Source organism: Columba livia, chromosome 2 (genome assembly GCF_036013475.1).
Source record: "Columba livia isolate bColLiv1 breed racing homer chromosome 2, bColLiv1.pat.W.v2, whole genome shotgun sequence".
In the NCBI taxonomy this organism is placed as follows: domain Eukaryota; kingdom Metazoa; phylum Chordata; class Aves; order Columbiformes; family Columbidae; genus Columba; species Columba livia.
The window spans coordinates 139,250,626-140,404,058 of NC_088603.1; the positions used below are offsets into that span (position 1 = coordinate 139,250,626).

Genomic DNA, 1,153,433 nt, shown 5'->3' on the forward strand with positions numbered 1-1,153,433 from the left:
AACTGGAGATAAGCACTATGAGATGTATAAAAATTGTGTTGGTTGATGGGCTCAATAAATCAATGTTAACTCCATTTAAAAGGCTTCAGACTTACACTCACACTTGTAATAAATTTCCATTAATTGTTGGGATGTGGGGCTACTGTGTTGCTGGTTCTGTGATCCTAGAAATTCTCAGTTCCTTATTTATCCCAATAATTACATATCTGGGGGCTGTTTAAACACCTGGATGTCAACAAGAGTTACAATTACACTACCTAAGAGAAATAGGTTTATCAAACCTAATACAACACTATTGCCATCGACTTCAGCCACATTACATCGTGGAATATAAACAGGCCAAAAAGCTAATGTATTTCTGGAAAAGCTGGGGAATCGGTGGTGGATGCGCATCCTCAGCAGGACAGGTTGCTGAAAAAATACAATAGATGTATAGTCCATCAACATTTCCTAGCACATACCCCATAGTGGCTTACCAAACTACTTTTGGTTGGTTTAGAGTTTCTAATGGGATCAGAGAGACTCTGGGAATGAGTGAGAGGAATATTTCAGCTGTATTTACTGAAATACTGAACCAATACTTACTGCATTAGAGACTTCTGTTCACTATTCAGAGGTAAATCAGGTTTGGATTAAGCAATTATACATGCATATAAATCATGAATACTAACACAGTTAACTCATTATTTTCTGGATGGTCTCAAGAACTTTATTCTGTAAAGATCAACTAACAGGAATAACAAAACAAATTTTTTTCCCACATTTTAGGAGATTCAGAAAAAGTTACTTTATTAATTTTAAAGTACAGAGTTTGATTTGTTTCTGCATTTTTCAATACAAAACAGTTTGAAAAATTCTAGTCTTCCACAGTTTCAGCAAGGAAAATTGGTATATAACAAATAAATATGACTTATCTACAGACTGAAATAAGGCCTGCATTTTAAAAAGAATCTCATGCTTTTGGATATGGTTGCTAAGAAAAATGATAACTCTACTTAATCCTTCTTCAAATAATCTCTGACCTCCATAATCTCTGGACTATGACACCTGTTTTCATGTGCAATGAGAGATCAAAAGGACACCTCTTGCTGCTAAGCCTGTGTACCCCATTGTACTGTAATAAAAATGAAATATCAATTGATGCATCACACTAAAGGCTTAGCGTCAGATAAATCAAATCAAAAGCTTTTGGTCTCCCTCTTTGATGTATTGGCTGAGAGTTTTTCCTTAACAGTAACCATGCAGGCTCTGGAAGCCCAGGAGTGCAAAGCAGCAGCGAGATCTGAAGAGGGGAAATGTGGTGTTAGAAACATCTGAGGGCCACAGCATCTTCTCTGCATTGGTCCTTTCAGCAACACCAAGGGAACAAACGGACAAATAAGAGGTAGAGGGGTGTGTTTGCGTGTGTGCCCGCGCACACCTGTGTACAGCCAAAGAACTATGATCCTGCACAGCTCCAATACTGCCCCTGATGGGAGAAACAGGACCAGGAACGCTACGTTTCTCTCTGGAAGTTGGCTAGGGAGAGGTACTGCAATATAGAATGTCTGGCCTCAGAAGAAGTATCCACAGGGAGACCAGGTTTTCAGTCAAGAACATAATGGTTTACTTAATTTCATAGAGAAAAATATATCCAGGTACATTAGCATGTGGCCATGTATATTTACAAATTTCACTTCTGAAGTTGTGATACCTAAAGAAAAAAAATGTGAAGGTCACTGGGGTTTGCAGTGCACAAGTAAATGCCATTAATGCTTTCCCCTGTTGTGACAGACACAAAACCAGTGTTTGAGCCCAGAATCAGATTAGTTTATTCCTTCCAATGCTTTCCTGCTGGCTGGCTCCAGGCAGCTCCCTGCTTGCTGCCCAGCTTATCCCTCTGAATTTTCCCTGTGCTGAACAAGTACCAGCACCAGGCAAGAACTCTGGTCGGTTGCCTACAGCACATCCAAACGTCCTGCTCCCACCATCACTTACAGCAAAACTACACTCAGTGCCTATGGTAATAACCTGGGAGGCCAAGGCAGAGCGCTACTGGCCTAAGAAATGTCCTGGCATATGGCACAGAGCCATCTTCAGCTGATGCCATTACAGAGACCCTTCCACTGCACTGAGATAATTTCCTAAAGGCCACTAAACATTTTTTGTACATCAATATAAAAACAGACACAAAGAACTTTTTCCTTTCCAAGAGTTAAACGTTATTTTCAGGTCCTTTGTTCCAGGCATGCCTGCACTGCGCTGGGGGCCATAGCCATGCTGCAGTCCTGCCAACTAATCAAAGCTGCATCAAAAGCCATTTGTCACTGCATCCTGTCCCTGAGAGAAGGAGCTGGCTCCGGTGAGGCTTCCTAGACCACAGGCATGGGTTTGAGCCTGGTGCTACCCTGACACCGACCAACAGCTTCCAGATCCACGCTCAGTCTCTCGGTGACAAAGAGGTGCCCACTGCCTTGGGCTGCTTCCTCACACTGCGCAGCGGCCTCGGTGCCTCCGCTACAGCCGGGAGGGAGAGGAAGAGGGTGGGACAGGGACAGTGGTTCTCAGCAGGGCGCAGCACTCACAACATCCTGAGCAGGGACACAGCTCCTTCAGCCCGCTTGATAAAACCATCTCTGATACCTGATTTACGGTATCACATCCATCCATGTCGGCCAAGGATTAGGGCACAGAAATGCTCTCCATGCAGAGACAAATGTCACCTGCAGCCAGATTTCTCCATGACCCCAGAAAGGAGCTGGGGAGAAAAGGAGGAGTAAAAACACCACCCATTCAGTGACTTTGCCTTTATTTTTCCCCATGTTTATTTACTTGGCACTATTATGGTTAAGTTTCCATTTATAAAATTAAAAAAAAAAAAAAACAAAAAACCAACAAATATTTCTATCTTTAAAAGCGGCATTGAATAAAGCAAAAATATAAAAGAATAGAAACATGGATGGAAGAAAATCAGACGTGAAACAGCAACATAGAACAGCAAGATACACAGGTGACTACCTGTTTTGCTTTTGTCAGCCAACACTTTTTTTTCCTCACATCCACAGTTAGCTTTACCAGAAACTGGCCAGGTGCAAGTACCATGTGCTTTTTATTTTCTCCCTACAGATTTTTTTTAGTGATTTCTTCTTGTTTCTGTGACAAATACAGCCCTTATCTACCCTAGAAGATTCTCTAAGGCCTAGTGAATCTAAGCATGAGGCTATCCTGAGGAACTTGTGAAGCAAGCAATGCAAAAAAAGTACTTAGTATCTCATCTGGGAACTAACAAATATTCTGAAATAGGAAGACTTGGTTAGCAGCTGAACATCGCATAATTTCAAATTAAGGGAAAATAGGACGGCTGAGACTTTACTTTGGTGATGGCTGAATAGAGGAGAATAAAAGCTGTTGCTGACATTTGCCTTTGTGCACAGTGTCCCAAGAACACTTTGCTCATGGGATGCTCTTAAAAGCAGGGCCCACTTTCATCTTCCTGAGGAGGGGGAGAGAAGCAGCAAAATATGGGTAATCCTCAAGTATTCTTAAAAAACCCTAACAAATTAAAACACAACAGAGAAAAAGGATGAGAGCACACCATGTAAATACTAGTCCCTTCCCATAATGAATACACCAAATAGAAAAATATATTTTGTGAAAAGGTGTTTTAAAATAAACTTAACAGGGCAAGTCCCCAAGTGCAACTTAATGACCTCACACTGAACCATTAATGTAATTTTGCCTTTCCCCCAGAAGATGAAGCTGTAACTTCACCTGGCACAACACGAGAGTGAGATGCACCATGCACTACCCAGGACTGGTCTTCTCCAAGGCTTTACTGGCAATAGTGGGTACAACACTGCTGCACCACAGCCTGCTATAGAAACATCCCAGAGCCAATATCCCAGCCAGCTGTATGGCATTACAGAACATCCATCATTGCCTTTAGAAGTACAGAAAGAAATGCCACAGCAAGCTGGAGCCCCTAATATTGATGAATACAAAGAAATAAAGGTTTCCTCATATCACAAGGTTGTTTCGATTAGTTTTATAACCACTTATACATTCAAAAAGAATGAAGCAGCGTGCACACAAAGTGCTTTACATAACGTGTACATCCTACACTCTGCAGTGAAACACCAGTGCCTGTTCATGGTGACGAAGGCTCTCGTGTACTTGCACACAGACTCACTCACCGTGAGCCATATTTATATTTGGAAGTTCAACCCAATGGGTGGGTTCAAGCCAGTGTGCACTCTCACCTGAATTTACTGAGCAAATACAGGTAAGCTGTTCTCTACTATAAATAAAAGTAAATAACTATAATATCCAATAATTGTCAGAGTAATTGGGATTAGCAGTAGAATTTTGTCACTTTAAACATAACGTAACTCACTATGGAGTTTTGTTCGTCCCGTTTATTAAAGGGTCTTTGTGGACCAATTCTTAGAGAAACATTTTTTTAAAATCAGAAATCTGCTATGGACTCAAATTTGAGACATTCAATGTATTTGCTTTTCCTAGTTCAGCCTATCTATTACCTATTGTTGTTCTCATTACACTAGAAAATCAAAGGAGCAGTTAAAGCCGCCAATGTCCGCTAGTACTTCCAAGTAAAGGATCTCTCTAAAGAACTCCAGCATATTGGGGTGGTGCTCAGCTCTCAGGATTTGGCCTTTAGCATCCTTAGATTACAGAGAGAGGGGCTTCCATCAAGTATTGCAGATTTCTGTCCTTGGACTGCCCTGATACTCTTCAGAATTCTAGAGCTTGTAGCAATGTCTTGAGCTGGAGAAATCCCTTCCAGAGCTGACTTTGAGAGATGTGGTTTTCTGCACTCACAGCTGGGCTCACAGTATTATAGAAGGGAAACAAAAGCATGAGAGATGACTATGGAATTGACATTAATGGTTACTATTAACATAATTTAGCTTCAGTTAGAATGAACAACAAGACGACAATTATACATGAAAAATTAGCTTTTATTACAAATGTTTAGTAATAAGTAATGATTTATCAATTTTTTAATTTTTTTTTACTTACTAAACCTAAACATACAAAGTCAGAAGAAAACGAGAAATTGCTTGGATAAATCTTACTGAAGTTAACTTGTCAGTAGTTCTATCAGATTTCCTGCAAGGCTGGCTTTTAAAATGTCTTATTTGTTGTACTACCAGCTTTCCTTCACAGAGATGCTCACCCTCCAGTAGAGATGTGTACTCATTGACATGAACGATTTGATTCATTTATATAAACAGAAGAAAAAATAAGCTGTATCCATCTCTCAATATAAAATCTATTTCTATATGTTATGCCCTTACATAATTCAGAGCCTGATGCACTGGCTTCTGAAGTCAAAGACAGCTCTTAGACTGACATGCACCATATCAGAAGGTTAACATTACTAATTTCATATTAATTGGTGAAAGTATTCTTTGGTCACAAACGTCCTATATATACCCAGTTTACAGTATCTCAGAGGCTATTTTTTACTCATTTTAAGTGGCTTGTTTACATTTTTATTTTACTTCATGGCTTTCAGATTTTCCTCTTGCATGTATAATCTATATCTGCGTGCACGCATGAGCACAGGATTTGAGTTGTTTCTATGCAGACAGATCAGGAGTGAAGCAAGGACACACTTTACCTTCTGGTACCTTTCAAATGTCAGACTGCAACAGCTCTGGTCTGAAATGGCCTTTTACTGGAGTCCCTCTCAATGAGCCATTCATACTTAGTGCACTGCATTACTAAAGTTTTCAGAATACACAAAATATGGAAATTGTGATCATTGTATTACATTGTCTATTACACTGAAAAGCCACATTATTCAAAATCAAAGTCTTACTTTTGGTGGGAAAAAGTTTAAGGGAGTAAGGGAAAAGAAAGCTGCTAACGATGCAAGCAAGAATGTCCAGACAATGACACTTTGCTTAAAAGGCACACCAAGAAAAGGCAGGTTAGGTTCCTCTCCTGATGATTTAGATATGTTTAATATTTTATATTTTTTATTTTATATGTATATAGATACGCACACACTTGTGTATATACCTACACAAATATATGTATGCACAGACACCTTTGAGGTTTTGAGAACAGAAAAGTTCAAGATTTAGAAATTCATGTTAAATAAATAAGAACCATACTAATAGGGGGAGGTTGGAGCTGTTATTTTTTTGCTGCTTTATGATTATAATCTAATGATATAGTGATATGATTATACCTTTTTTTACTTTACATCATTTCATTGTATAAAAGTGAGGTTTAAGACTATCAGGTGCATTTTATCTTGCCCAAAGTAATATTTATGGATCATCTGTGTTCTTGCTTTTTCAAAAGGGACTATCATTACTTTAAGAAATATGGAGAGAGTTGAGGGTAAGGATGTTCCAATGATCGCAGTTAGAATTTACATGTTAGAGCGCGGTGTGAACGCAAACACACACACAGAGTGACAGTGGCAACAACGTCTGTACACAGCTCAAACCCAGGTGCTGGTCCCAGCTCAAACCCAGGTGCTGGTCCCAGCTCAAACCCAGGTGCTGGTCCCAGCTCAGCTGCACTCTGCTGATCTTGTAAAAACTTTTGTTTTCCTTTTGCTTAAGCTTTATGATCTAATGCACCAGTTCAAAAAACTGCACTGTTCTGTCCAAGTGGTCCGTGTCTGATGACGGCAAATGCTAAGAGGTATGAGATGATTACTAGCTTCCAGAAAACACTGAACAGAAGAAGCCCACACAGTAGTCACCATTAAAAGTTTAACAGCTGAAGGTTGAATGCAAAGATCTTTTCAGCTGTATTGTTTAAAGAAGTATGACTGTCACAGTAAAGTCATTTACACAAAAGGCAACGATAGTGAAGATATCAATAGAGAACACAGTAGATTGTTCAGAGAGTGGATCACGTTTTCTGCTAAGTCTGAAATATCTCTTGCAATGTTGTAAATTCTACCTATTAGATATCCCACAATATAGACCAGACAGAAGAACTTGTAAAATATATGAAGAGCTTGGTCTTGCATTTCTGATTCCCAAAATCTACCACAGAAGACAACAGGAATTTTGAATGTTTAGTGATTGCAGGACAAAACCCTCACAGGACTGCAAAACATCGTTTCTTTTCAGTACTTATTACACATTAAGTATTCAATTTATTTTCTTTGGTTTTTAAATTACAATCCTTCTGTATCTCTAATGTGAAACCAAACCAAACCCAAACCACTAATAATTCCCCTCTCCCCTCAAAACAGTGATAAAAAAAAAATTAAATGAACCAAAAAACATATCCAAGAAGTGTAGCTGTTACTTCATTATAAAACTATGGTGCAAAACTGAGGTTTATACTGGTCAGAATTGCAATAGCAATTGGAAATTTGCACTGAAGTGGCTGCAAGTATTGCTTCTCCCAAATAACAGAAAAATCAAAACTGATTAGGCACTTGTTTTCTTGTTTAATGAGACATCATTAAGTGTGCGTAAAAATGACAGAAATACTCTCTAAAAGAGTGCTCTGTGGTGTAACAACTGTATTGCTCAACTACAGCCACGGTCCCTGATTCAGGAGAGCAGAAAAACATGTGCCTATTCCTTATTTTATGCTTAAATCCTACTGATAAGAATGGGCTGGATACATGTTTAAGTGCTGTCCTGAATCGGGATGCTTGCTGAAATCGGAGTTTTAAAAGATAAGACAGTGGCGAGTTTCTTTTCATTAACACTACAATACCAATTTTATCTAATCTGGCTCTGCTTTCCACAATATTATCCTAATACTTCCTAATAAAAAAAGAAAACAGGCACAAAATAAATAGGATAATCAAAGATTACAGAATAAATATGCTACTAAGTGGGAGGAAAATATATTGCAACATAAGGCTCTGTAGTGTTGCACAATCAAGAAATCGTTCCAGGTGCTCCAAAACACAACTCCTAATGTACAACACCACGTTACCACTATACACCTGAAAAAGATTGGGAAGTTACAGATGAAACTTCTTTTACATTAAACATTTGAAAATATAGACAAATGGCAATGCGTTGCGCTGTCTTTGCGGAACACCGCATGCATGTTCTTTCACTGCTCCAATTGTCATTGGTTCTGAAGGAAAATTCAAAAGATTGGGGTTTTGAAAACTCATAACCAAATTCCTTCAGACTTAGAAAGTTACCAGTGTCCACACTGACTCGTAGTATGATCTCTGAAAGGAAAACAAACTCAGAAGTTTTGTTGCCTCCGTTTCTTTGCATCCATTGCATCTAGGATAGGCTGCCTCTTCGCGGTGTACCTCTGACGAAGCTCCTCAATTTCTCGTTCCATCATAGGATCCAAAGCCTTTAATCGCATCTGTAATTCTTCTAAGCTCAGATTCTTTAACTGTAAAACAACCAAACAAAAAAAACCCAACCTGTTTATAACAAAAATGAAGTCACCACCTTTCATAATCCTTTGATTTACAGTTGCAGTGTTCTTACACACTTCGAGTGTATGAATACGCACATGTAACTGTTTATATAACCAAAAGCCTTAGTATGCTCCACAGTAAATAATTTAACAGCATATGAAAATGGAAACACACAGAGTACATTTAAGTTCAAAAATAATCACTTTGCAAACCCTGCAAATAGATTGCAAATAAATATAGGGCTGGAGTTTAATTCATTAGGCTGGAAAAAAGCCTGTTAGAGTATACACAATTATATTCATGTATATAAATTGCATTGCTTAATCAAATACTTCTTACTGAACTTCAGTCTCTTCTAGAAGTCTGAAAGGCACCCATCTTCCTCAATAGATTGCTGCCAGAACTAGTCAAAGCAAATTGCTAACAGAGTACTTAAATAATACATGAAATAATTTCCTGAATTTATGGGAGGGACTTACCCTTTGACCAAGCTCTTTTCTTTCTAAAAATATTTTCTCACAATGTTAAACAGTTCATTATCTTTCATTCATTAAAATCAAGGGGTCACTCCACAAGTAAATTGCTTCGCTGGCTTGCTGGCTGCTGCAAATAAAGGTTGGAGTCTTGGCAGGTACTGGGGTCTGTCAGGCACAACTGCCCCACCTGCTACTGCAGGGAAGGATCCACATCTGAAATATGTTCCTGTGTATTCTTCTCCTGATGAAGTCTAGTGCCTCTCTGCATTTCTCTCTTGTCAGAATTGCCCATATGCCAATTCTTCTCCAAGTGCGAAAAATATCAACATATTACAAATAGCACAAATAATTTCATCCTAGGAAAGAGATAATCTATATTTTGTTTGCAAATATTCTGACACTGCAAACGAGCATTCCACCTAACTCAGGAAAAAAAAGAAAACACATTTTCTGAATCAACCTACTAATGAGTCAATACCTCCTTCATCAATCTAGGGCAGTCTTCCATCAACACAGCCTGATCTGTTTTCCCTGAAGAATGAAATACCACTTTTGATCTTTATTTTTATCAGTATCTGAGGCATATAAATTGCCAACACATATTGCTACATACAGTCCAAACCCCAGCATTATGACTTCTACTAATAGACTACATTGCACATAGTAATAACTTAAAGTCATAATAAAGAGGGAGTGCAGAGCAGAAATACAGAGAAGAACATGTGGAAAAAGATGCACATTTTCATGCAATGTCACTTAAATAATAAGATTCCTAATGAAGATAAGAATTAAACCCCAGATGTCAAACTGTCTTCCAGGACCAAAGATCCTTAGACCTGTATGAGCTTCAGAGACCTCAGATGTGCTCAGTAGCTCATCAGCAATGTCTGTCTCTCCCAAGCACAAATGACACCTTTTGTTTCTTAGGAAGAAAAAATTGCCTCCCAAGGAATTAAACATAATCTAGTTTACTATATTTCTCCCATTTAATATATGGAAGAAAGGATGGGGGAAAGGAATCATAATTCCTTAGTCACCAAGAATTTTGCAGAAAAACACCTTTCAATTTTCAGAGAAAGAAAAGATAAAAAAAAAAAAACCCACCATTCTCTTCCTTTTTTAGCCCATTGGTAAATGCAACTGGCACAAGAGACACTTTTCTGTGGAGATACTATTTTAGAAGAGTGAAGTGTCAGAGAGATTTGCAGCATAATGAGAAGAGACAACAGCGCCGATTCCCCTGTTCACAGTATCACAGTATGTTTGGGATTAGAAGGGACCTCAAAAGATCATCTAGTCCAATCCCCCTGCTGGAGCAGGAACGCCTAGGGGAGGTCGCACAGGAACATGTCCAGGCGGGTTTTGAATGTCTGCAGAGAAGGAGACTCCACAACCTCCCTGGGCAGCCTGTTCCAGTGCTCTGTTACCCTCACTGAGAACAAGTTTCTTCTCAAAACTGATCCCAAAGCAGCACACACGACAGCAGCAATACAGCCGCATTTCATATCACGTGTGAGAGGAGAAACATATTTGTGGCTCGATGGACCAGCAGCGGGACTAAGGAAGGCACTGTGAATAACCTCACACGAGCATTTCATGAGAATGGCCAAGGATGAAGTGTCCTACCCACTCTGGGCCAGCCTGGGCAGCCATCTATTCCCTCTCAGCCACCACTGTAGACAGCAGGCTGGAACAGCACAGAATGGACTCCAACTGATGCAATCACGTAATTATTCTGCACTGAAAAACATTTTTTTATAAATTGTCAGAGAGGAATGTGATGAGTGAGTTTTCATTTAAAATTTCAATCAAGAAACAGAGCCAGCAAACAGAATTAAATATTCTTTAAGGATCACAGACAGATGGGTGGAAATTAAAATATAAAGAGTATGAATCCTTAAATCCAGAGAATAAGAATCGTTCAGAATTATCTCTGCCATGTCACCCAGAGGAGCCACAGTACTCATCTGTATGAATGGCTGATGCTCAGGACATTCAAAGGAAGTAAATGACAGAAAACAGGGCACTAAGAAACTGCAAACAGGGCTGTGAAGGTCCCACCTGTCTGACATCAGATGCTGCATTAGGTAGGAACACTCAGAGAGCTCTGTGTACTGCAGAAAACCACTTAAGCATGTCTAAAAGCCACAGCTGACTCCAGGATGTGTATGTGTGTGTGTGTGTGTCCATGGACATACATGTGTCCTTGGTAAATTTCCAAATATTTTTTCTTGACTTCTGTCTGTGCTATCGACATTACCTAGTGAAACCTGCAAAATCCTAAATGCTGAATGCAACAGCAAATATATAAAATAAGATCTGCCGAAATAACTTGAACAATGTACTTAATTATACCTATATAATTTATTTCCCTGCATGATAAATATTTTTATTCAAATTCTTAAAGTGATAGAGCTCAGCAATCTCACTTTCTCTTGCAAACAGTTCGCAATTTAAACTGCCATAAATATTTTCTCACTTTGCTGGTGTAACTACTAGGGCTACCAGCATTAATGGGAAAAGAGCATTTAGCTGTGTGAGCTACAGGAATTAAAAGAGACTTCAAATTATATTTTGATAGCTTTTTAAAAGCTGTAAACTGCAGTAGTTGAGTAATCAGGATAGTATTTGTCTGATAACAATAGATAGTTCAATTTCTGCCACTCCAAATAGCAGAATCAATTATGTCCTTTCGGAAATCAAACACCCTCAACCACACAACAGACAGCAATTAGTGTCCAGATGAGCCATCTCCAAGACAGAAGTCTCCAGTGACTGGAGTTTCTGGTGAAAGCATCTGCCTTCACTGGGACTCTTCATATCACCAGCTAATCACACAGGCTGGGGAAAGCAGTAACAGTCCAAATCCCAATTTGTAACACCATGAATCTATCATTTACATTCAATAGTATTCAGAAAATGTGCGCATCTGTTTTACACACACAAATAGTCTTTTAGAATGGATACGCATACTCAATTGTCCAGTAAAAAAACCCAGGTCTGTACAGAAGGGGTGTTAATGTAATCACTAAAGAGAGGTACAGTGTATAAGGGAAGCAAGAAAAACAAAACCATCTCCAGAGTCAAATAACATTGAATAACTTCTTCTACAAGCTGACGGATGCTGATGACAGTCACACCCAAAGAAGTCCCACTGAAGTTCTCCACATTGCTTTGCTAGAGCACAGGCAGTTGACTTTGCCTACAAAGAGCCCGGCCAATGGTCCCCAGCACTGCAGTGAGGGCAGCAGCTCCTGCCTCTGCTGTCTCCTCTCCCTGGTGCAGGAGGACACCCCAGCAGAAGAAAGGGGCCTGTGCAGAACGGAGCTCCAGCAGCCCAAACTTCCAGTGGCAGAAGGTCCTTCCAGCAGCACCAACTTGGGCTGGGGCAACCAGCAAAGAAAGAAAACATAGCTAACCTTTTAATGGAACTCTGCTCTTCAGTTTACAATCTTTTGAAAAGGGAACCCAGCCACACACTTCGGAGATCAGTAAGCGTGGAAACCTGGTGTACCTTATCTCGAACTTCTAGCAAATAGAATATCAAAGATTTACCTCCTCCTGGATCATTTGCCAACTTATTCTTAATAGGGTTAGAGACTTGTCCAAGAAAGGCTATATGCAGAAGTTAAAAAGCAGCAGAACAGATAAAGAATTGTTAGCAAGCTCTTCTTGATGTAACCATCCTCATTAAGCGTGGATACAGTAAAAATCTCAAAGTTGGGGCAGCTCCAGGTCTGAAATGATCAAGTTGTGATAAGAGCACAGGTCAGAGCTACAAATGCTCCCAAGACAGGTGCACTCCCCTCGTGTGAAGGCGGCAGGAGCCATTGCTAATCACTGTTATCTGAGTTTTTCAGAAGTAGTGATTAAGTTTTGTAGCTGAAGAAAAAAGATCCAGTGTTATACTATGAGGCTGGTAGATTATAGTGCAGCTTAGCATTTCATCAGAAGAACACTTCTTATGGAGAAAACATTGTTATTTTCATCAATACCAGTTTTAGGTTGACTCTTCTTTCTACACACCTTCAAACAGTGACACAGAGGGAATTCTTCCCTCACTTACCGACACAGTCGTCTCCCAGAACCAAACTTCAGCAAAGGAAATGTAACAATTTTTACATTTTCGGCCTTTCAGTCTAGCTTCTTGCGTCCCAGATGGACTAGATTCATTTGGATTAGTATTTCCAGCAAACCAAAGAATAATTAATTGCAGTCAATATAACTTTTGCCTTCAGGAGGTCCCACACCATACCTTATATATTTTGTTTGTAACCCTGATCAAATAATATTGATGAAAATTCAGACCTAAATAGGTACTTGGAAAATATATATGCGTTACTACCTACAGACCTGAGTTCTATTAGCAATAAGCTGAGAAGGAAGAACATGAAGTTCAACCAAAAATGGACTCTCAGAAGCCATCAAGTCAAAGGGTACAACACAAATCCTGACTACTGGCCAGCACAGGAGTCAGGAGGAAGGACATTCATCCGAGATACCTGATGGTGTTTGCAGTCCATGGTTTTAGGAAAAGGGGTCTGGAAAACAGGCTGAAACTCATTAGCTGCACTTGGCCAGCACATATCCGTAGCCATCCAAATTTTTCAGGGGGCAAACGCCAAAGTTTTGGTGGATATAGCACACTAGAATCTTAATCCACCCTTGACAGCTAACAGAGGTAAATAAAAGCTCTAGGTCTGTGATGTTTTCAATATGATAAAATTGGATTTTATTAGTAATTCTATAATGCATGAGTTACCATCTCAAACCCCAGTCTATCAAACTAAATTATGGAATACTGCCATTAAGCTGGTGCAATGAAAACAAGCAAATGTATTTTCAGGGTTTAAGTTGTTAAGAAAATATATCCAATCAAAAAATAATCTGTATCAAGTTTGCTGTGTTTACTTGAAAAAACAAATTCTTCCTAGCAACTACTTAAATGAATCTTACGGACGCTACATGCCTTATTAGAAGCTTTTGATTAAAAAAATATGGATTGTTAATACTGTATTCTGAGTCATCTATTTTCCCATCTGCTAGCAATTCCTACAATATGAACTATCAACAGAATGGCTAACAACAATAATTTTCTACGGCAATTGCAAAAGTGGGTCGCCTATAGCACTTTCTAAGATTTAACCGTGCATGCCTTGGATTGTTTCATGTTGTTAGTGGCCTCAGGTAACAGAAACTCTTTCTCTCCAGCTGTTCCCTTCCCTCTGCTGAGTAGAGTTTTCTTTTCTCTTATGGAATGAGCTCCACTAACGATTTCAAACTCCTTTTTACTAATATAAAAAGTTAGACCTGAGTCAGGATCCAAAAAGTCAGGATCCGGCCCGCTGCCACCCCCACCCCGGCTGCCACTACCGGCGGAAAATCACAAGAAAACAAACGTGGACAAGGGATGGAGCGAGAGCATTTCTTTCAGGGTCTCTGAAGAGCAAGTCTCCTTATTGCAAAACACAAAACATGGAGTTATACAAATATTAAAAGGACCTAAACTACTATCATTATTTTTGACACCAGAGAAGGACAGACAACCTAACTTTCAAAAGCCAAACTTCATTCCACAGGACCGCAGTTATCTTAAACATTTTGGTGGGTAAAATAAGCACATGGTACTAACAGAAAATGAAAGATGGAGAACTTAGTGTAATTTTTAAAAGTCTTTTTAGGGATAAAACTGTATATAAGTGTCCCATGATTAATCCCTATTCTCTCTGCTCAGACATTCAAACTGTACATCATTTTAACAAAGCTAAATCCTAGGCACTACCACCAACAATTTTCAGCCCTAGAAGACTTCTCCCAGCTTCATACAAAGTTACTTTTCAATAGTAAATTGCCAAAGGGAAAAAAAAGAGTTTTCTATAGCATCAGTGCATACTATCATTTTAATATCTTTGAATACTGCCCAGGGCTGTTCTTTGAGCACGTTAAGTACTGACAATCCTAAAATTCAAAAACCATGGCCTGGGTCCTTCATCTTCATTAAATTACCCTTAAAAATTAGATTCCTAAAATAAGAGTTTTTTAGGAGGACGGAGGTGTCTTTTTATTTCCCTTTTCATTTCTGTGTCGTGAGGAGGCAGCTCAATCTAACCTTTTTAATTGCAGAAATGTTTAAAAAGTTCAGGAAAAAAAATCTAGTAGCCAAAAACTGTAATGGGCAATCCTGACTACAGGAACTGAAATGTAAAGAAAAGCACAGATCACTGTGAAATGCAGTGTAAAATTAGCAATAATGCCGTCTCTTGCCTGTTGCAATTTTACCCAGTTCCTGACAGAACCAGTCATGTACTGTGTATTAATGCTTTATCACATTCTAAGCAGTTCAAAGACCATTTACTTTGTTCTTACCTACTATAAAAGCTGATGTTGTGAGGTGTATAATTTTCACAAAAACAACACAGAAGAATATGAACACAGGGAAATGAACTGTAAGCAATGTATCTCAAAAACCTGGCAGCTAAGAAACATCCATTAATAAGCACCTTTGAGATCAAATCTTTAATAGCTGATAACAAGTTTAATAAAGAAATTTAACTTTAAAAGTGTACAGAAGGAAGAAAATCCTACCATTTCCTCCTTCCTATGTCATTTGCAGAGTGTTCTGTTACATTACACGCTTACAACTGAGTACTGAAGCACAACACTTTAATGTGCCATCACCTTCTCTTTAGAATTGCATCATCCATCACAGACTTTTTTAAAAAATACTTTCAGAGTATCTCAGGCAAAAATTCACAGTTTGAAATACCTTAGAGAAGATCTTGGTTTTTTTAATACACTGTCATTCTCTATACCAGGCATCTCAAGCTTAATGGTACAGTTAGCCCTCAAGAATACTGTGTTTATTGGAGCTCCCAACAGAGTAAATAATCTAAAGCTTAGGAAAAACACCCCACCTGGATACTCTCCAAGCTATTTAAACCTGATTGTAAATATACCCACATGGTGCTGGTAGTAAAACAGCTATCACACCTGTCCTAAAAATACACAGGATTCCCCCCCCAGCCCTTTCTGCTTTTGGAGACAAAAAAAAAAGCATAGAAAGAAAAAACCAAACAAACAAAGAATTCCCAAGCACCTTTTCAAATATTATCAAGCAAAGATATAAAGTTTTAAAATGAAAATCAATTCTTTAGCCAGAGCTCTTACTTAGCATACTAAGTGAGTAGTATCAAAAAGTCAGCATTTTATCTCTATTAATCTGTAGCTCTCCAGGGCAAGTGCTTTTATCTGTCCTTCATAAAGAGCTCAGCTATCAGCTGGGCCACTACAGTGCCCTAGAGTTCACTGTATCACATTGCAGCAAACTGCATTCAGCTATATGAACCCAATTGTTACCTTCGAATTCAAAACTCTTCTCAAGTTAAGGCACTGACTCCTTGACATCTGACTCTTCCATGAGAGGATCATTTTTTAAGTGTTCAGAAAATAACAGTATTACGTTTTTGTAGAATTCTACTAATCTAAGTGTAAATGAAAGCTGTATTAAGAACAAATATATAAACTATTTGGGCTGAGAGCCATTTTAAAAAATAAAACCATTCCGTTAAGAACCCCAAATATCCTAAAGATAAAATAAAACATGAAAGATGTTCCCCTTTTTGCTGAAGTATTTTGTAAATGCAAATCTATATTGAAAAGTAACGCTGAAGACATAAGCAACATGAAATAGAAGTCCTGAGGTAAAAAGAAAGCTGTATTAAAATCTGCAAGTTCATGAAATAAATAATCATGTCATTTAAAGCTATTTTTCTTCAATAGTTTAAGATTATTTTAAAAGTAGAAAGAAAAATGGAAACTCATTGAATAATGAGTTATGATACAAGATACTTGCTTACACAGAAATAACCCTGAAGTTAAAACCAGAGCCAGAAAAGTGTTTAACCTGAAGAATGACGAAAGAAGCTAGAAGGATTTTAAGCCTTAAACCTGAGTGTCCTAGTGAGGAGCAGTACAAGTGAAACTCAAGTTTCTTAAAAGTACAAAATGTTGATACTCAAAACTAAAACAAAAACTGATACAAAAAAACCTAGATTTTCCTAACAGGAAAAGTCTGTTGGAGGAGGGACACCCCCCCCCCCCGACCCAAAACGCACACGCAAATGGAGTTCTTACTTGCTGAGCAACCTTGACCAAGTTATATTCTTTAAATGAAGAAAATTCAATTCAGCTTAAAATAGCCAATTCATAAAGGATCTAGGAAAATAACACATCATCTTTAATAAATGGAAAAATGACAGATGTACTGCTTGCTGGGTTTTATTTAATGCAAACAGCATTCTGGTAGTCACGTACGGGAGAAGAAGGGGTTCAGCCCCTTTTAGTACAGGATGGACAGGAAAAATCCTATAGTCCAGAAATTTTGAGCAATTTATAGGCAACAAATGCCACGTTTCTTAACCCCTGGGAGAAGGAAGAAAATACAGCAAAACAGCAAAAGGACAGTAAAACTGAGACATAAGCTGAGAGAGGCCTGCAAAACATCAAAAAGAGCAGAATGTGGATGCAGCAACAGAACAAAGCCAGGACTAAGCAGTGAGATGGAACTGAGCTGTCAGAGAGGAGAACAGATCCCGGGCTCAGGAAAGCCACGGAGAGGGAGCAGGGCAGCCAAGCTGGCCTGAGTCTGGGCACCAACACGCAGCAGCGGGTGCTGCCCAGAGCCCTGCAGCGACCCTGCAGCGAGCGGGGGCAGCAGCGCTCCCCATGCCAGGCTATGTCTTGGCTAGACAGCACCCAGGCTCATCTTCTGTACAACCTGAAGACTTAACAGAAGCGCTGCCGGCTTTTAAGGAATTTGTCTCAGTCCATAGTTCCTCAGATTGTCTTTATTCCTTCTGCAATCATTTTTTGGGGAAGCTTTTTTCCCCTCATGGAACTGCTTGACTACCTATTTAGTTTGATGTGGTTCTGAGTTCTAAGCATGGATAGAGCTAAAAGCTTTGGGCTCCCAGTAGCCCTTAAACAATAGTTTATTAACTCTTCCTAATGCTGCTTTCTAATGAAGTCTTATGTAACAAATCTTACCAATCAGACAGATACCACAGAGTTCTGCAGGTTCATTAAAGTGGATTTAGTTTTTCTTTTGACAAAATGCACCAGCTCCACACTTGTGAAACAGAACTTAAATAAACACTATCAAATAATCTTTAATTAACCTGATGAAATCCACCTTCTGACGGTCTAAATCTAGCAGACAGCTACTGTCTTGCTTCTAATCCAAACTAAATTAGATCTAAAATAAGTGAACAAATACAGAAATGGATAATCTATCAAATAGCACCACTTAGCTGGCAGCTTTTACATAATATATGGTATCTTTTCCTTTACAGACATGTAGTAGGCTACTCTCACTACAAGTAATATACTAAGAAATATCCCGAAAGTAGGAAAATACAGAACAAGATAATTGATAGTAATTTTTTTCAAAACACATTAATCGAGAAGCCCACATACCAACATACAACTAAAAGCAACACTAAACTAAAAAACCAGACCAGTCTTGTCTCAAGGAACAAATAATCCAGGTTATCTCAACACTGAACTGCACACTTAACCGTAATCAAATTCTATTCTCTAAAACTCAATCCATCCCAGGAAAAGTGTGATGTTCACTCCGTGTTAGTTTAGAAATTCCATTTATTCATTGAACAAGATTAGATGATGCAGTGGCATATTCATTTACTGAGTCTAGAACTGCCAAAATCATTTGCCAAAGAAATATTTTATTATCAAATATTTTGCCTATGACTCAAACATTAATGTGATCAAGCCAAAAATTAGCATAGTTCTTTCCTACCATCACAGTATTATTTCCTAGGAAGGTCTACAGCATTTGATCTATTTGTTTGGCCACAGAGTAGAGAACAACACTAGTTTCTTCAACTAGGTTTTTCATATAGTAATTTGCAGATATGGTTGTGATTTATTGCTCAGTGCGAACAGGTACTGGGCAAGCTTTTGTGTCAACACTGTTCATTAATCCCCATCCCAATTTATAGTGCTCACTAGCCCATTTCTGCATCTCTGCAGTAAATTATGTCAACCAAGGAATGGTATGAGCTCTGCAAACCCTTATGATGCAACCCAAGTCCCAATAGAATCTTTCTGGCCTTGCTGCTGATTTTTGAATTAAACTCTTGCATGACCATCTCAGTTTCTATTATGTGTCAGCTTTCTAGACTTAAAATCCATAAAGGAAAATAATTATAAAATCTTATTCATTGCATAGTATGTCAACAATGAAAATGCTACACATACTGCACTTGAACATCTGTAACGTTCAAGAGTCTCAAACTTCAAATCTAAATCCTTCTCCAGCAAAAACACTGTTGGGAATTTAATCTAGGTTTTAAAATTGATCTAGTATTCATTATTTGGAAACTGAAGTAGAACCAAGGGCCCCATCTATATTGTTTCCAACCCTAACTAACGGGGCAGGAAATAATGACAGCTTCCATCAAGCTCCAACTCATGCCAAACAATCCATCCAGCACATTCCTAGACCATACAAAAAGAATAAGGAAAACACGTGACAGACAAGTGCATTCCTCAAGTGCAACATGTTGGTACTCAAACAAAATCTGTGCTCAATGCAGTCAGTGCTATACAGCTCACAGGCTCATCTTTAAACAGAATTATGTGTTTTGAAACTGCACTTTAAGAAGTAATTAAAAGCCAAAGGAATTTTTTTTTTTCAATCTACAGTGCCTTGTAAAAGCTGTACAATTGTTAAGACCATCTTCAGAGTAGCGTTTTTCCCAAGTAAAGACAAGAATAGAAACACAGAGGTTATTAAATGCTCTTGCAATTTATTTAAAATGCATCACTGGGTTTTCTGCTTACAGAACCATCTTTTCCCTGGTTTGAATGCTTTCTGCATTCGGAGACTTAACACTCAAGAGAAAGTACAAATTAATGGGACTGGTCATATATTAAGTGCCATTGATCAGAGTTTGGCAGAATAGGGAAAGTGCGTGAACAACTCCCTCTTCATCAACAGATCTGATACATATGCATGAGCACAAACAAATGCAGGGAAACAGGCTCAGTGTCAAAAAGATTGCATATCTGTCCTGGAGCTTCTATATATGAAACAGAAATTCAGCAATGCACGTTGATGACTTGATCTAGTTATTGCATGTGTCTGGATGGGGACATTAGGACTTAACTGTTGAAAAAAAACTACACTCATATAAAAATATTGCAGCATACATTCTTGAATTAATGCTAATGAAATTCACCTCACGTGGCGGAAGGATGCAGGAAAAAATTTTCGTTAATATCTTTATAATGCTTATATCCTGTCACAAGCAGAAAACAGGATCATATCAAGTAGTTTAAAAACTGCTATTAACATACAGCAACAAATCCTAAGAACCATAGAAATGTAATAATTGAAAGTGTCCTCAAAGCTGGTTTCCTCTCTCTTTTCCACCTGAAACAGAGACGTATTTTCACTGGGAAACTCAAATGATTTTCTGGGTAGATTCTACTGGTGACAGAGAAGTGGATTTTGGCTTTCAGCCACCATCTTCAGAAAAGCTGTTATGGCTTTCAATACGAACTGCCTTGTTGAACTACCACACATATTGAACAGTGGACTGAATAGTCAATTCTTTTCTCCCAGAAGAAATGAACTGTCAGCTCAGTCCAGCGCAGAGCCACAAAGATGATTAAGGAAGCAGAGCATTTCCCTTATGAGGAAAGGCTGAGGGAGCTGGGTTTCTTTAGTTTGGAGGAGACTGAGGGGTGATCTTATTAATGTTTATAAATATATAAAGGGTGAGTGTCACGAGGATGGAGCCAGGCTCTTCTCAGTGACAACCAACGATTGGACAAGGGGCAATGGGCACAAACTGGAACACAGGAGGTTCCACTTAAATATGAGAAGAAACTTTTCCTCAGTGAGGGTGACAGAGCACTGGAACAGGCTGCCCAGGGGGTTGTGAAGTCTCCTTCTCTGGAGACATTCAAAACCGGCCTGGACACATTCCTGTGTAACCTCATCTAGATGCTCCTGCTCCAGCGGGGGACTGGACTAGACGATCTTTCAAGGTCCCTTCCAATCCCTGACATTCTGTGATTCTGTGTCTGAATGGGGGAAAAAATATCCCTCTTTTTCTGCTTATTCTCTCTGAGACTTGCACTGCTGCTGACACAGCTGGAGGGAGGAGACCTTGCAGCCTTATGGTCTGAAATCAGAGTGTAATCCAAGACTAGATGTCCCAGCATCCTATCATAAGAAGAGCTACACTAACAATTTAAGAATGCTATAGACATGAAGAAGGCAATGTTTTGTTGGTTTTTCTGACAGCACTGAAAAGGTCATGTTTTCATTATAATATTCCTAGTTAGTCTCTCACACACACATATACGTGCAATATACGTGCACACTGTTGAAATTACAAGTACTGTGTATGTCACAAGAGTTTGCAATGCTGTAAAATCAAATGCAGTAGAGGAAACAAAAATGAATTTATTTTATCAACTTATTCTGTTACGGGGAATGTCAAGTTCACCAAAGGCTCTATTAAAGGGCACAATGAATGCAAGTAATGACTTCAAAATATATGAAGAGGTGTTTTAAAGTGGTAACACAATCATGTTCTATACAAAAAGCCTCCTGTGGACCTGGTCCATCATTTCAGGGTAAATAATTTTGGTTGCTTCCATTTTTATCAGTGATTCTGACTTTAAACATCCACAGTTATTGGATTCTTGCAATCCTCACCCATTTCAATCTCAAACCACATTTCTCTTTTGTCCATCAATATATCCTCTTGCTTTAAACACAACCTGAGAGAAATATTTCATTCTGTTGTTTTTAACGTTAATATTTCCAAGCATATTTCATTCCGAGTTTCATTCCGAATTTGTACTTGTGCCATCTGACGGTCTGTATTGCACAGGGAATCCTGGTAATTATGAGCTAAATGGCCACTAACCTGTTTGATGCTTCTGCTGCTGCTACAGTGCCAGTCGTGTTTACCAGATCCTGGCCATTAGAATAACAGCAAAGGCATAGTTCCAGGCATTTAGCAATTTCTCCTACTTCCACAAATATATTCTATTTATACTCTCCCAAGTAGCATCACAGTGCGTAACACCTTGCCTAGAAGCAGCAGCATTGCAAAACTACAAGGTAATTTAAATAATGTTATTCATTAGCCTAACTATGCTGAAAACATTTCACCTCTTGCTAAACCATTTAATATCACGCAAAATTTTGAAAGCAATATTGCTTGAAAATTGACAAATTTGCTATTTATTGTTGCCATAACAACCACAGAAAATCACGTAAGAAAATACAGAGCAATAAAGGATGAAACGCCATAGGAACAGATAAGAATAGAACAAGTTGTGTCAGCATTAGCCTTAAGAAAAATTTTAGGCACAAACAAGTTCATGGACAGAATTATAAAAAGGTGGAGAAACAGAAAAGGGCAAGTAAGGCAGGGAATTTAAAAAGGTAGTTACATGGCATCCTCCCAACGTTCTCCAACAGAAGTTACATGCAGATTTAGCTGGAATCTCTACAAAAACTAAAACACGTTACATAAAAATTCAGCGGAGATTATGATAGAAACTTGTTTCTTTTTTTTTTTTTAGATGTCTTGCTTATAACAATACTGCTGCACTGTTGCATGACATAAACAGTTAAAAGTCCTCAAAACCAGATTACAGTAATAGCTAAATTGCTGCTAGTTCTACATGGTTTTCTAAAATTCCCTCCAGCAGAAGGAACTAACAATTGACTTAGGAAGTTACGAAGGAATTTGAATGTAGAGATCTATTTTCCTGTAGGTCAACCCACTACTGCACTGTATAATAAATGTAAATATGAAATGATATCATTTCATCTCTGCTCCTCACCTTTCCAACGACCTTTCAGAGAAAACATCCTGGAGCCTGAATTTTGTTTGACATGGAAGTCATACAGGCTGGATAATATGACATTCTTACCTACGAGCAAAACACCTTTAATGCATTTATTTCTCCCCAAACAAAAACAAATGTTATACAGATATCTATACACCACAGCTAGAATCAACACACAGACCAGTCAAAATCAAAGTTCTGTGTACGGTAGAAGAAACAATACATTTACAGCACTCTGTTTAAAGAACTAACAAAGCCAAAAATCAAACCTCTCTTTAGTAAAACTGCTTTTTGGATGTTAACCACTGACTTCTATTGAGAGCATCATCAAGAAAAAACACTTTCTTTTCACATTTCCCTTGTTTCAAAGAAGGGCAAAGAAGTAGATGGGATTAAAATGGAGCTAAAACCAAAGATGGTAAATTTAGATTTGATTCAGCAGACATATGGAAACCATTATATAAGGAAGGAAGTTCTTACATAAAAAAGTTAGTTCAGGTGAGATGCAACTAAACTAAAGACAAGAATCTTAACAGAAAAAACAGCTGTGATTTGTTGCTAATAACCAGCAGTAGAATTTAGAAGCAGTCTAAAAAAGCACAGAGATTAAGGAAGCACCTCCATTCCAGACTTAATCTGATCTACTGACAGGAGGTGGCCAAAAGGGCCAGTCCTGCCATGTGAAACCCTCACACTCCTGACCACTCTCCTGCATGAGATCTACCAATTCTGCAATGCACGGTGAGCTGGGATGGAGGAGAGAGGGGGACAGGAGGGTGTCAGACATTTTTTGAGCAAGTTGAATTGATTCAGCTCTCTGGCTACCTGGTTGCTACAACTGACACAAGGAGGGGAAGAGAAATGGACAGGTGGCCTCTTCAGCCACATCTCTTTTTCCATTACCCCCATCTCCTGAACAAATCTGGGGTAACAGGCCACCCATCTATCCCTGGTCCAAGCTAAAGGCACCAAGGTCAACCCACCAGTAGGTCAAAGGCAACAGCCCATAGTTCACCATAGGTATTGATCTGGATCCCTCTTCTCAGCAGCAAATTTGTAGTAGCAGTAGTGAAACTTGTAGCAAATTAACTTCCTTTGAAACCTCCGCTTTTGGCAAATTTGGACAATGCAACTCAAAAGTTATCAGGATGAACAGCACAATCTCATTAGTCTCACTTCCTCAGGAAACAGACCAAAAATAATATACAGCAAGACTACACAAAAATCTTCTTTGTTAAAAACTGGAAACACCAATACGATTAAATGTTAACAGAAATACACACGGTAAAACTGGGTATCCCATTTTGGATAAGTATAGGTTAGAGGGGGAATCATAAAAAACTATGAAAGATGGCTGTGCTTTTATGACAAAGTGAATAAAATTGATTTCATACACTACAACTACTAAAGAATTAATCATATAAAATATTTCCCCCAGAGCTCTGGCAACAGGATTAGAAGTTTCCTCAAATCCAGTCTGCAAGCAGAACTGTAAACAAGCAATTTAAACACAGCAGTGGGGGATTCTGCAGGGCTGGGGGTAAACCAACGCAGAGGCTTTTCCTGGCATTCATAGCACTTCAGAAGAAACACTGAGACGGTGTATCCTCAGCAAATTTCAGGATTCATGTTATATTTGACAGTAGGAAAACAAGACTGCCCTACTTATATCAAAAATAGCAGGGGATCTCAAAACCCAACAAGCTGTAAGTGAAAATTTAATATCAGCAAGCAAAGCTTTTGTACCAACTATTTCTTGTGGGTTTCAGAATAGGCAGGCTTAGAAAATTCAATTGTAAACTTTTGTCTTACTTCACAAAGGTTTTTTTTAAATGCAAAATACACACAGTAAGTACTGTGGTATGATCATCAGACATTATCAGTGCTTTTGAAAACTTTTTTGTAATACTATTTTACAAAATAAACTATTGCAGTAATTTCTGAAGGATTTATGTATCTCCCTAATATAAACTAAAAATATCATTAGTAAAAGGGAATTAAAACAATATAACAAGAATCTAGCACCATAGATTCTTTTATTGTCAACACAAATTTGACTTTCTAACATTACAAAAAGAGCATGAATTATGGCCCCATAGTGGATGTAGGTGGGGATCTAATGAAATGCTGCAGTTAACACAACAATGAATTTTAAACACAATCAAATTCATCAAATGTATTTCTAACAAGCCCTCACACTCTTGAAGAGGAAGAAATACTGTCTTTGGAAAAGAAGCTGAAGGCATTACTGAAGCCCACCCTTCACGTTGCTTCAGTGTTACTGCTGCTGTCCTTGCCCTGTGTCCAATTCACTGCTCAGGCAGCCCCTAGTTGAATTTGGAAGCACTCAAAAGCTTCTTAGAAAAGCCTTCAGCAACTTGGCATCACATCTTCTCACCACTGCGCAAAAGCATCACTTTATCAAAAACATGACAAATTTAAAGGCAGTATATGAATAGCAGAGTCCACAATTGTTGTGATAGCTCTGATGAGAATGCAAAGACAATCTTAACACTTCAACAAAAATGTCTTAATTAAAATCTTTCAATTAGGAAACTTATTTCACTTTTTACCATAGATTTTGATTATCATTAAAAACAGCACAACTAATTACAATGAAACACAATAATTACTGTCTCATTAGGAACCATTTCACCAGAAAGCAAATGTTTATTAGGAAATTCTCTTATGTATGAATTAAATGGCATCTGTAGACCTATAGAATATAAAAAATGTGTCAAAAAAATTCTGCAAGTATTGCAAAATGAGCTACCACGTGGGCTGCTAAAACTCTCCAAATACTGAGATTCTACAACACTGCAAGAAAAATGTATTATAACTTACTCCTGCAGTAATGATACCTTTAATTATGAGGACTACACCACCTCATTCAGTTTTTACTTCATGCTATGCAACATGCAATACTGGGGTAAAAAGGTGTTACTAAAATGCCAGGCTAAGATTATTCCCAACTTAAACTGCCAAACCCAAGGCAGTGGGGAAAGGGAGTTTTTCACTCACGGCCATCCAGGGCAGTACATGGTCCCAGACCATGTGGTGAGCTACGGCAGTTCCGATCCCCGAAGGCAGATGGCTTTTCATGAAGCAAAGCTTGAAGTGCAGTCAAATTGTGTTTAGATTCCCTGCATCACATCATTGTGACATATGTGCAAATTTAAAGAATTCAACATATTCCAAGTGACTGATTTGAAGATTTAAAAATCAAAACAAGTCTGAGATGGCTACTGTCAGTGACAAAGCTCTGACTGAACATGGTTCAGTCTAACCTTTAAATACATATACAGTAAAAGTAAAATATCACTTCTTAAGTAAGCCTTCCACAGACAAAAACTAGAAGGCCTTCCGTGCTCAAAACATGCAGCCGCCTAGTATATCTGCTCAAGAAAGGAGAAATAGAAAGGAAATTTTGGCAAGCAACAGAGACAGAAAACTCTCTGCAAATGATTCCTATGATTGTCCATCTAGAGATGAACTTCCTAAAGCACCAGTGTCAGCATGAGCCTGCATTTACCAAAACCAAGCTTAAGACATCAACCAGCCTTCTGAGACGTACTCTGCAGACCTCCCTGAAGTGATACAAAGCCCTGCTTTATTTACAGCAAAATTCTATCTCTCGCCTACTTCACAAGTAGACATACCTGCTATTAGAAAAGTAATAAAAACAAGCATTTTTACCCTCTACCTTTTTCCCCCGCAAGTCAATGTATGGGGTTTTTTCAATGTACAAATGATTCAAAGATTCAACAGCAACCACCACAGCAAGCAGAAAAACTCTCTTTAAAAGTGTATTAAGTATGCAAGACTTACTTGTATATAAAAATATATATTCCACATTCATTAATGCATCAAACACAGCAACTCTAGTGAAATTTCATGAAAGGTTAGTTGTGATCATGGACTGTCTGGCACTAAGTACCAGGTATTTAGATGAGTAAAAGGCAAAACAAAGCCTGAGGTGTGCTGGCACAATCAGCTAAAAAATGAAACTACTAATAAAAAACCCCATATGGATAAGCCAGACAGTTTTCACTTAAATATCTGACACTTACTCAGTTGATAACCACCTGCATACAGAGTCCTTGACAGTTTTAAAATACCTTTTTTTTTAAAAAAAAAAAACACAATAAAATATTATTCAAGCTATTTCCTATCATATCAAGCACAAACATGCTTTCATTTAACTTCAGGAATGGAATGTGTCTTATTTTAATCTTTCACCTTTGTTCAGTTGAAGAAACCTGTATTGCTGATAGTAAGAGGCAAACCAGATCTTAAAATACAATTTACACTATATGTTTATATATATTCTCAGGGACATGGCATTCCAAAATGATAAGTACTTGGTTTTGTGGGTTTTTTGGTTGGTGAGTTTTTTTGGTTGGTTTGGTTTGGGTTTTTTTTAATATTTTTTATGTAGTCAGTCATCCAAAAGGAGCCGGGAGGATTACCAGGCTCCTGAGCCCCAGACAGGGACCGGTACAGGAGCTGCACAGTTACAACCCTACACGTACAGCTGTATGTGTATGCATGTAGGTGAATGCATGTAGATCCTATTTCTTACGCTGCCTTGTTAGATCCAACACAGCAGTGTACGTACGTAGCAGCTTCAAGATGATCAATGTAGAGGGTGGGTCCCACGCTATGGAGCCCCTGAGCTGCAGAGGAGCCTTGGCAGCCACAATAGGTTTCCATCAATCACAACAGCTGCAGACTGAGCCAGAGCCACACAGCCCAGGTACAACCATCACCTTTCCTTGCTTTTTGAGATGGACTTTGCAATGTACATCTTAGAGCAGTTGCTTTATCTTGCAAATTAAGAATGGAATTATCATGTAAAAGGAAACCAGTATAAATGTTTGGCAGCAGGTTCCAATAAATGAATATTTTTGTGGATGCAAGGTTGTCAGGACAAACTGCACAAATAATGAACTCATTTTACAGCAGAAAATAAGATTACGGAAAAAACCACAGACAATAGCAAACAAGATTAGTTATGTAGCAGTAAACATGGGGAAGGCAAAACCGTGAAAATAAATGGTGTTATCTTTGGAAAAATAAGCAGTAATCTGATGTAAAAGTAGCTTCAAACGTTATAACATTCCCATAGCTACAGCTAAACCAGCTCAGCAACACCATGGTACTCCTCCTTCATCCGGGAATCTAACAAGTCTAAGTTCTAAAATAGATAATGACGTCCAAACGGATGATCAAGAATGATCTCTTCATGCTGATTCACTTGTCACAGTTTCTGAGCTTGTTGGAATTCTGATCCTACCTGTACAGAAACACAAATGGCAAAAGGAATTGTCCAGCTACTCTGTGTAGGCATTCAGAAATTTCTCCCTTGGGAAACGCGGCATAAGTACAAAGCTCAGCAACTTGCTTCTGGTGGCTGCAGTTCTACATGAATAGCTACTCTTCACGGTCCTTCTGAGGCACCTTTCTTCAGTGCCTGATCACTTTTAAACAGAGTGGAGATACTGATACAAACTATGAAGAATAGGGGCCTCCCACTGAAAAGCATTTCCAAGTTCGTTGTTGTTCTAAAGAAAATGTGTAACTCTAAACAACCTTGTTCTTATAATTTCAACTGCATAGAAATATTCAAAATACCGAAGTCCATGAAAACAAAGCATAGACATTTATTGTTTCACTTGAATTCAGTGAGGCCAATTTACAGTATTCCAAAAAGACTGATTTTAGAGCGTGGACTTCATTTTCTTTTAAAAAATAAGAAGAACAAACCAAAATAACCACCATCCTACCACCCCCACCCCAAAAAAATAAAAAGCCAAAAGAACCCCCCACCGAACTCCACAAAAAAAACCCCACAAGCCAATCACATACCAGTTTTGTAAGTACTGGCTTAAACTTTATGTACCTGTATCTTTGGACTGTTTTCACTTTTGAAGCAGCAGCACACTTTACTGTATTTGTCGTCAGCTTAACTTTTCCTAAAATACACATGGTACGAAAACAGGGATGCCAGCCTTGGGAGACAGAAGAACCCGAAAGTCTCCCTGGCTAAACCAACTCCCAACTGGTCTAGTGCAGTAGTGGGAATTGGCCAGCACAGAGTATTTACAGAACAAGAAATTCACAGCCCACAAGTACAGAAGTAGTGTGTTCCCTTTCAGGTATTATTTCTGATGCTTTGAACCAGTTGCTCAGTACCGTGGCTGTCAGTGGAAGTTCTCCCTAATAACATTTTGCAGTGTGCCTCATAGGCTCTCTTACTATCTTCTTTTTTTCTCTTATTTTTTAAATCTATGCAATAAATTATACATCATATACGTTTTATTTCCATTCAAATTCAACACTAAGCATGGGAACGTATTTCTATGTTACAGGTACTTTTGTAAAAATCTGTGAGCAGTTTAATTCAAAAGCCGTGGACAGCAACCTAAAGCAATTTTTGACCATGCAAAATGTTTTATAAATAGTTCCATGTGCACTGTTCATCTGGAGTCTCACTAGAGACGGATAATGACCTTGTATTTCATTCTCATTTACTCTGAACTAGCCAAACCGTGTGTTTTTAATTACATACTTAATACACCTGGCACGGTCTAATTACAGAAAACAAAACATCATTTAAACAAAAGGTGACCTTGAACTTAGTCTATCAAAATACCAGTTAACTTTAAGTTTTCAGTTTTTAACAAACTGCCAAGACATGCAATAACAATTTTCCGAATGTGATCATGTGCCCCTAGAACAACAGACTTACTGCATTAGGAAACATCTGTACACACTCTTTATGGCTTTTCTCATTATTAATGCAAATCCCTCTTAGATTTCAACAGTGCTATAAACAGTTCTATAGGTAAACAGCAAGTTCACACTCCCAATATTTTTAATGTGTTAGACTATACTAACTCTAGATTTAACAAGCGGCAGCCTGTTGAAGCTAAACAGCTTTTTTTCAGAAACTAATGATTTTATATGAGTATTCCAACTATGAACAAAGGGAACATGAAGCTACAGCAATGATGATATGCTGCAAAAGAGACAACAAAAGGCTTTGACACAAGAAACTCATAAGTATATTATTTATCCTACTGCTGGGACGTGGTTACTTACCTGCTTGAAATTGAGTATGTGCTTAAATTTCTTCTTCAGTTGTGTTGAAGAGTTTCAGTGACCAACAACTCATTTTTACAGGAATGTTTCAACATATTAAATGGCCTTCACATATTTGATACAGGTTTTTTACTCCTAGTTGTGACCAAGTAATGCTAAGAAATTAGGCAAATCATATTTAACAAAGCACTTGAGTTTTAAAGTCAACAGAACGCAATGCCTACACAAAATTCAATAAAGCCTAAAATTCCTGTAGTATAATCAGATCACATATCATTTTATTCTATGTATTTTTTTGACATTGCAAGTTCATTTTAGTCTAGAAATAATTTAATTACACATTCTCCTTAAAAGATTTCTAGTCATTTCCTTGTACTTGTGACTTTTGTCATCATTACAGCGACAGAGCTTCCCACCCTGACATGCCAGAACAGCGAATGTACAGTGTTGTAGAATGATGGCAATAACAGCATTAAGGCAGGAATTAAAATTTGAGCATGTTCAAAGATATACCAAACTAATGTATAAAGAGCTGACATATTTCACTGTGTTCTGTATGGCTGACCACTAGGTACTTCTAAAACGGAACACTCCAACGCAGAAGGGGCACAGAAGTAGACTGTTAGAAATGTTGACAGTATTCCAGCATGAGAACAGATTACTATCACCACTGACACAGCCACCTTTTCAAACATAGATGACAAGAAAGCTTATTCCAGCTCTGCTATGGACTCACTGCAGAATCACTTTCTGTTTCTCTGTGACCATTCTCCTGACGAAAACAGCATTTATTCATTTTTCCATTACAAGGCTACAATTAAGAAAATCCTTGAATAAATAACTCAGATCTGAATCCTCCTCACTGTCATCTCTAAACCAGAAGATCTCTGCCAGTGCAATTAAATTGCTTTAGTTATACCAGAAAATACTGTTCTTACAAAATAGAGTATGCCAAACACACAAATACAGCACCCACTAATTTACCATGAAAGTAACTTGTCACTTTTTCAAACAGTGTTTCATCCCCTTCAGATCTGACATAGCTGTGCTAGTTTGAAAGGAAAATAATCCAGCCTGTCAAACAATGCTAGCGACATGAACGTAACATGGAACAAAATAAGTGTCTTACATTAGCTCAGAGGAATAAAGTCAGCACTAGAAGTTAAAGAGGTCACCTGGAGAAAAAGCCTTGAGACTACGCAGGACTGTGTGTTCTAACATAGCTGTGTTCTCATGAGCTCTGAAATGAACGGGCACAAAGAGTTAAGATGTAGTTCATGTGCAAATGAAAAACAGTAATAGTTTTTCCTGAAGAGTATTTCCCTAAATAGGAAAAAAAAAAAAAAAAATAGGAGCACCATTTCACAAGCACACCACGGGCTAATTAAAATGATCTTTAAGGTCAATTAAATCTGATCCAAATACACTGACATTATTTAGTCTCTGCACTGTTCAAAGCACACAATCACTTCTATAGCTAGAATTACAGCACAACAATATAGTCAAAAATTTTGCAAGAAAGCAAATCTGTGGTGAAAAGAAAACCACAATCCTAAACTATCAGTGCACAATCTTATTTTTTTTTTTCCTTTCGTTTTGGAATCAAGAGACTGTCCTAAAGGTTTCAAATACTGTTTCCTTAAGTTGGCATTCACATTTCTAGCAATTAACTTAATTAACCTATGAAAATATATATAAGATACTTTCTTCTTTCAGGCCCTCAATATGAGTCGTAAGACATCAAAATATATTCCAAGCAGAAAATCACTCACCCCAAAAAAGCATTCCTCCAAACCGCTGGATTACATGAATGAAATACTGAGACTGAAGATAATGGCTCCATCTGTGCTTTCTACACTACACAACTATTTTAATAACCCTGGCAGCATCCTTGAGGAGAAATTCCTCACTGTCTGCCAGTGGCTAGCCTCTTCCTTTTGTGAAATCACTAATTTATTTACAAGGTATCTTAAAACAGTTCACACATGAAACAACAGGGGGGTTTAGTTTGTTTGATTTTTAACTTGACAGTGATTCGTCTTTGTGTCCAAAAGTAAAGACTCTGAGGTCAAAAAATCTTTTCTCTGAGTCTGTCTACAGTCCAACACATAGGGAGAGAAAGCAGCTCCTTACAGAGGTTGGTACATGGACCAACAGATCTCCCTCGGCTGTTGTCAAGGGGTTACAAGCCCATTACTGTATTTTTGTTCCTGTGTTGCAGTTCCAGAACCAAAGATGGCTTGTCACAACTCAGAATTAGTGGCCTGATGACAAACATCCCATTCCTGGAGAACCACCTATTTCCTCCTGCGGATGCTCATGATGCAATTGCAGAATCGAGACCTGGGGGAAGAGGTCACATTCTTTGCAGCTACTGATGACACGGTTATGCTCCAGGGACCTTCTATGTAGAAACAAACTCCAAATCTTTATAAAAAGTTCTGGGGTGGATATTTGTACACTCATGCATATGTTGTTTTATTTGTGCAATATTTTCCTTAAGATAGACACATAAGGGAAGATTTAATAACCTATATAGCTTGAGTAAGTCATTCTTCCAGGGAGGAGTAAGAATTGTTGAAGACTGTTCAAAGAGGTATAATGAGGCATAACATCATAAAATTTTAAACTGAAGATAAAAAAATATTGTTCAGTTTTCAGATCTATAAAGCTGTGACATAGGCCCCCAAGGAAAGTGATGGAAGAACCTTCAGTTCAGACATGTTAAGCTAGTCTGGAAAAAGCACTCAGTAGCACATTGTTGGAACAATCTAGTTTAGTAGGGATACAGAAAAGATCACTTAGAAAATAATTTTAATCTCTCATTTTTCAGATTAATAGTATTTTGGACAAGAACTACATTACTACATTAAAATAATATAGTAGTACACAAGAAAACATTGGAATCACCATCACCTCTACGTGTACTTACACGCGAATTACCTTGTCAACACATCTCATGTATAAGAAGCTCAGAATCCACCGAAAGAATAAATCATTGCTCTGATCATTTTGAATTGTAATGGATATTACCAGTGGACTTGTGTGGCTTTGTGACTTAATGTTTTCTTTAAGTTAGGCACTCATTTAAACATAAAGCGAAAGTAAAACTCAAGTTTATCTGAAATAAAAATTTGGAAAGGCCACAAATAAAATCATGACAGTCTACATAAGTCACCTTCTATACCCTTTGCAGGAAACCCATCTGTTTACAATATTTTTGGACCTGTCTGTTTTGGATTTTGTGGAGAAAAATAACTCGTACAATTATTTCCTAATAACTTAAAGAGTCAATATTTCCAGATTGTTTAGAAAAACCCCTAAGAGCTAAGGTCATAAATTGATGATCCTCAAGGAGTAGTATATTCAGGTACAACCAGTCTTTGGAGAAATTCTGCCTGCCCACAAACTAGTAGCAGAAGCAAGTTTTCCTCAAATACTAGGTGTCTTCAGGGTAACCCTGTCTATCCACAATTTAGTGTCAGATGCAAACTACAATTGAGACCCTGCAGATTTTTTTCACATAATTGAAGACTGACTTCTGACTAAAGAGGCGCTATTATAAACACAACTTAATTAACACAGGTAAGCCCAGTTAATGCCATGCTGAATTAGCAATAGAAACCTGATATTTGCAAAGAAGAGGGATGAGAGGGTCAAAGAAGGTCAGTACAGATTCCAAAAGGGGCAAAGCTAGAGATTGCCAGATACCTTACAGAGATAAGAAAGCTTAAGTAGTTGATAAGTACAAATAACCAGCTAGGAAATCTAACTAAATTTACTAAGTTTACATATCTTCAGAGTTCATATCAGAAAAGGTGATAAATCACAATTGACAGAGAATCTATTGGCAATGTATAGCTGACATAAAGGCTGCTTCCTGTGCAACTTGTGATATGGCACATCTGAGACTAATTTAATACAAATTACTTGATCTAGCCATTCATTCATTAACTGTTATCACAGTGCTGTGTTCAACATCTATAGTAAAGGGAAACGTGGAAGGAAGAGACAGAATAAGGTGAATTTGTTTGCACTTGAAAACAAAGAAAAAACATTTAAAACAAATGTTGCAGATGCTATCATTAGTCTTACACAGGAAAATGTAAAACAGTTTTTGACTTGGTTTTTTACTTGCGTAGTTGTCGGATGACTGGGATTTTACACCCACAACAACAGAAACAAAGAAGCAGCTAAAAAAAACCCTTCTACCCAATTTTAAGAGCCATCTTCTTTCTAGTCTTTTTTTCTCATACTCTATGTATAACCAAAGAATTTCAGTTTTAACCAAAATAACAATAACTTCTGAAATAAGAGAAAGTTAATGTCCTCTATCATCATATTAGCATATAAAAGTATAACTCAATATAATGTACCAGCTATTTACCTCCATAACTCTGCTTTTCTAATACAGTTACACTTCGATTGTATTGCCATGGATAATAACCCCAGCCAAAGCTTTCTTCTAAGATTTCCCTTCATTTTTGTCCCAGAATGCCTTACTACTGAAAAAAATAATAATTTCCTAGTTCTTCTACATGCCCATATAGGAAATTGAAACCATAAACCTGGCAGTGAAAGAGAACAAGCATTACGGTTTCCAGCACTACCAGAAGACTTTGCAGCCTCATGGTGGTTTTATTATTTTAGTTTTCTTGCAACAGTGTGTGAAGTTAACAACCCCCAAACTTACAAGTGTTGTTACGTAAAGAACCACACATTTAGATATAGGAGTCTTCAAGTAGAAAATTAAATAAGCACAGTCCAAACTTCCAAACTGCCATTTACCCCCTTCCCCTCATAAACAGACATAACTACAACCTTGTCTATTTGTTAAACTGTCCTCTATTTGTGTCCCCATCAGTAATCGCTAGAAAATACTATTTTCACTAAAAGAATTAGAAATATGAAGAAGTGAACATGCAGCCATAAGCTCATAGAGATGATCCACAAGGGGATGTAAGGACGACATTAAAGCCTCAATAAAAAAACACGTTCACTAGATCAGCCAGAAAACTCCCATTAAGCTCTTGGGAAATTTCACTGTAGAGCATCATGAAAACCCTTCCAGGAGAGAGGTGCTAGAAGAAGAACTGCTATTTTTGTTTTCAAAAAATGATCCAGATCAAGGGGAAGGAGACCTCACTCTCAAAATATAGAGTACAAAGCTGGCCACTATTCACAGAAACTGGTCCATTTAGCTGTGTATGTAAACACATTAAACTTCCTAACACTTTTTGATAAAGATGTTCTCAGAGGATCAGTGATCAGGATTAGGAGACTTTCAACAGTCTGGCCTAAGACTTAAGGACTCAGGCAATGCAGACCCTGTGGCAGTAAACCTGAAATCCCAAAACTAGTTGTTATCATGGAAAGGTGGAAGAGATTCTAGAATAAAAACTGCCTTCATGAAGTTAGGGGAAACTTACGTCTTTTTACTAATTATCCTCAGGAAGTTAGGATAGTTAGGAAAAATTGCAAGAAAAAGATTAGCAAAATGACTGTGATGAGTGGATTAAAGAGGTATCCAAATGGGACCATGTAGATAAACCAGGCCAAGGGCAAAAATATTTATTCACTTTATCAAAAATATTTCTTCATTATCAGGAAAAACAGGCCAATTGAAACATCTCAGGTTCCAGAAAACCAGCTTGAGTATCTTCCTGAAGCCTACTCACTCACTATTCTCCAGTCTCCATTGCCCAATATCATCTGGGATCTCAAGAAATAGATAGCCAATGAGGCTGATACTAAATATGTCAATTCAATGCAAATATCATAACCTTTGCTGCAGAGAATCAAGATCTTATACCCTCTTGTTTGTTCACACAAATTATCATCTAGGTATGTTCCTGATGTTCTTGACATACAGAGGCTTAAATTGTTCCTAATACTCCATTACTACAGTGGAACACAGGGTGGCACATAAATTTCTCAGGCTGCACTGCCCTTCGGGGTGTATCTGTACACAGCATGTGCCTGCCTGCCGAACTTCACCGGCTGTTAAGACTTACATTCGCCGGTACACCTACTTGCCAATCATCTAGCTGTTGCAAAATATCAAGACAGCTCTGTGCCATCTCTGACTGGACCACAATTCTGAGGACAGCTAGTCATTCCAGCAAAAAGCCAAGAAATGCGTTCAGGCCACTCTAATGCCCTTGCACTGCAGCCAAGGCCTTCTGAGGCCTCTAGGACTCCTCAGTCCTAGAGAAAGCTGCTGACTTCAGTGAGTGGGAATTTGGAAGCAGTAGTTCTGTACATGTGATATGGAGCAATTTGAGGACAGTTCTGTAAAAAGAAATGAAAAAAGCAGCCAGACTGATTCTCTGTCTCTGGCAAGTGAGAGCAGTTACGTAGAAACTCACTGAAGTGATCTTAACTGTATGACAGATGGTATTTGTGCTTTAGATCACTGAAGGAGAACCAAACCTCGTGTTCTTCCCAATAAAGCGAGCATCTGTAATGGTGCTTCTTAGTTACCAAGCTACAGCCACACAACAGAAGTGCTGTATCAGAAAGAGAAAAAGAAGAGCTGATATAGACCACAAAAACTTACCCTTATGTCAAAGATGGAGATGAACCTCCAGCTCTAGAAGACTGCTGAAATGTGGTTTACTATGTGTGGTGGGTAAACCTTGGCTAGCAGCCAAATGCCCACCCAGCAGGACAGGGGCAGAAAATAGGATGAGAAAGTTCCTGTCTCCAGATAAAGGTGGGGGATTGCTTATCAATTACCATAATGAGAAAAACATCCTTGATATGGAGAAAATTTAACTTATTGCAAATAGATTCAAGTAGTGAGAAACAAAAAAAGTAAAACATCAAAGCAACATCTTGCTTCCTCTATTTCCCGGGCTCAACTTCACTCCTTCATTACAGACTCTTCTACACTCCACCCCACCACCCAAGGAACACAAAGGGATGGATGGCAAAGAGTTACGGTCAGTCCACAGCAGTTCCTTGCTGCCACTCCTCCTTCCTCATATTTTTCATAGATTCATAGAATAGTTTGGGTTGGAAGAGACCTTTAAAGTCCATCTAGTCCAAGTACTTTGCCATAGGCAGAGACATCTTTCACTAGATCAGGTTGTTCAAAGCCTTGTTGAACCTGACCTTGAACACTGCTAGGAATGGGGCATGCACGACTCTGGGCAACCTGTTCCAATGTCTCACCAATTTCCTCCTTACATCCAATCTAAATCTATACTCTTTTAGTTTAATATGGTTTCCCCTTGTCCTGTCACTACAGGCCCCGGTAAAACATCTCAGTCTCTGCCTTTCTTAGAAGCCTCCTGTATATATCGCAAGGCCACAGTAAGGCCTCCCTGGAGCCCTCTTTTCTCCGGGCTGAACAGCCCCAAATCTCTCAGCCTGTTCTCACAGCAGAGCTGTTCCAGCCCTCTGATGATATTTGTGGCCTCCTCTGGCCCCTCTCCAACAGGTCCATGTCTTTCCTGTACTGAGGGCTCCAGAGCTCGATGCAGGACCCCAGGTGGGGTCTCACCAGAGCTGCTGACCACACTTTTTTTTATGCAGCCCAGGATACAACTGGCTTTCTGGGCTGCAAGTGCACATTCATGGAATCATAGGATGGCTTGAGTTGAAAGGGATCTTTAAAGATCATCTAGTCCAACTCTGTTTTTAAAAACACTGTAAAGCTAGTTCCATTTCTCATGAAAGCAGAAAAAATTGATACTTTAACTCTCAAGTCTTACCTAATTATTTCACATTATGCATCGTAACACATCTACTGGGCAATTCTATTACACTTGCACTATTATATGAAGGCTGGGTTGTATTGACTCTGCCACAACAACTGTTGCTCAAAGCCACTTGTGTCCTGTTCATAGAAATACCTCTGTGGGACCAGCTCATATTAATCCTGTCCCATGAACAAGAGAAAGAGTAGGTCAATCTTACTTTTTTTCTTCCCTTCCCTGTTCCCCCATCCAGGCTCCCTGTAGTCTACTCCTCCTCTTCATTTCCTCTGTCAACATACTTATTCTAACAACAGAAGACACTGCTGTCTGGGCACCAGTGGTTAAAAATTCAAGATTCAAACCTCATCAGTATTGTGCAGTGAATTGCTGCTCTGCATGTACGGAATAAACCTTGCTTTTCTTCCCCTTTTTCCTTTTTAAATGGGTATCAAATTACATGCATAAAACCCTTTAAAAGAATGTTAAATCAAATACTTGAAAGACATCAGGGAATAACATGCTTACAACTCCTTAAGCAACCTTAATTTTGTCCTATTCCCATTATACTTAAACATTATAACACATTAATTATTGGACTATGAATTAAAACTCCATTAAAGACTGGGCCCACAATGGGTCAACCAATCATAAATGCATCATTCTCTAACTTCTGAGCATTTGACTTCAACACCTAAATAGTTTTTAATACTGTTTTTTACAGTTAATGAGATTTAATGAGGTTAGTTGAGAATCATTTACAGTTGTCACATCACTATTTTTCCCAGATATCCAATAAATAAACATCACAGATGTACATTCTCCTTCATATTTGGGTTTATAATCTGCTTGTTAGAGATGGAGAGAAGGCTTCCAATCCATGGCTCAACACGGACAAGTAAATTGAAAATTGGATTATACCTCTACTAACTAGATATTTCTGTTAGAGTACTATACTGTTGTCCACTTACCAAGTGACAGTTTTCACAATAAGCACAGTACGCTCCAGATGCCAGGTGAAGTTCACCACACTCATTTTCGATTTAAAGTTGTAAAATAGTTTCTTGAATTGGTTATTTGCAAAATCTTCTCTCACCCATATGTTACAATGGCAACCGCCAGCAGCAGAGGCATTTCAGATTAGTAATTCACTGATTAAAACTGTCAGACTATTTTTCAATGAAGGCATCTCAACTCTGGAATTAATTTCTCCCTAACCCATGGTCAAACAGCTTATGCTTGTTCCCTTCCATAATATGGGATATGGAATTACAGAACAAAATGATCATGATGGTTGGTGACAGTACAGTTTGAGGACCATAAAATATGGTAACTACAATTCTTTGGAGGTCTCCTATCTTGGGAAGCTGCAGTAAGGGAGAGAAGATGAACAAAAGAAGAACTGAGTTGAAATCAAGCTAGATGAGTAAACTGCTCCATTAGGACTTAGGTAATATGCTTTCTGAAGTACCCGTTCTAATTCTAGAGTAGAAAAAGAGGTGGGTGCAGGGAACACAGCTTGGTGTTGGAAGAGATACAGCCCCTCCATGCGCACATGACTGCCGAACCTCCGAAACTCCTCAGCGCTCAGTCCTTGATGAGCTGCTGTTGCCATAGCAACAGCTCTTTAAAACATGGAAAACGGGTCAGGTAGTTTCGAACTAAGCACTTTTTCCAACATTGCTGTTTTCCTCTGTAGTTTTGAATTATCCCACCTCTGAGACCATCAGTGGGCTGTTGCCATAGAGTCATCAGCCAGCAGAGGAGAAAACAAGGCTCTTGAGTTTCACAGGCCATGGGGATGCTTAAGTAACATGGAGCGTGGCCTCCCCCACCTACAGCTCCTTCCCCCCAGCCCTTCAGAAATCCTCTTCAGAGGCACGAGCTCTTTTCCATTTCTTTTTCTCTGCAAATATCCTTTACTCTGAAAAATGTTTGGAGCTTATGTTTTTTGGTTTTGCTTTCTGGGGGTTCTGTTTTTTAAATAAACGCGTGCTGCACAATTTGGGAGTTAAATCCTGTACCTGCTGAGTGTAAGTGAAAGGTACATTATTTGGCTATAACGTCGATCCTTCAAAAGGCTCTGTGTTCCAATACCATTCAAAACATGCTAGCAGTCATCAGAGAACTCAATGTAGCGACAAACAGTCCCTGTAAACCAGGTCTCTTTGAAAGCTGTGACAAGGAAGTTAACCAGCTTGAGAGACAACAAATGAAACAGCCGAGCACGTACACAGCAAGCTGCACCACACTCCTACTGATCCCTCCTTTGTTTCTCGGCAGCAGCATGGGTAGTGGGCTGCACGCAGGTGCTCACATCTCAGTGAATCATTAGTCACAGCAAAATCCCCAAGGACAAGTGTCAGGTTCATTTTTTTAATTTAATGTCTTTGTTACTTTAATTGAATCTGTCTGAAAGTAGACTGACTGAATCAGTGTCTATCTTGACTCACAGTGGTATTAGTTAATGGAAGCTCTTTAGAAATAGAGAAATAGCAATGAAATTTCTAACTTTGCAAAAGCAAAATAAGAAGTCCATTCCAACCTATATACACACATCACAAGCACCACGAAAATACCACATTTCTATTTCTGTGAACATTATCAGGACAATAGTTCTCATCTTGAGGTGATTACCCATCTCTGTAGAGTGCATGTTGTTCTTGCATGTGGATGGTATTTAGTACATGTGACTATAACGGCAATCTTAACATAATGATTCATTTCAAAGAAAAATAAATGATTATTCTGCAGAAGTGATAATCCAACTGACACTGCAGGGAAAAACAAACAAACAAAGACATAACACAACCCCAAATGTTTGCACTAGGAGTGCCATGAAGAACTACCTTCAAAAATATAAGCACCTCCTCCAGGCTCTGGTGGGACAAATGTCCAAGTTACTCCTAGTAAGACAGCTTCCTCTTCCATTTATATACTTCCTAAAGTAATTCCTTCTGCCCTAAAGACCAGTCTTCAAGGATGATACAACAAATCAAAAGAGCTAGTCATTTTGGGACAGCTCATTTTTACCAAGAGAACTCTTCAGATCTAGAGAACTTCTAGAGATAATGGGGAAGCCTGGAATGTAAGCATCTTCAAAGAACATTCTTTCCTCCATTCTTACTTGAAAGAAGAACTAAAGAAAGAAGAACCAACTAAATATATTGGGCTGTAGTGACACCATGCGGGAGGGGGGAAATCAAACACATTTTTAGAACGCTCTACCTAATTCCCACCTACAAGCACTACAGCTTGCTCATACATTATCAAGCACTCATGGCTGCACAGTTTGCAAAGTTCCTGCTTCTCAGCCGACGACCTGGCCTTGTCCACGGGCCTCATCTGCTGCACTGCAACGTACAATCACTTAAACCCCCAGAACGGTTTAAGCTAACTTGTTTTAGTGCTCACTGTGGCAGACTAACAATTGTCAGGGAAATGCAGTCAGGGTTCTCAGCTAAGCACCAAGCAGCATTTTGAAACAGCTCTCGGAGTGCTACTCTGCCTTTAGAGCCTTCCTACAGAGCAATTCCATCCTGCTACATCTTATTTAGGTTAAGAAACTAAATTTTCTTACTAGTATTCTTATATCTGTACAACTCCAACTGTCAACACAAACATACATGTAAGCAATACTAAGATCTTTAAGTAGATTCTAAATAAGCAGTAATTCTTCAGCTATTTTTCCCCTAGGAACCAGGCATACTTGCCCTAAACTAGGGAATAATGACAGAAACACTCTGATCTGTGACATTTCTAACCTTAAACCTAAATGTAGTTTCACATTTAGGCACACCAATGGAAGTGGTTTCTTGAATAATCTGAGCAGCTGAACTTAACATTAATGTCAGTAAGAGCTTTGCCACGGACTTTAGCAACTATGAGATTAACCCTTCTATAGAGTTTGTCAATAGTTACAGCTTTTATATACTGGGCTCGCATAGCTTTATTTTTAAATTGTAACCCATATAACACTACGAAATAGGTATAAAAACATGCCAAATTAATTTTTTGGCTTTGTTGAGTTCCCCCCCGGCTTGGGTGATTTTACATAGTTGTTTTACCTCTTTAGGAACTGGTGCTGTCCATGAGGCACATTTAAATAACAACAACAAATGAAAAAGAAGAAAAAAAAACAGGTCTCCAAATATTTCGCTTACAGTATTACAAAGCACACAACTCCATAAAAAGCCTCACTTTTTTCACCAAAAGAAAATGACTAGTGCATAGTAACGCTACAACTCGCAATAAACAAAAGTAAATGTGGGCTATAGGCACCTATAGGTAGAGATGTAATAACATCTCTAGATGTAATAACATTTAGATCATTTTAATGTATACATTTAACACATTACTAAAATACAGATAAATTAGAATAAGTATATTCTTACAAAAATACAGATTTTGCTTTCACGTTTCATAGGAGTTCCTTTTTCTTTCTAAATTATGCAAGATATAAGAAAAGGAAATACAATCTATATGTAAACCAAAATATTCTGGGCAACCCCTTGTTTAGTCAATGTATGCTAAGCCAGATCTGACCAGATATCTGAAGATATTAATTCCAAATAACCAAGAACTCCAAGTATTACAAGCCCTCTGCTTTAAGTCAATGCCTTAATGCAGAAGTCCTTCTTCAAATTCTGCAAGTCATTTGCAAACAAAAACCACCGAGAATTTTTTCCATTCTTCATAAAGCTCAAGAGTATTAAATGTCAGTCATTTAATTTCCAGTATTTTGTTTACGAAATATTGTTAACATCTATGCTTAGTATATACGCTACACATGATACTTATTGGCTGCTGATCAAAACATGAGGCACAGAAAACTCATACAAGCTTTTTGAATATTGAGAGTTAGCCACATGGACACTGAACTAACCAAAACATTGTTTTCTCTTACATTGCTAGAATCGTATCTCACAAGTTCTCATGCTCCCATTTGAGTGCAGCAAAAAAATTTAAAATGGTAAAAAAAGGCTACATTGAAAAAAAGCACCCTACGTTCGTTACCAAATCACATAATGAGGAAATCCTCTTCAAAACTAAGGAGTCACAAAAATTACCTGAAAACACTTGCAAAATTCAAGTCACCCACTCTCCTGAGGCAAGTTTTATTTTTACTTCTTTTCATTATCATTAATCATCATAGCAAGAGTAGGAGAACTGATTTTGTGTCTCAGTTGTTAATTTGCACGATAATGTCATAAAGATGATTCCCAAGAATTCTGCCAAAACCCTGAAGCAGAACACGCACCCCTTGGTGTCAGCACTTGGTTTGGAGATCAGACATTACACACAAAGGTGTGGTACGCTGTCCTGACGTCAACAGTGATTCATGCAACATGGAAATTATTTGGATTAAATATCTCTCCCACACTTTTTTTTTTTTTTTTTAAATGAAAGAAAATAGAACAGAGAGATCCGCAGCTGGATGAGTTTGATGGACTAAAAAGGATAGTCTAAAAATTGTCCAGCCAAAACTGCTTTTTCCAAGTATTTCAAAGCTCTTTCGAGGCTATACACATTACTTAGCTATTACGCAATTATCTCTAAGAGGTATATTAGTACAGACAACTGGTTACTAAGGTAACAAGATGTTACATTAAACCAGCAGCACTGCCCCAGCTCATCAGCTTCACTCATTTCTTTCCTTTACTCCCCTTAAGCTATGCCCAAATTACAGACCTGCTGTATAACTGAATATAGACACTAGAGCTACGATTCAGTCTCTCCACTCAAGCTAACGAGGAAAAAGAAGGGGTTTAGATGACGCAAGCATTTAAACTCTTTGGAGTGAAGTAGCTTCATTCTTAATTCTATGCTAAGAATTTGAAAGTTAGCTGAAAAATAAGTTTTAAAATGTCTTCTCACTAAAAACTATCTTGTAACTAAAAAACACATTGCGCATTGAAACTATTTGACACGATTCGATAAGACAGCAGGGATGCTTTAAACTTTTGGGAGAGAAAACATGGATAAGTTTTATTGACTAAATCTTGGCTGAAGTTTTCCAGAGGCAGACACATGTTTGGAAATACGAGTTGACTGCTAATTGCAAAAATTGTCAAGGTCACTCAAGGTCTAGCTCCTCCAAAATATTGATGCTCCTAATTAACAAATTAAGTATGTCATTATTTTTGAGATCTTTAGCTTCTAAGACCTCAACATGTTTTATGATTACAAACATCAGCCATCAGCAGATTAAAAATACACAGGGAATAAGGCCATTGTAAACATTTACCAGAGGAGGTCACCTTCAACAACCCTCTGCTCCAAGTGGGATCAGCTCCATCAGAACTATCCCTCGCATGTTTATCTAACCAGGTCTTCACCACTCACAATACTGGCAACTTCTGCAACCCTCGGCAGCAACCTGCTGTCCTACACAGCTTTCCTGTTCGACATTCTTCTTAATATCTAACTTCAAAGAAATTGCTGCAATTAAAGGCAGAGTTCTTGTCCTATCTTCAGACTACACATCAATAAAAAGTAAAAATCTTTACTTCTGTTTTTCACATTCAAGAATGCAAAAAGTTTTTTTGGACTAGAAGGCTGTTTTCTGTACTCTTTTAGGACACAAAATTCATAGAGTCTTTGTTAGATGGCACAATTCACCTTCTAAAACTGCAGAAGTACAGCACTGGCACTTTGGCATGAATGATTCAGCGATCAGAGTAACAGCTTTAAAATAATCCTACAATTTAAGCTAAACAGAAAGGATTGATTCTGTTCACAGCCTAAACAATTTAATTACATATAAGACCAAATTACTAGGCTTGGTTTTCAATTATTTACTTCTGTAATAATAGGGGAAGGGACATACTGAAAGAGAAAAGATCCTGTATTCAATACCAGTTGGAGATACACTCTGCACAGACAGTGTATTCCCCTACTCTCTAGCAGAAAAATAATTCTCCTTTTGTGGTCAGAATATACAAACAGGATTTAATTAAATCAATCTGATTTTGACTTGCAGAGTTTAAAAGAAAAAAAAAAAGTATAATAAGTTGGTCTGCTCTCTTTGCCTAATGCAGAGAGGGGGAAAAAAAAAGGCAGTAATACATTTTTAGTTTACATGTCAGGCTGGCACAACCTCCCCTGTTGCCTACCTGAACAGCTGCGTGATAAGCCTTAAAAACCATGACCGTGACCTGTAAACCATCCACTCCTAACATGAGTATCTCTCCCATTGAACTACCCCAACACCTGCCATTTTTTAAAATAACCACTCAACGCACAAGGAGCTTCTGTCCCAGCCACCTATTAAAAGAGGTACAGAAAACCTTCCCTGCTGAGGTTCACACTGTCCTCACCAAATGAGCTAGATAAAGCATATTATCTCCATTATATTCAATTTTACAGTCTCTCCTGTTAGCTGTGTCTGAACTAATATGAATGAAATTCTGCGTGCAGACTGTCAACACCACTAATAGTTCTGTTTATCCCATATGCAAACTCAGAAACCTAAGTTTCATATTTGCTTAGTTAAGAAAATTTTCTTCCTGTCAGCATCCTTCATGATAGTCAAGCAACTAATTAAAAATGAAGCAAAATGAATAGACATTAATACTTCATTTAAAATTTTTAAATAACTTAGAGGAGAATTTGAAATGTTTTAAAATAGATTGGATATATTCATTCCCAATAATTAGAAAGAAGGCTGTACAAACAAACTCATCTGCTGCCTGAATAAAATCAGGGTAAACCCAGCCAAGGTTTTGGACCAAAAACTATTTCCAATAAGGCTAACGCAGCCTAGTTTTATTAGTGAAGTTTTAATTAAATTCTATATGGTCTTCGGTCATTTTATGGTATTTACTTTCTTACCGAATCAATCGTTACATCATACATTTATAAATGTTAAATGAAGTGCTTAGTATCTGCAATACTATTATTTCACAATGATTATATTCTAATGTGTTTGTACTGGTTGAAACCCAGAGAAATCTTCTGTGTAGGGTAACAGATGGCTTTTTAAATTTTTGTTGCTATTCCAGAATCTTTAAGTCACCCAAAATGCATCTTCTTAAACATGATACTGCAGTTACTGCAAAACACGATGTACATGTTCACTGTTTAATATTTAACAAGCTGGATACCATTCTTGTTTGGAAATAATTCTACTAAAGACAGAAATCATTACCCTAGCATTGCTATAATAAATAGATTTGCCTTTTTACATTTTGTCATCTCATAACAAAAAGTAAATGACTCATTTAAAATGAAATAATATATTCAATCAGTGAAAATGAAATTTAGTAACACATTCTGAATCGTGTTAATTCACAGGTATCAATTAGGTATCACTTCACTATAGTTCATGTAAATCCTTGGTTAACATTATGTCCCACGCTAATACACATTAGTAAGGGGCAGAAGGATTTACAGAGCAATTTCACATCTTAACGAGACGTAAAATGTCACAATACAGTAAAAACATAAGCAGCAGATTATTTAATAACATGTACTCATAGCACATTGATCTAGCAAGCAAAGATTTACCTGTTCTTCCCCATATAAAAAATTTCAGCACTTCTTGCTTATAAAAAATTCATGTTTTTGGTGAACCCTGTGTTCTATAATGCCCATTAAAATGTGACAAATGCTACACAAATATCACAAAATCTTCAATGGTGAAAGATAATGAAATCTGCAACACACAGCTCTCTCCAGCACGTCCGTATCTCATGGAAAACATTCCCCACGGAAAGAACCAAGCTATCATAATAGCAACATGGTCATACAAATACATAATACCTATTAAAAAAACGGGCTGTTCTTAAAAGGACTGGGCACTTATATGGTCATAACAAACACATCATTTTCTCTAATTCAGCACTCTGATCTAAACTGCTTGTGAGCTAAGACTAAATTTGGCCCATTAAGCCATAAAGCCTTATTATGAAAAGCTGCTTATATCCTGCACCATTAACACTTCTATTCATATCATACCCATACACTATACAGCTTTACCACATCTTTACTTATTCAAAGACCTTCTACTGCTTTTTCTCACAACAAGCAGTATCTTGTTGATTAGACTAACTGGCATCAAGGTTTGCTGTGAATGAAACATCGATAACTCCAAGTAAAACTTGGACAGAATTAGGGTTAAAAATATTGCATTAATTTTTCCACCTCCTGCATGCCCTTAAAAATAACAAGAATAGATAAAAGCATTGCCTATATTCTGACAGTATTAACTGAAAATGAAAATCCACAATAATCCTTGAGTGTGATATATAAACGTTTAATATAAAAGCTAAAGTTTGAATAAACACTAGTTTGCGGTTTTTTGGTAATATTTCAATCCAATCAGAGCTTCAACACCACCACTTCAGAAGCTGAAGTGAAAAAACACATTTAGAAGTAATTCCCCAGAAATACATTTCCCTAAGATTCGCTGATACAAAAGACCCATACTTCTGGTTTTCAGAATTTATCATGAGACAGCAAAAACAGACAATAAAGTAACTGAAAACAAAGATTAAAAAAGTAACTCTATAAAAATTCCTACTCCCAGAAAGCACAAAAATGTGTAGGGTTGTTTGGCTATTTTTAAAAGAAGAAAATAAGAAACTCTGTATAAAACCCCCAAACACCTCTTATGCATGGAAAAACAGCAGCTTACTCCTAAAGCATACAAACCAGGGTAAATTTTGAATAAAGTAATATTCCAGGTGACTATACAGTACTAGAATTAAATCTAGTTAAAATTAGTTGCCATATACTTAATCCAATACAAAGCAAAACTTGAAGGTCTGCAGCAGCAATTTTTTCTCATCAGTTCATGGAATGTGACATCAATAACCAGCACAGATTGATCACGGAGCTGAAGACCCACAGGACCAACAGAGATGGATCTCAAATTCCCATACGGCATTAGTGAAAAAGTAGTAAGAGCAACTTTTGAATTTGAAAACAGACGTTTTTCAACAGTGAAAAATAAAATATAAATATATGCTTAGCAAAAGAAAAAGCGCTGCTAAATTCACTTTTTTTAAAGCTCAGATTGATGACCAAAGCATCTTATTTTCTTGGAAAAGTCTTCTATTTTCATTGGCAAGGAGTTTTAAAAATATTGATGTCAGGGCAGAAAACTATGCCCACACAAAAACTTTCAAACCAGACCTAGTGCTAAATTCAATTTGCATTAGTTTATACATTCATTTATCCACCTTATGAGAAAGTTTTCCTGTATCATTTATTTACATTATCTAAAAACATCAGCAAGTAAGTAAAACTAACTGTTATATCTCAATCACATGTATTTGTACATGTAAATAAACAAAATAACTGCGTTGTTTTATAAAACAGTAAAATATACTAGGAATATGATAAAATATTACTACAAACTAAAGCAAATATACTATTTGGCCACAAAAATTAGCTCCCAATTCTGCATGTCTCACATTATATGTAGAAATAAGCAAACTGATTAGTTGCAGGGATTTATAAGGATTGTTTTTTCTTCCTTTTCCCTTCTCCCTCCCTCGCCAATGGTATTTCTGCTTCTCTAGTTTATGCTGTAACAGACACATACACTAATAAACATCTAAGTCTTTCCATTCAATACACTGGAGTATCAATTCTTAGCATGGCCCTGTCACACTGCCCTGGCTCACGAGTAAATCCCTTATGTGCTGCCAGCACTGCCTGCTGTGTGCGGCTCACAAGGGTATATGGGTAAGAAAAAAGTGTCTTTCAGCAAATGAGTTTGGCGATCTCCAACTTACAGATCATCTGTTCTCTTCTACATAGAAAGCTAGAGTACTATTAGAATACACTAGGATTAAGTTAGATTTTGATCCTTTATATTTTAGTTCCGGTCTATCAATCTCTTCTTTCAATACAATTATGACTGTCAGCATTTACTGTTAGGATTCCTTTCTAGATCACATTAAGGTTAATTGCAAACAAAATAGAATGGAGTTATTTAGTATAAAAAGTTTCCATTATTTATCCTTTTCATTAATCATTTAAAGACTTCATGTCAGCAACAGAAAACTTTCATGTTGATCTCACAAAGAGCAGGCGATATATTATGCATGCTGCCCACTGATTTATCCTTTCAGAAAGTCTCTTGCAGGCCACTTACCAATACTGCCCCTTGCTGTCTAAAATATAAATACAAGTGCTTCTAGAATATGTAAATAAATAATAATTGCCTATGGTTCAAGCCAGCAGGCTGTTAAAACCAATATCCTCTGTGACATCAGCTGGTACCAGATGCTTCAGAGAAATGTACTCTTGAGTGGACTACTCTGAAGCAGTACATCCATTATTGAAGAGTCTTCCTGAACTCTTCCTTAGGCTGGCTTACCTACAAAGTATTTGGCTTTTGTTGTGCTGAACACAAAATCCCCATTCCCCCAACTAACTACATAATGGCCCGTGCAAATGGCTATTTACTCTTTTTTTGAATCATATTTGGTCTTCAGTCAGAACCATTTTGTAGCAACAAGCCTAACCACACTGCCTTGTGAGGAGGTCAGGGACAAACTGCACATCTCACTGCACATGAGACACTGGAACAAGCTGCCCAGACAAGCCATGGGTGCCCCAACACTGGCAGCTTTCAATGTCAGGCTGGACTGGGCTTTGAACAACTACCAAAAGATGTCGCTGCCCATGGCAGGGGGTCCGACTAGATAATCTTTAAAGGTCCCTTGAACTCAAACCATTCTATCAGCCTAAGATTCTGAAGTCTTTGAGATGGCAGTCTATGACAAGGTAAGGTTTGCCTACACCACAGGGAACATTCAGCTTCTAAAGATCAGACCTCTTCAGATTTGGTTCTAAGACAAATTTCTATTTCAAGAGGGCAACTTCATATGTATAACCAATGTCATTGAGTTCCACAGGATTATACATGTGCAAATTATTCATGAATAAGCACTTACGGAATCAGGGTCTTAGCATTTACAGGAAGAATCATTTTTGCTTGCATTTCTTATTAAGTAATGGAAAAGATAGGATGAATTTTAAATTGAAGTGTTATAAGGTAAATTTTCTTGCTACTATAACCACCCCACTTAAATAACTGCCGGTTATTTTCCAGTGAACAGCGTAAATAAATATTTTGTTTGACAATTATCAGGATGATGACTACATTTTACGTAGGGAAAAAAAAAATAAAGCCTAAAAAACCTCACCTAACCCAAACTCCAGCTTAATCAAAACTCTCCAGCAGCAACAACTTCTGCTGTGCTATTTAACTGGCTTTACACCAAAAGCTTAAATTTAAGAGTCAGCTTTATGTAGAAATGCAGTAAGTGAAAATTGGGGAAAAAAGAAAAAAATCCCACACCTACAGCTGTCACCTAAAATTAAACACAACATTTTTTTTCCAAATCCCAAGAGCACTTTCAAAAAGGTGCCATGTGATCATATTTACCTACTGTGCTGCAGCTAAGAACATGTTTAATCTATAAACCACAGTCTGTCATTCAAACATGTTAAAAAAATTACCAAAGGTGAAAACCAGATATAAACAGTAAATATTTATTTCATTTTTAAGAGCAACCTACAACTTCGGAACATTTTCTTTTTGCGCCTGTTATAATTTGCACCATAAGCAACAAGAAATAAACTACACATATTTTGGAGGGGAAAAAAACCCACCCTAAAATAGACTGGTGTTAGATTCAATAATTCTATGTAGAGAGATGTGAGCTATCGGAATAGTACCAACAAGGTGGCTTGTGCAAAACAGTAGGTGATCTGAACCATCTCCAAGGAGATTGATTAAATGGTTCCAATCCAGTTTAAAATGCTTATCATTTTACCAAGATACTCAGCAAACGTGACAACAATACTCCATGTCTGTAGCAATTTATTTTTTTTTTAAATAGAATTGGTTCAAATTCAAAAGTTGTTACAACACATAAATTATAAAGAACCAAAATGACTTAAAAAAATAGTTAGAAAGAAGTATATTCATAATGGCACATATCACTCCTCATTAAAAGGTGCTGCATTAAACAAATATACTTAATTCAATAACCAGGAGGCATTAAGATTCAATAACTGGACAGTATTCTTGAAAGTGTACTTATTTTACTCTTAGCAACATGGTTATAGAAAGGGATTAAGTGCTTTTGGCACATATAAAATAAACAGCATGCAAGAAAGTAAACAATAAAAATGTACTTACGAAATCAAAGTCGCCATCTTGAGGGACTTTCCAGTTATCAGGGAAAACATTTTTGGCTATGTGGTAAGGTTCATGCATATTCTGATTGCAGTTTTCAGGGCTTTTATTCTTGGAATCTTGTTTATCGAAGTAGTCCATGAAAGAAGGTCTTTGTACTTGTGGCGAAGTAGCATTTCCTTAGTTGAAAGAAAAAAAAGGGGGGGGGATTAAATATTTACTGCACTACAAAATAAACTTCATTTATTAATTTTCTTGGACTTTACAGAAACTAATGGAGACATTTGTATCTGGTGCAAGCCTCCATTTGTCCCCTGAAGATCTTCGGCATAAAATCTCATAGACGAAGAATGGTATTTTTTGAAGCAAGATATAATGTGGAGAAATGTTCAAGACATTTCAGAGTCGCACACACAAATAATATTAGAAGTTACTTCATGCAATATCTATCTGTTGTTATAGAGACTGAATAACATGAAGTACTAAGCGTTCCTTTGGGCATCGAATGCCCCTGACTTCCAGGCCTGGTCCACAGGCACTTGTAGGAAAGCAGCAGAGTTCCATCCATTTCAAAGGTGTGATTTAAAAAATACTTAGAATGAGAACTTGCAAAAAACAGCTGCACAACGAGTGTTTAGACACTGCTTAATTAAATTCATTGCCAATGAGGATTCTCAGCAAATGATGGGATCACACCCTGCAGACAGGTGCAGAGCACCTTCCCTCCGTGCTGTGGAAACCCTGGGCATTTCTGTCAACATCTACGTGCCTGCAAAAGCTTTACAAAGCAGACTGAGGTCAGCATTAATTCCCATTCTATTATATTTTTCATGAAACTAAATGTACAAAAATTTATCTACGACCCTAAATGACTGAAATTTATTTTCATTTGTGGGATTTCAGAGCAAATTCTTTACTAAATAGAACAGTAAATAAAACATAAGAAATGCTTTAGTAGTTCTATGTAACTGTCACCTCAGAGACTATGTTCTGCATAGCACTGACTCATGAAACACAAACTTGCTTGCAGTGTAACACATTCTACATAGAGAAATACAAGACACATTTCCACAAGTAAAATGTGAAACGGTATGAGAAATATAAACAAGCAAGCTAAAACACACAAAGAACAAACAGAACAAAACACACACACACACAAAAAAAAAACCCACAGGTAGAACAAAATTATTTTATTATAATTGAAAAGCAAACAATTTTTATTCAAACTACTTGTTCTAACAAGTGAAAAGGAAAAGCACTGTTAATATATTTTGATCTTGTGTTTAACACGATCCCTAGAACTTGCTGATCTTCATATCTGGCTTTACATTTGTTTTTATTAACTCACTACGTGGGGTTTTTTTGTTGTTTTCCACTCTTATTTCACACTTTATTTCATGATCTCTTCCTGTGGTAACCCATTCCTTCTGTCTCAAGATCTTTTTAATTCATTCTAATTTTGCTGCATGGTTAATTAATAGTGGCCAATTTCTTCTTTAATGTTTATTTTTGTACTGCCGTCTTCTATAGCACAGACTTGTTCTTTTCTTTCTGCTTTTTCTACATCATTCTGTTCTAGTAAGATTTCCTCTGCCTTTTTGAATGTGGTATTCTGTTGTCTTGCTTATACCACACTTGACTTCAGTTGCTTCTCTTCAGCTCCACGATGATTCCTCCATTCAGTCTGACACATTTCCACATACCCCATCTCCTCTCCACATTTTTTTGCGTGTTTTTCTCTCAGTTGTTTCCATATTCTTTTCTAATCCTAGATCATAGTTATCTCTACTCACCATCTTTTAATTAATGACAACTACAACTATACAAAAACATTCAGTCAACTAAACTCCAGGTTGAATTTAACAGAGCACATAGCAGATACCTCTTTGCCAGAATCTCCCAAGTTTACCCACAATGAACTCAAGATCATTTGAATGAGGTTTCTGGATTTCTTGCGTCTGGGACTCAGGAAGGGATGAGAAGTAAATAGCTGGGATGCCAAATAACTACAGAAATAAGCACTAACAGGCAAAAATGGAAGAATCTAAATTTTAGCAAAGCATAAATTTAGAAAACAGATCCAAGAGAAGGTAGCAGTATAAAGGCGGTGGAATTAAAACCAGAAATACAATGCATTTTCTTAATACTAACTTCTTTTTATTTGCTGATTGCTACCCAAAAACCTTGGAACTATTTGTACCAAAAAGATAGCACACCGCATTGCTGGCCTTTCACAACCAATATTTCTCTTCTGCTGAGATGGTTGTACTTATGTTTCATCCTTGAGACATACTTATAAACAAGAAGATTACAAGTGTCTCTGTTAGAAAGTCTGAAGTACCAAAATGTTGGCCCACTAAAGGTAAAATAGTCTCCCTCCTCTCATGTAACCGAAAATATTTAAGATTTTCCAAGCGCTGCTTTTAAGTTTTAGAGCTATTTATAAATGTCTTCCTGATACATGTAACACAAGACTGTCTACACATGTAAAACAAACCAACCTCTCCAAATTCCTTCTTATCAAATGCATATTAAGGCAAGTGGGTCAACAGGCCTGAAATTACTCTGAAATGAGCAAAGCACATTTATTTTACACTTTGAGGACTTGTTCTACTTGTTCTGATAAATAACAATGTAGAACTCACTTCTGATTCAAATTTAGCGCAGTTAACCCATTTAAAAGAACAACAGCTGCTTTCCTTCACTGCGAATACAAAAACTCACACACAAATGCAGAAATATTATGCCCACAAAACAATGGCATTGGAGGTGTTTCCAAGTTTGCTTTTTCCCTAGTGTTAAAAAAATGAAGGTTTTATCTAAAGATTTATTTTTAAGGTTTTATTTTCTTTTTACAAGTAATTAAATGAAAATGAATATACTTTTTTATATCTCCAGCTAACCTAACACAAGCAAGTTTGGTTACTATTTCATGGAAAATAGGGTAGGTTGACTCCTACTTGTTTAAATGCCCTTTGAAGGCTCCTACCTGTTTTGTACTGATTTCAGAGAACACTCAGGTTCTTTATGCCAGAGTAAACTGATTTGGTTGCACTTTTTTTCTTCCTCAAAGGTAAGGTTATTAGAAGACCATTTTGGCCTGAAAGCAGTTTTTCTAACTCTCATTAACAACGGAGTAATGGTGTCTTGTCGACTGTCTTTCAGGAACCAAGAAATGTAAAAGTACCATACATAAAGATTCCTTTAAGGACACTTAATTCATTTAACGATCCAGTAAGTTACTTTCTACACACAGTATGTATTTGCCACAAAAGTCTGCAGCACAATCAGTATCACTCCACACTTGCACTGGAGACGTATTGTGCAACAGCCTGTTCCATTCTAATAGGACTTGGATTTTTCAGTTCTTCTCATGTTAATTCGTTCTTCGAACAAGACATGATCATGTTTAAAAATGTTTGCTACAGTTTCAACATTTAAAAATATCAGTCTCTTCTGTCATCCCTGTTCTTGCCTGCTCCAGGACTTCAAGATGGCTTTGGGACGTCACAAAAACAGTAGCCTGAGAAACTGTTGGCAAATCATGGAACAGAGAGACCATGACAGACACTGAAAACATATGTTCTACCTCAGGAATACCCCTGACAGGAACACAGCCAACACAGATGTCCCCAAATAGTCATATGCAAGGTAATTTCTTCCAAGAAGCATGCTGGATAATAAAAAGAGTAAGGCAATGACATAATACAACACCAACTCTATTACACTGTTTCAAAAACATATAACATCTCAAAGAAATAATTCTAAACACACATTTCAAAATAAGAAGGAATACATATTCCATTCTAATGCATGTTTTGATCAAATTCAATTGATGTCATCTATAAAGATAAATGCTTTTGTAGTGAGGTATTTCCAAAATAAGAGTATTATAAGAGTAATGTTAAATTGATTTTAAATTCATTAAAAGTTCTGCTGTTAGCTGCTAAGTTTCTATACCCTATGTTCGGCTGAACGACACATACATTCCCCCATGGTGGTCAGGCTAACTCAGGGTCAGCTTGTTGGCAAAAACCACACTTGCCTTACTTTGCCAGGTGGAACCACCTCTCCACAGCAGTCCCTCAAAGAGGCCCCATGGTCATAGAAGTCAAACATCTGTCAACAACACTAGAGGCACAACCAAGTGTTGACCCAGAGGATGGATACACACCCACTCCTCCAAGGCTTTCCCTTCACCCTCATGATTGAGAACATACTCACAACCCTGGAGCCACTCTTGAGGTTACTCTCAAGGTCTCTGGCAGCATTATTGGCACATGCCTACGTGGACAGGCAGCAGAAGACAACAGTCTAAGCACTGGAAAAACCCTGGCAGTCTTTCAACATTGAGAGGCTGGGCCCTGGGAAAGAAACAAGTTTTCCTAGATAGCAAGTAAGGTCTGCAAATAAGGCCACCCACATCCTACAGAGGGAAATGTCTCACAACACCTTCCTGGGAGGGGGCAGGTGGTGGTGGTGGTATTTTGTCTGTTTACAATTTCCTATAGGAAGTCTCTAAGTCCTTCTCTCACTCTGTTACTTCCAAGGCACTGGACCTCTTCCACAACTGCAAATCTACAAATGAAAGATTTGCTCCTTTTGCCATAAGCCACAAAGTTTCCACAGCCTTCCCCATCCTGGGGATTTCCATCTGCCACTTGATTGAGGAACATTTCCAGCTGCTGCTGCCTGTTCAGTGAAGTTAGGGGATCAAGCTCTCCTGCCTGCAGTGCTTCTGAGAAGATCCTGTCAGGATCCCTACTCCCTGAAAACATATTGCTTTGTTACTACTAGAGTGAGAAGCTCTATTGCAATCAACTTTTAGCCTTCCTTGGACTATCACCTCTATGACAAAGGCTACAAGAGCATATACAGCCATGTTTTCAGCAGAAATTGTGACTGTATTTTATGAGCGGGTGAATTCTACTGCTAATACATGCCTACTAGCAACCACCCCAGAGAACGAGAGGTCAGTCTACCTAGTTGCTGAATCACAATGAAACATCAGAAGAAACTATTACAGATCACCATTTCCTAGGGCTGGAGCAGCTGGGAGTCCACCGAGGGATCTACCTAGGAAATGTTTGACTTCAGAGAGCTGTGTAACAAAGTGGTTACTGAGTTCACCATTTTCACATCACAGTAACTTATTGCACCCATGTCTTCATTCAAATTCAGGCCTCAGTGTTTTGTTTTATAATACACCTGCTTATCAGAAATAATTGCAAGTGGCATTTAAATGGAAAATGCACATATTTTTCAATCAGCTGAAGTCTTCACAGACTTTTTGAAGGACTACAAACTCAAAGGCTTTTCAATGAGGAAAAGAGTTTCCTGTACAAAACATTGCTTTGCTTCCTGAGAATGAGACTTGTAAAACTGGTTTAATAACTTTTGTTCCATTTTTCCACCTTCTGGACAAGAAAAAAAATACTCAACGACAGTACTACAATAAATCCATTACTTCGTTCCAGCTGAGTTATGCTTTATTTCTGCTTTCAGCAAAGCAAAGAAAATCCATGTTAAGCTAGCATTTTGCAAGAGCTCTTGGAGCACAACTGCCAACATGATGTTTTTCTTTGAAAAAAATTCCCATTTGTAAAAGATACTACTATTAGTGGCACAAATGAACAACTATTACCAGCCACAGGAGAGGGCTCAAGGACTGGCACAGGCTTGGAAACACTTACGATCTCTCTCTATATATATGTACAGGAGTAAAGTACTAGTACACCTGCATATGGCATTAAGCAAATCATCTTTACGTGGGCACAGAAAATGCTTGAACAAAACTACATCCATGAAATACCAGTCTGTGTTACAGAACCAGTGAAATGTGCCCATAATTAAGTTTCCTTGATGAATTCCTATAGCACCTGGGCTATAGGTTGTTATAAAACACATATAAATAGCTTTTGCTTTTCAGTTGAAAAAACAGAAAGACATAAGTCCTGTGGCTAAGAGCTGCCCAAGCAGCCACCTCCTATTACAGAGGAGACTTACGGTATGGCACAACCTCTTCACTGGATGGACTGAAATCACTAAAAAATAATTTAAAAAAATTAAAATCAACTCATGAATTCTCCTCTCAAAATGTAGGTTCTACAGCACCATGCGTGTCCTGCTGTAATCAAGGATCCCATAACACAATAACACAAGAAAGTTCAGCCACCAAGTGCTGGAACCAAACCTGTCATTTGCCAACTGAATGATGAAAACATCGCTTGCCATCAGGCCACCTCCAGTTTGCTGCCTTTCCTTCACTGGAGTCACAGATCTCAAGACAGTCATCTACAGGGAGGGAGGGAGGAAGGAAGCCTGCTGTCCCAAAGATTTTGTTCTTCTGTTTGATAAAAAGGAAGAATGTTTAAGAATTATACTGACTAAACCTTACACGCTTCTTGTCGTATAGGGCAAAAAGTAATAAACCAAATCCTAACCACTTTTCCGCATTCTGTTTGCAAAATGCCACTTCATTAATTCACTGTCCTTTTCTTTTTATATATTAATTACAAATCGCGAGCTATCTAGAAGCTTCACTGAAGTCTGAAGCAATACTTAGAAACCCAGAATAAGTCCAGATAGGAAGAAGAGGCAACTTGTTTGCCAGCCCAAAGCAAATACATACTCAACATAGGGAAAAGAAAAAAAAGGGGGGGGGGGGGGGGGCAGGGGGTGGGAGAGGGGTGGCAGGGAAGTGTGGACACAACACATTAATGAAGAGGAGAAAGAACAATCAGGAGTAGTCCTGATAAACCAGAGCGTCCCCCCGCTAAGCCTTGCTGAAACACCCTGACGGCAACGTGGCGAAGCTGGTCTGAATACTGGTCTCTGAACTGAGATATGAAAAAGCTTCTATGTGAAAATAAGTACAATCCAAGCAGCTGAACAAATGTTGTACTACCTTCCATCAATCCCACTCTTTCTTCCATTCCATATTAAACCTTCTTAAGTTAAGCTCTGTCCTCCCACCCCTGCACATTTGACATTTTCTTCCCTCCTAGGTACATACCACACAGTCTCTGCTCAGACAATGCACAGGCATACTAAGCAAGAAGGCATAAACGTTGTTTATTGCTAGGCTGTATATCGTATGTTGGGGTAGGATGACAGGCCTCTTTTTGTTCCAAATCCCAATTTTATCTGGGCACAATTCCCTATTTGTGAAAAAAATATGGTTTTAGTTATTTTCTGTCATAGCTCCCAGAGGCCTCTAAGCACGGGCACTTATAAATAAAAACTTATTATTGTTTCTTATTTTGTCCTTGAGCAGTGAAACAAAAGGCAGAAGGAAACAAAATGTGAAACTAAACACAAGAGCAACTGAAAAAAATTGTCATAAATATCTTGTGTGTCTAGGAAGTAAACTGAATCCCTCTTTCCTAGTAACTAAGTTTATTTCTCCAAGCTTCTTGCTTGTAATGTTCTATTATTCAGAAGTATCAAAGAGGACTTTTAAGCTACCTATTTTGATTTATTTTAATCAAATCACACAAACATTTAGAAAATCCCCACCTCGCCTATGAAAGTACACTGGAAAAAGCAATGAATCTCCAAAATCTTGTGTCTTTGTCAAGCACAAAGAAACAAAAATCTGTGTCTGCCTCTCGGGGACAGCAAGGATTTGTATTTTTCTTACCTTCCTGGTGACATTTATTTAGGACACCTGCTATTGCTCTTCTTTCAGCACATGAATCACAGAACCAGAGGAGGACCAGCTACAGCGGACAGATTTATATTTATTTTCAGCTGAGAGATGTGGAGGTCCCATTCTTTAATCATTTCTAGTTTCTAATCAATAGGTGCCTAATGCAAGATACAAGAAAGTTCAGCAAGCAAGTGCTGGAACCAAACCTGTTGCTTGCCAGCTGCAGATGAAATCATCACTTGCCAAGAGGCCACCTCCAGTTTGCTGCCTTTCCTTCACTGGAGTTACAGGTGTCAAGACAGTCACCTACGCAGGGAGAGAGCGGAAGGAAACCTGCTGTCCCAAAGATTATATATTCTTGTTTGACAAGAAGGAAGAATGGATTTAAGAATTATGCTGACTAAATGCCAAGGTGTAGGAAGCTAATTCCAACTACCGATTGTTACTGGAATCAACTGAAAATGGAAAATAGTGGTACTTTTATAAACAATGTCTCCAGCAACACAGCAGACAAATAGGACACACATAAGAGACTGCAGTGCAAACCTAATGACTTTTTTGATCTGTTTGGCGTATCCGCAGGTATTTCCTCTCAGCACTTATTAAGGCCACACAAAACCTCACTTCATAGTACTTCCACCCTAAGAATTACTTTATTATCTTTTACTCCAAATTTGCTTGTAATATCTTTTTTCTTTCTGCATCACTCACCTTTTCCTTAACTTGTTGAAATAGATGAGTTTGATATCGCTTGTACTAACCCTGCATTAGCCTCCCAGTTTAATAGGCAAATATTCTGTTTCAGCATGAAAACAAATTAAAGCATGTACTGAGTGTTTTCATGAGGTGAATCATCCTACTTAAACTAATCACTAATCAACAGGTGTTTGCTGTCTTATTGCTGAGAACACTACGGGAAAAAAAAAACAACAACAACAACAAAACCACACACACAAAAACATAAAAAAAAACCCACAACAACAAAATCTCTCCTTCCTTCCAAGTTGCTGTGCATTAAACCACAAAGAAAACACATTCCTGCTTTGCGCCTCCAGCTAATCTTGCACAAATTACATCAGGTGTATATGTGCAAACACAAATGCAACTTTATGTTTGCTATAAAGCATTTAACAAAGTTATTTATTTGGCACTGTTTTCCACTCTTGAGACATTAGATTTATTTATTACCTCCCCCTGCCCCCAACAATTGCCTGGAGTTAAACATTACATTGTGCCTCATGAAATCAGGCACTTACAGCTTGAGTTTGATTCATGTATTGATGCTGCCCATTCAAGCAAATAATTCTATTAAATTCAGTGGGCCTTGTTCTGCAGTAGAATTCAGCTAAATAATGAGCACATCAATATGCAGGTACATAAGTTAACTATCTAAAAAATAGGCATTTATGCAGATTTCAGTGTAACTTACAATTTTATACATTAAAGCATTTGCAAGGGTTTTTTTCTCTTTGTTACATACTCCCTCGCATGCTGCTGAAGTCAATTTGGACATTTTACTTAGGTTTTAACAATCTTTTGACCATTGCCCTAAATCAGTTACATTCCAACACACGTTGAAACAATAACACTTGGTTATAAAAGAAAAATCCACTATTTGATCACGCATTACAAAACAAATTTGCAGCAAGATGTGTACTGATTGCTGAACCCACAGAGACTCATGACGAGCTCCCAGGACCACTGGCATTGAAGCAGCAGCTTCCCACATAATCACATCACGTCAGTTTAGCTCCAAGGAACCGGTCCAAATGTATGTGACACAGGAGGCAAAAGGAAAAGACAGGCAGTAGAAGGGAGAATTCACAAAGGGCTAATTTTGGAGTCCTCCAGCAAAGCACCAAACCCAAGCTTCTGCTTTGAATCTCCCACAATAGTCAACTTTTTCTCCACAAACTATAGAAAGCACTTAAGAGACACAAATACCCCCTCCTCCTGTTTAAACCACAGAACTTGACACTTAAAAGCCACTGATGACACCACATTCTCATGCAGTATGAGAAAACATGCTACATTATTAAAAGAAATTAACAACATACTTTTCATGGTCCCGTCTTCCTCTTCGTCATCGTCGCTATTTATTACCATGGTCCCCAAGTCTGATTCCAGCATAGTACTGTTGTGTTCAATCATTGTCTGAGCACCTTCACTCATCGTGCTTGTGGCCCTCATGGTACCAGCACTCTCCGAACTGGTCTTCACCATGGTGTGAGAGTCCAGCTCATCTTCATCCTATGAAGAAACATTCGTCAGAATGCAGATGATCATTAAAAAAAAAAAAAAAAAGCTAAGAAGCAATCATTTAGATGCTTATTCATTAGTTTTGTATATTCACATGACCTATTTGTACTGCTAGAATTCCAGGTTTAAAACTTTTAAAGAAATTACAAAATAAAAAAAAATGTTCCATATAAAGGAAAACCAAAACCTTTCTTCTTTCTTGGAGATTCACCAATGTACACTGTATATCAGCAGCCAGTTTTGATTATCTTGGTGACTTTCACAACCCCTTATACCTCCTTGGGTTCCAAAATTAGTACCACAATTTATAGAAGGTGATTTGGTTGGTTTGCAATGGACTATCACTGAGGATTTGTGCTGATCACCCTTAACTATATTCCCAGCACAGCATCTTACACCATACACAGCACCGAGACAACAGACATTCATTCAATTTAGGAATTAAACAATCCTCCAAAATAGTTTTGGAAGTCCACCTTGGAAAAAGAAAATTAACTTGGTTTATTTCAAGTATTTAGTTCACTTTAAAAACCTCTGTAACAAGAGTGAACAAAATAACTTGTTGATACTATGTAGAAAAATATCTGTAGAGTACATACATAACTACTATGTGGGTAGGACAGCTAATATCAGGAGATGCAATAGTATCTTGAATCAGTGACAACAATGGGCCGGGAATATGAAACAGGGAACTAATGACAATTCAGTTAAGGAATTATAAAATTCATATGGAATACCAATATTTGAAAATATTAATGAGACATCCCACTCCTTTCCAAAGGCTGATTTACATTATAAGTACAACATCACAGCATTTCAGGAATAATGTGATAGACTATACATATTTTCTACTAGTAGATTCTATTCTGTACTGAGCTCATTCCTTTCCTGTTGCTCCCTGACACAGCAGACAATTTGCCTCTAGCACAGCCATCGGCACACGACCCAGCTACATTGCCTGAGTGTCTGTTTCTCTAAGGGTGGGTCTCAGCAGATGCTGAGAACTGCAGTGAGTAGCGATGCCAGTACACCAGCTCCTGACAATTGTTCCATTACGTCTCAACCAACAGACACAAAAATTGATCTAATTTTGATTCAGAGAGTCTGGCTAACAGTGTAACGTACTGAAACCAGGATACAGATCTAATTCTGTGATTAGAATTTCAAATGTCAAAAAAAAAAAAAAAATCATTCTTTTCTGGATTGTAAAAATATTCAAGCCCTTCATTTGTGTTCCTTCTGGGTTTTTAAGTTGCATTCTAAAACACTGCCCTTTAAAAAACTATCATATCCCCACAGATACAGTTTACAGCTACAGCACGGGAGGACTGTGAGAATATTTTAGTACTGCTCCTCCTGGTGGCAACTTGAGTTTTCTTGACTTCCTCCCCCCACAACTTTCTTGCTAACCCCAGTGGTTTTTACATTTTTCCCATCATAACAAGAGTATCAGAAAGGAAAGTCCGAAAGGGTATTTTTGCATGGCATTTTAGAAGTGCTAGAACAATTAAGATATTATTTCCAAATGCTTCTTCCACTATTGCAATACAGTGCAAAACTGACTCACAAAATACTGCTATTTCTTCTGTTAAACACTATAAATGCAGCATCTCTAACATACAGATAGGCAAATCTCTGAGCTTAAGGCACAGTTACATTCGATCTACAGAATTGCTTGATTAATATTAATATCCACTTGCAGTGCATATGGTCCTAAACTTTCTAAAACTGAAATCAGAAATGAAACAAACATTTTCCTGAGGCTCAAAAGTTTTACTTTAGAAGTTAGTGGGGAAAAAAAGTCATGGCTCACAGTAGGAACAAGTAAGAAATAGAGTCCTAAATGATAATTTTCAGATCTTCTGCTTCATTAAAAACATTGATAATTTATTTCCTCAGTCAAATCAAGTATCTGGATTTACATCAAAGAATAGCATTTCATTTTCCAGTCTAAGAGTCTCAAAAGCCTTCATCTTACTCTTGTGTCTCAGGAAAGAGAACAGTTATTTTTTAGTACCTAGAAGATGAAGGATCACAAAAGCCCACCTTGGTACTAACAGAATAGTTGTCCCAAAAGGGAAGTACATGACAATTTGATAAATAGTGTTTTCCCTAGATCAGGAATGATGGACTGAGAGAGAGCAATATAAACTTTTTTCAGGGCCTGGGCATGCCCCAAAATAATTAATTGTGTGGGTTAAGCCAGATTGCTTGCAGAACTATCATTCCAGTATTTATCACATATGAGATTTAGCTAATACAGTAGTAACTATACTAACTCAGAAAAACTAACTTCATAAAAATATCCAGTGGATCAATTTATGTAAGTGCACATTTACACAAGAGATAAAAGTGATTCCTTTAAACAAATTCTGTTCATGCTTTGCAGTTCGTAATGATGCAGAATTTCTGATGTGTTGTTAAAAAAAAAGTAAACTCACTGATTAAATAAAAACAAACACAATCTCAACTTTAACCAGAAAAAAAATATAAGATGTTAAAGCTGAAGTGTCATGTTCTCTTCCTGTTTATGAAAACAGACCCAAAAATCAAGCAATAAAGCCAGCTAACTCTGGAACTAAACTCTCTGCTGTTCTCTTGTGTGCAAGTGATAAGCACCAAACTTTCTTTGATGGAAGTTTCTGATTGACCAGTAGAGAGCAAGAGCACACGAGCAAAAGCACCAAAGTCTCTTGAAACGCTACAGAAAATACAATGAACTGCAGAAACTCTGAACAACTTTACAGTCTAAAGTGAGCACAACATTTGCAATACCCTGCAATCCTACCAGACCCTTTGGATCTCCTTGTTTACCAAAATAGCAAGTCAGAAGATTAACAAAACGAACTCTTAAAGCATGAAAATGCAGTCATAGAGACTCGATTATCAGGGACAGATAATTCAAAAAGGCTTCAGCAGAAACAACATGCACAACTTCACAATAAGCTTGTAACATAAAAGATCTCATCAAACTAGAACTTTTCTGAGAAAAAATGATCTTGCACATCATGCCCAAGTCAATATCATGATAGAAACAAATGAGCTGAGGTGATAAAGACTACTGGATTTTTCTGTTGTATTTGTAACATTCATAGGAGAAAAAAAGGGATGAAGGCTGATAAAGAAAAAACTAAATAAGACAAGCAAATACGGCAGCTTGCCTTCAAAAATCTCCAGCTCTGGTTTGTGCATATGAGAAGAACACTAGAGGGCACCAGAGACAGCCGACTAGGCTGCAAGACATGAATGGGAGATTTACACACTGGCAAAATTTAGTATCCTGTAAAATTATTTCATTTACTATTAACACCTCATCATCACCTTTGAAAAACGTGGCTGTAGTCACAGCTATCTTTTTGTAAAAGCACTGTAGTAGCTACATAAACACATACTATAGTTTGGTCAAGAACAAGGATTTTGTAAAAATTCCTCACATATACAAAGCCCAACTCCAAACCCAGAATATGCTTAATACTGAGCACACCTTTAAGTTTGGACCCATTAGCAAAACAGGTCAAGGCTAAGCTTTCAGCACACTCAAATCCCATCAATTCAACAGACATATGTCACAAAACAGCGTTTAAGCTTGTTTTCTACCTCCTTGTAATTGGTAAGTAACAACGTAATAACAACGTAATGTAACAAAGTAATAATACATATATACAACCTTCTAGTTGTATAATATATACAACAACCTCCTAGTAACAATGACTTGCCACTTACAATTACATCCCTATGTTTACTCTACCTATCCTGAGTTTCTGGCTCTAAATTGCTGTGATTTTTAACAATACGCTCTTAAAATTCTGTTTATGCCCCTTGGGCTGCTATATTTCACTCGACAAAGTAATCTTTACATATTTCTAGGACACTTAATGGGCTATAATCAAATTTAATTAGCACATATGTCAAGTGTTCTTTGGCTTAAAGGAAAAACACTATGAAAACAAAAAGTTTTAACACTTTGTCTTGCAAAGTTCCATATATTTATATACACAGATACATAGATGTATCATTTACATACAAACACATGAAAGACATACGAAAGTACATATTAAATCCTTGAGAAAAATACAGCCCAATGTATCAGATTTAAATACAGAATAACTCAAATGACTCAGTAGTTCCTTTAAAGTAACTATATAAATGTTGTAAAAATAAAAATTAATAATTATAGCAATTATTTCTTAAGGTCTCAAAAGAGGCCAGCTTCTCATAATTAACATATGATTAACCAAAGAAACTTTTATATGAATGAATAAATAAGCCTACATATAGAAATAACTGATTATTGATGGTTGGCTAAGTTGTTGGTAGTTGTCAACCACTAAGTGTCTAAGAAAAACCAAGGTGGAGTACTGAAGCAGAAATTCCTTATCTGAATATTCTAAAATAATTAAGCATTCCTCACATAATATAGACATTAAAATGTAAAAGAAAACATACAGGAAAAGCTGCTTGTTAGCTCATTCCTTTAAAGATCCACAGAAATAAATATTTATACATGTTTCCTGCAAGCTGCCAGGCAACGAGTTACTTTACATTCCCATAATACAGCTGCCCAGCCTCAGCATCCAATTCACACACAAGAGGAGAGATCAGTCATGTTTAGTAATGCCTAAACTAACTTTTAAACTTTGATATTGGGATTAACCTTCTGTAGAATACAGCACTTGCAATTTTTGCTTAATTAAAAAAATCTGTAATTACCTCAGCACCTATCAAAACATGTCAGTTTGTCAGAAGGCATTCTCATCACACGAGCAGCTCTCCTAATAGGCATAAAATCAATTCAGAGCGCACTATCTGTAATATTGTAATATCGCTCTGGAAGGATACAGACATGAAGACTGTATTCAGCCTGGCCATTTATTTACAGCTGCATCATAGAAAGGTTTGCACTCCAAAAAAATATTTACATTAAAATTGACAAGTTCCCATACTACAAAATGTTCACAGAAAGTGGTAAAAATGAGAAATAATCAATTTTAGGGATGTGACCCTTGCTTGAAGGGAAACTATCTGAATCGATCCTGAAAATACAGCACGTAATTGTGAAGTCTTTGCATCTGATTAATTCTCCAAACCACGCACTCACCTCCACTGCACTTTCAGTTACGTAACCTGAGCGCCCGTTACAAGACAAATATGTCTTTAAGAGGGAATTCAAGCTATAAAAACTAATTCAAATGTAACTGTTAGGGTTAAATATGGCTTCCTAACAAAAGGAACATCAACATCATGGTTAGAAAATTTTACACCTTTCTTCTTGATGGGTTCCAAAACACGTACTAGTCAGCAATGAACACAACTGCTCACACTTCACATGGGAAATTCTTGGGGGTTTAGAAGAATAAATTCAAGCCCATGACAGGTTAACTCAAACCATTCTTTTTCAATTCAATTCACTGTCCATGAGAGACCTTTAACATCGATAGACTCCACTTAACACATCAATATTTGCTCTTGTTTCCCACTGTTATTAAATATGCATTTCTCCAGGTCTGAGTCTGCCTTTGCACTTCTACATTGACGACTTCACAGCAATATCACTGGGGAAAATGCACTTCTAGGGTACTGTTTTCCAAAATTTATGTGCAAGGTGGCTATCACTTTCCAACTGAACGGCGCCTCCAATTGTACATACAATATGAAAATATTTATAGATATTAAAACATTAAGAAATACAGGCACGACTTACTGGCACTACTGCTACACAAGGTAACACAGGGACTGTCATTACCTCATTCTAGAGCTGCTGCCATCATTGCATCCTGGATTAGCAAAACCTGTGTTATCACTTGAACTGCGTGTTTGTGTAGTCATGCAAACTACACACAAGCAGCCTTGTATTTCTTCAGAGTTCTGTGGAAACTGGTACATAAGGAGGGATGTGCAATGATTATTTATCTTTATACTCGAATGCTGGACTGCTGACTTCATCCACAACCGTATACCAAAGCAGCACTCATTATCTCTTTTCCCTTGCCAAAAGGGAAAGAAAAAATACTCAGAAGTGTAAAAAGAACCGGTTTATTGTTTTTCTGGCAGCTCCCCAAACAAATTCCAAATTAAATGAAAGACGTTATCTTTGAGTTTATTTTGTAATGAAGCATTATTTCAAATCAAAATGTGGGCTTTTGGGGGCTTTGTTATTGGGATTTCTCAAAATGACAAACGCATGTTCTAATGCTTTAATTTTATTCTTCCATTTTTTTATCCTCCTTTCCTTTAATAACCTGTGCGTCTATTGATCAATATTTGCCTAGTATGCCTTAAAAACTAAAATCTGTGCTGTTTAGATTTTCACTTAATTCAGGCCTCAATTACAACTACGTGTTGCTAAGGACTATTGCAGCACGCAATACATGAATAACATGAATTCAGGAAAAATGGTACACAAAACTTCTCTGATTAAATAAAAAATTCTAACAGTTTGTCCTGCTGTTTCCTAGTTTGGTTGGTTTTCTGCTTTTAACTGATCAGAATTTTTAGTGACAGCAACTGGATAAAATGCTGGTATAATTTCTCAAATGAATCTGGAATTTCTTACGATGATGTACTGCACTTGAATTCAGTTGCAAAACATGGAAGTCTGTATTACAACCAAACGATCATTAAAACCAGTTTGTAACAAAATCAGTTTGGCAACACGAGAGCTCTTCAAAGGTTTCTATCAAACATGGAGTTTTGACAAACTGCATTTGTCAAGAAGATCCCTCCTCTTCACCTCACCATCAGTACTCTCTTCATTTCTCTCACTCAAGGTTTACCAAGCAATACAAAAATTATTAAAGCCATATATTTACTGATAGCAAAAATGATACTTACTACCAAATATGACATTTAAACAAAAGTAAAAATTTCATCCTAATTACAAACTTTGTAACAGATTATTTTTTAGAATCATAAACTCATATGAAAACTTATGGAATTAAAACATCTCAACAGCACAAAAGAACATAAACAACATATTTTTTAAAATAGGAACAAAATTCCCTTTTTACTTTATCTTTTCATAACAGTAGACTTTTGAAAAAGTTTAACTATTGGATAAAAATGTTACAGTAAAAAACACCCGGACATCCTCTTGTCCATTACAAGTAGTAAATACATGGTGGCTTATAGTCTTCCTTCAATAAAGCTGATGGAGCTAAAGGGGAAAAAAAGCACAAAAGCCTCTCCAGAATGATCTCCAGGAGTAACAAAATTTATCCATCCATGATCAAGATATAAAATATAAAATTATAAATATATAATTATAAAATTCTAAATATAAAACACTAAAATATTTATAATTATATAAATAATATATACATTATACATCAAATTATCACACTGAAAATCACCACTTCCCACTTTGCCAGCAGCACCAGCTTGTACTTCCCTTTTGCTTGCTCTGTTTACAAGTAGCATATCTTCTCATCTTTGCACATGGTCTTTTCTCTGCATTTGGAACTTCCCTCAAGCTCAAAGAGATTTATTCCTTCCCCTGCTGAAGTTTCAAGAATGACTCAAACTATTTTTAAAAAAATATCCATTTTCTCTGCCATGAGCTGGCCGTTGCTGGAGAACTACAGTTAACCTCTCCATCACCCTACCATGGTATTGTAAACATATCCTCCAGGTTGCTTCAAATGCACACACAGGTCTGCAGCATATACAAGACAGTGTGACTTACCTTAGGCCACAATGAATTTGACTACAGACTATTTGCATAACCAAGTCTAGTACTGGAGCTCTCTCACAGCAAACAAAACAGACAAAAAAAATGTAAGGATTACCCTTTATGTGTTTTCCGCAAAAAAAAAACAGACACAATAACTTGTTAAGTAGAGTTAGAACGTGTAGTTCAAGTAGTTACCACCTCTTAAAACATGCAGTATCCACCCACTTGAACTCTTGTCGCATGCTCTAAAATATTAAGGAAGAGTTTGCATTAACCTCTCTTGTGCTTTGTATTCAGCCTACCTTCAGTGTCACATTAAGCCCATTCTTCACAAAGTTTACTTTGCATTAAAACAGACCCAGAGGCAGCCAGCTTATCTTGCTGAGGAAGCAAACTACTTAGCTCAAAAATACAACTGCAAGGGCTTATTTAATTATGTCCAAATGCAATATATTATGCACTCAATAATCCAGGATTCATCTCTCAATGTCCCCTGCAAACATCATTTGGTATTATTTATTCATTTTAGTTCATCAATTATAGCCTGTAAGTCAGCATCACCATAGAAAACTGAAAAGGAGTATAAGACATCAAATTTCTAAGGATGAGAAAACTATTTCTAAAAGAACTTCAATAATTAACTCCAAGGACACTATACAGCATAATGTGCATGTTCAATGTATTTTTTTTTTAATAATTCTGAAGTCTTTTAGAACTACAGCAGTGCAAAGGGCTTACCCTAACAAACACACTCTTATTTTAAAAATGTCCATATTGCTAAAGGTTTTTTCCAGACTTTCATCCCTCTTGCCTATTTGTCATCTCCAAGTCTTATCTAGTGATACCTCCACTTGAGGTGATACAACTACAAAGGTTCATTTTCCAACTTCTCCCCATCTGTCTTTCATTATGGTGAAGACACACTCTTTATTTTTCTACTACCTTTCTTTTCTGAGCCAACTAGTCTCATTCACAAGCCCCCTTTCATGGCCTCCTATATCACTCCATTCTGTACCAGGAAGTCAGCTCTGTATAAAATCTGCCTCTTCTATTATTCACCTATTAAGTTTTCAAACCCCTTTATTCTTTTATCAGCTCCTACTACTGGCAGGGCTGCCTCCAGCCCTCTGCAAGACTATCATTACTGCCCTTTAAAATTCCTCTACATCAGAATCCTGAGGAAAAAAACTGAGCAAGGTATGCTAATGCTGAGCTTCCCATGCTGACTAATCTTATATCTCCTCTGCCTATGCCTCTCTGTCACAAACTGTGACCTTCTGCCTTATATTTAAGAGCAATTCTTTCAAGCAGGGACTGACTTTTGCTTCTTGGTTTGTTGATGCTCACACCTCTGCGCTGCCAGTTCCATGATGCATAGAGGGGACCCTTTGAACATTCAGCCCAGCACCACAGCCGGGGAGAATGGCAGGAAGTACCAGAGGAGGTGCAAGGTAAACTCCTGGGGCTTTGGAGTCAGGGATATAGAGGATTTTGAGACCCACTACACTCCAACAGAAAAGGAGACATTGACAGCTTATGAAGGGGTTCAAGCTGCTTTGGAAATGGTTGGTACTGAAGCACAGCTCCTCCTCGAACCCCAACTGCCGGTGCAGGGCTCAATGTTCAAAGAGAGCGTCCTCTGCATATCACACAACTGATGCTACACGGAGTAAGTGGGGTGCACTGATCACAGAGCACGCTCCAATAGGAAACCCCAGTTGGCCTGGGATTCTGGAAGTGATCACGGACTAGCCAGAAGGCAAAGATTTTGGAATATCACCAGAGGAGGAGGTGACACGTGCTGAAGAGGCCCCACTTTATAACTGCCAGAAAATTAGAAGCAATATGCCCTATTCACTGATGGGTCCTGTCACGTTGTGGAAAAGCATCAGAGGAAGAAAGCTGCTGTATGGAGTTCTGTGTGACAAGTCACAGAAACTGCTGAATAAGAAGGTGAATTAAGACAGTTTGCAGAGATGAAAGCCATCCAGCTGGCTTTAGACATTGCTAAACAAGAGAAGGGGCCAGTGCTCTACTTCTACAGTAACTCACGGACGGCGGCTAACGCCCTGGTGGGGGGGGTGGCTACAGCAACAGAAGAAGAGTACCTGGCAGTGCAGAGGCAAACCCATCTGGGCTGCCCCATTGTGGCAAGATATTCCTGCCCAGCTAGAGAAGATCGTTGTAGAAGTACATCATGTAGATAATCACATATCCAAGAGCTGGGCCACTGAAGAGCATCAAAACAAGCAGGTGGATCAGGTTGCTGAGATTTCAGTGGCTCAGGTGAATCTGGACTGGCAATTTAAGGGTGAATTATTTATAGCTCAGTGGGCCCATGACACTTCAGGCCATCAAGGACGAGATGCAACATACAGATGGGCTCACGACTGAGGGCTGGACTTGACCATGGACACTACTGCACAGGTTATCTGTGAATGTAAAACGTGCTGCAATCAAGCAAGTCAAGTAGTGAAAGCCTCTGTCCTATGGAGGATGATGGCTGAACTATAAATATAGGGAAGCCCGGCAGATCAATTTTATCACACTCCCACAGACCTGCCAAGGCAAGCACCATGAACTTACAATGGTGGAATCAACCAGCAGATGGCTGGAAACAGGCGCCATGCCCCATGCCACTGCCCAAAACACTATCTTAAGACTTGAGAAGCAAGTCCTATGGTGACACGGCACCCCAAAAAGAACTGAGTCAGACAACAGGACTCATTTCCGAAACAACTTCATAGACATTTGGGCCAAACAGCACGACAATGAGTGAGCATATCACATGTCTGTCATACATGAGCCTGCAGAAAAATCAAATGATACACTGGTCTGATAAAACTACACTGGTAGCACTAGGTGGTGGGACCTTCAAACATTGGTATACACGTTAAGTAAAAGCCACATAGCTAGTTAACTTTAGGGGATCTACCAATGAAGCTGGCCATGCCCTATCAAAACTTTGATGAAGGGGATAAAATCCCTACAGTGCACATGAAGAATGTATTAGCCCAGACAGTCTGGGTTCGTCTTGCCTCAGGCAAAGGTAAAACCCACCCATGCGATTGCTTTTGTCCAAGGACCTGGGTGAACTTGGTGGGTGATGCAGAAGGATGGGGAAATCTAATGTGTACCTCAAGGGGATTTGACTTCAGGCGAGAATAGCCAATGAATTAAACTGTATTATGTTAATTGCTATATAATCCTGCCACTGGATGTCATCACTACTGTAGTTGCTATATGTCATAGCAATGATATTACAGTAGGAATCACTCAGATCAATGGAGAATGAACTTGGGTAAAACAAAGCAAGCGCAGCAGTGGCGGAACCAAAAGTGGCTTGAGCAGCTGGTGCCCAACAACTTCCTCAAGATCAAGATCTTCAACCTGCTGACCGTGGGCTTGGGCCATACCAGATACACCAGCTGCAGGCTCTGGATGCAGCATGCAATGGTTCAACACCACACACCATCTCTCCTCCCCCAAAAGACTGTTATGACAGATGAAGCCCAAAGTCACAGACTAAAGGAATTCAACAGACACGTTAGTCTATGGGCCACCCCTCTAAGGGAATGATATCTCTGTATATACATCCAAAGACAGGAAAAGCGGTGGTGAAATGTATTGGAAAGTGTAGGATTCTGGGCATGATGTAGACAGTATAGAATAAGTAGTGGATACAGTCCTGGTTTCAGCTGGGATAATCTTCTTCCAAGTAGCTGGTAGAGTGCTGTGGTTTGGATTTAGTATGAGAATAATGTTGATAATGCACTGATGTTTCAGTTGTTGCTAAGCAGTGCTTATACCAAGTCAAGGACTTCTCAGCTCTCCATGCTCTCATAGCAGGGAGGTACACAAGAAGCTGGGAGGGTGCACAGCCAAGACAGCTGACCCAAGCTGGCCAAAGAGATACTGCATACCATATGACATCACACTCAGTATATAAACCAGGGGAAATTGGCCAGGGGACTGGGATCGCTGTTCGGGGACAGGCTGGGCATCAGTCAACGCATGGTGAGCGATTGTGCTGTGCATCACTCATTTTGTATATTCTATTATTATTATTATTATTATTACTCTTCCTTTGCTGTCCTATTAAATTGTCTTTTCTCTCAGCCCATGAGTTAGCATTTCCATAGACTAATGGTATCCTGGGCTGCATTAGGAGTGTCACCAGCAGGACAAGGGAAGTGATACCCTCTGCTGAGCACTGGTGAGGTCACACCTGGAGTACTGGGGTCCACTTCTGAGTTCCCCAGTACAAGGGAGACATGTGCATACCGGAGACTAGTCCAATTAAGGGCCATAAAGATGATTAGGGGACTGGAGCATCTCTCCTGTGAGGAGGGGCTGAGAGAGCTGGGACTGTTCAGCCTGGAGAAGAGAAGGCTCTGGGGAGACCTCATCAATGTGTACAAATATCTGAAGGGAACATGCAAAGAAGACAGAGTCAGGCTCTTCTCAGCAGTACCTAGCGACAGGAACAGAGGCAATGGGCCTACACTGAAATACAGGATGTTCCTTCTGAACATCAGAAAACACTTTTTTTACTGTGAGGGTGACCAAGCATTGCCACAAACTGCCCAGGGAGGTTGTGGAGCTTCCCTCCTTAGAGACATTCAAAAGCTGCCTAGACACAGTCCTGAGCAATCAGCTCTGGGTGGCTGGACCATATGACCTCCAGAGGTCCCTTCCAACCTCAGCCATTCTGTGGTTCTGCTCTTTCCGCCCTGCTAACCAAAGATACTTCTCTGTGGTTCTGCTCTTTCAGCCCTGCTAACCAAAGACACTTCTATTATTTTCAGATTTGAGGCACCAATCTTTTACACTTATTGACAAGCAGAGTCATTCCGTCTTTTAACTCATATCCTGTTCCCTGACTGTGCCACAAAAGTACATGGCAAAACTCCCATCTACTGCAGATTGCTGCCCCAATCCTGGATTTGAGGTTCCCTTATACTAAACACTGAATAACCTGTGGCAGTAGCATGGGAAAAGGTAGTGTTACGTTCTGATTTTTGTACCCATGTAAGAAGCATGGGGAGTTGCTAATGCTTCTTCAGTTGAGGTGGACCCAATTTGAGTTGCACCCTTCCACCTCATAGTGGATGATGGAAGATAAACACCACATAATGAGCTGGCATGGATTGTTTCGTTCCTGCCTCATAATCTCACTCCCCATCTGAACCTCAGACTGAGTAATCAGATGTCATACCTAATTTTGGGTTAATGCAAAAGCCATCAACAATGCCCAAGTGTTTGAGGTCTGCAGTTCAGAAGGCAATAGCAGGGCAGAAAGCATGCTAGTAAAGGCTGTAGGGTTTTACGTCAGTAATAAATCAGCCTCTTTAGAGATCAAGTATTCAATATATCAAATCACAAACACCAACTCTGCAAGTCACACATGTCCACATAGGCAACATTTCCTAATATAAAAAAACAATAATCCCAACCTTCCCTGCCTGTTTAATTACTGACTAAGCAAATACAATCCAGAGTAAACCATCTTTATAAACACAAGCTAGCAATACTCTTAGAACAGAAAAACATCCAGCAAATAAATGACTATACTGTCCGTCAGGATACAAAACACTCCACAGAATCGCTTGAAAAGTATTCCTATATATAGATCATCACCTAACACTCTGTAACACATAACAAGGTTCCTGCAATTTGGGATGGGGCAGACTGCATTACTGCACTGCTCTTTTCTGTTTGCTCGAAGCTGTTAGATTTCTGCTAACATTCCAGTCTCCTCCTGTGTGCTATTCCTGAATGACCTTGGCTCTCACTGTTTCTGTGGCAATACACTTCTTTGAAGCACGAGACTGCTCTAAAATAAATCATGTGGTGATAGTAACAATGCCAGAAACACTGACTTATTCCTAACATTACCAAACAATTCTAAATGCAACCTGTTTATCACATTACCTGCTTGTGTCCTCAAATATATGCTGACGTCATCATCTGAAGAATAAAATGCTGTCACATTTTCACTTTATAGGTGCAACCACGTTGTAATCACTACTTAATGTGCTGCGTTTATTAAAACTTTAAAAAAAAAAAAAAAAAAAAAGGCGGGGGGGGATGCAAAAAAAGCTAAGTGCCCTGAACTGAAAATTGAACCATTTGTCTAGAAGCCCATATGTGAAAATGGAATCTTATCAGTTTGTAGTTTTGGTGGGTTTTCTTTTATTTTTATGTTAGTCTGAACAGCTGAAGTTGACATTCTTTCTTTTCCCACCTCCTAGAAAAGCTCTTTGCTGGGACATCTCGTGGAATAGTGCTGAAAGCTGGCTCATATGGCATTACTCACAACAGCACTACTCGTAATAGATAAGAGCGGAATACTCGGTCCTCATAGGCTAAAAACCAGGTAGAAGCCTGGTAAAGAAAAATATTTGAACATAAGTACAGAAAGTAGAGGAAAAACAGTAATTTATCTATAAAGTACAGATAGTTATAGGAAAAAAAGGGACAAACCGAATTTTCTTCCTCCTCTTCTAGTTCCCTCTGCTGTTCCTCATGTCGCTTTGCCTTTATCTCCATAGCTTCAGTGATCAGGTCCCTTAAAATTGAAACTGGCTTGGCATTCTTAATAAACGTGTGCTAGAAAAAAAATTATATAGCATCACTACAATAGCTATGCTTCAGATGTAATTACAAGCATTATTGAACACCACAGATCTCAGTGATAAATATTATTTTACATTACACAATAATTAAAATCTACACTAAAAACATACGATATCTTTTAGGAGTTTCATAACTAAGATTGTACTCCAACTATTTTTAATAACAGCGGGCCTTGTGAAATGTAATCATAAAACAACTTGTTTATAGTTAAGAATATAATTGTCCAAAGGAAACATGCAGTAAGTAGTAAATAAATAGAGTGGTGATGGACATAGAAAAACCAAACTTGTTCAGATTTTTAGTTACAGAATTTAATTAATCTTAACAAACTGACAGCATAAATTAGTGGCTGTAAGAAAAGCAACTATGGCTGCCTACTTCAACAAACCTGTACTTTACAAATCATAAAACATTTCTTGATGATGCTGAAACATTACTTTTAGCAGGAAGACTAATTTTTTAATTCAAGGCCATTTAAAACATCACTTCTTCCTTTAAGACAAAATATGCACAATACCATTTACATTTATTTTGCTGTCTAGTAAACACCTGCTGTTACAAAAATTCTGATTTCTGCATCATTATGTGCAAATACAATTTAGGCAAAAGGTAACTCCAAGCACCTTAGATACATATTATTAAATATTAAAAAGTGTTTACATGAAGAACAGAATTGATGAAGCCTAGTGTCCTATACCTGTTCTCTATCTTGTCTCTTAAGATATTAATTCAATTACTCTCCTATTCCTCCATGATCTTTCCCCACAAGCAGCACTTTCATTCCCCCCCACAGCACCTCCAGCTCCATCGCACATGCTCTAAACTCCAGCTCTGGGAAAAGGCAACACGTACTTGTGCTGGACGCAGTGTTTGGTTGTCTGGCCAGTAAGCACATGGAAAGGGGAACACTGAAGTTCCACACCCCCACCCTCCCCTTTTACACATTCATGCAAATCTCTTCTATTCAGCTGCCAGTCTTCAGCTAACCATACAAACTTTGAATCTTTAAGGTCTCACGTGATGATTCATACATCATATGAAAAAGCTAAAACTTTCAATTTTTACTCTCCTTGCAGTCTACATTTTCATGTTCTCACCTTGTGGAAAATAAAATGTACGTAACACGACTTACAAATTTGATGACATATTACTGCAAATTACTTTGCAAAATGTTTATGTTCTCCTAGCAGTGCAGTTCACTTGAATTTAGATTTTAAAAGAGGCTATTTCTAGCTAGAGGCAAAATAAATCTAGCATGAGTCTTACAGATGAAATTTCCAAAAATCAGATTCATTTGCAGACAGATGAACAAATAAAATTAACAGTAATATTTATCAATAGCAGCAACAAGAATAAAAGAACACTAAATTATCAAAAAAAAAAATTCAGAATCAGGAAAGTAAATGGAGCAAAGGACCCAGCAAAGATTTTCACTTCTGTCTCATTATCAAAGCAAGCTTATTTACCAGAAATTTTAGATTCCACTTCAACCATCATGGAACCTATAATAATTTTTTCTAGAAATCTTCCCTTCTCTTCCTTACCTTTGTTCTTTGTCTCCTTTGGCCCCATATTTGTGTTATGCTCTGCCTTCAGGGCTGTCTTAATAAGCCTACAAGTAGCTAAGGAACAACAATTTTCTTCACATTTTCTCTCTTCCACACACACTAAAACGTGTGGCCAATTCACAAAGACTAAATCTTTTTTGATAGATCTGTCCCTCCTTGTTTAGTTGTTGTAGTTCTTAGAAATCAAGCAGAGATACTTCAATCTCAGTACCAAAGAGATGCAACTGTTGAATTTCTGCAGTGCTAGCAGGCTCAAGTCAGCGAGCTGGGAAAGCCCAGCACGGCCTCTCTGTGCTCCGTGGGGCCACATCACCAATCATGGCTTGAATTTACAGGCACCCAGTAGGTACAACCTAGCCCAAGAACAAATTCCTTATACTGCCCACCTGCATCAGACCCTTCTAGGACACAGAGCAACCTGTCTGCTTAATTTCCCATGACCAGAAGAGCAGATTGAATGCACTCCATGGGTGGTCCAACCTGAGGGGTAACCTAGGCTCAAGTCATTTACTTATCACTTGCCTAAACCCTGAGATCTATCAAGGGCCTCTAACCACAAAGCAAGGATCCAATTTTAATAGCAAGAACAAACGCTAAGCTATATAAAGAACAATTATTTTTAGAAGTAGTAAAGGAGACATAAAATGGGGGCATTTGTATTTGACAAAATGGAAAAGAAATGCAGCATGATAATAGTTAAAACGAGATTTGCCCTTGGAAATTTTTAAGACAGTTGTGGTTTGAGACCAGAGGAAAAAAGCCACAAAACTTGCATTTCCTCGGTAACTTAAATACTGACCTGTAGCAGCTGTGTTGCTGTAGCTCTTTGTTCAGGATTTTTCACTAAGCATTTCTTCACAAAATCTGTGAATTCATCTGACCAGAGCTCTGGCTTCCGGAAGGTTGGAGGGGGATTTGTAGGAATCATAAAAATAGCCTAGATAAAAATCAAACAACAATAGCAAGTTTAAACAAAACCCATCATCACAGCACTGAAGCCAAGTAAATAAATTGCTTTATCCACCTTTCTTATCAGGCCAAGAATCTGGAAGACAAATTTTAAGCAAGCTAGGATTTCCACTCAGATTGAGATCCAGGAAGTAAATCCAGCTGCTACTAATGTAGCTACTTCCCACTAGATTTTCTCTATTTAAACTGCACCTCGTTGAGCCCATCACTTGTTATTTTATCCATTGCTGTTTATCAGTCTCAAGAGATGATTTTGCCCTTTTGAAAATTCTTAGAAATGACAGCACTGCTTGTTTAAACAGACACGCATGAAGTTGCTGTGAAAAGACAAGTTCACCTTCCCCCCACTTAGCTACATTTAGTTTTATAGAATTGCTTAGTAAACTAGAATTACTATTTCCTTTTGCATTCATAGTTCTACAGATGTAGTTTTAAAACTTGCTTTTCCTAATAAGATTAAGAAATGTATGCTAAAATACCTAAGACAACACTACAAGATGACAAAAATAATCAAGTAACTTGTCCACTAGCAGTGAGAATTTACTCAGAAAGGCAGCGTTTTACCTACAGAACAGAAATTTCACACTGCCAAGAACTGTATGTAGACAGATTTTTCAACAAGGAAAAAAAGATTCATCCTATATAAAGAAATGTTTGTCCTACTAAAGATCATACATACTGTGTCATTTTCTTTACAGTTTTTTCCCCAGGTTTTCCTCTAATTATACATTTACACTTTTTTGGGGGGAAAGCAGTACAACTCCGATAGACTACTGTAAAATAATTGGAAATTTTGAACTTCGGTATGTATTATCTCAAATGCATTCAGTATCATTGCTTAAGATTTACAAGACAGCAACACACTATTCAAAACTGGCTCTACTGACAGCAATAATAAGCTATTTTTTTTTGATGAAACTATTTTCCAAAGTAAAAGGGAGTAAAAGTTTATAATTTGTTTTTCTACAACCATATGCAGAAATATGTATTCAGAAAAAGCAAAACAATTGAAATGAGAGGTTACACAGACTGCTAGCATGGTAGAGGCTCCCGAAGCTTCAACCTGTGTTTGAAACAGGGGCAGAAGGGAAAGGGAACTTCTGAGATTGTATCCGTAGCTTCTAAGAAGGCTGACTGGCCTTGAAACTTGGTTTAGCTTGTTCAAACCCGCATTCTACAATACTTCTCATGTGCTGAAGAAAAGCAGAACCATGCAAAACAACGCAAAACCTGTTTACTATCATTTTAATGAAAAAAGTATTTCAACACCGAATAGTTTGCTTTAATTCAAATACCTAAAACATTTACAAAACTCAAATCATTATCTGCTTAACACAAGAATTACAAAAAGAGACCTGGGCATCTTGTTTCATAAAGATGTAGGCTTTACATTTTCAGTGGGCAGCCATGCCAAACTGGTATATGAACTCAGATATGAGACGTGGCACTCTATTACTCTGCAATTGGCCTTACCTACTTTGCTTGTGATACAAGACTGTCAGCACAAGCAAAGTGCTTCTGGTATAAAGCAGTGGCTAACATTGAGCTGTTCCTGTCCTTGACAGTAATGATCTCTTCTGAACTTTGAACTGATGACATTTAATCTTATCTTTAGCTGCTCTTAACAGCCAGCTCTGCAGTAGCTATTGAAAACACACAGCTGTAACAGAAGGCCAGTAACTGCTGTTTATGTGGTGCCAAAACATATATCTCCTGTTTGATAATAAACATTGACCTGTCTCTCTGCAGGTACACAAAGCTTAGTTTTGGAGTCCTACTCAGCTCCAAAGTTCTGGGAAAAAATATTTGCCTTTGCCAATTATTCTCATCAACTACACAGCAGTTAAGAACCACAGCAAAGAAGTGACTTCTTTATAATTCACCAAGGACAAGGAGAAGAAAGAGGGAATTCATGAATCATTCTTTTATGGCAGGCAATAAAAGTCACAAAAGGAGATATTCAAGAGCTAGAGTTAAGGTCCTAAATCCACATTTATGCTTTGTATGTTTGTTGAAAATACCTACTTCAGAAACATCTATATTTATTTAACGTAGCTTTCTAAAAATCTTCACGTGACGTGAGCTGTGTTAACTGAAAATTTTAGATGCACTTTCTAAACACAGTAAAACATATAGAAACTACTTATTTCAAATGTTTAGTCCAACTTGTTAATTATGCCATGCCCTCGCAAGCCTGTACCTCTCCTCCTCAGCTCTCGGCACTCCCGTTTATTAACTACCCACAAATGCCAGTTTTCCATTTCATCTTCCCTCTCGGTTTCCTCATTTTGGCTTACTTATTTCTCTGCATAAAAGTTACACTCCCTCCAAACACTCTGATTTGGTTTCCACCTAATCCTGTTTCCTTCCAAGGAGCCTGCAAGGCAATCATAGTAGAATTACAAAGCTAGTCCCAAATCTCCAGGAATAAAACCAAAATGCTCATCTGATAGGAATTTATTCTTCATTTTTGCTTCCATTTCTTGTCAAATACATCTTTGCCATCCTAAAAGAACTCTGTCCTATTTTTAAAACAGAACTAAGCTGTTTCAGTCACTCTGTTCCTCCAGTCCCTGTGTTCTCCCAAACTATTACTTCTAGTAATTTTTTGCTTCCACCCCACTTACCACTTTCTCCCAAGCTTCCCACAGCTATTGGTACGAGTTCAGGTCTCACCGCAGGGCTAATGGCAACGCTCACACAGGCAGCCTTAGACAACTGTTGCTTAAAAGAAAAACCAAACCAACAGCACCAGCTAGCACTCAATATAAGCTCCCAACCACCTGGCTCCTCTATATCTGAGACAGACTGGCAAGTCTTACTCAAATAACACATCAGATATGCAGCAAAGGGGTTAGATCATATGTCTGAGTCTTCAGTTTTAACCTTTTTGCTTTGCTTTGGATCATCTTTCCTGTGTTGCTCTGTGGCAACTCCTATACCCTGCAGTGAAACCAGAATCCGCAGCAAATGACAGCATATGCACGACAAAGGATGGGGAGAAGCTGTACCATCCAGGGCAGTTTCCGTGGCCACTTGTGAACAGGGCACTAGACAATCTCACAGTTTCTACCATAAATGTTGCCGGGAACCACCTACCTGCCCAATAAGCATCAATTAGGGTTCAGCTGGACACTGGACTGAAGAGCACATCTTAAATGAGAGCAGAACTGCACAAGTCAGGACACGATTTTCTTTTTATTATTCTTAAAGGGCCTAGCATTTTAAATGAAGTCCAGGCTGAAAACAGGTTGGTTTTTTTTTGTGAAGGTTCCTTTATGGACAATTTTATTGACATAAAAAATTAATCAGATTAATTAGGAAACACCTAAAGGAAAATGAGACACTCATATACTACATTTGGAATTTCCTAATCAGAAAATCCTTGCAACTCATTCTTCCTGTCAGTTAGGGTAACATATCTGAATTTCACATAGCCCGTAAACACATTCAATAATCAACATTAATTTGGTAGAGATACTATGTCTTTGAGGTTTTAGCTCCTTTAATAATTAATCTTTACTATTTAAATAAATAGAAGAAAATTAAAAAAATATCTTTCACTGTTATTATTTGCCCAGTATCATGAATGCTACTGAAGACGACAAAGATTGTTATATTGTGGAGATGTTATAATTTTCATCCTGTGAAGCTCCATTGCTGGAATCTACAGAGAGAAACCTTTTTAAAAAGAGTGTAAGGATGTAACACATTCACAGGCAGTTGGTGGCTCCACAGGTTTTTGCACCACAATGATACTACTTAGTTTATCACTCTACTGCTGAAAACAAACTCCAAAATACATTTCAACTCGGTAGCACATTTTAGAGTATTAAATCCTATTTAATGCGGGGGGGGGGGGGGGGGGGGGAAGGTAACAAAACTGAATCCTGTAACATTTTATTACCTTTAGAAACAAAGAATCAGCTGAAAGACACATTTTTCTCTTTGTGATAAATGCCGTGGAACTTCCTTCTTGAATACCCTCCCAAAAGCCAATTGAAACACAGCTAATTATTCAGTTATACAGTTCAACAGCTGTCTAGAAATGAAACACCAGCATGGACAAGAAGAGTGAGACACTAGCAGGTTCTACACTGGTTTTTTTTGTTGTTGTTGCAGTGTTGGGGTTTTTTTGTTTGTTGGATTTTGGTTTTGTTTTTCAATTCGTAACTACAATATTGTTCCAATACAACTTTTTGCAAAACTTTGTAACAATTAGAAAAAAATTACTAAACAATTCCTCCTGTTTAAAGACAAAGAAGTCAGTTTATGATCTGCTTCAGTGTAGATAATAAATCTAATTGTTAGAAGCACCCTAAAAATCACCAGTTTCCTCCTCCCATCTGCAGACACAGTAGCTAATGAGGATCCAGTGCACTCACACTTATTGTGCAGAATTACAAACAGGTCTGGTTCCATCAGATCTATCAATCACATCTATCAGATACATGATCCAAGGAGATTCTCAATATCCCCCAAGTCTGATAAAACCCCTAACTGGAATCTGAACACTGGATTCAAATGGTTCGAAAAGCTTAGTTGTCTTTCTGTGCAAAATATTACTTCCGTTGAAGCAGCCAATACTAATTTTTACTCTTCCTCTTCAGAAAGAAAAAGTAGCTTCTCAATCACACACCAGTTCTTGCTTATCCAATTATACATGTCTTTTTGCAGGAGATAAGAGCTGCGCTTTACTAATCTCAGTGACAAGAGAAACTAGAACTAAAGAAATCAAGAAGGAACTACTAAAATCATAATTGTGCATGCCATGGCCCATTCAGTGCTATTTTCTTCATTTTCACTGCCTGTCTCATACCTCACATACTTGTAGCAATGAAGTGGCTTGAAGAAACACACTAAGAGCATTCATTTCAATGTTGCACAGGAAATGCTGAATAGTTCACCCTGAATTAAAGACTGCAGAAAGACAAAAGTTGTCAAGTAAGTTCCATCCTCTTATTACTTTTTTTAAACTGTGTGTCATAAAAAACATTTACTGCAGATATGTTCAGTGAATAAATACTCCAGACTGATCTAGCCACCCAGTGGATAACTGCTTCTCCCATATCTTAGCTAAAACACATTTTTGGTTTAAGCTGAAATATTTAAGAGGCTATTACCAATTTACAGGAGAAAAAATGTTCATTGAAGTTACTTATCTTTCAGTCCACTTTAATAATCCAGAGAAAAATGCTTGGAGACGTCAACTGGGGACACAACCACAGCAATTACATTATTCTGAAAACTAGATCATCAAATAGAAACAAAACACTTTTCACCTTTCACAAAATTTGAAAAACTAGTAGCACCAAATATTAGAAAGCACCTACTCCTAGAAATAAGATTTCCAACATTAAGCCAAAATTTAAAGATTCCTATCACTGTTCAACCAAAACAGCACTTTCTTCACTGAGAGTCAGCAATGACTGTTCATCCAGCTGAGCAGCAGAACGAGAACGCTGCGCTGCTACATCTACCCACCTCTCCATCTCCCAGCAGAGCACAGCTGGAATTAACAATGTAGGCCTAAATGCAGGAAGGGATAAGTGGAGATTTAGTCCAGAGAACTTTGGACAAACAGTAATCGATAAAGAATTTTTAACCATAATGAAGGGAAATATGTGTGACGCCTAACAGGCTATTCTCCTGTGTTTCCTTCGATAGTCCTTTCGTAGTGACCACTAATTAAATCACATACATAATACTACATACAGCAAAAAAGATTAAAAGTATTTTAGGATAAAATGACAAAAAAAAACCCACCACACACTACAAAAACCACACACAAAACCAAAACCGCAAACCACAACTGTTACCAGTGGTTTAACAGCCAAACGCTGTGACAGCTTTCCCTCTGGCACGATGACCTTTGCTGTTCAAAGCAAAGTATGATGCACTTAAGATGTAAAGTAATAAAGTAATAAAAACAGAGAAAAAATAAATAATGAAAAGAATAATCACATGATTAACAGTAAAGATGGGTAACTGAAAGATAAGCCATTTATATTGGTCTGTATATTTATTACTGCTAGTAAGTTCACAACATTTTGACAGTGTTACAGTAGGTCAAGAATGTAAAGATATCAATCTCAAACATTTTGCTATAGTAAGTGCAATTGTAAAACTACTGAAAAGAATCAACCCTTGCCTTGTTAGCATCATCATGCAACAGAACTGTGCCTCAAGACTCACCTCTGAACTTACTCTTTCTACTAAATGTGGGAGCTGGACTTGATGGCCCTTCTGGGTCCCTTCCAACTTGAGATATACTGTTTTATGATACTTCCTTTTTAAAAGTTGTTTCAAATTTCAAAAGAATATTACAGATAATTTTTTCTGTGACAACAGCTTGAAGAAATCAGCATTCTAAGGCCACAAGTTCATTTAGTTTGGGGTTAGTTTTGGTGTGGGCACCACCGATTTTTAAATCGCGTAACATGGCATAACTTCAAAGTTCTACCATATCCTGAGACGAATCTGCACTGGTATATTTAAAAGGCAGAATTTATTGCACTGGCTGTTATCCAATTAGCAAGACAAAGAGTAAGTTCCCCCAATAACTCATCTAAAAGGTTAACATCATCTGTATGTGTCCGTTCGCTATATATAAATATTCATTACCACCAATCTTTTCCCAGAAGTATCACCTCAGTTTGCTGTCCTACTGCCAGTTAATTTACCAGTTTCTCCTGGGTTGATTTTCTGGTTTTGCTTTGTGTTTGAAAGTTTCTTGACCTCTCATAAGTCATCACTTGTACTATCCAAAGAGCAACTCAACAAATGATTGGATGGAGTTGTATGCAAAGGAACAACTTTGTTTATCTGCAGTGACCCTTTGCTTGCTTATTTCTTCTTCCTCTCCCTTCAAATCCAGCAGACCTATCAATATTTCTCCAGGCTTTCTTCTAACATATTTAAAGAATTCCTTATGACTTGGGGGAAGAAGTCTTCATGATTTTTGCCTGTAGCTTTTTCAGCTATTATTTTGTCCCAGCTTCCCATCTCCTACTTTAAATTGGACTAGTTTGAGTTTTTCTCCCCAATTCAGTAGGGCTATTTTGATTTCCTGAACCCAGCTTTTCAGCACAAAATATTCTTGAATTCTGCCAATCAATTCAATGTTGTCCTCCTGTTTCCTTTTTGTTTAGAGATGTAACGTTCAAGTTTTCATTTCATCTGCAAGGTTACACTCATTGATGTCAGTGGAGTTACAGCAGAAAAGACAACCAGCAACCTGATCTTCAAAATTCTCCTCTCCTTCAACTGAGATAGCAAATGATTAAAGAAGGGCAACAAATGCCTTTTGAAAGTCTGTAGAAATTAAAAATAAAGCATGGAATAATCTGCAATCTCATGAATGTTTTTTAACTGTTCTTTTGCTTCACTGTGGTTTTTTGCCGTTTCTTTAGGTTTTTTGGGGGGTGGAAGGGGAAGGGTGTTTTAGATAAGTGAAATTACACAATTTTTCAAGCAAAGACATTCATTGAAAACAAAAATAATTTCAGGCTACTCAGTATTTTGTGCTTAATCCACCCCAGGAAGCTAATGGGTTTGAATTTTTTTTTTAATTGACATTTAGAGAAATTTTCAGAGAGAAACATCTAACTTGCAAATAATCCCATATAGTTACAAAACAGTATAATTACTTAATATTTTATTGAAAGGCTATATTGAAAGTTCATATCCACAAGTTTCCACATTTTTAGTGTTCATGAGAAAAAACAAACAAACAAACAACACACACACAAACCCAACCAGACATGATTAAACATGATGACTGAAAAAATCCAAACGCTACTAGGAAACAAGACCATGGAAGTCAGCAAGTCTTAGAAACACAAGCAAGAGTTTCAAACACCTGAAAAGAACTGCATCATTCAGACACCATCTAGGACAATATCGCCAAAAATATCACACATCAATAGGGAAATCTAAGCGAGTGTTCTGAAGAGTACGCTCACCTTCAGCATCAGCTAATCAAGATGTATCTAATCAGGACGGGGAAAAAAGGTGCATGCATGTATGCACATGTGTTGGGGTTTTAAGATTTATTTTTTTTCCCTCAAAAGGGGGGTGGATGAGTTTTCGAGGGGGATGCTTAAGGAAGAAAAAAAGGAAATAGATATTCAGCTGTCTTTAGACTGAAAGAAGTAAGTGATGTAGTCGTTTAATCTTCTAATTCCATTTTTACTTGGCACAGACTTGGAAAAGAGGTTATTTTTACATAGTCGTATAAGAGAAAATTCCCTTTTGATGACAGGCATCACAATATCTTTGTAAAGAAATCACAACAGAGAGATGGGGCCACTTCAGACCAGTAGCCAAACTGAGGTTCTACCATAACCCTCAGGGGAACTTCACCAAAATTTAAAAGCGTCTCAGATCAAACTAGACATTATGGCAGATTTCTGCTCAAGAGCCAGGGAACTCACTGGCCCAAGGCTATTTCCCAGCCACACACGTGTTCAGGAATCAAAAGAGGAACTAGGTGTCTCATGAATGTAGGTACTTCTCTCAGACAGAAGCATCCTGCAGTCACTTAAATCCCCCCTCCACAGAATCCAAGAGATATAAAACATAAAAGTCTTGAACCTGAACAACTTTTTAGGGTTTTTTAGCATTAAACTTGAAAAAGTAGGGGTTTTTTTATCAGTTACAAAACCTGGAAGTGGCTGTGAAAGTGCACATTACATGACTGAGTCCAGGGAATACTCTTTTGATCAATTCAGTCATCTTTCACCATAGTTTCTTTTACTGCAGATGCAGTACTATCTTGAAAATCCACAAACATCATGCCTAGAAGGTTCCAATTCTGTTACCCAGACTAAGAAGCTTACTTTCCCTCCAAGAAAATTCCAACTAGCTTATTTTAATAATAAAATCTTTTCTTCCCACAGTATTTTCTGCAGTTTCTGAGAAAATGAGGCAGTGATTACATCCAGAAATATATTAACATTTACCGAGACATGAAGTGGAAAAACTGCATTTGGAGTTATATTTACTAATAAAAGAGTCAAGGACTGAGTAACTTATATTTGTGAGAAAAAGCTGTAGTAAACTTGCTGGACATTAAATGTGAAACTTCTGCCATAACCACACACAGTAGTAATGACAGAAGGCATTCAAGAAATATGCAGTAATTCTTTATTCAGGATATGTTAGACCTCCAGCAGCAGTACTGAGTTCAGTTTTAGGTATCACACTTTCAGAGATGTGAACCAACTGAAGATGGTTCAAAAGACAGTAGCTATAATGCTTCGATATTTAAAAACCACAATCTATAAGGAAAGATTGAATGAATTAGGATTGCTTGAAGAGGAGGTGACTATAGTGAGAAACATGGTAAGAGTCTCCAACATGCCCAATGCCAGATCAAAGGGGGAGAAAATATTCTTTTTTTCAAGTCTATAAAGAATAGAAGAAGAGCTAATGAGTTTCATTTTCAACAAAAAAATATTCAGTTACAGAGTAGGAAAGTTTACTATAAACCACCTGAGAAGTTTGGCACTGTATTCTATCAAAAGTTAGACACAGTTTCAGAATTGTATGATCAAAATTTGGGCATGCATTTCGATGATCTCTTCCACCAACACCACCTCCCCATTTGCCCAGTGTTCATGCAAATCTCGCACTCTCAGAAGACGTAGCATTTTCCCCAAGTCTAAACTGAAAATTCAGTGGAAGAGTGTGTTAGACAAAGACAAAATTAAATTAAAATCCATGTGCATCCTTCACAGGTTGCTCTCTCCCTGCAACAGCTCCTCTGATTCTATGTGGATTATGAAAGGACTTATATATAAGAGCCAATACTTTGAGCAGTTACAGGTAGCATGAAGAAAGCAGGAATTTCATCTAGTTGTGTCATAACTGTAATAGAGTCTTGCTAGAAAAATAATCTGCACACTGTGAGTTTATAAACCTATAGCAGCTGACAGCTCACTGGGATGTCCAAAGGTGACTTTGATGATGATGATGATGATGATGATGATGATGATGATGATGATGATGATAATAATTCTCCTTGTTTATTATTATTATTATCATCATCATCATCTTGGCCAGCCTAAGTACAAGATGATCATGTTTAACAGAAGAAACATGAAACACAGAGGAACAACACTCACGACGTTTGCAGCTTCCTACTTCACCATTTACAATGGCAACAGATGAGCAGGTGACAACAAAAGCCAACCGCTGGCACAAATGAAAACAACCGACTTGCAGTGCTCAAATTAAGAACTAAAATTAAACTGACTGATTACAATATTTCAGATATTAAATGCCTACATCCCTCTGAAATAATGGAAATGTCTAATTAATTACAGAAGATTTTCTAGTCTATGAAAGAGTAAGTGAGTATTAAGTTCTTACGTCTTAAAGCTCTGCCTGTCTTCAAGCAAAGAAGGAAAAATTCCTCTCCTGTCTCCGCTCCACTAATACCAAAGTACCGAGAGAATACAAGACTCAACGTTGCTGCTTTCCCAGGTACCAGATACGTACAGAGAACAGTGTTACTGTCCTTGCCTTAGCTGGTATTTCCAATATTCTCCCTAATAGCTTCATTAAAATATCATTTACGTTGCAGCCTCTAAATTTGATTGCTAGATTAATGTAAAAGTTATCTACAACCTTTCCGGTAAGGAAATGTAGTTGCTAGAGCAAATCTAACTTTTTTTTTTTCTCCAAAGTCAGAGTTAAAATTCAAATATACCACAGGAACTGACATTTCAGTTCTCCATGACACTTTGTCCTCTTGGTAGGTATAAGCATTGCTCTCTGAAATAGAAAGCAAGAAATATGAACCACATAACAGCATTCAAAAGCAATCCTACCAAACGACAGAGGTAAAACAACATACCAAAATCTGGACAGGATACATAGATTTAAAAAAAAAATAAAATCTTTCTGAAATGGTATTGTGTCTGGTGAAACTGGCATTTGTAATGACTGGACAGCATTTAATAACTGTCACAACACGCATCCTAAGAAAGATTCTTCCAGAAGGGAAAATGTTCCAAAGAGAAAACATACAGACAAAATTCAAATGCCAAGTACCATTTTTTAAAAAACAACAGTAAAAAAGTAAAACAAATTGTGAGCTGAAGTCGGTTCCCCATATCTTTAGGTTTATTTATCAAACTGAAAAATCTCTCCAACTTTCTCTTTTCCTGTATAAGACCAAAACTATGAGATGTTCTGTTTGTATTACAATTACACTAATTCATTGCAGGTCACTTCCTTTTTACTGAGTCCAGATGACATTTAGTAAGTTAAACATGGGCCAATTAACTTAAAAAAAAAAAAAAATGGGGGGCTGATTGCTGCTGGGTAGGTCATACAGTGGCTACAGAACACAATTGCTTGAGTTACATTTTGACTAACATCAAACACAGAGGTGAAGCTAAAAACTACTTTTTTTCTTCAGTACACCTTCTAGATTTCTCACATTGAAATGCACTAATTTAACAGCCATCTCTTTCCCACCCTGAGGTGACGGCTACGAACGGGTTCACCAGCAGTTTATTGTTTCCTCTTTCTCCACTCGATTAAAAGAAAAACAAAACAAAACACATTTTTAATATTCTAAGAAGTACAAACAATGTGGTTTCCACTTTATTTTTAATATCCCCAGTGGCTAACTAACCTTTTCAAGCCCGCTCATTTGAACTTTCCAGAGTAAAAAAGAAAAACATTGCACTGGAGATTTAGTGAACACTAAAAATAATAATGGTCTAAGCCTCTTCTATTTCTACAATAACATTTATATTCTTAAATCAACCTGAACTGCCATGTAATTAGCCATACAGTAACCTTTACTGATAATGCAGAGAAACTAGTTCCAGAGGGGTAGGAAAATCCTCAAGCTTATCTCCAAGAAGCAAATAAACAATATGTCTTTGCTAATGCCTTGGTCGCGATCAAGGGCTGAATCTTTTCTGACAAAAACACTAGCTACAAAACGATGATTAAAATCTTTGCTACTAAATAAAACATCAGTTTACACTCGGTGTAACTGACTGCAAATCTGTCAGTGGTATTCTTTCTAACCTTGTCTGGATTTGGCATCTTTTTCCAGAAGTTTTCCACCTCTCAAACAACAGTATCAACTGCTTAAGTAAAACATAATATGCTTATATAAAATAGTAGCCCTGTTAGTTGTTTATTCTATAACCCACTGCATTATGCAGGTTAGTTATCATTTGTATCATCTCAAGGTTTTGTACCCATCTCTACTTCCAACATGATCTACTCAGCTTTTAACAAACTACCCAATAGAAGAAACAGAAGCACAACACAACATATGCTATTTAGATGCCGTTATCCTAATTATTATCCAGACTTGGTCATCATCTTCAAAATATTGCACACCCCACAGGAAATATGCAGAACTCACACAGATAAACTGCTTAGTTGCACATACATGATATTACCCTACAGGAACAAGGATATGGAAAACAATTTATTTGTGTAATTAAGAGAAAAAGTTCATAGCATAAGATGTAACACTTTTAGGCCAGAAAGATGTACAGCCACTGAGAAAAAAAGATCTGCAATAATGTGAATTGGCCTTGCTTCTAAATTTCTTTTCTTAAACAAAGGTTTAAAGAAACCTGAAGGAAGAATTTAAACACAAACCAAACAAACAAACAAAAAAATAGCAAGTATCCATCAAGATTCCCAATCTATTTAACCTGGAATATTTTATTGCAACGCTGACATTTTATAGGTTTTGATTCTGACTTGTGGTCAGTGTTGTACTGCCCTCTCCAAACACTTATTAACCACACTTTCTAAATTTTTGTTAAGAGCCTGGTTTACCCTATTGCATTTTGTTTCTAGTCCAAGGTATGTCTCACAGCTTCCCTAGAATGGCTGACAATGCAGAGAAAAAAGAAAAATGAAAGCAAAGCCCCATTACTGTAGGTACGCACAGAAATAACATCCCTTCTTTAACAGTTTAAGGAACAAAAATTTACAGCCCATATTACTAGAAAAATTACAGCTGAGCAATATGGCTGTTGCAATCACTCAAGTATGCAAACAAAATAGCAATGGCTGAAGCAGTGATCAGAAATGCTGATATCATACAAATGGGCCATATCATACCCTTAATTCCTAGCAGCTTGTCTCCACTTCATACAAAAAGACCGCACACAGAAGGGGGGAAGGAATTTTGAAGCCAAAGGTTCTTCAAGACACAGCAGCCTTATACCATTCTGTGTAGATGGCCTTTCTCCTTCAATAGACAGACGATCCTAAACCAGCTGCCACACGATTCCTCCACCTTCCTTTACATGCAGGAAACTCAAATGAAGGAGCGTGAGTGCACCGGGTACAGACTGCGGGGCTGGGATGCCTTGCTGGACTGACACAAGGAAGGATTTAGAAGGGAACCGTATAAAGAGAAAAAACAGACAAATAATCCAGTTGCTTGAGTTGAAATTCAACCACAGACTAAACTGAAAAGTTGAAACAGCAGCAATTGTTTTAGAAAGGACAAACCCAGTCAGAGGATTCAATGTCTATAATAATATTTTTCATGCAACAATATCCAATGACTGGAAGTTAAAATGTTTTCATCTGAATATAGCTAGAAGTAGAGATAAATACATAATGATATACCAGGAGCTCTGATGAATTCTGTTCCAAAGGACATATTCAACATCCAGTTAATATTGGGAATGCATAACAAGACCCATGTAAACAATAAACATTTTCTACACACTAGTTTAGCATTCCCAAGGCATCAATTCTTGGCAATAAAACTGACAGAGCCTCAGTTTAGTGTCAGATGGAGAGTTAAGTTTATCATAGCTCTTCAGACATAAACATTTCACAAAGAGCTATATAGACAAACAGTTCACCCTCCTGTGGTCAACAAGAAGACATCATGCATGTTACTGAACAGACAGTGTGACTTCTGAGTGCTGGGAAACAGAGACCAAACAAACAAACGAACCCCCACCCACGACCCACACAAACACACAACTCTGCACTTCTTTGTCTGCCTGAAAAAATCCAGCTGTAACAGGGCAGTATTTGCAAATATATGTAACTAAATAACTCATATGCATGTATATAGAGTTCTTTGAAAGAGATATACCCATACTTATATACCCCTGTATATAAAAAACTGACTCCGTATATATACATACATGTGAGTTATCTGATTATAGATACTGAAATATATATGGATTTTTAATATATGCATATGTATCTCTCAAAGAACTAATAAAATGTATATATGTATATATATTAAAAAAAAAAAAAATCCATGAAAATAAAAATTGTTTTCTTCACTATCTCTCAATTAAGGCAGGTTTCCACATGTTTGGAAGTGGCTTGTAACCATGGGAAAGAAATTATAAAGAACACAATGCTCATTTTTGTCTGAAAATCCTAAGGCTCCTGACCATCTCTTTATCTTCTGGAGTAAGCTTTTTAAATCCATCACTCTGCCTCTGAACAAGATTTGCATGTATTTCCCTGTCAAGGCTGTGTGCATTGCAGATGAAGCACAACACTGAAGTACCTGAGCACAAGGTATGCAGTTAAGGAAGGGTGAGTTCTTCCATTCTATCAGTTACACCCCACACACTCACACGCACACCCTGATCTGACAGCCACTGTTCTTTCCTTCGGAAGCTGGCATGCAGAGACAACACATCACAGGCAGAACAAACACTACTGAAAAATCTGAAAGCGGAGGTTCTTTCCCTTATGACAAAAGGCTGAGGGAGCTGGGTCTCTTTAGTTTGGAGGAGACTGAGGGGTGATCTTATTAATGTTTATAAATATATAAAGGGTGAGTGTCACGAGGATGGAGCCAGGCTCTTCTCAGTGACATCCAAGACAAGGAGTAATGGGTACAAACTGGAACACAAGAGGTTCCACTTAAATTTGAGAAGAAACTTCTTCTCAGTGAGGGTAACAGAACACTGGAACAGGCTGCCCAGGGAGGTTGTGGAGTCTCCTACTCTGGAGACATTCAAAACCCGCCTGGACACATTCCTGTGTAACCTCATCCAGGTGTTCCTGCTCCGGCAGGGGGATTGGACTGGATGATCTTTCGAGGTCTCTTCCAATCCCTAACATTCTGTGATTCTGATCTCTCATTGAAGAGATCACCATGGCTGGGTTCTCATCTTCACTGAAGTTTCTAACAACTAGAGTCAGGTGCAGTATGTCCTCTTCCTCTGATATGCAAACCTCACATATATGAAGACCAAAAACGTAATTCGGACAAATCCCCACACACAATTTTCACAGATGTGGAGAAAGAGAAGCTGTTAGAAACAAAACTGCAATCTCTCGAGGAGACTTTGCCAAGCTTTACCCTCTGGTTTCACTGCCCTTGTCTCTCCTGCCTGCTGGGGAGCTCTTCTTTGCCCAGCCAAAGCACCAGGGATGAGAAAGGAGGTGCAAGACAGCAAAATTCATGTGGAAATCAGGGAAAAAGAAAACAGTTCTGAGCAGATCTTGCCTGACCTTAACAACACAGACTAAGCATCAAAGTTGGGTTTAACTGACAGTGGAGGACCAGCCAACCATTACTCTGGCTCAAAAAAGGGCCATCTAACATTCTCCGCTTCCAGAACACATCCCATGCCTGTCAAAGGACATAATTTTTTTTTTTTTTTTGAGAACCACTGCTCTATGAATTAAAAATATCAATTAAAAATAAAAAACATACCTATTTTAATTGCCTATCAACAGTCATTTTCATTTTAGTAGTGAATATTCAACCAGTTTCCTTAATTAAATTATTAGTACATGTAACAGCAAATTGAAAACGTGAAAACGTAGAACTTATCTGATAAATTTGCCAGAGTTTCAGTGAAGAACGGCATCGGAAAACAACACACCTTACCTTCACATGCCACCCAGCATTTGATTTCTCTGCCATTTGGACTTAACACCTTATACATATAAATGACTCTCTCAAGAAAGGAAAAGCCAGCTTTAGCTGACTATCATTGGAATGGTTATCTGAAACCAGTAATCACACAATTCTTTCAAATTCTTATCGTATTACCAATATTTTATTGGAAACAGATGTTAGCAGCACAATTTAGTCAGAATTATTGAACAACTTTTCCTTCAGTTTCATAACAAATTAGGCAATGCTTAGTTGAAGCGTCTGAAAAAAGTTACAGAATCGCAAGCCCTAAGGCACAGGACTGGGTGTCATAATTTAAACCATCACCCGCTGAAATGCAGAGGCATTAGAAACATAACGGTTTAGTCTGTAGAACAAATTTCTCCTGCAGATTATAGTCTTTCTTTGTTAATAAATCCTCAAGTCTCAACAGTAATCAAGAGCTACCATTTCAATGTCAAAAGCCTAGCAGAATTCTTCCAAACTTAATAGTAAAATTTCCTGAATGTTTACAAATAAGTACTGCACAACAATTATTTATGTTTTAGGGGCCATCTTGAGCACAGCATTCATGAAATTACAGTTTTTTATTCATAGTGCAAAAGCAAAAAGGAAGTTAATGAAGGGAATAATGCAGAAGTGATCTCACCTTGTGAGCCTACTACAGCAGCTGAGCCTAAGTAACAATTTTCCAATTCAAATAGAAAGGAAAATGTTTTCAGTGGTTGCCTTTAGCTCCAGATTTGGTGTCTTGGCCCCTAGTAATCCAGTTTACTACCTTTAAAGCCATTCTGCAAGGCTACGTACAAAAACATAATTGTCAAAGCAAAGCAAAAAACATGGATTGACTGATTTTTCCAGTCAATTGCTGAAATTCTGGAGTGTGAAATCGCTCATTTCAGTAACAGGCACTGAGAGTGCCTTTTGATCAACATAATATTATAAAAGGCAAAAAAAAAAGTTACTGTGTAATTGCCAGGGTTGCCAGTCTCCATCTAGTCACCATGTGTCTTCTGGTAACTGTTATGAGGTAACTGTGTTACAAATGTGATTATGACATTCACTGCAGACATTTTTCTTCTCTTAACAGTAAAGTTTCATTTTATGGAAAATAGGTTCTCTTGAGGTCTGAAATAGAGCTGAGCCAACCATGGTTTTATTTTTAGAATATAGATAAGTAATGAAGGTAACATCCTAACTAGACTACTAAGCAGCAGTGGGGAAAGAATGCACTCTGTGTTTGAAACAATACCTGAAAGACACATATGGCCCTTAATGGCTTATAAAAATTAACATTATACCCAGTGACTTCACCCATAAGAAGACAAAGCACAAAGAGATCAAGAACAAACTCTACAAAAAGCCAGCTAATGAGCTCAAGTTGCCCCAGAAAGCCAAAACATGCTATATCAAAATCTATACCTTTAAGATCGTCAAATATATGAAGTCAGAAATACAGAGTCCTAATGACTTTTTTTTTATCTGAAGTTAACATCACAGTTCAAACACTATTACTCGTAAGCATAATTTTACCCTTGCTCTGCTGTTATGTTAAAATATTTCCAAAGTAAGAAGTAATAAAGAAAAGGAAACAGAAATGAAGGGGGAGACCGTTTTCATTAAAACTTTCTCTTCTGCATATCTGTACGTAACCTAATGTTAGCATTAAAAAACTCCAAGGGCACCAAATACTGATTTCCTTTTCTTCAAATATGAGGAAATTGGTTTGTACGATACCATTTGCTGAAAGCAAAGTACATACAAATACAGGACAAAGTGTCTTCAAATCATCTGTCAACCACCGATGTAAAAAATAATAATCATAAGGATCACTTAATCTACCAACAAAACACTTTCAAGAGACAGACAAAGAATCGTAAGCAGACACAGTTTTGATGCAAAGGGGATGCTTGTAACGGCATCACGTTCTGAGAACACACATATACAACATATGACAAATCTAAGGTGAAAGGGCAATGGCCTAATTTGACCTCCTCTTGCATAAATCTAAGTCTATGAACAAATGGGCTAAAGCAGCTCCAATGAGAACAGCGAAAAATGTGTTAAGTGATTTTCATGTTCTGCATGATTCAGAAATAAGGAGTGAGATTAAATTTAGACTACAAGCATGTAGTTAACCTCCTCCTAGTTTCTTTGATGGGGCAAGGAACACCAGAGGCTTTCGATTAAAAATGATTGATGAGTCTTTACATTTTTCCACTAAACTCTTTGAATACTATAAATGCAAATATAATTTTTCCATTTGTCTGGTCAACATACAGGGTAATTTGGTATCTCTGGGAATCTTCACAAATAACAATCTGTACCTCTAAAGCATTTTAAGACAGACAAGCTGATTACTTGAGAGTAATTTCCATGGCAGCAAGCTGAGTTGATTCAATTTTATACTTTCATTAAATTGGGAGAAAAAGGTAGCAAAGGTGTTTAAAGACTGATTATTTGCATAATGACTTTTCTGAAAGTTTTTTTGTTTGTTTTTGGGGGTTTTTGGTTCATTTGTTTTGGGGGGTTTTTTGTTCATTTGTTTTTATTTTTTAACTTCAGGCAGTATTTTAAATTTCTCTTCATACAGTTCAAACTCTGAGAATTTGTTATTTGTGAAAGCTTTCAGAAGAAGCCTGGATGAAAGAGGTTCTAGTTGAGAGTGTGACTGTGCCATTCTGGCATAGCTGGGATGGATGGAGTCAAGTCATGGCAATATTGATCTTCTGCATTCATTGAGTAAGTTTGTCCAGGATCATCGGCCGGTTTTCTCATGTTCCTGTTCCACCACGTAATCACCACTATTGAGGCACATGATGGGTAAAACACATGCAGCATAGACATGTTTGTCAGTATTAGAGTCACGCTTGTGCTGGGTAGCCATATCATGGACACATTAATGCAGTTGACTTTTATCAAAGCTCCTTTCAGACAACCCTTAAAGCAGCTTTAGGAACTGTAATACCAGATCAGAAGCACTGCAACAGAACACACTCTCTTATCCAGTAAGCTAATTTAAAAGAGATTTCGTAAGTTAAAATTTGTATCAGATAACTATGCTGAACCAAATCTTAATCTACCCTCAACTGGCATAAAGCCAATGAGCCAGCAGCAGAAATACTGCAGCATACGCTTCAGCCACTTAGAGAAACACACTTCTTGGTGAGAGATGTCCATGTTCAGTCCAGGCACTACGAATGAATCCACTATTAAAGGTTTTGAACTACAGCCTAGAGGAGCAGATATTTTTTACACAAAGAGAGACAAACAAGTAAAGGAGCTCAGGGGCCGGGTGTGTTACTGTGGATTCAGACGCAGGTTTGCACTGTGTACATGCTGCTGCTGAGCTGGGGCCTAGCCACGTCCGGCCCTCAGAGCGCTGCTATCTGGGCACCATCAGCTTCCCAGCACCCAGACAGGCAGACGTGCCCTTTGGCTTTTAGCCTGGCCTACTGTTCATCCAGCGCTATGGCAGCAAGACCTCCCTCTAACACCGTAAGCTTACTGTAGTTATTTCCAGTCTGGCAAGAACCTTGTAGCTGCTTGGTACTCCACATATTTTTACACCAAGAAAGTGGCATCACTCCCAGTTGTTCCAGAGTCACCATTTATGTATGACAATTCCATGAGAATGCAAAAAGGATCAACTTTTAAGAAACTTTCTGCTGATTTCTCTATACTATTCAATTACTCTGACTATTTAACAACACTGCATCCATTAGAGCTCCTCTTTTAGTTTGCTTTCAAAGTTCAGGACTTATACATGCTCATTTCCACCCCCAAAAATCAAATGCTTAACACTTGTGAATATCAAAAAATACAGTTTGCACAAATTAGTTATATTACTCAGAGAAACAAACAAAAAGCAATATGGATAACATCCCTCCCTCATCTGACAAAGAAATTAAAGTATTTCGAATGCACACACAGTTGTTCTGGAGAAACTCCTGGAGATAAAGGAAAGGAGGACAGTATGGGCAAAGCTCCTTCTGTCTGTATGTCCCTGCCCAATGCAGACATGCCCTCTGTCCCAAGGTCAGAGTTCATGATTATTACACTTCTTAAGGAACATCCCAGTTGAAACAGATAACTATTTGAACACATGCACGTCAATTTGCCCATAAATCTTGTGCTTGCTAATGCTACCTGTTTTACATTTACCTATGCAAACACTGATAGCACGAAACAAGGAGCAGCAGCAGAGAGAACACCGGGTGCCACCTCTGTTGCCCAGCCTACAGTCACGGCACCAGGATGATGGAAGGGCTGCAGGGGCCATCATAGGTCCCTCTGAAAACCATCAGAGCTCCTCCTTGCTAAAATAGTCTTTTCTGAGTACAGATCACTTCATTATCTCCAAAACTATCCTAAATTTCTGGGGGAAAATGAGAAACATAACACACCTGAAATTTCCCAGACTCTCCAGTGTTTCTGTAATTCTCACTATAAATCTGAAGTTGTCTTGTTCGTTCTGATTTGCTCTACCAGAACACCAACATTGTTTTATTTTTTTTTTCTAATCATCAACAATACAGCATGGATTTTGGGAATATACTTTACAGAACAGGCTTTTAATGGTAAAGCATTTTTTCAGGTATGCAAGTAATGACAAGCAGTATTTCCAAGAATGACATCCATTATTGCATTTCTGAAACACAAACTAAAAACTGATAATGCATTAAGATCTGAGATGTTTGGACCGTCATATGTATAACCTTCATAATCAATGTGGATTCTCAGACATGGTAAAGAGACACAGAAGAAAGCAGAAATCTGGAGGTAACACTTGTGCTGGCTTTATTTCTTTCCCATGGGAATGCTAACAATGAGACCTTATATCTGGAAAAAATGTGTATCCATACAGTGTGGTCTGTTCTTAGCTATCTAAAAAAACAAGAATTTTTCCTCTACTTCAGGTAGACAATACAGTTTCAGGCACAGCTTTTTCTGCTATGGGATATCAAAAGTACTTCCTACATAGTCTCTCAATTCATTTTAAAAATAATGCATAACAAACTGGCACTAATACAGAAAATTCTAATACAAAAATCACAACTTGCATACAGAAATAATTCGAGTTAGTTCACAAACTACTGATTGTGTGCAGGAGCTTTGTTTAAGTATTTAGTCAGTAAAATTAAAGGTTGACATGAAAAAGCCAGGCTGGTTTCACTCTTCTCTAAAACCAGGGTGGTCTACGGGCAATTTTTGATACCACTGGTGTTGCCAGGGAAACAAAATGAAAACAGGTGCCATCAAATACAAATTAAAGATTTAGTTCTATTTTAAACCACCTTAAAACAAAGTTTCCATAAACTTTTTAACTGATACTACTACAAATTTGACAATACTTTATAACAAGAAAAGGATTATAAGTTATCTTTAGACCATCAAGTTTTAACTGAAACAAATTTAGACTGATTGGTAACCCTTCCTTTTAAATTTCTTCCATTAAATATGCATCATCCTCTTTAAAAGTGACCCAGTGTACATTTTAAGGCAATATAATACCAAGACAGAAACAGGGCACATACAGTCTTAATAAGCTTTCTTTTAATCTAAGCAATTTTTAAGAAATTTTCTATTTTTTTTTTACAAAGTAAGCAACCAGTATAGACTTAAAACATTAAAAAAAAAAAAAACTTCCAGTAAGTAGCAGTAGGAGCTTAATACTTTCCTCCCAGTCTGATCACAGTTTTCTCCCACATGATTAAAAAAATCAAGTCAATATCCCTTGAACTAAAACCCAAGGAAATACACTTTTGCTTTAATAAAGTGTAATAATATCTTAAGAATTTGGCGATATAGTAGTCAAGTCCCTTTAAAGCACTTTCTCCCAAGTCAACTAGCCACACTGATAGAAAACATGTCAAAGTTTAAGAAAAGTGAACATACAATTCAGCTTCAATAAATAAGCATTGATTCAAGCTTCCAAGAATCTCTTAAAATTATTTACTGAGTTCTTTTCTTGGCTTAACAAGACACTAGTCACATACAAAAATCCAAAGAGACCTATTTCAATTAAAAGCAATACACAAATTCCCTCCTTTTCAATAAAGCTAGCTGCCAGACTTCTGAATAAAAATTAAACTTGTGTACTTTGTGTTAATCCTGGAACTTGAAAGATGACAGAAATAAAAAGAAATAGAAGCCTCTGTAGTAAATATATATATATAGCATTTCACTTAAAAGTCTTGCAATCTGTGGTATATTTTACAATATCCTGCAGGGTATTGTAGAATTTTTAGTAAAAGGAGTTCTCCTAAGTACATGCATAAACACCTTGTTGAATAATTTTCAAAGCCCATAGTGCAAGTTAAAAAGAAACTGGATAAATTCAGCATAAAATGATGTGCACAAATGACGGAAAGGCTTTTTCAAATAAGAATGTCTGTAAAGTTGATTAATAAAGAAGGCTTGTAACATTAAAATTGTGATTCTCATTTTAATGCATCTTGATGATTGACTACCAATTGCCTATTTCAAATAGAATTTTATTGAGATCTTCAAGTTGCAAAATAGTTTTGCTTTGCACTTTGATACATGTTTACAGTTTTGTTAACATCACAAATGAGCAGATATATAGTGATTTAAAACTTTCAAATGAGCTTTTTGGTTGAGGTTTGTTTGTTTTTAACATTTGTCCAGGAAGAAAGCAGTCAGCTCAGCAGCAGAGAATAATGTTAACCTATGCTGCACTACATTTGTTCAATATGTTCTTGGCTCTATCCACATTAACAGTTCTATTAAATAACCTTTAACAACGCTTACAGATGAAGGGCTTGATGCGACGCTCACTCAAGTCATCAAGAATCCTTCCATCAATTTCATGGCTTCATTCAGCCTCTGTTTGCTGTTCCAACATCTTTGAAAAATAATATTCCCAGGGCAAACATTTCCCTATTAAAGCATTTTGCAAACAAATGGGTACTATCATGGCATGGTCCTTTTTTCAGATTAGCACTCCTAAGAATCTGAATCATACACAAAAGATATACTGCGTTACATGAAACCAACCCAGATCAAAATTCCTTTACAGTTATTTTAGTTAAAGTTTCAATTTAACTCACTTGTGTGTAATTATGAAATTACTGTACTGATCCTCCGCTTACTTTGAAAGTGATTAATCAGAGAAAACCAACCATCAACTGAAGTACGTTTCAAATTTCCTGTTCAGGAGTCACTCTAAAAAGATGAACTAATTTAATTTTAATTAAATCCTCATTTAGAAGCATGAAATAAATGTCTTCCATTTAATTCAAATTAAACTCCAGTTCCAGTCCAAATTTCAAATATTCTCCATTTCTGCTACTTTATTACACATGACAGATTAACATTTCCTTTTTGCACACATAGGCAACCAACAAACCTGGTATCATGAAAAAATTTAAAGAATTTATACTTCTAACAGTAATAAACATATTATTTATTCTACCCCAAACAATTCTAGTGATATGAAGGAGTAAAGATGCATTTTCTAAATCACGGTGAAACATCTATGCTAGATTCTATAACCACAAATACTTTTAACTGCATTTTATTTCTATTACAACCATTTTACTATGTGAAATTTCAAGCCGTCTCTCCACTGAAGGCATAAACAAGTTAGAGAGTTGCATGAAAAAAAGGAGTACATAAGAAAAAGAATACCTACAGGAAGACAATTACATACATAAGATTGTAGACTTCTCAAAAGCTTCAACATGGACACGAATAGGGCATCATCATCCCCCGATTTAACCCTCGTACACATCTCAAGTAATCTAATGTTTTCATAGTATGTCTGTCAACACTAATGTCACTTCATTCTGTGCTGATTAGACAAACAAATACGAATGAATGTGAATCTTTATAAAGCACTGATTTCCTCTCGTTGGTGAGCTCTTCTTCCAGACTTTACCTTCCTTCCCCTGTCTTTGCTCAGCAGCATCTTCTGGATTTCTAAAGCTGAACTCAAGCTGACCTTGTTTGCTGTTATCCCCATCTTTTACTTTCTTTTGCTCCTTATACCATGCTTTCTGCTATTTTCCTCTCTATCAAAAGCCAAGTATTGACAAGGTAGTATCTTGACTAAACGAAATCAGATTATCAGGCCAGTCCTGCACCCCTTTGCAAATCTTTAGAGAAAGAGAACTGAACTACTGTATGCATCTAGTCTTACATGGATTGTACTCTCAAGGGTCTCATAAACCAGGGAAATCTGTCAGTCACTTCTGTGGAAAGAAGAGAGTACAGGCTCTTGACAAAGCAACATGGCAAAAACTCTTCCTTGGAGTATAAAGGAGAAAACTTTTATCATCTGTAACTTTTGCCAGAGAACAAATGGTATTTTTCCTACCTTGCTTTCACGACAGCATTACAAAAACTCTCCTTTCCACATGAAATGGGCTGATGTTAAACACACTATCCCTTTGCATAGCAAGCTGGGAAGTCTTGGAAACTGAATGCTGCCATGCTAGCATATCAGTCTCTAGGAGGCTCGACACATGTAACTGAATCTGGTAAAGTCAAGCAACTAATTATCAATTGCAATTTAAGAAAATAACAAAAATATCACAATATGATTTACAACCAGAGACCTCTAAACTTGTCTTCAGTGTCTGAGGCTAACTCACATACTGTTTCTTTTACTCTATCTTTTTGGGATAAGCCGTACTTGGTGAACTTTCTATAAAATTCTATTCTAGGTATGCTAAAAAATGGGAAGAAATTATATTTCTGTATCACAAAAAACTAGACTACAGCCCATGGGCACTTACCTGGGTTGACACCCTCACTTATCAGAATATTCCCTGCTGTCTCCTCTACAGGGAGGCCATAGAAGAGCTAGTCACAAGCAAATGAAATTTTTCTGAAATTCACATTCTCCTCTAATTCCACGGGCATTAAATACTAAAAAAGAAGTCACATTGAAAGGGTACTATGTATCTATGTTTAGCATTTCCACAAAAAAACAGGAGCCCAAGAAGGAAAACATCTGAATCCTCCCTAGATCACCCTACATAAGTAAGTGAACATCAAGCACATTTTCACTAAAATCATAACTTAAGTTTGGACACCCACATGTATCATGAAATAAATAAGTGATCTATAAAGCAAGATCTTCACAATTTGCCCATGAGCCACAAGTGCAACTCAGACAAACAATGATTTGTTTGCACTTCATTTAGTTTCAAACCACTGCTAAAAAAATAACTCAACCAACCTGAAAACTAACATCAAACTGACACAATTAGTAAGTACAGAAAAAAAATAGCTCTTTTCACCTAGTAAAAAATCAAATTGTCACAAAAAGAGTTGCCTTAATTGTATTCCAGAAAACTTTAAATTTATTTCCTCAAGTTACATATAAAAACCCATAGAAAAGTTGGTTTCGATACCTATTGAAGAAGGCTGACAAAATAAGCACCCAAGTCCAACTCTCATTACAATTACAGCAAGTACAATCTCGTATCTTAACTCACAGAAAGAGGAACTCCCCTGGTGATCAGTAGATTTAGCACATAGGTATTAAGGTTCCAGCAAAGTCCATGCAAATAGCTTACCTAGATATGCACATCAGGTATTTGCTCATAAAATGGGATACACACAGGAGTTCAAATGTGCACAGTTACTTATTTTAACTTGCCCAACAGAAGCCTTTTTGAACAAAGTCACGAACAGGGTGTCATGAACTGGCCTCAGCCAGTAACTTGCCACAGCAGCAGCAGTTCAGGCAAAGAGCTCTGTTCATACACTGTAAATACTGACCATTCCTCAAGGTTAAATAAAATAAATTTTGAATGAAAAAGCATTTGGTACCTTTTTGTTTTCAGATTTACTGCTGAAAGTAATGTCTTAGCTGTTGTTGTTTTTTTAACTTTTTATTTATATAAAAATTGCCCTAAAACAGTTATTCACATTTTGATCAGAGCAGGTAGATAGGCTGCTTACTGACTTGAAGTAGCAGCATATTTAAATGAAAATGTAAAGCTTTCTTTTTAAAAAACCCATAAATAAAGTAAGTCACACTTCCTTAGAATTCAACCCTGAAAAGAAAGTTGTTGAACAAAAAAAAAAAAACCAACACAAAAAAAACCCAGAACAAGCCACTACCAAATATATAATATCCAGATCAGCAATGGCATTAGTGTAGGTGCAACTGGTTCTAACAACATCATACTACTACTACCTCAAAGAAAAAACGCTACATATCCTGTTACTATATGGAGCTGCATTTCTTGCAGTTATTTGAAGCAACTCCTTTGCCATTAATTTTTGTGCCCTGCGCCCCCACCCCCCCATCTATATAGAGAATATACTTTATTTTCTGTTAGATGAATACTGTCTGGTATCGCACTCTTTTTTTTTCTTAAGTTGTAACACTTATTTGAAATCCTGGCTATAAATAGTACCACAGAGGCAAATATACTATGAAGCAACACGGCCATCAGGTGCATGCAAACTGAAGCCATTGGAATTTTACCCCATGAAGTTCAGCTGTATCACTGCAATTGCATTTAAAGATAGAAGAACAGATGAGGTGAAGAAGGAGGGAGGCCTTGTGGGGGAAACACTTACCCATGAAAGGTTCAGAACCCTGTATCATTTTATAGATATGCCACCTCCAGAGAAGCTCCACAGTCCACAGACACTTCCTAGTGTATCAGAAAAAGGAAGAGGAATTTCTTTGCTTCCCCTCAGGCTCCTTCTGCATTCGAAAGGTAAACGAAATCCAGAGTAGGAAAAACAGCATGGCAGTCCTGCACCTACAGCTAGAGCTCCCAAGCATGATGGTATCTGGATGCACTATGCCCTTTGATCTACTTATGTATACAGGAGTTTTATTAAATAATTATTACATTTTAATCATAATAAACTTACAAATGGACAGCTGAGACACTGGTTTTGCAATTACTTTAAGTCAACCTCAGCACCAACTTGGCTGATCCCCCAAATGGGATGACTCAATTCTTCCACTGCTTCCACCACATGTTTTCACCCCCACCTAGTCCAAGCGCTAGTTAACAGTATTAGTGAAAGCTATTTTTTGTTACTTGGTTAGTTTTCAGATGGATCAATTTTCTGGTCCAGCTCATCATGTGGCCACCTAAATGCTTGTTCCAAGAGAAATGGGTGATGAAAACGCATGGAAACAGGCAGGAATATCAACCCTCTGCACTCACCACCTGCATTTAGGGCAGTTTAAAGCAAGCTTATTTAAAGCAAATTTATTATTTACTAATTTAGAATGACTATGGCATTGCGTAAGACAGCACACACTAAAATCCCATCCTGAGAAGTCAGATTTTGTTTTAAGATAGACAAGGCACAATGGAAGATACAGAAGAAGGAGGAGTCGTGGTTTTTTATTCTCCTACCTACACGCATTCCTGCCATTCAAAGAACTGGATGTGTTAGGGTCTCACATGCTTTTTTCAAGACTTCAGATCTAACTATTTTAAAATAATCTTAATACGTTAAGTCACTTAAAAGCACATAGGATATTTAATTCTAAGGGAACTATAATAACAGAGAATGGACAACTGAAATATTGAAGAGTTATGACCTCACTGAGGACTCACACTCACTGTCATTCTTCCACAAGATTTTGAAGTGGCAGTAAAGTAATAAACAGTGATGTTCAATCAAAAAAAATCTATATTTTAAATCTCTTTAAATATTAGCTCACTCTATCTAGAAACAGCAGGCAAGATGAAGTTACAAATTAACAAAAAATATCTCAAAGAAAGTTCTTAAAAGGAAAAGGACTTTTAGAAACTAAATCAAACTCTTTTCTAAAGATAAGCAAAAGCACTAAAATAAGAAAACCATATCATACACTTTTACAAACCTACTCTAAATTAAAAGCAGTAATGCAGAGATAAGATTGATGAACTCTCAAAGAGAATTATAGAAACTGATGATACAATTCCATCTGTTGGAGAGAAGAAATGCAAGAGTGCCTATACAAAAAGACATCTGATATTGCCAGAAGTGTTTTTTGCATTTTCCCTCTCCTCAACTTCTGGCACAAAAGGCATAAAGGAAACCATTCCCTCAGTGATTGAAAAACTGCTCTCAATCAGACAGTGATGCTCACCATGACACCTTCCTTGCTTATTACAGCTTTACACCACAATAATTCTCACTTCAATCTCCAGTTTTAAAGCAACATGCTGATAATAAAGAACTGGGAAATGGTAGATTGTTAGAAGATACAACAGGAATAAAAGGTTATTACAAACAGATTAGTCCAGGGTGGAAATAACACAGGCTAAGCAGGAGGCATGGATAATCTGGGTAAGTGCCATGGAAAAATAAATATCATGATTGGACTTAAGGCAAATGGAAGCAGTTCAAATTGGCTTCCTCCAGTTCACTGCAGAACATGTGATGCCCATGTGTCCATTTCCAACAAACTTCACCATAAAGAAACAAAGGCCAATACTGTGAAGTGTCGAAAAACACATCTACCACCAGCTTCTTCCATACCACAGCAATGCTAACTATTGCAGCTGCCTGATAAGCATGAAATAAAAGTTTTTTGGCTTTTTTTTTTCCCCCCCCCGGAAGAGAGCTACCAGCATTTATCTGAGGCACACCAACCTATCAGGAAGTGTTGACCTTGCAAAGAAGAGCAAGTTTTATAAAACACAGGCTGCAGTTTTACAGTTGGTCTATGGCGCTCAGTGCCTGGCTGTGGCCAAAGGCACCAGCTCCACTCAGCCCACTTGTCCTGTCCACCTACATGTTCCTACAACATTCTAAACCAGCACATTTCTGACAGGTTAACTTTTCAGAACATCAGTTCCTTTATCCAACTGCATGTGAGGCGACAAAAATGCTAGTGTTTGCTTACCAGAAAGGTGAGAAACTCCTGGCTAAAGATAGGCGGTCTGTATAACCAGCAGCCAGCACTTAAATTGGCTTCAACTGATTATTAAAATAAATAAATAAATCACGGTCTTGCAGCAATAAGTGACCATAAGGAAAATTTTTGGTAAAGGTGGTCCTAGAGAAAATACCTCAAAACCAGCCATTCTTAAGGTTTAAGATGAGCTTTATGGCAAAGTGTTGTTAATCTGCTTGTTAATAAAGCCAAATATCGGCAGTGGGTAGATTATGATCAAGTAAAAATTTTGCAGCTTAAAAGATCTGCCACCAGAAGCAACTCTTTTACATGACAGATTTGAGAGCATGGGTTGATTAGCAAACATGGAAGATACTTCAGAAGGACATTACCAATTTTTACCAAAAAGCAATATCACTACTGCAGCAAAGCAGTGCCTATCTTTATGCTTCCATTGTAGATTCAAAAAAAGAAAAAAAAATAAAAAAAGAAATTTCAAAGCAAACAGAAATAAAGACAGATATTGCTGAAGAGGAGAGACGGAAAAAGGAGTTAATGGTTTGAATTAAATTCAGACAGTGACAGAAGATAAAGTACTTTATCACTACAGGACAGCACACATGCTGCAGCGAATGGGGGACACGGGAAAACAGCTGTTAAAACATATCGCTGCAGCTTCAGAATAGGAGATGGAGTCTTGCTCTAGAACCACACTGAGGCCCCATTTAATTAGCTCCACTATAAATTCATAACTGCTCATCCCAGCAGCGCAAAGGCAGATGCAAACCCTGTCTGCCACATCAACACCAGTTGCTGCACAGACTTCTGCAATCAACATGCTTATAGCCCTGCTGGATGAGTTAACTTACCCAGGTTTGAGGGATTTCTGGCTTAGCAGAAAATTCCGTCCTATTCTAGTGACCGTATTACCATGTTTTAGGGCAACCTTGAGGACGTCTGTATTTTTTCCATCTTTAAAACTACTTGAAAACACTCCTCCTTTGACGAAAACTCCAAGAAAATACAGAACTTTCACTTTTCACCATTAGCAAAAGCACAAGAGGACTCTGACATGGAATACGTGAGACACTCCATAATTCTTACATGAATAAAGCATTAGACTTACTGGGCTGGCAAATGGTCTTGACCTTTCAGCCTCAAACCAAATATGACAACTGCGGGTTCTGCTGAACTCAGGTTTGCAGCAGAAACAAGTGAAATAGCACTGATGACACTTATGCAGTCAAAATGTACTAAACCAGGAACACTTAAACAGAAAAAAACTGCTGTTTTTTCCCTCCACATGAAATTCCATTTTGCACCCCCCCCTTCTCATTCTTTCCCAGCTGAAACTAGTACAGTTCTTTGGAGTAGCTAGAGTGTGGTTAAGCAGAGGAAGCTATGCTTGTTTGCATGGAATCTGCTATTTCCTCTCTGCCAAAACACTTGTTTAAAGAAGTCATGTAATATTTCTATTAAGCTGTAAATGCAGTTGACAAGGAAATGGCCTACTGGCAGCACACTACCTTTGTGGCAGTGCCAACCAGCCTCCAGCAAAACAGTGCACATGGTAATTTCAACATGCATTCCCGAGTAACAAAATTGTGCCTTACATAAATACCACAGAACTCCAGCAACATCTAGGAAAAGCAATGAAAATTTGCCCAAGCTTTCATGCTTGCCTGTATCAATTCTGTGTCATAACTAAAACAAAGTAGGAAAGCATCTACATATGTCCAAAAGTCCTGTGAAGCTGTATCGTATGACACTGGGAAAACTATTGCAACTTAAATCTGTGTATTTCTTGTTAACCACTGTAACAACTCACTAATAACAATTAAGAAAAACTGTAGGTATCAAATATACAAAAGAGTACTAACTGCATACAAGCCTTTAAAAACCATAACGTAATTTATTAACAAGAACACATGTTCTATGTAACCCAGAATTGTTGTGTTAAATTACTTTGGCCTTTGATAGCATTCATTTGATTACAAGAATTAAACAGATTCACAAGCTTTTAAATTCAGTGACCTTTGATTTATAAGCAGCTGTTGTCATGCATATAAAAATCCTCTCTGATAATGTAGTCCTCACCTTTCAACAGCTAGTGCAACTACATACAACGATGTTAAAATGAAGAGATGTAATCAAGACGTTTTCATTAAAAGCACAACCAAAAACCCCAGCATGATCAAATGTATTTAATTTGTAACCAATAGTTCTTAAAAATATTTTTACTGTTATTTCATCTTAAATTAAATTCCCATCAAAAACAAACTTCAGAGATACTTATTTTGTTCTCAGCTTTCATCTGGGTATTTTCAGTTTGAAAAGTAATTTTTAAATAGTTCATTACACAGAAAAAAAAGTGCAGGAAAATTACTAGACTTTGCTGTGAAATTTACGTAATGTTTCTAATTGTAAAACATTCACTAGCTTTAATCGAGCTGCATATTGCTGTAAAACTTCAGGAAACGTCTCTGCTGCAAAAAGCACACAGACACGCACAAGAAAAAACACATCGCAGCAGCAACAGCAGCAGCAACAGCAGCAGCAACAGCAGCAGCAACAGCAGCAGCAACAGCAGCAGCAACAGCAGCAGCAACAGCAGCAGCAACAGCAGCACTAAAAACACTTGAACTCATATATGCATCACCTTAGAGTAATCATATACTAGACATATGTTCTCTTCCAAGAGTGGTGGCTTCCTTATATTAAGTTCCTTATATATGAGGTACCAGCAAAATAAAACTGAATAATGTAGCGCGCATGCCATTTTTGCGGCAAATCACAAACATGAAAAAAATCTGCTTCTATGAATATAAAGTGCCTTATTAAAACCAAATGGGGTTTAGATAGAATAATTCAAGAACCAAGTTTTTATTGATGATCAGTGCAATCAACGTAGGTGTTCTAGAGCTCATTTCAAAAAGAAAAAGCATGACTAACAGTGGCAATAATTATTCCTAGATAAACATTGTTCTCCATGAACCTTCTCCAAGTAATTCCTTTATAACTGCTACTTCTCATAAAGTGACTAATTCTATTTACATTTTATTTGGCCAAAAGCAAACTAATTCAGTAACAGACTTTTAAGAGTTGGTAATAAATAAAAACTGTCAGGGGTTACCAATATTAACAGTGCTCACACAGGACAATTCTGAATCCTTCTTTAGGTCACTTTTACTTCTCAACTCTCCTTCAAAGGAGGATGGCGTCTTGGATATGGAACTCTCCAAGTGCAGGTACAATACAAAATAGAGTCTATATGTTGCCTTCAAGTCAATTAGGAACGTATTGCTTTAGTTCTCTTTTAAGTGGAGATAAAAGTATTCTGAAATCTCAGAGACATGTTAAAACACAGGTAAACTGCAGTAAATAGGAAGCAAGACAGCAAGTAAAAATCCTTTTCTTAAAATGTTTGTCCATAAATGCACAGTTCTATGATTTCAGTATTCGTTTTTTGAGGTTCAGGCAGGGTGGGGAGGAGGGGTTGTGTTTGGTTTGGTTGGTTGGTTGGTTGTTTTGTTTGGTTTTGATATGTTTTTGTTTGATTGTTGGGGGCAGGGTAGGGTTAATATATATAACAAAGGAAAAAACACCACCACACACACTTACCCTCATTGGATGAATATCAGCATACGGAGGCTTTCCTTCAGCCATTTCTATTGAAGTGATACCAAGGGACCAGATGTCTGCCACACAGTTATAGCCAATCTCTTGTATTACTTCAGGAGCCATCCAAAACGGAGTTCCTATAACAGTATTACGTTTTGCCATTGTATCCTGTAATCATATTATTTCGGCAATTAAAACAGAGATGTTTATTTTCAAGTTATTTTGATATTCTATATTTAAAATTTGAATTAGCTACCCAAAGGTCAAATGGTAGTGAATTCCAATTGACACCAAAGAGCTCATCAGTCTACATAGGCCAAGCAGGTGATGATGATCATAAACCTCACACAAAAGTTTAAAGTGGGGTCATCAGGCACTTGAAGTACACTGCGTTATAAAAATAAAGAACGAAAAACTAAACAGCCTTGCAATATCTTAAATACTCACGATGATAAAGACTGTTGGCTCTACCGCTACCACCAGTCACTCCTCCGACACAAAATTTAAGGCAGAAGAAAAGGCAAAAGGTAAAAGAACATGGTTAGGAGCACTAAAATATTTTTAAAGGATCTTTCCACAGGTACTTACTGTCAACTGGCCAGCCACACCAAAATCAGCTAATTTTGCATGTCCCTCAGTGTTAAGAAGGATGTTTCCAGCCTTTATATCTCTATGTATTTTTCTCATAAAGTGCAAGTATTCAAGTCCTTTAAGAGTAGATTTCAGAATAGTTGCAATTTCATCTTCTGTTAGCTGCAAGAAACACAAAACCATTTTCAGGTATACACAGAGTCTATATATTTGAACTATTTAAAACATTATAATTAATACAGACAACGTACCTTAGGTATTTTAATACAAGAATATCCCCAATAGCATCTAGAATTCAAAGCTCTGATCTACTAACTTGATCCATGTAGCTAGATTCTAGAATCCAATTAGAGCAAGTGAGTTACAAAACTAGAGAAGGGGCTGGCAGCTGCAGATCAGATGGCAGTATATGCAGTATTCTCTTGCCTGTCAATCAAAAGTTACTACTCTTTAGATGTTGACATTGCTCTTAATGACTGCAGCACAGTTTCTACAATATATAACTAATATATTTATCATGAAGATAATACATATTAATTGTCAAGTTATGCATTACCCTTGTCAAAAATAAGGTAATGGTTGTCACTGCATGACAAGGTGGCACATACCAGAATACTTCCCTGGAAAAAGAGGTAGCCCTTTCTCTACCGTTGAAGGCTAGAGTTATTTCTTAAACATCCTTAGGTTCTTTACACAGTTTGCCCAACAAACTAGGACATTCCCACATTTGGAAAGAGATTAAACTAATGTCATGTTTTATTTTTTTTCCTCAAATTTCTACATATAAAATGCCTGCTAAGGCTACAGTTAGTAGGTAGCAAGCTTTTGTCCATCAACTATTCCTAACTGCACTACTATTAATTTCTCATTTCCAGCAATCTACAAATTAGAGAGGATGAATTAAAAGGTTCTTCACAAGAACAAAAAAAAAAAAAAAAAAAAAAAAGCAAGGAATGATGTACAGAAAATAGACAAACAATTATTTATCACAAAGCTTGCAAAAATTTATTCATCAGAGATAACTTGCTAATTATCATCTGTAGGAAGGTAATACAGCACGCAGAAATACAAATACAAAACACTCAAACAGTTCTCAACTAGCTTACAGAATTTTACTGAAATCTGTCAAGTAAGCCATTCCTTTTAAGGCTAGTGCTTTCATTTTACATGGAATGTAAGTAAAATGGTAATTTTTGAAAGTAAATATTACTCAGCCTGTGCTCCACGCTGACACAGAGCTGTAGAACTGCACCCACACACATGTGCCCCAATGACCTTCCCTACTCAGCCCTGAGAAAGAACAACCAAGATGCCACAGTACCCCTGTGCTGGAAGGTGCCAATAACTACTATCACTTGCTCCATTAACTGTAGACAATTACAGAAATTATTGAGGATGGATGCCAACCAGATGCCACAGGCTTTCTCTTATATTGTTGTTCTTGCAGCAAACTGATACAGATAATGAAGGCTCATTGAACTTTCGGGTTCTTTTTAAATTACCTGCATCACTCAACAATTGCTAGATGATATCCTCATAGGATATGAATATATGGCTCTTCAATTTCAGCCACAAATACTGTATTTTTTTTAAATATCTACCAACATTAGTTTGCTGTCTATGCAAAGGTTTCCTGTGAGTTCTTAGTATTAAGTGCAAGTAAACCACATGAGCTATGCTATATTGTGTTACTATCGCTGTACAAAGTTGTACAATTGAACTAACAGAAATCTTAACATAGCTGGTCCTGAGTGTATTTTATAAGAAAAGCCACATTTTAATAAGCACAACTACCACTATGTGAAGATAACATGTGCGACATGTCAGCCCACAAACTTTCTAATTTGTTGCAGTCTGTTAATACCTTACAGCCTCTAAAAAGTATATTCTTTTAGATAATGTTTACCAGTGCACAACACCATCTTCTACAGGCACAATGAATTTTTAACATGTTTCTTTATGTTCCTTAGTAACAGCATAGCCTTCAGTCACTTCTGAAAATTGAAGTTGAGTTGAGGCCCTTCAGAATGTCAGAGTTGCTGAAGTCAACAATACATTTTGCACATTTATACCCAGTTCACTTTCATATTATGTTTGCTGTTTATTTTTCAGTCAGGATGAACAGAAAGGTACTCTCGAATTCATCAAGTAACTGAATACAAACTGAGAAACAAAATAGAGAATTTCACAAGTTAATCACAACAGGGATATTTATTAAACTCTGTAAAAGCATCACAAAGGAAACTCTTTCACTTTACTTTCTTTTTAAGCAGATCAGACAAACTTGAGTTTTACAGCTAAAAAAAAGTATTATCAATAAGTAAATACCTACTATAAAGAAAGAAGTGGTGTAGACTGGATAGCCCAAAATGCTTCTCTTATTTAATACTTTAATATGTTGCAGAATTCACGTACAATCACAAATTATACAATAAGCTGCAAGTATCAACTGGCAACAAGCTGACAGACATTTCCTACCAAAGAAAATACAATATAGTAAAAAAAACCAAAATATATTTTTTCATTTATCTGCTTGATAAACTACATGGAGTACTGAGTAAGTCATCAGTTAACACAGTTGTTTGTCTTCATTGCTTTAGATCAGCATAATAGGAACACATAAGCTCCTGAACAAGTGTTACCATAGAAACACTAAGAGTGAATCTTTTGCAGGTATCAAACACCCTGAAGACTTCTCAGATTTGAATCAACAAAAGCAAAACCACAATTCATTCCATGTGATGCAATTTCTCAAGGAAATACAAAGAAACTATTCATGCAACTGAAATGCTGCTCAATTACAGTACATCAATGCTTTAATATAAAAACTAAGCAAGTGAACTTGACTCAGAAATGCAAGAAGCTGCAAAACTGAAGATGAATATTCTAATTTGGCTGCAACACTGGGTTGCATTTTCCCCCTCTTTCTCTACTTTTCCAATCCTACACAGAAATTAAACAGTAGCAATTCCTTCAAGTTTCAGTTTTGAAACTGCACCTCCAAAAACAAAAAAAAACAAACAAACAAAAAAAAAAAAAAAAAACACACACAACACACACACAAAAACACAACAAAACCACCACCACACCTCACCACACTACAAGAACTGAAAAACCCACTCATAATTCATAATCCCTCCAAATCAATAGAATGACTCAATAGTAAGGGGAAAATGATTAGTCAGCAAGATCATCTGCACTTGACTTGTTCGTAACAAGTTCTAGTTATTTAACATACAAAACAAGTCCCCTATTCCAGCTTCTATCCAGCCTCATAAAACCTAGGTGTGGAGCCCAAGGGCACAGTTACCCAGACATTTATTTAAACAGAAGTGCCAAGTTCCAGTCCCTCCTTTTACTGCAGCTTACAGCAGTAATTGCCACTGTGTGTCAGCCCTTCCACTGAACAATTGTAACTGACCCTAGTTAAAAATCAACCCCTCTCCCAAATTACCTTTCCAACAAATCAATTCACGGCATAGTCAACAAGGATGCTGCTCAAATTGTCACTGCTTTCCAAATAACACGCTGCTACACCCAGAGTCCCAGTGACTTTTATAGCCCTTTCCCTATGCAAGCAGAGGATGAAATTGATGGTGGCATTAGCTTAACGCTCCACAGCAAGCAGTTCCCACCTTTGCTGTGCATTAGCGTTCCTTGATCTCCAAGAGCTCTCAGTGTTCCTGTTCAGTGGCACACTGTTCAAAGCCTTTATTTGTGCTACGTTTTGCTGACTGCTATGCTGCTTCAAAGGATTGTATGCCAGGAGAACTGACAACCCTGCTATGCATGGCTCAAACAAGACAGCTTTCCTGGCATGGTGCCAAGTGAGTAAAATCATCTACCTGGAATCAAGCAAGAAGAGACTTCTCAACAACTGTAAGATAAACTGAAGTGTGGGCAGAAGGATATCTAGAGAAAGAGACAATCCTCATTATGTCAGCTAATAATTTTATGGTCAAGTACAACAAAACTGATTATCCGAACTGACACTGCAAGCAATTTAAGCTCTGGCTATCAAGAAATGCTGTATCATAAAGAGTTTATGACATGCTGAGTGTAGCACTTTCTTACAGTATGGTATTTAAGTATTTTCTATGCTGCAAAGAAAGTAAATGGTATCCTGAGCTGTGTTAGTGTCACCATCACGTCAAGGGAGGTGACACTTCCCCTCTCTCAGTGCTGGTGAGGCCACAAGTGGAGTGCTGAGTTGTGAGCTCCCCAGTACAGGAGAAACATGGTCATACTGGAAACAGTCCAACAAAGGGCCATAAAGACAATGAAGGGTCTGGAGCATCTCTCCTATGAGGAGAGGCTGAGAGAGCTCAGACTGTTCAGGCTGGAAGAGAGAAGGGTATGGGGGACCTCATCAGAAGGACATTCCTTCTGAAGGGAATATGCAAAGACAGAGCCAGACTCTTTCCAGTGGTGCCAGTAACAGGACCAGAGGCAACCAGCACACACAGAAACACAGGAGGTTCCCTCTGAATGTCAGGAAACACTTTTCTACTGTGAGGGCAAGCAAGCACTGGAACAGGTTGCCAAGGAAGATCACAGAGTCTCCATCCTTGGAGACATTCAAAAGCCATCTGGACACAGCCCTGGGAAGCCAGCTCTAGATGGTGCTGCTTGAGCAGGTGGAGTTGGATCAGATGACTACCAGAGGTCCTTTCCAACCTCAACCATTCTGTGATTCTGTATCAGTATCATTTACAAATAAATTATTCTGTACAGCAGGATTATGTGCATTTATGCCAATCTGAATAAATCAGAGGTGGCTTATTTTAGTTGACTGGTCTACATTTAAACCCTGTATATCACCCCAAAATAAAGAAATTCCAAAATACTTAGCTACTAAGGAATATCCAGTAACTTAGCTGACCGTCTGAACAAAAGGCAAGTATGTGTTCCTAAAGAGGTAATTCCCTAGCTTCAATTTTTGAAAAATTAGTAGCTGAGGCTCCTGCTGACTGGAAGCTGGCCAGTGTTATTCCAATTCACAAAAAGGGCATGAGGGAAGACCCAGAAAACTATAGAACTGTTAGTCTAACCTCAGTTTCCAGAAAAATTATGAAGATCATACTGGGTACTGCTAAAAGGCATTTAAAAAACAATGCAATTATCAGGCACAGTCAACATGGGTTCACAAAGGGAAAATCCTGTTTAACTACTTTGATCTCTTTCTAGGATAAGGTCACCCACCTCGTGGAGGAAGTGAAAGACATGAATGCAGTTTGTTTGGATTTTAGTAAGGCATCTGATACTGTTCCCCACAGCATCCTTCTGGACAAGCCGTCCAACTGTGGGATGAGCAGGTTCACAGTGTGCTGGGTAAAGACCTGGCCAAAGGGCAGAGCTCAAAGGGTTGTAGTGAATGGGGCTACATCTGGCTGGTGACCAGTCACTTAGTGGTGTTCCTCAGGCCCCAATTCCAGGGCCAGCCCTGTTTGATACATTTATCAATGATCTGGATGCAGAAGTTGAATGCACCATTGGCAAGTTAGTTGATGATAGCTAACTGGGAGGTGCTGTTGACTCTCTTGAGGGACAAGAGGCCTTGCAGAGGGATCTAGATAGGTTGGAGCATTCTGCAATTATCAGTGGGATAAAATTTAACAAGTACAAATGCCATATTCTGCACCTGGTACACAGTAACATGAGGCAAAAGCATAAATTGGGAGATGAGTGGCTGGAAAGCAGCCCTGCAGAAAGGGACCTGGGGTGCTGGCTGTCAGCAGGATCAATATCAGTCAGCAGTGTGTGCCCTGGCAGCCAAGAGGGCAAGCTACATCCTGGGGTGCATCAAACACAGCACCACCAGTTGGTCAAAAGAGGTGATTACCACACTGTATTCAGCATTGGTGCAGCCTCACCTTGAACACTGTGTGCAGTTCTGGGCCCCACAATTCAAGGAGGATGCGAAGGTCCTTGAATGTGTCCAGAGGAGGGCAACCAAGCTGGTGAAAGGGCTGGAAGGAATGTCCTGTGAGGGGCAGCTGAGGACTCTGTGTTCATCTTTTCTGGAGAACAGGAGGCTAGAGGAGTGACCTCATTGCTCTCTACAGCTTCCTGAGGAGGGGATGTGGAAAGGGGGGTGCTGAGCTCTTCTCCCTGGGATTCAGTGACAGGACACATGGGAATGGTTCAAAGCTGCACCAGAGGAGGTTCAGACTGGGCATGAGGAAGCATTTCTTTACTGAGAGGGTGGTCAAACACTGGAACAGGCTTCCTAGAGAGGTGGTCGATGCCCCAAGCCAGTGAGTGTTTAAGAGGCATTTGGGTTTGGACAATGCCCTTAACAACATGCTTTAACTTTTGGTCAGCCCTGAAGTGGTCAGGCAGTTGGACCAGATGATCACTGTAGGTCCCTTGCAACTGAAATTATTCTGTTCTATTTTTTTTTTCCCCTCTGTAATGAGCATAGCAGCTAACCTCATTTGGATTTTACAATCTATTCCATCATTCTAAACTTGTATTAAAAGGACATATTTCTGAAAAGAGATTAGCTAAATGCACCAACAGCTTATGTCTTTATATATACAAGATATGAAAAAACTGTTTTGTTGGGAAATATATTAAAACTTTTTTTTCCAAACACAGCAAAACAGAATGTATAGTTCTTCTTCACATCATATAGAGACTACTTTGCACATAAACAAGCATAAGCCTGATGCAATTTGGGGGAATAGATAAGGCAGATATGCTTTTTGAGCCTACCAATTGTTGGAAACAACAAAGGACCAAAGTATACAAAAACAGAACCAGAGCTCCTCCAGTTATTCATAAAAATCTTACCAAAACTATAAATAAACTCTTAAAATCAACATCAAGGCACTTTTGAATTATGTCTCCTCCCTTTCTTACCCTAAATAACAAGCTTTCCTCATCAGGATGGTTAGAAGTGATTACATAGGTAGTATAGTAGTACCTGTGTCCCCACAAGTGACTTTCAATTTCCAAAGGAAACAGCTAAGTACAGAATCAGCCCACAGTACACCTTGTCATAGCACATAACTCATCTACTTACTATCCAGTACTCACTGTTTCTAACAGTAATTTTATGTTGACATACAAGCAATGCAATTGACAACTATCATACAGCACAATTAAATGAAACAAAACTCTTACCTTTTAATATAGGAATATGCTACAGTCATTGTTGCTACCCTGGTCTGGATGTATTATCCCATACTATTTCTGATCAAGCCATATAGCTATTATGTTTCTTGCTAAAACAGTTGATATATTTTATTCTGGGCTTTTAAACACACAGCACCATTCTTACATCAGCGTATCACGCTCTATACCTTGTAGCTTAGTAGAATTTCACAGTCATTATCTTTCTACTTCATTACCAATTTTCAGTTTTGCCAAGATGCTAATTTAAGATCCTGTAGAACATTTACCTGCTTGGTATCTTTAGCTAGTTCTAATTCTATATGTGATGTCCCTTTGATGGGTTGGTGCTACCCTCTACATATGAGTCAGCCATGAAGCAGCTTTAATTCCTTCATCATCAAAACCACATACAAGTTACGTATTAAAATGAATGTGAATGATAAAGGCAAACAACTCTAAAGCCTACATAGAAAACATTAACCGTGAAGCCAATCTTTAAAATGGAAATTTGGAGTAAAGCAGATTGCAGCAAATTCAGGTGTTCCACATCTATTAGGAAATCATCTAATCCACATATTTATATTTAAATGGCTATGGATGCCACGCACAAAAGAGACTTAAGGGTGCATTTATACGGTCTATCACACACTACCTAATCCATGCAGCTGTTGGGACAACTCATCTACAGGTTCTCTACTCACAATCAATCATTCTCCTTCCTGAGGGCCCCTCTGAAGAGGTCTGGGTCAACTGAATTGCTTTAACTGCTTAAGTCCATTCCCAGCTGCTCTTTTTACACTAAGTAATACAGGCACATTAAGCCTGATGCTTCCAGGAAGTATCAGATCACTGCATCTAAACACACTGATTAGGTCAATACACTGGGTAAGTCCACTCCCATGGTAAATAAAGGCACCATGCTGTAATCATTTTTCCACCAGAAGATATGAAGCTCAGACATCACCAATCTTAAAATCACACACCTCTCCTAGTCTTCATTTATGTGAAGGCAAGACTGGACTAACAAAGAGGCTGAGATGTAGGACAGACAAGCAAATGAGCAGAGATAACAATTACTACAATACCCTTTCCGCTAGTAATATTTGAAGTATAACAGATGAATTAAGGCAGAAAGCTTCAGAGAGAAAAAGAGTTGTTACGGTTCCAGCTCTAGCCTGAAATCAGCGTCAGTCTGGTTCCCACAGTCTGCTACAAACCTCAATGACACTACACCCTCCTGACGCCACTTTGAGCGCCACTTTCACAGCAATTACTTTCCAGAGTTTTTTTAAGCACATCTGCACACTCAGTGCAAAGACAAAAATCACAGCCTACATGTAGTGAAAGCAAAACCAGGAGGACATTGAAACAGAGCATCTAGAGATTCAGATACACTATTAATTTGAATCACAGGAGCTTAAACACACGAAAAAAGTAAGTAGCTAAGAAAACATGGCAGCAGATAATCAATAAGAAAACATGAGACTATGTATATGTAACTAATCAATAAATTGGTATGTAAATGAAGGCAGTGTAGATACAAGATGCAGGACCTCTGGATCCAACAGCACACCTGTTGTACACTAATAGCATACCACCGTGCAGTTGTACTTTGCTACACTCGCCACTTACAATACTGTCCCAAATACGAAGGTTTTGCCTCAAACTCACTGTACCATCACTGTGTGGTATATTACAGCCAACTGAATTTGGTCCCCAAAAGATACAGGATTAGGATGACTCAGTTAACCATGATCAGTGCATGAGTAAGTGCACCCTAAATTATCAGGAGAGAGGCAGGGTTGCTAGTGTGTCAGTACTCCCCAATATGTTAATAGCAGCCAGTAAGACTAAGTATTGCTTCACATCGTAATTAACTCATTTTATTGCAAGCTGCCACTGAAAGTCAGTCTCATTCCTTCTTTTCCTTCCCTTTCCCTGTTGCTCATTCCTAATGTCTCCCTTGCGTCAGATCAAGCCACTATGCTGCCACAATAACTCCTGAGTCAGTTCACAAAGGGGTGGGGAGGATAGACTAGAGAAGAAAGAGTTCCTCCATCAGGTCATTAAGCTTACCCAACATCACCCTGCAGCCACACAATCACTGTATCTGAGGCATGGAGAAAGCAGGAATACATCAGCCTGGTTGGAAGATAATGGTGGAACCGCCCTTTTTGGCAGCAACACCCAGTTTGACTGTCAAACATACATGTACCTCCCAAAGCAGCCTCTGAGAAAAGTAGACAAGACTAGATTCACAGCTTTGTTGCCTTGGACTGGTGAACACCACACCTCAGATGAGCTAAAAGGCATCGTAATCTTACTCCAGTGCTGCTGATTCACCTGACACGCTGGACAACTGTGGGGCAGAATTCTAGAGGTTTGATTCAACTTCAAAGTATTGGCTCAGGTCTCTTGGACAAGAACCTGCTTCTGTCAAGCAGAAAACCTCTTGATATGAACAGGCTCCCAAGACTCATTAGACATTTCCTTAACTTGGAATTCTGCTTCCTTTGCTTTTAGTTCTCTAGAGCAAAGCCCGGCGTTGTTCACTTCCTAGACAAACAACACTTGTTCAAAAGTGGGGGAAACACAGATAAGGGAAATTAAGATTAGTAAATCCTTAGGTTTAGAGATCAGCAAAGGCAAATGCATAGTAATGTTTCCTTTCCAAATACAAGGAGGCATCCACCTTTTCCTATTCTCTATTTTGATAAGATGATCCTAATGACCATTACATTAAAGTAAGCGTTCTTACTTCAATTCTGTCTTCCTCAGTTTCTTTTCCTTACGTATGGAGAAGCAGGAAATAAACGTTTTCCTTGGCCCAGATACCCTCTTCATTTAACAACTTAAGAAAATTACAGAACCCATAACCCTGTGCATCTGGGCCTACTCAACAAACATTCTGACAAAATAAGAATCAATTCCCTCCTCACCTCCAATTTTTCTTGTGAAAAAGTAGAGTGAAACTACTTCTTGTTTCCATTTTAAAAAGTCACCAACAGAACACTGAAGTACTTTAAGCAGCCTTATTTCAGTAACACAGTCACAAAGTAGTCTGAGTGATCACTGTTCCACAGAGAACAGGAGAATTCAAACAAGTCCAAAGCCTCTGCCTCAATCTTGCAAAACTTGCAAGACATAGGCACAGCAAGTGAGAAATGGAGCAGTTTGGTTTTTTGTTACATGCAGCAGAACACCCCCTATCCCAAGCCAGAATAAAAGCTCTGTCTGACCACATAGCCTGTCTTCATCAGTGGCCTACAGCAGCTACCTATGGAGGAATATAAGTATGTGTCAAGTAAACAGTGATCCCTTGTTTTGTAATAAACAGCACATAACCATATCTTGCTTTCTTTGTGCTACTCATGTTTTTTTTAAACCTTCCACTATGTCTCTCACTCCAGGTCTCTTCTTAACACTGAAGAATCCTTATCCATTTAGTATCTCCTTCTAGACAAGTAACTTCTGATCATACTCGCCACCTTTATTTAACTTTCAGATTTCTGTTACATCCTTGGAACTGCTGTAATCTTCAGCAACCCCTTTACTTGTTTAATTGTTTCTTAAAATTACACCAAAGTGCTAATGAACATGTATATAAAGAGTTTCCCTTCACCACCAAGACAAATTTCTCTCTTCACACTTACTTATGCTTATTTTCTCACTCAGGCACTCAGTATGACAAAGCCTTTTAAGTCTTTCCCTGCTTTTACTACTAGGATGCAACCTCTCATCAGTATTTATACACTGTTTCCTGAAAAGGATAGCACACACCCATGTAAAATTCCCAAAATGACCATTTACTTGCACCATCTTTTTTTTATCTTTCAACCAACTATCCATCTATGACAGAACTCCTCTTTCACTCTACTACAGGTGTATTTCTTGAAGAGCCACTGGTGTGGAAGTCTGTCCATAAATCTTTCAGTACCAAGCACATCCAAACCAACTTTACACCAACCAGAATTATTTGTATGCGCAACAACTCTTCTATGGGACTGTACTAGCCACATGCTGCATAACTTACCTTTGCAAAAGGTATGTTAACTTTAACCTCATTACATGTATCCACGTAGTTATTGATTATTCTATTTCCTTGAACAGAATTTATGCTATTCAGTCATATCAACTCTAACCACAACCAACAGTAGAAGAGTTAGTTTTTCTGATCATTGGTATGTGTCTACTCTGAGACTCAAACATCATCTTCCCTCAAATCTCTACTATATCATTACCCTAAAATGGATATAAAAGAAACTAGTTTGTCTGATTTATTCAATATACACACACACATATATACACAAATACTCTCCTTTTTAAAAATAAAAAGTTCTAGCATTTTATTTGATGCACACACATTTGCTCCTATTTTTTGTAAATCACATTTAAAATGGGACTTTAAAAAAAAAAAAGTCTGGACTAGCTTGGAGCATTTTTTATTGGAGCTACTGACTCTTCTCCTAACCCTTGGATAACACACAACTGTAAGGACACCAGTTCTAAAGGTTGCAGAAACTCCAGCAATCTCACACTGGTTTTGGCTTTTCCCCTGTCATCAGTTCAACATGACAGCAGCCCTGACACAAGCCACGTTTCCCAAAGAGACTCCCTCTAGTCTGGACATCAAACCCATTCCTAACAGATTTAATTCTATCTTCCCTTACATTTTATTTTCTAAGTCTGAAGAATGTCTCTCTCTCATTCTCTTTCCAAGACATGATGCAAAGAACATTTCAGGGTGTGTTTACAAAAGGTAAAGGACTAGCAAGCAGATGGTCATCTCTCAATACCTGTTGGCACAATGAATACCTTCTGTTACAGCCCACTGCTGAACAGCATAGACTCAAAGGAACTAAAAGATCATTTGACATATACAACAAAATATTTTTCAGATAAACTGTTTCTTAAGTAGAACTAGCAACTATTGTTTCCTACAGGTTTACATCCCCCTCCACATAACTGCTCTTATAAGCCAATTAAGATCCTCCCATAAAATCTTCTATTTTGGTTCCCTCTTACATTCCTTGATTGGCATCCCTTCCCCTTCTCATTCCTAGAGAAATGCCAATTACTCCTCATGCTCCCTAATTACTGAATGAAGCAAAACAATTCTATACCTGTTTCAAACCATGTGTGTACACTAAGTGGTCTACTGATAGGCTGTGAGGTGGAAGAGGTAAAAGGAAGAAGCCACACTCAGTTTTGCCTTGTACAAAGCAACACTTTGCAAGAAACGTACAGGATCTTCATATTTCAGAATGCATTTGCTTCTGCTCATGATCACTCTGGAATAATGGACAAGGAGATAGTTAGAGCAACTGCACAAGCTTGTTTCCTGAGGATCCAAGGCACAGACACACTCCTTGGCATCAGCCAAGATCTTGTCCCACAACTCTGCCTTTTCTTCTGGCTTCTAGTCTTAATTCACAGTTTGATTTTAACAATTGTTATACATTTTTTGAAATGTATAAACTCACCGTTTTATTGCGAAGTCTAATTATGTCCGAAACAGAGCCCGCTCCACAATATTCCATAACAATCCATAGGTCTGTGTTCTTAAAATAGCTGCCATAGTACTTGACAACATAGGGACTAGACAGAAAAAAAGTTAGATAAGGAGATTAATTCTTAATACGAAGAAAAGTCATAATAACAAGCATTAAAAAAACAGTTTGACACACAATAACACAGCTAATCAGCAAGTGTAGTCAAATACATCATAAAACTGTAATCAGTTTAACCAATGTATGCTGCTTAATAAAATTACAAAGGCACTACTATGTAAGTTTCAGCGATCTTCACATACAGACATAGTTTTCTCAAACGTTAGTCTTCCAACATAACGCTTTGTTTTTCCCTCCTCTAAGGCATCTCTTAGTTTTTAACTTTCATCACAAAGTGATGTTTCCCATCTTGAAAAGATTGCCTTGTTTCCTTCTCTCCTGAGCAAAAAAAAACATAGGATCAAAGAACCACTTTGGTTGGAAAACATGGAAACTCACCCATGCTCTCCTGGTTTTGCAAGCATGAGCTAGTTCTAGAAATAGGCATAGAAAAGAAAGGGTAAAGCGGTAAGATTTAGTCATCTTTTATTTGAGATGCTGCAATAGCTCAGTGCTTTTCTGTAGTATCTACAGAATTATCACATGGGAAGAAAAAGTACTAAAAAGTGTGTCATCACCCCCATCAGTACTGCACAGCACTATATTTGCTTGAAGGCACTGGACTCATGTACAAGCACATGGGACAGAGCTGCAGCCTAATCCTTCTTTGCAACCAGCAAATGGCTGCATCTTGTCCAGTGAGGGAAGAGTTTGTGTTTTAAAATTCTGAACTCTGAAAATAAAAGTTATACAATAGTACATGTCCAGTAGATACTAAATGCACCATGTTATCCAAAGAAAAGCAGGAAACAAAGAACAAGGGCTGAGAAAATTGGGGCAGGATAGGGGACACAGCAATCAGATAGTGAGTAGGCTGACCCAGGACAAGAATGAAAATGGCACACGAAGCATAGTACAGAAAGAAAGGTGAAAAATTTAGAAGATTCTCAAGTATCACCACTTATTTTCTTTGTTAGTATATTTCACAGACATTTAATATCTTTTTCAACCCTGCTCTAGTACTAACAGACATACACGCACCACAACCTACCCCACTGTTTCCAGTCAGCTCACATGGCTCAAGCCTGTGCAGCAACTAAGGGTTGCTATTCTGTCATTGACCCCACAGAAGGGCTCTTTCTGAGAATTCATAAGGTACTATTTTCAAACTTATTCAATGTCTTCCTTTGTGTAATGGGAAAGAAATTAAATGTGAGATAAAAAGAATTAACAGCACAGCAACAAGAAAAATCAAAGTAAACATATTTCAACTCCTCTTCCAGTGCACAGGAAGAGCTGAGGACCTACTCTGGGGAGGAAACCTAGTTCCACAGTTAAGCAGACAAACAAGACTGCTGCAGCCTTTTTCATGTGTATCTGTTACAAAACTCCAATTGGCCAGACAAAAATAGTCTCACAGGGACAAAAAGGATTAAGAGGAGCCTGAAACAAAACTCAAGGGTTCCAAATCCTTTCAGTATCATCTGAAATAATCTTATCACACATCTTTGTGGAATGTTAGAAAAAAACATAAACCCTTCCTTTTCCTCCCATTCCCCTGCCTACACATTTTACAGACTTCTAGCATTCCAAGCAGTCAATGCCAGAGGGGAACAGACTACGTGGTCCAGCGTGTTCGTAGCTCACAAATACTTAGATCAGGACTTGCAGCCAGAGGTTTTAAAGAAGTCTAAGGAACAGTGGCATTCCCATGTGCTACAGATACAATGTACTCTGAGGTCTCCATCCCTACATTTAAGGATAAATATTTGGACCTTCTCCTTTGTGACCCTATAGACAAAATGCTGTGAAGCAGTACAATCAAGCTCATGTAACACCTGAGGAAAACATTCAGTAACAAATATGAATGAATTCAGGCAGCATTAAAAGGATTATCTCTAAATCTAGGATGAGTACTGCTCGTTGCCAAGCAAGTGCAAATTTTTCATTTAAAGACAGAAGTTCAACACTGATACATCACAAAAGCACAAACACAACTGAGAAATAACTGACCACTTGCTATAATACAATTCACCAAGTTAATGACTAAAGCAATCAATATTTTAAAGAAAGCTTATTCTAAGTGCAGTGCAAAGCTCTCCTGTTTGTACTTCCAAGTCAAACAGACTCCTGTACCACTGATTAGATGTGATTAAAAGACTCCACCTAGCAAATCTGACTTAGAAGTTACATCCAAAACCTTAAAAGATTGTCCCTAAAAATACACAAATTAAAAAATTGATAATTCCATAAAAGAGAGAAAATGCAAAGTAATTTCTGCATCCCTGAAGGCACTTGATCATAGAACCATAGGATCATTTTGTTCGGAAAAGATGCTTAAGATCATGGAGTCCAACTGTTAACCTAGCACTGTCAAGTCCACCTCCAAGACAATGCCCTAAGAACCTCATCTACATGGCTTTTAAACACCTCCAGGGATGCTGACTCAACCACTGCCCTGGGCAGCCCGTTCTAATGCTTGACAACTCTTTCCATTACAAAGTTTTTCTTAATATCCAATCTAAACTTCCCATGGTGCAACTTGAGGCCATGATGTTAAGGCTTCCATTCCTACAATACTGCCAGTCATAAGATATACTAGTTTTGAACAAGTGTATCGTAATAGTCCTTCAGAACAATTTGAAGATTGTTCAGTTTTTAAAAGGTATGTTCCTGCATGAAAAAGGCAACCAATAGAATACTATTTTGGAAGTTAACTGCTAGCCATTCGCCTTGTACAAGAAACATCTTCATCGATCTTCTGAAACAGGTAACTCTGAACCCCTTTGGGGATATAAGAGCAAGTAAAGTGAAACAAGCATAGAGAATTCTAAGCAGATGCAAGTACTTATTCTTTTAACAGTTTCTGTGAGGTACACTATTTGTACGTTCTTCATTCCAAGCTAGTGGTAGGAAAATATTTGCAACATGGTTCCTTTAAGTAAACTGTCTAACACAGACTGTCTTAATTTTCTATATAAAAAAAATTGCATATGCATAGATTTCAGCTATATTCACAAGTACAAATACATTTTCTCATAGACTCTTAGAAAAGGAGCAGAATTGTCATACTTACCTGTCACATTGTTGCATTATAGAGATTTCTTTAATTATTTCTTGAAGATCTGACTCCACAGGGACCTGTTTAATTGCTACAACTTGGCCAGACTCTTTGTGAATTGCTTTAAACACACTACCATAAGACCTAAAAATAAAAGAGGGATTTTTTTTAAAACAAGATAAACTGATTCTTATTTCCATTATTCAGAAACTTTCAAAAGTCATAGAAGCCATATGTTCATGCTGAAGTTTGAGGGTTTTTTCAGGCTGCAAAAAACCCAGTTTTATTGAGACCTCAGGAAAGACATGCCCCTGAATAATGAATCTTTGTCAAGATGTAGTGTATCTAACACCAGTGTAGGCACAACCACTTTTGCTGCCTTAACAAACAAGTGACATCATAAACGCATAAATATATTTGGGGAAGCATGGAATTCTACTGATGCACGCATTTGCTTTATTATTAAAACCTGTCTACAGAAGCATTCCTTAGGACATTTACAGTCACTTTTTCTGTAACTTAATATTCCAACACGTGCTTTACATACTGTTTCCCTCTGATCCTATCCCCTCATAAATAGCTGCACTTACCCTTCACCAAGTTTCTCCAGAACATCAAAGACTTCCTCAGGCTGTTTAGTTAAACTATCTTCACTTAGCTTTTTCAGTTTGCTGAAAGAAAGACAAAAGTTGTTTGTTTTTTGCAGGGAAAAAACACACAGAAGTCAAGCAAGCTTTCATACAAGTGAGCACACAGGAAAAAAAAATCCAATTAAAATAAAATGCCTAATTAAAGAGTAGTAATAAAATTTTAATCAACCATCATATAATATGAAGTTATAACAATTTTTGTCATTATCACTTTCCCACTGTTTGCTCAATTCAGAGCAGCATGGGACCAATTCACTGCCCAAACCACTTCCTTTACTAAAGCAGAAACAGCCACATCATCCAGTAAAGCTCACCTTTCATCAAAGAGCAGCCAGCATGCAAACACATGCTCATTACTGCCTAGAGCATACCACGCTGTTATCTAAGAAAGCATAAACCAATCCTTCACCCACACAAAGTATCCACTTTCTAAACTACACCATTTATATGCCAGTGAATTACATCAAGTTAAAAGCAGAACCCAGAGACAAGATGATATGGGAGCATATGGTAGCACTTCACCGACACAGGTGGTAGCGGAACACTGAACTTTCAAAAGGGGAGTATTCCAAGAGTTGTTGGGGCAGCCCCTTTTGCATCTTTGTGAATGTACACAGGGATGTGTGCAACAAAATCTCTAATTATCAAATACCAGCATATTTGCCTTCCAGTTCTCTCACAGTCACAAATCACTCATTATCACCCTTCCATTTCTCCCAGCTTCTTCAACCCACTCTCACAACTACCCTTTGTTCTTTACCAGCACTCCTGGCCTTTCCTCAGCCTCCAGCATTCCCATTCAGCCAGCCCCCCAGGCTCCTGGTAGATCTCAGAACACAACTTGGCTGCAAGCTTGTGATGGAACTGACACTTAGCGTAGCACAGGAAAATATAACCTCACACACATCGCAGTGAGGCTGGGCGGCTGCAACCTGTAAATTCTTCACCTTAAAAGTTAGAGGGAATTTTGCTGCAAGACTGAAATAACAAGTTAACTCTACGTGATAGCCAAGGGTACTATTAAGGCAGAAGATAAGCTGAAGAATAGCTGGTGCTGTAGTGTTAGATATAGACAACGTATTCCATATGCAGGAGGAAGAAAAAGAAAAACAAAAAAAGGCAGCAGTGGGAGGGGGAAAGAAACTTCTAAGCACAGCAGATCATTGAGAAATTACGGAAAATATTTTATCCTGTGACACTTTCCTGGAAGTGAATACAAATTAGGGGAAGGGAGGGCACAGACAGAAAAGATTGTCAAATCTAACACTGGAAGAACAGTGTTCAAAAGAAATTATTTCATATTACATGATGCAATTCTGAGACATACAGAACTAATAAAAAATAAAGCTAATTGACTGGTGAAGGAATACCCGAGTCAGAAGAGACTTGTTACTGCCAGCCATCTAAGTAAAGACAAAAATTTAAAGTAATTATATAAGCACACAGGTCATATGGATTGGTGTTAAACAAGGAAAGCAAGGTGGGAAGGAGGTTGTACACATTCATATATCAAAGATCTATTTCATAGACATAGCAATTATATGAATACAAAAAGCATCCACAATCAGAAAGGAAAGGTGCATGACGTGTTGTAAAGACCACGCAGTTTGCTACAGCAAACGTGCAGGAAGCTGGAAAGCAGGTGTGTTTAAGGAAGAATAGAAATCTCCACAGAAAAGGACAGGCACAACTTATGAACATGAAGAACAACAGCAGAAAACTCAAATGAGAGCAGCTAAATGAAGTCTGCAAAAGTGGCCTACAAATCCAACACAGGAACACATAATGACTCTGCTTGCTTTTTCACCCTCTCTCTGCTTGTTAGAGACCAAAAAGCAGAAAGATAAAACTTAAATCTTGCAGAGAAGCACATCTTTCATTAATGAACAAGTGCAAGCTGAGACAAGTAAAACTGGGGGGAGGGGTGGAAGAAAAGATTCTGCAGGTGGATATTAAAGAAATAAATCATCAATTTTGCTTCTTTTGTTTCAAATTCTTTTTTCGCCTCTGATCAGATTATCTGCATCCTTGAAGGCAGTGTTCACAAAACAAGAGTTACTGCAGTCATCCTCTGCTTGCCACCAACAAAAAACATGCGCAGTATGCTTATGATACCAGCAGAGCCTCAAGAAATAAAAAGCATGACCATTAGCCAAGCCTCTAAATTAACCAAAGAACCACATAATATAATCAACAGAACAGTGGCGGGAATTAACTTTGTAATAACTGGAAGAGAAAAACATACAGTGACCTCAACCAAAGATGTCTGAGAACACTTCCACCTGATCACCAAAAGAACAATGCCTACTACAATGAGAAGGGAAAAAAGAAAAATCCTGAAGCAAATATGAAATTTTGAAGACCTCTTCAAAATTGGCATTTATATGTATATGTATGTGTGTGTCTTTGTAGCAAATTTGGTTCTTGAAAGAGAACTTTAGAATATGCTTAAGACCAAAAGGGTTTCAGCAGCGCCATTAAAGCCAAGACACTGTGAGTGGTGAGAAGAGCTAGGGAAACAATCACCAACAGCCATAAACTCATCAAAACCAATACAATTGTCAAATAAGTGACTATCAGGAGTACATAAGAGGCAACCTGGAGATCAAAGAAATAGCATTCTGCAGTTTTAAAATTATTTTCACATTATCCAACTCTGACAAACATAATAAATAGTTAACAGTAAGGCAGCTCAATACTAAACCTATTTAGAGGAAAAAAGGTAGGTCAGCCAAATTTAATCACCAAATGCATTGCTCAAAAGTACTTCACACTCCTTCACAAATACATTGTCAGAGTACAGATGCAAGGTTCGGTGTTCAAGTGACAGTATTAACACCTCAGTTCTTTGAACCATAGAAAAGTCCTAATAACTCAGACTGTTCAATGATTTCTATTTCTAGAAGTTTCACACAATTTCTAGCTCTTGAACTACAGAACAGCATGCAATATACCCTGAAACAGTTGCAATAAAGAAAGCATTCATGAAAACTTTGTGAGAAGCAGGGTGGAAGAAGATGACTGTTTTAACTGGCTGTACAGCACTAAGTAGAATATAAGAAGTTATTAGAAATCTTATAATATTGGTTAAAAATGAGAAACTGAAACTTGGGACATAGAAATGCATCTAAAACTTCAGAATCAGCTCCTTAATCAGGAGTTGTTTGCATGTGTGTGTCCTACTAGCCTCACTTTCTAAATATGCAATATAAAACATACACAGCCAGGCATTTCAGAAGGATCACTACTTTTTTTAAGCATTAACGTCTTCTACATGTGAATGCTACGAGCACCCAGCAAAATGCTGATTTGCTAAAGCACGACTAGAAATATGAGGGAGGTGGAAGTAAAAGAAACAACTGAAGAGACAAAGCGCTCGAGAACAATCAGGAGAGAAAAAAAAAAAAAAGCGTCTCCTTCCTCTCCCTGATGGGTCCTCTATGTACATGACAGAAGCATTTAAAACAGAACAAATAAATCAGTAAATTCAGGAACCATTTTATTCTGGCCACGGGATACAGGTACCATATATACATACACACACATACTAAAAAAAACTGGGAGAAAGTCCAAAGGAGATGTGTAGAAGACAAGTATGAAACCTGGGTAGAAAGTCATTTTGGGTTTTTTGCCCTAGAAAATCATCAGGTAGTGACAATGGGCTCTTTCAGCACTCTTGCAGGAGGAAAGCTGTTCCTGAAAGCAGGAGGACTAACTGAACTACAATTCTGGGACAAGAGATATCGAAAGGATTTTCTTGTTTAAAGCACGTTTGACTTCCTGCATAATACTTAGTCTCTTAAACAAGAAAAATACATCCTAGCAAAGAACTTTACTTTTACAAATCCAGTTGATAGGAGAAAACATTCATACTTAGCAGGATTAGAATCTTACACGTCATTCAGTATGCCAGCAAAACTCCAAATAACTAAATGCAGAAAAACCTAGAAAGCTTGAGAGGCACCCAAGACTAACAATCCTAGCACAACTATCAGAAAAATCTGAACTGGGACTAGAAAGAGCAAGAAATACTTATTTCCCCCCACCAAATATGAAAATAAAAAAAAATCCTGAGTTTAGTGTCCTACAGTCATTACCGATTTTATGAAATAAACTGGCAATATGCTACAGAGGTAGGCATAAAATACCCTGAAAGCTAACAAAGGAAAATAAAGTGAGACTAAAGAATAGAACTCCATCAATTACTGTCATGAGTTATGGAAAACTGGACAGCTGTTCCATGAAACATGAATATATGCAGTTTATTTTGCAGAAGAACTAGCACATTGAAACATTTAAAAAGAATGGCTGGGATCAATTACACTGATATATTAAAAGAGAAGCTAGTAAGAGAAATCACTGCAGTCATCAGAAATAAAGGTGGCAAATGAAAGCCTGGAGCCATTTACACTGCTTTACACCGTTGACACAAGTAGGAGAAAGTTTAAGACAGTTTACATTATTGTATTGTGTACTTACATTTAGTTTTCTACCAATAAAACTCAAGCAAACTTACACATTTTTCTCATCATTTTCAGGGGGAACTTGACAACTGTCATCCACATGACCTTACACGTCCATTGACATAAAAATTAAAACCAGCATATTTTCACAGGTAGTTCATATTTTAAAAAGCTTTTCCCTTTCCACAAAAATTAAATTTTTGAAAATTAAACTACACCAGCTTAGAGAAACTACTGGAAAAACTTAATTAACAGGTTACACGCTTGTTAAGAAGCATTTTATTTGGTGGCAGCACACAGGAGATAGGTTGGCTAGATTAAAAACTATGTATTTCACAGAATTGTGTCTCTATCTACTTTTCACTTGCATGCACTGTATCTCCTCATACCTGAGTATGCCAATATATACAGAAAAATAGAACAATAATAACAGGGGAAAATTACAAGACTCAGAGGCAAATTTTGTAACTGATTTCAAGAGGAAATGTCCATTTTAGTGAGGGAGGGAAGGAAGTATAAAGCACATCTGAAATACAGTTAGAAATTCAGATGCGTGGAAACACCCTGTGGCAACTACTGCACAAATTGTTCAGTATAAAATCAAAACACCTACTATAAATTATTCTAAAATGTAAACAATATTATTCTGAAAAGGACTCCTCTTTGTACATCTTTTGGTTCTGTTGCAGCACGTTGGTCAAACAAGAAAAGCCAGTGATTTTGACAGCATCACCATTTAAAAGCCACAGTGGTCCAGCCTGTCACTTGGGCATCATCACTGCTGCATTCCAAAGGGCTGTTTTAAAGATCCACACAACACCCAACCAAGTTGTGTGTTCCTTTACAAGTAAGGGGGATGGGATAAAAGTGTCCTGTATTTGCGAGAGAACACTGGAATTCTAGGACATCTATGCAGCTTTTAAGTGTCCATATGGAATTCTTGCTACCCCCAGATGAATGTCTTGCACTACAGACACCAAGGCAATAGATTCCTGTCAGTAACTGCTTCTGTGGAGAACAGGCAAAGTCAAGTCCAGTGCCTGCATCTATTTTGCAAAGTAAATACGGCATGTCCATCCCAAGCCACTACTGCATGCAAGGCAGGCATCAAAAAAATTCAGCCCACAAAAAATAATTTCTAGTCCTTCTAGTCTAGAAGATTTACAGAAAAAGAAGGTGTCCTAGCAGAATGCTTTGGAATGCCAAACAAGCAGAGAACTGTAAAAAACAACACTTAAAGGAGACATAGATGCACATTCATTAAAACCTTAGTACAAATCTTACGAAAACTTGAGTTAGTATCTTGTGAAAAACTGAGTTCAGATCTTCCTCTCACCAAAGAAACAAATCCATTAAGTTCTCATCACATCCAATTTTATAAAAATAAGCTTCAAAAACATGGAATGTATAAAAACACACCAGAGAATTTAAAAGTTCTCTCATAACTTCCTAATTCTTCCTGACTGAAGCTAAAGATTTAAACAGCTCCTCATTCTCAATTAGGCCATACACACAACCCCCGGCCTGGTAAAAAAGTTAGAGCAATTCCCAAATCTTAAAAAATAATAATAATTATTATTTTAAAAATCTCATGGGTTATGCTAATTTCAAGCTTTATTTTCAAACTTTGATATCACCAGATCCCAAGCTTTGTGCTGTTGGTGGTAATATTGATTACTCCTCAGACATTCCCAGTTCTTTTCCTAAAGCCTTGCTGGTACCTGTCCTACTTCCTTTATTTGAGACATGAAGCACCGTCAGCCTGAAACTACAGCGTAGGCCTGTTCCTCCTCCCCCTATCGCCTTCTAAAAACATTCTGCATAACAACTACAAATCAATTCTTGGTCAAAGTTTTCAGTAGTAGATACTGTTCCACTGCCTGCTAAAAACACTCTTTATAGCAACTACTAATTAATTCTTGGTCAAAGTTTTCAAGTAGATACTGTTACTTGATGTATTATTGGAGGAAAAAACAGTAAGAGTTCAAGATGGCATTCTTCTCAAGCTCTGTCATCCTGCAGGAAGCTGTTTTAAAGAATTATAAAGGTTTTAAATGTAGAATACAAATGTTTTAAAGCAGAATGTAAAAACTGATTTATTATCTTCTAACACCAATTTATATTGTGCAGCCAGTCACCAGGTTTTTCATTCAATTAATAGGAAGCAAGACAGTAAGTGTAAGAATATATGTAAATTGTGTGACTACATTCTGTATAACACACAACTATATTCTATGTAGTATACAACTACATCCAAGAAAGGATTGTTCCAATTCAAATATATTATTAAATTTAAAACAATTAAAGCAAAATTATTGTGTGCACTGAGATGACAGTGTCACATTTTAAGCAAAGCTCATGGTTTCACATCATCACACATGCACGAAAAAAGAAATGAATAATGCCAAAAAAATATATTAATTCATATGACCAGATAGCCTATGTGTTTCAGAAAACAGACATACTGTGGGAATACTCTTGATTTTTGCTTCTTCCCACTCCCTGATTTGCAATCGCAACTATGCAAGGCCCACCCCCACAAGCATCCCTCCACCAGCAGGGCACAAGGGCACTTTCTCATACGGAAAGATAAGGACAGCTACTTCAGCCCGTTTTTTCCATAGACCTGCACTGTAAAGTCTGACCCCCAGGCCACAAAGGACTCTTCAGGGCCATGAAGTTTTCCTCATTTCACATTAAAATGTTTCGCTTGCAACTCAACCGGCCCCTCAGGGTTTGCCTTCAACTGGAAGTGTATCCAGGACAGGTACTTCGGGGATCCCCACACTACAGAAGACCTCTCCCAACGCAACACAACCCCTCCGGCGGGGGGAAGGTCTCAGCCCCCGCCGCGGTCCCGCCGCCCCCCTCACAGCGCCGGAGGCTCCCGAGGCCGGCGGGGGGTCGGGCCCGTCCGCTCCCGCGGGCCCAAGGCCTCGCCCCGGCCGTGCCGCCGCGCTCGCTTCCGGGAGGGGAAGGGGCCGCTCGGGAGGGTCGTTACCTCTTGGGCGCTGCCTGCTCCATGCCGCTGCTGGCCCCCCGGCTCCGCTGTCCGGAGGGGGCTCCCGGCCGAGCCCCCGAGCACCACCGGGCCGGCAACCACTAAACTCTTCACAACTTTCGTGCTCGCTCGCTGGCCCTTTAAACGGGGCTCGCGCCCTCCCTCGGCCGCGCCGGTCCCGGCCTCTCTCAGGCACCCGCCACTACCGCTACCTACCCGGCTACCGGTGGAGGCCCGCCGCCTCGCGCCTCTCAATGGCTACAACCCGCGCCATCAGAGTGCTGATTGGCCGGCGCGGAAGTCGCTCAGAGCGGCAGGAGGTGCGAGGCCCCACCCCACCACGGGAAGAGCTGGGGGCGTCGCGCCGGCGGGAAGGGAAGAACATGGAGGCGGCCGCGCTCCCGGCATGCTCCGCGCGGCGGCCCGCGGGGCACGCCGGGAGGTGTAGTCCTCCCGGGAGCCGGCCGTGCCCGTCCCTGTGGCGCGGCGCCCAGAGGGGCCCGGTCGGGCGGGGAAAACCGGGTGGCGGAGCAGCAGAGACCCGCCGGGGAGAAGGACAGCCGTCGCGCCCCCACACGCTCACCTCACCCCCTGGCTCGTGGGGCGGGGCCTTCGGGCAAGGGCAGGCCCGGGCACGGCCTGGGGCGAGGCTGAAGGCGGCTCTTCCCCCGCTGCCGCCTCCGGGCCCCGCCGCCCCGGGGCAAGGCTGCCGGGTTTCTGCGCCTTTCATCCGCCTGTCTGCACCAGCCTGGCGTGCTGCTGAGCTGCATCCAGCCCCTGCCTGGAGAGGTAACTCTCCCCGGGGACAGCTGGCTCCAGAGCACTGCGGGAGGCAGGCTGCAGTTAGTCATGGGGAGCTGCTCTCCAAAGCTGGCTCCGGTGGCACAGCGTGGCTTTGAGGTGGAAAACGCTGGCACTTGACTTCTTAATGCCAAAGCATACAAGTTACCCTGCAAAGCCATGTGAAGCTGTCACATAATTATTCAAACAGCAGATTTTAGGCCACCGAGTACCACGTGATAGTTCCCTGCGATTTCTCGACCTTCCAACTTCTGACTTTGTGCTGTTTATGTAGCAATTTAAGAAGCTGAGAAAGCATTCAAGTAGATCCAGCCAACTCAATACAAGAAAAGCTTAAATGTTCAAGCCAGCTTCTGTATCCTTTCCTGAAAGTAAGCTTATTTGCCTAACTAATGGAAGTTCACGGAAGTGAAACATTTGGGGAAGATCCATAAAAATACCAAGATGTCCAACTTCCACTTTGAGCTGATTTTGGACATATGAGTATAACAGCACTCCCCCTTTAAAAAAAAAAAAAAAACAAAAAACAAAAAACAAAAAGCCAAACCGCAGTCCATATCCATACCTAACTTCATCTCTTTGATGTGCATTAGCCAGGGAATTTTGAATTACTGAAGTTCTACTGTTGTGCAAGTCCTCTGCTTTGCCTGAGTCAATCCAATCTAGTTGACTCACTGTGGTCAGGCTAAAGGCACAACGGCAATATTGAATGAACCCATAAATCAAATCACACACCACCATATGACCTTTTAGGTTTCTTTGTTTTTCTGAGTCATGGAAAAATTGCACTAGAACATCTTCCTTTGCACAACAGATTAAAGGAGAGCCCTTCAAGTATCATCCCACAATCCAGAGTGGCTCACCAGCAGCACTGCCAGATGTGTCCATACCATAGACAACTGTTAGTAGGAGATGCCAAAACAAACCACCCAGGAGAAGGAGCCAGTGGATACCTCAGATGTAGTGTGGTATGAGGGCGTTAGAAAGTGGTGAGGAAGAACCCCACCAGACTTCCCGTCTCCCAGTTCTAGGAAAAGGGAGGTCAGGCAAGTAGATGTAAATGTCCAACTCTGGTTTACAGGATTTTCAGCTATACCCACTGACCAATTATTATTTACATTTCACCAATCTCACCCAAACCCCGTTTGGCTGTCACACTCCTGGAATGCAGAGGCTGTCTCCACATCCTTTAACACCAATCTTTAAGGCAATATTTTGTTCAGGCTATTTCAGAGGAGGCGGTTTCTTTCCAGTTTCATCTCAAGCCAAAGCTGCAATAAACTATATATTAAAGCAAGGAAAATCAGTCTCAGAAAAAAAACAGGTACTACATTATAGTTGTAACAGCAAGATGAAAGGCAGTGCTCCCTCTCCCCATTCACACATATACATCTTTCTCTGGAAAAAGGCTAAACAGCCTAATCTGCCACTCTTCCCTCCCCCTTTAACAACAGTTGACAAGAACAAGTCTAAAGAAAATTTGTCCAACAATAGCAGATACAGATATTAGCTCTCTTTGTTCAAAACAATTCAATACCACAATCCTTCTCCCAAAAAATAGCTTGACCACCCAATAACTGAGGAAGAAGGTGACAGGACTGTCCTCCATCTCTGCTACGGAAGAAAGAAGAGTGTGAAAAAAAATAAGATGCCTGAAAAAGAAAAAGTTAGGTTACTTGGCTTTAACCTAACGGGGCAAACAGTGCCAAAAAAAAATAGACTAGTTCCATGTCTTTCTCACAGAAGTTTCAGAATGCTTTCTAAGTACTTTTATGCTGAAAATAAAATATCGATAACATGTATACCATGGTATTTTTCAATATTTCTTTATTAATCTCTTTTAATTTCAAAAGTTATCTTCAGTCGATGACATCGGAATAAATAACTTCATCTCACCTTTCCCCTTCACCATGAATTTGGGAACCACGTTGTGAAATGTAACACTGATTTGGTATTCATTGCAGTACTGTACCTAGCCACCAGCAAAGAAGGAACTTTGAAAGGGAAAACAGACTCCCTCTGTTCTACTACCTCATTCAGGATTTCCAGTCAAGGGCAGTCTAGATGTTCTGGAGGCATGAATATACTATGAGATTGCTGGTGTCTAGACAACATGGAGATGAGGAAGTTGCAAACAATTTGCATGAGTTTTCCCATTATTTCTTCGAAGAGTAGAACTAGATAACACTGCTAAGAAGGCATGTGAGCAAGGCAAGGCTTCATGTAGCCCAATCTTAAAAGTATAGGAGAAAACTAACTAAATTACTCTTTTTTTTTTCTAAAGCATTTCATCTTCTTCACCAGTTTATCAGCATGAATTGGGACTCCTATGCAGAACTAGCATCAACATCAAATACAATTCCTTAGACCAAAGGATGGATGAAGACCATACTTTATATTTAGTACTGTAATTATTTTATATTATAATGTAGTTTTGTAAACAAATAAAATAATTTATATTATAATTACTTATATTGCAATGGAATCAGGAATCATGATGGCACGGACAAGTATTAAATGCTGTATAACCACAAACTAGGACAGTCCTCAAGCCCCTAAATGTATGAACCAAAAAGTTCCAAGATGTCAGTCCTGCCTCAGTTGCATGTAATTAATAATAAACCTGAGAAATATCAAAATTACTTGAGAAGCTCATGTCTGAGTTTCTAACAGGTATTACTAATGGTAAGATTTAAATTCCAAATATATACTTCAAAGTCATTCATGAACATCATGCAAATAAATTATGTATGTTATAGTAGAGACCTTATCTGGTTCCTTTGGTAGCAAATAAAAGCCACATTTACTGCAGAAGGTATTCGATCAGGCTCATTTAGACAACATGCATTGTAACTAATACATGGCGCTACTAGAAAGCAGCAGAATTAATAGTACATGTTTTCCAAGAAGTATGTGTCACAAACTTCTTATGCTGTCCAAACAAAATACCCCTAGTCCTTCATCACATCCCTGGTGCTTTCCACAGCCTGGCTCCTTCTCTGTCTGCTTTCTACCTTTCACCCCAGTAGCCCCCAATTCTTTCGCAGGGTCTTCAGTTCTCCCTCTCTCAGTGTCCCCTGTACCAGTCCACAACAGCCCCTGCCATGACAAACCCACCACGTCCTTGCTGCCTGCACAGACCCCAAGTGTTCCCCCTGCTCTGTGCTGCCTACGATGCCTCCACATCATGGGTGCCTCTGCCGGGCCTTGGCCCACCCTGACATCACCCCCCAAATACCCTGTGTCTGCATCACAACCTGGGTGAAGCTCTCAGGAGCAGACTGCGGGTCCAGCACGGTCCCAAACCCAGCAGCTAAGGAAGAAGTTTCCCTTTTCCCTTGCCATGGGGTGGACAGCCCCACGAACAGGGTATTCCCTCCTCTACCCATCACCTCTGAGTTTCATAAAAACAGGAACTTGATGTCGTTACAGACATCCAGCTTTTCATCAAATATGATGAATATTGGCCAGCTAAGTCCCAAATGCTTGTGAAGGGGAGAAAGGTAAGGAACAACAGGCAAGCCCAGAGACAGGCTGAATGCAGGGGCCTGATTTCCTTAGAAATCAATTCATAAATTCCGTAGACAAATAGTCAACAACAACATGTTTGCATGTCTCTCCCTCTGACTGCCTGATAGTGATCTGGTATGCTGAAAGTTAAGGGAACGGCCTTGAATAAAATACCAACTTGTTTATACAGAAGATAAGAAAAACTGACTTCTGCCTGTATTTTTTCCTACCTATCATGTCCAATATGAAGTAACCTTGAAGGCTTATCTAAGAATTTGTTATATACTTTCCTAACCCTATCAGTCATAAAATAGTTATAAATAAACTATAAAGAACACCATATTCTCAAGTTTGGACTACAAATTTGATTTTTTTAAAAAACAAGTTTTTAATGAAGCTGAAGAAAAAAGAGCAATTGGGGTTTTAGTTTCTTTTCCTGAACAATACGCAACTTGATGGTTATTTAATGTCACATTAAAGGAAATAGAGTTTTTGCTGGTTCAGCAAAAGAAAGATGCAGAAAATAGGCAGGAAATATAGGTACAGATCCTGCCATCCATATCCACCCCATCAAAATCAACGTGATTCACAAAATTCCTACTTGACGTTGAAGAGAGTAGTAAAATATTAGCTGCACTGCTGCAATTCCTTCACTACCTAATATACATCATTTTGGTATCCAAAATATTATTACTAGAGCTAAAGACATTTGTTGATTAGGATAGGATTTTTCTGTTGACTAACCATTTAGCTCATAGTCTTAGTAACAGGCTATATATAGACTTACCATTTGCTATTTTTCCTATTATAGCACACTATGGTAAAAATAAACCGTGGATACAGAGTTGCTGTTTACAATTAACCAAAGAACATATTCCAGTCTCTACTACAGCTGTGTTGATTGTGCTCATGGGATCTACAGATTATCATCAACTTGAAAAAAAAAAAGAAATCTCAGTTCTTGAAACAATTGCTGTTGTTGTGGTAATACTCAGTTACTCTGGATTCCCTTCTACACAAAAACATTCCCCCTCTTTCCGGGGACAGCCATCTGTTCTCCCGTCTGCGAAGAGGTGTGCTCACGCCCTGGAGAATAAATAAATAACATTTAACTAGCAAGACTTGATGCCTGCGCTAGAAGCGGAAACTAGAATCAATAGCTAAAGAATGATTGAATCATCGTTACTTGATTAAGGAAGTTCTGTAAGAAATGAACTTCAGCTGCCTGACTACGTGTAGCTTTGTGCCCAAGGCTTGCACCACCATGAAGGCTGCATCTTCTCCGATCTTTAGCTTCTGAGCTGAGAGTTTGAGGAAGATGTCACAGAAATGTTTTGCGAAGATTAGAGTATTTTTTCTTTTCATGGATGTTGCTTTCAAGAGGCTACGAAGACCCATTCTTTCAGCTCTAAAGAAGGGAAGCTTCCTTGCCCTTGTCGACCTTTCACGGAAGTGCTTGAAGAGAAATACCAAACAGTGGGAAGCAGAAGTACAAAACAACAAATGACAAATTAGAAGAACCCAATACAACTGGAAAGCATATAGTGAATACCAGGCACTCTAAAAGCAATGCCATGAAATGCTTACAGCTTATTCAGTTAGAGGGCTTTTTTATTATTAATAAAACCCTTCCTATTTATTTCTAATGCACATCCCCAGCTTGCTTCATAGATAATACAAAGCCAGTGTTTTGTATGTGGAAGAATCGCTCATTCTAAACGTTTTACAATCCAGAAACCTCAGAATTTCAGTTTCCTACTTTTTTCAACCTTTCCTAATCAAAACATGCAAGAAGACTATAATTCAAGTCCAAATAAGCTACTCATATAACATGTGCAGTCATACTTAAAAAAAAAAAAAAAAAGACCTAAATACAAATCTTGTCTTAAAACTTCTAAAAAAAGAGTTCAGTGGCATAACAGCCATTTCATGACTGACTGTGAAGTAATAGGTCTGATTACAAGATAAGAGCCCGTGGAAAGTAGAAACATATTCAAAACAACAAAAAAAAAGATTAAGATTGCACTTACATTCCCATTCTGCTCTTAAAAGCAGCGGGAGGCCTTCCCCACAGCAGCCCTTGTACTAAAGAGGCAGCAAAGCAGCACATAATAAAGTTTCATGGAACTGACTTTATATGATGCACTGATTTGAGCCTCCACTAATCAGGTTCAGTTTGGTTCAACAGGGAAGTTTTATGGCATCCTCGCTGCTACCCAGGATGAGTACTGAAACTACTGTCACTACTGAGCATGAGAATTTTCTGCTGAAAACAAAACTTTGAAATAACTGAGCATACATAGGCCAAACTATAAAACAACAGTAAAACATAAAGCAACATAAAGCAAGTTACTATCTAGACAGCTTATGAACGCCATTAAATTTGAGACCTACGTTTTTTCCACTATTCCTTCACTAAAAATAAATTTTCTTAGTTGCAAGCAGAGAACCAGTGGAAGATTAATAGATTTTTTAAATGACAAAAATAAGTTTATCAACAGCCATCAACACTGCCCATTTTTACCCAGGCTGGGTTTAGCAAAAATAAAATGTTCTGGTGGTATAATTTTCCCTGCAGAGCAGAGGAAAATAGAGCAATTCCATATGCTAGGAGCTTTCTTAATGGAAACAGTTAATTTACCACATGAGGAATATCATATGCATACCACTTCCACCTAAAATGAATCACTTCTTCCAGTTGAGAAAACTGAGGTCTTTTATCTTCCTCAGGGTGGAGTCCATCTCCTCCCATAGATCCCTGCAGAGTAAAACTGCTAATCGTTTTCAAATTTAAAGACATTACTTCTTTTGTGTTCATATATCACATTTCAATGTCTTCTAAACAAGACAGAGCTTAATGTTTTTGTGTAACCTTGAACTGGCCCATACACAACTTTTATTGCTTCATCCTTGAGCTCGTCTGTAATTCCATGATCTAATTTGTTACGCTGGTGGTATTAAGCTTCTCCTTCTGGATTAACAAATGCAGTTTAAATTCCTTAAAGCTAATTTTTAAAAAGAACATGCTAATTTGAATACGAGGTAAAACAATGAAAAACTGAACCAGAACAAAAAAGCACCAAATTGTGTATTTTGATATATACTATGTCTCTCCTTCAGTAAGATTAATAGACAGTAAATCCCTGCTCTATGCAGTTCAAACTAGGCAGGATGTCTCTAGGACCTGATCCAAAATCAGTCAGCATCAACAGACTCTTTCTTTCAAATATACCACTTTGGGGGTCAGTTCTCAAAGGAGAGTCCTGCCTAATTTGCTCATGGGAGTATGAATATAAATGTAGATTTTTGCTTGACTGGTGTTTCTATCCTCAGCCTGATTCATCTCCCAGGAGGATAAAGGAAAGGTCAAAATTAGAGGCAGATCACATTAGACACTACTATTTATTTGACATAACCTCTTAATAATATGTCATAGGTTCATTTGATTAGAAACTATGCACTCAAAGAAGATAAACAGTGTAGAAGTTGTCCCCTTATTGTGGCATAGATACTAAGCATTTGAAATTTTAGACAGTGGGAAAATTTGCTGTTCAGAGTCACAGGGACACATGCAATATTGTATAACATGCATTACATATTAATGTATAGTGCATTACAATATTAATGTATACTATGCCTTGCATACTATATAGTATGCAGCGCCATAGCAATTTTAAGTGAGAAAACATGTAGGAAGATTAAAGTCACACAACTGTGTTAGAATACCCGCAAATACATACCGCACTAATTATACATAAAGTAACAGGAACAATACCTTATAAATACAAATGCTTGATCCTGTGCTGAACTATTGGCATTTATCTTGACCTTTCAAAATGATATTTCAAAAACAATTACCTCATTTTGACGGGTGCAAGATACTCGACAGCTCTTAAATGCCTCAAAAGCAGATTTAAAAACTGTGTTCTAAAGTATATTGAACTAGGCTCCGCAAGACCAGTTTTTGTCACCTGTTCTTGAAATGAAAAAAAAAAGAAAGCACAGTGAATCAAGATTACGCGTTATTTTCCAGGAATTCAGCAGTTTCTTGGAGAGATTAAATTTACTGCAGCTTTGAAATAACAGGGTTACTACACATTGTGAATGGCTGAGTGTCTCTGCAGGACTGGATAACAGCTAGCACAGCGGACTTGGGGGATTTTTGTGTAGTTAACCCATCCTCCTGTTCTGTTCCTACTCCTACAAGCAAGAAGAAAATGTTTGTGCTTAGTACAATATTTATAGCTATACGTAATAGTCAATTCCTTTCTGGTTTTACTGTACCAGCATGTACAAGAAATACATAAAACTATATATATTATTGCTACTACTTTGCAAGATGTTGTATATATTGTAAAGCTGGCTCTCTAATAGAAGGCAGCTAAAGACCTCTGCACTTAAATCTGCCAAAGCTGATACAGCAATCACAAACATGTGTTGTTACACTTCTTGTGGCTCATCTCCACATGGTGCAGCTGTTGTGTTGGCTAAAGAAAATGCAGGCCCAAGGGAAACAAATTTAATTCAGCTGGGGTGACTTCCACTAAAGAAAGTGTTTCAAGGAGAACAGGTGTCTTACAGTGAGGGGGATTGTTTGAGAGGTTTTCTCCAAACTTGCTTTGCTTCTAGGAAGTCTTCTAAAGTGATGTGCTTGTGATAATGATCTCTTGCAGCCTGATTTATAAAAAATACCCTGCAGAAATGCAGTGGATTCCAGAAAATCTATTTTTGTTTGTTTGTCTTATGCCTAGGACAGGAAGGCTAGCACAGGGCCTTATTGCACAAGTTAGAAGCTGCAGGGAGTGTTACTGCTGTTATTTGGATTCCTCAGCCTTAAGAAGTTTGGTTTTTTTTAATAAACAAATGACTGTGCCAAGGCAGACCCACAGTCCGTGTAAGTCACCAGTTGACACTCCTAGAGCTGTGCCAGTTTATACTTATGTATCTATTATTTTAAGCTTTTTTCTGATGTCACTTAAATATAACTTCCTCCTAAATTTGCTCATGTTTGCTTAAAATAAATGAGCTAAGCTACACTATGTAGCCTAATAAAACAGTATTAAGTGTATGTCTTTTTTTTTCTTTTCCAGAAAGGCATTTACCTTGCGCGCTATGATACCTTCTCTAGCTCCGTCACGCGCTCTGCCTCTCTGCATCCTCTGGTATATCTGAGCAGAAGGTGTTTGGGTGATGCTCAGCGGCTGACTCGGCAACCGTCCTGCTGTGGACAGGAGCAGATCCCACAGCGCTGGGGCAGCCAGATCCCCGGAGGCTGGGAAGCACTGGTTTCCCAGCGGGCTCTCAGGAGATCTCTGTTTCTTGGCGCCGGTTGAACCAGCCCTTCAGACAGACACAGCAGCAGCCAGCAGATCTTTCTCTTCTTGTTGACAGCCCTGTTTCCAAAATAAGGTTACTCCAGAGGGTAGTTTCTTGTTGTCTAGGTGTCTTCATACTGCAGTTTCCTCCTTTGAGTCTGTTTTTTTCTGTCTCACACAAGGTCAGAATTCCTTCTCTTTGGCGAAATGAAAGTCCAAACAAGGGATGTTTTTTCCATACAGATCCCATTCCTACAGAGCTGTTTTTTTCTATAGGATTTATAGGAGCTGCTCTTGGCTCTTCCTTCTCAGGTCTTAAGTAAATAAATGTCATGATGACAAACTCCTGTTTTTCTTTTTGCAAGGTTAAGCTCATCAGCTCTTATATCAATCTTTATTGCTACATGTTGTGTCCTCAGAGTGTCTTATGCAGACCTTGGACAGCTTTTTAGGCTTCTTCTCAAGTTTCTAAATTGGAGACACAGTTCTCCTACTGAATTCCTCCTTTTTAATAAAAATACAGAACTCACCAAGGTCAATAGTAAAATTCATAAGATTTTTGTCCTCTGCATATGTCTGCACATAAAGACCTGCAACAAATCTTGCATTTTTGCAGACTTCCCCAAACTGAGGAAAATAGAAGTGTTCCATCCTTACCACTTTTCTCAGCAGGACTTCTGACTAAGTCTCACTGACGGTAGGAATTGCCATGGCCATGCCTAATGTCAAAAGCCAGGAGTAGATGGACCTGGAGTACACCCTGCCAGTGAGGGAGGAAAAGGATCCCAATTAACAAAATAAGTGGAACCAACTGCAGAATGAAATCTGTATTCACAGTGAAGCCATCATGGGGACACTCACTCTTTATTGTGTGCATGTATTACTAGTATCTTTTCCAAACACTGAAAAAATAATAATTTGTTATTTGTAGAGTGAGATTAATTCAGCAAAGTGTCTGAGTGCCACCCAAGGAAGCTGGTTAAAGTGACAGCTGAATTAAAGAGTAACCTCTTGCTTTTCATGGCATTGGAGTATGTGCTTATCAGGGAAGTTTTATGTTCGAGGTTCAGGGAGAAGGTGATGGCCATCTCCTCTGAATGCTTTCAGATGACTGATTTTCAGAACGCTGCTGGCATTCTTCCAGCCAGAGGCCTGGCTATTAGATAAGCTTAACATTGTGGTGGCCATTTGCAGAACAGATGAGAGCAGAAATAGCAAGAGGAAATGAGAAACCTAAGAAACCTGCTGGAACTCCCTGCAAATAAAGATCCAACCTTGGAAAGAAAAGTCTTAGATCCTTCCACTGAAATAAAAACTGGTGAGCATAAGTTTTCAGCTGCTAAAACTATAACCACTATCCCAAGGGAGATAAAAGCACCAGCCGAAGAAAGACCACCACAAGTGCCGGCCTCAAAAAATTGAGGAAACATTGCACTTGCTTCCTTTGTGAGATTCTGCACAAAAGTTTTCAGGTTTTACCAGGTAGGAGCCATTTGCTTCTGCTTTCAGGTTGTTGTTTTAAATGATGAAGCCCATGGCCATCCTGGCTAAGAATGCTGTTTAATAATCCTTCCTTTGCTGGTATTTAAATAGTGTCACATGGCATTGTAGCATTACGCTACCAAAAGATTTGACAGATATCATTTGGCAGCTCCTGGGGTGGCCATTCACTTCACTCTTCCAGCTGCACCTTCCGCTTCTCCGCCAGAAATTACTGTTTCTGGAAGTGACTTGGCAAAAGGGACCATACCTGTAGCCCAGCAATTCTGGTTAGGTGAGATACCGCAACTCAAATTTGCAAGCAAATATAGCTGAGGGCCATTTGTTTTTGTTCTGCTTTTAGTAGCTGAAGTCTCCTTTGCATTGGCATTTGGAAGTGTTGTGAGCAGCGATGCTTGGTTACCATGTTTTCGCTATCCGAGTTTCACATGGCAGTGGAACTGATGTGGTGGAAAGGGGAATGGGACTCTCTCCACTGATAATTTCCTGGCAGAGGGAAAATATTATGTCATCTTTTTTTTCATCAAATAGTCTCACCTGAGTAAATATTCTAGCAATTCCTATTTTTAATTTTATTATCATATTGCTCAAGCTGTGTTTTCTGACTGTACAACAGTAATAGTGCTATGAGCACAGGCAGATTTTTCAAACTGGCATTGTATTCAGTTCCTTTTACATTTCCACATGTAATCTGCATAACATTATTAAATCTTTCCTGTACATTATTTAGCCTCTGGGATCAAATGAAATCGTACATAATTGGAACTCTTTGAGTTTGACAGATGTCCTCTGGCAGATTTTTTTGCAGCAGTTTAAGTTGTTACTGCTCACAGCTATTTTCTTGGCCTTTTCCTGGAATGGGACATGTCTCAGCTGCTTTGGTGGAAAACACTGACCTCTTAGCTTTTAAAGACAATAAAGTGGGTTTGAGTTACTACACCAGACTTTGAACTGAAATGGCTGAAGCAAGGGTATGGTTGGCCAGAGGAAGAGCAATCTTTCACAGACAGCTGTCGAAGCGACTGGTACGGTACCACGGAGGGCACTCCTGCAGGCTCCGGGAGAAATATTTAGAGCATCTTGCCTCTGGTCCCTTTTCCACAGGAGAGCACAGGGAAGCTGGGTATTCTCTTAAAACAGTGAAGGTCGTAATAAAAACACTTAGCTTTTGCAACTCTTTTTTGGAAGCATAGAGATTCTTCTGAAATGAAACTGCTTTGTAGGCTGCCTCCTACTGTGGGTCATGAAGTCATCCTAAGTAATATGGTACTTAGATGGTGCAGAGTTTGTTTCCTTTCATCTGTACACCTGCAGAAGGCTCTTTATGTGTGGGAGAGCTTTTTCTGTCTGGTGTGTTTTGCAAATAACCACTTTGCTAAGGAGAACCCTGGGCTTCTGATCTCTGCCTAAGTTACCGCACTTCCTACAGCTTTGGGCTGAATAAAAACAGTCATCCCAACACCTCTCATTTGTTTTTTAAAACCCCAGTATCAACCACTTAATATGGAAAAAAACCCACAACATCACATTTTCATGAGTTCAGGCGTTTTTGAAAAACTAAGCATTTAAATCTGGGAATAAACTTAAAAATGTGTCACTGCCTTCAAGAAGTGTACTTCAGTTTTAAGAAACTACAGCTGCAACAAAAAGATGGAAATTTCACACACGCTAGGTTGAAGGTGGCAAGGATTAAAGGTATGGAATTTTAAAAAATGCTGTTGGACAGAATAGGAGACATAAATCAACTACTAACTTTGGCTAAGCTTTGCGTTATGGAAGTATGCGGCATTGCAGCTTCGCACTTATCAGTATTTGTCATCTTGAGTATCGGTACACATGCCAGATGCAAAAGAGGGGCCCAGAGAGAACATGGGGGATGAGGAAAAGAAAATTAATAATTTCAGTGACAATGTACAGTATTTTGATGTGAAACAGAACTTCTGTAATATTTCAAGAGACTTACACATATATAGATGTACATATGTATGGACAAAAGCTTTTGGAAATATGCCTTTGACTTAAAAATGTGCCTGATTAAAAAGAATACTGATAAGAATTAAGACGAGAACAGCTGGAACTTTGATTGCAGTTATGTTTTCTTCTGGATGTTTATTTCTAGATCACTTCTGCAGCTGCTTTTATCTACTCCTTAGAAGTTCTTATAGACTTGAGGAACCATTAGCTGTAAAAGTAAACATCAGCTCTGGTCTGGTTTTATACATCTTTGTGGAAACCAGTGAGGGGGGAAAGATAACATTAGACTAATACTGAACAAGATCAGACTTAGGTGATGCTTTGTAACTCTAACTGAAAGTCAAGTATTTAAAATGCTATTCTTTACCAAGCACGTAGGAATTGCCAAGCTCTAGGAATGAAATTGCTCTTTCTGGAAAACTTAAATCCGTGTCTCACTGTGGTTCAAAAGACAGAATGCTCTCAAGTGTGCTTCTACTATCGAGGTACAAGGATGGTCCTTAAAACCAGTTCTGCTGCCTTTCAGTATCTGTCATCTATAAATATTATGCTTTGAATAAAACAGATCTGCAGTTTTGATTCTGCTTCACTCTATTTTGTTATTGTAGTTGTTTAAGAGTTCTTTAATAACTGTGGTTTTGTGTTTGCTCAAGAGCTGTCTGCTTAGAGACTAGAGAAAGGTCAGGGTTAACCCTGCTTAACCTTAGCTAATGACCTTTATCGGTGGTCTCCTTTTCAGATCTCAGCTGTGTCAGCGATGCCGCTGTGGCCACCGACTGACTCTCCTGCTAGCTCCCACTGAAAGAGACACACTGTATTATATTTACTTGATGCTTCCTCCCAATACAAATTCTTACCATGCCACTCTGGTCAAAGCCCTCTGCCCAAAGACTTCTCTATGCTCAGGTTTCACAAAGAGTTCAAGCACAAGATACATTTTGTTCAAGAATCCTTTCAAGTGGCTCCATGAGTGTTCTTGTGGGGCCTTTCTTGGATTCAGAAAATACTTTTTCTCTTACTATAATCAGCTTTGATTTCTCTGTCTTGAGGATTTGAGTTAATGACAGAGGCTTCCTCACAACTTTCCACAAGCACTGTCCTAGGCTCCCTGAAATCATAGAATCATAGAATAGTTTGGGTTGGAAGGGACCTTCGAAGGCCATCTAGTCCACCCTCCCTGCAACAAGCAGGGACATCTTCAGCTATATCAGGTTGCTCAGAGCCCCATCCAGCCCCTAGTCTTGCCAGCACCCTTGATCCTTGCTTCCATCACAGTCAGGAGGGCTGTTGTTCCAAAGCATGCTTTGTCCCTGGGTCCCTGCTGCTCCCCTCCATGCACACCCAGCCTCCTGAAACAGCAGAGTGCTGTACCTACACCGTTGCACTCCGTCAGCAGTTCAGAGACCGGCGGACTTGTCAGAACAGTGACACGCAAAAGCTCCTAGTTGCATTTGAACAACCAGCAATCGTCAGGAGAAATGAAGTGGCAAAGGGGAATACATATTACACTTGAAAGTGTGTGGTGTGGCTGACAGCATCTCCTTCCCCTCTCCACTGACCTGAAAAGCTGAAAATAAGAGGCCTCGAGGCAGCTCTGTTTCTGCTGCAGTGTAATGTCCTTGGCTTTCAGCACTTCTCTGGTGTTAAAATGAGTTCTGGTGTTGAAATGAATGGGGTCTGTATTTCTCTTGGTAACAGCTCCCGAAGGGGCATTTGAAAGAATAGCATAACCAATTAATAATTTTCTCCAGCCAAACGTGGGTAAGCAGGTCAAATAAATGAAATAGTTAATGCAGACAGAGCAGATCTGCAATAATCATTGATATTCCTTATGAGCTCAACCTTGCCATCTAGTACAGATGAAACAGGGGAAATGTCCATTTGCTAGTTTTCATCTTACCAGTTACCAGCACAAGTAGGTCCCTCAAATACTTCTGAGGGGTCTGACAAAAGGAAATAAGGAGAGGAAGCGGAATGGCCGTGCTCTGAGCGGGGACCTGCCTTACTGCGGGAACAGGAACCAGGGCTCCATGTGCAGAGACAGTGGAAATCCATTGCTGGATTTCACCTCGGAGTTGTCTTGATTTTGCATGTTTTCTGTCCATTGGTGGCTTATCCAGAAATCAGATGCTGTGTGACATGATAAAATGGGTTTGCATGGGATGGAGAAGGGAAGACAGAAGAATATAGTTTACCAGAAAGTATTCTGTCTGGTCCCTTCCCAGCTCAGATACATTCTTGAACTAACCTGTTCCCATTCTCAGCCACTGCTTTGATACTGCTGGAGAGAGTCCAGCGTAGGGCAACCAAGATGATTAAGGGAGTGGAGCATCTCCCTTATGAGGAAAGGCTGAGGGAGCTGGGTCTCTTTAGTTTGGAGGAGACTGAGGGGTGACCTCTTTAATGTTTACAAATATACAAAGGGTAAGTGTCACGAGGATGGAGCCAGGCTCTTCTCGGTGACAAACAATGATAGGACAAGGGGTAATGGGTTTAAGCTGGAACATAAGAAGTTCCACTTAAACTTAAGAAGAAACTTCTTCTCAGTGAGGGTGACAGAACACTGGAACAGGCTGCCCAGGGAGGTTGTGGAGTCTCCTATTCTGGAGACATTCAAAACCCACCTGGACACATTCCTGTGTAACCTCATCTGGGTGTTCCTGCTCTGGCAGGGGGATTGGACTGGATGATCTTTCGAGGTCCCTTCCAATCCCTGACATTCTGTGATTCTATGATTCTATGATTTGACTCTGCAGCCTTTCTGTACTCCAGAGTAATCTTGCCCTGATCTTTCTCCATAGTGACTGTGAAGAGTTCATGGAGAAAATGGCCTCTTTTTCCCATGCTGCAAGCTAGATCCCAAGTGCTCTGGTTAAAAAAGTTTCCAAGGTGTATCAGCATCACATCCACAAGTTTGTTGGAGCAACTGTCCTTCTACCCAACAGGATGGTGCACACAATGGTGCTATGAGGTGGCAGAAGAAGCTGAGGAGAACACCAGCATTTAAGGCAGAAAAAGGTGGTCATAACAGATAAGTGAGTGCCAACAACTTAACTCATGGAAAAGTATGTGAAAGCCAGCATGATGCAAAATCTTGCCAATAATGGTAACTACTCTTACATTTTTTTATAAGCTTTTATTTATTTATTTATTTCTATGAGGCAATCTGAAAATAATGGCCCTGATTGAGGAGATCTTTTAAACCAGTGGTAAAACACGTGCTCATCAGATGACTTTGGCTTATAAAGAAATTGAAACACCTACTTAGGCACTGCCCTGGGTAGTGATTAACTTAAGCATGAGCTTAACTGCTTTTTTGGATCATACCCAGTAGAGATACAGGGTAGTGTTCAACCTTGCAGTGTCTTTAAGAGTTTTCAAATGCATTACCATGGTAAGTTTTCCCTCAATTTCCTTGTATTTCAAGAATCTTCAATATCTTAACTTTAAAATATCCTGATTTTATTAAAAAGTGCAGAATCTCATCAATAAGGTTTGTCTGGACATCCTAGGGGCAAGTCTGCCTAGAAACAACTGGTACTTTTTCATAATATCCATTATTGTCCTCTTCTTTGAATTAGATGCCACAAAAAACTGAAAAAACACGCAGAGATTAATACAGACATTGTGCACATCTGTGAGTGATGATTTGCATATGCTTGCACCGTGCTTGTAGTGCTCTGAAAATATCTGAAATGCTCTGTAGTATCCTGGTTTATAACATGTCCTTCACCACAGTTTACACATTGAGAATGCATGTTGAAAACAGGAAACACACATGTGGAGCATAGGTAAAAGGGAATTACAGTGTACATATATTCAACAGAACAGTCACAGTTTAAAAGTATCGTAAGTATCAGGCTTGCATAAACAAATCAGTGCTTAACCCACAGATGTATCTAATGACCATATGGATTCTGCATGTTTACAACTGGAAAAACCCCTCTGAGCTTTTTTATTGTTTGCTGACTTTCACCCTATAGTATTCATTTTATTTGTGAAAATCAGTTTATTCACTGGGATATAAAAAGTTCTTAAAGTGAAATGGAGTTATCTTACATATGCCACAGGACAAGATGTACAGGCCTCATTCTCTGCTGCCTTGGAGTTCTCATGTCCTAGGTGAGTTACGAGGCATACGACCAAACGTACAACTGCATTTCTTAAACCACTTTATTGCTTTTATACTATATTTCTCTTAGATTTCCTCCATAGCAATTGGCTCAGAGACTGCAAACTTCATGATCCTTCCAGCTTGAGGCAGCTGCAGAACTTCATCGGTGCCTGAAATCCCGGGGTTCCCAGGGGCGAAACATACAAACCCACATCCCTGCAGCAGGCAGGCAGCCCCGAAGCCCCACGGACATTCACATTGCAGGCTACTACTTGGCACTTCTGTCAAGGGAGGTAAAATGCCACCACCAGAGAGTAAGCAAAGCCTGGGGACCCCCTGCAGTCCCTAGGCTCAGATCAGGGAGAGCTGAAATGATGAGAAAGGGGCTCACTTGAGTGCGATGGCTGTCCACGCTTGTGGCTGTAGGCGCCAGCCCTGCTCAGTGTTTCAGTGCTGATGGCAGGAAAGACTTCAGCCAAATGACTGCTTAAACCAAACTATAATAAGGTATGGCACATTGTATTTCTTTATGTCTTGACAATGGTTCATTTCAGGCACCACAAAAACATGTAATTGCTGGTGGTAGGGGAAGGAATGCTTTAGGCTAGAAATGTCCAGTTATCGAAAGTTTTTCTCCCCCTTTTCCTTGAGGAGATCAGCAGGTTGGGAGAAGCAGGAGAAGGCCGACGGCTTCGGGCTGTGCCGGGTGGGCTCGCCCCGGCAGGATGGCTGCAAGGACAGAGGTTCTCCCGGCAGGGGACAGAGAGTTCCGTCCTCAGGGCCGGGACAGAGCATTCCCTCTGGCGCAGGCCGGCTGTGCCAAACACGGAGCCTTTGCTCCACAGAGGGTCCGGGCTCTGCGGGCTTGGGCCCCGTCGCCGGGGCAAGGTGACAGCATGGCAGCGGGTGGCGAACTGCCTCCGGTCCTCGCGGTACCGGCGGCTGCCTCCGCCTCTTTCATCGGCCCATCCGCACCGCACCACTGCACGCGGCCCAGCGCGCAAGTTCCGCAGGACGATGGATCCCCACCGCCGCGCACACGGCAAAGCTGGACTAGACCGAGAGCGATTTGACACTTCTCCCAGTGTGCCCGTGAGCCTCGCTGTCTTTCGGCCGCGACGTCTGAAGAGCAAAACCCCCTCTGGGGCTTCGTGCTACCTAGTGAAGGGAAGGCGAGTAGGAGGCACCCGTTGGGCTGGCTGCGGTGGTGGTGCCCGTCGGGGAGGCGTCGGAGCGGGCAGCCGGCGCTGCAGCGGACAGGGCGGCTCCCCCGCTCCCTGCGGCCCCGGGGCAGCCCCGCGGCCGGGGACCGCGGTCAGGGACGGCGGGCGAAGGGTGGCGGACGTCGAGCGCCGTAGGAAACGCGGGCGAGATCCAGCCCGCTGAGGTCGTGGTGTGCTTAATTGTTTTCTTTTATGGAAATTAATCGCGGCGATATTTTTTGGGGATCCGAATCTGAGGTGGAGGAAGGGAGATGCTGAGCGGGAGTTGCATCGGCGGTGTCCCCCGGAGCCCTCCTAGCGCCTCGCCTCCCGCCGCCTGCGCCTGTTCGTTAAACCTTGGCATTTCCCGACTGGTACATTAAAAACCGAAACAAAAAACCCCACCCCAATAAATCTGAATGAAGGAAGCGATGATTTAGTCACCAAGAAATACCAACGGAATCAGATGCCAGATCGACGGGCGGTCACTATTTTCCTTTAAGAAAATTTTTAAATGTCCCAGTGTGTAGCCCGAGTCGTTTGCAGCACCAGCCTGTCTATCGGCGGGCAGTAGCCCGGGCCTGGGACCCAGCCCGCGGGTGCGCTCACTGCCGAGGGCACCTCCGCCCTACGCGCACCCGGAGCGATCCCTGAGCCAGCGGCCGTCAGGAGCCGTCGGGGCGCCTCCCTAACCAGAGTGCGGAGTGCCCTGCACCGGGGACTGTACTCCTGGCCCCTTCCTCATCATAGCACCTGTCATGAGCCGCAAGCGGTTCGAGTAGCCCCCGCGGGTCGGTGCTGCAGGAACTCTGCTCCCAGCCGCCCTTTCTCCCTCCGGCGCCAGCTCTGCGCGCACCCCCGGCTCCCACTGAACATTTCGCCCCGTTCATTTTTAGCGGGGTTAAGTCCCCAGCCCCCGCAGCCGCCCACTGCTGACAGCGGCGGTGCGCTAAGGTCTGAGCCGCTTCCTGCGGACATCGCGCACCGCAGCCGCGCACGGTGCTCCGCGGGAGCCACCGTCAAGCCCCTCCACGGGGCCTCGCTGCCGCCGAACCGCCGTTTGTCTCCCTCTGGGCTCAGGACGGGGCGGGTGGTCAAGGTTTGCCCCAGGCTGCTCTGCCAGAGAAGGAACTGCTTTAATCTGTTCCTCACAGCGGGAACAAACACTACCTATCTCCCTGTCCCTGGACACAGTCCAGCGCTCGGGATGTACTGGGGGGAGGCGGCTGAAGGGAGAGAGGGCGGGGGAGGCTGAGATGACCGCTGAAGCGTCGGCACCCGCGGGACGCGCCGATGGGAGCCGGCAACGGGGGGTGCGCCCTCGGGCTCCCGCGTAGAGCGTCGTTGCCTCCCCCTGTCCTCGGGGCACCGCGGCCCCCGTCTCCCGGAGGGTGTGGGAAGAGCTCCGCGCTGGGTGCCGCCGGGCTGTCCGCCCCAACGCGCCCCGCGGGGCCGGAGCGGGCCGGAGCCGGCGTCGGGCGGAGCGGGCAGGGCTCCGGGCCGGCCTCCAGGGGGCACTGCAGCACCGCGGGCCGCCGCCTGACGCGCGGCTCCGGGCGCGCCCCCGCCCCGCCGCACCGCAGCGCCCGGCCGTGACCCGCGCCCGGCCAGGGCACGGCGGGGCGGGGGGCACAGCGGGGCGGATCAGGGCAGCTCCCTGGCCAGGGAGCGCCCGTTCTCGGCAGGCCGCGGTGTGGCCGTCGGTGCGAACTCGTGCGCTGGGCGTCGGGGGGAGGCCCGTGGGGGCGGGAGGGTCTGCCGGGGTGCACGGAAAGGTGACGCGCAGCGCGGGGGCCACGGCGGGACTCAGCGGTCTGTGCTCCCCGGTAGTGCTATACCCTTACTCGACAGGTGTCCGCTATCATGGAGCCACCAGACGTCCGAGCAACCCCGGGCTCCGGCGGAGGCGCCGAGCAGTGCGGCAGTACCGGTGGGTCTCGCCGCCAGCTCTCGCCGCGCACCTGCTGGCCGAATGAGGCGGTGGCGCGGCGGGGGTCACCGGGCGCTCCCTGCCAATACAGACGTGCGAGGCTGCCGCCGCTCTGCCGATAGCGGGAGAGCGTGAATTTCTCCGCTCACGGCGTAGCAGAAACGTACCGCGAGCGGCCGGGAGCAAGCAGACCGGGCGGCGACACTGCACCGCTCTGTTTCCCTCCCCAGTTCACTCCGCCTTAAGGCTTGTTCGTTGCCTGGTCGGTTTGGGTTTTGAGCAGCTTTTATTTTGCTATTTGGTCTTGATTGTGGATTGATTTTCCTTTTTTTTTTTTTTCTCCCCAGCAAATGCAGCTTAGTTTCCCTTGCTGTAAAGGCAATAATTGATGGCTCTCCCGAAACAGCCCCCTCCGACCTTTGTGTCCGGGGGGTTCCTTCTTGACTTCCACAAGGCAGCAGTGCGGGGTGGAAAATGCGACTGTAAACTCCTCGTTCCACTTCGTTCTTGAAGCAACCTGCCTCACTCGACAAAGCAAAATAACGAGGGCATGCGGCTTCCTCCCCCGCGCCGTACCGGAGCCCCCTGGCCCGGCCGCGGCCAGTAAGCCCTCGCCCCGCACAGGCTCCCGCGGCCGCCTGCACCGACCTCAACCCGGCCCGGGGGGATGGCTCCTTCTCCCGTAACTGTGAATCTCCGTGTCCTCACTGCCCAGGAGACGAAATACTATTTATTTAGGGCTACTGGAATTTAAAACAGGGCATTTTCGAAGGAGGACTTTACGAAAATAAACGAAAAACAGCCCGAGCACCCCGCGGCCGGCGGCAGCCGTGCGCTGCAACGAGCGTCAGCTTCGGCTGCGCTGCCCTGTGAGGGGACACCTCCAAACCTTCCTCTGCCGACTTCTATTCCCTCTCTTTGATTTTTTTTTTCTTCTGAATACTAACGGGAGAAAAAAAAAAAACAAACCCGATGCAACCGCCACTTGTGTCCTCTTCTCTTCCTCGAGCTCAAATTAGCCGGCACAGGCTCTACCTCTAAAAATTTTCGAAGCAGTTTTAAAATGCCGTGTCTGCCGATATCTTTTCGCACTTCTCAAAGCCTACGTTTAACCTTCAGTATAGGTTATATAATAAATTTCTCATACATATCATTAAGTAATGCATATATCAAGATAAAGTTACAGCTAAAAATTAAACCCAAATTCGCTGTATGCAACCAACCGTATTACAACTAACGACAAAAATGAATACAGTGCTTTAATCGAGAAATTTGAAGAGGGTCACAGAGGCCCCCATTTAGCAATAAATTCCCTGGTAATAAATCGAAACTACTCTCGAAACTACTTGTCTGTTCCAGGTAAGGATTGTGTGCTTAGTCGCCACACATGGAGGGGATACCTCCACTTCACTTCTTTTGAATCTGCCTTTGTGTGCCTTAATATCAGTCTAAGGGCAGAGCAGAACTGCTGAAGTGTCGGCCCATAGGGCGATTGAACGTGACAGCCACGGAACCATTTGGAAGTGAGCGTTACCTGCACTTAGTGGGCCCCTAGGAGACGGAGGCGCCCACAGAACTCCGCGCTCTTGGTTTGGGGCGGGGGGGGATATTTTAGGTATTTTAGCAAGTCGTGGCGCATGTGTCACACTGGCCAGGGCACGGCAGGCGGCCGAGGCGGGCGGTGCGACGCCGTGAGCGCGTAAATCCCCGCGGCCGCGGCCAGCAGTGGGGTGGGGGACGGCGGGTGGTTGTTGGAGGGAAAAGTCACCTTAGGTGACGCGGGGGGGGGACGACGGGGGGCGTCCTGTCCCTTTAAAACCCAGTTGCTACCCAAACACAAGTAAACAGTGGGGCCGGCGTGGCGAGGCGGGCCGGGGCCGGCCCGGGGGCGGTCCCGTCCCGTCGGGGCGGAGCGGCGCGGCCCCGGGCGCGGGGCTGTGCGCGCCGCGGGGTGGGCCGGCGGCGGGCGGGCGGGGACAGCGCTCCACGCCACTCACCGCTGAAATGTGATGGACCGGGCAGGGGGCGGCTCAGACTCGCGAAGAGCCTCGCCGGGGTCGAAGGCGGGAGGCTGCGGGCGGGTGGCCACGGTTTATGCCGGGGCGCCGGGACCGCCAGACCTCCCAGCCGCTGCCTAGCCATCCGCAACATGCCGGCCACCGCCGGGTCCCGACCCCGCTGAGCATCCCCGCTGTGGATCTAATGTCTCCGTGAAGGTGCCGCGGCCGCCGCCTCGGCTTTGCCCCGGGAGGAGCAGCCGGCTGCGGTAGGTAAGTGGCTCCCCCGGCCCGTTCTGCTTGCTGCCGTCGGCGGGAGCGGAGCAGCGGGGCTGCTGAGGGCCCCGGGAGGAGCGCGTCCCCTCGGCGGGGAGCGCGGGGCCGCTGGGTTTACTTTCAGTTTGCAGCTCCGCACAGCTGGGGTACAGGTCCCCCCTACTCTGTGGGCGCGCTGGTGCGGGACCAGGTGGCGAGGGCCTCCCGGAGTGCTCGGTCGATGTCCTTCATGCGAAAGTCCTCGGCGCGTGCGGGGACTACGGGGCTGGCCCGCGGGTCGCGCTGGAGGAGTCCTCGTTTCGTGGAAATACACCTGGCTGCGCCGGCAGCGGCCACCGCGGGTTCGGGTGAGACTGGAGGGGAGCGGAGGAGCCCCGGGGCCCACCCTCTCCCCGGGAACGACCGCAGGGCCCTCGGGACACGGCCCTGGCCGCAGCCCCGCCGCGGGGGGAAGGGCAGCGCCGGCCAGGCCGGCAGCAGGCAGGCAGGTAGAGAGCGGAGTACTGCCGAGGCACCGGGCTTAATTAAATTAAGCGGTCTGAATAGCAAGGAAAAAGGAAGTGCCAAGGTTTAAGTAACATCCGTTTTTGGTTGACTTTCCCCCCCGCACCTTATTATAAGTCGCCTCGAAATAAAGTAGGAAGGCACTTTCTGGTCTTAATCGATAGATTTTAATAAAGTTACCTCCAAGGACAAATAGTAAGAGACGTTCCGTGGTTCAGGCAACAGTGTTGTTTTAAAAGTTTCCGCTTTAAAATCTGGGTTTCGTGTTCAGAATATTTTTCGGAGCTGGTTCTTTGACACGAAAACGAGTGCCCTGCAAAGAGACCACCAAACACTGTTGTAAAGGAAGAGGCTCTGTCCTACAGAAATTCCGTACCTACCGTGGTCGTTGCTCGTAGGCGGTAGCTCCGAAACGCAGCCGCAGAGAGTCGGGATGGAGGCATGAGCTGCGTTAGCAGCCGGCGAAAAGCGGTTTGATCGCCTCTGTGTAGGCTTCTGGAGGAAAGCGAATAGGAACTCATACTACGACATCTTTAAAAATAAGTCTCTATATATAACCACCCCCAAGAAAAAAAAGAAAAGGTCACCATATATAATAGGTCGTATCGATAACACTGGCCCCGGTCTCGATGTAATCACAAACGAGAAAAACCGGGCAGCATCGGAGGAAATCGGGGAGAGCCACGATACAAGTGAAACGAAAACAGGGGTGGGTAGCGCTGCAGTTCACACCCGACCTCGTTGCCGCATTTTTCCCCGGAGGGCCGATTCAGTGCGGTGTCACTAACGGGGAGGAAAAGTATTTTAGGAAAAATATCCAAAAGTCACTTTGCACCCGGAGGCTACACGGTGCCGGCAGAGCGGCCCAGAGCGTGTGACCACGGTGAGGGCTGCGAGGCGGCGGCCCGGCGCGGAGGGGCAGGGACGCTGCTCCCGGGGCGCTGGCTCTGCTCTCGGAGTTTCCTTTATTTGTGTTGTGGTTCTGGGGATTTTGGATTTGGACTGTTTTGAGAGAAGAGTGTCTTTTGTATTTTGGAAACTACGTATTACCGGTCTCTCCACCCAAATCCCAGGAGGTACTGGGGCACCCTCGGCTCTACTTCTTTTTTGCAGGCCCGGAGAGCCCCCGGCGCCTGCTTTTGCTCCATTGGGGAAGAGACGCCACTTCTCTGGGTCGATATGGCCTCTTGGCTGCTGAAAGTAAACCCTCAGCAAAAACAAAAAAAAAAAGGAGAGGGCAGGGCTTGCCCCCCGCGCCGATGCCCCCCTGCCCCGAGGGAGACGATCCCCTCCCCGGGGCGCCGAAGGGTCCCCCCGGGCGGCGGGAGAAGCGGGCCCGGCGGTTTCGGTTGAGTGGGCTGAGTGAAACCCTCTGACAGTCACACACCGCTCATTAGCTCACGGCCCCGTCGCTCCGGCAGAGCTCCCGGCCGGGGGACGGCGGAAGGAGTGCGGGGGGCTCGGCCGGACGGCTCTGTCCCGCTGGGGCAGCGCTCGCCCTTCCCGGCTCTGTGGGATGGAGGGAGCCGGCTGCGGGGCAGACCTCGGCGGGCCGGGGCGGCCTCCGAGCAGACTGTTTTCTCCACGGCCGATGAGATCGCCCGGGCCCGAGCGGGCTCCCGGACGCGGCCCCGGACATCTGGAAGGGATCTCAGCGCAAAGTGGATTTATTTAGGACCTGCGTCGCGGGGCGGGGGGGGGACGTTGAGTAGGTGTGTGTGCAGGGCAGGAGCTCCTTTTCTCTCCCTCAGTTATCTTGATAAATGAGTTGTTGTTGAAGGAAGAAAAATAAGCATCCGAACTGGGATAAACGCGGGGTTTCCATCCCTCCCACCCCCTTTACCCCCGCTTCCCCCCGGCCCTACCTCGGCTCTCCGTGAGCACCCTGCTCCTTCCCGTGGAGGCCCCAACCAGGAGGGGTCGGGGCTTCAGCGCCCGCGGGGGCCCGCGGAGGGTGGGAGCGACGCTGGGGGCCAGGTCGGCGCGGGGGGCAGGAGGGAGGCGGCCTCGGGGGTCCTCGCGGTGGCCGCGGCCCGGGCTTGGCGCTGCGGAGGGACGGCGGTGGGGTGCGGAGCGGCCCCGGCTCAGTTCTTGGTGTATTTTTCCATGATTCGTTTAGTTTGAATCCGCGGCTCCTTCGGTTGGCTCGGTGCTAGGTTTTCTCGTTTTTATTTTAATTTGGGATGGGTGTTCCTGGGAGTGAATTTGATTTTTTTTTTTTTTTTTTTTTCTTTACGCTATAGCTTCTCTTGTCGAATCGATCGCGCCGGTGGGTCGATGGCGGCCGCCGGCCCCGGCAAAGAACGGGAACCGGGGTGCGGCGGGGCGCTGGGGCCCGAGCCGTGCCTGGCCCTCCCTGCCTTCCGTCGCTGCGCTCGTTTCGGCTAAGGGGGACCACGCTGCTCGCAGTGAAATTATCTTTCCCCTCCTTCCTCCCTCTTTCTTCCTAGGATTTTCTTACCGTCTCGAAAGCCCAGCAGAGGCACCGCCGGCCTGCGCCCGCCCCGGGAAGATGGGAAGCAAGGCTTTGCCAGCCCCCATCCCGCTGCACCCGTCCCTCCAACTCACCAATTACTCCTTCCTCCAGGCTGTGAACACCTTCCCCGCAGCTGTGGACCAGTTGCAAGGTCTGTATGGACTCAGCGCCGTGCAAACCATGCACATGAACCACTGGACATTGGGCTACCCCAATGTGCATGAAATCACCCGCTCCACCATCACGGAGATGGCGGCTGCCCAAGGCTTGGTGGACTCCCGCTTCCCTTTCCCCGCGCTCCCCTTTGCCACGCACCTCTTCCACCCGAAGCAAGGGGCCATCGCCCACGTCCTCCCAGCCTTGCACAAGGACAGGCCCCGCTTTGACTTTGCCAATCTGGCCGTGGCCGCCACGCAGGAGGACCCACCCAAGGTGGGGGAGCTCGCCAAGCTGAGCCCTGGACTGGCCTCACCCCTGTCGGGCATCAGCAAGCTGTCACCGGACAGAAAGCCCTCCCGCGGCCGCCTGCCCTCCAAGACGAAAAAGGAGTTCATCTGCAAGTTCTGCGGCAGGCACTTCACCAAGTCCTACAACCTCCTCATCCACGAGCGGACCCACACGGACGAGCGGCCTTACACCTGTGACATCTGCCACAAGGCTTTCCGGAGGCAGGACCACCTGCGGGACCACCGGTGAGGGACCCCCGCGCCCGGGGCCAGGCCGTGTGGAGCCGGGATGGGGGGAGCTCGGGGGAATGCGGTTGAGCCGCTCCGGGAGCTGAGCCGGAAAAGCAGCAGAAGAAAACCGCGCTCCCGCTATGCAGCCGCGGAGGGGCCAGAGCAGCTAAAACCTGCCCTTTGCGTGGGACGGACACCCCTGCTGGGGCGGCTGGGGTGAAGCTTCATGGCCCTGGGGTGCGGGGAGGAGGACGGGGTGCAGGTGGGCGCTCCCCGGCTTTCCCCCCTCTACATCCGCACCGCGCAGGATCCGCGCTGCCTTCAGGGAGAGCGGGCTCGGGTCCAGCCGGCAGATGCTGTCCCAATCTGCCACCAGAGAGTACAATCATGCCTCGATACGAATTATTTCGAATGTTTTGAACCTATAGAGGAGTTTAACCATGAACAGAATTAAAGGAGGAGAGGAAATAGCAACTGGGGGGTGGGCGCGCTTGGGAGGAGCCGGGTTTGGGGGAGTGGGGTCGGGGGCGGGTGGGCCCCGCGCTCCCGGCAGCGTCGCTCACCCCTCGGGTTGCCTTCCAGGTACATCCATTCCAAAGAGAAACCCTTCAAGTGCCAGGAGTGCGGGAAGGGATTCTGCCAGTCCAGGACCCTGGCGGTCCACAAAACCCTACACATGCAGGTGAGCCCGGCGCTCCCCGGCCTCCTCCGCGCGTGTGCCGCCGGCGCGGACCAGGGCCGCGGCGGGGCGGGGACGGCGGCCGTGCCGGGGGGTTAGGGGCTCCGGTGCGGAGGGAATCGAGGGACTCAGGCCCTTGACGGCTCCGTCCTTCCGTGGGAGAGGGAAGCGTCCGCGGTTACATCCGCGGCCCACCCACCTAAAAACGGCGGCCGCGGGTGATGTGCTTAAAGCCGGCGGGGACGCAGTTGGCGACGGGGAGCGAGCCCCGGGTTTGGTTTTGCCCACGCCACCGCTTCGAGGCGTTTTTCGTTGAGGGCTCCAGCCCTGCGTCGGCGAGGGCAGGCTCAGGGCGGCGGGCGAGCCCAGCGGCGCGGAGCGGTGCGAGAGGTGCAGAGTGGCGCGGAGCTCCCTGCACGCCCACCGGCACCGCCGCGGCCGCCGGCGGGCAGCGGGAGCCCCGGGTGGGAGTCCGGCGATGCGGCCGCTTTCCCTGCGCCCTAGGAGAGCGAAACGCCACAAGTCGAAAACTATAAAATAACCCTTTCGGGGCAGGACCGGGCGAGGTAGACCGTCTCCCGTCCGCTTGACCGCTTTTACTTTGTATCGAATCCCGATATTTCAACTTGTGCGTTGCGATAACAAAAAGTGCAGTAATACGTTCAACCAGGTAGTTTGTGAAGGATTAATCCTTTGCTTGCTTCAAATCTGAACAGGAATCTCCACACAAATGTCCCACATGTGGAAGAACCTTTAATCAAAGAAGTAATCTGAAAACTCACCTTCTTACCCATACAGACATCAAGCCCTACAACTGTGAGCAGTGCGGCAAAGTGTTCAGGCGAAACTGTGATCTACGGCGGCACAGTCTAACTCACACCCCGCGGCAGGACTTCTAGAGCAGCCAGGGACCCGCACCCGCTCCGGCAGCTCCAACTTGCCCATTTCGCTCAAGGACTGTGTTGTAGGAACTCACAGACACGCAAACATACACACACGGAGACACGCAGACTCGGGGCCAAGCTTTCCTACCACACGTCTGCGAAACTCGTTTAGAGAGTGCGGACTGCAGGATCGGGCCCCTCTCCAACCCACACCCAGGCGTAGAGCTCGTCTTGTAGATACTCGCGGCTCATTTTAGAGCTCTGTACAGAATGTGGTTTTCTTCGTTTGTTTGTTTCGTATCGTCGTGTCAGATGCACATCGATAACAAATCGGAGAGGCAAAGTATCTCTTAAAAGTGTATTTCAAAATAAATCCTTTTCTTTTTTTCCAAATACCTCCTGCCTTGTTGTATTATTCTCTGAACATTTGGTCTTTTTTTTCCTGCTGTGTCAATGCAATGGTAAAGCATATTGAATAAATTTCCTAGCCGGGTAATTGTACTGTCACAACAATTTTGGTGATCGCTTTTGTTTGGCCTGTTTCACTGTCGCTGTTGTGTTATCTATTGTTAAGTAAAATGAAAGTGCCGTATTTGAGAGTTTATAGCTCTATTACTTAATAGTGTGAATGTCTAAATATTAACTTCTGTACTTTTTTTTTTTCCTATTTTCCCGAACGAAATATTTTTTAAAGAAGAGAAAGAAAGAAATACTTGCAAATAAACAGATCTTAGGAAATAATGCACAGAGCCGTTCTTACGCCAAAGCGGCTTATTAGTAACTTATTTGCAATCAGCCCATATATTGTAAAAGTCATCCCTCTCGCGGAGATTGCCGCAGACAGCCTCCTGCCAGTAGACTTTGGACACGGGCAATTCACCCGCGTAGACAGGGACTTTATCCTGCAGAAGACGATTAATTCCCGGCAGCTCTGGAAGCAAACAGCGAGGCGCAAATACCGCCCCCTGCCCCGGGGCTCAGCCGCGGGACCCGCGGGCCCCTCGCGGGGTGGCGGCGCTGCCCAGCCCGGGCCCGCGGCGGCGCTGGCAGCGGAGACCCCCCCGCCCCGGCTCCCCCGGCTCCATCCGCGCCGCGCCCGCGGGAGCCGCCCGCTGCCGAGCACAGGTCACGTCCGGGGGATCGGAGAGAGTGGAGACGAGGAAAGGGGCCGTTCCTCCCTCCCGGGAGACCCTCACCCCACCGCGGGCACCCCCTTCTCTCTCCTTCCCTCACCGCCTCTATAAACCCCCAGTCACCCCACATGGAGGTGACTCTTGGTAGCCCGGTGTCTCCATGCCTTGGGCTGCATGCTCATTGCCTGTGTCCAGCATGCAGGTAGCAGGGTGGTGGCACAGACACCTGTTCTTCCCTCCATTATCACCCTTGGGAGCCCCTCACTAGTGCCTCTGATCCCCACTGGGAAGGCCTGGTGCCAACGCTGAGGCATTTTCCCTGATGTGTTCCAGGGTGGCTTGGATGTGCAAACCCCACCTCTGTCACTCCACAGCTTTTGTCACTCCCTGCACTGTCCCTGCAATGTCTTGGGTAATTTGGGTGCCCAAAAGTTGTTATTTTCAGGCTAGGCACACCTATCCTGCCCTACCTGTCCCAAACTCAGGACCAGGCTAGAACAGCAGGGAGAAATCTTTGTCCCCAAACCAGGGAGCCCTGTCTGGGTGGGGGATCAGTCCTCCTGCACCCAGCTCAGTGGGGAGGGCTCCACTCTTGGGCTCCACCTGGGAGGGTGTCAGGGCTCTGGGATGATCTGTCCAGTCTCACCAGGCCTACAGGGAGCAGGTGCTGACAGGGCTTGGGTGGCTGCATTCTCCCGGTCCCTGGCCCTCACTGGTCCTGTGGCAGGGAACCACATTGCCTGAACCCTGTCAATGAGTAGCAAGTCAAAACCAGCAGCGCCTGCCTGGGCTGTGGTTGGGCCATCAGTGCAGAAAGGGCTGGACTGCTGCCTGCAGCTGCTTGTTATTGCTATCTGCTGCCTCTGCAGAGAGCTACTGTGCCCACTCCAGGGCCAGGGACACCTGAGCCAGCCCTGCTCTGCTCCAGATCCAGGCAGCCAGGTGAGTTTCCACTGATGGGACAGGCATGGCAGGCTCAAACTCAGCCAGAATTGCTTAAGTGGTCAAGGCCTATCTCTCCATCTGCTCCTGTCTAGCAAGATGGGGAGGAAAATAAATATTTCCGCAGCCAGAAATGTTGGTCTGGTGAGTGGAGAACAGCCTCCCTAGTCACAGTTTATTTAAGGGCCATCTGCTCTTTTCCTTTTCATCCTCTGTGACCCCCTCACTGGAGTGCTGCACCCCTGGGACTGCCTTCCTCCTCCCTGTGCTGGCAGCTCCTGTCCTCCCTGTCCAAACTTCTCTCCACACTGCTCCTCTCCAAACCTCACTCCATGGGTATCTCTCACTCCCCCTCCATGGGCATCTTCCCAATATTTGATTTCTTCCTGTTTGACTGATTTTTCTATTCCCAGTGCACTCCCGTTCTCCCAGTAGGTTATTTCCTCTAAGTTTCTCTGTCCTTATTGTTCTCCAAGTTCCTGTCCCCAGGCCTTTTTGCGTCCCCAAGTATGCATGGCAAGGCTGGGATAACTCCATTCGAGTAAACACCCCTGTCAGGATACATATGGGCTTAGTCCGCTCCTCCTAGGCCAAGTTCTATGTGCAGTATGTTTGGAAAGAACTTAATCAGCTGAAAGATATCAAAGGACTAAATTTAAATGATTGCATATAGCTAAAGTTTTATTTATTTTTTTGAGGTTGCGTGTTTAATAATCTTCTCCCTGAGCAGACACAGACTATAAATTTATCTTCTGAGGAATTCAGAAGTTCAGCGGCCAGAATAAAGCCCAAATTGCTGAAGAGAGGCAGTGACAGGTATCTCTAATAGTTGGTCCCTGGACTGTTTCTTGAATTTAAACCAGTAGCTATCATCTTAAAATGTCAGAAGATGATTTAGTATTTCTCGTTAATATCAATATACTTGCCTATGGCATTGACACACTCCATTCACTTTTTAAAAGACCATCGCTCCCTGGGAAATTTCAGAGACAGCTATAAAGAACATGTTAAAATACACATACAGTTTGTTCATATTAGACCTGTTGGGAAGAGAAACAAGTTCTGTAAAGCTGTCTTTTGGTCAGGGCTAGGCTTTTTATAGCCATAAAGTGCCATCCTGACTTTCACAATGCAAGCACTAAATACACTAATATTCCTGTGACTGCCGTTTGTGTCTGTGTGAAGTATCCTCTTTGCCTCGGGAGCCCAGTCACAACACACAGCTCTGCGCTTCTGCAGTTTCCTGGAGTTTCCCAGACCACCTGCCTCCTGCTTCCCTGTGTTCCTTTCTCCCCTTGCTCTTTTTTGTCGGGGGGCGGGGGGGACACTGCTTTTTTTTATTTTGTGCTGGCACCATTCATTCCGAACCTTTTGCTGTGTAGCAGACAGCAGCTGTGTAATGGGGCAGGCGGGAGAAGGTGCTACATACAGGGGAGAAAAAACAGCAAATAATAAGAAATGCTCTGGCTATAATCTCCATTTGGGGGGTGTGGGGTGGAAATCAGATTTAAAAAATCAGAGTCCTTTAGGTTGCATCTCAAAACTGAGCTCTTCGTACATTAGTTGCTGAAATGGATGTTGTCGGCAGCTGATGGCAGAATGGCTCAGCCCAGCTATGTGTGCATAATGCTTTTCTATGAGGTCATCTATTACATAGCAACAGCACGCCATGCTATTACAGACCAGCACACCAGCGTAGCTTTGCTGGCAAAGCCCGACTTTGTACAGGTCCCACCTCAGGAGGTGGCACAGTGCAGGTCTAAATGGGAAACAGTCCAACAGCGACCCAGAAATGTGGCACAGCCATGCCTGGCTGGGGTTAAGGGCTGGTGCCAAGTGTCCCACTATTTGAATAAATCCAAACCACTTGAGTAAAACATGAAAATCCATTATTTATTGAACTTTGCCCTCACTCCTCTTTCCTTTTTCCTCTTCCTTTCTTCTCACTGCTCTACTTCTGGATGTTTACTTCAGGAGCTGTTTCTTTCACCCTGGGCTCATCCTGTACAATACCCTGCCTCCTGCCGAGGCTCCCCTCCATCTCCTTCCCTACTTTAGTCCTCCGGTTTCTTTTTTGCCTTCCCTTGTCTCACTCTGTGTTTCAACCTCTCTTTTCCTAAGCAAATTCCCTCACTTAGACTTTTTAGCTCCCTTTTTTTGAACCACCCCAACTTGTTGTTTTGATCTGCTCTGCAGCCACTGGCCCATATGAGGTCCCCTCTCTTCACTGACCCAGAGCTCATTTTCCCTGGGACTTCTCACACACTGCCGGTCCTTCCTTGCTGTTTCCATTAATTGATGCCGTGTCCACATGACACTCTGGACGCATCAATGCTGGTGCCGTGAATGCTCTCAGACCATTTTAAGCATGCCAGGTCCGGCATAAAGCCATCAGCATGGTCCCAGGAGGATCAGGATTGGTGGTGCAGCTGGCTGGTGGCAGCCACGCTTTCAGGTGGATGAGGAGAAAAATGTACTGGCTCCAAAATTTCAGGACTGAGTCTGCAGTTAGTCAGTGGAACTGCGCTGGTGGTTCAAAGCCTCTAATCATTCTCTGCGTTGTATATTGTATCTGCAGATTGTCCTTTATGTGTGGGAGGGTGGCTTTGTTCAACAAGCTACATTACACATTGATTTAGTTATACATTGCTTTTATATTAATATTGTACTGTGTCTCTTTCCCTCCTCACAGCATCTCTTTTCCTTCCAAATTATGAAAGCTTTTATTAGTTCTTTTTCCTATTTATAATGGTGTAATTATGGCAAAAATAGCAGAGCCACTAGCCAAAATGTTATTTTTGTTGGAGTTATTAAAGAGACAAATACTTAGATTTTAAAATATTTATTTATGTTCAAAATAAAGGCATAACATCTGTATAAAACATTCATTTTTATCTCTATTTTCAAAAATCCAGATGCAGCTGTTTGTGAAACTTTCTCTAGAAGTTTCTAGTCTAGTAAACAAGAGATGCAAAAATATTAATGCTGAAAACACTAAACATCTTCTAAATCTGCAGAATTAAGGCAATGCAAGGTGTAAGTTGCTCCCCCTCCTCCAAGCTTGCCTTGTAAGCCTGAGCAGCCTTTCCCAGATGTGACTTTCAAACACCGCCGGTGAATTTATGCTGGGTGGAGCAGGACCCAAAAGCCTTTACTCCCCAGCGCAGTGGCCTGACACATTCATGGCCGAGCTGGAACCACACACGGCCGCCTTCCCTGGGGAGACTTCTTCTTCCATCAGCACTGGGGCAAAACTTTGCAGTTGAGATTGACTTTAAAAACTTATTTAAAAATTTACTGAGATGGAAAACACCGAGCTCAGCCTGAGAGTGAGTGGTCTACCCAGCAGGGCCCTGCCAACACAGCTGTACCAGGAGGCACAGACAGGTCATATCCCCAGCAGACAGGCAGGCAGGGGTACAGGTGGGCACAGGGGTGGCACGGCCTCAGGAGAGCCCGCATGTTGCTGCAAGGTGCAGTGGCCCCAGGGGATGGACAGACGTCTACTCTCAGATCTGGCTATGCTGGTTGAAGGAGACGCCTCTCCGGGCTTCAGGCTACTGCCAGCCTCAGCAGCCAGGCATGGCAGCTGGCACAGGGCTGGTTGGGATTTTGGGAGCTGGGGGAGCACTCCCACAATCCGTCCTACTGGCAGCTCCATCAGGGCTACAGTGAAAGGGGGTCAAGGAGGCTACTGAGGAGTCCTCAGGCTGCTTGGGAGCAGCTGAGCGAATCTCCAGGCCTTGGGGGTCCATCTGCCACCAGCCTCCTCTCAGCAGGAGAAGGGGAGCAGCAGGACTTTTGCTTCCCTGAAATTCTCGTAGGATCCAGAGAGTGGCTCCATTGCCTCACAGGGCTGCGGGCTGTGGCTGGAAGATTACAAACCCCAGCTCTTTCGGCTTTCTGTCCTGCAGAAATACCCTGGACTTCTGGCTTTGTAAGGAGCAAACTTCACCTTCCCTGTGCAGATCTGCAGGGAACCTGCCTGGCTGCAGGCAGCGCTGAGAGAGCCCCACTCCTCCGGCAGCACCCTGACCTGCGGCTCCCTCACTGCACTCTCAGGAGGCCTTTCCTACATGCTAGGGCATTTTGGACATCCATTTGTTTGTCTGGGGAAGGGAGATTGGTTGATTGATTGCTTTTCTTTTATCAAGTGTAAGAGGAAGTAAAATTTTTTCTATTTTTTTTTTTTTTTTTCCCCTCAGAGATTATTTACAAGGCATTGTCTCTGATATTGCCAGCTGACATCTTTTGGCGTCACTACCACTCAGTGCACTGAAGATGCCTCAAGGTGTGTCAGTCATGTTTCATGTCAGCATGCCTTGATGTATCTCTCTGGCTGGGAGTGAAAGGTACAGTTTCTAAATCTCCCGGTGACCCATTTTGCATGGATCACTGGTGCACTAGAATGTAGCTGCTCCTTCCCATCATGTTAATGCAAGTTTGCCCATGTTCAAAGCAGCCTGTGCTCCACGTGCCACACTGAGCACACGGGGAGAGCTCGCACTTGAGTCTCTGCGTGAAACAAGCACGGCTGTTCTGGGCTTGATATCTTCTACACAAGTTACATGCTTTAGGTTCTTTTGTTGCTGTATCACAGTCCTTTTATTTAAACCTTGTAAACTCTGCCTTGATAAACACAGGCAGACAGCTGGATTATGTTAATCTGGGGCTTGCAGTCAGCAAGCACAGTGAATGCTCCCAGGCCGTGGAGGCAGCCTCTCCTCCCCGCCTCCCATGGGCCCCACCAGGCTAAGCTGGGCAGTGATGCTCAGTGCGTCATCAGGAAAAGGACCAAAGCTCTTGTGAGGGAACAGCTCAGCACCACCTATGGTCACAGGCTGCCTGCTGCAGTGCCCTTGAAGCCAAGTCCTGGGGATGGCCCTAATTAATACTTGATTAATAGTTCCAGTGGAACCCTGTGGCTCCCTGTGCTGTGCTGGCTGTGCACTGCCCTGTCTGCCTGTGTGTCAGAATGACGAGCAGGGTGGCGGGAAGGCAAAGCCTCAGGGGCCTTCCGTAAGGCCCTGAGGCTCAGCCGTGATGGCAGATGGGACCCATGGGCAGCTCCAGCCCCAGGCATGCTCAGGCTGCCGGCAAGGGCAATGCAAATGGGATGCTCCTGCCTGCAGGGTGTCCTGGCCTTCAGAGCCCTTTCAAGACCGTCTGGCTGGGTACGATGTAAACCCGGCCCTGATTTAGTCCAGGAGCTGGTTCTGCTGGGGTGAATCATTTAACCACATAAGTACCCCATGACTCTGCCTCTCATTTCCACGTTGTGGCCTCCTTTTCCCCCTCCACAGTGGAAATGATGGCTTGATCCTGTCCTGGAGATGCATGGGGGGGACTGCAACAGAGAAACGCTAGGAAAGCAAGGAAGCCTTTGAGGGAATTTCAGCTACATGGATGACAGAATGAATCTGAGTGAACAGGTCAAATCCTTCCCCTATTCTTCTGTCATGCACCCATTAGCCTCCAGTTTTATTTCATGGAGAAGCGGGTCTTGCAATCAAGAGGCATATGGCATGAAGAGGCATATGGCAGCTCATAACATCACATACTATGTTCTTGCCAGCCTACAACCATGATTCATATTTTCAAACTCCCATTAAAAAAACGAAAAATTACCTAACAGTTTTTCAGTAGTTCAACTGTGGGAAACTCACATGTTTCTGAGTCTTGTTTGCCTAGTTAAAAAACCTCACAAACTCTAGACTCACAAATATTTTAACAAAAAATTAAACTGAGATCCAGTCACACGGTCCTGTTCTTTGCTGGGGACACATGCAGTTCTGTTCCTTAAAATCACCCAGTAAATCCAAATGACCTAGGATTATGGTGCAGGAGTGAGGTCTGTAGGAACCTCTCTGCCTTTGCTGAAGTCTAGCCCTACACTAGTTCGTTCACTTCAACAAGGTTTTCAACTGGGAAGTGAGGATACAGGCAGATGAACAAGTTACTGCAGGGAAAACAGGTGGTGTGAAAGTTCAGCATCTCAGCTACCACCAAAAAACTGCTCTTACGTATTCCTTAACCCTCTCATAAATGAAAATTCACTCCCTCTCCCACAAGTCACAAGGGATGAGATACCTGTCTTTGGCTACAATGTACCACCGGGTAGGAGAGTGCAAGTGGACCCTTGCCACCCAAGTGCAGCCATACTGTAGGCTGACACTTACCTTGTCCTGCAGTTAGTTGGTTGTCTCCCTAATCTCCAGGGCATCACAGCTTAATTTCCCTAAAAGCCCCATGGTGAAGTCCGGACTCAGGTAAGGAAATGGCATGGGAGCTTCCCTGCTTGATGGCCTTTGCCCCACAGACACTTGCAGGCAGCAACCTGGTTTGACTGAAATTCTTCAGGTTTCAGCAACAGGAAATTGCAGATGAGAGAATGCGCTGTAAAGTGCACTTACACAGTTTCAGTTGCAAGCTGTGAAAAGTAGCAGCTCTGCAAGCTCTGAACTTTGACACTGCTTTTAATATGTTTTTTTCTAACAGCATCAAGATCAATGGAGGATCAGGGCCTTGTTGTAGTAACAAGCTCCCAGTGACTGCCAAGAACCTGCCATCCTACTGTCACACAGGTAGCTGTCTAAGCATCCCAGCAAATCCCCGAGCACATTGCAGTGTCCCAGTCACAATAAAGAGGGTTAGGAAGGTGATTTTCTTTTAAAACCTAGTTTTCAGGGGTCTCCTCTGCTAGGCAGCAGTAGAGGCACCCTGAAATGCCCCTTGTGGTAATGATAGATGATGTTCAGCGGCCATGAGAGGAGAAATTGAGTTTTCAGCTGGTACATTATTCCTTCTCCCTGGGGAGACCCAGGGACTGTCCTCATACACCTGTGGGTAGGAGTAGAGGTGGGGACAAGACACCCTGCCCCAAATTCGTATGGGCTTTGTAAACTGCCTATAAGGACCTAACACCATCCTGGTTTCCACACTGTGTCCTCCGGTAATTTAAACATGCTGTGAAAGTACGAAGGCTGGTCAAGGTGATTAAGTGAAGCCCCAGGACCCCCTGCAGCACTGGAGCCTGAAAATACGTTTCCCCTCAAAGGAGCCGGATCCCATGGCCAGGAGAGGGGTGGATACGTGGCCGGAAGAACAAGGCTGGCTGGTTTCTCCCTGCCATGGTGAGGCAGGGACCCTCCCTGCTCCCTGGGGACAACAGGCCCCATCCTGGGTGCAGACTGGTTTCAATATGGGGCTCTCCATCTTGATCCAGTTTGGATGGGTCAAGACATGTTGAGACATGCCCTTTCAATATGCTGCATTTTATTAAAAACAAAGTAGCTGTGGGCCAGATTGTAAAACTAGGTGGGCCTCATTTGTCTGTCCCTACTGTAAGCCAATGAAACCTTCAACATATCCAAACTCTCACCTTTTTACCCATTTGAATGAAAAAGCATCACTAATAAAAGAAAATGACTCACCTAATGCTAAACCTGAGCTCTGTAGATCAGCTTTGATCAAGTTCACTGACATTTGGATAACTGCATTATTATAAGTAAAACATCTTTTAAAGTTTTTTGATTGTTGTTGCTTTTTTATTATTTTTTTTCCCAGACGCTCATTCTTTAAACTTTGCTTTGATCACTGTGCATATCCTTTTCAGCAGAAATTTGTCCACAGAGGGTGATTTTTTTTCATTTGTTTTTCATATGGATTCTCTTTCCTTTGTTCACATTTTAAATCAGTGAAGCTACCCTTTGAGCTAACCCTTATAATAAAAATGCAGCTACTGTGTGGCTTTTAACAACTCATTTAACCCATCTGTGTCTCACTATTCTTGTTAGCAACCCAAGGAAACTAACACTTATTTTGGCATCGTGTGGCTTAATTAGATTTATTTTTTTTTTGGTAGGATAAAGTAAACATTTCAGAAGGGCAGAGCAGGGAAATAGTAGTCTCTGTTATGGTGGTCTAACACCACCAATTTGTAGTATGTTACAAGAGTGGTGTTACAAAATGCTGTGTAAAAGAATATTTCTTTCAGAAAGCACTTTCGAATTAGTCCAAGTGCTCCAATTTCTAAATAAGAGTCACAATCCTAAACAATTAAAATAAATGGAAGCATGAATGTGTCAGGACAATTACAAATGAAAAGACTGAAATCACTGGAGCTGGAAGGGCAAAAATTCTCTTCTGTATAACTGTGTGTCTGTGTATGAAGCTCAGATTTAAATGCTGAGGAGAGTAAAGTTTGACTTTTCTTTTTCTATGGAAAAAAATTCACACATCTATGATGCAATAAAATTTAGTTTAGCATTAGAAAAATGCATCTATAACCAATTTTCCCCTTTCAAACAAGCAGGAAGACTATTTAAGTTTTAGTTTGCTAATTATCGTTTATAGTAATTTGACCATCCAGCTGGGGAAGGTAGAAGCCAACCATTCATTCCCAAAGTGGGCGGCTATCAGGCTCTAAAGTCAAGATAGTACTTACTAGTGTTTTTTTTTTATAGCATGGGCAGAATATAGCTTCTAACATAGTTAGATTAACTGCAAATAATCTTCAAAACTTTGAAGTCCAAAGCTATGGCAACAAAAAAACTTGAATGTGTTCAAATAACCTCTGCTGGTGAGGTCCTTCCCCCATCTCGTACCAAAGTTCGGTCTTTAAGACTTGTAGGACTGCCTGTGTGGCCATTTTGCAGACACGGATGAGTGTCATCTGACAGAACTAGCCCTTAAACTCTCTACGGCTTCTGTCACGAATAAAACTATGAGCACACACATTTGCAAAGATCAGGCCCTGCGAACATTAGCTCCACGTCAAGCTTCTTTGGGATGGCTTGTTTTCCCAAAACATTTTAGTCTGAGGATCCCTATTAATACAAATCTGCTTTACACAGGAGATAGTAATTTTTTAATGCAGACATTCTCTAATATTTTCATGCTGTGGCTCATACCTTAACAGACAGCAGTTGCGATGCAGATCTAGCCGTGCAGCCCACAGTTGCATAACATATTTGTGGTAATGAGAACCCTTGCCGACATGGAAAATTAATATTAAGAAACTTAATGTAAGTAAAATCTTTAATGGCCTTTTGTCTGTGTCTAATACAATTTAACAGTTAGCAGAAGGATGGAATTTAGTACCAGGTGAGTAGCCAACTCTTCAGAAATCATGCTTTGTCGACCACATTTTAAGATCTGCTGTTTCGACTTAATGCATCAGGAGGAATATTTGTTTCATAAACAATAGCACAAAACATCTCACTCAGGATCCCGCCTGGCAATCTTAGCTGTCAGAACCTTGCCCACGTGAAAACATCTCTTGGCACAAATGCTATTTGTGTTGGTGCCCTTTCTGCCCAGGGAAGTGTTTCAAAAGCTCAGAAACTTCAGCAAGGCAGGAGAGCAGATTCCTACTCAAACCACCTACCAGTGTTAGGGTGAAAAAAAAAATGTTATCCTTTCATTAGCAGCATCTGTCAAGTCCTCTGGCAAAACAGAAGTAGCAGTTATCCCAATAAGAAAGTCCGCTCCATTTATTTATTGTATTTTGAAGAAGTTAAGTGCCATAGCACCCGGGCAGCGTGCAAACGCACTTCAGCACAATGAGGGAAGAAATCCTGGCCGGGGACCGAACTTCTCCGCCTCTCACCCCAGGCTCTGGCACCCACTGCCCCCCCAGCAGACACCAACCACCCCGTCAGATGTTGGTATTGGCTTTTGTTTGAGGTGATCTGTGAAATGCAGAGTGGTTTAGACATTAGGGTATTTTTTGTCTGTTGCCTGGATTTCTCCTGAATCGTATATGAAGGAATTCTGGCATATTTTTCCTTTTTTTGCTGCTGGGAGGGTAGGTACTACCATCTTTATTTCCTGGGGAGTGTGAATATTAGAGATGATGGAAGTAGAAGATATTGGACACGACATGACAGAAATCAAGGGGGCAAAGAATTCTTAGAAGAAAAGCAACTTTTTCCAACTTAGCTTGAAATAGTTTTGTTTTGTTTAGCTCCTACCGAAAATCCTTGAAAACAATACTTAGAGGGAGGGATTTCTTGGTAAACATTGTGTATTGTCTGCTATTTTTCAAGGGCTGGGCAAACTCCTAACAGCCTTCTGAGTTGCCCCTGAGAAACAGCAATTGAGAGAGGAAGATTTATATTTGATTGATAAGAAACTTGCGTATGTGTGTGCAAATAAAAGGAGCAGCAACTCCAATATCCTTATCTCTTTTCCGTTTTGCACACTAGATCACCTTTAGTATCCTGCCAGTCCTGCAGCTGCTGCTCTCAAGCAGGTCTCATTGACACCAGCGGTGGTTGCTGATCTGCTCTGGGTACGGAATCAGGCCCCATCTTTCTGAATCCCTTCCCTTCACCCTTTCATTCCCACAGCCCAAAGGAAGTAGAAACTGAAATTCAATTGTTTTCTGCACTTGTTCAAAAGAAAACTGAAACAGATACCAGAAATCTCTGAAAATGGAAGATAATAATTGTTTTCTAAACCACTGCGTTTTATTTTGGTGTGTTTTGTTTGTTTGTTTGTTTGTTTTTGTTTTTTTATAAAATCTCTGCTGGTCATCCTTTCATTACTGAGAGTGCGTGTAGGCACAGAGGACAAGGCTTGTTTTGTCACAGAATGGACTGTCTTCCTGGAAATCCCAATGGACACATCAAGAAATGATGCTAAGATGAAGGATCTTTCAGGATTTGGATAGCTAGTTTTTAACCAGATCAGAAATAATTTATTCTCCATAATTAATTCAGAAAATCTTTAATCCAGATTGATTAGCAATGTGTTGGTATACATCATCATCTCAAATATTGGCAGTAGCTTGATCACATTGTTCAAAAATACTATATTTATAAAACATTCTTATAAAACATATTGGTGTGCATTCTGTGCTGTGCATGCCCATCTCATTTATTTACATCCACAAATATTTAAGACAACTTTGTTTAGCAGCAAATGGATGATTACTTCATGATTAGTTCATGTATGAAAATAAACAGAGTAATGCAAAATACTGTGACTTTTTCCCCCTCTGGAAGACTGATATAACTAAAACCAGCTTTTGTTAGTTCTCTCTGTTTTTTATATAGAGTAAATAACACGTGTATATTTGAACACATATACAATAACCCCCCAAAATATATGATGTTTTGTGACTAAAACAGTTTCATTTGTCATCAGAAATAGCAAAACATGGCGGTGATCCAATCGCTTTGCAGTTTTCTGTTACATAATTGCAGTAAAGAAATATTAAAATAATGTAATTGTACTCACCATACTACAGTAGAATGTTTTCTGTCTAGATTTTGAGTTCTATACTCATCCCCACTAGAAACCACTATTTTGCCTTGCTTTACCATGTTCCATTCTTGTCAGAAAACTACTGCTTATATTCTCATAAAACATTCAGTAGATCAATAAAGATAAAAAATGCACAAAGAATCGATGAAAAAAGCTTATATGAAACAATACATATCAAAGAGGCTCCACTTCCCCTTTTCTACCTCTGCCCATATATTTTAACATTAATCAGATCATTACTACATCATTGCTAGTAGCCACAAATGGCTCACACTAATTAATTTCTTCTCATTCAAAATTATTTTTCATCAAATCTTTAATATGCTAATAAACATTTTTAAAAGTGGATATAGTAGAACAAGAGAACAAGAACTTTTAGGTCTCGTTAGGTGGACCCAAAACCAAAAACACATCAAAAGAGAGGAAAATCTAAAATTTCAATTAATCTTAACCAGAAGTTCAAGCAATGAGAATATCGAAGAGACTTTGTAATACCTAATATTCCCTGAATATGTTTAAAATCCACATGTGAATATAAAATAACTTCTTGCTTGACTTCGTTGACCCAGACTTGTCAGTGGAATAAAAAGTTCAGTAATTCCTGAAGGTAGCAAAGTGTGATTTGCTCTGATTTCAGCTTAAATTATCTATTTATCTATATCTGCCTTTTCTCTCTTTCAGAAAGCAGAGAGGATTTGTTCCTTCATGGTCTTTAAAAACACTGTCTTATTTTCATTAAGCTAAGCCCACTGCTGATGTAATTCTTGCATTACAAAGGTCTTAATTTAAACCATGACATAAATGCTTTTCATCAGTTGATTTTTTTGTTCTTTGTGCCAAATTTCTTGCATTTTTAAAATAAAGAATATGGTGTATAATAACTGCTGCGGGACAGGCTGCTTTATTCTTCAGTATGAAAGACAAATGGGGTGTGACATGCATACGTTTCAACATGCAGCACTTACTTCTTCAGGACCTTTACTTTTTCCACTGTTTTCTCAGTAGACTATTTCACTTCCTTTGAATCAGGCCTAACGATAACACTGGATGCGAAGCACGGAGCTCGGCGCTGAGCACAATGACGGGACCAAGAGGTGAAAAGTGCTTCTAATCTCTCTCTTCTCTCTCCCTCCCTCTCCTGCTCCCGCTCCTTCCTCCCTCGCCTTCCTTCCCCCCTCCACTCAAGGATTTGGGGTCTGCAGATGATAATTTACAGAGCGTTTGGAAGAAGGGTGGGGATGCATTCCTAACACCCCAAATCCTGGTTCGCATTACACATTAGGGATTTCAAAGCACACCAAGATTTAATCATAATCAGAAAGTAGAGAAATCGTTTCTACAACATTCTGCAGCGTTGAGTGCTTTTTTATTTTTTATTTTTTATTTTTTTATTTTTCCCTTTGGTACCACTGTAACTAATATAGCAAAATTGTATCATCATCGTGTCATACTATCATTGCATTGATCAATGAGTTCTGCTAATGCATCTGGGAAAACTGCAGAACTTGTTTAGTTTGGGTATTATTTCGAGTTTAGGAGCTTGGTTAATTTTCAAACGGAGTCAAAAGGCACCAGCTGTTTCTCTACTTAAATAAGAAAGTAGAGAAGAAAGTTTTCTTCACTAACATTACTATTAACAAATTAAGATTAAAGTGGGAAGGATACAAACGTTTTATTTAAGCAGAAGTTTCAATGTGATCTACAATAACACCAAACAACAGTGTTAGTTCATTGATCTCCACAAGACAATATTGTCAGATACAGAACTGATTTAGAAAATCTCAAATGAATTTGTAGAAAAAATAAAGTCTTTTTATGAACTCTGCATCTACTGCATTTTAGAAGATGTTGACCTGATGCTTCCACACTCAACCTGGCTTTATACTTCGTCCTTAAACAAATGCTGCTAAAAATTGCCGAAGACAGGACACAGTGACAGACTGACCTTTAGTCTGCAAACTTTCTTGTATTACACAAGACATTAAATGAAATGGAAAAGGTATGTGGTTTTTATTTTTTTTTCAGATTAACTACCTGTAATTAATTCATTTAACTTGATGTAAAGTAATTTAAATAGTTTAATGTTATTTCCTGAATATTTGACATCTCAACAAAATTGAAGCTGGGGAAATTAATATTTTTGCTATTAAATGCCTAGGACTACAATATGTTGCCTATTTTGAAATTGCATACTATCTCCATAAGGTTGGATATTATTTGGTTTGTTTTATCTTTTCTCCTTTATTCACATTACTGTCTGTACAAAATTCTTTTGAGTGAACCTGAGCAGAAGAGGAGAGCAGGGCTATTTTTTCAGGGTGTGTTCATCTTTACATTTTTGAAACATATTTTGATAGATTTATATCATCGCTGAAGTTATTCACTCTGGGACAAAACTTGGCATCAAAACTTTAAAAACTTTTAAATACAAACACATTTTTCTTTTGTTTTTTTTTTTTAAGAAAATTTAAAAATCAGTTGGCATGTTCTTAGAGGCAAAGGTTTAAGTCCTGATCCATTTGAAGTCAATGGGATTTTTGCCATTGACTTCAGTGGAGCCAGGACTTCCTTCAGTGATGGAAAACAATTACATTTAGTATTTTCAGATGGAAAATTTGTGCTTGTATAAATTAAGATTGTCTCTTTTTTGAGGGGGTTACATATTGTATAATCCATAGCGTGAACTCATCTCTGGATATCTTTCTGTTAAGTGACTATCTTTTTTTCATTAAGATAAGTAACAGTTCAACATATGTGGTTACTTAAGAAATTCCTCAGGATTTTTAGTGGAGTCTTTTGGGATAAGATGTAAAAGCAGCCGTTGTCATTCATGACAAAGATCCCACATAATTTTTCCAAAGAGTTCTGCATGCCAACGAGAGTGGATAAGCATGGGTGATTGCATTTTGCCCGTGCGCTTTCCATCTGAGGTTTGGATCTGAGGTGGGACTTTTGCCTTTCCTTCTCTCAGCTGCTATCAGGTATCACTTTGAATTTAGTAACTTGCATCTCTAGCCAGGCCAGGAGAGACCATGAACTTAATTAATTTGCTTTGCTTCACAGAAAGATGATATTATCATTGGCAAAATCCTGCTAGCCTTAATCAATGGACAAAACTGGATCTCTGGAGAAGTTACTGAGGACTGCTTGCACAGGATACCTGCAGGATGAGACCTGAGATTCAGCCTCTCTCTCCCAGGTAAAGTTTGTCAAAAGAGATTTTTCATCTCATAAACCTGTTCTCCTTTTTCACTCCAGCTGAGTTCAACTATTATTGATACTAATGCTACACGAGGTAGATGACACAATTTCTGTGTGAGAGATGAGTAGTACAAGCAGACATACCCCAAAATCCCTACCTTAGATCCTCTGCCCCCTAATTCTCCTTTCACTGGGGCTTTAACCCTACACATGGGGCCTTTTTGCTGAGCCAGGCTGCTGTAGAAATGGCAGCTCTTTCCCCATGCCCGCAGGGTGGGATGGTGTCCAGCTCTGCCAGTTAGGACCAGTATACCTGCAAGTATTTCAGGACATTAGAAACCGGACCAGCTGTATTGTCACAGTCTGTTCTGAGAGGTGTGGCAGCATTTAAGATCTTTCGGGGTGTTTCCCCTGGATGTGAGATTGATGGTAATTCTCTGGTGCAATGCTGTTTATTTACAAAGAATAAACAGAGTCAGCAGCAGCACGCAACGTCTTTGCCCAGAATCCTTGGCCAGCCCTTCCAGAGAGTTTTCTGCTGAAAGGCAGCTCTGCATTCTGCTTTCCTCCCTGCCTCAGCAGCCATTTGGCTTCCAAGACTGCCGTCTCTCCTAACCTACAGATTTTGTGGACCTTTCTCTCTGTTGCCTGTACATTTCATGTCACCTGCACTGAGGTAGGCACGGATCCCACACAGTGCAGGTGCATGAGCCATGCAACTTGGGGAGACCAGAGCTTCCACGTGTCTCCCTCCTCCACAAAAATGCTGTGAACCTGAACAAACTGGGTCAGCAGCACCGTGTTATGGTCATGCCCTCCCATCCTGGGCACAGGTACGACAGAGCTGCCCTTGGCAGCCTGCCCTTCTAAAACGTTCAGCAGAAAGCTGAGTGACAAGTGTCACCCAGCTGTCCAAATAAATATCTCCTTCTGCTAGATACACATGTACCATGGCCTTTTGAGCTCAAGTGTGTATCCTACTGCACTTTGATGAACAGACACTATCGCAAACGGTGGAAAATGCAGGTGCTGACAGTAAGCACCGAGGCAAGGCTGAACAGTGAGCCAGACTCGGCTAAAGTCAGCGATTGCTCTGCGAGCAAACATAGAAACAGAGCCAAGAGAGTGAAATGCTCAGCTTTTATTTCTTCTTCCATGTATAATGTTCTCTCTCACCAAATGCTTTCTGCAAGTGGAGTCCCTGTATGCCTTGGCTATTCTCTCTATGTAAAAGTACTGTTGCCGTGTGTAGCTGCATCCACATGTACACATTAATAATTATATTCCTTTCATCCTTTTTTTAGGGAATAACTGTGTTACAAGTTACTATTATCAATAGTTTGCACTGTTAACACTCTATTATACCCCTAAAAAAACGAATAATCATTTCATGTTTATAATGTATAGCTCTATACCCCTGATCTGAGCATATGTGTATAACCAAACACCATTTTTTTTGCTGGGGCATTTTCTAAGACTTGTAAAGTTTGTTGTTCATTTGTTTGTTTTGTTTTGTGTTGGTTTTGTTTGTTTTTGTTTTTTACATCAGCATGCTGTACAAAGCCTAACATAGATCCCACAGCAGACAAATGTTGCAGGGACTGCCAGCCAGCCCTATGGCTGTAGGATGTTGCCTTGTGCTGCTGTTTTTTGCGATACAACATTAATATTACCTGTTTCTTCATTGGCATAGTCCTTCCACACTTGCTTTGGCAGAGGGCTATCTTCTGACCTTCTGTCTCCACAGTTACGATCTGTTATGTTGTGGCTATGACCAAATACATCTGTTTCATGTATATCCAGTTTCGGTTAAATATATAAGGTGTTTCACAGTGTGATGAGAACCTGTCATTTCAATTTCTTTAGCTTTTAATGTATGCAGAAACAATATGCTTCTGCATGGATCACCTTTTTTTTTTTTAATATTGTAACCTTTTAAATTTGTTGTTCAGAATAAACACTGGCCTCTGTATATCCATCCTTTTCTCCATCTGGTATTCTGAAACTGCAAGCAGTAGTTAAGGTGGGGTTATAGACTTCAAAGATACTTGTATGTCTTGAAACTAAGCACTGGACTAAACTCCCTTTAATGCTTCTGTGGGAAAGTGTCTCCATATGTCATCCCGTGTATTTTCTTTGCTATTTAAAGTATTGCTTAATAGTACACTAAGCTGGTGGAAAACTATTTGCTTTGTCGGGTTAGTTCTACTCTGGCTTAGTTCAGGGCTGGGTAAGCACCAGAGCCAATGCAGGGGAGCAAGTGGGACTGGGAGTAGCTGGGGTGGGAGGAAGAGGGACTGGGGCACCTGGCAGGCGATGGGGCTTCCATTGCTGGGAAGCAGTTGTCAGCCCAGATGAGGCAAGAAGGCTTTGGCTGGCTGGGAGGTGTTGAGGTGGAGATGTAGCTGGACTCACACTTCATCATTTGTACAAACTCTCCGTGAGTGAGTGAGGTCTGTATTTAGGAAGTATTTTCAGACCTCTCCCACCCCCATCTCCTTAGCTTGAGTCCTACTGCTTTTGGATTGCTTTTCCCAACTTCATGCTTTCTCTCTCTTCTCTCCAGTGATTAGACCCTTTTCCTTCAATCCTGTCCTCTCTTTTCTTGTCTTTCCTCTATCTTCTTGTGGTTCTCCCATGTGTGTAATCACTTTTTAGCAAGTCCCCTGGAAACTCCTTCTTATGCTCCCCTACTGATTTTCAAAGGTCTCTTTCAGGTTTTTACCTCAATCTGCTTCCTTGGTTTCTCTATACTTTATCTCTGAACCACCTCTTCCAGAAACAGAAGTGTAGAAGTTGCTATTGCATTAACTATTCGCAGACCCACTGTGCATTTCCTGCTTTGTACTCCTGCCTTTCCCTTCTATTGCCTGTTTTCAAACATAAGAAGCCCATTTCAAACATAAAAAGCCAGGAACTCAGAAGTCACAAGGCCAGAAGGACAGTAATTCTTTCAGTCCAGTTGTTTCTCTGGACTTTTAATTTAACTTCCTTTAGAACCTTGATTTTTAAAATTTGGGTTTATTGTTCTCCCCTCATTTATACCAACAGATCAAATGTCTTCTAAGACATTGTCCTTCTTACAGCCATTGTTTCTTTTCCACTCCAGCACATGGTAACATCTGTTGTGCCTTTCCAGCTTCTGTGGCTTTGGAGAGGCAGTGTCCAACAAATTCCCTCCCAGCCATTTTTTGACACCATTTGGGCTACTGTGCTTTCTTGGCCACTGGCCTACTCCTGCAAGACACCTCAAGCAAGAAATCTCATAGAGAGGTGGGTCCTTCAAAAGGAATGTGACAAGACTGACAAGACTGTCTTAACATGGTCTAGTTATCACTAGATTACCAATTTTACCTGTGTTGCAGTGGTCGGGAACCCCACTTTTGCACTAGGACTGCTCTTGTACAAGAGTTGGTTACATTAGTGGAAGTCTTTGAGGACAAATTGTTCAGTTCAGTCCTAAATCTCTCCTCTTGCCTTCCTGCAAGATGTGATCAGGGTGCACAAGGCTGTTAGCATGAACACACTCGGGACAACCCTGCCTGCATGTTGCACAGTTTATGTCAGTGGCTACACTCAATCTTACATGCAATTTTTTATTTCACTATCTCAGGAGAAAAAGTTAGAAGCCTTCAAATACAATGTTTTCGTGGGAATAAAGGTGATTTTTCAAAGGTGACTTTTAAAAAGAAGGTAGAAAATTTCAAGGCTTCTGCTAGTGTTTAACTGTAATATGGCATTAATTTGGAGGATACGCTATCAAATGACCTCCAATCCTAAAGCATGTGCATATGTGTGTGGCCAGCAGGTACAGCTATTCTGAGGGTTTTTTCTACATCTTCCTACTCATGAACTGTGCATGACTCAAGCTTGCCGTATATAAAAACTGTTTTTTTCTCTCCCCTAGTTATTTGTAATATAAAATACATATTAGAATATATTTTTAATATAAAAAAATATATATTTCCAAAGACCTACATTTATGTAAAAATAGCTTTGACCATACAGAAACTGAGTGCCCACTACCTTTTATCCAATAGATCTCATAACATTTGAGTCTGAAAAAATCAGGTCTCGCACTTCTTCATGAGGCAGCCTGGTACTGCGAAATGATAACTGTTTTGCATTTGGAAAGGCTGAAGAAGAAGGGATTTGAGCAGCCTGAGTTACCAGAAAAATGCTGGTCCGTAAATTAAAACTTTTCAGAGAAATCAAATTGTATGCCCTTTGTTGGAAGTACAACTTACTTTCTAGTCAAAAGAATGAGCACAGTTGGTCCCTCTACATTTAGTTTTCTGGGTTTGAAAATTTAAATAGAAGAGAAAGTATCTCTCTGACTCTTCTGTCGAGGGACCTGTTTTCCTGCACTAATTTGAACAGGGCTGTACCAGTATAAGTGAGGATAGCACTTGGCTTGACCCTGTGTTTGTGCTTATATTATTGCCCCTATTCACAGAGTGGAAACTTGCTGGATTTTTTCCATTAGAAGGAGAAATTAATGATAGGAGTCAGGAATGCCTTTGGTTTATTTACAAAGCGTGTACTCAAAATCTTGTTTCTCTGAATGCAGTAGAAACAAACAACAGGCACTTTCCTTACTCAAAGTTTCCAAGCTTGCTTTTGTAGCGCGGCTGTTCCCCGCAGAGCCGTGCCACTCTGCTTTGGGCCCCTCGGCTTCTCTGGCTCCCATTTCTTATGGACAGTAAAACATGCACACGCACACCCCCCATCTAACCAGCTGGCTACCTAACCCACACGTGCCACAGCGGATTCTGGTTGAGCTCAGCCAATTCTGATCAGGCTCTGGCGTGATTTGAGTGGCATCCTCCGTTGCCTTCAGCCTCCTACTCCTGAAGGAACTAAATTGCTCTTTCCATGTAGCACAAAGGACAGACACCTGCATTAGCTTTTTTGAGGTATGCGACTGTAAATTAAAAAAATCCACTGCCATGAAAATTCCTTATAGATACAACCCGCACACACAGATGCATGCATACATGTGTATCCACACACAGAGCCTCCGAGCTTTTGGAACAGCTGAGTAACTTGTAGTATAACAGAATTACAAAATTGTTTCATAGTTGTTCAAATAATTTACAATTCTCAGTTACTTTATTGTAGGCAAGCTTTCACACTAGTTTTACAACAGCACAGCTTATCTCAGATCTGTGGCATGAGCTTTTGTCAAAGGAAAATAAATAAATGACAGCAAAAAATCTTGACAATTAAGTATCATTTCTGAATGTTCTCACATTTCAAAAAAGTGCTAATTTTTATGGTATTTGAGCAAGTAATTTTTGGCTCTGCTAATCACATTTTGATAGGAAATTGCAGTGTATAATGTCAGAAAGAGATTTCCCCCCCTGTGGAAAAAATTCCCCAAGCATTTCAAACTAAAAGGGTAAAGACTAAGGGCAGGCATAGTTACACTGCACTGTGTTTCTCAGCTCACAGTCTTAAAGCTCTTTTCCACCTCGAGTAATATTTACTTGTGGCAAAGAATGTTGGAATAGTTTTAATTGCAAGTGAAGCTAAAAGCAGTCTCTCATCAGGTACCATTGTGCAAAAACTGGAAAGCCTATGGCAGCAAAGTGTTCTCATGGAGTTGTAGCTTTGCAATGTTTCTATACTTTCTTCCCAGAACAAACTGCTTATAGCTTTAAGTGCGCAAAGCTTTGCTTTTTCTCTGCTCTCTATGATTCCCTCTTCTCTGTAATTTAGGTATTTTCATATGGAAGATTGATCAGATTAATTCTACGTCAGGCACGTATACACTATTCTAAAACAATTCAAAAACTATCAGTGCGGTATGATAAGCATTACATTTATCATATTTACGTCAAATAAGAGAATAGCTAATAGTTTATGAAACAGAATCTTTGAACCTGATTTTGGGCCAATAAGATATATTTTCAGTTATTCTTTTCATATGTTTATTGGCTGCACACATTGCTGGTGTCTGTCAATAGCATTGAAAGCTATGTCTAGATAGGACAAAACAAACATTTTAAAACATGAACAGACGGCATTAGTAGCAGTGGAATGCATCTAGTTAACTAAAGACATTGTCCTCAGGCACTAAAGAGATCATAATTACAGTTGCAACTCCACCTTCTGGCTTATTTTGCTCTGAGGAGTCCAAGAGTTTGGATTGGTTATTTTGAATAAATGTGGATACTTCCTTCAGGGTCTGAAAAAGGAAAAATTGACAGCTACATTCCAAAGAAAGCTTAGCTGGATGGAAAACGACGGCTTGCAATACTAATGTGCTCTTTGTTCAGTGGTGAAAATCAGTATCATCTCTTTTAAAGTGTGTAACTAGGACAAATATTGGATATGAGACCAAAGAGTTGTCTTCATTTCATGAGTTAAAGATTTCCATATGAAAATAAGCATATATGTGTGAAATCTTTTTTTGAACAACCTTCAATAAATTCATGGGAAAAATACAGTGGAAAGCTCTTCTAGCGAGTGGTGTTTGGGCTACTTCAAAGAAGCACTCTGAGAACACTAAGATCAATGAATCAGATGGAGATGGAGAGTGAAGAAACAGTTACTATTTTGTTCTGTGATATCAAAGAGGCTCAAGTTTCCCATAATTCTCTCCTTATTTGTAAAGTTAGGGTACTGCCACAGACACTCTTCTATACTAAAGACAGTATTTTTAATCTTCACCACACCTATATGCAACAATTAATTTTCCATTTACCCTCAATGGCTTCAGAATAACAGTCAAACTCTTACGTTCTTGGTCAGAAGGATTTTAAGCATACAACCCTCTTTTCAAAAAGGAATCATACACGGATTTGGTTATAAACACCTTTCTGCATCCTTAGAAATCAATAGGGACTGAGTCAGACATGGGATTTAATGGGAAAAGTTATAACCCCATGTAAAGACAAGCACCAGCAGTGGAACAGTGATAAATGAAGCTGTTCAGGCTCCCTGGCATGTTGATTCTGTGGAGTACTGAAACAGTTTCCATATCATGTTTGGCCTCAAGAATGTTCAGTGGTAGAGGCCAAATCCCATCCTCAGTCCAATTTCTGCAGCTCCCTTCAACCACGTTGCAGCTTTAATCTGTTTTCTTGCATCAGACTCTTTCATTGGAGTTCAGCAGTGCCAAGCATCTTGAAGTTGTATTACCAAGAATGTTTCAAGCACAAATGTCTCAGCCTCATCACTGAAGACAAGCGCTTTTGCCCAAGTGCAGAAAAGGTTGCTTTGCCTTAAGTCCAAGGGAAAAACTGGCAGTTTTGCACCACTTTGAACCGAGATCTTGGCGTTTAAAGCTATGGCGTAAATATAAGTGTTGACCAGAAGAAGTGTTTGGACTTTGGGAGAGGAACCAGCGTCAGTAAGAATCTGCGAAATGTTTCCAGGTGAAGTGTGTCCCCTGACTGGCCTGTCTGCAGGATGGGAAAAATAGCATCTTAATTTTCTCCATGACAACCCACATTCACAGACGGAAGTTATAGCTGTGCCTTGGTCTGATCATTGTTTTCACACCTTCCCTCCCCAGGGTGTCAACCCTTCCTCCCTTTCTTCTGAGCAGAAATGAATGGGAGAGCAGGAAAGCTTTTGTTTGCCTCAGCTCAGGGCTGGCTGGGATACTAATGGGTTAACCAAAGAGTCAAGACCTCCCTGGCGGAGAATGGACTAACAAAAAGAAAAGTGCTGTGAGGAGCAAATGCAAAAAAGGGCAGGAATGAGAGTGTTGAGGGCTCTCAAGTAGATCAGGAAAGTAGCAGAGGACCACACTGAGCAGAGGACCCCCAAAAATGCCCACCAGGCTGCAAGTATCTGCATCACCACTCAGTCCTTCAGTTTCCTTAGCTAGACTGCTACATCTTGACAAAAAGCCTTTCCTGCCATCATCCCCACACTCCTCTACCTCACGGCATCAGTCAGCACGTCTGCCCAAAGGACATCCCCTCTGCTCCTGTCCCACTCCCCCAGCAAAGTGCCTGGTTCGGGTCCAGGGAGGGCTCCTTTCCTCTCCATCCCAGCCCCAGGGCAGCTTGTGTCTAAAAACGACCCTGGCTGAAAGCAAGAGAAGATATGTTTTTGCAATGCTACTGTGTTATAAATCCTGGTGTAGACAAGCCAATGCAGGAACACTGCCCTGCTAGCACTGGGACGTTTAGAGGGACATGGATTGGCTTTTGGGGTAGTCAAGTACATTCTGAGCTGAAATCTCTTCTAAGAGAAGCTTCAGGTTAGAGATGGGAGAGGATGGAAGAGGGGAAGAGAGAAGTCTAGGAGAAAAAGCAGCTGATGGCCAATAGAGAGGAAATGAGGAATGTATTGTCTCTTTCTCTACTGAGAACGGGACTGTTTCATTTGAAGAAGAAACATCCGAGAAATAATTTTAAAATACTGTCTCAAAACAGCTAGGACTAGCAGACATCAGTCAGGGGAAATCTGTCTGTAAGTTCCAGGCACTGGAACTGTATTTCTATTGTGTTTGAACCAATTCAGTCAACCCCACTTAATTTCCATTGTTGAGGGAGTCTAAAAGAGAGAGGAAAGAAAGAAAAAAACAAAGTCTACTGGAAAGATACGCTGAGAAAGAAAAGAACATTTTGGGGGGGGGGAAATGTGGAGAATTGACAGAAAGAACAGAAAATTTAACCAGTGAAGTAATTTTTTTAGTTATTTTTCTGTAGAGATTTTGACATCAGACTATTGTAACCATCCACCTGTATAGTAACCGTAAAATACACACTGGACATAACAAGCTAATGTTCTGACTTATGCTTTGCGTCACCCCTATGGGGAAAATGCCACAAGAGAAATTTATCTGACATGTTGCCATATCTCTTTGCATTTTAAACCTGTCCAAAATGGAAAAGTGAAGCAGTTTGTTTGAGTTGCAGAAGGGGTTTTGGCTTACTCCCCATGAAAATATGATTATAAATTCCTCCTGCATTTACTGTTGGCATATTATAAACAATTGAGTCCACTGATTACTGGGTTATATAAGAATTCTTGTGTTATTTGAGACTTAATACATCAGGCTCTGCGTAAAAGTGACAAACCTATTTTTTAACATCTAAAATCCAAACTAAAAGGAACTTTTTCTTTTCTGTGGGATTTTTATTGCTGGCTGGGGGAGGAGGAAAGAAAACTGTGGGAGTTCTTGCCTCATACTCCCAAGCTGATTGCTTTCCATGCAATTTTTACCAATCTGCAGCTGAGCTGTGAGTATTCCTGCTCTGTGACAGTGATGTCCCCATCCAGATATTCAAAAATGTCAGTGTCCTTATTTAAACTTCTGGGGTTCAGCCTCTGCATTTGATTCAAGATTTTGAAAGTCTTGGCATCTAATCTATCCTGATGCTTCTTGGTGAATTGTAGGGCATGAAAGAAATGGCATTTTGTCTAGCCCATGTTACCTTAGTTGTGGCATGCCACATTATCTGTCACAGATGGGAAAAAAACATGTGAATGAATGTAATCCATTTATTGGTTTATGGTCACAAAGTCCTCAAGGGAGTGTTCCAAATCCAGAATGCTGGATTTGGTATTTCAGTGAGTTAGCAGAAAGACAGAGCTCTATTAACTACATGCCAAGCAGCGCTTAAATTTTTGTTAAAGTCATCGAAGGTGCAGAGCAGTCACATATAAAAGTAGTCTTATCAGACATTTTTACAAATAATGTATTTTTTTGGAAAAAGCTTTCTGAGATCTTCAAAGTGCAACTATAGAAGACAATTCTGTATGAGCATGACCCAGCTGAAGAACACATTTTAAAAAAGCTATGCTATCCCATAGTATGGACCACATAGCTCTATGCATTCTGTTGCATTGTATCAGTGTTCTACGGTATTTTTTGTATTCTGATGTATTCTTACAAACTGTATATTTTTGCCTACTACTGACATATCAGGTCAAACCTGGAACTTAGGTATTTGGGTGAGAGTGAGGGTGTTGTAAATTTGCTTTTTCTCCAAGTTGCTCATAGGTTAAAAGCTTTCCTTAAAGAAAAAGTAAAGCATGGGCAGTTACAGCAAAATGGACTCTGAAGTTGTCCCTTAAGTTTGTTTTAGCCTAATCATGAGAGGAACCTTGATATTAGTAAGAGACGATCTAAGTCAACCAGCAGTCTTCATTCTTTCAGTTTGGCTTGTCCATTGTGGAGCCAGTTTTAGTGGTATGGGGACATTTTCCTATCAGAAAGGTGTGGAGACAATGGTGTTCATTCACTAGAGTCATGGAGCATCCAGCAATACTCGAATCTCTCCAGGTCACACTGGATTCCCAACATCCTCCAAGCATACAAGGTGTTTAGAAGGGATCCTAGATCCCATTTCATAAAATGTGCAAGTGAGGCATAATGTGTAACTTCTTAAACTCATAGCTCAGGAATCAATTACTCATTGGTAAGAGGCTTATACACCAGAGTAAGAACATACTGAAGGAGAAGGCTATTAAATGGATTTCTACTGGCAGGCTGTGTGGTCCACGATGTTAAAAGAAGCAGCAGGAAACCATGTGTTCCACCTTTGATTACACTGTCAGCTATTTAATGGCATTGTTTATGACTATGGTCATTGTTTGTGCAACAGTGTCACTTAGAAGCTTTGCCATTTCATCTCCAGGGTTCAGTTTCCCTATCTCATAGTAATATTTTAGGGCCATGTTGTTAGGAAGACTTAGCCATGTTTGCTAAGCACTTTGAAGAAATGAAGCAACGTATTAAGGTACAAGGAGTGTTGTTATTTAAAAAAATCTTCATTATTTTTCAAAGGCAAACAATTTTGGCAAGGTGATAAAAGAAGAGAGAGGACCGAAGACAGTATGTTCATTTTCTTCTCACTAAACAGTAAACTCTTTAAGGAACACTGTATTCTTTCATTCTCATTGTTCTATCACCCAGCCTCTTGCACTCAAGAGCAGTTATTTCATATCTGTATTTACACTTCTCAAGCCATACACAGTGCTCATGCTTTTCAGTGCTTTATACATTTATTTAAGGATCAACTCAGAGCACTTATTCCTCTTATTAGGAAAACACATCACATTCACACATCACAGCCTGCTGTTATAAATCATGAGATATCCCTGACACCCCCCTTTCATCTTCTCAGAGATGCAATTCTCTTTTCAGAGGTTTTGCTTTCATTTAGGTTGCTTTGCTACTTCTTCCTTGGGACTGAAATAAATAGTCTTTCATTTATTTTCTCAGCCAATAGATTTGTTTTCTTTTGGACAGTGTACAACAGCGTGATTGTTAGTTGTTGGTATATGCAGGTCAATCCATGCATCTTTGGCAATCAAAAGCTACACCGCAAAGACAACTCTGTTTCCAGAAGGCAGCAGTCATCTCAAAACCATTAATCTAATCTTCTTGTGCTCAAATTATTATATTACGTCTATCGGTAATACATTTACAGAACATTTTCTTTGTCTAAGTACCAGTTTGGGGATGAAAAACAAGGAAGTACAGCTCAAGTCATGACATTTGTGTGCTATGAAGAATAGGATAAAATGTTGACCTTGCTTTCAGTGGTTTCAAGCTGAATTCAAGTAGTATAAATTAGGTAAATGTCCAGTGAGAGGTAAAAGTAATTCAGCATGATGGAAAAGGCATAACATGAAAGAGACAATGTCAGGAATGAAATATGGATGTCTAGAGTGGCAGTGGGAAAGTGTAATGGGCAGCCAGAAGAGGGAAAAGGTTTGGAGGATGTGACTGTAGAGATGCAGTCAGGACAACTAAAAAAATAACAAAACCAAAGAAGATATTATCATCTTGAGCCCTACTGGTAATTCTGTAGCATACTTGAACTTCATCCACAAGTTGCTGCTTGTTGGCTCATTAACTCAATCCACTTGTTTTTAATCACCTGTATTGCTGATGATAAGCATGTAAAAGTTCTGTGGCAATTTTATATAACATCTACTTACCGTCACTTAAAATGTGATCTAGCTTTGGAGAAAAGGTGATTCATGGGACTCCATAGCACTTTCGAAATTTCTTTTGTTATGATTATGAAAAATAGCATTATAATTTTTAAAGGGATACTAATTCCTCATGAACTTTAAACAAATAAGCAACAAACAGTCTGATCTAGATGGTTCAGGTAAATCAATGGCTAGCATGTGACACAACTAGCTATGTGGTGTTCTGAGAAATTTCTTCATATTTTCTCTTTAAAGCCACTGGTAGGTCCATCACTTGCTCTTGGCTATCTGATTTTTAGAAATTGTTCATTAGATAAAAAGTCAGATGTGTTTCGTGAGCTGGTCACAAGATACTAACTTGATTGTGCATGAAAAACATGCTGGAGGTAAGCTGTTTGTCTGTCTCTCTGCCTAATCATGAAGGGTCCAACTCTGTAAATTTAGTTAAGCCTATCTACCTAGAATAGGAGTCCAGTTTGTCTTAAAAGCCACTTTCTGAGAAGATTCATTTCCTAATCTATAAAGGGGAATTGGGCTCTTTTTGGATTAGAAAACATTATATTCTTTAGGGTTTGCAGGATTATGTCTCCACTGTGTGAACCCAGTATTCACACAGGATTGAGTAATGGTAAAAGTATTTGGCTGGAACAACCAGCTTTATGATTGACTGATGATATTCTACTGAAGAAGATCTAAGGGAAGATAACATTTTCAAAAGAAAAATATTGCTGGCTCTTGACTACCTGTTCTGTACAGCATTTATTTGCACTTGTCAACTAACCAAAATAAAACTTTTAATGCTGCCAATTTGTGACCTTCTTTGCTGTAAAATATTCTGTTACTAAATCAGCACTTCTCTGCTGTCTGTGTTTGTCTTAAACCTTTTTGTGAAACAGTATCTACCTCCTTAGAGCCATTTACTGCTCCTGCTGTGTACGCAATGAGAGTTCTGTGCAAAGATCAAGGGGACATTAGGTGTAGTTACATCCAGGTGATAGTGATGCAGGGTTTACTTTAGGGTTGCTCATTTATTAGGATACATTTTGTGTGTTCTTACTGAAGGACAACTCAGCGGTACTGGAGCCTGAACTCATTGTTCTCAATGTTCTCAATTTAAATGCTTTATATGTTGAATAGTTAGGATGAGCTGGGTAAAGGTTTTGAGGGTTTTTGAGGTAATGAGGTAAAGACACACGAAACTACAGTTATGTTTTACCAGCTTAATACAGCCATAAACTGTAATGCCTGATTTATCCTGATGAAATAACGAGAAGATGTTAACATTTCTCAAAATAATCTGTGATGAATGGGAAGTGGTTTTGCCTATGGCTATATTGTGCTAGGGTCTGATTATATCAGAGCTCATAAATTATAAAGTCAGAAGGGACCACTGTGATCATCTGGCTTGGCCTTTTTTACAACACAAGCCATGGGACTTCCCTGAATTAATTCCTGTTTGAACTGGAGCACAAAGTTTAGAGAAGCAGCCAATCTCAATTAAAATATTTCCAGTGATGAAGAGCCCACAGCAACCCTCAGTGAATTGTTTCAAGGAACAACTATTCTTGCCCTCACATTTTTGTGCCTTATTTTTATTTTGAATTTGTCTTGATTCAGCTTCCAGCAATTAAATCTTATTATGCCTTTGTCTGCTAGACTAACTCTCATTTATCAAAATCATATCCTTGCCATAGATACTTACAGTCTGTGATCATCCCATTTCTTAGCCTCTTCTTTCTTAAAATAACAGATTCAACTTTTTGAGTCTATTGCTATAAAACATATTTTCAGATTCTTTAATGAGTCCCATGGCTCTTCATCATAGTCTGTGTAACCTATCAGCATCTTCTATGCATTGTAAACATCAGGAATGGACTCTGGTCCATCAAGAGTTCTACCAATGCTAAGTGTAGCAGCCATATCATCTTCCTTACTCTTCATAAGTGCTCCTGGCTACACACCCTTAGGGACTCTTTTGGCTGCAGTGCCCTTTGAAAGATTACATTCAAAAGGTTACTGACCCACAACACTCAAAGGTTAAGTCAAATTTTAAAATGTTATTAGTACTTTAGATGTTGAAAAGAATTTATATCAGAAGACATTTAAACTTATTTAGGACTAAATTATATCCAGACTGAACATAGCTGGATGTGGGCACAGGAAAGAATTCTCCTCACTGCCTGACTCTCTCATATGTGTCTCTGTAATATGTGACTGTGTGCAACAGCTTTAGTGCTTAGTGGAGCAAAAGAGTTGACCAGGTGCTCCACTCCACAGCAAACCAACTGGGGAAGGGAAGAGAGAAAGTGGTGGTGCCACCCAGTTGCACTCTGACAGCAGACGTTGCTCCCCACCTTTCCACAGTGCAGAGGAGCCGGGCCAGGAGGAGATGTGTCCTCTGGCATCCCCTCCCTGGGCACTACTGGTCCCAGGAGATTGTAAGGAGAAAATGTGGAGGGAAGAGGATGCCTGGAAGGGAATTTCTCCAAATCCACACGACAATGAAAATCTGGGATTACTCAGTTTTCAAGCAAGAATACAGAGAGAGTCAAGACAATTCAACAGCCTGGCAATATTTTTTCGGCTTTGCATGTTGTCTTCTCTGACCAAGCACCTCCTCAAAGTCACTTTACACTTCATTTTTGAGTATGAGTAAGCATCCTCACACCACTTCAGACAATGTCATCAGTAATTTGTGACTTGCACAGACACCTATGTAAAATAACCACTCACCCCTAGGAAATGAATAAGGCTTGTGCTAAACCTTGTTCCTGTGCATAGTCGGTCTTGTTTCAGGAACTATTTAGATTAAAGCTGATGTAGGTATTGCAGCTGATGCTGGCACTGCATTTACTGATGTAGTGTAGATGGGTCTTCAGTTCATAGACATTATTTATGTCAGTCAACACTACAGGGCACGCACTGACATGTTTTATACAGTAAATCACCCTACAACAGTGTCCCCATAGGGAATATATTTATAGCAATGTCCTATTTACTGCATTTATTTGAGATATCAAAATTAAGTGCAAATACCATTGCCAATTTAGGTAGTTAGCATTTTGTTACACGTCATCGAAGCCTTAAAGTCATTAGCATCGTACGTATTTTAACACACTCATCTCTCTCTCTTTTCTTTGCTGTGTGTGGGATGTATTTTCCTCAGGGCTTGGAGAGCTGTTGCTCCACACTGTGCTGTAGCACAGGGTCTTGGATATACCTTGTAGGAGTTTAATGGGTGTTTATCTTCTGATAGTGCCAAGTATACTCAGTCCTTTCAGTGGCTGTAGCTTCTCAATGTAGTGTTGATCATGTCTCCATAGAGGTAGGTACCACAATCCTTCATAGCAATGCCAGTGTCCTGGTGGTGTAATGACATCTCACAGAAACATATGCTGGACCATTGCTGTATTATACCGATAAGAATTTACTTAGTCAAGATGATAGCTTGTCCTGGGGATCCTTGATTACAACAAGGTCTCCTGTTCAGCAGTCAGTTGGGTTTTTGGTGGTAGCAAGTTCTCATTTTTTTCATATGAACTGTACTTTCTCATCCTTTCACTACCACTAGTGACTGTGATGCTGGGGCTATGGATGCAGAAATAGACAGACAACATTGTGTGGAGCCTCAGGATGCTGTTCAGGCTCTTGGTATGTGTATTGCATTATTCAGGAATGGCTGACTATATATTTTCTTGGCTTTTTGCAAGAGATACTGTCTCGCACTGTGATCAGGTGACTGCAACCACCCACATCAATGCACTCCTGGGTTAAGTTACTGCGTCTCAGTTGGGAAACAGTCTCAATTCACAATATGCAGCACAAAAAGTAATAGAGGTTAAGTTTGTTTTCAGCTGTGACAGTGCTTTAGCTTTGCATTTGCATTTGCAAGACACGTATGAGTACTTCCTGTGTAGGTAACCTCCAGCTCAAAATTTTAACTTCTTGTTGTGTATTTTCTCACAAGGCCCATTCCTAGTATGCTCCAAGGCCTGCTAGGGATGCTGCAGTTCTTCATAGTCTCTTTTGCTGTTTGGACCACATTTCCTCACATGTCTCACATCTGTTCACCAGGTTCCTGGATATCCTTGATAGAGTTTGGCCAGTTTGCTGTGCCTCTGGCTCTCCAGATACAGACTTCTCTTCCAAAATGGCTCTGCTTTAGCCTCAAGAGTTTCTATTTTCAGTCATCCAGCTGCCCTTACATACTCTATCTTCTATACCCAATTCATCTGGATAGCTCAAATATTCTTGAGAGGCAAGCAAAGTTTTTCTGTGATGTCTGGCTACCCTATCAGAAAGTTAGACACAAGCACTTGTAAATCTTTGTCTTGCAAAGTTTGTTTTCAGATATTTTCCAAATCCCTGTCTTGAAACCTGTGGTATAAGAATTTAAAAAAAAAAAAAATTAAAAAAAGGAAAGAAAACTATCCACTTTGCACATACATTGAGCAGAAGGTCACTTCTTTTATCCCTGCTTAAAAATGTTACATAGGTGGATTTTCTGTCTGTTAAAGTACTTCTTGTTCATTTTCTCTATTTTCATGCTACAGGACAGCTCTGTCTAAAAATTAATTATGTGTATGCAGAAATAGTCTAATTTTGCAGTATCAGAAGCTTTTGCTAGAAGTTGTTTATGGCTTTCTGCGCTTAAACACACACATGCAACTGTATCACGGGAGACTTTCCAGTGCACGTTTTTATCCTGTTGATAAGAATGACCTTGACACAAAAGTTATGGGATATTTCTGTCTTCAGTGCAATGCCTCAATTCTGTTTCAATGGCATCATATTTTTTGCTTGCCTGTTGGTTACAGGTGCAACGGCAGCATCATGTTGAAGTTGGTTTCTTCCCATAGCGTCTTTCTCTAGTAGCTGCAATGATGTTTTCCCATGCGTTCAAGAGTGTTGGAAGAAATATCAATGGATAGTTCTCATAATCAGTAAGAAAAAGGAGAGAAAATAGTATGGAAAAGCACCAACATAAGTAATAAAAGTATATGCAAATATGATGATGAGAATATAAAATGAGAATGTCATGGAAAAAAGCAGACAGCAGGCAGCCTTCCTTCCCTCTTTTGCATCTCCTTCTCCTGCTCACCATCACTCCTTGGTAGTCAGATACTCGTTAGCATTGGCTCTGTGTTGAGCCCAGCAGTGATCTCTCAGCTTGTAGTGCACCACGTCAGCAGGCTGGCCTGGCACAGAGCGCTGCTGTGCAAATGAGCCAGACAGGGTCTGGCAGCAGGATGGTGTAAGGCAGAACTCGTTTGTTCAGGCACATTTCTACCTCTTATCAACCCACACTGGCTTAGGCAGAAGTTTCTTCATCAGTGATGTAGACATGTCCCAGGCTCCTGGACATTATTTAACGCATGAAACTAAACAACACTTTTGTGAGGCTTTCTGTGAGTTCAGACTTCAGGCACATTGTGTGTTCCTGCATTTTGACACACATAATACAGGAGGAAGCTGCTACTATGCAGGTTTTAAACCAAGGCAATATCAACAAAAAATGCACCAAACAAGGGTCTGTCCTGTGGCATAATTGGCATATGTGTGAATCAGCCTGCAAGCTGGTTACCATAAGAGAAATTAGGTGACTTGGGAAAATGATGTGACATCTGTTTATACAAATAATAACTAGGTGTTTAGAAGGTGGCTAGTATTTCATTCTGAAATGATAGAAACATTTAATTGATGGCTTAGACCAATTGTTACCCAATACTGCCCATAGTGGGCTGCAAGCCAACCCAGCTTTAAGCACTGGGTCTCAGAGTTGGTATATAAGTCTATTCTGCTTCCTACTCCTATTTTATTTGTCAGAAAGAAAACACTCTGAGACTCCTGGGATGTAAGTAGGGTGCAAGTCTTTCAGTATTACTTGCTGACAAGGCCATGACATCTTCCTTGTCTGGCATGGTGAGCTAAGGTTACCTCTAAACTGGAGGCCGTGAAAATATCTTGGAGTTCCTGAAATTAAGGAAGAAACACAGCTGCATAGGAGTCCCATGTTAAGTTGAACTCTCACTACATACCACTTTTCTCTTCAGCTCCATTGTATCTGGGTTTGCATCAGAAAAAAACTTATGCACCCTGTCTATAAAGCTTGTGTTTTAACCAGATCCCAGTTTTGATCTGAGGAACCAAAACCCTGGGGCACACAAATATGCACCCACTGGGATGTCTAAATGTGGTCTGAAGAGCAGAATAGTTGTTTTTTCCTTGTAAAAAATTCCCAATGAAGCTGAAGAGTAAGCTAGATTGGTAGTAGGTTGAATGGAGAGCCTGAGAACAGATTGAGGGCTGAAGGTATTGGATCTGGGTATTGGATCACACAGTTTTGCTGTGAGTTGGAGGCATTGAACACAGAAAGCACAGGCCAACAGAGAGGTCCTATAAGCTTTAGTCAAGATCCAGCTTTTAAGCTCATCAATGATCAGCAAGGGAAAGTCTCATGGGAGTCACGTTTCTGAAAGGGCTGTTGGCAATGCAGCTGCAGTGTTCTGCTGACATTCAGTACCTTTGATAGACTGCAAAAAACTGTTTCGGCACAAAGGCTGAAAGCCATGCTTCCATATTTTCCTTGTCTTGGTGGGCAAGAGAGGGGAGATTACCTGAAGAAATGTTGTAAAATATTTTTCCCCAAGTCCTGACACAATCAGATTCTTTATGGAGTGTGTGAGCCTTTCTGTGCCACTTAGTCCTGAAAGAGGTCGGTAGTGTTGCACCATTTATACCTTGGTCATTAGTCACATAAGAATCAATAGTTATGGTTGGCCTTCCTTGCATTGGTTTCAAGAGCTTTGTTTCGGTCATGAAACTGCTGTTATCTCTGTTTTTATTTCTTCACTGACATGTCTGAGAGCAAGCACAAAAGCCTAAAACCAAGTGTGGCAAAACCATGCTATAAATACTGTCCTCTGAAAAGTCAAATCAGCTTTCTCCTGAGATTAAGTAAGGATACTGGTCCAGGCCAGTTGCTCAGCAAGCTGCTACCAAAATCCTACTTTTCAAAAGAAAGATGCCCTCTGTTCCTTTCAGGAATAAACACCAAAAAAAACCCTCCTGAGAAAACCAGGAGAGTTTTCCAAACTGAAGGAACAAACATGTCCCAAACAACACTCACTCAACTTATAACTTAAAACCTGAACATCTTTCTTTAAAAGTCAGCAGAGGATGGAACAATCAGGAAAGGAGAACATACATGAGAAGGAGGTTTTGTGCATATGTGGAAAAGCAATCTAGAAGAAAGTGGGGTACATGTGCTGAAGAGAGGTTTAACATGTGTTTCAGCGGGAGGTTGTATTACAATTTCCACATAAGTTGGGTCTGGCATGGAGCCTGTAAGCAGGCTTTGACTAGATTTGTGGAGCCTACATGTACAAACACATATTGGGGAAATCTTCATATATCCACGTATTTGTTTCAGTTTTGAAGCGCTGGTGCAATGTGTGTGCATAGGACAGAATGAGAGCGCGTGCAAGTGGAAGAAGGAGAGAGAGGCAGTTTCTGTGGCTAAGCCAGCAGAGCATAAACATATAATTTGTAGCGTGCGAAGACGCTAGCATAGAGACCTCTATGGTGATGAAAGTATGATGAAACATCTGGGCTAAAAGATGAATAGAAAGAGTGCACGAAGAGTCAGACTGAGGAACACTGGAAGGAGAAAGAGCCGTCAGAGGGATCCAGAGAGACAGGGAGGGACAGCACACACGAGGCAGAGGAGAAGAGCAGAGAAAACTGTTGCATGTTGCAAGAGGAAACATCTCAAAAAAAAATGATAGCGTGAAGACATTGAAGAAATACAAAGAACATAGAGCAAATTTTTAAAATTGTTTTTGATAAATTGCAATTTTCTAGGGTAAGGGCTTTCTGTTTGGAGGTTATTGCTCTTCTGGTGTAAAAGGCACTGCAGAGACAGATAAGTGCTTACAGTCAGTCCTGGCTACTTGCTAATTCTCCCATGATTTTGTCTCTTTTAAAAAAATTTGGACAAAATTTTTTTCATTGCCTTAACAAGCTCCCTCAAAAAGCAGCTTTTTCTGGCTGTACCCATGCACCACTGTTACTGGCTGGTGTTCAAACTGCCCCATTTACTTACCAAAAAAGATACCCATCTCTTAAAAGTTTCACAGATTTTTCCACATTAAAGGAAATTCTCTGCCGTTCCTCCTGCCACCAAGCCTCTTCACACCCATTGCAGGGAAACATGCTAAGAGAAGTTTCCTCCCTGGGCTTGTCTGAAATATCTCCATACAGTACAGGGGGGATATAAACACAAAGGGTGCAGTAAAGGGGAGCACGAGCTAGAGAAGGGGAGTAGAGAGCCAGGGAAAAGAAGGATGTGGAGGTGAATAAAATACAGCAGGGACAATGAGGAGAGAGGCTGCAAATAGTGGAACAAAAGAAAAGCAGAATATAGAATCAGAAGAACTTGCTAGATAGAGGAAATGAAGGGACATGCAAACTGAAAATAGAGCAAAACCCAGAATTTTAAAGGAGAATATTAGTTTGAAAATGGAAATACAACAAAATTTGTACAAGAAATCTTGGTGAGAATGTACAAGAATGGTGGGAAGAAACTGAAGGAAATAGTAGGGCAAGTTAGAGAAAAGTAGAAATTATAAAATAAGTAGAAGAAAAGCAGAATAATAAGCCAATGAGTAATTTTTTAAAGAGTAAAAATTGACTGAAGTCAGTGTCCATTTATTTATAGCTATTGTTAAGGAAGAGATGCACTATGTTTTTATGTAAAGCCTGGGAGGCTGGAAACAAATGTTTAGACAGGCACTCCTACTGGAAGACAGATTTCTGTTTTCCTTAGGCCTTTTATTAACGCACAGTTAGATCTCTGTAGCTAATTACACGGCTGCATTACTGATCAGGTTATGTAGAGTATATTGACACTGAGAGAGGGTGGACAGGAGGCACAATAGGTTCAGTGATGTGTATATAAACATTTCTAGCTACGCCCTCAAAGGAAAAAGTTCCAACTCTCTCCATGCAGAAAACAAGCCAAGACCTTCAAGAAAGTAAACAATAGAGATAGGTCTAATCTGCAAGATTTTTGATCCTGCAACAAGACAGAAAGGGATGCAATGGAAATGAGAAACTGGGCTTAGTTTCTTGAACCCAGTTTCTGTGTATGTACACCCCCATTTATTTCACTGCAGCAGTTCAGATCTTTGGGCTTTTTTTTGATTAATTTCTAACCTGAACCATGTTCAGTTATTCTACATACTTTTGACTCCAGTTTTGCAGCAGTATCTGTACCAGTAAGCACTTAATCATGTGCTATACGGCCATTGACTTTGCTTGTGTAAGTGCTCACCATTGTTAATAAGGTCTTCTAAATGTTTTAATTCACAGAATAAATTGTTCTTTGGTGTGAAACCATACTTTTTATTGGTTAAACACAAGCAGCTGAATGGACTTTTCATACTTTTTAATAAGGACAACGAGACTGCCATTTTGTTTTACATTTTCTTGTGCTCAGATTGTACCCTCTTTCCTTGCATTTCCTATTTACAGTATTTAATACAGACAGTTTAAAATGCTTATAAGAGTGAGGCAGGGAACAGTTTAACCTCTGACTAGGGCAGCGTTTTTAAATTCAACTGTAAGCACTTAGTTAAGAAAAATCTGTTTCCACTTCCCTGATGGGTTCCCTTTAAACAAAATGCAGGTTAACTACATACAGCAAAGCCTGGGTTTTAGCCTTGCCAGAAAAGGCCAAATCCTGCAGTTCCCTGTGCACGTGAGCAGTCCTGTAAGTTGTGAGTCTTTTTCAAGTAGAAAGGAACACTCACGCCATTTTAGGATTTGCAGAATTTGGCCTCCACCGAACCACTTGGCAAAAGTTGTAGTCCCAAGTAAAACCTCCTAAGTGGTTTTTGATTCCTTTTCAGTATAGAACTCCTTTAGAAAAAAAAAGACTGTGAGGTGATGAACTTTCCTGGGATTCAGAATGTTTGCTAATATGATAACAAAACAAGTCCCTAAAAGCTGACTCATGAAATTTATAAAAACAAAATTTTACAATGCTGTAACCTAGGGACTAGTTACTTCATCTTACTTCCTCTACGGATTTACATGAATGTAAACAAGAAAGAGAATTTGGCTTGGAAAAGCTGATTGAAAACTGAAGGATAATCTAGTCTTTTTTAATGGGCCAAATTCTGTAGCATTACTAGAGAAAAATTCCTGATGTTGTCATTTGACACTGAAAGAGTGTTACCTCACTCAGGGCTGTAGCTCTGTAACAGAAGGTGCATATCCGCTAGAGTTGGTCTTTTTATTCCCTCCCATAAATATTTTCAGAAATTAAGGTTTTCCTTTTGTCTGCCAAAAGAGGAGAGGTTCATCTTTTTCATCTTATTTGATAAGAAGTCCTCCACTGCACCCTCTGTCTGTTCTTGCCTGGTGCAATAGGAATTCCTCCTCCTGCTTCAGCCTACTCTGTTCAGCAGATATTTGAGGGCAATACATGTGCTAATCTCTCCAGGGATCCTCTTGCAGCCAGTAATGTCACTTCATATGGCTTCATTACATTGCAAGCCAGCACAGAACTGAACTGTGTTCAGTAATCCTACCAGGAAGGAGAAGATAAAATCCACGGAGCAGGCATTCCCCAACCAAGGTTCACAGCGGAAAAAACATAAAGCAGAGCTACTGTAAGCTCACAGCAGAAATAAGACTATTCACGACTCCAAGGCATCTCTATCCGACCATCCAAAAGGATTTGGCAAATGTCCAAAAGGAATGATGTGGTTGTCTAGTTTTGTGGGAAGAAACAAACTAGATAAAGTTTCTTTCTTTCGCTGACAGACATCTGTGATTTTTCACTGGGTTTGCCAATGAAACTAGCTCCAGAATGCTGGGGGTAACAATATAGTCCTGAAGAACCTTGCCTCTGAATGTTAAATACTGTTTTATTCTGAATATATTTTCACTGTCTTCTAAAATCAGGCTATTGATTTTGCATGAGTCAAATTACACAATCTGGTAGAGAACAATTTATGATAGCTGCTCCATGTTTCATAATGCCATAATTTTGTAGTCTGCTATCTCTAGAGTTCTCCTGCTCCTGTGCTGCTCCCCACAGTGAACCCGTCCCAGATGCAACACTAAATACCACTTTATCCAAGACCCCTGGTTGTTCCATCTTTGAAGAGGAGAAGAAGCCTTTATCTGTTGATTTGGAGTTTTGGTTATTTGGTACTTTTCGTATTTCAGGCTCCCTCAAATTAGTCTTAGAGGCTTAGATGGCATGTAGTACAGAATGCAGGTGAGACAGTTCTTGATAAATGAAGTTCATATCACAAATAACAGCACCTCATTTCTGTATGTGTGTGTTTTCCCCATTGCTGGATTAATTAATCTTGGTAATAATCCTGAGCAAGACACCTGAATGTATCATTGCAGACAAACCCATGTTATTTACGCATTTTCACTAAACTAATCCTTGCCACAGGCAAAATTTTAACCTTGTAAGGGGCTGCAAGCTGCTCATGCATGTGTTGCTCTTCCCAAAGAACAAACTGAACAAACTGAGACTCGTAGTCCCGGTCCATACCTTGTTCTCCCTGTCCTGTGGGGAGGGATAAGAGACAGAGACACAACTGTTTTAAAATCTCTGGAGGTTCTTTGATAAAGACAAAGTTTTATGTGAAGATTTTTTTTTATGTGAAGATTTAAGAAAAATAATCCTGGGCTGAGGAACACATCTTTCCTAATGTGACTATAATGTCTTTATTAGGCACAAGAAGAAAGAAAAACACCAGCTCTCGTTCACGACGGAGATAACCCCAGCTATCACTCAGCCGCCCAGGAGAGCTGAATCCCGTTTGCTCCAGTGCCTAATTCCGACTGAGCAGAGCACATCTTGTCTCCGCTGGCATTTCCGTTTGAAGGACCTTACCATCCGAAACCTGGCAGCTCTCTTTTTGCCTTTCCCTCCGGTCTGGTGCTGTGGTGCCCGTGCTAAGGGCCGGCAGCGCAATGTAGGATTACCGGCGGCAGAGCCGCTATGCTAAGACACACACTCCTATTCCACAGAAATGTTCCCTGCGTACCCTGGAATTAGAGCGGCTTTACTTTTCTGACCAAAAAACCTGTTGTTACTATTGTTAGCTCTGGGAGGGTGAGCCGGCTTCTATTCTGTTTTGCACATCATCAACAAAATCGTCAGCTAATTTCCCATTGCAGGATCTTTATTACCAGCAATGAGCTATGAGGCAGAATGAATATATTTTAATTTCAAATCTCAGGTGGAAGATGCAGGTCAGCAGCTGGAATAAAACAGATTTTTGACGTGTAAACTAAGCAAATATGATATAGAAGTCACTGAAAATGAAAAATAAAGATCTTAATTTTATCTATGTTAAAGAAAAACTAAACTACAAACACATTAAAAAACATACTCCCCACCTCCCCCCGTTGTCCTGTTGCACTCTGTTAAGTCCCTTGTTTTCAAACTCACATTGAAACACAGTTTTGCTAACTCTAAAATAATGAGACTGGCTTAAACATCTTAAGTTCCCGAAAAAATAAGGTAGAATTTTTAAACTTCTAACCCTTTGTCAAATTTGTGTTTGTATTTTCAGGTGTTACAAATGTGAGGAGTAGAAACACACTTAAAGAAAAAGCAGCTTAAAACGGTCATGGGTTCATTCACGTCCAAGAATGACAGTTATAAAGGAAGAAGCAAATACTGAAACTCAAGATAAAATCTTGAGACTTTTCAAAACGGACCAGCACCACCCCTCACCCCCAACCAAAAGCAGCTCTTAGTCTGGAGTTCAACTGTAAATCTCCACTAAGAAGGCAGAGTAAAAACACACAAGAAGAGTGTAATTTCTTTAAAAAGAAATTAATTTTAAAATATTCCGAAAGCAAAGCCATTTCAAGCTCAGCAGCTGCTATTAAAAAAACTGAAGCACTGAGAGCCTTGCAAGTGCAAATTAAGGTATACTTCTCCTAGCCAGTCCTAAAGTGGAAAAGGGAGACATTTGCACAGTTTGTACCCTCCAGTACAAAAACCTGTCCCAGGCAAGGGTCCAGTGGCAGGAAATGTAATGCAATTAGAATTTGGAAGCAGGCATAAACAAGGATTGAATTAAATTTCTAATAGAAAGCTCATTGTAGCTCTAATTCTATGGAAACTACAGCCACTTGATATAATAAGCAGCCTACAGGTGGAGATCCTAGTGCAACTTCAAAAAGAACAAGAGAAGTGGAGATCGTATGAATGACCCCTCTTACCCCCACAAAAAAAGCACTGAGAATAAGTAATTGCTGTAATGTGGAGTAGGTGTTCACACAAAGAAAACATGAAAAATTTATAGATCTATAGGGTATAAGGTTTTCCTTACTATTACACTTCTTCAAGGTGTAAAATATGTTTTAAAGAACTACTTATCCTATTGTTAAAAATGAGCTACTTTTGCTGATACAGACGCTCATGACACACAATTTTGTCAAAGGTTTGGCTGAAATCCAGATAAATTGTTCTGTGTGAACTTCTGTATTTTTATCAGCTTTGCAAAACTCTATAAAGATAAAATCAAGATAGAAAACTAATCCGAGTGAGCTTTTTTTTGCTATCCCTAAAGGCAGTGAACTAACACCAAGTTAGTAAAACTAACAGGGGTGGAAGCAGTTTGCATGAAATTATTGTCACCAACTTTGGTCAGAACACAGAGTAAAACTTTGGTGCGATTTGTAGTGCCTGCTACACTTCTGAGAACGATTTTATTCCTTTACTGTCCCCTTTGCTGCTTTTACTTTTGGCTGGGACTTGAATGTGAAGAATGGCTGACTTTCTCAAGTGCTGAGTGTAGTCTTAAGACAAACCAGTCATAACCTTTATCGACAGCTGTTCCCTTGAGTTTTCCAGCCCAGTTCTTCGTACTCACAAGAACCTGAGAAGCTGGAAAACTTTTAGGTTGCCAGGTGTTCTTCCAAGCTGAACTCCTGAAAAACCTTGCAGGGAAAACAAAATTAACATACTGCATTCATTTTATTTCAGAATACACAGCTTTCCTGAAAAAGGTGAGCAGAAAAAAGTGACAATATAGCCCATGTTGGAAACCCTTCATATTTGCGATGCCTTTATTGCGCACTGTACCTTTAAGTGGTGAGAAATTATCTGTCTCCTGAGCCATTGGCCATTTTGTTTGCAGTTGCTGTTGGGCAAGAGAGGTGCACTCCGTTTCCTTCAAGAACAGAATTACTTTTATTTCATGTTTTTCATCTTGAAATGAAAAGAAAACAACTTAAAGACTGAGAGAAAAGTGAAATGGTTTTGTGTACATACATGTATATGTACATACACATACACACACATGAAAACAAATATACATAAAAAGTGAATAAAATCTATAACCTTAGATAGAGTTATTGTTTGGTACTTGCCTCAGTTTTCATATACATTCAGTTAGAGAGCAAACAAGAAGCCCTGTACTAAGAGTCGTCGCAGAGCTGCAGCGCTGTGACCACAACACCCTCTCCAGCAGCAGTAGAATAAACTGAAGTTCCAGGTCCGATCCCTTATAATCACATCAGGTGTTATCACTGGTTTGCAAATCATCAACATGCATAATCTCAGTTTTAGTCAAACATCCAGCTATAGACATCACTAACAAAGTAACTCAACTTTTGAGTGAAAACTTCAGACCTCAACTGCCAGTGCAAACCTACGTTTTCTGTGACAACTGCTGACTTCCACAAGTGCAATGAGGGAGACTCTAAAAGACGGTAGAAAAGTCCCTTCCTTGGTATCTCTGTCGAGCGAGCCCATTTTGTCCTTTGGAATAACGCATTGTATGGTAGTTTCTACCTTGTTTGGTATTTAGAGCTGGAATTTATTGCCAGGCTTCCTGGCAGCAAGCTGTGCAGGTTGCAGGCGGAGGCTGATGGAGGTGAGTGAATTAATGTGGTGGCTGTTTGGAATGTCGTCCAGCTGCCAGGGAGAATTATGTTTGTTTGCCTTTGGCACAAGTGTGAAAGGAACAGCCGTAGATTTCAGAAGTGTGAGTCTACATTTTTATATCTCACACTAATGAATACATTTTTTTATATCCTATGCATTTGGGGAAATAGTAGAATTTATTTGTAAATTTTATTTACCACTTGTGTGGTAGAGAGGGAATGTTTCCTCAGAGACGGTACTCGTACTTTAGAAGAGAAAAAGGAAAAAAGAAAAAGAAAGAAAAGACCTGACTAATCCCAAATGGTGTAAGTAAAAGTTACCCTAATTTCACTATTTTTACAACTGTATCTAAAGTCAGATGAAAGGATGGTGAATTTCAGCAAGGTTTGAAAAGTGCTTCATGTCACATTTTGGTGGGTGAGGCGGGTGTGAAATGTCACTGAAAGACACAAGTTTTTATTTGTTTTCTGCTGCAATTTTATTTTTCCCACTTAGATCTTTCCCTACAACCTGTCAGTTATCCCTACCGCAACCTCCTGTGCTATCAACAGAGGGATGATAATGTTATTTGTAATGTGCTCTGATGTGAAAAGTGCTATAGAAGATCGAATTGTTGTTGCTGATAGGACCAGAAATTTCCCCAACTAGATCTGTCAATAGCTGACACTAAAACAACAAGGTACAAAGTGCATTTGAAGACTGTCAGACATCATTGCTTTTTTGTTTTCTCTAGCAAACTATTCCTTAGATAGCTGACTTGACCTAGTGTTGTTTAAAAAGATCAAGGGCTCAGTGGCTCAGAAAGAAAAAAAAAGATGGAAAAGAATAATATTAGTTACTCTATACTATGTAAAGCCTAATGGTCTCTCGTACCATTATATCATGTAAATAAAACTGTCATTTATATCTCTTCTGTTGGTCTTAATAACATAGGAAGGAAAAAAAGCTTTCTGGTTTTAGTTCAGTAGTGAACCCCAAAAAATAATGTGCAAAATTTTTTTTTGAGTAATTATTTGAAATAATTCTTTGCAAAAAGTCACATTCTAGGACAGATTTTTAAAAATATAATAAGGAATACCTATACCTAAGTTCTTAATTTTTATGTGCAGACATGTAATTTACACATATGATCAGGAAAATTGCAAATGAAAATAAGATTTGCAGTTTAACTTTAAAGATTCTAAATTTATTGTTTATATGCTAATTGATTGCTAAGATTGAAATATATATATTTTCTGGAAGGAGGAAGATGTGAGATATCACTTTGGAGATGGGATCTGGGGCAAAGAGGCAGGGACAAGAACAAGGAAGAGGAAAGCAAAAGAAGGAGAATGCTGGGGCAGCTAAAGGAAACAAGAATAAAAAGAACAATCAAATATAGGAAGTGGAGGGCAAAGAATGTGGCAGGGAAGAAGAACAAAAAATAAGGTTCCGTGAGGACAGAGAAAGATCATATGAAGCCAAGGGAGGTGAAAGTAGGAGAGAACTACATAAAATAAGGGCAGGGTAAAAAAGCTGAAAAGGGAGGAAAAGTAAAACCCCCAAGTGAATGCTAAACTGAATGCAGAAGGGCAAGTCCCTCTTGGAGCTATCAATGCTTCCCAATTCCCCATAGGAGGCACCTATGGTCGTGGCTGTGCAGCCTCGATGCCAAGACAACCACTGGGACATGTGGTCCGGCATCGGAGGGAGCAGGAAAAGATGGCAGAAGGAGCGCCGTGGTGGCAAAACCTCAGCTCTCCCTGAGCCAAGTGCTCCTGCCAACAGCCCCAGCTGCAGCCAGCTGTGGCTGGAGTCCCTCGGGACTTGCCTGCGAGCAGGGTTGGTCACCCAAGAGCTGCAGGGGTGTCGCAGGCAGCCAGGCCCCTGCAGCTTCCCATCTTTTCAGTGTGCTGGTGCCTGAGGAGGTGAAGGGCAGAACGACAGCTGGAGAATAGAGCAGCAGGAGAAGTAAGGAAAAGCAAAACCTATTGTAAAGCGTCACAGAAAGAGAGCAAAAGAGGGAAGAGAGTACTAAAGGAAAGTAATTCATGGTCATGGCCTCTTTACAGGAAGAAATGACTTGTACTACACACATAAGTGATCCCTGTGTGAGTTGTAAGTAGGAGAGGCACAGCAAGGAGCCTGCTGTCGCTTCCATGAGCCGAGCGATGTACACAAAAACACAAGAGTGACACACTGTCTCAAATCCAGCCACTCTTAAACACGGAAATACTTCTGCTAGGGCAGTTCAACGAAGTATATAGGTATCAGCTTCTTTCTGATCAGCTTTGACCTTTTCCAGAAGGCAAGCCCAGATTTATCTTATTTATTTTGCCAACATGGCTGTATTCGTCAGCAGAATGAGTTGAGTCAGTAGAGCTCTGGGAATAGACTTCCAGTTGACATGTGCTCCCTCTTCTGGTTGGCATTTGCCTCTACACACCACAAGACCAAAATAACGACGAATTTAGTTCCTCTAGCTCTTTAAAAAATAAGAATTTTAAAACATTGTGCTTATTCTATTCGTATATGATGGTGAGACCGCTATTGCTCATACCACCCTTGGTGACCAAGAGCACACCTTCTGTCTTTCAAACAAAAGGTTTTACAGTCCATGAAGTCATTAACGTATTTGGTTGTTAAAATGGTATTTCTATTGTTTTGGTGATGTGAGAGTGCACTAGTGCACTGTTTTTTTCCACACAAGGTGAGGAGGCTTGTGGTCCCTCTTACAGCTGTTCCCACCTGAGCTCTGGAACACAGGGCAACCAAAGCCACTGGTCTCTGGATTTTGGGGAGTTCTGATACATGATCAGCTGGGCTTTATTGCAGGTAGTCTTGCCTGTTTACTTTATTTGAATGCATAGATAGTGGGGAAATGTGGTGCTAAAAATATATATTTGGTGAAACAGTTCTGTTTGAGAATTTCTGTGGAAAGAATTTGTTCTTCACTTTGGCTGTGGCCTCTTACAGCGTAACCACGTGAGCAAGTACCAACAGTTGATAACACAGTGGGTCAGCTCAGAGAGCCGAAAAATGCTGCAGTCAGAGCTATGGTTGTGAGGGCCAGGTGGCCTCTGGTGTGACCACAGCCCAGCCAGATATCTGGTGGCACCCTCGCAGTTTGAGTTAATGGACTAAGCTTGATAGCAAACAACTCCTGAATTCTAATCCTGTCTCTAACACCATGTCCTGGTCTAAATCTAGTTCTGATCTTCCCGATTTGCTTCCACATTTACAAAGTGGGAATAATCCATATTGTAATACTTACTAGACACACCAAAGCAGATCTTCAGCATTTACACTTCATATCATCTGTTAAGCTGCCTCTGCTTGACTAGGTCATGCCTCTTCAGTGCTACCACATAAATGTTAAAACTTACCATCATCTGATCTTTGAAATGGGCAGCTCCAATTCCCTGCCTTCTTTTGGAAAGTTACCCTTTGAAATACTGTTTTAATAAAAAAGAACAGAAGAAATCCCTACTTGGCCAATTCTTATGTCAAGATCTAGGACAGATTGCTGGATGGTATTTTATATCCAGACTGAAATTATTACTTTGGCCCTTAGGCAAAATGTACCAGAAACTTGTCTTGGGTCATGCTAGCAATGAAGGATGAAGAAAGCAAGCATTTTTTATTTTAAATATAGTATGTGAGTTTTTTTCAAACAGAGAGATTAAATTTAGACAATTGTGTTTGGAAACTATCTCAGAGAAAATTTGGATTTTGTTTCTGTTCATCAATTTTCTGATAAAATTTAAAATAAGTAGTATCGGTCAATTGCTACCTCCTCTTCTAGAAAGTTTTCTTTACTGGTTTTAACTGTTTGCTATCATTATCACAGTTCAGTGCTTGCAGACAGTAAAACAGCTGAAGAAAATCAGCATCCATTCATATTTCAAAGTCTTGTTCAACCCACAGGCAGCGCTATATTCCATTTGTCCATAAGAATTTCAGTCAAGGCTGTTGAGGTTTCTTCTGGATTTTTATTGCATGAAACAAATATTCAAATATATATTAAGTTAAATTAAATTAACAGCTAATGTTTGCTAGAGCTTATATTTAACCTGGAAAAGGTATTTTTTGTTGTATAATCCACATGGAAATATAACTTGTGTGAGAATTGCTTTACTATCATTATCTACAACATCACTGCAGAAAAACTCAGCACAATGCCATGTCATTATTTTTAGGAAAAAAGATGCTCAAAGTACACTTAAAAAACGCCAATATTGCTATTGCAGTGATACAGATACGGCTCAAATGCCACATACATCTCAAAGGCCTTTTATCAACACAAATCAAATAATGTTAACTTTCATTTGAGAGAAAATAAAGCAGAGCTGATGGGATTCATGCTCCTTCAGCATTTCTTTTCTAACCAAACACCACCTATCATACAGAAAATTTGCTCTCTCGGATACGCAATTCCCTGTAAACCAGAGAGAAGCTGACACTTCAGAGACGTGCTTCTTGGACAAATACTTTGCAGATATAACACACAAACAACTCTAGTGTCAGGAATTCCTGTGGCACCCAGTCCCTTTCCTTACGTCTTTGGTCCCCAACCTCTGCTTCATGAGTGCTCGCTGAGGAGACGGTGGCTGCGCAGGGAACACAGCTGGGCATGGGCTGAGAGAGTCCTGCAAGGTGGCAGAGTACAGCACCGTGGCCTGTCACCTGCCCAGTGATAAAATACACCACGTGGGTCCCCCTGGTCTGCGTTAAATCTCAAGCCTAGACAATGCCACATGAGGAAAAAGGTGAGTCAAGAGTGCTGCCTGTCCTGCTGAGAGAGGACAGGAGTTGCTCACCTCAACATCAGAATGGGATTTCAGTCAAAGTAAGGGGGAAGAGCTTCACTTGCTGACAGACACCAAACAAGGTGATAATTCACCTCACCCAGGGCACATCCAGGTGTAAATCACCACTGTCAGATTTGAAGCAGTGTCCGAAATGGGGATTCACCATGACAGGTGCTTATGTAGCTCCAGAGGTCTGTCTGTCTGTCTCCTTCTTGGACTGTCTTGCTTTCGAAACACACTGAAAAGTCTTCATTTCACTCTGCATCGGAATGAAACTAAATGCCAAAACCTCAGGATTTTTCACAAAACAGAATCCTTGTTTCCTGGCCAGCCCTATTATTGAACCTTAATATGATACAACATGTGTCCATATTTGCACACATGGTCCACAGCCCTTACACATGTGTAAATCCTACTGCAGTCATGTATAAAGGATCAGGCTCTAAGGCTGTTATAGAAAAAGTTCATGTTTCACTGACTTTTTGGTATTCTTTGAAGATATTACATTAAGAGTAAATATAGAGAAGTACATGTTATATGCAAGATTTTCAGAGAACGTTTAACTTCCACACCAGAAGGTCACATCTAAGGCAATATGGTCTTGGAACAAGTTCAAAGTTGTCACACTTGATAAAAATAGCTTAAAGGGCACATAACTGTGCTGGAATACGGGAAAACAGTGGAACATGAGAGGGAGAATGATTGAAGGCCCCATTACTAATTATGTACATACTTTGCTGCTATTGAAAGCTAGGTTTCCAAGCATGTACATGGTACTTAAGTTAAATAGAAGTGCAAGCAATTAAAAGAATAGAAATGCTTTTGCATCGCTATACCCAAGTAAATAAAATTTTACAAATTTAATTATCTAGAATAATGGAAAATCTTTTACCAATATACAAACAGAGGATAAATGAACTTTGTTTCTAGTTTCGAAATAATGTTTATACACTTGCATTTTTGCATTGGTTATTAATCATTTTCGTAATACTTCCTTGAAAAACAAACCCTATATATTTATTTCATTAAGGTAAGAAACTGCATTCACCTTTTCATGTTTCATTTGAAATTATTGTAATTATTATGTAAGGAAAAATAATTAATAGATTCTTCTTACATCCTGAAAGAGGGATACATGTACACAATAGGGAGCTGAAGTTTAGGAAAACTTGAATTACACTGGAAGCCCTGATGGGCTATTATAGCACAATATGTGGTATACTATGAACAAAAGTTTACGTTAAATTACCTCTTGAAATGCACATTGTGTCAGCTTGGCAGTCATTAGCCCTTAGGATTGTGTTCTCTGTGTTCAGTACCTTTCAAGTCTCCTGATGATGCTTCAGCCATACATTTAAGTGAGCATAAAATACGATTCTATAGCTCTTCTGCAAACTGACTTGCTCACGCAGAAGCCCCACTAAAGGGGAGGCTGTTTCATAACTATCAGGACACTCGGTAAGTCACAGGTCATAGGTGTCCTACATGGAAAGCGACACCATCCATCTTCTAGTTTAATTTTTTGATTTATTGTATTGTCATCTTAATTTTGTCTCTGTAAAGAACATGTCATGCAGAGGAATATTTTGCGTTGTTTTTAATTGAGACATTTGCTATGTTTTGCACATACCTTTTAATGATTGATGGTGCAGTGTAATCTCTGTGCCAAATGTAAAATAAAAATTATGTTTGATGAATTTGTAATGCAATACTTTTCACTCAGTTCTGCCCAGAGTTACTACATGCAGAGATCAGTCATGTCCTGACCCTGATTATATCCATGAGGATCTTAATGATGAGAAAATGAAATCGCTATCTTCCATGCCTGGAAACAAATTGTTCATTCATCCACATTCTTCCCTGCACAGAAACAGTCTCAGATACTGGTTTTTTTTGACCAGGTTTCCTCTCATAGAGACTTATGTAAATTACCATGTAAGGTAATCTATTTTGCAGCATCAGTCTGCAAAAAGTATGTTTTGTGATAGTGACACTGCTTTGCCATAGCAATGAAGTACTTGAGAACTGCAGGTATCCCTTCAATTGGAGAAAGATGTCCAAATACAGCAGTATCTCATGCCTCCCATGACACAAATAGCTAAAAGGAAGATTTTATCTTTCATGGCTAGGAAGTAAATGATGGCAAAAGCTCCTAAAAGCCACTCTAACTGGTGACAGAGAATAAGCAAACTCCAGGAGGTGCACCGGATGCACAGAACTGTCTATACCACCCTTTAAAAACCTATATCCAAGGGAAAAGGTTACACTATACTACAGCAGAGAAGCAACAATGTAATTTATGCTCCTCAGTTTAAAAGCATCACATTTTTATACAATAACAAAAAAGCAGAGAGTCTGAGTCATTAGAAAAATACTTGCACAGCTGGTAAATTGTATTTTCTATGGACCTTATACATGTGATTCTAAGCGCTAAGTATACACATTATTAGGGTCAATCCAAATCCAGGCTGTTGAAAAATCCAAAGTGTTGGAGGATTTAGGATCTTCCTGTGGATTTTGTTGTAGCCTCCACAATCTATGCTTTCATTAAAATAATATATGTTCTAACTTTCCAGGTTCTGAAAGGAGCCTTTACAATGTTAACCAGTGTACTGTCTCACAAATCGTACAGCTGACAGATTGAAACAATACTACCAGGAAATGTAGAATAATAACAATATTTATTCTGTATTTTTGTCTTCTTAGAATGGATTGACCACTGATTCAGAAGCAAAGGACTACTGTGATTTGGCCCTGGTTTCTCACTCAACTGGAGATGCTAATGTTTTAGTGGTTTTAGTGCTAATCATCTATGAAAGAGCACAAAAGGTAGCCCACTCCCAGAGAGCAAGACAATCAGGGTCTGCATGTCTGTTACGACCCTGTTAAAAGAGATTGTACTTCTTTGTTCTTTCCTCTTTGTAAAGTGAGAGTGAAACACTCCATCAGAAGTTTACTTAGCTGGGAAAATGACGCATTTGCTGTCCATTTTTTTTTGTCCCTATGTCTGGAAAGAAGTGCTTCATTTCTTGTTGCATCTGGACAAAGACCTGCTGGAGGTGCTCCCAGCTCCCTGAAGTTTTGAGGATGTTTTGGTTTAAACTCCTACTGTACTTATAGGCTTGGGTTCACCTACTTTCCCAGTCATATTTACACACTGCATTTCTTTTGGCTGTGTTTCTCTGTGGTCACCATATCCCTCTCTTTATCTAGTGTACAATTCTGAGAACTGCAGTGAACAGGAAGGCTTTTAGCCCTCTTGCCAGTTCACACAGTCTGCTGCTGGAAAGCCCTGGAGCTGGAAAAGACAAGATACCATATAATTCTCCACGAGCCAATGCCCATTGCTTTTAACTCAAATGGTTTTAAAGGCCATCCAAGTAATGCAAACTGGATTTGCATTACTCCAGTCCAATGGATTGGATCTCACTGAAAGGATTTTGATACCAAAATTATTTGCATTGTAGCAGAGCTAAAAGCTGCAGTCAGGAATGAATCTAATATTTTACAAGACACTGTGCAAATCCAGAACAAAAAGATGGTCCCTGCCTGAAAAATATAGAACATAAAGTTGTCACCTGGCTTTATGCTTTCCCAGATGTAACAGTTGGCATGTGTTTTGTACATCAGCTTTGCCACAGGAAAAAATGTTGCACCTAATTACATCCTAAGGTAACAGATAACACGGGGTTATGACTGATGGATGGGGAGCCCAAGGACATAATCGTATGACAGTGATCCACTGGACAGGGAGGGTATCAGTTCCCTTGCTCCTAGCTGTTGTCATCTTGGTAGACATCCTGGTGACAGTGAGTTTCACAAAAGGAGATGACAAAGTATAGTGAGGGGTTTTGTAGATGTTCAAAACATGTTGTCTCCATGCGTGAAGGACTGCTTAGGTGATAACATACACACGGTGAAAAACTTGGTGTCGGGACCGTGACTCGTGTAGCTGCCAGAGGAGAAGTGAGTGCAGATCTGCTGCAGCAGGGAGGAAGGGAGAGTAAGGGTACTGTGCTTGGAAGAAATGCAAAGCATTGCAAATGAAATCCTTTGTATCTGTTGTGATAAACTCAGACAACTCAATGGAGGGATGCAAAGGAGAGGCTGGTACTTTGTATAGAAGGAAAATGGTGTAGATTTGCAATTGTCAAGTGCTTTAGAAAAGGATGCTGTTGTACCTCAGACATGAGATTATGAGAACATTAACTTTATTTTGGCTAACTAATAACAGCTTCACCACTTTCAGAAGTTTTCCATTAGTAAAGTTTGGTTACCTTGATAAATATTTTGTCCAGCTTCCCTTCCCTTCCCCCTTCATCCTTTCTCAGTATCAAATTTGCATGTCTGAAAGAAAAAAATACACTCTCCAATGAAATACGATGATTTATCTTTTTTCACCTAGATTTGTTTATTGTTGAAGAAAAAATGGTGTGAAACGTAAGAGAAAACAGAGGTACAAAGAGAAAATAGCCTAAAACGGCTAAGTTTTTCCAGGTAATTTGTGACCAGAATTAAAATCAGCAGCTGCGTTCTATTGGAAAAGAACACCTTTTCAGTACACTAAACTGTTCAGCCTAATTTGCGTTTCTAGAAATGTCATGTGTTTGTTTGAAAATACAGTAAAGGCGACAACAAAACTTATGGATCTGAGGATATGAGATATGTTACTGTAAACCAGGTGATTCATGTGGTGTCAGTCTTTCAAATAAAAACTAAGAATTTATTTTTGAGTGTTCTTTCTATCTCATAGACTCTTCCATATTTGTCCTTAGGCAGGAGATATCTCTATAAAGTTTGAAAAAGCTATCAGAAATGTGGTGTCCTGGTGTCAGCAAATTCATTTTTGCAGTCTGTGTCACAAGTGAAAATTACTAATAGATTGGGTTAGTAGTATTTTCTTTATTTCTTACATAGGCCTTAAGAATGTCAGAAATGGAGCAAGATTCAGAAAAGAGTGAGCACCATCACTAACAAATTCTTTGCAGTATCTCACACAACATTATACCTATGTCCTAGTCACATTTTCCAGGTCTCTCCTACATCCCCTGTGTTGTATTCCCCTGCTCGGTCTTCTTCTCAGTTTAAAATTCAAATGAATCATCAGGCTTCTGGCTCTGAGTGTTGGTGCAATCTCCTGTCTGGTGTTGGGGATGGTCACTCATTGCCCATATTTTCACTCTCTCGCTTTCTCCAAACCTCCTGCTGTGTGCAGATATTTTTCTCAGTCTCTACATCTTGTTTTTCAGGGGCAGATGGAATGCTGAGCAGTCATCCCTGTGGAAGTGGGATCCTTACAGAGATGGAGTAGTATGAAACAGCTACTTACTTTCATGACAAAATACATCAGAAAATAATTTAGTACTAATCCTTGTAAATTTTTTGAGAGAAAAAGATAAGCCTATCTAGGCCTTTAAGTTATACGCTAGTATGAACAGCTAAAAAATTACCAAAAGTTCTGGCAATGACAAAAGGTCTTCCTCACATAAAAGATCCAAGTATCCCAATTGTATGCTTTACATGTTCTCTCTTTAATCCTTTGTCTCTTTCATAGTCTGACCTCAATTTATACAGTCTGATTTCAGTGTCAGGACCCATGTTTATTTGTCTATAAAGTCCAAGAAACCCAGGAGATCGCTGCTGAAATAATGAAGATTTTATTCGCACGGAGCCAATACAGTTCAAAGGGTGGCTTTTTGGAGCTGACACATGTTTTCTTGGCTTTGCAGTTCTTGTAGCTGTTCAACATGTCTGATACTCATTACAATTAGCTCTACAATATGCAAATCCAATCTAAGGACATTTTTATTTACATGAAGAAACTTTAGAACAGACTTCAGCTCCTGCAGAAATGCCCCTGGCTCCAGCTGCAGGACAAACCGAAGAAAGGGCATCACAGAGTGTTACAGCTTCACTGAGAAAATAGTTTTGCCAATAAATAATGAAGGAAATGAGATTTAAACACAATTCAAGCAAAAACATTCCTGAGCTTTGACATTTCTATCTCCATCCTCTAAAGAACCAACAAATGAAACAGAAAGAAGCTGTCAGTTACTTTTTATCTTTTGGTAACATATGATATTTTTTAAATTGGGAAAAATTACAATAGCAGAGTGGTATTTAGAAATATTTATTTGAAATATATTTCTAGTATATTTATGTATTTCATACTTACTGAAAAGTATTTCTATTTACAAATACATATAAAATTATATATTTGTAATTTTTTGTGAATATAAATATATAAATATCAGAGAAAAGTGATCATTTAACTCTTGAAAAGCAGGAATATTTTAAAAGAATGTATGATAGAAATTGTCATTAGAAATACATATGTTTTGCATGAACACTACAGCAACAGTCAAGCAAAAACCTGTGTGAAACTTTTAGCGCATAAATCTCCTCGTGCCTGGAGGCAGTAATAAATTACATGTTTCTTTACATATAGGTTTTAAAATTGTCAAACATACATTTAATGTACTGGAACCAGAAATAACATCTTAGCTGACTTTTTTTTTGATGTATTCCATAATTAGGTGTAGAAGTCAAAGATACCTCTTTATACCCAAAGGATACATAAACACTTCAAGCATATCGGAATAGGTCAAATATCTTTATATACCCTCAAATTTCACTACTGCAAGACAGGTAATTGTTCTCCTTTGTTACCGATTCAATAAAAAACTTGGAAAAAGCTTTCCAGTTTTAACTTTCCTGGTTTGGATGGGAATGCACACCTCTTATGATTTACCTGGAAATCATTCTCCAAGAGGACCAGAACTGCATTGCTTGAATGTTCCTGTTCTGTTCAATTCAGATTTTCTATCTTGTCTTTCATTCATCCTGGTGTGTGAATAAAAGCTCAGTACACCGGCTATTCTGGAGACACAACATAGCCCCTCTCTCAGAGGTCTAATAATTCCCCAAACAATCAGAACAGATGCAAAAATAATTTAGGTGTGCAGTCTGTATTTTAAAACAGCAGTTACTGCAGTTAAATCCTTACATTTGAGGGCACCGTCGCTCTCCGGACCAGACCCTTTCCAAGCCAGCGCTGCTCACTCTGGTCAGGCTGGTTGTTTCCATTGCGCACCTTCCGAAGATCCCATGGGGGTTCGGCAGACGTCTGCCCCGTTCCCTCCGAGCCACGGGGTCTCCGCCAGAAGCAACACTGAGCTGGGGGAGCACCCGAACCCGCAGCGAGGGGCCTTGCCCCCCAGGGCCCTGAGCTTTCTGTCCCCAAACTGCCACAGGGATTTGAAATTACCAGAGATGTAGAAAGTGCTCGGAAAAGCGATTTCCTAGAAAGCCTGATGGGGCAGCAATGAGCTGGGATTACGTATCAAAAGCTTCTTGCTTCCAGAAATCTGTGACCTTTGCTGACTAAATTAATACTTTTCAGTTATACTCAGTGTGAACTTAACTGTTTCAACAGACTCTGGCACATAATCATAATTACAAACTCTATATTTTTTTTCTTTTGAACGCTGATTTTCCATTTTAAAGGTGCCACAATTCAGTCTATTTTCCTTTACACTTGAAAAAAAATGCTACTTAAAGACTACAGCTGAAGGGGTTTTCAGAATTAAGGGAATAGAAGAATGAACAAAACTTACAATAGAAATCATTTGCACCTTGAAATCTAGAATATACCTAACTTTCAGATTACAATGGAATACTATGTGCAATTAAAAAAAAAAATTATTTGGGTTTATTTTTTCCAAATTTCAAATCTGTGTGCATTTTGATGACCTTGAAAATAAGCCCATAGTGATAAAAGTGTCATGGCAATTTTTGTTTCCCACGATTTGATGGCCATATATGATTTAATAATTAGATACATTATATCACCAGTGAGCTATGTAATTCTAAAAGTGAAACAGATTATGTAGCTTTTAAATGTCTGAAAAATATTAGAAGACACATAATTTTAGTCAGTTTAGTCATGAGCTCAGGAAATTCCCAGTGAAACAGAAGGACAAATCTTAATATAATTATAATATATTTTAATATATTCTAATATATACACATTTGTATACACATATATGACATACAATATAATTTACTACAAAAATAATTTGTAGTAAAAGTAGAAAAAGGAAACACCAAGAAACGTTACAAATTAACTAGTCCAAGTTTCAGCATCTAGAACAGGAAAAGAGAAGGAAGCATTTTTATTGCCTTCACAAGTTCTCTAAAATATCTCAGCTAGTATCACTTATTCAGGACTCTTCCATGCTGTCAGTCTCATACTGGCTATGGGGCATGTCAGCAGGCTGTAAAGATTCACAGAATAGCAAAATCTTCTCCCACATGGATAGATAGAGGGCTCCTGAGACCAGGTGCCCACGTCCAGGTCGTTGTACTTGGAGGCATCAGAGCAGGGCAGGCAGAATTGGAGCAGGACAGACATGGACAGTAAGTTAACCCAGTTAAAGTATCCACATCAGCTAACAGACATAGTGAAGGAGCTAAGCGGCTTGGAAATGTTTGTCCAGTGAAAACAGGTGTTCCTCCCAGGTTGTCTCCCAACCCTCCTTGTTAGTAACCTCAGATTCTCTCATGTCCTGTGAACAGCCTGGGCCAACCTATCTCCAAACCCCTCTACTCCCATGATTCCTGACATGCAGGAGGCAGGAAGCTCAAGTTCTGACATTTGAAGCCTGACAACTGTCAAACACCAACATCAGTACAGGGATCTTTCCAAAACGGTGCTTTAAAGAAAAGGTTGGTTTAAGTTAATGAACAAATGAGGTAGAAGTTAACTAATATGGCTATGTAGTTTTTAAAAAAAATCTGTTTAAATGTCTAATTTCCTTGTTTTTCCCCTTGACCGCAGCCTCAGATAGTGGAATATTCACTTAATTATCCTCTACCTTTTCTTGACTTTCCACATCTTTTGTGAACTCTAGTTTCCCTTTCCATTTTGTGTTTCACTGATCCTGCTTCTGTTGCATAAAATAGTAAATCACCCATAGCAGCAACAACACAAAGACAGAAACACACTGACAGTCTCTTCTACCAGGGTGTAGTCCTCTGCAGGTAGATACATTTCCTGAGGACTTCCTTGAAGTCCTGTCTTCTTTTCACTTCTGGGCAGATGTTATACAGATCTGTGTACATTTTTCCAGTCTCCAGATTGAACTAAACCTATTTTTGATAGTTCTTAAGGGATTCAGAATAACTCAAGTTATACGAAAGAAGAAGATGTGCATACCACTAGATCTGCACTTTTTGGTTACATCTATCCTGCCAGTTTCACTTTATTGCTCAAATATCAAATAAATCAGACTAGTTCAGGCAGCTGACGTTTCCAGCAGACATGCCCCAGTTGCTTCAGTTATGCTCAAGTTCATTACTACACATCACCTGCCTGTTACCTCTGAATTCCCCATGTGCTCTGCTCTCATTCTGTTGTACGTCAGGGACCTCTTGTAACCCTCTCCAGCTACTTTCATTTCATGCCACCCATTTCCTTTCTGTCAAAGACTGATTCCTGCATGATCCCTTCCTCCTATTTTTTGTATATTTTATTTTCTTCTGTAGGAAATAAATTATTCAGGGCGTCAACATACTTGAACTGAGATGGAGGTAGTTATAATGAAATGCTAATAACTGCCAGGAAAATTAGAGAGTTGTTAGAGCTGCTGGGTCTGCCAAGCAGCTGCCAGGAGCACTACATGTCTTCCCTACTCTTCTTCTAGTTTAGTGATTTTCACCAAAATAGGGCGTTGTTCTTCAATTCCAAAGTTTCAGAAAACATTCCAGCGTTGATTTGATGTGTCATTCAAAAGTAATCACAGAATGGACAAAGACACACAGGGATGTTTTTCTGTTGAATATGAGGACTTTTGATGCATGCTTAGGGTGTGCTTTGACATTCCACTTATCTGTTGGGACATCCCTCTGCTGCGTCAACGCAACTCTATAGGGAGGCCCCGGTATGAATGAGGTTGATTCCATTAACACAGATTATTTCACTGAGCTGGCTTGCAGTGCAGACTCCCAAAAAGTTTTACCAGTAAAATTCACCACTCCCACAGCTCTAGCAGCAGGACAGAAGTGCACAGCAGTTGTGTAAAGGAAACCTTCAAGAACTTCAGCATTACAGAAATCACAGGTCAGAGGCACATCCTTAATTAAAGACCACTGTTGCTGTTAAAATGTTTCTGTCCCTCATCTGTCTGCTACCATCTCTCAGCCAGAGGTTAAGGTCCCACAGCTGACAAAGAACAGTCAAGCCCTGTGCTCCATGATGAGCCATGGGAGTGGTGGCCTTCATAATAAGAGGCAATACAGTCCAAGCTGCTTCATCTGTTTGTGAGGTGAATACTGCCTTGCAGGCAGTGATTCATCAATGAAGATGCCACAGCAAGTGAGGCAATGGTGTATGTAAAACAAGGGTAGATTCATGATTAACTCAGCGTGTGTGTACCACAGGCAGAGTAGACAGCTGGAGCCTTCAGACCTTGACTAGCTCAGCCAGATTCCAACATACGTCCTGCTGCGGGAGGTGGACTCCTGCCCGAGGTCTCACTCTTTGGGCTCTGCTTTATACAAACCTACCCCAGGTGCCATATATTGCTTTCTTTTCTGTTTTCAGTCATGCAACTACACCGTGCAGAATAAACACACAGGATTTCAAATTTCCAGGAGGAATATAAAGCTCAGCAGGCATATGCCAGGCTTTTCTTTAAAACTCAAATCAAGAGACCTTTGCAAAAGGTTCTTCATTACCTACATCAAAGCCATGCCCACAGGCACTGCCTACTGCACTTCACCCTGAAAAAAAAAGGCCCATGATCTTTTCCAGATCATCCGCATGCCAACGGTGAGGAGTCCATGAACTCCTGTGGGTCCAGGGCGTTCACTTGCTGCCAGGAGCAACTCGGGGCTGCTGGGAAGGGCTTTTTCTCTGTGATCAGCGTATTGAGAAGAGCTCTGGGCACATAGAAAATCAAAGGTGCTTCCGAGTAACTTTCTCTCACGCGAAAAGGTGAAATTCAGAACCTAAGCAGAACTTCACTCAAAAACAAAAATGGAAAATGTTCATCTTTATTAAACATGCTAGAAACACACAACACGCTCACCATCACTGAGATTTGGCCCAAACGGTCACTCAACATGACGGAAATAAAAATTTGGTAAAAAAAAAAGCAGAGCATCTCCCTTATGAGGAAAGGCTGAGGGAGCTGGGTCTCTTTAGCTTGGAGGAGACTGAGGGGCAACCTCATTAATGTTTATAAATATGTAAATGGTGAGTGTCACAAGAATGGAGCCAGGCTCTTCTCGGTGACAACCAATGGTAGGACAAGGGGAAATGGGTACAAACTGGAACACAGGAAGTTCCATTTAAATTTGAGAAGAAACTTCTTCTCAGTGAGGGTGACAGACACTGGAACAGGCTGCCCAGGGGGTTGTGGAGTCTCCTTCTCTGGAGACATTCAAAACCTGCCTGGACACATTCCTGTGTAACCTCATCCAGGTGTTCCTGCTCCAGCAGGGGGATTGGACTGGATGATCTTTCGAGGTCCCTCCCAATCCCTGACATTCTGTGATTCTGTGAAAACCTGGAGCTGGAGTTGGCTGAACGCAACGGTCGCACATCTGCTGGATTCCTCGTGCCGCGGGTTACAGCCCGGGCCTTCAGGCTCCTCTGCGCCAGCAGCACACCCCAGAGCGCAGGCAGGGCCTCCCCCGCCGTGCCGGGAGCACACCCCGGAGCGGAGGCAGGGCAGAAATGCCCTCCCGCCGCCTCTCCAGCTCCTGCACTCGCGGACGCGCCCCAGCAACTGTCCCTCCCAGACCCGTCCACTTCCCTAACAGCGGCCAGGGCCCCGCCCCACGCATAAAACCCCGCCCCTCGCCCGGCGCCCCGCCCCTCCCGGCAGACCGCGTGACCTCAGCCGGCTTCAACTCCGGCTTCCAGCGCGGCTTCCGGCCCCTCTTGGTGTTCCCGTCAAACCCTTCCGGTGGAGGGCGTCTCTGTCGGCGGACAGGGGAGCAGAGCACACGCGCGGCAGAACGCGGAAGTGCTCGGGCGGCGGAGCCGGGCGGCGGCAGCTGCCTGCGCGGGGCTCCCGCGGCCCGGCCGGCCCGGGGTGGGCGACGGCTGGGGCGGGCACGGAGCCTCGGGCGGGTTCGGAGGGGCAGGTAAAGGGGTCCTGAGGGGGCGTGGGGGTGGAGGAGGTGGTGGGAGGTGTGAGGGGTGTCCTGAAAGTACGCGCAGGGGGTGCCCGGGGGAGGCGGCAGGGTCGGGGAGGGGTCTCCTCAGGGCAGCGGGGCTGGGGTTGTTGTTTTCTTAGGGGCGGGAGGGGAGCGGTGGCAGGCTTTAAACGTACCTTCAGCTCGGGTTTTGAAGGGTTTGCCCACACGGAGCTGGGGGTTTTGCCGTGCGCAGCTCGGTGAGGTGTGTTTGGAGGTGTTTTAGTAGGGACTGTTATCAGCTTTTATCAGGCTTTCTGTCATTTAGATTTATATGATAGCACAGTGGGCTGCTTGACTTCTCTGTTTTCTTGTTTGTTAGGGTTGGCTTCTCTTTTGATGGTAAGCGAGGCAGTTAGTAGTTCATATATATGTATAAAAGCTGGATATTGGTAAATGCAAGTAGATGTGCTTTCATTTTGCTATATATTTCATATTTATGTGTAAGTATATGTATCTTTACATATAGATAAATATGTTTATAAATCAGAATTTGAAATGTCATTTTTCCTTTGTTCAGACAGTGTGACTGTTGCTTTATTGAAAGTTTAGCTGACAGGCTTATGAACAATATCTCATTGTCTTGTCTCTTTTCCTAGTGCTTGATCTGTAATTCAGGAATCTTCCAGAATGTTGGAGTCCTATGTGACCCCTATTTTGATGAGTTATGTGAATCGCTACATAAAGAACTTGAAGCCTTCAGATCTGCAGCTGTCACTCTGGGGAGGAGATGTTGTACTTAGTAAACTTGAATTAAAGTTGGATGTACTTGAACAGGTATGTTATGTTTATAGTAGTTACAGTCTGTGCCTTCAGTTCAAAAGTAGTTGACTAATTTATGTTGGTCTGCACAGATAAATATCAATTTAGTACAATTTGTCTTCTTATGCAAGACCTTTCCCTCACCCTGCTGCATCTAGGTATTCTTGCATTAATTTTACATCATTTGTTTAGTAGTGAATGGTAATTCTTTGCATATTCTGTAAGTTATGGGGTATGAAGAGAAAGGTGTGGGGTTTTTTTTGGATATGTTTCTTCTTTCAGCAACCATTATTTTACAGTATGAGCATTAGCTAAGTTGTTTTCCAGTCATATTTACTAACTGTGTGTAGTAACTAATTCAAAGTGTCACAAAGTAGGGTCTCTTTTTAGTTATGCATACTAAACACAGATTTTTATTCTCTATATTGTCTTAGGACTCAAGTTTTCATGATTCCAGTTGTATTTAAATATAAGAGTAATTGAGAGCTAGTTGATCAGTAATTGATCAGCTAGTTTATGTAGATTAAATCAGAGGCTCTGTAAAACTTAGCCTTAAAAAGATGGGTTTGACCAAGTAAAACACTTGATATAGAATTTGGAGCCTGTTGTTAATATGAACTGATTAAGTCTTAGCAGAGGGACTGTTTCTTTCTGTGCATATCTGAGTTGACAGCTTAAGAAGTTGTGTGTGAGGCAGATAGAGCTGTTTTCTGCCGTGCATGGTGTAGCGAGTCTTAGCTAGAGTCCTGCGCCCAGGTGTAGTCCAACTGGAGGAGCTGAGAGAATTGCAGCAAAAAAAATAATGGGAGATATAGATAATCTGACCATTGAAAGAAGAAGAAAAGACATAAAATGTGCTTTTGAATTTTGAATAAAAAAGGGTAAGACCAGATAGGGCAAGAGTTGTATGGGTGAGACAAGAAATAATGGAATAAATTCCACCCCGGGACACTTAGATTGGACATTGTGGAAAACTTTCTCATGTTTTAATGAGGTTATGACGCATTGGGGACTGAATGGTCTCTGTCAGGGGAGGCCTTTTAAAATGTGAAAGAAGAATGGTTAATTAAGTATCTCTGATCCTATTTGGGAGAAGGAGACAATCTTTCAAGAGATCCTGTGCTGTTTTCTTTTCTTCTGTAAAGAGCCTGATTTGTCTTCCTTTGAGTATTTGGTGGCTTCTATATTTTCTCTCAAGGCAACTGCCTTTTAGTTCCTCATTTTCTTGATACAGCTTGTCCATACAGCTGATGTGGATACTAGACTGTCGTTGATAGGATATGTTCCTCCTGCGAATATTCACAACCTTTAAAATGTACATATTATGAAATCAAAGAAGGTCTGATCAGAAAGGAACTCCGGAGGTCACGTAGTCCAACCTCCTGTTTTGAGCAGGGCCGTTGCCAGCATTATGTCACATCAGCTTGTGTTTTGTTTTTTTTTCCCCAGTTGAGTCTTGAAATCTCCTGTCTTGGTTGTGAAAACCTCTTTTTTAGGTAAACTGTTGCAGTGTTGTGCCATATAGGAAGGTTTATCCTAATAAACAGATGATGCCTTGGGATGGATATATCAAACTTGCTCATGCTATGAGGAGTTTGCTCCCATCATCTATGTTGTTTCCTTTCAAAGAGTTGCAGTTGCTGGTAGGTGATTCCCGGCCTCATCTTTGCCTGCCTGTGTATCAGCTGGATACCTAAATACCCAGCACAGTCTGTTGATGCTGTGGCTGTTGTAGAGGCAAATATTGATGTATATGCCCGTGCTCAAGACTCCTTGTCTTGAAAGGAACGTGAATATGCCGTGAATGCAAAACTTAGCTCAGATTGATTGATTTTTTTTTTTTTTTTTAAGCTATTTGACTGTGTGTTGGGTTTTTTTTTGTGTGAAATGTAGTGATCTTAATTTGGCTCCTGTTATTCTTTGGAACTTGCCTGGACCTGCAGACTGCATTTAGGGTATCTTTCTCTTGTTTGCTGAAGGGATGCAGCTTTGTGCCTGCTCGGCAAAACCCTTTGAGTGTGTAGTATTTGGTAATACAACATTCCCAGGCCTTTGCAGGTCGCAGGGAGCTCCTTTGAAAAGCTAAGGTCTCTAAAAATTACCAGTGTATATGTTATTCTATTTGTGTTCTCTACCTGGATGGATTAATAATATCCAAATTTAGTCACCTTAACTGCTTTGCTCTTCTAACATCCTTTCTGTCCTGGGCTGTTATCTCCTGACTGGCTCCCTGTTCCTTATCAGGCTTGAATTCAGTCTTAATTTCACGCTTCAGGTTTTGGATGCCAGTGCATGTACTGCGGATGTCTTTGTCTGGAGCCCGAAAATTTTCAGATAATACCAGCTTTTGTGGAACTGTACATGATTATTTGGGAACATTAGTGTAAGTGTCAAACTACCTGGACAAAACACTTTATAACAGATTTAGGAAGAAGTCTGCGCTTTCTTGTCTTGCTCCTTGCACTTCAGCTGTTGTTAGTGTTCCTGTGTCATGTTGCACTCTTCTGGGCCACCACATGGAATCTCAAAGAACAGCTGAGAACAGAGTGTAGACTGCTGTCTATCTTCTAGGGACTGAGTTGGAACCAGTACCTTTTGAAATCAGATTTAATATCGTTGGTGGCGTATTTTAGAAGATTTATCAGACCCCAAGAGAATATTTCAGTACCTGAAAACACTTTGCATATTTTTATGTATATTTTTATATGTTTTCTCTGCTCTAATTAAAGTAAGCTGAATGTTATTGCAATAACTCTCAGGGTCTGTCCTCCTCCTGCCCCCTTCCCACCCCCCTCTTTTTTTTTTTTTTTTTGACAGTACCAGTTCTGTAGTGAAAGCTGAGTATCAGTTTGTACTCAGGTTCAACCTTCTAGGTACAATATAGCTTTTGTACATAATCATGTCACTTTCTGCATAGCCAGTTAGTTTTATAACAATTATCTTTAGTTGAAGGTTAAATCTAATGAAACTTTGATAGTAGTTTTTCTTTACCTGTCCTGGATCAATCAACTATTAGAACTAACCATTCCAATACATCTTCCTTCTGAGTGTAATAACTGGCACATTGTATAAAAACTACTTCAAGAAAGTATCTTGTAATTAAAATTTAAAATTAATATTTAAATATTGTTTCATGGAAAAGCCTTTTAGGCACTTTTGGCAACTTTCACATGGAGTCCCTATGTTACCAGAGGTAACAGAACTACCTATGAACTTGATAACTAGCTTCTGTGTAATATTTTTGTTGACACAGTGGTATGAAAGGGGTAAGATACCTGGTGAGCTCTTTTTTGCTGCTTGTGTGCATTTTCATAACATCATAGCTTATGATGTTAGCTGTTTTACAAACTCAGAAGGGGAAGGTTAAGTGGTCTTTGATTGGAAGACAAAGGAGAACTTTATCTAAAGATTGTCTTGTAGTGTAGAATTCTCATATCTGAAATAATTTAGAAAAAAATATGAAAAATGCTAGTGTACTTAAAATAATTTTAAGGAAAGGAGGGCATTAAAATATCCTTACTGTGTCTGTCATGTGCCACTGGGTTATTTGTAGAATACAGCCTTGAATGTGAGGAGAAGGTATTTGAGTTAATACTGATGTGGAGGAAACAGTAGTTGCCTATCGCCCCAAAGTTTGGTACAGCCTTATGTTTTAGACCAAGGGCAGATTTAGGGCAAGGTTAATTAAGATAATCTAGTCTGCAGTCTTGCATTATGTCAGTCAGTTATTTATGTGTCAAGGAGTTTTGTTTTCAGTCCTTTTATGAAGGATTTATATGACATAAATATAAAATCTAAAATGTGAAGTCTAATCAGTCCTAAGTACAAAAGATAAATTAAGAATTTCATGCAGTGCTTAATGAAAAGGGGAAGATTGCACAGGAAAGAATAGTCTTTGTTATATGACTTTATGAACAATTTACTAAATTTAGCACACATTTGTATTGTCTACTGAAATGGGATAACAAAGATTTCTCTGCATTGCTTTAAGGAAACTTGCTTGTGAAATTAGGATAATGTTGGGCAACATTTGTATCCAAATTCCTTTGAAAAGGAAGAACTGTGTCTTCTAAATATGCTGTGCATTTGGTTGTATCACCTCATTTTGAAACAATTCGTACTTCTGCATTTTCTTTTAATACCTTACAGTTAACCAGACAAAAATAAGAATGGGTTAAATCCATCTAGCAAATAATGAAAAAAAGATCTGTTCTAGAATGTGTTTTGAAGTAAAATTTTAACTTGTGAACACAAGTCAGGCTCTAAATAGGTATTGTGGTATTGATGAGTGACAGATTGTTTCTGTGCTTCTGGAAAGGGAATTTAATTCTATTACTGTTAATAGTGATAGTTTGCTGTCTTGATTCATGAAAGCATTGTCTGTTAAATTGTAATGTATTTTTAGGTTGCACATTTTTTTTGATCATTTAATTCTTTTGTTCCTCCCACCCCTCCCAGCTGTGGAACATAAGGCGCTTCTTCGTTTATTGTGTGATCAGCGTAGTGACATCTGTAGCTGTAGCTGCCCAGTACTTGCTTTTTAGTGGCTTAACTGAAACTGTCTGGATTAAAATTTTATTTGTGTTGATTGTAAGCCTAAGGCTGAATTTTTAGGAGAGAGGCTTTTGGCTAAAATTCTTTAGTATATTAGTGAATGAGATGAAGAAAAAATGCTTTATAAAAACAAATTAACAATTTTCTTCAAACTGTTTTTATGAGAAACTCTATAACTGTCATCTTTGGAATATTATTTGAAATTAGATGTGACTATGTGTAAGCATGGCTGATGTAGAAATCAAGCTTCCCTGACATGACACGGATGTATTTTTTGTTTTGTTTTGTTCTTTTAAGCTTCATTAGTTTTGGGGGTTTAATGAGCTTTCATTAATGTACAAACTTAAAGCTGTACTTTGCAAAAAGTAGAGCCTATAATTTTGTGTAGATGTCTTCTCTGGAGATTTTGTCAGCAGTGAATATACTTCATCTACTCTGAGCTCTTGGGTGCAAGATAAACTTTTTCATAGTACCAGTAGAAAGACTGAGGAGGCAGCAGTGGCAGAATGGGGAGAGTGTTCCTTAAAATTTCTTGTTTCAGCAGTCGTTGTGGCTGTGGTGGTGCTCGGTATTTGTGTGTAAGAATAGTTCACTTCTCTTTTGGGTGACTAATTAGAGGTGTTCTCAGGATGCTGACCTGTCACAGTTGCAATAGGGTTTATTTCAACTCTGAATTTTTGACGCAGTAACACCTTGGAAAAATAAAAATTTTTAGTGGGCTTACAAAACATATCACTAAGATTTGATTACAGTTTCAAGACGTTAGGCAAATAATATTAACTAGCTTCACATAAATATTCAACAGGTAGACTTTATAATATATGTGAAGTACTAAATGTAAAATCCACTTTCCTTCAAATTTTATTAATGTAGAACTTCAGCAGGGATAGGCCTGTGGTCAAGCAATGGAGGAAAACAGGCTTTTTGGATCGACTTCTAGATGTTTGTCTGAAATTGCCTGGCAGCTTGCCTGCTTGACCTCAGAGCTTCATGGACCCTCTCTATTTAACTTGTGTTCGTTCACAGGAGTACTAAGCTCCAGCATGTAAGTACCTAAAATGAGCTGAGGTGCAAAGGTGCTGAAGCTCCATGCTGCCCAATTTTGCCAGGGAAATTCTGAAGTTTTGAACAAAGGCTTATGTCCCTGAGTTTACTAAGAAACATGAACCTGGGGGTTCATTTCTACTTGTGCCTTGAATAGTGACACATTTTGGAGTAGCTTCATGCGAGAGAGGTGATTTTAAACTTCCTTTTATTATCAAGGACACAGTATTCCAAATGTCTCCTTTGAACAAACTGTAGTGTACGTGTGCAAGCGATAATAAAACCATTTGCCTAGCGCTGTGGCATGCTGCTGATTTGGGGATGGAGAATAAATTTTGGCTTATTTTGGCTTTCAAATAGGACTGTACTGTTTTAAGTTACAAATGTGTCTTGAATTCCAATATGTTTCAGTAATTAATTCACTGCTCTTTGTTGTTGTTAGGAGCTGAAACTACCATTTACTTTTTTAAGCGGACACATTCATGAACTTCGGATTCATGTGCCATGGACAAAATTGGGATCAGAACCAGTTGTCATCACTATAAATACAATGGAATGCATCTTGAAATTAAAGGATGGAGCTCAGGTAAGAAGTGTGATGAATGATTTTCCAACATTGAGAAGGCTGATGAGAATCATAGCTTCTATAGGTCATGTTCTTTAAAGCCATCTGAAGAATCAGGCATGTGAAGCTGGACTCCCTCTTATTTTCTGAGTGTCATGGGGGAGTAATTTAGGGTTCTTCTTGCTGCAGAATGATGTTTAGATTTCTTAGAGAGAAGTGCCACTTAAAAGAGTTTGGTGGTGGGTTCACTCTATTATTTACTGCATGGGGGAAATATGCCAAGCCAAATGCTGCTTATCTTCTCTCCAGGAACCTGATACCCATTCATGAACTGAACCTTCAGATGTTTTCCCTCCCTGATAACTGTTCACTCTGGAGTCTGTGTCTTGGGGCTCCGGAGACAAACTTTCAGGCAAAGCCTGTATCTATTGTGGTGCAAACTGTCAGGATTCTTCTCTCCCTGATAACTGTTTGCTTTGGAGTCTGTATTTTAGAACTCCAGTAGCAAACTTTCAGTTGAGGCCCGATAACCATATGCAGAGCAGACTTTCAGGAGACAAAATTCTTAGAAAAATAAAAATTTAATGGAGTAGAAGAGCAGGAGGGCTGGCTCAAGCTGGGTACCTGCGCAGAGGTCCGCACAAGCACAGCAAACTACAAACTTTTATCTTTACAGACTATAAACACTGTAATTCAGTCCAATAGCAATATTTCACCTCCAGGTCCTTTTGCTTGCCATTGGAGCTTTTTTCTCTGACTCCACATGGGCCTTTGTTTTGTTCAGTTGTAGACATTGTTTTTGGTCCATCTCCTTGCAGGTACTGTTTTGTCTGGATAAATCCTTTCTTCTCAGCGAAGTGCAAAATAGGCCCCAATTTGCAGATGTCTGTGGTGTCTCTGCGTTAGCCTTGGATCGTTGTTTTTTTTTTTTTTCCAGTCAGTTCCATCCTTCCCAGTAAAATGCAAGCTGGACTTTATCTTGCAAGTGTTTAGTGTAGTCTGCAGTTGCCCTTGGTAAAATTTTAGCAAATCTAGTCTACCAAGTAACATGAACCAGAGTATATTAAAAATCATACAACCTTATATTTCTAAATAATCCATTACATTCAGTATGCATCTACTTAAGCTAAATGACTAATGTTGAAGTTAAATTGGGCTCATTCACTGACCTCTGAGTAGTAAAACCATTGCCATACAGCTCACTTACTTAGCAGGGAGAGCTCAAAGTGGGCTCATCCAGGCTGTCGTATTTATAGAATGAAGTGGTTGACTCATAGTCAAATTGTATACAGTAGGAAAAGTATGCATGAGACTCCCTGCGCCCACAAGTTACCCGTGTTCAGTTGCCGTTCTGCTTCCCTGTGGGTCTCCTGGAAGGAGTTCTTGGCCTGGCTGCAGCTCAGGCCCTTCCCTCCTCTGGAGCCTGGACCGAACTGCTGCTGCTTTGGCTAGAGGGTGGGTGGGTTGGGTGAGTGCATCCACCACACTGAGAGGCTAATATTGTTGTTCTCATCATGGCTAGTACGATGCATATTTTTATTTTTCTATAAGCTGTAGCTGTCTTCTTGCAGATGTAAAAGCATCTTAATAGTGCTCTGCCAGAATTTTCTTATGACTAGACAAGAAATGGATTTCACCACTGGGCATTGGCATTTTTCATAAGTGTGTTGTTACTATAGAAGGAGTGCTTTAGAGATTCTGGAGTGGAATTCTCTTTTTCCCTTTAGAAGTTGTAGTACTTGCCTGAGTGTACTTTTAAGACTCCTTACATGTAAGGGTCCCAAAGAGCTTTTTGTTTAGTTGCTTGCAATAATTAGTCCAGTGCACAATTTCACAGGTTCGGGAAAGATTTCTCTGACACAATGAAACTGAAACATGCAGTGGCTCAATCTTATTACAGATGTAACCTACTTAACAAAAAGTACTTGGGTATATTAATGTTGAACTGTGTGTGTGGGGGGGTTTTGGTGTGTTAGTGGGGTGCATTTTCTTTTTAAGCCTTTTTCGCGTTTTACTTTCAATATAGTCCTCCAGTTACATTAAGGATCATGCAAAATAAAATTCCAATTTGTGCAAAGCTCTGAACTGTTTGGTTGGGTGCTTGATGAGTTGTTAATATTTAATGTCAGTAGTTAGATATAAGCCAGCAAGAACATTGGGAAACACTTTGCCATTATGTTTGATGTTTCTTGTGATATTATTTTACAGTTCCAGAGCTAAAAGGCTTTTGTTGCTGGTGTAGAAATCTCTAGTCCTGGGTATGCTACTCACAAAGCATATGCTTGCATTCTGTAGTTACACATAACCTATATGCATTCATGCATGTGCCATGTACACACATATATGCACACCCACATCGAAATCCTAAGTACTTTTTCAGTGTTAACGTAAGATTTTTAGGTCGCGTGTTCCATGAGAAATGAGTTTTAGAACCAGCAAATTACAACTAATTATAGAAGTTACAGAAAAAGACTTGTAGCCCATGACTTTGTGCAACCCAGAACTAGTATTTGATATTGGACCATACAGATGGCTACTGCTGGAATGATCAGATTTCCTGCTTGCATGGTATTTGAAACTTGAATTTTGTGGTGCATACAGCAAAAGGTCAAGTGTCATGAATGTAAAGCACTCTCAAAATAAGTATTTGTTACAGATGTTTAAGATTCAGAGGCAAGAAGGGATTTTTGAAAATTGCAACTGACATTTGAACAAATTATTCAGTGGTATGTACACTCAGGAGGGTAAAATTTGGGTCTGTGCCATAGAATGATTATCTTTGACTAACACGAATGTAGATAAAAACACTTATGCTGTTTTCTGAGGATATAGTTTATATTGACAGCCTGAATTTTATTTCTTAAATTACTATTTGAAAGTGTTTTATAAAAAGAAATGTTTTGACAAATTCCTGTGTTTTAACTTCCAATGTGACAGTGTATTTGGCTAAACTAAATTGTCCTAAAAATCTTTGTAATCATTGAATAAAAACACCTGAATGAAATAGGATATTTCTATGGAAAATTCTAGTAAAATGAACTTTCAGTGAATTTAGCTCTAACTTGAACTGTTCTGCCAAGGAATTAATATCAGCAAAGACCAGAATTAGCAAGAAAGTTTAGCTCCCAAAAATGCATTGGCTTGATCCTGCATTTACTTTCTCAAGGGAAACCTCTAATGAGCATGCTCATAACTTCCCCTGAGTGAAAAATAAAGTTTCTGACCTCAGCTTCGTGTAATATATATCCTTTGGAAAGCGGCTATTTAAAAGAATTTTTGTTTTGAAGATATATCAGGATTAAAATATATGGCGTTGTTTGAAGCTATTGTCCATTGGACCCTATAGATTTTTTTTTTGCGAGCAAAAAACTCTCCCCTTTTGTATGTTTTTGAGGAGAGCATCAGCCCTGGGGAAAGCCTTTGTACCTCTGAGCTTTACTGCGATGCTGTCTCATTCTTAGTTCAGTGTCTGTGTTCGTTTGGGTGGGTTGGTTGGTTGGTTTGTGTTTGTGCTATTGCAGCATCTCCTGAGCTGAGAGAAAAGTTTGGAGTAGACAGTAATGGCTCAACTTCTAGTTTTAGGCTAATTTTCTTTTCTAATCAGAAATGTGGTATAAGTGGTAAGTTTACCCAAGGATACACAAAATCCACAGTACAGAATTAGTGGTATTTTTAGTGAATTTTTGAGTACTTTGAAGATCATTGCTTTCTCCTCTTTGCTTTGCTTTGCTTCATTCTGTACAAGTGATACTAACACTTCTAAAATCACAACATTAATTAAATATGGCTACTTTACAGGAAAATGGAACTTAAGTACATCAGGAACAGAACTTTGCAGTGTTTGAAGTGGTGTTCTGTTGAACATGCTTTGTATGTGCTCTTTTGCTTAAGAATTTGGTTAATGCCAGTAAGTGCAGCAGAAATTGGGTGTGAGGCATTGTGCATTGCTTTTTGACATCTGTCAGCTTCATGCAACTATGCCTGTTTTTTTTTTGCTCCTGAACACGATCTTCTGCAGCACTGAGATTTAAGTATGATTGTTTATAATGTTACCCAATTCATGAAATGTGTTGTTAAGTATTATTTGTAATGTGTTCTTATACACTTAACTTAGCTGCTAAGTGACATTAATGAGAGCAGTTGTCTCATGTGAGTTGTTAATAGAATCAATACTCTGTGATCAGCAGCCATTATATCATCTCAGATAAGGAACACAGTGAATCCTACTAGACCAGTTGAGGTTTTTTTTTCAGTTGTTCCAGCTCTCCAGGTTCAGAAAGTCTATGTATAACCCATATTTAATAACTATTTCTCTGCTTTTCATAGTTACTTTGTCTGTGACAGTAGTCATATCACAAAGCATCTGATTATGGACATAGTGCAAGCACCACTATTTTTATTTTCCCCTCTCCTAATTTATAAAAGCACATCCCTCTAGTGTTTTCTGAAACTGCAGTGAAGTTCTGTGTTCCTCTTATCCAAGGGTTCAGGAAAAAGTTTACAAGGTAAGAAGGCAGAATCTAAGCTTCCAGAATGATAGATTTTTTTATCACTCTGTTCATTTATATAATGGTTTAAGTAGCAAAGATTCTGCAAACAGTCTGGAATTGCTCTCAGAGAATGTAATCTCTCTCAAAATAGAAGAAAAAGGAAAACTATGGTAGTCAAGCAGGTCCCATATTACAGATGAATGGGCGTGCTTGGTATCTGTGTATTTGGCTTGGATAGGAGATGGCAAATTAATGCTCACATCCTGCTTCCAGCAGTGTCTTGAACTCTCTATAAATGGCAGAACATTCTGGTATGGCTTTGTCAAGAAGACTTCTGGGTAAAATGGAAGAATTTTAGGCCTCTGAGGATGCAGTGATTAACAAGGAAGGTAACGGGCATGAGCACAACTAAGCAATGCAGCTGCACTTTCTGATTGTCGTCATGAAATTTCTTTCTCAGGCTTGAACAAGCGCTTATGTCCTTCCTACTGCCAACGAGGTATTAACAAGGTGTAGACACCTCATAGTGTTGCCGCTGTTTATTTTGTGCTCCTATGTACTGTGAGAACCTAATTCAATACTGGTAGAGAGCAAAAAGTTTCTACTTTTCACATTTTAGAAATCTAGCTCTAAAATTCCTGTTGTCTTGTTCTTCTGTCTTGTTCTTTCTAAGCTGAGGGTTTGCTTCAGTGTGCAAAAAATGATGGAAAGACAGCTGTAAAGCTAATTTGACATGAAATATTATTGTATTATAGCTGCTACAGAGGTGGAGAACTGCTGTTTAAAAGCAACTTTCTTCCAGAAGTAATAATGCCTGTCAGCTGTTGGAGTTCTGTTGAGGTTCAAGACCTCAGGTTCCCTAGTTGCCTTGTCATGGTTTGTTGTATTCTGTATCTTTTAGTGTACTCATACTGTTGGTTTCTCTTAGGCATATGTACTAGGCTTCTTGTGACCTATTCTTAATAATATCTCAGCAGCTCTTCTCAGCCCTGTGAGTATTTTGTCTTGATTCCTGTCATCCTTTCTTCAGTTTACTTGGCTGATGGAGCTCACTCAGTGCCTCCCATCTTGCTTCCAGCTTTAGCCTATGTCTTCCTTCCCACATTCTGGCATTTTCTTAATGTGAAGTGAATTGGACAATTTGCTAATCTTGCAGAAAACAGAACCAGCTCCCAAAAGATGAGGTTTCTTGATTTCTTTGTTCTGCATTATTGTGTTGAATTAGTTTGCTGTGTGATCAGATAGGGGCCAAATATGGCATACAGAGAAGGCACTGTGTGTAGAAAGGCTCAGCTCAGCTGTGTTGCCTAAATGTGTCCTTGACTGATCAGTCTTATCCCACTAGATGACATATGGAGTGTTTATCACCTGACACCTACTGGACTAACCCTTCCAAACAATAGCAAATGCTTTTTTCCCCAAGAGTCATTTTCTGAAACAAGAAAATATTCAAAATCTAGTGTCTATCTATTGTGATGCCATGTCAATGCACTTTGCAATTGCAGTTCAACATAGAGAATGAAGAAGCAGACTGGGTTACTTGAGAAATAACATGGTGAGAATTCAGAATATCAAAATTCAGTGTTAAATCAACAAATGTTCGTATAATATTTTTCAATACTATCATTTTTGCTGGAAAAATAATTTTCATTTGCTGAAAATGGAAGTGTTACAAGTTTGCATATGGACTACTGTTTCTGAAAACAAGAGCTATAAACCAATTTTTGAGACTTTCTTTGGAACTGGAGTGTATTAGGAGTCCAGATTTGTTGGTGTAGAAGCTGCAGCTGTACTAGGAGTGTGTCCTGGCTGAAGCATTTCACCATTTCTGAGTTATGGGAACTCGTGTGTTGTGAAGAGTATGTGTTATCAAATAGGGCACAAGTAATGGTCATTTTAACCCATTTCTCTTTCATTTTTGCTTCCATAATAGTCTCTAAAATTAATTCCAGTATTTGACGGTAGGTCGCCACTGGCAAGTTACATTCTTGTTAAAAAAATAAATAAAAAAGAAATCAAATTAGGTATGCCAACAGCCACTAAAACTGCGTGACCCTAAAATACGCACATATCTCTTTAGTCATGCACATGAACCTATGCCAAATTCCAGTGTTATCAAAATCTGTATTTTTTTATTTTAACCAAAAGCAGGTGTTTCTGTTTTCTGCATGGGTAATCATGTTTCTGTGCTTATCTCTGTATGAGCTCTGTCCTGCAATACAATTTCACTTTACTGAGCTGCCTCTTACATGTTTCTTTGACACTTAACATCTGTGCAGATTCTGCTTTTGTTGTTATTCCCGCTTTGCCTGTGAAGTAGTTCAAAAGTTGACAGTTCAGTAGTGTTGCCCATGTGGAGCAACACAATACCAGAGGATGAGGTTTTGTTTCGGAGGAAGCTGATATTGCTCGTTTTACTTATTTGAAACTGTAGTTCCTTATTTCCTACTTTGTTGCTTTAGATTCCCTTGCCTGGGGGCTCGTGATGTTACTTAACAAGCGAGGAAGCAGCAGACCTGTGTACCTGTTGTGCTGCATTGGTGTAGGAAGCTGGTTCTTTATACGTATGTTTCTCTGTGTACATTTGTATCTGTCTGTGCATATTAAAGCTTCCCATCTGACTGTTTTTAATTTCATTATTGCTTGATGGTAAGGAGGAACAGTTGGGACGGGAAGTGTAAATAGCATGTAGTACATAGGTAAACAGTTGCTTTAAAAAGCAATAATTTCACTGTTATTCCACATTTTAGTAAGGCAACAATAGCAGGGAAGAGCTGTTTTCTGACTGCTGGACAAGCACTGTCATGTGTGCCCAGCTCAATGGGAGTCAATGGATATTTAACTTCTTTTCTTCCTTCGCTCAAACAAACCAAAACAATTTTTTCTTCTGGGGTGCTTTGATGGAGCATCTTCACATGTTCTGTAATCACTAGAAAACTGCAGACCCTAGACTGAGTTTTTACACTATATACTATAGCTATATTCTAGAAAGTTTACATTAAAATTGTTATGGTTGTTTATAGATCAAATCAGGCTCTGGGATATGTATGACTACAAAGGGGAGGGGGGGGTGTATGCACACAAGTTTTCTAAAATGAACTTTGAGTGCTTATGTTGGAGAAAATGTCATCAAATTTACTGGTACCTCCAAAAGGTAACAGGGCTGCTGGTTGTTCAGGTCCTATGGAATGACAGAATGTTAGGGATTGGAAGGGACCTCAAAAGATCACCTAGTCCTACCCCCGCTGGAGCAGGAACACCTAGATGAGGTTACACAGGAATGTGTCCAGACGGGTTTTGAATGTCTCCAGAGTAGGAGACTCCACAACCCCCTGGGCAGCCTGTTCCAGTGCTCTGTCACCCTCACTGAGAAGAAGTTTCTTCTCACATTTAAGTGGAACCTCCTGTGTTCCAGTTTGCACCCATTGCCCCTTGTCCTATCATTGGTTGTCACCGAGAAGAGCCTGGCTCCATCCTCCTGACACTCACCCTTTATATATTTATAAACATTAATAAGGTCACCCCCTGGTCTCCCCTTCTCCATGCTAAAGAGACCTCAGCCTTTCCTCATAAGGGAGATGCTCCACTCCCTTAATTTTTGTTGCCCTGCGCTGGACTCTCTCCAGCAGTTCCCTGTCGTTCTGGAACTGAGGGACAAGTTCACTCCTGACGTAGGTCCCCTTTAAGACAAATCTTTGGCTCTGTATCTGATACTTTTAGTATCTTGCACTCCAAAGACTTTTAACCTCCAAAATAACACAGCTGCTTTGGCAGGTTATGCATGGAAGTACAGTGGAGTTTAACAAAGTATTGCATTTTGAATAAACATAAGAAAACTAATACTAGTAATTGCACAACTTAGGAGTTGCTTAAGAGTGACTGTTTTCAATACAATGACACGTGTCTGAGCGTATTAATCCTTCAGTGATACTGCCTGTCAAACACAGATATATACAAGTATATCACATCAAAATTAGCAGGGAAAGTAGCACAGTATCTTGTGAGAAACTTGTGCATTAATACGTAATGATTTTGGAAATGTATAAGTATCCTGAGTGCCAACACTTAAAAACATAATATAAATGCTGTAACTGTAACTTTAAGTATTGGGAGACTTTCTATGGAGACAGCTAAGAGGATGATGCAGAAGTTCATCAGTTTGAGGAACTGCACTGCAAGGTAGTTGTGGGCAGGTGACTCACCAAACTGGTCCATGTTAGCCAGCCAGCAATTCCTCTCTGCCATAGTCCCCTTCCTTCCCTGTGGTGTGGACTGAGGCCTTTGGGGAGCAGAGCCTGACTTGTTCTTAAATCTGAAATTCAGCTTCATCAGTGATGTACAAGTTGTATTTGTTGTTGTGCCGCTCAGGGTTCAAATCTGCAATCGCTGCTTTCAGAACAAGGTTGTCGCAGCAGAACAGTCTTCTCTGATCATGGTGATGCACCAGCTAGAAAAGGTGGTTTGGTTTCCGTTTTGCTATGGTTAATTTGGTGAATTGGTAATTGGGGGTGATGTTAGAATATGTATTATTGAATTTTGGAAAGGAACCCATTAGCACAGGAACAGAGACAAACAGTGATTGCTGCAGTGCAGTTGCTACAGAATCTCCTTTCAGAGCAGACCTTTGTTTTTTTTTTCCAAGTTTAAAGAGAAAAACAACCCACCAATTTTTTTTAAGACACTTGATGACTGAAAGTAGAAACTGACAAAAATATTAATTTATTTTAATTCTGCAGGTGGGCAAATAGGTATGAGTTAAAACTCAGATACCGCAACCTCACTGATTTATATTCCAGAAAATAGGCTTACTAAGGCAAATACAAATACTAACATGTAAGTGGTGTATTTCCCTTTATAAAAAGTACAGAGAAACTTCTGCTGTGTAGATACAGGTGTATGAAGTAGAAAGATTAAAGTAATCCTTGTAGCTTTACTGATTTTACTTACCTTTTTTTCTGACCTACTTGCAGCAAAGAAATATGTCAATAGTCAGTGTCTTTTTTCCAAGGTATAGGGTGCAAGGATTTATATATCATCTTTGGCATGATTCCTAGAAATCTGGGGTCAGATTCTGATTCAGCTTTCCCTGGCGTAGGTCTGGAGTACCTCAATTGATTTACTTTGGAGTAATTCCAGAGTTATCCCAATCCAGCTGACATCAAATCAGGACCCTACAATCCAGCTTTGTTTCATGTAGTCGGGTGAAGAGTTTGGATTGGTCTGGTTTAATGGGGAATGAGGTGAGGTAATGCATTTCAAAATATTTCCTTGGAGAGGAAGTAGTTTTTCCTCATTTGTTGATAGATTAAAGCATAGTTAAATTTGTTGGAATGTATTTTAGCTCCTCATTATAGCAAAACCTGCTATTTCAGAATGGGCATGATTCCTGATTTTGTAGTGGAAAAACCCTGTAATTTATCCACCTTTGGTAAAAGTATCTTAAAATTCCAGAAGACAAAATACTCTTAATTCTTTCAAGTGCAAAGTGTTCTCTGAAATTATAGCTTGTTCCTTTTGGAAAGAGAGGTGTTTTCTCTGAAGGAGTGTGATTCAATTATAGTTTATTAGGTACAGTTATTGAACTTAAGCAGAAAAATTGCCTTTATTCACCTATTGCTTGTGACTTACCTTACAATACCTGCACTTAAAGAGTGGTTCCTGATGAATAATTCTGATGCACAATTGATGTAGATAGATTTATTTTGAATACTTATGGGCAATTACAAACTCTGTCCCAGTGAGCTACGCTTTTTCCTGAATAATGAGGAAATGTTCAGGTTTAAATGTGCACTTTCTTTTATAAGGAAAAATCACTGTCTTATCTTTTCACAGGCCATAGAACCCCAGGGCAGTGGTGCTGTGCTGCTGGTGATATGCTGGACCATCCAGTCATCTCAGTAATTTTCTCAGTTTAACTGTTAAAGAAACATGAACTTTAACTGTAAATATTTATTTCTCTGCCTCTGGAGAAAATGGAACAGGCTTGATCCCTCTATTGAGAAATATGAAAAACTCTTTTTAAATTTTCTTCCTCTTTTTGGCATATTTGTGTAGTTCTGCCTCTGACTTGCTAAGAAACCATGTCCTGAGGCCGTCACCGTGGCTTACTGAGGATCCTGATTTGGTTTCCATTACCCGGATAACGTCAGCTTTGGACCAGCTGGTGTCTTGTGGGGCTATCTGTCAAAACGCAAAGATCTCAAGAGCCCAGAATGCTATAAGGTGGTGTCTTTCATTTTCAGTATAAGTCCTTATGCATTGCACCCAATTGGAGGATGAATAACACAAAGCTGCTTTATCCTTTCTTATTTTATATGCATGAACAATCCTTCTGGAAGATTTTCTTATAAAGGGCTCTATTGATTTTGAGTTCTTCAATTTGCAAGTATTTTCAGTTAAAGCTGAATGTGTATTTTGGTTTCGTTACGTAGCATTTTTCCTTTTCCTGTTAGCCTGTCAGCATTATTCCACATTTTAGGTTAGTGTTCCCTGATATGAAGTAACAGCTGCTGCAGTGGACAGTAATGTGTAATTACTTAGAATTAGGTCCAAAGCTCCTTAGTGCTGATATTTTAGAATTGTGTTGATAAGTAGTGACTACTTCTCAAAGAACCACAGTGGTTTTCCATGGAGTTCTGTGGCTGAGTGGTCTGATCGATGCATCCAATGCTGCTCCACAATCTGCTGTGGGGAGCAGTTGTGTTCCAGCCCTTTAGATGAGAGGGCTGCTCTTAGGTTGGCTTGTTATTCCTAGTGGCAGAAGAGTATCATATTTCCTGGCTTCTAGGACACTTCCTGTAGGTGAACATCATGTGTTGTATATGTGTGTAGTTTGCTGCCTTCTGGAAGCCTCTGCCTTCCTGCATCTCTGCTACATTCCAGGTATTTAAGCTTTCTGGCCCTGCAGGTTTTCTCCAGCAGAACCTGTCGAAGACCTGAGAAAGAGGGTGGACAGGCGTCTGCTACTGACTCCATACAGTTCATTCAGCCTTTTCCTGACAGTCCTCTTTCCCATATGTTCCTCAGATGTGGACAGTGATGGGCTGGTGGGGTAAACTGTTCTGAGAGTGGGAGGTGGCCATCTTTCCTGGAAGCTCTTCAACTCTTTTTTTCCAGTGTGTATTTAAATATGGGCTCATTGTATGATGTGGGAGAGGCTATGAGCCTCCTAGATAAAATGATTGTGGGGAGCAAGCTGCCTTCTCCACTGTGGTCATCTGGTGTGCAGCTGAGGTGCTGAGGAGAGGAGGCCAAAGGGAACATGCTAGATGAATTGTCCTGCCATAATGCATATGGCCTGTGGGCTATAGGTTGTTCATGTAGGTACCTGCTTATGGTTGTGAAGAAGCAGATTTTGCAGTAAAACTTCAGAAAAATACTTAGCGGCATGAGAAAAATCTGCTTAAGCCACAGTGAACTCTTAATTCTTTTTACCAGCCTTCCACAGGGAGGGAGCATCTGGTGGACAGAATGGATCAGAGTCCCCAGTGCATATGCTAGTGGTTCCATTGTCATCCACAGACATTACATTTTTGTTGATTTATTTTGTGCAACGAATAAAATTCATTTCCTGCTCCATTAAGGATGGTCTACTTTGCTTGACTTGCACAAAAATGGGCTATGGTTTTATCCATATAAAAGCTGAAAGCAATTGGGTAGCATGGAGTTAATGGTGGACACTGGTTTTTTCTTTTAATCTACTTACGTGTCTACAACAGTTCTTTTTATCTGGAATCCTCCAGTTGTTGATGGTGCTAAATTTTCTGCAGTTAACTTTCCTTCCTCAGGACTGGTATCTAAAGGTCAAGATACTCTCATTTTTAAATCCTTTGTTACATATCTAAGAGTTATTCTACTCATAAATGTGGCTTATAAAACTGTAGTTTGTTACCCATATGCTGATTGTTTAAGCACTTCTGTCCTCAGTTAAGTAAAACTAAGTGAACTGTGTGTGTAATTGTTGGAACAGCTGAGATTCACTTCTAATGCTGTGTGTATAACACAAATTAGCTTGTAAAAAGGGCATGCTGTGGCTTCTCAGTCATTTTTCTTTTGGCGTTTTTGAATACATAATTTATGCAAATGTTTTCTTTCTGTTGAAATTCCAATGTTGTTTTTAGCCTTTTTCTCTTTTGTCTTGGAAAAAACCAACCAAACAAGATGTTTGAAATAACACAGACCAGCATTTTCCTGCTTGTCCAAAGCAGGACCCTCCCATTTTTGGGACTGTTCAGTATTGAGTTGTAACTGGTTAAACTGCTGTTCTGTTGTCTGTGACTTGTTGCTTGGATGTCTAGTTCTCCATTCTGGGCTGTGTTTTCTTGGAAGTATGGCCGTGTTTTTCACCGAAGGGTCTAATGAGGTAAACGAATCCTGTGGGTACAGGGCGCCACCAGGGAGATGTTCTTTTGGAGGAGAGACCTGGGCACACTCAGAGCTAGTGTGTCTCGAGGCCATGCTTCACTTCAGGTGGATGGGTTTTTTTTGTATATGAAGAATTTTTTGATCAGATAAAATGCAGTTGTGTAGCTTTCAGGAATGTTGGAAAACTTTATTGGAAAGAGAAATACCAAAATACAGTTTTTCAGAAATCTGAAGGTAAACTTTGGTGCTTCCAATTGAATGATTTCTCACTCCCCCCCTGCTCCAGCATTCATCTTGGTCGTCTTGATCTTGTAGTAAAAGCACATATCAAGGTAATGAGACCATAGGAGCCTGATTGCAGTGAACTGGCCAGTGTTTTAAATCTGGTGAGGAACAGACTTGCTTCAGAATTGCCAGCAGACAGACATTCCTCTTCCCTCTGGTCATGCTGGACCTGGCTAGAGGTTGGTGGTTCTGGCCCACAAATTCTGAGTTTGGGATGTAATTCTATGATTCTGACTCTATTTGAGGGTAAAATGCAGCTGTTTTGAAACCAGCACTTCATGTGTTTATCTGTTGTTAAACCAGTGTGGTGATTATACTAATACCAAGCTCCTATTCAGTCCTTGGCACCAGTATTGTGTATGATGTTTTGTGTTTTATGGATACATAATGTTCTTGTATATGTACACTCAATTAAAAATCTTAATAGTGATGATACGTGTGTCTTTAATGTGTAATGTGTTTGTATTTTGTACTGTTTCGTTTTATTTAAAGAAACACGTTTCTTAGGTTTGTGCAAAAGGCTTATGTATAATCTTGTATAGGCAGAAAGCAAGGATGTATTTAAGTGGAGTGTTCTGCTATTTTCAGCATTTATCCCAGCCTTTGGGGAGACATGTAGTGCTTTCTTAAGCAGTTTCTAAATGTAACTTTCTGAACACATTCAGGTCATAATAGCATAAAAGCTTCCTTTGTACAGGATGAGTTGTTTTTTTTCCCCATCATTGAGCACTGCTGCAGTGAATTTAAATGTGATATGGTCCCGTCATCTGTGCTGGCTTGATGTAGTTTCTTGCACAAATCAAAATATTTCCAGGATTTATTTCAATTCTTGAGTGTAAATTCTTGTGTTCTGTCATGTTTACTCTTATTATTGAATAAGAAATGGTTTTGTTCATGCAAGGTTATCTTCTTCTTTCTACAATTTAAGAAACACAAATATATTCCTAAATATACATTGTGCCTTGGATTTGTTTTTGGTTTTCTGCAGTGTGTGGCCTGTTCAGAAAGAAACGGGCTTAATCTGTCTCCTGTTCTGCTTCTGACTGGCACCATATAGTTTCAAGTATATACTGATTAATCAGTAACGATTCTAAATGATCAACAGATGAGTCTTGCACGATGCAGGGATTTTTTTATTTGTGCCTGCACTGCAGTTCCAAGTCTTGTTTTAGAAATGGAAGGAGGGTGGCCAGGAGGATGGGAAGGGCAGACAGGGATGCTCATTGTCATCCAGGTCAGCATTGAACATTTTCAGTATGATTGTTACGCTTTCCTGCCTGAGAGATCTCATATTTTGGCTGTCTACTCATCGTTTACTCCAGATCCCTGCTTGCTATGCCACTTGCTGCTCTCAGAGATGCTGTTTTGCTACCTGAGCTCATACTTTGCCTTCCTTGTGCCAACCACCGCTCTCACTTCACAAACCCAGAGTGCTTCCCTTGCCACTGCATTTTGAATGTTAATGTAGATTTATTGGAGATACTGTGTAATTTGTTTTTCCTTAATTAAAGGAGTGCAAAACCTGAGTTTGGAAAGGGTTCACTTGTATTTTGAAGATGAGTAGCGCATAAGCATGATCCCCATCAGAAAGCCAGGCCTCAGAAGCTTGTCCTGCACTCTTGTACACTTTTCCATAAATATTTGCTTTATTCAGAATCCTGATTTAAACTAGGCTGAAAATTAGAATAGCAACCAGTTAGAGGACAAAAGTAGTTTTACAGTATTTGGAAACATATATTTCTTAAAGATTAACAGGTGCCTATCTGACAAAAACAGTTACATAGTGCTGTCTTTTTGAGTTTAAATTTATACAATTAAAAAATGCTGGATTCCATTGGAATGCATAATCCCTTTAATAGACTGTTTGGAGGAATCTCATAATTAAAAAAAAAAAATTGAACACTTGCACAATTTCTTCTGGGGGCTTCAATCTATTTTAATTTCATTTGGTAAGCAGAGGTAGTGTGTATAGAACTTTCTGATGTAGATTTTTTTTTTCCTGGCAGTAAAAATGCAAATAGAAGTAGTTTTTATGACACATCTATTTATAAATAGGTCTGTTTAGAAACTTTCACTTGATAGATAAAAAACTTTAATGAAAACCAGTTTACTTTAGGAAAAATTGCCTTTTCTTTTCCCTCTTGAGAAATCTACCCTTGTCTTGTTTTTCTATTTGTTCTTTTGGGAACTTCCATCTCTAAAAAGATGTTATTTCATGAATTGTTTAAATATTGGTGTTTTGTCCAAAGCTTCTCATGCGTAATTCTACGATTCTATAAAACCAGTTATATATTTTTGCTAGAATGTTACATATTTAAGACTGAAGTCAATTCATCATTGGGATGTCATGCCTCTTCTTATGATCCATTTTCTTAATTGTGTCATTGCTTTTCCAATATCTTAATGAAAATTACCCCTTTCAAGAGAATGTAGCTATATTCTTCCTTTAATGTATTAGAGAATGGTGATAAGTAATATGCATTTAAATATAAATTACAATAACAATGTAAAATGTGAACGCTTTTCTGCACTTCGTTTATTTTGCTATAGTCTAAGACTTGGAGGAAAAAAATATTAGCAGGAATGTACGTTGTATTTTGGTAGGAAGTGGGTTCACAGTATGGTTTGGGGTGTGTGATGTTTTTCCTTTTTTTCTTGTGTGAAGCTGCAGATGCGTGTTCCCACATATTGTGAGTTATATTATCTGCTCAGTATATCAGTTCTTGTGCTCCCGTGTAACAGCAGCTGTGACAAACTTCTAGCAACATGTAAGTTGTTGGAATAGAACTGGTAAGTGTATTGAACTTCAAAACTAGTCTCTAGTACATATAGCTATTCAGAGACAGTACTTGCTGGGCTTAGTCTCTATTATACTGAAAGTAGCCACCTGTTGGCGTTTGCTGTGTAGACAGCTCATTTTCATGGGCTGTGTGGGTCGTGCAGAGGGCTGCTTGTTGCTCCAGGGTTGTAGCATTTGAGGTGCGGCAGGAGCTCAGCCTGGGGACAGCAGCGTTGCTGCTCTGCTGCCCTTGTGGAACCTGCTGTGGGGTCTGCAAAGCCCCCGATGCCCCAGACTGCCCGTCTTGCTCACACATTTTCGTCCCCAGCCCTGCCCTCGCTTTGTGGGTGGCCCTGCGGGTTCTCCAGTTATCAACACTCACGTGTAGTTCTGTAGCTTTGCTCAGTGTGCTTCATTGCTGCAATGTGTCTTACTCTTAATTAATGCAATTCTGAAACCAATAGTTCGGTTGCCCAAAGATTAATTTGAAAATATTTAGCCATTTTAATTTCCTACTTAGTAGTGGCATCTGCACAAAATACCATGTGAGTAGCAGCAAGTTTCATGATTCTCTGGAGGGCATGGTTTGCTGCAGCTGGTTTTGCTGTACTCTTATACAATAAAAAGTTTTACTGAATATCTCATAACAAGCTGCTGTTGTACAGTCATGGTGGTATTTTGTAATATACCTACAATAATCCACCTGCGTGGTTTTCAGCAAAAGGTTTATTGAATTGTGTCTTCTCCCACTGCTGGCTGGCTCCTGCCTTCCCACCTGAGCTGGAGAAAGTCCCAGACTATGCCTGAAAGGGAATACTGGGGCAAAGTAACTTCAAAATTCTGGCTTCTTCCACCTGAGAAACACACTTCCTTCCTCCAGAAAGCAAAAACAAACAAAAAAACTCCCAACCTTGCTAGGTATGTGAAGGAACATGCTGTTCATTGCTTATCTTAAATGCTTGAACACAGCATCATTCTAACTGTGTTGTCTCATATGGTCCTTTATACCTCAGGAACAACGTATCTGAGGTGCATACTGGCACCTAGTTTCTGAACATTGTGCTGTGGGATATTTGGGTGGTTTAAAAGGTAGTCATCTAAACAACTGTACATTAGTGTGGGGAAAAGCGTGTTTCCAATAACTTTTATAGATCTTGCAGTATTTAACAGGCATCTGTAATAGCTGTGTATGTAATTGTCTCTCTATGATCAAAATCAATTATGACACACTTTTACAGTCAGATGCCAAATTAAAATTTATTGTTAAATGCAAGTGAGGTGTTTTTTTTTTCCATTTAATAATGCTGGAAATAAGACTTAGTGCTCTGTGTGTCGTTCAGCTTCGTATGTTGTAGTTGACTGAAGCATTGCTCTGAGTTGCTTATGGGAATTTTCTCATGCCAGTTGGTTTGGCTGTTGTTCAGAGAGCCATTTTCATAATTCCTTCCAAACTATTATGTTAAACTTACACATCTTACATATAATAAGCCATTTAGTAAATTTTAGTCCCTTTAAAATCTTGTAGAGAGACACTCGTGCATTAGAGGTTTACATAGCAAAAGAGCTCTCTGTGGAAGAGACTACAGGCAATGACTACTACTTTTTTCTTTTGTTGCATTAAGCCAAGTGACTGGCTGTGGTACAACTTGCATTCTTTGGAGAAGGTTGTATTTCTTGTGTATTAAAGGTGCTGTTTTTAGGGAGCACTTTTTGTTTGCTTGTTTCTACCACTCTGTTTTCTTGTTTCCTTTGTCTTTTGTCATCTTTGTCAAACTATCCCACTTCCATTTCTGATCATCTACTAGTCTGTCCTCTTTGGTACTATTCAGTAGTCGATATTGGGGCAAGTAATTATTGAAGAAGCTACCTACCATCCTGGATGAATAGGCTTTTAACACCAACAGAGCTTTTTGATCATGTAATCTGATTTTCTTCTAGAATATGTCTATAAATTGAACTAATTTCTCCTGATCTTCAGGGTTACCATAAATCAGTTTTTTTTTTTTTTGCTTGAGCTAACACTTGGGACCCAAAAAATTGTTTGGTGCCTGAAAGTTTTTCTTGGGTAAACTTATGAAGGATTTTTTTAAAGTTGATTGGGATGTTTGCAGGGCTAGCAATCCCAGGAAGCTGAATATCTGTGGCCTTGTTACTGAACTCTTGAAAGTACAAGAGAAAATTTCAGCTCAGTGATTTAATGATTCTCTCTGATGTATAAACTGCCCTGGGTCTGGTGCTCTCTGGGGTGCCTGCTCTGGGCTAGTGGCACTTGCAGCAGGGGAACAACATGAGGCTCTTGGGTGGAAGGCAGAACAAAGAGTGCTTTCTCCCTTTTTGCTCCTGCCATTAGGAAGAGGATGTTCAGAACCTGTTACAGAGCTTGGGGCACTGTCATTTGACTGTTTTAACAGTGGTAAACGTGGGAAAGTACTCAACTGGACTAGTAGTCTGTGGCTGGTATATATTTCTTCGAGATATTTGGCAAAATAAGCCATGTCATCTTGTGGTTGCATAAATACGGGTGGCTGGATGACTTACGCATAGAGGATGAAGACCAGAAAAGAAATGCTGAGCGTGTTGGTGCTTCTTGAGTCCTCTGGGACTGTGCAGCATGTATTGTTTCCTCAGCAGTGTGTGGAACATGCCCAATTTTTAGACTGTATAAGTAGCTCTTGTGTGATGTGTTGTTGTTTAATTCAACTGGAACCCCCTGCTGCTTTTCAGTGCTTACTTTTCAGTTACTGCGTTTTTCTGTCCTTCATGCCACTGACGCAGCGGTCAGCTAAAGTTCCTTTTGGAAGGGTAGTAATACTATAGTACTAGACTAGTACTGGTTTTGTCATTAGAGTTTTTATGAAAATCATAAAGGTTATCTGTACAATTGATGACTTTACAATATTCTGTATCATGATTTGGCATGAAGTTTTGTCCTCATAACATAGATGCTCTTTGTTTTTAGTCTGTATTGTTACTATTTTCTTTTTCAAAGATCAGCTAAAATCTACAGGTTATCTATCTCCAGTATTGCATCTCTTGTTTTTTTAACCATTGCATTGAAACTCCAACTCTAATAATATTTAAAATTATTTTTTATATTTATTTTTTTCTGTTTAAACTGTATTTGTTCATCCTAATTCTTCAGATATATCCCTAATGGGATAATTTAAAAAAAGACTCTGTAGATAGAAAAAGGCTGTTTGTAATTTGTCACTAATGCTCGCTCACATATAAGTGTGCCTATGTTCTTCCACAAAGGGAGCAGGATTAGGATGAAGTTCTAACTACCAGATCAAGTTTCTAAAAACATAGAAAGTCACAATGTAGGAAACATAGTTCAGTATATTTAGAAAGATGGATATTGAGAGATCATTGTGTGACTGTGTTGAGACTCATATCGGTGTGATGCACTTCCACAACAGTGTTCTGTTGTAACTTTATGTATTGTCAGTTTGAGCCTTCTGTTAGAGCTTAGAAACTGATTTTGAGGTTCCTATGGATGTTGAAGTACTATTTAAGCACTTGGCACTTCAGTGTTTGTTCAGTAGGAAGTGGAGGTCTGTGGCTTTTTGCATCTGGGTTTATTGACCAGGAAATTTGGAAATAATACTGTGCCAGCCCATTAGCTCTGTGAAAGCCAGATGCATTTTTTTATTTCTTATCAAGTATGTAAAAAAAGAATACTTGATCTCTTTGTGCAATGAATCACAAACTTGTGTTCCTGCCCCAACGGTAAACCTTGACAATGAGCAGCTCCTGGAATCAGTTGGCCATGGTTATTGAAGATTTCAGGAAAAAAAACATTGATCAAGCTGACATGTTTTAGAGCGTTATATTTCTAGAATACTTCAATATGTATGTATCAGTACTTAATGCTGAATGAACATAACTTTTAAAATTTTATTTTATTGGTATATAGAACCCATTCAGACGTGATAGATGAATGTCCAACTTCGTACGTTCAAGTACGATGTAGCTGAACCTGCTCTGTGAGATGTGGGGTGAATATTTGGTCCACAGGCTGTTGAAGGGGGAGGGAGGGGAAGGACAGGATTGAGACCTGCTTGGCAAGAGTGAATCTGTGTGTGTGTGGTGGAGTTGGGAGAGGATGGACTGTGGCCTGTGCCACAGGAGGGTGCTAAAGCGTGGACCTCATCCCTGGGTGATTGCTGTGGGTGGACAATCCAGGATTACCTCGGTGCTTAAGTTCTTGGTATTACCTAAAATTCAGATCAAGTTGTGTGCTTTTTTTTTTTTGTGAACAGGGATTTGCCTTCTGGCTAATGTCATTATCTGTTCCAACTCCTCCTCAGGACTGCAGATAAAATGCATCAGTCCAGTAAAGCTCTCTTTTTATTTGGTATGAACACAGTGGCACTTGAATAAATTTCTAGTATTGTGGGTAGTATGTCTTGAGTTAGTTTTTGAAGAAGCTAAAACTATCCACCATCCCGACATATATCCAGTCTAAAATGATAAATAGTAGAGAAACCTGAATGAGTTGATTATTTAATGGTGTGTTACCTGTGGTTATTCAGGTCAACTGTAAATTTATAGAACGTATTTCTTTAAGTAAATAGATAAAAACCTGATGGATTATAGATGTAAGAGAATATTTTTGTGCGTTAAACTTCAAATATATTTTCTGGCCTGTGTTATTGAGTAGTTTTGTTACCGATGATGTTCCATGTTTTAATTTGAAACGAGATATGTTATTTTCTTCTCCTCCGCTAAATCCTCCCTGAGCTTTCCTGCTTGGCATTGTATGAGATTAGAGAGTGTTTCCATGCTTTTAACTTTCCCACATGCATATTTTTTTCTCAAAGTTCTTTTGAATCTTATTTCTCTATCCTGTTGTTCAGTTTTTAATCTCTTTTACGTGTGGCTGGAGTCCCCATGCCCCAGCTTCTTTCAGAATATTTGTATGTTTTGTTCCCTTGGGCACTCAACTTCATTTCTTGCTGACACTCACTTTCCTCCCTCGTTTTAAACCTGTACTCCTTTTATAACTGCAAATTAGAGCAGAGATAAAAGAAAAAATATTTTCCATTCAGAATGATTGGCACAGAGTTGGGAGGAGAGGTTTTGCTCTTAACTTTGTATTAAAAAATATCCCTTCTGATTAGCTTGCACCAAGAAAAGTGTTATTCATTTGAAGAATTTTGAATGTCAAAATTTGTATAAAGAAGTGGCATGCACATGGTGGTCACTAGAAAGAATAATAAATGTTGGATTCTTATAAAAAGTCTGCTGCCTGAGAGGAGACATGTATTTTAAACTCAATGTGATAAACTTTAAGCTATGTTATAATTATATAGGTCTTTTGTAAAGCTTCACAACAGTTATAATGTAGTGTTGACAGCTACACTTCTAATATATAGCATTCTGGTGGTTATGTGTGATTGCTGACTATTTTAGAAGATAAATTATTGTTTGTTTAGGTTTGAGGTAATGTTTCAAAAGCTTTCTTATTTAGAAAGCAGTACATTATAAAGAGCAATAAATTCCTTGAAATGGTGTACACGTCACAGACTGACAATTGCAAAAGAAATGACTGATTGTGAGTAAAAACTCCTTAATGTACATGTTTTGAATAAGTTGTACCTATGTGTACTTTTTCACATTTATTAACCAGGAAGCTTTTGCAGCCATTCAGCCAGCTTTGTACTTTAGTGTATTAGTTTTGTTAACTAATGTTATTTAGATAAGATGTAATCAACAAAATACATTTGGTGAAAATCTGTTCTTCCCCATAGTGGTATTTGAAGTTAACTTAAAAAGAAAAAATAAAAATAAATGCAGAATTTCAAATGAGTCCTTACAAATACAGTAGGGCTATTAATATATAATTTAAAGTTTAAATACAAGCTTTTTTATAAAATTGTCTTGTTTTAATGGAAGTTTTGCTTGAGACAGCTAAATAGCTGGAGATACCTGGAATCCTCTACCAACTTGGCTGCTTTGTTTAGAATCTGATCAGCAGAAAAGTTAGAAAAGTACCCGAATCAGGACAAATGATGTTTCAGCCAAGTATATGGAAGTCTCTAAAATTTAACCTACAATTGTACACACCCAAATATTTTAATTTGTTAAAGCTATTTGAATACCATTCATAAATGGCATTAATGATACTATTACATAGTATTGCATGTATGTGCATAGAATGCACCAAACGTATATTGCATGAGAACAACTATTGGAAATAAGTTAGGAAATAAAATTTTGTCTTAATATAGCACTAAGAAGCCATTAGTATTATTTTTGTGAAGGCTGTGCTTAATTCTGAAAAATTGAAGTATCTTTTACTACTCTCATGTCAATTTATCAAGCTCCTGCAGTAGATTGTATTGTATACAGAGATCTTACTTTCTGTTTAATTCTACAAGCTTTTGAATTTGCAGAATGCAGTGAAAACTGTAGAGTTTGTGTTGCTGTGCCCACGGCTGATAATCTCATTCCTACTTGAGCCTCCCTGGATCAGTAAAAAGATCCTGAAAAGTGTCATTCCCAGCTGGGGAAGGATTCCCCTGGTGCCTTTTCTGTGGAGAATGGCCACAAGCTCATATTTGGCTTGGTCTCATACAGTAAGTGAGGAGGAAAGAACTGCTGGGCTAAGATCTGTGACCCCCAATGCTTTTCAGTTGTGTTGGATTTTAAGCTTGCTATCTTAAGGAGGCCAGATGTGCATGATTTTATCTGTCATTCAGTCTTGTCTTCCTCTTCTTTCTCACCGTTCCATTAAATTTTGAACCTATTGACTAGTTTGAAACAATTTTGATGGGGAATTAGTCACTTTAAGGATAATAACCTATAAATTGATCAGTGGCAGCTGGGGAGAACCGAGTGGGTGTACTACTTCTGACACTGGCATGTACAATCCTTTGCCATTTCATTATCTCCTTTCCTCTCTTACCCCCCCCCACCAGCTGTTGAAGGACAAACCCTGCCCAAATGATGCTTAGCAATGAAAAGAGCTTGCTTGGATAGCAGGTTCTCCAGGCAGAGCTTTGTGCCTCAGGCCTTTCTCTGTCATGTGTCAGGGATTTGTCCTGATGTTAGAAATTTGAGAGCTGGGGATTATTCCACATGAGGCCTTGCCTGTAGGTAGAGTGCTCAATAGTGTTCAGAATTAGGAGAAAAATTGGTCTGGACAGTATTATACCTTCCTCTGAAGGAAGTGGGTGGCAAGGCTATATGGTAATAAAAATTATTACTACGTCCTTGGCAGGTGCTTGGTGGAAGGAGTTTCTGCACGTGGGGTCTGGCTTTCTAATAAACTGCTGTAGGAAATGAGTTAGGCGAAAGTACCACTCAAAGAAACAGTGAAATGGAGCTGCAACTACAGCCCACTAGGACAGTGCGGAAACAAGTACACTTGATCATCTGCCACCACAAAGGAAAGTGATGTCTTGGTGAAGAGTGTGGTGCTGCTGGTTCAAACGGGTTTTGGGACTAGTGCTAGTCCTCTAGCAGGTGGAACAGATTACAGTACTAAGGGTGACCTGGAGTGGCCAGGTTTTTGCTAATGGCTCTCAGATGTTGTTTAATGAATCAGTGATGTGATCAAGCCATGCTCACAATGGTATTTTGATCTTCCTGTGGTGTTCAGGACACCATACTTGATAAAACGCTGGAGAAATAGCTGTCATCTGTAACAAGGATGAGAGTATGTCCAGTCTTTGGGACAGTGTCTTCCCAAATAATGCACAAAAAATGTAAACTGGTCTAAATACTGTTACTGAACAGAGAAGAAAGGGAATGCAGTGGCGTAAGAAAAAAATGTTTGTTGTGGTGCTGGCCAGTTCAGTGGCTGGACCTGTCTGTGGGTGACATGGGCCTGTAGCAGCCTCTGAACAGCATGTTAGGCTGGGTGACAGCAGAGCAGTCAAACTGTTCTGGAGTTTCCTGATGTGGAGATAAACTGTTTCAAGGTGTTATTCAGACTTAAATTTCAAGAGAAAGTTGGGCTTTTTTAAAATAGATACCGGTTCATTTAACACTACTAGATTTCATTGTTTCTGAACACAAGTCAGAAAAGAGATTAAGGCTATGTCTTGTCCCATGTCTTCTCATGTTTGCAGTCTGTTCCCCTGCTTGTGTTTCCTGTCACTCTTTCCTCCCAGGCCTTCAGGATAAACTGTTCCAGCCACTCCTCCTTCTCATTTTTAGGCACAAAGAATCTGTGAGGTAGGAGGACCCTTTTTACCTCCCATCCGTCCCGCATCAAGGATGCCCCACATGGTCTGTTTTGCTGAAGGAGCCCAGCTGGCGCTAGTCTTTCTGCTCCATCTCTCCTCTTGACCCCTTTTCTTTCAGGCCACCCTGGTGTGAGAATTACTGAGTCAGCGTTCTGTGCACTGTGAATTTTGTGGAACAGACATTTACAAATTACCTTTCTCATCCCTTCCATCCTCCCTTCTATAGTAATGCCAAATCTTGAGTATAGCTGCCAGTTGCTACTGTAATATTTCTTACTGTTTGTTGTTTTCTTCTTTGTAGCTTTGAGAGATCTAGTCATGGATGAGGACTCTGCTGTGCTAGGTGTTAAACAAACACAAATTAATGTCACAGGATTAGGATGCCTCCACTTGTATCCCCCAAAACTGGGCAAATTCCCTGTAACATGAGGAAGAGGGAAATCTTTAAAAAGCTTATCGTATGAGAAATTGCAGAAAAGCCATTTTGAGATGTTTATATGTATTAAAAAGCACTTACATCCTGGTAGGTGGCCTCATAATTTTTTTAAAACACAATAAATATCAAACTTTACTAGATAATCAGTTAACAGTTTATAATAGAACTTCTTTCCAAAATGCAAAGATATTTGTACAACTCCCCTCAAATGACTTACAAAGTCATTGTCACTCTGTCTTGGATATTGAGAAATTGGAGCACTTAGTGAGAGCAGCCTGTTTTATTTGTCTTTGGCTCTGTGGCCTTATAACCGTAGGCTATCAGATTCTGACAGCTCCCTTTCTTGTAAACAAAGGAATGTTCCTCTCAAATATTTCCGATAATCAGCTAATCAAACCAGTAGCAACATCACAGGGAGATGTTATTGCCCAGAATAGCAGATAGCACACATTTTGACTTCTACAAGCTTCTTGGCTGTCACTTGGGGCTGCTGTGGCAGCATTTTAGCCTGTTTACAGCTTTCACATGGATTTCTAGCTCCTGTCGCTGTTTCTGAGCACATAGTGCTGTGCTGGTATAGAATTAACAAAACATGGCTTATGATAACAGACTGAGGGATGGATGTAACCTCCTGATCTAGTACAGGTATCTTAGCGTGCCTTGCTGGTCCCTGCTGCTACTCATTTCTCTGAATCTAAAATCAGCCGAAATCAGATACAACAAGATGCAAATTCAGGCCAACATCTTGTTAAATTATTTCTTGATTGCTCCAGCTTGTCTATTATTCTTAACCAGGTCACCCTGGTTTATTTCCCCCACATACCAAGGTGCTTCGCCTCTGCACCTGTGCCCCAGATTCCTTGATATTTTTCTATAGTCTGGTAAAAACAATTAAGTACAAAAATAAAGACATTCCATCATGCTCTCATCTACCTTAGAGAAAGGTGGAGCTTAATCTCAGAGTACTCACTCAGAGTTATGTGTTATGCCAGTCTAAAAAGTTTTAAAATTGGGTATTGCAACAGTGAAATTAAATGGACTCTCTTCAATAGACTTAGGAAGATATAAGTGTATATGTATAAGCTATATATAACTTCCATATATAATACAGAACTCCTTAACTATTCTAAAAAATAGCAACCCCGTCTGATTTAGCTAAATCCTCAGTATTTTGTACTGTCATAATTTTTAGATAGCTATACATGTGTGTTGTTTTAAAGTTAGTTTGCATTAGGCTACTAACTCATACCTTCCAAAAGATTTACGGATGTTGTTTCCGTCACCAATTTTTCTGTTTCAGTGGCATTATGCTTCTAGTTTGCTGTTGATTAGAAAAATAATGAAATTAATTTTCTGCTCCTATATTTCAGTTTGTTTGTTGTTAACTCTTAGTAAAATATTCTTTGCAGAATAATTGTGCAATGAAACTATTGAGGCTGTAGAAGAGTTGATGACTTGTTTGTGAGTAATGCTTGGCCTATGCTAGCCAGCAGAAGTGTTGCAAGGTTAGACAGAAGTGTAGTATGAATGAATATGTCTGTTTGTGTATGTATGTAATGCATATTGACAATTACATAGCAGTGGAACATAATCAGATATGTTTTTCAAAGTAATATCTTGAGAGGGCTTGCCATTTTATTGAAACTTGTAGAGTATTCTTAAGATAATATTTTTTTAAAACTTGTGTTACCTTTGTTTCATTTTTGCATGGAGAGGAATCATAGAGCCATTTGGGATGATCTCTGGAGATAATCTAGTCCAACTTCATTCCCAAAGCAAGACTTATAAGAGCAGGTTGCATCAGAGCTTGGGCAGCCAAGTGCTGAATGGCTCCAAGGACTGAGACTCCTCCCCTGATCACAACCCTTTGAGCCAGCCTGAGTCCAGCCACTTTTTCACCCAGTGTATCTCCCACTGTCCAGCTGATATGTCACCAGTTTGGGAATAAAGTCTGTTCAAGAGACTGTGCCAAAGGTTTGCTAAATTGAACATATTCTGAAGATTAAAGTCTTGCCACAGACCTCTAACTACTCAACCATGTAAGCACAGTCTGCTAGTGGGAAATGAATTAATCTCTTGCAGTTTTTGCATCTTGCAATGTAAGATATGCTTTAAAGAAATAGAAATGGGTATCTCTTACTGACTGAAAGGATATTAAACACGTTTTAGAAATAACAAAGGATGAGAAAAAGTTTTGTAGAGGAAGAGAGAAAACAGCGATGGAGAACTCTGCAAGTTTGTACACTAGGTACTTAGGATCAATTCAGATTTTAAAATTTTGATTTACAATGGTCATTGTTTTTACACATTTTCCTGTTGTGTGTGTGTGTTTTTTAAACTCAGTTTTCTTTAACTTCATTTGCTGAATGCAGAGGGACAATATTTGCATAAATAGGTGAGTGATCCTCAAGAGAAAAAATTATTTTCCCATTAAGCATACTTTTGAGGCACTTTGGAGGTCTTGCACATAGGATATATATATATTTTAAAATGAGAAAATGTCTTTAAAGAGAAAAAGAACTATCACAGTATCACAGTATGTTTGGGATTGGAAGAGACCTCAAAAGATCATCTAGTTCAGTCCCCCTGCAGGAGCAGGAACACCTGGATGAGGTTACACAGGAATGTGTCCAGGCAGGTTTTGAATGTCTCCAGAGAAGGAGACTCCACAACCCCCTGGGCAGCCTGTTCCAGTGTTCTGTTACCCTTACTGAGAAGAAGTTTCTTCTCAAATTTAAGTGGAGCCTTTTGTGTTCCGGCTTGATCCCATTACCCCTTGTCCTATCATTGTTTGCCACCGAGAAGAGCCTGGCTCCATCCTCATGGCACTCACCCTTTATATACTTATAAACATTAATAAGGTCACCCCTCAGTCTCCTCCAAGCTAAAGAGACCCAGCTCCCTCAGCCTTTCCTCATAAGGGAGGTGCTATGTATTTTAAATTTGGAAAACAGAATAATGAATGATGATAATAACCTCTACTTATTAGGAAAGATCATAATAAACCTCATCTGTTATGTGTTCAGGTGTTGTCAATTGTAATTCACTTTAAACCTTGCCATAACTGTTTTATATTACAGTAGAAAATTGACTGAGGAACTTGCATATAAATTTGCTAGCCTAGGTGTCTTTAGCATTATGACTTGCATAGTTTTAGAAGTAACCATAGTGCTCTGTAAAAACATTTCAGCGGAGTACCTGATCTGACACATGTGCAAAAAAGGAAAAAGGAGCCTGGTTGTGCAAATTTCTTTTTGTCCTGATCCAAGGTATATTTGTATAACAACACTCATAAGTAGGGCCTAGTGATAAAATTTAAGTTTTCTAGGCTTTATGTATGATGCAAGCTGTGAGAAAAGATATTTTTGTAAATGAGTAGTTTTCTTTAAAAATCATGTCTCTAGATACATCATGAGTATTTTTAGTTTTCTGCTGCTGTGACTTGTTTGGGATCACTCTTGTTCATGCTCAAATGAACAGGCATTTACCCAATCTCATACTATAAGCTACAGTTATTTGAAAATGTAACTCCCTTCCCACCCCCAGTATAATTTTGACTGTAAAATGTTTGTCATCTGGTGTGAGGTGGATTTATGGGAGCGTGGTAGTTTTAGTGCCTTTTGGCGGGGTGTTTCTGGTGACATCACTGTGATCTAGACAGAGTGTGTGACTCTAGTTGGTTCCAGTGTTAAATAGTTTCATAATTATGCTGGTTTTGGCAGTTTGCTTGGAACTTTTTCCCATCTCTTTAATGAACATGTTTTACTTCTGGGCTTATGAGACAGCCACATGTTTGAGAAATTAATAGTGTGCTCTTAAAGTTAACATTGAGCAGAAGTGTGCAGATACAGAAAGCTTTTGGATATACGTCTACATAGGAATGTAGTTCCTATAAGGTCATGGGCACTGTTATCGTCTTCCGGCAATGAAAGAATACAGCTTTTGCTTTATGAAGTATAAGTAGCTGTTGCAAAAAATGGTGTGTTCATGCTCAAATAAAAACCCCGTGTCCAGCTCTTAAACCTTTTTGATAATTGTGTAATGTAAGGAAATGAATGGATGTTATCCCATGTTAAAATAACTTTTTCAAATATTTGGTCAGGTTGAATTCTTCTTAAATGTAGGTATATTCCGTTACTTCATGTGAATTAAGACTGAGATAAATTTTTGTGTGTTGCAGTTTGGCACCATCTTGGAACATGTCCACTTTTTTGATGACTTTTAGGTCCAGCTTGCTCTAAATGGTTGCAAGCATTTGCTGTCACAACAGAATTGTAGCTGAGGGAAATATTAAAAGCTTATTGTATTGAATTTATTTATAGGTTAGGATTTGAGACTTACTTTCAAAACCAACACAATCTTAAGGGTTTTTTTGCCCCTTTTGAACAGCGTAAACCCTCCAAAACCCAGTGTGTTGGTGTGTGTTCCTAACTGTTTGAAAGTGGTAAAAGCTTAAACCATTCTTATTTCCTCTTTAAGTGTTAGTAATACTCTATATGATTGAAACACTGCATAGATTTTGCGTGAAGTTACGAGAGGACTCATCAAACGTGGTTATTTCAGCATGCAGATAGTGAAGATAGACTTGAATGTAGTCAGGCTTGATACAGTTAACACTTCAAAAATAGAATGCCTTCCCCATCCCTCTGGGCGCCCCTCTCTTTTTCTCATAGCCAACATAAATATTAAAAGGCAAGGGTAATGTGATCCTATCAGATCAAATAATTAAATAGCTGCACCGCAGCGTTCTGTACAATCCACAAGTGAGCTCAGGAAAGAAGGAAATGTGCTAATTGAGCTGTTTGGTGACTCTGACATGACGGGTTTTTTTGCAAGTTCAAAACATAAATAGCAGTATGATGACTCATCTGAAAAAATATTTTCATGCTGCATATGAACTAGTTTCCAAGAAAGAGGTTATGGTTAAAAGTTATTTCAAACATTTCAGTTTAAAAGCTTTTGATCTATTTTTTCTCAGTAAGCTAGAGACATGAAGGAGAAGTGAGATTTTCTGATTACAGAATGTACATGTTGATGAAGAGGCTTCTGTCACCCCAGGTTTAAAGAAATTACACTGTAGTTAGAAGTTCTGAGAGAGTCTTCAGGAGACTCACATTCTTTGACGAAAAGCATCAGAAGGTCGTCAGGGATAAGAAATTAAACAAATGCCCTCCAGACAGAGTGGATGCTAAACACCCATTTCATTTTTTCATGCACTGGAATGGGAAAGTCCTGCATGACTGAAATGGCCACATAACCATAAATTAAAAAACAACACACAGTTTGTTTCAATACTATATTACTGACTGGAAGATCTCAAATCTTTTATGATAATTTATCCTTTTAGAAGCTATCTTTTACCCTTCTAATGTGTGAATGAATTTGTCTTCTGCAATTTTTCCAAATAAGTTTAGCCTTCTATTTTTTTTTCCCCCAGGCTAACATTATATTGCTCATCATTTTTTTTTTTCATAGTGAAATGATATTTCCACTTTATCAGACAGTTTCACTCTGTGTTCTGTTTTTGGACCATGGAGTGGAAGGAAAGGAATGCTCCAATTGTTTTTGAATTTGTAGACTTCTATTTAAAATATATCATTACATGTAACTTTAAATTTTTCATGCAAAAAACCCCACAAAACATGAAGAAGTAAGTACTGTGAAGGTTCTTTTTCACAATTTCTTTGAGATTATTAAAAATGTCAGGCAGCATGCAGGTGAACACGTGGTCTGTCCTGTACAAAACCCCAAGACAGTTTAAGCAGTTTCCTTTCGGTGGTTAGAGGACTTAAAAATATTATAGTTTCATACTACAGCACTTGACATTTGTTCCCCAGAACCTTCTTTCTGTGAACATGTTATGTGATCCTAGTAGTGCCATGACCCAGAGAGCATTTCTCTCTTTTTGCTGAAGACTACATCTATCAAAGAGAGAACTGGCTTGGGTCAAAAGCTGTAAACATTTGCTTCTTCTCTAACCTGCTCTTCTAACATGCCTACAAGAATACTTGCGTTACTTCTCTTAGTTTTCTTGCACATGAGTCTTGCAGTTAAACTGTCATTCTGGAATGTAATGGGAACACTAGTAAGGTATTTAAAACACTACATTCAGTTAAAATTTTCTTGTATCTGCACATTTCATCTTGTAAGTCTTATATTGTGTTCTCTATTTATGAATGTGTTTCCTGCTTCTGAGTTCCGTGAGGTGAACAAGTTAAATAGAATGTGAAGATGAGCATGCTGTCTGCACATTCATCTTTTCTGGGGCAATGTTTTACTGTTTTAGAAGTCTGCAAAAATATTTTGCTTTTTGTATCAGCTTCAATTAGCTGTATTAGGAAGGATATGACTCTGACTTCTTGGAATCATCTGAGAAGGTTTTTATGAGTAGGTATGTAAGCTCATAAAATTTAGTAGTTTCTCATATTTATTTCGTTAGTCTTCAGGGCGCTGTTTCTGAAGGAATGTTTCAGCAGAAATGCAGCTAGATAAAATGTATTGAGTTGTAATTAATAATTAAATGCCTGAGGTTTTTTTTAATAAAAATGAAATTATTAATTGCAGCAGTAGCAGAAGTTTAATTCACCAAATCTTTACCCCACATTTATTTTCTTTTTATTTGGTCAACTCAATTGCTTTCTTTTCCTCTAGCAGGAAGATCATGAAAGTTGTGGTTCCAGTTCAACAAACCGCAGTACCACAGAAAGTGTAAAATCGGCAGTAAAACCGCGACGAGTTCAGCAGTCTGCTTCTCCTGACCCTGATTTACCTCCAGGTAATCCATAATTTCAGAAGCTTGATTGTATTTGCATGATAAAGATAATTAAGTTTCATTCAGGTGGCCACAGTTGTCTGGGTTACGCTATTATATCTCTGTTTACCTACAAATCGCATAAAATGAGTGAAATACTTGAATATTATAAAATTACAACAAAATGTAGTTCATGCTTCTATTTATTCCTTCAGTTTTGTCGAATCTTTAAATTTTCAGAACTCATAGTGCAAGATAGATTAGTGTGAGAAACACATGGTAGGGGCGGTGTGTTAGATTTTTGTCCTCTCCTGCTCTGGTTCTTCTGTTTCTGAATCGCTCTGTTTTCTGCTGCTCATTAACTGCTCAGTGATTCACATTAAGTTATTTTCTTGTAAGTTTTCAAATTCTTATAGTAGTTTTAAAGGTAAACATTTCTCTTTAGGAAAGTAATGATTCTGAGTGATGTTTCTTATTTGAGTCCTGGTAGAGATGTTTACCATTTTTGCCCCCAACCCTCTCCCCCCTTCCCGACTGGCTCAGTTGAACCTGGAGATTTTTATATGATATAAAAATGCTTAAGTATATATCTGATTACTATTGCGTATGAGTTTGCACAGAAATTTGGAGTATGAGGTTTTGTTTTGTGCAGAAAAATGAAATTGGAGAGTACTGGAATGAATTGCAAGTTGCCTTTTGAGGACATCTGATTTTTAGATGGGTTAGAGACATGGCAGTTTTGTGTTAGGCTCTGTTAAAGCTCTGAGGCCAGGCTGTCTGGTGGCTTGGAACTGTGGGACCCTGGGCATCCCTGTGTCCCACCATGGACAGCGCTTCAGCTCTGGTGCTTCTGGACCTTTGGGTTTGATGTGGGAACATCAGGAACATCTGCAACTAGATCAGGTTGCTCAGAGCCCCATCCAGCCTGGCACTGAATGTCTCCGGGGATGGAGCATCTACCACCTCTCTGGGCAACCTGGGCTGGTGTTTCACCACTCTCATGGTAAAAAATGTCTTCCTCATGTCTAGTCTGAATCTCCATGCCTGTAGTTTAAAACCATTACCCCTTGTCCTGTTACAACAGGCCCTGCTAAAAAGTCTGTCCCCATCTTTTTTATAGGCCCATTTAAGTACTGGAAGGCTGCAATAAGGTCTTCCTGGAGTCTTCTCTTCTCCAGGCTGAACAGCCCCACCTCTCTCAGCCTGTCCTCACAGCAGAGCTGTTCCAGCCCTCTGATCATTTTTGTGGCCTCCTCTGGCCCCTCTCCAGCAGGTCCATGTCTTTCCTGCACTGAGGGTTCCAGAACTGGATGCAGAACTCCAGACGGGGTCTTGCCAGAGCATAGGGACAGAATCACCTCCCTCAACCTGCTGGCCACACTGCTTTTGAGGTAGCCCAAGATGTGATTTGCCTTCTGTTGATTCATCGGATGTTGATATCTGATGAAGTTAAAACATTTCAAAAGATATGTGTCCAGAAATCCAGATGAAACATGCTCACTGAAAATCGATTTGTGTGTTGTCTTTTATGAATATATTGTGTTTCTTAATGATTTGAGTGCTCACACAAATTGCACATATTGTATGTGCAGTACTGTAGGAAATTATCAGATCTGGTACTTTATGTTAGTATGTGCTGGATTCTGTATATGTACTTTGTGCCTCTGTGAAAATGTTGGGCACCATCACCTCCCAGCTCCTTCATTGTCATTGTGTTCCTTCTTCAACTGCATAGAGTATGTTGGTGCTGGAGTCTAATGATTCAGAGAGCATTAGCAAATCTTTGTTGAATGGACTGTAAGTTACTCTCCATGTGGCAAAGTTACCTAAATACAGTTATGGGTGGTGGTGTTTGTTTTTTTTTAAATACATAAATAACATAGAGATCCAGTGTGGTAAACAGCTTCCATGAGGAGCAGAGGCCCCTTCATAAGATGATTTTATTTTCTGTGGTATAGGATGTGGCTTTGCTAAGCTTCAATTTGCATATCCTGGATTTCAGTAAGATGCCGAGTCATCTACTTAGATTTTAGTCTTTGGAGGTTTTAAGTATCATACTATGGTTGCAATTTGTTGAAAGATTTATTTGTTCTGTGTTCTCAGAGATGGAGCAAGGCAGAGCTAAACATGTAGCTTTGGTTACAACAGAGCACTGCTAAACTTAAAATGTTTAGGTGTCACTAGTCTGATATGAATTCTGTTGAATCAATAGACCAGTCTAGTTGACAGTGCTACAATATTTTGGAGGGTTGGATCTGAAATGCATTCGTAGCTTGTACCACACAGTGCAGCCTGCCGGGTTCTGGGAAATTTGAAAGAAGCTTACGTGTGGATTTTGTGTTGTATCTTAGAAGACTTTGCCCCTACAGATTTGAGTGTTTTTAGTCACTTAATCATAGAATGACCATCTTTGCCACTAAAATTCAGGTATAGTGTTATGTTTCAAAATTACAGGAATAAGAAGCAACCTCTACTGGTTTTCTCACACTTGTATTAAACAAAACCTTTTTTAAACTGTATTGTACCTGAACTTGCTGATGCTGTTTTTACTTTTTTTAATAGTAAGAATTACAATTTATATTCATTTTCTTTAGAGACTGATCCTCAGTCATGAGTATCTGATTCTATTGTGTTTGAGGGTAACCTTACTTAGGAAGCTGATACCTGCATGGTGCTTTTCCAAGCCAGTCATGCAATATGTTGTTAAATGTCTTTGCAGAAGTGTGAAAGTTTTTTTCAGATCTGTGACCCCTAATTAATTTTGACGAAATAATTCTGCTCCTTCTTTTTATGCATTCAGGCAAAAAAAGGCACACAGATAAGTGTTATTGCTCTGTTTCTGAATACAGCTGGAAACTGTCAGTAGAACTTGCTTTTTTTGCTGCTGTGATGCTGGATTTCTGATGTTTTTGTCATTCACAGCAGAAAAATGTAAATTAGATTGACTTTGACCCTTAAAAGCAAAATATTGAACAAGCTTTGGACCTGTGGAGGGACAGCTTTACTTTCTTCAATGAAAGTAATAGCTTGCTTTAGAATTGTAATTAAATTACTGGTTTTGATTTTTTTAGTTGCTAGTTATATAGTCTGCAAAACATTTCTATGTTGAACTTAAGCAACTAAATGCTTTGTGCCAGCTTCTATTTACACACAGGTCAGTTTATACCACCTGTGTTAAGAATGAGTTGCTTATGCCCCTTTATTAAAATAATACATATGCTTCTCCGTGTTCCTATTACATAGAATATCTTGCCATTTGAAGAAGTCAGTGAGAAAATTCTCAAAACCAAGTTATTCCATGTACTTTACAGTAGTGTTTTTTGATTGATAGGTTAAAAAGGTAAATTCAGATTATGTCAGAAAACTGAGATTACTAAGCTGTCAAAATTTTGACTTTGACTGTGCTTCTGGATTTCCTATTTATGTAGACAATGGTCTAAAACATTTTACAGATTTTGTTTTAATACAATTACAATCCTAGTAAGATGGCAGGAGATGTTTAAATGCCTTTTCTGTCCCGTTGGAACTGGCTCTGCTCAAAGGGTGATGTATGCTCAAGAATAGTATAAAATGAAGCAAGCTAAGTTATGGCAAGAAGTATCACATGTTTTACAATAAAATTTTTATCTGTAAATACTTCTAAAAAGATAGAAATGTACCGGATCAGAATCAAAATATCCTGTTGATGGTAACCAAAAGCATGTTTTGCACTTAAGAAAGGACATGGTTGGAGGCTTTGAATGCTGAAAACCAAAAAACCATGTCAACTGTGTAAATTTGCAGTTGTGGAACTTGAGAAAAATCACTTATGTAATGGTAAAACTTGCCATGTACTTCAAGGGAGAAAGTAATATTTGAGTATGAAAACAATGAGTAGCTAGAAAAAGTGGAGTAGAATGGAAGGAGGAATATGAGTCTCACAATGTTTTGATGTTCATTTGAAGCTATTTGAATTAAAACTGTAGATATAACCGAGTCTTATTTAATGCAAGTTTCAGAAAACTACTCTTGAAGCCTGTGGATTTAAACCTGTATTGTTAACTGTCTTGTCAGTGTAGTTACCAAACTAGACCTCGAGAGCATGTATTAAATATCTTTTCAGACAGAATGTGAGTAATGTTATAAATTGTAAAACATAGACATTTTAAGGTGCTTTTTTTTTCCCCCCCAGTATAAATGAGTTATCTTGGTAGTTACATTCAGTATAGATAAAATACATGAATATGGGTAGTATTTAATTTCTTTACCATATTGGTAAAATGTTAGTGTTTACTGCATACTGGGAATTCACACATGAGATCATTTTTCCAATCACAGTATGTCTGAAAAATTTTAAATGGATTTCTTCCCAACAGGCTTCAGTGCAGGTGCTCCCTATTTGGGTTGTTGACAGAAATTGATTTTGTTATACCTCACAGGGGTCTTGCTGAGCATGATGTGGATACATTAGCTTTTAGAATGAAAAAAAAGTACTAGACATAGGAATGTTTAGTTAATTTTTTTAAAACTAGGTGAGAGAGCAAATAGGTGTAATATATGCATACTTGAAAAGTAATGTAGCAACCAGTGTTCACTTCTCCAAACCTATTTCTAATTATCTTTCGAGTAGAAAAAGTCACTATCATTGATTCTTTCTCTTTTTCCTACATAATTTTCTTAATCTTCCATAATTAGTTTGAAAGTTGATTCTTGCCACCAAAAATCAATCTCTTATGCTCTATTATATTTCTAGTATTTACTTTTTTCTTTGTATGCGGTTTCTTGCAGTTCCAGAATGCTGGTTGTTACCTGCACTGAATGTTAAAGAATTTTGTCTTGTGATTTTTGGATAAATAAAGGACAATGATACTTGGTTTGTTTTAATTTTTATTTTTAAAAAATAGACAAGTTGGAAATGATGACTTTAGTAATACATCCATTTGATATAATGTCTTTCTTATAACTCCTAAGAATTTGTTCTATTTTACAGGTTATGTTCAGAGTTTGATTAGGCGTGTTGTAAACAATGTCAACATTGTGATCAACAATCTCATATTAAAATATGTGGAGGATGATATTGTTCTCTCAGTCAATATCACTTCTGCAGAATGCTATACAGTGGATGAGTTTTGGGATCGAGCATTCATGGACATCTCTGGTGAGTAGATACTGTGTCCTTTGAGGTTTCAGAGTGGAGACACTCTTAGAGAAATTTGCAAGTCCAATAAAAAAGGCTCTTATTTCAGAACTAAGATACTTTCTGCATGTTTTCATTTCTTAAGTTTTTCCCTTGTCCTTCATTTTGAAGAGCCAATCATAATAATTGATTCTTAACGCATATTTATATGATCACTGATAATTATACAACATGTTTTGTAGTCCCCTCTGCTCATAGTTGCCATACTTTTGTGATTGCATTTCATTTTGTGGTTGCGACTGGCAGTAAGTGTGTGGACAATTTGTTTTTCCGAATGAGAAGTAACGTTTTAGGCTGTTCTGTTGCATTTGTGAGGACCTTAAAACTCCCTGTAGAGGGTGGCTAGAGAGGGGGTAAAACATGCTGCACTGCAGTGAACATGGCATACCAACTGCAAGATGTGCTTCATTTTGCTTTGCATTTTCAGGAAAAACAAACGTTTTTTATTTTTGTCTTGGTCTTTGAATTACCAACATTCACCTGTAAGTCTAGCTATTCTTACTGACATTTGGTAGATGTGGAATTTGGGTGCAGTAAGAATATTTTAAGATCACACAGAACATCTCTGGTAGAATGGGGAATGTAAAGGTTTCGGGACCACCGGACCCATTTCTTTGTTCTGGCTCAATTTATTACAAACGAAACCAACAAAATTAAAAAAATGTTTCATGTTGAGATCACTATAACAGCTCTTGTTTGCTTTGGAGGATTGAAAAGAAAACTTTGGGGGAAAATACGCAAGATTCTTTCTGGGAGAATAATGAGAATAATATTTGGTCTTAATATTGGTCTTAGGCTTTCACATGAAGCAGTTCTCTTATTTTATAAACAGATCTTAAGGTACAGTGAAGGGGTGAAAATTTGAATTGTGTGTAACTAATTTGTCCTCACTTTTTAAGTATTCAGCTGAAAGACTGTGACATATTAAATTATTCTCTTTAGTTGCATGAGCAACACAAGTACATTGCTGATGATTTAAATAAGGATCACACAACTATCTTGGATTTTCTTCTAAAAAAAGAACATGTATGCATAACTGATTTTTCTTATGCAATATATTTTTTAACCTATATGCTTCTTTTAAAAGCCACCGATCTGGTACTGAGAAAGATGATCAACTTTTCTGACTGCACAGTATGTCTTGATAAGAGAAATGCCAGTGGTAAGATTGAATTTTACCAGGAACCTCTGCTGTACAAATGTTCCTTCAGGACTCGTCTGCATTTTACTTACGATAACCTCAACTCCAAAATGCCATCTATTATTAAAGTAGGTATCCAAAATAAGTTTTTTGCTACTCACTTGTGAAGTTTTGACATTTTTCAAAATATGCTTTGAAATTTAAAATAAAATGAAAAGTGAATGCTGTTGTTTTTAGCTAAAGGGTTTTTTTGATTGTATTTTGTCCATATGATGCAATTAGCCTATGTACAGTGATAACCTGAAAGTAAGGAGGTAATGCTCTCTAATATTTTCTACTTTTTCTGAAGTTTTAAGAGAGAAAACGTAATAACTGAAAGGAAAACAAATTTGCACAGATAATCTCTTAAACATTGTATGCTTTAAGGTGCCTGCAATAAGATGGAAAGGGTTTTTTTTACTTCTTATTCTTTCAAATGTAGCTCAAACTCTCATAAATGACAAGGAACTTCAGTGTATGAACAGTATGTAGTGAACTATGTGAAATGGATTAGCAAGCCCAGCTCGGTCCCTAGTGAGTAGGGGTGCAGTATTACTCGTGGGCATCTGATACTTGGTGACATGTTTACATTTTGCAGAAGCAAAACGCTGAGTTGCTGGAGGGACTGAACTGCATTTCACTTCTGCCTTTTCTTTTCCTGCTCTGAATAGTCATACGTGTAAGGTTTGTCTTCTCTCCCTCCCCCTCTCAACGAATCCAGTGGTGCCCATTTAATTTGTTGAGAATTGTTTTAAATTAAGACACAGGCTTCATACTAAGCATATCCCAAGTTTTAATAAATAATAATCTTCAGGTGTATTTACTGCAAAATAGTGTGGGTTTTTTTTTTTCAGAGTAACTGGTAACAACTTTTGGAAACAACTTTTACCTATTTTGAGTTTTGTAAACAGGAAGTTATGTATTTAATGATGCCAGGGCTTTTAACCGCGTGCATTATAACTTCGGAACCTATATGAACTCCAGTGATAAGAAGGAATCAAATTATGACTTTCTGTAGTTTACCAGTTATGTTCTTTATGTTCTGTGGTGATAGTATGATTACTGCGTATAGCCAGTAAATCTTAGTGTTAAAGAACTTGATTTTCATATTGGCTGAATACTTCTGCAAATTTTGGAGGAGTCATCTGAACCCAGCTGAAGCTCCAGGTTCCAGGTTTGCAGAGTAAAGTTTTGTGACCAAGTTACGAGTCTCTGATGGCACACTTGAACGGAAATGCTCACAGAATCTTCTGTGTAGTTTAAAATGATACTGTTGTCGTAAAAATGGCGATCATTACATTATTACTTATAACTTTTTGTGGATACTGGACTAAAAAAACCAAACTAGAATGCACTGAAGTGGTAGTAGTATAATTAAATTTGTATTAAACTTATCTGTTTATCTTTGGTGATCATTTATTGCTACTGCCCTATTTAAGGCACATTTCAGTTTATTCAAATATGTTTTATATTTTTTTAAGATATACCGTTTCTTATGTTGTCCATAGTTTTTTTCTTTTTAATTTTTTTCTCTCTTTTTTTCAATGTTTAAACATAAAATGCTGTTTATGAAGATATTCAGAAATGTATTCAATTAATTTAAAACATTTAAGATAACAGATTAATACTTAAGTGAATTAATTATTGTTATGAGCCAAAGAATAATTGTCAAAAGGTAATGATTTTGAGATCTTAAATCTTGTGTTTCACTATTATACCGTTATGCAACAATTAGATCTGCAAATCTGTTGACTCTCAAATTTTACATTTGACAACTTTCTGATTTGTTGTGTATGTGGAGATTGTGCACTGTGGATCATCAGGAGGCAGTTTGCCAAAAAGATTGTCTTTAAAATATTTAACTATTGAATGAAAATAACTGTTTTCTTACAATTGAAGAAAATGGAGCTGCTATCAGTAAATATAACTGTTTGATTAATTAAATTAATTCAAGGATGCTTAAAATGTTTTAAAATGCTCCACTGCAGATGAAATAGTGCAGTTTCAGTGTATTTGAAGGGTAAATGAGTGTCAGCAGCTCGTGCTAGGATGGTTCGTTTCCCATCTGAAGACCAAACCCAGCAGCGCTCAGTCTTGCACTCCAGAGCTGCGAAGGATGTTCACTTGGTGAAGCACATCTGTTTTTCAGTCTCAAGTCAACATTTCCAAGACTTCCACATTTGTGATAGCATATGTTCTTTTGGTTTCTTTGTAGTGACTAGAATATTTTTATAACCTGCATAATTTTGACTACTATGACTATTGCAGAGTTTTGGCCAAACTAATCTTAATGAGTTTAGTTTGAGGCATCTCAAAGGAATACTGTTCATAAGTACTTGGATACATATTTGTATGCTTTTAAATTGGTAACACCAAGCTCTTGTTTTCAATTTTAAAGTAAGAATAGTGCACCTGGGGGGAGGCAGCAAAATACATATAAAATGATTAGAGTTTTAAGCTTTCTGTTGCTTTTCTTGTTGAAATCATCATGGGATGAAACAACTGAGAGACAGAAGATCTAGTTTGTGCTGGGGATGTCAGTCCTGCCTCCCTCTATTTGTAGCAGCACTGACACTTGTCTGGCTTGTCAGTCATCTCAGTCAACTCACTCTGACAGAAAGCTCACTGGACAAGAAAAAACAGTTTTCACAGTATCACAGTATGTTTGGGATTGGAAGGGACCTCAAAAGATCATCTAGTCCAATCCCCCTGCTGGAGCAGGAACGCGTAGGTGAGGTTACACAGGAACATGTCCAGGCGGGTTTTGAATGTCTCCAGAGAAGGAGACTCCACAACCTCCCTGGGCAGCCTGTTCCAGTGTCTGTCACCCTCACTGAGAAGAAGTTTTTTCTCAAATTTAAGTGGAACCTCTTGTGTTCCAGCTTGATCCCATTACCCCTTGTCCTATCATTGTTTGCCACCGAGAAGAGCCTGGCTCCATCCTCATGGCACTCACCCTTTATGTATTTATAAACATTAATGAGGTCCCCCCTTAGCATCCTCTTTTTCAAGCTAAAGAGACCCAGCTCCCTCAGCCTTCCTTCATAAGGAAGGTGCTCCACTCCCTTAATCATCTTCGTTGCCCTATGCTGGACTCTCTCCAGCAGTTCCCTGTCCTTCTGGAACTGAGGGGCCCAGAACTGGACACAATATTCCAGATGTGGTCTCACCAGGGCGGAGTAGAGGGGAAGGAGGACCTCTCTCGATCTACTAACCACCCCCCTTCTAATACACCCCAGGATGCCATTGGCCTTCCTGGCCACCAGGGCACAGTGCTGGCTCATGGTCATGGTTTTCTGCTGTTATTAGTGAGATGAGTCAGCATACTGAGGGGCAGATGAGTTCCACTGGCAGGGCAAGAACAGGGTTGCGAGGGGAGGGTAGTGCCATACAAGAAGTCCAGGAGTGTAGCATAATTTCAATTAAGCCAATAACTCTACAATTATGTTAATTGCCTACATTGCTACCTAGTGTTCTTGTCGTCCAGTATGACGTCTGGCAAAAGGCATCTGGCAAAATAATCTTCCAACTCTTAAGACAGTTATTTATTCCTAATCTTCCTATTGTTCATCTGCACAGAAAAGATTTATTGTTGTCAACTTTTAATCATCTGGCCCTGAAAAATTGGTCTTGAATGATTAATTTCCAAAGGGTATCTTAGGCCTTTAGGTGCTGTTTTCTTTCAGAGAGTTTTAAATAGTAGCAGAATTTTGATGCATAAAATCCTTCCACTGGTTTATATAAATGGCTGATACTATGTTGTCGCTCATTCTATATGTCTAAGGCTGTGACTCTGTTGATTTACTCATAAATTTATTAGTGAAGTCTGAGTACGTGAACATATTTTTATACAAATATTTATTTTTCTATTTTATTTTTACCTGCACATGTGTGTGCAGTACAGTTTACAAAGTCACACTTCATGTTTCTTAAATTGGATCGCATTAAGGCTAATGCTGATGAACAGTTACTTTTCATTTCCATTATTTTACCCACAACATTTAGAAACTGGACCTCGAGCTAGAAATGTTTCTAATGTTACAGGCAGTAATTTTATTACAATAATGTTATTTTGTGCAGCTCTTACTTGAATGAAACGTAGCTTTCTTATCAAGTCTGCTTTTGTCTTTATAGCGTGATCACATACTCATGAAAATATTCTGAAGTATTGAATAAAATAGCTGAAATATTTAAAGAAGGATACATTTTCATCCTAGTAATTATGGTCTTTGCGAAGCTTGCTTTCATTTAGAGAAAAGTACTTAATTGCATGTCTGAGCTGGAATATCCAGAGAAGCTGTTTTTTTGCGTTTTGTTTGGAATGAGTCTCCCTCTGTTATTCGCCCCCTTGCAACAAGTTGGGAGTGAGAAAGAATCAAAATGAAGGATTTTGTATATTAAAACCAGTGTATCTGGGTTTTGTTTAGTTTGCAGAAGTTTTTATGAAACTCTGTAATGAGGGTAAAAGTTTAATCAGATGCACTCATGTGACTACATTTTAGAAATTTCTTCAGCAACAATTGTAAAAAAAAAAATGATATATACATATTCAAAATATATTACATTTCACTTCTCAACACATTCGGTTTTCAACACTTTTCTCTTTTGTTGCAGCCCATAACATATGGTTTTGAAACTCATTGTTTTTAACCCTTTGCCTTATGTTATACTGCAGCTTTTGTTTTTAGAAATTAGAATGAACATAAAAAATGAGTATGGAATTGAATGTTAAAAGCTGGCTTTAATGAGAGCTTTACTTGCTTTTGTTCTCTTTCATGTTATAGATTCACACATTAGTTGAAAGTTTGAAACTTTCGATCTCTGATCAGCAGCTTCCTATGTTTATACGTATAATGCAGCTTGGGATTGCTCTTTATTATGGAGAAATAGGCAACTTCAAAGATGGGGAAAGTGAAGATTTGGTTCGCCACAGTAAAGATATGTTGGGAAACATCACAGGTAAATGCAATTTTTACTTTTTGAAAAGAAATGTTAAAAACATTAGTTTCTTTGCTTTTTCTAAGTATCAGTGGCCAAGGCTAGTCATTGCAAAGCGTCTCTGCAGTTTGTTAGAGGCAATTCATTGTGCTCGGTGAGTATCCACTGCTCTGACATCTTTTTCATGGTATGTTCTGAGAAGTGTTCCGATAATCCTAAGTAAACTGAGATTTAACTTTGTCTAAAAAGACCATTTTAGGAGCTGTGACACAGTAGAGTACTTCAGATTTATCTGTCACTACAAGGCACCTGTCCTTTGGCAGCTTTGACTTCTCTCTGAATATTTAGTTCAAGTGTGGCTGCTGCCAGTGTCAAAGTGATGTGTTTTCCATCTTCTCTGAAACTTGTTACTGAGAGTAGATAGATCAGCATTTGTTCTAAATGGCATATGTTTACAGTAGTTCTGTCCTTTTACATAGTCTAGTCTCCTCTGCTTTTTATTTTTGTGTAACATGTATTCTCCTATTCTACCTCATGTTCCCTGGTCACTTACTGTGACGCAATCTTTTGAGCAATGTTGCACTGGTGAGGGGTGAATTCTCTTTCCCTCGGTGTGATGCCTTCCTGCCTGCTGGGGTTACAACCATGATGGATTTGCAGCTGTGAACCTTTTGTTCCAATCTCGGTTTTAGGTGGCTTTGCTACTGTATTATTTTTTCCTAGTTGTCATGTATTTGAGTTTTGAGGTTTAATGTTAGGTGAATTGTTAGGAATTTGCGGCAACATAAGAAAGGCAAATAGATGCTTAGTTTATATGAAAAACTAAGGGAAATAAAATTTCTAAGTAGATAGATTTCTGTTTGTTCGCTTCTGTGTAAAATACAAACACAGAACATTCAAGAGTCAGGCAGTCACATCAACTTGCATCATGCTATCTTCTTCGAGTAATTTAATCAGGAACATAATGATCTTGAACATCCAAACTTGAATCTGAAGTTTTTTGTAATTTATCAGGCCACTAAATAAAGAGAAGAGAGAGGATGGATTGTCATTCCAAGTTCTGAATTTTCTTTGTTTTATGCTTTTGTAGAGCAGATATTAATTTACTTGTCAGAACATGGAACTTATTTAGATATTTCTGTTTTAATTTTAATGTCCTTAAGACCTAAGTTGTGGATATATTTCCAAAGATGAATTTGGATCTGAGAGAGTAGGAAGAGGTATTTACCACACAGTCAAGAGCATGATAACTTCTAGAAAATTCTTGAAATTATATGTGGAGGTGATGCAGCACTCTTAAGCTATACTTATGTTTAATAGCATTATGACATTTTGGAACTTTGTGTAAGCTCTTAAATGAATTCATTTTATTCTGTTTAAGAGATATACAATTTTAATGTACATAAGGTTATAGTTTTTTTTTGATCCTGTGATGCTGTTTTCTCTGATTTTGGAAAAATAAACACATTATTGGAAAAATGACAGCGGTGGAAATGTTTTGCAAAAATATAGCCTTCAGTGTTGGTTGGCACAGAACTGTTTCACTGTCATGCCAGATGTAGAATTCGCTGTCATGCTCCAGCTGTGTGGAGGGGAGCAAATAAATAACATGTCTGTAAATAGTTCTCTTGTATTTTCTCTAAAGCTCAAGTAGTTTCCCGCACTAGAAACGGTTTGTCTTACAAGAAATGTGGAGTTTGTTACACAAGACATAGTGCTTAATTAATATTCTGAAAACATGAATTTGATTTTGTCCTGGGACTTAAAAAGCATCAGTTTTTAGAAAAGTCTTCAGTGTGCATTTTAAGAACCCTTGCATCTAACGGGTGTTTTAATTGTATTTGCACAAGAGTGAAGAACTTTTCTATGAAGAGCTGCATCACCCTTGGTTTCAGACAGAGGGTTGTCTTTGTGCTGAGTATCTTTCTTTCATTGCCGTCAAAGTTCACATAAATTTGGCCAAATTTTCATGCTATAGACAACTATGATGTAGCTAATGTTGCTTGAAATTTGTAGCTGGATTCCTGGAGTTACTAAGGTGAGTAGCACTATTTGAATGTTGGAAAGACATTGAAAGAGTAGAGGAATCACAGGAGTCAATATAAGAACAAGTGGATCTAGTAGGCAGTGAGTTTCAGATGAAAATGTCTAAGGATTGGAGAGGAAGATGAGCTGGGTGATGAGAAGACTGAGGTGAACAGCCATAACTATGGAAGAGGAAGGAAGTCAGACAGGAGAGGTGTGCACGCTTTGTTTGGCTGCTTTTGGTTAGACTGTGAGATGGGTACTGAAAGAGAAATATAGTTTGAGTCAAGATTAAAGTTAAAACAATTGGCATCTGCCTACAAGTACTCGGTCCGTGCTACATCTGCAATGGAATTAGAGATTCTTACGTTCAAATATGACTAAAATATTTGGCAATGCCTTTCTTGTCATCCTTATTTCTAATGTATGTCCTCAGTGATTGCAATCGCTGTCTGTAAATCTCATTTATGCTATTTTTTTTAACAACTTTGAATGTGACTTCCTATTTTTTTTTATAAAATAGCCATCTGAAAAAGAAATACGTAACTTTACACTGATGTACAGAAGAGTTGTCAGAAGGGTCACAAATTAGACTAAGGTTGCAATGACAAGAATTGCAATTTTTGTTCAACTACACTGTGCTCCAACATTGTCATTGTAATTAATTATATGATCATATCAATTTAACACAACTGTCTGCTTCAGAACACAAACCAGATGGCCATTGTTGGGTGGCCAAGCCAGAGCTGTGGAAGCAGTTCTAGAAGCACATTTCTATTTTCATTGCAAAGTATTTTGCCTCATACAGGCTAAAACTGTTACTGTTTTCCTTCAGACCTTTCATGCTTGTTTCCTGCATAGAGTTGAATATATTTGTAGGCGTACATACATATGTGCATTTGAATGTACCCACACATAAATAAAAAATTTAAATATGTAAGGATTATTTTCCTCTTGTGCATCGTGATTAAGCAGGAGTGCCAAATTGACATTAACCAGGTTATCTGTATCTTCACTTTGAGTTCACTTTTTTCATTCTGACTTCATATTGGATCTGTCTGAGAGGGAAAAAAACCACTTTCTTAGCACTTCATGCTGCATTTGTTATCCAGATTTCCAGCCACAAATTTGAACTTTTCTGAGGAAATTTCAAATGTGCTACTATTTTCAGAAAAAAATACTTAATCAAGTACAATAATAAATTACACATTGTCTGCTGAGCTGTTAGTAGCCACATTTTTTTTCCAAGAGTAAAGCTTCATGAAATCCTAGGCTAGTTCCACTGGAGTTGTGCCTAAATTCTTTAGAGTTTAATAATGTACAGACCTTCTTGATAGATTATATTTTTATAACTCTTTGGAAGGATTCTGAAGATTCATTAAGCAGTTTAACCCTGTATTTATGAGTAAGCAGTTCTCACCCTTTCTGTTTAAAGTATTTAGTGGGTTCAGTTATCACTAATTCTTAGTCTTTTGGGTGGAACTTATTTTTATGTTGTTGTTGACTTAAAATCAATCACCTATCCATGTCTAAGAATATCCCAACAGCAGTTCTTAAATACCCAAATGTATGATCAAGACCTTGAGATCTGGCAGTAGGGTAGCCTGTGTCATGAGCTACCTGAGTAAAACCTGCTCAAATTCTGTTAAACTGAAAGCATTCCAAATATGCAGGTAAAATTACTGATAAGGGATCAGAAACGTCTTTTGGTCCTGGGGCTGAGAGCTGCCTGCGCTGGGCTCTGGGCTGTTTGGCTGTACCGGGAGCGCAAAGGACCGAAGGGACTTATTTCAATGCTGAGAGATTCAAAAAGGATAAAGTTTGGACAAGAGCCTATGGCAGAACCCACGGTTGTAGTTGTGGCCGGCTGGGACTGCATAATGAGCTTTTGGTTTGTGGTAAAAAAAAAGGTAACTAGTAACGGAAATGATTTAGGCGTGAAAGAGGACAAGAAGCCAGGATGCAAGGGAGAGCTGGAATTTAATTGGATGGAGATGCTGAGGTTGATCTTAAGGCTGAAACACCAGAGCTGGTTAAGTAAACAATGGTCTGAGAGGTTTGAAGAAGAGAAAAAGCTCAAGTAGAGGAGGTCTGGCACTTGCTGGGCAAAGAAATACAAACAGGGGACTAGAGATAAAAAGTTGTATGATTGAGAGAGGGGAGCAGGGCATGCAGACAGCTCAGATGGGGCTGCATGGTGTTGTTGGAGATGCTGAGGAGCAGCTTGGGACAGAAGCTGGAATCATGAGCAGTATGAGCTACTGAGCTTCTGAGAGTGGTTTTAATAGTTCCTGGCGTTGCCGCCTCTGATTGCCTTTAGATTCTGCATCATGGAAGTTTTCTTTTTCTTTTTTTGTTCTGTCATGAAATGAAATCCATGACAGATGTGATTCCAGCATATGAAGCATGTTTCCCAGGTGTAAAATGGCAATAATAACAGTACCTTTCCATCCCAAAGGACTATTGTGAAGTTTTCTAATATTTGTAAAGCACGTTGACCCTGTCATAATCTTTACTCTCAAAAAACTAAATGAAAGTAAAAATACCTTTGTGAATGTGAGCAGTTAGCACTTTTACAGCACTTAGCAGAATAAAAAGTTGCATAGGTCCTATGAAATGAAATTTATTTAATGGGCTAAAGTGTTCCTTATTGAAAACTTGGTGGTAAGAACGGTAGCAGGAGATTCTTTTGGGGTACTAATGGAACAAAAATCAGATCAAGAGTTTAATATTTTGCCAGCTTTAGGCTGAATCTGAGATCTGAACTGTCTGAGAAAACCAGGTGCAAATAATTTATGACAGCAAGGAACTCTATGTGAGCATTAGTTGTTGGGGATAGAGGATAAGAATGGGAGAGCTGAAAGTTATTGATCCTTACTTGACTGAGGAAATGCAGCTGTGTTGAAGAGTTTGGATAGAGAGGAGTAATTCCTAAATACTGAAGAAAATGATCCCCGGTTTGACGGAAGTCAGGATAAAAGGTTGTGTGTGCCAGTTACAATTTCTGTGTCTTTTTCTTGTCCCAGCACTTGTTCTGTCTGCTTGTGAGTGTTAAAGAGGTAGCAATATACATGCAATCTTTGTACTAGGGTACATAATATCATTTTGTCTCTTAATGTTTTCATCTGTTTTGTGGGGTAAATGACTAATGCAGTAAGCCCCACAGTCTGTTATTGGTATTGTTGTGTGTGGTGGTTTTTTGGTGTTTGGTGGTTTTTGTTTGTTTTGGTTTTTGTTTGTGTGTGGTTTGTTGTTTGTTGTTGTTTTTTTCCTTTGTTTTGTTTTGTTCCCCCCCCCTTTTTTTTTTAACCTCCGCTCATATGTAGCTCTGTTATTGGAGCTTCTTTCCTGGCTATATACCCTCCCAAGTATTCTTTCGAATAAAATCCAGTGTAGCAACACGGCTGTTCGATAGTATAAACATATTGCACATGACTTATATAATAAATACAAGCCATATTGCTCATGACTTATAAATATTTTCTGTATGACTTTCCTTTGAATATATTTGTTGCTTTGAAAGAATGTATGTTACTGCATTTGAGATTCTTCAAGGACAGTTCATGCTGCAGGGACAAGTTTAAGGGCTGTTGCATTCTCAAGGTCAGCACCAAAACTGTCATTGTCAGCAAGAAACCTTGTTTCTTGCAGATTTCTTTTTAACATTATTTATTCCATAAATTTTGTATTCATAATTTAATAATAATGTCTTCTTAGCTGTGAGCTTGCAGTAGCTTCTTTCACTTGTAGCTTGTAAAATATGGATGAGGAAATGAATTTTAATATCTACGTTATTTAATGATATGAGAATGAACATCTACGTCTGGGTCTTGAAGTACTTACTAGGTTTCATTTATGCAGTTTCACGGTTGATTCAACGAGATGAAAATTCATGCTATTGCCAGCAGGGGTGGCAACGCATTCCCTCCTTCTTCCCCTAGAACCAGCACTTGCGTTTATGTAGCCACAGGTTGGCTGGATCAGCCTTTTATCTGGCTGAAAACTAATATAGGCAGAAAAAAAACAAATAGGAAGAGAGTAACTGTCTGCCAGGTTCGATCCAGACTTACTGTGAGAGATACTAGTTTCCAGACTCTTAGAGGTAGGCTTCTCAAGCTCTTTAAAAGATCAGGTAGTGAATTTCTGAAGATCAAAATGATTTGAACATGGAAACAATGAGATGCAGTCGCACTGTAATCTTGTAATATGTATCAAATGGATTTCTTAACGGGAATCACTGCCCTACACTGTGAAGCAAGATTGTTCCAGTGGGATTTCGCTGTGGGTGGTTGGCAAGAATGGATTTAGAAAGCTGAGTAGGAGCATTTTGTCTTTTAACAAACTCACATATATAAAACATAGGGATTTTATCATTATATTTCACTATCCTATATGTTTGCAGTTGATGCAGTGCTTGGTGTGGTTAGTTAAAACTTTCCAAAGTACATACTCTCCTTCATGCATTACTTGTTATAAAGGAATTTACATTGTATTTCTGCTTTGCAGTGTTTAGAGAATGTTGTGGGTTGCTTCCTAGGCTGGTGTGCATTTTACATAGCGTTGTAGTAGTTTTAATATAGTGATAAAGATAGGTGTATCTTCCTCTTTTTCAGTCTGTCTCACACTATATAGACAGCACCATTTTAGTCTAGCTGCTCTTCAGTCATATTTTACTGGCTTCCAAAATATTAATAAACATTATAAACCAAACTATTATTTGGCATCTTTTACTGTTGTCTCTGTGTGTACACATAGTGCAGCAAGAGTTACGCTAAATGATGGCTGAATTTTATGGCTGTGTAGGCCAAATGTTATGCACGACCCTGGACCTATACCTCCAGATTTCTTCTCTTTCGGCTGACCTTCCACCATCTCTTCTGTGCTTGCCAACAGCAGCCTAGGCTGAGCTACTGGAGTCATGCTCCATATCAATTCTTTTTCCTTCTGCATCTGACAGTTCCTGCTCTTGGCCATTCCCAGCACTGGATGTGCACGTCTCCTGTGTTTCTTGATTTACACTGGATTGAAATTTGATGTGTGAGGCAGTTTTGTGAAGGGATCAGGAGGGAAGCTTGCTGTGCCCTTGTGGGAGGAGGCGTCCTCACCTCTAAGCATGTGCTAGAGTTCTCATGAGTGTTTTTTCTTATAGTTTCCCCCTTTTCACAAATGTATATGTAAATAATTAGATTTAGAGTCTAAAGACAAAATGCTCTAAAACTTGTAAGAATAGGATCTTGGCGTTTAAAATAATATTGTAATATATAATTACTAGGGTTTAATTTGAAATTCAGAAGGGCTTTAATGGAAGAAGTCTTGACAGCATGGGGTATAGATGACTAATTCTGGTCTTGCTGTAAATGTACAATGATAGAACTATTGCGAAGACCCTTTATGTTTTGGAGGAAAATGTTAATGAATCAAACAAGTCTTTGGAAACTTATATTCAGAAATTTTAAAATTCTATTTCTTTTCTATCATTATAAACCAGTTATTAGTGAATGATATGTGGAATACTGTCCTAGATAAATGTCATATACTATAATTTTAAATAAAATAAACTAATTTTCTGGCATGGTTGATGTGGAACTTGACTTAGCTTTCATTTTAAAAGGTGCAGAAGATGAAACAAGCTCAGTAATGCAATATCCTGCAGAGTATGTCAATCAAGATCCTTATTTGCATCAAGATGGCGACCAGCAACAAGGATGGGTTTCTTGGGCTTGGTCTTTTGTTCCTGCTATTGTGAGTTATGATGATGAAGAGAACGATTCTAGTGGAACTGATGATGAAACGATGCTACGTCAGCAGAAATCTCAATCCCTCAAGGATCCTGTTATTTCAGTTGGGTTTTACTGTACAAAGGCAACGGTGACTTTTAAGGTAAGTATTTATCTGCCTTGTACAGGATTTATTTGGCTTGTTGAGAAAGTGCATAAAGATTATCTGAGTGCTTGTATACTGGTTTTGATTTGAGACAGGGAATGTTATGTTAATGAATAACAGAAAATGTGAATACTGAAAGTTATTCTTATATCATAACGTATTGTTAATTGCAATGTAAAGTGGTTTTGCCATTTGAGCTAGAATTTGAGTGCAAACGTTTTCATTTTAAAGGGAAACTGCTTGACTGACTATAATATGTGCAGGTTTGACTTTAAATTGATAATGTTGGAATTACCTTCCCTAGATTGAAATTGAATTAAAGAAGCAAAGGATAAATTATACATGTACTATAAACTATGTATGTAGAGAAATATTTGAGTATTTTCTGTAAACAAATCTCAAAACAGTTCCTGTGCTTCTTTCTGTTCCTCTTGTAAACTTGCAGAAGGGAATATGGAGACTTTGAATGAGATACTGAGATGTGCTGACAATTAAAAATTAAAATTCTGAATTAGCAGAATACTTTCAACATGTCCCAAAATATATGCAATCTGTGCATAACTGTAACAGAAGGAGAGTCTTTGATTTAGAATTAAACATACATTAAGGCCAGAACTCTTCAGAACAGGAATTAATGCTGTTTCTGTGAGCAGCAGAATAACCAAGGTGGATTTTTGACATTGAGCCTGTCAGATGAACTGAAATGCTTTCATAGTCCTTGTACAACATTTATGTGCCTCATCATACACACGATGCCATCAGTAGCTCCCTACCCATTTTCTGCCCGTTTGGCTTGTTGTCTGTGCCCAAGGGAGGGATTTGAGGGGGTTCACGGTGACTTTCTCTGAGCTGTGTTTGGTGGCCCAGCAGAGCATTTAGCTGCTCAGCAGCTGTCAGAGAAAATGAGACAAGTGACTCTGAGAGCTGCAGGCGTTCTGTGGGGATGTTAATATTTTAAGCTTTAAGTCTTCTGGCAAATCTGATTGCAAAAGTTGAGAATGTAAAGCATCAAACATTCAATTGTGTTGCGGCAATTTGCTTCAGCCTTCCTTTTTTTTTATTTTTAAAGGCTAAAAGTAAATAATAGAATATATTTTCTTTCTCCTTTAATTATACCCCTAGTATACCACTTTAAAACAAATAAACAACAACAAAACCAAACAAAAAAACAACAACCAAAACTCACATTTCTCGTTCATTGTAGCTCAGCATCTGCTTTCTTTTGTGCTTTGTCATGCGGTAGTAATTTTGTGCACTTTTTCCTCTCATGAGAAAACTCATTAAAAGTAGTTAGAACTTATTTTTTTAACTGGGTTGGGCTTTCCTAATGTTTCATTGTCAGCCTTACACATTTTGTATTAGGAAGTGATAAATCTACTTAAAATTTATCATCCTACATTCTCTAAATTTTAAATGTGAAGCGATGTACAGTACTAATACAGTCAGGAGGAAAACAGAATTTGTTGTTCTGGTTGCATGCAAAGAATATTTGGCATTAATTTGTAGTTCATATTTTGGTTAAAAAATAAAGTCAAGTTTCTGCATTAGCAGTCCGAACAGTTGATATCATTCCAGCTATCATGCCAAATTAAATGTAGCAGTTTCTAATGATGGTGACAATGATTCTTGTAATGTCTGAGTTACTTTAATCAATCAATTGCTTTTCTTTTGCAATAATTGCACACAGCTGAAGGATGATCAGTGGTTTTTTTGAAATTCCATTTTCTCGGTTTACAAAATTTGGATTTGAAACAACAGCAATGTGTATCCACTCTTGAAAATGAGAGCTTGTGCATACTTTTATATAAAAATGAGAATTTGACTCAATATAAATAAACTTAAGTATTTTTTTAAATGCAGAACATAACGCCTTCATTTTGTGCCATTTTTTTTCCTTTTTCTAAACTGCAGGTTATATGCTTTTTAACCCATGCTTATGTGTTTTACCAACTCAAGATTCTTATATCAAAATTGTGCAAAACTATAAATGCATGTTTCTCAATTGCCATGACAATAAGCCAAAATGAGTAGGCTTGTAATTAAAATGTTTCCTTAATATTATCATGGTGTTTCATTATTTGTTGAGAAGAATCAGTATTTTATTTATTCATTTTTACAGCAATTTATAAGCTAATTTTGTATGATGTTAGTAATGCAGCTGTGTATCTGTTTCATCTTATCACATAGTTTCCCTTTAGATAAGCAAACTGAAAATACTGTAGTGGATATAAAACTTTCTGTTACAGCATACTTCAACTAGGAGTTGAATATGGGAAGTTTTAACATGGATAATGTGTTACAGCTGTTTAACTGCACCTGTTTCCTGCTTGTTAATAAATTTTGGCCCATAGTTTAATTTGTCTTCATCAGTCCTGGATGTTAATGACATTACCGCAGTTTTATACTAATATTGACTTATATAAGGTGTTTATCCTATTGTTTCGTAGCTCACTGAAATGCAAGCTGAGAGTAGTTATTACAGCCCTCAGAAAGTAAAATCAAAAGAAGTTCTGTGCTGGGAACAAGAAGGAACCACAGTTGAGGTAATTTTCTGTTGACAGGGTTTTTTTTGCTTCATTATAAATATTGTAGGAAATAATCACTAATAAAATATTTTGAAATTATTGCACTACTGATTTTTCATATTCTGTTATATTGGATTGTTTAGTGGAACAACTACGTAGACAGCACTAGAAACTTAAGAGAATTTCTATAGTAATCAGTCGCTAAAGTAAACCCTTCCTTCTAAGTGCCCTGTTTGATTAACTTGCTATTTGTTAAAGCTCTAAATATATAAACCTAAACATATTTTGGTTCACTTTTCTCTATCTTTTCTATTTCTAATGGAGAAGAATTCTTTAAAATACCACCTTTTTTTTTTTCCCCCCCCCTCACTAGGTCCTTATGAAAGGTGAACTTTTCTTTGATTGCCAGATAGGTTTTGTTGGTTGTCAAGCTATGTGCCTTAAAGGAATTATGGGAATTAAAGACTTTGAAGAGAACATGAATAGGAGTGATGAAGTGAGTATATTGAAATATCATTTGACTTGCTGCATAAGTAATTCTGGTATGTTCTGTTGAAAGATTTGATTGCAAGAATTGGAAAGGCTACTGTTACCAGTTGTGATTTAAGCATTTCAAATGTGTCACTGGAATATAGAACTCAATGTTTATTCCTTACAGCTGGGAAGACAAGTATCTAAGAGTGAGAAGCTTCAAAATGTAAGGCTTTTGTTCACAACCCTGCTACCCCCCTTTTATGGATATTTGCATAATTTGATCTTGTATAACAAATAACAACGCAGCTGAAAACTTTTGAAAGTACTTAAATCAACAGAAGATTGGAAGGGAAGCAGTGGGAAGTGAATGAGTGTTTTGCCTCATTTTTCAATAAGGTTGATGAGAGCAGTATCAAGTGAAGGACTGAAGCTTTATTAATTTCTGTATTTTAAATGGATGCAAAGCTTGAATTGCTTAACAAGACAAAATCAGGTATCCATGTGAACTACTCTTAAAATACTTAATAGTGCATGAAGTTCTACATTCAAGAATGAGGATTTTTGATTGAACTATAGACAGAATAGTGCCCTAAACTGTGCCCTGGTGTACAGCAATTACTATCTGTGTTTAAATAAAAACAATACAGGCAACAGCAGACCTGTTAATTTGATGTTAGTGCTCTGTGAAGTCTTAAAGTATTAAGGAAAAAAATAAGAATGTGGAAGAAAACAAAGTGACTATATTAATGTCAAGATTCTCCTGATTTGGAAGGTGCTCATATACAGTACTATGATAGACATAATGGGACAGGTTCTTATACTTCCCCTGGGAGAGCAGCATGCGCTTGACGTCTGCCTCAAGCTGCATGGAGCACAGAAAACAAACAAGAATTGTGTATCCTTACACAGCTGTAGAGTGTGACATTGTTGGGATTTCAGAGGTGTGGCGGGACACACGCTGACTGGTGTGCTGTGATGGGTGGGCACCACCTTTTCCAGAAGGGCAGGCAGGGGAGCAAGGATGAACCAACTGCAACAGATGCTCTTCTGGCACTGTGAGATACAGGGAGATGTGGCTGGGGAAGTGAGAAGTGATTTTTGGACTGGGGTGGGTGAGTGAATGAGTTTCCTGTAGGTTAGTTGATAAGGGACTTTTGGTTTTCTGCTCTTTTTCATGTTTCTGCCACCCTCTGGGGTGTGAATTTAAACAAATCTCTGCTTTTGTGAGAATGGTGGTGATGTTGATTCTGCCTCACCTGTTCCCTTTCTGTACTGCTACACTTGGGACTTTGTGCCTTTCATGTAGGTTCCAGCTGTGTTGTATGTGATTGAGAATAGATAGTTGGAAAAAATCAATCTCATATAAATAACCTTTTTAGAAAAATGACTCTTGATGGAAAAGTTGTGTTGATATCAGGAGGACAGAGGGTTTGGAATATGGAGAAGCATGTAAAAATCTAGATGAATAAAGAAGAGTGATAAGGTACCAAGTAGGTAATATATTTCAATATCTGCTTATCATGAAGAGGATAGATAAAGCATCTCAGAGGCACTGGTGAGTCAGAGAAATGGAATATGTAGTGACAGAATTGCGTATAGTTAAGAGAATGGGGTAGAATTTGAGGAACAATGACCTGCAGTTATTTTCTGTTAAAATGAAACTAGTATGTTTTAGATCGTGGTTGTATAATATTCACTAGCTCAGGACCTTTTTACTAACTTGAAAATGGGGAGAGTGTAGACAGGAACTTCAGCGTTATTTGAATAAAATAATTTCAATTGGCTTAACTTCATAATGAAATATGTGACTGGAACTGAGGTACCCTCTTTCATATGCTCTTGAGCGATCCTACGGTATCATTAGTTTTTTACGACAGAATTGAAACTGCTTTGTTAACTTGACTGTATTTTTTTCCTCCCTTCCCTTATTGTTATTTTCTGCTATGTCATGAAGGAGGCCTACTTCTTTAATTGTGGAGAAAATTTGAGTGCAAAAGGGATGACATACCTTACCAATTCACTATTTGATTATAGAAGTCCAGAAAATAACAGTATTCGTGCAGAATTTATATTGGATGCAGCTCATCATAAGGTCAGAAAATTACATTTTTTTTCTCAGAAAAAAAATTTTCTACTATCTAATGGATTTCTAATGATTAGTTCTGTGGACTGTTAGATGACTGTTTTTCATTGCTTTGTCATGTTTAACTGAATCTTCCTTTGCAGATGGCAAAAAAAGAAACACCCTAGTAAACCTTCCTGTTTAAAAACAAAACAAAACCGTGTGTAAAAGAAACCTCAAACTCCTGTACTACCCCAAAACCTGAATTAATTCCATCATTTCCAAAAGCACTGACTTCAGAACACCTGCAGAGAAAAACAGATATGAGAGAATACTGGCAAAAGGCCAAGCTTTACCAGCACATACCACTTTAATCCCAACTAGCAAGTATTTAATGGTCTTCAAACCAATAAGTGCTGTCTTGGAAACCAGGTCATTTCATTTCATTCAGTGTTCATTTTATTGTCAATGTGCTTTATCTTAGATGTACTTAGATGAAATCTTGCTAATTCTGCCTTTGGTAGAGACAAATTTTCAGACACTGATAGTCTCTGTTCTTGTAAATTGTGCAGTCCAGCTTTATTCTCACTTTGTTCCCTGACTGTCTGCAATTACTAAAGACTGGATGTGGTGACCAAGGTGGTCCCTTGCAGGTGTGTTCTTAGGTAGAGTTCTATGTGTGGAATATGGAGGTAAGCCATTTACAATTTTGAATATATCTAATTTATTTTAAATAATTTCAACTTTTTAATACTACTGATGTAGTCTAACCCTGAAGAATACCATAAAAATGAAATTAATTAGTGAAATCACAAGTACTTACACATATTCAGACATCTCCCATTGTGTGTTTTAGTTTTAAGCTTTGCTCTTTCCATTGCCTGTCTTCGATGCTTTTATGATTTGCCTGTTTTTGGCAAGAGGGAAAGTGAACTTGCTGTTTAATAATGGATTATGTTATATATAAATCCCAACGATGGCATAAAGTCTTAATATGTTTCCTACTGTTTAAAGATAAAACTGCAGTATTCCTTAAATAACAAAGCCAGAATGAATGAGCTTCAGCTTTCAGTGTATTTAATTAGACAGATCTGTTGGTTGCAAGAGGTCAAGTGAAGAATATTTACTCCATTAAAGGTAATAATTAACTAGATGATATTGATGAATTGGTCAGCGTGTCCACTGGAATTATGGATGTGCCTTTGTGTGGCCACAAATAGAAGTTACATTACCTATTGGAGAGGTGAATTCTTTGGGATAACCTCTGTCCTTTGTTTTGATAAGCCTTTCTGTGTGTTGATGCACAAATCCAAACATAAAAATATCTCTCCCATACCAGCCTATCAGCTGGTAATCTCAAGATTCTTTCCTTATACAACGTTTTCTTTGTTTGCTTTGCTTTGTTGGTAGGAGACGTACACAGAGATAGCTGGAATGCAGAGATTCGGGGCTTTCTACATGGATTACTTGTACACAATGGAAAGCACCAGTGGCAAAGGTACCTTTATTTATCTTTGTTTACCCTGTTAAATAATAAAAACAAAGACTTTTCATGCCCAACTGGTCCTTTAGCAGCTGTCCTCTAACTTACCTTAGATTTACTGTCAGGTTCATCATTAAAATGGTTACATCTTCACTGATGTCTGAGGCTGGCTGTTTTGGTTAGCTATTGATTGTTACTGTTCTTGTTTTTTTCCCTGCATAAGTAATCGCAATGATATCAGTAGCTAAACTGTAGGACTGGTGGTAGGACATCATGGAGTCTGATGTCTTTTTTTTTTTAAGTTGTCATTATTGACTTTGGGGAGGAAGGGGAAAACTCTTTTCTGAAACCCTGGTTGAAGACTGAAGTTTGTCCTCTACTTGATGCAAAAGATGAAAAGGACTGTCATTTTTCTCCTGGGAAGAAAAATGCAAGGGTCATAGTGTGGAGAATTAGTCTTTAAATATACATCTGAACGCTTTTTTTTTTTTAGCAAGTATTAGCCTAGGTCATGCATACGTAGATATTGGCTAATTCTAAATTATTTTTGAGATGCCTATCAGTTCTTTTCTAAAGCTGAGAGAATACAGTGGCTTCAATGTAGTAAGTATGTCTTCTTTTTTGAGTGTCACAAAAGCCAGGACAAAGGAGTTAATGTATCCACAAGTAGTTTGTATATATTTTTGTATAGATGTTTTTATTGTTAATTGCTATGTGTTTCCTCTCTACCTCTGGGAAGATTGTCCTCTACAGTTGCTGCTCTGCAGCTTTATTGCCTGAGTAACACTTTCTTCACCGCCTGTGCATTTATTATCATGGACGCTATTTCTGTGAGCATGCGTTGGGAACTTCTTGCTCTTTTGTGACTGAATGTTTTTCTCTCTGCCTCCTAGTTCACTTTACCTGGGTTTTTTGCACATTTTTGTCTTTATGTAAGAGAAGTGTCAAGTGCTAGTGTTCTTGTTTTCTGGATTTGTTGGACATTAAGTATTAAAGTAGTAGGAAAGAAAAACTATAAGTTTGGTTAGAGAATGGATCAGGCAAGGCTTATAAAAAGAAATAAAAGGTACCATTGCCTTCAATAGCAAAGATGCACTAGGTAATTTAACAGTTCTTTCCTGGCTCTGAGTCTTTTTTCTGTGTGTGGTGTGACATGAAGCTGTGAAAATGTACATTAAGTCAAGCTTCTACTGCAGTCTAGTTCTGTTTCTAACAAAGAAAAAACTGTTTAATTGCATGTAGAACATTTATGGAGAGCAGTAGAAAATCTTACCTCCTTTTTTCTTGATATAGAAATTTGAATGTGCACAGTTTATTTGATTATGAGGAAAAAAAGGTTTTGTGGGGTATTTTGTCTTGTTTCTATGAATGCATGAGGAATTTAATGACACATCTAAGCCTTTTCAGAAACAGCTGAACTCGAGTGTGCTTTTTTTTTTTTGTTCTTCCCTCAAGACCAGGCTACTGGTGTTTTCTGGCTACCTTTTCCCCTCCTCAGCTTCCTTTCTATTTGTTTCAGTTTACTTTTACAGGGCCTTGGCTTTTATTCCCTGTATCATTCACCAGGTAAACACCTCACAAAATGTAGTTTGGCTTCGTATCAAGTCTTGCTGTGTTCTTTGATTTCAGCATTGCTACCTGTAAGCTACCTGACTACATAAAAGAACGAATAATTATTTTTTTAAATTAATAGTTTAAATGGTTGTAACAGTGCTAGAATTAAGAACTTAAACCTTTAAATTTCTGGATAGTTTTTGTTCCTCAGAAAAGCCAATAGGACATTTTCTGCTAATTATGTTCTAGCTAGTTTTTCCATATTTTGAGTCAAGTATGTAATTATTAAATAGAACATGAACAAATAGGTATAAATTATATCATTTACAATGAAGGTATAAATACCTCATGATTTTAAAATCAATATAAATCTTGTTACATTTTTAATATTAGGTGTTTATACAAAAGTATTTATGTAAAAGTTTACATTTCGCTATTTCTTGTTTTGACATAGTTAACTTTTTTTTAGTTACAATTAGTGCATACCAACTTCAGTTAAAAAAAACCTACCCAGCTTAAGTTATAGGAGGCAGTTACTGTGATTGTAAGATTTTTATCTGTCAAGGCAATTTTGGTTTGACACCTTCTTTGTCCCTTTAACCTTTCCCGAAGCGTATGATTACTGATTAAACTGCAAGTGCCTCATGGATAACATTAACCTCAGGAGTTTCATCTTTCGCTTATAGATGTGCATTAATCACTTTTAGTATTTTGAATGAAAATAAGACAGTAGTCTTAATTAGAAATTCTGCCTGTTCTTCCCTTCCAGCTTTGTTTCAGTTTTTTACTTTGTATTTCAATACAAAACAGTAATTTCCCTGAAACACTGTATAATCTGTCAGTTCCCTGATCAGTGATTTGCATGACCTATGGACCTAACGGGGTGTACTTTTGAAGTAATGTTTTGTTTATAATGTCTACCTATCTATTTTGACAAGTTTATTGTGCAGCACTCTCATTTTAAGATTTTCTTTTGTCAGTTGGGATTAGACTTGGTTTACAGAGAGTTGAAGACGCGGTGATCAGATTTTACTTTCCTTTATGCATCTGTGAAGTTTGAAAATTAACCTGTGATCACCAGCTTCTGTAGAACCAATAGGTTTTCTATCACATTCTCTTTGCACTTAGTTAGAATTCAATGGAACTATTCCAGAAAGTGGTTTGTATAAATGCTTTCACTTCGGTATATTATTCATGTACATACAATATATAAAAATGAGAGTGTTTTTTTTCTTTTTAAAAAAGGAGGCTGTTATTGCTTCTGGAGGCTTTTGGCCCTGTGAGGTCGTGGGTTATTTTTTTTTTTACACTTTTTAATGTTAATCTGAACTGGATACTGTTTAAAATTGGAAGGACAAAAGTGCATGTTAACTGCATGTAAAGTAAAGCATACCCTGACAGCAGGCTGTATGCGGGCTTTTTAAAAAAACATCTTTTTCAGGATTTATTAAAATGGTTGTAACTTCAGTTCCATTTGAAGATTTTAATAGATGTCATGAGGTAGTATCTTTCTGTCCCTTTTGTCCTTTAATTTTTCTTCTTTTTTCTTCTTCCTCTCAGAAATGGTAAACAAAACACCAAGGGAAGCAGAGAATATAAATGCTCTCACCATCAACTTCTGTTGGGCTTTTGGGGGACTAAGTTAATTGTTCTGCTGATCATACAGGCCTCTAAAGGCCTGAAGAGCATTAGACGAGCTCTGTGTCAAATTGGACGTAGTCTCTGTTTATGCAGGGACCTTTTCCTTGCCAGTGCTTAGAAGCAAGAACATTTTATAGAGTATGATTTAAAGATTAGGAAAAAAACCCCTATCCTTCCTTCCTTTCCACCCAAGCTCACCTCCTCCACTAAAAAGACTGTTTCAAACGAGTACAATAAAGGAGGGAGGAAAAAGGGAGTGTTCCACTGGAGGACGAAGCATGACAATGTTCCTCTCAGGCAACCAGAAATAAAACATGCTTTCTTCCAGTTGTTTTAAAATTAAGATTTGCTTTGAAGTTATGAAGCGTACCATACCAGGCTACTTAACCACAAAGCCTCAGCTACTCAGAAGATGACAGATCCTACATCTCTTTGACAAAGTGGGTAGGTCAACTGTGTGCAGCAGCTGCAGCTCCCGCAGCCCGGGCTGACACGCTGAGCCTGTCTTGCCATTTATGTGAGTATGGACAGATTGTGTCAGTGAGGAAGCTGGTAGAGGGAGACTGGAACTGTCAGATTTTCCTGTGGTTTTTAGGCCATAGTTCTGCATAGGTGTCTTTAGTTTGTTACTGTAACAGAAAAGCAGGAGGTTATTAGATTTATTCAAGGAAATAGGTTGATGTGTATCCAGGCAGATGGGTGAAAAGAGGAATGAAATCTATCTTGCATTGAGTATGTGTGCAAAATCCATATTGGGTAAGAGTTTGGAAATCACTTGAAAAATATTACTCTTCAGAAGGACCATCATGGAAGTGCACTGCTTACACAGCCTTTGGTTTCTGTGGCTTAGCTGGTCACAAGTACAAAGAGAACATATCAAATGGACAGCTCTGCAATTGGGGAAGAGTTAAATTGTGGAAACCAAGGTGAAATTGGTGCCAACGGCTGTGCGTTTCCTGGCTTTCCTGTTTGTCACAGCTTTGATTGGGTGGATTGTGGAGTACTGTGCTATCTAAGGAGTGTGTGCTATCAAGAGTCACTGAATGAATTAAGCTGTCATCCTACAATTTATCTCAGAACTGTTTCATGTTTATAGATTAAGTGGTCTCAGAAACCATTTAATCTTGATGTTTATTTTGTCAGACTGTTTGTTTAATGGTTAGCAAGACATTTAATGTTTAGCACTTGTGTCAAAGCAATGAAGGCTCTGTCGAAGTGATGATTTATTAGAAAGAAGAGTGAAATTCTGCAAACTAAATATGGTGGGGGTGAGGTGATTTTCTTACAAGGCAAATGTAACAGGGAAACAACAGCCTCTGATATTTGCATAATTTAACTGAAGAATTTCCATATGATATATTTAGGGAAATGTTGTCATACTGTTTGACAGCTGATGAATAGTCTATATACAGTGAATGTGTGATTTTGGTCTACCTCGTTACCTTACATGTGTATCAGAGAAATGACAACTATAATTGGTATACTAGTTGCTATTCTGAGTGCAGAGGTGTTAGATCTTGTGGATGCAGAGACTCCGAGATAATGACTGAAGAAGTTTTCATTCTCGCTGCCCATGCTTTACCTTGTCAGTGAATGGAAGGAAGAGTCAGTCTGGTTTTCGATGATAGAGTGTGATTGTCATTGCTGTTCCAGCCTGTGTACCAGCAGTTTGCATTTCAAGGGCCCATATCTGTAGTTTCTTCATGGCACATGTTTTCCTTGACTGGTGGGGATAGGTATTTTTGTGGTAAACTACAGAAAGTTTTCAACAGCACAGCTGTCATTGCCACAGAAGTTGGGAGATAGTTTGGACACCTTCCCAGCGTCCCAAGCTTGAAAGATGCCAAGTTAGTGGAAAGGTTCCTGAGTTGTGCTGCTCTCAAAGGCAAGGCAGACTCTTGGCCCTGTTTGTTCTGCATTAAACAGGAATAATGTTTGTTTACACTTGTTAAACTAGACACGGTGTGTTTATGTGTTCAATTTGCATTGTTATATTTTCTGTATATAAGTCTGTGATCATGGGTTTGAAACAAAAGTAGCTGATAATTTTGATGTCAAATTGTTTGGTGTAATTTGTTTTTATTTATAAAACTTCTTGTAGTTTCTGGGAATCAGCAAGACCTTTCATCAGTAAAGAGTGAAGATTTTGGAAATGTTCAGGAGATGTCTACAAAAAGCATCATTGTGGGCCCACTCAATCTTCGATTGGATAGCAGTGCAGTACACCGGATAATGAAAATGATAGTTTGTGCTCTGGAACATGAATATGAACCGTACAGCAGAACTAAGCCAGGTTTGCTCCTATTGCATATATGCAAACATTCAGAATTAAACCAGGCCAAATTCAGGGCTCTTGAAGGTGCAGCTTCCACATAGTTGAAGTCTAAATCTGCCAGGGGATTTTATGACTCCAGAAAGCAAAATAAAGTTAAAATTAATCATTATAGCCCCTCAGTGTTGGATGTACCTCCGAGATAATTTCAGACACTTTGGAGACCATTTTTTTTCAATCCCAAGCCTCTTGTTGAGTAATGGAGGCTTATTTAATTAACAACTCTAGCTTAATTTTGGATTATGGAGAAGAAAGTATCCCTGTTAGTATGTATTTAATAGTTTGAAGTAATAGTTATATAGGATAAAAATGCATGGAAACAAACTATTGTAAAGTGTTAACATGAGTTTCTGAAAAAGAACTGTACAGATTTCAAAGTAAGGCAAGTCAAGTTACAATTTCATTTAGCCTAAGGTGGAACCAGTGTGGAATAAAATCATTAGCTGTGAAGGGTGAGGGAGGGAAGGTTTCCATTTTTTGCTAATCTCCTACAACAAGTGTAGGAGATATGTTATATGTTTTGGTCAAACACATGTAATCTTCATTTATTGTAGATATTGTGGATGGAAATAGAACTATGCCAAGCTCAGAAGAAGTAGCATCGTTGGAGGAATACATTCCCACTCGACTTACAACATTCACTGTTCTTAAGTGTACTATTATAATTCCTGTGGCAGAATTCAATTTACTAGACCACTTGATGCCCATAATCATGGGTGAGAAGGTATGTATGCACAGCTATTTATTCATTTATTTATATCAACATTTGATATTTCATATAAACTTTCTGACAGTGCTGTTATTCCGTGTGCCGGGTGTATTGCTGAGTTCCAAATTAATTTGGTACCCAGGAGCCTTCCCTTCGGATATGAAAGACAAGTGGTGTCTGCAGTGACTAGCTAGACTTGTAAACTGAAGGTGTCATGTAGTGGTAGGAAAAAAGAATGTAGAAGGAAGAAGATTTTTAAATCATCAAGCAAATTAAAAAGAACTAGCTGCAAATTGAAGTTTTTTATGAAAACCTATTGATCAGAAGAGTACCTGTTGTCTTTTTGGCATGCAGGCCTTCCCAGACTCAGTCAAGTCTGAAATCTTTGGATACATAGGCTCAGTAACGACTTCCCAGATGTTAAAAGCCAGCTGTGTGTACTAGTTCCAGCCAGGACACCAGCAGGACTTTGGCTGTTACTGAGCATTTAACTGCTGAGTGACTAGCTCAGGGAGCCAGAAATGAAATTTTCTGACAGTCTTACTTGGTTTTATCTTCCGGATATATGTAGCAGATTTCCAGCTAAAGAATCCTGTACTGGTTTTATTCCTATAGGGCACCTTCCTTGGTGCACAAAGCTGAGGTACCATAGGGATGACTCTGTTTTGTAGTGAAGACTTGCAGTAGGTTTACCTCTTGTGGCGGAGATAGAAGATATTTTATGGATAAGGAAAGAGTTGGGAAGAAGAGTGAAAAAAAATCGGTTCTTGATTGAGTTCAATTTCTAGGAATTTTCATCTGATATTAAACACTTCTGATGTTTTTCACACATGGACACCAAATATGTGTTCCTTGTGCTTGACAGTGAGCTTTTTTAGTGGGGATGTATTTTGCGGAAGCTCTCAGTATTCATGGTTCCATTTAAAGCAAATGGAGTTAGGCTTCTATTTGTGAAGTATTTTACTATGCTAAACATTCAAAAATTGGCTTTCAAATGGTCTTCCAGAATTAGTGGATTATTTTTGTATGGGCCTTTCTTTTCAATGGTAATTTCTTGTCTAAAATGGAGATGAAGTTGTATGTTCTGAAGGTCCTGTGAAAGTAACCTTATTAGTATTTGTGAAGCATTTGTACATTTGTATATAAGAAAGGTAAAAACCATTTGAACAAGCTTTTTTTTTTTTTTTTTAGTCAGAGATGGATTTGATTAGTATTACATGATGGAAGGCACAATGACATTAAATTGTCTTCATAACATAAGAGATACCTGCTGATTAGAGGAGCACTGTCTAACTTGTGCTGTATTTTTTCATAAAATGTACTCATTTACAGCATGTTTATGTGACTTAAGATTGGAAATGGATGTGTAAGAGGACAGAGTACAGAAAGTCAATTTATGATGTTTCTTATAGTGTGCTTGCATAACCATTTTCATTGGCACAGTAACGTTAATATTTCACTGGGGTCACTAGTCTCTAGGCTGTAACATATGTAAAATTTAAAGTATGTGGCATTTAATTGGGGAGGGTGTATTTAATCTTAAATTTAGACTCCTTATCTTTTCAGTTAAGGTGTCTGGACTGAGTAAACTGGTGACACTATTAGAAAATGGGGCATTATCAAGTGCCTAATCAGAAGCATTATTTCTTTTAAGCCTGTAATAGCCCTGTGGATTGTGGTGCTTTTCACCTTATGGGAATGGGCAGGTGGTATTTTAATACTGGGAGAACAGCCCCATATTTATTGTAAGTTTGAGGCAAACAAGTTGAATTCAAGTGAACTTGTTGGTTATTTTTTTTCTTTTTCACTTGGAGTTTCAATGTGTTTCCTGAGTGAAGCCAAGCCTGTTCAAAATAAGAATAGTTTTAAATTTTAGATTGAAAGTCATACACACATCAACTTATTGTCCTATATTGATACAAGTTTAATAACATTTTTAGATTCATAGAGTAACTTGGATTGGGAAAGATCTCTGGAGGTGGTGTCCACAAGTCCAACACCCTGCTCAAAGCAATCCCAAGTAGAGCAGATTGCTCCAGGTGTTGTCCAGTCAAGTGCTGAATTAGCTCCAAGGATAGAGCTTCCATAAAAAGCTTTCCCATAGATGTGCTTGGAGTTGCCTGTGTTTCAGTTTGTGTCCATTGTGACTCACTCCTCAGGGTACAGAAACCTCTGACAAGAGTCTGGCCCCCTCTGGTCCGTCCCATCCCAACAGGCAGCTGCAGGCAGCAGCAGGATCTCCCAACGGCCTTCTCCAGGCTGAGTGACTCCAGTTGTGTCTCTCTCCCAAGAGAGAGCTCGTGCCCCATCCCCCCTAACCACTTTGGTAGCCCTCCAACAAACTTTTTCTGATATGTCCACATCTTTCTTGTACTGGATACAGTACTTGATTTTAATGGATACTATGAAAAATGTATAAAATTGCAATATTTATTTTTTGAATGGTCTCTGAGATGTCTGGCATGACTCTGAATACATAATATGACAATATAAAGGTTAGATCAGCATGAGTTTAGTATGGTGATAGTGCTTTGGAGTGCTAAAAATGTAAGCAAATATTTTAAAGAACCAAATATTTTGACTTTGTGTATTCTTGTAATGGGTTGACCCTGGCCAGCTGCTCACCCAGCCACTCTCTCCTTCCCCTCCTCAACAGGATGTGCGGGAGAGAATAGGATGTGTCAAGACAAAGAGGGGATAGATCACTTACCAATTACCATTACGAGCAAAATGGACTCAACTTACAGAAAATAAATTTCTTGCCAATTTAAATATATTTAGATAGTGAGAAACAAAGACAAGAATCAAATAAGACCTTTCTCCTGTCCCTTCTTTTTCCCAGGCTCAACTTCACTCTTCTCCAGCCCCACGACACAGGGGCTGGGGAATGGGGAGTTGCAGTCAGTCTGTAGCAGTTCTGCTCTGCCACTCTTCTTCCTCACGCTTTTCCCCTTCTCCACCCTGTGCCTTTCCCACACTCCCTGAGGAAAAACTGGCTCTTGTGTGGGCTCTCCACAGGGCTGCAGTGTGGGTATCTGCTCTGGTGTGGTCTCTTCCACAGGCTGCAGGGAATTACCTGCTCCACTGTGGTCTCCTCTGTGGGTTGCAGGGGCACATCTGCTCTGGTGCCTGAAGCACCACCTTACCCCCCTGCTCCTTCTTCTCTGACCTTGCTGTTTTTGTTGCCATTTCTCACTTTTTACCCCCCCATCCTCTCAGCCTGTGTGGTGCTTTTGCCTTTTCTTAAATAAGTTTTCACAGAGGTGCCGCCAGCTTGGCCAGTGGGCTCAGCGGCATCTTGTGGTGGGGCCGCTGCAGCACTGGGTGGAACCGGGTGAACTGTGTGGGCCCGGCACAGGGCAGCCCCTGATCTCCCTGCTGCCCGCTCCCCAGCACTTACACCTAGGACAATTCCAGATAAAATGTTTATGCATGAATTTCAGACTTCAGTGAAATTATTTTGAAAAGATTTGAGGATTTCTACTATAATGACCACAAGGCTATGATATCCCTAAACAGTATATTACATGTAGATTTGCTTCTGAGTGAGGGAGTGGTAAGAATATGTAAATATGGTAGATAATACATCGGTAGTATAATAATTGCATGTGTTGTTTTGTTCCCTCCCTGCCCCATCCTAGAACTTAAGTGGACTATTAAATGCTGCAAGCTTCCAGCCCCTGCGGCCTTTACCTTCCGTGCGAATTTTGGTGGATAAAGTCAATGTGGAACACTCAGTACCCATGTACGCCGAGCAGCTGGTGCACACAGTGAGCAGCCTCAGCCAGCCCTCTGACAACCTGCTGCACTACTGCTACTCACACTGCTATCTGAAGGTAAAACAACGCTGGAGATCTGTTTCTTATTGCAGTGTGCTGAGAAAAAGTTAATATGAGCATGGGATAATCCTAAGTGTTAGCAGGTTTCTTGAGAGAAAGTTTTCAATTTGTCTAAAAGGATGGAAAGTGAACACATTTCACAGAATGTCATCGTTTGGGATCGCTGCCTCTGACCTGAGCCAAATGTTTTGCAATACGAACAAAGAACTTCACATGAGGAAACTGCACAGACTAAAGCCCCAAGGTCTTTGTGGCAAGATGGAGTTAAAATAATTTGGAAAGAAACCTTTCCTCTCTTCTAGGACAGTGCTTGTAGAACATGTAGATTGCAGTGAATTAATAGATACCCTAATAGATATTTAAACAATGAAATTCTTACTATCTGCATAAAACCAGCTCTGTCCCAGAACTGCATGGCAAGTGTTCAGTTTTCTGGGTGGCGTGTTTACTTTCTGTTGTGTTTAAAGCGATTGAGATGGTGATATTGCAACTCATCTGTATGTTTTTCAGTTTGAGGGCATTTTTTTCTATTAAGTTCTTAGCAGATGTTTGATCAGTGTTTGCAAAACAAGGACTTCAATTTTGATTTTATAGGGTTTCTTTGTTAGCTTTAATGTAGACCAAAGTGTTCTGTTCTTATGTGAATGGTGGTACACACCATGTTAAATGGTGAATTTTACAACCATTTCTCTTCCATATTGAACACAGAAAAGTCATAAAGAATAGTTGTGATGAACCTTTCTTTAGGTGCTCTTATTAAGAAAAAAACCTTTGAAGGGAAGCTTCTCATTTCCTTAAATACCACTTTTTTTTTTTTTTGGTGAATATTATTTTATTTTATAAGAAAGGCAATGTGCAATCTGCAGTTTTAAAGGATATAGAGTAATATAGTTTAGTTGATAAATTATAATTTGGCATTTTAAAAAAATTCAGCAAAGCATCATTAATATTTGAGCAAAGAAAATATTTTTATATATATTCCTTTTGGGACATTATTTTAGGTAGATTTTTCTAGTTATTTTTGTGTTTGAGGGGAAAGCAATTATCTAAAAATGATACAAAATTTATTTTATATTTGAGTGTATTCAAAAATGTGTTTGTTATAAAATTAACTTGAAAGTGATCTAATCATGTTTTAGTATATACTTTGACCAACTTAATTTGTTTCAGGTATTTGGTTTTCAAGCAGCACTGACTTGTTTGGACAGTAAAGGATTGTACTGCTTCCCTGTTCCAGTTATCCCCTCATTCAGTACTGCTCTCTATGGCAAGCTGATCAAGTTTCCCAAATATTGGTGAGCATTAATCACATACAGTGTATTTAAATAATATGTACTCAACTACTCTTGTTTTTTTAATGAATAGTTAAAAAAGACTGAGCTCCATATATATCCTTAAACTTCTCTGTCTCTTCTATCACAGTCTACTATTAAGGCTGTTATCATTAGTTTCTATATTAGGATAGCTGATAATAAATATTTTAGGCCCTTGTTTAGTTGAGTGAAGAGGCTACACAAGCGCTGTAGTAAATAGCTTTCTTCTAGTCTTTGTGGAATTCTGTGAACAAGTTTCCTTTTTTCCCTTGAGTGGATATGAAGTTGAAGTTACATACTGTTGGCAGACTCGATGTGTTTGACTGAACAGGTCAGCTCTTTCTGTTTAAAACTCCACCAAATAAAAAGCAACAAATAGGGACGACAAAAGCACCGACCCAAACCACTCCAGCCCCAGAAAATGTGTTTTAACATTGTGATCAGGTATGAAGTTGTTTGTAGTAGTTCAGATTTTAAATGCAAACATTTATTTTCTGAAAACAATTCTGTGCTGTATGATTATTTTTTTTAAAAAAAACTTTAATGGTGTGGAAATTTAGTATTTCAGTTTAGTTCTACAGCTTAAATCTTGTGGTCATAAATTTCAATGTGTAATAGCTTTTATTAATAAATTGTATTAATACAAATATCTTCAAGAAAGTGCATTTAGGCATTTCTTTGGACAGAACATTAGTTTCCTTTATCTCTCATTTTGAGCAGTAGCTGTTTGTGATACTACTCTGAGTAGATCCATACAAACAATCTTGCGTAAAATGACAAGATAACAGGAAAACATGTTAACATGTTAAATACTTCGTCTTCAAATATTGTATGTTGTATAGCGAATTTGTAAGTCATTTGTTCGTGAAAGTTTAATAGTTTATTAAAAAAAACCCCTACGCATATGATTGTTTATAGTGTCACATATACAATATATTAGTTTGTTTCTCACCAGCTGTGATACAATGTTAAATATGAAATGTTTTTAGCATAATCAGCACACCACCAGGTGGTAGCAGCCTAATTGACTTTGTTGTATTTTCCATCAATAGTTTACAGAAGTACTAAGCACTTCACATGAATTTCTGTTCTCTTGTGGCGTTTTGCAAAAGAGAATAAATGTTACCAGGATAATGCATAATGAGTACTTCGCTACTGTTAGGATTGACAGCCTTTCCTGGCATGACCTGGCTTTTAACACTAAGCTCTGGTTAGTGGTCCTTATTAGTAAACTGTAGAAATAAATTAATGTTTAATGCTGAACTTAAATTTATTTAGTACATTATAAAACCCCTGGTTAGTTGTGCAAACCAAAAAAAATGCTTCAGAGATGGAAAATGTTTGGAAAAAAACCTACCATCTCTAAGTTGATGGTTTCTGAGTGCTGGTGCTCTCTCGTGAGCGCTCTTGTGCTCTTTTGCGTGTGCCTGTGCTCACCGCACTCAGGCTATTGCTCCCTCCTCGGTTTCTCAGGCTTTCCCACGCGCGCTGTTCCAGTCTTGCCGTCCTGTGCTGTCTCGTGTGTTCACCCTCCTGCACTCGCATTCCCTCTCTTGTGCTTTCTCTGCTTCTCTCTCGTGCTTTGTCTTGCTCGTTATCTTTCTCTCTCTCTCTCTCTTTAAAAAATATGTTGTATTATGGTGTGTCCCCAGCTGGAAAAGAGAATATGGTAGACTAATAACATAGAAAAATAAAAATGCGAATTAGTTTTGTGGACTGGAGGCTGGGAATTGGTCCTGCCTTAAAATAGCAAATGATCTATCAGCATTTGTTAGTACATCTTGTGAGACCAGCACTTACTGTAGTCGAGTGTATTTTAAAATAATTTTAGTAGCTTTCTCGCTTTTTTCTGTGATATCTTTCTGAAGCTTATTTATTTATTAACAGTGTGAAATCATTATATAAAATCAACGTATTCCAACAATTTATCTAAACTAAGCAACACCAATTTGCGGGTAATAAAGTAGAAAAACAAATGAGTACAGCAGCGACCTGGTTAAATGAAGTGTAGTTTGAAGTGAATAAAACTCCAGATGAAACACATCAAATAGCACTTGAACTAAATCGAAATCAGCATGAGGACTGAGAGCTTCATTGAAGTCATGCAGTGAGTGAGAATTAGTCTGGTAGGATAAACTGGTAATGTCATTAAACTTAAATTCGGTCCTCTCCCCTAAATTATACCACCTGCTTTATTTGGATTTTTAGATTTCACATTCCAGAGTTTCTTAAAGTACACACATCTGATGCTACATGTGTTCTTCTGTTTCTTCGTAGAAAATATATACCACAGACCATACCTTTTAAAAACAAAGACATTTTATGAACTGTTATGGAATCCCTCAGGTAGTATGTTTTGAGTTAGCAGTGAAAATCTCAGCTTTATTTCTGACATAAATCAGTAGAATAGCTTTCTTTTCTAGTTTCAACATAATAATCTCAAAATGTATATGGTGTATAAAATACTGTTGCAATATTTATTTTTTAGAACTAGTTGGTAAACATTGGTAGCATGTTTTAACAGAGAAAACTTCAGCAACATCAGCCGAGTAAATTCCAGTAAATTAGCATAAATGTTACAAAAGTGCTGTTTTGTTTGCCTGCTAGATTGATGTCTGTTTTAATTTCAGTTAATACACTTTCTTCTTAGAAAAGCAATGTGCTCAGGCTCACTAGTTAACTAAGTCTTGAACATTTTAAAATTGCATAGCTAATCGATTTTTGTACAAAAGTAAAAACATTTGGTCTTTTGTTTTTGTCAAGCATAACAAGATGCAAAATACAATGTTCATGTCAATATTTTACAACATACTTTATGTAGTGTTGCATGCCAGATTGTAAAGCAGCTTTCAAAGCTTTCAGGAGGATGTCTAAAAACAACTGAGAATTAGCAGAATATGGTTAAAAGCCTAGAATGAATGACAAGAATGTTTATTGCCAAACAGAAATCTTAGAGGAATTAGCTGATTTCTTTTTATTTTCTTTTTTTTTGGGCTACCATGGCTGTAGTAACAGATGAGGTAATCCAGTGTAAGACACTTCAGTGTTTTAACCCTCTATCACTTGTAAAATACCAGTTTATTGGACTTCTGGAGAATTTTGAAGTAATATTAAAGAATATAGATTCTCAATAGCCTGCCTTTATTTTTCTGATATCTGGATTGATAGTGAGGTGTGCTGTCTGTATATTTTGAGCTACGTATTGGTCCAGTTATGTGTGTTATTTTATTGCCTTTCTTTTCTTGAGCTGTCTTCTCTAAAACCCCTTTGTGTGGCAAGTGTTCCAGTCGCTCATGTTCCTTTATCAGGTCTGTGGGAGGGTTCTCGCTGCTTGTCTCCAGCTGTGACAGCTTTTGAGACTCTTAAACACTGAAATAACATCATAAATGTGGATGATGTGATCTATCCCTGCCCCCTTTTTGTTCATCTTCTTAATCCAGTAGTCTACTTTCAAAGGGTCCATTTCCTTGATTATGTGTCTCCTCTTCCTCATTTTGAGATTGGAGACCAGAGCAAAGCTGCTGCTTTGCTGTCCGTAAAGAAGCACCAGCACAAGCTTGGCTCATAGCTGGTTGTGTTAAATTTGAGTGTGAGTGAACCTTTTATGAACTAGTTGAGGACTTGCTGGCTAAATGAGTATCCTAGAGGATTTCATGGCCTGCATTTTAGTTGTTAGAGAGTAGAGATCAGTTAATTGATTGATCTTGAATTGTTACTCTATCAGAACAAAAATCTGGAATAAAAACTTGTAAGTAGGTCTGGATAATTACTGATAAACAAAAAAGAAAAATCTTTGAGAGACTGTTTTTGGACTGTTCTCTGCAGATACCCTCTTAGGAAATAAATTGCAAATTAAACACAGGCAGTGTGCTAATATTGTCAAGCAGTTTCTGACTAGTAGAGATTCTTGACAACATAGGATTTGATTTGTGTTGGCATAGTCTCTTCCTGTCAGTGCTTTTATTGAAGAGCGAATCATTAAACTTTTGTCAGCTTTTGTCAATGTAAAACTTGCTCTGCTGTTAAAGGAAGTCATGTATATCATATGGTGGGTTCCTCAGCTGCCCAGAGATGATATGTCACTTGTTTAGCTTCTGAAAGCTGGGATTACAGTCCTGACACAGTTTTGTTAATATGTGTCCTCACAGTACTGAAATATCACTACAGAAATCTAGATACAGAGATCCTCATGTGGAATATATATGTGTATTTTCAGTAGGCTTTGTTTTTATGAACCCTCAAGAGCATTTATACAATATAGCTGTTTTCAGTATTTCAACGCATATTTAACTTAAAGGTAAATATTTACTATGTCTCTAGAATCTGTTACATTTACATTGGATTGGTACATTAGGTTGTACCCTCCTTCTGGCTAACTATTATACCATGATATTGAGAAACATTGCTGGCAACCTTAACATCAGCATTTTGTGGTTTTTTAGTTTACTTCCTAGGTTTTGTTTGGACTTACTGTATAGTTGCCAATGGTTGCTTTGTACACATAATTTGGTTTAGCATTTTTAATTTCTAACTTCCATGTTAACATTACAAAAACTGAGGATTTGGAAGATCTTGTGTTATCACTATTTAGGTTTCTGCTCAAGCTTTTGTTACTGTAAAGGTGTTTGTGTTTTTATACAGCTTCCATTTTTTCCCTTCATGTATCCCTTACAAGGCAAACCTCTCTCTCTTAATCAAAGCCATGTGGTGCTATGCCATACAATTGTATTCTTATTGACAGAATTTATAGTTAGACTCATTATAAAATCCAGTAAGGTCATTATAAGTCCCAGTATGAGTCAGGATGTGCACTTGCTCATGGCTGCTTTATGGGTCATCTTGAAATCCCTGTGTGCATTTCGTGGTATCAGAATGAATTGACCAGAGTGAGAGCAATTCATGCTGATCCCCAAGCGGTGCAGTAGCTGAAGATCTGACTTCTTGCACAGTAAGAAGTTTTTAGCAAGGAAACTAGTTCCTGGTGACATGGCCTTTACTGACAAGGTACTACTGTGATGACAGTAGGAGATTTTAGGATTTGCTGCTTACTGAAGAGCAGATTAAAAGTGTATAGCAAGGGATCAGGTGAACTATCTGTCTTTTGTTACTTTTTTTGATTGAAACATCTTTGCAGAGCGTGTTGAGTGGGGTGGCTCTTCTTAGAACTAGAAATCACAGTAGATTTGTGAGAGAGTCATGGGGTGCAGCCGTCAGGCAGTTCAGTGCGATTCTGCTTGTAAGAGGTGGAAGGAAACACAGAGCCAGGTATCCACAGACTGTGAGCATTAGATCGTAAGTCTAGGAAGTTTTCCAATGAATTGACACTTGAGTCTTGATTCTGGCAGCCTGCTTTATCCACTAGTCGCAGTAAATCAAGAATAATGTCAATTTAGATTGCATAGGGATTGTGTTTCACATGGGCAGTAGAGGGGCATGCTTGGTTCCTGGCTCAGAAGCAGAAACAGGTTGAAAACACATGAAACTAATTTTGTAGCATTCAGTTGTGACTATTAGTTATGTCAGTAATTGGATATAACTGCCAGATAAAAATTCAGGGTATCCTTCCAAACTGAAAAGATCTGCGATTGCGTGCCTGAACAGATGCCATCAGTGTATGGGACAGGAGAGGGTTTCAGCCCCGTCAGCATCATGTGAGTTAGCGCTAGCATGTGTGAAAACCTGTTTGAACTGTTGAGATATGCCAGTGATATGGGCCATGCAAAACCAGGCAGAAACAGTCATTCTCTTGGGTTTTGCAGAGCTGGTTGTGCAGAACTGCCTCAGATGTAAACAATCAGCGTAGGGAGTTTACCAGACTGCTTTGGCATTGTGAACTTCTCTGCCATTGCCTACAAAATGCATCGAAGAGCATAATGCTAAATCAGATGGTCTTTTAGCTGGTGTTTCTTTTTTTTTTTTTTTTTTTTTTTAATTTATTGGTAGGTTTTTTTTCGGTATGGCTTTGTGAGCAACAAATCTGATGCTTTCAGAAGTCTGGATTATTGTATGTCTTTGAGGAGTGGGTGTATCAATGTATCATAGCAAATTGTGAACAGTGTTACAGGGTCACTTAATGTCTTATTAGGATGTTTTTTTCATTGATAACATGGTTAACATATCTTCATTATAAAAGTTAAAGTAAGCCATGCTTGTATATAAGGCTGAAGATGCTTAAGGAACTTGTGGGGAACACTTTCTAATCTGCAGTGATATTAATGTGTCAAGCTTCAACATGAACATTTTGGGGTACATTTCAACTGCACTGTTCTGGAAGGAGCTGTGGTTACCAAGAACAACCCTCTACCCAGGGGAGGGGTTTTACTTTCTGAGTACATGGCTTGCAGCTTGATTAGTGTGACAACAAATTAACTTCAGTTGGAAACCTCTAGTTCAATTTTATTTTTTTAAATCTAGTTCAGATCTAATGTTCCTGCTTCTCAGCAGATGTGGCAGTCAGTATTCAGCAAATCTGTTAAAAGTGCTCTTTTAATCAATGTAAATTGGAAGCAGTCGCATTTTTTTAGTTTTGTCCACGAGGAGGAAATTCAGCAGAGTTGACAGTAACGAGTGGTCAGTCATCTGTAGTTTTTTCACGGTAGTTATTTAGACTAATTAATTGTCAAGGCTCTTCAGTGAAAGTAAATTAATCCTATTAACTAATATCTGTCCAGGGAAAGTGATTGCACATGGTGAATACTTTATCCTGGTTGTTGTAACTGTTGCCATCAGTTCTTGCTGACATTTGTACTAGAAACAAGTAAAAGGTATTTATTTCAAAATGTGTAGGATTTTCAGGGTTAAAGCTACATTTTCATTTACTTGAGACTGGTGAAGAGTATGAAAAACTGACAGTCGTATAACTGAAGTGCTGTTATGAATTATAAATACTGAAGAAAATTTGAATCTGTAGTTTATATTCCTATTATATTGGATGTATGTGGAAATTCTGTTTCTCCTAGTGTTACCTCTGTCTGTGGGAAATGCCTATTTAGGATTTTCAGTTATATTCTGTTTGAGGCTTTACCCATGTAAACTCTGTCTGGAAACATCCACTGGTGGCAATTCTTCACACAGTGTTTGTCCTTTTATTTCTTCAGGATTTTGCCTGCAATTTGGTGGCATCCCCTTGCCCCCGCTTTTAAGTGTATCTGTGAACCACAAAGAGAAATACAGTCTCTGAGGGGGCATCCAGACTACCGAATAGAACACTCCAGAAATCTGTCCGTGGCCCTGAGGCCGTGTGGCCTCCTGTGGCTCAGTTAATATCCATATGCCTACCTGTAGCTTCCCCTTCCACTCCCAATAGGAGGAAAAAGTAAAAACATAAAGCTAAAAAGAATGTGGTCAGACTTCAGCCCGGGTACAGCTTTTGGTATGCTTGGGCCCTTTAGTGTTGTTTGAGCAACTGCCAGCTACTGTGGCCCCAAACTGGCAGGGAGCGAGCAAGCAGGTAAACAGTGTGTGCGGCCAGGGGGCGGCGTTGGAGCCTGCGCTTGGCCTTGCTTTGTTGGCAAATCAAGGATGTAACCTTGAAACATGCATCCTGAAACTGCAGGGCATGGAGGGTGACTGCGGTGGCATCCTGCTAGCCAGCCCCATTCAAGTGGTGGTCATTACACAGAGTACTTCAGTGTTACAGTTGTTCTCTTACTTTTCACTTTTTTCATTACATCTTGCTTTTAAGAAAATTGCATGGGCATTGATAGGATTGGAGAGACTGTTTTAAAAATCTGTAGTTGTTAAATACAGTAACTTGAAGAAAAAATCAGATTGTCTCTCATGCATTTGGACTTCTAGTATAGTTCCCTGTAGAATTATCTTTCTGAAATTGTATTATTCATCTTGTGTACCAAATACTTCTCTTTCACTGATGCTGTATGTTTAAAGGCTTCTTGAATAAGCGATATGGTTATTGCACAATCTTTATAGAATTGCTGATTTTTGCTTATCTTTTTATGGTTCCATTCATTACACTTACGGAGCATTGTTATGTTTTTGGACAACCTGTAGCATTTCCTTCTTTGGCTCTGAAGAGCGTCACTCACAAGTGGTAAAGCTTCATTTCTACCTGGAATGAGGTATTAAAAACTCTGTAGTCCTGAATTTTACACTTTTTTTTTGCAAGCATGTTAATGTGACACTCATTTAAATCTGATAACCATGATAAATGGTGACTAAAAACCCATTTTATTAAAAAAAAAAACCAACAACCTACATTTATTTTCACTCAGAGCAACAACTAAACCAGATATAAAGGCTTATATGCATATTCACCTGTTCAGCTGTCTGTAATACCTTAGCAGCTTTACTTTATCTGTGTTCATTTCTAGGTAGAAGAGCGCACTGTCCTGTGTCCAGCATCATTTGTTTGCTGTGTGCTCCTCATGCTTCTTCCCTCTGGGACTCAGGTGTCCCTTTTTTTGTTCTCTTCTATGGGAATAGTCCTTCTCATAGATCAGGATGTTTGTGTACAAAGAAACACCCTCACCATTTTTCCTCAACACTTTTATCCTAGTTGTTCATAGCTTTTATTATTTTTAAAAAAACTGTTTCCTTAGCAACACCTTTTGAAATAAGTTGAAGTACTCTGTCAGCTGTACACACTGAAGAACAGGTACTGTATTGAACACATGCTAATGTGTGGACCTCCATTGGGCCTCTATGTTCGGTCGACATTGTCTGAATTCCATTGGGCTTTCATCTTCCCAAGGACATGAGCTCCCAGTTTCTGAACAGGAATTGTTAGTATGACATGTTTTGGATGAGAATGTTAAAGGGCAACGTGAGCAAAAAAAGAATAATGAAGAACTGAAGTCAGGCTTATGTGGGATGAGGCCCTTAAACAGAAAACTTTGAGAATAAAATCTCTTTATCAGAACAGATTTGGAAATCAGTTATACATGTTGCAGGTGCTTCTGATATTTATGCAAGAAATGGAAAGGATTATGGTGGTTAGGACAATACAAGAACTGTGGAATCATTTTTCAGTTAATCAGAATTTTTGTTCGTTATAACATATCTTCTTTTTTTAGAAAAAGTACACTTTTTAATGTAAATTAGTTTTCTTTGCTGATGTTGAACTAGCATTTTATTGGAGTTTAATGACAGATTCCAAAATGAACAATCAGATAGAAGGAAATATATTTGGTAAGCATGATAGTCAAGAAATATACACATACACATACACATGCTTGCAGAATGACGGAACCTAGAATCTGGTTTTTGTATTTTTAATTTTTTAAAGAAGGGAAAATGAAATTGTTATAATGCTGTAACTGACTTAATCTCTTGCTCTGAAAGTATATGTATTTGTTATACTACAACTTCTATTTTGCATTCATCATGGATTTGGCTGTGTACTTATGTTACAGCAATGAAGTGTGTTTTCTCACATTGTGTTTTACTGACAGCATCTTTTCTTCAGTGTGTGTACGTGATAACTTTGGTCTTGAAGAATCACTAGGTCTTGTGTGGTTTTTAAGTAATTAAACAGACATAATGAGACCGACAATGAATAGACCAAAACTGAACACAAAAACCCTATATCCATAGAATCTGCTTCTAAGTTTGTATTATTCTTGAGGAAAAAATGTTGTGAAGTCAATGTCATAGTCGGTGCTTAAGATGGTACATTTAGATTTAACAGTAGTTGTAGTGTTTGAAGTAGAAGTAGTATGCATTTGCTGAGATTTAATGTTTTCTTTAAATAGCTTCTGATATCATGTCCTCACCACAGATAGGGCCTATGAGCTGGGCTGTTTTCTTGTAAATAATGTTTATGTAACTTTCAAACATGTTTGATAATTTCCACAATATTGTAATAAAGAGCAAAGAGGAAAATCTTTGCAAATTTGAGGAAGGAAAAGAGTTAGAAACTTGAAATCATTAGTAGAATAGAATAGACTAAGAAATGAAATATTTGCATGTTTTGAAATAAATTTAGTTGGACGTAATTAATTTGTATTTAAGATGCCAAATTTTGCAGCTCTACTGGAAATTAGCAAGGTAATTCGACAGTAACTTAAAAACGAAATAGTGAGTGCAATTTTAAAAGAGCTTATTGGAGAGAAATCTATATTAAAACCCCTTAATTGTGCTCCTAGCGATTAAACAAAAGTCTGTCCTTCAAAATTGTATTCTATATTCTGCAGAAATCTCTAGCAGAGGCCTGCAGTACTGGCCGCTGAGCTGCCCCTGTGGTTTTCCAGCAGGTGGGATGGTTTCCGTGCGGGCGGCTGCTCCTGCCTCTGCATCCAGGGGAGGATGCTGGGGGCAGTTGCCTGTTTTGGGGTGGCACAGCATTGCTCTCATTCCCCTGACGACACTAGGTTAGGTGTGGATGTCCCTGTGTGTCCCATTCCTGTTTCGCAGCATTGTGTTCAGCAAACAACTGTGTTTGTCAGTGCTGTTTTCTCCACTGAGCGCCAGCATGTTTCTGAGCCTTCTTGGCTTCCTGTTTTACCTGCTAATGGCAACCAAATGGCTTCATATGGCAGATTTAGAGGACTGATTTAATGGCTGTTGCTGCTGCTTCTGGGAGTGCGTGAAGGGGGAAGGAGGAAGGAGAGGGAGGGTAGAGGGAGAGGTTGGTTCTCTGGACAGTAGTGCAGGCTGCTCTGGGGAAGGCAGTTCCCCAAACCCTGGTTCACCCCCGTGGCTACTGAGATTACACCGTGGTATCCAAAGCAGTGATACTGGATTTACAAAAAAAACGTAGCGCATGTTTTGTTTTAGTAAATATAGGTCTTTGCTGTTAGGAGGTTTATGGCCACTAGCAACTTTTACCTGGTTACCTCTGGTGGTTTTGGTGATCTTGGTCATCTCCAGGTTCCAGCTGATTTCCCCAACCCCCACGGAAACAGGAGGTAAATGATAATGTTTGCATTTATTTTGGCATTGCTGCTTTTCTGAGTAGGAGCTAGTTCTTCTGAAAAGATACAAAACACAACTAAAATAGTAGATGTAAAAGTGCTCTGCTTCTGGTACGATTCTCTCCATGCTACCTTCATCAAACCAGTGGTCCCCTGCAGAAAGTCCTTGTTTCTTTTTGGGTGTTTTGTTCACTGTAATGAGTAGCGTGGGCTTTTGTGGTGTGTGGGTTTTTTTTTCCTGATGGCCTTTATATTTTTATATCCTTGGACACAGTGCAACCAATGCCATATCCCTTCTTTTGTCCCCACTATTATCAACAATCATAGACATTAAAATTCCTAGATACAAGTAAAAAAAGTTATAGACCTTCTTGCAGAAGAAAGATATTTAAAGAAAGAATGTCCTGAACTGGCATTAATTGCATTCCATGAGGAGAGTCTCTTATCCCTTGTTTTTTGATTTCCCATTTCCACCCCCTGCCCCACCACCTTGTGGAGTTCTGAAGATACAGTTCTTCAAAGATATAACTTTACGCACAAAGTACAGTTGGTTGATGATGTGTGTAAAGCTAACCATACATAGTAAGGACATAAAGAAGACCGAGGGCTCGTATTGTAATGTCAGAGCAGAGAACTTGGAAGTTTATTCTTTTTTCTATTGGTCATATCACTTAAAGTATTCTTTCTGAAGACAAGTATCAACTGGTGGTTAGAAAAGGAGGCTTTTTTTGGAAGGAAGAAGTAGCAATTTGTGACTGACCTCCACTGTCCATTGATGAGCTTTTCCAAAGCCAGTGAGCTGAATTTGATCTAAACATCCCAAATATATTTCTTTAATACAGCTGCAGGTTTAATATGCTCCTGCATTACAGTTTCAGCAGCCACCATAGTTTATCAAGTGTCCAAAAGTCTGAAAACGCAACCACTTGTTGTGTTATCTCTAACTGGTATCAACAGATTTTTAGTTCAAATTTGTTGCGTTTTGAGGCACACAGGCAATGACTTGACTGGAAGTGGGGACAGTCTGCTTTCTTTCCACCTTTCTTGAACTTCTAATCCAGTAGGTGGAAAGACTCATCTGTCACTTAGTGCATCTGGATTCAAGCTGGGGGAAATTAAGACTTTCCTACCCTCACATTCCAAGTCTTTGTTTTTTCTTGCAGCCTTTGACATTTTCTCTTGGTGTCTCACAGCAGATAAAGTTACAATAACCATTCCACTGAGGGCACTGCTGCTTAATTCCTTGTTGCTTCACAAACCAGTTTTATTATTCACATGTAATGATCATAATTTTAAATCTAATGTTCATAATTGTTAATGTTCAGATGTAACAAACCAAACTAAATGATTTTAAGTCTTTTTTTAATTCATTAAAAATTGAAATAAGTTGCTGAATCTTGAAGTTCATTGTTTTCTCCCTTGTAATGACCTGTGTGGTTAGCAGTGTTTCCTACAAATAAGTGGCAAAGGCAGCTGCTGAAAATTCACCTGTATTAAGAGGTGATATATCAGGCAGCCTTTAGTGAAGCCTGTACAAGAGCAGAAGAGGTTTTGAAGATATCGGTTTTGCAAATGTTTTTGGAATTCAGTGTTTCAAAGCAGGCTTCATTATTATTTTTCTGATAATAATGAACTTGGTCATCTAGCTCAAATGTTGCTGTCTGAAGACTAAAAATTGTGGTAGCATGTGCAGACATGTGATATGACTCTTTTATTGTGAGTAGTAGTGACTTCAGTCTTGCATTTTAAAAAATTAAAATTCCAAGACCATAGTGGTTAACGTCCTTTCCCTTTCTTCTTATCCCTGTGCATTCTCTTCAGAGTTCTGATATTTGTCATAGCTACTTGCTAGACACTGTTGCCCTTACCCAATCATAGTTGCTTAAATGTTAAGAAAAAGCATCAAAATTGTAATTTTCTTTAAATTCATATGAAAGATCAGATTAGGTAGGAATATGGATTTGTGGTAGGTATGTAGATGAAGCCGTTGTTCATGTTGCCTGTAAAAGCAGGATACATTTTCTGTTTGCCAAAGAGGAAAGGTGTGCAAATGCTGACTGAAATAATTTAGGCATTTAAAGTGCGTTCAGGTTCGTCTAAGGCACATTTGCTGGGTTCTAGTAGCAGGTTACTGGTTTTGTTATTTTGGAAAAAATGAACTAATCGTATTTTACTGTACAGGATATGAGTAATAACAAAAATTAAATTTTTGGAAACATTTTGCAGGTTCCAGCTTTGCAGTTGGGGACTCTATATAAACCTCTGGAGCCAGCTGTTCACCACTATATTCTTTCAATCACTCCGAGGTGTTGATTTTAAAAGAATGAGTTGCTGTTCCTAAAGTCTACAAACTGAAAATATTTCATAGCAGACCTGTGAACTTACATGGATTGGTTATCTTGGTGCCTATGCATGGTGTATAATAAGGACCAATTCATGTTTTCATTCAAAAACAGTGAGGAAAACTATTTTCTTTAATGGTACGCCAGATTTATCCAAATATTTCAGCAAGTCTGTATTACAGTTTGTCAGCAAACTGGGTACAACCAAAGTGTATTTAAAAATCATTTAATTAGGACAGATTCATTTTCACTCCATGCCACTACACAGCAAGACTTGCTTGTTCATATTTCCTTAAATTTATTCTGGAACTTGTCCAAGTTCAGCTTTAATGAGTAGCCTATCCTGCTAGTTACATTAGGATTTATTTTCCCCCGGGGAAGAGTGTTTGAATTGGTAGTTTTTTTAACCTGTTCAGTTAAATGAACATATGTTCAGAACTGCATCTTAACTCTTGAGTGTAAAGATTTGTGAAATAATTATTTCTATTGTTGTTACAGTTTTAAAGTGCAATTTAAATAGCGGGTTTAGACTCTGACTATGTGTCGTAACTGTTTTAATATGGTGATGAGTTTTGATATGAAGTCACATTCGGTTGCTTAACACAAATTTAATGATACAAAATAGAAACACAAATCTGACTTGGTTTACTGAAAAAAATATTTGTACTTGTATTTTCACTTATTGCTTGAATATATCTCTTGGGTCATAAAACTTGGTTAAATATAGCTCAGTACCTTATTAATGATGGATTTTCTGTATTAACAGGTGCAGTTTGGTAGCAAACTTGTATTTTAAGTTCTTTTAAATGCATTATTTGTGTTTCAAAACTATTATAATAAATCCTGAATTATAAATGTACTTTCATCACTAGCCAGGTCTAGTTAAAATTTCCTTTAAGCAACATTTGCTGCACACATGGTACAATACTTCCCCCCTTCCATTTTTTTCTACTAAAAGAAAAGATTTATTTTCTTCAACTTCCCATTCCTTCAAAGTTATCCAAAAAGGACCAGTAGACTTTATTCCTATGGGATTGGTAAAGTACAATAAGCACAGAATTTGCATATTGTTAAAAAACCCTCATACACTGTTATTACCCATAAGGGACTATTTTATGTGAAACTTTTAAGTTTTAAATTTAGCATAGTTTGGTACAGTAGCTGTAATATGTATTAAATGAATGACCAAACTTTTAAAGCAGAATCTCTTCTGCTGTCAGATTGTATGCTGTGATTGTCAAAGCTCTTCACAGCCAGCACCCCGCCAAAGTACCTGAATTTATTAATACAAATGTGTTATTTTAGATGCAATTGTTGCGAGGTCGTGTTTATCCTGAATTTTGCTGAAGAGGTTTTTCTACCTGTCTTTTGAAATATTCAGACACTTCTTTCTGAAATATTTAGTTTTAATCCACCAAAACAGTAGGAAAAAATAAAGGAAAAGTAGAAAATATAAGTTGTCTGATGGGATAACTAAAGGAAAAACAGAAGGGAAAATGGAAGGAAGGAAAAGTTTCAGTGCAGTTCTACAATGAGAGAAACAATAAAAGATCTCAAATCATGGCTTGAGAAAAACAAAAGACTAGGAAACATTCTGATTGATAGCCCCATGCATTACATTTCTTTCCATGTAACTCCTGCAAAAGCTTTGCTAACATGCATATCTAGTTTTCCAACTTCAGTTCTACATAAAAGTTAATTATTTGTGCTGTCTGTTTAATCTTGAGTTTAAATTTTTTAAAAAAATTTGTTGTGTATATAGTATTTTGTTTTACAGGGATGCATTTTCCTAAGTACAGAATCACCTTATATACTCCTTTACTTACGCACACCTTTGCAGCTTAAGTTGATAAATGACAGTGACTCTAAGAAATTATAGGAAAGCAAGTTTGAATTCTAACTTGGGACCAGCATTAGAGAAGGCGAGAGTATTGCGGGCTCCACCTGTGCTTTTAATGGAATCCAGAGCTTTTCTCCTAGTGACTCTATGGATATATGTACATTTACACAGAGCAGTGTTTGTGTGTCTGAAGAGCTGAAATGGAAGGTGTTTTATCTAATGGTGTCCACAAGTGAGTGAACTTCATGTGTCCTCTTGTGCATGTTGTGTGGTAGGACTTGTCAGAATATGTCCCAGGCTGTTAGCTCCTTATAGCTATCTCAATCCCAAGTGCTTTTCTTCAGTTTTTCTTAACAAGGCAGTGTATTTCCCTATTATGTCACTTAAGACTAGTATTATTTTCAGCTTTTACTTTGTGTCTTCTTAAATTAATGATTTTCTAACTAGCTTATTTTTTGAAGTGTAGTCAAAAATGTTTGTTTAGATGGCTTTCTTGCACCAACAGATTTCAGATGTGTGGTTGCATTCTTTTCTCAGACAGCCACATGTGATGTTTGTACCTTTTGGGGAAAGGACATCTTCAGGAAAGGCATGTGATGTGTTGGGACTTCAAACTGGGAGACAGGAAGAGCTTCAGGAGTTCTGTACGGGTATTTCTCATCCATTTCATGACCGACTGTGCTGCAGTTGGTAGAGCAGTGATCCCTGGCAGCAAGGCCAGTGTCTGGTCTGCTCCTAGAAAGATCTTTACCTGTCTGTCAGCACAGAAGGCGGGTGGGAGAAGCTTAGTTCCCCGAGCGGGACAAATGTAATTTTTCTTGTTCAAACTTGCTGTTTGGTGTCAGTGACTGCTCTAAAGACAAACAAACAAGGCTAATACAAGTTCTCTTCTGAAAAGGCTTCTAATGAATTTTGATTCTTCTAGCAACAGAAGCTGTATCAATCCAGAATATGGTAGTTCCAGCCTTCATAGACTGACTGTTTCACTGAAACAGCAGACTGCTTTTATTTTTTTAATTCTGAAGGAAATTTCTACTGCCAGACATGAAGACACAAGGCTAAGTTCTCCCATATATTCATGAAATATTGTTCCTTCATTCATGCTTTTTCTGCAAATGGCATTTGAAGCTGGCAGCACAGCTGTGTCATTAGCTGCGAATGACTTGCAACTCATAGGTAGTCTTGTTACGTGGTTCCTTCCCCTTCTTCTCAACATTTTTGAGACAGGTAGTCCTGATTCCATGCTTTATGATATTGAAAAACCTTGGTCTGAAGAATACAGATTACTGTTACAGAAGGCTACAAGGGCTGTTTTTGTTTGTTCTCTATCTTCCATCTGTATTTATATCCATTTTCTGGGAGTCTTTCATGAGTATCTTCTTTCATAGGAATCAGTTTTTCTTTTATTCCCTTGTTTGTATTTTTAGTGAGAAGCAATGGAATTGGCTTTTGTAGATGGACTTTTTCTATGAAACTTTGATCTGTGGTGTAGACATCAACAACTGAGATAATTATCATAATCTTCTTTTATAGGCAGTGGGCAGAAATAGTGACCTGCAGAAGCAGTTTGTTTAATCCTCAGATCTAGAATGAATGGATCTTCGTTACGTATATGAATGCTGTTTTCTTTCCTTTTACCTTAAAATGGTCTATACAGCCATCGTAGATATGATGTGTGTTCGTACTGTTGGTATCTAACACTTCATGAGACTAATAATTCTTGTTCCAGAGAAAATGGTTTCCAGATAGCTGTTTCCTGGTATTGACAAGGAACTGAGGGAGAAGATCTGTTTGTGACTTAGGATGAATGCTTCAGTGTGCAAGTCCAAATTCAAAGTGATGACATTACCTTTGGCTGTACTGCCCTGTCGCATGGTAGCTAATGCATGGCTTCTGCTGCTCAGAATGCTTCTTTCTAAACCACATTTCATGTGTCACACAGGCCTAATCTGCAGCTTATTGGCCTAAAGTGTTAGCAGCAGAATGTTTTGCTATTCTGCTTCTTCATGTTGATGATAGTGATAATGCATCTGAGAACTGATGATGGGCTTTTTTTCTTCACAGTTTTCTTGGTGAAGGGCCACTGTCCCAGTCAGGTGCAGAATGTGCAAGGATGTCTACTTGTTATTGCCAGAATTTTGTGTTATTTCATGCTGCTACAGGTTTTAGAGTTTGAGCATCAGGAATGGCCATTTTCTGAATTCATGAAGCCTCCTGCAGAGTCGCAGCTGCTGGTAGGATGTCACCTCTGTTAGGTCAGATGGCTGCAAACATTTTCTTGTGGAGCCCAATGGAGATGCAGTGTATTGGGAGTGCTTGGGACAGTTCCTTGGAAGGTTTTGATTTTGCTGATCTAAAGAGCCATTCAATGTCTGCCAGGTGATGTCTTTATATTTTCAGTTCCTCAAACATTTTGGTAAAGGATTCTTTTTTCCTGGGCTAACAGATTGTGTGAGCAGCTTTCCCTTGTTTGAGGGTCTGATTCCCAATGGAACATTAACCTGATAGTGTTAATTTTCATATGGCTTTAGGCTTCTCCCTAAACTCTTCTAATGGAGAAGATTCTCTGGAATGAGAATGAGCCAATCTCTGCATCAGTGATTATATTTTGGCCACACTAGAGAAAATAATGCTAAATAGCATAAAAAGTACATCTCAGTGATGCAGCAGAAGGTGATGAGAGCAGGAATAGTGATGTAAATATGCTCCAAAATGAGAATATTAAAGAATCTTTGCAGTTTTTGTTGAATGTAGGTAATCAATGTGTTGCCTGCTCTCAGGTAATAGTGTATATATTAGGAAGAAAAAGTAATGTGCTGATTTTTCTGTAGTTGTGGTGGAGCCTTGTTGTTGATAGTGGACTACATTGCCACAGAAGAATTTTATTTCCAAACAGAATGTCCTTTACCTTGCAATACCATCCCGATGCCTGTCCCCACCTCTTCCTCCTCCACAATTATAAGGTAAAAGGCACTGAAAAATATTAGAATCACTTAATGAGCTCTATGTCAACTCTTTATATTTGGTTGTATGGACATTGTCTGTATGTTTCTTTTTTATCACTGGACATATCTCATTTAGTGATTCACTGTAAGCTTTTAAATAAAATCAGAAAATTGAATTTTTGGACAGATTTCAGCGTAAGTAGGTTCAGCTCTTGCAAGAAGAAATTTAACAGGCTTACAGCTCCAACCTTATAAGCTGACTGCTTATAGTCTGGTATTCTGTGACTAAGTCTTTAACTTGTTTATATGCAGCAAAGTAACAATTTTCCTATTTTTTTTTTTTCTCTCGATATTTTAAACAGGACCAAGCGAGCTCATGTCCCGTTAACAGAATGCATATTTGAGCTTCCTAATTTGACAGTTCAAGCAACTAGAGCTCAAACCCTTCTGCTTCAAACTATTTATCAGAGCTGGTGTCATCCTGTTGGAAATGTCAGTTCGGTGGTGGTAAATGAAGCTTTACTGAATGAGGTTTTCCAAACTTCAGGTAAATATGTGATGGTTTTGGTTAAGTATTTATTATGGTACAGAGCACTGCTAGTGAATGTGCACACAATTATATCCTTTAAATCCAGGTTTTTACTTACAGTAGTTAACAGACAGAATGTTTTTTGTGTGTATATGGGTATTTATAGCTTATGCTTGAAATCCAGGATGTAAGCTAAGCCACCCAGCTTCACTCCTTGGCACCAGTTTCTGGATGCATTTAATTTTCCCATGCAGGACAATTTTTCCATGCTTCCCTCATCTGAAACATCCACCCTTGCTGCCTTATATGGTGCAATGTTGTTAATTTAAGATCATTCAGAGGTGAAGCTGTTGGAGGAAATAAAAAAATCTGGTGTATTAAGAGCTTTATTAGTCAATGGCATGCATTGATTTTTTTTTTTTTAAAGGGCTGCAGATGTTTCTCATCCAGTTTCATAAATATATGTTACTTAACTGTTGTGAAATTGCTGAAGATATGCACGTCTCAGTGATGATGATTTAAATAATGAAATTGGGTACCTCTCATCCTTTTGCAAAACACCCATGAATTTGGGGAATAAATGAAGGATTTTGGCCAGTTTATAGAGGAGACTATAGTCTTCAAGTGCATGAAGGTCATCCAGAAGAAGACATTTTTTTGTTTAATATTTCTGTGCAGGCTAGAATAATTTAGACTCACTATTTTTTATCTGTTGTGAATAAACACATTACAAAAATAATTGATATCTTTTGGAATGTCCATCATTACCAGTCTTACAGTATGTGTCAGAAGAATGATTCAGATGTAGTAAGTAGTGACTTAAGGCAGGATGATAGATTGGACTACTACTGGAAGTCTTTATCAGTCCTGTTTTTCTTAGTCATATTTTCTTTTTTCAGTCCTGTTGTGTGTTTGTGTGTGGTTTTGTGTTTTGTTTATTTGTTGTTTTGTTGTTTGTGGGGTTTGTTTTTGTTTTGTTTTCTGCAGTTTAAATCTGTGATCTAATGGTGCAGAAGAACTGTTGTATTTTCAGGTGTGTAACCCTTGGAATAACTGTTTCAAGTGCTTAGTTTTTCCTTCTTTCCCCCAAAGTCACTGGTTCCCTTCATTCCTTGATTCTGTGGGGGGTCACCTATGGATGAGATCCCGAGGTTTTATTTTCAAGAACTGGTGCTTCTGAAGGTAGCAGGTTTATAATGCACACGTCAAAGAAATGGGGGGAAAAAAACAGTCATTTGGTCATTTCGGATGGTCTTAGGGCTTTCAGAGTTCCAAACTGAACCATTCCATCATTTAACATGTTTCAATCCTTCATTTCAATGAACTGTGATACAACTGTGCTAACAATATATCTGCAGAAAAGAAATCTGGAGCACACATTTTAAGTACTTACAATAAAGTAAATGAACAGTATAATACACTTGTTTTGATCTTCTCTTGTTCGTGGCTTAACGCTTGACCTGGTAAATTTTGTACTTCTGTAGTTGTATTTCGTATTAACCAGATAAGGCAGCTTTGAGTTCAAGGCTGTGAAATGGTTGCTGTCTGCCCTTCGGCCCTAGTTCTTGGCTTGGTTGATTCTGTAAGTGTGCTACCTTTTGTTGGAATACATTTGTGTAAAATGTAGTATCACGCTGTGTTGAAAATCATCTTTGTACGTAGTGTCATGGAATCATAGAATGAATCATAGAATGCTAGGGATTGGAAGGGACCTTGAAAGATCATCTAGTCCAATCTCCCTGCTGGAGCAGGAACACCTGGATGAGGTTACACAGGAACGTGTCGAGGTGGGTTTTGAATGTCTCCAGATTAGGAGACTCCACAACCCCCTGGGCAGCCTGTTCCAGTGTTCTGTCACCCTTACTGAGAAGAAGTTTCTTCTCAAGTTTAAGTGGAACCTCTTATGTTCCAGTTTAAACCCATTACCCCTTGTCCTACCATTGTTTGTCACAGAGAAGAGCCTGGCTCCATCCTCGGGACACTCACCCTTTGTATATTTATAAACATTAATAAGGTCCCCCCTTAGTCTCCTCTTCTCCAAACTAAAGAGACCCAGCTCCCTCAGCCTTTCCTCATAAGGCAGATGCTCCACTCCTTTAATCATCTTTGTTGCCCTGTGCTGGACTCTCTCCTGCAGTTCCCTGTCCTTCTGGAACTGAGGAGCCCAGAACTGGACACAATATTCCAGACGTGGTCTCACCAGGGCAGAGTAGAGGGGAAGGAGAACCTCTCTGGACCTACTAACCACCCCCCTTGTAATAAACCCCAGGATGCCATTGGCCCTCTTGGCCACAAGGGCACAGTGCTGGCTCATGGTCATCCTGTTGTCCACCAGGACCCCCAGGTCCCTTTCCCCTATGCTGCTCTCTAATAGGTCATTCCCCAGCTTATACTGGAACCTGGGGTTGTTCCTGCCCAGATGCAAGACTCTACACTTTCCCTTGTTATATTTCATTAAATTTTTCCCCACCCAACTCTCCAGCCTGTCCAGGTCTCTGGATGGCAGCACAGCCTTCTGGCGTGTCAGCCACTCCTCCCAGCTTGGTGTCATCAGCAAACTTGCTGATAGTGCACTCTAGTCCCTCATCCAAGTCACTGATGAATATATTGAACACTACTGGCCCCAGCACCGACCCTTGAAGGCACTCCACTAGATATAGGCCTCCAACCGGACTCTGCCCCATTGACCACCTTCCATATACTTTAACAGTGACATGTATGTGTGTTAACTTCTGATAAAACATGGCTGTAATTGGAATTTCAGTTTTGGGGTTTTTTTTGTGAAGTAACTATGAGGATAATGTAGTCAATAAGGAACTCTTCAGTGAACAAGGCACATTGGTTACTCTCTGATATTCTGTTAGTAACATTTAGCTTAGTTCCTCCCACATAAATTTTCCTTGGGAGTCCATGATTTGGGTTCCTGCCTGCCCTGGTGTGCCCCTGTGCTCCTCCGTGCTTGTGCCAGTCGACCTGTGCTGGGCTGGTGGCTCCTGTGATGGGCATGGGAGTAGCCCAGTAGAGTATTATTTGGGCTCCCTCTATAGCTTTTCTCTGAGAATCTCTTTTGGGTATACAGATGAGCTTTTATTGTGAAATGTAACATCTCATGGAAATAGCAGCTGTTTTGTCAATCGTATGGTGTTTTCCATCTGACCACAGCTCACTTTTAGATATGCACAGGAGCAGTACAAAAGTACCTCAAGAAAACAGCTTTCAATCTTTGTGGTGTTGTGGATTGTTTCTTTGATCAATTTTATGCAAATAATGCAAGTATAAACACATTTGCTTTATTTTCTTTTATAGCTCTTTCCCTTAATTCCTTAACTTTTTCTGATTTTGTTTCTATGAAATTGTACTAGTCTTGCAGGAAAAATTAACAATAAAATTAAATATCTCCTTATCTTCATTTTTTTCTGTTTCCTAGGGGTTCTCTTTCTTGAAATTAATTGCTATCATTCTGCTGTTACAAGAATCATAAGCTGTGTGTTTCATGAGCGCTGTTGCCTGAAGTATCTTCTACCTTCCAACTTCTAAAGGCCATCTTTCTAACTAATTAGAAGTATAGCGGGACAAACAGCTACGTCTCTATCTAGATTCCTATCGGCCTGTTAAAAACAAATAAAAAACCCCTGCCCAGACATTATTCTCAAAAAAAAAAAAGGAAGGGCTTAAGTAGTTTCTTCGTATTTTTAATCGTCTGCTGTTACCCTGAGATTTCCAGCAGATCTGCCTGCCTGCAGTCTTGATCACTGGATTTTGCTCATTCTTGGTACATGGTACACCACCATGCTTTTTTCCCCTCCTACAGAAATGTTCTAGTTGTGTATTACCCTTCCAGATCTGTTCTTTTAATTTTGAAAACATACTGAGACTTCAAATTTTTTGTCTACCATATACTGCTTGCATGTAGCTAGTCTCAGATGTTTGCTATTTGTTTAGATAGCCTACTTAGGGGCGTCAAACTAATTTTCACCAGGGACCACATCAGCCTCACCTTCAACTACATTTATACAGTCCTACAATTACCTTCAGCCCTTTGAAGGCAACCGTGAGGCTGATGTGGTCCCTGGTGAAAATGAGTTTGAAACCCCTGGCCTACATCTTTCTCAGCTGTCTATATTTGTATTACCACTTTTGGTGCAGTGATTGAGGAGTGTTGTTGGGCCAAAGCAGTTGTTGCTGAGCTCCTTCTGTCTTTGAGGCTTTGCGCCAGGTGATGTGCCTCCATAATATATTCATTTAGTATTACTTGAACTCAAAAGTGATACCACAAGCTTTTGTATCCCCTTGGCATAGATCTTTTTTTAGCAGGGATTATGGGCCCTGGTTATATGTTTTTTCCAACACAGCCATCTTTTTCAGTTTTAAAATTGCATCACTGAAACTGTGATTACACTATGGGCTAAGACATGCTGCAGGGAAAGAAGAACAGATATATTAGGGGGAAATAAGAAAGAAAAAAATGAAAGGAAGGCAAAAGTTACAAAGAGGATCAGCTAATAAAAAAAGTGGGAGAGATGTGGGGGAAGACAAAGCAAGGAGAAGCAGGTAGAAAGAGCTGAAGAAGAGCAGTGGAAGTTAAGAAAGCCAAAATTTAATAGGAAGACAAGTACAGATACATGAATTACAGGAAGAGGAGAGACCTTCAGAGAAGGGCCCATGACTGTTGGCCTTTGCTGTGCTGTGGAGAGCCTCCCAGATGATGGAGGCCTCTTTGGGAACCTGTCTGCTGGGCAGCTGCTGAAAAACTTGCCCTGGGCGTAGTTTAGAACAGGAGCTCTGAACTGTCTCACCACAAAACACAATCCATGGCTAGTATCTGGAATTCCATTCTGCTGTTTCATCTGGAGCAGAAATGTTTTTCTGCTCCAAAACTTCCTTTAGAACCAATACAGGCTGAAGGCTGTGTAGGGATTCGGAATGAACTCTCAGGCTCTTTCCTGTACAAATTCTTTTTGGGAATAGGTTCATGGAATACCAGGAAGGGAAAATTGCTTGACGATTAACATTCTTATATCCCCCACCTGCCTTCTACCCACTGCTCTCCAGAAACCTTTTTCTATGAGGAGAAAACACTTACCTCAAGTATTTCATGGTTTGTTGGTTATTAGGCTTGTTCTCTTCATTGGCTAGGCCAAGAATTTCTCTTTCGATGAACTTGTCCAAAAGCAAGCTGTCTGAAAAAATAAGTCTTGAAGTCTCAAAGGCAAGTTGTGTGTGTTTAGTTTCTGTCAGAATTTAAGAATGAGGTGCCTGTGCTACTTAAAATTTGTATTTCTCATACTTATTAGCAAGGTCTGGTATCTTAAAACTGCCAATAAAAAGATTTCTACATTGCTGGACTAGCCGATGGAGCTCAGAACTTGGGGAGGACATGTAAAAAAGTGTTTCAAGGAGGATATATGTTTTTTTACACTAGATATTTATTGTAAATATGTTTAAATATTATGCCTTCCTTGAGACTATTTCATTCTACTCAGAGCAGATTTTTAATTATGACTGATTTGGAATTTAAAGATATAGGTATTGGCTTAACAGTTTTATTTGAAAGCACTTAACTCCATTCATTGCAGTCACACTCTAGCACTTCTATAATCCATAGTTTGAAATGCCTACTTGGCAAAGGTTCTTTTCAAATATCAGCTGGTATTTTTAGGGTTTAGAGAAGTCAAGACAATTTAAAAAATGAGATAAATATAAACGATAAAACTTATTACTCGAATAAGCTTCAACATTTAAAAGTACAGGAAAGATTCATACTGCCTAAAATAAGAGTTGTGACAGAACAAAAAGAATACAAAATTTAAAATAGTAGATTGGAATACCAAGTGAGAAAATGCAAAACAAGAAATGGATCAATAAAACACCTGCAAAAAACTATTTGCTCTTTTTTCATGGGTCAAGAAAAAGGCATTATCAAAAAAAGAACAAAAGCAGTCTTTAACCCACCGAGCTCATTGGAAATTTGTTTCTTTTGGTTTTAATTTATAATCCCCTTGGTATACAAGCACAACAGTATGTAACATGTTGGTTAAATAATTTGTTCATTCTTACACTTGTGCATGCCTGTGAAACATCCTGATTTTTGCATTTCACCTACTATAAATGTGAAAACAAACATGAATCTGAAATGCATCATGCTTTCTACTTTTTTTGCAAGTGGATGTATTGATGCTAATAAAAGTATTTTACAGTTATTATTATAGAATATTTTTATTAAAAATAAGTGTATAAAATACCAAAATTTTAGAAAAATAGTGCCACTTAATATATTTCAAGTTGAGCATAATTTAATCCTATGGAGTAATTTTACAGTCTGTTTTTTCATTATTTGTTAGTAGGTACCTGAAATACTCAGTTTCTAGCCATTTCAGTCTGCCAAGAAAACATATACACAGTCACACATGGCTTTAGTTTACTCTGGAAAACTGGAACTTGCTACCACTTTTTCCTTGTCCCATTCAGGTAGTTCATTATTTTGTTGACAGTTCGGTTCCATTAATCTGGTATTTTTGGGAAAATTGCTTGCAGACCTTACATTTCTCTATTGAAGGTGATCAAATAGGCATTTGAATCCCTCATGTAAATGATGTCTTAAAGTTAAAATAAAATCTACTTTCCAGAAAGTAACTGTAAAACTATTTTATGCAAGATTTCATGTGGGATACCTTAATGGTTGAATAATAAATTTTACCTCATAAAAATGAAATTCAATAATACAGTAGCTTTCTCAGCGCAGTAGCATCTGGTTGAATCTCATGAGAGCCAATATTTTCCAACTCATTAGGATCATGTCGTTCTGTATGTCGTCAACATTGACTTAGCCAAGCTACCTTTACTTACATAACCACCAAACTATTAAATAGGTCTCTTGTGGAGTGAAGTCAAATATTCCTCTTATTTTGCTTTTGCCTTGGAAGAAGAGAAGAAAATGTACATACTGTAACATTTAAACATCTGGTCTAAACCACATCAGGGTAACACTGAGCAAAGTAACAGGATTCAGTATTCTTCCCAGGTGTACGTATAAAAAGGGTTGTGGAGCTGCTGCATAGTTCTTTTAACCACTTAGGAAAAAGACTGAAATAAGTGACTTGCCTTTCTAATACCCCCGTTTTTAAAACTCCTTTTTTCCTCTTACCTGCTCCCCTGCCACCAAACCCCAAAACATAAAACCCAGCAAACGCCCAACATTTTGAAGTCTAGTGGTGATGCAGGTTGTTCAACTCTATTCTCTTCCTTGCAACATATTTGCATTTACTCTCTGTTTGTTCCACATACCATGGCCAGTTTCGCATTTGTCTAGAGGAGTATGACTTACACTTTCTGTTTAAAATCCAAGGGTAAGAGTGTATTCTCTTAAGTAATTTCTGGGGAGTGGCAGGACAGAGCTGTATGAAACTTGCACAGTATAAACAGTGATGGGTGATTGTACCCACATGTATCCTCATCCTTCATGTAGGCTTCTCAATGTGTAAATAGTGCTTTTATACATTGTCCATTTCTGTGCAAGTCTGGTAGATTAGCAAGTCTAATTCCAGATGGAAACGGAGTGGATAAGAAACCTAAGGATGACTTGTTCTTTGTCTTAATTATTTGAGCTTAATATAGTAATGAGTATTATTTTATTTCCTCTTTTGGTTGACATTTTCAGGGATATTCTTAAGGGGTGAACTGAGTCCTACTGGACATGGGATAGGTGGGACATTTTATCATTTAATACGTAATCAGTAGGGTTTAGCTCTGCCTGAAGCAGTGATTCTGTAGTGGCCTGGAAGGAGGAATTAACATGTAAACCAGTAATTATAATTGCCTTTTTATTTTTTCTGGTCTAATTAATATACACTAATAAACACTGAAATTGAAAAATACAGCATTCTGATGAAAGAACGGTGGTAGGCATACTTAAGGCATTCATACAAGCTGAACTTCGGTTTGTAACATTGTGCCAAAGAATCTAATGTACTTAAAAATCCACTTGAGACTTTTAAAATGTCTGTTGTGGTGAATGTGTACATAGTGTCAACAGCACAGTCAAGGAGAAAAATAAAAGCTAAAAATATCGATAGGTTGTGAAAGGAATGCATACGTACATGGAATCTGTAGCTATGCATACATGGAATCTGTAGCTATGCATACATGGAATCTGTAGCTATACATACATGTATAAGCTTCTTAAGTTGAATTGTGTTTCAGAATTGCTGGAGAGCTCAGTTCAGTGTGGATGTTGAAATTAACAGTGAACTCTTGTTGGATATGTTGGTGGGCTACCAAAAACAAGACACCTTAGCTTAGAGCTATAAATAGTGCCCTTCCTCCAGAGTCTGTAGTTTATTTGCACAAATAGCAATGGAAGCTGTGACTGAGAGCACCTGTTTTGTTTGCTCAGCTGTTAGCTTTATGTTATTTCTTGTTCTATTAAGAAAGGTGTGTTTGGACAGCAGGGAGGTGGGCTGCCTTTTTGCCATGTTCTAGCTGCCATGCACTGCATCAGGTGGAAAACTCTCCAGGGAGGCTGAGGTGGTGGCTTCTTTTCTAAGAGCAATAGAGCATGTTGAGACTAAGCTGCTGGAATTCAGTGTTATGGGAAGAACATAGGTCATGAATCTACTACATAATATGAACTGGAAAATTTCGGAGAAAGAGCTCCAAGCAGACACAAAAGAAAGCTTTGAGGACCCAGAGAAGTTGTTTTCAAATTTGGAACAAACTAGGAAGCCACCAGTGGTTGTTGATATAAGAATAAAACATGAATGAGAAGGTCATGGTTGTTTTTTGGAGCCTGCGTTTTGAGAAAAGGGTGCACGTGGAAGTCCTGCAACAGAGGTATTGACCCCAGTTGTTACCGTTTGATGAACGGTGCTGAACGGTGCTTTTCAGAAGAGCAAAAGGAAACCCTTCTTTGCCCCTGGCAAAAAATAGTAGGGTTGTTAGAAAACTGAAGTTGGAAGAGTCTGCAAGAAGATTCTAGTCCAATCTTCTGCTACAGGATCAGACCAAGTTCCTTTGGTCTTTATTCAGTCAGGCCTTGAAAATCTCCAAGTGTAAGAACACTCTGCCCATCTCTGCAACTTGCACCACTGCTTGACTGTTCTCAGAGCGAGAAGTCAGTATCTCTCCTTTTCTCTTTTGGATTAGAGAGTCTTACTTTGTAGAATATTACATCAGTTTATATAGTGAGATATTCTGAGAGCGAAATGAAAGTGCATACAGGTGATAGAATGATCACATTGATCAGTATTGATCACATGATCAATAGTTTATGCCTACCAAACGTATAATCTTTTCTGTTTATGGTTTCATGTGACCCCTTTAATCTTAAAATATAAACAAATGTATTGTAGACTGCTAAAACTGCCTGTTAGAGGGTTTTATTCACTGGTTTCCTTTCTTGGTCTTCAGTAGTTACAATTTAAAAATCTTAAGTGTGTACTATCATGTTCTGTAGTGCTGTTTCGAAATGCCACTGGAGCAAACATAAAACGAGCATACACACACACCCTCTCCTGTAAACAAATAATAGTAGGTTCTTAACTTAAATCATAAAACTGAGGTATAATATTTTCTCACACACAATCTTTCCTTTTCTAATGGTTCTGTACTGTTCAGTTGAATATCCTGTATGTGCATTAAAATAATATGTCAGCCATTAAATTTCAGCATCCAGTTATAGTTTAGTATAAGATTCCATTTCTGTACCATTCATTGTTCCCTGATATATCCATATTTTCCATTTTTTTCACCATTTATATTATATGGACATGGTTGAAAAATGTGTGGGGATCTTCCCCCACGTTTGTCAGCTGCAAGTGCCAAGAATTGTAAGCACTAAAAAAGAGTACAAGGATAGTGACTAAATTAGGTATTGAACCCTTCTCAAAATTAATGTAGATCCAGAAGAAAATACTCCAGGTAAGTTTTCCCAAGCACATTGTCATTTAGAGATGTTACACTCTCACTGAAGATTTTTTTAATTGGAAAAACCTAACCCACTGTCTTCAGATTTATGCATGTAAAAATAAAAAAGGTAATGAGAAAAGATTGTATTCTATCACTGCTATGCATTTCACTTGGTCTGAGTGAAGTAGTTTGTTCAGTTTATAATGCTGTGCAGGACAGTAGTTTTGTTTGAATAATAACATGGGATTTTTTTGCTGTTGTAGGGTTAAATTTAATAAAAATGCTTTGTGATCCCGAATCAACTTGGATCACTTCCAAAGAAAATGGAATGTCTTATAGCATATCTCCCTCCTTGTAATTCATAATGAGAAATTCTGCAGTTTGAAAAGAAGGAGGCTAATTAGATATTTTGATCTTGATTAGGCAAGAAATATCAGCAAGGAAATTTTGAATGGAATAGATTATTAGGGGATGTGAATGAAATGAAAAAATAGTAAGTACAGAATAGAGGAGGTTCCCATGAGGAACTTGTAATAAAAACGCTTGCTGTAGTAATAATCTTCACTTCAGAAAAAAAACCCGAAGTCATAATTACAAGTGGACAGATTTAAGAAGTAGTACCTTTATAAGCTATAAAACATAGAAGCATGTTTTCTGTTTGCAAACATGTAATGAAGGCTGATCTTGAGTACTGAGTGTAGTACATAATGTGTGTAGTCTTGATCAAATAAAAGTTGAGCTAAATTGAAATCATGTGAAAGATTCCAAGTATTGGACTGCTGCTTAAAACTTGTTTTAACCGTGTCTACAATACTAGTAGTTTACAAAATACTGCTATGCTCTAAAATTAGCTTTATGTAATGAACTCTAATGAATGACACGGAAGATTACTTTCCAGGAGCATTTTTATTCTTGTGAAAAGGTAAGATGATAAATACCAGTGATAGTCTTGCCATAAAAAATACCAGAGTATTACATACTGCAATAGCAATTGCTAATCTGCTGCCCCACATGAGTTATTGTTATATTAAATCAGGCTTTTTTAAAAGCTACATACCATACATTGTGATTATTTTAAACCTAGAGATGATAGAGCCAAATCCTAGTTTGTTATTGCATGGCTATTCAGAAAAAGATAATATTCTTCAGGAACTGATCTTGTGGGAGAGTTGTTAAGCTCTTGACATGAAGACTGTATGAGGGTTGATTACCGTATGGTTTTCCTATGTGTCTAGTTCACCTCATAATCATAAAGTTAAAGCAAGGTATGTGTAAATAGGTAATGGTAAGGACAGAAAGTGTATTTTTCTGGAAAATACTAACTACAATTACAGCAGTGCTTTGACCATGCATTGTGTGGGTGAGTATGGTGCCTCTAGAGGTGAGCAGCGCTTTTGGAGAAAAATTCTACCAATGGTAGAAGTACACAGTGACATAAAAAGGTAGTACCAATAAGGTTAGTGAAATATTAGATTCTCGGGGAAGTATACTAAGCAAGACATTCTTAAAATTAACATTTTACAGTTTTGATTTGCTTTCGGGGGGGAATTGCTGAGGAATAAAAGGAGAAAGGAAGGTGTTCTGCTGGTCTTATTTAATGGTATCCAGTGAATGTCCCGTCTGTTTGTGTGAAGCATAATAGGAAAATCAGATGTCATTGCTTTGATCCTGCTTTGAAGTGTTGTACTATTGTAGGAAAGTATTCCTTACTTCGCAGTATTGTTGTTGCAGATTTTTGTTTTCTGTGCGATGCAGTAATTAAAAGCTTGGATTCTAAGGAGATGTCAGAGTTCTTTGTATAACCACAGCTCCTGAATTTTGGGAGCTTTGTCTTAGGTAAAGTAAGACCTCTTACAGCTGCTTGACATCCTCCGAAACCTACTTTGGAACAAGGGCTGCTGCTGATTCAGAAAAAGTAATCAGAGCTATTGCCAGAAACACCTTTTGTTTAGTTGGAGATCATTTAAGTAAGTGTTGTCCCCAGTCTGAGCTGAGTTTCTTTCTGTTATGATTACATCATAAGGCTGGTACAGATACAGATCAAACCAAATGTGTGTATTACTTTTTTTTAAAATTTATTTTTATTTTTTTCCTTTCCTTTTTCACCCTTGTGTTTGCCCCCCCCCCCCCCCCCCTTTTTTTTCTTTCTTTTGTTTTGACGGTAACGTGGTAAAACCAGATTATTACATCTTCTGCTGTTTCCTCCTACGTTTACACCCTGGTATTGCCGATGCAGCTCTTCAGTTGTGTTTAGAAATGTTTTAAATCTTAACTGATGCAAAGGGGTTTTTTAAAAGTATTTTAGTAATTTTTAAAATTTTCCAATTTAAGACATTGACACATCTTTTTTTTCCTCAAGCTGCTCTTGGAAGAAGAAAAGCTTCATTGCTCTAAGTGGTCTGATCTTGTTAAGAAACTACATTTAGTTATTGTTTCATGTGAGTTGGCACCTTAGTGGGAGTATATTATAGCCTGGCTCTACTTGTTTTCTGAGAGAAGTGAACACTGAATGATTCAGAGGAAGATGTAAGAATCCCACCGTTATAGAAGCTGTTGATATATCCTCTACAGACGCTCTGAGTTCCCTTTTTATGTTTGTTCTCTTGTTTTTACCTGGCTTGCGTGACACACCGCAGCTGGATATAGCAATTTTGTTATGTCAACTACTTCGTTGCATTTGCATTTTTCATTCTTCTATGCGTAATCTCAGATTTCTGATGTAACCAAGTCATCTTAAACTGAATATTTTAATATCTGGAATTAGAAATATTTCTGAAGGAAAGCAATAATAAATAAAAATACGGATAAACTAGTCACATGCTTTATTACAAGCTGACCAAGTGGAGCTTCTGTGCTGACTGTCCAACCTTACAATTTTAGGTAGTCCAGGAGTCCTTGATATTTCCATTTTCACCTATCTTCTAGGAGGCTTTTCTTTTTACTGTTTTCTGAAATGAATTGTTTCCTAAAAAATCCCTTCTCTGGCATCTCTCTATCACCCTATGTAGTATGAGCTCAATGGATTGTACTTGAAGCTATCTGGTGTCTTTTGGTTTCAGTTTAGATAGTGAAAAAACATCCTCCAAATGTGGTTGTACCCCACTGTTTGACAACTATGTCTATTTTGGCTGTCAAAGGATTGGTTAAATTCTGTTGTTCCCCATTAACATATATACCAACATGTCATCTCAGAAACCCAGACCCCAATTAAATTTTGGGATGCAGAATTGTACTTTTATTTGGAGTACCTTCAGATTTGTTACCACTGTCAAGAAATAGCCATCCATCTGCAGCGAGTGCCAGCAAAAGGAGGAGTTAAATAAAAGCCGGGATTAGTTGTATGCTTGGTAAAAAAAAAAAGACGACTTCAAAGTTTTACACTTCCAAAGGACAACTAGACTTAGAAATAAAATAGGTGTTTGGACACCGCAGGAATCTGTCGTGATTCACTGTCAGAGGTGAGTCCATTTTTACGTGGTGGAATGGGGCAGCCCTGCCTGCCAGAAGGGAACAGAGTTTCCTCTTCCCTCCAAAATGTACCAAGGTTTTTTGTTATAGTCTGTTACAAATCAAGGAACTGGGAACAGAAGAGACCATTGAATATATATATACACATACACACACATATATAGATATATATATATATATATATATAATTTTTTTTTAACCGGTTGTACTTTCATGCTTCCCAGGATTTAAAAGCAATTTCTGTGTGGGTGCTTGACAGTCAATTTTCGCTATTGTAAGTAGTTATGACCGTGTGCTTGGTACGCTCCTGACAGTAAACGTCTGACTGGCAAGTTTAGAATTGTAGGGTATGCAATGTAAAACACCTGTTAGATATCTGTTATACTTAATCTTTGTGCAGATGCTTCTAGAGTCCCCCATAGCTTCTAAAGACCAAAGTTTCTACGTGTATTCAGCAGCTTTTCAAATCCGTGAAATTGTTTTTTAACAAAGATAACATTCAGTTCAGAATGGAGAACTGTACTGTTCTGGGCAGTTTCTTAGGAAGTTGCATCTAAAAATATACTGTTTGTGCCAACAAGCCAGATCACTTCAGAGGCACTAGGACCCCATAGATGTTTGTCTACGCTTTTTAGACCGACTGTAAGCTTTAAAGCAAAGCTTTGAGGCACTGACATAACAGCATTCACAGTTCTGTTGAAAGCTCATATGATTGCATCTTGCTGTAGCTCTCATAGCTCCTGGTTTCATCAGTTAACTCTATATTCTGTCCACTGGGCTTAGATGAGGTGGTTGTGATCACCAAAGTGCTAAGCACTTGATCTTCCGTCTTTCAAGAAAGCTTTTTATAAAATTTGCTTTGATGTGTACTTCGTGTCCAGGCTGCTTTCCCAGTGGGATCACTTTTATGCTGCTCTCTCTCCGTATGTTGCAGTATCCCATATGTTATCAATGAAACACAGCTTGCCAGCAGATTTGTGCTTATTACTGAGATAGTACCTCTACCACATTCAGCAATAAGAACAATCTCTTTAATGCATAAAATTTACCTTCTGTAAATTTGCACAAAGGCTTGAAAAGCTCTTTGCGTTTACAGAATAGTCTCTAAATACAGGAAAAAAAATATCTGGAAAAGGGAATAGTACTGGACCAAACTACTGTCATAACCTCAGTCTTCCTGTCTCATGCTTTCCCAATTCCTTTGCTACCTTCATTTGAATGATTTGTCTGAGTTTGAATAACCTTTAGGGAAGTTTATTTCTAATGATGTCAGTAAAAAGCTGTTCTAACTTAAAAGCTGGAGGGGAAAATGATCAACAGAGAAGAGCTAGTAATCAGTTTTTAAGGCTTTGCAGTAAGCACTAAAAAGTCTACATGTGTGGTTGCGAGATGAAATAAAGAAATACGCTTCAGAGCATTCACTGAAAAATGTTGTTTCTAATATTCGTCTATCAAGCATTCGGTCAGGTGCTGCAGATGCTGTGGTGGCATGTGATAAAAAATTTGGGCTGCAGAAAAAGAAGCTGCAGACTTTATGACAAAATACCTTGCAGCAGCACACAAGTAACATGGAAGATTTTCTAGAGAACTAAATTTGTTTGTGTCCCTCCCTGCTACATTCTGGAGCTGGTCTGGATTATGGAGGTTGTCATTTAGGTTTCTATAATGTTGCCCAATCTTTTCTGGAAACGATGTAACTGTACAAATGCTTCCAGGGTAAACATGAGTCTATATTTTATTGCACCAGGTGGCTTTGTTCCTAGTCTTTCAAAATGACTTAAGTTTCTGTATGTTAATTAATTTTTTTTTGAGATTTTCTTTAATTTTCCCTTGGACTTCTGATTTGCTATAATGTGGTGAGATTTCTCTGTGTGTAGATTGACAATTTCCCTATGTGTATGTATCATATTCCTTAATCTCCTTTGCAGTCTGTTCTTTCAGTGTTTTACTTTCAGTTATTTGAATATAATTGAACATATTCAGATAACATGTTTATTTCCCATGCATTTGTGGTACTTTAAAAATTTCTACTACTAACAACGGGGAAACTTGAAGCTTTAGTATGCCAGCCTCAGCGTATGCCCAAGTATTATCTGTTTGGAATTCCAGTTCACGCTTTGAAGTATAAGCTTCTGATAGATCACAGAAATACTGTAGAAATCAGTTTGAAAACTGTGTAAAGCATGGCACAAAAAAGAAACTGTTTGAGATGGAAGAATATTGAAAAGACTTGATGGTGCAAAGAGATTTGGGTTTCTGTGTTTCTTTTGGCTGGGGAAGGGGTGCCAAAGGAGGCTTCAACACCTACACCTGGTGCCTGCAGGGGAGTGTGACTCATTCATCCAGGGTAGCTCCTAAGGAGCTCTCCATGTCACCCATTGTGACAACAATGCAGTCACAGTGCCCTCGGGCAGGTAAAAGGTGAGTCCTCTTGCACCTCACTGCCAAAACTGCCAGGGGGTCCCAGACAGGACAGAGCTGACCCCAGCCTGGACTAGATGTTGTGGTCCAGTAGCATGAAATATGGAGAATATTGAAGGAAGAGAGTCCAAATATGTTCTCTGCATCAGTGAGCCAGCCTGCAGATGTTGGTGGACAGCTGTTCCTCTTGGAGCTAAGAATCTTCAGTTTGATTGAGGTGACAGAAACAAGGGTAAGAGATGGATTGGAGGTGGCTGGTGACTCATGTGGGAGTGAATCCTGGCTCTTAAGCAGAGGTGGGTGCTCTTTTAAACAGTGTTGAAATAGTGTTTGTGTCAGATTTCTTCACATGGTGGTTAAGATGTTATATCAGAAAGGTCAGAGTTGCAATTTGTTCATTAACCTTTCTGAAATTTGAGGAATAGTCTTTAAGTAACTCTTATCTAAGGCTCACTTCTCTTTTTTTTTCCTATCTTGCCTTATGGCTTGCAATTGCTGCCTGAAATGGTAGCGAAAAACCATAAGCAGATACAATATGTAAATAGGGTAATAAGCTACAGTGTAAATTTTTTAAACAACTCTGCTTTATTGCTGGTTTGAAACATTTTAAATTAATAATGTGTTCTTTAAGTTGTAGTCAGTAGGAGTCTTTCTAGCATCTTATTATCTGAAGGTGCCTTTCATTTCTTTAAAACCCACTTCAATTCTATACTTAGGAGTCATGTTCTATTTCATTGAGGTAGTACAGAGCTCTTGTGTTTTAGTCAATTAGAAAATGACTTCTTAATGCAGTTGCACTTAAAATCACAGTTCAGAGCCAAAGTACCCTGTTGGTACTTTGGACACAAAGTACCCTGTTGGTTTGGACACAGCTCATTAGGTGGAGCTCAGAAACTTGCTTGTCATAGCTTCAGGATACTTCCTTCTTTTTGTAAGCCATTGATTTCTTATTTAAACAAAAGAATGAAAATATTTATAATTTTTATTATCCGCATTTTCTTTTACCTGTATTAAATACATATATACCCTTTTGGCTAAGTCTTTGTATTCAAGTGGGGAATATCTATTAATTTTTTGCTATTTTTTTGTCTCTGCTTTCACCGGTATTAAGCATATAAACAAAAAGAGCATAATGCTGAGAAACAGCTCCATGGTTGTCTGGCATCAGTTTAGTGCTGTACACTGTCTTGTTCTTCCAGAAGCCTCGAAGAGCAGCTTGACTTCCAATAGCTGTTCAAGTCATTGTTTTGGCTTTGGAAAAGCCAATGATCTTCTTAAGGCTTATAGGGACTTTGGAGTGGGAGATGAAACTTGTAACAGAAATAACTTGCAACTGGAAGAGTTGCTTTATATGAGGGAAATCTACTGGTATTTGAGGCAACTGCATCATGTAATCAAAATGAAACTTTTTTGTCTAGCAAATTGAGGTATGCTACACCTACAAGTTCCAGTAGACAAAAAAGAAACTCAGTTAAAAGATGCTTTTAAAAATCTTGATAACGCTTAACTGCTTACTGAGTCTGCAGGGTGTTTTTTGATCGTTTCATGCTGATGTTCAAATATAGGAGGGAGATCTCGTGGTCTGTATTTTAAAACAAGTGAGGCTAGATGATCACAAGGCCTCCTCCTTTTCTTTTTCATTTTGTGTTACTTGATGCTTCACAAATTATTTTCTGTTTAAAATGTTGGCTCCTCTAACTGGAGCCAGCTGATTTCTGAACTATCCTCTTGATCAGGCTGTGTCTATTTTAATGCAGTTGACCCTTGTTACCTTTTGGTGCCAGGTGAAGTTGTATATTTTGCTATTGGTTTATGAGGCTTCTGTTCGTTCTGTTGCACATTAACCCAGTAGGTTTATCTGTAGTGAGTGGTGGTTGAAAAATGAAATGTTTCATCAGTATTATGAGAATCCAGGCTTAGAATGCCAAATAGTAAGAGAAGTTTATGAAGCTTGCGGACTGTGGCATGTTGTAGAAGTTGGCGTGTCTTTCTTTAGCTTTACTAATTGTTTTAAGTACAAGCTATTAAGTGTTGTTAGGATAAACCCCGTGAAACTGACTGTTTTGAAATCAAATAAGCGTAGTACAACTTCCTGATGATGGCCATGTCACTCATCAGTGTGATCTTTAAAATAAAAAAAAATAACAAGAGCAACAAACATTCTATTTTATAGTGACTCAGCTTTTTCATATGCTACTGGAAAAATTATTTTACCTTCTTAGGAAGTTATCAAGCGACAACTATTTAATAATCATCTTTATATGTATTTCCAGTAATTCAGAAATGTATTGTAATTCTAGACACTGGCAAGAATGAACCACTTTCTAATTAGAAGATAGCTGGTTTGCATTGTGGGGCATTTCTTTTTAGGTGACTACCTCAGGTGTTTTTTCTGTTTTGCACAATTTCCCTTTGGCAAGGGAAGCTCCCTGATAACAAGTTAAAAAGCAGGTAGAGAAATGTTTCAGTATTGAAATGTTTCACCACTGCTTGCTCAAGGTGTTCTGTGGAGGAGATGGCCTGGGTTTGTGTGACTTCAAAGATTTCTAACATGGCTGTTTCCTTGACACAAAAGTTACTGCGTTTATGGACTATGTGGATAGAAGCCTTTTGACTTACCAGTTATCCTTGCTGTTGGATATGAAATGAGATTGTTCGGGCCCTGAAACCTTTGATGTTGGGAAGGGAAAATAACAACTTCTTCACTTTCTGTCCTTGATGTGGGCAATCAACTTTATTAGCCTTGGAATCTCAATGTGTCAGATGAATTCCTTAAGCCTACTGTGAGTTGCCTGTGTTTCATCCTGCTTTTCACAGTACAACTATTTTTATACTTTTAGTTCCACACCTGTTTCTTTGTTAGAAAAAAACAACTACCCAGCTTTCAGAATTTATCTGAACTATAGAGTTGTCCTTCAGATCATTCTCATCTGTGTGAAGAACTGTTTGATATTTCAGTTGTAGGCCTCTGTTTCCCAACAAAACTCACGTGACATCAGCAGTGAGGTGCAATAAGAGCTCTCTTAGGATTACTTTAAATAGAATGGAAGACTTTGGTTATATAAGGTTGTGTGGCCTTGAATGTGATTTTTATTTGATATATGAGCTGTGACATAGCTATTGCATGACTGAGATGTGCCTGTAAGCGATGTAGTGTACAGATGGGGTTTCTCTGAAACAAAGCCAGTGACTAAATCTGAATGTGCTCATTTAAAGCGTAAAGAATACTTAATAAAACATATGGAAACATTTCTGTGTTTTTTCATTAAATAGGCTTCTTATTCCTTACGCAGATCTTATGATTGTTCATGCTAATATGTCGTTTACCTGAATCAAGACTGCCTGTGCAACTGTTTGGTTTAGTGACATTTGTATAATGTTATGAATATTGTATTTTAAAACACAAAGTATGCTTTTCTATTTTATTATTCAAGAACCTCATAATTTCGAAGGTGAAATATTCCTTTTCACAGAACTGTTGGGAAACTGCATGATTTTGGAAGAATATCAAATGATAGTAGTAGGGCAATTGCACAGTATGATTTGAATTACATGGTTACTGGGATCCACTGAAATAAAATCCAGGATTAAGTACATCTGAAGAAGAAATGTAGACCAAATTTATACAAAGAGGATCTCACTCTTCAGAAGTATGAATGCTGGAAATGTTCAGGTATCATAGCAGTCCACAACTCAACAGGGACTTTGTGCATTGATAGGAACTTGTGAGAATGTTGTGTGTGTGATAACAAAATGATAAGTAAAAATAAGAAAATGTAAATATAAATTTTATATATGATGCTTATAAGAGCTGATGCCCAGATTTTTCCAGCTTAAAAATAAAATTGAAAACTAGAAGATAGCACTGAGGAGATCTGTAAAAATCATATGAGAACTGGAGAAAGATACCTTGAGTTGAAATAAGAATCCATCTCTGTCCTCTGAGATTTGAAAAATGACCTGATTGTGCCACCCGTGCATTTTGAAATGAATCGTAAATTGAGTAGCGAAAGATTGCTTGATCTTTTTCTCCTTTTCTTTGATAAAATGCTTTGGTTAAACCTGTGGAAATTGGTTTATTAAGAATACGGGGCACATTTCCAATAGTGAGAATGGTTACATTTAGACCAGCCAAGCGAAGCGTGGAACCTTCAGAAAATTTTATGACTTAAGCAACAAGTGCTTTCTCCAGTGTGAGTTATGTTCTCTGACAAACTCAGTAGATACCAGGCTCCAAAAGATGCCAAGCTAAAGGAGTAATTTCCACATGGGAAGTTATCACACTATAAAACACCCTGTTACAAGACAATGTGGTTGCTATTGGTTTATGTTAAACAAACAAGCAAAACAACCTCTGAATAAATACAGAGAAGGAAACAAACCCTTCAGGCTCAGGAGTTCTTAATAGTTGGAGGATGGTCTAGGAAATGTCATTCAGACTTTCCCGGTTCCCGTGCTGTTCCTCAGCAATCCAGCAATGGTTCTAGGTGGGATGTTGGTCATGCCTTTGGTTTAACTCTTAAAGTTCTTCAGTGCTATTTTGAATGCAAACCCTTCATAGGAAGGAAGCATTTTTGTCTTAACCCAACTGAAAGGTTGGATGTTAGTCCAAAATGCCATCTCAAACTATCTAGTACAAGCAACTTATCTTCCTCATTTCTTTTTTAATGCGTATTTCCTTTGTAATGCCCAATGAAATTCTAAGGAAGTTAGTAATGATTTTTGACAATGTAATGGCTTTTAATAGGAAACTATTATTTTCAGCAGGTGATAAGTATTTTACTTTTTATTGTCTCACGCAACTCGCCACTGGGACAGGTGGCTGTCTTGGTTACTTGATACTGAAGACAGTCCTGCTGGATTGTGTTACAGGAAGAAATGATCTCTTGCTGTCTCTTTTGCACACAAGCTAAATATTTGTATTGATTGACATTACCAGCACTGTTCAAGATGTTTGGACTTGTTCTGAGAACATGAAGGACGTATTCAAATGTTTATATGATTTTAGTCCATTCTTTTCTCTTTTGTTGCGGCCACTGAGAACTCAAAGCATCTGAGCTTCTTTGAGCATATGCGATTTGTACTTACATACAGAGACACTGGAGAAAAGATATGGTATTAATTGTTTTGTAATTTTGTGGGGAAAAAAAGAGATCAAATCCAAAACTTCTGAACAGTAATTGGTAATTGTTTTCTTGTTAATGTATTTGCAGGGATGCAAGGTGAAAACTGCAAATCCAAAGTTTGTCAGTCCTGCCTACCCATCTGTCTCATCATTTCCTTGGTTCCAGATCCTCAGGCTCTACGTGCTTTAAATTCAAAACATCATTTAGTAATATGTGTGTAGTATCCTATATTATGGATTTTTTTTTTTCACTATAATGGGAAATCCATAGTGGGTTTTAACATTTAAATGTATTAAATTAATGTAGTAGTGACATTCATAGCTGCTCTTCAGAATTGCTTACTTAGCACAAGAGCGCCCTGATGCCTGAGGTCTCTAGGCAGTTGCTCAAAACAAATAATATTTACTTTACAAGGAAGATTAGTAAGTACATTATCCAGAAACAAAGCAGTGGTTTGTGTTCTTTCTTTGTAATTATAATTTCTCGTATATAATGGATTCAGAGTTTTGCTTTGTCCCCCCTCAGCACCATGATTACAGTGTGTTTGAGCCAGATTTTTTCAGTCTAACTATGACAGTAATAGAAGGCCTTAAGGGTTCAAGGAATAAACACATAAAACTTGGATTGAGCTATTACAAAGACATAGTATTTTTGAAACTTTTGGCACCTGTTTATTCTCGTATACACTATTGAAGTGTTTTGGTGCCAGATTTTGATTGCAAGAGGGGTTTAAAAACTCATCTGTACTGTCTTCCAAAGGATGTGATTTCCTATTCTGTGTAGCTGATGTGGGATCATGCTCCTGTGCAAAGGGTGGTCCTGCCTTCTCCTGACAGCAGCTTTCCCACACCTTCTAATGATCAGGTGGATATATGGGCAGTTAGTTCAGCTTGTAGATCCAGCTGGAAATTGTTCCTTTTGAAGGTTGTTTTCCAGTCAGTTTAGCCACTTATCTGCCTTTTAATGTGCCCACATGAAGACTAGAGGCAACTGAAGGCAGAGGGAATGATGGGGAGAGCTGAATGAGTTTGTAAGCCTTTTTTTTTTTCTTCTTTTTTTCTTTTTGGCGTCAAAGAGGAAAAGTCAGTCAACATCGAAAGGTTGTTACCTAGTTTGGAGATGTAAGAGGAGAAATTTAAAGCAGGAGTCAAGAGCGTAGAAATCTTTGATTGTAGGAAGGTGCATATGAAGATTGTGTTTGCCAAGGGATCCTATAGTTGTATGAGTTGCAAAGCGAGCCTCTGTACAGCCCCATGCTTGTGCTGTGCAAAGAAAACTGCTACTTGTAGCCAAAATGACTAATATTAATATTATCCGGGGTATAAAGCCAGTTACAATGTAAGAGGTGCCACACCTGGTCTGTCGATAATTCTTGGTTAACAAGAGAGGTCCTTCTGGTGTGGCATTATTGAAACAAATATGAATTCTGTTTGTGATTTGTTTTTTGGGGGATAGTGGTGGGGTTTGTTTGGTTTGCTCTGTATTCTATGCAGTTAACATGCAACCTCCTTGAAGTCTCTCAGTCACTTATCTTTCCTTCTAACAAAATGATTGATTTCAGTGTTATGCTTTATTTGATATCTGTACAAAAAAATCTTTGTGCGTCAGGCTATATGGCTGTATTTTGTGCAGTTTCTTACTAAAATAAATAAATACATTACCTCATCTCTTAATCAGCCAACTACGCCACTGATGGCCCAGTACTTCATGTGTAACGCTGCTGCTGCTGCTGAAGCTCTGCCAGACTCCAGGGACCGCTCTGTAATACGCTGCTGTAGGCAATTCTTAGGGTGTAAAGCCAAATACCTTTTTCCCTTGGTTTTGTTTCCACTTTCATTTCCTTTGGGATTTTTATTTCCTAAGGAAGGTTGGCCTTTTCTTCAATTGCTTGAGTATGTAAATGGTTCACCTGTTTTGTGATTACTGGGTGCAACTGGAGCAAGAGTGTTTTCCTTTGTTTTCATCTTTGTTTCTTTATATTTGCCTTGAGTATGTAATCTGTTTTATAGATGGGATATTTTTTTATACTAGCAAAGTATAAAGTTGTCAGCAACGCAGATGAGATTTCTTTAGATGACATTCTTCTAAGATACTTACAGTTACTTCTTTTAGTTTTCAAATTACTGAGTTTATACAGTTGTAGCAGAAATAATTTAGACTTCTGCAAATCTTTGGGGAATGTAGCTGAGAATTGTCAGCTTATGTGTGGCTGAAAAACAGCTTAATGAATTCTAAAACTGCTGTGTACTGCCCTTTCTTTAATGTAACAAATACATTATCTGTAATCCTAAATGAGTAGGTTTCTAAAACTCCCAGCAGCCTCTGTTTTTGACATTAACAACTGTCTTCTGGAAAAACAAAATTTGATCATCAGCAAGATTATTCTTAATCTTTCTTATTAAAACATCTGGCTATTTTTGGCCTTACCCTACAGATGACATCCTTAGTAGAGGAAACAGGAAAAAAAAATGCACATTCCTTACACAAGAAATGAGATCTGTCTTATTTTGCATTTATGTGCATTTATATCAGTACAGGCATATTTCTTTAAAAGGCATTTGAATCTTAAGTGTTAGGGTAGTATGTCTGTTTTAGTTTGTCACCAGTGTTAGAAATCTTTGGGTCACTATAATGGGATAAATTGACTTTCACAAGTCAAGTTAACGTCGTCTTCTCTTTCCTTGATTTCCTGCAGTTAGTAGGTTTATGCTTTTTGTATGGTCTGTCTTTTGTGTATTGTCTTCTGTTGCATTGAAATACTTCGGGTTGGCAAGATAACAACCCAGATCTTGCCACCTGTGAATGTATTGGCAGATGTATAGTTTCCCATGAAAGGATGAAGCCTATTGAAAGTCAGTGTGTTCACCATCAGTTGCCATTTTGTATAGCTGGTCTACACATTGCTTCTGTGTACTCTGTGAAATGGTTATTAGTTAACTATGTCCTCTGGGAATTAATTTGAAACATATGTCTGATTATTAATTATGCATTCTGCTTGGTGTGTTGAAAAAATGTCTTTCCTGTATTTTTTGGCATTGTCTGAAGTCTTGGAACTACACTTATATGTTGTGTAACCCCTACAAGAAGTAGCTAATGCATTGTGATATAAATGGAGAAGCTTGATGTTAGAGTATTTTACTTATTCTATCATATAATTGAACTTACAGGATTTCTCTTTTACTCCCCTGCTTGTATATATGTTTTTACAAAGTGTGGATTTAAGTGGTTTATTATTAATTTGCTGAGTATGGACTTACTGTTCCCATATGTGGAACTTCTGAATTTGTTGTAGTAGCACAATGAGAAGTCCTGAAAGAAGATGAAAGTTAAAGCTTAACTTAACATACCTTGTAGTGTGATCTTCAGGGAGAATGTCACTTGGCTCTACTTGCCTATTACTTATTCTTCAGTGACTTCTGCTGAGTTATCCTGTTTATCCAGAAGAGATAATTGTAATCAAGTTCTTCATGGTGAAGGTTTAATAATTGAGCTCAATTTGCCATGGTGAGAAGAACCACGGGATTCCCTCTGGAAATAATAATTACAAATGAGCAAGAATACCACTGTTACAGACACAGTAATGTTAGTTTTGTTCCATAAGCAATTGCCCTCCGAGCTGAATTGACATGAGAATTAACTTGCATGTGGACAACCCAGATACAGACTGCAGGGGAGAATTTGATCCTCTTCAAAAGTCAGCATGGAGAGAAGCAATATTCACAGCAATTCCTATTGAGCTTTCTTGCATGGACCCCTTAGTTCTAACTTCTGCAGCACTAGAATATGTGGATTCAAGATATGTGGATACATTAAGCATAGGCTTAAATTTTTGTTTGTGGGGAAAGAATCTGGTAAGAAGAGAAGTTCTGTGATGTGTGTGTTTGTTTCTTTCTGGGAAGTGACTGGAGATGGTTGGGATCAAAGTCTGTCAGCAGGAGTGGTTGATGTGAGGTATGTGGAGCTATATGGTGAAGGAGGTTCCGTGTTGATTTTTTTTTTTTTAAGCTTCTGTATATGTTTATTTTCAGAGAAGGCGTCTGGCTTAGATTGTTAGAATACAGTGTTCTAGACGTGAATTCCATCTTTCCACAACTGTAGTGCATTCTTGTGCCTATAGGACAAAATGAAGGCAAATTAAATAATAAACATCCTTATAGTTATTTATTATGTTCCAGTTTTTCTGTGTTATAAAAGGAGGAAATCTTTTCTGTGTGACATGCTGAATATTGAATTAATTTCCAAAGGAATGTCTGCTTTTCATTTTTAAGATGGTACTTTATTTAACGCATTCTAGACATGTGAAAATGATTATGGAAATGAGGGTATGTGATCTGAGCTTCGCTGCCACTTTGGTGTGCAGTGTAACTTGTGTTAAAGACTGTGTTATTCAACACTACTGCTAATAAGAGCAGTTTTCTGCTACGCACAATAATTATCTCATTTTTCTTCAGGAGACTTCTGTTTAAATATATACAGGAATTACAGTCTCAATATTGGAAGTTACATTGAGAGCTCTGCTATTGGCTTTTAAATGTTTTTATCTGGAAAAAGTGATTTGTCTAAAAATGTTCTGTTAATTGGAAAGTCCCATATCATTATTCCCCTCCACTATCAAAGAGCAGCTCTAATTTTTCTAGTAGCATTTTTCCAAATATTTAGAACAATGTTTCTAAATAGCAAACAGAAGACAGTAGCTCTTCTGACTGGGGTAGTAGAAGGGTTGTTGCCATTTACCTTTTCTCTTACAGATTGTTTTTTTGATGCTATTTCATGACTAATCTCTCACATATAAATCTTCGGACTCTGCTGATGACTTTAACTAGCAAAATTGTGACTTAATAGTCCCTGGGGAAGAGGAATAGCAGTGGCTTCTTCCAGTGATGCTATGTAAAAATGACCTGAATATTGACCGTCCCTCAGTTTTACTGTTAACTAATTATGGTAGTTGGAAAAGTTTATTAGTTAACATTGCTTAGTCCTAAATTAACTTGTTTAAAATACTGTGTGTGAAGAACTTCATTTGGAAAGCTTGAAGGTCTTAAAAGAATTGAGTTCTTAGGTTGAGACACCAGCGGGTTGGAGTGATAGAAAGCAATTAATTTTCAACAGTGAGCTCTCTGTCTTAAATTCCTAGAAAAAAATACCACGTTTTCATAGATTTATTGATATAAATAGGAAAATATATGTGTTGTTATGTAAAAGAGAAATGTAGTCCTCCTTAAGGATTTAATTTAGCTAGGCTTTAGCCATAGATTTGTAATTAGTATGTGAATACTTAAAAATGCTTGAGTGGTGGGTTTTGAAGAATTGTCAGTTTGGTTCTTCAAGACTTCAGAAGAATAGAGGACAGAGAGTATTGTATTTTGCTAAATAAGTGATTTCATTGCTGCTTTGAAGAAATTTTACATGAAGACAGGAGTTTAAAGCTTTAAAAATCTACTGCTCCAAAATACCTGCCAAGGAGATTTTTTTCTGTCTTTGTATAAAGAAAGCATTACATTAAATCCACATTTCATGGGCATATTATGGAAGGAAGCTACTTATCAATGCACATCTTATACTGGTGGGTAGTATGCAAATACTTTATCTGGTTTTCCTCACAGTAATCTTGGCCCCGGATCTTTGAATAAGGAACGTGAAGTTTAGAATTTTGTTTTAATGTGGAAACAAAAAAGAACATGCAGTTTATTTATTGAGTTATTTTACTTAAAGTAGTGGTAGTTGTTTACTGATTTAATTACCAGTAGATATAACAGATACAATTTGCTACAGAAAAAAGTGAAATCTCAAAGATGAAGCAGTTTTGTAGTTTCTAAGCAAGTCATACAGGACACATTTAAAAAACATAAGAAATGGTTTAATTTCGTTAACTGTGGTCTAATATGTTGTGCATCCCACTCTTGGTAAACCACAGCGGCATTTACTGGCTATTGCTTCAAAGCACTACTGGTTTTCATCCCTTTTCATTGGCCAAATGTGTCATAAGAGCATTAACTAAAGTCTGGAAAACAGTTCTCATGGATTTTGCTTTAATGATAAATCTAACATATAGTGCACTTGCTGATATAATCAAGTGAATGGAATTTCCAAAATCTTGACTTAATGTTTTTTAAGTATGAAGCAATAATGTTTTTATGAAGTAGCTTTTAAATAGCATTTGTTGAAGTGGAGAGCAGCTGGATTAGAAGGGTCTGTTTCTAACAGCAATCAGCAATGATCATGGTATCATGTTACAGCCACCCTATAAAATAGCTTGTATTTTAAGAAAAAATGGGAAAAAAGTGGGGGTAGGAAGGGAGAGAGAAGTAAGAATGGTCTGTGTGATGCCCAGAGGGGTCTGGAATTGGTTACAGTTTGATAATGTTGCTTCAGCTGTTGGGGCAGCAGTGTAGTTCTCAATATAGGAAGTTTTTATCAACTTAGGTTTTATCAGCTTTTTAAAATATTGTGGAGACACAGTCAATATGCATTTCTCAAGCATTTTAAGATGTTGGATGGCTATTTCATTTTAATGTTTACCGTGATAAGACTTAAACAGAATAAAGACCAAAAGTACAGAATGTTTTGCAATTCTTCCCTCAGTTTCAATATAATACAAAATCTTTTACTGATTTTGCATTTGTATCCATTTCTATAACTAGAATATGTCTCTGCTTATTCCGCCTTGATTTTGTCCCGTTTTTAGTTGATAGGCTCTTTGAACAGGGACATTTTCTTTTGTTTCTTTACAATCATTAAAGATGTTAGTGGTGGTGTGTTCTAAAATCTAAAAGTCACTGCTGAGATTCGAACTATAATTTAGGAAACCACTGGATCCTTCCAGTAATTGTTTATGGATTCTCTTCTTTAATATGTTGTATCAAGAGATTAACTTAACTGCAAGCCATTTTTTTTGTTTGTTTGTTTCAGCAATACCCTGTAGTTTTCCTGGGCTAGGGGAGATGTATGTATTGCACTAAACTATCAAAGTCTGCTGGCTTAACATTGTGCAGGAATATCTTAAATATTAGGCTTCAATGAATGAATAAAAATTTTGGAAACATGAAATAGTCTTACTCAGTAGTGTTCTTTTTCATCAGTATTCTTGAGTAGTTACCAAGTCAGGGTCTTACATGCTTTAACTTTTATTAATTTGATAAATAAAAAGGCATGCTATCTGCTGTAGAAAACTTAGAAGTTCAGCAATGCTTTCATTCTCCTAGATTTCTTGATTTGATTGATTCCAGAAGGGTTTGATACAGTGTTTTAGGCAGGATCTAAGACATATATAACTATGCTCAAAATCCCAGCCAGCCAAGGCGGACAAATTGTTGAATTTGCGTTTTAAATTAAAAGAGAACTAAAGTGTAGATGACATGATTGCAAAGAAATTTTGAATGCTATTTGACTTGTGTAGGCAAAAAAATGCATTCATCCCTGCCATCTGGCTGTATAGATACATCCTTCATCATTAGAATAACTGCTTTTCCCTATCAATTAGCTCAAATAAGCTCATTTTTCTTCCTGGAGAGGATCTTTTGTTCAAAGTACTTGACTTGCCTGAGCTCCCTAGACAGAGAAGGGGGTCTATGGCTTGATTTAATTGTAGTGGAATGCAATTCCTCAGAATTTGGGAACAGGCTAAGGAAAAGTTACATTGTGATGTGCCTAGATTTTTAAATTTTATTTTAATTCAAAAGGGTTGTCTTACAGAGCTCAGGCTGGATTCAGATCCATACCTACAACAAGGCCAAGCCAATTTCCATATTTAGTCTGCTCAGGAAAGTAGGTCCTGATGTTCTGCTGGCTTCTGCAAGACTTTCTCTTTTGTGGACTTCTACTATTATGCGGATGTTCAGGGCTCTCCTTCCTTGTCTTCTCTCTCTTTCTAAGACATTTTTGCCCCACCCCAGTAAAGGGACACTTGAGTACCATGCATTTGTAGTACCAAAATATGATGGTGCTCTTAGTAGAATGTGTGATTGGGTCCATCATTTTCATAGGTGATTTACCAAGCTTTGCTTCTGGAAAGGCTGAATCTGAGCAACTCGACGGTGGTGAGGGTGATGTATAACTGAGTGGTTATTGTGCTGATCAGGTAATCCAGACCATTGTCCTGTAACAGCAAAGTTAAGTTTATTTCGGTGTACAAGTAGAAAACTTATTTTAGATCTACATGTATAACAGCAACACTGTAATAGTTCTGTGCCGATTGTGTAGTGATTAATTTGTGTAATGTTAATATAATTCTTACAAAACATGAATCCTCCCCCTAACTAATGAATAAATGCCCCTGTAAGACTCGTATTTCTCTAGAGAGACGTTAATGCCCAGAAGTTGAATGTTTTCCTTGGGGTCAAGCAGGAAATACTTGTCAAAACCTGGATTAGAATGCAAGTTTTTGACTGATGGATCCATGGATAAATGGTTGTATCACTGTAATGCCCAGGGAAAACTGATGCCCTGCGCCCTTCTCCTCACTCTCTCCCCCCCTCTGTAATCTCTGTTTTCTTATAGTTTATTGCGTAGTATTGATGAGCACTTACAACTGGCAATTCCTCTTTTAAAAATCTTTTAAAAAAAGTGAATTCACAGAAACCATTTCTTAAAGATTTCCCGAAAAACCAGATTTTTGCCAAGAGGACTAGTGCTTTTGAAAGGCATGGTTTACTTTATGGACATTGAATAATTATTTTGCTCTATAATATTTTGATCATCTTTAGTAGTTTTTCAAGAAAGATGTTTTAGGGTTTTTCTGAAGTGGGGCCTACTGTTTTCTGAGGAGCTCTTACAAGATAGATAATTTTTATAAAACAATTATTTTTTTTTCTTTTGAATATGGTTTGTTCATTAGTGGTATCATGTGCTGTTAAACCTTGATAACTTTGCCCTTAAACAATCAGTTGGTTCTGCCTTGTTCCATTTATTCTTGTATCTTTAATATGGATTTTGTCTTTAGCTCACTAGATAAGAGTGGTTCCATGGTTATAGCTTACATGTGTTTTGTAAATTGTAGGTCCAAGATAGGTGCACAATATGTATCCCTGAAATTTCAGATTTTCTCTTTTGATTCAGAAAGATAGAGTTGTCTGTATGAAAGGCGTAGTTAACTTTGCCATTTCCATTTTCTCTGTATTCTGTATGTCCGCTGTTGTTCTGAAGTGCTTCTTTGTGATTTTGTTATGACATGTTTTAGTGACTCTTCTATTGTGTATGTTGAGTGTTGTTCACCTCTCTGTCTCTGGTGCCACATGTGCATCCTCAGCATTCACTACAACCTGTTGGGTTTAAAAGAAGAGCTGCCTTTATACCACATGAGGAAATCACTATGCAATTGGTAGTTATCTATCAGTAATTCTAATGATTAGATCTTACATTACCATAATGTTAACGTAACCTTTATGTCCATCACTGAGCCACCAATAGTGATATTCCTCATGAATGACTGATATGTGATCTTAAAATGTCATTAGGTCATGTTTAAGAAGGTGACCTTTAGGAAGCCCCTTCTTTCTTCCAATCATGCAATTAATGTAATGAAGAAGGGGCAGTGGGAATGGTTTCCTCCTTAGAGCATTCCCAGGTGCTGCCAAGTACCGCTCTATGCGGAAATTGCGGTGATGTTCTCAGTGCCGGTCATTGTCCACCCCACTGGTGTGTTGAACTGACATCTTCCTCCCAGCACATGAAATCTGAAAAATCTCTTAGGAGTGTGGAAATGCCATATTCAGGAAAGAGAGCTATGGGCAAGACCCAGTACGTTTTTGTGATTTTTAAACACTGAGGAGAGGCAAGCACATGCACCTGCGTATGATTTTAAATCAAATTTTAATGGATAAAATGCATCTAAGATTTGTCCTGATAGTGTTTGTATTTTCTCATTTTCTGAGGCAATTTTTAAATTCTAAAATACATACTGTACACTGACCCTTCTGGATAAATAGGTGGCAGATAGTTTAAAAAGTTTTTTTCATGTTCTTATTGACTAATTTTATTCTTGCTTTTCACAGATGAAGTTTCTTAAGGGAAACTTGAATAAAATTATGGTTACTGCTTTTTCTGGTTGGTTACAATATTTTTAACACCTGTATGACCACCATGAAGTTCTGTGGATGGTGGGGTCTTCCAAGCAGTTCTGAGGGGTGGTTTTTGTTTTGTTTTGTTTTTAAATGAAAATCGTTCTTTAAGCAAGTCAGTCACAGTGAAGTGTTTATTCTGCACTTCTTTTTGTCAAATGTTTTTAGGAATTCACCTGTGATCTAAGGAGTTAGAGGAAAAAACACAGGTAGAAAAATGCTATGTAGTTATAGTAAATGTGACAAAGTATAATATATAACTAGTAAGAAACTTTATGATATACTAACTATAATTGATTCCAGTGATTTGTCTGTTAAAGCCAATGCAAATAATTGTAACATCTGTCAAAAAGCGAGCACTAGCATGAAAACCTTTTAACATTTTGCACTTAATAAACTATTTTATACATAAACTACCTTATTGTTTATATTAAAAACTAAAAAATATTCAGTCTGTTCCAGCCATTCTAACAAAAACTTTAATAAGTAGACATTGCATAAAAATGACACAATCCAGCAGTTATTTAGTAAGGCCAGCATAATCATAAATTTACCATCCATGCTTTTCCAAAAATACTAACCCATATTGTTCTCCCTGGACCTGTTGCAGGGATGACTAATCCAGCTGCTGAGGTCTCCCTTTATGTGTTTGATGGAACACTTGGCTTGCGAGGCTACAGCTGTGTGTTTATGTGCAGTGCACACCTGCAGGGGCCTGACAAATAGCTCTAGTATGCAGAGTATACAAAATTACCCTGGCAGCCCTGCAAATAAGGAAGTTTCTGTTTTGAAGTCCATATGTGTGTGAGCTTGAGATGCCAGCTGGGGTATTTATGTTGCATTGCACAGATGTAAAACTGCCAACTGATTTTATACCAAATAAAGGCTAATCTTTTTATACATACTTGGTGTCAGAGTTATGAAGTGGTACGTAAGAATGTTCTCACGACTTAGCTCTTTTAAAATAAAAGCTGACATTAAAAATACCCCAACTCACAATATGAATAGAGCGTAAAGATAAAACGTGCTGTGTTTATTTAGATATCTGCTATAGCGCAGTATCTTAAGGGTTTTATTATTAGTGATGTATAGTTATTAGCTGCACATAATCAGGACTTGATTTATTGTATGCATATACACCATACTATATATCCTGTTTTCCAGGAGGTCACTTCATCTCTGTGTTGAATCCAGTTTATGGGTTCTGAAACGTGAAAGCCCAATTTATATAGCTACTGAATTTGAAAGCTTTGTTTTCATGTTCTTAAATGTGTTTAAGCACAGTGATATTTTTTTCATAAAATATAACATGTTTTTTGAAAATTGTTATCATTGTTAGTAGACCTTGTTTGTGAAGATGCTTTTAGAGGTAATATTTGCTTTCAAAATTAAGAACTTAAAATGGAAGCACTAATCTCACTTGCTAAAAATAACAAATAACACAGGTATTATTTGTGTTTGATCATTTCAGTCAGTACCTTGAGTTTTAGCATGAACTAGTTGCAAAGACACCAAGGTGGAAGGAATAGTTTGTTTTGGTAGTTCCCTACATATACTGAAGCACTGCATACTTAAGCCTTTTTAACTGTGTAAAAGGACGTCTTGGGGAAGAGGGGGTTCATGTGCAGATGTGAAAGTGGACAGTTTCTGTGCTCTGGCTACATGCTTTGGAACTTCCTTAAGCACTTAGTTACATTTTTTAGGCTTAACACATTTTCAATTATCTTTTTTTTTTTTTTTTTTTTTTTTCCTCATTAGTGTATCAAGAGATTTTAGTGCTGTTTTTGATTTATTGTTAATTCTGGTCTACTAAAATATTTGAATATCTGTAGAATTCTGTTTTGGCTTACTCTGTCACAATGTATACTTGAAAGACATTTATGCTAAATGTTTAAGAACAAAGAAAATGGGAGCAACGTTGAAGTGTATCACTATAGAATGTGTCCCAAAGGACTTAAGAATTTATTTTGCTAAATGTAACGTACAGCTTAGAAGTGACTGGCCATCACACACAGCTCACCAGTCTGGCGGAGCTTTGTTAAATGAGAAGAATTTCATACATATGCACATGTGCATGCACGCACTCACCCTGAGATAGCAGTCTTGGGCTTCCTGAGCTTAAAATTAACATCTGCAAATATCCCCCAGAAGCTCAAACATTATCCAGGGTCACAAGGTTCAGAAATACAATTTGTTGATTACTAAGTTTTAGAACAGAGATTTCAGGTGTTCATTAGAAGAAGAGGTAGTGATGTACTGCAAGTTGAAGGGGGAGCTGAGCCGTACCCCCATAACACTGCAGAGACGTGGCTCCTTGGCCAACAGAGAAGGGTAAATGTGCCCGGGAGATGCTCGTGCGGCCATTGACTGCTGAGAACTAGTCCGTATAGCAGAGGAGGCCGGGAAACCATGCGGAATAATGCCAAGCCTGAGTGAAAAATGGAGACGCTTCAAAAGAAGTTATTTCTGCTAGATGAGTATAGGAAGTCTTAATTGTTGTTATATCCTCTATTTAGGAAGTATATTTAAGACCAAAAGAGCAGAATTCTGTTGGTGTGTGAGGAAATATGTTGCAAAGATGGTTTAGTTATTTTGTGTTGGGGCCAGCTCTCTTGCAGAAGGATATCACTTCAAACAGATTGCCGCCACTGCAGGTTGCAAACACACAATTGAAGGCTTCTAGTTCTCAGCTCATGCACAGATGTCTTTCAATAAGTTTAGCCAGTAATTTCTTCAAATTGCTCAGTTTATCAGCAGCACATGTCATCAATCCTGGCGTGGTTGCTCAAGTCAAACTACAGAATCCTTAGCTTACAGACACAGCTGCAAACAGGTGAACAGGCAGAAAGTAATTTGTGCAGCTTGGTGGCTGTCAGACAAAAGACAGACAATCTGTGTTTAAAACAGATTGCAGGCCTTGCATGAGCCAGACAAAAGGGATTTCTACAACTGCAAATAATTCCAAGGTTAACATTTTCCTTTCTGCCATTAGGTGATTTGTTAAAATTGGAAACAATGAGCATTATAAATCTACACAGAAACTAGAGATAAGATGAAAGAGAAAAACGGATCGCTAAATAAGTTTACATCCTTCTGTTGAAAAGCATGCAACTGGTATTCATATAGGCCTCCTTTTTATAAACTAAGCTGAGCCTATAATACCTGTAAGGACATTTAGTATGTATTTGAAATGATGGTAGGGATGCCTAATTGGCAAAGGAAAAAACAATGTAGAAAGAGTAAATTCATAGCAATGTTCCTCTGTGCTAAAATGTGACTTTTTATTTTTTTTTTGCAAACTCCCCTTTGGATATCATTTTAAGGTACTCTGAAGACTTATCAGGATTTCATTTTGACTTTGAAGTCCTCTACTTCCTTAGATATTTTAATATTGAGCAGATTAATCAAGATTTACTATACTAAGTATATCAGAGTTAAAATCTGTAACAAACAATCTTACCATAGTGCTAATCTAATTACAGTAAGTTAGAAAACATGTACTTCCCCAGTCAAAGATAGTACATCTTCAACTGTGTAACTATAGAATATCTATTCCTTCCACTCTTTGTGGACTCCGTAAACTTGCCTTGACCTCAAAACTTCTGCAGTGTTCCATGAGGTACTAATCAAGCTAATGTAATAGAGCCTTTCTTCCTGTTGGGTTCCGTGAGTAAGTACTTTTGTGCAATAATATTGACGGGTAATTCTATGCTTAGTTTAAGTTGTTCTGGCAAATTTATTTGCCATGTTATTTAAAACTTATCAATGCAGAGATACGTGGATGGGAGAAGATGCAAAGAGTAGCTGTCTGCTTTCAGGTAGCATCTGGTTTTGTGAAGATACAGTTCTGTGCCTAGAAGATAAATTAGTCTGGTAAGCACCCTGTTTGAAACACATTAACATCAATGCACTTTCTGTGTGTAATATAGTAATACATAGTACGATGAATTCACGGATACTATTATATGGTTCTGATTAATAATGCGAAAGTATTTACAAAATTATTTAAATTGTCCTGTCAAAATTCACTGTTGTTTTTAAACGAAAAACAGGAGCTTTCTTAAAAATAGTATGCGCTTATTGTTTTGTGGTTATGCCTATATTACAGACTGGAGTCCAATATGAACGTTGTCATAATTGAAGAACACTATTGTTAGACTATTGCAAGTTTGTATTTTTATCAAAATACAGTACTAAATAATTCTGCTGGGAAACCTCATGCCGAGGTTGAGTTGAAGAATTCTTCAAATTTCTCAGCTGTAAGGAAATATGTCACAAGCTTGTGCTTTAATGAGCTATAGTACAGAAGTACTTTTTTTCATGCCTTTCTTTCTTTCTTTTTTTTTTGACAAAATTCAAATTCCAATATTAATTTGCATCCCTTATATATGTTGTGTTACAGGACTTGCATTTGTATTATCTTCTTTTTGTATCTTCATAGACAGTAAGAGTTTTAACCTCTCAGAAATCAATCACACGGTGGAGAGTTTCTGTTCTTTGGCCAGGGAAGATTATTTATTAGCTGTTTTGTTTTTTTCTTTTTTTTTTTAAATAATGCTGACAGCATGTATATTGCTTGTTGGTTGTGCAGAGTATATGCTGTAGATTGCAGCCTGATATTATTATGGTGTTAGCATGTATGGGTTTCATGTATTCTCTGTGAAGGTGAGATCATCATCTTTAAAGGATGGTTTTAATTTGTGTTGGTGAATCAAGTGGATACTGTATTTAAGGAGGGGAAAAAAGTGCACTCATGCAGGTTGCTGTCTGCAGTCCAAATTGCTGATCAGAGAGTCTTTATACACATCGGTAATGTGCTGTGCAATATAAGCTGAAATATATTCCACAAGGGAGGAAAACGGAATAGGTTACATACGCTGTTCCTAAGTGCAATGAATATAAAACTCCATTACTCACTTTAAGCAGGTGCTTTTTATATGAGGCTTTAAAGAAATATAAAACTGCTGGTGAAATGATTGGTTTGTACAGACACGACTTAACTTCCAGTACTTTGACCAGATAAAGAGGCTAAAAATATTTCTACAAACATTTCTTTAATGATTTCAAGGATTAAAGGTTAACATCCTCCTGGTGTAAGAAATGGCCATTCCAGACACTAAATGTACTGTTTCTCTTTAATTCCTCAGCAGTTGCATACTACATTTAAAAGAAAATATAAACGTTTTTGTTACACTTAGAGCATTGTGGTTTTAAGTTTACATCCTAAACAATGTGTATTTAAATTGGTGGGAGGAGCACGGTGATATCATAAAGAAATGCAGTGCGATATAGAAAACTGTAAGAATGATATTCCAGTTAGAAAAAAACCTTATCTTTATTTAAAGTGAAATCTTGTGGAAAATTACACGGGAAGGGGGAGCCTGAGATCTCTCTATTCTTTAAAGCAGTATATACTGTCTGAGAAGGAATACCATGTGGAGACTCTTTAGGATAATAGTTATATACTGTATTTTAATATTTTTCCATGTGACCTCTACCATGTTTCAGTTGCCCACCCTGTCTGAATTACTGTCCTCCTGCCATTCCCTGCTCCTTTGCAGTCCATGTCCCCAGCAGCAACCTCTGGTCTCTGTCTTTTAACCACGTGCCTGCTGGATTTCTTCACCTCCCAACTGAAAGATGTTAATGTTCTTTTTTGCTTCCCCCACCATCCCTAGCAACTTAGGAAATCAAACTCTTAATTATTACACTGTAGATGTTAGTTCTTTATTTTTTTATAATACTGTTACTGAACACATCTGCCCTTCTGTGGAATTTTTATAAACCTTTGCAGTTTCTTCTTAAAGAATTACTGTGTCTATAATCTAGAATCCCCAATTTGTTAAGCTTTTTGCTGGTCCATAACTGTTTTGTCCCATATGCAATTATCTTGAATTGAGCTTGTGAGAGATTTCCATCGCTGGCTATTCTGTTTGACAGCGAGGAGGTGACCAGGTGTCATGTGTGTTCCAGGGAAGCTCACAACCAGGTGTAGGCCCAGGTGAGATTCAGCGTTTCTTGTCTCTTACACAGTGGGTATGTAATGTAGCACTTCAAGGTTTTCATCTATTCTGATCATTGAAGCTTTTTAAGGGCAAAGGAAAACAAACTCATTAGGAAACCAGGCTTTATCAGTTTCATGGTTCCCAAAGAGCTTATTTAAATAGATGTGTCTTAGGGAAATTAGCTCACCAGTTGAAACAGAAGGTGGTGAGATCTGAGATGAGCTCTGGTTCCTCTAAGACTTTGTTCTTCCATCCTACATTTTGCTGTCCTAGAAGGTGGTAGATATCCTTTTTCTGTAGTTGCTACATTCCTTTTTCTCTAGTTGCTACATACCTTTTTACTCATTTGTAATACGTGGGCTTTATTCCAGAGTCTAATATATACTGCAAGTTGTGATGCTTAGCGTATTTGAAGATTAGGCATATGAACTGGTGCTGGATTGAACTGAAACTAGACTTAATAGAAGCTTAGGATAGAAAATGCAGTTTTTTGTGATCATCTAAGCATATATTAATGAGCAAAAGTGTTTTCATATACTTCACATGCTGACATTTTCCATGAGCTGTTGAGCTTATCCTCAGATACAGCAAAACTACCATGTTTGAAAGGGATAGAAGACTTATATGACTAAGATGAAAGCAACTGATGGCGAATGCATGTTTCTAAGCGAAGGGTGTGTTACTAGGGGTGGAAACTGAAAGCTCTTTCCTCTGTTCATCTGTCTGTCTTCGTCAGGATCTTGCTTCCAATACTTCATGGTGAAAGTTTCTCAAGATCTTATTTACCTGTATCCTGGAAGCATTTGCATCCTTGTAATTTTTAGCATTTGTCTACTGACAATATATACATATAAGGACTGACAGGATGTGCTTTCTGAGAGTTAGAAATTCATATCCTGATAAGTTGGTGGTTTTTTTACATTTTCTCAGAAGACGCAAGTTATTTTAATGCATTAACTTGGGCTTCTGCCATTTGTCTCAAATCATACAGCGGTATCTGAAATGCAGCTGTTGAATTGTGCAGGAAGGAAAATCAATCCTCTTCTTCTTTTTGAACCTCTCTTTGCAACAGCAGGACCAGGGCTGCTAAAGCCACTTTAATTCTGTGTCCTGACCAGTGTCATGTTGCCAAACCTAAAGTAGTAGCTTCAATTAGGTATACTTATAATTGGGAATGCCTAAATAGCCTGAATGTTGGCAATAATAAGGTTAATACTAAGTTGCTCAAAACTACACTTCTCACAGCAAGGTTTTAGAGCCATTTGCAATACTATATGTGTTTAAAGGTGGAAGGTGGAATTCCTTCTCTAAACGTTAGCTATTTAGCTCAAAAGGAACAGCAGTTAGACTATGCATGGATTGTGATTCTGTACCTTACACTGAGAACCTTTCAGGATGGTTCTTGTCCTTTTGGTAGGTTGTGGTAGTTGGTAGTGAGCCCGTGAATGTTTGCTGGCCGGCCCCAGTACAGGCGGTAAAGGGAGTTCTGAAGCTTTTCCCAGGCTCTGTTGTATTTTTAGAAAATGTTTTGGTCATGGATTTTTTGTTTATTTTTGTGGTTTTGTTTGTATTGTGGGATTGTTTGTTTTGTGGTGGTACCTGTTTAGTTCTTTTGTGAGCGTTCAAATTTGAAACATTATTTTACCGGAATAGATAGTCCCTTAAAACCAGTTATCAATAAAGAATTATACAAAGGTACTTCTGACCTGCAATACCTTTAACATATTATTCCGCATGTTCTGTGATTTCTTTAGTACTGGTTTTCAGTCTTTGAGTCACAGATTTCTTCTTTAACTCTCCATTTGAAGTGGGATTTTAGAAGAATCAAGCACCTTGTTGATAAAGGCAGTCAGGGACCTGTATGAAGGCTGTTGTGTGGAGTCTTGAAATGGGAATGTAGCAACACGGTTTTGCTAGATTTATGTGACTCATACTGTAGGTGAAATGGTGTTCTTTAGCAGGCTGGGAAATTTTTTGCAATATGTAAATATTACTAAATGATGGTCCTACATCCGTTTTGGGGTTTAGGAAGTGAAGAAGCCTTAATTAGTTTACAGGCAGTTTAAGGATTAAAATGGTTACTTACAGAGGTTTTAATATTGATCTCCAAGGTGAAGACCAGTGTGTGACTTGCTGTGTGCTTGCCCCTGAAATCTGTCTGTGGAAACACCAAAATAACATGAGGAGATTCTTTTTTGTGCTATGTATGTGCATATATGTGATTTTGGCAGCTTATGTTCTGATGAAGAGAATGGTTGATACTTACATCAATAAATATTTTGCCATTGTTGCCCAAGAAGAAAGCAGTTTCACCTTCTTTAGAGAGTTTTTCTAAAGTCCATCAATAACTGCTGTCACCCTTCTATGCATTCACTTTCCTCCGAGTACCATGGCTGAACAGAAAATGAAAGCAGAGCTAATTTTTAGGACAGGTTTCTTTTAGGTGTGGAACTGTGGCACAAGAAGCTCAAGACAGTAGAAAATCTGTTTAGCTCACCATACATTAGAGGCAAGACCATAATCCTGTTGTTATTGCCCTGTTAAATTTTGGGATTGGGTGGGGATGAAATAATAATTTTTTTAGAATAGTAGTATGTAGACTGAAAACCGGTTCACTGTTACAAGAAAATAAAAAATTATGATAATCAGAATAGCAATAGTAATGGTAACTAGTAATGCCTAGTTAGAAAAAAAAATAGACCTGTCCTTTGACACATCATCAAAATAAGATACCTCAATTACTGTTTTGAAGAAAAAAGAAGATAGTAGCCCATGAGTGTCTATGTTAGGGCTGCAAAATGTAGTCTGTGGACTATGGTGACAGACTAAAAATGAGGAATTGTGAGCGCAGTAAAGGCCTTTGGGAAACTTCATCAGGAATATGTAGTTTTACTACAGACAAAACTGGGCAAGTGTTTATAACCTGGCTTCTACATTTTTTAAAAAGCTCTCTATTCTTCTCTGGTTTTCCAATTAAAACAAACTAATATCAACAACAAAAACAAACAAAACAAAACCAAAACAACAACAACAAAAAACACAAAAAAACAACCAGCCAACCACCACCACCACCAAGAAAACACAAAGGGGAGAGAGAAGGAAGAAAAGCCCAAACACAGCCCCTCCAGAACCCCCAGTGTTTTTAGGTGGTCTGTGGGGGAAGCACAGTAACCAAAGAGATGTTGAAGTTCCCATGCTGCTGCTGTTTTACTGCAATGAAGACGAGCTCACAGTCCCCCAGTGCTTTGAATGTGACAGGTAGCACTGGTGCCAGCCAGGGCTGGTCTCTGTGGCCTCTGTTATGTTTGTACTGCAAGGAGGAAAGAATTAAGTCGGGTTTTAGCTTCAAGTTCCTCAGAAGTGCCATCTGTGTAACCACGTTCTGTACAGACTTTCAGAAGTTCTCACTGAGGGCACCGCTTAAACGGGCTGGACACAAATGCTGGTCTCTAATGAGTGAAGTGAAGTTTCTATTATGCAACGATTTGTTTACTAGCTGTTCTGTGTTAGTCATGTAAAGCTTAAATATATGTTTCTATGGAAATAATTGGATGATTTTTCTTGATTCCAGTAAGACTTAAGCCTAAATGTTATTTCATTTAGTTAAAAGCTCCTTGCTTTTATTCACGGATTGATCTTTTACTGAGTTTGAAATCATTTTGACATGTATGTGACAGTCTTTTACTATATCGTGTTGCCAAACCAGAGTTTATTGGTACTTAATGCTTTAAATATTGAAATTTTTCCTTCTGAGGCCATAACCTAAATATGGGGAGAATACATGTGGAGCTGCTTCTAGAAGTTTTAGTCATGCCTTATTCATTTCCTACTTCATATTTTGCAGTTCTCTCTTTTATGATCTTTCTAAAGAATTATTTATTGTATTTCAGGGATTTGGCGGCACACAGACCTGACTCTTGTCCTCAGAATCAGTAACATACCTCTTCTACTGGTTTCTTGCCTTTTCTATTGATCAGTTTAGATTCTTGCCTCTTAGTTTTCCATTAACCATTGCAAATTCACCTTATTATGAATGGATTGGTGAAAGATGTATAGGCCATTGGTAAAATCACTGCTTGGGTGACTTTTTTTTAACGGGACTTAAAAGTTTTCCCTCCTGCTTGCACGTAGAATGTCACTGAATTCTGCAGGGACTTGAGAGAAGCTGTATGGATGGGTTATGTACCTGGAGAGGACCAAAGCTATGACCAAAAATGTCAGGGGGGGGATGTGGATGCTTTAAAGTGTGGGAGAACCTTCCTCCATGATGTGATACTTCTGTACATGTTTCTAGACCAGAATGGCTCTTTAGGCTTGGAGTTTAAAAAGCAAGTTAATATGTACGGGGCCTAAATTGTCAAGGCGTAGTATATTTTAAGTTAGAAAAACTTGCTGCCTATTTTGCGTTCTGCAGTATGGAAAGAACAGGGGTTTAGGTCTTTGGTGACGTCTTACATTTTTTGTGTGATAGTATGATTCAGGTAAAACTGATAATATTTGATCACAAAGTGTGAATGTGGTTGCATATTGAGAACATGCGATTTTTACTGCAAGTAGTTCTACAGTGGGCAAAATGTTTCCAGAACGAAAATCACACAACTAGAAAATTGTCATTTTTATCTGGAAGCATCCTTATATTTAGTGGACACGGGTATATGTATCTGTCTTTCTTCCTGAAGTCTTTGATTACAATGTTCCAGATGAAAATAAGAACTAAAGAAAATGTGGGGTGTACTGGAAAAGGAACATGGTTGCTGTTTTCCAGTTTCGACTACACTGAGCAACAAAGTCAAGTAAATCACAGTTCTGCTTTTCAAATTGTGATTCCAGAAGAGCAAGTGCAGCACAAATTCTGCTTTGTTGCCTGCACCTTGGAAATAAGCCTTTCTCATGCTTCATTTGCAGGATGTTGAATTTGGATTATGTTGCTGTTGGTAATGGTAGATTTTATTTCTCTGGCTCCTCTTTGAATTCAGGTTCAATATTTTAATTAAAATCTTGTGAAGTGTTAGTCTTCGTACTAAATTTGAGTCAGTGTTTGGAGGTGTGGAGCATTTCTTATCTAGGAGTGTTAACATCTTCCTGCTCAATCAATTCCGTGAGAAGACACTGCTTCTAAAAAGTTTATAAACGTTGAGTGGAGCGAAGAGAGACCCAGTCTTTGCTTGCTTAAACATTTGTTTGCTGAAATGGGTATTTAAGGAATATTTTAGCTATGTGCAACTATTGAGACTTCTAATTTATAATTATAATTAAGAAAGAGATAATAAGGGAGAATATTTGTGAAGAACTAAAGTTATAGAGATGGGAACTACAGATAATCAGAGGCACATATAGGAAACAAAGCTTCTTTCTTCTCTGTAGAGCCGCTTGCCAGTTTGACAAGTTTATGGGGGATGGTTCATAATTTCCAAAAATTTTCAGAGGCTGAAGAAAATTTGATGTTTAACTGTACTACACCCATTTATTGTAAATGGTTCACCAAGAGTCTCTAAGTATTCTGCACTTTAAAAAAGAGACTTGTAACTGGGCAAGGAGAATCACCATAGGTTCAGGAGACTTTTGTCCTCATGATGAAAGTCTAGTTAGACATCCTAAGTTCCTTATTATTATTGTAGGCTCTGCGTAGGATTTTAATATTTAGTAAATGGGTTTTCTGTTTATCCCTCAGTCCAGAGCTGTGAAACCTGAGCAGAATTAATTTTTCTTGTAACTTCTCCTTTATTACTGTTGTGTGCTGTGGTTATCAGGTGTTAAAACCGATAACAGGATGATGTTGCCATTTGATCTAAAGCAACATAGAAAAAGAGAGGCCTGATTATGCTATGTTTTTGTAATAGTTTTCTATTTTCAAGTAGTTGAAAACAACTGAAGCAGTATTCATACTATCCATTTGACAGATGTTCCAGAAAGAAATAGCTTATTACTGCTCTCAGTTACTTATTCCTATAGTTGCCAGTCATATAATAGTTAATTATATGCTGAAGACCAAGCCATTCGACTTTCCCATCTTCCCATCGTGGTCCCTGACTGCTGGCTGGGGGGCAAACAGGGCACTGGCCGGTTTGAGTGTGCGTTGCTGACTGTCACGCAGACACTGATTGCTCAGGTAACAGGACAAATACATGCACATTTTCATGGATTTTATAGGAGATAAATATCTTTGATAATGCTGCCGTATCTTGCTGAAGTTCCACAAGTTCAGAAGTTTCTTGGTGAGGGAGTAGGAGTGAACAGAAGCAAGTAGGGAGCACAGTCACATGGCACTGGTTAACTTGTTTTCAGATATGAAATTAAACCAACTTGTGCAAGTAACTAACGTGGAAAGTTTTAGTCTTAATCTTAATGCAGAGAAGTTGTCCAGGGTAACGCATCTAAAAGTGGACTTAACCTTCCATAGTGAACTGAGAGAAATGTATCGGACATAACAGTTTGTATTTTGAGGTGTAAGAAGAGTTGCTGAAAGGTGGAAGCAGCAAGAAGCTACCGATTTTGATGTCCATCTTTCACATCTTCTCAAATTATGAACTCATATTTGTTTTGCTTTGACTGTAATCTTAGCTGCCACTAATGATATTTTAGAATCTTTGTTTTGGAATAGGCAGAAAAGCAAACTTCCCCGCAACACAATGGCCTTTGTTTGCACAAGTTTATAGGAAGTATGAGAGAGCCAAGACTGGGAAATGCTGGCAGATACCCTGTCCACTTGTGACAAATTCATGCAGTTGTGTCTGATACCACACCTTAGACCAAAGGGGATTTTCAGCTTTAAGTGAGGCTTACCTGGCAGGGCTGGGAGCGAGGGTGTATTCAGCAGACTAGAACCGGCAGCTGATCTTTCAGGCTGAGAAGCGCTGGGGTGTTGTAGCGGCAGGCACACAAACGGGTTGCAGTGAGAATTCTCTGCAGCCTTCCTGAATCACAAGCTGGGGAAAGGCTGGGCGTACCTCAAACACACAAGATGGGTTATATTTTGATAAGAATGTGGAACCTACTTTCACATGACACTTTGATTTACTAGATGCTGTATCCCCTCATATGCTGCTGCTTTCTTCCTACCTCAGAAAGTACTTTTTATTAAAAAACTGTTTTAATCTCTTACCAGAATAAAACTTAAATGTTATATATGTTAAGAAGTCTGCTTACCGAGTGACTTTATATGCACTACCAAATACCCTTCAATGTTCAGGAAATGGAATAGGCACAATGAACTAAGCGCAATTACCAAGTTTAATCTTAAATCTCTTGTTTCTTGTTTTTATTGAGGACTTTTTTTTCTTACTAGTTAACGTATGTTAAAAGTTGTACTTTGGGTTAAGTCTTTGAGTGACTGTGCAAAAAACTGAGTTCATTCAGTAGAGAATATCTTAATATATTTATAGAGAATATATTAATACATGTATTATATTATATATTACATTAATTATTAATATAATATATTAATAACATATTAATATAACATATTAAGTTTATTTAATATAATATATTAATATAATTAATATATTATTAATATAATATATTAAGTTTCTTTAATGTATGTAACTATCTTGAAAATATATAATTATGTATTTTTTTTCCACCTGATATTCCATAATACTTTCCTTGCCTAACTACACATTTTGGGATGAATTTTATGTTACATGTGCGAGGAAACTGTTTCATAATTATACTGATGTCTGCACAATTAACAAGCTGCTTGCCAGTTTTAACTGACAAATTCCAAGTCTCTTTTGCATGAGGGGAAAAAAGCACAACAAATGGTAACTTCTGTTAGTTTTTCCTTTCTTACTTCTCACAGGTGTTGAAACGATTTCTTTCTAATTGTCAAGTAAATGGATGTATTTTTTTGAGGCGGGCAGCGCTGTGCAGAACAGGCGGGCTGGCTGCGCCCCGGCTCTGGGGCTGCTTTGGGGGCCGCCCTCGAGCTCTGCCCACACGTCCCAGTCCCCACTTGTCAGCTCCCGCTGCTGCCCCCGTGTTCCAGGCAGCTCTGCAGAGCGGCTGCCAGTAGCACCCGTGTCTTCCAGCTGGCGCGGTGGTTTTCTGGTGTGCGCGAGCGGGGGCCGAGGAAAGACCACCAAAACTTATTTCCACTTGTGACCTAAGGCAAGGGTTGAATTCTGGTTTCCGTTGAAAAATGGCAAGTGTGCCGTTGGCCTTCTGGGTTATTGAGCTGCGTGGATTTAACGCTTTACATCGCTACTGAGTAAGATGTTGTCTAAATGTAAGCTGGAAACACTTGGTCATTTTAAGATCCTGAAATGAAAGGATCATAATAAAAACATCAAAGAGAATAGCCGAGGTGGCTCTTGTAAAGTGTAAACAAAAATGTATGTGTGTGTATATACATAGTTATTATTCCAATTTCTAAGTGGCCTTGTGTGTTTTCCTCATGGTATCTATATATATTTTACGCATAACTGTTTGTATTAAAGTGCCCATATACAGTATTCTCTCACTTCCATTTAAAAACTGTGAATCACAACAAAACCGCTATAAGAATATCTAAGGTAGATAATTAAAGTATAATTAAGTTTAAATGCCTTGGTGAAGGAATATAAAAATATTTAAATTCAACAGGCTAGTACATTTGCAGTTTTCTTTTATTAGGTGTGAAATCTAAGAATCCCCTGCCAACTCTTGAGGGCTCAATCCAGAACGTTGAATTGAAGTACTGCGGCACATCATTGGTCAAATGTGCCTCTGGGACCGTGGGATCAATAAAAATTTGTGCCAAAGCCCCAGGTATGTGCAGCTGGACCATGTAAAACTTTATTGCCTGTATAGGAGAATTGGCCTTGCTTTTTACAAGGAGAGTTACTGAAACAAGAATTTACTCATTGTTCCTATGAATCAGAGAGGGGTTTTTTGTATTCTGTTTTGGAGGTTTTTTATTATTATTGTTAAGTGTGCCAGGATGATCCATTCTGGCCCCACTATAGTCAATTCTTACACGCTGAAGGAAAAAAATAGTTTGTTTTGTTTTGGTTTTTTTTTCTGCTAAAACAAATATTAGTCTAAAAGCACGGAATATAACTCTGGTATAACTCTGCATTTACATGCTACACAGAACAGAACAGAACATTTGCATTCGGCTTTATTTGTAGAATAATTTTGATGTATGCTGTTTATTGTTTAATGTCTCGTTTTCCATTAATACTACAAGTATGTATTTTGCTTGTGAAGTTTTGAAGGGCTTTGTGGATAAATAGTTTTAAAATTTCTTTAATAGAATTTTTCTTGAAGAGCATGCAGTAACTTCTCCAATCTGTGTCTATTATCACTTCATATATAAAGGCAGCTAATGTCAGGAGCATTCAATTTAGAGTTATACTAAGTTTTTAATTAATGGTGATTTTAAAAGGTAACCTTTTATGAAGTTAGGATGGAAATTAGTCTTTTAAAGATAATTTATTACTTTATTTGAAATCCTCTTGGTTGTAAAAACATTTACAAGATAACATGAAGGAAGTTATTTAATAGTTCATATGAGATTGCTCTTTCTATTTCCTTTTCTAATTCTGTACTTGCAATGTTAATAGCTGCTCTCTTTGGACTAGTGAATGTTTGTGTTGACAATTTATCTTCTTACAGTGAAAGCTCTAAGGAGTCTAATCTTTATCTTAGGTGATGGTGGAAAAGAGAAGCTAATTCCTTTAATTCAAGGTCCTTCTGACACCAGAGACTTACACAGCAGTAAATGGCTCAATGAGAGCAGAAAACCAGAATCTCTCTTAGCTCCAGATTTGGTAGCCTTTACAATCCAAATTCCACAGTATATGGACTACTGCCATAATTCTGGTAAGTGCAAAACTCTTGTTAAGCTGCTATCACGTTACATTTTTCCTATCCAATGTAGTTTTCAAAAGAGAGGCTTGATCTAAAATGTGCCAAATGCTGAAGTAACTTTTTCACATTATAACTTTACTTTTGCTCACCGTGAGACACAAACTAGAAGCAGCGTTTTGATGCGTGCCGTCTTCAATAAGGAATGCTTCACTGACTTTGATTGCCTTTTATTTGTATAAAATCTTTTGCAAACGTTTGGGGGGGCAGGATCCATGTTGAAAATATTAGTTTTATTCTTTCTTCCCTTTATCTAATAAGTTGACCATCTTATAAAGAAGTTGACATACTGAATTTGAAATGGTTCATATGAATTTGCAGTGTAGCTTATAATTAAATTAAGAATTATTTTAGTCGTAATATTGTTAATCATAATTTAACCCTGGCTGGCAACTAAGCACCACACAGCTGCTCGCTCACTCTACCCTGGTGAGGTGGGAGAGAGAATCAAAAGAGAAAAAGTGAGAAAACTCATGGGTTGGCATGAAGACAGTTTAACAAGTAAAGCAAAGGCTGCATACACAAGCAAAGCAAAACAAAACAAGGGATTCATTCACCACTTCCCATGAGCAGGCAGGTGTTCAGCCGTCCCCGGGAAATCCGGGCTCCATCACATGCAGTGGTTACTTGGGAAGACAAACGCCATCTCTCTGAATGTCCCCCACTTCCTCCTTCTTTTCCCAGTTGTATATACTAATCATGATGTTGTATGGTGTGGAATGTCCTGTGGTCAGCTGGGGTCAGCTGTCCCAGCTGTGCCCCCTCCCAGCCTTTCGTGCACCCCCAGCCTGCTCGCTGGTGGGGTGAGGAGCAGAAGAGGCCTTGACTCTGTGCAGGCCCTGCTCAGCAGCAACTAAAACATCCCTGTGTTATCAACGCTTTTTTCATCACAAATCCAAAAACTCGCCCCATAGTAACTAATATGGAAAAACTTAACTCTATCACAAAAAAACAGCACAATAATAAAAAGGTGATTTTTAAAATGCTACAGAGTACACGTTTGACACCATCAAACTTGGTTTTGTGGTGAATTTAAATGAGAAATAAGTTAATATTTTCAGAGAGTTGCTTGGACAAATTTAAGGGTGTTGACTTTGTAGGCATAAATACTCTTACCTGACATTCTTATGGTTTCTGTGGGCTTTAAACAAAACATTGGTCTGTTTTAAGCTACACTGACAGTTTTGAAAAGTATTTTAAAATGATTATAATATAGCTTGTGAAATACACATGGATCTAGGCTTTGCTGTCACTGTGGTGCATTTTAAAAATCATGCTTCTGTGTTTCTAAAAGCTTATCCTGTTGCCATGCTAAGAGTGGGGTCACACGGGGAAAAAACAAAACAACCCTGAAAAGCATATAGTTTAAGGAAAGCAAAATAATTAGTTGACCCCAATATTATGACACACAAAAGTAAACTGAAAAGTCTGCTTTTTTCTCTATTTATGTGTAATGGTTGTTTAATGTCATTAATCTGAAAAGTAACAGTATTACCATCTTTGTAATTTTTATGTACATATGTAAGCAACATTTGATTCTCATGCAAAATAAATATTTGTAAGCACTGTGCACTCCAGCAATTGTTAGGTTGTTGGGTTTTTTTCAGTAACTGTACTTGTATGTTTCTTGGAGCGTGTCATCTTGGAAATGTGTTTTTATAACAATTGTCTTAAGTTCCTGCCCCTAAAACATTGCTGAAGAGGAATTAATGATTCAACAGTTTCTTAATTACTCAGATCTGTTTTGTTAAATAAGGGAAAGTCTGTTGCACCTGTTGTCTCACTGTAGTAGCTTTTAAATGTTCATAGTAATGTTTATCACTATTATAGTATGTGGTATTTTCTGATTTTTGTCTTGTAATATTAATTACATTTGAAGTGAGCTGTGCATACTTACCTATACTATAGAATTATTGCTTTTGTTACAGGTCACGCTGACATACATTTTAGCTCATCAGTATCACAGATATTCCAGTTAAACAGTAGAGAGTATTTGGTAGGTTGTGACAGGAGTTGCCTATGACAATGAAGGCACAAACACAGAATCACAGAATCGACTGGGTTGGAAAAGACCTCAGAGATCATCGAGTCCAACCCTTGGTCCAACTCTAGTCCGTTTACTAGATCATGGCACTAAGTGCCATATCCAATCTCAGTTTAAAAACCTCCAGGGACGGCGAGTCCACCACCTCCCTGGGCAGGCCATTCCAATGCCTAACCACTCTCTCTGTAAAGAATTTCTTTCTAATATCCAGCCTAAATTTCCCCTGGCAGAGTTTAAGCCCATGCCCCTTTGTCCTATTGCTAACTGCCTGGGAGAAGAGACCAATCCCCACCTGGCTATAACTTCCCTTCAGGTAGTTATAGAGAGTGATGAGGTCACCTCTAAGCCTCCTCTTCTCCAGACTAAACAAGCCCAGCTCCCTCAGCCTCTCCCCATATGTCTTATGTTCAAGTCCCTTCACCAGTCGTGTTGCTCTTCTCTGGACCCGCTCCAGCACTTCAATGTCTTTCCTGAACTGAGGGGCCCAGAACTGAACACAATACTCCAGGTGTGGCCTCACCAATGCAGAGTACAGGGGAAGGATCACTTCCCTTGTCCTGCTGACCACGCTATTTTTGATACAGGACAGGATACCGTTGGCCTTCTTGGCCACCTGGGCACACTGTTGGCTCATGTTGAGCTTCCTGTCAATTAGTACCTCCAGGTCCCTTTGTGTCTGACTCCTCTCCAGCCACTCTGCGCCCAGCCTGTAGCGCTGCAGGGGGTTGTTGTGACCAAAGTGCAGCACCCAGCACTTGGCCTTATTGAACTTCATCCCATTGGAATCAGCCCATTTTTCCAGTCTATCCAGATCCCTCTGCAGAGCCCTCCTGCCTTCCAGCAGGTTGACACTCCCTCCCAACTTGTTGTCATCAGCAAATTTGCTGATGATGGTCTCAGTCCCCTCATCTAAATCGTCAGTAAAGATGCTAAACAGGACTGGACCCAACACTGACCCCTGGGGAACACCACTAGTGACTGGCTGCCAGCTGGATGCAGCCCCATTCACCAGCACTCTCTGGGCCCGGCCCTCCAGCCAGTTCTTAACCCAGCGTAGAGTACACTTGTCCAAGCCATGGGCTACCAGCTTTTGCAAGAGTATATTATGGGAGACAGTGTCAAAGGCCTTGCTGAAGTCCAGATAGACCACATCCACAGCTTTCCCCTCATCCACCAGGTGAGTCACCTGATCATAAAAGGAGATCAGGTTGGTCAGACAGGACCTGCCCCTCCTAAACCCATGCTGGCTGGGTCTGATCCCTTGTCCATCCTGAATGTGCTGTGTGATTCCATTCAGGATGAATGAAGTGCTGGCCAGACTCATCTGCAGGGACTCTGAGAGGCAGAAAATTGGTTTGTAATAACCTGTTTTGTAGACGAATGGAGATGTATTTAAAATGCTAAGATTTTAGAACTGAAAATTTACTGGGCACTTTGCTCATCCCCTGGTGCCTCAGGGAAGTTGCCTTGATTCCCTGTGCTGGGTGGCAGTGGCTGACCTGCTCAGCCTCCAGCTCCACTTCCCCAGCTCTGGAAGGTGCCACCTGGGACTGATGATAAATGAGAGGGAAACGCTGAGTGATTCCTTAAAGTTTAGTCCCAGGAAACATGAAGAATAGTGTGCTGCAAATGACATGGTGTTTTTTTTTCCATGTGTGTGGTTTTTGTGGTGGTTGTTTTTTTTTTAGTATAAATTAAACTAGAAAACAATGTTTAAGTTATCTCGGGTTCTATATGAAGGATGAGGGATTTAATTAAAGCTTTCACTTTCAAATACTTGCTGAAGGAACTGAGGCAATTTAATATAGGAGATAAGGCTGTCCTTTTCATTGCAACTGTGAAAACTGCATGGAGAGAAAATATGAAGTGATTTGAGAGCATAAAAATGCTTTTGCTGTCAGTTGCAGTCACTTCTGGGAATTATGAAAGCTCTACCAGATAATTTGACAGCAAATTCAACTTATGCCTTGGGGGAATCAAAGAGTTATTTAAAGCTGTACTACTGCAGATGATTGTGCAGAACTGAAGTTGTGCTTTTTGAGCAATTTATCCAAATAATGTTAAACAGGATGTTCTGGAACAGGAATTGGGACTATAGAGAAGAGTGAAGAGAGTGGTGTAACCTGCTTGTAGAAAGAATGAAGAAAGCTGTACAGGAGAGATGAGAAAAATCATATAGAATTGTCTGGTGTTATCAGATTGTTTGAGATAAGGCTGAGGTTGGACGAGTTGGCTATTTTACAAAGTACGTAACACCAATAGCTGTACAGCTGGTACTCTCAAAGTACACACAATTTCTCAAAAGAGCTCAGGGGGACAGCAGTTCCAACTTAGTGGGATTGGATTAGTTGTCACACAGCACTTGGATAAACTCAGTTTAGTTCTCCCCATATACAAGGATTCAGAAAGCTTTGCTGTCACACAGTGTGATGGGGAGGTGAGTGCGGTGGAGGTATACAAGCGGCAACTTAGCCACTCTGTTAAGAAGAGAATAATATAATATTTTTTTGTGTGTAAAACCAAGAGAAGTGATTGCAGGGGAATTTCTGGGTACTTTGGAAGAATCTTGGAATACAATACAATGCCTGTGCAAGTGACTTGTAAACATTTTTTTCATATATATAAAAATTAGTGAAGGAAGAGTTAACAAATTAATTCATTATGCATCTGTGAAGTTGAATGGAAAATAACTTGGTCTAAAATCCCAGCAATTGTTTGGATAGAAAATGCCGAGAAGGAGGTTGTGCAAATGGCGTGAGGTTCTTCAATAAATCAGGGCACATTTACCCAGAGAACACATAGGTAGGGGATCTTTTCTTCACCCTGTCGAGTCAGCAACTGTCTGCTGTCTTGTACCACTCAAATCATATGGTTTGGGGTGACCAGAACAGTTGTGCAGCTTATTTTTGTTGCTTGTCTGTAGTTGGCCCTGCGAAGGTTGAGGGTGTATTTACAATTTGAGTGATAAAGCATTTTACACTAGTGTTTTATTTCTTGCTATTTCACTAGTTGCTACTGAGAAGAAGAGACAAAAAATGCGGCTTTAGTAGTAGCACACTGCATTGAGTATAGCCAGCAAAGGAGAAATACTCCATAAAATGTAACTCCAAAAGGGGCAGCTTTATAAATCTGTGTTGTATAGCATATGCAGGCAAAGTAAGTATTATGTAAAACAAGTGCATATACCAATGATTACTTAGCAAGTGTTTTACTGTTTGGTGCACTAAGTGTCATTAGCAGTGGGAAACTGATCCACCTATGGCAGAGGAATTCTTTAGGGACAAATAATAGAAATATGATTTAGTTAGTCCTTAAATACAAGTCTATGTGGTGGTGCTTTTAATTTTGGGTACTTAGGTCCTATGAAAAACTGCCCCAGGTTATCATAGTGCCTAGTTGTAAAAAACAGTGGATATGCTCTCCAGCCTTTATCTAAACTGCAGCGTATAAAATAAATACAAGAGAGATTATTCCATTACCCCGGGGCTTGGGAAGGTCTTCTTACTGCTTCTTGGAAATAACTTCAGCTTTATTAACCTTCTGTGCAAGCTGCAGGCCCTGTTTGTTTCACCTGGCCTGTGAGAGAAATAGGGAGATTTCAAAAAGAATGCTGGTGTTAGTATTTAATTATGAGCAGCTGTTGAATAGATGAGGTGAGCTGATTAAGCACTGTTTGGTTTGCCATATTCAATAATTGGGAGTGTGTGCACAGCCGGTGTATGGAGAGCTTTATTGCATATAAATCAAGAGTAGCTAAAATAAAAAATATAATTAATAAAGTTTGCTTTGAGATCAGCTTAAATATTCAGTAATGCAGCAGTGAAATAAGGGCCTAAACAAAAGTACCTGTATTAATATCAGGCTCATGTGTGGTAAATTGATACACCCAGTGGAGCAAAGTAAGAGGCTTCTCTAGTTTGCGAAAGCTGCATGAAGGCTGAAAAGCACATATTCAACCTTATGAAAGTTGGCTATTTCTCATTTAAGTGTTATTTGTTTTAAACTTCCAAAGATTTTTGGATTCTTTTTCTGCACTGTGAATATTTTGTAAGTTCACTACATTCTGCCCCCCTAGCCCCTGGAGAAAAAAATTTGTACAGTGAAAATATTCCTAAGACTGAAGAAATTGTATCTTTAAACATGAAAAAAGTGTCAAATGTTGTACCAGCAGGAATATTATTGTTTTTTTCCTATCATAAACCAGCGGATTTTATCTGTTAGAACTTATTTAAAAAGAGGCGAGAGATTTTACATGTGCTTGTTTTTATGCACCCAACTCCCCCTTTCTTGCAGTTAAAAAAGCCTGTTGTTGACATATTTTTCAATTTAATTTTGAGTGCTCATAGTGGGGATGCTGCAAAGTCTGGAGTTTAAAGCTGCAACTATGAGATTTTGAAAGTTCCTGTCTCGGTTTTAAGTGCTTGTGCAACTAGCACAAAAAAGAAAGTAGAGTAAAACCACCTTGTAAAAGAGAATTCGTAAACTAATTCAAAGTATTTTGGAAAGTTTTGACACAGTGAATGTGTAAAAACACTTAATATGTTGGAATAATTAAAGACAATTCACATTAGTGGTTTGGGCATAAATGTGTAAAAATTATACCCATCTATCTTATTACATTTCCTTTTCTCTCCCCGAGGATTTCACTATGTACTTTATCTGTAATTGTTGCCAGTTTTCTATCAAGTTCCCACTGGGCTTCTGGTGCAAAAAATCTTATCCTCTCGATGACAGAGCTTGCCTGAATGATTTCATGCTCTTAGCATTTTTGTTCACGGGAATTAGGGGCAGAATGTAGCTGCAGCTGAACATAGCATCTCTTTTTGTAATTTTGAAGTTTAGGCTCTGTTATTGGAACTAAATGAAGAGATGCAGGTGTTCTCCAGTTCAAGTCCTTTGGGATTTTTTGATGGTAGATGCTTGAAAAGAAAATGCATGTGTTTCCAGAGTCAAACAGCAGCTGTGGACAAGGATTTATGTTTTTCTCAGAACTTTGGGATTTCAAAATGTTACATTTAATCACATGCACAGAAAGGAGAGCAAATGTTAAAGATGTTACATATAAAACTAGGGGACTGATCTTTTTACCATACCAACTAGTTGTGGGAATAGAGGAACAAAGTGATCTTTAATCTTAATATGAACACTTTCAAAAGGATTATGATAGTTGCCAGGACTCTGGTCTTTTGAGAACTGTGCTCTTGCAGCGCACAACATTTATAACCTCTTAATTGCTTTTAGAATCTGGCATATTCTCATACATTGCCTTGGAAAAATATGAAAGCTAATAGTATAAATTACTGAAAACACAGTATTCGTGTAGTCTCATGTTGGAGTAGGGTGAACTTAAATTCAGATGAGTATACATTTTTAAAAGAACATTTCTAGTAATGTCCAATTTTCAAAATTGGGTTAAAAATAGCAGTTCAACCGCCTGAACTGTGAGGCTAAATTTAGAAGTTTTCTGAGTTACAGCATTTGTGGGCAGAAGTATTTTGTGGTGATACAATTTCTCCCTTGTTTTCTCTCTTTGTGATTTTGAAATTACTTGATTGCAGTAAAGAAAACTTTGGATATCTTATTTTTATTGCTAGTTCAAGTGGGGGCAGCAGGCGGTGGTACTACAGAGCGGTTCAGGATGGGAGGGTGGTGTGGTAAAGTTTGCTGATACCTGTCTGAGAAAGTGAAAGCCTCTTTTCAAATGCATATAATTTTGTACATTCACCAGCCCGTGTGTGCTCCATCCTTCCCCATTACCTTCACAGCTCTATATGTTGTGCAATACAGCCAGGTTAAGTATCGTGTATTTTTCTTGACCTGAATCACCTCTGTATCTGTTCTCTTACAGAGATACAGCACTTATAATGTTTTCTCAGAGGAAGCAAATTTGTCCTCGAGCACAGACTGTTACTCTGCTGGCTGGAGTTATCCATTTCATGTCCATGGGACTAGCATCAGGGTGGGACATACATTAACTAGACTACATTAACTAGATTAGCATTATTTCCAGTGGGTTGCATAATTCTGGCAACTGGCAGTAAGTTCTGGTTATAGAAAGGTAATTGTGCAATGCAGGAATAAGGCAGTTTGTTCAACTTTCCAGTAATTCTACAAACTCTCTTGAGGGAAGAGGTGTTTTAATCTCTCTGCTTACATTGCATTCAGTTTCTCTCAATATGCCATAAATCCTTCAGCAATACATGTACCCTAGAATTCTGAAATGGTGACTAAATAGGATTCTGAGTTTTGTAAAATGATACCTGAAAAATTGATATTTTTTTTTTTAAAAAAAGCAAGCTGTACTCTGTTGTATCATTATTAGGAAGGCAGCCTGTGTACTTAAGCTCCCTGAAAATACTTTTCTCTTACTGTTTCTCTTTCAAGCCTGACTTTGAGCTGCACTGTTCAGCTGCACTATGCAAGTCAACAGAGTAATATCTTTAGCCAAAGCAGTGCTTTTGCCTTTTTCCCGTTTCCTGTTCTTAATTGTATCACTTCAGAATTTGGTAATATGGCAAAATAAGAACAAAACTTGGAGGGGGAAGATGGGTACTCAGCTCCAAATAGCAGGAGCCTGAGACATTGCACTGGGAAATCTGTTGAGCGAGGGAGTTGGAAAGCCTGATTCTTCTCTGGGTTTATACCTTTTTTTCTTTAGAAACTCATTGCCTGACTTTTGTTTTGACTCATGAAAACAGTGTTTGCATACAGGTGGTGTAGGAGTCCTGGGGCCAGGAGTGCTTGCTTCAGTATTGGCGGTGGAAGATTTGAGCTCAAGCAGTAGGTGGTGTGGAGTGCGCACACTTTACAGTGCAGAGAGGGCATCTCCCCACCTTCTGTTTGAACAGAACGTAACCTAGAAAATTCTGTATAAGTAACTAAAAAAACCACAGTTGTTAGGGAATGGCAGATACGAGATTATTTCTGGTAACTTTATTTTGTGTGTATGCATGTGTGTTCCATAGCACTTTACAATCTGGTGGTATCAAAGTGTTTCATATGGCCACCGAAGTCATATTTAACATTTCTGGTATGAAAAAGTCAAATTATGGGTTCAAATGATAATTTCCATTTCCATAAAGTATAATGTATCTGTGCTTCATATATTTATGAAAATGCATTCACCTTTTCCACTTGTGACATCTGGAAAAGCATTATTCAGCAAGGTGCCTAGATACTTACTGGTGGTGCAGAGGGTTTTGGAAACGTGGCAGGCATATGCGCTCAGCAATTGCTGACACATAGCTTTGGACGTGGAAATCTGGTTTTAATTGAGGAAATATATGTTGGCCAACTTATTGGGATAGCTCCTACTAATTTTGAAAAAATGCCATGGGATCTTTGACTTCCATTTGGATGCTTCCCAGACATGGGCATAAGGGACTGTAACTGTTTACTTTCAAATGGTGTTTAAAATGTTTCCAGGTTTTATAATTGAGTTATATTGCTCTCACTACAGCTTTGGTGATGTAAATGGTTCATAGAACATGGCTATTTTTTGTAATGAAATGCTAAATAGATATCACTGAACATCAGTAGACTTTTGATGGTAAAATATAAATGCATTTTGAAGACATCAATTTTTATTTTAAAAATTTTAGTAACAAGTGAGTAAATGACGTGCTACCCTTCTGCTCAGTGACATATTTGATGAAAAACAACATTAAATTAACTTCTCTGTTATTTTTAATGCAGAAATTTTGATCTAAATATATATTTGTTTCTAAATATATATATATATTTTTCCTCATTAATTTTCATGGTTCAACTCTGTAGTAGGTTAAAAAGAAGCTACAGGTCACTCCAAAGATTTCAGTGTTCTGGTTGTAATACACAAAAATTTCCTAACAATCTCATTTACATGCTTTGGGATGCTGTCTTAAATACAGAGAGTGGCTATGCAGCCACATTGTCCCCTTTTCACCTGAATATTACTGTCCTGAAGTTCCCAGAGAAGTTCCTTTTCACAATGTTAAATAATAAATAGCCATTTGCGGTCACAAAATAAAGTTGTGCCATTACCAACTGACTGAATAGGTAGTTTTATATAGAAAGCAACAACAGTTCACAGCCAGAATTACACAAAGTGGGTTAGAATCTTATCAGCGTATTGATTTATTGATTTCTTTTAAATTCAACTAGATAACCCAAATGATGAGCCCCAAATGAAGACATACCAAAACTGAAAATAATTGTAGACCAATTATCTTTAAAGTGTCCAACTTTGGAAACATTTAAATTAGTTTAATTTTTTTCATGTGGTGTGAAACTTCGGAAAATCAATCTCTATTTTTATCAAAAACCTGCGAACCATATAGAAATTAGTACTGCAGGAAACATTAGTTACTTTTAGCCTTTAGACCATTTAATCACTTCTGTGCTGTATGAACTGATTTCATTTTCCTTTTACCCGTGCACTGAAATAGAACTAATATATGCAAGATACTTGTGTATGTACTCATAGTCTAAGGTGACAGAAATACTTGAAATTGGTCTGAGGATAACAGTGGACTGTATAACTTTTCAGTTCTATTTAATAGCTAAAATTAGCCTAGTTGGGTAATGTGAGCACTTAATGTTGAGTATCTCTATAAAAGAGGTTTCTAAGTACAGCAACTTCAAACACAAGTACTGCATTTTTGAGGTATCCTGGCATTTTCAGTATCACGTGGAGTACTAAATCTATTTGAGAAATGCGGTGATAGGATTATAGCGGTTATATAGTTTAACTAAATATTTTTAATTCTTAATTTTAATCTGCTTTACACTCTTGAGTAGAGGAAAAGGCATTCTGAAAAGGCAAAAACCAATTTGTTTTTTTGAGGTAATGTCTGAAAGAGAAAATTCTAGGTTTTGCCTTAATCTTGCAGCTGGTTCAGTTAAGATAGAAACATTCGCTGGAGCAAAGTAATTTGCTCACCTGAGTCCTGAGTTCTGTTCACTCTCTTGCTGCTAATTGTTGATACAGAGTTCCACTTACAGCACAGCAAATTAATGAAAAGTCTGGTTTTCCTAAGTGTTTTCCTAATTCCTGATGTATTTTAAAGGGGATGTATGCAGATCTGGGGAAAAAAAAAAGTTATTTTCCCCAAGAGACTTGGAAAATTGATGTCCACTATGTCTGTAAGCAGAACGGCAAATCATTTTGGGGTTGTGCTATCCAAATTTAATGGAGTGTTGCAAGGTTATGTACCAGGGGGTGGGTGCCCTGACAGTGAGAACTGAAGGGACAAGGAGTCCCGGCCAGTCGTGTCGCCTGTTCTTAGGGTGGGCACGGTCAGGGTCTGTCTGCAGCTGCCGTTGGTCACTAACTGTCATGCCAGAGGGTAAAAAAAAGACCGTGTTCCAATAATACCATGCAAACCATAAATGAAAGTAAAGTACAATCTGAAAATTATTAGAGATCAGAATAATAATATTAATAAATCAGAGGTTGACTGCCTCTTCCCATCTCCCCCCTGCCCACAAAAGTGCCTGTGCTTGTTTTAACATTGCATAAATACAATATAAAATATAGTATTAGAACTGGCTATCATTGGGATTTTTTTTTCCCCTGAAAAGGAGAAAATAATGGAAATTTTGTTAATAGAAACAATTCTCATTTGAAAAATAAGATAAAGATGGAATCTAATGAAGCATTAAATACAGTGCTCAACATTAGTGAGCAGGGTTATGGAGCACGTGATGGATCAACACCTCTGGATAGTATTCTTGTTTTCTGTTTTGTCTTTGTCCACTGCATAAAGGGTGATCATTGATCTGTAATTAATCATCTTTTAAATGAACTGGACATCTTTTTCTCACTAGGCTCTGAATAAATTGTATAGAGAGTATATTTTTCATATTTAGTGTAACTATATTCATATCTGGTTATCTATTCAGTGGAAATAAAGTAACAAAAGGAGAATAAATGTCTTGGCTGTGATAAGAGAAACAGGAATTCAGGATTGAGGAAACACTTTCTAGGGAAAATTCATACAAGAAAATAAAAGATGTTCAATATGTCTTTGGAAAACTTGATGGATCTAAAGTAATCTTCAGTATAATAGAATTTTCGGAAAACAGATGTGTGTATTTTGAAGTGCGTATATCAGTCCTTTAAGCAGTTGCATGTCTAAACTAATAAGATGAAACTTTAGTGAGGATTGCAATCAGTTGATAAAATTGCTTTTAATTAAAACCCAGGAAATGATTAAGGTATGTTTGGCTGTATTTTTGAGTTTTTAGATAGATGTAATAAAAATATAGTAGTCATCTTCAGAATACTGATTATATTAAGAGTAGACACTTTTATCATAATTGGAAACTAATAGTACTTGTTTATTTCCTCACTGGTAACCTAACACAGAATAAGTATAAGCCTGTGAAAGGGATGACTTCACACAACTGTTGATGCACTTTGAGTGAAACATCTTTATCAAGTTAATACAAGAAGCAGTCATGCGCCACTTGAATTACTCATTTATAGTGGCTGAGCAGCAGCCTGAAGTGGCCTTTGAAATCCTGGGAAAATAAGATGCGCGTATGCATTCAAATGTCTCAAGTCTTTGCTTTAGAGCAGCTGTAAAATGTTGAAGTGAGATGTCAGCTCCTAGCTGTTGTCTACACTTTGAGTCTGAAGAGAGATGTGATCATTTAATTGCTAACCAAAGTTAGTGGTTTTTTTTAGTCATTGCATCCTCAGTTCAAGACTTTCTATTTTTAAGCACTGTTTGAACAGTTAGGACCTAAGAATCAGAATATTTACCTCCTTTTGCACATTTTTGATGCACAGATGATTTTAACTTTATTTTAAAACCTTATTTGTTTTGTTACAATACATAGATTTTTCTTTTATTGTGATGAGGGAGTAGTAGTCTATAGAAAATAAAACACATGTATGGGTAGAAATTTCAAAAATGCTGCCTGTGTGCTCACTAAGGACCTAAGAGTATAATGGCTGGTAAAAACCACGTATTAAAAGGATGTCTGTCCCTTTGCACTGTTGGGATGTTGCAGCTTGCACAATCTCTTGCACTGCCAGGTTCCCTGTCTTCACAGCTCAATACCATATTCTCTTTGAAAAAAACAGACATGTAGGAAATCAACTGTTCCACTTAATTTTTTCTGCAAATGCTTGCACAATGCCAAGGAGTGTGCATCCCATTACACTTGAATCAGAGATTTTTGACAAGAAGTGCCAGATGTTGTGTCTCAGGTATCCTCACGCTCCCCAAGACAGCAGTGCAGAGGTTACCACTCCTCCTTTCGTGCAGGAATTGTACAGGCTGCTGTGACGCAAGGTGAGTGAGAGCAGGGACACCTACTTTGGCTTGTTGGACAATCTGTAAGGGCAGTGTGAAGTTTGTGTGGCACTTTGGAAGCAGACAGCAATGGCCATGTATCGCTCCAGGGATACGCACAATCATACAGCACTCGGTGAGACTGCAGGGCTGCTTAATTAAGGACCCTTCAGGAGCTGGTCAAGTAGTTTTTTCCTTATTGCTTCTGTTACAAGTAGAATTAAGATTCCTTGTACTGCATTTCAGTCTGTTTCCTGGAACAGGGCATCTCTAACATTCACCATGCAAACTTGTTTTTTGCTCTGGAAAATCACTATCTCAAAATTGTGATGGAAGGAGCAGGTGTTTTCTACACGATGGCAGCAAATTAAGGCACGGACTCAGAGATCATGCCTTGCTTCCTGTTAATGCGAAAACTGAGAGGCAAGAATAATCCACCTTAAAGGTAGAAGTATTATATGATGGTTAAAATCTTCACTGACGTTTGTCTGAGGCAGTGCTACTAGAGGTATAGCCAGGGAGGACAGTATGTATTTTACACTGTTGTGCGAAGTGGAACATATTGGAATGGTTTGCATTGCTCTTCTCCACTGAGGTGCTCTAATGGACTGCTTCAAGGGGATAATGGTGGGATATTTTCAAGGAGGAGGCACTACTCCTGCTATCATTGGCTGTGGCTTGGCTGTGCTCGGCCTTGGTTGCCACGGTTTGTCACCTCTCCTCAAATGGCAATAGCTCAGCTACCTCCAGTAAATGGTTTCTCTAGGTTAAGGTGTGAATATACTTGAGCAAATGACTCCAGAACATTTGTTTTTAAGAAGCATACTTGAACAAAAATAGTGTGAGGCGATATTAAGGGAACAAGATTTTTTTTTCATTCATTTTCTGCGAGGTCCCATAGCGAAACACTTGCAAGTGAATGCTGTTATGTTGGGAGTCCCTGTAACTCAGGATCACTTACAGAAGCATTTTGGTCTTGGCTTTGAGGAAGTAAAGCAACATCTGAGTTCCAAGATGAGGCAAGCAAAGTTTTGCCACTTCTGTCTAATACAGATAGCTCTGTGTGTTCCTTTTTCCCAGAAAGAGCAGGAGGTTATTGGCTGACAGCAGAGCAGCCAGTGTGTGGGACTGCAGGTGGTGTGCTACCGAGCCTTTGGGGATAGTTGTTTTGGGGTTCACACCTCACAGGGCCGTGACTCCCATCAGCACTGGTACACAGAAGCCTTCATACTGCTCCTGCTTCAGAGAAGTAGAACCAGTACAGCAAAATTAAAAACAATGCCTGAAATCCTACTTCTCTTCTTTTTCCAGAAAATTCTATTTGTTTCCTTTAAAAGAGAGAGAAAGCCCTCTTCCTACCATTACTTTCTTAAACTGTAATGCCAGAATAAGAATTTGGGATGGCCAGAGTTGCTTTCTTAATTACAGTTGAAAAAAGCGGGAATACCAAATTACTTTTTACCAGACAGCTGTCATAATGTTCCGAAATATTTTCCTGTTTAGCTGTATCTGTATATATACATGCATGTGTGTAAGTGTAAGGAGAAAACAAGTGATCTATTCTCATTATAACTATGAATAGGATGTTCTGAGAATTGTTGAGATTTGGGAGGAAAGCTTAGAAAATAATGTTGTGATCCACGGTACATTGTTTGACCTACCTCTATAAATATATCAGCCACAACCTGAAAGTATAAATCTTTTTTAGCTCTAGATCTTCTTGTTTCCCACAGGATTAGAAGTGGAACAGGAGGACAGTTTTGTTAATTCCTTTATCCATAACTCTCCCCCTTTGGCAAATCGCCAGTTCATTCTTCATCCCGCAGGAAGGATGCCAGCCAAACACTTGGTGGCTTTTGACAAGTCCTACCTAGTTCCTGTCAGAACCAGTGCCGTGTGGTTGGCATCTTTTAAGGAAATGCAGACAAACTCTCCTTATATACAGTGGGATAGAAAGCAGAGTAGCACCTGATGGCATTTTTCTAATATTCTCCAGTATTTTTGCCTTCATAAGAGGTTAATAATGAAATCTTAGGACATATATATGATTTCTGCATAGTTTTTTTTTTTTTTAAGAACTTCTATATTACTCTACCTAGCTTTGGCCTGTCATGAATATATGACACCTGCAATACTTTTAAATGAAGTCTGAATGCCACGTTATCTGATACATAATAGGTGTTTTAGTTTATATGAACTTGCATCAATGCTATCAGCATAACTTTAGAGCAAAATCAGTATTTTGAGTTTCTTACAGCTTCATTACTATATTTTTAGTGTCCTTCTATACATTTTTTGTGTGCACTTATAAATTAAATTATCTTCCAAATAAATAGGCTGCACCTAATAAAGATACGTGTCACCCTCCTAGAAATCCTAGACAAAAGCTATTAAGTATGGCAGCTTGAAGCTGCTTTTGGTGCAGGAGTTTAAGAATAATGTTACGTTTGCTTAGAACGGTAGAATGTGCCTTGCATGTCAGTGTGCCAATGCAAATAATATTCAGACTTCGAGGCTTTTTAATATGTTTCTTCTCTGAAGTGCAGTTTAATATTTAGTTCTGATAGTGTCCATTGTTATTGTTATGCTTTGGATCAAAGAAAAGATAAAGTAGTCTGAATTACAAAGTATTCAATAGGCTGAATTTTCTGCCGAAGGAATAACAAAAAGTAGCAGACTGAAGTTCAAATTTATATGGTGAATAAGTTTGAGTAGTTTTCTGTGCCATTAGCGGAACAAATTAAACTTTTGCTGGTTGAGTGCATATACCTAAACAGTGTAGTGTGGGAGGATTATCAGCCAGTTAGTCTTATTGGTTTATTGGCAGCAGAGCAGATTTAAACCAAATTTTCCCATGGCAGAGGGACTGTATCAGCGATCCCAGAAGTTTTCCGAAGAAATTTATGAAGTGGTATGAAAGTAAATTACTGAAGAGCCATCAAAGCAAGTATGTTATTAATTGACAATTTATTGACTTCATCCTTACTGCTAGTTAAACGGAAAAAAAAAAAGAGAGGAGGATTAGGATTCAGCCTACACTTTGAAAGCTGCGTGAGGTCTTTTGTACGATATTTCAGTTAAGCTGTAATTAATTAACTTAATTAAACAAATATTAGTAAAAGAGTAAAAGCACACTTATTCTGATGGATCTATAAAAAAAGTCATAAGATCAATGTAAACAAGCAAAGGAAAGTGTGAATCTGGGTCTGGTTAGGGCAGAGTGTAACATTAATTATCTTTGATCTTCTGAGAAACTTAGTCCTTGCTCAAGCGAATCTCTCATAGACATCACTGACTAATTGCCAAAGAACTACTGGGTCTTTACGCTTCAGCTTAAGGTCAAAAATATATTGCTGTTCATTAGACTGGACCATTTCTTTGTGCCTAGGTTTAACATGTTTAATTCAAACAACATTGCAACTTGCTCTTTTTGGTTATTATTTTACATATATTAAAAGAATGGGCTAGTGATTAGAGTAGAATAAAGCTATCTTGTATTAATTCCTTTTTGTTCTGTTAACTTATTGATCCTGGCTCATTATTTAACTTCTCATTATTTAGCAGTTCATCTGTAAAAGCATATGTTGCCGCCCATGCAAAATGCTATGGGAATTACCATAAGAATATTTCTAGACTCTTGGAAGATATTACACAAAGCCTGGAATTTTATAGTGATTTTAGTTATATTTTAAGTATTAGTGAACATGCTGTAGGTTTTTTAAGTATCTAATATTTGAGATAGGAATTTAATTCCTACTAATAGTATGTGGATGTGGAGGTCTCCTTAAGCACTACAAATACCCCAGAACTGTTCTTCCTAAGTTAATAATGAAAATTTTAAATGTATAGGGTTTTTTATGTCAGTCTTGATTAAGATACGTAGATTTAATGAGAGGAATGCTTTTTTCCTATTTCTGGTAGTTTGTAAAGCCTACTGCATGTAGAACACTTGAAGTCTTTTCCCTTTCTGCCTTTTTCTGACACCTGTGAACTTTTCCTGTTGCTTTGAATGGCTGATAAATTGCTTGCCGGGTAGGCTTGACTGTGACTCAGAGTTGAATTTCTTGAGAAAATATCATTCTGAGCAGTGTGTCCACAATGGAAGCTATTACAGAGTATTTTACCTCGCTATTAGGTTTTTTTGGCCAATTTACCCGTGAAAGCAGTCTCCTAGAAATCTGCTTAATCAGTAATACTGTTTTGAAAATAAACATTGCATAGGGATCTGTCCTTTTCTATTAACAGCTCCAAACATTCTAAATCAATCTAAGTAATTTTTTTCAGTCACCCATGATATACTTCCCTTCTTTGATATTGTCAGTTTTACCTACTTTGTTCATGGTACTTCAACTTTGATCTCGGCTAATTGCCATTAAATTCACACTGCTTACTGACTTGGCAAGCCAGAGCAAGTTAATGCTATTCATCATGAGGAGACCAGTTGCTTTATTCTGTCCCCTCTGGGCATGTGCTTGTTTGTTTAACAGCAAAATTATTTGAGCAGTTTTACATATGCTGCTCATACATTTTCCATATGAAAATCAATAACGTAGCAGAATTCTACAACTGAAGGTTTTTCAATGTGTTTATTGGTTAAGACAAAGGTATATTTAAAAGATATTTTTTTTCACGCTGTTTCAAGCGCTGTTTCTGTCCCACAGTGAGATTTCACACGGGGACTTTGGAGCTCTTCCTTGGGTCAAAGAAGGATTTTTGTCTGTTTAGTGGCTCTTCACTTTTCAGAATAAAAGTTGCTTTTGCTTGCTCAAGCTATTGGAATGCATTGAAACAAGACAAATGCAGGCTTTTTTCCTAGGGTTTCCTCCACACACCCCTCAAACGCCAGAGACTGTCCAATCTTGGGTGAAGAAGTGACAGAGTCTCCCGAGTTGGCGCCTGTCCTGGGACATGCCCACTGTCCTTGCCCAACTCATGTTGTGATAACTATTGGGCACTGTGTAGTTTACCAGCATGAATGCTGATAGGGAGGTACTAGTTCATTAAATAAGTACGTTTATTGATTTTCAATATTTTAAAATATTTAAACAGTATTTTAAATATTAAACAATTCTGATAAGTATGGTGTTAAAAAGTTAATATATATTAAGCTTTTTTTCTGCCAAAGGAGCAGGACTGTGTACACTGGGAAATTGGGTAGGGATTGTTTTTAACCCCCCAATCCACTATTGCCCTTAAGAAACACCTATTTACCAATATTAGTTCCTTCTCCCAGAGGATGTGATGACAATGTGCTTTTAGGCCAAGGTGTGGCATCTCTTGCATTAATAATAAGTTAAGAATACACAAAAATAATGAAGTAGATTTTTATAATGTGTTGGTAAATTGACACTTAAATTGAAAGTGAGGAAAAACTTCAAACACATTTAGCACCATTATGACCAAATCCTCCTCAAGGCAGCTTGGGAGATAATAACAGTTCATGCATTTGCCAGTGTGTTTGTTGAATCTTTCAGAACTTATCACGTTTTCATTTTTAGAAGGATGTAGGAATGCTACTTTCTTCCCCCCACCCCTCTGCCCCCAACATTCAAATTGGATTTGCTGATTTGATTAGAATTGTCTTTTCTTTTTTTAATGAGCATCTGTTCTTTGAGGTTTTTTGGCTTTATTTTGGTCACTTACTGTCCTTTATTTCAACTTACTGTAGTGTTTTTCAGTGTAGTGTTAATCTTACCGGTATGTTCTTTGAATTTTAATGTGCCTAGACTTTTCAATGAATGTCTCTATCACTGCATGGAACAGCTGAGATTTCTACTGCAAAGTCTGTGCATCTTGATAACTGAGACAATTTAATTCTCTTTAATTGTACGTGTCTGATATATGTAAGGAATAAGAACATGGAGAGGGAAAAATTATAACACTGGTATAATGGGAGAAATAAAGGATAAACATGAACTTGCAGTGGGGCCCAGCAAAAGCCATTGGACAGGACTTCTTGGGAAGTTTTGAAAAACTACAGTAGCATGAACTGCGCCCAGGGAAAATGTTATCATTCTTCATGATTTGGCTAAATGCTGGGGTTCAGCAATTAGAGCAGTTGTGTTGTTGCTGTTGTTTTTCTGAATAGTGTCATGTCTTAAGAATCATTGTTAAGAGATGCTTCATTATGTCATCGTTGTTCAAACAACTTCACACCTGCTTGCCTGTGAAGTGCCACCAGTGCAAGTGAAAGCTCAGCCAGGTGCCGTGGAGCCCACTGGAAGCAGAAACCTCACCTGAAGTGACTTGCTCTCTTCCTCCTTACATCCCACACTAATAAGAAAAAAAACTATGCTCACAACAGTTCCATCAGGTGAATCTGCTATAAATTGTGGTACAAGTACATTAATAGTAGCCTCACCATTAAAGATTTCGGACTACTGTGGGGATGATTCTGTGTTTAGGACTGTTTGGGATCCTTAGGCTCCTTCATCTCTCTTTGGAATGATGTAGTATAAAAGCTTTTTGTTTGTTTGTTTTGGTTTTGTGATACATTTTTCTCATAAGACTTGTGTTAATGTTCAGGAAGCACGGTTTCAATAAGAGACTCTTTCTTGTTTTAGTGAAGCTTGAATTCTTTCTGCAGAAGAATAAAATGTGATGTGGGACAGTTAAATACAGTAAAAACTGAAAGAAGTTGTCCGAGCTACAATCATTAGACCACCCAGGTCTTGGACCACCCAAGGGACCAACAACAGGCAGTTCCCTGAAAGAGGTGGCCTTTTACTAGAGGTCGAACAAGTTGCATCGCAGATCTTGGAAATAACTTGGTAGTGATTTCTTAATGCAGTTGCTGCCTTCTGGAGGTGGTCCTTATTCTAAGTTCCCACTGTATAAGCAGTGTCTTTGTGAAAGTGGCCCTCCTTATTTACTTATGACCTTAACCTTACAGTTTTTTTCTGTCTTGAGGGAAAAAGTAATTAAAATTTGGAGTTTAGCGATGAGTTACAAGTGAGCAGAGATTTCAAATTACTACGGAGTTGTGTAGTGTCACATTTAAATGAGATTTTTGAATGGGTGATATTTGATCAATGCTACTTTCAGGATTTGCCATGAGAATCAAATTGGAGGCACTCGTAAGTAAATAATTCTTACCTGACCTGCCATAACTGTAATTCTGTTTGTGAGAAATGGTAAAATATGAAACTAGTTAATTCAGCATTAGAATTGCTTTGTCCCGAAGCTTAAATGGCCTTTAGAAAACATAGAAAGTATCTTTTTTAAAAAATTATGGAAGTAGCAGTTTTTGTCCTTAAAACCACAGAATGTATATGAACTGTGTAAGTATTTTCCATGTTTAAAAATAGTGCTGGGAAATTCTCTGAAGTGTTTCCTGTAGCAACTATCGTTTCATGATGGTTTCCCATCCGTTTTTTTTTAATTTGCTAGATAAAGTCGTATAACTTAACAAACACAAATCAGCATTTTTATGTATGTGCTTTTGTAGCAATAGAATTATTGTAATGATGGTAGCTTAAAGACATAAAGGAGTTTTGCTGAGAGGTTGTACTTTGTTTACATTGTTTGGGTTCAGAATCCCTCCATCATGTCTCAGTAAAATCTTATTTCTATAAGCTGCTTATTTCAGTAGCTAGAGAAAATATTTAAAAGTAAACAGTGTCACATTATGCAAAACTTCACTAAAGCATATTGCTTTATTTCTTTAGCCATCTTTTCGATTTTAGGTTTTATTTAACATGTAGTGTTCTGATTTTTCACCCTTCCTTAAAATTAAAATAAAGGTAGCATCTAATTTCTCCCTTTTTGCAAGCTGTGTAGAACACTGGCTAACTGATTAATTTCACTCCTACCAGAGGAGTGAAATATGTTTTACAGATAGAAATCTGTGTGCTCTCATAGTTTTTTACTCAGTCGATTTTTTTCAATCTAAAATGAATACAAGCTTCCTTATGGCTCTGGAGGATACAAAGAACTCCCGTTTCTTTGCGAAATAGAAAGAAACTTTGGAATAAGGAGGACCTCAGTTAAAGCCCTGTAGGCACCTGGGATGCTTCTAGAGCAGCAAGACACAGGTGTGGCAGGTCAGATGGTATGGAGGAAATACTGATGGGATAAGTGTAAATGCCTGAATGTTGTGCCTGTGTATTATTAGGGATATGTGTAGAGCTGCATACACTAATTTTGATCTGTGTATTAATAGTTTAATTATCAAATTAATATTATGTAATTTCCACAACTATTATGTTAAATACTGGTGGTGCAGAACCTGGAATAATAGACACAGCCTTTTTTTAAAAATTTTTATTTTATGTATGTGGAGTATAAGAATATAGCCTTGGGTCATCCACATTATCAAATGAATTGCAGGTAACAATGTAATAATGATTTTAAATCAGAACATTCACATAACATCCAGTCCACATGTCCTACAAGCTTTAAAAACCTTTCTGTATTACCATGCTATAGCAAACTGAGTGAAAAAGAAAAAATAAATTCCTGAGATAAAGCAGTAGAGAGTATGCTAATTATGGTTTTAATTTCTTTCAAGAAGAAATGATGAAATAATATCAATAAGGCAAGCCGTTAGCATTATTTATAGCTATAGAGATAAGTTGTGTGTTTTTATTACGAGCCTTTCTATTTTTTCTCCCATTCCATAATGCTAATAATTCATCGCAAATCTCTGTAAACAGACTCCTGATGAACAGTTTTACTGAGGGGAATGTTCTCGGCAGGGCTTTGTTAACCTGACTTTCTGTGGTTTCGCCTCATAAAACCAGCAAAGGGCTCTCTGCGTGGAATGTTAATGGGGTGAAGTAATGAATGCAGGATGGGATGTAAGATTCGAGCATGCATAAAGTCCTCACTTGGGGGGTTTGGAAGAGATCCTTGCAGACAGTAGCTGAGAGATAAAAGCACTGGGATTGTTTTTTTTTAAGCTAACAGATCTCTTTGCTGGAAAATGGGCTTTGAAGTTTGGTGGTGGTATGAATGCAAGAAAGTAATTAAAAATTAAGCTACGTACATTTCTTTTAATTTGGTCTTGGTGAAAGGAGCAAAGTTGAGGGTCATCCCCATGGTTTTGACACAATTTAAAAAATTGTTCCTATTTCAAAGCATTCTCATAAATGATGTTCTTTTTAGTTCTGCAGTAATAGACTATAATGAGATTTTATTAAGAGTAAGGTTGCTTGTGCCATACCTTGACTTTCTTTTCAAAAGTAGTGCTTTGGGAAACATTAGACTAAACTAATTTAAGTTCCTGGAATTTGTAATTGCTTTTCTGGGGAAAATATATTCAATACTTTCCTTCATAGTTCCCAGGGAACCGAACAGTGACATTTTAATACAAGTGCAGTGCTAATTAGTTGCATTGTTCAGGTATGGCCTGATCTTGAATTTGCTGTAATGGGAATGAAAACGTGTACGGATGAGCTACTTCTTGTTCTGTGTAAGGGTGATGTTTGTTAGTTGAAGGCCCAGATATTAGGCCCAGTGAAGCAGGTGTATTTATTTGTGTTACAGTAAAGCCCACCTGTAACTGTCAATCTGAGGATTTTGATTAGATCTTGTCTCCTTGATGACTTGGTCACTTCATCCTCTCACTACTCAGTGTTCAAGTTCTGCTCCCTCAGCACAGCTGACCTGAAGGGCTTTAAGCTCTCTAGGTACCATGTAAGAAAACTGGCTGGATGGCCAGACACAAAGAGTTGTGGTGAATGGAGTTAAATCCAGTCAGTGGCCCGTCATGAGTGGTGTTCATTAGGGCTCACTATTGGGGCTGGTTTGGTTTAAGATATTTCTCAATGATCTGGATGAGGAGATTGAAGTTGAGTGGGAGTGTTGATCTGCTGGAGGGTAGGAAGGCTGTACAGAGTGATCTGGATCATAGGGCTGAGGCCAAGTGTATGAGGTTTACCAAGGCCAAGTGCTGGGTCCTGCACTTGGGTCACAACAACCCCAGGCAGCGCTACAGGCTTGGGGAAGAGTGGCTGGAAAGCTGCCTGGTGGAGAAGGACCTGGAGGTGTTGATTGACAGCAGCTGAACATGAGCCAGCAGTGTGCCCTGGTGTCCAAAGAGGCCAACAGCATTCTGGCTTGTATGGAGCAAAGTGTGGCCAGCAGGACCAGGGTAGTGATCATCCCCCTGTACTCGGCACTGGTGACACCCCACCCGGAATACTGTGTTCAGTTTGGGGCTCCTCACTACAAGAAAAACATTGGGGTGCTGGGGAGAGTTCAGAAGAGGGCAACAAAGCTGGTGAAGGGTCTGGAGCACAAGTCTGATAAGGAGCAGCTGAGGGAACTGGGGCTGTTTAGCCTGGAGAAAAGGAGGCTGAGGGGAGACCTTATCACTGTCTACAACTACCTGAAAGGAGGTTGTAGTGTGGAGGGTGTTGGTCTCTTCTCCCAAGTAATGAGATAGGACAAGAGGAAATGGCCTCAAGTTGCACCAGAGGAGGTTTAGATTGGATATTAGGAAAAAAATCTTCACAGAAAGGGTTGTCAGGCATTGGAACAGGCTGCCCAGGGAGGTGGTGGAGTCATCATCCCTGAAAGTATTTAAAAGCTGTGTAGATGTGGCGCTTAGGGACATGGTTTAGAGGTGGACTTGGCAGTGTTATGTTAACAGTTGGACTTGATGATTTTAAAGGTCTTTTCTAACCTAAATGATTCTATGATTCCATGATTATTAGATACAGAATAGCAAGAAGTGATGGATATTTGTGATTTGAAACAGATAATCCTTGTTTTGGAGTGGGGAGTGTCCTTCTTTTGTTTTCCACAGGACAGAAGATTTCTGTATTTCTTGCTGAGGTACAAAGAGGCAGTTGCATTACAATAAGGATTCATGATAGGGAATGACAAGTAGTTATACTACAGAGAAAGGGAAAGATACTGATTCAGATTCAAGGAAAAAGAAGTAACCACCGAACAGTGGGAATATGGTAAACTACACATTATAAAAATAGCTTACTAGGTCATTTTAAAAGTAGCAAGTCTTAGCTGTCTGATCCTAAACAGGGGTGGGGGGGAGACCTAGGCAAACTCAAATTTGCTTATTTATTGTCATTTGTGTTTGACAACACATTTGCATCTAAGATGAATGAAAGAATGGAGTGAGCATCAGTCTAGATCACTGCATTCAGTTTTCACAAAGGTTTGAGAAAACAAGTTTGTAGGACTGGAAGAATACAGATTGTGTATTGTTTAGGTGTGGGGGGTGAAGAAGAGGAGGGGTTTAAAGAGAGACAGGGTAACCTTTTGTGGTACTTGCATTGCTGGCTGATAGCAGTTCTAGATAAATTATGGAATATGCATATGGAATTTCATATGCCTATGGAGTACAATTAATGCCAGAAAAAATGGTCATGATAGGAAGTGAAATGCAATGCTGCTTATATCAGCCAGTTGTTATTAAAATGAATAGTAGAAGAATAAATATCACATGGTAATGTTGATGTAATATGTATGGGCTCGTGTAATTTACCTGTTTTAAATAATGAAGTGTCTTCGTTTATTAATATTATTAAAAAGGCAGTTAAGGGATAGCTTTATAATCTATGAATACTGGTGCGGAAACAGAATTTTTAAACTTTTCAGAATCTAACAAGATTGAGCAGTGTTTCTACAACAATTTAAACTCAGAAGTTTGTATCTGAATGGAAGTAACGATTAGTGCAATTTATGAAGGATGCTCAATGTGTTCTCTGTTACTAGTGATCTTAAAAGCAAGCATGGGCTTTTGCAGAAGATATGTTCAAGTACAGCTACATGTTTTAAGGCTACTTCAGGGAAGTTTTGCCACCTGCTTTTCAGTAGAATTAATTACTTAGGTGGATTAATCTTGACTTACCATTGTCTCTCAGTACCTGGTACTGATAGGTTTTCTGTAATAATGAAAGACCATCTTGTAAGGTGACAAATACAGAGCTATTACTAGTCTTTCTCAGAGCTTTTTTCCTAAAGTCTTAAGCAGTAGAATTCTGCAGTACTTGCTCTGCTGCTTGAATTTTAGAAATCAAAAATACATGGAGGAAAAAGTTTTTAAAAAGTAACATGCAACTAAATGCCAATAATTGTCTTAGACATTATGTTTGACATATTAAAAACAAGGAAGATATGTAGTGAAGACCAAGATTGCATCTTACTGAGAGCACACGTGAAGGCCTACAAGAGTGGGGCCAGCTGCAGTCAAGTGTCATTTGTGCTTGTTTCTTGTCATGCAGATTATTTCAAAAGTTTGGATTTGTTGTTGTTTTGTTTGTTTTTCTCCTATTTGACAGCAAAAGTTAGAAGTTCAGTTTAAAATGCAGCCTTGAAATATTTGAATTTTAACAACCTGTTGAGTATGTTGCACACTGTTCAATGGACCAGCAATTGCATTGCACTGATGGCACCCAGCTGTGTGTGTCCCCTTTGGATACTACCTTTGTTAGTGCTTAATGAAGATACAAGATTTGGATGAGAGCAAGGTGGCTGAAAGCCAGGTAAGATGAGGTGATGGCCGTGGTTTGAGAGAAGCAGCTAGAGGAACTCTCAGAGGTCATTCTTTGGGGGAATGTAGCCAGTATTAATGAGCGCCTAGTCAGTACACTTTTTGTGCTCTAAAAATTAAGCTAAACTGTTTTAGTTTTTTCCTTCATCAAACAAGAGGTAAGTGGGCTTCACAGGGCAACTTTTGCTGTCAGTGATATAACAGAGCATTATAGTCTCGGAAACTAAAAAGTGCCTTGTAATGGCAACTCCAAGTGTTGTTCAATCAGGTCTTAGAATCACAAGATAAAAATTAGATAGAGTGTACTTTTGGTTTTTCAGATTTTTTTTTTTAGCTGTTCATATTTTATACTCATGTATTTAAGTCTGTCTTAAATATGAACAAACTCTCAATCATTGAAACATGGGAATAAGTCTTTAATCAAGTGTTCACTTTTACTTTATGATTATAAAATGTAGGGCACTGAACCTTTTTTTCAACTTCCAATATAATAGCCCATCGAGTTTCTGTTGAGACTCTTAATTTGCAAGATCTGCTGGTTAATTAGAATCTTTTTATTACTAAGCACAATTTATCTGTATAGTATGCTTTTGATGTAGTATTTAAAGTGAAACATTAGCTAGTTACCCTTAAATGACAGTTAAGAATGGAGTAAGAACATTTTGATAATGTATTTTGTCACCTCTTTTTGAATAATTATTCCATACACTGCTTCAGGAAAAGCGAAGAGTGATTATGGGTGAAAATTTTAGATGTGGGGCTTCACATTTATTTTAAAAAGGCATATTTATTGCTTGAATGATGACAAAATATAAGAACAATATAAATTACATACCTTAAATTTTTTACCCAATGATCAGTGACATCAGTTTATAAACTCATGTTATTTTGAAAAGAGTCTTAGTTAGGATGTAAGACACTGCATGAATAAGACAAGTGGACAATATTATGTATTTACTCCCACTTCACTGGAATCAAAGAAGCAGAATTGATTTTAACTGGTAAAACATACGAACCATCATCTAATATGAGTTTTAAATGTCTTTCCAGGATTGACACTTGTGTAATCTAGTTTAAAACTGGATGATAGAGCTTGTTATGAGAGTAGAAACCTGAAAAGCAAAAACAACCTCAAGTGGATTAATGCCCAATCTCCACCCACATTTAATTCACTTGAAAGTGTGGTATTTACTAATAAACCCACTTCGGCGTATCTTCAGTGATTTGAAGAAAAAGTTTCCTTCACATGGGATTTAATAGGTGATTTGAATAGTGTTGCATCATTTGTGAAAAAGCATCACATGGATCTGTTTCATTTGGAAGGAAAAAATATTACACACAGAATTTGATTCTTAAGCAGTGTTACAATATCTCTACTCCATCCATCAAGTTTAGGGTTCTTGAGTCCACAAGCCCCATTGGCATCAGTGTGTGTTCGACGCTGACCAGAGGCTCAGGGAGCATTTAAAATCTTGGGGCTCACACACCCTCCTGAGCAGTAGCGCTCAGGGGCGACCCAGAGGCTCCCTACGTGTGCACTCCCAAGGCTCAGGAATGAGTTATTTCCTGAGAAACTAAAGATGGTTCTTCAGCTGTTCATAGCAAGAGCCTTTCTTTAAACCTTTTTAACTTTTCAACAGGGTTGTTTTATGCCAATACTAGTAAAACTTATATTTGTTTGCTGAAAAGGTCACGAACCTGGTAAGATTTGGGGCCAGAAGAGAACATAGGAAGTCTCCTAATGATAATAGCGGTTGGAAAGCTAGCCCAACAAAAGCCAGATTCGTCTGCGTGTAATGCAAGGAACCTCATAAAATGAATGTTTCCAGTATTTTTCCTTTACCTCTTTCTGCTGTGCTGTCCTGTTCTGCTGCTTTAAGCCCAGTGATCACAGAATTTTTACCTTGTGCATATCACATATACCTTTTAAAAAGGGAGTAAGCACATTAGAAGGTCTTAAAAAGAGAAGTTGGGGGGTAGTAAGAAACTTGCAGAAACTTGCAGAAACTGTGAAGTTATATTGCTTCTCAAATGTAGAAAGCAAACATTTTAAATTAATCATCTGAATGCTCAGGCTTGGGGAGTGAGAATAAAGTCGTGACTAATATTTTATGTTGTGACTGACATTCAAAAGGTGTTTAATATGTTTAGCTTATTCACACAGATCTCCCATGTTTTGTTTAAGAGAGCATGAAGTTCTGGAAGACATTTGATGTTTAATCATATGAACTGTGAATGTGGTATTATGGGAGCAAAATTATCACTCTACCATAAAAATTTAATCTTAAAATGTGGATTAAAATTGCTCAGCTGCTTTTCTTTATCCTTTTAGTGAAGCAGCAATTCCATAAAATTTATTTTGTTTGTTTCCTTTGCTTTTTTTAATACACTGCAGAAAGAAAAGCTGCAGGAAACTGAACTATAACAATTTTTGTTGGTTTTAGGTGGTCGGATTTCAGGTGTACTTCTCATGTACTTCACGTTTCACAGAGAATTCAAGTTAAAGCTTACACCTAATGTACCAATTTGTATGTTGGTTTTTTTCTTGTATTCTTTGGAAAGAGTGTGAATGTTTCTTTAAGATAGAGGGTACTTTTCTACCACAATCCCATAATTTGAGTATTAAGTAAGCACAAATACTTGGGTTCTGCAAAGTCTTTATCTCTCTTAACAGTAGGTGGCTGATGCTGAAAGGATCAGCTAGCTGCTGGTTGGTTTGCTCTCTCTGACTTCTTGGTTTGATAACCCAAATCGGTAATAATTCTACTTCATTAAAATGTCAAAGTCCAAAATCTGTCTTCACCTGATGAAGAACAGGCATTAGGGCTTTAGAGCTGTCAGTATAGTTTCACTAGATTATGCAACTAATTTATAGATTTGTCTGTGGGACAGCTCTTTGACAGCGATGTCCTTCGTTAACACCTTTCTTATCAAACTGTTCTTTCTCTGCTGCTTATTTGTTTCCTCTTCTGTGAGGTCTGCTAAGGAGAAAGTAAGAGACTTGGTGCTGCTGTGGTGAGGAGCGTTCCCGGTGGCTGCAGTGAGTGGGGTCAGGGCTGGGCTTTGCATGGGTGGCAAGAGAGTGAGTTTGTTTTTATTGGGACAGAGGGAGACTTTTGTCATACTTCACCAAAACCAGAAAGCCATGGCACCTTCGTAAGCACAACATGAGACATTATTGTCTTGACAGGTCTCCTCAAGGGTTGTTTATTTTGTTAATTTGTACAGTTGTTTGTTTAGACTGCTTGTGCTCATACAGGACTGTAATGGAGCAAATACTAAGCACACATGGTAAAGACGACAGTGAAAAGGAGAATGATCTAAAAGCAAGAGAAGTTCCCTAATAATTGTCTTACTGTGATAAGAAGAAATGTTTTATGTAATTGAAATAGTCTTTTGAAAAAAAAAAAAGGAAGAAAAAGGTATATCTATTTGGTTGTGAATCCACTAGTGAAATCACTGTGCATACTAGAATTGCAGACAGCAGGACAGGCTTCTTTTGATGTTTTTGGAATACTGGGAAGTGATAATACTAGGATGATTATTTATATGCTTCTGGTTTTAGATTTATAAGAAAAGATGCAAAACCTGATTACATGAATGCACCAGGCTACTTTTCCTGACCACAACTTTTATTGGAAAATGATGGGGATGCTGAACACAACTTATTTCCTGCAAAATAGCTTTGCTTTTTGTAACTGAAAGTGTAAACCCTCACACTGCTTTGTTTTAAGTAGCGATGATGACAGATTCTTAATTATAATAGTGTTACTGGAAAGTACTGTTACAACCTGCGAAGTGATTTCACACTTGCCATCTATTATTTCACTGAATTATTAATAGATCCTTGGCTATATTTCATTGCTCTGAAAGTTAATTCAGTGTGATGATAGAAATCTCAGAAATTATTAACTATAATGTGTAAACTCATACACATTTTTCAGTCAACAGATGTTTCATGAGATTGCAACTAGAGAATATTTTTTTAATGGTAATATTATATCAAAGTTTTATTTTGTAGTATGGAAAATATAAAGTGCTAAAACATTCCTGTTTCATCTGTTGCCAACAAGATGCTTAAATGGCAAAAAAGTCAGTTTTCTTTGAAGTGGCAAGGGTTGGCCAATCTCCCCAAGTGTCTTTTGTTTTCATTCATTTCTTTATTCTTCTTCTGTTGCCACTGTGCTTTGCATTTCCCCATCGCCACTGAAATTCCCCCTCAAAAAACTCTTGGTTTGTGAGCCTGTCAGTTATCACAGAGGCAAGAGATGGCAAAGGCTTGTTAGGTCATCCGGTCAGCCTGGCTGTCGCTGACACGAGGACAGGTCAGCAAAGAGAGGAGGAAGGTTTTCAAGTTTCCTCTGGTAGGTTTTCACATAACTACTGGCACGTCCGAAGTAAAGCCCAGCAGTACCTCTGTTTTCTGTTAAGTACTGAGGGACCTGGTCCATGTAATTCAAACATCATATTGCGCAGAAAGCCTTGGGTTTGAATACTGAACCTGTGATAAGCGAAAGAAACTAAATGCTGATAGGAAGAAGCAAGTGTCTGTGTGTGGAAGATGTAGATAATGTATATATAAGATCTACGCATATATTCCTGTTCATAAGGCAGGAAAGCTTCTTGTCCATATGTGGTATCTCAGGAGGCTGGAACGGCATCTTTGGCTGCTTAAGACTGAAGATGATGGGCACCGTGCCTACAAAAAAAAAAATTATAACGCAATCTGAGGTGCCCCCCAAAAAAATCAAGCTTAAACAGGAGAATGATATTGTACCTAATTATCTGAAAAGAATAATGGATTTAATCGTTCTGTCATCCTCTAAAGGCTCTGCACTACAGATAAAAGGTCTCACAATCTGAACTGGCAGTTTGCAAGTGAAATGTTTTTGTCTTTTGGGTTGTGTGTAATTGTTTAACTATGTAATAAAAACCAGGTGGGTACTAGACTGATTTAAAGGGGGATGGTGAGGAAGTAATTTAGAATAATCTTGTCTTTACTGAGAGAGACAAAAAGTTTGACCGCGGACATATATACACGTATGTATGTATCTGTAAGAGAGTGTGTGTGTACATGCATTTATGCATGTACAAATGCTTTTTTCTCTCTATCCTTAACTTTATATTGGACATTGTATTTTAAGAGAATAGGCGGGTCATTATCGGATCCCATGTTTTTGTTGTTGGGCTGAGCTGACATAATCAGTTGTCAGTGAAAGGGCAGTGCAGTGATGGCTCTGGGGAGGCTGCAGGTGCTGTGAGCAGGAGCACACAGGGTGGTTACGTCCTGGCTGCCCATGTCAGAGCAGCCCCAGGTTGGCTCAAGTGCTTATGTGACCTGATTGGATAATTAAACCAAATTAAAGACACCTGATAATTTGATCCTGTCCCTTTGAGAAAGTGGGAACCCTCCATGTCTTTTGAAATAGATAGGAATGCCTGACAAGGATCAGAGGCAAAAAAATCACTCTGCATTCCACTGAACTTGAGTAGTAAATTTTATAACAGCCTTAGAACCTCTGGAGTTAGAGATTCCTTTATTTGTTGCAAGGTGCTTACAGTTGTTTTTAAACTCTGGGTATGCTGTCTTTTAGGCAAAAGCAAGCTTTTTACCCAGGAGGTAAAACTGGGTAATGTGTTTTGGTACCTCGTGGTAAGGGAGCTAGACTCAATAACTTGGATATTAGGAACAATTTCTTCACCAGAAGGGTTGCCAAGCATTGGAATGGGCTGCCCAGGGAAGCGGCTGAGTCACCATCCCTGGAGACATTTAAAAGTTGTGTAGGTGTAGCACCTAGGGACATGGCTTAGTGGTGGACTTGGCAGTGCTAGGTAATGGTTGGACGTGATGATCCTAAAGGTCTTTTCCAACCTAAATGATTCTGCATGCCAAAGTTTTTCTTTTTTCTTATTTTTCTTTCTTTTTTTTTCTTTTCCCCTCTTTTTCTTTCCCCACTTTCTTTTCTTTCATTTTTTTCCTTTCCTCTTCCTTTTTTTCCCTTCTTTCCCCTGCCCCTCCACCCCCTCTTTTTTTGTTTTTAGTCAGGCAACTCTTGCTAACAGAAACTCAAAGCATAACACCTGAAACCTGTTGCAACATTGCTGTCTAAGGAGAACACAATGTCTTCTTGAATTAGGCGGGCAAGTTAGCACCCCTGAGTTTTTACCAGGAACTCCATATGCACACCAGGATTAGTGTACAGTGAGATTTCTTTCAACATGAACTTGTGCACCAGGGATGTTTCATGTTTGCTTTTCAAAACCAAAACCTTTCAGCACGTCTTTTCATGAGCAAAATTAGAAGCTACTAGTGCCAGATCCAAAATGTTCATCTGAGAAATCCTGATTCAATAGGACAAACAAATGCCTGGGGAAAGAATATTATCTGATACAGTAGCTCTGCTGGTCTAGATCTCTGTGGGTATTATGGTCAGAAGTGCAATTAAGACAGTTGTTAGAATTTTCTCTCTTTGTACAGGTCCTTAGTATTAACAACCAAGATCCTTCTCAAATGGCCAGAAAAAAAATCCATCTGCCTTAAGAGGAAACTCCCTGTTAGTTCCAAATTATGAAGAAAGCTGATATCTTTGCAGCCATAAAGTCAACTTCATGTGTAATGCACCCCACAATTCCCCCAGCTGTCAGCTGGCATGATAGCTATCAACATAATCACGAGCCATGCTCTGTGGCTCTGACCCTTTTCTGCCCTTTCTATAGGAAAGTGTCTGTTCTCTGAGCTAATGATCAGACACAGATAATAAGGTTTTCCTTTCCTTGCCCTGGAAAGCTACTTCGAGCTTGTCATTCCCTTCTAAGTAAGGGTGCTGTTCCATCCCGCTGCCGTCCCTGCTTGCCTCGAAAGTAACAGAGCTCATTGCTGCTGCTTTGGAAAGTGCAAATCAGTCTTTGGGTTTGATGAGTTACCTCAGAAGTGATTTCAGGCTATTGCATCTTCAAAATGACTAGATGGCTCCCGTGTATTTATAATTATGCTCCAAGTCTTCTTGCATCCTGTTATCCATTTTCCTTCCATCTAACTCTCAAAACAGTTATGCGTCACAGTCATTGGATAACATTGCCAATCATAGTTATTTGTGCCGTACTGTAAGGAAATATTCTGCTCATTTTCCTTTTAATTTTTTTACAGAAGTCATGGAAATTCTGATAACTCGTTAGCCAAAAAGAAAAAACTAAATACAAGCTATCATCATAAAATACAAATTCATTTTCTATGGAAGTTGAATTACATTTAATAAGTTGTGATGCTTAATGTCATTTAGCAGACCTCATTAGAATTTTTCAAATCTAGGTTTTAAATGTTGACTTCTGCGTTCTTGTGTAGAAAACTAAGTTGCTGGTTTGGTTTTTTTTTTCTTTTTCAAAGTGGCTGGGAGCTTAGCAAGCACATCAAAATGTTCTGTGAAATTGTTCCAGATTTCTATCAACTACTATATTGTTTTGTAGAATGCGTCTGCCTCTTCCCAGTGTAGTGGGACATCAGTAGTATCTGAAGTATAATTCTTAGACTTCTTTTATTTTTGATTTTTTTTAACAATTCAAAGTAGTCGTATTTCCAATCACTTTGTTATTTTTTTCTGCTCTGTGATTTTGTGCTAGTAAAGAGAAGAAAAATCTGTGAATAATTGAACAAATAGTTGGGAGATGATTGTGAGCAGCAGCTGGAGTAGCTGCAGAAGAGGATGGAGGAGATTGCCAGGTGAAGAGACAAGAGAGTTGGCCTTGGGAAATTCAGAGTGAGGGAGAAATAGGTTTACCTTAATTGAAGGGTAATGGGAATGGCTGTTTTCATCCTGAAATGAACATACACAGTTTTTCAAAGTTAGATGCAAATGTCGTACCCTTTGTACCTTAATGATGCAGGGGTTTGGATATTTTGATTTTTAAGGCAATCATATGACTCCTACTGAGTAGATTCAAGTTCTTATACCACCTAGGTTGATGGTATTTAGAGTCAATCACAGAATAGTTTGTATTGAAAGGGACCTTCAAAGGCCATCTAGTCCAACCCCACTGCAATGAGCAGGGACATCTGCAACTGCATCAGTTTGCTCAGGGCCCCATCCAGCCTGGCCTTGAATATCTCCAGGGATGGGGCATCTACCACCTCTCTGGGCAAGCATTGTATCATTTTAGAAGATAATCTTGTTACATGTTTTCCATCTCCAAGTAGCACAGGTATAACTGCTTGTAGTTTGGAGTTCTCTCCAGATAATCAACTCCTCTTTTGAATGACTTTGTTCTGCCTAAAGTATTAAGTACTCCTCATTGAATCTTGAACAAAAGAGAAGCATGCTATTTATTTGTTGGTTAGTTTATGATGTTGTAGTAGGTTGTAATTTGTGTTAAACTAGCCAGTTTTCAAACTTTGGAAGGGTATGAAGACTGCATCTCAGAGGGCCTGTTTTCACACAGCTGCCCCCCAGCCCTTCCACCATAAAAGGCTGAAAACTCTAGTGCCAGAGAGCAAAGAAGGCTGTTGGGGGTCTGTAATGGTACGTTTTAGTCAAGGGATCAGGGTGATGATCACTGGATGTTTGGCATGCTGTCTTGGTTTTGACTTTTGTTGAGGGCTTTTCTGTGAAACTTTGCACACATTTAGGTTTCCATAGCTCATATTCCTGGTCTGCCTCTTCTAATAAATTGTAGAGCTGGTTGCTGTGTTTCTACAACCTTTCACTTAACAAAAAATGACTTCTTCCCTATAGACTACCAGTACATTCAGGAAGCCATTGAATAACTGGTGGTGGTGGTTAAATCATCTCATTTTGTGGAAAGGTTGTGGAAGAACTGGCTTTTTTTTTTGGAGATACATATGGTGGTGATGTTTTGCAGCTAGTTTGGGAAAGGGTGAGAGGTACAGGATGAAGGTTGTGAGGTTCAGTTGTGAGTCTGACAGGGTTGTTGATCCAGGACAGCGTCAACTCAAGGGAGGAGCTGCTGCTCTGGCTGTCCAGGCAGAGGTTATCCCGCCGAGATTCCAGCTGCTCCATGGAGGGGGAAGGCAGCTGACCTGATAGAATCATTTACATTGAGATAAAGTTCTCCTAATCCGGGAAGTGTTGCTTTGGTGACAGTCCTAATAGCTCTTTCAGCACCTCGATGCTATAAACAAATGAGTTCCTCCCCGTCTGCTGCCTGTCTTAGGACAGAGCTGCATTGCAGATATTGCTTTAGATTTAGTAAGTACAATGAAAAAATAACAGTAGCTTATTCATAGGGATGATTAAATACACTGAGAAATAGATCTGGGCTCTGGATGACAAAAAGAGAGATTACTCTGTGGTAACCCTTGAAACAGAGTTCTGAGAAGCAGTAGCTGTCAAATTGTTGTTATTGTTTCTTTTGTTGCTGTTGTTGTTGTGGGGGTTATTGTATTGAGAACCTTGTGTTTAAGAAATTGTCTGTGAACAAATTAATTAAGGTGACTGCTTAAGGGTCTTGTATTTTCTTTAACATTACTGCCCCCATATGGATATAGTCAGAACGTACAGTTAATGTAAGGAAGGTATTTTGAATATAAAGAGGTTTTACAAGTAGGTTTTTTTGGTCAGTTCTGAGCTCTTAGGTTTCAACTTGCTTTTGTTTGCTTGGTGTTCAAAAAAAAACGTGGTGCGGCATGGTAGGTGCTGATGCTCTTAAACAGGTAACTTGTAAAGAAATGCCCTTTTAAAGTAATTCTAATTGGTAACTTTGCAAATGCACCTGTAGCCCACAAGTTCTCTAGAAAATCATCTTAATGCTAAATGGAGATTCAAGCACTTAAACTTTCTTCTATGTAAATATAGCTGCAAACTTTTAAAATATATTTCAGTATTTTTAAAATGAAATTTGACATGTCATCTCTAAAATCTTTTGAACACAGTCATGTAGCTAGTACACATAATTCGGTTAAAGGTGATTTTTGTTAAAGCTGAGTGTGGTAATAAGCTGGAAGAAATGCATCTTCTCGGATTATGTAACTGTCACGTAAGCTAATTTTACTGCCAGAATTAACTGGTTTTTGTGAAGGAGGAGGAAAAAAGCCCCAAACCAAACCAGAAAGAAACAAACGAAAAATAACCAAAAAAAACAACCACAACTTATATGTTTTTGCAGTACTCTTCTGTGGTTCACTATGTAGTATTAAATTTTCAGTCCTGAACTTGTTGGATTGAAAGATTATTTTTAATAAGCCCCATGCAGGAAAGTCCAAAAATGAGGAATTACTAAAGATTTACTCTTGTCACAGCAGCATTTTTTTAAATAGCCATTTCCAGGCATCTAGGGGAACAGTTAAACTTTTCTTTTTAATCGGTTAAAGTGTTACAGGCCAAGTCGAGTGCTCTTACAGGCCAAGCCGAGTGTTCTTTATTTATTCCAAGTAGCTCATTCAGTAAATTCTTTGAGTGTCCCGAAGGGCTCTGTGTGGAAAGGATGTTTACAAGTACAAAGTCAGTGTTATACTCACACTATGTGCTTGCTTAACTCCGGTTTGTTTTAAACACGCTGATATGTGTTACCATTTGCAACATTAAATTTGTTTTCATGGAGTGACACCAATTTGTAATCTATTAAATGTAGTCATTAATGGCTTTTTTGCTGAAAGTACCCTTTTTGGGTTCTTACACATTTTGCAACCATTAAAAGGGTACCAAACAACAAGTTTTTCTACATACAGGAATATTTTTTCCTTGTTTGATATCTAAGAAATCTTTATCATCTTCAGCTGTATGGAATCCCTTTTTTTATTTTCATCCTGCCTGTATTTTGATAAAATTTGTTTTTTCAAATGAAAAGGTATTTATATTGCCCCTGAAGCGTGAACTTTTTTGGCAAATATGCGATATTGTGTGTTCATTTTCTGCAGGAGAAGGAATGGGGGATGTGTAGGCATTTGCGACATATACATAAACATATACAGTAAACCTTTGTAAATATTAGTAAGTTATTTTTTCAGTAACTCATTTGCTTTTAAGATTGAGGCTTTCATTTGCAATATTGGAATTAAACTAACATGAAGTAACAAAGACAAACAAAAAATTATGAACGTCCCCTTATTGTAAGGATAGCAAGCTCTGCATTATTATCTGTTAGCAACAAGTGTTTGTTCTCTATTGTCGTTTTTAGCAATTTGCCTTCCAAACTGGCAGGGCAGTGAAGTGGCACAGATCAGCAAATCATGTGCCTGACAGCGTAGGCTGCTTTTGCTGTTATGAACAGAAAAGGAATGGAAACATTTTTTGAACTATGGAAAATGAAACAGTAGATCGGCAACATATTATTCACGTCCCTCATTACCTATTGATAATTAAGATATAATATGGATTAGCAAGGGTAATAGTCTTTTAGGAAAGAAATTAGCTTAGAGTGTTTACTTCTGAAGCCACTGGGTAGCCAGATAAGAATTCAAGTCATGCTCAGTGGAAATGAATCTACTGCTCTTCTGTGCCATTTTAGGGCAGAGCAAAAGCCAATTGCGCAGGAGACAGCAGTAAAATGACAGGAGAGACAAGCTAACTGGCTCGCAGAGGAATGGAAGAACAGCTGCTCAAGTGGAACTGAGTGACACACTCCTTGTCTTGTGCCTTCTTTTTCTTAAGAGAAATAACTTGAGATCCATGTAGTCAGACGTAACTGATTATTCTGTAACACCATTCCAGTGAATCTCTGAAGTGAGAATCCAAAATATGTACAAGTCTCTTGTCCTATTACCGTAACTTTTACTGTAAAAAGAACAAAATACCGTCTCCAAGTTTTGCTCGCTTTCCCTCTTTCTGAATTTGTGTTCTTTTTAATTTATGTTCCACTTAAGTCTATTCAACCGAAAAATAGGTTTGAAAGGCTATTTTCAGGTTTGGCTTGCAACATCAAAATGGATGCAAGGCAGAAAATCTCCTTTCTGTATTACTGTTGTTTAAGTTTCAAGTAGAAATAATACAGACCAGTAGGGACTTTACAGATGATAATTATTTGCTACGTGAGACCTAAATATGATGATTGTCATAAAACTTCAGCTACCAAAGTTGAGTTTCAAATCAGATTACAATCAATTATTTGTCACACCATAAAAATAAATGGTGCTTTCAAAAATAAATAATATTACAGGTTCAGAAAACTCAACATAGTTAAGAAACAAAACCAAAAGGGTAGGTATAGAACAACATGCCTGTAATAGTATGGGGTATGCTGATGGGCTGAAAGTGAAAACATTAAAAGTACTTGAGGGGCTACATTTGAAGAAATAAGGAAAGATACTGATGAGAATGAAGATATTTGGTGTGTTGGGAATAATATAACATGAGACTTGCAAAAGAAGATGTGCAGATGAAAGGATGCTGTCGGATGACAAAGATGAGAGCTCAGGGTAACTATACCCAGAGATAAGAACACATAAAATGTGAGTAATTATATCAGTAGATTAAGAATCTGAGTTAATTATGCCTTAAAATACAGTTTTAAGTTTTTCTTTTGGGAGTTCAACCTGGTAGATCTTTTCATGCAGTTAAATACTCTGTGTGGCTTTTGAATACTGGATTTCCTCTGAGACCATCAACATTGCCATTTTCTGTTGTATTTCCAAACTTACTGAAGGACCAGAAGATAATGCCTGTCTGCTACTCTTAGTTGATTTAAATCATATTAGTTTATGATGTTCTTGTGGGAACCTGCCATATTCTTATGAATTCATATTCTCTCACACAACTTAAAAAACTGAAATCGCTCAGGCAAACAAGAAAGCAAACTCCTCTTTTTTTGTCCCATCCTCTCAAACTGCTCTGCCTTCCACTGTCATCTTCAGCACCAGCAAAGGATTGATATAGTGGTGCCTATTTGTCCCCAAATGCAGATAGAATTTTTATTCATTCCAACGAAGTAAACTTTGTAGCAGAAAGTTCACAGAGCAGTACAAATATATGCAAATTGGATGTGGCTCTTTGTAATTCCCCAAGAGAGGTGACAGAATCCTCCTCCTTTATCTGTCACTTCTGTAGGGGTACTGGTCCGTTTTCTTGCCCACGTGGCACAGCTCAATGTGACCTGGATCACCAGAGGGCACTGCCGGGTCTCTGTAGGGGGTCACACTTTTGGGCTATGCGTGGGAGATAGTCGGTGGCTTTAGAGGAAACCGGATTTTTTTCATAATTTACTCACTGATAATACTTTTTTCCTTCTTGATCCAATAAGAGATCTGAAAGAAAATGCTAGAAGATCCGTTTCCCGGGTTTTGGTGGGGTGTGGTTTCGCCCTGTCCCTTCCCTCTTACTGTGGAAGCCTGACTCATTGTATTCCTAATTCGGGCACCTAAGTGGTGATTCATGGGCTGACATTTAGGATCCACAGTTTCCTGGTAATCAATAAAAACGTGAACTTCTGTGTGGAAACTCAGTGCTTCCTTTGGACAATATGAAAATTCTGTTGCCTGTGAATAAATAATGTCTCAGTAAAGGGAGATCGTAGCTTCTCTTAATATTTTTAATCTAATTTATTATTTTTACTATATACTCACTTTGTAATGAAAGAATGATGAGGAAAACTTTCTTTGTGAAAGACTGTTAGACTCTTTAGCTTAGAGAACATTTACAAACATTTTGTGCTAATGGAAAATACTTAGAAGATATTAATAACTGTAGGTTGTTTCTGAATGTGGCAGTAGTGACAGGAAAGTAAACTTTCTTGACATAAGGATTTACATTACATTTAAGCTTTATTATTTGACTTACGCTATACTGAAGTTTGAGTACCATGGGGTTTGTGGCTAGAATAAACGACCTTTTCCCAGTGCAATATCTAATGGGATAGAATCCTTGCATATACTGTATAAGTTATTATTGTAGCTTCACTTCAACCAGCTGCCTGGAGGTAGTGCAGGTTTGGGTGTTATCTTCCATAGGCACTTCACAAGCAGTGGATCTGTTGGGTATTTCTCAGCATGAGATTGCTGCCAGTTCTTGAGAGGGAAAGAACGTGCAGAATTGGTGTGGACACCCGGACAGGGCCAGAGGCTCGTGAGCCGGGGGCACGACTGGAGCATTGGGGACAATGGGCTGGTTCTGCTGGAAGATGCTGGGAGCTGTGCGAATTTGTTCTTCACGTGGCATCTGTGGAGGATTCTCATCCCTTTCCTGCATGTGGTGGTCTCTGGTGACAGGAGTCATTGCAAGGGCTGGAGGAGTCAGTCTGCATATCCTGTGAGAGTGGCAATAAATATGGGATATAATTTTTGAGGAGTGTTTTAAATACAATATTATCTCTTCAGTTGTAAACAAACAGTTTTCTACATTTCAGCGTTTCTAGGTATTGCAGTAACAGTGGTAGATCTCTTAGATTAAAACATTGTCTGTAGAACATAATATAGGAATTAAAGCTAAGTAGTTTTCTCATATCAGGAAGAAACTGTTAATGCTTTTTCTTCTGTAGAATAACACAAAACTGAATTAATTTGTGAATTTTTATCAGTAAATGGTTATTTAACTGCAAATACTGTACGGGTTAGCCCCATAGTGTTCTCGTTACAACAGCGGTGTTTCAGAGTATAAAATGCGCTGTGCACTAAATATGTGATGTTCAAAACCTGATCTGTAAAGTACTATCTTTTCTCGGTGCCTGTAACTGCTTCACTAGTCACTAAGCTGGAGAGTGTAAGATATGGGCACAACTACAAAAATTCAGCTTAGATCCACAGATGATGTATTCATTAATTTGCTTTATTCCGCTTAAGTGAAAAAGTCATGTCTAATAAAGAAGAGTATAGTAGGTTCTTTGATGTTAAAAGCACTCATCTTTCATGTCCAAGAACCCTTTTTTTGGCCTTGATTTTTAGGCACAATTAGTATTTGTTAAGTTATGGTCTGACACAAAATAGATGCTTAAGACAGATGGTTTTTAAGTGGTGTGTTACCTTTCTGCCGTAATTCTGGGCCAGGACACTTACAACTTTCATATGTTATAATGTATTATGTTTAAGGAGTATCTCATTTGATTGTAGTGTATGAATATATGGCCTTGGACACATAGGTAAAAATCAGAGTTTAAGTAAGGTTAATCTTGCCATCCACGTTTACCTTAGATTTTTGGAATCTAGCATCTTTTCCCATTGGATACATTTGCCTATTGTATTTCTCACAACTGAGTTTCATTTACTTTTAAATACTACTTTTGTGTTTTCTTTGACTCAGTTTACTATGCTACTGTGTTTGGATTTACAGGTATTGTAGTATTACTTTTAAATCAATTATTAGAATTATTTCAAATAGGGAACATCATCTCCTTAGTGGCTGGGAGTTTTAATAAAATTCAGGTTTAGCCTGTTTTGATGAAAACATCTATTGAAATCTATTGTTCTGCTCTTGTGTAGCTGAATGCATTGACAAAGAGAACTAGACAATTATATCCAAAACTACAAATCCTGTGGCTGTTTACAAATTTCCAATAAATATTATTTACATGCTGCTAATTATTAAAACATAAAGTCATAATGCAGCTTGTGATCAAGATTTGCTGCTGTGCATGAAGATGTTCTGAGTTAAGTGGTCGTGTGGAAAGGATTAATGTAGAATTCAGCAGATAATCATCTGAGTTACAAAGAATATGTGAGTGTACTAGGGGCAGTTGCATTTAATGAAATAACTCAGGGTGCTGTCAGGTCTTGTGAGATTTGACAGATGCAGACGCTGATGTGAACACGCTCTCATAAGCAGCAAGCGGCACGACGAGGTGTGCAGCTTCCTCAGCGTACCTTGCCGTTTTTATAGCAACCCATGCAGGGTCCAAGAATTTAGAGCAGATTCTATTAAATAATGTTCTTCCAGTATGTCCGTAACTGTAGTAGATTGCTGTGATGAGCCTCCGTTTCTGTCTCTGAGGCACACCATGAATACAGCCAGATCGGTCCAAATAGGAGTTATTTTCCTTAAATTGGGAGGTACTCAAGTTAGTTACTGTGCAAAAACAACTTGGATATTCCTAGCTATTGACAAAATGAATTTATTTTCTGGCAGATTTTCTGGATTTTAAGTAATGACAAAGATTCTTTTATTTATGTGTGTCTGTAAAATAAGAACACAAAATTGAAAACTTCCAAGGCAGTCATACTAACTATTCATCTGCTTTTGCCTTGGACTGAAAACAGCCAAGTAAACAGAGTTATTTTGAACTATCTTGTCACGTTCTTCAGTTGAACGCTGTTTAACATTTAGCTTGTCACTCTGGAGATAGCTGAGCATAGATTAAAATCACGTAAAATTTCTGTAAATATTAATAACCTTTGGACCTGGTATAAACTTACATAAAAGGAGAAACCAGCTATGCGGCACTAGTGAAGCAGATACAGCTTATTCCACGTAATATTGATGATGTGGTATGAAAGGCAGAAAGCAACTGAAACACAGCATGTATGGTGCTGCTCTGTTTGTTAACAGCATATACAAACTGATTTTTCTCTTAAACCCGTGACGTAATGAAACTTTGAAATTACTCGGTCCATGATCCACGATGGAGATTTGTTAGAATGACAACTGCATGCTTGAAATGCCTATACATCAGTCTCTTATTAAACAGGTTTTAAATGTTCTCACCAGTTAACCCTGCCCCCCAAAAAACCCAACCCCGTAAACAAGTATTCATTTAGTATCACAAAACATAAAGCTACGAACAGGCACAAGACTTTATAAGTGTCTGCATTTTATTCCAGAAATCTGGTTTCTACACGCACAGTGTTATAGTTGTAATAAAGGACAATGAGGTTAATGAGCTGAGGAAGAAGCAGCTGGTCAGATTTACTTCCCTTAATATCAAAAAAAATGAAGATGAGGTAAAATCCTCTAGCTTTTTTCCTCTTACGGGTACAGAAATGGCACAGGACACTTGCTGCAATGTTCACCCCTTGGTTTTAGAACTGGCACCTCTCCTGCCTCAGCACGGAAACACAGCTCTGAGATATCTTGAGGAAAAAAATGTGGTTAGCTCATGCTGTGGTTACACCGTATGGACCATACAGGGCCCACAACATGTGCTGTCAGGCAGAATATCTAAAACGGCATGGAGTATCTAAAGCATGGTTATGAGTAAACGTTCCTTTTCGTGATCGATTGCTTAGAATGCTCTTTGATTATTTTCTTGTTGTCTTTACCTGATTGGATTTCTTTTTTGTTACAATTTTAATAGTCTGACATGTGCACTAAGAAATGCGGGAAAACTTGATCTAAGTAGTTTGTAGCAGGTACAGTTTTTGCTGATCTGTAAAATGTGCCGCAAAAGCACATACCGCTCTTTTGGAACACATCCCCAAAGGATCTACTCAGAAAATTAGTATTCTGAAGACATCATGATATATTGTTAGCCATCTGCAGGAATATTTGCTTTGTAAATAAACTCAGTATTCTTAGAATGCTTGTGCAGATGTTTTAGACAGCTTACTTAACACTTTTTTTGCTGAAAATCTTAAACGAGGTTTGTAAAATCATAAAGCTGCAGTGTTCAGCTTACTGCCAAAATAATACTAAAGGTTGTATGTTTCTGTTTATTTGTAACATTTCTCTCAGAAGACACAGTAAAAACCTGAAAGCTGCTTTCACTTAATAATAATTTTCTCAAGGCAGCATATTTAAAACTCCCAATGTGGCCTAAATGTATGACAGCAGCTTTCTGCACTTCTACTAGTGAAGAGATGCAGTTTTGTCATTTACCTTACCTGTGATTTTCCAGTACCCGAATTGGAGAAACTCATGTGCCTTTTTTTCCCTTTTTTTCTTTTTCTTTTCTTTTCTTTTTTTTTTTTTTTTTTAAATCAATATTAACACTATTTATATATATATATATATTTTTTATATATATATGTGTGTATATATACTTTTTTTAAATAATAGCCAACTAGACAGTGTTGTTCTTGTTTTTAATGCAGAGAACCACTTTCACCCAAAAGTGAAAGTAAAATTCCTGCTCTCATTTTAGCTGGGAAGTGGTTTAAAAGAGTTTCTGAATGAAGCAACATTTTGGATTTATTAATAAAAATTTGTATAATAAATTAAAATTTACATTGTTTCATTTAAAAAAAAAAAATGTTTAGCAGTGATGTAAGAGGTTAAAAACTGATGAAGTGTGTTTACATAATAGTAGATTTAATGCTTTAATATACATTAAGCACAATTAATCTAATACAGATTTCCTATAATTCAGAAATATCAATTGTGGGATTGAGCAAGCCTGTTCCTAAGAAGTTCTTGTCTAGATCCCCAAGAGTGAAAAGATATCGATTGTACATCTTGAACATACATTCAAGAATGCATATTTCAGTCTAAGAGAAAATGAATTTACTGTATGAGGAGGTTTCAGTTTTTTGGATGTATCATGTCTAGCTTTGCTGAGTCTTTAGAATAATTTATCTTAACAGCTGACCTTAATCGTGTGTTCAAAGTTTACAAAGAAGCTAATCTGGACTAGAATAACTGAGTTCTACATCAATTAAAAGATGCAGTCGTTTTGAAACAACGAGTAAATGTTAAATAACCATCTCCCTGTTCACCACAGGTAGAAATGAACTGCACAATCTTTGGCTTTGTTTGTAATTTTGTGCATTCATTTCTGATGAGAAAAGGCGAATTTACTTTTTCTGCTTGCTGCATTGGTGGCTCATAGCTTTGTATTTCACGCAGAACAATAAAGTAATTTCTATAATAAACTGATTTAGCAATCTGGAGATTTTTAAGAGTATTCGGAATGCTATCTTTCATTGATTTCCTTATAATACTTTATGGAATTTGTACTGTACCATGAAGATTTAAACATCATCTTTAACTTAATCCTTTGATTTTATGCCCTCTATATGACCTGTAAAGACATGTTTTTATTATTTGTCTATTGGTGATCATGGTAACATCCGTTATATTATTGAGGAGTTATTTGATAAATTCAGAGGGTTTTTTGTTATATTTATCTGGTAACCTATATCTCTGTGAGATTATTTCATTTTTTAAAATACTTTAAAAGTATTCAAAATTGCCCTCAGTAATAAAGGCACGATGATCAACATGGATCCTTTCTTTTCTGGCATTTTTAACATTAATTGCTTAATCTGTAAATACGACTCCTGGCTTTCCCTTGCCTAGCTAAGGTTATTCTCTGATCGATATCTGTAACAATCGTAGGGACCATCACCACTGTCTATAGACTCTGAATTACTGTACATTTTTAGAAGCATAAATGCTAGTTTTAGAAGTTACCAAATAATTAGAGGGCATGTTGTAGCAATTCCTCTTTGTAACAAGCATATATGAAGCTATTCCAGAAGAGGATAAAATTCATACCAGTAAAGGTGCAATTTTACATTTCATACAGAGATGACTGAATCTGTGATTAATAGAGCAATTTTTTTATTTCTGGGTTTTGTGTTTATTTACAAGGAGATTACACAAAGGAAAGCTTTTAGTTCTGCTGAGTTTTCCAGCATCCCCGATGAAAGAGAAGTAACAGAGAAAACTGCAGGCAAGGAATCCAGATGGTGCTGTATGCTTTCAATATGCTGATATGTAAATTCAATCAGTATATCACGCAACTTTGCAGTATGCAGCAGGGCAATTCTCCTTGTTATTTACACGGTGTGGGAATTTTTAGTTAGTAGTACATTGGATATCTTGAACAAGACCTCCATTTTCTAATGTAGTTAATTTAAAATGTTTCTGCAATCTCTTGAAACTACAGCACAATCCCAAGACTTTCTGAAGCCGACTCCCCTCCCGGAGGTGTGAACACAGATATTTCCACATCTGAGATGTCTGTTGGTCCACTCCTGTTTGTGTCTTGGTACAACAATTTGAGTATATGTGGAGATGCTTATCTTCCTTTCTTACATGTAGATTTCATAAGCTGAGGAAGGCTTCTTGGCTTTATATCACAGGTGTAAGTCTATCAAAATGGTACTGTAACTCTCAAAATCAAATTATCTTTAATGGACTCGTGGAATTTAATTCAAATTTGGAGTTAAGTCAACATGATGTTATTGAGTATACGTCTAAAACGTAGTTTTCCGTGTTTGTGTAAATTGAGCACAGATTCAGTGACGTGTTTTTTCTTATCTGTGTGTGCTCTCACAAATACAAGCCCCTTTTGAAATTATTGCCTTTGCAGACATCGGCTGCAAAAAGGACCAGGATTGACTGTCCGGTAGAAAACCTGCTTATTTTATTTTCACAGGATGTAAAACTTGTATTTTTTCCCACTAGGTAACCAAGCACTGCAAATTTCATATTTTTCAAAATGATTGTTATATTGTTTAGAAGGTTGTGTGTTTGTTTTTTAGTTCTTTTGTTAGTTTATTTTGCTCCTTTGTTGGCTGGTTGGTTTTCTCTCGTGTGTTGCGGGGTGTTAGTTTGTTGTTTGGGTTTTTTTTTGTGGGGGTTTGTTTTTGTTTGTGTTGTTTTGTTTTTTAGAAAATGTTTGCTTTCAACTTGAGCCCTTATATATCAAGTTTCTCTTGAGGTGCACATATTTAAGGAAGAAAAAAAAAAAGTGAAGTTTATGGTAGAGCTGTCCATGTAACTTGACTGATCTTGTAGTGTCACAGCTTTGGTAGTGTAATGTTCTGTGACAATTTTGATTGTGGCTTATTGTTTGGCAACTTACTCATGTGCCACTTCTTGCAATCTTGAATCACTGGTGTAGAGCACAAAGTCTTATTAACCAATATAAAAGAATATATTAATTAATTAGGATTTTCTATTTAGGAGATACATAGTTTTCCATTCTTCCTCTACTTACATTTCTGCCGTAGAAAAGAGTAACCTAATGTGGAATTTCTACTGTGAAGCTTGTTTACCTTCCTAAGTTACTTTCTGTTCCTCAACCTCTGTGTCTGTGGATGTATTCTTTTAAATGAGCACCTAAAATGTTTTGTGAGTCCTTCTGTGTGTTTCCTGTTGCCTCTGAGGAGCTGTAATGTTTGAGGAAAAAGGAAACAGAAACCACAGCTGTATATTATTCAAATTACTTTTAAAGAAGGCACGTGAGGCATCTGCTGCTGAAAAGACTTCAGTTTTATAACCTAAAGTGCAAGACCAGTTTGTAACCATAGTCACAACACTACAAATGTTCAGCTGCTGAAGAAGGAATGAAAATAGCTCCCTTCGTGCCCTGTTGCCATAGGGGAAGAATCCTGTTGCAGTTCCCAGTGGAATACTGCTGTAAGAAATTGCAAAATAGCATTTTGGCAGACAATAATGAGGTGTTTATAAATACAGAAGCCGAGCTGTATTAAGAAACTTCTTGGCACTTTTCAGAGCATTTGCTGGTTTTAGTTTAAACACTGTATTATAAAAATATTAATAACAAACTGGAGATCGTATTGAAAGTCACTTAGAAAGAGGTATATTTAGGCATTGCTCGTTTTAACTATATCATTAATTCACAATCTTCCTCTAATGTTGTGTCACAACAGAAGCAGCCGTGTGGCAGCGCTCTGCCAGTCTGGTCACAAGGAAGGGCAGGATGCGATCCTGATCTCCGTGTGCTGTGATACATGGTGAACTGCTGACCGATACAGACTGAATATAGACAGCAAAGCTTCACTCTGCCGTTTGTCATGCTAGAAAAGTTGACAGAGCTCATTAGGCATTCTGATATCTTAGTTAAGGGTAATATGTTTGGATCATGACTGATATTATTCTCTACATTGAGAGATGATGGCGTGTGATCCTCTCTTCCCTGTTGGGATGTGGGTGAAATCAAGTATTCCAGCAAAGATCTGTTTCCCATGATTTCAGAGCCTTGGAGCAGACCTCAGCTATTTTCTGCTTTTTTAAACTAAATGAGATATTGATAATTCTAACGTCATCTTCCTGGCTGTTTTTTTGGGCTGAGAATTACCCAATATAGATGCCTTTGTTATGAAGTGAAGACCAAATCTGACCTTTAAAGCCAAAGGTAAATCTGCCCTTCTTTTCTGCTTTCCTGCGGTATTTCTGACTTTACAGGTGCTCTACAAGTCTAGGAATGGTTCTATGTGACTAAGCCTTTCAAACCCAGCCTATTTATGGTAGCTTTGAGACTTCTGCCGCAGGTTCTCCAATGTTTTCTTGTGCTGTATGAACTATTCACCTAGAACCCTGGAAGTTTGCACCCTGATCAGCCTTGCACTAAACTCTCTCATAGTTGGTCAGACAGTTTCTCAGCCTCTTGTATCCCTTATTGAAAACATCCAAGTCAGCTATCATCCTAAACCTGCAGTTGTGCCAGCTCTCAGCTGGAGCATTCAGGTCTTCTAGACCTTGAAAATCCATCCTTTGTCCATCGAGATGCTTTAGTTTCAATTTCAGTCCACTGTCTGGCTGGTGTGGAGATGTGTGATTCTCACTGTTCTTGCAGTTCTGTTGTTCAGCAAGGAATAAAAAGTTTGTTTAGTAAAACATGCAGCTTGAGAATTTCCCTTTGCAATAGAACAGTCTTCTCGATCGACGGTATTCCTTCAAAGGCGATTGAGAATACCCATGAGCAGGTCGTATTTGGACAAAGCTCCTCCACAAGCAACTCCCAAGATTTTACTCAGCAATTGCTCTGTCAAAACGTTATTTCCCTCACTCTCTTGCGAGAGGTCTTTGTCCATTGACATGTGTTTTCTCTGTGCCTTGTCTCTCCCTCTCCATGGCCCTTTGGCCTTCAGCTGAAGCTCTCTCTGCAGCAGTTTCTGTGTGGAATTTGGAGGGGTTTTTTTAATCAAACTGTGCTGCAGGATTGTCTGCAGTGACTCATTTGTTGCCTATCTGGAGACTCCAGTATCTTCATCAATTAATGGCTCTGTAAACAGTATGTAAAACACAGCTACTAGTGGTACTTCAGCATCTGCATACATGCCAAGAACAATGCAATAATAAAAATCTACAAATAATATTGTATTTGGAAAAGAAGTTCAGCTATTGCAGTTTGTCTAAGGCTCTAAGGTCCACATGCAGGTGGTTTAGACCTGGAGTTGTTCAAAACCCATTTGCTTTGGAGTTGACTACAGTAAATAGGCAACCATTTAAAAAGGAAGAAAAGAAAATTACTTAACCAGTAAGCGAAATTCAAGATACACGTGTGTATACATTTTTATTACTGTGCTCTCTGCTCTGGGATTTGGAGAATGTATAATGCTTTTGGCATGGAGCATAGCGTGAATCAGGGAGCATAAATAGTGAATGAATGGTATTGTGAAACAAAAGTTTCCAGGTTTGAAATGCTTCTAACTGACCCCTTTGACTGACCAGAGCTGCATGCAGTGTTCTCAGTCTCTGTGTACACACTGGATTTATGCAGTGATATAGATTGTATTTTCTGTTTTATTGCCTGTTTCTTCCTTTCTATTGAACGTTGAGCTGATGCTTTTCTAGAATAAACAGAAATCTTGTTTTCTGAATCAAAGCAGTCAGCTCCATTATCATTTTACATGTATAGTTATGATACGAGGCAGTGATACCAGTTGGAAAGGTGTGTTTATCTGTATTGAATCAGCTGGGATACTCTGGGAGTTCTTTACTGGGCGCTGTTCTTGGATACTCTGGGTAGCTCAGCAGAGTTGGCCACCACATCAATCTCCCAGAATGTGTTGGGCAGCACAGGTCCCTGCAGAGCTCTGCCATCTTCCATAGTGAAAATTACCATGTTTTCCTATCACTGTTTCTTTTCTCACAATTAATTTAACCAATTTCAAATTATTTATCTATTCAACTTCCTCTCTTATCCCATGTAGGTAGCATAGTTTTTTAAAAGCCTTTGATGAAACACCTTGTGGAATTTTTGTAGGGAATACCAGTAGACTGTAACTAAATGTGCTTTGTCCTTATGTGTGTTGATTCCTTAGGCAGACACTAGGTTCGAGCTGTAGTATTTCTTATTTTATAATCCAGTTTGTTTAAATTTTTGTTGCCGAATAGAATATAATCCAAAAGTAGTACTAGACTGCTGAGATCAAATGAAAGAAGAGATTTGCTGCCCTACTCCTCTTATTTCTAATCTGTCCATTTAATATAGGAATTAGCAAAATTCTCGTTTAGCAGAAAATAACCATACTAACATTTTCTTTCTGGTTTTCTTGAGAAGATGCCTTTTAAATAGTTCATCTGAAATTCATTCCGTGTAGTTACAGTATTTTACAAATGAGACTAAGAAGTCCTCATAATCTGAAAAATAGCCCGTGTGGCCTTTAAAATAGGATCGAAGAGGTCTCGGCCAAGTAGAGCAAACAAAAAATTAGGAAAATTGCCCCATAGTTTCTTCAAAGCACCAAACAACTTTTTACTTTAATGAAATGTACAGTCTCCTCTTGATCCTTAAGAGTGAGTTGTACTGGTTCCATATGGAAAATGCAAAGACAATGCAATATGTATTCGACTTCTTTTGTCACAGAGCTCAAATTCTCAAACCCATGTTAGCATTTTGAAAACTTGGTCAGATATGATCAAGTTAGTGTAGTTTCTGGCATTAGAGGTTTAAGTAATCTTTGTCACACATGTGATTGTGGTGGTATCAGATACAGAGGCAGAACTGTCGGTAGCCTGAGAACTAACTCTTCTACATGTGAGAGTGTCACAATGCTGGCAGACCAGATCTTATCCATGACATTTCATAAAAAAACACAGATCAGGTTTACAACATCAAATGCTAACTAGATTTCTAGTGGGACTTCCAGGCAAAAAAGGGACAAAGGGACCAAAGTCTGGTTGATACCTTTGCAAACTGCAGTGATTAGTTGGGTTTCTGCCCACCTGCTTGCAGAGCTTTATCCACTAACAGCCTCTATTCCGAGTTGTTTTGGGCCACCCTTTGGGCCACCCTTTGGGCCACCTGTGTTTTCTGAGCAGAAACATAACTCTGGAAAACTTGAATGTTGTATTTCTCTGTCCTCCCCCTTTTTTCTTTCATGAATGAAACAAACCAAGTGTTCCAAATGGTTCCTGTTTTCTAAAATGTTCGTATAATTTTATTCACTCACTGACAACATGGTTTTGAAGTCATTATAATATATCCTTCCTTTCTATATGTGTAGTACTTTCTGTTAGCTGAATGTAGAGCTCCTTGTTTTCCTTATGTTTACACAATAGTAAGTATGATGGTTAAAGATATAAACAGGACCTAAAAGTGAACATGAGGAAATGATACTTGAATGAGACATTCTTGCATTGAAAACCTAGAAATGAAAGAGATGCTATGCAGCTCAGCATAGAAATATTGCTGTTATGTTGTCACAGAGGTGATTCAGTAAAAAGCTGACATTTCTGTATATTACATCTGTTTACACATTTCCTATTTTTCTTTATTGTTATTGCCAATTAAATTGTTTCCTTGAACCCACATCACCATATTCTCTAAAGGAAATTAAAGTTTTGTTCAAACGAATTTTGGGAAACAAAGCAGCCTTTCAAGATACGGTGGGGTTTTTTGTTTTTTTCAAAAACATATAGCAAACAAGTTGAATGTGTGTATTGTAGCATTTTTGTGAAAACTTGCGTCTCAGCATGTCATAACATTTTTCCTCAGTAAGAAAGACAAAATACAAGATAGACTCAATTCTGTTCTTAACATGAAAGGGCAGAGATGGTGTGACATACCTGAGCATTGTTCTCCACACCTTGTTTTGATATACCTTGCTTCAGCTTGATTTACAGAGCTGTGGCTCCCTGTGCTTTAGAAGAATGATGCCTGACATACAGCTGTTCCTGTTAATCAATGCATTGAGCAGTGTCGTGTTTTGCCTCATTGTTTTATATCTTCGACTGTAATTCCATGTTATAATTACGTAATTCAGTATTTGTGAGTATTCATGTATGCATATTGATGGAGATAGGATGTTTCTTTTCTTTAACCCTAATAATGGCTTATCAGAAGGTTCAATTGAAATTAGACCTGTGTAATTTAGAGTTATGTTTAACACAAGCCAAACCCCTACGTTTATTTTTGCTACTAGTTACAGTAGGTACTTAGCTGTGGCACAATTTTAACATCTGAATTATATCCCTGGGTGCTGCTGTGCAATTTAATAACCTCATTTCTGTGCCTCACTTTTGTGCCTCATTTTTGAAATGGAAACTAATGATGCTGACCTCTTTTGTTTCAGGACGTAATGCTTTTCTGCTATAGACCTCAGTAGGAAAGTTACAAGGTCATGATAGCAGTAGAAGTACATTCTTACTGAATGTTTCTTAGATCAAAAGCTGCTTTTTATTCCTCCCCCACCCCCAAATGAAGAGTGTTAAAATATTCTGGTGTGTGTATGGTTGAGCAAAGACTAACTGTTGTACGAAGGAGAACTGTGTTTGATGTTACAGCCCAAGGTGCCTCAGTTCATGGGAAAATGTTACCGCACTACTTCTGTTTTAATAAAATATTTTAATATTGGTCTAAGCAACTAAACCAATTGATCTTAGAGTTATTTTAAGCACTTGGTGAACGTAAAACTCTGAAAGTACAGCATACTTGGAGATTTTTCTTTGAGATAAAATTAGGATAATGTTTATATTAAAGGCCATCTGTAATCATTCAAGTCAACCTTGAATAGGGAGACATGCAGACATATATATCAGTAGTTAGACAAAATTTATGGACTTATTGTGGCTGGCATAATATAAAACTAATTTTTTACAATCCTGTAAACTTTGATGTAGATTGAAATATCTGTTTCCCTTGTCTGACTCGGCAATTCGGGATGTAATGCAGAACTCTGTCTTTTAGATAAGCTGGTTATTTTGCAAGACAATCATATTTGGCTTGTCGTTGATATTCCAAAGTAGACAAAAAGGTTGCATGTTTAATTTTTATGCTGCGTGAGTGCAATCTTGAAGTCCTACCTCAGCGCTCGTTCTTCAGCTTGGGATGTGACTGAAAATGGCTGTGGTGCCATGGGATAGCTAATTGGTAAAGCCTCTTTGGAATGTGGGCAAATGAGCCATTTTGGCAGTGAGCAGAGTACTAAAGAGCACTCTTTTCCCTTAGTTGACTCGCAGGCTAAAATTAAACAGAGTTGGGTATTTCCACATGTAGAGATTTACAATGCATCTGTTCTGAGTCAACTAGCAGAAAGAGCTAATTACCTATATACTTTTATAAAAAGAGAGCTCTTCATTTGGGTGTCATGCACAGTTTTGCATTTTTATAGTATGCCTTTGTGGAAATGCCCTTCAAAACACAAAATAATGAGTGGAAAGATGATTTCTTCTTTCCGTTATCCTTTAAAATAATTGGATACTAAATCCATGATGCTAACTCAACCTGTATCAGCACCTGCTTATCATTCCCATGGTCTGAGACATACAGGAGTCATGAGCTCAATGCTAAAATAACTTGTGATGAAGTTTATATAGCAAGATGGTATAATGTTTTCTTTAGTTACTTAGTTACTAAAAATAAACAAAACTTGTCAGAATTAGTTTTTTATTGTAGATCATTCCCTTAGTTCATATTTGTGATCCCTCCCCAATAGAAATTGCACATTAACTAGAACTTTAGTTTCCTGTAGAGGTTTGTCAGTTCATTTTATAGAGGACTATCTCAGATGTTTTACTGAAAGTTTTTTTCTGGAAATAGCAATATGGGTGTGTTTGGATACTGCGTACGCACAGAGCAGAATTTAGAAACAATTCTGCCAGGATTATCCTTTATTATTGCAGAGATAAAACATTTTTCTGTACAGAAATAGCAGGGCTGCTTTTCAGTGTCTAGTGCATCATAGTATGTTGTTGTTGTATTAGATTTTGAGTTTCAACAAGTAGATATATGACTGAACTATAATTGTCTGCTCTTCCTAGTAAATGTTTCTCACCAAAAATGCTGGGAGTGACTCAGTAGCGTGGTTTGCTCTTTCACAAGTCTCTTACATCTCCAGAAAAACAGCTGGGCTTGCCAAGTGTTTCCATCTCCCTGCTTCCCAAAGTGCTCTTTTACCTCAGCATTCCTCTTTCACCATCCTGCTGCCTTCTTCCTTTTCTTCTGTCTCTGTGATCTTTGAAGTCTTGTCCTGTTTTCTTTTGTCACCGCCGAGCATCCCTCAGCACCACCAGCCTGCAGCTCGACTCTGCCCCATTTCAGCTATCCTGCCTTTCCCTCTTGCTTCTCTTCTCAGCAGCTGCGTCCCTCAGGTGTCCTCTTCTGCCTCACCGGAAGTGCACCATCCCGTTTTGTCCCACTTACTGGATGCTCGATTTTCCCTTTAGAAGGAGAGCGTAGGGCTGGAGCCCAAGGCTGGCGCTCTCCTCCCTGCTCCTCCAGCAGCATTTGCTCTGCACTCAAGGTGGGAGGAGGCGGCAGCAGAGCTGACCCAAGTGCAGGAGGCCCCAGGTTGTCCTCTGCGGGCCCCCCGGTCCCTGGGGAAGCCGAGAGCTGTTGCTGCAGCTGTCGTTGTCTGAGGAAGCTTGTCAAGAAGCTCGTCCGCAGGATGAGAGTGCCAAGCACAGCTGTGCTCTGCTCCTCCTGGTCCTCCTCCAGCCTCCCCTCCATTCCTGTCTTCAGCAGAGGGACAGCAGTTGGGGAGGAAAGAGATGATTTGGCCCAAACTGGCAAATGACACCATGACTTTGAGGAAATTCTCAAATGTTCAAAGAGTACATGGTGTTGGGTTTGATTCTTATTTTCCTAATCATTTACTAGATAGATGCAATAGATGACTTTGGCAAGAACGGGGATCTGGAAAGGAAACCTGGTGTGGTATGGGACTAAGGTCTGTTTTTTTCCAAAATGTAAATTTAATTAAAAGGAGAAAAGGGGAGGGGAGAAAAAGTTCACCACAATCTTAATGAAATCCAGGAAACTCAAGCATTGCATTTTAACAGAGGCAAAATAGCAATTAATTTTTTTTCTTAGACATGTGAGGAGTCTGCTGCCAACTTAAAGCTTGATCCTCACATCAGTGAGATCTTTGTTGAAAACTGGGGCGGGGGGGTGGTTCTTGTTTCTTGACATGAAAATACAAGTTTAAGAGTTGGGGGTTTTTATGGATGGGAGGAGACAATTGTAAGAAATTTTTCTTTGACTATATAGTTATTTTGTAGACAGCTGTTACACAGAATACAACTTCACATAGGTGATTAAATTGCTCTTTTATTATAGTGGCTGAGTAGCAAATACAGTAGTAAATTTCAGTAATTCGGTGGGACAGAGTTGGCTTGGTAGGAGGACAAAGTTACCTGACAGTCAAATTGAAAGGCAAAAAATTGTAATTGCTTATCTGACTACTGGTACTGGTTTGGATTTGTGTTTTGTTGTTTGTTTATTTGGTTTTCTCTTTTTGTTGTTGTGGGGTTTTTTGTGTGTTTTTTTTTTTCTTTTTTTCCTATCAATGGCTATCAATGACAAAAGACAAGTGGAAAAATAAACTATTTTGATCTCTGTTCTACCTTACTTTAGAATTTTTTGCAATTGTACTAATGTGACTTTATTGAAGTGAAAAGATAGTTTCAGTTCCAAGCATGTCTTAATTGTATTGAACTTCTTAGTTTATCTACTGCAAAAAATTAGCTAAAACTAAGTTGAGTAACTAGCATCATTTGCTCCAGTAACACTGTATATTTTTTTCCCTTTTCAGGAGTCTGTTATAAACGTGGGATTTCTTTGTTGACTTTGCATGTAGGCTGACTTTATTCCTAACTCTTTGGGAGGTCTCTGACTCCCAGTTGTCATATCACACATACATTAAACCTTTCATTAAGTATTGCTGACAACAGGCAGTATCTCTTAAAGATGCAGTATTCTCTTATTTTGGCATCCAATTATCTTATAAAAGTTAATGATTATAGCATATACTTTCAGTCCTCCGTTACCTTCTCCTTCCTTTTTCTTGTCCCATCCAGTTCCTGCTGCAAGGCACATTCACTGCGCTTCTTACCTGCACCGTACCCCTTTACTTTATAGTCGACATCGGCTTTGCCTTAGTTTGCAGATTTATTTCTAAGGTTTATTACTGACATTTAAAACCATCAGATCACATAGCCGGGTGTGTGTATAAGGGTTCCTCACAGCGTGTGTTCCAGCTCCGAGCCTGTGCAAGGCGGATGATTTATCTTTCTGTGTTTCTTGACTGCCATCTTCCTGTTGAGCTCCTCAGGCTTTGCTTGCACTGCCCCAGGTTGGTGGGTCTTCTGCCATTTGGAATTCACCTGGTTTTAAAATGTAGTTGTATACAATAAACTCATAACTTATCCCTTTCATTTTTTTTTCCTCGTTAACAGTTTTTGTGATGTATTACATATTTTGAGGCATGTTTTTGCTGTTTTTTGGAAAGTACAGTGAATTAGGTGACAAGCTTTCTGAGTTTATTTAAATTTATTATTAAATTCAGAGTGCATACTTGTATACTACAGAGTATCATAGCATATATTTCTTTAGGAACTATGATCTTTGAGTTACAGAACTACAGTAAGTTCTCTCTAACTTGGTTTTGGGACCTTCTAGTAACCCGGGTGTCTGTTTTGAATTTGTTTCATTATTTCATTTATTTATTTGCTGTAAGATTTCAAAGCTTATGTGGAAAGATAACTGCCTATTACTACTTGCCATGCTTTTCAATATAATTGGTGCCTTTGTGTTATGTTAATCCATTTGATTCTGCATTTTGCAGTTCTTTAATTAAGTTCTTCTGCAATAGATACTTTATCTGTACTACTAAAATAAAAGCTTCGATAAATTAATACATCATCAGATTTTTAATGCAGGTTCAATGAAATAATGCTTCATAAATTGGGTTTTAGTGTGCTTGGTTTGAACTATATGTTAAGATTTCTAGATCCTGAGAACAGGGTTTTTTTCCTATTTTGAGCTTTAGTGTTTTCCATGTAAGTTTTTCTTCACAAGCACAAGAAAACTAGAAGCTTACATTTAAGAAATGAAGTCCTATCTTGTAATCCTAGGACTTCAAAGGTGAGATTTAAACAAAAAAAGATGTATTATAAAACTTGGGATAAAATCCTAAAAGCTCACGGTACCAAGACCGCCAACATTACAGTTCAAAAATTTTCCTTATTTTATCTAAATAGTCCACTAAAGAGTATCCACGACTGCATTTACATGAAACACGTTCGTTCTGAGCAGCTTTGGGCAGAACACAAACGTAGGGTAGACTCGTTTTTATTAAAAGAACTGACTGTCCTAGAGTTAAGTTTTTCTTTATTGAAGTTGGTGAGAGTCGTGTTTTATATTCTCCTCTTTTGGTCAAGGGTCTCATTGACTCATTTCTTGCGTAATGTTGTTGCTGGCTGAGAATCTGAGGAAAGGTGTTGTGTGTATTCAGCTACACACAGAACTTCATGAAAACAAGCGTTTTGTTCTGGCTAAAAATTATAATAAGCAAAATCAAAATGCAATTCTCTGCTCTTTTGTGTATATGGCCATAGCACTGGCAGTGCTGGCAAGTTTCTCACTTTCAGGAAGCTATTGAAGTTTGTCTTGTTACTCTTAACTGGAATTTAAAATTAATATATATGTAAGTCTAATCCAAATAGAAGTCTGCGTCAAAGATGATTTGTGTGCAAGAAAACTGAGCCCATGTATGGCGATTCTTTAGCAGATAGTTTACATTTTCTTTTCTATGCTGTCTAGGTGCAGTACTCTTGTCCAGTGTACAAGGATTAGCGATTAATGTGGATCCAGTCCTATATACTTGGCTTATCTACCAACCTCAGAAACGAGCTAGTAAGCACATTCAGCAGGTACGTGTTTTTGGAGGGAACAGAACGGGGAGAGGGGAAGCTTTCTCTTTCATATGGGCCAATCATGCATTTTTGCTCCACGTATTTGTTCTCTGTTTTCCTGCTATTTTGTAATTTGCTGCACACACTGTCGATCTTATTTTGAATTATTTTAAATGTTATGTTTTGCGTATTAAAAATTTGCATTTCACGTTTTCATTTATAATGTTTAATTAAAAGAATAGAGAGAATGTGTTTTGATGGTCACTGTTTAGGATCAGTATTTTGCAACTAGTTGTAAGTATTGATACCCCATAAACCTCCTGAGTTAAAAGCCATTTTGATAGGAAATGAACCATCCAGTGCATAACTTGACATAATTGAATGCTGTAACAGTTTTTGTATATAACATCAAAACACTTCTTTGCATATGAAATGCTAAGAAATGATACAGGAAGTTAAGGCTGTGGGTCTGTGTGGCACAGTGTTTTCCTTGATGTATTCTTGACCTTATTTTTCATTATGCATACTCCTGGAAGCTTTTTCTCTGGTTTAAAAATTATTTTTAACTGTTCTTTGGCAGACCAGTAGAATATCTAAAGCTTAAATTGGTTGTAATTGATCAAAGTAGTGGTCTGTGTAGCCTGATGTTCTGTCTCAGTTATAAGTGGTCAATTATTAAATAGCCAATATAAGACTCTCTCAGTATTTGTCTCATAATTATAGAATTATAATTAAATGTATATATAGAAATAGAATTAAATGTCTCATAATTATACTATGCACAGCAGGGCACTTTCACACTGGATCCTTGAAGTGAGAGGATTAACATGATCTGTAAACATTTCTGTTTCATGTGTGTAAATGACCTTGTTAGGTAGTAACTGTCAAACATTAATTGGAGTCCCCTGAATCTCATTCTGCATCAGCAGCATCTAAAAAACTTCAGTGTGTGAATTGCTGCTTTATTGTTTTAATAACTTTACACTTTTTAAAAAATGTTTTGAGTTACTGTTCATTCCTGCATCGTAGCTGGAGCAGCGCAACATTTCCCTGTATACTTCTTTTTTTAAAACAGACCATTTATTTACTTTTGCAATACTGTTATGTATCCTTCCAAAATGTAATGGAGCCTGGTCATTTCAAATGTTCATACAAAAGTCCTTAATGATATTGTATATAATCAGCTGTTACTCAATGTTGTCTCTTTTGGTTGTCTTTGTATACCAAAGTGATTAGAAGGGTTTAGGGACTACATTAGGAAACTTATTTGTCCATGATTTTGATCACGAGTTGCAAAATTTTTAGCAAACTTGATTAAGTAGCTATGTTGTAATTTGTATCATTACCTTATACAGCTTTCTAAATTGTTTGTGATTTACTTTTAGTTAGAATTACTGTATCACATTTCTAATCTTATAGCATTCAGAGTTGCCCAGTCATTTGAAATTATTTTAGATATTAATTTAGAAACCGGACATCATGCTAGTTTCATCATTGGCGTAACTGTGGCAATAGACTGCACATAATAATAAAAATTATAATGTCTGTAGTAGTTGACTACAGTAAAGTTTTTTGCTGCTTCTCCTATCATTAGAAGGAAATTTTCTGACTTGTTCCTACTTGGAATTTTATACCTTTAGGAACATTGTGTGACAGTTGCTTGCAGGAGAAGGGGATTGTGTTTATCTAAAAAAATATGTTAGAGTTAAGCAATTCACTTAATGTACAACCCTTCTACATAAGTTATGTTTCTGTAGAGTGTGCAAGTTATATACATCATTCTTTCTCACATTTATTTTAAACTAACAGGGTGTGGGGAAGAAAAAAAAATGGAAATAGAACTAGTCTTTAAGGCTTCTGCATAATTTTAAAATGCAATAGAATATTTGGAGCCAAATGCTCTCAGTGAATGGCAGTGTAGCATATTACCTTTTTAATACAAGAGACAGTGCATGCCAAAAAAGTGGCTGCTGTTAGATATTTGAATAATGATCTGTGTGGTTGCTGTTGTGGCTCTACGTACGGTCAGTGCTCTAGGGTAAATGGATGTAAATATAACGTTTTCTCTATTCTGAGTGTCAATGTGCATCTATAAGTTTTCTATTGTCCCCTTTGAAGCTCAGAAACAGTGAGAACTTTGCAGTCTAAAAATGCATGAGGTGCTCTCAGTGCTTGAACAAATCTCTGTATTGCTTTTGAATTTTCCCCATGGTTACTAGAAATGTGGTGGCACTCTTCAGTTCCTTTGCTGAAGTGGAAGTGTTGTGTGAAACAAGTCTCTTCTATATCTATAGTCTTGTCTATTATCACCTCTTATTGGACGTAGGTCATTATAATGCCATTCTTACAGACATGGCTGGACTTTATTCATGAGTAGTAATGCATCTTATAATATTTGGTTTGGCAGAAATGAAATAAGTCAATATATACAAGACTAAAGTAAACAGAGTTTTTCTTGCATGCTTTTGATGTTCTCATTTAAATATGTTTGTTGCAAGTTTATAATTTCTAGATTTTCCCAGTAATAATAGAGGAAACTACTGAAACAGTTTGTAGTAAGAAGTTCTGCTGTCTGTTTGTATACTGTATGGTACCATGTGCAGCATATTTTCTTTAAAAGGTAATATGGCAAACCCAGTGGTGCTTATGTTTATATTATAATAAAATTAACATCTCTCTTTGAACGCAACTTGAGGCAAACTCTTTGGTTTTCTTATATGTGAAGTCTACAAAATCCCGTTGGTGGTTGCAGTAAGTTGTAGTAGCTCTTGCTCAATAAGGAGCCTGTTCCAGTGCTCAGTCACCCTCACAAGTAAAACATGTTTCTTTAGAATCAGAGAGAACGTCCTGTGTTTCAGTCTGTGCCCACTGCCTCTGGTCCTTCACTGGACACCACTGAGGAGAGCCTGGATTCATCTTCTTTACACCCTCCCTTCCAGTGTTTTTATACATTGATGAGGTCCCCTATGAGCCTTCTTGTCTCCAGGCTGAAGAGTCCCTGCTCTCTCAGCCTTTCCTCATATGGAAGATGCTCCAGTCCCTTAATCATCTTTGCTGGAGTCTCTCCAGTATATCCATTCTCTTTTGTACTGGGGAGTCCAGAACTAGATCCAGCACTGACTAAAGGAGCACCTCACTTGACTTGCTAGCAATACTTTGTCTCGTGGGGCCCAGGATACCATTCACCTTCTTTGCAGCGAGGGCTCTTTGCTGGCTCTTGTTCATTCTGGTGTCCACCAGGTTCTTTTCTGCCAAGATGCTTTCCAGCTGGGCAGCCCCACTATATACAGGCACATGAGGTTGTTCCTCCCCAGGTGCAGGACTTTGCACTTCTCCTTGTTGAACTTCATGAGGTTCCTGTCAACCCATTTCTCCTGCCTGTCATGGCCACCCTGGATGGCAGCACAACCCTTCGGCATATCAAACACTCGCATTAATGAAGGTGTTGAACCAGACTTGGATGCATTATTGACCCCTGGGGTACATTGCTGCTTACTGGAGTCTACCTAGACATCGTGCCACTGGTCACCCCACTTTGGGCGCAGCCATTCAGCCAGTTTTCAGTCCACTTCACTATCTACTCATCTAGCACCTACTTCGTAAGTTTCTTTGTGAAGGTCTTGTGGGAAACACTGTCAAAGGCCTTGCTTAAGTCAAGGTAGGCAGTATCCACTGCTCTTTCTTCATCTACAAAGCCAGTCATTTCATCATAAAATGTTATGAAATTGGTCAAGAATTACTTCCACTTGGTGAAACTATGCTAATTACTCCCAGCCGCCTTCTTGTCCTTCATATGCCTGGAAGTGGTTTTCAGGATTAGTTGTTCCATCACCTTCCCAAGGACTGAGGTGAGGCTGACTGGCATGTAGTCCTCTGGGTCTTCCTTCACACCCTTCTTGAAGATAGATATGACATTTGCTTTCTTCCAGTCCTCAGACACCTCTCCCAGTCACCATGATTGTTCAAAGACTATCAAAACTGACCTTGTGATGGCATCTGCCTGCTCTCTTAGCACTTGTGGATGCATCCCATCAGGGTCCATGGACTTTGTCAGTGTCTAGTTTGCTTCAGTATTCCCTGACCTGATCCTTTTCCACTGAGGGCACCTCTTCCTTGCTTCATCTTTTTCTTCAGTCTCTGGGAGCTGGATTCAGGGGCAGTCTTACCAGTAAAGCCTGGGGTGAAGGCAGCATTCAGTATCTCAGCATTTTCCAATTGGAAAAGAAGCTCATGAATTTCCTGACATATTATCAGTTTGTGTTCCCATAGACGATGGAATATTTTAGCGTGCTCTTTTTTAGCTCTCTGACCCTCTTGCTCCTTTCCTTTTCTAAAATCAAGTGACACAAGAATTTAGTTAAGATTGTGTAATATTTATACAACTTACACACATTTTTCAAAAATGTTTTATACTGATTTCAAATCTAACAGCTCTGAATGATGTACAAACAGAAGAAAATAGAGTTGTTTAGTGTCAGAAAAAGAAAAAAACAAATTGGTAACAGAGGCAGGAAGAGGTGAGGAAAATATATTTGTTATATTGAGAGTATTTTCGCCTCATCACTGTCTGATGATCTTACCGGATAATCAGTGTAGCAAATATTACATGCTGCTTTGTCTAGAAAATATCCTCTTGGTAGAACACCTTTCCTGTTTGGAGCACTATCCTATCTTGGAATACTTTTTTGCCTTTGGTTTGTTGTCAGGGCGGTGACTGTATAGGCATCCTCCAAATGGAAGTTGCTTGTCTACTCAGTTGGTCAAGTTCTCTCTAAAAGGCATTTCTCATGTCCCCAGATCCACCTGCATCCTCTTCAGCCTCATACTCAGGGGATGTTGTAATTCAGAAATAAAATATTTAATTACCAAAAATACCAAATTAACTAAAACATTAATTTAATGAACCTGAAGCAAATTTCCACTAGCCCTCTTTACAGGATATTTTAGCTTCAGTTAGTTGGCGTATCTCCACATAAATCAGGAAATACTTGGGGCTTGGTATTTTTGGCAGGTTGTTTTTTAGCTTTTATTGTTATGTGCCTTTCTCTGATTTTAGATTTTTATAATTTCCAAAGTCATGTTGAGTACACAGTGTGAAAGAAAATGAAAACAAAAACAAAAACACAACAGCATCTGTTGTTCCATTTACATGCATAAATAGCATATATGTTTGTGTGTGTTTTGTGTACACGTACGTAATATGGTGTGCAATGTGCTAGATTATTTGTGTCAATAAAATTTCAAGATGGAGCAGGGTAGCTTTCCTGTAGTTTTTTTCAACCACCACTTAAAAAGTTAATTGTAATAATTATACTGCAAAAGTAGAGAATTTCCTTACTTTGAGTAGCATGAATTATTACGTATCTAGTATTCAGTGCATAATAGTCACAAAACATTATTGCATTGATAAATCTGTGGTCAGTACTCTAGAACTTTGTGTCAACAAAACAACCTCATATAAATGTTGCTGTAGTCCCATAACTTTATTAAATGTTCTTGATTTATCTTCTTTATAACACTACCAATTAGTAACCATAAAGCTTACATGCCAAGTAGGTGTGTTAAACTTTACTACACATTACTTTATCATTAGCTTCTTGGATTCTTTGGATAACACTTGCCTGCAATATTTCCTTTCCCATCAGATATATCTTCTCATACAGCTGTGAGGCTCCTGTCATCTGACATTTCCCAAGCCACAATTTCCTCATCAGTTTGTGGCTAAAACCCAAATCTTGATGATCCTTTTCCATCTAGTTCAACATTGATGTTTCATCTTCTGCATTCTTTTAACCAGAAATCTCTTGCCAAAAACCTGACAAGATTGTACTGGGCGTCATCAACAGCAACATCAGGCTTGATTTCAGTGAGCAAAGATGAAACAGCTGTTTCATTGTCCAGATCAGCACTCAAGCACTCAATATTTGGTCATAATTTTTTCCAGCTTTGTCTGGCTGTGATAGCCTTGATGTTTTTCTCTATGTGACTAGTGGTGTAACTTCTTATAAGTTGCTGATCTGTTTCTTCAGTGGTTCAGAAATAGATATGCCTTCAGACAGTATTTCCATCCTGTTGTCTTTTGTACTCTCTTGCATTGTCTGTGTTCATTCTTCAGAAACACTTGCTTCACTTTGGCGAGTCCATGTTCTTCCAGTGTTACATCCAGAATTGCCAAATCGTGCCTCAACAGTTGCTATCATGGGAAAGCTGCAGATGGCTTTGCCTTATGGAAGGTTGTATCAAATAAAATGCTAAATTTTGAAAAGGAATGCTCCAATGTGCCTGACAGAAGTTTACAAAACTTCAGCCTCTCTATATGCATGTGGGAAGGATTTCTGTGGTGTAATACTTGTCTTTTCCAAACTGGTGGTTCTTTTGTTGTTGTTATGGCTAGAGGACACCAAAGTGGCACGTTACTGTATTCTAGAATGACTCCTTAGTGCTTCTGGAGACAAAGCTGATGACTGTACATTTAGGGGGCGGAAGAAAGATGAGAGTTCTGTTTGTCATTGACATTAGTATTTTCCTATTAACTTTGCCTACCACTGTATATATAAGTTGATTGTTTTCACTGGAGTAGGATTAAATAGTTGATTGTCTTTCTTATTTCAATTTACTTTTATAGTGGAAAATGGTGAAGGCGTTTGGAAGTCATTCTCCTTCAATTAAATGGTTTTTCTTTTTGTTTTGGGGTTTTGTGTGTGTGCACGTGTTGCACACTGCTTGATTGAGTGATCTGTTTTCTATTGGAGAAAATTTACAAGCACATTGCCCGCCTCACACGAATTTGTTTCCCACAGAGGTTCCTAATGCAACGTGTGAGGTTTCTCATTACCCAGCTATATGGATTACATTTTTGCTCCAATACCAACAAAATTAAATTACACAAAAATTGATTAAGATGCATGTAATCCTGATGTGTGATCCTTAGAAAAAACTTTTGTCATCTTTAAATGATAACCTTCTGCAAAACCAACTGTAGAAATACTCTGCTTTTGTCAACTGTGACACATCAACAATGTAGGCAGCAGCAAATACTACAGCAAAATGTTACCAGCCAACTGTACAGCGAAATAGAGGATCTGATTTTTTTTGTGATTCTGTCTTTTCTAGCTCATGTTAGTAAAAAAGTAACAACAAAGCCAATAGACTGTATTCATCTGTGGACCTTCAGTTCCACAACCCATGTGGATTAATACACATCACTCTTTTCTGATGTTTTACATAAGGATACAGACTTCAATGCCTTCAGTTTTGTTTAACAGTGTCGTATTTTCAGCAGTTTGTAGTTCACTGATAAGCTTGAAAGACAAAACAATTCAAGATCAGTAGTTGCCAGAATTAAATTTCATATTTAAAATGTGAGGAACAAATAAAATAATGTATAAATAACAGCGTGTCTTTTCTTTTGAAGTTTAATGAAGGTTGATAAATTTCTTAGCAAAATTTTGGGATCTCTATATCTGGCTAAAATTTTCCAGTTTCCGTTAAATATATAGATAATTATTTTGCTTTGTGGTTATCCAGGTTTATTCATGTACATTTTGATTGGTGAACAAGCATAGCATTTAAAGTTCATAAATTCTGTTCCGCTTTTTCGTTATTGTAGAGCTTTTCTTCAGACTACCAAGGCTAAAATAATTACAAATGCAAGCCTGAATGTAGTGTTTCGTAACTTGTTTTCAAAGTAAATGTGCTCCAATTATTTTTTCAAATCGCTCTCTATACATTTCAAAATATGTAGTTTAAGACATTATTCTCAAGACAGTGTCCTGATTCAATATTAATGTGTTTTGGCTTTGGGTGTTTCACAAACACTTCTATTTCTAGCAGTCTGTAGGAACTGTTCCGCTTGGTGTGCCGGTAACTCGGAAAAAAGAGGACGAAGCATCAGTTGGAAGTGCACCTTTGGCCAGGCAGCAATCAAATCAAGCCTCCGAGTACGCCAGCAGCCCTGTCAAAACCAAAACAGTAACAGGTACGGTCACTTAATGAAACCAGCCGTTCCGCCCTGCCAGTCTCCCTCAATAACCGTGCGTCCGCAATTGAACAGCATCAGCTTTCAGTTTTAAAGAAATATTCTCCCAGAAAATTACAACGTTAAAAAATTAGAAATAATCAGACTCGCAATTTTGAAGTATATGTTTAATTTTCTTCTCATTTTCATTTAGGTACTATCTTTGAGACCCTGATAGTTTCATGTAACTCATTTTCTAGAACAGGATAAAGGAGATATGCTTTCAATAGACTATCTGATAATTGCCTTGATATTTAGTATTTTAGTCCATAATTGTATTAGACTCTATACATTATGATTAATCTCTTTGGTTTCAATCGGTATTTCCACATGGCTTTGAGCCTGACATGTATAGAAGTAAAATTTTTGTATAAACAACTAAAATTAACCGTTTTCAAAATCGCTCTCCCATAGAAAATGCATTTGTTGGCACCTCTGTTTCTGCAGTTCAAGAAATTATTAAATGTGGGAATATTTCCTGTCCACTTAAGAGTGCTAATGTTAAACTTTGTTATCGCTAATCAAGATGGTATGGCTTTCTGGGATCTTTCTAGGCTATTTAATAATCCAAAGTCATCCAAAGGAGATAATCCAAAAAAATTGACTGTCCAGCTGAGACTTTTAGTAATCTTTCTGAAATACACTAAACAAATTCTCTTTTCCCTTGCATTGATGTTGATTTCCAGATGATGAAGTAATTCAAGATGTTGTCTGCTGAAACTGAGGTTACATCTTGTCCATTAGTGGGAGGGTTTAATTCTTATTTTGAGATAACAGATTTTCTGGTTTTAGCCCTTTTTTAACTGGTTAATATATGGGTTTCCATGTTATCATTGATAGTAAAATGATAAATGAAAAAGTCTTTGACATTAATCTAGGAATAGCCTTGATTTTTACCACTTATCCTTTTATTTTTACCATTCATTTATGAGCTTCCATTATTTTTGCCTGTAACGAAATGGCTGTACTAAGTATATTCTTCTTTTAACTGTATTTGTCATCTGTTCTGCTATATGAATATAATAAAAGATACAATTATTTTCTTCTTGAAGTCAGCTCTACCTGTGCCTGGCAACGAAGCACAAAGTTGTAATTCAGTAGAGAAACTTCCATAATTTTGAATATTTGTCATTTGAATCCAGCTATTTGCATCAATAGTTGATAGATTAGTTTGTGTTAATTGCCGATTTATAAAAATACACATGTAGTCTGCAGAAGTAGCTTTGTACTTGAGTTTTGAAAATTAGTGTCCTAGTCTGGTACCTGCTAAGCCTTGTAGCTAGTTTTGATTTTCAGCCTTTGTTATTCTTCACCTTGAGTATTATCTTTTCGGCAGCAATGATCACACCAGAATAGTCTGCTATTTTAAAAGATGTTATTGTTCAAAATCTGGAAATGCCATGAATGTAACTTTTGCTTTTGTTTTGGGTTTTGTGCATGAGTGCAGAAATGACAAAACAAAATTGTTAGTAACATCCTAAAAGCCAAGATAGTATTTCTGTGCATCTCAACTTCTTCCACTTTTTAATTTAAAGTCAGTGTCAAGGTGTGTTTGAAATTACTTAGTACAGCATACATTGGTGCAAAAATGAAAAGTTCCTTTTCAGGTTTCATTTATATTAGCTACTACTTACTTTACTCATTCAGTTTATCAAGTAAGCTTAACCTTATGTTGTGGGGTTTTTTGTGTGATTAAGCAGATGTTAGGCTTCTCTATAAAACAATTTAGTAGCATAGAGTTTGATATTAATAAATGAAAGGTGATAGTACCAATTCTCTCAAGAGACAATCCTGAATAAGGGTTTTATTTTTTTAATGAAAGCAGTCTTTTAAAAAAGAGATTACTAAGTTAGGTTTCGTTTATTCTCAACTATTAATTTGTTGAAAAAAGTTACTATTTTTTTTAAGTGAAGCTACATACATATAGCAGAGGGCCTGTTTTGTCTGTTTTTAGTATGTAGTGTGCCCAACACTGCTAGTTTGAAGGCAAGCAAGCGTCTATATCTTTGTTATACTCTGGAGATAAAATACCAGGTGTAGTATAGTTGGAAGTATTTGAGATTTACATGTGAAAGTGGGGAATAAAAATATAAAATGAATACCAAAGAGCAAAAGCCTTGTATGCTAAGGAAATTAACTCAAGGGATGATATCTGTCTGCGTCAGTAGACCACGGAGATTTCCTTTAATGAAAGGAGAGCCATGTCGCACTGCAGTGCCCTGCAGGCTTGTTCTCTGTACAGCTCCTGAAACTTCAGGTGATGGTAAAAGCTTTTCCTGTAGAGTTCATCTTGCGCCCTGTTTGTCAGAACTGGCTTTGCACGGGAAGATTCAGGGGGCAGTAAAAACTTAATAGATACGTTGTGTCACAAAAAAAGTCTCTGCTTTGATTGCAAAGCCACGAGTTACAGTGGTTAGAAAAAGTTGGAGGGGTGCAAGTGGGAAAGATGAGATCTCATTCTCAGAAGTTTTGGTGGATCCTTCCTTTCACAATTCATTTCTTTACAGGTATATAATGTGCTGGAATATGCTGAATGAGCGTCTAGTTTAATAAACTGAAAATAGCATCTGTGATTCTTCTCCTTTCTGATTTTTCTGGGTCACTCACTTTCACAGTTTTTTACTTTTATTTCCTTTCTTTTAATTTCACCTACCTTCTCTCTGAGTGTTCTTTCATTATTTGTCCCACCTTTTAAAACCAGGAATAACACACTGATTATAGATCTAGGACCTATAATGCTACCTACCTATGCTACAAAAGCAGTTTAGGTAAAAGGGCCAATAATCCTTGTAAGCCTTTTATTTCTTAATCGTCAAGTCTCTAGATACAGATGCCATGTCAGAAAGCTGAGATTTCTACATTGAGAGCAAGCACATATGCATAGTCTTTGCAGATTGAGTTTGTATTTTAAAATCATGCTATTCAGGTGGTGATTTTGAATTTACTCTTTTCAAGTCTATCATCTCAGCAGTCACTCCCTGGAGAACTGCTGGAAACCAACTCTCTGTAATAAATGAAAGCAGTTTGTAATCACAGCTGTTAAATGATTTAAAGCATTGATCTTGAGTTCAGTTTATTAGTTAATGGCTGCTGAGGCCTTGCCAAGAATGAAGCATGGGAAAAGAGTAAAACTACTATTTATATGGTATCTGTCTGTGGAAATCCAAAGTTTCTGTTCTTAAGTCTCAAATTGTAGTTATTTATAAATCACCCTAACCACAGCGGCTTCAAAAACAGAGTAAGATAATAGAATATGTGGTTTAAATTTTGTATGATGTGGCTATGAACAAACAAGGTGATAAAGAGAGAATATTTTTTTTAAAAAGTACCTCAGTTCCTTCATCCACCCACTTATCTTCCCATTCACAGCAATTCAGCAGTTCCCTGTTAGTTCAATCAAAAGTGATTTGCAGACCTGTAGCCAGGCATGCAAGTGTAGCTCTTACGTCTGGGTAGTGGGAAAATGATTGCTATATGTGTGTATAAATATGGAATATTATACATATATAGCATGTGCAGCATACCTATACAGAAAGATATTTTGGACTGCAGGAGATGGATAGGACAGTCTTTGAAAGCTGTCCAGTGCACACCATTTAATTATGATTAAATGTTAATTTTCACACATTCAAGATGTTTGTTTTCATGTATTGAAGAAGGGTGCTCATTCATGACTAAAATAACTTGTAAATTTGATTTGTATTAAGTTCCTAAATGATTATAGTTATTTTCACTTTGTTTGAAAAACATAAAAACATTTGCCATGCTTAAAGATGTAATTGATCATGCTTGGGTTTTGTTTGTTGGTCGTTTTGTTTGTTTTTCTTTTTTCTGTCTCCTAGTGTGGTCTTTTTGTAGCTGTTACACTGAAATTTGATTTCACCAACATCTACTGTAACATCCAACCTTTAGCAATGCTTGAAAGTAACCATGATATTCCAGATGCAAATTTGATACTCTCTTGCGAGGTGTAACCCAGTGACTATGACATTTAATTTTTCGTAACAGTAGAAATGTAGCCTCACAAATTCTCTTTAGTATGAGGACTGCTTTTAATGAAAGAAGCTGCTTTAGAGAGGCTGAAAAGGTTACTAATTTTTTTCTTGCTCAGAATTCTGAAACTTTACTTTTCTTATAGCCACAAGATAGGTGTGTAAGTGGAATTTAATGTGTCATCTAAGAAAACATGAACCTTTCAGCTGAAGTAGGCCCCACAGCCTCTTACAAAGGCACCTGAAAACTAAATGCCCTATCCCATAACTGAAAGTGCAGTTGTCCCATAATTTTCCAGATCCTTGTGTGCCTCAATCAGCTATTTTGTCGTGGTATGTGGGCTGACTGAATTTCAGCCCTGTCCTGAGTGTACATCAGGGCAATATGACAGCAGGCAAGTGGTTTTCATCACTAGGCCTGGTGCCTGTGACCAGAGATTGCTCCATTTTGTTGTCTGGTGGACGGATTGCAAGCGCATTTTCAAAAGAGAATTAAACGGTGGGTTTTGGACAACTTTTTTCTGTAGGCCAGGTTGGTCACAGGTCAGAGTGTACACTGGTTATTAAATTCCACTGCAATTTCAGTATTACTGTGGAGTGTCATTCCCAAGTTCAAAGCTGACAAAAATAATCCAGCATTGTTTCATTCTGCAGGAAGCGTATCTGTGGCGTGTAAGAGTATGTGTGCATCAAGAGAGAGACAGGACATGAAATCATTCCAGTATGGAAAAATCTCGTACTTGTGCTTCTCGAACACTGATATTTTGTTCTGTGGAACTACTGTTCTTACAGACAAATAATCAAAGAGTTTTAAAATTTTGTAAATGCTAAGTTACACCTAGTCTACCATTGGTTTGTATTTCAAGCACATGGAGAATAGCTTCTGTCCTTCTTTTGGCTAGGAGACAACCAGTTCTCCTTTCCGTACGTTTTCTTTTCAGTTAAATTTCTTCTAAGTAACTGCACTTCCTGAAGTTGACTACATTTTTTCAGTCACTGTCTGCTCCTAGAATTGATAACTCCCGATGTTTACAGTTGTTACTAAGGTAACAGTAGGAATGGCATGCAGAAAGGCCCATGTTTAAACTTATCCCTATAGAAACCAAGGTCACTGCTAAATCTGTGTTCCATAAACGAAAGGGCATAAAAGGGTCACACCTGCGAGGAGAAGAGGACAGAACAGTGACCAAAAACTGACTGACAAAGTATTCCATCCTGTACATGTCATATTCAGTTTAAAGATGAGGGAATGTGGGGGTCTCTCTCTTTTCCTCTATGGCCAGTGTCTATGAGACACTCTGCCCATTCTTCTGCCCTTATCCTTATCCTTGTGTTTCTGGATCCAGTTCCCGTCTGCTGCTGAGTCCGGACCGGGACTCCCCAGCCCCTGCCCTGCAGTGTGTGTGGTGTGTGTCACCGTGGGTGCGATTTCGTCATCCTAATGGGGGAGATCGATGTTGTTGGTTTTAGATATATTTCGTTATTTCTGTTAGTAGTAGTAGTATTAGTAATTGTATTAATCCTATTTTTTATATATATATCTCTCTATATATATTTTTTAATTTTTAAATTAAAGCTATTTTAATTTTTCAACCCATAAGTCTCTTTTCTCCTTTCCGCTCTGGAGAGGGAAAGGATTAGAAGAGAGTGTCTGTTGTCTGTTTAATTGCCAGCCCAGCCTGACAGTGTCATAACAAGAAAGTTCAAAAACCTGTCCCAGATGGCCTTTGTATTCTCTATTCTGTATAAATTGTCTGATTTCTAATAAGCACAGAACTCCTGTCGCCAATTTCTACCTTCTTTCCCCTGCTTACTTACTTTCTCAGAGTTTGTAGAAACGTAGTATTTTTGAAATATTCATCCTGTCAAAATTTGATTTATATTGACCAGCAAATGTAAAAGGAATTAGAAGATGAGCAAATGAGTTGCACATATATGCATAGAGTATAGGATTGTATAAGTTTTCTTTCCATAGGAAACCAGGCAAGGAAAGATCTCCACCTTTCCTTTCAATCACTTCCTAACATTTGATAGTGTAGATGCACGCTGGTCATTAGATTCTTATTATAACTGGAGCTTCTTGGTTGTTATGAGAAGTGTTAGTAATTTAACGTTGAAAGCTTTTATGAAGTCAGGCCACACCTGGAAAACCGTGTCCAGTTTTGATCCCCGCCATATAAAAAAGATGTGGACAGGCTGGAGGGGTGTCGAGAGAAGGGCCACAAAGATGATCCAAGGGCTGGGAAGCCACCATATGAGGAAAGGCTGAGAGAACTGGGCTTGTGCAGCCTTGAGAAAAGAAGGCTTAGTGTAGACCTCCTCGCTGTGTTCCAGTATTTAAAGGGTGGCTGCAAAGAAGATGGAGACTCCCTTTTGAGAAGGAGTCACGTGGAAAAGATGAGGGGCAATGGGTACAAGTGACTTCTGGGCAGATTCCAACTTGACACAAGAAGGAAATTTTTCGTTATGAGAATGATCAGCTCTTGGAATAATCTCCCCAGGGAAGTGGTGGATTCCCCAGCACTGGACACTTTTAAAATTTGGCTGGACAGGGTGCTGGGCCATCATGTCTAGACCGTGCTTTTGCCAAGGAAGTTTGGACCAGATGATCCTCGAGGTCCATTCCAACCTGGTGTTCTATGATTCTATGAAGTAATTCTTAAAATTCCTTCAAGATACACACAAGACACTTCTGAACCACTATTACATACTTTTCCATAAAAGTGAAAGAAAGAGGAAGCTTTAAATGTAGTCATGTCTATATTTTATTTAGACCAGCTGATTCAGGGGTACTGTTTTTTATGAAGTTTCATTTTAAGTTAATAAACTTTCTCTTGAGTACATTGTGTCAGACTATGACCTATGCTTAGCAAAACTGGATGCAATTACAGATTTTTTTTCCCTGAAGTACAACTAGGATGCTGAATTAGATTCTTGCTAAAATGAGCTGTTGGAATGCAAAAAAAACTGGCAAATGTGAAAGAAGTCTGGCTGGTGAGAAATCAATGGATTATCTGAAGTATTTGAATTAGTAGGTCACTTTTTCTGCTCAATGAACTGAATGATTATCGTTTATTCATGCCTGCTATAAAAAGTATGACTGATTTATTTGGTAAGATGAATGAAATTAAATAGATGCTAAATAGGCAAAGTAAAGTGTAGGAATTTAAATCTGGTGCACATTAGGTAGGGTGCCTGAAAATACTAGGATCTTTATATTTTTATAAATGGGATTTAGTTCTTGGAAGGATTATTTAAAAGAAAGGTCTCCAGACACAGATGATTTATAGTAACTTTTAAATGGCTGGACAGTCACATAACTATATGGAAAATTAATTCTTGTGAATTTTCATAGTTAGTAAAATGTTTGACTTTTGTATTATCATGGCATGATTTCTTTAATTCAGTGTGTGGATTTCAAAGATATTAATAACACAAAACCAATGTGGTTTGTCCAACGCTTTCTGTATGGAGAAATTGAAAGTTGAGAGAGAACGGGTGCTTATTTTTAGATTACATTTAAAAGACTGAGGAACTTCCAGTGTCTTTTTAAAAAGGCAAAATCTGGGCAGAATTCCTCCTGCATTTTCTAGTAAAGTTCCTGCAAATCCAGGGCTGAAATTCTTACTTCATAGTATAAAATTTATTTGAAATGGTAAGCAATATTCAGATAAATTCAAACATGGACTTTAGATATGAGTGCACATATAACACATTTTTGTAATTAGTAATGTAGTAGCTCAGTTTTGCCTGTGAAAGGCTGTTAGTGATGTGTATGAAAGTGTCAGTCCTTTTTAAATTTTTGTTCCCAGAACTAAATAGTTGGTTTTTTTTTTTTTCCAGAAATAGTTCAGCAATCATTAAGAATTTGGTGGGAGAAAATGCTGACCAGTGCTTTCATTTATCTCTGTGTATGGACATAGGTGTTTAGTTCTGTTCCCTTGCAGATAAAAGAATATGTAGAGTTATGAGGAAAATTGGAATGCAAACCTAAGGATAAAGAAGCTTTTATAACAAGTTTCACTGAATTTTTATTTTTTCACAATGATATACATAAAACTGAAAAATTGCTGGCTTACAGAAAAGGCCAAATAGGTTTTGAAGTAGATGATTGTGGGTTTTTTTTTTGTAAGGGGTTGAGGTGGTTTTTGTTTTGTTTTACATATGAAGAAACTAATTTTTTGTAAAAAAAATCTGTAGGCCACTTGGAATTTTTCAGAGTTGTTTGAAGTTTCAGTTTTCTCCTCCACTGCATTTTAATCTCATTTCTAATCCCTTAGAGCCCTTGATCAGTTCTTTACTGGCTCGCGTTTGTCGCAAACACCCTTGTATTTTTATTTCTGATAAAAAGCTGTATCTAGCGCATGAAAAGGTGAATAGATATTAAGAAATCCCGATGAGTTCTTTGACATTATGGAGACTACTTCTGATTTTATCAGAGGAAAAATAGTTCCAGAAAGAGCCATGCAGTAACTCTTTCCTTTGATTTCTTTCTTTGTTAAAATACTGTTAATGTTCCTGTGTTTTCCCGTCATGCCTTTTAGTAACTCTGATTAGTTTGCAGTATCTTTTTTCTCAGCTTACCTCAGTTCTGCTGTGTGAGAAGCCGTGTGACGGGTGATGTGATGTGGGAAGGAAAGCTCGCCCAGCTTCTTGCAGGTCACATGGCAGATGCATTTTGAGTACGGTCATATGATGGAATGGTGGAGAGACTGTCCTACTGCAGGCTGCTGCTTGGGTGTTTCTCTACAAACTGTGTCTTTGAGTGGGAGCTCTCTGAGCTTTTGGGGGTCACAGAAGGTTTGCCTGCAGCACAATGACCTTTTCCACCCAGATATAAGCTGCTGCCCTCTTGATGCACGATGTGTCCGAGGCACACAGTGCGCTGGGAGAAAGGAGTTGTCTTGTGCCAGAGGGATGAGCTATCATAGATCTATACCACAGACAAATTAGGAATAAGGTATTAGCATTGTATTTTACCTCCCTTGAGTTCAATGGCTAGCCCTAAGGAGAGAGGGGGAACTGAGAGCACCAGGCCAGTGGTGATTACCATCATTCCTCAGCCCACTAGTAGAAAATATCTGATCTGTGGTCTTTTCTGCTTTGGTTTATTTGAGGAAATGTCCATTTACACCAAATCTTTGCACTTCAAAAGTTCTATTTCAGCATTTGTGTTCCTTGTGTCACTGAATATTAATAGCACAGAGTAGCACCATTTTCCCTGAAGATCTTTATATGGATCGGGCTTCTAAAGCTCCCAGTTCCAAGTAGGCTAAAAATCACAAAGAAGGAGGCATATGTCTATATAAAGACACCTCTGTCTCGAATGTGTACGTTTAAGTCTTGCTTAGTGGCATCTTCTAAAAAGAAAGTACATTTATGACTGATTTTCAGGATTGTGACTTGGAACTGCCTCAACACTTTAACCATAAGTTGTGAAATGAATTATGAAAACTTCTGGTTCTGGTAGCTCAATCGTTATTGATCTGATCTGTCCTTTTCAAAAAGTCTGTTTGTTACCAGCATGTGTTCTCAACTTGATGGTGAGAGTGACAGCCTCTGAGTGTTTGATAGTTGATTGAAATAGTTGTGGTGTATATTTTTACAAAAATACCAATTACACAATATGAGTCTAGAAGATGAGAGAAGGAACACTTTCTGTTTCTGTACACTGGTTTTATTAAAAATGCGACTCTTACAACCTGAAGCCATTCTCCTGTTTTTGTTGTTTGGGTTTTTTTTTTTTTCTCTCGTTAGTTTGTGTTTCATACATATAATATTTTCTATCCAGCTATTGCTGACTGGCTCCTGGCGTCAAGACAAGGCTGATTACAGTGCCAGGAAATGTTCCTAGGTTTTCAGTTCAGTAGTAGCTGAGTAGCAGCATAATTGTTTTAGGAGATTAACCTTCATACCGAGACAGATGGAGCTGATCCAGTCTACACGTCTACAATTGAGGACTAGCCAAACACACATGATAGCCACACCAGCCTCTGAGCAACTGTCATCTGCTGCTGGCCTTGCCTGATTGGGAATTAAACATTGTTCTGGCCCAGCATCCCCTCAGACAAAGCTCTGGGACTTAGCGGTGCAGGAAAGAAATGAACACACAACTTCTTTTCTTTTCAGGTGTTACTTCTGTGCTTGCTTCTTCTTTCCACTCTGAAGCATCTGTTATTACTTCTCTGTTTTCTGTGATTTCTGGTTGAATGGTTCCTTACCTGTTTGTTTGGGTTTTGAGGTTTTCATTTTTTTGGTCTCTTGGTTCAGTATGGGGGATTACAGTGAAGCTGTTGTCTGTTGTGGATATCCCTGGCATTTGAATCAGCTTTGCAGATTTGAATTACACGTCTATGAAGAGAAACAACTGGTGCTTTGGTCAGCTCATTTTATTTTTAATTTAGGCGTAGTCATTAATGGCATTAGAAAGTTGGTTTCCCTAACTGAGAGAGAATTAGTGGAGTATGTTTCCAAACAAACAAAGCATGGGAGACTGCAACAAAACCCAGCTTGAGATCCCACGCACAAAGAATGCACTTGCTCAGTGACATAGGGTGTTTTACGTTCTAAAATGTACTTTCATCCTGACCTGAACCATTCCTGTCTGAAATTTCCAGAGTCTCACCCACACTTGTATTCTGGAGTTCTGTGCTCCAATAACTCTTTTTATTTTAATATTTCTTGATACTCAAGCCGTTACTAATTCTTACCTTGTAATATGTGTAGTGTAGGGCCTGACTCCACAGAGAAGATGGTGTGAACTGAGGTAGAGTAAGAAGTTAAAGCAGAACAGCTATTCCTCACTCAATGTCTTTAACTTTATCCATTCATAATGTGAATGGATGCTCACTGCATGGCATAAAAGTGTCCACATGAGAAAATATTATGAAATAGCTATTACACGCTGCTTCTCCATATGAACTATTTCCTTGCAGCACAGCAGACAACAAAGAGCCCTGAAATGTCATGCTTTTTACAGTCTCATGATCCAATTTTCATTCTTTGTCATTCTAATAGATCCATAACTGGAGCCAGGAATATCTGAGAGGACCAATTATACTGCAGCTATAAAAAGTCTTTCTTTTGACCACCTCCCTTTTTGAATATTTCGATTCCCCATCTAGTTTAATAAAGCTAATGCTTCTCTTTCTTTACAGATAATTTAAAATACTGTTTGTTGAAAGATATTTTTCTGGACTATTAATCTAGTCTTTTCTGGCCCTGATGGGAAAAATGTCACAAATTAATTCCTCAAGTGGCATTAACATTGCATGTTTTTGGCAGAAATTCACCTCTCAGATGTTCCATTTTTAATTCCTTGCATGTTTCCTTGCATGATCAAAACTGGCTGAAGATCCAGTGGTGCATATCGAAGGGGATATCAAAGGGGATACTTTTGCTCACCTGAGTTCAGTTGATTGCATAACTTTAAGACTTTTTCTGTAGTTTGTATGCCACAGATTTCTTATAGCTTTATAATAGGGAGACATAAATTGTCGCACTTGTGCTGATTTCAATTTAGTTCAAAATGAAGCTATGAAGACTTCATAATTTATTCCTGCAGTTTGTCAGCTCAACATCATGTAGACCAAAGCTGGAAATGTTAAAGAAGCTGACAATACTTCAGAGGGTATCCCAAAACATAAGAAGGAGGATATTCTGTAGGAGATGACAGGAAGAACTGTGTATTACACATAGAGTCTTTAATGAACTTGTAGTTACTACTCAGTCTCACTAGTCCTCTTTTGAGGTTCTACTATGCTCACATTCAGTTAAATGCTTCTGATATCTAAAATCTTTCCATATTCATATTAGTAAATAATTAACAATTTAAGTGATTTTCTCCTTTTACTAGAAAACATTGGATTTTGCTGAAATATTTTATACTTTTACCTTTCAGCTTGGCAAAGTAAGAAAATGGTTTAATTTTTATGCCTTTTTTTGGAAGCATACTCACGTTTTTGTTAAGTGATTTTTTTAAAGAAAACAAATCGAAGACTGTCATTTAATATGGGCTGTCTTTCCTTTCTTACAATGACTTTAGACAATTAAAACCCTTTTTAGATTACACTGGCAGCGATGCATGTGAAAGCCTCTTTGATTGCTATTCTGTCACCAAATAGGTTATCACACCTTGAAAACTGTCTTAATCTGCTTAGGTCAAGCATTCTTCATAATATTTTATTAGCAGTTTACGTTTAAAGAATTTAAGCATTTCATTGCGTTTCTCACCAGGCTGAACTGATACAGTTGCATTGCCAAGTTTCAAACTAGTAATAAACACCCAGTGAGAGAAAAATCTCTTTTAGAATTTCAGATAAGTAATCTTTTTCTTTGGTACCCGCAAGTACATAACTTAGTTATATATCTTTGTGTAACTGAGTTTTGTTGTTCGCATTAGAGTCTCGTCCTTTGTCACTTCCTGTGAAAACCATGCTGAACTCATCTGAAAGCAGCAGAAGTCCTGAGGAAAGAATGAAGGAGTTTATTGGAATTGTGTGGAATGCAGTTAAGCGCCTTACACTTCAGGTAAGATGAAAAGGAAGTGGAAAAAAACCTGTCTTTCCAAAGTTTATGATACTTTTTATGCATCCTAGTGCTTTTTATTAGAGGGTTTTTAAAGGAGCTCCCGAGTTTTATTGTCTTATTTCAGTAGTTTCAAAGTCCTAGAGAATGAAAAATAAAATATAGATTTTTGGTAACTTAAGGAAAGAATGCTTTGGTTTCAGAATATTAGTTTTCGCAATACTTTTTTATATCTGAGGGGAAGATCCTTTAAAAAATTATAGGAAGAAAAAATGCTTGTCGCACTTTTCTGTATTATAAACATGGCTGTACACCTTTTTATCGATATTTAGATTTGCAAAATACCTTCCTTTCTAAAAGTAATTGAGGAAAGCGTGTATGCTGAATATTTTCTTGGGGGGTGTGATAGAGTATGACATATTGTAGCCGTCATGGCTCAGCCACTCACTTGTCTACCTTTTCGTAAAGGACAAGTAGGTGACCACTTGGATTAAACCCAGACTGCTCTAGGTTGTGATCGCTGATCAATCAGTAAAAGCAGAGATTTCATGTAGCAGTACATCTGCATGCTATACACAAAAAAGGCCATCTTAGAAGTCCAGTGTTACCATGGCTTAGAAAGGCTAGAATTAGGACTTTGTTCTTCCAAGTATGTATCAAGTGCCTGCTTAGAATTATTATAATCTGTGCCTTTTGAACAGTATATTCTGAGAGATTGCTATTTTATGGTACACTAGAATATACTACCCTGTTTCCCTGAAAAATAAGACCTAGAATGTTTTTTTTCAAGATTGTTGAGGATGCTTTAAATATAAGCCCTACTGCAAAAATAAACCCTAGTTACAGATCATTTAAAAAGTCAATTTAAATAGTGTCTGGGCAGCTGTACATGTAAAAAAGTAATAAGTTTTGCAGCAAAAATTTCTGTAAGACCCTGTCTTATTTTTAGGGAAACAGGGTATCAAAACAAGTTCTGTGTAAAAACAAAACCTACAAAAATAAACAACAACAGAACCAAAACAACCAAAAACCCCAAAACAAACAAACAAATGCAAACAAACAAAAAAAAACCCACAATGTAACTACGTCTGACAGAAAGTAAGTGTTGAATTACCTGCTCCTTTTTTCTACCCAGAAATACATTTATATACAGGCTCATACCAGGACCTGTGTCTGTTTTACTTCTCTTTCATGCAAAAAGTACTTTTGGTTCGAAATATTATAAAGTTTGAAAGCTTAAGTTTTGCCTGAGCAAGAACTTCAGACTTATGACTTGATGGCAGAACACACCGAAGTTGAGGAGATGCTTTCTATTAACTATATTTAGTTTTCAGGCAGCTCTTTCATCATTGTTTTATAAGTATTTTGCTTGTTTTCCTTTCTTAATGTTGTCACCACTGGAGATTAGAATGGCTAGATAGGGATAGTCAGGAGAGAGAATTCGTAAGCTGTTTGAAGGAAGCAGTGTATTTTTGTTGTGTGTCTGGGTGGTACATAGCACAATGACACTCCCTATATAAATGAGCCTTACCCTTTGAGTCATAATAAAAATAATAATAAAGAGGATGATGAAGAGCTAAATTTTGTATGAATGGGGGAAAATTGAGTCAGATAAGATATTCTGCGAGTACGTTTTTCAAAGCGTGCTTTGTTACATGAGCAACCAGCAAAGCAAATTTCTTTGAAGAATGGTTACGATACTGACAGCTAAAAGTGAAGTTTACCTGTTACCAAATAGGAAAACAAAACAAAAACAAAGGCTGTGTTCAAATGACTGTATTTTTGTGGAAAAGAACACTGGTGACTGTGTCACAGAGACACCCCAAAAATCAATTTAAGCAGGCAACAAGCTCCAAACAGACTTTATTCTAGCCAGAATAGTTTAGCCAAGAAACCAGCTAGAAACAGGGTTATTTAGCAATCCAACAACATAAAACACAGGTTCAGATACCAGTTGAGGATATATTATTGTATGACCACATGAGGATAATTATTATCCATAGCATGCACACATTCGCTCCCCAAACCCAGAGCTAGAGGCCTCTTTGACTCACAGGGACTCAGCAGAAAGTAATCCAGTGCCTGGGGTGGGCAAGGGCTGCCCCAAGGAGGTATCCAGGGGGAAAATCACTTGCCACAGAGGAGGCGAGGGCAGTCATTCTGGGAGGTCTCCTTAGGTGACGTCCCCAACCCAGCTGTGTCTGTGAGGATGAACACAGCGTCATCAGATGCCCCATTGAAGGCTCCGGTGTCATTGGGGTGTGTACAACTGCCACCCAGTGATAGGCACATGTTTTCTCAGAAAGTGATTTTTTAAATGTATCGCTGCTCTGACATAACACGCTCACAGATTAGAGCTAATACTGGCAGAGGATATTTTTGTATTAGATACTCCTTCTGGTGTTTGAGGTTCTACATTTATTTACTCTTTACAGTTTTTATAAGTTTAGTTTTTATCTGTGTTGAAATTAAATGGCCCTGTGAGTTCATACAACAGCTTACACACTTTTGAGGTGTTTCCTCCTTTTGCTTTGATCATACTCGAAGTATATGCCAGTCTCTGGGCAGAAGGACATTATGTGTTACCAGTGAAAAGTTTCAACAGACTCCAAGGAAACACCACAGGAAAAGTCCAAGAACTGCTTTCAAACAAATATGCAGTAGTTCTTAGTGAAATATGGAGGATTTATAGATATGCTTGCTGCTCCTTTTGTTATTGCTAGTAGTCCCTATGTCTGTTTTGGTTAAATAAGTTTTTCAGGACACAAATGCATATGCATAGCTTTTTACTTCAATACCAGCCTAAATGGGAAAGCTGAAATGTGTGCAGGGCGATGTATAGAGGATTGGAAGATGAGGGTTATGACTCTGTTATTCAGTTCAAGTACTGTATGATATATTTATTTTATTAAACATAATACACATTTTATTAAACACAGAAGTATATTTATATGTTAAATTCCTACAGATTTTCTGTGTTTTATTATCATTTGGCATGAAAAAGGCAAATTTCTAGAATATTTTGTCTGGTTAAATGCTGGAGAACTTAGTCTCCAAAGTTTTTGCTAAAACTATTTTCTTGTTCCTGGATCTTTTATTAACACAATTGTAGAACAGAAAAGTCTGTAGTTGTCATCAGATAAAACAGAACTTCATAACTTAAAATCATCAAAGGATTATTCTTTTAGTGGAAGTTTGAGTAAGTAAATGTGTTTGGAACCAAAGTAACTGGAAAGTTTATTTTGGATTCAAAGCTGGTACTTGCTTAGCCATAGCCCTGGCTTGCTCGTGATAGAATAGTGCATGAAGATTTTGTGCATTGGAGTTGTGGTCAGATCTTAGTCTTTAAGTGAAAAGACTTTATACTTAACTATAAAAAGTTGGTTTTGTTATTTAGTTGTTGTAGGATTTTATGTGCAGCCTTGAAGCCTTTTTGGCAGTTACACTGTGTGGGAGGGTCATACGCACTTTTCATATATTCTTTGTACTAATAGTTGCTAAAATTGTGCAGCAGTGTAAATACAATTATTTTTAATAGGTTGTTAGTGCTGTATTCCAGTGAGAATAGTGAAGGATCTGTATTAAAAGCAAATTAATTAATGAGTAATGTTGCAATGAATGCCAACCAAACTAGAGTGTAATTATTACATATAAAACTTAGCCAGATATTCTACTTGCCTTTAAATATCCCTGAAATTATTTGAAAAAATTAGTCTGTTTCCTGAAATTATTGAAAATAATATTTTCTTTAAAGCATGTAACTGGTACAAAATTTTAGTCAAAGTGAACGTTGACTGGAAGAACAGAAGTGTAAGGATGAGAGTTGCTGTTCTTTGCACAATGGCCCTTTGTTCATGGGCAGAAGAGATTCTGTGACTTGTGGCAGCAGTTACAGGAGATGGGATGGTTTCTTAAGTTGGTTACTTAGCACAAGCTGACAAAAAATGAAATTTTCTGTAACTGAATAAAAACTTTTTAAAACCAAGCTTTCTTAGAAAAGGAATACTGTGTAGTGCTAAGACATTGTGCTTTAAGCGATAGATGAAAATGCAGCTGGTCCATATTGTATTCACTTGTATATACAGGTAGCACGTGCTCCTAGTTCTCTTACGTGCTCTGCTTTCCATTTATACCCTTTTTACAGTCTGTCTAACTACAAAACATGAATTTCTGGCCTGCCTTTTTAAATTTTAACAAACAGTGTGTGTTTGGCTCAATTGCAAATGGTCTAATTGGGTAGAGCTCATTGGGATGTCAAAGGCCTTGTAATAACAACTGCACCAGAACCCCTGAATGAGTTGTGCAACAGTGATGCTTTGCAGCTTTGGGAGTCATTGCGAGTTTATATTCTGTATCTGAAACTCCCAGAAAAACGTATTAGCCTTTTTTGATGGGAGCATCTGATGGATGATGATTAATGTGGAGAGATGTCACTTCCCAGAAGACACCTTTATGTGTGTGTCACCTTGTGGGTCATCCTCAGTGCCTCTAATTGGTTTATATAGCTATAAAATGTGGGAATGGAATCTACTTATGGTATCACTGTCATGAAAGGCTGTAAAGACTCAGGTACAACCTGTCCCTCTTTTTGGCATTTGTGCAGGATAAATATGGCATGTCACTTGTTTTGTTTCACTCCCTTCCACACACCATCCTCAGTTAGGAAGACCTAATTCTTCTGCAGTATATATTTCATGGTTTTCTCTATCGAGCAACACTCTCTTTTTACAATTATAAGATTAATTATAACATGGATATAGTAATTATAATATGAATTAAAATAATACATTTATTCCAGTAGCTTAATACTTTCCTTTTTATATAACAGAGATCTCAAAGTCATTGCACTTTTTTTAGACTTACACGTTAGTAAAAGCTTAGAGCAATATGCTTTGCGTAACTTTTAAAAAGTAGACGGGAAAATCCTGCTTATTTCATTGGTTTGTTGTTAGCGTACACTACTTAGGATGTATAGGCCTTGACATAATAGAAATGAAAATAGGGGGTGATTCTGTTTCAAGAATTTGTAATAATTCCTCCTCTTTAACACATGAATGTGTTCAGTATTGGCAAAAGAACACGTTGCTACCAAAACTGAAATAAGATCCTTGAAACAGAAAGGATGTTGCCATGGAAAAATGAAGTAACACTCAGTGCAGCTGCGAAGCATTAATGAATAGGATATTTTTTTAAAAGATCATTTGTGTTTGGTGTGGCTTGGAGGGTCCCAACCAGATGGTTTCCATGAACAGGATCTGACCCCCAGCTTGAGGACTTCTTACTGGCAGATTACTTCATTTTCTTTCCCTTGGATTGTCAGATCCTTACATTAATGCAAGATTTACTGCTGCAGATTTATATTCAGTTACATAAATCAGTCACATTTTACATTGAATTCACAATTTTAGATGCACAGTTTAACACTTATTTAAAAAGTGTAATAAGATTTATATGATAGCTTTAATATATACTATTGATGTAGTTTAATATTAATATATTTGGATTACATATATTTTAAGCACCTTCTGATTGGTGAAGCAATCTGTAGCACACATTCTCGCTTTTGTCCAATGTATAATGCCATCATTTTAGGTGCACTCTTCCATTTCTTCACTGGAACTTGTTATTAGACAGATCTCCAGATTCTGTCAAACAAATGTATGGAGATTCCATTGAAGTTGATGGGTGTGTGTAAGTAGAATCTACCCCTGAAAAGTTCAACAGATGCAATTCAATTTTGTACTTATTGGGCCCTTGTGCATCAAAGTTGGCAATTTCTTATGTAATTATAATTATTGCATAATTTGCCCGAAAACGTGGGATTTTGCCTTATGTTTGTTGTGTTGGTCTTTGAAATCCTGCAATGGTGTTTTGCAAAATTCATTTATTCATATAAAGCTTGAAATGAAACACAAGTAAGCAAACCATATCTGTAAGCAAACCTGCACTATTACACCTGGAGGGCCTGATGCCATCATGTAAACCCCACCAAAATTCATGGTCCAGCTCCCATTCAGTTGTTTGAAAATGAATGGCAAAGTGATGCCCACATGAGCAAGAGTTTCCCTCAGGCCTCTGAAGGAATAAAACTGTTGTAATTTCACTTCAATATTCTTGACACAACAAAGAAAATAAAACAAATTATCTGAATAACTTGTCTTCAGTACAGAGCTGTACTGAACTGTAAATTAAGTGTAAAAACTCTACTGGGCATTGTCATCTCTTCACAAGAGTACTTCATAATACATCTCCTGTAGATCCTGCTGCTGGTAATGTGATAAACTATAATATCTCTCCAAGTTGGTGGAATTTTTGGATTATTATTACCACATGGTTTGTATAACCAGACAGCATTTGATGTTAATCATCATGGATATATATATATGAAGAATGGATGATTTGTTATAAACTGTTTACTCAGCAAATGCACTGATAAAACAAAAGTTATACTGATTGTAAGTTCTTTTGTCATCCATTTATCATTATCCCAAAATAGCTTGACCTGCAACCTCTTACTAATAGACCAGAAAACCGTCTAATGTGTCACTGTAACAATCTTTCCAAATTGACACAATGACTAATTTACCAGATTGAAAAAAAAAAAAATCCAAATCTATTACATCTGTAACAATACACCATTGCTTTTCATCCAGTATAAATAAAGTACACTCTGCAACCTTGGATCAATAAACTACTTATCAAAGATGTAATTAACTTAATTGTACAACTCAAACAGTTCTGAAACTAGAAACAAACAGAGACTTCATGTAACAATGTATTTATTTTTGCAAAATTCTACTTATATTTTTCTGCAGTGAATTCTTGTCAGTTTGCCTAAGCAAAAGGGCACAAAAATACTGAAATAAAAATGAAATGTGTTCGCACTAGGCTGGCAAAGTATTTATGGTGCTGAGGAATTCCAGTTCTATTGCAAATCACTATTGTGTTCTTGAGGGACTACTGGCCTTCAGGGGAGGGCATGAAGTACAAACCTTGCTTGTCAGTTTTAGGCTGTCATGTCTTTAATGATGTCAAATTGAGACACTCTGTTTCCTAAGTTTACAGCAAACAAATGTTCTTTTTTTACTGCTACAAATAACATCTTGTGTCCAACGTTTTGTACACTAGACTTTTCCAAACAACATGAAGAAATGAACTGAATCATAGTTTGTAGCGCTTAACAAAGCGTTCAAGTGTGCAGCCTGTTAGGGCTATTTGATATCCAGGTGCAGAATATTACTTGTAGGAGCCAAGCAAGACTAATGGTCTGCAGCTTATGCTGCCTCCAAGTGAACAAGTCATGGTGAGTTCAGTTCTTAGTTTGGGTTCACTCAGCCTTGCTAGAAGCTCATAAAGAGATGGTAGTATGGTCAAAAATGTTTCAGGTGACAGCACTGCTTGAAAAAAAACCCTGTTATTTCATATGAAACCACATGCAGAGCTTCTGATTTGCAAGGAAAGAAGGGCAAAGGCTGTGTAAACTTTGTGAACTTTCTTAGTTTCTCTTTATGCATGTATATACCTATCCATTTGTTTCATAGTCACTTTTCCACTAAAGTTTATATTTTTCCTAGTTTATCTGATTATTACACTTTTTGTACATGGTCATTGTTGTCGACAAAGTAAAGATAGACTTTTCCCTCAAGTAGGTAGTTCCAGAAAGTAACAGCATATAAAATGTTGGTTAGTTGTAGAGACTTAGCTATTGCTAACAAAAGCTACAGAACTGCAAGAAGAGAGCTTTCTCAGCTTTATTGTGAGAGCATTTTCTGACTCAGTTGCGCTTCTTGTAGAAAGCTGTTGAAACGTAGATAAATGTATGTTTGCTTTATATGATCAAGTTTACAGACCAAACCACGCTTTTTCTTCCTCCCCACCATAATAATAATAATTTAAAAGATTGTATTATTTTCCAGTATTTCATGTTATCTTTCTTCTTAATTCAATTAAAAGCTAAGATGACTTTCAGTCAGTGATGATGGATGAGTTACGTGGTATTTTGTACCAAGATGAATACTCCACATAGGGAGAAAAAAATGGTAATCTGTTTCTGAGAAATCTTTCTTGTCTTTGTTTTTTTCAGCTTGAAGTGCAATCTTGTTGTGTGTTCCTTCCAAATGACAGCCTGCCTTCCCCAAGTACTATTGTGTCGGGTGACATTCCTGGGACCGTGCGGAGCTGGTACCATGGGCAGGCCGGAATGCCCGGCACACTTGTCGTCTGCTTGCCCCAGATAAAGATTATGAGTGCTGGGCACAAACACATGGAACCGTTGCAGGAAATCCCGTTTGTTGTGCTGAGACCCATCTTGGAAGAAGGTAGTATGATAAATTCAAAAAAGGCTTACTCTTTAATTTCCATTTTTAACTGTTATGAAAATTATCTTCATTTTATTTTGAAAACTTCTGATTTTGTACTGCTTTTTTAGCAGTATGTTATCTATTATCGATGGCTAGAAATACGAATGGTTTGGCCCACGGAGATCAAAGTGAAAATCATTATCAAAGAGCTAGTTCTGCAATGTGTTTTGTATGTTTGGTGAAGCCAAAGGAATTCAGAAGTGCCATTTTTACCTTCATTGGTTTTGTCATTTGAGTTACTGTGTAGCCACAAACAATTGGTTTCACACAACAGGAGGGGGCAGTGAGTTGCAAATTCTAAGATGGAATGGACACAGGTTTGGAAAAACTTCTCATACCAGCCAAAAAAGTCTTGGACCTGACATTCAGACTGGACATTAGGAAAAAGTTCTTCATGGAGAGAGTGGTCGGTCACTGGAATTGGCTCCTGAGGAATCAATGTAAGATGAGAAAATAAATTCATTAATATAGCAGACTATCAGAAGGAAAGAATGAGACTTTATTGGTCCTCATGACAGGCAACAATTGTGCTCTCTTTTGAGTCTATAAGGATTGTAGCAACGTCTTTGTAGAGATTTGGAGAAAAAAAAATTGAGGTTTATATGAGTGTTTATGGCGGGATGCTTAAATGCGTAGCCGAAGGCGAAGGAAGAAAAAGAGCATGGTAGTTCTTATTTTAAAAGCTTATATTTGATAGATGTTTGAGTTGTAGACCAATCTGAGGAAAGAATTAGCATTCTGTAGCTGATTGAGAAATGAAAGGAGGGGATAAGGTGTCAAGGACCTAGCAAGTGAAAACTGCTTATGTTCAATACTATTTTTTTAAAAATAGAGCCCTTGAAACTTATCAAAGTAAATGGTAGATGGTTTTGCAGCAGTATGCTGAAGGAATACTGATGTAAAAATCTTGTTCTACAGATATTCATATGAAAAAATGTGTATTGGAAATAGGTGAGCCAAGTGTCCCTAACTGTCTTCTGTCTTGGGGTTTGGGTTTATTATAATGGCATCCATGAGATCTAACTTCATAATCAAGTTTAAAATCTCATGGTAATGCCAGTTTTTGTGGTCTAATTCCCACCAGCAGCTCAGCCCACACAGTCACTCACTCATTCCTCCGTAGCTGGATGAGGAGAGAATTGGAAGGGTGAAAGTGAGAAAACCCATGGGTTGAGGTAAAGACAATTTAATTCCTTAAGCAGAATCTGTATATGCAAGCAAAGCAAAATAAGGAAGTAATTCACTACTTCCAGTCAGCAGGTACGTGTTCGGCTGTTTTCAGGAAAGCCGGGCTCCATCACATGTCACGGGTACTTGGGAAGACAAATGGCATAACTCCAAATGTCCCCCCCTTCCTTCTTCTTCCCCCAGTTTTATGTGCTGGGCATGATGTTGTATGGTGTGGAATATCCCTGTGGTCAGTTGGGGTCAGCTGTCCCAGCTGTGCCCCCTCCCAGCCTTTTGTGTACCCACAGCCTGCTCCCTGGTGGGGGGGTGAGGAGCAGAGAACACCATAATGCTGTGCAAGCCCTGCTCAGCAGTAACTAAACCATCCCCATGTTGTCAACACCATTTTCATCACAAATCCAGAACATAGCGCCATACCAGCTACTGTGATGAAAATGAAGTCTGTCCTATCCAAAACCAGTATGTTCATGTAGGGTTTGTTCATTATTGTATTATTGGGCTATATTATTTGGAAAGAACCGTTGCTGGTTTGTGCACTCATTCTGAAGTGGAGTGGGAGATGCAGAAATTGTTCCATTGCTTTTGCGACAGCATTTTCTGGGAAAATTATTCTGTTTTCTGTATGCCTGTTGCTGAACCATAAATAATTATGATGGGTATGCTATGAAAAATTAATTCTAAAGCACATTCAAGAGCTACTCCCGCTCCTGCCATCTGAAATTTATTTGTATTTATAACAGTGTTTTCCCTCTCCCTTTGTTCTGCCACTTATATTGGACCCTTCTCCTCCTTCCTGTAGTTTAGCTTAACTCACAGCAACAAAAACAAAGTTGTAGTTTTTAATACTGAAAGTCGTATTAGAGATGCTGACAAATGAAAAGGGGGGGGGGGGGGGGGAAAGATAAAGGTTTATGTGTGTTTATCTCAATAACTTTAAGTGGGAATGATCTAATTTGCTAATCATAGTGACAGATAAAAGATAAATAAATTTAACCAAGGTCTTTTGTTTGTTTTAAACCAATGATGTAATTTAAACCATTTATGAAAATAAGGAGTCATTTGAATTTTGTCAAACCCAGATTTCAAGGAAAGATCCTAGTGAGAGAAAAGAATCCCTCTGGTTGGGATAAAGCCTATGTTAAGGAATTTATTTGTGTGTGGCTTTGTGCTCTGGGAATTATGCCAAACAGAAGTTCTCACAATCTTGATATTTTTGATTCTCTGATGGAGTTGTTGCCTTCTCCCAGGCCAAAACTCCCCCTTAAACAGACTACTAAAAAGTTTTCTCAAAGCCTTTAAGTCACCTTCTTTGTTTCTTCCCATGCAGAGGTAAATAATTTTGACGGGCTTTTATTGGGAGGGTCTCTTAATTTGTGCTTTGTATTTGAACACGACTTCAGCGACATAGTGTCATGTTACCTTTCTCTGAAATTGTATTCAACCTTACTTTTCCTCAAAACTATGTTTTGAATAAATAATTCTTTTATAAAGAAGATATAAGTAAAAGGCTTGTTTACAAGGATGCAATGTTACTTTTAAGAAAGCGGTGTGCTCATTTGTGTGTTTTTCTTATTCCATGAAAAACTAAAGAGGAACATAATGATAATAACTAAAAGGGAACATAATGATATTGTCATTTGGGGATATTGCAGCCTGCTCACAGAGACTTGTTGACCTCAAGATGTCAACATACTGTAAAAATAGCTTATACAATATCCCACAATCAGGTCTTTCCATTTTTTTCAGAGTTCTGATATATTTATTTTCTGAGGTAATTGTAGTTTTTAGAAATGCTGAGAAGAACATATTAAGTATAACAATTGAGAAATATAACTTAGTTCAGTCATGCTAAGTAACTTAGGAACAGAAATAGTTTTATCTATGTAAAGAAGGAGATATTCTGTTGAACTTGTTGCGTAACAAATACAACTAAATAAGTTCATAAAAAGGTATTAAATTACATTAAGTATTATCTTGATAGTTAAAATCAATCAGATGATAGAACTGTGAGGTAGTATTCACTGAGGAAATTAAAATAGGATCACAGAATCATAGCATAGCCCAGGTTGGAATGGACTTTGAATGATCATCAGGTCCAAACATCCATGGCAAATGGAGCCTAGATGAGACTATCCAGCACCTTGTCCAGTCGTGTCTTGAAAACCTCCACTTCCCCGGGGAGTTTTTTTCAGTGAATGATTGTTCTTACCATAAAAAAATTCTTTCTTGTATCAAGATGAAACCTCTCCTGGTACAACTTGTACCCACTGCCCCTTGACTTCTCAGTTTTATCTACTTGTAAACAGGAGGGGACCTGTGTCCTATTTGTAGTTGCCCTTTAAGCAAAATAGTTGCAAAGAAGAAATAAAATAGTTAGGAACTCAGTTGGAGCAGAACCAAATTTTTTAGAGACCTGCTTAGGGTGACTTATGACTCTTTGCATGCTTTTATATGTCCAACTTCAAGTACTTGACAATTCATCTATCTGTTACAATATGGAAATAAATTGAAGACATGGAGGGAACTAAAATTTTGCTTTATATAAGTTTTGGAGTAATAATGAGAATATTTTGGGCATCTATGAAATCTTCCTATTTTTAGCAGTTTATATTTTTATTATTTTAATTTAGAATATTTTCCTGGCTTCCACTAATTTTTAAAACAGTGTCTTGGTTTAAACCCCGGCCGGCATCTAAGCACCACGCAGCCTCTCCTTACTCCCCTCTGGTGAGATGGGGGAGAGAATCGAAGAGTAAAAGTGAGAAAACTTGGGAGTTGAGATAAAGGCAGTTTAAGTAAAGCAGAAGTTGCACACACAAGCAAAGCAAAACAAAGGATTCATTCACCACTTCCCACGGGCAGGAAGGTGTTCAGCCATCCCCAGGAAAACCGGGCTCCATCACATGCAGCGGTTACTTGGGAAGACAAACGCCATCACTCCAAATATCCTCCCTCTTCTGCTTTCTTTCCCAGCTTTATATACTGAGCATAACATCATATGGTGTGGAATACCCTTTAGTCAGTTGGGGTCAGCTGTCCCAGCTGTGCCCCCTCCCAACTCCTTGTGCCCACCCTGCGCCAGCCTGCTCGCTGGTGGGGTGGGGAGCAGAAAAGGCCTTGACTCTGTGCAAGCCCTGCTCAGCAGCAACTAAAACATCCCTGTGTTATCAACACTGTTTCCAGCACCGATCCAAAACATGGCCCCATACCAGCTACTGTGAAGAAAATTATCCCAGCCAAAACCAGAACAACTAGTTACTGTATTTTTTAGTCTATTCTCCCTGCTTCAATACTTTTTTTTTTTCTTTCCCCTCTCCCTAATAATGCTATGGTGGCACCTGTAAGATGTTCCTCTTTAGGTTCATGCCAGTAACTTTTTAGGAATCCATCTTTGTAAAAATATTTGGTAATATATAGATACTTATGTAAGACACAATAAAATAAATTTTAGAAACTAGTATTCAAAATTGTTGTTGATATTGCTAGATATCATATTCACATTCTCATATGGACAGCAGTATACTGACAGTAATGTAAAACAGTGTATTCCAAAGATTTAAATCTGAGAGATGGCTTTAGCTTGTGAACTGTGACTAATTATACAGCCTCACAGATTTCTGCATAGTATGTTTAAACTCAGGAAGTTGTCAGGTATCTTGTAGGGAAATAGAAAATGAGGGTTTCTAATCCTAGTGTGTGAATTAATTGCAATAATATAATCGTAAAAAGGTTTGGTTTGGAAGAGACCTTAAATATCACGTCGTTCTAACCTCCGTGCCATGGGAAAGGACACCTTCTGTTAGACCAGGTTGCTCAAATGAAATGCATTGGTCAAAAACTACTACAGCGTAATAGAAGCATATAGGTTTCAACCTTCAAAAAAGGCAATTACATGGTTTAAAGTACAGCAGCAGTATGTTGGCATTCTTAGAAGTTATGATCTTGCATTAGATTTTTAAAAATGTTCAACTGCAATATAACAACTGAATAAAAATTCTGTCAATTTTAAGATTAATATTTGACTTTCAAATTGTGTGCTATTTGAGTTTACATTCAATGTCACCTTCTGCAAAACATGGTAATTATTGAATTTAACTTATGTATTATGGTTGATAACTGTATAAAATTATTTCTCACATTTTAGTGACATTCTTCAATAGCTGAATAGAAGTGAAGTCTGCACAACCAACTTGTTAGTGTTGTGTTCAGCTCTTAGAGCTCTTTAGTAGCTGGGTTTAAGTTACAAAAGCCTGTTCATTTGTGGTTATGTTTACAGTCTGTGGAACTAGATCTTACCTGCTGAAGGTGAGCTCTGGACTTGGGCAGAGCCCTCAGAGCTTTTTACTGGGTACACCTCGGATACGCAGCCACACAAATGTGTCCCTGTTGCATGACAGGGAGTGCAACAGTGACCTAACATGTAATGATTGCAAGATCTTGTTCTTTTAAGCACTGCATGTCACATGAGAATGTGAGCGCATTAGAAATCCATGTGAAGACCTTGCAATATGGATACAGAAAGGGAAATGATTTCAAAGGATACCTCTGGCAAGCCTGGGAATAGATCCCCAGTCATATGCATGATAAAGTTTTTGTGATCTCTCTCCTGCCATTACTAATTTCAAACAAATAAAATTTTTCTTCTGTACAACTGTCAACATGGTATACACGACATTGCATACAAATGCCACTTCTGCAATCTGATTTTTAAAATAAAGGGAAGTCACATAAACGTGATAGCAAACATAGCAATTATTGGTAGTTAAGGGTATTTATCAATATTGTATGTCATGGAAATGGAAAGGCTTATAATGAGCATTAATTCTAGCTAAGAAAAAAGGTGCATCAAATAACTTCCAAAGCAAGTGCTTGCACATAGCTAAAATTTGTAATTATGTGTATTGGAAAAATAACTCAAGCACTGTAGGAAAGGAGTCTTGCTAAACTGTTGCAAATAGCAGATAAATGTTTTGGTATAAAAGAATCTCAACAATTAGGTGTCAAAACAATAGCATACACAGATGAGTAGGTTAGATGTAGACAAAATATCTGCCAAGTGTGGCACTGGTTTTTCCTTTCTTCCTACAAATAAATAATTTCGAAATAAATCCTATAAACAATGTTGGTTTTGATGTTTAGACACTTTGAATTAATTATTTAAATAGTTTCATAATACCAATCTGCAAATGAATGCAGGTAAAGCTTTTTAAAAATGACTAAATCAAACATAGGTACAGCAACAAAACAGGATTTATCCAGATGGGCAGTCCCAGATTAATGTTAGAATGGTCACATAGTGTGTATGGAGCTGTAGAAGAGGTAATGGATGACATTAGGGGCATTTTAGAGTTGTAAATTTGATATGTCTTTACTACAGTGTTTGTTCATCATACTGTGGTTTCTGTACATTGATAAAATTTCATCAATGTTTTCTTTTTAAGGTAGAGAATGCATGCAGCATAGTAGAGTTAACATCCAGTATTTTCTTTGGATATTCTTTCTGATCCATAAAAATACAAATGATGGTAATTTACTGTGGTGGTCACAGAGAAAAACAAAGTTCATGTGTAGTAATTAGAAACATGTCATTAGAGTTGACTTCACATTTCCATTTTTCCCATCTGTTACAATTAATATTTTTTGTTTCTTGGGTGATTGAACTTGGAGAAAATACAGATTACTAACTACTCTAAAACTTCTAGTCTGAAACCTTTCCAAAATGTTTTCTGGTTACTTTGACAGAGCTGAGTTCTTCAGTATGCAATAGCTTCAAAATAAATTACTGAAGTTTTCAGTTCTTTCTTAGGATGAGACACATGGACTCTACTGATACATACTCCCGACCATATAAATTTCTAATGTTTATTTTAAAAAACACAGTTAACACTTCATTTGTGCTATTTCTTAGTGATGTGATTTCTCAACAGGACAGAGGTGACCATAGGCCGCACCAGACAGCAAACACAGCCTCCGTGTATTGTTTAAGTATACTGGTTTGATTTCTTATTGCCCTGTGAGCCTCCAAGGGCCCATTCCATTGTATATTTCTGTTTGTGTTCCATCTTCTGTTCTGATTCTCAAGATTGGCTTCCATACTTCTGAGATATTAGGTTGATTTGGACTCTTCTTACAGATGACTCCAGGCCCAAATCTTGAAAAACAAAATTTCATATGAAATAATAATCTGAAGTTTTATATAGGAAGCAGAGCTTTTCTCTGTCTCTTCCTCCAAATGAATGGGCTCTGTACAAAGACGATGACTGTTTCAGCTCAGACTGCAGTTTGTGGATGCTCACCAGCCTGGTGTATTTGGATCTGAGGCTACATCCAGCCACTTTTATGTTTCTTTGAGTCGGGACAGGCAGTTTCTCTTGATGGGTTGAAAATTCACATACTGGGCACAGGTTCTCTGTGTATCTGGAATATTGTGTCTAGTTCTGGGCCCCTCAGTTCAAGAAGGACAGGGAACTGCTGGAGAGGGTCCAGCACAGGGCAACAAAGATGATTAAAGGAGTGGAGCATCTCCCTTATGAGGAAAGGCTGAGGGAGCTGGGTCTCTTTAGTTTGGAGGAGACTGATGGGTGACCTCGTTAATGTTTGTAAATATATAAAGGGTGAGTGTCAGGAGGATGGAGCCAGGCTCTTCTTGGTGACAACCGAGATAGGACAAGGGGCAATGAGTACAATGGAACACAAGAGGTTCTATTTAAATTTGAGAAGAAACTTCTTCACGGTGGGGGTGATGGAGAACTGCAACTGGCTGCCCAGGGAGGTTGTAGAGTCTCCTTCTCTGGAGACATTCAAAACCCACCTGGATGCCTTCTTGTGTAGCCTCATCCAGGTGTTCCTGCTCTGGCGGGGGACTGGACTAGCTGATCTTTCAAGGTCCCTTCCAATCCCTAGCATTCTGGGATTCGAGTGGGGACAAAAAGACCCAACTTCCTCAGCAGAAAATCTGATAAATTGAATGTTGAAGACTTTCTTTAGAGGACAAAAGAACAAGCCTGAAATAAGTGTTATGCTCTTGTACTTCTAAAGGACAAAAAACCATCTGTTTTGCGTAGAATGAGAATTACCCATGGATCTTTCATTGTCTCATTTTCCTCACTTCTGTTGAGAGTTGTTTGGGTTTTGTTTCAGTGTTTCTTGCAGAGCCTAAATTCTTTCTCTGGGACCCAGTTATCAAATGTAGGATTGTACTGCGTTCACGTGGCAAGGTTTTAGTGGTGGGGAGGACTGCAGGGGTGGCTTCTGTGAGAAGATGCCAGAAGCTTACCCCAGTTCCAGCTGGCTCCAAGATGGACCAGCCGCTGGCCTAGCCTGAGCTCATCAGTGATGGTAGTAGCGCCTCTGAGAAAACATATTTAAGAAAGGGGAAAAACTGCTGTGCAACAGCAGCTGGGAGAGAGGGCTGAGAATATGGGAGAGAAACCACACTGCAGATGCCAAGGTCAGTGAAGGAGGAGGGGAAGAAGGTGTTCCAGGTGCCAGGGCAGAGGTTCCCCTGTGGCCTGTGGTGAAGACTCTGGTGAGACAGGCAGCCCACAAAGGCCCATGGCGGAGAAGATATCCAGCCTGTAGTTCATAGAGGACCCCACCACACCAGAGCAGGTGGATGAGTACTGCAGGAGGCTGTGACCCTGTGGGAAGCCCGTGCTGGAGAAAGCTTCTAAGCAAGACCTGTTCCCCTGTGGAGAAGAGCCCAGGTTGAAGCAGGTTTTGTGGCAGGATCTGTGACCCTGAGAGAAGACCCCCATCCTTTCCTGAAGGACTACACCCCATGGAAGGAACTCGTGCTCTAGCAGTTCTTGAAAAACTGCAGCCTGTGGGAAGGTCCTACATGGGAGAAATTCGTGGAGGACTGGTTTCAGGATATTCTACAGTTTGAGGAAAATCATATAAAGCAAAAAGACTGTTCTTCAAATATTATGTTGTATGTGTTTGCTCTTTGGGGTTAATTTTTTTTTTTCTTTTCCAAGTTCTTCAAATTGTATTGCTATTGCTTAGATCTCAATATGTAGAATAGAATTGATTGTTGAATTTAGATTTGTGAGAGTTTGGGATCAGTTTAATGGTTGTTGATTGCACTTGCTGACATTTTAAGGGTGTTTAGATAAAGTCTTTGCTGAGTTTTGAGAAAATAATAGCCTAGGTTTTATTATGGAATTATGTAACTGTTTTTCCTTCTTTTTAATCATTAGGTGATGCTTTCCCATGGACTATTAGTCTGCATCATTTCAGTATATATACTCTTCTTGGACAACAGATGACACTTAATTTAGTGGAACCAATGGGCTGTACTTCTACTTTAGCTGTTACTTCCCAGAAACTGCTTGCTTCGGGGCCAGAATCCAGGCACTCATTTGTCGTCTGCCTCCATGTCGACCTTGAGTCCCTTGAAATAAAATGCTCCAACCCCCAGGTTGGTACATTTAATTGATTTATGAAAGGAAATTAAAAATAACTCAATTTAAGTACAGTTGTTCTGTGTTTTGTTGACGAGGGTCTCTTCTATCTTTTTTTTTTTTTTTTTTTTTTAACTAGGCCATCAAGATCAAGGTGCTTAGATTAAGATTTGCTTTGAAGCTCTCTCAAGTTTTGTAATCTAAACTCTTCTCAAAATGTAATAGCTACAATATAAATGCATCTTTTGTCTTATGGAGTGAAATGAATTGCAGATGGACCATTAAGTGCTATAGTTCTGTTCTGCTATCACTGTGGATTCGTATATTGAAGTGGTTTAATGTAATTTTTTACCATCATTTCATAGAAGTAGCATTCCTTTGAACATATTTCTTAGGCAAACAATAGTACCCTATAGTAAAGGGGAAAAAATATATATGAATGTATGTAAACAAAAGTCACCACCTCATTTATCTTTATTAAAAGGCAAAGAAGTTGCTAGATTTCCAGAACGTGCGCCCTGTATTGTACTGACCTGTAGGTTGCTGTAATTCCAAATTGAGTAGATTTTCTATGCAAAATTTTGATTAATCTGTACTGCAGCTCGAGTAACGCTTTCCTGACAGTTGCAACATTTCCAGTGGTGATGTAGAGAACACTTTTGTCCTTGGGAATTGCAAATCTGTTGAGGTCTGAATAGGGTTCTGCATTCATATGCTGTCTGCTCCAAAGTTTTAGCCATATGTATGATTTTACAGAGGATGTCATGGACAAGATGGACTGTTTATTGCTTCATTTAATAAAAAGAAAGGCAAAGAACCCAAAACATTATGATTTTGATCTGACAGAGAGCACGTTTGTAAAGATTTATGGACCTATGGCCCAAGTCTGGGAATACTAAAGCTAAGGTGACTAGTGTAATTTTAATGTTATCCCTTGTGTGTACTCATTACAATATGTTTCTCACTCACATGCAGTTTTTCCCTTGCCTCATTCCATGCTCTATGAATGAAACAAGTGTTTTAAACTATGTATTCATTTTATCCTCTATGTGTGGCCTCCTACCCCATTCATTAACTTCCATCCAAGTTATTCCTGACCCATTTGTTATACGCTGTTGTTGTCTGTGCTGCATAGACTCGCACTCGCTAGGCAGAGGCTTGGTAGAGTGACATTGCGCACTAGAGGGTTTGAAATTGAGCAGCCTCAACAAAGTCTACTCAGACTTGTAAAGCTGTATGACAGGTGTGTTAGGAGATATAAAAGCTGCTATAAATGTATAAATAGGAAAGGGCATAATTATGATTTTGCTGACAGCTTTATATTTTATATTTAAAGGCTTCTGAAAGCTGTACTTTGAAACTTTGTAGTATTTCCATAATGTTTAATTAATTCATATGCAATAATTTCACAGCCTGTGGAAACCTGCCTTATTAATTTTCATAGAAAAAATCATAATGATATTGCAGATATCTGGAAAATTGACACATATTTTGAGATGTTCATGTAGCAAAATATTTTGCTATTATACATTTCATTGGTAAACTCTCAGTGAAATTGCAGCAAATTGTCTGATCAGCTCTGATTGTTTTAAAACTCCAAATGTGTTACTCGTAAAGATATGTAATACATTGATAGCATTAATTTATAAGCGGAATGGCATTGTTATAAGTGGAAGCCTTACCTAAATTTGAGTTGCAAATTAAAAAGAAAAATGGAGTAACTAAAGCACATTTTCAAGCTTTCCTAACAAAATGTGATCAAATAATTTATTTTGTAGCTCTAAGAAAATATGTGCACTAAGAATATTAAGTTGTAGGCTCCATGTCAGTCATATTACAAATATAGTGAAGTGTTAAAATGAATTTGTTTAGAGGAATATCAAACCAAATATTGTTGTCTTAAATGATGTCCTTGTACACAGTGAGGTTATTAACTCACTCAAGTGATGTAATGACCAAAAGGATGCAGAACAATTATCTGAGTTTAGTGAAGGTTCTTGAGCTGTACTTTCTCCCTTACATCTGCCCTGCTTGTCGTTTCTGCTTTACTTATGCCAAAGGGCTAAAAAACGTCATCAGTCTTCTTTAACCAGATGCTCAAGAACAGAAAATGGAAAGTACAGTTACATAAACAGCATTCGATAGTTATAAATTCACAGTAGAGTGAACTATGAAATTTGATTCTTTAGAATGACGGGCTGTATTTTGTCTGTAGATGACAGCCTTAAAGTAGGTGATACTTAGCGAACTTGTTAAATGGTAGCAAAGGTGAAATATTTTACTGTATGACTATTATGATTTCATGTGAAACCATGTTCTGATGGTTGTATCTCTTTATGGTCAATAGATACTTCCAGTGTGCCAAATTGCCAGGACGTTGCCTTTTGTTGTAGTTTTCAATGTGTTATTTTTGAAGTAGAAAATTCTGTAATGTATTGAACTTCACAGATTTTTCCAAGTAGTCAGTGGATCTTATTGAGTTATATGTGGTTTTGCTGGGAAGAGAGTGAAACCAGTGAGAGAGGGGAACTTTTCTTAACAAATACTGGCAGTTATTCCTATTTTTGTCGTACCATTTTTGTTTTCTTGAATAGAGTGTACTAAAAATAATTATTGTGTATTAACGGTTATGCTCAAAAATACATATAAAGAAGAGAGACCTTACACTTACTTTAGCTCTTCTAATATTATCAGAAATGGATTTTCAAAGGATTAGGACTGCTCACTTGAAGGAGTACAGCCAACAGGAGAAGTAGAAATCCTTCCATTTGAATGATTAACAACCAATGGAATGAAATTAAGTGTATTAAAAATAGTCAAAGACATAACTTCAGCTCTTTAGCTGAAGTTTTAAAGTTTTATTTACATATAGTCACATGCCTTCTTTATTTTAATGAAGTTTTTCTTTGGGGCTTTTTGGTATTTTCTACTTTTTAACCTATCTCCATAAACATCATCTCCCTGTAATCAAAGAGTGCCATTTTTCTTGATGAACTTGTTGATTTGCCTCTGGTTTCAGAGCAGGGCAGAGTATTTAGGGGGTACTACTTGGCTGTCTGTTGCTGGTGACATTGAGAGGTGGCCACTGCCGTCTGAAATACCCACTGTTTCAGAGTGGCTGGCAAGAATCTAGCCTGAGCAATTTTAAGGTATCTCCCTGATAACATAAGTAATTCTTGCCTTTCATGATTATGACTGTTGCAGCCCCAGTGGGACTGGAACTCTCCAGTGTTGGATTAGCTGATGGCAAACTCTTTAACTTGTCTTTGAGCACGTATGTAAATACAGAAGTTGCATCATTCCTTCTTTTGTGTTATTTAGTACTTTCATGAACAGCAGAATAATTAACTTTCTGGAAGCCCTACTTCATTAAGACAACTATAGCTGAAATTATCCTTTGGTTTCTTGACTAAAAAATATTTTGAGGGAGGGGAGACTGCAAGCGTGCATGATTTGGATATGTGCCCGAATCCTGTTACTTTTCTAGAGACTGTTGCCGGCAAAGTGTTGACACCAGTTAATGTTACTCAATCAATGAGATGGACATTATTAGTTGATCTTCCTGTGTTACATGGAAAAGACTTGAGAAAACTTAGCAATTTGTTATTAATAATTTAGAGGCTACAAGTGCTTATCAGAGTGCTACAGACACAAAATATTTTGAAGCATAGCTGAAAGAATTTTTTGCCACAGCCAGAGTTAATGTTTGTCTGTAGGGTGCTCTGTTGATGAAGACAAAAAAAAGTACTGAGTAGTTTATGTCCTTTAAGGAAAAATTCTGCCGAGAGTATATGGCCTGTTCAGTGTAAGTCTTGAAACTTCAAAAGAAAATCCAAGATGAATTAAGAAGGTTTTTCCTAAAATTCCAGCATTTCACCTCTTAAGAAAGGACTCTAGCATGTACTTTGAGACTTCATCGCACACTCTTATGCACAGAATCAAGTACTGTTTTATATCAAATGTAGATTGACAACAGTGTTTTTCTGCATCTGTTCTACCCACATAAGAAGCCCGCTTCATAGACTAGATCTGTCCTCAGGCTTAAAGTTCTTATAAATATGAGAATTGCCATTTTTTATAATGGCAAGTTGGGTATGGTATCCAGCTGTGGATCTGCTTATAGATTGTTTGCAGATTGTTTCTCTCTGAGCTTGTTTTATACAGTATATTGCAGTGTGTTGTCATACAAGTTCTGTGATTAATGCTTATTTACAAAATCTTGTGTAAATATCTTAGAACTGAGTCAAACAATGTGCAAGTTAAACAGTATGTTTCTGAATATTGGAGTTACATATGCCAGGAGACCATTGAGTTTGATAGTGGATATTCTTCCAAAAACATAGAACAGCTTCATCTCTTGTATAGGGTCATTATTTTTATATGATTTAAATGAGTAATTTTAGCGTTGTTCATATTTTGTAAGGTTTATGTTTGCCTTTTTCTATAGGCAGTGTCTATACATGTGAAATATACCATAAATTATCTTTTTTAAATTGGAAAAAATGATATTAGTAAAAGTTTTACAGGACCATGTTATTGGCTAAGTTTTTATGAGGTCCTTACCATATGTTTAAACAAAGCACAGATTATTTTTATCAATATCGCTATACTGTAACTGATGTTAATTATTTTAATTGCAACATAGCTTCTTATCAGAATATTATAAATGGTGATAAGTTCAGTTCTGCTACATTTTAAGTCTCAGTGGAGGACTTTGATTTTCCTTCACCTCATTAAGGAAAGCTTCATCATGAGGAAGTCATTTTTATTTCTTTTAGGTGCAGCTTCTGTATGAACTGGCTGAGATCACAAGTAAAGTTTGGAATAAAATTCAGAGGAAAGGAATTCTGTATCAGTCTTCTGTTTATACTGAAACCATGACAGGACCTGCTCCTCCAAGCTCTCCAGTTAAAAGTAGTGTTGGCACTGCTCCACCAGATACCAGCACGTACAGCCCATCTGCTGACATTGGGACCACTACAGAGGTAGGCTTTCTTCAAAAAAATGTCATGTGAATTCTGACTTACAAGGTGCGGTGCTTCTGGGTCAGGTAAGAATCAGGAGGATCAGAAAGAGCAGTAGTGTCCCTATGGAAAGTAGCTTTGTCCTGATAAACTGATGAGGAATACTTCATTACTCAGTTTGGTTGGAGCAAGGGGAAGGAGGGGGAAAACAAACAAAAATAAAAAGAAATTGGTGTATTGCTCCTATGTTTATAATTTGTCTGGATTGTTTCTCTTTGAAGTGAATGAACTGTTATCAGAAAATTCTGCTTAGTGTTTTTCAAGTCCAGAATTATTAGAATAGTAACTGGCATTTTGGAAGCACCTGTGGTACCTGTGCTGCCTTTGAGTCATTCCGAGTAGCTTCAGCAGTCAGCCTGTCGTGTTGAAGCCCGTCAGCGTGGTGCCTGTGTCAGTGCAGAGCTGCTGGCAGAGCACTGGCAGGCAGGAGCGGTTCCGGGCAGCGCAGGCTCCCAGCGCTGACATTGCAGCTCGCCCACCTGTGCGCTCACCCCAGGCCCATCCAGACACTGTTACCTTTCAGCTGTGAACTACTCCTGGAGCTCTGTTCCCTCCCCTCTCCCAGCTGTCCTATGTCTCAGGAATGCTTTTGTAACTCAGTCACATGAGAACTGGGTATGCAGCTTCAAAGATAAGAAAGGTTGGACACTTGGTTTTACGTATTTCTGCTTCCTTAATTTACAGCACTGCATAGCTGCTTGGCGTATTCTGGTACCTGATTCTTCACCTCTGTGTGTGCCTAAGGCTGTATTTTGGAGGCATGGGAAGGAATTCTTTTTCTCTGCCATATTGAGGAAAGAAGGCTAATTCTTTTATCAGCATGAATAGAGTGTTAAACTTCCCCTCTTGAGTATCATTAGCTGTGAGTCACCAGGCAGCTGATATAATAGGATGAGTGGTCACAGGAGGCTGTGCAACTGAACAGGCCTAGTGCTTGTGATTTCCTTAGTGCCTCTGGCTTACTAGTTGAAATAATGAGTTGTCTTTGTGCTCCAGGAGAGAGCCAAAAAGATGTAAGGTAAGTACCAATAGTATATCATACATACACAATGCTTCATTCTTAACATAAAGCTGTTAGAATATGGGGAGACTGTTCTGAGAGACTGGGCTTCATTCTCAGGATAAATACAGCAATTTTGGAAACACCTTGTAGAACAGTTCTGGAACACAGGCACATACACAGCAATTTGAATGCTGAATGCAATTACATATTCAACATTTGGCCAGGATTGCTTTAACCCTATGTGTGGTTTATATTAATTCATCACTCACACACAGAGGTAGCTGTCATTAAAAAGTGTTTGAGCCACAGTTTTAGTTTCACTAAACTGTTTCAGGATTATTTTAATAGCTTGGTTTTGGTGTATTTCTATGCACGTTTGATCTCAGTTGTGAAAAAAATTGCCATGGATACAGAACTGAAGGAAAACAATAATAGTGTGAAAACAATATGATTACAAAAATAGTATTTTTTTACCTGCTCACATCAATTCTCTTCTTCATTAAAATCAGAAACCACCAGCTTTAAAAATAACAATTTTCTTTTGACCCTCTGTATAATAGCAGTATTTGGAGTATATGCAGTACTTGGAGCATTACTTGAAACTGATTCAGTAATTGTTTTAATCTATATTTTACCAGGATTAATTTGGTAATATGGGTCCAAGTTCAGCGTCATATCCTACCCCTTTGCAAAGTGTTGCTCATCATTTATTTAATTTTCCTTCTATTATCAGCAAACGTTATGCACTAGCTAAATAAATTTTCTCCTGATCTAAGTGAAGTTTGGTGAATTAGCGAAGGATAATGTTAGAATTTGTGTTTAGTCTTTTTCAGTCTGAAGCTAAAACCATAATTTCGATCTTGTTAGAATAGAAAGTTCTGTTGGATTTTTTCGCAATAGGTGACTTAGAGTTGACACAGCACTTTACAACTGAGATTTGGAAACTTCTTTGAAAGTAATGTATCATTGTCCTTAGGCAAGAAAAATAAATTTAAAAATTGATCATGCTCTGAGGATATTATTAAAGATACGGAAGAGGAAAGAAAGGTTCAAACATTTGCATGAAGTTGATATGACTGAAAGACTGAGGAACAGAGCTCCTGTCCATCCTCTCCGTTCAGAGCTCTCAGCACAAGGGGTTCTGTCTGTGGCTGGAGGAGGAGGGCAGGTCAGCAGAGCCAGCACAGACAGAAAAGCACACTGAGGGACACATCATTTGTTTAACGGAGACAGTGAGGGGGGAGAATGGGTACATGGCTAGATGTTTGAGACTGCAGGAAGTTCTTTGTCAGACATTGAAAATGAGAATTAGAACGCTCATTTTTGTGCTGTCAGGAAAGGATTCACAGGGTTGTTCAAGCAGGAGGGTAACAGTTTTGCCTCAGCAGATGAGGAAAATCTTACTCCATTTCTGATTAACTAGTTGAGAATATTAGGTGTATTGAGGTGATTAAAATAAAAACAGTATGTAGTGTGCACAAAGGTTTTAGTTAACAGTAAAACAGAAAAAAAAAAAAAACCACATGTTTTTAATTACTGTGGTTGAAAAAAAGATTTAGAATCTTTGTCCTGGGAAGTCACGCCATAGCTTAGATTCCTATAAGACCAGTAGCTACTAAAATGCTACATTCGAGTTTGTGAGTATTATCATTTTTATGAATTTGTGAGTCAATGTTTATACTTGAAGACCACCTTTGATATCGGTCTTGTGATTTCCTGAAAAAAGTTAATGGTACTGTAAGGTGAAAAAGAACGGATAGCCAGTGGAGGATTCATCTAAATGTTTTCGTTGTTGTGGGATGTAACATCAAAGGTTGTCTTGACTCACTGCTTTCCTGTGTTTAAAGTCTGAGGTTTAAAACAAAACAAACCTCAAAAGAAATGATTATCCCTTCACTCTTAGGACTAATTTTATGTCAAGCTACCAGTTCGAGTGAGGTGAATCATCTAGTAGGATGACCAAGTTAATGCATTCTAGGTGATGTAAACAAAGTAACAATTTGCAAACAAATTTTTATTAAACCACAGGGAAAATGATCTTAAGCACTCTACCATCATTTAAAATCAGTGTAGTCATCACTTTACCCGATTATTTTTTTTCTCTCTTTAATCTTTTGGTGGCCATCAGTAAAAATAGTGTTTTGAAGCTATACAATGAACTTTTGCAGATTGCCATGTGTAAAGCAATTAAAAACATTGTTCCTGAGACTCTGCACAGTCCTGATACCTGTGAGTTGTGTAGTACTGTTGGGTGTGGGAGAGGAAAGAGGTAGGAGAATCACACTTGGCCAAACAGTGAGAAATAGTAAAAGGAACTATATTCTCACATTTCTCATAGACTATTTTAGACAATGTAAATTAAATAATTTGGAACATAATGGTTGGCAGTATCTCCATAACACATTCTCTTCTGCGGCTGGTGGCTGTCTCTGAACTTATTCAACATGTTTCCTAGTATCAAAGCACAAGCTAGGTTTTCTTTATAATGACATGTTTGTTGTCCTGTTCTTTGAGGTGAGGATTGTTGAGAATTTAAAAACGTATGTATTGAAAAATTAGCTAAGGAATGTTCTCCCTCATTCTTTCTCACCAGTGGAATGTGTTTGTCCTTTGGAAGTAGTTAATCACTTACTTTCCTTGTTTCCTTTTGCTAACTTTGTTAACTTGATTACTATCACTACACCTAGCTGTAGGTAGTGTTGTCACTAAATTGTGCATCTGCTTTATTTGAAGAAGGTAAGATGTGCAGATGAGAGAATCTGGTCACTTCTACTGTTTCCAGCTGCTGTGTTAAACTACTTCAGTCTGCTGAGTGTCTCAGTTATAGTCCATTTAATATAGACTTTATTTGAAGAGAAATAACCTCCCTAGTGTGTTCAATAATGCACAGAACCCTGTTGTAGATGCAGGGGTGTGTCTGAGTGGCATCTGCACAGAGCTATACAGCTATTCCTCTGCCCCAAAAGCAGGCAAAGTAAGTTGGCAGGCCTTGTAGACAAGAAATGTAGATAGATTATTATTATTTTTTTATTTTTATTTTAAAATTGTTTTGTCTTCTGTGCATTAGCTAGTTCTATCTGTCAAAATGCATGATGAGCTGCATACACTTATGCCATACTATTTTCAATGAGCCCAGGTTTTTCTGCTGGGTGAAGACACAGTCCTCCACAGCCTGTCCAAGTATGGATTGTTGTGTGTAACATCTATCGTAGACATAAGGCTTTTTATCTGGAGAGCCTGTTTTTCACAAGAACCTGACTAATGAAATTCAAACAAGTATTCTAAAACCCAATTGCATTTTCTTGCACCAAAGTGCAGTTGAGGACAGAATATTTTTCCAGCTACCTTACAAAGATGTAAGTTTCATTTCAAAAAGTGTAGAAGCAGGGTGGAGGATGTCAGGGTAGTGCTTGTCAGCTTCATATGTTATAGTATTCCTCACACCCTCTTCAGAGACTGGTATAGAAAATCTGAGCCATAGGGAGGAACTGGTGGTGTTTGGAGACAGCAAGACAACAGTTACCTTTAATACCTCGCAGAAATGGTGATTATAGGAACTGGGATGTCAGGAAAGTTGACCAACTGAGAATAAGTGATACTGCAGGGCAGCAGAGGATGACTGAGAAAGGCATGCTTTCTGTGGGCCACAGAGGGGAGAAGGAAGGGGGAGGCTGAAAAGAGTGGAGCAGCGTTCCACCATTTTCCTGGGTCTGATTTATCCCTGTCTGTGGTTTTGCTGCTGGTTGGAACTGGACCACTCCTTTCCCTTCCCACAGAGTCTGAATTCCATCAAGGGAGCAATAAAAGCAGATGAGGCAGTTGCAGTGCAGGCACTCACTGGCCAGGAGACCTAACACCAACAAAACCTTATTTAATTGCTGTCTCAATACTGGCAGGTCTGAAAACAATTGAAAATACTCAGAGAAATGGAAAAATACTTATATTTTAATCTCTTTAAATACTGCATCCTTAACATCTTTACATTCTCTAAAATACTAGTGTTGATTACTTACAGATGCGTATTTTTGGTCTTCAGAAAATTGAAGGTACTTAATATTGGCCTAATGCTACTTGCATGGAAGTCAGTGGGAGCAAAGCTAGGTCCATGTTGTTTGTTTTGGAAAATACCATGCTGTATTTGTAAATTATAACTTGTTTTCAGACTATTGTAACAGTAATTTTTTTAATGAAAGAAATGGAGAAGGTAAGATATAAAAAAATTGAGTGCATCAGCCACAATTTCACCTTGCAGCTATATATTTTGTAGTGATTATTGCTGATAAGCATCAGTGAAATATATAGAGTATTTATATAGTATATAAACAATGTTTTCCTACAGGTTTGACCTAGGGAGATTTTCCAGAAGTTTCCATTTTATCGGAGTCTGTATTCTGTTTATATGTTCCTATATTTTTAAATCTTGAAATCTTTGCTGCAATAGACATGGGGTTTTTTAGGTTTAGCGATTTTACAGTTGATGTATTATTTTGTTCTGTGGGAGACAAATTATTATTTTTAAAGCTTCTTTCAGCTGTAATGGACTTGCTATAAATGAATTGGAAGAAAGCAAACTCTCACTCCTGTTTATATTAAACAGCAAAAGAAGTAATTTGTTTATGTGATCTGTGGATGATTTATATTTTTAGCTGCATGTAATTCTTTTCATGCTGACAAGTTGATAGCAAGCACCACAGTCGTGTGTGGATAAAGCTACCTAGCTTACTGAATTTGTCTGGGTGGTGGTAAGACATGGAAACATGAGTGAGAGGCTTAAGTACTGGAGGGCTGGAAACAGTTAATCATTTTTACCATCCCTCCTTTGGAACCACACAAGCAAAGGTAGTACAGACTGCAACAGGCCACTTGTTACTGTTTACTTAAGTGCAAACAGTGGTAGAAGTGTTTAGTCCTTGGGGAAACTCGGTGATTGAGCAAGAACGCAGAAGTTATTTTGATAAGGCATAGCAGTAGTGTGGCCAAACTGTGATCATCCCTGAGCTTTAGGCAGGCCAAGGATGAAGGCCTCATATGTTTGGATCTTCCTGATGAACAAAGATAAATTCTGCTAAGAAAATAAACTCAGTATATTGGTCAATTTGCAACAATCGGTGAAAGAATTAAATTGTATATTTTAGGACTTGGCATGAGAAGTTGTGGGAAAATAGTTCAGGGTTTCTGACTCTGGCTTGATTTTTCTGTAGATCTGGAAACAGAGCAGAAAATTAATGCATAAACATGTTTAACAATACCACTCTGGGTGCTGAAAATCCAAAATGAAAATTGAAACTGCATGAGAAACAAGAGCACAGTCTCTTTTCTCACTTAAGTTTCTTAGTTTTTCACCACAAAAAATTTCTAAGAATTTGAGCTTATTAAAAGAAAACCAAACCATCAGCTACTGCAGACCATCAGTTTTTCAGCCCCTTCCACTGTCCAGTGGTTCTGGTTACAGTGCCATTAGCTGAAGGCTAAGACGAAATGCAATCTCTTCATTTTTGCCCTCCCAAAGGACAGCCTGATAGCAGCATCTGCCTGCAGAGGAGCATCTGCAGCGCTGCTGCCACTGAGGAGGAGAATGGGCCAATTCAACTCTTTATGTGTGTTTGAACAGCAGAAGGAATTTGATGGTATGTTCACACTGAACTGTTGAAGTAGGGGGTGGGGGAGCCGGTAACCCCTGATGGGGCCATGGTGCTGAGCAGCTGGGGATGCCTGTTGATAAGCTCTGCAGCTGGCAGAGCTGCGGACAGAAGAGGTTATCAATGAAAGCCCCAGCTTAATGCGGTTGGAGCTGTACTGTTGAGCTACACAAGTGTACATACACAGCAGTGACCTGGCATGCTGGGTGGGAATGCAGTAACCTGAGTACAGAATGGCAGCACAAAGCTACCAGTGAGTTGAGGCCCTGGTTAGGACGCGCAGGCCCTGCGGTAGATAAGTTCCAAAACCCCCGACAAGTGCAGGTCCAGGTGTGTGATCCCCAACTTACTCTACCTCTGGCTGTGTCCAGAGGTTCACTGTTCCTTTATTAATGAAAACCTTCTTTTACACTGACATCACATCCTCCATTTGACTCCTTTCTCACGTTCACTTCCAGAAACACATGCATGTGTAGGCCTTACTTGTGCATTGACTAAATGAAGTTTTGTCCTACAGCAGTGCAATTGTGTGTTACAGAATTTGAGTAGGATTTAGTAAAGCCACCTCACATGCTACAGAAATTAAAGTGTGAGAAACATCTGCAAATGCGATAAGAATAAGCACAAACATTGGAACGATGGCAGCAAAAGCTTAGCTTCAGCAATAGCAATGGAAATTGCGAGCACCTTGGCCTCTTTTTCCTCACCTGTGTATTTTTTGCTTATAATATATCAGATATATAGCCTATTTTATTATGTATTTTAGAAGAGGAGGAAGCAGTTTCTAATGGTGCATCTGGATCTGTACCTGTAACTGTTTTTTTGTAAACTTCATAGATCTGATAGGCTTGCAAGTTGGCAGGGGCCACATTCCCTAAAAGCTAGGGTTTCCTGCTTTTAAATTTGATTGCACATTCCTGGCTTAATTTGCTTTTTATATATGTCTAGGATTTTGGTAGACAAATGTAGTTCTTCAAGAATCTCATAAATACTGTTGTAAGTAACCTTGTGCCAAAATTATCAACTGGCTGACTCTCAGAGAGGCATAGTACTTCATTTGGTGTCTTGAGAAGACTAAGCTTGAAGAACAGTGTGGGAAAATGATAGCCTCAGTTTTCTACAGAACAAAATTATCTATATACTCAAACCACTAAATAAAAACAGCTCTCAGTGGAAAAAAAAAAAAATAGTTAACAAAATGCATGAAACATCTGAAAACATTAAATTATGAAAAATAACAATAATAAAAAACCAAATTATAAAATTCAAAACTTGCTGTGGTGGCAGTATGTATTTGCTGTTAACTGTACCCCTTGAAGTTTAATTTACTATTGTTTTTTTCTTTTTTAACTATCAGAAATGTAGAGACCTGCCAAAATTTTCAAACAAAGTTGATTTTCATACAAGTAGCATTTTGGAACGTGTTCAGTGGGAGAGTGAGGGTGTGTATGGAGAGTCTCTCTTTCCTACCCCCTCCACTACAGTTTGTATGTTAAAATTTGGCAAATAAAGCGTGCCTACTGTACAAAAAGAACTTAAAAATGCTCCAGCTCCAAAACCAAAACACAGACAAACAAACAAAAAACCATTTTTAATAGAATGAAAATAATAGAGAGCAGAAAATCTGTCCACAGAACATCAACATTGGCTTGAACTTTGACTTGAACTGTAAATAAATGTATTATCAGGTTTAAATAAGTATTGTTTCTCTCTTTCCTTAACCTTTGATTGCCTTCAATTTCTTAATAACTTGTGAAATCCATCTGAGGATATTGTCGTTGGCTGGTTCCTTCCTTCAGAGCTGCCCTGCTGAAGGGATCCCCCCGTTCCAAAGTACCATTGACTCCAGTGTCTCTAGAGCATGTGGGGTTTGATGAGAACAGTCATCCCAGACACTGTGAAACTCCCACATAGAAGCATCATCCTTTGCGGTATCATTCGAAAGCAAATTATGAATGTGTGGAAAGTTATTGGAAGACAGAGTGTCAAAGAACTGTTTGGATGAGTTATACAAAAGAAACATGAAGAAGAAGGGAATTTATTGGCAGAAATTAGAAGACTCAGAAGTGATGCTGTGCTGGTGGCATGAAATTGCAAGTCATGAAATAGAACGAGGCTTCTCTGATGTCAAAATTGGGATGTTGTAAATAAAGACACATTAAGAAGGGAGACAAGATTCTCAAGTATTTTGTTCTTTCCAGCTTTGCAAGGATACATTTTTGCTCCCACTTTTTATAGCTTTACAAGTGGAAGAGCAGATAGTTGGAGGGGAGACAGGCTTGTTTTTTAAGAGAGTAGACAGGGATGGTCACAGGACAACGAAATGGCTGGGTCGTTGTTGCCTCCTGGCTTATGCCGCTGTGCTATGGATGGAGCCTGCCGCTTCAGGAGAAGTCATAAGGACTAACATGGTTTAGTACTGGAGAAGTTGCTGCTCTGCCTACATCATTTCAGATGCTGTGGGACTTCAGGCCTGACACTCTCCAAGGCTGTTTGCCAGTTTTCATTCCTTCCCCATACTTTTCCTTTCCAAGGACAAATGCCGGCATCCTTGAGGAAAAAAAAACAACCAACAACAGAGTTTTGCGTACAGTTCTGAAAAGATACCTGTTTCTATGTTGCTGTCAATGCTGCCTTGTAGGATAATTAAGTGGCACTGGAGAGAGCAGAGTTCTTCATGAAGACAGTAGGAAACATCTTGCAAAGGTATAACTAGGAAACAGTACTCAGAAGTGTCTGGACAGACAGGTGTTAGGAAGGATTTTGCTGGCAATGCAAATAGGAAATATGAGTCAGAGTTTGGCAGAAAAGAGTTAAACTCTGCCCTGCATGGGTTATTCAGGAAGATCTGTCACCCCTTTATTTTTCATCTTGTTGGGTGCTGTATGTCCATTGTGCCACACTTGCTTTGGAGTTGGAGGCATCTTAGTGAAATGAGCTCTCCGAGGTTTCTCCAGTTAGATGTCCTACTGTGGTAAACATTCAAGATCAGATACACAGCAGGAAACAGGCCCTGCTAACTTTTAATAATCTAAATTTGTGGACAATGTAAGAGAGAAATGCAAGATGGAAGAGTAAACAAATTGTAATGGCAAGAAGGTCAAGTTAAGTCCATGGCTTGGAGAGGGATTTCAGGTGGTTTTGTGTAAGGAAGTTTGCTCAGTGAGAACAAAATGGAGAAGAAATGCTCAAAAGAGAAAGGAGAGAGGGGAAGCAGGAAGGGAGCGAAGGCAAAGTGTGTGGCTGAAGTTTAAACAAACAAACAAAAAACGTAGCCTTGAGTAGGTCCTTTCTCCTATTTCATTTATAAGCTATTTGTTACTGATGTAAACAGACTGACAACCTGGTGACAATTAAGAACCTTTCAGGGAAGAAAGGATTGTAAAAGAGATAAGGTGTTATAAAAATGGGTGGATAAAATGATACAGGGAACTTTCCCTCTGGGAGGTCTATTTGAAGGGAACCAGATGAATCTTTTTCTCCATTAACTCTGGTTTTCTGCTTGTTCTCCTCTATGCTGTGTACCAGTTCTTTCACCAGTGCACTCATCCATTCATCCCTTGTTTCCCTAACTTGTCTTCTGTGAGTACATTCAAAAACTTCTTTCCCAAATTTATTTCCTTAACTTCCATTATTACATCTCCCTGTTCCTTCCACCACGCATGCAAAAAAAATGTATACATACCCAGGCAAGTGTTATTTCTATCTTTCTGATTAATCTTCCTCATACCTTCTGGTCCTTGTCCAGCTACTTCAGACCATTCTGTACATGTCTGTGTCAGAGAGGCAGCAGTGTTCCTCTTGCCTTAGTTTCTGGACTAATTGCGCTGCTTCTGCCTTTCTGGATTCCATGAGTACCACACAATTAATGCATAGGCCTCTAAGTACTGCTTTCTTTTTTTTTTCAGAGCAAGAACTTCATTCAAACCAAAGCACAGGGTTAATTTTTTTCAGTTTGTTTCTGCAGGTCTTTGGTAAATCCAGCTCTGCGTTTGTTCATTCATTCATCTATATTATCTCTCTCTCTCTCTCTGACTGTTACTAAGTGATCAAGCATTGTATAGCAGACATCTTGAAGATTTATGTAGTATGAAAACATCACAGGTGAAACCTGTCATAGGACAATGAATATAGAACATGCATTCCAATTTATTACCCTATTTGCCTTTTCATGTTTAAGATACTAGCACACATTGTACCTTTTCAGACGTCAGTACTGTCAATACTAGAGGATTTCTTTACCGTTCTGTTAGCTCTCTTGAAGATGAGCTACTTGTTTTTCCTATGGGTTGAAACTCTTCATTGTCTTTCTTTCATGCTCTGTGATATCATTTCTACATTATATTCACAAATCCAATGACTAATATCTTTTTTTAGTTTGCCTTGTATACTAATTCCGTATCCATGGTTCCTTGACACATAACTGGGAAGTTTTCCTCAAATATTAGTCATAATGACAGCCCTTGCTAATGAAATGCTTTCATAGAGAATGTTTTCTTCATCCTGAACTCTTTTGCAAAAAACAGACTTTTTTTAAATTTCCTGTTCACCAGTAATGTTAGTAGTTATCTCTAATCCTGGAGATTTACAAAATTGAACTACTTAATTTTTAGAAACAAAAGCTTTAATTCAAGTAGCTGCCGGGGTATCCTTTCTCTGTGATGCTTTTTGGTTTTTTTAAACAGATTTCTTTAATACAGTCAAAACAATTTTGCTAGCAGAATTCCCATATTCACATTCTCCAGTCTTGGATTGCAGAATGAGTCAAGTACTGTCAAATCTTTAGTTTTGCTACTGAAAGTAAGCTTTTCTGGGACATCTGAAGTTGAAGTGGGTCTATCGTCATTCATTGCCTGACAGGTTAAAATAAATTCAGTCAAACCTCTGTGCTTTTTGTGTAGGTCTGGTTCCAAGGTTCTTCCATGTAAATTGTTACATAAATCTCAAAATTCCCAAACATGTTCTTCATCATAATTTACAATTCCTAATCCCCAAAACCTTCATTGAAAGTTAAGACTTTAGGTGTTTATTGGTCTATAAATTTTAGAAACAACTTGGTCTTAGCGGATCAAAGTGACAATACCCTGTTCCTTTTGTGCCTGAATAATGAGGCAAACTTGCAACACTTGGAGTTGCAAGTGAAGATGCTGGTGGGTTTTTAGTTGCTTCTGATTGACATCGGTGACTTTTGTGTCCCTTGCATTCAGTTTGATAGATTGTACCCACTAGGGGCAGGAGCTGATGAGCAATTTCATGTTTGTATCTTTCTTTTGCTATTTGGAGGTGGTAAGTTCCAGCAAATGAACAGGATTAAGTCCTGTGGATGGTAAATATTTTAGTTGTGCCTTCTAGAATTATCAGAATGTGCCTGCAGGGCTCTTATAAGCCCTCGTAACAGGATTTTCAGTACAGCTTTCATTTGTCATGTTATTTTCCTAAAAACATTAACCTTTGTGTCTTCTTTGTCGAGCCCTTAATGTTTGAGGGCATGAATGGAGATTATTGATGGCACGGAAGCTTCTACAAGCTCATTTGTCAACATATTGGGTATTTACGTATATCACAAGTGGCAATGACTTTTTTTAAACAATAGAAATATTTTAAAAGCAGCAGCTAGAATGTTTCCAATTCTTACAAAATGCTATGATTTTGTGAAATCATTTTCCCAAGCAGTTACAGGGAAGCTCTTAGAAGAAGACAAAGCAAAATGGAGAAAAAACAAAAAAGCCAGTGTGTATGTCATACAGAAGTGTTATGGCCATACTGGGTGACTCTTCATTTGGCACCTTCAACAAGACTTTCTTTGCCTCTCAGATATGCACAAGCCTGCTTATCTCCTTTCCCTTTGCATCTCAGAATATTCCAATCAACCTGTGTTTTTTCATTGTTGATAGTGTTTCATTAGTGTGGAGTTAATGAGGAAATCTCACTATGCCAAATAGAACCTTACAGTTTTGCCATATAGTCTTTGCCAAAGTGTATTTTATCTGTCTAAGAAAAGGAGAATATATATTTTTATGTTTTAATTTATTTTATATTTAATATGTTAATTTTTTTCTAATTCAAATACTGTCAGTGAGCCTGTATTTATATAGTTTGGGCACCTACATCAATCTAGACAGAAGAAAAAAGAGGGGTGGTGAAAAGCAACACTTATTTTTTTTCCTCAGCTATTGCATCTGTTTCACAGGGTGATTCTCTTCAGGGTGGTGATGATTCTCCTTTCTCAGACTCCATTACATTGGAACAAACAACAAGTAATATCGGAGTCTCAAGTGGCCGTGTCAGCCTGTGGATGCAGTGGATGTTGCCAAAAATTACTATAAAATTGTTTGCTCCTGATCCTAGAAATAATGGCACAGGTATTCAGCATTTTTTCCCCTAATATGCTATTTCGAATTCCATACATTATTCTACAGCACAGTATTAGCTACTCAGAGCATTTATTGACAATATTAAACACTGTAATGCAGAAATAATGGGAATATTTGAAACTGGAGTGACAAGCTCTTCTTAGGTTAGTGCATGTAGTCAGAATTCAGTGCTGTTCTATTATTTAGTGGTATGATTTGTCTATGTTCATGTATAAACATGTAGTTTTATATTGATAACTTCAAATTTAAATTTAACAGAATCATCATAGTATAATCCTTAATGTCATAGGAAGCTTAATATGGAGTTCAACATAAAAGTTTCAGCCTGTGTTAAAAACAGAAATATGTGTGGTACACAGTTTCTCTTTTTTCCTTTGAGATTAAATTTGAATTATCATCCAGGCAGTAATTGTTTGAAAGGAGCTCAGATTCTATAAATGTATTGCAGGACTTCAAATATTTGTTTTGCAGGAAACACTGCTCCTTAGCAATTAACATCGTTACTCATAGAAATGTGAAAATATACGGAGACTAATGATTAAAGCTAATTTTGAAACTTAAGCCTTTGATTTTAAAAAATTACAAGTATGGTTAGAGTACATATCTTGGCAAATATTTTTTTACTTTTTTTTCCAAGAATTATACTGTGAACACCTGAACTAAAATCCTCAGATACAAGTCGCTCGATACATTTGTATAAAAAGCTTTGGATTCTAGGATTTTTTTCTGGTTTCTATCTGTAAGACACTCGAATCAAAAAGTGCTTTATGAAAGAATTCTGAGTAGAAGTAGCATCATCCTATTTACAAACTATAGTGTCTCAGATATATTTCTTGCTTAAAAACTTGCAAGATTAATAACTAATATTTTTTCTTTTCTTTGACTATTGCAGAAGTTTGTGTTGTCAGTGAATTAGAAGATCTCAGTGCCTCGGTGGATATGCAGGATGTCTATACCAAAATCAAATGTAAAATAGAAAGCTTCAATATTGACCATTACAGAAACAGGTAATTCCTGGAGTTATTCTGTTTCAGTTTCAGGAGAAGGCAGGGTGGGTTGGTTTTTTTGTTTTGCCTAATTCTTAAATTGAATTTAAGGTAATTGTTCAATTTCAGTGAAATTATTTTAACCTTTTAAGTAATAAAAGTCAGAATTACATTTTCTCAGAATTATATCCAATCACAAGGAAATACCTAGAAATCATTACAAATCAGGGTTGCGTTTTTCACACTGCTCTGTTGGTGCATTAGACTAAAATAATTAATGTTAGCTGAACTTTTGAATGGGAAATTCCTTAAATATCTCTTCATAATGTGTTAGCAAGTGCCATTATTTAATGATTTATGGTACAATACTCTTGGGTATTAAAAAGAAGTTTCTGAAAAATGGAGCTGTCACTTTTGCTGTGGCTTAGCAGCACCATAATGCAGGGAACAAAGCTGATTATCTGTGTCTGTGTCACACGGCACAGGGTTATGCAGACACACCAGAGTAAAACTGCAGTAATTACCATCAACCAATGTGCCATCAATATTATGTACATTTTGATAGGACAAGGGATAATGGGTACAAACTGGAACACAAAAGGTTCCGCTTAAATTTGAGGAAGAACTTCTTCTCAGTGCGGGTGACAGGACACTGGAACAGGCTGCCCAGTGGGTTGTGGAGTCTCCTTCTCTGCAGACATTCAAAACCCACCTGGACACATTCCTGTGTAACCTCATCCAGGTGTTCCTGCTCCGGCAGGGGGATTGGACTGGATGGTCTTTTGAGGTCCCCTCCAATCCCTAACATTCTGTGAGTAGGCGGTTAGGCCTGCTGTATGTCTTAACAAGTCTTGTTAGTTGAATAGTTTGCTTCAGCAATGTGACTGTGTTCATTTGGCAACCAGACACACGGTTCTGTACAGAGATTCGTGTGCCACCATATTGGCCATGAAAACACTAGTGTTGTATTATTCCCTGAGAGGAAAAAAATAGTTAAAAGCTTCAGAACTTTTTTTATATTGAAAATGACGAAAATATTTAGGAGCACAAATGGTTTTGACTTAAGAGTCAACATCTGCAAGGTCTTCCTGGACACCTGTTGTTCCCTCTGCACAACAGGAAGGAGATATAGTATCACCTTAGCAAAGTTACCAACATTTCTGAGACTGTTTTTCTGATCAGCTGTCTAACAAATAAAGTTGAATTCCTGTTCTTTTGCCTAAGTTACAATGCAATTATTGTTTGTACATATTCTAATATGTGATAATAAAAATTGTACTTGTATTTTTAAAAATATTTTAAAATCAAGTCATGGTGCTTAAAATGTTTTGACATCCCAGTGGCTAGGTGCTCTTAAGCTGCTTTGTCCACAGATTCTATGGAGAGCTTCAGAGAAAGTACTTCATTCCCAGGAGCTTAATGCTCCATTAGAAATGTTTTCAACTTCAAGGTGTTCTTGTTTGCTAAAGTTATATTGAGGCTTTAGGGAAAAAAAAAAAAGTTATTACATTATTCCACTTGACAAAACTGTTGCTGTGCTTGTTTATATTCCTTAATCTCTTCAGAGGACCTTTCACTGTCTTTAAGTCTCTGTGGCCTAAAACCAAAAGCAGAGAATAGATAAGGTGAACATTCTGTCTTCCAGGCCAGGGGGAGACTGGCAGTCAGGACATTTTGAAGGAATATTTCTACAATGCAGAGAAAAGCTTTTGGTGAGATTTCTTTAGTAAACTAAGGTGTTTACCTGAATAACTCTTTTTAAGCAACATATTTTTCTTTATTCTTACATATGATAAAAAGAATGATTACGAGAACTGTAGTACAAAACCCATTTTAAGATTTAGTAGCTCATTTTTTCTAAATAATACTACGATTTTGTAGTGCATGAATACAGCTTTTTGTTCAGTTTCTTGGTTCTTGTAATCATTCTCCTCATCCTTCTAATGAAACTATCTGCTGGAAATCCAGGGCTAAGTCCCTTTTCTGTATGCAGGATTTTACTATACTTTTATTCTCATGTGTCTTGACCTTTTGCTGTAGGTTGTCCTTTAACATAAAATTTTACAAAGTTGGGGATTTTGTACCACTTTTTTGCTTGATCTGATTGAATTTCAGCTTTTTAGGGAAAGGTGTGGCACAGGCTTTATCTTGCAGTTACATCAAACCATGCAATTTTTCTGTAATTTTTTTTTCTTTTAGCAATTATTTGTTGTTGTTGCTTTTTGTCTTCCCCTCTTCCATGCCTCGTTCATTACCTCAAGCCTTGGGGAAGATTCTTGGTCTCTGGGGCAATATGGAGGTGTGTTCCTTTCCTGTACTGACAAGCTGAACAGACGTACCTTGTTGGTTCGACCCATCAGCAAGCAGGACCCTTTCAGTAATTTCTCTGGCTTCTTTCCCTCTGTAAGAATCTTTTTAAAAAATTTTTACCACAGAACTTCCACTAATAAATTCTGGTTGGAGGAAAAAAAAAGAAAAAATAAGAAAAAAGCAAAGAAAAAAACCTGATGCAGCTTTAGTATCTTGTAATCTAATTGTCTTTTACTGAATATATTTATTGCTTACATTACGTTAGTTGTGTTGTTTCCCTCTTATCCTTTAGTAATAGTTGTCAGTCATATTTTAGTAGTTATGAGAATGACAGTTGAAGGTTCACAACCTGGTGTATTACAGCAGTCCGCTAAAGTCGATGGGATTCATTTATTTTAAAAGTGAGAACATACAGTAATGTTTGGAGGACAAATATGTCAAAGCCAGTACTGAATGCTGCATTTTTTTCATGTAATCCTCTTATCAACTTAGAGATCTAAGTACTTCGTATTACTGCAATATACCTTTATGCAGCCTTTTAAAGTTACTACTTATAATTATGGTAATGCAAAAATTAGTCATTTCATATCTGAGCCTTTCTTTTGAATAATTGAAGCATTACTTGCTGATTCAGAATATCTCACTGTGAGATTTTTAACCTCTTTTTTCTTGCCTGTTTATCCTTGAAAGACTGCATGTGGTGACATTGGGCTCTTAGCTTCACAAATATACGGCTGTATAGAATCTTTTTATGTTAGTGGAAGTTCTGTGTGGTCTTATTTATTTTCACCATGAATATTGATTGGTAATACTTTCTATTATTCTTTTTTGTTTCAGTTCTTATAGGAAATTAATTTACTAATTTGTTTAATTCACTTAATCATAGAAGCTTGCAATTTTTTAACATTTAAGATATATATCCTCTTTGTTTAAGAAAGTTATGTTCTTCTTTTAGCAAGGTTTAAATTACATTAAATTGTTGTTAATCAAATTTAAGATGCTGAAAGAAGCAACTACTTGCAAAATGTAGTTACTTTCATTTGTGCTCACATGATTAAAGCTAATAGTTGAACAATCTTATCAAATTATATCAAAATGTTTATTACACTGTTAAAAATTATTTTCCTAGTTATTATTTTTACATTTTTCACTCATTAACAATGTATGACTGAAAGACTTTCAAAGATAATATGAAAACTGTATTGTACATCTTCTGGGAATTAAGCATGTAATTGTCATCTATATTTAGCAAATCTGTCCTCCTAAGTGAAGGAATCTGCTCTTTCTAAAATACAGTGCAATTTATCTTAATTTAAGTGATGTGCTTTAGCACATAGTACAGTTATTCTCTTTAAATGTTCAGAGGTGATGAGAGCAAAATCAGGTCAATTATTAGAGTATTTAGTTGGCTATGGCTGATTTATACACCCAGATTTAGATGGAGTGAAGCTGTTTCAGCACCCAGGTGTTATTTCAGCACCTGCGGTGTTTGCACATACAGAAGAAACGGTGCAAGATCTACTTTGAAAATGTCTAAATTGAAGGAGAAATCAAAATATTTAACTGTGTGAAAAAAAATCAGATAATGTTTGTTAAATATAGACTCTTGAATATATGGGGATTTTTGTGGCTGATTGGATTTGAATTTCATACAGCATAAATAATCAGAAAAGAAAAATGTTTTCAGCAGTTCTTAGTTTTAGCTGACCCAATACAGTGAATTTGGACATACTGTGGACAAACTGTCCATTCAAAAAAATGAAAGAAATTTTTTCTACTATTCAGACATAGTGGAAAGCTGTTAGAAAATGTAGGACCCTAAACATCACAACTACCAGAGAATATGGCAATGAGTGGATGTTGTATGTCTATGTTTTTGCAGCTGTTTATTTTTTTTTTCCTTGAAACAGACAACTGCAAAACTCTTAGATGGCTCACACCAACAACATGGATTTCTTTCTCTCACTTACACCAAAGCTGTGACGAAAAATGTCCGGCACAAGCTGATATCAAGAAATGAACGCAGAACATTCCATAAGCTATCGGAAGGTCACACTGATGGTTCTCCTCACTTTCTTCATGAGATCCTTCTCTCTGCTCAAGCCTTTGATGTGGTCCTCTGTTTTCCTTTGCTTAATGCAATTGCAAGCATTTTTCAAGCCAGACTGCCAAGGAGTCAAAAGGAGAAAAGAAAATCACCAGGCCAACCTATGAGGACTCATGCTCTAACTTCCCGCAACTTGCCTCTGATTTATATCAATACTGGTGTAATAAGAGTCTTCTTTCCCAAAAATGAGGAAGATCATCATTCTGCAGAAGGTACAGTATTTTATGTTAGAGATTTTTTGCTGTTCAGAACTGTAGACGAATACTCCAACTTAGTGAAATTGCGGACCATTGCTAGGGCCTTCAGTTTTTATGGTCACAGTTAGGAAACATCTAGCATTCATGCTACTTCTCTGCAGATCTGCTGAGAATTTTGGGGGTTTTTACTTGATTTTCATTTTCCCAGTATCTGTAGAGTTTGCATTTAAAATGTGATTGTTAAAAAAAACCCTCGAGAATTGTGGAGAGAGCTCTTTACCCAGTTCTGCAGTGGTGATTCTTGCATCAGCTCTCATTGTGCTGATGCCAGTTCATTCTTCCATGGATGCCTATTCCAGCAACAGAGTGTGAGCAGGGAGCCTTAGCTCTGGTGGAAACTGGCACCTAGAAAACCATGCAGTAGTAAAGCAGGTAGATATTCTAGTTCAGTTTGGCAAAAGTTATTTGAATGTACCTTGAGGCTGATGCCCAACAGATGATATGGTTTATCATTTATTTAGTAAGTTAGTTGAAGCCTTTCAGACCGCCTTGTGTAAAAGGTTTGCAGGTGTTTACAGAGGTGTGGAGAGCGTCAGCTGTTCTTTCAAACAACAGTAAGTAGCTATTTGATCTATGGATAATGCTTTTTTTCAGTAAGAAAACGTTTTCCCTTCGTGCACAAAATATATTTAAATCCCAATTACAGTCTTTATCTAGAAATAAATAGATGCTGATGTTAAAATTATACTTTGTAACACCTAGTGGGAATGCAGTTCTTTCCATTGCCAACAATTGTTTTAGAGCTTAAAAAAAGAGGCAGGGGGGGCAGGAATGGTTACACTGATATCATGATATGTTTACATAAGTCCTATAGGTATGGCGGGGTTTTTTACCATTATATCTGATAGCACACAATATAATCCTAAGAGTATAGTCTTTGAATTTTTCTCATAACCTAGTTGCAAGAAGTGCAGACAGTGAGAATTTACATAGTTCATTTTTTTGCCAGCATCCTCTACAATTTTCCAACTGGGAATGCTGAAATCACAGGAAGATAAAATTAGACTGGCTGTGTTGGCAAGAAAGAATTATGATTCTGGTTGGAAGGAAGTTCTAGGGCATGCTGTCAAGGAAATATTTTTTAAAAGTATGTTTTTGTAGCTCTGTAGCTGCATATTTAATTAAAAAGAAATTATAAAAAACTTTGTCTTGTTTGAAAATACGTGCAAAGAAAAGGATTGTCGTGCTTAAGCATGGATATAGGGAGGAAAAATATGTATGCTTTTAAAGAATAAAACTGAAGATTAGCTTTACTAAGTTAATAAGAAAGCCAGCTGACCTCTTCTGCTGGAAAACCTTGAAATATCATCACGATGAAAATCAGTACCATTCTGCTTTCATTTCTTCTTTCACCCCGATTGTCCCAAACTCTCATCTGTCTCTGAATGTGAAATCACTTCTCTGTTCTGCTGCTTATTGTCTTCAAGAATAACAGAAATCAGAAACAATAATAAGGAGTAAGATTTGAATATGACCTATGTTACTGGTGTGCTAGGTCAGAAAAGTGTTATACATTGTGGAGGTAGGCCCCCATGAGACATCATTCATCATTTATTGTCTAAGAGAGATTTTTAATCCAATAAGATCTGTGTGTTTCAAGCCGTGATCACTGCAGTTGAAGTACAAAAACAATGACCTCAGTTTCTCTTCTAGTCAATCATCTGCTGTTCATACCTTGTACCTAGCAATGGCTACCAAAAAAAAAAAGCAAATCTGTTCTTTATTTGTGCACTCCAAAACCAAACATGCACCATGAACTGTGGTACACAGACACTGTGAAATAATCAAAATAATGTTTTTTCTCCTTCACAATTTACATACACCCACACAATTTTATAACATTTTGGTTTTATGTTTTTTCCAGCAGCACCTGATGAACGTTTCTTTTTGTGGTGGACTCGTGGGCAGCATTCTGTGCCAGGCAACAGGCAATGTTACTGTCCCTCAGAGTTTGACTTGTTAATACATCAGGTGGTGTTTCAAGCTCTGGCCAGCAGCCCACACTTGGTGATGAAGTAAAGACAACTAAATAAATAAAAGCAATATATAACAAATAGACACAAGAAATACTGCATAGCAGAACACTATAAATGAAATTGGAAATTGGAAAAGCAAAGGATGAGAAGTGGTAAAGAAAGGGAAAATCTACAACTGGGTGGTCCAAGGACAGTAGGGACCTTTTTATATATATCTAGTAGGATCAAAATATCTGGAATTACTAGAAAGGACATGACAAATTTATTGATAGTGAAAAAGAAAAGGCGGCATCCTGAATAAATGTATGTCCTGCATTTGTAGCAGTGATATATTCTTGTCACATGAGCATGACTCCCCACTTTGAAGTCTGTTGTAACATATGGTCTGTCCTTGCTTACTATTAAACAGTTTCACATCACTCAGACTGAGTAACTTCTGCTTGGGGATCTTAGTCTTCCAAGGCTAATTTTTAACACACCTTAGAAGACCAGGTTTTAGGCAGCTGAAGGTGTATCTAGAAAAAAGAAAAGTGTGGTGTTCAAATAAAGTTAAGACAGGTAGTTTCATTGCTTTCCCTCAGAGAACATAAAGGAAAAACTCTATTACATGATTCAGTTTATAAATGTATTTGTTACATGATAATAAAAATACTCTCATGGGAAATTAGTCTGGTTAAACACATCTGATTTCCATGCTTCATTATGATTACAATTCTAAGTTGCTAATATGTTTGCAAAGATTTTATCTACTTAGATTTTTGTAAGGAGTTTGACATTGTGTCTCATGCTATTCTAAATTAAATACATCCCAGTATGATATATGTGGAAATGTTAAATGAATTTAAAACAGCTACCTAGAAGTCTTAAAAAAAATAAAAAATATTTGGGAATATGAAGTTAAATTAGTATTTAATCATCTGAAAGTAAAACTAAAATGATTGATGGTAGCATCAGTGTATGTCACGAAGGATCTCCTGAGGAAGGTAATGTTGGGGACTCTGCAGGTCCTGCATCTGTATCACTGTGCTTACATCACTGCTTGTTAAAAATATACTAAATCTTCTAAGGCAAAAGTTATATATCAAGGAAAAATTTTATTCAGACTACATCTTCAGGACTGGAGAGACTATTCTGGGCAACAGTGGCTGAAAACAGCTCAAGCATCACAGTGGACTTAGTGAAAAGAAATAAGGGCAGTAGCTGTAATTCTGTGTCAGGCAGATGATGGAATATCGTGTGCAATTGTCTTTCTATTATAAAAATGGGAATTGATAAAACTGGAGAGGGTGTTGAGAAGCACCACAAATGTTAATCTAGTGCTGGAGAAAAAGCCCCTTAATTAAGTTTCATTTACAACCTGAAGTATATTTAATGCCTTCCCTCCTCCTTCTTATGTATCAGAAAAGAAATCCAACATGTTAAGTGTGCAGTGACAGGAATTCTAATATTTAGCACAATGCCTTACTCATTTATCAAAAAGTTGAAAATACAGTTTCACATGTAGTCACACACAGCATTTTATTGTCAGCTTAACGTTTCTACCTTAGTTCTGGCAACCAAACCATCTCTCTATGGTTTTGCTCTGCTTTGTGGACCAAAGGATTTGACTTTGCTTTTTAAGTAGATGAAGTTCTTTTAAGTAAGTCCGTTGCGTTCTGATTCAGTTGTGTGTCGGAACTTGCGTTACCACTTTGCATGTTTATGGTGGTTGTTTCAAACCATCATTTCTGTCAAATCAGTGATTTCTTATATCTGTTTTAAAATATACATATGTATATATGTATAGCTGCAAAGCATGGTGGCTTATTCACCAAGACATTAGCAGGTCAGGAGAAGCCATTTTTTAAGTTCATAGACTTCACTGGTTCTTTCCACACCAAGCATTTCACTCTTCAGTAAATTATTTAAAGGCTTTTCTGCTACTATCATTTTGTTTTCAGAACCCATATATGAGAGTCCTGCTGAATTTCCTTGGATGTGGCAGCAATTGTGACATCATGCTGTCATTGTTCTGTGTCACGCTGCTGTTGAAGTGAACCATTTCACTTCAGATGTTGAACTCCTTGAGCTCACATCGCATGTTCTCAGGAGGTTCCTAGTTACTCTGAAGTCTTCTGAACAGAAGCTTATCCAAATCCTTAGTGTATGTCTGTGTCTGCTGAGGAGATGCAGTGGACTCAATCTTTTCTTGTGAGGAAAGTTCACACAGTTTATTTACCGCAAGAAATGTGGTGCAGGTTTTTTTCTGGACAGAACTTTGGTTTTCTGTCTAATATGACCACTGCTTTTAAAGCTAAGAATTTGTACATATGGCTGAAATTTTAAGATGATGAAGTGGAAAGCAGAGATTTTTCTTCTTGGAGTAATTTTGTTATTGATGTGGAATTTACTGTCCAGTACTAGGTCTTGTTCTTTGTGCATGTGTCAGATTTCAGATTCTCTTGTTTCAGTCCTTGTGTTTGAGCTTTTCATGTGTGTTGCAACCCATTCCAAATGCTACTAGGATGATTACATTGTAATATCCTGCAGTGTTTTACTTCTGAAAGATCTAGGACCGTATTAAAAAGGGTGCGTGATTTAAAGTGTTTTACATGCTGAAATTTCAGCAGATAATTGTTGGAGAAACAGATCACAAAGAAGTCTGTGGGATCAACATCATTTTGGACCAAAAAAAGAGCATCAGAGAAAATGAGTAGTCAGAGACCAGGATTTAGTTGTGAACTCTGTGCAGAAATCAAATGACAATAGTTTTGTCTTTTGTGTAACAAAACAGTGATATTGATTTTGTGGCACCTTTTTTTTGTCTGCGTTAGTTTTTGCTCCTGAGCAGAACTGAACACTTAGCAGATACTCTTATTTATATTGTTTTAATAAATAGTTTTTCATAGTTTCTGCTGTGTGCATTTGACTTTTAATCAACCACATATTTTCTCTTCTCCTAACTACAGCTAATCCGGCAATTAAAGAAGACACTTTGGTTCTCAAGATTGGATCTGTCTCTATGGCTCCTCAGGCTGACAACCCTCTTAGTAGAGCTGTGCTCAGAAAAGACATTTATCAGTAAGTGTTGGGGGAGGAGTTTTGGTTTTCATATATGCTCTCCGAAAAATTCATTTTGGGATAAGTTAATTGATCCATAAAACGGGTACATGCAGCCTGTAAAAATACTTTTCACGTACAATCTTTTGATATTCAAAACCAGGTTTTTCTGATTTTCTTCACTTGAGGGCTTTCAAATCCATTTCGACAAATCAAGTTCTTCTGTGAAGTGCTGATGAATAACAGAATTTAAATGTCAAGTCACTACGAAGCTTAAGCTCACAGATGAGAACGTTTTTAAGGGCTTTCTTTTATTCATCTGCTACTAAGTTCACCTAAGAGAAAAGGAAATTTTTCGTGACTACCAAAATGCTCAGTAGCCATATAGTGCGAAGGAGATAGATCTTAATAATTTAAATGGTAAACATATATTCAAGCTGTAGAATTCTTGATGTCATGTAGATCAAAGCTGAAAGGAACACAAACTTCTAAGGAGCTCTTTCCCAGTAAACACATTTTCTGTGAAAATGTCATGCTCTGGATTGTGTCACTAAGTATGTGCAAACCACACTAATCATATATAGGCAGCAAAAGTGGTGAACATATGTAATCAACGTGATAAAAATAATATATGATCCGTAGTAGAGTTGGCACTGTTGCCAGACATGAAAGTATGGTTGCAAATAATACCAAGTGAGAAAAGTCACAGAAATACAGATGAACAAGTGTCTTATACTTCCCGTTGGTCTGTTTTTCAGATGTGGCAATATTTTTAACTACTTCATAGTGCTCTTCAATAGAAATTACAAACATCAAAATCTTTTCCCAGCAGTAAAACATTTACTGGCTAGAAAATGACAGCAAGTTTTACTTTTCATCAAGACTAGCATTTTTAGGAGACTCTTCTAATCACTTAGAAGTTGTAAGTCTTTTTCTCCATATTTCCATGCGGAAATATTTAAATTGGTTTGGTTTTTTTTTTTTTTTTGCTTGTACATTTAGTTATAGTAGGGGTTTTTGTGTATTTTTGTTTTGTGAGGTTTTTTTTGTTGGTTTGGTTTGGTTTGGTTGGGGGTTTTTTGAGTGCTGTGTCTGTTTTATTATGGAGCTTTCATGGAAGAAATGTTCAGCCTGGCACCAGCAGTGGCTTTGGGTGGCAGGGCCTGATCCAGCTTTCGGTGTGCCCACAGATAAAACATCTTCCCACCATTTCTGGAGGCTCTTCCTGCTTTTGCCCTCCCTGTCCTAGGAGACTCCCATCTGATTCTGCTTTGAGGGTTACAGAGTGAAATGTAGGTTCCATTCTCCTTCCACAGCAACCAAAAATTTATCAGAAAAATCCACTATCATGAAGTCAAATCTACGAGTTTCAGCTTCCATAACGTCATTTCTGTCACCTAGGAGAACTGTGCAGTGTATGCACATTACAAATCAGTGAGTGAGCAGCAGTAGGGATGTGATTTACATCTAGAATCAATGAAGCTGTGCCAATTTACATTTTTCGGTTTGATATCTTTGCATCTGTGGCTTTACCTGAAACATATAAATTCTGTGCTTTTCAAACCAAAAGTCACTCAGTCACTTAAAGATTCTGATGCCCTTTTGCATTATGGGCATCTGGGTCTTATATGCATAAATGGTCCAGACTAGATTTGTACAATGTATATTTGATTTTCAAAGTTTTATATAGTTACGATATGCTTCAGTTCTCCTTTGCAAATTAATACACCGAATGTGTAAGGCAGAAATAAGCACTGGGCCACGGACATCTCCATCTGGTTGTTACTGGCTTCTTTGTGACCAGTCTCTCCACACCGTGCCTCCTGTGGCTTTTTCTGAGAAATGTCTGCCATTTTCAGTAATTTCCTCTAACTGCTTCGGTGACCGTTCTTCCAATTTCTCAGCAGCTGTCAAATGACTCAGTCTTATCTTTGTTCCTTTAATCATCCAATTATACTAGCTTTAGTGTTTTTAAAATACGTCGAGGCAGTGTGTCAAGTTACTTTGCGGAGTTTTATGAGACAATATTGAAGTTGGTAGTGGGTGGTCTTTTGGTTTTGGGAAGAGGGTTACTATTTTGATCTGTTTAAGCAAGCTTCAACACTTTAAAGCAATATGAATCAATATTTTTGTAATTAAAAATATTAAGATTTCAGTTCAGAGTAGATGCATTTTCTAATTACATACTCTTTGATCCAGAACATACTGTAGTTACAGAAACGTGGTTGAAGATAGCTGTTCATTTTCATATGTGGCAGTCACTGCTGTTAGGCCAGTGGAGTTGTGTGTGGAGTTAATTTCACCATTAGTCAGTTTTTCTTCAGATAATAAGATGGTATACAGGTTTTTGTATTGTTAGGACAGGTCTGTATTGAAGGAAAAAAAAAAAAAAAAAAAAAAACAAAACAAAAACGCAAAAAAAAAAGAACCCAAACAGTGGGATATTTTTAACATATAGGCCTGATATTAGTATTTGTTTCTCCAAATATGAATTTTTTAACTTATGCAGTAGTTGCCCTTTTTAACCCACCCACAGCAGATGGTACTAGATAGCAAAAATCTATAACTGGAGCAAATACAAAATGCTTAAAAATCACGTACTAAAATAAGCAAACGCACACAATGTGTAACATGTATTTTTGGTGAAATATTTCTTAGTACATATCAACAGAGGTGCAAGTGTACAATATCCAGCTTAAGAAACTCTGCAAAAAAATAAATTACAGCAGCCTGAAGAGTTAGCTGCTACAGCATTCTAATAATCCCAACATGTCATCTTCTTTCTTTTTCAAACGTCTGCTCTCCTCTTATTTGCTGCTGCTGCTTTTAATAGAATAAAAGAAAATAAATCATTGTCTGAACCACTGTCTTTACAGTGTTTCTGGAGTGGGGATACAAACTTAATTTGTGGTGTCACTTTGGTTTAAACAGTCTTCTGTTTAGGTCTGAACTACAACCACATGCAATTAATGTCACTTTTGTAGTGTTTCATGAGAAAGAAGGATTTTTGCTTCTCATTTAGAAACTGTTCTTTTAGGAGAGACTGAGAAACTTTTTCATGTCTAAAGGCTGAATGGAATTTCCAAATGTCTTTTGAATTTTTGCCATAAATTCGTACATGAAAAGCTGGATGTGATCATGTATCATTAAGAGAACGCCAGTGCATGAAAGGTAAATCTGGTGTGGCTGCAGGTCTTAATAAATAAACTGGGCCACTTCTGGCCTGTAAGCTGGAGTGACTCTGCCTGTGTCACAGGGAAAAGAGCTTACTTGCTGAACTTGGAGAGGGAACTAAATTGAGAATGGAATGTTTGAAAAATAACGTGCCCCAAAAGTTTGGGCACAAATTTTTTTTCAGGTGATTATTGGGATTCAGAAAGAAATGTATTGACACAGTAATTCAGTTTTCTTATGCCATAGAAAAATTAGTCTAAAAATAACTAATTCATCCAGTAGAAAACAGACTAATTTAGTTTAGACTGTTAATACACACAGTAAACAGATGCATGTACCGTAACAGTAAATATAGGGCTCTTGAAAGAAGTACAGTGACATGTTTTTAGATTGTCATAGTAAAAGACAGTTTCTCATTACCATTTTTTCTCCCTACTAAATCCTAGGAGTTGGTTTGTTTGTTTTAATGATTTCTCATTAATTTCTCCTTCTTAAACACCAGCTAAGGTGTGTTTGTCTTCAACAAATATGACCAGAATTGTATGTTCCCATCGAGAAAAGGCCAGTGTTGTTGAGCAGAACTCTTGTAGATACCACAAGGCTTTAGAATGGGGCCTGGGAACAGAATAGAGGAGATTTTGGGTAAGGATACAAGTGGGGCAGCTGCCCAGCCTGGCGAAAGAGAGGGAAGAGCAGTTAATTAAAACTCTGGAGGAGTCAGATAGTCAGAGTAAGTGAAGTTTCTACTAAGCAGAGGAGGAGAAAACCACATCTTTGTGGGTTTTAATTACCTGATCATATTAAACTTGGGATTAGGGGGGCTGCTGCTTGGGGACGACTCAGCAGGCTGCAGAAAAACAATATGATGTGGTCATTTCTGGGCTTGTGTGATCATGCTGTGTTTGTTGGGACTTTTGAAGTGGCCAAATGCGTGCTCAAATACATTTCACAAAACAGAGAAGGTCCGGCAGTTTTGGGAAGAGAGAGTGCTGAGATGGGGAAATGCTGTTAATGCCCTGATAGAGTGAAGGTCAGCTAGCTATTTAATGTCAGAGAAATTACATTCATAAATGCTGTAACTACAGGAAAAAGCAAGCATCTCTCTGGAGGCAAAAAGTGGCATTTCTCAGTCCTGGGCTTTCTCTTGCTCAGCTCTCTGGTGTCTAGTAAGATAAAAATTCCAACTTAAGTTTCTTCCTGAAGATCTTCATAAAACTCTCTGATCTAGGGATTCATTGGTACCTAACATCAGAGTTATGCTGCTGCTATAGTGTTTAAAAACTTAAATATATGTTTTACGTGCAGAGTGCTAAAAGCAGTTACAAGGCTGATTCTGTTACAAAAATCCGAGGGAAGCACAGAATCAGGGAAGGGATTTCTCTCATTCATCTAGTCCAGCTTCCTACTCCAAGCAATTTAGATCAAGTTGCTCAAGTCTTTCTCCCAGCAATAAAGCTAGAAGACTATTTAGATTAGTTTAGTAATCACTTGTCAAAAGAACAGACTTTTGATGGGTATGAAACAGTTGTGAGGGCACCAGGCCAGAAGATCCTGTTCCATGTATGAGATGGCTGCAGCAAACAGAGTAGCATCTCCTGGGGTAGCTCCATGAGCCACGTTTCCTTCTTTGTGTGTCGTCGTATGTTTTCCTTTTGTCACTTACTTAGTTCTTTTATTAAAAGTAGCTAATGTAGAATGTCAGCAGGAATACAATACAATGCTATAAAGAAGTGGAACTAATCAGATGTGTCTGTAGTCATCTTAACCAGTTTTCTGCCCAATAATCTCACATTCTGTGAAATAATTTTGTCACCTTTTTAGATTACAACAGTATTTTCCTGTATATACAAACAGTGCTTAGTGCAGTTAAGCGGAGCGTAGTTAAAATCCTTGAACACTTTTAGTCAGTGGAAACATGACGTAAAAAGGACAGAATTAAAAATGAAGCTGCGTATGTTGGGGGTTTATAACAATGAACAGCACTGGTTGTGCTGAGCTGCCAGCAGAACTGGACTGTGTCAGTAGGAAAATGGCTGAGAAAACTTCATCCTAAGACCCAGCAATTCTGTTTCTCTGACTGAAATACAGGAGGAAGTAGATGCATGGCTCTGCTGAAATACGAAGCAGAACAGAGTTGAAATTGAAATGACATTTAGTTCTAGTTCTGTACTGGGATAAGGACTCTATTATACCGAAAACTGTGCAAATTGCCTGCTCGATTATATAGATAATTGCCAGTCATCCCAACGTGGCTGTTTTTAGCAAACTCTGGCATGAAGCATTTAATTAACAGAATTTTAGGGAGTATCCATGAACGCATGGAGTAAAGTAATTTTGAGGCAAAATATTGTTAAGAAAAAAAAAACAAAGCGTCTGACAAAGAGCACAGAGAATACAGAGAGCACAGAGGATGTTTGGAGACTGTTGTGGAAAGGCCTTGCTTGGAAAGTCCAGCATAAAAATTACTGAACTGTCAAGTCCTGGAAGTTTAGGTGGACAGAATCGCAAGCTTTCCTCAGCTTGGCCAATAAAGAATCTAATTGTTGTCCACGCTCTGGATTCATCATTTTTAAGATCCAAGGGTTTCATTCATGTCATACATCAAAGCTTAATCGCCCAGGTCTGAATGTTCCATGGTCATTTTCATGTGTAGATCTTTCATAGATCAAAGCATAAAGCTGTCCTTAGACTGTTTTCAATTTGAGAATGTAAATGGAAATTCTCTAAACGCCACCACTCCCCTTAAAAAAAGTTACACGTGAAGAGTTTAATCATTTAATCATGAAAAGCTGTAAATTATTTTGTATTTTTTCCTGAAACTTTTCTCAAGTATTTTTATTAGAAATGTATCTAACCTACTATGTTTTTCATTCTTGTAGTTTACTGGTTTCCACTTTTTTTTTATCGTTCAAACACTTACAAGTAACAAAACAATGATGTTTTTCTTGTAACATATCTGCCATTTATCTTTATTTTAAGCAACTTTGTCTAGGACATGCTTGTAATAATCATGTAATGTCCATAATTGGTTAACTAAAATCCTTCAGTTGAAAAAAAGGAGTAATAAACAATTTTGTGTGTCTGTGCTGATAGTGCTGGAGCGAGGGGAAGGAAAGAATGATGGCAGGAGGTTATGCAAGAAGCACATATGTAGCCAGCAGTCTGTGTGGAAATCTGTTTTTTCTTTCAAATGTGGTTTGGAAAATCAAATGCTTTTCAAAACTTTTCAACAGCACCCACATCTATAAGCATCTTCTCTTCAGAAATATTTTTTGTTCAGTATTAAATTACTGTGGGACATATTTACGTTCAAAAAACTATATGTTTAAATCACTGTTACAAAAACCCTGGATTTTCTGTAACTGTAGTATGAGCAAAAAGGTTAAGTCTTTGTTTTCCTTTTCAAACCAATTAACAGTTTAAAATTATTTTCTTTTCCTTAGAAGCTTAGTATCCAGATAACTAAACGTTTCCCAGAATATGCACCTAATTTGAATAACTTCATTTTAAGAGTTGATTATTTTATAAAGGGTCTAATAAAATGTATTTTCTGTTTTCCTTTATTTTTTGAATACTTCATTGAAGCTTACGTGATAGGCAAACAAGGAATTAGGTAATGCTAAATTGAGTTTCTTTATTTTTCTTTGAATAAAGGCAACAAAGATAATCAGTGAAAAAATGTACGAATACATACTTTTGGTGGAAATGTGAGCAGCTTATTAAAACGTGCATATGTACCATAGGGAATCAGAAAAAGTAAATGTTACAGTGCATCATAAAATCTCTATTGCAGTTTTTCTTTAATTTCAAAATGTTTAAAACTGCAGAGGTAATGTTATGTAAGAAAATAACTTTTAGACTTTTAGGAAAAAAGTCAGTACTTCACGGAGAAGTATTTCCCTTATTACACAGAAGTTGTGAAACAGGGTCACACTACCACCATTTTCAGTTCTTTTCTTGCTGTGTTAAGGCAAAAAAAATTGTAACAGTGAATATTTTAAACTTGTCCCTGTAATTTATTTTCTAATTTTTCAGTTTTCAAACCAGGACGTGTTTATTCCTCAGGATGTGCCTTTTATTTTTTTTAATAAGATTCCCTCTACAGTTAATTTGGACATGCAATCTTTTTATGTAATAATCTTTAGCTTTATTAATTGTTGAATTGTGTGTAAATCAAAATATTCATATTAATTACAGAGTTCTAAATATTGTCCTTTACTACTGTACTTGAACTCATGCATTTTTTTAGCATAAGGACCTTAGGAAAGTCATCTTTATCTTCCATAAGAATCCTGTAGCTCTCTCTGGAATAGTGCTTGGAAGTGAAGTCTTTTCCCACTTCACATTTTTATCTTCTTCTATCTTTAGTAGAATAGAAAAAAAAAGTCTACTTGGACCTTTCGCCCAGTAAAATATTCATATATATGGATAGCATTACATGGAAGCACCACTCCTAATTAACATTGGCATGTTTGAGGTTATTGCAGCAGTTATTAATTTAAAACCCTCAGTGGAAACTAATTGTAAAATAACAGCTGGAACTGCCCATTTAGTTTCAGAAATGCAGCTTGTTAATTATACCAAAAGCTATTCAAAGCTAAATTTATATTTGGAATTCAACTTTAAAACTGTTCAACTATAACTATCAGTCTTATTTTTACTTGAAATTTCTTGAATTGCGAGTTTTACTGGTGTCTCCAATATTTAAAATACATTTCCTTAAAATGTGATAAGCAAAATAAAGTAAATTTCATAATAAGAAAAGCATTTCCACAATTTCATTTGTCCTGTTTAATTCTTCAGTTTAATCACTATGTGCTCAATGCACATATCCATTTTCTATTTTCTCTTTCACTTAGTAGCACCAATTTTTTTTAATCTGATTCTTAGATTAATTTTTAATTTCTTTGTGCAGTTCCTCATAGAAAGCAAATTGAACTATTATGTCATTTAAGCATCCCTCTGTTAATCAGAGCAGTTCTTTTGGAAACCTTATTAAAAATGTCAGGCAAAGGTGAAATCTGTGAAGTCGTTAAAGTTATTTTTTGAAGTCTCCTAGTAACCCTCAAACAATGCGTGTATTTTAAATAAAAAATGATATTTAAAATAACTTTCCTCCTCAGTGATTTACCGTTACTCTCAATTTTACTTTGGGAACTTAATATTAATCTGTCTGCAAAATTGTTCCTTTCAGTTGGGCGCTCTGCTCCTGCCTCAGACGAGGTGTTTGCACAGAGGTGCCAGCAGCATCCCGGCCCTTTGTGGGGAGGAGAGATGGAAACAATTTAATGGAGATTCGCAGAGATGTCTTGATGTGTGCACAGTAGTTCTGCTCTAGAGTCAGGCAGAGATTTCAAACAGTGTCTTTGTAGATCTTTCAGGTTCTTTCAGGGTTGGCCTGGAAGATGATGGGAACTTGCTCCTGTGTTTGGGAGGGGCTGTGGTGGCGAGGCAGGCTGAGGAGAACTTCTGAGCTCCAGCACCGCAGGGCAGCGCGGTGGTCTCTTCCAAGTCCGTGACTGGCTTGGACACACACTCCAGCTGGCAAATACCATGATAACAACCTCATGCTCCATGGTCAAGCCTTGTTTTGGCTGTTGGCCTCACCGCAGTCTGTTTGCTAAGTGGTGGAGTTGCAGCAGAGTGAAGATCTCAGTCTCAGTGCTTAGGGCAACTGCATTTCAGTTTTCTGGGAAAGCTTTTGAGTTTACAGTGTGGTTATGATTGTTTTGTTGTTCAGGTATAACTCGTTCTCACTAACACCTGTGTGTGATTTAGAACTAAATTGGGAATAGGTTTTCAGACTCCCTTTAAATTGACCTGTGGGTTCAGGTCATGAAATTCTCAGGTCAGACAGTTTAGCTGTGAACTTGGGAGACATACATGAGAGAATCATCCCTTCAAAAAAGTAGTCTACAAAGTGTTTAATAACATATTTTATATAATTTATTGTAGCATGTACCCTGTTTCTTTGACTGTTTAATCAAGATGCCATCATTTAACAGCTTAAGGTCAGAAGTAAATAGCAGTTGTAAAACTTTCACAAGGGCATTGCTTTCTCTGTTGTGCTAGCGTGCTACACTTTGTTCTATAAAAAGGTTTCTCAGCTGTGGGTGATCTCAACTACTGTATGGTCTGCAAAGTCAAGGCCGAGTTAAAGATACACGGCAGCCTGAACTCAGAGTTTCCTTGGTCTCCTGATATTTCTTGCTGTCTCAAATACCATTTTAACACAGTTAATTAGTGTTTGCTATGTGATATATATGGAGCTTGAAACGTGAAGTTCATACAACTTCAGTTTTGAAATCTGTAATATGTTTATGATGACTGAGTGGAGGAGAGATTAGGATTTCCTTTGTTTGTACTGGTTTGAGGTGCTGTTTAACGTAATTTTTTCCATTTCCTTTTTTTTCCAAAACCTGCAGTTCTGGTGTGATGAAGCCTATTATAGTAAAGCCAATCAAAATAAAATCAAACTAAACAAAAATTGTTTAAGTCTTAAACTTTTCATTATATTCTGTCATCATTTTACATACTGAAATGCTCAATATTTTGTACTACTTGCCTTGATATTTCCTCATCTTTAAATAATGAGTACTTGTTATACATAGTTTTGGGGTTTTTTTGTTGGGACCTTAAGGTTGTTGCAGTTCTTGTTATCTTCTCTCTAGGAAGAGTCATTTCTTCTCGTTTTTGTTTCATAACCTTTTGCATGTTTTAAATGAACCCTTCAGACATCCTATGTCCCTGTTTTGCCTCAAGCAGCACTGAAACACAGCTCCTTCACTGAAATCAGATTGGGTCGCTATTTGCTTCCTTTCACTCTAACAATGGCTCTTCTTCCCATTGGAAAGTATTTTTCCAACTGTTTGAATTCTTGATTTACCATGGTGGAGAGAAAACATCAGATGTTTGAAGAGCTCTTTGAGCAGAGAAGTCTCTTGCCCTCCCACCAAAGCAAGTGATGTGCAGGCCTGGCCAGGCCCCGCGAGGGGGCTGAAGGGGTAAAGTGCGGCTCTGGGCTTCCCTGGGGCAGCCCACAGTGGGCTATATTTTTAACACTCCTTTAGCCATTACTTTTGTGTTCCTTGGGCAATGAGTTTTGTGCCCACTTAGGCTGAAAACCTAAACTCAAGCTTTTCTAAGACCTACCTCTCTTTGCAGCTCCATGGTGTTGCTGGTTGTACTTGTGCATAGTGAGTGAGCTGAGGGAGCTGAAGGAGCTCAACATTTTGGGGGCATCAGGCAATTTTTTTCAGTCAGGTCATTGCCCTGAGCCTATTTATTGTATAGGTACACAAGGATTAGCCCTAGCAAAACAAGGACTATTGCAGCAGTGTGGGCTTGGGTCAGCTTAATCTGCCATCATGCTTCAGCTTTTGAAACACAGCACAGAGCCTGACACTATGAACCAACAATTTTAATAAAATTCTCAGATTCAGATTAACATTATTAAACATACTGTAGCAGTTTAAAAAGGTAAACAAAAAAAGGCACAGAGACAAAGAAAAAAGACATTAAAACCCATTTCAAAATCCCAGGATACCTTTCACAGTTGACATACTCAGCAACTTGAATGCAATTAAAAGCTTTTTCAGATAAGCTGTAAAACTGGAAAATGAAAGGAAATCTGAAAACTAGAGTTATTTTTTATGTGAGTTGTGTTGTATGTTTTATGTTATAAAGCAATGTTATTGAAGTTTTTACATTTCTTCTTTCAAGTTACCTCCCTTTAATCTTTTTCTGTAACCAAGTAGCTTTATATTTTGCCTGTTATTGTAAAATACTGGGGGAAACAAGGGGAGGTGTTTGAGTTTGTGTTAATGCGGGAGAAAATAATTAGTTGGTCCTTAGGAATTGATGCCAATTTAAGAGTTAGAGTGGTCCCCCTATACAAGTTACTTAAGTAATGTTCCGTTACTTTATACAAACTACTTACAGCTTCTTCCCAGGGTTTCCTTTGCAGATTCTTAACATATATGATCGAATCCACATATCAAGGTTATTTTTCTGTCTTATATAGTGGAAAAATTAGCATCCAAAAGTCTCATCTGTGAGAAATAGTTTATTCTAAAATAATTCAGGAAAGCTTTTAAAAAGTTACTATTCTATACAGTTTTCTTCTTAACTGTTTGTGGGTAAATATAAGTTCCATCAGATTTGGTTTCAACAAATGTTTTGTTTGTTGAAAAGTATTTTCCAGTAATATATAAAGCAGACTTTTTTTCTTTGTAGTATTTTAATTATAACAGGATCTCAAGTTAAATATAATGCAAGTTGTGTGCTTCTGTTACTGGGAAAACCATATCCCATTTGTAATGAGTCATTTATTAACTTCTGTATACAGATTGCGGTTCATTCCATAAATATTTGTGGGTTCTCTGATGTCCCTCACAGGGTTTTATCTATGACAAATTCATACCACAGTTCTTAAACTGTTTTTTGGATAGGAAGATTTTTCTTTTGCAAACCTTTTGCCAGTGTCTTTCTTTTCCATTTGCCGTTGTTAAGTATTCCTACTTTGGTTTTCAATTATTTAACAAAAAGGATTATCAGCAATGTAGAGAACGATTACGTGTTATTTGAGCATATTTCTCAATGGGATACTATTCAAAGCTCCCATGGCAAAATTAAATCCTTCTAACTGTTATCCTGAACAACTCAAACTGTGTTGAGTGTGGTTCCTCGCCCTTACTGATTTTCCAAGATAGCTTAGTGCTTAACTGCCTTAAGCACAACCAAAAGTCATGCTTAATGTTTCTTATGTTTAAGCTCTTACTGTGCACGCTACTTCATCTACCATTATTACTATTAAAACTGATTATGCTGCAGTAAAAAGAAAAAAAAATCAACAACAACAACAAAAAAACAGATTAAAAAGTTGATATACAGTGCTTTTGTTGCATTTCAGAAGCTGTTCTTTCTTTTATTTTTTTTTTTTTAGGAATGGTTCATATTCTTATGGGATTTATTAGTTGTAGGACACAAAGATAAATGCAGCATTCTTCAGCCTCTCCAAACATTTTTCATGCCCTCTGATGCTTTTGGTTGTTAGGGTTTGTTCTTTTTTTCTTTTTCTGTGAGGAGGCAATAGCTAACACTGGTATGTTAATGGCTAACACAAGTGCATGCTGAGAGTAATAAAATACAGAGATAGTATCAGGCACCACCATTGAGTTCAATGTCAATTATTGGCATAAATCATAGATACTCCATTTTTGTGGCATGATAGTGTGTGTTCTCCAGCAGTAAAAAATAAACAGGTGTGGAGGTGACACAAGTAGAATGTATGAGTATCTATACATAGATATGTCTTGTACTTACAGGATAGGAGCAGAACAGATTTGAACTGCTCCTCATAACCAAAGTTACTTAACTATTGAATAGTAGTACTTAATCTTTATATGTGACATTTTTTCAAGAAACAAGGAGAAACTTGCAGATTAACAATCCCAACTGCAAAGCAAATCTGAAATTTTTCTGCTTCCCAGTTTAAGGTTGGATATGTATGTATATTCAAGAAAAATTCAGGGGGATGCAATTCTCTGCTGTGTGTTGGTTCAGACTCTCTTTTGACACACTTTATTCTTCAGACAGCTTGCAACGGTTGATTTTTCCATGTTCTTGGCATAATTAAAAATGCCTGATATATTAGGTAACTGCAAGCATTGTAGAAGTTGCTTTCTAAAAATAATTTTGTAAATCTCCATATAGTATTCTTCACACATTGCCGCTCATAAAAGAAAATAAAATTAGACAACTGTATTTGCTAAACTGGACTCAAACTAACTACATATGATAGAATTTGCTGTTTCCCAAATGGGCAGAGTAGTGAGCTGGGTATTTGTGTGTGTTTGTATCTGTGTAGTGTCCTTGCATTTTATCTTAGCTCCAGGCAGAAAGTAAAACTCTGCATTTTCTTGGTAACTGCCACCATTTATATGTTTTGGGTGCCTCATGGGGTCAGTTGAAATACCCAACGTTGGAATTTGTAGTCTTCGTGATCAATGTTGTGAATACACAGGGACAGTTTGAGTAGATGAGGATGACTCTGGCCTGATATTGCCCTGTAAGTTAGAGCTTACTTAAAACCTCTGTTAAAAAACATCTCCAGCAGGCTATGTGTACATGCTGAATAGTAGACTTTAACCAGTTTAGTGGGAAGGTTTTATATTTAATGTTTACAAAGGCAGTGGTGTATTCTGTGGCTTCCTATGGCAGGATGTAGGTTTCTAACAATATGTTGTCTCCTGCTGCCAAAAGTTACCTCAGCAACAGTTTATAATGAATGGGAATCCTCTTGAGTTTATGTACTGTCATGTCCTTTACCTGTTCTTTCTGGTTCTCTAAGATTTTTATATATTTTATACTTTAATCCTAAGAATTAGTTTTGAGGTCCATTTCCTAATAGGTTTCATTTGTTCTCTTTTTCATCTTTTAAAGCATATTCTAAGTACATTAAAAAGCCTTTAAGTAAATAACTCTTTTGAAGTGGTGCATCTGTGTGCATGTGAAAGTTTACTTTCAAAAAGTTCAGTATATTGGTATCACAGTTTAAGATTTAGCAGTAATATGCCTTTAAAACAGAAGTTACCGATTTATTTTTCAGCATAGAAGAAACAAAAAGCTACAGTCACTTAAATCTGAAGTAACTATTCGTAAATTTGAGTTGTGGTCATTGTATTTAAGACATGGAAGAATTAGTGGGTTTAAAAATGACTGTAAGAATGGGACACAATGTGTGGCTTATAGTCACAGCTTTGTTACAGGTTTTAAGTTAAGACTCTATGTGTCAGAATTAAATTTGTGAACTGACCTTTCAAGCAGATCTCTCTTGAAGGTTTGCTGCATCCTTCCACATCTTCCGGATTTTTCACTAAATATTTGGAAAAAATTAGTCCTTTCAGTGATGTGCAAAATACTTCTCAGTAGCTTTAGTCTCTTGTTTTCTTTTAGAAAACCTCTCTAGATTTCTCTGTGGAAGTTTACACCCTTTGTCAAAGTTGTTACTAGTAGTTCTTGAAAACTTTCTCAAATGGTTGTAAGTCAAGGAGAATGTGACTTTTAGGTGTGATTCCATTAGGCATACTTTGAGAATATAAATGATATAGTAAAGAGGAGCCGAAGTCTCTAGTAATACCTTGCCTAAAGGCATTGCCTTAAGTCTCTAAAATAATTGGTGAATTACTGTCAAAAGGTGTATTATAATCTGCATAATCGAAGTATGCTGTAGTGGAGCACTTCTTTCCTCTGTTTCGGTTGTCCTTCAAAGCCAGAACAGACTGGAAAATGCTGGTGGGGAAGTGGTTTTTTTCAGGAGGACATTTAACTTTTGTAATGGAAGAGATGGGTGTTCAAAAGCTTTTCCTGAGATTAAAAAAAAAAAAAAGAAGACAACAGCAGATCTTAGGAAAGCTGGAAGGTTTGGGGCCTATGCTTTATCTGGTTCTCAAGCAGTTGACAAGAAACCTATAAAAATCCAATAAGGACTAATGCAAGACAAGGGAGTTTGAGGGCACTCTGTTCTTTGTTATGTTCAAGAAGAGTTCTCTAAGCAAAGAAAGGAGAAAACTTACCAGATAAGCTGTGTTTTGCCCTGTGTTTTGGTAACACCACCTTGATTGTTCAAGTCTAAATATTTTATAAAAACTAGACACCAATTTGAAAAAATTGTCTTTTGGCTCTTCATGCCTTTGAGAATTAAAATGAACATACCTTCCTTTAGACTCATTGTACTGGAAACACTTATCAGCATGGAGTTGATACTAAATTTCCTCTAGAAAGAACTAGATGTGAAAATGGAAGAATCATTTTCTGTATAACTGAGATCTCGCCTGCTGACCAGCTTCTGTTTGTATAGCGGGAGTTTCTGCCCACAGGCATGTGAACTCAGAGCTGTAATTCTCTTAGGAAACTAAAAGAGGTAAAACATGGATATTTTCGTGGGCACTGATGATTTTACATTGACCTCTGAAGCCAAGTCTTATTCATTACATAGAAGCTGAAGAAAAGAAGTCAAATAACATTTTAATCACAAAGGGAAAAGTTCAGACTTACAAATATTCAAGGTGTGCTTTCAGGAAAATTAATTTTAGGGAGGTATAATATCTCTAAAAAAGAGAAGGGATTGGGAAAAATGGAAGTACACCAAATTCCTTGCCTGAAAATACAGTACAGTAGATGCAATTATTATGCAGGCATGCATCATGTCTGAAGAGGAAGGAGATTGTGGCAATTATCAATGAAAACTGACATGCATCAATATCTTGAGAAACCAGTCGATTTGCAACATAAATTGGGAGGAAAGTGGCAGAAGAATGTTAAAAATACTGTTTTGTCATGAGAAAAAATGAGCATTCAGGCAAAACTGGATTTCTCAAGTAGGTTAATCATGTTTTCAGCAGGAAATCTATAAGCTTATCAATTCAGTAATTAAACAGTCACTTGCTTTTTGCAGTATTTAGGTGATTTTTACTGCCTTTTCCGAAGTTGTCTTGATATCTCTTCGCATGTTCTGCTGCAAAATGATTGTTTCAACAGCGTGAGCTTTCCTCTGTGTTCAGGATTAAAAGGGCCATCTTGCCATTCAGCCTGTCTTGGTACACTCCTAAGGCAACTTCTGTCTTAATTCTGATGCTAGTAAATCTAGATAAATCTGAATATTAGGACCATCTATTGCATTTCAAAATGGAGAAGCAAGAGCCAGTCTGGTTTGAACAGAATAGCAGTGGTTAACTGACTACAGTTTCATAACCTGTGAGCTGGGGAAGGTCTCGTTGAAGTAGCTTACTATCTTCCAATAGTGTTCGTATCTAAAACTGTTTTAGATAAAGTGAATCCCTGCATTTGTGCTGAATTCCAGATTTTCTACTGAGATCCAGAGGCATACTGTAGATAAATTGAAGTCATGTAAGAGAATATTCAATTAAAAGCAGCGTGCCTTAATCACAGCATTATAGCCTTAAAATACACACACAAAAAAAGGTAAAGGTTCGAGTACTCCCATACAGCTCATAATGTGTATGAAAGTTGCCATTCCTTGTATTTTGCAGGGAATTATTTGTGTGGTATGGCCAGATTTGTATAGATGGCTCTGGACTCTTCTACAACACGAGTAGAAGAAGCTTGAAACTATACTGCCTCTCTAGTCAGATCATAATCTTTTATTTTCTCTCAGTGTGCACAAGATAAGTTTTAATTCTCTTGGGAAATGTGAAATACACATTATTTGATATATCTCTTATTTCAATATGATTATGAGTGATTTCTGCCTTTTGCAGTCCTAAGAATCATTGATAATGAATTAAGAAATGTTTGCGTATTTTTTCTTTCTTGTGTTTTTTGGTTTTGTTTGTTCGTGTTTTGTTTTTGTTGGTGGTAGTGTGTTTTTCTTTTGGGTTTGTTGGTTGGTTGATTAGTTTTTTCTTCAAAAGTGTATTTAAAAGTAAACTCCCCTTCAGTGTATCTTGTTAGGCATAGACTCATATTGAATTTGGAAGTGCTGTTAACAATAGTTTAATGGGATTTTAAGGAAGACAAAATACTGGCTTTAACATGAAAGGAAAGATATATCATAATCAATATGGAATGAGTTTTCTACCAGGACAGTTTCCCAGTGATATTTAAATGGAAAAAGCAGTGTAAGGACTTCAGAAAAGAAGAATTAAAGGAGGTCATTTTTAAGGCTTTGTTATTGACATACTTTACATTTAAAAACAGTTCCTGCTTGCCATTATGGATACAATGATTCTGCAAAAAGAAGAAAATATTATAAGGTGGCATATTGAGAAACTAATTTCATCAGTGCCAAAGATGGTTTCTTATTATATTATCTGTGTTATAAACATCAACTATAACAATGTACACATTGTTATATATAAAGGAAAACCTGGTGTTCTTTACTAGTGTTCCGTACTACTTTGTATAGAATTTGACTGATGACCAGGTATGAGTTTGATATACTGACACAACAGTGAAAAGAAATCCTGTCCCATGTCAGCTTATCAAACACACTGTGGACAGTCTGTCTGCTACTTGGTACCATTGTGCCAGGTTGTACCACACCCTATAAAGAATTTTGGTGCATCAAATATGTGAAGTCTGTGTTCAGTGAAACGCAACCTCAGTATTTCCAGGTGAATTTATAGAACATCCGAAAAGACTGAGGTATTGTACCACTAAACTAGGTGAATCAGCTAAAACAAACAAAGTAAAATACAGGGTGAAAGCAATGGGGAAAAACACAAGATTATTTACTTTAGCTATGTGGTGAACCAAGTACACATGAAATATTTGAAAAATCAAAACTAAAGATCCTTTTACTGCCAAACAGCATTACGTTTTGAGATATAAGTATTTCTACCATGAAACAAAACCAGAAAAGTCTTTGGGTTATATTGTGTTTTGGCTTTTTTTGCTATCCCCCACCCCAGACTTCCACTCCACCCACTTAAACTCTTCAAGTTCTCTCCTCACAGACTCTATTTAGAGAAAGTCTATTCCACTTGTTTTTTCTAGAAACATTTGGCATCCAAAAATATCACACAGACCTTCCTTTGGAATTGTGCATACATATCATTTATACAGTCTGTCAACTGTATATTTATACTATGCTCCCTGAATTTTGGTGAATGCTTCAAAACTATAACGAGATTCCTTGAACTGTCTAAACATTAAACAGTGTGAAAATGACAAACTGATCTTCAGAAGTTCAGATTTGCTTATGCTGTTATTACTTTTGCTGTGGAATTTAAAGAATAAAATTCTAAAAGTAATTAAACAGATGACTTCTAAATGCACAGCTGCGAACTTCAGCCTTCTTTCATTCTATGCTTTTTTTTCTTTGAGAGAGATTGAAACTGCTGTATAGTTTGCCATACCTTATTGTCATAGGTTCATTCATATTGCGTTCCAGATACAACTCTAGAAGACAACTGCACAGCAGAGGTTCTTCAGCTTTTTGCTCTTTGTACCAGAGCCTTTGGGACAAGGGGCTACTTTTAAATGTCTGGTCACTTACTGGATATGTAGAACATTTCCTGCCCGTAGGACTAGAGGAAGGAAGCACAGGGCCAAAATGTTTGATGTGTGATATACTGTAATTCCTTTCATGTGTTTAGTAGCTTTCATATGATCAATGCACTGCTGCCAGTTTTGACCTTGGTGTGATCCAGTTGACTAAAATCTGACCTTCCCAAACACAGAGCAAATGGAATTATAGTAGCACCCACCTGGCACCATCATTGTAATTAATGGGTATGAGGGGGTGTTGCTATTTTCTCCTCTGAATATGTACCTACTGAGCTGCAAAATGAAAACGTGTAAGTAGTTCCATAAATAGCATACATTAATGGTATATTGATACAAATTGCAATAGTTGATATTTATTCATATTTTTAATTCATATTTTTATTCATATTTCCATTCTTACAGTACTGTATATCTGATGATCTCAAAATGTTTTCTGTGCAATCAGTTCATTATATTCACAGCATCATTTTGGCATTATGCCCAGAAAATATATGAGTAAATTGTTGAAGAGGTCAATTTTGTTGCTTAGCGTCACGTAATAAGAGAGTTTAGAGAGAATAGGAATGCGATCTGCCTCTCCTGTTTTCCTTTGGCACGCTTGAGCCCTGCGGAGAGGGAGCTGTGTCCTGCAGGCCCGCAGGAGACCGCCCAGGCAGCCTCCCTCATCCCAGACCTTCTGGTGCACAATGTGTGAAGACCAGGCAGACTTAGCTCTTCTCCCTGTCCATGCGTCTGGCTCGATTTGTCACCTCAGGCTCTAGCGGAGTTGGCATCTTCTATTCCCTTTGGGAGGCTGTCAGCCACACGTGCAAAATAGGCACTAACCATTCAATTCCGTTCTCCCAATTTCCAAATCTGTTCTCTTGTATTATGATAGTTCAGTGAAAATCAGTCATTTAAAAAATGGTTTTGGATGAAAGTAAATATCTGTATGAATTAATAGTTGCAGTTGATGAAACTGGTCAAGTAGAGGACACAAAGTAATTAGCCAAAGCAAAAGTGATTTTCATTCTACAGTTATTCCTCTCTGAGCAGGTTGTTTAAGAACTGAGATTTTTCTCTGTGTTGTCTATTTCAAAGAAAAATCTTCTTGCCTACTTCAGCTTGGCAAGAAAAAGCTGTGTAAAAGGAAAAGAGCGTATTTCAGTAAGATTTTTTGGAAAAAGTAGTTTATTACTATTATTATATTCCATATAAGAGTTGTTGCTGTACAACTGGGAAAGTCTAGAAGCAGTGAGATGGGAGAAGTCTGTATTTCTGTCTATTCTATTGACATTTGTTTCAAATGTGACTGTTTAATACCTAGCTTGGAGATATTTAAGAGAAACAGCTTTTTTTGCACTTTCACTCGTTCCTTTCTTCAGCATGATATGCTCATCTGTAGGTATACAGAACTAAAAAGGAAGTAGTGCCCAAGAAACACAAGTCAGACACTTATCCAACCTTAGTTTAAAATAGAGGGAAATTGCCCGTTGTGCTTTTTGCTTCATTATATCAGTTGTTTGAAGCAGTCTAGTACAATCAAAAGAATTTTTTGTATGTGTTTCAGTCATTGCTAGTCTTTTTTTCAACATACTGATTGCACAAACCATCTACCTCTAAGATGATTCATATCTATTCACAAAAGCTGTAAACACTGCAAATCATTACGGAGTTCAAAGTATGACCATTGATGACTACAAAACTTATTCAGTTAGAATTCAATCAATAACTTCTTCCTCTGTCTTAGTAATGCGATTTATTTGTCCACCATGTAAATGTTTGGAAGTGGTCATTTTTATTTTGCTCATAGAGCTGGCACTGATGTTTTCTTGCACATCTGAAGATGAACCCAGGTACCTTAACCACTTTGACTTACAGGACACCTACCAGGTATTGTCTTGGGTAGGTAATGCTGATGTATCTGGCTACACAGAACACAACACAAGAGCTAATCGGGGGGAATGTAGTTTTCGTTGTTCAAAAGATTCCTGTAAAGATTAAATGTAATGTTAAAATGAAAAGTGAGTATAGACATATGAATGAAACAGTATCACTTGCTAATCAGTAAAGTGTTAAACAAAGGGCCTTTACTGTACTCAGTTTATCTTTGTATTTAATAACAATTTGCTGGCATCCAATCCAGAGTATGCTGCCAGCAAGGGTGGAGATGGGGCAGTAGTGAAGTTCTTCTGAGGCTGAGCTGGAGGGGGAGAAGGAGCAGCTGCCAACAGAGCCAGCCACATGTGGCACAGCTCCTGGGGAAAAGAGGCAGAAGTAGTGAGAGCTGGAGATTACTGGTAGCCTGCCCTGCTTACCCAGACTAAAATAATCTGTTGCCAGTATCCCAGCAGTCAAAACCCCTATGTTTGTTAAACCACAGGTAAGTCTCCCGATGGACAGATGGCAAGGTGGGCAAGCAAAGTTGAGGTTACCCTTTGGGGAAGACATGGAGTTCACTCGGTATGGCAGAATGCTTACTCAGGATCATGGACAAAATTTAAGGAATTTGTTAGGGCCTCCCCTTCTTGCCTAAGGATGTCTTGTCCTCTTTTCTTGCAATAATAGTATTTTCTTACCTGCTGCTTTTCTTGAATTTCAGCATTGGTGTCCTGACAACATCTTTCTTCTCCCCCTTGTCCACTACTATGCCCTCTTTTTTTTTCCCCTAAATTCTCCTTCTTTTGGTATTCCTCACAAATACATTTTTCTAATGTCTCCAAAATTGGGCAATCCAAGTCTTATATCCTGAACTCTCATGCTGCAGGTTTCCTTTTATTTCTGATCTAAGATCATGTCTTTGTATGTTCTGTGATGTTGGGGAAGTTGTGTTTCTCTCCCCGTGGCAAGTATTAGCTTCTTTGCCTGTGACAAAGAGACATCTATTTCTACAATTTTTTTTTTTTTTTTTTTAAAGTTGCCCTTCTTTGGAAAGCTGATTCCTCTCTCAGGTTTTACCGAGAGAGGCTCAGCATTTTCAAAGGCAAATATTGTTATCATAGATACTCTAGGTTTACCACGTTTTTGTTGAATGCCCTTCTTAACATCTGTAGTTTCTCACTCCAAATGGAGCTTAGTCCATTGCTTCCCTCAGGAACAGTTGTTTCAATTTCCCATTTGGTATTACACATTCAATGGCCTTGTTGAAAAGAATAAGTTTAGGAAATTTTATTGAATTGAATTCAGACAAAGATCGGTGATAAATATTACTGTGATTTCTACAGTAGTTCGGTCACGTCTCATTCGTAGGTGATGGGCTTTCATACTACATTGGGCTAGGACTCAACAAGCTTAAGCAGAAGAGGAGGTGGTCTTCTTGCATAGCATCTATATGCAGGTCCAACAGGGTGCCACTGGTTTTACGCCCGTGAAGTAGAGGGTATGCATTGATCCAAGCTTATTGTTTCCAGACAAATCCTTCAGTAATTGAAATTTGGAGAGATTGGTTTGTCATCTCTGTACCTGGAGGTGGAAATCAGTGCACACAGACCTAGCAAGTGTCAACAAAAATTAGCTGTTGGGTGTAAAGTCTGTGTATATTTCTTATTCATCACATAATATATATTCTTTAACTGCCATTTTCCTGGCTTGTTTAGCTTTTTGTACATTTCAGATGAGCTATAAATGAATGCACTTCTTTACAGTGGGTCTGAGAATTGTGTCTATTCAGCAGCATGTCGTAACTGGTTCAACATGAGCTGTTTATTATATAAACATACAAAAAGCCTGACCCAGACTAAATCAATTTAAAAAAGAAAAACATTAAAACTGTTACATGCTTATAGTTGTCTTCTGTTGTTTATGATCTCATTGTATTATTGGCCAACTGCTATATTCTACCTGCTGCCAGGTTCAAATGGGATAGCGAAGTTGTTTTCGGAAGGAGAATGCAAATAAAATTGTAAAGCCTATGGTACATTTCAGCTGGTAAAATGGCGTTTATGCCAGGGATAGAGAAGTCATGTATTTGGCTTATTCAGTTTCCCTTATAGTATTTCCAACAAGGCTTTTGAAAGCTGCAGAACCAAAAGGGCTGCAGAGTTCATCCATAACATGCATGCTCAAGATTAGGCCAATTCTGCTGTGGTTTAACTTCTCATCTGTCTAGGATGCATATAACCAGAAATTAGAGGTGTACTTATTAAAATAGTTAACATGGAAAAACAGGTATGAGTGAATATGTAGATGATTATGTACATGATGTAAATGACCGTATGTACCGAATTAATTTGGGAAAAGGCTATATTTTGATCCTTGTATAAACCTGACAGGTTGTACCTTCTGAAAGCAGTAATCAGCTTAGTCAAAACATGAATAACTAATCCTTGTATTTTACATGTTTGTGTAAAATATGTGTTTCTTGAAATGAATAATCTATAGGAACAATTTAGATTTCAAAGGTGCATCAAAAGGATCAGAGGAAGAGATTTGTATTGCATATATAAAATTGTTAATAGTAGGAACAGAATGAAAGTACAGTTTTTGTATCAGTGTGAAAGTATTAGGCTGTGATATCCCAAAGCAGTACAAACATTATCCACTCCTTGAGATTTTAGAAAATCAATTGGATCAAATAAAAAAGATGCAATGGACGTATCTTATACTAGTAATGCAATGCACCAATACCTTGTGTCTGAATACTAGCTGTGCATATTTTGCTGCACCTAAAACTGTGTGCCAAAGAGTTATTTCCTTGAGTTTTATATTTAAATAAGTAACTTTATGATGGGAAGAAAGCCATCATCATAATGGGGAGTTTCAGATTGGTGCAAACAGCCACATTTTGCTCTAGGAATTCAGTTCACAAGGTTGCGGTTGTGCTGAACCGACCTAGGGAATATAGCACTAGGTGCAGCTTAATGCAAGTTCTCAAGCTGCTCATAAAAGAACAAATGAAACATATTTTTTTCTGTGAAGCACAGGAGAGAAGAAATCATTATGCAGCTGAAATTAGTATCATATTCAGATTTCATAAAATACTTAATTTGTTGCTGTATTTTCAGTAGTATTTTTGCAAAACATATATTCCAATATTTATGTGCATTAGACAAAGTATGTAAATAGACACTGGGTCATACAATAATCTACAGTGTTACTTGGTTTTGTTTTGTTTTTTATTGAAAAACAAACAAACAAACTGCATTCATATTGATGAAATAATGCCTAGAAAGAATAATAAAAGACACAGTTTGTTATGGTTAGATTTATGTGGAAAACTGACAAACACGTCCTTGAGATTTAAGAAACCGCATTTCATTTTGAAATGCCACTACTGACATAACAGCTTTTCAGTGTATTTCTGCTAAGCATTTAAGAAAGTTATAGGGCTACTGAACAGTGCTGTCACACAGCTTCACCAGGAATGACTCAATAAAAACGGCTCTCCTGCCATTCACAAACCTCTGTGGGTAGATAGGATATATTACTAATACTTAATTTTCTTAATTGCTAGCATACTCCATTGGCAACAGGTGGCAATGGTGGTAACCGTGTGAACTGTGTTTGCATTTGGGCAGCACTGGGATTGCACCTTGAAATAGGTTGTATACCTATGCTCACAGATTGCATGCGGTGTGTGCATCGCAGGTTGAGATGTGCTGCTTTAATCCTTATTTATTTGTAGATTACACAGAATGGCTGGGGTTGGAAGAGACCTCTGGAGCTCATCTAGTCCAACCCACCTGCTAAAGCAGATTCACCAGAGGAGATTGCACAGGAATGTGTCCAGGCAGGTCTTGAATGTCTCAGAGAAGGAGACTCCACAATCTCTTTGGGCAGCCTGTTCCAATGTTCTGTCACCCTCAAAGTAAAGAAACTTCTCCTGATATTCAGATGGAACCTCATTGTTAGCATCAATGATTAAACAAATTGCAGAATTACGAAGTTCTCTGTGGAGGCAGCAGTTATATACTAAAGAATGACTCTGGCATAAGACAAGAACCTAGAATGGAACAGTGGATTGGATGGCTTAGGCAAATAAGAAGCTTAAGCTTCACCTCAGATGTATGAAATCAATACAAATTGACTACAATTTGATGTGATCATAGATTCAAAGCAAAAAAATAAATTTTTATATATATATAATAGATCCCCTGTACTGGCTTGTTTTGAAAGTGATAAGTTCAATTGTGCATTTTTATTATAATATCAAATGAGCAGTGCACATAAAGCTGTATTGTTCCCAGTGTAGGAAGGGCAAGATAATTTTTTTCTAAGATTTACTAGTGGTTGTTAGCAAAGACAAATGGTAGTAGACAACTCCTCTGACACTGGTTGCTGGTAAAACAGAGTGGTCTTAGCCACTTCCACTCGTCCAAAAGCTCTTGAATATTTTGTTGAAGTTGTGTGTGACTGTTTCCCAGGCTCAGCTCAAGATTGAAATGTTTAGTAAAATGTAATGTAGTAGAATTTACCACTAGTAATGTGGTTCACTCTAAAATGCTTTGTTCTCACTTGTCAGAAGAATTTTAATAACAAAGCACTGTACTGAAGTTGCATGTTAAAAGGCTTGAATTGTTTTTCCATCACCTTGGAATGCTCTTTTTAATTTTTATTCTTCGATAAGTTTGAACAGTGGAACATTGTCTCACAATAAGACCATTCGTAATACTGGATACTTCTTTAAACCTGGACTAAAAGTAATGATTAGATGTAATCAGGAATGGCAAAATTGATACCTTAATTTTGCATCTTAATGAATATGTGATTGGTCTGATTTTGGCTGACTCTTTTTTTCCCCTTTGGCATTACAGGAGAGCCCTCAATCTAGGAATACTTCGAGACCCTGGATCAGAGGTTGAAGACAGACAATATCAAATAGATCTTCAGTCCATAAACATTGGTACTGCTCATTGGAATCAGTTGAAACCAGAGAAGGAAAACGGAAAAGGAGGGGTTTTGACAGAGAGCGAAAGAAATTCTCAAAATCCAGCACTCGAATGGAACATGGCCAGTAGGTAGGAAGGTTTTTAAAACTTACTTTTTCTAGATTTACATAGCACAAACACTGTAGATACCATTCCAAGTATATCCAAATCAAATATTCTGTATTGTTTTTGCTTTACATTACAAGCAGATTTCCATGGAGTTTTGGCTTATACATTTGAAATGCATATTACTATTATTACACTGTAGTTACTGTCTAGTTGTGATGTGCCTTTGTTTCCATTATAAGCTCTTTTCTGATTGACTTACTGTACGTCCGTAAAAATAACTCCAGGGCTGAGACTTCAGCTTCTCAGTCTACAGTGGGAGGTTTGAGGTATGTTTTTTTGTTTTGTGTTGCTGTTTTGTTTTGTTTTTTAAACTTCTTTTGTTTGTATTTTTACGAAGCTTGAGTAAAAACAGCTTAGACATTTCTAAGTTAGAGGAAGGTACAGTAGAACATTTCCTATTGGTTCTGAATTGGTTTTTGCACTTCTCTAACTAAAACCAGATGAATTTGGAGAATTAGTTACTTCAGCTGAGTCTCTGGTATTGTGTATTGTATGATATGTGCACGCAAAGCCCCACCCTCTAGTTAAACAAGAGTTGAAAAGCAAAGCATGCAAACACTTGCATGGTATTTTAAATATTAAAGTTTTCAATCTAAAATAGGGGGTTTTAATTGGTGATTTGTGAAAATTTGAAAATTTTATCTTGGTTTTGATATACTTTTTATACTTAAAAATTCATACAGGTAGTTTAAAACTAAATTTTTATAGACTATGAACCAGTGAGATTTCTCTTTTCGAACTGACAGGAATGAGGTCTGCTGACCAAGAGCAAGCTTTCAAAAGTCATTTTGTGGATTTAGAAGCATTTTTGCTGGAACGAAATGCGTGCATAATTTTGTGGCACCTAAGATAAGATTCCTATCTGAATTGAGGGACTAGTTCCTGAAAGTGATATAGAAAACCAGGCAGATTTATAAGGAAAGGAAAAAACTGAACTATTGCTGGTTTGATTTTTCAAAAAGGGGAACATGAGAGGGCTCTCAGAGATTTTCCTGAAAGTGAGGCAGGCTGTAGCAAAAGAAGCTACTTGAGGATGGCACGCAGACTGAGCTTTGTGAGGGATGAATTGACCAAGAGAGCAAATAAGGTCACTCTGGAGGAGTGAGTGCAGGAAAAAATGTGATCAAGAATAAATTCCAGTTTATCATTGAAAAACAGAGGGCAGGAAAATCTGATCTAACTAAAGTAATGATAAAACCACAAGGAGTGACAAGAGTACAGATAAAAGTTTAAATGCACTAAAAGTATCCACTCATAATTTGTAAGATCACCTGGTTCTTCCCTGTCTTTTAATGTGTGTGTGTGTTTGGTTGGTTTGAGGGGGGGGTGGTTGGTTGGTTGATTGGGTTTTTTCATTTTGTTTTGGTTTTTTTGGTGGTGGTGGTTTGTTGTTGTTGTTTTCAAATAGTATAATTCCGTAGACGGTTTATCTTTTAAACTCTTAGCCTTGAAAAAATGTGTACGACCTTCTAATTGGACCTTGATGTTGGGCAAGTTGCCCATGAAGTTCTTTCCCACAAAACAACATAGAACCACTGGCATTTCTTGAAAGATAAGGAGATTCTGATCTCGAAAGGACTTGTGGCCAGTTGGCAAGTTAAATCAACACAGCAAAGCCAGCCACTGAGAATCTGGCTTTCCTTTTCTTTCACATTGGTGACTGAAATCATATTGCCAGCACACTTTGGTCTGAGCTTTGTGGTTATAGATTTGGATAGGAAGTTGGGTGGGATTCCTGAAAATACATTAAGGGAAGCAGCTATTACAAATAATTGGAGTTCCCTTTTTTATATAATTGCGTGGACAATTTTTTTTCCTCAGCAGATTTCCAAAATAAAAATTTATTAGCATATATTTGACAAATAATTGTTTGTTTTGAAATTGCTTTTGAATGAATCTTCTACTTGGGTTTTAAATCAGATCGTTTTTAATGGAATACATTAGCTTTTCCTTTCTGGTATGCAATCCTGTATTTTAATTCCAGCTTGAATTTGTTTAAAGAGAAAGTTGGTATGAGTGTTTTCTTGTCCTTTTGGCTTAAAATTTTACATATTTACTACAGTTCTTTTTCAGTACTTTTGCTTTTTAGTTGGCAGTCAGTTTTGCTGCATCTGGGTTTATTTTATGATCTGTGGAAGTGGTGTGCTGAGAACTGGAAGAACCTGCATTGAACTCTGCTATCCGCTGAGATATTTCCAGCATGCACCAAGAGGGTAGCTGCATGGTGTTTTACATGGTGCTTAGTGTTTTCAGGGTGAAGTTTATCTTAAGATTTCCTGCAGCTACCACAGAAGCTTTATTCTTTCATCTATTTGTGATACTGTTTTCTTTTTTAATTCTTTCAGTTTCTTGGGCATGCTTAAGCTGAAACGTAATGAATGATTTTTACTGAGTTAATGTAGGGTTGGTTTCTTTTTCTTGTTTTAATATACTTCTGTTTGGTTTTACTTATTGTTTAGATCCAGTGTTATGGTTTATTAGATTCACTGGTGTTTAAGATTCTTTTTTGAGATCTGTTTCCCTCATTTCTTAATTCTTAGGTACCATGTGGTACAGTAGAGGATCCAACATGTATCCACGTATTTCATGCAGTTACTTTATAGAAGGCTTCAACATAGATACCAGCCATTCATTTTCCATTCCCATTTCTAAAATCATTACTGTATTTTTTTAAATAAGTAGTTGTGAAAATTCTAAAGTAGATTATATTGTAATTCAGTCTACTGGGTTGAAATTTGGTCTTGTTTTAAAAGTCTGCATGAAAGCCAAATCATTCTACATATAAGATTTATGGATATCGTACAAACACATATTTGAAGCTTTTCATGTAAATTTATCATTTAAATGATTTAACGGTCCTCACACAGTAAATCCTTCAGTTTTTCCCACCATTTTTTCTGGAGTTCAGTGTTTCTAGTAGTTAATATCTCATGCGTTTGAATTTATTAAACTTTTACATTGTAATTTGGAAAGCAAACAATGTTGCTCTGAGATAGTGTTGAGCCTTTCAAGGTGTTTAGTGTAAAATTCTTCAAGAGGCGCTATTGTGAAGTGCTGGTGTGGTGCATTGTCTGCCCCCGCTGGTCACCCCGGGAAGGATGGGGGAACTGGAGCCCTCTGGGCGGGTGGATGCCCTCTCAGAAAAAAAGACACCCAAATGCTGTGGTGTACCGAGGATCAGGGATCATAACTCTTCCCACTATGAAATGTTTATACTTCACCGTAGATGTTATAAAAAGCTCCCTAATGGTGTAATATATAAAAAAGAATACTGGAAACAGTCAGACAGTTCTAATAAGGTTATGTACAAATGAAACCTGTCCACATTTATTCCCTTTACCAAACAGCATCTGGGGAACTGGGAGTACTTAACCAAAAGAAGTTTTCTTGATTGAAAACTGCTTTTACAGCTTGCAGGTCTCCTCCTCCCTCTCCCTCCTCTCAGTGGAAAAAACAACAGCCCTGAAGGAAATAAAGAAGTACATCCTCTCTTGAGGCCTCGCCCCCATCCCTGTGCAATCCTCTGCAGCTCCCAGCAGCACCTTCTGCTTCCTGCAGCCTGAATAAACTCTGGTTATTTAAAAAAAAAAAAAAATAATTGAGCTTAAAAGCATTACTTCTCTGTGTGGTAGTGAATTGAGTGTGGCAATATACTGCATTATAGTTTTGTCACTGGCATAGCACCATCTGGAACAGCTCTCTGCAACTCTCATTGAGTATGTCAGGGAGCCAATGATCTGTTGTACAAAACTGAACAAAATACCACTTCTCCTTTGAAAGGATCCTCAGAAAGTTTTCCTGCAGATTTTTCTTTAAATAGTTTTCATTTTCATGCTTGTTTTTTTTTTGAAATTTGAAGTGCAGCTTGCCAACTTGTAATAAGCAAGACCAGAAAAAAGTGGTGTGTAGATCCACGTGTAAGGAAGTTGGGGCATCCCTGTGAATCTTTTGAAATAAAATCCAATACATTTGTATTCAGTCTTGTATTTCAGTTGCTGTTTATTGTACCTGAAGTCATGCTTGTATTCATACTGTAGAAAGCTTAACTCAATAAGATGGCCTATGTTATTTTCTGCACTAATCCACAACAAAGAAATGTTGCACAGCATTCTTAATGAGATGAAAATTAGCTTTACTGAGGCATAATTATATAACAATAATCATTCTGTACAGCCACATGGTATACGTTTGTTCATTGTCTGATTTTGGTCATTAGATAGTTCCCAAAATGTTGCTATTGCTGTTTCAGTGTCTCGCAGCATCGCTGCGACACCTCCGAGAGCTGAAGGGCTGTGAAGGGTTCTGCCCGCTGGGAGGGGGGGGTCTGAGGCATGACAATGTCATTAGTAGTTAGATATCCTGATACATTGTGAATCAGGGATTACATGATTTGTACAACTACACAGGAAACCTGCAAGCGAAAAATATTTCAGAAGTCCTAACCAACATAACACCTTTGGTTTTGCGTGCCTCACGCTACTACAGAACAACGATTATGTGGCCTGTTCTGCTCTAATACTTGGATTTTTTTGCTTTTTCAAGTCACGGAATTCTCTGTGAGGACTCATCTGTCAGTAGATAGTAAACTTAATGGCATAAATGAGCTTTTGATTGACATTAATGCATTGAATGTAAATTAATTTCTCTCTGATCTATGAATTTTTTAATTATATAAAGGCTCAAACTCTGAATTCCTTAAGGTATTATTAAGAAAAAAAGTTATAAATAAGAATAAGGCAACTATTTCAAGTTTCACATCTAGGTTATGTTTAGCTCTTAGTGGCTAGTATTTTCTATTGTTTTGATTAGTTTTTCCACATAAGAAGCCCAAGTTATAGTCCTCCTTCGTGCATTTTCACGGCTTATCCAGTCTCACATCATCACATCTCCTTGATTAGTGCAACATCATCTCTTTGGCAGTCCCTCCTTCTCATATAAATTCCACGTGCTTCTAAGTGCATGTAATCAAATACTGATGATTTGATTTGATGTAAGCAAATATTGTTGCTTTGATTAAGAAATTCTGTTCTTCATGTTTTTTTTTTCTCTCTTCTTCCCACAACATTTTTTGTCGTATTATGTGTCTTTGCTTTCAAGGTACTTCCAGACTTGTGTCTATCAGTTTCCGCTTATGTATATTCTTTCATTTGCTTTTACACATCTGCACTCACTGCTCATCAGACCTCATCATACCAGTTACGAAGGCTGCTGCGTTTAATTTTCAAAGCAGCACTTTCTTGCTTGCTCCTAGGTTAACCTATATGTTATAAAGGCACTTCCTGTGAACATTCACAAAGTTATTGCAATGCCTTCTTCCAAATCCTTCCCCCAAAATTCATTTGTGTTATATTGTGATATAAAAACTCAATGGACAGCTTTCAGGTTACTGCTGTATGGATATTGTTGCCTATAGTGCTGTTAGTTGTTCCTTGTTGCTTCCCTGTCCACAGGTTTGGTTTCTCTTATATTTAAATTTTAAGCCTTTGAGGACAGAGACCATTTTTGTGCCGTGCTTTGACAATGTGAGTCTGTGGTCCGTAACCAGAGTTCCCGTTATTGGGCGCATACAGCCCAAAGTCAGCGCACCTCACAACTGCTTTGCTGCCTTGGTGCTTTGCGTTAGCATATGGTCTTTCAAATGTGCTGTACTTTTAAGTGTAGATGATCAACTGCTTTAACATCTCTAAAAGTACTAGCTTTTCCTTTTTTTTTCCAAGACAAATATATAACAGATGCATAAATGAACCATGGAATGAATGTGCTGCAGACATAGAGCCATCATTACGCTCTTCACAATCAAGTTTTTTCATAAGCTCATGTGGCGTACACCTGTGTTAAGTTAACAGTGCACTTAGGTGCAGTGTGGAAGACTTAATAATTCAAAATGGAATTTGTTTCTTTGTTCCTTTTGTGCTCTTTCTCATATCCTCTCCTTTCATTATTTACTGTGCTCTGTTTGCCTTCTGTTTGTACTTAACAATTATTTTACTAATACTTGATTTGGCTGAGCTTCAAATTCACCAGCTAGAAATGCAGAAACTAGTAAGTAGAGCAGGACAGGGATACCATGTCAGGGTGATTTTTGTTTTTTTAAAGAATTTAAAAAAAACCGTCAGCCATCGATCTGTATTACCAAAAAAAGAAGTCCTTTAAGATGCATATATTAGAATATTAGAACAATATTTGAAAATTAAGAAAAGGGGAGATATATATGAGCTGAAAAATAATTTGGACAACAATTGAAGAGAGCCAGCTGTGGATTTGGGGGTCAACAATTAACTTGCTTGTACAGCTCTGTTTCATATATTGAAATCATACTTCCTAGAATTTTTATGCCTCTTCAAGTGGAAGTTTTCTAATGTACAGCTGTGTGTTATTTTATAGAATTGATCTACTACTTAGCTCTTTATTTTCCTCAAAAACAAAGGCATTTCTTTATCATCCTATTGAGAAGGGGAAATAGGAGTTGGGTAGAAAGCCATCTGGTTTAAATATAAATTGAAGGTGATGGCAGGGAGAGAAGCATTTGTAGAAGTAGCAAAATCTAAGACCATTTTCTTAGTTGAAGTTGTATGCTAACCACTAGCTGGTCTGCTTTCTAATTTTAAGATCTAATTAGGCTAATCTTGCTTTAAAAAAACATCATTACAGATCAGCAAAGCTACAGCTGACTGAAATGTAAAAGCTTTTGATGTAAGATGGTAATTTTCTCACACTCACTAATTGGCTTGCTCGTAAGTATGCTGCATACTACTTATGGTAGTGTGCAGCCTGCTCAGCAGTGTTTGTGAAGGTCATTTGAAGCAAAAGTTTATTAGACTTATGCTCAGTAAATACTAGCTCTGTGCTCCTTAGCATCTACTGTTAACTTGTGTATACTGTTGCCCTAAATAAATTTTAAAGCTTTAAGGCTTACCCACATCTGACAGTTTATATTCCCTTATAGGTCACTGTGTTTTCTACATGTTTTGAGGACAATTAAGCAAATTGTTAGTAGAATTTGAAGCATCAAAATAAAAATAGTCTAAGCAGTAAATTGCCATCTATGGATTCTGAATCTTTCTATCTTGACTGAATTACAGTCAAGTTATGATATCTGTTTAATTTCTTATCAGCCTAACTCTTGGCCTACGAACAATCAGAATTTGCGATTGTGTATATTTCAACATAATCCCTTTAAGAACCATTACTTTTACTAGACCATTGTGCTGGCTTGAACGAAAATGAGTTAATTTTCTTCACACTGTTAGAAACCTTTCTTTTTCTTAGCTAGTACAGTCATTATTTGCATCTAGTTTGAGAACAAGAAGGTAACACCCTGGGACAGAGTTAATGTTTTTAATTGCTCTGGTCTGAGAGCCAAGGACATTGAGCGCTCTGCCCACAGGTGTCAGGCATCAAGGAAGTGGGCATGGATGGGGCAGAGCTTGACTGACACCCAGACTGAGCAATGAGAGTATTCCATCCCATTAGTGTCATGCTTCAGATTTAAGAAGAGTCGGGGTCTTCCAGTGCTCTCTCACATTCTCTCACTTCTTTGCTTTCTTCGCTCTCTTCGTTGGAGCCAGGATGGTACAGGGAAGTTCTGTTCGGACTTGCATTAGTTTGGCATTTTTGCCATCCTGCCATTTGCAGAGGCCTCTGGGCCTTTCTGGCTTTTTCTCTTTTCTCTCTCTTGGGTCAGCTGTTGGGACCAGGTGCTGCTGCCTGGGACCAGCTGCTCAGTGTGGACAGAGTTCATGAGGAACTGCATTGAGTATCTTTTATTTTATATTCTATTTTATATTTTATGTATATATATATTTACTAGTAGTGTATTAGTATTTTGTTATTTTATTAAACTGTGTTTATCTCAATCCAAGTTTCTCCCTTCCCTTTTGATTCTCTCTCCTATTTGGCGGGCGAAAGGCGAGGAAGTGAGCAGCCGTTTTGGTTGTATTGCTAGCTCAGGTTAAACCACAACAACCATGTATATCGATGCCTGTTTTTAATCAAGAGATTTCATTACCTATTCCACACGCAGTCAAGAGATAGGCATATAACCATATTGTTTAATGACAGTAACATGGATAACTCCAGCTGATTGCAAGGACTAATTTCAGAGTTCATGTGTTTGGTGCATTTGTGCAATTTCTGCTGCATCTTCTTTATTGGAGACAGCAGGAGACAGCAAGACTAAAGTTAATGTGAGGACGCCAAACTGATACACAGATATGTCTGAAGAGTCCTGCACAGATCTGTCCTCTTCTCCTATATGGCAGTGGTGTTTGGTCTTATACCATGATGGATAGTTGCATAAATTAGTGTATGCTTTCAACTTGCTTTCTTTCACAGTTGATAATTTTCTAAGCATAGGGAAACTTACTTTGGACCAATAAATTTTGATGATATTTAGAGTTCTCCTTGGTGAAATGCAGTTTTTTAGCATTTCTATAAATGATGATAGGTAAAAAGAATTATCAAATAAACCTATCGTGATGGCAGGGTTCTCCTAGGAGTTTGAATTGTATCCTGTCTTAGGTGCTGAGCACCATCTTGATCTCATTACATTTTTTGTTCTTTGATCAGAGGCTCTCAGGTGGCATTTTGTGGCAATAGTTTATTTGACCTGACCCAGAAGATTCTGGCAATTTGGAATGTGTTGTCACAAGCTATTAGTGATCCATCTATAACAGGATTGTCCCTCTAGGCTTAGTAAGGGGAAAAAAAAATAAACACCCAGCTGGAAAACCATTGTAATTATCAGGTTTAATGGTGCTAATATTCTTGGCAAGCAAATGTTGATATTTAGATGAAAAGGCACCAACTAAGAACAACCAGTGACAGAAGCAGAGGAGGAAAACTGACATCCCTCCATTTTCAAGGTATTTTAAACATCTTGGGCAGTAGTTATTATAAAATTAATGTTTGAGGCCTAAAGTTTTCATGGGGTTTGCTAGTTTAATTTTTCATGTCACTGATATTTGTGTCGGTTACATTTTGTGCAGAATTTTTTCACTTCAGAGTCATAATGTATGAATTCAAATGTTGCACAGGCTTCAGGACAGGTATTCACAAAGCGAAGGGCATCCACAGGCAAGTTTGAAAAATACTGATTATAAAGTTTATATCTTTGTTCAAATTACTTTGTATAGTTCATTGAACAGTAGAAGAAGCTATCTCAAATGTCAAGCTTGTCTACTTGGAGATGGGCTGAAGAGTTAAATATTTGGTCATACTTTTTCTGTGAAGGTAAAAGTTGGCCTTCAGGATGCGAATTAACATGATTTATAGTGATATTTAATGCTTATTGAGGTAGCAATCAAATGCCAAACTGGCATTGAAGCAGTTTTGTACTACATGCTGGATGTAAAGAAGAATCTGAAACGCTTTTGCCCCTCAAGAATTTATAATGTGTTTTAATATTTTCTTTTTTTTCTTTTCTTTTCTTTTCTTTTCTTTTTTTTTTTTTTAGCATAAGGCGGCATCAGGAAAGGAGAGCAATTTTAACTCCAATTTTAACAGATTTCACAGTTCGAATAACTGCAGCTCCTGCAATTATTTTTACAAAAATTGATGCTGCGGAGAATTTACACCCAGAGGTCAGTACAAAATATGAAACGCAATAAGTGTCATTTTTAATATGTTGATAATCTTGCTATTGTACTGTTCCACCATTTTAAGGTCCAGGTCTTTTCAAATACAGAGATCACCAACTGAAAAAACAAAGGCGCGCATACACACACACTCACAAACCCACCACTAATCACTAGCTGAAATGTTCTTTATTTGCTGGAGAAAGAATTTGCATGAAGAGTTTGATATTAAAGGTAGCCTGTCCAGAGGTAGATAAGCCTGTTTGCAATTCAGACAGTGGGAATCCTTTAATGATTTCCAGCAATGTTTTAATAAATATTTGTGATGGAAGGGTGTTGAGAAGAGGTGCTATAGTACAACATTACAAAACATTCTATTCACAAGCTTCACATAAAGAAGCCTCAAAGTGTAATCTTCTATAAGAAGAAACTTGAGGAGAGTTCTTTTAGCCAGATTTTCAAGCCCACAAATTTCCACACAGCATCCATCCCCCAACCATTACTGTGGGTACTTCAAGGTATTCCAGGTTTAACAATCACTTTAACCAATGGGCTGTGTGTCAGCTTGTTAATGATTAGTCTGTGAAGAACGTTACACACAGAAGGGATTGGCTCACTTTTTGACGTGAGTTTGTAGCTTAAGAATTAAAAAAGTTTTATGTAGTGGAAATATCAGAAAGTTTTTGTCAGCTCACAAGGAGTATTTCTCATAACAGCTGCCTCCGGGGAAAAGCAAAACTGGTATAAGAGCGTAAAGAGTATTGGGTGTGGATTGCAACGTATAATAGATGTACATTATTGGAAAATAATAGGTAATGGGTATAGAAAGAAAAAATTGACAGCTTCATGTTTTGTGTAAAGCATTATCACAATGGCAGATGGAGAATTATTTAATGTAAAAACAAGTAGAAACCTTAGAGCGTGGCTGGGATGCATAGAATTCATTCAATTAAAAAAAAAAAGAAAAAACTCTCTGAGCTTTACTAATGCCCGTGTTCAAGAATTTCAGTGTTCTTCATGCATACATTCTTCTTGCTGTCTGTTCCGCGGCTGACACTCATTGATGAAGGGAGAGGTCTAGTTAAGCTTTTGAAGAGCTTGAACGTTGTGCAGCCTTCTCATGAGAAGGGGCAGTGCTTCTACTGATTAAGCAACCATTTTGCATTGGTTCTGGTTTTCATCTCTTTAGCACTTGCCAACAGTGGTAAAGAGCTTTTTATGTGCTAGATAACACCAAAAAAACAGTGGCCATCCAGTTAGCTTTGCCAAGTTATTAATAATGGTTTACAGACAAAGAGATATCAATTAGGTTGGTTATCAGTGAGTTCCAACACATGATTTCATTATAAATCTATCAGAGTTTATGATAAAAAAAAAATACATACTTTTCTTGGAAGGAAAGGAGAATTGTAGTCATTGCCAGGAAATGAAAAAGAAAGCCTGACAGTCCACTGTTTGATACTACCAAGAGATGGAAACAAGACCTCACACGTGAGATGCATTTCTTCCAAAATTTGTTTTAATAGTTATGCTGTTGAAAGCAAAGCAAAGAATGAGCTGCATCTTTTTTAGAAGCCACTTCCTCCTAAAAAGGCCTGATTGACTACAGCAGAGAATCACCATATAGTTATATAGAAGCTGAAAATCATTTCCCGAATAGCTTTTATCTGGTATTTTCCTTTGATTTTTCCACAGGAAATTTTGGTGTGTGGTCATTCTTTGGAGGTGAATGTGACAACAAACCTGGATTTCTTCCTCAATGTGGCTCAAGTACAACTTCTTCAGCAGCTGGTACAAGCCAATATGGTTGGACTAGAACCTTCCAGTGGCACCACCGAGGTAGGTCTTCCCTGGTTTGCAGCTGGTTCTGTTAAAGCACTGTAGCTGTTTACATCATCTAGACAAAATTATATAGCTAAATGAAATATGTGTATTATTGTTATTTGTGTTTGGCCAGCTTTAAAGTGCATTCTATCTTGTTTTAAGAAATAGGATATGTTATTTTAACAAAAATATTATTCAGTAAATTGGACTAAGGTGATTCTGCAGCATCTTATGTACAAGGAGAATTATCTTATGTAAAGAGACAATTGTCTTATGTAAAACATGAAGGAAATAAACTTTGAAGTAGGTTTTTGAGGTTTTTTGGCATTTCATTTTAACTTCTATTGAAGCTTTGGCATCTTCTTATGAGTTCACTTGCTACAGTGTGTGCTTCACTAAAGCCAGTAAACTATGAAATTTTCATTGTGCCTGGTAACCACTGTCTTTTCTTGATCCACCTCTGATTGTGCTCATACTTCTTCAGTAAGAATGGTGATGGTTCCTTCATCTTCTGAAAAATTAATCTTCCCTTTTTTCTGGAATTTTATGGTGTTCAGCCGCTATCTCTTGAATTTGTCATTCTTCTTTATTTTCTGGAAGTTGATACCTTAGTTTGCACTACAGGCCGGTCACTGGTTGGATGTTTAACTTGGATGTTTAAATTATTAAACTTCTGGGCTGATAGAAAAAAGAAACATATAGGAGAAATGAAAGTGAAAACTTTGCTGTAAGAAGAAAAAAAATGTATTTTTTTTATCTCTAAAACCAGAAATCTAGTCAGGCTGACAGCATTTCTTAAAGACAGTAGAATTTAATATGTGGCAAGGCACTAATTAATGGTTGTTGGACTTACTGAGAATTATTCACAACTAAGAAGAGGAGTTAGGGAAAGAGTTAAAGAGCAAGACACAATCAGCTCTTCCTTTCTGAGAATCTAGATAATGGGAGAGCTGAAGAAACTTTTCACCTTCTCTTCCTGAATCTCATGGATTCAGCATCCTTGTGAGTCTGGGTGGAAGCAGGGATGCTCTAGAGCAGCCAAACTACTTACATTCTTCTCTCCTCACCCTGTCAAAACCCCACGAGTTGTTTGTATCCTGGTGATATGGGCATCACATCATCCCCCACGCTCCTTTATCTCTTCCCAAGGACAGAGGGAAATGAAGGGTATTGTTTCCTTACCATTTTGAAACGTGAAAGCTGTAGAAAAGAAGTGCAGCGTATTTTTCTTTTCCTTGGATATTTTGCAGACACAGGGCCTCTTTTGGAGATGAACATGATAAATAAGTATATGTGGGAATATGTTCAATAAGTAATTTGTGAAGCCCTGTTTTCCCATTGTCGGTGGAATGGATAGAATCAGAAGATATGAATGGGTGCCAAGAATTTTAATTCTGAGCTGGCACTGTGCAGAAGTGCTGCATGACTCATATGGACTGTACAAACTTAAAAGCAATTTACTACATAATTTCAGAAGTCTTTTTGTTGTCTGCATCCTGACATACCCATTTGTTCTTCATTGACATCTCTTTTGCATTATTGAGGTCTCCTGTAATGAGTAATGGGAATATTTCTGGTTCAAGATGGTGTTTGTTTTCTCCTTAAGTTGTAGGATTATGTATTGATTCACTATGCTGAAAATGTAAAATCCAGTAGTTGGTTACCTTTTGTCCAGTTCTGTGTTGAGTGTTACGTAGTCTTATTTGCCTATATGAAGTCACCCCACGCTCTTTTATATGCTCATTTTTTATTATCCTCATGTTTCTCCTTCAGTCATCAGAGGGAAACATACTACCCATTGTATGCTGTTTTTACCTCAGTCTGGATCCTGCATGTGGCTATTCATAATCCATACTTGCTAATTATGTCATTGCAAGAGTCAAAATATAAATTACGTTGGAAAATACCTCTGGAGACCATTCTTTTGCTCGAACAAACAATAAATATCAAAGCTAAGTCAGGCTTTTTAGCGCATTGTTCAGTTAAATCTTACTTTAATTTCAAGGAAGGAGGTTGCACTGCCCCTCTGAGTAAAGGTCCTGTGCTTATCTACGCTTGCTCTGGCAAGTTTTCTTCCATCTGAACAAAACTAGCTCTCTCACTCTCTCCTCATAAATCCTGTGCTTTAACCTGTTACACCTCTTGATGATCCTCTGCCCACTGAAGTTTGTCAGTCTTTTTCTTCTCTTATTGACATCAAAGCTAGAGACAGTATTTTAGATGTGGACTCACAAATATCTAATAAAAGGAAATAATCTCACTTCTGATCTGCTGGCTGATCTGTTGTTAATGCTGCTCAGTAAGTGCTTAGCCTTCAACACCACAAGGGCATGCTGCCATCACATGCCCAGTCTATTGTCCACCAAGACCCTTCAATTAGATTGAAACTCAGATTATGAATGGAATTTTGTATGACAGTTACTTAAGGCAATAAGTGTATTTGCTTGGTTTTCTTTAGACACTCCCATTATTACTAATTAAGATAATAATCTTGATTGTGTAACTTTCATGCAGGCAAGCCATTCAACCACATTTAAAGATGTCATGTTTAACCTGTTTTCAGGAAGCCATTTTTACAGTATGAGCTCTAATTTGAAGGAAAAGTCAGTAGTGATGAATTGTATATTCATCTCATTGTATTTGTTTCCTGTTAGTCGGTTCAAACAGAATTATGCATACATGTATAGTTACAGTTTGCTTTTTAGCATACGAAGCTTAAGGTAGGATAGAATCATGGAATAGTTCATGTTGGAAGGGACCTACAGAGTTGATGTAGTGCAGGCATCTACCCAAAACCGGCCTAATTAGATCAGGTTGCTCTAGGGCTTTGATCAAGTATTGAATGCCTCCAAAGAGAGAAATTAGACAACCTCTCTGGCAGCCTAGTTGACCAAGCAAATGATAAAAACAAACAAAATAACAACAACAAACAACCCTAATATCTAATTGAAGTTTCTTGTGTTCCAGCTTGTGTCCACTGCTTCCGGTTCTATCAGTGGGCATCTCTTATTCTCTGACAGGGCTCTGGCACCATCTCCTCTATGGACTGTGATCAGGTAGTTGTATCCATGCCCATAGATATCATCTGATTAAACTTTTTGTCATCTTCTGATTACATCTTTTGACATCTTCTGTCTTGATTTTGCAACTGTTGAACTCAGTTGATATTTTTCATGTACTGTGAGGATGAAAACTGGACACAGTATTCCATATGTGATCTCACGAGTGCTGAGTAAAGGGCAATAAATACTTCCCTCAATCTACCGACCATGCTTCTGCCAATACCATCCAAGATGCTCGTGGCCACCTTTGCTGCTCAGACACATCGCTGGCTCATGTCCACCATGACTGCTCTGCAACCAGCTTGTATCGTTGCTGAGGTTCTTCCTTCCTAGGTACAGGACTTCACATATCTCCTTATTTAAAGTCCTCAGGTTCCTGTTTGGGTCATTCATCTACCCCTTCTAGGTCTCTGTGAATAGCAGCCCTGCCCTTGCACACATTCACTGCTTCCCATTAATCAGGACCCTCTGAGCTCAACCATTCAACTAGATTTTTACCCATCTAGTGGCTCACCTATCCAGGTAGTAATATCGAAACTTGGATACAAGAATATTGTGGAAGTTTTAAGACCATTGCCAAAGTTGAGGTAGATGACATGCAGTGCTCTACTCTTGTCCACAGATCCAGCCATTTTATCATAGAAGATAATCAGGTAATCCGATAGATAACTGCTTTGTGGATTTTGAGGAAGGGCAAACATGTCAGTCAGAAGAGTTGCTTTCTTCATCTTAGGTTTGTTGCTTAGCTGTGTTCATCTCATTTGATACTTAGTAATGCTTTATATTTTTTCAGAGCAGATGCTTTCTACTGCTTGCAGTAAACATCCAAGCAAAACCAGTGAATGGATAGAGCTTGTCTCTCTTTCTGCTTCTCTCTAGCTCTCTTTCTGTTCTTCACTGCTGCATCTTTCTCCAGCAACGTGAGAACTCAAGGGTGACAGCTGTGTGGGCTGATGACAGCTCTTCTAGCAAGCAGCCCTTTGAAGCTAACCAGTTTTCCAAAGAAAGACAACAAAATACTTGGGGATTCTGGGTATGATTTATGGGGCAAGGTGTGGATCATAAGAGTCAAATGTGTACACCTTGGCTGCAAGATGAATGTTCTGGAGCTGTGAAGCCACAAATATTTAAGAAGTGCAAACATCAAAGGTGAAGTAGAATCATCCAGAATTGTATAAAGAATTACAGAGATATACAAGGAGTTATATAATTAAAAAATTAAAGGAAACATTATTCATTACAGGGCAACAAACCAGCAGATTAAATACAATATAGGTAAATGTAAAGTGACGCAAGCAGAAAAACAAAGCCAAAAACACTATTGTCACCTCAAAACAAGTTCTTCAACTTACTACACACATTTCTATGGAAGGGTCAGGTAGAAGAGAAGAAAATATATTGAATGTGATCAACCCCAGCACAGATCACTATGTGAGTACACTGATAACCACAAATCATTCAATTGCCCTTGTCCTCCTACTCTTCATTGACTTATATCCAGGTGAGGACCTTCTTCCTTATTCTGTGGAAACTTAGTCAATTAGGCACACACCCTGAATTGCGTTCTTGTTCCCAGCTAGCATGTTGCGTATCAATAGTGGGAATCTTTTGTCTGCAGAACAATTTTCTCTCAGTTACCTGAAGCCACAATCTTACAATGTACTCTCTGTTTACAGTATTCCAAGTCTGATAAGACCCGTCAAAATGTGGAGCAGGTTTGAAATCAGATACATGCTTATCTGTAGTGAGCTTGTTGCCCGATACAGTTCTGATTTTTCACCTGTCTTGCTCTTAAGTCACTTTCCAAAACATTTAGTTTGAAGTTCAACTCAGTCAGCTGACAATATGGCTGCTCCTCTGCTTTTCCTCTCCCCTCTGAAATTAATCTTCCTAGTAATAATACAGACATTTTCAGGTTTGGGTTGTTTTTTTGTGATTTGCTCATTAATTTTTTGTTAGTTACCAGCTTTGCCGTTTTGAGATAAACTTGAAACATTTTCAGTGCAACTTAGAAATATGGATTTGCATTCTGTGCTTTATCTAGTTTATTTTACCTTGGATAAACATCAAGAAATTATCAACAGTTAATGAATTATCTTGTAATAATACTTCTCACAGTTACAATTATCTTGTAATTACTTCTCACAAGTAACATAATTACTTGTGAGAGGAGAGTCTACTGCTGATATGTTTATTCAGTCCCTGAGGCCTCATCTGTGAAGGAACCTCAGAGAACCAGCAGCTCCTCTCCTTGTTGCACCTGACTGGGGCTGGTGCCTGGACAGCTTTTTGTGAAGTATTCAACCTGTTTCATTGGAAAGAAAGCAATCTTGTAATGGCTGAGTTTGTGGCTCTTCAAGACTTGAAGTGCTTGTTTGTTCTTTATTTTTAAATGAAAAAAAAAAATAAGAATCCTTCATGCAAGCAAGCTTAGCATATCTGAAAAAAATGCAGTGACAAAAAGTTATATTCCTGAATATTCCTGTCCGTATTATTCTAAGTGGAATTTCCAGTGTTCTATAATTAATATGTATTTGCTGGTTTTACTGTGTAAATAAGGATATACTAAGGAAAGGGATGGAAAGTTTTCAAAGAACTGGATTTAAGTAGATTGAAAGCAGGTGGCTATCCACATTGTATCACAATTTTGGCACACCGGTAGTTAAAAAGACCTATGCCACTGAAATTAATTCACGCCCAACAGATGTTTAGTACCATAAAGGGATGTGACCTACTTGACACCAGTCACTGCAAGGAAAATATTTTTTCTTCTCATGTTTTGCTTTAGGTACAATGGATATTACACGTGTGTCTCACACACTGAAGATAGAACTAATCTTCTTATCGAAATATTACATAAATGCACATTCAGCCCTGCTGTTCACCCAGCATAATTAATGTTGTATAGAGAAATGTGGGGTTCTCCAAGCACGTGTGGGTTCACTTAGCAGTGGACATTGCATTGAAAACAAAGTCATTTCCGTTTCTAAGTCAAATTGAAAAAATCTTGAAGCTGTATAATTAAGTATTGTCTAAACATACTGGTAGTAAAAATCATGCAGTAATCTCATGGGATATTAGTAATCTTTAAAATATCATGGTTATAGAAAATGGATTTTTTTGGATCCCTGCCTTTAGCCCAGGACTATATGTAGATATATGAATCTGAAGTGTAAAATTTCATATAGTAATAATACATACTAGATTATTATAAACTTATGGATGGAGTTTTAAACGATCAAGTAAATAAGACTGGAAATACCCTGAGTTTACATCTGGCTGTTTTGATGTGTTAATAAACATTTGACCTGTGGAGTCAGGGAAGCAATTGTGGTGGGTCTTTTAAGGTTTTAGACAACTAAGAAATTTGTGTTTGTGCTTTTCTTCCCCCAGCCTCCTGTGGCAGCATGGTGGTCTAAATCTGAGTTTCAAATAAAATTAAGAATTTTAGGTTCAAGGCTTAGAAAGGCACTAATCCACTTAGCATTCAGTGCAACACAGAAAAGCTCGTGTGCAGCTCATTATTTCTAGGAATAAATAAATTATGAGAATGTTGTTACATGTCATGTTGTGAGCAGTGATGTTCTTTCTCTAAAGAGAAGGGGAAGAATGCAGTCGTTGCCTTTTCTTGTTGACTTGTAGCAAATCAGTAGTATTATAATGGGTACTTTTTCAGCACAAAATACTATACTTTTAACAGTTTCTGTCTGCTGGTGTGTGCTAGGTAACATATAAAACACGCCTTGTACTAAGTACTTCACAATCTTTTGTGACAGTCAGTATATATCTAGTTCAGAGTATTCCTGTCCTTTATAACAGATATTTTTGTAATCTCTCAGCATTTGACAACATGACTAGAAGCTACTAGTGCAGATTATGTCAGGTTTACCTTACTCTTCACAAAATGCACAGGTACTTAGGGCAAATGGGAAGAGAAGTTAACTGTATTACCACTCCAATTAGGACAGTTACATTCTAATAATGTGTATTGCTATATTAATGACATTTCTAATGCGGGTCCTCTTTGGTGAAAAGCAGGAGCGTCAAATCATTTTCTCCCCTTAAAAAGTATGCAAACAGAAAATTATAAGAGTTTCTGTGCCTGGTAGGTTTATGTTCCTACCAATAACTTCACAAACCTGAAAAATGTAGGCCCTGCTTTTAAAGACTCTCTGAAATACGGAAATAGAGCAGAAGTTGCATCCTGAAATTATTTTTTGTTATAGTCAACAAAACTTTCCTAGCATAAGTGACCATACCATTTTTTCCTGTTCTTAGAAACATAGGTGCTACTTGATATCTGCTAGAGATGATCTCTTTGCTTGCTTTTCAATTTTATGTTTTTACAATCTATACAAATTAATATTGACCCTCAAATTAGGACAGTATTAAAATATTTTTATATCTTTACATTTGTTTGCTTTTGTTATTACTAGGAATCTGATGCAATTAGTTCTTTGAGGCAGTCTTGAAAGCTGAATTTATAATTTTGTTCTTTAGGCTTCAAAGGAAAGAGCTCTCTTAGTTTTCCTCTTTTCTCTTTTGTCTGGAAACCATGTTTGAAATAGCAAACTGTATTTTAAAGCTGGAAGAATAAAGAGAAAATACACTGGATATATACTGGCTTTGAATATCATTGGAAAAAATGTTTTTCATATGTATTGAAGGAGAGGAATGGAAAAAATTGGGGGGAAAAAAGCAGCGTGTGAGATGTGAAAAAACTTCACTCTCTTCCAAATATTTGACTAGATAAATCTTGAGGATTGTTGAACCACTATAAACATTGTTAATCTTAGTTAGGAAGCTTGATTTCAGTCAAAGTTCTTGGTAAATATAAGCAGTTAATAATAGTCTTCTGCCTCAAAAATAAAATACATTGTGGTTCTCTGTTTTATGCTTTGCTTACATAAATATAGACAGTCATCAAAGTAGCAACCCCTTGTTTAAAGGTGTGATTTCCAAGTGGACTGTATTTGGTGGTTTATAGGGCAATGTTGTAAAGATTAGTGTAGACAAAAATATTAAAGAAGTGATGATTTATAGGTAAATCTTTTTATTTCTTTAAGTGTTTTAAGGTTCTGTAAAGAGTTTCATGCCAGGTCTCCAGAGCTGTGTTTTTACTTATTATAAGCCCTAGCTTTATGCTTTTTTATAAATTCATCTTTGATGTACAGTAGACCTATTGTACTGACTTCATAAAGTATAGTCTATTATTGCAAAGAATATTGCTTTGATCTGGTTGACAGTTTTAAAGTAAGGACACATATGTGGTGTTTGATAAATTACCTGAGGGGCAAAGAATGTTGCTGCCTTTTCATAATTATTCAGTTCTTCAGAATTAATATATGCCAAATTCTTACAAGAAGAAGATATAATACCTGCACATGGAGAACAGAAACAGAAGTGCTAGGAAAAGAAATAAAAATGTAAGAGTGAAATGCTGTTCATGTCCTGAGATGATAGGTGCAATGTTAATAAAAGGACCATATTTCCTCATTCTTAAAAGAATTCTTGGATATTCTGCTAAGAGTCTTCCCAATATAAATGATAACTAGTTTAACTGCTGATCAGTGATAGAACAGGTTCTGAAGGAGTTTATTTCTTAGTCTGGCAAATTCATCTCCTGGTGTCCGTCACTTACCACCTGGAGATTTTGGCAAGAGAGCATCTATTTGTCATACTAGCATTTAGAAGTGCAAAATACAAGAACTCCACTTTGAGGAAGAAATGAAATACAAACCAACACTCATCTTGGTCTGCCGCTGTCCAAGCAGACATGTGCGGATAACATATTGTACTGCAAGTCAGTGAATCTTACGCTCCGCAGTCGAAGATGGCCATTGATGTCATTACCAGTGGTTTTCTGTACAAAGGACTCCTCCATAAGCTTCAGAGTCAGACCAGACTTTTGGAAAAATATTGATTTCTGCACAAATAATAACTTTGCTTAAATTTACCCTGAAGAATGTTCCTGTCTAATAACTCTACTTGGGAGGTAATTATGAATACGAAGCACAGTTGTAATTATCTTCCCCGAAGAACTTTCAAATGTTTCCTTTTTCTTCACAAAATCTCTGCAAGTTTTATGGCTCTAGGAGAGAAATCAGTTACGCTAGTGAACCACAAGATGCTTGCTTTTAAAATTCAATGCAAGTTAAACATCTGAAGTATTTTCCAGAAGATGTCATCTAAAGCTTTCACCCATCTTCTGTTTTCTGCTGCTGTATTTCCCCTATCCCCTCTATACTTATTTCTCATGTCACATACTCTTGTTTATTTTCTGTTAGCCCAAATCCACATTTCAGTAGGATACAAGTCTATACCAGTCCTGTACAATCTGAAGTTCTGATAGGCGGCTAATATACTCATAAAAACCAGCATCAGCTATTTCTTGAAAGAATCATAGCCAGGCAAATTAATCATCTTTTCAATCTGTCATTCTTATTCACAAGTTTTTGATTGCAGTGATGATTGCAGCACTCAACAATCAGTTGTTGCAAATACAGAAATATTTGCTCACAGTAGAAGTAGAAACCAAAAAATTGTCCCTGTTTTGGATCCCTCTCAGACCTCCTCTGCCCCTTTCTGGCATTCTATCATTTCTACCTGAGCAATGAACAAAGCTTCCAGAATTCTTCAGTGTACTTGCTGTTATTGTGTCTCTGTGTTGCTAGCCACTAGAATACAATAGATCCTGCACAAATTCTTCTCTCAAAACACATGAAAAAAAACCTTCTTGTTAAAGTTGAGGAGAAACTATTTAACAATTGAGTTGGTGAAGGATGGACATGGATGTAGTGGTAAAATGGTCACGCAAAGAATGACGTGGGGCAGAAGTGGCTGGTTGGAATCTTTATTCATGACGGAGGTGTTCACACACTAGAGGTGTTAAAAGACCTGTAGATGAGGTTCTTAGGGACCTGGTCTAGAGGTGGACTTGGTAGTGGTAGGTTAATGGTTGAAATCCATTAATTTAAAAGTCTTTTCCAAGCAAAATTGTTCTATGATTCTTTGTTTCAAGCATGATTTGCAGCCAGAGCCAATAGCCCATGGACAGAAGTGGTAATTCACCTGGGGGCAGTGTTGAACAGAAAGCAGGGAAACCTGGTGTGGGCAGATCTTTGTTTTCTTTCAGAAATTCAAGGCACAACCTGCTGGCTAATGTTTTCTGTGTTTGTAATGCCTGCTTCTAGGTATTTGACTTTTGAGCGCTCTGTCTAGGCTACCCACGCACTGGCCTCTGCAGTGTTCATCAGCCTGCCAGATGAAATCTTGCTTCTAGACCTGGCTCTTGGCCAATCACTTGGAGTAAACCCCACCAGCAGATGTGACATGTTCCAGAACGCTAACCTCCACGTTCTGATAAGTTGCAAAGACAACCACCAGCTTCCTGAATAAATTATATTGATACTGGGAGGGGGCAGAAGCAAAAGTTGTCATTTTACCACAAATTATTTTTGGAGTCTAACTAATGTAAAGATTGGATATTTCATAGCAAGCAGAATATTACTTGTAGTCATACCCATAACAGGAAAGGCTGGAGAAAGTACAGCTTCTATCTGCCAGATACCCAAACAAAATGAGCAAAGGCTTCGGTGAGTAATAAGCAATACACTAATGGCAGCAAACTAGTTTTTAACTGAAAGGTCTCCAAAAGGGAAAAGGCATAGAATACTCATCTGTAACAGCTGATTCCTTTCTAGCCTGGTTCAATCAAACTGTTACTGATTTGTCACATTAGGGACATAGCAGTTAACATCTGCAGAAGACATAAGTCATCCTCTGTCATTGCAGATTAACAAACTATTTCTGATAAATTACGATACCTTGTAATGTGCAGGCTCAGAAAGAGTATTCTGAAGAAGTGTTTCTCTGTGCTTGCTTTATTTATACTTTTTCCCCTAAGCATCCACTTAGAGCTGCTGTCAGAGAGCAGGAGTCTTAGAAGGACCTTTGCTCTGACCCAGCAGGACCATTCTTCTGTTCTCTTGTAGTTTATTTCTGTTTCTGGCAATTTCTTCAGCCTTCTGTTGTTGCTATAACTTCACTATAAGATAAAGAGCATGATCAGCAGGAAGTATGTAGGAAAGTGCTATTACAATTGCATCACACATAAAATTTGAAAGAATGATAGTTAATGGAGTTTATAGCAGTCTTTCTTGCCTGTGGTATTTTAACAGAGCAATGGTACTGTATTTTTTTTTTTAAACAAACATTTTTTGTTTAAAAATAATAACAATCAGAAAACTGGTAAAACAGGTTCCAGATAATACTACTTAAGAAGCCAGACAGACAAAGTGTGAAGTTGCAGATGCACATGTTGCACAGATGTTGCGTTCACTGTTTAGTATCCTTATGGAAAGCTTGTGTAATTGGAAGTATTTTTAGTATGTTGAAACTCTGAGAAGTTGGCATCCTCATTTATAAGTTTCTTTTGAAGAAGCTGTTTATTTTTCGTCTTTTGATTTCTGAAGTCTAAGGTAATCAGTGTTAGAGAGCCAAAACAGTCTCAGTTTCTGTCTTTTTGTACAGGTCAGATGAATTTAGGTATGTCTTGATATCCAAGTGTGTTGGCACATAAGGAAGGTAATGTTGTGTGAAGATAGCTTCCTGAGGGTTTAAAGACTGTTTTCATAGTCCCATATCTTTGATATCCTGGACCATGAGATGGAGATTGGAGAATCACAAATGTATTGCAGCTGGTTAATGTATTTAATTTATTAATAAAATTGTTAGCAGCAACCTCATTACCTGGTGTCCTGGTTTTGGCCAGGATATAGTTTCCTAGTAGCTGGTATAGTGCTGTGTTTTGGATTTAGGATAAGAAGAATGCTGATAATACACTGATGATTTAGTTGCTGAGCAGTCAAAGACTTTTCACCTTCATACTGGTCTGCCATTGAGCAGGCTGGGGGTGCATAAGGAGTTGGGAGGGGACACAGCTGGGACAGCTGACCCCAGCTGACCAAACGGATATTTTATACCATATGACATCTGCTGAGTATATAAAGCTGGGGCAAGAAGAATTAAAGGGGGGAAGTCTGGAGAGATTATGTTTGTCTTCCTGAATAACGGTTAGGTGTGATGGAGCCTGGCTCTCCTGAGCATTGCTGAACACCTGCCCGCCTATGTGAGGTGGTGCATGAATCCCTTGTTTTGCTTTGTTTGTATGTGCAGCTTTTGCTTTTCTTATTAAACTGTCTTTATCTCAACCCATGAGTTATCTCACTTTTGCTCTTCTGATTCTCTCCCCCATCCCTCTGAGGGGGAGTGAGTGAGCGGCTGTGTGGTGCTTAGTTGCCAGCCGGGCTTAAACCATGACATCTGGGATGCGTGGACTGCATTTTTGCGTGAATAATCAGTCAATGTATCTTCCTTTTTTTATTTTTTTATTTTTTTAATCTTTTCATGATTGTACATTTAAAAGCATGAGGTATTGTAAAGCTTCTCATCAGGTTACAAAGTGTAAAGTTTAAGATAGCAGCCCTAAGAAACAATGTAAAAAGAAAGTAACAAAATTTGGATTGCTTAGATTTGAAGCAGTTTGAAAGGTTCTCAAGCAACTTAACAACGGCTATTCTCACTGTGTTTATTTTACGGCTCTGGAAATAATGTAATATTTCCTGAGACATGTTTTCTCAGATGAGAAGAACTGCAGAAAGTTGTGGTTCCTAAGCACATACTGCAACTATCCCAAGTACCTCTAATTTGTGTCACCAGGGTGAAGAGGTATCTTATGCTACCATTCCTGCAGAGTGGGGCCACTTCTCTGTGCTTTAAATCCAGATTATGCCTTGTACACCCTACATGAATTTGTAAAAGGGAATCGCTTCCATAACCTGAAAGCTCACAAAGTTTTGATATGGAGGAATGGCATTTCACATCAATCTGAGTATTGTCCTTAGAATGTGAAAAAGGGAAATTAAGAACTAGGAAACAAAGGGAAATCTTTTTACTGTACATATGTGTGATCTTTAGCTTCTGTCATAGAATTACTAGGAAAAAAAAAATCCAAACTGTTTATTGCAACCAAAATTGCTGTATTGAAGAGATCTTCATGCTCCGATTCTGCAAATAGAAAATCAGAGTGAAAACATAGGGTATGTGGTCTCTTTGAGATATAAAACTAAGAAAATTTTTATTTTACAATGAATTGTCTGTTTAAAAAGCATTCCGACTTACATAGTTTAGAAAGATCAATAAACATGTGAGATAAGATAGATATTAAACTTAAAAGGTAAAGAATTCTTAGGATAGTAAAACCAGCTGGAAATGATCGATTCCTTTTTGCTAGGAAGGAACTAATTTTTCCTGCTAGTTTTTCATGTCCATAAGCACACAAACTATGTGGAAAAAAAAAATGGGATGGTAGGACAAGGGGCAATGGGTACAAACTGGAACACAAAAGTTTCCACTTAAATTTGAGAAGAAACTTCTTCTCAGTGAGGGTGACAGACACTGGAACAGGCTGCCCAGGGGCGTTGTGGAGTCTCCTTCTCTGGAGACATTCAAAACCCGCCTGGACATGTTCCTGTGTGACCTTATCTAAGTGTTCTTGATTTGGCAGGGGAATTGGACTTGATGATCTTTTGAGGTCCCTTCTAATCCCTAAGAGTCTGTGATTCCATAGCCCTTACTGTGCTTGATTCAGGACCAATTTCTTTAACATTTGTCTTAATGTTTTCACTGGCCATTTAATTTAAGGCGGTAAGATGTTAATGGATATCAAGATTTCACATAAAATATAGCTGGGGAGGAATTTACTCAAAACAACAATCCATAAAATGTTAGAAAATTATAGGCATCCTTCTAAATCTTCTTTGCATGGACACTCCAAAGAATATTGCTTCAACATTATAATATATTTGAAATTGTTAATGAATAGGAAAATGTAAGGAAAAATACAACTATTTCATGTGAATACTGTGAAGCTTCATATCAATGGCATTTAGAGGCTTCCTGCTTTCTTCAAGTGTAATGCAAGTGCCATGCTGGAACACAGCTAATGGGAAAATACCTCATAGGGACTGTTGTTATTTTCTCAAAAAAACAAATTATAACAGCAAAATAAAAAATTGAAGGAAGAATAATTAATCTCTCAGGGTTTGAGGCTTTTTTTTCTTTTCTCTTTTGGTTCTTTTCTAAGTGTTTTAAGATGGAGCCTCATGGGACAGAACAACTTTTACCTGAGTTTCAGGTGCAAGTTAGGGTTCAATTCACCTTTTTTTCCATTAGCCTACAGTACTTGATTATCTGAATCAAACCTCCTTTTCTCTGCTCTGTGAATTACATTTCTTTTGTCTCATACTACCCTTAGTGGAATAGGCTAAAAGACATTAACGTTCTGTCTAATCTCTTTATTACGTACTCTGTCTAGCAATATTTTGAGAATAACTTGTGGATGTTATTTTTATTATCAATAACTTAAATATTATTTTACTTTATTATCAGAATAAAATGTTTTTAATAACTAGATGGTACATAAAGTTAATTTAAAATTTTGCTGTTTCAGATAATTTAATATATTAATAAAAATCTGAAATATTAATTGCAGAGATAATAAAAGTATTGTTATAAAATAGGTCCAAAACTTAAACTGTTAAATTATAGAACATGTGCAAGAAATCAAATTGGTTCATTTAAAAGAAAACAACACAGAAATTGTAAGAATTATGATAGTTATGCCATAAATAACAAATATAGATGGCTGTTGAAGTGTAGGCAGGACAAAAATCAATAAAGACAACACGGTGCTCAAACTGACCCTAAACAGAAGTGTGAGAGAACACGTGCTTGGACTTTCTCACACTGTGGACACTGAATGTGTCACAGTGGTGATTTGCTTAATCGTCTGATGAGGAGACGAAAGTTTGAGTGCTGGGTCACACGATGTGTGACTGAGGGTTCTGCGCTCTTTGATCTTGACTAATCTGCTCCTTTGAGTCATCTAACGCTTGTCTACAGTGCAGTTTGCCGCTGGGGCAGCGTTACCTTTAGATGGCACCGGTTACAGTTTCTTCCCTGCGTGAAGCATCACCTGCTTGGTAGTGAGGAAAACTTGATTCTTGACAGTAATTATAAACACATGGATCCTGCAATTCGCTTCATTTTAAAGTGGAATAATATGTTTTTTCTTAAAGGGAAAGCTGAGGAATAAAAGGAGGAAGGATAGTTAAAGCCAGTAAGGAGTTAAGTGAAGCAATAGTCAGGGGACAGTGAGCCGTCAGCTCGGATTTTGAATTTCCCTGTTTTATGTGCAGGAAGGATCCTCTCTTTCTCTGGCATTGCTTCATGAGAAACAGTCTTTTTCAGGCATTTTAACCTATTTTTGGAAGTAAATAAAGCTAATATGATTACTCCGTATGTCAGTCTTTCTCAAATAATATGTAATGTTTTGTGTTCTCAGCCAAATTAGAAAGCAGAAGAACAGTAATGTCTTAGTGAATAATAATAAGTCTCAATGTAAATTAATTTTTTATCTGTTATGCAAAAATCAGATATGGATGGTGAGAAACCAAAGCAGGTGTTGCTGCTGAGGCAAAGCCATTACTCAATAGCTGGCAGTAGATGCTGTTTGGCCACTTGTGTGGCTTGTATGAACTGGGCAGTCAACTAGGGATAAATATGCTGCTTAATTTCCTGCTGATTTTTTTTAAAGCCAGAATTTCACTTTGCTACTACTCTCTCTCTCAAGCAATGAGGCATAGTTTCTCAGAATGTACTGCTATTAATCATATTCACTGCCTTCATACTCTTTGAATTTTTCTGGCCAGCTGTAGTCTGTTTTCAAATTCAGGTAATGCTGCATCTGAGGCTGCCTAATAGAATGTTACATCCTATAACTCATGCCACAGATTTTGGCAGGAAACAAATGTGGATATTTTCTCAAAAGCTCATCTGCCTGTTCTAACAGAAATTCAAGGTCTTTTCATACTATTTGAAGAATGTCAAGAATACTTGTATGAATAAATTTTATTTTTATCAGTAGTGAGTTTAAACATAAAAGAGAATAGCCTTCTATGTATATAAAAACCAAATGGATGCAAAGATGTTCAAGAGGTCCACGTTATTTCATTGGACAGAGTTCAGTGGAGTTTACCGTTTCCTCACAAATGAATTTGTATGAGTCTGAGTTACAATAGTTACCTTGGGCAATTTACAACCAATTGTACCCTAAGCAGGATTACCTATAGCCACTTTTGAGTTTAATAATGTTTATGACATTTTAAACTAAAAATATTCCAATCCATGATCAGAATTCTTTATTCATTAGACCTTAGTAAAAGAATGGCAGATTAATTGGTCTCATCTAAATCCTAAAATCTGTTTTCTGCAACACCTTTGTAAGACGGTGAATATTTAATTGTAAGGTGGCATACGTTTCCTATTCCTGATCACGTTAAAGACCTGAAACTTTGAAACATGAAAGGAAGTTATCTGAGTTGATTTGAATGATGGTGTGTTTTTTCTGAATACATAGTAACATGAAGATGTGTGTAAAATGTTAGCACATTCGAGATGTGTGTGCATAGAACCGATGGACAAAATTTACACCATGTATAACTTCTTTCTCTCGGTTGTTGTTCTACAAATTAAGTTTATCTACTTAGGTAGTAATCAGAGTTACTAGATTGAATTCTTTAAATTGCATGAGAGTTCTTTTATGGCAAGAAAGATTCTAATAAAATACAAATATCTTGATGTCTGAAACCCACTTTATTTCCCTTGAGGTAGAAAAATTGTTGCTGACTTCATTTTTTTCCTTGTGGTTGCCTGGAGTTGTACATGTTGTGCAATAAGTTAAAATTAATATTTGTTTGCAATACAGTGGAATTTTCTTTTATATTATAGGTAGGATGCTATTCTAGCAGTGCTGAAATTGTGCCTCATACAGCGTGTTCACACCTGAATGAAAGTCACAGGCCAAAGATAAACTAATCTTGAAAATCTGTAAATTATGGTCTTGCTGTATAAACATAGTTTCTGACTATGGTGAATCTGAAACGGGTTTTCATTTCAATCTAGAAAAAATTAGTGATGACTCCTCCCTCCCTTGGGAAGGCAAAAAAGTATTTCCCCATCTTTGTTAAAAGTAGATGTAAGTTTTTTGCATTAGATTCGTACTCTATTTGAGACAAGTTCTCTTTGTTTCTTTCACATGTTGACTTGTTAGTAGTTCAGATGAAGAAAAATAGACTATTTGTATTATTTTGGACAAATAGGCTATGTATTTTTTTTGTTTGTCTGGTGATCTGTAGTCTTTTAATGAGGTACTTAAAATTTGTGGAATGGATAAATCTTTTGAAATATAAATGACATTAATATGATAATTTTTACCATTGGGCGATTCTTGGCATACAATTTTAATGTGACCTTGTAGCTTGATAGTGTCAGGGAGGGTGCCAAAAGTATAACTTCTTGAGAATGCCAATAAAAACCCTTAGCTGGAATACTTGAATAATACTTACATCATTTTCCTGGTAGTTTTACCAGTACTTGGATTCCCACATAGCCACTTGTCGGATGTTTTCCTGAAAATAAAGTGAACTTTGGTTAGTTCAAAGACACTATCAAAATAAAGTCCTTGCCAGTATCTTGAGTCATGTCCATACCATGTTTCCATTGTTAGGAATCTTTGTCTCATCATTTCATTCTGTTGCCAAAACCAGCACGGAGATAACTTTTTGAAGGGCTGTGCAGTACTCTTTGGTACTTCTATGAGCAAACATTTTCATTCTAGTAGAAATGCAGATGCAATTCTTGTACTGGGAAAATAACTGTGATTTTACCAAGACGCTTCAAAGCAGGAATCCTGCTTTTCGACAAAGCAGAGATGAGGTGAGGGACTGAAGTAAATTCACACTGAAATAGGAAGTCTTAAGAGAAAGGGTCCATTTTGCAGATGTGAAGTTAAAACACATGGGGATGACTCAGAAGGACATATGCACATATTTGGCTGTGCACACATCCAGAGAGGTTTCACAAAAACCTCTTATGACGAATGCTCTGAGTTGTGTGTTAACCTGGAATTTTTAGAAATGCACAATTTAGTTTTATGCTTCCAATCTAAGATGGTTTTTAACATATTTTAAATTGCTTTAGAGGGTTTCATTCATCCCCCTGTAATGCTGTAAAAGTTGCATCCACAGTCGCACCATGAAAATTTTGAGATGTCTGAATTTAAACCAGGTATTTTGAATGGAAGAATATAGTTTGAACTTTATACTTCAGTTGAGGTTACCAAAAGTAGACAATAATTCTCTGATATTAGTATCCTCACCCTCATCAGCAACATTGATTTATGGGATTATGTGGGCTTCTGAGCCTCTCCGAATCCCAACAATTCATTTTTGTTCTATGCCCTGCTTGCGGGGAAGTTCACTTGTCTCACTAATCATAATTTTCCACTTGTCTTGAACCTTTCAGTGTTGCACTGGACTTTTGTTGGATGGGGCAGGGAATGTAATAGAGTTTATTCCTAGACACACAGTGTTCAGACTGGAAGGATAATAGGCAGACTAGCTATATTTCATTTATTTCTGATATGTTTGATGTATTCTGCTGTCTACCACAAAAGTCGATATAGTAAAATTACAGTGAACTACATTTCACTACAGTGTCACCCTTGAGTGACAAGGCCCACAACATACATGCATAGGTTCTGTGGCTTCAATAAGTGTAAAATCCACTATGGCTTGTATTCCCATTTAGATAGTAGTGGTATTAATAGTTGTCACACTGAATTGCTTTGTAGAGTGTTTCTAATGAGTATGGAGGAGATTAAAGAACAGGACAATACTTTCTTCTTTTTATTTTTTTTTTTTTACATTTATACAGCTAGCTTCACTCTGAGTTACTGGTTGCTATATCAAACGGTGAAATCATAGATTATGATTGTGATAAGATGTGAGTCATGCATATGATACTAATAACATCTACTGAATCAAATTCAGGTTTGCATCCTTTTCCAATTATTCTGAATTTATTTCTCCAGATAATTGGCCACGAGTATCTACCTAAAGAGAAGACATTGTAAATCTTTCAATGGTTTATACATAGTATGGAACTTTGGTGTTTCTGCTATACTAGTTATGGTTTTGCTTAATAACGTTGCATATGAGCAATTTATTTTCCTCAGTGGATATTTCTAAGCAGTATTTCCAACTTTTTAATTTCCACTGAGTCTGTACCTTCCCCCCAGTTACCGGTCACTCATTGCATGAACCGGGACTCAAAGCTTCATTCTTGACTTCTCCTAAGACTTGCGCTCATTTTAACTTTCTCCTTCAAAGCACAGGAGTAATAGTGACATAGTATTCTCAGAAAAGAACAGTGACAACTATTTCAAATCATTGGAAAGTTGGTTAAAATAGAGAATCCATAAAACTGAAAATTGTTAGCTTTTCTGAATAAGGATCCTGCCTACACGTTCCATGAAACTCTTATTTGTCTGAAGAACAGTGAGTCGTAGCTGTGTGTTGCTGTGTCACACCACCGCCTGTACCGCATGTTTGGTGTCTTACAAAGGCTTTAGAGACCAACAGAATATGCTAAGATACCTCCTCAAAGATTGTTTTTGCTAAAGTATTCTATAGCACTGCACTAGGGGATGAGCGTTTCAGATGACATTTTTAAATGTCACATTTTTCCACCTGTTAAATAAATAAGGCAGTTATGTCCATCTCTTATTTGGGCTGTCTGGAGATCCCAAAAGATGGCCCATCCTGAGCTTGCTTTTCAAAGGTTATTTTTTCAGTACTAGGAATGAGAACCAGCATTTTTTAAATGGTGTGTGCAGAAAGCAATATCTTGCACAGCCTATATAGCTGAATTAGAATCTCTTCGGAACACCAGCTTTAAGGCAGCACCTCACAAATATTTTTAAAGTATGGACCACAGACATGTTGTCCTTACGCTTTGTTAATTTGCATTTCCAACAGTGCATGTTTTCTGTATGGCCACTGCAGCAGTTGTGTAATTTTAAAAAATACACTTAGAATAATATTTAAGTATTTTAATAACATTCAACAAGTAGGAAAAAAGCAGAAAAATAACATTTGTTAGTGAACCAACAGGAACTCCATAGCCCAAAATTGGCAAAACATTACTTTTCTGAAAAAAACAGTATATGTAAATACTATAAAGTAATACCTGCAGTCTTTTTGCATCTTTAATGTAATATGCTGTAATAATGCCATATAGAAGCATGGGAAGGCCAAAAGTGTTTTTCATTAAGAAGAAAACTTGTCTTTGTATCTAGGCCTTCTAATTGTCTTTAATGTCTTTACCAGCCCACAGTTAGATGGCTCCAGTGAAATCTTAGCACTGCAGTTAGAAGCTTTGAAAATGCAGGCTGCTGCAGGATGTGTTTCATAATAATTCTCCATTGATTTTCCAGTAAGGTATAAAGTCAAATCTCAGCATGGTCTAAGCGCTGGGTGCTTTGAAGCAGCCTCCCGGCACTGGGAGACCAAGGCAGCTGGAAGATGGCCAGGCTGAAGATGCTGCTCCATGTGTCATCCGCTCCTGAAGCGGGCTGACAAAGGTCCTCTTTCTGACCTCTCTTTCCTGCTCTGATATGACAACTCTCTAATTGTTTTTAAACAAGTTGAGAGAGCACAATTTAGAGTGCAGTTTTGAAGCTCATTAAGATAACCCAAGCTGGGCTGCCACAGTCTGTCCTTTTCATTTTCCTCTTGGTAGTAGCACAATGAGCTTGTGAAGGAAACAGAACAGGCCAAAGAAACAAGTATGTTTCTTCTCAGTTGTTTGTGCTTTATTCTGGTATTATTTTTTGGATGCTCCAAGTCTATGAGCTGGCTGTTTTACACAATCATACAAGGCACATATGAGGACACGCAAGTTCAGTCTGGCATGGAATTGCACACCGAGGCTGAGAGCGACAATGAGCATATTTTGTGATGGCCTTGTTACCAAAAACACTTATCTGGAATTCTTAATTTCCTAGTATTTAGTGCACATGCTAGTCTTTTTATAAGATACTCTAGACAAATTGAAGCATGATGTAGTCAAACATTAAGCTAGATACAAGTTTATGTGCCTTGATAAAAGTGAGATGTAACAACCTTAAAAAAAAATAAAGAGCAGTAAGGCAGAAAAGATAATTTTCCAGACATCTGGAAGCTTTAAAACCTGAGGCACTTGAGACCCCAGCACACGTTTCAGTGAGCGTCGTGTGCCAGCAGTTGGACATTTCTCACTGGAGACTTCTGTACTGTGGATGTTTCTGTTTGTGGCATGTAGTGTGACTCAGCCTGACTTACATTACTGGAAATAATGGAGAAGGAAGTTTGTTTCATAGGGCAACTTCTGTACATGACATCTTCTAATCTGCTGTAGATTTAGTTATTTTAATTGCCTTTAAGATGCTCAAAACAGATAAAGGCTCTAATATATATTAAGGGAAAGATCGTAGCATTGGATTTTGGGTGTAGTTCGTTTAATCGTATGCTTAATTCAGTTTAAAGGCAGCAGGTAATTCTGTATTGTGAAAGTCAATGCCAAGTAACTTTACTGCATTACAACAATTACTGTTTTCATTGTTCGTACATTCATTCATCCTGTCCTAGGAAACAATGCTTAAATTTGCATTCTGAGGCCTTGTTGAATCCTGCTTTGAATCATTGCCACAGTATTTGGCACTTGCTTCAGTGTCTTTTCATTTATTTTACAGAACACTGAATATTAGTCAATGGGAGACTATTCCAATTTACTCCAATGGGAGTAAATAACTGTTAAATTTCTCATCTCCAGATGTCATAACAGTGAATCATCTGATATTTCCATATTTAATACAAATAACTTATTTAAACTCTTGCAGCTAAGAATTTTTCAGTGAATTCTTACTTTAAACACACTCATTGTGTGAGAAGGTGTTTGATCCATGTTTGACTGGCCGGTCAAGAAAACACTGATGTGTAGGACCCAGGGCTGTTTTGCACCTAAGTCCGGTGTTGTGATAGTTGCCACCCAGTAGCTTGTGATTTCCCAGGACTGCTCAGTGGCAACACCACTTAAAATAATCCCATGGCAGGCTGTAACATGCTGGTTCCAACGACAAGCTTGTTCATACAGACACACAGGGTGCGGAATTAGACGATTGTCTGTCTCTAGTATTTGAGAGCAAGCTTGATGTTGTGAAACCACGGCATTAATAACTTAGAATTTTAAGTCCTTGAATGTTTTTTGTTGTGTGGGGTTTTGTTTGTTCTGTTTTGGTGTTTGATGGGTTTTTTTCTCAATGAGAGTTAATTCAGCTCCCTGAAAGGTTCAGGTAGCTTGATGAGACAAAGTTGTTTCCTATAAGATCAGATCAACGCTAAACCACCATTTAGTTCAGTATGTCCTTCTGCATGGAAATGTGACCCAAAACTGAGACTGATATAGTGGCAGTTTTCTGCTGAGAGCTTTACATTGAAATGTTAGAGAATGTCATGCAAAATCAAGCTGAATTTCAACTACTTCTTTCTAAAGTGTCCAAGTGAAGTATACAATCAAACTCCAATGGCAAAATGCTATTTCTTTGCTTTAACCAAAAAAAAAAAAAGGTGCAAAAAATGAGCAAACCCTCATCTTATCTGAGGTAAGCATGTATATTTATTTTAAATCAGATTTTTTAATATAAAAGCAAATATATGAACTTCAAATTCTCAAGTTAAATTTAAAAATAACACCAAAAAGCTAATACTTTTAGGGACATATTAATGAAAACTTACTGTTGGACAAACTCCTCTGCCAGATTTCAAGCTTGCCTTTTCAAATTGGAAGGGTTTCTTTAGGAAAAAAATATTGAACACAAAAGTTTCTTACTGACCTTTCATGGGGTAGCAAAATAAACCTACTGTTTGTATTAAGATTAAAAAAATATTTCTGTTGGCACTAGAAAGGATTTAGCATTTGCATATATCCATGCTACAAATGGAATATTTAGCACAGCTTTGATTTATGAATATTTGGGTCAGTATTTAACAGAATGTAACCTCTTACTCTACTTCTGAAGAGCTGGAAAAGCATTGCACGAAGAAGTTGAGTTTGTATTTCTTCTTGCCATCACAATTTTCACATAATTGCTTCAGTATTGTAAAAACAACAATTCAGTTCCTATCAGGAATATTTCTGTAGGTCTGGGAGGTCATATATACCATTAGACTTCAGATTAGCATAATTTATTTTGCAGGGAATTTTGGTTAAAAAGGAAACTCTGATATTTTTGTTGCCCCATTTTGGCTTGATGTAATAGTTCCCTTTTTGGAGAACAGCTTTGGATTCGTGTTCTACAGAAGTCTTTCTGCAGTTGGTTTGATATAAGCAGAAGCGAGTCTGTTCAAATTAAATTGTAAAAATGTAAAACTTATAGGAAAAACTTTATTAGACTGGAAGACACGATTTGTCAGTCTAACATATTTGTATATGTGTATTTCATTATATTTTCCATGTGATATTAGTATGTCAATTTATGAAATAATTTTCATAATGGTCAGAATTAAAGTCAATCACATAACTCATATACAAAACAAAGTAAAATTCTTGAAGTGTTTAATGTAAACAGTGTAGCAAAATTTGGTTAACCAAATAAAGAGTTCTTAAGATAGTGATATGTCAAAGAAACTTCTCAACTGTTGGAGACTCTTTGGTGGAGTAGATTAGGTACTTAAAACAAAGCCAGACAGAAACCCTGCAATGTTTTCTTCGTAATTCCAATTTAGTCACAAAGCTGGTGGGGGGGGGGGGGAGGAAGGAAGAAAACTAATGTATTCATTTTCTGTAGCTCAATTTGTGCGCTATGCAAGATTTTCATTTCCATAAAAATATTGCTACTTTTTAGCAAAAGACATAAAACTGGGTCACGTGCCACAGTGATGGAGCAGATATGATTGGAACTTTGATTCTGTGGTTTCACACTTGTGACTCTTTCCATAATTTATGTAATGTGCAGAGTGATCTCATGATTGGCTGAAGAGGTTGGATCAGAGTTAAGGAACGACTCTGCACAAGGCTGGAAATTTCACTTCAATAGTGTCATTATATAACCATAATTAATATGAGAAGCTGGAAAATTATGCTGATGTAGATGCTCTTGATCTTGAGCAGTTGCACTCCCAAATATTATGTTGCTTACAGTTATTCTATTAATTAAAGAATTATCCTGTAAAGTATCAGTAAAAGAAAATAAAACTGATAGCAATGTTTGTAGTGAAATTTGCACATGCTTACATTTGTTATTATTGAAAACTCTTGAGAGATTAAGAAAGTGGAAATATAATGAAAAAAAATGCTGCCAATTGTTGTAAAACACCTCTCTCTGATTTGGAAAATGTGTTAATTATTGGTCTGAAGTATTAGGTTGTGTGTTCACCTTGATGGTTTTATTGCCTCTTTTTATGGAGTGAAAACTCTGAAGGCATGTCTCTACCACTTACACGCTTTTATCAGGAATGGAAAATAACTAAGAGTTACCTGGTTACGATTGCAGTGACCTCAGATGGGACTGCTTGCCAGTTCTGAAAAGCAAATACATTTATTTGTGATTTGATGATGTACTTCTGTGTGTGTTCTACAGAACACGCTATTTCCGTGCCCTTTTTCTGGATAGATGTGTCACATGCCCTATTGAACTCGAGGGGTTAAACTAGTGAAGTTACTTATCTCAACACGTGAAAAGGAAGAATAAGCCACAGTTCCCTCGCTACTAGTGTAGCTTTCAACACCTTTTCTATGGTGTCTAGTACTGATAGGATATATAACTGTGAAAGGACGAGAAAATGCATTGAAGTGATCTAAGAAGTAAACTATCATCCTGACGTGTTTTTTCAAGCTATTGAAAACCCTTCCATATTGCAACTCATTCTGACAGTGAAACTGTAGAATTCCTGTGATTTAAGTACCATCTGGTTATGCTCAAAGCTTTAAAGCTATTATCTCAACATAAAATTTCAGCATCCTATACTTTTTTCTTCGCCAAACTATCCATTTTTAAGCCACAAATATTTTTCCAGTCCTTTCAGATTTTATCTAAAAGTATATTTTAACAGTATTTAAATAGTTCTTAAACAATAACAATTTATCTTGATAGATGACATGCTGTGTTTTTTCATTTTATTTTAATTAGCCATTGTGGAACCAAATTCCCTTTTGTTTTATTCCTTTGAATACTGTTTAATTATAGTTATCATGCCAAATATCTTAAAGGTTATTTTACCAATACAGTTTCATTTAACATAAGCCATGTGGAATCAATAGTCCTGTTTCCTAAAGTGAATGCTTGGAAAATCTTACATTCATATGTTAAGAGTACACATCCTTTCCTCATTAGCTGGAAAGTACAGGGATTTTGGCACAGGTTCTGTGTGGAAGCATTGTGCAGCTTTTATATGGATTTTGTTTTTAGCCTTTGATGACACTGTTTAGAATAGGAAGTATCTAATAAGTAAAGCATTTTGTCTAATGTGCTGCCAGTGTGTTTAATATATGCCTGGAGGTCTGAAACATTATCTTCTCCACTACAGTAATATGCATTTAATTCTCTGAAAGCAGAAGGTCGAACTTTTAAAAGGAACTCAAAGTACATTTTCAACTAAAATAATTTAAAACACATGGGATAGGGGACCGGAGTAATGTACAGTTGGTTTTTATGGTTTAATCATGATCATGTTAATGCACACCAGTAGCTAATTAAAGAAAACTTTTATTGTTCATTTTAAGTGGGTTATGTAAAGAGTAAGAGAATTGATATAATACAGCCCAATGATAAATGTTGCCATTACATTTGGTAACAGCAAGCTGATATTGCTGTTCCTGACATCTTTAAAGCATTGGCCCATTTATTCCATAATAAAGCAAAGAATTTTTTTAGAGTAGTTCTACTGAGAGTCATTCCCTCTCATATCCTTATCCCATAAGAAGAATACCTAAATGATTCCCAGGTTTATTACTAGGTGTATTTTCAGGTTAACTGTGAAACTTGGTTAGAAGGTTTGATGCTAACTGAGCTGAAATTTTTGCAAGAAGTTCCAGTGGTACTTCTGCACCTTTATTTTGTTCCCAGTTGTGTTATATAAAGCTGTCTTGCAAATCATTACTCACTTGTTCCAACCTTTATAATATATGTAGTAAGAGCATACGTAAGCCAAAGTTTCATTGTGGAACCGGGTGGCATAGAAAACTGTAATAGGATATGGTGTCGTTCACCTTTTGGGCACTGGTTCATATTCCACGCTGCTTCGTACTGCACAGAAGTTACCATCTGACTGCTGTTTGGTGACCTGCGTGAATTGATTCGAGGTCTCAGTAAAGTTTCTGTAGTCAAATGTCCGAATAACAGGAAACTCAACAGTTGGGACCAATTAGCACCCTACCCTTGCAGTAGTCTTCACAGAGAAACTACAGTCTGAATGGGGATGGAGGCAGAGCTACCTTCTTACCTTCCTTGAGGTGCTTCATGTAGACCAGCACATTTAATAAATACTTAACTATCAAAAGAGGCAGAAGAAAAAAACTAGGTTTCAAGTCTGATCGATTTAGGTGTGAGAAAGAGAGAATCCATTCAGAAAACAGGAGTACTATGCTTTCTACTATGCTTTCTGTGTGGTCATACACATGCAATGCTTTTCTCCCTGGAAGGTTATCATTTAGTGAATGACATTGTATTTTCAATCCCTCTAGCCAAATCAAGCATAGCCTACATGTCAGCTAGCTGCAGAAATTTCTGCTGCATAGAGAACAAGGGAATACCATGTAGTACCTGTAAAAGCATTGTTCACTACAGAACCATGCTTTCTAGAATGACTTTACATCCACCTGAGCTGATGGCTATAGAGCAATTAAAAATTGCTGGCCTTAGCAGCATATGCCTGCTACTTCATTTCAGGTAGCATTTCCATGAAATGATATGTCAAGATTGTTTCACAGCTCCATCCCTTCTGTCTTCTGCTTGTCATCAATACATGAGCAATAAAACCATCTATACCATTTTTGAAAGTACCATCAGTGCAGGATATGGGCGAAGCGCTTTACAGTCTACCAGGCAGAAAGGCTGAGGTGTAAATAGCCTAACTTTGCTAGGATATCAGGAGGAATCCAGATTTCTTGGCTCACAATGTAGTAATTCATTAAAATGCTCTCTAGTTATTTTTACAGAGGCTGCATTAAAAGCGGTATCACATTTACAAGTCAGTGATATGAGTCTGCCATAGAAATCAGCTGCAAGGAATTTTATTGGTTATTTGAAAAATATGGACATGAGTGAATCTGAAAAGATTGTAACCAGAGCTGGCAAAAACCTTTTCAAAGAAAATCTCAGCTAGTTAATGGTTCTGTTTTAGGATTTCCTCTGTAATGCTTTTTTTTCTAGCATGTTCATTTCTTTAAAGAAAAGGAAAGGGGGTTGCTCCCTTTGTTTCATAAAGCATGATATAAAGGACTCTTTAATACAACTGCTTCTCTTTAACTCCTCCGCAACCAAATTTCTGCAGTGTATGTAGAATATATTAATATTGCTGCATAAAGACCAAAGTTTGAAGAAATTCGTAATTCACTGCCCTTCATTCCTGTAGTTAAGTTGCTGATAAATTTTGCAAGTACTTGTAATTCATTATTATATTTTTCAAGAGGAAGGTATGGTTTGCTCCCCTTTTCAAAGAGTGGAGAAGATAAAAATAAACTATTGAAGTAGGGCCTGGAACAGATAAATGAAATCATTGAGTCAATGTGCAAGGGCAGCCAAAAAAAACCCTACAAAACACTGGACATCATCAGGATGGAGACTGAGAGCAAGACAGAAGGCATCATTTTATTGCTATATAGTGATCCCACTTTTTGAATACTGTGTAGAGAACTCAAGAAGTGCACAGTGGAGTTACAGAGGTAGAACAGGGAAGCTAAAATGACTAAAGGTGCTGAAGCAGCTGCTTTCTGAGGAGAGACTAAGAAAGCTCAGATTTCCCTGGCTGGAGAGGAGAAGGCTGAGGGAGGCTATGATCAAGGTTTACAAACTCATTGCAGCAGAGATAAAGCTGAATGTGGACCTGAACATTCAAATCACGCACTACAACAGGTCAGAGAAATGGAATGACACTAGCAGGAGATTTGTTTGGGTTTTTTTCCTTTGGTTTAAACCAAAATGGAACTTGCTGCCTCAAAGGGTTGTGGAGACCAGACGCTGTCAGCATGTTCAAAAAGAAAGTGGACAAATTCATGGACAAGAGGTCCGGAAATGGTTACCAAAATGACTACACAAGAGCGTACTGCTGGCATCCCAAATGTGACAGCTGTGGCTGCTTGGGGGGCAGGAGAGGAAGACTGCAGGACCTGACCAGGGTCTGTGGTCTCTCTTGACAGTCTCTCCTCCTAGTGCTGTTGGAAACAGTGCACTGGGCTGGATGGGACACGGTTCTGATGGAGTTGGGCATTTCGTATGTTAATTATTGTACAGAGCAGGGCAGAAACCCTTCTGGGCAGCACAGATGGAAGTGTTAGTTATGCTGTAGAAGCTACACAGGGTAAATGAACAAATCTGAACTCCAAATGAATCAGAGGCATTGACCTTACATTTTTAGTAGAATTTCTGCACTTTTTTTCAAAATATTTTAGCATATGCTCCCTACCTTGTCCTCAAGCTCTCTGTGGGATTTCTGCTTGGTCCACAAGCAGTACTGGAAGTGTTTTCTTCCTGAAGCGCCTACTTGTCTTGGGTATCTGTCTCTTGACTGGTACTATGTGGTCGCTGGACACAGCCTTGCAAGTTCGTGTTTCGCTCTTGCATTTCCTGTGATAGAAGGAAAGTTCTTTTTACTGTTTATCAGTGGGTATGTTTTTGTTTTGAAATATTTCTATATGCAATGATTTCTCATGTGAAACCCTGTGAATGTCACAGCCAAGACCATGTGTAGCCTTGGTGAGCCTTGGTAAGCTGAGAGCTTGCACCCCATGGCAGAGACAGTCTTCAGATAGTGCCAACTTTTCCTTCAGCTTTGGTGTTTTGTATACGGCAGTTGGCATTTCCATGACTCCGAAGAAAAATATTTTTCTTACAGCATAACATTTGTGCATTGCAGCTTACAACTTCCGTTTAGTATTTTTGTGATTTTCTGTGATTGTGTGTGATTGGACTTCGTGATCCTGAGGGTCTCTTCCAACTGAAATGATTCTATGATTTTTGCAGTAGATTAATATTACATTCTATTTCATTTAATCATGGTAAAATATTTTAGTGTCAGAGAGGACTTTTTGAGCATCAGTTCTCAAAACTGGAGAACTATTCTGACTAGACTTTTATTTCCATGGTATTATTTCACAGATATATCTTTTCCTGTTAAGCCATGAATTTCTTGTAAATTCTTTAGAGCTTAAAGAAAGAGTTTAAATTGAAATACATATATATATATTATTTAAGCCTAGAAATCATTGTTCCTTTTTTATTTTTCTTCACATGTTCTTTTGGCACTTCATCTGTTGTGAGTCATCTTTTCATTGGAACAGACACCTGCTGTGTTTTCATGAGTGATTACGGTGTTAAAGTTTACTTGGCAGATTTTTTTTATAATTCTCTTTTTTGACATCATGTTTATATAGTGATTGTTTGCTGCCACTGAAACGGAAATAGTTGGGATATGGATATCATAAGTTAATATAATATTTTCCTTTGCAGGTTTCCAAACAAGAGCAGAAAAAAATGGATGTGTCTGACGGAGGAACAGTTGAGACTTCTTCCCGTTACAGCGGGGCACAGGACAGTGGGATTGGCAGCGACAGTGTAAAGATCAGAATCGTTCAGATCGAGCAGCACAGCGGCACCAGCCAGCACCGCATTGCCCGTCCTTCCCACCAGTCTTCCATCGTAAAGAATCTCAATTTCATTCCATTTGACATTTTTGTTACAGCAAGTCGAATCTCCTTGATGACTTACTCATGTACTGCCTTACCTAAATCCAAGTCAGGACAAGATCAGAAAGACGGCGAGAAAAAAAGCAAAAGTTCCTTGAACCTTCCAGAAGCGGGCTCAGGTGGCAGCCTTGATGCCACAAAGCCCAGCCAGCCGTGCATTTCCTCGGTCACAGCAGACGATCTTTTGAACAGTAATATCCCCCTGGCTACTGGGAGAAAAACAGGTCTTTTGTCTCTGGAAAGTCTGCATGCTTCCACAAGATCATCTGCTCGACAAGCCCTGGGTATAACTATTGTTCGGCAGCCTGGTCGCAGGGGAACTGGGGACATTGAGCTACAGCCGTTCCTCTACCTCGTTGTGTCGCAGCCCTCTGTGCTCCTGAGCTGCCACCACAGAAAGCAAAAGGTAGAAGTATCAGTGTTTGACGCTGGAATTAAAGGAGTGGCCTCAGACTACAAATGTACAGGTAAGAGCATTTAGCATTCACTCCTGCTTGTAACTGCCAAAATAATTGTACTTCTCAGTTACTGGGGCAGTGGAAAACGGCTGAGCCACCTCTAGGATGTCTTTAAAAATCAGATGGTAAATATACATTATTTTGGGATTATACCCCACAGCTGAATCAAGTTAAGTGTGTAAAAGGTTTGAAATTAAGACCTAACTTTTTCGCACCCAGTTCTTCCTGTTCCTTGATATTACTTTCTCATTACCAAATTATGATGGGGATTGTTGCATTACTCTAACTTTTCCATGTTTTCTAAGGAAATAAGAGTTCTATCCAAGCTGATTTCATAAAAAGCATTTTTTTATGACTGAATATCACAATATTTTCATATATTAGCCTACTCATAAAATTTAAAGGTAAACGTTGTGGAAGAACCTGGTGTATTGATCATAACTAAGAAAATTATAGTGATCTTCCAAATGACATGTAATGATGTCATGTATTTTATGTTTTCATTCAACTGAGTAATAGGGTTTCACAAGAATTTCCTTCTCTTAATCAATTGCTTTTCTTATTTATTTAATATGCAAAGGTTATAACAAGAACTCTCAGAATAACTATTCAGAAGAAAATAACCTGACAATTTCGTTTTTTGTCTTATCTGTACTGCTGAACAGAGAAGGCAAATTATTGCAATTTGTGTGTCTGGCAGCTGGTAGAGATCTGCAGAACGGGCAGCCAGAAAAGTATGGGGTTTAAAATTGTTCACTGAATAAAAGCTGTAGGTAAAAAAACATGGCTAGTTGTTGCCAGAGTTCATACAGCACATTAGTTGTTAAAATAGTATACCTTTTTTTGTGCAGCTATACCGAATCTTTGCTGAATGGGATGGTATTTTTTGAAAACTGGCATTAAAATTATGTGCTTATGCAAAAGGCTAAAAATTCTATTTGTGATAGATCTTAGCTTTTTTCAGAAAGCTGAATTATAGTTGAACTTTTAAGAGGGATTAGACAGCTGGAAAGAAACTACTTAAAACAGGGAGAAGATCCATTCTCTGATGTATTGTGTTTTATCATTCTTCCATTTTCATCTTTCTCTACTGTGTTGTCCTGTCTTGAAAGAAACACAGCTGCCTAATGAATTTGATTTACTCCAGATTCCCATGTATATTTGTTAAATACTATTTAAAAGGCGATCATCATACCGATTAATATGAAAAGTAGTAACAAATCAATTAAAAAAGCAAAGCTTGAAGCAAAGTTGGAGTAGTTGTAAGTTAAAGGTCATAACTTCGTTAACTAAGTTAGTGTTTTGGAAGGTTGTGATAGGACTTCTTCGTTTCTCATGTTTGAGGCATTCAAGCGTGTCCTTGTAAGATGCCACTACAGTACCAGTAAAGTGGGCAAATTCACTACAGTCTGCTCCTACAGTTAGTCCTGAAGTCTTTCACCATCTTCATATCTATGTGAGCAAATCTAGAAAACACAAGCTGTAAGAAGGACTTCCTGCAAGTTGAAAGTAGATGAGAGAGTGCAGAAGCATGGCAAGAAGTTTAAATAATGAAGATAGTAGGAACATACAGTTAGAGAGCTCCTTGGTCACCAGCAGTTTTCAAAGGGACTCGGAAAAGTCTTCTTGGAGGGCCAAAGACCAGCCCTACATAGGTCTTACCCTTCTCTTTGGCTTTTTGTCTCCTATGCAGGCAAGGGTAAAAGAGGCAGGAGTCAGACACCATGTGAAGGCAGAACTTGTGGTCTCATTCTGCTGCCTTTGTGGGCAGTACTAAGTACCTTACTCATGTGTCAGACAGAATCCTGTGCTTGCTACTGAAGCACTAGGGCTCTCTTCAAAAGAGTTTGAGAGGTAGGCGCCAAAGTTCTAGTGCCTCAAAACACCATCCTAAATGTGTTAATAAGTTAATAAAACTAATCCACGCTTCAGCTCACACAGTAATTCACACAGCAAAATAGGTAGTGCAAAGTTTTTATTGCCTCTTGTTCAGGAAGACCTGCTGTGCTTGTAATTGCATCATTCAGGATTAATTTTGTCATACCACTGTATTAATATGTTAGATTTGGGAAGTTATATTTTTCATTTGTACCACGCATATTTGAGGTAAAATAGCCAGGAACTATGTGTTACATATATGTGTGTGTGTATTTATATATATATATATATTTGTACACTCTATATATTGCATATCATGTAATACAGCTTCAGCAGCTTGGCATGGCATTTTCTATGCTACTGCAGTCAATTTCATCAATCACACCAATTTTTCTTGATATTGGGGCTATTTGCTGGCAGTTTCATCTGAAAGAGATGTCATCCACATGAAGAACAATGTAAAGTTTATGTGAAACAAATAAGTTAGCTTCTCTCCCTCTGTACAATAGGTGTGCACTATATTCCGGTATTTCTCTGTATATCAAGGACGAGGGGGTGGGAAGAGGGCATAAATGATGTTTAATTTAGAGTGAATGTTGCTAAAGAATATTTCTAGTTAGACTCTCTAGAAGACTTCTTGTGTCTCTATGTATGCGTGCAACTATCTCTCCATCATCTAAGGTGGTACAGGGAAGAGGACACAAGCTGTTAGTTCAGTGGCAGTAGAATCAGATCTTATACTGTGCTACTTCTTACTGCTTTTCTGAAAGAAAAAAGTGTACAGTTGTGAAACAACCCTCAAATCTTTCAAGGCAGAAGCAATACGAAATTCTATTGTGAAATTAGGAAGGTCTTATTTGTTAATGGATGTTAGTTCCAAAAAAACCTTTTGGGTTTTAGCTGGTAATAGTTTGGACCTAGTTATGTTTTCCATTCTTCACTTCCCATTAGTGTATTTCTCACAAATATATTGTTCAGCTGTAAATCAACATAGAATATGGTAGGATTTAGAACTACTTCTAACAGGTAATTTGATGAGAGTCTCTTTTATGAAGCCTTGAATAAAATAGGGAAATTACACTGTAAAACTGCACCAGCGTGAATTTTAAAGAGAATAATAGTTCATCCTCAGTTTTAATAAGATTAAGCTTATTGCCTTATGGTGGTTTACTGCTTTGAACATGTGTAGAAATGAAGGTTTTAAGACTGTTTTGAAGCCACATGTATTTTATTTGGGACAAGGGTTTTGTTCTTATTTTTGAAAGATTTCAAGTTAATAGAGCTTAAAATTCAGGATCTTGCACAATAAGCTGTCACTCTTTTTTGTGAGAGTATTGGACAGTGGCTGAAAAAACAAATTTCCTCCAAAGAACTTGGCTGCTCTGTCACTAACTATGCTATTTTTTTGTTACTTTCTAAAACATGAAAGAAATTATAATAAAATGGGAGGAAATAGGCTATTTAAAAGTTAAGTATTGTTAATGTGTTAATTAGCAGTTAGTAGCAGCACATTTCCATCAGGCCAGTGTCTGTATGTGGGAGCATTTGCCTGCCTTGGAGCTAAAAACCTGATGGTCGTGCTTTCAGTTTCCTCCGTGCTCTGCAACTGAGTCCACTGGCAAGTCAGTTTGGAGGAGGAGGAGCCTTACTAGGTTATTAAAATGTTAGCTCAGTTTTATTATGGTTGTGCTAAACTGCTTCCTTTGTGTTTAAAATTATTTTTGTAATTGTACAGCTTGATTGCTGTTATGCTACTGCCAGGAATAGGAACTTCAAAGTAAATAAATAATTGGAATAAATATTAACTATTTAACAAGCACCATTAAAACCGCTAGTTGCTCCCTGACTTTACTTGTAAGATTCTGTATAAATAGCCGGAAAGATTCTATAAAACAACTTTTTTTTTTATTCAATGCTCATCCTACGTTTAACGAAAAGGCATCTGCTAACCGTTAGTTTTTGCAAACAAAGCATTGGCCATTTCCACTTAAATAAAAGTGGGTTCAATTGTTTTTAATGTAATCTTATAAGCCACTTTTATAAATATTTTTTTAAATCTTTATTTGCTTTGTTTCAGGTAATGTAATCCAGATACAAAATTGCCTCATTTCCTGAGCATTGTGCTCTCGGCATTCTTGAAAAATCTTTTTTCTATTTGTTTGTTTGTTTACTTTCAAAGAGGAGGTTGTGGCACTTGGTTGTTTTAAGGGAGAGAAAATTCTCAATATATGTTATGCATGGAATTTCTTCAACTTCTGCCAATGAGGCGTTCGCAAGAAACAGGCATTGTGAGGCCATCCAGAATCATTCTTGATTTTTATTTTATTTTATTTCTACACCCACGCCTTTGATGGCGGGGGGTCCATGAGGAGCAGATGCAGTAGCTCGGACCACATGTAACCTCTAATGTCGTGGAACGCGGGGCTGCCTGGGGCACAGCGTGGGCTGCCCTGCAGGAAGGCTCGTCCACCCCCTCGCTGGCAGCCTGTGCTTCCTACCAGGCACAGGGAGGATTTAAGGCTGTTTCCTAGCACAGTATCGGGGGAGTTCTGCTGGAGTGTCACCTGTTCCCCTCCGAGTATATTTATTGTCCAGTTACATCTGCATCGCTGGACGTTGGGGAGTGCAACCCCCACCCGTAAAGACGAGCCGGCCTGGGAATGTACATTCCTCAGGTTACTGTAAGTGCTCAGTTTTGAACTTCCTGACACAGCACTTGTGAGTGTGCTAGTAGAAATGTTTTCCCTCTTGTGCTCTTTAAATTCCAATGGAAACCATTTTTAAAACAAGTCTAAACGTTCCCCTAAAGCGTTTGAAATGCAGAGGTGATTGCAGCATCTACTGGCTTTTAAAATTGACTGCAAACCAAAAGATGATTCATCCATTGAAATAAAAGCGTGTTGCAGAGCTCATTTGATCTGGGGAAAGTTCCAGCTGAACAGGCCAAGCTGCTGTCCGCGCACGCCCTCGGCAGCCCTGTACCCTACTGGCAGCCCCTGGGGTGCTGGGGGTGGCTGAGCCCCCCATTAAAGCCTCCCATGGGCTGTGTCCCCTCAGCTGCCCTGACTCTGAGGTACAGACTGGAACAAAACCACATCTTGGAGAATGAAAATCTTCAAGTTGTGAAATCTATCCTGCCTCCCTCCTTTCCTCCCCCCTTACTTCCACCTCTTCTTCTGAAGTTTGTTTTTTGCTGTCTGGCGTTTCCATAAGAATGAGGGGATAGCAGGTAAAACCACAAGCTTGCAAATTCATATCATGTTTATGAAGGCACTTCATAAACTGTGAAGTTTGGAGCTGAGGTCTGGACCTTAGCAAGACTAGACATGGCTTTGGATGTTTGGGTGGATTCAAAGATATCCAGAAATTATTCTAAAAATTAAAAAGAAAGCCGGGAAGGGAAAGGGATGTATTCAAGGACTCAACTTCTCGGTCTTAAGGATTTTAGATTACAGTCTTGGTTGTCAATCTATTATAGTTGTCTCACCATTTTTATTTTGCTGCCACAGACAAATTTTTCACATGGTGTAGAGGATAGAATTTCTGGCTGTCCTCACTGCTCTTCACTTCTCAAGCCTTTCTTTTCTCTCTCTTGGCTTGCTGTTGAGTAATTCTAGCCTCTCCTCTTACTTATATATGCATCCCTCGGGTTTTCTGCAGCATTTTCTTTATACAAATAACTGCAAATTTAAGTGTTGATTTTTGTGAGAATCATAGAAAATGGAAATGGAAATGACCTATTATAATACATTATTCAGACCAGTTCCCTGCTGATGCATAATTGTTCCCCATTGTATATTTTATAGTGTTCTGTCAAGTGTATTTTTAAACATTCTGAACATTTCCATAATTTTCTTGAGGGAGAAGAGTCCTTTTTCTAACAGCTTTCCCCATCAGGAATTCCTCACTTTTCAGCCTAAATTTTCTCTTTTTCATTCAGTTGCTTCTTTGGCAACTCCTGTGCCCTTGGCATAAGGATTAATTCCTATTGTTTTATTCCTTTCCTGATCCTAAATCCTATGAAAATGCATATGCTCTTTTCTACCTTAGAAAGTATTTTAATCAAGATACACAGATTTCAATCTTTTGACCTTTGATGTAAATGAATTTGTCTTATTCATTTGGAACTCCCTTCCAGTTTTTGACATACACAGCAGCATAGTTGGTTTTGAAACCTCTGGATTTTAGCTTTTGTATCATTATGTAAAAAACTTACTTATTGATCTATATCTGACATATTTGGATGTACAGTCAAGATTGTTACCCAGGTTCCAAATTAAGCATATGCCATGGGCTTTGAAAGCACTCAAACTATAAAAAAAAAAAGCTTGATATCAGTAAGGCCAGTGCTGGGTTAAAAGTAATATGTTTGACGGACTCATGCTCATTTTGTGCATTGAGGTTTCTTTGTGTTGAGTTCTTAATGTGCAAATAGTTCTGGAGTCCTCATTATTCACGTATTGCAGTGCCCCGGGTAATGCAGGGGTGACGGTGCCCTGCTCCTTGGAGACATGACAGAGCAAAATAATCTACTAGGAGCCCCGTAGTTCCTTTATTTTTTTTGATTCCATGCTCATGTGCTGCAATTCCTGGTGCCCTGAGGGCAGTGCTGGTGTAGCTAATGTATTATGTCACACAAGGATTTTCTGCTGCGTAAGTGCTTTTCCTAAGAGAGATTTTCTTCTTCAAGCAGCTACAATTTTGAAATAATTATTAGGTATTTTATACATACACACGTCTTAGGACAATTGAAATACCTGTAAATATTCAAATGAGATTTTTGACTAAATTTACTGGATTTACTGAATATCCACTGGATGATCCAGATTGTTCTATACAGGATGTGATGATAGCTTTCAGAAATGAGACAAAATAATGGCATATTGCAACATTTTGCCCCATGTTGGTACACCTAAACGTGTATACTAATGCTTCTAAAGGAACAGTAACTTAGAGATCAGTTTAATTGTTTCAGTGATGTTCAGTAATTTTTACAATGCTTTACACTATTTATTCTGAAAAACATAAGCATATTACTTATTTATGGTGAGCTGCTAGCACAAAGAAAGAGATGTTATGGTATTGATCCAAATCAGGGATAATAGCCTTGTTTGTAACATCTACAAAACTATGTTTTGGAAAAGATTTGTGCTTTGTTGGGAAAAAGTTATTGTTATTATTGTTTTCAGTATACTTGGCAAAATCCACACACCGGAAACAAGATATTCCCTAAAGCAGTTACTATAGCATAGGGAGTGTGCCACACCATTCTGGTTAATGTAGTTAAAGGAAAGGTCTAAGAACCATAAAAATGTAGATATTCACATGGAAAATACACAAATCCGTTATATGCAGTGACAGCTCTTAAATAACTATCGAGAACTGACTTTATAAAAGTGTAGTGGGAATGAAGGGAAGGAAAGGCTGTAATGTATATGCCATGCAGTACAAATACTGCTGTAAAGTCACTGCCTGAAAATTGATCAAATAAAAACACAAGAATGTGCTAACTTTTGATCTTTTCCACATAGATCTAAAGTCATGATCAATTGGTTTCAGTAGGTTCTTTGAAATCACATAAGGGTTCATATGTGCCAAGTTTTATATGAATCACATGATAAGGTCAAGAAATACAAATTCCAAAGCTAACTTTATATACCCAGTCCACATATGACTGTGATACCACGATACCATATGTTGGCTGTAATAGTGGGTATGTAAATACCGTTCTTGAAAGGAATCCATTCAGTAAAACTCAAGTAGAGCAATTACAGCAGTTTTTAATTACTGATAATAGGAGAGAATAACATCAAGAAAATCTCCTCAAGTCATTAAGGATGGGGCAGACATTCAACAATTAATGTAGCAGTCTTTATTGTGGAGGGTAATTGATTATTTAGATTTTAGGACCTGTAGTGCCAGAATTGAGAACTGTTGTGATGAAGGCCATGAGTTGCTATAGAATAAAAAGCCTTTTTATGGTACCAAAGGTACAAGAATAGCACTTGGAAGAATTTAATTTTAATGTAATATTGTAAACTGATCAAAGGAATACAATTCAAGGTGGTATGCAAGAATAGCTATTGATTAGTTTTTGAGTGAACCTCCAAAGATGGTGATATAGCTGTATTGTCGTTATGCCCTATCCCTGAGATCTGATAGCATTCTAGTCTTTTAACCTTTATCATTTATCTTTATGTTATTATTTTCCTTACCTGGCAAGGAAAATACAATCTAGAAGTAGCAGGTTTTGAGCACAGGTTCTCTTGTAAAGACTGCTTAAGTGTTATCATAATTAAAGCTAAAAGTGTGTGCTATTTGAAGTCATCTTTTCATGACTGATGTCTTTTAGTCATATTTGACTTAGTATTTTTGCAGGTTCTCTACATTTTGTGTAATTATAGCTTTGCCCTCTTGCCTATGTATTCATGCATTATTACACACATGCATCTCTCTGTAGGCACAAATGCTATGTAGCATTAGGAGCATTATTTACTGTGTTACATTTTATACTTTCAGATTTTATTTAATAAATTTTGAAGGTAGCGTTTTGTTATGTATCATATTCTTGGAATATCATTAATGACTATGATCATTATCACCTGTAGATGCTGGGAAGACTCTACCAGAAGCTCTTGATTATAGCAAGATTTGGCTGCAGACAGTAGCAGGAGAGGTAGATGCTAAAAGTGGTATTCCACCTCCTCTTATCACTGTGCAAATTAAAGATTTCCTTAATGGACCAGGTAAGCATTGCATTTTAATCTCTATTTTAAATTGTAATCTATTTGTAGGTATGCACACATTAGGCCATCAGAAAAAATGTTGTATTCCATGCTAATGAATGTGACATTTTTCTTCAGCAATTATCTGGAATTGAAATCAAAGTTGAAGAATGATCAGTCCTGGACCAGTTATATGTTTATGGTCTAATTATTTTCTTCCCAAGGTAAATTTAGAAATTTTACTCCTCAAGAAGGCTGAGGTTGGCAAATTTCCAATGAAATGAAACCTACCTGCTTTGGGGCCTAGAACAAATGAAATTTTGTTACAGTCATGTTTATAAAAGCTAACTTTTGAATGTTTCTGAAGTATTTTATATGCTGCCTTCTCTTGGGTTCTACAGAATCTGGATGCCTGGTATTACAAATTCCCATAATCTAAAGTGTTAAAACTGTAACATTTTTTAAAAGTGTGTTTCCTTAATTAACACACAATATGAGTAGTGTAGTATGAAGGTTTATCAGCATTTACTTACAATAATGTGATTTGAAGTCTCACTCCTAAAGAGTCAGAAATTCCTGCGAATTGAAGTATGTCACCCATTCTCTCTTTTGTGAGTTATGTATTTATAACTACATTACTATGTAGAATATAATTGAGGTTATACTAAAAGTTAGAAAATGCATTTACATTTACTTGTGCTATCATAATTAATTTCTCTTATGCATATTTTTAATAATTTGTTGAATTATGCAGCAACTTCCCCCCCTGCCTGCCCCGGATATCCTTATTTCACTCAGCACACAGAATAAGCTGTTGTCATTTAGTGAGCATCTCTTCAGTACTCTTTTTTCCTATTCATTCGGTTACTGATTCATACAGTCTAATCCTGGTTCTACAGCAGACTTACTGCTTCTGCGTTGCTTACTGCTTTAGGATCTGAGCACTACAAAAATACTAACCCTTCAATGGGTGATGGAAGAGTATGCCCTCGCCATTTCGTGGAGGGCAACTGAAGCACAGGGAAATTAAAGGCTTTCTCATTATATTAAGATTGCCAATTTAAAACACACAATTTAGTTTTCCAAGGTACTTAAAAATATAGAAATTTATATGTTGGAAACATATTGTCTTTGGGTGAAGCAGTAGTCACTTCTGCATATTAGGCCCCAGGACATCAAATTGAACAACTAGGGAATAAGACATACATATTTACCTGCTGACTATAAATACTGAGGTTAAGTAACTTGAAAATCCATTTTTTGCATGCATGCAGGCAGGAGTCTCAAGGAAAGACTTAAGTACGTGAACAAGCATCATTTTATGAGAAGATTTTAAAACTACCTGACAATGCACAGCTTTTCTCATATTGATCCTTGTTTGGCTTCATTAATAGGACTTTGAACATTCAAACCTACTGCATGTGCAACTGACATTTGAACTAAAGGACTAATTGATAATAATAGTAGATTTTCATTCTAATCATGACCAGCACAGGAGGGGTACAGACACCAGATTAGTTTTCTTTTATCCTTTTTTTTTCCCCCCAATATTTTTCTGTCTCCTCTCCCCACATCTGGCACATTTCCATGTTCCCAGAACCTTCATCTGTGCATTCCCCTTTTCTCAAGGTTCTCACTGTAGTTTCCTGGCGCAGCCTTTAATTTATTGCACAACTGAAGGTGTTTCCTTGATGCTCTCCTGTCAGTAGCAAACATGGAAGTTGGTACCAGCTTGCAAAGTATCTATTCACAAGTAGTCTAAGTGTCTACTCCATTCTCAAAGATTCAGTCAGATCTCAGATCAGCGCTAAATCTCTCCCTCAGTGGTATTTGGCCAAATAGGGAACTGAAAACCCATGAATTAATGCATCATAAACTTCAGTGTATTTATTCTCATGTAGAAGTTCAGAGATTTTCTTCAGGATCTCTTCTTAGCCAAAAGGCATATTTTTATCATATTTTTGCTGCTAATTGGAACTATCATTACACATGATTCAACAGTAATTACGCTGAATTTTAATGAAGTGTTTTGCCAGTGTGATATAACAAAACAGCTCTGCATTCTTTTGCAGATTTTTCTAACCTCAGCTGTTGTCACTATGAGATCCTCTTCAAATAAACTAAGCGTTACCAAGAAGCCTTCCTTGGGGGCTGGAGCTTTTGGTGAATGAGTAATGGAAGGCGCTTTCCGCATGTGATTGCGTCAGAACACCACATGCAAAGGGTTATGAAAGCTTGACAGCTCCTCAGCAGGCTACCGGAAAATAAATTACTAAGTCTCCTGGGGGCAAGAAGTCCTCTAACCACAGCTTCTTCCAGGGTGAGGTAGCTTGGCCGTCATTAGGCCTGGAGAATGTGTCTGCATCACCAGAGCCCAACTGAGCCGGCAGTTGTTCACTGAGGACAAGAACCCCAGCAAAACTCCTGAGAGCTCTTGTAAGGTCACCAGACAGACAATATGTGTGATGGGAGACAGCACAGTTAATAAATTGAATAAATAAATGCACTGCTGGAATATGCTTATGTTGCAGGCCCCAAAGGCCTACACTCTTTCTGGTGAACGTTTGGCAAATAATGCTGCTACTAACCGGCATATTTTCTAGGCAGATACTGTGTGTTTTCATATCCATTTATGTATATGCATTTTATATCTGCAGGAAGTAAATTTCTGAAATGCATTGGATGCACTAGTGGTGCTACCTGTTGTTCTGAGAAGTCAGCACATTTTTAAAAGCTTTGCCCATGCAGAGAAAAATCTAGATGTAGCAGTTGGGAAAACTATACAGTTTTCTGTATAGATTTTTAGTATTCTAAGTTCAGTGCTGTAATTGTAATGTCACTTTTCTTGCAAAATACATTGTTGGTGTGCTGAGGTTAAATTTCAAATATAACAATCAAACATGCCGATGTTTTATGATGCAAACTACTGTGCAAGCACTTAGAAGAAAAAATCTGCAAGTGGTTCCCAGTGTTTGCTGTGTTAGGTAAAACCTGTGCTCCTTGTAAATAGTTTGTCAGCTGAAGTAGGTAAGTAGATAGTGTTCCATAGAAAAATGGTATGGTTTCACCACACAGGAAACCGGGTTGTCAGTCCACATTAGCTCAGAGATCAAAAAACTACAGCAAGTAGCTAAACTTGGAAACCACTAATTAAATGAGAATAACAGGATACATTAATGCACTTCTTGCCACATGAGTTGATTATTTTGTACATTTTTGGCAACTAGAGAAAAATGATATTTCTTCCAGATTTAAGGTAATAGGATCCTAGAAGAAATAAGCATTCATCATCAGGCCTGTGGGAACAGACCTCAACTTTAACCCCACAATGTATTAAAGGACTATTCTTTCTCTTTCTACAGTAACTAATTATTTAAAATTTTTTAAATTCCATTTACATCAGTTTACATGACCCTCTCTCTTTCATATTCCGTCTGTTACATCTAATTCTTGCCTAATACATATAAGTGAACTATTTATTGCTTTAGCATTACATATTATTCTTTAGGTGAGGAACAAATATGACCATCTTGTTTTAATGGTTTTGAGAATTTATTTTCTACACCCCCTAGTCCTTTATTTCTTTTTTTTTTTTTAATCAACTATCCTTTTTTTAGCTATAAAAGCTGTCTTTTTGATGTATTCTCTGCATGCAAATGATACATAAGGTGTTTATGAACTACAGCTTCATACGAATTGCCTTAAAATTCTTACACAAAATCTAGATGGTTTATGCCAAAGTCCTCTTCCCCTAGCAGTTTCTTGGGAAGATGTTAGGCAAGATGTGAATTAACTGCAGTCCTTGATACTTCACTTTTCAAAATCATTTCTGCAGAAGAAAGTATCCAGACAAACTAAGAAATACTGTGTCCCGCTGACAGGTGAAGTGAGAACGGGGGGCCTGGGGCAGTTGCTCTCTCCTGCCGGTCGCTCCCTGGCACTGTTGACCACCACCAGTGGCACAGCCCAGGGTCCAGGGTTGTGCATAAAAAACAACAAAAACCCCAGCACTAGGGCACACTCTCTGGCTTTTCCCCCACCCTGTTTGCAAAGGCAACAATTGTATCCATTAGCAAGGTCAGTGGTTTGGAGAAACCTGGAAAATAGCAGCTACCAGAAACCCACTAGAATAATATCTCCAGCAGGTGATAGATTAGTTGGAACAAATTGGAACCATTGCACTTCGGCAATCCTGGTTTATTTCAAGCTGTTTTAAAAATGTCGTCATTTTAATACACAATATCAGCCCTGCGGAACAGTCCACAGCAGGTTAATTTGAATCATATGATGTATCACTGCCCTCAGCTGACATGAGCTCCGTTCCATGTGTGAAGCCATAATAAATCCATTCCCAACCGAGGCAAATTCCCTGTGAGAAGGTGAACTAATCCAGGCCTCACACTGGCATGTTAGCCCTCCGTAATTGAAAGCAGGGCCACCTGTTCCCAGCACAGTTAGCCTATAGAGGGAAAATTAGCATTAGATCAGATACTTAATATATTGAAAAATCATTCATACTACTTGCAAGTTCAGCTGTGGGCTGCTTAGCATGACATCATATATAAACCTAGGAATGTGCCCACTTGATCCCAGTTTAACAGTTTTGTTAACCATGGTGTTTGTTAACTTTGAAATGAGAATTTTTTGATTTAATGAGAGCTGACACGTGAGAAGGGGAACTAGCCAGGGTGCAGACTTTTCTAATTAACTCTGGGTCATTTGCAAAACTTTTGAGCTTTCTAGTAGGTTTTTTTTTTTTCCCTTTGCTCTTTTACAAACAAGTTTTTAAAGCACTGACACTGTAGCCATGAAATTATATTTATTTGATTAAGAGGGCAAAGAGAAATATTCCAAACAGGTGTACCAGCCTGTAGGTATTGCTTTCCTTTTGACACATCTTTTGTCTGTAGTATCAGTGTAATAATGTGTAAAATTATCAGAGTGCCTTTCTAAAAGCGATGTCTGCAACACTTAGGTTAAATGAAATTTAGTTCCTTAAATGCCTAGGTAGTGAAAATTAAGATTGTACACGGAAGCCACATGGATAAGTTTGAAAATATGTTCTCAGTATCTTTTTCAATATACTGGCATTCTTTTTAAAACTTCATTCAAACATTTGCTCAATTTTCTGAAATCCCCTTTTTCTTTTGTTCCTCATGAATGTCTTATTCAGCATGTATTCAGAATGTATTATTCAGCAGCTAAAGCAGATAATAGTGGGAAAGTATTTCTGGGTTCTTTTCTTTTCCACAGACCTGCTCCATGATCTGGAACAATTCATTTCATCTCCCTGTGTTGTGCTTCAACTTCCCTGACTCTCTTTTGAGAGAGTTACTGTATCCCTTAGCTAGGGCTTTCCTTTTGTGGAAGTGCCTCCCAATGCACACGCTATTGTTTTTGACACACTTCTGTAGTATATCTGGTAGTTGCACAGTTGCTGCCCTTCAGTCAACGTCCTATGAATAGCAGTAATCCTCCATCCGTTTTAATAGCATCTTTGGTCTTCTGGACCTACAACAATGTATTTTGGTTCAATTGTGACAGTTTAGGAAAAATAATAGAATTACATCACTGAGCTTTGTCTGAGATCTCAAACCCCAGCACTGGCTGGCTAGAGCTGCTGATGTCTTTGGGTCACCTTTGCATAATGTCCATGACATGGCAGGTCATGGCTGTAAGAGTTGTTACCGCTGGGGAACACTCCGTGGGGTTCCCTGAAGGCTGCAGTTTACCATATTGGCCTTAGAGAGCTCCTTCTGTGGGGCTGCAGACAGCGGTGGGTAAAAACACTGAGCAGTGACTACCAGCCTTTTCCAGACTAATTGGCATCTGCCTCACAGAAGCAGAATACAAGAGGGACTGCAGATGGCCTCTGAAGCCTTGTCTCAAGTTTCTTCCTCCTTTTCCCTTGATCCAAATTGGGAATGATGAATTAGAGGATAAAAACAATTCGTTTGTATTCTTCTTGCTTTCCAATTTCTTTTAATTTGTCTCTCTTTTGATGCCTAACTGGGGACAATTGAGAACAGTACAGCTAGTCTTCTCTTTACGTGTCTTTCTCTTTCCTATTTTTATAAATTTAATTTTTGCAATTCAGCCTTTTCCCTGTTACTGCAGGGCCACCCTGACTCCAAATCAGAATCAGGGCTCAAGATTACCTTTAGCTTCCTCAGATTTCCTCTCTTAGACCCCTCACATCAGGATGGGTGGCTCCCAGAGAAAGAATATTACTGGTGGTAAAATGTTTGGTGGCTGTTATCTGCTCCTCTCCTGTTTAGGAGTAGGAAACTCAATCCTCCTAAGAGTTTAGGGCAAATAGTAGTTTATTCTATAGCAGTACTATTTATTAAGAAGTTTAATATTTTACAGCCTTCTTGGGACAGGGGAGAGCAAGCCCCATGTCCAGCCTAAGGAAGAAAGACCTGAGCTTTTATATGTTAGCTATAGAAATAAAAGATCCACTGCAGAATGAGAGGTATGAGAAGTGAACAAATTCTTGGAAAATGCTGTATTCTTCTCTTTCGCAGTTCAAGGTTTCTCATAGTGTGTGAAAAGATCCCAGTCTTATAAATATCGCTTATAAATAATTCTCATGGAGTTTACTCTCTGGTTTTTCAGATTAAGAGTATACTATGGTAGTTTATTAGTCATAGAAATAGTAACCTGGTGTGCATTAAATTGTGGCATATATTAGAGTAAGCCCACTGATTTCAGTAAGAGCTGGGATTAACCTAAAGCAACTTGCTAGGAGATCTGTTATTTTAGTGTTGCTTATTCATCTTTAGCCCACCAAATAAAAAGTCCTTTTGAGTAGTAGTATTATCCCAGGTTCACACAATAAAATGGTATCTTTCCAGTACAAATCTGAATGTTATGGGGAACAAGGGTAAAATACTCATAACCTTGAAATTTTTTATCTGAAGTTCTAAGTAATAAGATGACAAAGAAAGAAATTGTTTCAGACAGAAAATTCGGAGTGCTGCTTATAGGTTTTCTTTTATAGATGTTATGATTTAGTTCAAACAGACCATATTGAATCCATTGGGTTTTTTGTAATAGATTTCAAAATACATAATAAATGTAAGTAATATGATGACTAATGGGTCAAGTGAAGTTGGAACTTTTTAAATGAGAAAATAGCTGGAAACAGTTTTCAGGAAACTATTCCAGTTGATTTTTGGTCCCCCAAAAGGTGTACATTAACATAAACGCCATAGAATCGCCTCTGGGACCTAAATTCCCTCTCTGATTTCATTATTGCAATGTGATTCCTTTCCTTTCACTGTTAAGTCATCTCCTGGTGTGGTGGGAGCATATAAGAAGTGTAATTTATTTATATTTATCTAATCTCCTTTCAACTCAATAGTTATTTCATCATCCTGTTTCCTAGTAGCTGTTCAGAAAGTTGTGAAGGGGTAATTAGAAACTAATAATTGACAGACATGGATTTACAGGGGGATCTAAAGCAACAGAGTGAAGAATTCAAGTGAGAGAAAGGGACAATTCAAATTTTACACTCAAATGCTACACTTGAATAGTGTTTCTGTGATAGTTCTGTCTGATTTAAACACAACCAGAAATAACTCACTTGAATGCAACCTGTTTACAAGAAGTGATTTTTTTACTCTTTATTTGCTGGAAATAGATAACACCTGGCTAAATAAGTTATTGCTGTTATGTCTTAAATCTAAAGAAAGCATTGGCGTATAATTGTGATAGCCAGTCACTAGTAGGCAAAGGAGAAAGAGATGTCAATCAGGATTTAAAGGTTACTTTGAGCTACTTTTTGCCCTGTCCTGATTGTGATGTAATTTTGGATAACTCAATCAGTTTTTTGAGTTGTAGGAACCTCTGTTTTCCAACTGGTACAGAATGGGCACAGTGTTGTGTGGTGTGCTTCCAAAGGTGTTTAAAGTAATCTAAAAAGACTGTTACCCTTGGATTTTGCACCTCAGAAATTTTATTCCAGCTGCATTTAGGTGACACTTTATGTTGTAACATCTCTTTTTAGCACATTCTGAGTGACTGAAGAAGCTGTTGAACATCTATTGTCGTCAATTGCTGTGAATAACTCTTTGTATTTCATTGGTTTTCACTGTTTCTGTCCATCACTTAAATATGTTTTTCTTAGAAGGAATATTAAAATTTCTTTTACAGTGCTAAGTATAAAGTGTGAAACAGGACAAAGACTAAAAATATGTTGATTGCTCAACTGGATTTTTATTTTTTGAACGTTTTACTTAAAATGCCAAAGAATCTCTTTACATAATCTTTCCCCAGTTGTAAAAATAACATATGTCATTATGAGATAGTTAAAATATTTGCAGTGAAGGTTCCAGAGTTAGATTTTCTGCAATTATACTTCTGGCTGCCACCACCCTCTGTCTTGGCTGATTCACTGGATAATAATAGCTTAATACAAACCTTTGTCAAAATTATCAGTCATGACAACATTTTTCTGTGTGACATGTGCAGTTTCCGAGCAGAGAACAGGGAAATCATTTGCATTTCTCTGGTGTCCTAGTGCCCATGTTTTTATTGCTCTCTTGGACGCGCGTGGTGTTTGTGAACACAAGCGATGGACAGCAGTGATGCAGCAGGTGCCCATGCGTGTTCCACCACCGAGCTTCACCAGCACCCTGTGTCCTCTCTGCCCTGGCCTGAGGAAGCCCAAGAGAGAACTGCTGCTCTAGTATTCATCTCTTTTAAACTCTTTCTCAATCGGTTTACTCTCTTGTATTAGCTTGACCCCTGTTCTATCAACTTATGTCTAAGCAGTTTTGGGGTTGCAGGGCTTTTTTGTTCTTTTATCCTCTTCTGGGCTATACTGCCATAGCAAAGGGCTGGCAATAAAATGTGTCTTTGACAGAGAAGTTAGATGTGAAAGCTGTAACACCAAGCAATAAGGGTCCTTTCCTCTTTTACTAACTTAAGAATTTATTTATGTAGCAAAGCCAAGACCTTCTATTCTGTTTTACTCGTTTATTACTGTATCACTAATGGAGAAAATTAAGTCAATAAGGGACGTTTATTGAAAGTACCTAGGTGGTTCAGAAACCCAGATCCTCTTATGAGTTGAATTTCAAACTTGGGTCATTTTAAAAATGCTGCTGATTTGGTTGGTTGGGGGGCAGGAAGGGGTTAAAACATTTCATTAGAATAACACTCCTTTCCGTTTGAGTATCATAAGTAAAGTAATATCATAATGTCACATGGATGTCTATATTCTTTGTGACTCTTCTTTCTCCATTCAAAGGAAGGAGATGACTGATGATGTGTGCAAAAAGATAGGCAAATCTTGAGGTATTTTTTAGTGCCAAGAAGGGTGGAGTGATTTTCAAAAGCATAATGACATTTTTCTTCCCTTGGTTTTAATTAAAAATACCAGTACATAAGTATTTCGAAAAATCTTCCAAGTTGATCATGTGTGGTTTTAGATGCCTAAAAATCTTGCTCTCTTCTAGTGTGCAGCTTCCTAGCTTTGATGCTTATGTTTCTACTAGGCCCACATGTTAGCAAGTGTTTGCCATAGTTTCTAGTTCAGCATGAAAGGCTTTAGCACAAGAGAAGGCATTTTCAGAAAACCATTAATTAAAATTGCAAGTTACAATTAAAATAGTTTTTCAGTCTTAAATTTCAGTTAGCTGTGGCTTGTGGAGTACTACAGACTTTTTCTAAAATTGTTATGGGTTTTTTAATCCAGCTGTAAAAAAATCTTACATGGCCATTGTTATGTTGCTCTTCGCTTTGTAGAAAAATGTGCTAGTTTAAAATTCAGAGATGGATCTGTTCAGGTACCAAAGCATCTAACTGCAATTTAGACCCCCAGATATTTTGGGGAGTCAGAAAATTGCTTTGCCATGTGCTTGGGACTCTCTGAAGTCAGGATAAGCTTGTGCTGAAGAGCAGCTCTGAACCTCTGCCCCTGCAGCCCTTTACCATTGTGGTAGATACTTGTTGTTTACCTGAAGAGTTGGAGAATCGAGCTCATCAGTTTGCATCAGCATTAAAAGTAGAACATGATCCAACTTGAAACTAGGTCCTAATTTTGGTGAAATATTCATTAATCTGTGTAAAACTTTCAACAAACAGTGTTTCCAATACATATTTATAGTGAAACTTGAAACTAAGTAGTGATGTTTTCCTTGAACATTAAATCTAGCTAAGATATATGCGCAGGATTTTAATCATTTTTTGTTCTTGGGGATGGGGTGGTAGGAATCAAATAGGCAAGTGAGAAGCGCAGATTTTCCCCTGCTCAGGGTTGCTGTCTCATGACTGGGTGAAAGCTACATTTGAAATGCAAAATTTTAAAAATTAAGTTAAAGCTGGATTTCTGTGATGTACTGATAAAAAGGCAGATAGCAGCACAGAAATAAGTTTCAACCATCATAAAATCCTGCTTCCTATCTGTGAAATAATCTTGGTAATTGCAACAGCTCAGCTACTAGAAATATCATTATCGATGTTGTTCATATTAACTGTGATTTCTAAAAATTCTGTGAGACTTTTAGCAGTCTAGGAAGTACAAAAATCCTTTACTATGGAGATGACAAAGAACATTTTAAAAATACTACGTTATTCCAGTCTCCCTAGAAAACAAAGAAATCTACCATACCTCAGATTTTATATTTGCTTTTTATTTCACTTTTCAGCTAGAAAATGCATTGAAAAATATTGCGTGTTTGCCATGTAGGAAACAACAGAATATACACTTATTCACTCATTTAAATGTGTTGAAAATGTTTGCTGTTGGCTTTGGAGTTTAGTCAAATAGTTCTACTGGATGTAAAACTCAAGGGAGTGTGAAGTATATTTTCATTCTGACACAAAAGGACTAATGTATTTACCCTCCTACACACTTGAATAAAGTGCACGTCTTTCAGATAGCTGTGGTGATCCTGGGGAAGAAACAAGGAAATAAGATCGATATTGTGACATGTTTCTTACTTTAAAGCTGTATATAGTGAAGATTGCTTACCGTACTTTTCATTATGTATTAATTCAGAGTTATTCTTTAAAATATTGTTTCATTCTATTTTACCATCGATTCAGTCACTTTAATGAAACATGGTACAAATAATCTTATCTTCATTAAATACCTAATATTTTTTCGTTGCTTGAATAATTGCACTACAGCTTCTCTTATTTCTTTCTCCAATTCTCTCCTACAGCTGACATAAATGTGGACATATCAAAACCTTTGAAAACAAATCTCAGTTGTGTCAGACTCGATCAAATAAACCAGTTTTTGAAGAAAATCGTAACCACAAAAGACGATGAGCCCAGGAAGGAGGCTGCTCCGTCAGCTGGCGTCATTCCAGAGGAGGAGGTCACTTCCATAACCAAACACCCCTGTACAAGGGATTTGCTACCTGCAGCACACAGCACCGCTGCGCAGAAGGCTTCAGTACAAGAAAACTTGTGGCGAGCCCTTTCCTGCTTCCAGAAAATTTCCGTTCACACTGTTCAAATGGTTGTTTCAATGGAAACCATCCCACATCCCAGTAAACCTTGTTTGTTAGTCTCTTTATCAAACCTCAGTGGGAGCCTGAATGTTAGAAGTGGACATAAAACTGCAGGTAAGAGTTTTTGAAAGTTGCAGGTGCTACCAGTTTGTTCACATGGTGGTCTAGTTACCATTTGAAAGTGTGGGGCATCGAGGGGAGCTCCTCTAGCTAACATAATACATCCACAGCAGAAAATAGCAAGTCCCTCATAGACTCCATTACCTGATTTTTCCTTTCAGTCAGGCAGCACCCAAGAGTGCTTAGTTTTGTAGTTAATATCCCCTAGCTTGTAATTACTAATTTATTGACAGATTTCTGGCTGGAATAGTGGCTACAAGAACTAGTATTCTGATAATTCAGCACATACTTCAAAGGGCAAAATTTTGACAGTTTTCACTCTGTAACTACATTTTCTTGTTAGGACTCTATATTTATGTTCAAAAAAAATACAATTAAAAAAATGTTCAGAGCCCTGACATATGCTGCTGTGTAAATATTGGGTCATACCATTATTCTCCTCCAGGCTTATGAAGTTTTAACTTTTTACATGCTTCCTCTGCACAGCTGAGAGTTGCCCAGGGAAAACAGGCACTCCGGCCTCATTACTGCAGAGCTGAGAGGGAACTTTACACCTTGGGCACAATTAACAGGGTGCCAGAGACTCATTTTAAATGAAGACATTTTGAGTATCTCTGTAAATTGTTTTATTAGTCTTTTAATAAAATTAATACGAAGGTACATTTACGTGATGTGGAGGTGAGCCACATGTAGGTAGTTGGCAGAGTAGTTTGTGAGGTAAAATGGTCTGTAGCTGAGAGGAACAAGTTCTAGGCCAAGTGAGGTGGTGATTTATTTCTTTTGCATCAGAAATATTTCTCCTCATGCAAGCAAGTTCTAGTGCTTCTTTATTGTTTTAAAAGTTAAAAATGAAAAATGTAAGGTTTTCAGGATGTGAAAGCCTGTAAAAGTCCTGGAGCCTGAAACTCTTGATTTATCCATAAATAAACAGCAGTACAGGCAGGAACGGTGCCTGTGTTCCCACGCTTTTCCAATCGGATAGCAACCCTAGCACAGAAAGTGCAGCAACTGAGCAAAAAGCCTTTCTAATATCCCTTAAGTAGTTCTAGTTTTCTTTCAGTGTAATAATCCTCTTTCCTTCCATCACTTCCTCTCCACCATTTATACATTATCCGTCCCATGGTACATTATGGTATCCACAGCAAGCTTCAATATATCAAAGCCGAGCCCGTTCCGTCACTGTGCTGCAAAGCAATTTGGCAAACTCAGCAGCGTATATCACTTACCCGGGAGTTTTTCATCCTCTCAGAAAGACGACATACCTTGCCTTGCACATTAAGCCTCAGAAACATTCTGCTATGAAGTTCTGTTTCTTAATTCTTCTGGCAGTCTGAGGAATCCAATCTTTATTTTTTATGTCACGAGCTATACGTGAACCTTCAGTATGCTTTTAGTCTGGCAAGCATTGTTAAGCAAAGCAATACTGATGCTGAATATAAGGAAAATGGAGATTAGATATTCTAAATGAAAATCTTTCATAACCAGACAATAAATAGACATCAACAGACTCACATTTTTCCAGTTAAAGTTGCTTTATCTTTGCTTTTTAAGAAGAAAAATAGATGTGCGTGAGGTTTTGCATGCTATTGTGATGGTGCAATAAAACGTTTTAAGTTTCAAGCAGTGCGAAAGACACATTTCCACAAAACTAATTGAAACTGTCAAAAATGCTTTTCATAAATTGTTTGGATTTTTATTTAAAATTATTAATTTGAAGTTGAAGTGCTGATAGAAACCGAAGTGGAAATTATAACTTCAGGAAAGGAGATAAATTACTCAGTGTGTGGGAAACAGTATAATCTTGTGTTTAAAATACTTTAGAAGAATACCACAGTTACTAACTAGATTTGTTTTATTATTGCAAAGAAATTATGCAAGCTAACTCAAAAAAATAAAAGGTAGTAGCTGTGTCTTGGGAGCAAGGAGTATTTAAATAGGTCAGTTTTTCACTACTTTTCTTTTTACAAAAGTTTTTATAGATACACCTTTTGAGCTGAGGGTTAATGTCGGATTTTCTTTTTTTAATAGTATGAAACTAATGCGCAAATACTTCACTATGTCTTTGATTTTACAGTCAAATAACTATCGTGACCATCTGCAGCAGCTGCATTTTACGAATTATTTGCTGAACCAAACTAAGCACAATGACAAAAGTAGTCATCTCAGATGTACTGTTAAAACAGAGGAAGAAAAAGGAGCATTGCTTGCCTTTTGTACAGTATGGCCATCTGCTGTACAGATGTTATTATATAGAATGACTTCAGATACAATAATTGTATAAAATTTTCATTAAAACCTCAACAATTTGCACTTGTTTACTTGAATCTGCATAACTCCCCAGTGAGACAACACAATACGCTTGGGGTTTCTTTGGTTCTCACTAGATTTCTCTTTGATGCTTTTTGATGTGCGGACTTTAATAAACATAGTTAAAAACACTGTTCAAAAACATCATGGAAAAAACTACAAAGGAACAATTATAGCAGTAGAAACTACTCTAATCTCTTACTTACGCAAGCTATTTTTAGTGAAATATGGTTTTTTACACATTTTATGTGGCAGTGTTTTATAAACGGTGTAAACAATCCCTTTTCCAGATGAGTTTTAATGTAGGAGGTGAAGCTGGTTTGTAAAGAATCCTATTTGCTAGGAATTATTTAGCAAAAAAACCTTGCAAGAATATATTGTCGGCATTTTTCCTCCATGTTAGGGGGAGAAACAAAAGTGCGTGACCTTGTGTAATGCTTTGATTTATTTTTTTTTTGTAGCTGAAATTGAGAAAGAAGCTTGCCATAAAACTTTTTTTTTTAATTATCCATTTTCCCTCTAGAATTGCCTTGTTTAATCATAGAAGCTAATGGCCTTCTGTTTGAATTTTTCTTCTTAGTTTCTTATGAAAGTAAAAAGTTACAGCTTCTGAAAAACAGAGGGGCCAATTAGTTGAATTATTTCACTTATAAAAAAATAGATTGTAAGTGTTGAACGTTGCAGTTGGATCAAATTAGAACATAGCCATTTCTGCATATCCTGCTGCACTGTTACACTACCTCAGACCTTTTGTGTATCAAGGGACTTCATTTTTTGGACATTTTTTGGGTTTTAATACACCAGTTACTTAAAACAACGTGGTTACTATTACTGCTAGAATACTCATGTTCTCTGTACTTATGCTGAAATCCCGAGTATTTTGCTTTTAGTGAAGTAATGCTATTGTAGAATGTGACATAGTTTACTGGAAAAAAAAAATCCCTTTTAAACAAAGAAAAAGATATCATTAATTTTACTTTAGAAGAGGCTACCAGTATAGTTTTTCTGAGTAGGAGTTTAAGTTAGAATGATGCTAAATAAAATAATTATCTGTTGTCATATAATATTTTGTGGCTTAGAGTTAGAAGTTAAAACTCATACCCATTTCATACAAGCAAATGGCAAGCATTTAGCTAATTTTGGCAGCTTATTTGTATTGTTGATGAAAACCTCAAGTTCAAGAACTATCATTAGAGCTGGTTCAGTGATTTTTGTCCTCTGAAGTACGTGGCATGTTCTACAAAGCAACTAGAGCTCTCGAGTGCCATGTGCCCTGTCAGAATGGAGGTGGGTTGGTATCACACTTCAGGTATGTAGCTCACTCCAGAACAGTTGTGTGCTGTTAAAGTTGAAATAATTTTTAGCAATAAATACTAGGAAACAGAACGCAATTCTGAACTGATGGCTTTCAGTTAATTCAGGTTTGGTGTTGAAACTAACACTACCTACCTGCCCGAAGAGCAGATAAATGAGAGAAGTTAAGGACTATACTCTCTCCAGAGTGAAAGACGGCAAGAAGCCTACAGCTTCTCAGTGGAGCTTTACTTTGCCCTGGCTGGACACAGGAGGGGAGTCTTGCAGTTCAGTGTCTGAACTTAGAGAATTACAGACATAAAATACTCCGAATATCATAGACAGAGTTCCCCAGCCCTTCCTCCCGTATGCAGAGTTGATTACTTTAGCATATAAATAAGGAAAAAAATAAACACTAGTTGAACATGTGATAATCACAAGTATTTTTTTTACTAAACCTGAAAGAAATTGCAGACTTAAGATACTTTACTGAAATATTAAAAATTAAATGCAGCTATTAATTGGTGGAGCAGAGACCAAACTTTGTTTTGGAGTTAACTGACTCCCTCGAGAAAACTCTGCTAAGGCGTTGTCATAGCCTTTGGATGCTGCAGATATGCAAGTTAGCCCATGGGGAAATAAAACATTAAATTAGATATGACTACCTAAAATAATATGCAGGAGTAACAAGCCATTTACAACACCCAGAAGACCATTGTTACTTTTAGAAAGAAATATAAACTCTTTCCAACACTTGAACAATAGGAAATTAGTTCTTTGTCAGTAAAAGCCAGAGGACAAACTAAATATTTAAATGGCCACTGAGGACTGAGGTGGAACTGCAGCCTGTAGACAGCTATACAAATCACTAACAAACCTTAATGAATATTGGGTGTGGGCATCAAGGTCCTGTCAGATTTGACACCGTGTCCCAAGTAGCTTAAACCCAACACTCAAGAAAAGGTGGAGACCTCATCAGGTCTCTAACATCTGGGATTTTATTTGTCATTTAGGCATACCCTGCAAGCGCAAAAGAAAGAGTAAAAGGGGATTATCCTGACAATGAAATGAGTTACTGAATCTTGTGATAATGAAAAGCAGAAGAATTCTAATTCCTTTCTATAGTCCCTGAGGTGGAGGTGCGTTTATGGTTCTGCAGGAGTATAATGTAGGAGGGAAGAACAGATGGCCCAAAATCCATGAAACAAGACACCACGTAATCCCAGGGCCGAGTACCACTATTAATCCTGGTCAGATTCCCTAGCGGTACTTTGTACAGGGTTCAGAATTGCTACTGATGAACTAGCACTTAAACTTGGACTGCGGAAGGAGGGGAAGAAAAAAAAATGTAGCTTGTTGATTCAGGACATTGTGCACTAATTTAGTAGAACTGCATCTGCAGCTGAAATGACTTTAAAAAGTAGACTCCAAGTGAAATTCGATTCAGAACAAATATGGTTGTTTTTGTAATCTCTTCAGTTTTTATTGTAAACTCTACAACTTTTATTGTGAAAGTAATTGCGTATTTTTTAAGACTGGAATTTCTTTTGTTCTGTGTATTCAGGGATACATGTGGCAGTAGTGGGTGATACAGCATTTTCATGGAGAACACAGAGATTAGGAATTATTGCCCAGTCTTAAGGACCGGTTCATTAAGTTGTTTGAATTGTTGATGTACTGGCAACGCGTTTCTTCTTTTTCTGTGACAAGAATGATTTCATGGGATGAGTTCACCAGCTTTCTGCCCAAACAAAAGGTGCAATTCTATAGGAAGTTGTGGTTGCTGTGTCTACGCATTTCCACACTCTGCTTTGTGCGGCTCTGGTACTTGGGCAGCTGTTCTGTGAGTTGAGTCAGGGCACCGAACTGTCCAAAAACTCATCCAGCAGGAGAGAAAAGGTTCCAGCAGGATCATCTCCTACAGCTGGCTCACTGGACAGGTACATGTTGATGATCGTGCTAGCACAAAAGAGAATTCAGAAAACTGTATAAGGAAGGGAGAGAGAGAATGTGTCAAAGGGAGGAGAAAAATTGAACGTAGAAGCCTGGACCTGAATGGGCCTTTATCCTGGGGAACTACATCCTAAGAACGTGGATAAACCTGTTCAAATTGTATGGCCTGGGTGTATCTATGAAGCCTTGAACTTCCACGGGCGTAATTCACCTGGTTATAGAGGCTCAAAAAGCTCAGGTGCTGCCAGACACTTTCTTCAGGATGGCTTAGTTATAAAGAAAAGTTACCCTCTAGTTTATGGACTATTTAGTGTATTAAAACAGTGGAAATACAGTGGATCAAGCACAGAACAGTGGAACAAGACACCAAAGCTGTAATTTTAATTCAGCCTTGTGGCAACTAGGGCTACATTTTGAGTGGCATCCACTGTTTTGTAATGCTTCATTTAATGTGCAATCATTCAGTGACTGATTTTTTTAGTAGTGCTAAGTATCTACAACTTTATAAATCAGTGACGCTTGTAGGTACCAGCTATATCCTGAAAATAAACCAAAGTTTTCAACCACCTAAAATTAAGATGTGAGAATACTTTTTTTTTTTTTAATTGAAGATCCTCTCCATGCCCATCTGTAAAGCTGGAGTAAGAATATTTAGTCACTTTTCTGAAACTGCTGATATCTAAAAATAAAATGTTTGTGATAGAAGAACAAAGTATTACTGATGTCAGTATAGCTCTCAGTTTTGAAAGCTGAACTCAAAATTGCAAAATGAACACTATTTTTGTTGTTTTCCATGATGTATTTCTCTCCACTTAATTAGAAAAGATATAGGGCAATACAGAGCTTTACAAATATATTCTACATTATTGTTTACCAAAGATAGTCTTGACCCAAAGTTAAAAGCCCTTTAGATCTTAACCTTAGTATGCCCTCTCTGATCAGGCATCACAAAACCAAAAATTGCCAAATCAACAAGTGAATTGAGACTTTTGAGCTATTTAGTATGCAATAGCGTAATGAACATGATGTACCTGCCCAGTTATTCTTTAAGGGAGAGGAGCTCACTTCAAACAGATAACCATCTTTGACGTCTCTTCTGATTCATCACTGACCTGAACTCCATTTGAACCTTGTTAGACACAAAACAAGCAGGATTCCTGGCCTGAGCTATAAAATATAATTAAGCCCTTTTGAAATGATGTGTAAAAGAACATAGCTTTACCCCCACTATAACCACTACCACCACCACAACCAATAAAGTTAAATCAAGCACTGCCTGTAATGGATTAAAATAATAAATGTTCCTGGATTTTAGTGTTTGAAGTACTTGAAGAAAACAGGCTCCCAGCAGCCAGGACTGCTGAATGCACGGGGACATTTATTAGTGACGAATTCAAGGGTTTGGCCTGTTCAAGATCATTACTTTCTGTTTACCGTGTGTTACACATCTCATTTTTTTACAGAGCCCACATGTGTCCCCATGTAATGCTGGAAAATTCTTTCACTAAAGAATAGTTAATTAGTAATGTGTAAATACAGTTCTCATGGGGAGAATGAATTATCATAAGATTCAGCTAGAGACTAATGAGAAATCCAGTGCGGTCCGTGGATTGCTAAGTAAATCTCTCCTGGAATATTGTCCTTTACTTGGTCTTACCATTTGTTTGCTACTACTGTTTCCAAACTTGAGTACTTTGGCTGACTCTTAAATTAAATGCACTGTTTCCCCTGTAATTATTTTCATAGCTTTGTCATCCTTTCTTCTCAGAAGCTGTTTTGTAGAGAATACCTGTCAACAGAGCACTGTAACTGTAGTATAACAACTCATTACATGATTCATCCGAAGTTTTCTTAAGAAACAAATCATATAGATAATTGTATCAATATACCAGATATAATAACATATTTATGTGTTCAGAGCTCTCTTAGTATCTTTCACAATGTTAAACTAGCTACTAAAGGTGCAAAAATTAAGATGTTCAGGAACAAATTTCACAGATTGTTACATCAGTAATATGTGGCATTAAAGCAGAAGGTAGGAAGGAGAACCGCTTGCTAATTAACCTTCAGGAGACGGGTTGTCTCTCTGCCACCCAGCCCTGGAGGACCCGTTGGGGAGCCCGGACAGGGTCTCTCGGAGCGCATGGCGGTGTCGGGGTGGGAGTGCAGCCTGCAGCCCCCGCGGTCGGTGCAGCCCCCAGCACTCACGGGCATTTTGCCCAGTTCAAACCAGCACAACAGACTCTGTGCTCTGGGACACAGTCTTGCTTCTGAGCCACCCCAAACTCAGAAGAGCCATCTTCTTCTTAGTGCTATGGTCCATAGCAAAGCTACTGGCTTCCAAGAGGCTTTTCAAAAAATAACTTGACTATAGGCCAGTGCCATTGCTATATTTATTATAATACGTGTTCCCATTTTCTTAAAACTCTGTTCCCATGTAGAATTTTACCAATTGAAATAATGTTCTGTCTTGTATTAGGTGACAGTGCAACAAACCAAGCAGGATTTGCAGCTATCTCAGGAAGAGCAAATGCACAGAACATGATAGAAGGAAAAAAACCTCCTGCTTGTTTCCTTTGGAGTTTATTCAAATATCAGTATTTTAAAATGTTTTCGAAAACAGAAAGTCTATAGTTAATGACAAAACATTGTCTTTTTCTTTGTCTGCAAACCAGGAAAAATAACATAACTCTTTCTCAACACCTGTTTTGTCTAAACACTAAGTGATTGTTACTATGAGGCAAGGGTTGTTTTAACGTATTTGCTGCATCTATTAAAATGGGCCAACTCTTTTTATACACAGAAATAGCTTTGTGCACACAAGGCAGTTAATGAAAAATGAATTCTCCTATTATTGGTAAATGCTGATAGAACCCTATCATAGTTACAGATAAACCCTAATATAACTATATTTATAACTATACTAGGGTACTCAGATTCTATGATATGTCGTCGTAAATGTTAGCGCAAATCAAGTCTCTACTACTAAAAAAGATGCTAGAATATCAAAGCAAATGTTGTCTTTTAGTAAATTTTCTTCACTGTTCTTTTGTAATATCTCCATCTTTAATTTGCAAGCAAGCTAATTTCTCGACATTACCAAGTGCTAGCTTTTTTTCAAACCCTCCTATGTTGTTTCCAACAGTATGAAAATACCTGGATATTCCTTTTGAGCTTATGTCGTCACAAAGGCGACCCTTCCGCTGGCACACAGAAGCCTGGTGGGAGCTGTGTTTCGCTCAGGGAGCGCAGCAGCGGATTGCGGTGCTATTGTGACTCTGGGTGGAGTCTGAGAGCAAAGGGCTGGCAGCATTTTTTAAACACTGTCCAAAGCAAGTACTTCATATTTATTAGTCTCTCGGAGGAGTATTTTAAAAGTCATGAAACTATTTGTTCCTAGAAGTAAATTATTGCACGTACTGAAAAGTGTGTTGGTGTTCATGAGCAATAATCCAAACAGAACAAGTTAACTTCTACATATCACAACAATCGTTTATGAAGATATATTACTTCTGTGTGGTGCCATCTCAAGTTCACTTCAAATGGAGACTTTGATTTAATCTGTTTAAAGTGAAGTTAGAATTCTACAGTAGAAGTTTGTGTGAGAGATGTGTGCAAGGACTGACTGAAAATAAGGGAAAGAAAAGCAGGAGAATTATTTTGTGTCTTTACGTGTTCTGAGATTGTTGTTTTAGTGATAGGAAAGCAACTTCACTGACTGAGCATATCCTTTGAATGTTAGTTTGGCATTTGGCAATCTTAAAGTAAGGTCCCTTCTAGTGCATACTGGTATTTCTTCACTCCTCTCCCTTAGAATGCGAGATTATTTCTTTTCTAATGTCATCCTTTTAGGATATACATAGCAATGGTACCCCATTGAAGCTTCGCTCAGGCCCAGGGATCTCTATATTTACTATTGCATTTGAGAGTTTGCTCAAACTTGTTGATCTTAATTTGTTTTCTTTAAGTTTCCTTAAGGCATCGATTTGTGCAAGTTTGAATGCTCTCTGCATTCTTTTTTTATTAAGACCACAGTGGTTTTTATACTAAGAGTCACTTCATCTCTAAAAGGGTATGTAGATACAACTGCTACGAAAGACAAGGGTGTGATTCTTGCCTATACAAGAGCAATCTGGGTCACAGCAAGAAAAAGAAAAATCTCTCATTGTGTCTCTGAACTTTTCCTGGTATTTGTAGGACACGATCTGTGGATGTGTCTTGTATTAATAATATTTCATTTATTTAAAGTTTACCGATACTTCCTTGTTCTTAATTGTGTCTTCATTTCTCATTGTTTACATAGCATTTGAGAAAGGCACTGCTGATTTTGAACCAGCAGTATTATGTGCTGAATGCTCAGTTCTGTTTCTAAGCTGTTGGATATTGAGTTTTCTTTGTACTTTGTGGAGCTGAGATGACAACAGAAAAAGACTGCAAAGCATAATCCTTCCAAGTGTAATCCCAGTGAAAGAAAGCATAAATAAAACCACTTGTATTCTGGCATTCCTTTTTCCCTTTTGTTATTTCTGCAACTTGGCGCGTATTCCAATAAAACTATAGAACATTTCTGTATGTTGCGGAATTGTGCAATAGTTACTGAGAATTTCTTCTCTTTAAAATCAAGTTCCATGTAGAGTATAAAAAAATTGATTTTCCAAATATTGTGGTTCCTCTTAAAATAACTAGGCTGAGTATAGCAGGGTGGGTGAGCTCTTTCCATAAAAATACCTCTTTTTCTTGGTTTAAGGCTGTATGTGAAGCTGCTTCAGTCCACAGTTCACCAGCTCAAGTCTGAGCCAGTACCAAAAGGAGAGGCATCAGGGTGTGCTGATGTTAGTTTTCTTGATTATCACTGAAGTTCAGTCTCGAAAAAACACTGAACAATTTCTGGCGTATAAACCTATTACATGAGACCAGCCGCAGGGGCTCAAAAGCCAGCATAAATAACCCAGAGCTAAAACCCCTTTGCCCAGCTGGTGACAACAGTCCTGCTGATTGGCACGGGACAAAGGTTCACTTGAGCCCTCCAGCTTTCCTACTAAACTCCAAACTGCTCAAGGCAGAGATTCTTCTCGTTCCTACTCATGTTGAACACAATTCAATGCCATCATTGCTGTAGGGACTGTTGGACCACGTTCCTAGAGGAGGCTGGAGTAAAAAAAAAGAAAATCCAATATACTTCCTTCCATTGTATAAAATATTTGTTGGTATTATGTAATCATAACTCCCAGGATGCAGACAGACTTCTTTCTGGATTCTTAAAGAGATTAATAGAAGTTTTACTGCATGTATTCGAAACAGTGAGTTGTATTTTTGTGGCATTTTTCTACTAGCAAAGGTATGAAAATATAGCATGGAACTGTAGCTTGAAACATGTGTATGTAAGCCTTAGGTGTTTTTTAATCTTTAGCCTTTTGTAAATATCCAGTTTCGTTAGAAAAATAAGCTGTGGGCATAATAAATTATGATGACATTCAATATTCAGTGTTGAGTTCAAGTACAAGCGCCAGAAGAGGAAAAAAAAAGTTAACCCAACCTCAGATGTAGTACTTTTCATGTAAATATACAATAGAAATGCATAGATATTAGGTACAGTTTATTTTATTAAACAGGGACTTGCAGTAAGTTAAATTCACAAGAGATGTGACATTTCTAGATGGTATTTCTTTGCTAGAAATGTTTGTGACTTTAATGAGGTACATAAGTTCTGTCATAGATCTAACTTAACATTATCATTTCTGTGTTTTATAAAGCTATGTAAAGTGCAAATGGTTATGATGTATAAAGTTTAAATTAACCTGATTTTTAGGTAAACACATGATATTATTTTGAGTTACAGTAATTGTTTCAAATTATTTGAATTCAAACATTACCCTTATTTTCCTGCTAAGCACTCCAAAGTCTAGTGAGACAATATTTTATGATAACAAACTTGAAAAAAAGCAGAGATAATAGCTATTTTGAAAAATTTCCTGTCAGTTTAAAATATGACCAAGTGAAGCAGCTGTTCTTGTTCTTAATATTTAAAAATAAATAAATAAATAAATAAAAATCATAGGTTAAAGAAAAATGCCTCTTCTCATAAACCTTAAAATACTCACACATGTAAAAAGTCATAATGTTTTGGCAAATAGTTCCTTGTAAGGAATGTGTGTGAGACATACCTGCTCCGTAACTGCCACACCGTATAAAGCTGCTTAATAGTGTTGGAAGAGCAAGTTGAGAAAAAAAAAAATCCCAAGTCTTGTGTCTCAGCAATGATGCTCTTGCTTGGAGAGGGGAGTGACTGAGTGACTGTCCACGTGAGTGTTTCCGTGGGAGCCAGAGAGACTCCTTGTGTGAGCGACCACTCAGGGGCACAGATTGCCGGGTTCATGGTAAAGTGAATTCAGGAAATATGAATGTAAATGTTGGGAGAATAACTGCCAGCGGGATTAATTGTCTCTCTCTCTTTTTTTAGGAATCCATGGATCATCTTTGGTCCTTGATATAAAAGATTTCCTACTTAAGACAAGTCTCAAGGAAAGAGCCAGATGTCTGTTGGGCCCTTTTTGCTGCTCTGTTAATGTGGAAGCCAAGTGGTGTAAGCACAGTGGTGATCCTGGCCCAGAGCAATCTATTCCAAAACTATACATCGATTTGAGAGGAGGGCTGGTGCAGGTCTGTATCAGATGCTTATGGCTCTGCTGTTGAGCTGGATTGGCTTTGAATGACTGAGATTTTATAAATAAATTACATGAAACCTTGTAAAGCTTTGCAGCCTACAACAGTTCATTGAGTTAGCATTTTTTGCTTCTTTGGGGTGGTTTTTATTTTACCTTTTAAAATAAGTACCAGTTCTTTCATGTAAAACTGTTGATTGAAAAACTGTGTACGGTGTTTTGAGGTGTTTTCTAAATGCTGCTTACGCTATGTATTGTAGCTGTATGTGTGTGTTCCTTTAAAACTACTGGATCAAATTACTGACACTTAATATCTAGGACCTTGTTCTGATGTATGTGTTTGTCTGTCCATGAGCTATGTGTCTGTAGTGCCTAGGGGTAGCTGTAAGAAATACATATCCTTTCTTTTTAAACTTGGACCAGTTTCTCAGGAGAGTAATTATAAACTGTTGTTTGTAGCAATTAATACTCGGCTTTCCGTGCTATCCTCTGCTTTTTGGAAGTGCCCACAACTTGAAACCAGTCCAAGAAGCACGGGAGTTCTTGAAATGAAAAATAGATTCTGTGGGGCTTAAACAAGTGGGCTTTGAGATATGTCTTGTTTTAATTATTTTTATTGTAGTATCTATACACACCAAATGTTTTAAAATAAATATATAAACCAAGCATATAAAACACAAAAATGAAATTTTGACATTTAGTTGTGTCATTAGGTCTTTTCCCAGAATCGACATTAGAAGTTCTTAAAACCACAGTGCTGGGAATAGGGCTCATTGAATAAAATGCATTCTAAAAACTTATCTCTTAATAAAGCCAGTTTGTTTCTCTGCTTCTTTTTTGTTATTCACAGGTACTTGGCTGACAACCTCTATGTGTTGTTGATAATAAAAAGTCTGGGTTTTTTTCCAAAATTTTAGGGTTTTGACAAGGACCAGGAAAATATCTATAAATCTGAGAAAGCCGCGTATTAATAGAATATACACTGGGATAATTAGCTTTTGCAAAGAAAATTAAGTATTTGGTCTGGGAGAATAGATTTAGAATGCTGACAGAAGCATTAGAAATTCTGTTTCAAATTAATTTATTTACAGCTAATGATTTTACCAGGTTTAAACATGATTTCGTCTTCTACCACCATTAATTTGTGTTGCAGCAGAGCCTAGAGAGTTTATGTGAAATTGGTGCTTCATTTGTGAATATTGTAGGAGGAGATCCCTGCTCTGGAGTTGCAGATGCCTAAAAATAAAATGAATAAGTAGGGAGGAAAGGCATTCCTCCCTTCTCCATCAATGGGGAGCTGAGGCCTCTGGAATCAGCTGAGAGGGCACAGAGCTCCTTTGAGCTGGTCTAGGAACTGCAGGAGCGATACACTGAATTAGGGAGGTGACCAGGGTGGCCCAGGACTTGCTCAGGAATGGCTCTGTCTGTGTTTCAAGCAGATCTTGGTTTATTCTGTGGGCTTATGTGTAGATGCAGGGAAAGGAAAAGCTTCCTTCTTTACAGCTGTACTACACTCCCTTTAGGCATCTTCTGGCTGGGTTTTTTTGTATGTGAAAATTGGTATTGCCCAGTGAAGAAATTTGCACTAGTCTGTATATCCGCACCTGACTCATTTGCTTTACTCCTACCCGTACTGTGGACTTTTAAGTTACTGTCTGGTGCTTTTGATTTCATCCCACAGTGTTTCTAAGTCTTTTTTTTTCTTTATTTTATTAATTGCCAGTTGGTTCCTTGTCTTCCCTGTTGCTTCTGGGTCCATTTCTGCACATGAAGACTACAGGACTACTGCACTGCTTGTCATAGCTGGGGGAGAGGAATGCCTACTTGGCTTTTATTCTGCTATAAAGCATATGAATTTTCTGGACTTTGAATGCCAGTTTTTGTTAGATATTTTTTCTAAATTTCTATTTTAAGCATCAAAAATCCTTACACTTTTAAACCTCACTATGAGAACTTACAGCACATGCAGTTCATGTGCTGTGTATACTCAGTATTTGTGCTTGAGATGATCTTTCTAGACATCTTTGCTCTGTCACTCAGTTTTTAATGCATTCTAGAATTCCGCTTTTGGAGCAACATGCTCTTAGAATAGTTCAAACTTTGCATCTCAAAGAGTTTTTCTGGTCATATCCTAAATTGCAAAACCTGCGGCCAGGTCCTAGAATTATGTACTGCACTCAGCTCTGTGTTCTTGCTTATGACTTCTAAGTTCTGTGCTTTACCAGGCAACATCAGTATCAATTCTAAGTGGTAAAAATTCATACTTTCCTTTGAATGATGAAAAGAACAAATGTGCCAAATGGTTTTGTAGAGATTTCTTGTTGTTCTCGTTCTTTTTTTTCGTTTCACATTAAGGATACTTGCAAGCAATTAAGGTGTTAAATAGAGCAGGCTGAAAGCTGTAGAAAGTTTCTGTTATGTTGAGGTTTTTTCCTTCAAAAGTTACTTATTAATAGTATGTAATTGTTTTGTCTTCTCTTTTTTTCTTTTCTTTTTTCTTAAAAAGGTTTTCTGGGGTCAAGAGCATTTGAACTGTTTAGTTCTTCTTCAGGAGCTTCTGTGGCAGTACCTCGCTAAAAAGGGCAATGTCGAGAATTTGGTATCTGAACGTACATTCCCCACTTGTTTTTCTGCGGAAAGGAATCAGGCCACAAAAACTGAGCATACCGCGGATGATCTGAGGACAGGCCTGTTCCAGTATATACAAGATGCAGGTAAGAAGAATATTATTGCTCTTTTAAAAAATAAATAAATAAATAAAGTGCAGTAGTAACCGATTAAAGATTTCTTGCCTCTCAGAATGAATAGCTTTGGGTTTTTTGGAAAAGTAATTGAAAAGACATCTGCTAGAATGAAGAAAAAAAAAAAAAAAAACAAAAAAAACCAATGTTTTTTATTTCTTTCCATTAAGCTGTAATCTTTTAAAAGTCAGGGAAATTGCTTTTTTATTTTCTCCCCTTTTGATCCTAAGGGGTTTATTTTTAACTACTTTGGTCTCATAAACCAGCATGTTTCTTTCTTGAAATTATATAACAGATTATACCTTTCTTGCATTTGACAGAAGCACAAAAACTGCCCAGTGCCTATGAAGTTGTGTTTTACAATGAAACTGAGGATAGTCCGGGAATGATGTTGTGGAGATACCCAGAACCCAGAGTGCTCACTCTTGTAAGAATTAACCCTGTTCCTTTCAATACCACAGAAGACCCAGATATTAGCACTGCTGACCTTGGAGATGTTCTTCAGGTGGGTAATGAGGGTTTTCTACTTTGATTAAGAAAAGAAAACGTTACTGCTCTAAAGTGAATATTTTCAAGCTTTGTTTTATTGAAAATGAGCAGAAGATGTCAGAAGCTCTATAAAATCAATAGGAGGTAAATTCCACAGCTCAAGCACATCTTTAGCTTTAAAACTACTTGTGCAAACATTTTAACCACTCACCTGTAAAGTTTTTCCACGACATAATAAGCTATATCTAAATTTATCAGTTCTAGTTAGCAAGCATGTAGAGTTTTTATTCTAGCTTCCTATTATTTCATCCATCAGTCATTACGTAAAGACTTAATTTGATTTGAAACCGAAGAGGAAAGGCCTAGTCTGAAATAGCCAAGCTTCAATGGAATCGTTGAGCTCAGATTTCCAGTCTGGCCATCCTCTCTGGTGTCTGTGATGGCAGATGGCTGTGCTGCTTCTAGTAAGATCCACAGGGTGGAGAGAAAAGGATCTATTTTCTCTTGTTTTGCTTTGAGAGTGTTAAAGTGAATGTCCAGTTTGATTGTGTGAGATCATGGAACTGCCCTTCAGAGGAGGGCTGAGTGCTGCAGTTGTGTGATTCTGGGACCCAAAAATAGACCACACCTCACGATTACACTGATCCTTAACCCTGAGAATCTTTGCTTTCTAAAATACGCAATCAGGCAGTTACATTCTCTCCTGTCTAGTCTAATTCATCTTTATACATTCACTTACTCCTTGCTAACCTATTTAGATTTTAGCTTTTTTTTTTTTTAATCTCAGTTTCCTTTCGGTATTACAAATTGGGTCTGTCATTATTCTTTTTAATTTCAATTGGCTTGTTAATAAGACTAGTGTTGTGAGTCAAGGAAAATAAGTGTCTCCCTATTCTTCTTATTTGTTCAGAAATGTTGAATTATATTTGATTATTGCTAGAACGTTAAAAATTGCTTTTAAAATTGGATTATGCACCAATATGCTTTGAGTTATGGATAAGTAGGATAATCTTCCTCAGATAAATGGGATAATGTTATTACCGTGCACATACTGTTAGTGAGATCATGTAAGTGTCCTGCCAATTTCTTTGCCCTCTAGACAGCCAAATGTCAGCTCCTTTCATTTATATGAATATTAAAATTAAATGGAAAAAAATCAGCTCCACTTGGCATGAGGTTTGAATCAAAGATCAAAATTGTGTTATTGTATGCTGTCTTGATGACCCTATTAGGCTGCTATGAAAGTGAGCAATTTGCCGTCTTTCAGGATGGTATTTTCAGAGCACAGCACACCAGGTTTTGGTATAATTACATTAGGCTTCCATTATAGATAACAGACATCATGAGCATAATGTATGTGCTTGTGTAATAATATCACCCTGTACAGCGGGAATATCAGTTCTTCAGGTGGGCATGGGCAGCTGGACTTCTAGTAGCACGTGTTCTGCTGCTGCGGCTGTCTGGAGAAAAGAAGGTGGTTGCAATCGTTGTCATTTCCCCTGCGATTGTCTCAAACAGTAAACTAGGAAACACTTAGACACCAGTTCTCACAATCTTTCATCTTCTACTGGTCCTCAAGTGATTCTTCTGATATGCATTTCATCTTATACATTGAGCACAGAGAACTGTTCCCATCAGTCTTGTTTAAAGTTTGTGGTCAAGCGTCCCCGTATAGCTTCCCTCCATGATACTTTTTACTGTGGCTCTCTCTTCTTAAGGTCTGTCAATTTTATGATTAATTAATTCCTGGTAAGTTTTATGTTACTACCTTGGGCTTTCAGTTACAAGTGAAGAGATGAAAGATATCAGCCAAGTTAGAGGACATCTATTAAAAAACTGTGCTCTTGGCAGCATAGAGTGCAGAAGTGCCTACAAGAGGATCCACATTTCTCTAGTGGGCCGTTAATTATGGCAGTAACTGTTGCCTGGCTCTAGGTGGTGATTTATCACATTTTCTAGAAATGGCCAAGCACCTACAAAGAGCAGCTCCACACAATGTAGATAAAAAGCCATTTTAAACATGTACAGTATGCATTTGTAATTAGCCTTGCATAGATATGTGAGTGGAAAAAGTAATACAGCATCGAATTTCAAATTATTTAGGTAAACTATGTTTACTAAATACTCATCTCAAGCTTTAGGTTCTGATTTAAATTCATCAGGAGACCTTTCATCAGCTCCACTTTTTTCACTGCGTGGATATATTTCTGCTTCTTAATACACTGCGTATTTACTGCCTATGGAAAATTCACAAGATATAAAGAGAAAAAAGACAAAACAACAGTTTTATTTTATTCACTTCTTGACATGAAGCATGAGAGAAACATCTGCAAGCCAAAGACTTCAGCTTTTTTTAGAAAAAAAAAAAAGAAAAAGTAAATTTAAGAACAATAATGCTATCAAAATATATTAAAAATATATTTTTAAAAACTTTGCCAGGACTGTGTATGTGTTCAAATGCTGGGAGAACCCATGACCTCACCAGCTGTGTAACCACTCTCCCTTAATCCTTTACTTCACGTAAATCCAGGTAAAGGTGGCACTTCTGTAGTTTGTCTTGAATTAAAAGTTTGCCAGTTGCATATTATTTCTTTCCGTTTAAGTTGCTGTGACATTTCATCTAGCTTTCTATCTTTGTTAAACTTCTGGCAAATCTTTTTAATAATGGATAAGTTTTAGAAGTCTCTTTGTTTTTATAGCTATTCTTCAGATTCCTGGAACATGCAAAAGCTTCACCATAAATAGAATTTTTCTAGATATTGAAGTTGCCTGTCATCTGCTGCGGCCAAAGAATAACCAAACAGCTTCAGATTATAAGAGCTGATATGAACTATACTGTTTCTGTAAAACCTTACCTTGCTGCTTCTCCTAGATTGTCCCAAGAGCTTCTTTTCTTGTGCTTTTACTTGTGTTGTTGCAGGGGTAAGCAGTTTCACTGGTCAAGTTTCTAATCCTTTACTTTTTTACAATCCCAACATCATTGTTTTCATTCGTGGAGGGAAAAGGAAGAACTGATGTTTCTGCTGTGATGTAACATGTTGCATTTTCTTTAGCAACTTGAAATAAAGTTTGATCTTTTTGTTTGAAGGCAGTGAGAATCTTGGATGCATTTGCAGGAAACTGCATCAGGATTGTATTTCTTTTGGGAGGTTGAGAGTGCCTGAACTTGTTCTTCCTGTTTAATGGACTTTGCAGCCCCTTTCTGTTTAATTTTTAATCCCTCCCTGTCCCATTTTTACATGCTACCAATGTTCTTTGGCTCTATGTGATTTACCTTTCTTACAGAGAACCATTATTTGATGAAACACCTTTCGACTTTACTGGTACCTCTTCTTCATTTTTTAAGGAGTTCCTGGTTAGTGTGGCTGGGCTTGCATCAGTGGGGCAGCACTGTAGAGTTGATGAGGACTAGGAGGCCTCCCATGCCCCTAGGGTGAAATCGGTGTGCTCAGCTTGCTCTCTGAAATGCCTGTACACTAATGCGTGCACCATGGGGAATAAGCAGGAGGAGTTAGAAACTTGTGTTAGGGCAGGAGATTATGACCTGGTGGCAATTACAAAGACATGGTGGGACAGCTCACATGACTGGAATGTGGTCATGGATGGCGATGTCCTTTTCAGGAAAGACAGGCCAATGAGGTGTGGTGGTGGAGTTGCTCTTTACGTAAGAGAGAGAGACTGAGGGGAGACTCTGGGAGACTGAGGGGTGACCTTATTAATGTTTACAAATATATAAAGGATGAGTGTCACAAGGATGGAGCCAGGCTCTTCTCGGTGACAACCAATGGTACGACAAGGGGTAATGGGTTCCAACTGGAACACAAGAGGTTCCACTTAAATTTGGGAAGAAACTTCTTCTCAGTAAGGGTAACAGAGCACTGGAACAGGCTGCCCAGGGGGGTTGTGGAGTCTCCTTCTCTGGACACATTCAAAACCCGTCTGGACACATTCCTGTGTAACCTCATCTGGGTGTTCCTGCTCTGGCAGGCGGATTGGACTAGATGATCTTTTGAGGTCCCTTCCAATCCCTAACATCCTGTGATTCCATGATAAGGGTTCTTATCCTCAGGTACTAAAACCACTGCCTGACATAACTTCTAGCCCTTCTTGACCTGGAGACTTTTTCTTATTTTATTCCCTTTATGTCTACATCACTGCCAAGATCTTTTCTGAATATACCTTCTCAAGACTGTTTAAAGTTTACCTAGTAGTGTTTTCAAGTTCTTACTAGTGAAGAAAGGACATACACAGGTATTATTTTTGTAATATAAAATCATTAAGTGAAGCAAAACTCAATTTGCCAGAGTGCTTACAAGTGTTTTGGATGCAGCCTTGTATAGCTAACTGGAAAATGGTGAATACTGGGTTCTGTGTCAAGAAAGAGATGTGCTATGGATGTAGAATATTCCTCAGTCTTTTATACCAAGCATATTTCTAGTTCCTTGGTCAAGGCTATTAACTCTTCATGGTTCTATCAGCTTCTGTTTCATTTCTACTAATTGTTGTTGGCCTGTTGTCCAAGTTGTGAGATTTTTTTGGTCAGTGTTTGGAAAGCTCTAGATAACTAGGTAAAGGCCAATGCCTAATGAAGGAATATACACAATAGAGCACTAGTTTCATGTTTTTGTAAGAAGAAAAAGTAAGGAGGCTGTCTTGTCCAAGTAATTCAATAAGTATTGTTCTAAGCCACCACTGTTGTACCCCTTGTATAAAGGGGATCTACAGAAAAGACCTTCAGGCGGCAAAACTCAAATGTTGGTAAAGGCATACCCTTTTGATCTTGACTGCTGCGAAGATTATTTTTAAAATAAATGGAGGAGAAAAAACATATTCCACTGATACCTTCACTTAAGACAGCACAAATTTCATACGAGTGAAGTTAATCCCAGTGCTGACTCTATCTAATGTCATGTAAACCATGGTAATCCGTTACTGCCCAGACCAGCAAGGGCAAAGGGTAGAACAGTGTTGATGTAAGAATCATATTCACACCTCAGGAGCAGAGGAAAGTCCAAACTTGGAAAAATTTTACAAAGTTAATTCAAAAGATAATAAGCAAGATGAAGTAGCAATGCTGTTACCTTAAAATATTGAAGATTGATATCGGTACCTCAGGATGCTCTCTGAGACTTTTTCAGGTGCAACAGATGAAATTTTAAATCATTCAAGTAGGTTACTGGTAAGAGAAATCTTGTGGTTGAAGGTATGTGGATGAGCAACTTTAAAAGCCTGTTTTATTATGTACTTAAAGAAAATAGGTATGCAAAACCAGAAAGACAAAGCCTACAGTTCTTGCTCCAAAACAGTTAATGTTACATTTAGAACACTCTCTTGTGCAGAGAATTTCTATAGTAAAAACTGTGGAGATGTTTGTATATTTGTCTTAGCAAATATTCACATTTGAAGACTTCAGGTGTGCCTCAGTTTCCCAGTTTAACAGTAAACTGTGTTGTACCAGACAGCCAGCTTGTTGTTATAGGGCAACAATGCTTTTATTTACTCTATGACATTCTTGTTTTGTAGCAGTTAAAGTTGGAACCAGTTGATAGTGATGATTCTCATTCTTCCGAATCTGTCCATAAAACATCTTCCACTGAGGACTTCCGAAGCATCATAACAGCCTTAAAGCAGAATATGTTTTACAAGCTATATAGAAATGTCTCCTGTGGGGATATCAGAGTTGTAGAAGATACGTGAGCAACTCAGAAACAAAAGTGTGCTGGATGGTCTAAACTGCTGAGGAAGGGCTTCGTAGTCTCTCCTCATCTCCCTATTGGCTGGAATAGAATTTGTGGCTATTTCCTTCATCCTAATTGTTCTGGTTGCTTTGGAAATACGGCATTTGGGAGGACCGAGTAAGAGCAATTTCTAATTCCAGACAGTAGTTTATGGTCATGCCGATAATGCCACTGTCCCGGAACATAAATACTTGAAGAAGAATATATTCCACACCATAACAAGGGACTGTATTTCAGAGCTGTCATGTAATGCTAAATTCAACCATGCTTGTACAGTTCCTTGGGCGTGTCAGGTTGCAGCAATTGAGGAAGGATAAGTGCTCTTCATTTCTGTGGTGGTTTTACACTTTGAAGAGGGAGTTGCAGGAGAAAAAATTGTTGGGGATTCAGTAGTGACTTTCAAATTGTACAGGTACAATATGGAGTTACTCTGTGCTCTGGGGCTTAAAAAGGTACTTGCACTATATGTCTAGTTTCCCAAAGTCCTCCTGTGTCTTCCTGCAGTTTTGAGAATCTCAGATTTACATTTGTCTTTGCCTCTGATTAGCCTACATTGGTTTACTTTTCTGATTTTATCTGGGCCACATTTGTATGTCATTTATCTTTACCAAGACCAAGGCTGACAGGTTTGGGTTAGCAGGAGAGAGAGCAAAGATTGTGAGGGGCTCAGCAAGATAGGAAAGCAATTTGTATGCCATCAAGGAAGCACTCTGCTTTTCTGTGTAAGCAGGTGAACAGGACATACAAATGATTTCCTGTGCAGCTGACAGCCTGCTTTAGCTTGTGAACTTTTTACAAGGATGCTCAGTGTTTGCCATTCCATTGTAGAATTAGCTTTCCAGTGAGGGATATTCCTAGCTCTGCTCCATATCTCAAACAAAAAGCTATGTATTGTCACAAAAGCGTTTCCACAAGTGGCCGTGGATTTAAAAGGTGGGGAAAAATAGATCTGTCTCATCAAAGTGATCATATAATGTGGAATGCTCCAAATTCTGAGCTCTGTGATTTATTTAAGCTGCATCACCAATACAGACTTAAAATTCTTTCTCCTGGATTGTCATCCAGTGAGAGATTCAAGCTGTTAAAGTTTACAAGACAAAAGGAAGATAATCTATGGCATTTGTTCATTTCTCCACATGAAGTTAAAATATCTATTCCGCTATAACCCCAACAGTTTTTTGTATTTGAGGATGTTTCCCTTGTGTACCTGCCAGGATTCCTGTTGCATGCGAGTGCAGTCAGCACTACAACAGCTGACGAAAAGATGAATGTGTGCTGAGGTCTCCTTTTTTGGCCTTTCTTCTTTATGTAGTCTCCTAATAAACAGAGCACTTATTCCTGGTTTAGAAAAGTAGTGATTAAATTAACCAGATCTCAAGGTCTACTGGAGAAAACTAGGGCAGTGAGCGTAGTTCTGAGGTTGCAAGGGCTTAACTGAGATTTTGTAAGGAAGGACTAGGTAAATAAAACTGCTCTGGTAGAATTTACTCAGAGCATTTGCTGAGATGATGAAATCTCCTCTAGGAGAACATATAATATTTCCAACTTCAACAGGTGAAGATTCAAAAAATCAGCTGTTGCATTACCTTACATGCTTGTGCTATTTAAATAAAGCATTTGTAAATTCTGCAGTCTGGACTCTGATTTCTTCAACACTGTCAGTCAATAAACAGTCATTTTCTAACACCTTGTGGTTGTTTAAACAGTGGCTTAAGGAAGCATGAACTTAAGAATGACTGACATTAGACCTACTGTAAGTCATTATTCCAGGAAAGATTTGACATGACAGTCAACAGGAAAAGAATTATGATCAATGTCAAAGACGTTCATTTTTCCTTTTAACAGAGCATACCTCATTGTTGGCTGGCTCTGCTTCCTTTTTACTTTTCGTTCCCTATAGGGGCTACAGCATTCAGCTGGGCATTTGAGAATCTGGGAAAAGAGCTTTTTGGGAAACCACAAGTTTTATTCATGTTTGATTTATCTCTTACAATCTTAGGCAACAACTATTTTGGAAATCCAGATGATTTGTGTGTGCCAAGTTAGTGATATAAGTTCATAGTGTTATTAGATAGTAATCTGTAAAGTTCAACCGTGCTTATCGATAAACCTGTCCGGTTACAAACTTTTTAATCTACTGCCATGCAGTTCAGTACTGTCTTCAAATAATCAGACTTTTTAGATGGATGGTGAAATAATTTGTCTAGCTGTTGTGAATTCATCAGAAGGCAAATTTGGTGCTTTGTATGGGATTCTGCTTTTTAAACCGTACACTTCTTGTTAATTCTACCTTTTGATGTTATTCTAAATGGCTGTGCTAGTCATTCTACGGCTATACATAGACTGCATATAGTGTTTTTGTGAGTTCTCTGCTATGGGAAGAGTTGCAACAAGTTTGAAATGAAACAATACAGTATAATTATTGAGCATATCTGATCATAAACAAGAATTGTAACGAAAGCCTTTTATTCTAATAAAGGAAGCTGCTTTCCTGTCAGTAGAAGCCGTATTTACATCTATGCATGTGTGCAAAAGTAGATGCAGGTCATTGTGTAGAGAACTGCTCTGTTTCAGAGGGCTGAAGGTTTGCTTTTAGCCTGAGCCACTTACACTTCACATAATCGGGATGTAAGCAAGTTTCGTGACCCTGGGCAGAGTTTTGCACGTTTTCGAAAGCTAAGACAGACTATTAGGGATAAGCATTGTCTTCCTTTCCTTGCAAGGAAGGAAGCAGGGGCTAAAGGAGTTGCAGCGTTACACAGCGAGTCTTAAGCAGATGTTGAAACAGAGCCCGTTCTCTTTAGGAATTCCAGCTTTAAACATTGTTTGTGAACTTCCTTGCCTGAGAGTAGGATTATCTCAGATTTTACTATTTTGTTGCTGTATTTTGTGTGTATAATCCTAATTATTTTGCTGTGTGATCTTAGTGTTCACTGCATTGAGATGAGACTGTATCGTCTGGCCTATGGTTTCTGTGCAGTCTGCAGGGAGTTAAGCGTAACTTGTTGGGAATGTTAATGGAAGTTGTGCATAATTTGCCTGTGCATCACACTGAAATTTACCCTTTGGGGTTACTGAGCCAGTGAAAACTCTACCGGGTGCCAGAGGACTGACGAAACCATCAGATTATCTTAATGACAGATTTACACTCTCCTCGTGTTCTGTACTTTTCAGATTTTGTAACTCTGATTTATGAAACTTTGCAAACCAAAGTCCTTCCTGCTGTATGTGATCTTGGGGCACTTCTTACAGGAGTCAGGCTTTCCTGTGGTGAGAATAAGTGGTCAAAATAGCCCATATACTGAAAATCATGCAGTACTTTATGTATTAATAGACTGTTACCCTCAGTCCCAGAGGTGGTTGTGTTTCAACAGCATGGTGCTTATATTGTTAATAAATACTGAAGCCTAGAAAATGAAAAGCCTTAAATAAAATGTGGAAGGTTGTTCCTGTATCAGAAAAAAGAGAATAGGGAGTATTGCAAAAAGTAGACAAGTCCCTCACGTAAGATCTCCTATCTATATAAGTTTATTTCTCAATATTTGTAACAATAAAGACCCTAATAAATTAAAGGAAATACTGTTGCTTTTGCTATTAGAAAAGTGAGTGATCAGTCTCAAATTGAGTGACAGCTACTAGAAGAAAAATGTACATATGTTTTCTTGTTTAAAAAGTCCTACAGGAATGTTCTCAGTGATAGCATAGTGCTGTGCTGTGCTTTCTTAACAAAAGCCGTTAGCGTGTTTAGAGTAATTTTTCCATAAAGAAAAAAAGTTGGTATCTGTAACAGATTACATTACTATACACACCTGCATTCTCTCTGAACCTGCTAGCCTGATAAATTGATAAGTTGGTCACATGTTGTTTTTAAAAGGTAAAGAACGTAGTTCCTAATAAAAGAATGTTACATATTTGTCCTGAAAGGTTAAAAAGCATTTCTCAGGGCTCTTAAATTACCATATTCTGATACCAAGGGAAAATAAAACCTGGGCTTAGAGTCTTGTTTGTACTTAGAGGACTTTCCGGACAGGAAGGCAATCTTGATGCAATTCAGTAAGCCACAATACCAGTGGGGCATTACAGGTGAAAAATTTGCAGCTGTACCCCTCACCACAGCGTATTACAACTGTACAGTGGAATATTTCCTGTACAGAAATAGGGCTTGGTTAACTTTGTTTCCCAAGAGTAGATCACATTAAAATGTTATAAAATCATGATTTCCTGCATTTGAATGCTTGTGGTTTCTCAACTGGTTCCAATATTACAAAGGGTTTTTTATAGCTTCTATTAGTTGAAGATGTATAGAAGCTTTTTTCCAAAGTCAGCTAAAAGGCAGTTATGTATTTTTAAAGAACAATTCCTCTCAGAAGACAGGAGTTTTCTTTCCCATCTCTTTAATATAACTCTATTTAGTGTTTATTTTAGAAATTGCAGTATAACTGTAAATTTAAATAAAATGGAATAAATATGCTAATAGGACCATAAATAAATTTGTTAAATGGAGTTGAAAGAGACAACGTATATGTAATAACATAACTCAGAAAGCAAAATAGTAGTTATTTTCATTATTCAGCCAAAGACATCAGTATGGATAGGGGAAAACATAAATTAAGCAGATATTGCATATTCAATTGTAAAGTGAGTATTTATAATTTAAGTGTTCTAGCTTTAGGACAAAATTTGCTAAATGAAATTCAAAGAGAAATTTTAAAAAATACTGTGAAGAAATCATATGGGATAATTTTGAGAAACTTCTCCAGTTATGGTACCTGATTATTCGTGACTGTTGAAAACTGAGAGTGTACCATAGTGAAATAACTTTTACTGCCCCACATGTACGAGTACATAACATGTCAAAATGGTGTCAAAGTACAGAAAACCATATTAAAAATACAAAGGAGATTTTGCTGGGGGGACAGAATGTTTTTAATCCTAATACTACAGCTAAGCCTAATATTACTAATACTAGGCTAAATTTTTACCTCGCTGTAAACCACCACATCTTTTCAATTTTTGTTTAATCTTTGTGGTCTGTAGCTGTGCCAGGAGAAGCTGTTTTGCACACTGATACGATAAAATCCTAGCCCTGAGGAAGGCTAAAAAAATGTTATCCAACGGGCAGTTCGGTTTGTAGCACGATTTCACAATGTCAATCACGTAAGATAAACAGGAATGCTGAGGTATCCTGCGGTTGTCCAAAGTGTTGTTCCACTGGGCAGATTGGATTGTGTGTGTTGTGTGAACAGGGATGTTACAGAGGTTTTATTCTATTTAATATTAATTTTCTTGTGAGCATATTTTTTACATAACATGTTTTTCTGCAGGGTTCTTTTGCTATTTTTATATAAATAATACTTTAAAATCAAATTTAGAAGTCCTGTTCTTGGTAGTTATTCCCACAAATTCTTCCCTAATAAAAATCTGGATAAAGCTTTTTTTCCATGCTACTGCAACTTCTCTTCACCTAATGGGAGAATTGTGTTTTTAAGGTGCTTGGCCCTGAAACAGTAAAATATCCTAATAACAGAATAGCTTTATTACAGAGCAATCAGTTTATTCATGCTCAGGAAGCTGGAGTTAAAATCTCAGCATGGGTTGGCGTCTGACACAAAGCGCTGGTTTGTATTGTATTCTGGCTCGCCTTCACTTAGGTGGCCCTGCTCGGAGGAGATAAAACACACACACGCTTCCTGTCTTCTGGGTGCATTTTCTTGTACAGTAGTTGTTTCTGGAAGAAGAATAACTTCATTTCAGAGAGGAAGCGCCCACCATCTGAGGGGCTGAGATTCAAGAAATGAGCATTTATTCTGTAGAAGCCTATTTTCTAGCAAAAACATGAATCAAAAGGAAGCATCAGTGAAAACAACATTAAGCACATTTTTCTGTAACCCAGATGTTAACATCTCTCTTTCTTTCTCAGCTTGACAAGATGTATTTTGCAGCCTAAGACATCTGCATTTGTATAGTTAAAGGTTCATTTTTATATCAAGTTTAAAAATTATATGCTTCAGTATTTAAGTAATAAAGCAATAATACTCTTATATACCCGTCATCCAGCAACCTCAAAGCGGTAGGCAGATGGCTGTAGCTTTTTCCTAGAGACAAAGATGGGATTACCTAAGAAATGCAGATATTTTCAATAGTTCTGTCCTAACTGGCAATGATGTTTGTTTCTGAGACCTGTTGGCATTATGACAGTATATGTAGGTATGATTATTTACGGTAACGTGTCAGCTTGTGGAAGCACATTGACATCGGCCCTCTGCTCAGCTGGAGAAACGTACCTCATGATAAGTGGTATGTGCCCACGACTTTTCACATCCTAATTAGCAAAGTGGTCTAAAGCTAGGAGGGTAACATCAGCTCACAGGAAGATCTAGAAGCATGTTGTGATAATGAAAGCCTTTAAAAAACACATATGCATCAACAGCCATTTCTCTCCCAATGTTTCTTATCATTACAGATGATTTTAAGTGGGAATAAGGAGTATCCATGTGGTCAAGAGGGTGTACAACACATAGATGAAAATACTAGTATGTAACACAGTGTTAACTGATTCTGTAGCATTTCTTGACCCCTGGTTTCCAAAGAGGAACTAAGTGATTCTGGTACAGCTAATGTGTGACACAATAGACGATCAATAAGGAAAAACATGATCTACTATATTGTAGTGCGTTAGTGGGAATTCTTCATGTTGGTTATTAATACTGTCTTGCTGATAGGTTAACAAGCGTGCAGGAAATGACTTGAAGAATGCAGGTTTTTAAGAAGGTTTTTGAGTTTGTTTTTGTTTGGGACATGGGAGTTTTCTGTGAAATGTATATGATAGAGGTTTTAGCTCTGCTCGAAGTGAGACAGGTTCTGTTGGTAGAGAGTCAGTGTATGTTCACAGAGGTGATGCTTATCATGTCTGTGTTAGTGTAATATATATGAAGATTTTTTTTTTCTTAAAATACAGCGAAACATGAGATTCACAGAGAACAGGAATCCACGCTCTCCTAATTCAAGAAATTTCTGCTCCAAGGCAACTATTTCAGCTGAGTTGTTTCTTTGTGTCCTGTACTTGCAGGAGGCAGGATTGGAACTGTCCCTCAGAGGCAGCTGCTTTCCTTCCTATCAGAATTCACTAATACATCATTTTTTTTCTTCATCAGAACAGTGCCATGCAATTCTGAGGCCTCCCATGTCCATAGTCCACAGCAATAAAAAGAAGGAACCTTCTTCTCTGCTTTGTTTTAAATATATCTTATTAACAGTTTTTGTTGTAATTACTTGGAGTTTAGTCTGTTTTCATGTATAATAGCTTTTTACTTCTGCTTCTGATCTCTGCTTTTAATACTGTTTAAAAAAATGACTTCTTTTTGGCTTTCTGTTGACATAAACATCCTTCTACCTAAGTGTTTGTGCCATAGCACGTGGTTTTCTTGCAAAACAGAACTTGGAGATCCTTTGTTAAATCTGAGCCCACAGTTAAATAATAGTTGTATGCACACATGACAGGGGCTGTACAGTAATGGTTCTGTTTGCATTTTACAGGTGAATAAAATCATTGCAATTCAGACTTTCTTTGAGAGCTAGGAAAGAAGACAAAAAGCTGTGGAGAAGTGTCTGTTGAAGAACCGTGTTTGTTGTTTAGCAAAGAAGTGCTTGGTTAGATGTGCTTCACTAGTGTTTAGTTTTATAGAGGCAGCACTAGCAGTCACATTTTCTAAGAGGTAACAATTATCTGAATTATAGTTTAGGTTTTATTCAAATATTTTAAGGTAAAAGTACCATATTTAATTCTACGTATGGGGAATTTTTTGTTGCAGCTAATTCTCTCATTCCCACTGCCTATGACTCAGTTCTGGCATTAGAGCCCATTTCCAGGCTTTCACAACTATTTTTTTTGGCAGCTAATATTGCCCAGAGCTACCATCTTTCCTTAAACTTATCCAGATCAGGCATTAGTAATAAACCTCTTAGAACAAATAAAGCCAGATATGTAGGAATCAAAGATTCTCAGTCAACGAAGTCTTTTGAAAGCCTCAACCTATAAAGGTTACAGTTTGGATTGTCCCAGAACATGAGCGGTATTTTGTACAGGGTATTGCTTAAAGTATATCTTTGACTTTTACCTTCTAATGTGTAGATGATTCCTTGAAATATACTGTCACTTGGTCTGGTAAATTTCTTGACTTATTACAACACAGGAAAAGAATTGTGAGGGAAAATTAAAATGGAATAATCTTTTCAGTGTCCTTACCAGCTAACTTTGATTGTTAGGTGATATGTTCTTTCTGGCTACTCGTACTGCTCAGTCCACCGATCATTCCTGTGCCTTTCCAAATTCTTCATAATTCACTTAAGAGGTTACCATGGAGTTCCTGGAAGGCAAATAATACTATGCCCTGAAGAGGAGTTATTACTTCTTTATGGCATAATAATTGTTTTGATCATTTTACTTTGCCATCTTTTTCTCAAGATAAGTTTCAAGATTTCCACCACCTACTGAGTGGGTGGAAATATTGAAGTACCTACCTTTTTTTTTTTTAAATAAGTACATTTTTGAAAGCAAACAACTCTTCCCCAACAATATGTAGGAAATCTATTCAGAGCTTTTTCAAGTTTCACTCTGCCTTTGTATTCAGTCTTTATTTTCAGTTTCTCAATATTACTTTCCTCTAGCCTTATGATTGTTTTACATTTTTCGTATTGTAGTGCCACTTATTAAATTCCTGTATTGTGCTCTTTAATTTGTTCTTCCAGTTCGTTAATCTTAGTGGGAATTGAATTCCTCATCTTACTTAGCCTCTTTTAAAATGCCCACTACTTGTCATTCTGATCCAATTGTGTGAGATTCTCAATAGGGAGACTTGCATATTAAAAAAAAAAAAAAAAAAAATAGTTGTGAGATTTAATCTAAAAAAACAAATATCCTAAATAATAGGATAACTTTACAAGACTTCAGTTGTACGTGTTACTCAACAGCACTGACAAGAAAAGATAATTTAGGTGTTGATAGGCAATATGAAGCACAAGACCAACCCAAGTATTCAAATATATTGAATCAGACACCTATCAAAACTCTACATACTCTGTATGTAGAAGTATCTGTGCAACAACGAAAGGCTGCACCTTTTTGTCAGAAAGGATACAGATCCTTTTGTAATGATATAATTCCAAGACTTTATGCTATAGGATAGATTTCAAGTATTGCATTATATTAAATAAAACCAAATGATTTAACACCAGTGGAGACTGTGGAGTAGTACAAAAGATAGATAAACAGCAGCTTTCATCATCCACTGTTTATAGTTAGCTAGGGGAATTCCTTGGATATATCCCTAATTGAAGGGTACATACATTGCTGTGGTGTTGCAGTTTTGAGAGTTTGTCCATGGTCATTTAAGTTTAAAATAATTCAATACTGAGAAGTTTTGAAGAAATCTAAAACTCTGTAGTTATACTAAGAGCAAGAGAATAAATATAGTGTCACTTTGAAATATGGCTACAGTCCCAATAATGTATTTCACATTGCTGTTGTTGTGCACAGCACCATTGTAGAGTCAGCAACACAGAACCGGGAAAGAAGTTTTCTGGGTTGTCAAGCCCAGGCTCCTCCCATTGGGGCAATGGTGTTTACTGCCTCCATCTTATTAGCAAATCAAGCTTTTAAAAGCAACTATCATGAGCACTAAGGCTGTCCTCAAACCTCCCTATCTTTTTCTGTTCAGGTGTCTAGCCATACGTAATTTATTACTGAGCAACTCAGGTTTGACCCATAGTTTCTGTAGACCTTTTCCTCTGTTGTTTCTTTCCTGAGGTGTCTGGGTAGCGCAGTCATGTTCCTTTTGTTTTCCTTTGACTCTGCACAGATCCCAATGTGAGTTAATGCAGTTCTAAGATGAAGAATTGGATATGTGTGCCATATTCCAGATGAGGCCCCACTGGTGTTTTATACAAGTCAATAATTATTTGTCCCTTGCTTTTGGAAGTATCTCACTTGATGTCTCTCAGGATGGCATTTGCTTTTTCCAGGCATCATCATACTGCCTAATAATTTTCCAACTGATGTTTACATATCTTCACCATTTCCAGTTGAATATGCAGCTTAGAAACAAATGTGTTGCTATTTTCATGTATATGGCATCTGCTTTTTATGTTAAATCAATCCCTTTTTCTCAGACTCTTGTCTTTGAAATTAAATCAGCACTCCTGATTGATATTGCTGTGCTCCTCTGTTACCTGTGTTACTGGCATTAGTGTTTTGTCGGCCATTATCAGATACTTTCTTCTTTCTTTTTTTTTTTCCTGACTTAAAAAAACTCTAGTGACTGTGGTTGCATTTTTCAATCTTCACGTATTATCGTGACTTGACAGATGTAGTAAAAATCCATGTTTCAGGCTCTGTGGTTCCACATGTTAATTCTTCCAGAATTCTTTGGTGATTATTTATGTTCCCTTGCCCTGCCCAGCTTGAACCACTGAGCTCCCTGAATTTTCCTTCTTAACCTTCATTCCTGTTAATTAATCAACCTGCTGTCACCTCCCCATGCATTGTAGTCCTTACTGAGTAACACAGAAGAATACTTACAGAGCTTTTTCTAGCTGTGCCTAAATTTACTTGCATCTGTACCACATTCTTACTTTTTTCCTGGTTACGTATATATGTCTATACACAGACACACAGGGATAAAAATGGTAATAGCAAATATACGTGCTTTTTTTTTTACCATTTGCTCTATGTCAACTTGACTTTTAATATTTCTTGATGATGTACAAGTGTCATAACTGTGGATTTCTGTATCTTAATTCTAAAATCTTCATATCTTACTGAGTTTGCATTTGTTTTAAGTTCATATTCTCATTTACTTTAATGCTATTGGGGAAAAAAAAAAAAAGAAACCCCAACAACAACAAAAAACATAGGCAGGCCTAAGATACAACCCTTTAAAATCTATACTTTCATTAAAATTTGTTTTCTATTGTCGTTAGAAGTGTCGCTAATAACATTATCTTCAGTTCAATGATGCATCCAGGAGTAATCCAAGTGGGTTATTTACAGACTTAAAATTAGAGATGTGATTAACAGAAACTACTATGTGTTTATTTGGTTTGTGTTCCAAAATCACACAGTTCTCTAAATAGCATATTCCATGAAAGAAAATATAATGTGGTTGCAAGTACTTCATGATTTGTGATTTGTCTTTTATTTAGTTTCGTTTTGCACTTCAGTGTGTACAGTAAATCCCATTATATTTGCAATCAAGCATAAAGTAATTATGCCTTCTCCCTTTTATCACAGATTCCTTGCAGCTTGGAGTACTGGGATGAGCTTCAGAAATCATTTGTTGCATTCCGGGAATTCAGTCTCTCAGAAAGCAAAGTCTGTGAACTGCAGCTGCCCAGTATCAACCTTGTGAATGATCAGAAAGAGCTCATAGCCTCTGATTTGTGGAGGATTGTCCTCAACAGCAGTCAGAACGTGGCTGATGACCAAAGGTAAGTTTAAAGGAGGAGGGAAAAACAGAAATCTAATGCTACACTGTTGAGAGATCTTTTTCAACAGACCTAGGAAATAAGATACTGTTTTCATATGCAGTAAGAGTAGCTGGTCTTAAATGAGCTTCAGACTGTAGTTCACCTTCACACAGAGGCATGGAGTGTGCACAGAAAGAGCTCTTGTTTAGATTAGTAGGCAGCCTGGCAGCATCATATTCATCCATTTTCTGAATGCAAGGATTACTGAAAAGTGTGAAAAGTGAAGACAAACAGGTCATATCCTGGAACCTTTTAACTGCACACGGCATTAAAATTAGCTAATTAACAAAGGAAGGCTGAGCTGCAGTGCAGCAAGGAACATAGCAACGAACATTCTTCTTCTATGCACTCCCCATACACATCACCTTTATTCTGTCCTCAGTGCAAGTCAATGACTAAAATAAGCCAGGTGTCTATTTTAAATATATTAACCAAAACTTTAGTACTTCAAGAGCATCACATTATTATTCACACAGGTTGCCTATTAAGCTAACAATAAAAAAAAAATTAATCAGTGTTTTCAAACACTGGAAATCCATTTTTCATTATGTTTGCAGCTGGAAACAAGGTATAATGACAGATATTCAATCTATTTGCATTCATTCAGTGTTCTTTAATATGCAGATTAAGAAGAAATGTTCTCTCCACAAACAGCAGTGGAATTACTTTCAAAGACGTTCTTAACATTTTACAGTTAGAACGGAAAACCCAGAATGACCCTGTTAGATCAGTGGTATTTGCTGTTTCTTACTGCCTGTGTATGAACATAAGCTTGAATGAGCGTGCAGCATCCACATAGGCGTTATGTGAAGCTACAGAATTCAGAGAAATCAGGAAATATGAACATGGCTAACAAAATCAATGAAAAAAATTAAACATCTGGTTTCCATTAATAGTATCAGGTTGGAAATTATTTCTTGATGTTAATTGTGAAAGAATGCATTTTCATCATTGAGAAGTTAAGTGTTTTAGACAAGGTTAATTCCTCTGAATGTGGGACCTTGGCAAAATTGCCTTCCTGGTCAGCTTAACACCACAGAAATGTGAACTCGGTGGGAACTGAAAATGAAGTAGTGAAATTTAGTAGATTTTTTTTCATCAAGGCATTTGGCACTGTAATCATGTTTATTGTTTTCTGTTCAAATAGGGTTCATCACTATATATGCAGTGTTTCACTCAGGGAGTTCTGATAATCTAATGAGTTGTTATTTTTCAGAAATAGGCTAGGGTTAAAATGAAATGCAAGTAAGTTAAAAACTATATAAAACCGGTTTGGACTGTGATTAGCATCAGAAACATTTTAGAGCATATGATTTCACCTGCCTATGAGGTCTAAACTCGTGAGGCTGCAGGCCTGCTCCACAACAGTCACCATCCTCAGTGGTACCAGGGTGTTGCCTTATAAAGGGGTAGAAATATCCTGATGTCCTTGAGGTACCAGAAGACTCCAAGGAAGACAATTGCTGTGACCACGGGAATGATGTTAGAAGCACTATGTCCTCCAGGCTGTGTGTGTGCACAAAAACCTAAAGCAGAAACTACGACTGGAAGAACCAGAATTAAATTGAAGCATGAGCAGTTCCCTGAATAGGGATAGCAAGAGAGGAAAGAAGGCAGCAAAAAAAATCGACATCACTACTGAAAGCTTTTGAAGGTAAATAAACAGAAGAAAAAGAAAGAAGTCAAGGGAAAGTGTCTTGAACTGCCAGCATGTGTACAGAGACTTTTGGTGGCCAGAGGAATTTATAGTAGTTTTAAGAGGTATAGTTTACACCTACATGAACTTAACAGTAGATTGAACATTTAAAGATTCATGTAGATCAGAGTGAACTCCATCCAGAAGCCAAAAACCTGAGGGGTACAGGAGGAAAACTTGATTTCAATCAGAGAAGAAAAAAAGGTTATATGCCCTGCCTCAGCAGCAGTTTCAGCTAGAAATTCAAGCTGATCACTCTTTATACTAACTTTTGCACTGCAAGCTTTCTTAAGGAAGGCTGCAGGAAGGACTGGTGTGAAAGAAGTAGTCCTGACCAGCCTGCAGTGATCCTTCTCAGAGAAACTGAACTGGTCAGAGAAAGAGCAGCTGCTCGTCAGAGATGAGACTCTGACCTACAGTGTTTGAGACTTGAGACATCCTTCTCTTGGAGACAGAGCAAAACGTGCTGGTCACTTGTCACTGACCTGGAGGTTTTGAGACAGTTCATAAGCACTGAGATACGTACCATTACAGCTACAGAACAAGGTTAAGGTAACAGTTAAGCCCCAAAGGATCATGTTCTGGTAGATGGAAGCGAAGCATTGTTTAAGACGTGGAGACAGATACTGTGGCCATGCAGAGAGGGCCTACTTTTCTAGATGCCTAGGAGCATAAAGGAAGTCTATGTTGGCAGTAACTTTACTGAAAATATGGCTTCATCAAACAAACATGTTGCTATCAGTATGGATATTTTCTTATGACCGAGCACCCTAAAATGTGTTCTGGATTCTAATTGACAAAAAACGCCAGACTTTTTTGGTTTTGAGAGAAAGGAGGGCTACCCTATGTAATGGTAAATTATAATATAGGCTTGTTCCTAAAGCATGCATTTAACATCAGATCTTACCAATTTTTGAGAAGAGCCACAACGAACTGTGCTTAAAGCTAATGCCTAGTGTTAGACCAGGGAACTTGGAGACTGAGGGATCTGCAAGTGAGAGTGAGAAGCAAAAACCGTATAAAAGTTGAATCTCGGTTTTCCTAGAGACTCGTGCTGATTTGACATGACGTGCATGCTGTAACTGTATGATTGATTAGCAAATTTAGTTCATTATTAATTGTAAAGTATCAAAATGCTTAGTCTTGTTGAAGTTTATTTTCTTAGTTTGATCTTGTATTTTGGGTCAGACTCTAACAGCTGCCATATGCATGCAGCTGCTGCTCAATGATAATATTTTTTCCTTCAAGTTCTGCAGGGTTTGTTTTTTTTTTTGTGGTAACCTCTATGATATGCTAATTATTAATACCAGAGAGCTGATCCCCTGTGTTTTAAGTACTTTGTTACTGATTCCTAACAGAAGTTATGAAGTATGAAACTTATGTGGCTCATGTGACAGGAAAGCAACAAGGTTTGTGAGAAGATGTGGATCCAGCTGATACGCTGAGGAGTAGCTGGCAGGCTGAAGTATGCCAAGCAATAATGAATATGGGAATATGCAAAGATGTCATGATCCAAATCCTGTGGTATGCAAGCTCTTTCTGAGACTGATGAGGAATTAATCAGAAGTGTAAAAATCAAGGAGTTATCTGGTTAAGGACATGGTTTACACGCATATGTTGTTTATTTTTAAGAATTTGTAGGCCATTCATTATTCAGTGATTGTACAAGGTTTAACTGAACATTTCTAAATCTTTATTCAATGAATGAACAAATCTGAAGTCCAAAGGGAAATAATTTAGCATCCCCTTAGGGATTTAGTAGTGTCTGTGGAAGGAATCATATATGGCATAAATTAATGTTAAAATAGGGGATTAAAGGGAAATTACCATAGAATAAATTATTTTTATAGGTTGCATTTTCACATTGCAGGACTAGCAAATTATAGTCAAAATTACTTTTATTTTAAGCTTTGTTTGGTTGGTGAGACACTAAAGCCCATCCCTGGTTTGACTGGGAGGGCTTATCACTCTCTGCTTAAATGGGTTACAAGATGTTTTATATATAGTTATGCATCTCCTGTGTAACGTAAACAGTATTTTTATAATTACTGACATACTAACGTGAAATAGTAATTGAAAGTGCCTTAAGATACAAACCATGAAACAAGTACAAAAACTTTTAAATAAGCCTTAAATTGCTACTTTTCAAAAATTAAAGTGATGAATCATGATCATGTTTCTTGCTAATTGTTTTAGCTTTTATTCTAAGTAAATGATGTACTGAATTTTGACCTCTAACAATTTGGGTTGAGACCAGCATTTGAGTCATAAATTAAATGAATTAAGTGGTCTCTTTCTTCTTCCCAGTGGATATTTTCCCATGTTGCGGTTTCATCAAAAACGGCAGTTTTGGTTTAAGTATTCCACTCTTAAAATAACAAGAATAATGCAGGTCACTGTTAAGTCATTATTCCCAGTTGCCATATATTTAACTTGAACTGCTTTGCATGATGTGGAACTATCAGACTTTATAGTACATAATGACTTTGAATGCAGGTATTTTCCATTTTAAAAATACTAATATTTCACAGGATTTAAGAAAGGGGGCAGAGGGGGAAGTAAATTTAAAAGAAATTTCTGGTGTTAAAGTCAGGTCAGTTTTATTTAGAATTTCTTCTGCTTTTGCTGCACCTATCCCTCAGCTTGTTGTGCCAAGCGTGAAGCAGTACAAGCTGGTTATTCTTTTTCTCCCCAGCTGAAAAGCTGTGGACAGTCCACACTGCATTTTGTAGCTCCAAAGGAGCCAAGAGAATGTGGGTTTTTTTGATATTGTGTTCATTTGATGCAGAAATTTTAACTTCACAGACAGATCTGCCTCTGATGTGAATGTTCCTGCTGTCATTCACCAAGACTTAAAGTTCCTGGGTTTTCAGCTGACAGTGTTTTATTTTCTGTTTGTGTACAGCGTGTGATGAATGACTGTGTCTCTGATTTCTGTGCTCTACATGAAGTAAAAGGAGAAAGTAGCAGCACTAAAGATCTGACAGAAGTCTACCTAGACAAAAAGTTTAAATGGGATTTAATTTAAAATTGAAGCGTCATGTTAGTGATGGTAAGGACTACCATCCCCCTTTAAAAACTTCTCATTTAATATTATGCTTCTTTTTATAGTTCTTTTTTAAACCAATGCTATAGTAATTTGGACGCTGCTTTTAGTATATTTTGTACTGTGACTGGCTTATACTGTTACTGTATTTTTGTTTTCATAACGACCTGGGGACTATAATTCTGGATATGCTTTCTGGCTGAGTAAAAATCCAATGGACCCCTTCACAGATAAAACAATAATAGTTGAACAAAGTCTGAGCAGATGGGAAAACAGTGATGAAAGAATCAGATGATTTCTAGGAGGTCATCTCTCTGTAGGGTGATTTTCCTTTCTGAAACGTGGTTTAGGCCACCTTGTCCTGCTCCTCTGAGTCCTCCACTGCCAGCGCTTGTCCCTCCCAAACACAGGAGAGGATACAAGGCCGCTTCTGTCCAAGGGACCAACGTTGTCCCACCTTTATTCGCTGTTTCTCTCTGGTTAGATTTTAAGCCTGTGGTTGGACTCTGAAGCTTGCTAGGGAATCATTTCAGTGGTGGCCCTTCTTGGTTTATAAGGTGATTCTCCGTGAAGAAACAAAAAGCAGTTTTGAATCTCTTTGTTCCCAATATTTTAAGTTCCAGAATATTATCTCCACTTGGTCTGCTGCTTGTGGGGCAGAAAAATCAGAGCAAACTATGGCTAAACACTTTAACGTATTTCCCTGGTATGCAGCTCCTGCTAGGCTTCCTCCTGCACGTCGTGTTGCCCTGTAATCATTGTGGTTATGAGTGAGAAATGACAAAGCTCCCATCTCAGTAAAATGCTTGATAAATAAGAAGTAGGTATATAAAACTGGAGTAAAAAGAATTTGGAGGCATTTGTTTGTTTTTTATTTTATTAAAGCGTTCATCTCCAAAAATTGTATCTAAGGAAATAAAAATGCTGAGTCACTGATAGGCGACACAAGGAATAGTTTTCAAAGGAAAAGAAATCTATATTTTCAGAATGAACCTCAAATTTTAGAAATAAATGTGCTTCCTTTTTACTGCAATTACTGTTCTAGCTGTTCGTGCAAATTAGGTCTTAATTCAGAATATGTTTGGTTAACATTCATTTGCACCCCTCTGCCCTTTTTCCATTTTCATTCTATATATCCCTGAACTTCTGTTTCTAATCAAAATGCACTGAGCAAGAATTCTTAAAATATTGACAGTTATTCTGAAAGAACCAACTGGTTTCACAAATTCAAAAGTATTTAATGGTCTGAATCAGCATATGAATTTTGTTGGCTTTTAGATTTGCTTCCGTGCTTTTGCTTTGTTCCAGCAATCTGAGGAATATCCATGGTAAAGCAAAAAAAAGCATCCTGTTTCTCTGTCTCTGGTCCAGTCCCGTAGACCTTTTATCATGTGAACCCAAAGAATTTTTTTATTTCCAAATATGCCAATTCTCAGAAGAGCTACAACACCATTTTGAAATGTAAACATGCAATTTAAAGAGGTAAAGAAGAAGCACAGGGAAGCAGCTAAAAATCTGATTAAGTGATCTATCGTTAATCCTTCACCAACATAATCCATTCTTGATATACTGTCTTTTACTGCTACACAAGTATTTTAACTTAATCTAAGGTTGGATTTAAGCTCCATGAATAAATACCATACTAGCTAGTCACCGTAACACAAAATAAAACTGATAAATTTACCCATTTATGGAATTCTATGCATTTGCAGCTGAACATTTTGAGTATCTGCTGTATTTGTACATAATTTTGCAATAACACGCATGGAATGAAGAAGAATTTGGTCCTAAAAGTACAAGACATATTGCTTTGAAAGCCAATGTTCAAATTGACTTTCTGACAAAAACAGTAAGTTTGCCGTAGTTAATCCTTTGTTGCATTTTATTTTGAAAGTAAAAGCAGTATTTAACTGAGGACGTGGACTTACTTTTCTTGAATCAAGTCTGTGCTTTTAAAATAAAACTCTTTAGAGCCAAACTGCAAAGGGATTGAGAATAAGGAACATTAAGGATAGATTTGGCTTAAATTAGAAAGTTTATTTGTACTTCAGTGTTGTCTTAGCAACCTATAGAATTGTGATGTAGTGTTAGTTTCTCTCAGGAGACTGAAAGATAATGCTTGGAAATTCATGGTGTCAAGAGCACGGCCATGAAAAAAAAAAATCAGTGGGGTGGCATTTTAAATGTCTAGTTAATATGTTGTAATAGGTGCTAGTAAAAGGCTCCTGGCTGAGCTAATAACACTCGGGGATTCTTTTAAAATGATGACTGTGAAAAGGGCAAAGGAAAGAAAGTTTACAGGGACAGGGTTTATGCATACACGTAGTTTGATGGTTGTGAGTTGGTTTCCTTAAAATAAAATGAAAAAACAGTTCTCTGGACCAGATTAACTTTCAACTCATTCTTATAGCTTTAATAATGGTAATGTACTCTGTTTAGCTATTTCAACCATTAAAGATACCTGGTATGTTTTGGGTTTATTTTATTTTCTGTAAATATGCTTCGCTTCTGTGGTTCAAGTGTTTCAGCTTGTAAACTGAAAGTGCAGTGAGATTAAAAGGGTTGTTGGATTGCGGTCTTGTCTGCTGTGTTCTGATTGTGGAAAAGGACATACACTGACATTAGCAGTTAAAAGCAAACAGTGGCGTTGGCTGTGTCAGAAAACCAACATGGCACATGGTCAAGTCATACAGTAAAGCCATAAAATCCTGGAAGTGCTGAACAACCAATTTGTTATCTGTCTTCTGCAGCTCGGAAAGTGAATCTGGCTCACAGAGCGCGTGTGATCAGCTTGTGACCCCCACGGCATTAGCAGCCTGTACCAGGGTTGACTCCTGTTTTACTCCTTGGTTTGTGCCATCATTAAGTGTGTTGATCCAATTTACTTACTTGGAAGTCCACCTCTGCCATCATCTTGATCAACTAGGCACAGGTATGTACTCCTTTATGTAGAATAATGAAAGTATATATTTCACACATGCTGCTTAATTGCTGTTTTGCTGTCTGTGGTCCCCATTTCCTCATTCACACAGGCGTTCTTCAAATAAATTACCACCAACAGCCGCTGGCAGTACAGACTTCATGGCAAAGCTGGTGACTGCTGTGCATTGAGAAAGTGCATGTGGTGGGCAGGGGGGCTCACTGATCAGCCCCTTCCTCCCTCCGGAATGGGTAACTGTAGAAGCCGTCCGGTTTTCAGAGTCTGATTAGTGACAGCAGGTGCCACTTCAGGTTTGAGCCATCTTAGTGAATGAATTTGATCTTTTAAATTTTCCAGCATATTAACAGTACTATTAAAATATTTGAACGTTTTGCAACCCCCTTAGTAAGAATCCCTTGGAAGAGCGCTGAGAACTGCAGATTTAACTGTTATTTCAGTTATGATCACTTTTGGAGCTACATCTGGTTTTGTTCAGTGCTCTCTGTCATTGCATTAATGGCAAATACATTCCAAGAGATCTTTAGATTATTGTCTGATTTTCAAATGCCAGGAATGCTTTCCATGGATGATGAGCAAATAACTTGGATAATTTTGACAGGGACAGCTTTCTTCGTGAGTAGTTTTTGTGTTTCGGCAAGTATTGTATTATTATCAAATCATACCAAGACTGACACTCAACATCTAGCAAATAATTTCTCGTCTATTGGCTACCTCTGTCAATGCATAGTCTTCCTCACTATTACGCTTCAATTCCAGATGCTCAGTCTTTAAAATTACATGTAGTGGAAAAAGCAAAAATCAGATGAAAATCAAACCCAGCTGTTTAGTTTTTCAGCAGTGACTGACTTTATGCTGATGCTGCTGTTGTTCTTGTTATAGCACCTAAAGGCCTTAAGTTTGGTGCTCCGTTGTGCTATGTTATACACTAAGGGAGCACAAAACTTACTGCATTCATTATGCTTTTGTAGAATAATAGGGCTTGATCCTGGAAAGTGATGAGTGTTTTGGTTCCAAATCCATAGAGCACTTGAGCATATGCTAATTTTAAGCATGTGAGTAGTTCCAGCAACATAAATAACAACATCAATGGAAATACTCACATGCTTAATGTTACACAAGTGGTGTACGTGCCTTGTGGTGTCTGCTGCCACAGTGCGCAGCACTTTGCAGGACTGAGACTTCAGAGAACGCGATAAAAACTTTTTTATTATATATTTCTCATGCTTTAGTCTTGGGATACTCTTTTGTTTAATTTCTGGTATTATGGGGTAATATGTCGCATCTCAGTGGGTTTGTGGTCTTGAACTCTTTAATTGCAGCGAAGACAATTTTCATTGTGGAGCCTGTTAGCCTGCGCAGTCACATGTCAGCAGATATTATATTGCTAATTTTTATTGTATTCGAAATGTGCTATGTGTGGAATATCATCTACATCCACTATAGCAAAAATTCTCACAGAAATATGGTCTCCCGTCCAAACAGGCAGCAATCTGAAGTACTGTGACGCATGTAGCTAAAGCAGTTTGGCTGGCTGTTGTATTTACCATGAAAATATTTCAGTTTGCAGATACTTTTTGTTTGCAGCTGCTATTAATTACAGTTCTATTTTACATCTAATAAACAGTGTGAACAGGATTAATTTCAGATTTTAGAAATGTTGACTCTTTTATGAGTTTTACTTGTTTTCATCATATGTACAAGCAGTTAAAACACAATTAAAAAAAAAAGTGTGGCAATAGTGATGTTCTAGTCTTGTTTTTCTTTTACTTTTCAGCACCGCCAAAGTTTCTTCAGCCATTTTTATCTGATAAGAGCATGCCATCTGAACTAGAATACATGATAATTTCCTTTGATGAGCCTCATGTATATCTTCGTCAGTGGAGTGATGAGTCAGTGTTCCAGGAGATCCAGTTTTCAACTCAAGCCAACTGTAAACTTTTGGAGTGCCGAAACGTGACTATGCAGAGTGTTGTGAAACCTTTCAAAATCTGGGGGCAGATCGCTGTTTCCAGCAGCTCAGTAGGAAGGCTGTTGGACTGCACGATAATGGTGGACCCCATTTTCATCAACTTCGGCCAATATGCACTTCATTCTCTAAATGTGGCAATTCAAGCTTGGCAGCAGGTATGCAAATACAAATAGTGAGGAAAAAATGTAGCTATTGTGATTAACTTAATAACGAATTAGAATACCAACTGCATTCATTAAAAATATTGCAAGATGTAAAAGCTTTAACTTACACAAAAAGTGTTTTTTACCAATAAACGTTAATCCTGTGATAGCAATGAAAATTAGGAGGCCATGAATGCTCTATGTAAAGGTAAATGTGCTCACAACTGCTTGAGTTTCAGTGAGACTACATGGATTTATATCAGAATTATTAGAATCTTGGTCTTGAAATGCATTATGTTCCCTTAATTTATGAAAAGGTTAATTTATGCGTGATATGTACGCACAGCTCAGTCCGAGCGGTAGAGCATATTGTTTCCAGCTACTACTTCTATCCTATTGAAGTTCAACGCTAGTTTCACATTACATTCTGTGCAAGCAGCATTAATGGCTGAAGCCAGTCCCAGCGTAAGGAACCTTGCTGCCGCAATGACCCCTCAAAGGCCTGTAATTCCCTTACTCCACTAGAGCCTTGAAATCAAATCATTCTCTTCATCTGCCTGAAGACCTATGTGGAGCCTGGGAATTAATTACCTATCATGGCACTACAATAACAAAGCCCCCAAAAAAGGATAAAGCATCTGTTTTATATCAAAAAATTCTTTTTTAAGGGCATTCCATGGTTTTCTTGTTGCAAAAGGACATTCATAAAACAAGATCTAGTGTGATTTAAATCTTTACAGCTGGCTCAAATATCAATGTGAACAAAAATCTTTGTAGCTCCAATTTCTGTTTTTTGTCATATTTTGAACAATGCTTTTAATAAAAAACAAACATAAAAAGTATAAGAGAGTCCTTGGTAGGCTGTTTAAACCCAAAATATTTCTGACTTAGTACTAGTCCCTCATCTAAGACATGTGTGGCAACTACTGCAAAATGGCCTTCAGAAAGGTCAGTTTCCTTTTAGGATGGGAAAAAAAGAAAGATCTCTCAGACATAGCTATACATATAAATAAAATATGGTGCATAAATATTTAAATGTTTTAAACCACATCACAGTGTGAGTGACTGACTGACTACTCTGTGCCTTGAAGGAATATTCTGAGTTGAAAAAATGGAATTGTATATTTGATTAAGTAGAGCCATATGTCGCATGGTATATTGCTGACAGGTACATTCTATGAATAGTTGGTACTGATTTATACATGGATTTGGCAATGTTAACATGAGCCACAGGAGGATATAGTTCTGTAATTGTTGCTGTAATTTTCTCGTTTCCTCTCATGTCAAGGGTACTTGCCACCATGTTCTGATGTGGGTATCTAGCCCTAAGTATTCGAGATTAAAAACTTGCACCACTTTGAAATTAGGAAAGAGGTAACACAGTAGTGGGTTCAAAACGACTTATGAAATTAATTGTTACCAAGATGTTTTGTATGTGGCTTTACCTCTAGATTGAGGGGGTGGCATGCACTGCACAGGGAGGGAATGAATTTCCCAATTATAAACATTGTTTGATGCTTGCTCTTCACACAAAATACAATATAAATGTTGCCAACTAGAAGCATGAATTTAATAAGCAGGAAAGGTTATGTGAATTCTGACTGTTTTTTACTGGATTAATATCTGAAACAAGTGATGTTGTAGTCAGTGGACAGACAGATGAAGCATGAAACGATTCGGCCCTGCACCTTTAGGTCAAGAGTTCGGGATTAGCAGAAGCCTCTGTCAGTGTCTTCATGTCCTAGATACGGACTGATATGTTTTTTTGTTTAAGTATTGATGGACATTTTGAAAGTAGATTAAGCCTAAAAAACACAAGATATACAACTTGCTTCATACTTGTAAGTCACATGCTGAAAATCAGAGAGGATTAGGACTTTTTAAAATCAGTTTCCCCTTTTGACATATTTCACTGTCTAATCTGTAATCCCTGTTTAAATACAAACAGTAACAGGCTAATTCCCATCTAAATGCAAAGCTAAAATAATAGTTTTAATAAACAAATAACTGGGCAGGGAAGGTCAAGATTATTATTAATTTAGTTTTATTATTTAGTAATAGCATACAGACTATCAAGTGAGATAAAAGATGTGTGTTTCCTGTGAATATACATGGGGGGTATTGGTTTTTTCCCCTTTATTTGGGTGTTTAAGCCGTAACAAACTGTTTCATAGCATTAGTGCTTTCTGATATCTAGAGACACAGGGTCAGTTGAGAAAACAGCTCCCCAGATATGGTAAAGTATTCCTGGGAAAAAAAAAAATATTCCTTTGTGGTCTCACACTGCAAATGTTTTCCTAAACCCCTCAGAAGTTATAAAAGCTCCTGTTTTAAACCTGTTTTAAGCCATTAGAAGTTGTTTTCCTCAAGGTCCGCATGGTGCTTAACCTTTCTGTTGCAGTTGCGTAAGTTTTCTTAATGAGCCTGGATCAGTCAGAATGACATCTGTGATCACAGTAGTTTCCTCATCTTTCTACCATAAGCACAAAGAACAAAGGAAAAGGTTACAGAAAACTTGCATGTAGCTTCAGTTTAGCTTTCTAGCTGATTATGTCAGGATACTGCCATGAGAATGAAGTTCAAACAGTCAGAAGGAAAGGGAGATAAGAAAAACCTAAAGACTTCCTCTCAAAAACAAAAGCAAACAAACAAAACCCCAAAACATTACTAGGTACCATAGAGAGCGTCTGTACGTGTGTGTGAGAAGGCTTGCACAGGTCTTCGGTAGCTTGTGACGCACACAGAAAATAACTTTGTACGTATAAAGAGGCCTAGGCTTTTATGGTGTTTTTTACCAGATCCAGACATGCTTTGAAATAGCTGTGAGCTGAGATGTGAGCAGAAAGTCCTGAAACAGGGAAAGGCTGGTGACTAGTATTATGTGGGATGTTCCTTCTCTCTGAATAGAATTCACAAAATATTTGAAAGCCCAATAAAGGAGAGACACTTTCCAGGCCTCTCTGAGAGAAAGGAACAGCTGAAAAATGATCTAAAGAGGGGCAGGAAATTGTCCCCCAGGAACTGACCCTAATCTGTGTCTGATTCAAGTTGTTGATCTTTTGCTGATTCTTTTGATTTGCTGTTTTAATTCAGAGGGGGAATTTTTTTTCCTAATCCACACTTAGTTGTTTTCGGCTCCTGCAGTCATCATTCAGCCCTTCAGCATCATTGCCACACAAATGGCCCAGTTCTATTTGTTTTTATTATGTCTGGTTTCTCTACAATCTCTTTTATCAGTCAAGATTTCCTCACTCCATCCTCTTGCTGATGGTTTTTTTTTGGTCCCTTTGTGCTTACCCTAGAAACTTCTACTGTCAGATTTCAGCAGCAAAAGTGGGATCCAGTTCCCTGTGTTGGGTGCAGGGAGCTGCTGCAGCTCCCCAGGGACCGACAAGCACGAGCAATTGTATGGGAAAAATCTCCTGCATTTACTGCAAGGAGAATAAGAGTTGCCTGGAAGCCTGTCTGTACAGTGGGTAGTTGCCATACTGAGCTAAAGCATCCTCAGGTTTCCTTGATGATCCCTTAGCTGTTATTATCAAGACCTGAGGCATCAGTAGCTCTCTCTTAAGCCTGGCAGCATGGAGCAATGCCGCCTTACACAAATCTTGGTGTTTCCTTGCTTAAAACTTTGGAACTGTTATAAAATTGAGCCTAAAATACCTCTTTTGCTGAACTTTGAGATGCACTGCTGTTAAAAGCAGTAGATTCTACTATCAAATCTTGCAGTTAGGACTGATTATTTATGGCAGTCATTCATCAGCACCGAAATGTGTGCAAGTCTATTAATAATCCCTGATGGGATAACATTCCTCCAGTACAATTTAGTTCTGTGCATGCCAAAAACTTGCTAGATTCTCTTTTCCCTCCAGAAAATGCAAGTACCTACGGTTTGTGTTAACTGAGTTGAATCTTAGTCAGTTCGGTAAAAAGAAGGAGGTTCATCATCTTCTAGTGTTGTTCTTCCAGTCTGTGCATATTCAGCCAGAAAATGTATTGGAGAAAAAAAAAAAAAAAATCTTAAATTCCCCTAGGGTTATATCTAGGTTGGACTGTAACAACATGCTGAACTCTGTGGATAGCAAATCCTTCCTTTTAAAAAGGACATTTTGCAAAGCTGTGATGAGAAAATATATATATTTGTGGTAGACTTATGGGTATGTGGATATGGCAGCCTGACAGTAAAAAGTCATAGATCCACCACTAGAAAATGCCAAAATAAACTCTGCATTCTAAAGTGGCACTGTAAATGTCAGCCTTTAGCATACCCAGATTGGCTACTGAATGCAATACAGACATATTCCTCTGTAATTAGTTATACTGCTTTGAAAAAGTGAGATTTTGGTTATGCTCACCTGAGTTCTGTTTCACAGAAGGTACCTGACGTTAAGCAGAAGAATTAATGAGATTTGGAGAGAAGTGTTAATCTAAATATTCTCGTGCTTAAATACTCCTAGGGTGAATAATTTTTTGCATAAACACTCCCATCCAACCATTCTGGCATTCAGTCACAAAAGGCACTGCAACCTGTGCCTTGGGTTCTTCTGAAGTTAATATCAATCATGAACGTGCATCGAAGGATGCTAAGCTGGACATACCTTGTACACTGCGCTTTTCAGAAAATCTGTTCCACGTGTGTCACCCAGCAAGTGCTACAAGCAATGTACCAAACTGTTTTTCATGGATAACTAAAGATCCACAGGGATCTGTGAGGAAATCTTTTTCTCTGTCTCGTCTGATCTCTGAATTTCTGCAGGCTTCCAGGCACATTGCTATCAAAGCACGGGAAACCCGTATGATCATAGGCAGAGGAGGTGCTAGCTTCATTATGTCTATTTAAAAGGTCCACTGGGAGAGCAAGGAGGGGAAACAGAATCAGCTCTTAAAGACCATGGAGGTCCCGTAAGTTAGTGAAAACGTCATGGGAAGAAAGCACGAGGGAAGAGCAGCTGGGCTATATTGTGGAGAGAAGGGAACCAACCAACAATAAAGCATTGTCAAAGTGTGCGCTAGGAAAGATGGGTCAAAAAGAGCTAACGAAAAGCTCAAGATGAATTCTCTGTGTTATACCCATTAAATTGCATGAAGGATATCCAAATGTTGCTTTCTTGGAGTAACTGTTATGGTTACTAGATAGTTCCTTGTAAATGGAAGGTGCCAGCCCAGTAGTGGCTAGGACAGAAATATATGAGAGATGATCTCCAAATCAAATTGTCAGTCACACTTTGACCTCTCCCATATAGGGGATTATAGTTTGTGCCTTCAGGGGCGGAAGACCTGTAGCTCTGGTAATTTTTATGACTATCATATAGTCTCATTGCGTCAACAGAGTGACAAGCAGCCAGATGAAAAGCAGAAAGTGATGGAAGAATGCTGCAGGCAGGAGAAAAAGTACTGTAAAATCTAAAATACTTTTAAAACACATTATAGTTTTGGATTTTTTCCTATTAGACTGTCAAATTGCAAGATTCCTTTTTCAAACAAGCCACAGGGAGCTGTGAGAATACTCGCTCCCTGTGTCTCCTGTTTTTTCGTTAGTTGTTATTTTAAGTATTGCGGTATCAGGAGAGTCTTCTGCTGCTGACCCACAGCAACATTTCCAAGTAGAAGCAGCAGCTGGGCAAGAGGAGGTGCAGCCTGTTGGCCTGAGGGATCAGTTGTCAGGCATGGAGAAACCTCTTCATGCCTCTGCTTAGCCCTTGCTGCCCCACCTGCCCCATGTGACGTGTCATTGCCAACTGAATTTAATTTCATTGGAGTCTTTTGCGTAAGTTAGGAAATCTCATTTTTATTGTAGTTCTAAATCTTTAAGATTTGCAATGCAGAAACATAAAGTAAACTATTTTAAGTCCTAGGAAATATTTTGTCAATGCAAACACTGTTTTTTGCAGAGAGTAGAGTACTGTGAGAGCAAAACTAATGGCAAGAGATCTTGAAGCATTTCTGTATTGTAGCAGTCGCCACTGGGCAGACAGCTGCCAAGTGTCTTGCAATTAATCTGATGCTTACTGACTTTCATATCCCTTTCCTTTCAGAACCAATGCCCTGAGGCAGAGGAGTTGGTCTTCAGCCATTTTGTGATCTGTAATGACACACAGGAGACGCTGCGGTTTGGCCAGGTGGATACTGATGAAAACATTTTGTTGGCTAGTCTCCACAGTCACCAGTACAGCTGGCGCTCTCACAAGTCCCCACAGGTATGTCAGAAACAGCTCTTCGAATGGAGCAATTGCAAAAGCTGAGTGGTGGCTTTATGCAGTGATTATTCCGTTTTCTCTGTGGTCTCAACTCTCTGTAGTGCTCCAGTTCTTTCCGGAGCCACATACTGGGCCTGCATCAGAAGGAAAAGGTAAACAAAGAGTGAGGAAAGCCAGAAGTGTTTAGAAGTTACTCAAGAGTAGAACTGGATGTGCATGACCGTTTTCTGTAAAACTGAGCAGTTGTGGAAAATGAAGCTTCTGAAAAAAAGCAAAAGAAAATCACTTGCCAGGTTTTTATAACTAAGTGATCAGTGTCTGTTTTCTGTGATGTACATTAGAGGTTTGGGGAATTTTTTTAATGAATTGTTTTTACCAGAAGCATCTGTTCACTGAAATTGTTTGCAGAACAGGGTCAAACTGGACAAATCTCTCAACTCGGCATATGCTTGCATTAGAAAAGATTTGAAATTGTCAGAAACACCCCACTTATATAGTTTAAATAATACAGTTTCTGTTTCTTGGGTGTTTTTTTAAGGATAAACACTGAAATAAAATATTTTAAAATTATCAACAGGAAATATTTCAATGAAACCATGTTGTTGGTTTTCTTGAGTGGTGGTGAAAAATGGACTTTTCATCTTGATTTAAGACAGGGCAAGAATTTAAATCTAAAAAAAGTGTTTATGAGAAAGCAAAGCCCTTTCTTCTCTCTTTTCAGTATATTCCCAGCTCCTGCTGCGTGAGAGACTAGAAACCTGTGCTACCCGCCTTGCTGACCAGCAGCCCTCTGCTGAAGCATTACTAAAATTTTTATAGATCCCGGGAGAAGTGTAGTGGATGGAGGGTTTCCTAACTCCTCTAGGGTTCTGGAAAATACCAGCCTTAGCATGTGAGAAAGCGGGTGACATTTGGATGGTAATTCTAAACAGGAACTGTGCCCACTTTCACCCCTGACAAGCTTCAAATTTCACTAGGAAGCAGAGATGGCAAATTTACTGTTTTTCATTCATATGTCAGTTGGTGGATATGCAAAACTACTGAATTTTACATAAATGCAGTAATCTGTGCAGAGCAAATTCAGCCAGAGTAAACAGTTGCAGTTGACACCGAAGTCAAGATGTAAGGTAGGAGGAAGGAAGGCCAATAAAGGGCCGTCTCACCCCAGCAAACAGAGGAGTCATTATAAATGGCGTGCACAGAAGGGGATCTTTGGACACTTAAAAACACTGAAATACTGTACGTTCCTTTTCACATTTTCAGAAAGAACATATGTTTTCACATACAAGCAAAATGTCTGTGATGCCCCAGCCAATGAGCGAGCAACCCAAATGGGTGACTGCTCTGTGCAACTGGGCAAGTGTCAAATTGTGAGACAGGATCCCCACTCATCAGGTGACAGTAGGCACCCTTGGGTTATTACTGATGAAACCCTCTGGTTGTGTGAGGGAGAAAGAACAACCTTTGTAGAAAGAACAACTTTTGCAGAAATCTAGCTAAATGTGATCCGTATTTCATAACCAATTGTCACTTGTTTTTGTAGCAACCACCCAGAAATCATTTAAACCTTTTCATAAACACATGGGGGAAAAAAGGAAATGTTCAAAGCAATTATAAATAAAACCATAACTAAGTAAGGCCTTCCTCCTAACAATTTTTTTTAATCCCTATTCTGGTTACTTACATGAAATTATTCCATTGGGAAAATCCTCTTTTTGACCATCATTCTAGGTAGTTCTGCTAATGATGTAGTTTTGATTATGATGTATTTCTAATAATGGTATGCTTCCAGTAATGGTGCAGACTGGAAAGGGTCTTGAAAACAAGGATTATTGGAAGCAAAGTGAAAAACAGAAGAGTTAAAATTGCAGCCTGCTCCCAATATTTTCTGTCAGTCACAGCCGAACTGCGAAAGAGCCCCAGCACAACGTATGGCATGAAGCCTGCAATACCTGGAGAACTGAAGTATTAAAATATTGATCTTTAGCTTGTCCTTTCAGTCACGGACTTGAGCAGTACAAAACATTCTGTATGAAAAGTAAAAGGATGAAAGGTGGAAAACTCCAGCAGAAAACCAAATCATACATTAGGGAGTGGGTGAGGTGACAGTAGGAACTTCAGATTCATTTTTCAGATAGTCATTCTTCAGCTAAAAGTTGATGTCAAAGGGTTTCCCCATTCTGTTTTGCTCTGATTAAAGTCAGATTCACTGAAAAACTGGGATGATAAACAGTCAGGAGTGTCATTTTGGATTCCCATGTCCCAGGAGATGGCAAAGCTAACAGTTCACTCCTCCCGACTCAACCACATTGCTGGCCAGCAGGCTCTTCTAGCAGGGGGGCTGTACCTCCCTTGTCCCAGCCCTTGGAATAGCTTCAAGAACATTTCTGCTCCTTTAATGTTTTTTCAACAGCCATCTCTTGCTGGGAAATTTAGAGACTGAAAAATAGCACTGAGGTAATTTCGCTGAAAATATATGGAAGCACAGGCTTTCCACACACTGTTGAGATAGAAGCAAATTTTCTTTACAAGGGCTGGAGAATCTTGGCATCGATCTATAAGCCTTGTTCATTTGGCTGATGTTAAGTACAAATCCCTGTAAGTTTAGCATGCTTCAAAAAGGCAGCTAAACAGCACGATCCTTTGCATTTTAGATCATACAAAGTAAGTTTGTTTCAATATTATTACAAATGTTGTCATGTAAATTTTTATAGTGACTAATACAAACCCTTGAAATGAAAGCAACGACTCAATTAAGACATCAGGTGGTCCCTTATGCTATGGCACTTTTCTAATTGTTTCCATGCAAAACTATCTAACAGCTTATTATCCAAAGGTCAGAATAGTGCCCAAGCATGGACAAACCCTCCAAGTGTCATATTCATGGAATGCTAGATGACTTCATAGTTATGAAATTATTTCATTTCTCATGATAATTCCCAACTTGCCAAGTTAGTGAATTTTAAGAACTCTGAGAGCAGATTGTAAGATAAATGTGAAATAATCCATACTTCTGGAGTCAGGGACTTCCCTCCAGGCATTAGTTCATACTTGACTTACTTGACTTACTCTTGGGGATAAAATGAGTTAGGACAAGGTCTTAGATACCACATTCTCTTACTGGGAAAGAAAACCAACTTGCACAACTTTGGCTGGCTCATGTTTCTTGTTACACAGGCACTAAGAAGCAGCGGTTGCCATGAAATACTTTATTTAACCTCTGCAAAATGTTTTTTTAGTATGGCAAGGCAGTTCAGTTAAATGAAAATAAATAGTTTTAAAAGGATTGTATTTCTTTGACATTCACATCAATAAAATTCTCCATTTTTCTTTTGCTAATTAAGCATAGCGAGAGATGCAGTAATTGCCCTTTTTAATTATTTAGCACACTTAAATATATATACCTAAAATAAGTTATTTTTGTAGTAGCAGGCAGTTATACAATTCCTTATCTGCATTTACAATTAATTTTAATATTAATGCAGTTACTGTAGGCTATAATTAAAAATTATTCAACTTTTTCATGTTATGAAAACAGCTATAACACACCAAGTATTTGGATTTCTCAGCTATTGATGGGTACTTTCCAACTGTTCGGCTTAATTTAAAGCTCTTTCCTTCCTTCATTTTTTTTTCCCCATCCCTGATCTTCTACATTTCAGGGAACCTAACCTTCCCCTTTTAACTTTCCCTCTGATTCCTGCAAGTCTTGCTAGCTTGGCTAATATTTCAGTAATAAGCCTGAGGTCCGATGTTCACTCTTCTACTCTGCTCCATCCCCCATGTTTTCATCAGATTTCATGAGGTTTTGACCTTCCTTAGGGATAAGACACCCCCAACTATATAGTCCCTTTCAGAGTTGGGCTAAGTCCAAAACTGATGATATTTGAAGCTTTAAGCAATTCTAGCAAAAGTTGCCAGACCTCGTGAGTTTCTTTTGCAGATTTTAATGAAAGTTAGAGGTCTGTTAGATATCATTGAAAGGGAAGAGAAGCTGCATCACTCCCATGCTCTACAGACAGGACTGGCTTCTACGTTATTATTGGATCCAGTCTGCGCTCCTTATCTTGATCTTCAAGTTGCTTTGTGGGATGGGCCCCAGTTATGTCAGAAGTCATGTTTGTGTCCAAGACAGCTGTGGTTTTTAGGAGAAGAACTGGAGCATATGATACATGGGGTGAAACTCTGAAGTTAGAAAATATCAGATCTTCCTAGCAATTTACTCAGGGTTAAGGAATTCTGTCTCGCAAGACAGTAGGCAGTTGGAGGGTCCCACGAGGGATCACAGCAAATGTGAAAACCAGCTATTCGTTTGAGAGTCCCCTGAATGTATTCTGCAGGGATTGTTTGCTTGCGCATAAACAGCAAAAGTCATCTATAACATGCTAGCGATTTCTAGTTATTTTCCCCACGCTTAAACTTCAGCAGAGTCCTCTGAAGAAGCAAAGAGTAATGGATCTCAATTATTTTTTTTTCTATGCAAAACGTAATGTTGCATAGGCGAAGTCTGCATTTAAAGTAGCAGCTCCCAAAACTTTCTCCAGAGTTTTCTACCAGGGTTATAATAACAGCCCATTTTCACTTGTCACTGTCCTTAACTCGAAGCAGCAGGTGTCGTAGGTGAAAATCAATTCCAGTGTTGATTTGGGCATGGACTTCAGTGAGAATGTGGCCAAGTTACTGGTTATAAACAAAATAGATTTATTTCTTATCAAAGAAGGTAAATATGCCTGAAAGAGCTATGTGCCACTACTGCTACTTAAGTAGAATTTGAGGGAAACTCTCTCTATAATTTGCTTTTCTGTTCTTCTGGCCATACATTGTAAATTCTTGAATACATATTAGTAGTGGCCAGTGCATTTGCTAGAATTCTATAAACATAGTTTTTAAAGGCAGTTGTAGATTTGGAAATAGCTTTAAGAACCTCCTCCTCGTTCTACTACCAAAAAAAAAAAAAAAAGACCTAAGCCAAATTTTAATTTCTGTTGCATCTCTAGCAGGATCGTGATTAATTTTTATTTATTTCCAAGTTGCCATTTTTTCAGGTATTGGGTTATAGAAAGTGTAAGATGATATACAGTACTCTGTGGGTTCAAACTTAGAAACTGTGACTTATTGATCAGTTATTATTGGGATATTTTCCTGTTTCATTGTTTAGGGATGTTACAAATTCTCTGCACAACCTTTTTGTACTTTACATAATCTTCCCCAGCGCATTTAGAGAACCACAACAGGAGGGGGGAAAAAAAAAAAGTTTTATGTTATTTTACACTGTTCAAGTAGTGAGAAATGTATTGTTTGGGGTCCTGCATTTGAAATCAATAGTTATATTATATGTAACTGAGTTTCTAAATAATATCTGGGGCAGATAAGGATTGATATATTATCGCACGAATCCCCATAATTTGGTTACTGTTCCATAACCAAAAGACTGCTCTTTTCCCTAGTGTGTTGAGCTAGTTTGGGCCCGTGAGGTTCAGTCCAGCTTTGCAGGTTGCATTGAGGCTCACAGCACCTCCCAGAGCACCCAGGGGCAGAGTTTATCTGCCAAGTCTGACCTTTTTTCTTACTAGTCAGCATGGGGGTGATGGAAATTGGTTTCTCCTGTGCTCTGTACTGGCCTCCTCTCTTACAAGGGATGATGGTATAGAACTGCTCAAATCTCCCATGTCCTGTGAGGAAATGAAGCCAAACTGAATTTTGAACTGTGTTGGTGGCTGCTGCAGCTGGCCATATGCAGAATGAACATTTCATTCACTGTTTTCTCAAGTCCTAATATGGGGTTTATTGTTGTAAATCCTAGTCCTGATCGAGGGCCACCTTATATCCTGAAAACACAACAAAAAAATATTGATCATCCTTCTTTAATTTTCAGTTTAAAATTGCTTTAGCTTCAAGTCTTAAAATTCAGCTCCCATCTCCAGGTCTCCATTTCCTCCATGGTGCTGCATTGGCACGTTATTTTACAATCTCGTATCTTTTAAAATAACCAGCTGCTTCCACACCATTAGCCAGGTCCTCAGTTGATTCCTCCCAGTCTCTCAGAGTTGAGACCAACAACCCTTATGCTTCCCAAAAAGCATTTTCTAGTTTCACTTAGAAGACAAATATAATGTAACTACGGTGAAACCAAGTTGACTTTGGTGGATCTACAAGCAAAGTAGAAATCAAATTTGTAGCACTGAGCATTTTCAGGGCACAAGCTTTAAATTACTTATACAGCTGGAAAATGCTGCCTTTTCTGGACAGGCTCCATTCTTAGTCTCATTTTTAATCCCCCATTTTAGTCTTCATGCCTTGTCATATGACACTTAGCTTTATTTACTCGGATCATATCCTCCACTCACACATCTAGCTGAAAACCTAAGTAAATTTTGAGGAGTGCATAGAAACATTCTGTGCAGAGACATGATAAAGAATACAGCTTTTCTAGCCATTTGCTCCACTAGGAGCAGCTTCATCTTGGTCTGCCTCCCTGAAGGCAATTTCTTTCCCTCTCAAAACAGAAATCCATAATGGCTCAGAATTAGAAATCTAAACCACAGCAAAGTCTAGTCAAAACAAAATGTTCTCCATTATCTGTTGATATGTTTCCCTAACAGAAAATGCAGAAATCAAATGGTTACACAAATGAATGCCTATCTTCATATACGTAATACAACCGATAGTCTGTTTTAAATTCTCTGTAAGCTATACATGGCCACTTATCACTGGATTATATTTGTTAGAATGCTTTTGAAGTCCATTGAATTTTTTTTGTACCTTTTTGCAATGACTCCTCTTTTCCCCTAATATATGTATCATACTTAGCTTCACTTGCTGAACGCTTTTTTTAAGTAGACTGTCTAATAAATATTTAGAATTTACTTTAAGTATGATAAATGAAAGGGAGTTACGTGGCAATTACTGTGAATCTGTAGTATTCAGTCAGTTTTATAACATCAGAGCTCTGCCTTGTTGAGTATCTAACACCATCTATTATCATGTCTTCTGCTAAAATAATGTTAACACCCGATTACTTCACTAAATTTTTTGTCGATTTTTATTTCTCTGCATCACTTAGTATGATTTGCTAGTTACTTCTAGCAACGTTTTCCAGAAATCTCACATTTAAATAACTGACTCACCCAGAGATACCTTTGCTTTTTCCATGGAATGCAGTTTCTTGGCTCAAAAGTAACTTATGCCGTACCCAGTTCTTATATTGTTATGTCATTAATGTAAATGTATTCGATATCTTTAAAGTAACTTACAAAGGCCGTTGCCTTTAGATGGAGCATATTTTCATACTTTATATGAAAAGTATGTTTATAAAATAAGAAACTGCCAATGTATTATAATAGCTGCTCTTTATTTTTCCTTCTGAACTGTGAAGTTAAATGCAGGCTAATTGTTGTGCTACAAAGAAAATCAGTAAGGCGGCATCTGGGAGCTAATGACCGTTCAGGGCAGGCTGACTGCGTGTTCCTTGGGAACATTTAACTCGTGAGCAAAGCTGTTTATACAGGGTGGGAGACATCCTAATGTTGGAGCTACACGCAATTACTAATCATCGATTATGACATTTATATGACATCTGTCTTTGGAGCACACCGTATTTAGTGTGCCTTTGAGCTGAGGCTCACCACTTAGTACCTCTTCTCGTTATTTGGCTGTCATTTCCAGCTACCAGTCTCTCCAAAGTAAACAGTTTTCTTGTTTCTCTTAGTTTTCATATGTGATGAGATTTATTCCCAGCTGCCGCTGTAAGAAACTGAACTGATTCCAGCCACTGCAGTTGGATTTTTTTGTTTGGTTTTGTTTTTCCTTTTCTGTAACTAATACTTAAGAATCAAAGCAACGTGTTTGTTTATGAGTTTGAGTGTCCTTGTGCACAGCTTCCTTCAACCAGTTCTTGAATATAAAGCTGTGCCCACGCATGTCCACATCCAGATGCATGTCCATGTGCACGTTGGCACATATTAGCCTTTGTGCTTCCAACCTAAAACTAATTTGAATTTGAATGCAACAGTCATCACTCTTGCAAATTCAAAAGCCACCCACTGAATGGATGTTATTGTTCTGTGTGTAACTTGGGCTGAGGATACCACAAATTGCAAACAGGCTACTGAGTTGTAATATCTTTGAAAGTTGTTGCTGTGGTTGTTTCTTAAAACAATGAAAAAAAAAAACCAACATCCAGCCATTCGCTAAGTCCAGCTGCCCAGATCTATGGCCAGTGCTTTCTCTTTTTGGAAACAAATCATGGGAGAACATAATACGTAAAAGTTTCAATTTTTGCTCATGTAAATAGTCAAACTTTGGGCCTGATCCTGTTCTCCATTATTTAAATTAATTAATGACAGATGTCCAAAATCAGAGTGAAATTCAACCCTCAAGAGAGAATTCCCATAAGGCCTTTACATAGCTGTTTTAAAGGACTTAAGTGATGCTTAGGCTCTGTGCTGGCCCTCTGCAAAGAATAAATTTTACCCAGAATGCTCATTGCTTTGATCCCTTACATATATATAAGTCACATTCTTAAGCGTGCATGGCCACAAAAGATCTATACAGAGCTAAATTGCCAGATCTTCAGCTGGCGTAAATTTGTGTAACTTCATTGACCTACATGGAACAGTACCAATTTTCACTACTCTGACTTAAAGAATCTCTATGGGATAGAGGTAAGTGCGTATGGTGGGTAAATGGATGAAAGACTTCAAATGATGAAAGACTATATTGCTCTGGAAGTGATTTAAGTTAAACTGGAAAAAAAAGCCACTCCTTTTCCGGAATAAATCACACAGGGAGTATAATTATGCAGTTAAATTTCTTCTCATGCAGTCAAGCTTGAACTTGCTACCACATTTGTGTAAGAAATGAAATGTTTCCCGTCTCTCAGCAATATGCTGAGTTCTACATTTAACACATGTATATGTGAACTATACAAGTATAGATACAAACAGCTTTGCATCTTTTTTTATTTTGAAAGGAAGAGTATTTGTAATTTTCTGTCCTATCCTAAAAATCTGGCCTGGACCTGTGTTCCATATCACCTTTCTGGTAATGAGGGTGGATTTCTAGAACAATTTCAAGGGCAGTAAAGAAAATCTCTTATTTCCTGTTTTATGCTCTCTAGTCTATGTACCCTTTTTGTTTCTGAACAGTTATGTGCTGGATTTATACCATCCTAAATACCCTGTTAAATCAGGTAATTTATAGAAATGCATGATGCAGAGCCATCTTAGGGTATTGTTGATACTTCTGGTTTTATCTGAAATCACAGAATCACAGAATGAGTGGATCATTCGGAGAACTGGTGTGCTTAGTATTGCTGAGTTTTAAAACCAAAAATATTTCTCTGTCATGGGCATTCCTATCCTACTGCAAGGCACTTTTTCCCCCAGTTATGTATTGAAGTAGTAATTGCTTTCTTTCCAGCTGTTACACATCTGTATTGAAGGCTGGGGAAACTGGCGGTGGTCTGAACCATTCAGTGTGGACAATACAGGGACCTTTATTCGCACCATTCAGTACAAGGGCCGGACAGCATCACTTATTATCAAGGTTCAGCAGCTCAGTGGAGTGCAAAAGCAAGTGAGTATTTGATCCAGTTTGGAAAAAATAACATGAATAATTGAAACTGTTATTAATTCACAAGTTAGTCACCTTATTATTTGGTTTCTCTCACTGGGATCTGCAAAAAAAAACCCATGTATAATACTCTTGTGGAGGCATTTTGGGGAGTTTTTACAACTCTTTTCTTCACTTTAGTACAGATCTTAGCATTTAAAAGCTCCACTACCATCACATATTTTGCATGTTCCAGTAAACATAATTTTGCATAGTTTGTAAGTTCTGAAAATGATAAGTTAATCAATCTATTGCATGTTTAAAGTTTTTGAGAAGCAGATTTTTTGTTGTTTTTTTATTTTTAAGAAACTGTTCATATCTTATTTGGGGTTGTAATTCGGGCTTTGGTATTGTTAAAAGAGAATGAAGTAATGTCCAAATTAACATTTGAAAATTGGCTGCTGTGCAGTAATTTTTCACATACTATCTTTGTAAAGAGATCTGTAATAACAGTGCAGTCATTCTGCCTGTGTTGGCAGAAGCCAGAGCATGTGGTGGACATAACATGTTCAGCTCATGGATGTGGCAGAGAGCCTCATGTTGCACAACAGAAATACAGCTGATCAGACAAGAACAATGCCTGGGGTCACCAAAAGCCCTGCTGAGATTTTGCTTGGTAGGTTGTAGATATGGTGTGCACCCTCATTAGTGAAAAGCAAATTACGATGGTTGTAGCAAGGGTAAATGTGGAATGCTGTTCCTTGGTGTGGCTTGGAAAAAGTCAGATATATGTTCTATAATAAATAATAGTAATATATGGTCTATAATAAATAATTCATGTGTGATGGACAGCAAGAACTCTGAATCTAATTTGGTCATTTTCTAAGTGGGTGCACTGAAATACAGAAATACGCTACAGCCATATAATGGTATTATAAGCTTTAAAGCACCAAACATACTGAAAGGTCTGGGTCACTGGATTGTGATGTGACTGTGCGGTGTCAGTGGAAACCTTTCTTCTGAAGTACATCACTGTGTCTGCTCAGAAAGGGCTCAGCATTCAGAGATGATCACAGTACTCTTAAAATCCAAACCAGAGCGATGTCAGCCGTAGGCAGTACTGCTGAGTTCAGTGGGAATTAAAGTGGGTATGTTACACGCTTCTTCCAAGCCCATGCACTGCATTAGCAATATTTCAAGTGTTTTAATACCTAGGTTTAATACCTAGGCACATATATTTGGCCAATGAAAATAATGTTTGACCATTCACTGCCTTCAGCAGTGCTTGTGAGAACCTAAAAAAGGGACATTATTCTTGTACAGGTTTTCACTCTGTAATTCAAATTAGACCTTTCTTTTTTCACAGTTGTTTATATATGAACTGGATATTTTTGTCTGTTTTAGATCCTAATCTGTGGAAGACAGACAGTCTGTAGTTACCTTTCTGAAAGTATCGAACTGAAAGTGGTTCAGCATTACATGAGTCAGGATGGACAGGCTGTTGTTAAAGAACACATCAACTGCCTTGCAGCCAAGCAGAAGTTGCCTTCGTATGTCCTAGAAATCAATGAGCTCACTGAGCTGAGTGTGAAAGCCACAGGAGATGAAGACTGGTCCCGAGATGTATGTCTAAGTTCTAAACATACAGAACAAAGCACTGTCATTCAGGTATGACTTAGAAGTAGATATATGGAATAAAGCATAAAAAATGTGAACTGGGGACTTTGCTTTTAGCCTTCTGTTTTATATGATGAAGTTTTGAACATTATCATCCTGAAATAATTTTAGTGTAATGCAGCTGATCTCTCTTCATACAGGTACCATCTTCAAAGAGTTCAATTACATACGTGTGGTGCACAATTTTGACTTTAGAGCCCAACTCTCATGTGCAGCAACGATTAGTAAGTGCATTTCATGACTCTGAAATGTCAATTTTATGCCTTGCATGTCATATAATAAATTTAGGGTAAAATGACCCACTTTAACAATTTATTAGTAGCTCGTTTAAACAGTTGTAACACTGGAATAAAATTAGCCTTAAATTGGTGTATTCTTTTATTTTTGTAGATTGTTTTCAGCCCTCTCTTCATTGTAAGAAGCCATCTTCCAGACCCAATTATCATACATTTAGAGAAAAGAAGTCTAGGATTGAATGAAACTCAAGTGATTCCAGGGAAAGGACAGGAGAAAGCACTGCAAAATATAGAACCTGATCTTACGCACCACCTGACATTTCAAGCCAGGTAAAATACACACTTTCCATGAAAATGGTTCATTTGTGTGGAAAGAAAGGAATAATTTACATTTTAACGTCTGGTGCATTAATTCCAAGAATATGGCATACACAGAGGAGATACAACAGAACAAGCATATGTAGCCTGAAATTATATGATAGGAAATATTAAATTTGATACAGTTACCCTAAGCACATTGACATTGGTCACATTTTTGTGTTTTGAAAAATAAATTCTTAAATTATCTTGAAATGATTTTTGAGAATGCTGAGGAGTTTCTAGGGTCTCAGACACAAAGGTCTTTACAGTGTCGTAACAAGCTCATGTATGTCAGGTAATGCTCAGGAACTTGTTAAACATTGTAACTTGATTCATCCATTATTACCTTGAGACTGTTCCTTTTGCAGAGTATGCTTGGAAAGCTTCATTAAAGAAAATGTTAATGCTACTAATGCGTGGCCTTGTTGTGTAAGCGACTCAATCTGTTTTCAATGACAGGGAGGAAGATGATCCATCAGAGTGCGCGGTCCCTATCTCAACTACACTAATTAAGCAGATAGAGACTAAATCCCATCCAGGCGGCAATGTCAACCAGATACTGTCTGAGTTCTATGGCACTGCTAATCCTCCCCAGCCTGCATGGCCATATAATAGGAAAAATTCAGACAGGTAATTCTTTGTTAAACCTTCTTCATGGTTGTTGCATTGTCTTTTCATGTATATTGAAATCACACTTTAGAAGACTGTATGTGATCAGCATTGAGTATGTTCTCAGTAATTACACAATCCCTGTATGTAAGTTGCAGAATCTGTTGCAGGTGGGAAAAAAATGAGGTCAGCCTAGGGGCTGCCCTCAATTACACTGACAAGATTGCCTCAGCAAGGATTAAAAAAAAATTAAACTATTTTTTGTGAATGAACCTTCTTTACTGCAACTATAGAAGCTGTTGTTTATTCAGTGGTTGGTTGTTTCAGTACAGAAACAGGGAGTTGCTATAGGAGGAGTTGCAAAGAGAAAAAAAGGAAATGTGATTTTACGACTATGAAAGTCCTAAGTTTTGTTCTGAAGAATAGTGGTAGTTCTGCTAAAGGATTTTTTAATTGACCAAATTTAGGTTGAGCTTATGCAGTTAAAAATATGTCTTCATAGCCTACTTGTACCTACATCTATCTGGCAGCATCACAGTATGTTCCAGAATGATAAAGTAAGAGGAGATAGTTTATCTATTTCAAAACCAGAAAAGCCTTGCAAATTTCTGAAAATGACCATTTATCATTTATCTTGAATTCATTATTCCTTTGACTTTATCTTTTTATTTGTTTTTGAACAGCAATGAACAGCTCTCCCAATGGGATAGCCCAATGCGGGTAAAGTTGTCAGTGTGGAAACCGTGTGTTAAAACTCTGCTGATAGAACTCCTGCCCTGGGCTTTACTTATCAATCAGTCCAAGTGGGATCTCTGGCTGTTTGAAGGAGAGAAGATCGTTCTTCAAGTACCTACTGGGAAAGTAATTATACCCCCCAACTTCGAGGTAACTTTGCTATTCATGTTAACAGGCGCAGTTCTGCTAAACATCCTGATTCTGAATGGTTATTAATGCAGACGATTCCCTATTTCCAGTCACTATGTCTGTTAGCTATATGATGAGGAGTAGAAATAACAATATAAATTTGCCACGCTGACTGAGTCACTGGATTGGAAGCACAACATACTTGATAGCAATGGTTGAAGAAAAATGTCTTAGTTACAAATTGCGTGTAAGGCACTGTAGGAAGAAGACCTGCATGCCTTCTGATTCAGCAGACTTCTCTCCTTCCTCCAGTTTCAGCCAATGAATCCACAACATGGGCATGATGTAGCAGCCCAAATAAATTGCTATAAGGGCCAAATATAGACTTTGGCCCCTGCTGTGCTGACCTATCACTTGGGAAGTGTGTTGGCCACACTAGCAAAGCCAACAGCCTGGAAGGAATGTTTAGTTTGAGGGTGTTTTAGGTCGAGTTGTTTCACAGTTCATATGGCACCAAGAAAGGTTTGATAATGAGAGAGGACAAATTACCAACAAGATTCTTTAAGCTACCTGTCTTCCTGAATTCAGAGTTTTGTGTAATGGATCTTCTCACATGTGCTTGGTCATGCACATGCGTTTTCATTATGTCAAGGGTTTGTTTAGATTGCGAGGAGACAATAAAACCCTGGAAGATGTATTGTTAACCTCCTCTCCCCTCCACTTCCCCCTTTTACCCCTGCCTCTCCCCTTTTCCCACTAAGAACAGGCGATTGGGAGGGAAAGAAGGACAGAGAGAAGAGAGTTGGAAAAAATTAAAGATGTTTTACTAATGCTACTAATAAGAATAGAGAAAATAATACAAAATCTACAAAACCAATCTTGAAAGTCTCAACAACTGCAGAGCTGGCACCCAAAGTCCTGGATTGGACTCTGCAGCCAATCGGAGCTGGATTCAGTCTGTCACTAGGCCTCAGTTCGCAGGGACGACTAGCAAGGTCCTCTCCTAATGTCGGCCATAAGCTGAAGGGAAAAAGGGAAAAGGACGAGATCCTCGTGATCTCCCACTTTTATATGAAGTATTCATGTGAATGGAATGTTATACACAGTTGCTCAGTTTCTTGGTCACTTGTTTCTCGTCGCCCCTCTCGCGAGATGTCCATCCATGCTTATCAATAAGTTTGCATTCCATTGCTACGTTTACCAAAACATGTGTCGGGTTCTCCAGGAAAATGCAGTTAATATGAAGGCTTTAGCTGACAGGCAAATTCACTAAAAGAGAAACTTGTTTTTAACAAAACCAGGACACATTACAACCCCAATATACTTAATTTTTGAAAGAATTAAAATGATTTGACACAGCAGCTTGTCAGTCCCAATTGGACAGTCTGATACTTCCTGTTTATTTTGCCATCTTTTTTTCCCCTCAGTGTATGTCTGTTAATAAACAGAAGGTCTGCCTAATAACATGTCTCAGTGCAGACTGTGGTATTAATTCCACCCATGAGCATCAGTCCCATATCCACATGGTGGTTTAATCTGTCCTTATGCCACACAGAAACAATCAGGGAGAGGAAAGGAAGAAATGAGGTTGACTTCATACTGGAAACTACATTTCAATCTAGTAGAAGTGTATTGCATTTTCAGCAAGTGATAACTGGTTATTTTTCATTTGCAGGAAGCTTTTCAGGTTGGAATATACTGGGCGAACACTAATACTGTGCACAAATCAGTGGCAATTAAGCTGGTTCATAATGTGACCTCCCCGAAATGGAAGGATGCTGATAATGGGGAAGTAGTAACATTGGACGAAGAAGGTTTTGTTGAAGCTGAAATAAAACTCGGTGCTTTTCCAGGTCATCAAAAGGTTAGAAGAAAATTATCATGATCTATAACTTTATCATTTAAAAACAAAGTCATATAGCAGATGAAAACAGTCAAATATATGCAGTGTGAAAGCTCCTCTCCAATTGTTAATTTATGTAAAACATAATGAGAGTATAAACAACGTATGAAGTATAATTTAAAGAATTAGATTGGCAAAAACATTCTGCCCAGCTCATCAAGGTAATGCAATATCTCCTGGAAAAAGAATTAATGAATTCTCAGTCTTGTTGGGAAACTATTGACAGATGAAACTTCAAAAAGTACGTGATGTGGCTACAGTTACGAAATGCATGAATATAGACAGGATTTCCACAGTTAAAAAGAAAATGGCAATTCTGTTACTGTATTTCAATGCCTTTTGTGATTTTGTGTGTGACCTCGTTGTTTTTATTATCTTACAGTTGTGTCAATTCTGCATTTCTTCGATGCTTCAACAAGGAATACAAATTCTACAGATAGAAGATAAGACAACAATAATAAATGATACATCTTATCAAATCTATTATAGGCCACAGCTTTCTATTTCCAAACCCTGCTCGGGAGAAGAGGTAAAGCACTGCGGATACTGTTTTTATTTGTCATCTGCCGTACATGGGTGTTTAGGTTCATATGGTCTCAACTGTATATAGCAGAGCTTGAACAGAAATCTTTAGATATTATAAGGATAAAGTATTTTATATTATTTTAATTTAAAATACAGAATGCTGAGTACATTCAACTCCAGTAATTAACTGTGATCAGAAATCTGCAAAGCAGGAGATTCTTGCACATTGCAGAATTAGTTCTGCCTGTTCTCCATCTGTTCGGGCACTAACGGCCATTTCTGTAAAATAGGCAGCGTAATCCATAGTAGCTGTTGAAATTTTTCTCAGAATTTTTACTGACTCCACGTGTAAGAGGTATATTGGCCTGGCAGGCTTAAAACTTTTCGTTATCATTTTGGGAAGATTCCAGTTGTCTGAACAAAGCTGCAGAACTAGAGACATGCCTGAAGTTTATGTATTTCGCAAACTGCATCAAATGGTTAATATCGGTTTTGTAATAATCACACAATATATTTAAGGATTAGCTTACAAGAACCAAAATGTATGCATGGTCAATGTATTCTAATCAACCATTTATACATATTTATTGAAGATTACATTTATAGTAAAATATGTGGAAAGAATTCTCAGAGTCAAACTTGCTAGAGGAGTTGGCAGAGAAACTAATTTTAAAGCTGCCTATTTCTGTATTGTGTTCCTTCTGCATTGGTTTTCTTCACATCGATATCTACATTTGTGCATAAGCATTTTGTTGCAGTTTTAACTATTTTGAGATGGGGAATTGGAAGAATGTTGAGGCTAAAATCCTTTCTTAGGTTTCTTTCTATGAATTTATTTTCTTGTTACACTTATGTTACAGTGATGTGACTGTTGCTTTTGGTATAGTTACCTTGTGCATCTGAGAGTGGACTGTAGATAACTGCACTCAGTTAACTGCATAAGTATACCTGGAGACAGAATTTGGCCAAATAGCTTTTCGTGCAATGGACTTAGTGCAACCTTTAGTTAGCTGTGGTCAGTAGCTGCTTGAGCCTGTTGGTGTGCAAGACCAACATGAATAAACTTTCCATTAAGAGCCAGCGTGTTGTGCTAGCACCATCTTTTTTCTTTCCAGGACTTCTACTCCCCAGCCAGTACGGTGTTCAGTGTCAGTCCAGCTGGGACACCGTCCCGCGAGGCGCTGAGCACTGTTCCCTGCTGGGACCTGCTGTCGGACACCAGCCCCCTCACTTTGGAGACGCCTCTGACAGACAAACGCCTGCTGCTGAGCTTCAGCCCCGGCGGCTGCGCCGGCAGTCGGGAGCTGTGGAGCCTCCCAGCTGTCATTAAACCCGAGTTCCCGAGACAGAGCGTGGCGGTGCCCACAGGGGTTCGTAGTGAAAGTGGATTTTGTACCAGGTACTGTGCAATGAACAGTCACGAATAATGAACTTCACTTGTTGCTATAAAGCTTCGGCTAGTAAGAAACCTAAAGAGATTAATGCAACAGTCAGAGTAACACATGCCCCCCATATGTAAAGGCAAGTCTTACTTTAATTTAAAAATTGTTATCTTTTGATGGGTTTGATGCTTTTATTATAAATGGTTTAATGTTATGACCATGTACAAGTTGTACAATTTTTATAATGTATGGGCTGCTATTTTTTTACATGCATACAAAATAAGAGCATGAAAACTTTTTTATTTGATATTATAGTATTTTTTAATTTGTGGGCAAAAATTTAAGAGTTCAAGAACAGCGTGAAATAATACAAGACAAAAATTCATGTTTTGTTTATAAAAGGTAAAAATCCATTTTAGTAAGAATAGTAAGAGGATGAACAGGAATATCCAAATGTGCATTCCACTTACAGACGAATGTATCCAGCTAGTTAAAAATAACAGGCCAATGACTTGTCAGACGCCCAACTTCAGTTCTCAGACCTGGTATCTAAATCTGCTCATGCTCATACTGGTATAAACGAGAAACAATCTGCTGAAATTAGAGGAGCTACATCAATATATATTACCAGCCATATGATCTTTCTCTTGCCTGAAGTGCTTAATATCATTCAAACCCTCAAATGGTTCTGCAAAGTCTAAGAGGTGTCATTGTGGATACTGAATGAAGATTCTCACACAGACTTCAGATTAAAAAAAAATTAGAAGAATAAGGAAAGAATTTCTTATAATTTTGAGACAGGCACAGAGGATCTTACGTTCCTAATCAAATTTTCAGACTGTTTGGATTTTTAAGTTCACTGTGAGGTGAAGTTTTTTAAAAATAGCCAAAGAAATTGTACATGCACAAAAGAATTTGTGTTTATGCACAAAGACATTTTATGTAGCTAATGAGTAGAACAAAATTAATTTATTTTCATTTTGGAAGTTTATGCAGCAGTGATCAATAACATTAACATTTGAAAGGGTGATAGCATTGTGGATCATTCCAGGGGGGCAGTCAGTTACAGATTTATGTATTTGTTAAAAATATCTTTAATGTGTATCAGAGAAGTATGCATGCAAATTCTTCTGCAAAATTTTAAAGATTTATGTTGAAAATTTGGGCCTACAATCTCATGTTTTTAATTTAATATAAATCTCTGCTGGCTAGGGCTCCCATCTTGCAAACACACGCGCTCAGTTTAACTCATGAGTAGTCTCTATGAAATGACTTCTTCTTTGGTGTTGTTTTTCATACTATTTCCACGTGTTCTTCTGTTTAAACATAATTCTCAGTGGAGATATGTTCTAACCTAAATGTATATCAATATCTTTGGAATTAGAACTTGATCATAAAGAATCTTACAGATGCTAATTTTGAACATTTTTAATTGTCCAGAGTAATAATACGTAAAAAATTAATCTAAAACATGCATGATCAAATATATCTGCTTCTGCTTTAGACCTATAGCACTGACTTATCAAGAGCATCTTGGCGTGACGTACCTAACACTTACAGAAGACCCTAGTCCTCGTATAATTATCCACAATAAGTGCTCCATTCCATTGCTTGTAAAAGAGAACTTCAAAGGTAGGTCATATGCAGTAATTAGAAACAGTGCACTGTTGTAGTATAAATTATTTTACTGTATCTCCGATACAAAGTTCAGTGTATGTTTTGGTTACAACAAGAACTTGATGGCCTCATAATTGTCTGTCTCAAAGTGAGAGACTCTGGAAGGTACTGAAGCCTGGAAGCTATTGGAGATAATTGTGAGGCCAGGAGTATGAACTTTCGTGGCTCCAGGCTTTTGGGTCTCCCTGGTTCCAGCTGTCTGTCAGGGTGACATGGTGGCAGGAAACAAGTAGGCAGTGAAGTTGTATTGACATCAGCTCAATCCCATGGAAAATTTACATCTCCTCAGATTTACAAATGTAACACAAAACAGCCAAAATTCCAGTTACAGTATGTTAATGTAATGGTCAGTGGAACATTATTCATGTACATCTTCGTGACATAAAAAAGAAAAGGAAAAAAAACCACAAAACGCATAAAATTCCAACCAATAGAAAAGTAATGGGTTTATTTATTAGTAATATTTAAGGCAGAAATTTCCTAGTTTGTATAAGCATAGATTAATTTTAATTTAATACGGATTTCAGAAAGCCCTAATATTATATATTTCATAAAATTTCAGATACACCGAAGTTTGAAGTTTATTGTAGAAAGATTCCAGCTGAATGTTCGGTTCATCATGAACTTTACCATCAAGTCTCCAGCTATCCAGATTGCAAAACAAGAGATTTGTTACCCAGCATTCTTCTGAAAGTGATGTCATCTGATGAATTAGGAAATGAATGGAGTGATTTTGTGGATGTCAACAATCAAGGAACACAAGTAAATCATTATAAACTATTTCCTAGTTCACGGCATAAATGGTTGTCTTCCTGACCTTCACAGTATATTGTTCCTCTGCAATAAGCATATCCTTTCAGTCAGTTTTAGGTTGGTTTTAAGTCATGAGAGCTTTACTTAGTAAGCCCCTTCCTGTGGAAGTTTTAGAATACAGACTACTTTATTCACTGACTGTTTTTTAAAATAACTAGATCAAAAACACAGGCTTTCTAGCGCTGATTTATTTTGCTTCGTTTTGATCAACCTGGCAAGGCCAAGGGATACCCTGGAAATGTCTGCCCCCTTAAACAAAAGATCCAACAGGATCCAGGAAAATCCTTTTGGGTAACTTAATTGTCACAGAGTTTTTAACTTTAATTCTTGTAGGTATCATCACTGTCATTCTCCCTGTGTGTCTTCATAGAAGCTACACATGTTTTTCTAAAACAAAACAAAACCCCTTTTTTCTTCGGTTATTTTTCTCCTGTTTTGAGGTAAATGAACACTTCCTTGACTGGAGCAATTCTTTTTGATGGGAATTTTTTTCCATCTTTGAAGTCATTAGTTTACATGGAATCAACATAAACTTCTTGGCTCTTTGAAAGAAATACTAGTTTCAGATGTTTTCCCTGAGGACCAATCACAAAATGCTCTTGATTATTGAGTGTTATGTTATATAGCAAGTAGTTCAGTTTCATTCAGCAAGCCAGTCAAGCCATGTGAGGTTTCAAATTTCAGTCATTAATGTTATGCCAGACCAGGGTTCTTTATAAGTATCTGGCTTCTAGAAGGAATTAGATGCTAAGACAACGTTTGGGGATCGTTGTCTACTTGAAGAACTATCCAAGTGAAAAAGTGTTGCTTTCTGGTACTGAAGTTTTAGGGTTTACATGTAGAGAATTTCCCCAGGATCTCTCAATCCGTCTTTCTCTTAGAAAGCTATAAATAGAAGTAAATAAGGAATATTCTAATAATGTCATATACAACTTAGTTCAGATTGCGAAATAACCGGGATTTAGAGGATCTTAAGCAATTTGCACTCTTTCTACCTAGTCACAAATAGATATTTCTCATTCTATTAGAAATATATTTTTACTAATTTACTAAAATTAAGGTATTTGTCATCAGAATCATGTGAAATTGGAATTTAAATGACCAATCTTTAAGATCAATGAGGGTTTTTTTAGAATAATGAGTGTACTGAAAATTCAGTAAATGTCCTTTTTTTTCTCCAATTCCATCATGCAGGATTGTGAATCTCTTTCAGAGAAGCAAAGGATCAAAACTGAGATATCAAAATTAGAAATTCTCTTATATGTAATTCTCAGAAGAATAAGACATAATTTGATGAACAGAATTTAATTATCTGTACAAAGTTATTATAAATCTTGTAAGGAGAATCAGTTTAAGTGCTAATCCTACTAAACTTCTGAGTGTTTTTCCTCCTGGTGACTTGTTAACAGCAGTAAAGATTCTTCAAGACAAACACCTGCTTATTTTACTTGTGCTGGCCAATTATCTTTGTGTTATTCCTTGAGTTTGCATTCCTTTAAATTACAGCTTCTGTCATTAAAATCTAGTAAACAATTGTGTTGATAGTAGACCTACTAGAAAAGAGAAGCCAACTTGCTCTAACAAGGATGACCGTGAGTTTTCCAAACTTAGAGTTTAATATTTTATATTCTGAAGCAAACAAACAAACAACAACAACAACAACAAAACACAAAATTTGCACTGAAGTATTGCAGAATTAGGCTCCAAAACCAACACATCATTTCTTTAAATAGGATATTTATTCCTAAGGACAGCTTGCTAGAATGAAAGTTTGCATGTCTGTAAGCAAGACACAAACCTTTTGTCAAGTTCCCATTTTCCTGCCTTTTTTAGACATTTTGCACTTTCCAATAGACTTTTGCCATTTCTTTGTGGCAGCACCTTGCTTATGAAGGTGTTTGCACAAAACCAGTTTAGATGGCTTAAAAATGTGGTCATTGTTGAGTTGTTAAGCAAGTCTTCATGAATCAAAAATGTTACTTATTTTTTAGTCTTCATGTGTTTTGCATCATGCTATCAGCCAGTCATCTAACCAGCTATGAGCTAGAACATAGCAGCATAATATTAATTTAGAGTTTGTTTTCCCGAGGAAAAGGTGGTGTTTTGCAGAGCTCCCGGAACATGCCTTTCTCCTTAATCCAAAATAACAAATTAAAATTTCCTATTTATTATTTTCTCACATAACCTCCCCCCCGCCCCGAACATCTTGCTTATTTCTGAAGAAGTTTCTTATTAAAATGTATTCAGTTATAGAGTTAAAGGATGAGGTGCAAATTTCATCTTGCTGTACAACTGAAATACTTGAAGTATCAGAGCTGTTACTTTCAAAAGTATTGAGATCTGTTTCTGTTTTTCCTGAACAATATCATGTTTTGAGTAAGAAATCTCAACCAGAAGGCATTCAAAGGCATTAATTAAAACTATGACATTAAAAATAGTAATTTCAGTAGCATTCCATATGTTTCTACCTCTCTCCACTAGATTGTCTTTTTAACTGGCTTTGGCTACATTTATGTGGACATTGCCCATCAGTGTGGAACAATAGTCATAACGCTGGCCCCAGAAGGAAGAGCGGGACCCGTCGAGATCAACCTCAACAGGTATATAAAGCACATAAAAGATGATAGAAAGCATAGCCAAACAGTGCCAAGAGGTCAGTCAACTTTCGAAGTGTTAACTGACCTGTGAACTTGGGCTTAACTCTTTGTTTTGGTTAATACCGCACCATGCTCTGTGGCCTATGTTTAGACCATATGTTATGCTTTGTATATCACAGTTAAAAAAAGGACAATCTGACATCAAAAGTCATATCACTTTAGGGTAAACACTAGATGTCTGATACAAAAAGAAGTCCTGAGTTGTTCACTAAAAAAATACATTTTCCATCATAATTAATTTTGAGTGTGTTCATCAGTTTTAAATGTGCGTAGCCAGGTCCTGCCATCTGTAATTGTACAAGCTCCCACTGAAATTGGTAGGAAGCTTGATGTGCAAGGACTGTAGAAATAGTCTTACAGTCAGTAACTAACTGTACTTGATTATAACACTCTTCTTCAGAAGACTTCCCCACTTCATAACACACTGCAACCCAGAGCTCAGCTCCATTCAAGTGCAATTATAACACTACATATTTCTAAGATGCAGAATGGCCTTCAGCAATGCTGTTACAATTAGAGTGGAATTTGTTGTACTTTTTTTATTTGCACTGTAATTAAGTATTAATCCCCAAGAAACTGGTCATCAGCACTACATAACAGCCCACTTGCTAGTTAAACTTGGCAATGGGCCGTTAACGCTGGAGGGGAGAGGCCCTCAACGCCATCAGTAGAAATATGCTGCGGTGGCTCCATTGGAGGACACTCACTGCATGTGGCATGAAATGAGTTATGCATAAGAGTAACCTTCAGTAGTGGCTCCCAGAAAATATTATAACACCTGAGGCTGTATGTGAATTATCAGACAATTGTATTTGTTGTCTGCTTTAATATCTGGCTCTGTTGCGAATCTAATAAGGAATTACTGTGTATATACTGACGTTCCTGTCCAAACTATGCTGTTAATTGATAAGAAAGATAAAGAAACATGGCATAAATGTGTAATATCCCATTTCTTAGAAGACCTCCTGGGTGGTACCCACTGTGGTGATTAAGGCTGCCAGATCCCATTAACATTAATGAGACCTGCACAGTGAGTTTCCCAGGTATTATAGACAACATCTCTCCCGATAGCTTTTTGGGAAAGCAATATACCAGGTAAACTCAAAATACATGAAGTAACAAAACTTCTTTTCCCTCCTGTCTAGAAGTCAAGAGCAGACCCTGTCACTGAAAGTGTTCATCAGTCAGTTAAGTCTTGCTGCATTTGATGATATTACAAACCACAAAGTCTCATCTGAACTTCTGCGTCTCACAGCAGACAATGTTTTCATCCACATGGCCCCGGCCACCAGCTACCTGAGACCCCTGTCACAGGAGTTCCAACAGGACGCCATGGAAGGCCTCCCACAATTTCATAGTCTCCAAGTGTATTGTGAAGACTTGCAACTGGACAATCAGTTGTACAGCAAATCCAATTTCCATTTTGCAGTCCTGCTGTGCCAAGGAGAGAAAAATGAGGCCGTGCAGTGGTCCAGAGTGAACAACCTCATTGTTTGTAACAAAGATTTGGAAAGCTATAAGGAAAACTGCTTTATAAAACTCTGCATTGCTTTTTCCAAGGAAGACAATTTCATGTTTCATTTGAACGACCTCAGTTTTGAGCTCAAGCCAGCTAGACTGTATGTGGAAGACACCTTTGTTTACTACATTAAGACTTTGTTTGACACATATCTTCCAGAAAACAAAACTGCTTGTCAATCCATGAATGCTTCAGATACTACCCTGATACTGCCTGAACAAGTGAGAGAGCATGCAAGAGCTTTAGTCAAGCCAGTGAAGTTAAGAAAATTAACAATACAACCTGTTAATCTCCTTGTCAGTATTCATGCTTCATTGAAACTGTATATAGCCTCAGATCACACACCTCTCTCCTTCTCTGTGTTTGAGCGAGGACCCATCTTCACCACTGCCAGGCAACTGGTCCATGCCTTGGCCATGCATTATGCTGCTGGAGCACTTTTCAGAGCAGGTCAGTACTTTTCCATAAGATGTAATATTTTTATTCGGTACCAGGATTCTATGATTGTCTCTTAAGCTGAATAACCTAGATGTTAGCCATGCAATTATTGTTTTCCTCAAACACTGTTTGATAATGATATTTTCAGACACCTTTCATGTCCCGCCATATGGTAGAAGGGAAATAAAATGGCTGAAGAGACACCAGTGAAGATTTGTAAAGTTGTGCTAAACATTAGCCAGCCGCTTGAAAGCTTTATGAAACCCTGAAGACAGCATAAAAATGTATTCTAGCTGGCTTAGGTTTTGTCATTTTATGCTATAGCACTAGTCAGAACCAACCCACATTCCTCACATAAACTCCCCAAAACTACATTTAATCAAATTATTCAGCGTTGCTGTGCATTCAGAAGTAAATTATAGTCCTGAATGCTGTTTTGTTGTTAAAACTCCTTTTGGCTACAGTTTATGATTAGGAATCTGTCTTTCTTCATACAGCCTTCATGCTAAACTGGCACACAGATGTTTGTTGTCCTTTGATCCAACATCTATGAAGTTTGCCGTTACTAACTTTTTTCCATATAGGATCAATAGTGAGCAATTAGTCTATTAGGTTAGCAGGTACATTCTGTTTCCCATAAATATTAATTTAGAAATAATGAAATTTGGTCTCTGCTCTATCTTTGTGTGGAACAGAATTTGTACCTGAAGCAGGAGGAAGCTCCTCTGTGATCACACACAAGTAACGTACTCCACACTGAAACATGGGATTTATTTCCCTGCAATATTAATGGTCAGATTTTCTGAAATTCTGATGCTTGCATTTGTGCTGCAACCTGATTTCTGTGTACAGTTTCCAAAATCGTACACATGTATTTCAGGTGTTTATAAATAGAGAGATGCTGATCTGGTCTTTCACTGCGTGCATACCTGACTTGCATAGCTGATTACAGCAACTGTTGTGCTATAGCACAGTTGTGCACCAGAACATTGTGCCTCAATTCATTATTTTCTTTTTACTTTTTCTTTTTACTACTTGTATGGATTTGTTTTATAGTCAAATTTCGTAGTACCAAATGGGAGATCTAGTTTCTTGCTAACTAAGAGTGAAACCATGGCCAAATACAGTTCACAGTGTGAATGTTTCTGCCCACAACCGGCTGAGAGTGGTGATACAAGTGGTGATAGACTGCAGCAGGAAATTGGGGTTATACGGGCTTTTCATCTGCAACATCCCAGGTGACGCACACATGCTGGTTCGAGATTCCTGAGCCGGGTCTCAGCCTTTCCTCCTGTGCTACCCCTGCGCCGTGCAGAAGTGCACAGGCCACCCCTTGCTCAGCGCTCTCATGATGTAGCTGAAATAAAACAGGTTTAAATATTAAGAAAGGAGGTTTGCTTCGGTGGAATTTCTCTTCAGGAAAATACATAAGCATATATTTAGTTATAATACTACCTAAATCCCACTCAAAGCACTAAAACTAAGGTGTGTTTTTTGAAAGGGGTTACCATGATTAAAATGACAAGTTGTGTTGATTAATGTTTGCTTGGGCAAAGAAGGTGCTTTGTTTTGAAGAGTTTGTAACACTTGTCAAAAGGCTGATTGTGTCAACAAAGTTAAAAAGGAGGAAAACCTTTATGTGGTCTGCCAGCCCCGAGTCCTTTCCTCACCATCAGATGAGTTACACTTCTTGGATTGGTCTCTTGTGAAAGAGGACCTCACTGTCCTGCATTTTCACCACATTAATCTGCAAAAAAAACACAGGTTGTTTGACCCTGTTCTTCTCACCATTTTCCTATGCGTACATCTCCATAGCATCTCCACAAATAGTCTTCCCATACAGCTATGCCTTATGCTCCAAGCAGGATATAATCTCATTTTGCCCTTAGCTGTGTGCAAGACCACTGCTACCCTTTTGAGAGCGGGCAGGATTTGGCCCAAAGCCTCCAATCAGGCTGCCCCAGATGTTGCAAAGGAGCGGCCAGAATCCACATCTTGTAAGCAATGAATGGGGCTGGAGAGCACTGCCCAAATATACTGATCAGCAATGCTCGTCTCAAATTAGCAAAACTTGCGATGGAAATCTCCCATCTTTTTCTAATTAAGTTGGCTTCTATTTAAAAATTAATAAAATTCTATTTCAAACTATTACTGGTATCAGCCAGATCTAACTCTGTAGTTGCCTATAAAGAAAATGCAGTGGCTCTCTGCTAATATAGTCATAATTATTTCGTATTAGCAGATAAAATTACTAAGCATACTTTGGGAAATGGTAACCTGATATGGTGCTATATTTCTGGAAGGTAAAATGCAGCACAGAACTTGTGAATTGAGGGAATATTCCTGATTCATCATTTCCTATTCCTGACTTACTCCCACACCTTCCTCCTTGAGTTAGGTGGTCCATGCCAGCAGTGAGGGCCCATCAGCTTTGCTCTGGCCAGGAAGGGTCCCCCTTGCTGCAGGTTGCGTGTTCCTCCCGTGCGCTCTCCAAGGGTGAGCGTGCTCCTTCCAGAGTTGCCCAAAACTGACAGGCCAGGGCCAGACAGCAACAGCCTGTCCCTGGGATACCTGGCAACCCCTCAGCTTTGTGTTTAACTGGTTTTGTTCCTGGTTTTAATCCAGTTTTCATTCTTGAACATGCTGGCTGGCCAAAGAGTTGAGTAGAGTTGAAGTCTCTCATGTCCCAGCCTGGCGGTGCCTGCAGGGCAGCAAGGCGTTAATCCACGGTGTCATGCAGCTCACTTTCTGTTACCTCAACCAATCCAATCACCACGACAGGACAAGGAATGCCAAGGACATCTGGGAAAAAAAAAAAAAAAAATCTGTCCGTTTGTAAGGGATTATTGAAACATTATTGATCAGAAAAAGCAGAAGGAGCATCTCTTCCATCTGCACACGGCTCCCCGCCCCTCCAGCTTTTCATCACTTCACACAGTGGCACGGATAATTTGTTAAAAATACTACAGCAAAGGAGCCGCAGGCCCAGCCTGGAGCGCCGGCTTCCCCCGGTCCCCGGCAGGGAAGGGCTGCCAGGGAGCGCTGCTTTCCAGGGCAGGCACCGCGGGGCCACAGCCCTCGTCTCCGCTCTGCTCGTCACAGTGCCAGTAGTGCTTATTTTTTGTTTTCATTGTTCGTCCCACCCTCTCCCTTATGTCCACTCTGGTTCCCACTTTTTGTACTACGGATACTGGAGTTCTCAACCTGCCAGGGCTGAAATGTGGGACAGATTCAACAAGAATAATAGATTTTCCGGGAGCTTAGAATGATAGTATGTGATTAATTCATTTCATATGAGTAACATTTTCTCTTCTGTTCAGTTTCATGATTCAGCCTTCCACAGGAGTGACTGGGAGGGGTTACTAGAAAACAAGAAAAGCATCTGGATAGCAGGAGTTTGTGGTGACGAGATGGGAATGAGGAGGGCAGCACAGATCAAGGGCCCTCAGCAGGAGAGCAGGAGGCCAATCTGTCTGTCTTTCAGTGTGTTGTGCTGCTCTGACAGTGCCAGTTGAAATTCATGATACCAGGGCTCAAAGACCAGGCAGTTCCTATTTAATGTTTATTGCCATTTCTGAATCGCTCTCTCTGGGCTGCCAAAAAAAAAGTTATGCGGCACTATTTCCCTAATAAATCTGCTGCCAACCAGCCTGAGAAAGAGAAGACCTGCAAACAGCTTTCCAGCAACAGATTGCTGCACGCTCAGCCATCCAGCAAACTGCTGGCAACCCTGCGTTTATATAGGAAACCAGATCCGCAGATACCTCTCCTGGGATATGCATAAGGAATACTCCCCTATGAGTAACCTAATCAGCATGTAGATGTCATTGCTGTTTACACAACTGTACTGAGCAAAAGACATTTGTCTGGCTTTCACTGCACTCGGAAAGAAAGTGATCAGCTTAGAAGGGTTGGGGTGGATTTAAAATAACTTCTTAAGCACTTGTCAAAAATCTGCATCCCCTTTCCTAACACTCCATCAAGCAATTGACCTCCACACTCCCGTAAAGCAGTACATTGTATCAGTGTAAACTCCCTGTCACAATCCTATCACATAAGGATGTGAAATCACAACGCTGCCTTATAGCATCTAAAACCGACCCAGCGATCTGAACTTGCAGTCCAGTTCGTCCATAGCCGTGAGGCTCCAGCATCCGCCTCCCTAGCACACTTTTAGCAGAAATACGGGAAGCTCCTGGAAGGAAGTCATTCTAAAGCTATTTGTGAGTTTGCCAAAAGGATTTCTTTGATTTACGAAGTATGAAGGATTGCCATTTCTGAATTCATAGTGGATGAGTTATTTCCCGTGTTTTGCTCAAAGGAAGTTCATAATGCAATGAATTCTAGTGTGAAAAAGAGAATTAAGGAATAACCTTTTCACAACTGCTGCTTCTGCAGTTTTTGCAGCGGTAACATGTGTCTTGTTTCTCCACACAGGCTGGGTTGTCGGATCGTTGGAAATTCTTGGAAGTCCGGCTAGTCTGGTGAGAAGCATAGGGAACGGCATAGCCGATTTTTTCAGGCTCCCCTATGAAGGGCTGACCAGAGGCCCGGGAGCATTTGTCAGTGGTGTTTCCAGAGGAACAACATCGTTTGTAAAACACATTTCCAAAGGTAGAGCTTTCACTTTGTTGCTCCAACTACTGCTTTGTTGTCATGCGTTGTTAAAGGATGTGTTAAAGTTTTAAACAATATTGCTTGCAGCTTTGTTTGGCTTGCTAGGCTGCAGTGAAATGTTGGGAGGGTAACAACGCTCACATATAACATCTTATGTATTAAACAGATCACCGGTTAACTACAGTGCATAAGAATGTTTCAGAAACTTCAGAATTTTAAACCTCCCAGTGGGAAATGGAGATCGGCTCAGCCAGTATTTCATGTGATAACTGCATTAAAGGTGTTCTGCACTTCTGCTAACCATCAGAAATTCTACACTCTGTCGCCTCATCATATTTATTATTTCTTTAAAAAAAAAAAAAAAAGTAGATACAGTTGTCATAACTGTGCAAGTACGTGGATAGGTTTTGACAGCGGGGCTGGGCTGGCCTGGGAACCAGAGCAGCTCTGGTTTAGTGAAGCCTGTACAAACAGTGCCATCGCGTGGCTCCAGCTGCCGGAGGGACCGTGGCCCGGCTGCCCCCACTCGCTGCTGCTCCAGGCTCCCTCTGACCGTCCTCCCGGCTCCTTCTGTAATTTATTTGTTTACCTTTCCATCAGCCTCCCTCCGTTTAGGTTAGCCTTACAGAAGTTTGGGAAGGGGGGAAGGATGTGCGGATGAGTTGCTGTTCCCACCGGCCAGGCAAACCTGGTGCAGGCTAATGTAAAAGGCGTGACATGGACCGTAGCAGCAGTGTGGTGATGCTTAGCAAATAGTAAAGCATGTTACACATGGGCAACTTTTCAATTGACTTGCCGTTCTGCTTGTAAGCTCAGTATTGCAGTGAGGCATAGAATGTCTCCGTGGTTTAAATTAAAGCATTTTGATTCAGACCCAAATGTATATCTCCATGTTTTAGGTACACTGACGTCAATTACCAATCTGGCAACAAGTCTTGCTCGGAATATGGATAGGCTGTCACTGGATGAGGAGCATTACAACAGACAAGAAGAATGGAGAAGGCAGCTTCCAGAGAGCCTGGGAGAAGGACTGAGACAGGGGCTTTCTCGTTTAGGCATTAGCCTTCTAGGTAATGTACTATTAAATATCAAGTTGAGTGATAACACTGTTTTCTGATCTGCTCACGTCTTTTCTACATGTGAGTTATAATTGCAAATTCTGTTTGTTTTGTTGTTTTCTTGTGAAATAGCCTCACAGTATGTATATGAGGTACTGTTTCTTTTTATCAAGGTTTAATGACTTTTGTATATGCTTTTTGCTGATAAAATAATTGGAGATATAGAACAACTTTGTACTCTCTTTGTGAAATAATAGTTTCATTGGTACATGATGTATATCTGAGAAAAAAAGAATAATTCTGCACTGGGCAGGGTGACTTGTAACTAAGTCAGTCAGCACAAAGACGTCAGCACGCTGATGTTTACTTTCCAATGAGTTATAGGAATGCCTTCTGAACCTGCTTGTTTTCGCTGCAGCGTAGATATCAGGGATTCTTAGTTTTGTTTGGAAACCACTTGAACTTAGTGCAGATGTTAAGTAAGCTTTGATGAGGAATTCTGCTTTTACAAAGAGACCTAGAACATCCTGATTCCGTGTAATTGTGTTCATCAAGCAGTCAAGTGTTTCAGTTAGAAGTGGAGATTACTCTGGCCATTTCAAATTAGTACCTGAAAATTTGAAAACTAACCCGGACTGGAAAATATCTCTGCAAGAAGTTTTGCAGTAAGGGGCTGGATTTTCTAGGTCACTTCTACTTGTCACACAGCAAAGGAATGCAGAGCTGTATTGTTTGGCAGAGTTCCTCAGTATGTATTAAAGACTATGAATCCCTTAGAGATCAAAGTGACCAAAAGCAGTCCAGTGCAAAAGGTTAGAAGAGCTGAAGCTTGAAAGGATTTGTCCTCTTTCTAATCTTCGGTAGTGTACACAACTCCTAAATTTGCAACCGCAACCCTGAAAGCCCCGAAGAGGAAGTGGTAAAAATGTTACAAGTTTAGGTTAAGTTACTGGAAATTATTTTAAGCAATAACATTAGATGATGTGAAGCACTGTCATTTGATAATGCCTGTAAACCAGCAAGTGAATGTCCTGGGAGACATGTGTATAAAGGAGAAATTTCGTATATTCGTAGCTACTGTCCCAATAGTAAGCTGTTACCGGTGTTGCAAATTGAAGGCAGTTCAGGGAAGGTTTTCTTTTTCCTTCTTATTTTATGGAGCTAAGGGCAGTCAGGTTGAGTAGTTGGATGAAAGATTATACTTTTAGAAGCACTGTGTGCGGCTGGGGTATGAGTGCTGGTGAAGTGGTTTGGTGATCTTGGCTCAGTTATTATTATAGTAAGACAGCAAGATAACGCGGTGGCTAGTCCCTTCGCAGGCACACCAGAGCCCTTCAGAGCTAAAAGCATCAGCTGTACAGCCCAAACCAAAGAGCAAAACTTCGCAGCTTTGGCTGTAACACGACAAAGTTTCTGCTCTCCAGGAAAGCCGGGAACTCGTAACGTGCATGTACAAACACGCCGTGCCTGTACCCCCCTGCGCCTAAGGCTTCGGGTGTTCGCGGGAGTCTGCATGGGTGAAAACAAAACCAAAAAGGAAGAGTGAGAATGTCAGTGTCCCTGATTTCCTAAGAAATCAGACTTCATTTTAGAAACGTAAAGCTTCATATTAGTGTTTAAACAGTGCTTCTCCACAAGCTAGGATCTTGTTCCTGCTCCCGCTATTATTATTTAGAGATTCCTCCGTGATAAATACCTCTGTTTTTAGCACTGGAGGCAACAAAGCACCCAGATAAATAGCTACAGTTATTCTGCTGCTGGACTTGACAAGTACGGGACTTTTCACTGAGGAATCAGAAATATGCCAGTGAATTTTTATCAGGCATATTTTTTTTAATTTAAACCTGATTTTTAAAAAGCATATGTTCTCTGTATAGACAGGAGCATTCATGTAAATTGCACTGAGACCTAAATTATGAATAGACTGTGATTTCAATTTTTAAAAATGCATCAGAAAGCTGTTTCTATGCTGACTATTTAGTTTAAAGAATATTGTGGCTTCCCTCAAAATAAACAGTCGTAGTTGAAGGGAGGTACCACCATGCTGCTTTCTTTCACCAGCACATTCAGAGTAAACATGAACATGCTCAGTCTAAAAATAACTCCAGGTTCTTCATACATAACGAAACAAAGCGGAGCTGCTATGTTATTTTCCTTCACAAGGATGAAGAGTTCAGACGAGCACAGGAATGAAGAGAGTGAGACTCTTTAAGGCCATAATTTCTATCACTTTCTAATTGTAAAATTGAGAAGTGTGAAAAAGATTTCCAGGGTAGTCAAAGTACCATCGCATTTATAAAAGCCATCCGACTCATGCAAGCAGCCTAAAGAATTGCAAATGCAGATTTTGTGCCTCAGCACAGGCACCTAAGAGCCCTGAGGTCACCGATACCTTGTGGCAGCTACACAGAAAGAAGAGTTGCGTTTCTGATTTTTCTGAAAATCTGGCTCATGGTGGCCCTGATTCAGCAAAGCTCTTAAGCATGTGCTTAAGAGCTTTGCTGAATCAGGGCCAAAATCATGTACTCTCGTCTCCTCCTCGGTGCAAGTTGTTCCCTGTGGTACATTCTTAAGTGCTTTGTCCTGTCTCGTTTTAAATGACTCAAGTGCTGTCAGGGTGTTGTTTGATTTGATGTTATCTTTGGCCGGCTGTTGTCTTCTTTGCTAGTTTGGGGGAGACTTCTGGGTCATTTTAGTAACATGTGTGCATGAAAAGAAGCAAAAGCTTATGATAGGTGTGTTTTTTCTTTTATATGATTAGACAAAAATGCAGTGAAATTGTGTTCAAAATATTCAGATGATGGGCAGTCCCCACCAAGGAGCTATCGTTCGCATTTTGTGTGACAGGTTCAAGTTTAAATAATAGTTGATAACATGTAAAAGAGAATATTGAAACTATAGGTTCTATTTTCAGCTACTGGTCCTAGTGAAAAATATCATATTGAAGTAGCTCCCTTTAGGAAGCTGAGCATTTCTGAATAACTGAAAAGCCGACAACACTATTAGAAAAGACGTTTTTCACAACAGCAGAAGTGCTCGGCATTTTAGTTACTCCTTCCTGCTTTTGAGTAAAGTCAACTGATAGTTATACTGCCTGACAGTGTCACTGTGTTGTTAGAGAGGGTAAAGCCTGCATTTCAGAAGCTCAGATTTTTGTTACTGGGGGTGGTGGTTGTTCTTGCTGTGCAGCTATCCCTGAATCGGAGCCACTCTGTGCTTGCCTGTCTACAAGTGAGATACTCAGAGCCCGTGCTAATCCTGAAGACGTGTGCTATTCCATACACTGATTCTGCAAATATATTGCACGCCAGCAGGTGCTCTTTTCTTTTAGCTGTATTTTTATGTGATGTCTGCTGTGATGAGGCAAGGCTTTGGCTGTATTTTCGATGTGAAACACTTGTGGCAATCCTGAAGGACAACAGAGACAAGAAAAATAAGTGAAATGGTTTCAGCTTGGCTAGTTTCCAGTGTCATGGCAAAGCAAGGCCAGTTTCTCCTGGCGGGGGATTCTTTGCAATTATTTCTTGGTCACAAGAATTTGTCACAAGCAACCCAGGCTTTGCTAAACTCTGTAACCTGTGCTATGTTCACCCAACATTGTCAGTCTGTGCACAAACCAGTTGCTGCCCGTAATCAAATTCTTCTTGAAGTAATACAGTGATATACTTCAAACTATCTGAATTTTGTAGTTATCAAAGTATCTTTTTTATGGTTACTGAGCAACATGTATTAACCAGAGTGCACCCCAGCTGATGTTTGGCAGATGTCACGGTGTTGCTGGAACCTCTTTACATCCAGTAATGGAATAATATGTTTTTGTTTTGTTGCTTTCGTGTTTAATTTTATTGAGGTTTTCTTTATACATACATAATTTGTGTGTACATATGTGGACATGCATATGAAATTGAACGCCTAGGGTAAGGAAGGAAAGCAAAATGGAGAATGGTTTTATTAAAAAAATAATAATAATAGGCAAGGGGCATTACAGAGAAGGGACAGGAACAGCAACAGGACACCATAGCTGTCTCTAGAATGTGAGAATGAGAGTGGGAAGGGAGGAGCATGTGGTTCCATGCTCTGCTCCCCTGATACCCAACTGAAATCTGGGGGGAGAGACCTGGGTAAATCGGTCCAGCATGGTGCCCCTGCCACTAAGTTTATGAAAGAAAGAAGCCACATGGACACCAGGGGACCTCTGCTTGGCACAGTGTCTGGTGCTAGGAAATGCAATGAGCCTCACACATGTCACCATTATCTCACTGCTGTTGGGTTTTGAGGTTGCTCAGCCTTTGACCAGCCGGCACAGATCTGGCTTCCCCCATGCAAGGGTGGTAGGATCAGCCACTCCTTAATTAAAAGGAGTAAGGTTGTAGTTTATGTGATTTGTGGGCACAACCACAGCACATGAATGAGTTATGTCAGTGAGTTGCAATTTGAGATTACAAAGGGTGAGCAGACAGGGAAGAGGAGATCATTGGTTACATGTTTTGCAGGCAGAAAGACAGCACTTTCAGAAGGATTTGGCACGCAAAAATGCAATGGCTTCACAGACAAGTTCAGAGCATGAATAAAATGGCAGAATAACAGAAAGTGTGGAAGTACTAAACAACTGGCTAATTAAGCTATATATTATTTGAGGTACTATATAAATAATCCTGTATAACACAGTCACAGCGGTTTCCATTTTGTTTCCTTGTCCTCTGGGCCTAATTCCAGCTGAGAAGTGCCTGGAGCATACCACGGGTCCTTTGGAGTAGGCTCTTATTTATTATTACCTTGTAACATTGCTCAAGTGTATTGCAGTAAATAATTTACTAGTGCTAGGACTTAGGTGGATTACATTTAATAAGGCAATAACTTCTGTTCTGAAAGTGCAGTTGCTGTGGATGACCTCGATAGATAGGGTGAAGGAGGTCACAGGGTAACATAACACTGTAACTTAGCAGAACACCACGGACTGTTTTATGCCTTCAAATGCATCACAATTGTACAAAAGAAAAGACTGGACAAACAATCCCAATTGTGTAATGTGGTGTTGGGGTATTATTTTAGTCAAGCAGCAGGAACAGCTGGTGAGTACTGACGAAACAGAATTCAATTGAAAATTGTATCATTTCCATGGCATGGCATTAAGGCGGCTTTGTGGTGCGAAGGGTGAACGTTCAGCTGCACACTTGGCTTCAGTGACTGAGCTCAATAAAAACTGGGTATCACATTAAAAATAGACCAGCGTTTTCTGGAGAAATAATATACGGTAAAGGACACACATACGGAAGTTGGAAGCAGTCTCTCTAAGAGGAGAGGGAGTCATTTATGGGGGATGCAAGTTTCTTGGATTGCTGATGGATAGTATCCCAGGGGCAAGGATCTGGGGAAATGTGTGCTGCTTCTCATCCTCATCTTTTCTTTGGACAGAATACCAGTGTACATGTACGATATGAGTTCTTGTTGTTCAAAGTCAGCAACTTCTCCGTTTATCCACTAACAGTAACTAAAACCATCTGAAAGCCAGTTAGCTGCTAGCTGACTAGTGCGTGTCACGCTGGTAAACACATGGGGCCAAATACCTCAGCTGTGATTGTCCGAATCTGTGGAATTATGCCTGGATTTCCTTCCACACACAAAGCAGAATTTTCAAAGATGTCTGGGTTGCAGTAAAAATGCCTGGTTACCAGGGTGCCACTCTGTCCTACTCCTTAAATAATTGTTTTATCTCGGTATTTGCAGCTGAAGCTGCAAACTGAGAGCTACCCGAGAGCCTGCAAACTTGCTTTTCACTGAGCAAAGAGCCTCGGATCAGGCAGACCGTTTCCTAACTGATGTCACTTTGTCCGATCCTTGTACTCTTAGCGATTTCCAAATAGCTTATCTATCAAAATTACAATAACTGGAGATGTCTGTGGTTAAGTGGCTAGAGTAAACTCAAGATCAAAGAAATGTACCACCTCACATACCTGTTTACATTTAGGAAGATTTAAGTCAGAGTTCTCTGTTGATACTAAAAGCTGGGAAGGTCACGGTGTCACTTGTAAAAGTTTGACCCGTGTGCATTAAAGTAAAATATGATCGTTTTCACAGAAAAGTAACAAAAAGTCTCAAAGTCTAATTCTGCTAATCTTAGCAATATATCAAAAGTTGCATTAGCTTATGAACATTTCTGGCAGTGGAAGAGAATATAAAAATGATCTATTGAATACAGGCAGTTTTTATTCTCATGAAGTCAATCTCAGGCTTACGTGAAAATCTCCTTTCCATAACAGCTCGAGTCCTCTAAAACTGGTGGATTTTATTCCAAGCCCAGAATTTTCAGAATTGCTACACAGAATGAGCTAAACTCACTCAGCAAAAGCATTTTGTGAAAGTACTTGAAAGATGAAAACTTGCTGTCAAGTGATCACAATGTTTAAAAAAGTAAAAAGCATTAAAAAAAGGAAGTTAAGATTCAATTTAAACTGAAGCTAAAGTATTGTTTAGCTAATTGGTCATATGCTAAATAGCTGTATAAGAAGGGTGGTGTACAGTCTGTAATTCAAGCATCATTCAGCTCCAGTAGTAACATTTCCTCTTATTCTGGAGTATTAATCTCCACTAATTACTGGGGACTCTTGTTTTTTTCAGGTGCAATTGCTGGGATCGTGGATCAGCCGATGCAGAACTTCCAGCGAGTATCAGAGGCCCAAGCTTCAGCTGGGCACAAAGCCAGAGGGGTCATCTCAGGTGTGGGGAAAGGAATCATGGGCGTCTTCACAAAGCCCATCGGAGGGGCAGCCGAGCTCGTCTCCCAGACAGGTTATGGTGAGTTTCTCTTTTCCCAACATTTCTGTTTAAATTTTAAAGTGCTCTTCAGATACAACCTGCTAAGTCTGACTTACCCATCTCAGTAGCTGTGTGACTTAGAGAAAGATTTAGAAATGCCACCACTGAATAGTTATAAACGTTGTGCTCGTTTTCTTAAAAACCATCATGTTGTGCTTCTCTCTCGTGTTACCGATCAGTGTTGTACAGCCACAGAAACACAGAATGCAGAATGCATGAAGTAATTCTTGGAATACAGTAGAATTAGTTACAGAAACATGTGCTTACAAAAGAGGTTTTGACATGAAAGTATTAGAGCAACACTATATTCAATTAGAAGGTTATTTTGAGATAGCCGTTAGGGCAGGGAGAGAGCTATGCTGTCTCTACAGAAAGAGTTTTGTTTCTGGGAGAAAGAAGTGAGTCATGTAGTGGGAGCATCCCCATTAAAATGGAGAGCTGGGAAAAGGCAATCTTGGTTTTGGATATACGGGTAACCTTTTAACCACCAGAGGTGGGGTTTCCAGCTAGACTGAGCACTTTGTGGCGGTGGTGGTGAATCTCTTCAGATTGATGTGAATACTTATGGACGACCACAAACTGTGAAAGATAAAATATCAAAATACACTAATTTATTTGCTTCCAGTATCAATAAATCAAAGTTGTTGGTCTGGATATATTAAGGGAGGTTGGGAGGGCAGTTGGGGAAGAAAAGCAGGGACACCTGTTGATACAAGGACAACGTGTCAAAAATTTTTCTTCAGTAATTACACCAAACAAACCTTGAAGACTTAAGCCTTTAATCACTAGCAGTATTTATGTCTGTGATTTGTAGATTAGAATACGAGTAGTTCTCCTAGGACTTAAGTTCAGGAGATTGTTTCCACGCTTCCCATTACATTCAGAGCTCATTCCATGAAGCAATCTATTTAAAGAAATAATTCAACATTTAGTTATTACAATTCTTTCAAATAATTGCCTTATCTTGTTCACATGAGTGTAAATAATAACTGTTCTATTCTTCTGAATGATGCGTCCCATAAGTGTAAAGCCTGTATCAGTAAAATCAGAAATGTTTGCCTGTTGTTAGCTGGCTGTTGGTTTTGCTGCCTGTGACACTTTTCTTCCTAGATTTAATTCTGCTGCAGTCTTTATCAAGAAACTTGTAACAGCAGAGGGACACTTTTCATGGTAGATACAGTGTACAAGACATCATGTTTTCCATGAGCATGTGACAAAAAGAGTTAGCCAGGAAAAAACATAAAAACTGTATCAATAATAGCTGACAGTGCGTGAGAGGAAAACACAAAGTTCAAGTAACTCTTACCCACAACTGGATTGGAAGTGGGACCGTGCCTCTTGGGGGGACCAAGGGGTGGGGGACCACACAGAAGTAAACACATGTTCTCTCTCCATCTGTAAATAACATTTTCACTCACATAATGCTGAGAACCTCGGTAAGCCAACTGTTACAACTGGGATGCTGCTTTTAAGTATTACCATCAACATGTGTGCTAAAAATTAAAGGGTTTTTTTCAGTGCTGATGTTTTGTTTGAATTATTATCCATTGTGTAAAAAGGAATCTAAGTTATTGACACCCTTATGCAAAAATGCCTTTTGCTTCAATGGAATGCTTAATTAGACAAAAGAAAATTACTTTGTTTATTTAAAGAGTAGCTTTGCACTAAACCTTCTAACCCCAGTGCTTGCTGTGTAACCTATTTCCTGTCTGTCTTGTAAAAATTTGTAAAACTACTTAATTTGTGAATTTTTTTGCAACCCACTCATTCTTTCTGGTGCCCATAGCTCAAGTTTAAAAGTTTACAAGCCATCTAAAAGCATACATACTGTATCATCTTCAGCTTTCGATCGTCTGTTTAGAAAGCCATTTAACTGCATCTTGTAGTCTCCATTCTGTGCTAGCACTAAGAAGAATTCACAATAAACCAGATGCCCCGGGAGATCTCATAAATGTGTATGGATCTGTGTCTAACAGCTGGATTAAGTAACTGAACATTCGAATACAGTATCTAAGAAAACGTGCCTTCTAATTTGTACCGATTGTGACACGTATATGGAAGTATGTTAATATTAAGCAAGAATGTTAACAATGGTCTTGATTTTTTCTACATAAATCCTAAGTGATGTGTCCGATCCTTCTCTGAAATGATGGATCTCAGGAGCATTATGTTTCTCTTGATTGCGAGTGTATGTCTGAGTTTTAGAATAAGCAGTGGGTTTTTTTTGTTTCTTGCTAATGCAAGATCACTGGGGTTAAGTGCACAACTCTTGCATTGTAATATTTAATGAATTATCTTGACTCTAGCTTCCAAAGATGTGACATCATTTTGGATCTGCACTGTTTTATGAACTGCTCAAAACAGATGACATCACTACAACATGTAACCGTTTTGTAGAAAACAACTACTAAAAATCTCAAATTCTCTTGCTGCAGGTATTTTGCACGGAGCTGGACTTTCTCAGCTTCCCAAGCAGCGTTCTCATCCAAATGATCAACATGTTGAGCAGGCTCCAAATAGCCACGTCAAATATGTCTGGTAAAATTATTTAGACACTTGCTCATTTTTACATCCACGTTGTTTATTAATAGGTTTCTGGCCTGTGGTCAAGTTAACAGGCTGCTTCCCTAGGAGAGGCTGAGTTATGGCAGTTTGTTTGGGAACATTAAACACAAAGGTAGTGCATAGAAACCCAATCTGCAAATGATGGGCTGCTGATCTGCTTCCAGCCTTGGAACTACAGACCTGATCTTTATTTAATGGCATTCAGTGAGTTCTTACTTATTTATCATTGTACTGAGCCCAAGAAAAATACTGCACATCTCCAGAAACAGCTGTTAGTGAAGATAGCTTGATTTTCTGCACTGAATTTTTAAGCCCCTTCTCAGGGTAATTTTTCTATTAGGATGGGAAATAGGCTGACCTAGCATGGTTATTAGGCCAATTTTGCAGTGAATGATTAAGGAGTTTTGATAAATAACAGTTTCACATTTATTCTCTAAATCTTAAGTCTTACATCCTTCAGTAATGGAGATTTGGAGTATACTCCCTGGCTTATTTTGTATTTCCTGACTTATTTTCTATTAGTAGGTGATAGCTACAGGCTTAAGTAAAGACATTAGTGATCAAAAGAAGTCCTGGAGGATCCAAAGCATAACACTGACTACTTTTTTTTTTTCTTCCTTGATTCTTTTATTCTTTCTTCTTTTTCTTTTTTTCCTTCTTCCTCTCTCATTTTTTCTTGATAATGCAGGAAAATGCTGCAGTCTCTAGGAAGACCAGAGGTCCATATGGCCTTAGACGTCATGATTGTGAGCGGATCAGGCCAGCAGCATGAAGGCTGCTTGCTGCTCACCTCGGAGGTGCTCTTTGTGGTCAGCATCAGCGAAGACACACAGCAGCAGGCGTTCCCCGTGACTGAAATCGATTGCCTGGAAGATGATCAGCAAAAAGACCTGCTGAAGGTGCAGCTAAAACAGCAGAGAGTACCTTCTGATTTGGAGGTAAAGACTTGAGTATGATTTTCATTTGAAGATAAAGTTACACGGATGATGATGCTTTTGGCAACGGGCATGCTCAGCTTTGGGTCGAGAGGCCGGAGGTCCAAGTGCCAAACCAGGGGACCTACTGTTTTCACACACCTCAGAGTTGACTGTGTTGCCCTTTACATAAAAGGGACTTGTCTCCTCTCCTCTCTTCTCTTATTGATCATAACATTTCATATCTGTGACTGCAATTTTCTGAGGGAAAAAGCAGAGGCAGTGTGGGTTCTTGGTAGGCACCACCTCTCTTGTGAAGAGGTTCTCATGACTACATGTGTGTGAGGTCTTTGTAGGCACAGGCAGCAATGCTGACTTGCCAAAATACAAAGTCCCAGTGGGAACAGTTCCTTTTATTTTTCTGTGAACTGTGTTTAACAGTCCAGTGACGCTGATGGATGCTCCTTTCAGCACGTTTCTTATCTTGCCACTTCCAGTGCAGTGCTCTTGCTTGGCTGCTAGCTGGGCTGACTTCCTTAGATCTTCCTTCTTCTGCAAATGATGACCAAAATGAATCAGTTCTTTTGCTGAGATTGGATGTACCAAGTGTTTTGCCACTAAGAGCACAAATCCTTCATCTTCATATTGAAAGATTTCTAAGCCATTTGAATACTGAGGTTTTGGGTGAATTATCTTTTTTTAATGGTAGAAGAATGTTATATTTTTACACTTTTGGGAAACAATGTTTATTGTATTAAATTCTCAAGTGGAATCATATGAGAGAGCATTTTAAAAACAAACACACATTCCCAGTTGTTCTTTCACAAAAGTGTGTCAGGTAGCTTGTAGGCTACTATATCAGAAATTTCTCTGTTTCAAATATACAAAAAAAACACATGTAAAACCCTATGCAGTATGAGGTGTGCCAAAAAGTAGGGGGAGGCTTCAGCACCTTCCATAAAATCCTATCTTTGATGAAGTCACTGAAGAATTTTGCCACTGACTGCAGCACAGCAAGGACTTCCTCTGTGTCCTGACAAGGCTTGGGTTTTTTGGTGAAAGCTTTTTTTAGTGCTGAATTCTCTATTTATATGTATTGTCTTTCCACTAACCTCAGTCTCACAGAATGCTCTTGACTCAAGTTCCCTTCTGTCACCACAAAGCTACATGAGGAATTACTTAAATTTTGATGGAAGTGGGCAAAGCTCAGCTTTTTTATCCCTGAGTGCTGTGTGGTTGCTGGAGGCACATGTCAGACTGAATCCAGACTATCCTGCTCAGTCCAGAGCTACTGTCCTGGAGGAAGCAGGGCGCTTGATGCACTCAACCCACCCTAACTTTAGCACCAGCCCAGACTTTTTGTATTAGGCTGTAGTGTGATGGCTCTTGTCTTTGTTCCTGGATCTCCAAGGGGTGAGGAGCTGGTGCTCTGGGGGAAGGGCTGCTTGCCCAAAGCTCGCTGCAAAAGGGTGATGAGGCAAAGGGGCTGCCTGTCTGGGGGAAGGGAAGTCCAGTTCTGGTCCCCACAGCTGCTGCAGCTGGGAATGCCCAGGGCTCCTGGCACAGCACAACCCTACATCATGGCATCTGCAGCGTCCAGCGTTCCCACATACCCATGCCAGCACACACAGTGAACATGACCTGCTTTGGAGGTACTGGACCAAATGTAAGTTTTTTTTCCTGAAGTTCTGGATAGAAATACAGGATTCCTACTCCAGTGGCGCAGCAATGGCAGGAGCTGTAAGCCTGGAGCCACCCAGCCTCAGCACACAAACCTGTTTGCTGATGCAGGCTCTTGAGAATGCAGTGGAAATGCGTGGCCGGATAAAAGTGGTGAAGAGTGCCTGTGCCCCAGGTGCAGCAAAATCAGCAATAGCAAGACAGCAAAAGCTAAGTGATACTGTACAGAACAGACCTGGCAAAATATTCAGATGCTGATGCTGAAATTTGTGTGAAAATTTAAAGCTATGTGCTGTAAGGAGGAGCAGTTGAAAGTAAGGCAGACAAAAATAAGAAAGTTTAGGGTTTTTTTTTATGCTAAGGCAGCTACATAATAAAATATTTCAAAACCTTCATAAAGTTTTTCAAATTACCTAGTTATGTAATATTCTTTTGTAATTAATGTTATTATCGGTTTTGCCTTAGTGGGTTGGGAAATCTCCTTTCTGCAGCTGAGCAGGTCAGTTCTGTGGTGCCTGGGGTGTTGTGTGCAGTGCTCTGGGAGCCCGGACCCTCCTGCAGCTCCCCCACAAGAGCTTCTAGAAAAACTCGGTGATTAGGACAAATAGGCTCAGGAGCAGCAAAGTGCGACGTGCAGGTGAGCAGCCCCCGAGCCGCAGACCTACACCCAAACAGACACCACTCCTCAACAGTCACGATAGCCCATCTTGTTGCACTGAAGGTGTCCTCAGCTGAAGCGCAGACATGTCTGTACGTGATGACATTAGTAAAGATGGCCAGAATTTGTAGCTGGAAAAGACCCAGTCAGGTCAACCAAAGTATTACGGTGACTTTAGCAAAATAGAGGTAATGTAGATTATGTCTATTTTTCTTTATTAATTTACTTAAGATCCTAGAAATAATACAACAAATGGAACCATTTCAACATTCTAAAAATCACTTTTTGGTCTTATTGCTCACAAAAATAATTGCCAAAAGTTTTGTTTCAGCTCTGCCCAAAACAATTTCTCACTTTCTCTCTCCTCAGCTTCTTGGAACTATTAGGAAACAAACCATGAGTTATCCTACAGCTGTAATCACCAGAGATGTTATAGAGCGTATTTTGACTCCTTCCGTGATAGGTCTGCCTGATAGTTTGCTCGCCTCCACAATATATAACTTAATCCATCTGGCTAGGAACAGCCTGGATGGATTCTTGAAAACTCTGGAACTGACAACATTGTTATTGAAAAGGAAGCATTAATTGTACTTGGATTCTCTTCCAAAGCAATTGAGACAGTGCTTGGTTGCAGACAGACATCAAACTCAAAAGGCCTGCTCTTCCAGCTGCTCTTGGTATAGCTCATAATATCAAGAAGACAGCGAGAAATTGAAGGGCCCTGGAATTTCAGATATTCCCAAATGTCATTGTGATGATGTGCTACATGTGCTGCATTGCTGGAGCTGAAAATGAGTCTCTGGATTTTTCAGAGCCGTGAAAAAAGCCCTGAAGAACTGGATCTCCTTAGTCAGTGCACACAAATCAGCCCCTCAGGGCTACATCCGTGTCTCAACTGCACAACAAAGATGCTGTGGCCGCTGTAGGGTTAGAATTGCTGAAGGCTTGTTATTTATAAGCTGTATTGGGAGGAATTGTAGAAAAATTCTGGAGTTCTTAATACAGAAGTATGGCCTACTAGCTCCTCTGGCAGGTGCATTAAGCAACCCTTGACTAAGTTTGGATTTATTGAATGATCTGGCTATTAATATTGTAATTGTTCAAAGTAGTGAGCAAAGGCACTTAGCAACAGTGTTAGGTCCCACTTAGGAAAAAATGTAGAATAGCAGCAATTCCAAGTTTCTGTTGTCTTGACAATAGGAGCTAAACTGAAACTGGCTGGAGAAGCAGCTGGTTGCAGATGAAGCACTCTAGAAGCAAACAGGGTCCCAGTTACTTTGGAAGACCATCCAAGTGCAGTTAATTTTTCCTCCTGAAAAACGATGCTGTATCTGTGGGATACAGCCTGAGGCTGAATGAAGAGTGGGTTCGCAAGCGTGGGGGAGTGGGATTCCAGCACCCTTTCCATGGCCTTTGGTAGCTTGGGTTTTTTGGTCAGTGTGGAGGCAGAACTATAACCCAGCTTCACCTGGGCTTACTGCCCTAGAAGTAGAAATCAGGAAAAAATCTGGGGCCACCTACAGGCAAGATTTACCCCAAAACTTAAAATCTGTTTACATAGAAATGCACTAAAGCAGCACCTTTTAACTGGTAAAATGGACTGACTGCTGAGGTGCTTTTTCTGTGCCACCAGACTGAAGACGTGGTTCAGACACCATTCTCCACAGTTAGCCGTGGGGCTGCTGCAGCATCCTGCCTTCTGATCTTCCCTTTCCTCCAAGGTCATTCATGGAAACCAGACCCTCCTCTGCCCACTTCATCGTTTCCACTGTTTCTCGGTGTAGGCTCCAACCTCGAGCTTCTAAGCTTGTTCACGAGTCTGCTTCCTTTAGCATTTTTGCGGTGGTGATTGAAAACAGGAGTGTTTCTACTTGCTGAGCAGCAAATCCATCTCCAAAGGCACAGTAAAAAAAACTAGAGGAGACTGTTTTGATTTGGATGTTACATTTGTCACTGTCTATCAATCATATTAATTCTTTCTTCAAATAAGCAATGGTTTGTTTAAAATGAGCCTTGCAGTCCAGAGATGTGACAAGATATTGCTCCTGGATGCTAGACTGAATCAGTGGCACTGTTTGAAAATACCACATCTCGTGAGGCATGTGTAAAACTGGCTGAAAGACAGTGAGAAGACAGCAGTCTTTGAATCCTTAGCATGGCATCCAACAAAGAAGGACATTTGAAACCCTACAGAAATGAAACTGGTTCCCCAAGTGTAAATAAGGAAACATCAAAGCCTAGCCTGGGATAGCTTCTGCCTTTTTGTTTGTTGTCATATTTTGGAAATAACTTCTATTCTGAATGACTTTGCTGGTGATACCACTGCAGCATCCATGGTGGTATTTCTGAAATACATTTTGTTGAAATGATGCAACTAGCTCAATAGCTCAATGCCTGCCTGCATTGCTTTGCCTTCTCAAGCTAGGCACAGTCATCCTCAATTTCTTCTTCTTCAAAAAAAGGCACAACAGATAGAACTTCCAAAGCCAGGCTTGCCCATGGCTTTTAATCTAATATTTTATCTGGTTGGAACCATATGGTAGTTTCACTCTTCTGTTGACACTATTTGTTTTACTGTATTTTTTCCAACAGAGGTGGGTAAGTTGCATCCCTCTTGCTTGAACCTCTACATGTCTCAGCTGGCAAAAGATTTCTTCCAGCTCATGGTGGTGCAAAAGGCAGTTTGCCCAGACACCCTAATATTTCTTCTCCAGAAACAGCACACCCAAACCTTTAGTAAAAGCCTGTTGTTTAAAAAAAAATGCAACTGTGTGGGTCCTCTGACCCAGAATGGCTTTTTTGGTTACCAGAAGCAGATTCATATATCCCCTTGTAGAACATTCACTTGTCAGGTAACTTCTATCTAGTCTTTTTTTTTTATTATTAAGTTAAAACCTTAACTGCCTGGATATAGCTGTGGGCTGTCTTCAGTTGTACTTTGTGAGAAAAAGGTTTTGCTAATGAGAATTGCTGTCTGAGGCACTGCCGAGAGCTACTGGCATTTTCTGAAAGGTGCTCAGATGCTTCTCCTGTCTACAAAGAGTTGATCTGTTTTAAAGATGTACTCTTGGGCAAGGTGTCCGTCACGGAAGTTCTCAAAAGACACTGCTTAAATTTTCTGTGGCAGCATTAGAGCTTCTCTGAAGTGGCCAAAACAGCAAAGGAGAGGACTAATCCACCAAGCTCTAAACTGTGGGAGAACTCTGCTGATTAAAGCAGCCATTGAAGTGTTTTATGAAGATTCCAGGGAGGAAGATTTTTAACTGCAGAAAATAATGTGGAAGTTATTGTCCTTACTACTAAGTTCATTACTGTCAGTTACTCAGTAACTGTTTTATCTTATCTGATTCCAGGCAGATGGAGCGCGAGAGAGATTATCAGAACAACAGTACAACCGCCTCGTGGAGTACATCACAAAGACATCTTATCACCTCAGTCCCAGCGCCACCACCGTGCCAGCGCTGCAAACTGTGCCTGCTGAACACCTTCCAACCATAACAAAAACATATCAATATGTGGTTGATCCAGTTTTTGCCCAGGTATTCATTAGCAAGTTCACTATGGTGAAAAATAAAGCCCTGAGGAAAGGATTTAATTAATTATTACCTGTGGTGAATATAGTAATACTTCACCATTTTGAAAGTGATGCTTTCTCTGCTGTAACCGACATCAAGTAGAGATGCCTATAATTTTGGAGGAGGCAGGAGATGATGATAACGTTAAGCCCAATAGCTTTTCTAATCTTGACAACATTCCTGCTCCCTAGCCAGAGTACTAGTGTGCTGGAAGGAAAGTGTTCTAGCAAACAAATAAAGGGGAAAGGATTATAGATCAATCAAAGTCCTTTTTCAGTAACCAAAAAACAGAGAATAAGGAAAAAATGGCATGCATACAGACATTTTTGCCACACACACAAAATGTGTATCAATACCTACTACATCCTATTTTAGGGTCTGCCAGTTTCTGTTATAAACCAGGTTTATAAGTCAGCTGTAAAAAGTTGCTCAAGGCTGAGCCTTTCCCCCCACACACGTACTTCCCCCAACATGTGCATCCTGAGGCAAAACACTTTCCCCCACTAAATCTGAAAAACCTGGTGTGGCTGGTTTAAGTTACTAGTGACAGCTGGGTTTTAGCACCACTTTAACCTTAAAATACCTTCCTTTATTTGACTGAAGTTTTGCAGGACATTAGTCCTTAATGTAAACTAGTGCCTTTGTGTGGTTTGGAGAACAAAACATGAACTACAACATGAATTTATTTTTAAGACTGTCTGTGTACAGAAACTTTATCCACCATCAAATTTTCAGAAGGACTTTGAGTATGTATGTGGCACTGTGCATTGTCTGCTTGTTAGCTGGAGACCAATAACATGCAGTTCAAAAATTTCAGAAATAGACTTCAGTCTCCTTAAGCTCAAAGTGCTACGGTTGTGCAGGTACTAAGTGTCACCTTGTTGGGTCTTGCTTCCTTCTGATTGCCACCACTACCTAGTACCTGCTCACTTAGGCCCTAATTCATTTTATGTTTATCATCTTTGAACAGAGAAACCCAAGGATATTTAGAAATGTGACCTTTCAAGTATGTTTGTGCTAAGCAAAGCGAGATATTTTTTTTCAACTTCATCAAAAAGTATGGACCCACAGGCTCCAACAGCTTCAATAGTTAATGGTGCCATCATGACAGACTTATGAATATGATGTTAAACACATCAAGACAAATGAGCAAAGTCTCCTATTTTTGAGATGTTTTACAGTTTGTAGTAGACAAGAAATCGCTCTCTCTGGGCACAGTTAGATTACTTTATAAACCAAACCTGGCTATGGCAGTTTTATTTTAAAAAACAAAAGCTTACATGGTTGTCAACTCTGTGTGTTACTTTTCCCTCCTTTCCTGTGTACTTACGGATGTGAGTTTTGTGTGGGGATTCCTGAACGTGGCCAGAATTGGTAAACGAGAACTGGAATAAAACCTGATAGTTAGGAGCAGATACATATGCTTTATAGCTAAAAATTCCTATGCATACTTGTGAGTTCTGTTTTGTTAAAACGTATTTCTAAAAGCTGTGTCTTTTGTGTACTGAAAAAAACAGAAGTCTGGAATCTGAACTGTCCTTTCCTGAATGTGAAATAAGCCCATCCATTATCGACATTTCATACAGTGATTTAATAATTTAGTCATTCTTTAACACTATTTTTGAAATGTATATGTATATATACATACATGTGCTTCATTCCTGAATATTTTATGAAAATAGTTTAATACTTCTAATTTTGCATATTGGCGGATAAATTGTAATATAATGAGATTGTTTAAAGATAATAAAGCTATTCCTATATTACTTGTTTTCATGAGCTGTTTGGTCATTCAGCTACAAGGGAACGAACAGGTGACTGTGTAGAACAAGACAGGCCTTCACGCTTCGTGTAGACCCCATCAGATTCCAGAAGGACACTGGACTTCGTCATGTACCAGAAAATGCAATAGACCATGACGACAATGCCTTGGAAGTAAAAACTGATTATTAGCTTGCCAAAAAAAGTGCTGAAAAGGTCTATGCTTTTGTGACTGAATCAAAACAGTGCTGTAGTCACCGTTTGAATTAGATTTATCTGCTCATTATTTATGTAGTACACAAACCAGCCAAGAGGGTGCAAACACACCTGTACAAAATGAGGGAAGGCAGCAGATTGATTTCTAAAAGTTTGTAGATTGCAGCCATTATTTAAGATACATCTGAGTTTTCTTTGAATTATATTCTCCTGGAATAAACACTTGCTTAAATTACACTCTTCTTCAGTGAATTAAGCCTGCATCTCTGCTGCATTAGGCAGGTTCTTTCTCCCCCTTCTGACCACATGTAAGGAAATGTGTGGAGACGGCATATAAATCAGCTTCTCCTACATATGAGCTGTGTGAACTATGAAAACAAAGTAGTCCAAAGAGCAGCTGCCTGTACTTAGCTGCTAAAGCGCTCCAATGTGTACTCTTACAACATGCCTACTCTCATCATGCTCTTTAGACCTGGAGAGCTCACAACTTCAAATCTATCTTTTTAGTTTGCTTCCAAAACTATCAATCATTCCTCAAACACTTGAGAATAAAGTAAGCCAGCCAAAAAATTTGAAAGCATGGTCAGGCTTATACATGGCAAGACCTTTCCCAAAGTAGTTTAGGTCAAACAATTCTGTTTTATATATTATTTCATACATAAATATTGCAAAAAACTTTGACAGTTGCAAATGGCCTCAGAGCAGACAAGCTTGTTTTTTCATCTCTGCATCTCCTAGAAAGAAGATGTCAGACCCAGGAACAAGCAGCTGATGAGGGGCTAACTCACTCATACAGCTCTTCCTGTGCTATGCTAAACCCCGCTCCAATTGTTTGTCAGACAACATTAGCTGAACTCTTGCTGGCAAAGGCAAAAAAAGAATGGAGTAAAAAACAAAAGGCAAAATTGGTGGGTTGGTGTTGATTTCAGACAAGGAGGTCACACCCAGGTTAGGTACCCAGCTGTGCCCTCCCTCCCCGCTCCAGCGGAAAGCCGCTCTGGGTTGGGTGGCACTGCCTGCTGAAAGGAAGCACTTTCAGCGTCTGTGAAGCCATAATATACACAGAAAGCAGTAATTATAACCCAGAGACTCTCAAAGCACAGACACAGAAGTCAGAGCTCACCTTTCTTCTTTGTTGACACTGAATACACGTAGCGAGAGAAATCTTTGAGCTCTGCTGTATGGTCAGAGAGCTAGCTCTCTTCAGTCACAAAACCGTAATTTCTTTAAATCACTGCATGGTAAGCAAAGGAACACAGACTACAACAATAACTGCTGCTGGCTTTAACTGTTTAGAAGAAACTTAGAATTTAAAAGTAAATTAATTCATATCAACTGGGGTAGAACTGCAAGGGGAGTCAGGCCTATTATCCCGCACACCTGGCAGTAGCAAGTTGCTTTGTCCGGCAGCTGTCAGTATGACTGAAGACCCCTGGCTAGTTAAACCTGCAGACATGCCTGAGAAAATGTTAGTCAGTACTTAATGGCATACAGTGTTTATACTGCACACTGGAAGATAAATGGGTATCATTTGCTATTGTTAAGCTTTGGTTTACATTTATAAGAGCAGGGATATTTTGATTACTAGATGGTTTCCCCTCCACCACTAAAGTCAAATTCTTTCTTTGCTTAAAAGAAGCACTGCCTGTATGGAAAGTTTAAAGAAAATCCCATGTATGTTGCTCTGTAATAGTGTTCCAGATCAAATACGTTACTTACGTGCTTTCACCAGTTCACATGTCGCTCGCGGATACCTATTAAGTGTTAAGTAGTTAATGAGCCATTTAAAATAATAAGAGTTACTCCAGACAGGACTCAAAGTGAAGATCTGAAAATACAACACAGATGGCTTAATTTGTCCTGCTGCTCCCCAGAAGCCCTCCCTCCTTTCACACCATCAGCTCTGACTCCTCTCCCAGCACCCATGGCCAGCAGCTGCAGCCCCAGTGCCCGCCTCAGCAACAGGCCAGGCATAAAGGCTCTGCCCAATGGTGGCAGAAAAACAGAGCACCAGGACTGCACAGGATGTAACGGAGGTCAGAACTATGCTTAGCTGATTCCTTCCAGACGATATTAAAAAGGAGATAATAATACACGTCTAGAAGCACGATGCAAAGACTTTCATTACCCCAATATCCTAAAATAAGTATCTCTTTTTTGCCTGCTTTTACCCTCATTCCCCTTGCACATCCAATACATGTGATCGTACCTGCAGTTTAGAGTCACTGTCCAACTTGAGTTACACACCATGCACAGGGTGGGCATTTGCGTAGTTTATAAGTAAGCCTTGATGTAACAGTTTCCTGCTGTAAGGAAGTCAATACCATGATGGCAGCAGAAAAGGATGAAGAAGGTTGGCTCAGATATTTCCAAATTTCTCTCCAAATTCTTTCAGCCCAAGGTCAGTTCACCTTCTGAAGCCAGAGGTAACACAGACCCTTCCAGAAATGCAGCCTCTCCCTTCCTGTAACAACTATCCTCTCGCGTATTCCCATCAGCAGCAAAGACAACCGAGCTGTAACTGCTTAGGGATACACTTTGTTATCAAAAGTGGAATTTGGCAAAACAAAGCTGTAAATGATTCCTGGGGGGAAAGAAAACTAGAGTTATTCATCTTGAACAATTCATGAAGACTTTCCACCGCTCTTCCCAGCATCTGAGCATTTAAGCATTTTGACATTAAAGAAGACAACTAAGCGCCACTGACATGTATTTGATTTATTGAGTTACACCAGCATGTGCCATGCACTGAAGTGTAGTACACTTCACAATTCAGTGAACAAATACGGTTCGGTCATCAAGTCTCCTTAGACTGAAGAGGATCTGCAAGACAAAAAAAATCATTAAGTTATGCTGGACAAACTTCATGCTCTAAGTAAACATATTAGTATGCATGAATGCAATGCTGCAGAGAGAAATGTTTATGTGGTGGTTTAGTCCAGAGGAATTCCCCCTGTTATTTCCTGATGGTTTAAGGCTCACACACCCTTCATGTGGCAAACAGAAGTGCAACATGGAACAAATCAAGAGCTGGGACAATACTGCACAGCACGTCAGATTCACTATACATGCTGCACTGATAACTGAATCAGTCTTGCTCAGGGCCTGAAAGAGAAAGGAATGCAGCTTTCAGATCAGAGCCAGAGAGGAAACAAGTGGTGTCAGCAACCTACCAAGGAAGGAAGAAAACCAAATTCAAATTGCTTCTCTTTACACTGAACAAAATCCAAGACCAGCTGTGCCTCATGACAAGAGTCATGCAAGTGGTTAGCACCAAACTCTTAGCTCGCCTCTTTGTTCTATCGATCACTGAGCACACTGCACAATACAGGTGGGACACTCCTCACATTTATACTTGCACCTGTTTCCATTAGCACTATCACCACACAGAGTCCGTGCCAAGTAAATGCAACAGTGTAAATTCTCACAGAGGTACCAAGTTGCCCACATGGCCAGCAGGGACATGCTTGGTGTGGAGTGCCAGGCTAACGAACACCTCACCTCAGGGCTTCTCCCTGCCTACCCTACCCCTTCCTCAAAGAGGCACTTGGTGAGGTGAAACCACTGTTACTTACTGCCGCACACAGAATATATTCCAATAAATGGGAGATGCAGAGCGTGCACGACCACCGTACCCTTTAAAAAAGCATCAAATTCAACTTCCATCCAACTTCAACAGCTAAAACTACGGCAAATGAAAATGGTTTCCATCTGTTCTGTGTACTTGTCCTTCTCAGTCTTATTAGAACATTTGAAACACTGGCATTGTTTTCCTCTTTTTCTATTTATTTATTCATGTACAGGCACAAACCAAACTTACTTCTACTATGAAGGAGTGAAAAATATCAGTTCTTATATAATTAGGCTAAGGCATAAGAAGCATCAGCATCCAAACAAAATCACACAAAGATTTGTCGTTCACATTTTCTTTTGAGCTGGTGTAATTAAGGAATGGAAGAAATGTTTAGGAAACATTTCATTTTAACAGGTGCACACAATGTGCAACTCTCTTTTTAAGCTGCAAATGGGAACATAAAGTAATAGTGGTGCTCTATTTGCACTGAAAAAAGTCCTGCTCATGATTCCAATTAAATATTCAACATGCATCCTTGTTGAGAGTGTTTGTTTCAAATGATTTTACCACCAGATGGCCTTTCAGAATACTCTGATGAAGGCCACCTGACTGAAGAATGCAATTCCAGTGTCTAAGAAAGTTTATTAGTGCCTATATATTAGCAGTAGGACTGCTCCAGAGGCAGAATCACCAAAATTAAAGCCAAGTAAATTTAGCATTTCGTTACTTATCTTCGTTGCAGTCATAGCTAAAGAACAGAAGTTTCTCCCCCTCACAAAAATAAAAAAAAAAAAGAGAAGGCAGGGGGACTGCCACATTTTTTTTCTTTTTAAATCTGTTAGAAGAGCGGGAGCTCTGTTTTTTTCATCTAATTGTGTGATGCAGAAACCAGGTAGTTGTAGATTGTCACACAACCAAATCTAGTATTAACAGTGTTAAGTACAAATGTTTTACTCAATCTTGCTGCTTTAAGCAAACAGGCTGAGAAAATCCAGCTGGCCAGGATAATTAGAGCCACAGATTATCACATAATGATCACAATATGAAAACATTCCAAAAGAATGAAAAAGCTATCATTCTGGATTAGTTTGAAGTCATTTTAAGAGAAGCAGAGAACTCAATGTAAGAAATCTGGATGAAGAAAGGGGGAGGAACTCTTTATTAAGTTGTCACATCTTGAGCTTGTGCAGTTTAGTGAGTATGCTTATTAATAACTATGGCAAGTTTGAAATCAAGACCCTTTCTTTCCTGGTACTATGACAATAACTAAGGGAGAACTAAGTTTGGTAGTTTTCAAACAAAAGGCAATGTTAAATGCTAGGAAAACAGTATTGTGAACAAAGTTCACATTGTGTATTGTGAAGTATTGTATTGTGTATTCACATTGTGTATTATGAAGTATTGTGAACAAAGTTCACAAGCTTAATTCAGTATGGCAAAAATCTGAATATTAGTACACAGAGCTGTGCATGCCACTGCGATTTTACATATATATATATATGTATTTGAATATATTTCCCCTCATGACTAGTTATCTTCCCCTCTCACCAACTTCAAAAGACAAGAGGATCTGTGGAAGCTGCCTCTATCTCTTACATTAAGATGCATGAGAGCAAAACAGCCCCTCCATGGTTTCCTTCACCATACCACCACAAGCAGCTGATGAGTAGATATAGATGGCCCAAACCTGAGCAGTTCAAGATGTGTCGTCATCATCAACATAACAGTGATATCAGGCAAATCTCAAGGTCTTATACAAGAGCTTTGTCTCCTCTCCACAGCCGTGTGAGGAGGGAAAGGCATCACGCCGTGCGATTCTCCTGTATCACACCAGTTAAACAAATCACCCAAAAAGTATTCTGTAGCTTTCTGTTCTGCCCTTACTCCTCACCCCCCTCTTCACGTTTTTATCACCCAGAGGTCTCTCAAGTGCAATCTGTATCTTTTTTTCTCTGGGAGCACCTTTCTGTTTGATGAAAAAAGAAGAATATCCAAATACAAGCACAATGTTTCACTGGAAAAATCTATAATGCAGAGTAGCTTATTACCTGTAAATGCAGGTTACCATCATTTGGGTGGCGCAGACTCAAACACACCAGCTCTTCTCATAGCTTCAAAGTCCTTCATGGGATCATAGTTTTTATAGAACTCTGCATAAGCTCGTTTTCTGGGCTCAGCAACTCCAAACTGGAATGCAACACATGGAAAATTAAAGCTTGCAAAGCTTTATGAACTTTTTTTTTTCTATTAGTACAATGATTTGTATCAGTGGCTATCAGTCTAAAAAGCCTTTACCTCAAATTAGTAAAACATTACTTTGTTCACGTTCAAATCCACAGTTCAGGCTACCTGATCATTGGTCGGGAAAACAAACGGCTGTAGTGAAACCTCAAAAGAAAGTCCATTACAGGACGGCACATTACAGAGCTCAGATGCAGAAACACTCCACCTCTATTGACATGCACGGGCCCAATGTCCCCCCCTGTTTTATATGGGAAACGTGCCATTATGGCAAGTTTTGTGCCCGTGGGCAGCTGCCAAACTATAACTCCAGATAAACCAGCATCCTAAAACAACGTCTTACATTTGAACTACACTGTACCTCAACTACACAAGTCTGGTAAAATTTTACAAGACTGCCAAGCCAATCTTACAGCTCACCAACACAAAAAGACACAATCCTGACTCCTTGGATACTCATGCACCTAAGCACAAGGGTATGTTCAAAAAGACCCCAAAAATGTGAAGGAAAGTCCAAGGTGTTTGTCCAGCAGCATCTAACACGTAATGAAGTCAGTCACTACCACGATCCATGTTACTTGTTCTAAATATGGTCTGCTGCCTTACTAGGGTATTAATGTGAGGGTGCCAAATCTGGTATAAAATCACAGACTATTGAGAAAAAGAGTATTTCAAGTCTGACCAGAAACAAGCTTGCCTACCTCTTAACAGATGTGTCAAGTAGATGTTGAGCTTTAACTGTCCAAGCTTATTGTTTCTGACAGACATTTGTTGACCTCTGAGAAGCTTAAGTCAACTGTGATATTTTTGTGATTAACAACCTGAAATTAACTTAATTTCTAGTCACTTTTATCAATAACTTCCCAAGTACTTAAACACTGCAAATAGTATTTGAATGAGTCCAATGGGCAAACCAAGACTCAGTTCTTCCACAGTAACTCAAATTGTGTTGCTTGCTCTATGTCTGAGATTCAAGAATTATTTAGTAAAAGCACTCAAGAACAATTACCACTCTTATCTTTGTCAGAAATCTCTCAAGGACCACGAAAAACAAGCTCCAATCTGTAAGTGGACTGTTTGGGTTTTTTTTTTTGTTGTTTTGGGGTTTTTGTTTCTTTTTGGTTTTTTTAATATAATGCTCCATTTCCACATGCAACTTCAAAAGAAAGGACAGAAGGACCATAACTAGCCTTCCCCACACTGATACCTTCCGTGTGATGGATGGTTTTTCCAAATTGCTTATGAGCAGGTTTTCTAAAATAAGACTTTGACAACTCTCCTGAGTCTCAGATACCGTGACAGAGAGAGACACAGACTATCTACAGTTAAGGGGCAGCAATCGCGCGAATGATCCAGAGTAGTCTCAGACTAGATTGTCGCGAGTTGTGTGATCTTGATCACACAGCTTAAAGCATCAGGTTATTCATATAATTTCTTCAAATGAAGATTAGGAAGATTTATTTATGTTCTGGAAATATGCTTACAAAAATATATTACTAAAGCTTTCTGATGAACAGCTCAAACAAATCTCAACAAAAAAATATTATGAGTTCTTAAAACACTCTAATGAGTCCAGTTAATAATTGAATGACTAAAGATCTCACCTTGTATAAAGCCGCACATCCCACAGACACAAAAAATGCCCCAAACAGGTGAAACTTCATCCGCCTGGCCAAAAGGCGGCGCATTTGTGGCTTAGGCAACAGTGCAGACGACATGGTGATTGTTTCCTGGAAAAAAAAAAAAAAAGAGAAAAGAGAATTGTGGGACAAGAAGCTCTACTTAAATAATTTTCTGTAACTCTACTCTGGAAAGATTGTGCTAGAAAGAGTACAGAGCAGGGCAACGAAGCTGGTGAGGAGCCTGGAGCACAAGTCTGATGAGGAGCAGCTGAGGGAACTGGGGCTGTGCAGCCTGGAGAAAAGGAGGCTGAGGGGAGACCTTATCACTGTCTACAGCTACCTGAAAGGAGGTTGTGACATGGAGGGTGTTGGTCTCTTCTCCCAAGTAACAAGCTACAGGATGAGAGGAAATGGCCTCAAGTTGCACCAGGGGTGGTTTAGATTGGATATCAGGAAAAAATTCTTCACAGAAAGGGTTGTCAGGCATTGGAACAGGCTGTCCAGGGAAGTGATGGAGTCACCATCCCTGGAGGTGTTGAGAAGGCGTTTAGGTGAGGTTCTTAGAGACATGGTTTAGTGCTAGAGTTGAGTTAGGTTATGGTTGGACTCGATGATCCTGAGGGTCTCTTCCAACTGGAATAATTCTATGATTCTATAATCATCTTCCCAACATAAGAAACAGCACTCCTCTCTATTTAGAGTTTTCTATGAGAATGTTTAAGGGACAACATTAAAGGAAAACCTAGTTATGACATAAATCTAAGTAAGTTTTCATACTCCTTACATCCAGTACTCAAAAAATGAAGACTGACCTTCACTCTTCATACTAAATCTTCCCCTCCCTGCATCATGTACCATTTCAGGCCTGCTGTCCTGGTTTTCGTACCAGAAGTCATTCAGAACACTTGTCACATTTTATTTACTTCTAAGCAAAAGGCACATACCTCTTAAACTAGTTTGTGGTTTGGGGTTTTTTTAATAACTGCAAACCCTATTGCATTAAATGATTTATTTTTTTTCTATTCGGTAAGATTTTACTAAACACCTGCAAGGCCTGAAGCAGGCAGCTCTCTCCAGAGCCGAGCCGAGGGTTCACCGCGCAGGTGAGGCCGGAGGCCGCGGTGCAGCCCCGGGCCGCTCAGCGGGGCACAGCCCGGGAGGCGGCGGCCCCGCTGTCCCCGGTGCTGTCGCAGCCACGCACAGCCTCCCCTCGGGAGGAACCGCGGCAAACAGGCCCCTCTCCGTCCGCGCCGCCGCAGCCGGACTGAGACAGACCCCGCAACAGCCCCCTCACCGCCGGCGCTCCGGCCCCGCCACCCTCCCGCAGCGCGGCCGCCGCAGGGCCCGTCCCGCCACCCTGAGGGACGCGCAGAGGTCACGCGCTGCGCGAAGCACGGCGGGGCTGCGGGCGAGGGCGGCGGGCGGGCGCGGGGCGAGGGCGGAGAGGGGACCCGGCGGCGGGAGGAGGGGGCGCGGGAGCGGCCTCACCTCAGCGCGGACCCTCCAACGTCCTTCCCCGCCGCCGGCCGGGCGCCCTCTGCGGCCCCGCTACCCCGCATGCGCCGGAGGCGGCGGCCTCGCTACGGGGAGCGGCTGGGCTCAAACCCGGCCATGCGCGCACTGCCGGGCCGGGGGAGGGGAGAGTGTGCCCTTGCGCGGGAGTCGTGTGCTGGCAGGAGGGTGACCGGCCTCGCCATTGCTGAGCGGAGTTAAGGGCAGGGGACGTGTCGCCCACCTGAACGGCGCCCAGGGCGGCAGTGCCGCGCAGAGGGGCTCAGTGAGGGCCCTTCCCTCGCCTCAGGCTTCCCGGGCACTAAAGCCCCTCGGCGGGCGCAGCGAGCACCCTGCGGGCCGGCCTGCCCGCCGCTCAGCCGCCTGGTCTCTCCCCGCTGTGGCTGCACCGAGCGCCGGGGCGGTGCGTGGAGCGCCCTCAGTGACGCTGCCGGGCCGGGCCGGGCCGGTCCAGGCCGAGCCGCGGCCCTTGCGGAGCCCAGAGCCCTGGCAATGCTGAGTGCTCACTGCCCAGCGCCTCCCCCACAAACTGCCGCCCTGCCCGACCCACACGCTTCCACGACGCTTTGAGCTCTCAAGAGTGGCCGTTAAACCCAAACGGCCGCAATACCAGAATACATTAAATAATTATCTGTATGGAGTTTGCTAAGAGTGATTGGCCAAGCCTAGAAACAAATTAAGCAATCTGTAATCCTTTCTATATATGCCTTGGCCAGTTTTTGTACCTTTCTTGGAGATCAGGCACACGCACGCATTGCCCGTGGTTTCCTCCTAATCACCACCTGCGTGTGGTATTGTTTTTATTCCTGGGGAGTCTCTCTGGGATTTACAGTAAACGCTATAAATTCCTGGCTTTAAAAACCTGAAGGCCCTCCTGTGCAGCGGCGGTATTCATTCAAGCTTTGTAGTCCCTTGCCAAAGCCAGCAGATCCTGACATCAAATGACAGAGAAGACGGGCCCTTAAACCTGAAGAGGAGTTGCTTTTCCCTTGATAGGATTAAAGAAGAGGAAAGAGTCAGCAGAACAGTGCAGAGAGAACTAATACAGCCATGGCTACAAGCTGGGAGAATGGTCTTTGCAGCAGGAGTCTGAATAGATGCAAGTTGGACCATGTTCCTCAAACCAAAGACAAGTTTGTTACAATAGCTGAGACTGAAATGAAGACTGTCTGTCCAAGAGCTTTTCCCATGTGGATTAACACGAGAAGCCAAATGCTAATGATGTCATGCAGAAAGAATGACAAGATATATCTATAACCTGATGGGGGGGTCTAAGGAAACAGCCGGGCTCACAAGGGTGCTGCTGTTCCTGAGGTGAGCTCGTGCAGTCGTTGGGTGAAACCAGGAAAGAAATGGCAGGGACAGTTGTCTAGGGGATCTTAAAAACTACGCTCAACTTGCCCTTGTATTACACAATGTCAGAAAACGAGGATACAAAATTAATTGGAATAAATGCATAGCAGGTTTTGTGGCTATTATAGTTGTAAATTATATATGAGGAATTTTCCTATAAACGCCAGTCTTGGTGAGACAGAATATTTTGGTAGATGGACCTAGATCTGCAAATAAAAAAATCTTGATTGCTGTTTTCAATAGCTTACTTCATGGCTGGCCAGGTCATTAAATTCTTTTCTATGTGACCAGTTTCCCCATGTGCCTGAGATACTGCTGGCTAGGCATCTTTGTGTTATAGTTAAGATGCTAAATGAAGTGCTAATTGTTATTATTCTTTGACGTCATTACTGTGGAGTATACAGCCAACTCCTTATTGTTCTGTATAAAGAGCAGTTTGGGACTGTGTAAATAAGGGATAAAAAAAGGATAGACGATACATTAGAGGAAGAGCCGTGGAAGGAGAGCAGAGATAATCGGCTCCATTAAGTCAGTGCACAGAGTTGCTTCCTATCACTTCAGTTTCTGAATGGATTATAAGGCTGAATGCAGTTTTGAACCCAAGTGGACTCCATGCATCCAAATGCAACAAAGCAAATATACCTTCTGAAAACACCAAGACATACAATACACAGACGACAGCAGCTATCTCCTTCCCAGCCCACCCAGTCCCTGTGGTTTCTGGCACCTGCTCCAGTTTTCTTTTGGATGCGAATATTAGGACTGTTTGCTCAAAAGGTGTCACAGTTACCAAACTAGAATCTGCAGTCCTCTTTTCCAAAATACTGTAGCACCAGCAGCAGTTGATTCCTCTTCACAGTGTCCTTGAAAGGGATCATCTTTCAAGAAGCAGAGGAAGGCATTAATGCTAAATCATTTCTTGCCTGCGCTTCATTGAAATGTGCAATAAAATTTACCTCTGACTTCAGTGACAGAAAATTCAGGCAGTGAATCCTTGTCTTTTCCACAAAGAGTGCCAGCTGTGATACTTGGGACTGTACTTTCTGTGGTGTGGACTGGAGCCGACTAGGAACAGGACTGTGACAATCAAGTGATTTTGCATATGCCACAAAAAGTGTTTAGATAATCATAATCTGGATCAAATTAGAACCAAAAGTCTACTGGAAGAAGATCACATAGGACATCAGCAATCCCCAGCTGCATTCCTAAATACTTTATTATAAAATCTACCTATCACAAAAGAAACAAAAATTAAACAGCGCTTTGTGCCACATATGAAAATGCATACATTTGTGTTCCTTCTCCCGTTTCTGTGCCAGAAATTAACTAATCAAATACTCCCTTCCCACAGCAGTGTTGACATCAATCAATGGTGCTGTGGAACAAACAAAGATATTGTGGCACCAGAAGTTATTTAACAGAATTGGAATGGCAGCTGTACAAAAAATGAGAGTGAATCAATTATTCCTAAATGGAAAAAGTCAAAATTAGTAGGGGGAAGAAAAATATTTTTGTACTTCCAAAAGGGCATTTTAAACAAAGGAGGAAAAAAAAAGGCAAAAGTTCAAATCAGAATAAATGGAGTGGACAGGGATTTCACAAGCCTTTGTTGATTTTATGCATGCATCTAAAATAAGAAAACCTCAAAAAAAAAGGGCAACATCTTAAGTTTTGTACAACTTGTAAAGAGACAGATTTTGGTATTTTTATGCATATCAAATATTGGTATAATTTAATCAGTGATCCCGTGTTTGGTACCATCATGAGTTTTATTGTTAAAAAAAGACACTCAACTATTTCTGAAGTTCCCAACCTCTGGTAAAGACATGGCTAATGTGTGTATTCAGTCCCGAAAACTAGAAAAGACACCAGGTTCCACAGCTGAGACATTAACATTCATGTGACACTTTTTTTCCCCACTTTCTTTTCTGGAGTATGATTCTATATTAATTTTTCTCACTCTGAAGTCCTACAGGTTCGGAGGGCCTGTCTGAAACAAATACAGTGCTAATTTTAGCAACAGGAAAACCTTGTTCAGATAAACTGGATTTTTAAACAAGTAATGTTCTATATATCTGTCATTCTTACTTAAAGTTTAACTTAGACAAGTCTAACTTCATCATTCCTTGCCAGAAACATTCTACATTTCCATCTGATTTCTTAGAAAAAGAAAAAAACCACACCCACAGAAACACCTCCCTCCAGTCCCTGTTCCTTTCTCAAAGCCCTTTAAGTGATTCCAGGATTCTTCTGTCGTGTGTGTTTTTAAATGTTATGCAGCTTGTTTGCAATGGAAAAAAAGTCAGCAAAGACAATGGTTTTATACTGCTCCTTTACTCCTCTGTATTTACATTGAGGTGCTTTACTCTGAGAAAGTTTATTTATTCCTCATCCTTGTGTTTCCAGGAACCTGTGGAGTTAAACCACCTTTACAGACAAATACTCCAACCTACAGTTTAACCAGTTAACACATAAAACTGTTACATGTAATTCAGTCTCTACAGTCTCTGCAATCCCATCTCAGCAACTGACAGCCCAACAGGTGGAGGCCACAAGCATTCTGGCCTGGGTTCAGCTCCAGAAAGTGTCCCGGGTGAGAGCAGCGTGGGAGGAGAGTTCTGCCTTTTGGAAAGGCAGGCAAGGACCACACCATACCGTGAGGACAAAAGGTCAAGCTCTTCACGTCCCTTTTCAAAGCACAGCTTGGTTGATGTGCTGTGACATGCTTTAGTTTCACGCAAGGCAAAATTTTCTAGCTGCAAACATCATCTACCATATGGAAACTGTCGTATGGCAGACAACATCTGTGGGACCTGCCCAGCAGTCCCAGTGAGTCTGTCCACACAAGCACCTGCTACATTTACCATTACTTGTCTCCATGAGAGTGGATGCATCACAGTCAGTCTGAACAAGAGACTCAGGGGTACCCTTCGGTAGTCCAAAGCCATTGAAACAAGCAGTATTCTTCATACCTTAATAAGGTTTAGATCAGGCCTTTCCTTAGCTTTTGTTTTTCCTAGATGTGACCAGTGATCATCGGACTTCCAGGAAAGCAGAAAAGTGGCCAACTGCTACTGTTCATACAGCTATAATGTCATTCAAGGAATTAATTCTCACAGAAAATGACAGACCAACTTACCTGTGGGTGTAAAACAGTGGCTGTGAAGTGGGGAAGCCTCCTTCAAACAGGAGGCGCCACATTTGGCCCCATCCTTGCTCTGGGCAGCTCTTGGCTCCGGGTGCTCCTCTGAGAGGAGTGAGCTGCAGAGGGAGGACGGGGGGTTTGCTTAGCTTGGAGACTGCACCCCGAGAGAATGACACCTAAACATCTGCAGCTGTAGGATTTAGCCTAGAGACATCTATGCCCTTTATTCTATGTACCGAGTACAATGCCCAGCTCATTCTGACAAAAAAGGGTTGTGTGTAAAGAGCCACTTTTGCATTTGTTTCCTGTGGCAAGTTTTTAGACCTTTTCCCATAGGTCTCTAAACCCCTCATTTTAGTCTGTTTTAGTTCATGTCGAGGTGATGACATGGTAAGTGTTACGAGATGTTGGCAAGTTTTCCTTTCTGGTTCTGAAATGACAGTCTAGGAGGAGTGTGGGGTATCTCTTTCACATTTGTTGTGACTTGTATCATACCGCAGTCACGTCAACCAATTTGTGTCCATTTACGAAGAGACTTCATGAACACAAAAACAAAAATAAAATAACAAGTACCCCAGAGATTATGTATTTCTTGACCTTTTTATGACCTGGTGAACAAATTGTGAGCCTGAAAGCTTGTCCATTGTTTCAAATTACATCACCTGGTCTAATAAAAGATATTCCCTCTCCCTAAAAAAATGTCATTGCTTTTGTTTATTTTGGTGTTGGAAGAACCTATCGACTTAGGGTGGCTATGTCATGTAAAGTCTCCATAGCTTTTATTTCATATTTGATGGTACTGTATATATAGTACATTTTTCTTTACAATCATAACTTTGGCAACACTTGAAGCCCCAGCAGTCAGGGAGAATCTGCCTTCAAAATCCCCAGTGGAGCTAAAAGGTGAGGCGCAGTCAGAGATGTGAGGCTTCCAGAAAGTAGTAAAATCATCTGTGCATGTTGTTTTAACAAACTTGTTATGGGCATGAACCTTTAAAAATATGTATACTTAAACGAGCCTGTTTTAACTTTACCGTTTTGTTTGAAATAATCTAATTAGGAAATTGTGGATCTCAGGTTTCTACTGCACTGAAATTTTTAAGCTTCATGATTAACAAAACTGGCAATAGATAACAGCATAAGCAACCTTAGTTAAATATATTTTGATTAAATGAGTTCAGGATACATTTTCCTAAGACAAATTTGGCCATGTTCAATACAGCTTGACATGTAAACGTCTGGAAAAACTGCAGCGCTTTTCCAAGCAGGAGGCATGAGATTACTATAATCCATAGCCTCCACCACAGTATTAATTAGCATGGCTCACTAACCAGGGACGTAATATTTGTAAATGAAACTCTAGAAGGGCATCAGTAAGGAACAGGATGTTGAAGCCAAATGGAAAACATGAACCAATAAAAAGGCTGAACTAGCTAGAAGTGCAAGCTCAGCCTTTGAAGTTAGTTCAAGTACTGCATGCTTTAATTTTGGTGTAATCTTATGATGGAGGTACAAACAAGAACTCAGAAACAGATTTTGTAACATTTGGCCCAACTGTAGATGAATCAGTTTGTTGATGGTTACCAACAATTGCACAGCCAGAGAAGCTGTGGTCTTTGTTAAATTAGATTGAATAATTGGCTTCAGTGGGAGTTTCGGGTGCAGAGCAAATGAAGTGTCACGGCCCTCGACTGTCGTAAGATTCCTTAGCGGAGGCTGAGCTTTCGCATTCAGAACAACCTCAATATGGATTCAGAGAAAATAAGTCCCTCCAGAGTTCATCTACGCATTCCCCTGCCCCAGTATGGGTCTGAAAATACATAGTGATTCCTGGCCGATGCGTGTATCTTATCTGTTTTTAGAACCCCTCTGATGACAATAAGGATACCAAAAGCTCTCTGGGCAGGTTGTTTCCAATGCTTAACTATTGTCTCAGAACGCAATCTGCGATTAGTACTACATTACCTTGGCAAGCCCAACTAAGTCTATGTATTTCTGTGTTTTGATTTTGTTTTGCTTTGGGTTTTTTTGAAATACTTTCATGTGCAGCTGCAGTGACAAAGCTGTGCTGTCCTGGTGTTTCACTCAACCCAAACAGAACACTGGTTTTGTCCTTTGCACAGCTTTCTGAAGGCCTGCTACTGCCAGGTGCTGAGCACCTCCGGAGATGTGAATGAACAAGTTTCAATACATTCAGCAAATTTCAGGATCAGGCAGGCAGGAGTTAAGATGATCTTTGAACTGGAGGGTCATAGCTGGAAGATGAACACAATCATACCTACTCTCTCGTAGGTCAAGCATTCAGTTGATTAGCCTGAAAATAGTAAGACATTTATCGTAGTCTTTAGTGAGTGGCCCAACACATGCTGTTAATTACTTTCTCATTTGGGAGAAAAAATAGAGGGAATGTTAATTTTTTTCTTGCAGATGCTTTCTAGAGGAAAAAGAACTCCCCAAAAGTGCATTTAGTTTCCTTTCCAGCGGCCACGCAGACCTATGGGAAGAGCCGTGTCCCTCAACATAGCAGGCTTAATGGCTCTATCCTCTGTAATACAAGTGAGTACAAACACAAGCAGTTTAATGAAATGTAACGACCTTCGTTTTAAAAAAATACACAGGAGAAAATGGTTGGAAAAGCGTACTAGGAAAAATATGGTATACACCAAAATCAAGCCTTATGTGATTGTGACAGTAAAATAGTTTACCAAGCAAGATAATTTTATGCATATTATGTATATAGTGTGTATATGTATGCACATAAGCACACAGGAATCTGTGAAGTAAATATTTTTATAGATGTGTATACATGTATACACACATACAAAACTGTAAAGGTGTAAATTACTCTAGAGACATGGCAGATTCAATTCCCATTAGGAATGAGTGGCTGGCCAATCAGGGACTGGGGTTTATAAAACCAACACTGATCAGTTGGGTCTCACAGCTGGGATGAAATTCATTTAGTTGCCTACAGGTGAAAACTAGTAAGAATGCTGAAAGCTTGTTGGTTGCATTTACCAAGCCATAGTCACTGTGGCCTATTACAATTAATATTTCCAATGAAATCTGTATTTACTGACTTTGATGGATGGGGAATATTGCATAAGCTATTGTGTGCCTGTGCATTCCTTGAGTGTGATGTTGTGTTTTTTTCTTGCTTGCCTTGTCATTTGTTTCATTTAACTTTCTCATTAATGGTACAATTGCTTTGCTTTGTTCAGAAATCCTTTTCTGAGAAGCGAGTATTACTTTCTTTTTAAACTTATTGCCAACAAAAGATTTTCAAAGGCATATGGTACAGAGGAATCATGTACAAAATTCTTTTAGAGGAAAAAGAAGTATCTAAAATTAAAAGCACAAATCCACTTACTGCATTTCCATTTTGACATGAAATGAAAACTTAACATGAGAAATGCACACAGTTCATCAGCATACTCTGAACAAATACATAATTAACATGTGGAATAAGCAATGCTGTTGTCAACACTTTCACATATGTTACCAAGAAACTAAAATATTTTAATTAGTAGACAAATAGAGGAAAATCCAAGTAAATGCAGCCTGTGCTTGACATACAAATTAGCTTGGTTCAATTAATATTAAAAATAAGAGAATCTCATCTATACCTTGGCTACCCTTACCATACTAGGACAGCTTACTGGGTCCTGCATAACTCCAGTCTGCTCCAGCACTCTGATAAATTATTACTTGACAGAGAATTATCCATCATGGCCATTGAGCAAATGCTTTACTAAATCACTTGTAGAAATCATAATGTGTGAGTTCACTACCAGGAAGGTAGAAAGTGTAGACTTTGGTGTTTTGTATTAATCCAATGTGTTGGACTGACAGAACCTTATTTGAAGACTACGTAATAAGAGAAAAACTAAAAAAACTATATAGCAATACCATGTGGCTTCTGATTTGGGAACTACAATTTAGCCTATTAGACATGGACCCGTTCCAAAAGTGCACATTCAAACAATCGTGCATGAAGGAGTTAGAAACACAGATGTGAATTATAACTCTCTGAAATCCTGGGAATGCTCCAAATCAGGCCATTAGATGTAGGTTTGAACTGTGAGTACAGATCCAGATCTAAAATTTTTGTTCGGACTTGTCTTTCCCTAACATTTTAACAGCAACTACTGAAAGTATTAAATCCAGAAATGTTCCATAAGCTTTAAAAAAAAAAAAAAAACAAAACAGTTAAACAGTTAACCCTGTCTTAGCTGTATTCAGACATGATTCACAATGACTGACTAAAAGCATTTCTATAAAGAGGCAGGGAAAAAAATCATCAGCTGAATGTGATGGGACAGTTTAAACAGGTCAAGTTCAAGCTGGATTACTGCAGCTCCATTGGTCACATACAGCTGCACAGTGATCGGTTTGTCCCAGTATTTAACATTAGAAACATAATAATTTAAGGATTTTCTTTTCCCAGTTTGGGACAGAACTTTGAAACACCTGGTCTCTTTTCAATCATTTTAACACACACAGAAGCTAAAGTCAATAGCTTTGACTAGAACAATAGCATTGGGTGGGACTGAGACTGGCCATTTCACAAGTGTATGAGTGGTAGGGGATAGAAAATGTCCCCAAGTCTGTAAATCCTGTGGAGTGCTAAAGGCACAGAAGGAGCAGTGAAGGGGCACCTGCCATTTTTCAGTGCTTTCAACAGCAGGAAACTGAGGGTCCTGCACTTAGGAAAATACCTGGTTCATTGATACTTTTATCTGTAGAGTTAATTAATTCAGGTTTCTCTTAAGTCAAACATATTTGCAAAGTGAGTGACAATGATTGTTGTGTAAAAGATGCAGAAGGTGTGGCACAAGCCTGGCCCTGGCCACCCGGCACTGTATGATCAGAGCACCAGTAGAAACTGGGTCTGCTGAATCTGGTCTGCCGCTGTGTCTGCAAAGCACCTTTCTTCATTGCTGATCTCAGTGCCTGATGATTAAATACGAGATTTCCACACCTTGAAAGGGACAAAGGAACCCGCAGCTCAGGGTCTAAGACTGCGACCTATTAATAGTGCTTTAAGAAAGAGCCACTAAAAAGAGATCATGAGGAGTACAGAGGCAGTGGCAGGGCAGCACTGCACAGACACAAATGAGAAAGCGTTCTGCCCCTTTTCAAATGGCCTGGTGACCACCAGTACTGCTCTTGTGAACTATTTTAAGTGTGCACCTTAATAACTTAATCCGGCACTACATATTTTCAGGAATTAATCTCATAGTCTGATGCTTTGTGTCATGCAGTAGCAGGAGAGAAGTCAAAGCAAAAAGTATAAAGCCCTTTCCTGAAGTGCGGAGTCACAGCTTATGTATTTGAACGAGAAATTTCAGGACTGCACCCTCAAAGATTATAAAATGTTTTAATAAACATGCCAGGTCTGATGAAAGAAAAGTGAAATACACACTAATAGCATCTAAGTGTAAATATTTATGAATCCAAATGGTGACTTAAAAAAATTCCAAAATAGTTCCAATATGTTGCATTACTTGGGAGTAAACAACAAAAGTAAGTCTGAATGAATATGATTAGATTGTGTATTTTGAACACCACTAAAGCATAAATCCGTCCAGAAGAGTTTCTAGGCTTGCAGGTTTCTGCAAAGAGAATTGTTTTTATCATCTGTAGCAGCAATTCCACAGAGAACTGTTGATCTGCTGCAGACTTCTGAAAGTCCCAATGTATACATAGTTAAAATAAACAAGGAATAAAGTTTTAGTTATCTAAAAGGAGAGGTGCTAGGAGTGTTGAATAAAACTTTTCTAGCCCTTTAAAACTGCTGAGCCCACATAGGTGGTAGATCAGCAGCCCGAGAGAGAACAGATGTCAAGAACAAGCCAAAAGATGATAGCAGTGCAAGCTTTCTGAAGTGACATAGAGCATCATTTAGAACAATAACATGTAGTTAGTCTCTATACCTGTTCATTTCTCAGGCTTTCTGCTGGAACTGGCAACAGTCATTTCTTGGTCCCTCAGCATGAGACTAAAACCACTATTCTGTTTCAGAGGCGTCACCAAATAGCAGTTATGGGGTGTCAGCCATTGCATCAGATTAGTTAGCCAGAAATGAAGGGTCCCTGTCTCTTAATATATTCCCTGTCCAATTGCTCAATATTTCTTTAAAATTGACACATAAGATTGGGCGTAATGAGCTGATATGACATGTATTTCTATCATTACTGAAGTATGCGATCCTCAGTTGCGTACTAAAAACATGGCTTATGATTGACTGTGCCTGTGTGTACATACACACATATATATATACATATACATACACACATATATATATACATATATATATTTCAGTTAACATGGAGACAGAATTGCAAACTGGACTGAGGGTTATAATCAGCTTGCACAACTTTTACTGGATAGAGCCAGTTTGTGAAGTTCTACTCGCTCACTGAAGGACATTAAGTACTTTTTTTTGTTTGTTTCTAAGTTTGATAGAGATGTGTGGTATTAATCATAGTAACTGTCTGGGACAGTAGTTTTTGCGTGGGCGGTGGTAAATTTTCATTAACTTGGCAAGGCTGGAACATATTCACTAGGAGTTTTATCATCTGTGACAAATATCTGGATAATATTTTTCATTTTAGAAGTAATCCAAGTATGATTCAAGTCAAAGCTACCAGCATAAGATAAGCATTGTCTACATGTTATTTAACTGTCTCAAAATGCCATGGAGGCAGGAACATAACAAAACAGAAAGTGGCTGCTGCGCTCCAGCATTTGGTTGCATGCAATGTACTGACCACAGCAGTAGAAGGTGGCCTTTCGCGTGTGTTTTTAGACTGACATACATCACTGCATTTATGGCATTTCGTGATTCTTCTTTGCCTTTCACATTAATGAGTGGTAGGCCACACAGTACCACATGTGCTCTGCTCACTAAAAGATGCTACGTTCCCCCCTCCTCAAATGTACTGAGCATTAAAGTTCACTGCGTCTGTGACATTTGGGAAAACATGAAAAACAGGGAAAAGAATTTTATGTTTTACTCCTTTGTGGCTTCCACCCAAGATGTCCTTCTCGGGTAATGTCACACTAGCAACCAACACAAACACAAAAGGAATGGAGATGAGCATGAAGCAAACTCTGTCCCTGAATGCTGAGAAAAGTAAGAATTGAATCAGTGATCTCCCTTGCTTGTTTTGCAAGGATATGTGAGCAGGGCAGCTATTTCCATACAACGGAGTGCCTTTCTTCCCTGCCAACTGTCTGAAGCAACTCCCCATGGAAGTCACATACAATTCTTGGTCATTGTGTCAAGAGTGAAAAAGGCTCTTAGTTGTCCTTAGCTGCCACTCCACACTGAGGAGGAAAGCACTCGTGAAGGGTCCTTAGCAGTGTGATGTAAGAGCACAAAGTAAAGAACCTTTACTACTGACAGCTGAGCTGAATGGCTCAATCTCCTTGTTCAAGAGGTTGGGACAGGCAGCGGAAGACAATCCCATCCCTAACTCAGGCGTAGTCCTCAGGAACTCAGCAAGCTGGAGCTCACTGAGCTGCCTTTCTCTTGCATGCATTACACACATGTAGAGAAGAATGGAGCTGACAACTTCGTGGTTGGTGACTGGTGTTTAGACTGATCTGAAAAATGTGAAGAGTTCTATCATCATCCTGTCCCCTGCCTAGCAGTTAATCCTTCCCCTGCCCCCTCTTAAACCCCAACAACTAATCCTTTGGCCCTAGGCCCAACATCAACTCTGCCCCAATTCTTTTAAAAACTCTTAAAATTGTAAAAAGAAGCAAGAAAGTAGGGAGAGCTACAGAAGAGCTATGAGCTCCTGCAACCTTCTGGTGAGTAGTACTGGGGGAGGAATAATGTTTTACAAGAGTTCTCAACCACGTCTGTGTCCTGATGTACTTTAAGCCTTTCTCATGGATCAAATCTCAGAAATTAGGCAGAAGGTGTACTTCGTACCAGGAATCAGACTGGATTGGGAGCAAACCATGACAGGGTTTGATTTCATGATAGCTCAGACACCTCATGAGATATCCTTGACAATCAGAAGTTGTGTGAATTGCAGTACTAGAGCATAGGGTGCCAAGACGCTCTGCTTCATGGCTGTCAGTTCAATGTAGTGTTTTACTTATTCACTAGATCAGGCACTGAAGAACTGCATTTGATTATAAGATCTTTAGGACCATGACCATGCATACTTCAGTGGAATCATACTCTGATTTGAGACTCAAGGTGTACTATTAAACAAATGAGCAATACAAGAGTCAGTATCACAATCATGTTGATATGGAACACATTGGAAGATATTTATTTTCTACCTTTGAATAATATCCCACGGTTCTTAATACTACTCCAAGTCATCATCTTTGCTCTGAAAACATAAGGACAAACCTTGCATGTACGTTATCTCTGTGTCTCCTGCCCACTTCCATTATATGTCTCTGCATTCCCTTCCTCAGAGAGATTTTAATCTGCCTGCAAAAGGTAACATAATGTCATTGCTGTGTTGCAGCCAGTTGCAATAGTCATAATAGTTCTTCAGTAAAAGCATCAAAAAGAGAGAAACAAGGTGTGGCTCGGTTGGCCCTTACTAGCAGCCAGTCTCCCAGCCAGCTGCTCGCTCACTCACTCCCCTGCCCTCAGCAGGACAAGGGGAGAAAAGAGGAAAAACAAGAAAGAGAAACCTTGTGGGTCAAGAAAAGACAGGGAGATTGATTACCAATTACTGTTGCAGGCAAACCAGACTCAAATCGGGGGAATTAATTTATTGCCAATTAGAAGAGACCATTGCTGATTCAGGTAGTGGGCAAAACAAGAAATGAACATTTACACACTTAGAGAAAACACTTTTCCTACACCTTTCCCAGGTTCAAGTTCACTCCAAGCACCTTTCCTCCCCTTGTTATCGCCACAGGTTACACTCAGTCTCTTCAGCAAGGCAATGGGCAGCTCCTTCTTCCTTCTCACTCTTTTCCTCTGCTGCAGCTGTGGTTCTCCATGGGCTCCTGGGAATATCTGCTCTACCATGGAGCACCTCCTCCTCCTCAGTCTCCTTTACCTTCTCCTTCTCCTCTGGCCTTGGTGTTCCCTCTGTTTTCTTTCATTTTAGTCCCTTCTCTCTCTGTTTTTCTTTGCTTTTTCTGAAAAGGTGCCACTATCTTGGGTGATGGGTCCATCTGTGTCCTCTGATGGGTTGGTTGGAGTCAGCCGGAAAAGAACATGTCTGGCACAGGGCAGCCCCAGCCTCTCCTCACAAAGGCCACCCCTACACCCCCCTGCTGCCAGCACCTTGCCATTTATACCCAATACACAAGGTATCTCCTCTGTAACAAAGTGGAGAGATGCTGTCTCATCAAGAGCAGTGATTGTCTTTTGTAGATGTCTTACCCTACCAGCAGGGTGATCGGATCACCACGGAGTGCAGGGGTGAGGAGAACCACCAGATGGTCATTGACAGGAAGAGAAAAGCACTCAAAGGTGGTGGAAGCACTTAAACTTTTGAGAAGGGGCAGGGCAGGCAAATTTTCAGTGGTGTTGGAGAGCGGGCTGCTACTGATACTGGTGGGAGAGGCCTCTGAAACCGCTCAAGACCTCTACTTTCTCATTGCATTAGCCCGTATCACAGCCTGATGCCTGGCAGGAATGCAACTTGTGGGTTTCGAATAACAGGGTGGGCCAGAGACTGCTGGGCTGGTCTGCAGCACGCACTGCAGCTGCCTTGTAGCCCTCTGAGCACTGGGCCCAGCTGGAGGTTTCTCAGCCGCAGAGCAGGACCAAAGTCCCCGTACAAGGACTTCTCACACTGATACAGCTGCGTGTGATGCAGAACTGCAGTGCAAAAAGGCACAAGCGTCTGAAATACAATGACATCTGCAGAGGTGTGTAAGGTCTCTGGTGACTGGATGACTTTAACTATAACTAGAGGAGGTGGGAAGAGGTCAGAAAGAGAACAGGAGGGAAGACCAAGAAATGCTGCCATTTTCTCTGAAGCCACATACATAAAATGCTGCCATATGTTCAGGGGGACTAGCGAGGGCAGGACACCAACTTGCCTATATAGCAGTGTTGAAGTGCAGAATTAGAAAAGGAAGGAGGAACAGAGAAGGAAGGGGAGCAATAGTCCACGTTCTATTAATTTTAAGTCCATCTAATTTCAGCACAGGCTTATAAAAAAACGAAACCAAACCAAACAAACAAAAAAAACACCTGCAGGGGATTCTTCCATATAGGGATTCAAGCTCTGAAAGAAAATCTGCTTTTCTGTATTCAGCAGATCTCTTTGTTGTCCCACTTCTTTCTCCCATTCTAATGTTTAATTGGCTTAGGCAGAGATGAGCTGTTACTAGTTCTGTCAGGCCCTTCCCAGTAACTCCATGGGGTCTGAGCTTCCTCCAGTCATCCTATGCTCCTATTTAAAATATTTTAACCTGGAAAGCCTGGAACCACATTTCAGAGACTACCGTTTTGCAACAACACTCCATCTGGTCAACATTAGGTCCACTAACCATGGTTGCAGTGAAAAAGAATCTTGCCTTCGTGTTGAGGCTGTACAGCTTCAGTGAAATGTGATTTGGAGTGGGATAACTTGCTACTAATGAGCATCAGCACTGACAGCAGGAAAACAAGCTTTTAAGAATCAAAATTTCAAAGCACACTTGTTGGCAGCCTGGTACTCACTTTCTGTTTCTTAGCAAGATTTTAGCGTTTCTCCAAAATCACACTGCTCTTGGGAGAAATGATGGATTTTTTGGATTTTCCAAAGGACAGAGATGAAGAACCTGTATATGGAAAGAACATTTAAACTGAATGGTTTTAATACCACATAGAACTATTGCTAGCACTACTGCTAAATGGAGTTATTTAGTGAACAAACAGGTCATAATATCCTTAGGGAAGATGTAAGAGTGACACAAGGATGAGGCAATGCCTCTTAGGTCCCCCAAAAGCATACTGACAAATTGGTGAGAAGAGAGTTTCATCCCTCTGCCTGCATGTAAGTTGATGAACCACAAGAAGCCAGGGAGGTGAAATATATATGCGAAGCAAACAGGATTGCCATGTCACTGTGCAGAACGAATAAATGGCTGTATTTTTCTCTGCAGCAGGACCTGTGCAGTAAGGACAATGCTGATACCCTGCAACTTTTGCTTTCCCTTTCTTAGAAAATTTATCCACCACGAGTGTAGTGCAGAGAGCAACTCCTCTGCAGACAGCATAAGGGAGGCAGCAGTTTATGTACACAGCCCCAAGGGAGAGCAGAGTCCTTGTACTTCAAGTATTTCCCCTAAGCTATAAGCTTGTCCTCCGAAACTACAGAGCTTGGTTAACAACCTGTAAGGAATGACGATGAGGTTTCCTCCAGATCTTCTTGCATTTTAAGGAGTACTCTCTCCTGCGCCAAGGCTTCTAAGTATTTGGAATAGGACCAGGAATCCTGCAAGAACCATTAAAAACCATCAGACTCCTGACGATGTCACTGGTAGTACCTGGTCCATTTCAACAGTGAGACAAAACACTTGTTTAGGTTTAGGATACCCCCGTTATTAAATAATTGTAATTATTAAGAAGAGAAGTTTTGTCATGACAAGAATGGGAAAAATAGTATTGCTGAAAAAGAAAAAAAAAATCTCAAAACACCATGAAATGCAATTTAAACAAGTTTGACACATACCATGTTTACATTCATTTATTCTCCATCCCTGGTCTGAGTCCTATTCTCTCTCTTTTTGTCTTCAAAGCGTAAATACAGCAGACTTTACTGCTTCTAAAATTTCAGCCTTTTGTGCTATTGAGGACTTGATTTTATCTCCCTGCCACATCCTTCTGGTGTGTCCGTTTTCAAATTATTGAAGGTTTCATTAGCCTCAGAGTTCATTCCGCCTTTCCAGCAGAGTGCTGCTACCACTAAAGGCAGATCAACCTGAGATGTCATCCTTTCCTTTTCTCAGGAACAAATGTTGTTCTTGACATTGCAACAACCACAGTTCAGGTTCCATGTAATTTTTAGGTCATTCTCCCAAATCAGTATCAGAACTGTACTTTTATTTGGCTTTTTTTTTTTTTTTTCTTACAGCCTGAAAAGTCTGAGGCCAATTTGTCATTTCATGACTCAGTAAGAAGCACTTCTGGCATCTCCCTAGAGCAGAAAGAGGCTTGGAGAAGAAACTGCTCTATAAAATAATATTGCTCTTTCTGCAATTACCTGCCTCTTGAGGGCTTAGGCTTATGATACTGATGTACAGACTCACCCAACTATTTTTTTTAATAGGTCCAAGCAAAGGTTAAAAGGTCCATTTAAGGGATAAGAGTGTGAGCTTAACTGTGCAGTTTGCACTGTGGTTTCATATTTTGGGGCTATTTCACACTGCCTGTTTCTATATTCTGCTCATCACTAATATAATGCCACAGAAAGAGCTCTATGGAATGTAAGCAGTGGCCAGGCTCTGATTTACCCCTTCATCACATGACACAGCTGTGATTACATGGTTGCACAGATGCCCTGTTATGTTTTGGCAGTGTCAACTCAACTGTGAATGATTCATTGAGATGCCTGAGGTGGCTTGTCTCTACTTCCGGTTTCTGCAATAAAATGACTGTTATCTTTTCACTACAGATTTGATGCACCATGGGAGTTGTTCTGGAAGAAGTACTAAAGAGCTATTTTCTGGCAGATTTTCTGTCCAAATACCTAGATCCCATCAGAGTTCAGCTTGTTTTTGACATATGAGCAGAAGAAGACTCAAGCCTAAACCAAATTATTTTGGGATATTAATTTCACGAGTAATAAAAAGCTTCTCATTCAGAATTGAACTTCCTTTTCTTCAATTTATCTTCAATGAAGACTCTCTTTGAATCTACAGACCTAAAAAGCCTAATATGTGTTTAGATATTAATAATACTCAGAACCTACATCTTAAAAAAAACAATAAAGAAAAAACATCACCAGTAAGGCAGATAAACTTATAACAGTGAATTTACTTGTAGAAGAATGAATAGTTATTGAAGAACCACGTGACAGTAGTATTCAAAACTACACTCCACCTTCCATTCTCCCACGATCATTTTATCTCTCTTGATGATATCTGTAGCAACATGTTAATTATTCACCTGCTGTCCATATCCATCTGAAAATGATGCTGCTCCTCTCTCCACACCAAACTCACCTACCAAAGCACCGGTGAGTTTTGTCCCCACTTCTTTACCCTGCAAGTAATAAGAACTCCTAATTAGATGTACACAAGAGTTACTAAGCTGAAGTAAAAATGGACTACAGTATACACGTTAGGAAAACAGCCGATCTCATTTAAAACATCTACAATGAAGGACAAGGCATTGTAACACTTGGTAAACTGCTCTGGTGATTAATTATTTGTCATTTTCATGTTGGTTTAGTGTTCTACTAAGGCTGCACCTCTGCACATTCTGTCTGATGATCCCAAAACTCTTTATGAACATCAGCCAATGCTTATATTTAGCCTCACATAATTAACCCCACAACATCTCCATTAGGCAAGTAATATAACCCTCCCATGTTGCAAATGAGAAATTGTAAAAAAAAAAGAGAAGACAAATGGTTTCCAAAAGTCATTCAGAAAGCCACTGGGAGATACAAGAAAGGATCAGAATACTCTGTTTCCTTGCTCCCAAGGTGCCTTTTTCCTTCCTCATCACACCCACTGTCCTATGGGCCCATCATCTATACAGGTGACTTCTGGGTATACAGAACTGCCCGGCCAGTCTGGTGTTTATCTTTGCTCCAGAAGGCTTAATAACACGAATGCCGAATCAACTACAGAAATAGTGTGTATACTAATATACTACAGTTTGTGTTTGTTAGCCTTCTCAAGGAGAATGGTGAATTAAATGAGGTCTTTAATAATATGTCTTACCATAATCAATTGACCAATGTTATGGCAATGTCATATCCCATGGCATTACACTACTTACTAACAAATAAGCTTACTGCTAAGAAGCTTTAAGAGAGATAAGGGAAACACGGAAAAGGAAAACTAATGCTTATGGGTTTACCTTTCTCTGCTAAGGACATGGAAAGAACAAGTACAGATTTACAGTGTAAATTTAAACTATTTTGTACACTTGAAAGCAAAAAATCCAACATCTATTTTGGAGGTAAAATGTAATTGTGTATACAACAAATTACAAATACTGGCATCAAGGCAGTCTGTAAAAGGTGACTAATGATACTTTTTAAAGTAGGTGGCATGTGCATCTGGCAGCTAACAAAGGAACAGATCCACAGACGGGCCAAAGATGGGCACATGTAGCTATACCACACTAAGGGCAAATATGTGAAAAATGAGAAGCGAACCATACTCTCCCAAGGCAGCAGCTTTTAAAACAACTACTTCAGGTCAACACTGAAGCAATCACATTATGCTGAATGTCTGAGCTTATTTCACCCTGTACCAACCCATCCCTGCCTTCCAGATGCTAAGCTTAAAAGAGGTCTCTGCATTGTACAGTGCTTGCATGGCAACCCTCACTGTCAGACACTCTTCCCTGCACCAAGTCCATTGCCAGGAAGCCTCCAATAGGATTTGCTCCATAGGCTTACACAGAAAATATTGAGGTAGTCAAATAATACCAAGGCATGCATCATTGTGCAGTGAGAGCCTCCTTGTCTGCCCACTTTTTACATTAACCTACATAAAAGTCCGACTCATGCAGTTGGTTCATAACGTGAGGTGAGCCCAGGTAGGCTGGGCACCCCAGGGACAAATTTGCGAGAAGGGAGAAAGTAAAATTCCTCCACAGGACTCTTGTTCTGTTTGACATAAATCCAAAATGGCAACTGATGTCTAGAGAAAAAGAACATACATATATATACATATAAAAGAAAAAAAAAAAATCTCAGAAAAAAAGTCGTTTCTAACCTTGTTGGATCTTTCCATCAGTGTGAGGCTGGTGGGGCAGAGGAGCATAGAGATTATTTTAAATGCCAAGAAATCAACTTCTACAAGCTGCCAAGTGAACCTGCTATTGCTTATGCTGGGTGAACCTGATCAGTATCCTTCAGGGATACTGGACTATTGGAATAGTTACATTATCACCGAGGGAACAGAAATCCCAAGCAAGAGAACAAGGAACGGCAAATTCTTTAAACAATAAATAGAGGGGCAAAAGGGTTTCAGAAACTTATCTGTTCCACCGGTTCTTTCAAGAGATTTTTTAAAAGTAACTAGTTTACTGACAATTTTTTGTGAGAATAATCTGCAAACTGTTTACTCAACTACATTCGCTGTCACTTTCTAAAATTTCTTACCCTATTTCCCAATTTAGAAGGGTAATCCACCTTTCCCATTTGTTCCCCATAAAAGCTAGGCTTTTGCCCTCCTGGCCAAGATTTGTTCTTTATTTCCTTGATCTTAATCAGAAATCTTAGAGACAGGCAACAAACAGATGGAAAAAATAAGTCCATGAAAATGCAAAAGTGCATTACTTTGAAATATTGCATTTTTGCACTCTAAGTATTGCCAATGGCCTTGCCAGACATCTCTGTATGGAGGCAACGTGCTTTGGAGAAAGGAGCATGAGTTCTTGGATTTTAGATTTCACCTGACGTGGGCGTGTGGCCTTGAGTAACGCTCCACTGGTCCTCAGTTTTCATGTGTCTGAAAGAGTGTAACAATGTGTACATGTTCTTAGGGGCATATATGTCTTTATCTGTCCAGGTACTCATGTGGTTCTCATAACGAGAAATATCTCAACACATGTGCACATGGTATTTAAAATACGTAAAGGTCTTTTAATGCTACTTATGATAGTTTTCAAGTCCAATAATTTCTCTGCCCATAAAGGAATGTTCTCTCCTCAAAGCTAGCCAAACAACTACATTTTGTAAAAAATAAACTTTTGCAAAGCCTATCATCAATAGAAAAAGAATCCGTTATATTTTAATAGCAAAATTCCAAGAAAAACAATTTTACAAGGATGCATTCCGCTGTAGAGGTCACAGTTCTGTTAATGCACTGAAACTGTCTGGAAATTCATTGTGAACAGTTTAACAAATTCACTGTCAAAGCTGAGAAATATTCAAGAAAAGACAAAGACTATACAAAGCAACAAGCACATAAACATTTTAAATAATGTGCAGACTTTTCAAATGCTGCTTCTGAGAAACAGAGATAAAATCTGGTTTTGTTTTGCTTTCAATAGTGACCCAGGATCATATACTCTAAACTAGTTCAAAACAGAATTGCACACAGGTCTGCAGCTACCCATTGTATCCATGGACCATAGATAGAGGTTTTGTTAAAATTCAGCCCTGTTTTTCTCTCTTCTCTTGACACAAAAGATTACTAAAATACATTCTCCCCTCTGCTAAATGAAAGGAGTATTCCATCGACTCATCTGCTTCAAGTTAAACATATGTATATGCATTGGCAGGATTGGGAAGTAATCGTCCTAGGACTGAGTTGCATGTAAAACTTGAACTCTAACAAAAAGATTTCGGTAGCTTTGGATCAGGCTGAGAAAGGGATATTTGAATTCACGTATGTTTGCTCCTGAAAGAGTTTTTATGCATTTCATCAGCTGTCACCTGAAACTTTGTGAGCCGTTCCTCTTCTGTTTTGCCTGCCTTCTTTTGCATCTTTTTTCCCTTTTTTCTCTCCAAGGCAAGTAGAATGTTGTCACCAGCCAAATTGCTTCGAAACTTACAAAATTTGGGCCAAAATTTAAACAGGAGAGCAAAAATAGTCATCTGCATAGAAAGAAAAGAAAGTCAATCTTGGCCATATTAAGAAAAGAGAGTTTACTGCAAAATAAAATGCAGTTTACCATGAGAATGAAATAACTATTTCTTTTTGAATACACAGCCTTATTCCTCCCACGTACTGTGTCCTGACATTTCAGCCCAGCTTTGCTAGGCACATGCTTTTCATCAGTGTGTTTATTACTGGTGAGAAATCTTCCTAAAACACAGTTAAAAGGCACTTTCTTTTTTTATATTTCCCTAAACAATTGTTTGCATTAATGAAAACATCCATCATTTTTTACAAGTATTCCTGATAAAATATACACCAGTAGGATTGGTTTTGCACCACTGTTCTGCTCAAGCATTCCAAATATTCAGTTCATTAGGGAGAGGGTTTTTTTTCCCTCCCTAAGAGAAAGGAAATACTTTTTTGCCTCTGGAAAGGCTCTTAAACCACATTACAGATCTATGAGCAAATCTTGGATAATTTTTAAATGATATAATCTCTCACAGGGTCTTTTTTGAACTAGAATAACAATTTTAGAAAAGCAAACAGAGGGGCTCAGTGAATTGTGGTGCTGCACGTACTAAGGCTTACATTTTAAAATTTATTTCGATGTTTAATTCTCATTGAGAAACATGGCTTCAAAGGAGCCGAGCACCTCACTGCTTCTGGCTCAACCGAGTTGACAGGGGCATGTGAGTCACTGCCATGTTCCAGTCACAGCTTTTTGGCCAAGTTCTTCCCTTGGTTTTGTGCCACACTTCTGGAGTTCACTGGTTTTTACGTGGGCTGAAATGAGACTTCTTGTTTCTCTTAGGACCTATATGAACACTTTTCTCTGACAAATCATCCATCTTTTGTGATCCAAATACTTTATGGACTCACAGTTGATGTTTAAAGGTGTTGGTGACAATTTTATAGGAAAAGAAGAGGAGCTAGCTCTCTCAGGTAGATAAGTCACAGAAGATAGTAACAAGGAATAAGAAAATAGTAGGTCTGTAGTAAAGTCTCACAAATTGTTGTTCAGTCTGATTAGTACAAAGATCAGAGAGAATATTGTCTACAACCATTTAATAAAGACTTTCTGTAACAAAGAAGGGAAAGGCATTCTGTAAGTTTAGCTGTCTTTGTGCTTTACTCACATCTGCATTTATCTTCATAAACTACAAAAGCTACAAACTTTCTAACTACAAATTACTTCTCTGACACTAATCAAGTCGTAAAGAACAAACAGTTAAAACCAGACAGAAATCATTTCTACTGCCTGAATTCCTAACACAGACCTGGATAGCACCTTTGCAGGATCAGCTAGCTGTCAGAGATTGTCTGGCTTATTGAGCAGTAAATATCTGAAGCCTGTCATTTCCACCATCCAGCCTTCATTGAAATGCATGACTATAGTGTTCTTCTACATGCCCAGGCTTAGGTACAGAGTCCAAATTGTCAGATAAGCAACAAAAAACATCCTTAAAACCAAGCACACAGACTCTAGCCAGATCTGTTACAGAGATTCTCTTAGCTTCCTACCTGTGCCTCCCTAAAAATGTAAGGTCCTAGTTCTTTCCTGTGCTCCAAAATCTTCTTTGCTTGTTCAGCTGGGATGTCAATCTGCAAAGCTGGGGGTATGGCAGAATTAATAAAGCAGTCGATAATAGCTGTGATCTTTTTCTGGACTGTGGCATCATCACAATGAGAATGGCACAAGTCCTGAAAGATGAAAAACAGGATTTTCAGTCAATGTAGAGGGAGACGCAAGACCCTTTACAGGGGCCCAGTGATCAAAGAGTAATAGTCATGCAAAAATAATCACACAGTAGATTCCTTTAGTATGTAGGACAAAATTATTATAGCAAATACGCATGATGGAAGACATAGTTAAGACATGAGTGGGACTTCTGGTTTGCAAATACAGATATATAGCAATCATTGCTTTTAGGGGATAATTTCTGCCTGCACATTCTGATGTAACAGGATAGTTTTTAACCTGCATTCAGTCTAATTACATTACTGGCAAATAGGAGGTGTTTCTGAAAAGAGAAATACACCTACAGGTGTGAAATGCACTGATTTTCACAAAGAGCCTGCTATGACCAGCATAGCCATGGTAACTAAAAGACAAAAAAAATGCTCCAAAAAAAGAGAGGAATTATCTAGAAGGTACAAGGTATTATAACCAGGGACGCTGGCATGAGAGGAGACAATTTCAGCTACCAGTACAATCTTCTAGTTTCGCTATTCACTAAGATTTTCTAGTTTCACAAAACCCCAGTGCTAGAAGTAACTCTGTGCAGAACAGAATACAAAACAAACCCGAATTTACAAGGGTGAGACTCAAAGGAACACTGAGGGTTTTCTTCCTTTTTTTTAATGTGACCCTATTGTCATTGTAAAACCTGTTGTTATTACTGTGTTTTCACATTCTGACAATGCTACCATTGGACTTTGACAGGAAGGAAAAATAATTCAAAGAACTTCCTTCAAACACTCTGAAACATGAGGCTCCATCTACCCAGAATCATCAAGAAATTTCTATAACACTAGGAGATTATCACACATATCTACTGGAGACACGAGGAGCACTCTCGACAATTTTCAGGAAGAGAGCTCTCTAAATAAAGAATACACACTTAGTTTTGGTATAGGAGGCTGGATATTTACTTTGCAAAGAAATTAAAAACAGGGATTTTAACCAGAAATGTGGAATGTGAAAGCACTGGCTTGTTTTATTATGAATACTTTTTAGTTTGGTGAAGGAAAAAAAGAAAAATAACAGCTACAATGAAGAAAGTAAGGCACTACAAAGACATATTCAATATATCCTAAGAATATATTATGGTTTCCTTTGCTCATCTAGCATAGAAGAAAGGCAGTGAGCTGTAGTAAGAGGGAAAACAAACAAGCCGTATGATATGAAAAGGGATGAGACATGAGCATAGAGAAACAGCTGGAAATGATCCACAGCATTATACTTCTTCATATGTTTTTTAAAATATTTTTGTTTTTTGATTGTCCCAAGATGTGCTGCCAGCCTGATGCATTACAAGGAGCAATGCAGCCATTGACTCCTAAACAGGGATCTGTCTAAACTGATGGCATGATAGGGCCCAGACAACACAAGTATGCACCGTGCAAAGTGCTGCCCACGTCTTTGACAATATTCCTCCAGTTCAGCCTGACCCACAACACTCCTACTACTTCAGCCCTTTGCTTCTATAAAGAGCATCAGCTGCACACCATGACGAATCACGTGCATGGAGAAATATGGTCAGACTGTACTTTTTCTTGATAAGAAGACAAATAAAATTAACATAAATGAAGGAGAGGGGGTGGAACATAAAACAATGAATGCTTTCTTCAGAGAGCAGATCCACAAAGAAAACAGTCTAAACTACACTCCACATTAATTTGCAGAAAGTTTCCATGTCCTCCACAATGTAGCAATGAAGAGTCACAAATCTGAAAAAAAAAAAACATCAGACGTTTTGGGAAGGATTTATGTCATAGAACTTCAGGTGCCTTCATGTGAAGTTTCTAGTCTAAGCTAGTCGCTCTGTAACCAAGAGAGAGGCAGCAGCACCCCAGAGAGCATTTCAGACGATGATTCTTCTTCGCTTGGGGATCTGAGCCTCTGTGAGAAGGGGAGATTTCCACCTGGAAACAGAAGAGCTTCATCTTCTAAAGCACACCCCAAATTCAAATGTGTAAAATTAAACAGTGAAAACACACCCATATGCCTGCAGCAGGATCTCCAAGTGCTAATGTAGCATCAACTGTGTTTACCTCCTGATTTCTGAGCAGGTCAGCTAACCTCCTGCTGCCTGCCCCACGCACCCAGGCTGTGTCCAGAAGCCCAGGAGAGGCTCTGCACCCCAGCAGCACTTTTGCATCAGCCATATCCCAGAGGCAAAAGGAACGAGGAACAAATGAAAGATCCGTGGTGCCCTGCATTCACTCTAGGGTGCTATTAGGAGGGTGCAGTGTGATTTAAAGGCTCACTCTGGAGGTTTCTCATTGTGTTTCACCCCACACAGCAGCAATTTCACAAAGGGGCATGTATGTGAGAGAGAGGCAATCCCTGCTGACCTTCCCCATCACGTTTCACCTTGGCCACATCCTCAGCTGCCGTCAAAAGTGACTGTACAGAGCGCAAGGGAGATGGGGTCTGCATTGTACATATCAGATTTTTAGGTAGATACTTTCTTTACATCTGTACATTTGATTAAATTTTAAAGTTTTCTCTGATTTTTGAGAGATTACCAAATTCTGCAATAATCCCACTATTTAGCAGTATGTAACTATAAAGACAGAATGAACATTTTAGTGCTTCCATATTTTCTACTGCTCAACAAATGTATACCAAAATCCAGGCATTAGCTAGTTAGTGGTGTCCCTTTAGAGACTTAAGAGATTATTACCGTTTTAAGAACAATAAAGACATAGAGGGATAATATATTCAAGTCATTAAAAGTAGCTACCCTTAACAAGTGCATATTTTCATCAAAGAAAAAACAATTTAAGCAATGAAAGAGGTTTTACTATGAACCAGAAAATGCCTAGAGATGCTCTTGTTAAAATTCTCCTAATATACAGTAATGGATGCATTTGCTTACAAACTGAATGATATCTCCCTTGCTCCATTTTACCACCGTACCTTATACTTCTGTACCTCTTGCCAAAAGAGCACTCCGTTCTCCAGTAGGTCTCCTTTCAGTGACACGAAGCGCTGAAACTCATTTGCTGTCACTGGATTCAACAACGCTTTGCGGAAAGCAATTATTTCACCAGATGAAGAAACCCACTTATTGTCCACATGCTGTCAAAAGAAGAAATAAATGCACCAAATAAACTTTGTTTCAAAAAGCAATAACAAAAGCATTAGTTAGCGTAAACTGTCTGATTTTTATCTTTGCACTGACCCTAACTTGCAGTAGTTTACGAGTTTATGACATGGATACAATAGAATGTGGCATGGTTTCATTTCTTTCCTTCTTTTTCTCTTTTTTTTTCAGTTTGGTTTGGGCAACATGTTTTGGAAGATATGATGGGAGAGGAAATGACTGACAATGATTTAGACCATATGACTACATACTATAAAGTATGGAAACAGCTATTGTTATTGATTATGGCAACAGGCTACTTTTCTAGAGAACAGTTTGAGTTTTGTGAAAACAAACAACAAAGAAAAAGGAACAGACAAACCACATAGCTTAAAGTTGTAAAACGCTTCTGACGGGGATCTCACCAGCAAAATGAGCTTTGAAATGTGTTGCCATGATCACAAACAGAAGCTGGAGAGCTTGGTCTCTGTGGAATAAAGCTACCAATAGTAATATAAAATTTAAAGTCATCAAGACATTTTGGAAATGCTCATGCTGCAAAGCACAAAGCAGCAGGCAGCCAGGAAAGGGTGGAGAAAGAAAGATGGCTTATGCAGGGACAGTTTGTTTGAAATGAAGTTCAGGCTGGCCTGCCTTCCTGAACAAACAGTTCTTGTGCTGTCGCTGAGGAACACGCCTAACAACCCCCCTCTGTTATCAGACAGATGAATGAAAACTATCTTCTAACAGTGCTGTAAAACTCTTGAAGTCCTGGAGGGACGGAGTGCTGCTCAATGGCCAGCATGGGACAGAAACTTCTTTAGTTGCTGCAGACAGTCCTGGAAATCTAACCTGATTCTAAGCTGAAAGTCTTTCTGTATCTTCTCTTAAAAACAGGGGTTACACTTAGTGTCCTGCCACAGAGCCTGCCAGGGACGAGAACCCACCCTGGCAGAAGGGCAGGGGCGGTTGTCCAAAGGGGCCTTTGCTTAAAATAAAGTCATTTCAACTTAGACAGTAAGGTGGCATCTTCTCATCCCTCCTCCAATTCTCCAAATGCGTTCTACCCCCTGTGACCAGGGTTTAGGCAACTTCTGGGGAAAAATTACTTCTGGCGCATATTCATGAAGAGGAGAACAAAACGTTGCTCCCACCCCTATACTGATATATGAACACTTCTTATTTTATGGGTCAACAACCTTGAGCAGAACATGGAAAATAACCATCTTCCTGACAAACAGGCAAAGGGAAAACTCAGTTAACAAAACCCACGTGCACTTTGGATCCCTTTAGAGCTAATGGTTTGCATGGATAATTGGTGACCGGGTCTCCAGTTTGATTTCAACAGACAATAAACGTTCAACTGAATAAATGTCCACAACTTGTATGCTGGCAATCACAAAGAGTTCACTGCTCTTCAAGAGGAAAAAACTGGCAAACATCTGATGAAATGTATTATTACAAAGGTTTAAGATGTTTAAAATTGATATTATCTCAGTATTGTAAGATTAAAATACAGTTCTAAATGAAACAGATACTGTGAGATATGATTAAACCTGCCCACTCCACTGCATACTTCACATTCCCGTTTGTGTCTGCACGTAATCCACTCGCAATAATAAATAAACTACCAGATGCTGGAATGAACAGCTTGTCCCAATAAGTCCACTGCATGCAAAATACAGATAAAAGTGAATTAAAGCTACAATACCAGTATGAGGAGAGTTAAGAATGCTCCAAAGCTAGGACAAGAGACATATTTTTTCATGTATGACCTCTCCAGCCAGGAAGGGAGACAAATTTACCGTGAATATCTAGCAGAGAACTAAATTCACCAGCAATGGGAGTAATCAGTCCACTGTAGCAAATACAATCATGCATGTTTTTGACAGCATTACATTTGGGCTTCACACTGTCAGCAGGGAAATTGTAAAGGATGTGCAAGGTCCAAACAGAAAAGACACAAGAAACAGTAAACTTCACTTGCCTTCCACATCCTAGTTGTCTTCTCCTGTTTTTGGCGTGGAAGATCCTCAGTTGTGTCCCTTATCTACAGTTGAACAAAATATTATAATTGGTTTTTTAATTCTTCTGGTTTCATGTTCAGCCCACTAATGGTTGGGACCACACTGGTAGAATAGTTGATATGTCTTCATCTGGATCTTTATATCTGAAACTTGTTGTGGACCCACACTGAACACTATTCCTTGTTCAGCTATAAATGAGCACATGATCATTAAGACTGGGGAGTGAGAGAAGCCAAGAGGCAATGGCAGTCAAACTGCGCTTTTCCACTGCTTTTCCTTACCCATAATGTTCCAAGTGACCAGTTATGTTGGGAACAGATTTTGGGTTATAACTTCTTTTTGTTTGTTTTAAATGCTTTTAGTCCTTCAGACAGCGGTATCAGAAATACAGGCTTGATCCTGCAGCTTCTTTATAGCAAAAATACACCTCAAATCAAGGGCAGATTTTCTGAATAAAGACTACATAGCATGCCCACAGTGTTTGGTCACTGTGAAATATGAAGCTAAGCAGAGAATGTCATCTGGTTTCATTTCTTCTAAAATACATTCTTCAAAGGACCTTTTCATCCTCTGAATTTGCAGTAAGAAAAAGAGCAGTCAGACAAAAATGGAGTTATATGAAAAGACTAAAAGCTCATTAGAAGCATGTATTTCCTGTAGACTGTTTTTAGAGTTGAACACAGCAGTTTCCAAACTGCACAGGCTACTCTCCCTGCCAGCGTCGTGCAGCAGGTGCAGGGGGAGGCATGAACTCCCAGACCTGGAGGCAGCTCAGCCTCATCTCATGGTCTTGTGCCACCACCTGTAAAGGAGGCAGAGTTCAGCTAAAAAAGGGCAGAGGGCTAGGAAACTCTGCTTTACCACAACCATTATTAAAATTACAGTTTGCCTTATCAGAACCTACAGTTTTCAGATAGCTCCATGCTCTGAATCAATGAAAAGGATCCAGTTCAAATGCACATCTACCAACCTTCCTGAGGTTGAAAAGATCATTGAAAACAAGTTTTGTTAATCAAAGTAGTCTGCCTATGTCTCTGCTTGGTGGAGCTGTGAAGTTTCTTTCTGCTATGACATTCGTATTTCAGAGCTTTTGTGAAAGTACAAAAAGCCAAGTCTTTTTGCTTCTGTCACTAGCAGGATGATGTCCCTGCACAGATCCCAGTCACGGAGGCACTCTCATAAAAGGCAGATGTTAGCTCTGCCCATTCCTGAGTCTTTCTAATGAGCCAGCAGGAGTGAAAGGCTTCTCATTCCTGGTTTTCTGGCAACTTCCTGAAGTAACCAATTGGAAACCAGGCTTATAGCTGTTAACCTCCCCACTCGGCAGAATTTCACAAGCCCTAGAATCTTTTCCACAGGCACTGCAACTCCAGATGGGAGAATACGGACAGCGTCAGAGAGGGGGAGAACACAGCATGAGAAGCCCACTCATTTGCTTGTGTTTTTGTCCCCCTGGGCAAATCCTTCACACAAAGCAGCATTTCTTCTGTGCGCAAGTGTATGGCTAGGGCTGAATGGCATATGGGGAGCGTGGCACTACAGCAAAGATACTCTCCTGGCATCCTGGCTGGCAGCAGAGCTAACACCAGCTCCTTCAGATTTGGGATCTAACAATAATAATGTCAGCCAAACTAAGCCTTCAGAGGAATTGCCTTCACAATTATCAAGTTAAATGCTTCAACCTGTACATGCTAGAGTGTCTCTTTCAATGTAAACCGAATGTGAGTTGTGGGCTGCTTTTCCTCTGAACCATTTTAACCCAATGGTAAACTATGAGCCAAACAAAAAACAATGCCTGGATGTGTTGCTGTTGTTAAAAAAATTACCTTTGCTTGTCCCTCCGCCCCATGGTGCTCATCTGCAAGGAACAATGGCAGCCATTGTTTTTCTAATCTCTTCTGGACGCATTGCTGAATTTCTAGCAGAACTGCTGCCGAAAGTCGATCGTGAAGGATTTGTCCCCATCCTCCACCTGAACGTATTAGCTAAGCAATCCAAATACAATAACACATGACATAAACTTTTGTGTATACCAAAAGTCCTTTATCTCTCTACATCCTTGATTTAGCAAAGCATGAGCTTAACTGTAAGCAAAGCATTTAATGCATGCTTACCCAAGGCTCACATGTACTTTTCATAAAAGGGAACAGATTACATTTGTCCCTACCTATAATAGAATACAGACTCCAGAAAATAATACCCCAGCTTGACCAAGTAAATTTCCTAAGTATCAAGATATATCAGAGTACCACAGCTCAGACTTGCTGTCTGTGGTTTTACTGACATACTAAAATAGAAAGCTGGAACTAGTCACTCTGCCTGAAAGCCATTTTTACACATTTTCTCAGCTGTGTTGTGCATGCTCTGGCTGTGGCCTAAGATAAGGGTTTAAGAGAGATGTTCTATGAGGACAGGGGAGGAAGAACCTGGACAGGAAGGAAGGGACCCCCACAACCAGAACAGAACCAGATTTCTGGCTAAAAATATCGGTAAAATTTGAGAAAATAGCTTGGGGAAAAGCTGGAGTAAAGTTGCTTACGGACTTTTATCTCAGTCACATTTAGTGTGATTGTTCTTTATTTATTGTAACTGGTACCTGTTCTTGTTGTTCTTTAGTAGCTGGGCTGTTGGGTCCAAAGAAGTATTTTTTGTTTAAGTACTTGTTTTTAATGTCCTTAGATTTTTCCTCCCTTTTCTCTTTGTCCTTGTGGAGCATCTTTCTGAACTGTTCAATATCTAGCCAGCACATGAGATCCATGCTACAAATAAATTTAAACAGAATGTTATTTCAATATTGAGTTAATTTCATCAACATTCTAGGGAGTTATTAGTTTAACCACAAGCCACCAAAGTGTTCAAGTCCTAAATACCAGGTCAGATTGGACTGAAATTTTATGTCATTTTTTCTTTGCTAATACCATCTGGTGAGACCATGGCACTTGCTGAGCAGGCAGATCAGACGCACATCTTAAGGATCTCATTTAGGGTCCCTTCTGGGATACCCTGAAAGGAATAACCTCCTCAATGTGCTGCTGCTCCATCCAGCAGGGACTGTGAACTGGAGCCACAGCACAGAGCTCACAGAGAGAATGAAAAATGAAACAGATGAGAATTTGAAGCAGCACTGCAGGCTGTGAGCCACCGAGAGACGACTCGACACCCCCTGTTCTGCCTCCTCGTTGTATCGCCTGAGAAAGGAGCAGGGATGACAGCTGGGAACGTCAGCCCCAGAAATCACACCCCAACCTACCCCGTGCGAAGTCCTGGAGCTTAAGGCAGTCTGCAGTCAAGCAGACAAAAACAATTTATAGTAAATTTTGTTTCTAGGGCTTTTTGTGGGCTGTCTCTTTTTGGAAATTACTGATCCCACTACTTATTTCTTTATTCATAATAAGTGATAATCTTCATATGCAATTCTTCATCTATATATTGTCCATAATCATTTGAGTGTATCCTATCAATTTAAGTTTGTTTTAATTGAATATATATATTGATTTATAGAATAAAACCAGAGGACAGAATAAGAGATATACCTACAATTTCACTTTAATTTATATTACTCTTTTCTGATAGTATCTTATTAGATGAAGTTTTGTGAGGACATTCATTGTATTTGCAGCAGGAAATATGAAGCATTAAATTCAGACAAATCTGTTTCACTTTTTCATTTGGTTAATTACTTGCTTTTTCAGGGCATTAGTCTATGAGCAAAACTTTCAAAAGCATCTGACTGATTTAAGAACAGATGTCACCCTTTCAGAAATCTTTTGAGACCCTTACAGACTTAAGTTCTATTGAGACTGAAATTCTTTCATTTGCTAGTTCATCACAATGTGGACAAATTCACTCGAATTCAAGCAATCCAAGTGACTCCTTGGCATCTACCTATAACAACTGATCAAATATGTCCACCTTATTTAAAAAGCAAAATATATAATCTTAAAGTGTGTTAGGTTAAACCGTTCACAGTGGTGGCTTATCCTAACATAATCTTCTTTTTCCTTTCAACTGATCAGGAGGCACATGCATAGCCAGTCAGTCTGGCAACACTAACAAGTGGTAACCCACTAACCCAGAGTAACACAAATTGCCCTGCAATTGTGTGAATATATCCTGTATTTTTAACAAAATATGAATTAATGGAACTTTGTTTAGTTTCTTACCAGAATTTGTGCCCAGGTACTCAGCAGCCTGTCCTTCTTGAAACGTGGATCACTTACAATTGGGCAATAACAGAACCATAAATTTTGATGAAGAGGCAAATGACACATTTGTTGTTTTTTGCTGAAATTTTCCAGACTCCATTAGTTATAGGATCCCTTCAGCTTATAGCACCATTAAGCATCTTTACTATAACCTGCCAGCTGGACTTCAGAGTTACTAGGTCTGGACTCAGCTCTAAAATGCTGTTTTGTGAGCCCTTTTCATATGTTTTTCTTCATTATGAACTTTTACCAAAGAAAATTTCTCCATAAATTAAACATTTCTCTGTCTGGCTCTGTCACTTAAGATGAGACTTGCCTGTGATTAACAGAGAGGCAGGAAGTCCCAGAGGCAACTCAGCCCTTACGGGCAAGACCCCATCCTAACCCGTGACCTGTTTTCTGGTGATTCCTACCATCTCCTTAGTTAGAGACCTCAACCAGTGGTCTCAAAAGCAGGGTGTAAGAGACAATTCACTGGGTGGCCAGAAGAAAATAATAGAACTTCAGTAGCACATACATACAATTTATAAAGAGACTGGTCTAGACAGCTAACTCATAAGTCACTTAACCACAGGCACCCTGAACATAAGAATCTCCATCTGAACTCATTACCTACAGTCTTTTTGTAGTCAGTGAGCAGAAAGAGCCATCTTTGAGAATGATCCATCCAAACCATTTTTAGACGTTACCTTCAGAATTAGAAGAGTTTTGTGCAGGAGTGTGTATTTCTCTCTCTGGCTACAAAGGGAACCCATGGTGATAAGCAAAAGTAATGACATTGAGTCTTGGCCAGAGGAATCCTGTGCTAGATGTCCATCTCTGGACACTTTTGAAAAAGCTGACCAATATCCAATCTCAAGTTATAGTAGTGCTTGACTCAAAGCAATAGGCAATATGCAAATCATCAGCTCATGGGAACCCAGGTTCAAGGAGGGAAGTGAAAATTTAAGGACTTGCAGTTACTTAAAAAGTATATTTGCCTTTTCCTCAAACAGGTCAGAGATTCATGTGAGGCTTGAGAAAAAAAAAAAAGCAAAGGTGGCTAATTCACATTTACCTCTGCTAGAACTTCTGTTTAGGTCTTCATTTTTAAACAAGTGGGTTTTTTCAAAAACCCTGCCTTAACTGACTCTGGTACGAGATGGTACTTAGTTCTGTTCAAATCATTCCAAACACAAAACTGTGGTTGCTCTCACACTGTGAGAATAACGTGGCTCTCTTCTATTTGTACACTTTCATAACATCCAGCTTTAATTTTTACAATGCACTAAACTGAATCTGTACTAAAAAAAGAGAATAAATTTTTAGTCATTATAGACTAATTGCTCTACTCAGGGGTTTGCCACTAATCAAAGCAGAAACTGAAAGCAGAACTGTAATACAAACATGTTATGACAGGGGAATTTTTTCCCCCCAAAATGTTAAGACAATTCAGTTGTCTGAACAATGTGCATGAACATTTCATATATATATATGAACACATTTTTTAAAAAGACTAACACCTGTGAACATTTAGATAGCCAAGATCCCTAGCAAAGATTTCTTCTGAACTTAGAAATGGGTAAAACAATAATAACAAAGAAACATACCCAGCAGAATGCTCATTAAGAAAAGCCCAGAACTGTTCTAACTTCTCTTTGTCATGGATCAGGTCAGATAGATTAGGACCTGCGGATTCTTCGGGAACTTGACGCAATGGCTGATCTTCTTTGAGAGAATCAGAGCAGGATGGCAAAACAGTGTCAGCAACAATATTCTGAGGGAAGAAATTATTTCACTTGCTTAAATGCTTTTTTCATCTCTATATTTTGTTCAGTCTAATAATCCTTCTATTAGACAACTTCTGCCTCTGTAGAATAGCTTTTCGATTGCTGAGAAAATAAATTGAGTTAAGGCTCTAGCTCTTAAGCAGCTTTACCTTTATGTTTGCTTTCAACATACCTGTGTGTGCAGGTTCCATAATCAAATAAACCAATATATACCTATAATTTACTTGAAATTGAGGTATTTACTCAAGATTAAGGGCCCAAAATACATTCCACAGACTTTAGTGGAAACTGTCCTTTGACTCCAATCACGCAGTGGTCTGATGTTGATGTAATTGAATGAAGACCTGTATTTGTAATTGACACAATGGCTGGCAATCATTCCCCCAAATGAATTAGTAGAAATCAGACTACTTGCTTCTCCAAACTGGCATGTAGTTAGTCTTCCATTGCTGATACTCAAAGTGTTAACCCCCCCTGATAGAGAAAGAGTTTGTTTTTGTTAGTAGGTACTTGTCTTACCTCATCCTTCTTGGAACCACTCTCTTGATGCAAAGCCTGGAGCTCTCTAAAGTACAAGGAATCCAGCTGCTGAGTTTCGTCCACCAACTCCACCTAATAAAAATAGTATCTTATGTCATCCCTACAGTACACATTATAGAAAGATGGAGAACTGGATGGGCACCTTGCCAGTAACAGTGGATAGAAAAGAATATGTTTGCCAGTAATGAGACTGATGTTTAGAAGACACTAGAAATCACATCCTTGTGACAAACGATTCAGTTAAAAGCTCTGGTAGAACAAAATTTTCAGATTTGTGTAGGATCACATTCAGATTTCCACAGACCACCACTAAATAACCTAACTGTATCTTTAAGAAAAGGACCTTGTGTTTAAAAAAATTGCTAAATTATGTTGTGTATGTTATATTGTGTATATTGTGTCAGACTTACCTGATTGCCTGTACCAGCAAATTAGATGTCAAAGTGCCACTGAGATACAGGAAAACAAGTTGTAAGACTGCAACTCTCAGTGTGAAATGCCAAAAGATAAAGTGCCACAGAATTCCAGAAACAGAATCTAAGACAAGAAAGATGCAATAATAACCTAAACAATAAAGGTGAAAGCTTTCAGACTTTCAGGTTGTCCCCTTCCTTAGCTTTGTACCAGGTAATGTATTAAAATAATAAATTGTGCATGATGAGAACTCATGAAGCATCGGCATTTTTTAACTTAATTTGAAGCCTTATGTGTACAACTAGAGCAGTTCTCCGTGTTATGTGCAAACAATCGGTAACTGCATAAGGAACTGTTTGGTGACCCTCTCGGCTGACTAAAGCATTCAAATGCAGCTTTTAGGGTATTCGGCTAAAAACAGCCAAGGCGTTGTACTAACTAGGACGCGCATTACAAAGATTAGAAAGCTGTGGTCTTCTTATACAAGAGTTTATGTGCAAGAGAGAAAATAGAGTTTTTAGATTAATATTCATTACGCTTTTGTCTAAATGTGAATACCACGCTAATCACCGTGTTATCTGAATGCCTTCAGGCTCAATGTAACTCTATTCCACTGTTATAACATGCTTTTGGGTATCCTTTCCTTTAAAAGAAAATGTAGTTTAAAAGTAAATAGGAAAATAATTCAGAACATTTTTCATAAAGTTTAAACAGAATGCAGATAGAGGCAGGATGAGAGTCAACAATAAAAAGGAACTCTCATGTTTTCATGTTTCGTTTAAAGATAAAAATGTAGATACATACTGACCATGTCCCAAATAAACAATTTTGGACTCACCTAATTGTTGATAAAATATCTTGTTTCATTATGGGCCAAATATATCCTGCTGTATGGTAGAACAAAGGGGAAGAGTAGAGCCAGGAACTGAACAAAATACAAAGCAGACCTTGTCTTTGTGCTGGGAAGGAGTGTGCCTGAGCATCAGCCTGCGCCTACTACAAAGAGACTCTAGTGCCTCCTAGAACAGGTCATTTTATGTCTGTGTATTATAACTCTTCACAAATGCACGTATGGTGCACTCAAAAGGATTTAGTTCTGTTTTTTCGTGCTCCGATTAAGATGTTTGTGTTATTAGGGTACTGAAAAGTCTGCACGTAACTGCACTTGCAAGCAAACCATCATCTAAACTGAAAGGGCAATAGATTGTCCCTCAATCAACTCCAGGAGGTATAACCTGACACATGCATTAACTTAAAGCAAAAGTTTATATTTTCAGTTCTTTCTTTGGAGGAATTCTTCCATTGCTAGAAGCAGTGAAAACATTGTATTCAGAGAGTGTGCAAAAGCAAAGTCCTTTTTATACAAAAATGTTGTATAATAATACTCGTCTGAGTTGATGATTTGACTCAGTGAGGACAGGCAATAGATATTAAACAACTAGTATTGATAAATACACATGGAAAGCTACATTTACAACAGACTGTAAGACTAGGCTGATAGTAAATAAAATATCATATTAATGAAAGGATTTATCAAGTGCATGGTGTTCTGCAGATCATAAACAATTAAAGCTGAAATAGCTTAGAAAAATAATTTATCTGAAAGCTTAGAAAATATGCTGAAAAGCTAAAAGAATATTTTGCAGATGTGTTTGGATTCGTATATTTCATTTTAGTAAGATTTTTTTCAAAGTTCAAACTTTCAAAGTTTGTCAAGGAAATTAATTTATCAGAGGATGAGAGGTAAGGTCCCTTGTGAATTCATTAGAAGGTAGAAAATAAAAAAGAAAGAAATAAATAACTTTCATAATGGGGTGGGGCTCTACTGGAGCCTCACAGGAATCTGTGCTGAGGTTGTTTTTTTAAACATTCAGAAATTATCTGGAAAAGGAGGTGAATGAGGAGACAACAAAGTTTGCAAAATGATTCCACAGAGAAAAAAAATGAAATTGACTGTGAAGAGCTGCAGGATTTCGGGACACTGTGCCTGCGTGATAAAAGGGCAGCTGAATTCAACGACAATAAACATTAAGTCATTTCAGTGAGCTCCAAATTTGGACTTTCCATTAGCTGTTAGTAAAGAGATCTTGGAATCATCACAGATGGCTATTAGCTTACATTTTGCGCATCCACTCAAAGTTCACCAGGAGTCAAAAGGCAATTAGAATCATAGGAACAATTAAAAAAGGAACAAAGAGGAAAAGATAAAACATGTTCGTGCCACTGGATAATCCTTAGTGCCTCCAGATCCTGAGTACCACTTGCATATCATCAAAAGAACATAAAATAACAGAAACAGATGGGGGTGACAAGTGTGACAAAGGTATGGAACACCTTCAGTAAGAGGGGAGTTCAGATAGTCTAGGATTCCTGAGTTTCAAAGGGATGTAACTGAAGTGGGACACAACAGAGGCATGTAAAAGCATGAAAGCGTTGAGAATATGACAAGGTAACAATTGTTCACTGTTCCTCATGATGTATAAACCTAGGGCACCGGGTGGAATGATCGGGGAGGGGGTGCAAACAAACCAGGATTAGCATTTTTTTATCCTATTGCATGATAAAACTATAGAACCCACTGCTACAGTGAGCCTGAAGATATAAAATGACTCAATACACATTTACATAAACCCATGGGTAACAAAAAAACTCATCAAATACTATTAAACACAAAAACATGGATGAGACCGCTGCTTCATTAACCCCTTCAGTTGCAAAGTGCTGAAGCTGGCAATACCGCTGTATCTTGGTCTTTTCTCTCTGTTGTTATACTCCATTCTTAAATGTTTAATACTGGCTGCCACCTAATAGGCTTAGAAGACCATTCTTAACTTTAGTTTTAGGTGTCTGTTCTAGTAGTTAACACATGCAGGTGTGATATAGTAACAAAAATACTGTATTTTGTACTACAAAACCTCTACAAAAGGATTTAAAGATGTTTTACAGGGGGAAATGCAAGGATGGTCTCATTACATGCTGACAGAAGTATCAGCAGTAAGTGACGGTGTTTCCCATAAAAATGAAGATGCTTCATCTAAGGTCACAGAGGAGTAAAACAGGAAGACTAACTTCCTGCCCTCCAACTCCTGATTCTCCATTGTTAGTTTTTCCTTCCATATCTAAGAGAGAGACTTGGAATTAGATGCCTGACCTGCAGCTGATAACTTGTAGGTAAGTTTGCAAAGAACAGAGAGCTGCAGCATCCATCATTGCCTCCACCATTTCTTGTTCTTACTTGTCTAAAGCAGTCAGGATTGCAGCCCCCTCCTCTGACCTGCATGAGCCTGCTCCATGCAAGCCTCCAGAGGCTTTCTGAGATTAGAAGTACACCACTGAGCCACCTATTTCAGGAAGCCTGCAGGGTACAGTCAGCCCTTACACAGCAGAGCAGCAATCTAAAAAGTGTTTGGGGCAAATGCAGCTGGATCACCACATCACGTTTCCCCTCTTATGGCAAGCAGTAGCTGCACTTTAATTCTGAACACTGAGAAATACTTGATACAATTAATCTGGTCCTAGCATCACTGTAGTGACACTCTATAAACGGCTTATTATGTGCTTGTCTTTAAAAACATAGAAGGCTTGAGGGCAATCCATCATAAGAAAATTACTTTTGATCAATGGCAAGATGGCAGAAACATGACACTTCCTGAGTGCAAACAGAAATTTTGCCATAGCAAGATACATTCCTCCAGAATTCACAGTCCACTCTCCACAGGAGTCCACTACTCCATACATCAGCATAGAAAGGACTGGGTGAGCAAGACATCCCATAATACTTCTCCACTCCTGACTATAAATGTGACAGGCTTGCATATGAAGATTCTTGTGATTTTCTTCCCCAACATAGGAATTTTTCACTATTTCATCCAGATCAGTTACCTTTCCATAAGTGTATTTGTCTGCTTCCACCATCTTCATCCACGGTTCTAGCAGAACAGTGAGGATATATTCTTCTGCTGGGTCAAATAGATCCTCAAAAGCTGGGTCAATTTTCTGATAAATCGTGTTTTTCTTGCTCTGATGAAGTCCAATGTCCATACTGGCAGATGGAGCAATGTAAGTTGCATAAAGAAACTACAATAAAACAGAAGAAAACTGTTTCTTAGCCATCATTCATTCCAATGGTCAGAGTCCACTGAAGGAGAGAATTAATGCATATTTCTCCTCCACTGTCCTGCTGTTTATTCTGAACATGTATCTCATACATGCCTTGTTTTTACAAATATGACTATTTTGTCCAAAATTCAGTTATTGCCATAACTGACCTCCCTGCCATTTTTTGCTCCTACTTGTTAAAATGGTTAGATCATAAAATAATATTTAATGTAATTTTTGTTTGGAGATATTTGGCTGATTCGTAGATTCAGACAACCACAATCATAACAGCAGCTGCACTCTTCATGAAGTTGCACTCTTTTGCAGAATATTTGCTGGGCCAACTTGTGAAGGAATGTTAATTCTTCTGAATAGAATTTGTACATTTAAGGTTAAAATTAATGAAGAATTATAAGATTTCATTCTGTGTGGAAATTCTTTTGCACAGTTCTTTTGACACTGGTGAGAATCCATCATGGTACAGGATCTGTAACAGGAGATATCACTGCATGACCAAGGTCTAAATCCTTATCGAAGCAAGGATTTACAATATGCTTTTTCATGAAGCACAGATTGCCATCCAACATGTACAAATGGTAGAAAGCTGAACCTGGAGAATGTTTTCTTCTCACTAGTAGCTCATTCTTGAAGCACAGAGTAAGTTTTTTATTTATTTCAAATGATTTTTTTTTTCCAAATAGTCCCCTAAGTCAAATTCTTGATTTTTAAATGTTTCATAAATTGCTATGAAAACGAACAGTGAAAACTCACGAGAAAAATACTTTATTCCCAGAATAGCGTGGAAGAAGATATTTCAGAATATATTTCTAATACATCATGATTCCAACTGCAGCTAGGAACTCAAGAGAAAAATGTGCTGTTGCAATACATTTCATATAGTTTTAAATGTTTCTCTTCTTCATATTGTCAAAGCCTACCTAATTTCCAAACATAAGGTCAGGTGATCCTATTAGTAGTATAAATCAGAATTTCTCTCTAAGACGGCACTGAGGAGCCCGTATTCACTATTTATTATGACACAGTTTCAACAATGAAGAAGGCAGGTTTCTGATAATTCTCGTTTAGCTTATGTTGCTAAAATCCAGCTGTAACTAGCAGATATAAAAAGCAGTAGAAAAGAAGAGAATAATATATTTACTCTTTGTTCAGAGAGTAATAAAACACTCATGTTTAGATTACAGGCACAGTGGGAGAATGTTTGAGTGCATTAAATAATTATGTTTCTGTTTGTTTAAAATGAAATTCTGATTTATTAGACTCTTTCCTTCAAACAGCAACAGTACCAGACTACATCCCCTTTATTTTTGACCTTAACAATCTGAAACAGACCCTTGAGACTCTCCTGGTATCAAGTCACTGAGGAATACAGGGCTGCAATGGCTGACATCCATCCCCCAGTTAGAATTTGTTACAATTACTGTATCTACTCTCTATGCAGGATTCCACCCCCTTTCTACATAGATTTAATCACTGAAAACACAGATGGTTTGTGGCTATTGTGTCCCATATTATGAGTGCAATAAAGACCCCCAGGTACAAGGGTAAGGTCAAAGAATGAGGATGTCCACAGGAAGAGTCCTAAATGAAGGCCAAGACTACATTTATCCTAAATTATTCCCTTATCAGCAAATCCCCAAATATATTTAAATTTAGCAGAGACAGCATTAATTAGATTCATGGTGATTTCAGAATTTGGAAGTTATTTTGAAGAACCCTAACACTAGTAAAGTTTCCGTTACATCATGTTCTGATCTGATCCAAAACATTTAATATATAAAACAGCCGAATTAGAAGGGACCAGTCCAATTATATAAAGATGTGGTATCTTTAAAAATAGACTTTTTAAAGAGGGATTAACAATTTTATTCATCATTAGGGCTACATTGCTCTACCCGTTATGACTCACAAAACCACACACAAAGGATCTGTAAATTGGTGAAATGGGTCCAAAATAAGTCCTCAATATTTTAACACACATTTAACCCCGTTCCTTAAAGGACTGGTCATTTCTAGTAGAGTTTTAAGAATAAAAGCAAAACAAATACTCCACAACTTTCTTGGGTGGAACTATTCTTTCTCCCATGATTTTGTAGGAAATGTGATAACCAGAGGATATATGTAGCTCTTCTTTAGAGCTGACAAAAAGTATCAGCCTACAGAATCAGCAACTGCCCAGACTAAGGAAGCTTTGGCCAAAAAGTGTTGACAATCTGCACACATAAACACTGTCATAATATATTGCCATATCAGCGACGGCCTTTGCAGGCTGCTCTACCTGTACAACTGCACCCAGTCCTGTATAATTTCACATGTGAAACTAGAACATTATAAAGACAGACTATTTTTTTTTTCAGAAATAATAGCTAGGCCTAGTAATACACGTGAAGCAGAAATTTAAAGGTGGTTAAGCTAGCTACAGGAGTGCACTTTTCCCAACTCAGAGGACCAGACCCTCAGTGCTGTAATCAGGATGGCCTCTTTTTGAAGGGTGCAGATCTACAGTGTCTGAGGATTGGGCATGATGCCATTTTTTTTGCTTAAATACTTGTAAGAATCCATTGCTGTGGGATTTGACCCACCAACTAAAAAGATAGCATCACAAAGTGACAAATAAGGAGGAGCTTTCATCCCAATGTCCCTTGATGAGAGTTCAGGCTGATCTGGAGATCTGCACCAAGTTGAATGCAAGGACTGCAAGAAAACCAACTACAAATAGTTCTAGGCATGCCAAAAAAGAGGAAAAGTGTCTGTGTTCACAGCCTTCAACACTCAGCAATGAATTCAGAAAGATATAGGAAGAAATATATTGTGTCCTTTAAAACAGGAAAATTCATAGCCTTTTTTGACTCCCACGTCATGGAAGTCTTGTGGTATTCTGATTCTCAGTGGAATAATGAAATTGTTGTATTGGCCAACCTCTTAAAGGATCGACAGGAAAAACTTACATTAAATGAACTTAAAGATTATAAAATTGATACAAAAATCTTAAGCATGTGACATCAAGTGTGCATCATACTTCATTTATTAAATGTTTTGTTCCTTTTGTAAAACACAAAGAATTTTCCTACCTGCCAGCTGTATGTTTTCCTATACATGTATCAGAATATGTGATGGATTGAACCCAAAACACTATCTGGAAATTTGGTCAGAGTTTGCATCTTGAAATTACTTATAATGGCACAAGTCTGATGCTCTGAAATGCTTAGGAAATTCAGTTTTAGAGTTTGGCCACATTTATGATTTTCCAAATCAGGGATTGTTCAGGTCTTGGGTTTTGGTGTGAGTTCATCCCCAAATAAGAAGTCTTTGGTAAGCAATCTCAGAATGACTAGAGTGAAGCAAGAAACACTAAAAGGGTTTATGTCCAAGTGGTTTGTATTGCTGCCCAAAAACTCTGATCTAAATGAGGGGCTTGTGCAGCTGCTTGACAGAATCACATGACAGAAGAACACAATGCGCTGGCCAGTCTTAAACGGAAAGGCTAAACTGCCTTAACCCCCATCATCACTTTCCACAAACATAAATCTTGTGCCTGACCCTGAAAGTTTGCAGTAATGATAACTCCCTTTATCTAAATTGATTCTAGCATTAAAATATTGGCTGCATTAAATTTTCTAACTCTAAATAACTGTTTTTTAATAAAAACCTACAGTATGTGTTTCTTTGTTGCTTTTCTTTCCTGATTTATTCTACAGTCCTGTACATATGTTTGTAGCAAATAACTATATATGTTCCTAGATAATTACCAGTACTCATCATTTTTCTTATCCATCAGATTTCATTCTCACTGTAGTTTCTTTCCCTGGATGAATGAATATACACCTTGGAATGCATTTCCTTTCTCTGTCATAAAGCTGAGATAAAAATACCTAATAAATGAAACAAGGAGTAGCAGATACGTAACAATCCAGGTTTGCTCTTGTTTCTAATAGGATGCAGGCAGAACACATACAGAACACTCTGGATGTCTCAATAGTAAAATATATATGACGATGTGTTATTCGAATCTGATCCACCTTCTCTTAGGAGTATTTGGAATTACTATCTTATTGTGCCAAAGGCGAGCGCAGAATCTGGGAAGGCATCTCTTCCATAAGCAGATCCTGTAGACTGGATGCAGCTTTGACTCTTTACCGTGTTCCAATGAAAACAAGAATAATTTTTGTGCAGCCTTAAAAGGCAAGCTTGAGAATGATACCAAATGTTGCAGCACATGTGTTGATTTGTTATGTTACGTTTCAGCTGTTAGTTATGCTAATGGAACAGTTTCACATATTTCGTTTTGATGTATTTACTTTAATGGCTATGTGTATGTAGCTCTGCAATTGCCTGGTAACACTGATTGTGCGATGTTCTGCTGTCACCACCAGGCGAGCACTGGAAATAAGTTAAAAAGACCAAGGCCTTAATTTTCAGCCACGCAACCACTGCAGAAAGAGTGTAAGCTGGTGTGAAATGAAACCAAATTGAAAACTGTCATTTACTATAACCTAAGATATGGCTTGCATAAAACATACAGGAAAATGAAGACAGAGTAAAGACATGGTTAACTTGCATACCTGTTGTGAACGGGGTCTCTGGCCCCACACAGGCCTGAGCAGACATGGCAGACAGTGGGTCTTAGGAGTACAGTCCCTTGCCCTCGGCCTCAGGCCGTAAGTAGAGCTGGGGCCGCAAACAACTAACTAGGGTAGCAGTTAAAGTTAGCCAGTGTGTGACAGGAGAGAGAGAGGAATCCATGCCTCAGTCTCTGCTTGGAGTTTCTGTACAAATAACACTGATTCAGGTGAGAATTCTGGGCAAATATGAAAAATTCTGTCATTTGCCCCAGTAAAACCTCCAAGTAGGAAAAGAAGACAGATTCAAGGAAGTCCAGATGCTCAGTAACATAAGCCAGACAAAGAGATTATTATCCACTGCTCTCTACAGATATTTGTTCCAATGACATGTGAAGTAGCTTTGCTCTATTACAGCATATATTGAAATATGCAGATAGCATATACTCCTACACAAGGTTTACAGAGGAAAAACAGACCAAAGTTTCACAAAGTGTTTTCAAAAGTTGCCTGGAGTTCTACTAATGATATCACACTGCTGCAGCCTCCTTCCCTGGCAGTAAAGGACTCTTCCACAGTCGGTGACAGCTATCAGAACCCACGTGGTGAACCAGTTCACTTCTGTTTTATTCCCTAAATTAAAGTGCATGCTCGATTAAGAATGCTTGTTTATAGGAAATATCAGTTCTGCTCGACAGTAAATGAGGGTCTAAAGATCAAATGCGGGGGATGATGACTGCGAAAAAAGCATAATGATGCCCTGACAAACAGAAAAAGAAAAAAGGACTGAAAACTGCTAGACCCATTTTAATTACTAAGGTCATGATCTGAGGTTTGGACCGTGAGATCTGCAATTCTAACACACACAGGAGATGGAAGAAAAGGTACAGCACAATTGGATGGTTTAGAAAAAATATCTCTGGTGTTAACACTAAGCAGACAGTTTCCAAATAAGACACAGAAGAGCAAAGGGGAGATTAGGTAAACCGAGTATAGTAGATAAAACTGGGAACAGGCAGCAGAGCCTAGAAATCAAACTATGCATGTTTAACATTAAAATCAAGAAATCCCATGGAAACAATGCAAAGAGCATCTTTTGTTGTCCACAACCCATATTTACTTTGGTGTGATTTGTCAAGATTTGGAAACTTTTCTATCTTCTTTTCAGAGTCTTTACACTGCACAAATGTACTTTTGAAGGCAATGAATAAATGTATTTGTGAAGGGAAAATACATTATTTACAACTTACTTGAGCCTGCTCACATATTTTAAAAGGATGAAGAGTTTCTTGGTAGAAAAGCTGATGATAAGCGTGTAGGTCAAACCAAAAGTACGCGCTGTTCTTCCACAACTAGAAACAAAAAATACTGTAAGTTGTTGCTACCCAAATATCACAGCTTTATAAAAGGTTCAGTTTCCAAAGCAAGTAATTATTTAGCTCCTTGGGGTCATCCTAAATCGAGCTCAATTTAAGATGGATTTAATTTTCTGTTGCGTACTGGCAGAAGGACAACATATTTAATGGCATCGTTACTGTGATACTATATCTTTTATTGTATCCTTTATGCATAATTGGCAATTAAAATTGTTAACACTGTAGTTAACATTTGAAGAGTAACCACATTTCAGTGGCATAAAGCCAGCACTAAAGAAGAAATGTTGATAATGGTCATGCAGAATTTGTGCCATCATGAAACAGCATTTTGCAGCAATAACCAAAACAGTTAAATATTGTGTACTTGACATATGTTACTTGACATATGTTACTGGGACTACCATTACATTTTTATTACATGCATTTCTGAGGCACCAAGTCTTGGCTTCATTTCATAAATTCAAACAAACATCAAAAGGTCTTTCAGAAGAAGGAGTCTACATCTTTCCTCAAGTCCTCTGTTTTAGTCATGTGCTTATGGGATATGGATCTTAAAAACACCCTGAAACCCCCATCACTGGACAATAAAGAAACTGTTCCATAAAGATAGGGGCAGGGAACTTTACTCCACAAACTGTAGTCTGCCAGACCTGGCATATAGTGAAATAGGCTCCACAGACAAAATCTTAAGGAAATTGTTTTCAAAGGAATCTGGCACCTGCAAAGACTAGAAGACATGTGGATGGGGGCCTATCTCCAAGGAAAAACTAAGTTACTTTTATTTATATTTTTATCTATACACATTGAACATTTTTAGCTGAAGGTATTCAGCTTTGGAAACATTGGCTCCTGCTTTCTGGTAGCCAAAGGCATTTTTAGCTACTGCTGCTGGATTCTGGGTTGTGCCAGCGATGAAACAGATGTCCATCTTGATTGCATTCAAATCTCCCCTAAAGACTCAATTTTTCTGCAAAGCCACTAAACAGTGACTCAGATTCATAACTTGTTCCAACCAATTCTCAATTTACACCCAGCAATGAATGATGGATCTGCTGACTGCAAAGAAGAAATAGTGTTATGTTTCTCAGAAATCCAAGAAGCTTCATGGAAGCAGAAGAACATTTTAAAAACATTGGAGATTTTGGACATCACTAACGTAACAAGTAAGAAGGAGGCAGATTATCATGACTAATAACATAGCAGATTTTCCATCTTTTTAAAAAATGTTTTTGTGGGTTAAGACCTCATTTTTTCTGCCAAGTTAAAGGCTAGTTTTTAAAAATTATTAGGGATTTTTTTTTTTGTATCCCTGATGGTACAATCAGATTTTCAATAGGTTTGGGAGAGTTAGGATCTGACAGCTTGGTTAAGACCTGTCATTAGTTTGAATATACACATGAGCAGTTTATTGTTGTTGAGGGATTGGAGTCTCACAAGTAATAATTCATCCAGTCATCAATCTTTCTTTCTCCATTTTTTTTTCAGTCTGGCTGCCCTCTATAACTTGGCATTCAGTCAATTGTGGACAAAATTATCACAGGATAGGAAAATGTTCATACCTTATTCCCCGACTTCTCACAGAAACGTGTGAAGTAGTAGCCTGCTCTGTTCTCCAAATAAAGAGACTGCAGCATGCTTTCCATTCTTGAACCCCCTAAGACAACACTGCCAGCAGCTCTTTTCCCCTAGATAAATAAAATCTAATTATACAGCAAGAAGTAACAGGTTTTCATTATTTTCAAATGTCAGTACATTGCAATGGAAGGCCATGCAATGTGTTCAATTAGTATCTTCATCCCCAGAAACCAGACTCCATTTTCTACTACATATGCAATTGATCATAGCTCTCCATACCATTTTCCCACTAAATATTCACATCCAATGGACTAAGTCTCAATACTGAAGGCATACAGGTAGCAAAATGACCATAGCATCCCTTAGGTGGTTCCTCAATACTTGAAACAGGGAAACTAGCCTGGCCCTAATTCTGTCATTAACTCTTTAGCTCCAAATCTGGGGAACTCTAGTGATACTAAACTGTATCACTTAGCTGTCAAAAGTTGTCTCAGCTCGGGCTACTGTGTTTTGAACCAACAGAAGTTAACGGGTGGTTATTAGGTCAAACCTCAAAATTATTAACTATCATGGAACAGAAGATGTGTCTTCTGGGGTTACACCACTGACATCAGCATCAAAATCATGAGCATTTTAGGGGAGATGAAATCCATACTCTTTACTGTGGCTATCTCCTGGAGCATTTGAGGAAGAATACTTCCATTTTGACAATGCTCACAGAGAGACCAGAGGAGAGTACAAACTAGTAAAATAGCTTCTGGTGATTACAAGGAGAAACTCTGACTGACTTGATGTCTCTGATAGCAGAAGTGGGAGCAGATGAGTGTGGTAGTTGACACCAGCTTCTTTCCAACCAGTAACAGGGATGGAGAAGGGCAGGAGGAAGCCAGACTTTGGAAGCAGAGCAGGAAGATCCTGCTCCCCAGTATGAAGTTAAACTGTGGATCCCTGCATTCCCCTTTGCTTCATATTTGTGATCGCAAATTGTGGAGTCCCAACTGTAGGTTCCACTCTAGCTCTGTAATTGTAAAAGGGTAGTATTTTCCTCCCTGTGACAGAGGGAAACTCTACATGATGAAGGTATATAAACACTAGTAATTCATGGTGTGAATATTTCTTAAAGAAAAGTTTCTAACTGCAAATATCCCCTAATTGCAAAGATTAGCCTCTTCGTCTGTCAAAATTAAAAAAATAATTAAAATTATTGTACTGAAGTAATAAATAAAAGTATGATTTTGATGTGAAAAACAATCAATCATGTGCTCAAGCAATGAGCAAACTCCATGCATATGGAAATAGGCCCACATTTCATAATATGTTGGGGGCTTTTTCAGTTGCAAGGCCAGAGGTATCAACACCTCCATGAAACAGCAGGCTGTTTTGAGACCATTCCACAAACGTGAAAAGTTTCTGATATATTTTAAATTGCCAAATCTTGACATCCCATATGTTTGATTTGTCAGCATTTTAACAGTTATTGAGAAACGGCTCATCTGTGCAGCCCATCCCTCCTGAGGTTTGCTGGATTGAGGCCCTGCTTAACAGGCAATAATTCATCAAAGAAAAGAATGAAGTGCACAAGAAATAAAGAGGAATTGTACAAGTGAAGCATTTTCCTTTTATGAATTTTACTATTGTAATGACTTTCTAGGGCAGATTCAGTTTTCGCTGTAAGTCTGGTATACTTTCCTAGGCAACAATTCCACCAAAGCGTTTATCCAGTGAGTTTCCATAATAGCCTACTGAACACATGGTCACCATGGAGAAGATCAACACTTTCTAGTGAAAATAAACCTCTGTATGTGACATGATTTCCTATCAAATAGGTGACAGATACCACACAGAAAATGCTGACACTCTAATTACACCTCTGCATGCAGCATTGACATTCACATAATCAAACCAATTTCTCCCCATCATAGACTACTTCCCCTTTAATATTATTAAATAAAGTGTTTTAATCCATGATTCAAGATGACTAAAACCTTCAAGCACTGCTTACCGGGAGCAGCTCAGCATAGGTGTACTTTCTATAAAGCTGGTATCTTGAGTCTTCACTGTCATCCAAAGCTAAGCAATGAATCGTGTCTCTGCTCGCTGACTTCGGCCTGGATCCACAAACAAACGAAATTTTCAATACCTATTTAAGGAAAAAAAACTAGGACTGCTTCTAAAATAAACAACTAAGAAGGGGTATGAGAGAAGTAAGAATGACATAGTGAGCAGTAGATGGAAAAGTACATGGAGTTCAAATCTATAATAAATGTAAAAAATGTAGAGGAATACTTTTTCATGTGGCCCCATGGAAATCACTTGTACAGCATATCTTTGAGGGCAAGTGGTTGAGACAGGTTAAAAGAATAGAAATGTATGTAGAGACTATCAAAGATTATAGAAGAGAGGGTAAACCACCTCTATTTGGAGAAATAAATTCTTTTGTGTTGTGGCACAAACGAATGAGAAACTAATCAGCCAGGGAGGAATTCTCCATGCTCACAGTCCCATAACTGTGCTTCACTAAGTAGAATATTATATTAAAGTATTCATGTAAACAGTAGACTCTAAAACCCTCTCATAAATATTGAAGGTATATTGGTGTGCAGCAAGATGTACAAAGGATTTCCATACTTACCACTTCCTACTCCTAGGAAGGGGGCTCTGACTTGATGGCAAGGTAGGTGATAATGGTTTATTCAAAAAGAAATCTGGTGTAGCTGGTTTTGATAAAGTTGTTGGTGAGCTTGTTCTACTTCTCTAAAAGATGTAACAAAAATAAGGCAATTCTGATTACATTTCCACCTCTGTGTTTTTTTAACATGTTCTTATTAACTGCTTAAATACATTCAGGGGTTTTCAGGACCATTTTGCCTTGTCAGTCACAATAGGTAAATCTGCAAATTGCAAAAGGTTTTTCTGAATATCTTGCAAGATCTTTCAGCACACTGTAATAACCACTATACCTAAAAAAATTACATTTTTTACAAGTAGAAATACCGTACATGCACTTTGTATAGAATTACAAAGCATGTCAGGTGAAGAGCATGTGACACACCATCACTAACTTATTTTGAACAAAATCATGCTATGACTTTTTGGAGATGCCAGTTGCATTCAGTGTGTCCTCAGAAATTCACCCAGATTGCTGCTCTTCCTAAGCTCTTGCAAGCACAGTGGAGCTGGAAGTTTCAGAAGTCCAGACTTCCCACAGGAAAGAAAAAAAAAAGGCAGCAAGAAACGGTATGTCAGATGATTCTGTGAGGTTCATGGGTGCCAGGTCATAGTTTTCTTCAAGGACTGAACTCAACAGGGGCTGGAAAACCTGCAGAGTTCGGATCCTGTCAGCCTGACCTACAGCTAGTTCTGGGTCACTAGCGCACCTTGTGAAGCCAGAACTGGTCCCTGTAAGAGGCAGCTGCTTCTGGCTCCCATTCCCGCTGTGGCCAGCAGGAATCTGGCTCCTGAACCCAGCTTCTTCTGAACAGGAAATCTGTCCCACTGTTTTTCCTCCATTATCTCCATGAATTAGCTTTTTAAAAAATATAACTGTAGTCTAAAACTATCCAACTCAAAGGAAGAGAGATGTGTGTGAACAGATCTGTGGCATAGACCATCCAATTCTTAATACTGGAACCAGTTTCAATTCACATTCTCCAAGTACCTTCTGTCCTGAGGCTTAACACCATATTGTTGAAAACCTGCAGCTTTCATTGCAGTCACCTCTCAAATTCAGGCTTTCAAGGAGAAGAGTCAAAACTGAGCTGGCCACCTGCAAGCTACACGCTGTGAAAAGGACAGATCTGTGTTGTGTGGCTCACGGCCCTCAGTAGAAAGAAAAATCATGTGTAGCTGATTAAAGGACTGTGGTGATAGAAAATGAGCAGGATTCTGCCTTTCTTACCAACATGAGGGGTAGGTTCAGGGTAACTGCAGTGAAATTGTAAGAATTACTCTAGATTAAGATATGGCTGGTTGAAGGGCAGAATCTGTGCTGCTAGAGCCTTAATCTTGCAGTTCTGAGACTTTTGAGCTAAAATATCAACCCAGAAGACTTACAAAATAGCAAGGATGTTAACTGAGAAAATAATGTGACTCAACTTAGATCAACTTCTTACATATAGTAAAATTTTGTTGCTTTTTTATATATAACCATCTGCAACAGACAATCTTGCTAAAGCTTGACTTCCAAACAACCAAGTACCATATTCCTGTCCCACTGAATTAGAGTTTTATAATTGTTTTTGATGAGACAAGGTTTTGTTTCTCAATATTTCAATATTTCCTCCTACCTGAGGAAAGGAAGGTGGTATCCTAGGTATGCAAGACTTAGGTGTCAATGGTAGCAATGATACCATTTGTGGAAAAGGATCAATATCAACCCTTGGTCTCTCGTGGCATTTGTGCCAGAGCTTCAGTTTTGCACTGGCAGTTTCTATTGCTGTTGAATGAGTGACACAAAATCTGGGACCCCTAGGAAGAAAAAAGCTAATAAGTAAAACTTTCCCAAAACATGAAATACTGGGCTATTTGGCTTCCTTTTTTATTTTTCCCCCATGATGTTTACTTTATCAAGATATGGTGCTATATATGCCTAGAATTCCAAATCAGCACTCTTCTAAATCTAAAACTAAGCTACACATAAATAAACTTGGGTTGCAAATTCTGAACCATTACATAGTTGCCTTTGAATATGCAGTGGGATATGCCCCATCCATACTACAGCAAAGAATGGGAAAGGATTGTAGGCCACAGGACACAGACCATAACTTTCATGTGGCTCCAAAGCAAAGTTCGCAATTGCAGGTATCTGTTTATGCCTGCAATTTGTTAATTCCCCTTGGGAAGGAGAGACCTTCAAAAATATAGCTTGTGTTCTGGAAACAGGTTAGAATGTGTATCCTCACTTAAGTTGTCAATATGTAGGAGGCATTTTGTTTGACAGACATTGAACAGTAAAGTCTCAGGGTCAGATTCCACATAGATGTATACACAGAGCATCCTCAGAAACTTGAGAAGGGCAATATGGGTAATAGGTTAGGACAGAATTAACCTTCTAGGCCTGGAGGGACTTCTCTCCCCTGCAGCCTAAAGTTTAGTTGAATGGTATCCAAGGCAACCTTACACAAAATAGCTCAGATGCTCTGGCAGTAAAATAACAAGGGCTCAGTAAGGCAGGTCTACCTGGCTTCTCACCAGATTGCAGTGTACTTTAGGCTGAACTGAAAATTCAGATGCAATATCTGCTAGTATTTGTGATGACCTTTCTTCCCATAATTGCAATGGGATAAGTGAGGTGAACTAAATCTAATGGGCTTATCAAAGAAAAGGGAACTTTGTTAACCAACAGAGTCTTAGTTCATTTTTTCATACCAGTAAAGAAGTAGAGGTTTCACTACTTCAGGCTGAATCCGTCTTAAATGCCTTATATTCCACTGATCACCATGCAGCAGATCAAGTCTGAGTAACACTTCTGAACTGAGGAAATAGTCTCCACTGCTCAGCAGATAGAGTTTTTTCATCTTACTGAGTTGCCTTGAGTCAACAAAAATAGTCACATAAGCATGTACCAGATGCTATACAGAACCAAGTACAGGTCATCCTGCTGTCATACAACATGTTTTTAATTGCAAGTGGCAGAAGCCAAAACAATTCTTCTGCAAATTAGAGACAGGTTGTGTATAAGACAAAATGTACTGTGCCTTAGAACAGGCAATCTGAATCCAGCAGAGCCTTTCACTAAAGCAGTTTGTCATGCTCAATGCCCTACTTGTGAATTTAAGTTCTTTTATTCTATTTTCTTTTTATTGCCATCTGTTTTCCAAATCTCTTTCTAACAAAGCCTTAGTACTACAGCAAGTCTGACTTCATGTAAGTTTTGCAAACACGACTACAAAAAGAGTTTCATCAGCTTCAGCAGAGTCATTCCTGACATACATTGTCAGGACACTCATGATTACAATAATTGTGCCTGTTCTCTTCAAACATTAGAATTTATTCAGAAATCCCAAAATCTGTGTTGACCTAGCTGGGTTACAAGTGTTAAAACAATGGGAATAAGTTTTAAATAATGGAAGTACCTTTGCTGCCTTGTAGTGTTCTTGAGAGCTTTTAGTCTTTCAATATCCATCCAGAGCCACCAGTATCTCTCCCCAAGTGTTCCTTTAACGAACTTCTTGAATCTTTCAAACTCATGTCTGTTGCCAGTGTCATAAGTCCTGTGACTAATACACCAGGCAGCCCTACTGTCTGCCCCATCACTTTCAGAGCTTGATCTTAAGCTTACTTCTTCAGTATTTCGTTCCCTTACATCTCCCTCGGAATCCAAGGCAGTCAATGGAGAAGAACTCTGAGAAAAGGGTGACTTTGCAGTACCAGGAGCAAACTCATTATTTGCTAACTCATGTATACACTCTTCAGGCTGTTTTTGGAAATCCACCTCACTCTTAGTGTCAGCAGCTGCCTGACGGATCAGTTCTGAAATGGGTTCCTTTATTACAAATGGAGTATAAATCGGTATTAATTCTTCTGGTGTCTGAAAAGTTGCGCTTTCCTGTTCATTTTCTTCTTGTACTGCACTGTCCCATTTGGGGTCTAGATAAACTCTTAGCTGAGTGTGGGAAGGAGTTTCAGCAATGGACACAGAAGAATCCTCCTCAGCCTCTCTGGATCTCTCCCTGGTAATGTCGGCTTTTGCTGATGCTGTCCTTGAAGAGGAAAGGAAACTCTGTTGGTGGCATTCCTTAGACAGGGAACCTGCTTCTGCATTAAATCAGAAAAGATCATTGAACACTGTTTTGATTCAGAACTCTTCTCTTGCATATCCACATATCCAAGTCAAAAAATGCAACATATTTATATTGTGCTGCTGCAGAACAATCACACCATGTCACGCTGCAAAGCAGGGAATAGCAAAGGTGCTTCTGCTGTTGCTACCTGGCTAGAAACTCAGCCCCATGACTCATTCTGGCTAGAAACTCATTCCCTATTGAATTCCAGAAGAGTAGAAGAGTTCAGGAACAACTCCCTCTGGAGCCAATTGCCTTGTTTACTCATCTGAGCACCCCAGCTCCTTAGCACTTGTTAAACCACCTTGTTGTGCTGCAAGGCCTTGGTTTCTTCCTGAGCATTTGGTTATAGTTTGATCAAAGTCACAGTATGTAGCAGGACTGGCTTCTGTTTAGTCACAAGAAAGGTAGGTAAGCGATAACTTTGTCTACTTACACTGGTTATTGTGAAAGACTAAACCATCGAACAGGCCTCTGTCAGTTAAGTCAAGTCTCCACATACAGAGAAGTATGACAAAACAAATTATGATTATGTTAAGGGTTCTGGAAACATTTAACAATCCTGTAGTCCAGTCTGCCACCCAGAAACGGCTCCTTTCCATTTAGAGATGTTTCATAACTAACAAGTTCAGTACAGTGACCAGCCCTGCTTTTTGAGTTTTTTTTTAATCTACACTTGTCTGCTTAATTCCTTTTACCAGACTCCCCACCTTCCCCATGTTATTAAGCACTCCCTGCCATCCTTCTCTGCTGAGAAAGAAACTTTCTGCTTTAGCTTGATCAAGTATCTTTTCTACTTCTGCCAGACTTTTAGCAAATTAAGTACTTCTGAGGCAGGTTAGCAAAGATGACCTTGACTATACACACAGCTTAGCTAGGTTGATGCTGTACAAATCAGCCCTGTAAAACTGAGCAGAACAACTACAGCTATTGTGAGCTCTTCATATCAATCCAGTGTTTAGACTACAGAATAAGCTGAAACTTCTGCATTTCCCTAAAGCTAACATGTAGGCTTTCATGCTGTCATACCACTAAGGCAAAAACATTTTCAGTGAGGAGACTGCTACAACCTATGAGCTCATGCAGTACATCAGTGATAGAAAAGGGCTAAATCTCTCAGATCCACTAAATTCACTTTTGTAATGTTAGCAGCCTGTGTACCCCGCTATGGTGACACAGTCAATAAATGGCAATGGCAATTAGACATTCCTTCCATTTTCTCCCCAAAATAAGCCACGTCTAACCAGTGCTGGCCACTGTCACAGACACGTGGATTAGGAACATGGCACAGAGATTCCCTGCTCTGCACTTACATAATTTTGTGTCAGTACCTATGGGACAAAATGTTAACAATAATGTAAAAATCATAGTGATTTAAAAAAATCTTTTCTTATTTCTGAACTATTTCACGTTTTCACTTACAAATTATAGCTTCCTAATACAGTTTGGTGATATTTAAACATGAAGAATGAGACCTCAGCAAATTAGGAAGAGTGGTACACATCCTGAGTAATCAAAAGCCAAGTGGATCAGGGTTTTGCTCATAACATTAATTGATAACCCTGGTCCAACTGAAGCAGTAAGCAAGGAATTCAAACTGGATTGTCCAAGCAAATACCTTCAGTTATTGAACCCTTTCTAGTGGCAGGCTGGCTCTGAGAAATTTAGCTGATGTACTTTATTGCTTCTAGTGCCTGGCCCCTACAACAGGTGAATACTGTGCCTAAAAAAAGCTTTCCAACTGAAAGAATGCTGGATTTCCCATGAAGTCAACATAAAGAAAAGTAATAATCACATGTAAAATGAAGGTTTATGTTATGAAATAAACTTTTCAGTGAGCAGATGTAGAATATCCATTGAGGCAAAACACTGTTGACAGCAGGACAACTACAGCAGAGGATGACAGAGAGGCTTCCCATAGGCCTGTGCCCAGCCTGCTGCAGTACAGAGCTATGTTGCATTACAACCCTCTGCAAGAATGGTGCATTTCTGACCTCTCTGCTCAAAGCACTGCAAAAATTAGTGGTAGAGTCATGAGCTGCAGACAAGTGCGACTTAAACAGCTTCATTATTAATCCATACATCAGCAGTGTATTTCCTGGGGTGATCCCCATTGGTCTGAGGAAGAAGACAAACTTCTGGAGTTACCATGCCTTCCGATTTTCCATTCAGCCATTGGACTCCAAGGTCCCAGCAGTACAAGTCTCAAAGTGGAATGGCTGCTTTTTCCTCTGAAAATAGGGGACAGAGAACCTCTCACGTATGAGCTGAGACTTCTCTGTTCTTCTTGCTACTGCCTACAGAGCAGAAGCAAGGCTATGCAATCAGGTATGTCCATATGTGCATCTATATGTTCTCAGTACCTTTGAAACCTGCTGAACAATTTCAGCTAAATTTGACAGATAGACAAGAGTGTCACAAATGATCACGTTCTACAAGATTCATAAAAACTGGCAGCCAGAATGCCTCAAACTGCCCAACATAAATACCCTGAGAAGATGGCTGCAACACAAATCATACATTATCAAATACCCAAAGAATCCAGACAGGAAAGTCTTTCAAAACATATCAAACGGAGAAAAAACAAACAAACTAACCACCCACCACCTGTCAGCTGAAACTTACAGACATCTATGAGACAGAAATATGTAAGGAAAAAGGGTTCTACTATCACAAAATTACTTGGCTACTAGCTCGAATTTTCATTTAATGTTGTGGCTATGGAAAGAAACAAATCCCTGTCTGAAGCCTAACATACCATGTGATACTCAGAAGGCAGTAAGTGAAGTTAGCAGCAATTCCTTGGAATGCCTTTTCTTTCCACCTAGTTAGACTTGTGTTATAAATACTATGGCTGAGCCCCTGTTACTTACCCAGAAGGCTGTATTTCTCACTTAATGAATCGTCTCTTTCATGCTGCTCAGGCAAATACTGCATATCTTGAATTTCACTAGAAGCTACAGGATGCACAAATGAATCTGTAGTTTTCACAGATTCACTTCGTTTTGCTAATGTAAACCAATCCTTTGTCTGAGAAACTGTAGCCTAGGAAAAGAAATGTCATGGAATAATTCAAATTTCTCTATTGCTGCATTTCTAAGAGCAGAGGGCTTATTGTCTGAAGCCATTTGTGCAGTCTGTTCATATAGATTTCTGTAATGATAGTTCCCAGTGAACAGAGTAGCTGAGCATACTTGTAACACAGTTTCTGTTTAAGCTGTATTACAACCCATCAACTTTCTTCTATACGACAAAGAGCTTTGAAAATAAGGGATATTCAGAGAATCAGTTGTCCAATTAGGTTGCGACCTCACTAGAATAATTTAACCCTATGCATTCAGTCTAACTTGATGTTACACCCAGTAAACATGTTTATTTTACCTGTCCAAGAGACACGTGCAGCTTCTTCATAGTCAAAGAAGTGTCATCCTCCTCAGGAGGGGGAGAACTTGGCTTTTGCTTCCTTATCCAGGGATAGTAGTCACTATCGATAATGAAATTAATGCCAGTCTTGCTCCATTCTACCTGTGATATCAGTTTAGCAAGCCTGAAGTTAAATGTTGGGACAAGAAAAGAGTTAACTTTAGCTTTTAATCAGAGAATCAGTTGATTTTTCCCCACAATAGGCAATAAAGAACATGATTCATATAAAAATAAATTGCTACAGAGAACTTCATGATCTGCTTTATTATTTCATCCTTCACATGCTGTAATACATGTAAATGCCAGTATTGCCATTCCATAGTCCACCAGCTACAGCCTATTTTCAGGGTGGCCTACTTTGCTTTACTAGTAAAACTGATTTTATCAGGGTGATTGTGCATGTTTCTACACAGTTCCTAAGCCCTGCCAAGAAGCCCTTGAAATTTTGATCACTAAACCAGAACTATTCTCCTGGACTGTGGAAGACCTGTATCCCCACCAGGCGCTACGTTTCCTAGTCATGTCAGCAATTTTCCAGCAGCAATGCCACAGCAGTGATCATACTGGTTGAACTTTCTGCTGATAAAGAGACAGCTGATGCCACCATGTTCACCTGGCTGCTGTATGAGACTTCATAGTACTGAACGGCAATCCAGTGCTACTTTGTGTTAGTGTCAACCTTGTGATGTTCAGGAAAAGGCAGCCTTAGAACCACATGAGAATAACGAGGATGCTCTGGGTTCAAGAACTGAGGCAGAACTTAGTTAAGTTAGAAAGCAGGACAAAACCAACCAAGGCGCATGAGAAGGGAAGATGAAGCCTATGCCTGAGCCTACAACCATCAGTGAATTCCCAGTTTTGTTTGTCCCCAATACTTAAGGGGAAACAGGATTTTGTTCTAGGGTTGGGGTACCTTCATCTTTAAACACAAGTTTTCCTTTTAGCATCTCAGCCTATCTGGATCCTGATTCAGAAAGACAACTTAAACTGCTGATGTAAATGGAAATTAGGTACATGCTTAAGGTTTGTTTTATGTAATTCTCTTAAGTAAAACTCCTTGATCAAAGAAATACTTTGCTATAGCAGAAGATCAAAGTTAGTGTTTCATGAACCCCAGATATGTGTAAAGCAGCTTGCTACTGAAGTTAAAATGGAACACTCTGTCATGGTTTCCTTGTTCTTTACAAAGCTTTCCATTTGAATGTAATCTTCAGAATACTGAAAGTTAAAAATGTTTTGAAATCTTTAATGCTGAAGTCTATACGCCAGTAACTAGTCTGTCATTACAATGATCAAACATGACTTCTGTGAACCACTCTGCTAGGTTGCCTCTCCCTTCTGGACCCCTGAAACACACTACAGTCAGCATCTAGACACAACCTTAAAGGATGTAGAGGCAGATCCTCCCCAAAAGCACATTAAACCTCTTGAACATCTGCTGAAAGGACATCTGGAAAAATACAGCAAGTGTATAACAGTAAATCATCCAACTATGCCACGGCATCCCACAGAGAACCTTGCAAAAGGAAGTCCGACAGTGGGCCCAAAGGCACAAAACTAATAATTGAAATAAAAAGGACCGGCTGTTTTTTCCAAATAGATTTCACATATTCCTAACTTCCACTGACACAGCTTACATATTGATTAGAGAAATATGCATTGCTACCACGATATCTCTGTGGAACAGAGACTCAGAAATCAGTAAACCCCAGTTTTACTCTCTTTGTAATGGTGTAATATAGTATGTAATTCATAGTAAAGGAAAATTACAGCATGATGTCACTGATTTTACTTTATGCATGTCTCTAAAATACTCAAACAAACAGGACTAGAGGCAGCAGAAAACAGATTAAGAATACTGTACACATTTACAATTGAGATACAGCATAAAAGATTACAATACCTGTATTCAAAGTAACAGTCGCTTTCTAGAAATGCTGGAAGCCTTTCTTTCTTAATCCACTGAATTGCTTGTTCTCGATCAAGACACTATTAAAAAGAAATGCCAAAGATTTGCAGTGTGATTGACTTTCTCATTTTGTTTGCCATGTAACTGACTCCATCTCCTTCTACAGAAGCATTGTCTCAGGAAGACAAATATACAGTGAACACCTCTTTTGTTATCCAGTTTAGCCTTAATTGTGCTGGGACAATTGAGTTAATTTACTTTCCTATTAAGAGCTAAAAAGATCTAAACCTGATTTCATCTATAAGAGTACTTTTTAAACAAATCACGGGTGCCTTTTCTTGGAAATAATGTGTGTATGAATCATGCTTTTACTGTACAATTCCAAATGCTAATTAGATGCTCCTAAATTTTCTGCAATAGGAAAATGCTAATTTTTCTGACTTTATCAGATTTTATAAGTAATCACTATTTCATTTTTCCTCAAGAATTTGAAGAATAAGGAACCCGTAAATTATACTCCCAGAATGGAAGAGCTGTAGGTATTAAAAACAAAATCAAACACATAAAAAGCCAATCAGTCATCACCTTTCCTGCTTTTACACTGGAGCATTCCACAACTGCACTGCACACATTAACTCTCATAGTGGAAACCAAAGTGTGTTATGAATTGGGCCCATAACAGATTTTTGCTCAGGTGGTCTATGCCTCGGTGCCTCATCAAAGCAGAAGCAAGGTGGCCCCAAAGAGTGGTCTGGGGGGTGAAAGGGAGTGTTGGGCAGCAAGCTGCACAGAGCCAGCTCACCAAAAAACTATGCCTAGGGTCTCAGACAGGGAGCAAGCTGACTACTGGCAACACTGATCCACAGCTGTTTCCCTTAGAAATGACAGCACACTTTTTTCCTGTTTGTTTTTTTTTTTTAAGAGAGTACATTTTCCACTCTTAGGGGATGACCTGTTTTATTTATCTGAGGTGCATTTTTCCTTTTAGTGAAGGCAAGACTGATGATTTGGAATAATGCAGTAACTCCAGTTGTCCATAAAAACAGGTGAAGTTTGGGCAAGGATGGATGCTACTTGCTATATCAAATAATCAGTTCATGCAATTACATTTTGAATTTTCTTTCCATGAGCTAATATTCCATTAGGGACAAGGGTTATTTCTGCCTCATATATATCTGTAGGGGATTAAAAATCCTGAATTACTCAGAAAGTGGGTGGGGTTTCATTTAGAGAGAAGAAAACATTTCAAAATATGGAAAGCTTATGTTGGCAGCGGCTCATACAATGTAATTTGTGGAGATGGAGACTAATTATTCCCAACTACACAGTATATGCCTCATGTTGGTAACCGACAAGCTTTTTTGGAATACAGAAAATTGTCTCTTTATTTTGGCATCTAGTATTTATGTATTTACTGACCCACAGCCCAGTTCTTTATCTGAGTGATTCACAACATGTTCGTGTCTGTACATGGCTGGTACACAAAATCTAACATACTATCAAAAGGAAAGAACCTCCACTCTTCCCCAGAGAAAGATGCTACATTTAATCTGATGGGTTTTGTTATTTGGTTAGCTTCCTTACCCCGTCAGCCTCAGGCCTTGCTGGGACCCTATCCAGCAAAGCTTTTAGCACATATTTAACTTCCCTGTGTCAGGAGGATGGAGCCAGGCTCTTCTTGGTGGCAACCAATGATAAGACAAGGGGCAATGGGTGCAAACTGAAACACAGGAGGTTCCACTTAAATTTGAGAAAAAACTTCTTCACAGTAAAGGTAACAGAGCACTGGAACAGGCTGCCCAGGGAGACTGTGGAGTCGTCTTCTCTGGACACATTCAAAACCCACCTGGACACATTCCTGTGTAACCTCATCCAGGTGTTTCTGCTCCGGTGGGGGGATTGGACTGGATGATCTTTTGAGGTCCCTCCCAATCCCTAACATTCTGTGATTCTGTGTGATTAAAGTTAAACACGTACTTAAGTGCTCTCTTGAACTGGGGTTTCTCCAAAGTAGGGTATGTTGGATGCCAGCTTGTTTCTTTCCATAGTTGTGATCAATTCTACCCAACTTTGTGGGGTTTTTTTCATAATATACTTCATGTCAAGTTTTGACTGTTGATAAGAAGATACTTACCTCCACATCAATAATTTGCAAGTGTGCACACACACATGCAGAGAACTTTAGCTTATCCGTAATTTTGTAACAGTCTGAGAGGGAAGTAAAATACAGATAAAAATAGCACTGGGTGTACTTCTTAGGCCTACTAGTCATTTTCATTAGTTATGTGCCAGTGATGGCCACTCAAGGTGACTTTTTGTAGCAATGTAACATTCAAAGCAACTGTGAGTCTCTTAAGTCAGTGTGAAGAAAGCAGCTAAAGCAAAGAAGACAGCAGCACCTGATGCCTGAAAGATCAAATCCTATTTGATTTGAACAGAACTACTTGATGCAGTTGGACTGGGATGACTTCTGGTTCAGTCATAGGGTAGTACAAAGAATGAAGCTGACTTCTTTCACGTTGTGTAGTTCCAGTAAGTTTTTGACATGTTGATTTTTAGGCCATTTTGTTCCAGCTCAGCCTTGAGATGTCAAGCTGACCTGGATGAGGCATCTACATTACCTATCCAGTAAATGAGGAGTCAAAAATAAGAAGAAACACCACTCTTTCACCTAAAAAGAAGCAGTGTGCTGAGGCATAATGCTCCTCAAAAGGCCATAATGCTTCCCTTTGGAAAATGGCCCAGATAAAGAAATATGTTCTTAAATAATACAGAAGCCCTGTTGCTGCAAACCACATGAAAGATGTAAGGAATAGAGAAATGGCTTTGATTTTGTTGAGAAAGGCCATCCATAGCTGCAATGTGGAGTCAACCCAGAGAGCAACATTAGCCACACTCGCACAACATTTCCCAGTTGAATCCTGAGAGCAAATAAGAAATCGAGAATAACTCTTCGGGTTTTATGCTCTCAAGCAAAGTATTTGTGAAAACAATTACTTAACATGGTAGGGATGTCTGTGAGCCTTGTCCTATTGTACCATTTGTCCATTTAGATGCAGATAATTACAATCTCACGTTACTATCCTTTTATTAAACATCATTGCCTTTTGACCTCTCTCAACACTGTTTTCTTTTCTGAAAATCATTAAGCTTATGCTAGGCAAACCAGCAGTTTGTTACAACTCCCTGATTTTCTCTCAGCTTTCCAGGTATGACATAATTTAGAGCAGCCGCCTCTAAAAATGTAGCAAACCCTTAGACTGGCCTTGAATGAAATGAACTGAATTCACATCAGTCACACCAATGCAAAGTAAGCAAGAAAGGAATAAAACAAGTATCCCGGTGAAATATTTTTTCTCTTCCAAAGCTATTGCTTAAATGTACGGTCCCACAACTAATTATACTGTCTTGTAGTCTCTCAGGTGCTTCAACTCCTTATTTTAAGCTGCCTAATTTGGTACTGAAGAAAGCCCTGAAAGTAAACTGGTAAGAATATTAAAACCAATAGTGTCTGAGCAAGTTTGAAACAAGTTTTTTTTTTCTAAAATCCAACCTATCTTTCCATTAATTTAGCTTTCTTGTTGCCAGAGATTATTTTCTCTGGCTGTTTCGATTGATGCTAACCATGTAAATCCTTTGGGAATTAATGGAAGAGAGACTTACGTGTTGCCAGACCACAGATGAGCTCATAGCCACACACGGAAATTAATTAATAAGGAAAGACTGAGATGCATTAGTTTCAGTCAATTTGCACATTCCAGGGATCACTAGTAAAGTAACTGTTGTCATAATATTTTTTCTTTTAATATTAAAAAGTATTCGGACCACACAACTGAATCCTGCCCTACAGAGTCTTCAAAATTCTGTGCTACAGGATGTACATGTGTAATTCCATTCACTTGTCTGGTAGACACATGTGCGTTGCAGGGCATAATTTGGCCCATCATTATGTTTTCCTAACATAAATTAACATTTTTCCCAAGCTACCAAGCCAAACACAACAATAACTACTGCCAGTATCTCTACAGTAAGATCTAAATATAAACTCAGGGACTACAAGATGCTTACCATAGTGTTGTAATTTGGATCCATATTGAAGGCTGGAGAAGCACTGCACATTTTGGAGAGCTGCCCATCATTCTCTGCTTTCCTTAGAACATCATAAATGGGTTTTGGAGGTTTCTGATCATGTAGAATATTTTTCAGCTGGCTCTCCAGGCGTTGTGTGGCATCGTTAACTACTTCAAAAACCCCAAAGTCAGAGTTAAATTTAACCGGCTGGGCAAAAGTCTGCAAAAGAAGTTTGGAAAGCTTATAACATTGTAATAAGGGAACTTTTTCATTTAAGAAAGTTACTTTTTACAGTATAGAAGCATCCTACAGAATGCAAGCTGGTACTACGAGGCTTCTTTCTGTTGCCTGCTGTAGTTTATGTCTAGGGCCTGGAATAGTAATTTTTCTGCATTCTTGTTCTTTAGTCTCTTTGCTGCATAGCTTTTCAAAGCATTCCTACTTTTTATCTTGGCTATGCTTAATTGTCAAGAACTTAACTCATTCAAGATCATAGACCATTCTTTTTCACATGCAAATAATAGATCCAGTACACAGATGTCTAGAATATATAATTCACAGTGATGTTAGGAACTGTTCTGCAGGAGACTACTTACCAATAGGATCAGACCTCAAGTGTTATTCTGCTGTTCATTACCACAAACGATCAAGGCTTGAAAAGATTAGCAATGAAGCCGACTTTTTAAGTATAATATGTATCTGAGAACGATGAATCTGAAGGTTTCTATATGTAGGAAAGGCTTTTCACCATATCGTTACTTGTAGGTCAGGCATCTACCATAACCTATGGCATGCAGTATGTTTTATTATACATCACTGGTTTAGCCAGGTACTGTGTAATACATGAGACAGACCAAACTACAATGTCAGCTATGTAATTGTAACTTTCGTCAACTCCAAAAAACCCACTGCACGTATACACATTAAAACAGACCCATCTTTCTTCCTTTGAGTTCTGGTATTAGGTATTTCCTTAAAAGCCCATCTTTCAAATTCTTTTACTTGAAATGAAGAGGGAAAATGTGAATGGATTTTACAGAAGTAATAGGGGATACCCAAGACGGTTGTGAATATGAGATTATATACAACCAGAGCATATAAGCATCTCTGCACTGAGCTGGAGGACAAGAAGGCATGTTGTATTTCAGAACTGAAGAAAAGCCTGGCCATATCTAGACCCAGTGCCAAAATTCTTTTTGGCTTCATTCCAGGCAGGATCCCACCTGGTGTTTGTACAGTTGTCATACCCCTGTGCTTAATAAGATTATTTTATTTTTTCAAGGACTGTATTTTTAATTTCCTTGAACTTTTTCATATATTACATATATACACACAGACATAATTCATATACATACTATGTATGCTGAATACATGCTACATATAGTATAGAAATCTATTACAGACCAATTTTATTCTTCTTCACACCTATATAAGTCCAAAGTAACCACGTCAGTATGAGCGATTTTGTTGCTTCTGTTTGAAGCCCCCTTGTTGATCAACATCTTGTAGAGGAATGCCCAGGATCAAGCCATGTGGCTGCAACATGTGGTTACAACATCCCCTACTTAGCCCATAATGTCTCACTGTGGAGGCTCAGCCTGGCAAAGCACGTAGCGTGTGAGAGGTGTGAGCGTGCGACTGGTGCCTGTGACATCAGACTGCCACTGCTCACAGCCACGCACTGAATTGCATTAGTCTGCTTAGTTACCTAACTTCAGTTGAAATCATGGCTTGGTTTTTGTTCTCTGACACCTTGTGCTTCTTTTGGCAACAAATTTCTCCAGGGTGCTCTGCAGGTTTTAGTGGTTTTTCTCCAGATGTACAGAACAGCATTTTAAAGAGGCTTTTATGTGTAGTCAATTTCTCTATACTTCTTTCAGAACTCCTCCCAGTTTGCTATATGTACACTCCATGTACTTTCAAACCTAATTTGGGCTGCCACCAGCTTGTAAGTGACTAACTGTGCAACCTTAATAACTTCCAAATGTATTCTTTCTTATTTATTTTTTCATGCTTTTAAAAGGGAAACAGAAGAAAACACACTAAGAAACAAGGTGCTTCGGTTTCTCAGGATTTGAAATGCTCTTGCTTGTGGAAAAAAGCAAACAAAGTGCAAATTCCATAATCCAGGGCTATGTGACTGGACATGACCAGATTATTTTAGTTCCATGTTATGCAGTTTGAACACTAAGCAAAGACAACATTAGCTTATCACACACATCTACTTTTATTTAATCCTTTTTAACTCACTCTAAATCTCATTTTTTCAATACGCATTCTAATTAACTGCACAGAAAACACATGACAACCTTATTGTAGTGAGGCAGATGCTAGTATTAATTTTTAAAATGTAAATTGCATTGCTATTTTGCGAGTCTGGCTACAAATCATTTGCAAGACAAATATACTAATGGAACAAAGAACACACACTGATGAGGCAAGAAGGTTAAGACTTCATACATGATATTTGACTGAAAAAGATGGCTCTAGTCCAGACTTTGGACCAAGGTGTAGCTACCTGTCCCCAGGAATATCAAAAGACATGCATAATTCTTCTATCAGGCAGAGAGTAGCCAGTAGAGCCCCTTTACTTGACACCAGCAAGACTACATCTGGATAACTGCATTCAGTTTTGGGTCCCTAGTACAAGAAGGATGTTCATATATTTGAGTAAGTCGAGCAGACAAGCACCGAGATGGCTGGAGCACCTGTCCTGTGAGGAGAGGCTGAGGCTGAGGGGGACCTAGCAGCAGTCTTACTTACAGTACTTACAAGGAAGTTACTGAGGAGATAAAGACAGGCTTTTCACAGAGGTGCCTCAAGGGAGGACAAGAGACCATGATCATATGCTGAAACAGTAGAATTTTCAACTGTGTATAAGAAAAAAGGTCATTGTGGAATGACTAGAATTGGAACAGAATGCCCAGAGCAACAAAGGAATCAGTTGTTGAAGATTTTCAAGACAAACTGGAGAAAGTACCAAGCAAGCTGGTATCAAAATTAAGCATTGGCCCTGCTTTGGTTGTGAGGCTATACTACAGATCTGCCTGAAGTTCCTTCCAGCATGAGTGATCTATGATTCTGTACAAATCCCAAACTCTCATCAAAGTATTGTGTAAAAGCATTTTAGAAGACTTCAAGCCTTTCTAGGGGAAATGTGTTTCACTTGCTTACTTAAGAAAACTAGAATAATAAATGAGAATGGTTTTAGAAGCGTATTAAAAGATAAATCCTGACCTTCTTAACTCACCCCCACCACAAAAACAGAAGTGATGTTATGACAAAAATCAAATGGCAACACAAAACAAACAAACAAACAAACAACCCCACCACAACCAAACCTGATTTCCTGTAGAAAACATTTTCCCAGTTACAGTCCAGGACAGAGAGGCTCAGTCAATCTCTTTTCCTCTCAGTATGTGAAAAACGTTGGAGCAAACACACAGTCTAACCATTTGCACACATTACAAGCCACAGAAAAAAAGCCCAGCTTAATACCCTGTAGAGAACTTAAAACCTTTCCCACAAAAGCCAAGTGCTGTAAAATCCTACAATGTTTAATAGGACAATAATCAGAGAGGTTTGTGGCACCACCAATATTCTAGGTCATTGAAATAACAAGGAATCTCTTCAGTGAAGATGCCTGTGTTAAGGAGTGGATGATAGGCTATGCCATAAAGGAAGGGGAAAAAAATATCCATGCCAATTTAATATCCTAAAAAATGTCTTTCTTACCCCACATTTGGCAAGTGCTTTGGCTTTTTACAGACAAGTAAAATACACTAACAAAAGACTGAGTATCAGTGCATTCTTCCCTGTATTCTCTCTCCAGCTTGGGCCAATTTTTCATCCTTTGAAGACAGAAAGGGAAAACTCAAGATCCAAATTATACCTCAAGATAACAAGAAAAAATAAGTCAGGTTTGGCAGAAGACTTGAAGCTTGGGATTCATACATTATCAGTTCAGCACAATAAACAGGATAAACAAGGAGCTGAGTATATCAACAAGTAAGAAATCCACAGACTTTGCAAAGTGTTTCAATCACAGGCAATTCTCCCTTTGAGCCCAGTATGACCAGTGTAACTCAGTGTAGTTGTCTCAGCTTCAGAAAAAATCTCCAAGCAAACAACAAAAAGCTGTTTTCAGATTGTGGTAAAGCAATACTATTAAATAAATAAACGATTGCATGTACATTTTTGACAGCAAAGACATTTCTTAGCTGTCAAATACACATTGAATATGGTTTCTGCTGAAGAATAAACAGAATCCATAATTCTGAAACTTAGAGTTATGCATTTAACTGAAGGGAAAGCAAATTTCTCTCACTCCTCCCAAAACAGAAACCAAAACAGCATCCATCACCATGTTTCCAGGATATCAGACATATAAATCTCACTGTTCTCTGCCTTAACAGTTTTCAGATATACTTCAGATACACTTAACAAATGTGTAAATATACTCACTGCATCCCACTCTGAGCAATGAAGTTTGATCCCAAGAGAAATAGAATGACCACAGCTTGGCCACCTCTTACATTAAGGCCCTGAAAGGGCGGGAATGAATAGGGACTTCATCCAGGAGTTTTGCCAAACCTTCCTTAATACAGGTATGTGTGTATCATAAATAAATGTCAGTGAGAGTACAAACCAGAAGAGAATTTGAGCAGCTCTAAGAAGCGCCTGGAAAATGCAGAGTCAACAGCAACTTTCCCATTGACTTTAATGAATCCAGGATTTCCCTTCTGTTGATGAGTAAGACACAAGTCATAACAACATACCACAATCTAATTAAGAGATAAGAGAAAAGCATTTTTAGTAAACAATAAGAAAAAGTTGGGAGAGCTTAATTCGCTTCCTTTGAATGTCAAAGATAGCAAACAAGTTTTAGTCCTGGGTAAGACTCAGGCCTTGCTAATGCAAAACCCTTTTTAAAAAAGGTTGTGTTGGCACCTGCAGCCTCCCTTCACACACCTGGAAAAGATAAGAAGAAACTAATGAGCATATATTGATGCCTTGAATTGATGCACTGTAATTCCTTCATTTTCCTTCTTTCTTTTATGAGCAGAGAGCTTTTGTAGTGAGAACAACTTTCAAAAGTAGTCATCTTCAAAACTGAAGTCAATAAAACTGTCATCACTTGGTATCTTTCTGCTGCAAGGGAAACACACAGCCAGGGTATTGCAACGAAGAGTGATATCTCCTGACCAGGCGTCAACTGAGGTGCAGTGAGCTCTTCTGTCTCTAGTGCAACTCTTTGAGGTCGCAGAGAGGAGTGTGTGTTCATCAGGATCACTAGTAACTGGAAAGTGAAGGGTAAGGACTTGGGTAGAACAAATAACAGGCAGCTTGTAGAATGCAGGAGAAATTATCTGCCATTACTGAGCTTTCTTACCGAGATCTCCAACACTGGGCTAGATGGCAATTTCTGACTTCTGAATTTCCATTCCTGGCTAAACATGGAATCATAGAATGGTTTGCATTGGAAAGGATACAGTTGGCTTTCTGGGCTGCAAGCACACATTGCCAGATCACGTTGAGCTTCTCAGCAACCAACATCCCCAAGTCCATCTCAGGGCTGCTCTCAAACCATTTTCTGCCCAGCCTGTATTTGTGCTTGGAATATTACATATTTTTGGATGTTTTAAATACATGGATGAAAGATTCAAATTCTAGGCATGCCTGACTAGCTAGAAATGGAAACATATCCAGGCCAATGTTTCTCCTAAATCTTTCGTTTTAGATTAGTTACTAAGGAAGGTGTAACTCATTTGTATGTCATGTAATTTGTTTCTGCTACTGTGAAATCACTGTACTACCGGCAACAAGTGCCCTCATGAGGGTTTTTGTGTTATTTTATATTTCAGAAATATTTGCTGTACAAACTATCCTTCATTACAGTACATAGATATTTGGAGTACCTAGATATTAATGTCAGATTGTATTGAACATTATTATAACAACAGGATCATTTAAAGGACATACTGTAAATCAAAGAAAATAAATCTGTTGCTGCTACAGAAAGTCCCCAGTGATATTATTCTCCACACACTAGTGGTGCATTATAAGTCAATGCAGAGGCAGTCTTTTAAAATAAGCATATGCTACCTCTGATTTCTTGTATCAAGTCACACAATATTTTCAGTTTAACTTGTTGCCTAACTACTAACACACCTGGGTAATACTGTTCCCAGGCAACCATGTATAAGCACAACAAGAATAAAGCAATGGAAATCTCAGTGTGGCGTTTTAGTAGAAGCCTTCTGAGAAGAGGAGGGAAATTGGGAATATAAGGTATTCAAACCACAGAACTCAAGGCATCAATAAAACTTAATCCCGAAGAAGGTAGATCCTCAGGAAAAGATCAAAGAGAAAATAAAACAAATTATGAGAATATTACAGATAAAAATAGCTAATAGAGCATCTGTTTTCATGAAGATATGTAAATATATATGACAGACCACATGTCATCTTAGAAAACCACCAGGATTACCAGTGTAAAAGTGTTTACTCAGGAATGTCTGTGAACTCTTTTCTCTGGGCTTCCAGAGCAGTCAGGAGCGCCTGGAACAATCGCTGCGGTTCAGAGCTGCTGGGCTGCGCCAGGACTGCCGGCTGAGGAGTCCTCTGAGGCCAAGGAGAATTTTGGCCCCTAACAGATGTCCTGAAATCTGTGCATGTCCAAGGAGACCCAGAGACTAAGAAGGCTGAACTTATTACCCATTTCATTCTCTGTGATTTGGGGAAAACTTGAAGCATAGTTTCCAAATAAGCAGCAGAGGTGTTGAGGATGGTATTCCTGTGCTAAGAACAATCTGGCACACGGAAGGAGGCCTGGGTTTAAAAGGTACATAGTTCAGCTTGGATTTAGGCAGATATCCTAAAGCAGCTACACGGCTGAGGCTGGGGGGGGAAGAGAAAAAATCCAGCCCGCTCACTATACATTTTCTTCCACCTGCATCTCCCTAGCTTTGCAGAAATTATTCTTAGGAATCTTGCAGCGTGATGAAAGCATGTAAAGGCAGAGCTCCCGAGAGAAGTCAGTATCACTGCTGTGCACAAACCCTACACTCTGATACAGAGGAAATACCTCCAGATCCTATTTTATGATAAAAAATTGACACGAGGAGCCCATTCTACCATCCTCAGTTCTGCAACTGCCATTACAGATTTCATGTACTTTTACACAAATCTGTGGTGTGGCTTAAGAGAGCACACCCATGTATTTCAATAGTGGCTGTACCATACTCTTACGTCCAAGGATAATCAAGAAATATTCTGCCCCTTCCTAATGCTGGTGGTGGTCCCTACCAAGCAAGTTGCAGAAATGGGCATATATTCTCATAACGCAGCCTGTTGGGTGGAGACAATGGAGATAGTCAGGACTGAGACTACTAAGATGAAGTTGGGAGAAGTTGCCGTATTGAGAGAGCAGGACAGTACATGTGCCTGTCATGAGAGGGTGGGGAGGCAGGGTCATTGATGGGGAAATGGAACAAAATATAGGGCAACTGGTTCAATATAGGTTACTGGGTATGGTGGTTTAACCACAACTGGATCAGCACAAAGAAAACAGTGAAAGACTGCATCCTAGCTGAAGATGGGAGAGGAAGAAGAAAGGAGCACCAGCTTCAAGGTCTTAACAGCCATGAAGAGAGAGTTGCTTCCTGAGGCAAACTTGTTATTAATCACTGAGTGTATGCCCAGAAGAATGTAAAAGGACAAATATTTATTATGTCAGCATGTCATGATAAAAGTGGACTCTTTATGCTTTTTAAATAAGTATTTACATCTCTTTTTCATTTCCTATTAATAGTATTTTGATGCCCTGTGATTTAAATACATAAATTTGCAAGAGAAAAATCATGTCTTCACAAGTCCAGGTACTGTGTTTTTTTTCCTGACAGATAACATTGAATGGTAAGAGTTGCTACCACTAAAATACAGACATATTGTAAAAGCTATTTAATTTCCCAGTGGCAAAATGCAAAATGTTCTAAGATGGATTACTTTACTACTAATCTTAGCAAGGTGTTTCTTGTATTTTGCAATGAATTTCTGTAAGGTACTTACCGGAAGACTCAAAAACTCGTTAAAGTAGTCCACAAGCATATCATCTGTGGCTAAGAATTCTTCCTACAGAGAGACAAAACCACAATGCAAGGTTTGTACTAACCTGTGCTAACAGGTTTGAATGCACTGTTGCCTCAAACAATTACTTTTCCATGAGATATGACATGCAAACTTTTGCAAAATGTTATTTCCCACTTCTGATACAACAATTGCATCTCTGTTATATTCTAGGCATTGCATATCACTGGGGTGATAAAAAAGACGTGTGAAGGTAAATCCTTTGCCAAAAATATACAGATAAAGCCTTCATAAACCAAACAGCTTCTAAAAGCTGGAAATTTGCATGTTTACTGTTGAAAAAATGTGCACAATCTAACAGTCTAGAAGTTCCTCACATTACACCTTTCTTTTTCACTCCTGGGAAGGAGGGGAGTATAAACTCTTACCGAACTCCATTTCTGTACCCACACTGCTGTTCGGGGATGATTTGGCGGAATTGACAGATGTATAGTTTGGCTCACCAAGCAAGCAGTATATGCAATACTTGGAATCTGGCAGCACTGGGAGGCTTTCTGTTGATTTCATCACAAGTGAAGACTGTACCTGCAGGTGTTTCTGGACTCTTTCTGACCCCTGCATTTTAAATCCTGTTAACAAGACTCAAAACATGTAGATTTTTTTTTTTTTGCTATTGACAAATCGGATCCCAATCTTACTTCTACTGCACTAAATACCATCCTCACCACCCTCAGCCCTCATTTCAATTCAACAGAATATAGAACATTATTTCATTGGACTTCAGAAATCTGTCTTCAGTATCATGAAGACTTGCAAACAATTTTTAATAGTTTCAGTTTCTTGAATATTCTATTATTTCTGCCTTGCAACACAAGGAAAATGCACCTAAATCAAATGCTGATATCAGCAAAGATCCTGTGACACAATCTTTTTCTCTTTGTTAAGCTCATAGCAGTGTAATACGCTACTGAGGAAGGTTGTGTACAGTGTACATGGTGGCACTTGTAGGCAGGCAGCACTTTGATCGAAACTCCACAGTGTCTAACCTAATTAAACACAGGCTGTACCTAGGTAAGGAAGAAATCTTGGGCTAATCTACTTTCCTATGAACCCAGTAAAGCCCCTGTGTGCTGCATGACAGGCTGGAATCAGACCTAATAGTTTTTGCCCAGCCTTAGTCTGCCAATATTTATTCCTTAGCACTTGTGGTTGCTGCTATGACTGATACTGGGCAGGCAACTAAGTCCATGCTCATTCCTGGAAAATGCTGACAACATTGAAAGCAAGGCTTTCCGCATTGCAGAGATTGTGCTTTATTTGGATCACAGACCCACAGTCCAATGCAGTTGCAGTATCATGTACCTAGAGATGTTAGGGCACTGACTAGGCAGGAATCATAGAATCATTTTGGTTGGAAGAGACACTTAAGATCATTGAGTCCAACCATAACTAGCAGCAAACCTTGTCCCCAAGAACCTCATCTATACACCTTTTAAACACCTCCAGGGATGGTGACTCCACCACTTCCCTGGGCAGCCTGTTCCAACGCCTGACAACCCTTTCTATGAATTTTCTTTTCCCTAATATCCAATCTAAGTCTCCCCTGGTGCAACTTGAGGCCATTTCCTCTCTTCCTATTACTTGCTACTTGGGAGAAGAGACCAACCCCCTCCATGCTACAACCTCGTTTCAGGCAGCAATTAGGTCTCCCCTCAGCCTCCTTTTCTCCAGACTAAACAGCCCCAGTTCCCTCAGCCGCTCCTCACAAGATCTGTGCTCCAGACCATGCACCAGCTTCCTTGCCCTAGGAGAATTTACCCAAGTGTCTAACCCAAAGCATTTTGAAGTCAACCGAAAATGCTAATGCCACTAGGCAATCAATCAGATCCAGAAATCTCAACTCAGCAAGTATTAGCACAATTAACAACAACAAAAAATTATTAGAAACAAGGTGCAGTCTGCCCCACATTTGGTTTGGGTAATGCACAATTAGATTTGACACTGATAAGGGTGAATCTGAAGACAGCTAGTTGTGATATTACCCCATGTAAACATTTTGTTCTTTCAAAGGACTCATTCAAAATAATTTCATTTATTACGGACTGAAATATAAGATCTTTAAGAATATGCAGGTAACATGTGTTTTTAATTTGCCAAGGATGTAATTCTCTGTAGTCCCATATAACAGCAAGAAATGTAAACACAGTGGTTGATTAAACAATAAAATGTTTATGATCTTATTAATGCAAGCTTTACTACTTACTGATCTTACTACATCTATACTCAATATACTTTTCTCTGGTTCTTGAAGGTTTTCTTGTTGTCAGGATTTTCATTTGAAAGTATAATTGCACTTTCATATTTGCACATTATAGGTTATGAAGTTGCAAATACAATATTATAGCTTAGATTTTTGTCTCAGGAAGCATTTTGCTTCATTTCTTCCCATGCCATCTTTCCTGCTGCACAGTCCAAATTATGACTAGAAAAGCTGCATTACAATTGCAACTGGAGGTCAAGGTTTGCTAAAAATTGGTCCAAAACTGCAGTTTTGCTTTCCTGTAATTTGTGTACAAATAGCAATATCCTGAGCCTGATTTCTGACACTCTTTTAACATGGGAAGGAATTTATAAATCATTTTGGCAATGGTATACAACTGTTTCTTAGATATTTTGTGGAACCAAACCTTTCATCTGTAGTATTTGAGAGCTTTCTCTATTACTGCCATCACAAAAAAGTACAGCAACACATAATTATTATTAGATGCTAAAGGAAACGCGGAACATGAGTAAAAGAGGCACCATCTTGAAAGGTTTGCATTTCACATTGCAGCACCCACTAAAATGATAAATAACTCTCCACTCTTGAAACATATATAATAAATGGCATCCTTAAATGTCAAAAGTTAAAGTTAGTATAAAACCTTGATCCTGCATAGAGCTCTGACAGCTCCATGTCCTTGTGCGAAGTTTACCTGGAGTCAGACATTTCTAGTCACACAAAGTAGCCCACAGGCTCCCAAAAGGGATAGCAATAAATTTATACCTTAAAATACACAGTTACAAAGATATCTAAACTGGGGAAGAGGCAAACGTCACCTAAGCTGCAAGATTTAAGGTGTCATTTCATATGAGGTTAATATCTACCTTCCAAATGAGAAGACAAGCATCAGGAAAATACTACAAGGAGCTCCGAGCAAAAGGTAAAAAAGGTAAAGCAGAAAATTTTTAAGCCCATCAAGCTGACCCTTCCAGTTGATTGTTGCCTTCCTTCCTTCCTGTTTTCAGCCTTATTCTCCATGGTTTCCTGTTTACTTTGTTTCTCCTAATTATTTTCAAACTAAGGGTTTTTTGTGTGTGATAAAACAGTAGAAATTACTCAGTACTCCATACTTAGACAGAGGAAAGAAATGAGAAACCAGACAATGGTTTCCAAGAACTTTTTTTCCTTTTTAGCTCTACAGTTGCATGACAAAACAAACGATCAAGCCTTAAAAACCATACTTACGAACACGTCTTCTGTTATACATGGAGGCTCTGAAACACAAAAGAGAAATATCATACATTATCCAAGCAATACAATCAAGCTTGCTTAACTATGATTACTGAACAGAAACAAAAAGTACTGAGGCATGACAGCCTTCTTGGATATTCTGAAATAAAATAACTCAGCCTGAGGAAACAAAATAAACTCCAAGAACATGTAGCAACGTTGACCCATGCATAAAAAGGTTGAGTATCACAAGAATTATTTAAATATAATTAAAGTATTATTTAACTAGATTATTTCTCATACAACAGTGAACTTTTTGTCAGCTTTCCTCTACAAAATTGATTACTAGAAACTTACTGGTTTTAATCAAAGTAGAGGTTTGTATGAGACTCTAGAAGGCTTGAACAGCAAACATTACAAATCATATGACAAAATTCCAAAAAAGAGTAATTATGGATGTTCCAAAATAATCAAATCTCACCCATTCTAGGATAATATTCCATCTTCTGTGATGCCATTTGGAAGGAGCAAAGTTCTCTCTTCAGACTGCTGAATTTTGCTGGGCAAGTTTAAACCTAGCAGTTCAAAACCTCCCTGTTTCGCATCACCATCGGTCTCCCCGAGCCAATCCCCCTGGGGTCAGACCCCGGTCTGACACACTCAGTCTGTCACCCTGTGTGGAAAGCGCTACGTACCAGTGGTGAGCCGCTTCGACTGCATCCTGGATCTACACACGCCAGGGCCGGCACCCACACCTGCATGCTTACGGCCTCATTTGCCAAGGTGAAATCTTGACTGCAGACCAGAATAGAAGCTGCGGAGGTCCTGGGCCTGGCCGGGGACAGCGGGTGCGCGGCAGGGCAGGCTGGCTCTGCGGCGTGGCCCGCAGCACGGCAGGTTGCTATGGCACTGCAAACAATGCACAGCGTGAGGCCAGCGGGAAGCAAATCCTTCCAGTGCTGAGGCAAAGCTCCCTGACACACACTCACAGGTTAGGCTGGGCCAGATGCACTCTCACCCTGCCCTGCTTCCCCCACCAAAAACGGCTGATGGACCACTACGGTCATGCACACACCCCTTGGCCAACAGACACAGCTTAACCAATTAAACGGCTTGGTTGAGAGAAGTTTCTGGACCACTACCATAAATGAACACAGCTCAGATTCAACTAGTGTATAAATGGAGCCCACTGGCGACCCCCGTTGGGTTGCTGTTTGTGAGAAAAGGGAGTGTGTGGTGAAAGGTTTGACTCCTTAGACTGGCCATCTAAAGAACCTTCCCCAGGGACTGAGACACCTTTCTAACCTGGGAAGCGAGCTGGGTACCCTTGAGAGTCTCCATTTTGACACAGAGCAGAAAAATACACATTTTGTATCATCACTCTATTGTTTTGGGATCTGATCCCCTTGAGTTTGAGTCGTTTGTGTAGTAATCAAACTCCTAACTGGTATCAAACTTGTGTTTTATAACATTATCAGAGTGCTGAATAATTTTCGAAAAACCCTGTTTGTAATGGGTTTTCTGCTAAGCAGCTCTCGTTAAATAAAGTCTGTTGGGAGCCTATTGCCTGTGCCTCAATGGAATTTAGGGGTGTCTCTGTGACACAGGCACACTGCTGATATGGCCCCCAAAGAGATGCCTGTGGACTGGGAACTTCAGGATATTTGCAGCAAGAAATAAAGTGCTCTTTTCTCAGCTGACTTAGGTAGTTTTTAGTCCAAAATTGGATTCTACCTTCTCCTACATTAGCAAAGCCCTTCAGCCACGTGGGATTTTTGGCTTAAAAAGATCTCACACCATATGACTAATAACCAACAGATTTAAATAATGTATCACATAATTTGTATCTGTAAGCAGGCTGTAAAGCTTGATCCCCAGTAACAAAGTCAGTCCTATCTATGCTAGAGAACTTCCACTGTAGTCAAGTAAGAAAAGGTGAGGAGCTTCATATTGCTAAGGCTGAGATGAAAGCTGGGCTGTTTCCTGACAGGTACAAACAGCTCCATTGTGATGTGCCAGAAACACAACCTGCAGCCTTGGCAGCAGCCTTCCCTGCTTCCTCCTGCTGCCAAGGCCCAGACCTAGCTGAAATCCAAAGGCAGCTGCATTTTCCCCCAGCTGGGGAAAGGTTTAAAAATAGCATAGGTAGAAGGAGAAAACACATTAAGAGACAGAATACAGCCTACTCCCAGCATCTTAGTTTCTTCCTTGGCTTGAGGAGGTATTCCAAGAGCTAAGAAAAAGTCACATTTCTCTTAGGGTCAGTGAAAGCTGTGTACAAAGAAGGAATTCAGGCTCCTGTTTGAGGATTTCAGAAAATGTAAGGTGTTCTACAACTGGGATCTGAGGACATCCTACCTAGTGAGTACCTGATCCTAGAACTGCATAAATTCTTCAGACACCTTCAGGTCTTTGGCTTGAAAGTTCCCTCAGAGGTTTTACTGCTGCTTATTTCCAGAACGGCACTGATTTTGGTAGCTTGGCATAAATCCCATTGGGATGAATTGTACAAGTTGTCACATATGCAAGTTCCATCAGCTGCTCTTAGAAGTTGACCAAAATGCACCAAGAGCTTCCCATTCCCAGCAAACTCTGTCATTTGTGCCCCCTTTGACAAACAGTATAGTATGTCCAGCCATACCCTTCAGCTGTGAAAAAAAGGATTATTTTAAGTTATGCATTACTTTGGTGGAATCCACAATCAAGTAAAAACAGAACAAATGCATATGCTCAGAGACTACAGCTTCAGTCCAGGAATTGATGACTCTGAAAAATGAACAAGCAGTAAATCAGATATCATAGAGGCAGGGAAAATGGCTTCATGTCCTGGAAACACAAAGCATTTTGCACCCTCTATTCCAGATATGCATTCCCATACCTGAGAGTGCCTGCCTGAATAAAACAATCACTGCTCTATTTACTAAATGCCAGAATAATGCCACTTGTGATTGTTGTGGTGGAATATTGTTAGCTGTCTGATTAGGTTTTATGAGTGGATTTTGTGATTTTTTTTTTCCACTTAACAGAAAAAAAATATTTCTGAAGATGTACGAGATAAGCTAAATAATATCATAGCAAAGATACACATTTCAGCCAAAAGTTTGATATATATTAAAAGCATATTCAACAGAAGCAAATAGTAAAACATAAAGATTCAAAGTTAAGTGAGCTATGGACAATCTAAATAGTATGATCAACATTCTGATGAAGTATTAACTAGTATTAACTAGTCCTAAGTAATCTATGCAAATTCTGTTCAATAAGACATGACAGAGTAACTTAACACTGAGTGGCATATATTTAAACACAGGATTTCTTAGTGCTGTGTATCAGAACACATTCTATTGTGATTATTAAATATTTCAAATAAGTATTCCTAGCATGTATGTAAGAGAAATATGCATAACAAGATAGCCTATAAAATATAAAATGAGACCTTTCTAACAGGTAGACAAATTGCACTGCATTTTGTATGTAGTGCATCATCTCATTACCAAGCTACTTAATATGATTTCAAATGATCATTCCATTCCTTTTCCCTCTGCCCCTTTTTCTTTCTGATGTAGGTTTAGACATTGGTGTGTAACATTCTCTTAAACTTCACTAGGTGCTTGTAATTTTTGAAGAAAACACAGCACACCTGTCCGGTCAAAAGAGATTATTATCCTGCTGTATTCAGCATTGGTGCGGCCTCACCCTGAACACTGTGTGCCATTCTGAGCGCCACAATTTAAGAAGAATGTGAGGGTCCTTTAATGTGTCCAGAGGAGGGCAACCAAGCTGGTGAAAGGGCTGGAAGGAATGTCCTGTGAGGGGCAGCTGAGGACTCTGTGTTGGTCTGTTCTGGAGAACAGGAGGCTGAGGGGAAACCTCTGTACTCTCTGCAGCTTCCTGAGGAGGGGACGTGGAGAGGAAGGTGCTGAGTTCCCCTTGGGATCCAGTGACAGGACATGAGGGAATGGTTCAAAGCTGCGCCAGGGGAGGTTCAGAGTGGGCATGAGGAAGCATTTCTTTACTGAGAGGGTGGTCAAACACTGGAACAGGCTTCCTAGAGAGGTGGTCAATGCCTCAAGCCTGTCTGTGTTTAAGAGACATTTGGACAATACTCTTAGTACCATGCTTTAACTTTTGGTCATCTCTGAAGTGGTCAGGCAGTTGGACCAGATGATCATTGTAGGGACCCTTCCAACTGAAACAGACTAGTCTAGAAAATAACAGAAACATGAAAAATGTGCCTTTTTAAAATATTAGAAATGAAAGTCACAAGTCAGCTTAGATAGAATTGAAGTTTGGAAGCAACTCAGTTTTTTAAAAAGTCCCTTTTCCTTCTTCATCTGGTATATTTTGGTATAAAACTCTTAGGTCTTATTTCTCTTTGTAGTGTGCTTCAAAGACTGTGTTTTGGAATAAGGTCATCAGGTCTTATGGAGAATCTATTAGCAGTCCTTATCACATTCTCATTATCTTAGTTAACAATACATTTAGGTGAAATATTTCGTGTGTGTGCAATTCAGTCCTGATTTTATATTGCCAGTTGAATGTTCACCAGCTGGGGAAGCTGAGATATAAAATTAAGCTCATTTTCCTCCTTTTCCACATTTTTCTCATTCCATGCTCTTCTAGTATTTTCATTTTGATGATTATATAGCTCAGCGGAACTGCAGACCTATAGAATGTTTCATAAATACAGGCAAAACCATGATCTATCCCAAGAAGCACCTGATTTTGTAAAAAAAAGATGAATGGCTGGACAGGATGGAAAATAAGTTTTGGAAAAGGTGATGCCAGTAAAATTCTAGACCAAAAAAAAATAAGTAAAAAGACTACAAGTAGGTTTCAAACTATTAGCATTTTGAGAAAGTGGTGATCTAGCAGAGATCTGCAAAGGAAGAGAAAGAGGAGGAAAATGTAAATTGGTCCTCTCCATCCTTGTTGGTATCTCCCTCCTCTGCTCATTACTGAAGAACCATTTGGAGAGGTGAACTTTCAGTCAGGACTTCAATCTGTCATTGTACCTTCCTCCAGACTTCTCAGAAATGTATGCTTTCAAACATTTACCAGGGAAAGTGTTTCAAAGCGTCACCCAGGCAAATCAGATCAAAACTGCTGAGACAACTTCACATTCACAGAAACAAGCATGTAAGCTATGCCAGCTTGCTGGCTGAACAAATGTCCTCCTTGCAACTTGCTCAAATAAAGACATAAATTGGATTGCTTTATTAAATCCATATGCACGCTTGTGTTTTTAGGTGCTAACCTGAGTTTGATTCCTGGCAGTGGTCACAGTAAAATCATTAATATTCCCATAATTAATTACTTGTTCAAAAAGTAACAAATACTACTAAAATAAGTTCAGATAGGCATCTAGAGGGATCTCCAAGGACAGCTGTGGAACTGTTTCCCATCGATTTTCAATAGAAACTCCCCATCTCACATATAGGTGGGCATTTCATCATGGGATATCTTTAATACCTGAATATCTTCACAGAAATCCAACTGTGGTTAAACGTAAATACTCCTCCTTCTTTGGATGGCTGCCACATACATTGCTGCTTTCAGATGTAAAAGCTAAAATCTCATAACCTGGAAACAGGTGCTAGGAAACCTGTTTAAATATTGACTGCAGAACTGCCAAAATGGGAGTCAGATCCTGAGAGGAAATCACAAACTGATCATCAGACAGCTGGCCCTTAAATGCCTTAAATTCTTCTGTTAGCAAAATGACAATCTGCCTGTTGTGGTGGTACAGCCTCTGTGTGTTGAACCTGTTAGTTCTGTGGCTGTCAGAAAAAGTTAATGCGGACACTCAGGAAAAGAGTTATTACAAATAAGACGACAGAAAAGAATTCTGAAAGAAAAAAAAGAAATCCTGAAGAGGAAAACAAGAAAGTGCTTAGAAAGAAAAAAGGAAGGGCTAAATAGTAAGGGAAGAGATACAACATAGCTTTGGTCTATCAACATTAGAAACCTTTTACTAGTGAAGGGAACTGTTAGAGGGAAGGGCAAGATTGAAGAGCTTGTCCTTTACAGAAGTCTCTATTTGGATTGTCACTGGAGAATACTCCTTAACTTGTCCACATCACCAATGGACCAAGGATTCCTGTAACAATCTTATTCTAACCAGGAAAAGTTAGAAGTGTTTTATCAAGTTTTAAGGCTTTATTTAAAGTTTAATTTCCTTTTGCTTAGTATGGGTTTGGGAGAAGATAAAGGGAATACAGAGGCATACCCAGAAAGTGAATCAGAATTTGGAAGGACCACATAGCATACTAATGCGTATCACAAATTACTATCTCATACAGGTTGGTTACCTACTTCATACCTGCAGTCATCTGATCCCTTCAAAAATTTGTATTAATGTCTTAAGAAGCAACTGCTAGAACCTTAGGACAATATCACGCTATCTTTTCTAATTTTGGAAAGGAGCATTAAGACAATTGAATAAAGTATTTAGCAGGATTGTGGTAGTTCGAAGAAGTGTATTAGAAATAAAGTCATTCTGAGAAGACAATATGAAAATCAGGAATCAAACGACAATGCAAGACTGTTTTTTAAATGGCATGGTGCATAAGTTTACAGCAAGGCAGAGAGAGAGTGTTGCTAGCAGCCCTACTACAGTTAACATAGTATAGCTTTCAGCTGAACCATAAGATACGTATCAGAAGAAACTGACAGTTTTTTCTCACAGAGATTTCACTATCAGAGGTGTGTCATAAATGTTGGAACTGTGTACAAAAGAGCACATTGTTACTGTCTGTTCTCTGTTTTTCATGTAGATAAACTGGAGTCATATTTTGTAATACATTTTGGCTGTGCTACTTTAAGCTTTGCAAATTTACCACCACTTCTTTCTTTTAGTTGTGCAAGCAAATTTTATTACAATTGCTTTTTTTTTTGGTGGGGTGGGAGGCAGGGTCTACTTGTACCTTGATTTGAGTCAGGTCAGTTACTTGATCTTGGCTTAACGTGTTCTAGCCAACTGAGGGGCCAACTAGAGGCATATGAAGAAGGTTCAGTGGATAGGAATAACATACACCAACAGTATCAACTATGTCCTTTGACAAGTTTATCTCCTGGCAGTAGGTGGCATATACCCAACAAGAAACATGAAATGCATGCACATCGTTCCAGTCCTGCTCTTACAATGGAACAAATGTCAAAAACAGTCCCCAAACCCAGGATTCCCCAGCCAAGAACTAGGATATTGATGCAGGATATTATTGATGCGTCAAGCCTGGGAATAGCAGCAATGATGTTTGAGACAGTACATCCCACTGACCATCAGTTCCCACCTTTTTGTGTTATACTGCCATGGCTGCTTGTGTAGCTGTATAGTGAAGCAGACTGAGAGACTGATCCATCTAAAAAACAAGGGGGCGGGGGGAAGGGAGGGAGGAGAACACAAACAAACCAAAACCAGGAAGTGTTAAGAATGGTCTAAGAATCCATAACTAATAGATGCTCCGTAAGATCTCAGTAATGCTTTAGAAAATCATACCAAATTACAGCTTTATTTTGTATTCTAATTTCCTACCTGTTTCACTCCTGGACTCCAGAACTACCTAGTTAAAGAATAAAAAACATTAAGTTCCCACATTCTCACCCAGTTTTCATTTAACAGACTAAAACTAAAAAAATGCTGCTATTCTGATATTGTTTAAAATATCTTACGTGGAAATACTTATCCCCTTCCCAATTTTGAGTTTATAAAGTTAGTATTTTCCCTTTGTTGCTCACTAAAGCAATCAGAACATCAATTAAGTATGAATAGAATGCATATGATAAGATTTTTTTTTCTGCGATCACTTAAAACCTGATAGAGGAGGCACTTGTAGATTATCCATACTTCATAAAACTAGATTGGATTTTATTATCATATACATTTCCTGTCATTGGGAAATTAAATTCAGAGCATGCAGCTCCTGAAACTATCAATTCTCAAAATACTTCAACTCTTCCATGAGAAACCTGCATTTTGTAGCCAACACCAGGCTGGCATGGAGACTGCCAGATGATTCAGGCCCATAGCTGAGAGAGGAACTGGGCCAGCAGGCGCTGTTTAGGCCAATCTATGATTCTACGATCTTGCCTGGTTGCAGTAGGACCTGGCTGTGTGCCCAGCACAGCTTCACCCCATAAAGGAGGCTCAGGAGAAGTAATACCATCTGAATTGCTTCCCAGGATGCCACTCTTCTCTTGAAGATTTTGGTATGCAGCTCCTGGGGGTAGGAATTACAGACACACTTGCTTTAAGCTATTCAAAACATTTTGCACTTGTGATGTTGAGTTAGGATGTAAGGGTTAAAGCAAGGAGAAAAATAGCTAAAGTTCTGTAAGAAGAATCTTTGGTGCCCCCTTGTGATAAATTATTTTTAGCAACAGAATATATGCATTTGAAATCTAGGACTATTTTCAGTGAGAAAAGCAGTTCAACTATTAAGATAGTTTCACATTTAAGTTAGCTAATTGACCAAAGCATTTCAAGAATTAGTTTGTTTTCTTGTTCTCCATTCTGTATTGTATAATATTCTCCCTAGACTAGTCTATGACAATTGGTTAAACGAAGGAAAAAGTCCAGAATGGGAACTTAGTACACCAGTGAGCATTTCTATTTGAAGCAGGAAAAAGGACCCATTTATTGACAGAAATACTTCCAACAGCAAGGCTGGAGAATAACTGTGTCCCAATAATAGGTTTTGTACACCACAACAGAGTACCTAATGGGAAACAAAGGAAAATCGAACCTGAAATTCCAGTGTTTTGTGGGAGTTTTTCAGTACAAAATCTCTCCAAAGACAGGAGAATGTTATCAACACAATGAAAACTCATGTTTAAAATCCAGCTGTATTTCTATCACCACAATCTGCGTAACATCTATCAAAATGTGGACCAGGAAAATGTGATTCACACCAGAAGAAAACTTAATTTTGGATCCCAATGGTCTATATAGGCTGGATACTGAGCTACGGAGTCCAGGCAGAACAAGGCATTTCCAGGAGATGTGTTCTTCAGGCTTCAAGTAATGTATTACACAAAATTCAGTACTTAGGGAATTTTAGTGTCCACTCATTGAACATGAGATAGAAGTCCTACATTTAGGCAACAGCAGTTTAGGATGATAATTAACATTTTTGCTAAAGTAGAAGACCACTGCACAACTGCTGACTAATTCTGCAATAACCTTGCAGCTCCAAATGATGACTTTAACAAGTGTTACTTTATTTATCTAGGGTGTCATTACTTCCCAGATAGTTGTCCCTCTTTTGCCAGAAGTTACTGTCCTCCTACTACTTCAGCTGGTTCTAGTAATGACACAATGTCTAAGTTTAATCAGCTTACAGAAATATGTTTTTTACTAGGATTCAGGACTGAGAAGAAGCAGCTGAAGTACAGGCACAGTTTCCACATCCCATTTGCCAGAGATTGAAGGGGCCTACAGAACTAAGTACAACAACCCTTGCAGAACTGTTTTCAGAACAGGTTTTAGAATGCAGAGGGGAAAAATTAGAGGGGTTTTTAACACATGAACTCCAGTCTCCAAGTCAGAGATCTATTTTTATATGAAGCTCCTAGTATTCACCATCAGTTTTTATGAGTTCGTTTAGAACACAATGACATAATATTTTTAGCTGAAGAGGCGGTTTCATTACTACTCAGCCATTAGCACCCAGCTCAATGAGGCCTTACTAGCATTTAGGCTTCTGACAAGTTTGGGCAGGTTCTAACGCTGTACAGAGGCTTGGCAAAGTTAAGAAGAAAAAAAAAAGTCTTTTTGTAATGAGAATTTCAACTAATCAGAGCTCAGGAAGTCAAAGTAAAAGCAGGCTTTGTTTTTGTTTAACTAAAAATAAACACAGCATTCAGCTGTCAGCTTTTGTTGGGGCATCTGACAAGTGATAACAGAATCTGCTACAAGTTTTACATCAAAAAATCCTATAAGGTTCACTACAGACAACAAATATGCACTTACAAAAATATTATCACACCAAATATTAAATCACCGTGAGACTGAAGTAGAGAAGAAAAAAATGCCTGAAGCTTAGTAGTACAAAGTATGAGGTTATTTACTTACGGTTCTTTAAGAATTCAGGTGAAAATTCTGGGATATTTTCAAAATTAGTGAGAGAAAAACATGACAGTACTACACCTAGTGACAAAACAGTGAGTGTGCAGGAGACAAAAGAAATGCTAATCTTATAATGCATGGGTCAAAGTATTTCTCCTAGAGAAAGTAAAGCCCTGTTACTATTCAAAGTCTTGGAGGTTTAATCTGTAATACTGGTTGCATAGATTCAAAGAACAGATGCCAATGGAAGCAGTGAAGAGTAATTAAGACAATCCATGAAACAGAGATTGAACCTAAGATATGAGACTAAGTTCAGAGTTTTTTTGTCAATGAAATAAAGAGTGAGTGGGTACTAATGCTATGCCGTCATAATGTTGGGGAAAAAACTCTAAGGGGAAGAACAGATGCATAGAACAGCTATTTTAACAGCAATGCTGGGGGAAAAAAGAAGGCAACTGGTTAACTGAATAGTAGAGCAATCTGGAATAGGTCAAAGATCATGAGACAATATTCTATCCAGTTTCAAGACAGAACTTGATGAGTTGACATAAGAGCTGGCACTAGACTCCAGGAGTCCCTTTCTAATCTGTGACTCCTGTATTTCTTCATGTGCCTATGAAAACAAAGAAAAGGCATTACTTTTTCTATTAAAATTAACCTAAATTGCTTAAGGAGTACTAATGAATAACCAGGATATGGAATAGGAGAATAATCTGACAGATATTGATGAGCTCTGTAATATGACAAAAAATTATTTAATCATTTTATCTAGTTAGTGACCAAACATACTAACATTATCCTATAAACAATTCAAAAGATTTATAATGATTTTTTGCCTAAGCTCTTCCATACTTGTCACCAAGGAAAGAACAATCAAACTTAAGTAATTTAAATTTCCTTCTCACAGACCACTTGATGTTTATGGTTCCTGCTCCAAATAAAAGATTTATGAAGTACAATCCTTGCAGTAACATCTGTCAGCAGCAAAAGGTTACATTTAAGAATTCTTTTTTAGAATTTAAACCCACAGCTCTGGCTCAAAACTTCACCTTCAGGAATCTAAATTCATTCCCTGAGCATGCTTTGTAGGCAATATTACTCCTCCCGCTATAGATCATGCCTGTCTAAAGGGAAATAAGGATTGCAAAGATAAGGTTTTCAGCAACAAATAAGCCAAATATTATCCTGAACATTAAAATTAATTTCATTATCTCCATCTTCCAGAGTGAAAGACGATTCACTCCTCCCTTTCCAACAATCTGTTGTAAATTGTAAGAAACACTCCTGAGCTGGAGAGTAATCATGGATAGAACATTCTAGAAAAGTCTTGACCATTGTAATTTCTACCCCAGGACCACTTTTCCATCCATCATCTTTGTGCTAGCTACAAGTGTTAGTACCTGCCCTTAGATGTCTGAAAATTAGTTCAGCCTAGTTGAAAAAGAAAGATACTAGACATTAATACCTACACTCCCTGACACTCAGACTGATTTTTGTTTGGGTTTTTGTTTTAGTTTGGGTTGTGGGGTTTTCTTATTTTGGTTTGGATTGGGTTTTGTCTTTGCTTTTACAAAGTAGTAACCTATGTTCTCCTTTACCGTTTCATTCAAGTCCAGACTCACATAGCTTAGTGATATCTGATGGACACTAATTGAGGGATGCAGTACACAGAAAAGAACATACTAAGGGGGACGCAAAAAAAGTTACTTCCACTCTCCTACACCAAAGACTTCATTTCTGTCAATAATGCAATCAGATATCATTAAATAATTTATTCCTTTTACCCAAACTATTAGAAGCTATTAGATAACATCTAATAGAACACAAAGTATGCTGTGGTTATCCTTTCCCCATACATTAAGTATATCACTGTTTTATTTCTCCCTTATGTCAAGGAATAAATCTGGTTTTATAAAAATAAAAATATCACTGTCAGAGAGAAGCATTAGCCATGGCCTTCTTACATCACCTCAACTCTGGTGTAGCAGTGGGCAACAGCAGAGAACTCATTTCACCTGAACACCAGAGCATAGTTAAATTTGTGATACACAAAACTGAACAAGAGACATTTGATTCAATAAGATATTTTTGTGAGGCAGATTTAGAAGGAAAAAAAATATGAAGTTTTAAACATGTCGAAACAGGGGGGAAAATTTAAAATTGTAGAGTAGGTTTCAAGTATTTTCCTCCTCTCAAGCTACTCCTTGTTGGATGGATGCTGTAGATGTCAAATATATGACCTTTAAAAACAAATAATGCCTGTATCAGAAAAAAAATCTACTAAAATTATTCTCTCTGAATTATTCAGATATTAGCAAGCACAAACCTTTGAATAAGGTCACACATGTCTTACCAGAATTTTTTCCTCAAATGGAAAGGATACTTAACTGATTCTTAAACTGAGCTCCTATATGGTTTTCCATCCAAAGGTGCACCTGTTTCAGAAATACTTTCAGAACTATTGAGAAAGTTTTTTTAAAAAAAAAAAGGCTTGTGCCTCATGTATTTCTGGACTGGACTGCAATACCACACATCAGAAAGCGAGCTAAATCCTCTGACTGTCGTAATTCTCCCATCAATCTCAAGAATACAATTAAAGTTTTATATATATATTCACATATATATATATATATATATATATATATATATATTTGAGATGTGAAGTACATTGGTATTCAGCAGAGGTAGAATGCACTGATGCCAATGGCAGTCTGACACACTGACATGCTGTACTTATTCTATATTGCAGTTACTAATATCCCCTATTTGATAGTTCAATTATAAGAAACAAAACTAATCCAAATGAAATTATTATAAAATTATGAACTAAGTGCTTTCAGATTCTTGTGTAATATAACTTCCTTCCTAGAAAGTTCTTAATCATGTGAATTTAACCTTTAACAGAAACTATTAAATATCTCTAAAAATGTATAGTTATTTTATACCTAAGAATAGAAGAACCAATCAGATAGTTCTCTGAACTAAGTTCTAAACAAGTAGGGAAATGCAAATATTAAACAAATCAAATACTTTAGCAATTTTCCTAATTGCAGTTTCCTCCTCTGTAATGATCTGCCATTCTTCCTAAACCAAAACTATATACACACATACCTCTATATTTCCTAGCTTGTCCTAAAATCCTTCCCCTCAGTTCTTCCCTCAAAACAGATTCTATATAAAGTCAGTCTTCCAGTTCAAGTTCTACCAGCCAAACCCCAGGCAAGAATAATGCAATGGCTTGGCAAACACAAATAACTGTGTAATTAAAGTGTTGATAATTTTATTCATGCAATAAACATTATTTTTCTGGATTATGTATCAGGTTTATCCCTTCTTTAATGATACCATGTTTGGTTAATAAAGTTAGCACTAAACTTTCTATGGCATTTTACTAAGCATGTTGTTCCTTCTCTTTCCAAATGCTACGTGGCACAAGTATGCTAAAAATATTAACCAAACCAGTTGGAGATGAGAAATAGGAAGTAATGTTTCTTAAACATCCTGAAGTGAATTATTGTGGTCCATTTGTCTTAAACATCCACAGATTACGGGGCGGGGGTTGGAGAGAGAGAAGGGAACCACAACTCAGTTGTTACTTGTAATTTTCAGACAGTAAAAATAAAGAGATATGGTAATAAATATTAATAGAGGCAAATACAGAGCTTATTTCTTAGCTTTTAAAATTATTTATCATTTTTTAAAAAATCAGACTACTTTAAAAATAGCTCAGTGATAAGCCTTGCCTACAAATACACACAGTAGAATTACAACATCACAAATAAAAATAAAACACACAGGACAAAATCAGAGGGTGAGTGGGGAAGAAACACCACCTGACTACAAATGTTCTGCATGATGCTTGTGACAAATTAAGTCTTTGAAAGGAAAATTAGGAAAATATCATTTGGAGAAGTAAATTGATATTATATCTTCATAGTACAAATACTGTGTCTACGTGTCTACTTCTGTCACCTGTATTTCAAGCTGTTTACAATTGCAAGGAGTTTGAGGGTTTGGTTTTGTTGTTTGTTTGTGGGTGTTTGTTTTTTTTTTAAACCCAAACACAAGAAGCAAAAAACAAAAATCATTTAAGGTCTGAAAGGCAAATTAATTTCTATTCTGTAAAGGATCAGCATATTTAGTTCAAGAGCAAAATCAATTAATTCCCTTAATTGAACCTACAGATAGAGAAGGGATGATTTCTAGCAGTAGATAACCCTCAAATTCAAGCAGAAGATGATCCAGTATCTGGGAGGTGAAGTAAAGTCAGACTAAATATAAAGGGAAGTTCACAACAACAAGGGTAATGCAACAGCTTGTTTAGATATGTGAATATATACACCACCTGAAGTTTTCAGGTAAAGACAAAAACTCTGTAAAAACAGTGCAATAGAATATCCACACAGCATCACCTTGATTTAGAAGTTACTGTTCTATTGACTTGCGTTACAGAGGCTAAGAGATCAACAAAAACATTATTCTGTTGTAAAATTCAGACAACTAATACATTGCTTTTGAGGTATCATCATTTATATGGGTACAAGTATTTTTTGCATGTGCCCTAGGTAAATGTATTTTTTAACTATTTACTGAAACTTAAAGTGAATATTAAATAAATCCCATTTAAAAGATTTTTTTAAATAATTTTAATTTGTCATTAAGACAAGAATCACATTTTTAAACATGTGAGGTGCTCTAAGCTAGATATTGAAGATATCTAAGATATTGAAGACTACATTTAAGATACTTTATTAAAAGATTTAAGATGTTAGTAAGTGCCTAGCTACTACACAACAGGTAAAACAAGATAAAATGTTTTAAAATGTTCACTTTTTTCAAAAACAAAAATATACTACATTGATTAAGACATGTACATGAGACGTTATCAAGATAAGTCAGCAAAAACATATTGAATGAGACTTTCAAAATGCATATATTTAGGAAGAATATGAACAAGATTAAGAATTTAGGAGGAGGAGAAAAGGAATTTAATATAAGGACTTAGACGCCTGACAAATTTAGAGTCTCTTTAAATTTCTTTTGCTTTGGGCACTTCCTGGAAGAGCATCTTTTTTGTTATTCTGTTTTGCAGATAAACTAGTACATTCTTTTGACCCATGGAAAGCATGCAAACATAATATACAGAACTCAAACCCACATGCCTCTCTGCTACATAGTCCCCGTTTCTTTACCAATTGATATTTAGCAGGATACTGACATCTTGGGCAGGGTTTTAGAGCTTCATCAGTGAACAGAGTTTTAGCAACCTGTAGCAAGAAGAGGGAGAAGACAGCTACTTAGTTCTTGTAAATTAAAACTTTCTAAAATTTGAAAGCAAAGAGCTTCTCAGCTACCTACTTTTATGTATTCGTTCTGTCTACTAGTTGAATGGGGAACAGAACTGCATCTCCTGGGTGTAAGTTCAGCATATGAAGTTGATGTTTGTACTACAGGAGTTCTGGCTTGAGCTTGAACAGGCCTTAGAGCAGATCTATTGAGAACATTAAGTCTTGTGGCAGCATCTTCAGCTTTCAATAAATGTTCCTGTTATAGGTTATAATTATTAAAAGAATTGAAAAGAAAAAAGATAAAACAGAAAGAGGAAACAAATCGGGTTTATTTCATTTGGGATTTGCAGCTGGTTCTTCCCCTCTGCAAAAACAAGTTAGAAAAAGAAATTACATATAGTGTGGGTATTTCCCATTAAATATTTATTTTTAGTAAGGAAACAAGAAACAGGAGCATTGAAAACAAAGTCCCATGAGCAGACTAAAAAGCCAATTGTCTTTTAGCACTCTCTACTGGTCCTCATGTTTTTGAATTAGGACACATCTCAATGCAAGCAAGCCTGGAAATAGCAAACATAAGTTTTGTCACAATTAAAGCAAGGTTACACTGAAATGTGTGTGTATACACACGTAGAAGATCTAAAAAAGTTATACTGCTATTAATATGCCTGTTTTTCTAGATAGCCCTTTAAAAAGTTCTGTATGTCCTTCAGTTGTTCGTAAGCAGCCCATAAAGAAGCTGAGCCACAAGCAGTCCTGAAAATAATTAGGAAGTAGTCTAGAGAGGGTCCTACTGCACTGCAGACTGGAGTGAAATTGAAAGAAAAGAAAGGAAGGAGGGAAAGGAGGGAGGGGAGGGGGGGAAAAGGAAAGGAGGGGAGCGGGGGAAAGGAGGGGAGGGGACCACATAGTGGAAAGACTAGTACTCAAACTGTGGATAGCTGAAAAAGCAATAAAAGCTATTACATTCTCCTGTTAGAATCCTTCACATACTCATGTTGGAACTGTCTCTATCAATTAACTTTCTGTAGTTTTACAAGATCTTTCCTCTAACCCATCTTCTTTCACACTTGAAAAAAATATTACCTTTTGAGATGAACCTTACCTCAGCTTCTTCTTTCAGGTGTTTTATGTACAGCTTTCTCCTCTTATCTGCATTTTTATCTTGTACAATGATTTCACGCCAGTTTTTGCTTACTTTCCAAATGCTGGAATGAGTGAAAAAAAATTATCCACTTTCACATACTGCCAAGTGGTATAGAAGTCATGATACTAAGACTACCTTTTAAAGATTTTTGCATTATTTCATATGCTATTGGTCATTTTAGAGACTACTGCTATATACTTCAGGAGTTAACCATATTGTTATGAAACACATCTCATTTACTCTTATGCACCACTGTATAGAATAACAGAAGAACCTAGAGAACAATTGCAATATAAATACAGCACATCTTTGACTTAAAAAATCAAATAAGTTGCTTCCTTCCACGTAAGCCACTTACCAAGTTTGTTTCTAAAGTCACGTATATGTGTGTTAAGTGGTCTAAAAATATCCATGCCCTTATACTTCCCTCTATTATCCCATTCCCTTAGTAACTAATAACACACATGGCACTCTTGACTTTTTTAAAATGAGTGACAGTTTCCATTGATTAAAGACTAATCTAGAACATTACTCATGAAGCAAAATTCTTTGAGCATCTTTGTGCTTAGAAATAACTGAGGTAATTAAATACACAAGTAAAAAAAAAAAAAAAAAACAACAACACTAGAGAAACGTGTTTTGAGTACTATGCATTATTGGGGAACTTCTGACAAGAAGTTACTTCCTAAGCTTAATTTTTTAAATTTATAAGTACTGTGATTTAGTTTTAAGTTTACTAATTCCTATGTTCAGCTTTTAATTCTTTTGGTTTTTAATTCTTCCACATAATATATTTGTAGAACTACATAGGAAGAGCCACTTGGTTAATGGTGACAATTTTTTAAATTTCCCCAGAAACAAATTAATTCTATTGACAACACCTGCTATTCCAGAAGTTATTTTAATTTATTTGCAGAAACACATGTTTTCACCTTGGCAGGGAGGGGGGGTGGCAGAGCAGGGAGAAGCAAAATAAAGCACTAGTACTTACCTGCATAGACTTTCCACTGTCAAAGCATCTAAAACTATAGCAAGAACGTGTTTCAAATTTCTGTATTTTAATTCTGTTAAAATATCTAATTTTTCAAGGCCCATTTTCTTGCCAATGAGTCCAGCAAGAACATGTTCCAATGCAAATATTTCTGTTCCATCAGTATTCTCTGGTATTTGATTTTGCCCTGATCTTTGTCTTTGCAAGCAAATTTCATGAACTAGTTTCAGAGCTGGAGTTCTTGAGAGATCTTTGTGACTTACAACTAGGTCCCCACTAGACTGTTCTTCTAAAACTAATGCATGGTCTTCACTGACAAAGTTTCTTTCTTTTTTTAACAAACATGCTGAAGTAGAAGGTCTGCCATAACGATCTTCTGTCTCTGACTGTGAGCCTTGTTCCCGAAGAGTGGACAATCTTCTAACTCGTTCGAGTTTTCTTGCCTTTCTTTTACTATTCAGAATTTTGGAATCTTCTTTATATTTTTGGAAGACCTCTGGGAAAGATCCCTCATGATCAGATAGTGAGTCTCCTGATTTGTCCAAATGAAGTGAATTATATCCACTATCCTCAGGTGTTGAAAGAGCTGGGTAATTTGCCAGCTTAGCAGGGGGAGAGTCTGTATCATGTATTTCAAAGTTAAAGTTCTCTACAAGATTGTTGATAGAAGTCAGGAACTTACCCTCATTGGCCTCAGGTGACACACTGCAGGTAGGGGTCCTAAGCAACCCATCACTAACACTCATAAGGACACCTCCATTTAATTCATTAGTGTTACTAACAGTAACATCCTTACACTGAATTGGAGATAAACATTCTGGCTCTAGTAATAAGGGGTCCTTACATTTGGACTCATCTAGTGTAGAAGACCTTTGTTGTGAAAAGGAAAGTCTCCGTTTTGGGCAATCAGGATTAGAGTCCTCAATTTTTGAAATGCTAGTTGTCAGAGGTTTGTCACTTCTATCTTTTGGAGAAACCAAAGCAGTTTGTGAAAGTTTTTCTTCAGAGCTTAAAACACAAGAGAATATTTTTTTCCTGATGCTTCCTGAAGAACTGTCTTGCCTTTCACAACATCCTACAGTGGTGCCAGCTGGAACAGTCTTAGATAAAAGCAGCCTCCTGCGTAGTGAGGACCCTTTTCTACTCACTTTAGGGGTTTCAAAAAAATCTGCACTTCTACTTGTTTCTCTTCTTTCTGATAATGAGATAGAACTAATTTCATTTTCAATAGATGATGACATAGGAAAGAAGACATTTGGATTAATATGCTCAGAATGCTCTTGTAGCAATGATAAAGTCATTGTTTCTTTGTGTTCTACATCAGGATCTTTTACTGACTCATTGCATGGGCTGCCCAGAAATACTGAAGTACAACATCTGTCTTTAAAACTGGAGTATTTAAAATTGCTGCCAGGAGGTGTTAATCTATTTCTTTTAAGCACATTGAACATTATTGGGCGACTGTCTGACATCTTCTGCTTGGTACTTTGACTCTGTAAATTAAGATACCAGTGTTATTTCTGAAACAAATTATAAAAGTAGTCACCAAAACACGCTCAGATTAGTGAGAAAAGGCTTGTGTACATCTGTCAAGCTAGCAGCCTTGACAAAAGTATTTTAATTAGTCTTAGTAGAAACAGTGCTTATACATGAACACAAAGATAAATTGCAATCAAGTACATGGTTAGATGAGAGATTAAAATGCATAGTATACTGTGAGGCAAATTAAAATATACATCCATTTAGCCAACTGATCTGCCAATCCTCATCCACCAATCCTCATCCAAGGAAAAAAACTTCAAATAAGCAACACAGCAACTAGAGTCTCATCTGTGCCGAAATCAGTGACAAAACTCCCTCTCATTCCAATAGGACCAAGATTTTTATTTGCACTATGTTATTGGTTCATCCAACCACTAACAGCTCAGTCCTCAATAAGTAGCAGAAGCTCTGGTAATATATGAATTTAGACAAAAGGCATTTTCTCATTAAAAAAGGGAGAGGATTAATCATAAAGCCACAAGTCTACAGGTCTCCCTGTAATTTACATCCCTACAGTCCCTGGAAGGAATAAAATTTGACCTCTAGTGACAAAGTGAACAGTACATTCTTATCTGCTGCAATATTCAATGTTATTTTGTAAAGATGCTCTCTGCTTTTACTCTGCTTGGTAGGTAAACTGAGTGTTCTGAAGCTTTAAAGAAACAGATTGACTTACCATATATGTAGATAGAAAGGTTCTTTTAAACTTAGTAAGTATAAAAGCTTTTAAGAGTGACTATATATTTTCCTAGAAAAGTTACAAGTGGCTGATGCACCCATTGAAGTAAGACATGTAAGAACATAGACTTACTTTTTTGCCACTCATATATGGCAGAGTTTCTCCATTCTCCACTCTGTTTCTAGAGTGGCAATAGGTCACTGCTTTCTACACACAAGACATAGTAATAGTATAAAAGATATTACAAATAGTGCCCATATGAGGTCTGATGTCACAGAAACCATGGTAGTTCACATCAACTTTGTAAGAACTTCAAAGTCTGTATCAGCACCTTTTACTGGGGCATGTTACTGGTCTCTAGAACTGATATTTTGGAACATAAGCCTGGAAATAGTTATTGAGTTTTCGGAACAGAATCTTTAAAGGCAACTTAAACACCAAATATTAAGACATTGCTAATATCCCAACAATCCTGACTTAGTCAAGCCCCAAGCCACCAAATGCAAGCAGTGGGAATCCAAATAGCCTGGGTGACAGAACTCTTCTTTGATGGTGGTGTGCCATTTAATTAGAGTTTTTTGACCCATACTGAAGGCACTTTATAAGATCATTGCAGTATATAAAGTGCCTCTTCTTGATTTCTGCTGTGAGAAGACAGAAACATATAAAAGTTCAAAAGAGCAGACTGTGAGAATTGGGCATAAAGGCCTACAGAATCATGTTAATATCAGTATAAAAATCAGTCAGATATAAAATAAACAAATCCATCCACATAATTTAGAAAAATTCTTCCAGGAAATAGAGGTATGTGAAAATAATTCCAATAGGACTACAAACTCTGAAGTCTGACCTGGTTCCTTTCTCTCTACAAGTACCTTGCTTTCACATTTGTTTTCCCTCACTGCTTTTTCCCCATTCCCTGTTTTTACTTGGTGAAATAAATGACAACGCAAATAAGAAACATGAGGGTATAGTTTTAAACTCATTATTACAGGAAAAACTTCCTTGACAGTGCAGGACTAACTCCAAACAGCATCTAGGGTTTCATATGCATCACTTTTCAGCATTTTAGGCAATAAGCTGAAAATGCTGTGTTATGAACTAGAAAATAACTTTCAGAAGACAGGAAAAAGATGTGAAGAGTCTTTGTGTAGTACATTGCTGCTCCTAAGTCGATTACTCATGCTATAAGCAGAGGACCACATCAGCATAGCTCTTCTTTTTGTAAAAGGAGGAAGACCTGTAAGAGACCTGTAGCAGCAACAGAGCATTATCTTTGTGTAATCAACAAAAAGAATAGGGATTTCCTTTTCAATGCTGAATTTTGGTAAACTGCAGTTAGTTAATGAACGTTGCCAGGAGATTTGAATTATGAATGCTATTTAGAGACAGATATTCAAAATCTCAATCACACCAGAAAAACAAACAAACAAACAAACAACCACAAACAAAATACCCACAAAAAAAGCAAAACCACCATGCCCACACTTACCTTTAAAAGTATGAGTGTTTTTGTTAAACAGAGTCAAACTAATCACACGTTGAACAAAAGTGCACAAGCTTGCGTGTTTAGAACCTTAATGTTCAGTCAGCATGCTGAAGAAACAACAAAAGGAAAGCCCACATTTGCAGTTTCATTCTCAGACATTCCGTGGGATAAATTATCTAATATTATGAACAACGGAGAGTAGAAGAAATTTTAAATATTACAGTATAAAATAATTAAAGCAAAATTATGAAGTAACAAAATCACAGAAACACAATTTTTTGCAGTTGTAGGGGAGATGAGAATAGTTTCCAAACCCGACTAGAAGCCAAAAATATGATGTAAATACGCCAACGTCCAGCAGGAGGAGCCTGTGAGCTTACGCTAGTGATACTGAGAGCACAATTTACAAATCATTGTAGGGGAGTCACTGCAATACAGACACTGAGCGAACAGTGTCCATTATACGTCTTTACAGCAATTCCTAGTGCATGCTTCAGTTTTGTATACACATTATTTTTGTTCAAAACGTATTACTTGTACAAATTAAGACTTAATTTAACACAAGGTCTCATTTTACAAATACGGTACACAAGGAAAACTTTTCAGAGGTGCAGAACATCTCTCAGAATGAGATGCTACTTATATTCATAAGAGATGCCTAATAAAACCTCTGATGACTTGTCTAGAGTTTTATAAGCACTTCCTTTTTTATCAGGAGAAAAGTTTCATCCACTAGATTTGACACATAACATCAAGCCCTTCTCATTTGGGGATCTTGAAGTAATTTCTGCAACTGTTGTTAACTTCGTTTCAGATATCATAAAACAAATGTGCAGGGAAGCAACAACTGGTCACACAGCAAGTCAGTTACAGGGGAAGGAATAAAATCTATATCTGTTAAGTGTAGATTCTTGTGCTCTATACATTTCTCATACCTATTATTAATCTCGTAGATCCCAAATTGATCTACACTTCAACTGCAATCTTTCTAGCAGTTCACAGAACAAAGTACCATCTATCCAGAGACCAAAACTAAATTAAGAAGAGGATTCAGACAGTTAGACAAGGAATAATTTCTGACAAGCTTAGTCTTACAAAGTGTCCTAAAAGGGTAAAAATGCTGATTACTAGAAGGCAATGTATATGGTGCCTGTAACTTAGATATGAGTTCTGGAATGGAGTCATGCCTGTTCCTGATACTAATTTACATTCCCCAGCAACACACACTGAACATTTATGCCTCAAACAAGACATTTTCTGTCCTTGCTTGTCACCAGTCACCCCTGTTAACAAAACAGATAAAGGCAAAGTTTTGGTGACACGAGTATTTGCTCTGTTATTTAAACAGATATTATATTTATAGTAAAACTGACTTTATTGGAAGACTCTGGCTCTTCGAACACCCAGATCTAAAAAGCAGAAGAGTCATTAATACCTTCAAAGCTACTAATATTGAAGAAAGTGTAGCTAAATCCTATCTGTAAGGTGTGGGTCACTTACCCTAATTTGTGAAGTAACTCGAGATCTTCCAAAGCAAAGGTGCTGTATTCAAATAATTGCTTAGCCCTACTGACAACCTACAGTGAGAAAGGATGTGGAGATAAAAGAGAGAGATGCAAGATAAACGTTACCCAGCTGAGACACGGTTTTCAGTTGGTCTATGTATGCGTTCACTGCAACGTCTAATTACCCAGTGGTGAAGATTATAGACGGCTACCAAGGGACCAGCACCCGAGGGTCTCTCAGTCACCTGGGATGCCGGAGAAGAGCAAAGCAACAGCTTCACCCCCTCATCTGGCAAATCGCTGGGCACGGAAATCAGAGTCCCCTTTCCACCGAGTACAGCCGAAGCGGCCGGCGGAGCTCCCTGAGGAGGGCTGAGGGAGAGGCACCCCCGCCCCGGCTGGCTAGAGAGAACGGGGATCCTGCCGCCTCAGCAGCTCGCCGCCCGGCTCCAGGGCCCGTTGCCCTTAGTGAGGAACCGCTTCGCTTCTCTCCACCCACACCGGCTCCTCGCGTGCGGCTGCCGCTGCTTTCCCTCGCTTGGGTTTGAACTACCCGCCCTCACCAACCGATGCCGCAAAGGCTCCCCCGCCCCCTGCGGCCCTCGGGAGAGCGGCGCCGCCCTGGGGCGAGGGCAGGGCGTCGGCGGGACGGGACCCTGAGAACGGCTCCGCCAAACGGGAGAGCCCGCTCCTCAGGAATACGGGAAGATACTGACAAGGCTTGCCTTTCTCCTCACACTTTATACTCCGACCCTGCGCGGGGGGAGCCACCACCGCCCCCAGCCCACCATGAAAAGCGCCCCTGCGCCGTCCCTCCCCCTGCTCTGCCTTTTCTCAGGTGCCTGGTGAGGGTGCGGCTTTCCCGCCTCCCCGAGAGCCCCCTCAGCTCCCTGCCGGGGGGCGCCGGGCTTGAGCGGCGGCTTCAGAGGCGCTGGTCGATCACGGCCAGCCAAAGGCTTCCATAGGTGATGAACCTTATCTACACCACAATCTTTAATTTCGAGTCACGAGGGTGCTAATTAATTCGAGTTAATTAGTACATTCGTACCTGACGGCCCAGGAACAAAACAGTCACAGAGCGTTTGTCAAGTCGCATATCCTTTAAATGTTAGCCGGGTGGGAAATGCCTGGGCGAACCGTGGTTTTAGTTAATCTGTATATTAAAAAAAAAGCCCCTGAATGCTTGGGTGTCTGTTTCTCTGGAGCTCGGAACGGCTAACGAGGGGCCCCACACCTCACGGACCTGCTGGCTCCGAGTCGCGGGGGAGCTGCGGGCAGCGGGGAACCGGCGGGCCGGCGGGGGCAACCGGCAGGCCCCGCAGCAGCCGCCCGGGCGGGGCAGCCGGCGCTTGCCACGCAGGGACAGAGGAATGGCCAAATCAAGCAGCGTCGTGTTCTGTTTCTGATGGGTCTTACTCTCCTTCGCCTCGTGATATAATATTTAGGCTGGATTATCTCTAAATTTTCCGTTTCTTTCCCTGTTTACTCTTCCGCTTTTCTCCCTCCACCAGAACGTCAGATGTAAAATCGTCGCGTGTGACTCCAAAAGCAGCATCTGCATTTAAAGAAGCAAAATAGAGGCTTTTGAAAGAAACGTCGATATCTAGTAGCCTAATTCCTGTGTGTGAGGTTTGGCAAGTTGGTCTATGTCACCCGGGTGGACTTATGTGACTTGGATGAAAAATATCCAAGAAATGTAACAAGTTGTAGTTGTGACATGTAATGCAATTCACAGCAGCACCAAAACAAAAACTGTGATTTAACAAAAAAGTAACAAAAAAAAGCAACGAACACAAAAACCCGACACAAACCCAAAACAAACAAAAACCCACCCAAACAAAAACAAAACCAACCAAACAAAACCCCAACCAAAACCTGAGAATATTGTTTCTAAACAAAATGAGGTACAACAGTTCTGCAACATATTCACGTTGCACTCGGCTACGACCGCATTTCCTTCCCCCTAACAAATAGCCCCGCATCCCTCCACCTCGCCCACAAAGCCCTTCCTCACGTTTTCCTACCAATTCCCCGAGAGCTGTTTCGCTTCGCTGAACAGTGGGGATCCCCCACATAATCACAACCCTTTCTGCCACCCTAAGCCCGAGGAGCATCTTTCGGGCTGGTGTTCCTCAGCCCGTCAGAACGCGGCTGCACTGTTTCAGCGCTCCCCTCGAAGGAGGCGGGCTTTATCAAAACTGGCTCCAGTAACCGAAGCTTTAATACCTGGTAAAACATCTCATTTTTCCAAGGAAACAGTCAAAGGATGTCAGTAATCAAGCAATTATATGATTTCTTTCTTAATAGCGGAGACCTTATTTTCACAGACTTAACTTTAATTTACTTTTTCATGGCTGTTGTATTAGCAAGTCCTTTTAAAATTATCGGTTTGGGCAAACAGAATCACAGAATGGTGGGGATTGGAAGGGACCTCTGGAGATCACCTAGTCCACCTGCTAAAGCAGGTTCACCAGAGCAGATCACACAGGAATGTGTCCAGGCAGATCTTAAATATTTCCAGAGAATACACGAGAATATATGAAACGAGTCTGGAGAAATAATGTCAGTTGTGTTTTTATTTGTTTATTTGTGAGACGGTAATTACTTAGTGTGCATTTACCGGGGTTCGGGCTTCCCCCCCGCTCTGCTCCAAACTCTGGGTACACCCCACACCTACAAAGACGACCGTGGGGGAGGAGAGGACGCCGGTAGTAACGGCACCGGGACATCAGAGTGGAGATGAACAGTTTCACCTTTTCACATATCGCTTTTCTTGCTTGTCCTTTATTCTGGCACTCACAAAGTTATATTTAACTTTATTCATCCTCGGCAGTATGGACAAGCAGTTGAGCTGTCTAAAATCATTACAGTATTTTCATTACGTTTAACTGAAGTACAAAATTAAGATAACAGCAACTATTTATTATTCAAGTTTACTTTAGATAAGCTATAGGTCATGTATGAAGGTGATTTGCTACTATAAGAATAACATCAATAAATTACAGCTGATAGTGCCTCACACATATAAATGCATTCGGGTGCTTAGAAAACAATTTTTATTCAGTATTCAGAAGTAGAAAAGACTTTTCCTTAAACTGGGAGACCTCTCGAGTGATGAAGTCATTTAAATTGGCATATTCACAAAACACGGTATTTGTTAAATATATTTCCAGGAATAAAAAAAAACCCAACTAGCTAATTCTACAAACTGTCTATCGAAGATGCCAAATTCACACCGCCATGACTGAGAGCAACCAGCATCGTTTCCAATCTCGTCCGCGCTATTTCAGTATATACAGGAATTGCCGGCATTTGAACTTTTCATAATACAACTTTACAGTTAAAATATGCAGCATGGCAGCTTGTACGTTTGGCTTAATATGGGCGCATATGACACCACCCACAAGATTAAAATATCAAGCTGTGGTTTTTATCCACGGATCTCAGGTAAAATGCTTCTGAAAAGGGAAAGGACTTCGAGGTAAAACGGCTCGGCGGTTTGAAACCCCGCAGCCATTTGATCAGGCCCGGCACAGGGATTATTTTTCCCCGAGCACGTACAGTGGGTCCGGTACCGACAAATGAAAACACCGGGTACGTTGGTTGCTATTTCATCCCGCCATGCAGCTCTTTGCTTTCTTTTTAGGAAACCGACGCTGCTGTTCATAGGAAAGCTCATGTATGAAGAAATGCCACCAAATACCCCGCCCTTTTTCCTAAAGTACCGAACGCCGAGAGTACTTAGTACTTTCTCAGCTTAATTACTCAGCGGGAAGGAGGCCGGGGCTGACGGCGGCCAGCTCACGGGGACCAGCCGGGCCTCCCGCGGCTCGCGGGCAGGTCCCCCCGGGCGCGCGTGGCCGGCTCGCGCGGCCTGTGACATAACGACACCCGCTGATGTGCGCGGCTCCCGCGGCACCAGGGAGCGTGGGGCGCGACTCGGCTCGGCGGCACAGGCCCCGCCTCCGCCGGCGCCCGCAGTGTCGTCATCAGCCGGCGCTGAGGAGACCGCGAGGCTGACGGAGTTGTTCGTGCAGGCGAGCGGGGGTCGGGGTTTCTCCGGGGTGTTTGGGTTCCTCCGTTGGGACCCGGTGCTCCTCGTCGCGGCGGGAGGTGGCGGTGGCGAGTAGGGAAAGGCCCAGCCCAGCCTCGCGGGCTTCCTTGCCTCCTGCCCTTGTGGCCAGGAAGGCCACTGGCATCCTGGGGTGTATTAGAAGGGGGGTGGTTAGCAGGTTGAGAGAGGTTCTCCTTCCCCTCTGCTCTGCCCTGGTGAGACCACATCTGGAATATTGTGTCCAGTTCTGGGCCCCTCAGTTCAAGAAGGACAGGGAACTGCTGGAGAGAGTCCAGCACAGGGCAACAAAGGTGATTAAAGGAGTGGAGCATCTCCCTTATGAGGAAAGGCTGAGGGAGCTGGGTCTCTTTAGCCTGGAGAAGAGGAGACTGAGGGGTGACCTCATTAATGTTTAGAAACATATAAAGGGTGAGTGTCAGGAGTTTGGAGCCAGGCTCTTCTCGGTGACAACCAATGGTAGGACAAGGGACAGTGGGTATGAACTGGAACACAGGAGGTTCCACTTACATTTGAGAAGAAACTTTGTCACAGTGAGGGTAACAGAGCACTGGAACAGGCTGCCCGGGGAGGTTGTGGAGTCTCCTTCTCTGGACACATTCAAAACCTGCCTGGACACACTCCTGTGTAACCTCATCTAAGTGTTCCTGCTCCGGCAGGTGGATTGGACTAGATGATCTTTCGAGGTCCTTCCAATCCCTAACATTCTGTGTAAAAGCCCTGTGGGATGTTGGGAGAGGCCTCCGTGCAGAACTGGGGTGGGTTGAGGTGCCTGAGGCTGCAGGGCTGGAGGACTGTGAGGAAGGCTGCCTGTCCTCCTCCTTCACAAGCTCTTAGCGGGGGGTGTGATGGAATGGGGGTGTCTTTCTTACAAGTACTTGTGGCGTCCTCTCGGCACCGGTAGTGTGGCCGCTGTGTGGTCTTCACGGTAGGTGACAGTTGCACCCTGGTGCCCACGGGTGCATCTCTGCACCTTGTGGCCATGTCAGCGTGGCAGCTCTTAACAGCTGCAGGGCACATGAAGCCTGGCTAAGCCGTGGTACCTCCCTGCAGAATACTTGGCAGCAGTGTTATTTTGCTGCATGAGCAGCACCAACTCAAGTTATTGTAACTGTTGTCCTCCTTAGTTCAGCACTGTGTTTTAGAAGATGCTACTGCTTTCAAGCACTAAGAGATGACTGCTTATATCTTACTATAATGTACTGGCACAAAAAGACTATAACACATATGGATTAAGGTGCCACTATGGCAATGGTAGAGCAAAACCTTACTTGAAAGTTATGGAGTTTAATGGTCTCCAGTTCTCTCAAATGGAGTAGCATAATGGGGTTTTAATAAGGTGGTTTGTCAAGTGCTGATCAGACTCCATTAAACAAAATTTACCATAATATTAAGCAAGAGCATATAAGAGTCATGCTCATAAAGAAGCATCATAAAAGCTACTCACTGGCATAAGAGTTAGGAATTCTTGTCTTCTGTGTCAGGAAGAACAGCGACAGAGAAAACAGCCACCTAAAAAATCATCTTCTAGTCTAGACTTGCACTGAGTGGGGGTAAAAGTGTTTACTGTCTCTCTGGTGGTTACAGCAACAACCTTAAAGTTTATGGTTGCAACCATATTTATATGCTAGGATAGGATTACTTAAAGGTTGGTAGAATGTTTGAGGAGTATATGTAACTATTTTGCCTGATACTATGAATGAATACTTGTCTCCAAATAACTTGGAAAATTCAAAACCATTTATAGGGCATTAAGGGGTATTTGAAGAGTAACAGTGAGTTGTTGAACTCTTAATCATTTTGGTAATAATGTACACCCATGTTAGGATTTTGAGGGTGGAATTTCTTCTTTCTGGCCTCTCATTTTGTTTGCATTTTGTTTGTTCATTTGTTTGTGGGGTTTTTTTGTTCAGTTTGTTTGGGTTTTGTTGTTAATTTGTTTTACTGTTCTACCTACAGTCTGTTCCCAAGATTTCTAATCCATTAGATCAATGAAAAGGTAGATTAGTTAACTAGTGTTGAAACGGAAAAAATATTACAAGGCTTATCTTATTTGTGATAACACTGTTTTTGCCAGCAAGGAAATTCTTACCTCTGGCAGAAGGGACAAAAGAAAATATTTTTCATTGAGCTTTAATGTTTAAAACCCTGCTTTCTAGAAAACATTGTGCCCTCTCCATACTTGGAGGTTTTCAGTACCAGATTGGTAAGGCTCTGAGAAGCTTGACGTTACTCTGCTTTGAGAAGTTGAACTAGATTACTTTCTGAAGTCTCTTCCAACCTGAATTATTCACAGGATCACAGAATGTAAGGGATGGGTGGAATTTGTTTGGTTTTACTCTTAAGGAAGTCTTCATCTTCTGTTAGCTGTAGATTGAGATATTGAAGTGACTGTGCATACCTTGGGGAAAAGAAAAAAAAAAAAGTAAAAAACCAAACAGTTATGTTGTGTGTTTTTTATTTAGAACATGGATTCACAGAAGGATGTTCAGCCTCCAAAGCAGCAGCCAATGATTTACATTTGTGGAGGTAAAGAAAAGTCATCAGTGAATTTTTTTTACTTATTCCTGAAGATTTGATATTTTAATAATGAAGAATGCGTAATTTTTATACTGAAGAGTACATAAGTAAAATATTTGCAGTGTGTTCTTTGAAGATTTACATGCTGATAGTAACACATATATGGGGTATATATGGATAGCGACGTTGGAAGTAATTCACTAGAGCTTGTATTGCTGTGTGGAGGTCCTACATCTCCGGAGGACAATTTCTCTAAGTGTTTGCTTGTGATGCAGATACTAGACCTTCTGTTTTGTGCATCTTGGAGAGGGTTTTTTCATAAATGCTGTGTGGTCACGCAACTTTTATTGAAGTGCAGCAGTCAGGTTCTCTCTTCCCTATAAATAAGTCAACAACTTGAAAGTTGGTGGTTTTGAGTAATTGCTTCAGGAATATCTGAGATATTTTGACTTTTAAGAAAATAATCTTGGGGCCTTGGGGAGCTGAGCTGAAGTTTTTGTTAGCTGACTGGTTTTATCAAGGGTGGAATGTATTCTGTGCAGTCATAATTTGGTGATTTTTAGCAAGATCATCTTTGATTTTAATATAAATTAAGTTGTTTTTTTTTTTTTTTTTGCACAGTATCTTGATAATCATTCAGCTCTTGGTACAAATTCATTACAATTATTTTTTTATCATGCTTTATTTGCCACAAATAGGTATTTGACTATTATGACTTTTGAAAGTTCTCTATGCATTAACAATGCTGGTTTTGTTTACCCTTTCTCTTCCTTCATCACATCAGAATGTCATACAGAAAATGAAATAAAGGCAAGAGATCCTATCAGATGCAGAGAATGTGGCTACAGAATAATGTACAAGAAAAGGACAAAGAGATGTATCCTTTTACATGTGCACTGGATGCTTTTGGGAAGTTGTGGATGGAAATGAGGTCTATAAGCGAAGCAGAATGGAGGATTTGTGTAATTATGTAAAAGTCCTTGAAGACCAGAAATCAATACAGTAGAGCAAAGTGCTATAGGGAGTCTCTGCAGTGTAAATGATAATCCAATTTCTATGTAAAATATAATAAGCTGTGATAGTGTCCTCTGGGTAACATACTGTGAATGGTTGATATTAGTCAGCATTTTAATAAAAGGAAAGTGTTGTGGGGTTAATTAAAGAGGAGTTTAGAAATGCTTTTATGTAGTTAGTTGTGACTTCAGATTTAGGCAGTCTCTTTTGTTCCCCTCCTACCCATCATGTTTCTTCTCCCTAATCTTTTTTCAACCACAACAGATTTTTTTCTTTAACTCCACTATTCCAGTGGTGGTTTTTGATGCTCGGTGATTTCTGCTGAAGATAGAGTGACTTTATGCTGCAGTTTCATCTTTCTGATAACTTTGCTGTGTAAATCCATTGGTGTACAAATGTACTTTTATTTGTGTTTTAAGATATGGAAAAATTAAAGTTTACTGTGATACTAAGTTTTGTTTTTACTATCTTCCAGCAATAGATTTCTAAAGCTGTCATTTAAATTGTAGTCAAAGTATGTAGTGGGGTTTTTTAAGCTCCGTGGTATTGTATTCTTTTTGAATTAATCTTGTTTTCGCTACTCTCATATAAACTTTATTTGCATTTTAACTTTTAAGTGTTCTTTGGATTCCTGTGAACTGCATAAAACACCTGTGGTTTGAATAAATTCCACTGAAAATAAATAGAAGACTACACAAAGCTAGGTCCTGAAACACAGATCGGGATTTCAAAAGAGCAATTCTCAAAGGACTTGAGAGTACCCAATTCAGTTGTGGAAGAGGTGTCAAAAAATCATCATAATCTTGGAAAAAAAAGAGGGGAGGGAGGCAAGGTAAAAATTAAGAAACCATGTGTAAACAGATATTCCCAAAGTGCTTCTTGGCTTGGTTATACTCAAGGAAATAATTAGGTCTGTACTGTAAAGATTTGGGTAGTGTCCCAATATTAAAATAACGCTTTGCTTTTCAGATGATTTGTGAGGGGTCTGTAATAAGAAGATCAAAGTGGTTGTTCTGTATTGATGAGCCAAATCTTCTCCATCTGCCCTTTTGAAATGTGTGTTGAGTAATGCTAAAATAGCCTTATCCATGAAGTGTACTACAAAATGTGTCTGATGCTGTTTTAGTCTACTTTAGTGCTTCCAAATCTCAGTTTTGATGGTGCTCATTACGTGATTAATAATGTATCACTATAGTAAGGCATCTTTGTTAGAGACTGCATGACCATCTACTGACTTACAAATGCACTTCAGTGGCTTGTTTTAGGGGATAAAAACATTCTTCAGGTTTTGTTGTGGAGCTGTCTCATGTATCTGATCTTGGCTGTAAAGACATTTCTTATCTAGATTTTTTTCCTTGGACCCAGATACCCTTGGGTATAAATGATGACATTTTTACTACACCGTTTCCATCAGTTTGTTCACAAATTGGCCTGGGCAGGGTGCACCTTATGCATGCACAGCTGTTGAGGTGGCTGCTCAGAGGGTGGGTGCAGGAGCTGCCCCTCACAAGGGCAGTACCAGACAGCTGGAGGGGAGGGACGGGTTTGGCTGGGCTGTGCACAGGTTGCAAAGAGCCTATGCTGCCATCACAAAGGGATGCAGACCTGCTGTGAAGACTGTGCCGGGGGACTGTATGGCTAACAGGCAATAGTGGTGGAGGCATCTGGGGAGACCGGTGTTTCGAGGGGGGCTGGCTGTTCTAAGCTAAATAAAATACCACATTGAAATCAAACAGGTGCTGTTTTACTAGAGCTGAACCCACAAGTGTTGTATTCCTGCCCCTAAGCCCGAGGCGGGGAGCGCCGCGCTGCCCCGTGCCGCCGCTCGCCTCAGCCCCACTCCCGCCCGGCGGAGAAAGGGGCGCGAAGCGCGACCGCCGCCACGGCGCGTCTGCGCATGCGTGGAGGCGAGAGGGAGGCGGGCGTCACCGGGTGAGGCGAGGGCTGGGTCGTGTCGGTCTCTCGGAGGCAGCGCGGTAGCGGGCAGGTGGGTGCTGCAGTCCGCCTCACGGCGCCAGTGCCGCTGCTGAAGCACGGAGGAGCTCTATGGGAGCCTCACAAGGGCATAACTGCGGGGGCAGCCCCGTCTCCGCACCGTCGTTCCCGCTTCCCTGCCGGGGGATGGGGCGCGTCCCTGCGAGCCGCCATGTTGTACATAGCAATGGTTGCTAGGGGCGGGTTGGCCGCGCTGCCCGGGCTCCGGCCGTCATGTGGGGGGGGCCTTTGGTGTGGGATTTGAGGTAAATTCCTGAGTCCGGGGGGTGAAGGTTGTGCTGTCAGCGGCCGCTGGGCAGGGGCCGCGGGAGCGGCCCGGAGGAGAGGAGCGCGGGGCTGGAAACAGGGGTGTCCGTTACCGCCCGGAGCTGCGCGGGCACCCGCAGGAACTCCCTGTCCCTAACGTTTATTGAAATACTGAAACGGGAGAAAATGGTGCCGTTCTGCTCCTGTCTAATTATCTCCTGTATTCGTCTGTCTCTCCCATGCATGTTGTTCTTTTTCGTGTACTGAAGCTGTGAATTCTTGGGGCAGAATCCTGTCTTTATGCAGTACCTAATTATGACCAGTTATTATTTAACTGGTACTGTTTTGTAAACATTTTTGTGCAACTACAAATTAATAGTGTAATTATACTAGACATTATAATTGGATTTATGTCCATAACTGATTGCTTTAAACACTATATAACATGGGGAATTTCTGCTCCATAAAGCTTGGAATCAAAACAGAAAAAGATGCAGATAAGTAGATGAAAGGTACAGGGAGACTGGAAGTGTTCAGTTTGAACACCCCTCTTCATCAGTTACAGCCTTACTGGAAAATATCCAGATTAGTACAGTAATATAATCAGAGGCCCAGAAAATGCAATTAGTAAGGAAAGACAAACATTTGGCTTTATTTTGGTTACAGAGAAGGCAAAGGTTATCATTTCATTAGATACACTGAATTGGTTAACGTCATCCCTTTGAAGGGACCTGAGGGCCCTGTGCCATCTTCTCCATCATCCCCACCATGCTTGCTTAAAATAGGTAATACTGTATTATGTTTAAAGAAAAACAGAGAATGTGGCAGGCAAAAAAAAGGTAGTTTTTCTTTAAACAGTCTTTCTGACTTGTTCTGCCTTGCAGAAGCACTAGAATTTTGCATATAATTTTTCCAATAATTTTTCCAAAACATCTCATATATAACTGTACTTCTGTCATCAATCTACTGTCAAGAACACTTTGTTTGATCAGGTCTTCAAATGTGACATTTTTCTTTTGTGGCAGTAGATCCACTTGCATAGTAACAGTGTAGTAATTCAGAGCATGAACAGGGTTAGTCCTTAAATTAGCGTTGCTTCAAAATGAAACTGAATGCCTATAGAATCACTACATTTTTTCATTTTGATATTTAGTCATGGGTGATGAGTCAGTACCATTTTTGCTGGACCAAGGAACCACTAAAACATACCAAATACCTATTGCTCACCTGGACTACAAGTTCATTGAAAAATGCACAGATGTTAAACACTTGGAAAAGATTCTCAGGGTATTAAGGTATGTGTTATATTTTTTTAACTTCATTGCTAATTATATTCTTGTTCTATGCAAGTCAAAGGAACCCAACCTAAATACTCCATTTGTTTTGAATCTCTTTATGACTTTCTAATTTAAAAACTAAAATACAAAGTTTAAGTCAAAGTCATGTCAAAAGTGTCCAAATGATAATGCTAGAAATCCAATTCCTGTTTTAACCATCCAAAAGGTTTGAGTAACTCAGTGCCAGTTTTTCTCAAATGCTGCCAGTGGACTTTCGGTTCTGTCATGAAGCCAACTTGCCTGACTGTGGCCACTTCAGATGCCATGCTTGTTTAACTTTTGCTGAAAATGATGAGCATGTTTTAATTAGAACAGTGATGTTAATTTTGAACTCTGTGTGTGTGTACACTGGAAAGTGGTCGAAGGTTAACTTACTGGAATTTTCTGATTAAAACCTTATTAGGTGATAGTAGAATTCAGTTGTAACAGGAAAATAGTCCCGTGCAGTGACTGTGGTGACTGCATATACAGAGAAATATGGAGGACACAGTGCAGTGTAGTTAGTTTTTCGTAACTTTTATATCTTTGCATTTTAAAGGTCTGGTGAAGAGGGATGTTATCCTGAACTTACATTGTTTTGTGAAAAGCGTATTGAGCATTTAGATCCAAGGAGCAGAGCTCTGAGAAAAGACAAGCCTCCAGCCACAGCTTCTGATTTCACAGCTGAAGAATGGGAAACAATTAATGGTGAACTGATGGTAAAGTATAACTGTAATAAATTACAGTTATAAATAACGGTCAGTAATGTAATCACTTTGATATATCAGTCTTTCTCTTGTGCATAAGTAGGATGTAATTATTTGATTAAATGAGGAAATTATCAAATAATTATGTTGGGGGTTTTTAATTATTATTTTATTGCATTAATGTCACTGAATCTTTAATGTACATTTTAACTCTACAGAATTTTTTTGTAGATTACTTCTTATTCAAAAAAGCACAGTTGCTTTTTGTCTTAATTGCTCCTCCCCATTAACAACAGTGCATCATAAGGATAGTTGTTAGGGTCATTATAGACTATGAAGTATATCTTCCCTGCTGCTTTAAGGTACAGATATGTTGTTTGTTTATTTTTAGAGCTGGGTGACAGAAATGAATGAAGATGATAAGAAACCACAGTTCCCAGGAACACTGCATGAACGACAAGATAACTTGCCTCCTATTCGTTGTTCCAGCAGCTGTCTTTCGGCTAATCAGGTACCTCCAGTTTTCTAATGTATGTTAATTGTATGTCTTTCTAAAACCAGGAAATTTTATGTGTACAAACTTCTAGTCATTAAGCCTTTCTTACTAGATGTATTTTGTTAACCAGATTAATTTTGTTAACCAGATTAATTTTGTTAACCTTTAAGTTCCATTGCAAGAGACCAATGCTTAAACAAAAGTGCCTTCTTAGTATTAGGTTGGTGCAAAAGGAATTGAGGTTTTTGCGTTGTTGAAATTTGCCGTTTGGTATTGGAATACATTTTTAAATAAATGTGGTTATGTTATACCTCATTTTAATGTGCTTTTCTCGCTTTATGTTTTTTTGCTACTGATTTATTACTTGCCATTTATATTTATTTTAGAGTATGGAAATGATGTTAGACAAAAAGCAAATTCGAGCGATTTTCTTATTCGAGTTCAAAATGGGTCATAAAGCAGCGGAGACAACTCGCAAGATCAACAGTGTATTTGGCCCAGGAACTGCTAATGAACGTACAGTGCAGTGGTGGTTCAAGAAGTTTCGCAAAGGAGACGAGAGCCTTGAAGATGAGGAGCGTAGTGGCCGGCCATCCGAAGTTGACAATGACCAGTTGAGAGCAATCATTGAAGCTGATCCTCTTACAACTACACGAGAAGTTGCTGAAGAACTCAACGTCAACCATTCTACGGTTGTTCGGCATTTGAAGCAAATTGGAAAGGTGAAAAAGCTCCCTAAGTGGGTGCCTCATGAGCTGACCGAAAATCAAAAAAATCATCGTTTTGAAGTGTCCTCTTCCCTTATTCTACGCAACAACAATGAACCATTTCTCGATCGGATTGTGACTTGCGATGAAAAGTGGATTTTATATGACAACCGGCGACGACCAGCTCAGTGGTTGGACAGAGAAGAACCTCCAAAGCACTTCCCAGAGCCAAACTTGCACCAAAAAAAGGTCATGGTCACTGTTTGGTGGTCTGCTGCCGGTCTGATCCACCACAGCTTTCTGAATCCCAGCGAAACTATTACTTCTGAGAAGTATGCTCAGCAAATCGATGAGATGCACCGAAACCTGCAACGCCTGCAGCCAGAGTTGGTCAACAGAAAGGGCCCAATTCTTCTCCATGATAACACCCGACCACATGTTGCACAACCAGCACTTCAAAAGTTGAACGAATTGGGCTATGAGGTTTTGCCTCATCCGCTGTATTCACCAGACCTTTTGCCAACCTACTACCACTTCTTCAAGCATCTCGACAACTTTATGCAGGGAAAACGCTTCCACAACCAGCAGGATGCAGAAAATGCTTTCCAGGAGTTTGTCGAATCCCGAAGCACAGATTTTTACGCTACAGGAATAAACAAACTTACTGCTCATTGGCAAAAATGTGTTGATTGTAGTGGTTCCTATTTTGATTAATAAAAATGTGTTTGAACCTAGTTATAATGACTTAAAAATCATGGTCCAAAACTGCAGTGACTTTTGCACCAACCTAACAGCAGCATGTGTCTTGTAAAAATGTTTTAGTCCTGATCAGTAATTCATTTTTGGAACAAATCTCCTTAAACACCCTTTTATGTTCTTTGACTCACATTTCAAAGTGGTGTTTAAGCATATTAATTAGGTTCCTGTTGGATGAAACTGCCAGGAGATTTTCTCCAGCTGCCAGGAGGCTTTTGTTCCATGAGACCAGACAGGAGCTAGTCCAAAATAAATACCCTGAAACACAAACAAAGTGGATCTTGGGCACTTTGCACCAACTGCTTCACTGTATAGCCACCTCTATATTGGGTTGCACTGGTGTATATGTAGCCTTTGATTCCCCTTTTTATATACCTTGAGTTGGTATTTCAACTTTAGCCGTAAAGCATACTTAACAAATTTTCAGAACTACAGAAGAAATATTTCATTTTTTTTTTCCCCTAGGTACTAGTTTCCTGATTTTTTTTTTTTTTTTTTTTTCCCCATGTATTTATCTTCCTGAAATCTGTTTTGTCTGTCATCAGCTTTTCTTACTAAATTCAGTGCTATTGTGGAGGGACTGGCAGAAAAGTAGGTGTGGGACGGGATTTTTTTGAATTGTCAGATGTTACCACGGATGGCTTCAGGCTGATTCCCACTGTTTTCTTTTGAATTCTGGGACACTCTTGCAACAAATTCACTGAAGGATTTTTCTTTTGGGAAGTGAGAAATGTTATTAAAGGATCCTTACAGGTCATGTGATATTTCTTATTAATTGTTAATTTGACATTTTATTGGGATAAGTATGTATTAGTAAATGCCTGATTTGTGTTCCTGTGTTGTCAGAAACTACTTTTTGTCAGCTGGTACTTAGACATTGGACCAAGACATTTGGGATAACTAGGCACTATCCATTATGTCCTATACAAAGAGACTGGGAATTCCAGTCTCATGCTAAACAAGTGGTTAATATTGAGACTAAGGTGTACTTTTGTGTATGTTTTGGGTTTGGTTTGTTTGGCTGTCATTAATCTGTCCTCTTTCACATTTTGTAATGTATGTTCCTCTTGACTATCTTGTTTTGCTGAGACGAAGAATGCTACTGTAGATTTACTCTTGATTTATGTCTTGTATAAATGTTTCCTAGAAGAGAAAATAGTAAATAAAATATCATGTGAACCCAGTGAATCCAAATTCAAATATAGTCATAAAATGGTGGAAAGTGGTTTGAAATCTAGGATATGCAGTTTTACTGAAGAGCCTGTGTTCTCTATTCACAGATAAAATATTTGTTCAGATTTTTCTTCTCCTGATTTAAACAGTGCAACAGTCTTCAGGTCAAATTTTTATTCTCCATAAAAGGCTTAGGTGTTAGGATTATTACACAAGAAACCTAGATACAGCTTTATGCCTTATCTGCGGTAAATGATTTCCATTCCTTTCGTCCAATCAGACAGACTCTGAAGTAATTGTAACGTGTCCTGAAAGAGAGAAGGGAAGCCTGAAACTGAGTTTTAGAATTCAATTTTTGTATGTAGCAGTGTGGTTACACCACTACTAGATCACTGTTGAATAAAAAGAAGCTGTTTCTACTGTATACACTAAACCTACACCTGTTATATGAAATCTCACCAAAATAGGGTTTAATAATTTTTTAAAATTTTCTTTCTTGCTGATAAAGCTATGTGTAATCTTATAATATTTAAACATGTTTTGCTAATCAGTTAGGACTAATTATTTTTACACTGGCATCACATAATTTTGTGATGTATCAAGAATAAAGTTGGCATGATAAATTTCTCCTCTCTGCTAGAAAGAAATTAACCAACCCTTCCATGATTTTATGTTGTTATTTGATTTGAGACTGTTCATCTGATCCAATGCATAAAAAGTTCAGTATCTTTGATTAAGCCAATTCTGGAAGTCCTTATTGACCCTAAACCAGTGGATTGCACCAATGAGTATGAGTTGGTTAAATGGAAGCATCTTGTTGTGTCTGTAACCTGATTTTCTTGCTGATACTAAATGTAGTTATACGTTTAATTCACTGCAAATAGCTTGTAACTCTGTATGGTGTTTTCTTGTTGATGTGAAGTCATGTGGAAGATTTTACAAAAATGAGGACATAAAGAGTGAACTTTATGCAGTATTTCCCTCTTTAACGCAATATGTAAGTTTCTGTCGTACACAGCTGTTTTTCACACAGCCCTAGATTTCAAGGGTATATCTATACTGCAAAATAAAAGAGGGCAGGAGAGGCCACTTGACTATTTCTGTTTCTAACTGTCCACAGTGCTTAATTATTGTTTTTGCTGCCTAACTTTTTCTAGGACAGAACTAAAGCATAGGTTTAGAGATACTAATTTCCAAAAAACTGTATGGATGGGATTTCAGCAGACTTAAGTTCCTTTGCCAAACACAGTTTCCTCATGTTTTTCCAGAAATATTTCTGTCTTGAGATAACTCCTCATGCTACAGTCCAGGGCATGCACCATACATTCCAAGTTTTATGTTGTAGAAGTCCACTGTGATGCTACCCATATAGCCTTCATATTATATTGGATATTCTGAACTAAAAAAGAATATTAGGTAGCTGACACAGAGTAGCAATGCCTTAGGGCATCCCATGGGGCCCAGTGGATAGCCAAGGCCAAATTCTGTGTCACCTGAACTGAAGCCAGTGCATGCTTTGATCTTTGGTCCAGAAATTGTTCACTGAGCTTCAGACTCTGTGGGATCTGTGCATTGTGAATTCTAGCAAGAAACATTACAAGAGCAGAGTTGTTTAGTTTGGGTTTTTTTTTTAGTTCTACAACATGCAAACATACATTTTTTCATCAAAGCCTCTTGGATGAGATGTTCTGAAATATTACTGATTAAGAAGTTCCTGACTGTGCTGGCACTGCAACTTGGTTACAATCGCCCCAAGAATATGGGACCTAGAATTTTTTAAAACGTGAGTTTTTGAGTCCCCATTTCTGTTGTATTCCTTAAAGGGACATGCTGTAGTTCTCTCCCTAAATTAAAGTTGGATTAGTGTAGATACCTTATGAGTTTTCTTCTGAGAGTTTTGCTATTTACGTGCTCATTTAAGTTAAGGATGTCTGGTTTGAAAAAAAGATTTGGTATTTATTGAATTAGTAAGTTTGTAATATACACAAGGATTCATACATAATGGTAACTTGTGTTTCAGGAAGCTGTATTTAAGAGTTACCTCCTTGAAACATCCTGATCACTAAATGGCATTTTGTCTAGCTTCTTGAAAGACAGAAAACATTAATTCTGAAGTTATACAGTATAAAAGTTTATGTAACCTAACATTATATTTAGTCAGAAGTGTTTACAGGAAGGGTCACATTTGCATTATGTAAATTGAGGTGTTTACATCCAACTGCAGAAGTATTTCCTTGTTACAGTGTCACCACTGGTAAAGCTAGTTTAAGAGGTTGGTGCTTATTTCTTTGGTCTGGTTTATCACATGCTCAGTTGAACTGGTACAGATATTTAGGGATTGCACCATAATCTCTATCAAATTGCTTGTTTGAACCCACATAATTGTAAATGTGCAACTCTATGAACAATTACATTAGTTTAACTCAGTGAATGAGGGATTACAAGGTCAGAGGAGGGCTGAATGGCCAGGACAGAGTAGGTGGGAATCTTTTGAACTGGCTGTTCCACCGTGGAATACCTGTTTGGAGCCACACCTTGCTATTAACTATTGTTGAAGTCAACAAGTAGGGCGGACATATCAGAAATATAGTTTCATGACAGAGGTAGAAGAGATGCCAAACATGCCAGCTATGGAAATAGGTTCCTTTAGTGTAGGAGAATGGTTGAAATACAAGTCAGTCGAATCTGTTATGGGACTGATTGTTGCAGGAAGGTCCTAAGGATAAATTGGAGGTAAGGCAAATCTCAATAATGGAGCTTGTCTAAAAGTCGGAATGAGTGTAAATCGTCTTGGGAATTAGCTTGAGTGGAGTGTGAAATACTCCAAAGAAGCCAAGATGCTATTTTGAAGGCAAACATTTCTAAGTTTCTTGTGAGGGTTCCAGGGACTATCAAAATCTGTGCATTGCCTTCTCTTGGGAATGGCAAGCCTAGATGAGGTTACAGATTCAGTCTCAGTGTCAACCACCTCATCACAAGGCTGGGATTCCCAAGACTGAGTTCTCCCTTGCTGTGTTGAAAGGATGGTTTGGAAATGGCAGCACAAGGTACTAATCAAGAAGTCTTCTATCTGGAAGTTTTATTCGGTGCCTTTGTGACATATAACAGGGCAGTGCAGAGAAGGTGTGAGGTTGAAGAGGTTCTCAGACTACGACGATATGTGAAATACATGAAGATTTTATTTTAAAAACATGAATTAAATGTTCAAGACTATGCTGAGGTTAGTCATGAATAGTGTTAGTTACTAGGAGTATGTATTGCAGAAACAAAACAAAAAGTTGTCACTTTCCACTTTAAAAAATGTCTTACAGGCTGGTTGTATCTCTTTCAGCATGAAAAATCACAAGACAAGCAAAGAAACAAGAAAAACATACCACGGGATTACAGTGAATGGGACAAGTATGTTACATCCTTTATATTTAAGTTTTTGTTAAATGTTATTTACTTGTTTAATAATGGAATATGGTGGTCATTTTAAAAAAAAAAATCCAGAAACATTATTAAGGTCAACATTTCAGGGAATTACACCACTTTGGTGAAACTTAGGTTTTCTGTTAAAATGCAGATGATGCATTGTACTAACATCTGAGAACAAGTTAGTCTATACTTTTGTGTGTGAAATATAGCAAGTCAGCAGAAAACATAAATAAGTGATTTTATTTCAGATTTCATTTTTCCTTTCAATATCTAAGCTATGAAATCTATGGACATAAAAGCAAGGAATGAAAATTAGCTTAATTTATGAGGTTTTGAAAGCACTTCTCAGGTAACTTATAAATTGATCTTCTGTGTATCTAACGTCACAGTTCTAAATTAAAAACAAAACTAATTAATTGTTATTCCTGTACTGACCCCCACTGACCTCAAAGAATGAGCGTGAGGTAGGTGCTTTAGTTTGCTCAAATGCAGTTACACATCGTCAGAGGTTTAGGCAGTAACTGACTATTTCTAGGGTGGATGGAGCCTTGATACAAAAATGCTCTCTGCATTATGTAATGGTGGCATGTTATCCTCCCAGGTTATGTAACAGGTTGATGTCCCCAAATTGTTGAACACAGAGGGAGAAATGCACATACTTCTCTCTTTTGCATGGTAGCAGCTTCTCTCTAGCTCCTGAAATCTGGAATGTGATGCGGTACGATCAGAGTGAGGAGGCACAAATTTCCAGTGCAGTAGATGGGGAACTAAATCTGTGGAGTTTTGGTTATTAAACCTTAATATTTCACTCTATACTAAAACCCCTACAAAACCCCTGTCTGCATAAGATGCTGTTCTTACAAACAGTTGTGCAAATCAGTTGTTTTCATGCATGTATATTTCAGAAATTGGGGCCTTCCCGCTCAAATGTGAACAAACAAAACAGGGTATCAAAATAACTTGGGCAACAATTTATTCTTTCATCCCTCTTTCCACTGTATCCTTTAAAGTAATAATTTGGGGATTTTGTTTACAGTTTTATGTACACAATCTTTAAGTGCTTTAGCATGCTTATAATACTACAGTTTGTGAATTTTCCCACAAAATGTATTTCGGATTATGAGAGTATACTGAAACAGAAGTTGTTTGAAATAAGTTTTCCGGTTTGAAGCATATAATGTGTTCAGAAGATTCTGAGCATAATTTCAAAACCTTCAAATAATTGTTTAGGCGATTTCTGAACAAAATGTTTGACATCATATTTTAAAAACACTTACTTTGAAATGTGGTTAATTTATAATAAAATGGTAAAAGTAAGCTAGCAAAAGATCAGAATTAAAATGGAGAACAATTAGTCTTACCTGAAAAGGTTTTAAATTGGGTAAATTTCCAAAATTGTGTCTGTATTTCAGATAGAAATTATTCATATTATCAAGATTGGAAAGCAAAGGCTATTTTTCATTAAGTCCTAAAGAGAAAAGCAGTGAGTGTGGTGTTTCTAGATAGTGTAGGAATTGGTTATTACTGTATTTGTTTTATAGGACCATAGCAATATTTTTTTGATATAAATTCCTAAACACTGTTTTCAAAAGCTGCTTCAGATTAAACTTGGAAGTGTCTGAGAGTATTTTGAAATCTCTCTAATGTTTACAGTATTAATTGCTTTGAAGCTGCTGCCATGGTATTTTGGCAAAGGTTAATATAGATGTTTGATAGGGCTGGGATTGAGCCTGATGAACTGTTTCTTAAATTTTACCTGTCTTTGGGGCGGTAGGCATGGCGAGGAGGTGAGATAGACATCTTTCTTGGTTTGGTTTGGTTGGGTTTAACCACAAGGAGAAAGAGGGGAGCAGGAGAACACCACACAAAAAAAGACAACCACACAAGGAAAAGAGATAAGACTAAACATATTTTTCCTAACTAGTAATGGATTATTGAACACAGCCTTTATCTCTCTTTTCCTTTGGTTTATAATGGAAATATAGTATTCCTTTCTTTTAGTAAAGGAGTCTTGCAATGCAGCATTATTGAATTTGTTCTTTTTATTAATTTAAGGTTTGATGTGGAAAAGGAGTGTTCTAAAATTGATGAAGGCTGTGAAGAAAATAACTCAAAAGCAAGATTCTTTAGTAGGCCAAGGCTACCTGTAATTGAAAAGAAAATAGACACAACTGGTAATGTCTTAGAAACATAATTTTTCTTTAATTGTTATACTGTGTTTATAGAGTGTGAAAACAAATTGATGAAGCATATTACATTTATCTATTTTTCAGCCCCTAGAGATATCAAAAGTTGCTAGGGGGTCAACTGAGCTTGAAACCATATTTGAAAAAAATCCAGTCTTTGTGTTAATAATCAGCTAAAATATTTATGTTGTGTTTAAATTGAGAGTATTAGGTAAAGAAGTAAAGCATACTTCTGCTATTATAAACCTATGGTAGAGGTGAGCCAGCTGCTTTCATCTTGCATTCTGAATTGTATGCCTATCAGAAGAATGTAAGTTTTTATTATAGCAAATAAAATACAAATTTGTCTTTTAGTAAGCCATGTTCCTTTAAACAATAATACACAGATTACAACTTTTATAGTATTTTAGCTGACAGTATTTTGATTGCATCTGTGCAGTTGTTAGTTGTTTTGTATAAATATATTTTTCTAGGCATGACAAAGAAAGAGAAGATTTTTATTGCTAATCGTGAAAAAGAAAAGGGCAATGAAGCCTTTGCCAGTGGTGATTATGTGGAAGCAGTGACATATTACACTCGGTGAGTAAATACTATTGTTTTCTTTTATTTTAATGACTTACTTGTGAATGTTATTTTTAGAGCAATGTAATTAAAGCAACTTCTTACTGAAGCAGCTAGTGACAATTAGATTATTTTCAAAAGGGCAAAAAGATTTGATAGGAGAATACTTAAAGCACTATTGCATCCTGATGTTAATTTTTATTTGTCAGGAAGAGAAGTGGATAAATAGTGAGGAGATGCAACCTACTGGTGTCACAAATTTCTTCAGGTTTTTCAAAACTGTTGATATTCAAGGGCAAGTTTACAAAAATAAAAGCATAAGAAACTAAGTTCACTACAAATTAATTCTAATTAATCATGTCCATAGGAGTGTCTCAGTTGTTAATAAGTAAAATTGATTTAATAAACTCTTCTTAGGAGAAAGAAAAATTATGTGCTGCTTCATTATAACACTGTCTGTAATTAGTAGCAGTCCAGAAAAAGGTATATAAACACAGGATTAAAAAAAAGAGACTCTTGTATATTGCTTGACTTATTTAGTGCACAGTGGACTACATTCAGACTTTGGCTTTAATTATGTAAATACTGGTTGTTGCTACAGGACCTCTGTTGTATTTGTTTCAAAAGTAGAAAAGTTCAAGGTGACAGAATTGACCATAATAGGAAGAGAAGAATAGTGTTTCAGTTAATGTATTTGAACGTTACGTTTGGAGAACTAGATTTTTTTTCCTCTAACTTTTCCACAGTGTTTGAACATGATGCCATTTATAAAAAGCAGGATATTCACATGAGACCAACATTTGTTTCTCATTTGCAGATTACCCATCTTGAGACACTATAGGTCTGACTTGCAAAAGTGCTCACTGCTCACACATTTATGTTAAAGGAAACTCAATTTTGTGTTTAAATCAATGCTTTGAAATGATAAGGAATTTAAAAAAAACACAAGTTCTACAAGAATCCAAGTTGTCACTTAGAAACTGACAACGTATGGGAATCTTGGGGTATTAATTACCACTGTAAACTGAGGGTAATGATATGGCACTACTGTGAACTGAAGTATTAAGATAATTCATGGGCTATGGTATTGTAGTGGGATACCCTCAAAAATTTATGTGTCTGTGGTCAGTGCAGACGAGTATGGAGAAAATAATGAATAGGAATAAGCTGTGTGCAACAGCAATAAAATAAATATTGGACAGATTTATGTTTAGGGAGCAGCATTCATGCTGTCACTGAAGGAGGCAGGGTTTTGTAGAAGAGCTTATGAAAAATTTAGCTGGATATTGTTGACGTATATATGTGCACAAAGGTATTGATATTCACAGTGTACAGCCTGTTTGAACTGTGGCATTTGATGTGTATTTTTTTTGTTATTGACTTGCAGCCATAACATCTTTCTTGTTTGTTTGTTCCGTTTTAATACATGGACATGGATATAAAAAAAAAATTCCATAGCTTTATTTTATATGCAATAAATAAAATACAAATCTGTAATATAAAAATAAGTTAAAATCTCTACTCTTGGGGCATATTAATAAATAGGGTATTAATTAGTAAGGATAGGCAGAATTCTTCCTGATGGAAGGTCCTTATATATTTGACCCCATGGGTCATTGTACGCTTTCTGAAATATATGATATTGACACGTTGTACTCTTCTAACTGGGCATTTTTCTAATACTATCAAAAAATCCTTATTTTCCTATATTTAGAAATACTTAAATAAAACATATTTTGGAGTGGATTGATAATAGTCTGAAGGGTCTTTTTGTATGACTAAGATGGAAGAAGAGTAGAATTCTATATAGAAATAATCAGCGTACAGTTATTCATTCTGTTTGTCCTGTAATAATGCCTACTATTTTAAGCTGAACGTAGAGAGTACTTTCTATTTTACAATAAACAAACCTCTCTCATTTCTAAAGAAATTCAAAACTTTTGCAGAGGACACGCTGTGACACAATTCTGTTATGCCGATGTGATTTTAAAATAAATGGATCTTGTCTATTTTTCTGCATACCTCTGGTAAAATCACTCTGCTTAGTAATTTCATTTATACTGAAGAATCACAGAATAATTTAGGTTGGAAATGACTTCTGAATGATCTTTTGGGCAAATCATCCCTCAAAGGAGGGCCAAGTTAGATCAGGTTACTCAGGGCATTCAGTTAAGTTTTTTATATCTCCAAGGGACGAAGATTTCACAGCCTCTTGCAGTGTTTAACTACCCTTAAAGTTGTTTTTTTTTTTTCCTATAATGTCATCAGAGATTTCCTTTTTGCAACTTGTGTCTGTTGCCTTTTGCCCTCTCGGTGTGCAGTTCTGAGAAGGATGTGGCTCTTTTTTCTCCATATCTTCCCATTAAGAAAACAGCTACATGACCTCCCCTGAACCTTCGCTTCAGGCTGAACAAACCTAGTTATTGCAGACTCTCCTCAGGAGTATTGCATGTACTCCTGCCCCTTAACTATCCTGGTGACGTGCTGGACTCACTCCAGTCTGTTGGTACAGTAGAGCCCCAGACTGAACACAGATATTTCACCTGTAGTCTCATAGGTGCTGAAGAGAGGGGAAGAGTCACTTTTGTCGACCTCCTGGCTATAGTCTTGCGAATATGACCCAACACATGGTATGGGAGCACACTGTTAACTCCTGTTCCATTTGTTGTCCACCAGAGCCCCCACGTCCATTTTGCTTTCTAGCTAGTTGGCATCCAGCCTGAACTTGCTGGAGTTACTCTGTTTCAGGTGCAAGATTTTGCACTTGTGTTTTTTGAGCTTCCTGAGAAGTCTGCCAGCCCATTCCTCTGGCTGGTTAAAGTCCCTTTGACTGGAGTTCTGCTGTCCAGTGTGTTGACTGCTCTGCCCCAGGTTTGTGTCATTGACAAAGTTCCTGGGTGTGCCTTCTGTTCCATTTTACGCCCCTCTGATAAAGATGTTATAAACTGTTGATCCCAAAGGGAGGCCATGAGTAGCTGGCCACCAGTTGGACTTTGCATGACTCAATTCTTTGAGCCCAGGAGTTCAGTCAGTTTTCTCTCTGCCTTATTGTCCCCTTACCTAGACCATATTTTACTTATTTGACTATAAGAATACTGTGGGAGATCATGTCAAAGGCTTTGCCACAGTCAAGGTAAGCAACATCTTTTCTTCTTCCTTCCTTCACCAAGCCACTCAGTAAAGCAACCTATCAGGCTGGTCTTGGCATGATTTGCCTTTGGCAAATCCATGCTAGCTGTTGCTAGTCACCTTCTTAACCTTCATGAGCCTGGACAGGAATCTGGAAGACTCGCTCCATCATCTTTCTGAGAAATGGCCTGTAGTTTCCCAGGTCCTCCACCTTGCCATTCTTGAAGACATGTGATGTTTGCCTTTACCAGTCACCAGGAACCTCTCCCAGTCATCATGACTTTTCGGAGATGGTATAGACCAGTCTTGTAGTAACATTGGCCAGCTTCCTGAACACCCCATCTGGAAATCATGTACATCCTATTTTCTTAAATGTTTTCTAACTTTGTCTTCCTCTGTTGTGGGTACTGCTTCACTCCTACAGAATCTGCTTGTAGACTCAGGGACTTGGGAAACCTGAGAGCAAACCTTACCAATGAAGACTGAAGTAAAGTAGCCAGTGAGTACGTCAAACTTTTCCATGTTCTTTGTCACTAGGTCCTCTGCTGCATTGACCAGCTGGCCCACAGTTTCCTTAATCTTTGTTTTGCTGCTGATAGACCTTAAACCAAACAAAACCAAAACCACAACAAAACCCCACAAACTTTTCTTGTTGCTCCTCACATCCCTTTACTAGTTTCAACTTCAGCTAAGCTTTTGCTTTCTTAATTCCATCACTTGCACTTAAATAGTGTCTCTATATTCCTCCTGGGTAGCCCATCACCACTGCCATCTGCTGTGAATCTAAATTTTGTGTTCTTTTGGTTTTTGTTGAGATTGTCCTCCAGTCAAGCTTTTTTCACAAAGAAAGTATGAGAGTATCTTCAGTACGCTGTCCTCCTGACACTTCCCTAGTGCCCCTCTTCCCAGTGAACATAGGTTAGAGTCCTTGATAGGTTAGCAAGGGTGTTGGCAAGGATTGTTTTGTACCACTTTGTTGTATGGATTCCAGTTTTCCTTATTCCTCAGAGATGATCTTGTTGTAAAAGTGTCTACAACACCAGCCATGCAGCAAGACCTGGATGATTCATCTGCTGCTGCGTCTTTTCCTTCTACAAGCAAGATCAAGAAGCCCATGTGGCCCCCCCACGCTCTTCATCATAGCCTGCAGAGCTCTGTAGTTACTCTTGATGCATTCAAAGGTTTAATTTGGCAGTTTCATTCAAGTCTTCATGAATCGCAGCACAAGGCGATAGCTGAAGGGACAGATGAGCCATGACATCTTTTTGGCAACATCTCAGATCTAAGCCCTGGCAAGCAACAGACCTCTGAAGATGGTACATCTAGTTGGTGGATGTTGCCTCTCGTTTCACAGGAAGGATTTTCTAACCATTATCACAGTTAGAATATCAGTGTTAGTATTGTTATGATACTGTTTTCAGCTTCCAATACTCAAGTGTTTCTACATTCAGGTTATCTAACTATGAGCCTACCATGATCAATACTCCCTTTTTCAGGAGTATATCAGTAATACCTACTGCAGCTGCATATAATAACAAAGCTCAAGCAGAAATCAAACTTCGGAACTGGGACAGTGCTTTGCAGGATTGTGAGAAGGTACTAGATATGGAACCTGGCAATGTAAAAGGTAAAGTAGAACATAAACTTGCCCTTCTATGTAGCATTTTATTTCTAGCAAATAAAATGCAACATATCCATCCATGTTGTGAGTTGACTTCACTGAGCTTCAGATCAAGTCCAGGAATAAAGAAGGAAACAGAGTAGCTCCTCAAGGGTATTTTAAGAGTATTTTCAGGGTCAGAGAAGTTTTATGCAGTCTGTCCTGTTGATCCGTAATGGGTTTTCTTATGCAGTAGCATGGAGCTAACTCATGTTTTTTAAATGATTCCTATAAACACTCTTGTACTCATACAGTGCGTTGTTTCCACACTGAAGTATTAATTACCTTAAAAGTGACATGAAAACAATGAAAGTTGCTGATTAATTCCCTTCTGAAGGTAAGGGCTTGAATGTAGCTAATTATATTTGCGTGGGAGGAAGGGAAAAATTGGAAAAATATTAAAAGATGCTTCACAGTTCATGATTGCTATCTCAAAAGGTGCTATGTGAAATTGCACTGTTAAAAATGATCAAAAGAACAGTTATTACTAATACAGAGTAATTATGAAGTAAATGCAGAATGTTAAAAACTTTTAAACTTAATATGTATAGAAAAATAGTGTATTATTATATGGTTTATGCTTTAAATACATAAATAATACACTTTGTTCCTTTGTAGCTCTGATGCGCCGTGCCACTGTTCACAATCAGCTGCAGAATTACCAGACAGCTATAGAGGATCTGAACGAAGTCTTATGTATCGAACCAGAAAATGCTATAGCTAAGGTAAAGATAAATGAGTTGCATGTGACTAGAAAGAAGTTGTGTGCAGTTGTAGCATACAGCGAATACAGTTTATATTGTTTTATTGTTTGAGTATGAGTTTGAGGACACACTCAACCTACTGTGCCAGTGATCAGTTTCCCAGGACTACATAGGTGTGCCTGTGGTGGAAATGAGGTACTTGAATTTGATCAGATCTTTTGTTTGCTACTTAATTGTGAGACACTGTAGGCACTTGAGTCCTCTCTATGTAATTTAGGTGCCTAAAATTTCGTTGCTGAAGATGGTAACAGTAAGAGTGTCTTAGCTGATCAAAGTTATTTGGAAATTTCTCTCAAAAAGATCCATTGAGTGTTAATCTTCGTTTTGATACTGACTCTTGAAAAAGTCACATTCATTTATTTTTTCTGTTTTTATATTTGTAATATTTTATAGTTCTTCAGGACCTTACGTGGATTATTCAACAGAATGTATTTTCTCTATATAAATTAGAATTTATATACCTGCTGTTTGTTTTTATATTGCAGAAAAATCTGCTAGAGATTGAAAAGAAACTGAAAGGTTTAAAGCCTGTATCTGAGACTCAAGGCAAAGGAAAAAGAATACTTATTCAAGATATAGAGGATTCAGAAGGTGATGAGGAAAGAGGGGAAAATACAGAAGAAAGTGAAAGAAGCAATGGAGATAAAAGTAACGTAATATCATTTCCTATTTAATTTTAACATGAGGAAAAAAATGCCTTTTGGTATTGCAGTGTTTATTCACACAATTCATCTATATTTGCTTGCAAAGAATTTTGCCTGTTTGAAGACTAAAATTACATTTACTAATTAAAGTAGATCTGAGTGTGAAATCTAGGATCCAGTTGTGTTACACATCTTTGGAATTATTTCTAGAAAGGATATAACAGAAACAGATGGAAAATGTTGCTATAAACCATGTGCTTCCCTGTGTTGTGTGTAATTTTACACCAATATTTAATGTCGGGAATGTCTTCCAGTGTTAGAGAACATTTTGTGCTCCCTAGCTCTTTCTCTTGCACAGATCTCTTGCCTTCCCACCATCACATTTTTCTGCATGTTTCCTCCTTTGATTGGCTCAAAGGGTGTAAAAATGATCAAGTGGCATGTAATTTGGTTTGTCTTTTTTTGGTTTTTAATGTAAGAGATCTGTGTGCTCTGCAAGTAATATTAGTATATTAGAGGTAAACAACATGTAACTCTTGTGCTGCATGTAGTTCGCAAGCAGTTGAAGTGCAGCTCCCATTCTGGGATTAATGTGTGACTAACTGCAAGACTGCTGAGATGAAGCTATTGGCACAATCAAAATATCTGACTTGTGGGAGCATGTGAGGCATCTGGGGCTATCGAGCTTTGCACTGACAGGTTGCTTTTGGAGTCAGCTGCAAGTGTGTGCTCCAGCCTGCAACAGAATAACATCCCTGGGTTAATTTCCACCCTTTCTCCATTCTATTGGTTCTTTAAGATAATTTGGCATGACAACTGTAGATTTTGTATTTTCTGTGGCCTATGTGGTTCTTTATCTTGAAATTAAACCAGTCTATGGGTTTGCCAAGTTAATTGTTAATATTAGACTGCATATGTGTGATTCTATAATGCATTATTTGCACACAAATTTATGTAAAAGACATTTTTCAAAATCAGTAGGTATCTACTAAGTCTTCTCAGCTAAAACCCTGGAAGAAAAGGTTCAGGTCGCTAGCCTTAGATATTACTTAATTTGGGGTTGCTTTCTATTGGGAGCATTTAGATGACTAAGTGCCTTCTAGCTTCATAGGAAGACTCCCATTCTGTTGATGAATGGTTAGGCTTTTAAACATAGGGAAGATTGTCAATTGACGTCAGTGTCAAACATGTTCATGTGATAAACATAAGTATTTTTGAGATTTAGGAGGCAAGCATCTTCATAGATTACTCTGTGTTTTAAAGTACAAATGGAAACAAATACAAAGTTCATTTATTTAATAAATCTGATATGTTCTGTGGCTCTAATAGCTATAAGTAGACTAAGCATCTTACATGTCTTCTCTATACATCTAATCATGTAGTCACATTCAGTCCAGTAGTCCATGTAGTCCTGTTGTGTAGTCACATTTATTATAGTGGAGATTCGGACCATTCCAGTTGCCTTCATATGTAGCTGGTCCAGAGTGGATAAGAGTTGAAAATATTTCCTGGCTTCGTAATAGGTTAATTTATTGTGAACTAGAATTAGGTATGTTGCTTTCCATTCTGCCACCACTATTTTTCTGCCACGCTTCTGGAGGATAAATACTTCGTGTAGCTGGAAATTTGTTTTAAGTGAGAGATGATGTAATAAATTACAAAAAAAAACAAAACAAAAAACTTAAAATATTCTGCTTTCATGAATATATTTCTCTGTAGACTCCAGTACAGGAATATTGTTTATGGTATGAACATGTAAACAGAAAGACAGTGAGAATTAGATTTGAGAAATATAGCTGTACAATTCTGTTCATGGTGTTTACTCAGTCCAGAAGTATTCAGGCAATTGGCATAACCTCAGAGCTAAACAAGTTAATTATGAGTATTCTTATTTTCAGGGAGACTCCAAATGTGTTAAATGTTTCCTGTGTAATCCAGAATTGGTACTGTGGCCTTCATCTTCAGGAAATTTTCTTCTGTATTCAGGAAATGATGTTTGCATTAATGATACTCACATCACGCATTATCTGCCTTCCTTGCTTTTTCTTTGTCTCTGGCAGTTGGGAAGATCCTCAAGAGTGTTTTGCTGTAGAATGTTTGCTAAACACACGTCCTATCACCTGTTTGTCTGTGACATACATTGATTGATTGATTGATTTACTTACTCACTCACTCACTTACTCACTCGAAGTTTTATAAGAATGTCTGTGTGGGTAGAATAGATTTATCCTATCATTGTTCCCACTGTGGAATGTGAACTCACTATTAAACACAGTATTTCAAAACAGAGACCACAGCTAGGAAGGATGCAGTTAAAGCTTTTGTCTATTAGGCATCAGAGAATTTATTGTTTTTAAAAACCTTATGCTCTGCCATCCTGTTCAGTTTGATTTCAGTAACATTTTGTGCATTAAAAAAATATTTCTGTAATTTGGAACAACCTCTAGTGTTCATCCATGTTCAACCAACCTCCGAAGTTTAGTTTGAGTCAGTTGGAAGCATTGCTCCAATATATGAAGGCTTGAAAAAATGCTGTTGCACAGATGAGCACATCAAGTTAGGGGAAGGTGAAAACCCAGCACCAAAACACAGAGTTGCCTTTCATGACCGGGAGTATCAAGAGTGTATCAAGAATAAGGAATTTATATAAGTTAATATCTGTGATCAGAACTCTAGAAAAGGCGTTTTAACATTATGTTTAAATTAAGCCTTTTTGAGAATGATTTATAAACTTTTTTCCTTCTATTCTATGTTGTATTTGAGGAGAGTTTTGAAGTGTGCAATATCACTGGTTTGTTAGTTGTGTCTTCTAAGTTTAACATGCAAGCACATCCATTTGGTCATGGAAAAGCCAAGTATCAGTATTGTTGCAATGGCTGGTATTTAAGGAGTTAATTTCAAGGTGCACTCTACCATTCGGACACTATGGAACAGGGGTTCCCCATGTGCCCAGGAAGGAGAAATGAGATTTAATAGTAATACCTTTTCAGTGATAATTGCAAGTTAGCTGGAAGTAGAAATTCTTCTCTGTTCTTATGGGTGTTTTCTGAGGCAAATAAATCTTCGTGACATGAGGGTGCCTGAGGGATTTGGTACCGTGTTCTTTGCTGTACACCCCTCTCTTGCCAGGACGATAGTTTCTTCTGATGATGCAAGCTCTAACTGAGCTCATTAACTTCCCTGCAGAATCTGGCGTGCCAGTAAGAGGAGAGGCGACTGCTGGGGAGGCGGCAATGGGGAACACACACCGAAAGTTTCGTACCAAAGGAGATGGCAGTAAGGCGGAGGACGGAGAGACGAAGAAGCAGAAGGAATCTACTGAGAGTGGATTGAAAAAAGGCACATCAGAGGAGAACTCACAAAAGCATTTGTCAGACCATGAAGGTGAAGTTAATGGCTATTTACACAGTTATCAAAGGAGTGAAACCCCTCAAGATGAGATGATCTCCAGATCGCATGGAGCAGGGTCTCAGCCAGTTGGTGATACCAGTTCTACTTCACTTCCTCCTCTTGCTGCAAAACTAAAAAGTGAAGGAAATGAGTTATTTAAGAGTGGACAGTTTGGAGAAGCTGTGCTCAAATACTCAGAAGCAATTGAATATGTCATTGGTCTAGGTGAGTGCAATACCTTACACTTAAATCTAGGATTATTGCTTCAATTATTTAAAGGAATTACAAATGAATTAACCTAGGTTATCCCTGGAGTTTTGGCAGGAGTTACTGTGCAGTAAATTCTTTGTGATTGTCCGTAGAGGATAGTTCATGTAATACAAAATATTAGGAAGGTGAGTGAAATAATCTTTTAACTTACTTGGTGCAAAGCTGTTTGCTTTTATTTAAGTGTTTGAATAATTACATATTCTTGGTGACATGATAAAGCTCCTTACAGCTTTGCATTGTCAGCAGACTGCGTCACTGCAGTGCAACTTACAGTATGCAAATCTTTAATTCTTGAATGTCGTTTTAGTAATGGTCTTTGATTTTAATTGTAACTTCTTTTAGGAGAACAAAGTCCAGATGATTTAAGTATCTTGTACTCTAACAGAGCAGCATGTTACCTCAAAGAAGGCAACTGCAGTGACTGCATTCAAGATTGTAACAGGTAAATTGCAGCCTCCCATGTAGAACAACAACATTCCTGATGATGATTAAACATTTAAACTGATATATTGTTATTGCAGTTTGACTTAGAACAATATTCAATGAAGTCTGATTCCTTGTCTAAATGACAGATGTATTTGTCACTTATATAATCACATGGAGTCTAGGGAAGGAGTAACTTTCAAATTGCTGTCTTACTGTGTGATAACAGTTGTTAGGCTTCTTGTGTACACAGAAATGCATAGCAGGGTCAAAAATTTAAATATAAAAGCAGACTTACTTCAATGATGCTCTGTAGTAATTTATATGTAAAAGGTTTGTTAAGCCAGATGCTTATCACAAGGTCGGAAATTGCTTTCAAGCATATGTATGCTCTATATGTGTGTGTTCTTCAGTATTTGGTTTGCTTGCCTTTTTTTTTGTTTTTATTTTGCTTTGTTTTATTTTAAATATATACTTGGCATAGTTATAAACAGTAATTACAGCTGTTCAGGCGCTGAGCTAAAATCCTCTCTGCTTATCGTGGCTATTAAGGATACAGGAGTTAGGGAGGGTCAGACACCTTCACAAACTTCTAAACACTGCCTTACACTAAATTATTACTGTATTTCTATATGGTTTTTAAAATATTTTCATAGGTAGGGTCAGTAAGAGTGGGGCTTAAAATGCGAAAAAGGATCCCAAGACAGTTAGAAATCATATTAATTAATCAGTCAAATTTTTTACAGCACAACCCAACTGTTAAAAACAAGACCATGTCGTAAAAATAGAATATGCATGTAATTTTGTATTAACTAAATATTTGACTTACTGTATATATTCTACCTGAGAGAAATGTTTTCTGAAAACGTCATTTGAAAAAATTGACTCATTAACAATGTTTTGTTAAAGCAGATGCAGGACCATGCTGGCTGATAAAACAAGATGGCAAGTTAAGCAGCCATCACATTTTTTTTTCAGGAGGTCTGAAATATGTAAGACTGAAACCAGTAATTAAAAAGTTTTGCATTTTGTATTTTTACCAGTTGGAAGCTCATTTTCTTAGTACTTAACAATAATGTCCTTATTGTTGTGCATATTTTCTGGATATACACGGACCTGTGATGCTCAGTGAAGGCAACAGAGGTAGAAATCATTTAGAGAGTGGGAAGCAGAACTGCAAAACTGCAAGCACACGTGTTTTGGGCAGTGTAAATTAAATATTCGCAAGGCAACATGATATAAAGGATGATCACAAATAGGTTACTTGACTTCAGAGTAAAAAAATGGTGTTTTGCTTATATTAGTGATAGAAAAATAAGAATTGAACATTTATCTTTTAGTGAATTCTAGCTATTTAGGGCTTAGAAGTGTACCAAAAGCCCTCTGTTGGATCTCTGTCTCAAGACTCTGGTTTGGAGTGCTGAGTATAAGGGGATAATCACTTCCTTCGATCCACTGGCTGTGCTCCCTTTATAAGTCCAAGAGGCTGTTGGTCTTCTTTGCTGTGACTTGACTTTGCACCATTACTCCTCCTAAAGCTAGAGAAATGATGATTTCTACAATAAACATTTCCAATTTCCATTTCATAAGTATTCCCAGCATTCCATTTCTCTTCATGTTGCTGAAAGCATTTGAAAAACACAACAGCACACAATATCATAGCCCCTACAAAACCCCTGCAAAAATGATTAACATTCCGTAACGGTTGGATTAGGGACCTCTCAGCCTGAATTACTTTATGATTCTATGAAATGTAGTTGGCTAGACTTATCTTGATTTCAGTATTTCAAAGTTTATCTCTTTTTCTCTTTACCAAGAATCATTGATTTATAAAGGGTAGGCTTTAATAAATAAAGCTTTTGTGTACTGCTTCTTCATATTGCTGGAAAAGCACATGGTGTTTGGAAGCGAGTTCTGATTGCACAGTGTCAGGGGCTGAGCTCAGTGTTAACCAGATACACAATCAGAAGAGTAAACAGACAAAATACAGGCAAAAACCTAAAAAACAAAAAAAGACAGGTGTTTATTCATGTCTTACCAAATGTATTTTTAATGTACATACTTGCATGTAAGGAAGAAGAACAGAAAATCACGTAGGCAAAAGGACCGAATACCTGAAATCCCCATAGATCTAGGCATGGCTTAGGAAACACAGCTTTTGCTCTTGAACAGCTGCCATTACATTAATCTTTTCTTGGTGATGAAAGTAGTTTTCCAGGTGGAAGACAGATTTGAGTGGAGTAAGTTGTAGTTAAAGCACTAACAATTTAATAACTGCATGTCATTTATAAACCACTTAGTCCCATTTTCCTTGGTTATGTTACTGTAAGACCCATCTGAAATCACAAAGTTGTTATGTATAGTTGTATGTGTAATAAAGTACTTTTATTAATATTATTTCAGTTATTCTGTTTCATTCCTGCATTTTGCTTTTTGTTTTTCCAGGGCTCTGGAGCTTCAGCCGTTTTCCCTTAAGCCACTTCTGCGACGAGCGATGGCACATGAGTCTATGGAGCGGTATCGACAGGCATACATTGATTATAAAACAGTCCTACAAATAGACAGCAGCATCCAAGCAGCAAATGATAGTGCTAATAGGTAACTGCACTTAGAAATTTTCTTCTCATATCAGTACAAATAGAAAAACAGAATTCAGTTTTGTTTTCCGTACTTCCGCTGTTCTGTATCTGTCAGAGGCAGGGTCTTCATAGCAAGTGCTTTTTAACTAGAGGACTGGCTGTTTCATTTAGTTTTCCCATAGCTTCAGTTTTCCTCTGCCAGCAGTAGGTCACTTTCTGTTTTAAAAATGAAGTATTTTAAAGGTGTTTTTTACTGGTGCCTCAACTTGTTTTCTTTCCTAACTTGTATTTGATAACATTGAAAGTAATACTTTAAGGTCTGTACCTTTTCTCTGACATTTGTTTCCTTTTCATATTAGCACTATCCCAGTTGGAGGTTTATATTGTGTGAATCCTTCAGTATGCTGTAGTTGTGTAAACAGTGAAATAACTTGAAACAGTGGTTGGCTACAAAGCTTAGAGGAGTAAAAAATGTAATTTAATATTATTTTCCACTTGTGTTAATACTTCCAACATTAATTCTTGCTGCCAAGAGAGACATCTCAATTTCTATAGTATTTTAATAGTGTAAAATTAGTGTAGACACTCTATTTTAATTATGTTCTTATTAACATACAGTAGATGCAGTACGGCATGAATGATAAGATTTTCCATTCCCTTTTCTTTTGTCTTTTAACAGAAAAAATAAAAAGTATTTATGAAAGCAGAACAGTCATTAATTGTTGAGCAGGAACCCACACGTATGCAGCTTTTAACAATGGAATCTATTGCTTTTTTTTATTTTTAAGGCAAGGCCATCAGCATTTACATTATTACTTCATTTTAAAAGTCCATAATATCTTTAAATATCTTTTTATTTGACCAGAGGTGGCCAAAGGCAATCATGACACTTCATCATCTCCTCTTAGAAGTCTCATTTTTGATAACACAAAAAACTCTGACTGATCTGTATCTAAGCTGATAATAGAGCACTTGGATTGGTGAGATAACTGCTCATCCTGGTATCCGTGTGATTATTATACTTTTTTTTTTTTAAATCTTCTTAGCTTATTTTATCTGCAGAAACTCTTTTCATATTTCTCCTTGACTTGTAACTTGCTTAGTAATAAGCTTATTTCCTTTTTTTCCCTTAACACTCTTCCTTTTCTCCTCTCTAGGCCTTCCTTATGTTTTTAGCTTCACTGCTCATTACTCTTTCCTCCCTGGCAACCCATCACCTTATTTCAGCTGCTTCTTCCTTCTTCTCTTCTGGTAATTCATTTTTGCTTGCAAATTCTTAGTTTCTAAAGCATAGACCTCCTGCATAATTGAATGTTTACTATAATTTATTTTTTTAGTATTTTATCATTTATGAATTAAACTGGAATTGTTTATTAAAGTATTAATTTTCATTTCTAAAGTAGCAGACTTTTAAAAAAATTAATTTCAACAGCAAATGTTTGTTACTCTACTTCCTTTTAACTTAAAGGGACAACTCCAAAATGTAATTTAACTTACTTTTATATTAGGAATGTCAGGTCTTAACAACCTGCTTTTACTGGAGGATTTCTTTGTTTTTAAGTTCCTCTGGGAAATTGGATGGTAATGCTTTAGGAAGCTGATAGGAAAAACTCATTGTCCTACTTGTGTCTGAGGGTGGGTTTGGAAAATGATGTTAAGGCTTGTCTTTTAGTGCTTCCCTGAATAAGCAGGCTTTCAAGAAATCTTAGAGTTGAATGGATGTTCAGTCGTATTCCTAATAAATCTCACGTAAAAGACAAGTAGAATTTTTAATAAAAAGCCTTTGCCTGGTCATTTTGCAATCAAAAGAAAAGAATTAAGAACGTAAGTAGATATTTTTATGAAAAGTCAGCTGAAAACAAGTATGAACAGTTATTTGAGAGTTTTTTGTGTTGACGTTGAATTGTGTGTTTTATTGGTTATCATGAGGTGATTTTTAGATAAATTGGAAGGTCTTTTTCTTTTAATGGTGTGCGCCAAGTCACAGGAAAATGCATTTCAAGCATGCTTTTAATTAGTGACATTTTCCTAGCTTTTTGAACATCCATGGATTTCCTACTTTGCATATTTGAATTTCCTCATGAGTGTTTTATTCTTTGCTTTTTGCTGCTACAAATATGTGTGCCGGTATGTTTATGCATTTCCATTGACTAAATTGAAGTTTTATTCCAGTTGTCTCAACTCCTTTAATACCAGCTAGCAAATTGCATTAGATAGTTTGGCAGCTTTCATTGCGAAGTCCCAGGTAAGTATTGTACTGTACAAACTTTTTCATGAGATACCTGTGCTTTTTAAACTAACCATGGCAAACATATATACATTTTTTCAAAAGACTATTCTTAGATTATTGTATTACAAGAAGTCAGTTGATCATCAAAGACTGCAGGATGCTTTCTGTTGATATTGATGAATTAGATCAGATTTTTTATCCAACTTTCTAAGTCCATTATGGTAAATGGAGAAAAATTAAACAGGAGGTCAATGGGACCGTGGTTTACTGTAGAATTGTTCTGTTACTTTCTATGGGTAACACCTAAACACTATTTTAATATGAATTGTACAGTTTTGTTTTCTAATAAAATAACCTGAGTAAATCTTAGGGCTGTTTAATTTATGGTGGTGTGCCACAGTTTTGTAAGAATTTAATTCAGACCATCATTAAAAAAACCCTATAGTTTTAGTAAAATTAGAGCAAAACAGAACTTGGACAAGCTGCTTTGTTGGTACGTGTATAAAATACTGCTTAGTAAAGATTCAGGTAGAGGAGAAACCGTGGAAGGGCATATGAGGCTAACACACAGAAAAGTGTTCTTCTTGTTCCCTTAGAAAACAAATAAAACAACTAGATAATACTACAAAATGTGATATTCTGTGTATGAAGAAACAGACTTTCAATTCCAAAATATAAGAAATAGTATGTTTATGCAGCATTACTTAATAAAAAAAAATCACACATTATATAGCTGCCTTTTTAGTCTACATCATTCTTTAAAATATTTTGGTGATTTCTGGTTTACAATAAAGAAGGTTAGAATAGGTGCTCCTTCTTGTATTGTTTTTTCTGTCAGACCTTAATGGCAAAAGAATTTGGTCCCGAGTGCTCTGACTCTGTTGCAATAGTATTATACTGAGGCTTTTATTTTGTTTTTTAGCTGTTATCTAAATATTTAAAAAGAACAAAACTAGGCAAGCAAACTTGATTGGGTAATTTGTGCTCATTCTTTTTCATTCTTCATGTCAGATTGAAGGTTCTTCATAGTTTTTTTTAGATGTGTATTTATGTACTATGTTTTTTACACCTGTATGAGATGGAAATGTACCTAATATGCAAATTTCGGGTTTATTGGTTATCATATCAATGTGACATGCTTTACTACTCTATTTAGAATTTTGCTTTGTTAAAGCAGATATTAGACTTAACCACCAGTTGAACTTGACTCTTGAGCTCATTTTGAGTTTAGAAGACGTTTATCCCACTATTATTCTCATAATTGATTAATGTTTGTTTTTTAAAAACACTACAAAAATTACAGTGGAACCATGAAGTCTTGTAAACTCCAACTTGAATGGATTTTGGATTGAACCTGTCATGTATGGAGATAGTTAATAAATGCATATGTTGGTTTAAGAAAGACTAGACAGTTTTTAATGTATTTTCTTCACGTTTTAAATGGGGACAAAGAATGATGGACTAATTTCTGACTCTTCTATAAAATGCAGTGTAATACCTACTTTGTGACCTGTATTGGTTATTTAGAGAATTGTTGTGTAAGAGGTTTCATTTGACATTGGCAAATTTAGGGACCACACTTTGTCTCATGCTGATGTCGGCTTCTTGTCTTCTAAATGCTAGCATAAATTCTCTAGAAAGGGGGAAGAATCTGAATCTTAAATGAGTGCAATACCATTGATTGCTGTGATTATCTTTTTTTAAATTAGTCTTAAGGACAACTGCTCAGGTTTTTTTTTAAATTGGAACATCGCATTTTTTAATTTGGGTGTAAGTTATTAAAGTGTGAGTTAAATATGTGAAAAGTCATGTTGGTGGGGCTTTTCTCTTTCAGAATAACAAAGACTTTAATAGATCAGGATGGTCCCAGTTGGAGGGAGAAACTGCCTCCAATTCCAGTTGTCCCAGTTGCTGCTCAGCTACACAGGTGGGATGGAGGAGGCTTCACTTCAGAGAATAAGCCAAGTGCTACAGATGTCAACAGAGAAGAACAGTTGCAAATGAATTGTATGTATAGCTAATGCAAATATGTACACAAAACAGAAAATGATATTATTTGAAAAATTGAATACAGTTTAATTTCATAATGTCAAAGTAGCTGCTTTACAGAATATTTATCAGATCTTTGTGAAAAGCCAAGTTAGGTAATGGTCATTTAGATTATTTGGTTTAATGTGTTTTATGGAACCACAGTTATGATCATTTTTTTAAAGCCAAATGATGTAGTTTGCAAGCATGTTACTTCTAAAGTTCTATAAAATAAAAGAAAATATGGCAGAAATCAGTAGGGGATAGTGATACATCAGTAATATTCTTTTAATAACTATTTATAAAAATGATTCAAGGAACATGAAAACACCTAACTATAAGGCCTTTGCAAAAAGAATGTTTAATGTCAATAAAAACTAAATCAGAGAGATTCCTTCATCCCCTACTGATTCGTTTGTTGTTGTCAGTTTATCTTAGTAATTGTGACAGATGGTTGCTTGCATAAAAACTATTAGATCAAATTATGGTCACCTTGGTGTGATGATGGAGATCTAGAAGACCTTTAATCCTGCTGATGAAATCTCCTCCATTTTAAATAAAACTCAGTGGAGATGTACAGTCCCTTCTACCACAGAGGAGGGGCAGACAGAAGGAGGTGAAAGTGCAGAGCTGTCTGTTGCATCCTGTTATTTTCAGTAAAATAGTTACCCTGACACAAGGGGAAGTATGTGTTGTGTCAAATGTATCTATGCACGTTTATGCCTTTCTTAGAGAAGCAGGGAGATCTGGGGCAGAAACTGCAATGTACTGTGCGATCGAGAGACTGCCGATGCCAGGCATTTATTCTTAGGCTGGGTAGATAATTCAGCTACCCTTGATGAGCTAACCTTCTTATCTAACACTGTGGTGCTTTTGTAATGTAGGTGAGAAAGCTGAGGAGAAGTTCAAGACATTAAAAAATGAAGGGAATGATTTTATAAAAAAGGGTAAATATGAAGAAGCTGCAAATAAATACAGCGAATGCATGAAGTTAAATACCAAGGAATGTACAGTCTACACTAACAGGTAAAGATCCAAAATCTAACCTCACTTTTGGAGATAACAGTAGTTCTGTTAATCACTGCAAATAGAGATTTTTCATCAGTTCAGTTAATGTTGTAAAAAAAAGGATTTTTTCAAACTTGATGAGCGTTTTTAATAAGAAAATGGATTTTTTGTTAAACTGCATTATTTTCTCAGGGGAGCAAGTATTGATGTCATTGATATATATATATATATGTATAAAATGGAGTAAGCAATAGTAAAAGTTACAATTAACATAGGATTTTGCAGCATTTTTGGAGAGTACTAGTATCATTTTAGTTAAAAGCTGACGTGCAGTAGCAGTATCTCCAATGCAAAGAAAATGTACGTTTTGAGCAAATAAAAGTAGGAACATGGTCATACAACAGCATTATTTTAAAGGTTGATCTAATTCTGCAGCATGATTCTGTATGCTGTAATCTTATCAGCTTTCACAAACTAAGAAGGATTTGATTAGGCCAGTAATTGAACAGGAGACTTCCAGGTAATAATTAGATGCAGAAATTAGTATTGCTTATTTAATCTGGAACACTTTTTTACTCGGAATGGTTGTATAAAATCCGTACTGTATCCACCTCTGTACTATCATACTAACATAGGCTCTACTTTTAAAATACTTGTATATCTGCATAACATTAAGCAGTAGTCATACTTGAACTTTGACTTTTATTGCAGGAATTTGCCATCTCTCTAAATCCACCTGGTGATGTTATTAATAACTTAATGGTTTTGATGTACTTTAAAAAATACCACATTGAGACTGAATTGTGTGAAGTATTGTAATTAACAGTTAAGAGTCAGATACTGTTGGCACTACAACACTGTAGAATTTATTTATATTGCAGTGTATTCTGTTTTTCTGTGTTAGAGCTCTCTGTTACTTGAAACTGTGTAAATACGAAGAGGCTAAGCAGGATTGTGATCATGTTCTTCAAATAGAAGATTCTAATATTAAAGCTTTCTACAGAAGGGCCCTAGCATACAAAGGATTACAGGTGAGGAAAAAGAACATGGCAGGTATTCTTAAGCACTTCTAAACTTGCTTATCCTGTTCAAAGGCAATCAGGTAGTTGCAGTCTGGGTGAATACAAAGTGTGCAGTGCTGATGATCTGTTGCTTTTGTAGAGCATTAGGCATGCACAAAATATTATATAATTTTTTTTGCAACATAAAAATGTTTATGTTGACTTGTAATAACTTGAGAAAATACAAGAGTATTGGAATAAAAGAGGTTTGACTGGAGACTGGTGAAGCAAATTTCAGCTCTTTTGTAATGTTTTAATCTTCTGGGTATCCCGGTCTGTTTTTTTCTGTAGGTGGTTATTCTATCTTTGCTGATGACAAATGGTTTCTCTCCAAGTCTCTCTTCAACTCTCCAAACTAAAATCACAAGCTGTCTCTTGGCATCTGCTCAGACTTGAGTGCTTGTCATATTAAACCAGGCTTTCAGTTCTCTTCATTCTCACTCTCTTCCTTCTCCAAACACTTGGTGATCCTTTGTCAGGAATCTGTTTTCTCAGTCTGTGGACAGTGTGAGGACTCAACCTTTTCCTTTCCATCTACACAGTGATGATGTCTGTACTGTGCTTGTCTTACACGCAGGTTTTTGAGTATCCTTTTACCTGATCTTCTAAGTACAGACTTATATCGCTCATATCCACCCTGAATGTGACTGTCTCATGTTCCATCACTTGAACGATATTGTTCCTTTTGTTAGTCCCTCCGGTGATTCCCCTTCTTCAGTGATGTTAATTAGCCTATAAGTTTTTCATAGCAATCCTTACCCTGCCTGTGAGCTCTCACCCAGTACTAGATGAGCAGCTTCTCACTTCTGTTGGCTCAGGATGACAGCCAACATCATCTGCTTTGTATTAAATTTTGCACGTCTTTAAACAAGCCTCTTAAGTGCTTTCTGCCATGTTCCTCCTTGTAACTGGAGGTGGTCACTCCACCTGTCCACCAAGTTCCAGCAGTGTCCATCAAATGAATACTTACTTCAAACCTCCATTATGTTTGATGCCTTAACACAAAATTACAAGATTGTCTCTCCGTTTTGAATAATTACCTGATGACAAGTGTTTGTGCTTAGCAGTATAGTAGCCTATTCTCATCCTGTGTTGTGATTCCAAATGCAAGTCATAGCAACCATCGGATCTTTTGTTTGTGATAAATTTATTCTTCTGTTACAGTAGCTATGAAACTTTAAAAATTTGTTCTGATTAATTTTCAAAGAAGGTGAAAAGACTTAATGTTGTGTAAAATCTTTGCTGTAACTATACCAGGCTACCTGGTATTAATCATCTGTAACCATATGTTGTTGAAGTTGATGAAAAAAGTATAAATATTAGCAAAGGTAAATGGTGATTCTACCAGTCAAAAAAAGGGAATTACACACTAGGGAAAAATGTCAAGACTTGGAGAAATAACTTTGCTTTTTTGAATATCCTAGGAAAAAAGTTATTTTTGTATTATTGAATACATAAGCCAAAACACACTGTTTGTGGATGCGTTCAGAACAGTATGAACTGAGGATTCCCAAGATGTTTTGTCGTGGTTGAATTTAATGCCTTCATTATTGCTAATTCCTGGGATGTGAGTGATTTGCAAAACCAGAGAAAGCAACAAAAGTGGTTTGAGGTTGACAAATGACTTTGTAATGAAAAATTTTAAGAGCTAAAAGCATGTAGTTTGGCAAAGACCTAACTAAGCTGGGAAGTGTTACTTGTATATAAATATCCATATTCTTAACCACAAAAGCTGCAGTGGAATTCAATGTAGTAAATGAGGGTTTTTTAAATAGATTTACTGAGATGTAGCTAAGGGAAGATAGGGAAAAAAGTCACGCTCCCCTGATGAATTAGGCCTTTAAGGTAGGACACAGGACCTTGGGCTGCATTTCCTACAGCTGATTGTCCAGTCTCTTGCTTTGGGTAAAACTGTCCTGTGCGATTTTTGTTGAGAAGTCTGGTAGGCCACAGTTTGAAACCCAGGAGGGTTGGTTGTTTGCTGACCCTTGTGATAGTTTTCAGAAATCTGTTCCAGAATCTCATTTCTCTGTAGTTGTGAATCTTCACATCTGTAATTCAAATGGTTTAGCTTAATTAGTAGCTGTTTTCTGATGAAAGCAATCTGCCCCCTTTCTGCGTTCATTTGCTAAGGCTAAATAACTCTAGTTCTCTTACTCTTCTTCTATGATACAGGAGACTTCAGTTCACTTACAGATTTACTGTGGTATCTTTGCACCTTGAACACTGGTCATCAGTATTGAACAAAATATTACATGTAGGCAATAGAAAATGAGTGACTTGCACACTAGTGCTTTTATTGCAGTGGAGATGCTGAGGAAATACCTCAGCTGTCAGTTTTTTCATGACAATAGGAATGACTTATAGTAACCTTATGATGCTGCTTGGGAACAGAAGAAATATTGGGTCCCTCACACACAGAAATTATGTTGATCTTTTACTGTCTGATGGTCTTTTGCTGTTTACTTCTATATTTCATTCTTAGTTTTGATATTCCAGCCCTCAAGGTGCTTTGATTTATTTTTTTTTACGTGATACTCTCTTCCTCAGAATTGATGCTGTTTGTCTCTCCAGAAAATTTATTCTAAAAATTCAGAATTCCTAATGTCAAAATTTGTAATGAAACATTAAACAAATGACAAGACTGATTATTGAGGAGCTGTTTCCTGATGCCACTCCATGTTTGTCCTTATAACCCTGTTTATCCCAGAATTCATAACATAATCCCAGTCTTCTCAAGTATTACCAAAAATTTCCCTTCTCAAACTGTAAGAGTTGGTCTGTTGGATTGAAGCCCAGGAAGATTAGGTATCTTTTTCATCTAAGATTAATTTAACTCTTTTTTTAGCAAAGTGAATATGCAAACTGTTGGTAGACTCATATTAATCTTGAGGAAGTTTTATGCTGTAACCAATTATAAGCAGCAGTCTTCAGTAATCTATTCTCTGATACAGGCAATATGTTTCTTGAATTAAATGATTTCATATTACATACTTAATACAGAAGTATTTAGTTGCAAAATGCTCATTCAAACTCAACCTCACTTCCCTTTTTTTCTCTCTAATGAAATTACACTGTCTGTATTAAGATTATTTTTGCCTACCTAATGTCAAGATTTTAGCATTTTTATTTTTCCTGATTGTACAGGACAGTATGGTAGTTCAAATTTATTTTTCTAGTGATGTACTTATGAAACAAAAATGTTGCCTTCTACTTACAGAATTACCAAGCCAGTGTTGATGATTTCAAGAGAGTACTTCTGATAGATCCAGATGTTCTTGAAGCAAAAAGGGAACTAGAGGAGGTGACGCAGCTGCTTAACCTTGACAACAGTGCTGTAGCTGGCGGTCAACAAAAGCAAAGGAAGAAAATAACCATACAAGAGGTATACCAGCTCATTTTTAGAAGAGTGTACAGAAGCTACACATTCGAAGAGATAATATTAAAGCTTTTATTTTGCACTTCTACAGTTTTTGGAAGTGGGGTTGTGTTTTTCATGTTATTTTGAGGGCATATTGGAGGATTTTTGTGTATGATGTGTTTGGTGTCCATTGCATTCCATAGTAATGCTTGGACTGCTTTGGAGTGTATTCAGAACCACAGCAGAAATTGAAAACGGTACATTTAGATGGCACTGAACTAGAGGATATGCTCCTTGTGGAAAAAAAACCTGCTCAGAGTTTGAAATTTGTGCTTTACAGAATATGGCTGTCACATAGCAGCTTTGCTTTTAAAGTCTGTGCTACCAGGGCAGCCCGGGGCTGTGCTGGCCAAGGCTCAGTGTCAGCAGGCACCGCGTGGGTGCGGCTAGTAAAGTCACTGGTCTGGAGAGTGAAATGCTGCCTTCAAGAGCAAGAGTATGGGTAAATAAGTAAGTGATGTAGCGTTATGTACTGGCTCAAAATGTTAGCCTTGCAGCGTTCTGCGGAGAATTAGGCAATGAAAGGATTTTTCTCAGTCATCTGAGATTTTGCAATAGTAGCTTTGCTGGTCTTTTAAGAGGGTTTTTTTTTCCCGCTTAATTTTGAAATATATGGTTAAAATTCACAGTTACAGTCTGGTACAGTGATACTGTAATTTGATAATGTAATTTCCAGATAGTGGTATAATTGAAACTGTAGTTATTAGTATAGAAACAACTTGTTTTATTGAAACACTTCACATTGTCACGCATTTGTGGGATTTTATGTAATGAGTGTAAGCCGGCTGTAGTGTTAGTTAAGCCCTGAGTTGTGACAAACAAAGGGACCCGAAGAGTGTTCAGAGGAGGTTTGGGAAGTGACTGCATTATTCAGGCACCAGCCAACTGTGTTACTGGCAGTGGTAATTTTTGCAGGGGTGGGACAGGAAGCCACCTTAGAGAGCCTTCCCCCTCTTATCTGCTGTAGAACAAGGTAGTTCTATAAAAACAGGCTTCAAGGAAAAGGAAAATTTGATTAGAAACTGGGATTTATCATTATTATTCCATTTTAATCAAGCTATAATTACATATAAGGCAGTTGAGATTTCTCTCCTGATAGCAAGGTTTGTTGAAAAAATAAGATTTCTCTAAGGCCAGTGTAGTATTTTCAAAAATGACTAGCCTAGCTCACAGCACAACTCTGTACTGTGCAGTACAATAGCTTCAGACTTTCCCAAAACCTTGGCATCAGTTGAAGAGAACTCATTCAATGAGAATTTAGTCAGTTTATGCTAATTCCACAACTCTTCATAGCTTGAAATGGGTTTTAACAAATGTAGTTGAACCCATAGTTGATTTTCTAGTGACTGAGTAATAAAACTTGGTACGGGCTTCTGGAGAAGTGAAATGGGTGTTGAGGCAGTCATGGGTGTTGGGGGTCCTGGTAGACAACAGGATGACCATGAGCCAGCACTGTGCCCTTGTGGCCAGGAAGGCCAATGGCATCCTGGGGTGTATTAGAAGGGGGGTGGCTAGTAGATCGAGAGAGGTTCTCCTTCCCCTCTACGCCCTGGTGAGACCACATCTGGAATATTGTGTCCAGTTCTGGGCCCCTCGGTTCCAGAAGGACAGGGAACTGCTGGAGAGGGTCCAGCATAGGGCAACAAAGATGATTTAAGGGAGTGGAGCATCTCCCTTATGAGGAAAGGCTGAGGGAGCTGGGTCTCTTTAGCTTGGAGGAGACTGAGGGGTGACCTCATTAATGTTTACAAACATATAAAGGGTGAGTGCCATGAGGATGAAGCCAGGCTCTTCTCGGTGGCAAACAATGATAGGACAAGGGGTAATGGGATCAAGCTGGAACACAAGAGGTTCCACTTAAATTTGAGAAGAAACTTCTCCTCAGTGAGGGTGACAGACACTGGAACAGGCTGCCCAGGGAGGTTGTGGAGTCTCCTTCTCTGCAGACATTCAAAACCCGCCTGGACATGTTCCTGTGCGACCTCACCTAGGTGTTCCTGCTCCAGCAGGGGGATTGGACTAGATGATCTTTTGAGGTCACTTCCAATCCCAAACGTACTGTGAGACCGTGCTGAGCTTTATCGTGCAGCGAGACTGCAAACACAACCTGGCAGAGCAGCTGTGTGCACAGCAGTGGTACGGAACACGGGTATCTGGTGACCAAACTTCAGTTCTGCTTGTCTTCTGCAGCTTCACATTTTAAATACATATGCACTCCTCCTTAGCTTTCTCACAGTGGTCTTTGGTTGGTGCCAAGCAGTGAAAGGAAATGTAAAATAGGCACTTTGACTACAAACCCTTCAAGGTGAATTAGAGAGGTGCTGTTCTTGGGAGAAGTAGGACATAAAGGAACATTTATAAAATGCTAACTTTAATTTAGCAGCAGCATTATGCATACAGTTTATGAAGCTTCAAATTATCCACCTTAAAATGATTTTTTGCCATTTTCTTTGCGAAGGTGACTGACTCTGATGAACAGGAAGAGAGAAAGTTTGCTACATCAGAAGATGTTGTGACTGATTGTGTTGCCTCCAAGGAAACAGTTCAAATGAATGCACTGCTGCAGACTTCTGAGAAACTGCGTATTTCTGAACCAGCTAATGCTTATGACTTTGGTCAGATTATAAATGCAGTAAATACCAATAAGGATAAAGCTGCTTGTGCGGAGCTCTTAACAATTACCGATCCAAAAAAGTTGCCAATGCTGCTAAGTAACAAACTTGAAGGAGAAATATTTTTGATTTTTATCCAGTCATTGGAATATTATGTAGTTGGAAAAAATCCTGGTCTAGTATATCAGCACCTTTTCTACTTGAGCAAAGCAGAAAGATTTAAGGTAAGAACCTAGATTGAATAGGTACTTCAGTTGAACTGAAACCTAAAGGAAATTTTCATATCATAAAAGGAAATGATGCACTAATATGTATCTCTGTCAAATACCGTGATTTTTCAATCAGCCCCTACTAATTGTAAAATAATCTGTTTTTTCAGGTGGTGCTGGCCCTACTTAGCAAAAATGAAAAAGAGCAGGTTCACCAGCTGTTTGACTCACTTTCAGAAAACCAGAATCATCAGTACTCCTGGGAAGACCTGGAGAGCCTTAAAAAGGTTTATGAACTTTAAGAAGTTAAAATTACTAGTTGCACGCATAGAGTTGATGTTTCCGAGATGATGAATGTCTGACCTCTGCAGACTTGCGTGGGTTGAAGTGGGTCTTCCTTCACCCAGCCTGTCTGAATTCTATTTTGTTTTGACAGCATATGCACATTCAAAATTTGCTGCTTTTTTTCTTGTAGTTGTGTACATTCTTAATCTCTAGAATTTAATGCATATCTTTGTGTTCAGTAACAAGAGTTCATGTTATTTAGCATACTGATTTTATATAGTTGTGTTTATTTTACATTATATCTAGTGTGTGAAATATCTTGATGGTACGATAATACACTTTCAGTCAACATTTATTTTATCATTTTGTGAGTTGTATGTTCTTGTTATAAAGAAGATAAATGGGTCAGTTAGCCAATAGCTGTACTAAAATGAGTTTACAGAAAGTATTACTATTTTTCAGCTGAACTACTACAGGCCATCTGTTTCCTCACTACCCCTGCTCTCTGCAAAACAGATTCAAATATTTTTGGTGCAATACAATTTAGCAGTGAGGGTGAAAGAGCAATATATTAGTTTGTCATGGAACGCTTTGAATGAAAATGATTAATTATTAATTAAATGGGTATGTTTTTGAAAATATTAACAAGTAAGTTTCAGTGCACAGAAAATTATTTGTTTCCCTGTGTGACAGCTGGTTTGTGGCTTTTGAAGGGACAGTGGGAAATAGGAGAATAAGTGGCTGCACTTAGCAACCAAAATATTTAACTCTTAAGTTTTGTAATCAGATTATTTAGAACACCAGCCATTTAGGTTTACAGACATATTCATAAAGCTAAGAGTAAAACCATTTTGTGGACCAGTATGGCTTTTTTTTCCCCCCTAATTTTGGGCAGTACTTATACGTTATATTTGATTCTGACAAAGCTCCTTTTTTCAAGATGAAGCTTTTAATTATTTCTAATACCCCAGTACCTTGTTTGAACATGTGGTATAACTGTATATCAAACTCACTAACACTGCAGAAATACCATTAACAATGTTGTTCTAATGAAAATGTTCTCAGGTATATATTAATTAAAGAAATAAATTTCTTTTCCTGAAAGTACAATTATGGCTTCTCTGCTCTGGTTCTACACTCTTCAGGCTTATGGGTCTGACACGTGATGAGGAGTTTTGTCTTGAATTAGAGTGCCAAGAATAAGGCCTTTAATTGCTAAAGCACTGTCAGTACAGCTGATGTTGTTTGGTTTGAGATTTCCTCTTTTTCTGGTGTTATCATGTGTTCAAGATCTGTAGCTCATCTCATCTATTGTACTCAACCAACAAAGTGCCACTTTCACTCTCCAGTCACGGTGGCAGAGTATTCACAAGCACTAATTGCCGCGTTAGTGATTTCAGTCTGGTTTTCCACTGTTCAGAGAAGGTTCATTGTATGTGTGCAACTTACGACAAGGTTTAGAAAACTTAATTGATTGTCATTTAACAGAGTTGAGTGGATTTTATAATAGTAAGCTGGAGGATTGTATTAATAATACATGCATTGAGAAAAAGTTTTTGCTAAAAGCAAGCATAAAAACCAGCTATGTAATTTTAAAATAGTTGCCTGAAAAACAGTAGTTGAATAAGAACCAATGTCAAAAGTTACCACATCACAGAAGCTCCTCATGAAGTTAAATCTTTCTCTGTGCCACCAAAACCCCCAAGTATTAAAAGCTCTATTGATACCTTGTAAGCAGCTAGAGCTGGTATCTCATGTGGGTAGTTTATTTTGACACGGAAGACAAAAATCAGAATCTTTGCAGCAGTAAATAATTTTTTAAAAAATTAATAAGTTTAGGAGATGATCAGACATTACTAAAAAGACAAAAAGTCTTTAAAAGACAAGAGGTTTTTTTTAAATGGCATGTTCTTGACAAATCATTTACCCATGAGGAAATAATAGCCAAATGGCTTTTCATACATAGTACACAGTATCACAGTTAATTTTGAGACAGTTTTAATCAATCCCTGGCGATTAAACTGGAAGCTTGAAAGTAGTCCAGAGAAAAGCAGCCCCATAGTCCAGGAAGATACCTTTCCATGTAATACCTCCAGTTTGAATGGCAGCTGAAACAGAGGTTAATTCAGTTTGAGGTAAAAATGACAGTGATCAACAGATCAGGAAGCTAAAATTACCGCTTGTTAAGAAGCTCTAAATGGAGAACTGCGGCAGCGTGAGCGAGGGAACCCGGCGCCCGGAGGAGCCACCAGTTTCCTCCAGCGCCGCCCGAGTGAACCTCTGACGCAGAAGCCATCGAACAGTAATTGATGTAGTAACTCTGCTCGTGCTGCACTACGGGTGGCGGGCCCCTAAATTTGTGGGAACAAAAACTTCACCACATCTGTTCTTTAAGCAGAAGGTCAGCCATAGTATCTGCAAGTGTTTTCTGGCTGATGTGATGGTCCTCACACCTGTCTCAAATAGGGACTTTTGGCTGCGGTTGCCAAAGTTTAGTAAATATTTTTTAAAAGAACAAGGAAATAATAAACTGAAACACTATTTTCATAGCTGAAAGACTACATCAAATAATCAAATATATATTTCTTATGGAAAAAGTTAACAACTCTCAAATGTAAGAAAAATTACTCAAGAAGCTGGGCAAACGAAAGAAGCTTGACAGGTGAGCCTTTCACTGTAACAGCACCACCAGGCCAGCAGGACTTGCAGCTGTGGGGTGATTTTTCCTGCTTCCATCAGATTTCATTGAGATTGGTAAGAGAATCTCAAAGGGCCTACCTGCCTTCATGGTGGGGAGACCCAATCGCAGCTCAGTGTTACCCTGTCACTCACCCCCTCGGCATTAACATCCACCTTCACCAAAAATTAATAAATAAATAAATCACAACCCACAAGGCAACGTAAATCAAAACCGACGATAGGAAAACGTGTTCAGGAGGAGAACATCGGTTATTCAGCTGATCGAACAGGCAAGTGAAATGTGGTCCCAATGCAGCAATAAGCTGGACAGCCCTGATGCAGCAGAGAGCAGAGTAGAAATGCCCTGTACAGGTGAGCTGACCAGGGCTGCAGTTTGCTCATGGATACCAATCTCTCTTTTTAGTACGAGTGGAGAGAGAGCAAGTACATGTAGCCACTGAAAGGGGGGCTGGGGCACGGGCCATGCCAGGAACAGGGCTCTGCACTGTTGTTGCTTTGCTCCCTTCAAAATACTTTTGAAATTTAAGAGAAGCCAGCTCCAGGTAGAACAGGTGCTGTCACCCAAAGGGCAACAGTCAGAGGTGCTACTAGGGATGAGCGTCATCACAGCACAGTGGCTTCTCTGGCCAACAGGCTGATTTAGCGCTGAGCCCTCACCCAGCACCGCCGGCTTTGCTTTTCTCACACAGTGGTGCAGAGGCAGGAGGAGCTGCCGAGAGCCCAGCTGCTGGCGCACCACACTCTGCTCTCACGTGGGCGGTTATTTCCACCCATCAGAAGCTGCTCTGCTTTTTGTACTCCAGTCACACAAATAAAGGGCTACTCTTTTGTGGCTGCCAGGCCTTTCAGAACCACGCAAACAAATACTGAGACTTGTTCACTACAATAAACAAAATATATACATATATGTGTATTTTTAACAGCAGGGAACAAGACTCCTTCCCCACCTGCAACTCAAGACTTGAATTAGTGCAACTGTGCTCACTGCCCAGGAGCTGCAGCTACCAAAGGAGCAAAGGGCAGGCACCGGTGGGACAAAAGCTCAGCACAGGGTATCAAACCCCAACGGCTGGCTCAAAGAGTATTGAATATCACATATCTATAAACATTCCCTGCTTCACAGGGTCTCTGTGGCTGCAACATCTCAGCAGGTGGCACAACCTCCAGCTGCAGCTGTGCCAGGCGCTGCTGTCACTTCCTTGCAGGCCTGTGCTATTTCTCAGTTGCTGCTTGTTAAATGCCACCCTCGTAAATAAACTCTGCTAGTAAGCGAGAGGGATTATAAAGGGATAAAGCGCCCAGCGCACAGAACGGTATGCTCAGAAACATCTTGAGTGCAGAGCCTGTGAGGAAAGGGGAGCTCAGGACACAGAAATACCATCCATGGGTCTGGTACCTAAACCCAACCACTCTAAACGAGGCTGTTGTGAATTTTGATGTCCTTGTTGTTGAGCTGGGAAGCAACAACCATCCTTTAGTTAAGCTGGCTCACCTGGACCCAGTGAAAGAAGATGCATCTTGTCAGCTTGCTGGCCTTGCCCCCCAGAATGATTTCTGGCAGTACCCGGTGCACAGGCAGGGGCAGAGGCCATCGCATCTCAAAGATCCCCAGTTACCAGCCTGGCATGGGTGAGGTGCGACAGGAAGCTTGTCTGTGTGGCTGAGCTTCCAGCTGCTACGAGGAGGCCGGATTCTGTGCCAGGTGCATCCCTGTTCCCTCTGCTCCCTGATCCAAAACTAAGACATCTCAGGAGAGGCCAGTGTAGCCATTTGATTGTGTTGTAGGCATGAGCCCCGAGGCGGGTAGGGGGAAGCTCTTAGCCCGCAGTGCTCCCAGGCACCTTCCCCCTCCCGCAGCACGCTGCCCGTGGCACCAAGGACACAGGCTGGGGGCATCGCGCAGTCCACAGGACGAGGCACAGGCAGTTTCCAGCTTCAGACGCCACTGAGGTACCACCAGCGTGTGGCTGTGCGACAGGGACCAGAAATCCAAACTTTCTTTCCCAGGATATTTTACCTTACTTTCTGCTCAGCACCCCTTCCCCACACCTTCCTGGTATGACTTTGGCTTAAATATAATTGAATACATTTTAACTAGACTATTTCATAGCATATGAGCTGCTTTTGGGTTTGAGGTTTCTTTTTTCAGTAAGGCAACTAAAATCTCTCTCCTAAACACCTAACCCAAGAGAACTTGTATTAGGAAATGATTTTTAAGTTAATTAACTCCAGCATTACTGCCCATGAGGGTGATGGCATCACTAAATAGGCAGCTATTTAAACAAATTGGATTTACATATCAAAACAACTGGAAGAGACATAAGTCAGTAAAAAAATGTTTACATATCAGTAAAAAGTCATCAGTTTATACATGCGGAAGTTTGAGATATTGATCCGAGGAAAGAAGGGATGTACAAGTCCAGATGCTTTACTACAGAAATAAAAAGCATATGCAAACATTAGGAGGAAAGGCTTTCCTGACTGTTTTTAATCTATTTGAAGTTGTAACTATCTCAAGTATTCTCTGATCTAGCAGATGTTAAAAATCATTTCCTCTTGAGATTCACAATCTGGCATAAATTGGTTGAATTGGCCAGGAAACATGAAGAAAATGTCCAAAGAACCACTATGTTGGGAGAGCAGATGTAAACTTGATCTTTCCTGTGGTTTACTTGCTTTATTGAATTCTTACACTGGTAGATCTAGAAACAAGAGAAGTATCTTCTGTCTTACTGTATTAATGGAAGTGTTGTACCTTCTACTTTTTAATAGACTCAAAAAATTCAGTGCTGCATCCAACTTAGTAGAGCTGTTTAGACTGCCTCACATATGAAATATGCCTCTGAATATAAAAAGTTACAAAATGAATCAGCAAAAGTTTTCTGCTAAGAACTTATGCAAAAGTAAATAGAAAAACTTACCTATATTTCAGCATGTTCCTTCTTAATGTGTCATATAAAATAATCGAATATGGTTTTAGAGTGACAGAAGATAACACTGTCCTTTGATAAAGTTTACTTACCATATAAACCGTATTTCCCATTTCCTGCACAGCCAAAATGAGGCCCTGAGAAATTCAGAGTTAGGCTTAAACTCTCAGAAGTTGGTTTTCCACCTCCCTGCTGCGAGCATTAATTGCCCCAAACTGATGTGCTTTAGCCATTTCATAGAGGTACTGGATAAAGCCGAATCACACGTTTTCAAGCTTGAGACATCAGATTCAAAACTAAACTGAAGATAAAAGCCGAAGGGGAGGTTCCCCGTCTGCTGCAGGGCATGGAACAAACAGCTTCTGCCTCGCTGTGACTACTTGAAGGTGTTTGTGTGACGCTGCACAGTTTAGCTCCCTCGGAGGTTTGGAGATTGAGGCCCTGAAGCCTGTTCAGCAGATGATGGGACGGCAGCGCGACCGCCTCACGCTCTGCTCCTTTCTCCAGCCTCTGCATAAGGAGTCGGTTATTGCTTCAGCTCGTGGCTCTAACAGGTACATTTCTACACAGGCCTAAAAATCACATCAGAATTCACAAACTGGTGCAGCAAGATGATGGAACAGCAAGTGCTTCATTTAGTTAATGGTGACCCTCATTCAATCCGCATACTCTTCAGTAACGGTACATTTTTTAAATGTGCTCAGACTGGGGGGGGAAAGAAAAATCAATAGGGAGCAAAGCACAAAAAAACTGTTACCACCAACCTCTCTACAAAATATAAAATCTGCATTCACTTCCAACTGAGAGTGCCTGATGACATGGCAAAAATTGCCTGTATGCCTTGCTACCATTCCTAGGGTACACTAAGATTCACTCATGCTATTTCGTATCCTCGCTTTGAGCATCTGCCATTGGAAACGGTATACAAAAATGCTCTAATTGTAGAGAATTGACCCAGTGTAACAGTTAGCCTCTTGGTATGCACTCTGATAGAAGTATAGCTTACATATGGGTCAGGGATGAGGCAGATCAAGATATATCTCCTGTAATGCATCCCAAATTAGCCTAATGAACAGGCACTTCAGCCAAGCAAAAATCCACCAGTTGTTACCAGAAACTCCAGCCAATCTGCAGAGTTTCACAATGAAATTCTTACAGACTGTGTGAACTGGGAAAAGCATCACTTAGACAGAGAAAGAGCCTAAGGTTAGGTCCACAATCTGACCGTAGCCTGTCCACTTGTACCAAGATGGTGCAGCTTTGTTTAGAGTAATAAGCTTATGCCAGAGCCGCGTCCTCTCAGAGAACCGTTCACTGTGCTGCCTGCCGTAGAGCCAGCTCAGATCGCTGTTCTGTACAACAAAAAGAAATCAGGTTGAAATCTTGTACAAACACGTAACTAACTTCAGATCTCATATTTCAAAGTGCTAAACATTCAACTTCCAAAGCACGCCTAACAAAATGAAAATGTTGAAAGGCAACAAGAGACGACAGCAGTTGGCACCTTACAGACAAGCAGCTCCTTCTGGGAACGTACACGCTTTTACAAGGCCAACCAGCACACTCAATGAAGGACCACTAGAAGTCAGTATGTAGACATTTATTTCAGATATGCAGTTTACACGCATATTATTGAGCAAAACTGAATTGCAAATATACAAATACTGTAACAAGCATTATCAAATAACGTAACTGGCACTAGTGTTATAAGCATATTACCAAAACTTGTGAGGATAAGTCATGGAAGAGGACTGCAGCTCATGGCATTTTCTTTTTATCCCATCAAACTTCCAGTAGCACCATAATGGCAACACATGAAACACAAGACAGAACATTGTTAACTGTTATTCTGATATTCACAATTCTTTTTTTTAATTATTTTTTAGTTTTAGTGAATTACATAGCAAAAAAATGTTAAACAGTGCAGGCGCTTTGGCCAACTTCAGCGTGTGTTCAGCTGTACATCTTCCATATGCAAAAGAAAAAGCCAGCATATTTGGAACCCATCTTTGCACTTGGGCAGTCGTTGCACTGCACTTTGATTCTGGGACCGAAGATATGCATGTCTTGCAAAGAGATGTCATGTCCACTAAAGCCTGAGTGAGTCTTTGGTAGGCAAATACTTCATTATTTTTATACAATTATCTACCACAGTCATTTTATTCACTAGAACTTTCTTTTGTGATCCAAGGTGGCCAAAGAGGACATTCTGGAAAACATTACAGTAAAATCCTCAAGCGACCAGGCACTTCAAACCCAGTCTTTTCCAAAGGCACCAAGAATTGATGGGGCATCGTTTTTCCCCCTAATGAAAGGTGACTGCATCTGCTTTTCTACAATGCTTATAAATGACCGGATTATTTTACAGTTCTTATACTCTATATAGTAGCCTTATCTGCTGCATGGTTGGTTGCATGAATAAATAAGTAACCCCACTGTTCTTCACAGGTGACATCTCCATTCTACCACACATTAAGTACCTATCTCTTCTGTTTCAAAATTAAGTAGAATGCCATAACCTTGCTCAAAGTGTACACACAAATGCTTCTGACACAGGCTACATCCATCTGAAGATATGCAGTCCATTCTACATGCATTCTAAATACAGTGTGTCCAGTTATGAAACAAAATTATCATTATGAATATTCACTGTTGAAATATGTTTGTATAGGTCTCCGCAAAACTTTTGCTTCCCTTAGAGTTCACACAAGAATGGTTTTAAGTCACTAATGCTCAACTAACACCCATTTATCCCAAACCCCATATTTTCCAAGTGAACAGTGCAGGACGTATTATTCATTTCAGCATTTAACATATTAAGAATTTACCAATTTTTACCTAAATACACCAAGCGTATGCTTTCAAGCAAAGTTGTGGCAAAAATACAAAACATGGACGTATTTGTACTGCTGTAATGCACTTGGTTAAAGCCTTCATGTCTCTTCACGCAGGTCTAAGATCCATACGAAGTATTTTGCCTTATCAGACAAGAACATATAAAATGCAGCTGTATCAAAACCTTGCTTCTGCTGGTTACCTGAAACCTACAGAAGTTGCGTGTAATTCAACCAGCTTTCAGACAGGGTTCTTTAGTGGTAAATATATTTTTGCAGCACTTGTAGGCTTAGATTTCAGTCTGAATAGCAGTGCTTAATTCCCCAGCATGTTGTGAATGGTTGTTGTTTGCTTCTTTCAGTGCTTCACCAACACCTAAATCTACATCTGCTGAAGATCCACTATGAACGCTTTCCTCAGCGATGTAACTCAGCTGTGGAACGTCAGTGCTTGGGGCTGTTGGAACAGACGCAGAGATTCCACTTGGCTGTGGAGAGTTTTCCAAGCGATCGTTTTCCACCTCTGGGAGAACACTGACCGTGGTGAAGCGAGTGTGATAGTCGTTGGAACCATGGCTACAGGAAGTTTTCATACTCTCCATATCTGAGCAACTAAACTCAGAAAAATGACTCGAGTGAGAATCTGCTACAGATGGAATACTATCGCTAAGAGAGGGAGAGTCAAATTCACTGGAGTTTGTGCTTTGCTGCTCCAACAGCTGAGCATCCATGTCCTCTCTCGTCTCATTTATCTTCATGCTACTCTTCTTTCTCAGCTTACCTTTACATTTTTTTCCTGCTGTTGTTTCTTTGGACCACTTGGTGGCACCAGACTTACTTTCTGGCAAGCAGGCCGAAGAACACCCGGCATTGCTCCGGCCGGCAGCGCTGCCATCATCCACACTGCTGCTTCCGCTGTTGTGTCTGAACTTGGCTGGCTTGGATTCAATATCCACTTGCACTTCCATGCTGTTGCCTTCCCTAGAACAAGAAAGGATCCCTGAGTGCAAGCGGTCATCTAAGACAAGCCAGCTAACACAGCAAAACAAACTCTCACTGCTTTCCAAGATACATAGCAAAAGAAAGTCAGGGAGATGTCAGTTATTCTAGAAAAGCTAAACATTTAAACAAATTAACAGCCCAAAGGAAAACACAAAGTCTGAAAGATCAAACACTTTACTGAGCTATAGTATGGTGTTCCTCTTTGGAAATAACCTTGGCAAATATAAGCAGCCGCATATAATTCAGTTAGCAATAAAATTTGCAGTCTTAAAGGGTAATCATAAAAGCAGCACAGCTGAGGCATGCCTAGAATATCCTTCAATAAGCAAGGCTTATTCATCTTCTGTGTTCAGCACATTTCTCTTACCTGTCCAAAGGGATGTAGGAGTTCAGAATGGATCCCGCCATTGCTTTGGTGCTGGCGTTGTCACTAACCGTTCCCAAGCTAACTGTGCCAGATTCTCCGCTCAGACTGTATCGTTCCTTCTGCACATCTGCTTGTACTTCCAGTCTTGGAGAGAAAGAAAGAGAGTTGCACATACTGCTGCTACAGTTAAAGCGCACTAGTTCAAACTTAGTGTCACTTTGTACAGATTCTCCACCATTCAGTAGTAAGTAGAGTTTATTAGTTACTCCAGTGCAGATGTGCATATTTACCCTGCTGAGACAGGTTCTCTCTTTGCACTGTCAAAAATGACAATTTTGCAATTAAAAAAATCCAACAACTACCCAAAACCGCCCCTTAACAAAACCAGACTGATTTCCCAACAAAGCAGTATGTTGCATGTTAACCAGAGGTTCTGGATTTTTTCCTCCCTGAGATTTACAAGAACAATTCCCAGGCTTAGCTACAATTCTTTTGCAGATAGTGTACTGCTCACTAAAAATGGAAAAGAACAAATCAGAAGGGTATATAAGTTCAAGACATTATAATTCTCCTGTTTCTCCAGCTGTAAAGTTATTCCCAATCAAATAACAGGGAGAGAACTGTGTCCTGTACTCTGCTTTATATTGTACTGTTAGCAACTGCAACAGAAATAATAGAAACCTGAGCAATCTTAAGTTGGGCTGAGCAGATACACCGGAAATCATAGGCTTTTTCCCAAATGCCTTGTTCATCTGTGTCCTCACAGTGAATTGTAAGAGTGTATTTTGTTTTTCACTCTTAGCTCTTTAAAGAAGAGGACAGGTATACCTCACTCAGCACTCACAGCTTGAAAATCCTGCCCGAGCAGAAGGAAACTTTTGATGCCATCCTGCTCTCCTTATTCTAGATAGCCTGGACTTCTGAATTACTCAAGAAAATGAGCTGTGTTAACACCTGATTTAAAAGGCAAATTGCACCCTGAACCTTAAATGTTAACAATTCTTTCCAGACACTCTTTCTCTTCAGGGTGCAGGACAGCCAAGAAACAGCAAGGCCCCAATTCGCAGGAGGCACAGAGCACGTGAGTGACAAGCAGCCGCTACCTCGGTGGGGCCAGACACCTGGCTGCCTCCTTTCCTGCCCGAGTCCATTCCAAATCCAGGCTCTAGCCGGGCATTCTGAAGGCACAGATCAGGACTTGGGCACTACTGATCAAGTCAGCAGTTCTGACTCTGGGGTGAGATGCACAGAACACGCCTATGTTAGACGTGAGGGGCCTCCCTCTGACTGCTGGGTGAAAACTGCTCTCCTGGGAAGCCAGAGAACAAGATCTCAGTATTTCACCCTGAAAGCATTCAAACTCTTCTTTGAGGACTGTGGTCTGGTAGGATCTCTTTGAAATCAGCAAGTTTGTCAGAGCTAAACTGTCACTATCTCCTATAGACTGCTCCTTTCAATGGGAACCAATTTAAAAAAAAAAAAAAACACAAAAGGTCAAAAAACACCAGTAATACCATTTCCTCTGCTTACACGTGGAACGAGATACATCATGGCAGAAAGCACGCCTCTTACCTGTTAAAGCAGTTAACCATTGCGCTTCCTGAGAGACTCCCTGTTATGCTGGCTCCAGCCAGGGCCATGGTGCTGGCAGTTTCACTGAGGTTGTCACGAATGGCTCCTATTCTATCCATGTGGCTACCGCTCGCGCTCAAGCTGCCCGTCAGTCCGCCAACGCTTCCTTCGCCGATGCTGGGGTTGTGACGTGCCTCTGCCACTGAAGTGGTATCTAGACAGAAATAAAGATGGCTTGTCACTTATGGAAGTAGAATTTAGTAGCTTCTAGGATGTGACCGTGGAAACTGTTCCTGAAATTCTGCTGAGAAAAAGGATTTACAAAACATAATTGTGACAAAAATATAACTTAAAACCCCCATGTTTATTGTAGTTGCTATAATGGTTATGCCTGACATCACATAATTAAGATAGCAAAAAAGTTAACCACAGACAGAATGGTAACACGCAGTCAAAGAAAACAGATGGATCCTATCCCAAAGAATATTGCCATATAATTAAAAATTTTAAAAGCCCCAGATCAGCATTTAGTTCCCGCTACTACAGATAAAAAGATGAAAGCCAGCAAGCTTCCACAAACAAGTGTTAGGAAAAAGCTGCACTAATTTTATCTCAAAACTTTTACTTACGGAAAAGACTTGAGTCTGGCATTGATCAAAATGGGTAAGAAAAATTTTAATGGTTGTATTACTGCACAGCACGTACACAGAGAAGTTCATCTAATCTGAGAGCTGGTCTTTCAGCAATGAGTGGAGGCAGTCCTAACTATACTGTACTTCTTCTGCAAGTTAGTATTCTAGTATCTAAGGCCATCAAATGTAAGTCACAAAGCCCAAATTTATAGAAAATTAATCAGATTTTTCTTACCTACAGCTGCATTTGTTCCACCAACATTTATATCATTTTCATCATCAAATTCTATCCTGACGCCTTTTCCGTTGCCTGCTGACACACCACAGCCTCCGCTTCGGCAGAGGGAAATTGGAACGACTCCATACACATAAGCCAGCATAATAGGAACACCGATACCTACAGAGCAAAGTACAGTCTTTCATTAAGTGTGACTTGTATTTTGGATCCTTTCATAAAAGCAATTTAATTTTCCATGATTACTTAATATTTCACACTTGAAAGAAATCAGGAGGGAGAAAAATTAATAAATATTGGTAAATCACTAAGGTGAAATGACAGGAAAGTACTTTTAAGCAAGCAGAATGTCCTCTGTCAGCACTGGTAGGCAGAGAAGCTTAATGCTTGATGAATTAATACTTCCAGTGTGGCCATAACATCTTTTAAAAACAAATTAAAATACTTTAAGGGTTCAGATAAGGTCCATTGGAGACTGTAATAATGTTCCACCTGAGAAGCAGAAATCTATTTCAAATGTTATTCAACTAAAAATGTTACATCTATGAGATTTTGTGTCCCACTACCAGTTCAGCAGGGATCTGACACCACTGCTATGAGAGCAACTCAAGGCAGACAGACACCAGAAACAGTTTTATGACTGGCATATCTGCATTTGCACAGCAGTCAGCCACTGTTACCAAGCAGTTTAGAGCCACAGCTTCAGCGACAATGTAAACCACCACTGCCTAAAAGTGGCCCTGTCTTCCCATCCCTCTGAGCACCGCTTCTGGCACGAGGGGAACACGGCATACACAGCTGTGTGATGAATCGGATCAGCGGACTGATCCAGCTTAAAACTAAATGGTGGGTCTAATGTGAATCAGTTATCCATGGCAGCTTACTGAGCAGCTGTAAAGATGCTTGTGCTGCAACAAAGCAGAAGCAAGGCAGCGCTGGGCAAATTCACTCCTTTCAAAAAATCAGGGTTTATTTACAGTGATCTTGAAATTACATAAGACAACAAATATTTTGTAACATACATCCCGATTTTCCTCAAATATCACCTTCAACAATCTCTATGAGAAAGAATGATAGAATTTAAACTGACTCCCTGAGCATAACAGTTTGTCAACTACTGTAACATTAAGTTTAAGACACTATTCTTTTGTGTTGAGAAAACTTTCACAAGAAGTTATTCAAATGTGAATAGAGACTGTGGCAGCAGTTTTTTCTTGGTCAGTCATTTTTAAAAGCTTGAAGTATTTCAGTTTTAAAAGCTAGATAGGACAACACGGAAACTTCAATTTGCAAAATAAAAATAATTTTTAATTCTTCATTTTAATGCAGCATTTCCTGAAGTACTGCATTCTCTGTTCTGCCCCAATAAATATCTAACCTCAGACTCATCATTGTCTCAGTTCCTCCACCTATAAAATGAAAATACAGGACTTAACTCAGCTGTTTTATTAAAGAATTCTTACAGAGTTCTGGTTGCAAGGTATTACCAATACACAAAATAGCAGCATTTGCTTACCTACAGTTACTGCAGCTACAACTGGAGAAACAATTACAGATAAGGTTACACCACCTGCTATAGCCAAGTTTCGCTTGTGCTTTGAAATGTCTTTGCCTTCATATCGATTGTGAATCTTGGGATAAGAAAAGAAGAAAGGTTTTTAGATTTATTGTCATAACACATTGCTTCAAGGATGGAAGAACTGACATATAATAGTTTGGAATCTGTATCCTACTCTCTTCCACAGAGACCACATACTATGTCACAATTTATTCCGTAACAACTCTCAAAGTAAAGAAAACGTACACATTTCTTAATTTTAGGCAACTTCTTAAAAGTTAGAAGCCCTCCCATCCAGCGACTAAGCATCTACTTTCAGCCTCAAGTTAAAAGAGCTAAATCATTGTAGAGCTTTTTTTGATGGTTAAGTGGGGACAGCAAGAACTCCCTTGCCCTGGCACCCTCCAGTAACAAGCTTGTTGTGCGTTCACTCTCTCTAGGAACGTGTCTATTCATGGATATGTGCTTCATCTGTCATCATTCTCAGTTAAGATGCAATTACAAAGGAACAATAGGTCACTATCTTATTGGTTGTCATGAGGCTACATTAATCCTCACTACATCTAAGGAGGAACACAGGATAATCACAATATTTTTGTATCAATATGTTACTGCAAAAAGGATGACAAAAAATGAGCAGTAGTGTCATCAAATGTTGTGCTTTCTAAATTATTATTTCAATTAGAGATTTGGTAGAGTAGTTCTCATTTTGGAATAAACTTGTATTTTTTCAGGCAAAGCAGGCAAATAAAGGGCAGAGAAGACACTGCACTTTGTATAATGAGAGTATTTACTTGTGCTGAGGTACATTATACAGAGAGCAACACAGAGTGAGGGAGCACTTGAATGCGGACGCACCTATGGACTGAAAAGGAAAAAGGGAACATGTACGCTCTCACAGTACGAGCATTTAAGAATTACAAACCCAGGAAAGTCAGGTTTCATGGGGCTCTGTGAGCAATTAGCAGGATCACCTCAGGCACTGAATTTTACTGTTAGGGGCGATTTTAGCTACTGAAACAAAGGCACACAATAAACGTATCTATAAAGGCTACTGGATTCCTTAAGCATAAAGCAACAAAAAGGAATGGAAGGAATGGAAATACTCTTTCCAATGAAGAAGACAGACAGAATATTGTATAAGAGTAACAAAGCTTCCTTTACTGAAGCAACAGCAGCATTAAGAAAATAGAAAGTAGGTCAGATTACTATGAATAGGTATAAAGAAACAGCATGAGGGTGTCAGGACAAAAAAAATCAAAAAGGTTAAAACAGAGGAGGAAAAAAGCAAGGGACATCAAAGTCTATAAGAAATCATTCTAAAAGCACATGGTTAGTAAGAGGAAGACCAAAATGGATCTATTTGCTATTTAACAAAAAGGAAAGGATGAGGATGAAACTGGAGGCCTGTTCAATTTTTTTCCCTTCAGTTGTCACTGAAGATGAACTGTGAGCCAGGTGACTGATGACAAAGGAAGAATATCCGTAGGAAAACAACAGGTTAGAGTGTACTTACATGAGATGATCTGAAAAGCATCTCAGCAGGCCCAATTTCAGAGCCACTAATAATAACTTTTGAAAATTATCATTCATAGAGGATGTCCGAAAAAAAATTAATCAGGAAAACTGGAAAAAGCTGAACTGCAACGATAATCTTTAAAAAGGTATAAAACAAGAAGCTGTGGAATTAAAGACCAGTGAACTGAACTTCAGTTTCCTGACAACTGGGAACTTGTAGACACCAAAGCAAATGCACAAAGTTAACAGGCCACACTGATTTTTCTCAAGTAGAGATCACATCAATTTTCTCTTGTGACAAGATAACTAGCCTTGAGGATGGGGAGAGGCAGATGTCACACACTGAACAAAATTTTGACATTTTCTGGTATGACACTCAAATAGGTTGTAATGGTCTGGACTGAAACATGGACTAGAGAAAACTACTACTAGCTTCATGTGAAACTGATAGAAAACATCCCAAGTTGTCATTAGACCTTTTTACTCCCCAATTTGGAACTCTTCACCCAATACTTTTTCAAGAGATATGCCCTGGATCCAGGAGTAGTCAACATTTTCATGAACATGGAAGATGGAAGGAAAGGAACACGTGTGTTGAATTTCAGGCCAATATTATCAGCAAGGTTGCAAGAATGCCAGAACTCATACTAGTCTTAAGAAGTTCAAACAATGCCCTGAAATTACTAAAATGCAGCACAGCAATGAGGTCAAGACTAGCCTTAGGAAGAGATCAGTTGCCTAAATTACCAGTATGCTGAGGATGTGTATGTGTTTTAAAGTACACAAAACGAAAATAGCATGTTACTGAGACAGACATATGCAGCTATATGCACAGGATCACCCTTTCATTTAGCTCAGCAGTAGTAATGCTTCATTTTTGACTGCTGTATTCAAAATGGACACAACCAAAGGTGGTTTGAACAACTCTAAGGAGATTCAGAAGGGAGGAGAAGAATCAGAGGTCTATAACAATGCGTTTTCTTGACAATGTGTCAAGAAAAACTGGAAGTGCTAGGTTTGTTCAGATATAAGAATGGAAGTAAACTTACAAATCAAATATGTAATGGGATATTGCAAAACAAAAGGATTCCTTATGTCAGCTGAAGATAGGGCAGTAAGAACTCAGTGCAGGAAGACAATTTACATTAATGTTAGAAAAATCATTTTTACTAAGAAAATCAGGCTCAGAGAGCCTGTGGAATTTCCATCACCAGATGTTTGAAAGAAAAGTGCCAACATGTGACAGGAGTCACAGAAAGATGACCATTAAGCAGTGGGGTACAAGAGAAATTCTCATGAGGCTGCCCTCAGACTAACTTTGAGACTTTGCCATTAATACATGTGATGGAGACCTATCCCAAAATCTAATGGAAAAGCAGAACATGCACTAGTAATTTGAAACAGGTAACTGCTGCCTTCTTCCTCTTATCATTTATAAGGTTCCAATTACTTCATGAGACTAAGATAAAACACAACATAAGGGTCAAAAGATAACTGCAGCAGAAGGTAGGAGTACTAGATTGAAAGAAAAAGATGAAAAAGAACACAGTAGAAAAGCTGCATCCCTGGACTTTTTGCCTAGGAGCAACATCTCAAGTAAGAAACACTTCCCCCCAGCAAATGTAGAATTACATGTCTGTGCCAGTCACTATGAGAATCCATGCTGATAAAAGCAGAACAGCAAATCTTTTGATTCTGTTGTTCAAAACACGTAATCAGTATTTCGCTTACCTGTTTTAAAAGGAACTACATTCTTATAAACACTGCTTCTCCCTCCTGTACAACTGAAACAAATATCCTTAAGCAATCTAGATGGTGGTGTTTCATGGGGTTTTTTGTGTGTGTTTTTATTTAAGGCTGGTGAAGATAGCCAACTGAACATAGTTTTACCAAATTCATACAATTCAGAAGATAACACGTGAAGCATGTTAGGAGTTGCAGCACATTTTACCTTTCGTCCCACATACACAGGGATTCCAATAATCATAGCAGGAATAGCAATGCCAGCTATTAAAGCAATTCCTACAGGAGCTCCAACAAGTGTCCCTAGTTGCCACAGTATTTTCTTTTTACGGCTCCATGGTTTCTTTCCCCAGAATGTGCAACCTGATGGGCTAATAGAAAGAATAAAATTGTAAAGAAATTGTAAATAAATCAACATAACTATACAGTACTAAACTGCTCTCTAGTTTAAAAATTATTGTTCTTAGGTTCAAGTTACAAATATTATGGATATCAAGCAATCAGTTATCATTTCTTTTTTTTTCACCTTTACAACATGTTTTGTAACATAATGAGAATCATATTGCATATTACCACATGCCAATCTGTGGTTCACAGGTAACTTACATAATCAGAGTTGCTTACTACTAAGACAACATAGCAGTATCAAGGTATCAGTAAAAACAGGGGTATGTTCATCTAAAACACTTCATTTGTTGTAATAAGTACACATTGCACACATGAAACTTAGGAAAGTATTTTAAAATTAAAAAAAATAACAAAACACTCATTTAAATACATGCATTGAAAACTAACTCAATTCTCAGGTATGAATACTTCCACTGTGATTCTCTACTCCAACAGGAAGCAAGCCAAACTTGCAGCACAGCATCCAGGAATCTACTTCTATATACTTCAGAAAACAAATTGCCAACAACATAGATATTTTTTTTTTCTTAAATGTACCTTAAATAATGTAAATCTGAGATCTCTTTCATACATAGCCAACAGAATTCACAGCCACAGACAGCACAAGTCATATGATTGCAGCTTCCATCATTCATTTTTATGATATAAGCAGCACAGCGTGGGCATGGCTTTATGTCATCAGCTGTTTAAAAATGAATATAAAGATAATATCAGTTCTCTAGACAAGCAGGTTTAATCAAAATATAGACATATGTTTGGGAAAACTGACTGAACCATTATCTGAAAAATGGAAGAAGTTTATTGTAATCTTGCTTTACAAATCTTGATTTGGCAATAACTTGATAGCTATTGCTATTCGTAAACCTTGGACCAAGTAAAACTAATGAAAACAAGGTGTATTAGATCACATTCAAGTAATTTAATAATTCATGCATACACTCTGTGCAAGGATTTTCTAAGCTTAATGCAATATATATTAGTCGAACATTAAATATGTATGTTACCACAGGACTGGTAATATGGTCTCTTTAAATATAATCCTCTCTTACATTTCATGCTGTTATGAATCTTTTACTTGAATATTCAGTCTCCACTCTGTTACTACTTCTTATCTCAAATCTATCTCCCCTTCTACATTGAGTGCATTTCTTTGGTATCACCAACCTCCTCTTGAGTCCTTTTCACAGCCCTACTTAATACTTTCTTACTTCCTAGCAAAATTAAAATTCTGGAGGGTCTCCTCGTTTTCAAGTCAAATACTGAAAAATGCAGTTAAGTGACCAGCTCTATCATTAACAAACAAGGGGTCATTGGGCAACAGTGAAATACTTGTACACTGACAACCACAGTTGTGATCTTCGCTCTTTCACGTTACTGGTTAGCATCTGCACTTTGGGACAAGCTATTTGCTCACAGCAGCAGGAATAACTTGCAGCTCCTAGTGCAGAAGCCCAAGTTTATTGCCTCTAAGACAAACAGAAAAGAGGGGTTATACTTGGAATGATGAATATCCAGAGGTGCAGAACCAGCAGGAAGAGTACCTCTACCAACCCCAGTGCAAAAGGACAGCGAGCAGCTGAAAGGAGGCACCAGCTGTTCCCAGATGGCAACAGATGCACAACCTACGGGGCACTAACTAAACTGAGCAAGCTCTTACAGCACAGATACGGCAGAGCTACTGCTGTTCCTGCTGGGACTGACTTGAAAGGGCAAGGAAAGGAAATGGTGTGCCATTTTATTTAAAGGTTTTTAAAAAAAAATTAGTTCAAAACTAAAGTAGTACGCCAATTTTTAAGACAAGATGAGGCGCCTTGTTAAAATGAGCCAGAATGAACAACAAATTAGAGACTCCCAAGTCTAGGCTGGATTGGAGAACAACAGCTCTAACTACATTCAAAGTGCAAGAGACATTTCCCCAAATATCTACCTTGTTCGGTAAGGCAGACACAAAAACCACCAAACAGATCAGAGTTTGGTGAAACTCTTGAGCCAATTCTTATCAATAGCAAACCAGACTCTTGCTCTGCAAAGTACTACTCCAAAGAGTTAACTTTTTTGGGAAGCTTACAAACAAGTTCATTTTAAAGACGACAGAATTGTTTGCTTTCTGGTAGCCAAGACAGATATTATTAAGTATTTTACTGAAAAACATTAATTAGTACTAACAAAAATGTCAAATGTCAGAGCTGGCAGACTAATAGTGTCTTCTGAAAGCAGAAAATCAGTGTTTTAAAGTTTTATTATTAACAGCCCTGTGAAATTTCACCTACAATGGAGAAAAAAAAGCGTTCCCAGTGTGTAAGTGATACAACTAATGAAGTCAGCCTGCTAAACACAAAGACTGCTTTGCAGCAAGTTTCTTTGACTTCACATTTTTCAGCTACAAAGGAAGAATTCAAAATGCTGACAAGCCTGTAAGATTGAAGTCAGATGCTATGGTCAGAGAATACTTCAAATTACAACATTTAAAATTTGAATTCAAACTTAAAACTGTATATTTTATATTTCTGAAAGACAAAGCAGCTAGTATCTACCACACTACTCTTCAGTTCTTTCCCTTTTAGAGTTAGTTGTGCAAATGTACTACAGAAAAATACTAAGAAGGTTTTACAGACAGACACAGTATCATAATCATAAATACCTGCTGCTCCAGACTCCTGGCTGTAGCTAATAGATGAAGAACGAATTGTTCTCAGGCGCAGACTTTGAGCTCTCTCCTGGCGAGCAGCATCACAGGTCTGGTTTGGATGCCAAATCTGCTTACAGTGGTAGCAAAACTCAGTTCCACAGCCTTCTCGTCCACACGTCAGTTTGGGACAGCTGGCACATCCAAAAGCGATCACAGCATATCTTGAATGACCAAGAGGGGCAAGAGAGAATTTTGTTAATAAAAACAGTCCTATCTATAGACTGGAGCAGACAAGACAGCTGCCAGAGCAGCTGAAGCAGGCACAAAGGCAGTGGGCACCAGCAGGTGACATTAGGTGGCCAGAACAGGTTCCTCACCAGCTCCTCCCTCAACTCCCTCACTATTGCACTGGACTAAGACTGTACAGAAATACTACAGCGAGTGTAACACTTTGCTCTACCCCACCCTGGTAACTTTGTGCAGTACTAAAGTATACTGTATACTGCATTTAAGGCTGAATGCAGTACTCTAGGTTTATGGTCACAAAGCAACCACAGTTTAGAAGAACAGGACAATAAAACCAAAAAAGTTATTAAAAAAAAAAAGCTACAGTTTTAAAAGTGTCCCAGTCACTATGGGCATGTCTAGGCTTGACGCTTTCTGTAATCTGGGAGGACCCTTGCTAAGTGAGCTGTAGTGTAATCTGTTACTGTAAAGGCATCTGATGTGGTACTGCATGACATTTCTGTGTTTTACTGGTTGCCTTGTGTCATGAATACCACTTCTACTTTAAATAGATGTTTGCTTACTCTTTGTATTTTAAAATGTCAAAACAACAAAGCAAGTATTTTATAAATATTTTGGTTTCTTAATTATTAAGACTTTTCTTTGGACAATTTTTTTAAAAATACATTTGAAACTGCAAAAACAAATTGGTGAGAGTTCAGGGCTTTACTGTCACCTTTACTATGACAATACTAAAGGGTAAAATAGTTCCAAAAACCCTGAGACTTGCAAAACTGTGTTACACTATTTTGTTATCAGACACTACATGAACAAGTCTGTTCAATGACAGTTTTTGCCACAAATCCAGTCCTCCATCAGGTTTACATTTTAAAGATCACATGATAAAAATAGAGACGAGGTATATTACAGTTCATATTAATACTAAATACATATACACACATGTGCCTCAACTCCTATCCATTGTAAGCTTTGCAATAGCTTTCTTTTAAATAGAAAACAATGCTACGTCCATGGGCATGGACACTTAAAACATTTATAGTTCCAATTCACACGAACAGTACCCCTGAATAGACTTCAACAGATTCCTAAATGCAGGAAGGCTTTAATTTGTGGCTGTTGAAATGAAAGTAATTTTATTTTAAAAGACTAAATTGTTTATTTTTACCCCCTGCCCAATTTATCGTAGTTGACTAAATTAACTCAAAATATTCTTTATTGCTAATGATACTAAAAAAAATAATTCCCACTCACATATTTATCTGAAAATTTAGCTGCTTTAATTTTAGAATAGCTAGATCTGAAGCACTGTTAAGTTAATGCAAATCCTATCCCTTTCATTAGTGTTTTAAAACAGCATGTTTGAAGTTTCCTCCTGTGCTGGTTCGACAGAAAATGAGTTTTTTCCATGCAGTTTTTTCCTTTTCTTTTCATAGCCAGCACGGTCATTATTTGGATTTAGTTTGAGAACAAGATGAATTGCTCTGGTCTGAGGGCCAAGGACATTCTGAACACTCTGCCCACAGGCATGAGACAGCAAGGAAGTGGGCATGGATGGGGCAGAACTTGACTAACACCCAGACTGAGCAATGAGAGTATTCCATGCCATTAGCATCATGCTCCATATATGAGTCAGGATGTTCTGGCTAGGGACAGAGTCAGGACAGACAGGGATGGAGATCTGTTCTGGTTCTGCTCTGTTTTGGTGGAGTTCTGTTTGGGAGTTTCTTTATTTTGGCTTTTCACCATCCTGCTGTTTTGCAGTGTCCTCTGGGCCTTTCTGCCTTTTTCTCTCTTCTCTCTCTGGGATCAGCTCTTGGGACCAGGTACTGCTGCCCGGGACCAGCTGCTTGGTATGGGTGGAGTTCGTGAGGAATTGTATTGACTATCTTTAATTTTATATTCTATTTCAATTTAATATATATTAGTAGTAGTATAATATATTAGTGTTATTTTGTTATTTTATTAAACTCTGTTTATCTCAATCCACGAGCTTCTGCCTTCCCTTTCAATTCTCTCCCCTATTTGGGGCTGGGGAAGGAGGAGTCACTGAGCAGATACCATGGTTATATTGCCAATTTGGGTTAAACCACAACACAAAAAGTTTTGCAAACAAATAGGAGTTTTCAATCTTAAATTTACAGATGATGCCGTTTCAAATAAAAATGAGATATAATACTAATCTGTTTTCAAATATTTATTACTTTCCAAATAAAAAATTGTTTCAATAATTGCAAGACTCTTCTGTATGGCTGCCAACTTAATCAGCTCTCTTCCCACTTACTGTGACTAAAGACTTAATTGCTTTGTATGTACACTAAGAAACTTTGATCCAAATGCTTCTTCAACATATAGGGATACATCCAAGACTAACCAAAGTTTTAGCAAAGGATCTCAAATGCAGGCCACAGAATGAAGTATCAATTTATATCCTGCCTCCCATTGCTAATAAAGAATGGGTGCATCCAGGAAAGGACTTCCCATTTGGGACAGATGTGTGGGCACACCTTTAGAAAGTAGCTTTTTAGACCAGAGTAAATCTCAGTTCAAACTGTACAAGACTACAGGTTTAATTTCTACATTTTGCATTCATTTTACAGGTGATGCGAAAGCCAGAAATTCTTATTACACTGAGAGAAGGGACAAACAACCAAATTTAAAAAGTAATGAGTAAATCAAAAACCAGAGGCAAAGAGAAATTACTTGAAGAAGAAATAGGAATGAAAAATTTTTACTCTTTTGCCCGATCTGCTTTTTCCTTGAAAAAGAGAAGAAAATCTAGGAATTGCTGCTCTCTTCTAATAATGTCAGCAACATAATCTCAGAGCAAAACCATTAAATAATTCAGATAGAAGAAAAGACAGAACACGTCTGGAATGCTGATTCACTAAGGCTTGTTAAAATGACATCGGAAAACTGATAGGAAGAAACAGAATCTCAAAAATTTAGCCTGGAAGAAAGTCCATGAGGTTCCCTTACCCGTGCTCTTTGCCCCAGGGAAAGACCACCTATTTGCCAGTGTCCCCTACCAAGCCACTGCAGGTAGGCTGCAGCTGCTCCAAAGACTTTTACAGTATACTTTGCACCTATTTCCTATTTATTACAGTACTTCTAATTTTAAAGACAACTTTAGGAAATAATACCTTCTGAAGTTACTGTACCTCTCCTACTTTGGGATCAATGGCAAATTTAGTAAATGCATGCCATCAAGTTCCTTAATGAAATATTTTACGCATGCTAAAACCTGGTCAGCTCCCACCACACCCCTATTGCATTCAGCCAGAATGACCTATCGACACCTGATCAGAAAAAAGAAAATAAAAGCAGCATCAGTTTTAATTGATATTGCACAAATAAATTACAGTTGCCAAAGTAATTAGATACTGATAACTGTTCTACCATGTGATTGTTAAGGCAAATGTCTGCTGAGCTGACAAAACATGATGGCACGACCTCTTGTTTCTTTAGGATGACATAATGAATGATGATAAAGAATGATCCTGCTGAGAAGTATCCAAGTAACCAACTTCATCCTATTTTAAATTAGTAATGAGAATTCAGCGCAGATGTACTATCCCTGCATCAAAACCAGAATCCATCTATCACTGTGAAGTAGTTTCCTACCACATGAAACATATTAGGAAAAAGTCATGTTATCAAAGTAGATCTGAGGTCACCCATATAGTACTAGTTTGTTCCATTCCCCTCACACAAAACCACCGGCAGAGTGTCGTTGCCTGGCAATATTCTGTGTTTTCCTCAGGATTCCATCCTCAGAGTATTACAGTATTTGCTATGTACTAACTAATATATTGCTGTGGTCTCACATGACTGCACAGAACTTTAACTTTGATCCGAAGACACAATTTTTAATTTTATAATGGTATTATCTACAGCAATTATTGTTACAGTTTGACCATTTAAAGATGCTTAGGATTTTTTTTAAACAGATGAGAAAATTGAGGCACAAATAAGAAGGTGAAAAGTCTCCATTAAACAAATCCACCTTACTTTTTTACTACTGCAGTAAGCAGATTATCTGAATAATTGAAACATGGTTTAACAGAAAATGGTTTAACAGCTCTTATATGCTTCCCCTTACCTTCAGTAACTAGAGTTTGTCCAGAAAAATGAAACTCAGAGAAACCTGAGACAGGCATACTTCTGCCTAGCAAATAATGCCTTCTAGTGGTTGTTTTCTTTTGCAGTTATCAAAACAGTAAGAGCAAGCTACAGTGGTTTTGTCCACATAAATTTGTTACAAGCTCATGCAACCCATCTACCTCTCAAGTCATTTCTCCTCTGCTCAAACCACAGCACAACACTGCCACCCATTTTGGATCAGAGCACCTAAGAAACTATCACTTTCCCAGTCGCTGCTTTTGACCCACATTAGCAAATGCTATTTCATTTGAAGTATGAAAGCAAAATTGTGTTTCAAATAAGTCTCTTAACATATAATTTAAATTTGAAAGCCTCCTAAACATTAATATTGGCATATTTAATCCACCTAATAGTCAGTCCAATTCAGTTTGTTCTCTTCCAACATTCTTCCTTTTCTTCTTTCTAATTATTGCTCATACGTGAGGCTTTGAGAGAGATGTCATCTTCTGTGAGTTTTTAGTGTGCGCTGCACAGTCAGAGCTATAACCTTTAGACATTCTGATAACGCAAACAAAAAAAATCTCTAAAAAACCAATTTGCTGAAAAATGGCATTGAGACACTAACAGGAGAAAAGCCTGTGAGCTGCTCAGCAGTATTCAGCCTACTCATGTCATAATTCAGAATGGTTTCAGAACCCCTTGAGTATTATAGCAATGTTAAAACATTAAGTTCCTCAGATAATAAGCAGTAACAAGCTGATTATTATCTTACATCAGAATCCTGTTGACAGGCAACAAGTGGTGTCTCAACCAGCCACAAGATGGAAGATATCTGAAACTGGAGAGGCCTTTTTATTGAAAGAAAACTTTCAATCATTTTCCACAGTTAAAAAAATAAAATACCCACTGTGCTCTAAGGAATGGACTAAGTTAAAAGTAGTCATTGAATTTTCAGTTCTCTTTAGTCCGAGCTTTGCACTCTTGCCTTAACAGTTCAAGATCTAATTTTTTTTTTGCCTGCTGTAGATACATAGCAACCACCTACAAATAAGTTTCATGACATTGCTGAAATTCTCTCTGTGCTGAAAAACAAACCAAACAAACTACTTGAGGGAGGGTTTTATTTTGGAAGGCAGGTTGTGGCTTGGTGGTTGGGTTTTTGTTAGTTTAATTTTTTTTTTTTTTTTTAAGAATTCTGCCTGCTACCTACTAGCACACAACACAGAACAGAATGCTAAAGTAAAGCAATTAACTTCAAAAAGCATAACGCTATGAACATTATCTATTTATGCTGTCACTGTTTTGCAAATATTGGGAAAACACACATACCCACAATCTGGAGCTGGGCACCACCTACAATCAGGATCTGCAACCAGCCATCGCCTAAGCATAAACTCTTCGTATTTTTCCATCAAGATGTCGTCATTTAGTATCAAACGAATATCATGAGGGTTAAACCGTTCTGAGCATTCTGGACAGCTAATATTAACTCTGCTCTCGGAGATTTCTATCCGGAGGTACTGACGCAAGCAATCCACACAAGATCTATGGTGACAAGTCATTATCTCCGGGAACCTGTCCTTGGAGTGCCGCAAAAGGCATAAGGGGCATTCCATGAAGTCTCCACTTGGTTTGCTGCTAGAGGTTGTTCCATTATCGGAAGAGGTACATGTGGAGAAAATAGAGTTCTTGTCTGTACACATTTCTGAATGAATACTTTCAATACTTGCAATTCCATCAACCCCTCCATTTAAATCCCTAGACTTGCGTTTTGTGTCCTTTTTTCTCCGAAAAAGAGAGCCCAGTGATATTCTTCGTTTCTTTGGTGCCTTTTTAACTGATGGCAAGCTCACAGACGAAGCAGACGACTGGAGGTCCCGATCAGAGCCCATTTGCCGATGTAAACTCATGTCTAGCTCACTCATCAGAAATGGGTTAACTTTCATATACAATCCTAGTCATTTTTAAGGATCAAAATAGTAGAGTCAGAGGATACAGGCATATTATTATGTAATCCAGTTTGAGAGTCGTCATGCAGAATATTCATACGTATCCAGTTCCAGCAAATTCTTCACAGGAATTCCCTATATTAGGAGGAAAGATGAAGATAAATTAGAAACACATTTATTATTTTTGGTTCTCAAAGATGACAGTACTCTAATGAGCTGCCATTTATATTACTCCCATTTTCTCCTCACCATCTGACCCAATACTTGCTTCTGTCAGCTTTTTCTAGCCTTTACAAACAGCATCTTCTCTCTCCTGCTCCCCGACTGGGGTGGTATGTGTGGGTGTGTACGCACACGTGTAGAATTTACCATAACCCAGGGTGACAATTAAGTAAATGTATAACAAGTTCTTCTATAAAGCACAGTAACAGGCTTACAGCATTGGAAACTTTCCTGTTTTCTCTACCTTACATTTTCCACACATGCAATAAGTTCATGTACAAATCCAATAAGTTAATTTAAAAAAACTAACTATTTTTGTGTATGTTTTAAACCCATTTAGACTATCAGCAGGAATCAAGTTACTGTGGCTAAACTACTCAAGATATTCTCAAAACCTGAGGGTTCTCAGAGAAGTATGCAGATGCATATTTATAATGTAAGGCACCTGAATATTTCAGGAGGCAGAGATGCAGAGTGAGTAACAGCTAACACTTTCCTGCCCTTCAACCTCCACATTGCAATTCAAGTGAAGACTAGAGTTAAGGTGAGGACATTTGAATTTTTCATCATACTGATTTTTCTTTAAAATAATATATAAGCCCCAAAATCAGATTCTCATCACATATCAAGCTTCAATCATTCCCTATGTACAAGATGACAGCAAAGATTTCCTTCTGTTCCCTGTTTCCTAACTGACTGACTCCAAGAGCAGAAAGAAATGAAGGTATTTTCCTCTGACAGAGAAGACTGCTGGAAGAAGTGGCAGATCACCTCCAACCAAAAATGCTCACTTCCCCCAAACATACAAATATTCCCACTTGGAAGCTTGGGTGTGCAACAGGAATTTTTTTAACTCTCAGTGAACTGCTTCTGTAATAGGAGAATGAAAAGGTATTTCTCGTGAGATGTGTTTGGTATCTGGTTACTAAAAAAAGTAAGTCAAATGGTAGAAACAAAGGAACATGAAGGGCCACTGACAATGATTAAAATATATATATAATTTCTAACTTTCACATCTTGGTACGGAGAAGATGAAGAGGGGCAAAAAACCAACACTGACTGAGGCGAAAGCCTCTTTACCAGATCCCAGGCAGCCTGCACACAGCTGGAGACCAGCCAAACCACAGCTGTGTGCCGCACGTCCCCAGGATGGGATCACTGCCACGACTGGGTCAGGACTGGGAAGTTTCAGAGATGACCGACCAGCAGCGGAAACAGGAATCCCTCTCTGAAGAGGAAACACAGAAATAGCCGCCGGGCTGTGCAGCTCCCCGGAGCAATGCGCGCAGCAAACCCACTGCTGGGCCCTCTCCACACTGCTGGAGCTGGGTGCGACACATGGACTAGCAGGTACCCATGTCACCACTACCTAATTTATGCAACCATCCAGTACAGTAGTACCTCACAAGAATACTACTGTCTTCAAGTGCAAGAAATAAACAAGCAAATGCAACAAAGAAAACCTCAAAAAATCCCTCACATCTTCTAATTTTGCTAAAGAGGTCATAGTTTTGGGCCACTAGAGTTTTAAGATTTTCCTTTAAAAAAAAAGCACCACTATATTAAGGTTTTTGTTCGAATGTTGAATTCCACACCCTCTACACCACCACCACCCCCTATTAAAATAAAAATATATTTTCAAACAAACAAAACAATAACAGTAAAATACCACCTCATTGCCTGAAATAAGTGTGTTGATTGTTGTTCATGTTGTTCATTAACTCTCCCGGCTCAGGGGTCTGGCACTTTGCACTGTTCTGGTAGTATCTATTTGAACATACAAATGTCAGTAAGTATGTAGTTATAATAACACTTCCAAGGTTATTCTTCCACTTCTAGACATATAAAATTAACTTGTCAGCCATAGGCTATAGCATTTGTATATCTGTAGTATATTTCAGACACTGTCTACCAACTGTGTGTATCTATGATACAACATCATGCCCCGCCAAAGGAAAAAGCTATTAACTCTGTGGAACACCAGCAAACAATTTGTATTTTATTCCCAGGGTCTGTCTAAAACAAAGGATTATTTCAATAACATAACATACTCTTCCTTCCCTCCTAAAGGAACATGTTCAGCCTCAAATCTAGTCAAAAGGAATCTTGGATGCTTTACCTGCTTCTGTTCCCCAAACAAATTTAACAGCTTCAGAGCAGTTGTTTCTCATTAGATGAACTAAACCATTCCCTTTTCTAAAGAAAAAAAGGTGAAACTGAAAAAGTACTTGACAATGAAGATAGAAGGAAATATGCTTCTCTCTAGGATCTTGGCATGATGTTGTATCATAGATACACACAGTTGGTAGACAGCGTCTGAAATATACTACAGATATACAAATGCTATAGCCTATGGCTGACAAGTTAATTTTATATGTCTAGAAGTGGAAGAATAACCTTGGAAGTGTTATTATAACTACATACTTACTGACATTTGTATGTTCAAATAGATACTACCAGAACAGTGCAAAGTGCCAGACCCCTAAGCCAGGAGAGTTAATGAACAACATGAACCACAATCAACACACTTATTTCAGGCAATGAGGTGGTATTTTGCTGTTATTGTTTTGTTTGTTTGTTTGAAAATATATTTTTATTTTAATAGGAAATAAATACAGTAACCCAGCCAAGCCTATGACTACAAGCCTTCCTCTCCTCCCTTTCTCTGGAGAGGAAAGAATGTGTATTACAGCATTTTTGCCAGTTCCAACAGATGTACAAAATCAAGAAATAGCAGCTCTGGTAATGAACCAGTTGGTTTTTGTTTTGTTTTGTTTTAAATAAACAAAGATTCTCCCATGCCCTGAAGAAAGAGACCAGTACATCCTACAGTTCTCTTTGTGTAACTGGATATGACAAGCAGTCTCTCAGAAACAGCAGATTGCTTTTCTAAAGAAAATGGTTAAACTCTGTCAAGAGCTTTGAATATAAAAGTTGTCAGTTATTTCAGACAATCATCAATTATGCTCTCTAGATTTCAATGCATAAAGCCAGTTTTAAAAGCCACACTCTTCCTTATATAGTAATTTTGCATTGCCATTTTAGTGACGTTCAAAGATGACTTTGCTAAAGTGAAAAGATTCAGCAGATGATTTATTAGAGGAAAAAATGAAGACAAATGTTACTACGCTAATAATGATCAGAGCTGTACAAAACCATAAGTGCCTTACTAGCGCAATCTGGAGCACTGGCCAGTTCTCACATTGCCCAACCCAACACAGCAACTGCATGTTTTTGCTGACAAATAGAAAGAAAAAAATATTTGATTTTGTATAGCCAGAGAACACAACGCCTCTATTGTTCCCGTAACAACGAGTCCAACATGAAGGAGATACACTGTGTGAAAAATGAAGCTTTGAAATCAAGATACTTGAAACGAGCTGAGACACACAATTATGGTAATAATAATGAACAATCTGATTTTGAGAGGCAACATTCATTGCAAGTTCTGCATGACTCACCGACCAGTATAAACTCTGTCAACATATAGAAGAAACTAATATGGGCAACAGCAAAGGGATAGAAAATCCACACAGAAGAGTATAACTCCTAAAAATGTAACTTCACCACTGTCCTCAACACTTCCTCAAAAGCACTTACCGACTACAGAAAAAGCAGGTTTCTGGCTTCCTGCCATGCCCAAAGCTCTACCACAAATCCAAATTCCAGCCGTACTTCGCATTTTGCTCGTACCACAGACTACCACAAACCATCAGTCACCACAGCACAAACAAACACACCTTGTCATTTGAGGATTTCCAAAAGTATGCGACATTTCCAGGCGTAACTCACATAAATCTCAGTTCTTAACTGTTATTCCCTTGGTAATCCCTCCTAAACGGTTTGCTGGGGAAAACTAACTAGCATTCAGTTGATTTCCTTCTGCAATTCTTTTTGACCACACTGCTTTAAGGAAATACTATTGCTGACCATATGAAGGAGGGGGAGGGAAAGGAAATTCAAATAATCTTGCAAAGGGAAAAACTTTCAACTCAAAATGACTAGGGCAAAAAATATCTCCTAGTATGGCTCTCCACAACAGAACTGCTGCTTTCCTCATCTTACTAGTTTGAAAACTTTTACAAAATGCACTATGGCAGCTAAGCATAACCCTACAGATTTTGCAAGCAGAATAGCGATAAAGCCCTACTTCTGTAAACCAGCTGCTGGGACAGACTAACTCCCTCATGCTCCCAATAAGCATCTCCTATTTTGATCCCATAGTATCCTGGAATTTCTAAGCGATGATGTTTTTAAAAGAGGTATCTCTAAACATCCAGAAGAGGCATCAAAAACAACTTTTCCTTTTGTTTACTCCATGGTGTAAGAATTGTAAAATAGTGGAATAAAATGTAAAACAAATATATGCAAAAGCTTAAGCTACTAAATTAAATACCAATGCACAGAATTTTTAAACAGCAATCAAGTTTCTTGTTTCAATGGGCATTCTTCTTTCAATGTCAATTCATTCCACAATAGTTTTAAAATTGGGGAAAAAAAAATCCCTACACTTTTGTCCGAGTATTTCCAAAAGGAATATAACCCTACCCGCTTTACACACGCCTCCTCAGGTTCAACTAAAACTCTGACATCACTAAGAGTTAAAACAGAGTGAGGAAGTGTCTGAAAGAGCTTAACAATTTCAACAGCTATATGCTTTTGTAGCACTATGTCCCATTAATAAATCCCACCATACTCACATCAACGCACATGGTGTCAGAGCATGCCAGGACTCTTATTTAGTTTAATCACAGATGATTTAGTACAAGCAGAACCAACACTTTGCAACTTGGAAGTAAACGAATGGAAATTATGTCAAAACAAAGGTTCTGGCAGAACCTTTATATGCACTAAGTTGAAAAACAAAATCCTTTAATAGTAACATAATGCAGCATAGGTGAAATGCTTAATTACAACAATTAGCAGAATGCACTTATGACTACTCCTTCAATATATTTCCCCACAAAAACTAAGAACAGTGACATTCTCCATTTAATGCTTAGACAACAATAAAGATGTTTAAATTTCATTTGTGTGGGGTTTTTTGATGTCTAACTTTAATTTCACATTAGAAACCAAAGAGTTTATACCATTTGGATTAAACCAAAAAGATTGTTCTATAGAAGTTAAATATGTATCAAAAGATATATCAAGCTTTCAAAATGAACTTACAAAACATTTACAGTGATTTGTTAAGTTATGCCAGGATGCAAAAATATGAAGTGAGTTAAATAATTTATTTAATTCAAACTAAGCCATGTAAAACTACTTTAAAAATATATTCATGTAAATTTTACGTCATTATGACTTCTCTTTTGAAAAAGAGGGCACTGGTATGGTAGTTACATTTTATGAAATCTATCCAAGCAAAAACTAATTCTTATCTTTCAGAGACTTCTGCAGGAAAAAATCTTTACTGCTCTGTCTTGCTTTGTTCCAGGAGACATAGATGTGAATGTTTCTCTTGAAGCACAAAGACCATTAATTATAAAAGTTAGCAGAGTTGCTTCCCCTATTTCAGACCGAAAATTAATTGATTGTGTAGTTAATTAGGCTCTCATTTCTTTATGCTTACGATGGACTATTGATAGCTGCACAGAGGCCACTATTTCAAAAATAGGACTTGCAAATCCACAACTGTCAAATACAAGGTTTTCAAAACCTTTAGAAATCTGCCATGTCAAGTCTCAAACATGACACATCTTTGAACAACAGAACAACACCTTTGCTGAAATAATTTCACTTTCTAAATTTATGCAAACTCAAAAGACTGGGAGTTGGAGTAGCCTGCATATATTGTACCAAGCATCCACTCACTAATCCATGTTGGAGCTAGCAGCAGGTTCAGTGAAGGTGCTGACAAAATCTGGGATGTGCTGGCACCAGCACAGAACTGCTAAGCAGAACAGAGCAGGGCTCTTACCCTGAAACTGAAAGGAAGTTAAACCCTCTGGGATGAGCCAGCTTGACACAGGAAGGCCACCAGAAACAAGGCATCTTCCAGGAGCAAACGGACTTGCTTTAACATAAGGGCGTTCCTACAATGCAGAGTTTACTTTAGGAAAGTCTTCTAATAATTAGGATCAGTTTAGAGGCACTATATAGCGCCTTGTTAAAATTAAACAAAAGCCTATTACTAGATATCAAAGGCAGACAAAAGGTTAGAGCAATTCCCTCAGCACATGTAAGCCTTTCTTTTCAGCTGTTAACCTGCACTTGAACTGGGATGTTCATTAAAGCAAGAAGACTGCCATTCACTAGAACCACAGAACCACAGGGATTGGAAGGGACCTCGAAAGATCATCTATCAATCTCCCCACCAGAGCAGGAACACCTAGATGAGGCTACACAGGAATATGTCCAGGCAGGTTTTGAATGTCTCCAGAGTAGGAGACTCCACAACCCCCCTGGGCAGCCTGTTCCAGTGTTCCGTCACCCTCACTGAGAAGAAGTTTCTTCTCAAATTCAAGTGAAACCTCCTGTGTTCCAGTTTGTACCCACTGCCCCTTGTCTTACCATTGGTTGTCACCAAGAAGAGCCTGGCTCCATCCTTGTGACACTCACCCTTTATATATTTATAAATATTAATGAGGTCACCCCTCAGTCTCCTCTTCTCCAAGCTAAAGAGACCCAGCTCCCTCAGCCTTTCCTCATAAGGGAGATGCTCCACTCCCTTAATCATCTTCGTTGCCCTATGCTGGACTCTCTCCAGCAGTTCCCTGTCCTTCCTGAACCGAGGGGCCCAGAATTGAACACAATATTCCAGATGTGGTCTCACCAGGGCAGAGTAGAGAGGAAGGAGAAAGTCTTTCAACCTGCTAACCACCCCCCTTCTAATACACCCCACGATGGCATTGGCCTTCCTGGCCACAAGGGCACAGTGCTGGCTCATGGTCATCCTGCTGTCCACCAGGACCCCAGGTCCCTTTCCCCTGTGCTGCTCTCTGACAGACTGTTACCCAGCTAATACTGGAATTTGAGATTGCTCTTGCCCAGATGCAAGACTCTACACTTGTCTTGGTTCTATTTCATTAAATGTTTCCCCACCCAACTCTCTAACCTGTCCAGGTCTCGCTGGATGGCAGCGCAGCCTTCTGGCATGTCAGCCACTCCTCCCAGCTTGGTGTCACCAGCAAACTTGCTGACAGTGCACTATATTCCCCCATCCAAGTCACTGATGAATGTATTGAACAGTACTGGTCCCAGTACTGAACGCTGGGGCACTCCACTAGACAGGGGCCTCCAACTAGACTCTGCCCCATTGACCGCAACTCTCTGGCTTCTTTCCTTCAGCAAGTTCCCAGCCCACCTCACTACCTGATCATCCAGTCCACACTTCAGTTAAGCAGCGAGAATGCTGTGGGAGACTGCATCAAATGTTTTGCTGAAATCAAGATAGACCACATCCACCCCTTTACCATCATCTATCCACCTAGCTATGTCCTCATAAAAGGCTATGAGGTTGATCAAGCATGACTTCCCCTTGGTGAAGCCATGTTGACTGCCCCTAATGACCCTCTTATCCCTGATATGACTTGAGATGGCACCAAGGATAAGCTGTTCCATCACCTTTTCCAGGTAAGGAAGTGAGGCTGACCCAGGACCAGTTACCTGGGTCCTCCTTCTTGCCCTTTTTGAAGACTGGAGTGACATTTGCTTTCCTGCCGTCCTCAGGCACCTCTGCCATTTCCCAAGACTTCGCAAAAATAATGGAGAGTGGTCTAGCAATGACTTCAGCCAGCTCCCTCAGCACCCATGGGTGCATCCCATCTGAACCCACGATTTATAGATGTCCAGATTGCTTAACTGCTTCCTAACCCAGTTCTCATAAACTGAGGCAAACTCTTCAATTGTCCCGACTTTGTCCGGGGCCTCCCAGAGGAGGCTGCTCAGGACACTCTCTGGCAGAGTAGACAGACAAAAAAAGGCATTCAGTAACTCTGCCTTCTCTGTATCTTTTGTCACCAGGGCACCCACCCCATTCATCAGTGGGCCTACATTCCCTCTAGTTTTAGTTCTATCTGCCATGTATTTGAAAAAACTCTTTCTGTTGTCCTTGACCTCTCTCAACAGGTTTAATTCTAAGGAGGCCTTAGCTTTCCTAGTTGTCTCCTTACACGCTCTGACAACAGCCTTATATTCTTCCCAAGTGGCCAGCCCCTCCTTCCATGATCTGTAGACTCTTTCTTCCACTTGAGCTTACCCAGCAGTTCCCTGTTTAACCACGCAGGTTTCCTGCCTCCCTTCCTTGACTTCCTACGTGTCAAGATGCTCCGATCCTGAGCTTGGTAGAAGCAGTCCCTGAACACTAACCAACTATCTTGAGCCCCTTTACCTTCAAGTACCCTTTCCCATGGAATTTCCCCTAGCAATTGCTTGGAAAGGCCAAAGTTTGCCCTGCTGAAGTCCAGGGTTGCAATTCTGCTAGGTATTCTGTTCCTGCCACATGAGATCCTGAACTCCAGCATCTCATGGTCGCAGCAGCCAAGGCAGCCCTCAACCTTTACTGCTTCAACCAGCCCCTCCTTGTTAGTGAGGATGAGATCCACCAGCGCTCCTCTCTTAGTCAGCACATCCACCATTTGCATTTGCAAGTTATCAGTGCACTGGAAGAACCTAATGGACTGTGGATGGCTGGCTGAGTAGTCCTTCCAGCATTTGTAAAGCATCTTTCAACAAATATTAAACATTATGGTTTCTCCCATCAACTTTATGTCCAGATTATTACTCCATATTCTAAATCACGTTATTAAAAATACCCTAATATTCACATATACTATTACATAAGAATTTAAGAGAAAATCACTTGTGAGGCAGAGATATTCTAATCTCTTAAAAATCTACATACTGCCCTGTTACCATGTCCCAGTTTATTCTGACTGCACTTCATTTTTCCTTGAAGTCCTGTGTCACTTATCTGGAAATTCTATTTTCATTTACAGAACAAAGCAATATTGTTTACAAAACAATGAAGCAAACAGACACTATGAACCCACTTGGGCTCAAAGCCTGAGACAGTCAGACTGACGGGGCATTAAAATCAAAAGATTGACAGTATTTAAAATACACAGAAGCCTGCAGAGTACACACTGCAGAATTGCCAAAAGTTAACTGATACACAATGTTCTATTTTAAAATTCACAATCCTGCGTAGCACATGACAAACCAATCCTGACAGCTAGAAAAAATCTCCAACAGTTTATTAAAAAGGAAAAAAAAGGAGCTATGCTTCTTCCTTTGAAATTTATGTGCAATACATCCTGTATCATGTGTCCATGACAGCAGCTATCAGGAAAGGAAATCTTGCAAGCTGCTCCACTCATTCTGAAAGTCTCTGAACAACTGATTGCCAACTCCAGCAAAACTGTTCCTCTTGCAGATAATGCTTGTTAAGGAGAGAGGAGACTTAGAGAGCCTCCCCTCAGTCTGGTGGCATTTTGGTGTTGGGGGGGAGGGTTTGTTGTTTGTTTGTTTTTTTCCATCACCATCCTTTCAAACCTCAAAGGAAGACACCACAATCAAACAAAACTGCTTAGAAAAGAAGCATCTTTTCCTCTATGTTTCAAATGTTCAGTAAAAGACTTCACCAGCACTTTCATAAGCAAGCTCAGCCATAAGATGGAGCCCCTCTTAAGGGCCCACATTGCCATTTGTTAGCAAAAGTACAAACTGGCAAGGATTCCTTAAATTCTAAAAATGTAATTTTCGAAACCAGCAGCATTAAATCTGAATATATTGAGTGCAACGGCTGACCAAAGCTAAGAACTCAATGGAGAGATGCTTTCTTATTTGTCAGTCTCCAGGCCTACATCTGTTGGAAATAAGACTAGCAGCATCAATTTTCCCTTATCTAATTGAACAGAGAGGTCTCAGCCGTGTCAAAAGCTTATCCTATGCACTGCAGTGCATTACTGTAAGCAAATGGACACCAAACTCTGCCAATAGAAACCAAACACTGAGGGGGAAAAGAAAATAGAAAACAAAACATCACCAGAACTTTGAACTATTTTAATCCTTTAATCATTAAACTTCTCTCACCAGCACATTTTTTTCTAGCATAAGTGATGGGAATGTATTCTCTTTGTGCAATGATGGGCACGTATTTTCACTCCTGAATATAGTGGTGATATTTATTTGTGTATATATGTTGAAGTTATGTTCCAAACCATCTGACTAGCTAGTGGTCTGGAAAGAAGAAACATGAAGAGATTAAAAACTGCACAAGCTGCCTATGCATCAAAAAGTTTTAATCTAACCATATTAATGCCTTCATTTAAACTAAGCAATCTTTCTGACCACCAGCTGAAAAGAAAATTAGACTGTATGAATGAATCACTCAAGAGATTGACAGGTGACTGTTCGACCTGCCCGAGACAAAAATTTCCGTAAGCCCAAAATCTTTCTCATCCCAACAGTAAAAATAAACTGTAAACTTTTAAAATCCTAATCATCTGTAACAGCAGTCAATATAGAAAAACAAACTTAATTCTGAATTCTGTCTTCAGAGCATACTTACATGGTATGAACAGATCCAGTCCAATGTAGACTTAAGAAAAGCAAAGTAAATTATCTGGCAATAGCAAAATTACCCCAAAGCAATTTTTCAGAGTTTTTTTCCCCTCTGCATTTATTTTAGTTGAAAGCAAGTATTGCCTGCTTTCAGTTTTACTCTTAAAAAATCAATACTGATACCCTGGACTTTCCTGCAGCTGCTTTTAATTCTAAACTAAACATTGCAAAATAATCTGAGTAAATACATACACCAGTGAAACAGTATCAGAAAGTTTTGTTTCCTGCAGTGTCACCAATCCTGCAAGTGGAAAACATTGCAACACTCCTGGATGCTGAGATCATTTCTACAGAAAAACTGCTTCAAAATGAAAATAACCAAGACTTACAAATTTCCAGAATAAACAGACATAATTTCAGCTCTGTAATTTTGCATGATCAAAGAGTAATGGCTACATACTGAATTCTAACAAGCTTTGGTTTTCAAGCAGGCTTTAAAGTTTGCCCTACTATAAAGATAAACCAAATAAAACGTACCAAGACATAAGGTGGGACAAATATTGTAGTAGAGGCATCTGAAACCAAGAGCAGTAGTTCCAGAGAGAGCACACAGACAGAATTTGAACGGCATATCATAGAGACAGCAGCTGTGGGGGGATACATAAGAGGTAACAGATCTCTGTTACCAGCTCCTATTGATTTTTAAATTCAGCAAGAGCCAGGGGTTTGTGTCTTGCACTGCAGAGATTACTGACCAGCTGACTGGCAGCATCTTCCAGCTCTGTTTTCTCTGTGGTTTAACTAACCTCTATTTTTTCAGGGTGGTAGGAAAAAAGGTAAAAAACCCACCAAAACAAACAAAAACCCAAACCACAAACACCACACCCCAACACATTTTGAAATAGCTTTGCTTCAAAATAAGAAGTGTTGGAAACTATTAAGGAATTACTTTTTAATCCTCTGGTGCTATTTTACCAGTTTTATTAACATAATGGGTATACAGATATACTTTGAATAAAACTTAAAAAGTAAACTAACTGAAGTAACTAAAAGGGAGCAAGTTAAGAGTTTTGAATTCTTCCAATGAGACCAAGTCAGGCTGTAATACCTTATCATGGGATGGCACAGGCTAAGAACTTGGTCACAGTTTCTAAATGCCACTGTGGCAACTCATAGAAACTTACTACACCGCTGTAACCCCACAGTATCTCAGCCCTTGAGAACAGAATAGCTACTGTGCATGGTTCTTGTTTAAGTCTCTTCGTAAAGAAACTAATAATTTTGCTAAATGTAACTAAATATAAAACTTTCAGAAAACCTTGGGTGCCTAAGTGAATAATCCAAGCCAGTCTATTTTAGCAGCAGCAAGTGCAGGATAGAGACAAGAACTACAGCAGGGTTTTCTGAGCTGTGATGGCTAATGCCAGAACTGCTGAAACTGCTCACAGGTCTGGTACAAAGTTACACCAGTGTAACTAACCACTCCTGTTCAGTCAAAAAGCGACATTAGTGCAAAACCTAGTGTAACACACACAATTCTACTGCTGTCTGGCCTATTAATTCATTCTGCCCATATGTTACCTGAAAAATCCTGCAGGGATGCATGTGAAATCACCAAGTCCATTTTTTGTTTAATGATAGCTCTAGCTAAACTGGGGCAATTTCAAACACAGACCAAGTTTAAAAAAAAAAATAATAAAAAAAATAAAGATAATGAACAACTGAGACAGAGAGACCAAAACAAAGACAGGGAAAGATCTAGCCAGGGAAACAAAAATACTCCATCCTGCCAGGAACGCAGCCTCTGGCTTCCAGACAGGAAACACTCGCTGCCTCCAGAAAAACCATAGGCGTCAGGAAATGGCACAAGTACCATGAAGCTTATCTCACATCGGAACCTTATGTAGAATGAAAGGAGAACATTAGAAGAGTAAGGTAAAGACAAACCGACTACACGTCAAACACACAGATCTTCGTTTACAAATACATGAAGTGAGAAGTTCAATCTTACTGATGCTTCTTGGGGTGGAAAGAATTAGTGGAAAGGATTCTTCTAGTCCCACTAAAAATAAATAAAGACCAGGCTGAAAAGACAGAACTCATTCAGCATAGACAGAGCAAGACAAGGACAATGATCTACCAGCCTTTACAGACAGACTCCACCAGTTTACACTATAAATAGCGTAAAAACTAGTTTAAAAGCACAAAACAAGACAAAGCTGAACACTCATCACTAAAAGTAAAACTGTACCTATGCTTGAAATACAATATAGGCCAACAGGAGGAGTTATTCTGCCAGCAGTTACTCTTCCTCCTACAACATCATATATCACACCAAAAATACGCTGTGTCAGCACACAGCAGAATTTAGCCAAACATTTTTTTCACTGACAGCACCACAGCGTAACTGTAACATAGACTGGGGATAAAGCAGAGTTTTTCCATGCAAAAAAACGCTATTTCAAATAGCTAGAAAAGTCAGCGCAGAGACTCCCACTTGTGGCTTTAAAGACTTAATCCTGCAAAACCTTCTTAGTCCTCATTGTCTTGTTGATGGCATCCAAGCAAGAAACAACACAGGGGAGTCTGTGAATCTCCTGCAAGTCACCGCGCATTAGCCAGAAGCCCTGCAGTCCTGCCCGCCAGGTGACACTCCATGTCACACAGTGCTGATGGAACCTTGGCAGAGCTGTGACATCACGGATTGTCAGAATGGTTCACAACAAACAAAAATACTCAAAGGTTCCCTACTCCTACTGTGCTTCATACATTTAACAGCAGAATGCAAACAGGAAAAAAAGCATGGGACCTACAGTGATTTCTGTGCCAGCTGAGGAGTGCTGCAGCAGTGCTTCGTGGCACACTCCAGAAAGGAGAAAAGTATGTGTGGGTCAAGATGTATTTGTACTATCCCATTTACTCCACGACCTTTAAATTAGCAAGTTACACCTCCACTGCCAGGCCCCACAACACATGGAGTATTTCTGAAATACAAATCCCTTGCTCTCTTGGTTTTGAGGAGGGATTAAAAAGCCTTTCTCCCCTGACACTTTCCCCCTCCAGATTTACAGATGCAAACTCACATGTTCTTCCTAATACGTCTTTAAATACACTTTGTTGAATGTTAACTTTTTTCCTCCACACAGCATCATCTTAATCAGCTCTTTCTACACAATTATGGAAACATCATTAGTTAGGCCCCTTTGTGCGACAGGCTGTGACACATCATTCATTTCAAATAATTAGAGGCACAAAAGAAAAAAATGAAGCAAGCATAATGCAATTCCTAGAAAAGCTACTGTGCTTATTTTCTCTGTTATTTAGAACAGCTAAATACTTTCTAATTATAGTCTCCAAATAAACCTGTGTTATTTGGGGTTCTGAGGTAAAACCATACTTTGTGGTTTTTACATCATAACACTGGTATATGCCTCCAACTATATCCTTTCTAGTAAAACTTTTAAAGAAACCCCAACACATCAAGTCAGATTTAAAAGCTTCGTAGACCACAGAAGCAGTGAATTAGTACAGAAGATGCTGCCTCAGGCCAGGAGTACTTGTTAGCCTAAACCTGAGATAAAGTCATCTGGACAATTGATGACTGTTCCCTTAAAAAGCAGAGTAAATAATTTCTAAGCACAACAAAAGCTTCTTGTTTGTTTATAAAATCAACGGCAAGCCTCCAGCTTGATTTTGAATCCTGCCACAGTGACACCCACAGTTCTGCTCTAACAGCCTTAAATATAGCTCTCCTGAGCTGTCTGCATCCAGACAAATCTTAGCTGAAACAAATATCTTAAATTGAATCTATCAAACAGGCTTTCGTATTTATTTCCAAGTCAAAGATTTGTTTAATCAGCAATAACAAAAGTCAGTCCCCTGTTCATCTTAAAATAAAATACCACTTTCTCTGGCAGATCATGAATTCACGCAGCGTCTTTAAATCCCTGCTTTCTTTCTACTTGCAAGTTAATCATTATGAATTTCAAATTGCAGTAGATGATTACCAAATTATTTTCGCTTAACTAAACTTAGTGTTAACACTGGAAAAAAAAAATCCTTGAGCAATACATGTAGTTTGCCTCTGAAAAAATCTTCACTTGCAACACCAGCAAATAACTGTTATTGTAATCCCAGTTTAAGGAACTAAAAGCAATATTCTGCAAGCCAGGAGTGTCAGAGACAAATATTTACAAAATCATCTAAAATGTCTGTAATAAACAATAGGGACAACACATAGTTTGTCAAGTACATTTTCTACCCACAGAAGATATACACTGAGCAGCAGACTACAAACACCATTCACAATGATTCCCCGCCCCGCTCCAAACTCTGCTTCAATTCCCACATGCCATTATCCACACCAAGCAGAGCAACTGAATGTGCGCAATGCTAAACCTCACCCTAGCTCTGCTGACGTCAAAGTTTTCTTGCCAACACATGCTTTGGAAGTACTTACATAGCACAATGGAGATCTAATGTAACTCAGAGGTTGGATTCCTGAATTGCAAAACAAATGCAGAAGTCTGAGACCATGGCTGTATTGGGCACAACCTCTCCACACAACTGGCTCATTTTCCAGGCTTTAGGTAAATTCTCTGTATCAACTAGAGCCAGGAGGGGAAAAAAAAAAACCAAACAGTGGTGGTAAGAGCTGAAGAGGTCAGCTAAAGTAGCTAAAAGTAGCTAAGCTGCCCTGTTTGCATCCACCGGGCTGGGCACAGCAGAAGCCCTCAGCCAGCACACCTTGTCCCTGCGCGCCACACGGCCTGACCCAGATACCATAATGGTAGACAGCAGTGCACTTGTCTTCTTTTCCATCTTCAAAAACAACACAGATGCCTCAAGTAAGAAACAGTCATTTCAATTATTCTAAAAGCAGAAACTGGAACTAAAGCTAACACTTTGTATACTCTGCAGATCACTTAAGACTAAAGGATTCCTGAGACTGCCTGCAGACAGTGTGCACAGTGGTGGCAGAATACCTCACATTGGTTCTCTAGAGAACAGTCAATCATACTGAAAAGATCTCAGAACTTAACTCAAAAACCTCCTCTATTCACTCAGCTTTTTACAGCTACCAGGGGTCAGCTCTGCTCCAACCCGACACCAAAAACATTCTGAATTTTTACTCAAAAAGGTAGAATTCACTCAGTAAGACACACACAGACATAAAGGCATGTTCACAACTGTGACGGCTCAAGTCACAGATCCTCAAACTTGAGCCTGTACACAAAGGGACACTGGCAGTCACCTCACTACACAAGGACCTTGTGAACCTCCTTCTCAGCTACTCACATACATTTATAGCAAAAGGCTCCTCACTTCTATCAGATCTTCTACCTACAAACAGTGAGTGTTACATGAAACAGCAGAACCCTCACAGAAAACAGCAGTGGCTGAAAACAGATTTAAAATGTGGATTTTAAAAACATGCACATGAACATTCAAGGATAATGACATTTAGCTTCCACAGTCACTGACGTGACTTGGTTCTTGAATGAAATTCAGCTCCTGCGAGAAAAATGAGCATCTGACAGAGAAATCAGACAAACCAGAGATGCTGACATTTGAACAAAAACTAACCACAAAGAGCTCCAAGTTTCACATTCACAAAAGACAACGTTTGCCTCTAGATAACCTGGTGATATTATCAAACATTATCTGGAGTTAACTGCAGTTTACTAAGAGATACCGTTCCAATTCAGTGGACTGTGATCTGGACAAACCTGTTTGTTTTTGCCATCTCCCAGCAAGACTGGATCAACGCACATACCTGGACATGGTGCCAGCTGCTCTTTGGAAAGTCCAGCTATCACAGCTGGCATCCTCTCAGCTGTAAGGCTTACTACCCAGGTATAAGTCTCAGGCTCTGGTCTTAGCCCAGACCTTTCCTCTGGCTATTAACACAAATTCAGATAATGCAGTATGTTTTCATGAGGGGGTGGGGAGGAAGGACACGGTAAACAAACTATTTCAAGATTCAAGAATGGAGTGTTAGCACCAGCTCCATTCTTTAGGTAGCACAGTACCACCTACAGTGAAGGTGAATCATCTGTGCAAGAGATTCATTTTTCCCCCCAAATATGCCATATAATACAGGAAAAAACTTCCACAGAAAAAGTACTCTTGACGACTGTTCTGCATCTGACTTGAAAAGTACTTTTCTAACCTTGTTACACTGCAATATGCGTGTGGTTTCCTTGCTACAGCTGAGACAAAAATGAATCATATGCTGTAACAGTGCCAAAATAGAGAAAAAAACCAGGTCCAATCGCTGTTATTGAAGAAAGTGCCCTATAAAAACCTCTGTTGCACATCTGTTTCTGTCATACAAAGGATCTACTCTTTCAGTGATCTTGAAATTTAACAGCTTTAGCTGAAAAAAGAAGGCATATAAAATGTCAAAAAAGTTACAGTAGCCTAGAAGTGAGACATTTTAATCAAATCACTTTAATATTGTTAAGTTGTGAAAATAGGAATTTTTATGATTTAATAATTGTTCAGAAGCTTCAAGTTTGATTCAAAACAGTAGATACTTCCACAAATTTTATTTACTTTGCAAATTGTTGTTACATTTCTGGCATATTGCCTGTTTTCAGTAAGGAGGGTTTAGACTATTCCCTAAACAATTATTCAACTCTGCATTAAAAACAAAAAACTGTAACTGAGAAGTCATTCCAAAATTAATTCTAAAGTTCTTTAAACTGCTCTTTCCTTCCTTTTTTTTCTCTCAAGCCTTTTTCCTGCTCGTAATTTTTAAGATCACCATTATCAATAAAGGTATTCATGACAATTCCCCTTCTGTACTTATTTTTGACTTGGATCCCACTGTTCAGCATGCATCCTCAAATCATTCTACCAACTGAAATCTATCAAATACTGGATTGAAGGAACATAAATGATTCCTCAGTCTTTTAAAGTTTCGTGCAACAACAGAAGCACTCTGCTGCAAACTTCTAGCCAGTATTATTAAAGGATCCTCCTTAAAAGAGAAAACTGTTGTCACCCAGCAAAAGAAAATCATGACCTTGTAGCTATCACAGCTGTATAACTGTAAGAGTTGTGCAACAGAATTTAAGGAAGCAGAAAAGCCAAGGAAAATCCAAAAGGATTCTAACATCAAAACAGGTAGAAAATGGGAAAAATAAATGCAAATAAACTAGAACAACAATCTGCCAAGTCAACTCACATGTCACAACACCGTGTCTGAAAAGGAATTGTTCTGTCTCGCATTGAAAGACTGTCGTTATTTACTTACACTAGCAAGTCCTCACTCAAACTGAAATTTATGCTGAGTGCAGCCTTCTTAAATAGCTGCTGGTCAGGCTGACATTGCTCCATACTGGGGAGATAACAACTACATTCAAAAAGATACCATTTTGTTTAAATTTTGATATAACCAGAGCCCACGCTTCCCCATTAGAGAAGTTACAGCAGCTTCAACTACACTTGCGGCTTTTCAATGCAACAGGAAAGAGTTTCTCAGCAACAACTAGCAAGTTATTAAAACTTAACAGCTTTCCCTGTCTGAGTGCAATCCCTCCCCTTTCTATTTAATGTCCTTTAAATGTAGAGTCAGAGAGCCAGCTCCTGAACCACAATCCTAGAGAGGACTGTGCTGCTGAGACAGCATGGAGGAGAGGAAAAGGAGAAAGACAAGAAATATTAAATGGGTGGAGTGAAAGATAAGCTATCAGAGAAGTCACAAGTCTCTACAACTCACACATTGAGGTAATATTGTTTATTCACTAATTTCACTTCACCAAGAAAGCCGACCTACCAAGTCTTTTTCTGGGAACCAAAACAATAACTTTTCTACTAAGTAAGAAGATGTTTAGTGTAGAATCAATTATTTCCCATAGCATATATAACTATGCTACATAAAAGTCCACTAGAGCCATGCCATACCCGGCAGCAATTGCATAGCAAGGCTGCCGTAATCACAAGTGCTAATGTGGTTATAGGAGACACAATCTCTTCCTTGTTCTGCAACTTTCCCCCCTGCCAAAGTCCTTGCCACAATAAATACATTATCTGCTTCTGACGTATAACATTATCAAATACTCCATGGATAACAGAGGCACACATACAATGCTACATAAAGAACTGTTCGGTCATTTAACAGTGTGCATATGAGTGCTCGGAAGTTAGGGATCCCAGAATGCAAGCTGTCCATAAAACCTAAATTCGGCATTCCCTATCCATACACTTGATTATGTAGTTGATGCTCTGGAAGGCAAAGCAAATGCTGGTCCAGTCCCAGCATGCATGATGGCTGAATATGAGTATTTGATCCTCATCACCACTTTCAGGGACACCGAGACATGTCTTCCGCTGTCCACAACAGAGACCCAACTACCAGGGTGCTACAGGCAGATGTGTAGACTAAGTGGGGCTGGTTGCTTCCCACCCAAGCAGCTGGCTACTTACTCCAAAGACAAGTTGCACATATAGCACCAGGCAGGTGAACACCACGAGGGTGCCCAGAGAAGCTGTGGATGCTCCATCCCTGGAAGTGTTCAGGTCAGGTTGGACAGGGCTCTGAACAACTTTGTCTAGTGAAATGGTGTCCCCTGCCCATGGCAGGGGGGTTGGAACTAGATGATCTTTAAGATCCGTTCCAACCCAAACCATTCTATGATTCTGTGATCCCAAAGGCTTGATCTGGCTTCTGAACTCCCTATAGGATCACACAGACATACTGATTTTTCTGGAGCTGGCCTCATTGCATGGATGGCTACTTCTTATTTCCCTAATAAACGAGGCCCCGTGACTTACGTAATGTACATTTTTTGCTTTACAACAACATTCTACAACCCTGAATTCACAAACACCACAGAAGTCCATAAAACATTTTTACCAGACTAATGGCTTCAAAAACATTAACAAATCAGTCTTCAGAGTACTCCTGTGAAATGTTCACAGTAATTTTGAAATGGAATATTATTTTTCCAAATTTGTGAGATGGGAAACAGACACCAAGGCCACCTGAAATACTGTAGGCTGCCCAAGTTGTAAAGCTGTTTCATGTTAGTATAGGTTCAAAACTTAGGCTGAGCACTGACAGCAGTAGCTACCTGCAGATCAACAACTCAATGTCTAAAGATGGGCACACAGGAAAACAAACCCCTAACTACTCTATACGGGCCTTGCCCAGCACCACATAAACATTCTACAAAAGGGGCTGCCAGAGACTCCTCATTCTAGCACTTCCTATCCTAAGTTTAAACCCCAGCATGCTCAAAAAAATGTCACTGCTGTCTGTAGTGATTTAAATGTTAACAATATTTTGTCTGCTGTTAGGGCACGAGAATGTTCTCTTACACAAATGTGAATAAAATTTAGTAATGTGCAGATAGCAAATGAGACCTAGGTAGCATTAGCTAGATGTAGTTTCTCTTTGAAACTTCTATCCCTGCAACAGATTGTATTAATATTGGCCAACGGGTTTCAAAAGATGAAAACAAACCTAAAAGAATGCCTTCCATCAAGGATACTACGGTCTGCAGTGCTTTTTGAACTAGGGGTTGTGGAATACATCTCTGTGGAGGAACACAAGAAACTGATATAAATCCATGCTCCTGCAACAGTAGACACAGGGTGGTAGCTTAGGGGGCTATCCACGGCTAAGCTTCATTTAACCTTTCCATCCCTCACTCCTTACTCACCAAACCCACTTGACACTGTCCTGGCCGAGATGTTGGCCAATAGTTAGCAGAGGTTAAAGATAACACCTGTGAACAGTCCCTTCTTTCCTCTGCCATTTTATTTTGCTGATGCTGAAGCTTGAGAGCCACAAAACTACAAGCAGGGCAGGAGGGAAACAACATGGAAAATGGGGAAAGCTATCATAAAAAGAAAACAGATTTGATCTAAAAAAGTTAAAAATAAGTTGTTTCAGTAGTTTCAGCTTTCATCACCCTCAATTTCCTCTATCCCAGCATGAAACCTTTTCTTCCTACTCTTCTGCCAGGCATTCACTTATGCCTTCCTCCTTCCTCTGTTGCCTCTACCCACCACCTTTTCCTCTACCCCCTCTGAACCTGAGGTAGGCATCTCCTGCTTTGTCTCAAGCCTCTCAACCTGGCAGAGAACCAAGAGCAGAGGAAGTATTCCTCCTCACTGGAGTCTCTCATTACTGACTTGATGTCTGGCAGCTGGCAGACAAAATTTAAGTATCTCACTAATTGCTACAATGGCTGAAAAAGTCTGGTTGTATGTGAAATATTCAGGAATTTAGGCACCACACCAACCAGTCTTTAAAGAAAATGCTCAAAGCCATTTTCGAAAAAATTTGTAATTCCTTGCAAGTTTTCACAGGGAAAGAATAAAAATTGATCAAGACTTCTCTAAGGAAAAAAAAACAACACCACACAAACAACAAAAACAAAGCACCACCCTAACAGCAACAACAACAAAAAGAAACAAAAAACAAACAAACAAAAAAAAAACCCCACACTAACCCAACAACCAACCACGTTTGCTCTAAACCAGACTTTAAAACTTTCTCAGAGCAGATGCAAAGGATTATATTTTTAAACAGTAAGAAACCTTTTATTTGGATTCTCAGAAACAATATTCAGTGGGGTTTTTTTGTTTGTTTTTATATCCAAGTTGAGCCACAAAACATAAGTGTTCCAGACAAGCTACATTCAGAATGAAATCTAATACAAAACCTAAATGCCTGGTTTCATAATGCAAAGTATAATATTAATCTTATTTATAACAGATACTGTCAGTTCAAGTATTGTATAGACATACAGCCATACACTCCTAGAAAGATGAATTCTTTGTTGCTTATGTGATGATAGCGGCCTAGTCAAAATTAATATCTACTAAGACCATTTCCACTACATCATACACTTAACATATGTGGAAGTGTCTTTCCAAATATAGTGCAAGTTCTAAAAACAAAGCATGAAGAGAAAGGAAGCATTGCTCTTATTTTACAGATAGAAGGTTGAGGCAGACAGATAATGGAGAACAGGACAATGGAGGAGTTTGCCTTGGTTGACAAGGACTGGGTTAGGGAGCAGTTAAGCAATCCAGATATCCATAAATCCATGGATCCAGATGGGATCCCATGGGTGCTGAGGGAGCTGGCTGAAGTCACTGCTAGACCACTCTCCATCATTTTTGCTAAGTCTTGAGAAACAGCAGAGGTGCCTGAGGACGGCAGGAAAGCAAATGTCACTCCAGTCTTCAAAAAGGGCAAGAAGGAGGACCCAAGTAACTGGTCCCGGGTTAGCCTCACCTCCCATCACCTTTTCCAGGGATGAACAGCTTATCCTTGGTGACATCTCAAGGCATATCAAAGATAAGAGGGTCATTAGAAGTAGCCAATATGGCTTCACAAAGGGGAAAGTCATGCTTAATCAACCTCATAGCCTTTTATGGATACAAGCAAGTGGATAGATGATGGTAAAGCAGTGGATGTGGTCTATCTTGATTTCAGTAAAATATCTGATACAGTCTCCCACAGCATTCTCGCTGCTTAACTGAAGAAGTGTGGACTGAACGATCGGGTAGTGAGACGGACTGGGAACTGGCTGAAGGAAAGAAGCCAGAGAGTTGCAGTTAATGGGGCAGAGTCTAGTTGGAGGCCTCTATCTAGTCGAGTGCCCCAATGTTCAGTACTGGGACCAGTACTGTTCAATACATTCATCACTGACTTGGATAAGAGAATAGAGTGCACTATCAGCAAGTTTGCTGATGACACCAAGCTGGGAGGAGTGGCTGACATGCCAGAGGGCTGTGCTGCCATCCAGCGAGACCTGGACAGGCTGGAGAGTTGGGTGGGGAAAAATTTAATGAAACAGAACCAGGACAAGCATAGAGTCTTGCATCTGGGCAAGAACAATCCCAAGTTCCAGTATTAGCCAGGTAACAGCCTGTCAGAGAGCAGCACAGGGGAAAGGGACCTGGGGGTCCTGGTGGACAGCAGGATGACCATGAGCCAGCACTGTGCCCTTGTGGCCAGGAAGGCCAATGCCATCGTGGGGTGTATTAGAAGGGAGGTGGTTAGCAGGTCGAGAGGCTTTCTCCTTCCCCTCTACTCTGCACTAGTGAGACCACATCTGGAATACTGTGTCCAGTTCTGGGCCCTTCAGTTCAAGAAGGACAGGGAACTGCTGGAGAGAGTCCAGCACAGGGCAACAAAGATGATTAAGGGAGTGGAGCATCTCCCTTATGAGGAAAGGCTGAGGGAGCTGGGTTTCTTTAGCTTGGAGGAGACTGAGGGGTGACCTCATTAATATTTATAAATATATAAAGGGTGAGTGTCAGGAGGATGGAGCCAGGCTCTTCTCGGTGACAACAACTGATAGGACAAGGGGCAATGGGTTGAAACCGGAACACAAGAGGTTCCACTTAAATATGAGAAGAAACTTCTTCTCAGTGAGGGTGACAGACACTGGAACAGGCTGCACAGGGGGGTTGTGGAGTCTCCTTCTTTGGAGACATTCAAAACCTGCCTGCACACACTCCTGTGTAACCTCATCCAGGTGTTCCTGCTCCACCGGGGGAATTGGACTAGATGATCTTTCAAGGTCCCTTCCAATACCTATCATTCTGTGATAATGTGACTTGCCACATTCTCACACAGACAATGAACAGAACAGCCTGACAACGAACAGAGGAGAACATGTCTTATCTCACCATTGGCCTGGGATCACATGAATTGTCACAGCCTCCTATGGCTGAGCATTAAGCCACAATAACTTCACAACTTGCACTCACTTGCCTGTACTCTAATATATGTAGCACATCAGTCCAGTCTCTCATCACCACGGCTATCCTTAAAAACATTTATAAACCCCACCACCATTTGGAGCAGAAATAAAGCATGCTTTTTCCTCCCTCATACATATCTCCGTAGTCTCTCTCAAATATCCATAGACTATAGCAGCACAGAAGTATTATGTTTCACCCTTTTATCCACTGCTCATTTTACAGTACAATATCCTCCATATGACTGACATCAGCAGAGAAAGAGCCCTTGAATTTTTCTTTGCTCAGCAAGATACATGGTCTGTAATGGTAGCCTGGAGGTATTTAATGTCATTCAAAAGTATGCCTTTCTCATCCTTGAAGGACCCACATATCTAGAAGAAAAGACAAATACTTGATAAAAAAAAAGTACAAAACCAATCCTAAATAACTTTATGAAGTTAGTAATGGAAATGTCATTAACTGCAATAGAAAAAGGTCGATATTTTCAGACGAAATTTTCTATAGCGAAGCACCTAATAAAACTTAATCTACACATACAAAAGCTCGCTATAAAAAGAACTTAAAACATTAAAGACCTTGCTTTTATTTCTCCAAAGTGAAGCAGTCTTCCCTAATTGACAAATAAATACACACAAGACCAAGCCTGCTACACTATCAAACTAATCCTGAAATACAAGTTTGAAAAGGATTTAGAATACTATACTACTGTAATCCCAAATTTAATTTTAAAAAGCCATTTAAGCAATTACTTCATTTGATTATGTTTTGTAGAAGAAACTGCAAACTTCCAACATGTCCTAATTCATAAATTTGTCAATTACAGCATGAACCACAACATCATGAAAAAATACCCTATTGAAAGTGCTTATCTTTTCCCAGGCATTTGTTTGAAAGAGAGGGGGTTTAACTGCTATGCAAGACATACTCTTTTGATACAGTTCAAAAAAATGACATATAAAGGCCAATCGATACTTTACTCAAACCTCATAAATCTTACAAGAACCTATTAAGTTGTTACCATTTCAATATGTGTCAAGATATTAGTAAACACGGGAAAAAACACACTGTTATTTCAATAATCATGAACATTCCTGACTACCAAAGTTCACTGGAACATAAGAATGGTTGCACTGGATCTCACAAGTACAGAATCCTATCTCCAGAGCATGTAAGACTCCATGGTGCAGATTAAGGGTGAAAGAAATATTCCACTGGGCCCATGTCCTAAACACAAACTCTTCATTTGCCAGACTGCTTTCAAATCCAGATAGACAATTTATCTCCCTTTCTGTATCTTCTAGCACTTTCTAAATCGCCGTCCATAAGTATCAGATTTCCCTTCTCAATGCTATGAATCCTGAAGTCAGTCCTACGTTAATGAGCTCAACAGCCTAATGGAAAACAGCTCAAAACCAATTACTGCTTTAAAAATCAGTGTTTAATCCGCTACTTATCTTACTGCATATCATCTCATTCCCACATTATGATAGGAGAAAAGAAGTTCTAACTTATTCTCACCTTTCTCAAATACGAACAGAATTGCCAACTAGAGAGATGCGAAGCCTATGAGGAGCAGGGTTAGCTGGGGAATCAAGTGCATGACCACAGACAGACAGAAGGAAGTACTGTATAAATGTTTGCACCATTTACAGCTACACAGAGCCACTTGTGATACAGTAAATTACATATTTTCTAGATTTACAAACAAACAGTTGAAGGATACATGTTTCTGCTTTTGTCAGTGCATTAGCAGAAAAACAGGAAATGAATCAGACTGAAATAATAAACCTTGAGAAGAAACACGATGAAATTTTTTGGTCTTACAAAAGATTCCTTCTTTTTTAAAGTGACAGGAACTTCAGTGCACAATTTGATCTAAAAACCACAGCTTCAATAGATAGTAGAGTAAATATGGATTGTTCAGTAAAACAAAATAAATCTGGATCTTTTTCTTTATTATGGCATATCACAAGTCTCTTCCACAGTCTTTCTGATGCATCACATTTTCAGTTGGCTCTTAAATAAATGGAATTTAGGCAATCTGCATGTAAGTGCACTGGCTGATGAAACACCAGCCAAGGTAAGACATGAAGGCTGCCAAATAAACATCAACGCCAAATTACAGTGAACCCCTCGTTTTCTTTCCAGCTTTGCCACACGACAGACTGTATTATGAATAAGTCTGGGCCTCTGTGTTACAGATATGCTGTGATACTGCATTTAAATTCTACTAAAACTTCTTTCAATGAACTTTAAGAAATAAGATACAATGACAATAACAAAAATTAACCTCAAGTTCTGAAGTCACTTTCCCATGCAAGTACAAAATTCTGTCATCCTTGAGCACCATTTCTTTTGGACTGTCTCATCTCTTACTTAAGCAGTTAAAAAAAAAAAAAAAAAAAGTTTAAAAAGATAGAGAAGACAACTATTGAAGAAAATGCACTTCCACAAAAAAATTAAAACGGCAGGCAAAAGCCTATTTTAACCCAGGATGTCACAGGACATTTTAAGACAGCTGTATACTTGCATATACAGAAGAACAACAGAACCAGGCTATAAGCCCTAGTAGACACCACACTAATCACTTGAATTTCAAGTTTGGACTAAAATACTTTTCCCCCCTATAATCAGAACTAGTCTACAGGGGGAGGGAGGGAAACCAACAAAACAACAAACAAACAGAGCTCCATCCTATGTGGGTATTATATGTTTTTTTGTCTTAATAATAAATTTTACAGCAAACTGACAGCACACTTTTTTCCTCACACGTAAAGCATTATTAAAGTTGTGGCAGTTGACGCTGGGGTTGGTTTCAGTGATTTAATCCCAGGCTGCAGGGTTCTCATGAGCACCTGCAGGGGTCAGAAAGGAACGGGGCTCCCCAGCCCAGTGCACAACTTCTGTCCTTCCCAGTCTCGGTTAGGGAGGGGACCTGGATTCCGCTACTCTGCATATTACTAACATCTCTTACATACCTGATCAGGTATACACAGTCAAAGCAAGTACCACACTTTGGCTCGAATGTGAATTCCCTTTTCCCCATTTTCTTTTACGGCATAGGTTGAAATAACTCCCTGCTGTTTGCATATTCCCCTCTGATTACATATAACATATAAAATAGCCCACGCTTTTTATCAAAAACACTGAACTAAAGAAAAACATCTAATATTGTAATAGCAAGCAAATAATTCAAAATAATTATTTTTACTCTTAATTGTATTTTCCCCTATTATTTTGAATGCCTCATAATACACTAATTAACTATAAACTAGTTTTCAACCACAACTGGTAAGAGGGAAGATTTTTAAACCAATACCCTGGATGTCAGATGCTCTGGTAATTCAAGAAGTTCTGCCTTTTAAAAAGAGTATTAGCACACAATTTTTGGTGAGGAATGCAAGTTCTCTCAAATCTAAAACAAGCTCATTAAGAGTGTTAAATGAAACATAAAATCTTGAAGTTTATATATAAATATACATTAGTTTTTCAGTTTTCTAACAAATATTTTCTTAAAAGAAAAATCTTTCCTAAAATACCAAATACAAGATGGAAAGCAATGTCCTTCATTATGATATAAGTATACTAACCTATTCTAACCTATTAAAAAAAAAAAAGCAGCTTGTGAAGAAAAGATTCCTTAAAAAAAAATTAAAGTAACTTTATTCTAATGAGACAAAGTACATTCTTATCTGGCTGTGACAGGGATTTTTTTTTTTAATAATTTAATAATTCTGACGCTATTAACATTTAATAATATGCCCTGATCAAAGGCGAGAGAAAGTCAGACCAATTACTGGGTTAGGAAGAACATTTGGTATATAAAACACAGTCCTTGTATTGATATGTAATTCACACCTGGTCTGGCCTGTCAATAAGTACAAAATATTTCGCTAATTATAGACTTGGAAAATGTTTCTCTGAACCTATCAAAAAACTGTGTTACACAGAGCTGAACTGATAGAAAACTTATAAATCATGTTATTTCCAGAAGTTTGCTGAAACCACTATACTACAGAGCATAATACTAAAGGAGCACACTTTAACAATAAGTTTCAATAACAGACCAAAGCAAAGGGAAAAAAAAAAGTATCAAGCTTTTAAAACTGCTCAACATACACTTACAAACAGAAGCGTGCACACATCAGCATCCTAAGGGGGTGAAGAAAAGCAGTCCTTACAGGTCAGATTTGCAGAAGAAATTCACGGACAATGAAATCTAAACAAGACAATGTCAGGAGCATTCTTACTTATAATAAGAACAATGAAAACAAATGGGTGTCTCGACACGTCTGAATAGTTGATCTGCGTGCATATATAAGCTTATTTGAAGATCAAATATCTGCAGGCATCCTAATTAAGCAGTCTTTGCCAATAAAAATTATTGTGTTTTAATTATATTCCTTAAGTTATGTCCTGGTTAAGCAGAGTACGAGAACAGACGCTATCTAGTCTGTTTTTGGGATACTCTAGGTAAGGAGCCATTGAAGAAGAAAAGACACTGCCCTGCAGCATCACTGCAGAAAAATTTAGCTGTATTGCCTCTTCTCATCCAGGGAGCTCATCTCCAAGGAGAACTTTTCTTTTTACATCACCATAATAAAGATAAGCGACAGATAATAACAAATCTAGTAAATCTTTTCCAACACTAATTTACACAATCATAGAATCACTGAGGTTGGAAAAGACCCTTAAGACCATCAAGTCCAGCCATTAACCTAAGACTACCAAGTCCAACACTAAACCATGTTCCTAATGCAACCCAATTTGAGGTGCCCTACACGAATAACTCTTTTCCTATGGAAGACCCAAGAGGAAAATCCCTGTAGATTTATCCATACGAATAAGAAAATGTAACAAGGTAAGTTATGTTTGGGTTTTATTCACTTGAGAAAGGAAAGTGAAGTTATTTCACTTTTGAGGGAAGTTCTTTGAAGTCAGGAGCTTTGCTATTTGAAACCATTTATTTCCTCCTACAGTTCCAAAGAAAATAGTTACACAAATACATTAGAGGAAGCAGGTGTATAATTTCATTGAAAAGCTATTTAAGTTTCTTTAAAAGGAACTTTATGTCAGCACAGGAGACCTTTCAAACATTTCCTTAAGTTACTTGCTAGAACATACGCTTTAGTATTTACCTTACTACTTTACAAAAGGAAAGCAACTACAGCTTGTTATTCCACAGTACTAGTAAGCATTGCTCTATGGCCATAAGCACAAAATTAAATTACTACAGTGCCAGGAAAACACCAATTCACTTCAAGTTGTAAATATATGAAGAAAATTCTCAACATCACTACAACTAAATGGTAAAATACCCAGGGACATGACAAGTTAAAAAAAAAAAAAACTAAATAAACAAAATTTGAGCTAGACTGCAGCATTCCAAGATACTTTGCCGTTTGTTTTCAATGCGCTTTCAGTTTTAGTTCAAATTTACTTCTCATTTTATAAATCAGTTATCACTTAAGTTACAGTAAGACCTGCAGTTGTTTAAGACTAATTAAGCTACATATAACTTTAAGAAATTTATTTCTGCAGGGAAAAATACATTCACGAAATTCTATTATGTGCAGTTAGATAGGTTGCAGGTTTTTTATATTTTAATATAATTTCCTCGAACAATACAAAAAGCAACTTGAAGTGGACAGAAACATGGCAGACAAGTTCTACAGGAATGTAAACAGATGTGAAGTTATTTGCCTGTATTTTAAAATGATGGATACTAAAGGGAATGCATCTTTTCCAGTGTCCAATGCAAGAAGCTCTGGTATAGAGGGGCTCTATGCTCAGTAAGGTTCACTACATAGTTTGAGAGTCCTACAGATGAAGTCCCTACTGAACTAGAAAAAAGTTTAAATAAATACAAGTAGTCGTCCATGCTGTCTCTGTCCTGCGTTAACCTACCCTGCAGCAGAAATTCAGAACAGGGCCATCTTGCACTCTTCAGAGTGAGGTCAGATGTTCAATTTAAACTGCCCATAGGACAGGTTTAAGCTAAATCTCCAGATCTGAATGGAAGCAAGGGCTTTCATGTCATTATACTGATGTCTATAGGTTATTAATGTCCTTTTCTTGGAATTTACTAAATAGGAGGTGGTAGCAGGTTTAACATTTTAAACCACTGTGGCTATTTTCTAAACTAACAATGTACTTACAACAGCAGTTGAGCTTCCAAAGTAGCTTGCTACACTATTCTGTGGGACTAACTCCCAAAAGGCAAACATTTACCAGAACTTACTCTACAGACCAGATACCATCAGCACATAAAAGAGTACAGCAGTCCTACAAAAGGCAGCAGCAGGCTTAAAGCAAGGATGGATATAGCACCTCATGGTTAAACCACAGATGTTATGGGGGAGGAGGATGTAAGCAGACAGTCAGATTAAGTCAAATTGGAAAAATGTAACATGCTATTGAAAAAGAAACTAAAGTAATAAGAAATTAAATGCATTGTGACTCACTTGATTTTTACAGCTTAGTAAGTCACTTATCTGAAAAGACAAGTATTTCTTGTTAAAAGCAAGCCTGGTAACACTATTATTAAGAATGCCTGACACTTCCCACTGTAACATCCTATTTCCAAAGCTGCTTAGAATCTTCTGAAACAAACTAGGCTGAAAGTTATATACGAAGATCTTCGGCTCTCGTATTTCAACCAAACTACTTAAGACAACAACAAAACCCCACACCTCAAAAAATGATAACACTTCAATGAAGAAAATTATCTTAGAAAATAAAATAAATCAAAAACTTAGTATTTTCTCAGAATTTTAATTCTGACCTATGTATCTGGGATATACATTTTATCAGCCTTCCAGCAATGTGAATATAGCCATGCTTGCAAGTTTTGGGGAACAGAAGAAGAAAGATACATGCTTTTCAGCAAAAAGTAGAAATTTTATCTGCAAAAATCTCTCCTGAACTTGATTCAGCCTCAAACCAAACTTAATCTTCTTTTCACTTCCAGGTGCACAACATGCTGTATCAAAGTACCAGACCAGTATTATTCAATATACTCATCAATGACTTGTATGTGGTAATAGAGTGCACTGTCAGCAAGTTTGCTGATGACACCAAGCTGGGAGGAGTGGCTAACACACCAGAAGGCTGTGCTGCCATCCAGCGAGACCTGGACAGGCTGGAGAGTTGGGTGGGGAAAAATTTAATGAAATACAACCAGGACAAGTGTAGAGTCTTGCATCTGGTCAAGAACAATCCCAAGTTCCAGTATTAGCCAGGTAACAGCCTGTCAGAGAGCAGCATAGGGGAAAGGGACCTGGGGTCCTGGTGGACAGCAGGATGACCATGAGCCAGCACTGTGCCCTTGTGGCCAGGAAGGCCAATGCCATCGTGGGGTGTATTAGAAGGGAGGTGGTTAGCAGGTCAAGAGACTTTCTCCTTCCCCTCTACTCTGCAATAGTGAGACCACATCTGGAATATTGTGTCCAGTTCTGGGCCCCTCAGTTCAAGAAGGACAGGGAAATGCTGGAGAGAGTCCAGCACAGGGCAACAAAGATGATTAAGGGAGTGAAGCATCTCCCTTATGAGGAAAGGCTGAGGGAGCTGGGTCTCTTTAGCTTGGAGGAGACTGAGGGGTGACCTCTTTAATATTTATAAATATATAAAGGGTGAGTGTCACAAGGATGGAGCCAGGCTCTTCTCGGTGACAACCAATGGTAAGACAAGGGGTAATGGGTTCAAACTAGAACACAGGAGGTTCCACTTAAATTTGAAAAGAAACTTCTTCTCAGTAAGGGTGACAGAGCACTGGAACAGGCTGCCCAGGACACATTCCTGTGTAACCTCATCCAGGTGTTCCTGCTCCGGCAGGGGGATTGGACTAGATGATCTTTTGAGGTCTCTTCCATTCTGTGAAAATAAAGCTAAGAAGCTGACTTATCCTTTCCAGGATCTCACTACTATGTAACAGCAATGTACAAGATAATCTAACCAAATGTGGAAGCAGCAGGAGAGAAAAGGACTAGGGGGAGACAAGCAGATGAAAACAAGAATAGATATAGCCAAATCTTGCTGAGACATGGTTCTGAGCAGCCTGACCTAAAAGCAGCCCTGCTTTGAGCAGGATCTGGACTCCATGCCCTTCAAAAGTCTCTTTCAATCCCAACCATGCTGGAATTCAAACAACAGTTGAGGTGGTGCCTGCCAGAAGGGCAACTGAAGTCTGCACCAAAACAGGAACAAGATGGCTAAACAGACTCCTTCACAGAGCATAAGAAAGAAAAACATAAGAAAAAACAGGGATTGCAGAGCGAGGAGACCAACAGTTGTTCAGGGAAATAATCTGGGAATTCTAGCACAAGTAACAGAGACAATGTATCTCATGAAAATACCAGAGAGACAGGAGAACTGGCTGATCAGAAACACTGAAAGAAAACATGATAACAAGCACGGGGAGAAGATACCAGAGACTCTACAAGGAGTGGCTGAACTGGGAAGAAGAGAGGAAGCATCTCCAAGTGACAGGAAGGACACAGACATCAGATTAGGTATAGAAAAGAATGTGCATTTAGATTTGTTAAGATATCTTCCTAACAAAAATCGTAACTCAATATGAATAGGATTTAGAAAAAAACAGTTTTAAGTACGCAGAAAGTAAAAGGTACATTGGTGGTGACAAAAAAAAAAAAAAAAACAGCAAAAGCAGCTTATACTGTCAAAGCATGCCTTACTCTAGCACTCATCCTCCAAGTCCAAAGACATCCACAAAACTCTGCATAAGCACACAGATCATACTGTCTAGGGCTGATCCCTATAAAGCATGGCAGAATATTATTAGATACCACTAGCTCAAATAGCAGCGGCCTGCCTAGTGAGTAGCTTCCAAATCTGCTGATATGACTGCAATTATTATTTTTAACAGCTAGGAAACAGCACACAAACTACATCAGAAATAACGTCACCAAGTAAACAGAGTTAAGCCCTGGAGTTTGGAAGTAAGTGCTGAAGTACACTACGATGCTTTAATTGCATGGCTTTTATCCCTTTCCTTCCTGTAGGATCTTTGCCAGGTTCACACTTTATCAGGTCACTACTCAGTATTTTGTTTGTTCTTACTCACTGTGCGCTCATTAAAAACCAACCAAAAACACCACCACAACAACAAAACAGACAAACCCACACCCCCCCAACCCTGTATATAATACTACATTATAGTCAAATACCATATTCATGCCACTGAAGTAGCACGGTTGCCATCCCTTTTAACAGATTAAATATTAAGGCATATGATCAAGGATTAATTTATTCACCAAACTCAGGTGCCTGATCTGAGATACCCCAAAATTAAATTTATTTCAGGCTATGTTATACAGAAAAGTATATATTGAAAGATACCGGCAGTATTGTGTACACACACACCAACACTCCTCCACCCTAAACCAAGAAATACCACTGATACTACATAGCCAGGATTCTGATGCCTTCGACAGGCAAGAAGAAAATATTTTCAGTTTTCTGGTTTATTTGCATTATATTCAAATGAGACAATCACCCTTGAGACCAGGTTTGTTGCTACCCAACATAGATGGAGTCCCTAGTGGGCAGGGCAAATGCATTCTGAGGAATGCTTCTCTGGGGAAGAAACAAAAAAACACACAGCTGTATAATATAACTAAGAACTATACCTTAATAAAGCTAAGCACAAAAGGCGATCAAACTATGGTTACTTCTTCAACCTGAATTCTGGCATTTCTTAACAATTGAGAATTTGACCTGAAACCTTAAAATGACAATAAACTGCATGCACTGGCAGAATCGATTTCACTTTATTGACATGTGCAACCCCTCACACTACAAAACAAGGGCAAATAAGTCAACTAATTGCTGCAGAAGCCACACCTACCTGTCTGTAGTATTTCTAGTGCACACATTACCATGGTGTCTGAAAAACAAATTTAAACTTCCAGCACCCTAAAGGCATCTCCCTTGACTTTACAACAGTTTTTCATTACACACACTCTTAAAACCTGAGCCATTCTTCAACTACAAGATGCACTGTTTTGCAGAATGCCCATTAGAGAACTTAAAGTTAATGCAATTCCATATTGAGTCAGACCATGCATACTCAAAGCCATACTTCAGTCAACTGCTTTCATGACTTGACAGTCATGTGATAATGAAGTTAAATCTAATAACCTCCCCTTTTTGAAGGAAATCAAATCACCAAAGCAAGGATTTAATCTTCTTCACCAAATATTCCAAACCCACCCATATTCAGTTACTAGTTTACAGTAACACTGTACAAACAAAGCACACATTTCAGAGAGCTGAACTTTAAATGTGATTAGTTCTAACTTCAGAAGGACTACATTTTAGAGAGTTTCAGTACCTACACTGCTTTTTTACAGATAGAATCATGAGCCTACTGAGGCTTCCCATAGTGTTGTATTTTTGTTCACTTTACTGCCAACTGGAAGCTCCCTCCTTTCAGAGTTCTGATTTGTTCTCTGAATGACTTCTAGCACAACAGAACTATTCTGCCTACTTAGCGGTGTGTTGGTATGCATTTCAGGAGGAACACCAACCATATCAAAATACCTATTCGTTATTACTTTTACTTTTAATCGTCATAGATGAACAGAGGCAAATTACAGAAGGTTTAAGAGAATCTGTCCCACAAATGCAGCATACTGTGGCTTCACAGCAACTGTGCATATACCATTTTCTGTATAATGGCTTTAAAAGGCATACAGTGCAAAGATCTTCACAGCCTGTGGGATATAATTTAGGTTGAAACGGTGACTTCGAAATTAGTTGTTATGCTTAAAACAAAAGGGTAATATTGCATGACCTCTGAGATAAGAAAAAGGATATTGCCCTAAAAAAAAAAAACATACAGCAGTACCTCATACCTCAGAAACAAAACAGAAAAAAGCAACAATGAAAACAAAACCATGTCACTGTCTCATATTTTACTCAAACAACATTTCTTGGTCTAGATCCAGCCACGATATTATGTTGAGTAGTGCAGGGTGTAGGAGGTGGGAAGAAACCGTTTTCGCTGCTTAACGTTCTAGATAAAAAGCTGAAACACTGCCGGGCAGGACTAAACAGGATGCTTCTATTTCTTAACCCACTCCCCAGCAAAAAACACCTCCTTGCAAAGCTTCAATTCAACAGCAAAAGATAAGTTCATCTGGCACGTCACATACCTTATCTACTAACTAAATTAACACTGAAAACAGGGGAGCTTGTTCTTCCTTTCCCAAACAGGCAGGCAGGCAGCATGTAATCCTAATAATCTTAATTCTTGCAAGGCATGGTCTTTCTCTTTGTTTATCTTTGCTCTCTTTTCATTAGTTAGTTAATTTACTACCTAATTCATCTTGGAATAATCTTTAATTGTTAATAATGGAAAGACTCGGGACTCCTGTGCTGAGCTTAGTGTTCTATTCTTACCCTGGCTGAATTTCTGCCTGGTGTCAGGTCACACGAAGGCAAAGTCTACTTTTCTGCAGCTCTGCACCACTACCACAAAGTCCAAACAAAAGCATACTGCCACATAAAAGAGAAAAAGGAGGCAATAGCATATAGGAAGAGGAAGAAAGGAGGGGGGAAAATAACTAGTCAGGTAGGAACTTGAGAAGGAAAATACTTATGGTCACCAGATACAAACAAAAAACCCTCAGCCCAAATAGAGACAGCTTAAAACCACAGTGGTGTGAAATCAGGAGAAATAGTGAGCACAACAGCTTTGCAGATTTCTTCTCTGCATCGTATCACAAAGAAACTTGCACTGAATGCAGAACCCTGCATTTCAGGAAAGCAACAGCCTGGCTGCACAAGCTGTAAGTGCTAAAGATCCCTTTGCTTAAAAAGGACCTAGAAGTTTGATACCTCCATCTCTGACCCTGAGCAAAAGGGCTCCTGGTCTCCCAAGATGTATTTTTAGCAGTGCCATATAAAGGAAAGCTTGATTCCTTTTTTTGAAAATGCAAAGTCAAACAAAAAGTAAGTATCAGATACAGCTTCACAGGTAAAATGAAACTGGAAAGGTAACGGCTCTTCTCAGGAAACTGAAGGTCTCCTATTCAGGAAAAAAAAAATTTCTAAGGCTTTATTCTGTTTATATTTGACTTGAGACAGAGGAACACAAAGTTAGAGGCACCACCATCAGGACACACAGCGAAGTCGTCTTTGGTAAAAAATATTTTTCCATACACATTCTAAAAGTCTTTATTTAGCCTTGAACAGGCTTCATCTTACAGTCACATTTCTTTTTATTAATCACCATATTAGATGGCTTATTACGGAAATACGAAAGGCAGACCTAACGTAAGACACTACCCAATGGCTGACTAGAAGAAAATGTTTCTCAGCAGGCTTCACCTTTGCCAGCTGGATGGTCTCACTACAACCACTATTTTATTCCTACACAAATGTTATTCCACCATAAGATGTTTGAAGGACAACTGGATGCTCCCTTTGTAAAACATTTTGATATGAAGGAGAAAAGCCGAACAGTATGTTGCAACAACCACTCTGACAGCATCTTCACTTACTATATACACTCCTCACACAGACATTAATACTTACTAAAACATTTAGTGTCAAGATACAATTAGATCTTGATACGAGAAGCGCTGCAGCACTGAATATGGGCTGAGCACATGGCCCTCAATTTCCAGGTCATAAAAAGACCCAAGCACTCATCAACTATCTCATTTAGACAGAACAAAAGCCTTTTATTTCCTATAAAAGGTATAAATGTTTCTTCCCAAGAGATAGAGTTCCAAATGAGGATACTGCAGAAGATCTGCCAAAACATCCCTCCCCTCGCCCTGTTTCACTGAAATATACTGTAAATTCTGTGCAGCATGTACTTTCAGCAAAGGAAATGGATGAATGATGCATTTAGGCATGGCACCATCAATAACCTTTTCCTCTGGAATGCAACCATTATGGTGCTAAGAGAGACTCTCACTTGACTAAGAGCAGACAGTTAACAAGGCTATTTAAAAACAGGTGCAGCAACATTAGTGCTGTGACATCATATCCAAAATGCTAGCCAGACAGCACTGGAAAATCCCCACGCCTCGACTAAAACCTTTAGCTCCACCTATATCTCCATGGTTCAGTAGATGCTCTGAAGTCCACGACCACTTCAAACTCCCTACAAACCATTTCTTGAAAACATGCACAAGGTGAACTTGTCTCACCAGCAGTCGTACACAGCACACCAAACGTTATAGCTGGAATTGTCTTACAGACTAAATATTTTCAAATAAAAACAGAACTTGATTAACTTGATGTAGCTGGCAGAATTTGGTTTTATGTGAAAAATCTAATCATTAACTGAGAAAACTAAACCTGATACTTTTATTTATCGAGAATATGCAGCATCAGTGAAACACAATGAGAACTAAGCAACATGATTCTTACTGCAGACAGTTTTTCTGGAGTTAGTCCTCTCGCTGAAGCAGTTCTTCATTCACTAAAGGAACAAATGAAAGGGACAGCCAGAGGCTCCAATTTAGAATAAGAGCTCTAATCTGCCTTATGGGAGCGGCTAAAGGACCTATGGAAAAATGTTTGTTTAACAGTAATTTATCTCAACTATAAATGGAAGCAGAACAGAACTGACATAGCCCCACAATGACAGTTTGTGCTGAACAATAACAGGATACTTGCATTAACAGAGTTGTGCTCTACTTGAGAAGCAAAAACAAAACAAGTAACTATACCAAATTGAATTGGTACAAACATTTATTTCTGCAAGATGCCCTTCAAACATCTTGCTGAAGACATCATTAGGGGATATGCTGGCCTCTGAAGAGAGGAAGTTTTAATGCCTGAGGAAACACCTGTGTACATATAACTTTTATTTAAGCTCATTTCATTAGGTCTCTTTGCTAAGTTGCTTTAGGTTAAATCAACTCTTTTATCAGCTTTCCAGACTGGTGCAATACATCTAGATGTGAAGTGAACCTGCTGGAAACTTGCCCTTCAGAAAATAAAAAAAAAAAAAAATTCTACAGCTATTCTCATCCTGTAAATGGCAACTACAGTTGTAGTGCTCTGGCTATCAGCCCAACAATATACCAATAGCCACAGAGCAGATGACTGACTTCAATCCACAGTTTTTAAAGTCTATAGTAATCGTCCCATTGCAAAAAAGTAATAGAAGCATTCGCACCTTTTCTTATTCCATGGACACAGCTCAAGGTAGGTTTATTCTGTTTAGAAGTGTGCCACAACTTCCATGGAAGTGAAGCAAAACCGACAGTAGAGGCCTTCCTCACTGCCCTTAATGAGGAAAGACCTAAGTGTGGTATCACAAATGACAACTCACAAGTCAGCTTTTATGGGGCTATTCTCTCTTCTCTGAATTTTACTGCCTTTGAAGAACATTGCTTTGTTTTGGAACCTTGAGTCAGTATCTGCACTATGAGAAAAAAGAAAAAAAATCCCAACAACAAAAAACAACAACAACAAAAAAACCACCAACAACAAGAAGTAGCCCATGCCAGAGAAGGGCCAGCAATCAAACTCAAGGTAAAGCACATTTATGCAGTGGCTGAGAATTGACAGAAATGAAGAAAGAAGACTACACTGCCTTATGACTCAGATGAGCAAAGTCTCTTATACAAAGTCCCTTCTCATCAACTAGAAAATCTGGGATAATGAGGGGAACATTAGTTTACAGAACTTTGGTAGAAATTTGCCAATTCATAAATGTCAGCAATAGGCTAAATACCTACTTATAAAACTTATCACAAAGCACTAAGAAATAAAATTGGTAAAAGAGAGTCCTTGAAGATATCCTTCTGAAGTAACCTTCAAGTAAATACTCAAGAGGGAAGACTGAAATTCCACTCTGAATTCTACTCTTTAGTTCAAACTCAGTTGTTTATTTGGACTTCTACTTCTTTCTGAGCTAAAGCAGAACACACACTATCTGAAATCTAATCTATATACACAACACGAAAAGGTTTCACTTTTCCTTAAAGGTTATTTCACTGACGATATAAGACAAACTACGAGAAATGAACTAACATTAGACTAAATCACAATTAAAACTTCAATTTCAGAGAATCAGGAAAAAAAATAAATAAAGGAGGCAGTCTCTTCCATATTGTTCCTATGTGAAAACAAAAACAAAAAACAAACCAAAAAAACAACAAAACAACACACTGCACCAAAAATAATATACTGCAACACTACTATCAACAACCAGTTCTCTAAGACTCAATGCTACTTTTTACCTTCTTGGTGGAAGCCTACCTCCAGGTGCAATACGGATGCTTTTAGCAATATAAGATCCAACACCATTCTCAGCATGTTGAAGCTGTGTTATGTACAGCAATTTATCCAGCTACGCATCTTCCATCAGTTCACACAGAAGGGAGAATGGAAACTTAGAGCTAAGGCAAATGCAAAAAGAGAAAAATCTGAAATCAACTTCTCTATGAATAAGCCGGTATTAAAATTAGTATTTTGTAGTCCCTGAAAGAGCATTCGCTGACCCTAAGAAAGAATCAGACTGACTCACAACTCAGCTACAAAACAGAAATCGCACTAAGAGTAAAGCCTAAAACATGTACCCATCAACTCGTTCTAGTCAGGTATTAAAATTTATTATACTAGGCTGGTATGTGGCATTTACGTCCAATCCTGAAAACAAATCAAAGCTAATTATGGATATCCGACCATGGGCCAGGGTAAACTGACCCCATAATGGAGACCACAAGCTTGGCTAAAGGCCATGAGAGGACAGTGGTGCAGAACAGTGTCTTGTACTTTAGAGTTCAAACACCATCCTTAGCACTTCCAAACCAGGATTCAGAAGTCTTGCGGAAAGATTTAGGCATCTTACTTTGTTTGCCTGGCAAGTGGCAGGGGAGGCACCTTTGTGAAGAATACTTTAATAAGCATAAGTATAAAAAAGGCCCAAGCAAAACGGAAAAAAAAAAACCTGACTGGTTAGGAAGAACCATCTACCCACTGAACAAATGCAGTCCGAATTTTCTGTCATGGGGAACAGTAGCTAAATGCTGTTAATTATTAATAGAAAAATAAAGTATGCACATTTTCCATCACAAAAGGCTCTACACAACTGCCAAAAGAATTCAAGGGTTTGTGTTCTTTCACAGGTTGGTAATATTCACATAAAACAAGTTTTCCTAATATTAATGCTAACTGGGAATCCCATAGCTAAATGAGTTTTAACAGCTCATTTACTAATGGAGAGACCAGGATTTGTAAACATTACAAAGGTAAACAAATATATTTGTCAAGTATCTTACTTGCTCCTGAGCCTCAGCTAGCATAATTAATCAAAATCTGATGATTGCTCTTTATAAGAAATGTGTAATTTGTTTGGTAGATATAAAAAGAAAACCACACATACACATTTCAACCCTCTCTTCTATAAATGATGATCTGATGTCCTCAAACTCAAAAACAGCTGACAACATAAACATAACAGCTAGAATTCAGCATTTTAGAAATGCTGAATTGTGTAAAGCACAGTTGAAACTCTGCAATACTTCAAGAAATATGCATATAGAGGAGTTACGCATATGTAAGCCTTTTACTGAACTCATTTCTAAGAGCTGCATTATTGCCATTATGCAAAAGTGGAACTTTCATTTTCATTTACTGGACCAAACAGGCCTAGTTCACATGCAATAAAAAAGTGCTTTCTTGGCTTTATGAAAGCTTTAAGTACAAATATTTAAACAATGTTTGCACTTAAATAACGGTGAGATTTTGGGAATTGTTAAGTAATGTTACACAGTCATCATTTCTAGGCATGCAAATCAATTACATTAGCTGGGCAAAACAGAATTTATACTTGAGTTTGACCTAGATATTAAACTGAAAACCTTATTTTCCAAGGAACTTAGTAAAAACCATTCCTTCAGATACTGAACTAGGGTTTTTTGGCCACCAAAAAAACTTTGAAGAAAAAATTTGAATTTAAAAAATGATTTTATTATTAGTTTTGCCTATAGAATTAAATCCTGCAAGACTCCTTTCCCAAACTGCCCCTTGCTTTTTAAAAATAATGTTGTCCTTGATGACAATTTGAGATAAAGCACTAATGAGTAGCAATGCCAGTGACAGTATTTTAACAGAAACAAGATTTGTTGTGCTCCTCACAGGGAAATGCTAGCACATTTCCAGTAAGCGACCACAAGGGCATAAAGGCTTTAAACTTTGGTTTCTCTGCTCAGCAATAACTGCATTCCACTACTGTCCCTTTTGCATAACCCCTAACTCTACTGCACTAATACCCTTTTAGCAAAGCCGCGTTTCTTTCAGAGATCACTGGAGGAGGAGAGGAAGAGGTAGAGGGACACCTCCCATTTGCCAACCAGCACCTCTTTAGCTCTCTTAGATGCACACCGGCGTTCAGATTGTTATTCGTTATTCCGTCTTTGCAAGACGCGCCTGCAATAGTTGCAGTGTGTATAGTACACTGCCAGATGGAAAACTCCCAGCTCTGCAGAAGGACCTGTGCAAGGATGCTGGCAATCACCACTGCTGGTTTCCCTCACCGCCCTTCCAACCGAGCTGTAATATCCTCGGTCACCCCAGTACTCTCGCTCCTACGATGCACCGGATCCAGGGTGGGCAACAGAGCACAGAAAGGCAAAAGCGAAACTCTCGATGGGCAGACGCGGGATCCCTTCCCCCCGGACTGCACCGAAGGCCCGGGAGCTGCGTGCGCTGCTTCTCCCGTGCCCCGTAAGTTCAAGCGCAAGAGTTTCCAGGGCCCGGCCGGCGGCCCTATGCCGCTCCTGGGCGGCCAGAGTGAGGCGCCCGCCGAGGGGCCCCCCGCAGCGCCGCGGCCCACCCGGGCGGGTGGAGGGCGGCAGCACCTCCCCGCACAGCCCCACCCGCCGAGGCCAAGCGAAACCCACCCGGCGGCTCCCCCGCCATCCAGCTCCCAGGACGGGGGGCGGCCCGGGCCCCCCTCCTCCGCCACGGTTCGGGGCGGGACGGGCCCCTCGCTCAGCCCGGGGGGAGTCGAGGGGAGACAATGGGCACGATGACTTCACCCTCCAGCAATGTGAGGAGCACCGGCGGACGCCGCCGACTTCCCCCGGGGCCCCGGGAGACCCCTGGGCCGCGGCTCCCCCGGCCGCAGCGGGAACCCACCCGGGCCCTCTCCCACCCGGGCTCGGGCCCCCGCCCAGAGGCGGCTCCGGCTCGAAGGCACCGCTCCGCCCCCCCACCCTTCGCTACGCTCAGGGCGGCGGCTGCCGGACGTGACCCCAGGAGGGAGACGGAGACGCTGCTGCCGCTGCCGCCGCTGCCGGCCCCTTCCGCGTCCCCTGCCCCGCCGCGGGCCCAGCCCCGATACCTGCGAGTCGACGGGGGAAAGCGCCGCCGTTCCGCCCGCCCGGGCCCGGCCCCACGCAGGAAGCGTCTGTGTGTGTGTGTGTGTGTGTGTGTGAGGAACGGAGGGGGCGGCGCTGCCGGGGCGGGGCGGGGCGGGCCGAGCCCGGCGGCGCGGGGCCCAGCCCGGCTCTGCCCGCGGAGGGAGGGAGAGAGGGCGGCGCCCGGGCCGTTGGTTTCCGCGGCGCGCTGAGCTCACGCGCACGGCGGTGCCGCCTCCTCGCCCGCGGCCGTTGGGGCGGGGCGGGGCGGGGCTCGAGCTGCCCTCAGGCACTGCCCCGGCCGCGGGGCGCTGGTGCCCGGGGGCTCTGCCGGGGCGGCCCGGTCCGGCCCCGGGGGAGCTCGGCGCCGGCAGGGCGAGAGCGCTGTCCTCTCCCCGGTGGCGGTCAGCAGGCTGGGCCGGTGTGCGGAGACTCCGCAGCGCTGCCGAGAGCCGCGACAGCAGCACAGAGCAATCATTACCATTCCGTGGACTTCACACCCATTGAAATATAAAAGTGCAGGGCGAGTAATGAACTGTTGAGGCATTTCAGTAGGGTCACGTCGCTGAATGCTGATTCACTCGCCCAAACGGCAAAGCACTGATTGCATGCTGTAAAACACAGGCGCTCTTCCCGCCCCTCTTCTTGCCGTTTGAAAAAGAACCGCAGGCAGAATTTGCCCAGAAGTCGCCAGCCTCTCTTCCGCGGCACGACCCTGCTCCCCGCGGTCCGCTGCAGCCCTGGGGCGCGGGCGCTCGGCAACCGAGACCCCGGGCTGCCCCGGCCGGGCTGTGCCGCGCACCCGGCCCCGCTGCCCCGGCTCTCCGGCCGCGCGTACCGCCGACCTTCATGGGATTCCCTCTGCAGTCCTGCCTGAGCTGCTGCCCGCTCCCACAGCCTGCTCCTGCCCTCTGCTTCTGGGCCAGCTCCGAATCCCTCTGGCATATCTTAAGAATTATTTGTGGACATTAATATTTCATCGGGTTTAAATCGTGTGTATGTGTGGTTTTGTTTGTTTTTCTTTCTCTAGTTAATAATTCATACTGTCCTGGATCATTTCTGAATTCTCTGGAAACTGAGTTTATCCTGTGCTTACAGATGACTAGTGTGCTTCTGTTAAGCTGATATGAAGCCTAAAAGATTACTCTGGAAGAAGTTACTAATTACCCAACCTGTATTTAGCGTGCAAATATTGTAAAATGAGTTAAATGTACCATGCTTTTCCTGCAGGATTTGCAATGTATGGTCTCTTCAAGGCTCGCACATGCATTTACCTTTATTTATGTGCATAGTTCCATTTAAGCCAGTAGGACTACTTCCAGTACATCGAATTAAGAGTGAGTACAAGTCATTCTATGGTGAGATGCTTGATCTGAAATGACAGATTAGGCAATTACAACAAACATGAGGAAATGAGGGTAACAGCAATGAGATTACACTGGAATTTTGATATGTTGTGTACAAACCACAGAAGTTCCTTCTTTCCTTGTAAAAGCCAGTAGCCAGGTGAGTTCCTTAGGCTCCAGAATTGCAAACACATACATGTCGTTTCAGGCATGTAAGTGGTGCCATTTTATTCAGCTGGATAAGATATGTAGAAAAATGTTACATCTAACTGTTTGCAGGGTAAAGTTTTGGCCACTTTCTTATATATGAGATTTGGTACAGAAATATGGAGAACTAAAGTTCATAAAATGAGGGGAGAAAAAGGAAAGGCAAGAGTGGAAATGAATGAGAGAAAGAAAACAAAGACAGGAACAGATGAGCATATAGAATATCATGACAGGATAGGTGAACAAATGTTGACTGGAATAGGAACAGCAAACGATTTTACCAACTCAAATGTGCAAGCACCAATAAAACGAAAAAAACAGCAACCAGAAATGCAGAGCAAGGCAATAATGTATTGCTTTCTAAATGTCCAGAGGGATTCAGCAAATCAGTACAAATATTCTGAAGTCTCTCAGCTAATGCTGGAGAACAAGAGGGGAACAGAGCCCGGGTGTTTTGAGTCTGTGCTGGGAGATCGAGCAGTCGCTGTGGTGGTCAGAGAGTTTCCCCTTGAAGCTGATGAGGGACAAAGCAAACCTCCAGCCAAGCGTGCCCCTGAGAGCTCTGCAGCAGAGAGCCTGGAGCCAGCTAGGGGCCTTTCATCAGAAACACTCAAAATAGTCAATTAATAAAATACAGAAGGGAATCTTTTCTGCACAAGCTGCACACAAAAACTTACAGTGGTTTGTATGATATGTAGGGAAGATACATATGTTTGCTTGCTTGCTTGCTTATTATTATAGAGCAGGATGACAAAGAGGCATTAAGGAAAAGTAGGGGCTGCCCAAAGCCTTTAACAAAGAGGAAGTACCTCACGCACACTGCATTTTGTGAAGCATACAAGATTTCTGAAAACAAACAAGCCTGTCTTTCCAAAACACTTTCTGAAAAATATCTAAGATTTGAAACATTCTGGATATTTCACTCAGCTGCTGGCAGAAAAGTACAAAGTATTATTTTAGAATTAAAAAAAAATACTGCCATCAAAGCAAAGCAGCTGGTATGTTCTATGGAGAAATAAGCACACGCAACATGCCATCAAATGTGGAAGGCCAAAAATTATATTGGCATGAAGAGAGGTGAGCAGACAGGACTGAGAAAGAAAAGTGCTTTTTCTCTCACTGGTAAGGAATGAAGAAACGGTATGACATGGACAACCTTTTCTCAATTTAGTATATTCTTCTCATAATCTAGACTTGCATGGACTACTGGCCTCAGTATAGTTTCAGTATTTATATACGAAACACTGCTATCTCATATGAAAGGGTACTGTAAAATCCAGTGTCTTGGGCCAGAATTTCACGTGTTTGTGGTCTTTTCTTTAAACTTATGTTGGAAGAGTATAAAGTATGACGAGTAAATGTTTCCATCTCTCTGATCCCACATCTGAGTACTTCTTAGAAATGTTTATCTCAATATTCAACCATCATCTTCAACATAAAATCAGCAGAGCCAAACTATTTTTTTCTATAATTTTATATTTTCTTCAGCCTCCGCCATCATCTGGTCTACAGTCCATAATTTTTAGGGGGAAAAGAGAGATCCTCAAATTTTCCCCTTTTGACATGCACATTTGTGCCCTTGACTTTTCCTTCATCTTGTTCTGAAGAACACCCTTTGTTTGGGATTTCACCACTCTCCTACATTTTCCAGCTTCACTGCTTTGCCTTATTGTGGTTGTTGTTGTTGTTTGTTTGTTTTCTGGAGAGGTTATTTTTAGCACCCCTGATTTTACTGATCTGTCTTACACTGTTGCCCCACAGATGGCTGTATTTGCACAAAAAGCATAGCAAAAGATTGATGTGGCAGGAGGAACAAGTGGCATAGAGAAGGAAGAGAACTGTCTAAATCAATTTTGCCACTGGAGAAAATGTAATATGGAAATGTATTCTGACTTGCAACTAAAGAAGAAAGGATAAAAGCCTTTGATGAACTAAAATATCTGCAATATCCATTGATAACAAAACATATCATATCTTTAGACTGGGCATGCAAAAATGGGCAATACTAATAAATATCAGGATATAACTGGTAAATGCCTTATGATATATTAGTATAGCTAAGACAAATTGCATGGGACAGAAATAGGTGTTGAATTCTGTCAGGCTTCTGCTTATCCTTCATGATAGATAATTTGCCATACACTGATTGTCATCAGTTAATGTATTGAGCGCAGTAGATAAAAAAATACGTGCTCTGGAAGAAATCCAGACTACGATTTTCTCAAAAGGCATCATTAACCTGAAGATAAAATGAAAGAATATTTAAATACAGAGTACCATGATGACAAGCCTAGGATAATGGATTAGTGTCAAGTAGAGCTATCTGATGTAAATGCAACCTCACTGATCCAAATTACAAAGTGGCAAGATACCAGTAAACAATGTGCAGGCTGAGAACTTTCCAAATTATTGGCATATCATAAAACATTAAAGATGAAGGCTCCCATAGCCATTTCAAACATCTCAGATATGTTAGTTACATCATCTGATCTAACCAGTTTCTGTAGGAGTCAACAGAGAAAAAAGAGTAGAAAATTTAAGATATCTTGAACTACTGGCCCCAGAACATGCCTACTGCAAGAAAGAATATCTATTTAAATCAATTAAGTAGGTTTATTTCCAGTACCCAAAAAAGAGAATAGAAATAGTTAAATAAATCTGTGTGCCTGAACCCAAAATGTTGCTCCTAAACAGAGATGTCACTCAACTTTTAAGGCTCCAAAAGTCTGCAAAAGACTTCTTCATGAGCTTAAAAATTATTGAACACACAAACCTCCACCCCTGGATGTAATATTTAAGCTCTGGAGACTATTCTGGAAGTCAGGTTCCCAAAGATGAGGAGTTGCAAGATGCACATGCAACACCTGTGTATTTTCTTGGAGCTAGCTTTTTTTTTAAAGGTCAGTTGCTGTCACTGTCTGTATCCTTAGGTAGCTTCAATGTGTTAGAAAAAATAATTAAAATCAAGTGAGAGTTAGTTATACTGCAAAAAACAGCAGACTATCTTTTGTTGCACAACACTGTTGCCATCCTAGTCCCCTGGGCTTTCCTCCTCTGTTACCCAGAACAGCCTGAAACTTCTGTTTTTCTACTTTGAGAAGTTAATGTGCTTAGTCTCTGCCCAAAGGTGAAATTGTTTCTGAAAAGCCTGACCAAGAATGTTTTTGCTGTTCTAAGTGTGAGAACAGTGGGGTAGGGGTAAAATTGCATAAATGTTAAAGTGCTTGAGGGTTTTCTAAATAACTTTTAAATCAATATCACTAGATGTGAAAAGGTTAAAAGTCATCGTGGAAATAACCCTTCTCAGGAAAGGCCTGTATTTTTCCTGAAGCTGGTCTCAAACCAGTCAGAGGGTCCTTGAAGCAGCAGAGCCAGAGAACATTTAGACTTACCCTTCCCTGATAAACTACTATCTGCTCAGATTTAGCTGTCCTTTGAGTCACAAACAGTGCCTCCATATTTTCATGCTGACACACTGAGTGCATCCCAAAGTCCTAGTGCACCGGTTGGCCCACTACTGTGTAATCCTTCCTGGGGTGGCTCATCTGCAGCGTGTCTACAGGTTCCCTTATGAATAAACTTGCATGGGGGAGGCTGATGAAGGAAGTACTCAGTGCCCATGAGGTCCACTTCAGTGTACACTATGGCCACATTCTTCTGCTGATGGTATGGGACCTCCACAAGTGTCACAGCAGGCCCTGTGGCCTTGTCTCTCTGAATGTCCTCATGCTACAGTTAAGTATCATCAGTCACTCCCAGGCATTTAAAAAAATGTGCCATCTGTGTGACAACAAGGGGCCAAAAGATGTCTTTGTCACTGTGTCCATGGGGGTATGAAGAAGCAGAGCGTTTCTCCACAGGAGCACCTCACAAGGTCTGTTGAGATGCCTCAGGTCAACTGCAAAGAGGTCAGTGGGCCTGAAGGCAGCATATTTTGCACCCAAGGTGACACCTGCCAGCCTGGACAGCATGTGGAGTAGATTCTAGGCAGGCATGACATCACACATCCATTGCCACACACTGCCACCTGCGGTCATGCCAGGTGTTGCATCTCCAGCATGAGCACACGTTGAAAAAGGGCAGTGAGGGAGGTGTCCTCCTCGGCCGGACCTGTACTGTGCAACCTCTGACTCTCTTGTGGCCACAGAACCATCTTGACAGCGAGCAGCACAGGCCAGGGGCTGCCCATGGCAGCAGGGCAGGGCTGAGGCCAGGCTGGGATGGGAGCCCTGGGTGGGCCTGGCTCAGCAGGACCCATGGCCAGGGAGGGCAGGGCCCTGCTGCAGCATTGATGGAGCAGAGGTTGATGGCCTCAGGGGCTGCTATAACATCCCTGGGCAAGGATAGTCAGGGGCTTTGACCGTCCCTCACTTCAAGAGGAGCTCACACAAGCAGGGCTCTGGTGGGAGCACTGATGAGTGCAGTCACATTGTTGGTGGAAAAGGACAAAGGTGGGGGTCTGTGAGGACTGGTTGCCTTTAATCCCCGCTTAGAGGGCATATGGTTTCTGATATGATGGCTAAGGCTGTGAGAGCCGACAGACAAGCAGTGGCAGGACGCAGGATCTCTGTACGGGGAGAGCTTTCCAGAACTGCATCATCCTTCCTGGCCTCATGAGCGCAGACGGGCCATCGGTGGGGGAGAGTTGCTCTGTGGCAAGCAAGACTGTAAATCACTCAACTGCGACAGCTATGCTTGGGGACCTGCAAACACAGGTCTAGCAGGTTGTGTGGTGATTCCCACTTTCAATAAAACATCCTGCAGCCTCAGCTGCTGCCCAGGCATGGGGGACATGAGCGGGGCACTCCAAGGAAGCCTGGTCCTCCTCAGTGGGTGAATTCTGCATTCCATGTGTAACCACTGTCCTGTCCACGCTGAGGCCACTGCCAGGGTGGCAGTTTCTTCCCAAGCATCATGCTTGTGAGTGTGCCCGTCTTCCTGCCAACAACTCTCGCAAGTTTGCTGTTTACTGTGATTGCTCTCAGTGTCACCCCCATGAAACAGCAATCGTGGCCTTCCCCTCTTGCCCAGAAGACTCCTCTGTTGTCTCTTCTTCCTCAGGCTAGCCAGGAACAGGCCTCCGGAGTGAGGTGGGAGCCTCTTGTTTCTTTGCATGAAGCTGAATCCAGACACAAGTTAGCAATAGCAATTTCCTGCAGTCAGGAGTATCCAACTCCAATAATTTCTCCAACAGTTCCCAATACTTCAAGCTCCTTTTGGGGCAATCATTGCACAGAGAGAGGGCAGTGACTACAGTGCCGTAAGAATGCCCAGGAACAGTACATAGTTAAATCTTTGACAGAGAGCTCTAAATAGTTTTGATTCATGGTAGACAGCATACCAGGATATGCCTAGTTTGGCCATGATGCAAAATGACTGGAAGATAACTGCTGATCTCAAATGTCCCTTCCACATGCAAGGCAAGTATCTGAAGCAGCTGAAGGTTTTCAGTCTAGTCACCACACAGACCAGGCTACAGAGAAGGAGAAATATAAATGAAGACCATTGATGTAATGCCCCAAACTTTTGATAGAGATTAGCTTCTGTCTACCCAGCTTCTTCATCCTGCAGTCTAAGCTGGTGCTCATAGAAATGTGCATTGTCTTAGGGCTGAGTCCTGGTTCCTGGTGCCTCTCCCAGGTAGCTGGGTAGTTGGCTTTGGAGAACTGCTCCAAATAATGCTCCCAGGATGCAATTTGCAAAGGGTTCAACCAAGCTCCTGTACCCATACACAAGGTTGCAGTGTTGGCCCTGAGAGTACAGGTGTCTGCAAGAGACATGCTCCAGTGTGGACCTGAAGGAAACCACAGCAGAGAAGTGGCAACAGAGCTGTCTCCAGTGGTGTTACCATCAGCTGCAGATCCAACCCCGATGGCAATCTTTTCTCCTATATGTGCAAGGAAGGAAGCTGAACTGGCAGATGACCCATTAAATGTTTGGACTGAGACTTCAAGGGCAGCTCCTGTGAGCTCCAGGCCAGGAGAATAGAGGAAGGAAGCATGTCCCACAAGCTGCTTTCTTCTATGTCCATAGCAGTCAGTCTGCATACCGAGAGGGCTTGTGAGGAGTTAGAAGGCCACAGGAGCATTGTGGGAGTCCTTTCTTCTTTTTATTTGCTTAAAGACCAACTTACTTCATGGGCAAAAGAGCATTTTAATTAGCTTTTTCAACCTATTAATATTTTGTTTGGAATTTGAAGTACTTCTGTCTACTTTCTAGTTCCTCTCTGCATTCTTGAAGCCTGTGACAGCTCAGTTTCTTGTCTGCACAGGGATGAACCAGCAACCTTTACTCAGTGAAAGAACACACATGTTCTGGATCCATGAAAGGCAAGAAGTGAATCCCACCAAGTTAACTGAGAAGGTCTAGGGTTTTTTGCTACCGATTAGCCATTTAACTACATAGTTGGCAGAACATTCCTGGGAATTGGCTATGGACCACACTATCTGGGAGAGCATCAGCTGTGTGTGGTAGAGAATGGACAGTGAGTCTTTAGTCGTAACAGCGACCGTGCTAATAACCTTTTGGATCAGCAGTGGGATAATCCTCTGAACCACATCTTGCAGAGGCTTGTCCAGTTCAGTCTCTTTGTCATGCTTGAAACCATAAGACTACAAAACATGCTATGCAGTTTGTACACAGGAGACTTTATGTGCACTTGCATTGATGGTAAAGTGAGTAAAATGCTGTGATGTCTTTTGTTCTCCCTACTGTCCGACAAGATTCCCAGGAAGTGGCCCTCCATCCAGCTTGACCTCTGTCATTCTGCAAAGGGGCAGATACAGCTCTTGAGTGGTGTGCTGACTTTGCCTGTCCTTCTCAAAAAGAAAATGGTATTGATTTTAAATATATTTAACACATGTTTTAGGCCACAGTTGTTAATTTTGAGAATCAGGTGTCTTTAGTTAGCCTCTTACTTTCTTTCATACTAGAATTTCCCTGCTGTCCCAAAGTAATCAAGGCAGGAATTGGTGGATTTGGCTCCTCTGAGGACTGTGTCTGCCTCATGTTCTGCAGAAGTTAGTGTGTGTTGGTGTTGCTTCCTTTCTTTTTTTTTTTTCCCTTGGCTTGTCTTCACAGGGTTTCTTTCCCCTTGATTCCTTTCTATTTTTGCATTAGATCAACTAAACACATGACACCTAAGACTTCACTTGCTCTGACCCTCCTGCTCCCCCCTGCACTCAGATCCGGTAAGGGATCATGGACAGAGATTTCCTCTCACCCAAGGGTAATGAGTCACAAAGTCTGGACAATTAGAAGGAAGTGTTAGGGTTTCACCTGCCTTTTGGGAGATCATTTTCTCCTTCAGATGGCATTCCTAATCCTATACTCATTGTAGATGCAGTCTACCACAAAGACCTGCAGAAGTGAGTCCCCTTTGGAGATTGCAGTGCTACTCATCACTTCCTGAAAGGTGTTTCTGCACTTATTCAATGTGGGGGCTTTTTGTTTCAAGTTTCAGTAAAGTTTAACCACTGAGATAGTCCAGGTTTCTATTTGAGTCAACAACAGGGCAGTCATACTGCTCAGCAGCCAGGCTCTCTGTTCTGTCGTTGTCATGGGGTTTATCCATAACATAGGGGATGCAGATGCACCTGGGCTGGCATTACGTGGGTTCAGCTGGCCGTGCAACCACAGAGCACAGAGCCCAGTGAAGAACAGCAGCTCACCACCCTTCCAGGCTGAGAAGTGCTCTGTGCTGCTGCAGCGTTAATGCTGAGAGGGACCAAGTCAGTTGTAATCTTGAGATCCTCGTCTTGACTTTGCTGTTTTATCTGTACTTCACTTCTGTAGGAATGCTGAGTTAGAACAAAGCAAATATTATGAGATTGGGTACAAAATGATTCCCTGGAACAGTAGCTGGCAACATGTAGCTCTTCTCATGTGGAGACATTCCTGCAATGCCAGGAGTGTGTGTTTTAAGCTTCTAGACACCCCAGTTCACCACATATTTAACTGTCAGGTCCCTGCAATATAGGATCTGATGTTACCGATGACTGGAATTTTTTGTTACACCCAGATCCTTAGCTGACATTTACAAAAGGCGGGATGAGTTTATGATCAATAAGAAATTCATGTAACTACAGAGCTGAAAAGACAATAAGCAAATTATGCAATCTACTAACCCCAGACAAGGAAAGATTTTGCACCTCCACACATGCATTCCGTCTTCATAGTAGAATGGTTCTTCTGAAGCCTCTGATATTGCCCATTTCTACAGACAGGGCTCAGAAGAGTAATTATCTTAGTCATGATGACAGATACTCCAATGCCATCAATTTAAATCCTTTTCACAGTGCTGAATTACAGCTTGACAGCAGAGATCTCATGACACACTCCTGCATCTGATTCCCCACCTGTCTCGTGACAACTGTATTGCTTGGTTACATGAAAAAAACATCACTGCCTAAAAGGAAAACAAAATGATGATAAACTTATTTTTATGATTTCAGTGGCTTCTTTGTCATCTCCTATTTTCTTCCTGTATATATTTTTCCTTTGTTGCAGGATTTCACATTTATTGGGACTGAATCTTTTCATTGCTTGCATCTTCCCACTGCTCTGATGTGATAGTTTTCCAGTTTACAATTTCATTCTACATGCTAGAAGTTAGGATGCAGTGTCACCATTAGCCTTTTACTGGGTTGCAATTTACACCAGTGAAAAGCCTGCCCACCCAAAAAGTGAGTTGAAGGTGAAAGGTTGTAAAAGGTGTGGAGGGATGGATGTTTATTTTAGTTTTGTTGACAAAAAAGGAAAAAATCCCCAGCTTACTGATTGGGTTCCTATCATCTGGTATATAGGAATGCAAGAAAACTGATTCTATTTTATTTTTTTTACTTACCATTGTGAGACAGAACACTCGGAGCCTGAGCACTCACAATTAGGATATTAAGGATGTACCATACTGTTCTGAAGACTGGAGATACTTAAACAGTTTGTATTCTGACACTGAAGTCATAGGTTAATGTAAACATTTTATCATATATCCAAGGCATTCCATTTTCCCATGACATACTGTAGCCTCATGTCAACTTGCTGGCTATGAAGAAGCTGTATGAATCACCTTCTGGCTCTGTCTGTCGTCTTTCAGTGTAGAAAAAGCACAGATTATGATCTTGGATTCGTGCTTACCATTTAAGCAGTTAAGGTTGGGTAAGATGAATTCTGCCCTCAGATTAGTCAAGTACCAGAAAACATATCAAACGTTCCTTTCTTCCTTCCTCCACAGCATTACTAAAACTCTAGATAGTGATTCTTGCAGAATTATTTGATCTAGTAAACGCTCAAAACTACGGTGCTATAATTAGTCAGCGATGATAACTTACATAGTTTAATTTGCAAATAAACTCTTATCCCATTTCTAAGACCCTTAAACCAATTTTTCCACAGCTGGAGGATTCTGTCAGCCAGATCGCAACAGGCAACTGGAGAGAAGCATTTTGCACTCTTTGCAAGGATTTTTTTGCTGTGCAAAGATGTGAGCTAGCCGCTTGGTAGCTTTTATTCCTCTTTATTGCACATGAATACTTGATTCAGTGCTTGTGCAGCACCAGAAATGTGTAAGGGACACTAGAGCCAAGTAAAAGGCATTGAGAGTGCCCCACATGGGATTAAAATGTGTCAGGACTAACGGAGAGTTAGAACAAGTAGAGGAAGAAAACACAGGTCGCAGGTCTTCGCATCATACCAGACTGTCATTTTTACCCTTTTCAGAGTCTCTTTTTCCTGAAGGAGCCAGGTTGAGCTATAAGGGTTACCAAGGGAGGTAGGGCTCCCCAAAAGATCGTTTTTGTCCCCTGCTTGGGGAGAGGGAGGGGCTGGTGTGTGTGGGATGGAGCTGGCACAGGCAGCCAGACCCAGCAGCTCACAGGCTTTGGAGCTGCCTGTGTAGCTGTTGAGGGGCTTGAAGCCAACCTTAGAGGGAAGTGCTGGGTCTGTTCAGCAGCAAATACACCAACAGTAAGAGATTTTCCATTATCCCCTTTGGTTAAGCTGAGGCATTGAGAGAGTGAATTATACAAAAACGGGAGATGGAACGCTACTCTGGAGCATCTGCTCTTGAGCTTCATTGCATTTCTGAGTCCAAGCCCATGTTCCCTGCACAGAAACCAGAAAAGAATAATTCTAAACATATTGCTAAAACCAAGAATTACCCTCAATACTGATAGGTTAGGAAGAGCCAGGAAAGGAGGGTGTTAACATCCTCAGAACACTATGCCCATGATGGCCTGCTTTCATTTTGTCTTACTGCTAAGCAAAACACAGGATGCATAAAAAGGAACACTGAATATAGACTGCAGGAGGTTATTTTAGCACAGTATGAAGACATGAAGCCAGTAAACCTGTAATTTGAATATATATTTTTGTTGCAAGATCTAGTGTTCTCATCACAACATACATAACAGCAGCAATGAGGCTGTCAGTTCTGACTGTCCCAGTAATATTGCAGAATTCTGAAGGAGATTACAAAACACTGCATTCAGTTGAGAAATCAATTTAAGCAAAATTCTTAGAGAAAATAGATTGTTATCTATAGCAAAGGGGAAATTAAGGGCAAGTAGAACTTCACTAAAGTATGCCCTGTTTTGGAGAAAACAGGGAAGTTCTAAGCCACAAATGGAGTTGAGCTTAAACCATTTGAGCAATTAAACTTGTTGAGCTACTTTAATTGCAAGAAGAATAATCCATAATATCTAATAATTATGTTTCCTGAAATGGAAATGGACACTAACAGAATATAAGGCACTTCTATACCAACTGCCAAAGAAATATTCACAATAATTAATGTACAGAATTAAGTAGCAGGGCAACAACAAAGCCATATATAGCATCTTAACAGGTGTTAGGCAAAACTGACTAGTGCTCCTGTTGCTAAAGAAAAGCAGCAAGATGTACCTTAGGGGCATTTTCCATTTCAAAGTTCCTTCATCCCTACTGCACAAGGATCTTTTCACATTAGAATGTATCAATGGGCAATTTTTTTATCAGTAAATATAACTGATCATTTGGTGTATATGTAATCTTAGTGCCATTCTCTAGAGGCAGGTAGATGAAAGACAGTTTAAAAATAGCTGTATGGAAAGAAGACTCCTTTCCTTCTTTCATATGCACCGACAGGCTTGGAGGAGAGTGGTGATGGCATTTACTTTCCTTTGGGAAATACGAGGAGCTATTCCAATGGGCTTGGCCGGAGTTTGCCAGAGCACAGCCTTGCCATGCACCCCCAGTTCTCTGCAGCTTGAGGACTTTGCCAGCCCTTATGTCCCTTACAACATAATGAGATTATCTTCCCTTGCTGTTTTGCAGGTTTTTCCTGTACCTTCTTGTTTTTCAAATGAATAATCATGCTTAATAACATCTTGTCCAAAAGGCCAAGGCTTCAGTACAGCTTTGGAAATACTACGTGCTGTGAGTTTTCATTTACCTGTTGTTTGTGCCTTTCTTTACACCATTAATAGAAAAATTAAAACAAACCATATCTTAACCTGTATGATACTTTACTAAATATCTTTCCTGGCACACTAAACATAGTGTCTCAGTGTCAGTGCACAGAGCAAACGCAAGATCAATTCCTTTCAATCTGTCTTGAAATTTCCAACTGTGATCTGTGGAGAGCTGCCTGGTGGTCCCCATATACTCATCTGATCACATGTTGCTGGCTTCTCATCTTTTCCAGCTGCTAGCTTCTAATAAAAGCAGGGGGGAAATGATGTTCCACACAAATAATGACTACAGTTGCCCCAGGGGTATTATGTGAATGTGTACTGGAGAAAATACAATCTCCACAACCCTGAAAGCAGGGGAGGCACAGTTGGCAAGACAGACTGTCTGTTGATCTGGTGTATGAAGAAGCTGGACATTTGAGTGGCCTTTCAAGTCCCAGTTTGACTGACCACTTTAGGGCCATTTTTTACCCCCATTTTCCTCCCTACACTTGTAAGACACTGTTATAAAGTAATTTTCCTCTAAATCTAGATCACTGGAAACTACATATAGGATAACATCCTTAGCTCCTGAGGCAGGGCCATTTCTCTGCCAACGCAGGACTTTTTAATGGTCCTACTCTTAATCTAATTAATTCTCTGGTCTAGTTTATACTTTTCGCAGTCAACCCAGAATTCAAACAAAACTGCAGGCTGTATGAATAAACCCAGCCAAATGGGAATTTTCTCTGACTAAAGGTCAAGTCTGGCCTCTAACGAACAGCCTGTGTAGTAATGAGTGTTTGGTTCCCTTGAAAATTGCAATTGTATGGAAATGTCACAAGAATACATGTATCTTTATTTAAAGAACTGGGGTTTTTTGTCTGTGTTGGTTAAAACCGCATGACTGAGGTCTTTTACAAAACAGCTGTTATGAACGACTCCAATATAACCTCCTTTGCAACCAAAGGGAGGCATGGAAACTAACAGATACTCGGATAAGAGGAAAATCAGTTGTAGCTGTGCTTAGGCTTGTCACTTGTTTTTTTCAGAAGACAATGTGAGTCAAATCCTGCTCTTGCACCCGTGGGGCTGTACTGTGGGCTGTAGAGTCGAGGGGCTCAACCTGGCTCCATGCGTAACCCACAAGAGGCTGCCCGGGCTCAGCCTCCTTACACCCCCTCACCTCCAAGCACTGAAGTTGGGGAGATCCCTTTGACACTGCAGCCCGTTTCACGCTGTTCAGCCAGTGCCCTGCAGAAAATTCAGGGTCTGATTTAATTAAATCCTCTGTATATCTGTCTTTTTCTCCTATGTCATGCTTTCCTCTCTAGAACAAATCCTGATCCCAGCATGTCCTTAGGGCTACAAGAGATTTACTTTAGCTAAAATAAAACAGAGAGATCCAAGTACCTACTACTGATTAGCAAATAGCTTTTATTCCAAAAGAGAACATGATGCAAAAAAGTATCCTCCAGACAGAGGATTGTGGAGACATATCAGTGGATGTTCACACTCAGCGTGGCACTTACTGCTACCCTTTCGACAATTATCACCTCCCAGTGAACCCCGGGCTGCTGAGCTGATGCAGAGCTGGCTGTCCCACCGCGGAGGGTGCCAGTGTGGTTAAGTACTGCTGAAGGGGCAATGTCTCTGATGCGCTGCCAGAGCAGAGCCATGACCAGTCCGAACCTCATCTCTGGGGGCTCCCCGGCACCGCTCCTCCCTCTCAGCCCGGTGCTGTTCTGTCCCTAGAGCATGAGCCCCACTTCTCCCTAGTTCTGGGCAGCAGGTGCTTAAGATTCCCAGCCCAAATGCTTGCTAACACTGTGGGCAGGTCCCATGAAATGGTGGTAGCCGCAGTCAAGGACATGTAGGGCACCCTACTGCGGTTATATCTTCTCCTTGTAAATGACTACACAGAGAGTGAGAAAGAACTTTTTGGAAAGGAAATTAAAGCAGCAAGGTGGATGGCCAGGCAGAGATGCTGGGGTCAGATAGGGGAGGCAGCATATTATATTCTATAACAAAAGAACACAATGGAAACTGCTGGGAGGGAACACGCTACTGGCGTATTGCTCTCGTCCTCCAGAACATGGTTGTGTGGCTGTAGCAGGAGTCAGTGAACAGCTCTGCTTACTGTGCGACTACTCGTTATTTCCACCCACTGCAGATGCAGGGTAGAATTACCTAAACATTCAATATTCACAATCTGAAATATTCTTTTAATTCCACAACCATAAAGACTAGAGGTTTTACACTTTTGAAAATGAAAGAGAACTGTACAATAACTTGCAGACATACATAATAGCTTTTTTCAGGAGCATATAGACAAATTTATGACTACAGTTAAGCTGTAATGATTGTAAAAGAACACGCACCGGCATACAAGAAAGAGAGGAGGAAGACGAAAGAAAACCTATTTACTTTTAAAGGCCTGTTGGCAGGTAACATAAGATAAAAATTTAGGTTTTGAAAAACAGTACATTTTTACCAGGCAAAATCTAATGAGGCTGATTTTTAAACAACTTAGCACAATTACAGTGATTGCAAGAGCAATTTGGGTAATTACGTGCGGAAATGACCATAATTAGCCAGAAATGAACAAGAACCTTTCAAATATTCCCATACACAAGATTTTCTTCATCTTCCTGTGAGATGTTCAGTGCTTGATACAGTCAATAAAAAGGTGTGGTTAGATCAAAGAAAGAGTCTGTTGTATATTCAAAAATGATATATCATAATCCAGATACCTAAAAAACCTCGAACTGTGCGGAGAGTTCTGAACTGTTACACATGACCGCTGGGATTTTTGGGGGAAGACTGGATGTCCGTTGTTACAGTAGCAGCACCCAGTGACACATGGAGTGGCATTTCAGTATGCAAATATAGAGGGGGATGAATTGTGAATTTTGTCTTGAGGTTCTGCCTGGCATCATGTCAAAAAGTTAATTTCAGTGCAGTAAGAAGAAAGAAGAACAATTTTCAGAAGGGTTTGATATTTTATTCATATTTAGATTAGGTCCGGAGAGATGATGAGAATGTTAATTGGTCTCTCTGAAGAGACAGACGTTCTCATCAAGAAAAGTCATCTGAAGCAATTGGGTCTTTTTTCTTCATTATTCTTTTTTCTCTTTTAATCTCCCCCATATGAAGCTAAAGAGAAGCTGAAGAGAGCCAGGCCAAATGGCAAGAAAATGAGCATAGGAACAGAAGTGACTTCAACAACAGTCAGCTGATGAAGGGAACTGTGGACAGCAGGGACAATAGTCAATGCAGGTCCTGTCTTTCTGCATAGAAATGAGTTGGCTAGGACCTCTCATAATTGTCTGTGATAATTATTGTTGCTGTTATCATTGTAGATCTCTAAAGAGAGAGGAAAGTAGCTGACAGGAATTTATGGCAACTTTAGAGACAGAATGGTGACTCTGCAGAAACTTTGCCTGTTATAAAGCCACAATGGGTGGTTGTAAGAATCCTCTGTTTAAACAAGTGGTCCTGGTGATAAAGGCTTCCCAGAAGAACCCTCAAAATTACAGTCCAAAGTGATTATCACTATAAAACTCAACATGCTGCCAGCAGAGTTGTGTTTCTGGCAAAACTCACCCTTGTTGTTGATCAACACGGTGAACTTCCTCTGTGACACTCATCCACGGCCCAGCCGGACAAGGTTCGTAAAATAAATACGACAAAGTGGATTAGCTTTAAAGCTCTAACCAAGAAGGTGGCAAAACCAGGGGACTGTGCTGAAGCCATGTGGTTCAGCTCCGACAGGCTATCTCCTAGATTAATATGAATTTTCCAATGTTCAGTGTTATTTCAGTTGGCTACAGTACTCGTTTCCTGGTGTTATTCCATCTCTGTTAATGTTTTATATCTGTCTTTTGGCTGTTTTTTTCCACTGAGCTCTCATGCTTCCTTTAGCGTTGCTACTAAACATGACACAGGAGCCTGGTAGATGGTGTTGGGGGCTGTTGACTTTGCTAGGACTTTATGCCCATCTCTGTTCCACCGTGTCTGGCTTGACATAGTCCTGAGGAGGAGGAGTAGCCATGTCATAAACTAGTGTGAAATACATCCTTTTGTTACGATAACAAAGGGCATACCAACCTCACATGAGTAAGGTAAGTGGTAACACTACTTGATGTTGTAGCTTCTCGTCTTGAGGTAAAGAAATTATGGATAAGGAGTGAGAGGGAGTAACTATTTAGCAAGCCTTCCGCCCAGGCAGGGGACTCACTGCTCTCCCCGCACACGGCTGAATTGTTGCAGAACGGCTGCAGTCAAAGCGGAGCAGTTTGCAGGGACATCTCTGCTCAGTGGGCACTAATGGCCACCTGGCCTAACAGGCTCCACTTGGAGGAAAGCTCGTGTTCAGCTGGGGCTGCAGGCTGAGAGCTTTTTCTGCTCTTCAGCTCTCTCTCCCAATAAACTCCTGTTTGGTCAAGTCCATCCATTTGATTTTCCTTTGGAGATGTGACACGCTGGCCATTTAGGTAGGGAAAGGGTGGTTTTCCTCAGAGGCCAGCTGGGGGCTTAAGCTGATGTTTCCCTGATCACCCCTGAGAGAGCCTGCCAGATGAGTAATGTGATGCCAGTCTCCAAGCTGGAAACATTTATGGAAAGAATTATACATGGTGGGAGACTGAGCTTGCTGGCCTCACGATCTCAAGCCAGTGCTGCATCCCTGTCCTGAGCTCTCCTTTTCTGTCCCACCCAACCTCTTATGTTGCAGTTGACACTAGTTTCTGAAGAGCCAGAAAATGCAGCGTTGTTGCTAGTGAGGAAGCAGTAAGCGCCCTTGTGAATGTCTTGGGCTGTAAGGATTCACAGACCAGCACGAATGTGGGCTGAATTTGGTTCTGGTTTCTGCTATCAGAGGAATGAGTTCAACTAAATTTTTCCACCTGGGTAGGATATGATACCTGATGAGCGTTGTCTGTCTATGAATACTACTTAAATCTATAGTAAAATGGGGTATAATATTCTGATTTAAGAAAAACATGTTAATTTAAAAGACAATGCTTAGTTTGACATTTCAGGGAGTGAGTGGATCAGAGCTTCAGCTGGCCCATGACTGTGTGACTCCATCAAAGAGCTGTTATAGTACACACCAACAAAGGGGCTGGCTTCAAGGCTATGATTACTTTTGGCCCATATTATGTACCCTGACTTTGCAAATGAAGTGAGTCTGCTCGTAAAGTAAACATCCAGCAGTCTCCATGGAAGACTTGGGAAGCAACACCACCTGTCTGAAATGTGCTCCCATGTAGCTCAGTTTCATACGTAGGTGTCGACAGCTCTTTTATGGGCCACTTGGGATGCATCGGACGTAAATTATATCCTCTTTTGTTAAAGTGCCACTGAGTCTGTCCCAGCTGTTTAAAACTCAGCCCCTGCATAGTCTGTGGTGATCACTTTCAACACTTGCTTTGGCAAACTTTCATAACCTGGAGAGGTTCAACTGCAGTTAGCTTCAGCAGTGTCAAATTAATTACTTTTGTATATTCCTGTGCTGTAAGCACTGGGTGCAGCTACTGTGCTGTAATATTAGATTAAACTGAGCACATTATTAGCTTTATCAATGATTCATTACAATCTTAACGCCAGCCGAAAGGACACAGTGTACCCATTTACCAGTGTGCCTCTAGCAAACACTGCAACACACACAGGTGCTTTTTTTGGAAGTTTCTTTATCAAGGAATATAAATTAGTAGAAATTTCCTGAGTCAAGTACATACGTTTCAAGTAGATTACATCAGAAAGAGGAAAAAAAAATCCTGCATCTAACTTAATTCAAAGTGCTCCAGGATGGGACTCTGAGCCATATGTTCCAGGCACTAGGATTAATACAAAATCTGTGTGACAGTCGACAACTGCAGACTGAGAGCCGACCATTTGTAACGCTGATTGACAGCTGGGCTCGTGTAATTCTGTGTGAAGGCTGGAGCAACTGAACACAGCTGTGAGATAAGTTTGAATGAAGAAAAGTGACTTGTGAAGCATCTTGGAAGCAGGTGGCATTTGAGCAATTGCCCACCCCCAGCCATCTCCTCCCTGTGTTCCCTACACCTTTTGGAAGGAAACGGCTCCTGGATTCATGAGCCCATCATTCTCCTCCACTGACAAGTCATTCCTCTTTCACTCACCCCTTCACAGCAGGTCCTGAAGGAAGGGTGGGCACTTTTAGTGTTATTAATACAGAGAGAAACCCCCACTAATAAGGAATTTTTCTCTTCCTTTCTCTTTCAGGTCAGGATCAGAAGGGATATTTCAAAGAGCAGAGCTCAGCCAGTACAGATGCAATATACAATTTCAAGGCTTCCCAGTCTTTTTGAAAGCCAAGGCATTGGCTTGTGATATGTACACTTGTTAACAACTGTATATTCATCCCTGTGGGCTTGAATCAGATCTTACTACGCCCCAGTTTGTCACTGGTATAACCATTGATTTCAGTTAAATTAGTCTTTATTTACTGTGGTGAGTATGAAGAAAGGCAGGTTTGCTAAGTACGGCAAGTCACACGAAACCAGTCTTTTTCTTCAAGGGAGGCATTAGTCACCACTGCAGGCACTTTGATTTGTTAGTCTGTACACAGCACAACCAGGCTTTTGAGAAAGCAAAAGAGCATTTGTATGGGTTTTCTGGGGCGTCCAGCACTCCTGTAAACCCTTATATTAGTTTGGGTAAGGTTCGTTAAAATGAGTAATTGGCCACTTCAAGAATGAATCAATGAGATTCCAGAAACAAACCACACGGGAGTTTAGAAGCAAGGGTTGCTGTGTACAAGACTGACAAGGAAATGCATATATCCCAAGAATAGCTCACAGCTTTTTACAGGGCATCTCTATTAGGACCTGAAGGATGGGAGTAATGCCATATGTCTCAATATATGATAAATATTATTCACTGGCAACCATTTGAATGCACCTGATAGAGCTCAAAGTCCTTCTAAGAAAATAAATAGTTATTAATGATAACAATTACATTACTGGGGTCTTTGGAACCCTGCTGGTGTCCTCTGACCCAGGGCCAGGAGATTCAGTAAACCACAAGCAAGAAAATAAAACTTCCCGAGATTAGGTTTCGTTTCGCTGTAGACGAATCTGTAATGCTACTGGAAAACACTTAGGATTTAATTACTCAAAAAGAACTGAAAACTACTGACTACTGCTTTTGCCATTTGCAGGTGGGAGTAAATGACACTATATAAATTAGAAATCTAAATCATCAGGGTTAGATATTTAGCCCAAGCAAACAGAATCACAGCATGGCTGATGCTGGAAGGGACCCCTGGAGGTCATCTGGTCCAAGCCCCTGCTGAAGCGGGGCCACCCAGAGCCCGTTGCCCAGGACTGTGTCCAGCAGCTTTTGAATATCTCCAAGGAGGCAAATGCCACAACTTCTCTGGGCAACCTGCTCCAGTGTTCAGTCAGTGAAAAAGTGTTTCCTGATGTTAAAATTCATACATTGGGTCTCAGTTTTCATGAAATGCACACACAAACCATTTTGCAAAATAAGAAATCAGATTTTACTCTCCTTCATTAAAAACTGAGCAAGCAGAATAGACAATTTCTACAAAAGACAAGTAAATACAAGAAATTTAAAAATAATTTCCATGAAGTCCTTCTTCTGAACATCTTCAGCCAAACCTAATTAGAAGGGTAATATCCTAGCAGCTTTCAGAAAATTTACCCATTCCTTTCACATACACTTTTGCAATATCACTGCACTTCACCTTGCGTGTGGAGCATCTCCCTGAATAAATCTGGAAGGTCATGTCTTTGATACGCCTGTTTCAGCTCACTGATGCTACAACACCAGCAGGAAAACCAGCCACTGCACGTTAGCTAGGCTACAAGGCACCTGGGGAAAGGCAGTGCTTCATTATATACTCAAGACATGTACATATATAATTCTGGAGATATTCTATGAATATACATACATATTTAAAATGCTGGGTATTTAAATCGGTATATATGTGACATATATGTATATACAAATGCATTTTTGTGTATGTCTGTCTGCATATATATGTACCCACACAACCCTATGTATATAAGCTTGTTTTATTTCTCCATCATCCTCTTCTTTCTATACTAGACTCCTTAGATCGTAAGATTGCTGAATCAGACGCTGTGCCTGTAGTGATGCGTCTTGTCTTGAAGGGGAAATGAGGGTATTCCTGTAATATAAATATTAATTTGTAGCTCAAAATCTGTGCTCAAAGAACACTAAGGCTGCAAAGTCAAACAGCCAAAGATAGTAAAGAGCAAGATTATGGAGTCCTGTGCCACTTTAGTTCAGTCTCATTTGCATACTGCTAATTACCTGAATCTATATTCTGCTTTTCCTCTTTTTCGTTACCTCATTCACTGTATGAAATGTGCAGTACTAACTCACTGAGCAATGAGGCAAGATTGTCTTTCCCCTGCCTGTTCCACATGTGAATTTACATCCTAGTTACTGCATGCTGTTTAAACCCTGCTACTAAGAAGAAATTAGTTTCCTCATTTCTTATCATTGGTGCTCATCTCTCTTGCCTTGGAGTGTCTCATGAGTTTCTGTTCACAACATCCTCTCTTCAGTGGCAGCAATGTCCATTGCAGATGGCAAACTGAGCTAGATTATAGTCAGGTAGATTTGATTTGGCAAAACTGAGATAGATTAAGGTGAAAAATTTGAAAACTTGGGGGACACACTTTGAGATACATCTAATTTTTCACAGTATCCATCTCCAAATTATACTTATCATTTCAAAGCTCAGCTCCTGAAGACTTTGGTTTGGTGCTCAGCTCTTCTGATAAATGAGCTCAGGGAGCACCAAGGCAGACCTTAAACCCCAGATCACAGGCCCAAGCCACTGAGCCATAGGAACCCAGGTGTGGGTTATGTTTTGTTCAAGACACCTAAGAAGTAGAAGAGGGCTCTCCGAGCTCTCTTCGTCTTGTCGTGCGAGTCTGCATACATCCCATGGTGAAAAACTTTGATTCAGTGCTGCTCCAGGTCAGCACACGTCACAGGATCTGCAAATGAAATTTTGGAATGAATTAAATATGAAAATGAATAATGCACCTTGTGTAGCGCTTCTGGGGAGACCTAGTTTGAGACCACATTTAATTTCATGCTCCTCTTAAATATTAAATTGTCGTTGCACTATAGAATGCCAAAGCAAAAATGACGGGCTACGTCCTTGGAGCGGTGGCGGAAATTTTGGCAGTCAGGTGGGGAGAATCGGAGCTGCTGGCCCTTGGGCAGGTAGCAGGGGCACTGTGCGCCGTGGAACAGGCGAGCTGTCTGGATATCTCATGAAGTCATCCCCCTTGACACCATTCCTGGTTTTCAGGTCAGACTTATCTTCATCAAGTTTCAAAGTCAATCTTGGGTGTATTTCCGTGGGGCTGCCATTTCCTGTAAAGGTTCTCCAGCTTCTCACAGCCTCTGACACACATCTGCTTGCACTCGCTTTGGGCGCAGAAACGTTTCTCAAGAGAAGGGGCAAGTCAGGTGAATTTTTCTAAAAGAAGAGGTGGATTTCTAGAGCACAATTTGTTAGCATTGCAGAAAAAGTGTAGTTAGTAAGAATTTGCCTCCTTTCAAGCCTTTGGGCTAATGTTTTTTTGACGAGCTCTTTGGCTCTGCTCTCTGCGAGCTGTTCCCGGCTCCGCTGGCACAGCCGGCTTCGTGTGTGACTGCATGAGCCTCTGCGTTTCTTGTGACCTTTGAATTCGTGCCCATGCACAGAGCTGTCCCCAAGCTGCTGCGCGCTGCCTCGGATCCAGCCTTGAAGGACTACCTGAGGTGCAGCACCCGCTGAAGAAGATCGTTGAGGCTGTTTTTTGGAAACTACTCACAACAATAAGTTTTTCATCCTTGTAATTCATAGAAGAGACATGAGCTGTGTCTGGATGGTGTCCCATGCCTGCACCTTTCTGCGACCCTGCAGTCCCATACAACAGTATGTGCAAATAGAGGGAGATGTAGGTGTCAGCGTCCCAGGGCTTGCTCTCTTTTGGCTCACCTGTGGGCCATGGAGCTGGCACCACAGCCAAATGGCCACCAGGTGATGGGGAAGGCAGAAGTCCAAAAGCACAGAAGATTGCTGGGAAATGAGCACGCAGGGTGAGAGTGTGCATGGCCGGAGATGTAGGGACAGAGAGGCTCAGGTGTGTGGCAGAGGGGAGGTGGGGGAGGATGGAGTCCTCAACGTGGGGCAGGCTGTGAAGGATGTGATTAGGGGTCTGCTGTGGGAAAGTGGCAACAGGATTTCAGGAGGGGTCAGTGGAGAAACCAGTATGACATGCCTGGCTGCAGGAGCAACAACATATACAGACTTCTTCCCTTATATAGCTTAATGCTTAAGGCTGGAGAGCAGGACTGCCAGGATATTAAAAGGCTCTTCAGGGGCACACAAAACCCCATGCACATTTCAGAGGGGCTCTGACAAGTGGACGCACGGTGAGAGTCCAGCTGTCATGCACATGGAGGGGCTGAGCAGCTCGGCCACCGTGCGATGTGCCCCCTTGACCCGTCTGAAAATTCATAGCTAGAGTTAAGCTGCAGTGCTTGTGGCAGTCAGGGGCTCAGCTTGGTGATCCCAGGAGCACCTTCTAGCCCTTTCTCTTTAGCTCAGGCATGTGTATCACTGCCTGACGCCCCATCTCGATGCATTAGTTTCATATACCAAACAGCAGCCCTGCTGAGCCCAGAAGCAGGACTGACCTCTACATATGCCCTTTCTACGTCTTTTACTAAAGCAGAGGTGTGTTGGAGGGAGGTACACAGTTTTCCGTGTGAATTGAACAGAATAGTTCTGTTGGAAGGGACCTACAACAACCATCTGGTCCAACTGTCTGACCGCTTCAGGGCTGACCAAAAGTTAAAGCCTGTTGTTAAGGGCATTGTCCAAATGCCTCTTAAACACTGACAGGATTGGGGCATTGACCACCTCTCTCGGAAGCCTGTTCCAGTGTGTGACCACCCTCTCAGTAAAGAAATGCTTCCTCATGCCCAGTCTGAACCTCCCCTGGCGCAGTTTTGAACCATTCCCACATGTCCTGTCACTGAATCCCAGGGAGAAGAGCTCAGCACCTCCCTCTCCACATCCCCAACTCAGGAAGCTGCAGAGAGCAATGAGGTCACTCCTCTAGCCTCCTGCTCTCCAGAACAGACGAACATGGAATCCTCAGCTGCCCCTCACAGGACATTCCTTCCAGCCCTTTCACCAGCTTGGTTGCCCTCCTCTGGACACATTCAAGGACCTTCGCATCCTCCTTGAATTGTGGGGCCCAGAACTGCACAGTGTTCAGGGTGAGGCTGCACTAATGCTGAATACAGCTGATCTTCACCTTTCTGATGCCTGTCCACCAGATTTCATTATCAGGGTTTGCACTAGAGCTAGTTCTCCTACTAATGATCAATGAAACTCGTGTTAGCTTTAAGAAGAGCAGCAGTGGACTGAGGAATCTGTGAAATTTTAATTTCCGGTAAGAGGAACTTAAGTAATTTACCACCGATTAGAAATAATTCAACTAAACCTGAAAATTAAAATATACTCAAGAAAACAATGGAAGGGAAGCAACTGACTTTTTTCTATAGTTGCACAGCAGCTGGGCACTTTGTTTCATTTTTGTATGGATCAGAGAAAATAACTCTTCATACTGGAATTATCTGACTCCACAGCCACTGCAGTAAATCACTGACCTTTTTTTTCTACTGTCTGATGAGGAACAGGAAATCTGTTACTTGGGCTTCAGAGACAAGGCGGGAGCATGACATTCAGGCCCCTGCTCCTCCAGTTTGTGTGCATTGTATCAGTGGTGTGGACCACTGTGAATTAATTGCTATTGCCTTTTATGTACGTTAGCTGGCTACAGCTGTTTGAGACACATTTAAATATCCCAACAACTCCAGTATTGTTTGCTGACACTTTCTAAATACTTTACTCAGCATTTGGTTGTCTTGATACCATTGAATGCCCTGTTTCATTTGGAGGCAGCCAGAGGCTTTGGTTAAGGGCCTGTACAGGTGTTGCGGAAATAATCCAGGGAGATTCTGGTACCATCTGAAAGCCGTACTGTTTATTTTTCTGCACACACCGGCTGCTTATCACAACTGTCTGGAAAATTCCATACACGCAGTGGCCCCAGAACAGATCTTTGTGTCAGTAAAAGAAAAATGTTGTTTTTTCACCGGATTCACTGGCAGTAAGTCTCCAGTAGGTAAAGCACATTTAGTTTACAGTAGGATGGCAGAAAGATGAGAGAGAGCTTTACATTAAAAATTGTTGATCAACCCAGAATTCTCCTGTTGGTGGCCAGAAACCTGTTCCCTTGCCATGGCCCTGGCTCCCACCATCACCTCATGCTTTTGTTGAGTTACGCTGTGTGTAGGTTACAGCTGCATGCATTTGTGCCAGGACTGTGTGCCAGTACAACTCACTATACTCACAGTTTACACAGGAATACCCTGCCATGTGTGTAAAGCACTTGCTTTCTCCAGTGCTTATTCCTCGGCGCAGCCAAAGCAGTGGTACTGGCTCAGTGGAAACCCAAGGTCCTGGGCGCAGGCATGCTGGGCAAGAGGAGGGCGCTGGTGTGGCTGAGAAAGTGCTCCAAGCCGGGGCAGGGCGTACCTGTGGATGTTCCCAAAGGGCCCGAGGGTGTTCCAGGCTGAGCTGCCAGGATCTGACCTCTCCAGCTCTTTCACAATAACGAACTGGAACCCAAGGCCATAACTGAGGCTGAAACTAGGGTAAAGGGGCCTGTGCTGTGCCTGAAGCATCGTGTCGGGCCACTGTCTCAGAAGCAGAGGAAGCAAGACACTGTGAGCCAGGAAAGCAAGAGTTCTTCCCTGTGCCTTGCTTTCTTCTGAGGTACTGGCAATGTGCTCTTCACCCCTACTACATCACCTCTCAGTTCTACTGAGGGATGCTTCGGGATGGCTGAAAGGGCACTGTAAAACCTGTCCTACCCTTTGCATGCTCTCTTTGATCGAGCAGTGCGGTACCCTGTGCCCAGCCTTTCCCTCCCTCCTCCACCTCAGCCTCCAGCCTTTACCTGTGCAAACATGTGTAGGGTTGGAAACAGCTGTAATCTGAGTGACAGGAGCAGTATGGCCATTCCCGGGTGACCTGGAGAATGTATGCCACAGTAGCTGGTGCTAATAAGGACCAGGGAAGCTGTGGCCCTTGTAGTTGTCCTTGTAATCCTGCAAATGGTGTATGTGTGGGGATTACCTCTCCCTGCTATATCCCTGGTCTGCTGCACAACTACAGTGTTAACTAAACTCTTTAAGGACACATTCCACCACTACTCAGATACAGTTAGCTAGACAGATGTCCAGCCTGAAAATCAGTATACCAGGGAATGCCATGCAACACATTAATGCAAGGAAATCACATGTGTCTCTGGAAGTTACTCTGAAACCATTTGGATGTTGTAAGAGGGTAACTTTCCTTGAAGATGTTCCAAGCCCTCCTGTAGTAACTGGTGAGCTCATGGCAAAGTTTCCTGCACCAGCACCCAGATTTGACTTTTGCTCTGCAATGTAAACCTCTTCACTGTGGCTTGGCTCTGCTGCCTCCTTTAATGTATTCTCCATTTTTACCACTGGTTTAGCAGTGCCCTCCCCATGACCTATCACATCATTATTATTTTCCTCATTAATCATATCTAACATTCAATTGGCATGTTTTGACAAGCTTATCTGTGAGATTTGTGTTCTCATTTGACCTTAGCCTGTCGGGGAGGGGAGAACAGGGAGTCCTTGAACAAGCCTCAGCCCTGGTGATAAATACTGATCAGAAGAGACATCTTTCTTTGTGACCTCTTGCCATTTTCTAGAAGAAATGATGGGGGAGCCTATTATTAGGCTGAGTGCCTGCACCAAATGCCACAGGACCCCTTGCCTTCACTGGGTTTAGCCAGCGCTGCCAGAACACACACAGTAATACACCACGTAGTATTTGATCATCTATTTGAATGCGAGGAATCACGTGCCTGTTCTTCCCCAGCTCTCTCTCCATCCTGCTGGTAGGGTCAAGAAATGTACCCCCAGTCAGCGCCTGCTGTCCCTTTATGAACTCCAGAGCATGAGCTGCTCTGAAGCTGCCCTGCTGTTGCTCCTGTTAGGTCTCACCAGTAAACGTGCAAGAGTGGTCTGCTAACTTGGGTTTCTAAAAGGATTCACAACTACATTGAAAATGGTTTTTGTCTCAAAAAATGGCAAAATGTGACAGACCTAAAGATTAACAGAGACAAGTCCACCGCAAGACAAAGAGACTGCCCATGCTCATATTGATACCTCCTAAACTGTGAATTCATCATGGCAGAGAATCCCTCTCTCTTCTGTGTTTCGTAAAGCATGGCAGGCTTTTATGGTGATAGATACCTGTTGAGGGAAGGCAGGATACCTGGTCTCAAAGCATTTAGCCAGGTAAGGCTTCTGCAGGGCTTCCACAAATGTTTTTCAATTTCAGAAAAAGTACTGAGCCAGGCCTTCACAATATAGTCCATGAACTGTGATTCTCATAGCACCTGTGGATCTTGAGACGCTTTGAATTAACATTGTGGCAGAGAGGTCTCTCCTCCTGCTTGTGTTCCTGGTAGGGCAATAGTCTTAATGTCTGTGGTTCTCATATGATTGCAGCTGGACATAATTACGGATGAGGCTGAGCTGCCCTGTCATGGGTCCCTTCCTGGGTCTCATTAAGCATCTGCAGACGATTGGGTAGATAGAATGTGCTAACGTACTCCCCGGCACCAGGCTTGTTCTACCACTTACAGCAGTCACATGCTGGAGCCAGGGCAAATCAGGTGAGTCAGATAATGTTCTCATATGTGGGATTATCTCCAAGCAGTGAATGCTGAGGTGCACCTGTACCTCACACTTGCACAGAAGAATTTGAATAGGGAAGGATGCAATATAAGGAGCTTTTCTAAAGCCATCTTGTGCAAGTCAGCCTTGCAAGTGAAGTGTCTGGGAAGCTGAGGTTATGTCTTCTTAGGTTTTCCTAAATAACCACAAGACACGAGAGAAGATGGACAACCTGGCAAAATTGTCCTGGTGCCCTGGAAAGGGTAAGCCATCTGAACTAGCTGCCATGTGCCGTAGCCTACAAACCCAGCCCAGCCCATGCACACGAGCTTGGTTTTGGCTTGGGGCACGCTGTACCCTCTTTTCTCAAGCCCATTGGCAATGTGCCAGGCAGTCAGTGAGGGTTATACAAATCTCACACAAGGTGTCTGTGCCAAGAAGGTTAACCCTTACCTACTGCTAGACTGTCCTGGAAGCAGTTCCCATTAATTTTTTTTCCTTTGTTCTGATGACACATTTTCTAAACCACAAAGCTGCTTTGATCTGGGTAACATCAAGAGTCATGCTCTGCTGTTGGTTTTCCCCTTAAACTCTTGGCAATTATGGCAGCTATGCCCCCCCTGGAGGCCACTAGTCAGAGGTCTTCCAAACAGCTCTGGACCCTTTTTCTTCCCATGAGCTTCATCCACAGAGACTCTGCTTGTCCTGGAGTCTTGGCCGCCTTGGGTGGCTGCAGCTGGTGGCATACTTGAGTCTAAGCCTTCCATGTACACAGGAACTTGACCTGACATGAGCCTTGTACTGCTGACTCCTTCCTCACGTTCCTCCTCTGCAGCCAGGCCAGCACACAGAGCTTTGCAACGTGGCGCTCCTGTTTCATGACCCAAATGGATCAGACACAATTGGACAGACTGACCCATGATTCATTGAAAAGTTGCCTCTGACTTAGGATTCAGGGCAGGAGAAAGGCTGGTTTCATCTTGCATGCAATAATCCAGCATGGTGCTACTGCATGTGTCAGAGAAGCAGGAGGTCTGCTTATTTAAAGGGAGAATTTGGCTTCAGCTGACCTGGGTTTAGTCACACTGCTGACTGAAAGGCTGTTGCTTTGGGTTTTGATTCCAGTTTTTGGAGCAGATGGTGTATGGGAGGTTGTGCATTGGCTTCCTGGCTGTTTCTGCCTGCAGCTCCCTGCGGTCCTGGAATATCCTTTTGGTGATAACCATGAGGCAGCACCAGCAGAGCCCAAACCATTCTGCCTGGCAGCCTCTCTGGGAAGGTTGTCCCTGCTGTCCAGCAAGGACTCTGGAGTGGCTGTTTAAAGACAGCAGAAATAATCTGTTCCAGACTGCCTGTGGGACAGCATTGCAGGAGCCAAAATGGGTTCCAGGAACAGAAAACACAGCTTTTAATGGTTTTGTTCTTGACCTCTCTAGGAGGGAGGGAGCTTTCAGCTGCCCCCAGCCTGGTGCTCTGCAGGAGTGTAGCTGCTGGTGTCCATCCATTTCCCAACGGACCCTCATCCATGCAAAAGCCGCCACGAGCCCCCTGCAGAACCAGGCTATGTGACAGCAGTTCTGGGACTCCTGGTGGCTGCCTAAGCACCACAAGGTGGGGCAGGACTTACCACCCCTTTCAGGGGAACATCTGGGCCCTCTGTGCTTGTTAAAGGTCTTCAAGCCAAGGAGCAGCTCCCTGCCTGGAAAACTGCCTGATCCCTTACCTTTCTCACAGGCCACTAATTGTCAATCAAAGGACACTACTTAAAGGACTTCAGCTCACTGTTTGAGAGCACACAGCTTCTCCATGTGTGGCTAATCCTGCAGGACTTGCCACCTGTGCCTCTCTCCACTCTTCACCTGCTCTTTGCTGCAGCACTACGTAGAGGCAAAGAGAAAAAATACCTTTGTCCCACCCATTGAGTGCCTGCTCATACTCCAAAACATGCTCCCCTTCCCCATTTTTCTGATTTCTAAAGGGTTCCGGTTTCTGCAGGCTCAGTTCTTTCCCACCTCCCTCTCCCCTGCCTTTGTCTCCCGGCAAAGGAGCTGCGCTCTGCAACAAGTGTGAGCAATGCAAAATGCTTGTCTCCCATCAGGTGCAACAGATATTACTGTCATTTCTGCCCAACCCCACTGCCAGTAATAAGGATGTAAATAATGCATGAGCTGATGCTAGATGATGATCAAATATGCACAGCTGTGAGTTATTATGTGGTGCTGTTCTTTAAGGTTGGTGAAAAGAGCCACTTTACAGCTACTTCGGATTTTTGTATTCTCTTCCCAGAAACTTTCATCTGAATGTGATCACAAGATAACATCTTAATTAGTCACAGTCCTTCATTGCAATTTCTGCTTTGCTCGACTTTGTTGGTTAAACAGCTGAGGGCTTCCTGGGCAGGGTCACAGCAAAGCCAGTGGGAGATGGGTGATAATGGCTGTTGGGATTTTTCTCTGCAGGAGGACAAGCAGAAAGGTTTCAGGTAAAAGGGGAGGATTGTTCTAATCTCTTTATCTCTCCCATGACTCAGAAGTGCCCTGAATAATACAATCTAAACCACCCCCATCTTGAGGCCTATGGATACCTCCCTCCTTTGACTGCAGAAAGAAGAAAGTTCATCCGAGGCAGGATGTTAGCATTGGGGAAACAAAGCAGCCATTTACCTCTTCACAACACTTTGATTGTGCCTTATTTCAGGTTTTCATATTATGTGAAATGATGGGCAAATCAAGCACAACACAAAGCAAATTGTCTCCGAAGCGATCAAAATTGTCGCTTTTGGACACTTTTGTGTTCAGCTATTACAAGTACGCTTTTCTAAATCTTTTCCTGTCTTTGTTGATGTCGCTGCTTGCTTGCTGAGGCACATCAAAAGGTTTGCGGTGCTCCTTTTTTCTCCTGCGCAAAAGGCACCTGTGCCTCTGGCTGCCACACGCTGATCTGTTTCTAGCACACTCGACGTACGCATGTCAAGTGCTTTTTCTGCTGCTTGGGAGCTTGTGCATCATGAACCAACTTATGCATTTGAGTGTTCTTTTCACAGCCTGGGGGGCAGGCAGTGTGGTAAGGCAGCAAGGCCGAAAAAACAATGAGCTCGGGTCAGGAAGGTTTTGCTTTGCAAATCATCTGGCCAGGGATGGCTCAACCCCAAGGCAGGCATGTGTTTAAATGGAGGGGCACTGGCGTGAAACTGCCATCCTTGCCAGGCTGGAAACTGCAGGCAGGCAGAGTGAATGTCAGAGGATCAAAGACAGTGGGGATGCCGAGTTCCCAGGCTGTTTTAAGATTATAAAGAATGTTTTAAGGTTGTAAATGAGGTATTTTGGGAACAGTTGAGGCTGAAAGGCCCATGCTTCTGACTGGTACCTGTTCTCCGCAGGATTATGATGGCATATGCGGAACAAAGCAGGAGTCCTTGCCTCGGGACGCTGCGTCTGGGGTGGGAGCAGAGAGCGAGGCTGGGGCTGCCCGTGGGGCAGGGAACAAGGTCGTGATCCGTGGGGCAAAGCCTGGGCACAGCACTTGTCTCGCTTACGGCCCGTCACAGTGTGCTGGTGTCTTGGTGAAGGCATCGTGCGCGGTGATGTGCGCAATGACCATTGCTATGCACAAAATGTAGATGAAGAGGTTCAGCATTTACTTTAGCTTTTTGGATTATGTCACTTTGCAGTTTCTAACAATGTTTCCTCTCGTCATCTTGAACATGACGTATAATTTCTGTCTCCTACTAAGTTGTTGCTTTTTGTCCCTGGTGGCAGCTCCAGGATGTTGTTCTTTCAGGAGTCATAACTAAATGCAGCATTTTCTTTTAAGTTAACCTTACTCTAGGAGGAACAAGTCACTGGTACTCACATTACTCTGTTCTCCTCTGGAGTATGAAGTGCAGGCTAACACAGGCACCAGCTGAGGACACAGGCAGGACGCGTCCCCAGTGGAGGGCAGAGAGGCAGCAGCCCAGCAGCTCTCTCTCCCCAAACACAGACACCACCTTCTGCCAGCGTGAGGGTGGGCAGAAGGGACTCGTATGTCTCTTGTGATGACTCTGCAGAGGAATGTGTGTTTTCTTTAGCTTTGCGAGGGGGAGAGGCTTCTGGCCTGGTCATCTGCACCCAGGCTGCCTTTCATCTCTTTGCAGGGAAAGTAATATCAATATCAAGACCAATAAAAGAAAACCAGCTGGAAAGATTATGACTTGTCAGTGCCCAAAGCCCAGGCAGGAGCAGAGCGTGCCAGCAAGCAGAGCTCTGACCGTCAGTGAGGGCAGTGAAATGAGAAGCCCTGCAGCCTGGGGAGCCTGGAGAGGTCCCCTGGCATGGAGCTGGGCACATGAGAGCAGGAGAGGGATTTCAGAAAGACACGGGAACTACAGGGTGTGCTTCTAGCCATTCATTTGGCTGATTTTCCTCCATGTCCCTTAGGGGACACTCTGTTGTGCCATCTCAGCAGCAAGAGGCATTACCTGGATCATGTTTATCTGTGGTCATTAGAAAAATCCCTTGTTAACTTTGCTAAGAAAAACAATGGTTTATCCGGCACCCTGCAGTTATGTTTCATTTAGTGGCACACTTCTTTTGGCTGAGGGATTTTCAAAGGTTCAAAACCGTTGTACATCCAGCATTCCCACAGCTTTCCTGATGTGCACTGTGACTATCCGGGAACGCTGGCTGGGATCGTTTCTAGGCCTCCCCTGTGCCACGGTGCTGCAGTAAGTGTTCCCAGACACACCCGCAGACACGGCCACATCCCCTCTCCCGTTTGCGGACATATGGAATGAATAGCTAACAGCTTTGTTGACATTTCTATACAGGGCGCAACTGTCATAACAAAGAGATACCCAGGCATCCAATTTGGCTGCAAATTTGCCTCTGAGATACAGACCTTAAACCTGCAATTATGAAACATACTGCCATAATAAATACCAGATTTTCACAGTATGGATCCTGAGAACTTCAAGTATTCCCATACACTCCTCTGTCATCCTATCTGGATCTTTCTTTTCTATGATAGCATGTTGTGAGTCTGAAGCAATACAGCCAATCAGTAGTAAAGCACTTGGATGGCTTCTACACCAATGCTCAAGAAAACAGTGTCAAATCTGGGGAATAAGGGAAGGGAGCTGAAAGAGAGGCGGCTTTTAGTTTCATTTAATGATGTCTACTAATACTTGCATGAAGCAACATCGTCTACAAAAAAATAGTTGTAGTTCCATTTTCAAATCCTAAATCTTATGAAGTGACAAATGGAGTTTATCCTATCTGGAAAAAATGTTAATTGTAATACTGTCAGTGCTGCCAGCTCTCACAGCTCCAGTGTGTGGCTCATGACAAATGGTGTCTTTTCAAGCGCTCTTTTGATTATATAGGAATCTCAACAATGCTTTTTAAAATTTTTTTTAAGCTTGAAAGTATATCCCAGAGCAGAACCTGAAGGCTGAAAAAGTGGAAGACAGGGAATTCACTATATGTTGGCTTTTTAAAATGTCACCATTTTTAAGGAATTGTGATAATTTCTTTTTATTTTTTAGTTTTCTAAGTTAGTAATACCACACTGCGGAACAGGAAGGCATAATATACACACATACACATGCATGCATACATGTCACTTCATTTGTTGCTGCAGTGTCTCTCTGCAGAGAATATAATTCGGTTTTGCGTTTATCATATTTATACATGCAAGCCTTGTATTTTTACATATGTATTGGACCCTTATATAGAGAGAAGGTGCAGGAATATGTAATTATACTTCTGTTTGTTCACCTGGTTACATTTCCTGGACTAGTCTGGGAAGATGCATCCCACAGTACCCCAATGAGTATTCAAACCATAAGATCATGAGGAAAAACTTTCTGGGAGATATCTAATAATGTGGTTTAAAAAAGCCAAAAAGAACTGAAAAAAAACAGCTCTCATATCTCATCAGACACTAGATTTTCACATCAAGGTACAGAGAAACTAGAAATGAAGAAAACTTCCAGGAGATATTTTTCTGCTGTTGGAGATTGGTGGGACCATGCAGCTAAATCCAATGCTTGGAGGGTGGCAGTTGTTGTATATATTTTACCATGTATATATCTTTCATGGAGCAGCAATGCTTCTTCGGTACTGAGCCACCACTGACTGTCATTGTGCATCACTTCTCAGAAACAAGGGGATGATGCATGAGCAGGAGAGGAGCTTCTTGTCCCCTGGGCAGCTACAGCCAGCTTTGCTCTGTCACAGTCGCCTTGAGGGAACGCTGGTGGAGGATGCAGGAATGTCTGTCTCTGGGGTTTTGACTTGAAATAGACCTCGGCACAGTCTGAATAAACACTTTAATGCTTAGCCACAGAAAGAAGTTGTCAAGACAATGGTTTCACACACTGGAATTAGAATATTTTTTTGTAAACATTAGCCTGACTTGGTTCCTTTGAACATGGAGGAGCCCCACAGGGGAACGCACAGTTTATGGTCACTCTGGCACTTTTCCTGTGACAAACAGCAAAAGCAGCAAAAGCAACAAAACCAGTAAGATGAAGCCAGGCAGTGAGTAGGTGAGTATGGGAGCAGCTGGGGAGTGGGACAGGGGACAGGCTCTGTTGCTGTCACCTGAGGCTCTGCTAGCTGCTCCTTCAGAGAAGGGACAGGTATCTGCAGGCGCTGAGGTTTGCCTGTGGGCACCTTTGTAGGAGTGTAACCTGTGGGATGCTTTTGACAGGCTGGCTGTGTTTTGCTGTTTGTTTTCTCCCTGCCAGGCCAGGAGCCCAATCTGCCAGTGTGCTGAGTACCCTCAACTCTTTCTGCCACTGGCCATAGCTGAGGCTGTTGTCCTGCCATTGATGGGAGGTACAGTGGTGCATCCTTGGACTAAGATAAACTGCTCCATTACTACGGCTCCAGGCTGAGGCTTCTGATGCTTCCCCCTCTGGGCAGGTCACTGCTGAGATGGCACTCATTTCCACTGTCCTGTTTTTGTCTGGGATAGAATTAATTTTCTTCCTAGAAGCTGTTATAGTGCTTCTTTTTGGATTTAAGATGAGAATAACACTAATAACACACTGCTGTTTTAGTTGCTGCTGAGCAGTCAAGGACCTTTCAGCTTCTCATACTGGTCTGCCAACGAGCAGGCTGGGGGTGCACAACAAGTTGGGAGGGGCACAGCTGGGGCAGCTGACCCCAGCTGACCAAAGGGATGTTCCACAACACATGACATCTGCTCAGTATATAAAGCTGGGGGAAGAAGAAGGCTGGGACATTCACAGTGATGGTGTTTGTCTTCCCAAGTAACTGTCAAGGTATGATGGAGCCCAGCTTTCCTGGAGATGGCTGAACACCTGCGGGCCTATGGGAAGTGATGAATGAATCCCTTGTTTTGCTTTGCTTGTGTGCATGGCTTTTGCTTTACCTATTAAACTGTCTTTATTTCAACTCATGAGCTTTCTTGCTTTTTCTCTTCCAATTCTCTCCCCCACCCTACCGGGGGATGGAGGGTGGGGGCAGTGAACGAGTGGCTGTGTGGTGCTTAGATGCTGGCCAGGGTTAGACCATGACATCCATCTATAAAGACCTTTGAGGTCTTTGCTTGGACCATGCTGTGGAAGTATGACACCTTGTAAATAACAGTCACCTGAACGGAAAATTCAGCAGGAGCCTGGCCAGAAGAAGCTTTTGGAGTCACTGTGAAGGCAGAGTCCCCCAGACATGCTGCTTGGTGCTCAGAGTGTGAGTGAGCACCCAGCTGCTCAGCCCCTACGTACTGGCAGACTGCTAGGGCAGGTATTTGTTGGGGCTAGCTCTCACCTTCTGGGGTCAAAAGGAGTCAAATTCTCAAGATGACAGGTTATTTAAACTGCCTGGTCTCACCCAGTTCATTTCGACAGAAGAGCATTTGGGAGTGGTCTCACCAGCAGCTCAGCACATTGAAGGGACAATAGCCTCCACCAGAAATGAGCATCAGGAATGATTATTTGGTTTGAAAATGGCAGGGTACCACGTGCCCTTCTAGAAACAGCCATGGGATATGTAGAGGACGGGGCAGCTAGTTTCCTTCTGGGGTTTCGAGCAAAGTCATGGTGGTGGCTGTATTTACAAGGCAGCTGTTTACTATGAACTAGATGACACCAGTTTTACAAAGACCACAGAGCTACAGTCAAAACACAGGGGTGCTGGGACACTGCTGGTGTGTGGAATTCAGACCAACACCCTTCATGGCATTGCCAGTCCCTCAATCCACACAAAAAATACCAAAACCATCCATGCATCCCCCTATCAAGCTAACTTGACAGGGGGATGTTAGCCCTCTTCCCTGCATGCTGTGGCAAGTGCAGGAGGTGTAGAAGGGTGAATGGTAGGGCTGGTCAGATGGTGTGTGAAAGTAAGGCTGTGCAAAGTGGACACGTGAGGGCAAGGCAAGGCCCTACTGCCAGAAGCACTGTGCTCCCAGCCTCTGCCTGAGAAGAATAGCTCCTTTTCTCCACATATTTGGGATATCGCAGTGGAAGAAGCTGAGGCCATGGTCCTATAATTTCTCTGGGTACAGTTGTGTCCCTGCTCAATCCCGGGCCTTTGTTCTGGAGTGATGCCTTCTCACGTACATGGATCTGCAGCAGGTCAAAACCAGGCAGGTGTAAGGACAGAATAGGTGTAAGAGCTTGGGCTGTACCTCACGTTGCCAGCATAGCCCATCTGTACGTAGAGCAGTTCATAGAAATCAGTAGATTCCCTTTGGATTTACACCAGAACAGGCAAGCAGAAGCTCCTGAGAAGTTCATGTTCCCAGAAGAGCTATGTACTTCAGTACAAAGCACACCCACCCTTTTCTCTGGCCTCTTTCTTTAGGATGACTCATGCAGATTTCTGCTTGCAGTTGCCTTCGACCACTCCAGTGAGTCTGCTGTGATTCAGCCGTTCTCATTTTGAACTCCCTCAAAGCATTCGGTCAGTCCCAACTTACCAAGGCTGGACACTAATGAAAACAACATGACACAATTTCCAGAGATGCTTGAAACACTTGAGGCTCAGCCACTTTTCTCTGGTGAGTTGTCATGCAGCTTCTCTGCAGGAACATGATTAAGTCTAACCCTCGGTGGGACTGCAGGCACGGGGATGTTTCCCACCATCTCCAGTGAATAGTTCACATCCCAAGCAAGTGGTTTTTACCACATTGTATGAAGAAAATATGACATGCTACTCACACATAGAAATAGTTTGGAATATTATTTTACTGGGCCAGATGGTATAGGGCTGTCACTGTTGGCCCCGAGAGCCATGGCTTTCCGCTAGAAAGAGGATGTCCTGTCTGAGACAGAAAGATACAAAATTAGGAAAGGCAAAAGGTTCAGCAACACAAAAGATGTTCAGTATGTGGAGCAGATGTGGCAGGAACTCCTCTGCTTAGACCTGGAAAGCTGAGAGAGGATCACATCTAGGAGTTCAAGCTTGAGTGATGAAATAGAAATGAAGGGGATTCTGAGAACAGCTGACAGGGAGAACAAGGGAAACGTTTCTACAAATCAGCCTGGCTTTTTGCAGAAAACAGCATAAATAGATACTTGAACAGGGCAATAAGCTCCTTTAAACAGGAAGAGATGAAGGAAAAGAAAAAAACCCCAGGTTTTGTTGATTAGAAAGTTCCACTGCACTTAGCAAAGGGCTGAAGGAAGTACAGGATGAGGAAAGACTTGTTTTTGGGAACACTGCCGACTGAGCTGTGATGCTATCGTAGTAAATAAATAACTGTATTCTGGGGCTTGCACAAGTATTGGGAGGCAGTTTTAAAAAAATTCCAGGGAAAAGGGAAACCAAAGCAGTAAGATATAGTGAAATCTCTTTTCTGTCTGCTTTTGTGAGCAATAACAACTCAAGTTACAAATGAAGATTATTTGTGGTCAAGATTCAGCATCCTACCTTTTAATTTCCAGTGAAAGAATTTCCAGTGCACATCTGTGAACCATCTAAGAAGTCCTACAGCAAAAACAGGAAAGATGAATGATGACATTAACCAGTTAAACAAAGCAAGGCAAAAAAAAAATCCAAAGACAACAACAAAAATCCTGTTTGGAAGGAAACTCAAAACGAAGGGGTTCCTCCCACCCCCCCTTTTTAATATACTATGAAGAACATAAGCACGTATAAAATTTCTTTTCCTTTAAGACACAACTTCAAACCACATAATGGCAAAATACACTTAAAACAAGTGGGCTGGAAGACTGGAGCAAATGCCTGGATCTAATGGAAACGCCTCAGCATGTTGCTGATCCGAGGATCTCTGCTTCTTCTCAAGTACAAGCTCCAGCACTGCTGCACACCCATGGACTGGACCAGTCCCTGGTTCAAGAGTGACAGAGGAAAAACGACTTCCTGAAGAACACAGGACGTTGCTGAGCCACCTGCACAGCCTCCTGGGCACACGGTGCGATGAGATCAGAGGAGCAATCCTGGTCCCTGTGAGAACAATTTCCTTTGGGGGACTACCAACACCATCAACAAAGCCTTTGGCTTCCTGGAAACAATTGCTTTTCTTTTTGAAAGTTACTCCATCACTGGCAGCTGACCAGATTTTGCACCCACCTCTGTTATTTGAAAGATAAGTTCACAAAAAAAGTCTTGGTCATGGCCCAGTCATCTCCCCTCTAATGTGGGCGATCCTGGCTTTCCAGTCTTTCCTCATGAGGAAGCTGATCCCCTTGGCCCTTTCGGTTGCCTTTCTCTAACCCACTGTATCCTTTTTCAGACACAGGACCACATACAGGACCCCTGATGTGGATGCACCAAGCTGGAGCAGCAAAATAGTGCCTTCTGTCTTCTCAGTAGCCTCCCTGGGGACAGTCACCATGTTCCTGGCTGTCCAGCTGCCATAGCACACTGAGCTGAGGTTTCCACGGAACTGTCAATGGTGACTCCAAGAGCTTATCCTTGAGTGGTGACTGCCAGTTGTGAGTTCCGCATAATGTAAACATGGTTTAGATTATTCTGCTCAAGATATCATCATCTTACCTTTGTGTACACTGAAGCTCATGTGTCACGTTTCTGCCCCCTCCCTTGTTTTTTTCAAGTCCTCTGGGAGCTGTTCACCAACCTCAGAATTTCACCAGGCAGATGAGCTTGCTATTGATTGCAAACCAGGGCATCCCATGATACTCACCCTTATTCCAGGCTGCTGGTAAAAATGTTGAATAATATTGTATACCAGACTAAGAACTGATTCCCAGGGGTTCTGTTGCTGCTTCTCCATCCTGAAAAGTCACTGTTGAGCCCTAACCTTTCTTTTCCACTTTTAAATCACAAAAGGGCCTTTTCTCCAGTCCATGGTGACTTAATGTCTTCATAGCCTTTGCTGGGTAACTGCCAAAAGCTATCTGAAAATCCAACTACATTATGTTCAATTTATCTATGTACTTGTTACCACCTGCGTGGATTTCCAGCAGACTGGTGAGGCGGGACTGTCCCTTCCTGAAATGGTGTTGATTCTTCCCTTGACACCACATTTCCCCGTGCGTACCGTGGTCTTATGGCTCTGCTGTCACAGGAGGGATGGCAGTCAGACACATGGCCTGTTGTTCCCCAGGGCCCCTCTAGCTGGGAGCTGCATTGGCAGCTCTGCCTCCTCCAGCGCAGAGCCCATTTGTGAGGGACACACTGTGGCCAGCTGCCCTGCAGCTCTACATGTGAACTATCATGTAAATGGTGCCTGCTCCTGCTGGTTTACTGACCTCCAGCTTATCTGTTTGGTCTGATAGGTCCTGTGAATTTAATTGAGATTGATCTAGCTCTTCTGATGAATTGCTGTCAAGAATATGTGGGGTTTGGGGCTCTCCCTTGTGTCTTCAGGAAAAACTGGTACATAAAACTTTCTGCTCTTTCCATGTCTTCCCTGAGTGCCCTGTTACATATTTGTCATCAAACTAGTTGGCTTCCTGTCTTTGCTTTATAAAGAACAAGGCTCAATTTACATTCTCTTTTAGCCCTTTTAATTTCTGGTGTATGGCTGCCTTGCCATATTTGATGGGCTTTCCTGTTCTCCTAATGTGGGTAAGCTTCCCATTTTTTAAACATTAGCTTATTGTCTGTGATAGCATCCCTAATGTTCCTATTGAGCCATGAAATGGCCTTTTCAGACCACATGGTTTTATTTTCAAATTGTGGCACAACTTTTACCTGGGATTTTAATATAGTATTTTTTAAACAGCATCTAGGCTGCCTATTCCCTTCTTGTGTTTTGGACTGCTCTTTTTAAGGTGTGTTTTTGTTTTTGTTTTTGTTTTAATCTCATTTTGATATACCTCTCTTGAAACTGAATAACCCATGAGCTGAATGTGCTTGCGCTGTTCTCTCCCACTGCAACACTGAACTAACTGTACTGTAATTACTATCACAGAACTGCTCTGCCATCATCTGAAGAAGCAGGTTCTGTGCGCCACCCCAGAATACTTAACCAGTGAAACAGGTTGCCCAGAAAGGTGGTGGGATCTCCATACCTGGAGATACTCAACACCTGACTGAACTAGGCCCTGAAAAATGTGAAGCAACTTTGAAATTAGTTATGCTTTGAGCAGTAATTCTTTCTCAGCCCTCAGCTTTTGGCATACCTTTCCCTGAAAGCTCACCTGTAACTTCTGGCAAGGTGCAAGCATCTTCTCTGGGCATAAGCATCTGTGACTGCTAGGCTTCATAGCCAGCCAGCAGAAAGCACATTTAACAACGCAGCTCTCTGGTAACAGAACAAGTTTGGCATCTCATGGTGCCTCACAGTGCCTGGAAGCATAAAGCTGGTGCCCTCCAGGCAGTGAGAGCGAGGCCAAGATGAATAACTCTTCCACTGCAAGGCAAGATGGAAGAGACTCCAGAACAAACACGAGGACATTGCTCCTTTGCAGGCAGACTAATCCCCGCTTTTCCACCCTTTCATGTAATCTGCCCACCACAGAAAGTTGCTAACTAGGACTTGGAAAGTAAAATATGCATTAAACGAATGGGTTTGGCAGGGGAACATCTGTTCATGAGTAACTTCTTGTTCTCTACATATGATAATGGTTATGTATTAGTGTGCAGAATACTGAACTTGTTTACAGCTCCCAGGAACGGTATGTTTTGAATCATTAATAAAGAGTGGTTTTAAATGCAGAAATTCTCATAAATATGAGTGTTGCTGTTTTTCCCCTCCCTAAATAGATGCAATTCAGTTTGCAAATTCAATATCAGTGAGTTCACTTAATGTTGTTCTTTCAGCAGCTCCAGAGATCAACATTTTTATTATCACAGTCTGTCCTACTTGGTATGTTGATATTCATGATAGTTACCCGGCAAAAATAGAACCATTTTCACATGATATCTAAAAGATATTCCACGTTTAATCTGACATGACACCAAATACGAAAATGTTTACTGGGAAGGGGTGAGTCTGCTTGTTTAAGACAAACCTGGGAAACAAACACACAAGAATGAAATTATCCCTAGCCCAGACTATGTGTGTTTACACTTCTTTCTCCTAACAGCAGGGTAGTCCCTTCTAAGAGAGACGGGATAACCATAAGATTACTGAAGAGGACTCTGGATCTAATGCTCTGCCTTAAAGAGTTTTCCATGATCTAATTCTCAACTTACTCAGCTCAGATGCTTCCTTCTCTCTTTGTTTTTCACTCTACTCTTCAGGCAGTCCATTCTATTGTGGGGATATCTTTAAAAGTAACAAAAATAACTTTTTAGTAGAAGTATGTGTGTGTAAATCCCAACTAATCACTACACTGACTTAAGCTCTGGCTAATGTCAAATGCAGATGTGTAGAGCTCTGGATCTGCCGAGCTCCCTACACATAGCACATGGCATTTTCTTAATTCTCCCTGTCGTTTCCATGTGATATTGGCCCTGCCTTGATCCTTATTTTCCCTAGATTGCAACGTGAGCCCCCTGAACGCCGGCACTCCTGTGTGTGACTGGGAGGTCTGCATTCCAGCGCCCCATCTGAAGCCGGTCAGAGCTGCGAGCGAGAATAGTCCGTGACATATTCCAGTAGGAATGCCTTTTGAAGAGTTTTTCTGGCAACTCTCCAAACACAGCAAGTGCGGGATGGGGATCTGATTTCACCTCTAATGCAAGAAATATTCCTGTGAAAACTTCTCTTCCACAAAAGAGACCGGAACGACAGTTACAGTTGTAAGTTTTAATTAGTCTTCTGGTGTTATCTGATTTTGATAAGCATACACATGCACCACACCCACACATGACCACATCCACGTCCTCTCATAGCAAAACTAACCCGAAGGGAACAGGGAGCGCTTTTTTTGTGTGACAGAAAAGATCCTCAAAACGATTCAGGGATGGCTGGACAAGTTTTTCAGACAAGACAAGACACCAAAATTCATGTGATAGCATTATGGATTTCCTATTACTGCTTTCCCCAGTGCAGGATTTGAGGGAGGAAGACTCCAGCTGTGATGTGTGGTGGTCTGTGAGGACACGAGCCCAGGACCTGCCTGGTAGGATGACCTCCCCCAGACAACCTTTAAGCCACTTCCCATGAGAGAACATTTTTCACAAAACAACTAGCCTGTCTCTACTCACCAGTTCTCAAGAAAGACCTACCAAAAATAAGCCTAGGAAATAACATTCACCTCTACAAGCTACTGAAAATCAGTGAATCGGCAGCGACGCTTGCTTCACATCATCCTGCAATGTTTCACACATCCTTCACCTGCTAATCCCTCTCATCCTCAGGTGCTCCATTCCTGTCACTGTACCCCCAACATATCACCTCTCCCCTTGCAAACACCCTCTGTGGTACCTCTGTCGTTACCGTAGTCTATTAAAATTATTTTATTAAAAGAAAACTGATCTCAGAGTGATCATTTGCACCCAGCACCATGGAAATTGCAGCTTCTGTCTCAGACCTATAACAAAAGCTTGGTTACCCAAAGATTTATGCATAGTTTTTGAAAGCATAGGTTGGTCTCATGACAAATGAGACCTACAATCCTTTCCTTGTCTGTGTCCTTAGACCTTCAGAAATTTTACAAGGACAAGTAATGGTAAGGGCTGGACTTAGCCCCTTCCCGTTGTTACAGAAAGGCTCAGACACCCTTCTGGAACCAAATCTCTCAAACAACAAAGATTCTGCCTCATAACAAAGGCAGAGCGGCTCCTTTGCTATCTCTGGTGGTTTGTGTGAATATAGAAGACATGCAGACACAGCAGAGAAAAAAAGATACCGACTAAGTGCAGACAAACACAGAAGTCTTCATAGCAGGAAAAATCCCCCCATCCTAGCACAGACTTTTGGCTGGAAGATAGTTTCTTTGTTCCCAGCTCCAAGATGCTGTCACTCCTGCTTAATTTCATCTGTTCTAACAGAAACAGACTTTCGCACATGCTTTGTAAATGAAAGGGATTGCATTAAAAAAACTGTTTATTGTTATTTTTTTTCTTCTTAACAGAAACTGCCTGCAGGGTCCCTCCTTTCAGCCAACAGCTTGTGGGAAAGCAGAAATGGCACGCTGGAAGAGTCTGATGTGTTACTTTCATCCTTAGTAGCCATTATTGATCCAAACAAAGGAGAAGCAAGTTGTACTGCATGGGTGCTGGAGCATCTGAGCAGAGGCTGGCTGTACTGGAACTGATCTGATATTTAAGCTTTGATGAGTTTCCAGATAAATGGTCCAAGACACTGTCAAATGGTCCCCATACAGGATACAGCCTGTGGTGCTTATAAGTTTGGGAGGGCCTCTTAAAAACATTAAATCTGCTTCCTCCTCTAGGGAGATTTGCACTGTAAGAAAAATTACAATCTTAAAGACAAAAACATTCCAACCCATCTTCCAAAACAAGACCACATATCGAAATTTTATAATCCAGTCATGAATATTTTTAAAACCTCAAGAAGATTCCCCTCCAAAAGCTTGAGAAGAATAATCCACCCACCTGGGCCTCAAATTGTTATATAGGCGTATCTACTTACAGGTACAAAATGTAAAAGAACATGGTGGGGTTGTTTTGAAAATGAGAAATTCTGAAATTTTAAGTGTTAAGCACCTTTAATACGAACATCTCTTCCAATGCTGAACACTAGATAATCCAGAAATACAATTAAGGAACTCAAATATCTTAAACTCTGCTTTACTCCTCACCGTATCACATTGATTTTTTCTCTGGTGAAGACCCCAGGGTACGGGGACATGAAATGAGGCCACAGGAGGGAATAACTGTGTATAACATCGGCCCCTGATGACGACTACCACGGCGGCATAGCTGCCTGTTTAAATGTAAAGTGCAGTGGCTATTGGGTGCCTGACCCTGTCGCCTGGCTCCAAGCTGTAAGAAGTTCTTGTTATTGAACTGTGGTTATGAGATTTCTGATGTCCATTGCCACAGGCTTATCAGAAATGTTGGTCGTGAGATAAAACTATTTATTAAGGCTAATAGTTTAACAACACCCCCACCTGCCAAATTGTGCATAACCTCTCACACCCAAGGTCTTTCTAAACCTAAAGATTTATTAAAAGTGAAAGAAGAAATGAAAACGCTGGGGTGACAGAAAGCAAACGAAACCACTTCACCTCAGTCACCCCTCTGAACAGGCCAGGCAGCACATTTTGGGCCGCGCACTGTAGGCTGAGCGTACACAGAGGAGACGGGAGCCGCTCCAGGACCCGACGGCCGCCTCACGGCTGACGGCATCTTTCGCTTTCAGCAGGCGGCCGAGAGCTGAGGGCCAAAGGACGGGAGCCCGCTGGCGCGCAGGGCACTGCAGCCGGGACGGGCCGTGCTGCACTCCTGAAGACAAAAGGCTTTCCAGTACATGAAGAGCATTTTTAAAGCTCCCTCTCATGGCCTGAGAGTTCACAGGCTTGGTAAACAGGCTTTGCTAAAGCTATTTAAAAACTTGCCCTGCCTGATGTCAACACAGTGGCCCTGTTCAGGAAAGCAATGTTCTTCTCTGGAACTACATCCTGGCTTTGGATGTAGATAAGCTTTTCCTGAGGAAAACCTTGTTAGCAGGCTAGCAGGGACATGCTCCCCCTCGGCACCAAGAGAGGGTGCAGGGGCACTGTGAACGGCTGGGGCTGGGAACAAAGAACCAGGGTGGGCAGCAGGATCCAGGCGTCAAAGCAAGGATCCAGGATCTGTGTTTGAGCCGAACCAGAATCAAGACAGCAAATATGTTGTGATAAAAGATTTCCTGGGATTCCCAGGGTGGCTGTGGGAAGCCAAGGGCTCTTGGGTTCCAAATGTGCCTGCAATGGCAAAGGGCACCTTCAAGCCTCCTTGGGCCTCACCCAAGTACAAGTCTGGATGGTCGGTTTCTGACCATCACATCCATTCAGCATAACCTTTCCCGTATTCACCAGACAACCTGGGAATGGGAAAAAAGAGTCATTGTAACATTCAAGACAAGGTAGTATACCACTGATAGCTAACAGGCAGCATGGCAGCACGGCTTTTGCTCTTCCTCCTGCTCTCCCCAAATGCCACGTAATTACCAGCAGCATAAAAACAACTTCCTTTTGGTTCTTATTTTGCTGTCACCATTATCCACAGGATGACTGTGCCCAGATCTGGATGGCTGGGGAGAAGTATTACTCTATTGCAGCAGTGCCCAGGGGCCAGGGACCTGCAGTGGTGGGCACTGGTCACCCAGCAGAGGCAATACCTGCCCTATAGAGCTCGTGACTGCAATGGAAGATTAAAATGGAAAGATAAACCATCAAATTTTCAGCTGAATGCAGTCTGCATTCAACTGAAGGAGAGGCAATAAGAATCACAAGGGCCAGTTTTTCCCCCATGTTCACCTCTTGGTGATAGGATGATGCCCAGGACACTATCATGCAGATGACAGCATTTTCCAGCTGTAAAAAACCATCTCTGGCAAAAAGGGTGATGAAGCAGCAGCCACCAAAGATTCAATGTGAAATTTAGGAAAGATTTACATCTCTTCGCGCTGTTTGGGTGATGCAAGGAAGATAAAACCACAGTCTTTATCACTGAAAGCTTACAAAGTCTGTTCCAAAACTGTAGTTAACACTGCCCCTCTTGCCACACACAAAAGCACCATAGTCACAAGAAGCCTGATGACCACATGAGCTGAAAGCCTGAAGCCTCATTCTTGCTTTTTTTTAACATGGGAAGTCCCTGCTCAGATCAAATACATCATTACTGTGTGAGACACAAAAGCAGAGCTCTGTCATTTATGATTATAATCTGTATTGGGACATATTTCACATTTCAGAGGTGTTAATCCCAAGATACTGGCCAGCTTTGTCTTCACAGTTGCCTTCTATTTCAGAAATACAGAGGTTGCAATGTGAGTTTGTTATTTACTTTTTGTTCTAAAGTTGCTGTGTCGCACTGCAGGGGTCATGTAGACCTGGCCAGAAATTTCCAACTAAATTATTTTCCCTGCAAAAATGCCTCACTTACCCTTTCTGTAGCTACTTTTCCTGATAAGGTGTATGCTGTGGCAGGGAACGTGGAGGGAGGCTAGCACTTTCTGGCCTGAAGATCAGAGCGCTGTTCTTAGATGAAAGAGCTCCAGGTTCAGGTTCAATTACTATTTGATTAGCAGACAAATGCCTAATATTTTCTCATGTCCTTTTAGAGAAACAAAATCTAAACAACACAAAACCTAGAAAGGCCTTGGTGTTGACCTACTAAAAGACTTTGAAAGTTCTAAAATCTCAACTGTTTTCGTGGGATGGCATGAAAAGCATTTCACATCCCCCTCAATCAGTAGGTTTCATATCAGAAGCAATAGCTTTTAGTGGGGCTGAACTTTCCTCAGCAGCTTCTCTCCTTAGAACTGGGTCATTTAGGTTGGAAGAGACCTCGGGAAGTCATCTTGTCCCTCCTCCCACACAAAGTCAGTCCAGCCAAGGTCAGATGGCTCAGGACCTTGTCCAGTTGAGTGTCAAAAGTCTGCTGAGATGGAAATGACACAGCTTCTCTGGGCAGACTGTCCTAGTGCTGAACTGCCCCCATGGTGAGAATTATCTTCCTAACATTGGAATGAATTTCCCCTGCTGCAGTTTGTGCCCATCGCCTTTCATCCCACCAGCATGCACCACACAGAAGAGTCTGTCTCCTGTTACTAAGTTCTGGAGAGCAAAAACATCCCACCTGGACACATTCCTGTGTAACCTCATCTGGGTGTTCCTGCTCCAGCAGGGGGATTGGACTAGATGATCTTTCGAGGTCCATTCCAATCCCTAACATTCTGTGATTCTGTGATTTTCCATCAACTTTATTGCCACTTTTTCCACTTGTCCAGTTCATATCTCACCTTCTTACAGAGGCATAGTCAAGATTTGTGGGTGTTTGTAAGACAATTTGAGAGCTACAGGCCCTGTTTAAAAAACAACACAATAAATTTGGACAGCCATGTATTTCTAACATTTTCTGAGTGATTGACTTTGCAAATTAGCTCAGTTTTTGTATACAATTTTATTTATATTTATACCAATAACAAATGGGAAGTGTCAACTTGGGGCCCAAAACCTTTTAAATATTGCGGGGTTTTTGGTTGTCTTTTTTGCTGTTGTTGTGTGGTTTTGGTGGTTTTTGTTTGTTTGGTGTGGGTTTGGGTTTTTTTGTTTGTTGTTGTTGTTTTGTGGTAGATGCTTTGAAATTCCATGGTTAGAAGACGCTGCAGGAATAACTGCAAGTGGTTGTTCCTAATGAATCTCACTAACTGCAATTCTAGTGACCAATACTCCTAATCTACTAATTTTCCACAGGACTCTTGCCTGCTGGAGTGGACTATGTAGTTATTCAGGTTTCTCTCCATTTGCCTTTGTAGTTCCACGCCTGCTTTTCCTCTCTGTGCTATGTGTGTTCCATGAAGACAGGCCAAACAGCTGCAGCAGGCACTACTCTTCCCTCTTCCCACTGCGCTGGCAATGGCAGAAGCAGCAAGCCTCACTTCAGGAGCACACCAATCTTTCCCTCTAGTCCTTCCCTTCTCACATGAGGCCAGGCCACCCTTGAAACAGCAAAAATCCATTTTATTTACAGTGCTAAGAAACTTTGAACTCGATTTGAATAGATGACAAGTTTACTTCACAACCATGATTCATTCCTAACAGTGAATGGGACAGTAGGGGCAATGGAAAAACTGCACTTGAAGATGGAAGGCTTTTTGCAAAGAAACTGAAGAAAGCTTGTTGAGAAAGCTCAGGGGATCTTTACTGTGTCAGAAGGGCAGACAGGGCTTTTGGTGACAGTCAGTTGTTGTCTTCCAAGGATAAAACATCCCCTTCTGAAGAAGAGGCTTTTGTGCTAGAGGACTAGCTGTCAGCATTTGGGGCAGGTTTGGATGGTGGAAAGCCCTGCACGTCACAGCAGACGCATGTGAAGAAGCTCACTTGCCAAATGGGTCAAACACAGTGGAGTCAATGCACCTCAATGGCTATAACCGCCCATCAGGATTGAGTTTCACCATCAGAAGAGCTATCCCAGAACCACAGGCTCATAGTAGGTGCTGCTTTTGAGATGGTCATGCATACTGAAATTTGTTTTGTTTCTGCTTAGAAGAGGTTAGTGACAGCTTTCCAACAATCAAAATTAGGGAACTACTCAAGATCTTAGAAGGCAGAAAAAGGAAATTGCAAACAAGTTCACAGAAGAGTTATTTTGACAAAAAAAGAAGTCTGTATCTTCCCACACAGCAATTGCTGAAGCTACTCAATGGCCTGCTAAGTTTCTTTGGGCATCTGAATGAAGACAAGTGTTATCTGAGGAAGATAAGTTCGAGCAAAAATAGCAGAAAGCAGCATCTAGAGAGTCTGAAGCTTTTTTCTTGAAAAGCTCAATTGGAAAGCATGGACACATGGCAACAGCGAGAGAACAAACCCCACTGGACAGATGTTGGACACAGTGCTTAAGGCATTGCTGGAATGCACTCAGAGATGCTGGGGATGTGGCTAGTCAGAAAAGCCCACATAGAATGAAAGCTTTGTAGAATTTGGATTTGGTCTAAGTTCAGATTGGTGTATATTAGGGTGGAAAATAGTTTCTTGCTTTCGTGATTGAGTTTGCAACATCCATTGGGATAGAGAGACCCAAGAAAGCTGTGGCTTACTGGCTTCTTCCTCTCTGAGGACTACCCTCATAGATACTATGAGTGATTGTAACTATTTAATGCTAATGCAAATGTTTTTGTAATATTTAAAAAGTATACATTAAAAATTAGTGGCATGCTTTAGAAGAAATCCCGAAGTTTGTTATAAATGAATGCCATAGACAGTAAACAGATTGAAGTAACTTTTTGGGTGGAAAATGGCAGTTTTCCATACTGCATAATGCTATATGCACATGCTTGTCAGAGAATGAGCAATACTAAGGTCAGCTCAAATGGTCTGTGTTTTTCTTTCTGTTTAGCATGAAAAGTGATAACTCTCACTAGCAACACTGCCGTCTACAGAAAACATCTTTCTGAGTCTTGCAGAACACGGCTCAACCTCCTGTAATGTCACTTGGTACCTCTCCAGAAGCAGTTCACTTCCTGATGTGCTTCTTGAAGATATAAAACACCATTATTACTACTAAGCCTTGCCATCAGCAATATCAGCTCTAGTGTACCGTGGTGATTAATACTTGTGTAATGTCTGAATGGGGTTTGTGTGCTGTGGAGGAACAGGATGCTTGTGCCATGCATGACACAACTGACCCTATTCTCAGTTGGGGAACGCCAGACTACACATGATAAAGAACATGGATAGTGTCTGTAAAATGGTGAATCATGTTATAGTGATAAAAAGAAGTTGCTTCAGGGAAAGAACTAGAAGAGTATGGAGAAGCGTGACATCAGTTATGGTCCTTAAATACATCCAGAGGAGGGCAACCAAGCTGGTGAAAGGGCTGGAAGGAATGTCCTGTGAGGGGCAGCTGAGGACTCTGTGTTCGTCTGTTCTGGAGAACAGGAGGCTAGAGGAGTGACCTCATTGCTCTCTACAGCTTCCTGAGGAGGGGATGTGGAAAGGGAGGTGCTGAGCTCTTCTCCCTGGGATTCAGTGACAGGACATGAGGGAATGGTTCAAAGCTGCACCAGGGGAGGTTCAGAGTGGGCATGAGGAAGCATTTCTTTACTGAGAGGGTGGTCAAACACTGGAACAGGCTTCCGAGAGAGGTGTTCAATGCCCCAAGCCTGTCTGTGTTTAAGAGGCATTTGGACGATGCTCTTAATACCATGTTTTAACTTTTGGTCAGCCCTGAAGTGGTCAGGCAGTTGGATTAGATGATCATTGCAAGTTTCTTCCAACGGAACTATTCTTTCTATTCTATTCTATTCTATTCTATTCTATTCTATTCTATTCTATTCTATTCTATTCTATTCTATTCTATTCTATCCTATTCTTTCTATCCAGGTATAACTTTCAGTTAAGCAGAGTAACTCCATCAACACTGAAGCTGTTTACTTCATATTTTTCTAATTTTAGTATGATACAATTGACCCCTGTTTTTCCATCCTATACTTACTTTTTCTCTGCATTTTTTTGCATCCTTTCTCAGCACCCACCAGCCAGGCTTGCATTGGCTTAGTCCGTTCCATTCACATCCATGTTTACATTCTTTCTGTACTTGCTGTGTATTTTTCTCAAACATAATACAGTTACGTATATAAATACTGGCCACTCAAAAAAAAAAAAATCTCATTTTTGCACATCTCAGTCTGTCTCACAGTGTTACAAAGCTCCAATCATACCTGTTAAATCTTTATTCCCAAAGTAACTACAATGGTTCAAAAAAGAGGGGGGTGCCACTTTAAAGGAGTGGCACAAAGAATGGGGGTGCCTTGGTGTGGGTTTCTGGCACCACTCATAGCTAGCAGGCTGGATCTATTGCCCCTCAAGTCAGATATAGTCTTTCTGATAAATTAACAATATCAGGTCAATTATATGGTGAAACTCACTGACCAGCACCCTTGCACTCAGAGCTCAGAACAGCCGGAGGTTTTCAGGTGAGCCCCGCTATCCAAGCAGCTTAGGAACCACATGGCAGATCCTGCTGCTGGGTTCAGAGCACAAAATCCGCCACCAGCACAACCCAGTTCTGTGGGCAGGAGGTCAGCAAGTGGATTTCAATGGGGCTACAGGAATTTTTACTGTTCTTTATTTTACAGTCCAAATCTCAAAAGAGAACTGCTACGACCCATAACTTCTATGCCAAACAGCTCTAAAAGCACATTGTGTGCAAACACTGACAGGGGAATTTGGGGCACGTCCATAAAGACGGCACTGCCAACAGCTGGAAGAGGAGCCAGTTCCTCTCAAGAATCCAGTACCTGCAAGGTCTCTGGAAGTCTTTTGTGGTGATAATCTCATGCACATCAGCCTTTTTGGAACTACGCTGCCTGTGACTTACGAAGGCTGTGCTGGCCTCTCGCCTTCATTGTTAGCATAGGGGGAAAAATGCTACTGGGTATATAAATTGAGAAAACAGCATCGAATGTCTTATTTCCCTTTTTAATATCCATGAAGTAATCATGGCAGGATAATGCTGCTTTCTCACAAAAAGGCCTTCAGTGCAATATAAATGATGAATAAACATGGAAAGTAAAGACAAAGCCACTGAAAACTAATGAGGCAGGGTGCCATTAAAATGAGGTGAGGGAACTGCAGAACTGAATTCTAATTTTATTTAAAAAAGAATCGTACTTCATTATTCCCGGTGAGACAATATTTTTCCTTGCCTGAATCATATGGCTTTTTACTTGGTGTAAGTCACTCCTTACAGAGAAAGACACATCTAGTCTAGTTCATGTAGACTTTGTATTTCCCACTCCGCTGAGGTGGTTAACCAACTCTCCCCTCCCTACAGAGAGCTGGCTTTACCTTCATTCACTTTCCAAGACACTATTCAGAAAAACTTTCCTGCTTTCAGGACCTGTTTCAGGACTTGGTCTTCAAACAACCTCATCATAAAAATGCCAAGTTACCTTTGTTTTTTTTCTTTTTGTCAAAGAAAATGCATTCAGAGTTTAAAGCTAAATACGTTGCAAGCAGAGCCTAAGCGTTTTAATAAATTCTTAATGTAGCTAGCTCTGCCACTTAACACTGTGTAGCCAAGTTCCATGCATTAAGAATTAACTTGCACCTCTTAGTTTTACAGTTTTTACCAATACAAGCACTGTTGCTGAATTCCAGCACATTAATACCTGCATCTGCAAGGACTGAGAGACCAGGCTAGAGGCTTACACTTTGCACTTATTACAGCTATTTTTCTGAAAATTGCTTAGGAAAGGATTAAGATCATTTGTTTATAAAACAGTCTCTTCCAAAACTTAAGTTTATTTTGGTGTTGCAGAAAGCTGAACAGACCTAAACTGAATGAGCTTTTGGAAAGCCTCAGCCTGCTCATCAGTACAGTTCAACCAAAGGATCAACTGTATCATCTAGACTCACAAAATCAGGCAGGCATCTCATCTTAGAGCTGGTTCATTAAAAATACCCAACAAACTACCCAGCTTTAGCAGAATAAAAGGGGTGGGTCTTCCACATGGACAGAGCAGCAGGGTGACAGGGGGATGCACTGACTGAAATCTGCCTGAGCTGGTGATTTGCAATGGCAAATTTGTTCACAAATCGTAACAACTCATTGATGAATATTTGGCAATAGAAGACAGTTAATCTTGTCTTTAGAAGAGGAATCTACATTTTTCACCGGGCTTTAAAGATGCTTATAATCTGCCAGTGACAGTACTTAAGAAATGTAACTCAGTTTAACCACTTCTTCCCCCATTCCCGAAGTACCTGTCAATCAGTATTCCCACCCTTTTGTGTTTCTATCACAAATTATAACTAGATATTTACATTCACAGAACTGCTAAGACAAAATCCACCGGATAGTACTTGTCCTAAGTTAGCTGCCCTGCTAAGGCATAGAAATATCTCTGATGAACTGACCATAGAACCACAGAATACTTTGGATTGGAAGGGACATTCAAAGCTCATCTAGTCCAACCCCCTGCAATGAACAGGGACATCTACAACTAGATCAGGTTGCTCAGAGCCCCGTCCAGCCTGGTGTTGAATGTCTCCAGGGATGGGGCATCTACCACCTCTCTGGGCAACCTGGGCCAGTGCTTCACCACCCTCATGGTAAAAAACATCTTCCTTATGTCTAGCCTGAATCTCTCCTCTTTTAGTTTAAAACCATTACTCCTTGAGCTGCCCATATCCAAAAATACTTTTCTGGACTGTGAATGGTTGGAGAGTTGCCTGCAATTCACACAGCTGCAAAGAGATGCTTTTGTTCATTAGGCAGCTTTGTCAATCTCTGCCAGATTATCTCTATGTACAAGGAGCCTCAAGACAACAAAGATGGGCAATTCCATAGTTGAAAGCTAGAGTAAGAGCATTGCTTCAGCGGAGTTACTCTGGATTTACAGTTAGGAAAGTGAGACTGCAATCTGGACAACAAGGGGTCAGTAAGTCCTTTTCTCACATTTCCCCCCCAGCCAAGAAAGATACTGAAGCTAATAAAAATCATACTGGACTGAAAGTAATGTGAAGTGGTTCTTGCACACAGTTAATGCTGCAGACAGTGTTCTCTTCAAGAACAGGGAGTTTCCACCTGGGAAGTTCCCTCAAACTCTATGTTTATTCTCATGAAAGATGAGCAAGCAGCCAAGTAGGAGAATGCAATGGACTCAACTGCTCTGAAGGAAGACAGACCTTTGATTGCAGAGGGAGAAAGACTTTTCTAGAATGAGAATTACTATTATTTTCAAATTTAATAATCAATGTAAGCGACAGATCTCTTAGTAGTCAATGTGGCCAGTGGAGGCTAAGTCATGAACACCCAATGAGAGAGGGTCATACTTGACCTTGCCCCAGCCCAGTGCAATAAAATCTGTGGTAAAGGACATTTTATAAAGCATCACACAACAGAAAATAGAAACAATGAAGCTTACACAGGAGCTCTAAGACTGCCTAACTTATACTGCCGTGTAGCCCTAAGAATGGTCTCCAGTCTGGCTGTTTCCATACACAACAGGTGTCTCTGATGATAGCTGTGTTGCACTGAGAGCCTCAACAAAATCAAGGTAACACTTCCAGGCAGCTTTTTGCAATGCAGCAGCCCAAACACCAGCATTTTGTTCCCACAGACCAACACTGGTGGTGGTGGTGGTGAAAGCAATGAGTTTTGCAGCCAAAATAAAGCCTTGTAAAGGCTTCATACCTGCCATAACTGCCATCAGGCCCTTGAGTTCTCTTTTCCTCCCTCCTGTCTCTCAGTGGATTCTTGATGGCTTTTATTTTTCTCCCCCGACTTGAAGTTTGCTGAACTTCTTCCTTCTGCATACCAGGAGACATGTTGGAGCCCCATGTGCTCTGAGAACAAACTCCTTGCCTCCCCTATGGCTGTAAGAGATTTTGGCACTAACCTCTACTGTGCAGGACTGGACACTGGAAGGGGCCTTACGAGAGCTGGATAAGACCTTCAGGATATGATCCTGTGTAAGTGCCTGGACCGGCGACCCAGGGAGCAGAACGGGTAAGACTTGGAAATGCTACAGGAAAGAAAGAAGCCCCTTTTTAGAAACTCATCTTCACCCTGTGAAAGTTAGAGTAACTGTGGGATTGAAGCAGTCTGAGCAAAGGAGCTCCACAGCTTGTCCAGGACACGGCTGGAAAGCACTCCCCTCGCTTCCTGCACACAAACGTGCAAGGTCTGGCCTGACTTCTGAGACTGGGTGCTGGATTTAGGATGTGGCCATCAAGTGCTGTCATTAAATGATGTGCTAAGAATGGAGAAATGTCACTGAAGACCTTCCAAGGCTCTGATTCCATAGCTCGTACATCCTATTGCTGCCAAATGTTTCCAGAATGAAAACTGATCCCTCGCTCAACAGGGAAATGAGAGAGCCCCTACATCCACCAGAAAGAAGAAAGGGAAGTGCCTTGGTCACAGTCCTTCCCACTCTGCCCACACTGAGCCTCAGCCAGAGGCACGGACCCTGGGAACGGGTTTCTTAAAAAATATGTTAGTCTTCTTCCATTTCCATTATGCCTAGCTGAAAACAGGCAGGTCTCCCATACTTGGCCATGATTCTGGATATGAATAATCTCTGGACACCAACTGCTCTTGCCCACAGCAAGAAATCAATGGGACTTCACAGACTGGTGCAGGAGTCTCAGCCAGAGAGTGATGATGTGAGACCAGAGCTTTTGTCTGCAATTCCTGCATGCCTAAGAGTGGTAGAGAAATAACAGGACACAACAATGGGATTAATAATTGACATATCAAGGAATATATATTCCTTTGCCAGTAGATTATGTTTAGAATATTTTGTGTAAAAATTAATACAGTTACTTTGAGTAAAAAACCCTGCAGGCTGTCAATACCAGTGTTTATTTTAGAAGTCTTTTAATGCATATTAATGGCAACATTGCTCAAAGATGGGTAAGTTAGCTTGATTTTCCTGGTGGGGAAGCAGAGGTTAAGTAAGATTTTAAGGCCACACAGCAAGTAAGTCAGTACTTGGATTTATAACTCTCAAATCTGCCTTCTGCACAGTCCAGCAGGCCATGCTGACTCACTGTGGAATGCATATTTCCAGTAAACTCTTAAGGCACAAGAGGAATCAAAAGGAACAAAAGGTACAGATAAAGGAAGCATTAATTCTAAAAAAAAAAAAATGTTTACTGTCATTCAAAAAACGTGAGTCAACTTCTGTTTAAGCTGTCACACCTCACCACTGTGTGAGCCAGAAACAGGAAAAGCAGAATAACAGCAGGGAGATCGTTCTGACAGTGCTTTTAGCAAAACTGAAAGTCAGACACAACAGCTTATGTCATGAGATCTCCAGTACAATGAAAATCTAATATGTGTCTGGGATTTCAAATGAAGTTTATGGAGCTTTATCCCAAGATAGCTTTAAAGTTCAGAGAAGCCAGAACTCTCCCCTGGCATCCACAAGAGTGTAGGAAACCAGCAGTGATACTGCTATTCCAGCTTCTGGAAGACTATTTCTATGCTACTGCTTTGTATCATACAAGTCTGATCCTCAGAGTTGGACCTATCTGTATGTACTGGAACATTTAAAAAAACCCAAACCAACCTGTTTCAAGCAAATTAAGAATTTAAATATTAATTTACTCCTTTTATGGGTGAAATATTTTAGGAAAACTAAGAAAATTAAATGGAACTGACCCCGCAGTTTCAAAGACCTTTTGTCAGACATTAATGGAGATGAGTGTGAAAGGAAGTGCCCATTACGTGACAATACTATAACCAGACTGTCTGGAATCTGGCTCTGGAGTGGGAATAAAGAATTCCTTTCCATTCCATTAAGAGTCTCCATCCATAAAATGTTCATTTCCTTTTGTAGGTAAGCAGAAGGGAGATGCCCAACCTGACAGAGCTCTCTGAATAATCAGACGGGACTTGTAAAGGCCTCAATGCACACAGAGCAGTTTGCGCTGCAAACTGCCTGCTCCATGTACCCGCTGCCAAATGCTTCTCATTTATGCTGACGCAACTTCTGTCATGGGATAATGGGATAAATCCCAACCTACTGGTGCAGATCCAAATTTAAGTACCTACGACAATATTTTTTTTTAGGGGGGCACTGAAAAAGAGGTAGAGACTGAGATTCAAGTGACAAATAAAGTATCAAAAAAAAAAACCCAGCCAAACCAAAACCTAAAACCAAAGCAGAAATTAGAGAATAATGAACCGAATGGCCCTATTTGAACTTGGCTTTGGTTAAAGTCAAGCAGCCGAAAGAGCTTCTGATCCAATACCCGCATGTAAAAACTAGACAGGGAAATAACATATTCTGATACTTAATTTAGAACCTGACATTCTAAACTTACTCTGTGGGTAGTTAAGTCAGAACCAGGCACTACTCCTGCTATGCACTGTCGATGCAGAAACACAGCCTTCTGAGTCCCAGCATACAGAAACATCCAAAATTATGTTACAAATAAAATTAACAATAAAAAATCTTATCAGTTTTAGTCAGGAGGAAAAATTCCAATTCTGCTTATGTTTCTTGTTACAAAATTGGGAATGTTTTGCTCATTTTGAGAGCTCAAATAAAATGACATTTAGATATCTATAACCGAAGAAGGAAAAGGAAAAGATTTTCACGAAACTGTTCTTTTGGCCAGGAACATGTCTGCATCTGCCCAGTTTTCCTCAGAAACATCTGCAGTTTCTAAGGAAGTTGCTAATCTCTCTCTCTGAATCTTTTCCCTTAACTTTTTTTGATCCGTTACTTTCAGCATTCTTCCTTCACGCGCCAAGTCACACTGAACCTCAGATCCTAATGCTTGCTCGCCCACAAAAAAAACACCCCAAACCAGGGAAAATTACTCGCAGAAAGTATTTTTAATGAAGAAAATATGCTCGTCTTGTGCACCAGTGGCTCTCACATATGGTTTGTGGCCTCCAAACTGCTTGCCCGCTGGCCGTGCAGAGATAGGAGACGACACAGCCCTGACGCCACTTCCTCTCCTCCCACCGCTGCACCAGGTGCGCGCTCTTGGCCGTGAAGCGACAGGGCACAGCTGAAACAAACGAGGTATGTTCTCAAACCATGGCAGATGTGCAGCTGGTTCCACCAGCTTGCTGACACTTGCCAGTAACCAGGAACCACATTGGTCTCATCTCCTAACATCTGTTTTGGCTTCAAGAGACTAACTCTGTCCTACGTCAAAGGCCTTGCAGCAGGAGGGGAGTATCTCCAGTGGTGTGTGCCCACTATAGAGGTTATTTCAGCATGCTCTATATGCCCAGCGTAAGCCTATTATGGAGCCAGTCAAAAGAAGGGTGGTAAACCTGGGCACCCCTGCATGCTGTTCTTGTCATGTGTGCTGCTGCTGCAGGCTATGAGTCCAGAGGCTACAAAACCCTGTTCCACGGAGCAGAGACTGGTCTCCATCCAGTCCCACTATGCAGAGACTCTCACAAGTGGTGCACAGATTCCCCATATTCACTGACCTAAACCAAGCTCAGCTTGTTCACAGGTCAGATTAAACACATTTTCTGCTGAAAGCAGAAGCAATCCACACATGACTTAGTTTGATTTAATGGAAGTATCTGAAGAATCAACTACAGCATTAGAGAAAGGAAGTAAAACTGACAACAAGGCTCATGCAACAAGGTCAACTTATTCTATCTTTATTACAGGAAAGTGTAAATTAGTAAGATGACTACTAATAGCAGTGATTTAGCAAACTGGAACCAACTGATAACCCTCTCTTCAAAATACTATCTCTTCCATCCCACAAAGAGCTTTCAGCATAACTAGGCTCAGCAAACAGGGATACCTGGTAAAGAACAAAGGCTCAAATAAGATGGGGGATAGTGTGCTGTAAGCAATGAAGATGACAAAACGGAAAGAAGTTATGGGGAAGAAATACATTTTAGGAAAGGAATCCTTGGAGCATAAGACATGGGGTAAATCTCAAGGCTAGGTGAAGCACTGTAGAGCCGTGGAGTGGAGGGCAGGAGATGAAATGCTGGGGAGGGGCAGAGCTCAGGAGAAGACAGTGGGAGCGAGAGTAAATTGCTGGTAGGACTCGCTGGCACAGCTCCCTGAGTCAGGTCAGATCTGTGCCAGCACTAGTGCACGGGCAGGGAAATATGTTGGGAATAAGTAGCAGGTGCTGGGTTCCAGCAGGAGGTGAAGCTTGTGACCTTGTACCCATACGTTAGTTAAGATTTAAAAACTGACTTGCAGTTAGATTGCTTCCTTGGCTTAAAAATACGTATAAGGCATTCCTAATTGCTCTACTGGAGCATAGTTTGTTGCCTGGGGGGAGACAAGAGCTTTCGAAATGGTACAACTTTGAATTTCAGAACATACAAAAAGGCCAAAAGTTTCTACAAGGCTATTGTCCTTCTGGCAGAGTGTCTCCAAGTGCCCCATATGACATTTCCAGGGTCCTGCAAAGCCTGACAATGAAGGGAATACATGCCGCTCCAGCTTTGCTGCCAGACTACCTTTTAATCCTCAAAGTGTTTGCTCCATCTGCAACTGCTTTCTGGAGGACCAGGTTAAGCCAAGGCCAACAGTTCCCCTAACCATTGTTGCATTTCACATGAACAACAGAGAAAACAACCAATTCCTTAACTAAACAAACTGTACTATACTAGGAAATGAGTTGCTCACTTTGCAAAGCAGACAGTGTAACCCTAAAATCCAAAGGGAACTGACTAACATTTTGAAAATTAATAGTTCGCTTACTATCAAAATAATGACCCTCGGTGGGCAAAGCACCTTTGCAAGGTAGGTAATGGGATCTACGCTTCCCGAACTGTATCACTGAGACCAAGAGAATATGTCAGTAAGTCAGTGCAATGAATAAAACCAGAGCTGGTGGTATATTAAATACCAATCTAATGAGAAATGACAAAAAACAGAATTGCTTAAACCAGACTTATTTGTAACTGATCTCACTGGAGGCCTTGCTTGCTATTCCTAAACCTCTTCTTGGCATAGGAGTGCACGGAGTAAGGACACACACATGCTCATTATCTGTGTGCATTTGCAGGCTGTAACTCTAGTAATTGTCAGATTAAACAAAAAAAAGTTCCTTGAACTTTCAAATAAAGAATACAGCTTTGATTTCTATTATAACTAAAATTTTTGAAAACAGCCTTCAGTTCAAGTCTCATGTTAACCACTGGTGTTCATCGCCTGACACAAGGATCCAAACCAATACCATAAATGGGAAAACCACCAGTTCAGTGAGGAACACGTCTGGCAGGACGGAGCAGTCCACAGAGAAGCTGCCATGACTTTCAGTGGGGTAATCCATCACTCTTTATGTCCACTACAAAAACTGGGCTTGCCAGCTTAAACCTACAAATGTCTACATACTTCATTTTTTGTCTGAAAATATCTGTACCAAAACAAACAAAGCCAGATGTTCAGCCTACAATGAGACAACAACATGAGGATGAGCATATGGCATTTCAATTCTTACATCCTATTAATAGTGGAAATCCACCATCTTTATTAACTAGTTTTGTTTCAATATGCACACTTCATTATGTCCATACACCTTTAAACATTACAACCCCCACACCACTGCAAGGCTATGTCAGCTTTTCTACTAGAAAACTCACCTGCCAGAGATTGTTATTTGAAAAAGTCCTCATACTAAGGAATTTGGCTCAATAAGGAATTCATATTCTACAGTTCAAAACAAATTTACCGATTTTCTTCTTGACTTGCATTAAGAGAATGTTATCTGTTCTTTTTATTTTGGCAAAGGAAAATGAGGTATTGCATATACTTGATCCTTCATCCGGATTCATGCCTTCTGATATTTAGATAAACATAATTTAATACACCAGAAATATTTAATGTTTTACAAAGAGCTTCTATTCACATTTGGTAAAACTTCTTTTGGTAACCTATGTGCAGAGGATTTCTTGTATAAGAGGAACCAGTCTGGCTTCCACATGAGCAGCTGTTAATGTAGGCACACATTCAAACATGCAGTTGTCTGAAATAGCAGCGCTCTAGACGTTGAAAGTCAAGAAGGGCCAGCTCGGGTTGCAGGGCTGCAAGGCCACCCCTGCGAGATGGTGTAATCACAAGCCAGTGAAATCCCCCTCCTGCGAGGAGGCTATTACTGGTCACTCTTCGCACTTCTTACAAGCACTGGGATTGGCCTCCAAGCAGTGATTCATGAAGGCACCACGCTGTTCTGCCTCCCTCGCTGCTCTCTTGGCTCACTGCATTCACTTCCCCCCTATTTTCTGCAAACTGTACATACCACACAACAAATTCTGTTCCAAATGCCTTCTCATTTTTCCTTATCCACAAGGTAGTTTAAAATGACAAGATGAAAGAACGTGTCACTTGAAGCCACGGCTGTGACTTGTTCACACTTTGACTTCAGAAGAAATTCTGATTTGTTGCTTTTTACTTATGGCAATTTCCAGTTCATCTCCCATTCCCTTGGCAGTAATGAAGAACAATAGTTTTGTCACATCATAGTCATTAGGAAATATTGGTTGCTTAATGCATAGTTACCACAATGATTTAGAAACTATAAATGCCTACAGCAGAGACACATTCTTCAGGGTTCTGCACGCAGGCTGCTTTAGCTGCAACCTCAGAACATTAGTTCTGCTTTGCATAAGAGCACAGACTACAACAGATCACTGTTAGTCAGAGACGTTCAGTTTCCATCTCAGACTTCTCTGGCAGCTTGATGCTGGGAACACATTGCTTCCTGGCAATAAATAGCAAAGAGCTACCAACTAGTTGCATTTGTTTCCTAATACTGTATATTTTAAAAGTGTTCCCACTTTGAAGCATTTGTAAGAGCAGTGCAAAAGATGTTAGCTGAAGTACTTAAATACGTTTAAGGTAACAGATGCGTCGTACTACCCTGCAAGTGCAGATTTATCTCTACTGTCACCAGAAATTAATTTCATATTAATAGAGATTTGAGAGTCATGATTCAACAGTGTTTCAGCATTTATAAAGTTTACAGAGAACTGGATGCTATGAAACTGCAATGATAACCAAATTCTTCTAGTAAGCCTCAGCACCAGGGATGAGAAATGTAGTAACAATCAGCAACAATTGCTATAACATTTTGGATTGCTTAGGAAATTTTACATCTCCAGTAACCAATCCACAAGGATTAATGTTGAGATGTAAGACAAGAACACCGAATGAAGGAAAAACATTCTGACCTAATTCTCACATAATTTAAGACTTATTTTAATTACCAATTCAAATATGAATCATGTGACAATGTAACAAAGATCTGGCTTCAGAAATAGGAACAACTTAAGATAAACTACTGGCTTTAGAAACAAGTTACTTGTGTGTCAGCTGAGGAAGAAATCAGTTGTTAAAAGTCAACTTCAGGTGATGTTTAAATACACGCCAGACTTCTGAAAATTCTGAATACGACAACAGAAAATATTACCTTTTTTTTCTTTTAGTTTGGAGGAGAGCTTTCACTTGCAATTAGTACTTCCTAGTACCACTTTAAAATGCTGCTATTGAATTTCTGGACAAATTATACACTTTGCATTTTTCTACCATATTATGACCGACATATTTTGATTAGAAAAAGAGCTACCTAGCTAACTAGCCCATCTATAATCCACTGGTGAGTTGATTATTTTTACTTAAGAAAGATAGCCAGAGAAATTGGTTGACTCATGCTAAAGTTAAACGCTGATCAGCTGCCTAGATCTGCTGTTTCAACACTTTAAAGTGAAAACATGTTCTTTCCCTCATAGGAGCTTTCCACAATGATACACCCTCACAGTGCCAGGTCACATCCAGTAATGAAATACCTGTTGTATGGTGGCAATCAGAAACAACAGCTACCCATGACAGTCACACAACACATCATCCCCTTCTACAAAGCAAACTACCAATATGAGTACAACAGAAGCCCCTGAAGATAAAAATTAAATGGCACATGAACAAGTTACTGAAAGGTAAGATAGGGGTGATCTTGCCACGGAGTAAACGTGAGCACAGGGCCAGCCCGCTGCAGAGCAGCCCATGTGCATTCATGTTACACTCCAGTTTACTTTGCACTCTCTTGTCAACCGAGTTGTTTTATGACACTGGAAAAAAATCACTTCATCCTTCCACGATTGTTTTCTCTCTCACTTCCTCATTCTGTTTTATCTCATTAGTCTGAGAACAGCTTGAGACAACAATCTGTCTTGGATCTGAAGAGCACCCAGCAAAATGGAGTCCCTGGATCAAGGTATCCAGACACCACTGCAATAATAATAATAATAAAAAATCTTATTGAACTGTAGACAATCTAAACCTATTTATGTAATTGTGTTGAAACAGTGAAACTCCCTATGACAACAGCTTCAAGAGGAAGCAGGCTAAAGTCCTCTTTCTGTTCTCGTAAAACAGATTGTATTCCTTGAAATCTAGTGTACAGGAAGCAAATTCATTCTTTAGAATCAAAGTTTGAAAAGGAAGTCATTAATGTTTATTGATATATTGAAAGGCACAGCTGTCCTTCTTCAATAACAGCGGTATATGCAGAACAAACTCCTCTTTTAGTCAGACATTTATCATGTCCTTATTTCAGAGTAGCAGTTGTTACACAGTGAAGTTCAAACAGTGCTTTGTATTTCTTTGAGTTTAAAAAGTTATATACGTTAATTTGGAACACACACATGATTTTTCAAACCTTTTCACTGCATGCTTGTTCAACTGCTTATGCATACCCCTGTATAACAAAGTAGGAAAGGCTACTTCAGGCTCAAGCTTGGTTTTCTTGCTTATATTTTGTATTCCCTTAAAAGCAACCTTAGATCTCTAGATCACATGCTCCATACCTGCAATTTAAGATAAGAGAGACACAGACAGACAGACAGCAACTGCGATTCAGTAACAAGACTGAAAATAAAGCAGAAAAATCTGAAGAAACTGTGTTCTAAAACCTCATTTATACTAACAGCATGGTTTCCATTCTCATGGAAGGAACCTCCTCACTTTGGAAAAGCTCATTACCAATGTACAACAAACCAAAAACCTCAGTAAAATGGGGTAGTATCATTACTGCTGCACTAATGTAATAATAAACCCAAACATATTTACTACATATATTTATTCGTGGCATTCACCCACACTGAGAATACAATTACAAATTATGCAGATAAAACATACTGAAAAACAACATGATTGTTCAAGATACAGAGTATTATTAACAGAAAAGTACTTACTTAGGGAAGTAAATGTAATTTAGGCATACTATGAGTTTATATGTCTCTGTTCACAAACAGATGTACAGATGTTTTGTTCTGTTTTTTTTTTTAAGAAGCTCTCCTTTCTGCGGCATTGCAGCTGCTAGAAAAGTATCATTTCATCAACCTCTTACTTAAGAAATCAGAACAAGGATTATTCAGATACAGTTTAGAATATGGCCCAGTTCAGTGAGGCACATATCACACCTCAAAACAAAGCCAACAACCCTCTTCACTCAAACCCATAAACAAGAAGGAAAAATATACATGGTAGCAGAACAGAGATGGGGGTTACTTCTATCAATACTTATTGTAATCTATAATTTTATAAAAGCTTTTATCTTATTTAGTAACAGTTTAGGATCAGCTAAGTAAAAAAAGTATTCATTAGGTTTGCAGAATTTCTATTGTTTGGGATTTTCAACACAATGGTAACGGAGGGAGTTAGATGTCTAATCAGCACGGAAAGAGAGAATGTTTTATTTGAAAACCTCCAACTTACTATGTAGTACCTTTCTAGTCTTCATAAAAGAGAATTTTAACTGATTCACATCCTTATGTTATTTACAAACAGGACTTCACAACTAAGTACAGAATGGGTCAAAAATTCATTTCACACAATGTTCCTAAATATTAACATTTTACATACTTTTATTCTGCATACTCAGGAAATAATTCATAAGCCTGTAAGTGCTGTTTGAAAACAACTGGAACGGAAAACAATTCTAGAAAGGAGTCCTATTGAATCAAGTCCTTGCCACAAACGTAAAAATGATATAATTACATAGTTCAGCCTGGTCCCTGTGGGAGGAAGTTATCCTTCATGACATATTTCACAAAGACAATGGCCTTACAGAATTATTAAATACGGAGCACAACACCTAAATCACTGTGTAATCACCCTTACAAAGAAAAGTTAGCTCAGTAACTTTTCAACAAAAAGGTAAAATTTTCAGCCCAAGGCTGAAACAAGTTTATTTCCAAAGCACAAGAAACTGCTTTGTTCTACAAAATTTACTTCAGGCAGGTATTAACAACATCAAATTCATCCGGGGAAGAAACAGTAATATAACCTAATAAATAAAGGAGTGATCTATACATTAAAGACATAGCAAAACTTGAACTATTTATCATTCCTTTTATAAACTAGCAGATATGAAACTATGGGGAGGCACTAAAACAACTATAAGGTTGTAGCTTATTACTGTCTATATATCAGAATGCATTATTATATTATTCAGATTTCTCGAGGAGAACATTTAAAAGAAAATTCTCTTTCAACGGAAGCACACACAAAAAAATGCAACAGTGGATTTACGTCTCTTCACAGGGAAAATAAATGAAATTTGGTTCTGTAATAGGATACATTTTTCACGCCCAGGAATTTAATATTCATCATGAAAGGCCTTTTCTAATCATAATATTTTATCAACAGAGAGGATTATCTTCTCATCTTGCTTGCAAGTCAAGTCAGAGGTAGCTCAGGAATGCTTTAGAATTTAGTGTTTTACTTGAAATGAATGAATCCCTCTTTCAAAGGGGTTAATATGTACAAAAGGCAAACAGTATATACAGCTGCCACTGCCTGCACCAACAGAATAATTCCAAAAGCTCAAAATAAGATTAGAACAGGGAAAAGCACAGTGCACTTCTTTGCATTTGCTTCAGTGCACCAGTTCAGGCTGGTTTTCTACAAAAGGAAGCACCCCACTAACATAGTAGGCTATCCCGAGCGAGAGAAGAGCAATGACAATGATGAGGAGCAGCACCCTCCAGAAGCCCAGGTCTTCAACAAACTCTTGCCACGTTGTGCGGAAACTGGAAAGAACTCCTTCGCCTTGCTGTAGGTTTGGATTAAGGAGGGAATGGCTTTCCATCGCACTACGAAGGATTAAAGTTAAAAATACATCAGAGCAAAAGAATGCACCTTTAAGTATGACAGTAATCCTACTGAGAGCAACTGAAACATTCCAAATTAAAAACTAAACCCACCTGCAGATTTACAGCATTGCCTTCACTAAATCAAGACAAAGCAGATCAGGAAAAGACTCCTAACTCTAAACTTAAGTTAGTCGAAACAATATTTTATTAACCTGTGTAAAGGGAATGATATTTTTATCTGTACAACTGCAGTGAGTTTGCAGGATTGCCACCTGGAAGCCTTCAAATGTCAGTCCTCATCATTCCTACTAAATATGGCTTAGCAAAATTTAATGAAGCATAAGCAAAAACCTCAAGGGGCATAGCTCTTATGAATAAAACAACAAATTGTGATTTAAAAATAAACTCTGATGAATAAAATGGAAACTTTAACCAATATAATTTAGATTCTGAACTCTGTAGTGAACTTTACTACTCTCCTGTGCGTCTTTGTTACAGAGGCTTCTTCTCTAGCATATCAAGAAGACAAAACATTTGGTTAACAAGAAGTTCAGAAACTTTCTGATCTTCAAGACAAGTTGGTATTGCTGTATTTTCTGCCGTATGGTGTTTAGCAACTGCTCTGATGTTTTAACATTCCACTACCAATCCATAAGGTCCCCTTAAATTGTCTGACTATAAATTAGGGACTGGAACTCTCACTTTTAAATGATAAACAAATATAAAATTAGAATGATGCAGTCATCTTGCAAGTGAAATGCCTTTACAAAAAAATGTAAGTTGTTTCAAATACTTCACAGCTTCTTGTATTATTCTCCCAATTTCGCTGGTTTCACAATTAATTTGTAACAGGAATCTTTCTCTGTTGCTATATGAAAAACCTCATGAAGAATAGGAAAACTTTCTCATCACTTGATTTCACTTATGTAAAATTCTAACAATCTGCACAGTCCTATTATTTCTCACTTGAGTGAAATTACATATACAGGTGTTAACAGGGTCAGGCTCTGACAAGCAGGGAAAGGAAATGGTGAAACCAACTACGTACACAATGATATGAACACCAGAAGGTAAGCAGAGAAAAAACAATTTTTTCCTCCCTGCTGATTGTTTTCAGTTACCGTATTGCTAGACATCTCTTATAGCAATAATAATAGAACACATTTCAGGGAAAAGTGATTTCTAAGTCAAAACTAATTGTAGCAATGCTATTGTTCAGGGTGACAAGAATAAACTGAAAAATTATTGCTATCAGAAAAAAGGTCTCATTTATGAATTTCTCTTCTAAGATTACACCATGGGAACACTTCACACTATTCATACGGTATTTTTTCTTAGGAAGTACAGCCACTGAAGAATAATTAGCCCGAACTGCCATAGCTTGCTGAAACATTGCAGCATCACATGCAGAATATTTCAGAAATTGCCTATTAAACAGCTTGTCTCTCTTGTTTTTTAAATATCTAGCTTGTTGTAAAGCTATTTTTGCTTGTCCATAGCTGCAAGATTTAGTTGTCTTCCTTGCTTATTATGATTTCCCAAGCAAAACAAAGGGTTTCATAAAAGACAGCCATTAGTGTACAACAGAACTACTCACTTAATAAGTACTAACTAGTTAATGCATAACCATAGAGAGGTTAAATAAAAGCGCAATGCCATTTCAGTGAAAAGATCACATGCTTGCTCATTAAATAGAAAAGGGTACATAGAAAACACTTTTGCTACTTTATATTACAACCCAATTAAAGTCAATGTTATTTAAGATATTTTTTCTTACTACAAATTACAGCTGCTTAAGAAACGGTAATGCAGCAATGCTCCCTACAGAAGAGTTTGTGTCATGTTTGGACACACTTGTGGGCACAGTCACAGGTCATGCTGGGCTGTGCAGATGGACAGATTGTCTGTGCTGAAAGATGGACAGCGCAAGCTCTGCCTCCTCACTGGGGGAGTGCAAAGCCAGAGAAAACGTATGTGACTCAAGAACCTAGCTTTGGCCTCTGCTCCCAGAGCAGCAGCGACTGTAGGGAATAAGGAGCAGAAAACTTAAGTCAGAGTCTGTTTTCAGAAGAGCAACCATTATTTCTCCACAGGTTCATACATAATGTAAGAGAGTTGCAGGGGAGAGGACAGGAGACATTAATCTAAGTGTCTCTAAAATGTGAAAATAATACTAAGAGGGAGGAGTGAAACTGTGGAGGTCTGAAAAGCCAACCCTTACAAAGACATTATTTATTTACAAAACAAACAGCACACAAACTCACTTGCTTTTGCTGCTCTAGGCATCTGTTATTTGTTATTTTTAAAATAATGTATTTCAGACATTTTAGATGTGCTCACAAACAAGCCGGGTAGCGCACTGTTTATGTCGCTCTGCCTCTCCCCAAGGAGAGCTGCTGACTTCCTTGCCAAAGCAAACAATATAACATTTATGAAGGTCAAATAACAGAAAGGAAGCTATGTTCATTAAAGAGACACTAGCAAGTAAAAAATCAGAATTTAAATGGGGCTGAGCTGTTAGTCCATATGTTTAAACAAAAACAGCATAAATGCATTTCTGTGTGACAAGCAATTTTCAATAAAATTTAGTTGTCAGAAAGGTAATATGCATAAATGCTAATAATTTATATCCAGGTAATTTTGAGAATAATATTAGATTTTCTATTTCAGGGCTTAAAACAGGCTCTGTTGATGCGTGGGGTAACCTGATGTACAAGAACAAGCTTCTAATCTGCTCACTGGAGTATTTTGCATGATTTCTGTATTTGTGTTGGTTTCACCTTTTCTGTTTACTAAACTTAGATAACAACTCCACCTACACAGTTTAATTTGCATTTAAAGTGAAGCCTGTGTACATTTTGGCACGAACTGAACAATTACATAACCAAACTCCCTGTCTTTTGTGATAGAATGTTCTAGCAATGACAGCTCATGATCATTATTAGACAATATAAAAAAAAAAAAAAATCACAAATTTTAATAAATTCGGTATAAGAGCAAGTATTCCAAATAACACTGATACCCTGTTTCCAATATCAATTAAAATACGAAACAGTACTGGAAAGATCTCTTGCATCATTAACCTCAGTCCCAAGTTCTGTCATGTTTACTAGCAATTCAGGGGTTTCTGCAGGAGAATGAGCCTCCTTTGAAACTTGCACAGCTTCTTGCCTCATCTGAATCCTACAAGTAGGCTGTCTTGGAAGCTCATTGTAAAAAAACACTCCCAATTTTCAAACAAAGAATATTTGTGGTTTATCTATATCCTTTGGCTCTTACTACCAGCTTTTGTCTTAAACAGTTATTTCACATTGTTCAAAACCAGTATTTCTTGTCAGCAACCACACACCTCTCAGTCTTCACTCTGCCAGGCTAAAACAAGCTCTACTTGACTCCTTTTACAAGGAGACACCAAAGTAATGCTTCTCCACACTTTTTAAGGGATAAATTCATTTTTTTCGAATGGGACTGAATAGCATTACAAAACGTACTACACAGCAGGAGTTACCATTGTTTTTCGGAAAGGCAATGAGAGTTTTCTTTATGTAGTGGGAATATCTCTGCCCTTGTTTTCCACTGAGGAACTTCCACTTATAGCACACAGCTTTAGGTAAATGAATTTGCATTTTGTGTTACTACTTTCTGTACCAGTATAATTTATGAAAATTATAGGTAAGCAGAGTCCCAGAACTAGACCTTTAGGAATTTATTAGTAAGTTCCCTCTAGCCCAATACTTTCCATGAAATTGTCAGCAATTTTCCTGAAATATTGAGTTCCCCTTCAACTGCCTCTTTAGCCACCATTACATTCTTATTTTATGCTCCATCTTTTCCAGGACTACTACTGATAGAAATTTTTCATATAGAGCACTGTATCAAATCCTTTATTCAAGTCAGATAGATGAAAACTCTGCTACCTGTTCTTGGCATAGACAATTCATCTCTTATCAAAAGGATGTTAGGTTAGCCTGTGATACTGGCATTTTGCATTTCACTCCATTTTCCGTTTGGCTTTGTGGTAAGTGGTAGAATATTTATTTTGGGGAGTCTGTGATGGAAAATGAGTAACTATATTTAAAACATCCACCATAAAACGAAAATCTCAATAGAAGACATTCTTTTTTCTTACACTTGACCTGTTTAAAGAGATTTTTCCAAAACTTAAGATTTGATTTTGGTTTGGTTGCATAATACCAGGTGAAATTCTCTATTATCTATTTTGAACACTAAACAAGTCAATCACAAAAATCTAAAAGCCATAAAAATTACTTCTCCTAGTAATTATCTTTTTTTGTAAATACCTTTCGCTTTCAGCAGTTTGCATCGTTTCCAGCTTTGAGTGAGCTCCTCTGTTAAATCCTTTCACCTCTTGCTCCTCTAAAGATTCCAGCAGTCTAATCACATCTTTATTCACACCCCTTCGTTTTGCAAGAACAAGCGGTGTTGCACCTTGGTGGTTGCTAAAATAGCCCCAAAAAAGCACATGAGAAAAAAAATAAACTTGTAATACAGAAATTTTGTAACAAGACAACCTAGCATAACACATTACAATTTAGTAAGTCCTCTGAATTATTTTACATTATATCAGACAGTAGGAAATTCCTGTCTATACAAGCTACAGCATAAATGGCTATGAAGAAAACTAGTATATTTAGGTTTGAAATTGCACAACTCTTTTTACTCTAAATAAAATAAAAATTCCTATTACTCTAATCTAATTGGAACCTCTGGGTGTTATAACAAGCAATAAAAGGTAGATTTATGGCAATGCTTAAGATTAAGCTTAACTTCAAGAAGGAATTGTGCAATCTGGCTCCTCATAGTTCGTTTTCCATGTGGGTATTTGGACACCAGGCAAAAATGAAATAAAATACAGATGGTCCCTCTGCTGCTATTAAAAATAATACTGAATAGGACCAGATCTGCTTTCGGACTAGGGATTTTCACCAAAGTTGTTTGAAATAAGGAAAAAACCCCAAAACCTAACCCACAACCCAGTCTGCCAATAACCAGTTTTGCTGAGTTGAAAATATTAATGAGGGACAGGCGGAAAAGTCACAGATTAAAAAACTCAAAGGTTTTGAATTTACTGCTGGTTTTCGCATGTGTTGTGAATATACAGAAAGTGCCACAAACAAAATAATTCAGTTACTGCAATGAAACAGCTAGTTATTTTGTAACTTGAGAGCTTACATCTGAGCCCTGGCATCTGACAGCTGCTGGAAGCCAGAAGGAAAGAATATACAATATTTAAAAGAAGGACTGAGTCACAGCCTTTGAGGGAGGGGGAAAACACTGAATGGAAGCACTGTTACCAAAGGAGTATGGGAATCAACTGACACACACATATACTGTGTTTTCTTTGTCTTATGCAGTACAAGAACTACAACAATAGAACTGTGGTGGAGAAAATTCTTTTAAAGTAGTCAATGTGATTTTTTCTTTGGTGCCAACCACCCACACCTGGCTGTCTGGCCAAACCAGGATAGCAATGTCATCAGTGAGGCGGAATTAGACACAGCAGCCCACACCAGCAGCTGCTATTTTTGTTTCCTTTGCTTGTTGCACAGACCAGCAGAAGTGGCGTCTTGTTTTCCTGCCTTCAAGCTGAACTGCACCAAATAAAGCATTTCAGCAACAGCAGACTTATATGCAAGGTTCTGGTGACAGAGGAGTAATATATTATAAAATATGTGCTGTAAAAAAAAAACTGACTTACCAAATATCAATTTTAAGTCCATTAGAAACTAGGAACTGGATGGTATCCACATGCCCACACAGGTGAAGGGCTGTGTTACCTTGGTAATCAGTGGCTAGTAGGTCAGCACCAAATTTATGTAAGAGTTGACAAATGTCTACATTTCCTCTGGCTGCAGCAAGGTGAAGGCCAGTTCGGCCTCGGCTGTCACGAATATTTGGGTCGAAACCACTCTCTAACAGTCGTTTGGAATAGTTAAAATCCCCATCAATGCAAGCCTGCAGCAGCGGCACATTCGTCTGGGATGAGTCGTTTACAAAAACGTAGGACATTGTTCTGATTCTCTCTGGAGTAGGTGACTAACCTGCAAGTAAAAGTGGAAAGAAATTATGGTGAAACCAGGCAAAGAAACACAATGCAAATATTCAGTAGACTGCTCAGGTTCCCAAATGAGAATGCAAACTAGCTTATAAACCAACTCTGAAATCTTCCTGTCCTACATATTAACTTTGTGTGCTGCATTCCCTTCTGGTAATAAGGAAAGAGCTCCTTTTAGTCTTACACCTCTGGAAACGGCAGCAACGCTTTGTTATTACAGAAAACTGATAAGATCAGCATCACAAATGGAATATAGGAGATTAGCTTTCACCTAGGAGGAGATCACATGTAGTAGTATTGATATTAAAGGGCAAAACACTGTAAAACAAAACTAAAAGAAGGAAGAAGAACCACCTTTCTTAAATCAGGAAACTGAACAATTCAGTTAACAGATATAGTGACACTAATGGCAATTCTTACTAGCTACAAGCAAAGCTACCCCAGCAGGATTTTCACCATCTGAATTTGAACTCTGATACACGGAGTAGTGAGTTGCTGAAAATGCTTGGTTCCTAATTCCTTAATTCTTCAAGAAATATATTTTTCAATACTCTTTGCAGAACATTATTTTTTACGGTGCCATAGATACACAAACTACTGAACAAGCAAGAATAGCAATAGGAACCACGGAAAACTGACGGTAGTATGCGAAATCACTCACCTGAAAGTGAAAACTGAAAGTGGGTACAAGGAGGACAATTGTAAAATCAAGTACAGAGCTATTGTGGGTTCAACTAGAACCCTAATATGGAGAAGCACAAATGTAGTTTCTTTGGCTTAATATTAAATAAGGCATTAAGTATTCTTCTGTATCAGGACCCAAAAGAGGAAAGTAAGTGTTGTTTCACCATAGATTTCTTGATACAGAATATTTCAAGAAATATTATTTAAGTTATGTAGAAGAATATTTTAAGGATGAGTCAAATAATGAGGGCATGATGACACTGTGTGCTTACAGGACACAGAAGAGATGACTTGAAAACAATAAGAAAAAAATAGAGTGACTATGCAAGAGGATGATAAAATGTGCATGAGGCAATGGGAAGAAGAAATTAAAACATCTAGGAGACTGGACAGCAAAGCTTTACATTGCCTGAGCATGGAGGCCAAAAAAAAAAACCCAAACCACCACAACAAAACAAATAAAAAAACCCCATAAACCAACCAAAAAACAACAGTAAAAATCCTTAGAAGAAAACTTAATACAGACATGACAGTTCAAGTAGCAGGATGGAAAAGGATTTTACTAGATAAGTTTTGAATGGACTCTGAACTGAAACTTCACTTGAAACAGTATCCTTCGCTTGCCTAGGGTTTGTATAGTGGGCTCATGATGTAGCAGCATTCTGATCAACTATATGAACCTCTTATTAAGACTGCTATATGCAGATTTAGATTTTCTCATCTATATAAGGTATCCTTCCACACCAGTGCACTCATTCAGCTGGGAGAATGGAAACATGGCCAGTAGCCAAAGAATTCGATTTAAAACCTCTCCTTTTCTGAGAGTTGATAATGTCTATATTTTACAGCTCTTCCTCCATGTTTTAGCTCAAATTCAAGATCAAAGTACCTACAGAAGTAATTCAAAAATGTTTACACACTGGTCTGATTAACAGCTGTAGCATTTTGGGGCTGCTGAGGTTAATAAATCATATTTAAACTTCACTGGTTTGTATTTGCTATCTGGACAAATTCTGCTACATGTATCAACACTGCCTAGTTTCCCAGTGCAGGAATGCACAACTTTTTTCTTTCTTGGATGCAGAAGAGAAAGAGATAGGAATAACTTCTACATTTTGGTATCTGTATAAGGAATGATTTTAAGCAGAGTACATTCCCCTAGGCTGCAAGTATGTTTTTAAGCACGTGATGGTATATCACTGGCTCAAGCAGTTTTTTCCACAACCATCTCCAATAGCAAAAGGCCAGTTAGCTGAGGTACCGTAAAACACTTCATGCAAGATCAGTGTAATTTAGGGCACCAACAGTTTTCTCACAAACCTAGACAAAAAGAAAGGACAACGTACTTACTCGTATTTCCAATGCGTACATTACAAAACCCCTGGATGTTGCAAAGCTAGGATTCCCAGCTGACAGCAATTTCAATTTTCTTGCCCATTTCCCACCCACATTGTAAACGATACGAGACTGCTTATTCGACTCTGCTAGTCCAATCTTCGCTGAGAAAAATATCAGACCCAGTTTTTGTATGATGTGGTTGTGACCTTTATGTTCCACACTATATCTTCCCTAAAGAAAGATCATAAATCATTTTAAAACCTCCAATTATCAGCCATAGTAACAGCATATCAACAGCACAAACCCCTACTTGTACTTGATAAAAAGATCGTGGTTCGTTTGTAAAACAACATTTGAGAATTTAAACCTGTTTAATAAAACAAGGCCTAACACAAATCAACAACAGAATATTATATGGGTAGAAAGGTATGCTATTTGACAAACAGTACAGCATGCTCTGTTAAATGGAAACTAATGTTTATATTTTCATACCAGACATGTACGTCTGGTAAAGCCTTACAGAATTCCCCATCACTTCACATACAACTCTGATGAAACATTAGCTAGCAATACCAGAAATAACCCCGTCACCATCTTACCTTCTCAGGAAAGGAAGCACAAAGATTAGCAGTTATCAGAAAGCGTAACTGGAAGTAATTCTGATTCAGAATTTTTTATCACTAGAACCTTCTAGTATTGATCACTGAAGTGCAAAAGACTAAACTGAAACCTTAGTATTTCACAGTTAGAAAGGCAAAAAACCCAACAAATCCTTCTTACTAAGGCTTGAAGATTGTGGACTACAGAAATGCATTCACACACATACACACAAAAGTCTGGTCCATCTGGTTTGATTTATCTTTGTGATTAAAAAGATTTTTCTACAAGCACAGTTCTATTTCACATATGGCTGGCTAACCTATGCCCAACACGAGCTACATACAAAACTGAACTATACACCATCTTTAAAATGCCAGTCCCCAAATGATATGTTCTTGCCTCAGATTTAAACTAATTTAGCAAAATTTCCTAAAGAAACGCAGAAAAAAAAAAATACAATAGTCAACAATTAGATATATTTGCATAAACAAACTGTGGTTACATTCCTGTCCACAGTATGTATCAAAAAACTTATTACTGTAATTAATATCTCATGCAGTGGACTTAAAAGCAAAATTCCAAAGCAACAGCCATTCTCTTTAAATCGCTTCTGAAATGTGAATCAGATAACAACTCTGAACCTGCCTAAAAGCTGGTATGCAGTACTGCAAAATGAGCACTCTGAATATCCCTATAAATTACTACGACTGGAGTAAAATAAATCTAATTTGCTTCAGAAAATGACTGCTTCTAAAAATGCACCACTATCTACTGAAAACGTATCTTTTAAATTATACTTTTGTTAAGAAAAAAGTTTTGCTGTTAATAACTTGGTACTTTGATAAAAAATGAGTTTTGTGAAAAAAGTAAATTCAAAGACGTCCTCTCAAGCAAGAAGGATTCCCATTAGAAAGGCATAATATAATTGATTTTCCCTAAATTTATACAACACAGATATAGCCTGAGTACAGTGTACTTTTATTAATAATTTTAGAAATTATGCTATAAGCCATTTCTTCAATGACACGTGGGCTAGTACAGGATAAAAAAATCTAAACAAACTGCTCTGTTTTCAAAAGAAATACTTATATTAAGTGCTTATGTAAGAATAATTTACTTTTACTTATCGGGTCATCTGCCTCTCACTGTACTGAGTGCAATGGTCACTTGCTGTCACACGCTGATCTGTTGTATAACATGTTCGCACCTGCAGAAGCCAGGACTGAGCTTGAATAATTCAAACTGTAGAGCTAAATGCAAGTTCTGTTGCTTCTAAAACTAGTCTTAAATTTGCACTAACCAACGACAGTTTTATTTTACAGCAAATATATGCTGCTGTCTCTGCCTTCTCCATGAGTTCAACTGCTACCAAATAGCTCCAGAAAAAGGAGAGAACAGCTAGATTGTGAGACAGAATCACTAATGAGACTAGTCTCTCCACTACAAAAATATTACTGAACCTGACAAGTTGTAATTAATCACCCAGTCACTGCTGTATAGGATATACCAGTTCTGCAAACTACAGTATTTCCAAGAACATTCAGAAAAACTTAACTAATTGCCCCTATTTTAAAACAACATGTCAGGACAATGAAACAATATCAGATTGCTCAGTACTTGAGACTTCTCAATACTGACACACACTTTGACACTCAGAGCCTAAGCATCAGTCAGACTACCACTAGAGAAACTGCCAACACCAAGAAATGGAAACTGAAACAAAAGCAAGAAAAATAAACATTCCCCACCCCGTGCCAGCAAAATACACAATATGCATTACTTGTTAAATCTACATTTGCCAGACCTCTGGTAGCAAACAGCTTCCTCCTTCTGTAATGCACTTGGAGAGCAGTTCAGTGGCAGTGGCTCACAGAGCTCTGCCTCTTCAGTCTTTAAAGGAATGGGAAACATTCCAGTACTTTGCATAAACTGTAAGGCCATGATCTCCAAAGGCAAAGTTTACTGGTCAAATGGGATTGTTCCCTTCAAAACACTATGTGAACACAAGCTCCCTTTGGATATATAAGATAAAATTTTTTAAAAGGTGTAATTTAATAATTAAAAAAACCTAAAACCACATGACCTCGCTTGTATATCCTCTGAACAACGATCAGATGTTGAAATATAAACCAAACAACATTATTCTCTTTCCCTTTCTAGGTAGGCTGCGGGAGATATTCCTTGGTAAGTTTTCATGCACACTTGTATGTACATGTACATTTAACTGAATAAATGTTAATATTTACTAAAAATAATATGATCATTGTCATTTCTGTTTAGGAAAGAACCTCATTATCTACATCATGTTCCACTGAGAGCTCTGTATCTTCTATTAAAACCCTTTATCTATTCAAGTGGAACAGTTTTATTGCTCCACTAAGACGGATCTGCTGCTAAAAGCAGCAGCTTAGATTCAGTACAGTATGGTCTGTTTTACACACAGCTGTATTTTGCACCATTTTCCCTTCCTAACTTTAATTATTTTTTCAACAGTTCCTGGATTCAAGGTATCATAGCAGGTTCATAAGACTTACCTCTCCTTTCGTGTCTCTCATCAGACACATGGGTAAGTAGTAATATAAGAACATTATTTAAGCCATTTGATTTCAGTCATTCCCACTCACTGCTGCAGACACGAGACACACAGGTATCACCTGTATCACCTGATGTCAGGACCATCCTGTAAGCAGAAACTTTGGGGCCCTGCATATACAGAGTGCTCTGCATGCACAGGCTATAAAGGGCTTTATGAAAACATTAGAATAACTTGATGTTCTTTTATGGATCAGCAGACAATGGGAGCTTTGCTCATCACTGTACAGTATGTCAACATTACAAAATAAAAAATAAACAGGATCTCAAATGCCAACCCAGGGTTGCAGAATTCTTCCTCAGATACATACATTATCTACTTATGTACAAAAAACAAGGGAATTATAGGAAAGTGACCATCTTTTAAAACACTTATTGACAAGCAGATTCACAAACATTTTATCCTTACTACGCTTAACTGGCAACTGAGTTTCACTATGTTTCAGTGCACTTAACTTCTATGAAATACATATTTAAGTATTTTCGAACCTTACTCATTTTTCACCTTCTACAAAAGAACTATTTAGGAAAAAAGGCAATTTACAGATGTCCTAAAATAATCTGTAATGTTAATTCCCCACAAACGGCTCAGGTAAATCAATAAATAACTGCACTACTTCCCTGATCCTTGTGGTCAGTTTGAATACACCTGCTTTTATAGAAAGCTATTGGATCACATCGGTCATAATTATTAACCTCTTCACAAACTTTTATTCAAATTCCTTCTTTGTTTCTGCTGGGAACATTTAGAGTGCTAATGTATGTTGGTCAAGAAAATACTAAGGGTCATAATCACATATTGTTTTGTTGCTGGTTTATCTGCTTGTTTTTGTGGGGTTTTTTGTATGCTGTTTGTTTTAACAGACGAGAGAGACCCCGTTCCACTCCTGATGAAGTGTTTCTGTTCCACGTTGCTGCAGACCTTGCAGCAGCGTTTGTGGGCGGAGCACGGAGAGGGGGGGGGGCACAGCTCCCGTGTCTGGAAGGACAGTGCCACCGCCTGGGCTCGCAAAGTCCTGTCCCGCTCCAGTAAGCCCGGAGTCACATGCACCGCTATTCCTACATTTTGTGGAATCTCTGCTTTCCTGAGAAGGAAATGATGGACGGCTTGAAAATAAGACTTTATAAAACTTGATAAAAAAGAATTCTGAAATCCAACCTGCTATTCCCGTGTGCAATTTTGTTTAAGCTCTGGCTCTGTGTTAGTGAAATGAGGACTTCAGCATGTGGCTTGGGTTCTGAAGGCCCAGGTATTTCCTTTTAAAAAGTAGGCATTTGTGCCTGGTTCTTAAAGAAAAATCAAACAAACAAGCAAAGAACTAAACTAAAAACACCCCGAGCACACCCAAAAAGCCCAGTCCTTACCTAGACAAACAAGAAATCTGAGATGTTAAGTTTAAACAGGAAAAACTTTCTTTATCCAGCAGGAATTATCAGAAGTCAGAGCTTACTCAGCTTTACTCCAGCAATAAAGCAAACCCCAAGAACCAAGAATCTGTCACTAAACTGCTTATTATTATACAGTCCATATTTTCTTTATTTCCTATAATGTATGTAATACTTTATATGCTCTTAGTCATATATGACCTTGATGACACAGCCTTAGTAACGTATGCAACATCAAATCCAGTTTAATGTCTGGTAAAGAGAAGCAGGTCACTTTTAAAAGCAAGTATTTCCTAAATTTGTAAGTAATTCATATGTAACTGTATGTTTGGCTACCTTTAAAGTAAAATTTTGCTCTGCTTTTTCATTAATTTATTTCATATCAACAAATAATAGCAATGACAACACAACTAATGCTGTGAGACACATGATTCTTAAAATGACTGCTGGCTACAGACATTTCTGCTCAGGATTTTCATGTTCACACAGTAAATCATTAAACTAGTTTATCAAAGCCAAATGTTAACTGATATATTTACTTCTTTCAAATATTCTAAATTTCCATCAATACAGCGTGACTCAATGTTTAATGGTATCATGTTTGATCACATTATGTGACATGGTAAGATGAAATGCCAGAACTATTAAAGTTGTATTTCTAATTAGATAGATAGATAGGCACACAGACAGACAGACAAATAGATAGATGCTATTTTTCATCAATAGTCACTTCACCATGCTTAGGCTCAAAAAATGTCTCCATCTAGGCAAACCCATAGTATTAGTGTCTGCCCAACATGCATCTTAAGGGACTGAAGGGGGTAAATTAGCAGTCTGCAGATTCCAAGGACAACTGCCAAGTCTGAGAAGAATCAGGGAGACCACCCTTAAGGTCCTGATCTGCCCAGGGGATGGAATTGACCAAAAATGTAATGGAAGATGGTTGGAAAAATGTGAAATGGATTTGAAACTGTAATTATGGAACCTGAGGGTGAGGTAGCTCGACTGATGTTTACTAATTACGTTCAATGGATCCTGCTAAGCCTAGAAACAAAAGACATCACTTGTACAGGGAAAATTTTCACCTTTAGATGACTTAGTAAACTTTTACACTTGTCTGTAAAAGAACTGATATTCAATGTGAAAGCTAGTGTCCAGACAACAAACAGTAATACCACGCAGGGTGTTCAAGGTGAACCATGCAGAGTGCCATGACAAGATTCTTTGGTTTGTTCTTTACTTGTTTCCCAATAATATTTACTATCTTTTTTACCTTTTTGACTGCTGCTGAGCATTGTAGTTACATTTTCAAGGAACAATTCATCATAACTACAAAATACCACTCATTACTGAGAGTCCAGTATTTCATATGGGAGGTTAGGATTCTTTTTACGCTATCTGAATCACTCTACCTACACTGAATTTTGTGTGCCATTACATCATATTATCCAGTTACTCAGTCTTACAACCCTTCAGCAGCTTTTCATAATTGACCTTATCTTTTTACTACCCATGTCATCAGCAAACACTACCATCTTGTTGCTCGCTGCCTTTTCTAGGCTGTTCATGGAAATGCTAACAATTCAGAATCCAGAACGGAACCTGGCAGACCCAAAATTCTTCCTCTGAAAGGCTGATTATAAGTTCACAAAAATTGCAGTCCTGGATTAGATTGATCCAGCTTGCCCAGCACTCTGCTTTCAACAATGGCAATCAGAGATCCTTCTTCAGAAAAGCACAAAAGTATGGCTTATTTCTGCAGCCCAATCCTCAAACACACCCCAGCAGCCACTTCTGTTACATTGGGGACCTCTCTGACCAGCCCTTTTAGCAGCCCCTCAACGGATCTTTTGTCCATGAGTTTTTCTAATCTCTTCCTCAACCTGCCCACACTCTCTGCCTCCACAGCTCCCTGCCATCTCCCTATATCCATCTGAAACTGCCCTCCCACCAGCCCCAGTAAGCAACCCCCATTCTAGTCCTGCAAGACTGGACAAATAACTCTCACCTTAACCCACTGCCTTTGTTTCATAAGTCTTGGTTGTGGCCCAGCCATCTCACCTCTAATGTGGGCGATCCTGGCTTTCCAGTCCTTCATAAGGAAGCTGATCCCCTTGGCCCTTTTGGTTGCCCTTCTCTCACCTGCTGCATCTTCCTTGAAACGCAGAGAACAGAACTACACATACCACCTAGGGACAGTCACCATGTTCCTGGCTGTCCAGCTACCACGGCACACTGAGCTGAAGTTTTCAGGGAATTGTCAGTGGTGACTCCAAGAGCTTTTTCTTGAGTGGTGGCTGCCAGTTGTGAGTTCAGCATCATGTAAACATGGTTTAGATTATTCTACTCAAGATATCATCATCTTACCTTTGTGCAGACTGAAGCTCATGTGCCATCTTTCTGTCCCCTTCCTTTTCTTGGCACTTCATTTTTGCCCTCTTCTCAATTTTTCAAGTCAACTCTTTCTGCACGTAAATCCTTTATGCTATAAATACCCAGTTTCCTCAAAAGCCTCTGGTAGGGTACTTTTTTTTCCTAATGCTTCCTGAAAATCCAAGTAGACTGCATAAATCACATTACCTGCATCTACAATCCTACTCAGTAAACTTTAGTAAAAGCTCAGCTTATCATAAGCCTTAGATGTAGCAATCCTCTAAAAACATATCCAAACTCACGCAGAACAAGTCCCTAACATACTAACATTCAACAAGGACAGTTTTTGTGCTTCTCTGCACAAAAAATGTCAAGGTGAAGAAGAAAGACAAGCATTCTATACCATCCATGGGAAACCCATACACCAGAAGCCTTCCCTGAAATGTCCTGCTGCCCTTTTTCTGTCACTATCAATTACGCTGATCCGACACTGCAAGAGGTCTTGAGTATGCTAGAGAATATAACCCCATCAATGAACATTAGAAGATATATTCCTTTAAGTTTATGTTATAAAATTCAGCTGATGTAGCTGCATTACTTGGATGTGAGAAATCTGCTGAATGACAAAACTGGTGTTTAAGTAGTTCTGTTCCACTTAGTCAATTGAAATTTTATTGATACAGTAAAAGAAAAAAATGCCACTTGGAAAGGTGTTGACACATGAACTAAAGCCAGAATCTAAGTTCTGTAAGTACAATTATGGCTTCAATGAGGTACTATATGAGATAAAACTTTTACCCACACATTTAGTTAAGTACCACCTTTAAATAGTAAAGCAAACCACAATGAATCTGAACATTTCAGTATTTCTGATCTTTACTTTGGTGATGGCAGCATCTCAGTAAACAATAATAGTCAAAATCGGGTGGAACAGGCCCATGCATTCAAGACAGTCTCCTCACCCTGTCCTCTGCACTAACAGCATGCTATGAATGGTCTCCATGGAAAGCTGAATGCATCAGGGACCATGTATTTCACATAATATGTATAAATCAGTGCTCTCTGAAATATTTTATATGCTCATTACCTGACCCATATGGAAGTAGAGTGTCCACAACTGAGATCATGTGGGAAGCAACCAACTGACAGACTGATCAAAAGAAAGGAGAAAGAGCCCTCAAAATTCCAGCATACCCAGATACCTTCAAGAGCCACCAGTAAGTCACTCAACCAGGTATCTCAGGTCCTGGGATGCAGATGAGGACTTCAAGCATTCAGAAATGAACAGCACAAGAATATGAGGTGAGATAATGCAGTCAGCTTAAGGCACCACTTGGGATCCCTCACTCCTGCTGAGGTGGCAACTCTAAATGAAGGATACCAGAAACTGCAGAGAGGAAACCTATCACTGAGCACAGATCAGAGCTGATTTTTATAGCCCCCTCTTGCAGAGGCAACCAACATTCCTCTGGTAAGCAGATACAGATACTACACCTCAGCCTTCCACTCAGCTTACTTTCCAATACTTGCTGTTCAACTAGCCCATGTCATTTTCTGATTGTCACTAATCCTACTATTCAGACTACTAACCTTACTATAAATATTTCCCTTGTAAAAAACACAGTTAACAATTTCTTGTTAATAATCTATTTTACAAACAAACAAAAAAGAAAAAGAGATCTAAAGTCTACAGATAATACTAAGCTTAGTCCCCTGCTGCAGCAAACAAAAGCATCACTTTTACAAATCAGCCACATTCTATCTAAAAAGCGATGGGGTTTTGCTCCTTCTTGACCTTTTGGAAGGCTGCTCCTGAACAGGAATGCTCCTCAACAGTTAGAAATTTTCATATATTATTAATATTAAAATCTATTTTAAATTATTAATGTATCAACAAAATTATTTAGCTCAATTTATTCCCTTCACAGTGTTTACCTTGCTGGTTCAACTGAAAGCAAAAAAGGCCTTTATTCTGCAAAACTAAAAAAGCCAAATGCTTCTTTCAACAGACTCTTAATTTCCCTACCTGTCCTAGGCACATCTTCTGGCATCTGTTCCACTTTATCTTTTTACCTGATAATGATTAACTGTATACAGAGTATTCTAAAGTTTTGTCCATGGACAATAGTAACTTCTTTTCCAGGATCATCATAAGTTGGCATTCAATTTTTTCACAACTGCATACCTCATAACTACCTAACACATACTTTGGTTTTATCTTGCTTTCAACTGGTAAGAATTTCTTCTGCACACTGTGTGCTTACAAGTTTGCTACTGCAAACCCTTGTTCTTTAAATTGTTACTGTACTTATTTCATTCTCTAGTTCTCAGGATCACCCAGTTCTTTCTGCATAGCATTGTAATCTTCTATATTGCCAATGCCTCCCAACTCTTCATCACTACCAAATTAAAATAGTGAAGTTTTAATTGCTACCTCATGGTTTTTATTAGATAAGATTGGTCTCAAGACATGTCTTCAAATAACTAATTTTAGCATCTCAAATTTGATGGATTTTCTTTTCAATATTAGTCACTATACTTTGTCTCTAGTTACTTCCCCATCCCTTACACAGTTTTGGTGTGTTCCTTATCTTTTCAGTACAATAAAAATTTCCTTTGCAGCAACTGATCAAAAACTTTAGTGTTGTCTAGGAAAAAAAAAAAAAAAAGAGAGAGAGAAGTACTCCATTTCCCTTAAGACCAGTAATTACTACACCAAAGACAATTTTGAGGACAGGGTAAAAAAAAAAAAAAAGCTCTTCTGGAAAAAAAAAAAAAAAAAACAGAACACAAAACACACAAAAAAACCCCACAAGCCTTTTAGTTTGACTTATCTTCACAGTTCTGCAAAGCAGCACGCCACAGGGGCTGCACATTACCGCCGCCCTGCCAGGAGGGCAGCCGTTCTCCTGCCACCGTGTCCCCCCGCTCCCGGGACACGGCCCGGCCGTACACCTGCCGCTCTCCCACCACAGCGGCACCGACTGCGCCGCACCTCACCAGGGCCGGGCACCGCCAGGCGCCCTGTCGCCTTTGTCGCCGCTCGCAGTGCCTGGCACGGCCGGGCCCTCCCGGTGCCGCCCTGGGCCCCGCTCCCCGCCGAGCGGCCGCACGCCGGAGACGCCGGCCTGGGGGCAGCGCCGCAGCGGTCCGCTCCGGCGGGGGTGTCACGGCACCGGGACGGGCGGTGCCGGTTCCGCTGCCGCCCCCGACGCTGCCCCTCACCCCTCGCTCCGCTCCGCCGCGGGCAGGCAGCGCTCTGCAGGGCCCGGGCCCGCCACACACAGCGGGGGGCGGACAGCGCCCTCCCCGCCCCGCATAGACAGACCGACACCGCCCTCCCCCCACACACCGACCCACCGGCACCGCCCCGCTTCCCCACACACCGACTGACAGACACGGCCCCTTTCCCCACGGACAAACGGACACGGCCCTTCTCCCCACGGACAGACAGACTCGGCCTCTCTCCCCACGGACAGACAGACACGGGCCCTCTCCTCAAGGACAGACGGACGGGCCCTTGCCCCGCCGTACCTGCTCCCGCCGCTCGGCACAGGGCGGGCGCGGGGGGTCGGGCGGGCGCGCGAGCTGGAGAGAGAGGAGCGGCGGAGAGGCCGCGCGCGCCCCCTGCTGGGCGGAGGCCGCCGCCGGGCGCGCGGGGCCGGGGTCTCGCTCCGGCCGCAGCGCAGGGCGGACCCCGCCGCCGCCGCCTCAGACGCTGCCACCGAGCGCCCGGGCCGCTGCTCCCGCCAGCGCTGCCCCGGCTGGAGGTGGAGGCGCAATACCACCCGCCCAGCGCCCTGGGGGCGCCTCCCGTGGGCCGCAGGCCGGCGGGCAGCGGCGAGAGGGCCGGTCCCGGGCGGAAAGGCGGCTGCTCGTCGCGGAGCTGCCGCCGCCCCGGAGCCGGGCTGGGTGGGGCGCGGGCTCCGAGAGGCTGTTTACAACCCGGCCTTGTGCTCCGAATCGCTTCCTCCGCCGGCGTGCGGACCGCCAGCAGCGGGGTGATGAGCTGTACAGAGCCCGCTCGGGCTGTAACGGGGCGTCCAGACCCCCCGGCCCCTCCGCTCTCCAGCACCGGGAACGAACAGCGAGAGAGACACACGAACGGGACAGGCGGGACAACAGCCGAGCAGAAGGGGGAAACAGCTTTAATGAACAGAATCAAGTCACTGATTTACATAAAAAACCCTCCAAAAGCGTTAACAGTTGACTTTTTGTTAAGTAGAGGAAACACCACGAAGTTGTCAAAGCTCTGCCTCTCAGGGGGGCTTTATTTGTGACACCGCTGTGTGTGCTAATCCACACCACCACAAACACCTGAAAGGTAAAAAATCAAAACCTGGAGGTTCTGTGAGGATAAGTAAACGGGGAATTAAAAAACAAAACAAACCCACAAAATAAACCCAACCAAAACAAAACCCAAAATGTAACAAAAAACAACTCACCCCCCCAAAAAAAACCCAAACCAAAACAAAAACAACAAAACCCAAACAAACCAAAACCACACAAAGAAACAAAACTGAAATTGTTCAACTTCCCCAAAAACATTAGTATGGCTTTTTTTTTCCTCCCCCGCTCACTCGCTGATCCTTTACTCACACCTGATCCTGCCTTTCAAAGCAAGGAGAGTAAGAAGCATCTAAGCTACTTCAAGGCTGGGATGGAGTATTGTGGATTTGGCAAATGACGCAGTGATGTGGTTAATGGTGTGCATACCTTATGCCGCTACCTCAGGTATCTGCTTATCCCTATGTCACCAGTATAAAACAGCTCAATTTCTGATGCACAGTTAAATACATGCAACTGGCCGCCCTCCCCACACTGTTCCAGCGAGCACACCAATACCTCCACTCTCCAAAGCCTAGCAGCTTTTGAATCAGCACTGGGGGGATCTCAAGAGGGCAACCAGGGCACCTCAACAGTTGTTTCTGCTTGAAAGGAATGACCCGTCCTGGGAAGGGAAATGATCATAGGAAATAGGTGCTTTTTCCAGACAATGTCTGGGTGGCAAGAGCCAGCTCAGCTGCAATAATTACACCCATACAGAAACATTATGAACTGATACATAAATACTTTTTCCTCTGCTAACATGATAGCATCATTTCTAATTAACCTGCCCCTTTCTGCCCCACTGATTTCAATCTGGGGGAAAAAAAGCCAAAAAAGCATGTATGCAAGATACTGCCAGATTCTCAGCACCCATTCAAACTGTCTCGCCACAGTTGTAAACACCATTAAGAACAAGGCAGAGGAATTACACTGAAGATTTTTTTTTTGCCCTTATAATCCAAGGTTTCAACAACAGTTTTATTATTCCAGGACAACTGATTTTGAGAGACAGTATCTGAAATTAATTAATCACAAGTCCTCTTCTCTTATTTTCTCAGATACACAGTCTTCTTCATTTGGCATAACCAAAAATCTTTTCCTTGATGTAAAACCCAAATGCACTAACTGCAGTGAAACAAATAAACAGTTAAGAGTATATGCATTTCAATAATTATAGATAGAAACATAAGCTAGAAAATCTGACACAACACTATTCAGGTGCACAGATGACAGATTTTTTTTTTTTCCTGCTGGAATAGGACACAAGAAGAGTTGTTTCTGTTCTTAAGGTTTATTGCAATGTAGTAAATGTGGTACAGATTGAATAGCAGTTCCAAATGTGCCAGCCTCAGTGTTATTTGGCATTAGAGGTACTTTGCCTGCCTGCTAGGCCTTCTGAGTTAGACTGACTACTGCTAATCACACATTCTTTAACCATAATACCTACAAAAAAAACATCTTTCAACTCTACTGTGGGTTATCTAGGCTTATAGGATATTAGCAAAAATATATATCTATAGTTAATATGCTAGTTCTAGCTACTGGACCTGTTGTGTTAGCATGGAAAATTACTAAGGGTCGTGAAAAGTTACAACATGTGGATGTAAGAACAAAGAACAGGAACTGGTGGTCGAGCAACAGGATCTTGTTACAGTGAGGAATGCAGAGCCTTCCCAGCACGTAGGGCACTTAGCCACAAGGAACTAAGATAAGATATGCATGCTCTCTTACTAACCTATCATGAGCTCAGCTTTTGTAATATGTATGAACTAATTAGTTGGTATACCAATCAGTATAATCCACGATAGTGATTGTAATGTATGTAACAGTATAAAAGGACTGTGTAAAGAGCAATAAAGTGGACACTTTGCTTGCATCAAGTTGCGTCCCCGTCTCTCAATCGCGGCAAATTGGTGACCTCCGACGTGATCGTCAGCGACGAAACCGCCGAGGATTGAAAAACCGCCTACCTGGTGGCATGTCGCGAGTCCCGCAGAACGTGGAATGAGCTGCTGAAAGGAAGCAGGATAAGCCGGCCGGCCAAACAATCCCTCCGTCTGGAACGAGAGGTGAGCTGCGGGAAACTAGCAAAATGGGGAATCAGGAGTCTTCCCCTGAGAGAGACGTTTATGAACTAATGAAAGCTTTACTTAAGAAGCATGGGGGAAAAACCCTTTCGGGTCAGGACCTCAAGCTGATCCTTAAATGGGTCCAGGTTAAGATCCCTACAGTTACTGCTTCTTCGATTTTTACCCGGGAACTTTGGGACGATGTGGGGGTGAAATTATGGGATGCAGCTACCTCTGGAGATGAGGAAGCGCAACATATGCTCCCACGCTGGAGAAAAATTTTTGAGACTGTGAAAGCGCAAGAGCAGAGCCAACGAGGTTCAGAAGGGGAGACAAAGCCCTCTGCACCATCATTACCGTCACCACCCCCATTGGCCTGTGCAGCGGGGTATCCCCCGGAGGATGATCCCTTTGATCCCGGACCTGTTGATCCCGAAAAAGAACCCGATCTTTTCCCTCCTGATCCTCATAATGCCTGGGGAGAGATCAAACGCCAAGCATTAAAGGAGGGGGAGCTAGAGATAGCAAGAACTATAGTAGCGCCTGTTATATATCAAGGAGGGGGGGGGGCGGCTCGATGGGAAGCATTGTCCTTTTCAGTGATTAAGGAGTTGCGTCGTACGGTTACTGAGCACGGGTTGTCTTTTCCTTATTTTGCAAGCCTTTTATCTTCTGTATTCGATACATATGTCATGACCCCACATGATTTAAAATCTCTCGCGCGATTGTTATTAACCCCAACACAATATACAATGTGGGAGTCTCAATGGAGAACGGGATTGCAGACAGTTTTGTTGGGGTATGCAGGACACGCGAATGCTGCCCTAGCTGCCTTAACCTTAGAACATCTCACTGGGACTGGGCAACATGCAGACCCAGCTGGCCAGGCAAGGGATATCCCCCGAGAAGCCTTAGAAGCGGTCCGGGAGGAAGCGAAAAAGGCCTTATTGAAAGTTCCTGATTCTCAAAAGCCTCAGAAAGCGTTTACTAATATCACCCAAGAGCCCCGAGAGCCGTATATGCAAGTTATAGACAGGTTGAAACAAGCCTTAGATCGGCAGATAGATAATACCGAGGCTCGAGATATCCTATTACTTAAATTAGCAGTGGAAAATGCCAACGCTGATCGCAAAAAACTTTTAAAATCGCTTCCAAATCAAAACCCCACTTTGATTGACATGATTGAGGCGTGTAACAGAATTGGCACTATGGATCATAAATATGAGGCCATGGCTGCTGCTTTTGCGGCCATGCACGGCCCGATGGGCGCCGACCCACAGCGAAACTGCTATGGGTGTGGAAAACCGGGACACCTTAAAAAAGATTGCTTTAGTGCCAATGCTGGGAAACGACCCCAAATACCCCGAGTTTGTCCTAAGTGCCAAAAAGGGCGCCACTATGCTAACCAATGTCGATCTAAATACGACTCTCAAGGGCGCCCCATACAGGGAAACCGATCGCAGAGCGCGGGACCGCGGCGCGCACAGACACAAGTTCCGCGACCGGCGCCCCCACAAACGCCGGGGGGGGAAACAGGAGTGTTTCCAGTCTCCGCCCAGCAACAGCAGGGAGCGCCGGCCTGGACCTGGCAACCGCCCACACAGTAACGCTACTTGACTCCTCTGTTCACTTACTGCCTACCAAAGTTGCAGGTCCTTTCCCCCCCCGCCGCCTCCACTGACTGGCAAGTGGCGCTTGCTCCATGACCTCAGAAAAATTAATGACGCTATGGAAGACATGGGGGCCCTGCAGCCTGGGCTTCCATCACCTACCATGATCCCTCGAGATTGGCATTTAACCATCATAGACCTCAAAGATTGTTTTTTCAACATTCCATTGCATCCAGACGATGCCCCTAAATTTGCCTTTTCTGTACCAAGCGTCAACATGCAAGCTCCTTTGCAAAGATATCAGTGGGTTGTGCTACCGCAGGGAATGAAAAATAGCCCTACAATATGCCAATGGTATGTAGCAAAAATACTTAGTCCTGTCAGAACTGCAGTACCTGCTGCATTGTTATATCATTATATGGATGACATTCTAGTGGCAGCACAGCACCATGAAGTCATGGAGGAAGCTGTAGCCCTTGTTGTGGCTGCTGTAAAGTCAGCAGACCTCTGTATTGCACCAGAAAAAATTCAAAAAATGCCACCTTGGAAATACTTAGGATGGCGTATAAGGGCTCAGACTGTTACCCCGCAACCCTTACAGATACAGGCGAATGTAAAGAATTTACATGACGTGCAAAAACTGCTGGGTACAATCAGTTGGGTCAGACCATTGTTAGGAATCACTAGTGCGGACCTTCGTCCCCTATTCGAAATGCTTAAAGGAAGCTCGGACTTAAACGCTCCGCGAACTCTTACTCCTGAAGCCATAGCTTCCTTGCATAAAGCTGCGGCAGCGATCGCCTCCAGACAAGCGCATCGATGGGAACCAGAATTGCCTTTTCAATTAATCATCCTTAATCCTGCTAGACAGCCTCATGCACTTATTTTCCAATGGGACTGCCAGAAAACTGACCCTTTACTGATCATTGAATGGATTTTTTTACCTAACCAAGCCACAAAGACAATTTCTACCCAACATGAAATGTTTGCATCTTTAATCATCAGGGCTCGACAGCGATTACTTACCCTGGCGGGCACGGACTTCGCCCTTATATGTATGCCGGTAACAAGTGTTTACTTGCAATGGTTACAACAACAATCAGATGCACTAGGCAGAGCTCTAACTGGCTATGCAGGCCAACTCACTTCTCATCCGCCTTCTCACAAACTGTTAAGCATTGATTTTCACCTTTTACCTATTCCAAAGCGGAGTGACCAGCCTTTACAAGCCCTCACTGTATTCACGGATGGGTCTGGCAAATCTCACAAGTCTGTTATCCTTTGGTGGGATGACCATCGGGAACGGTGGAGCTCAGATGTAGAGACTGTGCAGGGTTCTCCTCAAATAGTAGAATTGTCTGCAGTTGTTCGAGTGTTTCGAAAATGGTCTATTCCTCTCAATATAATCACTGATTCTGCTTATGTTGCAGGAATTGTTAGCTGAGCAGAAGCTTCTGTGCTACGGGATGTTTCTCATACGGCACTGTTCAATTTGTTACAAGAACTCATCTTCCTGTTAGATTCCCGTCTTCACCCTTATTTTATTATGCATGTCCGATCTCACACTTCTCTACCGGGTTTTATTGCAGAAGGGAACCGACAAGCGGATTTGCTTACGCTACCGGTGCAGGTGTTACCAGATCGATTAGCGCAAGCTCGACTCAGCCTCTCCTTTTTTCATCAAAATGCTGCAGGCCTTAAGCGTCAATTTGACCTCACTATACAACAAGCCCATAATATCATTGCGGTGTGTCCTGATTGTCAAAGGCACTCTTTCCCTTCTATAGCAGAAGGAGTTAACCCCAGAGGGCTACAAAGCCTTCAACTCTGGCAAACAGATGTCACTCATTTTGCTGAATTTGATCGTTTAAAGTTTGTTCATTGCTCTATTGATACATTTTCCGGAATGTTATTTGCCTCCTGTCATGTAGGAGAAAAAGCACGCGATGTGCAAAAACATCTGATGCGCGCCTTTGCTACTTTAGGGGTACCCTCTCAAATTAAAACTGACAATGGCCCCGCGTATGTATCTAAAACCTTAACGACCTTTTTTGCCTCTTGGGGTATATCACACATTACAGGTATCCCTCATTCTCCTACGGGACAAGCTTTGATAGAACGATCTCACCAAACCTTAAAACGCCTGTTATTAAAACAAAAAGGGGGAATGGGGGCTGCTACACCAGAGGAGCGAATACAGAAAGCCTTGTATGTTTTTAATTTTTTGAATTGTTCCCTGTTAGACAGCAATCCTCCAGTAGTTCGTCATTTTAGCACAAACACCTTTTTTGAACCCAAGATTAAGCCGCCAGTATTGATCCGGGACCCCGAAACAGGTAAAGTAATGGGACCCTATCCCCTTGTCACGTGGGGAAGAGGCTATGCTTGTGTCTCCACAGAAAGAGGCCCCCGTTGGATCCCAGCCAAGAATGTGAGACCTTTTCGAGAAACATTGCAGCAGCCTCCTGAAGACATTCCTGGGCCTGATCCTGCGACTGATATAGAAGACCCTACCGATCAATAATTGAATGAATTCTGTTCCAGAGGTTAACAAATGGGAGCTTAAATGTCTCCAATGTGAAAAATGTAATCCGTGGATTTGTAGAATTTGTGTATTATTACTAACGATTCCATGTATTTTGCAGTGCTTACAAAAGTCGATAGCCGCTTCAGTAAATAAGATTTTTCTTGTACAAGCACAAGACCTCCCGAAAACTCCCAGTACAGAAATGTTGGTGAAGCAAGACGTCCTCGAACTAGTTGGACGCCGACCTTGGGAAGAAGCAAATGTTTGAAAACAAAAAGGGGGAGATGTGGGTTATCTAGGCTTATAGGATATTAGCAAAAATATATATCTATAGTTAATATGCTAGTTCTAGCTACTGGACCTGTTGTGTTAGCATGGAAAATTACTAAGGGTCGTGAAAAGTTACAACATGTGGATGTAAGAACAAAGAACAGGAACTGGTGGTCGAGCAACAGGATCTTGTTACAGTGAGGAATGCAGAGCCTTCCCAGCACGTAGGGCACGTAGCCACAAGGAACTAAGATAAGATATGCATGCTCTCTTACTAACCTATCATGAGCTCAGCTTTTGTAATATGTATGAACTAATTAGTTGGTATACCAATCAGTATAATCCACGATAGTGATTGTAATGTATGTAACAGTATAAAAGGACTGTGTAAAGAGCAATAAAGTGGACACTTCGCTTGCATCAAGTTGCGTCCCCGTCTTTCAATCGCGGCACTCTACTTTTCCTAAAGGCTATCATGTACTGTCTGAAACTTCCTACCAGCACGTCACCTGACAGGTATAAGCAGGCAAATTATAAGCACCCAAGGTATAAGCAGGCAAACTATATCCTTACATTGCAAGTATCAGCAGTTTTCTATTGTACTAGGAAAATTTATGACACAGATTTTTCTTCTGCCTCTTGCAACATGGCATTTTGATATATATTTGTAAAGCAAATGTCCTGAAAAACCCTACTAAAACGGTCCATCACAAAGCTATGGCAACCATATTGCAATGACAACAGTAAGGCATTAGAAAACTGGAACCACATTTTGCATAGATTATCTCTGTGGAAGTTATTTCTTAGCTTTTTTAAAGGTTTCTAAAAGACATAACAGCAAAATTGCCTAGATGCAGGCACATTGTACAGCACAGCCTCACTATTTGCAAAGTCTACCTATTGCATACTAGTTACATGATTTTAATCTCAATTCAAAAGATTGTTCTCGATTTTCCTACTAAATCTTACTGGTGCACTAAATTATTCAAACAAGAATTTACAGGCTGTTATGCTGATCTAGTAGTATCAAGATACTGCTACAGGATCACAAAGAAAACCAAAGTTAAGTTTTTCATTTCATGAGTCAGCAGAAAATATTTGGTGTAAATTTTCAGAGTCTTTGGACAGAACTCAAACTTTCCGCCAACTCAGAGCAAAAACTTGTAAGACTCTTAGGGATACTAATGACAAAATTATGAAGACCCAACTCAAACAACTTTTTCAACTGCGAATGCGCAAAGATACACTTTTAATACATTTTTCAAGTGTCTTCCAAAGAGAAACAGAGGAATATTAAAGGGAAGTCTTGTATATGGTGGTGAGACCACATCTGGTATATTGTGTCCAGTTCTGGGCCCCTCAGTTCCAGAAGGACAGAGAACTGCTGGAGAGAGTCCAGCACAGGGCAACAAAGATGATTAAAGGAGTGGAGCATCTGCCTTATGAAGAAAGGCTGAGGGAGCTGGGTCTCTTTAGCTTGGAGAAGAGGAGACTGAGGGGTGACCTTATTAATGTTTACAAATATACAAAGGGTGAGTGTCACGAGGATGGAGCCAGGCTCTTCTTGGTGACAAACAATGGTAGGACAAGGGGTAATGGGTTCCAACTGGAACACAGGAGGTTCCACTTAAATTTGAGAAGAAACTTCTTCTCAGTGAGAGTGACAGAGCACTGGAACAGGCTGCCCAGGGAGGTTGTGGAGTCTCCTTCTCTGGAGACATTCAGAACCCGTCTGGACACATTCCTGTGTAGCCTCATATAAATGTTCCTGCTCTGGTGGGGGGATTGGACTAGATGATTTTTTGAAGTACCTTCCAACCTCTGACATTCTGTGATTCTGTGATCGATTGTCTTGTCTAATAACACAGCTTGGTGCATTAAGATCTAATCCAGTTTAAAGTTGCTGCATAAGATGAGGCACAGCACACCATGCCATCGCTGTTTAACGCAACAGTGTACATTGAGTTGCTTTATCAAACAATTCCGTTCTAATTATCAGCTGTGATTTTCTTATTTCACCGAGTTTCACATCAGCAGGCCAACACTGCACCAGCACAGCACAGCTGATTAGGTCGGTGGGTTTATGTTGCCCTGTCCAAAGCTGCTCTCCTCACAAAAATTCAGAAGGAGCATTCACAGTTCCTCTCACAACCAAGGATGTATTTTAAAGCATGTTCGAGTCAGAACAGGTGCCTCAGCCCCAGAGTGCCACACAACTTAGTCCTTGCTAAAGCTGTGCCACAGCAAGGCCACTGAACCACATCCTTCAGACTTCATCACAGATGCAAGTCTGTTCAGAAAGTGCTGTCTCCTTCCTTATCGTTTGCAAATTATTTGTGAAGACCAAAGGCTCCACCTAATCTTGAATCTTGTCTCCGGCATTGACAAGTACAGAGCACTTCAAATAAAGGGGCAAGAAAACCCACCACGAGGGTTAATCAATTTGCTTATTGAAAATGAGTTAGTGATTGTGCTTAATGCTCTTTCTGAAGATATAGCAACATTACTTTTTTCTGAATTCAGATTGGATTTTGGTTTTCTCTTTTAGAAATATTTCTCCTTTGGCCGATCAGACACTGTAATAGAGGTATTCATTTTAATTCACTTTATATTATTCCCTTTCCATTATTTCATATTCAACAAATGACTTGGAAAAGCAACATCTTTTAGCCATTCAGCTATTCAGGAACTATTAGCTATGAATACTGATTTCAGCAAATGAACATCTTTTACGTCTTTTGAACATCTTTTACATGATAGAAATGTATATGTATAGATAGGTAACATTTTCTACATGGACAGAACTCCCAGCTACAGGGAAAAATGAACACATGAACAATCTTGGTGCAGCATCCAAGTATAGGCTATAAACTACATCAACAGCTGCGCATGGATATACACACGATACCTGTATACATTCTGGCCTTCTGTAAACTTCAAATGTCTCATTCAGAATACTTGCAACAAGCAAATAAAATGAAGCAAGTTGTCATTAAAGCCAAACTATATTTTTTATTCATGTCTATTTCTTGCCCTCTTTTTTCTTCCAAAATTCAAGTTTAACTCCTTTTCCTATCCAAAGAAGTTCCTGCCACATTTATTAGTAGTCTGCCTAACCAGAAAAACAGAGGTTGGGCTAAACACCACTAGCAAGCAAGACACACTGTATTTACATTTTGGAGACACTCACTAACCTGCTTCTGTTGGATGCTGGGTTTCTTACTGTTTTTCATGGACTCGGGCATCTTGATCTGCTAAACAGATTGAAAACTTTAAACTTACAATAAAACTTGAATGCTCTCCCAAGTACTCTAACAAAATACACTGAGCAAATCAGCATTCAGGTAAACCCAGTGGAAGTAGTGTAGGAAAAGAACTGGCATATTTACCCTTCTCTCATCATTCTGTTTTAGTCCAAGCTACCTGACTACTATCAATAGCTGAGCAGTTAAGTAATGAATGCTCATCTTAATTATTAAGTTACAAATAAACTTAGAATGAGAAACACCAAATATTTTCCAAAATGAAAATTGTTTTTTTCTTCTGAATCACTTATAGCTTAAAGCTATGCAATAACATGCTGTTAATTGCCTCACTGCTCACTGTAATCAGCACGGGTCTAGAAGATCACACATGTTCCTTATTTCTCTTCAGAAATTTTCAGTTAGCAGACATTCAAAACTTTTGAATATCACAAGGTTAAACAAAGGCATTATTAATGATGGAAATAATTTTTAAAAATAACAAGCATCTAAACATATTTTCATCCATAAAGGCCTACACAAAAGAGCAGAAATATTTTAGCTACAAAGCAGATTTTTGTTTTATTAAAACTTCTGTTGAAAACACAAAGTTTCTCAGTGTGAAAGTCACAGACCTCGAATTGGCCTAACATTGCAGCAGATGGAGCAAGCAAGTGAAGTGGTGAAAAAGTAAAAGCCAGAAATGGAGACAACAGGGTAGTGCAGAACATGCAAAAATTATGCCACAAATATCCTTTATCATATGCAGCAAAACTTAAAGTCAAGGAGAGAAGATGCAAAACAGATTGTTAAAACTGTGATGATAAACCACATTTAACATTCAGAATATTATTTCAGTAAAAATAAGTAAAAATGTAGTTTTTAGTTAATTAACTCTGTACTGAAATGCTGGAACATGCAAGAACCTTTTCCTCAATGGGACCTCTCTCAGCACATTTGAAAGAATGATAGAGTAGCAGACTTATTTCTTTTGAATACAAATTCAGATACTACCATACACACATGCTCACCATTTCTTGGCCTCCTTTGGCTGCCTTCATCATCTGTTCTGAAATAATTTTCTTCAAGCAGCTACTGAGCAAAAAGGCCTAAAGAGGATAAACCAGAGAACATTCTGATTTCTTCTATTAAAAGATGCACTTGACTCTTCCATTCCTCCTCCACCAGAAAATCACAATCCAAAATTACAATTTACTGAACCATTACTTCCCTAATTCAGTTCATTTTACTCTGTGCTTAACAACACCCTTACAGTGCACAGAACTAGCTGCAGTTGCTTGAAGCCCATCCTCAGCATGACTAACCCTCACGGCACTGATCTGAGTAGAGAATAAGAAATTTTGACTGGTTTTGTGAGGCAAGTTATTCTCTCTATTTGTCCGTGGTTCCTACCTTAAAGGCTGCTAAATTACACCAAAGGCTGAGTAAGGTTCATCAAACACAGCACTATCAGCATCAAAAACAACAAATGAAGCAAGCCTGAGTTCTCAGGCACACAGCACTGCTGAAAATCAAAGCCCTGGTGGTTACACAAGATGGCCACAACTGTTTGTAGACCAGCTCACAGCCACATGAGTTAATTTTAATGGAGCAGTACACATTCATACCACACACTGGGTATCTAGCGGAGTCACCTCTCTGAGGGGTAGAGTTGTTCTTCGTTCCTGTGCTCTCTGATGAGCATGTACAACTCCTTGGGATGATGCAGCCCGGCTTGAGGTCTGAATTGTGCCTGGGAGGTGTACCCTACTGCTTTCTCTCCAAAAGGAAGCATCTCAGGTAGAGCATCAAGCACCAAGAGATGAATCAGACAAAATATCCTATAAGATCACTGCTGGAGGGGGGAGCCGTCTCTGACTAAGCTCCAAAGCACCCAGTCTTTCCATTTTCTGCAGTGGGCTCTTGGATCAAACCCTTGTTTCGTCCACGCAGTAGCACATTTCTGGCCTTTAGCTCTTCCTCACACTTCTGAGGAAAGTGGGACACAGGTTTTCTAATCAACAAGTCAACTACATCAAGTACAACCCCAATAGCTTTCACAGGAGACTTAATTCTGAGGTAATTCTAATTTTTTTGTTGTTGTTCTCCAACAGCAAAGGAACTACAAAGCTTACTGCTTATGACTCATTATCTCATGAAACTTAAGAGTGCCAGGAAATTAACACTTACTAAATAGCTGTATGAAGTGCATCATCACCCCAGACTTCAGAAGTCATGTGTCAGAAATTAAGCATTTTGATTTTGCTTGGCAAAGCCTGTCTGCTGCTGGGTGGGTCTCAGAGGCAAGAGAGGCAGTTGAGTAACAGGCTCTATACTTTTTATAGAAGCTCTGTACCTAAACTGAGACTGGTTCTGCCTTTGATACTACAGAGTATAGATTATTTGCTAAGCAGCATAACCACAGATGGATGAATTCCTGGATACCTTTCTCTTTAAAGAATTGCCTGAAAATAGTGGGAGGAATAGCACCCTATAAAACCTTATTTAAGAATTATTTATGTGTAAAAGATACTAATGATGCCACATACTCACACCCTCCATTAACGTGTGTTAATATGGCTTATATTCAAACAGTAAAATTTTTTGTGGAAAATGGAAGCCCTTGACCTCAGGTGGGTCTGATCAGTTATTGTCTTTGAGTACTTATTGAGTCCAGTAAATAAACAACACCCTTCCACACTCCATCCCAGGCTTGTTGCCAAGTGCTAGACATTTCTTTTCAATGGAGAAAAAAAAAATCTTCCCCTTATGCTAGAAACTCAAATGCTTGTCCCCAGATAACTCTGTCCCTAGGCTAAGCTGCTTGAAAGCATAGCTGCTGCACTCTGGTAGAGATAGACTAAGCATTTCTGAAGATCCCCTATGGCTGTAAGATTATTTTTTACTCTGACCCTTTCCTAAAACGACTGAAAACTAACCTGGTTTGTGTATAAAATTACCCACTGCAATGTGCCTGAATCATTGTACTAAAATCTGAGCTCCAGGGCATCTTCATCACCATCCTTTGTAGCACCCTGGAAAAAACAAAACAGAAAAAAAAGCCAAAAATCCCACACACAAAACACAACACCCCAAACCAACCAATGAACAGAAGAAACAACTAAAAACAGCATTAAGGTGTTCAGCTCTAAATCAGAATTAGTCAATCAGGTTCATTTTATACAGTATATAAATAAACGAGCTGAAGATCTGTACCAGAACATTTCTGGGGGAGGGAGCAAGTGGGAGGTAGGATGGGAGAGTCTCTACAAGTATAAAGGTGGCTAAAGCAGTTCTTTTGCTCCCACACAAAATCCTCTGCCAACTCTGCCTCCAACAGGAAAGCACAGGGGCAGGTAAAGTATGACATGGAATGCCAGGGAAGGGTGAAAACATTGCAGAGTAAGGCTAGATGGTTTACTGCTGTACAGGCCACCAAGGGAATAATCAGAACAGTTTGGGTTGGAAGGGACCTTCAAAGCTCATCTAGTCCAAACCCCCTGCAATGAGCAGGGACATCTGCAACCAGATCAGGTTGCTCAGAGCCCTGTCCAGCCTGGCCTGGGATGTCTCCAGGGATGGGGCATCTACCACCTCTCTGGGCAACCTGGGCCAGTGCTTCACCACCCTCATTGTAAAACATTTCTCCCTCATGTCTGTGTTTCAGGACAAGTTTGAAGAGGAATATGACCAGATCGCAGGAATGTAAAACAGATCACCTCCTTCCCCTGAGACCTGCCCTCCCCCCGATAACTGTAGTTTTCATGAAGAGAAAGTGAATTCAGATACAAAATCAGTACTTACAAGAAAAGTAACCTGCCAGCTTCTTAACCGGTTGATTTTGAAGCTGACCTCTTTGGTTTGGTTAGTAGGCAGTTTTATGCAGCAGTTAATCTCATTATTCCCAACATAGATGTCAGCTGAGCAGCCTTCTTCTGGACGCAAGGATCAAGCCGTACATATCCATAGAACTACACTTGAATGAGCTCCAGAAACTGCACCAAAAAGACAGAACTAAAGCAATTTTCTGTGAAGACAAGTGAAATCTAGTAAATGGCGAGGCGGGGCAGGGGGAAGGCAGGCCTAAAAAAGAGCTGTAAGGCAAATCTTTCAGATTCCTACTACTTTTTCTCCTGGAAGGACACAGATTGACCACAGTATGTCAATGCTTGATTCAGAGAACAACTCTCACAGTCCAGACTTAGAAACTTGATTGTTTGGGTTTTTTTTAGCACTGGATATGATGAGCTGAGTCTTTCGGGTGCTTATCAGATATGATGATGGGAAGAAATAAAACTAACCAGTAAGAAATACTGAGAACAGCAGTCCCAGCAGCCTGAATTTCCATCTGATTTCTTAAACTGGATGACAAACCTTTGCGCCCAAGTTTAGCAAATAAAGACAATTAGGATTCACAGTTAAAAACTTCTTTATAGAAGGGATCCAAGTGATTCTGTTGGGGTGTTTTAAAATGCCAGCAGAGATGGGAACCTCCTTTTCAATTTGGTGGCTCCAGTATCTGACTAGAAGATGGGAGATCTGGGCCTCTAGCTCAAACCACTCCACAAAACCATACCCTAATTTTAAAGTTACAGACTCTAGTATCATTGCTTCAAAAAAATCACTCCTTTGATCTCTTCATATTGTTTTTAAAATACCATTTTACCTTTACTTTGTTTGCATTTTATTGTAGAAATTTAAGTTCTTTCATCTGCCATTCTGTTGGTTTAACTCAATTCTTCTTAACTTCCTGGATTGCCTTAAAAGAATTTTTAAAAATAGCAAAAAAGTCAGTAAAAATGTATTTAGTTTCACAAACAAACACTCAAACACAAAGTTTGTTTTTTTGGGTGTTTCTATTTTTTTCTTTAAGTCCTTTGATTTTGTGACAAGTTCACTCTACACTGTTATTTCCTCCTGAATTAATAGTTTTCAAAGCTACTAAAACTCAGCGTACCTACTGTTCGGAATACAAATGCTGTCATATTATAGCAGAGGGCCTACACACAGGATATTCAGATAAATACATATACATAAAGCCAGAGTGGACAGACACCTAAATATGTCCTTTTTGTGCAATACTTTTCACATGTAGAAAACATAGGTGAGTTAAAATCTCTAGTGTATGAGTTTGGGAAAAACAAAATGTGATCAACAACAGCTATACCCAGCACTTAGAAAAGCCCAACAAAGCAATGTTAAACAGGAACCAACCATTTACAAATGTTTCAAAAATTTGTACAAAAGATTAATTAAAAAAAAAGGTAAAAAATAATTTAAACAATAATGTGGAAAAGCTAGCTTTTAAAATTCCGAAGACTATTCAGTTTTACCTGAATATATAGCAAATTCAGCGAAGCTCTACAATCCATCAGCAGCATATCAAGAGAAGGGCCCATATACCTTTTCCATGCCAGAGGAAAAAAAAGTAGTAAAATATTACTATATGCTTCTAAATATGGCATTTTGATTTTTCAGCCAAATATAATGGGAGCCCAATCCAGAAAGATCTCATTACAAACAGAAAAACAAAAAAATCCACACAACCGACCAAACACCAGTTGTGCCCTTAAAGTGTGTACTATATTCATTCTTTATCCATTGTAGCAGAATGGAAATCAGGTTATTCAGTCTCTCCACTTTGAATTTGATGGTACCAAACATAAGTCACAACTCAGAACTAAAGCTTTCCTCCTTCTTTCCTAGACAAGTCAGGGTTTGCCCTCATCAGAGCCAGCAGGGCTCTCAGAGCAGGCAGTGCCACGCTGCAGTGCTGACACATCAGACCCAGCCCCAAGCTGGGTACAGCAGCTGCAGTACCAGCCACTGCTGAACTGCTGCAGGATCAGATCTGGACAGCGGCAAACCAAGTTAAATATTCAGTTATCCAAATGCCCCGCTGCAACAGCTAGCTTGAGCCATTTTATTGACAAGCAGCTTGCGTAGGTCTATGTGACAGCACAAACAGAGCAGCACAGGCTCCATCGCTGTTACAGCTGTTACTACTCACACTGTAGGGCTGATCCACTCCTGCAGCCCAGGACCAACCCAGGATCTGCCACTTACCACCTCTGAGCTTTGAGCGGTGCTGGCTGGAGAAGTATCTACTCAGACAGTCACTTTGTCACAGCTTAGTACCACACAGTGCTTTCATTAGGCTGCTAGCTTCTCTACTTTATAAGGGCACGCAGAGGGAAACAGAGAAAGCTTTGTAGAGGCCAAGGTCTAGCCTAGTAGATTTAAACCAGACAAGCTGCAAGTATGAAACAACAGGTTTCTGTGTAGCTTCAAGCCAAGCAGCCTTGCTCACTGCCACCAACAGGCATGGTCTGTTCTTCCTCTGCTGCTCCCAACCATGGTCCTTGCTCTGACATTGATGCAGTCAATGCAAATCACTAAACATGCAAAAATATTCCCCTTTTTTCTTTTTCATTGTAGGGAGAAGGAGACCAGATCACAACCACAGCAGTGAGCCAATTAAACTGGCTCAGCTCTACTGCCTAACTGCACCCTCAGGGCACTGTGTGACAAGTGACTTTGGCACCAGACTCCCTGTCCCCGGGGTTTATTCTCACCCACAAGTCAGCACAACCGTTTGCTGCACAGCAAACAAGACTGGGGGACTGATCCAGGCCAAGAATAGGTCAGCAAAACCAAAAAATAAACAGCCAGCAATTTATTTTTAGGCCAGGTTAGCTCACCAGTCCAGTTCACCTTGTCTGCCCACACAGTTCTACCAGCATGAGTGAAGAAGAGCCCAGGGTGTGAGCAAATGAAAGGGGAAGAGTGCATCGCTGCTCAGGCCAGACCACTTGCCAAAATAAATGCTCAAACTATGGCCTCAGGTATTTTGTGTATTAGTATATAGAAACAAGCACTTAAGATAGAAAATAATCCATCTCTGCCCAGAGTTGCAGCTTGCAACTCAGAACTCAGAGTTCTCTTCTGTCTTGTTTACAGTTATATTCCCATTTGTGGTCACTGCATTATGCAGGTATAAAAATTAGGAGGCAAGCAGCCACAAAGCACCTCTCTATAGATTCTGAAAGAGAGAAGCTAGCTGCAGTAAAGGACACCTCAGGAATATGACAGTGATAAAATTTAAAACATACATGGCCACAGAAATCAGTCAATCCCATTAACAAATTGGCCTCAGAGAAAAACAGTCAAGCTGCTGAGGTCTGAAGACTTTGTAACCAAGTTATTCAAGGGATATCTTTCTCTGCTTATATAGTAGTCATCACACAACTTGGTAGTTTCTCTTAGGCTTCTTGCTCACCACTTTCTGATCCCAAGCTTACAGTGCAACTCTTTCATGCTCTGAAGACTCATAAGGAAGTTCAAAGTCTGCCAATTTTTTCACCACTGGGAAAAGAAAAAACAGAGACATTTGGTGAAATCTAGTGAAACAGTCCAGGTACTTGCATTAGATCAGCTAGTGCCGGCTAGCAACGTGCTTTTGGAGGAGAAAAAAAAAACTTAACCAATATAAATTCTGGGGTAAAGTAAGGTGACAGGTTAGCTATCTTCCTCACTTCCGAGTCTAAACTTATATAGCTCCATTAATTATAGAATATCTCCCTTAAACCACACTCTTATGGAATGTCCTTCACTCAAAACTCAGCGAAGCAGTATAGCTGTTTCTGCATTTAAAGGACGTGTGGATGGCAGACTTCTAGGACTTGTGCTTTTCTTGAGTGCAACACCAGGCAAGAGCCCTGTAACTAATGCACAGCAAGAAAAGCACGTCACTCTCCAGAGGTCACTGCTTTCCTGCGCACTTTTTAAAAATTTTATGTCTAAAGGCCCACGCCTGCAAACATTTATTTCTAAGGCAATAGCACAATTCAGCAGAACGCTTAACATGTGATTTTAGGCAGTGGGTTACAACTGAACTTGATGGATTTATGAGGAATATCAAATATGCATAGAAATGTAATCAACTGAAAAACTTGTCTATTCTCCTGTGTATTTAATTATACCACAATACAAGGCAAAATAAATCCATCTGGAACTGCAGTAGAAGAGCATATAAAATCCGTTGTATCCAGACACGTTAGAGATGTACTAACAGCCAGGGATTCTGAGTACTCAGATACCTTTCGCAGCCTGAGAGAAGGGGGCAGGGGAATGATAAATAAGACAAGACACAGACATGAAAGTTCCTGTTCCAGTGAGTAAGCCCAAATCTACAACTGGACCTTCACCTTGAAAAGGTTCCGAAGAGCATTAACATCTTTATGCCATTGGGAAGACTGAAAAAAAGCAAAATGACTTGTCAAGCCTGCAGAGAGGCTGCAATGCCTCGCTTCGCTCTGGCCAACAGCAGAGACTGTTCCCTTCCCTGGCCTGGCCTGAGACCAGCCTGGTCCCCAGCCTAGACCTGGCCCCATCCACACACCCGCCCAAACCGGACATCAAGCCAACAGGGACACAAAAGCCCCTTCATGTTGTATGACCATAAAGAGACTCACAACCATGATTTGCGGCTTGCCCAGTACCATCATGGTTACAATTAAGTTTCTATCAGCTAAGAAAGGAAACTTGTAATGATATTAAGGAAAGTTAGCCACAGACGTTGTTTATAAATATAACAAAAGAGTTTCCTGTCCCATTGTTAAACTCAGCATGTGATCTGTAAATTAAGAACGGTTTTATGTAGGTAAGGCCATCTGATTGAACGCCTATCCAGAAGTTCCCATGTGATAAAGTTGCTACATCTTGTCAACTGAAAAGGATATGATATTCATATGTGAAAGTCTCACCCCTGCAGCACACGACTCATTGCTGTACTTTGCTCCCCCCTGCCCCTCTTTCCAAGCCCTGTGGGCAGAGGCCTTGAGGGGTTTTATTAGGCAGGACGAGTTCCCAGCCTCAGCACGCTCATGCAAGCTCTGCTCAGACTCACTCACTGTAGCCAATTAAAAAGAAAAATAAATTCCAAGGGAAGGCTAAGTTAAGTACCTTGTAAAACTTACCAGATAGAGCTCCACCATCACGATCTTAAAAGAAAAATAAGCTAAAATATTTTATTAATTCTCTTGATAGCTCCATCTTGTACAATGTAACCTTTCAAAATAAAGGTCAGAAGCTTAGCTATCCATTAGCATGAATATGGAAGAAATGTTCAGTACCTGTTAATGTAACTTAATTGTTTTTAAATTTTCCCTTCTGGCCCATCTAACTGCCCATTTAAAAGCAAATACAACCATTCCCATATTGTAGCATGTCAGTTTGTGAGGAGTTTCAAAAGTTTCAAAGGAACATAAAAATGTAATAAAATAGAAAATGTTTTCTACTCTGCCATGCATTTAAGTATTCTCTAATGCAAGGCATCTGCCACGTTATTCCAGACCTTTACTACTAAATCCTCAAATCCTGTTGTACAGTAAGTACTGTATACTCTGAACTAACAACATTGTTAATGAGCATCACAGATACATTTTTTTACAGGATTTGTGTGTTTTCCAAGCTGAGAGAGTTCTCTGCTTTTTCTAGGAAATATCTAGATGTTCTGCCCCTTTACTGAAAGCACCAGTCTTACTTGTAGGGTTCTACAACTCTGTGTGAAGGCTTCTGACGTGAGCAGACTTGAGCTCTGTTGAGCTTTCATTATTGACAGTGCATAAGGAGAAAAAAATCCTATCCACCTTGAGATGTGGATTGTTTTTAGTTTGCTGTGGTCTCTCTACATCTTTTCTGAAAGAGGGTAGAAGTAGCACCAACAGAAAAATGCAGAAATTATCTGCAGGACCAGCTGCACAATGGGATAGCAGGGACAGAAAAATCAGGCAGAGGTGAGGACAAAAAACACTGAATCAGCTTGGGGAAGTTGTCTTGTTCTGTTTTAGGTCCTGAAAAATCAAAGCATAAGTTCAAGAAGCCATAACATAGAAGAGCACAATGCCACCAGAGCATTCCTAAATTTTGCAGTGACCATAATCTCCTGAGTTCACTCAGGGAAGTGGTGGGGCAACCATAAGAAAACTCTCCACCCCTGAGAACACACTCCTGTCACAGCAAATCTGGCAGACTGTGCAGCCTGAGAGAGGAGTCATGCTTTGGGCAGAGAAGCTGGACTTTCTTTCTCTGAGCACACGGTGGAAGTACTGGCTTTCAGCCTTTTTCCAAAGGGTGGCAACCCTGAAACACTTCCAGCTCTGTGTCACAGTGACAGCGTGGTCAATTCACTCATTGCTACAGTTCAGAAGGGTTCTCTCCAGCAGTATTGGCTGGTTTAAAAAGCACACATGATTTGTGCATGGGGGAAAAAAACCACAAAAAATATCAAGCTAAATATAGTTTGGGAAGAATTGTTCCAAGTTAAAATTAAAGAACACCTTCATGAGGTTTTGCTTATACTTGTTAATATCAGGGCTGTTACCGGAGAGGGCAGCAGAGCATAAAAATCACTTGTCTCACACTCAGTTCAGACACCACGTATGACGGAAGAAAGTTTCAAAGTCCAAACACAAAAGATAAAGTGAATATTGGCACCACCATTTTTCATTCTGTTTGTCTCTGTGCTAAGAAGTCCCCACAAATTACTTTAAGAAATCAGCCAGAGCTTCAACATGTTATCCCTTAGTAGCATAATACCAAGCATACCAGATGGCATTTCCCAGCAATGTCAAATACAGATCTCAGACTCAGTAGGATTTTGACATATTTTATTTCTTGGATCAGAACACAAGGTAGTATATGCTGCCTGAACACTAGGACATTAGGGAGTGACAGATGCAAAATCTACCTCCCCTGCAAAAGAACAGTGAATGTGGTAACACATTTACAATGACGAAAGCTAAATAATCCCTAAGAGTCCTATCTCATCTTTAAGACCACAAGAAATTGTGCATGCAGCATTTCAAATATCATTGATTCTTTAAAGTGCCACATGAACATTAAACATCTATAAATGCAATATACAAAGTAACATACAACACCATTGTCTGGCTTGGAAATTACCAGGACCCACTGCAAAACTTACAAGTTTATCAAGCCCAAATTATTAGTATTTTAAAAATTATATTAGCAAACCCTTTCCTTACTCAATGTCCCTATGCAAGTCTCCTATCTAAAAATGTCTCCCTACCTCTTCCACCCTATTAGCACCTACTTCCCTCTCATCAAATCAAAATTCCTTGCCACCCCCAACACTTTTTACCTTCAGCATCTCCCACCCCAAAAGTCTCCTGTTGCAGGGTCTAAGGCCAACTTCAGCACTTACCTTCCCCTGGAAGACCTGGTCCCAGCATTGCCTCGGGTGGTGCAAACTCTGTGGCAGAACAAAGCCAGTGAGGGGTTACGTGGTAACTACCCACAGACACCTTGTGTTCTGGGGCCAGACTAACACACCTCAGCTTGACAAGTGAGCTGAATACACATTCAGCTCACTTGTACAGGCTGGAGAGTTGGGCGGGGAATAACCTAAGGAAATTTAACAAGGGCAAGTGTAGAGTCCTGCATCTGGGCAGGAACAACCCCAGGTTCCAGTATAGGTTGGGAAATTACATATTAGAGAGCAGTGTAGGGGAAAGGGACCTGGGGGTCCTGGTGGACAACAGGATGACCATGAGCCAGCACTGTGCCCTTGTGGCCAGGAAGGCCAATGGCATCCTGGGGTGTATTAGAAGGGGGGTGGTTAGTAGATCAAGAGAGGTCCTCCTTCCCCTCTACTCCGCCCTGGTGAGACCACATCTGGAATATTGTGTCCAGTTCTTGGTCCCTCAGTTCCAGGACAGGGAACTGCTGAAGAGAGTCCAGCGTAGGGCAACCAAGATGATTAAGGGAGTGGAGCACCTCCCTTATGAAGAAAGGCTGAGGGAGCTGGGTCTCTTTAGTTTGGAGAAGAGGAGACTAAGGCGGGACCTCATTAATGTTTATAAATATATAAAGGGTGAGTGCCATGAGGATGGAGCCAGGCTCTTCTCGGTGGCAAACAATGATAGGACAAGGGGTAATGGGATCAAGCTGGAACACAAGAGGTTCTGCTTAAATCTGAGAAAAAACTTCTTCTCAGTGAGGGTGACAGACACTGGAACAGGCTGCCCAGGGAGGTTGTGGAGTCTCCTTCTCTGGAGACATTCAAAACCCGCCTGGACATGTTCCTGTGTAACCTCATCCAGGTGTTCCTGCTCCAGCAGGGGGATTGGACTGGATGATCTTTTGAGGTCCCTTCCAATCCCAAACATACTGTGATACTGTGATATCTATAGCCAGCTGAGAACTACCTCCACAACTCAGATTGCAAAGGCACAACAGAAATACAGTACACAATTTTCTGTATGATGAGAGGAAGTTTCCCATTCCCACGACAAAGAAGAGCACCCATCTGGCAGGTGCAGGCTTTGTTATTGCTGTTAAGATTAGGAGGAGCAACTGAGCTTCAGCCTCCCTCATGCACACACACACCTGCAAATAAACACACGAAACACGCAGAGCTGCTGCTGCTCCTCCTCTCCTGGCGCAAGGAGGGAATCCCAGCTGAAAGTTTCAAACACAAGCCAGCCAGTTCTGTAAGCAACACTTGGCTGCTACTGGTTTCAAAATGTAACTAGCAGTTGTTTACACATGACACCAGCTGTTACAGCCACGCCAGAGCTGCAGCGCTAGAGCTGCACCAACATTGCAAAGGAAGCAGCTTCACAGCGAACATCAGGAGACACGGAACAAGTACGGGGAGAAGCACACAGGAAAACAAGACATAGCAGTTGCACAGTAAGTTTTAACAGAAGTGCACCAGCTAAGAAAGAAGCCAGGACTAGACCATTTCTGACTACTGTGGTCAAGCACTTTCACCCACACTATGCTAAATGAAAGCAGGGATTAATTAAGAATGTGCCCCCCAAAGGAATAGTATGTATTTTCTGATTCTATCATATATGAAGGAAACCTGAACTTGACAGCCAAATGCCATAGAAGCAGAGGGGACATAACATTAAGAACAGATAAATTATGGACAAATATAAAAACCAAAAAAGGTCATCTGCAAAAATCAGCAATGCCCTCCCCCACCCCGCTACTGTAAGCCCCTCAAAAAACACAGAAGACATTATTGTATGTCTTCAAATAGGGAGTGTTAACCTTTCCTGACTGAAATTATCTTAATTCTTGACCACTTCTCACAAATGGAAAATTTCAACACAATTCTAGAAACCCATTATCTCTAATATTCTTTCTGCAGTGTCCGATGTCTGGATACCAAGTCTAATATTGCTGCTATCGGCGAGATAAACATCCAGAAAGGCTCTCTGGGTTTGGATCTTAAATGTATCCTGTTAGATAGAAACAGAACACTGTTTTATTGCTTTCCATATTGCTGGAGCCCTTCTGAAGATGCTGATGCTCCATTTCCCTGTTTACTCTAGTAAAATAAACAATTGAGAATACAGTTTTCTAAACAGTAAGTTACCAAAATTACTGTTAAAACTTGCAGGTGACGGAAAAAAAACCCAACAACATATGCAGAACAGCAAGTGGGAAGATACTGCAGAATTAGAGGGGGGTCACCTCGATGTTAAGGTGAGCACAGGTTACTTAGTGTCTCAGTATCTGTAGGAACGACAGTTACTGTCCTACAAAGCAGAGACACCAATAAGAGGAGGTGGATAACCAGCTGCATGTGAGTATTCAAAGCCACAGTCTTACCAGAAGGAAAAAAATGCACCCCTGTGCCTATAAACAGGAAAATCTCTGGTGAGAATCATGAGGTGATGGTACCTTAATACCCCAGAGCCACTGCTACTGGAATACTGGGCATAGTGCGAGCACCCAAGATTCAAAACCACTGCAAACAGAGAGAAGATGCAAAGAAACCTAGAAGCATTTAGGTCATGAGAAAACAGGCTTCACAGCACGCGACCTCAGAAAATCTTATGTCTAGATATAATACAAGGGTGATATGCAATCAGGAAAATTTAAATACAGAAGCCAGATTTGTTGGCTGTCGGGTGATGATAAACGCAGCCAGATTAGCAGTAAAGCACACACATGTTAGTAGGCAAGTAAAGCAACATGTTAGTAGGCAAGTTGAGGATCTACAAGAAAAGATGCATTAGAGAAAAGAAAATCTCAGTCCCATGTAGAATGGTCACATTAAGTATCACTGTTTAATACTTAAACCAGTGGCTTCCATAGTCATAATTTAAAAGCTGCTTTAATTTCTCTTATTTGACTCTACTGGACTATAGGCACAGCTTCATTCCATGGTCTTGGGGGCAAATTCTCTACTGATCTGCATTTTTTAATTGCTGTTCTCCTAATGTGGCTATGACACAGCAAACCAAAAAATAAGAATTATCTGAAACTGTTGGGTTTGTGGATTTTTTCCTTTTATCACATGCTTTTACCCCAGAAGGCAGAACTGTCCATGTCAGAAACTCCACATATTGTTCAGCGTTATAAATATTTGTTTAGCCTCTCATCAGAAAAGCATTGTTGAGATTAAAAAAAAACCCCAAACTACTTGCATAAAAACAAAAGGAGGAAACAGTGCAGTCTGTAAGGCAGGAGAAGACAGTGCTAAGGGACGAAACACAAATACAGACATGTCCCTAAAATAACACAACAGAATCCAGCACAAGTTTAACACAAAGGGATGAGCATTTATCGGTGTTATTGATAATCTATTTAGTGAGTGCACATGGCAATACCAACCACTTCCAAAATTTACAGAAGGATACTTTTGAAAGAAATTTGCAGTAGGGGGTCAGAAAAGTTCAGGTTCTCTCCCAAGCTGCTATTTTAGTTTTGGAAAAAGCAGTAGAGTCACTGTCATCTACTCAAAACAGGCACCAACATTAAAACCTCTATTTTGACAACAGTACACATTCAGTAGTACCTTTCAAATTTCCCACACTTTTGCTCTTAAAATTCAGGGAACACGCCATGTAACTAGACTTGGGACACTTGAACCTTCCCTTAACACTGTCACTATTACCTGTGGTAAAATCTCCTGAAACATCGCGAACTGCTGCCTACTCTCCACGTGGCCTGCCCCAGTAGCTTGAAGCACAGCTCAGTCATTAATATAAGAACACAGAATAATACAGAGCTGGTGAGGGATTTTCTCTTTTTTTTTTGTCTAATGAAAAGAACAATTAAAAACATGCACAAAGAAACAAACAAGCCAAAAAACCAACAAAAACACAAACCCCAAAATAAGATACCTCTTACATAGCTTTGTCACAGAAGAAAAATAATAAAAAATATCTATATATATATTTTTCCCTCCCAGTTTTCTGTTAGAAAAGTTGAGTGATTTTGTTTTAACAGAAGTCTACACCACTCTGAACCCCCTGCAAGTTCTCAATGGATTTATTGCTCAGCTAAGCAACATGGACCACAAAAAGAAAAAAGGGTGAGAATGGAGGATCCTTACTACATCACCTTCAAAAAGAACAGCAGGTCAGGGGATTGAATTGCATCTTAATGTTGAAACAAAAATAAAACAGACATCCTTGAATTACAATTCTTCAAAGCTTCCTATGCCAGAAGCCTTTCACCCAGCCAGCACACAGTAGAAGTCTGAAAGTATGAGAACTTCTCACATGACTGCATTTCTCACAGCTGCACTTTTGAAATAGATGTTCATAAATAAGAAACCCAACCTGGTTTAATACAAAAGAAATAACAATTTTAGAGCAGTGCTGAAATCACAGATCCTCAGCCTGACTTCTGTTTCTGTACATACACATCCAAACACATTGGCGAGTTACTGCCAGTGCATATAGAGTGTGCATTCCTCCACTGCATGCACAAGGATAAGCATGTGCAACTGTGCAGAGAAGGAGAGGCTGCATGGTCAGAGAAAGGGGCTCTATCCAAGAAGATGCAGCCCATGATCAGACCAGCTTTGATTTCTGGTAACATCTGTAGGTTTCTGGATAATGATTTACCTACACTTTGAACAGCACATGCACCACAGCTCTCTTATGGTATGCAGTCCTTGGCCTCATGCTTGCTCCTCAGAAGGAAAACCACATCGGAGTCTTTTGATGAAGGATCACAGAAGAACACTGCTTTTTGCCTGTTATCAGATACCTGTTAGCTCTACTTGCTCAAGTAATCAGAAACTTTTCATCTGTCCTTTCACCAACACCTGCATCCTTTTGCTCATGCTAAAAGCTGCTGGTTACCAGCACCACAGACTAGAAAAGGTCACCCACCTAGATCCCTAACTCAAAACCTCTGCTGCTGCGAGGAAATATATCTTACTCTTTCCATAAACGCATGACTGTCTGTCCTCACAGCTTCCTCCTGAATGCACCACATTACTCCATGGGTACCTGATACACAGACAATGATCTCACATTACCTTCAAGGATATAGATGAGCTGCATTAAAATGAGACTGATAGGGATATATGTACCTGTTCATACCATCTTTCATCTGGCAAAGGAAAAGACATGTCACAGGCACAACAGTCTCATCTTGTTAATGACTTCCTTGCAAGAACCATGACATTAGTCTTCAGAGGCTGGAGGTAGTAGAGCATATACTGAATCTGTCTCTTCAGCTTGGTCACTGGCCAAGTTTGCAGAGTTTGGAAGAGTGAAGGGCCAGAGGGGTTACAGGTTAGGTTGTTCAACTCTGCTAAACAGCAGTGTTGGTAAATATTCCAGTAATGTTTGTTTCAAGCAAAGCATCTATTGTGCCAAGCTGCTTCCCCGTGTGTTGGGAGCCCCACTGTCCCCTGACAGCTTTGCTCATGAGACTGGGTTGCTGGGGAAACAGCCACAGCATGCCTGGGGTAAGGAGCAAATCGTAACCTATGCAACAGGTGAAGGTGCTGGGCAAAAAGAGGGGTGTGGAAAGCAGGGTTAACCAGCTTGGGCTTGTCCACGCTTGAAAAGTTTGCCCTGTTAGATATGATCAGAGTGATACAGCTGGCTGGTGTGGTGCTGAGTGCAGATACAGACAAGTCCCATCCAACACTGTCAGGCAGCTGCAGTAAAGCCATGGTCCTTGCACAGCACTCCCACTCCAGGGGGTGCTGGTCTTGGCACACCCTTCATAACCCCGTTCAGAAGAAAATGCAGGGCAAGGATCAAAAAGGTCTTAAATTCAGTTTGATTTTTCCTTTGCATCTTCTGTTTCAGTCAGTGACATGTACAAATTTCTTCAGCTAGAAGTTTCAATACTGCTGCTTTTAAGACAAGCCAAGAAATCGAGCAAGCTCTCGCAGACTACTATTCTCTCTCAATGAAAGGTAAGCCAGCAGTAGAATTTTTAAGAAAAAAAAATATATAGCCTAGTAATCTCATTCACCTCTGGTTTCCTGTCTTCTCATTCTACTAAAGCTGAATGTTTCTCTTATAAAATCTGCACTGTTTTTACCTGCAGACAGATCTGTGCTCAGTACATAGCTGTGGTGGCAGTAGGCCACTGACTGCTTCCCGTTCATCACCACCTGCAGTGCGGTCCCTCTGCTGCTTCTCACTCGTTACCTGCCAGGTTGCTTGTACAGCTGAGCACTAACTTGTTTCAGGTAGCCAAGACTGACTAGTCACAGCCATTTCATGTCAACAACAAAAAGCATGCTATTTCATCTTTTCAATTATGTTTTGTTCTTGAGTCATTCATTAATCATCCCTCTTGCAATATAACATAAACAAGAGCAAGTCTGGAGGAATGCCTGGTTGTAACACTAAGTAGCAGCAGTGCTGAAAGCTGAACTATGTTTTCACTCCTAAGCAATGTGTAGGACACCAAATGCTGCCTACACACCAATAAAGGAGAAGGAAAGAACAGTTCAGAGATGCTTTAAAGAGGAACTTCACTCCATGTCTTTCAATGACAGAAATTTTGTCACTGCCATAAAACATCTCACAAGTACGGGAACATGCACAACAAAGCAAGTGTGTTGAGTGAGATTCTTTAATAGCCAAAACAAATACTTATTCAGCCATCGGTTACACCAGTTAATGGCACTGTGCACAGCTGATGTCAGTGGATGCACTCCTGCCTTTCAGAAAGTTATCTGATCTCTCTTAGGAGTTTGTTCTTTACCATCATGAAAGAACACAAAGCACTACTGATATCTGCATTATGAAGCAATAATTTATGTAAGCACTACCATTGTAAATTGAAACCATAAACAAAAAGAGCTGGCAAACTGCTGACTTTGTCAAGCAGGAACCCTAAACAGCGTGGGTGAAAATCTGTTGTACTGTGAAACAAAAATTTGGGCTTATTTTTTGTCTTGAGAATGTACTGACCTTGCACTAATATTTAAGGTGTTATTCAGTGCCTGCCTTAAACTCTACAAAATAAGTGACTGCTTTTGTCAGCACAGCCATCCCATACCTCAATAGACACACACACACACACACACACACACACACACGTATATAACCGTAAATCAAGTATTAAGTACAGGTACTTATCAAGTCACTTCTCTTTACCAAAAGGGCCTGTGGTAGAGAAAAACCTAAATGTACAACATTATTTCTGATGGAATGCTAAAAGTAATCCACAATACTGGTATGCCAAAAACCATATTTAAACACTGCAAACATGCATTTTGAAGAGTTATTTCCTGACAGAACTTTGCCATAAAGTCCGTTGGTGGTGTTTGAGGGCAAATTGCAGGCATTCCTGATGGATTTAACTTTCTTAGCAGACCTGTTATCAGTCTAATCAAGACTAGTTAAGACTCAGCAGTAATTGCTGGGAGTTGTCTTTCGGGCTATAGCAGGCATGGTGTCAGAACTAGAGAGACTGCTTCTCACAAAAGAATTCCCTCATCAGAAAGAGGCTTTTCATTTACTGTCTTAAGCACTTCAGCAGATTTGAATTTAAGAGACTGTAAATAAACTGTATCTTTTTATTTACAAAGTATATAGGAAAAAATTTTATAGAATTTGTTAGGAATACTTCTTCACACTATTTTCTACAGCCTTTCTGAACCCGCCTTCCATACCTTAATCACACATAGCAAGCCAATAGCTCAAGGCACAAAACTCTTACTTGGTCTTTGAAAACTTCCCCTCTCTCTCAAGTGGGCTGACAGCAGCACCAGCAGCACGACAAGCACTTCCCAGAAAACTAAAGCGTCCTCTCCCTGAAAATGCTCTTGGAGGGAGTCATACTGCACCCCCCTGCTCCAACACACTCTTGCCCTCGTAAGGGCCACAGCAGCCGGAGAGAGGGGAAGGGAAGCAGAAGGACACACGGCACTTTGTACAGTCAGACACAAGCAAGAACCACCCAGGCTGCAAGCAAATGGACAGTCCAGGAGCTGCACTAGGTGAGGACTAAGCAGAAGGCAAATATCTTATTTTCTTAGTAGGGCTCGTTACTTTCAGCTCCACATCACACTAACTGAACTCATCAGCTGTCTGCCTGTAGTCAGGTTGCATCTAGGTAGCACAGGCAGAGCTTCCAACCATCTGCAAAACGGGGTACATACACATAAGAGTCCTTTGGGAGCCAGGACTGTCTCCTGATTTTACATTTATTACAAAGTTAGCATTATAGCAGATAGTATATACACTCAAAATATGATGACTATTCTCTCTTCTCCCCTCTTCCTCCCACTGCGCATCCCTGCCAAAGAACGATTATATGTATCATGGACTTCATTAAAATTGGTTTCAAAATATACCTAGGCTGCAACAACCCAAATACATGCCAGATTCTGCCCATCACTACAGTTGCAAGATAAGAGAACATGACATTTTCACAGCAGTCATCAATACACTTATCAGTACAAAGCACTGACACTACCAAAAAGCATTGACAGTTGCAAAATAAAAGAATGTGTGTAATCCTCCTATTGAGCTCTCACAAAGACTCTTCTGGGAATGGTTTAGAGGCAAAAGATTCATCAGATATGCCACAGGACATAAAAACAAAGCAACTAGTTCTTTCCATGTGAAAAACAAATTTGTATATGGACAAAACAATAGCAATACTATTATTATTGTCACCCAGGCTTCACAGACCACACTCTGTCATCAGAACTCACTGCTTTACAAGACATACCAATATGCTAAGAACACAAGGAAAGGAAGATAGCAAACGAAGCCTTGGATTCGGGAGGTAGGATATAATTTCAACTGTTTCATATAAGAGAATATTTGACTGAAAAAGAAACCAGAACTTACCTGCTGTAGCTTTTGGAAAAAGCCTCTGAAAATATCACTATTGTTAATATTTGAATCCAAAGTAACTGAAAAACAAGAGGAAAACGGGGAGGGAGGAAAACAAACTTATCCAAAAGATTAAAAACATGGCTACTGTCTAAAGACAAGATGTATAAAATACAGCTGTTGGTTAAACAGTCAGTGCCACTTTACTCATCCTTTGGTTTCTGCACAGCTACCTTTACTGGCCTGTTGTTAAATCACTGAAGCCATGAACAGTGCAAGACACGTACAATGTTGCTATTCTCCCAGAGCAAGACTACAGTGAAGTTCTTGGCCATGTAACTCCATGGTCACTCATGGCCAGTAACTCTAAAAGCAACTGTTGAATATTCAAGTAAAAAAAGATAAAACAATCACACTACGTAAGATTTTTTCAAGACTAGTTTGTTTTGTAAGTCTTGACACCAAGTATCTGAGGCCAGAGGCTACAAAACCTCTTTAAGCTCATCCCCTCACACAACTTTCTTTTTGGGTAGTTGAAATGTTTGGTGGTGGTTTTTTTTTTAATTATTATTATTATTTTTACTTCTTGGATTATGCAAAACTCACCAGACATTCTAGGGATCTTGCAGACCCAGTTTATAAAACAATATTTGAGATTCAATTTTTCTGCAAACTCCTATCTTGTTAATAATTCTTACAAGTCTGACTGGAAACCCTTGAATGGAAGAGGTTTATGCAGAGCCCAGTTCCATATTACACTTCTACCAGTCCAAGTGCCCGTCTTTTCTGCCTTTCTCTGGTACCCACCGACCATGAGCTCTCACACCCGGCCCCGTGTCAGCTCCAGCAGTTGTGAAGCAGCAGGGACGGTGCCCCAGCTCGCTGATCCAGAACAGAACGGCCAGACTACGCGCCGCCACCAGAAGGACAAGGTGGCTCAAGTTTAGTGTGAAACTGCAGCCTTGTACTTTGAGAAAGCTGCAGAAAGGCATCCACTTCAGAAATTAGAGAAATATTATATGCTGCTATTCTAGAGCTAGTGAATCAAACTGGATAGGGCCACAACACTTGGCCGCAGCCTTTTGGATACAACCTTACTCAGCTCAGTACAGAAGGCAAAGCACCCTGCAGTCACAATTGTTGACACATTCTCGAAGGCTGAAGCCTGATGTATGAAAGCCGATTAGTTTGTTATAGTCAGGCGTTACCATTCTGAAGGTACTGATTCAGCTGAGACCGCCTCTCATCTGCCATCAGCTTGGTCATTGCCAGATGAAACTTTGGAGAGAAAGCAGGCACGGCACTCCCAAAAAGCTGCCTCATCTGCAAAACAGCCAGAGGAAAGCTCCACACCAGTGAAGAAGTGCTCACGGTTTCCAAAAAGCTTTCAGTGCTCTCTTGTGTTGACAACAAGACCTGATGACCTACAAGGGGCATGAGGTTGCCTACCCAGTAGCTCGCTGATGGCCCTCAGGGCACAGCAAGGGCAAAGCCTTGGCCTGGGCAGCCACCAGAAGACAGCCCAAGAGAACAGCCTCTCGGGTTTCTCTTTTTTACAGTCTTATCACCTCTGAGCTCCTGCTCCAAGTCAGAAAAGTAGCATTTCTTTAACCTTATCATCTAGGTCTTCCACACCTCATGGACAAACAAGACATGGTTACAGACGTCTTCTCTTCCCAATATGCCCATACAGGATTTATTTGGTCTAAGCCCACAGAGCTACTTTTTAAGAGCTGGTGACTTCTGCCCTTAACTTCTGTTACCTCAGAGGCTTTTATTATTTTGTATATGAGTGGCAGTAACTTTTATCAGATCATCAAACATTGTCAAAGAATAAGAACAAAACAAAACCACCAAAACAAAACAACCAGAGAATCTTTCAGGAACACAAATTGTTTGAAAGTTTGATTCTTCCTCAGCTACAGCAGCTGGCTAATAAGAGAATGTCTCTGTACAAATCCTACATCATTTGTAAACAGACCTGGAAGAACTAGAGAACCACAATTACGTTATCTTACAATAATATAAGACAGTTCCAGTATAGGTTTGGGCAGTAGTTGGTCACTTAGAAGTGTAAAAATTCTCTGATAGAGGCAAATTACCTCAAGAGAAGGATGAGCTATGTTTACCTTCTCAATATGCACATTATTAAACACAGTAAAATACAGCAAGTTTGCGTGGAAACATTCCTTCACCAAAATCGAAAAAATATGGCATCTGATCAGTAAAGTAAGACTTCTACAGTACGCTGAGATGTTACTACTAGTTAAATTTTAAGCACCAATATTCAATGCAGCAATTAGTGTCATTAAAACCTCTGAAAGATGACGTTTTCCCTGCGGTCCCAGCTGCCCAAGTCTTTCACATGACTCCAGCAGCTGAAGGAAAAAAAGCAAGAAAAAAAAGCTAATTCTTGCAGTAGTAAGCTTTTGCTTTTTTTTTTTTTTTTTACCTTTTCCTGCCTGTTGGCTAAAAACAGGAGTGAGGCACATTCTCACAGCTCCACTTTCCCTACATTGGCAACATGCTGCTATTTCTGAATTCTTGATTATTAGATATGCATGAATTGCTCTGAGATACACAGCATAAAAGAGTCAGATAACACCACATGCTTCGGTTTTATGTAAAGCTAACAGTAATAGCTAGCGTAGAGTGGTTTTTATCTTCAAAGTCCTTCACGTGTGTGATCTTCCCCCGAGGACTGAAAAATATTATCTCTGCTCTACAGGCAGGCAAACTGAGGAGGTAGAGCAAAAAGATTGCTAGAAGTCAGAAGAGGCACACTGACGAAAAGGAGGTCTTCTCTCCTCCTGCTGCGGTCAGGCCATGCCTCACCTACACAGAGCTGCACCGTCTGTTATCATCAGTTTGCACAAGCAGAGACTCTGGACTACTTAAAAAAAATACTTAATTCATCTCAGTACTTGATGCTTGAGTTTCTTGAACTGCAATTGTATGTCCTCAGGATTTGGGCTACAGAAAAGAGAAACTTCTTCCAACCAATTAGACTTGTTCTTGTCTCTAAGGATTAAAGAGAAGTGCCCACAAACTTTAAGTGTGTGCTTGCATACACATTTGAAAGTCCACCAGACTATTAGCCACCAGCACATTACGTCCTAGCAGAATGAAACTAGCCAGTATTAGTTTTCACAAACCAAACAGCCTAGGCTACCTTTTAAACCCAAGTCAATATCAACACTTCACCTGGTGGTGCCAGGTACCAGTTGCCTGCTGCTGTGCCAAGCCAACAGAACCACAAGAGATGGGTCCCCTACCCAAAATCTGCTTCTGACAATTTCTTTCAAGGCTGGGCTTATTTCTGCAGCCTAAAACCACTCACCAGAAGACATACGTCTCATACCTGAGTCAGGGTATCCTGTGCACTGCTGCTTTCTCTTGACTGGACCTGCTTGACCAGACAGGTACTTCCAATCCACACAGCTCCACAAGCTGTCCAAGGGAAGGACTCTCATCACTTCAGCCTCTCTGTGACTGACCAAGCAGCTTCTTTGCTGAGACCATATGCAGCTCTCAGCAACACCACACAGCAGCTGCCCAGGCCAGTCCTGCCCCACAGCTCAGAACCCAGCAGGGAGACTGGGCACAGCTCCCCACCCCAAAGGCAGCTTCCAGAGCAACTGGTGGGAAAGTCACAGGAGACTGGATCACAAAAACAAGCTGAAATGTGACTGTGCTGGAAGCTAAGACTGAATGTTCCATCCCGGCAGAAAAGGTACTTACTCTTTCTCCAAGATCTCCACCTAAAAGAGGCAGGGCAGCTTCCCTAAATATGACAGTTTTAAGCTCTAACAGCTCATTTGTCCAAGAAGGGGAGTAAAGATAAATGCCATAGTTGGTGTTGTTTCTTTTTCATCCTTCTGCAATAAATATTCCCCTCCTCAGAAGGAGACATCATCAGTTTTTAAGCGTAGTTGACCGGAATTAATAGTATCCTACTTAGTCTCATCCTCTAGGTCTGCTTTTTGGTGTCAGGTCCTGCCTGTGCTGTCTAGACGAGCTATTTCGCCCAGGGCCACGCTCCTTCATAGCTGTGCGGGCACCAAAGTCAGAGAGAGCACCAGAAACAAAACTGCTAAACTGAAAAAACAGAGCAGCATTATAACTATAAAGCTATTATATATGGATTATATACAGAATGAACTGGCCTCTGAGCCTTTCCTTCTCAGCTACCTGATTAAATATTAAAAAAGGAGGAGATACCATTCTAAGATTAAAAACATTCAAAGGCGTTTCATGTGAAAATGAAAATACATGTACTCAGCACCCAAGCAATCAAAGGCATGAGACTATTCTGGTACATGAGTAGCTAAATTAACTTTTAAAAAACATTTTCTATATTTAATTCCTTTTTACCAATTGTTTTATTGTGACTAACTGATTTTTAAGAACTACTTTCCCAACCAATCACAGATGCTGCTGACTCAGCAGAGGCTGGCATCATGGCCAGAATCCATCAGTGCTGTATTTCACTCTTAACCCTACAGAGGACGGCTCCTATTTACTCCCTGCCTTGATGTAAACCAGTGAATACTCCAACAATTTTAAGAAATAATCTGGTCCTTTCAGTCCTACAACAGGACATAGTCTCATTCTTACGATATTTGTTTAGAGAGGGATACGCTGTCAAACTGAAAAGCCAAACGCGAACATCACATCACAGAGGTGGAAACCAGGGGGAGCCTGTGTCTTTAGCAACTGATTGATTTCGAGGAAATCCAGTAACATTTTTAGTGCACAAACCACTGTCCAGGTAATCTCTTGTCCTGCTGTATAAGTTCCTGACACATGTATGTTCTTGCAAGAGAGTCTTACCTCTCAATAAGCAGCACGAAGACCCACAGCTCTATTAGGGGTGTTCTGGTCAGTGTGCAGTCCCCACAGAACTAAAGCCACAGGAGAACACAGCTACAGTGCACAGCACTGCCTAGAGGTCCTTGCATAAATCCAGGGCCAAAGCTTAGATGCTTAAAATGCACATCCATCTGCCACTGACACTCCTGCTGATAATGTTCACAGAAAATCACCGCACAAGTCTTAGTTCAGCAAGTGCAAACAATAAGGAACGTTGCCCAGTGTGTATGGCGTTCATCCCGAGCAAAGGGAGACTGGTCCTTCAGCTGTCCTTCCTACCGCTAATACTTAATAGCTGAATACTCAAGACAGAGGAGAGAATGAAAACTGGATTTCCCTCAGTTGAATGCTCTAGCTCCTAAAAAGAAGGGGCAAAATGGGAGAAGGCAGAGCCACCTCTTAAACCAACACAAAGCCCCGTCTCCCAGAGGAAGGTCAAGGGATTAAATCCTCAGACCAAGACAGGCACCTTCTGGTAATCCACAGCCTAGTACCTATCATGTCCACAAGAGAAGGGCCAGAGCTGCACTGCTGTCCTCAGCATTTCTGTAAGCTCTGCCCAAACAATCCCTTCTAAGCAAGATCTCTTTAGGATATTATTCTTGGTTGTTCACACCTCCCTCTATACCATTTGCCTTGGGTACTCAGTTTAAGGCTGTGCTTCCCATTAGGAGGTAAGGCACCTAGATGTAAGGAAATGTTGCTCGGAGTTTGTATACCTGCACCTCCCTGTTGAACAGTACATCCAAACCCTTGCATGCTCTGTTATACTGCACTGTCTACTACCAACTTCTGAACAGTTGCTCCCTTCAGGCAGTCCTTTTGTAGAGAAAAATGGCTCTGGAAGACAGAGAGGAACAGAATTTGGGAGTGTCAAACAACAGAAGCACTTTCAGAATATAAACTGATGTAGAACAGGAAAATGCACAGAAAAGGGGCAGGTAATGCACAGCATCACAAACAAAATCTACATGTACAGATTCTGTATCACAAGTTAGGAGTGGAGCTTGCAGAGATGGCATAGCAGTGCTTTAGAAATCACCACCTTGAAGGAGATCAGAAGCAAAAGCAGTCCAGCATCACATCCAACAGAGGCCGGAGACAGATCCTCCACAGTAGTGTTCAAGAAATACAAAGTATAATCATGCAGAAAACTGTCCAGGGGAGAAGCTCATTTCTAATTCACATCCTGCACCTATCACAGAATTGTTGCATCTGTGGGGCTTTGTGGACACTGCGTGTGACCTGGTCAGGAGGGTGAAATTCCTGTATCCTGGACTTTAAGACTTCTTGTATGTGTGGATTTTTCTACCTTAACAGAGTATTTCAGGCAAAATAAGCAGAACAGGACATAATATGGATAAGCAACCTCACTTAAGTATAGGGAAGGCCACTGAGGGACATCAGTGTAGTTGGAAGCTTCAAGACCAAGTATGGCAGCTACCAACAGCAGGAATTAATTAATTAAAAATAAAAATCAGCTAATGAGTTGTAAAGCCCAGCAAGATCAAACTGTCAGTTACAGAGGGTGTAGAGAAGGGAAAGATTTTGCTGAGGGCATTAATGAAGTTAAAACTTCTTGAGTAAGAAACAGTAACCCTTAAAGATGCAAGCAAATAAATAAGCTGGTTTATTGGTTCGGATATATTATCCAAAATGCACCATTAACCAGAGCAAAATATTACTGTGAGAGCTCCCACAGGGGAAAGAATTGCAGAGCTGGGGCACAAGAGCACACCTCAGCAAACATCGCTTCCCATGGCAGCCCTGCTGCTGACTCAGCCGCTTTTTAGCTGTGCTGCTCCAACTGCTTGTGCAGCCACAGAGAGCTGGGAGAGATGGATGAATCCCTGTCCAGGGTTAAATGGCTGAAAAACTGCTCCAGAGTGGCCCTATCACTGCAACTGAGAGCACAGCAAAAGAGACTGCCAGAAGAAGGAGCATCTACCTAACCCACTACCACAAGAAGTGTTCAAACAGGGCCCTAAAACAGAGTTGTCAATGTAAAATCGGGCTGTTCAGTGGGGATGACAGCATGCAGCCAGACTGACAGAAGAGCTGGGAGAGATCTCCTTGGAGCCAAGGGCTGGTAGAGGCCAGAGAGATCTGGCTAGCACACAGAAGACTGGCGGCCACTTTGCTTCCACAAAGAGCTCAAAATCACATGCTCCCTGTTCTCCTCCTAAGAAAACCAGATGAAAGATAGAGGGGAATGGGTCAGAGGCAACTTGACAAGAAACAACAAAAAAAGCAGAGATAAACAGACCAATTCACCCTGAAATAATTGACTACAGTTAGCTGGGGCCATGCGTTAGTCTGCGATGCCCACTGCTCCTTGGAATACTCCAGGCCTGTGTTCCAGCTGTTTTGTAATTCCCAGTAATTGTCTGTGGTGAAAGGGTCTCTCCTGGAGGCATGACTTAGCAATTCAAGCCAAAGGATCCAGCACTCAGTTAACCCCTGACTTGTCCAAAAAAACCCTGCAACTGACTGTGCAACTTGCCCAGACTGACCTCCACCCACTTTCTAGATTTGTTCCTAGGACTAAAGGCCCCAATAAAGCAGCTGCACCTCTCTCCCTGAGGCCAAGGAAAATGCACTTGGAGCCCACAGCTGTGGGCTGCACTTTCCCACCAAGCCAGTTCACCACACCTTTCTACCACACCTCTTGGCTTTTTTATCATCATCTTTACTATTGTTTTTTTTCCTCTCAGTTGCTGCTGGATTTCCCCCAGCGAGCAGCAGCTCAGCCCCTCTGACAGCACAGGGTGCGAGGGCACGGGCAGGGACCGGTGCCTCCCCGGCGGTGCTGCACCAAGGTTGGTTTTAACAGCGCACATTGGGGCAGAAACAACTCGCTGTCCCCATCCCACACGGGGCCTGTGATGGCCGGAACAGCCCCTCCTGCTCCACCGCTCTCGCAGGGGCCGGCGCACCCCGGCAGGCTGCCCCAACCGAGGCTTTTGGGGGTGCTCACCTGCGCGTCCCAGCGGCGGAGCTGGCAGTGCCGCGCCGTGCCGAGCAGGAGCCCTCCAGAAACACGGAGTACGGCCGCCAGCACACCGCCGGCAGCCCCCCGCCCGCTCCCAGCCCCGCGCCTCTCCTGCAGCTCCTGGGCGGCGGTGATGCTGAAGTGCAGCTTCATGGCGGGACCGCGCCACGCCGGGCCGGGCCGGGCCGGGCCGTCCCCTCAGGGCGGCGGGGGCGTTGAGGGCGGGAAGCCGCGCAGCTGGCAGCGGGCGCGGCGCCAGGGGGCGCTGAGGCGGGACGGTCCCCCAGGCGCAGCCGCGGCGGCTTGTGTTTGAAATCGCTCCCCAAAGGGGGCCAGCGGGTGAAATGATGGTCACTAAGCAGCAAACGGTGCCCGCAGGGGCAAGCGGGCCGGCTGGGCGGGCAGCAGGATGACCCGGGACACCGCAGAGGCGCTGCTGAGCAGGGAGAAAGGCGCAAATAGCACGGGGAAGGGGGCTACGAATGATAACTCACTATGAAGTGATGATAATTCACTATTATGCAAGGAACAAGAACTTGGGGCCATCAGGTGAAAGGGGCACAGCAGGTTTATAAGAAAACAAAGTCCATTTTTCACTCAGTGCCTCACTGGTAGTCAAATATGGTTAAAATGCAGGTCCACCTCTGGCCTGGGACTTTATCACTAATCACCAAGCAGTAAAGATGAGTTAAGCTTGCTGTATTTCATAGCCTCCTTTAGCACATTTCTCGTACACTTGGAGAACGGCGCTGTGCGAGCTGGGCCCACTGTGATCGCGGCAGGAGTCCTGGTATCCGGACACAGGTGGCGATGCTGGAGACATGACGTGAGTCCATCAACAAGGAAATAACGTGGCTGAAACACTTCTCCTGCAACCCGGGGCCTGACATAAGCACCATACTCTGGCCTCACCAAAAAGCCCTTCGTCAGAGGAAGAAAACAGCTCCAGGAAGGCCATGAGACACCAACTGACTTGGGGAAAACCCCTTCCCAGTAGAACAAGGTTTGTATGTATTTTTCAAGAAACAGAATTAACTGTGGGCATGCTGAAGAAAATGGAGAACAGTAAGTGAAGTAACATTGTGTAACAGGTCTGATGACTTATTTTTCTTCTTCATCTGTGCAGCCAAACATAACCAGTCTGACAACTTCTGGAGCACCCACGCAACTGCCCCTACAGAGCCAACTTTGTAGCTCCAGGTGTCACGGCTGCCCTGTTGTACCTGGGAGAAGAGACACCTGCACCCTGGGGACTTCTGGAAGAACTTTCCTTCCCCTCCTGAGCAAGGCCCCTCTGTTCATCCTTGTTTGCATCCCGAGCATCGTGGGATGCCAGTTTAACCCAAACTGGCAATATAACCACAATAGCTGCTTGCTTGCTCCTTCCCCCATCTCTGAATAGGGGAGAGAATTGAAATGGGAGAAGCTTGTGGATTGAGATAAACACAGTTTAATAAAGTAAAAAAAATTACACTAGTATAGTACTACTACAGCTAATACACATAAAATTGAAATAGAATATACAATAAAAGATACTCAATGCAATTCCTCATGAACTCTGTCGGCACTGAGCAGCCAGACCCAGGAAGCAGCACATGGTCCCAACAGCCGATTCCAGAGAAAGAAGAGAGAAAAAGGCAGAAAGGCCCAGAGGTCTCTGCAAAACAGCAGGATGGTAAAAGGCCGAAATAAAGAAACTCCTAAACAGAACTCTCCCAAACAGTTCTTCATCCTGGCTCCGAGCTGCTCCAAGACTAGCCAGAAGATCCTGACTCTCCTTAAATATGAAGCATGATGCTAATAGGATGGAATACTCCCATTGCTCAGTCTGGGTGTCAGTCAAGGTCTGCCCCATCCGTGCCTCCCTTCCTCGCTGCCTCACACCTGTGGGCAGAGCACTCAGAATGTCCTTGGCTCCCAGATAACTTTAACTCTGTCTGGGCATGTTATCTTCTGGTTCTCAAACCAAATCCAAACATTGACCATGCTAGCTACAAAAGGTTTCTAACTGCATGAAGGAAAATTAACTGGTTTTCAGTCAAACCAGCACACCAAGTCACTTTGTAAATCCACATCTCCACTTGTAACCTGGGAGACAAAGCACCTGCAGGACTAGTTGGGTGGAAAAATGTGAGGTATAGGCAGACAGGGGAAAGATCTGTGCCCCAGGACATGGGTGGGAATTTTCTGCTTCTGCTGTCATTCTAGGTTGGTGGTCTTTTCCCATCTTCCTGAACCTGGTTCCCTTCTGGAAAACTGCAGGAAGGTAAAAAGACATATGTTTGGTGGCAAATATCTCTAAGAGTGGCAACAAATGGGATTAAGCAAGCTTCCACTTGTGACAATGCGATATGTTCGGGCCCAGTTTTTGAACTGTAATCTCTGTTTTATGTCATCTGCTGAACTGAAGTTTAACCTGGACCACATGTAACCCAAGGTCCCAGTTACTGCAATGTGACAAAACCAGTTAGCCTGCCCAGGGCGTCATTTTTGTTTTTTGAGTGCTCAGATATCACATGGAACATTTTAAAGCATGTTCAGAGCTATAAAAAAGTGCCTCGGGACAGCTATAGCCAGCTGGAACATGACTTGATTGGGGATGTTTCTTCAGCAGGCTACATAAGAAGTAGGAAACTATTCGACATGGATACACTGCTCTTAGTACTTGATGTGCAACAATCCCATTCCGTTGGCCCAGCTTGTCATTTTCCTTTTTTTTCCTCAATGATTACATTCAAACCAAATACAAGTGAGAAATCTAATTTTCAAATTATTTTTAAAAAATATTCTTCCTTTATTCTTGTTACCCAAGTCCTTCAAACAGAGCACCAACTACATGGGCACCTTGTGGTCTTGGTGTAGCTGAAAACATTTGTTTCAAATTTGTATTTGCTTCAAATGCCACAACCTAAGGATTTATAACCCTACCAGCTGCATTTTCACTTGGATGCAGCTACTATCCATCATTATCGACCACCTGCTACAGAAGGCAAGCAGGACTGAAAGCTTTGCAGCTGCAGTCATACCACATGGACCCACAGGTGCATAAGGAACAGCATTTAGGCTGCCGGTGTGCTGAAATCTCTGCCTGCCTTGCTGAGGAATCATATCTTGGCGTTTTTGTGGGTCTGTGTGTGTGCTCCTCCTGACTTGTCAATTGAGGAAAAACCTGTGAAGAAGGCAGGCAGTGAATGGCATGCTGACTTGTGGCTCAGAAGAGACAAGATCCCAAATGCAAATGTCAGCTGGCAGGAGGAGGGTGTACAAGTTTTCAAGCCTTCACATGTGAACAGGGAGAGCCTAGACTCTCCCCCTTGGCTAGCAGTGGATCTGCTTTAGGTCAGCATGCTGCCTTTGAAACTCCATCAGAGATGACCTGCAGCATTTCCCAGCCAGACCTTGTAGTGTTCCTGTGGCTTTGTGTCACACAGCTGGTGTGGGGCTCTTGATATCACTTGTCATGATGTTGATAAGGCAGCTAATTGATGTAATGGGACACAGGATGTGGTGTTTCTCTTTGTAAGGAGAAGACTAGTTGATCAAAGGGAAAATGGGAAGGAGGCAAGGGAGACAGGACAGTTTAGTTCAAAGTGCCCACTTACATCATAAAAAGTCATCTGAGAGAAGAATTGAGGCTTTTTTGAGAGTAGCCTCTGATTCCAGCAAATCCAAGCCTGTGCTGGCTTTACTCAGGAGGCATTTCTAACCTCAAATTACCTCAGATCACATACACGGGAAGCTATGAAGAGTTCACTAGTAGTTTAAACTACTCCAGCAGGGAGTGAAAATGTTGCTCGTGTTTGGGGAGTAACTCCAATGGAAGGGTCAGTTGTAGAAATGGAGCTTTCTACTTAATCCCAAGTAGGATGGTCAGAAACACGGAATTGTGAAAGCCTAGGGAATTGTGGTCTTGAGGGCAAGACTGTGTCTCTCTAGCATGTCAGTTTGGACCGCAACTCCTGGACCTATTGAGAATAAAAACAAACCCTGGTTGTTTTTTGGGAGTGTTCCCAAGCCCACCCTCCCCCCGCCCCAGCCCAGGTATTCCAAGCAGAAATAGGTCTATTAGATGCAGAATTCAGAAAACCTTTTTGCTGAGAATCCTAATCCAAAATGGTAAGTGACTGTCTTTCAACATCCTGTTGCCCATAGCAATCACTAACACTAATAGCAATCACTAATCCCAAGAAGGAAATGCATTTAGGTGAAAAGACTGAAGATAGAATTTTTTCAAGGGTAGACATCTAATTAGTGTAAACTAGCAACTGGAATGACATTGCTTGACTCAGGAACATCCTGATTTCCATCACCTTGCCCCCTCCTCTCCCAGTGAAATCCGGATTTCCCAGACTTTTGCAGAGCAGCAAGAATGCCTGCAATCAAGATTTCCTCTGCACCAAACCTTCAACTTAGTCATCCATAAAGCCACATTCTGCTTGGGAAAGCAGATGGCGAATATAGTACCATTCATTCAAGTCACCATTCATTCCAGGAGCAGGCCTTTGGCTGCTGCTAAACTCTGAAGCGTTTGCTCTGGTTAGAACGGCAGACAGGCAAGGACTGAAGGAACGAAATACCAAGGGATCCAGCTAAATCAGCTTAGCACTGGGTGGCTGCAGGGCGGCAGGGGATCAGCGTAAGCCTCTGACACATGCTGGAGGGAACATGAAGCAAAGGGAAGTGACTGCCAGTCAGGCTGCTTATTAACCCAAGGGGACGATGCACTACCTCTACTGAATAATGTGATTTTCCTGTGTGGTGCATTGTTCTACAGCAGTACTCAAGATACATTGATAGAAGCACTGACAAACACATTGTTCACTGTCTCTGAAATAAAAAGAAAAAAAATACACATAGATTAAATAGATGTCTGCGGTCGACAGTGGGGAATTACCGTGTGATCAGAACGGGAAGAAATAAACCCAACCAACCCAGAGTTTTGTTTTCTTAAGCCATCATGATTGCCTCAGCAGAATTGCCTCACTGCTTCCTTCCATCACAAAAACTACCTGGTATTTCAGGCTGGTACAGATACTAGTGCTTGATACACTCACAAAGGCCTTGTGCAAAGCTGTATGAACCCTTCTTTTCCTCCTTTGTCAGTTTCCCCATGTGTAAGAGGTTAAATAAGTTACATATTCTTACAAAATATAAAGATCAGTTTAGTTTAACTCCAGCAGACTCACACATTACCTCTTATCGGGGGAAACAAGCCCAAGTGAGGTGGGCTCTTACTTTCCTGCTAGGACCCTGAAACTCCTACAAATACTTAGGTCTTCATATCATCCTTTAGACCTTCCATTAAACCTTCAAATCATCCAGTTCTTGGACATTTTTATTATGGTGCTAAATATTTTTAGGTCTTTAAAACTGTCTTCAAAGCTTTAGTGGCTTTATAGTTGACAAGACATAAAATTAAGGTTGTACATTCAATCTCTTATCATGTAACGTATCTCATCTGAACTGCTTCCTTTGTAGGATTTACCATCCAATTTCGAGAATTCTTAATTGTAATAGTACACTTCAGCAAGACTGCAAATTAAATGCTAACCCAGTCTGCCTCAGTCAGGACAGGACTGAAAGTAAGGATTGTACAAGCTTAGCCTAATGCTTTTATAGTGAAGTGAGCAATTTTAAATAGGATTCATTTATGCCAGACTAATTTCACCTCTCTGTGCTAGGCTTATTCCTCAAATTCACTTAATGGAAAAAATCTGGTCCGTAATACAAGCGGAAAAATGAGGGCACTCTTGCAGTGCCTTTTGGGGGACTTCAGAAAGCATGCTGAAGGGCTTTAGAACCAAGACAAAAGGTCCAGAGAACACTGGCATTCCCTGCAAACAATACGGATTTCAGAGAGCTTTCCAGAAAGAACTCACTAACCCCTTCTGTAGAAACCATATCATCTAAATAAAGCAACTGGAGCCCAATGGATTGCAGTGGCCAAGGGTGATGCTTTCCTCCATGACTAACAGATCTCTTTTCCTTTCCCCAGTTCCAGCCCACCAGGTTGTTCTCTTTCTCTGGGAAAGGAGTACATGCCATCTCCACCGCTTCCTTTGTCCCCCAGCATTAGCAATTTTGATTAAGCAGCTTACAGAGCCAATTATGAGCTAAACTGGGTAGAAAATGCCTCTCATGCTCTGCAAGTCTGCAGAAGGTACTCCCTTAAAGGGGAAGAAAAAAGGCAGGGCAGCAACTGTGGGATAACCTATCTGGAGATGTACAACTTCAATCAATTTACACAGTGAAAGTTTGTTTTACAACAGCAGGTCTTGTTACTCACTCTACATTATGCATTTAACAGTTTTAGTCCTACAAAACTCTCAGCCTCAGTAAGGTCCCGTAGCAAATTAAACAGCTCATGTGCTAGTGTTGTTTCTTCTCACTTTTGCTGCCATTAGTCATTTGCTTGGATGTTCTTTTCAGTGACTAATGCACAGGCTGACCTGAAGGCCCTATCAGCCCTGGGTGAGACAAGATTGTTTCTGTGGTGTTGTACAATAGATCACATTTAGATCAATCAGCAATTTATTTTAAAAAAGCACCCCCTCCCTTTCAATTATATTTTTTAAGTGACAGTCAAATAAAAGGATGAACCAGGAAGGTTGCCTTTTGTAGGAAGAAGCAGATTCCTGGAGCTAGAAAAACTGCTAGAAACATTGACCATTCACATATTTGAAAAAAAAAAAAAAGGAAAAAAACCAAACCAAAACCCAACCGAAAAAACAAACCACCAATTTTTGCATAAGCTCACTGTATGCAGAGCTCTGTGACCTTATAACTGGAAGTTACAGAAAAGATCTTTGTAGTGTATATTAAGGAACAGCACTCAATTTCAGGTCACTTTCTGTTTTTAAATCTGCTGATTTAAAGCACCCTGACTGTATTCTTCTTCAGTAGTAATAATTCAGTTGCCAAAGAGCCAGTCGAGACTTTTAAAGTTGCCTCTGACAAGGATTTGTTCAGTGCATCAAAAGCCCCCAAATGTGGCAAAGCTAAAATTAAACCAATAACCAATTGGTCTCTTACTAACAGAATGAAACAACAACAAAAAAACCCAACAGTAGCCATTCAGCTGAGGGAATACAGCGTTAGGAATATCCAACTCAGAGGGTTCAGCAGTCCTGTCCCCAGAAGGATTTTTACTGTGTAAGAAGTGTGATCTTTTGGTTACTATGCATTCATTTTTTAATGCATTACCACCTGAAGCCTCACCCATTTTGTCCTAGGAATGCCTTGTGTATGTTCACAACAATGGAATTTTGCAACACTATGCCAGCCAAACCTTGCTCATTCTCCTATATCCAGTCTACTCTGTCTCCACCTCAGGGTTGATTCACCATCTGAAGACAACAGCTGGAGACCTACGCAGAGATTCTTTCTTCCACCAAAACCTGTGAGGAACAGCATGTGGAGGTGCTCCAATGGGACCACGTGTTGGTACGTTACGCAACTCCAACACAGGCCTTTTATAACAACATTTCTAACTGGTCATCTCAAAGGAAGGTATTTAAAGGTCTGTTTCTAACTAGACAATGAGCAGAGCTCAGACATCATGCTATTAAGGATTTAAAACCCAGATATGGACCTAGCTGCTCTTTACATTTGTTTTAATACCCAAGTTTATATTATCAGTAACAGGTGGCTAAATGTAGGCTAATCTTCTCTACAAGCTGCTGAAACATACTACAGAGTGGGATTCTAACCTGGCATTCTGAGTGACCACCTTATGAGAAGCACACCGTACAAAAGAAACCATCACAAGTCAGTCAGTGTTTAAGGAATTTTTATTAAACCAAGAATTGTATAATCCAAATTATGTTTCTTTGCTCAGCTATCAATTCTCACTGTCAACTAAAACAGTGGTGATATTCTGAGCTTTTCCACAGTAAAGAATTACAAAATTAAAGAAAGGAATGCTTTAAATTTTTGTACTGTGCTGAAAATTCTTTTCCCCCGGGTTTATAAAACATTAATTTGTATTTTTTTTATTTTACTATTTTTTTTAAATTTTAAATCAATAAGTAATCTAGGACTAGCATTCGTTATGCTAGCCCCGGCGTTGCTCTGTACATAAGCGTCAAAGTTTCCTTTCCTTTTTTTATTTATTTTATATTTTGCAATGTTTTTCTCAATATTTAATAATTTTTCCATGTTTAGATTTTTTTTTCTTCGGTGAAGCGAAGTTCTAGATTGTAGTCCCGGATCTTTCTGCAAACAAAAACAGTGGTGTTAGGTTTTAAAATTAAAGCAGCACCTTATGTTTTCTGACATGCTTTCTGCAACAGTAAGCGTGACAGTACTTTTGGCTTTCACAGTATCATTCATACTAAAGTTCTTTACCAGCAGTGTGTATCGGAGGTGTGCCCCCCCCCGCACTTTTTAAAAGACAGGCAAGTAAAGTATCCCAAGTGATACCTGATAAGACAACTAAACAGTACCCTGCACAGCATGGCCTTGGACACTGGCTACACCAGATAATTTGTTACTGTAACTGAACAGACTGCAAGTCACCTCTACTCTTGGTGCCACGTTATCAAATAACTGGCATTAGCAGTATTTTCAGTTTCCAGTTACTAAAACATCATGGAGCATATGGAGTAATGGTCTCAAAGTTTGAGCATCTTGGTTTCAGACAGACAATTTATTCAGCACTTGTTTATCTCCCATGTGAAAGCATCACCAGCAAAAAAAGGAAAAAGAAACAAGTGTGGAAAAAACATGACTCAAATTCCACATCCAAAAGGTAAGTTGCTAAAATGAAAAGATCAAGGAAAAAAAAAAATTAAGTGTTCAAATGTTAACATAAGCATCTTCAACTGATGGCTACAAATGTGGGAAGTTCATAGACAGGCAAAACCTAACTGGATGGAATAGGCTCCTACATCATCCTCAACTCCACATTTTCCCCTTTCAGAACTGTAAAGATACCACCTTTTGCATCTTCCTGTCATGCAAAATTAAGATACTAACCTCACAGAAGGCAATAAAGAAAAATCAGTATTTTAATTGACATTAAATTCACCAAAAAGATAATATGTAGTTTAGTTTTCACTTACTGTACAATTTCAGATTTCAGCAAGTATATACAAATTATAGTTTAAATAAGCTATTTAATTTCTAAGGAAAATCAAGGTTGGAGCGTCACTTTAAGCTTACTTCAATTCCACAAGTTCCTCTTCAACAACAGTATGAACAGCAGCATTTGACAGAACGGCACATTTTTGCATGCAGGCCTAGAAATAATTTCAGCTCTATGTGCTGTTAAAAACAATGCTTTGATTCCAGCTAAATATGCTAGACAAAATGTCAGTAGCATTTGCTAACCAAGAGCTACAGAACCAGACAACAGGCTTGAGCAAAAATTTGTTTACAACTGTGACCATAGCTGCTGCTTTCTGTGGCTGCAAATGACACAGAGCCTGGAAATAGGCTGCTTGTAAGGCCATGGACCAAGGACTATTGCCCCAGTCAACTGCAAAACTGTAGTGCTCAGAAAACTTACTTATTAAACGCTTGGAACCCCAGTGGGGTTATTAACTGCCTTTTGAGCAGCCTCTTTAGCTTGGTGGGCTTGTAGTACGGCTACAGCTTCATCAACCTGTTAAGTAAAAAAGAAAAATTAATAAAAGGAAGCTTGGTGATTTGGGTATATTTTAGTTAATGAAACAGTTTAAATTACACATACAAACAATGTCTGCATTGTTAAAAAGAAAAGGACAACATTAGAGTTCCAGTTCATGCTACTGTAAGTCACTGTCACCCTCTGAAAGAGGATATTCTCACTTCTTGCCCTGGGTCAGTGCTGCATTACTGCTACTACACTGCCCCAGCACAAATGCCTGTTAAATCAGTGTAGAGTTCATGGATGATAAAGCTCGTGTAAGGCAGAAACCTGCCTACCTTCGAACGAAGAGACTCAGGAGACTCGAGCATGTGGAGGAGTTCAGAGTTGTCAATCTCCAACAACATCCCAGTGATCTTGCCCGCCAGAGTAGGGTGCATGCTTTGAATGAGTGGAAATAGACGTTCACCTGCAGAGATAAAAAATTATCAGTGACAAATCAAATCTGACAAATACAGTCCAGATTTAAGGGAAAAAAACCACCTTGTTCTACTGCTAAAGCCATTTATTCCACATTTCAAGACTGATAAAAGAGTACTTGGACTGTCCCCTTCTGCTGTGTGGCATAGAGAAAGGTATCATGTACATACCTAACATCTGCTTTTGTTCTTGTGGAGGGGCAGAAGCCAACATGGAAGCAGTCAAGGGTTCCTGACCTTGCACATGGACAGCAGGCTGCAAATTAATTAAACACTGTTTAAAAATCAAATTCCAGTTCATAATTAGGTGCAGCTTCAAATATCCAATGTTCCACAACCCAGCACAAATAATGCCTACGCTGTCAGAGACATGGAAGAAATTACAACTAAGTCAATTCAATCAAATACTGCTGGTTATTGCTGTGTGATGCTGGAGATCAGTATCAATTGCTCCATTGTGGAGCAAACACAAGGAGAATTCTGACTACTGAGCAACTGGAAAACATGAAGTTACTAACACAGGATTACAAACTGTCCCAGGTGAACTTAAAACATACTTAAAATCCCAAGACTATAACTCTGCTGCCACAATGCAGAGCCTGAATTCTAGGATAGCAAAGACAACTATTAATCATAAGTGTCCCCCTCCTTGCTCTGCAAAAAACCAACAAAACAAACCCAGCAGAAGTATGGATCAATTCCTTAAATTACATACCTGCTGCATAGCAACCTGCGGCTGTGTATTAAGATGCTGCTGAGGATTACGAACACCTGCAGCATATTTGTACTGTGGTACTGTGCGTACAGATGGAGTAGCTGCAGTAGCTGCTGCTGCAGGACGTGGACCCATTGTTTGTGTTGATGTATTAGCTGAAAAAAAAACAAAAAACCAAAACGTAATGCCATATATGAATAATTCCTTTTTTAATCTAGCTTACACTGTACGAGTTACAAAAAAAAACCCCAAACACGCCCAAATGGAATAATCAATTTAGGTATTATATTATAGATTCATCTCAGTAGTTTTGTCAACTGTCACATCACTGGTCTTATCTGAAGGCTGAAAGCTCAAAATGTCCTGGATGTTACTTTCCAGTCACTTCACTAATTAATTGCTTTTCTTACATGCTATTGAAAAAAGATCTGTAAGAAAACATTCACTTTGGTTGAGTATTATTTTAATTCCATTCTAATCTCCAAGGACACTTGATTTCCTGATCACATTATGTCCATAGTTATCATAAAAAAAAGACACTTTCATGAAGTACAATAGCTAAAAAGTACTACCACCTAATACATTCTGAGACAATTAAGACTCCATTACAATCAATTCCAGTTCACTCAGTGATGTGCAGATTCTGCACACATGACACTGGTTCAGAGTATTCTTTGACAAAATAATAAGAGCTGAAATCTTCTCATGCCAGTATTTCCACACGCAACCTATTATTACAATTGCCACAACAATGTTTAGAAATGGCAGAAGCTGTTATACAGTATTATTAAAATGCACACTAAAAGAAGAAATGCTTCATGCTAAAGAAATGGGATCACAGCAGGAGTCTTTGCTGGGACAATATTTACAGTAGCTACTAGAAGGTGACACTAGCATAAAGTTTGCATAAGTGAACGTACCAACACGCTGTGTTGACATGACTCGTGGAACCTGGGAAGAAGCTGGTCTCATGGTACTAAATGGTGGTCTGGGTGCTGCTGGGCGGATAGCACCAGGCATGTTCTGGAATGCTATGTTTTAGAGAAAACATATCAAGTTACATGCTGAAACACTGAGTGGTGGTAATACCACTAACACGACAAAGAGAAGACTGATACTGTAATGCCCTGAAAATCTATTCAAAAGTGCAAAGCTAAATGCTATGGAGTTTACCGCGATCACTACAAAAATGTAAAGAAGCGACTTACGATGAGGTCTGGCACCCTGAGCAGTCCAGCGAGGACTAGGTCTAGCAAGTTGAGCGAGTTGATTAGTAGGGTAGTATGCAGCACGGTTCTGAGTCTGCCAAATATAAAAACATTGTGAAACTTTGTTATCTTTGAACAGCATTCTGAACAGTCCATCACCTTTCTGCTATGAAATTAGAATGCTGAAATTATGGACACACGGTAATAGTTATATTTACTGTTAAATCAAACAGATTTTACACATGGTACAAAACATTGAGTTGCTCATCTCTATGCATACCTGTGGGATAGCTGCCATGAAGTAACCTGAAGGAGGTGCTGGCTGGTATGGGTTGATGACAGGATTTGGTACTGCTCTTACACTTGCCATTCTCTGCATATACTGGTTGGTGAGATGAGCCTGGCGCTCTTCTTTACGCTGGGCTAGAGCTACATATAGCGGTTTAGTAGCCACAATTCTACCATTCATTTCTGTGACAGCTTTGGTGGCTTCTTCGGGTGATGAAAAGCAGACAAACCCAAATCCTTTGCTGCGGCCACCTTCCATCATGACCTGTCAGTACAAAATTGAGTTTTAAAACAAGAGGATGTTGTATCTACTCAACTGGCACGAGTTTCTTTTTTCAGCTTACTGGAAGTGAGCCCACAGGTTTGTTTGACTGAATTGATTCACAAAAAGAAATAGAATTACTTAATTAATAGCTATTTACTGAATACAAATGCAAATCTCAGTTAAGTAATAATGAGCACATTATCACACTGAAAAGATGTCATTTGTCTCACATTACTAACAGTACTCAGTTTATTTCAAGAAAGGATGATCATATGTGTTTCACCTGAGTTGTACAATAATCCAGAAAGCAGATGTGTACAGAGCAGTGACAAGCAACTGGGTCACATTTGTTAGTCAATGAAATAAATGGCTCTTTGGTGAAGGATCATGGTTCATTCTCACAGAAAGGATAAGCACAAGCTGTAAACTTTACCTTGGCACTAGTGATTGTACCAAATGGGGAGAATTCTTTTCGAAGACGCTCATCATCAATCCCATCGTCGAGATTTTTCACGTAAAGGTTTACACCCTAAAAAAAAAAAAAAAAAGGCAAATTATTTTTGAAAGTAAATGGTCTGTGTAAGTCTAAAAATATAATAGAATGAAGTTAGTCCTCTTGAATTAAAACTGAACCTGGTATCTGGTGATCCTGTCCTGCTTCATTTGTTCAAACTTGCGCTTCAGCTCCGTCTGTCTTTCCACCTTTTTCTGGGCCCGGCCAACATAGATTTGTTTTCCGTTGAGCTCTTTCCCATTCATCTCATCTACAGCCTTCATGAATAAACAAAAGGTTAGCAGTGCTTTGCATTCCAAGGCTTGTCAGGTATACAAAAGAAAAATGTAATTCAAATATAAAAAGTTACATAAGGATTCCAGAAAAAAAAGAGCAAATCCATCTAAACGATCACTAGCTGAAACAAAATAACCCAAGACCCCCTGCTTAAAGTAAAATGGAAATTGTTTTCTGAACGTGCTTCTGCCCAGTTAAAGTCACAGGTATGCAAAAAACCTTTCTTATATGAAATTGTGGAAACAAAACCAAACAAATCAAAGCACATACTGAAGAACTATTTCTCCAGCATGATCTTGCTAAAGGCAGAGAAAAGAACCCAAACTGGGTTGAAAAGCTGTAATTCACACAACCTGACTTCTCTTTTTAAAAGTAACATCTGAAACTGTAGTATCTACCAGATTTTCTTATACTGTATGTTAAGTTACAGCTGGCATATATGTGGGGTTTTTTTTTCCCCAATTTTTCATCTCTCATTAAAGACAAACCTAAAGAGCATGAAAATACAAACTTTTCTTCTTTATGCTGTTTTGAATTACAACTATTAAGATGTGAAAACTCCGGTAGATTTATTCAATTAATTTAAAACCAGAAGTCACCAGTTCATTGTATACCTTCATGATCAAAGCAAATAAACATGTATTTACTGAGATATTAGAACGTTCTTGAAAACACCAAACATGTGATTCTGGCTACTCTAAGAGAAACAATTCATTGATGAATGTATGCAAGCCTGAACAATGTAGATGTAAGGCAGACAGGATTTGTTCTAATCTCTTGCTTGTACACTTTCAGTACTGACAAATCACCAAAATGCCTTTTGAAAAGAAAACTTTGTTGCCCTCATTTGTCCTGTGCTGAGTTTCTCTCTTGATGCTATGTCCCCACTGCCACAGTCAACTGACACATCAAAGCAACCAGCTGACAAAGAATGAAGTTCTACAGCATACCAGTACATTACTGACACATACACACATTAAGAGGGTCCCTCTTCCAAAGTTACTCTTCAGAGTAAAAGCAATATCACAGGGCTCTGATTGTTTTCTTACAGCTGTGCCAAACATGCTCCACAAAACTAATAGCTTTCTTGCTGACTTTGCAGTGCTGAAGTCTGAAAACACAATCCTTTCTGCCTTGCACAAATGTTTTGTGCAACCAAACTGCATCCAATGATTCATCTGGGTTTTGCTGAGATGTAATAATTTACTACGCTTGTATGTTGCACAGCATGACAGAGTCCAAATCTCACTGACACCTTGAAGCCCAGCTACAACAGGTTATTAAATTACTAAAGATTGCCCATTTCTACATTAATTCCAAATGTCTCAGAGTATCTTTACTTAATACGCTCCTCAAATCCACCGACATTTACTCAGAAGAAAGCACTCTAAATGACAGAAACTATGCTAAGTAATTTAGGGAGCAGACACCTGTTTCTTGCAGTGTCCTTCAACAACTAAAAACCCTTGTCAAATTTACAAGATTTCAAATCACTCAATGAAGCATATTATTTAGATCTCAGGCATAGAATTCCTAAAATGAAGTCCAAAAGCTTACTTTTTGGGCATCTTCATGTCTTTCAAAACTAACGAAGCCAAAGCCTTTGGATTTTCCACTCTCATCGGTCATAACTTTCACACTCAGGGCAGGGCCTAAAAAGATAATTAAATACTTATGCTTTGTACACAGAGTGTATTCTCTTCATGTTTTGAACATCCTGTTTAGAAGTATTAATATTTAGCTTGTTTTGCTTGTATCACAAAGCATTCTTGCACCAATAATAATATCCAGTAAACATTACCCATTAATGTAAAACTGCTCATTTGCCCTGACGCTGAACTTCAGCCATTATGGCTGATGTCAGCCATGCTGAGTTTCTTTCCTACTGTAATATCAAGTAAAATGGGGTGGGAATGTCACTTCAAAGGGAATGAAATTGTTTTCCACATAAAAAATTACAACATTCAAAAAGCATTAGTGCTTCCATCCTTTGAAACAAGTATTGAAAGCCAGAGCAGAGGCCTTTCCATTAGGTGTGTACTTCACTGTTTATCCCGGTGAAAGGCCATCTCAGTTTAGCAACTGCAAACCTTCGAAAAATAGCAGTTCACAGACTCAATTTAGACAGATAAGGCAGCTAAATTCACTACTATTTTAACTACAGGTACTTTAAGTAGTGGAAAGGAATTCCCTGTAAATGCTGCCTAGGGCCACTATAGAATATCCCACATACAAGGCTTTGTCTTGCTTTACAAGATATCCACTGGAGAACAGCAAAAGCATAGAGGAAATAAAACACAAAATCCAAACCAAAATTAACCCACACATGGCTGAAAATAAAATACATGTGTCCTATAAATCAGTATAAAAATCTTTAACGAAGGAGCAGTTCGCCATTTCCTGTTTTGATGGTGACACATCATATATATTTCTAGATCATGATCACATGCCTGCCGTAATTTTTCCTCGTGCATAACTGAGGATCAAGACAGAACCAAATAGCTTGCCAAAGGAAAAGCTCCTTATAATTTCACTTAAGGTGAACCACTGCAATGCAACTGAGTAATGAAAACAGAGATACTAAGTCTGCAGGTCAATGAAAGCAATAGCAAACTCACTTGTCATGTACCCTGTAGTGAATAGCATCTATCTGTACTAAAACAGAACACACTTCTAATTTGCAGCTTAAAAAAATTTTTAAAAACCTATTAAAAAGACTATTTAGACACATTATTTTCAGATTACCAGAAACAATTCTGATGACATTATTGTATGTGTTATTCTACCTATTTTAAATTCTGCAGTGGATGTTACTGCACTTTGAATCTGAAATTAGAAGTACCAACTTTTCAGTACTTTTTAAAATCGACATCAGCCAGCCAGCTGATTCCTTCTATTACAAGGCACTGTACAGATAAGATATGAGACATAAGCTGAAGCTCAGTCATGTCTAAATAAACTTAAACTTTAAGACATTACCAAACTTGCCAAAGAGTTCCTTAAGTCTCTCATCATCCATGTCTTCTCCAAAATTCTTGATGTAAACATTGGTGAATTCCTTTGCTCTGGCTCCAAGCTCTGCCTCACGTTCCTTGCGGGATTTAAACCTTCCAACAAATCTAGTTGCAGGAGAACAGAATAATGTAGATTAAAGCAAGTCTGTCAAGGTTTAAAAATTTACTTTAATCGTCTGGCATCATACTTTATTCTTGAAAAGTTTCATGAACTATAGGCATGAAATTCTCTAGATAAAATATTTACAACAAAACTCTATCAGAAAAACAATGTCACCATCCTTTGCCACATCCGTGTACTTATCAGAATTACTAGCGTAAAAATGCTTTTCCAGCTGTTGGCGAGATCGTTCACTCTTATAAAACAGACTTTGCCAACAGGAGCTGGACAATGGGAAAGAGTACTAGTAGTGGCTAAACAGAAATTCTAGATATCAGCATAATCCCTTGGCCATATTAAAAACTTGGCAGCCTTAAAGCAGTTACTATTTGCCAATCCAGTTTTTAAGCAAGGGATATTTAGCTAACCTCCCCCACTTCCTTACACACCTTTCCAGTCTATATCAAAGCAAGACTTTTTTTTTAAGTAGGCATAGAGAAATAAATAGTTCAACTTGTTCTTTAGTCAAATACCATTGCAAATTGGCAGGGAACACCAAAGGTCAATTCATACCATCAGAGAAAGAACAGAAGCAGGCCACACCACTCTATGAGCCAGGGAACTACTGAATATATAACTATATGCTGACCTTTTTTTACCAATTTTAAAAGACTGTATAAAGATGGAAGCTGAGTAAAAATATCCATAGTACACCAGTCAAACACAGACTAAGCGGGAAAACTGAAGTTCCAAAATATGTATCTATGTTCTCTCCTTGTTTATGGCTTGATCCAGCCACCTCTACATGTAAAAATAATCCATGATGGCAAGCTGATGCTGATTTCTGTTATCCTTTTTCCAACCTTTCTTAAGTATTTACAGAGCTATTCTACTGCAACTATACCAAATACTATAGCAAATCCCTTAGGCATAGCTGTGAGGCACTCTTGCCCCCTCCAAGCCTGTGTATTACTAACAAAGCAGTCAAATAACTTTTTTCCTACAGTATACAACAGTGATGCTATTTAAAACATTATGTTTCTGTAAGTTTTATTTTCTACTCCTATTTCCTGGATAGGCCTATTAACAGACATTCATATAAAAACATCAGTGTAATCCGACCGCTATTCAGGACTGAGTAACACTAGAGTTTCATCCAAAAAATGGATAATGTACCTATCGCACAACTCTTATAAAGGAAGTATTATTCAGAATACCCAATGGACTGTATTTTATCTCAGACCAGCAAAATCAGAAAACCAAAGAAGTTCCCAAATCCTCATTACAGCACTGGCTTGTAACACAACAATATTTTTCCTCCGAGTCCTTTATTAGCCTTTTCTGAACTTTATTCTGGCTTTAGAATAGGCAGGTGGTAAAATTCGTAGTATACCTAGCACTAAAATACTAACTCCACTTTAAAATTAGACATTTTTAGAACAACCTGTCTTTTCTAGGTAAGCTTTAAATAGCTGTCTGCTGTATAATGAATTTCAGTCTGTTGATCCCCAGCTACATATTTATGTACTTACACTTTGCGGTCGTTAAGCAGCATACCATTCATTTTTTCAATAGCTCTTTCTGCAGCTTCTTGTGTCTCAAAATGTACAAATCCATAACCCTTGGATCCATTTTCATCACATACCACCTGTGAGAGAAAAACCCTGTTGTAATACCCAGCATAAATTGAGGAGTTTTTTGTGTCAAACCATTAAACAAACCAATAATTTTCTACTAACCTTACAAGATAGGATGTTTCCAAAAGCAGAAAATGTGTCATACAAAGCTTTGTTATCAATTGATTTGTCCAAGTTTTTGATGAAGATATTTCCTACACCACTTTTGCGTAGAGATGGATCGCGCTGAGACCACATGATGCGCACAGGTTTGCCTTTAATGACATCAAAGTTCATGGTATCCAAAGCTCGTTCAGCTGGAAAAACGTCATGGAAATTAGTAGGAAACGCTAAAATTATCTTAACAAACACACAAATAGCATTCAAAGTACAATTCGTCATAACATTTTTATTATTTGAAGTCCAGCAACAGCAACAAGTTCCAAACCCAAATCTCCAATGTAAATAAAAACCCCTCTGTTCTATGCAAATGAAAACTGGCAAAAACTTCTCAGCAAAAGCTGCACTTAAGAGATAGGAAAGAGGACAAGTCAGCTGAACAAACAGCCTTAAGTCACCTAAAGGATTGGACCCCACTACGAAAAATGGTTTGGCGACAGGAGAAAATGTATCAAGTGATACAGAAGGAAAAGTTTTAACATTTGTTAAAATCAGCTGGCTGCTCCTATATCAGGTAGATTATTTTTTTTTTTTTTTTTTTTTTTGCAAACACTACCATAAGAATCCTAAATCACCAATACCCTAAACTGACCAAATTTTTTGCTAGGTATAGTTCAAGCCTGGTTCAGGCAGCTGTTCCACACAATTCCTTCCTTAGTGACAAAAAAGATCTGTGAAGGACTTCCAGGCAAGGGACAAAGAGATTTAAAATTAGCACTTAGATGATGAAATCCATACTAGACAAATGAAGGAGCAAACATTGAAACAGCAAAACAAAGTGACATAAACCAGGTTTTGTTACTCCAATGGAGCGGTTTTTCCAGTAGAACTTCATAACTAACTTTTCAAAGCCTGAATTTAACATCTCAGTGTATTTAGATAGGGAAGTATCAAGACTTCTTCAGTTTTCATGCCCTTCAAAGCAACAAGGCATGCCTGTGATGTTTTAAGTGAACAAGGTGTTTAAGCAAGAAAAAGGAACAGTTCTCAAGTATGGCATACATACTTCATGATACCCTACATTAGCTCCTTTTTGTTATTGTTCTTGTATGTCTCAAAGAACACTGAAAAAAGTCCCAAAAAATACCTGAAGTCACATCCACTGGTACTAATTCACTTCACTGCAATTTACATATAGTAGAGCAATGCCAATATTAACAAGACTGAAATCAGTTTAGTACTAGCTTCAAAACTGTAACCATGTCAGTTGATTGCTTTTCTTACAAGAAGTCCCTTCAAGGGCAAACCAAGTTGTGAAAACTTTTATGTTTTTGTTACTTTAGCTATATTGTTGGAGATCATGGCCAAAGAAAATTTGCAACCAGCCTCTAGTTCAGCAGACCGACCATGTTTTACATCCTTTCTTGCCACATTTTCAGATTACAAGTGAGTTTGAAGATTATATTATCTGAAAGACATCTGTAGAACTTAGCAAGACAGACTTGTAACATTTTCTTGTACAAAAAAAAAATAATCTACATATTCACGTGACAGTAGCAAGTCAACAACCGATTTAAGCTGAAGCCACGAAAAATAGACTGCCTGAAGCCAGTCTTTTAAATAACTTAAAGCTTTCATAAACTTTAATATAAACTAAACAGGAGAAAAAAGACAACCCAAATACTGATAATGAGAAATAAAAAGCACTGGAACACTTTACATTACAAAAGAGAAAAAAAAAAACCAAAACAATATAAAAAACAACAACTGTGGATATCAGACTGGCCACAGTAGAAACATCTAATGCTTTGGTATCACCCTGGAAGTCATGAGAATTATTACTGCCAGCACCAGCAAAAGTGCCAGCAACAAACAGTTCATTATTTCCAGAAGTAGTAACTGAACTTCCTTTACTAGAAAAAAAGGCTTTTCTAATTCATGCTAATTGATTCTAGAATAATCCTGAAACTCCTCAAAAACGTGTGTGCCTGGTCACATTTCACAAACATCTGAATCCAAGGGGGTCCACACACAGGCCTTCACAAACTTCACTGCTCTGAACAACTAGTGAACACCTCTCATAGAGTCATGTAATTTCTCCATAAAGACAAGGACAGCATGGAAACTGTCAGCAGCTCTCTTCATCTGTTCCATGGAGTAGAACTGTAAGAAATTTAAAGTTTCTGCTTAGCTAACACCACACTGTCACTCCACACTAGATTTTAAAACATTACTAGAATACATCTGCAACCAGATATAAGCTACTCTCAGTAAAATTCACAACTAGTAAAACTGGCTTACTTTGATTACATTTCAGCCCTAAAAGGCTGGGCACTGGTTTGCAGGAAGCAATTCCCCACAGCAGTTAACTTGTTACCAAGTGGACACACCTACCCATGCTGTACTTCTGCTGATTCTGCTGGAGCTTTTATTGAATGAGTCACCAGTTCCCATTTTAGTTGTGAGCAACTGGACAGTCCACTTTAGGAACAATTTCAAAATCAAATGGAATATACACTTAATTCTAAGCTGTGCTAAATGTACATAGCAATAGTAATTAAAAAATAAACCTCTGGAAACATAATAATTCAAAAAATCTGAAGGGAGAAGTACAGTTTCAGATTACCCAAGTTTAGTGATTAAGCAAGAGTGCCTGGGTTTTATGCTGGACTATGACTCAAATTCAGAAAAGTCACAACTATGAAACATGTGCATACCTCACAAATGTGTAATCAGGCCTAATTAGTTTTTTGAAGAGCTCTGAGATGCCCAGTTTGCAGACAGCTGGTAATGTCAAACGCACCTTCAAAGATGTTTTCAGAACACAAGCTAGTTGTTACTGGGTGTTTAATAAGCACAGCCTGAGATGTAGCTAAGAATAGGCTAAACCAAGAAAATACAGCCAGTTTGGAATCAAAATGAAACCAGTATTACTGTAAGAATAACCATTCATCCTCAGAGCTACTATTTCAAAGCTTCAGTAAACAGAATGTTCCATGAAAAAAAAAATCAGCAAATACTTTCTAGGTATTTGCCAAGAACATAAAATTCTAAAAATGTTGCAGAAGTATAATTACACAATATCATTTATTTTAAACAAGTGCAGATACATAACAGATGCAAGTTGATACATATGGGAAATACTTGTAGTTGAACTGGACTATGTGCAGAATAAAACGTGTGTGTTTCCCAAAGTCTGAAAAATGCTTATAATATTTAAAGTAGCAGCACTTTCACAAGAGACACCATCTCAACCTCTGAATGCAAGTCTACTGCTCAGGTTAAAAAGCTGTATTTGTTCCCACGCTCGACAAATGGCAAACTAAGTCATAAGATGTAGGGCTGAACAGGCTGCTCAACTAATGGACACGACAGAGTGGGCCCTTACAGAGTTCTGTTATTACTAAGGAGACGAAACATTTGAATCACCTTCAACTTCTGCCTTGACATTATCACATCACAGTACTAAACTGTGCTAACTCCTTATTTTCCTTTTTGAGAGTAAACTGTACTATAGGCTTTACCAAATATAAGCAAAGAATGTTAAAACAAGCATTCAAATAATCTCATTCTGAACAATGGCTGAATAAATTAAAAGCTCTCTGAAGTGAGAAAGCTGATAATAACTGAAATATCTGCCTTATTAAAAACATGAGACGGTAATTTTTACTACCTACATACAGATATCATTGGTACACCAAAGTCTGATCTGATAACGGCCATATCTTTTCAAAGTCAGTTAATCTAATTGCTTGAAAAGTTTGTAATGCAAATCTCTCACTTTCATATGCTTAAAAAAAAATAATATAAAACTGTTTACTAAACTGTACTTGAAATAAAGTACAGTCTCGCTGGCTGAATTATTTTTTTTTTCTTATTGGACTCCACAAAACTTAGAACTGGCCCCATTTCATTCTTTTATCGAAATACCCTCCAAGGGAGCAAGCTGGTTTGCCAAACTCAGCACAAACACGACCAGACTACATGGAAAGTTTCTTTACTGACATACCTTTAGAGAACCATTAACACATTTGTGTCAAGCAAGTTTAACAAAAACACGACTTGGGAAACACAATGCCAGAGAGCTGGCTGCAAAGATAACAGATCAGAACACAATTTGTTACAGGAAGAGTGCAGCAAGGAGACCCAAGTAATTTCATGCCGTCCCTACACGTGACAGCTCTGCCATGGTGTTTTAACGTATTGCTTCAGCCTGGGCTTTGACTGGACGCCTGTGAAACCACCAAGCGATCCCGGTCCGTCCTACTTCCTTCTTCTGGCCCCTTAATCACGCACACACACCCAGCTCCTGCGTGCTTATTAGAAGGTGCTAATGACTATGATATTTTCTCTGAGCTAGCCTTCATCTCCGAGTCCTGCTGCGGCCGCGCACGGACGTGCCAACCTGTGGAAAAGCCGCCTGCACACCGCCGCCCCCCGGCCTCCCCGCGGCCGCCCACCCGAGGCAGCTCCTCCAGGCCCCAGGCTTGCGGCGGGGGCGCCCGGGCCCGACCCCGGGACCCGCCTCGGCTTTCGGTTCCCGGCGCGGAGGCGCCTCCCTCCCCGCTCCGCCGCCACGAGGCGCGGGCGGCCCCAGGCCGCGTGTCAGCAGCGGCGGCCCCGCCGCAAACTTCCCCCCGCGCGGAGACAAGTTCGGCCGCGTCCCGGCAGCAGCGGCGCCGGCCCCGAGAGGGCAAAATGGATACGGGGCGGCGGCGGCAGAGGCCGGGGAGGCGGCCGCGCCGAGCCCTGGTGGGGGCGGGGGAGGAACATGGCTCCCGCCCCAGCTCACCCCTCACGCCGCCTCGCCCGCCGACCCCCCGTTCTTCCCTCCCTCCCTCCCCCGCGGCCCGGCCCCAGCCCCTCACCGTCGGCGGGCTGCTGGAAGTTGACATAGGCGTAGCCGAGGGACCGGCGGGTGATCATGTCCCTGCAGACGCGGATGGAGAGGATGGGCCCGGCGGGGCTGAACTTCTCGTAGAGCATGGCCTCCGTCACGTCGGGGTGCAGGTCCCCCACGTAGAGGGAGGCCATGGGGTAGCTGGGGGCGCTGGGGTTCATCCTGCCGCCGTCTCCCGGCACGGGAGGGCAAAGGGAGGGCGCTGACGAGGCGAGGAGGCCGCGACGGCCCGGCGGTCCGTGAGGGCAGCGGCCGGCGGTGGCGGCGCGGGGCGGGGGGCACGCCGGAGGCGGATCCGAAACTTAACGGCTGCGGGAGGCGGCTGCGGGGGCGCGGGGTCGGGCTCACTCTGTGCCGGGCCTGGCGGAGCTGGCGGCGGCTGCTGGTCTCGGCGGGGTCGGGCTCGCTCTGTGTCTCCTCTCGGCTGCGCCGGGTCCGGGGGCTTCGCTTCACCGGGTTATTTTATATCAAACCGGCCGGTTGCAGAAGGTTGACGGGAGGTGGAAGAAGGGAGGATTTTTTTTTAAGGTTTTTTAGGATTTTTGGATTTTTTTTGGCTTTTTTATATTTTTAGTAATAAATGGTGCGGCGGGGCCGGGCCGGCGTGTCCGGTTGTCCGGAGCACACGCACTGCGCACACAGCTCCGACGGCGGCCGGGGGACAAGGGGGAGGCCGCCGCCCCGGCCGCGCACTATATATACCCGCCCCGCCCCCACCCGCCCCCACCGCTCCGCACGCCACGCACCGAGCGCGCGCACCGCGCAGGCGCCGCCGCGGGGGAGGGCGGAGAGACGCGCGTTGCCGGCGCCACGGCCGCTGTGGCGCATGCGCGGCGGTCGAGGGGGGGAAATGGCCGGGCGGGAGGGCGCCTGCGCCTCGCGACGTCACCGGGGGCGGTGGGGCTCGGCGCTAGGGCGCATGCGCCTGCGTGAGAGCACATGTGCGCAGCGGGGGGGGGCGGCGGGGCGCCGGCGGGGCAGGGCGCGCGTGCGCACTGAGCGGATCGACGGCGCGCGGGCTGAGCGGCCGTGCGCGTGCGCCGCGTCGCGCCCGGCCACGCCACGCCACGCCACGCCACGCCACGCCCCGTCCCGTCTCGTCTCGCGCGCGCCTCGGGCTGCCCGTGCGGGGAGCGGGCCGGGCGCAGGCGGGCAAGGAAGGTCGCGTGCCGGCCGGAAGGGGATGGGCCCTTCCGGCGCATGCGCGGGAGAGCCGTGCCCGCCCCGGGCGGTGTCTCTGTGCTCCCTTTTCCGTGCAGGGCTCTCTGTCCAACCGCAGCGGGCGTCCTGCGCCGCCGCGCCTCCCAGCGCCGCGCCTGTGCCGGGGCGGGTGTCGTTGCTCGGGGTGCCGGCTGCGCGGTCCGCAGCGAGCGGGAGCTGTCCCTGCGGCGCACAGGCCCGGGCCTCCCGCGGGCGTTGCCCAGGCTGACCTGGCGCTAGGGGACGGCACCCCCCGAGCGGGTGTGTTCGCACCTGCGTTCCAGAGCCGTGCGCTGCAGCTCCGGCGGCGCCTTCAGCCAGCCCCGAGCCGTGCAAACCACAGCTGCGCCTTCGCGGGGTGCCGGGCTGTGCTGAAGAAGCGGGAAAAGGGTTCAGGAAAAGGATTCTCAATAGTTTGGCAGAGCTGGTTTTAGTGGAAACAGAGTTTAGGTTCTACTCAGGTTGTTTCTTAATTGTGATGTATGTACTTGCTGTATTTTAAAACATTAAAGTTTTGCTTGTAAATCGAATAGTATCAGGTATTGGCTCCCAATCTTGTAGTTTTTGCACGTGTGTGTGGCATCTGCAGTTACAGGTGGTTTGGGGGGGCGATACGGCGAAATTATGTCCTGTTAGAAGTTTGTCCAGTGAGTATCAGGATTTGTGCCATATAAAGAATTTTTCAGAGAGAAGCTGCGATCTGGTGGAGTTTAGAAAACCTGTGACAAGAATACTGCTGGTTTATTTTTAGCTAGCATCTTATGCCTAAGAAGAGTGAAGCCTTTCATGAAAAAACGTTTTTTTTTCTTTATCTTTAAGAATTCTATGGTTTTCTATTAACAACTAATTAAATGTGTTTCAGATTCTTACAAAAGCGTAGAACCAAATGAAATATCAAATGTGCTTCATTCCTGCCATGCCAGTTAGTACAAGTGTAAAGCAAGAAGCCAGACCTTAGATTTGCAGAAGTCTTGGAGATCACAGCTCTTTAATGTAGTATTTCTTCTGTGTGCGTGTGTTCTTTTTTTGTTGTTTTGTTTGTTTAGTTATTTTTTGTTTAGCATGTGTTTTCAACAGAGAGAGGAATAATTGTCTGCATTTTCGTATCTTGTTTTATTTTTCTTTCCCTGGTACTTGCCATCCCAGGTTTAAATAGAGCCGTAGGAGGGAGTACTTGTGGAATTTTGCTGTCACCTGTGAAGGATTCCACTTGCATTCAGCAGCTGCTGCAGTGTTGCTGCCCCTTGTTGGAGGTCACCCAACCCACGGCAGAACTGGCATCTCCCCACTTGTTTCACGGCACAGTATCACATCTTCATTCAGCCCTCCTGTTTTAAACTGGGATCCTGACTTTGCATGGGAAGCAGCTGACAAGCAAAGGTGTCCTCTTCTGCTGGCCCTTCTCTAGCAATGGTTGCTGCTGTCGGATGAGTAAAGCAAACAGCCAAACTCAACAGTATCTTATAGCGTCTGATGTCTTTGTTAAAATTTAAACTGTCATTTTTGTTGGAAAAAGGAAAAATCTAGTTTCAATACTGGTTTATAATGCCCTCTCTAGAACGTACTATTTACTGTTCCTGTTTCTTCTCTCGCCCTTCCTTACCTGGGGTTCTGATGCACATCTGTCCTCAGACTGTCCTTTTCTGTACTGCTATTGCTTTTGCACTTCTCTGCTGTTGGCACCTGAGCACACGCTCACATATTTATTCTTGCCTAGGCGTGTTCTTGCTCTTTCATGTGAGTTAGGTCACTCCGTTTCTGTCAGCACTCCTGGATGATGGCAATAAAGAGCCCAGAGCATGGTAGAGCATTTATTCTCTCTGGCCAAATTTAAAAAAAAAAAAAAAAAAGAAAATTGCAAGTTCTGTTTGGCAGAGAGGGACTTTTCTGTGATCTTGCTGTTAGTCTCTTGACAAAATCTGACTTTGGAGTTTTCTAACACCAAATGCTGTTAAAGCAGTAAAAAGGCACTCTTAACCTTAGATGGGTAGCCAGCAAAGTTCAAATTATTATTCAAAAGCACTGAAGCTTTCTAACTAAGCATTTCTAGTATTTCTTCTTTTGGCAAAATAACATGCTGTTTGTGTCTTGTCCTCATAGATTGTGCTCCTTTTGCTTTGAATTGAAGCAAGGATGTAATGGTTAGTAAAATTTTGCTGTCTGTTCCCCCCATACCGTGGTACCATTGTGAAGTGTTAAACAGGAAATTTGGACATAATTTGTGAGAAGAAAAAGCTTCACAGTAGGAGGCAGGTCTAGTTAGCTGATGGTGTCCAAAACAATTATCTTGTCCTCCTCCTGTAACAAATGTATTAAGTTTTCTTTTCAAGATGTGGCCTAAGTGTTTTAAGGCAACATGAAAGGATGGGTTTATGGTTGAGGCACATTTGCATTAAGCTTTAGATTCTGGTGCTGGCAAATTCTGCTAGTCATTTAGAATTAAATCTCATAAAGTATGTGAATGGTTGCATGCATGGCTCTGCAGATTGCCCTCCCAGAACTGCAGTCCGGAGTCCCAGACGAGGTTTGGGGTCTGGAAGGGGTCCCGGTAGGAGAGCCCTTGTTGAGTGTTACCTGATACTCTCATTTGCGTCTCTCCAAGATCTGTTTTAGATCTGCTGGTCCCAGCTGCCACTGATAAAAGCTGCTGTAGCACGCTTGTCTCGTGGGCTGGGCTTATCGCCCAGGCCCAGTGTGTGCTTTGTCACTGCAGGTGTTACACGTGTGGCTGGGCCTAGACGTTGGTCCTCTTAACAGAAACTGCCTTTTTTTTTCAAATCTCAGGCTTGATATTTAGCTGGAAGACATAACTCAATGTTTCCTTTGTCAGCTTGAGAGAATCTAAGCCAAACAGGAATTGAATGAGGGCTAATTATTCTTTAATTATAAATCTTTGAAGTATTTCACAATCCTGATAAGACAAATTACCTGATGGACAGGTTGCCTCCTTTCAGTGAAATGTTAGTAGAACTACCAAATAGGAAAAAGAGCAAAGTTTACACAGCATTTTTCACTCACAACAGTTGATTAATATTCTAGACTACGTGGATAGGTATTTTCTAAACGTAAGTTCTACCAAAGTTAAAGAAAGATCTTTTATAGCTTAAAGCTCTTAAGTAGAAACAATGTTTTTCTTTTGTGCTAATGCTATTATGATTTGTGAACGCAATTATTTTTTATTCTAGGCTATCATGGGAATAGGAAGGTTACTAAAATGTGTTCAGACTTCAATAAGTTTCCTCTCTGTTGCCTAGGAATTATGACTTTTTGATATACGCTGTATTGCACTCCAGCTTTGTAGTTAGCTGTGGGAAGCATTTTTAAATTGCGTCTGAAAAATGCTAATATCAAAGATCATTTTTTTAAATTAACACAGCTGATAGTTGCTTTTAAAAAATAAAGTTTTATTGCTCAGAATACACATACTGTGCTTCTGTGTTGAGGAGCTGCATGATCCCTTTCACATCTCATCATTTTCCTTTTCTGTTTAGCTACAGAGCAGCGCTGTGTGCTAAAAGAGCATTGTGAAAGCTAAAACCTTGATGGTCTGTGTGAAGAGATAAGGGCGAACATGAACCTTTTGAAGGGGAGTGCCGTTTTCTTTAAACTGAGTGCTGAGCTGATAGCGCTGTTTGCTTTTGGCAGCCTACTTAGGCCAGATAGGCTTGTCAGTGCTAGGTAATCTCCTGAGCAGAGCCAGTGCCAAATTCTGAGTAATTTCTTTAATAAAAAAGGGAATAAAGCTTACATCAAGACCTCAGAGCTCTGTATTTTGAATTTTCTCGAACGTGGGCAAAAGCAGTTTTGCTTTCTTATTTTTGAGGCTGTTTGGGGAGTATTCTTCACTTATACAAAGAACTGTATGTCTGTTTACTGAACTTGTGGAGAAGTCATTTTGACAACAAGTGGGCAAAGAAGTATCAGGCAGTCATGACATGGGAAAGGTAATAGTGAATTACTTGATAATGTGCCTGAAGAAAACAAAGCAACAGGTGTGTGTGGTGGGATTGTTTTTCTGATGCCAAGTGCAGCCGGGGGAATGGGAAGGTGCTGAGCTGAGTTTGGTCTGGAATATCGCAGCATTTTTCCCCTCAGATCTCCACAGGAGTATGCTGTGTCTCCCCCTCCTCACTCTAAGAACTAGTTAAGTCTCAAGCCCTGGGAGATACTGTTGGAAAGATGGATGGGTGAAGGAAGAGGCCCTGGAGCCAGGTCTGGCTTGGGCACAGAGGTCTCTGGGATGGTTCTGTCTGGAGGAGGGGGATGGTGCAGGAGGGGGACAGGCCCTGCCTGGCTGTCACCGCTGATCCAGGTCTCCAGCTGCGTCTCGTCTGTCACTCCTTCTTCCTTCCCTGAGTATGAGCTTCATGCTGCACCACCCCTGTCCCTGATCCAGCCACCTCCCCTCGGCCACATACTCCGCTCCATTTCTCTCTCCTCTGCCAGATACAGTCCACACCCCTCGCTTAGAAACCACAAAATTAAGGTATTGTCAAAAACAGATTAGTGTTTCTCTTTTCCTCTGCCCTTTACCAGCTAGAATGAGAATTGCTTAGTCTGAGGCTTTCTCCTTTCATCAGTTTGTTCCTTAAGAGCCAAAGTACTCAAAGCAAAAATGTTTGAGTGTCATGCTGGTCTTCCTGAGTGTCCTCGAAATGCCACACAGTGACTTGTGTTGTATGCTTGGGGAAACAGAGTTACTGCCACATTTCTAGATAATGACAGATTGTAGACTGTTAAAGATGCAGAATTGGGGGATTTGGGGAGGGAGGAGGAGGAGGAAGACACGGGAAGGAAGCATGGTAAGTGTCCTAGTCCGTTTTCTCCCCAGGTGAGAACATTGTATCATTCTGACCAAGAGTTTTCAAGCTTTTTCATAGAAATCCTCCAAGGATGGCAACTCAGTAATCTGCAAGTCAGTCTGTTCCGGGGGCCTTACTTCTTAACGTGGAAATTATTTTCCTAATGTCTGACCTAAGTTCCCATTTTTGTAGTTCCTTCTTGTTCTGTCCCCAGTGAGAAGTTTTGACCTTCTCCTTTCCTGTTTGTTGTTGTTGTGGTTTTGTTTTTTTTCCCCCAACTACTTTTCTCCTAACAAAGCCATATCTCTCTTGCAGGGCATGCATTGGAAAGCGTTCATGCTGGTCTTGTGGTGCTGGCTTAATGAGTGGGTCAGACTGGAGTGAGCTCTGGCATGAACAGGTAATCTGTTTTGGATGGACTTTGCTAAATTAGCATGTACATGTCACAGTGGTTTTTGTGCCACCATGTACCAACCTGCTGCTCCCTATTCTGGAACAGGTTGCTATTGTTCTGCCATGTGCACGATGGCGTGCCAGTCCTTTCATGTTGTGGAGATTTTGTCTGTATATTCCTTTTGCAAAAGGCTCATGGCAGTAGCATAAGTGTGTGTTGCCTGAGAGAAAACATGGACTTCACTGCACAAGCTACAGTTCATTCATTTGCCACAAGAACCGGCAGAACCAAATCACAAGAGATGCTTTGGCCGATTTCTCTACATGAGGTCGTTTAGCTGTTCAGTATGACTTGAGATTGCCCACATGCAGGATATATTTCTGTGTTTCTTACTCCATGAATGTTGCTTTCCACTAAACTTTTCTCACGGGTCTTATTCCAGGCCCTTTTACCATTTCATAGTAGTCTGGCCACCTTTGAATCAGTAGCCAGACATCATCTAACTCAGTGCCAAAACCTGGCTGTCCCTGACATGCCAACCTGCAGCTCCTCCAGCACAGCCCTGCAGGCTCTGGCAGCCCAGAACTAATTATTGCAACTCAGTGGTGAGCCAAAGAAAAGTGCAAGGACCATTTGAAAATGAAGTACAAAGAGGAAAACCAATAGGCAAAGGGAAACTGAAGTAGAATATGATTCACAGACCTGGTGAAACTGAGCCAGGGAGAGGACAGAGAGGGGCAGTGTGGCTGCCAGGGTCTTGGGGCTGGACTAAGCTCTATGCATGGCTGCGCAGTTCCTCCTGCTGCCCTGGGTGGGTCTGCGGCAGCAGTGTGGGCTGGCAAGGATGTCTGCTGAGGAAGGTGTGTGTGGGGCATGGAGACACAGCTCAAGCACAGCATGAGGTGTTGGCTGGTGACAATAAGCCCTTATGGGACCCTCATAATGAGAATCATGCTTGAATGAACTCCTATTGAGTCTGTGCTGGTTTGGTTGAACTCTTACTCTTCACCTTGGTCCATGCATATGAGCTCCATCATGCTGCACCCACCTCAGAACCTTGCAGACCTGCTTGCCAGGCTCCCTTCTCCCTCTGCCAGCACAGTTTCTGTGCTGCACCCACATTTCCAGGGTGACTTGAAAAGGTTGCATCAGTTGCAGGAGGGTCTGGGCAAACATCTTCTGCAGGAGCTGGACACAAAACCTGATATCTGAGGCAGGGATAGACCTGCATAGAGCTGGTGCCCAGAGAGAAGTTGCTCTGTGTTTGAAGGAAGCTGGTGACTCAGGAAAAAGGGCCAGGTGGAGAGCACGAAGGAACAGCTGGTGAAACCTCCAAATTAGCTGTATGAAGTGCCACGAAACCCTGCCCTGGACACATGGTGACAGAACCTGCATAAAGCCTGCTAGTATGAAATTAAACCGTCATCATTGTTTGGATCCACCACGAAGAGCTTATATCAGTGAGTGCTTCATGTCACACACTGCTTTTAACCCAATTTTAGGACATTACAGCTCTATTTATTATATCATCAAACTGTGGCTCTCACTAGTGAAAGGAGACAGACAGCTCACCTATGGTAGGACATGGGCTTTCTGGCCAAAGCTGACCCTGGTCCCCTCACCACTGATGCCACAGTATTTTTTTCTCTCAGTTCAAAGGGATTGTACTGCAATTCATAACTGCCTTATAATAATGCTCGTACCTGTAAGAGGTGGGAAGTAAGGTACTGCCATTGGTATATATCATAGTAACTGTTCTGTTGTGTTTTGTGGTGTCTGTGGATTCCAGTGCATTTTGTGTTACAGTCAGGATGTGACATGGCCAAACCTGGTGGTTTTGAAGACAGGGAGTATGGCCCTGCCTGACCATCCTTTAGAGGGCACTGACTGACCATTTGTGGTTCCACCAGCGGCTGACAATACCCAGAGACTTGCTGCTACTGTGAGAAGGACCATTGCCCTTTCCTGCTCCTTTCTGCCCTTGTCCTCATGGCTTTCTCATGTACTCTAGCCCATGTAGTCCTGACCACTTCCCTCTTAGGAACTGGTTGGTTGTAGGGTTTGGTTAGTTGTGGTGTTGTGGTTTGGTTTTGTTTGTTTGTTTGTTTCTAGCGAGTTAGTTTCAGATGTTTTAGTGACTTAAATCTGCTGAAGAGTCAGAGCTGACACAAGATAAGCAGCAGGGTGCAGGGTACAGGTTACATGGCCCAGGAACAAAGGGGGATTGTTTCAGTGCTGGTAAAATGTTAATTGGCCTTACAGCCTCCTGTGAAATTACTCTTTTGCAGCACAATTCTGGAGGAGTAATTAGCACAAATTGTTTGCTCACCCTGTTTTACCAAAAAGAGGGGGAGAATGTAAGGGAAGGAGACAGGTGAAAGGGCTGAGTGTTGGCAAAAGGCCTGAGGAGAGATGATGTGTCAGGAGGGACTTCAGACCCTGGGGCTGAGAAGTGATCTGATGGGAAGAGGACTTCTGTGATGCCCAGAGTGGGTGAGCAGACCCTTCTTCAGAGCCAGGGGAATTTGAACAAGAGCCAGAAGAGTTGCCTGGGGCAGGATTTAACATCTAGCATGTTTGGCTCCTGTCCCCTTTCTCCTGACAGAAGGGCAGGGCCCAGCTGGTGTGGAAAATAGATGGTGGGTGTCTGGCTAAGAACCTCAGTCTCTCTGATGGCCCAAATCTGCCTCCCACTGCTGTGTTACGCAAAGCACACTTTGCTTTTGTGTCTTGCAAGGGCATCAATTTAGACTTGCAGAGCTGCCTCCGTCCCTTTTGCCAGGTTAGCTTCTTTCCCCTTGGGTTTGGTACCAGTCTGCAAAGAAACAAAGCCAGTGAGTGGAGGAAGGGGAGAGCTGATCTGGAAATGGATCAGGAACTCTTCTACCCGCTGAGGTGACCACAGGGTGATCCTTGGCTCCTCAACAGATTCTCCTCCCAGCTGAGAGGGACTCTGCTCCCCCTCTTATGGGAGTCAAACCAGTCCAGTCACTTGCAGCCCCAGAGGGCTGGTAACAATGCTGGTAATTCACAAATTAGCTAATGATGTAGCACTGTACAAATGTGACTGCTTAAAATGAAAAGTGAACTATTAAATGGCCAGTGATTCTTAACTGGGGTAGCATGAGTGCAGTTACACCCAAAGAGAGAGGAAAATGAAATAGAAACAGCAACTAAAAATGTAATTGCAAAAACAACCCAAAGAAATATTGTATGAACATAGGAAAATGCACTTTTTGTGCACTGCAAGCTGCCGCTTTTTGACAGCATCAGGAAACATGCTGTTGAACAGATAAAACCAGGCTCTCAACTTCCCCTGAGTTGCTGGTGATGCTGTTGCTGGGCCAGAGGCAGAGGGCGGCATGGCCACCCCAGCCGTGCCCATGTGCTGAGGGGGGGTGGGGCATGTGCCGAGTGATGTGTCGTCTGCCATCAAACCAAGCTCCTGCCAGGTGAGCTCAGACTCCTTTTCCATGGACAGGGTCACTGATACGGGGTCTCTCTTTCTCTCTCTTCTGTGGCCAGCCACTGACTGTCAGTAGGAACTCCAGTATATTTGAGGCATCTTGGCTAAATTTGATCAATTCAATCATGTTTAACTGGGGATTCTGGGGAAAAAAACAGGCAGACAGGCCTTGGGATTATACAAGTCTCTTGCCTTTATGAAAGGCAGACTAAAAATTAATCCAGAGCTCAGGAAAGTGGTGAATGGCTCTGTCTGTTGCAGGGTACCAGTGACTGAGCCATGTATGTGCGTTCCGTGGCACAGAGACACCCGACACCTTTGCCAAAAGTGCCGCAGAGCTAGGCGTGCAGCACGCAGGGTGTCCAGCCAGCATGAGGACAGCTGCCCCGGTGCAGATCTTCACCTGGTGGGAATTCACTGCTGCCATCTTCTCCTGCACTGCTGTGCCCCTTGCGAGGTATGAAGGTCTTCCCCAGGTCAGGTGCCTCAGTGCTGACAGCAGGGATGCTCAGGTACTTCAGAGGACTCGAGTGTGAAAGTCTTTGATTTGGATAGGCAGAAATGCAAACAACAGGGCTTTGACAGTCGCAAGGATCTGGCTTACATATGGATATAGACTAGTTTCTACTAGGTGGTATTTTTTTTTTTCCCCATGTATTTCTCTCCATAAGAACAATCCTGTTTCATCCAGCTGCACCTTCCAGCTCTGCTGCTGACATTCTTTGCCTATGATGCACACTGCATGGGCATGAATGAGCAGGTATCAATATGGCATGCTGGCAGGGATCTGCAGTAAGGACTGAGTGGAGTGATCCGAAATCATCTTACATACCGTGTTAGCAAAGTACAAAGCCCAAGGGTGCTGATGCTGGCATAGCTGAACAGGGAGGACTGGGCAAGCTCTAACTCCTCTGTGTCTTTTCCGACAGCGCTGCCCTGTGGGGCTCACACCGGGTTTTGTTCAGCAGTCCCTGTGCTCCCTGGTGCTGCAGCTGGCAGTGTGTGGCAGCAGCACAGCCTCCCTGGGCTGAAAAGGAGTTTAACAACCACCTCTGTCTCCTGCAACAGTGCCACTGCAGCCAGGTTACTGATCTTCGAAACCGAGTTATTGCTGTTTAGCTGTTTTGCTTAAAAGCAATCCCTCCTCCCCATTTTCATAAAACCTGGCTGAACAGCTCAGACTTGACAGCTCCGTTTCTCCAGAGGAGCACAGCCAGGATGTTGCCAGGTTTTAATCCAAAACCTCTCCAAATCCAGGTAGAATTCATCACAAAAATTGTCATGGAAACTAAGGAGAACAGCTCCTTAGGAGGAGTATCTGCAGCTGCCCTTGGGCTATGGGAATGTGGAGCTGAAAAACAGGGATGGATTCCCAGGGCTCTTCATTCTCACTTTCTGAGTAATCCTGTCCATTTTGAGAGTGAAAACAATCCTGTATTCTGCGCCAGAAGGAGCAACCCCAGTGAGGCGTGAGTGTCCCAACACAGACTACACTATGGGAAGCTCTGCTGCTAATTAGCTTTGGCTTTTCTTATTTTCTGTATAATTCTGCTTGTTTACCCCACCATCACTTCTTCATGATAGATGAAGCCTTCTGCTACTGTAGCCAAATGGTGGTTGAGGCTGGAGCACCCTGATGAAAGGCTTTCTCATCTGCATTTTGTTACCGTGGAAAGGGATTTACCTCCACACTGTACCCAATGTCCAGTTACTCGTATGTGTCCCGCATCTCAGCACTTCGATTTTCCTGTCTATTCCCTTTCCGCTTCTGTTTTTATTACAGGGCCCCCATGAAAGCCAGCATTTTTATAAACAGGATTTACCCACCAATTCCCGCTGCTGGGGAGCAAACAGAGGGCCTGACATGTATCGCTTGGTTTATCAGAAAGCAGGGTTGTGTGATGAGAAACCGCAGAAGGCAGGAATACACAACTGGTTGTACAACTCCCTTCCCTTAAGGAAAGAGTTTGCCATTACCCTAAACAGAGCAAGTCAGAGCAGCCAGGTGCCCTGCACCCCTCCTCCCTGCCATCCTCTGACTGTGCCGTGGGCGAAGACAACATGGGGGAAGGAGATTTCCTGGGGATACTCAGTCCTGGCTGAGGCAACAGGCACATGGTGCAGGCAGGGCACAGCCTTGGGACATCTCCAAGCACCTCTAAGCAATCTGCAGGAACTCCTTGATGCGAGCCCAAGGGCCACCAGGAGAGGTGAGCCCAGCTGCCCGGGGAGAGCAGGGCAGCCATCAGTAGGGGAACGCCTCGCTCAGCTCACTGCCAGCTGCTGCTGGTGGGGCTCTCTGAAGCCTCCCCTTCCTCCCTGTGCATTGCCCACACCACAGGCATCTGCAGATCACTTCTCTTCATCCTCCTTTTCATATTTGCAAGGTGGTCAGAAGAAAAGCCCCACCCAAGAGTTTCCTGTTCTCTGAGCTACTTTTTTTTTTTTAAATTACATCATATCTTTATTGGGTTGTCTCTCACTCAGCTTCCTGCCAGATTCCTGCTTGTTCACTTGGGCTATTTGGAGCCCCTTGTTTGCTGCCCCACTCTCTGCTGACACAGATTTATGGCCAGGACATGGTTGCAAAACACGAGCCACCAACTCTTGGAGGCTGGTGTGGCTTCCCATGCCCCAGCCCTCCACCTGCAAGCAGCTGCTGGGCCAGTGGTTTTCAGCCACAGCCTGTTTTTAAAGTGTTTCCTGTTGTCGTTGTGGAGATTTTGCATCAATGAAGAAATCAGCTTTGAAGACAAAAAGGGGAACAGGGCGGTCCAAGCTTGGTCTTGCATTTGGTGCAGAACATCACACTTTCCACCAAAGGGCTGGAGTACATACTGCCTCCTTGTGCTGGTCATAAACTGGAGTGTGCCGTGCATCTCACCCAGGGGTTGTTGCCATACTGACCATCATTAGGTGTCACAACTAACACATCAGTGAGGTCATCTGTTGGAAATGAGCTGTGCCCTATATTTTTGGCCCAGTTAGACTTTCTTTTCTGGAGTGGCAGATGACCAGCTGGCACTGTGGTGCCCAGACCCTGCTGTAAGTGGAGGGGACACTGCTGGAGTCCCGCTGCAATGTGCAACTGCTCCACGTGCCCACGGCTGCGGTGGGCTGGAGGAGATGCACTCGGCGCTTTTCACTCGATCCATGAGATCAGTTCCTTTTGCCCCACGCAGACAGCCTTCACATGAGGGTGGGTAGGTGAAGTTTGCCTGGGTTTTAGAGCCAGGAGTCAGTATCTTGGCTGAACACAGATCTTAGGCTAGGCACACAGAATCTGAAGCAGTCAAGTTAAGTTAGCAAGTTTCATCCCACCTGCTGAGCTTGGCCTGACTCTGAACAAGGTAACATGTTTGTGATTACCAAGGCTCCCAAGTTACTGTCAGTCAGCTGAGCCATTGGTTGGGACTGATCTGCTCCCCCTGCTCCCAGTGATGTGTGCTGGTTTGAAACCCAAAAGAAAGTGGGATCCTGTTGCAACTACTCTGGAATACCAGGCTGGTTCTGGGGTGGGGTCTGTGTCTGTCCCATATCACGAGGGTCATGCAATTAAATGCTTGTATATATCCATGTCTTCAGCATCTTTGAAAAAATATGCAGTCAACAGGGTGGTGCACAGGCTGTTTCCTTCACTGTTCTCCATAACACGGTTACACTCTTAATGAAGCCCTCCTGATAGAAATTAATAATGGTGTTCCCCATTCCCAGGTGTGGCCCGAGAGCCAGCCTACAGCAGCTCTCCTGGCTCTCCTCCTGCCTTTCTTTGGTCCAATATCATAGTAGTGGCACAATGCCTTTCTCCCTGCTGTGAACGGGGATTATTGTAGCCAAGGGTGCATTTTACACCGTCATCTCAAGCATCAGGACAACCAGTTAAAAACAATTACTATCTCCATCTGCTGACTCTTCCCCTTGTGCCTTTCAGCTAGTTGCACTGAGAAAACCCGTGTTTCCTAACAAAGAGCCTTGTTCTCCGCTGCCGTTTCGCCTGGGATCGGGTGTCAGGGTTCGCCTGCCTGCTGTGTCCCCATGAGCGCTGGGCTCAGGGCTGCCCGACAGAGCAGCTCAGAGAGCTGACAGAGATTTTCCATCTGTCTGCTGTCCCTGCCCTTGGACGTCACTGCCAACGGGAGCCAGGAAGGGGTGGCCAGAGACAGCAGTGCCAAGGTGCAACTCCCAGGCATTACCACTGCTGCTATTTATAATTTCTCCTGTATGTGCCTTGTCAATGAGATAATAGGATAGCTGTTTTGCCAGGCAAGCTGTACTTTTTTATCACTAATATCTCTTGCTTTGTCATTGTTTCCTTGCTTTAATAGGAAGCCCCTCCCCCCCTTTTTTTTTATGAAATGCCTCACTAATTCCTGTAAATAAGAAGGGTGAGGCACATACTGGAGCAACTTAAAATGTTTGCAGTGAAAACCAGTGTTACAGACCAAAGGTGTATCGACTGGGAAATGGCTGTGACTCACTGCTTCATCACTCTGAAGAACCATATCCAGCAATTGCATTATTTGCCGCTTGATGGCTTCTCCTTCATGGCTTGCTGGTGGCCTGATTTGGAGGGTGTTGGCCTCTTATGCCGACTTCCGTGGGAATCTCCATGTGCTGTGTATGGGGCATGTCGTCACTTTGCTGGACCGAGGCTGGAGCGCTCAGTGCACTGTATGACAGGGAGACCCGTCTAGTAATTTGTTTCTCTGGCAAGGATCAAAACATTTCTCTAGTACCAGTACAACCAGTACTTTAGCCTGAATCTAATCCACATTTATCTGACAGGCTGAATTCAAGCTGCCAGTTACAAGCCTACGACCAGAGAGGTCCTTTCTCTCAGAAGCTGCAGAATCCTCCCTGCAGACCTGAGCAGATCGTCCCCCCAAAACAATGTGGGATGGAAAGTTACATTTGGGGCATGTGACTTAAAATGGAGTTTAAGAAAGATATCTCTCCCAGCTTTTTGTCCCTTGATGTCTCACTCTTAGGTGACCACAGCAATCCAGAACAGCTTATTTTATGTGAAACAGCTGATTGATCCTTCCTTGAGCTCTCCTTCATGCTCCGCTTTTTAGACAGTTAATTGCCAACTCTGTTTGGTGAGCAGCAAGTCAATGGCCAGCAGATCTGAGATCACCGCCTTTACCACTTCTCTGGCTTCCTCCCTACTTCTTCGCACCCTGAAGAGGTTTTAAAAAGAAGGTAACAGCAGAACAGAGAAGGCTGTCCAGAATCGCTGGTCTCCTTTTGCTGACCACCAGATGGTCATGTCCTGCAACCCTCATGGGGCAAGGGAAGATGCCACCGCACCTTTTAACTCAATTTTCCTGGCAGCACTGCGCCTCTGCCCGGGGTGGGGGGTAAGGGGGAGTCTCTTGGGATCCTGCCATCCCCTTTCTTGTGGCCTCTTGGAGCACCTTCCTCCTGTCTTAAAATGCACAAAACTGTGGCATTTGAGGCCAGCCTCATCTCTGAACCATGCGATATCCTGGAAGGATGTCGGAGAGTGCTCCCAGTTGGAGGGGAATAACTGAATCAGAAAGCCTCAGCCTGCTCCCACCAGCTCAGTGGCTCATCTCCCCCCAGCCCCGGTATGTCCCCTGGGCACGTCCCCTCTCTCTGCAGGCTTGCAGTGATGCGCAGGGCGGCTGTGGCCCAAGCCGGCCCTGGGCTGGGCGCAGGCAGAGCAGAGGCCGGCGTTGCCGCTGCTGTGGCAGGCGAGGGGAGCGCGGCCGCAGGATTTCTGTCTGGCTGGAGCTGCCTTTCGAGGGCTGCCAGCTGCATGTCCCCATCCCACACTGCCAGGGACAGGAGGGGACAAGGCGTGCGAGAGCCAAGGCAGCCTGCCTCTGGGTGCTGAGGGTGCCGGGGCGGCACTCTGTTCATGCCCGTAATCCAGTTTGTGGCTGGTGACTAAATAATCCCGAGTCAATTTTTAACTTTCCCAGCACGAGCTACTTTTTCGGCAAGATGACGTGACCTGCTGGGAGGCTCAGGCACTGACGAAGCAGCCGTCTTGCTGGATTTCCCCTCCTGCTGCTGATGGAAACCACCACTTCCTTCCCCGCTCCCCTCCGGCCCCCGCTGCCTGCTCTCTGGGGCAGCCGGGCACCCGCCGTCCTCCCCAGTGCTGCTCCAGCCCTGGACAGAAATACTAGGTTGCCATGTTGGTTTTGTTCTCCAGATCCCTCACACCTCCAGGGGAAGGATGGTGGAAAAAACTGTCCTGGGTGGTACGTACTAAATGCACCGAGAGGCCTCGGTGCAGCACAAGGTCAGGAAAGAGGGTTTCAAGGCTCTTGACAACCCATGGCCACCACACCTGAGCGACACTTAGGCACTGTCACTGTTGGTCTCTCTCCAGGCAGAAGTGTCAGAGTAATCAGCAGGCATGTGGCCGCCCCGGGTCACACTGAAATGATGATTTCTTGTTACGCTGGGCAACATGCCCAGCTGCTTTTGAAAGGATGCTGGTGGCTTTCTGAAGGCAAGTAAGTCACATGTGCTCCATTGAGGCAGAGTGGTGCTGCCTCTCTTCTTCCAAGCAGCAGCACAGGGGGTGAGTTCCAATCAATCAATTAGCACTGATTAACCAGGAGGAAGAGGAAACCTGGCCCTGGTGCTTCTCAGTCACAGCCCAGATACATGGGGTAAGCTGCTCCTGGCTGCTTTTACATAGGGACTAAGCATGAAAGCATCAGAGCTGGCCAGGGGGCGTTCTGGGGGAAGATGGGAGGGGGAGCAGGGATGGGGGGACAGGGTCAATGGGGCACAGTCACCTGATGGGGAGCTGGCTTGTAGGGCTGCCTTTGTGATGTACCTTATCTCAGTGCTCCTTGGTTCTCAGACGTTTGCACTTTATCGCTTTTATTCCTGTTTTTCAGCAATCTGGCCTGCACAGCAGCAAAGGCAGCGCTGCAGCAGCCCCAGCTTTGCTTGGTTGTTTTCAATGCAGTATTGCAAGCAGACCCCAGAGGTGCCTGGCTGCAGTGCAAAACCCTGGGGGTTATGCACCTCAAGTCCTAGGCCCACCTCCCAGCAATCACACTTGCCTCTGCAGGTCCAGCCCCATCTGTTGAGAGGAATCTGATCTGCTTTGTGATAAACTAAGGGCTGGGGATGTGGATTTATTTAGGAGGGAGCTTTGATGTCTTTTGTCTGGTTGAAATTGATGGTGTTGCTGCTGGGAAGCACCGGCTGCACATGTGAATGGGACCCATGCACACTCCTGAAGAGACTCATCAAGGAGTATGGGCAAATCTGCTGTCTCCCCAAATGGACAGGCCTCCAAGAACTAAATTTTTATCCTTCACACCCCAGCAGCAGGCCCTCAGCTCAGAGCTTACACACAGGACATGTACTTGAGCCCTTTAAGTCCTTGCTCAAGTCTTAATCTTGCAAGGCAAAGGCAGAGACAGAGCTTGCAAAAGTGTCTTTCCTCTAATGGTGGGGTCTTAATTGGATTCAGCATTCATGAGGTTGCACCTGGAGGACTGTGTCCAGTGTTGGGGTCTTCGGGGCAAGAGGGAGACTGACAGACAGGAGCGTATCCCTTGGAGGCCATGGACATGGTTCTGGAGCTGGAGAACAGGATGTAGCAGGAGAGGATGCAAGAGCCAGGGATGTCCAGGCTGGAGATGAGAAGGCCAAACTGGCTACAGCTGCTTCCAAGGAGAGCACAGAGAAGGTGGGGCTCAGAGGTACATGGAGAAGAGGCAAGGGATACGAATTGTGGCAAGATAAATTCTGATTTGATACACGGAAAAAATTCCTCAAAATGAGGGTGGTCCAGCACTGGAAGGGGCTGCCCTGACACGTGGTGTCATATCTACCCTAGGAGAGACTCAAGACTCCGCTGAGCAAGGCCCTGTGCAACCTGGTCTAACTTTGGTGTTGTACCTGCTTTTAGTGGGCACAGATGACATCCAGTGGTCTCTGAATTAATCCGAGTTTTCACGAATCTCAGCTCTGCTGGGTCTGAGTCCTCTGAGCATCACCACCCTCACAGCAGTTCTCAGTGCCTTGATGGTTCCTCTGGACTGGAGGTTGTGGAGCTGTCTCATTCCTCTTGGCCTGGGAGAGTGGGGAGATAAGAAGCAGTTTCAAGGAGAAATTCTGGTTTACTTCTCTGGTCAGATCCAGACCAACTGTTCAGGTGTAGAAGAGAGGATCTGCAATGGCCACCGACTGCAAAAAGCTAAACTGAACACAGCTGGTTTGTGTTAGAGATTGGGTGAGAAAAGCTGGAAAGGAATAACCTGGCATCTCTTCCGCCGTGCTTTACAAACAGTACCAAAGTGCTTAGTTTTTGTTGTTGTTGCAGGGCTGGTGTTTTTAACGCAATATTTTGTTGCGTCATCATTAGTGAGAGCAAGACTTGCAGCTGCTCTTGAACTCGGGGAGACCTTTCAGCCCTCCTGCGTCCAGCAGAAGCTGCCTGTGCCCGGCAGAGGAGCCTGAGGCAGCCCGCACGGCCCTTCCCAGCACACCAGGGTGCGGCGGCTGGGAAAGCTGGGAAGAACAACATGGTGTGTTTGCTAGAGTATTTTAAGCATGAAGAGATACCAGGCTATGATTATCTTCTGTGTGGATGTTAACAGGTGAAACATGGTGTAATTTATGATTCTTACGTTAAAATTGCAATGCTTCAGCTGCTGAGGTGGCTGAGAGGTGAGTGTCAGCAGCAGCCTGCAGGTTGGATTGCTGCAGGTGTTGAAATTTGAGGGATGCTCAAGGGCAGGTTCCTCTTGTTCCTCAGATCTGCATGGCATTTGGTGAGGTTTATGTGGAGATGAATGTCTCACTCTCTCTTTTCAGTGGGAGAGTTTTTCCTGGGCTTCCCCAGGAGCATTGTGGAGAGGTGCTGGTGGGGACCAAGATCAGGTTGCCAGAACAGTTCTTTCAATGCCGTGTGTGCCTCTGTCAGCCTAGTGAAAGCCTAATAATTAGGATTGCCATTATCTTTATTTTTAATTATGAGGTAGAGCTGTATTTTAGACGGCAAAAGTAACCCTGTAATTACCTTGTACGATTATTCAGATATTAGCCGGTCTCTGACGCTGCAGACACCCAGGCCAGCCCTTGGCAGGCTGGCACAGCACTGTGTGGGCTGGATGGAACCCCTGGGAAAACCCTCCTGTCCTCTTACCCAGACCATGCACAGGCCCTGTGGGGACAAGGACAGCACAAGAACCTCTGGCAGTGAGGAACTGACTGTGCTGACACCACTAGCAGGCTCATGCCTTGGGGCATTGCTGAGCACTGCGATGTGCAAACTGTTGAGTAGCATCAGCCAAGAAACTAATGTGTTTTAAAACCAATTTATTTAGAAATAAAGAGTGGAGGAGGGCAGAAGGCTGCTGCGAGCAGCCCTGTGCTTCTGAGCTGGTGCACGGGGTTGTTCCTCCCAGGGGCAGGAGGCTTTGCCTCTGCCCAGGCAGGTCTCAGCTCTGCTGCCTCACTTGAGTCTGAAGGACCGAAGAGTTCATGTGGTTGCTGTGGCGAGAGCCAAAGGGGCTTCACTGGACATGAGGAGGGAGAGCTGCAGGGAGCAGCCCGGTGTCAACCCAGCACCCTGCAGGCTTGCAGCTGTGATTAAAATATGCTGGATAGGTTAATTTTCCTTCTGCTGACAAGTCCTGGACAGACGGAAAGCCTGTTCTCAGCTCAGCTCATCACTGCCTGCACCCCACGCCCTGCTGGGCTCACAGGAGGTCTCCCGTCCTCCCTCTCACCCCTGCCAGGTTTGCTGCTTTAGCTGAGCCATTCCAAGGCTGGCTGGTATTTCAGTCACTGAAGCAATGAGTAACTGATTTATATAACATGACTGTGGGGTCTTCACAGAGGTGCAACTGCGAAGAAATACACTACTGGCAGAATAAGAAAAAGCTGCTGAAAACCTGCCCCTCAGTTAACTATGGGACTTGCATCGCCAGGCCAGGTGCTACTCCACTATCTTGCAGCAGCATCTGTACCCATGTGCTGCAGCTCTGCTCTGCAGGTGTGGCCCCAGCAACCACATTTGCCCATCCTTCCAAGGGCCTGAGCAAGCTCTGTCCTTGGAAAGGAGCTTCTGGTCTCCCCTGTTTCCATAGGGCTGAGGTGGAGCCCTGTCCCAGCAGCACAGGGCTCAGCACAAGGTGTTTCCTCACGCAGGGCCTGTTCCTGCTGGTGTTACATCCCAGTACCAACAGTGCATCTCCTGCTCCGCCTGCTGCATCAGGCCCAGCAGATGCCCAAGGCTATGTGTCACCAGGCCAGCTGCCATTCAGCAGAAGGTGGGTGCTGCTGGCTCTTGCTCTCCTCCTGGCTCCCTGCAGAGACCTTGGTGGCCATTGCTCACCTCTGGTCATGGGCACTTGTGGGGCAGGAGGGACGTTCTCTCCATGTGCGCACAGGCAAAGCTGGCAGAGCAATGCTGGGACACTGGATCCCACAGCGCTTCCCGACTCTCCTGGGGCTGAAGCTCCAAGCTTGGATGGGTTATTTTGGCATGTGTGACCCAACGTCCTGGTGCAGGAGCAGAACCCCCCCTGGTTCAGCAACAGGAGGTGGGAAGGCTGAGCAGTGGTGCCAGCTCCCCTCTCAGCAGCTGTGAGGTCTAAGTAAGAAATAACAAAGAAATGCTTGCAAAATAAAAATGCTTTTGATGTGAATAGAAATGTTTATAATAATTTGGATTTTTTTTTCATTTAGATAAGGCTCAGAAAATGTATTTTGTCACAGTGACATGCAGTGAGCTCTAGTAGGTGTACCCATTCCAGGATAAAAGGAACAGAAGCCACTCGCTTGATGAACCTGAAAGCTTTCTTAGAATTACAAAAGGAATAAATGATCTTAATCATATTAACTCCTGGGTGGTTGCTTGAATCTTTGTGAGCAGTATTCGTCACATCCTGAATGGTGTAGTCTTAAGCCTGCACAAAAGACGACTTCACATGATCTCATGCTCTCTTTATCAGTGGTGTAAGTTTGGATTTAATTCCAACATGAGCACGTTTAGTTCAGTAAACCTCAGTGCAGGACAACAACGGCTGCTCTTGCTGGTGCAGGAGTGCCCTGCGGCACATCCCGGCAGCCTCCCTGGGCCCCCGCCACGGCCTCGGCACGCAGAGCACCGTCCCACTGGTGTCTCGGGGAGGGTCTGAGGGGAGAGCAGGGGCTGCAGGAGCTGAGGACACTCACTCTGCTGTGCAAATGGCTGACCAGGAGCCATGGAGCCTCCTCACACCTCCTGCAGGCACCGGCGGCCATGTTGCTCCTTCAAGCAGTTCTCGCTCAAAGCCAGGGCGGCTTAGCACGGCATCTTCCAAGCAGCTGTAGTCAGGACATCAAGCACTGAGGCTGCTGTATGGTCATGTTAATAAAGAATTAAAACCAACATCTAGATTGTACCTTTCCCTCCAGCATCATGTTTTCAAAGGCAATTTCTCAGACTGTCTTTTGATCTCAGGTGAGTGGGGCCACTGAATTTTGCTGTACTTACATTGCTTGAGCAGTTGTTGCCAGTCTTCTTGATTCAGTTCTTTGCCAAGGGACTTACTCAAATGCAAAATAAATTAGGCTTTTTTTGTCTTACTGCACGTGTACTTCAGGATTTTTTGAATATTAAAAACCCCCGGAGACTCCTTTCTTCTCTCCAGTTACCATGGTTCATTTTGACAAGCAGTGATACCCCCACTTGCAGGTGGCTGCTGGCAATTTTGGGGAGAGACTGGGGCAGTGGGAACAGTCCCGTGATGTTTCTGGAGGGGGTGCTGGAGTCCGGGCACCGCAGCGGGCTTGTGGTGGGTAACGTGTTCTGCCAAAAAACATCACGGGGCAACAGAAACTGAATGAACTCCCTGCTCTCTCTTTCCCATCCTCTCTCCTCCAACAGAGCTGGTAGGAGACAGCAAACACTAGAAATTGTATAATTAATTTTACTCACCCTGGATCCTACATGATGGAGAGATTCTCAAGTGAAAATGACCTGAGAAATACTGTGCCGAACATTTACATCTAAACTTGGTCTGATACAATGTATTGGTATCTCCCTACAAACCTTGCTTGGCTTCTATCTCCAGCTCATCATGGTTACATCACCACACTCCTAAAACCATGATCTTGCAATAAATGTTAAGAGAGCTCATCAGCACATTGTTTAGTGTCAGGTAACAGTGCACCATGGGGATGAGAGAAACTCACTGATGACAAACCTTTATATGTGTTGTCTATAAACAGAAAGCTCACCTTCCTCTCTCCTCAGGGGAAAAATAGACAAAGCAATGTGCTTTTTTACCACCTAAACTAGTTTATTTTCAGGTATAGAAAGAAAATATAAACATTTTTAGGCTCAGTAACTATTTACACCTTACACAGGAGTAGAGAGCAGGCAGGGCAGGCCTCAGCACTGCGTGACCTCTGTTTCACACAGGTGTGGCTCATGGGTTAATCAGTCCGGTTCAGGTCACAGATGCTCACCAAAACCACACTTTTGCTCCACGGGGTGGAACAGGCGAGTACTGCATGGGGCTCTTGCAAATTTGGAGGCTCCAGCTCTACGTGCAGGCTGCGGTTTTCTAATGGGCTGTGATCAGGAGGGGTGGTCCTGCGCTCTCCTGGTGTTGACACTGGGCGTCTCTGTGCCCCTGCGATCAGGGACCCCATCCATAAAACAAAGATTAATTTTCAGCTGCATCAGTTTTCTGGTTATGAAACCACACAAAACAATGCATAGGATAGCCCAGATCCTCCCGGGAAAGAAACACAGCAGAACTGTACATTTCCAGTGTAAACTACAACTTTTGCCATGACACTTTTGCTTTTTAATTGCAACACATGCGTTCTGCCTAGTCGAGCTTCTACTCCAGTTTCTCAGAAAGGCAACAGTAAGACCCTTACTGATGCCAGACACGGCTAATTCCCCAGGGGCCCTGGGCACAGCACAGCGGCAAGGACTGGCCTCTGGAACCAGAGAGACCCCCTCCTGTGGGCGGCTGGGGACCGCGGCTCCGCTCCACAGTGACCATGAGCTCTGTGCTCCTGCGTGCACCACTCCGTGCAGACAGCACCAACGTGCTCCTTACAGCTTCGAATTAACAGTAAGGAAAACATGCCCAGGTCCCAATTCCAGGTTTCCGGAATACTTTTTCTGCTTCAATACTTGCTCTTATCAGCTTTGCGTGTCATTTCACTTTAGAGCTCTGCTTTGTGTGTATGGCAGGTTGAAACATCAAGGGTTTATTATCTGCACAGCTCCTCTGATTATTCAGAGATTATGATTTTGGCAAGAAATAGCTTCCTGAGGCCCCCGGGCACCCTCAGGCATGGGGGGTCACTGCAGGCAGGGCCCACGGCGAGGCACCAGCCCCACCAAGGGGCAGCTGCCCTCCTCCCCTGCCCCGGCCACGTCAGCAAGGAAGTGAGAGAAGTCCAAAGGGTTTTGCAAGAGCTGCTGCTGCTTGGCAGTGAGGGAACCACTTATAAAAACAACAGGGTTAAGAATCTCCCTGCTCCTCAAATTGTCATCTCCAGCCACACAGAAGCTGCTCTTTCTGGGAGACGCTCATGTAGGTCAGCTTGGGATCACTGCCAGAGCTGCTCCCTGGGGACACGGACATTTAAACATGTGCAGCCTGGGAGGAAAAGGCAGCAGCCAAGGCTGCACACACAAAACAGAGCAGGCACGAGGGGCATCTCCTCTGACTTCTGGCATCAAACACCAGGGCTCCCTCGCCCATCAGAGAGGAGAGGGGCATCTCCAGGAGCTCCAGTTTGCGCTGTGTCTGCCACAGAGAGGGTTAGTCGCTCGTGTAAAGAGCCCCTTTTCGGCTGGCTTTGGAGGGGCCACAGGGATTACAACCACCCTGCACAGTGAAGGCTGCTCCTGGGGCAGGTGGAGGGGGCACTCCCACTCTGCCTCCTCCTTCCTCAGTACCAAATCCAAGGGCGAGATGCTTTATATTCCAGCACCTTGGCCTCTTCTAGTCTAAGACTTGATGCTGAGTGATACTGTCCAGGTGTCTTTGTGCTCAAAACTGCTCTATTAGGCTGGAGGCAGTGTTGAATTTGGGGAGCCCAATATCTTTCTCCTATTATTACATGAGCTGGCACACCAGATGTTTGCTATCATTGGACAGGTAACCATGGTACCCTATGAGTTAGGGCAAAAAGAAAGATTACAGGTACACCCGGACAGAAAGCACACACATTGCTGCTCTGCTAAGAGAGGTCAAGTTCATTATTTACTACGGAAAATGGAGTTTCAGTGAGGATTGCCAGCAGCACTTACTTGCAGGTGCCAAGGTTTTAGTACTTGGGTCTCTGGACGATTCTCCACTGAGGCTACCTAGCAGATGGAGCTACCAGGCAGCCACAGGCAAAGACATGAACTCCAGCATCACTTCCAGCCTCTGGAGGAATTCTGCAGATCCACCGAACAACAGGTGGGAGCACCAGCCCCTCCAGGACAGGTGTTTTGTGTGCCTCTCTACAGCCCAGCACAGCATTCACTGCCATTATCTACAGCACAAACATCTCCTAAGAGATTTTCCTCCTCTCTCAGATAATTCTGCATCTTCTTGCAGTTCTGAGAAGCAACAAGCCCTTCTCTCAGTGCTCCTTCCTCAGCTACACAACAGCCAGAATTCTCCACAGCATCCTCAGGCTTTCTGTCAGATGCAGCTTAATGTGGCTGCCAGATACTTTCAGCAGTAGCTCTTCAGCGACTACAAAAATACTTGTTTTTCCATCAAGAATATAAACAATATTTTGAAAGGTAGATTTTACTTTTGTTGTAATATGCCACTGAAATTGCATTAGAGTATCTCATATCATCTTGATTTTTTTTTGAGTTTCATCTTCAGCTGCATATGGTCTTACCATAAGGAGTACAACTCTATGACACAACTGAAAACCTTAGCACATACTACATAAAATAAAAGACATAATTAAAGAGGATCTAATTTCACAGAAAATAATACTGCAGTCCATTTCGTAGGGCTAACAACTAAAAGAAAAATGTATCATCAGAGTGTAGCAGACAATTCTTGACTCAAGAAAAGGTCATCCAGCTCATCCTTCTGGGACATCTTATTTCCTTGTGAAAGATACTTAATAGATTATTTAAATTGTCCCAGGAACCTTGTTAGGGAGAGTCTGATGTAGCTTTTGCTGAGTATGTGGCATGAAGCCTGCTCCAAATTCAGCCTGCGCTTCCTCAAAAATATCTGTAATTTTCTGTAAGGTTTAAATTCTGTTTTGAAGTTTCTTGTTTGAATAAAAGATGTTTTAACCAAGCAAATTAAAAGATCTCTCATGAATTTAAGTCTAACCTGGCAGACCTGCAGACTGAAGTTAATTCTTTAGCCGGGGAGCAGGAACAAGGCAGGCAGCCATCCTGCATTTCTCTGCCCATCTGTGACCTTTAGGGACAGAGTTTAGGCTTCCTCATTATCCTTCCAAGAAATGTAAGTTCCTATGTCACCACAAAACCTAGAGAGCACCAGTGACAGGCGGTGTGATTGCAGCCCACTTGGTTGGCTCTTGGTGAACGGACATTGTCATCACCTGTCTGCACTGGATGCCTGTGGGGAGCCCATCCAGCTCCTTGGAGGTCTATCATCCCACCGCCTTCGCAAGGGGAGGAGGATCTGACAGCAGGTGAAGAAGGTTGGTCACATCATCTCTCCAGGTTCACACAAACTGAACATCTGGGGAATCATTGTGGGATATCGCATCAGTGATGATGACAATGGCCACATACACACGCTCTGCCGATGGCTCAGAACTGGATCTCCATCTCACTGGTTGACTTGTCGCTCATTCCATCAGCCTCTGATGGGATTTTCATGTTCCAAAGCTTTAATGACCATAATGCATTAACTGACTAATCTGCAAAACTGACTCGCATCAGCCTGTGGGGAGATCTCCACGGCTTTGTCCCCGAAACCGGTTCCTCCGTGTTTCAGAGCAGCTGAGCACAGACAGTGCTGCTGTCTTCAGCAGCAGTTGCCAAACACACATTGCCCGGCCAAGATGCTCATGGGGACAGGACAGCGGCACGGGCAGGTGTGGCACAGGACAGAGACAAACCTGTGTTTCCTTTCCATTTGCAACACAGTACCATATGTACCAGAAAAAAGTGATCGGACAATTCACTAATTGACTATCTTGTTTCACCCATTTGAGAGGGAAATGAGAAAAAGAAAAAAATCTTGAAATTCAGAGGCAAATAACCCATTTTTTTTTAGTCTCAGTAAAGCTGCTTCTTCAGGAAACTTCATGGCTGAAACCAGGACGGCAACTTCTTTTTCACTTCCGTTTGTTATCAATCCCAAGGTATTAGTCGGATAAAGGAGAAGGTGACTCATGAATCACTGTGGATCTTCAGAGGTGCAAGGCCCAACCTGGTGAGGCTGCAAACTCATTACAAACTTCATCACTGTGATCATTACAAGCCACCCTCCTCCTCCTCCACACATATGTTTTCTGCCACCACCAACTGTTCACCTAGGCATCAATTTTAGCCTTTCACTTGACTTTCAGGTGTTCCTAATTAGGCCCATTTTGACTGGAAGGTATCTTGGATGCATCCTTTACATTTCCATGTGTTTGGAACATGATGTACTACCAAAATCTTTAATGAGGGAATTCTTTGGATATTTTTCCCCATTTTTACTACGCTTATCCCATCACAAAAAGACTCTCCACTGCATCCCAACCACCAGAGCTATTTCCTTCCCCTCCTTGAAAATCCATCAGTCCTTTCCCTTTCTGCTTGTCAATTCCACACCTCTCTCCCACTCTGCTGAATACCCCTGGGGGAGCCACAGGGCCTCCTTGGGCAGTTTGTCTGTCCTGTCAGCCCACAGGAGCAGGGGAAGGCAGCGAATTGCCTCTCCCGGGCGGCTGGTGCAGCTGGCGGGTGGCAGGTTGTCCTTTGCTTGTACACGCTGCGGTTGGGAGTGTCAAGGCTGATTTTTACTTCCCAAGCATATTCAAAGCCTTGGGCTTTGTATATATGGCAGATTCAAGAGCAGGGAAGAATTATATCTGGTGTATATTACATTGCTGTAACAGTCACTGAAGCAAAAACTCTCTTTGCTGACCAGCCCCTCAGGTTAATAACTTTGCGGTCCCGCAGTAATTGAAAAGGAGACTGTTGAGGCTGTGATGACACAGCTCAGCGCTCATCAGGCACTGGCAGGTTATTTTAGTTAAGAAAACTCACAATAAATCAGGTACTTCCTTTAAAACCCTTAATTGTGCAGCATTTGGTGTCTTACTATGATGACGTTATTTTACAGGTTCCGCTACGGCTTTAACTGTGATCTGAATTTCTACTGGGGATAGCAGTAAAACCAGAACCCAATTTCAATCACGATCTCATCACAATTTGGCAAGTAGCATAGGCCTGACATATGCTTAACATGTAAATTCTTAATTTAGAAAAAGGTGGTGGTGGGAGGGGAAGACAGAAGTCTAACTCTATTTCTCTGAAGGCCACATTTAATGAACATGATCCCATTTTACAAAAGCCAAGACCGTTTCTGAAAGCCATGTTCTGTCTAAAAATTCTCATTTATCTACTCCACATTTTTAAAACACCAGTCCTACTAAACGGCTGGGTCCCACAGGACATGCTGTTGTAGTTGCCCTCATTGAAATGCTCAGAGGGCTGGCTGGGAAGCTGGGTCGTGTCATCTCCTGTGTGCTTCGAGGCTGGATTCTTGCTGCCTCACTTCCCCGTCTTCCTCAGCATGTCTTCTTACTTCCTTCTGTTGTAGTCTTGTTATCAGCATTTTCTTCACTCACCTCCACAAATATCTATTTGCATTCTTTGTAAAATAATTATTTACCTTCCAGAATACATAATACCAGACTTCTCTTCCCTGACATGCAAAAGTAAGCTATTTCTATATCCCAGCCTGTGCAGCCTTCGGTTTTGTTGGGGGTTTAGCACACAATGAATTTCAAGCCTGATAAACTGGGAAGAGATAGTACACAAAATTTGCTGTGCAAAAGTTAGACTGTACTATTAGTACTGACAGGCAGCAGGAAGTAAACCCCATCCTTATGCCTTGGCAAGTCACGACTAAAGTCCATGCTACGCTGGAATTGCAAACTGACCATCAACCTGCTGTGTCTTGGAGGAAATCACTCATTGCTGATGTTTGCTGCCGCTTTAACTGATGGACTTCCACCTCTGTTTTCCTGCTATTAAAGAGTTTAAGCCATTTGCTTCAGTAACTATTGTTTTTGCTCACCCTCATGGCCGTTGCTCACGGACACGTGGCAGGGTGAGAAGGCAGGAGGTGGATGGTCTGGATTCACACGGAAATGCCCGACATCATCTGGCTTGGATGAAATCTCAGCTACGAGCATTCAGGAACTAACCAGTCTCTACTTGGAACAGAATTGTGAGACTGAGTACAGAAAGCTTGTCAGGTCTCAAAACACAGACAGATGTTTTGCTGAAGTTCAGTGTTTTCTCTACAAAGCCCATGACCTCCGTTTGTCCCAGGACACATTAGGCAACCACCGGAGGCAATGGTACATCCTTACCTTCAGTCAGAAAGGTTCTCAAGAAACGCCACTTGCTGGCAATCTAGAGACAACCTCACTGACCTAGAAGGGTTCTCCAGTTCCTTTTGGCAGTAGGAGGTGGAATTAGATATGCTGATGCTAAATGGCTTAGCATTAACAGAAAAACAGCTTAACTGGCCTGTCCTAGAAGGTTAAACTATAATGAGCCTCTTAAAAAATACCCCATGCAATGGACAAGCACTGGGCCTTGCAGCACAAGGTGGGGATCAGCCTTCCCCTCCAGCCAGAGTGCGGCTACACAGCCAGCAGAAAGAGTCAGTCCGGACCAGAACATCTCGGAGTATTACTTTGGAAATGTAAAGAAGTAAAATGATCAAATTTAGATGTAAAGAAATAACTCAATGGAATTAAATCTGACATCTGTCTATGAATAAAGATATTTTACCAAAAGGATTTATATTCAAGTAATTCTTTCCTCTTTAAGTATCTTACAAAAAAGAAAAAAAATCAGCAGCTTGGGACTTGGTTTTGCAAATTCACAAGTGTTGACAAGATGTTATGTCTGCCCTACAAGTCACCTTGTGTGCACCCACGCTTGCCAGTCTGCCTGGGACAGCTCAAGTGTATGATATTTAGATTTTATGTAGACAGCAGTCTGATCTACAGCCATAGCGGCACTGTAAATGAATGCTTCCAATATGCAGGTATCACTTTGCTCACCACAAGTATGTAGATTCCTGATGACATGCTCCAGCTTTAAAGCGTTACAGCGCAGCTTATGCAATGGAGCAGGACTAAAGGCAAGGAGAAGGAGGAACATGGAGCAAGCAGAGGCAATAAGCGAGTAATTCCTCCCACTAAACCCAGTGTTTACAGTCAGGCAAGAAACAGTTGGTCAACAGAAATAATTTGCTAAGTTCTTTCAGGGAAGCACATCTCCAGGAAGAAAACATTAAAACACCCACTCTAAGAATGAAAACAAACAAAGTAACCTACAGATTAAAATTCTTATTTTCTTCTACTATTTTCCAAGCTCTTTTAAAGACAAGCCCCAGATGTGTAATCCCGGTCATGACATACTTGAAGTTCTGTCCTCAAAACCTCTTCTTTTAGCCCTTTTCATCGCAGTCAGGAGTCACATAAAGTAACAGGGTCTGCAATGACTGACGGCATTCCAGATCTGCACCCAGTACCTGAGCTTGGGGGCCCCAGACATCTCAGCTTCCTCCAAGGCCACTTTCAGCCGCTGCAGCCTGGTGGTATCTGGAGGCTTTGCCCATAGGGCTAAACATCCATCTGAGCAGTCTCATTAGAAAAAGTTTGCTTAAATTTATTATTATTTTTTTTTTTTTTTCCTACAAAACAGCTCTACCAGAAAGTTCTCCAAACATCTAAAACTGCCTTGCTCACTGCAGGAACCTTGGATGTTCCAAAAATGTGGGCTCCTGGTAGGCCAAGCAAAACTGCACAGCTTGCATGGTGAACCTCTAAAACCCTTAGAAATTCCTACTTTCAAGCCATAATTGTTGCTGTATTTTGTCTAGAAACAGAATCTGAAATTGACATTTTCTCTCTAGTCCTAAAAAAGCGATTTAGTACATCGCATGACTGACTTGGCTCTATCCTGTACGTATCTCACTGCTAATAACTGTCAGCACCTGGAAAACCAGCAGACATCCCTCATCTAAACAGCAAAGATAAGGGATGGTGCAGCCTCACCCCATGACGCAGAATTCTCCTTCACCAGTAGGTGCTAACAGGATGACCAGTACCCCTAATGTCCCCTCCAGAGCAAACTGACACCTCTAAAATAGTTCATTCTGCTTCAGTCACCCATGTAAAGACTGAAGCTCCATGTCAGCCTCGCTGAGGAGAGGGTAGGAAATAACTTGACCCACAACAAACAACTAAAGATAACGCAAAGCCCTGACTCCACTAACATCCCAGCAGGCTGAGGTGGATCTCACACCCTAAGACCAACCCAGGAGCGCAGCCTCAGCTTTTCTACTTCCAGCTGCAAGCTGAGTTACATGGGACAGAAGTCTCTGGAGCACTTTCCTGTCAACTCATCTGTCAACAGCAGAGCTGGGGACAGTGAGGCACAATGTAAAAAACACGGAATTGAGCTTCATTTTCTGTGATTTATATTAGAGTTGTCTCTGGTCACCAATGTTTCTGAATTTTTTTTAAAAAGCAAGTAGTTGTTACAAAAATTAGCCCTTGGCAGTTTATTTATCTATTTAATTTCAGACTAGGCTACAAGATAGAAAAAAAGAAGAATCTTTAAAGTAAATTATTTTGTTACATTGCAACAGAAGAATAAACAAATCAACTGACCTTTACAGTATAATTTGTAACCTCAAGAGTGGAAAAACATGCTTGGGTTTTGCTTGTAACAACTAGCAGCTCCCACTACTACACATAACAGGTAATACCAATTTTTGAAGGTAGAGGAGGCAAAAAATTATTTTCAGTTATATCCACAAGATGAATGCAAGGCCTTTGAACACAGGTCAAGGCTACAGCGATTGTTTAGGGTAGTTCTCACTTTCAACAAGTTAATGTCACATCAGTAGCAAGTAACTTCCCCTCTTTGCAAGGATAAAGTGAGTAACCATTTTCAGAAAGGCTGGGATTACCTGTCTTTCAACAACTTTTAACTGTACCTTTACTTACCATAAAAAAAAAAAATATGGCAAGAGAGAGTTGGGAATAGAGGCTAAATCTTGACTTCCAATACCTTTTCTTGTCTGTAGGGCTGTCCGTCCTTCCCTCCTCCGTTCAGGATCTGGGACACCAGCCTGCCGGGATCTCAGAGAGATGTCAGTTACTGAAACAAAGAAGCAGCCCTGTCACACACTGCCAGCTGTGCCGCACCTGCCCAACAGACCGTGTATCTGATTTAGCGACCTGCCTTCCAAACAGACCTGGAGCAAAAGGTGAGTCACAGGCTGTCAGAGGCTGCTCCTGCGTCTTTCAGGTCTCTGCGTGCCCCTGTTGTCGCCCTGGAAGGGCTCCTTCCCCTGGGGCTGTGGTGGATGCTGGGCTACCCTCGGTGCAGCAGCAGCTCGGGTTGAACCCCCAGCCTCTTGTGTTCTTGCCCGTTCAACCCCAGCTGTCTCGTCCCTGGCTCGTGGGCATCACGCAGTTCCCGTGACAAGCGTTGTGTGACACAGACACGTGCAGCGCTGACCCCGCACTAACAGCTCAGGGAATCCACGGCTCCCGCAGCCTTTTCTGCTCAACAAGGCAGGGGCTGCATCGCAGAGCGGGACACGCGCCGTGCGAGGCAGCACCGGCACAGCTCGGGAGGGTCTTTGGTGCCAGAACAAAGACTAAAAATACATGAAAATACGCTTGTAATAAGATAATTCAATACGGGAAATGTTTTTCATGATCAAATACTGTCAATCACTCTAGTGGAGGAAATGGAGACTCAGGGTGAACCTTCTGTGATATTTAAAAGATCAGCCCAGATAATGAAATAAAAGAAGGCTTTCTTAAAAACAAAACAAAAACCCAACACCCCCCCCCCCAAAAAAAAAAACAAACCCACAAAAAAAAAAAAACCCAACCAAAACCACAAAACACCACACCAAAAAAAGCCAGTGACCTCTTATGCAAAGATACCTCCATATTTTGTGTTTAGAGGAATTTCAGTAAAATATTTCTGCTATATTGCACCAGCCCTCATTTGACCATGCACTTTTTAATTTTCAGCAATATCTTGATTTCTCCAGGTACATGGAGTAATTTCACAGAACCATAACAACTCAACACTTTTATACAGTTGGATAAAAGCTTTAAAAAGGAAAAAAACAAGCCAAAACAAAAACCCATGAAACACTTCCAGGTCACACTATTTCATGTAACTTAAATGTGAATGTTTAGAGCAAAGCAGTTTACCATGCGAGTTGAAAGCCAACTCCTCCCAGGAGGGGACGCAGGACACGTCCTCAAAGCCTTTGGAAGAGACACAACTCGCATTTGCTATAGTGAGCTACCGTCTTTCAGATCCAATATCCCCAAAGGAATTTTTTTTAGTCATGCTCCACCAAGTAGCCCTTTGTTTTGTAAATGTATTTGATTACTGCTTTTTCCTTTGGACAAGTGTTTTCATATATTAGTCATTGTTACTTTTTTCAGTGGTAATTGAGGAATACACTAAGTTCTCCTTTAGAAAGCCTCACTAACCTTTGCCCTCTATATTCTTCCCTTCTTCCTGTTCTTAATCAGATTCTAATTTTTATTACCTATTACAACAGATTATTAGCTTTCAATTCTAGGAAAGGTGACTAGTGTCCCTAACTTACTTTAAGGTTAAGATTATCCTACCCACCTTTTTCAACTATCTTGATCCTTAAATTCTGTGACAAAGGGCTCAGCTGCTTCTAGAAATGAAGCATATGTATTTTAATTTTTTTTTAATTAATAAAAGAAAAAGCCTATACTGAATTTCTAAAAACCCAGACCTGAAACTTGCTCAAGTCTGCTGCATGTGCCAAAGGGTAAGGCAATGCAGTTCATGTCCAGTGACTTAGTTCTTCTTATTCTCCTAGGTATCAAATTAACCTGGTGACACCAAGATAACTTTTCACACAAATAAAAGGTCTCTAAAACCAGAAAACACTTGACACTATGCTTACTGGTGCAGCTTAATCAAGAAAACGACTGCTCAAGCTTCCCTTATGTTGATTACGCAAATGCAACAATATTTTAGTATAGTTCAATTATTTCCCCAAGAGTCTCAGTTCTTGACAGAGATGTGACATAGTTTGAAAATTATTCTCAATTTCCCCATAATTACTTCAGTTCCAAACCACTATCTACAAATGCCACAGTTATTCTGGGAACAGTGTCAGCACAGACCTCACTGGGGATGAGGAAATGAAGAGCATTGTTACTCTGGGGAGCCTTTCCACAAACTGAGCCACCATGTCTGAGCCCTATGGAGACTCCTGCTCAGTTCTCTTTTGAAGAGCCACCAGCAGCAAGCGATGGACTTCCATGTAACCGGAGCTGTTTCAAAGGTCTCCTCTTAAAGAGCTTTGTGTGCCTTTCACATTAAGTCTGGGGACCATATGTCTGTTAGAGCGGCTACAGAGTACCAGCCAGACAGTCAGGAAGCTGTAGGCATCTGAAAGTTGCAAATTAATTCATTAGAGCAATCTTAAAATCAGACATGAAGTATTAAATCCTGACTTCCCTGAAATTAACTAAATGCCTAAATGCGTATTAAGATCTTCCATAATAAAAATACTTTCATATGGAATTTGTGTATAACACTGCTATTACTCTAAAAGGTGTGAGAAGACAGATCACATGAAATCTACACCAAAGGTAGTTGAAAAGTCCATTCATAAAACTTTTATTCCACTTACATCAACTTAATACACATGTTCTGAACAGTTATGCTTGGATTGTTCATGAAAATTTCGTAAGACATTAAACAAAGCTAGCCATCATCTCAAGTTATTTCCCTGTTAACTATTTTTACAGCACATGCATGTTAGGCAAGTATCAAAAAAAAAAAAAAAAAAAAAAATCACAAAAGCAAAAAACCTAAAAAAGTTAAATACATGGGTTTTTGTTTTACTGCTGTGCTCGATATACAGTGTCATTATGGATATCAAGCAATTCATTTTTTACTGCATCTTTACTTGTACATTTGTTCTTAGGTTGCTTAAACCATTTAAATACAAATAAAATGTGTAGCAAAAATAATGAAAGCAACAGCAGGTAACTTTACAAATAATGGAATGTGAACCGTTTCTCTGTCCTTCTCTAGAGAAAGCTGACTGGGTAATCAAACTGCCTTAAGGAACACTTCAGCTGCAATCAAAGATGTACACTTGATCAGTCTGCTCCACAGATTTCACATGTTGACTTGACATGCGATATCTATGGGACATCAGTTTATTCCCAGCCTGAATATTCACACTAACTACACCTGTGGCTGCAACTGATTATCCCTTTTTTCCATCGTCACAGACCAATATGCAAGCAGTCGCCTTTGCTTGACATAGAAAGCTGTTTTAACACTGGCCTTGTGGGAAGCCACAATGTACCAAAAGTACTATGCCAAACATGTAAAACTCGTATAAAAATGTCACAACCCTACATTGGCCACCTCGGATGAAAACAGATAAGTTCCCCAAATGTTAACTGGCTCTATTCCCCTAATATTAAACAAAACCACATGGGAAATATAGAAATCCAAATAGAAGTAACATAAACCTGTCAAATCGTAAACAAAAACTATTTGTGGGACAGCATGGATGACAAATGGTCTACTGTGTAATTTCAGAATGAGGCAGACGGAAGTTGGAAGGCTGGTTAATTCTCCCCTCCTTCTCCTGCTTCAGCTTCATCTCCTTGGGTATCTGATGTCCACAACTGTTTGGGAAAGGAAAAAGAAAAAACATGCAAGCTATTAACATTTATGGCTAATAAGGAGTTATTAGATAGAAAGCCTACTTCCTAAATAATAATTTTGCAAGAGGTCATACAAACCACCATGGAAAAAAGCACATATTAGCGTTAATATATTTTCTCTTCGCAGGAAAGCAGAAAAAGTGAACTTCTATTACTTCTACACATGACAAAACTGGAAACCTAGTCTTAGGTGACCCAACCCTACACTGCATTTAACAAGGAAGTTCAAGAACAACCAAAACCAAAGTCTCATATCCACAAGGCTCACTAAAATATAATTACAAGCAGAATCAGACCTACAGAACAGATTACATGAGAATCGTGAACTATAAATACTTGGTTTCCTGTGGATTTGTACCTTCTCAAGTGAGCATATGTGTCCTTTTGAAGGAAGAGCTTCAGTAAAGGTTTCTCTCCGTATCTAACATTACAGTGAATGCTGCCTTTTCTTCAGAACAGGCATATTGAAGGTGGTGGTTTTTTTTTAAGCCAAAACCATTCCACTAAAATCTCTATCCCTTGCCTCTACTCAATTGTGCCCTGCTTGAGCAACTTTTGGATCACAGAGCTTCCAGACTTGGAGGGCAGGGCAAAGAGGGAAGAACAGCAGGCTAAACATGCGGTATGCACAAAACCTCATTTTCAGCTCCATAAAAAAAAAAATAAGAAGCTATATATCAAGATTAAATACCAACTAAGGAAACTAAGCATCAGTTCCAGAGCAAAACCCAGTGCAAAGAAATTTTGTGAGCCCAGTATTTTGTCATGCTGGCTGCTCCCAAACTATTAACCAGCCAGAATGACTTGTAATCTCTTGCTTCATGGAGTTATAGCAGCATTAACTGAACCCTTCACGCTCTGTAGCATAAGGTGGTAAAACCTAAAAACAACTAATTCTCTATCTGCCGCTAAGTCCACACAAGATGCTTTAAAAAAAAAAGTCTATAACCAGAAACATTTTATCCTTTCCAGGAATACAGAACAATAGATACTTGCACAAGACCTTGTTCTCGCACACATGATATCTGTACTAAGTGTTCCTTGCTAAAGGCAATAAGCAACAAGTTAGTTTACTGGAGACAACAGCATTTGCATCCATTTCTAGCTCCTGCGCTACATTCTATACTACATTATTATAACGCTACATTTTTCTCAATTTCAGTGCTATTCTTATAAGGGAAAGTTAGTAGGAACAGTTTTATGGGAATTTTATCAAAGGCTTCTATCCCAAATCCTCATCTCTAGAGTATCCACAGATATACCTTTACTCATTACATAAATAGGGTCTGACTGGTATGAAAGGAAGATTACCAATTGAGAGCATAGTTTAACGAATCTGCAGGGAAAGAAAAACCCTAAGGGGAAGGGTTGCCTTTTTTTTTTAGGAAACAATGGACAGGTCCTGCTAAGCATTCAAGGCAAGACCTATCATCCATCCAACACTACAGAATCACCCTGCAGCTGCCTACAGCTTCTCCCTTGTAATGCAAAGCTCACGATAATTATCAGGCCTGCTACCATAATTCACACACAGTTGTAGCTCAGTCCAACTTTTGCTCTTGTATGAAACAATTTGCTTTCCAACTGCTATGACAAGCTTCACATTACTGTTACTGGGAAGCCAGCAATTAAAGTCAGCTTCTATTCTCTATTTCAATGCCACTCATTCAGAGGACAAGCCTTGAGCAATCTCTCTCAAGGGGACAGTAAAACAGACACTGAGAGCAATGCCAACCCTGTATCTGTCTCCATTATGGAGGTTGAGAAATATTTCCATTTGTTTTGTAAGCAACAGCTGGAACAATCAGAAGTAGTTCTTTCAGCAGCGTTCTAGTGGAAAAGGTTCCAAGGAACAGGGAGATAAAGCGCTAGAAACAAGCACAGAAAATGCGGCAACTCCAATTTAATGGAACTATACAACTTTTAGTTATGTTAAAAGAAGTCTAGTAATTTTGTAAAGGTCTCTGATATCAGATGCACAGAACACAAACAAGGGGTGCTTTTTTTTCAGATCTCGCTTGCACCAATCCTGTCTCCCAAGGAAGACCACAGAGTGAACTATGCCATTAATTACAGTACTGCACGTTTGCTTCGGATGTTTATCATTCCCATTTTTAAAGTTCAAAGTAGGTTAACCACCCCCCGCAAGATGAAGATTTTGATTACTGTGATGGAGCAATACAATCTTGATCTATAACTTACTCCACAGACAGCTATGAGTCCAAGGAAAAAAAAAAAATAATTAAAACGGTTGTTTGATGACTGCCAAGGAAATAGCCCGGCCAGCACAAACTCCAGTTTCAGCTTTACCAAAACTAAAACCAAACAAAACCCCCCAAACAGGTCCTTAACTGGATTTGCTAGCTTTGTAGTTTTCATGCAGGATCTATTCCTTGCACACGCAATCACGCAGCTACATGAAATTTGATGTAAGTTTTGAACAGGCAAACGTGACTCTATTATCAAGTGTTGTTTGACAAAAGATAATAGCTTTGCTAGTCACAGTACAAACTCTGTCACTTAAACAGGATAAATTCCTTGAATTAAAACAACATGAAAAATTTGGTCAATTTGTCATCTGTCAGAAGATCATGTTAATAAGCATGCAGACAAGAAAGACTAGGCAGTAGGAAAAGATGTAGCCTAGAACATGATGTACTGTAAACTCATCTGCAAGTACATGACAGACCCAGCTCCACAGCTAAGAACAAACAGGGCAGCTCCGAGTGCCACAAAGACCAATCCCGTTACCAACAATGCACAGACTTCAATGATACTCACTGTCAAGTTGTCCCTCAGTAACTGCATTATTAGCGTGCTGTCTTTGTATGACTCTTCACTTAATGTATCAAGTTCAGCAATTGCTTCATCAAAAGCCTAGTGTTATAAAAACAAACAACTCCATTGGCCATGTGACAAAAGGTTATGCAAACAGTTCAAATGGAATTTCCCCCCCCCTTAGACTTACCGTTTTTGCAAGGGAACAGGCTTTCTCCGGGGAGTTGAGAATCTCATAATAAAACACAGAGAAGTTTAGAGCCAGACCTAATCTGATAGGATGTGTTGGCTGCATCTCCTTTTTACTGATTTCAAAAGCTTCTTGATATGCTTGTTGTGATTGCTCCACTATCCCTTTGGGGAAAAAACAAACACACACAAAACCCACAACAAGTAAGTAATTCACATCCTGTATTCAGACATAGAATCAGGACTGTGTTCACACTTCCATGAACATGGTATGTTAAGAGTGAACGCCTGTGAATAAGCACTTTGCCTAACAAGTTGATATTTTATGAAGACTTTAGTAAATTACATTTTAAAATTACTAAAAAAGGAGGTTGTCATTGACCGAGTCACAGGTTTGAGTTTCTCCCTGTCACACTGACTACTTGTATTTACAAATGTTTGCAGCACTTCTGTAGCACTTAAGGAGCATAAACCCTACCACCTACATGAAAAGGTACAAAACTGAAGTTTTAACTACACACAGGTTTGACGCAGTACCACATCTTCAATGTCTTTAAACCCTGCAAAGTATTCAGTGACCCACATTTTGGTCACATAAAACACAGATGACCTTTGCCTATTCATGGTGAAACCTTTCAGTACCAGTCATCTATGAATTTCCATTCAAATTGCTTGGCAAAGATAGCATAGTGTACCTCAGCCCTAATTAAATACATATTTTTAAAAGCTTCCAACACAGTTCCATTTCCAATGCAGATATGGAAAGCATTTTTACCTAAAGTCATATTACCTATAAACTTTCAAGTAAGGGGGAAAAGATGAATCTCTAGAAAAGGAGGCTAATTGTTAATCTTTCACGGTTCTGTTAATAGGTCCAATTGTAAAGTTTTAAACACTCAGCAGAAAAATTAAAAAAAAAAAAAAATCAAACCTATATTATGTACGCAAAGACTGAAAAGCTCAACAGTTTCAATTTTCACCAAACACACTTGAACCAAAGAGCAGACTCTGCCCGCGCAAGTCAGAGGTCACAGCCCAACACAAGCCGGACTGTGCCCGCGGTGGCGGCAGGAGCCACGCTGGACACCCAGCACAAAGGGACCCTTGTTCCCGCGCTCCCCAAGACTGCTCATAGCGTCTGAGAAAAAGGTGGGCAGGAAGTCATTCGATTCAGACGCAAAAGGATTCCAATCCTAACATTTCTGGATCAAATCAGAAATGCATACAGCATGATCTCTGCAACAGTGCCAGTCACATGAACTCGAGAATAAAGGAATTTTAGGCTAAGGACTCAAAAATACGTCCGTATTTAAGTACTCAAAGTCTGAGAGTAACTGAATACCAATACTCAGGATGTCTATGCAATCTCTATTTGTTTACTTTTATGTATGCGCAAAAATTAAAGCGATATATTCTTCTTCAACATGGAAGAGGGAAGACACTCATTGCACAATTATTCAACACTTTGTCCTCCCCACACTCACAGATAACAATGGAGTGCTTCAGAAAGTCAGACACCTGCCATAATACCTTGAAAGTCACCAGAAGTTGGTACATTACAGTTGGGAAGAACCAGGTTTACTCCAAGTTAAAATTCAGAAATAGTGAGATGTGTTTTACTCTTCTTATTATGGAGAAGCCTTAGAAAAAGGTGTTGCTCATGAAAGAGAAACAAGCAGCATGAAAAACAAGTAACCTCAAGGAATGAAGCTGAGCATTTTATTTTTAATCACTTTTCTTTAACAGAAATAAACCAAAAAAGGCCGTATTTTTTCCTCCTTATTTGAGAAAACATAGTTACCTTTTGAGCAGTGATTTGGGGAACTTAGTGCAAAATTTGATGTATTCTGTTAATTTTTAAGTCAGTCACCCAGTATAAAAAAAGTTGCAAGATTTTTAACCTTGATTTCTTTAGAAAGTGTTGTACAGTTCCCAAGTTCAAGGCTAAAATACTAGGGTGAGGTACCTGCTTGACATTCCTGTCTGCTAGATTGTTTATTTTATTGACTGGGGTTTTCTTACAGCAATCTGGTTTATGAAGATAAAAAGTCCAATTCCTAGAGTTGGGAGCTTTATATTGTTGCTGTATTTACTGCAAAAGGCTCAAAGAATGCCGTCCAACTAAATTGCTTTTTTTTTTCTAAACAATAATTATTAACTGCTCTTCTTCAAGGTGACAGACAGCGGGTAGGAAAAGCCTGTGAGATTAAACACTTGGGGGGTGAAATAAAAAATTAAGGTTAGGAGCCATGGCAACTATGAGCTAGACGGACTTGCAAAAAGTTCTTCATCTGGAAACCTACTAAAAACTGCTCAGCCAGGAGACTGGGTTAAATAAAAATGAACTTCCAAACCACTTTAAACAAAGATTTTCACAGTCTAATTTTAGAGCCTGCAACTTAATCCTCAACAGAAAAAAAGAAACTTAGGGACTCAATGTTGTACTTTCTATGCATGTGAATAGAGATTACAAATACACTTCACATGCAGTTCTGTAGTCCCCAAGAATGGGAGAGTTTTCCCACAGTGAAGCACCTGAAGTCAAATTGAGCCTTATTATACCAAGTCTTACTACTGTTATGCAACTCCTTATTACCTGGCATACTGGGGAAACTGGGGTACCCTATGTAATGTGGATATAACACATAAGCCACAAAGCTAAAGCAGACACATCTATCCCCTTCAAATTCCAAGTCTGTTTTGCCTCTACACTAACTCAACCCAGTTTCTGTGAAGCTGCACAGAAATCTGTCTGTATCACACCAGGAGAGCTCATGAACTTGAGAGCAGCACAAGGCCGCAGGGGCACCACCCAGAACCCAGTGAGCCCTACAGAAGTGCAGAGCGCTACCAGGCATCAGCTGCACAGCAGAACAGTTCCCCAGCAATCCCCCCGGTCCCAAGTCCATACATTCCAATTGCCTGCACACTCCCAAGCACCCCATATTCCTGCAGACTGAACAGATCCCGCAAGAACAGCTCAGGGCTGGCAGAAGGTCCCAGGCTGGGCTCTGTGCCAAAGCATGCTGCTCTTCAGGGCACACTGCTGCCGGTCCTAAACTGGCTCCAGGAAACAGCTTAGCCCTGTTTGCAATGAGCTGTGTCTAAACATCATGTATCGTTCTGGATTAAGTGACTCTGCGTGGAGTCAGCAAGATGTTAGGGTGTCTCTTCAACTGCAGTAGTTAAGCCACGTAATACATTAAGTGTCTTATATTAACTTTTCTAACTAAATTAGGTGAAGGCAATTTACCGGCAATTATGACAAGCTGCTTACATGAAGATACACGAAACTCAAGGATACAAAAACTATTTGGACATTAAACTACCATGGTTGTGGAAGAAACCTTTCTTAACAGTAAGGTTAGTTTTCTAAGGACTTTTCATCTCCAGGTGGTTTCTAGTATCTTTACTCACTCAACCTAAGCAGACTTTATGTATTCTGTAGAAACGCAGGATAACTAACATCAGTGAGACTTCAAAAAGCTACAAGACTGTCTGCTTACAAAGAGGTAAAAACCCAATACTCAGCCAGGCAGAAGATGCACAAACCTGTACTTCAGTGATAAACCATACGCATACATGCATAACTTGGAGGTGATTTCAAGATTTCAAGACTGAACATCTGTTCTCTGCTTCAAATGGTACGCGGAAACTTTCGTAACTCATCTGAAAGCAAACGACCTATGATTTTTCTCCAAAAAACAGGAAGCCTATTACCAAGTAAATGTACATCCAAATCAATTATTCTAAAACTGTGTCGCTGCCCCACCAAAAGCTATCTAATTTGACAATATTTACCCACCAGCCAACATACAATACCTTTCTTGTCATCTCCAGCAGCAACTTCAGCCAAGTAACGGTAGTAGTCTCCTTTCATTTTCAAATAGAAAACTTTACTTTCTGCTTGCGAAGCATTAGGGATCAAGAACTTTTCCAAAAGAGACTAAAAGAGAAACAAAGAACATAGTGTTTTGAATATACACACTTTTACAGCACACTGAACCAACACATCAGTTACAGCACAATCTGTTTCAAAGTCAAGACAGCTTTACTTTTTGTCTATTTTGGTCCTTTCTTTTTTTGACTTTTTTTTTATTTCTTGTCATAGCAGATTCAGCTAAGGAGAACGTATTTTGGATTAAAAGCCTAGGTACAAAAAAGAATGCTACATGCTATGTGTCTATGGGAGAAGGCTGTGTAATTTAGCAATGAGTCTTGCATGGCCAAAGGAAAGGTTTCTACAAGCCATCACACAGCACCCCAACAAAAACAAGGTAATCCAAAGAGTCTGGGCAGACGGTGTACAATGGAAGGCAGTCTGCAGTCACAGAAGATAACAAAAGGATTTGAAGTATGAGCTGCCAAATCAGGGACCCAAATATCTTACATACACAGGCAATTAATAAGCCTCATTAACCTAGTTCTCGTTAACTGGAACACTGTGTTGGCATCACTGGCAAGAAATTGCAAGGTGAACCTGGATTCTCGCATTTCCAGACAGCTGACATCGGACTGTCAGCTGCGCAGCCCTGACAAGGATCATCCATTTGAGTTGATGTGCTGCCCTAACAGGTGTTCTCCACCTTCCAAAGCAAAGGTGGCTCTCTGGAGCCACTCCACCAAATCCTCCCTGTGGGCTGCCACTTAAGACTAGTTTTTTTTAGATTATTCTACCTGCTTATTAAATTAACATAGCAAGTTCCCAGCTGAGGCAGCAATGTAATTTAGCAAGAGTTCTATTATGCTGAAAAGAAAAAAGGAAAAAAAAAAAAAAAATCACCAGCTCCAACACATTTAGCCAAATTAAGGTACAAGCTTGTCAAAATTCTTGATATTGAATGCTTAAAGTCAGACTTTGAAAGAAAAGCCAGTTATTTAAAAGCCAGAAAAAGTGCAGAAGTGCTCCTGAATACTCAAAATTAAATCAGAAGCTGTTACCTATGCTTTGCTAAGGCTGTATTTTTTAAAGAAGTTTTTAGCAAGAATTTTTGGGTGTCTTTTTTTTCTCCTATAAATTAGACAACTGACATTTCACTTTTGCCTCCCTGTTTTTAGCTCATATTTCCAATGACATCACATAAATGGACAATCTAATTCAGTTTTAACCCCCCAGAATGGTGGCTGCTTTACAGGACTTTCCTCTAGACAGCATCAGGCAGGTTCAGTGAGTATCTTGCACGACATACTCCCAGGATGGGCACACCCTCAATATCGCAGGTTGTAACCAACGCAGTGTGACACAGGTACCCATGGTACCCACCCTGCTTAACAGGCCAACTGACACAAAACTACAGAAAACTGTTTGTAATTCACAGAAAGAACACAGAGTGAACAAATTTGGTTGTGTTTTTATTTTTTTTTTTTTTTTTTTATGTATTGCTAATTGCTTTATATAAATCAGGAATATTGAGCTTGGTAGCCTCAACCATGTACAACCTTTCAAAACAAAATGACCTATTATGGCAGCTTTCTCATTTCTATCTCAGCAGCTCAGGTAATGAAAAAGTCTGTCTAACGGAAACCAAAATCAGGCAAGGTTCAGCTATGCCTATGCTCCAATGAGATAAAAACCCATTAGTGGACTTTCTTCATTGCTTTCAACAAAATGGAAGGTATTTATTCAATGATCTTTAACAACAAGTATTCCAGTATTGTTGGGGTTGGTATATAGCTTCATATTATAACAAAGCAGGGAGACAAAATAAATACTGCATGTACTTGCTTCCCATCACATGAATAACAGCAGAGACAATCCTTTGGTAACAGAGAAAGCACAACACAAGCCAAGTGGGCAGGACAAGTATTTTGAAGGAGCCAGTCTAATGGGCTGCTGAGCCACCTGGTGCCAAGGGCACCCTTCTGGGTGGCACACCACGATGTGATGAGAAGGGCTGGGAGCCCCCTCTGCCCCAGCACAGCTGGAACACAGTACAAGGCCATGAGGTACACGGCTGACACGCTTCAGCTCCCTGGAACTACTTACACGTTCTGCTCTCGCCGTCAGAGAACTTCAAGATTCACAGGTGCCATTCATCAGTGCCAAGAAACCCTGACTTCAAAGACAACTCAAGGTTCCCAGCTACTGAGAATAAGGCTCCTTATTAGCGCTTCTCTGGAGGACTGCAATTAAGTCAGGTCTGTCAGTCTGCACTATGGGGAGTTGCCCTCCTTCTCTACCCTTCATTAACTGGTCAGACCAAAATACTGTCAGGGATTCTAGAGAAAGAAATTATTCATCATCTGCATACAAGGTTGTTTGATTAAAAAGTACAGCTCTGCTCACTCCCATAGCAGCAACCACACTACCAGACTTAAACTTCACTTAGGTCACTACTGAAAAAAGTTTTAAACCCATGTTGAATCTAGAAGACTGACAAACTAAGAAAATCCCCCTCAACAGCTATTCACAGAATATAGCCTCTGCAAAGCAGCTCTGGCTCTGAGACTGCACTGGTAGCTTGCTCATATCTGGATGAAAGACACTGTTCTACATAAACAACTCGCAGGACTGGTAGGCCACATTTCTTTGGGAGAATTTTGTTTATGTCAAATACTTCATAAACAGAAACAACAAAACTTGAAAGCAGATTAACATTTAAAAGCTAGCATGTAAAATTACTGAATGGAGATCTCTCCCTGATTATTTATCTAGCACTATATATTCGGTTTCTCCTGTTTGTACCAGTCTTTTTATTTCAGGATATATTTTCTTTTACTGGCATAAGTAAACACAAAACACTCCTTTAAAGTCAGCCTGAAGATTCAGAGTACACTGATTTATCCTAGAGAACGGCTGTGAAAGCTGCTACTTGCACAGAGGCGCTGTGTCTACAGAAATCCATACAGACTACTGACCTTTTAGAATTCAATTCCAGAAGACAACATAAAATGTTAGGCGTAACAAAAGTCATGACCAATCTCACACTTCATCTGCTAACACATCTGCTTATGGGGAATACTGTTTATCTTTTTTGTTTGCAAATAGTTTTAGCTGCAAGGCTTCTCTGGAGGATACAATTTTTCCACAAGGAAGAATATCTTGACATTTAAGTCCTACTGATGGGTTCTGTTTGTCCGAAGCAGAAGAAACAGAAACAAGAACTGTTTTGATAGTACCATCAATATATGCATAACCTTTTTCTCTTTTATCAGTTAATGTGACAATGTTTACCAGTATAGAGCTGATCACCACACGGGCCACTTGTGTGCTAACAGCTAGCCCAAGACTGGAGCAGTAAGCTGATCTGTAATTACTAAGTTTGTTAGGTGATCCACATCACTGCAATGCACACAACACCCTGACAACTGAAGTCCATATAGCACATGAATTTATAGCTACATGGCATGTTACACCTTCATGCTCATTCATGACATTTCTCCTATTGTGCTAAATCCCCATCCATTTTCCATTTTTTACATATACTAATATGCACTAACTACAACTCCATGGGCAGTTAATTACAGTGCCTCGATCAGAATGTGGTAGAAATAGCTTATCATACAAAATCAAACCACCGCTCCCAGCCCTCCAAGCCCCACAACTACTCAGCTGTAACTGTCAGAGCTTTTAATTTGACAGCAAGACTCTTAAGTGCTGTGAAACAAACCACAGCACTGTAGTCAATTAGGCAGATGCAGCAGCATCTTATAGCACTTTTCAGCCAAAACCTGTAACAGCTTGTACAAGTGCTTCTAATACTTCTCATAGCAAAGTCTTATACAGTCTTTCTAGAAAGACTTAATGGAAAACTACTACCTTTTTAAAACACAAAGATGCCTGTACTAAATATCAACTCTTACCAGTACACTGGCTGTTAAAAGATCAGGCTTCAACACTTCACATCTGCAATGGTGATTATGACTAAGTTAACAGCTTTCTGGTTCTCTGGACTGGGAAAGACAGCACATTCACACTCAGAAGATGTCAGCTATGCTCACACATACCAGAGATAACAAATCTCATAAATCTGGCACGTTCCCCCACCCTCAGCAAGTATGCACTAGTATTTATTTAAATGTCTTTAAAGATTTAACCGAGGCTACATGCACACTTTATTATACTATTAGCAACTTCAATCCTGTTTTTAAAACATTAGCCTGATGGGAGATTCACTTTCTTCATTCTTAAAAGTGTTCTTTGCCAGAGCAGGACACAGTCAACAGATGGCAACATTAAGCACATCTTTTGAGCCTGTTTTGATGAAAGACCCTACAGATTTGTTCCTGCAGCTTTGCAAGATAAAGTCTGAAAGGTAAAGAGTTGTCAGATTCAAGAGTGTTAAGGAAACATAAAAAGTAGTAATTGTGTGTAAGAAAACACAACACCCAACCCTCTACAAGAAGTCTGCCTGCTTCTTACTGCAAGTAGAAATGTTTCAGTTTGTCAAGTTGTGGTGAGAACTTCAGTTGAATACAAGAAGCCAACCCATACAGACTTGAATGGTCCTTTCCTGACACTTGAAGCCTAAAACTACTCTGGTCTTAAAATCATGTGCTTTGGCACATGACTTGTGTGGGTGAGAAGACTATTCCCAAATTCATCATAAAGAACATCAAAACCAATACCTCAGCTTTGCCTTGTTGCTACCAGTTTTGTGCGTATTTCTCTTTATCAAAGGCTTGGTCTCAGCACACGTTATTACCTGGGAATTTCATATAATTATTAATGCACTTGAGGATTGCATCAACAGTTCAATTTTCTATTTAAGACATTTCCCTCCTGACAAGCAAGTCATAAGAATAAAATAATGACATTCTAGGAAAATGTAGTTGTAAATGAGCATGTAATACATAATTAAAGCACTGAGAAGAAGGAACTCTGTTTTTAAATACCAAAAATTAATTATTAAGATACATCATTAAGTAAATACACTATAACTATTGGAAAAACAAAAAGATATTGCTCTCAAGCAAAAGAACTAAGCTGCAGAATGGCAAAAATCCAAAAGAACAGACTGATAAACAGCAGCTAATTTAAACAGTATCAGTTTTGCTCAGAGCTAACGAGGCAGGCCTTTTATGTTCATGCAGTATCGAAAGCCACCTGACACAGTTATGACATTACTTCTAGTTTTGAAGATAAATTACACAGGAGTTTTAACTGAACTTTAATTCACTTGTCATCCACCTGTAGTATATGGCACAGGGATGAAGAAGACAAGGAAGACCTCTCTGTTTTATAAATTCATGGAAGATACGAAATAAACATAGTGTCTTTAAGCTCATCCTGAAAGCCTGTTTCTTTGACATTTCACACTAACTGACAATGGCCTAATATTTCTGTGATGTAAGCAACATATCACTATCCTTCTCCAAGACATTACAGAAGCAGGATGACTGTACTGGCTGACAGGACCCTTCTGTCTACTAACTTACCCCAACACTGCTCACAGAGGATGCCATTAGAAATATACATAATGAAAGCAAGCACATAACATGCTTCTATTGGCCTCTATCAATGCCTAGGGACTTCCTGAGCCTGATGAAGGTTACTACATTCAGAGAAACCACAACAGGCTTCTCATGCACATTGCACACACACTTGTCCAAACTCCCCCTTACACCAACATAACCATAATACCCACAATACAGCATGGAGAAGAAGCTGGAGATACCCAACTACCTGCATATGAGAAAGTGTTACTTTTGTCTTAAACCTATTTTTTGTTTCATTAAAAAAAGTTTAGCTTATAAAAGCACTGGTACGCAAGTCTGAATTTCTTTTAGAAGATTATCAGATAACTTCAGATTATTTGAAGAGTTTCAGTACCATTTCCAAGCCCCCACTGCAGTTTCACACCATCCAGGTAGCTATGTACTCTATTCACTACAAAGGAAGAAGGTGAGCAGGGGAGGAGGGAAAAAAAAAAAAGAAGAAAGATGTGATGGATACTAAGGAACATCCAGCTGAAGCACTGTATTAGAACAAGCAATAAAATTACAGCTTATTGCATCTTAAAATTCTGCTTTCCAGATGCATCAAGATATACTTACCAGCTGCAACCCAGAGAATACCAAGCTCCCCTTGTGTTCCAATGATCCCAGGGCAACAACGCTTCCTTAGTGGCAGGAGACACAGACCTACCCAGACTGCTGTTACAATGCTGGTTTGCTGCTTTCTGACTACCTGTGCAGCCGAGCGTGAGTATTTGAAACAAATTACACATATTCAGTAGCAGCTGTACTTAGGTAGACATTAAAAATACTGATTCAGAGCAGCGTTTGCAGGTGCAAGCTTTGTGGGAAGAGCTACACATACCTAGTTTCAAGTGGAACTTGCTAACCAACCAGCATGGTAACTGTAGCACACTGTTGTTAAGCTATTATTTTACAGACTTTATTTTGATGACAAAGTTATTAAAGTAGGCCCCTTGTGTCAGACAAGCTCAAGACACCCATCGTTCCCATAAAAAGCTAGCGTGTGATTTTCACTGCATGTGTTTTCTGCCTCAGTGCCACAGTTTGGAACAGTAATTGGGCTACAAAACAATACGTGCAAGTAGCTGCGCTGCAGATTGGCACCCACACTACAAGGGGTTTATACAAATCATTTGTGGCCAGCAGATATTTTATTTACACACGTCTACCTGAATTATTGGAGGAAAATGACATGTATTAGTATTTTTAAGAATATTTTTTAGACAATCCCTTCCCAAACGCAGGCTTTTATGAGACAGGCTCACTACACTGCTTCTGATTATAGCTCTACCCAGAGCCCAGGCCGGGGCTCTGCAACTGCTGCCTCATGGGTGACCTCCAACCCTCTTGGAGGGAAACCCAAGGACTGTTCTGCTGTCAGCCTCCTACTCCAGCCAAAAGCAAAGCCTGTGTTTACAGTTAACTACAGATTTCGATCTACTCATTTGCTCACTTGAACAGGAATACAAGAAAATGTGTCAAACACTAGTGGCTGCTGTGGCACTGGAGACGTTTACAGTAAAATATCTCCTGAAGAAGGAAACAAGCCTGCTGCCTCTTCTCAGTACCAGTTATTCTCTCTTCCCATCAAATTTGCTGCCCACACAAACAGCAGCACAAGTTTGATAAAGGTGAGAAGGCTGGCTGGAAAAGATGAGGTGAGAACAAAGAACCAGAGCAAGGGAGGAATTCAGAATTTGGGACAAAGGACCTTCAGGGGGCAGGGAGGAATGTGATTGTGAATCTCATGCCAAGTGGGAGATGTGACATGCAGGAATACCAAGGGAAGGGGAAGGGACACTTGGGTTAGCAGCTTTGCTGCAGTCATTCTGGTGAAGATCTAGAAAGGGAAAAAGTAAAGGAAACGAGGCCTGAGTAATGAGAGGGTAACTGAAAAAAAGAACTAATGGACTAATGCAGAAAAAGGAATCCTGCATAACAGAAAAAATGGCAATAAATTTTAGCTTATTAAAAAGCATACTACTAGAACAGTCTAAACATGTTTCTTTAGAGAACAAAAGCAGCATTCACATATGGGCAGAAAGAGAAAAACATGGGAGAAGTAAGTATAACACCCAGAAAAACCATCTCCATGCTGACACATATGCTGGGGGACAGAAATAACTCAGCAGGTGTATGCACCAAAATACCTACAGGGTGCTTAGAGGGAAGATATGGCATGTGCAGCCTGACACACTACGTGTCCACATAAAAAGAAAAGGATGGGAAGCGAGGCAATGGGGAGGAACATCTCTCATTCCACACTTTTGCAGACATACACATAGCTCTCCTTGCAGACCTGCCCTCCCCAACTTGGACTACTGTGCACTTCACTACCTTGTTCCTTCTACCACTTCACTTTCCAATTAGTATACATGGCAAGGGAAGCGATGTGCTTAATATTAGGATATATTATTTGAAACTATCTGTAGAATCATAGGTACCTCATGTTGGAAGTGAACCATAAGGATCATCAAGTCCAACTCCTTGCTCCCTGCAGCACTACCTAAAACTAACCTATATGACTAAGAGCGTTGTCTGGACGTTCCTTGAACTCTGACAGCTTTGGTGCTGTCATCGCTTCCCTGGGGAGCCTTTTTCAGCAACTGACCACCCTCTCACTGAAGAACCTTTCGCCAGCGTCCAACCTGAACTTCCCCTCCCTTAAGCAGCTTCATCCCATTTCCCCGTGTCCTATCACTGGTCACCAGAGAGGTGATGGGCATCTCTCCATCTGCTGCCCCTCCCGTGAGGAAGTTGTAGACTGCGATGAGGTCACCCTTCAAAAGACTCCGAGTCATTCATGCCAATAATTACAAGGTTTTTAACACAGCATGCTTAACGGCACATGACAGTGAAGGAACTGAATTCTGACGCATAAGGAAAAATACCTCTCCAGGTCAGTAACCAACTCTGAGAAAACTCATACGAAAGGCAACATCCAATAAGACATTTAATAGAAAAATAATTAGGAATAAAGTATCTAATTTGTTGAGGCATTGCTATAGACATTAATACACAAATCAGTCTTCTCTGAGGAGAAGCCAATACACAATTTTCACTTCTTTTTTAACCACCTCATTAATTTATTTTGTGAATATTGGGGGACTGGCAGCAAAATAGAATGGTGCCAAATGCATCAATCGTTACTCTTTCAAGAAACAGAACATCTTCTAAGAAACTTGAGATAACACAAAATTGAAACCAATAAAGTTGGATGAGAATTTCTGCCAGACAGGGAGGTCTAAGCAATAAACACTGTGGCCGTACTCTGCACGAGAACACGTTCTAGCTGTTTTAAGACTCCACAGTTTTGGTCTCTGAAGAAACACTACTAAAAAACCCCATAAACATATCACACTTTTTATCCTTGATAAGAAACGAAGTAGGAAACATTTATCTTTAGCAGCTTGCACTCTGAGCAGATCTGAAACCTCCTAAACCAGACTATGTATCTACCAGAGGTTTGTTATAACATACAGTGTTAATAAAAGCACTTTATTAGCAAAAAAGCCATTTTAGCCATGTAAGCCTACTCTGCACTAGGAGAATACCATCAGTTAGAGATCAGATTCCCATTGTTAAATGTTTTGTTACCTGCATAATCACAAAGGGTAACAACATCCAGAGAAAAAATCACCACCAGTACAACCCACAACTGCCTCCTACCCCATTTGAGCTCCATTAAATCTGATTAAAAAAAATTAAGAATTTACCATTCATCTCAGCAGCAGCATGACTTATTCTTACTACTTCTCATTAGAAGAGGCATCACCAATCTTCTCTCAGATTTCAAGAAAAATAAGCAACTACACAAGCACTGATATTCAGTAAAAAGTTTAAGAAATAATCACAATCTTAATGCTTTTCAACCAACTTTAATAGCACAAGCTTTCTCAAACCATTTCAAAACGGTAGTCAACTACCACCTGAAAGGAGAATCAGCTTCAGGTTCGGAGCATCTGCCTGCAGTGAAGAACAAGTTAAGCGTTTGAGAACCTGTTTCAGAAATGTTTACTTGTGTCAAGTGCATGGTAACAAGACAGAAGCTTCCAGATTAAACCAGAGAGTGTAGCATCTGCTTATACAGATGTACAGGGACAATGCACTAACTCTGCTCACGTTGTGAATTTTATATTTCTACCACTTACAGCTTTCACAGGCACAGTAAAAGTTGGTATCTTAACAGGGCAGCGTTTCTACTATCAGCCTTCCAAGTAACCAACCAGTGAAATACACACAGTTAGCAGCTTCGCAGAATTACAAGTACATGCAATGAAATCCTTGCTGCTTCAACAGCACGGAAGAAGAGTGTCTGTCACAGGTGACCAAATTGATTTATTTTATTTTGCTGCTTAAAACTGTGTAACAGCAGTAAGGTACTGGAACGCTGAAGGCTGCTGTCAAATACAGCCAATTGTTACTCGGATGCTTTTGAACAGAATAAATACTACGTACTTTCTTTTATAAATCAAAACCAATTATTAAACATTAAGGCCAAATGAAATTAATACAGACTATTGGTTATAGCAAAGACTTATTCTACTTCCAATAAATGCAAGAAGATATAGGCACATGTATATGTGTGTATACATGTATGCACAGCTAATTTAAGTAGAGCTAAATGCGTGTTTAAATTTTTTTTTTTGCATTTATGCAGAGCATCTCAGCTGATTTTATGATAAATAGATGCATTGACCACACGTCAACATTATGGATATACTTCTTGCTAAGATTAATAAGTACCAACTCACCTTTGGCTCATGCAGCCCAACCACTGATAAACCAATTCTATATGCTGGAATCGAAAATCCTTTTAAACATGAGCTAAAGTTTCATGAATTTACAAACAATCATGCAAACACTGTAGAATACATGAACACCAACACAAGTTATCTCATATTTGAACTGATCCATGAATGATGTTTTAATTCTCCAAGATCCAACAGTTTTTCAACAGTTAAAAAAAAAGACCGTTTGTTTAAAAAAAGAAAGCAAATTGCTCTAGTGCTTTAACTGCACAAAAACCCAAATGAAAACAATAACAAACTAAAACCCCAACAGTCAAAAAAACCCCAAACTCTGAAGGTGTGTAGCTACAACCAGGGAAGCAATTAAAGGATTAATTAAAAAATTAAGCAAGCATGAAGGCATCACAGAGCTAAACGCAGCAATTTTCCATAAAAACATGGAATTTTATGTTAGTATCAGATGTTTCCATAGCACAGAAGGTTGTATGGTATGCTCAGTCACCAGGGGCTCCTAAGCAATCTACTCATCTGCTTGTTAGCACCACCCTATAGGTTAGCTGAGAGGACTATGTTTCCTAATGCTGTCATTAAGAATTAGTGCAGAAACAGGTTTTATAGATGTTAATATAGTAACCTGTTAGATGTTCGCAGGCAACTAGAAAATAGTCTCTCAGTAATTTGACTATGACAGCAATAGGCATTAATTCTGTGGTATATTCTTTAAAAAGCCATTTAGATGCATTCTAAATGGAATGGCACTCCCTTATCTCCCAGTGAACTGCAGCCCCATGACAGGTTACTGAACCTCTCCTACTCCCCCCAAACAACATACATATGAAAGAAACACAAAATAAAGTCACTTAGTTGAGATTTAATTTCACCTTCTCACAGCAATTACCACTTCTAAAAAGTGAAGCATCCATAACAAGTACAAAAAAATCTAAACAGTATAAGCACACAAGCAGTACCATTTTACGTATCTGAGCACATCTGGAAGAAATAACAACCTGGAAAAGAACACGAACAATCTTGCTGAGAGGGTGATGAACCTTTTCTGCCAGGGAGGGAGCAGGTACAAACTGCTGTGTACCACCCATGTGCAACAGGAACTCCAGAATGCTGAAAGGGAGCAAAGGTTTTGGGAAGCTCTCTAAATCTTACAGGGAACAACCAAAAGGAAAAAACAAAACAACACCAAAAACAACCAACCCACAAAACAAACAAACACACACATTGAAACCGAGCATTTGGGCATTTTAAGCAAAAAGATTTATGTAAGGTATGGCTGTGGGGGAACTTGGAAGAGGAAGAGACATTTCCCAGACTGAGCATGGGAAAGAACATGGCAACTGTCACACAGCGCACACTTCAGAAGACACACCGGGAACTACTGCTGCATGTGCAGCCTAGGGAAGAAAGTGGAACTCTCTAGAATTACATTCATACTGAAGATAGCCAGTCATGTTTTAAATGATTAGTTCACATTTAGCTTGTGTCAGAAACTGCCTGAAAGCTACTAGTAGTTTAAAGCTCCTGAGAACTTCTAACATGGAAGCAGTATCAGATGGTAGCTATTCAAAGACCTCTCCGTACATTCTTCTCTGTACTTCAGAATCCTTGTTAGCTGAAAAATTCATCTTACTACAGATTTAACTTGAACCACTTCAGCTACAACTGTTTCCCATTAACTGCAAAAAGCATTCTGAAGAAAATCCACACCTGTTAGACTAATAACAATTTTTATTATGGAAATGATAAATAGAAGATCGTTATGCTAAGGTTTAGACAGACCCTCTATTCTACTACAGAAAGTGAAACAGGCTGTGAAGTACACTTAGCTAACATGAGGTAAAGTACTTAACAAAAAGCTTAATTTCCTGTATCAATATGAAATTTCTGAGGCTGGAAACTTTCTATCATACTCAAGTATATTTAAAGTGCTCAAGTATGGCAATGGACTTCCTTCCCAACACACGCTAAATTATTCTTTAACAATTTGGAAATTCGGTGTTTATTGTTACAGTGCAAGGAACTTGTACTATGCACAGTGTGCCACAATTACTTGCAGTTTATCAGCACTACCAGACCAACTCCAAATTATAATACACCTGAATATACTCCAGTGTATATCTGACAGAATCAGTGCTGGACCAAGAGACTTTAGGTGTCTATCATTCGTACAGCAGCACTAAGGCTGCAGCAAACAAGAGCACAAGTTCAGCGGCTTGCAGAGTTGGAAAGGTACTTCACTTCAGGTTCAAGTCCGGGAAGATTTAGGAAGTGGCAAGGATGCAGATGCTGGCTTTTCCTGCTGCAAGGTCAGTGTGAAGGACAAAAATAAATAGTTGGACCTGACCCACATAACCCCTAAAATCTTTATCACTGAGTCTAGTAGTTATGCAGCAAGAAAAGAGTCCAGCATTAATTGCTCTTACTCACTCCGTAAGTCTGTGGAAGCACTGGGAACAGAACCCAGCACTATTTAGTGTATTGGATTAGAAGAGCTATTTCTTCCCACCCACTAGTAATTCAATTCCAACAAATGAGGAAAGAGTGTGAGAAGGTGCAGAGGAGCCAGCTTTGGCCACACTCTGCTAGTCACATTCTCTTAATTGGTGTCCTCCCTTCAACACTAAGTTAGGACACCAATCACTTCCACGCTCAGCTGTGATATAACACCCCAGGGTATTAAATATTACTTAAGAACCTAGCAAGCAATTGATGATACAACAACAGCCCCAACAGATTCACAGTCTTAATAAAAGATACGAAAGTTTCTGAGCTGCTTTTGTACTGTAATAGATAAGACTTGTGACCGAAAGCTTTGAAAATTTGTTAACACTTCAGGTCTTATTAATGGCATCCTTCACATCAGTCAAAATTTGGTTAGCCTTGTTTCTTACGTCTGTGAATAGTTACAGACTCTATTGTGCTGTACAAAAATGAGAGAGGATCTTCAGAAAAAAACCCACCACACTAGTTCTATGCTTGCGTGTAGCCTTGTGCAGACTCCTGTTCATAAAAACACAACTAAATATTACCATAATTCTTTCTTCTCTGTTAAGGCAAAGTCAATGCCAAATAAAGCAATATGGTCAGTCATCTTTCTAGGTAAGTAGGAACGTATGTGAACAGAATATTCCAACAAAGAAACAAGAATGTGTTTTAAAATATAAATCTAATTCTTCCATGCAATTAGAAATGTCAAATGTAGTGTCTACTGCTTGAAAGCATTTTAAAATCATATCCCATGAATTTAAAAAAAAAGGTTTCTTTTTCTTTTTAAATCTAAGTCTAAAAAAATAGTTTTATTACTGCTAATCACTGCCTAAGGCATTGTTTTTTCTAGACAGCATTTTTTTCTAAATCTAACAGAAAAAGATGGACTGTCAGCACTAAAGATTAGTAAGATGTTAGCTGCCCAAAATTAGTAATACCTCGAAATAAGAATTTGTTTTAATAATGCATGTATCTCTTATTAAATACAAAGAGAAATTCAACTACATTTTGAGATTAGGATGAATTAACAAGATTCTCCACCTGTATGCACCCCCCCCACCAGATAATTTAGCTGCTGCAGCACACTCAAAAGCTGGGATTTTTTTTATTGTGAATGCTAAATAAAAATAAAGAAAAGCTAGCTTCAACTCAATCTGGCTTCCATTAAAAAAAAAATACAAACATTAAGTTCTTCTAAAAGGGAGTTTCTAAGCCAAATTACTTAATTAAAATGATTTCTTAAACCAAAATGTAGCTTACAAAAGCATTTCAGATCACTCTGAGCTAAAAGCATCCACACCAAGAACTTTTTCATTAAATAAATTAATTTTAAAAAAGAAATAACAAGAAATTAGAATGCCAGATTTGGATCTGTATATCCCTGGCTTAAATAGATGAGCCACCCCTTAACAACACAAGAACTAGAAAATCACTTGCCTATGTGTAAGTTTGGCATTTTCATTTTCATAGTGGAAGTTTAAGAGTTACCCTTACAAAAAAATAACAAAACATACGAAACTGGGTGTGTTACAAGAATCACGGAAGCCAGCCTAAGCTAGAAGCCAAGACTCAGAGTTATCCATGCCGACTTTTACACACCCTTGGAGAACCAGTCTTCTAGATGCAATCATCACCCTTGTCATTTAGGTATCTTACACAGCAAGCAAAATTTGTTACTCACTAATCTTAATTTTAATTTGACATCAGATCTTCAAATACATACTTAGCTCCAGGTAGATACGGGATGACACACCAGCAGGGTTCACAGTCCAGTGGACAATTCTATTGCTGACATAACACCTATCTCACAAGTGGTCACAGGACTGGACACCTGTTTAACCATGTGCTTACTGAAGCACCACAGGCATATGCAATTGAAAAAAATCCTGACAGTCTGGAATAAGCATTTGGAAGCGGTTCGCATTTCATAAACCAGTCTCCTAGTGAAAATACAGGGTTGTTGCCTGGCACTCGCACATTTTAACGTAACTTCAAGCCACAGAAAACATAACTTGAACATCCTTTTAGTCTGCTACTAAAAATTTTAACTTTAAGAGGGTATCATAGCACTTCTACTACCTCTTCCTGCAGACAATTTTCTGCATGGCTGAGTCATAACTAACATTACATCATCTTACCCAGGGAGGGGCACAATTTCCGTAGAGTAAGAACTACCTCTTACAACTAGAACAGCATATTAAAGTTGCAGAAATCAAAGTGATCTGGGGTACAAATACTGCAGCGATGGGGTAGGGCAGAGGAGAAAACCCCAAACTAAACCTACATTTAGTTCAGTCTCAAAGAAATATGTTCACTTTTCATACCTATTAGTTTATATGCAATAATGTTTCAACATGTCCCCAAATTCACTAGCATTCATAACTATGACGATTTCTATATAAATAATGAAAACATTAGAAGGAAAGAGAAGTCAGACTTTTTTTAAACCTCGTCCTTCAGAAACAGCACAGGAGACCACAGCTTCACTGACAGACTAGAAGTAGTCCCAGAGGGCCCAGCACCATTTACCCTCCAACTCTAAGTAAAAACCGACCAACAGTTTCATTATTTCTCACCAGCACATCATTGCAGATGTCTCTTAGCTCAGTCTCAATTTTCTCTCTGTATTCTCGAGCCATCTGCTGCTTTTTCTCAGCGCCTTCCGTCTTTTGTTCAATACTTGAGACGACTCTCCAAGATGACCTACGGGCTCCTACAACATTTTTATAGGCAACAGAGAGAAGATTCCTCTCTTCGTTGGACAACTCAGCTCCTTGCTCAGTCACAGACTTCATGCAACTTGCCATGTCATCATATCTTTCAGCCTGCTCAGCCAGTTTGGCCTTCTGCACCAGCTCATTTTTATCCATGCTGATATTTCTAAAGAGGAAAAATAGTGAAGCATTATTCAGACATTGATCAAGGATTTTAACTTCATTTTAACTTCATAAACAGCAACCATTCTTTAAGTAATCTGGAACTGTAAGAGGTACAATTGAAATCCAGAACACTAGGCATACAATGCTTTAACACATGGATATGTGGATCAAAGACTTAAAGTCACTCCTTCCTCCTGAAAAATTGTTAACTTTAAAAAAAAAGTATGTTATTTTTTCAATAAATGCAAACAAAAGCATCTAAAGTTAACTGAAAGCAAATCATTCCTATCTTATGCACATAAGCGATCCTAATTCTTTGCCATCACTCTCTCATAATGCTACATTCAAGCTGCAGCATCAACTGCATCCAATTATCAATATAACGAAATTGTCAAAAAGAATAACCAATAGTAAGTTCTTACTGGAACATACCAAATAAAGGCTAGACAAACAGTACCAGATAACTCTTGGTGCCTTAACAGAGTCTTAGCTACATGCAGAAGAACTTGGCATACGGATCTGCAAATCAAATCTCACACTGGATGTTACAAAGTCATAAGCCACCAAATATCTACATTTCAAGGTATACACACTTTAACAACATTAACTTCTTTTCCCAAGCCTGGATACAGTAGACGTTCGGAGCAAGGTACTGCTTCTCAGCCTGAGAGGCTCTTCTTTCAGAGACAAAAGGAAATATTACTATTTGAAAATATTACTTCAACATCAGTATTTCAGATAGTACAACGTGGCTGAGATGCTTCATAACCTACATCTTAGCAATACTTAAAAAAAACCCAAGCTCTGCTGAACAGAGATAACAGTTTTTTTTTTTTTATTTTTTTAGTACATCAGGAAAGAATATTCCTCCTTCATCCTTATGTGTCTTGATCATTCTGAGACCCTGGCAACGTGCTTCGGGATACACCAGCCTTTAAAGTTTGACTAGACTATTAAAGGAAGAATCGATTTTGGCCATATATGCTTCATGTATTTCTGTATGTTCCATACCCAACAATCCAGCATCTTAACCTTTAACCATGAACCTTTCTGTGATATTACATGAAGTTACCACAAAAGATAGCAGCACCATCTTCCATTTCAGAATAAATTAAGCACGTTTCAACATTCCAGTCACCTGAAAGGGAAAGTTTGAGTAGCTCCTACCCCAACAGCGGGGCACAAACTCAGCGGCTGTTCCACGGTGTTTGCAAACGGGCGTTGAAAAGTTGACTCCACCGTGAACAACGGGTTAAGAAGCCATTTTAAGGCAAGGTTTTGGCTACGGTTATTTACCGCCCGCTGTGACCAGGACGAGCGTGGTCAAAACACCGACCTCAGACCCAGCCGCCCGGGCCGCCCGCAGGCTGCCGCGGCACCATCGCTCCCGCCGGCCGCGAGCTGGGCGCGGCGGCGCCGCAGGCGAGTGACACAAGAAAATGGAGCGGCGCGGGGAGGAGCGGGCGGCGCAGCCCCCCGGGGCGAGAGGCACGCTCCGGGCCGCCCCTCCCGCTGCCCCTCCCCGCGATGCGGCCGCCGCATCCGCCCGCCGCGGGGACACCGAGCGCCTCGCCGGCCGCCTTTGTCATGGCGGATCGGCGCCAGAGCCCAGCCCACTTTAGCGCGCGTTAATCCCGCTCACCTCCGCCCAGCGCCGGGGGTGGCGGCGAAGGATGCCGCGTCCCCGCCCCGGCAGCCGGACGGATCGAGGGGAAGCCCGCGGGCGCAGCCCCGGCGGGCAGGGGGGAAGAGGGGGCGGCGGAGGAGGAGCCCCGCGCTGACCCAGGGGGAGCCGCCACCGCCTGGAGCCCTCTGCCGGGTCGGGGAACGGGCGGAGGGCAGGGAAGCGAGCCCGACCGACGGACGGACGGACGGCCGCTGCGGCTCTTCCGCGCCCGGGCAGCACTCCCGGCGGGAGACCACACCCAGCGGCGCCCGCCCGCGCCCCGCGCTTCCGCCCCGCCCGGCGGAGGCGGCGCCCCCACCCCCGCTCACGCGCCCACAGGGTCGCGCCCACAGGGTCGCCCCCACCCGCCGCGCCACGGGCGGGGCCCTCACCTGCCGCCCCCGCCGGCGCTTCCCCTCCCTCGCCCCCTCCTCGCCGGCGGGGAGGGGCTGCCGCGGCCTCACCTGCGCGGCCCCCGCCGCCCCCCGCAGCGGCCCCCCGCGGGACAGGCTGCTCCCGCTGCCTCCTCGCGGAGCCGCCCTGCCGCCGAGGCCCTGGCGCGGGGTTAGGGAGGGCTCCGCGCAGCCTGCCGGCCGCCCCGCTCGGCCCCCCGCATGCCCCAGGGGGCGGGGGCAGGGCCGCCGTGCGGCCGCCCGGCGCGGCGGGCCCCGTTACCTGTGCGCGGCGGGAGCGCGGCGGCGGGTGTCTCGGGGCGGGCGGCCGGCGCGGACTGTGCCTGTGTCGCGGCTCGCTGCGCTGCAGCCTCTCTCCCAGCGCCACACACGGCGTCTCCGCCAATCACCGCGCCGCAGCGCACGGGCAGCGCACCGCCTGTGACGTCAAACGGGGCCATGGCAACGGCGAGGGCGCGAGCGCGAGCCCGCGCCTCCCCCGGCGCGCCACAGGGTGGAGGCCTCGCCAACCGCCGCGGGCGCCGGCGGCGCGCGGGCCTGCGGGACACGCCCAGAACCGGCGGGCGGGCGCGCGCCCCTGCCCGCGCTCAGCCCCCGACTGCGGAGCCCAGCGGGGGGTGTCCGGGGCGCGGGGCGGCGGCGGGGCCCGGCCGGGCCGGGGGAGGCGAGGCGGGGCGGGGCGGGGCGAGGCGGCGCCCCACCTCTCAGCGCCGGCCGCTGACTGCCCGCCAGGCGCCTCGCCCGGCCCGTTCCGGCCGCCGCCCGGCGAGGAGTCGGCGTCCCCTCCCTTGCCCTCGCCGCTCTGAGGAGCCCGGCGGTGCGGAGCTGTGCCCGGCCCGCAGCACCGGGCGCCGCGCGAAATCGCGGAATGGGGGCGGCAGCGCCCAACGCGGCCGTGGGTTGCGTGTGTGCGTTACCCCCGCCCCCTTTCACCACACACCCCCGCGACCTTGCCCGGCTTTGTGCTTTCCACGGGCGCCGAGTTCTTCCAATTGCCCCCCTTGCCGAGCGTGAGCGCCCCTCCCTGCCCCCGCGTCAGGCCCGCACCGTGGGGCACGTGTGGCGGGGTCGGGCCGGCGGGTGAGCTCCGGGTGCAGAAGGGACGGGGTCCGTCCCGCTGCGGTGCTGTGTGCGGCATGGAGCCGTGTGCCGGGAACCTGAGCCTGGAGCGGGGCGGGAAGGAGGTTGTGGGTTGGGAAGGCCCAGCAGAGGGTGGCCCGGGAGCCCGGGCAGGGTCTTGGGGAGCAGCAGCAGGGCCTGGAGAGACCCTGCATGAGGGCTGCAGTGTGGGCCCCCAGCTGGGCTCTGCAAACGCAAACCTTCCCCTTGGAAAGGCACGCGGGCATTTTGGACAGCACCGCAGAAACGTTGATGAGAACGTGCTGACAGGAGTGGGAAGAGCATTAAAATAATAAACGTTTTTGTTGGAAATGCCTGTTTTTGACAAAAGGGTGTTTCCCAAAGGCGTCCAAAGCCTGCATTCACGTGTCCCTTTTCTGAAGAGCTCGTCCCTGCTTCGTTCCCTGACTGGAGTATGCGGTGCCCTGAGCTCTCATGGGCTTTCTTTTGTGCTCTGGGATCAGCACTGTCTCACACAATTAGAAATAAGGTGGAGAATAACAACATGGAGAAAGCACCTCGGTAAGTTTTTTGAAAAGGGTCAGGTAGGATAGAGGGAGTAGGAAGATTGTCTCTTCCAGACTCATGTTGTACCTAGTAGTGCCGCTGCACAGGAGCATCTCCAAGCAGGAAAGGGAGATTCCCCTCCTTATGGCTTGCTCCAGGCTCTGGCACCTTGGGAGACCCTGGTGAGCGCTGTGCCCTGTCCCTTTTCAGTGCCAGGTCTCACAGAAAATCTCAGGCTCTGGCCATGGGGTCCGTCACCATACCCCAGCTGTGGGTCTGTAACGGGAGATCAAGCGTCAGCAGCTTTCTGAGTGACTCCTACTCAGATCACAAAAACCTGCTTGGCTAATTCAAATCAGCTCACGCAGAAATAGCCACAGCCCAGGATGGACATGTGTTTACATAGACAGTCATAAAAACCTCTTGGTAGGGCAGTATCTGGAATAGCACAGGAAGAGTGAGGTGATGCAAGAGTGAGGCGAAAGCAAGAGGAAGCTTTACACGTGTTTGTGTTCTTGACAAGTGACTGGCCTGGACCAGGTTGGTACGGTACCAGAGAAAACAGCGTCAGCAGACTTTCCTGCAGATGCGCTGCCTTCTGCCTCCTGCCTCCTGGTCTTGCCCGCATGCCTCTTTCTGTCTTTTCCACGTGCTTCTGGGGTAGCTTCTCAGCATCTTCCTTGTCTTCCACTCTCCATTCATGAAGTAAATGTAGACCTGACAGAGTGATAAAATGACCAGAATGGGGGATTTATTTCAAAATCTTCAAAATGATCCTGTGTTGTAACTGAATATCAGGAGTGCTATTTTAGGATCTATATGACAAAGCTGGCTTTTTTAGAATAGGGCTTCCTGTCATTTACCCTTAAAATGTTATCATATAAAGAACAGTTATATTTTCTGTGGTGCCATTTTACCTATAGCATTGGTTTATGCATCTCTTAGGATCCTTTCTCATGGCCTAAGATGTATGTTGGGACTTGCAATAATGTACGTTTTTCTCAGTGTAAGTTTTGTCCAGCAACTTCTCTTATCTTAGACATTAGACATCTTAGACATTATCTTAGACCCCACACTGCAGTGGGGTACTTTTTAAAAATTTCTCATCAGTTCCGGTGCCTTCCATTTATTCCAAGTTTTGATGAATTTCACTCACGTTCCTGTGGAATATTGCTGGAACACTTGTGAGAAGAGCTAAAAACAGCAAAGTGGGCAACACTGGGTAGGGCAAAACTCACCAAAATTTACTACCTGAGTCAGATGATAACATCACTGTTGCTTAACTTAAATGTGAAGAAGAATATAACCTTCTCTTTTGCTTCCCAGTGATGCTTTGTTGGGGTATACACATGCAGAGCAGTTCGCTTTTGAAACAAATATTGTAAGACTCAGGTTCATAATGTATTCCAATGCACAATGCTGCTTTATCTTAGCTGTTTTTATTTTTTTATCATTATTTTCCACTTTAGAAAGCAATAGGAGGAGAGCTTGAGATCTGTACTTGAACACAGATGGTATGATGGCACAGCATTTGCTGCAACTTGCTTCTAGTTATGTTACAGAGTTCATTTTTAACATAAGCTTTAAACCTTTATTTTGTAGAAAAGTTTCATTGAAATGGCAACCACCCAAATATAGACTATACTTTTCCAGAGGTACTTGAATATTTTGTGGTAACATGACAAAAAATTAACTGATACAGGAAAAAAATATCCTGAAAAGTGCATAAGGAATACAGACCGGAGTGTGTTAGATGAAGCACAGGTATGTATTGCTTTTTGATAGCTCCAGAAAATACAGGGGAACCCCTTGTGAAGGAGGCTGCAGTCCTGCAAGCAGCGTTAATAGTTTTGTGGAAGGAAAACATCAGCCTTTCCATTCACTCCTTTCCGTTATTTCTGGAGTGAATGGAATGTCTCCTGCAACAACCCTAATTGCCACTAACCATAGTTTCTGTTTGCTAACAGCCCCATATGTCAATAGACGCTGCACTCCTTCCCCTTTAAGTGGGCTGTTTTTGCCAAACACCATTTCCACTCCTCTGGATTTCATGAACGCTGCCATTTGAACCAGATCCAAGGAATGAGACATTACTCACCTTTGCATATGCCGTCTCTTGAACAGATACTCTCCTCCTGTCCTTTATTTTTATATTTCCTGCACTTTCCCCCCAGCGTGGAATGTTTTATTTTGTCTTGTTTATTGCAATTTTGACCAAGGAACTCGGTCTCTTAAAAAGAAAGGTTTTAAGCAGTTTCCCTTCAAATGCATTTTCCCTTCTGCTCTCTGCACAGCTTTTTGTTCGATGACTTGCACTTTCACTATCTCAGCCTGTCAGGCGTACTTGTCGGCAGCTTGGAGCAAAAACTCATTTGTAGAGTTAGACACATTTGCATATAAAAGTATATATATGTATGTTTATTTACATTGCTTCTCTTATGTGAGTGGAAGAAATGCTGGGATGGTGGGGGGAAGAAAATTACCCCAGATATCTTTTATTCTCCCTCTAACACGGTTATTTCTTCCCTCTAATCCTTTCTCCTTTAAGTGTTTTGTTATTCTTCCCTGTGCTTAACCATATTTCATTAAAAGTGGCTGGGTAGCAAGGCAGGGTATTCCATGCACTAGGAGAGGATGGCTGGGTTTTTTTGGGGGATGCCCTCACCCTGGCCAGGGGAGGCAGTCCAGGATGTCTGGAGTCAGTGGCTGAAAGTCAAGGAACACTGCCGGAACTGGAGGGTGCAGCGGTGGTTGCTCTCGGTGCTCACTAGGCTGCTGCTGGAAAATGGAGATGTTCTGACTGACTGTTTTTTTCCTGGGAACAGGAAAATGAGGAAAGGCATCCTAGCAAAGGGCATTTCTCCAGAGACCAGGAGATGATTCTGCAAATCTACGGCCTGTGGGGTTGGAAAAGAAGAGTTGGCAGCTCTCTTGTGTGCTCTCCTGCTGTCAGGAGCAGCTACTTTTCTGAAAACTGCTTGCTTAAAATCCTGACTGTTGTGACTTGGTTACATACATACCTTTTTGTGCTGCTTCTCAGGGTACGTGATTATACTGTATATAGGAGTATACTTATGCAGCCTCTGTGTGCTTCTATAGGGCTTCCAGCTTCTTGCCTCCCACTTAGCAAAAGCAAGATTGTCATAGTATTACCACCTTTCTGGAACAAAACATTTGTTAACATTTTTTAGGAATATGCCCTAGCTTTCTTTATCTCTTTCCTTGGCCACAGCCTGTGATTTACAAGCTAAACTTCAAACTTTGCAGAAGGGAATGAGATCTTTCATTCCTCTCCTTTGTATTCTCATCATGCATTTGGATCAACCGACACCCTCTGTCCTCAGGACACTCCTGTAGGTTAACCCAACTGAGAAACTTTAGTGAAGGATAGATGCGGTTTAGACTTTTCCTTTTGTTCCTTATTTTTCCCCCTTCAGTGGTCTAAAATGAGTCAGATTCTGACTGTATGTCAGGTGCCAGTGATAAAACATACAAATTGTGAATAAGGCTGCTATTTTCCGTCACTGAGTGGAAAGTAGGTAGAGCTGCTGGATCTCACATGGCCTTTCCTCCTGCCTCGTCAAAGATGTCCTGAGAACCTTCTCTAACCTCCTCACCTGTCTGTCCATAGTCTGGTTTTAGAAAAAATGACACAATTAGCTGAAGAATCAAAGTACCAATGAGTCCTGTTTAAGTAATCCTGTACCTTGGTTTAAAATCCTGAAATGATTTTGAGTGTGGACTAGTTTAAATATATATATTGGAGTGTTACTGCATGGTTGGAAGTATCCCCAAGAATGATTCCTCAGATTCGGCTATCAATAAAATGCAAAGGTCATTTTCACAAAAATGATTTTAAAATGTTTGCAAACATCTTGTCACTGAAGTGACAAGTACCCAAGAAGGTTGTCAAGGTCCCTGTCAAATAAATGCCATAGATATGATGAATTGTAAGTTAGCACATTCCTTCATTCTGAAAAAAAGTGATGTCAAATGGCAACTTCCTTCACAGAACTTGTCACCGAATGATGAAGATAAATCAGCACTGCTCCTTGCTTCCGACTGACCTGAGAAAGGAAGCTGGATGCTCTTCTTGTTTAGAAAAAGCTCCAGAAAGGTATGTAAGACTTCAGTTTGCACGGGTGTAATTAAAAAGCTGAATTTAATCTAAATAACTTTCATTTCTCACATTTAGTGTATGAGATGGGGAAGAACACCAGGACCTGGCTGCACTTTGAGGCTGCAGTAATGTTTAGTAACCGGTTAGCTGGAAGGAGGGTTTGAGAGGTCTGGGTGGCAAGGCCGTTCTGTATACAATGTGGGTCTATGCATGGATCTCTCATTTGGTTCTTTTCTTTGTAGTGCTTGAGTGCACTGGTCACATCTGAGCACCTACATGTTGAACGTAAAAGTGTGCAAATCCTTGAATTGCTGAGAGCTTGTTTTGAAAACTGGCAACTTGGCATTGCTTTGGGTGTATCTGCTTTCCCATGGAAAATTCAGTTTGCTTCTATCTTGTACCTGATGTGATTTTAAAGTGTTAGATTCAAACTCAAAAGCTGCATGGAAAAACAAAGTTCATCACTCTTGAATAAGATTGATTAATCAGACTATTTTGAGATGCAGCTAAGGAGCGTTTAGGGATGCTGCTGCAGTCATCAGAACCGTGAAGAAATCAAATGAAATATCCCCAACCATCATTAAGAAAAAGGAGATTTAATGTGTGTGTTTAAAACACTTGGCTAGACAGAGGCCTGCAAGTGGAATATATATGTTTTATGTATTATGTTTCTATTATATTCACATTCTTAACTTATGCCCCAATACTAAGGTATTTGTGTGCCTTCCAAAGATACATTGAAAGAGCATATCACATCTGTTTTCTTCTCCATCTCTCCCTACAGGAAGCACGATGGATGGATGGATGGATGGATGCTTTGGCCTGGGATGCGTGAAGGCTGTTGGCCACCTGCTCCGCTGGCAGCACCAGCTGAACATGGGTCCTCCAGGGCTGGAAGTACGAGTTAGAGTGAATTTGATAGGGTGTTGCTAAATTAACTGTGCATCAGTGTTATCCTGGTCCTCCATACAGGACTGAATTACACCCTGAATTACTGAATCCTGAGTAGTTCTGTTGGTTTATAAATGAAAACAGTTATTTTTACAAACAATAGCCATTGAGATTTGGGAACTTGGAACTCTTTTTAGCTCGTATTAATTTCTGTTATGTGTAACTGCTCTTGAGTGAGCAAGATACAAGTTAAGTGTTACTAGATGAGACAGGATGTCTTGAAGCAAACTTGAGACTAGCATCATTCCATTATACCTACTTTGATTTATTTTCAGACTTATTTTTTATTTATTTGAGCTTACTAGCTAATGTTATTTTGATTGTCAGGAAAAAGGCTTCATCATGTCTTTTTTCAAATTGGTTCTGCCACTTCATTTCAGACCTTTTTGTCTTGTATGCATTTATCCTGTGTTAATTTGTCTGTTATTTCTTTGAATGATAAATTATTTATTTTCTCTACATTCTTCAGAAATATACAGTAGCTGTTAGAGTTGAATGCATCAGAAAAATCCCAAGGTGCAAGTTACCAGTCTCATAGGGTACACCCCAAGGATTTCTAGAGGACCTTAAAAATGAAATAGTGTAGCTGCTACAGGATGTATGCAAACTCTCACTATAAACATTTGCCGTTAAAAGGATCTATAGGTAATGTATTGAGCTTGTGTTTTGAAAAGGTCATCCGAGGAATTATTAATACAGTGAATTGTGTATTAGATGATCATTTGAAGTTCTACTTGAAAATGGAATGATACAGCACCTCAAAGGTCATTTTATGAGGTGGTCTAAGAAATTACAATTTCTAGAGGAGAAAAATCTGACTCATTAGTCTCTTACTGGTATCTGAATGGTTTGATAGTGGTATGGATGAAGGAGAATTTACTAATATATTCTGTTTGTATTTTTACAAGCCCTTGGTAAAATTATCACAACAGGCTACTAAAGAAATTCAGGATTCAGTTTTAGAAGGGAAAATTAGGCCCCTAAATACGTATTTATGTAACTTTATTCAAGTCGTTGGCATGACTAGCATTTCTAACCTTGAAGGTTTTCTTAATGCAGTAGGAACTTACATTTTCCACTGGTAAAATTGCTGTTCCCTTGTTTTTGCTGCTGAGCATGTGCAAAACCATCTTGACAGCTCCAGACTGCTAAGCCCCAAAGAAACACATAAAATAAGCATTTTCTTGCAAATTTCCTCTCAACTGCCTGTCAGCTTCAGTTTTGCATCCCAGCAACCAGTTTCAACTAATTTTATTTTATACTGACTACATTTATCACAATTTATTTTATATTCTTGATAGGATATTGAAAGAGGCTCTCAGGGCCACAGATTGCTGCTGAAATGTTAGACAACATTTGGCATGAACAGGATCAGAAATTACAAACTGGCATTTTTTAGCCTGGTTGCTTTTGAAATGAGGTTTATGAGATTGTGTTGTTTATCTCTCTGTACATTCAGCAATTCCACTTTAAAAACTTTGGGACCCAATTTCAGCCCAATTTGAAAGATGAGCTGAAATCTCAAGATTAATAAGGTCTGTGAAAAACTGCAGCTGTACAGAGGACAAAGCACGTAATTAAATGCCTGTGCTGTGGAAAAGGCAGGTGGGAGCGAGCCTTTATATAGCGCTGAGAGCTGCCAGCCTGCCAGAGCGTGCTCAGAGATTTTTGATTGAGCAGAGCACGTGCCCTTTGTGGAGCATGGGTTTCGGAAGAGAACCTGAGGTTGTTATGGCAGAGGAGATTTTAGGAGGCAAAGACTGTAAGTTCATGAAAACAGTCAATCAAACCCCATCTCGTTTGTTTTATTTCTTGCAGAGCAACTTGATTTTCTTGCCTCTTCTTCTTCCTTTCCACCTCAAGCACCCTTTTTCCCTCCCAGAATCTCCAGAGTCTGTTACTGTCTCTGTGTTCTCCTTGCTCTCCTGGCTCAGCATCAATTCCTGTAACTTAACTGGCCTAAGAATTCTGCCTGATTTAGTAATGAGGTCTCAGATATACCCTGGTGGGAGCCAGTTAATGGCTGTTTCTTCATCCAGAAAGTTCACTGGGCTGTTAGGATGTGCTTGTATCAATAGCTGTAACCAAACTAATTGATACTGACCCCTTTCCATCCTGACCAGAGAATCACTTCCTTTGGTATTTAAACCTCTCAAATTTTTGTGGATTCTTATTGTGCCCCTTTGCCAGCTACCTGACATTTTAAAGATCCAGCTGTTGTGCGGTGGGACTAGTGAATCTAGTTTTAAAGAAACAAACTAGAATTAAACAAATGATATGTATATATTTTTAATCTATACACACATTTCAAATAGTATATTCAACCCAACATCATAATGTTTTTCGATAATGTTTCTGTAAGGTATGGAGACTTACAAGTGTCCCACAGGGTCTATATTGCTCTAAAAAACTGTGAGTTGGAGAAACAAAGAAAAATGCCTTGTCTCCATTTTGTCTTTTCTGTCAGGTTCTTCCTCAAGATGGATACCTTATCTAGCATGGAAAGTTTTTGTAGCTCTTCTCTGGTCAATTGTTTGAACAGGACACAACTGAGCTGATGTCAAAACAAGAGACACATATATAATACTGGGCTGTGATAAAAGCTGCTCTTCTGCACAACTTCCCAGCTTGTGAAATCTGTCTGGTTTTGCATAATAGATAAGCCCCAGGAAGTGTAAAATTAGTGGGAGTGCTTGCAGCGTGGCCACGTTACAGTTTTACAGTGGTTCAAAGGTCAGCAGCAAATGGACATCTACACCCAGTCCCGCAGGATAAGGCTCTGTAGGGACAAAGCTTTCTGGCAAACATCTGCATGATTTGCCTCTGGCCATGTGGAAAGCCCAAAGCTGAATAAGGGGCCGACATCCCACCCTGTCGCTCTCAAGCCAGGGCCAGAGTTACCAGGCCAATCTTCCTCGTCATTTATCTAGGGCAGACTTGGAAACCTGAGCCTTGAGGAAGGATTTCTGTAGCAAAAACTGCAGGCCTAGGGTCTCACAGGGCAGGTACTCTTTTTTCTCCAACTTCTGCATTCTTTTTTTCTTATTACTTAACTTGAAAATGAGGTTTCGATGAGAAGAAAGTTGAACTGCCGAAGGAGACTGCAGAGTTTATGGATGTTATTACCTCTCGCATAGTTAATGTCTGACTTCTCAGTTAAACATTTTTTTTTCAAACTTGGCAGGCTTCTGGCTGGGCTAATTAGGAGTGCAACTAGGCTGTGACCAAATGATCTCTATGATGCGATAAGCAGCTTGTGAACAACAATGATAGGAGTAGACTAACTTTAGAATGCTGTGAGTCCCTCTGAGCTTCACCAACAGATTTGTTGATCAGCTCCAGATTTTACAATGTCATTTTTCTTCTTCTTCTTTAACAGAAAAATTGTCACCAGAGCTGGTTACAGCTCACGCCTGCAAATGTAAGAACTTGTATGGAGACAACCGCACACAGGAAGACTGGCTAGGCCATGGATTAGGATGCATACTAGTGCCAATTTTTAGAGAAGATGATTTGCACAAGGAAATATCAGAACTCAAAAGCAGGTGTTGGGTGTTCTTCTAAGGAGAATAAGCAGAGGAACAGGATTTTGGGGAAAAAACTAAACCCAAAAAACCTACTGTAGAAAATGTTCCACCTGCTGTGAAAGTAAAAAGGAAGAAGGGTATTAAAAGAAGACTGAGGCATATCTAGTTTCAGAAAAAGAATCAGTAAAAATCACCATTACAGATGAAATCCATAGATGGGCTTAAAGGATGGAAAGATCTGTGCTACATCCTGCAACTATTGGAAAATAAGTGGGGCAGAGATGTTAGTAAGCAGATGATAAGACAAGGTGGAGATTCGGAAGCATCCAGCTAGAGCTGTGGTTGATGTTCAGGGAAGCAGTTCTTGAAATGCCCTGAACTCCAGGCTGCATGCTGAAATCCGTGAGTCTCTGCGGTGTATACCACAGCTACTCAGCACTGAACAAGAAGCTCTCCCAACAATTTATTTTCTTCATTTCCTACAGATGAGGCAAACACGGCTAGGAGTTCACTTACTGATGAAACTTTTAAGCTATTGGTGCACAGGTTCTTGATCTACAATACCAAACGTACCCCCAGACAGCTGGATGCAAACCAGGGGAAGACTTTTCCTGCAGATTCTCAGGTGACAAGCTAGGCTGAGGTACCTGTACCTCCACTGTGAATCAAGAAGCCTCTCCTGGCAGTCGCACATTGTGCCACTCCCAGGAAGATTTGGGAGTTTGCCTGGCATGGCCTGCCTCTGGCGTGCTTGGTCCCTGGCACCAGTCCAGCACTCACAGAACAACTTACGTCTCCAGCGTATCACCTCTCCAAGTAAATAAGGCACAGCAGCTCCAAGGATGTTCAGAGGGCTCTTCAATACATTCATTTGGATGTACATGGCACTGAAGTGCTCTTTTTCTGTGCCTTGCTGCTTTGCCACCAACCAAAAATCCCGCCCCCTGCCATGATCTTCCTCCCACAGCCCAGCCTCGCTGGTGCTTTTGGCCCGCTCCTCCCTTCCCCAGCGCTCCCCAGCCAGCTTCTTGCTCTGACAAATTCTCCCTTGGCAACAGCAGCTCCTGCTGGGTTCCTCCCAGTCCGTGGCCATGGCTACTGGAGTGTGAAGCGTTCTGCCCACCTGAGTCAGAAATGCTCAGCAGCTCTGCTGACAGCGTAACTGGGAGCAAGTCACCAGCTGAACGGTACCAGCCACCGGCACGGTCTCAGCGGAAAGGGCTGGTGTCCGCATACCTGGCATGACCGCTGCAAACTCTCAAATTATTTTTTCAGCTCTAACGGACTGCAAACAGCTTCAAATTGATGAATCCATCCTGCACGTAATTTAAAAATGTGTTTTCTTCAGAGGAAAACTAAATTGCAAAAAAAAAAAGGTGTTTATCTACCTAAAACCAAGCCTGCGTTATGTTTTGGGAGTGGAAAAGAATCCCCACGTTAGTTTACAAAAATGCACAGTATATTATTTTGATTACAGTTGTTCTAAATGGATATTTTTACAGATCTGAAAGTGTTCAAAGGGATTTAAAAATAAAGGAGACACTTTTTTTTTTTTTTTTCTCTTAGGGCTTTAAAATCTAAATTACATCTCCATGTTTGCTGGAGATGCTTCTCTCTGCTTCCTTTATGCTGAGCTTCCTAAGTAAGATTTCTTTTTGGGGGGTGGGAGAGGAAGGTCTTCACTTAATCTGCTTGGCACACTTCCAGAGAAGCTTGGCTGCTGAGCCCACAAAACCATTGATACTGCAAACCCCGTGTTTGTGGGGAGCGCAGCACTGGGGGGGCTTGTTCTCTTATCTAGTGGGGGGCACCTTTGCTGGACCAAGCGCACGTGCTCTTGTTGTGCCACACCTGTTGTTCCTTGCTGTCAAGTCGGCCACCTCGCGTAGCTGTCTGCCTGCCACACTGAAGGGAATGGTTTTTGTCAGGTTGCGGGGCATTAACGTGCTTTACTTGTGGAGATGAAAATGGCGGGTTTCTGCATGTGTTTGTTTCTTCTCATCTTTTTTTTTTATGATGGAGTAAGTCAAGGTCTGATCTTTTATCTGTATGGTGGTTTCAGTCTTTGACCACAATGCTTACTGCTGCAAGGAAGGTGCTAGGGAACTGTGATACTCCTTGGAAAGGTAATCTGAGTTTATTTATTTCACATGGTAATAATCAGCAGTTAAGACACAGAAGGAGTCCTAAGGGCACAGAGCAGAAACAGATCTCCTTGCCCTCGGCTGTGAGCTCTGGCCAGCAGAGCAGCAGGCTGTGGTTGCTCTCAGGATCAATGTTCTGTCATTAGTTTTTGGACAAGTATGACAAGCTGGAACTAAAGGTCCCCTTGTGGAGCCTGATAGCAAGAGGGTGCCCTGAAGAGATGAGTTTGTCTTCTCTCAGATGGAGGAGTGAATTGAGTCTGGGTCCCCCATGTCCTGGGTGAATGGTCTTCCCATTGAAATGCTGGGTTAAGTTGATGGGGGAGAGAAGGAAGGCAACTTGGTCCACTGTTTGAAAAGAAAACGTGAAACCTGCTTGCACTTCTCCCAGCCCCAACTTCAGATGAAGTCACTGGCTCATAGCCCCTGGCAAAGCTGGATGCGGGCAGAGTGAAGATGCCCCGTTGCAGGGACGGTGTAGGGTTTGGAGGCCAGGCTTGTGCATGCTGCAGAGCGGTGTTCTCAGGAGACAACTGTTCCAACTCCGATGGGGTTGCATTGTGCACAGCAAGTGGAAGATATCCCTCTACGTAGGCAGAGAGCCTGTCCTCTGGGAAACACCAAAATCTTGCCAGAACTTGATGTGAGGTGGGTGGGGAGGAAAGGGAGGTTTCCCTGTTTCACGCTGAAGCAGCATGCATATTTACAAGCCTCTGCGTTTGGGGTCTTTCTTCCTGTGCTCCATACAAACAGGAGTCCGTCCCAGTTAGAAGGCAGCTGCATATGGGATGGGCTGTGGGGTGTTGTTGTTGTTCCCATAACACTTGCATGTAAGGATGCCAACCTATGCTGAGACCCAGTTAGGCTGTAAACACAGCAAGCTGGAATCCCTTGGAGAAACAGAAAGATGTATGACTTGCCTGCAGTCAAACACAAGTCAGTGGCAAAAATAGTACCTGGTCTCTGGACTGAAAAACCAGTGTGGAATCAGCCTGGTTTGTCTGGTGTTTCCCGCAGCTCACAGGCGGATGTGAATATGTGGGACTGAACAGGGATGTGTTAGATCTAATTGAGCCTTAATGGTACTACATTAAACAATTAAAATAATTAAGATCAGGCACAGTCAAATTTCAAAACAAAGAGATTTAGCAAGATTAGACTGTTAAAACTGTACAGATGATGCCATTAATCTTGGAGGAGGTCCAACATAAACGATACAATATATAGCCAGCTGGGAAGGCAGCAAACTGGAGGTAATATCAGATTCCCAGCATTAAGTGTAAGGGAGTAAATGGCTTTTCCCCTTATATTTTACAGCTTTATTTTGATACAAGAGCAAAATATCGAACATATCAAAACCTGTATATGCGTGCACATATAACATAGGTGTGATGGCTGTGAGTTATAGATGTTTGTGGACTTGAAGGAGGCATGGAGTTCACACCTTGAAATGCCTGGTGAATTATATGTACTATTGCACTTCTCATTTATGTTTTTAAGAGTTATTCTGCTATTTATAGTAACTTTAGCACTGAGGAAGCCGCCTTTGACTGCCAGCTCTGGGAGCAGAAGTTGTTCTTTGTCCATAAAACAGGTACAGCACATGAGGAGATGAGAGAGGGCTTTGGGCCCCACACTCATTCCTTTCCTGGCCTCTCCAGGGATCTCATCATCACAGTTATCAACAGCAATGTATTTATGGCACTTTGTCATTTGTGAGAAGAACCTGCTGTGTTGTTTACATGAAGCCAGGCTCCCCCCAGGAAACCCAGAGCTGGTGGAAGGTCCTGGCACAAAGCCTTGGGGAGGGGGTGCTGCAACACCTCCCCCCGCTGTTTGCTGGAGCCAGAGGATGGGGAAGAACAATATGTAACAGCTGATAATGGAAAAGCAGGTAAATGTGACCAAAAGCCTGGCCTGCAGTTCACAGGTAAAATGATTTTACCAGTAAAGGAAATTCTTTTTAAAAAGCCAAAGAACAAAGACATTTGAGGCCTCCTCTGGGAAATAAGGATGAGCAATCTAAACTGCGGGTTTTCTTTGTATAATCGAACACTGCATTCCTGGAGGGATCTTTTTATTTGGTTCTTTGCTCTCTCTGATTCCTCTCGACAATGTACACAAGCTGCAGTACAGAAAACAGAGATAGTCAGAGAGAGATAACACTGTACTGAGATAATTTAATTAATAAGCCCTTGTGGGACTGTGGGTGACTACGGAAAGAATGGAGGAAGATGAGCAAAAAGAAGTCCCAGTAATGTCTGAATGTATTAAATATTTAATTGAAAGAAAGCAAAAGAGCCACCAAAATGAATTTATCATTCTTGGAAAACCTAAAAAAGAATATTAGGCAATGTATTCTCTTTTCTCTTTCCATTTTGCTTTACACAACTTAGTACTGCACCATTTTCAAGGAGGAGACTTTTGGCTAAGGATGTAGCAACAGACATCTGAGGACCTCAGCAAGAGACTGGGGAAACAGAGCAAAAGGAAAGAATTGTTCTCTTTTTTAACAACCACCACCTTTTACAGTTCTTCAGGAGACACACGTGAAGTCTTGCCACACGCACCGAGACAAAAATGCTGGATGCCCCTTGCCCCATAGCAGGCAGCAGACAGACAACAGCAATGCTGCTTCATTTCAGGCTGACCCAGGAACAAAAGATTTTTGGCATACTGATCTTGACCTCTGTCTTCTGTCTTGACAGCTGTTACATCCCAGTGTCCTTGGGCTGGCTGAATTTGCTCTTGCTGGTGGCCTTTGTATAGTTCCCTGTCCTGGTACTTGTTTTGAAGCTGGGCTTTTAGGTCTTTGGCTAGATCTTGGAATTGCAGATTAAGATCACATATCTCTGCTTTTATTAGAAGCTTTGCTGAGGTCCAAACGTTGCTGGAAGCCTGATATTCTCAACCACTTACTGGCTGTGAATTATGTAGATACTAATATTTTTAATTTCCTTTCATTTAGTTGTGTGTGCAGGACCTCTGTCATGACCAGCACAGAGCTCTCCCCTGGGTACAGAGAGGCAATTCAGTGTCTGTGGCAACGCTGGCTTGTAAAAGCCTGGCAGCTCTTGACAAACAAAGCCTAGAAATGTTGCTATTAAAAGCATTTATTGAATAAATCCATATGTGACAAAATGATAGCTTCAAAAAGCAGTGGAATTGTTTTTTAATGGATAAATCTTATTTGAAAGGTAAAGCAGAACTGCAAAAGCTCAAAGAACAGTCACCTGAGGATAGAGCTGTGAGCAATGTGGGAAAAATTAGAACCACTATGAACAATATAGAGGATAATAGATTTGAGAACGTCTGCTTTGAGTGGGAGCTTTCATCCAGAGAAAAGAGAGGATAAGCCTGGATTTAACTTGGGTATTTGAACGCTCTCAAAAATAGAGATAGAAGAACAAACCCTCATTCCCTTCAGCAAGCCTGCAGCAGCTGGGAACAAGAGGACCCCTGTTTTTCTTGGCAGGGCTCAGCAGGCTGCCCAGGGGTTCTGTGGGCAAGCTCTGACCCCCAGCGAGCCCCCTGGGTCTGTCTTTGCACCTTTGCACCTTGGCTGCAGGTTGCACCAGCTGTCTGGGCACAACCTGGGTGTTTGTGGCAGGCAGGGTGCTGGGCTCGGTGCTGAGCTTGGCGGGTTGAAATCTCCCTGTGGGGGGGCAGAACAGAGGAGCAGTGGTGCTGTAAAGGCTTGTTAGAAGAACTAAAGAGCAGCTCTGCCAGAAATCCAAAATATTTTTGTGTCTTTCTGCTTAAAGTGTCTTTGCTTTGGCCTTGCTTGGGTGATCAGAACTTGCTCTAGACACCAAAAAAAAGAAGTAGTAGAAGAAAAAAACCCCACCTCATTCTTTAAAAAGAGGCATCTGGACAGTATTTAGCCATAAAAATAAAGCAGCATTGGCTATCTGAATTGTTTCATAGGATGTTGAAAAGAATCTGTGGTGATAGGCTTTTGGCAGGTGACAGCTGGGGGTGGATATTTCCTGGTGAGGGATGGGGAGCCCTTTGTTGGAACCGGCAGAGGCAGATGTAGTGACCTAGAGGTGAAAATAGCCTCTCTGGGAATGAGCGGTCTCCAGCGAGGACAGATGGCTCCCGTGACTGCTGCCGACACACATGAACGCAGTATGGAAACACTCAAACTAATGCAGGAATTTCTTGGCACGCATAACGTCCACATTAGGGAAATGTTTTACATCATTTGAGGGATGGTCTAGCTTGTCTGGTCTCTTCAAAGAGATTACTGGGCAAACTATGAAAACAGCATATCAGGATTATAAAGGTTTACTGGAAGATCAGATAGAAATGAAAGGGAGGACAGAAAATGCTATGAAACAATGAAAACAAATAACATCCGAAAATGTAACATTGGAACTGATCCTGCAGAGAACTCCAGGATGAATATCACGTCCAAATTTGTATTTAAGAAGATATTTGGGAAGTAATGAGTTCAATCTAGCAAGGAACAGATTTTTCAAAAGAAGACATAGGAAAACAGTCAGAAGCACCTACTATGTTTGGAATATTACACATGCAGGTGCAAGTGCCCAATTTAGAAATGAGTCTCTGACATTCCTGCTCACAATCTAGGAACAAGTGGATGTTTGTGTGCACGTATCGCTATAAATCAGTCGCATCACCTATGAATATCTTGCTTCTGGAAATGTAAATATTTTCTGGGGAAAAAAAATCTTCTCTGCAGCGTCTTCCCAAAACAGGATGCCTAATGTTAGTAAAAATGTAGGCCTTTTATTTCAAGATACATCTACATTGGCTTTTCTGTAACAGCAGTTTTTCCATCTACTGCTTCCCAAAGTGATTATGGTAGATCTGTGATATATTGTCAAAGAATATAATGTGCTCAGTGCTTGGAAACCATCTTTTATTGGAAAATATCTTAGTGAAAGAAGAACCATTTTGAGCTATTGAATCTTTCAGAAGTGTTTAGGATCCTCAATTTCTTCCTTACTTTTTTTTTTAAAAAACAATGAGATAGGTAAAAGAAAAAAACTCAGTTCAACACCTTATCCATTGGAGAATAGACAGAAAATGCAGAACGGAAGCACATTGCGTTTAATTCACATGCAAAATTCTCCCTTTGCATTTCCAGTGAGCCAGGGTTCTACTGCTCTATTCCAGGCCCTAACTAAAGTAGCTGGAATCCCATGTAAGTAATGCCCATCTCTGCTGTCTTGTCTTTCCTCCTCTGGTTCTGTTGTCCTGGGGATGAAAGTGGGATGCTGTGCTCGCTGCCAACCCTGGCTACCTCATGATGGTTTGCCTCTTGGGAGGAGAGGCCTCGACTCCAGATATCTCACAAAATCCCACCGCTGGCAAGAGCAGGATGGCTCTGTGATATAGAATAGAGTAGAATTGAATAGCATGGAATGGAATAATTCAGTTGGAAGAGACCTACACTGATCATCTAGTCCAACTACATATGAGATATTAGGCAAGCCTTCTGCAGGGATGGGACAGTGTTTCGCCAGCGAGCGCAGAGGTGTCACGTCTGCAGACCTGCGGCTCCCCAGGGGAATGGACACGGCTGTGCGCACCTGGGCAGGCCGGGTGCTGGGCATGGGCGCAGGGCCCCAGGCTGTCACCGTGACACGGTGCCCCAGCCCTGGGGGTGCAGGCTTGGTGCCGTGACAGCTGGTGGAGGAGCGCAGAGAGCCAGGGCAGCGCTTGCTGTTGGGGTGAAGGGAGGGCCCCATCCTGCTACAGTTCTTCTGTCTTCACCCTTCCTATCTCCCCAGCAGAAGAAACGGCAACAAGCCTGGTTTTCCGTCACAGTGCTGCCCTTCCTTCCCCTTTTCTGTGGCAGGAGCAACCCAGCCCTGGCCCCTTGTCCTCAGGATGGCAACATTCGGTGCCACAGGATCTTCTGAGGAGCCTGCGGCTGGCTCTGCCGACTTCAGATTCGCTGTAGCAGAGGGATATGTTTGAAGCTGGGGACTCACAGCCGCCCATGCTCCTAAAGTAGTCCACAGGGGAGGCATGAACCTGTCCCTCATGTGAATTCTTAGGGAAAAGTCAGATGCTTCTGCTAAATTAGGATTCAGAGCTTGCAACTGGGTTTTGCGCCGGCAGAACAGGCTGACAGTTATGGCAAGGTCAGTGAAACCGGAGAGTTTGCCTGCCTCAGCCTGCGGGGATCGGAATGCACGCATCCTTCGGGAATATCGTAACCACCAAACTGCGCTGCCGCCCGTCCAGCGCAGCCGGACCCTCCGCTGCAGGACACACTGAGGAGCTGCTGTCCCATCCTTGTGGCCCCTCAGTGAACGAACTGAAGCATCTGCTCCAGCCTTGAGCCTGTACGATGAGCTAGAGAAAGCTCTGGACTCAGATGCCTTTGAAATCACTTTGGGCCTTACACTGGTCTATTTCTCCCAACAATTCCCATTTGTATACTGTGACATTTAAGCCTCTCAGACCCTTGAAGCAGAACGGCTGGGCAATTATAAACCACATTTGTTGTTTAGCTTGCACCCCCTTCCTGTGAACTGAACCATGAAGATGGAGCTCAAGCCGGCTCTGCACTTGTGACCAGGCAGCACCATCTATAAAATGCTGGGATGAGGCTTTATGGCCCATCCACAGCGGTGGATGCAGAACTCATGCAGGCGGACAAGGCTTGATTGACATTCAAACAGTCAGTCTGATCTCCAGATTCTTCCCTCCACAAAGCCAAAAAAGCTTCTCAGCAAAGAAGAGCTGAATTTCCCATTCAAAAATCCTGCGTGGATCTCTGTTTGCAGACTCTCTTTCTTCTTGGCCTCTTTGTAATGGAGGGCACTGTATAAACATTATTTATTATCAACCTCCCTGGGAATGGAGCGTGACCAGTTATAATAATCCCTTGTATTTCTTAAACACCTTATGCCTGATTTAGTGGCCTTTGGCAAACGTTAGGACTTCAGAGTGTTGTCTGTAAGAGACCTTGACATGACCCAGAATATGTATTTCTAACAGAGCTAGTTGCCTTTCAGCCACAGAGGCATCCTTCCTTCCCCATGCCCCCTGTCACTTGTTACGATAGCTGTGGTATTTTTCCAACATGAAATGAACACACATAACACATTTTTTTCCCCCCAGTGCTCAAGTATATCTAACCCAAACATTTTTAGGAGCTGAATAACAGAGCAGAATGCCAGCCTCAAAATCATAACTTTTAAAGTTGGGTGAAAAATTTAAACAAATTAAAACTAGATATTAAATTTGAGAGAGGCTGAAAAGGTTCTGTTGGAACTTGGAGGAGTTTCAGATGTTATTTTTAACCATAGACATTTAGCTTTTATGGGAAACAAAACTTAGAAGGACAGATATAATTAGGTCAGATATTGAGAAACTTATTATGCTTTGCTACAGATGATCCCAGGAGACTGTAACTTAAGCCCTTTTTTTGTATTAAGATTCAGTTATGGTTCTTCACTTTTTAAATATGCTTTGTATTACTAACTGCTTCAGCATGTGAAGCAATGTATGTTCGACAAGAAATCTGAGGACAGAAGGTGAGATTTTTTATTTCATTTTGTACCAAAATACATAACCTAGCATAATATGCTAGCATCTGTGCCTGCTTTTGTTCACTGTGTAGATACAATTGATTTACTGATGATACTGTTATCTTCTGGGATTAGCTGATGCTTGCCATCTTCAAAGCACCGCCGTGTAAATATTAACTACACCTTGTGGCATGATTACAACATAGACATTATACATGTTACAAGTGGGGAAACTGAGGCAAAAAGCAGCAGTTGTCTGAGGAGCACTGAGCCTGTTCCACAGCCACAACCAGGACTCAAGAACTTCTGCCTTCTGCTCCCACTGCTTCTGGAGAGACATCCACTTCCAGACAAGAAGTGAACATTTCATACATAACCAGACAAGAAAAACCTTTATCAAAAGAAGAAGTGAGCCAGTAGGTGGCTGATAGGGAGTACTGTTAGCACATGCATCTGTCATTACTCATGGCATTTATCACGTGAGGCACACTGTTCTTTAAAGGAGGTATCTCATTTGAGGGAGTATTTGTTTTCCTAGCAGCTACAGCTATCTGGGGAGGGAGAGCTGGTGACATATTGCACATCACTCGTTGTAAAGCCTGCTCAGAGAGAGGTGGAAGTGGACTGGCGTCATGCTAGGCAGGTCCTGGGTACCAGGTTTTCCTGGCACAGCCCTGCTAACTCAGGAGTAGGAAAAACAATATTCTCACTGATAAAGATTTGCCGGCACCTCTCCTGGAACGCGCAGCCAGAGCAGACAGAACACATACAGGTGAAAGACCCTTCTGGCTAGATAGCTTGAAATTTCAGGGCTGTGGTTTAACTGTATCAGTCTCCATTGCTCCCATGAAATCTTTCTTCAGCCAGCAACGGATTTGTGTCTATAGCTATTAGCAAAACTTCTGTAGTGTAGATGGGTTATGAACAAGGACAAAAATGCAAATTTTCACAATGACTGCAGTGTGTGGATTGTGAGTTTGGGTCAGACCTTTCATCACATGAAATAGAAGGCATCTTCTGACAGCTAAACTGTGTCCAGGTCGGTAGTGGTGAGAAGCCACTCTTTAATCCATCTCTAAGCTGAAATGAAGATTAGCAAGAGGCAATGGCAGGACCATTTAGACCTAAGCATATTCAAGATAACTTGATCCAATTGGTGTTAACATGGAGCAAGACTCTGTAGCTGGCATAGCATCAGAGGAATATAAAATAAGCCATGAAACAGAATACATCCATATTTCTTATCTTTGAAAATCATAGGTGAAAGGAAAACACGTAAGTTCCCAAGGTAAGTAAAAATCTCATTCTTGGCCTATAAGAAGTCTTGATCAACACAAAGTGGTGGAAGGTAACTGAGTCCTGCATGTGTATTTGTGGCAACATGAGAGTTTCATCCATTCCACTGTTGTCAATATTCAGGAGTTTACTTGCTTTCTATCCTTTTAGATGTTAGAGATTGCAGTCAAAGTTTCCCTGTCTGCCACAGGATGTATCAAGGTTGATGAGCTGTTCATAATTACTGCTAATGACTACAAGGTAGTGATATTGCTCTTTACCTTCAAGGTAATAAGTGGCATCGAGCTCTGGCAGTAATTTCCTGGAATAAACACTGTACTTTTACTTTCTAATGTAAATTGCACTCTTATTGAGGCAATAAACTGCAACCGTTTCTTCAGGCTGTGGAAGACTTCCAGTAAGTGATAAAAGCCTTGGTCATGTAGTTCTGCTGGGTGTCAGTTCCTCACAGTGCTTTGCTTGCTGAGCTTGCAATAGGGACCATACAAAAGAAACACATTCCCTGTCTGCAGAGTGTAAACTGTACGGCAAGTTTGTCTTTTTCCATGTGGTTGGCTCTGACCTTGGTTGTTGTCTCTCAGACATTCCACTTCCTCCATTCAATCGCAGAACCTCACTGCCCTGAGAAACTCAAATCATCTGAGTAGTAACTCAAAGCCCAGAAGTAACTGTTCCAAGATAGGGAAAAATCTTGGATAGCCTGTTAGGGATAACGCTTCTCGGTAGTGTCCAGACAATACATTGACTTATAAAGCTTGTTAAGATCAATACTGTCTGAGAATACATGTGCCTTCCTATACTGAGTAGCTCTGCAGCCACACTTCTACCACAGTCCGTCCTTTGCTGCTGCTTCTCCGCATTTCTGTTAGACTCTCAATCATCTGTCAAGTCTATCTCAAGCATTGTCAAGCCTTATGTAGTGCTGCAGGAGAGTGAATTTCCTTACTCAAGGTATATTGCCTAAAGAAGTTTGGTGTTGGTTTTATTTATTTATGTATTTATTTATTTTCTGAGGGGGCTGGTTTAACTTTTCTCAATCTAAAAAAAAATAAAAAATAAATTCCCAACAAGATTCAACAAGATTACTTTTTTTGCTTCTGTACCAAAAGTCAGCTTTTCCCAGTATACTAATGTAACTCAGATGTGTAACGTTGCACACTAACAACTGGTGTAGCAGTTACAGCGCTCTCCTGACACAATGGCTGAGCTCTGAATTTCACATTTGAGTGTTCCCTGCTGTAGGCAATTTTGCCTGCATCTCTAGGGTAGTGACAGGGGAGCAGACTATGCAGAAAAACTCCACTTCAGGTTTTTAGGATGTTTCTCTAAAAGATACTATCAGGCAAACATGGAACTCCGTCCTTAGGCTTTGACAAGTGAAATTGTATTCCTTTTAATCCTTAAAACATCATATTTCTCTGCTAGCATTCAAGGCAACCAGTAGGATGGCTACTTGCCTTTCCTATTTTTCAGAGGAAAGCAAAAGCAAAACCAAATTCTTCCCAGTTTGATATCAGAGAGACACCGTCTACTTGAAATAGAGACAGCTTTTGAAAATGAGTTAAAAGTCATCTTCTTGCTAATTTTTGTGGGTGTTCATCCTGCCTGTGTAGCAAGAAAAATCCTGCAGGGAACCTCAGAAATGCCGGTGCAAGCAGGTAATGAAGAACTAAACTCCTTCCTTTGAGGAGGAGGGGGAAGGCAGATGGTAACTCCTCACCGGAGCACTGTGTGTATGGCTCTTTTTGAAGCTTTACCTCTATAGAATCGATGTGTTTGAATAAAGAATTATATCCTTGCTGCAGAAACAGGAGCAAGACATCAGCATGTCCCCTGACTTAATTCCTCCGAGCTGGGGAAAAGTGCTGTGGAAAGCAGGGAGAGGAGAGGGTAGGAGCTGCTCACTGCACTCCCAGCTGCAGGAGAAAATGTCAGGACTACTGCCAGCCTACCAAGTGAAAGGTGTTGGGCAGTGTTGTTCAGATTTACCAAACTGATGTGATGTATTGTGCTGTTCTTTCATCCCCCTCCAAAGATTTTCTGTCTGTTTAAATACGTTTTTTTTTTTTACTGTATTGCTCACAGTTGGAGATGTTTCAAACAATGAGGCCCAGGAAATACAATGCAGTTTCCCAGATTTCTCCGTGGAAGCTCAAAATAATGCTTAAGTGCTTTCTTGCAAAGATGCTCTAGAAATTGAACCCAACCCCTCCTTCATTAGTCTGTTTGTGGCAGAACAGTAGGAAAGCCTGCCTCTACTTGGACTTTATAGCTGCATTAAACCACATTTTTTTCACAATAAAGACATAGCCTAGGACTATGGCTTCTCAGGGAGAAAAAAAAAAAAGAAGTGTTTAAGCCACTGTTAAAGTAATTTTTGTTCATTAGTCTCTGATGACGTTCTAGGGAAGATAAAGCAGTGCAAGGGAAGTATGTCCTAAATGTCCTAAATTTGGGGGTATACATTTTTTCTGCTTCAGTCAGCTGGGAAGTTTAGAGTTCACCACATTGAGGGCAGGAGAGGGTGCTAAAACATTTTAAGGTCTTTGCTGAATGCACTGAACTGTGTTCATTTCAGTGGTCACCTTTCTGAAAATATTTTATTCCAATGCATTCAAAATGAAACATTTGTTTTTTCACATCTAAAAGCCTTTTCAAGTCTTAACTACATTTAATTTAGTAAAAACCTCCCATCTACCCAAATAAAAGACTACCTTTTGTCTTCATGCCCAGTTCCCACCTTTTGTTTCTTAGCTGGTTTTCTACTTCAGCTAAAGGGTCAAAAGGCTCCAATCCAAACCAGCCACAGACCTTCTGGATCTTTATTTCACTGGGTGACCATAAAACATCAGTAACTTGTGAAGCTGAGCAAAACAGAGGATTTTTACCTGGTCCAGCCCAGCAAAGTTGCTGCCCTCACCAGGACACCTCCTGAGGCAGAGAGCTTGTGCCAGGGAAGGTTCTCAAGGAGCCCAATTAGCACCACAGTTGGGTGCTGGTTAATTGGTGATCTGAGCCTTAAAATACAGCACTGAGGTCAGGGCTGGTCCTGAGAATAAGGCCTGTTGGAGTGCAAGTGGGTGCTGACACCATTGCTGCCCCAGGGTAGGGTGACGGCAGCATCTCACAGCCATCTTAGGGGAGCACCCTATAGCCACCTTAGGGCAGCGTCCATGAGAGTGAGGACATGGCAGGCTGGGCCGGTGACTGGAGCAGCTCCACTTGGCAAGGGAAGAACCTCCTGGAGGGGTAGGAGGTGGCAGCCATCCTGTTTCTGGCAGGAGAAAGGTACCAAGCAGCGTTGTGCAGGAGGCATCATTAGTTTAATGGCAAATAATGCAAGCAGGTGACACTTCTCTGGGACACTCTGTAAGTGTGCAACAGAACCATGGCATGAGCACCAAAGAGAACTTTATTCAAAGTGAGAAAACTCTGGTCTAATAAAGGGCATGATCATTACGCCTGGGTGCAGACTAGATGTGTTAGTGAGTGTCTGACAGTCTGACTGTCACCAGAATCTAGTTTCAGAAAAAATCTTATGCCCAGCACTGCAGAAGATATACATGGCCCTGGGTGAAGGTGGGCAGCCATTGCTTCAAGGTGGGGTTTATTTCAGTTCAACTGCCCTGTTTGCACCCTGCAGTGGATGGCAGGGAGGGGTGGAGGTGGGGGCTAAAGGTACACTGCCAGGCTGTTCAGGGACATGGTAGACACAAAGTGTCAAGCCCCATAGAGAATAACTTTTCTTTGTATACCTGGTATGTAGGAGTAATGTGGAATACTTGGGTGAAATCTGGCTAAACTGATGTCAGGCAGTATTCGTTTTTATATCTGTGCTGGTGTGGAAAATGTCATAGATGTTTCTGAACTGGGAACTGGCTCCTTTGAACTGTCCTGCACCACAGTGTGCCTTTCAGGTGGTGAAGAGCACCTGTGAGCTTCCCGGATGCTGTGCTGGAGCCAGACATGGTGCAGCTGGAGGAGACACGGGCAGAACTGAGCCACCTTCAGTGTAGGACCCGGGAGGAACAACATAGTTCAAAGCCACCTTTTCATGCATCTTTGCCTTGGTCTCTCATCTTACTCTGAGTCAAAGACATGAGAGATGAAGAAAAGAAGTCCTGGAGATGTCTCATTGCTTCAGTTTTATGAAGTCAGGAAAAAAACAAGCCTTTATTTAATTCTGACTATGCTGCAATAGTTTACTTCTGCTTTTGTATGTATTATACTGCATACAAAGTCCCTGTTTCTTTCTGTTGGATACAGGTAAAGAAGACCGAGCAGTCCAAATGAATCAGCGTGCAACTACCCTGACCCATTGCTTCTGCTGAGATCTCAGCAACATATGCAGCAGCTGTGGAATGCCTATCCTGCTTTACATTCAACCCCTAGCTAATTCTGGAATAATTTTCCTGTGTAGACAAGCCAGGGCAAGGCTGCAGTGCTAACTGCCCTGCCTTTCTGTCTTCAGGAGTTCTCCCATGGGAAGGGAATGCTTCATTTCCTCTTTAAAGCAGTGATTTGTCCCAGTATCTTTCACAGCTGCACAAAAGTGGGGAGACTAGACACCAGGATATGTGCAAAACAAGATGGGCTGGAATGGGAATTAGCAAATCAAACTCCCTGCATGTGAAGGTCCCACCTGCCACTGTAAGATAGATCCAAACCAGAACACTGAATGTGACTCCACTCTGATGCCAGGGAAATTCAAATCCAGGTCCAACGCAGAAACCTAGGAATGAGAGGTGAGGTAACATGACACTTCCCTTTGGGATGGCTGTGCAAAAGAATGCAGGAAGAAGGAAAAATTAACCCTGTCTGCATGCGAAGCGAGCCATGTCCCTGCCTCTCTCAAATCTTGGGGGAAAGACTCCCTTTGCATTCAAGATTTGAACATTATTCCTGTGCCCCAGGCAAGAAATGGCACAATACAGTTCTAATGACTGGGATCTAGGGGAATGTGGACTCATTACGAATATTGCAGACTTCGCAATACTGACTGCTGGTGAGAGGCAGGCAAAAAATAATAAACATTCCTAAAATGTTTTCCTTCATTTGATGCAAGAAAGTTAGCTAGCAAATAAGTTGCCCCTGATATTTATTACAGGTGACCCTTACCTACACTGGAATATCCAGTCAGTTGTGTGGCACTGAATTCAGAATGTATGTTGTATCATCATCTGTGATGACTGAAGATGATCCCAGAACTCAGTACTACTAACACTTGCTTTACTGTCCCTTTCATCATTGTTTCATGGCATTTATATTATGATACAGAAACAGCAAAGTGATTTTAGAGACAACTACAATAGCTATAACACTCTCACTCAAAGCGGCCATTGAAACATTTTTCAGAGAGTGAAGAGATGAAATTTGAAAGAGAAGAAATTTGAAAAAAAAAGCCTGGGGCAGTGGCTGATTTCCATTTTAGCAGACATCTGAGGTGGGCAAGGGAATCTCAGCTATAGTACCATCTGAAGGCTGATGCTTTTAGTTCAGTAGCACCTAAGAGCCATACACCATCAGCCAAAGTTTTGTTCACTATTTATATAGAGCCAGCACCTGTAATGTTCTGGTCTGGGGGCTACAGGAGTCCCAGCTACTGCAAAAAAGTAGTACCTGCTAATGCAAACAAATTCACTACAGATATACACACCTATCTGCTTGACAGTGTTGTGCTTGCTGATAAAAGGCAGATATTTAGTCCTGGGTTTGCAGAGGTACTTAGTCAAAGCTGAAGAAGCTCATGTGGGAAGCGCTTCTGACATTAAAAAGAGGACTTGCATACTGCACGAAACAATCCAGTATGGAAGGTTTAAAGCATACGGTGACTTTACTTACTCCTACCTTTTGGATCAGTAACTATTGCAGTACACTGGAAAAAACCCAAGACAAAACACAGCCTAAACTGTGGAACTGCATATGGTTTTGACTCAAAACTGTGCAAAAATGTGGTCTTTCAATGATTTGGGGAGTTGAAGCCATAATTTCTTCCTCCTATGATCTGTTTCATAATCCCCACTGGAGGGATACCCACTGGAAAACTCGGTCCTGCTGCAATCCCAGATTGGCCTTGGATTGCTGAGAAGGGCTGCAAAGCGGTCAGGAGAGCTCAGCTGAGATGTGGTGCTGGAACAGTGAACCCCACAGCTGAACTCTGGAGAGGTCTCAGGTGGTTCTATTTAGAAGCTACAGTTTCTATCAAATTAGTTATAGCCCCCCACGGGCTTAGATCTAGGCCAGTTTTAAAATGATAGTAGAGCCTATTATATTTAAATACGTACTCTACTTACAGCTTGAGTGGTAGCGGTGCAGCTTCTAAATGAGGTCGATGACTAATCAAGGGCAGTTTGTACTAAAAAGAAAAAAAACATGGCACATGTGTGACTTTTAGATGAGGCCCAGTGTCACACACTCGGCCAATGTGGGGCTGGGCAGCTTGGGGGTCAGTCTGGTCCCAAACTAGTTTGAGCATTAACCTGGTGACTATTTAAAGTCACTCTGGTATTTTACCCAGTTTAAGTACTAAAAGGCCCTATGGTGTCACAGCTATCTGACTGTAGGGTTAAAGGTATGGTTTCGATAAAATTCAGGATGATGCTGTTTCATGCGGGCACCCGTGATACAGCCAGAAGGCTTGTGTGGGTGAACAAGCAGCTCCCAGACAAACTCAAATACAAAAAGGAAGCCTACAGAGCGGGAAAGCAAGGACAGGTAGCCAGAGAGGAATGCAGAGAAATTGTGTAAGCAGCCAGAGATCAGGTTACAGGAAAACAAAAGCCCTGATAGAATTAAATCTGGCCAGGGACATCAAGGGCAACAAGAAAAACTTCTATAGATATGTCAGTGATAAAAGCAAGACTAGGGAAAATGTTGGCCCTTTCTGGGAAATAGGAGACCTGGTTACTTGGGATATGGAGCAGGCTGAGATACTCAACTTTTTTTCTTCAGTCTTCACCAGTAAGTGCTCTAGCCACATCATCATCCAAGTTGCAGAAGGCAAAGGCAGGGACTAGGAGAAAGAAGAATTTCCCACTGTAGGAGATCAGGTTCAAGACCATATAATGAACTTGAAGGGGCACAAGTCCATGGGACCCAATAAGATGCATCTGTGGGTCCTGAGGGAACTGGCAGAGGAAGTTGCTAAGCCACTATACATCATATTTGAGAAGCTGTGGCAGTTGGGTGAAGTTCCCAGTGACTGGAAAAGGGCAAACATAGCCTCCATTTTTAAAAATGGAGAAAAGGAAGACCTAGGGAACTACAGACCAGTCAGTCTCACCTCTGTGCCCAACAAGATTATGGAGCAGATCCTTCTGAAAACTATGCTAAGGCACATGGAAAATAAGGTGGCTTCACTAAGGGCAAATTGTGCCTGACAAATTTGGTGGTCTTCTGTGATGGGGTTACAGTGTTGGTGGATAAGCGAAGAGCAAATGACACAATCTACCTGGACTTGTGCAAAGTATTTGACACTGTCTGGCACGACAGCCTTGTCTCTAAATCAGAGAGACACGGATTTGATGGATAGACCATTCAGTGGATAAGGAATTGGCTGGATGTTTGCACTCAAAGAGTTGTGGTCAACAGCTCAATGTCCAAGTGGTGGCCAGTGATGAGTGGTGTTCCTCAGGGGTCAGTATTGGGACCGATGCTGTTTAACATCTTTGTTGGAGACATAGACAGTAAGATTGAGTGCACCCTCAGGAAGTTTGCTGACGACACCAAGCTGTGTGGTGCGGTCAACACGCTGGATGTAAGGGATGCTATTCAGAGGGACCTTGATACTCTTGAGAGGTGGGCCTGTGTGAACTTTGTGAAGTTCAACAAGGCCAAGTTCAAGGTCCTGCACATGGGTCGGGACAGTCCTAAGCAAAATACAGATTGGGTGGAGAATGGATTGAGAGCAACCCTGAGGAGAATGACTTGGGGGTGTTGGTCAGTGAGAAGCTGGACATGACTCAGCAATGTGTGCTTGCAACCCAGAATGCTAACCATATCTTGGGCTGCATCAAAAGGAGCGTGGCTGGCAGGTCAAGGGAGGTAATTCTGCCCCTCTGCTCTGCTCTGGTGAGACTCAACCTGGAGTCCTGCGTCCAGCTCTGGAATCTCCAACAGAAGAGAGACATGGACCTGTTGGAACAAGTCCAGAGGAGGGCTATAAAGATGATCAGAGGGCTGGAGCACCTCTCATTTGAAAACAGGCTGGGAGATTTGGGGTTATTCATTCTAGAGGGGATAAGTCTCTGGAAAGATTTTGTAGCAGCCTTCTAGTACCTAAAGGAGGCCTACAAGAAAGCCGGAGGGGAACTTTTTACAAAGGCATATAGAGATAGGACAAAGAGTAATCGCTTTAAACCAAAAGAGGGTAGATTTAGATTCGCTATAAGGAAGAAATTCTTCACCATGAGGATGGTGAGGCATTGGAACAGGCTGCCCAGAGAAGCTGTGGATGCTCCATCCCTGGAAGTGTTCCAGGCCAGGTTGAATGGCGCTCTGAACAACCTGGTCTAGTAAAAGGTGTCCATGCCCATGGCAGGGGGGTTGGAACTAGATGGTCTTTAACATCCTTTCCAACCCAAACCATTCTATGATTCTATGATACTTTCTCATGCACATTGACATAATTTTACACAAGCATCTCCGCATCTATAATGAGTGCTATACATCAAGCGTTTGTGTGAAATTGCCCTGTTTTCTAGAGATGTGATGGGATTGACTTCACCTGATTTCAGTGCTTACTGTATCTCTTGTCTCATTAGGCAGCTGGGCCCCCTTTGTAGTCAGAGAGAAACAGGTGTTGAAAAGTTGTTTTGCCTGATCTCTTTGAGACATCTGCATAAGGATGAGAGAAACCAGGTTCTGGACATGTTGATTTCTCCCCACTGAGTGTCAGAGGAGTCCGGTGCTTTGCCTTGGAGCTGCTGTCCCAGCACCCCAGCCTCCCGCTCCCTGTGTCTCCCATGTCTCCCTGCATCCTTGGCTGACCACGGCTTCCACAGGAAGCGTGTGTGGGCAGCAAATGTGGTCAGCCCCATAGTGCAGTCCTGGCTGATCCACAGAGTGCTGCAACCAGAGATCCCATTTGAAGGTGGGGTAAGCTGCAACGTACATCTGTGGGAAGGGATAAAGCTCAGGTATTTGTCTTGGGCAACCAAGAGACCAGAAACTCAATGACCCTGAATGTTCTTCATAAACCCAGAACAGGAACCACTCACCACACTAGTATGCCTTGCTGTGATTTCCTCCTCTTTTTACAGGCTCTTGTTAACAGTTCAGTGAGGAAGATTTCACTTTCCTAATTTTCCTCAGGCCTTTCAGCATATCCCAAGAGACCACCTTTCAAGGTTCTCCACGCACCCTTAGCCCTGTTAGGGTGGCAGCCTGCAGAGCCATTTACAGCTGGGGCCAATCCCTCCCCACACTTGCTTGGCCCTGCCTGCCCACACCAGTCTCTGCATGATGACCGGGGCTGCCTCAGCTCCAAGCTGCAGGGAAAGCCAGGACACAAGGGAAACTGGCCAGCAACCCAAACCTACCCTGGGACTGTGTACAAACAGATCTGGCAATGAGCCTGGCCTCCCAGCATCTCCCAGGGAGAAATACCCTGATGAGCAAACGTGAAATGCGAAGAGAGGAGGATGAAGGAAGCAGCCAAGCTTTTCAGATGATCTGAAGCAGAATCTAGTGGGTGTTTTCACTCCTTTCAGTTCCCTCTGAAAACCCTTGCTGGCAGTGATAAGATCACATGGGTGCACAAGCCGGTTATTGCACAATATTGTTGCAGGCGGTTGAAGAGGCTGCGTGGCTGTTTTTTAATGTACACTGCCTCCTCCGGCTTCCCTCTCTGCTGCTGCTGTGCTGCCAGGTGTCCCGCAGGAATCCGGGGTGCAAGTGGGAAGGGAGCAGGGCTGCAGAGAACGGGAGAGCAGCATAGTTTTATGGATCATGTCAGCCAGGACACGCCATGTCCTTGGGCAGCATGGCAGAAAGTGGGAAGATGCTGTTTGGAGAAGCTGGCAAATAAGTGGTGTCATTTCCGGAGGACAGGAGATGTAAGGAGATTTTTCTGCCTCAGATTGCTGTTCGCATTCCTGCAACTGGCACTGCATGGTGACAGGGTTCAAATTTTTGACTTCCATTTATTTTTGTTTCTTTCACAGTTTAGTTCAGCAGTGTTAGCGCTTACATAATCTCTAGCAGGCTCTGATATTAGCAGCTCATTAAAATGAGCAGGGAACAGGATTCACACTGCTACTGCTGCTGTGTTTGCTTAGAGTCAGGTATTCTCTGAGATGGCTGAACGAAAGTTTTTTGTTTTTTTTTTTAATGGGGAAAACTATCTTTGTAGCAGATAAGGCTAAGAATAGACAAACTCCTTGGCTTTCACCCATCTTTCAAAGAGACATCCAGATGGGAATCCTGAGTCCAGTGAGTCAGACCGTCTGTGCAAGATGAGGGGGCAGAGGGCTCCTTTTTTGCAAATCTTCCTGCTAGATAAGCAGGATTTAGAGAGCGTTTTCACTCTGTGAAAGCTCCCTGTGATCCTGCAAGGGCGCCCGTGCAGCAGATCATGGCTGCAAGCAGGACTGCAGCAATGATGTTCCTCAAGCAGCATAGCCATCAGCACATCCCTCACCAGGGGCTGCACGTCAGTGGGGCCTTTGCACACTGGGAAACCTCTTCCAGGGAGGGAAATGTGATGGTACTGTTCCAGAAGAGGAAATGAAGAAGAGATATGCTCAAACATCTGAGGAAAAGGGCCTGCCCCTCCAATGGGTTCAGAACAGGTTTTGCTCAAAGAAGAGGAAACAGAAGGTGGTCCAACCAGGGTGAGTTTGTCCCTGTTGCCTCCCCTTGCTGGCAGTTGGAAGGGCAGGCAACGGCCAATATTCCTAAAGCAAAAATGGGCAAAGAACAAGGTGGTAGGATGACTTTTGGAAGCTGCCTATTTGATATGTCTCTTGAAAATGTAGTATTTATGAGCCAGCGCAGAAGAGCTGGCCAGATAAACACAACACTGAATTCAGTATTTTTGTTTTTCCGAAGTGTTTTTAAAGAAGTAAGGATCACTGCCTTTGGATTAAGTGATTTTAGGAACCGTCCCTCAGGAGGGAACTAGGTCATTCAAAAATGCCAGCTGACAACTGCCAGAAACAATTTATTTTAGAGACAGTACTTGTATGAGTGAAGTGAGAATACAGAAATCCTCAGTCTTACACCTCCAGGTCGACAGGTAAGTAAGACACCTGTTGAAGTCCACCACTATGATAAAGTGCAGCTCTCTGGGGTACCAGCAGCAAACTTGATCTTCATTAACCCCTGTGCATGACTGCATTTGTGTGAATGCCAAATAGGATAAAAGACCTAAATTGTTGAAGAAAAGCACAGCCACACTGCAGACATTTTCTTTAAAGCTGTAAAAATAAAAATATATCTTTTATACGGATTCACCCACTCTTAAAATCAAAGCCTAAAGGAATGTATTCGGTGTTCAAGAAATGGCCCAATATGTATCTTTCCTTCACTGCAGGATGGCAGGTTTCAGTAATATGAACACTTCTAGTGCACAAAACTAAATAAAAGGTATTGCATATCTCTTTGTGTGTGGGATTTGTTCTTGATTCACATGGCAACTTAATTTATACTGTCTTTGTTATGAGAAACAGATCAGACCAGCTGTTCAGTGTCAGGAACCAGAAAATGCAGCTCCTGAGATTATAGAAACCAGTATTGCTGCCATTACTGGTCCTACGGGAAGATCTCTTCTATGGTAAGGAAAAACAGTACCTATGTGCACTATTTATTTTTTATTATTTTACAAGAAATGCTCTAAAAGAAACGTCTATGAAGTAAAGCAGTCATGGGAAGTTGTCCTTGTTTCTTCCTAGTTATTGCGTTAACTGAGGAGAGCAACAGTGGTTCTTCATCCATTCTTCTGAGGTGGCAGTGTACTTGGTGCACTGAGCATCAGTGATGGATCACTGCTATTCACAAAGTGTTTTCTGATGCTCTCAGAGAAATGAGATATTAAAGGATAAAGTGTTAATTCTATCTGATCTTGCTGTTATCCCTATAAATCCCAGGGGCAAATAAAACCAAACTTAGCAAATCAGTCCCTATCTATTAAGGATGGTATTTCAGGCTTTGGTAGAGCAGCAAATTAATACTGCATTCTGGATGACTGGCTGAAGAGATCTGATCATCTCTAGTTTCTCTGCTCATGGATTTCAGATTTTCTGTATTCAAGGCTGCTGACAAACCTTGTTTTCCCCAAAGCTACTCCTCTATAATGTCGTCTGTGTAACCCAGTGCAGCATCATCAAACAAATGTACCTCTTCTGCATTTATAACATGACTTTTGCTTACATTCTGTGTTCAGAATGGCTAAGGCCCTGTTCTATAGCACAGCCTAATACCCATAGAAATTAATGGAAGTGAGGCATCTGTTTGCTTTGTGGTTTTTGATCTGATTCCTTAACGTTCAGGTTAGCCTGACAGAGATCAGCTGCTTCTGCAAGAGGGGATGACTGCGTATCTGTCAGGAGCAGGGACACAGGGGAGAGAATTAGTAGGGTTCTGTAAGAAAGCAGAGTGAAACTTCTGGCAGGTATCAGTTTCACAGGAGAAGTAAAAAAGAGAAATGTCTACACATGCACTGAAAACAGATACAGATGCCCCCTTTTTCAGATTTTCCTCTAACCTTTATATGTCACTTACAGTGCGTCAAATACAAGTTCTTAGACATGAACACAGATGTGGACCTCACCAAATGCCATCCTAAAGCACTGTGGATATGGGGCTAGCAGACGGAACATGTTGTTCAGATGTTTCCAGAGGCTCTTGCAGAAGCCTCCCCTGGGCACAGCTCGCTAGATATTTTCATCAGCTGAAGATACTTCTGACAGAAACCTGTCTAACAGCCAGTAAGTACTGGCAGTTACCCATGGCAGATGAGGCAAACAAACCGTGTCTCCTCCTCTTCCCCGCCGTGCCAACTCGCAGGACAGCTCTGTCGGCAGAAATGGTGCAGGAATATCTTTGTCAGACTGGAGCTGGTGAACCTCAAACCCAGTGCCCTGGCCTCTTCAGTCTCCTTGCGGTGCTGTCAGTGGCAGATGAATATCCCTCCATTTCCCTCTGGAAATTTATGCTTAACCTTTGAGTTGGTTATACCCTTGGTTATCATCAGCACTGACACAGAAATGGAGCCCTTAGAATGTGGGACCAGCCAGGCTACACTCAGGAGCAACCTCCCACCCCTGCTTTTGGGGGTCAGTGTCCCCTGCCCTCTTGCCTGGGTGCAGAAGAAGCACCACTCTCTGATGGAGGAACAACTTACAGCTGTAGCACCTCTTTCTAGAAGCACAGCTCCTTCCTTCAGTCGAGCTCTGGAGCAAAGTCATCACCTCTGATCCTGATGCCATATGTACACTTTAGACTCTCCACAACACCCCCCTCACCCATATTTAGAGAACCACGCATACTGATACTCTGCAATGTAGTTACCAACACTGTATTTACAAGAACAGGACATGTATCTCACAAAGAAGTAGAACAAACACAGCATGAAAGAGTGGAGGAGAGTTTTGATTTACCAATTGCAAAATTGTGTTGTGTTCAACCATACTATTAAAGGACTAAGCACTTTCCTACATAGAAAAGTTAATATTAAATGTTAGTAGTTTCATTAGACCAGTCATATAATTCTTCTAATTCTGTACATGAGAAATGTGGCCCTAATTGCAAGTACTCTAAACTCTAGCAGAGTAAGGCTGTGCCTGCTCTGGGCTGACACTTCTGTTTAGATGATGCAGTGAATTGCGCTTAGACAAAAAGTGTATTAAAAAGCTAAGTGGAACCTGACAAACCATCAAGAAATGTTTTATGGGAAGAAAATGGATAAAATGAGTAATATTTATGCATAGTTAAAACATATTTGCCAAATGCTGAGGAAAGGGGAAATATTAATTAACAGCACTTTGTTACAGCAGAAAATTAACTGAAATTATTCAGAGTCCAATTCTGCTCTCCTTGTGCTGTGACTAATCTAATTGAGATGAATAGGCTACTTGTAGCATAAGAAACTTCTTAGCATGACTAACTTTGGTGGAATCAAGCCCTCCATGAACATTATTAACCAGTTTTGAAACACAGTGTTCATTTTGTGTTCTTCTACTAAAAGACAGGCAATTTTATCCCCTCCTTTACATTTCCAAGATGCCCAAAAAGGTGTCATTTCAACTTATGCCAAGAAAAAAAAAAAAACAAAACAACAAACTAGTTATGAGATGGTATTCTTACAGGTGTAAAATAGCTCCTGTATGTATAAGAAGTGAAATCACACTTTCAAACTTCACATCTCAGGAAGGCAGGACCCCTGCCAGGGGGCTATGCCAGTGGAGGCTTAGCACCCTCAGTGCCAAAGGGATGTGTCAGATAACGTCAAAGCACAGGGCAGGACCGTCCCCTGGATTTCTCAGGCACCCGTGTTCTGCAGTCGTCTGCTGCACAGAGCTGACGCTCTCAGTGTTTCATTGTGAGATGTAGTCTTAAAGCATTTAACATAACCACAGTCTGACAGACAGGAAGATGTTTATCCCCTTAGGGAAGATATCAACAAAAGCACATCTGGACGCAAAGCAAAGCTTTTGGATCCCGTCCATTGTGGCCTGACACCATAAACAATGAAGTCAAACTCTTTTTGCCTGCAGGAGGGCTTTACACTTTTGATCCAGAGATGTGCTAACACAGAGCAGAAAGTAAAGGTGGCATCCCAGGTGGACCACTGGCAGATCTCTGGATGCCCCTGAAAGGAAATCCTAATACTGTTTCTGAGTCCTGCTTTTTGTTTTCTGGGCCCTGTGCAGGCAGTTGGGTCGTTCTCCAAGCAGAGAGGAGACACCTGCCTGACAGACGCCCATGCACACTGACAAGCTGGTGCAGGGTCCAGGCAACTACTGGTTTTCTCTCAGCATCTGACCCAAGGTAAGAAATTTTTCCTTGGTTCTAATATTACAAGAAAAACAAAATCCTTACAGTATGGCTACTTATTAAGCTATTCTAATTTATTCCATTTGGGTCTTTATACAGTGAGTTCTTAAATAAGACTACAGACTTTCTGACAATCCACTCCTCAGCATGTCTGCTAATGATGCTGCGGATTCATGGGAAGATGGCAAACACAGGATAGGATGCTGAAATATTCTATTCGATGTCCCATATATTTTACCACCTCAGTGATAAGCATTCTGCATTGCTGGTTAGAACATGGGAACCGGTGTAGTGCTGCCTACACTGGTCACCTGCCAGAATTTGGATCTTACTCTCACACTGGCCTTTATGGTACTGCCACCACATGAAAGAAAGGGCCTGAGATGTAATATAGTTGAATCACAAATTGTCTAAAGTTGTGGAACACATTTTATAGTTTTAGCCTCCTGTGTACATAAGGCCTTAATGAAAAGTGTCAAGTCCCAGACAAAGTTGTGCATTCCTCCAAAAGTCCCAGGTCATAAGTATGTGCAAGAAAACAGAGAAAATAATGTCTTGTCATGCAAGACAGGAATGCACCTCCCATCTGAAAGGCAGGCATATAATTTATGCTATGATCTAGAATCCTGTGAGCATCCATGGAGAGGACCACCCCTAGCATGAGTCACCCCACCTACTCTAGACACCTCACTTAGGAGGTGGTGAGTCACCCATGAGGGTGTCTCTTTCTGCATTGATTGCAGAGGAGATGGAGACGGCCGGCACACAAGTGGCTGCCCAGATTCTCGGGCATTGGTGTGAGGGGAGTTCTACCTCAGCTGATGGGTGTTTGACTCCACTTTGTCAATGGTGGTGTCAAGGGAGGAATAACATCTCAGTCCTTTCCTGTTGAGTATGTGGGGTCATAAAGGTAGCACTGGTTGCTGGAATGAGGTCTAGAACCACCCTAACTTAGGTAAATTTTGTGCTTTTCAGGCCTCTCTGTCTTGCCTTTGCAGAGAGGACAGGACGCTTACAGTCCCTCAGTTGCTACCCTCCATCAGAATTGGGTCATTCTGCCTTTAAACCTTGATGGTTGGCATAGTGATTAATGAGATTTGAATTTAATGATAATACTAAGGCTGAAATAGTTCTTTGGGGAACCTCTTTCTCCATTTCACTTCTGTTCACAAGTTATATACAAATTTGAGTCCCTTCACTTCACTGAGCTTGTGCTGTTTGTCTTTGAGAGCTTCCTGTGGAAATGTTCAATTGAAAGCATTTACCTGCTCTTCACTGGGGCCTTGTAAGTCCTTTCTGAACTGCTGATGTCTGCCAAGTAGCGAGAGGGTGGCCTTGTTGCTGTGCCCACGGCACTTTCTTCATCTGGGTTCCCAACACTCTCAGTGGTGCTGGTTTGGGGGCTGGCAGGGGAGACACTGTATCTGAACCACGTTCTTTCCCATTTTCAGACTTTCTCTTTTCATTTATGTGCTGCTTATTTGGCCTCTGTCTAAAGCTAGTGTCATGCCCACCTGTCTTTATGGAGTCAAGGGGTTCATTTGGAATTCTGCAATGTGTGGCAGGACCTTTTAACAGGTACTTTCTTGCATTTATCTACCCTGCATTTCTTGTACTATATGTTTCCTTTCAGCTGGTTTGTTTTAGGCTCTTCAAAGATCCTCAGCATTTTGGTCACAACTTTGCTTACTTGAATATATTCTTACCAGATCTTATCTCCCATAAACCACCAAAAGGCATAAAATCTGAGTTCCAGGAAGCCTGTTTACACAGATGATAGGAAGAATGCTTCTTGTTCTGTGTGAATAATGTGGATATTGCCTTTCAATTGTGATAATAATTTCATTCTGATCCCCTAACTGAGGCTTAATCAGTTACTTCCATATAGTTTATAAGGGATTGTGCACAACATTATACCTTTTGGACCAACTGATACCAACTGGAGGTTCACATCACTGTATGCTGATGCCATAGTTCAAAGCCTCTTAAGTAGGCTTATTTTCTTTTTAAGGAGCTTTAAGGAAAAAGCAACTGAAATTAACATTTAGCCTTTAGCATCAATATCTCAACTTGGACATGCTCACATGTTGACTTGAAGGTCATGTTTCACGTTCAAAATCCATTTCTATAATTGTGCCAGGGTGGTACATGAAGTCTTGAGCAGAAGATAACTGAGTCTGGGGAATAACTGCAAATGATGCTCCAGAGGAGTGTCCTATCATCTTTTAAATACCCTGCCAAATTTCTTGGCTCCTCTTGTGGTTAAGAGGGCTACCAAAGCCACATACCTCATATTGCAGTTTCTCTTCAGAACAAATTATATTCCTTTTTAGCTAAACATAAATGTTTTAAGTGTAATTTTTATTCAGATTTTTTTTTTTTTTTGTAGAGCAATTTGAATTCTGAGCTATTTGTACTTTCAGAGTTAATTTAAATAGCTTGTTTGGTTAATGGATGGCATATGTTCATTTGTTAAACTGGTAATTTGCTCTGAGGTATAATCCAGGAATCAGATGGTTAATTATTGCAGTTCTGTGCAAGAATTAATTGCGAGACCAGGTGCTTGCCTTGGTACATGTTAGGTAGAAGTTCCTGAGAACAAGTTGCTTCTGTATGATTGTTGTTCTAGCTTGAAACTATGTTGAATTCATTGGAGTGTAAAGAAAGTGGTTAGGAGACCATCTTGAGTGGGTGAGAAGATTATTAGCCTCTGGACTTCTAGGTTGTTGTTTTGAGGTTTAAGGATATTCCTTTTTCTCCTCTGTATTTAAATACGAGTGAAATATCTGTGAAACATTTTCTGTGATGTGTCAGGAGTTTTAAGACAAGTTTTTCACACATCAAACCTTACTGTGTCCTATCCATTATTTCCTATAAACTTGTCCTTGTACATCTTAGCAACCGAACGCTAATTGTATGAAGGGAAGCTACCTGATTCATCATTAAACTTTTCATTTCTGATAAGATTAACCACTGCTGGCATGTTTTCCAATAACTTCTTCATTCCTAATATCCTGTTCATGACATTAGTGCAGCTTCCAGTGCCCATGAAATCAGGAACTATAAAAAATAACCAGAAATCACGCTAGTATCTGTCACTTACTATTCTTCTGTTTTACAAGCTTGTCATTCAGTTAGGGAACATAAGATACTCTATGTGACTAGTCCAATACCAGTAACAGACAGCAACTTGTCAAAATGAACATTTGCAGACAACCCACAGAATAAAAATGTTTTTTTCTAAAGTGTTTGAGAACACTTACAAATAACAATTACATTCAGGAAAGCCTGAGAGTAGCATTCAAACCAACAAATTCTAAACTCGTATTTTTGACTCAGTGGGTATTATTTCATATTTTGAATGTGATGTGTGCATGTTTATGTATAGGATTAACCATATGACTTCTCCAGTCATTGGTAAAATAAATTAAACCACCTCTCAAATAGCAGTGCTTATATTATGTATTTTACTTTCTCTGGTTCTGTTGTACTGTAGAGTCTGGGGTGACATTTATATGGGTACATCAGAGACACTTCATCCAACCTCGGGCACTGAGGACAATCCACCTCCCGCCTGTTGGGCTCTCTCAGCCTCCAAACCAGATCACCCTGTCAGGAAAGGTCCCCGGCCTTGTTAGTTGTTAGTTCCCAGCTGGGAAGGTCCCCAGTTGTTAGTTCTGAACTACACCTGGAATTTTTTTTGCATGTCAGGGGCATTCAAGCAGTTTACCAGCAGTGACCATCTGGTTCCAGTGCCCAGGACACTCCCTGGCATTAGCTCACAAGGCTCACTGCCTCAAAAGCCTGTGTTTTTCCCTTACAAATACCCCAATAGAGAATTTGTAGTGAAGCCTCACTGGTGGCTGACACATAAGGAAAGCCAGGCTCAGGGCACGAATAGTGTAATTTCCATTTGGGCAGAGCAGAGAGCCGGACTGCTCTAAGACAACAGTTCTCTGGCTGGCAAAAATAATTAGATATATCCAAATCTCCTTCTAAAATCTGTCCCTCCATCATGGTGCATTTAACAAGACCTGTGCACCTTGAAGACCAAGCTCTGCTAGTGAGTGCCCGGTGCTTGTAAATCTGGACTGCAGGGCATTTGCTTAATGTTGTGAAGCAAAGACAGGAATGAAAAGTACATCTCCAGAAACCAAGCTGAGAGCCAACGGACACAAACCCCTTCTTGCAACCCAGCAGTACCAGGGCTCAGCTTGGGACTGAAAATGAATCATGCTGGTGGAACTACAGAAAGACTGCTAAGATTCAGTACAGACATCAGGATTAACATGAGAAAAAATGGTGACATTTCAGTCCCCAGGTGGTCAGCCAGCTTGAAAAGGAGCTGAAGGAGGAGAAAATGGGCTCCCTGCTGTCCTGGCAGCAATGCAGAACCCAAACTCAAGGCCTTGAGGTGTTGGTGCAGGCTCAGTTGAATGAACACTGCAAAAAGGGATATGGCATTTTTGCTGACAAATTATCCCAGCTGGTCTGAACTTGGTTTTCTGTGTGGAAAACTCGGAGTCCCCCGGGCTATATACATGGAACATGCTCACATAACTCCAGCATAGCGAGCAAGTGTTGTTGATAAACATGATACTCACATCTCACTGTCAAAAAAACAGAGGGAATTTGAATGAGGCACACAATAACATGAACACCCCGATACTGTTCTGGAGATGGGTGGAAAAGCTGAAATCCCACATCCTGAACTCACAGCACTTCCTTACAGTTCTGTTTTTCCTGCTCACCTTCTTTTGTGCTGGCACAGACTTGCATAGCAGCTTCTGCAGGGCTGCACCGGGGTGATCGCATCTGCGGGGCCTGATGCGGACCACCAGCCTGCTGAGAGGGCCATGTGTTGTGTGAGGTTCTGTAGGTTGTGTGGGTTGTGTAGGGGTTGTACAGGTTATGTGGGTTGTGTAGGGGTTGTGTGGGATGTATGGGGTGGTGTGGGGCATGGGGGGCAGACCCCAGCAGGCTGAGCAGAACAGCAGTTATTTTGCCTTGCTGGAAGTAGGCTGTGCTCCTTTGGGTGCGGGTACAGCATCAACAGCCCCTTCACTTCACCCATATCTCCAGCTGGGAAGCTATGGAGAGTCTCCATGTCAGGCCACGGAGCTCCAACGTCAGCTGCAGCCGAGGCTGGGCACTCTGCCTCTTACAGGGCTTGGTAACATACTCATACACTACAGACCACCCGAAGGCATGCAGGGAAGGAGGGTTCCCTAAGCAGGATCCCCAGAACAAGTGCACCAAGCAGGGACCCCTCCAAAAGTGGCCATCAGGAGAGAACTCTTGGGACTGGATCCTCTGCCCTTCATCAAGATATAAGACACTCACAGAGGGAGAGATGAGTCTGCACTCAGGATTTGCTGCCCTTGAAATTAGGTCACAAAACCTTTCTTCCAAACCCAGACAGGAGGAGGTACCCTGCCTTTCAGAAGGGAAGTGATTCCTCTCCAATCCTTTTCCAACAGGGTGCAAGCCCCTTTTGGAGATTTGAATCCCCAGTTTCTCCAAGGACCCCTTGCTGACTGAGTTATTGGCTCTTCCAGTGCAAGGAGAGTCAGAGCTCCAATACTCCTATTTTACATGGTGACATCAAGCACCCACAGGTCTAATAAGCATGAAAAGTGGATATAGCTGTGCCTGCTGCCCAGACATGTACCTCCCCAGTTTGAGGCAGGTTCGTGGGGCCAGGCTGCTTGCCACCATTTAGAAAGTTTCTTGAAAGAAGCTGCCTCCCCTTACCCTGGGCAATGATATCCTCCTAGCAGACACCTTTTCCCTGAGAGGCAGAAGGCTGCCTGAGTTTCTGATGCCTCTCATCACCTCCCCTTTCTTTCTGTTTTTGCTGCAGTGGATGTCCATGGGGAGTTCTCATGGACTTTCACCCAAGCTGTCCCAAACTACTAGTCTCTGGGGTGAACAGCTGTCGGCTGCAGCCCCTCAGGTTTAGTCACCTGCCTTGACAAATATCAGTAGACATTTAGGTCAATTGATTGCAAATGCTTGAAGAGTTGGGTTTCTAAGTGCAGGCTGGGTCTCCAAGAGCAGCACCTTCTGAGCCAGGGACAGGAGCTGCCTCTTGGAGCATGGCACCACCAAAAATCTCTCTTCATGGAGATCTGTGAGAGTGGTTTGAGGCCAGGCTCTTAGGAGGTCTCAACTTATTTTTTGTTCATGGGTGTACATAATATAAAATATGTTAATTATGGCCCAGATTTACCCTGGAACAGAAACAGGTAGAAGCAGTTACAGAGTCAGTCCTCAGCAGTCTCAGCCAGCAGGAGTCCTCTGATAACAAAAACCACCAGAGATCTTCAAGGATTGGATGTGACAACCAGGTAGCAAAAGGAAAGGTGCAAAATTGGCCACACTGTAATGTAAATGTTTCTTCCTCTTGGTGCAGAGAAATTAAGTGAGAAAAATATGCTGGGGCTTTTATTACCCTTCAAACTTTCGGGAGAGCAAAGCTGCTATTGTCCCCAGGCCTTGACCACACCAGGTATGCTGGTGAGGAATGTTGAAGCACCTTTATTCAAACCCTTCATAACGATGGTTTGTTTTCTTGCCCAACCACTGCAAGACCGTTAACATTTTGTAGTAGTTGTTAGTGCTGTACCTCTGATTGCTTTCTTTGGTAAACTGTTGACATAAGGTATTGCACAACACTCATGAGTGTGAATTGAGAAAGGCACCTCTTCTCAGCACTGAAATGCCAAACAATAATGCAGCTCTGCATCTAAACACCATGAGTAATGGTGGCAGGAAAGAAATCTCATTAATGGTGTGTGAGCTGGCAGCTGAGACCACCGGGCTACCTCCTCATTCTGAGATGATTGGCCCCAGGTTCTGGAGCAAGACTGGGCAGGCAAGCATCAGAATCAGGACTTCGTACTTCAGAGCAGATTTCACCTTTTTTTTCACCTTTAGGGAATCGCTGGGAGCAGTTGCTTTGGAAGTTGCCACAAGGGAAGAAGGTGCTCAAGAGAGCTGGCTAATTTTTAAAGAAAACATTGAGAGCTGGGGAGCATATTATCCTGTTGGGAAGTCAGACCAGGAATTTCAGGAGCAGGCCTGCTTGCCTAAGCAAGGAACTTCTCAGTGAACTAAACTGCCAACAGAGAGTGCAAAGAAGAAGTGGAAACAAGGAGACACAGCAAATGAAGAGTGTAAAGGAACTGCTTGGGGATCTAGGAACAAACTCAGGAAAGTCAAAGTCCCTTTGAAGGTAAAACTAGCAAGGGACCTAAAGGATAGGAGGAAGTATGCTAGTAACCAAGAGAAGTTCAGAAAGAAGTTCGGAAGTTCATGATGATGAAAAAGAGTATGAGCCGACAGTGTGCTCTCCTTGTAGATGATGTAAACTGCATACTGGAGTGCTGCAGGAGGACTGGAACCAGCAGATCAGCTAGTAATGGCAGACAGTAAAACAAGGGGCAATGGCCACAAGCTGTGGCTTGGGAGGTTTGGAATGAGCATTAAGAAAAAAATCATGAGGAGGGAACGCAGTGCTGGAAGGATTTATCCAGAAAGGCTGTGGAGTCTCTGCCCTTGGAGGTTTTCAGGACTTGCCCAGACGAAGTCATAGCTGGCCTGGTCTAGAGTCAATGGCAGTTCTGTTCGAGAAGGTGGCTGGACCTCCTGAGGTCCCTTATAACCATGTCTTTTTTGTTCACTTGATTAGGGGTGGACCTGCTGGAAAGCAGCACTGCAGAGAAGGACTTGGGAGTTCTGGTCAACAAGAGGTTGACCATGAGTCAACAATGTGCCCTTGTGGCCAAGAAGGCCAACAGTATCCTGGAGTGCATTAAGAAGAATGCAACTGGCAGGTTGAGGGAGGTTCTCCTCCCCCTCTACTCTGCCTGGTGAGGCCACATCTGGAGTATCATGTCAAGTTCTGGGCTCCCCAGTTTAAGAAGGATAAAGGGGAGGAGGGAGTCCAGCAGCAGGCCCTGCCTGTGCTCTGGTATCAAGCTCCTGATGTAAGAGGTTGAATCACCATCCGTGGAGGTGTTTAAAAGACATGGTTTAGTGCCAGTGTTAGGTTAGTGGTTGGACTTGATGACCTTGAGGGTGTATTCCATCCAAAATGATTCTTTGATTCTAGACTAGCTGTCACAACCCATTTCCAGGTGAAACGTGTCCATGCAGAAAGCCTGGGGCTCATGGAGGTATGCAGTCCCATGCAAGCCAGTTGGTTTCTCCATCTGTGTGGGAACAGGCAGTTATAGGACATGTTAATAGATGCCAGCCATGAGAAACCTGGAAGTCACGCTGACCCCCAAAGTAGTTGAGCCGTGGCATGGAGGTGACCATGGGTCTGACTGACCAGCTGCTGCAGAGAAAGCATCATGGGTGGGGTGGCTTTGGGGTTACATGGCCCAAAATGGGGCCAGTTGTGGTGGTGGTGGCTGGACATGGCAAATCCAATATCCTTCTCAGAACTGTGCTGCCCTAGGGTGAGGTTTTTTATCTTCCTCTGGCATGTCCCAGGAGGCCCCAGTACAGACATGCTCCTGCACTGGGAGCCAAAATGAGTAATCTGACCGGGTTAACCCTGCTCCATCCCCTTGCCTGGCCTGATTTCAGGCTTACTGTGACCTCATTGCTTCTGCTCTTGCTGCTCCTTCCTTCTCCACACTCTTGCCTTCATTTGGCTACAGCAGCAGCGGTTGTTCACTTTAATAATTTGCTACGTATGGAGAAGGTGCCAGGAGGAGCTGGGGGAAGGGACACCATGCCTGAGCGTGCAAGTGTGCGTGCCTGTGTGTGAGTGTGAACACATCTTTGATGCACGCGCAGAAGCAAGCTGGTTCTTCCTTGGCTGTCTCTTATGAGAAAGAGAAGGAGAAACTGCCAAATCTCATCTCAACAAGGGAGCTGCTAGTCAGGGAGCTGGAAACCTTCCCTCTCTGCAGAGCTCTGAAAAAAACCAAGAGCCTTATTCAAGTTTTTCACAGCTCCGCTGCATCTTCAGAGAGCTGAAGTAATTTCTCCCAGAAAGCCTCATGTTTATTAGGACAGTGAATAGGGCAGGGAACTTGCCTGGTATTTAAGAAAGGCCACATCTGGATGGACTGGATCCAGCTGTCAGGTGCCTCCAGAGAAAGCGTGTTGAACTCCACCGAGATGGTAAGGTAGGATTACCCAGTTTGCAGAGCTTTCCTTTACCACACTGGGAACATGCCTGCACAGTCTTAACTCACCGTTTAGACACTGTAATTTAAAAACTATGAGAAAATCTCCTTCATTCCGAATGCCAGCAGGAAATAAGAGATGTAATTTTCTCTACTTGGGGAGCCTTTACAATCTTTCCTCATAATAAAGAAATAAAATGAGCAAGACAGCATCACATGGACAGGCAAATAATTCAAGTGCTTTCATTATGTAAGTCATCTTGATTTATGTGCCATAAATCAGAAGTGCAAGCTCAGTCTTTGGCTGGGACCTCAGCACTGGTGGTTGTTCATCATCAGAATCTACCCAGGCAGGAAAACCTCACTGCTCAGTAGTAATTTTTATTTCCACTTGAGCAGAGGCAAACAAGTCTGGACTTGAGGCTGGCCTGGCCTTCCTGTTCTATGTTAGCATGAGCTGTGAAATGATTTGGATTGGGCTATGTTGGATTGTGTTGTCCTACAGCAAAAAGCCTTCAAAATTAAGAAAAAGTCTGCAGGAGTCCTCCCTGTGGCTGGTGGTGACAGGCAATGCCCATCCTGGGAACAGAATACCAGAAAACAAAGCTCTTGAGATCCTCCTTTAACATGATGTGTAAATGCAGGAGGTTGTACTCTTCATCATGTGGTCCCTTGACAAGATGAACTCAAATGAGGCCTTAACCATGTGGAAGTGGCATTTCAGATTTCATAAGTTTTTTTCTCTTCTTTCCAGGAAGAACCTGTCTTCTTAAAATAACATTCCTGGGATGCTAAAGGCAGGCAGAATGACACAGGAGTTAAGAATACTTATTGTTTTATCTCTGTAGAGCACTGAAGACCACGAGTTCTTGTGACTCCACCTGAAGAGTGAGTTAAAGAGAGGAATGTATAGCTTGCTGTGGAGGCCTTTAAGATCTTTCCCCCCCTTTCTTTTCTTGTAACAAAAACAACCCCTGCTATGCAAATAACTGAATTACTCATTCCAGACTGACATATTGTCTTACCATTTCTGCTCTATTCTGAGCAGTTGCACTTTTCAGCTGGTACCTGGAAAGAACATAGTCTCTTAGGAGGCTGCATAGGATGGTTAGAAAATACCTGCCTAGATGAGTCATTAGGGAACAGAGGGGGAGAAAGAGGGTTGGAAGCATTAAGTTGCAGAAGTGCTACAGGTAAAAGAAGAAAATGAGCACAGAGTTACTGCATCCAATATCTGTAGCTTAAGAAGTTGTTTTTGCTATTTAATATAAGAAAACCCATCAGGACTATACAGAATTCAGGGATAAAATTAACCTCAAAAGAGTTGTCAAGCTACGGTCAACACCTTGGAGGCTCAGGTTAGCTCACCTGGAGGTCAGGCATGCATGTCCCACGCAGTTCGTTGTACAGGTGGGATAACACTGTAAAAAAGAGAAGGGTGGTGGTAAATAGGTGTGTGTATCTGCATGTGTGCATGCAGCATTTCTAACCCTAGCTCCTGGTATCACCAGCTACTGAACTTTCACTGGAAAATTAAGTGATTTTAATCCTCACAGCTGCCAACCAGAGTCTGAAGCGACTGCTAACATGACGCAGGTCGCTGCAGCAGCTCAGCTCCTGCCGTGCCCCAGGGCAGCCCCAGCTGGCGGTGTTGGGGTGGCCCCCGGGCTGTGCTTTGGGACACCAGCTCCTGCTCCATGCCACCCAGCATCCTGTCCCCAGCTCCACAGGCACACCTGGATGGCAACGTTGAACCATTTGACCCAAGCTCTATCGAGCTGCAGGAGGGAAACTAAATACCACTTACAGCAAGGTCAGAACGCTTGTCCTCCTTACCTGCTAATAAGCTGGAAAAAATAATTAGCCAGGGACAAAATGTTGATCAGCACTAGGGGAATGGGGCAGGTCACTTGTACACAAGCAGATATTCACCACATGTACACCCCTGTGTTTGTTCATGCTGTTTTTAAAGCTATCTCTGGAACCATAAGGTGCTTTTGCAATCTTCTTTTTCTTTAAATGAGCCTCAAGAGCAAATGAAAGGTCTTGAAAAGGGCACAGGCTCCCCCAGAGAGGCCTGGTCTATCTCAGAAGCTGCTCCTAGAATGATAGGAAGCTCTAAGGATCCTGGATCGACTGTGCTGCTTTAAAATCACCTTTTCTGAATTATAGAGCTGATTCCCACAAGAGATGGTTATGGCTCCATGGGCCTCTCATAGCCAGGGCTGTAATTTTTGTACTCGGTGTTTGTTTAAAACAAGTAACTTGGAGGCCATGGCATTAACCACCAGCTCTAATTAGCAATCTTGCTTTAATGGCCCGTGTCCCTGTTCATAGTGCCCAGAGCTGCTGGATGGTGGCCAGTCACAAGTAAGAGTAATCTACTTGCAGCAACAGTCTTGGAAACAGTGAAACAAAATATGAAAGTTCAAGCCCAGAGTCTTATACATGGCTCTCAAGACTTGGTGTGAGCTTCCCACAATCTGGCTTTCCAGGACATTGGCAAGGCCAGTTCCCAGAGTGGCTGGCTCAGTAGACAGAGGTTGTGTAACACACTGCGCTGGCCTGGCCTTGGCATGGGTGAGGTACAGTTTTCTGTAATTACACCAGGGTGAAGTCATTTGTCGTCATTTGAATTAGAAGAATTTTTGTCTTTATTCCCAGGTAGGTCAGGAATAGAAAACATACCTCCTCCAGATCCTCTCCAGCTCAGCCTCCTCATCTCCACCATTACATTAAAGTATGAACAGGGAATGACCTTAAGACCATTTTGTTACAGGCATGTGGGATTCATCATGACAACAACTCCCTCCACTTATTGCTGTCTGCCCTCTTTCACGTTTCCCTTCCCAGTTCCATTTTCTCTTCATTCTCAACACTCAACTTCTACCTGTGTTTTCAATTTAGGCTTATCCCGATGTGAAATACCTGCAGAGCTTTACTGGGAATGTTCAATGAAATTCTTAATAGATGCTTGGGCAAAATTCCTGCTAGGATCAAAGCCCTGGCTGTGCATGGATGAGGGCTTCAGCCTTGGTCCACATTTGCACCAACAGCAATGTGTTGCCACGGTTGAAGCTGGCAGTTGCACAGGACGCTTTTATTCAGCTTAGATGGGCAGCAGTTAAATACCATATCATATAGAGAGATAATAAAGGTTTTTGTCAACACGCATGCTAAGTTGGAGAAACAGAGCCATATGGTGCATGGGATTTTCTCAAACACATTGGGGAGGGTATTGGGTGCCACTGGGGGAGTGGGAGAGATTGCTGCTGGAAAAGGAAGGCAGAGATGATGAACAAGCAGGCAGGAGCAGAGGTCCATAGGAGCTGCCGAGCGAAGCAGCTCTCTGCTGCGGGCTCCTGCCATGGCCAGGGGCGCAGCGCTGCCAGCAGCCACTGCAAACAGTGCTGCACCACAGCTACCCAGCTCCACACCTTGGTTTCTCCCAAGAACAGAAAAAAACCCACCTCTGGGCATTGAAATATTGCCTAATGCTCAAGCCATGGGACCACACCAGGTCGGTTTTACTTATGCCAGAGCCAATCAGCTGCTTTTACTGCAGGTCCTTCTGACTTTGTGTAGGAGTAAAGAAAATTGCCCCCTGACTTTTTCCTGTGGAGCCTGCCATGTGATGAGATATATTTAATCTGCACAGGCTAGCTAATGCAGCCCTAGGAAGCAGGCTTAGCTTTGATTAAGTTCTAGCACATATTTTGGGGCAGCAAATTGTTTTCACAGGAGTACTCCACGGCTTTGCATGTAACTCCTCTCTCTGGGCACGTTGTATTGTACAGCACGGGCAGCAGTTCCGCCATTTCTGTGTCTGGTTTCTGTGGCCGTGCGGGTGCAGGCAGTGTTTGGGGGAGCAGGCTGGCTCTGGTGCTGGAGGCAGAGGCTGTTGCTGTGCCGGCTGCAGAATTCCCATGGTGATATTGCTTGGTGTGTGTATGAGGTTCATATCCACACACAATCAAGAGCGCCTCTTATCTTGCTAGTTATCCTGCAAAACTTCTAATACTTGAGTGCATCAAGTATAATACAAATACAGTGACCAGGGAGACTTCATAGGGCCCTGGAGCCACTGTACCTTGCTTTATTCCAGCTACTGGCTGCTTTATGACTGTCTTTAGGAAAAGTTTCCTTTCAAATGGGCGTATTTGCTTGTTTTTAATGTGGTGGTGACTTACGCAACCAAAGTCAAGCAGTCTCAGATGAATTTCTTTTTCCTTTCACAGAAGAAATATTGCCTTGTAAGGCAAGTGACCCAAGCAGCAAGCTATCTCTTGATGCAGAAGAAGTCTGTCCTCCCTTCCAGAGTGAGCAACCTGGAATGAATGATAACGAGTAGATGCTTGTCCTGGAGTGACTGTGAGCTGAGGTGGCAGGAGCTAAAACAGGGATTTCAAACGACAGAAAATGAGAGGGGATGGGCTTGGGAGATCACCAGTGGTCTTGAGGCCTTTGGACAGTTGCATTTTTTGAGGGACTTAGATCTCCCAAGAATCTGCACCTGTGTCTTGCACATCATGCGGTGCCTGTTTGAATAGCACCCTTTAGGAGCCAAAACTCTCAATCTTTCACATATTTAACCATCAGTATTCAAGCTAGCAGAGAAATAAAAGCAAAGGACAGCTTCGGGGCAGGATAAGCTCGAGCTTCCAACAGAGACAGCTCTGTCAGAGGAGGACCCATCTCCAGGGGTTCCCAGGTCCTGAAGGGCACGCAGCAGTTCACAGCACAGTTTTAACAGGCCCTGAAAAGACAGGGCTTATAGTTCAAATATCCTTTTTGTTTGCTAGATGGGAAATATATTATTTTTACATGCTCTTTACAAGATTGATGCCTGTGAGTGTTACCACAATTTGAGTATTAATTAATTGCAATGTGCAGTAGCTCTGGGACAGATGAGGTCTGTGGGGCTGACTAAGCCCTTCTCCAAGTCAGTAGCAGCAGCCAGAGACAAATAAGGACTTTGCCACAAGGATCTGACGAATCCATCAAGCAGCCTAATCAATCAGCTGAGAAATGAGCAAGCAGACATTTAACAGGTGACGTGGGGATGATCTCACTGGGAAGGTGAGGGGACAGCACAGTGCCTGCTGGCGTGTCCCGCGCCATCAGCTGGTGTCCCTTGCAGCAGATTGTGCTGGTTGTGCTCACAGCCACCCCGTGTCCTGGGAGAAAACACACCACGCCAGCCCCAGTGAGGGCCTGCTGCTCCCGAGGGATGGGAGCCAGGAACCATGGTGACCCCACACCAGTCCTGCCCTTGGGCAGAACTGGGGGCTGGGAAAGGGTCCATCCACAGCTCCTGCATGAGGGTCTTCTCTTACAAACCTTCCCCCTCCCTTTTTGTAATGTCTTAAGAGAGGCACTATTTTCTCCAGTCTGAGAGGAACCTGGCTTAGAAGGCAACTGGATCTTCTTGTTTGTCCCTGGCATGCATCCTCACATCTCCCTCCTAGACTTGCCTGCCCATGTCAAGCTGCAGTGGCATACTCAATCCGGTGGGACCAGGAGCCCTCATGCCAGCTGTTGCCAGCTGTGTGCAGCTGCTCGGGGGGACCCATCCCTGCAGTGCAGCTCATGGCAAGACGCAGCTGGACTGGCAGCCAGCAGGCCGCCCGGCAGCCCTGTGCCGCGGGGGTCTCTTACCCTCTGTGCTCCCACTTGGCAAGGTTGTGTTGAAGGACCATTCAGCCACGCTTCGAGCAGGCTGCTACAGGATGATCTTCTCTTCTTTTTAAAGACAAAAGAGAAAGAAGGGTCAGAATTCCATACCATGTGTATTGAACTCAAAACCAAAAGATCAGGGAGTGTTTCTGTAGGACTTACAGTTTTGTGCTCTGCCAGCAGAGGGAGTGGATATGCGCTGATTACCCTAGTCCTGGAGCTGGGCACAGTGCTGGTGACCCAAACGTGACCACACAATAAAATCTATTTATTTTAAGCAGAAATGACAATCAGTATTTTCCAAGTGCCTTGTTGGTCAAGCAGCAGTTGGGCTGAATAATTATTTCCAGGCCTACCAGAAGGCATTGCTTTCTGTTTTAGACAAAGCTGCACCTCCCAGCAAACATTCAGGCAGGTGTATTTTGAAATGATCCTTGATGGGGCTTCTGCAATAAGCACAGCCAAGCAGTACATGAGTTAGCATATTTGAGAGACAAACCAGCAGAACAGGAATAATCCAAATCTAACCCAACACCATCTGGCACACAAGGCACTGCGGCTATATACACAAACCTCATTAGTACCTGATGAGAGGGAGGCTGGGCCCACAGATAAGTGTATTTGCAATACAGGGTATGTGTAGTGCTGTCAAGATCCATGTGGCTCCCAAACAGGGGACACTTGTCCCTGGCAGCAGCTCTGCCAGGGCTGGCCCTAGTGAGACCCCATGGGAAAGCCAGGGGGGGCAGGTGTAGTACCTCCTGGGGTGCAGAGACTTGTGCTTAGACATCCCTGGTGGCCTGGTGGTGCATCGCCTTAGGCAGAGGAAGAAGAAGCCCAGCTAGGCTTAATTTCTGCCCCCTAGGCTCATGTTGGTTGGGGCGAAAGCCAAAAGCGGCAGAACCACAAGGAACCAAAATAAAAGCAGTCACATCCATCTCTCCTGCCCCAGGCTGGCAGCTGCTGGGGACATGGGGACACGGCAAGCATGAGGGTCACTGGCTGTGTTGCACCCATGGAGCTGCTCACAGCAACATCTGCCATTGCCCCAGCACATGCTGCCAAATCCACCTTTGTCACTGGTGCCCAAGGGATGGCAGGACACCAGGAAGGGTGGCGATGGTCCCAGCACCATAAGGAGCAAGGAGGGACTTGACATTGGCAGAGTGGGTGTCACTGTACCTGTCCCCACCCAGCTGGCAGGGGACTGCGCTGCAGCTCCCTCTGGAAGGGGTGTTTGGGAGGATGGTGGCAGCCGGGATGATGGAGCCACTCTGCGGGCTGCAGGGAGAAGCCTCTCCCCTGCTCTCACCCTCTTCCCTTCCCTCCTATCCACAGCTTGCCAGTAACCAGCCCAGGCACTTGCAGGCAGGATTTATCCCTTGGAGGTAACTGCTGAGGTGGGAGGATGGGGTTTGTGCGCTGCCGCTGCCGCAGGAGCTGTCAGGCTCAGCCAGAGATCCTGGCTCGGTGGGAAGGACCTGTGTCCTGGGCCAGCTCCTGCTCCAGGCTGTGACAAAGGCGAGCTTGTGATCTATGGAGGGCACTGGTGCAAGGCCAAAACTTGTTGCTATTATTATTATTGTTAATTGCTTTATTTTTAACTGAGCCCTTGTGTTTGTGTGAGCTGTCCCGCTGGGTGGCTCTGGCTCCCCGTGGAGGGCTGGAGACACGCGTAGCACAGTGAAATCCCAGCTTGGGGAGAGATGGCACTGGGTGGTGAGCAGGCAGAGGAGGACTGGAAGGGGAGAGGGTGGCAACCGAGACTTCAGAGCAGATACAATCCAGATATATGAAAAAAAAAAAAGTAATTAAACAGAGAGAGGCAGAATTAAAGGGTCACTTCAGGGCTGCCACGTGGTAGCATATTTAAAGCCATCATGCAAGTGCAGCCTGGTATCAGCATGCAGCACTATATGGGCTACTGCATTATGATCTCCCTCATTTTCTCTCTCCATACAGTGAAATATGATGTATGAAAACAGGAAAGCAGTTTCCCAGACGCAAGCCCCTGCAGAGGGTGGGGAGGCACGGTGCCGCAGCAGCCACCGGCCATGTAGCCCAGGGAAGAGGTTTGTGGGTTCCTTGGCTTTGGCCCTTGCCCCAGGGCGTCTGCCTGTCCCCAAGGCTTGTCCTGCCCCTGGGACAGCAGTGGAGGAAGAAGCTGTGATGCAGAGTCATCATTATTTTATTTTCCTTTTAAAGGAGTTAGTCCAGGACAAGTGGGCTGTGCCTTCTCCTGCTGCTGCTTAAATATCTGGGATGCCAGCTGGCTCCCTCTCCCACCCTTGGCTTTTGCATTTGTCTCTCTCGTCATCTCATCATGACATTGCAGCCTCTAACACCCTCTGACACCCAAGGTCATGCCTTGCTCGCTGAATTTCCTGCTCTCATACATTTCATCTTCCCTTTCCCAGTGCAGCCCTTTGGCCAAAAGCTACTTCTCAATTTAATCACCAGCTTTGCTTCTCTAGAAATTTTGTTTATTTTCATCTGTTTTCCTTCGCTCTATGTATTCTCTTGCCTGTTGGTTGGGTCAATCACAGGCCAAGAGGTGGCAAGGCACTTTTATCACACTCACACCAGGGACATTCCTGGTGGTGTGGGACACTGCACTTGCTTGAGGACTGGCTGGGAATTCAAGCATTTAAGTTGCAGAGATGCAGGACATCGGCACTCTCTCTCTCATGCTCACCTTTTATTTTGGTCTGTGCTGTGCCTTTTGGAAAGCCTCCAAAGGTGCTTGTGATGGACACTTGCTGCTGCAAGGCAAACCCACTTGGCTGCCTGGGACCCCCACCCCTGGCTGGAGCAGGGGTGATGCTGTGGGGCCCTCGCTGCTCCGGCCCCCCGTGAGCGGGGCTGGATGGCTGGATGGTGGGGGCAGAGCCGCCTCCTCTGCACCAGAGCCTTTCAGCTGTTTCTGAGTTTTCCTCTGGGTTTGGAGGAGCCCAGTCCTTCAAAACCCCTGAGCGTTTGCAGCACCATTTTAGAGTCTGGAGCAGCTCTTTGTTGGTGCAGTTTCTCTGCTTCTTAGCTTACTCTGTTTTACTGAATGGCTTCAAGAATTATAGCCTGAAAACATTGGAACAGGCAGGCTTTATACTTTGCCTCCCTTCATAATTACAGTGCTTGCACATTTAAAATTATTTAGTTAATTTAGCATTTTAAATTCCACACAATTTCAGGAGCACAGGGGGATACATTAGTCTGAATTATTTCCTGCCAAACAATTTGGCCATGAAAACTATGGAGGCTGCTCATGGAGGTGTGTTGGGGGCAGAGAGCGCACTCCACTGCAGCTCAGATCCACATCTTCAGCCCCGGAGCAGGAGTTTCTATGGAGACATTTGCAGTAAACAAATGTATGGCTTCCCGGGTGTGCGTGGGCACCACAGCCTCAGCCCTGCAAGCTCTTAGGCTGTATTTTTTGGCAGGGGAGTGATGCTGATGAACCCTGGCCTGTTTCTGTTGCCAGCCCCTGGTCCTGCTGCCAGCGGTGCTGTCTTTGCAATCCAGGGGATGGTAGGCGGGGGCAAGATTTCCCAGTACTTTAGCTAGGGGATGAATTTTGAAGGGTCCCAGCATGGAATCCCGCTCACCTGGCAGCTGTAAACACAAATCCCTTTAAATGTTTGTGTGCATGTAGCTAAAGCCAGGGAGACCCACAAAATCCAATGTAAAAGCAGAGCGGTGGTTTCATTCCTTTTCCTAGCCCATCTCGAGCCACGGCCCCTTCTCCTGTGTCTCCCCACACTGTGATTCCCACGGCTGGAGACCTGCACCCCACCAGACAGCACTGAGCACCCCTGGGCTCCTCTCCCCAGGTCTGCAGGGGGTTTAAGCCCCTCCTGTCAGCCCTTCAGCCACTTCTTCCCTGGGATGGCTCAGCAAAACAGAAAGCAAGGAGATGACACTGGATTACCTCTTAGTGGTTTTAAAGCCATTTTTCCCACTCCTTTGCGATACCCCAGCGGGGCTTTCCTGGTCTCTGCACGATGGGCAGTTTCCATATGAGTAAAATGCCTGTGGCTCTTTTCACGGAGGTAGTCATGTTAGCTCCAGAACCTCAGCCAAATATTGCTCAGGTAATAACCAGGAACTGTGCTATAGCTTAATTATTGTTCCTGTCAAGGCTTCTCTGTCTGTTCCAGCTCAGCAGGGTGCTCTCCTTCATGCCCCTCTCAGACTGCAGCGATGCATCTTGCTGGGCTGCTCAAAGGCTGCTGCTTCTCCAGGAAGGGCTGCCTGAAGGCTGAAGCTGAGCCCAGAATATACAAAATATGCTAAATGTTTTGCCATTATCAGGCAAAAGGGTAAATGCAGCCACTGGTAACTTTGATCTTGGAAGACCAGCGCAAAACAAAGCAGGGACTCACCAGTTAAGTGCATAGCATTATTTCTGTCTCTGCATCCAAACAGAACAATGGACCTGTACAAAATTTGACTCTGTATCTATCTCCAAATTCTGAGATGAGCTGGCTCAAGTGTATGCTCCAGCTCTCCAGCAGTACCATCCTGTCAAATCTCACTGTGAAACAAGGATAGAAAAGGCTTTTAGGATATTCAAAACATATAACTCTGTTGGAA

The 1,153,433-nt window shown here is 39.8% G+C and overlaps 13 protein-coding genes and 4 long non-coding RNA genes across 60 annotated transcripts; 7 read left to right on the plus strand and 10 right to left on the minus strand.

Annotated features, from left to right (window-relative positions):
• Positions 1-4,937: 4,937 nt before the first annotated feature.
• STK3 (serine/threonine kinase 3) lies at positions 4,938-134,615 on the minus strand. 2 transcript variants are annotated; one of them, XM_065054072.1, is made up of 11 exons: positions 134,304-134,615; positions 126,780-126,860; positions 126,205-126,333; positions 123,003-123,117; positions 110,398-110,562; positions 109,810-109,977; positions 77,301-77,438; positions 74,781-74,906; positions 60,424-60,616; positions 50,719-50,894; positions 4,938-8,349 (listed from the first exon to the last, which is right to left on the minus strand). In XM_065054072.1, exons 1-11 carry the CDS (start codon positions 134,324-134,326, stop codon positions 8,191-8,193), a joined length of 1,473 nt encoding a protein of 490 aa, XP_064910144.1. In that variant the 5' UTR covers positions 134,327-134,615; the 3' UTR covers positions 4,938-8,190. The 2 variants fall into 2 exon arrangements, with proteins under 2 accessions (XP_064910144.1, XP_064910145.1); XM_065054073.1 differs by having other exon boundaries at positions 7,126-8,349; positions 134,520-134,581.
• A 21,982-nt stretch (positions 134,616-156,597) lies between these two features.
• On the plus strand, positions 156,598-162,883 carry OSR2 (odd-skipped related transciption factor 2). Of its 5 annotated transcripts, none has more exons than XM_065054076.1 (4): positions 156,598-156,919; positions 159,877-160,594; positions 161,162-161,261; positions 161,975-162,883. In XM_065054076.1, exons 2-4 carry the CDS (start codon positions 159,939-159,941, stop codon positions 162,155-162,157), a joined length of 939 nt encoding a protein of 312 aa, XP_064910148.1. In that variant the 5' UTR covers positions 156,598-156,919; positions 159,877-159,938; the 3' UTR covers positions 162,158-162,883. The 5 variants fall into 5 exon arrangements, with proteins under 5 accessions (XP_064910148.1, XP_064910149.1, XP_064910151.1 ...); XM_065054077.1 differs by having other exon boundaries at positions 156,680-156,915; XM_065054079.1 differs by having other exon boundaries at positions 156,682-156,919; positions 162,057-162,883.
• Positions 162,884-176,450: 13,567 nt separating this feature from the next.
• Positions 176,451-204,180, plus strand: LOC110355359 (uncharacterized). Of its 2 annotated transcripts, none has more exons than XR_010470682.1 (4): positions 176,451-176,582; positions 177,334-177,487; positions 178,552-178,687; positions 202,361-202,495. It is a non-coding gene; the product is annotated as an uncharacterized LOC110355359 (long non-coding RNA). The 2 variants fall into 2 exon arrangements; XR_010470681.1 differs by having other exon boundaries at positions 176,498-176,582; positions 177,331-177,487; positions 202,361-204,180.
• An 18,137-nt stretch (positions 204,181-222,317) lies between these two features.
• On the plus strand, positions 222,318-671,612 carry VPS13B (vacuolar protein sorting 13 homolog B). 8 transcript variants are annotated; one of them, XM_065054087.1, is made up of 62 exons: positions 222,318-222,477; positions 223,128-223,305; positions 229,331-229,474; positions 260,654-260,777; positions 265,723-265,890; positions 267,017-267,198; positions 271,894-272,068; positions 279,684-279,952; positions 282,403-282,498; positions 282,854-282,976; positions 284,909-285,046; positions 286,427-286,514; positions 291,796-291,987; positions 292,581-292,750; positions 296,377-296,571; positions 297,745-297,869; positions 316,248-316,432; positions 362,003-362,137; positions 363,020-363,193; positions 420,570-420,679; positions 428,492-428,639; positions 441,072-441,199; positions 449,280-449,514; positions 458,946-459,166; positions 463,928-464,134; positions 477,006-477,177; positions 478,082-478,196; positions 479,821-479,887; positions 482,396-482,804; positions 487,774-487,885; positions 512,800-513,003; positions 522,497-522,623; positions 524,313-524,456; positions 554,169-554,871; positions 563,349-563,486; positions 574,640-575,047; positions 587,067-587,266; positions 589,775-589,982; positions 590,330-590,514; positions 607,524-607,720; positions 615,252-615,433; positions 617,217-617,566; positions 623,590-623,751; positions 633,172-633,327; positions 634,708-634,971; positions 635,121-635,204; positions 635,371-635,546; positions 636,036-636,206; positions 636,869-637,070; positions 638,725-638,913; positions 639,335-639,481; positions 640,593-640,876; positions 642,364-642,491; positions 643,099-643,298; positions 645,831-645,949; positions 647,152-647,975; positions 652,401-652,577; positions 653,480-653,650; positions 660,257-660,433; positions 662,890-662,992; positions 663,708-663,957; positions 669,625-671,612. In XM_065054087.1, exons 2-62 carry the CDS (start codon positions 223,159-223,161, stop codon positions 669,868-669,870), a joined length of 12,030 nt encoding a protein of 4,009 aa, XP_064910159.1. In that variant the 5' UTR covers positions 222,318-222,477; positions 223,128-223,158; the 3' UTR covers positions 669,871-671,612. The 8 variants fall into 8 exon arrangements, with proteins under 8 accessions (XP_064910159.1, XP_064910153.1, XP_064910155.1 ...); XM_065054081.1 differs by lacking the exon at positions 479,821-479,887 and adding an exon at positions 480,437-480,578; XM_065054083.1 differs by lacking the exon at positions 479,821-479,887 and adding an exon at positions 480,437-480,578 and having other exon boundaries at positions 428,495-428,639.
• A 2,914-nt stretch (positions 671,613-674,526) lies between these two features.
• LOC102091669 (cytochrome c oxidase subunit 6C) lies at positions 674,527-680,888 on the minus strand. Its single transcript, XM_065054094.1, has 4 exons — positions 680,749-680,888; positions 679,243-679,368; positions 677,446-677,584; positions 674,527-674,646 (listed from the first exon to the last, which is right to left on the minus strand). Exons 2-3 carry the CDS (start codon positions 679,354-679,356, stop codon positions 677,465-677,467), a joined length of 234 nt encoding a protein of 77 aa, XP_064910166.1. The 5' UTR covers positions 679,357-679,368; positions 680,749-680,888; the 3' UTR covers positions 674,527-674,646; positions 677,446-677,464.
• A 4,300-nt stretch (positions 680,889-685,188) lies between these two features.
• Positions 685,189-756,048, minus strand: RGS22 (regulator of G protein signaling 22). Of its 6 annotated transcripts, none has more exons than XR_010470684.1 (28): positions 755,837-756,048; positions 755,157-755,185; positions 751,631-751,693; positions 743,558-743,779; positions 739,484-739,569; positions 737,539-737,704; positions 737,031-737,202; positions 733,450-734,131; positions 732,743-732,904; positions 731,662-731,842; positions 730,008-730,129; positions 729,378-729,483; positions 727,360-727,485; positions 725,675-725,776; positions 719,632-719,826; positions 715,315-715,407; positions 714,616-714,782; positions 711,418-711,580; positions 710,648-710,806; positions 708,782-708,844; positions 706,629-706,790; positions 703,505-703,684; positions 701,818-701,979; positions 698,364-698,459; positions 696,588-696,690; positions 695,934-696,034; positions 693,648-693,731; positions 685,189-685,386 (listed from the first exon to the last, which is right to left on the minus strand). XR_010470684.1 is itself a non-coding variant. In XM_065054090.1 (27 exons), the coding sequence occupies exons 1-26, from the start codon at positions 755,859-755,861 to the stop codon at positions 695,955-695,957; spliced, it is 3,807 nt and encodes a 1,268-aa protein (XP_064910162.1). In that variant the 5' UTR covers positions 755,862-756,048; the 3' UTR covers positions 693,571-693,731; positions 695,934-695,954. The 6 variants fall into 6 exon arrangements, 4 of the variants coding, with proteins under 4 accessions (XP_064910162.1, XP_021136389.2, XP_064910164.1 ...); XR_010470683.1 differs by lacking the exon at positions 685,189-685,386 and adding an exon at positions 692,703-692,881; XM_065054090.1 differs by lacking the exon at positions 685,189-685,386 and having other exon boundaries at positions 693,571-693,731; positions 733,450-734,071.
• A 13,854-nt stretch (positions 756,049-769,902) lies between these two features.
• Positions 769,903-778,596, minus strand: FBXO43 (F-box protein 43). Its single transcript, XM_005499414.3, has 7 exons — positions 778,034-778,596; positions 777,844-777,920; positions 776,347-776,450; positions 772,634-774,126; positions 771,601-771,703; positions 770,566-770,751; positions 769,903-770,474 (listed from the first exon to the last, which is right to left on the minus strand). Exons 4-7 carry the CDS (start codon positions 774,103-774,105, stop codon positions 770,226-770,228), a joined length of 2,010 nt encoding a protein of 669 aa, XP_005499471.2. The 5' UTR covers positions 774,106-774,126; positions 776,347-776,450; positions 777,844-777,920; positions 778,034-778,596; the 3' UTR covers positions 769,903-770,225.
• A 3,123-nt stretch (positions 778,597-781,719) lies between these two features.
• Positions 781,720-786,853, plus strand: POLR2K (RNA polymerase II, I and III subunit K). 5 transcript variants are annotated; one of them, XM_065054116.1, is made up of 4 exons: positions 781,720-781,885; positions 784,386-784,449; positions 785,225-785,317; positions 785,747-786,853. In XM_065054116.1, the coding sequence occupies exons 2-4, from the start codon at positions 784,389-784,391 to the stop codon at positions 785,767-785,769; spliced, it is 177 nt and encodes a 58-aa protein (XP_064910188.1). In that variant the 5' UTR covers positions 781,720-781,885; positions 784,386-784,388; the 3' UTR covers positions 785,770-786,853. The 5 variants fall into 5 exon arrangements, with proteins under 5 accessions (XP_064910188.1, XP_064910191.1, XP_064910189.1 ...); XM_065054119.1 differs by having other exon boundaries at positions 781,809-781,895; XM_065054117.1 differs by having other exon boundaries at positions 781,816-781,875.
• A 476-nt stretch (positions 786,854-787,329) lies between these two features.
• On the plus strand, positions 787,330-825,837 carry SPAG1 (sperm associated antigen 1). 5 transcript variants are annotated; one of them, XM_005499481.3, is made up of 19 exons: positions 787,330-787,441; positions 788,849-788,990; positions 789,571-789,730; positions 790,110-790,229; positions 796,182-796,249; positions 798,323-798,441; positions 798,927-799,032; positions 803,640-803,770; positions 804,422-804,528; positions 805,053-805,215; positions 808,398-808,826; positions 809,214-809,313; positions 811,740-811,892; positions 815,938-816,110; positions 817,016-817,157; positions 818,044-818,170; positions 821,421-821,585; positions 824,080-824,457; positions 824,613-825,837. In XM_005499481.3, exons 2-19 carry the CDS (start codon positions 788,851-788,853, stop codon positions 824,742-824,744), a joined length of 2,913 nt encoding a protein of 970 aa, XP_005499538.2. In that variant the 5' UTR covers positions 787,330-787,441; positions 788,849-788,850; the 3' UTR covers positions 824,745-825,837. The 5 variants fall into 5 exon arrangements, with proteins under 5 accessions (XP_005499538.2, XP_064910167.1, XP_064910168.1 ...); XM_065054095.1 differs by lacking the exons at positions 788,849-788,990; positions 789,571-789,730 and having other exon boundaries at positions 787,369-787,441; XM_065054096.1 differs by lacking the exons at positions 788,849-788,990; positions 789,571-789,730; positions 798,323-798,441 and having other exon boundaries at positions 787,373-787,441.
• A 6,105-nt stretch (positions 825,838-831,942) lies between these two features.
• On the minus strand, positions 831,943-893,158 carry RNF19A (ring finger protein 19A, RBR E3 ubiquitin protein ligase). 6 transcript variants are annotated; one of them, XM_065054103.1, is made up of 11 exons: positions 892,952-893,158; positions 889,864-890,003; positions 850,532-851,286; positions 844,868-845,076; positions 842,764-842,908; positions 842,027-842,189; positions 838,516-838,630; positions 837,000-837,161; positions 836,133-836,346; positions 834,561-834,704; positions 831,943-834,172 (listed from the first exon to the last, which is right to left on the minus strand). In XM_065054103.1, exons 3-11 carry the CDS (start codon positions 851,146-851,148, stop codon positions 833,482-833,484), a joined length of 2,460 nt encoding a protein of 819 aa, XP_064910175.1. In that variant the 5' UTR covers positions 851,149-851,286; positions 889,864-890,003; positions 892,952-893,158; the 3' UTR covers positions 831,943-833,481. The 6 variants fall into 6 exon arrangements, with proteins under 6 accessions (XP_064910175.1, XP_064910176.1, XP_064910172.1 ...); XM_065054104.1 differs by having other exon boundaries at positions 889,845-890,003; XM_065054100.1 differs by lacking the exon at positions 889,864-890,003 and having other exon boundaries at positions 892,952-893,141.
• Positions 893,159-956,281: 63,123 nt separating this feature from the next.
• On the minus strand, positions 956,282-977,190 carry ANKRD46 (ankyrin repeat domain 46). Of its 10 annotated transcripts, none has more exons than XM_065054109.1 (5): positions 976,749-976,922; positions 973,357-973,534; positions 964,033-964,375; positions 962,615-962,773; positions 956,282-958,313 (listed from the first exon to the last, which is right to left on the minus strand). In XM_065054109.1, exons 3-5 carry the CDS (start codon positions 964,341-964,343, stop codon positions 958,097-958,099), a joined length of 687 nt encoding a protein of 228 aa, XP_064910181.1. In that variant the 5' UTR covers positions 964,344-964,375; positions 973,357-973,534; positions 976,749-976,922; the 3' UTR covers positions 956,282-958,096. The 10 variants fall into 10 exon arrangements, with proteins under 10 accessions (XP_064910181.1, XP_064910182.1, XP_064910178.1 ...); XM_065054110.1 differs by lacking the exon at positions 976,749-976,922 and adding an exon at positions 974,450-974,507; XM_065054106.1 differs by lacking the exon at positions 973,357-973,534 and having other exon boundaries at positions 976,897-977,190.
• Positions 959,301-970,705, plus strand: LOC135578677 (uncharacterized). The gene is made up of 4 exons (XR_010470685.1): positions 959,301-959,383; positions 969,172-969,195; positions 969,505-969,577; positions 970,468-970,705. It is a non-coding gene; the product is annotated as an uncharacterized LOC135578677 (long non-coding RNA).
• Positions 977,191-977,494: 304 nt separating the features above from the next.
• SNX31 (sorting nexin 31) lies at positions 977,495-1,010,857 on the minus strand. The gene is given in 16 exon segments (XM_065053499.1): positions 977,495-978,816; positions 987,362-987,421; positions 988,441-988,518; positions 990,349-990,432; positions 991,214-991,350; positions 991,353-991,404; positions 992,076-992,168; positions 992,743-992,812; positions 994,689-994,739; positions 994,741-994,774; positions 996,388-996,478; positions 998,160-998,164; positions 998,637-998,684; positions 1,000,566-1,000,683; positions 1,007,518-1,007,582; positions 1,008,711-1,010,857. Coding segments are annotated over 16 exon segments (1,311 nt in total). The 5' UTR covers positions 1,008,940-1,010,857; the 3' UTR covers positions 977,495-978,720.
• A 12,281-nt stretch (positions 1,010,858-1,023,138) lies between these two features.
• PABPC1 (poly(A) binding protein cytoplasmic 1) lies at positions 1,023,139-1,039,144 on the minus strand. 2 transcript variants are annotated; one of them, XM_065054123.1, is made up of 15 exons: positions 1,038,398-1,039,144; positions 1,033,533-1,033,726; positions 1,033,326-1,033,441; positions 1,031,668-1,031,798; positions 1,030,237-1,030,331; positions 1,028,523-1,028,660; positions 1,028,323-1,028,418; positions 1,027,617-1,027,889; positions 1,027,337-1,027,430; positions 1,027,049-1,027,159; positions 1,026,129-1,026,283; positions 1,025,585-1,025,669; positions 1,025,273-1,025,403; positions 1,024,875-1,024,970; positions 1,023,139-1,023,580 (listed from the first exon to the last, which is right to left on the minus strand). In XM_065054123.1, the coding sequence occupies exons 1-14, from the start codon at positions 1,038,588-1,038,590 to the stop codon at positions 1,024,878-1,024,880; spliced, it is 1,905 nt and encodes a 634-aa protein (XP_064910195.1). In that variant the 5' UTR covers positions 1,038,591-1,039,144; the 3' UTR covers positions 1,023,139-1,023,580; positions 1,024,875-1,024,877. The 2 variants fall into 2 exon arrangements, with proteins under 2 accessions (XP_064910195.1, XP_064910194.1); XM_065054122.1 differs by having other exon boundaries at positions 1,031,659-1,031,798.
• Positions 1,039,145-1,039,283: 139 nt separating this feature from the next.
• Positions 1,039,284-1,059,140, plus strand: LOC110355254 (uncharacterized). The gene is made up of 3 exons (XR_010470687.1): positions 1,039,284-1,041,009; positions 1,044,747-1,044,831; positions 1,058,447-1,059,140. It is a non-coding gene; the product is annotated as an uncharacterized LOC110355254 (long non-coding RNA).
• A 13,020-nt stretch (positions 1,059,141-1,072,160) lies between these two features.
• Positions 1,072,161-1,098,300, minus strand: YWHAZ (tyrosine 3-monooxygenase/tryptophan 5-monooxygenase activation protein zeta). Of its 3 annotated transcripts, none has more exons than XM_065054125.1 (6): positions 1,098,112-1,098,300; positions 1,095,468-1,095,771; positions 1,080,044-1,080,167; positions 1,076,223-1,076,386; positions 1,076,036-1,076,131; positions 1,072,161-1,073,215 (listed from the first exon to the last, which is right to left on the minus strand). In XM_065054125.1, exons 2-6 carry the CDS (start codon positions 1,095,759-1,095,761, stop codon positions 1,073,156-1,073,158), a joined length of 738 nt encoding a protein of 245 aa, XP_064910197.1. In that variant the 5' UTR covers positions 1,095,762-1,095,771; positions 1,098,112-1,098,300; the 3' UTR covers positions 1,072,161-1,073,155. The 3 variants fall into 3 exon arrangements, with proteins under 3 accessions (XP_064910197.1, XP_064910198.1, XP_064910196.1); XM_065054126.1 differs by lacking the exon at positions 1,098,112-1,098,300 and adding an exon at positions 1,096,909-1,097,148; XM_065054124.1 differs by lacking the exon at positions 1,098,112-1,098,300 and adding an exon at positions 1,096,364-1,096,442.
• On the minus strand, positions 1,081,571-1,095,461 carry LOC135578678 (uncharacterized). The gene is made up of 2 exons (XR_010470686.1): positions 1,086,218-1,095,461; positions 1,081,571-1,084,866 (listed from the first exon to the last, which is right to left on the minus strand). It is a non-coding gene; the product is annotated as an uncharacterized LOC135578678 (long non-coding RNA).
• Positions 1,098,301-1,153,433: the final 55,133 nt, after the last annotated feature.

What these genes read in the sequence shown, in the direction of transcription:
- FBXO43 (XM_005499414.3), bottom strand. Translation starts at nt 774,105, where the DNA reads ATGTCAGACAGTCGCCCAATAATGTTCAATGTGCTTAAAAGAAATAGA. An exon ending in ACAGTGGAAAGTCTATGCAG is followed by an intron (nt 771,704 to 772,633) that starts GTAAGTACTAGT and finishes CACTCATTCCAG; the next exon opens with CATTTGGAAAGTAAGCAAAA. An exon ending in ACCTGAAAGAAGAAGCTGAG is followed by an intron (nt 770,752 to 771,600) that starts GTAAGGTTCATC and finishes AACCTATAACAG; the next exon opens with GAACATTTATTGAAAGCTGA.
- RNF19A (XM_065054103.1), bottom strand. Translation starts at nt 851,148, where the DNA reads ATGAAAGTTAACCCATTTCTGATGAGTGAGCTAGACATGAGTTTACAT. An exon ending in CTGTGTATGTGGGACGAAAG is followed by an intron (nt 838,631 to 842,026) that starts GTAAAATGTGCT and finishes TCTTATCCCAAG; the next exon opens with ATTCACAATCGATATGAAGG. An exon ending in TGGAACAAATGCAGCTGTAG is followed by an intron (nt 836,347 to 836,999) that starts GTAAGAAAAATC and finishes ATTTCTGTCTAG; the next exon opens with ATACCACTTCAGTGGCAGAG.
- VPS13B (XM_065054081.1), top strand. Translation starts at nt 223,159, where the DNA reads ATGTTGGAGTCCTATGTGACCCCTATTTTGATGAGTTATGTGAATCGC. An exon ending in ACTCACACTGCTATCTGAAG is followed by an intron (nt 296,572 to 297,744) that starts GTAAAACAACGC and finishes AATTTGTTTCAG; the next exon opens with GTATTTGGTTTTCAAGCAGC. An exon ending in TTATACCCCCCAACTTCGAG is followed by an intron (nt 637,071 to 638,724) that starts GTAACTTTGCTA and finishes TTTCATTTGCAG; the next exon opens with GAAGCTTTTCAGGTTGGAAT.
- YWHAZ (XM_065054124.1), bottom strand. An exon ending in CCTGTTCCCTTGCAAAAACG is followed by an intron (nt 1,076,132 to 1,076,222) that starts GTAAGTCTAAGG and finishes TTATAACACTAG; the next exon opens with GCTTTTGATGAAGCAATTGC. An exon ending in TACTGAGGGACAACTTGACA is followed by an intron (nt 1,073,216 to 1,076,035) that starts GTGAGTATCATT and finishes TTTCCCAAACAG; the next exon opens with TTGTGGACATCAGATACCCA.
- STK3 (XM_065054072.1), bottom strand. Translation starts at nt 134,326, where the DNA reads ATGGAGCAGGCAGCGCCCAAGAG. An exon ending in GTGTGGCTGGCCAGTTGACA is followed by an intron (nt 109,978 to 110,397) that starts GTAAGTACCTGT and finishes ATATGATTACAG; the next exon opens with GATACAATGGCAAAACGTAA. An exon ending in CAGCAACACAGCTGCTACAG is followed by an intron (nt 74,907 to 77,300) that starts GTCAGTATTTAA and finishes TTTTTTTTCTAG; the next exon opens with CACACGTTTATTAAGAATGC.
- RGS22 (XM_021280714.2), bottom strand. Translation starts at nt 755,861, where the DNA reads ATGCAGTCGAAGCGGCTCACCACTG. An exon ending in GACTGTTACTTTGAATACAG is followed by an intron (nt 737,705 to 739,483) that starts GTATTGTAATCT and finishes ATTTAACTTCAG; the next exon opens with GCTTGCTAAACTGATATCAC. An exon ending in CTAAAGAACAACAAGAACAG is followed by an intron (nt 710,807 to 711,417) that starts GTACCAGTTACA and finishes TGGATTGCTTAG; the next exon opens with CTAATACGTTCAGGTGGAGG.
- OSR2 (XM_065054076.1), top strand. Translation starts at nt 159,939, where the DNA reads ATGGGAAGCAAGGCTTTGCCAGCCCCCATCCCGCTGCACCCGTCCCTC. An exon ending in GACCACCTGCGGGACCACCG is followed by an intron (nt 160,595 to 161,161) that starts GTGAGGGACCCC and finishes GTTGCCTTCCAG; the next exon opens with GTACATCCATTCCAAAGAGA. An exon ending in ACAAAACCCTACACATGCAG is followed by an intron (nt 161,262 to 161,974) that starts GTGAGCCCGGCG and finishes AAATCTGAACAG; the next exon opens with GAATCTCCACACAAATGTCC.
- PABPC1 (XM_065054122.1), bottom strand. Translation starts at nt 1,038,590, where the DNA reads ATGAACCCCAGCGCCCCCAGCTACCCCATGGCCTCCCTCTACGTGGGG. An exon ending in TCAGGGTGCCAGACCTCATC is followed by an intron (nt 1,027,160 to 1,027,336) that starts GTAAGTCGCTTC and finishes TCTAAAACATAG; the next exon opens with CATTCCAGAACATGCCTGGT. An exon ending in CTGAGTCTCTTCGTTCGAAG is followed by an intron (nt 1,024,971 to 1,025,272) that starts GTAGGCAGGTTT and finishes TTTACTTAACAG; the next exon opens with GTTGATGAAGCTGTAGCCGT.
- POLR2K (XM_065054116.1), top strand. Translation starts at nt 784,389, where the DNA reads ATGGATTCACAGAAGGATGTTCAGCCTCCAAAGCAGCAGCCAATGATT. An exon ending in AATGATTTACATTTGTGGAG is followed by an intron (nt 784,450 to 785,224) that starts GTAAAGAAAAGT and finishes TCATCACATCAG; the next exon opens with AATGTCATACAGAAAATGAA. An exon ending in CAAGAAAAGGACAAAGAGAT is followed by an intron (nt 785,318 to 785,746) that starts GTATCCTTTTAC and finishes CCACTATTCCAG; the next exon opens with TGGTGGTTTTTGATGCTCGG.
- ANKRD46 (XM_065054106.1), bottom strand. Translation starts at nt 964,343, where the DNA reads ATGTCCTACGTTTTTGTAAACGACTCATCCCAGACGAATGTGCCGCTG. An exon ending in GGACTTAAAATTGATATTTG is followed by an intron (nt 962,774 to 964,032) that starts GTAAGTCAGTTT and finishes GGGCTATTTTAG; the next exon opens with CAACCACCAAGGTGCAACAC. An exon ending in CAAACTGCTGAAAGCGAAAG is followed by an intron (nt 958,314 to 962,614) that starts GTATTTACAAAA and finishes AATCCTTCGTAG; the next exon opens with TGCGATGGAAAGCCATTCCC.
- LOC102091669 (XM_065054094.1), bottom strand. Translation starts at nt 679,356, where the DNA reads ATGTCGTCTGCACTGTTGCCTAAGCCACAAATGCGCCGCCTTTTGGCC. An exon ending in GATGTGCGGCTTTATACAAG is followed by an intron (nt 677,585 to 679,242) that starts GTGAGATCTTTA and finishes GTTGCATTCCAG; the next exon opens with TTTGGAGTTGCTGAGCCCAG.
- SPAG1 (XM_005499481.3), top strand. Translation starts at nt 788,851, where the DNA reads ATGGGTGATGAGTCAGTACCATTTTTGCTGGACCAAGGAACCACTAAA. An exon ending in TGAATATGTCATTGGTCTAG is followed by an intron (nt 808,827 to 809,213) that starts GTGAGTGCAATA and finishes AACTTCTTTTAG; the next exon opens with GAGAACAAAGTCCAGATGAT. An exon ending in TGCATTCAAGATTGTAACAG is followed by an intron (nt 809,314 to 811,739) that starts GTAAATTGCAGC and finishes TTGTTTTTCCAG; the next exon opens with GGCTCTGGAGCTTCAGCCGT.